General features: G+C 43.0%; 16 protein-coding genes and 3 long non-coding RNA genes across 55 annotated transcripts in view; 11 read left to right on the forward strand and 8 right to left on the reverse strand.

Annotated features, from left to right (window-relative positions):
• The first annotated feature begins 24,783 nt into the window (after positions 1-24,783).
• Positions 24,784-96,427, forward strand: RASGEF1C (RasGEF domain family member 1C). 2 transcript variants are annotated; one of them, XM_051793509.1, is made up of 15 exons: positions 24,905-25,005; positions 49,835-49,998; positions 66,218-66,400; positions 68,029-68,151; positions 70,722-70,859; positions 75,275-75,487; positions 77,007-77,081; positions 79,944-80,039; positions 81,128-81,230; positions 81,332-81,411; positions 82,039-82,134; positions 86,492-86,587; positions 86,717-86,840; positions 88,862-88,934; positions 89,334-96,427. In XM_051793509.1, exons 3-15 carry the CDS (start codon positions 66,224-66,226, stop codon positions 89,356-89,358), a joined length of 1,419 nt encoding a protein of 472 aa, XP_051649469.1. In that variant the 5' UTR covers positions 24,905-25,005; positions 49,835-49,998; positions 66,218-66,223; the 3' UTR covers positions 89,359-96,427. The 2 variants fall into 2 exon arrangements, with proteins under 2 accessions (XP_051649470.1, XP_051649469.1); XM_051793510.1 differs by lacking the exon at positions 49,835-49,998 and having other exon boundaries at positions 24,784-25,005.
• Positions 96,428-101,351: 4,924 nt separating this feature from the next.
• CLK4 (CDC like kinase 4) lies at positions 101,352-111,849 on the forward strand. 7 transcript variants are annotated; one of them, XM_051794078.1, is made up of 14 exons: positions 101,352-101,508; positions 103,388-103,447; positions 103,997-104,154; positions 105,188-105,413; positions 106,584-106,674; positions 107,072-107,138; positions 108,791-108,907; positions 109,009-109,175; positions 109,281-109,375; positions 109,738-109,867; positions 110,210-110,292; positions 110,790-110,869; positions 111,323-111,410; positions 111,494-111,849. In XM_051794078.1, exons 2-14 carry the CDS (start codon positions 103,394-103,396, stop codon positions 111,629-111,631), a joined length of 1,494 nt encoding a protein of 497 aa, XP_051650038.1. In that variant the 5' UTR covers positions 101,352-101,508; positions 103,388-103,393; the 3' UTR covers positions 111,632-111,849. The 7 variants fall into 7 exon arrangements, with proteins under 7 accessions (XP_051650038.1, XP_051650039.1, XP_051650040.1 ...); XM_051794080.1 differs by having other exon boundaries at positions 101,386-101,515; XM_051794079.1 differs by lacking the exon at positions 103,388-103,447 and having other exon boundaries at positions 101,384-101,508.
• A 3,658-nt stretch (positions 111,850-115,507) lies between these two features.
• Positions 115,508-291,497, forward strand: COL23A1 (collagen type XXIII alpha 1 chain). The gene is made up of 31 exons (XM_051794203.1): positions 115,508-115,729; positions 119,445-119,514; positions 241,136-241,180; positions 248,943-248,950; positions 252,338-252,364; positions 266,754-266,780; positions 268,653-268,679; positions 269,352-269,378; positions 273,548-273,619; positions 274,831-274,947; positions 275,387-275,422; positions 275,955-275,981; positions 276,361-276,387; positions 277,474-277,518; positions 278,090-278,152; positions 279,120-279,164; positions 279,641-279,718; positions 281,216-281,269; positions 281,971-282,015; positions 282,472-282,561; positions 282,911-282,982; positions 283,786-283,827; positions 284,336-284,362; positions 284,813-284,884; positions 284,976-285,029; positions 285,298-285,324; positions 285,799-285,852; positions 286,460-286,546; positions 287,955-288,032; positions 290,427-290,465; positions 291,384-291,497. The coding sequence occupies exons 1-31, from the start codon at positions 115,508-115,510 to the stop codon at positions 291,384-291,386; spliced, it is 1,707 nt and encodes a 568-aa protein (XP_051650163.1). The 3' UTR covers positions 291,387-291,497.
• HNRNPAB (heterogeneous nuclear ribonucleoprotein A/B) lies at positions 289,405-318,648 on the reverse strand. 5 transcript variants are annotated; one of them, XM_051794155.1, is made up of 9 exons: positions 318,513-318,648; positions 318,108-318,398; positions 315,072-315,240; positions 314,829-314,987; positions 314,286-314,417; positions 312,591-312,699; positions 312,345-312,497; positions 312,182-312,266; positions 289,405-289,971 (listed from the first exon to the last, which is right to left on the reverse strand). In XM_051794155.1, the coding sequence occupies exons 2-8, from the start codon at positions 318,359-318,361 to the stop codon at positions 312,196-312,198; spliced, it is 1,047 nt and encodes a 348-aa protein (XP_051650115.1). In that variant the 5' UTR covers positions 318,362-318,398; positions 318,513-318,648; the 3' UTR covers positions 289,405-289,971; positions 312,182-312,195. The 5 variants fall into 5 exon arrangements, with proteins under 5 accessions (XP_051650115.1, XP_051650113.1, XP_051650116.1 ...); XM_051794153.1 differs by having other exon boundaries at positions 289,405-294,170; XM_051794154.1 differs by lacking the exon at positions 289,405-289,971 and adding an exon at positions 311,603-311,927.
• Positions 300,617-309,559, forward strand: PHYKPL (5-phosphohydroxy-L-lysine phospho-lyase). Of its 6 annotated transcripts, XM_051794136.1 has the most exons (13): positions 300,695-300,999; positions 302,552-302,670; positions 303,440-303,599; positions 304,241-304,315; positions 305,098-305,206; positions 305,301-305,417; positions 305,624-305,706; positions 306,005-306,230; positions 306,512-306,666; positions 307,165-307,254; positions 307,446-307,576; positions 307,962-308,018; positions 309,380-309,559. In XM_051794136.1, exons 1-12 carry the CDS (start codon positions 300,938-300,940, stop codon positions 308,012-308,014), a joined length of 1,380 nt encoding a protein of 459 aa, XP_051650096.1. In that variant the 5' UTR covers positions 300,695-300,937; the 3' UTR covers positions 308,015-308,018; positions 309,380-309,559. The 6 variants fall into 6 exon arrangements, with proteins under 6 accessions (XP_051650098.1, XP_051650096.1, XP_051650095.1 ...); XM_051794138.1 differs by having other exon boundaries at positions 300,617-300,703; positions 307,962-309,559; XM_051794135.1 differs by having other exon boundaries at positions 307,962-309,559.
• Positions 318,638-320,121, reverse strand: LOC127473924 (sterile alpha motif domain-containing protein 1-like). Its single transcript, XM_051794191.1, has 2 exons — positions 319,384-320,121; positions 318,638-319,025 (listed from the first exon to the last, which is right to left on the reverse strand). Exons 1-2 carry the CDS (start codon positions 319,458-319,460, stop codon positions 318,638-318,640), a joined length of 465 nt encoding a protein of 154 aa, XP_051650151.1. The 5' UTR covers positions 319,461-320,121.
• LOC127473937 (uncharacterized) lies at positions 318,833-324,556 on the forward strand. The gene is made up of 4 exons (XR_007905624.1): positions 318,833-318,949; positions 320,226-320,345; positions 322,577-322,751; positions 323,144-324,556. It is a non-coding gene; the product is annotated as an uncharacterized LOC127473937 (long non-coding RNA).
• A 1,681-nt stretch (positions 324,557-326,237) lies between these two features.
• On the forward strand, positions 326,238-335,245 carry NME5 (NME/NM23 family member 5). 3 transcript variants are annotated; one of them, XM_051794180.1, is made up of 6 exons: positions 326,238-326,379; positions 327,519-327,685; positions 329,459-329,664; positions 330,034-330,134; positions 331,133-331,251; positions 333,605-335,245. In XM_051794180.1, the coding sequence occupies exons 2-6, from the start codon at positions 327,557-327,559 to the stop codon at positions 333,668-333,670; spliced, it is 621 nt and encodes a 206-aa protein (XP_051650140.1). In that variant the 5' UTR covers positions 326,238-326,379; positions 327,519-327,556; the 3' UTR covers positions 333,671-335,245. The 3 variants fall into 3 exon arrangements, with proteins under 3 accessions (XP_051650140.1, XP_051650139.1, XP_051650138.1); XM_051794179.1 differs by having other exon boundaries at positions 326,242-326,431; XM_051794178.1 differs by lacking the exon at positions 326,238-326,379 and adding an exon at positions 327,295-327,422.
• Positions 335,246-350,418: 15,173 nt separating this feature from the next.
• WNT8A (Wnt family member 8A) lies at positions 350,419-353,984 on the reverse strand. Its single transcript, XM_051794205.1, has 6 exons — positions 353,914-353,984; positions 353,789-353,822; positions 353,436-353,574; positions 352,386-352,511; positions 352,141-352,283; positions 350,419-351,182 (listed from the first exon to the last, which is right to left on the reverse strand). Exons 1-6 carry the CDS (start codon positions 353,982-353,984, stop codon positions 350,619-350,621), a joined length of 1,077 nt encoding a protein of 358 aa, XP_051650165.1. The 3' UTR covers positions 350,419-350,618.
• A 12,465-nt stretch (positions 353,985-366,449) lies between these two features.
• On the reverse strand, positions 366,450-380,222 carry LOC127473931 (thymosin beta-12-like). Of its 2 annotated transcripts, none has more exons than XM_051794202.1 (3): positions 380,138-380,222; positions 368,196-368,303; positions 366,450-366,783 (listed from the first exon to the last, which is right to left on the reverse strand). In XM_051794202.1, exons 2-3 carry the CDS (start codon positions 368,293-368,295, stop codon positions 366,746-366,748), a joined length of 138 nt encoding a protein of 45 aa, XP_051650162.1. In that variant the 5' UTR covers positions 368,296-368,303; positions 380,138-380,222; the 3' UTR covers positions 366,450-366,745. The 2 variants fall into 2 exon arrangements, with proteins under 2 accessions (XP_051650162.1, XP_051650161.1); XM_051794201.1 differs by lacking the exon at positions 380,138-380,222 and adding an exon at positions 369,220-369,288.
• Positions 380,223-380,457: 235 nt separating this feature from the next.
• FAM13B (family with sequence similarity 13 member B) lies at positions 380,458-425,660 on the forward strand. 9 transcript variants are annotated; one of them, XM_051794043.1, is made up of 25 exons: positions 380,458-380,675; positions 390,828-390,994; positions 391,978-392,168; positions 392,647-392,859; positions 395,512-395,689; positions 396,264-396,408; positions 398,530-398,687; positions 404,438-404,479; positions 405,379-405,534; positions 407,480-407,615; positions 407,858-407,881; positions 409,792-409,859; positions 410,599-410,653; positions 411,037-411,184; positions 413,683-413,748; positions 414,831-415,041; positions 416,544-416,673; positions 417,121-417,202; positions 417,457-417,686; positions 418,046-418,129; positions 418,922-419,017; positions 421,255-421,338; positions 421,435-421,607; positions 422,018-422,119; positions 423,252-425,660. In XM_051794043.1, the coding sequence occupies exons 3-25, from the start codon at positions 392,012-392,014 to the stop codon at positions 423,373-423,375; spliced, it is 2,862 nt and encodes a 953-aa protein (XP_051650003.1). In that variant the 5' UTR covers positions 380,458-380,675; positions 390,828-390,994; positions 391,978-392,011; the 3' UTR covers positions 423,376-425,660. The 9 variants fall into 9 exon arrangements, with proteins under 9 accessions (XP_051650003.1, XP_051650008.1, XP_051650007.1 ...); XM_051794045.1 differs by having other exon boundaries at positions 380,590-380,607; XM_051794044.1 differs by lacking the exon at positions 380,458-380,675 and adding an exon at positions 384,759-384,957.
• A 7,763-nt stretch (positions 425,661-433,423) lies between these two features.
• On the reverse strand, positions 433,424-446,080 carry MYOT (myotilin). Of its 3 annotated transcripts, XM_051794102.1 has the most exons (10): positions 445,910-446,080; positions 443,526-444,128; positions 441,623-441,773; positions 439,124-439,225; positions 437,076-437,125; positions 436,333-436,465; positions 435,643-435,850; positions 435,019-435,184; positions 434,408-434,541; positions 433,424-434,019 (listed from the first exon to the last, which is right to left on the reverse strand). In XM_051794102.1, exons 2-10 carry the CDS (start codon positions 443,960-443,962, stop codon positions 433,847-433,849), a joined length of 1,554 nt encoding a protein of 517 aa, XP_051650062.1. In that variant the 5' UTR covers positions 443,963-444,128; positions 445,910-446,080; the 3' UTR covers positions 433,424-433,846. The 3 variants fall into 3 exon arrangements, with proteins under 3 accessions (XP_051650062.1, XP_051650063.1, XP_051650064.1); XM_051794103.1 differs by lacking the exon at positions 443,526-444,128 and having other exon boundaries at positions 445,910-446,074; XM_051794104.1 differs by lacking the exons at positions 443,526-444,128; positions 445,910-446,080 and adding an exon at positions 442,642-442,659.
• Positions 445,335-497,340, forward strand: LOC127473936 (uncharacterized). Of its 2 annotated transcripts, XR_007905623.1 has the most exons (11): positions 445,335-445,537; positions 449,591-449,679; positions 450,037-450,317; positions 450,518-450,722; positions 461,202-461,827; positions 465,025-465,107; positions 479,525-479,712; positions 482,237-483,970; positions 484,361-484,521; positions 489,920-495,669; positions 495,702-497,340. It is a non-coding gene; the product is annotated as an uncharacterized LOC127473936 (long non-coding RNA). The 2 variants fall into 2 exon arrangements; XR_007905622.1 differs by having other exon boundaries at positions 445,337-445,537; positions 489,920-497,340.
• LOC127473906 (neuropeptide Y receptor type 6-like) lies at positions 484,528-489,983 on the reverse strand. Its single transcript, XM_051794152.1, has 4 exons — positions 489,851-489,983; positions 487,625-487,701; positions 487,500-487,531; positions 484,528-486,534 (listed from the first exon to the last, which is right to left on the reverse strand). The coding sequence occupies exon 4, from the start codon at positions 486,514-486,516 to the stop codon at positions 485,395-485,397; it is 1,122 nt and encodes a 373-aa protein (XP_051650112.1). The 5' UTR covers positions 486,517-486,534; positions 487,500-487,531; positions 487,625-487,701; positions 489,851-489,983; the 3' UTR covers positions 484,528-485,394.
• Positions 497,341-499,345: 2,005 nt separating the features above from the next.
• Positions 499,346-561,420, forward strand: LOC127473877 (kelch-like protein 3). Of its 7 annotated transcripts, none has more exons than XM_051794054.1 (16): positions 499,385-500,634; positions 508,740-508,805; positions 520,841-520,957; positions 523,952-524,058; positions 529,302-529,423; positions 537,212-537,374; positions 540,371-540,480; positions 545,300-545,416; positions 546,376-546,525; positions 549,006-549,123; positions 549,833-550,030; positions 550,841-550,942; positions 553,544-553,672; positions 556,063-556,203; positions 556,414-556,557; positions 556,797-561,420. In XM_051794054.1, exons 1-16 carry the CDS (start codon positions 499,856-499,858, stop codon positions 556,823-556,825), a joined length of 2,592 nt encoding a protein of 863 aa, XP_051650014.1. In that variant the 5' UTR covers positions 499,385-499,855; the 3' UTR covers positions 556,826-561,420. The 7 variants fall into 7 exon arrangements, 6 of the variants coding, with proteins under 6 accessions (XP_051650019.1, XP_051650018.1, XP_051650014.1 ...); XM_051794055.1 differs by lacking the exon at positions 499,385-500,634 and adding an exon at positions 500,660-500,702; XM_051794056.1 differs by lacking the exons at positions 499,385-500,634; positions 508,740-508,805 and adding an exon at positions 512,296-512,468.
• A 61,974-nt stretch (positions 561,421-623,394) lies between these two features.
• On the reverse strand, positions 623,395-889,376 carry SPOCK1 (SPARC (osteonectin), cwcv and kazal like domains proteoglycan 1). The gene is made up of 11 exons (XM_051794151.1): positions 889,236-889,376; positions 888,716-888,883; positions 807,327-807,372; positions 738,125-738,239; positions 710,722-710,854; positions 679,996-680,110; positions 641,161-641,277; positions 634,679-634,900; positions 634,036-634,098; positions 628,876-629,013; positions 623,395-627,628 (listed from the first exon to the last, which is right to left on the reverse strand). Exons 2-11 carry the CDS (start codon positions 888,881-888,883, stop codon positions 627,438-627,440), a joined length of 1,308 nt encoding a protein of 435 aa, XP_051650111.1. The 5' UTR covers positions 889,236-889,376; the 3' UTR covers positions 623,395-627,437.
• A 3,207-nt stretch (positions 889,377-892,583) lies between these two features.
• On the reverse strand, positions 892,584-976,008 carry LOC127473945 (uncharacterized). The gene is made up of 4 exons (XR_007905634.1): positions 975,844-976,008; positions 895,594-895,666; positions 894,540-894,966; positions 892,584-893,593 (listed from the first exon to the last, which is right to left on the reverse strand). It is a non-coding gene; the product is annotated as an uncharacterized LOC127473945 (long non-coding RNA).
• Positions 976,009-1,037,974: 61,966 nt separating this feature from the next.
• On the forward strand, positions 1,037,975-1,108,369 carry TRPC7 (transient receptor potential cation channel subfamily C member 7). The gene is made up of 13 exons (XM_051794053.1): positions 1,037,975-1,038,066; positions 1,045,870-1,046,647; positions 1,064,641-1,064,823; positions 1,077,800-1,077,964; positions 1,081,957-1,082,173; positions 1,087,367-1,087,600; positions 1,089,389-1,089,653; positions 1,095,606-1,095,801; positions 1,098,799-1,099,020; positions 1,102,724-1,102,804; positions 1,104,700-1,104,753; positions 1,105,993-1,106,068; positions 1,106,732-1,108,369. Coding segments are annotated over exons 1-13 (2,616 nt in total). The 5' UTR covers positions 1,037,975-1,038,064; the 3' UTR covers positions 1,106,875-1,108,369.
• Positions 1,108,370-1,152,364: 43,995 nt separating this feature from the next.
• Positions 1,152,365-1,153,433, forward strand: part of SMIM32 (small integral membrane protein 32) — a 3,185-nt gene continuing 2,116 nt past the window's right edge. The window contains exon 1 of the mRNA XM_051794199.1: positions 1,152,365-1,153,433. This exon is cut by the window's right edge and continues 2,116 nt beyond it. The gene's annotated coding sequence lies outside the window, so the exon portion shown is untranslated.

Raw genomic sequence — 1,153,433 nt, forward strand, 5'->3', positions numbered from 1 at the left:
TGGAAGGGGAGGCAGAGAAGAAAGTAAGGAATGAATCTGAAGGAACTTCCTTTCCAAGGAAGATTAAAAGCATTTCAATTTGAGGAAAAACGAATGTCCTTTCAGATCTTCCTGTTGCACACTTTAAAATCAAATGAGCCAGAAAATTTGTTTGGCTGCTTCTACAAGCATTGGTGTTTTATGTCTGCCTTGGGACACTGGACCTGGTGTGCACATGCCCAGGCTAATTGCACTGGTAATGGTCTCAGTGCAGCAACTGGATCCAAAATTTGATGGATATTTAGGAACAGTGGATGTATTGATAGGAACTGGGATTGGCTAAAACCAGATAAAGTGCTCAAATGTCTGGGTTGCAGTGGGTGATACAGGATTGGATTTCCTTTTGATAAGGAAATTTTGCATTAGAAAGGCTTCTCGTCCCTCAATAATTAATCAACTTCTATACTTATTGCTCAGTAGCCATCACTCAGCTCTGGTTGGGCATCTTCAGGGATGGCTTCTCCCAGTGCTTCTGCATCCCCTGCAGTCTTCTCAAATGCTGTAACCTGTGGGATCAAATCAACTTTAAATACGAAGGGCAAAGCCAGCAGCTCTAAAGCAAGAGCAGTATCTTTGTGGTGGTGTTTGCTGGCTCGGGGAGAGGCTGAATTCCTGCCATGTCTGTCTCTGGGAGCACAGGGCACAGCCCTGGGATGGAGCAGTGCTCAGGAATGAAGCCTGCAGCTGGCATAACACAGTGGCTGTGGGGGTGAGGACAGGCATCAGCTGCAAGTTTGCACTGCTGGGCATCTCAAGTAAGAAGTAGTTTATGTTTGTTTGCCAAGATTGGCACAAGGGCGAGTGCCTGGGATGTCTCTGTGTGTGTTTGCCACATGTGAAAGGAAGGGGCAGGTTCTCCTTGGTCCAACCCACTGGTGCCAAATAGGAAGGGACTGCTTGGCCTCTGCCCTATTCCTTTCTGCTCTCTCTGCCCATGTTATGTTGGAGCTGGTGCTTTTTGGACCCTGCACAGGGCTGGACCCATTTGTTAATCCACTAGAAAATTAACCTCTCCCCCACAAAAGGGATGTGGGGTTTTTGGTTGTTGTTTGGTTGGGGGGTTTGTGTGCGATTTTTTTTTTTGGTTTGTGGGTTGTTTTGTGGTGGGGTTTTTTGGCAGAATTGCCCCAGGGTTGGCTCAGCACAAGTTCCAGAGAATGTCAGAGCTGAAGCAAGGCAGAGAGCAGGACTTCTGCCTTCAGAGACAGTGTCTCAGCTAGTGGTTCCTACACTGGGAAGTAGAGCTAGCAAGGAAGATTTGTGTACTGTGAAGTGGCTTAGTTTTTGTGAGATTATTCCAGGTTAGCAGTGTGATCTGTGGAGCAGATATCCTGTGCTGGGTGCAGATCTGAGCTGACTGCCTGGAAGGGTGGCCATATATCTTTATTTTTGCAATGTGTGTGTAATGTTAGATTGTTTCACGGTTTTCATGCGTGGATATTGAAAGCAGTCAATTAGATTACATGTGATTAAAGACACTTTTGCTGTTAATCAGTGTGGATTAGGAAGATAGGTTTAAGAGTTTAACAGGGAGAGTTAAAAATATGGAAAGGGTCTTATAAATATTTGAAGTACAGACAGCCTTCATTCAGCTGTAAGGTTTGGGGATCCTGAGAAGCCCACATTTCATTTCCCAGCAGCATACAGATGGGAAAGTCTGTTTACAGATGCATCGTGTTCTGTGGAAGAGAGTGGGAATGTTTGCCTTGGACTCGTAGTATTATTCATATATAGTTCTTGTTTAGCTTGGACTTTGAGCAAGAAATTTGCCTCTCTTCTACTCTAGTTTGCTTTTCAAAGTTTACTTGTACAAGTGCTAGTACAGATTGAGCTACTGCCACTGAAATCCTGCATGGGATGTGGGGATGCAACAGGCACAGGGACCAAAATGAGCTCCTGTTTATTTTAAAAAAACAAACAAACAACAACACTCAAAAATAAAAACCAAAAAACCCAAACCAACCAAATACATGAAAAAAAACCTCATAAAACCAAAACACCCAGATAAACATAAGTCCCCAAGCAAAGAAAAAACCCACATACACAAAAACATTGCCAACTAGTTTACACATGATCTCAGCTAGTTCCTCTATGGTTGCTATAGTGTTGCTAACACAAGTGGGTTAGCAGTACTGCTACTACTTTTCTGGTTGAGCAATAAAATAATCCATGTTGGTGTATGAGTAGTAATTTTCTGCTACTACTTTTCTGCTTGAGTAACCGAATAATCCACGTTGGTGTACAAGCAAGTACTTTTTAGCACACAACTGAAAACAGCTTTATCAAAATCCTCAATTAAAACAAACCCTCCCTTAGCCTCAAATCTGAAATCCTATTCATTGGCAAAACTCGTTAGCTTGTCAGTTTGTTAAATATTCCCAGGACTAAACTCACATCCCCAGAAAAGATAATGCAAAATGCAGAGGTTTAACAAAGCTGTAAGAGGGATGGAAGTCCTTCTTTCTCTTGCTAATGTATTTCCAGTTTTGCATCCTTATGACTCTGGGGAACACGGTCTGTGAAGTACACGATTAAGCATTATCATCGTGATTTCAGAAGCCATCCTCTTACACCAAGTAATAACTCATTTTCCACCATTGTGCACACCAATATTGCTGTCAGAGCTGTAAGCCTGACCCTGGCACTTGCACAACAGGGGAAGAGAAGCCATAAACTGGCAATAACCATGGTGTTCACTTGTTTCTTGGTAAAGACAAACGCGCTCATGGACTAGAATTGCAGGCCTGCCATAGGCTTGGCAGGCTGGGCAAAATAAGGCTGTTCTGTTACTCCAGGGCATTTTGGTTTATGGTTATAGTTTTCTGCAGGTTGTAAGGCACTCTTATGTTTTCCTGGAGGCACCATTCTAATTTTGAGGGCAAATCCTGACCAATGTTGCATTTGCTGGTTTAATGAGATTGCTCCAGGTAGAAGTTGCTCTCTGTTAATTAAAACATTCACTTGAACTCAAACCTGAAGGACTGTTTGGAAGCAAGAGAGCAGCAGCAGCTGGGTTTGGATGTGAGAGGGAGGCTGAGGTTGGTGGCAAGGTGCAGCTTTGGGGCAGAAGAGGTGCAAGAATCTTTGCTCTTTTAATCCCTACTCTTTCAGTCCCCCTGTATGGCCAGTGAATGAAATGGTGGTTGTGATGTCAATTGACAGAGTATTACAAGGGGCTCTTGCTGCTTATAATCCCCAGGCACAAAACTGGAGACCTAGTCCCCATTTCCCAAACAGGGAGGAATGTTTTCATTACTATGTTAATTCAATGTCTCCTATAATAGTGATACTTTAATTGCTCCTCTGTTTTCCTCAGACATAATCCAATTCCCTTTGGCCTCCTAGTTTATCCACACATTAATTGGGTTATTGCCTTGTAAAACAGAAGGGCAAATGTATCGCTTAAATTTTATGACAGACAGTTAATAAGCATGACTGAGATTTTTAAAGTGCCCTAATGAAATTAGGTGCCAGGCTCCCAGGAATTTCAGTGGGATCTGGGTGCCTTCCTGCATCACACTTCTGGAAATTCCCAGCCTAGAGACACGAGGAAAACTATATTTCTTTACTGCACATTGAACACTTCAGAGTTTCTCCTTTTCAACCTGAATTCCTGATTCTACAGCCTTTAATCCTGTAGATCTGCTTTTGATTTAATCTAGCAAAATTCCTTTTGATTTCCTTGATTAAGGATTGTAGGGTAAAAGCCTTTGAAGTACAGCTGAAAGCTTCGAAGTATAAAACAGGCAGAGACAGGGCTTGGGGTAGTGGGAGGCCCAAGTTCTCCCAGTCAGGACTGCAGTCCCTGTCAAAATTGCCTCCATGCTTCCTCAAGCTTGTGCCTGCAGGACTAGTGTCCACTCCCTGAAGTCTGAGGGTGCTGCTGAGTAACAGCCTTGTTCAGTAAACACAGAAAGCTCTGAAGCTTTCCCATCTCCCCACACTAGCTCGCTATGGGAAGGGGCTTATTTTGTCACAGCCAGGTCTGTGCTACTTTTCCAACAAGCAGATGCCTCTGAGCCACTCCTGTGTCATGGGCATTTGTGTCCTGTGAACTTGTATTATCTGTGTCAAGGAGCACTGGACCAGGATAGCAGCAGCAAAAACTATTAGAAAAAACAAGTGGACCATCAAGAATGGCCTTAATTCATTTTGACTTGAACAGTGAAACACCAGAACTGAACGCGCTTTGAAGATCTTCCCCTCTTCGTGGCTGTTTCAAGCACCACTTGTAGTGGCATGATCAGAAGCAACCTTCATTCACAATCAAACCCATGCACCCTGCAACTCCTTCAGCTGGCTTTTCTCCCAGCAGCAGGTTGCAACAGAAAGGGAGACAATGGCTCCTGCATCCTCCCACGAGTTCCTAGTGCCACCAGGATTGGGTAAGGATGAGCAAACAGCCACCGTTGTGACAAAGCCTTCATCAAGGAAAAGCCTGTGCTCTTTATTGTTACTTATTTGGGGGAGGTGGTGTGTGAATCAACCAGTATAAAAGCCAAAAATGAATGATCAAAGGGTGAATACTAATGATAAGAACATTACACTAAGTCATGGAATATCTCTTCCATACCAGCAAAGATGATAAAACCCAGAACACACCTGCAGACTGGCTGTGATTGATTTTCTTCAAGCTATCTAAGGAGAAATAAGGATTGCCAAAGCAACACATGCTTTGGCCTCTCTCTTCCTATCAAACATGGAGTGAATAAAACTGACAGTGATCGTTCTGCTTTGATTGGTTTTCAGATGAAAGCGCTTTCCATCCAACCTTACCTAGCACAGGTGTCATAATGGCCAGGGAAAACCAGACATTTCATAGAGCACTGTAGAGTTGCTAAAAATTGAAACTAGAAATAAGTTGCAAGTGGTGGGAGAGAGCTGGGTTCAGGTGCTCCTCTGGTGTAGTTCAAGCAGAGATTGTAGACCCAGGGCTGAGCTTAGCTGGAACCAATGAGCCCTGGTGAATGCAAGGCAAGATGTGTTTTCATACAAAATTATTCTCTTTATTGGAGTCTTTCTTATTTAAAGTAATTTATGGGTTTAGAATCAGTGTAAAGCAACTTGCACTGATGTGTGAATTTGGGCTTTTCAGGAAGTGCCATGTTCCAAACCTCAGTGGACAGAGGGATAACAAACATTCTGGTTCACTTGGGTGTTTCGTGGATTTTAGCACAATGTTTGCCTTTGCTTCTGGTTCTTCCATGAGGGAAATCAGCCTTATTGCTGGCTGGGCTTCCATGTGTCTATTGAACGAAAATTACTTTTATCTGGGAAGTTTCCAACGTGAGAAAATAGAGATGTGCTATTTTAGATGGGCTGATCAGAGCCTTTGAAGGGGCTGGGTTCTCCATCAATTACAGACAAATTCAAATATTTCAAAGGTTTGGTTGTCCAAACAAGCTGAGAGTTTTTGTGGAGAGTTTCTGACCTGTTACACTAGGTTGGCTATGACTGTCACAAGTTGCATCTTAAAATCTACAAAAAAAAAATCTTAAGTCGTGTCTGCAGTTCTTCCATTTGCAGGAAACACCTTTAATTTAAATAGAAAAGGTCTGGGTAATTAAAGCAAGCAAAATGCTGTAGCGAGGAATGTGCCATCCAGCTATGATTGTGCAGAGTTTTGATGTTTCCTTTTCCCCTCCCCAGAAATTAAAGGAGTTACAGTCTTGTTTCCCCTCAGCTCAGGTTCCCAAAGCTCCCTTTACCCACTCACCACCGTGGCTGCTCTGGCTGCAGATGTTCAGCTCTGTGAACAGACAGAGGGAAGCATCCAACTACCCAGGCTGGATTCACAGACAACAGTTGGGAGCACCTGAACCAGCCTGGCCTCAGCACAACACCCGAGCAGAGCTGTGCCAGCGTGTCTGGGAGCACAGGCTGAGCCTTTCCTGGGCATTGCTATTCCTGCTGGAGCCTTCACAGTGGTTTTACCCCTCTTCAGCTGCCTGCTGAACCAGCCAGGCTGTGGGACTGAGCAGTGAGTTTTCCCTTAGGGAAACTTCCTTGCCATTTCATTTGGAAAATAATAAAAATGAAACACTGAGATTTTTCTCTGCAGCGTGGTGGATTTGGGAAAAGAGGGAAAAATGACTGCAGTAGTTCTTTGTTAAATGCTCAGTGCCACGGGGGAAGAGATGCTGTGGCTGCTAAATTTGGGGTGGATTAAACTCCCTTGTAGTACTGGGCAAAGCATTTTCATTTGGAGCTTGGAGTCCATCCAAAACAGAAATGCAGAAATACAGACCAAGCTGTGATTCTGACAACTGCTCAATCCTGTCCTCCCATGCCTTCTCCCCATATGAGCACAAACACCAGTTTTGGTTTCAAGACTTTAATCTTGCTTTTGTTTTTGGCTGAGCACTCATTTCAGGTAAATGCTGTCAACAAGCTTGTTCTATTTCCTGAAAACCTAAAAGTCCATGGATTCATTTTAGGAGATTCTTCTCTTCATTGCAGGCTTCACAGTTTACATGTGGGACCAGGACACACTTGTTGGTTTGTTTAGTTGCAAAAATATCCTAAATAAGGTCTTTTATAGCCTCATAATCTTGATTTGTTGTTAGGCTTTTCTAATACCTTTCAGCATTTATTAGCTGTGTATAGAGAAAACACCCTAAAATCTGATAATCTGTAATATTTTTACTCAGGCTGTTGAGTTGATTGCACTTTGTGACATCTTAAGTACATCATTGATGCTGCAGCTATAAGGTGATTATTGCTAGGTTATTGGCATTAAATATAACAGTACCCACAAGGTTTTAAAATTGTTGCATACATTAGAAAGGAGATAAAATGTATTGATTGTGCTGGAATTCATTCACAAGTTTTTTAAGACTGCACTGTGCCCAGATGAACTGGGAAAACCCTGATCTTTTTGCTGATAAGAAGCTGAGCTCCCATCAGTTCTGCACTAACAGAATTAGGCTCCCAGAAATAGCTGGAGACAGGGGAATCAAAATATCACCTAAGCTGGTACTGATCTGCCTCTCTTATGTTAAGTGGGAGGTGGGCTCCAAATTCAAAGAAGTAGAGGGAAGTGTAGCACTGATTTCCTCAAATTGTTTCCTAAGTGACCAAATTCCTGGGGGACTGGGCACTTTTCCTCAGTGACTTTTGTTGTCTGCTCTTTGAGATATGAGAGCTTGGCCCTATTCCCTGTAGAAGATCTATATAGATTGAATGGCCTAAAACCTCTAAGATCAGCAAGAAATTAGCCAGCACAGATGGGAACTTGAGTCCTGTCACTAACTTTGAACAGGCAGGGTAAGATCTCAGGGATAAATGAGAAGGCTTAAGGGAAATGTGGTGCTTAAAGAACTTTATTACTTACATTCCATAGCAGTGATTTTGATTAATCGCTCTCTAATGCTTGAAGCACCATATCCAGATCAGAGGGAGCTCTGCACATGATCTACACAGAGACCCCAGAGCTCGGTCTAAGGGGCACAGTCATAAAGTAATTTCTGCAGTTGTAAAAAATGGGATGGCAGAAATGGGGAAGAGGGTAAAGGTGTTAAAAATGCAGGTATTGATTAGATCCATTTCAGTTGGGATCAGCCCTGGTGCATGCTGTGTGTTCAGAGGTGTTAGTCTGGGTTGCTGCCCTGGTACATCTGAATGGAGTTGCATCTGGGGTGCTGAAAATTGTGATGTGATGCAGATTGAGCCACTCCTCTGCGTGCCATGACACAATTTCCCTATCCCAGAAGGACCACCCAAGGCTGAGAGGTTATTTGATTCCTAGGGATGTACAGGCTGTAACTTTGCTGTCTACAAGTGCTCTGTCACTCTGAAAAATCAGCCATGTGGTTGGCATGAGATGTGAATTTTCCATTTGTACCAGCTGGTGCAATGCAAGGCTCTGAGAAGGTGGCAATAGCATTTGAAGCTTTATCAGCTTTTTTCAGACTTGTAGGTAAATGAATTGTAGACTGTGACCCTGAACTGAAGATGGCCACTCTCTTTACAGCCTCAGCAAAATCCTTACTGGGTCCTCATGGAAAAAAAAATGTTGTCCCCTTTCAGAACAGAATAAGCCAAGTGTTGTGATCCTGTGGTGTCCTGCAAGCCAAATCCAGCCTTGCCTCCCCTGGCCACAGCCAGCCCAACTCCTGGGAGATTAATGAGCCAAATTCTGATCTCAGTTATATTTGTAGACTTGTCCCATATCCATCCTATATAAATCAGTCTTATCCTGTTCAAGAAAGCCAGCTGGGTTTTGGTCCCAATTAAGTCAATGGGAATGTTGCCACTGACTGAGTGGGTTTGGGTTTCACTTGGGGCTGAGAGCTTTCAGTTCCATTTAACTGTTTCCTACTGGAAAAGGCAGTGCTGTCCCAAAGCTGAAATAAATATTTGGCTTCCTCTAAATCAGGCAGCTCTCATCTAAAGGTGCATTGCATTTCCCACAAAGGCTGCTGCAATATTTGGTTGGCCAGGATGCTTCCCTTTCATGCTGAATCAACGACTCTAATAAGCATGATGACAAAATATGAGGACTTCTGTGTAATTATGGCAATGGCACCACCTGCCTCTAATTAAGCTGCCAAAACATTTGGTCTAAAATGATGCAATGAATAAGAAAAAAAAAATTATATCCAATATTTTGGCAATGCAACAAGAAGCTGGCTTTCCTCACATAATTAGCTTTAACAAAGTGTTGTTAATCTGATTTTTGATTAATAGACTATTTAATCTTATAGCAGGCTGACAAGACTCTGATCTACCTCTGGTTTAAATTTTTTCTACCAAAATAGCTAAGATTTGTAAGAGTTTTAAGAGATATACTTGTATGTGAAACATTAGATTTTCTCATTATTTTCATTGTTCTTCATGAGAGCCCCAAAGGTTACATTCTCTGAATTCACTGAACTTTTAAGCCTTTCATTAAATTGGAAGCCAGAGGAAAAGCTGATTTTTTTTCCCTCTTCCTAACTCCTCATACAGACAAGTCACTGGTATGACTAATTGGGGGGAGGAGGGGTGCCCAGGAACCTTACAAACTTTGCACATTTTAGAGCTGCTGGTCAGCTGGCAGAAAGTATCAGCTTTGTGGGCTGCTGTGATGCCCTGGGGTGTCTGGTGGCTAATGGTGTCCCCCTAGAAGTGCTTCTCCAGTTGGATTTAGTGACAATGAGAAGAGGAATATAATGTGTAACAACAGCAAAGCAGCCCGACTGCTTTTTCAGAACTTGTGGGGCCATTTGGGTTTCAGAGCTGTTAATGTAACCTGGCATGTTAAATCAGACATGATCAACACTGTAAAAGAGCCAAGCATACCAACAGTACAGATGGGTGGCAGATAATGAAAGCAGCCGTGGCTGGGCTGTGTAAAACTGCTGATCAAACCACATTAATGTGTGGGCCTTATAATTCTGAAAATCAGCATTTGAATACACCAGGATGCAAACAGGTAACTGTGTATTCACTGTAGGTGGCATGTTTTAAAAACAAGTGTTTAGCACCTTGCTTATGTCCTGCCCTGGGTGCCTTAAATTTCCTTTGGTCGTGATTTTTCCACAGCCTCGTGCCCCCTGTAACATTTGGTGACTCCATAAAGTGGCTGTAATAGTTTTCACCAGCCACAGTGTTTGATGTCTGTTCTCTCATCATGCTGGGTCTCTTTCCCATAGCACTGGCTCAGCTGGATTATCGACTCCCACTCCAGCTGCAAAGTCTCGATGAACTTTAAAATTCAGAAGAGTTTCAAGAAAATCCAAGAACTTGGCAGCTCCGGGCTATTTGTAAAGATGACTGTTAATTCAAAAGATTTGTTTCAATTTTCTCAGCCTGAAGTAATGATAATGGCAGTGTTCTTGTATATGCTATATTGCTGGGCCAGTGGTGAGATTTCAGGATTTCAGAAAAGGTTTCCTGGTACAGTTCCTTGCTCTGACAGCAGAGATTTGATGGCACGAATGATACTCCCTTTATAGGTCAGACAGCCTTTATATCAGTGTGTTCACACACCCTTCAGAGTTGGGTGCAGAAGTCCATTTGTTATCTCCAGGCTGCCTTTGTGCAAGCAGGAGGTTGGTTATGTAGTAAACCTTCACAGATTTGCTAAGTAAAAGCTTAGTAGCTGGGTGGTACCATGGCCCACCAGGTAAGAGGTTGCAGTGTAAAACCAGCTCCACATTCCACCCACTGCCAGCACCTGAGCAGTGGAGCATCCTCAACAAACACTTTCTGCCCAGCTGTGTGACAAGACAATGAGGGCCAGACCATCTAATGCTGATAGAGTCTGTGAATCAGAACTCCGATGTGGTGATTATCCCACAGGATCTGCTGAAGCAGCAGGAATGTGTGGTTACTCACCACCCACTGGCACACCAGACAATAATAAAAGCCAGTATCTCTATTAATTCCCAAATCTTGTCAATACACCGCCCTGCTACTCCAAAACAAAAGCAACAACCCTTAGGTGACCTCACCTCTATTACACATTGGACTGGCAGATTAAATGCTTGTGACTTCTTTTTCCCCCCTCCACTCTCTATCGTATTTATCAAATATGTTTTCAGATGCGGATTTGGGAATTCCCTGTGTTTACTTTTAAGTGCACTTGATAAGATTTGTTTTCTTAAGAGCTGATCCTAGAGCTGAACAAATGGGCTCCTGAGCCAGTCTCTAGAAGGAGATGGCTTGGGTCAGTTTAATGTTTGCCGTGATTAAAGTACACATTGCTAAGTAAACACAGAGAGGAATTATATATTATTTGAATAGCTCCTAATTACGGTGAGCTCTTCCTAACTTCTGTACTTCCTTTTTAAAAGATGAAAGTCGAGTTCCTCAAAATTCTCATATTTAGTTCCTTTGGAGTAAATGGTCTGATAAACAAAACAAATATTACTGCTCTAGTTTGTATCATGCTTCTTTTGCATGCTAATCCTAAATTCCCCTGAGATAATTTGACAAGAAGGCCATTAATGCAAATTTAAGCGTGACCTAGAAAGGACTTATTTTTCATGTACCACATTGATTCTTTGCTATTGTTATTTGTTCTTCTTTGTTTTAAACCGCCTAGTGTTTCGAGGTTGCCTTTCCTTCTTTTTATTTCCCTTTTTCCCCCTCATGATTATGGTAGCATAGTTCACAGCAGAAGAAATACATTGCTTTCAAATAAAATGCTCAAGGAAGATATGAAAATGTTGCATGTAAAGAACAGAGTTTATCTGGCAACTACTAGATATAGTTTGGGAAAACTGTTTTTGTAGGCAACTAACTAAAGTTGACTTTAATTTCTTTTCTTTTACTGGAGAACTTGTGTGTAAGTTTGCATTACAGATAGCTAAGCTTTCCCAGCAGATCTGGTCTCAAAGCTCTCCCTTGCCCAACCATGCCAACTGCCCAGCATAGCGAAGTAAACATTAACAAACCCAAAACTGTTGCAGATACAAGGATTAAACATTCTTTTTTTTTCAGTTGCTTAACTTTGTTTCAGTAATTTCTAGGCGTGACATAATTTTGGGGGGCTCTAGCTCTGACATTCATGTAAGTTATTTAATGTAGAAAAAAGCAAGGAACAGACTTGAGAATCTCAACACTTGCAGATTTGGTTATACCTTGTAAGGAATAAAAAAGGTCGCAGTTACCTGTCTCCCTTTAGCCCTTTGCAGGTCACTTCAGGGCTCTTACTATTTTTGTAATATAATATATATGGAAATAATGTAACCTTTCCCAAAGGGATCTCAAAGCTCTGTGCTATCTTCTTTCACTAAGTCCTTGAAAAATACGCCATTGCTCATAGTCAGGAAAAGTAAATGTAGCTGGTTTCCAGATAAGATGTGGCCTGTTGGTCTGTGTTGGTGGAAACCCCTCTGTCCCAGCGTGTGCGATTTTCCTGCTTTCCAATGTAATGGCAGAAGGAAAACGTTTTTTTTTCCTTGTAGCTCTGCCTGTGCCGGGAGGGTGTTGCCGCTGGTGGCCCCGGGGCTGTGAGCGAGGGCGGGCACACAAACGGCCCCGGGGTTAGTTAATATTTTCCCCTCCCAGGTCGATACGTCTGCTCAGCATTCGGCTGGAGAGAATGCAAAACACTTCCTCGTGTGGCGCAATGGGGACAGCGAGCAGTCCTGAGGCGGAGGGAGGTTAAATGACTCGAGGTTGCGGAGTAATTGAAGCGGAGGTTGCTGGAGGTGCGAGTCCCGCCGGAGCCGGGGCTGCGCTCCTGCCCTGCCCCGGGAGCTGCGCCGGGAGCGGCTTTGCCAGGACCGAGCACACGCTGACACCGTGCCAGCTCCTGCTGCCGCAGAACGCACCCAGTGTCCAGCACGCTTGACCCCGTCTGAGTAACTTGTTTTGCCATTTGTCACTGCCAAATGTTTCTTTATTCTGCCTCAGTCACTTGGTTCGCCACTCATTTGACTCCCTGCATAATTAACTTTGCCAGCCAATTGACTCGCTGTGTAATTATCTTTGCCAGTCACTCCGGTCTCTGCATATTAATCACGGTGTGCAGTGGGCCTCGGGGCAGGCTGCAGCTCGGTGGGGCTGGCAGCAGGTGCTGGCCAGCCCTCGCACCCACCGGCCACTGCCTGGTGGAAGGAGAGAGCCCGAGGGCTGCTGGCGCAGACGAGACCTCGCTGGGCTGGGACCACAGCAGGGCTGGGACAGCTGCAGACATGCTGCCACTTGCTGCTTCTCTTCCCTGACCCGAATTTAACTCTACTTCCCAGCAGTGCCCCCCCTCCAGCCCTTCCCCTCCTCATTTAATTGCTCTCATTTCATATCTCATCCGTCTGCCTTGGTCGGCTTCTCCAACACACTTCCCCGTGCACTTCACTGCACTCTGCTTGTGCAGCCTTAGCCCTTTGCTCCCTGAACAACCCACAAATTCTTTGTTCAGCTTCAACTGGGGGGCTGGTTTTTTGCAGGATGCCTCGGAAAAATTATCTGACTTAGAGTGACAAGTGTGAAGAGCAGTTGCAGTCAGTTTATACATCCTCCTCGGGGAAAATAAACCTGTTAGTGTGTGCCATATGCTACAAAGAAGTGGCTCTTGGCCACGCAGCTGAAACACTAGAGCCCTTCCTTGACTTCTTTGTCTGCTTGTCTATTTGTCTTCAAAGGAGGAGCCCCTTTCAGCTGACACTTCTTCTGTCCTGTTTGCCAAATAGCTGTGGACTTTGTAAATAACGCAGATTAAAGTTTTGGATGTTGTCAGGAATAAATAACATCATGACCAGATTTATCATCTAATTGCAGAATAATGTACTTTGGAAAATGATCTTGCCTGCCTACTGTTCAGAGATGGTCGTTTTTCTCCGTTGGTGCACTTTGCCTTTAAAATCTCTCTAGCCTGTGCTCTGCTCTGCCCCTTCTGTCCAACTTCAGTCTAGCCCATGTATTGCTTGATCAAATTTTGTACAACTTCATTCCCTATTGGATACGCTTCAGCTCTAAAAACTCGATTCAGCACCAAAAACAAAGACTTCCAATCTAATTTTCCCTGATGTTGTTTTTTAGTTTGCCTGGATGGATAAAAATCCTTTACCAGGATTTTGGCCTCTCTGTATCCTTTTGTATTGACTAGTTATTTCATAGTCCAGTTATTCTCCTTGCTTTGAGGACCTACAACAAATTCTTGTAAAGAGCCTTTTAAAATCCTCTCACATTGTTTGATGTTTTGCACCCTGTGTGTAACAAACAATGTCTTGCAGAGCTTATTTTTCTGAAGTATCAAGGAAGATAAATACCCAAATGCATTTCTGAGATACAAAGGCACAGGACTGTACTGTGAAATCAAGAGTGATGTTGTTGTCTCACCTAATTTCAGTTGAGGTAGCTCCACAAACTTCAGCTTCTGGGATTAGTGTGGCTCTATCCTGAGGTGCTTTAGCCTTGCTCAGAGGTTGCTCATGGACCTCGACCTGGTGCACCATCAGATTTGAGTGATGTGAATGTTTTGTTCATGTCAAAGGGAGGCAAGTACTCCCCCTCCTCCCAGCTTGTCTTTCAGTCTCCAGCTTTTACATTCCCTGACATGTTCCTTGGGGAGCCTGAATTATTGTTGGTAGTGGTTTTGTTTTGCAAGAGTACGAGTTCTTTGGCTGACTAATGCACAGACAAATCATCTGTCCTGGCTTGGTCTTCCCATAACTTCCGCATAACAAAAGGAAAAGGAGTGATCCCATCTCAGCTGTCCTGTGCTCTCACACCTGCATTTCAGTCTGGGGCAAGATAAGGGAACTCTGCTGGGAAGAGATCTGAAGTTCACAATCTGGAGTGTTTCTTCTGAGGTTTAATGATTTTTTTTTTCTTCTTCAGAAAAAAAGAAAAATTAGTTCATATGTGAAGTATGACTGCAGTTTGTTACATTTTTTTTCCTGAAGTGTCTCTGCCCTGCCTCTCCCGACAGCTTTGAGCTGCAACAAACCCACTCAGAAATGCACTGAAGCCAGTTCTGACTGGTGAGGACAGTGCTGCTGCTGAAATTCGATTTCAGCACAGGAAGCGACATGACTGGAGCAAATTCCTCAGCTTGACATTTGAGAGCAAATATCACATCATTGGTGGTTTGGCTGGGCTGTTGTTTTGGGCTAGGTTTGGGTCAGTGGGAAACGTGGTGACAGAGGGGATGTGCTAACGCAGCCTCGTGTTGCCTACTCGGCTGGGGAGAATTTGGGGAACAAGGACACACCTCTGCATTTTCCCCAGGTCAGTCCCCACCTTTGCAGATGTACAAACTTCAGGCTCCATGCACAAGGAACTCCAGCAGAACAGAGGAAAGAAACACAGTCCTTGCAACGAGCTCTAGCTAAAGATTAACCTTGCTGACTAATTGAATGCTGGGAATGAAAAACGCTAAAGCAAATAGACAAAAGAACAGGGCTGTATTTTTCCTCTCCATCTGCTGATGGAGGGCAGTGTTGCCACCTGTTTGGGTCAATATATTTGGATATTAAATAAGCCCAGTCTCCTTCTGTGATACAGCAGCGAGAATTTAATTCCAGATCTATTAGAAAAGTCTACAGCATAAAGGAAGCCAATAACAGAGCATGTCCTTCAAGTTATATTTCACACCCACCCAGTACATGGAGATAACAGTGTTTACTATCACTTTGTGAGTCTGGATGACTAAATCAGAAAGTAATGAAATGCAGCTGCCTGCCATGTTCCTGTTTTCTCTTTTATTTATTCATCTTTCTGTAAAAGAGCCCAAGGTCTGTGATCCCCCCCTCTAGGGAAAGCCTGGCTGCAGCCAGGGAGATGTGGAGGCACAAACTACTGCTGAAATCCAGGGGATTTCAGCTTTGGTAACAGAGTGGGTTTGGTTCAGGACTCCTAGTTTAGTCTTTTCACTGTTGTCTGAACAATCCTGACACCCTCCAAACTCAGTGCAAGAGCTCTCTCTTTCCCGGTACTGACCTGTTGTGATGAGGGAGGAAAAAGAGACAACAGTGAAGGAAGGGGACAGGGATGCTGTTGGAAAGCATTGGCCTTTTAAGACCTCCTTTAGAGTGTCTCTATTATTGCAAAGATGAGCTTGCTATAAACTCCTGGATGGACTGACAGAGCCTGATGTGCAAGAGAATGGGCCTGAGACAGTTTTCTATTATCTGGGAGATTTCTGTCTTAATAGAAGGTTTCAGAGCCAGTTTGAGAGTTGAGCTCTAAAATTATGCCCCCACAGGAACAGAGTGTGTTTTGATGGAAAAAGCAAATAAATTGTGGTTTAGGATATTGGACACACACAGTATTATTCTGCTGGTTCTCAAATCACGCAGACTCCATCACGGACATTGAGCCTAAATGTCTTCTGTGGCAGAAATCAAAATCACTTTCTGTTCTCATTAAGGAAATGCTAATATTGGGCAATACCTGGTGAAGGTGGCTGCTGTGTTCATCTCTCAGACTCTGCAGAATTCTCTTCTCTCTGCTGCTGAGCCCTTCCTACTCTTGTGCACACATTTTTTTCTTAATTTTTCTTTTGACAGTATCTACTATCTCAACCTGTAAGTGTGAAATCAATGTTTACATAATTTGAACCAGTTAAAAGTAATTAAAGCCAACCATCACCTCCCAGGTTGGGCTGAAATGGAGAACAGTCCATGCCCCAGAACACACACGCAGAGTCACGTAGCAGGATTAAATGGTAGCAGATCGTAAGGTCGACTCAGATGAAGCTCTGCTACCCCAGTGCAGCTCTGTCCTGTGATCCCAGCCATTAGAACAGAGCTCTCTCCACATTCAAACCTGTGGTTTATTAAATAGATTCTGTGATTTCAATCTTGCCACTACTTTATTTACTTTACTACTTTCTTTACTCGCCACTTGTGGGTGGTGTCTCCCTTGGGAATGCTAGCCACAGCTTCCATTACTGGCTGCACCATTTGTCATAATTCCACATTATTTTCTTTTCTGCCAATGACAATCACATAAAGAGCAATGGATTATTTACCTCCTTCCAGTTTAAACATGATCTATATATTTTGGGCCAGCTTAATAGCTTTTACATTTACAGTGCATTTTTTGAAGATTTTAATTAGATGTGTTCCAATAATTCCTACAGCAACATTTATTTTTCTGCCAAAACCCGGGATTCAATAAAGAGGCTGCCTTCATGTTTTATAGGTTTTAAAGAGAAAGAATCTAATGAACAATTTTTGGTGTTATACTTGTTGGGTTTTTTTAATCTGCAATTAAGGGAATGTAATTACTTTTCACCTTGTCTTCTGTTTGCTTTTTGCATTCCACTTCTGTGCTTGGGGTATGAATCATGTTTTATTTCACAGTTGGAGAGCAGGCATGGGTGTGCTGCTGATTCTGTGTCTGGGCTGTATTTTTGGTAGACACTCAGCCTCTACAAATCAACAAAGGAGTCACTGAAGCCAAGTTGGTTTAGATGAGCAAGGGATGTAACCTTTGATCTTCTGCAAGAGAAAGCCCTTGACCCTGCCCCTTTGAAAAATCTAATTTCAAACAAAAACTACATGACTGTCAGTCAAACACACACTATTCTCTGGGCGAGGGTTTGCTCTTGCAAGCTTTTTTCCTCCTCCGAGGAATGCAGTCGATAGAATTCAGATAAAAACCTGATAGCTAAGAAAGACCCTTCAGCAAAATGTTTGTCCAGCAGTGTTAGAACTTGCCCCTGGATGATGAGTTAGATCCACCTTTGTCATTCCCTCACAGCTCTCACGCAGTTCAGCAGCTGATTCCAGCACTCCTTGGAACTCACTGACAATCATCAGCCTGGATCTGCTCCTACTGACAGTCAGTTTTACACTGTCAGAGCACAGTGGGCCTGGGCCCATCTCTCCCAGGTGACCTGCCTGCCTTCCATAGTTCCTTTTCCAGCCTCAAGCTGTATCTCTGTGCAATGACTTTGTGGGCTCAGCCGAGCTCTCCCTTGAACCTACTCTGTAATTAGCTCTGCTTTAGGTTCTTATCAGCAGATTAACTGCTGCACAAACATTCTGCATTTCCATGGCTTCCAAGCCACATAGGAACTTGGCCACAACCTTGGCATTACTCAATATGTCATCTGAAGTCTTAGAAGTTTTCCAGACCTTTTAATCTTTACTCCTCACATAATATTGTTCCCTTCAAATGGATGTCATTCCACCCACAGACACTTTGCCTCGTGGGGATCTAAAGCAAGCTGGGTTGAGTAAAGACCCATTTCACACAGGGAGGAAAACACAAGAAAGATAAAGAATCTAAATATAAGCCTCCATTTGCGAGGACAATAAAGCCCATGTTTAAATCCATTCCTGTTGTAGTTATGGGTGTTATGAGAGCTATAGAAACGACAACCCTATTTGTACTTGATGTTGTAGGAATATATAATGAGGAGGAAGTGTTGTGTCCTGAAAGACTGCCTGGCAGTGTAGGGATAAAGTCAACAGGGAGATCCAAGCAACAGACAGGAGTACGGGAAAGTTGACAGAACTTTTATCTACAGAGGGTTTCAGTGGCTGAAACAAATTATCTGTTGAACAGCGCTGTGATCTCTGTGGGTATTGTGGCCTATCCACATCCCTAAGCAAGTATTTAAGTCTAATTGAAGAAATTAAAGCTTAACATGTGCTTCAGTGCTTTGCTGAATCAGGGCCATAATGCCATTTTAACGCTGGGCAGGGATGAGCTACAGACTGTGTGATATCAGTGACATTCCTTAGTGGCTCCCAAATTGGGTATGTTCTGTCCAGCCAGAAGAACTGAAGCCCCTTTCTGTACTGCGATTTTCAACTCTGATTAAACCATCTCAATATACATTCCCGAGGCCACTGATGTAATAGATTCCTTCCAGAGAAAAAACTGCGTAAGGCAACGCTGCCAGGAAACGGGAGCACTGACACTTGGTGCCTGTATTTATTGTAAATATCCTGACTGAAGTCTTTTGTGTGGTACTTTGAGAAGCAGCTTGTTGTTGTCACCCTCTTCAACTGCACCATTGTCCAAGTCTGAAAAGAAATTGGGATCTCATCTGTGGTGAAGAAAATCCATCTTAGAAAAGGAGATGAAATACAGTAAAGACAAAAATAGCCTGAAAATGGGTTTTCAGTGGGAAAGTACGTCTCCTGGAGCTCTTGTCAAAATAATCTTCATCAACAAAGGGCTCTTAACTGCTATGGGATTTTTAGCTCTTTTTTTGTCTGTAATAGTAGATTCAATACATGAATGCCCATTTCCCAAAAGTGACGCTCTCCCTGACCGTATGGTCACAACATGACCCCCAGTCCCTTGCTTCAAACAAACTCAGCAGCTTGGCAGCCTTCTGTGCAAGGGAGCCAGCTCACCTTACTCTTAGGCATTTCCCAGAAGCAGCAAAACTGAAGGGGAGTTTTGCAGCTGAGCAGGATAAAACTCGAGTGTTTGTGCCCTCCACCATGGCTGTACCACAGGCTCGAGAGCTCTTCTGCTGGAATCAACAAGCCCCTTATCTCAGTACTCCAAATGTGCAAGGCTCCTTTATGCATTAAGCAACTAAATTATAGCCAAAAATAAAAAAAAAACAAAACAACAACAATTTTTTGGCATACTCATAGTATTGAATGTCATTATACTGTTAAACATCAAGGATACTGAGTTTGGACTGGAGTTCTCCCCTGCTAGAGCAGTTAGTGACTGCAGGCTATGGCATCTGGGCAGGCCAGCACTAACCAGAGGTGCACACAGCTCTGTGTAACAGCATCCACAGCTCCTTTCCAGCCCCTGCTGAAACCTGTGGATGTTCCCATAGCCCCGATAGCTTTGCCAGACCCTCATTAAGGTGTCAGAGCTAAAGACAGGGAATATCAGTTAAAATGTGGGGCAAGGGTGGGGCTTAGCCACACAACAAAGAGCTCCAGACACTGAGCCTGGGGGCAAGTGGGGACACTGCTCCAGGGATGGTGACTCCTGTGGTGGTTGTGGACCAGCCACACCCTGTGGCTGCTGACAGGCCTCACCTGGTAAAAATTATCACAACCCTAAGGAAAGAGCACAGCTGTTTACCAAAATTGAGAGGGGAATATCTTAGTGAAACCACATGGTTTACTGGGTGTGCCTTTCAATTTCTGATAAATCCCTCCGTGAAAACATGGCCAATCTGTCACCACAGGTACCTTTCTAATTAAAGTGAGAACATACCACATGCATTTCTCAGTGTCCAGTGCTCTTTCTCCTGGGTGCAATTGGCAGGGCTGGGTTTGATCTGTGAGCTCCTTGTGTGGCTTGGTTAGTGGCCACCTTGGAGCGTGCTCCTCTGTCCTCCAGCCACCAGAGCAGCAGAGACCAATGGGATGCTGTGCCAGTGACTTCCTGAAGCCAGACTGCTGATAGAGATTTGGGCAGTTCTGTCTTACTGAAATTAATTCCCCTGTTGAGTCAATAAAATGTGGATGCTGAAGTTAACACAGAGTGCAGCACTAAGCCCTGTGAGTGAGAACCAAGAGGGTGTGTGTCTTTCTTTACTAAGGACAGCTGGTGACTGTCAGAGGACACCGTTCCCTTTCACAAAAAAGTATGGAACAAGTCAGCTGCTGCTGAAGCAAATATACCCCTTTGCCACCTTTTCTTCTTTCCATCTGAGAACAACATCTAAATGTCAAATGATGGTGAGTGACAACCCTTCCTTTTACAGCCTGCTGGCGACTGTGGAAATGTGGTTTGGCTGTCTAGAGAGACAGAAGTGATGAAGATGTGGAATGTCTGAGGACCAGAGGCTTCTTCTTTCTGGATTCCTGCCATGGTGTTTCCTAGATTCTACCATTGTCCTCCCTTGCCCGTGGGAGAAGGTTATGATGTGTCAGGGAATGATGCTGTCACCCAGCTGGGTGAAGCCAAGGGGCTGCACCTTTGTGTGCTAGTACCAAAATATCCTTTTGTAGGAAGGCAGAAATGAGGAGAGACTGGGAGACTGACTCAAGAATATTCTGGGTTTTTTGTGGGTTTGTGATGTTTCTTCGTTCTCCCAGGTGTCTCATTAAAAATGAATTAAAATGAGACAATTAGCTGCTACTGAGAATTTACAATGCTGCTGCATCAAAGTACTTTGGAGTACTCACTAAATAACAGCCAAGTAATTGGTACCTATCACTACTCTCTGTCACAAAGACAATGGACATGGCAAGAGTCCTGGAGAGATGTGGTCTTTACTGAAAAAAGAAATAAGCCTGTTTAAACAGGCTAATTATAAACAACATATATAAATTAACATGATTAGCAGTAGCTTGACTGGCTTTTTCTTTCTTTTCTCTTTTTTTTCCTGCTTCCTTCCATACAGTTCTCTTCTGGTTGGCTGTAGAATGGGTTCCCTGGTGAACAAATAATGAAAGACAGAAATAATATTACTTTCACAAAACTATGGTCAAAATACCCTTGTGCTTCTTAAAAATGGAAAATGTGGATACATGTCAACTGGCAAACACTGTCTGACAGTGACTGCAGGACAGCTGCAGCTTCTTCCATGTGTCCCCTCTAACCTTGCTGCTTCTCCTTAGTGCAGAGCAGAATTCAGGTCTTCAATACTGTCAGGACCAAAATTAAAGGCCAACATTTCCCATGCCAAACCTACTGTGCAGGTACCACCAGTCCTTGTGTGTGGGTCACACACAGCCTGGACAGGGTCCCCCTCTGGCACAGGCATGTTTGGTCCCTGCCAGCCCTCCACTTTGAGCTGTGATTTACTGCTTTTCCACGTCTGCAGCAAGGTACAGCTGCTTCTGCCTCCCCAGCTCTCTGCTCCTGGGGGGCAGGACTTCATCCCAGGAAAGGCAGGAAAGAAACAGGAAAAGCAGTAAGGCAGGAGAGTGGCAGGAGAGAATTTCTAATTAACTCTTTTTCACAGGTTACATTTTTAGTTGAGACTATACCAATTCCAGTTTTCATAACAATGCACTTTTCCTTTGACAAGTGCTTATTTAATTTCATATAGTTGTCTAAATAGTTATCACACTGCTAATGTTTCCAGCCAGAAATTACTCCCCAGTGTGCCAGATCCAGACCTTCCAGTAATTTGTGTATGTAAATTTAGATTATTATTACATTAACATGTAGTACTACAGGTAACAAAATGAAAGAGCAGGTACAAATTATCTGCATAAAAATCTGCATAAAATATTCACATATGGAAACCTAATTTTTCTTGTTTGTAGAAATGTCTCAACATGTAAGATCTATTTATCAATCTCACTTGTGCCCACATAGCTCATATTTATTGTGTGAGTCCTAACATCATCTTCCAGTAGTTCATAAAATATGATCACTACTTGGGACCTGATCAGAATTCAGAACTGTATGATAATTTGGTTACTACTGTGGGTCTAAAATGCCCTTTTTTTTCTTTTCCTGCTATGAATTTTTTCTCATTTAACAGTCAACTCCACTATAGAGATCTGGGAATTAGCAGCTGATGACTGTTCAGCACTGCAGGATGCTTAATGCAATTAGCAAAGTTAATAAAATGTTGGACAGGTGCCTTATCCCAGGGGGAGAAAGGCGTTGTTCTTATTTGCTCGGGATCAAACAGTTATGTTACCTTGTTTCTTTTAAGAAACTGTTTATTCTTAAAGTGGGACGAAATAAAGAACAAAATCAGTGATTGACCTGTTAGTGGTTGAATTTTACGTTAAGCTTCCCTGTTTTCTGCTTCTAGGAGAATAACTTCAGGAAACAGCAAGTACCTGCTTGCAGAGGGGCACAGAAACAAAAGGTACACTCAAAAAGGCAAAGCCTGAGGAATATTACCCTGGAATATCTAAGGAACAAGTTGAAGCCAGCTCTGAACCTTTAATAACGTGTGGAGAACTATAACAGAGGTCGGAGAGGAGTGAGTACACTGTTCCTCCTCTCTTTGACAAAGCTGGTCCTTGGAAATCACACACTTATCAGCTTAACACCTGGGAAGATGGTGGAAAAACTGAGTCAATGAGGGGCAGCTGAAAAGTACTGATCTGTAGACCTGAAGGGAGAAGAAGACTCCTGCTGAAAGGTCCATGAAGCATAAAAAACCCAAGGATGTTGCCAATAAGGTAAGTGTGTGAGTTTTACTTGTATCTTCACTCAAGAGCTCTCAGGTTGGAGGACTCCCCCATTAAGGGTGAATGTTCTCCTACATCTGCCCTTGAGGGAAAACTAAACTAGGTAGTTCTCTGAAGTTATTTCTATGTAGGTTTTAGAGGAAGATTGGGAAGTCTAAGTGAGAGCCTGTAATTATGCTGGGCTGGTTTTTAAAATAAAAAAATTAACATTTCGGAAAAAGACCTTAAGAGAGAAACTGCAGTCAGTCTGTCAGGCTGCTTGTCCTCTGGTTCAAGTCACATTGTTCCAGACTGTATTGATTTTGTGCCTCCCTCACCTCTTTTGTATTTATATCCTCCTAAGAAAAGATTCTACTGTGGCTAAAGTTAAACTAGAGGAAAGGATAATCTTAGTTTCTTCATCCCCATCCTGCCTCCTAAGCCATCAGCTCTAGAGGCAACTGTGCTCAGGGAATACACACGGCTGCCTCTGACATTACACCTTCCCCATGCCTTTGCTCTCTGGGGATCACAACTGAATCAAGAACAATATGAAAAATAGTGGCTGGAAACATGGCATCACTTCTATCTCTGTGATTGTGTCATCTGAGCAGCCATGGGGGTATTGGGGGGTGAGCAAAACCCCAAAGGGGCCCAGTCTAAGGCAAACCAAGGATACTACCTGTCCTGCACAGCTTGTGAAGCCCTGTTTGCTTGGGTCCCTTAGAAATCTGTAGAGCACAGGTGTAAAAACAAGGAGCATTTTAGTGTTCCTGCTGAGGAAAAGGCAGAGCTCCTCGTGCTGAGGCCAAAGTTAACACTGATGTAGCCCCAGTCTTCGGGTAGAGCCACCCCTTTACCCTTCATATAGGTACAAAATGATTCTCAGTCCACAGGTGTCACCTTGGTGCCACTGGTAAATATAAAATGGGAGCGTGACTATGCTTGTGGGCTTGTGCTGAGAAGTTGGTAATTGCTTGAAAGGACTGTAATTTTTGCCTTCACTTAAAAAAAAAAACAAACACAAAAAAAAAGCTGATAAATCTGGTGGTTAAAACCTGGACTGTGGAAAAGGAGTGGGCAGGATGTGCTCTTTTTTGGGGGTGGGGGGAGCTGACTTCCAACCTGCATTTTGTGTTAACACACAGAAATGCCCAACCCTTTAGACATTGCCCGAGCTGACATGAGAGAGGTTCAGATGTGCAGGCTCTCTGTGGCTCCCCTTTGCAGCCCTGGGCTAGGAGAATTCCCTAATCCTGCTTATCTGAAGTATTTACACTCCTCACAGTGTCCAAGTGTCAGCAGGAATGGCATGGCTGGGTTTCGGCTTTGAGTCATCGGGTGAAAGCAGTGTGGTCTGGGGCCTGTAGTGACTAGAAATCATTACCTTGTGTTGGCTGCTTGTCCTCTGCAAGATGAATTTGTGGGCTTGATCCATTTTCCCCACATAGATGCATAAAACACCCACACATCTGGCTTGTATTAGCGTGTCCTCACTGGCAAATTCCCTAAAGACAAACCAAGCTGGGGAGAACTGGGGTGTTTTAACCAGCTGCAACTCACCTGGCCCGTTGAGAGCACAGGTATAGCGAGGGAGCTGCACAGGGTGTGCTGGTCCTGCTCAGCCAGCCAGGACACCCTCTGCTGCCACCCTAAAGCAGTGCCGTGCTCCTGTTCAATCACACGGCCCTTTCCCAACGTGTGCGATAAACTTTCATTTATGTAACCGGGGCGTTTTGTCCTCCATGCCTGCGAGCAGCCCAGTTAGAAAGCCAGCCCGTGCTTTCTAAGGACACGCACTTCAAGAAATAAGCAAACAAACGTTGCCCCTCAGTTTTCACCTGCCCCGAGCCAAAAGCATCCACTGCAATGTCAGGTCCCTAAGCACGGGGTTCTCAGGAGAAGGGTGCTGGACGTGCGGGGTACACCTGGAGAGGGGTCCCCGGGGCAGTGCCCGGCCGCGGTGTCGGGGGAGATGCCGGCGGGCGAGGGGGACACAGCATCCGCGCAGGGGGGATTCGATCGGCGCGGCTGCCAAAGCCAATTATCGGGGCGAGGACGACATAATTATATTAGGGAACATCTGTACTTCATTAAAAGCCCTCGCGGGGCGGATTCGCGCCGGGCCACGTTACGCACAGGCGCTTCCACCCCCTCCTCTCCCCCTCCGCCCTTTTCCGCGCTCCGGCAGCTGCACCGCCCCGGGGCCGCCCCCCGCCCCATCCCCGCGCCGCCCCCCGCCCCGGGCGGCCGCACCTGCCCCCGGCCGGGCCCCCCCCGCCGCCGCGGACCCTCCCAGCGCGGCGGGCAGGCGGCGCTCTGCGGCCGGGCTGTGCGGGGGCCGGGGCGGGCGGGCTGCTCTTCTTCCTCCTCCTCCTCCTCCTTCTCCTCCTCCTCCTTCTCCGCGGCGGCGGGCAGATGCGGCGGATCGCGGGGCGGCTCTGGCCCGCAGCGGGCTCCCGTCCCCCCGCCGCCCCCATGGACGGCAGCGGGGGCAGCAGCCGCGCGTAGCTCGGTGAGTCCCATCCCCGTCCCCTCCGCCGCGCCCTGCCCTGCCCTGCCCGCTCCGCGCTGCCGCAGCCGCCGCTCCCGCGCTCCTCCGCGTCCCTCTCTCCGCGGAAAACATCGCCCCCCCACCTCGCCCCGTGTTGGGGCCGGGCCGGGATGGGATGGGATGGGATGGGCTGCGGGGACCGGCCCTGCCACCTGCTCCCGGCGGCGGCCGCGGCTCCCCCGGCGCTGCCGCCCGGTCCCTCCCGCCGGGACGGGGTTTTTTGGGGAGCGCTCCCCGGTTCTGCCGCGCCAGCGTCCTGCCTCCCTGTCTATCCGGAGTCCCCGTGCAGTTGGGCTCCCGAACATTTGTTTCAGGGTAGGACTTTACCAGTATCAGTCTCGGAGTTATTTTGTTTCAGCCAAATTTAATTTAAACTGACTCAGCGGTTGTGAGAAGCTCCGGGGTAAAATGTCAGTATGAGGGTTGTTTTCTTTGCCTGGGATTTAAAGACCTCTCTCTGTGTATATTCGGTAATGATTTCTTGTTGTAAAATAATTTTGCTGTTGCTCTATTTACTCCTGGAATTTAACAGTCGTCCAAGACAGGCTTGTTAGAGGCTGAAATAATCAGCTCCAAGGCACAGACACAGCCCTTGGTCGTTAACAGGTGCAACGTGCATGTTCTTATGAACAATGAAATGGTTTCAGCATTCAGGTTTATTTGTATGCTCTGCATTTCTGTGACTCTGAAGAAATTGTCATGCTATGTTATGTCAAAGATGTGCTTACGGCGGGAGCGTGTCCATAGTACCCAATTAATAGGACAGGGGAGCAGCTGCACAGACCTCATCCCGCAGTGGTGGCTTTAATACCCACGGTGTTCCTGGGTGACATCGTATAGCCTGGGGCGTTTCGGTGGCTTTTGTGAGAACCCGCACTGGGCACTGATCCCTCTGGCACAGGATGAAACACTGGGAGATGAGGGGAAAAAGAGAAGTGAAGGGACCACTTGTGCTTGAATTGTATTCTCTAGACCTGATGGTCTCTGCCTGTATTGAGTAGGCTGGGGATGGCACATCTTATCATGTTACTGAAACCTAAAATACTGACACTTATATTGCACAGGAGAAATTTCCTAGACAGCTATTTCCCAGATAAAAAGACTGTCATTGTTTTAGTAGCTTCGTGGGCTCCTTATTTAAGGCATTGGGAATTGACTTAATGGGAATCACTCAGGAATTAGAGGTGTTGATCAGAAAGAAATTAGTCTGGGACTTAATTATCGTTCCCAAGCCAATGTAGCGTAAAAGGTGTATTCCAGCAGTCCTGGATGTGGGATACCTGTGCTCTGTGGTGCAGCCAGGAGCACCTTGTGCCTGAAGGTGTGTCTGCCCTCTTCAGCACTGAAAGATGCATCATGCTGGTGCTCTGCTTTCCAGGACTCTTTTAATCTCATCTGTTTTGTCAGGGATGGGAGAAGGAGTGGGCTGCCTGTGTGGAATGGGGAAGGACAACTGGGTTAAGGGGTGAGGATGGGGAGAGCATTCCTTTGTTACCCTCTGGCACTTCACATATTCCAACAAAGAACTGGTAGAGCAAAGGGAGAGTCAAGGGTCTAGCCAGGGAAGAGTGCCTGGTAATGAAGTTTGACCTGCTGGGTGATATTAATGGAGGCACCAAACAACACAAAGGCACCAGAGATGTCTGAGAAGTCTTAGCTTATTGTGAGAGATTCTCTGAGAAGTTATGCCTTGTACCTTACCCTATCATAAGAGATAGTGCTTCTTCCTCCGTGGAATTGTTGATAAAGTCATGGTGGTGTCACCTGGGGCTTTCAGTCCTCTCCAGAGGGCTTCCCCAGTGGTGGGCTTTGCCAGGTCGTGCTGATGAGCTGCAACAGCAATTAACTTCATGTTGTTCTTTAGTAGCTGCAAACCTTGGAGCAGCAAAGCGTTTTGCAAAGGATGTGGAGAAGCATAACCAGCATTTCTAGTGCTGTGTTAACTTCCCTTGGACTTCTTACAGCCTCACCCAGCAATGTGATTCCATCCCTTGTGGTTCTTGGTTCAGGGAGGTGAAGTTAGAAATACATTGGCATTTTGTATAGTTCTAATTGAGCCAAACAAGGAAGATAAACACCTTGTTAACCCTTTGCAAGGTGCAAATGGAACAGCTCCCTCTGGTCTAGTGCTGTGTACTGTAAAAATACAGTGCACTTCTCAGAAGGCCATTGCTTGAGGAGAAAACATTTCTTTTATACCATCAAGTCAACTTCATCTGATGATGTTCAGTTGAAAAGATTTATAGCATTATTTAATCAAATTTGAGGACAGTAATCTTAAAGGATTCTTTAAAAATCCTCAGAAGTAATTAGCAGCCTTATTTAGCATCTTGGACAATTTACTCTGGTGAGAGTGATTTGTCCTTTTCACATTGCTGGCAAAATGTGATGTTGCTGTGAGTAAGCTGGATAATGTTTACAGATCTGCTATAGCAGCAAAGCTCTGGATAGTGGTCCTTTGGTTGCCTGAGGCTTTTCTTGTTTGACAGGGCTTTGAAAATGATCTCTGGATGCCAGTTGTATGTTTATGCTGCAGATGCTCATCTGGCCGGGGCTGTGTCCACTCTGCAGCAGTGGATGTGGCTGGGAGTGCTTTGCTCTGCAGGAGTGTCTGGAGCTCAGTGCATCCTAGTGCTGCAGGTACCTGCTCTTGCTCTGCTGAGCAAACCTGTCCAAAAGGAGTTGTACCCTCACTCCACTGACTTGATCCATCTGCAGGAAAGGATCTGAGTAAAAGGGGGGTCGATGCAAGAGCAGAGCCTTATGGACACCCTGGCCAGCTGGCTTAGGAGACTGGTAGCCCCAAGCCATTAGCTTGGCCAGGAGTTTACCCCGATATAAATTGAGTTAGATGTTTCAGATAGTGTCCTCAGAAGAAGGCCTCTTCCCTCACAATAGACAGTTAATAAATGAGGGAATTAATAGTTGCAAATGAATCCAGAATCACAAGTTCAAATCCGTGGGCTGAGTTCCTTAGTTCATTTATTCTGGATTCTGATTTCCTTTCTCAAGAGCTGCTCTGCCTGTGGAATAGTAGTTCATATGCTCTGGGATACTTCTATCACATAGCACCATGCTGGTTGTGTTTGAGAGATTTTGTCTAAGCAAACTCCCTCTGGACATTTTCCCTACCTGCAGGTTTCCTCAGGGATGCAGAAGCTTAGCAGGTGTATAGTGAAGGCCTTTGCTGGTCAAATGTTTACTCATGTCCTAAATATAACTTCTGGGAATGTGTGTTTGTTTTGGAGCCGGGGAACACTTTTCTCCTTTACCCTCTTTATAGATTCAGAGGATTTAAGCATATGATTAACATTAAACATGTGAATATTCTCCACAGACTCATTTTTTGGATCAAAGACAAGAGCGCTCAGTCTGTTGAGAGGATGGAACCCACAACCACTAAATGCAGGGAGCAGATCTACTGCTATGCTTGTCTAAAAAGTGTATGATATGAGTGCTTTGGATTTATGTCTGTCTGTGCCCCAAATCCCTCTGCTAACTGCCGTCTTGATGTTCCTTATCTACGAAGTGCTTGCAAGCATTAACAAACCTTTGTGATGCTGCTGAGACGTGTTGTTATCCCCTTTTTCCAGAAGGGGATGCTGAGAGAGTTTGGTGATCTTTGGTGAGACCACTGTGGGTTATGGATAAAGCTGGGCATTGAACCTGGAGCTTTGAATTCCCAGCCCAGTAAGGCAGCAGGAAGGGGCAGCAGCACAGCTCTCTGGCAGTACTGGGTTCTTTCTGCCATCTTTCACACGGTCAGAATGCTCCCCAGATTTGCATCCTGACACAGAGGCTTCTCGTATTATCTGCTGGGTCAGACTCCAATGCAAAATAGTCTGTCTACAGGAGTGAGCAGTGGCCTGTTAAGGGAAGGAATCTCAGAGAAAATTGTGTGTCCGTGCTGGCTCTCAGCCTTGCTGGATGTTGCAGGCAGAGCTGCTGCGTCAAGATTCCTCTTATCTGAGCTTAGAAAAAGGGGATTTTTTCCATCTTCTCGAAGTGCAGTGATTCTTGATTTCTCACTGATTTAAAAATACTCAGTGCCTCTACAGAGCAGGGAGCCCAAGTCCATGCATATAAATATAGACACACTAGGTGTGCGTGCCTGTGAGCTGGCAAATGAATCAGTTCCCAAATCTGAAGTTGGCATCCTGTCATTTTGAGCTCCGAGGTGTTTTGTTTTTTCTTCTTCTTCTTCTTCCTGGTTTTATTGTGCTTCATTTCTTAAATTAGAAGAATTTCTCAAGAGAGAATGGGTTAACTTCAAACCTAGAGGAACGTGCTTTGCACTGATCCTGCAGGGCTGTGCTCATGCAGGACAGTGCAGGGGGGAGAGGCCAGTGCCTGCCTCCCTCCCTTGCTGCTCTGCCCCTGGACCATAAGAGCTTCCCAGACCCACAGTGGGATGCCAGTGTGCTGGGAAGCTGTTGGGGCCCAGGCAGGCTCGTGCTGGGTTCAATAAACTGTGACAAAGGCAAGTTTCTGTGTGTTTTGAGTTTTCCCTTTATAAAATTCAATTTATCAAAATCCAGTGTTTTGTAGTACAAGGCAAGTGACAAATTTGCAGCAATTCTGGAGTTTCCCACAGGACAGCAGTACCTGTGCATACAAACATGTGTGAGGGACAGACAAGCCCTAATTGGGAATTTACTGCCTTTGCATGCTTTGTGAATGAACCACAACCTTCCTGAGCTTTTACACGTACATAATGGCATCTTTCCCTCTTTCCTTTTATCCTCTGTAGGGAACCTGTGTTCTTCAGAACTCATGTTCCCTTCCATAGATGACCCAATCAGCCTTCATCATTGCTTGTTAGATCAGAAACTTATTAGTTAATAGCAGTACTGTTCTTCCTTTTAGTCCCTACTACAGCTAAGCTCATGGCATTTACAGACAGACTTGTTAGTCATTAATATTCTTTGTATTCTTCATCTTTGGCTTCAGAAGAGAAGGCCTTTCATCTTTTGCCTTGCTTTGTTTTTTTAGAAGAAACCAAGTTTGACTGGAGGAAAAAAGAAACCAAAAAAACATTTCTCTCCTGCTTTCTTATAAGCTTCCAAGCAGTCTCCCCTGCTGACTTTGTACTTTCACAGTAGACAAACATTGACTTTGTTTTCATGGAATATAGCTGTTTTTTTTTTCCTTGGTTTACCTTTTTGGTTATGCCTCAGCAGCTTGACAGGACAGGATTAATTAGCAACAACTGCCTCTTTTGCTGAAATTCTCAATTCTTTACTCAATTTTCCCATCAGGTTTATTGTACCTAAAGTCAAGTTGTTGTAAAGAGACCACAGTCATGTGTCTAAACTTAGAAAAATTGTGAAGGGTTTCCCTGGTTTGGAGACTGTTTGGAGACTGTGATCAATCTGTCAATTCTTGTTCTCTTCTTTAAAAGAAATCAAAATGCTGATACCCAGGAATGTATTTTAACTCTGTGTACTGGGGGTGACGTGTGCCAAACCCATGTCCTCAGCTGGGAAAGGCTTTGTTTCCATCATTAAATTCTCTCTACCTATAAGTGGTCAAATCCTTTGCTAATCTGCAGTGTTAACTAAAAGGAAAATACAGAGGCACAACATTTGTTGTTTGTGATCTATGAGATCTCAGACCTTATTTCTGAAGAGCAGGACCAAAAGAAAAAAAAAAAAACCAAACTTCTGACCTGGGCTATCTGGTTTGCTCTTGAGGTTCATTCAATGCTTCTCTAAGTGTGCCAGTAGTTCATATCCATGCTGCTCAGGTTTCCTCGCTCCCAGCTCTGATGCGGTGCACATCGCAGTGCGATCATTAAGTGTGATTACCACATTTTTGACCTATTTAAAAGTGTCTGGCTGTGAAATTCCAAAGATTCTAATTTAAGCTATAAAACAGATTATTAATGTGCCGCCGCTTACACATTTCATGGCTCATTTCCTGATTACAGCAGTTCTGAACGTGTACGTGTTGGCTGTTCCAATGCGTGTGGATAAACATCCTATCCCGTGTACAGCCTGGTCACCTGGCTTGGGGCTCATGTTCCACATACCTTCCACAACTTAAAACAAGTGGAAGAGAAAGCCACAAGTGCAGGAAGTTGTGACAAACCACACTGGTACGGGCAAAAGGCTTCATGCTTTTTGTAGGGCTGGAGCTCAGGATAGGGTACGGGAATGAGGGTCATGCTGGGGTATGGAAGTCAGGCAAGAGAACAGGCTTCAGGAACATCTTCAGACAGTCCCTTGCTCTGCCCTGTGGACTGGAGGTGCCCTCTGAAAGCATAAGGTCTGGATGGCTGTCCCTGGATTGCTGCCAGGAGACTTCAGCTGTACTGAAACTGGAACACAGGCAAGATGCTGCGTGTAGTCAGAGGATCTGCAGAGAGCAAAGATGACTGTCAGGATCTTCAATCTGTTCCATCGCTTCATTCAAATCTGTCACATTGTTCATGGAACTGAAACTCTCCAGAGCCTCCTTTACCCATGTGCACAGAAAGGAGTTTGGGGTTATGGTTATGTGGGTCACTTATGATTCAACCTTTAGGATGGCCCAGCATGAAATAATTCACTAGGGTTACAGATGCAACTGCGAACAGCAGGTCCAGTGGAGAAATTCAGGTTGAAAGATAAAGAGCAGGTGAAAGTATTGTAGAAATTATCCTGTGATGCTATGAGGCACTTCTGAGCATTGTGCACTTACATTGATGTTTCATAGGATTACTTATGTGCTGAAAACTGCACCTGGAGATCTCCTTGAGCTGGGAGCATGTGTAAAGCTGAGTGTGTGGCTGGCTGTGTTTGGTGCCTTGTTCCAGAGGGGCTGAACCTGGTCCTGCATGAACTGCCAGGTATAGATGTCTGCCTCTGTATGAGATTAGCAGTGATTTTATGCAAGTTTGGGATGCAGGATGAAAGCAAGGTCTGGAGCAGGTGAGATGGGACCTGGGGGAGAACTTTGAACCAGTTGTGCCTTGTGCACACAACATGAGAGAGGTGAGAACCGGGCACTAGGCTGTGGAGCTTGTCCCTGCTGAGGAGCAGTGTGTCTTGGCACTTTCTGCCCTGCTCCAAGGAGAGGGGATGGAGGGAGAGGTGCAATTAGTGCTCCCCATCTCCAAGCACTGCTGGAGGACAAGGTTAGCAGTGTCCCTCGTGGCTGCTGCTGTGCCAAGACCTGGAGGAGAGATTCCTGTTCCTCCTGGCCTCCATGGAGACTGCCAGTATTGTGTGCTCTTCTGTTGCATCGGGGATGGGATTTGTGCTTCTGTTCCTGGCATGTGCATATGCTAAGCAGCATTTCAGATGCTCAGTGTGTATTGCTTTAGAACTTTATAAAAGCAGAGTGGCTGCCATTCATTACTCAGTTGCTGGAACTGATTTGGATCCTTCTGTCTCCCAACTGAGAGGCTGGTAGTGAGGCTGGCTGAGCCCTGGTAGAAGGTATCATTACATAGTGTACACAGCTGGGAGAGCATCAGCTCGTCGTTCGCAGTTGTCTTATTTCTTAATGTGGTGTAGTAAATTATAAATGTACACAAACACCTACGGAGTGTTTCATTCATGAGCTGCCAGACTGCAGCGTGCTTTTTGAAATGGCTGGTTCGGGGGTTGTTTTTGTTTTGTGGGATAATTTCGTTATCTGATACCAGGCGTTTCCTAAAAGTAAATCGATCACGTGAGAACCATGTGTCTGTTAGTGATTCTGCTAATAAAAATTTAGTAGTTTTTTTTTATTCTATAGAAGATTTTCTATCCAACAGCCTTTTTATTCTTTGTGGCTGTTATTAGGTAATTTCAGGAAGGCCATTATTTGCTAATGGGTGTGTTGTAGGGCTTGGAAGCATGTGCCACAGCATCCAACAGAAGTATTTGAAGGAACAGATTGTTAGGAAAACGTGCAAGAGATTTGTATAAACAGAGATGGTTACAAGGAGTCCCTCTCGTGGCATTACTCACATGCCTCTGTTCTGGGCTGTAATGGTGCTAACAGTGATCTAATTTGTGTGTTAAAGCAAGGATCTTCTGAAGTGGAACCACAAATGACAGCAGAATTATGATTACGGGGCGGTCAGTGCTGATGGCGAGCCCAACATAACACACAAGTCTGGCTGCTGTTAGGAGAATGTGCCCGTCTAATAAGCAGCTTAACTTGGTGTATTACTGTGAAATAGAAAGAACCATGGAATATGTGATGTGAATAGTAGTCTGGATTTCCCTGTCACTTCGTATTTGTGTTCCTGGAGCTGCCCTGGTTTCGCCAGGGTTACTTCTGAATTACACCCAAGTGAATGAGAGGTGGATTTCCTCTTCTTGGCACCTTTCTTTTTAATCTGGAAATGGCACTATAATTTCTTCCTTTTAGCCTTTTTGAAGTTTTCATATCAGACAAAATGTAGCCAGAAAGACTAATTGGTCTGAATGTTTTATTTTTCCTGGTCAGCTGCTGACTGATACAACTTATTCAATTCCATTGAAGAGAATAGGTGCTGTTCCTTTCTTACTAATGGGAGTTGAATTAGGCCATTAAAGGCCAATTTCAGGAGAGATATTAGCAAATACTAAGGCTTGATCCACAGCATTTGGCAGTCAATAAATCAGCAGTTGCTGTCTACACAATAGAAGGTCTAGTAGGGGTTTGAGTGTCTTTCAGATTGAGAGCCCTCATCTTGAGTATCACTTCTTTAAGTTTTCTGAAATCAGTTAAATTGAGATGAAACCAGTGACTTGTTCATGTTTGTTGGAGTTGCTCAAAATTTATGTTCTTCACTGAGAACAGACTGTGCTCTGCTGTGCCTGGATGGGGGAAACCAGAAGCTTTTCCCCTTGGACTATAAATAGCCTGACAAATGTTTGTGTTCCAAAGGAGGTGTTCAACCAGCCACTGACGTGTTTCCAAATTGCCTTAAATCACTTCCTGATCGTTTACATTGCAGGTATCCAGGTTTTACTTTTGGTAGGCTTTTACATGCATGAAGTTTCCTTTTAAGATTGTTGTGTCTCTCCCACCTTCCCTTCTGTCGGGATTCTTCTTTACAAGCCCCGTGTAAATATCTCAGTGGTATGCTGTGGAAAGAAAAGTTTGTGTACGAGGCTGTGGGTTTGAGTGTTTGAGCAAGAAGCACAAGAAACAGGAGGTTCTGCCTGCACACCTTCTATCTTGATGCTTTGACAAGCCCCATTTAAAAACTCTTATGGCAAGTGATTTTTCTGAGCACGTGTGGAGGGGAATGTGTAAAGTGCTTGAGATGGTGGGGACTAGGAAAAGGCATGACAACTGCTTTGTGCAAGATGATCTGTGTTGGGAGGAACAAATGGTGCACTGAGATGACAAATGGAGCAGCAGAGGTGCAGCTGGGCTGCCAGGGCTGTTCGATAGCAGAGGTACCGACAAGCGGCTCCGTGGAAGGAGTTTGTGGTCAATATAAACAATTTCCTGTTAGGTTTGAGCTTGCTGATAAATTAATGATATAATTCTCATTGATTTAATTAAATTAGATTCCAGGGCCTTGATTTGCAGAGTTTTCTGGTAGGGGTTTTGTAACTAGACGGGCAAATAAATGGCCTTTATTTTCTTGCTTGCTGGGTGGGGGTGTCTGGTGATAATTACTGCATTTATCAAGGCGTCCTTCCATGTTGGAGACAGGCTGGTATCCACTTCTGATGGACGGAAACAGGGACAGTGAGATTATGGGCCTTGTCTAGAGGCTGCTGTGAGATGTATCAGAGCACAGGGGTTAAGTGCTAGCACCCTAAAAGCCACATTGGTCTCCTGAGTCATGCATTGCACCTCCTTTGGGCTGTTCTGTGCCTTTCCCTTCCTGGGGAGGGCAAAGAAATGCTGCACAAATCTGGCACTGTTCCTGCACCAGGGTGTTACTGCTGTCAGCAAGGAAAGCTCAAGTGCAAAGACTTGGAGGTTTCGGTACCGTCCCAGCTTTGCTTTTCACCTGCCGAGACAACATGTGCCAATGTCACATTGCTCTGATTTAGTTTTGCTTTCTCTCACATGAGTTTGAACGTGTGTTGGCTTTTGTCAGGAGATCAAGAAGGAATTAGAGCTGCATTCTACTTAATTGTTCGTCAGCAGCTAAAATCATGACAAAATTGCTCCACCCCAATTAGTAAAACAGCTATTAAGAAGAGTTAATTAGAGTCAATAGCTGAATTTTATTTATACGTATCTTCTTATTTCTGCTAATTACTGTGTTGAGTAACAAGTTTAGTAAGACCAGCTTATAAGAGGAGCGACAATTAAATCTTAAGAAGAAGAGAATGGTTTTTTCCCTTCAACAGAACTGGAGGAGTTTGTACCCATGAGTTAGATTTGCAAAGCCTCTGAGCCTCCTCCATTGGTTTTTTTTTTCCTAGAAACAATGCTGTCAGCACCAATCACCATTTCCCCAAAAGGGTCATTTACCTTTCATAAAAAATAATAAAGACCTGTATAAATATTCTCCATATGCTGCTCCTGGATTGTATTAGTGAAATATGTCAGTGTTTGTGGTGTGTGCAGCCCTGTGTTTCATGACATCACTTGAAAAATGCAAGACATTCATGTGAGTTATTTGGAAGATGGTGACAAGCCTATTTGGCAGAGCTGTGTCTTAAAGAGAGCATTTTCAGGCACAGAGCAGAGACAAATATGCGTGGCCAGTGCTGGGGTAGCAGACTTCAGCCCATGTGCTGCTGGAAAGATGGCTGTGGGGCTTTCCAGTTTGCTGGGCTTTTCCAGTGTGACCTGTGGGACCAAGTGCTTGGAGGCACCAAGCAGATGGCTATGAAGATCTTTTCTGCATGGCTTCCAGAGATAGGAGAGCAGGGGGGTTTTGACAGCTTATGTAGTGTTGGGTCTCTACCACACCTTCCTATTTTCTATCCGTGGTTTTACTGAGCTTCTCAGATTATCTCGATGGTGCCAAGGTGGAGCTCAGTAGTAGAACTGTAGACACAGAAGAATCTAAGGTCAGGGTTGGCCTCTTTAAGCAAGTTAGACTTCCACCTGACAGTGCTGGCTAGAGCAGGTTGAACCTGTGCACATCTGGTGCCTCATACACCTGAATGCAGGTGTTTGCATTGGTGACCAGAGCTGGGTTTGTCTGAGCCAGAAGGACAAGGGTCCCTGGGGGCAAGCTGGGTTTGGAGTTGGATCATGAGAGTGTGCTGTGGGCAACTGAAGAGAAAATTGCCCCAGCCACCCTTCCTGCTGAAGCTGTTGTGCTCTGCCTTCCCCATCCAGTACAACAGGGACAACTGATAGCAAAGTGCAAGGAAGAAGCAGCTTTTGCCTGCATCTTTTTATGATTTTTATCTAGTCCCTGAGCCTTCCCTATATTATCTCCTTAAATCTCTGTGCCTGACACTTTTGCTTTAGCACAGTTGAATGTATTACTGTCCTGGGCTGTAAAAGAAAGCCTCCATAGGCTCTCTGGGAGTAAATCTCCCACCGTGCAGCTGCCTGCTTCAGTCCTCCCTTTTCATGTAGCTCTCTTTCGAGGAGTGAACTATTGCGAGGGTAAGTTGCTATATGCAAATTTGAGATTAAACCTTTTGTCTTTGCAGCATTTTCTATTTGAATTGCTCCAGAAAAGCAGTTGCAGGCTCCCAGCTTTGGACTCTGGCTGTGCAAACACCCCAGCTGAGGTGTTGGTGCATTGTGTGGTGTCTCGAGGTACAGCGTTCCCCACGGGATTGACAAAACCCATGGGGAGGTGATCTGTACTGCAGGCAGCAGCACAGAGTGAGGGCTCTTTTGCTTAATGAATATTGAACTTCTCCTGCCTAACAGCAGGCTGTGTCCTGCTCTGCACGTGAGCATCTCTGTGAGAGGCTGAGCTGCGGGCAGGAGCGCTGCTTGTGAATCCATTAATCCATGTCTGGGTGATGGGTGTGCTCCAAACAGGGCTCTGCTGCTCACCCAACAGTTGGTGTCATGCAAGATGATTTTTTTTTTTTTTCAGTTGTTTGGTTCTAGTTATTTTCCCCTTAAAAGTCTTTACTTAGTGCTGGATGCCTTTCTCGAGCTGCCCACATTGCATTTTCTGCGTGACAATGTCCTGCTTTGGAAAGAATTGATGTAATAAATTTGTGCACACAGCAGTCCCTAAATTCAGCTCTATTTGTGGCAGGAGTTCCAAAGGGCAAATGCATCTCAGAAACATTGTGACTGTTGCATGAAATGGTAATTGTAATGCATGGAAGATCAGCTGCTGATTTATTTTTATTAGTGCAGATGAAAATTACTATGATGTTTCAAGTAGGGCGTAAAATAATATCTTTAATCTCATTCCAGGAGAAATATTAACTTCAAATTTTGTATTTCTTTTCTTTCCCAAACCGCTGTAAAATGCTTAGTGTGTGACCTGAGTGTCTGTTCTGTCATGTTTATGTATGAAGGTTTCTTTTTTCCTGCTCAAAATAGGAAAAGTGTATTTTGATTTCTGTATTGCTTTATGCAATGTAAGTTCCGGTTTCTTTGATCAGGAAAAAGTCTCACTTTTTAACCAGAAGTGTGCATTTATCCCATTAGACAAAAGTTCATTTCCAAACAGGACACTGCAGGTGACTTCAGCTTAAAAACCACCCAGAGTGAGAAGTCAAACATTTGCTATCAACCAGGGCTTGTGGAAGGGACTGTTTCTACTCTTGGTTTCCTACAGGTGAGAACCAATATGGTTCTGGAGACTTTATAGACACACAAGTAGTTTCTTGGAAGGCTGATTGCAAATTGAGGTTCTGAGGAACATCCAAGTTTCCACTTCTGGAGTTTCTCCAGCTCTCTTGGCACAAACTGCAGGGAGGATACAGCCATATCCTGTCTGTGACAGGTTAATCTGCTGCCCGTGTCCACACCTCGAGGTGGTTGGCAGTACAAAAGCAGGCCTGGGGATGGAAATTAGTGCTCCTCCCTGCTGCCATTTCGGGGTGGATGATATAGGAGATGAGGGGCTCGATGTGCCCCAGCTGCTGTAGCAGACCTTCCTGCTGTCCTACTGCTGTACAGCCCAGCTCAATTCTGTCAGCAGGCAAAATCTGTGTCAACTGATGGCACTGGCCGTGGCAGGCAGATCACTGAAGAAAAAGGGATGATTCTCCTGGCATGACTCAGCACTCCTGCTCTGAACTACCAAAACAGAGGTGGGTAAGTACAGTTGTGAATAACTGATACTAAGTGTTTTCATCCCCAGATGAGTTGGCAAAAACATGGTTATAGGCAAGCCAGGACTTCATACCTGTGTATGAGAAAGTGAATGCACGTTTCTGTGACATTGTCCTGTCTCTGCCCACTGCACTGTGCTAGCAGTGATGTTTCAGTGGGGTTAATTGCTGGCCTCAATAGCATTATGGGAAAATTGTAAGAGGCCTTGAAGAGAATATTAAAGGATTGAAGTATTGCTTAAAGCATTAACAGAAGATGCACATGTAGGTATGTGCGTGCATGTGTGTAATTGGCAATGCAAAGCCTTTGAATTGGAAATCATTGGTACAGAAATACAGTTAAGGGTTTAGAATGGAGTTAGTTCACACAGCCATAGGGAAAAGTCAGGGTATTAAAGCAGTAAAAAGATGTATGGCAAGGCATTCACTTTTGTATCAATATATTGATTATACTGAAGGGGGAGTGTGTGCAGAGATGGGTCTTGTGGTAGGAAAGGGAAATTTATTTTGAGGAATGGGAAAAATCCCTGAAAGTGCTGTAGGAAATTACTATTAATGCTGCTTTCTGAAAATCTGGAGAGGGTCCTTGTGAGTTTTTTTCTGTGTTCCAGGAAGTTGAGGACTGTCCTCTGTGTGGGAACAGCTTTGCACAGGTGAAAGAATCAGTGTGGTCTAAGACTCCACAGGTATAAGAGAAGGAAAGTCATGGTATGAAAATATTTATGATTACAAGAATTTGTGCCCTGCTAAAGTGACACTTCTGCTGTGAATAATTTACCATAATGAAAGTCAAGAGCTGGGCATCCTGGTGAGTTGACTCTGACTGTTCACTGTGAGAGTGCTGAGAGATACCCCTGAAGAGGCAAGGTTGATGCTTATTATTCCATAGAACAACTGGAATAGTCTTTCTGTATCAGTAGCACATGGTCTGCTAAGGATTGTCATCAGCTGGTCTAGGGAACAAACATCTGGATGCTGTCTATCCCAAATGACTTACCTGCTAGGAACCCTCTGTGTGGCACCAGTGAGTGTCCCTTCATCTGGGCTGAGCACCCTGCTGCTGTAAAGCTTTTTGTAGGCAAGGTTTTGGGAGGAATTTGGAGAAGGAGGCTTTGGGAGTGTTACAGGTTGAGCTGGGCACAGTCCCTATAAACCACACTGGTCTAGTGACTGATGTCTCTTCTGTTGACCTTGTTAGTGACATCCTGCCACCTCTCAGTGGGTTTAGGGTGTCAGGGGGACCTCCAGTGTGAAGTATGAAGTGGTCTCCACCACTGCCTTGTGCTCGAGCTGTGCTCTCACCCGTGTGTTGATGGTGCCCAAATCCACTGTGGGACTTGTGCACAGTGCTAACGATGCTCTCCTGTCCTGTCCATACCCCGACCTGGGCTCCTGCCCCAACCCTCAGCTAACTCCAGACAAAGCAGCTCACACTGTAGTTCACTGTTTAAATAAAAGTACACAGTGGTCCCCAGGTACTGAGACAGTCTGAGATGTGATGTCTCCGTGGTGTAGTGCAGGGTGTGGAGCCAGTTCATTGCTTTATATCACAGACATGCCCTGAGGGTCTTCTGTTCACAGGAGGCAGCTCATCCCTCTGTCTCCTGAGCTTTTGTGTAACCAATAGGCTGAGCTACTGTGTTTCCTTTGTCTGCTAAGTGCTAAATCTTTGTACTAACTCCTTTAGGAGATATTAGTATATTTAAGAGTTGCCTCGTCTCCACTTGCAAATACACTGCTTGTATTCCTGGATGAAGATATTCTTGGAATACTTACTTTAGTGTGAAGCCTCCAGTGGGCAATCTTTTATTCCAGAATAACGAGTCTTTGTCCAATTTAACGTAATGTACTTTGGAAGTGGAAGCCTGTAGTTTGTTGCACAGGAAATGCACTCATTTACCAAATCTCATTAATTAATTGGCACCTTTTTAAGGGAAGTTTCTTCTCTCTTGCGGTGTTTGAGAGAGAAGTAGCACTTTAGTTTTTTAGAATTGATCTCTGATTTTATGAGTGATTCCTTCTGCCTATTAAAAGCAATTTTTCTGCTACTTCTTGTTATGAAGAAGGGACCTCAGCTTTGAGAATTACAGTTTAAGCTGCTCAGAACTGTGTGGCAGCTCTGTGCTTGCTGCCAGGAGCTGGTGCTGTGCTCAGGACAGTGCGTCTCTGCCGTTCGACGTAATATTCTACGTGACGGAAAACTAAAGTAGCTTTTTTTTTTTTTTTTTTTTTGATTCCTTGTGTATCCCCCACCACTTCTGGGCGGTACAAGATTAGTCTTCTGGCTGCCAATCTACAGAGCTTTGCCCAAACCCCAAGACGCGTAGTGGCGCCTGCACTGCGCCAACCGTATCAGACAAACCTCGCCGCCTTTCCCAGCGGGCTCTATGGATAGAACTGTGCAGACGTTTCTCCTCAGCCACCTCGTCTTTGCTCCTTCCCTTGCTTCACTTTGTCATTTCCAGGTCACTTCCCTTGCCTTTGTCAGCATGTTCAGCGTTGCTCCGCGTAGGCGCTGCCCTCGGGAACACGGTCATGCATACTAAATTCACGTCTGGGACCACGGCATGAAGTGGTCCTTCCACTTGGGAGCCAGATGCAGCCATAGGGAAGAACAGGCAGGCTGCTGACCTTCTGGAGGTCAGTTCTCTGCAGCCACACGAGCACCTTCTACTGCCCTCCTGGAGTTGGAGTGTCAGGTGGGTGCGCTGCTTCTGCCACCCCTGGCTGCTCTGACTTGTCACCAGTGGTGCCTGAGCCAGTCTATTTTAGTAATGCAATTATTCACATTGAGCTTAATCAATGAGCCACAGAGCAATCTACCGGTGGCTCCAATCAGTGGAATTACTCAGAAGGATCAAAATGAGCTTCTCTTTCTGAAAATGAAGCTGTCATTCACACAGAAACGAGTTCAAGGAAACCCTGTTCTTTATGCAGGGTGTGCTGTGACCCAAGTACCTGTTCATGTAAGTCTTTGTCTTTCCGTAATGTAGGAGTAGGGGTCTATGTATGTTTGGGAGGTTGTGGGTCCCGAAGGTGTTTGCCTGCAGAAGAGCCAGGGAAATACCCTTAACTGAGAGAATATGAATAAAGGGCTGCAGAGAGTCCTGCAGTTTGCTGTTGCTCTGCCGGCAGCACCAGTGCAGTGGGTAAAAGATGGTTTCGGTTGGGTTCAGCTGAGTGTCTCCAGGACAATGTGGGCACAGCTCAGACTGTGGTCACTGCCTGAGCTGGAATTTTGTGCAGCTGTCCAGCAGTGAGCTGCTGTGTCTGGTACCTGCTGCCAGGAGCCTGCTGTCCCCATGCAAAGGGTCCTCACACCTTCAGCACTGAAGCGCCAACACACAGTGGGTGGACAAGTCCTCTTGCCTCTCTCACACATGTTCTTCCTTCCAGTTTTCAGAAATACACAGAGGATTGCAGGGAGCAGGGAGGGATTTGGTGTGGAAACTGGTGCTCCTCTGTGCTTGGCAGGACTTTGTCCAGGCTTACAGCTGTACAGAGGGGAGGCCAAATGTGCCCCCCCGTTTGAGCGTGCCTCGGCACAGCTGTGGGGAGGAATCCTGCCCACTGCCAGCCATGTGCTGGGATTTTTATGTGCTCATCTCTGCGTGCACTGCTATGTGTTATTCTGCAGACCTGCCTCTGTCTGCTGACTAGACCCAAAAATGCATCATGTTGTCTCCTCCCCCACATGTACTGGATGCTACTTGCTCACTGAGAGCATGGCTTGAAGGTTTTACCCTGCCCATGAACTGGTGCCAAAAGGGAGCTCTTTCCTCTTTTGGAGCTGTGCATCTCCTCCCTCTCCCTTGCCTCAGGTTTGCAGGTTGTGTGGCTGACAGGAGTGGGCTCCCTGGGCTCATTCTGTAGGCAATGTTCAGTTTTGATAAGGGGCAGGGCAGTTCTTGGAGGGTTTTTTACTTCTTGGTGTGTTAATTTTCTGCTAGATCAGCAGAGTGAACAGACTCACCCCACTTTCTGCCAGTTGCTGTCTCTGTTGCAAGGAAAGCAACAGGGATGGGAGAGCAAGATCTCTGCTTTGCTGCATGTGGTCACACCAGATTAACATCCAACTGCTGTCTTGCTTACTTCTTACCTTGGACTGCAAATGGAAACTGCTGAGCTTTTATATGATTGTTGTTGGATTCTGAGTTTCAAAATGCAGCCACAAAAAGCTGTTTGGCTTTGAAAAGCTAAATGTTGGGTGCATGTAGTCATTAATTTATTGTCAGACTTAGGCTCATCGGGGTATAAGTGAGAATCAGATCATGGGATCCAAATACTTCCATGCTTTCAGAAACCTCAGTTCCCAAGTTGGAGATTAGGTCCAAATGTTCATGGTGATCTTTCCCAAAATGTCTAATCCCAAAGGACATAACGCCTTCTTGCCCATCTCTGGGCCTTCAGCTCAAGGTCCTGAGTTCAGTTCCTGTCCCTGGTTATCCCATGGTGTCCTGCAAAGGTAAGGGGGAGCCAAATCTGAAGGTATTTTGAATTGCCAAAGCCCCTCTGTATTTTGAGTATTTGAAATTGAGCTGGGGAAGAGGGTTTGTCCTACAGCACGTTGCTGTTATTTTAGGGTGTTGGTTTTGGGGTTTGGAGGGTCCTCTTGCTTTATTTGTCACCTTCACAATAGATGATTGTGATGCAGAAAACCTAGTCTAGCATTCTTGCTGCTCATTAAAACTAAAGGGATAATTGAAAAATGTCCAATTGGGTCCAGGTTTTCAACTTAGTTCGGATCCATGATTAGGGAGCCCAAAATGTGGATTAAAAGGCCAAAATGCACAAATAACTGATGTCTCCAAGACATCAGTCTTGTCTCTGGCATTGTTGTTTCTCTTGAGCTGTAGGAATAAGTGTGGTAACACTATGGTATTTATTAGCAAAATGGTAACTCCCTCATGGCAGCCTCTGCAGGCTTTAGGCATCAGTTCAGGAAAACACAGAACCATGTGAGCAACCTCATCTCTGCTGGATGGGACATTTATATGTTTACTAAATTTTGAGCACACGAGGAGCCTCGTTGGCTGTTGCATTTTGAAGCACGCATTTAAATGATTTACTGACCTGGGGCTTACATGCAGATGTGAATATTAAAAATGAAAATTTAAGCATCCAGTCCAGATTGTGAAGCTGAAATATGTCTTTTCGATGCAGTGTTGAGGATTTAAACAAACATTTTCCATTAAGTTTTATGGAAGTTACATGCCTTAACTCCTGTAGACTGCTTTGAGGAACATCAGTGGAGTGTTCCAGTTTGAAGTCCTAAATGCTGGATGTCTTTGCACTGCAGTCTGTATTCTCAGCTCTGAGGGCCTTGTAGCATCTCCTGGTCATTGTTTTGCATCAGGATCCTGACTGTCCTTGTCACACTGTTGCCAGCCCCTGCAACTTTGTCTTTAGTTCCATGGTACCTAGTTTTATCTTAAAATGACAATTCCTGCTCCTGAATCAGTACAGTTTCAGTTTCTAGTCTTATTTCTACTTAACCTGTCTTCTAGGGGGAGATGAACATTTACAACCTTTAAATTTGTGAAGAAAGCACTTGAAACACTTGACAGCATTAACCATAAGTGCTCAGACCCCCAAAGGGAACAGAAAGTTGATAGATTTGTGCATGTGTTTTTAAGTCTCAAGGTTTTAACATCAGTCTCCTGATCAGTGGAAAGGCTCTTTCATTGCTGCAGAGCATTTGATGCCAACCTGGCACACACAGCCTCACAACCTCCCATGTGGGCATCAGCCAGACACCTGTGCTGGGAGACTGGATGGGTCCTGCAGTGTTTTAGCACGGACTTCAGCTGAATGACTCTCCTCCCTGCCTTTCTGGAGAGCACTTCCAGTTGTTCCCAGCTCCTCACGTTTCTTGATGCTCTGCCTTCTTTTTAGTGGTGCTCCAGGGATCCCAGACTGGTGTAGTAAGTGTAATTTCGATGTGCCATCTGTAGAACTGCTCTGGTTTTTTGGAGGTAAAACTGTTTTCCTTCAACTCTGCCTTTTGTTCATAGGCATCGGTGCTTGAGGCAGAGCGTTTCATTAAAGATTTATGTAAAGCAGGGGCTGGTCTCTGAAGCAGGAGGATAAAGCTGTGCTCCAGAATGCTAATGCAGAGCTAGAGCAGTTTGAGATGTGCATAATAATGCAGCACTGGTTGGCACAACCTGATGTTTCATGCAGGAGAGGGAAACTTGCACCATGTTTATCTTTGCCACCCTGTAACTTTGAGGTTTGTTCACATTTCAGTTTAGGTGAGGGAACAGAAACACCCTTCAGGCAGGCCTTGCCAGGAGCCCTGAGTGTGCCCAGGCTGGGAGGAGTGAAGGGGTTTGGCTCTGGAGCTGGGGTGGCAGGCAGCCGCCAGCCTGGAGCCTGCCACTGCACCGAGCTCAAGTTGTTGGGAGAAAACCACAACCATGTGACTTTTGTTCTCTCTCTACCCTATCCTTCCTTTTCCAGCTGGCAGGATGTGGAAGTGAAGCTCAGCTTATGTTTCCTTCACAGAGACCTCTCTGATAACTTCTGCAATGGCTGAATGTGCTGCAAGTGGCCCTTTTCTCTGTCGCTGGCTCCCGAGTGCTGTCCTGGTGGGGTGTTTGGGAATCCAGGGAGTCTGTCAGACACTGAGACACTTCTGAAAATTCACAAGTGCACCCGACAGCACTGGTGTGGGTGACTCCATTGCATACCTGGCAGTTGCTGCAGTGCTGCTGGAAATCTGCCTTGTGGAAGAGCACTTGTGTTCCTACAGAGCCAGGAGCAGGGACTGTCCCAGACCCACCCACAGCAGCTTGTGCAGAGCCAAGCAGCCTCTGTCTGACATCACTAACTGGACATCTAACAGCATATGGAGCTTCCCCTGGGCTCCACAGCTGCACACAGGAGCCCACACAGTACTTTTTGAGAACAGTGTTGTTTACTGTCCATGGCAGGTGCAACTCCTGTTCCCCACTTTGCAGGCAAAGCTCCTTCCTGTAAGGATGCACCCAAAGCTCCCAGGGACTTGGTAGCCTTCAGCCAGGCATTAATATATTGCTGAGCTGTTTTTTCTGAATGTAAAGGCACGACAGGAAATGGGGGTTTGTATTCATGGAAATGTAATTATGTATGTTGTGTAAACTAACTAGTAAAAGTAATTCTGGAACTCACAACAGGACAAGATTTGAATGCTTATTAACCAAAACAATGGCAGTTGCTGTGTAGGTTGGAATAAACATCTCTGTCCTATAGGAGAGGTTGTGAGTGTTATCCTGTCCTCCCTTATAGCCCTGGCAGCCGGAAATGACCATCCTGCAGACACAGTGTGGGAGGCTTTGGCAAATGTGGGCTTGGATTGTCTCTGCTGTATGGAGATCCTGCAAGTTACAGGATAAAAGACTGGAACAAGCTTGCCTACACAGGCGGTTCACTTCCAGCTAATCTCCTGAAGATAGGATCTGTGTGTTCCTTTGAAGTCATTCATGGAGAGCCATGATAATGTGGAAATCTCTTGGACTGTCTCCTCCTGCCCAGCAGCTCCAGCCGGGATCACAGGCCAGACTGCTGCACTGAATGTGGGAGAAGGAAGTGCTGCTGAAGGGCTCTGGGCATGCAGAGGGTGGTGGGTGGCAAATGGCCTTGTCAGAGGACGAACAGGGTGAGGTTTGATTTGCATACTGAAATTTCAGCCAGAGCAGCATTAACAGTGTGAGTGTGAAATATGTCTGAGCCAGAGAGCCAAAGGTGTGGGTTGCAGATGGTTCCTGGGATGTGAGCTCCCTGCTCACATCAGCTGTGTGGAACAATTGCACTGCTTGTCACTGAGGCATCAGACCCCGGACTGAGCTGGTTTCACTGATTTCACTGTGTACCTGAACTAACAGAGCAGACCATGATGCTCTCATTTCCAGTTGGTTTTGAGGTAAGGCTCTCCCCAGACTGGAACATCCCAGTTGTCTTCCCATCAGTCATCTGCATGGAGGACACCAGCCACATGTGTGTATTTTAGCAAGCACACAGCTAGAGAAACACCCTCAGCAGGTTTTTGCTCTGCATTTGCTAAAGGCAGGTAATGCCAAGCTGACAGCTTTTGTGAGAGAAAGTTCTGAGAAACTTGAGTTATTCTGGTGCAAGTCAACTTGGCTGTGATGTGAGTGGAGCTATAGATAAGGATTGGCCAATGCTGTTAGGGTTAGCAGGGAGTAATTAAAATGATTCTCTGGTTCTCCTAAACTGTGGAATATGAATTGTAAAAAATCCAAATCTATTTCTTCATTTTTGTGGTTTCTTTTTTGGCAGTGCATGTGATGTAGGACAGCTAAATGTCACTTGGCTTATCTGCTGTGTCTTCAGCAATGAGTGCAGGCAGCCATCAGCTTCCAGTGACTTTCAGCATCTCTGCAAACAAGCACTGGAAATGGCTTTGCTGATGTTACAGACAATGTTGGACCTAGAAATAACAGGTTGGCAGTGATAAGTTGTTGTTTCCCAGCAGCTTTGGAGGACAGGGTATACTTGAAATAAATCTGTCAGGTAGGGTTTCAAATTGGCCAGGGCTGTAAGCAACAGTTTATTGAGCTTATTTATGATGTGGCACCTAGGAAATGAAATGGAGAAATGTCAAGTGCTTTCAACACCAGCCAGCACGGTTTAATGCCCCCTCCCCCTTGCTTGGAAGCTCTGTCTTGGCTTCATGCCGGAAGCATATTATTGTAATAAAACACATTTCACATTCTAGGTGGTAAATGGAATTTACCCGATAATTAAAACTAGAAATAAAATAAGTGCATTCATCATCATCTTCATTCCCAGCATAGCTGACATTCTTACCACTATATATGGTATAAAAATGTGCACCTTGGGCTTTTTAGCTGTTCATGGCGTAATGACCAAATCCATCTGGGAGAGTCTTGGGAATCGAAGCTGAAGCAAAACCACACAAAAGCTAGATCTGAGCAGTTCCTGTAAATGTTTCCACAATCTCTTCTCCTGCATTTGGACTTTGGCCTGGTCTGGAGCCCATGTTCCTTCCAGACTGCTGGTTGTTGCCATTGTACAAAGAACTGTCTCAAGTTCCTCAACTGAGTGACCATCTGTCTGCCCTCCCACACAGACACCTGAAGATGAGATAATGTTGAAAAGAAAACAATTTAAATAATTTAAAGCCTCAAATGCGTCTTCCTACAATCTTTAAAGTTTCCAGTGTGTTCTTTTTCATGTGTTAATAGGATAGATATGTTCTTAGAGGCGAAGTTTGCTTGTTACATTAGAATTGTGCATTCAGTTTGGTAGAGTTGTTTCATAATTGTGCAAAGGATATTCTTGGTGCCTCTGTTATAACACATGCACTGAGCCTGAGTCACTTGGACATGCACAAATGAATATTAGTTGGATTCAGTCCTTTGAGCCAGCAGCCTTTCTGCAAACCTGGGGACAGGGAGGAGTGACACGAGCTCTGCAGTCTGTTTTGCAAGTTATGTCTCTTTGTGCAGTCTTAGTGAGTAAAGCCTTAGTAAGCACAGTCATATAATCCAGTACAAGTAGCACAACTGAGCACAGCAATTTCTTTTCAGAGGAGTGCTTGCTAATATTAGGATAAACTTACACAAAATAGCAAAATTAAAGGCAACTTTGAAATGCAGCTAGAGGGATCTTGGATTAAAAATCTCTTGTGTGCTGCTTTATGAACAAACAACTTCATCCCTGATAGATTGTGAGCCCTGAGCATACATAACAAGGCAATTAAGAGAAAGCACAGTCAATGGAATAATATTGTATTATCTTTTTGTTTCACATAAGTCCTGTATCTCCTTTCCACTGCCAGTTTGCTGTAAATTGCACCTTGTCATTAATAGGATTATTGATAACTCTGCCAAAAAGAGCTTCTGCAGAATTTACTGTTTGCTAAAATGCCTCCATCATTTAAAAATGTTACTAATACGCTTTAAACATAAATCTTGTACAGTTAATGCTCTAGGTTACAGCCAGCAGCAAGCAGAGCTGTGGATTGCTAAAGCTGGAAGACAGGGACACACACCTGCTGTGGGCTGTAGTGTGTCCAGCTGCTGGAGTTTTTTTCAAGTCTGTAAACTCTTAAAAGTGAATTTATCTTTCCCCCATGGGGCAAATTCAGGGGTGAATTCCACCCTGGATAATTTGGCTTGTGCCACGATCTAATGTTCACCAGACAACTGGTATGTCCCTTGCTTTCACCCTCTCCCCCAGCTCCTTTGGAGGCAGCAGCTGTGGTGTGGGTGGCCCCGAGTTGTGCTGCTGATGTTGGCTCACCTTGGGGGTGGCACTGCAGGTGGCTTGTGCTGGCCTTGGCCACAGGGACACAGTGATAAAGGTTCAAAGTCTGACGGCCTCTGGGCAGTCGGCTGGAGGATGTGGGTTCACATCCAGCAGCACAAAGCTGTTCACTGCCTGCCAGCACAGCTGTCAGCCATGGGGTACATGTCACACACCGTCCCTCCTGGGATGGATGACTGCTGGGCATGGGCTTGTTTTGGACTAAAAGACAGCATTGTGGCTGGAACTCTCTCCAAACCACTTTTCTTTGCAGGGTAGCATCACATCTCTGCAGCTTGGTCTGGTTTCAGCCAGCTGCTCCCTGCCCTTTATCATGCTGTCCTGGGTGTCATCGTGGCACCTGCAGTGTGGCTGTGCAGAGAAGAGGGCTGGTGGTGCTGAGTCTCCTCTGCCCTTTGACAGTTTCCCAAATCCTCCCTGGATGTTGAGGTCCCAGAGGTGCTGAGTGGGATTCCAGAGTGAGGTTTGACAGTGGAGGTGCCATTGCCCATCACTCCAGTTTATTAGGAAGAGTTATGTTGCAGGATTATCCTGGACTGCTTTGCTCCTGCTGGGCAGTGCTTTATTGCTGACAGGTCTGAAAGCTGCAGAGGATTTGGGCAAATGAAAATAGATGATTCTTCCATCTCTGGTGATCTAGAGATCATCTGTCACTGCCTTTGCAGCTTGAATCTGGGTTGCTGTCTGGAGCATCAGGCTCATTCAGGTGATCAGTGCTATACACAGTATGCCTTGTCTCTGTATAGTATTCTCTAGTGCTCAGTCCTGCTCAGACTAAAGTAACACAAATTAATTCAGTCATATCTATGAGACATGATTTACAGTTATTTGATGGAGCTGTGTGGTGTCAATCTGACACTGTAACAAGACATGTACAGACTTGCTGTGGTACCATCCTGATGTTTCAGCACAGTGACCAAAATCAGGCTAAACAAAGATGGTGCAGAGAAATTCCCTGGGATTTTCATTACCAACATGGTGATGCTCAGATGTTGTTGAAGTCCATGGCCTGCATGGAGTTAGAGCAGTGACCACTACGTGCTCTTGTAGCCCCTTCTCTAGCTTGTGTAAAGCAGCGATTGAGGCAGTGTGCTCAGTCATTTAGAAGATGATTGTTCTCTCAAAGCAGCAGTTTGTCAGACTGTAATTTTAAAATTACATTGTGTTTTGCTGGGACTTGGCAGAACTTTTCTGAGGCCCAGACTTTTAAAATAGCACCCCAGAAAAGCTCATTCCTGCTGCAATTAAAAACAAAAACAAAAGGAAGAAGGAAGAGTGATTTGAAAGGAACTGTTTGTTTGGGAGTTGGTTTGGGTTTTTTTCTTTTAAGAGAATGCTGTCTGAAACTCTTGCTTTTGAAGATGTATTCCCACGCTGAGTCACATCCAAGGTTCATACAGAACAGCCCGGCTGATGTTTTAGAGGTCGATATTTGTTGCCTACTTCAGCGATGTTGCCGGTTCACAGCAGTGGTGTCTCGCAGAGGAGGACTACAGGCATGCCCTGAGATAAATTGCTTCAAAAGGTAGGCACTGCCTCTTGGCTGCTTTCATTTTCCTCCCCCTGGGTTCGCTGTGCTGGTGTGATTACAGCACACACCAGGCTGGGGTTGCCATCTTTCACTGGGTGACAAGGACAAACATTTTTGCCTTCAGAGAGAGACTGAAGGTTTCTCTATTGTGTGTCACTGCTGTCTGGGGAGCACGTAACTGCATGTCACCTGTGACAAACACAGCTTTAGAAATAAGTCTGCTGTGGGTTAAGAGCCTCTATCTGGAGGTTATGTGGCTGTTATGCTACTAAATGTCACTTTAACTTACAGAGTCTCACTCCAGCCTTATTTCTCAGTGCCTTGGTTGGTGAGCACGTGGTTTTGCTGCTGCCGCTCATGAAGTGCATAACTCAGTGTGAGTAAAGACGCCCGTCTGAAACCATAATGTACAACCACATTAAGCCCCATTAGTTAAGAGTTGGACTGGTTACAAATGAGGGCAAAATGCACACTCCGTTGCTGCATCTGTCTCTTCTCCGTGTGTGTGTTTAATTTTCTGAACAAAGGGTGGGGAATTAAGAGACACCTCTGTGATACATTCGCTGCCATTTTGAGCCAGCCCAGGTCTGGGAGAGCAATTATATTGTAGTCAGCTCTGTGAGTCATCCCAAAAAATGCCAGCTCAGGTTTGATTGCCGAGATGGTATTGTTGCTGAAGTGCGAGACATGGAGTAGAAAGAAGACAACGTGGTATTTAGCTGCAAGACTGAGCTCAAGATGCTGACAATTTGAAAAAGCTCGGTTTTGACTTTGTGTGCCAAACAAATTTACTGTAGGAAGAACACGTTTGCCACACAGTGATGTCATTTTCATAGAGTCACTCTACAGATGGTGCCCGCAGCTCAGCAGAAGGCTTGGTCGGAATACAAAGACCTCTTCAGGATTCTTCTGAGTCTCCTGGTTGGAAGAAAGCCAGTGCTGATGTGATAGCAAAATGCAGATAGTGAAACTACTCACCCAGTAAAATTCTTTCCTGAACTCAGCTTGCAAATCAAAAGTGTCATTGAACTGCCTAGAGAAGGTGAAAATTATCAAAGATTTGCAGTTGTGAGAAAGAGGAAAAAAAATATTCAAGATTCTACAGAGGATGGAAACATGGTGCTGGACCAACCCCTTTCTTTGTGGAAGGGTCGTTTGGAACTTGGAAGCTCCTGGAGGCTTTTGTAGAAATGAGCATTGAATAGCAATGGACTGAGCTCCAGGATAACCTCTTGACTCTGGCTTCTCATGGTGTGTGGGGTGGCAGTGGAGCGAAACGAAGAGCTGGTGTAACATGAGAAGCTTTCAAAGTGGAGGATTTGGGAATTTTGAAATTGAGTTCTCGTTGAGAAGTCACTCAGTTGGTAAAATGGACTACAGTCCTGAAAAACGGTGGTGGATTGTGCCGTATATAAGATGGAACTTTCTTCTCCCCAGGTAATTGTTGTAGCCATCTGAATACTCACTATGTTAAGAAAAATTTTAAACAAGAAAGCAATTGTATGTTTTTGAATGGCAGGCACACACTGAAAAATGCCCTGGACAAAAAAGAATATTGGTCATTAATGTGGTAAAAGAGACATAATGGGCTAAATCACTTAATTTCCCACACATTTCCGGATTTGGCCAGTGCGAAAGATTTCACTGAAATGATCACAAAACAGACTGAGATAATCTTGGCCAATATCCTCCTTTTTGACAAAACATATCCTAATAATAAAGTCCTGCTTTTGATCACTTATGTCAGTGAAAGGACTTTTCATGGTCCTTCCTTTTCATAGTGTTTAATAGGCTGTGGTGACACTGCCAACCAGCCCGGAGCAGGAAGGGAAGGAGAGCTTTGTGCTGGCCTTGGCAGGAAGGTCAGGGCACAGATCTGGCCCAAGTGTGGTGGCACTTGCAGGGACCAACTGGGGCCTTTATTAAATGTGTGGAGTGGAAGTGAATGGGAACCACTGGTGTGAAGGGGGGATCTTCACAGATACCTCTATTTAGAGACAGTACTTGAACAAAATGCTTCTTATAGTGTGGAGGGAGTTCAGATATGGGTGGACTCCTCCTATGTCCCAAAAGGGTCACTGTCACTGACTTTTGGCCCTGCTGGGATGCAGGGAGTTCTCCAGGTGAGGTGACATGACTGCAGACATGCACTGCCGAGCAGGTAAATAGCCATTACATCTCTGCTTTTTGGTACTACAGCTTCTCTGGAGTTTCATCTGTTAAAACTCTTTGAAGAAATTAAATACCCGGGGCTCTTTCTAAAGCTGAATTGCATTTTGTCCTGTTCTTGTGGCACAGTGTGATGTTTTCGAGCAATTTCTGAGCTGTTGGGTTTTTTTTTTTACCGACTGTTTAAAGGCACCCGATTTCACTGTGTTGTTTCAAAGCTTGAATATTTCGGTTTTGTGAATATATTAAGCAGGGATCCTTGAAATCCCTAAAAAACCAGCTTGTTTCTTTGAGTCCCAGGCATGTCTGCTGAAAACAGTCACAAGAAGCGATTTCACTGTATGGCTGCCCAGAGCAGACGTATTGATGTTATTTAGCCTTCACTTGCCAAGCTGAGTGTTAGGATTGTGTTTTCACATGTGAGGAAGCTATCAGCTTTTCAGATAGCCATATTTTCATAAGCTGCATTTGGCTGTCACACCTTCTCCTGGAGTTTCTTGATATGCAAACAAGTCTCAGTTATATGTGCTCCTGGCCTATAAACTGATATCCCTGAAGAGTTCCCGATTATCCTTCCATTAACTTTTACTCTCCTCCATCTCCCTTGGGGAGGTAACAAGTAGTCTTTCCTTCATCATGGGTTTCCAGCTGGTTACCTCCCTGCTTCCCTCCTAAATAGATTCTCTCTGTAGGGAAGAACAGTCTGTCAAACTTCAGTGCTGCCTAAAAGTACAGCAGGGACTGCTGAAATGGGAATTTGAAAATTTGAAGTGTGAGGAGAGCGTCCTGGATCTCAAAGTGTCATCCCAAAAAAACCAGAATAACCATACACCACATCTGAAGGACAGTGTCCTAGTGCAGCCAGGAGAAGGGGTTCTGCTGTTTGAATGTGGTGTTTCAGCTCCTCAGCTGTGCTGCTGGAAACTTTAACGGAGCATTACATGAGGCTCTGCCACTCTTACATTTTCTGGTCTAATTAGCACTATTTACAAACCAACAGTCAGCCCCACTTCTTGGTTGCATTGAACACTGCTCACATTATTACATTCCTCACTTCCATGGTTTTCTCTTTGTAGAGTTCAGATTGTTTCTGAGTCAGATTGCCATACTCTGTGTCCATCATAGCTGCAGCCGGAGTCATCCCAGCAAAGCATTTAGCATTGAAATCTTCACCTGTCCTTGTCCATCCTTCTGCAAACTCCTGTGACAGTAAATGTTTGTGTGAGTACAGCCTGAGCCCTGTTCTCAAAGACTGGATCTATGGAGGGTGTATTGCATTGGGAATCCACACGTGCAAGTTTTGGACACACTGCTGGCTTGACCCCTGATCTCTGTGATCATTTAAATTCTAAGTAGTCCTAAAATAGTCTTTGTGGCCATTCTGTGCTATCATATATTCCTGCTTGGTGTATATCCAGTTGACAAAGGGCTGTATGTCTCTTCTAGTTATTGCCTTAAATTGAGCATAAACCAGTGTTCTTGTCAATATTCTTTGTTTGCAGCAGCCTGCTGGCTCAGCTTCTTTAGAATTATTCAAACTGAAATAATTATTTAGCTGAATAAACGTTTCAAGAAAAGTTGCACATTTCTGGTTTTGATAGTAGCACTCTTAGAAAATTTGCAAATACCAGGGACTGAGTTTTTAAATGGGATCTCTAACCTTGTTTCTGTAAGTGTTGACGTGAGCCATCAGTTGTATCTGGGGAGCAAAGGTGCCTCCCCTTATCCAGAGGAACATACTTTTGGAATAGTCACACTGATTTCAAGGGCTTGTTGGGTTTGTGGCCACTGAACAGAAATAAGATGGCAAGAATACAGCCATCTTGCCATCAGATATGTGGTGATGCCAGACCTAATTTGGGCATGTGATTCATCCAATTTCCCATGCAGAGTGGAAAGTCAAGGGTTTTCTTCAATTGCATGTATAAATCTACAGGCTCGAGAGATTACAGGTGACATTAGACTCTTCCTTTTGCAAATCCTACATGTTTGCATATCTGTAGGTGCATAGTTTTACCAGAAATTCCCCTACGGAGTTTAAAGTCCTGGTGTGTACGTCTCTTGTCTGTGCAGGTCTGGAACCTTAGAAGATTAAGTCAGGGTGAGACATTTAGCCACAGGGTAACAACTCTGGTGTGCACTCAAATTTTGTATCAGGCAGTTTGTTATATTATTAAAATAGTACAATTTCATGACAGTGGTAGCTGCTGCTTTGAAAACCTCACTGTTGCTCAAGCAAAATGACTGAATGAATATAGTTTTTTGTGTTGGGTGCTATCTGTAGATGCAGGTTGGGATTTTCACTGTGTCCCTGTACAGCATGTCCTTTTCCAAGCACTGCAGAGGGATGTGTGTGTCCCCCAGTCTGGGCTGCCCATACCCCAGGCAAGCTGGTGCCCTGCAGCCTTGAAGGCTGAGGGGGGAAGAAAAAACCATGTGTGTTATTTGGGGCTTTTCAGAGCACCAGAATAACGAGTTAAGAAAGCTCTGCTTTCTGTGCTTTCTGACGGGTCACATATCTTTTTGATCTATAGGATTTGCACCCTTGACACCATCTTTTGAGGAGCACTTCCAAAAAGTATGGAATGAATGTAGATTATGTGGGAAATGTCTCAGTAGTGTGCTCACACAGCTCGAGTCAGCACAGTCTCCCACTGTTAACGGAGCACGTCCTTTATGGAAATTGGCTTTGTAACCCACATTTCAACAGCTGAAGAGTTATGAGGTCAGCAAGTGCAGTTCAGAATTTAGCTCATTTTGTGTATATCTTGGACCATACTCACCCCTGGGTTTTATACCACAAAAATCAGTGGAATGATGCCAAGAAAAAAAAATTATTCTCCTAATGTTTAAAGTCAGCTCTTCCAACACACGTGTGTGTCATTGAGCTCCCTACCACAGCTCTAGGAAGGGTTCTGCTTGCTGGTTCCTGAAGGTTATAATTGCTATATGGGCACTGAGAATCGCTAACAATAGCAGGTTTTGGATGGATATTAAATCTCGTGCTTCAGGGTATGAACTGGTCTCTTAACTCAGGAGCAGAAAGAGGCTGCTGTAGTGAGCAAACTGTTGTATTTCTGCCCTCTGCAGTGCTCTTGCCTTTCAGTGATGCATCCAGTGGTGGCCAGAGTGGGAGGCAGGCGGGTGAGCTGGATGGACCACGGGTGGATGGACCACAGGTGATTCCCGTGGTTCTCTCAGAGCAGATTGTTGATCCCTAAGCCAGGGCATCACATTGCTGCTGCTTTGATAGGAAGCTCAGAACTAATGTCTGCAGTCCTTTTTAATGACAGACTTCTAGCAGTGATCACAGAATTGTCTTGCAGAGTTAATTTCGGCTAATGAGCAATTAGTCAGCTCAGCAGTGACTCTCCCCTGCCAGTTGCCCCTGGGGAAGAGGTGGTCGGGGTTGAGCATGGTGCTTCCCTGGGGTGTGGGAGCCCCAGCAGGTGTGGGCCCAGCACCCTCACCTGCAGTAGCACTTGGGCTGCAGCTCAAATTCCCTCTTTCTGGAGCAGAGGGATTTATTTTCCAGCTACAGACTTGCAGCGTTATCCTAAATGTCAGCAGAGTCTCTTCTTTCTTCTTCTTCTTCTTCTTCTTTTTTTTTTTTTTTTTTTTTTAATACTTAACGCAGCCAGAGAAAAATCTGTCAGCAGAAGACTCTTTGCATGCCCAAACGAAGGTTGAGCTTGTGTGGACTGAGCCTATTCTGGGGAGAACGTGCTTAAATTTGGGGGCAGCTCCAGATGCTGCTTTGCTGCCTGGCGCGGGGCTGGCGCGGGCCCGGCTGCCCCCGGTCACGCCGCGGCAGCGGGTGGTGGCACTGGGAGTGGGCACAGATGGTGCTCCAGAAGGGGAAATCCAGAAGCTCACGAGCTCGTTTCTTTTAGGGAGACGCATCCATATGTCACCCACAGAGCACTGGAGCCTGCTCGTCAGCATGGAGCGCTCCCAGGCTGCCTGGGCGGAATGACCCGGATCGGTAGCTAAGCAGGAGATGTTGGCTGTGCTGGTGTAGCCCCTGTGCTCTGTCCATCCTCCCTGCCAGGGAGGGAAGTCCTGTGTGTCTGAGTGTCATCATCAGTGCCTCTCCTGCCCAGGGCTGAGAGGTGGGACTTAGCTAGGGAGCCTGCATGGCTGCATCCATCACTGACGGCTCTGCTCTGACCTCTTGGTTTTCCTGTCCACAGTCCTGGCACAGCTCTGGGAGGTGAGTTGAGAACAGAGGGTGTGAGCACCATGAATCAGGTGCTCAGTTGTCTGTTCCCTTGGCTGGGAACACCAGGCCACAGAGGTGCTCCCAACAAAGGATGTCTTGCAGTTGGACATAAATCTCAGGGATGCCTCCAGACCGTGGCAATTGGCACAAATGTCTCTTAGATTTTTGCTCCTAATCTGATAACTGAGCATTGCTCAAATACAGTATAATTAACAAGGGTGATACATTGACATGGGTGACAGTCAGAGCTTATGCTGCTCTTCAGAAGCTGTTGATGTTTGCCAGATAAAAATTAGACCCTCCTCCATTTAATATTTTAGCAAATTTGGGAAAGAAAAGAAGTCAAATGAAATGTTGTCCCACCCAAACTGGAGCAGTGGCAAGCAAGTCACTTGAATTTCTGTATTTACATATTGAGGAGGAGGGGTACACTTACATAAAGACGTGTGTGCCTCTATATAACTGCATATACATATGTAACACCCAAAATACATCATTATGCATTCATATTCACATGTGGAGTCTGTCTGAGGATGTATGTGTATATATAAAAATATGATTTATAGGTTTTTAAACCTCCCTGACAGACTCCAGGAGACCAATTTCTAAATGTATGCCAAGATTTTTGACTAAGAGACAGGTAGCAGTAGGTGCTAATAAATGAAAGAACTGCAAGTAAAATGTTGTGACATCCACCTCTCTGAACAACCTGCGGAGCGCTGGCAGAATCATCAAACCGAGCTGAGAGTAATCAGCAGGGACTGATAAAGCTGCTCTTGTAATTATTTGTTTGATATACAGCTTTCCTTCTTCCTTCTGCATAAATAGCAGAATTGCTTTGCTTAGTGTGGGAGGTTTTTTTTATTCCTGTCAGGGCTTGTTCTCACCAAGATGTCATGAGAGGAGGACTGAGATCTGCATTTTTGTTTTATTTACGGGCCTTCCATTGTAATTCTGACAGCATGCGGTGGAGACAGCATTCATTTGGCTGGGGGGAGGCGTCCTTGCTCATGCAAAGCTGTTGGTGTTGCGGGGGCCAGACTCTGCCGTGCTGCTTTTGAGCTGCCCTGATTTCCTCCAGGTTTGGCCTGGAAGAAGCTGCTCCTGAGAGGAGGCGGCTGCTGAGGTCTGAGGGCAGTCGTGATGTCGTGCCCGGCTATTTAGTTATTAAATAAAATTCCCACAGCAGCTTTCTCGTTTTTAAGAGTGAGTTCGACGATGCCACAGCCCAGACTGCCCTACAAAACCACACAGCCCCGCAGGTTGACAAGTGTTAGTTATCCTTAAGTAACTTCCTCTCCTCACCACTTCCACTGATGAAACAAGAAAATCCAACCATTGACTGACTTCCAGGCAGTCACAGTGGTGGCCCGTCAACGACGACTGAACTGAGCCAAAAGGCTCCTGTTGATGTCAGTGGTTTCTGGGAATGCTGCCTGCATGGTTTTGTTCCGGGATTTCCCTCTCTGTCCATGCCTGGTTGAGCTCTGACTTCACTCAGGGCTGATTTTACAATTCTGTGTTTAACTAAAGGTACAGTAACTCATTCCCACCCTAAGCACTCTCATTTTCCTTGTTCCATTTATGTTCTATTTATCCTCTTTATTTCCTTAATGAAAAAAAGGAAAAGGATAAAGGATAATTTCTAAGCAAAGATAACTTTTTCTTTAAAACTCCCCCAACTCTATGCACAAGAATAATTTTTATATTGTCTGAGGGTTTTACCAGGATACCAGGAACTTGGGAGGAAGGAGGAGTCGTGAGGGAGAGAGGCACATTAGAGCAGAAAATAGATTTCCTAGCTTAAAGGGAGAGAAATCCAGACTGCTGCCTTTGGCATACATTTGAATATTGTCAAGGGCATCTGGAATATGTTGATAGGCGTCCTCCTTCTAATAATACTAAAAATCTGCTAATGATGAGGCACAGATACGCCACGGGCCGTGTGTGTCACGTGCACACCCAGTGTTGGGAAAGAGTCTGAGACATCAGAGGCTGCCTTGGGTCTCATGGCGGGGTCAGCGCCAGCTCCCTCTTACTCAGGAGAAATACTTCAGACTTGAACCAGATTTATGAAAAGAGAAATTGCTCTGAGACTAAGGAAAAAAAAAAGCTCTACACCATTGCAGTGTTATGGGGGGGGGTTGTTCCTGAGCAGTTACAGCACATCCTTTCAATGCTGTCTGATTCCAGGCGATGATGGCATTTTAAGATAAATAATGTGTTCATGGCTCTGCTTGTTATTGAAGGGCTTTTATTATTGCTGATGTTACATGAAAAAGAAAATTATTTAAAAAATGTGGCACTAACAAATTGAAGCCTCCAGGGAACTGTTGCCTGAATGGGATTTTGATTGGAGTTCAATTTAATTGGCCATAAATCTCCTCATTTCTGATTTACGTTCTGCTTCAGACCAGTCTACCAAATTCATGATAATCAGGTTTTCATTTTTCTCTATCGAGCAAAATACTCTGACATGAGCATAAACAGAAATATTCCTTCAGCAAGGTGACCTCGTTCTTGCTTGCACTGTGCTGGTAATTGATTTAATGCCTCCTTACCTATAACTGGACCTCTTTCTGAGGCTTGTCCATCAGATTTTGAGGTAATTGGTTAGTTGTTATTTCACCACAGGATTTGACTGCAAGACGTTTCTCATAAACCTCTAGTACAAGATCATTTTACCTCTATGATCATTTTACTGACGTGATGGAATAAATTCAGCAGGCAGACAGACGCTCGGCTCTGCTGCAGCTTTCAGTGTAGCCGTGGGCTTATCTCAGAGAATAACAGCTCTTGTTCTAGCCTGGAGTAAATTCTGTGAGTTGTAGAGCCCAGTAGTTTCTGTGGAGTTTGATTTTTACAGAAGAAAAAGAAGTAAAGGTTTCCGGGCACCCTGAGGCTCCTGTCCCACATCCCTCCCCTGCTCTGGAGTGCTGTGGGAGAACCGTCCTCTCCTCTCCACTGCTCTACTCCCTTTCCTTTACCCGAGGCTGCTTTTTGGGATTGCTGGTGTAGATTTGTCAGGAGGTTTCCTTCCCCTCCACCCAAAGAAGGCTCCACATGGGTGAACTCTTTAGGGAAGTGATTTGGGAGGGCAGATGAGTAAGAGGTGAGAACCAGGTGGGATCAAAGGAAATCGAATTGTCATCTAATTCTGATTAGATACCCAAAGCCTTAAATTCACTTGCTGCTCTTGCAATCTCATTCATGGGAGTGTCAGTAAAGTGCCTCAGCTGCTGCAAGGAATGGGTAGGAAAGGGGAAGAAGCCCACATTGAGATGTAATTACTGTTATTGGGTTTGGAGAATATTGCAGTTAAGTGTTTTTCCCTACTTTTCCCGTCCCACCGTTCTTGTCCCTTGTGATCCCTCTGTGTTTCTAACTCATGTAGAAACTTCATTATATTGCTTATTTAACCATTTCCAACAGTACTGGAATTGACAGGTTGAGTTTTCAGCAATTTCACAACTTTGTGGGCTGTAAATTGAATGTTTTAGGGGCTGTTGAAAAGGTGAAAAGAAAGCTACATCTGCTACCATTTTCCTAATTACATCAGCATACTCTGAGTTTGCTAATGCCAGGTACTCTTGCTGAGAAAATGTTTATAACCATGGCCTTGACAACTGGAAGCAATTACTTTGCAGTGGTTTTCCTTTTGTATTCTGAAACACTAGAATTCTTTTTTCCTCTTTCCTCTGCTTCCCTCCCTACAAAAGAAGCAGAGAAAAATATGAATTTCAACTCGTTATCATTATCTTCTGAATATTTTTCTGCAAAGATGAATAGCTGGAAAATTACTGAAAGTAATGTAAAGAAAAATGAGCATCTGCTAGTGAAGCTTCTGCTGAGCTCACTGGTATGTAGGGCTTGTGTGACAGGGGTAGGCAGGTACCGAGGCAGATGAGACCCGAGTGTGTCTCGTGTTGTCCTGGCTGAGAACCTGGAGCAGGATTTGTTCCCCATGTAGTGATGGCTGGGTAGTAGATCTGGCTGCTAAAGGTGTCCAAGATTTCTCCAGGATGTTTTTCAAGAGTGTGTTACTGTGAACTGTCTCCACTTCCTTGAACTGTGGGTTTTGTGAATGTTTGATCAGGTAAGACTTTTGCAGGATTGAGGCAGGATGGGAGATGTTTGCTATTTTGGTTCACAGATGGGAGTAGGAACGAGTCCAATTCACTCTGGATTAGGTGTGTTTGTTGAAGTCTGTGCCTTACCAAAGTAATGCTTGACCCTGAGTCTCCTATACCCTTGGTTTATCCCCTGCCTGTGCTCACTGAGCATTGACTTACACGTTCTGAGTTCTTGTCAGGAGGAGCTCACTGGACCTCCCCTCATGGCACAGCTGGACACTCCACTCTCCACACCTTCCCTTACCATCCTCTTTAGCTCCTGTAATTTTGCTGGGAGATTGTCAGAAGCTCGTGCCTTTCATCCCTGAAGTGGGAAGGCTTTTATTTATTTGGTTAATCCGAAAGTTAAGTGGGTGGGAAGATAAGTCTGCAGCCCCGCTCCACTCGTCACATGGTACCAGCTCTTGTTTCCCCTTGAGAGAGGCAGAGCAGATGGAAGGCAGAGATGAAATGAGGATCAAAAGTAAACAGCGTGATTAAGTTTTTGATAAAGGATAAAACACTTATCACATCAAAGCCGCTGAAAACCACATTAAATGTTTCCTGAACGTTTCGTGTCCACGTAAGCATTAACTGTACTTGCCATGGGGACACTGGTAACAGCAGGTGGTGGAGCTGGGGAAGGCTGGTGAGTATTTACCCTCGTGGCCCTGCTGCAGGTCACCTGCCTGGCCCCAGGCAGGCAGAGCTGGCAGCCTGCAGCCATCCTCTAGCACCTCAAACCTCTCTTTCCACAGATCAGTGGGCTGGCATTATGTGCAGCCCTTTAAGCCATGCCCTGCTCGGTTTTGCAGGTTTGGGCGCTGGTTTTCTGGAGGTTTTAAGGCAATTGCAGATATAGATAGGTACATCTACCTGTGTGGTGATCCTTTAGTTCCAGGCTTTAGCTCAGTGAATCAAGTCCTTAAATATTTTTGTGTAAGCAGCATAATTTGTAATGAGAAGTGTCTATGGATTGCCTCTTTTCATCACTGTGGTGGAATGCTGAGCTGCGCTGGCCAGTGCAGAAAGATTTAAAAGCAGTTATTGCCATTACTTTTCAATTTCCAGTCTTAGGAACATATGAAATATATCAAAGGAATGCAAAAAAAGAGCACTTTGTTACAGCCAATAAAAGCCATGAATGATGAGCAATTAAACAGAACAGCAAAAAAAAAAAAGAGCAGAGGTAGAAATAAATACAGGAGAAGGTTTCCTGTTCCAGTTTTTAGCATAACATCCCAGAAGTGCATTTCCTCTGGGGTGGCAATAGGCTGACTTCCAGAAAACCAGATTTTATCATCCAAAAAAGCCACAGTTGAACAAGCTGTTGCTTGAGCTGTTGCATTGCTAAATCAGAGAACTGAACATACAACCCAAGACTTGGGAGCCCACTGTGATCCGGTGTGACACCATTGTCCTCCTCATTTTTGGGGTCAGGGAGTCATGAGGACACCTTACTGCAAAGTACCCCAACAAGTGAGGAGGAACCTCTCCTGTGCCACCTTGCTCAGCACCACTTGCTCAGAGCTGGGGTTATTGATTGCTCTGTGCCACTGCTGGTGGACACAATGTTTTGGTAAAATTAGTGCAAAATGCTACCAGCTAAACAGCATTTTGTGTTCCCTTTGTCCAGATAAGGCTGAGACCAATCTGCTCTTGTTTCCAATTCATTATCTTGATTTTCTGTAGGCAAGGAAGGAGCCATGTGCCCTGCCTTTTCCCACACAGGGAGGTCCTGTGTAATGGAGACCAGTCCCAGAAAGTGTCTGCCCCTGGATTTTCTTTTTTGCTGTTTTAAGCAGTGCAGACACATTTTCCCATCTCCAGATCTCAGTCCTTCAGAGCACAGAGATAGTTTAAATGCCATGTGTGGGCAGCCACCTGTATCATCAGTCATTTTGCATGTTGGGGTGTGGAAGTTTGCCCTTCACTACCATCTCACCCACAGCACCTCCTCCAGAGCACCAGTTATCAATTGAAATGGGAATCTGATTTCCTTCTGAAATGAGAGGAACAGCAAAACACTGTGTGTTGAATTGGACTGAAGTTCATGGAAGCACTTATCTGCTGACTTCAGGTTTAACTTCAAGTGCTTTTCAAGTGAGGTTTTGAGACGTTTTTACCACATGTGAGCTTTTGTTTCCGGGAAAAGTGGAAAAAAGTTTTTATGCCCAAGGTGGACTTCTTTACAAATATCTGATAATCTGGACTCCATTTTTGCTTGCCATGGTTTATATGATAAAGCTCAGAATGGGGGCATTACTAAACAGTTTGAGATAGGTGTGTATTGGAATCACAGAGAACCAGGAGGGATGTCTCATGGTCGTTAGTCTGAGCTCATGCTTGAATCAGGGCTTGACATTTTCTCAGGGTCTTGTTTAGCTGAGTTTTGAAAATTCTTTGAATTGAATATCCTTTCCAGGTCCCTGTTCCAATTTCATATTGTGCTCAGGGGATGATTTTCTCTTCAGCTGTAATTTCCCTGCTGCAGCCTGGGGGTGCTGCCTCTCATCCTGTCACTGTGCTCTTCTGGGAAGGGTTTGCCTCTGTCTACACCACCTGCCTTTTCCATCATCCAAACCACCGTCAGTACAATAAGACAAATCTCCTTGAGGTTGTTTGCTTGTTTGTTTTCCTCTCAGTGCTTCCCTTGTTTCTGTATTCTGGGAGTGATTGACAGCAGAGCCTTATCCTCTGCCTATTGCAAGCAGCTGTGTGTTTGGGCTCTTTCAAAGAAAGATCTTGTTTCTATTTAATACTCTTGAAAAGAAAACTTTGGAAATGCATGAACAGAAAAAAGACATTAGGTGTTGTGAGCAGAGAAGTCCCTGTCCTATGTTCCTGTCTGCCAAATAATAATGTTAGTTACTTTCAAGCTTAGTAGTGCAAGAGGTTCTTAGTCTTTGTAGAGTTGGCCTCATCCTGCTGTGAGCATAATAGTACCAGTTAACAGAGAACAAAAAGGCAGGTAGTTAAAACCCTCGGGTCTTCTTTGGTGGCAGGTAAGGTAGCGACCAGGTGCCAGCTCAGATACGACACAGACCTTGCCTGAAAACTTGAGATTAGACCAAGAAATTTCTAATAAAAAGTCAAATTTTATTTCTTGACAACACCCAGGATGGATGTCCCAGTGACAGTTGTACAGCTGTTTCATTTCAGTTTAAAAAAAAAAAGGTAACTTCTTTTTCAAAAACATTACTATATATTTCGGCAAGATTTCTCATGTAATAAGATGCAAAAGTTCAGGCAATATCCTGTTTAGATGTGTTTCTATTTGTTAATAAAAATGGCATTGACAGTGAGGGATTGCACCGAATAAATCGTTACTTGTGAGTTCTGTTTCATGCTGAAGCCAGGATGTGTCCTGTAAGTTCACAGCTGTTTCAACTTTCTCTTTTCCTCATCTAGACAGCTGTATGTCCATGAGATTTATTTCTTGATCTGTGTGGACATGAAATCCTTCTTGGGATTATTGCCATAGAAACAAGCAATAACATAGAGCATGTTAGAAGTAACAAATGGGATTTGGCAGTGCTTCCCATTTACTACACAGAGTCTAAGCTGTGTACAAAAAGCAGCAATTATTTGTTCTCAGAACCCTATTAGCAGGCACATCTGCACATTCATTAAAACCAGATACTTCAGCTTCCATCCTGGCTGGGATGACATTCAGATATTCTGGTCTTTAAACTAAAATCCAACGTGTATTTTATTTTTCAGTCACAGGAATTTGTTGGGTTTGGCATTTTGGTTCCTTTTTGGTGCTTGCAGATCCCAGAGGCAGCCCGTGTGAGCCTCCCAGGAGGAGATAAGATGCAGTGATCAAATCGCTGGCTCCAGGGAACGGTCCCTCCTTTGAAGGATGAAGTCACCCAAGTTTTGCTTGTAAAGCCTGATCTCCCACGGTGCTGGGACCCAGCTCCCAGCCTCTCCCAGGGCTTCACACCCTGCCTGGCTCACAGGACACTGCCCTTCTCATCCTGGGCGGCCCGGGGTGGCTCTGAGTTGGCAAAGCGCAGCAGCCTGAACTGGAGGAGTAGATGGGTTGTGCCAGGCAGAGAGAGGGTTTTACAGGAGTGACCAGAACGTGCTGTACCTCTAAGCTGAAGCTGAGCTGACTGTCTGGGTCACAGCACGGCTGCCGATACATGAGGGAGAAAAGCAAACTCAAAGTTTTGAGCCAAATCCACGGGGCAGCTTTTGGAGTTGTATGGGATGGTAAAGAGGCAGGAAAGCAGATGGGACAGAATACAGAAAAGGGCAGAGAGATATATTAAAAACTAAGGTGTGTCTGCTGGCTGAGTGTGCCTGAGCCTCGACAGGCTGAGGTGCAGCAACAGGCACTGCCAGCCTGTGGCCCTTCCGATGTGGGAGGTTGGTGCTGGCTCAGCAGACCCTGGGGTGCAGATCTTGCTCTTCCAGCAGGCAGAGGCTGTGCTCAGAAGGGAGAGCTGGAGTCCTGGGAGAAGTTCTGCAGCTGCTCGGGGCACCAGGGGTTGGCTCTGGTACTCTTCCCACCCCTCATCTGTTTCCCATCCTCCCTTGCATGAGGTAAAATCAAACAGAACCAAATAGTCAGGTCCCAGAAGGGTCCCTTGCTCAGGATGATGTATTTGCAGACCTGTGAGGGAGCATGCACTGTCCTTTTCCCAGTCCATGCCCTGTAATGCTGCCTTTAGCTGAGGAGCAGCTTCCAGGGAGGATTTTAGAGGCAGCTTGAGATGCTTTAAAGCTCTCAGGGCAAAATCTATCATACCTCTGCATCAGTTCAAAAACAAAACAACTTTGCTCAACAGAAGGAACATTTAAAGTTGATTGTAAACCTCAAAATAAGAGATGAAGCCTAGAATGCAGCCTGATAAACCCAGAGAACCGTAAAACAGGGAGCTTGAAACTGGGCTATGTGCTTGGAGTCTGCCTGCCCTCCTTTTCCAAAGTGCTGAGGACTCTGCATCTCTGGTGAAAGGGATGAGTGCTCAGGATCTCTTTGAAACATTTATTTAGTACCTAAGTATAGATCTAGGACTGACTAACTTCAGGCTCCAAATATAGTGCAGGTGTCTGCCTTCTCCCTCTTCCTCATTTCTCTTTTCCCTGCTCTTTAATCTCTTCATCAGCTCCCACTATCTCTGTTCTCTCCAACTTACTTCATTTTTCCATCCTCCCCCAGTTGACTTCTGCTCCTGTTTCCACCTCCTTGCTCACTCTGACACCTCCTCTGTCCCATGGGAGCCACAGGGCACTTTTCAAGGTCCATCCTGAGCAAGCCTGAGGTGGCACTTCTGTTCTCTACTTCTCTCTCCCTCAGTTCTCTCTGCCTCATTCTCGGGAGGGCAGAGGTTCAAACAAACTGCTCCATTCTGCTCAGGAACTTGCTGAATTCAAGTCCCATGTATCTCTCCTCTCCTATGTGGGACTGACCAGGGATGGCAGCAGAAAGGGAATCACCACAGACACTCTTGTTGGGATTGGGAGCCCAAAGTAGCTGCCATCACTTTCTGGCCCAAAACCAACTCAAAATGTCACATTTTCCTGTGTGCTTCCCATCACAGGCATGATCTGCCAATGCCAACAATAAAAGCAGTTATCATGAAGGGACTGTGTTAATTCTGTGAACAAGAAACTCTCGTTGGTGTCTTGTGTTTTTCAAATCAACCAGGAGACAGAAGTGGCCGTGAGTCTGACGGGTCTTGTCTCTCTCTTGCAGGAAGGCATGCCCCAAACGCTGAGTTCTACCAGTATGTTTACCCCATGTGGCTTCAGCCCTCATCTACATACTTCGAAAGAAGGTGAACAAGGAGGACTGATCTTCCAGGATGGAAACCTTACCTCAGCATCTCTGGATGCTCTAATCCAGCATCTGATACCTACCACTGATTACTACCCTGAAGTAAGCAATTCACGGGATAATAAACGGTTTAATTCTGATGAATTGGGGCAGCACTTTATGCAAAAAGTGCAAATGTGTTAAATTTTGAATTAAGAAGGCTAATTTAAAAGCTGCATACAATTAAAGCTTGGTAAATTGATGCATTGCTTTAAATGCTGCTTCACTGCTCTATAATTGTTCCCATGAAAAAGCAGATCCCAAAGATGATACTGCCTTTAAATAAGAGAGCAGGGTTGGGGGGAGCTGTCCTGGTGATGAATTAGTGATGTAGCAGTTGGAACAGTTCAAAAATAGCAGTGCATCCCAGAGAGGTTTAGAGGAACACTGGAGCAAAAAACTTCCAAGTCTGAACTGGTATTAAATTAGCTGAATTTCAGTGGCTGCTGAAGTCAGCCAGGTTTGCCTGTTATGTGCAAAGCATTCCCTCAGTGACAACAGAGATGCTTCTTCTGATGGGTTCATAATTTACCTGGGGTTCCAGTCACACCAGCTTTGCAGTCCCTGGACAGCACAGCCCAGATCCTAATCCTTGTTCTGTCAGTGAATATTGTTTTTCTTCACCAGCAGTGTGAGGATCTAAACTGGAAGCAGGTTTATGGTCCTGCAAGCTATTGACTTCATTGGATTTTGCACATCCTCCCTGGAATTCAGACACAGTTTGACTGGAAGACTTTTAAGTGCTAATATATCTCCATGGAAAGGCTTGTATTTCAAAGCACAGAGTAGCATTGACTTCTGGGCACTTTAGAAGACTAGGAAAGTTATCAATGCAGAGCAGGCAGCATATTTTAAATTACCCGGAGCTCAGTTTCTGATCAGCTAAAAGTAAGTAATGAAGAGGCATCTCAATTAAAAAAAAAAAATAAAAAGGAATAGAAAGGCAATAAAAATAGGTAATGGGCAGATCAGGCTGTGAGATTTTCATTAAGCAATGTGTGATATGTAATATTATACCTGCTGCTCAGGAGCATGGCTAGGGCTGGGGGAAAGAAGATAATTCAGGTGCCAGGCAGGGTCAGGATGCAAGCAACTGAGGCTTCATGCATATATTTTAAATTCACTGCTGGGATAATTTAAATAATCCAAGGATTTATCCAGCAGACCTGCTTCCCACAGCTTCACAGATGTGGAACTGCATATGATGTGACTTGGCTGATAGAAATGAATTTTGGGGAGTTAGTAGAATAAATGAAATGCTGGTTAAAACAGGCTGGATGCAATTTGCAGGACAGGAGCAAGATGTGGCTAATGTGGGGGTGTCTGCAGCTCCCAACCCAGTACAACACAGAGATTCCTGAGTGTCTGCACGTTTAGATTTACTGGCTCCCAGTATCCTGGTTGTGCTGTCTGCTGTACCTGGGCTTGCCTCTGCAGAGTGACCTACACACTGTCTTTGCTGGATATTTAGGCAAGCAAGGGCTGGAAGTGGATGCTGTGGAGAAGAGATACCACTGCCTCCTGTGCCCAGTATAACCAGTTCCATATTCAGGGTCAGGAATCCTTATGTCTTCCAGACATAAAGGCCTTGCCCAGTGAAAACGCAAAAACTGTGGAGTTCAGGGCTTTTATGGTCAATATTACCCACTGTGTGGCTGCTTACAGCAGGTCTGCTTGTGTTTCTCCCACAGAAAGCCTATATCTTTACATTCCTGCTGAGTTCCAGACTCTTCATCGAACCCCATGAGCTTTTGTCCCGAGTTTGTCACAAGTGCATTGAGCAGCAGCGGCTGGACGACCCCGTGCTGGACAAGGTTAGTTTACCTTTGCAGCAGAAAAATGTGAGGTGTTTCCAATGGGCAGAGAATTCTGGGGCTTTGCTCTGTATCCTTTGCCTCCCTTTGGGTTGAATGAAGCTTTCTCACAAAGGATGACGGCTGCCGCTGAAATCCTGACATTGAGGCGTCCTAGTATCCATGTCTGAGAGCAGTGCTCCAGGCACTAATCACTTCAAATCTTCTTCTAATTTTCCCTTTCCCCCGTCTCAGTCTTCCCAGGTGACTTTCCTTCTTAACTTCTTTAAGGCTCTGATGAAGCCTGCGGGATGCAAGGAGGTAGGACGTGAACCTCACTCACTGTCAGCTGCAGATGTCAACACACCACTCTCCCATTTTTACTCAATGCCTCTGCCCTTTTCCTTTCTTGCTTCTGGCACAGTAATATTTCCTCCTGGCCTTCCCTGTGCCTCTGAACACTCTGTAACAGTGTGCAGGTACCCACTCACCTCAGTGCTGACAGACTGGCCGCACGCCGGCGGCACTGCCTGGCACACCAGGAACGAGTGGAAACAGCAGTGAGGCTGTGACAGGCAAACAGATGAGAAAATCCAAGCTGTTCCTGCCTCAGCACTCCTCCTGCTTTGCCCCAGGGACTGTGCAGGCTGATACAGTGTGTAGCAACACATGTGCACCCTCTGGCAGTGCCACGGTGGTGACGGATCCCACTGGATCCTGTTCAGTGCTGGATTCTGCCCAAGCTTTCCTGGGTACATTGAAGACCTGTCCTGTGCATTACCTGGAGCAGGAGATGCACCTTCAGAGCAGTAGAGGGGGGGAAAGAACATGCATTAGTTGCAACTTTCCAGAACCCCCAGGATTCTGAAATGATTCTCAGGATCAGCCTTTCCAGCTTTGAAACAGTGGTTTTGGCATCAAATACTGAGTCACCAACATCTGAACACCTGTGCTTGTTTTTGCACAGGCACCTGGTTGCATGAGTAACAGGAGCTCTGCCTTCACTGTGGAGAGCCATTCACCAGACTACTCAGCAATCTGAGACTTGGATTGCCCGTACGCTCTTTGTTAATAGAAATATTTTTGTGAAGTGCACCAAGCAAAACAGGTTTTATAAGCTGTGATAGGTTCTGCTCTCTAATTCTATGACAGATACAAGTTTAGGAGGATTAAAATGTGAGCGTTGCACAGTTTTGCTGCTCATTACACTTTCAAGAAATTAGAAAAGCTATCTTATGACAAAGATCTCTTATCTGCCTGGAGTGAATCTGTGTTTTGTAGTAACACAGGGTGGGTGGGACACAACTGATTTTGTGTTCCTGAGAGTGGGGCCCACTTTGAAACTTTGCACACAAGAGACCTCCCATCCTCAGTGTCCTGTGACTTGCACAAAGTCCCCTCCATCGATTGGAAATACAGTTTACACAGCTGGAGCAAATGTCTCCCCAGACCTTTGTAGTTCTCAATAAAGCTTTCCCTTTAGCAGCCACCTGCTGGTCTTTGAGCCTGAGCTTAATGCTAGCTGACAGCAGTTATTTTTAGAGATGTGGTTCATTGAAACCTGTTGTTGGTGGAAAGCTGAAATATGCATTTTAACCACCTTGGTTGAAAAACAAAGAGCTGGGGAGCTTAAGAGTATAATTTTTCCTGATTACAGGGTACACTTTAGCTGCAGTACATAGGATACAGAAGAAGGCTGTTTGTTTCAGTCTTGTTTTCTGTAAATAAAAATGCAGTTTGTTGTTTAACACAATTTTCTTTTCACATGTTCTTGGATAACAGAGGATGAAAGCTTTGGGAGCAGCTGTGCTGGCCATCTTTTGAGATAACACTAATGCACCAACTGTGCTATTCCCCACATTTCCCTCCTTGCCCCATATCATCCTGACTATTCCCACTGCTGCATCCTCTGATAAATCTACATCAAAAGTAAAGTGGATATCAGCTGTGTGTTATATGACTGAGTGTCCTTGTCCTATCATGACCTTGAGCTCATATGGGAAGAGAGCAACATTATCAGTAGCCCAGGTCAAGTTACTAAAGTGCTGCTGTTTTGTCGGTCTTTTCTTCATCTTACATCTGCCACTGGTCACTAAGTAGTTTTTTCATACAGCCAGAAAGCAAAGAAGCAAAAAAAAACCTCTTGGTTGGTAAAGAAATTCATTCCAATCAATTTTTCAGAGAAGGATGAAAATGTAGCAGGGTTGAAAGTACGAAAGGGAACAAATGGTTCAAATCATTAAAAAGGCCAGACGTTTTTGAAAAAGGTATAAAGGTTGCACCAACAAAATGTCTACCCAACAAAATGTCTACCCAGCCATAAACCAGACAATTGCATGTGCAGAATACTTAAATCTGCATGTAAAACAGACAGTTGTGCATGCATCTAAGTGCTGGTGTATTTTGCATGCCCAAGTGTATAATTTGTGCACCCCACTGTTTGTATGCATGTGGCAGATTTTGCAGGTGCAACCATAAATGCCTTCTTTGAAAATCTGGCCCCACGTTCAGTGACACACGTATTTGCTGGGAGATTTTAAGGAGTAAACACATTTCAATCCCTGTCCATCATTCAATGGTTTCCATTTCAGGCTCGAATCAGAAAATTTGGACCCAAAATCTTACAGCTGCTGACGGAGTGGACAGAGACATTCCCGTATGACTTTCAGGAAGAGCGGATGATTGGCCATCTGAAAGACATGATTCACAGGATAGCCCCGTGTGATGAGGTGAGGATGCCTGATCTTGGATGTTGTGTTAAGATTTTAAGTTCATTTTTCCACTTGGTTCCCTCCTTTTGCCACATTCTGTTCCATGCCTCTTCCCAGATACTCTCACAGTCTTATTCTCCTACAATGGGAAAAACCTGCAGTAGCTTCCCTGAAAGCCACATCTCTCACTTTGGGTACTCCTTGGCAGTGACATGGGGACACATCAGAGCGATCAGTGGAATTTATCTACTGCACATCGAATTGTAGGATAACAATATTCCCATTTTACAGAAGGAATATATGAAGGCATAGCATAGACTGAATGTGCTGGTGACAGTTCAAATAGCAACAGAGCTGTGATCTCCCAGGTTAGAATCACAGAATCACAGGATGGCTCGGGTTCAAAGGGACCTTAAATACCCCTGCCATGGGTGGGGACACCTTCCACTAGACCAGGTTGCTCAGAGCCCCATCCAGCCTGGCCTTGAACACTTCCAGGGATGGGGCATCCACAGCTTCTCTAGGTTTAAGTTCTTGTGTTTGAAGAGAATGCAAATATTAATGAACATGTAGCTTCTCTGGGAGCATGAAGGTGGCAGAAGACAGCAGTGTGTGGCCTGCTGAGCAGCAGCTCAGGGTAGATGTCTGTATGGTCTCAGTGTTCAAACATGAGCTGTGTGTGTGGCAGAGTAAGTCACAGTGAATGGAGTCTCTGGGAGACGTGCTTGCAAATTCAGGTGGGTGAACCCCATAAATTAGTTCAGAAACATTAAAAAGACCACAAAGTCCACGAAAATAATAAGCAAATAGTACACAGAGAGTCTCTAATTACTTCTAGGTTAACCATGGGATGTGGAAGAATTCAGTTCCATTGGCTACATGAAGGCCTGGCCTCAAGCCACAGAGGGCTGCAGTTCAGTAGAACAACAAGAACATACCCATGAGGCTGAGAGAGGAGAGAAGGAATCAGCAGGGCTGCAGCACAACAGAAATGAAATTGGGCCCTCCTACGCACATGAAATATGTCAGAAATGGGAACAGCTGCCCTTGGGCTGGGCTGGCATCATGTCTGGCACTTTCAGGGAGCTGTAGGCTGGCCTGGATCCACTGGCTGGGCTGGCCAGCCCGTGGGAGAGAAGGGGTGGGAAGGGGAAGCTGTGTGACACAGTGATGGAGGTGAAGGGAACAAAAATAAACTCAGAAAAGAGCCCAGGTGGCTTCAGTTCCATTAACTAGAGTAGTGAAACTCCCTCTAGGGGAAGAGGCAATGGATTTGCTCCTGCCAACCACCACAAAAGGTGCCTTCCAGCCCTTCAGCATCAGTGAGAGAAACCCATACAGACCCACCAACATCATGTCCACTGGGAAGACGGAACCAGCCAAAGGGCAAAGAAGAGGGGCTTTGTGTGTGCTCTTTAAAAGCAGTAGTTGCCCTGGTGAAGAGCCATAAATACAGTAAATCAACTTTCTGCATACAAAACAATAGTTTTATTTGTCTAACCTGAGCAAGCACTGCACACCTTTGCTCTGGAGAGTGCATGGCTGTGTACCAATGCTTGTGGGTGCCCTGGGAGCCCTCGACTACATTAGTCTCAAATCATTGTTTTTCAGATATTACCAGGCACTGTGATTGCAAGTGATTATGCCTGAGCAAAATCAATAATTAATTTAAGAAACAGCTCATATCCTACCATGCAAATTTCCTTTTTTAAGGGACAGCACAGAAGAGTGGTGGTGCCCGTTAGTTGTTCGGAAGAAAGTTGTTCCTGTTGTGAACCACAGAAAATAAAGACTGAAAGATTTGTGATGTCATGCAGTCCATGTAGGTCAGTGCAGGATTTTCCCCTGCAGTGTGTGCTCCTGTCCTTTGTAGAGTCCACTTTCTGAAGGCTCTGTGATGTGCTTAGAAAGGTGTCCATGCTGAGAAGCATTTCTGAGTAAGTGCTGTGATTTGCATTTAGAGCTAGAAATTTTAATTAAAATTTGAGCTCCTAAACCACCTGCTGAGGCCTGCTGTCTTCAGAGGAACTTTCCTAGTTAAGAACGAAACATTTTCTTTAAATATTAAACAGTAGTTGCTTCTTTTGACTGTTAATGTGGCAGTGAAGTGAAATTGGTTGATGGAGTCCAGCATGCAGCCCCTGTACAGTGGGGGGTCACTTTGTGGCAAGATAATTACCAACACATTGAAGGTAATGAACAATGTTGTTTTCACTTAGTGAATGTGGTTTAAAGAAGGCAGGAAATGCTTTTACAAGGGCAAAAGCAGGATTTTTTTTTTTTTAATTTTTTTTTTTTTTGTAATTTTTCCTCCAATGCACACAGAAAAGCTTTCTGGGCAAGGGTGCACCCAACCACTTGTATCTTCAAGAGGTCTAATTTCTGTGGAATTTTTTGTGTCCCTTAAGTGTCTCTCTCATTTCATTCTTTATTAAGTGATTGGCTTACCTGAGTCTTTGATTACTGTTGTCTATATCTGTTTTTTGTGCCATATTCTCTACAAAACCAAGTGAAACTAGATCTCTTGATAAGGATCTATTGAAAGACTGGCTAATATACATGTCTTCCAAGCAATTTTGTGCTGCTTTTTGGCTTTTCATCCAAACAGTGAAGAATTTGATGCTGCACAGACATGACTGGTCCAAGATTTCTCATCCAAATTCCTTTTAGAAAGATAACTGGGTTTCCAGCTAAGCCTTTTAGCCAGATGTTTTATATTTATTAGAAAACTTGGATTTCAGTGCTGTGCCTGCCCACCCCCCCTCCCCAATTAATTTCCCTGTTTACAAAATTTGTTCACAAAAAACCAAATATGTCACTATTTGAGTTTTCACTAAAAAATAACATTGTGTTCATAAGCAGATTTGCAAACACACCTGGATGTAAAACAGAGAAATATTTAGATGGTGGTCAGTAGTTTGAGTCCGGAACAGTCTTTGTAAATCAAAAGTGTGGCCACCTGTTTGCATGAGGAATTACATGAAGAAGGCCTGTAGTCTCTTTTGCTTGGAGCTAATACACATCCATAACAGATAAAAAATGAGGGTGGGCTTTTATTTTCCTCACTCAATTTTCACTCTTCCTGTGTGATTTGCTTCCAAATACATTCTGTGTTGTCATTCTCCAAGACAAGTCCTCTTGCCTTCTAGATGCTTGCTTCATTTCAGACTTAACAGCTTTATTTTTCAAAAAAAAAAAAAACCTGTCTGCATCCTGCTTATCTGGCCCACGTTCTGGGCCAGCTGAAGAGGATGTCTTCCTTTAGTGGAAGGAGAGGGTCCTCAGCAATGTGAAACCTTCTGGTTCCTTGCCAGCCCAGGTTCCTCACTGACAGATGACAAACTGATGTTACTGACAACTTGTCATTATCAAATCTTGTTTGGATGGGGAGCGAGGAGTTATTCCACTCATGAGCAGCCAGGGGATCTCTCCACTGTGTGTCTTTGTGCCAGAAGAGTTGCTGGTAGTCAGCAGCCTGTAAACTGTTCTCCCAAGTGACCATGCTCTTTGAAATTGGGCAAGCACCCATGCCCAGTGCTCATTTCTCTGGCTGGGAAAACCCATAGGACCATATTCCTCAGCAGGATATACTTCATCCTGCATGTATGGCTTTTGCCAAGGGCATTTCCAATCAATCCTTGTCTTTAGAGCCCATCTACCTGTTCTCTCTGTTATCTCAGTGCTGTGATGTCTGCACCTGTCAGTCATGAAGAGCTGCAGTAATTTCTTTCTGCCCATCCTCCATGGCCAGCAGCTCCACTCATTGTCTGTAAGGAGCTGCTCCAGCTCTGAGAACAACCTGGGCACCTTAGTAATGATCATCCTGCTGAGCACATGGCTGTGCTCAGAATACAGTATGAGCTTCCTTCAGTAGCAATTAACATTTTGGATGTTAAATACTCCAAGCTACACAGTGCTCCAACCACTCCACCTGGGTAGCAAGCAGCAGCAGCAGCAGCATGCTCCTGCTGCATTCAGCTCAAAAGGATGGAGAGAATAGTGTTAGAAACATTTCTTACTCCTAATAAATAAGAGTTGACAAGGCACCATTAACAGGTAGAGTTCTCAGCCAACACGTAGCTGGTATAAAGGACAGGTACTGAATGCTGCTGTGCTCCGGAAAGCTGCAGTAACTCATGTTGTAGCATTCCCTCTCCTCTGACCCTGATGTTGGCAGGAATATGGGAGTATCAGTGCCAGCCCAACCCACCAGTCCTGCCTGCCTCTTCTCTTGACTGCAGTCTCTTTCTGTGGTCCAGAGCAGAGAACTGTAATTAAGCCAACTGGTTATTCTGAAATAGGCTTGTTGGAAATAAAATGGTGACCTGTTGCTGGCTTAGGAGTATCTTGCAGAAGGGAAAATTCAGCACAAAAACACTCCTTTGTCAAATTTTCTAAGTGGCTTATGTTTCTTTCTCTCCCTGTCTCTCCAGGCCTACTGGAAAAAGATGAATCAGCTTTTGCAAACCCTGAATCAGAAGCTTGCCACCCTCAGCCATGGGCAAGAAGGGATTGTCAAGATCAGTGCTGCTGTCTCTGACAAGCTGGTTGCCTTTAAAACTAAACCCCCATCAATTCAGAGAGAAATCCTGAGTGTCTGCAGTGACCCCTACACTCTGGCTCAGCAGCTGACACATGTGGAGCTGGTAAGTGGGAATGGTTCCCAACTTCTGCAGCCAGAGGTATTATTTTAAGCCATCAGCTGCTAAGTATTCCAGACATAACTAAAAAATGTCTGCACTGCTGCAGCACATCCCATGCTGTATCAGCACTGCAGCAGGAGGCAGGGTTTGACAGGTTAAGGGATGCTTGGGAAGAAAACTGTAAATCAGTGTTCCTGTGCGTGTTGGGGAGGGTCACTGCACTTCAGCTTGCTTGTTTGTGAAATGTGAATCACAGTCCCAGGAAGATCAAGTCCCAGGAAGGTCACTTCTATAAGGTGCTCAGAGCCCCACAACCTGCAGGTGCTGTTGAAATGGCTGGTCATTAACCCTTCTGTCAATTTGGAAGGAATTTTAGCAGTTCAAATCCATTCCTCTTGATACACAAAGTATCTGAGTTGTCTGATATGGTTTTCATTCTTCCCTTTGGGTGTGCAGATACCACCCACAGGAAGTCCTGCTGTTCCCCCCGTTGGGCTGCAGTCCTCTCCCAAACAGGCTCTTGTTGGTAATCACTCCAGTTGCAGTGCCAAAACACTGGACAGCCTGTTGTGTTGCACACCCTTCTCCCAGGGTCAGGTCCTCCCTGCAGACCTCCTGGATGTGCACAGGAGAATGTAAAACATTGCTGCCCTCTGCAGATCTCCTGTTGCTCTGATGACTCCCTGCTGCCTGTCCTGTGGACACTGTTCATCCTTGAAAGGAAGGCTGGAAAAACAAACCATGAAATGGATTGTGGATTGGAGTGAATATCATGAAATTAGCCTTGGGAATTCTGAAGGTAGTTGATATTCTATTGTCAAGAAGTGGAATGGTTCAGAAATCCCAAATATAGGATCATCTCACCTAGGTTAGTTTTCAGAACATGCAGGCTTGGCTCTCTTTGCTTTATGTAACTTAAGCCAGAGAGTAGAATTCCTTTTGCCTGGAGTCTTTTTCTTGCTTTTATGTTTTTTTCCTCCATAGTACAGTTGTCTTCCAAGGGGAGATTCCCTGTAACTGAGGCATCACTGCCTTTTTAAAACAGATGCAGTTAGAGGTTTTCATTCCACTGTACTGTAACCAATGCTCTCTGCCTTCTTTTTCATTACTACATGTGATACACCAAGTACTCTGCACTGAAACTGTCTGATGCTTAGTTGTTAGTAAGAATTATTTGCTGCTTATTTAAAACAGTTATTTGCTGGACCATAGCAGGTCTGAGGCAGCATCAAGCACAGAACTGAGATTTGCTGGCTCCCAGATAGAGCCCTGTGCATCCAGCACAGTGGAGGGGACTCTTACTGTGGCTTGTCAGTAATGAGACATATTTATGCTCATTTTCTTCTTTCTGCTGAAATAGTTCTAATTGTTCTTATGAATTTTAATGTGTAGTGTTGGTTGGCTGTCTACCAGCTCAGTTAACACTATTCAGAGGTGACAGATAATGGCAATGCCTTAGCAAGGAAAATAGGAGATTCTGGGGTGCTTTCTGATTTTTTCCCTCTCTCTTCCCCCCCAACAGGAAAGGTTAAGTCACATTGGACCCGAGGAGTTTGTGCAGGCATTTGTACATAAAGACCCTCTGGATGGCACCAAGGTATGGTTTCTCTGCATGCAAAGTGTCTCCTGTGATGTTTGCCCAGGTGAACTGGTGTGATGAGGTCCCCAAGAGCAGGGCCTGAGGCACGTGCTGACCGAGGCCAGGCCAAGTGGTGACCTGTGTCCTCCCATCAAGGATGGGACCTGTTGGCAGAGCTTGCCCTGGCAGGTCATTGCCATTCCTTCCTGGTGAGAGTAAAAGGCTGGCCAGCACCTTGATGTTCTGTTTTCTGGCTTGTTCCTCCCAACCTGCTTTGACTGGGATGGATGGTTTGTGGCTTTACACATCCAGGGAATGTCTGTTCCCTCTGTTGAAGGCTTAGAGGCTCGGGATGTGATGTAATGCCCAGAGTGTGTGCCCAGACACCACAGTAATGAGTCAGTGCATCGTGAATCAACGTACTCCTCTCTCTCCACACAACAGCTGTTAACCCAAAGCACCACAGGGAGTGGAGTGCCTGACCAGGGCTTCATCCAAAGGCTGTGAAAGCCACTTGGAGTCTTTCCACTGATTCCACTGGGGTCTGAAGCAGCATTTCAGTGAGTGCCTCAATGAGGAAAGAGACTTCCTAGCTGGAGAGGGAGAGTCAGAGATTTCACATATTGTCTGAAAAGAAAGAGGGTGGAAAATTCTTCCCCTGAACTGCATGTGGGCTCCCACTGAGATCATACATCAGTGGCAGAATTTCCTCACTGGATGCCGAACATGTGTTTGTAGTGCTGCACAAAGCTTGTAATGGTGAAAAGATGATGGATGGATGGATGGATGGATGAGAAGTGCAGCATTCTTCTTCTTAGAGCCACAGAGATTCTGCAGTTGGTTTCAGGGTGAGGGAAATGACAGAGATTCATTTCCAGATATTCTGAGCACTGGTCACATTCTTTAGGAAGGAACCCCTCGCTTGCACTGTAACCTCCTTCCAGGAAGTCTTAGAGAGCAAGAAGGTCCCCCCTGAGCCTCCTTTTCTCCAGGCTGAGCCCCCCCCCAGCTCCCTCAGCCACTCCTCATCAGATTTGTGCTCCAGACCCTTCCCCAGCTCCTTTGCCCTGTGTAGCAGCACAAACCCTCTACGTGGAGTCACATTTTCCCTGACCTGTGAAGAACACCCCTGTTGAGCACAGGGAGTTGGCTCAGGTCTGAATTCCCTCCAGCTGAAGATCATATTAAACATCTTTCTTGTGCGAGGGTTTCAAAAGGCTTCACTTATGAATGTTTATCAAGCATTCTGAGTTGCAGATGGAAGATGCTTGGGAGGTGCTAAATATTGCTGCCATTTATAAAGCTTAACCTTTAAAAAGCAGTCTGTCTCAACTTTAACTGCTGCACATTTTTCACAAGTTTTGTGTTATTATCTGTGGTCCTTACACCCTGGCACAGGACAACAGTGCTGAGATGGAAATACCATATTTGGAACAAAAATGGGGTTTTGTGTATTTTTTGCTGTAACAGGGAATAAGAAACAGAGCTCGTGAAAAGCAGCTGCTGTGCGTAGACTGGGGCTGATTTGGGTTTCCTTTGGGTTTTATGGTATTTGCATGCTGCTTGCTGACATTTACTTTTGAGATGCTTTTAAAATACACTGTTACTGTATATGTAGTGTATTCATAAAGTACCTCAGAATTCCAGCTTTGTTAAGCTTTGCTCCTCCATAGCATGGTAACTGTGATTTCTGTTTCTAAACACGCCTGTAAACAGAATCACAGGTGAATATTTTCTTACTTGGAATTACCTTGGGAATCCAATTAAGCCTCATTATTGAAGGGGTTCTTAGTCATTTGTTTGCCTGACATAATATGAGTGATCCCATTGACATTAATGGATCTGTGCTTATGCATTGTGATTTTCTTCTTAATGACATGTGTTTATAGTAGTGCTGGGAAATGATCATCCTAATAAAACAAAAAAAATCAGTATTCTCTGGTACCCTCTAGTGGATGTTAATGAATGTTCAAACAAATCTTGTGAACTCCAGAGAGCTGTGTGTCCTACATGGACTGTCTAACAACTTAGGGCTGGGAAAAGGACTTGAATTCTTATAATCCCAAGCAACATCTTCAGGCTGTGCAAGCTGCCCTATCACTCCTCTGAATTCAAATTATCTGTTGATGACAAAGAAACTGGAAGAGTTCAGCCAAGTATCTGCTCCCACAGCCTGTATCAGTTATGAGAATTTATGTTCAGTTGTATATAAGTAAGTGAAAAATGTGCTTCCTGTAATGGCTCTTATCTCTGAAGTGACCTGTTCAAGTGCAGCCACCTGTTCAAGGAGCTCACTAAGAGCCTGTTTTCCTGAAAACTCAATCAGGGAAATAGTTTGGTGTTTTTTCATAAAGAACCAACTAGAACTGTATTTTCTCTTGCTTATCTCTTGTACACTTCACTAAATTCCAGTCTCTTCCCTCCAGAGAAGGGCTGTGGGTGATTGCATTTACTGAAGGGAGTCCCAGAACCAAGGCCACAGACTGGGCATGCTGTGGAAGGCTGTGCCTGTCTTATTTTGTCTGCATATTCTTGTTGCTGTCAGAAGCCTGCAATGCCCCAGCTGATCATATCCCAGTGAGCAAGGGTCAGTGCAGCCAGTGTCAGTGAACACTTGCTGCAGGCAAAACGGGCTGTTTTCTGTACCCCAGTGTGAATGGTACAGAAAACACCAGCAGTGTGACACACTCAGCTGGACCCCCCTCTGCCACCCACCCACCCACCTAGGGACTTTTAAAAGGGGCCCTCAGTGCACAGTCTACCACGTGCATGAGAGAGATGTGGCCAGTCATCATCACCTTTGTGCAGCATTTATCTTAGTGATCAGCCAGCTACCTGGAACACAGTTAGATCTTTCTGTGCTTTTTTTTCACCCCCCAGACTTGTTTCAGTGAACAGAAGAAGACGAGTAACCTTGAGGCCTATGTGAAATGGTTCAACAGGCTCTGCTATCTGGTAGCAACAGAAATTTGCATGGTAAGTCAAAAGTATGTGGCGTGTTTTACCACACGCCTGAGGTACCACTCTGAGATCTTACATTAATAAGCAAACCTGGGGATTTACTTCTTATGACCCAGCAAAGCATCTGATGGGAAGTTTTAGTGATACTGCACTTGCAGAAGCGACCTGATAAATGACAAATGTATTGCAAAGCAGAGCCGGCAGCACACGAGGGATGCACTGTTCTCTTGATGTAGTAGGAGCACAGTGTGGAATAATGAACCCTGCAGGGAAAAAGAGAAGAAAAAATGCCTCGAATTATCCTGTGAGATTTCTGCCGGAAAAGATTCTGGTGGAGCTGTATGTGTTACCTGTCATCCTAAAGCTCTGTTGTGTGTGTAAATTCCCACTGCATGGCTCTTTGTCCCATTGCCCACTACTGTAGCTGTGACTGTTGTTTCTTAACTTGGTCATGGTTTTAGTTTGTTTAATTTGGCCCCGTCGAAATGCAATTAATGTTTTCCCCTTTGAAAAGGGTGTGAAAGGGATGAATAATAATAGTTTAAAGAGCCTGGATAGCCCATGACACATAAGAATTACCACCTGAAGATCATCTTTGGGAAAGGGAGGGTGATTCCAGTCCAATTAAAATGTGTATTTAAAATGCACACTACCGTTTGGCCTGACTGTATTGCTGCAAGGGACAGAAGAGGGGAAAGGGATTAATGCAGTGAAACAAACTCTTTCTGGGACAAGGATGCTGCTGTTATATGGGTGTGAAATCCTGCCCTTAGGAAAGTCTGTGCTGATGTGCCCAGTGACTGGAGAGAGGCCAGCAGGGAGCTGAGGCCCTGCTTGGGCTGCCTGTTCCAGCACTGAACAGTCACTGAGGCCAGCCTGGGGATTGCTGTGGGTTTCTTCTGTGTCACTGCCATGAGAGCTTTGATGTTGGAGGCTGCCAGTCACCAGCATCCACTGGATTGCTGGAACGGAATTAGGGACAGTGACTAATAGCAGATGGTCCAAACTGTGCATGGAACCATGCTGTACATGGTACAAATGCCTAGGATGGCCTCCAGTTCTGCCTCTGCTTATTACAGATATTCATTTATTTTAATTTACAGCCTGCAAAAAAGAAACAGCGAGCACAAGTCATTGAATTCTTCATTGATGTTGCCCGAGAGTGCTTTAACATAGGGAATTTTAATTCGCTGATGGCAATCATTTGTAAGTACAGCTTCTAACCAGGTCTCTCCATCAGCTGTCGCAGATGAAAAAGGAAACCCAATTCTTATCCGTGGCTCTCTTTTTTTCTCTCTCACTCATAGCTGGAATGAACATGAGCCCAGTTTCCAGGCTAAAGAAGACTTGGTCAAAAGTGAAAACAGCCAAATTTTTCATTCTCGAGGTAAAGAAAAGAAAAATTAAAGAAAGGTGCTGATGTACTGCTTGAATTATATTCTGGATTTTTTTGTTTGGGAATTTTCACATTATTAGCCAGGTATGAGATGTTTGAAGACACGTTTGACAGGCAGAGGGCCAGATTCTAAGCTGAAATTTCCCAGGTGCAGTGAGGAAGGTGTGAAGCTGCTGATATGTAGAGGGGATTCAGACACTCAAATAAATAGGAGAAATAAAAAAAAATAGAAATACGAGCATATATGCCATAGTGCTTCCATTGATGCTGAATGTAAAGTTCCGAGTCTGTACCTTGGATGTTGAGTGAACAATGGCCCAAGGTTGGTTTTTTTGTATTGAAGATTCTTTGGCAGATATAAAGTGTGTAGTCCTTATTCTTTCACATAAAAGCTCAGTAAGCTGTTAGTAGAAAAATCAAAGGTGTGAACAGCCATGGGCTGTAACCTCTCACTGTGTCTTTGGTGCGTGGAGTTCTGCGGGTGTGTGGATTCTGAAGACGTACCTTTTCAAGATGTAGGCTAAGCTCTGCTCAGGGTTTGCTACAACTGAGTGTAAAGTTGTTTTTGGAGGACCCGGGTTGCCTTCTAACCAACAGTGTCTTCTTTTGTGCATCCAGCACCAGATGGACCCCACTGGTAACTTCTACAACTACCGAACAGCGCTGCGGGGGGCTGCCCACAGGTCCCTGACAGCACACAGCAACAGGGAGAAGGTGGGTGTGACCACATCTCATCCATCTCCACAGAGGTGCAGTGCATTGCTGCTGGGAGCCAGTGGCTCAAAGGCTTGATGCAGATGTTCTCCTCCCTTCCATGGGTCACCAGTGCGAGGCTTGTGCGCTGCTGAATGCAACTGGAAATGTAAATCTGTGGCTGAAAGAGTCTGAAGTGGGTCCAAGGGCTTTGTGGACTTGCTCTCAGACACCGGGGGGCTGGAGAGGACAGGACACACAGTGTGGAGGATGTTGTTGCAAACATCTCTACATCCCTGGGAAATTCACATTGTTTAGGTTGATAAACCTGATGGAACAGGTATTCCAGCCTAAAAATGACTTTCATTTTGGTATGCAGCATCAGCCTGGCAGGCCCAGGTGGAACTGTGCTTTGGTACAACCGTGCTCTGAGGCTCTGGCAGACAAGCCCCTATTGTGCAGAGTGTGATGTGAGATGGAGAGAGAGGGCACAGCACTGGAGATGAGGTGGTTCTCCAGTTACATTAGGGAAAGATGACTTACCACAAGCACTGCAAAGGAGTCTAGTCTGAATCCATTGCAGCAAATTTGGAGTGATATTCTGTCCTTGTGAATTTTCATTTCGTTTGGTCGTTGCTGCCATCTCAGTGAGCAAGAATTGAAGTGTTTCATCAAGTGTTCAGGGCAGATACGGAGCTTTCTGACATGTCACTGATGCTGCAAAAATCAGACTGACAAGATGTTGGAGTGCAGGATCCTCCTGTTTTGTGCCCCAGTGTGTTTCTTGCTAATTTTCTTATTTCTCCACTCAATTCTCTATTTTTTTTGTTTTATGGAAGAGGGTTTTTATTTAACACTACAATTGCCCATAGTCAGAAATGGGTAATCTCTGCACAGGGCATGGCAAAGGTAAAGTAGATACTGCAGGAACAAGAATAATATGGAATTTAGTATTCATTCACTAGAGGAGCCAGACCAGATGCTAATCTCACACACTTGTAAATTTGATGTAAATCTGCTGAAGCTAATGGAATGTCCCAGCATTTACAGTGAAATGAGATCAGCATCTGGTGGCAGGCTGACTCAGCTGCACTGGGAGTACACTGAGTTGTTCTGAAAAGCACTTCTCTGTGCAAAGGAGGGATGATGGCTTTGGATGTTTGGGACTGGCAAAGAAATTCTTTTAACTCTCATGTACTGCAGTGAGGATCTGTCAGTCTGAGGTGCTTTTGCAGTTTAGTTCTTCTGTGACCATGATAGATATTCAAACCAATTCTTTAGAGTTTGACTTAATTTCCTGTGAAGTCAGCAATCTCTGTCATATTTCTACCCCTAGCTGGTTAATACTGAGGGCAGAGAGGTTATTAGATCAAAAGGAATCTACTTTACATCTGAAAAAGCCATATTCTGTTTTCTGAATATTAGTTCAAGAACATGCTCCAGGATATGATTTGGTAGCTATTCAAACAGTATTTTACAGTGTCAGATAAAGCAGATCATGTAATGCTTGCTGTAGGATTAAGAAATATTGTTTCTTTTTATAAGCAAGACTTATTTGTTTTAATGAGCTTGAAGAAAATTGAAAGAACACGATCGCTTTTTTGATAGAAAATGTTATGTTGCTTCTTGGCAAACACATAGCAAAGCTCACTCTGAAGAAAATTTTTATCTTCAAACTGAACTGTGCTTGCAGAGGGGTGTTACTCATTAGTAACTAAGTCTGGTTTTGTATATGCAGTCAAACGACCTGTGACACCTCTAAAATTAAGTCATTCCACAGGGAAACCCTGCACTGTGCTAATGACTTGTCCCTGGCTTTGAAATGTTGGGAGTATGTACAGTGCAGTGCCATGTGTTGTTGCTGTCTGATGCTGTGGAGGAAGAACATGTTGGATCTCATTAACTTCCTTCTTTCTGCAGGAGGCAGTTGTGCTTCATCATGTGGGTGGGTTGGATGGCACGGGGCGAGGGGATCAAAACAGAGAGAAATATGAGTTTCTGGCACTAACCCAGATTTTATGCTAGTAAAGTGCCTGGATTGAAGCCAAACCACTTTTGTTGGTTTTCCTACATAAATTTGGAAAGCAAAACATACTGGATAATACATTTTTAGTGGGGAAATAAATGGTGACCCAAAGACAGAAATCCCATGAAAATGTGTAAAGAACTGGTATCCTCGAGTATGCCTTTGGCACCTTTTGGATGCAGATGAGAACGAGCTCTGCCATGTTCTCAGCTGACTCGTGGCTTTGTAGCTGTATTAGCATGGCATTGAGCCCACATTCATGTACCTTCCCTCTCAGCAAGGCTTTTCACTCCTGTTCAGTACCACTAATGGTGGTGACCTTGCTCCCAGGCAGTGTGGAGCAGGGCAGGACAAACTCGCATCTGCCTGCAAAAAAAATATGTAGACAGAACTTGGCAGTCATTTCTAGCTGTGGATCAGTGTCTGGCTCCAGCTCTCTATCTATCCACAGTGGTTACAGTGGTCATCACCATTTTTGGTAGAAAATAAATCACAGACTGAATTATATTGTTTACTGTAGGTTTGTTGATTTAGTTTGAATATTGTGAAAATGAGTCCTGAAACACACTTACCTCAATTTGCCTAGAAATTGTTCCACCTGACCCTGATAGGAGGGCTCAGCATTTCAGGGGGATAGGATGTGCTTTGTTTTCATTCTGAATTTTATCAGGATAATGCCAGTGGCTCTTGGAGTGTCAGTCCAGGCTTTTTTATGGGTACTGCAGTGGCATTACAGAGTTTATCTGTGCCATAAAAAAGCCAGCAGAGATGCAGATCTTTAGCTGTTTACTGGATGTGGTATTTTAGCTGGAGCAGAAGTTGGCTTCCATTTTCACAGCACGTGTTGGTAGTGGCTTGTGGACTCCTTGCCTCAGTGAGTGTTTTCATGTCTGTGACTCGTTTGCACTCCTAGCAACGTGAAGGCTGTAAACTGGAAAATAACAGCTGCCAATCCTGTTCTAGGTCCATTTCATATCCCATTACAGCTGATGTACAGCATGAGATGGAATAACAGTGCAACATTAAATACTTAACTAAAGGATTGCTGCCTTGGCTGGTCTTATTTGCCATGAAGGCACTTTAGCTTTGGTGCTGATAACAAGCTACAGTTCAGTTAATATACAAGTAGACCAGTGGAAGCATTTGGACACTGCCATGCACTGTGCTTTCCTTCATGTTCATGGTGATTAAGTTTATACTTGGTGGCTTAAAAGACAGGTGTTGCTGCCTCAGGAAAATGCTTTCAGAGGCTGCTGACCTTACAGCTCAAACCCTCCAAGCAGCCTTTTTCTGTTGCGTGTCACTGCTGGAGAGGTGGGGAGAGACTGAGATTTGACTATCAAACCCCAGAGCCCTGGGAGTCAGCCTTGTCATGGACTGGCCCTTTGTCTTACCTTTCTTTTTTCTTTGAATTGTCTCACAAGAGGACCTGGAATGACTCTGCTTCACTCTGGATCTCTGCTGGAATGCTGGGGATTCACTTAAGGAGCATTGTTACTGTGTTCTGCTGTACAACATCTGGCATCAAATTTATCCCTGTTGAAATTCCATTAATTTCAAGAGTCTTACTTAGACTTCTTTTATAGCAAATTATGACCCACCTCTGGTTGGTTAGGGGGAAGGCTTGGATCACTGCATATGCCACTCTGCCCTGGATGATGGCCAGGGCTAATTTTGAGCACTACAATGGTCTCTCTGGCTACTGTTGGCAGTTTCCTGTCAACCAGCTTAATATTTTCAATCCTACTGTCTGTGGGTTAATTTGGAGAAGCAGGTTGTACTAATCAGGCACCAGGAAGGAAATTACATGCCTCGAGAGGTAGCCATGCATGGAGCTGTTGAACATGAAACAGCTTCCCATTAACTGTTTGTAGACAAGTCCTTGGTCATGAAATTTTATTCTGCCTTTCCTCTCAGGGACAGTACTGATTCTTTGATTCCCAGCTGTCTTTAAATTGCTTGGTTTGTGCATTCAGCATCTTTGCTTACAAAGACACAACAGAAAAGGGAAGAGTTGTGAAATGTTATTTTGCTCTTTGCTGTCTGATCTTGTCATCAGGCAGTGATGCTGTTGATAATAAACTGGATTGTTAGCATTTTCTTAGTCATGTCATTGTGCTCAGTGAACGTTGTGTTCATTCACTTTCATCTCAGCATACATTCTCCTGATGGCTGAAGGTCTCTCTATACACTACTGCCCTTTTGCCTGCCTGTTATTGTGCTGCTTTTTAAGTGCATAGCACACTGAAAAGTTAATATTTCTTTATTCTCCTCTCTCCCAATTGAGTTGTTCTTTCATGCAGAGAAAATACTGAACTGGAAAGATAATAGTTATGTCATTTCTCTTCGCAGATTGTGATCCCCTTCTTCAGCCTATTGATCAAAGACATTTATTTTTTGAATGAAGGATGTGCTAATCGCCTTCCAAATGGACACGTCAACTTTGAAGTAAGATCTGAACAATGTTTTTACCTATTCCATTCTGATAGCACTGAGACAGTTTGCCTGCAATTTTCAGTGCAGACCAACAAACACTGAATGTGAGATAATCTGAGTGGAATGATTTCATGTTTACAGAAATTTCTGGAACTGGCTAAGCAAGTAGGAGAATTTATAACATGGAAGCAAGTGGAATGTCCCTTTGAGCAAGACCCTAACATCATCCACTACTTGCATACTGCTCCCATTTTTACTGAAGATGGTAAGACTCTGTACAATCTCTAATCATTAGAAATGTGTCTCTTTGTCACTACTAATTAACACCCTGATCCATGCTTTGGTGTTCTCTCTCACTGACCAGTCCCAGTTCTTTCCTAGCTTTCCTGTCACACAGCTTGTTCATCCCCAGTCTGTCCATGGGTTTTTGCAAATACAACCTTCTAGCACACAAAGCTGCTGCTTTTCTCTTGTCTGTAGCCTCTCTATGAGGCTCTGTCTGGGAAGTTGCCATTGTGGCCCTATTTTTGCAGTCACAAAAAGAGGCCACACAAGCACGTCATGGACTGCTGTGAATGTCAGCTGTCCCTTAGCCACTCATTCTGTGATTGATGGAGCCAGAGCTAATCTCTTCCACAAGCCAGCTCTGTCATCTCTTCAGTAAACACAGCCCAAGGCGACGGTGTCCAGCTGACCTCCTCCTCTCCAACAAAGAAACACGTTATCCACGGAAAAGAATTTTTAAGAAAACCTTTTCCAGTAATTAATTTAAACTGTAGCTATGAAAGCCCTGAAAATATTTCTCTGATTGTCTTTTTGTACTCATCTGTCCTCTTCAGTTTGGTATCCAGCATGTCAGACTGTGTCATTTCCTATTGTTAGCTGCCTCTCGGTACATTGTCATGCAAATTCTCTATAGACACCTTCCCCTAAGCTAAACTGGTGTTGGGTTTATTTTTTCTTGATTCTATAGGCAGTTTTCTGTGCTAATCCAAGGTAACCAGACCAGACAGTTTTTATTTCACAGACTACTTCAGAACACAAAATACCGCTTCTAAAATCCTGCCTAAACCCTAAGAAGAATGACTGCCAAAATAGAATAATTGCCGGAACAGAATAATTAATGTGATTAAAGTCATGTGTTATCAAGAGGAGATAGGATGGAGGCATTTGTTCTGGCTTTGGGCTCAATAGGGACAGAAAAGGAAAGTCAGGGGTAAAAGCACAGTTTTCAGGCTACTGGACTGAAAAAGGGTGACCTCAACCCACTAATTGTTTGCAGATTTTCTGTCTCATGCTATTCCTCATATTCATACTGCTTTCATGAGATGCCCTTTGCAGAAGCCACAGGAGGCCTCCCCCCTTACCCAGGGGAAGTGCAGAGTAGAAGGACTTGCCCTCAGTAAAAGGTGGGAGGATATATGGGAGAGATGCAGCAGTGGCATGTGAACTGCAGCTGCACTGTGCATGTCACAGCGTGCTGGAACCGTGGGCCAGCACTGGAGTATTAAAAGGCAATTGATTTGTAGCACAGACCTCAGTAGTGAGATGGTTCCAGCATTAAAGAATAAAGCCTCATGAAACAGTCAAATGAGGAAATGTGTGTGAACACAAATCACAGCCCATGATTCTGTGAAGACAGTGAGATATTAATGCACTGCCAGCTTGTGCAAGGGAAACTCTACAGTCTAGACACATTTTGGTGTCATAAAATGCATCCTACAGCGTAAAAATTTGCAGGAAAAAAAAAAGGACATTTATTTTCTTCCACTGCATTCTTTCTCTGGTTTCTGGAACTCACTCTTACCTCAAGGGCGTTGTGTATCCATGTTCCCATAAGCTTTAAAAAGATTGAGGAAGATAAAATTGTGTTAAATGATGAGACTATCCTTAATTTTTAAAAACTTATGTGTTTAGCTGTCAGCTCTGTCTGTCTTTTTTAGTGTTTGTGTAACTCTTTGGTAGCAGTGCTGTGATGAAGGAAATAGGCCCAGACCTCTATATGGAAAACCAGAGACCATTCAGCTACTTAATATTGTTAAAAGGAGGTCACGCTAACATATTTTAACTCTGGACTCCTTTACTGTTCCATGAAAATTAACCTTACAACTTTCCAAGGTAGACATGTGAGCTAAACATCAGTCCTACTCATTACCAGCCACCTGATGGACCATAAAGTTTTAAAGTTTCTGTTGCTGTGTGGTACAATGTAAGGACACACAAGAATGCAGAGAAATGGGAGGAGTTACTGATGTTGTTGGAATAACACATATTTACCTTTTCCAGGTTTGTATCTGGCTTCCTATGAAAGTGAAAGTCCGGAAAACCAGACAGAAAAAGACAGGTGGAAATCCTTAAGGTAACCTCTCATTTTATCAGCTCATTTCTAAAGTGCTGCACTGATAGCCAAAGCTTGTGAAGTGAAGGCATTTAAACTGTGACCTTTGAGGGACCTTTCTTCCATTTAAAACTAATCTGCAGAGCTGAGGCTGCCCTGATAAAAGCTCATTGTAATCTCAAATTATCCTCCATTTAAAGAATACCCTCTGCTTGCTGTACCCATGCAAAAGCCTGGTGTAGATGAGGAATACCCCAGGTTAACTGGATCTTCCAACAATTTACAGCTTTTATAAGAGATGTATAATGGTTTTATATAAGTGAGAATCTGAAGAGAGTGATTTAAAAAAACAAACAAAAAACAACAAAACACTTTACATTTGCCTTTTTTTTTCATTGTCCTTATGTTTTAAATTTACAGATCCACTATTTTAGGAAAGACTTGAAGATTAAGAGATTATTGCAGTAGGTCAAGGAAAAGAAATCCGCAAACATTTTGCACTACTGATTCCAAAGATGCCTGTTTGGGATTTAGACAATTTCTTTTGTTTGAGTTTTTCGTTGGGTTTTTTTGACTGCCTAACACGATGGATGAACTGGATTCATCCACTGAAATCAACGGGACTGTGTGCACAATGATGCTTTTCTAGCTATGAGACACGGAGAGGAAGGACAAACAGACTATTTGTGGCTGTGCCCAAACTGCGTCAGGATCACTGTAATTTTGCCTCTGAGGGAAAACGCAGGAAAACCAGGAGCACAGAGCATCATGGAACTGCAGCAGAGAATGGAGGAGTGTAAAAAAGGAAAGCAAAAATACACACGAGTATTTCAGAAGCAGGTGCTTCAGGCAGCGGCTCTTTAAACCCTCTGAGGCTTGTAAAATTAAATCAAAAGACAGACACAGCAGCAATCTGGTTAATTGCTGAACGAAGAAAGAAGAACTTCACCTTGCAATTGCAGTCCCCCAGCCTTGTTGAACAAAGCACTGACTGCTGCAGGGATGAAGGCTGACATCACTCCTAGGGATACATGTATGTCACAAATAGGCCACGGCAGCACGGGACAGTCCCGCAGACCCCACGGAGTTTGCAGAGAACAATCTCAAGTGTGACTGTTGCTCAGTTATTCTTCCCATGGCTGTTGTTGCTTTTCTTACTGTGAATCTTGGCTGGTCTGAGGAGGGCACAGAGTGCAGATGGTGCTGCTTAAAGACACCCCCCCACCACTTCTGAAGTTGAATGAAGAAGAAAATGACTCTGGACTCAACTTACCTCTATTTAATGTACATAGTGTATTCCCTAAATTCACTGATGCCGAGTTGCATCTTTTAGAGGGTTTTATCACACTCAAAACAAAACAACCAACCAATTACCATTTCTATCAGGTTCCAATTAACACAGTACTGTTTATTTTCCAACTGGATGCCAGGAGGATGGGAGGTGGGGGTAATTGCTTTGAATTTGGGAACGCTTTAAAAGGAGAAAGGGTTTCAGACTAGAATGAATGCACTATTCATGAGCAGATAACCATTTTTGTCTTTTTTACTTTTAGGATCTAAACCACATTCACCACTACCTTACAGATAATATGAAATAGCGACTATGTCTGGTCTTTAAAGTTGTACAATAATCAAGGTGCTACTGTAACAGATATATTAAATTATAATGTACTATATTAGATGGAAAACTAAGCCCTAACAATAGACTAATTGTTTGTGTGTGGAAGGAATGTTTCTAGCTGCCCCAGGAAAGACCTCAAAAAGCTTAAATGAAAGCTAAATGGCACAGGATATTGAACTTTTCATTTTTATTACTGACTTGATGCTGGCCTTTTCAGATGTTCCAGTCTTTCTCTGCCTACAACAAAAGGTTGTAACCCTTTGTTTGAGATCAGTAATAGTTTTATTTCAGTACAGAGTGATTCCAAGTGGCTGTAGTGTTTTGAAAAATTAGGCTAATCACAAAACCTGGCTGTGTTGGCCTATGCATTTAGCCAAGAAACTGGAACTGTTCCTGCCCTCTCCCAGGCCTCCAAGTTACCCATGCCTGAGTGAGCTGTTGACCTGTGAGCATTGGTGAGCTGGTGTTTGAGGGCAGCAGGCTGAGACACGCTCTGTGTGATACACTGCAGGTCTGTTGTGCCTGCAGTGCAGTTCTGATGTTGGGTTGTGACCTGTGGAAACCCGGCCAGTCTGGATCATGGCCATGTGGAATGTTCTGCTCCTGCACTGGCTCAGCTGAGCAGGTGCTTCTACATTTGCTTACACAGGGGCTTGAAGCAGAACTTTGAGTCTCCCTTTCCTACAGGTCCATCAGTGCATGAATTCAAGCAGGGGGGACATAAAACTTTGATGTGTTTATTCAAGCTTTGTATGGAAGAACTAAGTGTAAGGATGGTACAACATCATTTCAGCCAGGGAATGATGACTGTTCTGCTGATACTGTCAATATGCTGTTTGTCAATTTTTGTACATGAGCTGAGAGCAATACAGAGGAACATACACACATAGCCTTTCCTTCAGGCAGAACCATTTCCAAAATGAAGCCATTAAAAGCCTGTTAAATTCCAGACAAATCCAGAGCAATAACCATAAACGTATTTACAAAAATGCTAATGCTTAAATGTGTTTGCTAAATTGTCATTTTTTCTTGCTATCTGCATCTTTTTAACAGGCACAGTGTGACTTCATAGTGGAAATGTAGGGTTTTTATTGATCTGAGATGCAATGTAGGTGGATGGGCCTTTTCTTAAAACCTGCTTCTTAAAATTGAAATCCTCACTCCTTTTCTAATGAGCCAATAGAGTCTGGTACAGCTGAGATTATAAAACCCTGAAGATAATTAAAATGTGATTTCTCATCATAATACTTTATATTTTGGGGAACCTTCCAGGAATTCAGTCTATTTTGTAAGTATAAGTTACATTAGATGTCCTCAAGTTTATCACTAAACCACTTTCATAGTCCAAAACTTTCGAACCTCAGTGCTTAAAATGGAAGCATAAAGGTCAGATTTGGGTGGGTATTAAGGGCTTAGTGGGACTGTCAAAAGCACTAAATATCCTTAAGCCTTTATGTAGTCACACATTTAAAAGGTCTTCTTCAGAGGTGCTAAACATCCTCATCTCTTGGGGAGTAATGTGACTTGCTTTATAGAGGTGCATGGCAGATTAATGTGTAGTATTTGATGTCCAGAGACACTCACTGCTCTTTGCAGAATGACTTGGAGATGAGAGTGCAGAACAACTTCAAATGAGAAGACAGTGCTTTTAAAAAATGGACTTCAGGAATCATAGGTCATCTTCACAGAATTTTGTAGCTGAAATCCTATTGGATGTAAATAGAAACAATGTAAGCCTTAAGTTACAGCTGTGGGTTGCATTTCTAGTTCATGTTTGGCCTAGCCAGGGTGTCAGCTCCTGGCAGGACAGTGGTTACAGCCTTGCTTCACCAGCAGGGCTCAGGAAGCACGAGTACAACTGACTGAAAACAAAGCATGACAATTTGGGGAATAGATTTCTTCCAAAAATGTATTAGTATTACATGAAAATGAGGAAAAAAACCCATGTGCAGTAATTAATTTTTCTTGCTATAGAGGTATCCAAGCACTAAGCCCCTGTAAGGCATGTAGTCATTAGACTAATATCTAGACAAGTTACTAGTAGTAATGTCATGGCTTTCTAATTCCACTTTTTTGAGAGGATTCACCTCCCTGACAGCTGCTTGAACTAATGCTACACAGAGAACAGAGCAAAACTAGACCTGCAGGTCTGCAGTGTTGGTATCAAACCCCTAAGCTAGAAAGATGTGAATATGTACAGTCTTCCAGAAGCATTAACTTAGCTTCTGGTATACAGCAGTATTTTAAAAGACTGAATTTTCAGGGCAAAACTCAAAATGAGTAAATCGCACAAGAATCCTGTGCACCAGAGTATCCTGAGCTTAGCCTATCGTCATTCCCTCTGTTAGGCAGTGAACACAATCCTGTTGTACATCTCTGGAAGCTCCCCATGTGGATAGGGAACGTGCAGATCCGGAAGCAAACTGCTGAGGTTTCACTTTAACAAAGTGTGGACAGACACTAAAGCACTTCAAATAAGTAACATTTGAAGCATGGGGATATTTTTCTCAGCTTGAAAATATTTTATGATGTGGTCAGTGGTGATAAGATACTCGCTCAAGCCTGTCCCTTACTGATATCTTGGTTAATTTGTTGTGGTTTATTGCAATAGTTTATGCACCTTTTCTTAAAGCACATGAGTGCTGGTTTGCACATGACTGTAAATCCAGTTTAGAACAGAGCTAAGATTACTGAATATGTAATTGGAGTTATCAACAGGAAGACATGTTAGTAGAAAAGATACTGTTATGCATTATCAGGGTAAAAATGTTACACAGTTAACAGTCTCTGGCTTAGCAATGACTGTGCTCCATGGAATGACACTGATCCCAAGCACAGCGATGGGCCAGAGGAAAAACCCCAATTGATTGTGTTGGGCTTTGGAGCAGTCCTGCAATTATTAACTGTACTACAGTTTTTACTTATCGATAGGGATTAAACTGCATCGACAACTGGTATAGTCCCTGTGCCAGGTGCAACTCTCAGATGGGAGGTGCACTTAATAGGGAGAAAATCCAGCCTTATCTGAAGTTTTCTTTGACATTGTTGAAATTTCAGCAGCAAATTCAAGGACTAAATCTGATCCAATGGATTGATTCATGTCTGAGATCAGAATTTGACTTTCTGGCTTTAAGAACCTTTTTCTCTTTTTAGACTGGTAGAAATTAGCCATACTATCTCAGATGATTCTGTCATTGGAAATTAAAACCCCTTTGATTGTGAACTGATTATTGCCATTGTTGTAGTTGCAGAATGGGATTAGGGAGTGACAAGGAAACAGGGAAAAGCCCCTTTGTTACTGCTCAGAGGCCCAACTATGGACCAAAGCTGTCTTCTTTTGTCCTTTCTAACACTACCTGTTGAGTGAAATCTCCTCTGTAGTTGGTGCAGGGCATTACTGAAGCGTGGCTGGGGAACAGCACACACGTACCTGTGGTCTGTGTGGTGGCACGTGTGCTAATGGAGGCACAGGGGGGATTAGATGATCCTGTACAAAGTCATATCTGAGCCTGCACTCTTAGCTTTCTGATCCTGGGACATGTCCCTTTTGAAAGGTAGAAAGTTCTTGCAAGTCCACCTGGGACAAAGGCTAATACACTTCCTTATCCATCCAACAGAATGAGTAAAAGAAAATTCTTTTGAACTAAAAGAGGTTTCTTAGTGGACATGAAACAGTGAAGAATTTGTTATTGATCTGGAGTTTAATATGTTTTGTATTCATTTCTTTTACAATTCTTTTTACATATTTTGCATATTTTCAGATATTCAAAAACCACTTTCATTAAAGCTAATGCTCATAAAGGCATCACATCCTGCATTTTTACATTATGCAAGATGTAGATGGGGACCCAATAGCTTGTATGGGTGGTATTTCATACACTCTGCACGGGTGCAAGACTCTGAAACTCAGGCTACAGCCTGAGCTACAGAAAAAAAAGCTGAATATGAGTAACTCCTGCCCGGTTTTCCTGCCCTGCTCTTTGTCCAGGCACAGGCTGTAGTGCTGTAAATTCACAGTGGCTTAGGCTGTTCCCTTTTCCCTTAGTGCCTTTCCCTCCACAGAAGTGGTATTTTGCTCCATAAACAGCTCTTGCAAAATGCCAAAGGAACATTTTTCTAGCTCTCTGCCACACAAAGGCTCTGTAATCATACTCCAGATCTGTCATAATAGAATAGGAGTCCTTCTCTGTTTTCATCCCTGTGGCCCTAAAGCTGCCAACCCAGATTAATACTGCAGTGCAGCAATGTTCCCAGGCTTTCTTGAATGCAGAAAGACTTCAAGTTCAGAACTCGAGTCCTACAAATTAAATGTCTGTACAGGAAACTTCCTTCTAAAAGGTGCAAAGCCCATTTAATGGAGTTCTGAACAGAAAATTCCATAGTCCAACTACCTTTCAGAGAAACATGACTTTCTCAGTGAACTGTTACTGGTCAGTACTATATCCCTGCTTTCATTATTTAATTATGCTTCTAAAATTCCAGTCTTTTTGAAACAAATGTTTGATGGTTTGTTGATGTTTGGCCCATGGGCAAACAGAGTTGAGAAAATGGGGGCTGTAGTCTGGACAGTTGACATCACATGTATTTCTGTAGCAGCCCCAGTTGTGTTATCACTTACTGTCTGTCCTCTCCTTGAACCAGAAGGAATTGTTCCAATAGAATCCTCCTAATTATTAAAACTTAGCAAAAGATGCACACACAGGGCTATTAAATTCAAGTGTTTCAAGATATGATTCTTACAAATGGGCAAGTACTTCCCTTAGGGGTCTGTCTGTAGAAACACCGTTTGCTGGTACACAACACAGATGGAAAATAAATTATCCTCTGGGTTTCAGAACTCTTAGCAAGTGTTCATCATCTTATAAAGGTCAAAAATCAGATTTTAAGGGTTTTTTTCCACTTTTAGTGACACTGACTATCAGCTGTCTGAAACCTACACTCCAGGAACGTGCTATTCGAAAACTGTTTAGTCACAGACCTAAAAGCACAGAGTAAAAATGGGTAAGCAGAACTGTCCTTATTTTCAGATTGAGAAATTCAAAGGTTGAATGACACGTCCTCAGTCACCTGAGAAGCAGGTGCTTTCAAAGGATTACCCCATAAAACTATCCAAATTTTAGTTTAGCATTTCTTCTGGTGTAACTCCTTTTTACAACTGTGCTTAGAAAAATGGGAACTAAATTATCGCTTTTGTTCTGAAAAAGAATCAAGCTAGGAAATAAATACGGATTAAAAGACTGGTATATACTTACGTGAGTGATAGCAATGAGGAACTGTGCTTTTCCTGTACCTTCTTCATTAAATTAAACAATTTCATGTTAGGATTAGCGTTTTCAGGTCAAATTGAAATCCCTCTACCTTAGAATCATAAAATTGTAGAATCATTTAGGTTGGAAAGATCATTGAGTCCAACTTTTAACCCATCCATAACACCCAAACCACGTAGCTTTGTTCGAAGTGCTCAGAACAAATACCAACAATTTATTGATTGCACAGGCAGGAAACGGCAAAGCTACTTGAAAGTGGCTGTTATGATTTTGTGACTGTACATAGATCTTGCAAAATGTTAATGGTAAATATGCATTCTGTACCCCACATAACCACTGCGAGCATAGCATGGTCATTGTTACGCTTTATAGCTGTTGTGGAAAATGTCTTAACCTGCATTCATGATGGTAGTGCCCATCCTATTCCCATGCCTTTTTATACAGTTGTGGTAAGATTGTTATCAACTCCTTTTGTCAGTCATGTTCCAGCTAACTTACCTATGTATAGAATTTATATATTAAGCCCCCCCTAATTTATACTGTGTTTTAACAGTTTGCCTGAACTGTCTATGGTTTCTAAATTTTGTAATGTGAGTGTCAAATAAGAATAATAATTAAAACCAAAACCAAACGGCTTGGCTGTGTGGGTTTTGTTCTTCAGTTTTGTAGCAGAGATTTCAACAGCTGCAAATCTTCATAATAACCTGCAAAGAAATTCAGGTTGCTTTGAAACTCTAAAAAACAAAGATGTCCCTGACTCTGCACAATAATTCATGAACATGTTTGTAGGCAGAAATGTATCTGTGGTTTCTGCTCTTCCTCATTTCCACTTTGCTGCTTCTCTCTTCACCCTCACACATTCAGAACATTGCACTGAAGGAAAAGAGATTCTCAGTTTCCATAATAAAGCATTTTCCCAAATAGCAGTCACAGAATGGAAACTTCGTCATAAGGAGAGCAAAAAGCTAAGACTGGACCTGAGTGTATTTAGTTTGTTCCTATAAAACTCCATGGTACAAGTGATGTTTAAATATGTTCTTTTAATATTTGTATTGCTGAGGGCAATACAAATAATAAGCTGAGAGCTTCTATGGAGATGAGGGACCCATTTCAGTAACAATGTACAGTAAGAGACATCCTTGCAAGTAGCTTAAAATTCTTTTAAATAAAGAGGCTCAGAGGTGAAACTCTTGTAGACATAAGTGGTGGTTTCCTTGATGTAACACTGGGCATCTACACCGAGTTGCTTCAGCACAGCCTGGTCCTGCCTGCTGTCACCAAGTGAGAACTTCTGTCCATGTAAGTAGTGGCACTGGCTCCAAAGCCTGTGGAAGTGTGATGTGCAACCTCCTTTCTCAGCACAGTGTTCCTACTCACGGTGCCAGAGCTCTTGCCAAATAGGACTGTTAAGTCATCTGGCTGAATTTCCTGTAAACTGTGGCTTTTTAGGGCTTCCCCGTGTCAAGCCCCCAAGTCTTTTTTAGGCTGAGACATTTCAATCCTCAGGAGGCCCAGCTGTGCCACAGAGAGCGAGAAAAGTCCACTTTTCAACCATCCCTGTGAGCCTTGCGATTAAGGGGGGTGGATCAGCTCAGCTCAGCCCAAGGTGATCCCAGCTGGGCTGTGCATTAGCAAAGTGCAAACCAGTCAAACCACTGCAGAGAACAAACCCTGCCTGGGTGGTGACCTGCCAGCTCTTCAAGGCACTGTGCTCCCATTGCCAGTGTGTCACCGTGCTGAGGGCAGTGTGGGCTGTTCCCGTCTGCCACCACTCACAGCTCAGAGAGAACCACCACATCTGGCACGACTTTTCACCAGTGCATATGTGAATGGGCACAAGTGCCCACGCTCACACAAAGTTTCTGGGCCACTGCGTTTCTAAGAAAAATTCTAATAATTCATTAAGGAGGAAAATGTGTCCCTAAGCCATAACCGTATCTTGTTCTTTTTCACCTGGCTGAATATTTGCATTTTTTTTCCTATTCTACGGTGTAATCTAAAAATAATAATTAAAAACTTCATTTACAAAAATAAACTCTCGTGGAGTGGAAATACAACTGTCAGTGGGTTCTCACTTTGCCTTTCTGCTGATCCACCCATCCAAGCTCCTATTATCTCTCTGAATTTACATATGCCACAACAATCTGGGACACTGGCTCCCTTGATCAGTAGTTATAGTGATTTGTGAAATTAATAATGTATTTTCCCTGAGACATCTTAGAAATGCTCCTGGAGGTTTTTCCATCCCCATTCAGTTCAGTCCCTTATAAACAGACAGTATTGTCATTACTCTGTCCCTGAGCTCCCAAGCAAAGCTACAGCTGCTCCCACCCAATCAAGGGGGCCCAAGAAATTCTCTCTGTCAGTATAAAAACCAAACCATGGAACTGCAGAAATCCATAAACAACTAAAGGCAAAACACAACTGCTAATCAGCCACCCTCTGATGGTAACCAGAGGGATGAAAAACAAAACCAATACATCTTTAATTAAGAGAAAGCAAGCACAGCACTGGAAGTACTGAAAGCCAGGAATTTTTGGCTCTGGCGAGGAGTTTTTCTGAGGCTTTGGGCAAGGCAGTCAACCCCTGCTTTAAATTTTGTATCCAAACAATGAGAAAACTAAATGAGATTTACGTCTCCTGAAGAGCTGCTGTGAGGATGGATCACCTACTCTGGGAAGGCATTTGAAAGAGGGACCTTACAAAATTGCATTTTGAAGCAAATGTTTTGAAGGTATCTTTTCATACACTCACACACCAGCACAGTAACACTGAATCGTAATATATTCTGCTGTACAAAGCAATCTAAAACACAGTTGCATTGTGTGTTACTTCTTCCTCAAGCTGTGCATGCATTTGGTGTTGCAAATCTAATTAAAGAAGGAAATATCTCATATAAACAAAAGTAAACACCATAAGGGTTGACAGCAGTCACATGAGTTTCCTTCCCAGTCTTGTAAAGGCTAAATTTCTCTAGTTTGATTCTACACTGTTCAGTTATTGCTGTCTTAAAAATGGCCATTTTTAGAGGGGCTGTTACTTTGTGCTACATGACCCGGTTATGGCCAGAGAATTTCTCCTGACTCAATCCTTCTCTGAGACACCACTTAAATTCCAGCTGACATCCCTCCACTGCTGGGTCTCCACTGCCACCTCCTGAACAGGAAGGAAAATTAACTGCTTCCCAGTCTGCTTTCCTTTTGCATGCCTGGAGAGGTATTTTTGAGAGTGTTTTGTTCAGCATGAAGAGCAGTAGCTGAAACTGCCTTGCAATCTGTTCCACGAAATCTGTTGTAAGGCTTTTGCTTCAGAGGGAAATTTCTTTATGTATATATGCTATAAAGGGGGTGCAGCCTTTATACACTGCTTTTCTTCTTCAAAAAGGCCTGATTCTTCACTTCTGGTTTGTTCCTCTTTCAACTGTCAGCTGAAAACCTCTGACTGAAACCAATAAATTTTTACAGCTGCTATTGATTTCATTTTCATAATGAACATTAGTTACTTCTACCCCTTCTATTCCAGGCTGAAGATCCTTCTTCTTGACAGGAGAGAACCGAAAGACCCTAGAACCAAAATTTTCCTGCTTCAAGGTAGTCAGCTCTGACAGTCTCTTCAGCATTAGCTTTTTTTTTTCATTAAATGTAATTTCCCCAAATTGTCCCTGAGCTGCTATACCCTGTTAAAGGGCCTGTCATCTATTTATAAGGGGATACAAAAATAGCAAAGGTAAAACCCAGTAAAACCCTAGAAGAGACAGCGAGGCAAGAAAGGCAGATAGTGTGACCCTGTCACATCCCATCTCCTCTGCCCTGCCAGGGATACCAGCCACTGGCTTGTCACCAGCTTTTCAGCAAGGAACTTTCTGTGAAATCCAGATATTCTTCCTGGACACATCTCTTGGAATAAGAAATCTGTGAGAAACTATAATTATCTGGTACAGTTGACGAGTGTCAGGTACACAGATATTTTCTGCCTGTTCACGTGTGCACACTCACTCTGTGTATTTAATTTTATGCCTCTGTCTTTTTTCTGCTGCTTGTAGTCTGAGAGAATTCCTCAGACAGGGGCTGTGTCAGTGGATGCTGTGAAAACTCTTAACACTTTGCAGATGTTATCACTAGATTTATGAATAATAATCAATCATTTAGATACTAAGTGAGAAATAGTGAACCACTGGCACCAAAGCCATAATTGGCATTAACAGATCTGGTATACAACAATATTGATGAGGCAAGGAGGTTTTTTTAAAAAACAGGTGGCAACAAACAGATGTTAATGCCCCACATCTTAGTTTCTCTCCTTACAAAAAAAAAAATAAATTAAAAAAAAAAGAGAAACGGGATTTTCACTCTAGTGCAAACCAGGTTTAAATGGTTATCTTAAGCTCTCTGGCAAACAAATTTTAATGAACATTTTAAAACCACAAATGCAAAAGCATGTCTTTATTTAACTACTTTTTGCTAATGTTTTGGGGTACTGACATTAAAAAGACACCGACACTCATTCAATAAAAAGTACACTACACCTTAGATATTCTGGATTTTGCTTCAGCTGCAAAATCTTGCTGTATTAGAGGTAAAACTTGCTAAAATTATTCTAGGAAAGAGTCACCGAGTGCAGGAATTTTTCAATTTACCCATCAACCCTCATGGATTGTGATTTTCCCCAGACAAAACGTTGTGAGCTGCTAAATTTGAAGCTTGCATTCCAGTTCCACTTTTCCCTGCTTTGGGGTTTGCTTTTGTTTACTTGCAAACAGTCTCTTTGGGCTTATTGAACTCTCTGTCTGACTGACATCTAGAGGGGTTGGTAACAGTATTTTTCCACCGTACAGTTCAGGATTAATCCCACTGTAGAGTCCATTATAAATTCAGGTCTGTGGCGCTGAGTTTTGCTTTCCTTGGAGTATGGATTTTGTCTCTGCCAGGACATGACTAAACCAGATTCACCACCATACACGAGTTCAGGTGTGAACCAGGAATTGCACAGGAATCAGAGCAATTCCTCACAGAGGAGGGGGCAGCTGGGAGTTGCAGACTTGGTTAGATAACCGATTTTATCGGGGTTTTACTGTGTCACGCAGGAACAACTCAGAGTCTCCTGATGGGGAGCACGAAGCTGGGCCTAACTGTGGAATCTGCCCGGGCACCGGACTGCTCAAACGCTACGATTGGGAGCTTCATTAGAAAGAATTAACTGGCGATCGGGACTAACTGGTGATTTCTACACTGTTCAAACGTTACGCTTCGGGGGTTCATTAGAAGCAATGAATTGGCGACTGAGACTAAACGGTGACTTCTGCACTGCTACACCCGTTTCACGAGGCACCGGCAGAGGGCAGCCCCGCAGCTCGGGGGTGGCCGCTGAACTCGGCCGTGCCGCTTGAGCCCCTCCATGGATTCGGGTCGCAAACCCACGGAGGATGTGTGAAAAGCCGATGCCGAGGCACGCTGGGCTGACACCGCACCGCTCCCTCAGAGCACCCGCAATGGCGGCGGCACCGCCTCAGCGACAGAGCCGCGGGGGCGGGGCCTCCCCGCGGGCCCCCTGCCCCGCCCACTCTCACGCCGTGCGTCTGACGTCACGGCGCACAGACGCCGCGAGGCCGAGGGAGAAGGAGGAAGCAGCTTCTCCGCGCTCGTCACCGTCGCCATTTTGTCTGTGCGCGCAGGGCGGACACGGGGCTCGCTCGTCTTCTTTTTCAGCTGTGAGTGGTGAGGGCCACCCTTGTTCCCTGTCCGCTTTTCATCTTTGCTTCTCTTCTCTCTCGTTTCTGTTTGCGGGGGGGGCGAGGGAGGCGAAGCAGCGGGGAAGCGCAGCGGGCGCGGGGGGGGTGGGGGGGGAGGAGGGCGTGTGGGTGCTGGCGTTTTCTCCGCGGCGCGGGGGGCGCCGAGCGCAGCGTGAGGGGATGTTGAGGCGGAGGGGACTCTTCGGCACAGGAGCCATGTGAGAGTCTGTGCGGGGGGCTGGGGCGGGCGGTGCTCCGTCACCGGGCCCTCCGTGCCTGGCGCCCGCCCAGCACCGGCCCTTCCTCCCCCCGCCGGCCCCGGAGCCGTCCCGGGGGAGCCCGGCGGGGAAGGGGCTCGATGCCCGAGGGCTGGGGTTGGGGGTGTCCCCTTTAGGGACGGCGGTGTCGGACTTTGGCCATCCCAAAGGGATAAGCCTTTGACCTCCTCCGCCTGCCAAGTTTTGGAGGAGAGGCATTTGAAAATTGCTGTGTAGGCAGCTCACGGCGCGGCTTTTGCGGCCTCGGCGTGCGTGGATCGTTTGCAAACGGGCCGCGGCTCCCTTTTGAGGAACCTGATGGCACAATGTGGGAGCGAAAACTGCCTGCGATATGGATTAGATCCATATGCTACAGGAATGCATATGTTCGTGGCAGCTGTCAGGATTACATAAGTGAAGTTCCTCGGCGCATAAATTCAGAGGGGAGAGCACAATAGTCAGAAATCTTAAGGTGGCTCTCACTGTAAAATGGACTCAGACCGATTCTGACCATTTCTTCCTCATTCGCGTTTCCTTTGCTCCTTTAAGGACAGAATTTGCAACTCGTATCTTAATTCCAGTAATGCCATAAGCATTTGAGTGTAGTTAAGCAGCAGTTAATCTTCAGCAAAACCGTTTCTCCAGTTTTTCATGTCAAATGTCTGTCCTTCCACCCCCAAGCCGTGCTCTGCAGGACCCTTTAATGGTGATTTTATTGCCCTACAGAGCCCTAGTATAGCCTGCCTTCTACCCAATGGGGAAGGAATGAGAAAGCAAGCACTCATAAGTAAAATTTTCACTTCACCTGTAACTCAGTGTTCGTGCACGTCAAAAGTTGAGTAACTGAAACCTGAGTGCGCTTCAGAACCCGAGTTGCATAAGGTGAAAACAGAGGAAAATGACTTCGGAGCTGTGTAAGGAGAGAAGAAATTCAAGCATATAAATGAAGCACCAAGTCGGTTTTAATTTTTCAAGTATTTTGGTTTGGCATTTGCCACATTATTATTTTTAATTTTTGTTAACGTTTCATAAGTAAATAAGATTTTTTGAGACTTAGATCATGACTGACCCAAAGGGTTTGCCAGTCACTCATTTTTGCAGAGTTTGTCACTCTATTTACATTGTATTGGTAGTTTAAAAACCTATTTCTGTAAAAAGTATTGGTGCAGGTGTCTGCTGTGGATTTTTTAAACTACCAACCTCTCACAAATCTTGTGAAAATATCAGAAAACTTCTTTTTTCAGAATAGATATTTTCATTTACATATTCTAGGACTTTCCTTTTTAATGCCTCCTCTTTTGTATAGAGGCAACCAACATTGTTCTGTGTAAATTTACACAGATTCGCAGAATTCACACGATTTACAATCATTTTTTCTATTGTACTGCTGTCTTTGTGTCTAAACTGCTGTTCTCAGTGTCACTATTTACTATGCAAACTTTTTCTTGTGTAAATTAATTCTTTGGAATATACTGGAATAGATAGGTAAGGTTATTTTGCTTCCCAAAAACTCCTGCCAAAGATCAGTAAACAGATAATAATTGGTTTTGTTATATTCCTTATTTCTACCACTGTTTTACTTTACTTTTTTTTTTTTTCAGTTGTGCATGTACCTGTTTGAACAAAGAATTCCTCCACCTAACATCCAGCAAGAGAAGCTGGTGGGTTTTGTCTTTGGCACATCAACTGAACTGTAAAACACCCGCAGACCCGAATGCTAATAGGGTTCAAAGATTGTGGCTTGGCTTTGGGATCTGTGAAGAGTTTTGTGAGAGAAGTTTTTAGACTGATTTTTATATACTTAATTTTCACGTAGTAACTTATGCACCATATAGCATGAAAAGCTAAATCCAGCTTTTGTCAGAGAGGATGTTTGGAGATGAAGGATTTTTTTCCAATAGAAGGCTCTTTAAGGAAGTGATTCTCTTTAGTCACTTGAGAGTTTATTTAGAACGGGCTTTAATGACATGTTTGAAGCTATTAAGTGAAGATGAGTTGGCCTATTTAATCTTGATTTGTGTTTCATAACAGCGTTAGTGTTGGGCTGACAGAGCTGTGTCTGCTGCCAAACTGAAATAATAGAGGGGGGGAGGCTGATGCACAAGAGTTATTTGAGGAAACGATTCTTTCCACTTCTGTCATATTTGATCAGACTGCAGTAGCTGACTTGCATCTACATGTGTGTTTGTTGATGTGTTTTGTTTTTCCAGTGGGAGATGAGGCATTCAAAGCAATCCCATTGTCCTGAGTGGGATGACAGGAGGAGCTGGGATCAGAGGAAGCACAGTAGCAGCCGCAAACGCAGAAAGAGGTCCCAGAGCAGCGGCCAAGAAAGCAAGCACTATAAACCCAGTCGCATTTCAGAAAGGTATAAGACTCTGAATTGAGTAGTGCAAATGTTTCTTGCTGTGCCTAAAATAAATGTTTTCAGGATAAGAGTTTTTGAGTGCTCAGAATCATCAGTTCCTTATGGTTTGGCTCACTTGAGACGAGCTTAATGGGTAGTTGTTAACATAATACCTGACCCATTAAATAGAAGTTCTTTAATAAAAACAAGCAATTGTAACTAGTTTGTTTCAGTGGTGTCAGTTAAATATTGGTATTGAATACAATCAATGTTAAGTTTCAAGTAAAAAGAATGCATTTTAATTTACTTAATGTGAACAAGAAGAAGAGAACATTTGTTTAATCATTAAATACAATGGTAAGTATGAATTTCTCTTAACTAATTTAGAGGTGGTTGATGTTTTCTCCCACACTGCTTTCACTGTAAAGATGTGCTTTTCTGGTTTTTTCCCTTGAGAAGAAGATCCAATGGAATTGTTTAATTGTTTATACTCATTCTTATAAAATGCTGGAAGGGTAGGTGTACAGCAGTAAGGGGACTCTGTGCCTCAGCAGCTTTCTTAAAGGTCTGTTTCCTGTGCAGAAGAATCCATGTTCCAGATGATCTCTGAGTTTTTAATGTTCACTGCAGAGCACTAAGAACGATGCTACATTTCTTAGTCTCTAGGGTTTATTTTTCTTTAACACTTTGAACTTTGAAAGTGTAGAAAGGGATGTTTCTATATTGAAAGTGTCTAACTGTGAGACTTCTAAGATTGTAATGGAGTTGGTCAGTATGTTTTAGGAAGTGTTTCTCCTTTTTCAGTCTGAGTTTCTTACTTAGAGTGCAAACTGTGGACAGATCATATATTGTTCCTGTGGACGCCTGCTATGTATTTGAGACTGACAATGTTGTTAAATTCCTAATAAAGTAACATCAAAAGCTCCACTGGTTTTGGGGAGGGAGTCAATTTTTGCTGTAAAGACAGATACTGTGTAACTCAGCTCAAGTCACTTATCTTGTTGGAAGCTCAAGTTTTTGAAGTGGAGAACATTCACTTAAAATATATTTTCAGTCATTATTTGGACGATAGAGCCATAAATGAAAGAGACCATCATGACCGGAGATATGTTGAGGAGTACAGGAATGACTTCTGTGAAGTGTATGACCACAGGCATTATCACAGAGACTATGAAAAGAGTCACCATCACCACTATAGCAAATCCTCTGGTCGGAGCAGGAAAAGTAGTCATAAAAGGAAGCATAAGAGACATCATTGCTCCAGTCACCAATCGCATTCGGTATGAGTAATTTTTAACTTTATTATTAATGAATTAGTGGTAATAGACTTCTTAAGTGAGTGCTAGAGCTTCAATTCCTGATCCACAGTACGTTAAGAAATATGTTAGTAAAAAAGGAGTTGTATTTGAGTCCGTTTGTGGAGCATGTGAATATGTTCTTAGCTGAGATTTTTGTATCACTGTTGGGTGGGGGGTGGGATTATTATCAGTACAAGTTGGACACTGGGAATGTAGGTGGTTGGTAGTCAAAATCGCTGGGATTGATCTGAAAAATGTTGTATTGAAATTGAAGACAGGTAGCTATCCTATTGTAAAGTATGGTTGGCAGTTTTACAGCATAGTGAACTGTGCTTTTCCAGGTAGACTGAGATGCCATCCATCCCGTTACTCAGAGTAATTGACATGACATGCCTTTTTAACATAGGCTTAATTGGAAGTATGAATGTGCATGTCTGGTAAATTGATAAGAACAATTCTGCACCTAATTCCAAAAAACCTTTGATAAGGTGTGAGCCCAGCTAATGGCACCTAATGTCTTAGATGGGAGAAGTTTGCTGCTTGCCTTCTTTGAAGGCTTGCCCTCTGAATTTCTCATGATTGGCATGATGCCCACTGATGCATCTGCAGATCCAGGTGTTTTATGTCACTTTTCTGCAGTAGAAACAGCAAGTTGTATTAGATTATCCCATGCAAATTAAGGACTTGAGAGTATTTTTTCTTCTCTCTCTAAACATGAGGGAAGTAAAATCAGTTACATGAACTGTATGTTTTAAGAACAGAAACATTTCACCTGACTGAGAGCTTAGATATGCAAATAAATACTGTTTTTCACTATTTGTTAGCAAAGGATTAGAAATAGCAATGTTGCAGTCTTAATCTGTCTTCAATTAAGCCACTGTTTGAGAGACAAAATTGTGTTGTTTTTTTTCTGTTGCTTGTATCACTTTAAGTATTTATCTGAAAATCTGTTCCTTGCCATGTTTTTCTTCTGTAACATAAACTGTGCCCTGTGAATTTCTGGGGACTGAATTTGAAATTGCTCCTGCCAACTGTTCGTGGCCTGGTGTGTAACTGAATGCCTGAATATCTCCCCGCTGAATGAATTGCGTATTCTGCCCTGAATTCACTCTGATATATTGATTGGCTGGACGATCTTGGTGCCGTTCCCAGAAGAGTCACCGAAGGAAAAGATCCAGGAGTGTAGAGGATGATGAGGAGGGTCACCTGATCTGTGAAAGTGGAGACGTTCTAAGAGCAAGATGTATAGAACATTTTTCAACACTTTTAAAAAACTTTTCAGAAAAAAATCTGTTTAGAATAGTATGTCAGAGGAGGGGGGCTAAAGAAATCTTCATTGCTCTTTTTGTTCTGTTTTTTTTGTGCTTTTTTGTTTTTTTGCATATCTTCTTTTCTGTAGAATTTAAATACTGTGTTCGAGAAGTTCCAATTAGTAAATGAACTTGAATCTTGAGATTAGAACAAGAGATAGTTTTTTGGCTAACTGTTTTCATGACACCTGTCCAATAAAGTAATGCATTCAGATGCTGAAATTTAAAGTAATTATGCTTTTATAATGGCACATTTTTAAATCTACATTAATAATATTCATTCTTCTTTTAAGTAGTTGTATAGTTCTAACTTATCTTTGTTCTTTTTAGATGAAATTGTTGCGACTTTAGGAGAAGGAGCTTTTGGAAAAGTAGTGGAATGCATAGATCATGATATGTAAGTGTTGATTATTTTTTTAAGTGAATCTCTTACTTAGATCAGAAATTAAATGGCACTTCTTAGATCAGAAATTAAAACTCAGGGACATTTTCTTTAAAAGAAAGCAATTCAAATGAAGTGATGCAGTATATTTAAGAAAAGCAATTATACTGGTTTTGAAAACTAAGCTTGTTCCTGGTTTAAAATTGTTAAGGACTTTTAGGTGATACTACACGTCCCTGGTTGTTTTTAAGGTGCTTCAGTCATCTCTGCCTGTATAAATGTATTTTGTTTCTTCTATTACTCTGTGAACTCTCTAGGATAGTATTGACTTTATACAAGATGCTATCTGGAGAAATACTTGGATTTTCCTCTTAAGTTTTTGAGAATCTGTCTCTAACAAACTTCCTTAACTGCATTTGTCTTGGGAAACATCTGTTTGGAGAGGGTTTCTTTCAAAAATAAACCTTTAATAACTTTTTTTCTGCACAAACTGTCTAATCACAGGGTGCAAACTACTAAGTAGAAGTCACGCACCCTTTTTAGTGACTGAGAACTATGTTTTGCTTCATCACATTTTTCTGTTGATTCTGTAAGTGCTGCTGCCATAACTAGAGAAGGTTAGAATAGGTAAAGAGTGTGGAATTAGTTTGGGAGACTGACTTTCAGAAGATGTTGCAGTGAGATACTGAGTAGATTTAGTTTTTAATGAAAGCAGTTGCTTGGAATTGGTCGAGCTGTAAATTGCTTTCCTCAGTCTCCATAATCAGAATTATCCTTTAAAAGTTTTTTTGAATAAACAGTAATCTAGTATCCAGTCCTTTTTTTTTATGGAATGATTACTTCTGTGTGATGGCATGTCTGGTGAAGGAGAAGAAAATTGCTGTATTTCCAATAGTTCTCTATGTTCTAACAGTTGTTAAGCTATTTTAACTGTATGTTTTATGTCTGCAGTTCTGTGAGGTGGTTTTAATATGTTTTCCTCTGTATTTGATTTGTTTGTTCAGCCATTTCACAAGTTAGATGTGTTGTGGAGCTTGAGATCATGGTGTGAGGGCAGACAATATTCTGAAGTCGTTACAATCTAAAGAGCTCTACAGAGACAATTAAAACTTGTCTGAGAGTGAATGGCACAGAATGACCTGTGTCTGTCTGTGTTCCATTTAAGTAATAACCTTACAGTTGGAATTTTTACAGTCAATTCAGGGCAACTTTCACTGGTATGAAATACTCATAACCTAAACTTCAGAAGTTACTCAATTGCCCTGATTTCATAGGAGCAATGGGAAAGAACTAGAACAAGTTGTGCAAGTTGCAGGAGAAAAAGTCATACTTTTGCTCAAATTAGAACTTTTTGAATATTTTTCATTGTTTTGCAGGTGGATTCCTGATGTTTATTCTGCTTTAGATGAGATAAGAACACTGGGAAGTAGTTAGTGTAGCATATACAATGAGTATTTGAGAAAGGAAAGCTCAGTATTACATTTATTTTTCATAAAACCTGTTCTGGTTGAGTGCAGCGTGCTTAAGTCAAATTCCCCTAATCCAGTTCATAATTCTCCATGACCTTTAATCTTCCTGTGTTTCGCTTATTAAAATCAAGCTGCTTTGGAGTCGTGGGTATTTAGCAATAATTGATCCAGTTTGTGATGCTTTACTTTCTCTTAAAGGAGAGGAATGCATGTAGCAGTTAAAATTGTGAAAAATGTTGGTCGATACCGGGAGGCAGCCCGTTCAGAAATACAGGTGTTGGAACACTTGAACAACATGGATCCAAGCAGCAATTTGTAAGTATAAAATTAGTCAATTTACCAAGGATTTGAGGAAGGTAATTATCCAATGAATGGTGTTTTCATTTTTTTTTCTTTTTTTTGTTTTCTCTTTAAAGCCGCTGTGTCCAGATGCTGGAATGGTTTGATCACCATGGCCATGTTTGCATTGTTTTTGAGCTACTGGGACTTAGTACTTATGACTTTATTAAGGAAAACAGCTTTCTGCCATTTCATATTAATGACATTAGAAACATGGCTTATCAAATTTGCCAGTCCATAAACTGTAAGTAAATTTCTATACCCTTATCAAATATGTGAGTGGTTTTTGGTTTTTCCTTTTTGAAGTTATTTTATAAATTATGGAATATTTTTCTTTTTTTCCTTCTAGTTCTACACCATAATAAACTAACTCACACAGACTTAAAGCCTGAAAATATCTTGTTTGTGGAGTCTGATTACATAGTGAAGTACAATGCCAAAATGGTAAGTTTGTTCTTTGTTTCTCCCAACTTGAATTGTGCTGTTTTCTGTCTTCATTGGAACTTCTCTTAAAAAAAAAATAACAGGATGGAGATAACAAGTAACTGAAGTTAACTTGAAAGTTAAGGAAAGAGGAAAAAAACTCTTGTTACTCTGGGAAAGGTCTTTACTCAGCTATTACCCACTCTTCTTTCTTGGATCATTGAGCTGAATAGGAATTGATGTAGTTGGAAGAAGTGGTTTTTAACAGGGGTTTAATTTTTAGCATTTTATGGTAGCTAGTGCTTTGAAGATAATGTGATGAATACCTTTTGCCTGAGCATGCTTTTAAAAAATACTAAGACAGCATTTTGATTTTCTTGCAGAAGCGAGATGAGCGCACTTTAAAAAACACTGACATCAAAGTGGTTGATTTTGGAAGTGCAACTTTTGATGATGAGCATCACAGCACATTAGTGTCTACAAGACATTATAGAGCACCTGAGGTTATTTTAGGTCAGTAAAGAATCTTAAACCTTCTGACAGTTCATTGCAGTTCATTCAGATGTCCTTACTTCATAGACTGGGGGAATTGCTCATGGTTCTGATAACCAGTCATGGAACCATCACCATAACAGATGGTGGTGTTGTAATTCTTGAGAGTAAACAGTAGAAGAAATATGCTAAAAACAGAAGTCCAAACATGTTCCTTTCCCACTCTCTCCCACTAAGGTTTGGGGAGTCGTGGAGGGGTAAGATCAGCATCAGTAAATGTGTGGAAACTGGGCATGTGCTTTGTGGGTTACAGGTATTGAGAATGTATTGAAAAGTAAACCATGAACTTTGCCTGTTTTGCAGCACTGGGGTGGTCACAGCCATGTGACGTGTGGAGTATTGGCTGTATTCTGATTGAGTATTACCTGGGATTTACAGTGTTTCAGGTGGGTAGATAAAGTTAAATAGAATGTGTTTGTTACAGGTTACTGGTTTTGATCCCTTAATAATGTACCTAACTGTTAGTGTAAAAGACATAACCAACCTCACAGGCTTCTTAAGGATTATATAAATGAGATTGTAAAGCCAGCATGCATATAAAAATAAGATGTTTAAGTATCTCCTTTAGAGTGTCTAAGATTGTCCATTCTGGCATTTTGGTTGAAGAAGCCTGTGTAGAATCTCTCATACTGCTGGAACTAAGAGTAAAGAAAACACTTTTACAAAACTTGGTTTATAAACTCTGTTGTTCAAGGACCATCTTAGCTGTGGAAAGTGTTGTATAATCTGCATTGCATAATCTGTTTTTAATAATTTGAGGTGGTAACATGTAAAGGTACTGGGACAGTACTCTGGCAAACATCTTGTTTGTAGTTGAACGTTGTTACCAAGTGGCTAAGAGGAGAAAAATGTGCTAAGTGCATTCATTGCTTTTTTCACACAGACACATGATAGTAAAGAACACCTGGCAATGATGGAAAGAATCCTGGGGCCTCTGCCCACTCACATGATCAAGAAATCCAGGTATGTTCACTATACAAGTGGTAAGTTGCCTCATACTTTCCTATTACAAGAGAAATTGTAAAGTTGCCATTGTTAGCTATGAGCTGCTGAAGATCAACAAAGGGACTCACAGGCTTTTTGTTACCTCAGTTTGTTGCAAGAAGTTGTGTCAGATGGAGATTAATTAAATAGTTGACAGTCCTTTTTTCTGATCTTAGTATGAATTGTCAGGCTCTCGAGCTGTAACTGAGTATGAATGTTCTTAGGTCTTTAAAAACCAAGTTTGGAATGGTCACCAGAACAGTATTAGACATTGATTTTTGTATAAACTCTATAAATTTGCACTAGAAGAAATGTTAACTCCCAAATGCAGAGATAGACACAGGCACACCTTATGGTGTTTCAAGACTTGGAAAAGCATCTGCCTGCTTTGCGCACTGGCACTGTCTTAATGTGATTTTCCTTGTCATGCAGGAAGCATTATTTCCACCATGACCAGTTGGACTGGGACGAGCACAGCTCTGCAGGCCGGTATGTCAGGAGGCGCTGTAAGCCTTTAAAGGTAGGAGACAACACTTTTATTGCTCTGTTAGACTTGCAGTTGTGAAACAACTCTCTAAAATACCTCCTGTTCTTTTCTTTCAGGAATTCATGCATTGCCAGGACACAGATCATCAAAGTCTGTTTGACCTTGTTCGCAGGATGCTGGAATATGACCCAGCCAAAAGAATTACTCTTGATGAAGCCTTGCAGCATCCTTTCTTTGAACCATTAAATAAATAAATTCAAAGATCTTTTATGCTTCTTCCAGGAGATTTCCTAGACTGTGTCAGTCAGTCAGCAGAGGTTGCATGAAACTTTTGTAAGCTTTAAATTATTTTGTACAGTTAAGTCTGTAAATAATTACATATGTTTTGTATAACTGTTATGTTTACCTTGTTGAGCAGTTGTAGTCTTATCGGTATCAAAGTGAAAAATAAAGTAATTTTCATTTTTGAAAACTGTTTTCTGTCTGAACCTGTGCCACTCTCCTTTTGCAGATGAGGCTGGTTGACCACCTGCCTGTAGGTGAGGAGTCTGAACTGGCTGAAGAAGATCTAGAAACATTAAAAAAAAAATGCTTTGTTTCATTAGTCATAAGAAAAGATTTGAAGGACTAGGGCCACCTAGTTACAATGTGTAACAGTTTTTGCCATTCTGAAACGTGGTTGGAAGTGGTGTATTATCCTAAATAGGTATTTTTTGTGAGTCACCTTTTCCCAGGTTTTCTGTTAATCAGCTGGCTAGTTAGTCCTTGGAAACTTGTCTGATGCTTTCAGTGTTAAGTATTTATAGATAATCTTTTTAGTTGAGGTTTGAAAAGTAGCATTTCCTATTTTAAATATTGTTCTGGGTCATTAAAGATGAAGATTTTTGTGATAAGGTTTTTAGGAGGACTGTACTGCTGCAGAGGAATACAGTGTGCCACGGAATTGTGGCATATTTAAGCCCTTGCCATAGTAAGGAGATCGTTCTGAAGTCTTCAAATGCATATTTCTGTGGAGCTTGATTTCTAATTGCTTGACGAATGAAGTAACCTTGGCAACTGGGAAACACAGGCATCAGGATTATACAAGAAAAAGGCCGGGTTCTCAGTTGTGACTCCTGAACTCAGGTGCTGAGTTGAGAAGGAAATGGTACAAGTTTCAAAGACCCATTAATGTACTTTGGTAGTTTTTGTTCTTCCGTGTCTAGGTTGATGTTTTCTTGGTCTTACTCCAACTCTCTTAATCCATTTGACACAGTATGGTTGACTTGCTGAGCAGTAGGAGGGGAACCTTCCATGGAAGTGTTCAGGCTGTCTGTCAGGGTAGCTGCAATAAGCAAATTTTGGCTCTTTATTTCAGTCCTGACTTTTCCTTCCTTTGAAGAAGGTTTGTGTGGTAACAGTAAATTGTTCCAGCTCCACAGGAGCCTGACTTCAGGTTTTGTGCTTACTGAGTTAGCCCTAATGCACAGTAAGATTTTAAACTGATGTCCTTGTTTCACTGATGTGAATGAGTTTTCATTTGCAAGAGGCTCCAGACGTGCATATCTTTGAATCGTGGGGGTAGAATAGAGCTGGGACAGGCTTTGAAAGCTTATCTTCTGTAACCAGTGCCACCTCCTGGGCTTGATTACAGCCCATCGTAGCCACCCCCTTTCCTTGGATGTTGGTGTTGGTGACATTGTTTCTGCTCTGCATGACAGAAGATGGAACAGTTGGTGCCGTCCAGGTCAGCGCCATGGGGCTGAGCAGGACCAGAGTAAATTCCTTCCCTTCTTCCCACACTACTTCCCATCCCACAGCTTCAGGGGCAAAGCAAGGACTTGGCTGAGTGTATCAGCCAAACACTGCAAATCAAAGGCAGATGGGGGGGAGAAAAGTTTATATGCTGCTATAACAATAAAACTGTAACCATAAAACAGTTCTATCAAAATGAGGCAAAGACACTGTACTCCTGCTTACAGAGTACTTGTAGGTACTGAAATGCCTTGCATCAAGGAGATACAGGCTAGAAAAACATACAAAGCCCTGTTTAAATTGACTTTCTTCCAGTAAACTTTTAAAAAACCACTATCACAATTAATGTGGCGTCTGCAGTGAGGTGCCAAGTGGCTTTGCAGGCCTTGCAGTGTGTACAGGAGTGTTAAATTGCAGGGACACGTGTCCAGGGCCCTTGGACTCCCCAGTGAAGCTCAGTGGGGTTCTTGGCAGCTGAGCAGCACCCAGGGCCAGGGCTCTGGTGTCTCCTGGGCTGCCCTTGGTCCTGTGTCTTCAGTAGGAGACAGATTATGTGCACACCCTCATTGTCATCTTTATACCTGAGTGTAGTTTGGGCAGTTTGTAATCTTTACACGTTTGGATCAAGCTATGGCTGTTGGTTAAATAATTACAGGAGCATTCACGTCTGTTTCTGCACATCCGATTTTTAGCTATTGTACCTTAAAAATCTGGTCTGTGACTGGGTCAGCCAGGCAGACTAACAGTGTGTTTCCATCATGGATCAGTCTCACCTTTCGCTAGACATGGATGATGGGACAGAATAAAACTGTCTTCCAAGAGAAGGACACTGCTGAAGGGCAAAGAGTGTATGGAGAGCCAGAGGTTCAGAACCTCATCCAAGTGGGGGAAGAGTTGAGCTGGGGGATAAACAGCAAAGGAAAGGGGTTTGGAGTTCTGGGGCAGGGGCTCAGCTGCTGCAGGAGTGATCAGTCCTGCCTCTTGCTTCAGTTTCTGGGCATCAGAGCTGTCAGGGGGGGCTTGGGTCACATGGGCACATTTTAGGATGAGATGCTTCTCCCTCAGTGTGATGGTGCTGTGAGTCTGCAATTGATCTCATGGAGCTTGCAAAGATGGTTTTGGCAGGCTCAGAGGAAGGAGAGGGGGAGAAGGAGGTAAGGAAGAGGCTCTTTGTGTCTTCAGGCCCTGAAAGAGAGCAGGAAATAGTTGTTAGCAAATGATACAGATTTGCCTGGCTAACTGCTTTGGAAATAGCTACGAAATCATGTCTATATGCAGCACTGCCGTCTAGCTGTGCACATGTGTGTGTTTTATTGACAAACTTAATTGGAATCTGACATTGGTATCATTACTGACATAACAGCATTTCCTAACTGTCCTATGCTTCACTCATCTACTCTAGAAGTAAGAATTACTCCTACTAGGGCAGGGTCTGTGGTCAGTGGGCAAAGAATACATTTGGACTTGCTATGTGCTTAGAGTCTAGACAGGCAGTAAGGCATGAAGTTACCAGGGGTTGTTTTACGGGTAAGTTAAGAGTTGTAAAGCACTGTAACAGCGAGGAAAAGGCACGGCAGAGTGTGGGGATACTTAGTGTTATATATGAGCACAGTTTCTCTCATTCATGGGCTCCCTAAAGTGTATGGGGCACTTCAGCGCGGTAACATCGTGAGTTACAATGCGCCGTGGGGTTACCAGTAAGGTCTCTTCCCTAAAACAGACCGCGGTCCAGACGGGCTGTAGCGCAGAAGGCACAAACCTCCTGGCCGGGTGACGCCTCTCGCAGGTCCCGCTCTCCGGGAGCGCTGCCGCTCCCCGGCTCCGTGTCCCCGCGGCCGGGCACATCCTTCGCGCTCCCTCCTTCCCTCGCTCCCGGCGGGGGGATCCCGCTGGAGGGCGCCCGGCCCGCGGGCTGCGCTGCGCCCCCGCTGCCGCACCGGGACCGGCGCGGGGACCGGAGCGGGGCCGCCCCGAGACCACCCCGCACCCCGCAGCGGCTCTGGCCGTGCCCCGGCCGCGGGGCTCCACCGGGATCTCTGGGGGGCGCGGGCCGGCGGGCGGGCGGGCGGGATGGGGTGTGCGGGGAGGGGGAGCGGTCCCCGCGGGGGGCCGGGCAGCGAGGGTGGGATCTGCTCCGCGTAATCCCCCATGGGGGGCGGCGGGCCGCGCTCGGAGCATCCCCCCTTCCCCAGCGCGGGGGGAGGCGGCGGGGGGGGAGCCGTCACCCCCCGCTTCCTCCGTTTAAGACCCGGGCCGGCGGGGCGAGCGGAGGAGAGCGGCCGCTCCGCAGCTCCGGCCCCACGCCCGCGGCGCACGGGGCGGCGCTGGATGCGCGGGCGGCGGGGGGCGGGCGGCAGCCGAGCGGGACCCCGCGCAGCGGCGCGGAGCGCGGCGCGATGAGCGCGGGCAGCGGCAGCGGGGCCGCGGCCGCGGCGGGCACCGCCACCTCCGCACTGTGCCTGCTGCTCTCGCTCACCGCCGTGGCCGTGTGCCTGCTGCTGGGCGCCAAGACGGCCGAGCTGCAGGGCCGGCTGGCCGCGCTGGAGGAGCGGGGCGCCGCCGCCCACGGGCCGCTGCTGGATGCGCTGCAGCCCCGCGTGGAGCAGCTTTTCCACGAGGTGAGTGGCGGGCAGGGCGGGCAGCGCCCGCAGGACCGGGAAGGCGCTCCCGGCTCCGCTCCGGCGCGGGGAGCGCGGGGCTCGCTCCCAGTGTCACCGGCTTCTCCTCCCTTTTGCCAAACTTTCCCCTTCTTGCTGCCATTTCCGTGAATCAGGCGTGGCAGTGCCCGTCTGGTTTACAAGGCAGAATGCCCCAGGTGAAGGGCGGGCAGTTCAGGGTTTGAGGGCATGCGACTTTCCCCTCTCATTCTATTCACTGGCACAGGTAACCCGAGTACTTAAATACTATTTATCTTGGGATGTAATGGACCATAATTTCCTTGTTAGAAATTTATGAACATGATCCCTGTTATCTGGACTGTCTCTCCCAGCGTATTGTGGTCTGGCAGTGCAGAACTGATTTACGGCGGTCAGAGGAGACTCGCCACTAGTTACTTAACTTTCAGTCCCAGGGTTTTCTGAAATTATTCAATAAATATTTCTGTGCTGAAAGATTTCCCCTACTTGGAGAACTATTATGCACACTGATGCCCTTCTCTGTAACTAAACCAAATCTCTAGAAGAAGTTTTAGTTGATTCCAGGATCATCTTTTTCCTGACTCTGGTGTTTAGGTTTGGGGCTTTTTGCAGGCACGGGGGGACAGGGACGGCTCCATCACTCATAGGAAATGCTTGAAGATCCCACAGTTGATTTGCTGGATTTGTTTAAACAGTAGTTCCTAAAGTTCAGCAAGATTCAACACGGCTTACGGGGCTACCCAAGGACACCCCAAGTGATCGATTCTGACATCTGGGGAAGGTTTTACACTGGGATTTCATTAATGGCATGACTGGGGTGCAAAACACGGTGCTGCATTAAAACTGTGACAGCCATGAAGCCTCAGTCGTGCAAAAATGCACTTGTATGTGATGCCCTGTGACCAGCTCTGGGGCTGTTAGCAGGGATGGAGGCAGTGCTGGGGGCATGGGGAGACAATTCCTCATGCTGTTTGTTGCTGTCGGAGTTGCATTGATGTGCCTTGATAAAAGTGAAATGTTAAAAATATTTTTGTGAAACCCCTGAATACCAGACCAGAGGGGTGCCTGTGAGGCGCAGTCACAGACTCGAGTTATCATCTTTTCTCCAGGCAGGAATTAGCCTGCTGGTCGTGGCAGTGGTTCTGTTCCAATTATTCCAACAAATGTGCTTAGCAATGGGAATGGTTTCTGTGGCACTGCGTAAGATCATGTGCAACCTCTTGCTGAGATTTAGTTAAGTGTGGAAAGCTTGTTTTGTACTGGGAATGCTCAGATGGAGTTTGTACAGGGGAAAATAAAGTAAAACCAGATAATTGTGTTTCTAATGCAAGAGTGAGCTTGTTGAAATATTTAATATGGCAAAACTTTTGTCAGTACTAGAGCAAATTTTGAATCAAGTAACAAATTCAAAGAATGCATGGTAGAGATTGTGATTATCTATTAATGACCATTTCAAATGAACCTATTAATTTATGGTAAAGTTTCAGAAAGGGTCTGTTTCTTGACCAAACTCTGTAACATAAGATGGCTCGCTTGTCAGGCAACTCCTGCCCTTTCTGTGCTTGGGAGTTTCTGGAGAGCGAGAGAATATTTCCATCGTCATGAACATCAACTGATGCCTGGGGTCAGTTTTTTTGTTAAATTCTGTGTTGGTCCTCCTTTGAAGTTTACCACAGTATTTCAGAAGTGAAACCAAAGCTCCATACTCTCTCTGTGCATGACCCAGCATCCTTTGTTCTGCCATGACCCAAAAAGCATTACTCCATATACCAATCGAGTGATTTGCTGGCATAATTTATGGCAGAACTGTGTGTAAAGAGCAGCAAACACAACATCAACACACTGGCTCGGTTCCTGTTAGTGTTGTTTAAATGTTTGGCAAGTATAAGAGGATAGGAAACAGTAAAGGAAGGTTGAGTGTGTAGTTAAGGTAATGAAAACCAATTTGGACAACTAGGATTTAGTTTCTGGCTCTGTGACAGGCATCCCTCTAACTTTGGAGAAACTGCTCATTTGACTGTGGCAGGACCTTGCCCTTCCCTTGGCTGTCCCATCAGGGGGACATGCTGCAGGCTCCTGCTTTGATACCCTCTGAAACACTGCCAACAGCGTGGGCCAGACGTGGCAGCATCTCCACTTGCTCTGTGTCAAAAGCCCCAGCTCGAAGCGTGTAGTTTTCACACTGGAGGGAAAATATTAACGGGAGGATTATAGAAACATCCAGTTGTTGTAAACAAAGCTGGACCGTTTTGTTCACAAAGGATTTATTGTCCACAGTGTCCAGATTAATCAGTTGCATGACAAGAGCAATTCAATGGGAGAACAGAGGACTGGCTCCAGGATTCAGATCTCCTCTGCTGTTCCCAGTGATGCCTGCGGAACTAAAAGGATGGAAGAGCTTATTTTCATTTCCTCAAACATCTTCATCATCCAAATTACTTTAAAAGTAAACAGATAGAATTTGAGCAACTCTGTGACATTTAGACTGCAGGTCAGAAAAGTCATTTAGCTAATTTTTTGCCACATTTTCTCAAGGAAGGTGTGTGTTTTGCAGAAGGCAGCTGAATTGTTCTGGCATTTGTACTGCCCTTAGGACAACTGCTTTGTGAGGTGCTATGAAACCATATCGATACTTTCAGGATCTCCTAGCATCACATCCTAGCAGCTAGAGAGGAATGCATAGGATTTCAGCAACAGATAAACTATTTAATCCTCTGAATAAAAGGAAAATAACCTAATTCACAGGTAGCCTAATTCCTCAATGGTCCACAGTGTTCAAATATTTGAACAGAGACTGGGTCATTGGCTGTATAAAATTGAAGTCTTAACACCCTGAAATCAATAGGTACTTTGAATAGTCTTTCTTTGAAATGTAGGAACTCCAGTTATCAGATTGTTGGTTTGTTTCTTGGCAAGTACTTTAGGTAAGACAGGGCATTCCTGGAGGACTGAGGGTGAGGACTGTGGGTGAAGATGAGCTGTTCCCACCCTTGCTGGGCTGCCCCAGCCATGAAGTGCTAGGCTGGAGTTAATGTAACATACCTGTCAACAGGGCTCATTAACTCGGGCTTGGCAGTGTCCTGGAAACAGGCACGAACAGTGTGGTTGGCTTAGGGAGCAGGCAGAGTGTGCTCACATCTGCCTGCAATATGCCACGTAGACACTGCTTGAGTTTTGTGAATTTTTATGAGTTCTAGTTGTCCCATCAACGAGTTTTTCACCTTGGAGATGGAAACACTGTGCTTTTGGTAGACCTGGTTGTGGGTGAGCACTCCAGTCTTGACTGTCTTTCCCCTCCTCATCCCTCTCCAAAGAAACCTCTAATACTCCACAGAGCATGAATTTTAAGTACAATATCAGCCAGATCACGGCACAACTGAACACAGGACTTGTAACAGGAGCTCAGGATGAATCCCACCAATGGAGCTTGGCTAAAGGGACTTTGGGATGTGCAGAAGGAGTCTCTGCCTGTTCCATATGAGAGCTGTAGACTGGCCACTTGCTAAGAAATCTTTAATATTTATGTGCTACTAAAGCATGGGTTATTATCCAAAGAGGCTGAATGCAACAGGATGAAACCATTACGCTTCCCTGGAAGGGAGTGTGCTGGATGGCTTGGCTGTTGGCACGTGTGCACAGCCTGCATTTAGACATAATGTACTCTCTAAATGACTGTTTTTATTCCTCCTCCAAACAGAAACTGGGTGAAGGACTAGCAAAGCTGAGGACAGCGAGAGAGGCTCCCTCAGACTGCATGTGCCCCCCAGGTAGGTGCAAACATTCCAGCACAGCCCACGCCAGACTGCCTGGGAGCTGCCTGGGAGCCAGGCTCTGAGGCCACTGAAGAGGCTCTGAGGCCACTGAGCTCCACCTCTCCTATTTTATATGTTCCTTTTTATCAAGGAAAATGTGTTATGAAGTATTTTTTCTCAAGCTGAAGCACTCTGTTGTGCTTGAGACCGTTAACTTCTCCCACTGCCTTGCCTTGGCCTGTTTACAGATAAAGGAGCTTGAGGTTTGGACAAAAGCGACGTTTGGCTATAAGAATAAAAGAGAGAAGAGCTTGACTGGGTTGTGGGTCCTGGGTGTTGGGCCAAAACAATTTAGAAGTAGTAACACAATCACTGGGGCTTAATGGAAGTGTTATAATTAAAAGCTGCAGCCTCTCTGCCTTTTCAGAGGGTAGCAACTTCTTTTGCTGTAGGAAAGCTGTCACCGATTGTTTAAATTTCCTCACAGAGTTTAATGAACTTCTAAAACCGTCAAAACTTCCTGTTCTGCGGAAAAACCTCTTCTTCTGTGGAAGTGCATGCTCCTTGGAGACAAAAACCAGCTCAGATTAGTTTGTAAAGGAACCTCATTTATAGAAATGCTCTGTAAAGTGCTCTGCTGTCACACTGAACGGGGCAAATGACTTTGAGCTGAGACACTTCAAGCCTTTTCTTTTTCCTTTTCACAGAAGTAGCAAAAGATGGGTGAAAGATGTGCAGTGCTTTGATGGGGGAGAATGCACAGGCGTGTTACAAGGGCTTGCAAGCAGCAGGTAGTTCCACTGTAGTTTTAAAGAAAACAAACAAACCATAAATGCTACATGGAGATGCAGGATAGGCAAATGAACAGGCTCAATTTTTCCTGCCCTCCTGGGTCTGACTCCTGCCGGAACATGCAGCATTAGTCCATACTCACAGGAGGAAAAAAAAACCAACCTTTTTTTACCAAAAGATTATGTTTAATAACCTCGGAAATGGACTTTTTTCCCCCCATGAGATTATGTTTAATAACCTCAGAAACGTTTCACTAATGATGCTCTTAAACATACTCGCTGCTTTTCCAGTGGAAGGCTCCTGTGGGTTCCCTGTGTGCCTCACTGCCTGGTAACAAGCCCCATCAGCTGAGACACAAATCCTGCTTATTTTCAGCTCTCAAAACAAACTCAAAACAGTTTCCTCCCTTTTGATACACAACAAATCCATCCACCTCACGGGGCTCTGGGGCTGCGTCTTTCCCTGGTCTAGGCAATCAGGGCACTACTGGTGTCCGTAAGTGGTCAAGAGGCTTTTCCTTTGCTCTGTGGAAAGCAATTGGGATTGAAGAGGCTCCTTTTGTCCAGGAAAGTCCCAATTCTGTTCTGGGTCACTGGGTTTGCTGGTTGCTGTGTTTGGGAGATGGGGGGAAGAGAGGAAAGGGAAAGGTTTTCCCACGTGCTGCTGTAATACTCGTTACACTCATTAGTAACGTCAAAGTAATTTGTGAGCCCAGGGAAGGAGAAGTGATTTCCTGGTGGGTAGGAAACGTCCCATCCTGCAGGGAGCCCAGTGCTGTGCTACACGAGGATGTGCTGCTGGACTGTCCTGAAGCCTTTCAGCTATTTTCGAACAAATCAAAGAAATCTTTACATGTGTTTAATTTTTTTCCCTCTTTCTCCTGAAGAAGGCTGAATTGTCTCCTGGTTTGTACCTAAAGAGCTTGGTCTGGAAAACTCCCGAGAGCTTGAGGCCCTCGCTGGCATTCCCTGCTGGGCTACCCCAGGATGCAAGCTTAACAGCTGAGCTTCAATTTGCCTCTGTGCACTGAAAAAACAGCCCTTGCGGGAAAGAAAATTCCCCCGTGGAGGGGATGGGGAGGTGGTGCCAGCCCCACTCCTGCTTCCTGGGGGCAGCTGGAATCTGGTGGGTGTCCTGAACATGTGAGCTGAAGGGGGCTTTCCTCTGCCAGAAACCCTGCTAAGCTTAAGAATTCCTTCTTACCACTGGATTTACAGAGAGCTGGAGAGCCACTGGCGAGCTGTTGGTGAGAGTTCTGTCTGCACTCATGCTGGGGCGGTCCCTCCCTCCCTGCCTCTTTGGGAAAGGGGGGACTTGCAGCCTCACAGACCCACCCATGGGCAGAGGCAGGAGCAAACCACATGTTCAGAACTGGCCCTGCCAGCTGGGCTTGTTTTAAATAAGACCTGTTTTTTCCTAGAAGTCAGTCAGTTTGGGGGGTCATTTGGATTTGAGGGGGTGGAGGTTGCTTTTGGGGCACTGCTTTGGTAGAATTGACTTATGGGACACGATGATTAGGATCCACCTAAGAGTTAAATAAGGGTCAAATTATTTTGACTACAGCATCCTAAATCACTGCTTGTAAAACACACAAACAAAACAAATACCCACCCCTCCCAAAAGAAAACCCCAACACAAACTGACCCATTTTGTGCTTTATGTCACCTGTTTGTCTGCAGAGCTCATTGGCTTCTAAATGGGGCTTTTCAGGGCTGTGGAGAGGGGCCAGTGGCCAGTAGAAGCTGGTGGCCGGCAGAGGGGGCCCGGCTGTTTCACCAGGGCCACGGAGACATCCCGGTCATCAAGAAAAATCATAGAATCACAGAACGGTTTGGATTGGAAAAGGGACCTTTTAAAGTCATCTAGCCCAACTTCCCTGCAGTAGCCAGGGACACCTCCAACTAGATCTGGTTGCTCAGAGCCCTACCCAACCTGACCTTGAAAGTAATAACAATTTAAAAAAAAAAAAATTTTAAAAAAATTTTAACAGCTTAAAATAGTGCTATCTGTCTCTAATGCTGGGCACGCTGCAAAAAGTTGCCTCTGTAGTTGCTCTGAACATCTGTGTGCTGCTTTGAGTTGACTTGTTTTGCTTTATTCGTTCAACCAAAAGGAGGGGGGGATGATGACAACAGCTTTGTGTCACTTTGGGTCCTCTGTGGTTTGGGCATTTTTGTGACTGAGGGAGAGAAGAGCATCCTTGGGGGGCTGGGGCAGCTGGACCAAGTGTGGGTCAGGCTCTGGAATGCTGTGATGGGCTGGTGACCCCACTCTGGGGACAAATACGGCCTTTCAGTCTCCTGAGCCATTTGGGACAGGGTGGCAGCAGTTCCATGCTGTGGGCACCGGGCAGGGCCAGGACAGGCTGTCCCCATACATTGTCTCACTGGGAAACAGCAGTGCAGTATTTGTATTATTGTCATTCCCTAAACCAGGCCTGTAATACTTTGCAGAGGCCCCTCATCCCCTCATGTTCATCCTCTTTCTCTGATGGGATCCTCACGCAGCCTTTGCTGCAGGATGAGACCCAGCAGGTGCAGGAACACTTGTGTATATGGCATTTAGGACAGCCTTCAGCTGATAAGCACTTGGTTGAAGGCAAGACTAAAACTTCGTGCTTGTAAACGCTTTGTTTATCAGTTGTGTGAGCATTGGATGCCTTTTCATACATGGTTTTTTTAAGGATTCTTTTTTATTTTTTCCACCTTATATTTTCAACGCAGTCTTTTAAAACATGAGGTGCAAAAGGCTCTTGTTAAATGCAGTATTTGCCACGCCAAAAGTCTCTAAGCTCTGTGAGAAGGTCCCATAAGAGCTCAAGGTGCTGGATGCACCCTGCTAGAGCCTGAGAACAAATTTTCCTCTTCAATCCAGTAAAAATGAGCAAAAACCAGCCCCAGTCCACAGAGCATGCCTTGCCCAGCAGCTGGTCCTTGCTGTGTTGTGGACTGAGGGTGTGAAAAGCTCCAGCTCTGTTGGCTGCTCTCACACTGCGTATTTCAACCTACGCCTTGTGTTTCCACGTGCCTTTTTATTTAACAGCACCTCCTGAGCCTGAACTCCAAATTTCCTGGCTGCTGGACGGGGCACATCCCTGCCTTCATCTCGAGTTCACACTGGGACGGTGTCATACACTTTTGAACGTATGTGTATATTCTAAACCAGTGTTAAATGTCGAGTGTAGTAATCTGATGTTCCAGTTAATATGTGACAAATATTTCCCAATAATGGCTTGGCAGCAGGAGGAGCGCAGTGGTGCTCCAGCCGGCAGGACGGCGGATTGCTCCACTTCTCAGCAATTCAAACCATGTGTACTTTGGGGGAGACGATCCTTTAAAACCCTCCCTACCCCTGCAGACTCAGCAACTCCAGAGACTCTCCTGCTTGTATCATTTATATAATTTTATTTTTATTATTGTTAGTAGTAGTATTTTAGTGTTTACCCTAACTTTATACCCAGAGATCAGCGTTCCCCAGCTTGCTCTGGAAGTCTGGCACAGTACTTTTTGCGGTTTCCAGTGACTTGAAATATCTGCCTAATTTTTACTGGTGTAAATGTTGCCCTTCAAGTGTCACTCGCTATCTGCCTTCTCCACGTTGTCTCCCCAGGTAATTAGCACAACAGAATTTCACTAATTGCTGGAGATCAAGGGGGAGAGGGCTCTGCTGGCTTTGTAGTCCTGACAAACGGCAGATGTTTTCCAGGAGGCCAAATGGGATGTGCAGAGCTCTGCTAATGCCGGCTCTTTGTTTCACACTCTCGCGTGATAGCAGCTCTGCTATTGCATCTCCAGGATCTGGGCCTGTAGTGCTGCATTTCTGAGTCATGAGTCCTTCAGAATAGTTCAATAGATAATAAAAAATATCAAATAAAAGCAAATATTTCTTTTTTTAAATTAGTAGTGATCTCTGCTTTTCTGAGTTGCTTTGCACCTACTCAGCTTAAACCACTGAAGTATTCCTTATAGACATTTAAGACACACTTTTCTGCTTACCGAAGCCACTAAAGTTCAGTATTTTTCTGTAATTTCTGCAATTAAAAGTCAGACAATGAACTTTATACCATCTTCAGGTATTAAAATGCCTCCTGAATCCCCCTTGCCTCAGTTTCCTGTACCCTTCCCATCACTTTGCTTCGACAGGGTTTGCTTTCTCGATCTGCCTTTGCCTGCAGGAGGCTGGAACATCAGAATTGCAGATTAGCATAAACAGGATTTTTTGTTGTACTAAACTTACAAATGCAATCAGAATTCTCTCCTGCTAAGAAAAAGTGGTGCCAGGATTTTAAAAAATGAGCCAGAAGCCAAGTGTTAAAGCATCTAAGTAACGAAGGACAACTGGCTGAGAAGGGCTTTTGACAAATGGTGCCATTTAAATGCAGGCACTTACTTTCTGTTTCATGTGTTTTCAAATCTTACCCCTTCAAAAATCCAATCTGCAGACCTTAGCAGCTTTTGGAAAAAATGCTCTTTGAGCATAGAAATGACTGCTGGCTACCTTCCATCAGTCCTTCCTGGCGACCATACCCCAGTCCCTTTTGGATATTTGTGGAAGGCCCCAAGGACATCTGGAGCTGTCTCTGCATGCCACATGTGCAGGACCCACCAGCTCCTTCTCCCGGGAGCTACCTGGGATGGGCACAGATAACCTGCATCCTCTTACTGGAAGGTGCTGGAAAGCAGCTGGAAAGAGGCCCCATCTCATTCTGGGGAACTCTGGTTTCAAGACTCTCTGTTGATGGAAGCCTTTAGGTCAGGGGTTGTTTTCTTGAGTGGTTGCAATAGATGGAAATAAATGGAGGAGAGGGAGTCTTGCTTGGTTTGGCATCTCCTCCCAGCCATGTGTTGTGTGCTGCAGGGTGCCAGCCAGCAATGGGGAAGGAGCCCTAAGTCCCCCTGGAAAGCAGAGGAATGATTTTCTGGTGGTCCTGTGGGCTGCTGTGTGTCCAGAGGGGGTTGCTGGCATGGTGGTAGCAGCCAGATATATCATGGCACTGTTGGAGGGGTTCTGCTTACGCTTTGGGTACCTGCTGACAGCTCGTGGTGGTGGTGGGAGCGGGAGGTGACAGCCAGGTGTGCAGCAAAGGGCAGGTTTGAGTCTGGGAATGAGGGGTCTGCTCTCAGACCGAGCTGCCCAGCGTGCTGGCATCTGAAGGAAGGCACGTCCTCTGCTCAACACCCACCCAGACAATACCCCACAGACCAGCTGCTGTGTCAGCCAGCAGTGACATTTAACGTCCTACCGAGGTGGCTTTAACTGCTGGCTGTGGCCGCGGCTTTCAGAGGCAGGAAATAGCGTGGAACCAGCGTTATTCCCAGAGCTGACGGCGCCTCTGACACAGTCGGAGCACGAGCTCAAAGGCAGTCTGGCCTCAAAACCACTGTCGCAGGGAAATGGGCCGGAGCCGCCTTCCAGTGGGGATGAGGCAGGATTTGTCCTGGTGGCATTTGGTGCAGCCCCAGCGTTTGAACACAGGGGCCCAGAGCAGTACACCGGGAACCAGCCCATCCCAGCAGCATTTGCCTTTAGACCACTTCAGCAAAAATTAATTAAAACTGGTGACATCAATAGGAGAAGGCTTTGAAAATTTATTTTTTCTAAGTCTGCCAAAGTTATTTCGAGTGTAATGAAAACTACAAAAATAAACCCGATGACCATATCCTCTGTGAGAGGCTCTGTGTAACTTTATCTTTGTCTCGACATATGAAGTCATTTATCCAGGCACAGATATTTTTTGCTGCCAACCCCTTCAGTGCTGCCTTTCCAGAGAAGAGGGTCTGGAGCGGGTTGATTCAGTGCTCATGGACTGACTCACCTGGGAGTTTCCCATTAGCTTCCAGTTGGTTTCCTCCTCTTTCTTGTTCAAATGAAGGATTAATATCACCCTGTGAGCAGTGACTTGGCTTTGCAGAGCCCATTATTGAAAATAGATGGTGCTGGCATGGTACCTCCTGTATCTCCATGCTTCCTCACTGAGCCAGTAGTGCTGTCATCTCCTGTCCACCCTGGGTGTAACAGGATGGGAATGTGTCACAAACCCAGCCGGCTTTAGATTGATCTTATCATTCATGCAGTGTGGATAGAAGCAGGTTTTAGCATAGAAATTATTTTGAGGCAGTTAGCTACCATTGATGTATTCCTGGAGTGAGAGCTACCTTATTTCTCTGACATAAGAAGCTCTAGGCTGACATTTCATGACTTGCATTGCACAAATACACCCTGCACAGTAACACCATCACCTGTGCATGCAGCTGGGAGCATGTAGGTAACAGCAGCCAAAATCAGACTGTAGCAGAAGGGCTGTAAAACTGTTATCCCCCTGCTCTCCCTGCACTGGGTCATTCACCAATAGGTACTGTTAACAAACCTTCCCTTTGGCCTCTTTCGGGGAGTGCCAGCCCAGACAAAGGCTGGACAAACAGCCTCATCTGCCCCACCAGCCTCTGCCCTTGGCTTCCCACTTGAGAAGTCCTGGACAACGTAAACCTTGTGTTATCTCCTGTTATGCCATTCCACGACCAGAAACACTGCCCTTCCCCTGGTGCTGTTTGTTTGCTCCTGTTTGGTTGCTCTAAGACAAGGTCATGTGTTTTACTTTGTAGGGTTGCAGGGGCAGTAGGTGTAGTGACCTTTAAAGAATCCAAATATAACTCCATCACTCATGACACTCCAAAAAGGCTGGAGCAGCGAGTGCCTGTGTGGTACTTAGTTCCCAGCTGGGGTTAAAACATTAGCAAATCTATCAATAGCTTTTTCAGTTATTTTAAGGATTTCTGGGCAAGACAGTGCCTTTCAGCACTTGTTAAATAGAGTTTCCTTAAAGGACAGCATTCCTCTGAGCACCAGCCCCTGAACAACTTGCCTTCACATCGCAAATTTTGCTCATGCTTTGACCATCATATTTTCATGGGAGGGAGGAAGGTGAACCAGAGAGCGAAACCCCTAGTTGGCCATAGCTGAGAATCCTAACAGGATTTTAATCAAGTAATTATGTTGCAACAGTTGCTCACTGAGAAATGTGGCTTGCCTGGATTGGAAAGCCCAGGGTGTGAATCCAAACACCAGCCGCGAGTGTGGATCGCTTACCCCTCCACTACCAACCCAAAACACAAGCCAAGCATTGATCATGACAGCTGGGATTGTACTTAAAACTCCAGGTGTCATTTCAGACATAAAAGGAGAGAGAGATCAGGAAACTTTTGTCTGTTTTCTCAAAATATGTGCCACAATTCTCTGGGAAGATTCAGTGAAGTTCAAGGGGGAAGCCTGTAAACGTGGTGAATAACTTCAAGGCACTTCTTGGAGTCAGTGAAGGCAAAGAGAGTGGATCACACCTCCAATGAGTCTGGGAAAAAAGTGTTTAGATCATTAAACATTTGTATAACAGAACTTCCTGGGAAGTTGGCTGGAGTGAGCTGTTTAATTAAGGCAGTGGCAGGGAGGAAGGAGGCAGGATTGTCTTTTGCCCAAGGCTTTCAAGGCCAGGTTGGACAGGGCTTTGAGCAACCTGTTCATCAGAAGGTCTAGTGAAAGGTGTCTGTGCCCATGGCAGGGGGGTTGGAATAAGATTATCTTCAAGGTCCCTTCCAACCCAAACCACGTGGTTTTGGGTGGGGTGGCAGGGATGCACACGGGAGCTGTGCCTGGCTGGGGTTGGTGCTGGATGTGCAGGAACCATGGAATGAACTCACCATGTACGTGCACAAGGTACACCACCACCTGGAGTGGCAGGTCCTTGTGGGGACACACTGCAAGGAGAAGCAGCATGAGGAGACAGAGTCAGTGGCTGATCTTTTTTTTAATTGCACCTGTCCTGCCATGATAAACTAAGACAGTAAAAAGGCTGGATTTCTGTTCTGCTTTTCTAAATCAGACCCAGGAGGCAATAATTCTCATCATTTCCCAGCTATGACCCCATGGTAATCCCACCCAGCATCCAGCCTGGGAGGAGGTGACGGTCTCTGCAGGCTGTGCCTTCCAGCCTGAGCAGAGTCTGGTGGGTGCAAGTTTGGGTTAATGCAGCCTTACAAGTTGCACTCACATGGTTAATGACCTAATTAAACCTCCACCTGTTCTTTGTTTGTCACCATCAGTCTCTGTTTTATCATGTGGCAGAAGAGACCCTGGTGCCAAGATGCCCCTGCACACGCGGATTTGGCAGCCTGTGCAGTACAATGTGCTTCTTGGGTTTCATCCCTGCGGCAGATGGATTGAGCTCATGGCCTTTTGTGGGAGCAAGGCAGAAAGCTGTGGAAATGCAGGGAATGGCAGGGCCCCAGTGACCCCCTGCCCACCCAGCATGGGGTGTTTGCTTTTTTTAATGTGACCTAGTAGGGCAAGGAGGAGAAAAAACTGCATATGCAGGAGGAATTGAGTGTGGCCAGGGGACTGATAGAGGGGGCTCCTTGATTTCGTGGCAGGAATCCACTTTTTTCTCACAAATTTGAGTTGGAGATGTATTTGTGAAAGACCTCACATTCATCTTGTACACCATGCAGAGTCTTGGGTGGAGCAGGGATTTAGGGCTGTGTTGGTTGCATGTGAAGCTGTTGTCCATGTTTCTGCACGCTTTTAAATTGGGTCTGTTTATGTAATTATGCATTGAAGGCATTAACAGAACTTGGTTTCTGCTGAATGGTGAATGCCCTGGATGGTTTATTTTTTCACAGTGGTTGCAATCATGTCAAGATTTGAAGGCCAAGTAAAGCCAGTCTGTGCCTGGGAATGGTTGCGTGACACAAATTGCTTTTTAACCCACCAGAGCAACCCCATGGCAGGAACCACTGACTCCCAGTGGCACGGGACTTTGTTCATCAGTAGGTCCCCTCCAGTACAAGTTGACTGGGACCATTTATGTCAAGACAACTCCAGTGGTGGACTTGGCTCCAGCCCATATGTGATGTCTGTCCCTTTGCTTCTGGCTCTTCATAGCACATCCGTGGATGTTGGCCATACAAGCAGCACGCAGAGGCCAGTGGCCCCTGGGTGGACCCATTAAACTCTGCACCACATAAAAATTTTACCCCTCATGCCCCAGGCTCTTGGGTGGCTTCCCAGCAAGTGTGACATGATGGAGATGGAAGTATTTACAAAGAAAATTTAAATAGGTTCGATGATGTTCCCGACCATCTGTGTGCTTGTGGTCAGACTTCTAAAAAAAAAAAAAAAAATACTGGTAGAGATGAGATCTGTCAGTGCAGTACATCTGGAAATGTTTTTTTCTGGCTCGAGTTTGTCTGGGTTTTCTCCCCGTTTTGTGCTGTCTCTGAGCAGCCCCTGTTCGTGCTATTCCAGCCCACTCGGTGCAGGAGGATTGAGCAGGTTTGGGCTGCTTTGCTGCTAAGAGAGATTGAGGATCTTGGAGAAGATGTTGAACAGATTTTTCTTTTTCTTTTTTTTTTTCTTTTTCTTTTTTTTTCCCCCCCAGCAGATCTGTCTGGAGGATGAGAACAGTTGGTATTGATACGATCTGCTTCATATTTTGGGAAGCTTTGGCAGTAACTACTACCAAATAATGATGCTTCTGGGGCCCTATTGTGCAAACATTTAAATATGTTCAACCGTGTTGCGCAGAAACCCTGTCAAGGGACTAACGCGCCATCCCAGAGGAGCTTGAGGGCATGACTGGTGGCAAAAATGGTCCCTGATAGGGAACTGGGAATGTATGTCCCATTTCTTAAGAGAAGTCCTGGCATTTTGGCTACTGGCCTCATCCTGGGCACATGTCACTCCCACGCTGGAGCACGGTAGGAAGACAGAGATGCCCCGTCCAGAATTAGCATGTGCTTTTCTTTTCTGCTGCATTTTCTTTTTTCTTCTTTTAATTTTTGAATCCATCCATTTTGTAGATCAGGACCACATAAAAGCCTTATTTGAATTCCAAAGATAGGGTAAAATTCCCCAAGAAGGGGTGTTCAACTCCACTTGGGAGTTTGTGCAGACCGGTTGTCCTTAAGGATAAAAGCGCCGTATTTGAGCTCCTCGAGGGTTGCTTTAGTGTGAATCGAGCCTGGCTTTAAGGAACTCTGCTTCGTTTTCAGAGTGAAAAGGTTCACAGTGTTTTAGCCATTCCTTCACACAGACATGAGGTCAGAGTGCACCAGTGCCTCGCAGCATCCCCGGCGCTCGGTCGTGCCCCGGTGCCGGGGACAGACAGCCGTGCTGGAGACAATCAGACACATGAGGTCTGGACTGTGTGGAGGAGCAGCAGCACAACCACCCCCCTGGTTTGGTTCCCTTCGGTTATAGTGACACAAAGACACATTCAGGCCTTTGATGAAAGCCAGGCTTCGCTGCTCTTACACACACACAAACAAAACAAAACAGCAAAATAGTGGAGAAGGGGAGGCTGTGTCTTGTTAAAGTGGGGACTTGGGATTTAGCAAGAAAAAAAAACCACCAAACCTCACTTTTTTGAATTAACAAGGGAGTCTGAAGTTGGAGCATCCCTTCTCCATCCCTCTCACCCTATCAGATCAGTGGATGTTTCCAACCCTCTCCCTTTCTGGGAAGAGCCCCTTCCTCTTCAGCCTTCCTCCTAAGAAGGAGTTTTTTATAGAAATACATACATACATATCTATATCTATATCTATATATATCTCCCTTCCCACATATAATCCCATATATATGTGTGTGTGTATATACTTTAGTGCTTTTTAAGTGGCAAAGCAAAATGCAACAAAAACTAGGGAGTGACAAACACATTCCTTCTCCTTGGTGACTAAATGCCCACTCTCTTTTACTGGGTTTTATTCTGGGCTTTGCTTATTGCAGGTTTTAGGTCCTCTTTGCTCCAGACTGGCCCTGGCTGACAGCTCTGCACCAACAGCTCATCCCCAGGTAATTTCATTGTGGGGAATGAGTGAAACTAGGTGGCTCCATCCTGGTTTGGTTTAAGCTCCATCCTGGTTTATGTGTTGCTTGAACTCAACAGTCTGCTGAACTGTTTTGCACTGAAATTGATTTAATACCTAATTTTGGAAGTTCTCTCCCTCCTCTGAATGTCTCAGGGAGGGGGACAGAAAAAGCAATAGCACTGCTCCCCCTGTTCTTGCCAAGGGGTGCAAGATGCAGACACAGCCTGTGAAGAATCAGAACTGTCACCTGCCTGTGCTGGTAACTGGGCACAGCTGCTGCTCCTGATGCACCTCCCTCACCACAGGTGTGTCTGGGGGGGGGGCTCCTCCTCTTCTACAAAGCCTGGGCTCAGGGAGTGCTCTCCTGTTTGTCCTCTGAGCTCTTGTGGGATGCCTTGGCAGCACGGAGGGGGCCCCAGGCTGGTGGGATGTGGTTCTGTGGCTGAGGTGAGTCTTGTGGCATTTACTCCTTCTCAATTCTCGGGAAGCTGCAGCAAAGGGACAATTTGGAAGTGTATGTTTATTCTTGTGTGAGGTGGGACTGCTGGTCAGCCTGGGCATGAGAGTTTTGTGCAGGTGACTTTAAAATATCTGACTCCTCTTACCTTTTGCAATATGGGGCAGGGATTAAGATGCACTGGAGTGAAGTAGGCAAGCAGAGGTGTGTATATTTATGCACGTGTGTGCAGGACAGCTCGTAAAGGTCTGTGTGTGGGTGGCTGTTGAGGCAGCCTGGGTGCCTCTCGAGAAGTCCTTTACATTTTTGTTTTGGAGGTGCAAGACTGTGGCAGAACTCTGTGCCTCTTTGTTGCTGGAGGTGGTACTCTGCTGCAGGGGAGCTTTTGATCTGACCAGGGGCACAGATTTTGTTATTTGTGTTATTTTGAAGCCTGTTTGTGTTATTTGTTACTTTTGTTACTTTGAAGCCTGTTTTAGCCCACCTCCTCTGGAATTGGGTGTCTGCTTGACTGTGCTGTAATGTGAGAAATGTCTAACAAATGTGCACCTTGAGGAGAAATCCTGAGTAGGAGAATGAAGTGGCCCAACTTCAAGATGTTAAACCACAGGATGCTTCTCAGGGGTCTTAGTCTTCCTGGCTATTATTTTTGGTGTTTTTCTTGTATAAAGCACTGCTTTTACACACAGGCTGTGCAGCTATTCCAGGGTATTCCTCCACCCTTCCGAGCAAGTGGCTTCACCTCTCCCTGTGAGTAACCCTTTGTAACCCAGCTGGTTGGTCTGTCTGTAAGAGGAGAGGTGGCTGAGAAGTCAGTAACTTTTGTTGAGCTGGTTGTCCCCTGAATTCCAGGTTTCCATTTTGATCTGTGGAATTCAGGGCTTGGTGGGGAGCAGGGGCTGAGCCTGGTTACTGGCCCTGGTGAGACACCAGCATGGGATTGTGTGAGAATGGCAGATGGCACACTGGGATACCATCCCAAAAAGGGGGCTCCTAGAGATAAAAATGTTCAACAGGCAGTGGGGGGAAGGTTGGTAATAGCACTAATTGGCTTCTGTCTGTGGCAGTCTTTCCAACTCAACTCAGTTTTGTGACTGCACTATTGTCTTTAGTATTTTTGTTCCCTGTGGTTTAATTTGTTTTGTTTGGGGGTTTCCTTGTGGAATGCCTGTACTGGTGCAGCGTGGAAGCAGACTGACCTTTATTGATGAAGGAAAGAATGTCTTGGGGGTGTCACAAAATGTAAAAGAGAGGGAGGGAGAAACCCACAAACCAAGGCCCTCTTTGGAGGGTCATCTTTCCCTGTGCTGGGCAGTGACTGCTCATTGCTGTTGTGCTGCTCATCCACGCTGATGAAGCACGATCTGGGGGCTGTTGGTGGGGCTGGGGGACGCCGAGGTCGCTGCTGATGGGTGCCAGCTTTTGTGGGGTTGGTGCCAAATTCTGCTCTTAAACCTCAGTGCTTGGTAGAATTTAGCAATAGCCTGGCTTAATGTGAAATGGGGCCCCGGGTTTGAGCCACTAATCTCTTCTGCTTGGGGCTGTGCCCTTGCCAAGGAGTCACCAACAGCCGAAGGATTGGGGCCAGCTGGGATATAGCCCTCAGCTGGGAGGCAGAGGGGGGACCCCTCTCATCAAAGCCACTTACTGAAGCTGTTTCCACTCAAATTAGGACACCCCTGATAGCACCTGGGATGCTGAATAATAATGCCTGTTGCAGGCAATTTGTACTTATCTGATAGCCTGAAGTGCAAAAGCTGGAAGGTGAAGGCACGGAGGCTCAGCCCGGGACCAGAGGGTTTGATTTCCCTCTCCCTACTGCCAGCATTTTGATAGGGAGCCAGGAATGCTGTGGGCTGTGAAATGTTTTTGTTTTGCTTCATCGGGTTTGTGCAGCCAAGTCCTAATCGGGGCTGTCATTTCCAGAGAGGGGAAAATGGGAGGTCTGTGTTTTGAACACCTCTGTGGGACTGTTGCAGGGAAAGGGTCCTTCCTGGCAGTTTTAAGGGAGCCAAACTTTGCTTGATGTTCAGGGTTTTTGGTTAGGTTTTTTTGGTTGGTTTGGGGGGGTTTTGTTTGTTTGCTTTTGGGTTTTGTTTGTTTTGTTTGGTGTTTGTTTTTTGGGTTTTTTTTGCTTAGTTTGTTTTTTTGGATGTGGTTTTTTTAGTTTCTTAAAGTTGGGGGGGGTTTTTTTGTTGCTTGTTTTTTTTTTTAAGCAACACAAACTGATTTGCTGGTTAGAGCCATAAGTGGTACAAAATGGGGCTGAGCTGAAGCTTTTCAGTGCCAGGCATCACACACAGCTCTGATCAGCTGGAGAGCTTCAGCCAAAATTTGCTCCTTTCACCTCAGCCAGGTGAAAATACATCAGAGATTAGCATGACCCATTGCATCTTTCTTATGGATTGGCCTGGAGTATGAGCATTGTTAATGTGTTATCATTTAAGTCTTTAATTTCTGTTCACATGCAACTCTTCAGCTCTCATCTGTGAATTATTCATCCGAAATTGGGAATAGCAATAACTAAAGTTATTTGTTTGCGGATATTTTTGGTTGGAGGAGCCCTCTTTGGTTTGCTTGTCTTCCTTACCAGTTTATGTATCTTGACATGTCATTTCCTTTGTGGTCTTGCCCCTTCCCAAAATGGATTTGCATATTAATAATTAGAAACAAAAGGAGATAAATCTCCATCATAAATGTCTTTCACATTGAGTTAGACACGATTTTGGGGGAAAGATGACTGATGAAGCCTGTAAGTCAAACATCACAGACAACCTACCTGGGCATGAAAGGGAACCTGCCCCTCTTGGCTCCTGCCTCTGTCCCATCTCATCCTTTCTTGCTAAATGCTCTGCTGGACCTGCTGCCCTTTCTTGAATCCCCCCTTGAAAGAGCAGGAGGGGGACCATAATGATTAAACTAGACAGGAATATGTATTTTTGCAGCAGGTTAATTAAGGACATTGATTTAGTCATCAAGCCCATCCTCCTCCCACAGCCTTCAGTGCTGAGCCATTGCCTTGCCCTGCACTGCTGAGTGAATCCCTGCTCTCTCTGCTTTATGCAACAAGACAGTTGTAATTCCAAGGTAGCTCTTTATGGGAATGGAACTTCAAATCCTTGGATGCAGTCAATCCTGGTTCTAGTTTTTTGATTGCTCAGTGTTATTCTGGTTATTGTTAACAGATTGTGTTTTTCTTTATTAGGATTGAAAGGTTTTTATTAGGACGTAGAGATTTTTATTAGGCTTGTGTGTGCATTGATTTGTCCAGTGCTCTGAACAGATCATCCTGAAGATGATAATATTTCCTGCAGGTGGTGTAACTGTAGATTCTGTAATGTTGTGGTACCACTCCTTAAATAGATTGACCTTTCGGTTTCGGTTCTGCTCCATTCTGCCAAAATAATTTCCTCCTTGCTCTGGTTCACATTATCAAATTGCAAAGCCATTAGTTCCAGTTCTTGGTAAGGATGCTGCTGTCCAAATCTGGCCCTCGCTCAGGCTGAGTGAAACTTGTGATTATTTGGGCAGCCCGAGGCAAAGTACCAAGAAAATGAGATGCAGGATTGGTTTGAGCAGTCCCATCAATGAAAAATGAGCGTATTTTTAAAAATATTTTGGTTTTATTTGGATCATGCCAATGTGTACTGGAGAGCTTGGGATGTAGTGCCTCTGTGAATCCTCTTTAAGAAACTGCAGTGGTTCTGGTTGTCACTGGTCACCCCCACTGGGGGGCTGGAGGGCTCCACAAAACATCTACTGCATCCCTGTACTGTGTGGGGACAGCACTGGTCCACAGCACATCCCGACTGGCAGGAGGGACTTTCAGGAGGAAATAAATTGATTTAATTTTGGTAGAAAAAGATATTTTATTTTCCCAGAATTTCTGGATAAAAATTCTATTTGAAAATGTAGAATTGTTGACACAAGAGAACTTAAGCTCGAGTTCATCACTCCCCTATCCCTGCTACACACAAAGACAGCCCAAATGAGTGACTGGCCCTTCAGGAACCAAGCTTGCTTTTGTGTTCTGGGTTTTCTGGCCTTGCAGGTCACTGAGTCACATCACAGGAGCAGGACAAGTGCTGCTGCTGGTGTCCTGGGACTGCATCTCCTCTACAGCTCATGCCAGCATAGAAGAATGTGTGGAAACCATGAACCTGGGATCTGAGGTGTCCCTGTGATGGATTTATTTAGGAAAAACCCAATGCACCCCCCACAAAACAACCCTTCCCCTCCAATCCCACACTTGAGTATTCACTTTCTTTGAGTGCATTATTCTGATGCTGTTGGTCTGCTGTCAGCATCCTGCTTCAGGTCTGCAGACTCCAGGGCAGATCTGCAAAAGGAAGGTGGGAACCTGCTGCCCTGAACAGCAGAACTTCTTTATTTTGCATGGCAATAGCTCTGATCTGAAACTGCTACTGAGAGTTCAAGAAACACAGCTCCTAGTGATCCAAGAGTGATCAAATAGCGAGTGACACAGGTGCACTTCTCCATCTGATGTCAGACCCTCACAGACCAGGCTTTTTGCAGGTATTCACCTCCTGAATCCCAATTTCTCATCCAGCAGAGCCAACAGAGTGTGCTGGCAGCAGGTTTGGTGCCACTGCTGAGGGATGCTCGAGGTACTGCTGCTGGTGGGGCAGAGGAAGAAATCTGGGGTGGGGAGGGGATGAAGTGACAAAAAGAGTTTAAAAACTGGCTAGATCCTGGTAATAGTTGCAATAGTATATGGAGTATTGGCTCACACTGAATGAGGAGATAGTCTTGGCATAATTCAGTGAAGAATGGCTCTTAAAAATGTGTGGCTTTTCTTTAGATTTACTCTCAATACACTAAATAATCTCCTGCTTTGACATTTTAATTGTAGAGCCCAGATGTGAAAATTTTCCACCAGGTCCTGGCAGAGATCCCAGCAAACTGTTTCAACTGGTTAAGCTTAAAAGAGGGGGGGAAAAAAGTGTTTCTTGCACTTGTAAACCCTATTGTTTCACAATTTATCAGCTAATATTAATCTCTCCAGGCTTTATAAGAAACAGGATAAGTGTTGCATCAATGGTGAGGAGGAGATGTGGTGGAGGCACTTCTTGGACATGAAGTGGTGTGTTTGATGCTGAAGAAATAGGGAGCTTCTGACATTTGTTTGGTTTTTGTAAGGTCAGAGGGAGGCAGAGATCCAGTCATTGGTGCTCAAGACTGGCCTAGATGTTATGGTTTTAGCACTGCTGCTTTGAATTTTATTTAGTGGTACTTTCTTGCAGGGGACAGACTTTTTCCATCTGTTTAGCAAGTAGTACTGGTCCTGATTCCTTTTGTATCCACTCTGCTGCCAGGAAAGATAGGAAATATGCATAAAATCTACAAAATATGCATAAAATCAATTATGTAGGGTTTGGGGATTCTTTTGAGTCTGTCTGCTGTAATGGACAAGCTCCTTGGGAGCAGCCAGCCCAGCCCTAGAGCTGTCCTCCCTGTGTCTGGAGTGTGTCTGGGGAGATGGAGGGAGCTCCTGAGGGACTTCTTCCCTAAAAGCAACGTCCTGACCCTGTGTGTGCATGGTGGGGCTCTCCCTTGGCTTTGGGAGACAAAAATGGAGTTTTAATGCAATTCATGGATTGGTTTTTCCTGTTTCTGTGCTGGATCCTTTTGGCATTGAAGATGTTGAGGCAGTGGCTCCTGACCCTGGTGGGATAGAGGGTCAGAGGATCCCTGACAGTCAAGTATCTGCTGATTTGTAACAGCTTTGAGGTCAGTGGTCAATAATTGGTGTGCAGAGGAGGCAAGGACTGTTATGTCAGGATCCATAATGTGCATCTCCCACCCTTCCTCTGCTCCTGTGGGGTCACAGCTGTGTCACTTGGAACCTCTTGCTCCTGGGTGGTGGGATGAAAGCACCCTGTGCTGCAGAGCCTGCCTTGATTGTCAAATGCTTGTTAGTTTGAGCTCAGTTACCATCTCAGGAGTGTGGGGATGGCCTTGCCCATCTCTTCAGGGGATGCTTGTGTGGGGCTGAGCAAAGCAAGACTTTGCCTGAAGCACGTTGCCTTTTGAGCTCTGTGTCAAATTAGCTCAGTAGCTCCTGGGGGAATTACAGGCATCCACAGACAGAGCCTTTGCTGTCCAAGTACCTTCCCTGTCTCAGTGGAGGCTGGAAAACCATTAGGGAAAGATAGAGAACATGGAACCCTTGCAATTGGGCTCAAAGAGGATCCAAACCCCACCCAGACATCTTCACCTTATCACACAGAGTTTGAAGTGATGAATTAACTAAATCCTCAGAAGAGGGATGGGTGAACACAGAGTGACCATAGAGGGGCTGTAAATTAAATTCCTAGGTGGTAACATGAATGCTGGAATAAATGGGGAGGGAGTATTGATGCATACATGGCCACTGCTGTAGGTGAGGGAGTCTGGAGCTCATGGGGGCTCAAGTACCAAAGCAAAGAAACATTTCTGTGAGTTTAGTGCCAGCAGGGGGGAGAATGGGGGTAAATTTGGATTTTTCAGATCTCCAGTGGCACAGCTAGCCCACTTGTCGTGGTTCTCCACTGTCATTCTGGGATACTGGAGCTCATCATACCCCTTTGAGGGCACTGGGACCAGCAGCACTATTTATGGAGGCAGAAGCACCAACAAGACCCTCTGGCTTGTCCCTCTCTGCTCTATACCATGTGGTTTGCCTTTGGTGCCAGTTAAATATTTTTCTAAAACTTGGTGATTTTGTGGCTGCTGGGCTCTTCCACAAAGGTCCAACATCTGAAATTGCAGCGAGGCACCTCTGGCGCTTTGCTGATGTCTCAAAATTTCATTAGCTTGGAATTGCCATTACTGCACTAATTGTATTTCCCCCTGACCTTTTTGGGTTTTTGTTTTTTTGTTTGTTTTTTTTTCCTTTTTGCCCACAGGAAAACGTATGGTTTTCACAAACCCTGTTTGTTATTTAGCTCTGGCTTTGCAAAATGCCTGTGAAGATTGGTCTCCATGAGAATCAATTGCAGATAATTTTCATTGCAAACAGGATCCTGCAGCACATACGTGTGCAGCTGGGCTGGCTTCTCCTTGGAGCATATGTAATGGCTTCTAGATGGAAAGGAAAGTCTGAGGTGAAATAGATCATGACATGACATTTTGAAAGTTTATGAAACAATAAAACACAATAATCACGGTTAAAATTTGATAAATGTGTGGTGGTGTTTTTCTAGCACAGAATATGGTTCTGCAATAAACCCTAATTAATACAGGCTGTGGTAAACAGATTAATTCCTGTTAAAATCAGAAACTTTCCATGCCCTGAACTGAGACAAACATGCATTTTAGCAGCCAGTGTCTAACCCAGAGAGTAAAAATATTTCTGTTCTCTTTTTTAATTGTTATTATGTTTATAGTATGCCTTGAGCAAGGACAAAAAAAAAAGGCAGCTCTGAAACTGCCCTGGGTGGCATCAGGCTCTGGCTGTGTGTGCACAAAGCCTCCTCCCTTACTGTGAAACTCATATAGCTTCAAATCTGCCTATGTGGGATTGTGTGGTTTATTTTTTCAAGGAAAGAGTGATTTCTTTATCAGTTTTAATATATTTTCCTCAGCAGGCACAATTTTTTGCCCTTCCTTTTCCCTGGGCTGAAATGTGTGGCTGCAGGAAGGGGCACAAATGTCCTTGGGAAACACCTCCTCGAGTGGGGAAGGTGCTGGAAATGGTTTGAACTGAACTTAATGTTGACTTCATGCATCTGGGAAGATGCATGCTTGCTTTAGTTAGAATTAATTAATTTGGTGAATCATCCCCTGGTAAATCAGGATTTGGGAATCTAAGATGCACTAAATGTCAGTGTGTGGTGGTGACTGTGTCAGGGGACCTGTGTTTGGGGAGCAGGAGAACATTTGCCTCCTCAGCTCTGAATTTTCAAGGCCACTTGTGCATCAACAGGATGTTTCCTGGATGACCACATCTGAAATTGTTGTTGCATCAAGTCCTTGATTTCTTGAGTGCTGGAAGATGGCCTGGGTTTTCCATGTTGATGAAACAAGCTTCATCCTCTGCCACATATACCAGAGAGGATCTGCACTGAAAATGCACCTTTTCACCTCCATCCAGCTGTGGTTTTCCTAATATGTGTTTCTGAAACAAACCTGACTGCCAATGAAAACATCAACTCTTACACTTGCTGGGAAGAGAGGATTAAATTCTGCTTCCTGATGGGATGGTGATGGGATTTCACACAGGTAGTTTAGACCTAATAAAATTCCATTCTGATGTTTACAAAAAGGAGAGATTTTTATATTGGCCCTGACTTGTGGCTTGGAGAGTGTGTACTTTGGCTTGGATCATGTGGATTTTGTTTCACTGGAGCAGGGATGCCCAACCTCCTCTGCCACCAGCACAAGAAGCCTCTCAAAGCCTCTCATGCAGCTCCTGCTCTGGTCTCCAGAGAGGATGCTCTGCTGTGAAGTTCATCAGCAATGTTGTTTTCTTAAGATAAAAAAAATATAAACCACTGAGGTGAATGAAAACCTGACAGAATTAGGGTGTATTTATCCAAGTTTAGTGCTCACACAGTTTTATTGTGATTACTGAAAGAACCAACAACAAATTGTGGTGCATCTTCTGTAGGGCAGCGGTGCCCGGGGTGTGACCCTTGGAAAAAGCCAGATTGGGTAGTACAGTTGGGCATGAGAGGGTCTTACCCCCCCAGGTACAACAGGTTTTGTGGGGTTTAATGATGTCCTGGCTCCCAGGGAGCTGTGGGCACAGCAGCAGTGGCTGCTCACCTTCAGCCAGGAGCCCCAGCAGCCTGATGGGCAGCTGACGCCTGTGACGGGAAGCCAGAGGCAAGATTCCTGCTGGGAGCAGGGATTGGAAATAACGATTTGAACAATGTTCCTGTGAAGTTCAGCCTACTGGTGCATGAATCTGTGATCAGAGCTGTCTCTGCTCCACAGGCATGATTAAGAAGTTTTCCCAAGAGCATGGGATTTGCCGCAGAGGAATTCCAGGTAGCTGTGGGATTAAAGAGGACAGTGTGAATCTTTACATGCAAACCCATCTGTTTGTTAGTGTAAAATGCATGACTCAAAGCCTGATAACATGCCACCAAATGTTTCCTAAGTGAATATATCAGTGACTTGTTTGTTTACTCAACTAATTGAGTTTATCGTGTCCACAGTGTTTATGGCTGTCCCTGGAATCTTTCAGGCAGACATATTAATGGGTTTTCACATACTTAAAATTTGTAAACCCAATTGTTTATTGTGCACTTTACCATAAACATTTGTGCCAGACTGAGTTTTTACACTGATGCTTGTAGACACTGTGACCACTTCCACTGTAAATACCTTCCCTGGTGGAGCATTCCTTAGCACGGACTGATTTCTCTGCCTTTAAAATGTAGTGAATTCCTCTCACAACTCCCTACATAGGATTGCCTTTGAGTGGGGTGTGTATAATGCACATATGTGTGTAAATATGTGTACACAGTTATATTAAAAAATAAGGAATACGTGCTTTTCCCTTTAGGGAGTGATGCTCGAGCCAGACTGTTGTAAAAATGTGAGAGGATCCACTGCTGGGTAGGTGCATAAAAAGTGTGTTTCAACAGTGAGAGAAACTCAGCAAGAAGGTCTTGCTTCTATATTGACTTCTTTTATGGAAGAACCTGCAAATGCAATGAGTAGGCATCCAGGTCTACTGTGTGTTATCACAAAATATTTCCAACTGTTTCAGACTGGACTGTCTTTTAGGAACTTGTATGTATGGGTAATTGTAACTGGGGAGAAAAGATCAACTGTCCTTAAATATCTGTGTAATAACATACCTGGGCTCAGGTGAGCTGCCCCCATGCAGGGCTTTGGGAGGGCACAGCAGGGTCTACAACCAGGAGGAGTTTGCTGAGTTAGGATCTTTGTGCCTATGATAATCTCCTGAACCACCAAGGCTGAAGGACAAAGCAGTCACCTGGCTTGTTATGAGGACTGCAGAAACGTGCTGAGACATGTAAGTCTCAGGGCTGTTTATGAGGAGTTATCCCCAGAAAGCAACAGGTAGTGAGAAATCCAGTGACTGAATAATTTCTCTGAATAACTTGCTTGGGATGGTTTCCAGTTTTCTCTTTCCTCTGAGCACCAAAAGGCCTTCAACAAATTCTGACCTGAGTTAAATGAATGCTTTAATTAATCTGTGTGTCTGTTGCTTAACCACGAGGAAAATCACTTGGAAAAAGGTTTGGGGTTGTTTGGAAAGCTCTAAATGGCTGGAATAGTTTCAGCTAGAAAACATCCCTCTTTACATTAACACACCTCTTATTTCCCCAGCCCCTTGTTTTTTTTTCCTTAGGAAGTGCAGAACTAGAGAGGGAACTGGAAGTAAAATGAGTGACAAGGCAGGTCCTTTATCCATTGGGACAAAACAGGAATTTCTAGATGGAAGCAGTGATGATGTGGGGCTACATCTGTCTGTCCCAGCACACGTGTGAGCTGTGGCAGTGCACAATGCTGCTTGTGAGTCAGACTGAAAACTTGCACAGCAGAAGCACTGTCAGGAGGTTCACACCTTGCTCCCACAATCCCTTTAGGAGGTTTCACACATTCAGCTGCAAAGCAGGTGGAGTTGTTTTAGGTTGCTGAAAGTGCCTCTGATCACCACGGAGGTTTCACTGTGGTAAATGTTCCTTCCTTCCCTGGTGGTTGGTTGTTACAAATTTGAAAAAGCAAGCCTTGTCTGCCCTTCAAATCCTTCCTCCTCCTCCTTGGGTGAATTGGAAAGGAGGTGGGGAAGGCTCACCTTTGCACCCTTCTTGAACTTGCCCACCTGAACTGAAATTTGGCAAGTGTTAAATGATGGCTGTACCTGAGAGACATTGCCACGATTGTATTGATGGGACTGGTATAATTCTCTAACCAGAGTCCTTTTTTTCCCAGTACCTCTGTAATTAGGGGAGGAATAACAAAATAATTTTATGCATGGAAAGGGACTACTCCTTTTGAGTGATTTTTACTGAAGAGAAGATTTTTTTAAGTAACTGTTTATAGTGATTAGTTGTGAGTTTTCAGACCGAATCAATAGCAGATGTTACTTTTGAATGACCTTAATGAAAGCTGGATGTGTTTTCATGCTAGGCTGACTCTTCAGGGTACCCTTGAAGTAAATCAGACGTCTTAAGAAACCCTAACCTGTGCTGTGCCAGAATGCCATGCACCTTGGAAATAAATGACAGAGAGCTCTGCTGGCCAGAGCAGCTTGAGATCTGCATAAGTGATTTTATGCTCTTGCAGCCAACAAACATCAGGATGTGGTTTTCATACAGATTTTCATGCTAATTGAGTTATACGTGGAAAAACCAACATAATACAGAATCAAGTTCATTTTCATAGATCAACTGCAGAAAAACAAATCCTGACCAGGGATTGTCTTTGTGGTTCATTTTAGGAACTCTTAATTTAGAAAATGGAATGACTTTATTTCTGACATATTTCTTCATGCAGCTGGCTGTCTGCTCATTAACAGGTTTATAGTTTTTTTGGCAGTGCAATTAGCAGGTGTCCATGCGAATGGAAAGATCAGATCTTTATTTAGATTAAAACATAAAAATCTGTCCTTTGTCAAATATATTTGACTCTGATTTATGTGGTTATTCTTCAGTGGGTTTTTGATGCCAGATTGGCTGCTCTGAAACTCAATATCATCATCATCTGTAGCAGAAATGTAATGCTTATGTTGGGTTAGCCTGCCTTGCAAAAACATGTTTGAATGTGGATAATCAGTGAATAGGCTTCTCCAGATTCTCCCACTTGGTGTGTGAATACCTTTTGGGGACTTGGGTAAGACAAAGCACTTCAGGAGTCTTTGTTTTGCTTGCAAGCAGCAGAAACCACACTGGGGTCTTCATTCACAAGTGAGATGCCTAAATATATTGCACTGAAACAGCAGCTACCTGAGTTTCTGGCAAGCTGCAGTGACTTTTATCTGTGTGTTTCCCACTCCCTCCCCACTAGGGAGTTCTGTCTCAAACCACAGAAGAAATTACATTTTCAATTTCATCATTATTTTTCTGAATTAGTTGTTGGGCTTCAGTTTTGACTTGATTACAAAATTTGCTTGCAGTTTTGGGTAATAACTAATATCTTGAATGATAGAAAAACTTCAATTAAATCTTTGTTTATGGCTTTTTTTTTTCTCCCGTCTCTATAATGTTGTTGAACAAAAAGCATTCAGAATCCTTAGCAGGGGAAGAGGTTTCCTGGTAGGAAAATATCCAGATCAACTGTAAAACATGGCTGAAATCACAGGTCCATTTCCTCTGGAATGACCCTCTTTTATGATGAGCACTGAACATGTTTACAGTGTGATACCAACTGGCTCCCATTTGCAGAGAATATCCGTGCCTGTGCATGGTTCACTTCCAGTGAGAAATTTTCCAGACACGTTTTTTTTTCTTGGCTGTGTGCTGTGTTAACATGGGAGCACTCAGAAAAACCTGTCCATGGTATTTGAGGTTGGAGAGCATGGGTGATATCCCAGTATCACTCATGAGGAACTTCAGCCTCAGCTGGGATGGAGGGAAGGAGTAAATGGGAAATCCAAATAACTTCCATGGGAATGATTTCCCTGCAAACTTTATGGTCTTGGTTTGATGGACTGGGATGCTGTGTCTGAATGTAGAAATGCAGGTCCACTCAGAGCTTACCTGGATATTTCTGAACCCGAAGAAAAAGACAACAGAGTAATTTTAATTGTTACAAAAGCCTTCAATGGGATCAGTAGTTGAAGTGAATCATCCTGAAGCTCTGGAATTTGTAGAGTATGGGGGTATGTTTTGGGAGAGGCAATGTATGCATTATTATTTCTTCTTTTGTAGCAGTTCTTGCACATATAGTGTTATAGATGTGGCACCCAGAAACCTCAATTAAGGACCATTATTATACATACCCCGGAAATGAAGTGACCTGAAGGCTTGTAACTCACCTGGCTGTTACTGAGGCAGGTTAAAAAAAAGTGAGTAATAGTTTCTGACAATTTTGGTGTTTGGTTGTGTGGCATAACAAAGTAGAAAGTACTTGACAAATTGTTTTTTGACATAAACTGCAGAAGAGGAAAATGAAATCTGCCAGAAACGTGTGTGGATGTTTCACTCCTGTCTGTCCTGTGTGTGTACATTCTACTTCACAGTGTAATTATGTGTAAGAGCAATGTGTTCAAGTGTACTTGTTCTTTGACAATCTGGCCCATCCTCTTGGCCTGGGTGAAGAGCAGGGAAGGAAATCCATCTGGGCCTCTTTTGGAAGGTGTGTGCTGCAGTGCTCGGCTGCCTCTCCACAACATGGGCTGCTGGGAATATTCTGCTGCCCTGGGTTGGCCTTTCCTTTGTCCCTCACTATGTACATTAAATTTGTAATATTAAAATCCATGTCTAGAAACTCAGTTCTAGCTCAGTGTCCAGAAAGACAAGTAGGACTAAACAAAAAAATGGATTTTTTTAAAGCACAGTGAATTCTGGTGATGTTTCAGCCATGGAGAAAGCTGTGCTGTTGTGAATGAGAGACTTAGAAGTCAGAGACGCACAGAATGCATGCTTTTGGTTCTGCCTCTTTCAAAATTTTATATTCTATTTTATATTTATTTTGAAAATAGCATTTCTTGCATCACATTTTTCTTTGAATAAGCAGAGCAATGTGACCTTCACATCTACTTGAGATGACTTGCTGAACCCCTGCCTTGTGATGTAGGACCTACTTCATGTGATTTTTAAGTGGACACAGCTGTAATCTGAATTTTTTAAAGAAGCATTTTCTTAAGAATGGATGAAATGAGTTAAATGGAAGATGGAATTATTTTTTTTTGGGCTCATGTACCATTCTGTCATCTTGTCCCATTCTGTAGGAAGGATCTAACTTGTCTTCTAGATCTTGGGGGACTTGGAGCTGAATCACCTTTTTCCTTGTTATCTCTAACTCTGAAATTGAGTCAGACCCCCAGATAAGCCTTTAAGTATCTGCTCTTTGTGCACTTCACTAAAACTGAGGGATAATAGAGAAGCTTCAAAAGCCTTGGTGACATGAACAACTCAGTTGGTCCAGTTCTAATCAAGAGATACAGGCATAGAAATTATCACATTCTGGCTTGGTAAAGTCAACATGCAGAATAAGGTCTCCAAAATGAGCAAGCCAAGGCCATCCTGAATGAGATCACAGCAGCGTGAACTGGTGTGTCGTGGTAACAGCTGCACCATCCAGATTGTCTCACTTGGGCAGAGCGATGAGCCTCCCAAAACTGCTGTTAAATGTTCTTTTATTGGTTTGGTTAAAGCCCTTGTAGCTATAATAGAGTGGCAAAAAACACTTCAGAAGTGAACAATCGCTTCGTGGCAATAAAATCTGTGTGCAGGCCTTCCCCTTTGAAAGGGGCACGGGCTGCACGCTTTGCTACAGGGCAGGGGCCTTTGAAGTGCCTCAAATGAGGCTGTTAAGAAGACTGCAAAATAGTTTGTCACCCCAGGAAAAGTCTTGGTTTAAACTTTTTGGAATTGCTGTTGTTTCTTCCTAAGAGAACAGTGAGTTGTAGAAACGTCGGTGTGAAGGGGTTGCTCAGGGGCTCTTGCCCAGACTCCAGTGCAGGAGGGTTGGATCAACATCCCCCTTGATTCGGGGGGCTCCAAAGCTGTGTCCAGCCTTAATCTGCAGCTGTTCCAGCCTCAGCAGAGGGGGGGTTAGTGCTGCCCTCAATCCACTAGCCACACAGTGCTGTTGAGCAATGCAAACCAATAAATCCACGGTGGATGTGGTGTCCTCCATCCAGCCCCACCCTGTGCCTCCCTGGGTCATGATATTGGTTTGTAAGGCTAAGCCTGGCTGTCAAAGGATGTGACATTTAACAGTCTGCCTTGCAAAATCCATCATTTGTGTTTGGACATCCTCAAATGCCAGTGAGAGAACACGAGGTCATCCATTAGGTTCACAGTTGTGCTTGCACATGTCCAGATGTGCAGCCCCCCAAGGCTGGAGGGGCTTTTTTCTCCCCCATTTTTTGCATATCACAAGCTGTTGCAGGTCTGTGGACTCCACCAGAGCTACTGGGTTTTATGTTGTGATAAGCCACAGAAGTTTAATTCTCTTGTAAAAAGCATTGTTTAAGTGTGCTTAAGCTGAAGGAGCATTTATAATTATTTGATGTGGTCTGATTATGAATTTCATGTGTTGAAAATACTTTTGTCTTTTAAACGTGCAACACATGCTGCAGAAGGTGGAAAGCTTCTGTCTTCTGTGATCCCACCCCAGTATAAAAGAGGAAAACTTAGTCTGATACTTGTGGTGACTCTGGAGGTTCACTTTAGGTGGCTTCAGAGGTTTCCCTCTCACTGGCTTGTTTTCAAAAGAGCCTTCAGGGAAAAACTGGATGCTGCTCCATGAAACTGCACGCAGGAGCCATTAAAACAAAACAAATGGGGGAAAAAGAGTACCAGTCATTCTAAATCTGGGCTTTGAAGTGGATGCTTGCTGGATGCAAGTCTCTGCTTTTGTCAAACCCAATGTTCTGTGGATCTGCCAGTTTTTCCCACCGTGTCCATCTCGGTTTGCACAAAGTAGTGCCTTGTGTCACTTGGGTAGGGCAGTGTGTGGTGGTCATCATTTTCTACATATTATGAAATTTTATTATTCAAAAGTTTGCATTTCTGCAAGAGTTGAGGAAATAAGAGGAGAGGGAGATACATCTCAAGGTGATCAGCTTGTGAAAAGGTGGCAGCTGCTATGGATGGGCTGGAGCACGTTGGCAGAGGTGGGACAGGACACTGACCCCAGAGGCTGCTGGGGTTTGGCTTTAATGTAATATTGCTGTGATTTACAGAAGAGTAAATCCCACAGGACTCCCTCAAGACCTGAGAATTTTTGCAGCTTAGGCTCCACTTTGAATCCTGCGTTCAGTTTTGGGCCCCTCACTGCAAGAAAGACATTGAGGTGCTGGAGCGAGGTGAGAGGAAACTGCCTTGGGTTGCTCCAGGGAATGTTTAGATTGGATATTGGGAAACCTTTCTTCACTGAAAGGGTTGTCATGCTCTAGAAGAAACTGCCCAGAGGAGTGGTGGAATCCCCATCTCTGGAGGAGCTCAGAAGAGATGTAGATGTGGCACTTGGACGTGGTTTAGTGGTGGACCTGGCAGTGCTGGGGGAACGGTTGGACTCAGTGATCTAAGAGGACTTTTCCAGCCTTAATGTTGATTCCATGATTCTGGGTATAATTAGGAACAAAGTTGGATCTGCTCTGCTGAAGCTGTAACCTGAAGACAGGATAATAGCCCTGTGAAGCTTTGGTCCTGCTAAGCTAATTCCATGTTTTGGTATGCACTTAGGATTTTTTTTTTTTTAATCACTTAACTATAATCTGATTTTTCTATAATAAGGTAAGATTCCTGCAAAAGCCTACACATCAGCAAATACCATGGAAAAATTGATAGGTAATTCAAAACCCTGGCATTGCCTTTGGTCACTGAACCTATTACCATTGTATAAAAACATTTTGATTAACACAATCTCTGATTTTCAGATGGTTTTGAAAGGGAACGGGCTTCTGTGGGAAGTGAGCTCTCCCGTGCTGCCTGGACAGACCAAAGAACGGGGGGAGTGGGGATTTTCTGGAAAAAGACTCTTATGATTCACTCAGATTTTGTAAATGATGTGGGAAGGGCTTAGTTTCACTAAAATCCAGAGTGGTAACACCTGGTTTTAGTTTTTAAAGGAGCTTGTTGCCTATGCTGCTCTATCAGCAGAGCATGACATTTTCCATTACTTTAGGCAAGAGTTCTAACATGTTTGTTTAACAGATGTACTACTGTGAGATTTTTCCAGTTTCTAAAAATACAAGTACTCTGTTTTCTAGTAGGAGAGCACTGATTACACTCTACATTTTGCCTTACAGTTCAATAGTGTGTATTTATTCTTTTTCCAAGGATAAGCTAGAGCTTAAGTATCTCAAGTACAAATTGCTGCTGCTCTGTTGAACATTCCCACTCTGCACACATGGATGGATTTATGCCCACTTTTGTAATTATGATCTGGTCCCTAAAATCTGCCTTAACCTATGCATTACACTTAATTGTATCTTTTTTTTTTTTTTAACCTATAAACATCTGAAATAGCTCACCATTAGATTTTGCATATGATTTGAGAGACCTCACCAAACACAGAGACTGAATGCTGACAGCAGGAATCAATTATGAAACCTAATATGAGATTAAAAGGTTCCCGGGTATATTTGTAATTGAATTGTACAAAATGCCTGATTTGTGCACTGGACAGTGCACAAGAGACCACAAGCCTAAATGAAGCTAATTATAATTCAATTATATAAATGCTTCCAGAGCAGTTCAAATCCCATCTTTAAGACCACTTAACGTGGAGAAAATGCTTTTGCTTTTTTCTGTTCAGATAAAGGCTTATTTTTTTAATATCTTAAGGGTGTTCTTTGTACCACTTCTGGCAGCAAACTGATGTGGAGTATGTAACCACACTGGTTAGAGTGATGATGTGAGTCTCTAAAAGAGAAAGAAAATAGATATTTTGTAGAGAAATAAGAGAAAATTATGATAATTTGTAGTGGTGAAAAACAGTCTACTGGAGCTATCTTGTAAGCTTAGCTCAAATTTTACCATTTTCATGAGGCTTTTATAGATTCAGTCCCTTTGCAGAGGCTGTCACCAAGTAAGCCCAGGCTGACTTAAATTAATTCAATCCAACTCATGCTTAGCTTGGGATTTCTGCTTGTTTCCTTACAGTCTTTTTTTTTTTCTTTTTTTTTTTTTTTTTTTGTAGCTTGTAAAATAAAAATAAATCAATGCATGCTTGGGAGTTTAAGTGCTGTGATGTTTAATTAACCCTCTCAACTACTCTGTTTAGCTGCAGTAGAAATTTAGTTCTCACTGGATGTGCATGTCTACACCTCACAATGGCAAAGAAGAGAAAGTTGATTTTTGGAAAAAAAACTTAAAATGTCAGAAGATTTGTAAAACATGAGTGTTTCCAGTCACTTCTGCCTCTTTTTTTTTTTTTTATTATTATTTTTCTGGAAGATGACATTGGAGTGAAATATTGCCACCCCCAAACAATGAGCAAGGGCATTGCTGTGTTCAAAAAGTTGCAGAGAAGTGATGGATAAGATGTGAAATAAATTGGACCGGTGACTTGTAGGAGACCTGAAAGTTTAGCTGGGGTTGGTACACTTGGCAAATCACAGGAGAAATAGGAGTTTGTTTGCCTGACATAAGTCTGACACTAATTCTCATTGTTTTCTAGCAGTTTACTTTTAAAAGGGATCTTTTCTTTTACTCTTAATGACTCCTGCAGAGCCAACATCAGGAATAACTCTGGCAACAGTCGGGTTGTGCTTTCTTGGCCAGACTTCTCAGCTGTTTGGGCATCACTGTTAGTCCCTAAAAAACCATTAAAAATAATAATAATAAAAGACACCTTAAAAACTTGGGAGGCTGGGAGGGGTCTGGCTGTCAGGCACGCTGGCAAGGCTGTAGCCACTTAGTAAATACCACAGGAAATTGCTTAATGAGAGCAGATATAAGACTATCTCTGCCTCTAAAAAATTTTTTGGCTTGGCTGCTCCTGGATAATGTGAATTAGGCCGTGTGCTTTGTGAGGCCCAGAGGGCAAAATTGGCATGACTTCCCTGCTTATATTAGGAAGTAATTACTGCCTAGATAAGGGAGGGCAAGTTTGCCTATTAATTTTAACTGGAAGCAGTGAATGGGTTGCTTCAACATATCCCATGGAAAAGCAACTGTTCCTCCATCAGTGGTGACATAAAACCAACTTGTGCAGTGGTTTGTCGTGTCTTATCCTGCCTGGAGAAGCTCTGGCTTGGGATGTTCCTGATAACCCTCCAGGTCCAGGGGACAGTGCAATTGTCCCAGGTGAAGAAAACTGAAATGAAAATTCTATTTCTATGCATCCAATTACTGTGTAAGCAAAGTGGGCTCAGAAATAGGCCCTTTGTGTAGATATTTATCACAAATCTTCAGTGTTATCCAACAGAGTGCTCACGTTAACTCTTGCACAGGTTTTGCATAGCCATGCTCTACCCAACAAGTTTGAATTGCTCTGTCACATGCAGCCTATAAGTATTTTCATTAAAAAGCTTCTTCTGTATAATTCTGTTGAAATTTCAGATGTGATGATATAAATAGTGTATTCAGAACACCATGCCAGACTTGCCTGTCTTAAAGTCAGGAGAGCTGTGCCAGAGATGAGTTGAACTTGGGGCATTTAAGGCAAAATATCCTTATGTCTGACAGTTCTGGTGTTTGTGGTAGGCACTTCTCAGCATTAAACATCTCTGTCATCTTGATTTCTTTGAAAATTCTGTAGTCTGAAAAGACCTTGTGATGAATTGCCCAAGTTCACATTTTAAATTACATTCCATCTGGGCTGTATAAGAAATAAATGAGCATCATGCTGCTTGGGTATTTCTTGTTCACTTTATTATGTTCTGGTTTCAAAAGAAGTGAGTTTTTTTTTTTTTTTAAACTTCTGAAATGAAAAGTGCTCTCTCTTCAAAATAATGCACATTTAGGTTTAGTGGAGGGCGAAACTCAGCTCTGGTTTTCCAGTACATCCATTTGTACTAATAGAGGTATTAAAACCTAATGACTCATCATTCCTTGACTTCAGTTCAAGGAACCATCCATGGAAGCTGGTTTAGGGAGAGAATTAAGACCCATCCAAATGCTCCTATAATTTTCTTTTCTCTTACATTCTTTCTGGCTGAATTCTGTTCCTTCTAAACAGACAATTTTCCTCCTCAGCCTGTGTCCCCAGCTCCCTGCTCATCTTCTCCCTGGCAACAGCTGAATAATTTAATGGCTCTTGTGAAGCTTTTTGTCTCTCCCCTGACTTGTTGTGCCCCCTCCACCTTTCTCTTGGTCCCCAGGGTGAAGCACAGCAGGGCAGATGCCCTCAGGACCTGGACCCTGGGGATTTGGGTTGGTCCCTAGCATTATATTTCCTCCTGATGCACACTCGTGGGTGGACGGTGGGAAAACCCGTGGGATTTAAGTTTATTGTTGCATCCCACACCAATATTGACACCACCAGTGGGTTTAAAGTGGCCTAAAGGTGCCTTTACTAGACACATAAATTTTTGTGGTCAGGCTGAAGGGGTTGCACAGTTCTAAGTGTGCATTAACACCCAATGCCCCTGTTGGTGGTCTCTGCCAGCAGCACACCTGCAGAGTGCAGGAGCTGCCCTGGGTGGTGGGGTCTCGAAAAGGCTGGTGGGCAGTTTGCTGCAAAAGCCCCCTTTTGGAGTGTGTTAAGATCTGCCACGAGCCGAGAGCTCAACCCTGTGTTCTGCATAAACCCTTCATGATACAGCAGGGAGAACTATAAGCTCCTTCTGGTCTCAAAAAGACTTGCTTCCAAACTGCTCCTCTATTACTCTTGGCTGAGTCTTCTGCACAAGTAATCCAATAATAAAAGCAAGATCTTTATTTCTTAGAGCTCAATTTCTTTCCACTTTCCTGAAGTTCTCATCTTCTGTTTGTGATGTGGTCCAACCAGCCAACAGGCTCTGCATAAATCCACTAGGAATCAAGAAGTTTTCTTGTTTCTTATCCTTTTAAAAACCACTTCTCTCTTTTCTATGCTTACACCTACCCCAGTTATACTATTTATGAGGATAAGTGCAAATTCATAGGCTTTGTTTTCTCAGCTTGAATTTTTCTTTTATGAATGATATTATATGTTTTCTCAGCTCTGCTGAACTGAACATCATCTTTAACCATCAATAAAGCTCCCAGTGCAGTACACCATGAATGCCTCTCTTTAACTTCTTGCTACAGGAACTTCAGTTATTGTTTATTTTTTTAACCTAAAATTAAGTTTTTTGCTAGCTCCCTTTCTTGAATGGTTATTTAAAAAAAAACACCAACACCAAAAATAAATAAAAAACCACCCCAAACCTAAATAAATCTGAAACAAAATAACCCAAAAGAAATAATAAAACTATGAATGAGTAACTTTAGGAAGTGGCCCTAAAATACCTTTTGGCAAACTTTTCCAAGAACGGGCAGCTTGCCATACTTGTCTTTGGAGATGCAGGAAGTTTAATCCTCTAGAGCTAATCAAATCTGCAAAACTTTTGAGCTTTTAGTGGTTTGATTTTTGTGGTAAATAACTGGGTTGAAACAAGCTGTGTGTCACCTTGGCCCTTTTTGGGATGAAAATTAAAATTTACCCAATGCAGAATGAGTGCTGCTGTTCCTGGCTGCCCCAGCTCTATTTTGTAGGGCTGCTTTGGGGTGGTTTTTACACTTATTTCCTGAAATTTGACTTGTAACTTGTGATGATGTCTGGTTTAGTGTAGAATAGCAGGTAGTGGAGGTTGTGGTGGATGTCTGTGTGTGTGATAGAGTGGTGGAGGCAAAGGGGGCAGATCACCTATTCCAAGTGCTGGCTCTCCAAAATCTTTCCCACTGCATCTTCTGTCATTTCAGAGCAGTGAAGAACAGCACGTGCCCTAGTGTGTCTTTTCTTTAGAGCAGATGAGGAAGGCAGAAGGGGGGGCAGGAAAATCATCACTACCCGTGATGTGAATTTCTTGGTGAAAGAGCTTCCCTTTGTTGATTTATTTATTCAATTTCCAGCAAAAAGCAAACTATAAAATATGGTGCTGTTGAATGCTGTGAATTTTCTTCCAGAAGTTAATTCTTTTATTTTTTTTAAAAAAAGGTAGTTTTGTGTAAGTGAGCAATAGTTCCTCCCAGAGCCTTGTCTGCAGCAGGATAAGAGAATGTGTAGGAAAATGAAGCAAACCAGACCCTGACCTGCTTCTTTTTATCTAGTTGCTGTCAACTCAACTGATCTTGATTGTCGACTTCTGCGTTCCTGAAGTTTACTTGTTTATCTGAGCAGAGGCCAAATGAAACAGCCACAAAATGTGCCTTTAATCTCCAGCGATAAAGAATACCTCAGAGAGGAAATTACACTGTAATGTAGGGAGAAGAGGAATAACTGGAGAGAAATGCATGTGAAAGCATTGCTCTGCTTTCCTTAGAAATGTTTTTTCCCATCACATTTTTCTCACAGTTCTCCTGAAAGGGGCTGGAGAGGGAAGGGGAGCTGTGGGGAATGGCAGGTTCCTGCTTGCTGTTTTGGAAGGAAATTGCAAAATATTAACTAGAAAGATGAAATTTGAGGGGGAATTAAGAGTTATCTTGAGCTGTTAGTTTCTTTCCTAAATGCTTTGTGGCTGTGATATTGCCTTTCTTTAATAAGAATCTTTTAACTTTGTCCTTACTTGATTCAGTGTGTGTTAATTATCTTAATGTTTTCTTTTCTTTTTTCCCCATATTTAAAAATCTGGGCTGGGGGTGAATGATTTTGAGTTTTTCTGGCTTTTCTGGGTCTCTGGACTTAGCCCTGATTGTCAGGCCCTTGAGGAAGGGATCGTATTTCATTATGTGTGGACTATCTAGCCCAGAGGTTTCCCCTCTCCCAGTTGGAATTGCTGATGCCCATATGTTCAGAAGTATTCTACTTTTTTTTTTTTAAGTAAAAATAATTGTGAGTAAATTTTCCCATGAGTTTATTTTTCCCCTTCTTCAACCAATGAGTTCTCTAAAACCTGGTTTGTGTTTTCTTATTTTCTAGTGCTCATAGCTCTGACTTAACGTTGCTTAAAGTTTTACAAGGAAAACTGCCTTTGGGCTCAGATGGTGCATGGAAAACTTTAGTCCTTTGCAAAATTTGCTTAATAAAGCTACTTGCAACTGAAAAAGCAGATTAAATTGGAAATGTCACCCAATCCTAATGCTCTCTGCCCTAACCTATGCCCGCACACACGTAATACCTTGTATCTTTACCATAACCTCCTGCCTTACTGAGTGGCTTATCTCTGTGTGAAATTCCTGCTTAAATATTTTCAGTGAACAAGTTTAAATAAACTGATGGATAATTGCTTTCCCTCGTTCCTTATGGCTTTTGGCACTTCCAGACTTCGCAGAATTTTTTTATGAGGCGTTTTAGCCTCATGCTTTAAATTGGTAACCTGAGAAGAAAGCTGGTATATGCTTTATTTAAGTGAAATCAGAGCATTTTAACTAAGCCAGTTCTCTGGCTGTGATGGGGACTGACAGATGCAGAGCACAGTGGAGCACAGATGCTGTACCAGGCAATGTGGATCTGCCTCTAAAGGGACATCTCTGAGCCCTCGGTTGCCAATTTGACCTCAGGGTTTGCATTTCTGGAGAGGACTGAGAAACAGCAGGCATCTTGATGGGCATCAAGGACCACTGATGTCCTCCAGGAAAGGGTTTTCTCTGGGTTTAGTAGAACCAATAATGCAGTTCTTTGCCAGTCTCTCCTCGCCCTGTGCATCACCCTGGTGTTGATGCTGGCAGCGTGTCCCCCAGTTCTGACTTGTTGCTGGTTTTAGTTTCAGTAAGTTTTTTGGTGGTTTTGGTTTGTACAATCCAACTGATGTGTTAATCTAGTCTTTCAGGTTTATAAACAACCTAGAAATCTGAGGAAAGTAGCTGCTCCCTAAAGGAAACCCTCCTATTAAGTTACCAAATGCTGTGAACTAAAGCTGGTCTTGGAAGCAGACCTTAAAACACAGCTCTGGTGACTCTAATCCCTGCTCTAGGATGGAGTGGAAACTGGTTTCCTGTGCTGTGCTGGGCAGTGCTTTCAGTGGGGAGCTCATTTGATGGCTAAAAAGATAATTTGGTGTTTCAAACCTGTTCAGCTGATCTTGGTTTGATATTTCATTCTCAGTGGGAGTTTAGCACATGGGGCCAGAGCAGCATATCACAACCCTAAACTTCTGGGGGGGGTCTGAGAGGGAAATGTTCTCCCTCCCCTTGTTGCTTCTGAGTGATAAATTCCCACAGCGACTTATGTATTTCATCTCCTCTGACTCCTCAAACAGAATGAGTTACGTGTTTAGTGGTATTTTGTAGCCAGGAAAGGGAAGGAAACACACAGGTTCCGTAATTTGTTGCCTTTGGTGTATTTTTGTTGAGTTTTTGGAGGGTTGGAAATGAATATGCAATTGTCCTCTTTAATCTAGGACCTGTGACACATTGCAGATTAAATACCATAACTCAAAGCTTAATGTTGCCTGAACATGACAGTTCCAACCATAAGAAATCAATCATCTTGCAATATAGCCTTGCAGCACATAAAATGCCCCAACAATTACATTCACATGCATTACTTGGACTCACATACTTTAAAATGTTACTATTTCCGTGCTCTGTTGGATATGTAGGCATCAGGAAAGAGGAACTAGCTGCACCAGTACTTTGCTGTTAACATAGAAAATGTATTAATACTTATTAAGTACAAAGTTCTTCATGTCTGGCTTCGAGATGTGCATTTGGCTGTTGAGTATATGTTCATTTTTTTTAAACTGAAGCTGGGAGTGACACATGTAACTAAATTTAGGGGCATATATAAGTAAAGTATCTTCTTGGAAATAGTTTGCAAAATGACCATGATCAGTAAGGGTACAGAATTATGGCATTTAAGGTGCTTGCACTCTGAATGGACTACCCATACTGGACTCTTGTTAAATGTTCTTTTTTCAATCTGTGGTTGTGAGAGCTGCCCATAAACACACAGGCAACTAAAAATAGAAAAAAAGTTCTTTTCTTGCACAAGAGTAGTTGCAGTTTATGAGGACAGAGCCATGTGAAAAGTTCGTTCTCTCAGTCTTTTAGCTGTTTTTTTTTTCTTTTTGTCAGTAAAAAGGCCACAACTACACTATTGACAGCTCAGAGTGAACATGGAGTAGTGAATATTGTTCTCTGAACTGTCGCCATCAGCGAAGTTTCCGTGATGTCTTCTGAGGCAGATGGAGGATTGCAATAAAAACCTGGGGTTGGGCTCTCATTTTACATCCTGAGAAAGAGATGAATCACATCCACAACATGAAAGACAAGAAATACAGAAATGTCTCTTTTGTTTTAGTTCCTAAATTAATACAGGGTTGAGTTTAGTACCTTAAGGTCTGTTTGGATCCACGTCTCTTGCTCAGTCGATTTTAAAAGGCAATTTTAACATATATGGGTTCAGGTGGTGCTATTGCTGCTGTCTTTTCATAAAGAAATTTCTCTTGTTGAGGAACTTAATTTAGTAGTTTAAGGAAGTAAAAATTTGTGAACTGGACAACTGTGGTTTTGTCCAAATCTGAAATGACAGTTTACAATTCGGTAAGCGCAAGTGCTGTGGAGCTGAAATCACCCTGTCCCTCAATGGCCTTTTTCTGCCAATGTCAATTTGACCCAACCTTTTCTTTGCTTTTGGGGATTAGTCACTGCATCCTTCTGCTTTTAATCAACCTAATTTATGAAAAAAGAAAACTAGAGAAAAGCTGAGGCGTGTACCATTCAATTTGTTGATCACAACTGTGGTGTGTGGTTTGATGTGGGTACAAGTTGCTGTTGCTGAGTGTTTCTGCAGTAGTTCTTTTAACATTAAAGTAGAGGTTTTCTATTTTGACTGTGAGCACTTTCCAAATCAACCAAAAAATGGCACTGCACTCCAGTTCCTCTGCCTGGTGGTGGCTGATACTGAATCAGACTGTCGTGTCAGCCTGAAACCCTCATTTGGCAGAACTTAAAAGGGGGGGCAAATGTTCAGCTGGTGGTGGAAACTTGCACTTTAATCAGGACCATAAAACACTTCTCTTACTCATTTAGGTGGATGCTTGCCATTAAAAAAAGCTTGGTCTGATACATGCTGAACTCTGACATGTGGGCAATGGCACTGGTGCCACCATTCACAGTGTCTCTGGGTTGCTTGGGAGCCACAGGCAGTGGTCTCTGTCTGCATTTACATCTCTTTGCTCAGGCTGGGAGTTGTAAAATCATTTTGGGTGATCAGAAGAGCTCAGGTTCCTAAGAGGGTCCCTGAGGGGGTTCTGCCTGACCAACTCAGCTTAAATACATTGCATTTTGTGCTTGTTGTTACCAGGACAGCCTAATTACTGCTTTGGTGACAGCCAAAGTCTGCTGAAGGAAACAACAGATGCCAAACCCGCCCTGAGCTGCTGGGCTGAGCGTGGCTCCCTCACCAGGTGGCTTGGCCAGAAAGGATGAAACCAGGTGGTTAAAACCCTGCAGGTCTGGGTTTAGAGACCACCTTTAAAGAGATAGTGGATGCCCCATCCCTATTCAAGGCCAGGTTGGACAGGGCTCTGAGCAGCCTGATGTAGTGAAAGGTGTTGCTGCCCACCACGAGGAGGTTGGACTAGATGACCCTTCTGATGGTCCCTTCCAACCCAAACCATTGTGTGATTCCATGTCCAACTAGTGCATTGACAATACTGATCAGGGCTTTTTAATAACAAACTACTTCTAAAGAGATAATTAGCTTTGTGCTTGCACAGATTTTGTTGAGCAGAGAATTTCTTGTCCTGTGCTCCTTGGGAGAAATGTGGTCTCTGTGTGGTTCATGAGATGCAGGTATGTTCATCATACACCAGTAATGTATTCTGCAGGGGGGAGGCAGTGTCTCTTAATTGCTGCAGAAGATGTGCTTAGGAAAGACAGACCCGCTTTTGAACACACACATTTCCATCCCACAGAGACCTCCCCTCACAGCCGTACTCAGTCACTGCCATAGCCACGCTGCTGCTTGTACCACCAGCTCTTCACTCGGGAGGCTGAATATCCTGAGTCCAAAGTGATTTTTCTTTGCAACCTTAACATTTTCAGTGTTGAACAGTCAGTGGGATGTTGAACGATTGGTGCTCTGGGTGGCCGTAAAGTGCCATTTCTGTTCTGTCAGAGCAGTGCAATAACACATCCTATAAAACACGGAGAGAAGGTGTGAGGCTTATTGGAAGTGCAGCTCTGCCAGCTGTAATGCTGAAGGGAAGTCTGGAGTAGGTTTGGATTCAGGTTAGCAAATAAATGTCAAGCCATTAGAGCTGCTGCATTTTTGGAGCTGGAAATTCCCCTGGTACATCACTGAACTGCTGAAAAAAGTGTGTGGGTTTCAGAGACATTACTTGCTATCTCTGTGCAGAACAATGTTTTGAGCAGTAATAAAGCTTTGTGCTGCAACAGTAGGTGTAGTGTCAATAAAGGGAATCCTCTGCCACACACAAGGAGGTAAGCTTTGGTTGACCAGGAGAACGGCTGAGCTCTGCAGAGTGTGAGAGGGGGAGAGGAGAAAAAACGGCTCTGGGGCAGAATTAATGGCACTCATTTACAGCTCACATCTGAGTCTGCCACGGCCATGAGCTGAAAGACCAGCTTTCTGTGGAGGAAGATGTTGCTTGCATCCCATTTCAGGCCTGAGGGCAAGTCAGAGATGAAGAGATGCTTGGACTTTTTTTACTTTTATTATTTTTAACTCGGTGTAGGTGGGTGACAGGAGGCAGTTGGTGGCCCTGGTATTGCTACCCCTTTTTTATGGCACTCTGCTTCCCAGGAGACGAGCTGCATGGTTCAGGACAGCTACAAGCAGACTTTGTGATTGAGAGTAAACCATCCAAAAAATTAAAGGATAAATCCAATGGTACACACTGATCCCAAACAGTGCAACTTAAGACATTTCTGAAAAGAGTAGCTCTCACTCTAAATCTTGGACTACAAGAGCTCTCTTGTAGTATGGAGGGATCACAAATGTCAGGAAAACCCCCGGATTTCCAGGACCTTGGAAATATTTTCATGACAAAAACCTGGCTTTGTGCTGTCTGGTATCTGTGTGGAAGCTCCTTGTATTTGATAAATTCCCAATAATGGTGTCATGCACGATGGCTTTGCTGTTGTTTAAAATAAGATAATTGGAATCACTGAAGATAGAGTGCAATGTCATTTCCAAATTCACTATCAATTGGCTGGGACAAGTGTGGGGCTACCAGTCTTACAGAGGAAACAGGGCCAGTGTCTCACTTCCACTTCCTACAGAAGAATGAGGAGTGTTATTTGATAACTGTAGAATTTTCTAAGTATTTTAATAAAAAGAGTAAATATGACTGTTTGTAATGTGATGGTTGGGTGCAGATCAGAAAGGAGGGCATGGACTCACCTTTTGTTTATGCCTGGCTGTGGTGGGTAGCTGGGTCAGGACAAGACATTTTCAGCCCTTTTGCAGGTGCTCTTGGCCTCTGGTGCAGCTTGGTGTCCTGGGCAGAGGGAGACAAGAGGGAGATGCTTGCTCTTCCCATGTCATGGGAGGGCAAAATGTGGTTGGAAAAGGTTTCCCTTGTGCACTTAAAATGATTGAAAAAATACCTCCAAGTAACAAGAGTCCTAAAATAATCCATCTTGCCCTTGAATATCTTTTCTAAAAGGAGTGGAAAAAAGATGAGCAGATGCTAAACAGCAAGAAAGAAGGATTAAGGTGTGTGGGGGGGTTTGGGTTTATTGTCTTTTCTTTTGCAGCTGCTGGTTCTTCAGGCTGTTTATAGCCATGCATGAAACTTGGTTCACTGGTGCTTTTAATTAGGAGATACTTCTGAGCTGAGTTGCCTCAGTGAGTTTACAGGGGGATTTCAGAAGTCCACCCAGTCATTTGTCAACTTTAGTTATGTAAACTGAAAATGTCCTTGCTCTCATGAAACACTCTGGCTTTCCTGGAAGTTTGCAGTTGCCATTGACAAAATTTGTTGGGGACACAGAGGTAGGAAGAGTGTCTACTGTTAGTCTTAATGCTTCTTTTGAGCTGGGGATGTACCAGATGCCTCAGCAAATGGTGTTCCCCAGCTTTGAGCAGGCACAGCCTTGGCAGGGGCTGACCTGCCTGTTTCTAGGCATGAGGTTGGTTATATTTTGAGGTATCTGTTCTCATCTTGATTACAGTTCAAAAATACCCTATTTTAAAGCAGACTTGGTCTCTTAGAGCTCTGTGTGTTCCAGGCTTTTTTGGGGAGGAAAGACAAGGTTGAGCATCCTGCTCAGATTTGGTGTGTTTGAAGCCTTCCAAGGAGAACAACTCTGAGGCTTCTGCCAGATTCAAGTTTTGTCTATTTATTTTTCTGCAGATGTGTTTACACATGCAAATGCATGTGTACAGATTTATGGGGTCATTGCGTGAAGGCACCTCAGCCATGAGTGCAGGGAGAGCCTCCAGTCTGGTTTCACACTGCAACAAATCAATGAAAAATAAGCTACCACCAAAAGGTGCAACATCCCTCTGTCTATGATGGTGTGCTTGGAATTGGGGGTCTTTGCATTGATCTCTACCCAGGTCCTGTGATAGGGAAAAGGGGCTACTCTTTGAGAAATCATGCTCTTAGACCGATTTAGACATATCATGAAATCTCTCTTCAACACATTTTCCCAGGTGTGAACCAGATCCACTCATGTTGCCACCAAACTTTGTGCTTCTTGGACCTTGTGCTGGCTCTTGTCCCTCTACCATCTTGTCCCCTTTGTTAGCATAAACTTTTGGGGATTCAAGTTAACTTTATTCTCCCTCTTTGTCCACAGTAATCTCTATTCTGGCTCACCCTGCAGTCGTGCCGGCAACGAGCCAGCACAGGGTTGGATGGGGCTGGAGTTGGGAGCAGCAGAGCCTCTTCCAGGGGCAGTGCTGGATTAAACCCTTCTCACAATGGTGGCAGTAGGCTAAATAATGTGTTGAAATGTCCATGGGGTAAAAAAATGAAACTACTGCATGTCCAAGCCATTGTGCCTGGCATTAAACATCGTTCCTGATGAGCTGTATGCAGTATTTGTTCACATTTTGTTACTTTAGAAATTGTAAATATTTATAACCTACGACTTGGGAAAACACGCTTGCCAGCACAATGTGCAACTTAAAACTGGATTAAACTAACCGTGATGGGTTTAATCCAAAGCACTGTTACTGAGGGGGTTTTCTACTCAAGTTTGTGTACATTAGTGTAAAATTCTGGGAAAAGTGCCTTTCTGCACAGCGAGGATGAGGGGATGCTAGAAAATTACTGGCAAGTCACATCTGGTTTTGACCTGGTCCCTCATCTGTCGAATTGGTGGAAGATCTTCCAATTACTTGTAAATCTTATCTCCTTAAGTTGCTTTCCCTCTGGCCTTTAAATTTCTGGATTTCTGCCAAACCCAGCTAGAGCAAGCACAGGACACATCCCGCTTCCCCCCTCTCCATTACCATGAAGGATGTCGTGTGGGTTGAGGCTGCAGAAGCTGCTCTGCAGGGTCAAAGACCTCAGCCCTTCCTGGGGGACCCTGTGCTGGGTGCCCCCTTAGCACTCCCCCTGTATTTTGTGAGGAAGTGCCTTCTCTTGTCTCTACTGATTTGCAAAACAAGAGGGTCGTTTCCTTTTCTGATGTGGGGGGAGTCAGGGTGTAACAGGGGCTTTTGAGGGGGGAGCAGCAGGGATGAGTTGGGTGTTCCCCCAAGTTCTGCCAGGTCTCAGCACTTGGCAGTGCTGTGGTTTGGTGGAGCTCAGGCCTTCCCAGCAGTGCTTGTGTAGGGGAGGGTGGTCCTGCTCAGTCCCTGGAGAGCAGCAGCTTTGCAGGGCACTGGTTTCCCCAGGTGTGTATTGGTGTTTCTCCATCCAGCCCTTCCTCTGCAATGGTTTTCCAGTGTGAAATGCAGAGTGGTTGCTGTGCTGGGGGTTGGATAACAGAGCCAAGCACAAACTGGATTGCATCCTTTGCTGCTGCTGCACTGTCACCCCATGTTTCTGGTCTTGTGCTTCCTTGCAGGTCTGTTCTGGCTCATCAGAACCTTGAGGCTTTTCTGTTTGGTTCTGTTTTTCTCTTCCACAGTTGCACAAGGATCAGTCTTTTTTATTCATATTCCGATGAAAACAAACCAGAAAATTCCCATATGCTAAATACACTTGGAGCCACCTCTGGCTTAGCTAAGCAAGCCTGTGCTTGGGCAAAGTTTTGCAGAGGCAAGCAACTGCTTTGTTTTATGAAATCTGCATTTAAAGGCTACATGTGCCATTTGGTCACCAGCTGACTTAGCTTGAAAACCAAAGGCCTTCTTTGACTTCATAAGCTTTAAACTCATGTGTGGCACCTACAGAGACTGACTTAGCAAAGAGAAGGTTTCCAGTAATAATAATTTCATTATAAGAATAAATGTATGAGTCACATAGGATTAAACACATGGGGAGAATGTCAGCTTTTCAGCTACATGGATTATTTAGAAGCTGATGAATGATTTTTCATAACACACTCATATTCTCTTGCAGGTAAAAAAAGGTGGAAAGCTATTGCCCTGCTGATTAAAATACTTGAAACTAATTCATTTTGATTTTATTGCCTTTCCTTTAAAATGTCAGTGAGCAACTTATGCAAAATGTAGGTTTTCTCCAGACTTCCAAAGTCATATCGAGGTATGAGGAACGAGAAGAAAAAAGGAAGTTTATATCCTCAAGGGATGAATCGCCTGGGTTCATATTTTGGTTTGCCACTTCTTACTTATATCAAATCAAACTTGCTGTTGTCGTGAAGATTTGCAAAACAAGTTATGATAATGCTGTTCCAGGGATAACAGGGAATCCTTGATTCCCAATCCCGGGCTGGAAGAGGCCAGGCCCTTTGAGTGTGGTTACTCCTGGCAGGAGAGTTATGATGAAGAGAGGCAGCATCTGCCTGCCCTGTACAGTAGTTGTGGCCGAGGGAGGTGTGAGAACTCAGGACTCTGGTTTCTCTTTGCTGAACACTGATACCTGTTGTTCCTGTGAATGAATTCCTGCCTCCCAGTTGATATTTTGTAATGCCTATTTCTTATGTATTTTTTGTCAACTGGGAGACATCAAAGCTGTTCTACCCAGGAAAAACAAGAGAGATAGGGAATAGCAATTGTTTCAAATTAGGTCTTAATGAGGTGCAGATGTTGAGCTGTGCTTGCTAGAATTTCTTTGAAACTGCAGCTGGTCTGGTAGTTCAGGGGTAAGAGAGGGGCTGGAAGGTTTTTTTGGTTTCATTTTCCCTCCTGTGCCATTTGCATGACATGTTAGATTAGAGCTGAATGTAAATGAAGAGCTAATACCCTGCTTGGATCTCTGGTCTTGCAAAAGCCCTGTGTGTAATTGTGTTAGTGGAGCAGATTTTGTTAAGCAGCTTGGACTTAAGTCTAATACATCTCCGTGCTTTCCCTTGGCATTTAGTATTGCTGGGGGTTGGAGGTGAAAGAAGGAGAGCAGAGGGGCTCTGAAATATGCAGAAATAGTCCAACTGGCTAGAAATGCTTTGGACCTTCTCTGCTCAAAAATGTATGATTGTATTTTAACAGAACTGGTGTAAATTATAATATTTAAAATGCATATGGCTTTCTCTGCTCTGTTAAACTTGGTAAAATGCAAAATCTGCCTTCTCCCACTAGTTCATACATTTTACTGCTCTCTGGGGTGAATCTCAATAAATAACTGGGAACAAGATCAAAGGCCCATCTTTAAAAGTCTGACTGTTCATAAATGCTTGTGTTCTCTAGAAGAGATGATTGTGCACATTGGAGGACGGGGTTTGGCCTGAACAAAATGTGCATAATACATGTAAGGCCTGCTTTAAAACACGAAATTACTTTGGTGGCTTTTTTTTTTTCCTATCCCAAAGGTGCTGAACCTCAGAGCTTGGCTGAACTCGGTGGAGGTTTCAGGCTCTTAGCACATTTGGAAGCCACACTTATCCGTGCTCATTGAGCTAAGTAGGAAGCCCTGAGGAGTGTTTTGAAGCTGCCTCAACCCTTGGTGAACAGAGGGATGCGGTCGCTGGTGTCTGTATCCTGCCCTGCTGGGTGCTCCCAGCAGGTTTGGCTCCTCTGGTTGCACAGCTGAGCCCCAGAGCTCCCATTGCCTGCTGTGAAAGAGGGATTTTCCCCCTGGAAGAGGGGAGTGGCAGCAGTGTTTGTGCCACAACACCTTGTGCGGCCCCGTATCTCCACAGCGAATTTCTTCGGTGCTGTTTGCACGTTTGGCACTAGTCCCCCTGGTAATTAATGTGAAATGAAGCCCTGGCAGTCCCTTTGATGTGGTCTTCTGCCTTTCTTCCTCCTCCATGTAGTGTTAAGCCTTTTAAATCTAGATAGATAAATACACTATCTATGGCTGTAAAAGCACTACTGTAATGAAACCTTCAGTAATAGGGTTACACTTTGTTAGCTCAAAATCAGAGCTGTGAAATAACAGGGTAAGAGAATTTCAGCATCTCCAAGCCTTCTCCCTGCTCAGCAGGGGTTGAGGAAGGCATGACAGAGCTCATGTGCTGCCCAGTGTCTCCGTGCAATGAGAAGAATGTATGGAGAGCATGTTTCTGGTAATGGGTTAAGGTTGTTGGACCTGGACTGGCAATGGGTGTGGTTTCCCCAAGTCTGGGGAAAAGAAATGGTTTTTTGTACTACTGTAGAGGTTAAGACACCCCATGGAAAGAGAATTACCAGAATATAGATGGTATTTGTGAGTTCTATATGAGAAGTTGCTTATAAGACCTAGAAGAAGTGATAAATTATGGTGGGCTGTGATTTGGAAACATGCATAATGAAAAGAATTAGCTCTTTTTAATTAAGACTGAGTCCTTTGAGAAATTTTGATGAAATGTTAACTCAAAGTGAAGCTTTTATTTAGTGATGACATCAAGTTTACAGTGCTCTTATGGCAGCAGCTTGCATCAAAGTGTCACTCTGCAGTTAAATGTTTCACTTGAAATGAGTATTAGAATGAGCAGATTCAGCCCACAGATTGGAAGATCTTTAAGCAGCTAAGGGAGGAGGTTCTGCATCCTCATGCAGGCTTTGCTGAGTTTGGCTGGCTCTGAGAGGAACTTTTTGATCCAGTTTGTAGAATCACAGAATAGTTTGTTGGAAGAGATCTTAAAGACCATCTCATTCCAACTCCCCTGCCATGGGCAGGGACACCTTCCACTAGCCCAGGTTGCTCCAAGCCTTGTCCAACCTGGCCTTGGACATTTCCAGGGATGGGGCAGCCACAGCTTCTCTGGGCAGTTTGTGCCAGGGCCTCATCGCTCTCACAGTCAAGGATTTCTTTCTCATATCCAATCTAACCCTGCCCTCCCTCTGTTTGAAGCCATTCCCCCTTGTCCTGTCATTCCACGCCCTTGTCAAAAGTCCCTCTCCAGCCGTCCTGTTGCACCCTTTGTATTGGTGCAGTGGTGACTTTGGGGAAATACTTTGGGGAAATAGTCCAAGCAGTAACATGGACACTTGATTTCTTAATTTGTCTTTATCTGGCATTAGTCATTCTTCACTAGATAAAGCTCATGTGAGCTACAGTCTTGCACAGCTCCTCTTTTGAGGTAGGGTAATATGGAATGATATCACATCTCTGAAAAGGTGGTGTCATCTTCAAATGAAGGTCAGCATGTCCCTGGCATGTTGGGCAGGGGTATGCATTGCCCTGAGCTGTGCAGAGGAATAGGTGGTTGTAAGGATTCCCTGACCCCACCAGCTGGGTGCTCAAGGATGGAGCTAGGGAGGCACACAGTGCAGGTTCTGGTGGTTGCTTAGTCAAACTTTGTCTGGATTGTTGGAATAAAAGAGCTCCAGATGCACCGTAGTTTGCAGTGGCCATCTGTTGACCAGCAAGTCAGTAGTTATTAAACATTTCATATTTATCCTCTCTTTTCCTTTGAGATAAGTCTTGAGAGATTTTTATGTAGGTTTATATGATTGCAGAGGAGCAGCACGGTTGTAATTTCAGCTCTGGATAACAGATGCCTGACACCCCCCAGATTACAGATTAGACTTTTTTTAAGGCCAGAAAGAATTATTAGGGTTGTTAAATCTGTGTTTGATACCTCCCACTGCAGGGTTTCTTCCAGAAAACAGATTAAAACCTCTCATTTTGGAGAGGTATCTAATCTCCTGTAAGACTCCAAGCAGTGGCAAGTCATCAATCACAGGCTGAACTACTCAAACAGTGATGGCCCAGCAGCAGAGACTTCAGATTTGGGTTTGGAGCAGCACCCAGGCTTCACATTCTTGCTCAGAGCTTATCTGGCAAAGTCAGACCGCTGGAGCCTGGTGGATTCAGTGTGGGGAGCTCATCTGAAGGGCCTCCTTCCCTGCATGGCTGCACAGAAGCTGCCTTGTCATTTTCTGTGTGTATTTGAGTACAGAGTAGAGCAATACACCTGGGATTTTGGGAAGGATTGAGTGCAGGTGCTGCACATCAGGTGTCAAAGCTCTGCTTCACCCATCCCTTTCCCACGTGTGCATCACAAATAATGGGAAAAGCACGGCCAGAAAAAAATGTGCCTGGAAGCATCTCTTTGTCCTTTCCTTGGGATTTAATCTATGCAGAGACATGTGGGTTTAAATTTTACCACTTTCTTCATTAATCTTTTACTATATCCTAAACACTTTCATAAGAAGATATGAAGAAGCAGCTCGTGCTGAACTGAATGCACAACTGTCCCAGCTTGTGTCAGCAGCTGCTTTTGGATTTCCTGAGTGAAAAGTGAGAAACTGCAGTGACATAACAACATGTCACTGCCAGAGAATGTCATGGTGCCAATGGGAGAGGAGTTTGGTAAGGGAGGGAGATCTAAAATCGAAAAAAACATGAATTCAACAGGCTTGACTTCATTTTTTTTCAGTGAAAGTTCGATCTGCCCTTGGAGAGAAATAGAGCAGTTCAAAGGGGAAAGGCTGTATTACTTGTTCATTGACAGATAAACTGCATTTGTGCTATTTGCTGGTTTTTAATGATTCGTGTTTTGTGGGGATTTGAAAGGTATCTGATCACAAATTGAAAAGTTTAACCTTAAGTTGGGCATAAGTGGCTGTCATTTAAGGACGAGAGGGGCTTAGATGGTCTCAAGCTGTATTGGAAAGGTGGCAACCTTGGCAGACAGGTTATACAGACAGTGCAGTGGTTGAAGTTGTAGTGTCTACTGACAAGGCTGGGTAAGCTTAAAAAAATCAGGTGCTGGTAAAATACAACCATTATGCAGATATTAACTGTTAATGAGGTGTTTTCTGACTGATGAAAAGCTGGAGAAAGAGGTTTAGTGACACAAGAATCTTTCTTCTCTGCTCTTTGGACAAAGAACTTTTCTTCACAGGAATTTCTGTCATTAGGAACTGACTTTGGGTTGAGTTTCCCTTTTGTATAAAGTTCTCTGAACCTTTTGTAAGTGACTACTAATGATTTCTTTTTTTTGGCTTTGCTTTTGTTTCAAATAAATCTTAGCTGCAGTGGTCTTTACAGGCTTTTCTTGGTCTCACTGGCTGACAGCAGCCCCATGCCTCAGTCTCTTGTTTAAGTTTCTGCTTGCTGGCATGGAAAATAGTCAAATTCTCAAAAACACTGAAATCTTATCTGGCATCGTGGGGAGAGAATCGTTGAAGTCACGAGTGGCTGCTTCATGCCCTTGCCATCATGGGAAAATAGAGAGTGTCGGCTCCAGAAAGGATGTCCTGAGATGGAAGTCTCTGGGCCCTGGGGAGGTCAGCTCTCAGAGGGAGCGTTGGTGGCGTGAGCCGGGGCCGGTGGTTGTGCAAGAGCCTCGCGCTGGTGGCCGTGGGGCCGTGTCTGAGCCTCCCGGCAGGGATTGCACTGCCCGGCTGGGGATGGACTCATTGTTGTGCTTGCTTTCAACTGCAATGCAATTTGGGAGGATTGTGTTTGCTGCCCACAGACATGCCCCCGAGCAGGAGTGCCAGCTGGACCCACGGCATTGTTTTCTCTCCGTAACTGCTCAGCTCTGCTCTGGGAAGGAACCGTGTCTTGGACTTTGTAAGAATTGAGTTGTTTGATTCAGTGCTGGTGCTCTGAGCTGGTGCGTAGCCTAGGCTTGGAGTTACACAGGGAGGTGGGCCGTGTTGTTCTCAAAACACAGCAAGTGAGAGTTCTGTACAGCAGTAGGGTTCTTAAGAAGTTCTTATGGATGGCATGGATTTCTCTGGATGGGTCAGTGGTGCAGACAGACAAGCAGCAGCAGACTATCAGTAAAACTTGGACAAGCCACACACAAGGTAAAGACCTCACTCAGCATTATCAGCTCTGGTGGATTCACAGGCTTGTCCTTGTTGACCTTGTGCCTTAAAGGGCTCATCACAAAATCAATTGCTAAGTGAAAACAAGCAGTTAGTTTGGAAAGGATGATACAAGAAGGCCCACAGAGTGTGAGACCTGGAAGTGCTTCATTTCATGTCATCAGCATTAGCCAGGCAATGTTCCTTGGCCCACTGCTGGTTATTAAGCTGACTACAACCTACTCAGAGGCTGGTTAGCAGCCTGGGGCTTGCATGACACCCCAGAATTGTCTCTAGCAATTCAAATAATTAACATTTTATTACAAAATAAACAAACAAAACCCTAAACCATAATGGCAGGATTTGTAAGGGCTTATTTTTTTTTTTAGATTGTTTTGGAGTTTTTTTTGTAAAGCTTACATGAGAGAAACTTAATCATTTGGAGCTTTACTTTTGTTTTGCAAACAGAATATAAACTATTTGCACTTTCTTGCTAAACTTTGCAACTCCAAACTGTGTTGAGAGGAAGTTATAAGCTTTAAATGAAAGAAATATCTTGTCTAGGATAAAACAATGATCAAGAAGCTTATGGGACAGGTCGGGTTCTGCAGGGCAGAGAAAGAGCACAAGCAGTTCTTGTCCCTGTTTTAAACTCTATGCCAAGGATGGCAAAATTGTTTTTCCTTTTGCCTTTGAGTAAAATCTGTCTCTTCTTCAGCTGGGGTGAGCCTGGAGTTTGTATGGCATTTCCTGTCCTCGCCTGTGTTTTGGGTTAAAGGATGGAACACTGTCATGCTTTTAGTGTGACCTACATGAAGAATGGTCTGATCTGTGCAGGGTATGTGAATGCTCTGCTGAAAAGGAAGCTCTTTATAGCCCTTAGTGGTGGCTGGCTGTCTTCATCTGGAGGAGGCTGGTGGTTTAGGGCACGTATATGAAATCAGACTCCATCTCCCAAAGGGAATCGTTAAGCTTAACCTTGTTGCCCCAGTGATTTTTGCTCCATAGTTCAGTGACAGGGCTGGATGAAGTGATGTTCTGATGGTGTCCTGGATTTCAAGGTGCTGGAGTGCTAAGGAAATGTGCTCTATGTGCCTTTTCCAGTAGAAAAGGCTTAAAGAAAAAAAAAATCCAATTTTTCTACTGAATAGAAGGCAAGGAAATGATGGAATGGGTGGTATGTTCCCAGTGCCTCCTCCTTAACTGGAGAAAATTGATCAGGGCTTTCCTTTCTGCTCTCCTGCGACACAGTTTCCCTCCTTTCCTCTGGTATTCCCCTGTGCTCCTAAACCATACCCCTTTCCACCAGCATCTTGGAGAATGACAGCCATGGCCATGACTAGTTTCCCAAGCTGAGTCTGTGTTTCCCATGACAGCAATTGGTGAGTGAACTCTCCTTGTCCTTATCTCGACCCAGAGCCTTTTGTTATATTTTGTCCAGCTGAGGAGGGGAGTAGCAGAGCAGTTTTGGTGGTCACCCGGTATCCAGCCGTGGCCAACCCACCACACAGAGATGTGATGCACAAGGGTTGCAGGGCAGAATTCATATTCATTGTGTATTAAATATTTATCTACTTGTAGTTGAATTTTAGCTTGTCAAAGAGGGACTTTGATAATCACAAAGTCTTAGAATCATGGCCTTTCACCACAGTTCAAGCACATCTTTGAAATGTTTTCAAGCTGCTCAACCCCTGCCTGTTGCATTCAGGTCCTCCTTTTCCCAGCTTTCACCACAGGGATGGGAATCTTCTCTAGTGGAAATTGGGATTGTTATGCAACACCCTGCTTTCAGGAACCGCTGTCTGGGGGGAAAATGCCCATTCTGGAATAAGATTCTGAAAAACAACTGTGATTGCTAATGGTGATAAAAATAAAACCCTGTTTGACTGGGGCTGCACAGCTCCTTGTTGGTGGTGAGGCCTTTGAGTTGGTCCCCTGGTGCTGCCGAGACACCGGTGCTGGTGGTGGTGTGGCACCAGATGGGACAAGCACAGGAGATAACTTTCCCTGTGCTTTTGTGCTCATGGAAAAAAGCACAAAACCCCTTTATAGCATGCTTTTACAGTGTTTAAAGAGCTGGGGCTGGGGTGCCTCGTAGCACCACAAATACCAGAGATAATAGGGATGTGTGTTTTCGTTTCTTCACTGTGACGTGCTTGTGCCTTCCCTGGCAGAAGGAATCCTGCTCTGTAAGACTGGCTCCTGTGTTTATGGGGTTTTCACTTGCAGTGGTACATGTTAGCTGGAACGGAAGGGCTTTGAGTGGTCTCTTAATGAGCAGGAGGAGGGGGAAAAATGTGCACAGTCACCCCATACCCTTTTTTTTGATGGGGATAGGGAGTAGGATAAGGGTTTTACAAATTGCTACACGTCCTTCATTAGTGCGTGCCTGATTCTGCCTCTGGGGGTTTTGCTGTTTGCCTGTTCAGTTTTACACAAGAAATAACACCAGCTCAAAGACCCTCAGCATTTTTTCTTTTTTTTTATTTTTTTGATCCCCTCTATGAAGCTGCTTCCCAGGGAGCCTGAGCCATGCACTGGGGGTTCCCAGGGAGCACGGAGAGGGAGGCCCAGCTTTGGGAACCCTATTTTATTTATTTTTCCCCTGTCCTGCTGCTTTCTCAAGCCAGCTATCTCTGAAGTCAGGGCAGGAAATGAAGGGGCTGGGAGGTCAGGGGTGCCTGGGGAGTGCTAAGGACCCGCCTGCTGAAAGCCAGCAGTGACTCTCCAGGCTTGGGCACAAAAGCAGAAGATGTTGCACATGCTTAGAAATATTTCTAGATTCATTTTGTTCATAGCCCAACCCTTCCAAAGGGGAGTATAACTTTGTTTTGAACTTTGGGTGCTCGTTAAAGGTGTATATACCTTTGGAGCTGTGTCATTGTTGCTCTCTTGAGTTTGCCCATCAGCTGTCATGAAAAACTGCAAGATACTGTTGAGAACTTGAGCCTCAAACTACAAATGTTCTCTTGTAGTTTCATAGTGATATTCAGTGTATGAGAGGATACTTCTAAATATTTTCCATGTAAATTTTCTGGAGTTGGGCAACAGAGCTCAGAGAGTCACTAGAGAGGGATTCTGAGCAGCTTCCCAAAGGATTCACAGTTCATCAGGGCATGACTGGAGATGGAAGAGGCCTCCCTCAGTTTGAGCCTTAGTTTAAGCTAAGACTTATTCAGGCACTGTAATGTGCCAGTGTGTGATGCACGTTAAAACCAGTTAAATGGGATTGTGGACAAGGGATTGTGGAGAGGTGTGCAGTGCCAGGGGCTGGGGTGTGTGGTTGAGAACAGGGAATTGAAGAACAGGAATGGCTCTTTTTTAGCAACCCCCTGCTCCTGCCTGGCCCCATCCAATGGCCCATCCACATCCTGTGCTGCCCATGCAGTATTTGCATCCATGACTTCCACTTGTTTGTCCTCTCTGTGCAACCCAACCTCTTTTGGATCAGCAAAAGGGACCCTCTCAGGTCCACCTCCACCCTTTTAGAAGACTGGCTGTTATTTGGCTCTTTGACATGTGTGGATGTTCAGTTTAAGGGTGGACTGACAAGTGATGAGCTTCTGGCATGACCAGAGATGACCTCGTTGATGTGCTGCAGCTGTTTTGCCCCCAGGAGGCAGATGGGGCTGCCCAGTCCTACTTTGCAGGGGGGGGTGCAAGTTTAAGAAAATGCTCCGAAGAATGGTCCTCGGGGTTTTTGCTTTTTTAGTATCAGCAATTGCAAACAGTAGTTGTTTGTTTATTTTGCATCCCTGCTCCCCAGCCTTGGAGCGTGGTGGGTGCACCCGCCCTGTGGGTGCTGACAGATTGAAGCTTGGAGAGTTTTACCTTACAAGGATGTTTTTCCCCAAGTGCTAATGAAGCTTTGTTGCCATATATTTAATGATCTTGTGAGAACTCCAGTTAACTACCAGAAAAAAATTTGGAAATCAAGATTTTTTGTTCCTTTTTTTTTTTTTGTTTACTTCGTTTCCTCATGGGCTGAAATAATAGGGAAGTGGGCTTTTCAATTAGAGTTTTGGTTAGTTCTCCTTTATGAGTAATGGATTGGATATCTGCTCTCCAGGTCTCTCTCCTGGCTTGAATTACTTAACTTAGTTCCACATATTTTTTGTCAGAAACATTTCAGGCTTCTTTATTTTACTAGATGCTCTTTCCTTTCTTTTTTTTCACTCTGTTATGATTTTTGTATTGTAGACCCTAAAAAAAAGAAAAGCTGCATGTAATGTGCCTTTTGGGGCATTGCTAATAGCAGATATTTGTAAACTATTAGGTTAAGAATTAATAAAAATAGGTAAGAACAGTTTTGGTGATTCTGTCAAATTGGAGATTCTTTTATCTTAGAGGAAGACTTTCCAAGGCATAAGCAGATCAACTTCCATTGACTTTTTGGAAGAGTAAGTTGCATTTCTGCCTTGCATTGCATTCTCTTAATAGGATGCCACTTTTTGACCTCTTGTGTTTACGTAGATGCAAGTATAATTGTATGGGATTTTTATTACTTAATTATCATGTTCCAAAGGAGTGGTTAAAAATTGCTGATATTCCTCCAATATCCCTGAATACAAACTCTCCTGTGGCCTTGTACTGAATGCTTTTTAAAATAGCATATGTGTAAAGTACTCCTTGGTCTTATAGGGAGCTATTTTGTCCTATTGGTCTGTTAAACACAGACTCACATTAGGTTACAATTGGTTGTCAACATTTGCAAAAGCTTATTTCTACTTGTATTTAGAAAGAAATTTATGCTCAGTGTGCAGATGCAGAGTTCTAAAATCATCTCATAGGGCAAACACATTTTTGATTACCTCGGTTTGTGTTGCAACTCCATAGAAAAACAAATGATCTTCATCAAAAATAACACAGAGCTGGTGCCAGTTCTTCTATTGCTCAATTCTCACATTCTTTTTCAAACAAGCACCTTCATGCTTGGGAGGAGCTGCACATAGGCACCTGCAAAACCACCTCATCGTTCCCATCCTCAGTCCCACTCATAAATCTCTCAAGATTTTAAGAAATAAAAGGAAAGGCTTGGCTTGTGGGACTTTGTTACTATGTTGGTCATTAAGGGGTTTTGTGCTCCTGTCTTGGTTTTGTTGGGCTGTTACCTTATGAATTTGCAGTGTGTTTGTGCAGCACTTGCCATGGTTGTTGTGAATGATTGGGGCAGGATAACACTGGACTACCAAAACAGACAAGCAACTTCTAATAAGGGTAAAATTTGGCTGGCAGCTCCTTAGTTTTCAAAGAGAGCAATGGATTTTCCTTATGGATGGTACTGGCATACTCACTTCCTAAATCTGTGGAATTGCTTTTCTTCTCTGAAAGCATTATTTTGTACTGGGAAAACCACCAGAGGAGATCTTTACTTTCCTCCTCCCTCTTTGTTGCTGGGTTTTGAGGATGGCTGACATGGAGCCATGGGTTAAGCTGGAGAGAAAGCCACTGGCACAGCTGTGTGATGGCTCTCACTCCTGCTCTGCAATGCCAGGACAGATCTTGTGGACATCTTTGTTGCTAAAGCTGCTCTCTCCTGAGGACACTCACAGCTGAGGAGGGAGCAGTCATTCCTGAAGGATCAGGGAGGAAACAGTTTGTCTTCTCTGAGTGCAGTGATACTTCCTTGTCATTAATTGATCTCCCAGTGCTGAACATCAGAATGACTTTTTAAGAATGAAACAAGCAGTCAGGACTCTACTCTAGAAGATATTTTAAGTGTTTGTAATATAATCTGTGGTTCGTGGTCTCAGCAGTAGTTTTCCAGAATAGCAAAGAGTCAATGGAGAGGTCAGTTACACATGCACGGAGAGGAGGACTTGGGAGAATAAACACAGGAGAAAAATATTGTGTGTTGCAATAAAAATAAGCAAAGTTCTTCTCACGAGCTCTCGGACTCTGGGCTGGGTTTGATGGGCAGCATGAGGTTTGCAGCTGTCATTCTCCATGCTCTTGATGTGACAGCTTCATAACCTGGGAGGTCTTTAAATGCAAGCAGCAGATCAAAAGCAAGGGGAGGAATTCAAGCTCCGGGCTTGGCTCTTGCCCGTTAGGTTATGTTACTTGTTTAAGTCCACCTTTTTTTTTTCCTTTGGAAGAGAGTGAGGAACCGTGTGCCGCTAGCACCACAACTGTTCCTGCGGTTGGCAGATGTAAATGCAGCACTCAGTGCTAACAACACTAACCAAAAGGCTCTCGCTGTGATTTATGGCTGGTGCAGATGGCAATGAAACCAAATCCCCAACGAGAGCGCGCCGGAGCGAGAGAGCGCCGCACGGGACGTGTCTGCCCGAGAAACAGGTGGTCACCCACTATCTGAGGGCTCCAAATCTCCTGCACTCTGTGTTTTGTGTAGGGTGAAACTCCATGTTCAGCTGCTGGCTGCCTTTGATGGCCGTGCTTGTTTGCACAGGAAGAGTGGCTGGTGCTGTGAAGGCACTGGCGGGTTTCCTTTCTGGGGTCCAAACCAATTTTATCTTGGTGCAGCTTGTCAGTAGTAGCTATTTCACCCTGCAGACAAGACAGAGGGATCAATGACTCCACTCCAATAGTCATCCTTATGTTTACGTACAATCCCTTTTCTAAAAGGGTTAGTGAATTTTATTACCAATGTGCAGCAGAAACCTTATTTGACTTGTGCCATCAAACACCGAAACATTTCTATTCTGCAGCGAACTTCAAAGGGGGAGAAGCAGAACAAGGCTAGAAAGAAGATAAAAACAAACATTCCGACTGTCCAGGATGCTGTAAAGCCTTTATTGATTTTCCTTAGGAAGGTCTTCATAATTCTGCCAGACCTGAACTCAAAGCAATAAAATCTTTAAAGGAATCTGTCCCTTCGTATGTTCTCTCTGTACTTGAATTTCATAAGCAGTGTAAACATGGAATTTTAGGCTCTAGTCCCAGAAGAAGGTTTTTACATACACAAATAAGAGCAAGAATATGAGTGCTTTTCCCATTTTTTTTCCTTCCCTTTGCATGTTGTTTACCATTTAGATTTCATGGACTCGTATATTTTCCTGATTATTATCCAAAGGGAAACCACAGTAATTAGGGAGGTTTTGGTATATACTAACATCCTAGCGTGGCTCCATAAAAGAGAAAATTATGATGATTTGACTTGGGGACTTGGGGTCAATTAGTGTTGTAAACCTCTGTCTGACAGTCCCTCCCTTGGAGCTGTGCTGTTCATGGCAGGACTGTAGTAGCACATTGGGATGTTGTGTGGGGAAGCTCTCAGACTTCTGTCTCCATGATGAATACCACCACACATCAGGGTACTGTTAGCCAAAGATTAGGGAGTCTGGGAATTGTTCGGGGGGGGGGGTGTTGGTAATTTTTTTTATTATTTTATTTTATGGGAAAAAAAATAGAAACATTCAAGATGTGTGTTTATTTACTCAGGACTCTGTTTCCAATTGAGAACATGGTTCAACTGCGTGGTTTAAAGTCTTCTGCAAATATTCATGTGTTAGGTTTTGTAGCAGGAATGTTGTTGCTCTGAAGTGCACTTTCATGTTCACATTGAGAAATGAGGTCTGTGGACTTGCATAGAAAGCGAGTTGCTTTGAGTTCTTGTGATGATAAACTGTGAAAAATGGGGGTTAGAGATCCCTTTATGGTGTAAACCACTGTAATCCTGCAGTGTGAAGTGGACAAACTGTGTGGTATGGGTGAAAGATTAGTGCTTTTCTTGGAAATAACAAGGGAAAAGAGACTCAGACTTCTTGGAGAATGTATTGGTTGGATGTAATCCAGTTGTGGACTTTGAAGAAAGTGAGATGTGCCATGAACTTGATTTATCGTACTGTAATTAACTAATTATTTCTTGTATTCCTCGGTTGGAATTTTGTCATTTTTTAAATATATATAAATGCACATTTTTTTATAGATACAGAAGTGATCTGTCCAGAAACAGATACAAACTCTCATGATGTTTAGACATCTAGGAGTTAACTTTTGTGTAGACAACTTTGAACATCACTCTCAAATAATAATCTCTTTTATTTGTGGTTTTTGTAAAGTATCTCTCTGAAATGCATGGTTCTGGTCAATCTTGGTTTCTCCTTTGTCTCTTCCTAACCAGCCTCCCTCAAAGGTCTTAAGATACAGCTGTCACAGTAACTTGAAAGCAGTTTCTATAAAAGCAGGACAAGCCTGCAGGGCACGTCTGTCCAGAGCTCTCCAGGGAGTTTTCCTTGAGGTCAAAGCTGAACATGTGTTGGGAAGAACTTGGGTGTGGTTGGGTTGGGGTTTTGCTCCACTGTGTGGGGGTCTTGGGGGTTGTTTTCCAATGACAAGATACATGTGGTGTGTCTGTGTCGAAATTACCCAACAGCTGTTTGAGTGCCAGGCGATAAAACGACAGACGAAATGTGGTGCAGATGAATAGTTGTATGTGTGGGAGATGAGTGAGTAATGATTGGGAAAGACGAGACATGGAGGCCTCACCTACATCTTGAAACAGTATGTGTGTTTTCTCCTGTCTCTAAAAGGACCTTGGAAGTGTGCAGAGGAGGGTGAAAAGGATGATGAAAGTTTCGGGGTGGAAAGGAACCCTTGAATAGGCAGTTCCTGCCTTTTTTTTTTTTTTTTTCAAGTACCTGCCCAAGAGCAGGAGGAGTCCCCTGGCTGTTCTGGTTGGCATGACTTGGGTCCTTAGCCAGAAAAGAGTCCAAACACATTTCTCCCCAGCACAGTTCTTAGTTTATTCCTGCCCCCAGGCTAATCACAGGAGTTGGTGCAAGTGCACAAGAGATGATGATCTCAACCTGGGAAAACCATCCTCTCTGTCCCTGCCGTTGGACGTGGGTTAATAATAAAGAGGAGAGTCATCTCACACATGTTCATGTTTCAACCTCTTACTAATGCTGTTGTGTGCACCAGCAGGACTGACAAGAGCAGACCCATGTAACACTCTCTTCCCCCAGCTCAGTTGTGCTCCCTCGTGCAGCACAGAATCCCAATCTCATCCTCATGGCATGCAATATCAACCACTGTAGAGAAAGCTGGATTTGTGGCTTTGGCAGACCATCTGTCGTGATGGCACGTGAGCATTTGCCCAGGCAAATCACTTCACAGCTGTGGGCCAGCTTAAAAGTGAGCACCTTGCTCCCACCACAGCCTTACACAGGTTGGCAGCATTGGAGTAGTAGCTGTCCTTTAGAAAAAGCTTTTGTCAGCAAACTTTTGAGGTGGTTGTTTTGGGTATTCACTGAACTTTTTCTTTTCGTGTAAATAATCCCATTGTGATTTTCTGATTAGAATTAATCTTTTTTTTCTGAGATATGTCTATAAGTCTTGTTGAGGTTTTTGTTGAAGCTATTTTTTGTGTGATTGTGCAACCCAAACCAAGGAAATACTGAAGTTCTCCAATTGATTTCACTAGAACTCATGGGGTCTGAAGTTACATGAGTGCTTTTTGGTTGTTTGATTTTTTTAAATTTTTTTTTCCTCTTAAAAAGACATCTCAAATTAAAGCAACTGCAGGTGAGATTTCTTGGTCTTAATAAAAAAAATCATGTAGCAAGACAAATGGTTATGTCTTAGTTTGACCCAAGACCTGATCTTGCTTGTCTGTGAAGAGAAGTCTTTCCATACCAAAATAAAGGAATAATTTATGAATCTTCCTGGTGTAAGATACCTGGAGACATTTAAGACACATAAGGTTTTTGGACTCTTAAAAACTTGCTTGTATATTGGAAGAAAAAACCCCTTGTTTATAAGTAGCCCTGTGTCAATGATGGTCTCAGAATAATTTCCCATGTGTATTTTCCTAGTGGTGTTTGTTAACAAGAAAATGCCTTTGGTCCTTTCATGTGCTACGTTCATCTTTCTAATTAATGTTTTCCAATTAAATGGGCCAGAGATGGGCAGACACTGAGCTGAATTCATCTGCCTAAATGTGCACTTTGAATGCCAAAATGCACCTGTTGCCTGGGTCTGAGTCCTCAGGATAGAGCTGGTTAAAACTCCAGGGTCACCAAGAGAAAATGAGTTGTGACCAATCCTTTGGTTGGACTTTAAAGGGATCGGGATGAGCACCTCTAATGGAAAACTCTCCTTCAAAGCCAAGTCAAGGCAGGTGAGAGAAATCCCAGCCTGAAATCCTTATCAAACATGCTGGAATAATTCTGCTTTGCTTTGAGGCTTTCTCTCGTAATGTGGTGCCAAAAATAGCGAACTATCTTCAATTTAGTCAAGAATTTAGTTTTTATAACTCCTTTCATATAGAAACATGTGAACACGTTTCATAATTTCCTTTACAATTGTGTGCATCCATCTATGCAAATGTACAGGCTGTTTGAATTATTTAACATTGGAGTGCTTTGAAAATGTAACGTGCTGTGTAAATGCAAAGTATCAACGATATAGTCCCACGATTAATAAGGCCTTTTATTAAATAAATGCTGGTTCTTGCCAAAATTCCAGAGAGACTTGTGGTAGAGCATGTGTACTTAACAGGTCAGAATGTGAAAGTAATAACACACATTCTCAAATAGAAAACACATGTATTTGTTTTTAAACTTGGATATATTATTTTAAATTCTTAATACCCTCACCCTTCTTTGATTAAAGGGCCATAGACTAAGTGGGGTTTTGTAAGAGATTTTCTAACAGATGTTCACTGCTGAGAACATTTCAAACTGAAGACAGAACAGATGAAAATCTGTAGAGGAAAATATAATATAATATTGATCTTTAAACCTAGAAGACTGTGGGAAATAACGAACACAGCTTTCCTTCTCTTTGCAGTTGGTGCTTTGCACTGACAGGGCAGTTGCAGAAATCCACATACAGCAGTAGCAAGAGGAAAAAATGAAGTGAGAATACTGGTCTGAGTATTAAATAATGCTCTGATCATACAAAGAAATGAAGCTTTGTGTTAATCCTGATGAATGCCACTTAAGTGAGCAGGTATAGAAAGTTATAGTAAGGCTTAGGTCTCTGTCCTATCTCAACTGTATCATGTTAAGTGGAAACATCGTTCAGATTGAGGGAGCTCGTGTTATCAAGCACTCCTTTATTAGTGTTGGGCTCAATTCTTGTTTCTGTTCAATTTATCAGCTCTTACTATGAGCAGATTAGAAGCAATAGAAGCTTTATCTGACCTGAAAGCCTCAAGATTTGGCCATGAATAAACCTGTTTTGTTACACAGACCACTGGGGAAAAAAATGAACTAATCAAGGAAATAAATTGCGTGGACACTTACAAGCCTTGGGCTTTTGAAGAGAGATTACCTCTGCTATTCAAAGGCATGTGTTGTGGTAAATTACTTTGCAGTGGTTTGGGGGTAGGGAGATGGGGATGTCGGGTGTGATTCAGATCCAGGGCTTCAGTGTCCTGAAGAATTTGTTAGGATTCCAAGCATGATGTGGAGGTGCCAAACAACCTCCCTTGCAGCCTGCTTCAAAGTGGGTGTTTTGTCAATGCAAAGGAATCTGAGATCAAAATGTGTTGTAGCACAGCTATAGATAACATCAGTATACAAACAGAAAAACAGCGTTAAAAAGGAAAAAGAAGAAATCAACAGCAACAACAGCACCCCAAACTAGAGAACGTGTGATCTTCAATGCAGTCGGCTCCTTTCTCTCTGTTTAGTCTAAAAAAAAAAATTAAAACAGGGGGAGGGAATGCTAAACCTCTAAGAGGGAGAACTTGCTATATTTTACTGGTTCAGGACTGTGGGATTCCAACTTGCTCCATATCAGGAAGGCAGGGTAACCAAAAGGGATGGTGCTGGCACAGAGGGGAACTGCTGAGAGCACAGTTATTGCCATGCAGGCTAGAGCAGCATATTGATTTGGAAATGTACTGCAGATGTGTTTTTTAGGGTACACCACCGCTGATGAGATATCTCCTCTCTGTTTTGATGGATGTGAGATACGTTTTCCCCATCTTGAACTCTTATTTTCTGTGTTGCTGTGTGAGAGCGTGCAGGGAGCAGCTCTGTGTGCGTTGATCTTTAACCACGATAGAGCACGAGGGTATTGATATTTATTTATGGCAACTCCTCTCACAAGTTCATTTTGCATATTAAACTGCTAAAAGTGGTTAGCACAGGATATGGACAGTCACATTGTACAATATATCTCTTTAGTTAGCTTCTACATTTAGGTGCTTTTATTCTTCCCCTTTTGTTTATCATATGGATTATTTTTATCTGTGGATTTAAACAGTGAACCAAGGAGTTTAGAACAGCTTGATCTCTCTCTGCTGTCAACCTCCTATACTTCTCTAGTTGTCTTTAGGCTTAGATTTGACTTTATATCCTACAACAAATATAAAACTGGCTTCTGATTCTGCAAAACCTTGGTGCATCTTTAAAGAAAAATTTGCTCTGCTTATTATCTTGATGCTGTGATGCAGCTATATCTAATGTCTCAGTTTTTTTTCCCCATTTTTGTTGCTATTAAATATTAATAAACAATATATTAAGGGGAAGCATTTTTCCTGTGTTGAAATTTTGCATCAGCACTGCTGGAGCTCTGTGGTGCATGTCAGGAGCCAGCTGATATGGGGAGAGTCTGGCTTTAGTTTCTATACAAGAATTTGTTAAAAGCAGGGGGCTCATCTTTCATTTCATTTACTAAGGGAAACATGTTTCACTACAAACCAAGTCTGGAAATAGGAGAATGTAGTTTGTGGAGAAGGAAAATTATCAGGTTTGGGATAGCAAGGGCTTTCTGCTTGGGAGGCAGTGGCCCTGCTGCTCACTTGCTGCTGAAAAATCGTGACATCCATCAATCCATCAAAGGGCAGAGCAGTAAGGTAAACAACAGCCCTAAACAGGGACATCTGGCTCCCATAAATTAATTGGCCATTTACACAGTGAGGGCTGTTTGCATGTAAAAGAAGGCCTTCCTGCTAACACTGTCATACGCTTTTGATTCTCCTGGTTCATCCATGAATTAGAACGGCTTGTTTTAGTCAGCTGGGTTTAATTTATTTTACTTTGTCACTCTTGAAATGAAGAGGAACTGGGCGGTCATGAATCATCTGGCACTGACACTTTGTCTTTTGAACCTCTGGGATCTTGCTTATATTTTTCTCTTATAATAAGAAACTCAAGAAAAGGGGATGATGAGCCTGTCTGCACGAACGTGAGTTCAGACTTCTCTTCCCTTGAGAAATCTCTTTTCCCCCCACTGCCACTGCTGTTGAGTGTAATTGATGGTGTCATGGGCTGAAGAGGTTTCCTTCTTGCTAAGAATGTTCTGAACAGTTCCCATATGTGAGAGCAGTCCAGGTTCCCTGAGCTGATGGTGACAACGCCTCAGGAGTTGCTAACTGGGCATGACGAGCTCTGGGGCCTGGACTTCAGTCTGGGGCAATCAAGAAGTTGTAGCTGACCAGACCCTTGAAAAACGTGAGGAATGATGGAGGGGTGTGGAGATGCTGCTGTTGGGATGGACAGGGCTTTGGACCGTGTCCAATGGAAAGACTGAAGCGAACTCAATCCAGTGTAAGGAAGAGATTTATGTTCCTGGGCCTGAGGCCAGGACATGCTGAATGCATCCCAGAAGTGTTGTACTACTTATTTAACATGCCTTTTGCAGGGTTAAGAGAAGTTTGCCCTTCAGGGTTGCTCTCCTTGATTCATCCATTAAGTAATGTTGCACTGAGGGTGGGGGGGAGAAGCTCCCAACACGTTGTTTTAGCTCGAGTGAAGTAACCTTTGCTGCCATATGTGGCACTGAGGATTGTCATCCTAATTTTTGAGTCTGTTAAATAGTTGAGACTTCCTCTCTTCTTCACCCTGAGGTGAACAACACGTGGTCTGGCTTTTCCAGGAGTGTGGTTGAGCTGAGTTGTGGGGGGTTTTGGTTTGGTTTTGGGGTTATTTGGTTGGTTGTTTTTTTTCAGGCATCTGTCAGCAGTGCTGTGGGGTGGGTGACTGACCCTTTCTGAAGTTCTCAGGGAGAAGATTATTGATTTTAATTATGCCAACATAATTAAAGTGGAAGTGAGCTTTCAGTGAGCCCAGGGAGCTTAAAACACCTCCATAAACTGCAGCCAGTAAGAGCAAAAATTATTTCTCCCACATAAGGAACTGTGTTAGTTATGGATTTACTCGTTAAAATTATGTACCTGTAACCCAGGTGCTTCTGTCAAATTTACCAATGCATTCAGGTTTGAGTTTCTTCTTTAATTTGCTGTTCAGCAGATGCAATTGAGAGGATAAAAAGTTCTGCTGTATGAAGGTACAAACAAAACACACTGGAGAGGAAGAAGCGCTGCTGGCTCAGGGGATAAGATGATCTACAACTGATGGGTCTGAGAGCACATGTTTTACTGCTGCTTTTTTCTTTTGAGACTACACAAAGGGGTTTTTTTCCCTTATGCTTGGCAATCTCTGCCCCAAGGTATCAGGATTTTAAATGCTCAACTGTGTAGTGGTTTAGCTGCATGGATGGACCCTCTGCAAATTTGTGAGTCTGGGAGATGTGGGTTTCAGGATCAGGACCATCTGGAGTGCAATGAAAAGAAATCTGCCGCTGCATCCAACCGGGGAATCCAGCTTTTCTTGAAAAAGCACTGTGGGATTCTTTTTTTGAGCCAGTCTGTAAGCCACTTGAGAGAGTACTAAATAAATATGTACAGTTGGATCAGGCAGGCTTTGTAGTAAAGAGGGAATTTATTAGAAAGTATTCAGAGAATAATAAACATCACTAAGAATTCCTGGGTTCCTGCCCGTGGATTTATGAGTTTGTACTTCAGCTGGATAAATCTCTGCGCCTTAGTTTTCCCTTTAGGATGGAGTGTCATCTCCAGCCTTCTTTCCTTGTTCTTACCATGAAACTAAAAAGTTGACATAACCAAAAAGATGTGTTGATTGTTCCTGCAAGTCTTCCATCATATGTCTCTCCATGGGTTTGTCTGACTCCTGTTGAAAATGATGTTGATTGCTAAGTGGCTCTTACCATCAAGGTGAAGATTTAGGGAGATCCCTGCAAGATTCAGGACCCTCTTGTACCAAATACAAGCTTCTTTTGGGGAATGTTTTCTGAGGAGAAATGCTCTTTCTTCATGCTGCCAAATATGAGACCAAGTATAGATGAAGAGATTATCTGTAGTTTCATGAGCAGTGACAGCTTGAGATATGGGGATGTGCCAACCTTGGGGAAGTAAGAGCTGTCTTGGACCACTTCAGTAGGTGAGACTTGCAGGGAGATAAAAACATGTGTGATGGGAGGTCTGTGTTTGCTTTTCTTTAAGTGCAGGTGAAGTGGAGAGAGGAACTCTTCTCCTTATTTCCCACTTAAGCAGTTTCTCAGTCTCTGAGCCCACTGGAGCTCACACTGTGCCTGTGGCTTCTCTAGCCAGTGGTGATGAAGAGTCAGTGTTGAGTTCTCTGCTCTTTTCATCTGGTTCAGGTAAAGCCTTCCATGGTGCAAAGTCTCCAGGGTCCAACCCAAAAACATGTGATGGGACTCCAGGTATGAGATCTCCAGGATTCAGGAGATGCTCCTTTCAGCATGGCCTGTCTGCTTCTCCCCTTCCTCCCTTTCCAGCTCCAGGAAGAAACTGCCTTGAAAACTGCTGCATTTCCAAGGTTATTTGTTTTGCTGAAACATCTTGTTGCCAGCCCACTGTGATGGTACATGGAGCAACCTGTGATTCAGGGAGTGGTGTTGAAGGAGGCTTTCCTCTTGTTTTCTTCTCAAGGGGGTCCAGGTTGAGCCCTCTTATCTCCTTTCCTGTGGATTATCAGGAACTTGTTTGTGTGCTCCCAAGCCCTGTCTCTTGGGCTTCATCTGCTTTCCCTAAAATCTAGCAGGCTTTTGAAAGCTGTGAGGCATCAATGACAAAGCACAGGGGAGCTGTATTTGGGTTTTGATGGGAAAGATACAAGCATCAGGACTTCTTTTGTATTTTGGGTTACTTCTGAAACTCAGAGCAATGAAGAGTTTTCATTTGTGCTTTCAGAAGTTAACTCCAGAAGGAACAATGTAGGTCTTTGTTTGTCTATGCATCGAATCCCTCAGTGTGTTTCTACTCATATTTCGTCAATAAGAAGCATATTCTAATAATGTTTTTCTAGAGACATTAAATAATGCATTCTCTTATGAACAAGTTGAAATCCATAAATTTTAAGCAGACTCTTTGTTAGTCAGGGTTGGCTTGAATATTTCAATCTCTGTCCAGTGCTGTAAAATGTAACAAGCATTTTCAATAAGTAGTTTGGGGCTATTTTCTGGTTCAGTGTGGATGTTTTTTTTAGTACCTCTAATTTAAAGAATCAAATTGATACTGCTTGCATTTCCTAAGCAGAGACATAGTTTTGATGAATGGCATGCTCTGAGAGATTAAAGTATCAAATGCTTACTTTAATGATGTAGTGAGATGCAGCTTGAAGATACTCCTTATAATTTAGGGTTTGATAAAAGTCTTTCTAGGTTTATAGTACATTCTTGTAGTCTCATTTCCCATTATCTTGTTGTGGTAGAGGGACTATAACTTACTAAACGAGAAGCTGGAGTTTAATTTATTGTGGGTAACTCTCCTAAAATCTACTTTCATGTACAGATGGGCTGCAGCACTTTTAAGTGACTGTTGGACAGAATGATCTATTTATTTTTGTTGCTGGTTGATAGAGAAGAATTTTTCCCCAGGGATATGTAGTACTGCACAACTGACCTATTGCATTAAATAAATTCCCTGCTTTCCTTTGGGGTAAGCAAACCGGTCTATTCCCGGAGCAATTATGGCTGTGTGCCCCTTCCCCTTGCTGATTCATACCACATTGGTACAAAGCCTGTAAATAAACAGAGCTGCATTTTTACCTCACTGTTCTACATGGGAACGACGCGTGTCGGGCTGGCTGAGGGCGATGTGATCCTTTGGAGCTGCTGCAACTGTGCCTGAGAACTGCCCTGACACGTTGGCTTTGGGAAGGGGGCTCAGAGGAGATGAGTGTCACAGGCACTGGGGGCTGGGGAGATGGTCACAGCCTTGAGTGGTTATAAAGAAATAAATCAGTAAGCGTGGCATCATGGCTTTGAGGAAGAGACAACTGCCGTATCACACACAGTCTGGAGCTGTCATCAGTGGGAGCTGAGGACAGAAATACAGCACATCTCCATCTCTGTGCCAGTGCTGAGCTGTCTGCTGTACCATGGTGGCATGGGAATGGGTAAATATGAAGCAGGATTTGTTCTGTAGCTGGGATGATTAGAGAAGCTCCAATGCTAATTCTCAGCCCTGTTCCAGATTTCCTTTCTAGATTTTACAAACTGCTGTTTGTGGGAGAGCCCAGTTTATCTTGATAGCGTCTGAGTGCCTGACATGAGCACAGATGTTGTCGACAGAAACTCCCAAAGAATTGGCACCAGATTTGCTGCTTTTCCTCTTTATTGTGCCTCTCTTCCCCTAAGGAACAGACACTTTCAGGGGCTGAGGAGCAGTTTGCCCTTCTGTCCTCAGCACATCTGACACATCTGCTGGTGTATTTCTTTAGGGATGGTTTTCCCCAAGCACGCTTTTGTTCTCATCACTGGAGAGGTTTCTTTCCTTTAATTCCCTTTGACTTCCCACCTTCTGAGAAGTATTTAAAGCAAAGAGTTATGCATTAGAGACATGAGCAACCTAAGCACTGTTCCCAACATGTTTTAATAAACAACAGAAAATGAGAAGGAAGTAATGCTACTGCCAAACCCTAATGTATGACATAAGTTCCAGAAAACATCACAAACTCATACATGTAGTCTGAGTCCTTGCACTCAGGCTTAGGGTTTTATGGAAAATTCTACCCCAGCATCAGCATTTTTAACACATGGTGTCAGACAGCAGTCTAAACTAGTCAAGAAATTGTTCTCCTTTCACTTCAGGTGGTGACAAAATTACTTTTAAAGTGAGAACCTGTTAAACATGGATCTGAAGTTGGGTACAGTTACCTTTAACGTACATGTTTGGCCTGTTAGGTTTTGCCTACGGTCACTGGAACTGTATAGGGAAAAACTCTGGAAAATAAATTATTTGCTTCTTGGTTTTGATTACAAAAAACCACCTTGTTTTCTTCTCTTATAGCTTCAAGTCTTGCTTGTACTATGTAGTATTTACACTTCATAATAACTTCATAATATACAAAATTAACTTGGCAGAAGTACTTTGCTTATAAAAAGAATGCTCCAGCTTACAAGTGCTGGTGTTCCTGAGCCTCAGAGATGTGAGTTATTCCAAGGCATGCAATGATTTCTGTCACTGAGCTTTAAACTTACGTGCAGAAAGAAGACCTTTCCTAAATATATTCTCATGTCTTGTCTTTGAAATGGAAGTGTTGCTCCCTGTTACCAGAAGGGACTCTCTGAAAATATTTTTGTATGCAGAGGCCTCTAACAGTTGGGTTTTGAATGTAAGTATGAGGGCAGTCCTCCACAAAGCCATTATGGTTATGAAGTTGAAGAGCACAAAAAAGCAGTGTGAGTTTTTATCTGATGGATCACTGCTGCAGATGAGCCTAAAGCCTTCAATGAAATGCAACAGCAGATTCCCCACCAGCCTTAGTGCTGTATACTGACTTACTAGCTGCTCTTAATGTGGAGTTTTTTGTTGAAAAGCAGGTTTTGATTCCAAAATAGATACCCCAGTGTCCTGTCCCAGACAGGCCAGTAGAAATCCCATCAGACTCACACTAAACTGCATCCAAGGCTTCTTGACTTTCCCCAGTGCTGTAGTGTCCAGCTCAATGGGCAGGAAAGCAGAATATTGTGTGGGCTTTAAAAGATAAACAGCTCTCAATCCCAGCTATGTGCTCTTACAAGTGTTATCTACTTTCTGAATCAAAATCTGGTATTGTGTCAGAGTTGTCTAATTTTCCTTCTGTGAGAAGACAAGGCCCACATCTTTGGAGTATTAGAAAGACATAATCACATCGTTGTGATTATTTTTTAAATGAATTATTTACTTTTTTATGGTAAAACCTGAGAGCTTGAAAGAAACTTGTGCCCTGTCTAGGGATAGCTGGGTCTGCCTCAGTTGCACATAGAACCTTGAACTTTTGTGCAATTACTGAAAAAAAAGAGGACAACTAAGGAATAAATTAAGTCCATTCCTTGTGTCTATATCCTTTCATTATTAGCAGCAGCATTTAGTGAAGAACTGCAGAGCCTGAGATACCAACCCAAACTGTAGGAAGGTATGCCTTGTTGTGAACAAATCAGTATTTACCAAATGAAAAACACTGCTAAGGAGAGTAGGCACAGAAAGAAGTGTCTTGCTATGAACTCTTGAATGAACTCTGTCAAGTGATTGTTCTTTGTTTCAAACCCCTCCTGATGGCTCTATTTTCTTCTGTCTCTTTGGAGTTCTGATTTTACTCACTTTCTCTTCATGTACGTTGTTTTAAACTGATAACTGTGCTGTGTTGAAGCACTTCTGAACTGTGCAGGAATTGATTAATCTGAGCACTGGAATGGTGCCATTGCCAGAAGAATATGTGTGCACGTTTTCATCAGTAAAGAAAACCTAGTAGTCATTAATCATTGGGGTTTGTTTTCCAATAAAGATTTTTAAGAGATGTCAAATACCTCTTGGAGCCAAGGAGAGGTTTGTTCTGAGTCAGCTGAAAAATAAGATTCTAAATACCAGTAGGAGATTTTTCTAATAAGATTTTTCTGATCATCTGTGAATGTAGCATGCTAAAATGTAGCCCTTTGGAACATAGGCTGTTTCATGCATTATGGTAATTATAGAGCAGAGGAAAACTTAAGCTAGTGGAAAAATAAATTTATACTTGACAATTTACATACTGATGTCCAGAAACAATAAGATGTACTTGATGTGCAAATAAACAGATTCTCCCCTCTGATGAAGTCGAGTGGCACAGCTCCAAGCACAATAGTTTTCCAACGAGGACATTTTCAGAAAAAAAGCCTGGGTGCACTACTTGTTTTCCTTTTCATCCATAGAGAACGTACAATTTGGGGAATTACAAGGGTCTTGCCAGAAACTGTGCCAATAAAGGGACCTTGGTGGTGGTGTTGTCTTTGGCAGCTCACCAGGGAATAAACCTGAATTAGTTTTGAAGGCCCTGTTTCTAAGAGGTCCAGCAGACCAAGGTCAGGGTTTAAACGGCCCAGTAAGGCAGAATACAAAGGACATTTTGTATCTGAAATGATGCCTGTTTTAGCATGCTAATCTTACTTATGTGTGAAGCTCTGCTGGCTGTGCCCAGGCACCTACGTGAGCAAGATAGTGCTTGTGTGGGCTGGTGGAAAAGGATGCAGAAGTCCTTGGCATGATGACTTGTAAGGAAGAAAGTGATAGTACATGTGCTATTGATGGGGGACACTAAATTTTTATTACTTGAATATCTTGGATAAAATATTCTGATTTAAAGAAGAAATGATCTGGTTGAAGCCACTCCAGGAACACACTGCTCCCAACTGTCCAGCCAAGAGAAAGGGAGCTGGGCCAGCAGCCTTGACTGCTCAGCAGCAGCAGGGCATCCTGAGGGACAGTGATGGATACCTGGAAGTTGAGCACCTTCCTTTTATCCCTCTGGTTGCTCAGAGTTTAATCTTGCAAATGCTAATGGGGAGTACAGAGCAGGAGGCTGTGGAAGGGGAGGAACTGTGTAGTGGGCTTTTGGGGCTTGCCAGGAAGTGTTTCTGGTGGGAGATGACCCAAGCTTTGAGTTCTCCATCATTGAGGATTAGTGGAGGTGATTTTCTTCTCACTTTCCATGAAAAGGAAGGAAGGAATAATAGCCTGCAGCTTTGAATTAATGGATGAAGTATCGAGGTACCATTTTTATCAGCCAAAAGTCAATTGAAAATGTTTTCAATTCAATACCATCCCCTACCTGAGTGGATTATATTGCAAAGTGTTTCTCTTGCATATGCATATGTGGCTTTTTTTATATTTATAGTGGATGCAATTTGTCTCTGTGTGTGTGTGCAGATGAGTTGCATCCATACATGTATATTAAAAATATGAGTGTTGTAATGAACACCTTTCTAGAAACTGAAAACATTATTTTCCTGCCTTTTTACCGCTTATTTAGTGCGAAGGGTCTGAGGAAGGTGGAGTGCAGGTGCATGCAGGGGAGTGCTGGCCACAGCCCCAGCTCCACGTGCTCCATCACAGGAGGAAACCCCACTGTCCTCGTGAGCCTCCCTGCAGCTGGGGATGCTCTGTGCACATCCTGGGTCTGCAGATCTGCTCGCGTGATCCCAGCCCATGTTTCACGCTTGGGACAACTGTAAATTCTGTAATATGACAAATGTTTTTTTTTTTTAAAAAAATCCCCTCAACCTCTCCTGTGGAACACTGTGCCGCTTAAATGCTGAAGTCATTTTTGATTTACTGCATAATGGAAGTTATACGTGGCTTTGAAATGCCGTGTGCGTAGTTTACCAAGAGGTCCTTCCAAACTTTTTTTTTTTTTTAATCTTGCCACAAAGTATCACGGCTGTGGAATGGCTTATGTTTGGTCTGTGGTTTTGTAAATAGACTCTGAGACTGGAGTTTAAAAGACAACAACAACGAAAACCTCAGAACTTCGAAACACATCCCTCACTCTATTTTAGGATCCAGCGCTACAAAGGAGAGCAGGGGGAAGCAGGAGCCAAGGTCTGCTCTTGGTTACCCTTCTGAAGAAGGGAGTTATTTCAAGCTGTCACCCAACCAGTGCGTCTCACAGCAGCAATACCAGCAGAAGTAGTGTCTGCTGCTCTGCGTGGTGAGACGGGCTGGGAACTGACTTGGTTACCAAAAATAACATGTGGAAAAGGCCCTTCTGAGTCTGGGCCAGGCCCTGGTCGGGTGCCACCGGTGCTGCCACCCAGGGAAGTGCTTCTTGTCTTGAACGCTGGGTAATCGCAGCAGCCCTCTTACCACATGGAGTAACCAAGGCTGAATGTGGCCAAGTGCTTGTTTTCTAGACAGAAAACACCTGAAAACCTCAAACTTGCTGCTGTGGCAATGGGATGCATTTTGGAAGGTAGAGAGGGTTTGTTGGGGTTGGCTCTCTGGCCAGTTCTGCTCGTGGATGTAAGTGCTCAGTGCTGGGCTGATGCTCAGCTGTGCCAGTGTGAATGGGGCTCTTACACTTGATTTACCCAGGAGAGGCCAGTTGAGAAGTTACATCTGGTTTTCAGTTTGCTTTTACTTGGATTTTCAGCTGAGCTGACGAAGGCACAGGGAAGCTCACCACAATCTGCCCTGGGCCATGTGGTGAATTGATGGCTTATTTAGGTTATCAGATGATCACAGGTCCTTCTAGGTTGCAGTCCTGGTAGTCATTGCTAGAACTGTATTACCTTTGTTAAAATACACAGATGTCCTTCACCTTGATAAGTCAATAATTCCCATACTGTTTGGAAATGCAGAGAGAGGAATTCAGCTGAATCTCAGTGTTGTTGGAGTATTGCATTTATAATCACTAAATCTGATTTCCTTGAAGCACAGTGTGTTCATGTTTCACACAGTATGTAAAAATATTGCCTGGATTCTGAAACCCAGTGACCCAAGGGATGAACTTTTCCTTACCTGCTATACCTAAATTAGCAAGTTTATCTCTGAAACACCATCTGGATACAGAGCTGACTCTTACATGGGGGATTTAGGAGCTGCTCTTTTTTTTATTTTTAATTGCTAAAAGCTTATTGTTAGCACTGGGGTATCCTGTGTTAAGAGGCATGCTTTCTGTGGTTTTCCTTTTGGAAAGGCTCCCATGTTGACTGCAAGAACAGACATGCTGCTGTCTAGTTGAGCCTCTCCACCTCATGGAGCAGGAGGCTGTGCCATGGTGCTGTCAGCTTTCTTCCTGCAGCTCTGAAAAAAAGATCCACAGATCCAAGATATACGTATAGAATCACAGGATGTCTTGGGTTGGAAGGGATCTTAAAGGTAATGTAGTTTCAACCCCCTGCTATGGGCAGGGACACCTTCCACTAGCCCAGGTTGCTCCAAGCTCCATACAACCTGACCTTGAACACTTCCAGGGATGGGGCAGCCACAGCTTCTCTGGGCAACCTGTGCCAGGGCCTCCCCACCCTCACAGTCAAGAATTTCTTCCTAATATCTAACCCTGCCCTGTGACAGTGGGAAGCCATTCCCACTTTGTCCTGTTAATCCAGACCCTTATCCGAAGTTCCTCTCCAGCTCTTTTGGAGCCCCTTGATGCACTGGAAGGGGCTGTCAGGTCTCCACAGAGCCTTCTCTTCTCTGGGCTGAACACCCCCAGCTCTCTCAGCCTGTCTGTGTAGCAGAGGTGCTCCAGCCCTCTGAGCATCTGTGACCTCCTCTGGTCTCTCTTGAACAGGTCCACATCCTTTTTGTGTTGGTGGCCCAGCTCTGGACACAGTACTCCACACCTTTGCCTTAGTGTGATACTGCAAGCAGAGGTGTCTGAGCTCTGTCAGATCTTACAGGGAAATGAGTTTTGCCAAGGAAAGCTGTGTTCCTGCCCCCCCAGCTGGACTGGGACTCTTGGCTTACCAAAGGATGCCATCAGGGGTGGGAAGCACATCTCAGTGTCCAGGAATGAAGTGAGCAGTAGCAGGGGGAAGAAAACCCAAGCAATAGTGTGTTCTGCTTTCCTCTGGCATGTGGCAGTCTGGGGAGCTGCTGGTGCAGCAGCTACATGCCTCTCTTGGGTACTGCTTCGGGTGCTGCTGCATGGCAGAGCCAGAGCTGAGCTCTGCTGTGCATCTCCCCCAGTTCACATAACTCAGATCAGCTACACGTGGGTGTTTAGGTTGCTCTGCAGTTGGTTATTGCTTTCACATACTGCTTTCATTATACCTTACAGCCGTATTCCTTTTCCTCTTTTTTTTTTCTATTTTTCTTTTTTTTCCTATTTTTCTTTCTTTTTTTTTTCTGTTTTTCTTTCTTTTTTCTTTTTTTTTTTTTTTTTTAAGGGGAGGGAATAAAAAGAGGAACAAATCCCAAACTAAAATTAGTCATTTGAGAGTCCAAGTTTGGTTTTCATTTGTTTGTAGATAGCATGGGTCTGAGTTGGGGGAAGGAGACTGCAAAGATGAGTTGTGGGGCTGAGGCACTGCTGTCCTTTTGCTGTAACACCAAGCTTTTGATGTTTTATTAGCACTTTCCTCCCCTGGCTCTTCTCACTTGTGATGTTTACATGGTGAAGATGAGTTATGGCCAAGCCATCCACATCAACCTTCACAAGCACCTTGATGCTTGGTGCTGGGGTGGTTGATCTTCCCCTGGGGCTCCTGCTGCTCCATCATTGTTTCGTGCTGGGACTGGTGGGACTCCAAGTGAAAAAAACCAGCAGAAGTCACATGTGGTGCAGCTGTCATCCCCCACTGCCTTTCCTGGTGCTGGCGTGTTTGGGTGGGTATTTCTGCTACTTAGTCAGTGGCACATCTATGTCATCACTGCCCTGTTGGTGCTCAGAAATCATGTGCTCTCCATTCTCATGGGACTGACTTGGAAACGGTGCTGGTCGTGGTGAGACAGTGATGGTTTGGTGTGTGCCAGAGTTCTGGCTTGATTTTGATGGGGTTCCCGCTCCCAGGTACCTTTTCCTGCCATCATGCCACAAACCCTCATCCTGACTCAAAACCAACATTTTTTGTTGCCTTTTTTTTTTAACCTTGTAACAAAGATTTTTGCTGCAATTATAAAACTGGCTTTTTCCCAGGACCTGGCTTCTTCTACATCTCCTACCACTGGATGTCTTGGCCCTACTAATGGACAGCTCCTCCCTGGCAGTGGGCTCAGGGCCAGGCCCTCATTAACAAGCACTTCCATCTCTATTGAATAGTAAAAAAATACAGTTGTTTCTGATGTGTTCTGGCCCCCTACCAATCACCTGGAGGTAAAATGCAAAGTGCCTACTGCTGTTCCTTAATTCTGTGCCTCCCTCGCCACTCCTCTCCCAGGCTCTGTGTAAGGATGGGCTCCATCCAGCACCCTACACTGTGCTGGGCTGTGCACGGGAGGCAGCAGGGCAACCTGCCCATGTTTCCTGCTGGGGGATATCTCAGCTTGAGAGGTTTCAGAAAGCTGGGTCTTGGTCCTACCTCACTTCTGGCTTGTCCCGTGCAGGATCGAGCCCTCCCACAAAGCCATTTATGTGATTTTAAAAGTAGCAAGAAACTGCTTTACTATTTCTCCCTATGTGAGCTCACACATCTCCTGATGGGAAGTTTCTCCTTGCTGCCAACCTACAGTTTACCTTCTGCATTTTCCCTGGGGGTCAGGTAGCAGCATGCACTGGATCACAGCTGTCCTCTTGGTGACTCTGCTTGGTCAATTTGCTACAAGGCCCTTTTCAGGTTTCCTTTATCCACCTCTTAGTCTTTTTTTTTTTTTTCTGTATGAAAATAACATTGTGATTGCAGAGGAACTGGAGAATGATTCTTTGCCACCCTGGTTTCTGGTGGGAAAAGACCAAAATGAGAAAACTTGGCTCCTTGTTTGCAGCCTTGTTACATTGCAACCTTTTTCTAATATATAGATATTTATTTTTATTCACGTTTTCCTTGTGCAGTTACTGCTTCTCTGATTTCCTTCTCCCTTTGAAGAAGTTGCTAGGAATGATGGTGCTGGCCTCACCTGGCAGTAACCTTAGCACAGGGCTGTGATGTGTTAAGTTGCATCCTGTTGGTGATAAAAATGCATCCTGCTGCACTTTTATGGTGTATCAATTCAAGCATCAGCTATGTTCATATTTTCTTTTAAACGTTGATAAATCTGCTTGTGTAAAATCTAATTTGAGATTTATAAGGAGAGATTTAAAACAGGAAAAACATCTGAGTATAAACTGAACAAAAATCCTATTAATGATGTGTTATTGAATTTGACGTCAGTCAAGTGGTTGTAAAACACATTATAGTAGAAGTGTGCCGAGAACAAAATTGCTCACTGCATTTTGGCTCTGGTGATTTAGTTCCTCAAAGTGAACATAACTTTATAATATTGTGTTTGTACATATTTTTACAGGTTTTTTTCTTTTTCAGTGCTGTAGAATAATACCAGATCCTTACTGATCACTTTTAACCCTTTCAATAATATTCCTAATAGAAATTTCAGGAGAACAGGCTGTTGCATTAGCTCTAAGCTGTTTCTGATGGTGTTTTGTTGAGACATAGGACATATGTCTAAGAGCTGTATGAGTGCCCTTTGGGTGGAAACAGGCTCCACTGGGAGTTTACAAAAATTGATCGTGCCTAGGCAGAAAGAGGAGGGAGCAAATGCACTACATATCCTCCTTCCTCCCACCCCCTTTTCCTCTTTGGCATCAAATAAAACGATGTCTCATATGGTAGAGTACACTGCTCCTGATGAGTTTACTGTCTCCATACCACCCAGGGTGGGTCTGGTTCTTATTGTGTGTGCTTGCACACACAGTGTGGAAAACCAGACTCCTTTGCTGAAAAACAAAGATTTCAAAGCGTAGTTAATTGGCAGTTATTCACCTATTGCCTTAGGGGAGAAACCTGCAGGTTGGATGTAATTTTCTTCAGGTCAGATTCATGCAGCTTGTGATGGAAAAGGCAATGGGGAACTCTTTCCTTCTTCAGTGAACAGTCTAGCTCCGATCTCAGTTTTTGTGAGCTCTCCACATCTCTCCTGCTTTTGCCCTTTCATGCACAGGAGTAACCTGTGGGTTTACCCTCTGCTGTTCGTGTCCCAGTGACACCCAGTGATAAACAGATGCACAAATGCTGGCAGAGCTGTGCTGCTGATGGGGAAAGGAGAGAGGCTCTGGACTAGAGGAGACAGGAACACTTGGCTTTGGTTTCTACCTCAAGCCCAGCCGAACAAAGCTTGACAAACTGTTGTCGCTTTGTCTCCCTTCCATAAAGTGCAGAAATTATTTTGCAGCCTCAGGGTAGTTACTGAGATGCATGGCTTTCATTCATGGCTCTGGTCTCACTCCATTGCATGGTCTTCCCAAAAGCAGGGGAAGGACCTTTGAATGAAGTGTCTTTATAAAGAAAGAAATTGCTTCATCCTCAGCCCTGCTGGTTCTATATAAGTGGCAAAGCCAAGGCAGAGAAGTCAGGCGTTTATCTCTAAGTTGGAAGTGGTGCCATTTGTTAGTGTTTCCTTCAGGCTCAGAAGCCCAGCAATAGCAGCTCCAGGTTGGCTTGGGTTCAGCTTGAAAGCACTGGCCAAGTTGTGACAGCATGTTGCCTCCTCAAAGACAAGGAAGAGAGATGTGTGTGGAAAATGCCCCAGCTGTGGGCTTGCTTGGCATCATTCACCAGAAATCACCTAAAGTAAATTCTGTGTTCAAAAAAGAGTAATTTTTTTCTCTCACCCACTTCTACATGACAGTTTTGTGACTCAAGAGGCATGGAACAGGTCTGTGATGGACTGGACAACTTGGTAGAGATTTTATCTACTTTTGAATCCAAGATGCTGTAATACTAGAGAGTCAAAGCATACTGTAAATAACTGGGATGAGAGAACCAGCAGGACTTCAGCTTTTTTTTTTCTCTGATGAAACTTTGGCTTAGAGCAGCTGACTTGGGAACATAATCATACCCATGTTGAATATCATAACAGTGTAATATACTTTTAGTGAATTAGTTGTCCAGAAACTCTACTCCAGAGAATGTTAACCTTGTCTTGGAGGTGCAAGTATCTGTGACATTCACTGTTGTACTTGTGTGAGAACATGAATCACAGCAGGTATTTGTGGGGTTTATAGGGATCTTTTACAGTGTGCTTTAGCAATGGGTTTATTATTGGTTCTGGATTTGTGTTTGGCACCAAAGTGTTTGGGAGAGTCTCACTGTGAGACTTCCAACATTCGGATAAAACACTAAGCCCATGTTGAGTGGTTTTTCCAACTAAGTTAAAGATTATTGTGGGATACTTGCAAAAGATGGGGAAGCACCTCTCCATCCTGTTTTCATGCTGGGAGGGCCCCCCCACATAATGACAGCTCTGTCTGCTGTGCTGCCACGGAGAGCTGGCACTGGCACCGCTCGTGTGCTACGGGAAGCACAACTATGCAGAACAGAACAGCTTAACAGCCCACAGAGATCTCTTGGACGACAATACACTTCACCAGCCAATGTTTTCATGAGGATTAGGTTTGGCTGTTTGATAAAACGTGCTGGGTGCATACAAGAGCCATTGTGTGTTGCCCTCTGGTCCGCTAGGGCCGGGTCACTGATGTGTGAACGTGCCATGAAAAGCAGCCTCAGTGACTCTTCAGATGCTGGGGGAGGCTGATGACAAGCGAGCTCACTCAGACCCCTGCAATAAAGCCATTCGTGGGTTGTGGCATTCCCTCTGTGGGCAGTGCACTCAGATGGGGCTGTGGCTGGCAGGCAGAGCAGCCACAGCAGATGGGAAACCCTAAAAGGACTTCAGAGTGGAGCAAAGAAGAAATTAGAGACATGGGGCAGAAAACTTTAGATAAACAGAGATTATGCTTAAGATATTTTCATTTTGATTTACGACAGCTGCACAGCTAAATCCACATAAGTTAATCTTGCCTAATACAAACACAGAGTCATTTATCCCATGAGAGAAGGTGATGCTGGAGGAGGGATGGGGGGTGGCAGCATGGGGACTCCAGGCTGGGAATATTCCTTGGTTTTCATGAACAGCTTCACTGTCAGGGATGGTGGTGTAAAAAGTTTGCTGTTTTGAAGCCACATCCTAGATCTGTAAATGCTGCCTTGGAAAGGAAGGAGGAGGAAAGAACTTGATGTAAGAAACATGCTCCTGCTGCAGCTTGTGGTGTTGGGTGCACCCAAGGGGGTTTAGTGGCTATCCATATTGGCCTAGTCAGACCTTTTTATCCTGGCCATATACAAGGACTTGTAGGCATGTGCCAAAAGGAAAAATCAAAAATTTTTCTGGTCAGAGAAAATCAGAGCTTCAGTTGTACATCTCTGACACATCTCATGTGCTGAGCTCCTTCCTCTCCGAGCAGAATAAATCCAGTCTGATACCTCCAAGCAGGTCTCCCAGGGTTGTCCTTTCTCAGCCAGGTTTTTGGTGTAGAAGAAATGAGAAGCTGGAGTGCTGGGAAGCAGCTGAAGGAATTAGCTCTCTGAAGCAGTAGATCTGCAGCCCTGCTGCTCATGAGTTCTGCAGGGAGGATTTTTGCTCTGCTTTGAGCCGCTGGTTTTACTAGTGAGGGGAATCCAGCTTAGCAGCTCTCCTCAGCTGTGGTTTGAACTCTCAAATGAAAAAATAGCTTATTTAAATTTGTGTTTTAATAATGCTCTTAACATACCCTTTTCAAGAACAAAAATCTGCCTTCTTTGAAAATGACACTGGGGTATTGCATCTGCTGCACAAACACATTAATAAATTCCATATTTAAGTCTCAGCATAAGCCCCTGGGCTGTTGTGTTTTCTTCTTTCCCGTGTTTCAAATGTCTGTGTGCTCCACCATGGTGTGTCTAGTCCCATTTAAAAGCTTTAATGGTATCTCTGGGAGAAATGTGGAATGGTTTTTACTTTGTAATGAGGTTTAAACCCATGCACACAAATTATTTACTGTCAAGTACTGAAGAAGAAGATAATACTACTTAAAGAACAACCAAAGCTTGTGCTAGAGGGGGAAAAAGGGAAGGTGTTACTGGTTAAAAGGAAAGGGTGAAACTTTGATCTTTCCAAACAGTTCCTGATGGTGCAAATCATCAGGGCTACTGAGTTACACACACGCATTCCCTAACCCCAAGTTATTAAAAGTGCAATGGCTGCTATGTGCAGGCACAGCATGTGAAATGAGAGCCGAGTTCTGAAAGGCATCTGGAGACTTGAAAAATCAGATGGGTGAAACTGGACCCCCGACAGTGCTGCACTGAGGCTGTAAGGGTCTGGGCAGCACTGCCTGTGCAACTTCTGGGCTCAGTACTAGTCACCAAAGCAGCCTCTAAAGGGAAGATATCTAAGGGATGCTCATGTTGACTTTGAAAGTATCAGTCACTGTGAGAAAGGGAGCAAATTCCACATTGTGATAAACTTCTGCCATGCAGGCGGGAAGTTCTGTGCTGACTGCAGATAAAATTATCTCTTCAGATGACTTTCTAGCTGACTCTTTCAATCTCTTCAGTGCTCTTTTTAAACCCAACACTTACAAACTCCAAATTACTGTTCTTTTACACGATTCTTCACTCTAATGTGCTATTTCCTTGGGCTTGGAAACTATTCCCTCTTTAGACTCAGTAGTAGGAGGCAATGAGAGTTTTTGAGAAGAAATGACTGTGGTGGATCCCTTGATAATAAGGGTTTGCTGCCAGCAACTTTTGCTGCTTCTGAACTCCTTTGGGACAGAAGATCTTTTCTGGTCTGTCTGGAAAGCCAGCAGGTCATTCCCACACGTGTGTGCACTCAGGCTTTTCGGGCACGATGTCTCTCGTTGACAATGAAAAATGGGGAATTTTCTACATTTCCTGTTGACATCAAATAGCCAACCTCCCCTTCCTTTGGAAGTGGATTTGGGGAGCGTGTGGCAGCACAGTGGGCTGGGGACAATGGCAGGGTCATGTGGATGGGAGTGAAGCTGGGAGTTTGAAGAGCTGGTGTCAGGTCTCAATGTGTAGATTATAATATCTGTGTGTGAATCCACTGCTCTCTGAGGGTAAAAAAAAAAAATCACATAGATGTTCCATTGTGGGGTTTCCGCTTCCACAAAGGCGTGTGAAGGTGCTAAATGGTGCTGGTGGTGTTAAAAGTGGTAATTAGTGCTTAAATTCATCACTCACCTGGACCTGCAATTACATCCTAAGTTGCAAGTGAGCTTTCCCTGCTTTTGAGCAACCTGTGCCATAAAGCCTAAACCAGAATGTGTTACAGCAGACATCACTCACAATCTGTTCTTAATCCTAACCTGGGGCAAGAGAAATGCTGGAAATGAGCCTTCAAGTAATTGTGACAGTTTGGCAAAAGAGGGAGAGCATGTTAAATCTTGCATTACACAACCTACTATTCTACTTATTGAATCATCTACTGCTTTAGTCACTTCCTGGAAGGGAGGCTGTTATTTTTCTTCTACTGGGTGCTTAGCAGAGGTTCAAATACTACCAGATACTACTGATATGGAAATTGTTTTTCCTGTGTGTCTCTTGGTATTTCACAAGTAGCACCAGTTTGTTCACGAGCCTGCTCTTGTTAGGGTTGTTACTTTGGACAACAATGAATGTTTGGGGTTCCTTGGGTTGTAACTGGATGTTAATGTAGTTACAAGACTAAATTGCTCATTTGCTTTTATGTAGAAACAATTGAAACTGTTAAACTTTCTGGTCCTGAAGGACAGGATTATACCTGGGTTAAGTGCAGAGTCTTGTAAAGGCAGTTTGGCTTTATGGTGTCATTTGAACCTTGTAAGAGACCAAAACTGACAGTTTGAAAACCCAAAGGAAAACATAATTCCACAGTGATTTATTCCCATTGGGGCACTCAGATATTTTGTACCTGACCTACAAGTCTATTTTTATTTGACAAACAAGTGGGTATCAACCACAACCAACACATAAGGGTGGAAGAGTAGCAAAAGGCTGATGGATTAGTACTTTCCTTCTAAGGATGGATTAGTACTTTCCTTAGTACTTCTAAGGCTTCTTTTGAAGCCTTAGAAATTGGAATATTGCAGTGAATGACAGAAAATAGTCTCTTGTAAGACAGTGTTGGGAGTTGGAAAGTCTTTCTAGGGATGAAAGGTCAAAGGTTGGTGTTCAGAGGAAGGACATCAGAGTAAGTGTCATACAGACATTCTTAAGAAGCCTCCACAACTTCAAAGCCCAGACAACTGGGTGTTCCTGCCAGAGGGTCACTTCCTCTATGAATTGCTAAGATGCACTAAGAAACCCTTTAGAGAAATTCATGGTACGGTGCCAGAAGTTTAATACTCATAGGGTCATCTTTGTTGTTTGGTTTGGTTTTTTTCCTCCTTATAAAAATATTTTGGGAAGAGAAATACTGCTTTTCAGGATCTTATTTTTACTTGAGTTTTTTCAGCCCCTGGTAATAGCTTGCAAGTCTTTTTTCTTTCATGCAGAGATGGTGTTAGGTTTGTTTATTTTATTTTCACATCTCCTTGGAAAGTTTTAATCCCAATTCGTAATTAGAGCTTTGACATTTGTTTCTTAGCTCATTGCTTACCCTGGTGCCTGTGCATAGGCCTGTGTGGTTGGGAACAGCAGGCTGGGAGGAGGAAAGGAAGGGCAGAGAGTGGGAAGTTTTCTCTGTTGGCTTCTGTGGTGGTCCTGGAGGGCAGCTGGGAAGGGTCTGGAGAGGAGGGAGGAGTTTTCCCTTGGATGTACCAATATCACAGCCCCTTGTCTTGCATCAAAGACCAGGTTTTTCACCAACTTTGCCTTGGGCTTTGTGGGTTGGGGACAGTCCAGCCACTGGATATTCCCTCTTTTATTATCATTTGAATAGCAGCAGCTACTTTAATTCCCAGCTTAGCAGTGAAGAGAACACAACCAGTCCTTACTGAGAAAGAAGTGGGAGTTGGGAGCAATAAAACCAGGCCTGTTGTTTAAGGGCTTGCTTTAGCCCAGCTGGCATTTGTGAGTGCAGACAACAGGATCGCTTGTTGGGGACGCTTATTTTAGACTAACATTTTTGTGGGGATAAATTGTCTTTGTCCCTTCTACCCCCGCTCAGATGCTTGCTGATGGTGTGATTTCAATAGCTGGGATGCCATGGCATGGGCTGTGAGTGTGAGCAGCTCTGTGCAGGTGCTCAAGCTTAAATTGCACTGGTTTGGGCAGCTCTGTGCAAAGCACCCCCACCTGCTGTTCCCCTGGTACCTGTAATTCTGAAGTGTGAAAAACAACTTGAAATAAACTGTTGCTGAGGAGAAAAAAAATGGTTTGGGCTAACCTTGAAAGGTTGCTGCATTTGCCAGCTACTGGGCTTGTTTTATGAGCAGTACGTAGATCTGATGGAATTCTTTTTAGAAATCTCACTTTCATCTGCACTTGTTCAGCTTTCCAAGAACTGTAGTGCTGGCAGACTCTCTGAGAGTTGTTCACATTCAAACCAGACCAAGCTTGCAGGAGGATGGTTTTTCCTAAAAGAGCTGTGCAAACAGGTTTGAAATTAGTTTAAATAAATTAAGAAAAAAATTCACCTGTTCCTGGAAAGGGGAGGAACATAAATCCCTTTACCAGTAGCCTCCTTATTTGGTGTTTTGTGCTTCCCTGCAGTCCTGTTTGGACCAGGAAATACTTTCTTTATAGGGCAAACAGATCCTGATGTGATTTTGGTTAAGTGTCTCTCAGCCACTGAAGCACAAAGAGCTGCAAAGAGTTTGTGTAAGAGCAGAAGAACAGTTCCCTGCATGGTCTGAAGCTGGTGGGTTGTCAGACAGTCTGGGAGAGCATCTGCCCCACATTGCTTTCTTTAAACTGGAACTTAGTTGAATTATGTGGTTTTTGGAACTTCTTTCTAAATTCAAGAAGAGCTCTAGAGTGTGCAATGTTTCAGTAGCTGCATAAGAGAGAAATCAAGTTTTTGGCAAATAGGGCAAAACCTTTCATGTGTGGTGTGGACTTTATTCTGTCCTAAATGGGCCATTTTAAGTCTGTTGGTGTGATAAAAATCATTTCAAGACTGATGGTGAATCTTGCCCCTGCAGTGAGTATCAGAAGCAGTTAGTGTTTTACGTACAGTGTAAACAAAAGGAGGATCATTAGCCATAATTAGATTTTTATGGGTTTGTAAGATGACTCATGCCCCCTGGAACTTTTGCACAGAGAGCTAAAGACGTGCCAAGGTTTAGAAAAGCGTGATTGCTCTTTGGCTTGTAAAAATATCAAGCTTGGATGTACAGCTGTTGTGTGTCCCTAATAATAATAAGACAACTATGTTGTAACCTTTACTCATCCCTTCTTCCAGCAAACTTTCCATGGGATTGAGTAAGAGCTTCAGGATGTCGTTTGTGGACACTGGCTGTTAATATTAGTTTGGAAAGCCAGGGGCAAAAATAACCAAACTCTGATGTTTCCTCAATTTTGGGGGATGCCAAAGATAACAGGCTTCTGAGAGGGCACCAAATCTCAGCCCAAGCTTTGAAGTGCTGAACAGTGTCAACCATCACATCAGGTCCTGGCCTTTTGGAAGACCTAAACCACGTGATATGTTGTGGTTGAGGAGCAAGATGTTCTGTGGGGCGCTCCCAAAGATCCTGAAAGAGCTGTGGAGAGGATCCCTCTGAAAATCAGCAGGTGACTGAATCCTGAGAGTGCCATGTGAGTTTGTGTCTTCTGCCTGTGCTTTTACAGCTTCTCACTTGGACACAGAGCATACTGGATTAGACAGTTCTTCGTTTGAGCTGAAAATCTGTTGGCATTAATTTCTACCTTAAATACCATTCACAAAAAATATCTTCTCCAAATGCATCTTGCCCTGGAGGTGATCCTTGAGGCAAGTGGGTATCACTGAGCTTTTCTGGCTCCTTTAGGATCAGAAGTTCAGTCTGGCACTCAAAAATTTCCAGGTTGAATGTACTGGGCAAGATTCAGGGACAGTACCAGTGTCCCTTCTCCCTGTGCTGCTTGTGGTCTTCTGTCATCACAGCTGTGCCTGGATAAGGCACATGCTTCACCCTGGACTCTGACTGTCCACATGACTGCTTTGTGGGGCTGGTGGGTTTGGACACTGGTTTCCATTGTCAGTGTCTGTGTACCTCACACCTTGCTCAGCTTCTCATGTTTCTTTCCAATAAATTAAATAGCATATGTAAGAGACAGGGAAGTTCTCTTCCTGGTTGACAAATAATTGTGTAATTTTTCTGAGGAAAATTGGAAAATTTATCAGTATGGAACTACTATCCTTAAAAATTACTGATCCCTCTGATTTTGGGTTTTTTTAACACATGGAGAAGGCTTCCTGCACAGTTATGGGATATTGAGATGGTTTGAATGAAGGTATGCATGTCCTCAAAGGGCTGAGCACATGGATATGGGTAAATAGGGAATTAAGCAGATTAGTTTGTCAATGCTGATCTCCCTATTACAAGGTGCAGAGGCTGCAAAGCACGGAGTCACTTCTACAGCTCTGGCAAAATGCGTGAACTGACCTAAGATGATGAAGTACTGAGTCTGTTCATGCTGAAATCATATAGATGCATTGGGATAGATGCTGCTTACTCAGAAGAAGGAGGCTGGTTTAGCATATTAATAATAGAGAAGCATAAAGCATATGTTTTTTTAATTAACTCTGTTCATGTTGCTGCTTATAACTTTAAATTGGGCAAAACACCTCATAAGACAGCGTGGGAAGGAAATGTCATTTGTGTCAAAAATGTCATTTGTGGGGGGGAAAAAAAGGACAAGAGAACTGACTAGCATTTGTATTCTTCTAAAATGTGTCATTCTGGAAACCCTTAATCAGAAACAGGAACTTTGAACTGTGCAGGGTCTGAATTCTTGATCTTTTACTTGTCCTTCCTCACCCCCTTGCCCGGTGGCTGCTGGGCAACGCTGATGGTTGGGAGCCAGATGCCTGTGAGGGGCTCGTGGCTGTTTGCAAGTTTGCTGTTGACTTCAGGAGTGGCTGCTGTGCTACCTCGACTGAGCTTTTTTTTTATTTATTTTTTTTTTTTAACATCTGTTGTGCATTTGTCTATGGCAAGAATTACAATCCCCGAAGGAATTGCTGGCTGATGTATAGATGATGCCAGATGAGGAAAAGCACCGTTTGGCACATTCCAAATTAAGCAGCTCTCCGTGTATGACACTGTCATTTGGAGATGATTTACACAGCCGTGTTTGCCATCAGGATGTCATCTGCCCTCTCTGCACTGTTGAGCTTTAAGGCTTGGATGCAGCCTGACTACTTAAACACACTGCTGTGATTGGAAACACACTGAGGAAAACACATGCATGCGCTTGCCTTTTGTTGCAAACTGTTTTATTTCAATGGAAAGCAGAAGTAGTGGAGTCATTCCCCTCCCTTCCACCCCCCCTCGATGTTGATGTCAGGATTTCAAGCCTCACTGCCTGGATGACAAGAGCCCTGGTATTTCCACAGGACAGAGCTGCTGTCAGGATTCGATGTGTTCCCGTTAATGTGGGTTCCATTCCCATCTCAGCCAGATGTTTCCCTGCATTAGCATCAGTGTCCTGCATGTTCCCCCAGCTGCATTTTGTCCTGAGGAGATTTTGTTTTCCTCCCTTTCCTCTTAATTTTGCACAATGTGAAAAAATAAGCGTGGGCAGGTTGTGGTGATTAGCACTTCTCCCCAGAAAAGGTCCAGATCCTGTGCTGGTGTAAATCAGCATAGCTCTGTTGGCTTCTACAAGATGGCTAAGCCTGATCTCCTCACTGTTTTTTGGCCATGTGTTTTGTAGAGGGGTTTGTCTCCATTCCCCGTTGAAGGTGGCTGTGGTGATTGGCTGGGCCAGCAGCAACTCTTCCCTCCAGCCCTCAGCTGAGCAGCTCAGAAAGACGTTACACAGTTCCACTGAAAATGGGCTTTATCAGTTTAAGTAGCAACAAAATCCCTGATGTTTATTTAACACTGTGGACACAGCGAAAGAATATCCAAAAGATCTTATCCTCTGTACACAACTTGGGGCAAAATTGAGGTCTGTGTAGTGATATATCCATCCCTCCTGTAGGAGCTGACCGCTGAACTCTTGTTTGTGGCCAGTTCTTTATTTTCAGCAGTATATTTAGTGTGTTTAAAATTGTATGTGTCCAGAAGAAAAATATTTCATTCTGTACTTATCTCTAATGGTCTTTCCAAGACCATGAACTTGCTTACTCAGTAATCCTTGCTCACAAGTGCTGTCTTTCTACAGCAAAAGCGTCCAACTCAAGATAGATCCGGTTTTGCAAATTTTTCAATGAAGTCCCAGTTCCCTCAGTACATGTCTGCCCTTGCTGGCTTATTAAACTGTTTGCTGGAGTGAAGCCTGTGGCTCTGAGAGTGTGAGGGTTGTGACTTCTCCCTTCTGCATGACAAGGAAATACAGGCAAACACAAACCAAGCTTAAAATCAGAGATTTCTTCTTCTCTTAGGTAGTGTTGATTTTAAGCTGAATTTAGGACAACTGAGACAACTGTTGAAAACTTTGTGTTTGGTCTGTGGAAGCTAAATTTGCTGTTTTGAAATGGATACAGCAAAAATGTATTCTGCTCTTGGCACTGTGTCAGCACTTATGTAGCAACGTGAAAGTTTTAAACTGTGAGAGAAATAATCGCCTGCTCTAATCAGCATTTTCAGGGGAAGGCTTGTTAAAGCACTGATACATTATCTTAAACTTTTGAGTACTGTTCCTTCCATTTACAAGAACTTGAACTTTCCATAGCTGCTTCGATAAACTTTTCAACAGGGTTCAAAAAACTAACAAACGATCCCATTACACCATACGTTAAAAATCTATTCATCTTATACTAATGAGTCAGTGGACATGCATAAAATAAAAATATCTGTTCCTTTTACTTTGTTTAAATCGCTACTGTCATGTACTTCAGCTCCAAATGATAACACGTGCTTAAAAAAACAAATACATTGATGTTTCATGTTATTTTAAAATGTCTGTGACTTTTTTCAAATGATTTATATTGTGTTTCTGATTCAAGCCTGAAAGTGTGCTAAGAGGCCTGGGGAGAAGAAAAGTTGCTTTAAAAGTAGAGCATTTTGCGTGCTATTACCCCAAACCAGTAGAGTAACGAAATACGATAAAGAAATTGGAACAGATTGCTGGTTTTATCTTTAGCAAGTTTACATATAAGACAATATTTTATAAAATGACAAATCAATTTAGTGATGAGACCTAAAATGTGGAATGCCTGAGTAATCCTTCTGTATTACACCTCATTTGCTTCCCCTTGTGGTTTGTTTTTGAGACGTGCCATTGTAATCTCTTGGAAAAACCAGCCATGTATTATTGTAAGCCCATCTTTCAGATGGAGGCAAGTCTTCTGCTTGACATGCATCCCTGATATTAAATTATAATGCAGAAAGAGCACTGACCTTTAAGAAACTCTTCATGGGCACACACACTAAATGGAAAGGGCTGGAGGTACAAAAAGCCCTTTTTGAGCTCAATCCGTAGGAGACAACAAAAAGCCCCTTTAGAGAGATCTCTCTGTAGTGGGGAAAATATACTTTGGGTGGTGTGTCTCCTGTACAGCTTCTGCTGTACTGTTCTCATGCTGTGAAGACGTGCCCTCAGCATCCTCCTGGTGCAGTAGCTACGTGTTGATGTGTTCTGTTTGCCTTCACCAGTGTGACTGGAGTGGGCCTGGAGGCCGCTGGAATAGCTGATGTCAACCAACACTTTAGTGAGATATCCAGCAAAAGCAGCCTCTGATCAGTCAGTCAGTTCCTGTGCTGAAACAGTAACACATGTGAAGTCCAATTACCACAGGAGTCAGGGGTTTTACAGCTGCTGATGCAGCTCAGCACTGGTGGCTGGGGACTGTCAGGAGATTCCCTGCGGGGAACTTGGTGGTTCAGCTCCCTCTGTATCAGAGATGCTTTAGGAAGGGGGACACTGCACAGTGCTCATCAAACTCCTGGCAGCAGTTCCCAGCAGCAAGCAATCACATTTGTTTAATCCTTGGTTTAAATCAGTAAAGCTCTGTCTTAAACCCACTTTTTTGTCTGTACTCATCTGTCCAGAAACTATTCCAGGTCTTCCATTGGTTGCAAAACTCCTAATTTTTAACATCAGCTTATTCATGGTCAGTTTAATATTCTCGTGCCAACTCTCTTCTATAGTTTAAACAGCTTTTTGGAAACAAAACTGGGCGTGTCTCCCTTGTGCTGTATTTGTAGATGACAATCTGTCCCATCTGTCTTTGTTGAGGCTAAGCATGACAGGCTCCTCTGCTCCCTTGGCCAAGGCTGGATCTCCAGTGTCCTGCTCCTCTCTGGCTCCCACTGGGTAAAACATAAAAGTAGGAACACAAGTTTCAGCTAAAAGCCACCTTCAGAAAGCAACACCGAGCCAGACTTCTCTCTGGACCTTAATTGGCTTAGTTTTATTGTGTTTCCCGAGGACAGTTTGAAAGATGATTGTGAGAAGTGTGAGAAGGCAGTTGTGGATCCAAAGGGCTCTCCTTGAAGCAAAGTGGGTGTGTGTTTGCTTTGTCCAGGCACTGGTGAAGATGCCATGGTGTTTCCAAGCCCCTCAGGCGGTGTTTGTGCTGACGTTAATTTGTACAGAACCAAAGTGAAATCAGATGTGAGTTTATTACTTCAGGTCTTTGCATTTTCAGTATTATCCTGCATTTGAGTAACTCAGTCATTTTGAATTTTATTTTTTTTTTTTTTGGTACCTTCACACTTAGCAAATCCTACTGATATTTTTTTTAAAGGAATAATTTTTTCGAAGCTCGGTTTCTTGGCAGGAGGATGTGCAGAAATAATTTGAAGCAACCTGTAGACGTGTTCTTTCCAGAAAATATCTGCAAAGATTAAATTGACAAGTGTCATGTCCTCAAGACACACCTGGGTTTGAAACAGGACTGCCAAATTCATGTATGGCCCATGTAGAGGTTTTACTGAGCTGATTTCTGTCACGGCACTGGAAATGCTGCTTATGGATAAAGACTATTTTTTTAACTACGTGGCTGAAAAACAACCCATCTTAAAAGCAGTGTCTTGAAAAACCAGCTGTGTAAATACTTCAGTACATTTTTCCCTCCTGATTTGTTATTCTTCCCCCACCCCAGCCCCCTTTGCGATACCAGATTATTCACTTCTCTGAGGGAAAAGGATCTTTGCAGTTCGAAGTTTCCCGGCATCGAACTCCACGGGGGACCTTCCCTCTCCTTTGCAGCAGCACGTTGAGCCCTCTCCATCCCATCAGTCAGAATTAAAACTAAATGATCCCTGGTATTTCCTTACCAGATGTCACACACAGCAACAGGGCATGGTGGGCAAGAGCAGCACCTGACTGCCCAAATCTCTGGTGTGTCATTCCCTTTTTCCGTCGCGAATGTGGGAATTTTACTGTGGATCTTGCAGATGGAGTTGTCTGAAGCTGGGGGTTTGGGTTTAGTCTCTTATTTTGTTATTAGCTATATTGTTGTTTATTTTTCAACCTGCTGGAATAATTTGCAGGAATCAATGTCACTTTCTCTAAACAAAGATAAGTGGGAAGACTTTTGGTTTCCTGTTTTCCAAGGGCTTTACTTCTGCAGGTTGAGAAATCCAGTGGGTGTTTCTAAGCTTGTAATAAACTCTAATCAGTAAAGATTTATTCCACTTCAGTTACCATCTTAATGGGCCCAGACAGAAGTGCCCATCTGAAAGTGTTCTCCAGAAATGGAGCTGCTCTTCCAGAACAGACCAAATGATCCAGGCAGACTTGGTTTACTACTTCAGCTGTGGCCTGTGACTGATGCTCCTGAGGGATTGTTCTGGAGACAAGTCTGGTCCCTAGCAGGTGATTTACTGCTGTCCTTCATAAGGATGAGGGGTGGTTTTGGTGTTTGGTTTTGGGTTTTTTGGGTTTTTATGTGTTGATTTTTGTAGGATTTTTTTTCATAGACCAGTCTGGACTTAAATTCATGCGCAATATTCAGGGTTGGAAGAAGTGCTGTGAGCAGGTCTCCTCTCTCACAAGCTCTGGGACATCTATTCTCATTGTTATAGACTTCAGCTCAGATTTTTCCTTAATTGACATCTGATACAAGCTAATAAGATTTGTTTTTGTGGCTTGTAGCTTTCCATTGCAATTTTGTATTCCTGTTTGTGTTCAGGGATGCCACCAGAGCTGTGTTAATAATCAGCCCTGTGGACTATGTGGTTTGATCTCAACTCCTATTAAATTGGGAAGTACAAAGCCTGCAGGAGCTGGACAATGATAGCTTTATAACAGAATGGTTTCATATAACTGTATTCTAAAGGAAAAAATCCATACCCAAACCACCTCTTCCTTTGTATAGTCTCTCTTGATATATAGGTTAATGCTCTGAAATTAAACACAGAAATTACTGTAGAAGATAATTTCTCCATCATCTCCCTGCAAGCCACTCAGTTTACATGCCAAACCTTAAAATCAGTGTTTGTGGTTGGGAAACACCAATTCCAGGCTGGGCAAATGCCAGCTGTGGGCCTCTGACTCAGGGCTTTTTTGTGCAAACAGGGAAGCTACTGCTCAGAACACACAGGGGCGTGAAGGGAAAGCGGGAGTCTAATGTAAGTTGTAGATGTTCTAGATGCTTTATTAAAACCCCAATCTATGTAGGAACTTGAGAAAGGGGATCAGGAAAGCCTGAAGTCAGGAAAGCCTGGAGAGGTTATAGCCACTGATGTGCTCTCTGTAGCACAGCTCTCCACCCTAACGCACTGCACGGGCTGTGACTGAGCAGCATGAAAGATGTTGGGTTGCTACTGAAATGCAGCTTGGGACTATTTAAGTCTGTGCTGATTTGGAATAAAATATAAATGCACAAACAGTGTCCAACTGAGATTGCAGGGGACTCTTTAAATGGGCTGAAGGAAATTCCTCTGGCCAGAGTTTAGTGCAGCTATTCCCAACCACACGTGGGTTTTTCCCATCTGCCGCTTGCAGAAGATGCATCATCCCAAGTATTGCTTGCACTTTCATTTTCTACTCAAAGTAGCCACTAAAAAACCTTTCTGAAAAGAAAAAAAAATAAATTTATCACGGATGAAAATGAAATTGAGTCATAGCTTGCTGGAGGCTGGAGAAGAGTGGAGCTGAATAGGGGCAAGTTGTGTCCAGCAGGATCACTTGGAGCTGTGCTAGTCAGTGGTTTGGACTCCCCATATTTTAACTTTCTTCCTTCCCTTTCACTAACTTTTCATATTCATCATGAAGTCAGGAGGGAAATGAACCTCCAGGCTTGTGTCCAAAGACAGGATTTGTGTGCTGGATACACTGCTGCAGAGGAGGCTCGGGATGTGTTTTACCTCCTTGTAGTGAAGGACCTAAATTAACCTGGCCTGTGCTGAGCTCCCCACACCTGTAGGTTTGCAGGAGCCCAGATACCATGTGCATGTCCACCTGCATGGCACAAACTGCTGTGGGTGGTACATCTGCCAGCCAAAAAAAAGATATTATTTGGGATTAGGCTGATATTCTTTCGTCAATAGTGATCTGGCACAATAATTTTGCATCACTACACTTGGACCTTATTTTTATTTATTTCATTGATCATTAGGCATCTTAGAAGCTTTTCTTTAATAGGTGGAGCCTATGGAGATAGTAGGTAAAAATATTCACCTATTGTTCAGGTTCTATCTATAGTGTGAACTCTCCATAAAAAAAGTAAAACTCCCCTGATTTGGAGATAGATGTCAAGCCTGTATTTAAATTCTCAGAGTGCTGAGTCCCCCCTTAAGGGACAATATTCCCTCTGATTTTATTTTTTTAAGTAGTAATTTAATTGGGTAGATTTTAATCAAGGGGAAATTTTTTTTCAGAAAGGCAGTGACTTGTATAATCACAAATGAAAAATTGTCTGTAACCACCATCGTTCCCCAAACATAATTTACAAAAAATAGTTACATCAACTAAGTAAATGTGATCTGAATCAGAAAATTATTCCTAAAGACTGTTTTAGCTTAGCTTTGACCAAATTAATGTCAGTCTGGTTAGTGGCTTGATAATAAACATGCTTCTGCTTTCTGAAGCCACTACTGTATAATCTGATTACAGCTGATGTGGCTGGCAGCGATCCAGCCCCGGCACTTGCAGCAGCCTCCTTCCCCACTGGAATGTTTTCCAATAAAAAACCAGAATTTGCTCTGAAAGCCACTGGCCAAGGCAGCAGGGCAGGCTTTCATCCCAGCCAGTGGCTCTGCTCCTCGCCTTCCCTCCCTCGAGGTGCTGTCTCTGCTGTCATGGCTTTTTCTTGCTGCCAGGGCAGAGCAGCTGGGGTGGCACTGAGATGGGCGCCACTCTGAGGGTTACCTTGTGCTGGGGTACTTGAGCTGCAGGGTGTGTTCTGTCCCAGCTCTGCATTTCCCACTTGTATGTCCCACTCAGATGTTTTTCCTACCCATGTGCGTTGCCATCTGCACCAGAGACTCGTGTGGGAATAAAAGACTGAGGCAGTGGAGAAACCTGCAGCGTTCCTAGAATGTGGATTTTTCTGGTGATAAGCCCTGATCAAAGTGTTTTATTTCTACTTTAAAGTTTTCCAAGTTTGTTTAGGGGTTTTTTTTATGTTTTACTCTTTTTCTCTGCAGTACAGGGAGGTTCTGCAAAGTGGGTTGGATATAATGAGAGTGATTTCCAAGGCAAAGCATCATCTCTTCCAGATAAGAATTATTTTATTTCTTGGCAACTAAACATCTTCAAAGGCTATAAAAATGGAGACTTGTTACTGTTATTTCAATGGCTTTGTCCAAGATGCTTTCTTCCCAGATGCTATTATATACAAAGGGTCTGGTTTTTTATATTTTCAAAGCTGCTGGCTTTGATGGCTAATGTAGGAAATCAGAAATACCATCTTCTGAAGTGGAAAAAATTAGAAATACCTTTACCTGAAGGTACTCAATGATGGGTAAACGAGTTTAAAATTAAAAAAAAAACAAACTTAATAAATTTATTCCATGTCACCAGTAAAAGGAGCGAGCTATCTGGGTACTTTCGTGACTGTGAGCTTGTCTTCCACTGATGGAAAAGCTCGTGAAGTGCAAGGTTACTCAAGCTCACATGCTATGAAATACTCCTGGGGCACATCCCAAGAGCCAGATCGAGACTTTAAAAGTGTCAGCTTGTGTGTATTGGTGCGTGACTGTTGGTTTTTTAGGGAGCAGGATTTGTTTTGGTCTGTTTGTTTATTTGCTTGCAGGTTTTTTTTTAATCTAGGGTTGTGAATAATCTGGCCAAAGATTCTTGTTGTTGGTCCAGGCTCAAAATTCTTTGAAACTTTTAATCAAAGCCTTGAAAGCAGAGGCACCTGTGGGTGACAAAAGAACCTGTTGCTCTGCATGGTTCATGTGTCCTGCACAGTGTAAAAGTGGCACCTATTTTAACCCCTGCACTCATTTGTATGTGTGTGCAGGGAGCTGAACTCTATCCCTCTATTTTATATTATGTTGGCTAATAGGAAACAGAACTGTGCTCTGTTTGCTTATGTTCATTACACTAAAATAGATTAAATTTTTATATTCCATCTGAAAAGAATTATACATAGATGATTAACATGCAAAATAGGAGGAGATTGGGATAAAAAAGAAAACTGCATTGACTTTTGAAAGAACTAACTCTAAAATGGCATTCAATGTTGTTTAAGAGATTGCTAAGAAAGACACCTGGAACAATAATTTCACATAAACTGTGGATCATTAGTGGGTTTTTAATAACAGAGGCAGAACAGGAACTTGAAAAAATTTCAGGAAACATCAATTGACTTCTAAATGGGATATAAAATGAGGTACTTCATTTCCTAATGGAATTCATCTCTAAATTTTTCAAATGTTTTAAGTGTTCTCTAAAGTGCTGCAGACTCTGAAATCTGGGGAGTGTGCTGGTGTTCTGATACATTGAAACTAAATAAGGAGTCCTCCTGCAGCTTCAGAGAGGTGCTTTAAGTTTATTTTGTATGATATAGAATATAATCTGCACCAGAGAGGTCTGGATTGTGGAGATATTAACTATTTCTTTGTCAAGATGAGGAAATCTGCAACAAAATTTAGCGGAAAGTCTCTTTTTTACCATTCTGTTCTCTGATTCCCATGAGATACAAGAAGTGAAAGCCACTGCTGTCCCAGGCTTTTCAATTCACAGAGAAATTCCTTCAGTTTTCCAGTACTCAATTATGGAATGGGGGAGACACACAGACCCTTGAAAAATATGAGCTTTTGGTAATTTCCCTTGAAAAATATGGACTTTTGGGTAATTTGTGGTGTTTTTGCCAAGGTATCTAATGTTTCAGTAAATTCTTTCAGTAGAAATGTTTGCTTAGCTAAGAGGAAAATAGGACATTAGGAAACTTTTCCCACTTCAATTGTTTTCCACCTTCTTTTCTTTTTTTTTGGGTGGGGGGGATGTTTCTGTAAAGGTTTTACAGATTATTAACTGGAACCTTTATGGGACCATAAATCACTGAGTTTCATTGTGTTTAATCTTTTTTGGTTTTGTTTTTATAAATACATATCACAGTCAAAGCAGACAAACAGCTTTAAGGTTAATAAAAGCAGAGGAGATGCAAGTTGTTCCAGAGCCATGAATGGTTTTGGTTTATTTGTTACTATTGAATTTGAACTTACTTTTCAATAAAACTGGAAAGGAAATGCTATTATTTTCCCACAAAATTGTGCCAGGAAATGAATTTGCTGTGATTTGGTTTTATCTTGAAAGCAGTGGCTGGAGACCTTATGGAAAGTTCTGAACTGTTGCAGCCATGGTCATCCTGCACGTGGCTCCAGATGGGGAATCTGAGTCCCTTGGGGTTTCTTGGAGCTTGGAGATTCCAAGTCCTCCAACGTGCTGTTGTCCTGCTCATCATTTCCACTTCCAGGTCTCCCTGTGTTTTCCTGTGCTGCCTAAAGGTGATGCTGGGGCTCCTTTATTGCACAGGGAAGTGCCATGGCATGGATGAGTACAGGAAAAGGCTGCTTTGTCTGCTTAGACTGTGACTCTTATTTCTCCAGGTGTGATGTGTAAAGCTCTCTCTGCAGGTGAGCAGGCACCAATTCTGTGTGCAAGCACCTGTGCAGCAGGTCTGCACCACCCAAACCCCTAAGAATTGTAGTGTGGGGTGGTTTTCTGCTCATCATCTAGGCAGCACTGCCCCTCAACAGTAATTGCTGTGTGCCCAATGGTTTGAAAACCCTACTTAAAACAGTGATATGGATGTCTTTGTCCTGTGGACAAAACCACTCCAGCTACAAACTCTGACTGGAGGAAAGTATATAACTTCTTAGACCAAAATATGTGCATGTATGGTGTGTTTGTCTATGTAACTTTTTTTCTGGTTTTTTTTTTCCTCTTTTTTCACTTAAAAAAAAGCACGATCTGTTTTTTTCTGGTTTTCTTTCATTTCCTCCCCAGCAGGCCAGGTCTCTGCAGCACTCCTGCCTGCACCTCATCTGTGCTGGATCAAGAGATGGTGGGGGGAGGTATCAGACTTTTTTCTATGAAACCAGCACTGAAGAACATGCTTGTAATGCAACTGGAGACACAGGCTCCCCTTGCTCTTCTGAAGTACATGTGGCAACTGCAAAGCCAGGGGGTTTCCAGATCAAACAGAGGGTGGGTGTCCTTGTTCAGGAGGTACCTGCAGTTCCCCAGTCTTCTCCCAGACCCTGCATCCTTATCACTGGGGCATCTCCACACACTTGCAAAAAGCAAAATTCTTAAGTCTAGGCTGGAAGCAACAAAAACAACTCCATCATCTGGTCTTGACCCTCTCCTTCAGTCTGCTCACCTTCTCCCTGCTCCCTGATGTGATGAAGTTAAGGCAGCCTGGCTGTGCTCGCTGGCTGGGTGTAGGGGGAGGGATTTCTCTCCATGGGTGCTGTGCAGAACCCAAGTGCTTGGCCCTGGCTGCCTTTCTGTTCCACACCAGGGAGATTCAGCTCTTATTTTGCAAGTACTTGGCTGCAATGATTTGAGAAATCACGGCAATTGAGTCAATGTTATCTACCCTGCTTGGAAGAGGGACCTCCCTGCTGCAGTTAATCCCGGGGATGAGACCACCCTTTCTCTTTTGTTTAAAATCTTCAAGTTGGTAGATGAATGCAGAGGCATCTGCAGCTCCTCACTTCCCGACCAGGCTCCCCGGGGGAGTCACGACCAGGGGCAATAACTGCATCAGAAATCATGGGGAAGCTGCTGGAAAAGCTCTTCCCCACCACAGGAGTCCCAGAGCACTGGCAGTATCCTGCATAAATAATCCACTCTCACTTGGTTCTAATGAGAATTTGGGTTTGCAGGTCTGTAAAATAGATAAGAAAGGCCTACTCTCCCCTCCTTTGCGTGGATCACCTGTGAAACAAGGAGCTGTAAGGCTTTGGGGACAATGACTGTGTCTTGGTTCTGGGTTCCTATAGCACCAGGTGTCCTGATGCTCTGAGCTGTGGATGTTGCTCTTAGAATGCAGCCACCAAAAAAAAGCAAAAAATCCATCCCTCCGAGCCTGGAGCTGAGAGATTTTGTGATATTTGTGCCTCCTTCTGGCATGGAATGTGACTGGACATCCCTCTTACATCCCTGTTGCCACACTTTGGTTTCATGTCAGTGCAAAGGGGTGAGTGGCTGTGCTGGTGGTATTGACTGGAAGTTTTCCACCAGTGTGATTTTCCTTTTTTTTTTTTTGAGCCAGCTGTTGCTGGGGGGGCTTTGCGTGCGTGTCTGCATGTTTTGGAATTGCAGAGGATTTGGGGTTCTGTTTTTTAGCAGACTCATAAAATTCTAGCAGGGTCTTTAACGTGGTGTGTACTCCTAGCACTGCTGCTCCACAGCTGTATGGTTATTGAAATGTTTTATTATTTCAATAACATTTTGAAAGGGATGTTTCCCTCCCAGCTTGAGGGAAGAAAATTTAATCCTCTTTCTCTTGTCTCCTGGCCACGGAACTAAAACTGATGTGCTCAGACCTCATCTGAAAAGGGTCCATTGCCTGTGCCTGGTGGTCTGGGAGAGGACAGGACGTGTCTCTCAGCAGATATCCTTCACAAGGACCAGTTTTATGAGTCTATTTTGCTCAATGTGAGATCATACTTGTGAATATAAAGGCTTCCTTCCAAGAAATCTTGCTGCATGGTTGTGTGCTGATATATGTTCTAGCAGGGAACAGCAGCAGATAAAGTATCTGTACTACAAAATCAGTTTAAAAATAGGTTTTCCCAGAGATGTTCTGGCTTATGAAATTATAAATTAGAGGTGAATTTGTACCAGCTGATTAAAAAAAGAACTGAGCCTCTCTGCTTCCTATTGATGATGAGGGTATGCACAAAGTTCTCTTTTTGGTTTTCCTTGTCACCCCCTGGTGCTGCCAGCCTTGGTGTGCCCATCCTGTGTGATCCATGTCCAGGCAAGCTTTCCAGCCTCCCTGGCCCCAGCCAGGGCAGCCTCAGAGCACTGGATGGGGGTGCTCAGGGTTTTCTGAGTCATCACGATGTTGGTTGGGCTCTGCTGGTGTTGTGCAAGGAGGATTTTACTTTGAAGTCTCTCCTGGCTTATATTCTCTTGAGGAAACAAAACCTTGTTTTGTGCTGTCCTTCTGTGTTGGATTAGTTCGTTCCTGGCTTTGTGTGGCAGAGTGGTGGTTGGTGGTTGACATTAAGACCAGGTTTTCCTGCGTGCAGTGTTCCCTCTTTGACGGGAATGGGCACTGAAGCAAGATCAGTTTTCAGTGGTTTATCCACTATTTTTGTCCTTTCTTCTGAATTCCCACGTATGTAGGGAAGAGTTTGTGCCCTGGAGGTTGGGCTGAGAACTTACTTTGGTCCCCTGCTAAAGCTGGATGTTCTGCTCAAACATGTTTCCAAAGGCAACACATCCCTCTGTTTTAACACTTACATGGTGGTGGGGAGTGACAGGGCTGAGCCAGCAGCCACAGCAAAAGGGGTTTGGAGTCACCCAGCTCTGTCCTTAGGGCTGGCAGTGCCACCTTGGTGGCTCTTGAGGGGTGCTGAAAGAAACCAGATGTTAAATGCACTGATTGAATTTTGTACTCTTTGTGTGACTGGAAATGAATTAATCAGCTCAAAGCAGTAATAAAGAGGTGACTCCACAGCGCTGGTGAGCAGGAGGGACCAGGCTGGTGAGTTTTGCTGGAGGGGGGAACAGCTGTGCTGCTGATCAGGACAGGAAGGCTCGTGCTCCCAAAGGATGGAGGAGTCCAGAGTATTTGATTTTCAAGTTATAAGTTAACTTAAGTATAAAACCTCAGGAACAGCAGAGGGGCACTGTTTGCAAAATCCAGGTGAGTAGAAAATCCCAAAATGAGAATGTTTGAGGTGGTGTGAGCCTCTAAGCCTCCTCAGTGCCCAGCCCAAGAACCAGTTAGAGCTTTGGCTCCTGCCCAGGGCTAGGACAGGGAGTGCTCCCTTTGGTAAGGCTCGGTTGTATGGTGAGCACATGTACACATTAATATCTCTTACTGTGGTTAGTATGAGCGTATTTATTACTATTTAATATTAAGCAGTTGTCATTTGTGTTGCTCTCGTGCCTCCAAGCTTCAGCCAAGGGCTGTGCCCTGCTTTGCACTTGGCTCAGCAGAAGGAGCTGCCAAAGGACCCAGTCCCACCCTGTGGTGGGTGCTCAGCACGGCTCGTGGCTGCCTTTGCCCTGAGCCTTTCCCAAACTGCACCCAGATAAACCCCAGGGCTGCACAATAGCACCAAAATGTGCCATTCTATGATTAAGTAGTGCAGGTCGTGGGCTAAATTGTTTGAGATAGCTCCAGAAAATGTTCCTTATCGTTTAGTAGCACATTGCAGCTTTGTTTTCTGGAAGAGATTCCAACATGGATGGCTAAAGGGGGGGGCATTTAAAAGCATATGTGTTACTCTACTCCTCTGTAAAAAAAACCCCAATCCACCCCAGAAACCAACTAACCAAACAAAAACCCCCTCAAAAACCCCAAACCCAATAAACAAACCCCCAGTCCTAATCAGGTTATTTAAGAGGCAGAGCACAGGGGAAGGTGAGGCTGAAGACCTGCTTAGGCTGACCTGTAGGTCTTCCCTTGTCTGACTTCTTCCCTCGCCCCACCACCCCCAGCAACACACGAGGAAAAAAAAAAGATGCCCAAGGTGAGGACCTGAACGTGGGTCCTTTTGTTTGGTGCTGAGAATGGGGGTTTGTGAGTGAGCCAAAGGATTAATGAAATGAGTTCTTATAGACACAATGAAAAATGACTTGATTGCCAAGAAACTGTCATCCTAATGAACTTGGGTAGTCTGTTTGTTGGAGACACCAGAAAATGGAAATGGGCTCGCATAGCTTTATTATATTCAAAAATAGACTTTAACTAGAACATTCTGTATTCTTTCCTGTTGAGTAAAAACAGGGGCTGATAGAAGTTGAAAGCAGCAGATAAGCTGATGTGGAGACACATATGGCTTGAAGCTAGTGCTCGAAAAGCAAGGAAGCCATAATCAGTTGAAGGTAAAAAGAAAAATGTTCGTAGTAAAGAGTCCTGTTCTCAAGGCATTGCTTCATGTTGGTATGAAGACAAGTTTCGATTAAGTCCAGATAAATTCCCTTTTTTTTTTTTTTTTTTAATGTGTACCTCATGCAAAATGGGTGTTTGTCACTGTCCGTCTTCGTTACTAGGGAGGAAAAAATGTGGAAGCATGTTGCTGCTCAAGCTTTTGGGGCCTTAATGCCAGAAATCAATTCAATGTGGTCATCTTATGAAAATGCTCTAAGCAGCCCATGTGCTGCTCGCATTCTTTTTAGCTGAAAATGATGAATTTCCTTCAGAATCAGTAGTGTAAGATGGGATGGAGAAAATTCAGTTTTCTCTCTGAAGTTTGCTTTTTCTAGGGGTGTTCAATGGATCTGGGAAATGGCTAGATAAAATAAATTTGCTGGAGGAGGGAAGACCCATGGTGATGGGTAAAGGGAACCTGTCCCAAATGACAGGCATCACATCTTCCCTGGTCTTCCCTCCTCTGGAAAATCTAAATCAAATCTAAATCATGGCCATGATCATGTGGCCAAGCACAAGGACTTGGCTGGATCTCTGCTGGCAGGACATGGGATCATGGTTTCTTGTGTCTCATATCTCTCTGGTACCCCTACAATATTGTTGATCTTTGTGGAGATCTTTCACATCTGCACAGTGAAGTCTCTAGAGCAGGATGTCTTCATAAAAATGTTCTCTGCCTTGGACATTGTCTGTTCTGAAAGAAAAGAGGGAAAATATTTTTTTACAAAATTGAGAATACTTTCAGCTTTAATACTGTTTCTGATTGGGAAATGTAAATGATTGTTGAATTCTTGACTATTTAATTTCTAATCAAAACATTCTCTGGAAAACACTTCCACTTTCTCTCCAGTATCTAGACAAGGTGACCATTGTCTGGTCTCAGTTTCCTATGACAGAAGTACAACCTAAATCAATGTTGACCTTTTATAGATGTCTTGATTTACAGAAGCAGCACCATGACACTGGCAAATTAACAGAATGATGCAGAGTTATTTAACATACAGGAGTGGAATATGAAAACTCTACATGTTTTTTTCCTAAACTATAGCCCTTAGTTTTCATCAGTCAGGTTAGAGTATAAAAAGCAAAGACAGTTGCAGAATATTGAACACAAAGGAGTAATTTACTTGCTTTCTTTTTTTTTGTGTCTAGAATTCAGTTGGTGGGGGATAAGTAAGTGACTCTTAAATTGCCCAGCAATAGAGTGTTTAGAGTGGTGAACAGAGCAGTACAAGCACTCCAGCTGGTACCCAGGATGAGAGTTGCCTTTTGAACTGAAAACCCCAAAACTTGTCATTATTCCTGTCCATAACTGCAATTATTGGGTAAACTTCTCAAATGCTGGGGAATTGTGTTCCCTATCTGTAAAATATGAATAACAATATTGTGTAAATGTTCTTTGATCTCTTCCCATAAAAAGCTCTCTGGAAATTCCAAGAATTTGATATTAAATGCTAGATTTAACCTTTGTTGAAAATTGAGTTTGCTAAGTTATTTATATATCTTTATTTTTTTTAAGTAAAATATTAATTTGGCACAGTTAATGCTTTCTACTTTAGTCAAATAGAAGTGGCTAACAATAAAGTAAATTCTATAAGTAGCTGTGACTAAACAACAATTGAATGTCTGCGTTCCACAGTATGTTCAGAGGCATATTAAAAATGCCACAATGCAAGGAGTGATGCAGTAATGTGGGCTTTGTGAATATTCTGGGGGAATTCTGTGGCAGGATTTGTGGCTGTGCCTGTAGAGCACTGGAGAGAGAGCTGTCCCAGCACGTGAGAGGAGTTGAAATGGTAATTCTCCAAGTCAAACAAGGAATTGATTGGTTATTGCTCGTTAAACTGTCATAAAATGTAAGTCAAGAAGGATACTGCAATTCAGGCTTTGGCACCTAATCTTGTCTCATTTGAACTCGTGGCTCCTTGATTCCCTGCCATCAATCCTCTCCTTTAGAAACTGCAAGCTGAACTTAATGGCTTTCATCATAACAGCAATGAAAATACCATTTACCTGTTTAAAATACTCAACAGGGAAATGCTCAAGACTGATGCCTTGTGCTCCAGGCTATTCATCCAGTTTGATGACATCCCAGGTTTTCCTCATGGCTGTGTGTATGCAGACACACTGAGAAGCTTTGAGCTCTCTGTCCATTTCTGAGCAATGATTAATTTGTGTCCACACCAGACAGCTCGTTATGCATTAAGCCCTGCCAGCCAACAGATAATTTTTCTAGCATTTAAACCAATTTATGACCTAGCTGACGTGCACATTGTTTCCCTAAACCTGGCCAGTCAGCACCATCTCCTCCACAGAGCAGGAAATTAATCTTTGCAGTTACTCGACTCCATCAGCTTTCTTACCTGCTGCATGCAATTGTGCAGGAATTTGGCAAACTTTGAGCTACATCCTCAAATTGTGTTCATGATAAGTCCCAGTATTCCTCCCCTCCCTTTCCTAATCCAAGCCCCCCCAGGCATCATCCATTCTCCCACCCAGCTGGGTGGGACCAGAACACCCAGTGCCCATGGGAGAGGGTTTGGCTGTCATTTGTACAACCCAGGAGGGAATATCTGAGGTTGCTGAGGCTCATCTCTTGAGCAGACAGCAGACACATGACTGGGGGGTCTGAAGACTCATCTTAAATCTTCTGCTGTTGACTTTAATAGCTTGGGGTTATTAAAGATATGAAAGGCTTGGAGAGTACCTCCTTAGATCCTTGGTTATATCTCTGGTTTAAGATATGGGCATGGATGCAATTAGTCTGAAACTTCAACAGGGTGAAGAGAAAAAATCACGGAGACATTAACCAAAATGTGAACTTTTACCTGCCTGTTCATATACATGCTTTACAAAAGGTGAACGTGAAGCTCCTGTGTTCATTGTGCTGTGCTGTTGCAATTGTTGCTCTTAAGAGATGAAAAAGCAAATAGGAATTGGAAAGGAAATTCAGTTCAAATTTTTCTCAGTAAAGATTGAAGTAAGACTGTCACAAACCCAGGTCTGTACCCAAGCCCTGTTTAAGTTAAACCCCCTATTTGCACAGGGAAAGTGGAACTGAGCCTTGTGTGTAGCATCACAGGGTCAGGAGGTGCTGCTCTGCCAAAGCCTCCCTGGGACTCTCATATCAGTGTTCCCAATACCTACCTGTGTCCTTGCCCTGGAAGGAGTTCTGGAACTGAGCTAGTGTTAATTTTATAATAACTCTTCGCTTAAAATAAAACCTTGTACATCCAAATTATTTGGCTTGTAATTTGCATGACTGGAAAGAGGCAGTTTGATTTTGTTTTTTAACTTTCAGGGATTGTGGAGACAGAACTATCATGTGGAGAGATCCACAGCAGAAAATGGGACACATCAAAAAGATGCAGGGAGATAAATTTCAAGCAATCTGAAATTAATTCAGAGATCCCGAGGATTCCTCACTAAGTGCCCAGTATTTTGCTGAAATGCCAGCATCGTTTTTCTTTCCAATTTTGTTTTCTCTCTGAGCCATATCTATTGCCTTTGAAGTAGCTGCAGCTGAGGCCAAAATTTGTGATTGCTGGGAAACCAGCAGTTCTGAGCAAGGAAAAACCTTTGTAGTCTGTTCACAGGCGGAGCAAGAGGGTAGGCAAATATTTTTTCTTTTAATTAATATTATATTTCCAAGCCTCCAGCATTTGGTCCTCAGCTTCAGCCTGGTTGCATCAAAATGCGTGGTGCAATATTAAAAGTCAGTTGACCACCAAGCAAAGACCTTCCTGGTCAAAGAGACCTGACAGAGAGAGTTTCCTCCATGCTCCTGTATTGTCAAATAGTTTAGATTAAGGATTACAAGTCATGGGCTAAAATTTGACTGGCTTTGAGATGCAACACGTTACTTCTTCTGGGAGTTGTGTTGGTTATTTAGAACTGTGGTTCATGTCAGGAAATCAAGCCTTGGTTAAAACATATTCAACATTTCCATCAGCAGTTCTAATATTAGGAATTGTGAGTATTAAGGCTCTAAGCAATATGTGCTCATTGGGATTGCCACTGGTGCGTTGTAGCTTCTCCAGGTTCCCAGTTCTTAACCTCATGTCCACAACTGCTAACCTGCAAAAACCTTTGGATGTGACTGACACAACTCCTGTTATCACGTGATTTTCAGTGACGTAGTGAGAACAAGTGAGTGTTGTGATATATATTGAAAAATAAATTTAATATTAAATCACATACAGCAGAAGTTGGTGTTGCATAGCACAGATCCTGCCATAACAGTGCTGCTGTTACAAATGGAAGCTGAAACTAATACCATCTCTTCCAGGGATTTAAAGATCACTACAGTTTCCTGTGATTTTTACGTGTTCCTTTCAATTAATTTCAAAAGAAAAGACTACAAAAATTCAAATACAAAACAGTCTGGATGTCATCTGGAATTTATTTGATCTCTTACATTGACTCTAGAAGAAATCATAAACAAATAAACAAGACTTCTTTTCTAAGATAAAAAAGGCGCTTAATTTAATAAGTAGTTTAAAAAACAATTTGAAACTTTGTGGGGGAGGTTGCGTGTGGCACAAAAAAAGGAAGGAGCACATTTCATTTTCGTGGGGATGCTGCCAGTTCATGATGGTATGAACCCCTTGTCCAAGGCATGAAGAAATTCCTGTTGTGATGAGCACTCCATGGCTTCAGTGACCCATGTTCCTTAGGCTAGTGAAGTTTGCATCTTTATATGGAGGGCTGGGATGTCTGAGTTAAAAAATAGTTATTTGGTTTTGGAGGGAGTAAAATTTTAAAGCCACTGTTTGGAAAGGACATCTTCCTTCACCAGCCAGCGCCAGTACTCCCCAGGTACTTTAAATCTATGTGATGATCATCAGGGTTTGTTTTTTGTTTTGTTGGTTTTTAATTGATAACTAACCTTCTCTACCTTTAAAAAGGTAACTTTTATTTGGACCTGAATGTACAGTTTGGGGCACAGAGGAGCTCCTGATTTTTCTCATAAGACATGGTCCCAGTTCTCTCACCATCTCTCCCAACACTACTCCTCCTTCCCATGAGTCGCCACTGTAGATCTCTTGGATAGAATGTGCTGCTAGACATAAAACAAGAAAAATATTTGTTTACTCTGTGGCAGACATCTGTTTAGGATGCCGTGAAAGTCTGAGTCTTATAGTAGTTTTGCAGATGTTTTTTGTACGTGACTTTTTCTTGGAAACCGTGTGTTAGGAGGCACGAGTTGGGCTCTTTTCCTTCGCCGTCTTTGTCCAAGATGTTTGAAGGAGGAGGGACAGAGGAGTGTTGCCAATGTTTGGTCAAAATGAGGACCCATTTGGACTTGAGCCACCAGAAAGGTTTTTTTCTGGGCATGTACTGGGACACTCAGTGTGAGCTGAAAAAAAAAAATCTTTCCTCCCTTCTAGGAAAATGTGGAGGAAACTTCAAGTGACCTGTACAGAAGTGGTGGAGCACGTCTAGAAACAGGCCTTTGGTTTTATGCAGAAAAACTGTTTTGAATGGTCTGAAAAGAGCTGGTTTGGTGGGATTCATTTGCAAATCTCTAGTGCACCATGAGGAAAAGGGTCTCCCTGAGGTGTAATGGTTGCAGGGCAAGGCAGGTTCCCCTCCAGGGATAAACATGCGCTCACATTCAAACACTTATTTCTATTAAGATAATTCAGCCAACAAAACATATATAGCCAAGGGTGATAGAAAATGAGGAATGTGGACTTTTTCTTGGCAGCTCGAGTTTGGCTTGGAAGCATTTCAGGGGAGGATTAAATCTCCCCACTCGGCGGGTCAGGGTTGGGGTAATGGGCGAAGGCAGAGGTTGGGATACGGCTGAACTGGGGATTAGTGCGGCACGACGGCGGGTCTGGGGCTGCTGGCAGTGAGGATGCAGATGGAAATATGTCAGGCATCTTTCAGACGAGGCGTTTCCAAACGAGCTGTGGTATTTTCAGGAATTTTGCGCCTGTGGAGTGAGGAGAGATGGATGACAGAGCTGCTACCTGTGCTCAGAGCAGGGTTCTGTCCGGGTTAAGGTGGGAAGTGAGAGTGCTCCAGGCTTGTTTGATCCTGCTTTGTTTGCTTAGTGGGGACTCAAATACCTGAAGTCAAACAATGAAAAATGACCTTTGTGCCCTGACATTGTTTGCTTTGTGAAATGATTCACTTTGTCGTTAGTTTGCTGGTTTTGTACAATATGCACATTGTATGCAAATGAGTATGGTTAAACCAGTGTCAAACAGGCTTACATTTGAGACAAGTTAATGTTTCTCTTGGCAGTCCTGATATCCTTTGTTCCTTATGTGCTGAATTAATTTCTTCTGCTGGCTCTTGCTCCATGCATATGGCCCTGGTGACTGAGGGACTTGCTGAAAGGGCTCTGCCTTTTCACTGGGCAAGGTGGAAATTCCTCAGTTTTTGCAAACTGCGTATCTGAGACATGACATCTTCTGCAGAGCTTCCAGAGCAAGTCAGGAGGCTGAAAACAAAGGGTGAAGTTAAACAGTTTGTGGTACGAAGCTACCACAAGCAAAACAAAGCTGGCCTTGGCCTCGTGTTTGGGTATCTCGGGATTGACAGGCAGGCTGTGCCAGAAGGCTCAGTGCTGGGATGTGGGATGGGTCCAGAGTGGTGGCTTGGTGCTTGTGTCCTCTTTGCCTTGCTGCCATAAAATCCAATAACAGGGTTTTAACCAAAATGCAGGGTGCAATCACCCAGGCTCCTGATGCAAACTCCAATTTCTGGATGCATGGCTGCAAATCTGGACTTCATCCACTGTCAGCAAGAGCTAAATCCAGAGACAATGCTGGTGTGTGCTGCACTCAGTGTGGGCGTTAATGGCCTCTTAAACTGTGGGCAGGGCCAGCAGCACTTCAAGAATGAAGTGTCTCAGCCATTTTTCAGGTTGTCACAGTGGTTCTGCTTAAACATCCATTAAAACAGGTTCAGGCTTGGGTTTTGGTGTAAATGAAGCCCTTGGGGTTTGTGCAGGTTGATTCGGGGGTGGTAGGAGCAGCAGGTCTTTGTGGCCCTGTAAAATGCTTCATTTCAATGTATATAAGTATTGAAGGGAGAGTGTCAAGAGGATGGAGCTGTGAAAGAAATTCTCTTAACATGTAATCTAAACTTTCCACGATGCAGCTTGGGGCCAAACTTTGAGGTTTTCAGTGGTCTAAATGGAGGCATTCACACATCCCAGGGCATGTCCACAGCAGAACCCCTTGGGTGGGATCGGGGACCTGGTGATGCAGGAACAGTACTGGAGGAGAAGGGGCTGCTCAACATATGTGTATGAGGGTTTTGGGCTGAACCCATTCATTATTCTTGTGTTTATTTCTTATTCCATCAACTTAAGTTGCATTTCTGGCATCTGTTTGTTTCCTTTGGGCAGTTTTAGTTATATTAGTGTAAATATTTTCTAGTGATTGTCAAGTGTCCAGTTTACTTTAGTTTCTTGCAATTTCCTGCTGTAGTTTAAAACAATTTTTTTTTTAAAAGGCATAAAATCAACCTTCCCATAAGCACCAAACTCTTCTTTTTTAGGCAAAAATTGTACCTCTGAAATTTCAAAGGCACTTTTTCGTGATTTGAGAACTGAAAAAAAGAGATGGCATCTACACCACTGAGTGAATTCTCCTTCATGGTTGTAAAATGGTACAGTAAACCTGAGTGAGTCCCTTCTGCTGGAGTTAATGACCATGGGAGATTTATGATCATACTCTAGTTGTTGTTTATCCTTTTCTTTATACCATCCGTTCCCTGTTGAAACTCTTTTTTTTTTGTTGTGCATCTATATCCAATAGAATGTCTTTGGAACAGTTGTCTTGTGTGCTTGTACTCTGCAAAACACATAAAAAAATAAAATTCTCCTGGTTGCCATAACAGTAATAACACAATAAATTCTCAGAGTGAGCAATGGTGAATTTCTGTAATCTGGGACTTTATTTCTCCTTTTCTTTTTCCCCATTGTGAAGATGCTCTTTTTACTAACTGCTTTCTACAGTTTCCAATTCAGTTTGTGGACAAGTGAGAGCTGGCTCGTGCCCTGGGCTGCTCTACTTCTGCACAATTAATTTTTCTTCCACCAACATGAGCGAGGGCTGGATCTTATTTATTTCACCAAAGCGAAATTTTCAATATGAGAACAATTAATAAATGATTATGGAAAAGAAATCCGACATTCATTCCCCAACCCCTGTAAATTAGGTAATTGCCTTCTCCAGAGGGAAAGGAATTGGCAGAGGTTTCACAGGGAACTGCTGAACTGTGGTATTTGTTTGACATGTTTCAAATGGTTTAGCAAGCAAAATCAGATTCAAAAGGAAAGGGGTTTGTCAATCAGTCAGCTGGTGTTGGGCTGTTGGTGTCCCCCTGTCAGTCAGAGCAATAGCAGTTTTTGGAGGGGATTGAGGAGTTTGGTGGAGGGAGGGGGAGAAGCAGCTGCAATAATTTGGGGGGTTTTTTAGACATTCCAATTTTATACAAGTGACACATAGTTTCTTGGTGGGTCTGATTTATTATTATATATTTATTATATGGATTCAGGCAGAGTGTTTGTGAAATTTACTCTGCTCTATGGTATTGCAGCAAATGTAAACACACATAATTCAACAGCCCCAGAAGAAAACAAAGGTGGGAAATCGCCTTTGTCAGCAGCAGGAGGAGTTTAGAGAGAGCTGTGAAAAGGAGAGACGGAATTGTGACTGAGAGGAAGATTTGCTTTCATCTCCAAGAGGAAGACTATGGGTCACTTTTGAGGAAAATAAAGGTGAAGTGGTGCCAGGGCTTAGGGGAGGCTTGTGGCACACTGGATGGTGCCCAGCACCAGACTGACCCTGGGGAAGGTGCCACGGGGAGTTCCCTGGCTGGGATATGGGGTGCAGGGGGCCATCAGGGCTGACCCCTGCAGCAGCCAGCTCCTTCACTCAGCTGGAACTTGTTTGAGCTCCAAACACGAGTAAAAAAGATAAGAAACAGAAACATCAGCAAGAGAGAGGTTTGACAGCCAAGTTGTGCAGAAACCAGATGTCCATTCTTCATAGCTTGCTTTCACCTGGGAAACAAAGGTTATTGCACCTCTGCCTCGGGGTGAGGGAACACCTCCCAAACAAACAAACGTGTGGTTTAGGGGACATTTTAGTTTAGTTTAGTGGTTTAGGGGGACATGGTTTCAGTGGGGTTCATGGCTATGCATCTGTGCAGCCAGTCCCATGCATGTGGCAGTGATGTAGAACATGACCTAAGATTCCCATGGTGTTCCTCAACAGTATCCCCTGGGCACAGGATTTCTTGTTCACCAATCCAGCAGATGTCATTTCTCTGTGTCAGATTAATTTAGGGTCTTTTTTTTCCCGGTGGCAGAGCACTGTGTGGTGTGAAATACCTGCTCTGTGCTGTATGGCAGTGTTGTTCCACACCACAGGCTGCCAGAGGCTGTGGGAATTGCAGGGGATTCACAGCTGTGGATGGGGCTGAACGGGTGTAGCACCAAGATAATGTGGAGATGTGGTTGCAAAGCAAAATGTGCTTTGGTAATTTACTGGCTTTGTGGTCTTTCTAATTATCTGGAAAATCCAAACTCAGAACGGATTCTGAGACTGAGTGGTTTGGGGGGAGAGGGGGAAAAATACTTTTTTTTAGTTATTTTGTTTAAGTTCTTACATCAGTTCTACAGATCTGTATTTTTTTCTATAAAACCCTGTTGGATCTATAGGTATTTCTACTCTTAGGGAGAAAATTCTTGGAATGTTTTCTAACCCCTACAATGAGTGGAGATGTTGGGATTTGGTTTCACCTTCAGACTGGGCTTCATTGCTCAGCACTCCCTAAATCCCTCAGAGTCCCATCCTGTAACACAAACTGGCTGTACATCACTCAACTAGGGATGCAGTAAATGCTGAAAGGCTGATTATGAATATTGATTAATAATCAAATGATACCAACCCAATTCTTGGCGGAATGAGCCACATGTGATAGAAAATTTTAATCTGTGGGGAGAAAAGCAGCATCTGAAGCAGTGGTTTGAAAGCATTATAATCCTGTGACTTTTACCAACATGGTTTTTCCTTTTTTTTTCCCTGCTTTCAGTGTTTATTTCCGTCTCTTACTCTTCAATATGTGGATAACTGCCCTTCCAAAGGCTTCATTTATCTCCATTTCACAATTCAGTGGCAATATATCTACATTCATGCAAGACTCCCAAGGTTTCTACTTGAAATACTTTTAGATCCTCAGGTGAAATTACATCCAGTATATCAATAGTGTAAAAGTGCATCCTGGAATCCAGAAAGCAAAATTGAAAGCAGGAGATTTGACTTATTGTGTTGCATTTTAAATCCAGGTCTGATTTTAGTTACAGTCTTGGCAAGGTGCAGCAATAGGCATTGTATATTAATCAGTGTAAGATGAAGGCCAACCCTGCTGCTTCACTTTGGGGAGAGACCTGCCATTTTCTACTGCCTTTCAAGAACAAGGTAGGCTTGGAGAGTTCATAGAAGTCTTTGTACAGTGCCTGGAGATATGACTAGGAAAATAGCAGTCTATGGGTAAAGTGGCTCATAAAATGATAAAAAGCTTCAACCAAGTCAAAAATTGGCATATTTTGGAAGTGAAATCTTACTCTTTGATTCTGTTTGGCAAATCTGTTGTTCCCTTGCCGTGCTGTGCCAAAAGGATGTGCTGTCTTTCCTGTGCCCAGGCATCTGCATCTTTGGTCTGTGTGATCCCACCACTGCACTTGTCCTTAACACCAAAGCAAAAGAAAGTCAGATGCTTCTTGTATTTCCCTTTCATATGTCTTTGGCTTGGTTTCCTTCTTCCACCATGTTTTTGCACGGTTTTTCTCAAACTTGGACTCCTTAAAATACAAGTGGAAACTGATGGTAGTATCCAAACTTAGTAACATATTGGATAGCTTTGCACAGAATAATTGCCTCTCTCTTTTCATCTCATCTCAGTGGTTAAAGAGCAACAATACCTCATCTCCTCTAAACCTTTGAACCTTTCCTGGATATCATTTGGTAAATTAAATTGGCAATCCAGCATTTGTTTAGCTGATCTCTAAAATGCACAGATGATAAAACTCAAGTATCTGCAGGTAAAAATTTGCACCTTGGGATTGTCAGAAATAATTTAAATTTTCCATCTGATCCTCAAGATGCTTTTCACTATTAAAAAACATGAACATCTCCCACACTGCTGCCTTTGTATCCTAGTGAACCTCCTTTCTTACTTTAAAACAGGAAAGAATAGGTTTAGCTGTCAGGTCAAAAGATTTATAAACCTATTGCTTTATAGACAACTGAAACTCTGGAGCTGAAAATGGTCTAAGTACCTCTGAAAGATGCATTTGGGTAAATGGTAATGAGTTAAGCACCTGGAAGAAGCAGCTGAGCAAAGTCAGTCACTTCATTATGGCTTTTGCAAGACTGGTGAGCCTGACACAGCCAAATAAACCAGACTGGTCACCAAATGAGATGCATTGAGTAAGCAGATGAGCCATGGTCACACAAATTACGGTGTTCATTTGGGGAATTGGTGAATTTAACATGCACTTTCAGAGCTCCACAATGTACCTCACACCTCAGAAAGCCTTCAGCTGAGCCACGTGCTTGGAAGCAGCTTTTGTGCAACGAACTGGCCCAGAAGATGATTTTGGGCTACAATGAAGTTGTTACTGAAACATTTCCCAGATGTGTGAGCAGTATATCATCTCCTCTTTGCACTTCAATAGAAACAACCATTGCCACTGAATTCTGGGCCAGAGCAGGCCCCAAGCACGGTAGAAAGGGGCTGTAACAGAGTTTGCCTTTGCAAATTCGTGCATATTGGCTCGTGCCATTGCACTAATTGGGCCTGTTCCCCACCTCCGAGGCATGGCATGTGCCAGAGAAGTGTCAGCAGGCTTTCTGCTGTCTCAGCCATGTTTTTCTACACACTAATACACCTCTTTTTTTTTTGTCCTGATCTTCCTACAGCTGTTTTATTCTCAGTCCCATTGCCAACCATATGCTTTAGCATCCACATTGCCAGCCTGGAGTGAGCTCTCCTGCACCCTGACTCTGGTCCCTGCAGCCTGGACTGGGCTGGGCGTGGGCAAAGGGAGGTTTCATGTCTCTGTGGCCAGGGTATCTCAGGTTTGAGTTGTCTTCTCTTCTGCTGGAAGTTGTAATTAAATTCTGGACTACTCCTTTATACTTCAAGGGGCTGCCCATGGGTTTGTGCAACAATTGCCCGTGCCCAGCATGAAAGTGATGGTGCTCTTTGATGTTATTCTGGTCTTGCTTTTTTTTTTTTTTTTTTTTAATTAATCAATTCCTCTGCATGTTAATTGAATTCAAACTTGACAGGGATTAGCATTATGGCTGGAAGCCTAATTCTTTAAATGGAGATATGTATGTTGCTCTTAAGTTAGTCATTAATTGCTTTTATTTATTAGTGCTTATAAGTGTGGCCATTTAGACCTCACCTGGCAATTTTAACTGCAACTGCCTCAGCATATGTTTGTGCTGGAAGCTGTGCAATGTAGGTTAGGTACACAGCAGTAAAAGGGATTATATTGTTTTGATCATTCACACTTGCTACAGGAAACACTATTCTTTCTAAGGAGTGAATATGACTGCAGCACGTGCTGTTTCTGTCTATATAATGGAAACTATGTTTTTCATAAGAGTTTATGTATTCCTTTGTTGGAAGGATCTCAGATGGGTGGGAAAGCAAACTGTTTACACACAGTCAATCTGGTGTTTGCCCAAGGTTGGCAGGGAGAGAAGACACTTGTACTTTAATTATATGCTCAGTTAAAATGAGGAGAAGGTCAATAATTAAATCTTTAGCATGGCGAAAACTCGAAGTCTAAATATGGCATTTTAACAAACAACAAAACCCAAGTTTTTTTTTTTTAAGAAATACTTTTTTTTTTCCCCTCTGCATCTCTTCTGTAAAAATTTTTCATCACTGATTTCATTGCATTATCAGGACTCAAATGAGAAACACTGCTTATGAGCAAATATAGCATCTGAATGTGGGCCAGGAATTCCTTTTACAGTATAAGCTTTTGTGTGAAATAAAAGCCAAACAGCTGCTCACATCTTAAGTCTGAGTAAGTGATCTAATACTATTGCTCTGGTCTCAAATTTGAGGCTAAATTGTTTCTTTGCCAAAGACCTTGTGCCAACCTACCTGGTCCCAATTTGTGAGAACAAAGTATATTGTTTCTGCTGCTCTGGGACTGAAATCACTTAATTTGCCATTTTTTTTCCATTATAATTTCTACCCTGATGTGTGAAGCATCCACAAGATTGAGAACTCAGCTTCTCACCTCCAGTCCTCCAGGAGATATCTCAAGTAGGAATATCCTTGCCAGGCTGGTCTGACATGGTGTGTAGGGATATTTTATTGCACTTGAAGGTTCTCTCTGACCATTAGTGTAATTGTTTTTTGATTTATTTTGCTCTTTTTTTTTCCTCAGATCTTCTATTCTCATTCTTGCTCTCCTGCTTCTGCTTTGCTCTTCATCAGCTGCTCTCCAGGCTTTCCCCAGGACACCCTCCCAGTGTGTGAAACCTCTTCCCAAAGGATGACTGTGAGACCACCAGGGACTACACTGGAGACCCTTGTCCAAGCATTAGCCATGATTAAGCCTTTTGGCAACAAAACTTCCCTAGTCCTCAAGAAAAAGCTTAATTTTTGACAAGGCAGATATCCCAAAATAATTTTAAGTAGAGGTTTCAAAGGACTTTGGATGCTCCTCAACACAGGAGATAACCAGAAGCTGTAAGTGGAGCAACTTAATTTTTCAGTTGTCCAGTTCCTCCTCCAGACAACCACATTTGGACTGTGTTGGAAGGACAGAGGAATGTTTCAAATAGCTAAAAAATATTGTGGCCCTGTGGCATTTAAATTTAGACCACTGACTTTGATGCTTCAGGAAAAAATGCTACCAAGAAGGGAACCTTTCTAGCTATGAAAAAGAAAGAATATTTCCTACACCCTGTTAGACACAGACTGTATCTCTCAAATATACAGTTATGCACTTGCCCTTTCACTAAAGGTTATGATTTCCAAAGAATTTGAGTTGTGCTGTAAATATACAGTTAGAGCTTATCTTCCTCTAAGGCTTATTGCAAATATATTAGCAGAAGGGAGAAGAAAAACCCATAGGCCAAGAAATGTCCTGTCCTCTCCCATTTGGTAACTCCCTTAGCTTGTACCCAGAAAAATTTGGGGTGGCCCCAGCCTTGTTCATCACAGAGCAAAACTGAGATTTACGTGCTCGTTCTAAAAATTTTTTATTTTAATAGAAACTAAGAATAAGGACATTTGAGGCATGTGTGAGTTGTATTTACAAGTTTACATTCGTACTGAGATTTTATTCTACCTAAAAGAGAGAGGACTTAATTTTCTTTTTCCTTGGGTCAGCAACTCTGCTTGCAGATGGTCTGCTCTCTTCCTGTGACATTTGGGGACATGGTTTAGGGACTTGGCAATGGTGGGTTAATGGTTGGACCTGATGATCTTAGATGTCTTTTCCAACATAAATGAGTCTGATTCTTAAATGAACTACCTGTTGGATAATTCAGGCAGTGTGAATTCACACACCAATTACATTTTGGGAGTTTGGGAGAAGGATTGTTTGTGTCCATCTTCCATCACTTAATTCTGTTGAAATTCCCAGTGTGGGAGTTTCACTGGATGTTTTATATGGGGTAAAACTATTTTGAAACAGCCTTGCTAATATCTATAGTTTATAGCCATTTACTTGTGTGACACTGCTGTCATTGTGATAAAGTGACGTGAAGTTTTGTTTTGTGCAGCTTTTACTTATGTATAACAAGGCTTCATCCTCGTGGAAGGGATTTTGCTGTTTGGGTTTTGTTTCAATAAGATGTGCTCTTTCCCTGTCTTTTGAAGCATATGGCATCATGTAGCCCTGGTCAAGGGTTAATGGAGGTAATGGAAAAAGAAACAGCTCCAGAAGCTCACTTCATATTTGTTTGACAGGGTATTCCTGATCTTGCTTTATAAAGATGATGATGCTTGTGGAGGAACGTGTAGAAAACAAGATAGTTCTTACAAAGGTGGAGGAAATGCCTCCTGCATGCAGGAAATTTGGAGTGGAGAGAGGGTTGCACAGGGGAAAAATGTTTCTTTTGTAAACCACAGGAGGAAGAATTTAACCAGTGTTTTTAGAGATGCTGAAATTGTGACATGTAAGTGCAGTGTTGGATGAGTTTGGAAACAGGAAAACTTTGATTTTTATGTTGGATTTGATTTGTAATGTGGAAGGAAAATCTGTTGGTGATATTATTGTGCTGTGGTTGTGAGCTTGCTCTTAGGATGGGCTTGGCCCTGTCCCTTGGATGCTTTATGGTTTGCACATGGAAGCTTGTGCTCTCCTTCATAGGAAACTGGGAAACAATGAGGGTGGGAAATCCTGCCAGAAGGGGCATTATCCACAGAATATGTCTGCAAGTATGAGAATAACATTTAAATACAAGGGATGTGATTTTTTTGCTTAAAGTCTCTAATATAACTTCTATATACACTTGTAATCTAAAGTTAGCAGGATCTTCTCTAGATATCCAAGAAACCACATTATTCAGCTGCTCTCAAAGTCCTTACTCGCTGTTTTCTCTTCTCAGTTTTTGCATATTGAAAATGACAAAGAGTATTTTATTTTTTCTCTGTGGGATCTTGGCTCTGGAATGGCTAATTCTCGTTGTAGATAAGACGCATTAGCTCTGAGTACTTCCGTGCTCCAAAGATGCAATTCATCAAAACCCAAGTACTTTGTGTCAGATCTGAATGTTTCACAAAAGATTTTGTAATCCAACATGTCAAACTTGTTTAAATGTGAGATTGTAACTGAAAACTGAAAGAAGCAATAAGTGCTTCGTTATCTTGCTTACCTTACAGAAGTGTCTTGCAGTTCTTGGGGGAAAAAGGAAATTACCTTATTTCTGCAAGAAATGCACAACTATCTCATGTTGGAGAGGTGCTCCTGAGATGTGCATCTGCTCCCTGTGTTGGTAAACAGGATGATGTTTCATAGAGGCAGATTTAGTGATTCAATGATCATCTCTGTCTGATGAATAAATCTATTGGTGGTGATTTCCTGATTCTTTCCAGAGGTGACTTTGTGTTAGTAATTATTTGAGCAGGAAAATAGTTTACAAATGCTCTCTGAGAAAACAGACCTTGAGGGGATCCTCTGGCTCTTCTGTTCTGGGCAGTGATGCTTTGTTACCTAGTGCTGAAGATAAAAGGATGATGAATTTCAGTCAATTGCTACTGGAGGGCCCCAGGGTGGGTTTGGCATCACTTCTGTTCCCCAGCTCTATCACCACAAGAATTTCTAGCTTGTGTCCATAGAAGGAATAGGACTTCTGTGTTCATTTTCCAGATTCATGTTGATACAACCATGCCTAACCAGTAAATGTCAGAAAAGAAGGGACTGAGACCTGAATGTCTTTATCTTTCTAAGTGTTTTAAGTGTGCAGGAGCACACGGGGACGATGAACAGAGCTGGTCACTGTTCTCATAAAGAACCATGAAACCAAATATGTGTGCGTGTTTGTGCACAGACACTTTGTGAAAGATGTTCAAAGTTCCCATCTCTGTCCAGGGCTCGTCCTGGAGCAGCTGCCTCCCTGCAGATGTGGGAAACTGAAATCTGCCACGAAAACTTTTTTACCTTGCATATAGCAGTTCCCACAGCTGCCAAAATATGCATCCTCTTGTTTTAAAAATAGAGGGGGGGTATGCTGAAAACATCTGCTCCTGCCCTGCGCTGCAGCTGTGCCAGTGTATTATCTGGAAATGGCCTGAGTAAGACCAGCCATAACAAGAGGAGAAAAATCCCATGTTTGATGTAAGTGCAATTGTGGCTTTATTCCAGTCACTTCTTAATTTATATCTCAAATTCAGTTTATCTTCGTGCCCTGGTGACTAAACAAAAGAGCTGTATGCACTTGACTGTTTGAAGAAACTGTCTCTGGGTGTGGGAAAAAAAAAAGAGAAAATGGTTGAGGGGTGGGGGAGGTGGAATCCAGAGTATGGAGTGAGTGGCACCATCTCAGTTGTTTTAAATGGAGCCTAATCAGTGCTTCAGTTTTGGTGGGTGTGAATGTATCATTTCACTCTTTGAATGAGCTTTTGAATGAGCAATTTTACTGTTATTTCTTTTACAATATGCATCCACCCAGGGTAAGAGGGGACTTCTCGGGCTACAGTTAAAAAAACACTGGAACACCCTTAATTTGTCACTGGTCATGAAATGCTGTGTCATATCGAGTTAATACACCTTGTGTGCAGTGGTGATGGGGAATGTTAAATTTGGGAGTTGGATTTGCTCTGCTGAATCCTGTTGGGGCAGTTTAAGACACCCCCCAGCTGTGCTCCCTATCTCCTCCTGGATATCCCTCATTTTAGCTCAGCTCTAGGTAAAGCAGAGTTTGAGGCTGTATACCTTTAGTGCCGAGGTCCTGAGGTGATTTAGTCAAAACATATTTTAAATACTGCCCCTTTATTATCCCAGTAATAACAGCAATATTCCAGTTTGGGTCCTGGAGCAAACGCTTTGTCCCCTGAGATTGAGCCCAGCTCAACCTGATATATTGTGAGGAGGATGCTTGTGTGAGTCCCTGCTCAGAAAGACTGTGTGAGGGTATAGGAAGGAAAACAACTTCTTGCTTCTTTTGAATCTTGAAAGCAACTGCATCACCTATGGAACTGCAAGGAGCTTTCCCCAGCTAACAGCTAGAGGTTGCTTTCTGGGTGGCTTTTTCCTAACACAAAACGTAGCCCAGGATTTCAGAGAGCTTTTTGGGCACTTGGGCCAAATTTGAAATGAATCTAGATATTACTATTTTGTTTTATTTGGAAAACTTCTGTGGACTGTAGGTGCTGCATGTTTCCAATCTGCCTCTGATATTTGCTTTGAATCTTTGGGCCTGTTGGAATCCAAAGCCAGGAAGGTTCACGCAAAGTGTTGTGACCCAAAACTGTTTAATCTCAGATCTGTGGTCTCGGAGCCACAGCCTGACTTGGATACCTGATGAGTATCAGCTGAGCAAGCATCTCAGAATCTGACTTCTGCCCATGAACCATAAACCTTCTCCCCAGGGAACAAGAAAGTAAATTGGCCTTTGTGCAGGAGCAGCCAGCTAGACCGGGGCCGTGGTTTCCTCGTGCTCGATACCAGACCCCACGGTGCTGTGCTGCAAAGTTCTCCTTCCTTCTAAGTGAAGCCATATGAAAAAAAAAAAAATCAACTTTTCTAAGAGTGGCTGAACCAACCAATTTGTTCAAGCTATTCTTCTGGTCGATTCATTCTTAACTGAAAAAACACTGATTATGTTGAAAGCAACTTGAAAAATGCCAAAAGGGAAGAAGGGGAAACAAGTTAAACCATTCCAAGGTCACAAAAAAAAAAACCCAAAATTAAATGCAACCAGGAGTGGTGTAAACAATGGTGTAAAACTTAATAGCGTGTTAGAGCACAGTATGTTAGATATGAGCTCCTCTAGAAAATAAGGTCCTAAAAGTAACCTTAACATTTATCATTGAGAGGCCACAACATGATCAGCTCACTGTGTCGTGCTTGCAAGGGGAAAAAACCCCTCTGATTTAAGGAATCCAGTAAGATAGATCTTCATTTCACTTGGTCAAGGTTTATACTTGAATGCTGTTTCTAGCTACTTTGGATTCACATATCCAAAAATTAAGTGCCCAAGCAGCACATGGCTTGAAGGAAGAGATGTGTCCAGTCATGGTACGTGCCTGTGTGTACGTTCTCAGTGGAAAAGGGTGATGTGTAGGAGAAATGTAAAAGGAAAAGCACAAGCTGGTGCCACAAGTTCTTGGGTAAAATGTGCTTTACTGGCATAACATTTAAAAAGCAGTGTCTGTATTCAGTGAGTTTTTTCTGGTACCAGGTTCTTTCTTAGCAGCGTTGTAAACTGTCCTCAAGGAACATTGGTTTGCCTTGTGCCCAGCAGGAATTTGCCCAGGCCACAATTTGCCCATGCAGCTGAAGGGCTGGGAGGCAGCAATGCAGCCTCTTAACCATGGGAACATGGGTTAAGGACCAGACTTCCTTTAATTACAAGGGGTAAAAAGACAATAAACACATGTACCATAGACCTGCTTTCCCAGTGTTGATGGATTACAGTGCTCATCAAGCAGCCCAATTTGTAGTTACCCAATCTGCAGTGGGTAAATTAGTTCACACAAAGGTTATTTACTACACTGTGGACAATTACATGGGCTTGGCTTTTGTCAATATTTTGTGTGAGCTATAAAGTGATGTTGATTTTTAATATTTCATTTACTTGCCCACGGTAGATGACATAAGTGGCTGCTACCCAGCAATTGTGAGCCTGTTTGTGAACTTTCTACCTTGTTTCTGAGAAGCTATTATTTAGATGCATCCATCGTCTCTTCCTCATAATATTTTCAAATAGCAATATATTTCATTGTCTTTCTTTGGGTTTGGGTTACTAAATCTATCATCTTACTGGAGATCTTATGGTGTTGTCAGAAATTGCATATTATGCCCTGGATTAAGATTGTTTAGCTTGAACGTGACAAGTTGTTTAAAAATAGACTGTGTTATGCTTTGTATTCATTCTGCTCTCCAAAACTGCCTTTCATAACAATGTAAATAAAGGACTCCCAGAACTGATACAGTGGAGCTGGCACAGTTTGGAGAAAAGACTTGGCTATTGCCAAATTGACTTTAATGCAACATAAATCTTAATTACATTGAACAAGCATCAGGCTGCAAGGTCTTGGGAGATGGAGTCATTAGGTAACAGTTTACAGTGAACATTTAGCTTCAAACAAATTCTCAGGCCTCCTTAATTTGCTTTGTAGTCTCTTAAAGGGGTTGGAAACAAGAGGTTTAATATGGATTCACTTTATGCCCAACTCATTTAACAGTATCTAAAGCTGAGCGCCCAGAATAGGCTAGAAATTGCTAAAATAATAATTCCCAATTGTGCAGACAATTGATTTACAAGGTTGCAGATAGCATTAATGACTCCTGGAGCTGGGAGCTTTATGTCCTGCTTGCCCACATCTGCATCACAGGGCTGAGACTTGCAACTCTTGCCCAAAGTAGATACTGGGTATGATGTTCTTTCTTTTAATCCCCACTAAGATTTCTCTCCTCAGACATGTTTCCTAATCCAGCTACTAAATGGCAGCAGGTTTCTAGATTTGATTTCTAAAACACATCTCTCTTCTTTTTTTTTTCTCTCTCTTTCTTTACCAAATTGCTTTCAGGTAAAAACAAGTAAAACAGATGAGAATGGATTTTTAGTTTTTCCTCTCTCAACTTTGGTTCTCTCACACTTGCCACAGGCAATATCTCTGAAATATATTTTTAATTCAATGTGCTGCACCCATTTTACAGATTTTCTTAAGGACTGTAGGGAAAGGTTACAAGATCGTAGAATGGGTTGGATTGGAAGGGACCTTTAAAGATTATCTAGCCCAATCCCCCTGCAATGAGCAGGGACATCTTCAACCAGATCAGGCTGCTCAAAGCCCCATCCAGTCTGACCTTGAATATTTCCTGGGATGGGGAATATTTCCTGGGATGTAGGCAAAAGTCAGTTTTTCTCTTGTGGCATGAAGTATCAAGAAATCACTTAAACTTTTAAAAAAAAACCCCAAACAAACAGGATTAATTTCCCATTTTGTACAGCATATTTGGTTCCTTGCAGGTTTCTCACATTCTCAGTTGAATGACTCCAACCTGAACCTCATGTGGGAGCTCCGTGCGTTCACCCTTTGACATCAACCCTCCTTTAAATTGCCTCAAAGCATCGCTACCAACTCATTACTCACTTGTTTAAAAACTTAGCCTCCCTCTCCTACACTTTCATTAGGACATTTCCTCCTCCCTAAGAAACACCCTGTGCTTTCTGCCTGCTGCCAGCAGAAGAGGTAAAGCAAAAAATGGTTATGAGCGAGCCACTCTAAACACATCCAGGAGGAGTCTGTCGAAAGCCAGGGAAGGATTAAGCAAAGCTGGTGTTTAAAGCAGCCTCCACACCCCAAGGGAGGCTGAAGGCTGCTGGGGCTTGGGCTCTGCCTGGGGGTCAGACCTCCATAATTAGCCAGGAGGGAGGTGCAGGTAGATGGACTTTAATTACTCAGTCTCCTCTGGTCTTTAAGGTTGGAAAAGGTGCTTTGTCAGAATTGTGGTTGCTCTCCATAGCAGCTTGACTTCAGGATGGAGGGCAGTAAACCTTTCTCCTGGGTGTAATGTGGTTTCAAGAATTAATGAGACTGAAAATATGCCTTTTTTTTTTCTTTTTTTTTCTTTTATTTTTTTTGTTATTTTGCCTCACCCATAGAAACTTGTGAGGAAGTCAATTAGGGATTTACAACAGACACTTCTACCAATCCTTTGAGAAGGTTCCTGGGGCTTCTGGCTGCAAGTTGCCATTCCCATAGCAAGGGACCAAGTGGGGCTTGGGGCTCTCACGGCAGCCCCTGTGAGGGCAAAGGGTCTGCTGGAACTGTGTGGGGATCTGGGAAGGGGGAGTGCTGGGCAGTGTATCCAAACTTTAAAGTGCAAAACTCCAGCCCACAGCTGAAATTCCCATTGTTGGAGATGCAGTTGCACATTTGAGCACAGAACTCTTTAAGCAACAGGGGAAAATCTTATAGGAGCACAGAAATATTTAGTAGTCTTTGTTTATCATCCTTTTCCAGCAGAGAGGAGAGGGAGCAGTGTAGTTTCCCAGATAAAAAATGAGCCCTTGTTTTTTGTTACATTGCTGTCACTCAGCAAATGCTCCACCAGAGCTGGCTGACCTGCTGCACAAGGGTGCAAAAAGTGGCTTTTTCTTCCAACCTGGCAATGCACCTGTTGTGGGAGAGGGAATGCTGCCAGGTCCCAGGCAGGGAAGCCTGGCTACAGCACAGAGGCTGCAACACATGGACATAAAGGACACGGTGTTATGGCTTTGTCAAGGACCTGGATGTTCTGTGTGTGCTGGAGCAGTGTTCTGCAACTGTGTGTTGTCTGAGTGCCATTTTTCCTTAATTAAGGGTATTTTGTTATTTATGGTACTTTATCAATCCCTTGGCCACTGCTTCCCAGAAGGGTAAGAGTACAAGCAAGCTTTACATCTGAAACCTGGGTCTAAATTCAGAAATGTATGACCAGATTTAGGCTGTGTCAGATGTCTGCACTAAAAAAATTTCTGACTCAGACACTGATTAGTACCAAAAGGTTTATAAAGGTTCCTTGCTTTAATTCTTTAGCTATTGTGATTTCCCAGCCAGTTACAGGCATTTGCAGCACTCAGGAACTACACAGCGCTGCCACCCACCCTGCAAAGTATTTTTTCCAGAATTTTGAAGCATGTAAGACAGCTCCCTCTGTGTGGGCAACACCAATAACTTGAAAACCTGCTTCCCAGCTTGCCTAGGAGCCTGACCTTGGCTTTTTCACCAAAGTTCTGTATGTTACGAAAGAGTGGTGTTTAAGATGTGCAGCCTACTGATTTTTTTGGTAGTTGGGAAAGGCGGGGAGACACAAGGTGGGCTGGATCCGAAGGGAAGGACTTGTGGTGGGTACTCTCCTAAACTGTGGCCATGGGGCATCACTAACCCTGTGCTCTCTGCTCCCCACAGGTCCTCCAGGGAGGCGAGGGAAGCCCGGCCGGCGCGGAGAACCCGGTGAGTGTCACCTTGTCCCAGCAGCGTCACTGAGGGCCCCGTGGGTGTCACTGGGTGGTGCTGGAGCCTTTTGATAATGACACTGCTCACCCTCATCTAATGGGCTGTGGAACTGGGGCTTCCCACGTCCCTATGTGCTGGATATGAAGGTTTCTATAAAAACTTAAAATAATAAACAAAAAACCACTAAAAAATAAATAAAGGAAAACAAGCAAACAGTCAAAACAAACAAATCCAACTCAAAACACCCGCTGCTGTTGCATATTTTATCCATCCTTCCATTTCTCCCTTGCAGCATTCAGCCCTGTTATTGTCCCATCCAACATTGAAGAAGGACTGTGAATTAACACACAAACAGAGAACCCCCTGGCCATTTTTAGGTGGGAGGTGTGCTCTGGCTTGTTCTCTGCTTGTGGATGTGTCTATACGTTGCCTGCTGGCCACATGATGGATGGTGTCAGCATTTTAGAGTCAGGGGTAACCAAACCTCAGCCACCTGAGCATCAGTGTGCCCTCACACCGGGGGAGGCTGCAGAGCAGCCTTGCTGGGAATTATTATTTGAGCTGACTGTTTAATATTGTGTCTCTGTCACTTCAGTGTGTCTGGTGGGGGTTTGTATTTTTTCCCCTGTCTTGTGAAATGGGAAAGCACCAACCCCCTTTCAGCTGGGGAGAAGTGCTGTTTACATTCTGCTGTAGGGTCTGAGTGCTGTTGGAGAGGGGAGAGATGCAGTTGGTGTTGCTCTTTCTAAGGAGTCAGTCAGACAGGGATGTGCCTTGAAAGCCACACGGTTTGCAACTGTATGAGAGAAAACAGCAGATTAAATTATGCACTTCTCTGCTCTTGGGTTCCTGAATATGGAGAGAAGGAAAGAGGACCAGGTAGATTTTCATTTAGCAGGGAAGCTGATTTTGTTCTCTGCTGCCTCTTGCTATAGAAAATACATGCCTGGGTTTTCAAAAAGGGCAGCCCTGATCACTAATATTTTAAACAATTTTTTTTAACTTTGGGGGAAAGGAAACTGAGGGGTTTTGTGCTGCACACTAGCAGCATGTGAACTGGTGGATTGACTTTTACGGAAGGCAGGCAGGCATTTCCCTTCTCTTCCACTGATGCTATTTCAGTGCATTAGGTGTTTTCTGAGATATTTTTGTTCCTGAAGCATCAGGGATTTACTCCTGGCCAAGGGATGGGCTCTGCACTCGTTGGGGGTGGAGGGGTGTGGATCCCAGCCAGCTTCATTAAACCCCATTTTCCTTGGGCTGTAGGAATAACCACCAGACAGCTTTGATTCTTTTTTTTGGTTGGCTTTTAGCTGTCACTAATGGCTTCAAAAAGCACAGTGGAGTACAGCATTCAACCAAGGGCAGCTGGAGAGGTCAGCCAATGGATCTGATTTTGTATGCAGGCATTTGTGTATACGCTGTCCAAGATGTGTCTCTAGTCCATACAAAATTCTGGGAGGCAGTGCTGAGCTTGCACGTGCCCTTCAATCCCTTCTCCCTGTTTCATCCAAAAGCTTTTGAAAAGCAGCATTTGCCCTCATGCTGTGACATGCCTGCAAATGCCACTTGAGCATCCTTCTGAAGCAGAAAGCTGGTAGGAAAAAACAGCAAGAAAAAAAGCATTATAGAAAAAACAAAACAAACAAACAAAAAACCAAAACAAAAACAAAACAAAAAATCGATTATTGATAACAAAACAAAAATTCAAACCACTAAATAACTTTTTCTGAACTTCTTTGCAATTGTGGAGGAAAATCAAGCAGGGTGCAGCAACCACCTGCAGCAGCACAGAGATGCACACTCAGATGTGCTCGATGGGGCACAGCAGTGAAATCCCAGGAATGCAGCTCAGTCCCTGTGGATTGTCCCTCTGTGCTGCAGAGACACACGGAGAGCAGGCATCCTGCTGTGTATTGCTCTTGGCTGAGCTGCCAGATGTTTGTTTTTCCAGATAGCTTGAATATATATTCCTATATTTGTTTGAGAACCTGACCACACATAAACCAGGTCCTTGTTCCTTCACTACAGCTGATAAATGTGAATCAGACTTTGTTTGTGCAGCATGCCGGTGTCCATCCCCAGGGACACTGCCTGGTTGGAGCTTCACAGACTCCAGACAAATGCTGTTGGAGAGCCAGAAGGCTCAGCCCAGCCAAGGGGAGCATTTTTTCTGGCAACTGTTGAAAATGGTCACGTTGAAAAACTTTTTTCTGATTTATATCGAAACTTTCAACTTATATCTCTAAGAAACAAGCAAAGAAACTTTTAAGAGATACTTCTGTCCCTTTTAAATCACATCCCTCCTACTGATTTAAACCAAGACTTAAATTTGTTTTTTTGTCTTTTGCCTTGATGGATTCAGATTTTTAAAAAAAAAAAAATATTAATCCAAGAGTTGTGTTTCTCTAAACTAAGAATCCATCATCCTGAAAACACACTCTCCACCACAGAAAGACATCGTACCATAAACCATTTCTGAGGATGGGGGTAATTAACTATTTAGATGTTTGGAAGTGGGACAAGTCTGGCTGGATGTGCTGCAGAAAGCACTTGTTAGACCATGGGGATGAACCACCATTGCCCCTGGGACCTGCTGAGGGCAGGCTGTGGGTTTTGCTGGGGCCCTGACTCTGGGCTTGGCTTAGTTTATTTTGTTGCAGAGAAGCATAAAGGCAACAAGTTTTCCCCATGGGAAGCCCCGGAGGGCAAGGGGGGGCCTGTGCTAAACCCCAGCCTTCCCCTGGGCTTCCTATGTGGGCACAGTCGTCCCCACTGTCATCCCTTCCCTGACCTGACACAAAGATCAAGTACCTGGGGGAGTGTTTCTGCTGCTGTCAGCCCAGCTGAACAAACCAGGGAGTAATTGAGTCAAATGGCTCCATCTGACCCATTTTATTTACTCTCTCCATCACCTGGCCCTGTGGGGATCACTGATGCAGCAGTGGAACAGCAGACGTGTCCCGGAGCTGGTCACTGCAGTGACAGTCACCCAGGCACCACCAGTGTGAAAGAGGTTACTTTTAATAACCAATTTATTCCACTGTTGCTACCATGAGGCCTGGAAACTCAAAGCAGCAGCTTCCCTGGGGAGGTGTCATACTTGAGCTCCCTGTGGCTGTTTGGTCTGGTCCAGCACGTCCAAGCTCCATCCCAACCCTGCCAGAACCAACACACAGGTCCCAACATTCTTGTTCCTGAACATGAGTGTCATCAGATTTCTTTTGCAGCTGGAAAGTTAAGCACAGCCTTGAAGACCCACGGGCACCCACCCACGGATACAGCTGGTGTATAAAAAGAAAAACCCATTTTAATACAACTTCATGTGGGATTTTCAGCCTTCTCTGAGTGTGAGGTGGAAGGAAGGTTTTGCAGCACTCATGGCTGGTGCTGACAGCCAGCCTGCACGTCTCAGATACAGTTCTTTTTCCGTGCCAAAGGCAAAATCAGGTTTAATGTCATGTTTAGCTTATTCTTTCAACGTGATATGTCCCAGTGAGGACACAGTTCAACTGCTGGAGTGAGTGTTTGTGAAATAACATGGATTTTCTCCAGGGACCTGGGAGGTTTTTCTTCCCCTCTTGCTGCCACCTGGTGCTGTGTGAGTAGGATGGGTATGGATGTGCAGCCCTCCCTGGGCTCTACGTTTATTTTTTGTAAAGGTTGATCCATACCGGGGTGTTCCTGAAGGATGGATGAATCAGATCCAGGATTTGGGAATTTAGTTTAAATATTTGTTCAAAGTCTTTGCATAACTAGTTGGTGGGAGGTGATGCTCGTGTCTCTTGTAACATCACACTGCTTTCTTCCCCTGGCTTGAAGATTGACCCAAAAACTGCTCTGAACCTCAGGATAAAACAGGAGAAAATAGGCATGAAGTGCTCAGTCTGGAAAGTCTCTGGGTATGTCTCTGCTCTCCTCACATGAAGCAAGAGCTGGTTCTGGACACTAACACCCAAAGCTGATGGCTGTGGTGTTGGGTAGCCCCTGTTTGCATCAACAGTGAACAGCTACAAAATTGCCCTTACAGGTAGGCCTGAGAGGGCATTTTTTTTAATGAAGTCTAACTTCATTGGAAAATACTGACTTGGCACTATTGCTTGTTTCTGGCAGTAAAAGTTTTGTTTGCAAAGTTTTTCCATTTCAGTAACACTTGTTGGGGGAGTGTGTCGAAACTGCTGAATTGGGATAAAAGTCTTCTGCCCACCACCCGTGACTTCTGGTTTCCAAATTTACACTGCCCTGCAAATGTTGCTTTAATTTGAACTTCTAAGAAAGTTTTAATTCAGAGGTTTTTTTGTTTGTTTGGGTGGTTTTTTTTTCTTACAACTATCCTGTTTGTACAAATATCCTGGAACAGGGAAGAATCTAAAACTTTTTTTAAGAAAAAACACAAAGTGATTTCTGTGCAGGGAAATGTTATCTCTCTCCCAGGTCTACATGGATTGAAATCTAATATTTTACACATTAAGATTTACCCTTTTAAACCCATTGGCCATGTGACTGAGTGAACAAGTGCAAATGTGTAGTTGTTCTTATTCAGTAAGCACGTGTCTGGGTGTATGTGGGTAAATCATGTAAAAATTTGTATTTATTTGGTGTGTTTCACTCTTCCTTGTATTTCTCATACCCAAGGACTTCTTTTTCTGCTGAACTTCAGGAAAAATCTAACTTGTCCCGCGTTTAGCTTTTTGCCTAGATAATAGTTCAATACACAGTGACAAATCATTTTCCCAGATTCTCTGTAACTTCTTATGACTGTAGCAGTTGTTCTCCTTCCTTGCTGCCCATGACTCAGTTACTCCCCTTACAGCATCCTGAATTAATAACTCTATATGTATGTATATACATACTGTATGTGTGTATAAATACCCATAGCTACGTGTTTATATAGATATTTATGTGATTGTATACATATTGTTTTTAAATTAGCATTTTCTACATCTTCAGGTGGCCACACATGTTTGCCACCTTGGGGATGGGCTCTTTACCCATTAGGGCTGCAGCAAAGTCCCCTCTGACTCTTCCTGAGCTGTTGGGAAGGTCTGGCTGGTTTTGTTTCCCCTGCCTGGCTCTCCCCTCTCGTGGCAGGAAAGCTTGCATGATGAATGATTTGCACATTTAACAGAAATGATATCCCAAAATTCCCAAGCTGCAAAAATACTTAGAAATAAATGACTGTGGCCTGCCATTTCCCATGTGTTTGTGTGTTGCTGGGGATGATGCCACTGTGACCTGCTAGGGCTTTGGATATACAAAATAACATTAATGTTAGTTGATCAGGAAATCTGGGTCATTTATTTTTAATGAGTTTTGATTTCCACCTCCTGCTAGCACAGCTGTCCATGTTCTTAAGGAATCTCTTGGTGTTTCCAAATTTCTCCATCCCTTACAGGCTTGGGCACTAGGTGTTCACTGCTGGTGAACAGCAGCATTATCCTTCTTCAGAGCAAATCAATCATAGACCAAAATCTGTGTGTTTGCAGATTATTTTGTCTTTCTTCTCCTCCTTCTGAAATCAACCCCTGAGTTAATTTGTCATGGAATTTTAAATACACAAAGGCTGCTTCCAACTTCTATTTGTTATGAGAAGAATTTCTAAGTGGTTTCATTCCTCCTGATTCTCACTAGTCAAAATTATTAGCAGTAAATTCTGGCAAATTTCTCTGAGAAGATCATACCTCTTATGCAATGTGCCCACACTGGTGAGATGGCTGGGTGGGGGACAGCCCCTGGCTACATGATCAACGTCATTATTTATTGTTGGCTTGCAAAATATTTGACTTTCTTCCATAGGAAACAAGTGTCTTGTGGCTGGGCTGTTGAAAAACACATTCTGCAAGCCAGAAAGTGATGTTGCTCCTAGGAGGAGAAGAGATTAGTTCAATAGGTTTCACTTTATGCCTTAATGGAGATTTATCTAGCTCTGTTTCACAGCACAGTGAAAGATTAGTGTAACTCCACTGATGTGGCTGGAGAACATCACAGGGTCCATATACAGACCTCTCCCCAGTCAACAGTGATTCCTGGATTTGAGAGGGAATCACTTTAAAGGGCACTTTCCTGCACATGTTGGGGTTAAAAACAGTAGCCGAGAAAAGGCAAAAAGGCAACAAATTCCAAAGAGATTATAATTGGTACATGATTGAAATCCCATATTAAAATAATTTCCTGTCTGCTTCTTATTTGAGACTCAGTCTTTGACTTTTCCACAGAAGGGCTTTTGTGGGCAGCTCGGTGTGAGTGAGTTAATAAATCGGGTTTATGATTCTCAGTTAATAAACTGGCAGAGAGCCACTGACTTCTGTATTCAGAAGAAATTAAACCAAGGGGAGTGAGTTCAGAGCCTGTGTGAATTTTGGCACTAAGGAAAATGGTCTCCTGACACGGAGGGAGATGTGGAGGTTGCCTCCTGCCCTCCATGTGCACTTGGCTGTGGCTGTGTGTGACACTGACTGTTCAGGTGACAGACACAGGCTGAAAGGATGGTTCTTGGTTCATTGCCAGTCTTTACTTGGTGCCAGTCCTCATTCTCAAGCTTTTCTTGTTTTTCGGTCTTTGTTTTTTTCTTTTTTTTTAATTCAATTTAACGATGTTTCAGTTTTAAAACTAATTTTAAAAACCTTGCAAAAAGGCATTTGTTTGAAATATGCTTCCTGATTAATATTGTTGAACAACCTAGGATGAACAAAGCTGATTTTTTTTCCCCCTTCTATTTTAATTTTCCTCACGTTTTTTCTTTTCTAAGTGTGATTAGTTTCTGGTTTTGATCAGAGCATGAAGAAGTAGAACAGAGCTATAGGCTGCCTTGTGAACAGGAGAGCAATGTGGGTTGCTTTGGATTAGGGTTCAGTGTTCACCTCTGTGTAGCACCAGCTTGGGCAAGCAGAGGGAAAACTGTAGAAATTGGGGTGGCAGGTGGTGAAAAGCCCTGCACTGCTGGGGAATATAGGGGAGATGTTTGGTTCTTTTTCTTCTACTGCCATGAATGACAGTGTCAGACTGTGGCACTGGCACCTGAAGTCTCAAGGAGATGTGAGGGGCATTTCCCTGGATCAAAGGCACTGTGCATCAACCCCCTGGCTGCCTCTGGGCACAGCAGAGCCCTTGAGCAGTGACACAGGACTGTGGGGTTGTGTGACGTGTTTTGGGGTCAGGGATTGACAGGAACCAAGCAACAGCAGCATCTGGGATCTGTGGAAGCTGTAACAATGTCCTTGTCAGGTGCCCAATGCACTACTCCTCTGGCTTTTGCAAGCCTGCCTCCCTCTCCCCTTCCACAACCTGAAGAAAAAATAAGGTCCATGGTGAAAATATGGTTTTAATTCATAAAAATTTGCACGTTTTTCCAGCCACATCTGCCTGCTTTTTGCTGGCACTGCTCTGTGGTTGCAGGGGATGCCCCAGGCCCTCATGTCCTGTGCGTGGTCTTGTGGGGGGAGAGGGGATGGCTCTTCATAACCGTGAAGCCTGGATGCTGCTGTTTGTAATCCCCAGTCACACTGGAGAAAAGGTGGGAAAAGACTGGTTTTGCACCCCTGTCTGCACTGCTGTGCCAGCAGCACGGGTGAGATGGTCCTGCTACAGGAGGATGCAGAGGGTGTTAAGTGCATCTGGAAAGTCATCCCGTGGGAATTGAACTGGGAAGTCCTGAACAGATCTCATGTTGGTTACTGCTATGTGCTGTTTTATCAGATTATGCTTTTTCTTTGCAATTAAGTGACTTTTTTTTTTTCTCTGTTTTTCTTTTGTTTTCCAGGACCTGCAGTAAGTATCGTGGATTTTACTGGTTGGATCAACAAAGTTAAGGCTTCCCCCTTCCCTGCCTTTCAGTGTCCTTGCAAAAGCACAGCATTTTTTGGTAGAGGTGTGTCTGGAAGCAAAATTGGTACCAGATGCTGCTGGAGTTTTTTTATGATTGTAGACAAATAGAAGGGGGGGAGAGGAATTTTAAAATGTTGAACTTGCTGCCCTGAGGGACTTTCAGTAATTTTAAGCTCAGAAAATATTCAGTAAAAAAGAATTCTCCTTTTAAAGAGTTCTTTAGTCTGTCTCCATTTAACAGAAACAGTCCTGTACTAATATTTTAACATGTTGGTGGGTTCATTGGTTCTAAAGCTTTGTCTTGCTTTTCTTATCTGTTGTGTTTCCATCATTTAATACAGATTTGGTCACCTCACAAGGGGGGCTAGAGGGAAAACCATAGCTTGCTTGCTTCTCTCTTTGAAGTCCTGGGGAGAATAATGAGCATTTCTACCAATACAATGAGAAAATTTATGGGGAAATAGTTGTTTGAAGGGGTAATAGTTGAAAATGTGTCAGCTCCTCCTTCCAAGTGTTCAGACGTGCTTTCGGCTGTGCCACCACATTCAAATCTGTTGTTCTCCTGCTGGTTTTGGAGTGAGAATTCATGTTTTGTTTGTACCCTCCAAGCTGCTGAGGGATTGTTAAAAAAAAAAAAGATTATGGGTATTAGGTGCTTCAAGTTTTCTATCTTTCTTCCCCCAGAAGGAGGAGGAGGAGGAGGGGAGGTACAGGCTGTTTGCAGCCACATTTCCTTCTCTGTCATTACAATAACAGAGATGTTTCTTCGTGGTGTTCTTTTCCTGTAGAGCCTCACTGGGCTAAAAGGGACTATTTTAGGAAAAATTAAATTTGGTTACTATTCCTGGGCTAGATCATTTCCAGTTCTGTAAATGTGTTTAAAAGCCAGAAGGTGATTGGGGATGTACTGGAAGTGTTGGGGTTGTAACAGCACCATGGCTTCGGTTCTCATGGGATCAGCAGCACTACCTGGGGGTTTAGTTAAGGGATTTCAGCCCTTTGAATTTTTGCTTCTATTTCAAGTTCGTTTTTTAATGTAAAGACTAAAGAGGGAGTTGAGCAAAATGATTATTTGGGCGGCTTTTGAAGGAGCAAATTGGGAGGTTGTGGAGAGCATCTGCTGGGGCTGAGCACAGACGAGTGGAGTCAGGGAGGCCTTTTGGGTGCTGGAGCTGGTCCCCACAGGGCTTCTACCTGGCACTTACTTATTTTTTTTCCCAATATGCCATTCATGCAATTTGGCTCTAATTATTTAAGAAAACAAGTAATTTCTCACTCAATGTCAGGTTACACGTGAAGAGGATACTGGGATGTTGCCTATTTAAAACTCCATATATACACCTTTTAAGGGACGTTTTCCTCTTGGCTGAAGTGCTTTGGCTTATTTAAAATGGATGTATTTGGCTGTTTTGGTTCTGCTTCTGCTCAGGGGCTGTTATCAGCCCACACGCAGCCGGCTGGGTTACACACACTGCCTCACGTGTGCTGTCTGGTCACGTTTATTGTATGTGATTTGACATAGGCAACATATGGTGCACTATTAATTTTTCTTTGTCTCTAGTTGGTTTCATTTCCTGGTTCCCACGGCACTATTGAATTGCAAACAGAGCACAGGGGAGATTTAACACAAACAAGACTTTTTTTAATCTTTTTTTTCCCCTCTCTCCCCTTGCCCTTCTTTAAAAGACAGCTCCTGGTTTAGTTCATTTTTGGTTCGGGGTTTTTTGCCTTTTTTTTTTTTTTCAATCCTGCTTTTTAGCATAAGCAGCATTTGTCAGAGACTTCTTTAAGCATAATATATAAGTCCTAGAACCCACAGAACCACAATGTTATTTTATTTCAGCAGTACTGTATTTATTAGTTTCCTTTGTTTCTTGATTTTGGCCATAAGGAATCAATTACTCCTTACATGTACAGCATCACACTGCTCAAACTTTATCCTCAATTCTGTTGTTCCCTAGTAGCAGTTGTTCTGGTATTTTATTTTTTTTTTTCTGTTATAATCTAGTTATGTGTATGAAATTACTAGAATTTGTGGTACAGGATTTGTGGCTGCTGTATGATTGATTGTCCTGTCTGTGAGTGAGGGGGTTTCTGCTCAGATATGCCATAAAAATCTCTGTTTCGGAGGGTATTAAAATCACATGCTGGGTAGGAAATTTCTACAATTGAAAGATAGACTTACCACAGACTGTAATTAAACATTTACAGTCCCAGATATTAGCAAACACATTATGTATTAGCGAGGGCTGGGCGTTACAAGTGTTTCCGATTTATCCGTGTGTGCTCCAGTGCCATACGTCTCCATAAAAATCTCACTGTACACTTTATCCCGAGACTGTAATTTGTTAAATAGGCGGTTGTCGAAGTCAACACTGTTTCTGGATGGATCAGGAGGGTGCTGCAGGAGGCATGAGAGGCTGCAGGGGCGCTCAGGGAAAGGGAGGGGGCTGTTCCATACCACGAGAGATGCCCGACTCCCGCAGCACGCTGACATAACCTGTGTTTGTGGTAGCAGATGACATTGCTGTACCAGCAACACGCTTTACTGCCTACTTGTGTACCAGCTAATACTTAACAGCTCCTTCCAGGGAGTCTGCCTTAGGTCTGGCTTGCAGCAGGCTCTGCTGTGGCTCACGGCATGTTTAACAGCAGCTCGGGCTGTAAACGCCTTTGGGAACCTCCCGAGGGGAGCAGAGAAGGTGAAATATCCTGAGTGGGCTGCGTTTTCTTCTGCTGATCTCGCAGGTGTTACTGGCAACTTGAGCAGGGTCTTTCCCCGTGGCATCAGCTGTGCTTTCTGCTTCATTGCAAAGTGAAGCAAAGCTTAGATGTGAGCTGGGAGAGCTGCATCCTGTGAGGAAACTGATGGATCTAAGAGGGGGAAACCTCTGAATCAAGTGCTGGAACAGGAGGTTGGAGCTCAGTGACTGCTGTCCTGGCCTCTGGCTCAGCAGCCACAGCCTCCCTGACCTCTCCCCAAACCTCTTGGTATCCCCATCCCAAGGCAGGTTTATGGCCAGGATCCAGCGTGTGCCGTGCACATCCCTGGCTCCAGGGGCAGCAGGGAGAGAGCACAGACAGCAGGGATGGGTGCGAGTTGGCAAAGCCCTCGGTAAGTAGCCAAAGGGGGGAGGCACGAGATGAAAATCTGGGCAAAATAAACTGTAGGTGTGACCATTGGGATAGGAAAATTGCCCCGAGAGGTTTCTCAGGAGTTCAGTGCCAGGGCTGGCTGGGGAGCTGATGGCCCCATGTCCTGCCTGCTGCTGTGTTCTCGTGCTGCTACAGATGCATTGACTGACTTGTCTCCCTTGTTCCCCCCCACAGGGGCAGTCAGGACGTGATGGTTACCCGGTAACTCCACCATTCCTTTTATTTTTATTCACTTCTAATCTGCTCTCTGTGGTCCTCTCAGTCTTTTCCCATGACTTGAATTTCTTCACCTTTTTTGAGTTCTTTTTTTTTTTTAATCCTCTTGCCTCCTTCTTTATCAGCAACAGCTTTTGAGGGATTTAGCCCTAAAAGGCAGAAGCCTGTGCAATAATGTTTATAGGGGTGAAATACTTGAGCCCTTTCATGGTGGTGTTCATGTTCTGACCTAAGAGTTCACTGGGTTGTGAAGTTAGTGAAGGCTTTGGGATTTGTCCCACTTGGAGCTGTAAGTGGCCAAATTTGAGGACACTGGTGAAAGAGCCTCAGGTATTGAGATAGATCCTCATTTACCCATCTCCAAAAATTTTTTCTGGGGAGTAGAGATGTCCTGCTGTGACATGCAGAAGGTGGGAGTCCTTATTCTAACTGGATCTCAAACCACAGGCTCTCATCTGGCTCCCCTCATCCCCACTAACGCACTTGGTTGGCCGTGGTGCTCCAGCTCCAAGGGGCCCAATGCTTGGTGTAATGGGTTGGTAAAAACCACTGCCTAGGTTCCCCATGTTCACAGCATGTTTCCATCTCTATTCCTGTTTTTTGAATGGGTGTAGCAAGTCCTGTACTGCCTGATGCTCTGGAAGGGGCTTCTTGGCTATCATAGCCTTCTCCGTTCTGTGCTTGATACACCTTTTTCTTTTTTTTCTTTTATTTTTTTTCCTCAAGGAGTGTGTCAGGAGAACTCCCTCCTTGTCTCTGCCACTTTGTGCCCTTCTGCCCAATTCTCCTTGAATGCCCAAACATCTGTTGAGTTTTACATGTGTTGTGGAGCTCAAGGGAGAAGGATTGGAAGGGAATTCCAGAGCTGTTTGCAGTTTTCACATCCCCTGGACCCCTGTGAGCCTCCCTGGGGAGGACAGCAGTGTTTCCCAGAAGGGGAGAGGTGGGAGATGGGGTTAATTCTGCAGAATAAACCTGTGCTGCCGTTGCATCCCTAACACAAAGGTACTGAGGACTTCACCAAATGATTTGGGTAAGTTTAGCGTGAGGGAGGAGCTGGAAGCCTGTGAGTGAGCAGGGCTGTTGGTGTCCAGGGAAGGGGTTTGTCTCCCTCAGGCGGTCCCTGCCCGCAGCAGCCCCGACCCCGGAGATGCTGGAGCAAGGAGGTTGTACAGATGCACCAGTGGTCTGCTGGAAAAAAAGATTTTGATTCATTGGAAATCAAGATGTGAGACTTGGCTCTAATGGGCTGTTTAACGGCAGTTTTAGGGGCTACTCAATCTCAGTTTTAGGGTGGCTTTTTGCCCCTGTGGGATGCGGTGAATCACTGCAGGATTAGCAGTGCCCATGGCAGGTTTGTCCCTTCTCCTCTGTCTCAGTCATATTCTGGCAAAGCCTGTGTGTGTGGTTTAGTTGTAGAGTTCTGAGAACCAGAAATGCTGGGAGAAAACTGTGACTGTTCCCTAGGACAGAGCACCATCACTGTCCCCATGGGCAGCCTGGCACTTTGCCCATCCCAGCTCCTGCTGGGGGTTTTTGGTGCTGCTCCAGCTTTCCTGGATAGTGTTGGGGACTGGCAGTGACTCTGTTGCCATGTCTGCACTGGGAAAATGGCAATAACATCCCCAAAAGTTTTTTCCTCTTATCTCTTACCCCCAGGACCTGCAGTCCAGGTGGGCTGTGGGGCTGGTCTTATTCCAGACTTTGAAACCCAGCAAACATTGAATTAATATATCCACATGGCTGTGGCTGCACTAATTACCTTTATCTAATGAGGAGGTGAGGATAATTGCGTTTCCAAACCAAGATGTATACCTGAAGGAGGAAACTAAACATAAAGCAGGCTTAAGAGTATTATTCAGCACAAGTATATGAACAGGTTTTATTACATCCAGTTGTGTAGTCAAACTGATTTAATTATTTAGTTCCCTTCAGGGTGATCAAATAAACTCTGAGCTGCTTCAGGAGGAGGATGTGGCACAAATGCAGAAGTTGTAGGTGGATATTAAATGGTGTTTGGTGTCAGGGATAGGTGTAGTGACACATTCATCCCTCGACTAGCAGTGCTTTGTTTGTAAGCTGCTGGTTTATAACTGAGCTGCAAACAAAGGAAGCTTTAAAGGGATGAAGTGATCCAGAGCTCTGGAAACGGGGCCAAAAGGGAAAACAGATTTTATAAGATGATTTCAGTATTTTTATACTCAACATCCTAAGAGGAGGGGTTTGTGCCCTACAATAAAACTTTACAGCAGAAACAGTTTTTTTTCTTTATGAAGTTCTGTAGGTTTATTATTATTTTTGAAACTCCAGAGAGGATTTAGTTTCTATTTTTAATCCTGTGGCATATTCTACTAACATCGCTGTAGCAGCTATGGAGAATGCTGGGATGTGCTGATCTTCTGGTTGTGTTTGATTTGGTTTTGACATCCCATTGATCATGGATCACAACACTTGCCTGTGTAATTTGCACTAAGTGTCAGTGATCATAAGCTCCTGGGTTTTAGGGTGCAAATCTGCTTAGTCTGAGAGCCTGCCTTGCTTCCTGCTCCTGAACTGGCAAGAATGGAAATGAATGCACCAGAGAGCAGCGAGGCTTTTACTCTTCTTTTATGCCAAAAACCCGATCTTGGAAGTTCCTTTTAGAGAAAATTACCTTGAATGACTTCTGCGGGGAAGAGCACTTTACCCCAAAGATGGAGGGGAACTGGCAGGTTGCTTTTCTCATCTGACATCTGAGTGGTCCTTCTTGCAGCACACCACGGTGTTCCTCTGGTTCTTTGTGCTGGTGGCTGGAGTGACACGTAGGTTTGCAGTGGATGGTGTCCTGGGGTGAACTGGCAGCGTTGCTGACTGAAAACTACAGCATAAATAGTTCTTTTATACAAGATTCACAGAATAATTGGTAGTTGCAGAATGGTTATGGGACTCCATTGATTCATGAGACAGGCATGGTCTCTGAGGAAAACACAGTGTTAAAAATGCAGGAGAATGAGCATCTCAGGAGAGAGAATGACAGTTTTCAGACAAGGTCCTGGGCAAACAGATCTACCTTTGGTTAGCCCTGCCTGGTGGTGTTGCTGTGTCTGCCAGCCCCTGCTCAGGAACATGCCTGTGGTTGTGGTGGTGGAGCCCTGGTCATCCTGTCTGTGGGCTCTACAGGGGTCCAGATGTGTGTTCAGTTCTTCCTGCTGCCGTGGAGGGATTTGCTGCAGGAGGGCCACCACCCACTGCTGGTTTAGCTGCATTTTTTTGGTGCTTCCCACGGCCACCTTTTCTGGTGAGATGACAGCAGCCTTTAGAACGAGGGAAATCTGGAGGACACCTTTAGCCTTTGCCGAAAGACCACCTGGCCCATCCCCAAAATGAAGCACAGCCCCAGGTTTGCACGAGAGCACGCTGGAAGAAGAGGAAAAGCAGATGTTGGTGGAAATGTGTTTCTTATTGGGCAGAACCAGGCGCTGGGGCCGGGATCCCCTGGGCCGTTGTCCCTCATGCTTTCAGAGGAGCACCCGTGCTGCAGAGTGGTTCCCCTCCCCTGGATGTGCCGTCAGTGCCTCAGCTTGTAGGGGTCACTTGTCCTGGTAAAGCCGGGAGGGGAGCCGGAGGATTGGCTGTGCAGGGGCTGCTGACGTGAGCAGGGCAGGCAGCTGTGTCTGGGTAGGAGGAAAAGGGGAAAACGAGGAGCAGATGGAAGAGCCGGGACGAGAGCTGAGCTCTGAGCTGACCTTTCAGAGCAGGGGGAGCTTCGCGTTACGTAGCTGTTCAATGGCATCAGACAATGTGAGGAGGGAGAAGCACTGCCCTGGGTACAAGAAAGACATTGAGACGCTGGAGGGTGTTCAGGGAAGGGCAACAGAGCTGGGGAAGGGCCTGGAGCATAAGACTGATGAGGAGAGGCTGAGGGAGCTGGGGGGGCTCAGCCTGGAGAAAAGGAGGCTCAGGAGGGGCCTTCTTGCTCTCTGCAACTCTCTGACTGGAGGGGGGAGCCAGGTGGGAACTGGTCTCTTCTCCCAGGGAACAAGTGACAGGACAAGAGGAGACAGCCTCAAGTTGCGCCAGGGGAGGTTTTGATTGGTTATTAGTAAAAATTCTTCACCAAAAAGGTTGCGAAGTGTTGGACCAGACCGGCCAGGGCAGTGGTGGAGTCACCATGCCTGGAGGGATTTAAAAGATATGTGGATTTGGTGCTTGTGGACACGATTTAGTGGTGACCTTGGCAGTGCTGGGTGATTGAACACAACAATCTTAGAGGTCTTTTCCAACCTGAATGTTTCTGTGATTCTAAGAGCAATGTTTGTGCACTGTTTTTAGCAGCCTTGCTCTCATCTCCTTCCCTGCCCCACACAGAGATGGTTCTATACTTGCCTTCAAACTACTCAACTCTCCTCCTACATGATATTTCTCCGCTTTCCCAGTGACATACTGCATTTGTGGTTCACTAGAACCCATTCCTTTCCCTCTTCCTGTCTACTGGAGAGGCCTTTTGAAGCCAAAGTCTCTGTTTCTTGAGTTTCATCTGCCTCTGCTACTCATCCCACCCTAAAATCAGTCTCAGCCTGCACTGCTACGTGACATCCCAAATGGAGGGTTGTCACTTGAAGTAGGAAGAAACCAAAAGAATGAAGTTGATTAATGAGGGGAATTACTTCATGTGCATGTCTTCATTAATAAAAAGCAGAGCAGGGAAGAGGCTTTGTAGGAAAAAAGCGCGATATGAAACAAGAGTTGTCTCCTATTTCATGCATTTTCTTTAGAATAGTAGGATTTATTTTTAGTTGAGCAGTGTGTTATTATACTCCTCCAGTGTATAATATTTGCCTTCTGAATTTTCTTAATCCTGGAAAAACCCAGGCATCATCCTGCCCATCTCTTGCCGCACTGGGAACTTTTTGGGAAGGCAGGGACAAAAGGCTTCACATTCTGCTTGTTTAGAAGTAATGCGGCTCGTTACTCAAAATAATGGAATATTGAGTATCCAGCTCTGGGGTCCCCAGCACAGGAAGGACATCAGCCTGTTGGAGTGAGTCCAGAGGAGACCACCAAAATAATTGGAGGGATAGAGCCCTCTCCTATCAGGAAAGGCTAAGAGAATTGGAATTCTTCAGCCTGGAAAAGAGAAGTTTTCAGGACGTCCTAATTGCAACCTTGCAGTACCTGAAGGGACGCAACAAGAAAGAAGTAGAAGAACTTCTTACAAGGACCTGTGGTGGCAGGACAAGGGGGGATGATTTCACACTGACAGAGGGCAGAGTTAGATTGGATGTTAGAAAGAAATTCTTTATTGTGAGAGTGGGGAGGCCCTGGCACAGGTTGCCCAGAGAAGCTGTGGCTGCCCCATCCCTGGAAGTGTCCAAAACCAGGTTGGACAGGGCTTGGAGCAACCTGGGCTAGTGGAAGGTGCCCCTGCCCTCAGTAGGGGAGTTGGAACGAGATGATCTTTAAAGTCCCTTCCTACCCAAACCATGTTATGGTTCTATGAGTAATTGCATCCTTTTCTAGTCACAGGTAACTACAGCAATATAATCAACTAATGGATTTATTGTGAAAGAGAATCGCAGCACAAGCATTGCTCAAGGCTGGCACTCCTTTTGGGGAATCATTGCTCAGTTGGAATGGAAATACTCTTATACAGGCTGTGTTCATGTATTTGTAGTCCAGGTCATGCTAAGGAGCTGTTGGAGCTATGCAGGTCAGCATCTCCAGAAACTTCTTTTAGGAGCCTTGGACAGGGAGCTGATGTATTCCTTTGGCTGCAGTGTTGAAAATCCAGTTATCCACTGAAGTCAGCTGTAACATATAAGCCAGAAATGAACTGGTAAGGATGGTAAAACTCTGGTTTTAATTAATTTTCGATACATAAATTGAAGCCAAATGTGTTTTTCTATGCTGATGTCTGTGAGAGGGTTGACGGAGCACATGTAGAAGGAAAGATGGTTCCCTAACTTGCAAGAACCCAGCACAGTGGAGCACTGGAACAGAGACTTTGATCACAGCTCTAGACCTTGGCCATAATCAGTGGAGTTCAAGGTTTTTTCCCCATTCAGCCGTTAAGGATTTCAGTTAGTGTGGGCAACTAAGCCAGGGAAAGTCTGTGCAAGCTTTTTGTGTGTGACCCATAAATGTATTATGAATGCAGACAGGATGAGGTGTGGGAAACGAGGAACACGTGCCTGAGCCTGTTGCTGGGGGCAGTTCCTCTGTGCCATTGTGGTTCCTCAGAGTTTACCAGAAAGCTCCAAAGCTCAGCCGAGCACTTTGGAAATGGCATCAACAGAAAACCAGATGTGACATTAAAAATAAACTACTTTTACGAGAGAACTGTAGAAGTAACTTAGAATTGAACTGCCTGATGACTCCATGTGTTGCCTCCATCTGTGCAATTATCTCCAAGTCCTGCTTGGGTGTGCTCAGGGTGCAGCCTGGGAGAGTGTCTTGTAGGAGTCCTGCATTGCTCTGTGCCCACACCAGAGCATCAGGCAGTGTTTTAACTCTTCAGGAGGGCTGCCAGAAATCCCATGTGAGATAGGGGAGACCGTGCTATGTGGTCAGATCTCATGGCATGTGTGGATCTCAAACTTTTCCTGGTTTTTTTTGTTGTTTTTTTTTTTTAGCAGTGGGCAGATGCTTTCCAGACCTTGGGTGGTAGCTCATGCACATACATGGATTGCCTGTACATCACATGGGTGTTTTGGCTGGTTGTGCATCACTGGACTTGGGTAGTTTCAAATACTGTGTCGTGTGATGAAGGTTTCTGTTGCTAAGGTATTTAGTTTTCTTAGCCAGGTTAATCAAGGTCATAATTGTAATTTAGGGTTCAGTTGTGTGTTTGTTCTCAGTAGTATCTTCACTCACAGATATTCAGACTTCAAGGAGGATCTCCTGTGTGTGAAGTCATCTGCACACATACCTCTCCCAGTAAGGGCCCAAAAGACAGAAGTTACAAACATTCATTTTACAAGGTAAACTTTGTAGTTCCAGTCTTTTTAATTTTATTTTAATATCAGTTTTGTGGCCAATTCACATAATTATTTGCCCAGAGGGAAAGCCCTCTTTAAACAGGGAAAGCAGATCCACTGTGTTTTCCTGCTACATCCATTTACTGGCTCTCTGATGTGGAAACAACAATGATTTTGTGAAGACCAGCTCTTCGTGGCAGCACTTTATTTTCCTTTTGAATTTGTGCTAATCCTTCCACAGGGATAATAAAAATTGTCTTATATCCCACCCAGTAGAGGAATTGCAGATGCATTTTTTTTTTTTATCCTCTGTGATTCCAGTGGTTCTGGATCAGGACAAGAGAGGAGAGGGCCTGGTGAAGGTGCTGACAGCAATGGCAAGGAGAACTTTGCTGCCTAAATCACCCAGGCAAGGCAGGGATTTGGTTTCTGGCTTCTTTTGCTGCTTTTCCTCTGGTTCCCTGCTTTGATTGTGAGTGCAGCTGGTGGATCTGCATCTCTCTCTCCAGTACATTTGGGCACAGCTGTGTGGTACTGAGGCTTGGTGTGTAGGCTGAGAGACACTGAGGAAAACTTGGAAGTCTGCTCATTAGCCACCAAAGAGAGGTAATCCAAACAGCAGCTGTCAGCCAGGACTGACACTGCTGAGGAAAGAACATAAAGTCAGTAAGTTGCTGAAGTGTTTGTTTGAAATGCCAATGTTCTTCCAAAGCCATTGCTTACCAACTTAAAAATTGCGTTCCCACCACAGAGGCCATCTCCTCTCGTAGCTGGACATTAAAAAAAATAAATCCAAAGCCCCACTGGACATCAGATCTTGAAGCAAGCAGTTGCACAGGACACATGGAACTGATTTAAACCTCAGAAACCTTGGGGAAGTCAGGGGACTCTTTCTTTCCTGAAAGCACTCTGTTGTTTTGGAAGAAAACTGGTGCAATGTGATGCACAGACGAGTGAGCTCGTGCCTCTGGATTGGTGCTCGGCAGCAGATAAGGTGAGCTGGCACATCTGCCCGGGAATCACTGCAGTTCATGTCAGGAGTGGACAAACTGGCTCTCTTTTGGCATCTCCAAGTGACATTCCTCAAAAAGCCAAGCAGTGCCCCGTGCAGCTCCAGCCCAGTGTTTTTTTCCCACCCCTCTGCACCAGTCAGTGTTAGATTTGATTCCAGACGATTTTCTTGAGCGTCTTTGAGAAGACATCCAGCAAAACAAGGAGGGAGCTCTGTGCACAGGTGGAAGAAGGCACATCTTGTGGTTAAGGAAGAGGCAGCTCCTGCAGGGGAAAAGGTCCCTTATCTCCACTTGAAACCCTGATGAACGTGGTTGTCATGTCTGGAAGACAGCTGGGAACTGAAGTGCTCTGGTGAGGCCACGCTGGAGATGCAAAGCAGGGGCTGAACAGCGGACAGGGCCCAAAAGCATTCTGAGGATAGGGCTTGTGTTTGTTTTCTCTGGGATTTGTTTGTTTGTTTGTTTGTTTCCCAAGGATTTCAGAAATGCTGGAAGCATCCGTGCCCTGTGGAAGGGAGATGGGCTCTCACAGCCCCTGGACGCCCAGCAGGGACCAGCCCAGCTCCCTTGCAGAGCCCCAACGTCTGGTTTGCATTATGGATGAAGTTTTTAGCAAATTACTGCTCCTTTCTGCTCCGTTTCCATCAAAGAATGGGCAGAGGCCTCCCAGGAGTCTGAGGACAGATCTTTTTTTTGGAATAGAGCACAGATTTGTGAGGGTTGTTTTTTTTTGGTTGCCTTGTTAACACACACTTGGCTCTTATCAGGCTGCTCTGCATCGTTTACCTGATGCCTCTGTTGGGGGATTTATTGCTGGCAGCCCGGACTGTGGGACATGATTCCCTCTGGAGAATTGTTTCAGAGGAGATTTTGAGGCTTTGGTGATGCTGAGCCCCTCCAGATCCTGTGGGCAATGCATGGGATGTGCTCAGGTGGTCTTTTTGGAAAGAAATTTGGGAGAGGGGTGAGAGCTGCTGCAGCTGGAGGACTCTGTGGGCAGGGGGGACTCAGCTCATCCCACTGCCCAGAGCAGCCCTTTTAGGATCTCCCCCGAGGCTGGAGTTGGATGTTACATGTAGAGCTGTGGTTTGCAGGGAGATGGATTTTGGGAACCCCGTAATTGCCATTCCTTGTAAAAAGAAATAGTGTTTTTTAGCTGAATAAGGAGAGCCTGGCTCTGAGGCCAGGCAGGATGCGGCCTGCATGTGTAAATTATTTCCAAATGAAAACAATTAGTCTTGCAAACATTAAAAAATAATCATGTCCCATGAACATTGTTGTTTAGTGCTTGGAAGAAAATTGCAGAAGCTGTTTGGTTTTTTGATTGGGTTTTTTTTTCCCCCTAAACAATGCAAAAACTGTCACCTAGTAATGAAAAAGTGGTTTTCTGGTTTGCATGTAGTCATGGAGCAAAAGGGAATTTGTACTTGAAAATACTGAAATATCTTTTTTCGAAAGAAAGAGACAGAGGAAATTATTAGCAAAGGATTTTTAATAATGTTGTTCTTGCTGAAAAACTATTATTTTTAAGTGCAGGGCTGTTCCCCTGTGCAGCAGTCCCATCCCATTCTGGTGAGGCCATCCATGCTATATAAAGTTAAACATGAAACTATCATGATATAAGTTATCTTAATGCTTAAATATGACAGCTCCTGGTCCATTGCTGTGTTGTGCTGCAGACTAACATGATTTTGGGGTCTCACACCAGTGACCCAGAGGTCAGGGCTGAGGCAGGAGGAACCTCCCACCAAGGATTTGTCCAGGCTCACAGCAGTGTGTGTGGAGGATAATTCCTTATATGACCAATTCCATACCCTTCACAGGTCTTTAAAACAGTAGTAAATTTATTTATGATCATAAATAATAATGATAAATAGTAAAATATAAAAAATATTTACTATATTAAAATGCAATAACTTAAATGCATTTAGAAGGTCAAATGTTTACTGTAGCAGAGGTGGTATTGCATGGAGTAGAAATGTGTTATTTTATAAGGGTTAATGGTCCTTCTGCACCTGAAGGCTTCAGGGAGGGAGGAGGGGGTAGCAGCAACTGGGGGTGAGGTGACATGCCAGAGCATGTCTCTTGTACTCAGCTTATTCCCAGTTGGTGCCAGTGAATCTCAGCTGCTCTTTAGAGGACTCGCAGCTCATTCTTCATTTCCCAGTGCCTTTTCTCCCCTTTCCCTTCAGCTGGGAAGCTGGGAACAGCCACAGCCACCTGGCTGCCTTCCTGCACTTTCCTTGTGACGGGTCTGGCAGGGCAGGCTTGGCCACAGCTTTTGCCAGAGCTTTCTTCTCACACAAAAATGTGCCAAGGAACCGCACTGCCAGCAGACACTGTCCCGCCCCGAGGATTTACAGCGTGGCCTATAGGAAGGGATGGTCCCTGTTCCCTGGCTCTGCTGCAGACCATGCTGCCTAATGACCCAGGGCCCTTCCCAGGGATACTAAAATATCGTCATGCTCTTTTGTTCTGACACTTTCCTCCTCCTTAAAATGTAAGATTTTACCCCTTTTTGAAACCACAGAGACAGAGATTGAAAGGCAGCCCTTTGAGCTTGTTAAAATTTGACTGCAGGGTTCCTTCCGACCCCTCTGCTAATTTTTAGCAGAGCAGGAAACATTAAAAATAACCATGAGAGAAGATTTCCAAACTCAGAAGGATTGTCCTCTTAATAATTTCTGGCTTTGTTTTCACTAGATATTTCCCTCCCTTTAAAATTTTTGTGACATTGTTAGAGCAAGTACCTCCCTGCCAGCAGCAGGAAGGGCACTGGAGGAGGAAGGCAGAGGGCCAGGTAGCCAGGCTGGCACCTCTGCTTGCTCTGAGCCAGAGGTGAGTGATATATGTGGGAAATGCTTATTATTTATTGGAAGAGCTTTTGCATGTGAATCAGAGCTTGCAAGCTCCCCATCGTCCTTTTTTGGTGAACTCAAAGCTGTCCTCAAGCCTTCAGCTGATCTCAGCAATGGGTGAACATCATTTTTGCAAAGAGGGGTGGCATTTTGGTGCTATATATCAAGAATTCTGAGCTCCTACTGTGAAACAAAATGAAGAAAAATATTGGAATTTGTTTTCAAACATATCTAAATGTAGCCCCTTACTCTGAAGTTGAAATATTGTGTGGCCAAACCAAGGCATGCATGGAGAGTACATGATGTAGTAACAAGCTCTGCTCAAGCTCCAGCTGAGAGCTGTCTGCATTCTCAGCATCGTGATATATGTTATTAAGATGTCATTAAATAATATATCATTAGTGTATACCATAAAATATTTATCATTGTACAAATAATGTCCTCACCCAGGTGATGGCAGAGGGGAATGCACCACTGGATCTTTATTCCCACAGGAACACCACGTGCCTACGTAACTCTCTGTGAGGGGTCAAACCATGGCATGTGGTTGCAATTGTCACTCCCCCCTGCCCCATTCACCAGCTCTCCCTGCTAACCCATCAGTGTCATCTTCCTCAAAGCACCCAGATCAATGTATTTTGTCCCACTTGGCCAGTGCACTGATGGGTTTGGTCAGGATTGTGTTTTGGAGGAAATTGGTTGAATTTTTTCCTCTGCCTTGTCTTAAAGCATCAGGTTTGTGCTGGGCAGAAAATTCATCCCCCCTTGAAGTAGTGAGCACTGAATTATGTGAAGTGTGATCACTGTGTGTGTGATTTAAAGACTTGTGATCAAGAGTGGGTGAAGGATGAGTGAAATTTGCCCCAGGGCAAAAAGCACAGCACAAAGCCACAGTGAAGCTTTCCCTTACTTGGGGTGTCCAGAAAACTCACCTTTTTCATAGACTTTGTGCTGGTTGTTTAAGTGAAAGTGATTTTTGTTTTTTGAGTGGGGGAATGTGGGGTTACTCGTTGTTTTCCTGTTCCTTGTTTATTAAATAAATTGAAGATTGCTTAATCTTTAATTAAAATGACGTGGAGGAGGATTCAAATGAAAGACAATAATGATCTCAACACATGGGTACTCCTGAGATTTACAAGGAGTCAAGTCAGCCCAGATTTCAGATGCTTTCTCCTACTCTACTCATGCAATCCCCTGGCTCCTCTCAGGAGCCCTGCCTTGCTCACACAGACATTTGGCTGGGCAGGTAGAGCAGAGACAATTAAATCCCCAGCCCAGACTAACAAGACATTTAAAAGTCTGTGTTAGTCTTGTCCATTCAGTGCCATGGCTGGCCAGGAGCCCCTTTGAAACCCTGATGGATATTGTTTCTCTCAAGCATTAAATACTTTCCCTTAAACAAACATCCTCTGAATAGGCCATTGTTTTTCCTTCTGGATGTCCTTTTGTGGACTGATACAAGAATAGCTAAAAGCTGATGAATTGGTATTGTATATTAGAAATAAATAAAATCTGGGACTTCTACTCCTCTGAGAAGTTGAATGTGCAGCCAGTTCTCTGCTCAGGTCCCATGTCTTGCCCTCTGGAGGACAGGGAGTTGCTGGTGAATCACCTCAAACAATCATAGTTTCAGAAAAGAAGCTCCATGGACCTGATGCCTTTCCCAGGTGTTATAATCCAAGCAACTGAGGTTCAATAAAGTAGGGAGGAGGCATTGGGGAAGAAGAAGTAGTTTGGTTGTGACCTGCAAGCCTTTGCTTGCTGACAGACACAACTGCTTTATTTGTATTGTTCATTACTGCTACTTGCACTGGTAGCTCCTTATGAGAAATAATACACATCACATGGTGAATGTAAACTGTGTTTGATAACTTCAGAAATCTCATGTGTGTAAAGAAATGCCCATTTATTTTCAAGTGAACTTCTCTCATACAGGTGCCCCAGCCCTTATGACCAAGGTACTGATGCCCTACCCAGGGTTCAGCCACCTGGATTTACCTCTTTCCTAACAGAGCTGTGTCCCCCAGGATTTCCTATTCCATAGCCATTACAGACTGATTTATTCCTTGTTAATGGCTGTGAGCTGGAAGGATGCTCTTTTTAGTGCAGCCATTGGCCTCCTCTTACACACCTTTGTCTCTTTTGTCCAATTTCCCCATCACAGATAGAAGCTAAACTAAAAATGAGTCACCCTAATCAGTTCCCTAAGAAATACAGAGACCTTTGGTGCTTTAGCCTTGTGTTGTCCCACAGTCCAAACTATGTTTGCTTTGGTAGATCCCCCCAGCTGACAGGGTTGTATTGTGGGAGATGTTTCAGCCCAGCATGTTGGAAGGAGGATGTGCAAGCACAGCCCTTGGATTTGCCATAGGTAGGGGACAAGAACAAGGCTGGGTTGGGTTTGAGCTCACCAGAGCTGGGCTGTGGTGTTGGGTCAGACTTTGCCACAGGGACACTGATCCCTCCAGGGTGGATCCTTGCCCAGGGAAGCACGGGAGCACACGTTGGAAATCTGGGTGTGAAAGCTTTGACCGAGGGCTTTGCTGACTCGCAACCATCGTGCTGTGTCTCTTCAGGGACAGTTTGCAGGGCTAAGCCTTCTTTGGGCTTAAATGAGGAAAGGTGTTAGGTTTGTGGATTGGTGGGGATTCAGTTCTGGGATTTACCGTAACTTGGGGGTGTTTCTTCATCCCCAAGTGCCTGTGTGCCAGCTGCAGCTGAGGGCAGGGGCAGCTTAGAGCACCTGTGCTTCCTCCCCACACACATCCCTTCTCAAAAGCAAAGTCTCCTATGGCCCAACACGGTCAGTGGCTTCACATTAATTAAGGGCATAAATGCCAGAGATGGCAGGGAAATAACCATTTTTCATGTTGATTTACCAGGCAGCAGCCCTAGGAAGGGGAGACCTGGGGAAGAACTGGGGTAACCAAGTGCTTGGTCTTGCAGTTACAAATGCACTTGCAGCTTTGTGTCACTGCAGACAAGCAAAGCACAGAGCTGTCAGCCCGTGGGGCAGATGCACCTTCCCTTTCTCCACAGCAAGAAACCTCTTTCCATCAGTGAGACTTTACTGAGAGTGATGGCTGATACCATCACCCATCACATCTTGGGTAAATTGGTAGAGATTCAGCAAGTCCTTCGGCAAAAACAAATGGTTCAGGTCCGAGGTTGATGTGAATCACTCGTGGATCTGCTCCGTTTACCCAAATCAGGGGTGTTTTACTGCTACTCCTTTTGACTTTACAAGCCTCAGGGAGTCCCAAGTGTTGTGCCAGGGCACTGTCACCTCATCCCTGTCACTAATCCTGTCGCTTCCTTTCACGCTCCTTCATAATCTGCAAATTGTTTGATGCCTCTTACTGTACTTCCCTGAAACCTTCCTGCTGGATTGCATGGATGAAGGATTAGGTATATCATAGAATCATAGCCAAAGATTGTGCTATACGTAAGTAGAGCCTCTTTCAGAGCATGCCTGATATTGTTGTGTTTGTAAATTGATCATTTATTTATGTATTTTAATAATACTCTCTTTTCCTTCCTTTTCCAGGGGCCTCTTGGTTTGGATGGCAAACCAGTAAGTAGCACCAGGTGCCAAATATAGCATGTCTTTGCTCGTGCTGCTCTGCAATAAATATTCAGAATGTCAACTACTACTCGTTTATTACTACATATATAACAGTTTAAGGGAGAAAATTGTATTTGGGAAATAGCTCCACGGTCTGTAACACATGCAAGTTTGAATTCTGAGCCAGGGCTGGCCAGCACAGCTATAGGTGACCTTTTTTTTTTTACCTGTCAGCTCATCTCAGCTGCTTCTTCCCCTCCTGTGCCAGCTCAGTGAGCAGAAACTGCAGATGGGCATCAGGCCAAATTTGGGAAATAATCTCCAGTAGCATATTCAAAGAAGCAAAGTCAGTAATCTTGGTTGTGTGCTCCTGGCACTACAAAGTGATACCATAAAAATAATTGATCCCAAAGTGGGTTCCATTTCACTCCAAAGGAGCTGAGGTTGGAACTACTTGAAGAGTGCACAGTGTCCATGCAATACTTTTTGGAACAGCTGGACTTCATTTTATGAGCTGTTTTCTTGACTTCATTTTTTTGTTGGAAGCCCTTTGGATATTCAGGTGCTCCACTCTTTTCTTACTTATTTTACAGAAACCCAGACTTTTTTACTTTCATGCTAGCTGAACTCTGGCCAGCTCCAACTCCTTCTGTTGGATGGTTCCTACAGAAGGTCACAGTTCCATGTTTTGTGTCCAAACCCCATTCTCTTGCACTACCTTTCCTAGAGGGCACAATCTGAAATCTTTTATAGTTATGGTCCTAAAGCAGCTGGGATTTCAATGTGGGCAGAAGTCATTCAGTCTTTGCAATTGAAAAGTTACTCCAGACACTTATTTCTAGCTAGGTAGGAGACGTGCTGTTAAAGCTGTACGTTGCTGTTGTTGGTTTTTATCCTACCCCTGAAGACAACAAATGTAAATAAAATCTAGAAATAAAGGATTAGAAATGAAACAAAAAGGAAGGCCAGCTCACACTGTGGTGCTCAGGGCTCAGCTTTGAATCAGCAAAACCCCGTGATGGGAGCACAGTCGGACACTGGGAGCACAGTCCTGCACCCAGGGTGCCACTACCGGGCAGGAGTGAGACCCTGAGTGAGGGACAGGGAAAACCTCAATGAAAAAGCAAATTTATCAAACAGCCAGAGCCAAAGCAGACTGTTCATGATCTCTTCCATACCAGCAGCCTTGCTTAGAGAGCAATTAACAGTGGGAAGGATGCATGGGGATGCAGATCTGCCACTGCTGACCTCTCTGTTGACCTTCCCCCACTGCATCCCACTGGGTCCTGCTTCAGCAAACTCCTTGAATTGGTCTGAACCCTGAGATTTAGTATTTTTCTGTGCTGGAAGGAGGATGCAGAGCAGGCACATCACAGTGTTGCTCTCGGGTTCTCTCTGGGGCTGCAGTGTGTCTCTGCCTGTCTTACAGGCAGCTGCTCAGAGGGAAGATGAATGATGCCTTCAGCAAATAGGCCAAAGAAAGCAGCCCGTCCTCCCTGTTTATTTCAAACAGATGTATAATTGTTGTAATGATATGCTGAGCATGTGTTTTTTCTAGAAGTGATTTAATACCTCAAGATATCCTTTTCATCTATTTGGAGTCACGTGTTTGCAAGTGGCTGTCATGCTGCCTGCCCTGCCCTGGTCCTTCTCCATCCTCTGTCCTGGCAGGAGCAGGCAGAACCTCATGGGTGCTCTTCTGGAAGTGTGCTGCTTGTGTCAAGCAGCGTGTAACTTTAAAAGAATAGCATGTATGCTTTAAAATAATAGAGAATATGGCTCTGGTCTGTGAATTGATGAATGCAATCTCCTTGTGTTTGGTGTCACGTGCACTGATGATTCTGATGTTCCTTAACTTGGATCCTTTTTGTGTGTTTCCAGGGACCTCCAGGACCAAAAGGGGAAAAGGTAAAGGCTGCATTAACACATGGCTTTTGGGGAAGCTGGTGTATATCCTCCTGCTGCTGTAATTTTCTCAGTTCATGTTGCCCCAGTATGCCAGCGTGACGCTGGGTTCTGTTGGGACCTGGAGCTCTGACAGTGGGTTCTCAGGTTGCTCTTGGAAAAGCCCCAGGAAGGGAAGGAGGGTGGGCAGGAAGAATTTGCAAAAAACTAGGAGGGATAAGTGTGGTCTTAAAGCTCACCCACACTATAGGGTTTCTGGTAAGCCCTTAAGGGTCACGAGATTGGCATAAATCTCTCTTGGCTCCTCCAGGAGCTCTGGGCTCCATCGCTCCGTGTTTGCATGACATGAGAGTGGCCAAAGGAAGTCATTACTGTACTGAAAGTGAAGATAATTCTCACATGTGTAGGACATAAGCAGTTGCTAGGGGAGCCTTAGAGTTGGGAACAATCTGCTATTTCTGATTTATTATGTGTCTCATCGCCTGCCAGGGCAGAACCCTTCCCTATTGTGTTGTCTCGAGCCCTTCTCCTCCCTGGTTTTGAATACATTAAGCAATAGAACACTCTTGCCACTTCCCTTGTGTGCTGTACCCACATCCAGCTGACCCTGTGCTTGGTCCTTGTGGGTTGACATTTGAACTCTCAGCTGACCTTGCTGTTTTGCCTGATGTGCAGGGTGAAGCAGGGGACGTCGGCCCAAGGGTAAGTAGTGACACGGCACGTTAATTTATTCCAAAATCTGGTTGGGTTTAGTCACTGCACAAAACAAGGCTTTGTGTGCAGCTTTGCTGCAAACTGAGGTATGGTAACAATTCTGGAAATGTTTAATTTTGCCTTTGGAGCTCTTTTGTGGTGGTTTTCCTCACTTTGGCCATGAGGAAAAAAAGACTTGAAGATCCTTGGGTTCCTCGTGAAGGGTTTCACTTCTACTGAACTTTCTTATCCCTGATTTCCTCTTCCAGTGTCAGAGATAGTTTCTCTTGAAGCTGAGCTCCTTATCTGTTGGCATTAGAGCACCACTGCATGATGGTAGGGCCTGGTGCCCCAAGGAGAGGTCAGGCACAGTGTTGTGCAGGATGGAATGTTCTTCCTGTCTTGCTGAGCCCCCACCTGGGAGCGTGGTGGCACACAGGTGATATCCAGGCTGCCTTTAGAAACAAAGGGTTTAAAGTAACTGTAAAAAAGTTGGCTGGTAGGGTTAGACATCATTGCTGGAAACACAACCAGGGCCTCAGTGGTTAATGTCAGGCAGAGATGCATCAGAGACATCTTTATTTTTCTCCCTTGTGAAGTCACTTTTGGAAGTTGGCGTCATTTTCTGAAGCGGCTCCCAAATGCCTTGGGCGTGTTGGGAAATGTCACCCTTGGGGTCTGAGAGCCCCTCAAATTTCTCTGATAGATTTATGCCCTGTGTGGCTAAGGAGGGGCTCAGCTTAAAGTCTCCACTTTGTCTGAGTGCCCACCCACATACTCAGAAAAGGCTTTAAGAGGTGATTCAGCAGCACAGGGGTGTGAGTTTTCACTCCTTTGCTGGGGCTGATGGCTGAGGAGATGCTGCTGTGGGAGATGCTCCAGGACAGGCTGTATCTGGAATTGTGGGGCAGGTGACAGCTTCCAAGGTAACACTTGTCCTATGTTTTAATTTACCAAGAAAAAAGTGCTTGGTTTTTTGGTTTTTTCTTTGTTTTGTTTTTTGTCCTGATCTGCATTTGTCCAGATTTTGCTTTAGTTGTAGATTTATTTATGTCTTTTTGCACAAGAGTAAGAAAAAGGCTCAAAAACGATTTGGGAGGAAAGAGGGAGAAACAAGCCTGGCAGAGCCAGGCACAAGTAGATCTAAAAACAGGTGCCTGTCTTTGAAAATAGCTTCCTTTATCTCTCCAGACACTCAGGGTTGTGAATTGGATGCGAAACTTCTTAATACCATCTGGCCCAGATTGTTTTTTTTTTTCTGAATTTAATCTGTCTTCTTCCTCCAGTTTCAGTGGTGGCTTTGTTTAGCTGATTTTGAAAGATGCAAGTCATCGCATCAATGGGAGGATAAATTATAGTTATAGGACTATGTCCAGTGCCCTCTCCCTCGTAAATGTTCATGTCTATGGGTGGTGGAGTGGGGATAGACTGTGTCAGTGAACATTAAAATATCATCATAAGAATGACAGATTAAAAGAGAACAATGGTTGGGGCAACTTTGGAGGGACTGTCTGCCGTGGGAGTGAGGTGATGGCAATTGGGGATTAGCTACTGAATATGTTCATGTCTGCACTGCTTCTCTTTCTGTCTGTAATAAACACCTGCCACCAGCATGGACAAAAATACAGATTATTACATGTTTGAGTGTGCCTGGTGGTGGATGTTGGAGGGTGATTTTGGAAAGCTGAGGAAGATCACATTGGGTTGTCTTAATCACTGAATGCTCGTTCTTGTAAACAGCATGAGGGAGGATGCTGTGCAGCCTCACAGGTCAGGATGGGGAATAAAGGTACCCAAATACACTGCTGGAATTCATGGAGGTGTATTTACAGGGAGAAAGCAGTAACAGATCCCCTCTGCTCTGGGGAGGATGGAGGCAGTAGAGGCAGGATGCTGCCAAGGCTGTGCCCTGGTATTTGTGCCTGTACTTCTCACTCAACATCAAGTATTCTGCTACACCTCCCAAAAGGACCGGTTTTATAAGCCAGACTCGCTCCCTGAGCCGGCGCCGGGATGACTGCTCTGGATTTATGACCTTAGCTGGGTGATCTTGTTCTTACTGACAGCTCAGATGTTCAGACAAACGATGGGGTTGATGAATCTGCACATCTGGGCTGGTGGATGCGCCGTGCCTGTGGCAGCAGCACCAGCACTGCTCCCGAGGGGGGGAGGATGGGCTGCAGCTGGTGAGGGAAATGCTCTGCCTGCAGTGGCCCACGTGGCACGGGCCTGCTCGATGGCCAGTGCTGATGGAGATGGCACCAGCACCACCTGCACCCTGAGCTGCTGGGGGAGCTGAACGCTGGTGTGGCTGAACCAGCTCTGCAGCTCTGCTCCACAAAAGGAGCTTTTTCTCTCTTACTTTCTGCAAAATTGTAAGTGCCTGCCAAGCTCAAATTGCAGATAAAAACTCAGCATAGGAAGTATCCTGCAGAGCTCACTGTGACAGTCAACAGACACCTCTGGATGCTTTTATTTTATTGTTTGCTTACTTTGGAGCATTATGTCGAAGTGGCTGAATGGAGTTGTCTAAAGCTGGAAATTACCAGTGCTCAAGGTTTCAGTGCTCTAACATTCCACTGCTCCATGGGGTCAGACCCAATGGCCAGTTAGCCCAGTGCCTTGCAACCAGGTGCTTTGGGAAGTGTGGAGCAGGAACATGAAGCTCCATCACAATTAACCCCTCTCCTGGATCCTGGTTATCTGTGGCCTGGGCATTTCTTGAACCAGGAGTGGTGTCTGTATTTAATGTCTCTCAGAGCTGTTCACCTTTCATGGGCCTGTCAGTAACAGGAACTGTTTAAAATTAAACGTGCACTGGCTGGATTTGGTGGGATATGGGGTGTTTGGCCTTGGAGGAAACACAAATTATTATTTCACACTAAAACAGTTAGGGCTGGGCTTGGAATGTCCTTCCTTGGATGGTGCTCACCAGTCTGAGGGGCAAGGAAAAAAATTCAGTCTCTGCCTTGCTCTGTGGGCTTTTATGAAAATCCCACTTTATGCCCTTGTGTATCTTTATGAACATAATAAGCCATAAAACTGTGTCTTTTGTGTCTACCACAAAACCCTGTGCTCTCAGTAGAGTCTTTTTGGTGGTTTCTGTAGTATCTGGAGGGTCTGGCCAAGTGCAAGGGGTCTATGTCCCCATTAATTTCAATTTGTCAGGATTTCAGTGACATTCTTCCCAGAAATGGCTGTATTTGAGTGCTGAGCTGAAGCCTCTCTCTATAGTTTGAAAAAAATCATTGGGAGGGGTTTATTTTCTCAGGTTGGTTAGTTTTTTCCATCTGACTTTACTTTCCCCTCTCTCTTTGAGAAGATGGTGATAAAACATCTGAGCTCAGTGTTCCTGTGCATGCCTGTGGCTAAGCCTGGGGAGGAGGTGGCCTTGCCCTTGCACTATTTACACTAAAACTGAGGTTTGGGGTTATCTGTTGTTGGTGTGCAAGGCTTAAAAGCTCCTTGGCAATTTGAAAAAGAGGTTTGTTCCTTAGAAATCTCCAAAAATCCTCATGAAGGATGTGCTCTGTGTTCTCCCAGGGCTTCTTGTGGCTTCACCCCACCCCTTTGATTATCCTATGGATGTGTGCAGGGATGGGTTGGTGGAGGAAAGGGAGTTGCACGTGGTGCCCTGAGAAAGGAAGTGTCTTACTGTTTCTCCCTAGATGATGAGGGGAAAGGCTAAAAGACAATAGCAATGACTACTGACATGGTCTAAATACATTGTTTTTGCATCATATAAATCTGAGAGGTTTATCTGCAATTTGCAGGCTGGGGAATACATCAGTATTCATTTTAGCCTCTGAAAACAAAATATAATATTTGGTCTCAGGGAAATGCTGGGATATATCCCCTGTGGGGTTTACTGGAATAATGCTCTTTATTCTGCAGTAGGGGAATTCTTGTCCCAGCTGCTTTGGATGTCCTATTGTGCAGTAAATTCATGAAAAAATGCTTGTTTCCCTCAGTCTGTGTCCTGCTTACCAAGGTCCAGTGTATCCAGAACCTTAAAACCACCACTGCTGGCTACCAAGACTATTTCTTTCTCATGCATCAGTTAATTATCAAAGACAAATTGTTATATATTGATGTAGCCTTTAAAACTCACTCTTCTGCTGTGCTTTCACCTTAAACTGTTGCTCTTTCTTCTTCTACCTCCCACTTTCCCTGGCTAGATGGTTTTCCCCCACCTCAATCACGGATTTCTGGCTAATGATCAGCTTGTCTTTAGTCGGCGAATGCTCAAGGTAGACACCAAATCTGCTGGTTTGTTGTGGTTCTTTGAGCTGCTTCTGTTTCTTCCCATTGCTATTTTAAATTGCCACTACCATGGCTGTGTTTACAGATGCTCAGTGGGGGTGTGTTTGAGTGAAACCCCATCCGAGTTTAGGGCAGGTGTTTGTCAAAGTAGAGAGACAAAAAACTAATGGGTTTTAGCATTTGCTTCTTTGTGAGATTTTGGAATCAAGCAGCAAAGTCCTATAAATGTTGATATGAACAGTGCTGGTACTGTAAAATAAAATACATTAAAACTAGAGTAAGCTAAATCCTTGATACTCTAAATGTGACATTTTAATTAGGAAAAATTCAGTGGGAGACTTGACATAATTGGTTGCAGTGTTCAGCATTTGCAATAGGGTTTTTTAAAAAACTGTGCAAGTGATTTAGGAGCCCAGATCCTGTTGAAAGGCCATGGGATTTGTGCTGCTAAGTCACTTAAGGACTTCTGAAAAATCCCACACTTGTCCCTGATTTGAGGGTGAACCACATATTAAATACAGCCCTCTTACTGCCTCGGTGGTGACTTCCAGATGTTGCTAAAAGATTTATGAGGCTGCCTTTCCATGAGGCTTTCCATTGTGCAGCCACATGGATGGACCTGGCCTTGGGGCTGGGCTGGGATACTCGATCATGGAGCCCCTCAGGATGCTCCCACCAAAGCTTCACAGCCACACAGAGATCCTGCTGCTGCTTTTCCTCTGCACCCAAGCAATGCAGGGTGTGAGTGACTCTGGATGATAATATATGGCCTTGGCTGTGTTTAAAGGATGAGACTAAGCACTGCTCCTTTTTTTGTATGGCTTTTCTGGTGTGGTGCACTAAGCTGTGGCAGTGTGTGCATGCTCCAGGCCAGCATGTTGTGGGTCTGAGTTATTTCTGGGTGCTGTTGAATTGGTAGTTTCCATGCAGACAGTCACTTGCTAAGGGCTTAATGAGATAAAAGCTCGTTGGAAGGCTTTGAGCACGATCTAGGTTAAGGAATCAGACCCAAAGGGCATAAATTGGCCATGAGCTCACTTTCAACCTCCCCAGTTGGCAGCTGTAACTAAATTCCCCTGGGACAGCAGAGGCCAGGGTGCTGGTGGCCCAGGGATGCAGTGCATGTGTTGTGGGCACCCTGCAGCCACCGCTTGCCGACGCCGCTTCATCTCACCGTGTCTGTGTGAACTTCTTCCAGGGTGACCAAGGTCGAGATGGAGCCACGGGCCCCCCCGGTCCACCAGGACCCCCAGGTGCCCGGGGGCCTCCTGGTGACACGGGAAAGGATGGCCCAAGAGGACCTCCAGGCTCCCCTGTAAGGACGGGAGATGCGCAGCGAGCTCACGCCGGGCAGTTCCCACCCCCGAGGGAGAGGAGGGTGAAGGGTGTCCCTTCCCCAGTGCTGCCACCCCAGCCACTGCTCCCCAGCTTGAGCCACTGCTGGGCTCCCATGGCTGCTCGTGGAGCCAAGCTCTGGGGCAGGGAGTAGGAGGAGGGATCTTCTGTCTTAAGTTTTGGAGCAAAGAGCTGGACCTGGGCAGGTATTTGCAGGGGTTTTAACTGAGAGACCCCAGAGATCTCTTCCCCGATCCACAGCCTTAGGGTGACCTGCTGCAAACCTGCAGACCACTGGCAACTTATTCAATGAAAAAACAGGCTAAGGGATAATGCAGTGGAATGTTCTTAATTATTGCTGGTCATTTTGGAGGCTGTAACAGGTAATAGTTCCAACGTTTTTCTTCTCATTTTCACAGGGTGTCAAAGGCGAGCCAGGAGAGGAAGGACTCATGGTCAGTATTGCCCAGGAGCACCTGTGTGTGTGTGTGTGTGTGTGTGTGTGTGTGTGTGTGTGTCCCTCACCCCTTGCTTTACATCAACCCTTCACCTCACTGCAGCCAAGAGGGTTTGTTGTTGCTTATGGAGTCCAAAAGAAAGCCATGTGAAATTTAGATTGCCCTAAAATGGATGTTTGTCCAAGGGTACCTGTGCCCTGGGGAGAAAAGAGGCCAGTTATTTCGTCCCCTTGGCTCTTCTGGAGGGATGTGGTGCTCCTGTATCCTGGTTTCTGCCCCTCTGAAGCCACCTGGCATTGTACTCCCAATTCCCTAAGGTTCAGGTTGGACAAAAAGGTGCTTATTATACATAAAATACATGAGCCATAAAAGAATATTATTTACTTGACAGCACAGAGAACTTTAACAGTGTAATTTATAAAGGAAGATGAGAAGTTGGCACTTGTGTAATTTTTTTTTCCATGGAATTTAAGTACTCTTGGAAATGTTTTTACTTGTCAAACAAGTAAATCACTCCTGTATCCAACAGGGTGCCAGAGGACCTCCAGGACCAAAGGTGGGTGATAATCTGTCTTGTTTTACACGTGAATTCTTGAAATTATGCTGCATAAGAGGGTGCACTCATCTGTATATACCAGCTATAAAATTCCAAGGTATTGCATTAGCCATTGATTGGGGGTGTAAATGTCTGAATGTGTCACTTCCTCAATATCACAACCACTGCCCATGTTCAAACCTGGAAACAGGGGTGGAGGGAGCCACAGGGGGGCTGGAATCTGCTGTGCTGTGGGAATGTGCTTTTTGGAGGGGATAAAGATGATCAACACAAGCCAAGTATTTTAATTTTACAACTAATTTTGACTATCCATACAATTGATCTTATTTTCTGTTATGTCCCTTAACTTCTTTCTCTTCTGTTGACATTGCTGTTGAAGGGTGAGCCTGGAGTCCAAGGGAAAAAGGTAAAATGGTGATTTTTTTTTTTTTTAATTATTCTATTTTTTCTTTACTTTGCTCTGTGCTTGACTAGGAAAATCATTGCCAAAGACTGATGGAGAAGCTGTGGTCGTGGATGTCCATACCAACCCTTTCCTTGTGTTCCCTGGGGTTTCTCACCCAAGTGATCCTAAATTTCAGGCACAGCCGTTCCTGCAGCCTGGCTTTCATTTCCACAGGCAAGCCAGAAGCTGCAATCACATCTGCCCACTAGACAAAGAATAAAACAGCAAATGCCAAGCAAAGCAGTAGGTCTTGAGCCCTTTGGCTCCAATAATTCAGGCTGAACAGAGATGTGCCTGGAGCTTGAAGCTCCTGGGATGGGCATCCCTGTGCAGAACTGCAGTCCCGTGGGAAATGCCCCTCTTAGGGACAGCCTGCTTGGGTCTGGCACTGAAGATTGTGAGAGATTCACATGTCCAGGCTCTCCACATTTTCTCCTCGTGGATAAATCACTGCCTTTAACTGAAGCCAAAGCTCTGACAGGGCTCAGCCTTCCCCTCTTACTGCTCTGCACCAAAACAGAGGTGGCCGTGGGCATTTTTCAGGCCAGAATTTGGCTTAAAAAAAATTCATAACTGGCCTCTAAAATTAATCTCTCCAGCACCTATGAAGTGGTTTTACTCCAGGAGAACAATGAAGCACGACAAGCAGAAAAAGAAAACCCCCTCCTGGCAGGTGGTGTTGGTGACTTGTGGTGAAGTCCATGAGGATGGGTGGCAGCTTACAAGGACAAAAAAATCCTTAAAGGGATTAAATATCTAGTTTCTATTGAAGGTGGGAGAGCACCTTTCCCAGGACCTGCTGTAAGCAAATTCTGGGAGATGCCCATCCACCTTCCCAGGAGCAGGGGAGGCAGAGGCAGAAATGGGTGGGAGCAGGGGACCACTCTGGAGCCTCCTGGGCTCCTTGCTGCAGCTCTCCCCTGGCCTCCTGCAAACCTGAGAGGGTTCCAGGTCTATACAACACCCAGTTGGGTCAAATGATGTGTTGGATCCTAATAAATGTGTACAAGGTCTGTGTATTTCACTCTTTACATTTTATTTCACCAGGGTGATGATGGGATCCCTGGGGAACCAGGACTTGTGGGCCCTAAGGTATGTTCTGCTCTGTGTCCATCTGGTGCATGTGTTTGGAAGCATCTTTTGCTGTCTGGTTCCTTGGCACCACATCACAGTGGGGGCAGGTTGTGAAGCACATTTCTCCCCTGACATAGAAAAAAGATCAGAAACTTTGAGGGTGGTGAGGCCCCAGCACAGGTTTCCCAGAGAGGTTGTGGCTGCCCCATCCCTGAAATTGTTCCAGGCCAGGTTGGACGGGGGCTCGGACACCTGATCGAGCAGAAGGTGTTCCTGCCCATGACAGGGGTTTGGAATGAGGTGATCTTCAAGATCCCTTTCCAATCCCAACCATTCTGTGATTCCATACTGCGGTTCTGGGGCCAACTTTATGGCTGAACACACCACTCACAGCCAAACTGTTAAGCTTCATTTTTATCTCTTAAAAACTGCCCATTTGCACCCAGACAACGTGATGTGTTTTACGGCCAAAAGCAGAGCTTTGCTCACTCGTGTAGTAAAATGAAGATAAAGGAAGAAAAGAGTAACCTGAAGAACTCTGTTCTCCACCCTCCCTGTGTAGCATTTGCCTAAATTGCCTTGTTTTCAGGGAGAAAAAGGAAGTGTGGGTCCCAAGGGAGAGAATGGCACCGATGGCTTCCCAGGACCCAAGGTAAATAAAACTGACACAAAACAGGGGCATGTTATGAGTATTTTACCTTTTCCTGGTGACTTCAAGCTGGGTTCAAGCAGAGATCAGTAGAAGAGTTTTTAAATTGTCTCCTGGAATGTTTTCCATTGGATGGCTTTTTTCCTCAAGAGAGGTAAAACTCTGATCACATTTTGATCTCATGTGATTGATGGCTGTGGCATGTGATGAAGAAAGTGGGCTCTGGTGATTCTTAATAATTTTTTTTTTCTAGATCCATAGTAACAGATGTTCCCCCTGGTATCTCTTGAATTTAGGGGGGTTTTCTATGCATTTTTACCATTTTTTACTTTTTGGAGGGCTTTGATTTGGTCAGCAAAGGGATTTACATGGGTATGGCAAATGGGGTGTTTTTTGAATCCTGAAGTGAATTTCAGGTCACTGCTGTGGGAGTACTATGGCTTTTTGAAACTCCCTAATTTTCAAAAAAAAAATATAGAAAAAAGGAAGAAAGAAAAAGAAAAAGGGAGGGAAAGGGAAAAAAAATGAGGAGGGAAAAAAAAGAACAATTTGGCACAGCCCTTTTCCTTAAACTCGCCCTTGAAAATGGTTTAAACATCTTGGCTGAAACTTTCCACATGCAAAACTCAGCCTAAAGCAAAGACAGCCATGTGGAACGAACACAAAGCTTGGCATGCTTGGAGCTGGAAAGTGGCACATCACCAATACTGGGGGCTCAGCCCTCAGTGGGCCACTCCACTCCCTCTGCAATGAGACCTTCTCTCACTGTCAGCCAACCCACACCAACGTTATTTGTGGCAAAATATATTTGCTCTCAAGTGGAATCTATTTTTTGCAGGGAGAAGCACTCCCTTCTTGGTGTCACACTTAATCTAAAGCATATCCTTATGGGTGGGTACAGTATTTTCAGGATAAATATTCTCTATTTTCCTTGGTCTCTTTGAACCAAAAATGTGATTTTGATTTTCAGGGTGAATCCGGTGAGAAGGGAGGAATTGGCTCCATTGGACCCCGGGTATGGATGTTCAGGATTTCAGTTTGGAGCTGTGTATTTGCCTCAACCTGAGCTGTTCCCCACCACCTCTTTCTGCTTAGTATGTGTTTGAATTGCTTCAGGATCAGTTCAGTGCAAGAAAATAGAGATGGTGCATATTTAAACAAATGATTATGCAGGTACCAAATGCTGCCACAGGAGATAGCTCTGGGAGATCAGTCAAGTCCACCCTGTAACCTTTTTTTTTTTTTTTTTTGCAAGAGGGAAGCTGGGAATAGGGGTGATCAAGTGAGGATTTCCATGCACTTCTCCCTTACACCAACTGATGCCCTTTTGAGGTTTGGTTGGATGGCAGTTCCAGCTGTCAGACCAGGGACTGGTTAAATCCATGGGGTTTGTGAGGTGATAACCCCCAAACACTGCATGTCAGGTCTTTGCTTTCATCCCACCCACCTCTCAGTGCTGTCAAATTGAATAGGATTCATCCCTGGTTGCAGGGTCCCCCTGGCCTGAAAGGGGAACAGGGCGACACGGTCGTGATCGACTATGACGGCCGGATCCTGGATGCACTCAAGGTAAGCCCTGCACCGAGGCCATGCAGAGTCCTGCAGTTAATGGGAAAGGACTGAAAACCTACCAGGCTCTGCCCTGGTGATGTTGTGATATCTTCTTCCTGTCCTGTGTCTCCTTCCCGAGATCTCTGCCTTGGCACAGAGCTGGCTGGGAGGGAAGAGCTTATTACGCCTGGGGGCTGAGGATGTTTAGGATGTACCAACAAAAACCAGTGGTAGAACTCTGGGCTGTGAGCTCAGGCTTGTGGGATCCGGTGTGGGATGTGGGTTAATATTCTGCAGGTAGAAGCAGTGTGACACAGCCATACAAACACCTGATGCAGTGAGTGTGAGCAGCCACATCACAGCTCAGACACTGCCGGCAGCAGGGTGTGATTCCTGTGGTGTGGAGATGCTGCTGTCACTGTCATTGTACACCCTCTTCAAGCAGCACTGGGGATGCAGGAGGAAGGGGAACAGCACCCAAGCCCTGACCTGCCTAACTGAGCAGAGCCCTGCCTTTTTCCTTAGGATGGAATAAGCTGAATAGAGTAAATACTTAATTACAGACAATTGAGAACCATCCTAATTGTTTTATAACAGGCTGCAGGGATACACAAAGTGCTGGTAATTTCCATTTGCCAGATGTCTGCATGGCGTGGAGCTTTTGGGAGTGGAGTTTGTGGAGTGAAGTGGTTGGAAAGGCTCCATCAAACGTCTGGAGGCTTCATCTGCTGGGCCCAGACCCTCTCCTATGTTCTGCATGCAGAGGTTGCTGAGGGGCACATCACTGAACCTTGCTAACTTTGCTGTTTTCCTGCTTATTAGCTGCTTGCAGTGTTTGTGCACTGACCTATCTCATGGGCAAGGCTTTGGAAAGGATTCCAGTGTGACTAAATGTAACAGCATTCGAGTGTGCAGCCATGGAAAAAGGTGCTTGAGGATATGATACTGGTTTGGTTTTCATCTCAGTGAGACCACAACTTTTGCCGTTTGAAATAATTTGCTAGTTGGAAAATATATGTTCATCTCAAGGTGGTTTGTGGTCTCTGCACCCACCAGTGCCCATGAAAAACAGCTTCCTTAAGTGTGCTGTTAGTGCTCACAGAAACTCCTTCGTTTCCCCTCTTTAATTGCACCTCCCTGGCTGCTGCTGTTTCCAGCAGGATGCTGCTCCCCAGGCCAGCTGGCAGGAGCACACAGAATGCAAAAAGAAACCACCAGATTTGGGGCCACACCTCTCACTAGAGGCATTTTGCCTCTTAACCCATGTGCTGCTGCACCTGTACACCCAGCTCACTCCCACTGTGTTTTCTTCTGCATGAACAACCCCATGCCAGAGGGACCTTGGGTGTCTCTGTGTCAGTGGAGCTCATCTCAGTGTTTGAGCAACCCCATTCACCTGAGAGCCTGTTGCAGGTCGTGGCTGGGAGCTGCTCCTGGCTCATCCCCCCAGCACGAGGATCATGTGCCATGTTCACGTTGGTCAGGATCAAGCCTGTTTTGTTTGCTGTGTTTCAGGGTCCACCGGGTCCCCCAGGGCCACCCGGCCCCCAAGGCACTCCAGGTCCCAAGGTGAGCTCAACCCCTGCCATGCAGTGTTCCCAAGAAACACTCCATGTGGAGTCCCCCATGGTGATGCTGCCTGAGGAGGAATGTGAGGCTATGTGTGGTAAAGGAAATGCTGTGGCTGAAAGGAATTGCTCTGGCTGAAAAAAAGGAGGTTTTTACACAAAACCCAAAGTTTTGTTGATCTGTCTCTGGTCTCCAGCCTCTTCCAGAGGATGCTGTCCCAGAAAGGAATCCACTCCCAGTCCCACACCTGACAGGTGAAATCCCAGTCCCTCTGAGACCACTGTGGCAGGAAGCAGAAGCAAATGGGAGAAGCAGTTGTGAGAGGGGCTGGCAATGCCAATGGCTGTGCTGAGCCACCTCAGTCCCACCCTTCCCGTGTTCCATTTACTGCCTTCCTGCTTCACAAGCAGGAGTCTGTACCCTGCAGTCAGCTGTAGTTTCTTTAAAAGAAGAATGTAATTTGCAGAAAAGCATCTCTTGGAAGAATGAGATGGGACAGGATTTTGGTGCCCAAGGTCTCATATTTGGATGAGCCAGTAATGCTGGTGCATCACTGACACCTCCTTGGTCCTGAGCCTGGCAGTGGCAAACCCATAACCACAATGGTTGTGTGTGAATAACTCATTCCTTGCAAAATGCTTTCCTGAGATGATTTCCTGATTTAATTTACCATGTGCTCCCCTTTCCTTGTGTCCCTTCAGGGAGAGCTGGGCTTGCCGGGCCCACCTGGACTGGACGGTGAAAAGGTGAGCTGGGCTGGATCGAGTGAGGCCTTGCAGGAGCCAAATAAAAAAGACACACAAATACTGTGTGTCTGTGAAGAGCAAATCCAGTCTTCCAGGGGCAAGCTCTGCTCTGTAATGTCAGCTCTGTCTCCTTGAACTGATGCCCCCATCCTGATGCTGCTCCCAGCCGTGTCTGCTGAGCTAAAGGGGCTCCTTTCACGAGTGGTTCATCAGATGCTGTCTCCAATTTTTTCATAAAACTTCCCAACCCTATATGGCTGCAATCCCTACTGTGACCCAGCCAAATTCTACTGTGCCCACCAGACTGGCCTACGTGAGTTTGATTAAAACGTGTCCTCGTGAGCTCGCGCTGCGATGTGGAGGCAAATGTGGAGAGGCAGAAGGGGCTGTTGTGTTTGGGGTGGGGGGTTTTTTAACAGTTTTCTCCTAAGCACGTTGTTTTCTGTCAACTTGCAGGGTCCCAAAGGAGCAAAGGGTGACCAGGGCAGCGCAGGGATCACGGGGCAGAAAGGAGAGACAGGAGAAATGGGCTTAGCAGGTCCACCGGTATGTCCCTCTCTGTGCTGTCCATCTGCTGCTTGGTTCTTTAATGTCACTTCTGCAAATGCTCAGAGCGTGGCCAGGTTGGCAGATTTAAGCAGTGACCTGTCCACACCGTGTTGCCATGGAAGCCGATGAATGCAGGAGCTTTGAATTTGCATTTCTAAGGATGATGATAACAGCTCGTTCAGAAGGTACCAAGGAGGAGAAAATCTTTCTTCAAAGCCCCCCGGGGATGAACATGAGCTTTACTTGAGCCAAGGCTGGAGTTTAGAGGGGGACAAACGTATTTTTCTCTCTTGTTTTTGCTTTGCTGGAAGATGCACCACACCAACGGTACATTTTTATCTTTCAGGGAGCAGAAGGGCCAAAAGGAGACAAAGGAGAAAAAGGAGACACCGGTTCACCATGTCTGCAGAACAATCATGTAAGATCTCGGCAACATAAAGCCTCTTCCATGATGTGGGGTCAGGCAAAGTTGGGGGGTGCAGGCTGGACCTGCCAGTCCTGTATCCATCAGCAAAACCCAACTGTTGTCTACAAGAACTTTCAGGAGCATCTACATGGGGTTTATTTGTTAGGGAAGAGCAGTTTGGACACTGAGCTACGAAGTTACTTTAGATTTTGCACTGATGGTTGAGATACTGCTGTTATAATTGTTTTGTTCTCAAAACAGAGTAAGCTCCTTGCAGTTATATGGGATTTCTGCATCCTTTTTTCCTTATTCATGCTAATTGCTTAATAAAAAAAGAAGTGGTAGGTTTTGATAGTTTGGGGGTTTTTTAATAATGACAGGAAAGTTCTAATTTTGTTCAGGGTGTTGGTTTGAGGCTTTGTTTTTTTGTTGTGGGGGGGGGTTTTTTGGGGGGGAGGTTGTTTTGTTTTGTTGGCTTTTGTGGGTTCGGGGTTTTTTTTTTAATTAAAAAGTCTGGTTTTCTCCAGTCTGTGCAAAAAATGGCATCACTACATCCATTTTATGACTGGCAAATACACTGAGTGGTGTTGGTCAGGCCTCTTACTTTAGAGGCTACTTTGATTATTCGTGTGCTTATAAAGATTCTTTTATTTATAAATACTACAAGCAACTCTTTGATTAGCAGATACTTTGATTAAAGCCATTAAATCAGAGAGCTTTAAAACATGATTCTGGGTTTTGTGAGGTTTCCATTGGAGAACTGCCTTGTCTCTATGCCCAGCCTTGTTAACGTGCCATTTAATTCCCTTCCATAGATCATACCTGAGCCTGGACCCCCTGGATTACCTGGCCCTATGGTAGGACTCCGGAAAGTGATTGCTGCAGATCTGTTATTGCATGTGATTAGTCAAGGACCAGGGTGGTTTGCTCTGTTTAACCATGGTGGGCTGCTGTCAAAGGCATCTGGAAGGCCAGGATGTCTCTGCTGAATCTGAGATTCACTTTGAGAGACCATGTGTCAAAACCAGGTGGCTTTTCAGGTGGCCTTCATAACCTGTGAGGTGTCCCAGCTGTGCCCAAACTTGCTGTCATTTGCTTCAGCAAAACTTTGGGGGGGCTCTTGCTCCCCAAAACTCATGTTGCAGAGCTTTATTTGTCCCTTGATACACTAAGTGGTCCTTTCCAGCTCCCCTTCCCCCTAATTTGATATCAGAGGACCAAATAAACTGCCACCTGTCTCAAAAAGAAATATTTGGCCAGCCATTGCCACACCATAATTTGAGCAAGAAATGGTTTGGGAAGGAAACTTTAGGATGGGTTTATAAATTCTGGGTTTTTTTAAATGCACCATTGTCTTTCCCACAGGGCCCTCCAGGAATCCAGGGACCTAAAGTAAGTCAATAAATTAAATGTCACCCAGTTTCCCAGCTGCCAGTGCATTATTTACAGGCTCACAAAAGGCCTGTCAGCTCTGGAGACTGACTTTTTTTTTTTTTTTTGGGTCACTGTTGTCACAACAAATCCCTTGGTTACACTGTTCAGCAGTTTGTGTTCCAGAAAACAAGCAGTTTGTCCTTCCAAACACATTTACGACCCAAAACCCTCCTCCAGCACAGAGTCCTGAGGGCTGGCAGCACATGTGAGTGAGGGTTTCCAAACCAAAAGGCTTCAACCTGCATTTTCAACTATTTTCTTACATGACTTGGCCAAGAGGAAAACATGGCCAGCAGTGTGGGTGAAAGCACCCCAGAGAAGGGGGCAGGAGAGGTGGTGGGTGTGTGGGGTGGCTGCCCTGGGCAGAGCTGCCAGCTCTCCTTGGCTGATGCCATTTCATTTATGCAGGGTTTGGACGGTGCAAAGGGAGAAAAAGGTGACACTGGTGAGAAGGGGGACCACGGTGACACTGGACCCGCTGTGAGTAGTTTTCCCAAATCTCATTTCTGGCTGTTGGCAGCAGCCTGCCTGACAGCAATGACCCCAATGCCCTGTTTCTTTGTAACTTCAGGGTCTCCCGGGCGCTCCAGGGCTCATTGGATTACCTGGTACCAAAGGAGAGAAGGTAATCCTTGGGGTGGGAGAGGAGAGGTGGCATTGGGGTGAAATCCTAAAACAGGGGCTGAGTCCAGCCGGAGCTGCAGAGCTGGACTGACCAGCACTACCCTGGTGGGTCACAAGGAGCAGCCTCCAACCCCAGGGGCTGCTGAGTGAGCCTGTGCTCTTACTACCATATTACACCAACTGGATATAAGTTTGTCTGCAGCACCAAACTCAACACAGCATGTCTTGATTTTGATTTTATGTCTTAATTTTTATTTTCACGACTGCAGGGAAAGCCGGGGGAGCCAGGATTGGATGTGAGTATGGAAACCATTAATTATTTATGTATAAACATGAATAGCATGCATGTAACTTGAGACTGTTGGGAAAATATGCAGCTAAGATTGTACAGACTACTCTCCCTTAAACACAGTGCCCATGGAATGATGTCTGTAGGAAAGGGCTGAACTCAGACCAGTTGCTGGGATACTTCCCCTGCAGAGTGGAACTGCTTGGCTAAAGGTGCCGTGGGGGTTTTCCTTTCCAACTGAGGATATTTGTATGGGATTCAGTCAAATGAAACTCTAATACCTGTAACATTACTGGGGTGTGGGGGAGCACTCCAGCTTTCCCAAGAAATTGCTGACACACGAAGTAAAACAGGAAGAAAATGTCATTCTTCACCATGGCAGGATGGGCTGATGAACTGAGATGCCATGATGTTCACAGACTGAACTTACAAAACCTTTTTTTTTTTCCTCTTTTTCCCTACCTAAAAATTGTTGTGATAGGGTTTCCCAGGTCTCAGAGGAGAGAAAGGAGAGAGAAGTGAAAGAGGCGAGAAGGTGAGTGCGTTATGGCTGCAGGCACATTCATGGGGCAGGACAAGCAGCTCTTTCTGCCAGGTTGCCCTGGGTGCTGGTCCTCTCTTGGCTGTTTCTCGAGTAATTCCTGAAAGGCCTTTTCCATAGCACAAGTCCTTGCCCGGTCCCAGTGTAGGGCAGGACAGGCAGTTAATTCCTACCCACTTGGAAGAGCTTTTGACCCCCACCCACAGCACAACCACTGTGGGGAAATGGAGCAGCCTGACAGCTCCAGGCTGCAAAGAATTGCTGGTCTTGGTTTCTAGACCTTGAAAATAGACCCAAGGCAAAGGTTTTGCTACAGGGATCCTTAAACAAAGGGATGCCCAGCTGCGTCCAGGGCAGTGGCTGGAAGCTACTGCTCCCACTTGCTGTCAGATACCAACCTTTAGTCAATCAGTTATCTATTACAATATCTCCACCTAGCTTTTAACTAAAGATTTTCACAGTGATTTAATTACTCAGCTGAGGTTACACTTGTGCAACTGTCCCTACTCTGGGTGAGGAGTGGGACTCTGTAAGTGCTGTGAGACATAAAGCAAAGGTGTTCCTTCTCCTTTTTCCTGATATTTTCCTGTTGTGCTGACAGGGTGAGCGAGGAATACCAGGGAGAAAAGGAGCCAAGGGGCAGAAGGGGGAACCAGGCCCCCCTGGACTGGATCAGCCTTGTCCTGTGGTATGTCTTCCATTTCCCTCATCCTCAGCTCGGGTTGCTGGGGCTGAAAAGGAGCCACAGCTTTTCAGCCAGGGAAAAGGAGGGAGGATTTGGGAGTTCTCTGTTTTGCAGTAAATCAGAGCAGATGGTTATTGTTTTCTCACTTTTCTTACTGGTTTATCTGCACTGCTGGAAGTTCACTGCTCGTTTTAAGGGCTCCTCACTGGCCAGATGGGAGCAAGACACAGCAGTAAAAATAAAGGATCTTTGTGTAAAGACCTTCTTATTGTAGTCAGGAACAATGGACCTCAGTAGAGCTCTTCAGGAGATAGTGTGAAGCTGCAGGCCTGGCTTCTAAGCATGTCTGAAATCAGGGAGTAACTGGGTGCTGTGCATGGGAGGTGATTTGTAAACAAGGTCAGCTCTATCTGTTCATCCCAGCAAACCAAGCGAGGGATGAGCCTGGGGAAGTGTCTTAGAGTTGATGCCATCATAGTTCTGCCAAAGAGAAGTGATGGATGAGCTGGAGCTGGAGCTCCCCAGGCTGCCAAGAAGTGCCTCTGGGAGAAGAGACCTCCCTGGGTTTCTCTGCCTGTGGCTCAGATCTGTCCCTTCTCAGTCAGACACATCCTGGGCCACCACTGTGCAGTGTCTACAAAGACAGGCTTTCCAGGAAACCTCCTGGGTGTTTGAGCCAGGGGAACCTGGATCTCCCAAGTGCACTTCCAGAACCTCTCATTCACTTGACAGAGCCCAGGAAAAAAAAAAATCTAGACTGATTTATAAGTTATTTGACCCGGTAAAATTTACCTCCTTTTCATTACTGCTTTTCATATATTGACTACAACCAGAGAGACAGATCCTTTCCCTAAAGTGCTTTGAAGGGTGCAGGATGAAAAGTATCAAATATTGAACTGAAACTGCTTAAATGTACCTGTTTAAGACTTTAGTTCAGAGGCACCAAATAGTGCCAGGTACTTGCTCTAACACGATCCAAAAACCCATTTCTTGTCTAAATGTGTGACTTTTCCTCAGCCTGCCAGCACAGCTATAGCAGCCAAAACTGTTGTGTAGCTCCACACCAGTAAAAAACTCCTTTAGTCAATATGCTTTATTTTGCCCAGAGATTGAATGTGAACTACCATTAATTTTTTCCTCCCTCAACATGTTGGGTGATTTACCCCTTACCTCTCTGACTGAACTGTTACAAATGTGAATCTCTGGTTTGTGTATAGATGATCTTTCCCAGATGACAGACTCTGCGTCTGTGAATTCCCTACCATAAAACCACTCTGCTGACTTGCTGTGTCATCAGAAATGGAGCTGTGAAGCTCTAGACCCATTCTCCTCCTCTGCTGAAACGTGGGCATCTGTCTGAGTAACTTCTGGTCCTTTATCATTCTCAACAAGCAGTTGTTTTTCCAAACAGGGAGATCATAGCATTGCAGGCAGCAAAAGGGAGCCAGGTTTGCCAGGCCTGGATGGGCTGAGCGTGCCCTGCCCTTTGGTACAGTATCTGCTCTCTCTCTTTCTTGCATGGCTTGTTGTGTGTGTTCCTGCTGTGGCCAAGCCCTGTCCTGAGAAGCAAATCCCTCCAGGGAGAGGAAGGACACAAGGCAGCAGGGCTGGAACGAGATGTTTCACTTTGGTATTTGGGGAAGGATGCCAATGTCTTGTTCCTGCTTCCTCCAAGTTAAAATTACTTTAGATAAGGAGTGTAAACCATGGGAGATCACGTAGAGGATGCTGGTCCCTTCCTGGCAACAGATGCTCAAAGTTAGCTACGGTTTCTCTCAGCACCTGTGGCCCAGTTTAGTTCCCCTCGTGCTGGTGCAGCCCTGTGAGTCCCATTCCCAGCTGAGATTTGAAAAGCTTCCCCCAAATGAAGGGGCAGCCCTGCAGAGCAGGGTCACCAGCACTCTGGGCATCAGAAGGGCTTTGCTGTGTCAGCACAGAGCTCAGGTTGGGTCCAGTGGTTATGCAGGAAGGTTCGTGCTCTCCTCCCCAAAAGGGCTCTGCTCAACTAGTCATTGTTTTATTTTCATTTTTTTTAACCACAGAAAATGCTGCATGTCAGATGATTTGCAGTTGTCCTCAGAGAAACAAAAGGGCAGTAAGCTGTTTCTCTTTCAAAAAGTTAAATTACTTTCAGATGTGTCAAAGAAACCAATTCCTAACAGCAGGCCCGCTCCAACTCTCCATATTTACTCCCCAGAGATGTTCTATTCACCAAGCATCTCCCATCTTAACTGTACAGAAAACACAGGACCTATGTGTATTGAAGGCATTGTAAACTGCAGTAGGTGATTTCTCCAAGATGTAACTACAACATGACCAAGTTAGTAAAGCCCTTGCACATCTCCCTGTTTGGGTATATGAAGGGCAGTTGCATGTTGGTTGGAATGGTGACTTTGTTCTCCACCCCACTGTGTGGTGGAGGCTTTCTGGGCTCTCAGTGATGGCTTTTAGTCCAGGAGCATCAGCATGAGCCTTACACAAAGGCCACAAAGCTCTTTTTAAGTTGACAAGTCATTTTGGGATCACTGGAGTGAAACGTGGTAGAAAGGCTGGAGTTTTATGATGGCCAAAGTTAAGTATTTTGAGGAAGGAGAAAAAAACAGGGCAGAAATCAGCTCTGTGACCATCCATGTTAGGGTGTGCTTTAACAGCAAGTCAGGATGTTTCTTGGTCAAATGACTGCTCTGCAACTTGTCCCCTGTACCCTTCACCCCCAGACAACTCTGGCAAATGTACCAGTTGCACTTTTCTTATGAATAGTTATGGACCAAAATATTGACCGTGTCTGCAGAAAAATGTGTGTTTTCTAACTAATGTCACAGGAAAGCATGTGAAAATAACTTGACTTCTTACACTGTGAGTAGCTGGAGAGGGTAACCTTACTTCACTGCATCTGTTTTATTGGGCATAGGCTATTTTACATATAAAATCAATACAGAATACAAAAAATGTGATGACTGACATTTACAGTAAAAAATGTAAAATTGCATTTTGACCTCTGTTTGCACTGGCAGTTCCCTCTGCTGCACACACATTCCCATGGCTTCCCACCCCCGGGGAATCTGAGGTGGCTCTGAGGGAAGGGTCAGTGCACGTGTGCTCTCTGTGGCTCTACATGCAGAAATTAATGTAATTGGAGATCCAAGAGCCTTAAAAAATTCCAGCATCACAAAAGGCAGCTGAAGTCAGCTATTTCTTCTAAAGTGTCTTGAAAGAGCTGGTCATACAAAGCCCATTCCTCTTCTAAGGGGCTCCTTCCTTTTCAGTGCTCTCCTCCTGGTCAGTGAGCTCTTCTCTGGCTTTCTGGTTTTTGTGTGCTTCTTGAATCTCCATTGGAACATGACATATTTTCACTCTCTTTGCATAGTCCACAACTCATCCCATGTCAATCAGTTCAGCAACTCAAGATTTCTTAAAGAAACTAAGTACTGCAGGATCAAATTTAACACAATCAGGATACCATCCAGGAAAAAAAAAGACCTACATCACCTCCCCCCCAGTTGAAAAGTACATTTTAACAGAAAGTACATTTCCACATCATGCTTTCCATATTTATGTCTGATTGCAAAAACCACTACCTCATAAAACAGATCATGAAGTTAATGAACTGTGGTTTCAAATCTTTATATTTGTTCACATTTTCTTTTTTGTTTAAAGGAAAACAGAAAGTGTAGATTTCTGAATTTTTTTACCCTGGGGTCTATTCAGTTTTGGATTACATTGCCTGCATATTTATTGTTGTGCATATACAGTAAATGGGTTTTGCATGGTAATTAACAGTGCTGCTAAACTATTCATTGTTGTGACAACTGAGCTTCAGGTTTTTGAGTCTGACACTTAAGCCACTGTCAAGAAAACTGAATCTGTAAATTCAATTTTGCAGGGACCAGACGGACTGCCAGTAGCAGGATGTTGGCATAAGGTACAGTAACATTAATAACTGTATATCCTTGAACAGGCCCCAAGTAATTTTTCTGGCTGCATGATGACTGTTTGCCCTGCTGCATGTCCTTTATATGCCTGGCAGACATGATGTCATGCCTTGGGAGAGCAGGATTCCAGCAGCTTCATGTCTTGTTCCCCACTGCTCTAGACTGGTGCTGGGAACACCAAGAACTTGCTAAGCACAAAAAAATCATTGTTGTTAATACTGTCAGTAGAATGCCTTTTCACAGGCTTGCTCAGGCTTTTGTTATGGCCCAGGCAGCTTAGGAACCACCTGTGGAAAGGCTGCAGCACTCTGCAAGATGTGCTCCTGCAACTTACTCAGCTCATAACCTCTAGATGAGAATTTTACAGTGGGTTATTGCTTTGTTGCAGAGTTACAAACATTTATGGCCAAACAAGGGCTCTTCTGCCATTGTAATTATAACCCAGAGCCACCACACTGGCTGAGTGCTCCAATACCCTGGGTGCAGGTAATTCATTCCATCTCCTGCACCCAGAACAGCCAGGGGTGTTATGTGCTAATGCAGCCTGGGAGAATGAGGAAAGATGTGTCCACTGGGACATGAGGATTTAATTCAGACTTGCAGGAGGATGCTCATTCTCTGACAAGGGTATGACACTGAAGCTGAGAGGAATTACTAGCCCAGTTGTATGTGGATGTAGTTGGGAGTTAACAGCAAGCATGTTACTAACTGGTTGCAAACCCTCAGTTAGAATGTGAGCACACCCTCAGTACATCAAAGTTTTTAATTATGTGTAAGTCATTTGGATGTCTTGTTAATATTAAAAGAAATTTGAATGCCAATCCTTATAATAATAACAGTAAGATTAGTAAGTGTAAGGAATGGAGCATTTATCTGATTAAAATGTTTGTCTGTGTGTTCTTTTTCAGTGATCCCTAAGCATGAAGCACAATATGTAAATAATGTGATATATTTTGATCTTTTTAATTTTTGTATAAAAAAAGGAAAAAAAAAACTTTCGACAGTAATATATTGACCTTTTTTTATACTGGATTCTGACATTTACGGACTTGGAAAATATTGTAAAGCTCCCAAACCCATAAAATACGCATGGTAACACCAGGATTTGATAAAGGTACTGCTACCAGTAGCTGGGAATGAACAGTATTTTCACTGCTCGTGCTGCTGTGTGAACTAACAGGACTGAGCCAGCTGCTCGTGTGCCTCATCGCATGGAGTAAACCCTGTCCTAGTCTGGCTCTCACCTCTGTATCTGCATTGCACATGCACACTGAAAGGGTGAAAGAACCTGGCTGAAAACAAAGAAAAAGAGGATGCAGCCCTGAGAATGGAAGAGCTACTGTAAACTCTGTCTGGTCAGACAGGAGAAGGACTTGCAACCTGCAGAGGAGACAAAGCCGAGCTCCATTTGTCGCTGCTGCCGGGGTGGAAACAGCAGCTCTGGGGCTGAACACAACAACCCTGACTGCCTAGGGTTATTTCTACAACCATGAGAAGCTTTTTTCCCCTCAAGGGGAAGCACCTCTGGGTCCTGTTCTGGGGTCTGTGCCTGAAGATGTGCCAGCACTTTGTTACTGTGGAAGCTGAATTCCCCAGGAAGCCTCCGCTGGAGAATTTCCAAACAAAAAAATGTGGCAATACTTTCAGTGCAGAGAGTTGCAGGACAGGGAGAGCTCTGCTGAAGTCCCTTCTTAAACAACAGAGCACATAATTTTGCTGTTGGGATTCCTAGAACTTGGGAGTTTGGAGTATTTAATTGTCTTGTTTTGTGGGTTTCATTTACTTTTTATTTTTTCTTGGTTTACATGGTTTTAACTGTAAACTAACTCTGCACACTTCTCTTGTCTTCTTCCTTCTCTCCCCCTTTTCAGTCTCTTTCTTTAAACTATCTCAGGCACATCCCATGCAGAGCAGGGCAATGAATAAGAGGATTATTATTTTGATATCTGCATATGCCACTGCAAGATCGATTAATAACTATTCCTCAGTTCCCATTTTTTAAGATGTTGAAAAAAACAGAGGCTGTGCAGTAGAGAGCCATAAACAATTATTTCAGAGAGGAAAAGGATGGCTTACAGCCGAGTCTGTTCAGCTTACAATGAAGATCAAGAGGCAACCAGATTCCTTTACAGGGAGGAGATACTTTCTATTAACAAGTTCTTAAACTGAACAGAGAAACATGTACAAATATTCATCCAACGGGCAGAAGCTGAAGCTACACAAACTCAAATAAGCAAGCTGTGGATTTTTATTGGTGAGATTGATTAATCCCAACCAGGCCAGTGATGTAATCCCCATCACCTTAATGCCTTTTTGATTTAACAGTTCATTTCTGGAGGAAATACTTTAGCCCCAGACAAGTTGCTGGGTTCTGTGCGGGCGTCTTAGGTGAAATGAAGAGCCTGACCACGATATCAAACAGATGATATCAGGGTTCTCTGTGGCCTTGATCTTAAAGAATACAGAAGGGAGTCATTTTTGGTGCCCTGAGTAGATTCAAAAACCTCTGTTAAATTCTTGCTTCGCTGCAACTCTTACTGCAGCTACTGCCAGAGAGGGCTTGAGAGAGGGATGTGACTGTCCAGGTGCAACTGCCCTGTACAAGCTGACCTAGTGCTACAGGAATTCTTGCTCCAGTGTTCTGAAGAACAGTGGGAATGTGCTTTGTGCTCCGTGCAGGCTGAGTGATGTCTGTGGGTTACCTGTGACTGGATCCTGGGTGTCCTTGAGCTCATCCCTTTAGCTGGGAGGGTGTGTTGTGTGCTGGTCGATGCTGCACTGCCCATCTGCCTTGGTGGGTGTGGACACAGAAGACTTAAGGGCTGTAGGCAGTGGACTTGTTACCTGTTGTTGTTGGCTGCTTAGGGTCTACACCTACACATCACTTGTGGCTATACTTGGCATTTTCACCAGTTACTCACCATTCTCTTGGTCACCATATAGATTAAATCCATGTAAATTCGTATCAACTAACAAATCAAGAAACAAGAATTATGTAACTCAAAACAGCAATGAAAATGCATTTTATTTACTTCCATTTCATGTTCTTAGCTATCACTTTTGGTGTAGGGGTTTTTAAAGGCATAAGGAGCAGCTAACAAGCTCCCACTGGTTTTTAGTGCTTTTGAAAAACCCCTTTATTGTCCCAAATTAAAGCTAAAAAAATCTTCTGTGAAAGGTTGAAGGCAAATCTCTCATTGATGTCTCCAGGAAGATCTGTAATTGTTCCCTTAATGTACAGTTGCTCTTCCCATCTGCCACAGTCATCTCCAAACTAAAAGCAATTCACTACTCCAAACCACACTGTGGGCTTCTACACTCAAATTCCTGCCCGTGTCCTGATCACGGAACCTCTTTCAGTATCAATGAGAGTTCAGTCCCCAGAATGACTGCAGAAAGCACAAGAATCTGGAAGTGTCCACAAACAATCTACAATGCAGATAGAAAAGTCTTGTTTTACATACGCTGGCAAAAACTAAACAGCTTTCTATCTAGCTCCTACTTGAAGAAGTTTGATATCACTGAAGCTACAAGACAAGCTAACCTCCAAAGCTTATGAAATTATATTAAAATTTATATTTTCTCTGAGGAAATACCCCGAAGTCCTATTATCTTCAGGTAAACAAGTCAGTATTCCGTCTTCAACTTGTGGAATATCCAGTGCTTGTAGGCATCAACTGTGACCACTGCCAGGCCTGCAAAACATTGATACAGAATACCAGAATAGTGCTTTACCTATTGCTCCTCACCGTCCCCCTCCCAGCACAGAGCTCTGCTGCCACAGCACCCGGGACATTGGTTGTTAGGGAGGAAGAGCTCGTTTGGAATCACCTAAACCTCGGAACCAGGGTGCTTATTCCCCATCCCTGAGGCACAGCCTGACCACTCACAGCGTTTCCACACCACTCAAGGAAGGCTGGAATTATTTTCCTAGCACGGGACTACACCTGCTATCCAACACCCACCAGTGCCACACCTCAGCAGCCAAACGTTTTGGTGCTCACCTTTGGAAACTCCCAGGCAAATACCCTTGGGTTGGTTCATCCGTGCACCTGCAGCAGCGAGGGATGTTCAGGACATCTGACTTACTGCCCCTGTACAGATCAGCCATCTGTGCTCAGTCACTTCTCTGGACTCCTGCCACTGCCATTCCCACCAGGAATGCTGGCAGGTACGGATCCTGCTGTATGCTGTTGCCACTTTGGCTATGAGGAACTAACCAGTCTCCAAGGCCTGTGGGTGGTACATCTCCTCTACCAACCCCTTCCACCACCAAAGCTGTGGAGCTCTGTGGAGAGCAGAGCTCCTGAGAGCAGAGCAGGGAATGGATCCCCAGGCAGGGCTGAAGTTCTGATCAGCACTTGAAGTCCCTCCTGGTCCTCAGCTGAGATCATGTATTTAACCTTTATGTTCTGAACTGAGTGTAGCTGGTTCCCTGCCCATGGCAGGGGGTTGGAACTAGATGACCTTTAAAGTTCCTTCAAACCCAAACCATTCTGTGATTATCAATCATATCATTCAGAGCAACAGACTGTATTAGAGGGACTGTTGGGTTTTCTATGGATTGCAGAGAGTGTAAGAGGGAATCTGTTTAGACTTCCATGTGCCTTCCACACACACGCATATCCAGAAGAGTAGGTTGTTAAATACAGAACAGTCATGATCTTATTGCAATGAGTTAAAAAAAGATGTGCTTTGCTCAGCAACTTCATGCCAGATCAGTTGATTATTTTCTCCTTCCAGATGAAAATGTTTATGTGGGTCTTTTTGAATACTTTTGAGTTTGCAAATAGCTCACAAAGACAAATTTTACTTTTAGGTATTACTGGCAGTCTTGCTCCAACTCAGTCATGCTCTCAGTCTCTCACAAAGCACAGGGCATTTTTTTCCCCAGGAAACCTCTCTTGTTTTCCCCTCTGGTTGGAAAGAATGTGAGACTGTTTTACAGCAATTCTTAAGTGCAGCAAAATGTTACCACTATATGTCAGTAGCAATAAGGATGATTGACAGGGAGGCTGCTAATGCTTATGAAATGTGGGTCAGTCTGAGACCTGAACTTGATTTTTCTTGATCACTAAAATATTTGGTATATTGACTTCACGGATTCATCAACAGACATTCTGGGTAACACACTGAAGTTACTGGTCTTGGGGGAACCTGAAACTCAGACAAATTTATTTCTGTTTTCTAGTTTACAAACCAAAATTCCTTTCCCTAATTAAAATGCCTGTGAAAGCATGGTGGTTTCCATTAGGTTAAGCTAACCATGTCTGCCTGCTACCCGGGAGCAGAGGACAAGCAGCCTTCTTTAAGGCTTGTTCTATTTAAAATTGTGGCTGACAATTATCTTTCCAGTTGCTACCAACATCCTCTCTCTAACACGCTGCAGGAAGCAAAGTTCCCAAACTGAATCCTTAGGGCACAAGAGCTCACTTGAAACCCCTGAGAAGGTTTTTCAGCCACGAAGCTCTGCAGGCAGGGCTGCCTTGCCACGAGACATGGCAGATGTGGTACGTGACTGACTCTGGCTGTGGGGGCTGTGTCAGTCCTGGTGCCCCAGGAGTGGTGATGCTGCACCCAACTCTAAGTATGGGGAGCACTCCCTAAAGCTTCTGGGGAGAATGGATTTGGGGGAGAATAACTCCAGCAGTGCTGGGAGTGTGCTGGCAGCTCAAGAGGGCCCTTGCCAGAGCATGAACCTGATGATTTGGCCTGTGCTGATGGGGACAAGCGAGATTAATTAAGAGCTGAATCGTGGCTTGGCCAGTGAGTTCAGGAATATTTCTCTGGATTATGAAACAGGTGGCAGAGAAATCCTGATCTGACTCCAAGATGGAACTGTTTCCAAGTGTCAATGAACCAGGATTTTACTTTTAAAAAAAAAATCATCAAGATGTTGCCACGTGCTTTGTTTTATTCCCATGGAGGAGTCCTGTACTCACTGCTTTTGACACTTGCTGTATATAGAATGGTGATTTCCATAAGGATTTTTCTCCTGTGTATTTAAAAATAAGAATGTTTCTTCTATGGTAAGCAACTTTCTGATGTGTTTTCTTTTTAGGAAACCAACAGGTAAAACATTTAGATGAGCTTTTGTCTTCTGTAATTTCATAAATTCAGCATTTTAAATTCTTAAGCAAACCAGCAAAACACATGGAAGGTTTCAGCAGCTCAAGAATCCCATGCAATGATGCAAAATAATCCACAGAGAATGACACAGGTTGACCTGCGGTTTTAAGATTATTATAGTAACCCACTAACCAGGCTAAATTTTTATAGATATGGTTTTGCAGTCAGCCAAACGTAGCAGGCTCTTGGGCAAGAATGAAAGAACCCACTGTAATGCACGAATAATTAGAGTTAATAATAAAATTTATTTTTAAAAAATTTATTCAAATTATAAGAGGGCAGAAATTTCCAGCTCTATACTGATAAATAACTCCCCTTGTGCCTCCTTAGCCTGTCAATATAATGTGTATATAAAGGTGTATCAGAGCACAGATTTCCTGCTCAGTGAATGGTGATTCAATGCTGCCCTCTAGAGGAGATATTTTTAAATATTTTAATACAAATTTATGCAAATTTTATGCTGTGAAACTGTCCCTTAATTGGCAGTACAGAGAGAGATGGGCACGACTTTTGCATAACTCTGTGGTTTGAATTGATATTTGTAAAACAGCAGTACACAGATAGAAACTTTGTTTTTTCCAAAGCTGGTATTTCTTTCTTGGGAAATACCATCATATTCTCACACTTGTTTTTTCAGTCCCACTGCTGCCCAGATAATTTAAAGAATTAAACAAATTAAATCTACCTGTAGTAGGTTACATGTCATGTTTCCATTTTTAAAATTTTGAGCATGAGAGCTTGGAATTATTTTCTTTAGAGAAAACAGATTTTTAGTTAAGATATGCAAAAATACTAAGAAAAAATGTAAAAATTGAAACATCCCCAAACTACTTATCCTGGACAAATACTGCAGGTATGTGGGGTGAGTTTGGTTTCAATGTGCTCTAGCAGAGCTCAGTGTGTCCTCAGCAGGTGTCCAGGGCTGGAGTAGAACCTCAAGTTAATTTGGAACTCCTGAGTTTTACCTTTCATTACCTGCTGACATGCTGAGCAGCCCAGCCAGCCTTCCTGGTGTTTATAACCAGGGAGATTTTTAAGTGAGAGGAATGAAATACCTGCATAATTTCAAGAGGCCTAAAGACACTTTTGCTCAACTCAGGCAATGACTGTGGCACAAACTGACCTTGGCAACCTTACAGGACAGTGTTTATGTAAGAATATTTCTTGGACTCTTTTGCAATAGGTTTTTTTTTTTAATTTATGGGGTTTTGTTTTGGGTTTTTTCTGTTCAGTTTTTTTTTCCACGAAAAGGAGGGGGCAGAGGGAAACACCTGGTCACTCTAGTTAGTCCAGTCTCAGTGTCATTTGCTGGAGGAGTCACCTGCCTTCTAATTGTGTCCCTGGCACTGCACTGAACCTGGCCATAATTTGTTTGAACTACGTGAATTTGTTTGAAATACTTCACAGCTCTGCTTCAGGGAATCTACTGCAGACTGAAGCAGTAAAAACCAGTGAGTAAAAAAATCCATTTCCTAAGCTTTATTTTCCCTGATGATCGTTTATATCTGTAAGCTAAAAATTAAGTATTTTCACATGCCCAGGTGAGCTACTGCAACTTTTCCATGTGCTTAAAAGGGGTGTGTAACTGTTGTGTAACCTGCAGCTAAAGCAAGTGCTGAAAACCTGACACTTAGAAATGAATGGGGGAAGGACTTTAATAGACTATTTTCTTGTATACTACTGGAGAGAGCTTGGGGGAAACCACGGGAAAGCTGGGAAACTTGAGTTTTCCATGCATAAGAAGTTGAATTATTGACAAGAGAGCGGAATAAGAATTAGATTAGTAACATTTTGTGTTTTTCCTATGTCTTAGGACAACAATTAATTCCTGTTTGTTAAGTTGCCTCATAGTTGCATAGTTTCATGGAACAGTCACTCACATGTGTGTCAGTGTGTGGTTTCTTATATAATGTAGATAATGAACAGAAACTTAAAATGGAGATGGCCCAAGTATCTGTAAAGGACACTAACACCCCTTGCTGCTTTTTTATATACTGTTAAATACTGCATTTGGAAAGTGTATTTTACACAAATTTATGAAGTGCAGGTAAGTCTGTATCAAACTCGCATTTCTGCAATTACATTAAAAAATTAGGACCTGGTTTTGCAAAGCAAAGGCACCCACGTTACCCACTGAATTTTGTGAATTTAGTACAAGAGGTAGTAAACTGCCATCACGTAGAATGGGAGCTGGAGTCCTGTTGTGTTTGCTGGTTTGTTTCATAGAGTGCAGTTTTACAGACAATTTCATAACATAGCTATTTTTTGTGTTACTATTTGGAGTTCTTTTTCTGCTATCCAAAAATCCAATCAAAAAAATTCAGTATGAGGAAAGTTCAGCACAAAATACCACAGTCAAAACCTGCTCTATGTTCATTCTATATCCCTTACTTTGGACATAGAAATATTACAAAACTTGCATGTACACTAACATTTGAAAAACTGTACCTGCTGCTACTTAAAATCTGACTGAAAATGTTACTTATTTGTAGAAAAATACATGCAATGTGTGCCTTCTCTGCCCATATTTGTTTTGAAATTATGCTGATAGAGTTTAATCCTCTACCACGTTATGCAAGTGTCCCTCATTTATGGGAGTGGTTGCATCACTCCAGGGAGGCTGTTCAGAGGAGAAAGGGCTGATTGTGTGTGTGCAGTTTGGACACCTTGCCAAAATTAGTTTTGTTTTGAATGTATTTACATGGTATTCTATACAAAGCTGACTAAATCTATATATAGATATTAAAAATACAGAAAATGTACTTAACACCTCTACTTGCAAACTTTTTGTGATTTTTTTTTAATCATGTATGTGCCATGAAAAGTATTCTATTTACTCATTTCTTTGGGGAACAACTACTTTAAAAATGAAGGCATTAATAACAGTATTTCTTATCCATTGTTTTAACATGTTAAAATGGTATTAATTAGTACTGCATCATGTATTTCTAGTTTAAAGCTGTAATGGACAATACATTACCTTGAGACCTCAAAAAATAATTTTTCTTGTGCTTTTTTTTTTAATAAAAGCAAAGACTAGATTTTTAAAAATGGTCTCTCTGTACAGATTACTTTTGCAGTTGTGTGAATATGTATAATGAACTCTGCATTTGTAACCAAGAGTAAACTTTCCAAATTGTAAATGTTCAGGTTGTTATTATAAATAGCCAGTAAATATCTTAACCAGACAAGAGTTCAAATAAAGATTAACAGTCATTATTATATTTTTCTCCACTGTCTTTTGTTACTTAAACCTGACTTCTATGAAACAACTGGGTCTGACTTCCTAAATTCAATCTAACTTTTAAGTGCATAGCAATTTGGTTTAGCATTCTCCATATTACACAAAGTTTAAATTGCTCCTGTGCTTATCAAGTAGTTGTGACTAGAGATGATTTTGGTGGCTATAGCTAGTCAGCAAAGTCTGTCAAGTGTCGTTTTAAAAGTCTGCTCTGTTTAGAAAAACATCATAACAGATGTTGTCAGCAAAAAAATGTGAACAGGTACTTGGAAGGGAAAAAAGGTGGCATTTTTTAGAATGAATCTGGCTAAGTTCATGAATTTGTATCATGGAATACAACACCTACACAGCAGCAGAAAACCCATCCCAGAACCTCCCTTCTGGTTATCTCCCTGTTTTTCTTTAGGTAATTCCAGTCAAACAGGAACAGAGGAATAACCATTCTAATCTGACGACAGCATTTCCTCTTTTAATCCCAACTACTGCCTGTCCTAGGATTGGCTTTTAAGGAGTCATCTGTCAGGTCTGCTTTTATCTGCCACCGACCAAACACAGAGGTACAACATATGAATGGTTGGTTTTACTTTTGCTTAAATAGTCAAGCACGTGTTGAACAATTACTTCACTTCTAACACCCAGGCTAACCCCTCAAATTATTCTCAACCGTAAAAGACACTTCCTCGGCGTGTATTTCAAAAGAAGAGTGCTATAGCTGCACTAATGGTCCTGAAGAGGCTGTAACCCAGAGGGACCTGGGGCTGGATGCGGCTCCGAACCCGGCGGTGTGTGAGGTGAGTGGTTTGAGGGGACCCCGCCGGGCGCTGCTGCCCGTGAGGGGAGCGCCATCCCCGCGGCCAGGTGAGTTCCAGGTGATTCACACCCGCTCCCGACCCTGGGCCGCCCCAGCCGTGCCGGGGTGTTGCCGGGGCTGTGCTCGGCGATAAGGGCGGGCAGTGCCCGAGTCCCGGGCCCGCCCTCCCCTCACGGCCCGGCCCCCGCGGGAGGCGGCCGCTCCCCCGCTCTGCCCCGCTCTGCCCTGCCCTGCCCTCTGCTCCGTCCTCGCCCGGCCCGGCCCGGCCCGGTCCCCCGGCCATGCGGGCGGCCCAGCCGCGCTCCCGGCAGCAGACCCTGTCCCAGCGGCGGCGGCTCATCGGGTGAGTGCTGCGGGCGGGCCCGGCACGGGCGGGCGCTGCCGCCTGACGTGGCTGCGGGAGCGGGGCCGAGCCCGCGGCAGCGCCATGGCCGGGGCCGCGCTGAGCCCGGCACCGCTGCACCGGGGTAATTACCGTGGGTAATTAACGGTAATTAGCCTTTCTTAAGGAGGGGGATTACGAAACTCAAGTATAAAACCCGTATGATACCGAGCGTGCCGGTGTAGACTCTAAACTGCTTAGAAAGCGTTTCCTGCGAGCCCGGCGGAGCACGGCTGGGGCTGCCAGGCCGTGCTGGGCCGGGAGAGGGGCTTTGGCTCCCCTGCTGTTACAGCCAGTCTATGAGAAAACTTAGTACACCAAAAACGTGGTGTTAACAAATAATTAACAAAATATTGCTGCCCACTTTGAGAGAGTGGAGTACAGGACTCACTTCCAAACTTCCAATTACTTGGTGGTTTTTTAACCAACCTAAAAAAGTCTTGGTTGTGTAAATGACCACCAGGAAAGGCAGCACACAACTGTATTTAACTTTAGGAATACTTTCATATCATATATATTAAAAAACTATAAGGCTACTTTTACGTGTTTTATAAATCCAGAAGTTGGGCTGAAAGTAAATGCTGGAATTAGAAATGTGCCAGTTACACACACCTGAAAAATACCACTCCAGGTATTTAATCTTTTTTCCAGGTGCTTTGCCCTACCACTGGTGACAAAGACCCAGCCTCTGGAAGCACTTTCTTAGCATCTTTTGAACAGTCAGGGTAACAAAAGAAACCCCGACTGTTTTACCATTCTGTGCCAGCTCACACAGAGAGTATTGGATTCCTGTAAGGGAGGGATAGTGAGGCAGCTGTTCACTGTATCATTGTTTTTTGTTGTCCATTTGACAATAGCTTTGTAATCACAGTCAAATCATTTCTGTATAAGCAATCTTTTAGTAAATGCACTATGGAAGTTTGGCATTGCCATTCAGAGTCAAATCTCTGCAGCTCCTACTTTGACAGACGTCTCAATTTCACTTGTTTGGAAGTCGGTTTAAAAAGTGAAATAAAACAAATGCACTTAAGCAGACTCAGCCTTATAATATCACTGAGTGTTTTAAATAAGGTAAGTGAAGCTTTATACAGCTGTAAAAATCACCTGCACCAAACTCTCTGGAAAATCAGGACCTTGGCAATAGCAAGAACATCATAAAAACAATTACAAGATAAGAGACACCAAAGAGGGTTTCAGAACGAGAAGGGCAGAGTAAGGTAAGGAGTCACAGTAAAGACAGGATGAAATGACAGAGGTGAGTTCTGTTGTGTGCTGTGGCTAGACTTCTAGAGAAGGATTTTCAGTTCTGGGGGTTTTCCCTGTAAATCTAAACAAAATCTGAATTGTTTTAGAGCCCAAGGCCTTTCATTTAGGGGCCAGAAGCAGGATGACAGCACATGCCCACAGAGACGGGAAATGTCTGTCTCTTTATTAACTGACTGAACTGAAAATATCACCAGCAGGATAAACTAAACTCACTAAGATTTATTTTGCTTTCTGATGCCTGTTACAGGTCTTCCTGCAAGCTGTTTTTCTCTAATGATCCGGTGAAGATTGTGAAGGCAAAAGGCCAATATATGTATGATGAGGATGGAAGACAATACCTTGACTGCATAAACAACGTTGCTCACGGTAAGCTAAAGTCAAATGTTATTTGATGCTGTGTTGTTCTAAGCAGAACAAGGAACAATCAGTACTTTTGCCACTGTTCCACTGTGCTGGGGGGGGGGGGTGTTTAATTGGAAAAGTGGAAGGAATCTTTCTTGAGCCTGTAGTTCCAGGGAATATGGTTTGTTTGAATTTCTTTGTGTGTAAATGTGCTCTCCAGAATTGCTCCCTGTTCTGTTTTCCTAGAAACATATCTAAAACATTCAGATTTTTTTCCATGGAAGCTCAAGTAAAGCACCTCCCTGTAAAACTAACAAATTACATTTTGTTGTGTTTGTAAAAGTTACTGATAAGTGTACAGTCACAGGACTACTGCTCAGTGTGGTGCCTTAATTGTGTATTACTGAGTAATTGCTGCTTTCTTACAGTATTTGAAAACTCTCAAACCTAAGCCCTACCAGGACTAGTACTTCTTTGATGGTAAAACACGTTCCCAAACTCCTAAATTATGTAAATGTCTAAATCTAAGTATTAAATCAGACACTATTTGTTTCAACATGTCAATTCTCAGTACTAACTACAAATCTTAAAGGACAGTAGCAGGCAACTTCAGACCTTCTGAGGGGCAAAAACATGTTTTTACAAGGTGTACCAACATTGTCTTCTGCTGACAATATCATTAAGGCCCCACTGAGGAAATTACAGTCATCATAAAAGTATTAAGTTGGTATGTGAATGAACAATGTGGGCAGCAGGGAAGAACTCTCAAACCACTCTCCACATTCTCTTGCAGTTGGGCACTGTCACCCCGATATAGTTAAAGCAGCCCATGAACAGAATCAATTGTTAAATACAAATTCTCGCTATCTTCATGACAACTTGGTTGATTATGCAGAGAGACTTTCAAAAACGCTACCTGAGAAATTATGCATCTTCTATTTTTTGAATTCTGGGTAAGTTGGGTACGTCAGAATTGATACTGGGGTTTTACTGGGTATATACAAACAAGTACAACACTTGCTTATCAACAGCCAATTGCATGGTGTGGTGGGTGACTCCATACTGACATTGTTTGGGGTGCTGGTTTTCAGAGAAAATGCTTATTTTCAGAAGTTCATTGACTGAGGTTTGCACTTAGCAAGCTCTCTACCCGGGAACTAAACTAGTGCTTTATTTAAGAAGGGGTTTATTCTATTTATAATGCCTTGGACTACAAAACAGCAATGGAAATATTTACTGTATTAGTTTCTGGTCTGACTTGTCTTCTGACTTGGGAGTTATAACCAAAATTAAATGTACCAATGCATTATTTCTGCTGGTAGGGGGAAAGGGGTCATAATCTCAAGCAAGGTACAGCTGGGAAAAAAAACCCCAAACTGCTTCCAAAGTAGTTTCTGCACTGAGCTTTTTAAGGTGGATTCTGTTCTGGTGGGCACTCCTGCCTAATTGGTGCCAATTCCTAAGGGATCTGAGCAAAACATGCATTGAGTTCTGTCTGTTCTTTGCAGACACGGACAGCACTGCGAGGGAGGTTCAGTTTTCAGAACTCAGGACATATCCTCAGTGAAACATTTACTGAATTTTTCAATTGCAGCTCTGAAGCTAATGATCTTGCCCTGAGGTTGGCACGACAGTACACAAAACATGAGGATGTCATCGTGTTAGATCAGTAAGTGCACTGGCAGTTTTATCTACTTTGGGGTACAAGGCTCAGTTTCAGCCCATGCTTAGAGCATTTCTGAAATCCTGTTGTGGTAGAAAGACTAACCTGGAAGCTGAGGGGAGTAGTTTTTCTCTCTGTTCAGTATTTGTGAGAGCAGCTCAGAGAACTATGGCTGGGCTCCCCAGTACAGAGACAGCTGGAGGGAGGCCAGCAGTGACCTGCACAGTGGGTAGGGAGCCACAGGAGTAAGAGGGACTGGATTTGTTCAGCTGCAAGAGACAGCCAGGGAGATCTTACTGCAACTACAGCTGTCCCAAGGGAAGGAGCAAAAAAGATAAGAGCCAGGCCTGAAGATGTGTAGTGACAAAAAGAAGACCTAAGACAGAAGTTGAAACCTGAGGAATTTTGATGAGACATAGGAAGAAATCTTTTACCATGAAGATGGTCAAATATTAGAATAGGATGCCCACAGACACTGGCAGCTCCATCGTTGGAGGATATTCAAAAATAGGCCCTTCCAGTTCTTCTGCAGTCTTGTAATACTGCTCCTGAGTTACCCTGCTGTGATTCCAGTCACCAGTGCAGGCACACCAGTGACCAGTCCTGTCCTTCTGCATCCCTTATATTCAGATACACCAACAAAAATCCACATAAGTACTAAGCTTGATAGAAACTGCAGAGCTCAGCTTAAGTGACTATTTCCTACCAAGGGACAGAACCTAGATACTCTTCACTATCTGTAATGCTAATCCTGAAGAACTCTTGATACTAAGGAAATTACTGTTTAGTTCTGCCAATTGTTTTTTAAGTGCTTACCATGGACATCTGACATCTTTGATTGACATAAGCCCATATAAATTCAGAAATCTAGAAGGACAAAAGGAATGGGTCCACGTGGTATGTACTTCAGCCTATATCTATCAATTACCTGTCAATTTAATGAAGTTATATTTATGATATATTGAATACAGGGTATTGTTCCTTTGCATAGGCTCCTGTTCCAGACACATACAGAGGACTTTACAGAGAAGACCACGAAGATTCAGTGACAGCTTATGCTGATGAAGTGAAAAATATTATTGAGCGTGCACATAAGAGAGGCAGAAAGGTAAAAAGTTACTTTCTTAACCACTTGTTTTGCCTTAGAAATGAATGTGCCTGACTGTCAATGCCATTTAGGGTTACTGAGCTAAGTGGTATGGGCTTGTCAAAAAGAAAAGATCACATAATAATGCAAAAACCATCTAAGGACAAAGAGCTTGCTCCACAAGTTTCTCTACTCTGTTCAAACATCACATGCTACCTGTGTTTCAGATTGCTGCATTTTTTGTTGAATCTCTACCAAGCGTGGGAGGTCAAATCATTCCACCAGCAGGTTATTTTCAAAAGGTTGCACAGTAAGTGTCATTTATTACCTTAGCTTTTTAATTTAACATACTTGCTAAATATAGATAAGAGAGAACTTCTCTGCCTGCTGTAATAAATAGCCTGATAGGCAGGAAACTACCTAAGCCTTCATGTTAGAATGTGAACTTTGTATGGCAAAGACCTGTTTTTAAACACATGATCTAGAACATAGGCCTGTACAAGTTTGTTTCCTGAAAGTTTGCCAACTAATGCTTTCTGCATGTTCTTAATCAGTAAATATTACGTTCTCTTTCCTCTTAAGAGACAGTAAAATCTGTTCTGTTACAGGCATGTGCATAAGGCAGGAGGTGTATTTATTGCTGATGAAATTCAGGTTGGCTTTGGCAGAGTTGGGAAGCACTTCTGGGCATTCCAGCTTCAGGGAGAAGACTTTATACCTGACATTGTCACTATGGGGAAACCAATAGGAAATGGGCACCCTCTTGCCTGTGTGGCAACAACAAAGGAAATTGCAGAAACGTTTGCAGCCACAGGAGTGGAGTATTTTAATACAGTAAGTAAAGAGCTGCCCAAACTCTCTTAAAAATTAATCATGCAGTGTTGTTATTAATATTTAGTAATATTTTATTAATATTTATCACACAGTTACTAAACAGTAACTGTGTTACTGTATTATTTCTATCTATCTCTGTCTTTCTGATATATGACTCTTTACTGACTCCATCTGATAAAAGTGGTAGTATGCTCATTGTATCACTGAGGCTACACTTTCAGTGACCCCATTGCATCTCTCTTCCCTTTCCCTGGCTCTGTGTGCTCCTTTCCTGAGCTCAGTTTGGTGGAAACCCTGTTTCATGTGCGATTGGATTAGCTGTGTTAGATGTGATTGAGAAGGAACACCTTCAGGCTCATGCCACAGAGGTAGGCAACTTCTTGATGAAGCTACTCAAGGAGCAGCAAATCAAGCATCCCATCATTGGTGATGTCAGGTATCAGTGCCTTCTTTACATTTTTAGCTACTTTTTTATTTGGTGCAGTCAAACAGCTCAGTCCAACAGATGTTTTGAGAAATTAAATTTGTGTTTTCAGCAAAAATAAACAGCCTGCTGTACATTAGATTATTTTAATCTTTAGCTTATCAAAAGTCTCTTATACTTTGCCACTGGGTCAGTACTGTTTTATCAATTTATTAGCTACTAGAGGAGTTCACTTTCCTGTTTGAACTTTTATGTCAAGTGCACAAAGTACAAAAGTGATGAGCTAGATGGAAAACATGCTTAACATCCTGTCTTGTGCTGCCATTCTAAGCAGACAGAAGTCTATACTGTATTACCACATTTCTTCAAAACAGCAAAACCTCTTCTATCAGTAGCCAAACATCAGGTAACTCTCATGCAGTTAAGGTCTGGTCTTACCAAAACCTGGTTTTTAGTTCACTTGCAGTTCCTTCCTCTGACACAGAGTGACTGGTTTTATTTCTTTTAAAGGGGTTGTGGCTTATTCATTGGAGTGGACTTAATCAAGGACCAAGCAGAAAGGACCCCAGCCCCAGCAGAAGCAGAGTATCTGATAACAAGGTACATGGGACAGTCATGGAGTTCCTCAGTGTGGGAGGCAAGGACACAACTACAAACTACAATACAACAATCTGGCCAAAAAACCAGTCAGTGGGGAAAGGCACTGTGTGACAGCCTCCATGCTGGAGCTTGCAAGTTCTTCTGAACTACATGCAAAGGTAAAAATCATTCTTTGTTATTGCTCTTTCCAGACTTAAGGAAGAATATATTCTACTGAGTACAGATGGACCAGGAAGAAATGTGCTGAAATTCAAGCCCCCAATGTGCTTCAATATGGAGGATGCAAAATTTGTTGTGGAAACAATGGACAAGATACTAACAGGTAGAACTGATCAAAACCCTCAAAAATAGAGGGTGGTTGTTGAACTGCCTCAAAGGCAAAATAGGCACAATACAGCCAAGATGGCAGATGGTGAACCTTCTCTTCTAAATTACTCTGTTTTGAAGTTTTCTAACAAAACTATTTCCTCCACAGATGCAGCACATGCCTCTTAAAACAGCTTTGCTCTGGCTGAGGTTTAAGAGTTTACCTATCTGAACAAGGGCAGCTGGTAAAAACTGTCCAAATATTCTCAAAAGCCATAATCTGTGTGCCTTTGCCACTTAGCTTTTTATACAATTTCTATACACTTAGCACTAACAAAGTTAGTACAAAGCCTTGTCTCAAAGTCGTGACTTTGCTAAATTGTTGCTTATTGTCTCTCCAGATATGGAAAAAGGACATCTGAACCAACAGAAAACATCTACTTGTTCTACCTGAGCAGGTATTTATCTCTAGTCACACAGTACTATTTAAAAGCCAAGATTCCTATACGTAACTTCACAGGCATTGTCAGAGTAAAGCCTCCTCAGAGGTGCTTTTACTTGAAGTTAGTTTGCAGGAATTTCAGGCAATCTCATGGCATGGCCCAGACTTGTGCACATCTGGCATTCACAGCTCCTTTCTATCAGAGGCTGACACTCCCAGTAACAGTGTGTGTGCTCATTTGCTTCTAAGCCAGGTCCAACATGTCCCAGACATGACTACCCCCACAGCATGCTGTGCTGGTCTGGGAAGCTCTCAGAGTGACTGGTTTAACCCTTGGCATGCAAACGACATGCACATCAACACACAGAGCCTTTATGCTCAGTGCCATTATCTCCAGACAGAAGCTGGTCCAGCTGCATAAGTACCTCTCAGCAGATCTCCCCTTGCCTGCCAGTCAGGGCATCTGCATCCCACAATTTGGGATCCTCCACTTATGCTAAAAGTTTTGTGAAGAGCTGTAAGTGGTGCTTTTGTGTTTTACTTAACATCTGACTTGGAAATAGTATTGCCTTCTGTTCCCTTGAGCATTTTTCCCTACTTGTTGGGATCATTTCAGGCTCATGGATGGTATCTCAGGCTTAAGCATCGATTTACCCCTACAGTCAGAGGTTTGGGGGCACCAGAGTAAGACTGAGTCCTGTTAAGTCTTTAAAGCCTCCTAAGTCCTCATCTGTTGAGGTCCCTCCATAGGTTGCTGAGAGAGGACATCTATCTGCAACTTAAGTTTGCCACACACTCATGAGTACAGTGTACACTTAGAGTTACACCTTGATAACAACACCCTTTGGTCCATTTAGTACTTGTTCAACCTAAGACTAAAAGACAACCCCATGTTTAGTAAAACTCTAGACAGCAGACAGGAATGTACCTGATGTGATCATTGTGATCCTGTAATCACTGGTGGTCTCAACCACCATGAGGTTCACAGTGCTACAGCCCTGAGCTAAGGAGAAATGTGCTTTTAGTGCAGTGTAATATTAGTATAGCAGGCACAAGAAAAATGTGTTAATATTTTATTTAGCAAGTTAATGGAAAGACATACAGCTGTTTATACTACTTATTCTTAGGAACAGAAAGATTACTTAACAGTGCCAGTGTAACTTAGAGGCCTAATGACTTAATGTGCTTGTCTGTAATCTAAACTAAGCAAGAAAAATGCTTTTATTCTCTACAGGAAACCAAGAATGCAAAAAGGCTCTTACTAAGTACAGTACTAGTAAGACACTTACATATAATGTAAGTGAAAATGAGGCAATGAAGTAGATTTCTTTTAATGATACTTTTACAAAAAAACATGACATTATTTTCTTTCCATAGGTTTCAAACAATGGTCAAGATCTACTACTAAGAAACATTATTCTACTATAATAATGCACATTTAATCTTCATCCTAGCATGTCTTAGATCAGATAAGTCACCTTTGATTTTGTTATTTTCAGTTATCTTGTTTTTAGTAAAATCTTTAGGAGAAATAAATTTTACAAGAGCTTGTCTCAATTCTGGCAGTGTGGAATTGCCTTTTATTTAAAGCAGTTGTATCTAAAACTGATTATAAAGGAGTATCCTTCTAATGGCTACTATAAACTACAATTTCTAAATTCATGCTCTTTCAGGTTAGGATGACCCAAGGGGTTCCCTCATTCGTTTACACCTCCAGCTGCCTATGCAAACACCAGTCTAGCTGCCAGTACACCCAGTCCTTCCCAGGCTCTCCTGACCACTCTCAGCCACCAGTGTCATAACAAGGTCCCTGGTAGCACTATATTCAACAAACAGTCTCAGCAACCAGATTAAGTCAAAAAACTTCAGTCCCAAATTCCTAACACCAAATGCATGAGGAACAGGCAGCTGAGAGCCACTGTTCCCAAACCAGTTCGTACAAAGTCTGTCCTCAAGAAGTATCCGAGCAGGATTAGGAAATTAAGATTAGATTATAGCCATAAACAACAACCTTGTGTACATGCCTTTGCTTTCACCAGGCAAGTACATGTTCTTTGTATCATAAACTTTTCATACAAAGAAGAAAGGGAAAAGCCAGCTCTGCATTTAAGTACCAGTGTCATCAGATTCTGCCTAAGGCCTCATCACCTGTCAAGGAAGCATTACCTGAGAACCTACTTCCAAAATCCACCACAGTAACAGCCAGCTGACAAACTCTTGCTAGGACACAGAAGGACTGCAGCAGAATGATCCTGGTAGTGTGCCAACCTCCCACTGGAGGGCCAGGTGATTGCTAGAAAAATAGTCTGCTACCCCTTATTTCACAGGAAAACCAGTAAAAGTATGCAATAGAGTAAAGCACTGAAATTTTACATCTTGAGACAGTAATACTTTTAAATACTGTACTCATTTCTTTCAGTGGTCTGCAAAATTTTTTTTTTGCAAGTCAGTAAGTTGGGATTGAAGTTACAAGTCAAGCTGTAAAGTTCTCAACTATCACATTTAAAATCTGATTCATTTTTTTTTAATGCTCAAGATTTCCACTTAACCCAGTAAGAGTCTTACAGAGAGATTCTAACTTTACAAGCAAGTTTTTCTTTTCAAGGACAGCCAGCAGGGAGCAGCAGATTATAGTCCCTGCAGAAATAGCTGCATCCCTTGCTAAAAAACCTGAAAAGGTCACTAGTAACATCTGTTTATTTCTTGTCTTAGTTACTTGGTTTGATTCCAATTCTGGGCATCAAAGAGAATTTATTACAAGGGAAAAAAAATTGTCCTGTTTTATCTTTAAAAGGAAAAAAACCTAAATTAATCACTGCAACAAATATTAGAAGTTTACTTTGTGCAGCAGAGCTTGCTACTTATTTATAAATCTGAGACTGGGACTATTCTACAACAAGACAGGCAAATCACATGACAGTTACTGCCTTAAAATAGTGAACTACTCAAAAAAGGAAAGCTTATTTCTAGCTGGTCACTCATCTCTAGAGAAAGAGATGTTTTTTTCCACCCACAACTGTAGTGGAAGTTCTTTTAGCCTTTTCTGATACACAAAAAGGCTTCAAAAATTCAACTTTGCATTGGTAATTTAATGTCTGTCCAACCTGCCTCTCAAGGCAGGTATATACATACTATTAGCAACTTGTAGACAAGTCTCAGACTCGAGACAGTGAAACATGAAGGAAGTGCAGCCCAGCTTCTTCCACACCTCTTGGCATCCTCCTGCAATGCTGTCCAGGCTCCCAAGCCCTACCTGAGACCTACACCTCTGGCTCCTCCAAGCAGAGCCCAATGCAGACACCAACACAGTTACACTGAGCCCCTGTGCTTGCCTAGGGCAGAGCCACCAGCTCACCAGCACAGCCTCAACAGCTGGGGCTCCTCACCTCAGCTCTCCTCCACAACCTCCAGGCAGAAGCCACTGCAGGCTTCAGCTGCCACTTAACTGCAAGTGAGCACAACTACCAACACAGCCTTCTAGTTTCAAGATTAACAACATTAAGCACAACTCTTCATCTATCAAGGTACTGCCATGAGCTAAGTTCTGGGAACAGGAACTGGCGTTTTACTAACACATAAGCTGAAGAATGGCACAAGACACTAGATTACGCCTTTTTTATTTCAAAAGCTAGGATAGCTTCAATATCCATGTCATGGTGAATCAGAACACATGTAAAATACCTTACAATACATTAGATTCCAAAAAGGTACCAAAAAGTACAGTAAAATTAACACTTCCATTACAGGAAATGTATGACACAAAAACAATACAAAATAAAAAGGTGGAAAGTGACACTGGTTCCCTAAGATGCATCTCATTCTGTACAACTGGAGTAATGCAGAGTCCATAGTTAACTCCAAGAGGCAGTCCCTAGATGCAGAGCTGCAGCTTTAAGCAGACCCTCAAAATCAGTTTCAGTTTAACCTATTAATAAAATCATTAATTAATATCTTCAGCAATGCTGAAATTTACACACCACACTGTCTAGACAACTAGTTATCTGAAGTATTAAACATGTAAAACATTTCCAGGGAGCTCTTCCAAGTAAGATGCACATTTAACAGGCCATAGAAATTTATTGTAAAGTTAAATTTGGTACAGAACTGAAGTATCCATCTACAGCATTGTATACAAAACCTATGCAGTCATTTTCCAAAAGAGACCATGCCACTGCATACCTGAATAAGTTTGATCAATATGGCTTGTAGTTATTCTGATGACCACCACGTCTTGGTGTCTTCCCATAATTTGCACTGCCTTGACCTATGAACAAGAGAACAAATGCATTAAACTGCTAATTAGTTACGTTTGCTTATACCCAATACAGTTCTCTTTACTTACTGTAATCATAGCCTGGTCCATATCCATAATACCCATATCCTGAATAATCATAGCCTCCATAGCCACCATAACCTTGCTGATAGCCGTATCCTTGATTCCCATAACCCTGGTTCCAGTAATTGCCATAACCTTGATTCCAATTTTGACTTTGAGCTATAGAAGGGAAAACCATCCACAAAATCCCATTTTAGTACACACAACTTATTTAGAATGTGTCCATACTAAAGTAGTGTGTGTGGTACTTACCGCCGCCTCTTCCACCTCTGCCTCTTCCTCCATAGCTACCTCTTCCTCCGCCACTGCTGAACTGTTGCTGCTGGTACACTTCTTTTGGCTGTGCTACCTTAATCTCGCACTGAAAATAAAAAAGGAAGAGTATGTAATGTGTCTTAGAGCAGCAGCACCCACCCTGAGCTCCTGGGAAATCCAGAGGTTCCTCTGGAGGCAAAGGAGGTGGACACGCTGTGCTCCTGCCAGGTGAGCAGTGCTAATGCAGAAGTGTCTCAGTTACTGTGCCACCTGGGCAAAGGTAAGTCACTGTCAGCCCTTCCAAGAGGCCACTGCTTTAAGGGCATTTTATTCTGCCTATTCCTACCATCAGTCTCCCCATGGAAGAGGTGCTGATGCCACCACTCCTGTAGGCTGCCAGGAAGACTGAGCCTTGTTCATTCAGTGCAGCTCAGGTGAAGTCTGATAGCAACAGCCTTGTCTTGGAGGTTGTGCCAGGTGAGAGGGCAGCCTTTGCCCACCCTATTCCTGTGCATGTGGTTGGACTGTACAGTACCCCTACCAACACTAAAATCATCACTTATCAAATACTAACAGCTAAAAAAAACTAACCAGAATTGACATTTCCAAGGCAGGTTCCCAGGCTGCAGCTCAAGCTGTCAGTCAGCTGCCTGGTTCCTGAATCTGTGCACAGTCCAAGGTGAAAGCTACTGCTGCTGCAAAAGGAACAACAGCACCTGAGCAAGTCTGGCCTGGAGTACTTCACCACAGGACCTTTAAGGTAACCTGTTTTTTATTATCACTATGACACAACAAGCCATAGTTAGGAGGTACAGAAATTTCTCAGCTTCCTTGGCATGTAGATATTCATCTCTCCTGAAAACAGACTTGATCAATGCATTACATTTGCCAAAGCTTATTTTGTGCTGTGTCAAAACCAGTCTAAGTGCAATCTAAGTCACTGTGCCAGACAGTATGACCAAATGTAACAGGGCTTTGAAATTATGTGTATGGACAGCATTGGCCTCAGAGCAAAGGAAGAGGGACACCTCCAGCCAGTACACATCCTTTGCCTCCAGTCCTCTCCTTATCAGCTTGAGGGATGAGCCTCTATTAGCTGTTCCCTCAGATAAGCAGTGAGCTGTTCAGAGCATCTCACACCACTCTTACAATAGTTCCCACAACCAGCTGACTAGGTACAAGTTGCCATAAAGTTTACATTTGCTTTCTGGATCCTTGTAGTGGGTTGACATGACAAGGGTTTGGTAGCAGGGGGGCTGCAGGAAGGGGCTTCTGAGAGAAGAAACCAGAAGTTGCCCCCAGCCAGGCAGAGCCAGTTTCAGCCAGCTGCTTACAAAGTTAGTGTCTCTAAGGCTTACATTTATGCAAGGGCTCTATGCTGAAAATAAGCCACATCAACAGATAAGGCCTATACTGCTACACAAGCCAGTTTCTCCATGTGTTTGTAATGAATGCACTTAGATACTTTACATACAAAAGGCCCTAGAACACAGCAATTCTTAAAGTCATAAATATTGGCAAAGAATCTGTGACTGAATTTATGGCAAAACAACAGCAGGGTAAACTGAAAGCTGTCCTTATTGTAAATTTAGTACCTTGACACAAGAGGTCTGCAAAAACCTTTCCAGGTTACAGATGTAGTGGTATTATGCTTAGTAACTTGGACAAAAAGTTGTAAGTCAAAGTTTCTACCTTGCTTCCACTGACGTTGTGGAATTTCTTCTCCAAAACCTTCTTCACTGGATCCTCTTCCTTGAAAGTGATGAACACAAACCCCCTCCTTTTGTTAGTCTTTGGATCCATTGGAAGTTCAATTGCTTCAATCTGAAGACATGAAATACTATTTTCAGACTTGTATTTTAGCAGAACACTTAAGTACAAGGCATTTGGGACAGTAAAACTATTAACTTTCCTCTCTATGCATATTATGCAACACCAAAGCTGCATTAGTCTTTCTATATTAACACTGGCCTTCAGACCAGAGATTTCCATTTTACAACTCTTCAAACCAATTTTAATATCAGCTAAAATGCTTTTGAGTTAAAGGCAAGGGTATCCAAGTAGCACTGGAAGCATCTAGTGTAGTATGTGCCACCTTTGCTCTCAAGGTGGGAAACCTCTGGATCAGTTACAGAAGCCTTGATACATCTGAAGTTAATTTACTTTGAAACTTCCAAAGTATTAGTAAACTAAATAGCAACATGTTTCAGAGTTTACTAGGATAACATTACACACCTCTCCAAATTCTCCAAAGTATTCCCTGATTTTCTCTTCTGTAGCTTCTGGGTTTAGTCCACCAACAAATATTTTCTTCACTGGATCCTTTTTCATTGCCATGGCCTTCTTGGGATCAATTAGTCGGCCATCTAGTCTGTGTTCTTTCTGTTCCAGAACCTGAAAGACAGTTTGGTATGGTTAATTCAAGCTGAAAAGTTTCCCCTCAAAGTTAAGGATCCAAAATATGAAGTTCAAATTCACCTTTTCAACACTCCCAGGTTCTTTGAAGAGAATAAATCCAAAGCCTCTGGATCTTCCTGTGTTAGGGTCCATCTTTATCGTGCAGTCGGTTACCTCACCAAATTTGGTGAAGTAATCTTTCAAGTCTTTTTTGCTCGTATCCCAACTGAGGCCACCAACAAACATCTTCCTGAAATTTCAAAGAGAACAGCTATTTAGATTCAGGAAGGACTACAGCAAAGGCCATGCAGCAAGATGCTCAGTGGCACACCCCTCAGCAGCATTGTCAGAACACGACTGACTGGTCCAAGTTAAACACTTGCCTCTTGTCTAAAGCTGGTGGTACTACAGGAGTGCACAAGGGTGGGTTTCTCCCCCTCTTTTTGAGGAAATGCCACAATGCACCCTGAAGTTGATTACAGGCTATAAGAAACAGCACAAATTGCCTGAAATATTCCTCACCACTAACTTATGCTCTTAGGTTGTTTGCAAAAAAGCAGTATTGATTATCAGGTACTGCCAACTCAGTTTTTGCAAAGAATCCAGGATCATTCCTACTGCTCTGAAAGCATCCAGCAAAGAGTAAGGCATTAAAAGCCTTACTTTAAGCGTTTTGGTCCAATGGCTGTAAAAATTTTAGTCCTAGGAACAATCTGCAAAATTTAAACCAGGTATCTATGACCTCCAATAGCAGTCACATACATGAGATGGGACTTTGGACCTGCCTTAACTACTCTGTTGTACACTTCTTCCTGCTTAGTTACTGAATCTAGTTCTGTCTTCCTGCAGTACTACAGGAGCCTCTCCACTATTAGCCTTTACTTCCAAAAAGGCCAATACAGTCCTTCCCTGCCTACTTTCCCACACAAAACATTCTCTGAAAAAGGAGATGCATCTCAAAGAACTAAATTCTAGTGAGACACAATACACAAGTTCAGCTAAAAAACAAAAACAGTGATATCAGGCAATAAGGCATTTTTCAAATGCTTCACTTCAAATGAAAACATTAATAACACGGCTGTATTTTCTATTTTCAGAGTTTCCAAGGTAACAAACTAAGCTTTTAAAAGCGTTTGAGCCTTTTTATCTAACTATAGACTGAAGCAGTTTAAGTTGTCATTACACTGTTTAGAGGCAACCTAGATTTGGCACTAGGAGGTATCAGCACTTTAAAAACTAGACTGTGCCTAAGTAAAATTGGCTTTGGGGGCTTATGTGTAACTTTGATTTGCTAGAACTGCTATCCATTTATATTCAAAAAGAAAAAAAAAAGGAGGGAAAAAAAAAGGTGTTATAGGGGTTTTGCCCTTTTTTCTCAACCTGGATGAAATCTGGTTTATCCTTTGCAGGCTAAACCCTTGTGTTTTCCAGAAAAACCTGCTGTGCACTCTTAGCTGGTGGTTGCAGTAGGATGTACAGGGTCCTGCAGCCGCTAGAGCAGAGCCTTACAAAGTTTATTAAGCCTTTCAATACCAGGTTAAAGGACGGTCACTGGGTGGATTCCTTCCCATCACAGCTCCCTGACCGAGCTATAACCCGAAGAGACTCACAGCAGCTCTCCACAGCACACCCCGGCATCACTGACTACACTTAGATCAAGAGTAACTCGGTGGCTGGGGGATGACAGGATTTGTCCAGAGGCAGCTTTAGCTGCTTTATGCCATCGGGTTGGGGCTGTGGTGCACACACAGGCATTGCCACACACTCAATTCACCTCTTACCACAGCAGCACACATCACACTCTGCAATTTGCAGTGCTTTGTTTTGTAACTTGGAAGACCGATACCTACAGGTATTTAAGTAACACAATATAGAGCCTTTGAAACTATGGCCAAATTCCTAATATCTGGGTTTGTCTTCAGAGGCCACAAACTGGACAACGGCACCCTTAACACATAGTCTTTTTTTCCCCTCCTGAGAGAATTGGTGCAGCTAAATCGAAGCTTGTTTCAGGTCTTAACAGAACAATCTAATGTCAGTGGCTTGGACAGCTCTTGTTTTAGCACAGCACTACATTTTCCACATAGGCCAATCAATCCCTCTAAAATAACTGCTTTTCTTGGAAGTTTCATTTCATACGGATTTGGGGTTGAAACTTGTCACCTCCTGTGCAGGAAAGTAAGAGCATCACCCTCTCTTTTCAGCGCAAAACACTAAAAACAGTAAAAGGAAAATTCACACGCGGCTGGAGGGCCTGGTTTTTAATTCTTCTAATGTCTGCAAAAGGTACATCCGGCTCCAGCTTGTAGGAAGCTTGTGCAAGTCTTATTCGTTCCTTTACAGCCAAAACCTATTACACTGGCTTCAGCTCTCTGTTTGACCTGAGGGATCTGACCCTCTGGTCCACGGCTCAGTGATAACAAAGGGAGTTCCAATTAAATACGTAGGGTAGCCTGAATGACAAAGACCCGCCTGAGAAAACAGACAGACAAACTATGATAGGAAAGAAATTCCTCTTTTGTACACAAGGATGCCTCGACCAAAACACAGCGAAACTACTCTGACTCCTCCAGAAATCACTTACAAGACATAAGCCGTTTTCTGACAATGCTGCAAAGTAGCACACCAAAATCGCCCTTACTGGTTTGAACGCACCGCGCACCGTCTCCATCGTCCCCGTTTTCCCTTTACTTCTTTTATAAAGTACTTGGCTTACCCCGACCGCCTTCCAAAGCCAGGATTATTTTTTTTATGCGCGTTACACAAAACACGTTCGCATTTACATCGACGCCGGTCATGCGATCCCCAGAAAGTTTCAACCAGCCCCCCCTGCAACACAAAGCAACTCCTTCCATCCGCCCCTTTCGCTCGGGAGGAAAAGGCTGAGGAAAAACGCGGGAGAGGTAAATCCCCTTCCATTTTACAGCGTGAGACGGCACCAGCCCCGCTCGGCGCCCCTCCCCCAGCCGCCACATGGCGCCAACAAAAGGCAGCGCCAGAACAAAGGAAGCGCTGGTGCTGCAGGGCCCCGGCTCGGCGGGGCCGCTCCCGCCGCCCTCCCCGCGGGGCCGGGGGCGCTGCCGGGCCCGCCGGGCCGCGCACGGCGCCCGCGCTTACCCCGCGTCCTCCTCGTTCTTGCTGGCGTTGATCTGGTCGCCCTCGGCCCCGTTCTGGCTGGCGGCCGTGCCCGCCGTGCCCGCCGCCGGCCCGGCTCCCGCCGCCGCCGCCGATGCCGCTCCCGCTGCCCCCGCCGCCGCTGCTGCTGCTGCCGGGGCCGCGCCGCTCTCGGCCTGCTGCTCCCCGGCGCTCTCGGCCGCTTCGTGCCCGTTCTGGGTGGCGCCGGCCGCCAGCTGCTGCTCCGCTTCGGACATGGTGCCCCGTCCGCTGAGGGAGAGGGACGAGAGGCTCCTGCGAGAGACGAGCGCGGGTCAGCGCGGCGGCTCCTCCCCGGCCGGGCCGGTCTGATCCGGTCCGCTCACACCCCTCCCCCTTTCCGCCGCCGCCATCCCGCTCGGTACTCACTTTAAAACCCGCTCCCGATAAAACCCGGGCCGTCCGGAGTCCGATTAAAAGTGCCCCGGCGCTGGAGCCGATCGCGCTGCCCGCGGCTGCTCCGCTCCGGCCGCGCCGCCACCGCCGCCTCCCCCTCAGACACGTACTCGGGCCCAGGCCCTCGACGCGTGGCCGCCTTTATAGCGCCGGAGCCTGCGCCACCCCGCAACAAGGTACGCGCTCGTTGGCCGTCGCCGCCTGTCACTCAGCGCTTTCGGCGCTCGCCGTTGGCTGGGCTGCGGCGGTGGGCGGGACCGGGCCGGGAAGAGCGGGCGAGGCGGGATAGGGATATCGGGATGTCGGGATATGGGGACTGGGGCCCAGCGCGGCCCTTGGGGCTCGCTGTGCCCACCCGGCTGTGAGGGGAGTGCTGCGCTCACTCCCAGTGCCCGCCGCTCCAGCTCGAGGTGCGCTCTGTGCACGGAGTCGGTCGTTGCTTCAGGACACGGAAGGTTTTGCTTCGTGTTTCCAGCTCCGCTGGTTCTGCAGCCCAAGAGGGACCGGAGTTTGGTGGTGGTTTTTTTTTTTTTTTAAACTTAGGTTGGATATTACATAACTGCGGGAGCCGGAGCGCCGAGCACGTGCCCAGCCCTTAATTCCTTTCGCCCAGGGATATGTCAGCCTCCCTGGCAAAGTTGGGCTGCAAAGTGCAGAACTCGACTTGTAACCACAGCTCACGGTCTTGTACAGTTTACAGCTCCTAACGTCCCGTTTGTCCATGTCAAAGGGACGGAGCTTGGCTTCTGGACATGCAGCCAGAGCTCACGGCCACATCTTTAAAGAAAATAAAAGTTAAGTCCTTAGCTTGTGGGCAAAAAGTAGTAATTATTACCTAACTTACCGTAGTAATGAGTGCGCGTGGTAGCGCCCGCTCCACCCTCTCAAATATGTCTCGTGGCTCAACTTGGGTATTTTCATGTGCTGTTACAACTCAGAAGGAGTGCACAGAGCTACTTGTGAATAAAAATAAATAGTGGTGATACATTTTGTTAAGTCTCTGTTTTGATATCCTAGCGGTCCTTCTTTTACACCTCTTTTTGTCCTAAATACAGTAGGCCAGAACTTCAGACATGTCTATCTCAACATAGGCTGCTGACAGGGTAGGGTACCCCATAGACAAATTACAGTTTAGGCTGAACTTTATAAAACAATGTTCTCTCAGGTCAGGGCAGTAAAGACAGTACAAAGAGCACCTAACCAGTACACTTGAAAATTGTAACGTCCTCAGGACAGGTTGCAGATGTTGGCTGACAAAGATAATTATCTTTATGAGAATATATTTTTAGATAGTTTTCTTCTATTAAGCTTTAAATAAAACGTTAGAAGCAAATAATTTTTTCTTAAAATATTTATCATAAGTTATACCATCTCAGAAGAGCTTACCCCACATCCAGCAAGAGGGCTTCTTGTGACTTCTTCAGGCAGCTTTGGCTTAGATTGTAAACCAATCAGGTTTACACCAAAAAGGTGTGGTTTGTGATTAAAACCAGCTCAGCCACTGTCTGTCAGCTGGCTGCATTCACTTACATGGTGCTGATAGCCTGCTTAATTGGAAAATACCACACATTTGCTTAAGTGATTACCTGGAGCTCAGACCACACTGATACTTGCAGGTTGCTGTAGCTGGCATTGATGAAGTGGTGAATACCACTGATCTTGTGCTCTGCCCACCTTCTTTTGCAGGTTTTTGTGGATGCAGTTTTGGCAGGTGACTGCAGGAATATACCTGCCCTCAAGTTACAAGTTTATAGACCAGCATCTGAGAGTAAAATGAAAATTGCAGAGTTTACATGGGTCTGTCAGGTAAGTTTAGGCTTAGCTGATGGATGTAACCTGAGTGCTTTTCATGATATATTTATTACTTCATTTTCTTGGAAGATTCACTGCCCATAACCTCTGCTTTGTATTTCACAGTCTTGCTAAGGATGTGAATGATTGACATCTCACTTGGACTTTTCCATAAATTTACCTTTTCTCCTTTTTTTCCCCCCAGTTCTCTTTCTTGCTTTGCTGAACCTGTCTCATCTTTCCCTTACACTGGCACTTTGGCAAGTGTTTTCCTGTTTCTGCTTAACAGGGCTTTCTTTGAAGCTGTGTTTTTTCCAGCTGCCCATTTCTCCTGGTCAAGTCCATCTCCATCTCTCATCTTAGCAGTTCCAAACAGCAGCTCCCAGGGCTCTCTGTGATTCCCAGACATCCCATTTTAATAGCTGTTTGATGCCTCCTGTGTCCCATGTCCAACACCAGGATAACAGTGTGGTTGTAGACTGGCTAAGCAGCCTGGTTTGAAAACTGTGCCTGGCCCAACTAACAAAGTCATTCTTTACACATCTAGACATGGCAGACTGAGAAACTTGAGAGTATGGGTTGTTATGGTTATAATTTTTCTCACCAGGCCCCATCATGCCACAAGTAATTTTAAAAAATTCCTCAGGGCTGTGACTTGGGTTTTGGTCTTGCATTTCACTCCCCACTCAAAGCCTGTGGTTAATCAAAGAAAAGTACACACATACCTTCTTGGGTGGTAATTCTCCTTACCTGACACATTTACCACTGAAAAAAAAAAAAAACTATCACTGTTTGCCATTTTTTAATCCTGTAATTACTATTCATAGTAATGCCTGAATTTCAATTGAATTTTACTTGCATATGGACTTTCTGATCTTAGGCCTAATTTTGCTGTTCTATCAAACTTGCAGTGTATGCCAAGCCCTGCCTTGAAAACTGTTCATACCAGTTTTATGCCATACCTGTCTTCATTGCCTCCTTCCCTTCATCCTCTCCATTTTCCCATTATTTCCATTGTGTTGATTTTTCTAGGTGCCCTCTTCTTTAAAAAAAAAAAAAAAAAGAGAACAAACATCATTCACTGCCTTGAATTTTGAATCCCTGTGTCTCTCTTGTCTATATTAATTGTAAGCATCTCAGGCCACAAACTGCCTGTTCTATACCAATTACAGATGCTATAGAACAGATGCTATAGAAAGCTTCTGTCTTAGTCTTTACACAGCATAAATAAATACATTTTATTAATAATAATAACTATGCAAGTAACCCCAGTGGTAGGGCTGAAGGTAAGTGCTAAAAATAAGAATGGCAAAAAAGATTCCTTATGCAACATAGAACTGAGATGAAGAGAAGATGCCCTTGAGGAGGCACTGGCTTTAAAAAAAAGCCTTTTTAAACTGATTGCCTCTTGTAATTCATTAGATAAAATATTTTTATTGGTTTACTCATACACTCATTTCTTCATCATGGATGGGATCACACTGGGTACTTATCCCTGAGCTTAGAGGCCTCAGGGGTAATCCAAGCCAGTATTATGTTAAACATTATGTAGAACAATGAAGCAGCAAATGCCTGCAAGTGTTTCTGATCCAAAAGTTTAGGTAGAAGCCTAATATCAATATGCAGTATCTGTACAGAATGTCTGTATACAGATGAGGAGGAGCTTTATAGGAAACAAATTGTCAGTGCCAACCTCTACAGGTGTTCAACAGGAGCTCATCCTGAGCAACAACATGGGATAAAGCAGGAAGGTGTTTACTTGAAAGGGCAGTAGTGGAATTCAGTTGTAGGGCCAGGACACAGAAGATACCTTTACAGAGTGAAACAAAAGGTACCTAGAACCAGATCAGTGCATGAATGAGCTTGGAACTGAAGAATAACAGGTTTGTGTGTGATAGAGACCCCTCTCTTTGGAAAGGTGTGGGAAACTAACATAGTTACTGAATAACTAAGGAAAAGGCCTTGCAGGGCTTTCTGAATGGAAGCAAATGCTTTGTCTGCTGAGGCCAGAGAAAAAGTTGTCATCAGTAAGTGAGATGAGGAGAGCTCGAGCACAATCCCCAGTCACATCAATGAATAACAAAGACCATGTCTTGGCTGACCCTTCCCCAGCAGTTCAAAGCAATCTGAGCCCAAACCACGTTTGTAAGGTTCCCACTCCTTTCCTCAGTTGGCTGTAAAATCACTCAGTGAAAAGGGGTTGAGTTTCAGGCAGATGGTTTGTCTAACACACTCTCATTACCCAGATTTGAATTGCAACGGAGACACCTGAAGTTGGAAGGCAGTGTTGAGAGGCAATCCCACCTACACTTGCCATTGGGATGTGAGCTTGGAGAGTCAAAAATGGCACGCACCACTGCAGAAAAGGGAAAGAAACACAAGAGAAAGGACTGACAAGCCAAGCTGAACCAGCTGAAATAGGTGAGAATAACTGCACAAACTAAGCTAGGACACGATCTAGGTACGCTAAATGCGAATGAAGAGGAAACAAGAGAGTGGTTTAAGATGGATTGAGAAGCCTTCAGATGATGAGAGGAAGCAAAACCAAGTTTGAAGGGAACTTTTTTTTTTTTTAAGGTAAAGAGACAAGCATATCTATGTGGGTGCTGGGGGTCAGAGCAGACTGAACAAGTAAAGCTGTGAGCAAATGAAGGAGTAGGTGTTGGGAAGATCAGGAAATGATATAGAGTGAAGTAAACGAGGCAAGTGATGGAGTTCCAGAAGACGTGTAGATAAGCTTTTGTTATTGCCACTTAGAGACTTGTAGACAGAGGAAGCAGCAAGAGACTAACTTATTACTTTTATCTTTAAAGAAAATGGTGAGATAACAAGCAGAGGACAGCAGAAAGGAAGGCCTGACAAGGGTTAATCAGCAGCAATGGAAAGCTCAGTAGGATTACAGGAGTGCAGAGGAGCTGCAGAAGGAGAATTGTTTGGCTGTGAGGAGGCAGAAATGGAGGAGAGAGCAGGCGTGCAGGAGAGGAAGTTGGCTCGATCACAGGATTTCCGTCAGAGACACTTTGCACTGCAAGAGCAAGCATGGATGAAGCAAGTGGGGAAGGTAAGCTGGTTCTGTGGGTAGGTATGACAGTTCATCATGAAAAGAAAGGACAAAAGAGTCAGTGGTGAATGAAAGTTGTGTGTGGTAAATGTGTAGTTAGGACATTGCTGCTGAAGCAAACATTTCTGTACTTAACATCAAAATGCAAATAAAGCTAAAAGATGTGCAAGGTTCATTTTTAATCAATGCTACTAGTTGGTATTATTTCTTTAGCTTTTCTTCACTCTGTTATTTTCATCATTCTGTTTTTCTTCCTTTTTTAACAGTCTACAAGATGTTAGTTTCTGCTCTGCACCTTCTTGCAGTACAAAGCTCTGAAATAATAGTTTTCCTGAAAAAGTTATTTATCTGTTGTTGCTAGGATTTAAATGCACCTGCAGCCCACAATCTTTCCATGTTGTTATATTCCATGCCAGCTAAAAATAAGTGAGACAACTAAGGCTTGTTAAACCGCTTAACAGATAAGATACAGCAGCCAAGCTATGCCCAGAGTACTCAGAACTGCAAAGGTTCATCGCATTGTAATTATAATTTTACTTTGGGTTTTTTGTTTGTTTTTTTCTTTTCTTAAAACCACATCCCTGACCTCCAGAAGTTAGGGAAGATGCTTCAGACCAGCCTTTCAGTTATCAGAAGTATTTTTTCAAGCACTGTGAAGACAGTAAACATAATTTATTAACACAGAGTTTTAAGGACAGGTTTATGGCATCCAAGGCTTTAAAAGAAAGCTTTAAGGTTCTGCTGGTGCAAAAAGATGTGTCTTTGTTGGGGAACACATGATTTTCTCTTAATGTGTGGGGCCACTTTAAATTTGTACGTCTGCATTATTAAACCATCGTGGGAAGTGTAGCAGGAGGAAACCCCGGGTAATTGGCTGCAGCTCCAGATGCAGCCGCTCGCCCATTGGAGAGCGGAGGATTCTCCGAGAACTAAAATTAGACACTCTCCGCCCTCCAGAAATGCTTCTGGAAACAGCGAGCAGGAGAAATTCTGACACAGCCCCAGGGCCTGTGGAGAGGAGAGAAGTGCACAGTGCTCTGCTCCCAGTCAAACTGCAGCCTCTAAGGATGCACAGAAAGATGTTCGGGGGTTTTTTAACTGGGTTAACTGTAAGAAAAAATAAATGCACGCAATAAAGAAATTGCAAGGGATTAATGTTAACTGTTCTACATGGATATTAAATCTAACATTTCTTATGTAATAATTCTGAAGTGTTCATGCAGGCTGAGGAAGACTAACTGCTAAATTTAAGCTAGGGCTGTCGACTTGAGCTCACTGAAAAGGAACAACTCTTGCTGAATTAATTCTGAACTAAACTAAAAAACTGGTGAACTCTTTCTATCAGCATTTTTTAAAAAAAATAAAACATGTTTATCCATTATCTCTCTGTAGCTGGAGTGTTTACGCTGTCTTCAAATGAAACACTGCATAAGGTATTTCTGTTAATTAAAAAATGCTATGTGCCTATGTCGGTGAAGGAAAGCCTGTATCTGAATTACTCAGTCTAAGGCACTTGGAACCTTCATTTTTTTAGGGTATGTGAATAATAACTTCAATCTTTGGTTTCTAAGCATATCTCAGACTGGCTGAGAGGAAATAATTGCATTGTTTTGTTTCTTGTTTCTATGTTTACAGTATTTACATGACTCACAAAAAAGATTAGGATAAAATGGATTTTTCCTACACTAAAACCAGCTTGTGCAGTAAATTTGCTATTTCCTCAGCTAACGAGGGCACACAGTGTCAGCATCTATGGCTCCAAGTAGGGGGGCTTTTTTGTCTTTCCTCCTTTGCATCTACTTTTGGTCTGATTTCATTAAAAAAATAATGTTTATATTCCTGTGTTTTCTTTCCATCCCTCTGTCAGCGTCACCCCAAGGGTTCAAGCGCAGTTTTGGCTGAACTCGCCAGCGGGCCCGAGGTCTCCAGAGCGCCTCGGATCGCACGGTTTTTGAGAGCAGGGTGACAGAGCCAGCCCAGGGGTTATCGGTGCTGCTCTCCGGCCCACGCCCCGATAGCGTGGGGCCAGCTGGCCGGGCTCCATCCCGGGAGCTCGGGGTAAACAGGGACGGAGGCGACACCGGAGACCCAACGCCCAGCCCTTTGGGCTGTGGCACAAAGGATCATGTTGGATGGACCATGGCTGTGCTGTAATTGCTCCCAGCTGAGATCCCGGAGAGCTGAGGAAACAGGGAGTGTGCAGAAAGCAAATGTATTGAGGTGATGATGCAAAATCTGGGATAAACCCCCAGGGAATGGTGGCTCCCCAGCTCTGCTTAAGGCGCAGCTCATCATGGCTTAATGTAGAAAACTGTTTCCTACTCGTTATATGTTTGTTTTTCTCGTAAGAGTTAAGTGGCACCGGATAGACACTGTAATTCAATAACAGTGCTGAAGAACACCATTAGAGAGCTGTGGAGGCGGGTCAGTGGCCGGGTGTGCCGGAGGCTGTGCGCCCTGAGCTCCCTCACCCGCTGCTGCTGGGCAGGAACCTAAACAGGAAACCTCCACAAACACCGATAAATAACCTGCAAAGGCCTTCTGTGCGTGTTCTTCCCCCGCCCGACAAATCGCGTTACTTCACGAGCGTTCGCTGTGACCTCATCCCCTCCCTCAGCGGTTGTAAGCCTGAGGTAAAACTGACATAAAGCTTTTATTATCACAGAGAAATGCCGTTTTTCTGGGAGTCCCCTCCAGTCACGGTACTCCTGCACGACATGGGGAGCCCTTCCCGGGGCAGCTGTGGCCGCCAGCTGTAAGCCCGCGGCCCGCGGCTTTCCCGGCCCATGCGGGCCGCTCCGCCTCCCGCCGCCATCACCGCGCCGCTCCCGCCGCCATCTTCGTCCCGCCCCGCCCCGCGCGCGGCCGAGGCCCGCGGGCGCCATCTTGTGTCCCGCGCCCGCCCCGCCATCGCCTGGCAACGGCGGGCCGGGATCGCCGGGAATCCCCCAGGAACAGAGGGTTGGGAAAGCCCATCCCGGTCCTGAGGCAGGTGGAACGGAGCGGTTACGTGCGACTGTTGCAGCGGGGAGACGGCCAGGCCGGTGCTGCGTGCCCGGTTCTGCTCCAGAGCGGATGGGAGCGTGGGGCTGAGCGGGCGGTGGGCGAGGGAAGCGCTGCAGGTGTCGTTGTGTGCGGTTCTGTGAGGGTTGGACACGATCCCCCACAGCATCCTGCTGTTTAAATTCGCTTCAAAAGGCTGAGGGAGCTGGAAGTGTTCAGCCTGGAGAAGAGAAGGCTCCAGCGTCTAAAGGGGCTCCAAGAGAGCTGGAGAGGGACCTGGGACAAGGGCCTGCAGGGACAGTGCAAGGGGGAATGGTTTCACACTGACAGACGGCAGGGTTAGATGGGATATTGGGAGGAAATCCTCCCTGTGAGGGTGGGGAGGCCCTGGCACAGGTTGCCCAGAGAAGCTGTGGCTGCCCCATCCCTGGAAGTGTCCAAGGCCAGGTTGGACAGGGCTTGGAGCAGCCTGGGCTGGTGGAAGGTGTCCCTGCCCATGGTAGGGGGTGGAACGAGATGATCTTTAAGGTCCCTTCCCACCCACACCATTCTTGATGAGAAGAAGGTCACAAGTGGTCACAAGTCTGTAGGAAACCCTGAAAATAGTTCCCCCATTCCCGACACAGTTCTGTGCTCTGGGCTTGCCAATACATCCGCTCAGTGAGAAAACTGGCACTTTGTCTTGAGCCCATAAATACAGCAATTAAATAACGATTGAGAAATACCCTGAGGCTCAGAGATGGACCAGCTCCCCAGTCTTCATGCGTGAGAATACAGATTTGGGGTTTGGAGGAGCCCAGGTTTGGTGGATGGAGGGTGTGGGAATGCAGTGAGCCCGCGAGCCTGGCTCGCTCCTGCACTCAGCAAGGTGTGTGATAATGCTTCTCTTTCCTCATACAGTGTCAGAGTTAGTGAAGAACAACATTAAATCTTTTCCTTGCTTTCCACAAAATGCTGCTGCACTGAAAATGGGAATGTGAACTGCAGGGCACTGACCAGTCCAGAGAACATCTTATGGATTTTGTGAGGTGGGGGTGTCCCTGTCTGTTCCCGGAGTACATGGTGGATGTCACCGCAGGGGACTGTGCAGTAGACAAACTCCAAATGTCGTGGTGTCATTGCAGGACAAAAGGGCCACGTGAATTCTAATTTAGAAGCCAAGATGGAGGTGTTAATGCCTGAACCCCAGATTTATGTGGAAAAGACTCTAGCTATCATCAAACCTGATGTCATTCATAAAGAAGAAGAAATAGAGGATATCATTCTCCGATCAGGATTCACGATCGTTCAGGTAACAGGCTGTGCTCCAGAGAGAACAACTACAGCTTATAAGTCAGGACGATATTTATTTTAACTTTCAGCAATCAAGCCAGTAACTAAAAGCTTGTGTGTCCAAAAATCAATTTATATTTTTCATGTCATCAAGCATCGCTACCAGATTCTGTAAGGAGACCTTTTCTTGGTGCATGGGATGGAACAGAGCAGACCAACTGTTTTGCTGACCACAGGAAAACACTGACTTGGTTAATAAAAGATTTAGCAAATGCCTGGAGCAGATGTGTGGACTCTCTGAAGTAACTCTTTGGAGAGCACATCATTCTGGTCTCAGGAGGTTTTGTGCAGCAGGCAGGGGGATAGTAGAAATTAATTGAATTCGATAGCTGGCCAGTTGCAGTCTGACTTCTTTTTGGTTTCCGCTGTTTTTAGAGTAAATTGGCTCATGATTATTTAAATATGGTTTATGAATATGTAAATGTGCCGGCGGGTTGGCCGCTGGGGGGCGCTGTGCGCTCGCGCCTGAGGGCGGCGGGGGCTCCGCCCCCCCCTTGTTTCGGGTGGGGTATTTTGGGTACCTTTATGGTTCTTTTATTTATTTGTGTTTATTATTTGCATTTATTTATTTATGGACCTGTTGGAGGCACTCCAGAGGAAGTCACGAAGATGCTCCGTGGGCTGGGGCGTCTCTGCTTTGCAGACAGACTGAGAGAGCTGGGGGTGTTCAGCCAGGGGGGACCTTAGAGACCCTTCCAGAGCCTAAAGGGGCTCCAGGAGAGCTGGAGAGGGACTGGGGACAAGGGATGGAGGTACAGGACAAGGGGGAATGGCTTCACACTGAAAGATGGGATGTTGGGAGGAAATTTTTCCCTGTGAGGGTGGTGAAACTCTGGCACAGGTTGCCCAGAGAAGCTGTGGTTGCCCCATCCCTGGAAGTGTCCAAGGCCAGGTTGGATGGGGCTTGGAGCAACCTGGGCTAGTGGAAGGTGTCCCTGCCCATGGCAGAGAAGTTGGAAACAGATGATTTTTAAGGCCACTTCCAACCCAAACCATTCCGTGATTCTATTGATATGATATGATCAGAAGATGAAACAAATTAGATATATTTACTTATTTATTTATTTAATTCTAGTATGTTAATGGGGTCTTCTGATGTCTCCAATGGCTTTTGACAGCAAAATTATTAGGGCTCTGAATTTATGGTACTCTTCTGTTGTGTAAGTTTGAGCTCTAAGAATGCACTTTAAAATTTTTTTCTTGACTGCCCTGTGCTTTCTGATAACCTCCCAGAGTTGTCCTGATCCTGGCCACCTGCAGCCTAGGCAGCTACTGGGAGTGTGACAAAGCATGAGTACTGAATGAAAAATAGAACAATTGCATAATTAACAGTGTGGGCTGGAGAGAAAATTGTTTAAAAGTAGAACATTGTGCTTGAGCAGCTGAATAATGAAATCCTGCCCTTGTAACACTCTTCACTTTTTCTGTACAGTGCCCTGACTGTCATCCGGCAGTTAGAAAATGCTGTAGTTTGCCTGGACTAAAATCACATCTTACTCAAATGGCCTGTCTGCTTAATTAAGTTGGACAAGTCTTGCTCTTTGTTACTCTGTATCTCAAAGAGAATCAGATCTGGGAGAATCAGATTAGGCTTGGAAGTTGCTCTGTGTTCTACACTTGAAGATATGGCTGCAGCAGAGGACTGTATCCTCTCTGAGGTCTTTTAATGCTCTAAACTCTTTTAATGTACCAAGATTTTTTAATTCTTTTTTTTGTCTTTTACACTTTATAGAAACGAAGGCTCCAGTTAAGCCCAGAGCAATGTAGCAACTTCTATGCAGACCAGTTTGGGAAAGTGTTTTTCCCTAATTTAACAGCCTATATGAGTTCTGGCCCTTTGGTTGCTATGGTTCTTGCCAGACATTGTGCAATCTCACACTGGAAGGAATTGCTTGGACCATCCAACAGCCTGAGAGCTAGGATAACTCACCCTCACAGGTAACTCACTGACTGGCCTTGGGGAAGTCAGCAGGACTTTGTCATTCTCTTAACTGAGACCAGAATTCCTCCTTTTTTTTTTGTTGTTGTTGTACAGTACAGACACAGATTTGGAGTGGCTTCTTGTCTCTTCAGTTTTGTGTAGCAGCTTTTCACCTTTGTTTTTATTATGTGGAGTTCACCTCTTTTCTAGGGAATGATGAGTGCTTGAACAGAAGTTTTAGGTAGCTACTTCCTATGTTTAAAACAAAATCAAGCCTGTGTCCTGTAAATTAGTCCATATATATTGCTTTTCTGTGCTCTCAGCCTCCAGAGACCTGGGAGGGATTTGCAGTTGCCCTCCAAGCAGTTATTTTTCTTGGTTTTTAGCTTAAGAGCACTCTATGGGACTGATGAGCTGAGGAATGGGCTTCATGGCAGTCTCAGCGTTTCCTCGGCAGAGAGAGAGATTCGATTCATGTTTCCAGAAGGTAAAATGGTTCAGTTGATACATTGCCAGTCTTGGGGAGGGTAAATTCCTTTCCTGTTCTTCCCTGGTATTGTCTCTGCCCAGACTCCAGATACAATTGATTTAGAAGAGGTTGGGTTTGTTTGCTGTTTGTGGGTCCCTTTATGTATAAGCTGGTACTTCTATGAAAGGCTACCAAATCTGTCTGAAGAGCCAATACAGTTACACGGATTGCTTCCACTTTTCAAACTCTGTACTCAGAGAACTGGAGCAGACAAAGCTGGTAAATGAGAGGAAATGGGAAGCTGTTACACTCCAAGTGTTTCTGGCACTGTCAGCCCCAGAGACTCCTGTTGGCTTGAGAATTCTCAGCTGACTCTCTTCTTGGGCTCAGGCTGAGTAATTCCTGTTCAAAAACAGCTGGATGCTCACATGACAGTGCAATTCTGAAGTTAAGTGCCAAAGAAAGGGGCCTTAGAACCTGGAAAGGCTGGGAGAGGATCTCTTGTTTGTAACAGGCTTTGCTCTGACAGAAAGATGCAAGTGCAACTGCTGGAAAAACATGTCTGCTTTTGTCAAGCAGATCAGTGAATTTAGCAGAAAATGTTGCACTTCCCTCCAAACCTTACCCATTGTAAGTTATGTCTCTTCTCCTCACCCTGACAACAAAGCAGGGCTAAAGGTGGGATCTTTAGGGTCTTTAGAAAGCACCTTCACACTGCCAGAAGAAAGTGCTAAACATGGGATATATTGTTTCTCTTCAGGCATACAGGTTTTCACGGGATGATGGGATTTCCTCCTTTTCCATAATAGACTATAATTAGTAACATTACCTCAGGGACATTGTAAAGAGGTTTAGGGAGTTTCTTTGCAGTTTGTTGTGGGAGAAGCTATAAACCCCATGATGTATTATTAACTTGTTAAGGAGAAGAGCAGCTCACCTATAAACAAACTTTGAAAGAGCAAGGGTTTTAATCACTCCACAAGCTGCTTTCTAACACCTGTGGTTACTCTTCCCAGCTATCCTGGAGCCAGTTCCCACTGGACAAAGAGCAAGGGATTACTTGAACCTGTATGTGAAGCCAACGTTGCTGGCTGGGCTCACTGCCCTGTGCAAAAAGAAGCCAGCAGACCCAATGGTAGGTACAGTGGAAGCTTTGGGATAAGCTTTGGGATACATTTACTCTGTGTTTACTAAGTCCCTGTATGTAGGAAAACTACTCTGTTGCTGAAGAGCTGTGCTGTTTTAGCTACTAGCTAATGAGCTAATCAAATAACATTTGGTTTCAAGAGGTTGATTTGTTTGTTAGAGATGAAACAAGGGTGTGTTTTCAGTCCCCAAACAAAATGAGCTTTCTTTCATCTGGAAAAATAGGGTAAATGTGTTTTTGTATTTTTAAAGCTCTACTAGTACTAGTTCACACTGCTACTTCTTTAAGCATGCAGATAATTAATCCATGTGGCAACTTGATGGCAGTTGTGGTGGATTTTACATTGTTATCAGGTTTATAATCAACATTGCATTTTTCTAAAAGATACATTTCCGGAAAAAAAAGCCTGAAAAATGACTTGGGGTGTTTCTGTGAACATGTGATATACATGAGGTCAAATTAAATGCACTTTGAATTGTTCCAACTTTATAACCTGTTTACTTTATCTGTATGTCTGGCACTGTTGCCATAGAAGTCTCAAAAACAGAGATGAAGTCTATGCCTTTGCCCAAAGGCCAGACCAGTTGTATCTAACTCTGGCCTGGTTTTTAGCACCCCAAATGATGGAGAATCCACAGTCTCCCTGGGCAATCTGTTTCAGTGCTTAATTATACTTAGTTAAAAGCTTTCACTAAAAGATAGCCTAAATCTCCTGGGCTCCAATTTTGAGCCCATTACTTTCTTTCCCCCCTTTTACTATCCCCAGAAGACACTGGAGACAATGTATCATCTCCTTTTTTTGCAGCTTCCTATTGCATATTTGAAGAGTATTACCATCTTCTTTCCCTTCACTCATGTCTTCACTCTATTAAAAACTGATTTTTTTCTTGTTACAAGTCCCATTATTTTAACTCATTGTTTTGGGTTTCATTTAATCTGCATTCTTAGCACAATTTCCTAGTCAATTATGAGGTATCTAATAGTAACTTAATCGAGGCAATGCTTTCCTTCTTTGCTTATATGAAAGCTGTATGAAGCAGTGTTGATAGCTTTGCTAAAAACATTATATTTGCACCTTCTTGGCCATCCACAATGTCTGTAAACTTGTAACAGCAGGAAAACGATTTGATACTGCTTCAGAAATATATGTTGCCTGTTGCTTTTCTGTTTGTTACCTGGTAGGTGACTCACAGGGAGGGAATGGAATGTTTTGTTAATGGAGTGTTTTGGTTTTTTCCAGTATCCTTTTTTTTTTTTTTCCTTCTTTCCTTTCTTCTTGAAGATGGCATCAGAAACTGGCTGTGCACTCAGAAATACTTACTGGCAGTACAGAGGTTGTCTCAGCCAATTCTTTAAGTAACACAGGATAAATTTAATTGGGTTCAAATTATTTTAATTTTTTTCCCCAAAGTGGCTTTTCTAAGGGCTTTTGTGTTTTGAGATTTTTTTATTTGTTTGTTTTCCATTTCTGTCTTGTGTTCTTACTGTTCCTCTACTGTTCTGACTAACCTGTCCTGGTGCTCAGCTTGTTGGCTCTCCCTTTGCAAACCAACCTTTTTGCAGTGGTGATAAAGGGAGAGTGTTGCTGACCTCCCTCGTTTGCCATTCCACCAGTTCTTTCACTTCACAGTGTGGTATGAAGTTTGTTGCACTCAGCATTCCAGAAACTAATCGTCAACAGGCCTGTGAAGTAAATAAGGATGTGTTAAAAACTCTGCTTTACAAGTGGAGAAATCGAGGCAAAAGGTTAATTTGCCTAAGGCCAGGCCCAGACTGGCAGATGGAGTTGGGACTCACAACATTCCTGCCTCCCACATTCTTATTCAAGTACAACACGCTGGAAAACTTACAAGATGAATTTCAAAAAGTAACCACGTTTTGGTTTTAAGTTTTAGGTATTATAAAGTGATTTGAGTGCAGAAGGCTGGCACTTTGAATGAATGATTACTAGATGAGGTATCTGTAAGTGTTGTCAGGAGTAATATTTCATTAAGCAGTTTCATGTGTCTCCTGCAGCCTCATTCCAAAGCAGAGCTGGCTGGATTATTTGAAATATGGCTCAAGTGTTCTTACAATTACAAAAAGATAAACACTGCCAGGAAGAGTTGTCTTCTAAAGGTCAGCGTGAATTGTTCAAAAGCAATATAAGCTGTGAACATTTAAAAGAATATTTTGAAAAAGCAGGTTATCTCTATGTCCATTTTTTTCTGGAAGGTCTTAATTTTGCAGCACAGTAGGAGAATATCTGTAGCAGAGGTTTCAAATAATGCTTTTAATATTCTCCTATACATTTAGTAGAAAACAACAGAAGACTGACAACATTTGGGGTTTTTGTCCACAGATTTGGCTTGCTGACTGGTTGATTGAACACAATCCTAATAAACCTAAACTACAATTTCATCTCTGAGGAGGAGCATCGAGGGGTGAGGGCTCAGTGGAAACCATGTCAGGCATTTCAAGCTACAGATGTATATAATCAGTGTGTCCATTGACTGTGTAACCAATATTATCTGAAATAAATGCATTTCTCATAACTACTTGTGTCTTCATGGAATAAATAACCTTGCACTTAACCAGGATGAAGTAGCTCTAGTGGCTTCTCTATTGATGAAGTGAATGTAGAATTACATGATAAATTTATGGCTTTGGGTGATTAGAAAAAGACAACATTCTCAACAGGTGTGACTTACTGCTGTTTTCCCCATTTTTCTTGGTGTGGGGAGAACAAAATTATTTACACCAGTGTGGATTCCCAAATGACACCCACCTGGCCTGTGCTTTGTGAAACCAAGAGTGGTTTTTCAGCATTTTTTTTAGCAGAGAGGAATTCAGTTGTGAAGGGAGGTACTTGGATGTAACATACAAAACAATTACTAGAGGCATATTAGCAACTTGGGAATTTTAATTGCTGATTATGTCACCGAGCTAAGGTTACTCTTAAAGATGATTTATTTTGTCAGAATGTAAGTTGAAGGTACATTGAATGCACCTTTCCCATCTCGATGGCAAAAGGTACAGTGATTATAAATCAGTCTTTGATTTCCATTACAAGTCCCAAGAAGATGTATTTTAGTCAAGGACTAAGGTTGTCTTCCAACATTTTTTTGCAAGCAAAGTGCTTATCTGGAACAGCTCACCCTGAGAGTGTTTTCTGTGTGCTCCTGCTCCTAAAGGTATGCAGAATTTTGGTTTTGCTTGAACTTTAGTGTGTTCTATTTGAGAATTTCAAGAAAATGGGGCAGTGGGTCAATCCCACACTATTACCTTTTCTGAAGTAAATGAACTGTTTTTTGGGGATGTGGGGCTTTTTGATTTTCTTCAAAGAGCTGTACTTATACTGTTAACTTCAAGCTTAATATCTTCTGGTTTGACTGGCTAGAATGAAGAAAGTGTCATTTTCATAACCCTGAAATATTGGTATGCTTGACTAATACTAAACAAACAAGCAATTTCATAATTTGTTTCATGAAAAAACTTGCTCCCCCAATTTCAGTAATTATCAGAAACATAAGTCATTTGTTTGTAACATTAAATTTTGTTTAAGTGAATTACTTATCCTCTCAGTGGAATAAACCACTATTGCCAGCCCTGAGAATAAACATTTAGAAAATTGGTCCCTACAGTACCAGGACATAAAAATCTTGGGACTTCTAGGATAAGAAAAAAAAAAGAAAGCTCAAACCCTTGAATAGTGAAGAAAAAAAAAAATGAGGTGGTTAGAAATACAGCAAACAGATCTGTTCACAAGCAGTTTATTTTGCCTATAAATTTTGTCCCCATGTGTGTCTGATTGCTCCAATTACAGGACAGTTGTGCTGTGTGGTTTCCTGTCAGCAAAATAAAAAAAAAATTCCTTTTTTGAAGGTGCCAAAAATGAAAATCCAGTGAATTCATAAGGCATTTGGCTGTATTTTTTAAGTTAATTTGGCATTTGGTTACTTTGATGTGATACTGCTTGGCAATAAATATGTCTTTTATGTTACTGCTGGAGTTCCCAGTTTTGCTTTTGTACCTGCAGAGAATTGTAGCTTCATAGAGTAGGTGGGTCCTTACCAGGGGGTTTGGGAGAAAGGGCAAAGACAGCTGATGTTGAAAATGTCACCTTTATCACCCATGTAATATAAATTTTCAGTCATTCAAGTGTTCATCTGTCATGGAATTACTCTCTCATATTGGAGCTAACACCAGGTGTTCACTTCCATTTTTCCAAGGGAAAGGTGGAAAGAGAGAAGTTCCCTTCATCCCATGGGTGCCATCCCGACTCTGTCCTCACAGGACAGGTATTGATTCAGCAAATCTCCCAGCTGAGATCCTGAGGAACCTGCGTTAATAAGCAGGATGTGGGCAGAGGGTCAGTCCTGGGAATGTGAAATGGAGAAGCAGCCTGGTCCCGTGGGGGAGCTGTGACACCACGGGAGAGGCTGTTGGGGCACATGCTGCTGCTTTTCTTTTGGTCTTTAGGTTCTTATTTAGCCTAGAGTGGTACGGGCTTGGCCAGTGTGGTAAATCCATGGCACAGCAAATGTAGCTTTGGGAGAAATCCCAGAAGAACTGAAAGATGTCTTGCTGTTTGATGTCAGCAAGGTGAGGTGCTCTCTGTGGAAACAAGTGACCTGTCCTCTCCCTCTGTCAAGTCAAAATAATTACCTTGCCTGTTCAGTTTTATTGGGGATTTTTAGCTTTGAGGGAGTTCATTTTAGTTTTATTGCCGGAGTGCTGGAGTTGAGCTGCGTCCATAAAACCAGCAGTTCAGTCTGTTTCCCTTAATTCTGTTTTTTCAACTGGCTTTCTCCTGGAACTTCACTTATCATACACTTGCTATCACCTGCACTGGAAGTTGTTCTTGGAACTACACAGGTTGGGCTAGTTTGAAGTATGTGATTGTTCAGCCTTCCTGTCTCCTAAGGGATTTATTATCTTCCAGAACAGTTGAACTGCCAGGAACCCTGATCATACCTAAAAGATGGCAGAAGCCTCAATCACAGCCAGTTTCCCATTGCCCACATATGTTGGAGCATTCCAGTGTGCAGAGCTCCAGAAATGAGACGCTGGGCAGAGCTCAGCACTTCCAGTCAGCAAATTTAAGGCTGTTACATGGAGATTTGCAAACCTTCATTTTTCTCATGTAGAAAAAGAGGATTTGTGTTTCTTCCTTTATTCAAGCTGTTTATCATGACTGTCCTTTAAACAACAGTTGTCTGAGAAAGATTGGTGCACTGGTGATAAACTGATGGATGTTTGTCTCATGGCAGTACATGAAGGGAAGGAGTGACTCAAACACTTATTTTTTTGGTGCCATATTAAAGTGAGATGCCATTTGAAGACATAAGGGTCATCATTAATTCATTAAGTCGGAGCAGTCAGATCAAGATAATTCATGTACTGCACAGTAAATGTTGGTCATTTTTGGTGCTACCCAACAACAGCACATCCTCTGAAAATACTGTGGTTCTTAACTTTCCTTTAAGAAAATCTGAAGTGGAATTATTTTTATTTTGTTGGAAAGGCTCTTTGCACATCATAAAAAGATCACCATAAAAAGATAACTGTGATTGTTTTTGCAGTACTATTCTCTTTTAGATGCCAGTCAGTAGATTTGTTCGTGGACTAGAAATAAGATTTTAGTGCTCTGTGCTCGTTACCTGCTGCTTGGCTTTACTCTGGCAGACTTGGCTCAAACCAGTGTGGCAGTGTCACCAGGACCATCACAGGAAACAGGTTCTTTCTGGTTCTGCCCTTAGTGAAATGGAAAAACCTGCTGCTTTTGGATGGTCAGTGAGGAGCACTGTTCCCTAGTCTGGATGAGCTCCTTTGGGTGTGGAGTGTGTCAGCAGCGTGACTGATGTGTGGAGTCTCCCTGGGAGGATGCCTGTCAAATCATTGTCATGCTGCCTCCCACCAAGTGATCATGGGGACACTGCCATAAGCTCAGGGGAGAGCTTTGTGTTGCTCTTCTGAGCCAGAAGTGAGGCATTGTTGTGAGACGAAGCAGTTGGTGGGAGAAGAAGGCAGCTTGCAGACAAGTGGGTGAATGATACTCTAATAATGGTAACACCGAAGGATTAAGAATTCTCCTCAGTTCACTGCTTGTGTTTTAGGGCTGAGGGAGGTGATGCTTTTGCACAAAGGTCTTCAGGTGGTGCCTTGCTGGGTGTGGTTACATTTGCCTTGTATGGCATCGCTTTTTGTACCCCGAGAGCCCCAGACTGACTCACCCTTGCTTAGCTGTGGTGCTATTCTGAAGAATGATTATTAAACAATAAAACAACACAACACTGATACCATGTCTGCTACTTCATTACCGTCATATTTAGTTGATTGAGAAGCCTTTTTACCTGGGATCTCTGAGTCAGCCTGGATGGATCCTCTGTTTGGCTTGAGAGAAAGGGCAGTTGGGTGCACTCTGTCAGCCCCAGGCTGCCTGAGCAAGGAATCACAAATGAACTCACCCTAAATTCCAGGGAACTTTTATGTACAAGAACCTAATTTGGCTTTAAATACTCTTGGCTTTAGTAAACTCCTCTGCAAACCACTCGTGCATCTTTATCATCTATTTATAATCAACACTTAAGCTCTCATTTCCTTACAAGGGGACAGTTGTGTTTTTGTCAGTGTTTCCAGAATCTGCACTGACTGTCAGGTTGGGAAGTTCTGCATTTCCAAAAGCAACATATTGCCCGTGCTGGCCAGTGGATCTTATCTCTTTCAGGTGTTGTAAAGTGTTTTCTTACTGGGTGGCATTCCTGTTGCCGTGTGAATGACTGGCAATGTTTTGTGTTTAGTTTGTGTCAGGCCTCGTCTCTCCATGTGAGAAAATTCCCAGGAGTGTTTAACGGACGCGTGCGGACAAACCTCCTGCACGCCCCATAAACCCCTTTACTGTGGGCCACTATAAAGCAGCCATTACAGGGTGATGTTTAAACTTCTGAGATTGACACAGTCCCTCAATTGCACTTACTTATTTTTATAATGTGTAATTTAGCAACTGAACCGTGAAAAGTTATGGCATAGCAAGGTCTTCTTAAAAAACAGTGGCTCCAACTGTGCTTTCAGTTTGTGCTTCGTTGTAAATCCAGAGCAATTCCATTCTGTCAGTTAAAAGGAAGGGGGAAAATTGGATCGTTCCTGGGAGCTGCTCAGATGGTGCGGTGGACGTACGTCTGGAATGTACTGTCAGGTGTTGGCATGGCACATTTTCCACTCCTATAAGGAGCTTGTGCCCAGTTTCTCAGGAGCCAGACTTGGACAATACTGTTCCCTGCATGCAGAACACTTGGGCATTTTCCATTTTACTCAAGTGTTTTTGCGTGGATGAAGAAAGTTTGAATACCAGATGCTTTTTCTGTGGGCACCACACATCTAGATAGCCATGAGATCATTCCCTGCCACTTACCACTTCCACTGAACTATCCCATGAGGCTATGTCAGAACACTTGTTTTCCTCAGAGCTCTTCCATGTAAATATACTGAATGGACCAGCAAAGTTTTGACCGTGACTGTCTTTGTTTTGCAAAGTTCTCTTGTAAACAAGGCACCACGGGGGCCAAACAGCCCCCTCAGTGCAACTGAATGGGAGCAACAAAGGCTTAGGAAATGAAATGTCCATTCCTTTTCCTATTCATGTAAATGATAGTTTATCATACTGTTTATTAGCTTCACGTAGTCAGGATCTGTGATGGTTCTTAAGCCTTTTATTGCTTTTTTTTCCCTTTTAATGAGCTACAATAAAACATTGCCTTACCTGAGTGCTGACTCAGTGCCGAGGCATTCTCCAAGCTTAGCGTTGTAATTGATATTAATTCATCATTAACTGTGGCAAAGGGTGCCACCACAGCTCAAAGCAGCCATGATTTATCTTTACCAGTTACTCTTTCTCTCTGCAAAATGTTCCTTTTTAAGACTCTGTGGGATTTCTGGAATGAACAATTTTAAGTAATCCATAAACATGGTTTTAATGATGATGCCTATAATATCTCTATGATTTCTATAATATCTCTCCTCAGTAGGTGAGGCAATGCAGTACAAAGGAACTGGTACAAATGTGAAGGTCAGGGACCAAAAAATGAAAAGATTCTCCCTGTCATCCTTTGGAGCAGCAGCAGGATCTAGAATCACAGAATCATATAGGTTGGAAAATATGGGCAAGTGCATAAGCAGATGGTTCCTGCATGAGCACTAGTTAAGTACCTACTCGTAGGTAGGAATGGGGAGTTTAACACCTCTGTTCTCAAAGTTTGACATTCATTTGGTGCTTGGATTACTTGGCATCTCATGTTTTGAATCATTTCTTTGGAGGCTTTTCTACCTGAATATGTGTAGAGAATTTCTGTGTGGTCTGATGATTTAATAAAGAAATCTGCAGTCAATGTAGTAATGCTGTTGCAAGTCTGTTAATGACTTTTGGACTTCCTAAAGCAGTGGTCAGAAATTAGTGGCCAGTTTTCTTCCAGTCCAGCCAAGGCTTATTTTTAAAAATAACATGTATTGCAGAATAACCTCAAAGAATCAGTTGGTCTAACATCTTACAGAAATGTCTTATAGTAAAGGAAAATGTCTCACAGTAAAGAAAAAGGTGGTATTTTAGCATGTTTAGCACAGATCTGAGGTGAGATTCATTTGGCGCCAGGGATACAGATGAGTCTGGCTGGGAGGATTTGTGGGTTCTGTGCTCTAGCAGCATCTCCAGCTGTTTTATTTTCTGCTCTGTGTTGTTGTCTACAGCCACTAAAGGTGATGAATCCAAGGGGAAAACACACAATGTGTTCACTTACACCCTGTTTAGAGCTGTGAAGGAAAGAGAACTGGTAGAGAAAAGGCCAAGTGAGGACAGGTGGGATCCTCTGCTCTGCCTGCATCTTCCTCTGCTCCAACAACACTGAAATGAAATGTCTCCCTATTCCAAAACTGGGACACCCAGCTTGCAAAAATTCTTACTGAGCTCTTCTCAGCTCAGTGATAATTGTGTGTGTGTAGGCAGGACTGGCCTGGGCAGAGAGAGCACAGCCTGACAGACAATTAAAATTTCTAGCTGTTTTTTTTTTTTTTCCACCTCTAACTGGTTTTTTTTTCTGGGTACAAACAGTTGATATGAGCTGCCATGAGGGAAAAGGTGTAAGGGAAAGTATGTTTTTAAGTTGAAATGAACAATTTTTTGAGTGCTTTTTTAGATTTAGTGCAGAAGATGATGTTTGGCCATGTCCTTGGGTACTATAATCTGGTGTCATTCTGCTGTGGTGAATGCTGACAGACTATGTCAATTTGGGTATGACCTGAGATTGTAACGTCCTGACAGTATAAACTGGCAGCTTTTGATTTTCACTCCCTTGTACTGACAAGAAATCGGATCTTTATTTATCTATCTATCCAGTTCCAATGAAAATCAATAGTTTCATTGTCACCTAGTAGTAATTTACACTTCTGCCACAGGTTTTCTTCCTTAAGGTTGAGACGGTTTAAATACAGAATAATTTTCAGAAGTCCCCATTTGTATGTGCCAACCCACCTGTGGATGTGACAGAGCTGGATGTGGATGTGTCTGGTGCCCTGTGAGTTTTCCAGAAATACATTGTGTCTTTTATGTGCACACATGTGTAGCATTAAACTGGTTTTGCTCGTGGAGGCTGTGAGATTTGCACACTGGTGCACAGATGACACATTAATGATGGGAATTTGCTTAATCTTTAGAGGAAAAAATTGTGTTCTAAAAGTTTTGCCTTGCCTTGGTACACAGTGCAAAAGGAACGTGTTGAGGAATGCTCTCTTCTGTTTGCTTTCAGCAACAGTGGGAATTATTTGGTTAAATACAAAAAAATGGAAATTTCCTTTTTCTTTTTCCTCCCTCCCAAGTGTGTTTAGGCAACTGAGGCACTTGGAGAGATGGGCCTGTTTTGCAAGGCAAAACCAAAACATTCCAGTGCAGCTAATATTGCAGCTCCTCTGGTGTCTTAAGTTCAGGCCACAGCAGGAGGTGCAGATATCTGAGGGGAATGCAGTAACTTTTTGGATCTTTTCTTTGGAAGAAATAATAAGATGAGTCACAATTAACCCGTTCAGCTCAGTTAGTAAAGCTCTGGGAGGTGAGAGAAGAGATGGGAGTCTTTTAAACAACTTGGGTTAGTCTGACTCTTCACATTGACTGGGCAGTGCTGTCCCCTTCAGTGCCTCTCTGGGGAAAGTATCAGAATGTTGGCATAAAACATTTTGCTCCTGTTACATGATTAATGTGGAAGGAGTGTTTTTTAAGTAATTTATAATTTGTCACAGACTTGCAATGGAAAGCAGTCCATAGCAGAGGCAACCAGGGCTATAAAGTGCTGTTGTTTAGAAGTGAGGACTACTCCAACCCAGGTGATACCTCCAGGGGCTTTCTCCCTCGAGGACTGGTGAGTGGATTAGCAGTCAAACCTCTGAGGAACAGGGTGAAAGCCAATGTGTCCATGGTGGTAGGGACACAGCCAGAATAAAGAAGGAAGACTAGCACACCCAAACCTTTCTTTAAGGATTTTGGTTGGGTTTTCTCTAACGATCTTTTCTGGTTTCATTTATTGTAAATTTTAATGGGATGCTCTAATACATTTCTGTCTTCTTAAAAGGGAGCTAAACCACATGCACAAGATGTTAGATGAGTTTATTTTCACATGTGGATTTAATAGCCTGCCAAGATGTAACTGTGTTTTTAGTGCCCAAAGTCATCTCCAGGAAAATAGTTCCCTGGGGTGAGGTCAGTGTCTGCTTACAGCCAAATTTCAGTGGAATGAGTTGAAGGGGTTTGTCAGTGGTTAGCCTGGTTATGAGGCAGGGTAGTTAATAAGATGCTGAACAAATCAGGGTGATGTGGAAATTAATTGCATCTTCTATAGAGAACAGAGTGGAAGTGCCCCTAAGACCATCCAGGGTTTAAAACTCTGAGGAGCTGGAAGGAGCTGTTCTCTTTGTAGTACTGTTTGTTGTTCTTCCCAAATATTTATTTGACCCTAGTTGTAATGAAATTTGTGCTGAACATGTGCAGAGCACCCTGTACTTGGTTTCACATGCAACCTGAGATCCTCTTCACTGAAGCAGTACAGTGGCAAATCCTGGGCCACAACAGCCCCCTTTGGAAAGGGAGATAATCCAAAAAAGACTCCCCCATCGATATGGCACTTGCTAAGTTAAAGCTCAGGAAATTGTGAATTTTGGCTCCATCCTGTTGGACCGTTTACACTATCTCCTTATCAATGTCCCTGGCCTGGTCCTGGGAGATTGGATGGTGTCTGGATACAAGAGGTACAATTTAGTGCTCCCAACTGCTTGAAAGGGAGTGGACAGTGATTAGTGACCTCTCTGGTGATGGGTGAGATAAAGCTCTGCAGTGGGGGTGTCCTCTGCCCTGCCTCCACCCTGTCCAGAGCTCCCCATGCACACCCTGGAGCTGGAGCTGGGGGGAGGCTCGGACCTGGTCACTCCCAAAACTTGGGCTGTCTCAAATCTAGATTCAAGTCTCGTGGCCTGTAGTAGATCAGGGATAAAAGAAATCAATGTGCTGCAGTCAAAATCATATAGATGTTTCACAGGGAATTTAAATAGCAGGCTGTTCATTCAAACAGAGGCTGAGGCTGCTCCCTGAGATGGCAGCCCTGGCACCCTGATGGGAAAGCCTATGGAACAAGGAAGAACCAGGAGAATAAAGCAGTCCGAGCTGGGAAGCACAACTGTGTTTGCCCTGGGATAAGTCTTATTAACTTAAGCACATCAAAGCACAAATGTAGCTGCCTCACTCCTGGACCCGAGCTGGCTCGAGCAGAGCCATCCTGAGAATTTCTTCCCAGTGCTCCTGTCCAGGACCGGCTGCTGCTGGTGCTCCTGTGCCAGCAGAGATGCCCCCGGGAGCCACATTTGCAGCCTGCCCCTGACTGGAATTACCTGCTCTCCAGGCACCTGTGGTGCAGCTGCAGTGCTGGGAATGCTTGGCACCTCGGGAGGAATTCGGGACTCAGTTAATTTAATTATTCTCTTGCTCATTGCCTGCAAAATCCACTTAGTGATAGGGAGGAGGTGCCTTGTGCCTATCACAGCTGATGGCAGCTGGCCAGCAGAAGGCTCTGCCTGCCAGGAGTGGGAATGAAGAGCTGGGTCAGAGTAGGTTTGGCTTCAAGGCACTGGGCAAAAGGGAGAAAAATAGAAATGACTGTGTTTAAAACTGCCGTCTCTTGATGGCTGCCAAGTCTGGATGGATGATCCCCCTAGAAATGGCAGGCCATAGTTTTGGTGAGTTAGAAAAGTCTGTAGAATTGAGAAGAAATGTGAGGAGAGTTGTTCTCACCCTTGCCTGTGTCCAGCTGAACTGTCAGGCTTGATCTAAGTAGTGAGAGTCCCACTGGCACCACAACCCAACGTTTCAGACCACATTCCTGGTCACAGCACAGCTGGGCAGTGGCAGCCAGGACACGTGGTGGGACCTGGAGAGCAGAGCAGAAAGGCTCACAACCAGCAAGCTCAGCCTGTGCATGGCCCAGGTTTGAGCCCGGGGGGGTGGGGGGTAACTCTTGTGCCTCTCCCCACTGTTTTACAGTCTTTCCACTGAGCTCATCATTATCATCTTTTATGGCATCCCATGCACTGCTGAAAGCGTCAGAGGAGGAAATGAAGGGCCCTATACTGTCCAGGCTCTGTGCTCCCATGTCCCCTGACGAGCTATTCTCTCCTGGCCGTGCCCACAAGGGGCTTCAGTTGATGCTGTGTGGGACACTGAAGAAAGAATAGAGGGAGAAAGAAAAAAAAGCTGAAATACTACTTGAGATCCCCCTCTCTATTTCCCATCATGTCCTTCTGAATGTAAACCTCCCACACACCCCTTCTGTGATAGATTTACTTACTCTCTTTCGTTTTCTGGCTCTGCCTCACTGTGTGCCTCACAATTGTGACTCTTCTTTGCATCCTAACTATATTTGGTGAGCATTTCTTAACTGTGGCCATCCATCTCTGCTCCTTACTGCACTTGGAGTTACCACCAGCTTCCTCTCCTTTCCTCTCTGCATTTTGGACCCTCTGGGAGGGATGAGTCTGGGCCCAAGACTTGGTGTAAGCTTTAAACAGGGTGTTTTCTAATCTCCAGAAGTATTTGGGCCAAGTCTGCTTTGGCTGGGAGAACTCTTGTGTGAAACTGTCCCAGCGGTCACCTCTACACCTAAATAATAGTTTAGTTAGGGAGCACCTCACTTTCTTGATTATAAAATACGTGTCACAATGTGTGCTTGGAAAAGGGAGAGCAGGATGGGAGAGGAAAAGAGGAGGAAGGAATTAATTTTGAAAGCACATTGCAAGTTATATTTATTTGATTTTTGTCTGCTCCATCAATCTTCTGTTATATGGCTCAACTCCTTAGGACTTGTTTGAAAAGGGGGAATTTACTGCACTGTAAGCCAGGGCAGTGATTTGCCAAGCGGGGGGCATGGAGTGTATCCTAGGAGAGAGCAAGGAACCAGAAAAAGAAGTGGGGGAGCTTGTGAATCCCTCTGCAGAGGGGTAAATATGCTGTACATTACCCACTCCCTCCCAGTCACCCCTGGGGGCACTTTTGGAGGGGGCCAACCAACCTTATCACCATGTCTTGTACCTCATGTGGCCATACCAGAAGTATGGACCAGCAAGTGGGCAATAATTTCATACCCTGGCTCTCTGCACACCTCTTTCTCCTTGGAGAAACCTTTGGATAAGAACCTTTCCCAGTAGACCTGAGCTTGTTGATCAGAACTGCTGTGTGGAAGTGCAGTGTGAGTTCATCCCGTGTGTGCAGCGCTCCGGGGTGAGCGTGGACTCTTCCTCTCCAGGGAAAGCAGATGCCACACATCCCAGCAGACAGTTATTGTAGGTGTTCTCCCCAACTGAGAAATGTTTGGGAAACACTTGTAACTCTTTTTCTCAGGTGTTGCAAAGAGGATTTGTTTTGTAAATAGAGAAGCTGTTAATTGCCTTGACTTTATTAAGAGGGAGCCGAAAAGGTGTTAACAAGTTTCTGTTGCTCTGTGCTGGCGATGAGCCACCACCGGTCGCTCTGTAGGGGGAAGGTGGCAAAGTTGCTTTGAAAGTACCTTTGCTCTCTAAAGAAAAAAAAAATAGGCACCACTTTAGCTAAAGACTTGGGGGAACACCTGAATTTTGTAGGAGGGATTTAACTTGAGTTACTGCACAGTTCAGTTCCAGGGGATTCACTTTCTGTCGAGCAATGTGGACTGGAGTGTCCCCACAGCAGCACAGCTGGGAAAGTCCGAGCTGGAAAGGCTTTCAAGGTTGTTTCTCCCTCTGCTTCTCTCTAGGCACAGGTAAAAGGAATCTCCTGCACTCACTGTGAGTAGCCCAGGCGTTTAGCAGCTTTGAAAATCAGGCTAGTGGGGTTTAGGGATCTAACTTGAAGCACCTCACTTAAAAATATGTTGTTTAAGACTGGAGTTGAGCTTTCCAAGCCACTAAAGTCACTAACTGGTGACAAAAGTCTTTGCTATACACTCCAGCAAGCCAGGCACCCAAATCCCCCCATCTTTCCCTGAAAATCCCTGTCAATAATCCCACAGAAGGCATCACACAGATGCTTTTTCATCCCCCTCTCTGGGACTGGCACTAGCAGCAGCTAACCAGGGGCTGCTTAAGGCCCTTTAACTTTGTCATGCTAAGGGTTGGTTTTGCAAGTCGAAAAGGACCTGTGACTTGTTTTTTAAGACTTTTAGGGAATTGCTGGCACTCACTGGTTTCACTGCACCAGATGCAGCGTGACCGGGAATCTACGCTGCATATGAAAAGGTCACTTACCCTGTTCAAGAGAGGAGATTCTAACACTTGTCAGCTTGAGTGATGGAGGCTCTGCATGGAGAGCCATAATATTCATGTCAGAGAATTGCCAAGCCCATGCGGAAGTGCTGAAGATGGATGGCCTGGGGATGTACTCCTGACACTTTAATATGGGGGGAGGATACAGCACAAACATCTCATACAGAATTATAATCCATGAAAGGGCACTGGCAGCATAAATTAAAGGTAATCCAGCAGGGAGGGAGTTTAACAGCTGAAGGGAAGCAGGCTGGGGGAAAGCAGGGATGCTGGTGGGATATGATGGGGCTCCAGGGGAGGGAGCAGCCCCCAGCTGGGGTGGGAGTGCTGGGCTGAAATCTATTCGCCTCCAAACTGCTTTACAAAGATGATCTCCAGAACCTGCACTTTGTGAATTAAATAAATTTGATTCTGTGTTTGCAGGTGGTTGTCATGCAGTGACAGGGCCTGTTGAGGAGAGGGGGACTGGGGCAGGTACCTCAACCTTCAGGCAGAAATCCCTGTCCCTGCCAGCCTGGTGGGAGAGGCTGTGGAGGCACCCGGGGGTGGTGATGGTGTGAATTCCCTGTCAGAGGCATCCTTGCTCTCTCTTCTAGGAGAGGGAGCAAAAGTAAGAGCACAGATCCAGTTTCTGAGCTGGGTGACATCCCCAGCCTGTACCAGTGGCACGGTGGGTCTGCCCAGACTAACACAGCACCAGCCCAGCTCCGTGTGCCGGGGCTGCCCCAAGGATGTGTCCCTCCCTGTCAACAGCAGGCTGGGCACACCTGAGCCCACCTCCCTCCACGCAGGGATGGAGGTGACCCCAGCCAAGGCCCCATGTGGAGTTGTGCCCATGCTCCTGCCTGAAGGGGAATTAGGCTGTGAGGGCATTTCCACATGCTGGAAAGGAAAAACAAAAAGAAAACTGGTGGTTGCTGTTCCTGGTGAGGGTGCTGGGATGGGCTGCTCTGTCCATGGCAGTGGCTGTTCAGACATGCAGGTGCTGCTCCAGGTCTGTCCAAGCAGCTCCACAGCCCTGCCTGAAGTGCCCCTTTGGGGTGTCCCTGCTCCAGGGTACACCCAATACCCCGGCACTGTGTGGAGTCTGGTCTCAGAGGGGAGAAGCAGTGCTGGCAGCTCCTGGGGGACAGGCAGCAGGAGTCTGGTTGGAGTTCATACAGCACCCGACCCAGATTAAGATTTCTACCTTTTCATTGTGATTAGAATTGTCACCTTACTGTTATGTTACTATGGGGCAGCAGTCAGGTTCTCCCTCAAGGTTTTATAGAGCCAACCCATCCCTTCCTGCAGGTGTGCAGTGAGTTGCAGGTGGTTGGGATCAGTGTCCCAAATTAGAATTGACTTTGGATGCTCATGAGCAAACATGGGCAGGTTTGAAGACATCACCAGTCCCTGCAAATGCTCCTTGGCTGCAGTTGGAGAAGGAGCCTTTACAAGGCAGCCGGTGACAGGTCTCTGCTCTGCTGTGTGTGCTCGTGTTTGTTTGGAGAACTGCTCTGCAGGAGTTTGCTGCCCAGGTAAAATCCCAGCTGCAGTGATGAGCTCAGCCTGATGGATGGGGTCCTGTGGCAGCCTCAGGGTTTGTTACCCTGTGCCCCCCGTGCCCATGGCAGTTCTGTGTGGTTATTACAGAAACCACAGCAGTGGGCAGGGGTGTTGGGGTTCCCTGACAGTGCCATGATGGATTAAGATGATCCTGAATTTCCATTGTTTTGTACTGAATGTAGTGAGAATTGATGACTCTTGTATCCAAGCAACAAGGGGGAGGATGAGGGAGCTTCAGCTTCTCCAGCACTGTAATATCTCTGGCAAGGTGCCACTCTAAGCCAAAGAGTTGATTTTTGTATTTGTTTGGTCTCAGTGTTGTCTCTGCAAGGTATAAAAAGAGAATGGAAATTGTTGTCATGGGATGGTATGTAACTTTCTCTTGGGTTTGCTTCAATTTGCGTTTGGTCTCTGGCTTTTGTGTAGGATATACTCCTCGTTGCCTTAGAGAGCCCGGGTGCCAGAAATTTAAATGGATTTTAAAAAGCAATTAGACAAATTCAAAGAACAGTTTGTATCCAGCATTTGAATGCAACATGGTGGATAGGAATGCTGGCTTGGCAAGGCCCTGGCTGTGGGTCAGTGGGAATGGGAGGGCTCACTGGGAAAAGGATTGGTCTTGGTAGTGGTATCTCTACTCCTCTCTGCAGCCCTGTTTCCCTGGGATGGAGCCTGTGTGGGACAGAGGTCTGGTCTGGTGCTGTGAGCACCTGCAAACCTGGTGAGATGACACACAGCATGCCCTGACCATTCCTGCTCCTGGGAGCCCTTATCTCCTGGGATTTACCTGTGTGGTTTATTGACCCAACAGTCTGTATACAGCAAGAAGGTTTTCATGTGGACTTGGGAGTTATCCTGGTGAAAGAGTTTCCTTCCTCTGAGTGCACACCAGCAGCAACCATCCTGTGCTCTGTGTAACCTCATTTTGTGGGATTTTGGTGGCATCCTGTGCCTACAGCTCCTGGGGCTGTGGAGCACAGAACAAGCAAATACAATGGGTATTACAAAAGGAGAGTCTGGGGTTTTTTTTGTGCAAAGTCAGTCAATGCTCAAGATGCAGGAAAGGGGTATTTTATTTGTCTTTATCATTTCCAGCTCAGCCTAAATTTTGTTGGGTTGCAACTGCTGTTGTGGCAACACTGCAAAAACCTTGGGTTTGTTGCTTTGGTGGGGTGGCCTGTTAGTTATGGAAATTTTAGAAGCAGCTACTCTGAAGGCAGCAAAAAAGCCCCCCTAGCCAATGGCATTGCCCTTCCAGCTTTAGTAAGACCCTCTTTGCATAAAATAAATGCATGGAAGTCAGCTGTGCTTCCCAAATGTGCATTTTGCACCTTGAGCTCCGTGATCTGGCTCTCATGCATGTCCAGGCTGTGTTTCCACGAGGAGCCATAGGGAGACCTGGATAAAATAGCATCAAAGCATTTGTGGTGTGGGCGCAATGTGCTGGCAGAGCTGCAGGGTGGTTTTTTCACTTGTCTCTCCTCCTCCTCCCCCTGTCTGGAGACCAAACCTGGTGGAGCATCCTCAGCCCTGCATCCTGGGTGTGGGTGGTGGCACAGCTCTGGCTCCCTCAGGAGTGGGACCTACCCTGGGACAGCAGCAGCCAGTGCTGTCCCCTCCTGCCCTCCCTGCCCTTTTCCAGGGCTGTTGGCACCCGGAGCAGCAGGGAACCAGCAGACACATTCACAACTGTCCCCAAGTTTTCTCTCCTGCCCCAGTTCAAAGGGTTCCTCTCGTGCCTCCAAGAAATTTGCAGTGAGTGCCGATGTTGATGCTTTCCACATCAAAGCCAGGCAGCCTCGCATTGTCTGGGGGATGTCGGGTTGAGGCAAATTAAAGAGGCTTTGGGAGCTTCAAAATCAGCTTTAGCCAGGCTGGGCCTGCATACTCAGCACTTGGGAAGGGTGAGATTGTGGTGATAGGTACTAAAGCCAACCCTCCAGGGACTGGAGGCTGGAGCCAACTTGTCCAGATTTAGGAGGGCAACCTTCTCCCTGGGTTTGGTGGCTTTTGGATTAATGATGAGAAATTCATGGAAGTACTGGGTTTCACACAGAAAGGGACAATTTTGCACCCAAAGTCATACTGCTCGGAAGCCAGAAAGGAAAAAGCCAGTTCTTTTCATTGTGGTGTTTATTGCAAAATACAGTCCAAAATCTAACTCTTAAGGGATACCTTCAAAATATATAGTGAAAACAGATTGTGCTAAGTAATAATACAACTTATTAATAAACAACATCCAGGCATAAAGAATTCAGAATTCTTAGCTGCTAATTAAAAAAAAAAAGTATAGGAACTGTAAACTGCTTAATGTCATCCAGTACAAATACATGAAGCTACTCTCTATTGGGGGTAGGGCTTCTTGTGCCAAAATACAAAATTCAAACAGGAGGAGGGGGGAAAAAAGAAGGAGGGGGAAGGTAAATCTGTAAACACTGGCTGTAAACTTATCAAAACCCTCAAAAGGCTGCAGTTGTGGCAAGGCACACCACGGCACTGCCAAACCTCCTCTCACATCAGAAAGTGCATAAGTTTTCCTCTAGAAATGCTGCTGAGCAGCCTCTGTGCGTGAAGGGCCGGGACTCGGGGCTGTCCCAGCTTTGGGACCTGGGGTTGCTGGGATGGGATCACCCAGCTGGACACACTTTTGGCCCCAGCTCCCATTCCCAACTCTCTGGCTGCAGGGCTGGTGCCCCACTGCTGGCACTGGCAAACCTGCTGGCAGGGGCACAAGGGGTTGGGCCCACCTAAAACATGAAACTCTTCTCTCTGTCTCACAGATAAAGTGACTCCCAACAAGAAAGAAGCTACTGGTAAATAGTGAGGAAAAAACATGGAACCGTGGCCCCTCAGCGCCTGCGCCTCGTGCTTCCCGGTCTCACTGCGTCCATCCACAGGAGACCCCATCCCCTGGCACGGTGCCCGCTGAGCCCTGCAGAGCCCAGGACGCTCCTTCCCCAGCGTGAGGGCCCCAAAGCGTCCCCCTGGGGTGCCGTGGCCACCCCTTATCTCTTGTGGCCTCTGTTCCTCTGCCTGATGTGGTTGGGGGCGGCGGCGCTGTCGCGGCGGGTGCAGAAGTGCTTGGCCACCAGCGTCCGGCACTGCTCGCAGCGCACGGTGCAGCACCAGTGGAACTTGCAGTTGCAGCTGGACACCACCTCCGTCCTCCGCTCCTCCACCCGGAGCCCGCACTCGGTGCAGAGCCGCCGGCAGCTCCTCTTCTCCCACTGGGAGAGGTTCTTGCCGGTCTGCAGGCATTCGCGGCCCTCGGTGCCGTGGTGGCCCAGGCTGGCGTTCCTCGTGCAGTAGTCGGGGGAGTCCTCCAGGAAGACAAGCTCCGTGGCGTGGACGTGGTGGAAGGTCTGTGCCGTGGCGCCGCGGCTGTCGGCGCTGTTGCCGGCCCTCACCCGCCGCTTGTCCATCTCCAGCTTGTGGGCTTGGTCGTATTTTATCTTCAGGTAGTTCCCGATCTCGCGGAACTCGGCGAGCTGGAGCCAGCAGGTCTGGATGCTGCAGCTGCCCGACACCCCGTGGCACTTGCAGGCTCGTTTCATCGTGTCTTTCACCGCCTCGGTGGGAGAGGTGGAGAAGTTAGGAGCAGCAGAGCATCATCGTTTAAACCTCAAAATCAGGAGCTTATAATTTGGGGACAACGGGTCAAAAGTGGCTCATGCTCGGCATGACTTCATGTCCTTCCAAGACATGAGCCGATGTTCTTATTTCAGCTTCTGCAAAGCATCTGTGCCAGAGATAACAAGTGGGCACAAGCTATTGTCCCCAGCCCTTGTGGGAGAATCCAGGCGAGGAAAAACCCGGCTCATCAAAGCATCAACCCAGCATCCCTCTCAGAGGTTTCATTCAAAATGTGTGAAACTGCTTTGGAATAATCGTACCCAACCTCTCTGCATCTCCTCCAGGCCAAGCACTTCACAGATATTATCTGCCTATCTCCCTCTGGTATTTATAAGGTCCCAATCACTGGTATCTATGTGAGATTAAGCCTGGACACACCCTACGAGATAGGTATGTTAAGTGTTGCTGTCCTTGTTTTTGCAGACAAGAAGGTTTGGCAAGATGCTGAGAGCTTCCACAGCCCAGGCAGGAACGGGGCAGTCTGGCAGACAGCTTGTGAGGGGGGCCAGCTCACACCTGGCTTCCCGGCCAAAGAGCTTGGAAATGCATATTGGAAGAAAGTAAGGAAGGTGGGTCTGGCTTTGTTTTGCAGACCAGGTAAGCCTAGGTGAGTACAAACCCCATGCATTTCTGACTAAGTGGTGTGTGCCAGCAGTTAACTGCATTGCACTGCTGCAGGAGCTGGAAGTGGGAACAACTCTGATGGTGGTTCCCTGTGTTCAGGCTTAAGGCCAGGTTCTGGCTGTGTTTTTTTTCCCCCATCCAAACACTACAGGGCCTAGATTGTCACAGGGGACTGGAAACAGGAACCTGAGCAGCCTACCAGTCACTCAGATTTTGTTTTCATTATAGACATTATTATTATTTAGCAGTATTATTATGAGTCTGACTTACAAGTCTCCCGACTTCATTGTTGTGCAGGTTGATCAGCGCACGAGTGTCGTGTCCTGTTTCCAAGGCATCCACAAAGAGCTTGGAAACCTTCTCCCCAAACTCCACGTTGTCGCTGCATCCTCCCCAGACCCAGCCTCGGCCACCTGCAAGGCAGACACAGTCTGAGCACAGAACTGCCAAATTCTGCCCTGAAACCCGTGTGGGGATGGAGAGAGGGTGTCAGTCCATCTGGGATGGCAGCTCACCCACACGGCCGTTCCTGGAGTCGTCACAGCCGCAGCTCTCGAAGTCCCCCAGGCTGCAGTTCCTGGTGAGGGTGTACATGACACCAGCAGAGCTGATGGCGTGTACAAAGGATGTTTCCCGGGTTGCTGGGGGAGAGGGGGAAAAAAGCTGTCACATGCAAGCACAGACATCAGCCCCGGATTGTCAGGGATGAAGATCTCCTGTGCTGCAAAGGGGCAAGGAGAAAATACCCCCCTCCAAGTTTGTGCAAAAGGTAAAGTGCCACAGAAATTAAATGCTCATGACTGGATCTTTTCAGGCTGCAGCATTGCAGGTTACAACAGTTTCACAGAATATTATGCAGGTGTCCATGCAGAGGATGGAACCTCTTGGCAAGGGTAGGATCTTAAGGCAGTGCTCTGGCCAAGGTGAGTTGGCCCTTCACCTGGCTCTCGGTTCATCTCTGTCCTTCCCTGCCTGGAGGTATGTTGTGCTTTGATCTTGCCTCCTGGGGAAAATCATCATGGATCCTTGGAATCTGTGCTAAGAGCTGTCTGCTCCCACACTCCTGATCTAGTTCGTTTTGGCTTTCTGAACAGATCCAAATACAGATGTTGCTCTGGGGAAGAGGAGATTCCTGCCCTTTGAAGGAGATAATATTTAAAAATATCTACAACTTTCTTATGAAAACAGTTTCTTAGTGCACATCTCTGGCTTCTCCCTTCGTCTCTCCTGTGCTTCTCCCCACTGGAAGCTTGGGTATCTGCGACACTGCACTCCCCAGGATGCTGTACTCCTCAAAGTGACAGAAGCAAACCCGTGGAGCAGCATTGCAGGGAGGACTGAGCTCTAGCCTAGCATGGATAGGGATCCAGAGAGAGCCTGGGGTCCCTAGGAAAATTTTAGTGCTAATTATGACACCAGCTAATCCAGACAGAGGAAAAACAACTGTGATTTTTGGGACGGCAAAGCCCTTCTCCATCAGTCAATTTAACTGGCAGCACCAGCTCTCTCCAGAGCACATCCCAGCTGGGGCAGGGGTGCTGTGGGGCAGGTGGAGGTGCACTCACCACTGCGGAGCCGGTTGTGTGTGGAGAGCTGCAGGGCGCTCTCGGGGCAGTTCCAGCGCTCCCACCCGAACTGGAACTTGCACTCCTCCATCCCACTGTGTGCCCCGGCTGCCACACTGCTGGAGTACGTCAGGTAAGCCTGGCACGGGAAACAGCAGGGTTAAAATCCATCATGTTTTACCATTTATCAGTGAAAACAGACATAAACAGGTTGCGGGTCCTTTCCCTCTTATACTTGTCAGGGCTTGGAGCCGATGTGCCCTGGGAAGCCTGGTTCCTTGGAAAAGCACTATTTCCCATTTGCAAAACAAAATCACCCCACTTAAATTCCTGACGGTCCATGTGTTAATTACCTTAGGTCCTGTCATCAGGAAGTTATTCACAGACCTGAAACAAAGAAAAGAAGATGAATCACACAGCTTACCACAGGCTGAGGAGCATCCCCAAAAAATGCCCTTTCCGCTGAGTTGGACCCTACCATGCTGCTGTGTGGAGAATGGCACTGTAGAACCCTGTGAGGGAGAGGATGAGGAAGGTGCTTCTCTTCATGGCTGCCACAAGGAGCAGGGTTGGATCCCTTTGGCTGATCCGTAGCTCTCCGCACCACAGGTCTCCAAGCAAGCAGGGCCGCCTCCCTCCGCTCCTTCCCAAGGTGAGCTATGGGGATGGAGGAAAGCTGCAGGAACCTCCAACCCTGATATTTATAAGGTGAAGTTGTGAATAGTCAAACCCCCCCATTCATTTGCTACCCAATGACTTAATGTGGTGAAAAAGCTCCCGCTCCAATGGGTGACAAGGAACCGCCTAAGGTCGCACTTCAAAAGGCGGCGCGGTGTCCCTGGGAGCGGGATGGTCTGAAGGAGAGCAAACTTCCCTAACAATGGGACACTTTTAACTCTCTTCCCTGCCACCACCCATCCCTTTCTGCTCGCCCCAAGTCCTCTTGCCTTCTCCTTTTCATCCTCTGCTGGCAGCAGAGGCTCTGTCCCCATGTCCCTCCGAAATAACAAGCTGATGCATTTCTATAGTTTCCCTGCTATCTGCCTGCTCCCTCCTACGAGAACTCCCCGAGGAGTTTTAACAACCCTTCTGTAAAGATCTATAGGGGATAGACCTCCCAGGTCTCCTTGGCTTGCAGAGATGCGTTTAACGGCAGGTTTTTTTCCCTTCTCGCCTCTTTATGATGAAAGTTCCTGCATTTCCATCCCGATAACAGCGAGCGCGGCTCGGGAGCGCTTGGAGATCTCTCTAATTTACGCGGCTGCAGCTTGGGAACACTGTGTGAATCATTTTTGTGGTTTTCTCCCTGCTCCAACGCTGTAATTAGGGGAACAGTTTTCTGGGGTTGGCAATTTCCTTACGGTAAAAGCTGCTGCAGCAAAGGCACGGCCGCTGCTGCCGCTCCGCAGGCGGGAGCTGCCCCTAGCCTGAGCAGAGCGAGGGGCCTCTGTCACTGCTGAGCCATCAGCTGTGCTCAGGAAAGGAAAATCCTCAGCAGAGGAAACCCAAAAAAGCCTTTTAATAGCTCTGGCCAGTGTCATTAAGGGCTGTGAGGTGCTGTGATGCTGCACATGGAGAAACGGGAGATGGTGCTCATGGAAACTGCCGAGTCTGTTTTCCTGTGGCTGGATGGTCCCACTGGGGGCTGGCTCACCCTGGGCAGGGCTCCTGACTGCTCCATGGGGCAGTGTGGGTGCCTGGCCCCACAGCAGTGCTGTGCTGTACCAGCAGTGCCAACAGCCCCCCGGCTCTGCCTGGCACTGCCCCATGGCACAGAGGCACAGCCTCTGCCCAGCCACGGCCCTGTGGCAGGACAGAGGTGCTGCCTTCCTCCTCCTCCTCCTCCTCCTCCTCCTCCTCCTCCTCTCAGCCCCCTGCCTGACCTCTGGGCACACCCATCTCCCTGTGGTAATTGCTGATGGTGCAGGGGGACTGGTGAAGGGGCTGCAAAAGTGAGGTTCAAGGGAATGGGACTGCACTGCATGTGGCACCTGTGGGGCTGCCCCATGAGCAGAAGGGGCCACACAGGGATGAACCCCATCCTCACAGGCAGCTGAGCAGCAGCAGCCAGTGGCAGTATGGGCAGGCAGGAGGCTGCACCTCAAATACCTTTGTGAAGTACTTTGCTGTCTCTCCATGAAATGCAGCAGAGCAGAGCCAAGCAACCTGCTCTGGGGTTTGACACCTTGCTGTGCTGGTGTCTGAAGTGCAGGTCTATGGGCTTAGGTGCCTCTGCTGGGACCTGTCACTCCTCTCCCTCCTACCCTGAGCAGGCAGACCAGCTCCTCACTGCTCCTGGCTGCAGAAAGCAAAGGGACTCTCCCTGTCCTGCTGCCCATCCTCGAGCCAGGGGAGAGCCCTCTCCCTCCAGACCCTGCAGCAGGGAAACCTGGAGTCAGCTGGGCAAAGCCACAAACAACCCGTTTGCAACCAGAGGATTAAAATTGCAGATTGGTTGAAAAGCAGGGATGCAAAATACCTTCCAAGTGAGCACAAAGCTGGTGCAGTCCCGCCAGCATGGAAACCCCTCTGTGAGTCAGCATTTTAATCATTACCATCCCGAACAGATCCTACTTGTTAGAGCTGTCAAAGGACAATTACTGGGAATGAAGTGTTTCCCATGTATCAGGGAAGCTCATTGATTAAAACCCATGCATAGGGCTTGGAAATCTGCTGTGCATTTTCTATATGCACACAGGTAATTTTGGGGTTTGTGCCTGGCTGTCCCTGAGGGCGCATCGATGGGTTTTGGTTTTTTTTCTTGTGTGAGAGAGCTTGTGCAGCTAAAAAAACGTTGGTGTGTCTGCTCTGTCAGTTCACACATGATATTCCCATCACATACCAGAAGAATAACAGCGTCCCTGGGCGTGAGCAGGACCCCACAGCTCTCGGGCTGTTAAAAATGTCCTTTCCAATTAAAGTCACAGGGATCTCAAAAGTCACTCATAACGTTGTCACTTGCACTGGTTGTCAGCAAACAAAGCAGCGTGCTGGGACAAGCCTTCCTGCTTCCCTGCAGGTTTTTTCCACACTCACAGCTCAGCCCTGACGAGCAGGAGGCAGCACTTCTGCAGGTCATCCAGCAAGGACTGCAGTCATCCCAGTGGGATTGCTGCTAGACTTTCCCACCTTAGGCAAAAGCAGACTTTGGTCTTGCTGTGTTACTGAATTTTGCACTTACAGAGTGGTTTGTGCAACGTCTTTGCTGTACAGGAGATTAAACACATCTCTATTTGCAGTTGGGTAAACTGAGGCACAGAGGTGGGTGATCTTTTTGAGCTCAGTGGCAGAGCTGATCAGGAGCTGATTTTGGTACTTTGTTCTGTAAGTCACCAGCCAGGCTCTGGGGGGCTGCAGGGCTGGATGCTCCCCTATCACCCATGGGAACAGCCCCCTGGTCACACTCTGGGTCACCTGAGCCATAGGTCCCATCTGAGAGATGATGCTGAGGGTAGTTTTGATGCTGAAGGTAGTGTTGATGCTAAAGGTAGTTTTTTTGCTGAAAATGGTTTCTCTTTGGCTTCCCCGCTGCCTGGAAACTAGCTTTTGGTTTGGTTTTGGATGGGGAAAAAAAAGGCTGAGAGGAAAATTCTGTTGAATTTACCTGGTTATGCAGAAAATGCACTGTCAGTCTTTCTGGGCAGCCTTGGACCTCACAGTGAGCTGTCAGCATGGAGACACCACCAGAGCCTGCGTTGGCCCCACATGCTGCTGAGGGACAGGCTGTTTGGAAAAGCAGTGTTCTGAATGCCAGCTGGAGCCCCTTGGCTTCACTGACAAAATCCTGATGCTTTGTTTCTTGTTTTCTTGCTATGTGACTGAACAGCCAGGGCTTTTCATGGGATGATCAAAATCTTAAAGCATTTTGGTACCTGTCCTGAGTAAAGAAACAGCAGTAGTATATACAGCCCCACAGCCCCACAGAACCCTCTTCACATCACAGTGTGGGTTTTAAGGGAAGGCAGACGAGATAAATCAGTTTATCAGGGCAGCAGGTCCCACAGGGGTGGGGTCCTGGCTTGCCAGGGCAGCGAGCCCCGTGGCTGTGGACAGCAGGAACATAAAGCACAGGCCACTTGCTAAATTGCCCTGGGCAGGTGACACATTCAGAGCCCTGGCGTCAAATCCTGCATTGCTGCCCTCCTTACAATAGAAACCCACCTGGGTAATTAGAAAGCCACCCCCTGGCTGGCGAGGTGGAGGACGTTTTATGGGGCTCTCCCACCCCGGTCTCCCCGGGAAGCCCCTGAGCCCCCGGGGGTGATGCCGTGCCCTGGGTCTGTGCACAGCACAGGGGATGTGTCCCTGTGCTGCTCAGAACTGCACCATGGAGCACAGCAGCCATGGGGCAGCCCTCCTGCACACCCAGCTCTTCCAGGAATTGTTATTTTTACCCTTCTCAACATTCCTGCATTGGGGAAAATATGTCCCCATTGTTCTGCCTGTGGCACAGTCCCTTGTGGGCTGTGGCAGTTCCCACTGGGAGCAAGCACTGGCAGGACCCAAGCCCTGGACTTGGCAATGCTGGTGGGAGTTTTGCCTGTATAACGAATATGTTTTAATTAATGGATGGTAATTGGGAATGAAGGTGAAACTGGAATCAGGTGTTGTGCCACACCTACCCCACGGGCTCAGTGCTCTTCATGCCTGTGTTGGCACAGTTAGAAGTGGCCTGATATTCACTGAAAACAAGGTTAAACCACCCAACAGAACCAGCTTGGGATGTGCTTTCCCAGCGACAAAATTACCCCGTGGAGTTCCTGTCTCCCTGCAGCACCTCGTCCCCCTCAGCTGTGCCAGTGCAGCCAAGTTTTCCATCTTACTTATAATCCTGATTCCCAGCACAACCCCATGTGCAGCGTGCTGGGGTGAGCAGTGAACTTCATCACAGAGGCCACGAGTGAGCAAGTCCAAGGTAAGAGCCTCTGCTACTGAGGGAAACATGTCCTGGAGTAGAACACAGAGCCATTGGGATGCCAGAAAGCAGGACCACAGGAGGATGTAAGGTGCACTGTTTGGGCTTTACACCCTTTTGTTTCAGGAAGGAAAAAAAAATCAAGGTTTGGATCCAAATTCTGATTTTTCCAGCCACAAGCTGGGCAGGGACATAAATGCTTCCCAGCAAAGGCTGTCAAGATGATTTGGGAATGTCCTGATGGGAGTTGTGGAGCTCTTGGGAGCTCTCTGGGTGCACAGGACGTTGGGTTTAGGATAGAAATGAGAAGGTGGAGCAAATGAGGGAGGAAAAAACCAGTTATTTCATCAACAAGAGAAAGGACAAGGGGCTCAAGGGCTAGATTTAACTGGCTGTGGGCTCATGGTGCGTCAGGAGTGAAGCAGGTGGGGAGGATGGGCTGGGAGATGGGTCAGGACCCCTCCAGCCCAATTGACTGGGGGGCAATGGCTGGAGGGGAGATGTTCACCCTGTGATCAGCAGTGCCCTTCTCTCTTGGGAAAGCTCTTGAGAGCACTTGGCTGCCCAGTCGGCCCTGGAGAGGCAGCTCCATGACCTGATCAGCCTCACCTCACCTGCCTCCTTTAGGTGTGTCCCCCAAAACCTACAGGGCTGTTTACACAGCAGCATTATGAGGTAGGGAGAAGTGTTTTGTTTTCCTCACCTTTAAAGGAAGTGTCATGCAAACGGTGTTAGTGCAGCAGAGAAGTGACTGCCTGGGCATCTGCATGCGGGGACCAGATCTCTGTCCTGGCAAAGTGTCACTTCCCAGGTAAAAGCCTTTCCAGGAAGAGATTGGGCACTTGATACAGAGGAAAATTATCACCTCCTTCTTAATTATTCCCAGCCAAACTCAAGTTAAATTAACTGATTACTACCTGGCTCCTGTGGTGCTCCCTGTCCTTTCCCAGCGTGGGTCCTTGCACTATCCCTTTGCAGCCGTGGTTCTGTCACCCTTCCTGTCCCCCACCCATTTCATGTCACAGGGAACGGAACAAGCCCAAATATCTTAGTTTCTGGGCTGGATGATATGTGTGTTGCTGCTGGCTGTGTATGGCACACTGAGTGTGGGAGGTTTTGAGGCTCACAGAAGAAAATGGTGATTGAGCTACAAATACTTTCTTAAAACTCATCTTTATTTCTTTGGACAGAAGTGATTCTGAGTGCAGAAGGCTGAGGCTTCCTCTGCAGAAAGCTGGGCTGTGAGCAACTCTAAAAGTTCTTCGAGTTTTGCTGGGAGAAACAAAGTGAGGAGAAAACTTGCTTCTGGCACCAGCTTTGCCCAGGAAGGCAGTGGGGAGCCTGTGCTGCTGCGGGGCTTGTTCCACCCGTGGTGCCACTGGGGCTCCAGCACTTTGCTCTGCTTCCCCCTAAGGAAGTTCCTCTTGCCTTGCCTGTCTTTCACAGGGGTTGAGGTGCATATTTCCTTTTCATAATGCAGCTGGGCATCGATGCCATGTTCATATATTGCTTTAATCAGTCTGGTCATGCCATGCACTTATTCATCTTTCAGGTGGGAGGAGACATCTCAAGTGTTATCTGAGGTCAGAGTGAGATTACAATTCTTGGCAAGGTCCCTGGCTTTACTAAACCAGTTTTAGGCCTTTACTGTTCAGTGTAAAGTTGACCTGATGGGAATGTGTAAGGTGGGATCTGGGTCAGGGGTCTGGCTCATCAGCATCCTGCAGGCACAGAGACCCATTAGGACCCTTCATGGGGTGAGTTCTCCCCAGTGACACCCTTTATAAACAGATTTTGTAGATCATAGTCCCTTGGTGATTCCCAGATCAGCTCTGAACACTGGAGCTATGGTGGTTTTGGAGGGAGCTTTGCCCATCCCTGTGGAGGATGAACAGGACATTTTACATCCGTTAACTCTGAGTGGGTGGAAATGGAGCCAAAGCCACAGTGCCAGGACCGAGCCCAGAGGCAGAGTGTGGGGAGCAGAGGGTGCCTGGCGGGGGGATGCCCGCGGTGATGTCCTGGGGCAGTGTCCCGGGAAGTGTTCCCGCAGGCTGGTGACAAGGCTCCCCCCTGTGGGACCTCCCTGCACCGCACACCCAGCCCAGCCCAGCCCGCACACACCCCGTGACAGTGTCAGGCCGGGCGGGTGGACACAGAGGGGTGGGACAGGCTTGCAGAGTCCCCCCATCTGAGCAGCTCAAGTATCAGCTGGGATAAAAGCTGTCCAGCAATCCCACTGCAGGAACGTGGTGAAATTTCCATGCTCATTGCTCAACTTGGCTGGCCCAGCCATCTGAGCGTGGCTTTGGGATTTATATACAGTAGCCCATTCTGAATACTGAGTGCTATTTTGGGTTAATCTCTTTTATTTCCACCTTGGCCATGAAGCACTGAATGCTTCACACGTGAAGTTTATAAAAGCATGTAAGTTAAAGCTTTATAGGTCCTTTGTACAGCTAGAAAATGAAAGAAGGCAGGCTCAGCACCGTGAGGAGCCAGCGCTCACACTGAGGCAGCTCCAGTTTAAATTGGTCCTCAATTATCTGTTGGGAGCAGGGAGGCAGATTCCTGCAGCTGATACAGCCATACTGGTGTCCTGACATTTCCAATTCCCTGGGTATTCGTGAAACACATTAAAAGAGAAATAAAATTAAACTGGAGCCCTGGTCACGTGCATTGCACTTGGCATGTTACAGCAGCATGATAATAAAACAGTGCCAGAGGTGTGTTAAAGCAGAGATGCTGCCCCACTGTGCCCCCCAGGGCTGCCTGGTGGTGGGGGTTACCCAGGTCCCACTGAAAGAGGAGCCTGGACAGGACAAAAATAAGATGGTACAAGTCAGGAGGAGCAGTGGAGAGGCTGGAGCAATTATAAAGCCATTATGGAGCTATTGCAGCACTCTCAGCTATTGCTACTCCTGCTCCCCGGAGAGAAGGATCCCAGGAGCAAAGCTGCTGCCCTGGGGGCATCCCTGCTGCCTCCATCCCTGCTGCCTCCATCCCTGCCCTTGGGCTCAGCCCCAAAAGCACACACCTTCAACCAAGGCTGATTTCTTCATTGCTGGGTGAAAGGTGTGGTTTTGGACCTGCACATGTGTTTCTTTACCACTTCGAGGTGGTGACTCCCCTCAGTGCCAGCAGGGGTGGGAGGACCAGCTGTGGTCAGGGGTGACCTGAGGGAGCTCCCGTGATTTGATAAGAAAATAACCCCCCAGTTCTTTTCTCTGAGGAGGAGAATTATTTCCAGCATCACGAGTAAACAAAACAGACCAAGAGGGATTATTTTCCCCAAACAAGATGCTGTTTGAAAACACCCACTTGGAGTCACACATCTTTTTTTTTCCTCCCTGGTTATTGCAACTTTGCCAAGTCCAAAAATTTTGATACTGAGTTGGCCTTTGAATTCATGAGACCAGCTTAAAATTCCTGAGATTGTTTTTTTTATTTTGAAAATTCTCCTTCTTTTTGTTCAGTGCCTACTGCTGGAGCCCTAGAAGGCTTCATTTTTGTATGTCTCTCTGACAAGAGCTAGAAACCTCCTTTTGCTCCCCCCTCCATCTCCTTTTTTACTGATTCCCCGTGGATTGAATGAATTCTGGACCTGGGCCCTGAAGCAAACACGAAGCATTGGGGAGATTTGCAGTTGGTGGTAGGAGCTGTCAGGAGCTGTTGTCAGCACAGCTTACAAGATGTGCTTGAACCATCCCCAGCAACTGTTCCTTCCCAAGCCAGCTCTCCTGACAAGACAGAAAGCACAGGGAGCCGCCTTTCCCAGCACAGACACCAAAAATGAGAGCTCTCCCTGCTGTCAGTTTGAGCTGGAGAAACGCCCCCGCACACGCACCCACCTGCTCCCACACACCCTGGCTCAGCCCCAGCCATCCCCTGCTACCTCCCACCCTCCAGGCTGAGCGGGTTTTGCTGTGGGACACACCTCGGTGGCTGGGACAGACAGAGCTCCCAGGGCCCCACGGACACGCTGGGTGGGAGCAGGTGGAGTGGCCCGGGCTGGCTGCCTGTGCCAGGGCTCCTGGAGGACACAGCAGCTCTGTTTGCCCGTGCACGGGGTGTGGGAGGCTCCCCCAGCTTGGCACCAGAAGGTTAGGGCTGTTGAAAAGGCTATTGTTTTCACCCTGTGTTTTTGGAAAAACAAGGGGTGAGCCAGGCAGAGGCACAAGAGCTGCCCTGGCTTCTTCTGCCTCGAGTTTGTGCTGCCGTGGGCACCTCCCTGGCTGCTCTCCCAGCCCCTGACCTCCTCCTTCCCACGCCCTGCAGTTCAGACCCCCGATCCCGCAGAGCTTGTGCCAGTGTCCTCGTTCCCTCGCATCTTTCCCTGATCCTCTGTTAGCAGGAGAGGTCTCTGCTGTGTCAGGAGCAGCACTGATGGCAGAACCAACACACAGGTGTTCTCCCCAAGCAAAGGCTTCTCCAGCCTTGGCCTCTCTCTGTTGTGGTGACCAAGCCACTGGCCAAGCCTGATTGTCCTCATTGCTGCAGAGCTGGGCCTAAAGACTTGCTGTGACATGGCTCAGCAACCATGGGGCTAATAGCCCAAATAAGAGAGAACCCCCAGATATATTTGAAAAAAAACCCCACATGTGCTTTGAGACTCGGCTGTGGTATCTGAGCTGGGGCTGGAGCTGGGCTGGATCTCCAGGGGCTTTTAGCCAGGCTCCAAGTGAGTTGGAACACACATGTCCTTTTCCCAGGAGAGCTAGGCTTAGAGCTTCTCCTTCCTGGCTTTCACTGCTATCAAATGCCTGCCTAATGAGATTTATTAAATCAACTGACTTCTGTACAACAATGACAGGAATGCAGATCTCCTCTGCTCGGTCAGAGCTTGCTGTGACTGTGCAATTAGAGGTGAGTCACAGGGTCAGGTGGACTTGGCCAGGATCCTGAGAGGGCTGTCCCTGTCCCTGGGATCCAGGGGGCAAGACTGGCTTCATGGTGATGCCAAGAAAGTGGGTGTTTGTCTGCATATAATGTTTATCTGAATATAATGATTTTTTGGCTGTAACTGCATGAGCATGGAAGGCATTTTTCCTTTGGAGGAGTTGCAAGGTAACACCTCGTTATGTACCCTTACATAACAGCAAGGGGCTGCTGCTAATTGGCAGAAATATTTAAGTTTCCCACCTGGTGCTAGTTCTGTTTGCTGATGACTTTGTCTCCAGCTCAGCTGCCCATCAGTCCTGAGGCTGGGGAAGGGGTGACTGTTGCAGAGCCTCGGCGCTGGAGGACGCTCTTCCAGGGGTGAAGGTCAGATTTACACCCAGAAGGTGTTTCCTAGGTGTGGGTAAGGTGTTTGGTTTGACTTGGCTTGGCTTGTAGCTCCCTTCCAATGGTGAGAACAAATATTTCCTTAGTGTAATGACTGGAAGGATGAAAATTCACTGTCCCGACCTGAAGAAATGAGCGGTTTCCTGTTCTGTATCCCCAGCTTGCCCCACTGATAAGGGCTGTAATGCTCTTTGATTTAGATAACAGGGAGCCAAACCCATCCCTGCTCTTGACAAATTTTAATTTCCTGATCCAGATCCTGGGCTGAAGTGGTCTCACACAGCAGCAGAAAGGGATGTTTCTCAAATCAGGGTACTGCAGCTATGTGTTTTTAACTTTAAGCCTCTTTTAACTGCTAACTGTGAAAGAAGCAGTCTCCAAGCCCTGCCATGAAGCCATGCTCTACCTCGGTCAGGAAGGAGAAAGGTGGAAAGATCTGGCCTTTAACCTTGAGGAATTTTTCCTGGTGTGCAGGTGCTGCGTGCTCTGCTGCAGCTCAGCAGCTCTCGTAGTCAGGTCCAGGGGCGGGGAACTTGAGATAAAAGTTCTTCTCAGCCTTTTCTGTGTGGTGAGACGTGGATAACAGCACTGAGATGTTTGGTTTACGGTGACAGGCCTTAAATGCAAACAGCTGAACTGGGAGGAGGCTTCATGGGGAAAGAGAGCCCTGCAGCAGCACCAGGAGCCCTGAGCCAAGTGCTTGGACAAACCTGGTGTCTCTTGCATCACTCCCTAGGGCAGTGCTCCTAATCCTTTTTATCCCTGCAAACACAAGAGGAGAGTGTCTCTGTTGTTTTGTTGCTTTGTCCAGACCTTCCTTCCCTCCTGCCCAAAAAGTGCAGGCTGAGGATACAGCCCAGACCTTTGGTTTCTGGGAGAACTCGGGGCACAGCCATGGCCACTGGTTCAGTGTTGCCAAAGAGGTTTTTGGTGATTTGCAGCATGTTGTGCTGAGTGAGTTGGCAGATGCTCTGAGCTGGCAGAGAAGGAGGGAGATGGTCACATGGAACAAAACAGTCTCCTGGCAAAACCAAGGAGAAAGTCTGGTCTATGGGCTCATTGCTGGGTGCAAAATGGTACTTAAAAATCACCCTGTGGAAAAGTAACGGGTTGGGTGGATCTGGTTGAGCAGAATGAACTCCACAGATTTCCATAGGTGGTGTTTCTCCAAGTGCTGTCTCTGAACTCTTCCTCCATGAAGGAACCATCATCAAAGCAAGTATTTAAATAATGTCAAAGGCTCTTTGACCTTGAAGTGTGCAGGTGTGAGGGGAGGGCACGGGTCACAAAGAAAATAACCGTTTTCCTTGTTGCCCAACCCCTCATGTTCCTCACCTTTTAAATAAAAAAATAGTATTAATAAACCTAGCTGACCTTAAAAAAAACACCCCTTTGAGTCAGGAGACAAGGCAACGAGGTCCTCAAAAGGAGAATGTACAAAAATGCTTGGTCATGGAAAGAAAACCTCAACAATGTTGAACTGATGAAAGGGGATTGAAACAGCAGCCTCAGTCCTTTGGACACCACTGACATTAATGGAGCTCTGACTGAGATCACCAGTCCTGTGTGCTGGGTGTTTTCCCTTGGTCTCCTACTCACCTCTGGTTACCTTCTGTTGCCAGCAAAGGTCACTCCTGTGGCTCCTGGTGCTGTTTAATTGCAGTCCTGACTATTCCCGTTCAGTGTCAAGTGTCAAACAACCCTTAAGTAAAGGAGAGCTTTCTGAACACCACCCCAACCTTTCAGCTCTGTGTTCTGAAGCCTGTAAAGCTGCTTTCTGCCTCAGCTCAGGCAGGTGCAAGCCCAGAGTAACCCTGCTCAAGTACACAGAGCTGTTCTCATTTCACAGCACAAGCAGGACCAAACCAGAGCTCCAGGGAGAGCAGTTTATCTGCCCAGGATAAGCACTTGTTTTTCTGATAAGACTGGAAATTAATACCAGAAGTGTTGTGATACCATGTAATTGGGAGTCCCCTGAGCTGGTACCAGAATCTATTTTTGCCAAGTCCTCTGCAGACCAGTGAGGATGTTATTGCACCACCAATAATGAAGATTTAGGGAGTCCTTGCTTGCTTTGAAGGTTTGTGTCCTAGGCCCTTGTGCTGCTGAAGGTCTCTGTCTCATCCCAGAAAATCAGTGCAATACTAAATTTTCTTTCCTTCTCCCACCTTCCCTCATTCTTGTATTGTTGATATGACATGGGCCAAGGGCTGTGTGTGCTGCAGTTGCCCCAAGGTTTACTGGATCTTGGCAAGCTAAAGAGAAAAAAAAAATCTGTGGAGGGTGTGCTGTGGCCCTTTTTCCATCTGGGATACTAATTTGAGTATTTCCTGAGCCCAACCATCAATTTTTCATGGAATTTCTAAGTGAGTACTTGTATCTGAGACCTCTAACCTACTGTTGGACAGGACTGAAGCAGGCCATTAATTCCACATCTTACTCATGCCTGCTGCCAAGCTGAGGGTTTAAAAGCACAGGAGCTGCCAGCATACACAGTTTGTCCCTCAGGGTTCCCATGAAACACTCATTTGAGTGACACAGGGAATGGGATTGAAGTCTCCAGGCTGCTGTGAAGGTATCTTGGGGGTTCCTGGGGGTTGGTGCCACCTGGGGCTCCAGGATTCTGCAGGATACAGATGAATGTGCTGATGGAGAGGGGCTGTGTGCCAGCCCAGGAACCTGTGGGTGTCTGGGGTAACCCTTCCCGATCTGACCATATTCCCGAGTAACTGTGGAAATGGAAACAAAGTGGGAAGGATGCTAGGAAGAGTTGGAGTTTAAACCCCATTTCTGCAAGGCTCAAAGACAGCTGATCAGAAGAAACCTGTTTATTGTGAGGCTTAGGAAAACAATTTCTATGCAAATTGCTTTTTTTGGCAAGTAATGGGGTCGATACAGAACTTGGAATTACAGTTTTAAGAATACAAACACATAGTATCTTCTTCAACAAACACAAAACAAACTTCTCCAGGGAACATTAAATGAACAAATGCTTCCTTAAACAAATGGGAAACAAACAAGGGCTGGGGGGGGACGAAACAAAACAGCAACCCAACTCAGAAGCCAAAACCCCACTGAAGAAGCAGCAGTCACATCTTGAACTTTACACTCAGGCTGTACTTTCGCTTTGCTTTTCCTGTTCAATAGCTGGCAGGAAAACAGAGGAAACAAAAACACCATCAATAAACATTACTGTTTATAGACTTTGCTTTCCTATGGAGACAGGCTGAGAGAGTTGGGGGTGTTCATCCTGGAAAAGAGAAGGCTCAAGGGAGACCTCAGAACCCCTCCAGTGCTTAAAGGGGCTCCAGGAGAGCTGGAGAGGGACTTTGGACAAGGGATGGAGTGGCAAGACAAGGGGGAATGGCTTCACACTGGCAGAGGCAGAGTTAGATGGGATATTAGGGAGAAATTGTTCCCTGTGAGGGTGGGGAGGCCCTGGCACAGGTTGCCCAGAAAAGCTGTGGCTGCCCCATCCCTGGAAGTGTCCAAGGCCAAACTGGACAGGGTTGGAGCAACCTGGGCTAGTGGAAGGTGTCCCTGCCCACGGCAGGGGGGTTGGAACTGGATGATCTTTAAGGTTCCCTCTATCCCAAATCATTCTGTAGCTCTGTGATAGTGGTTCTACAAGGTACAGATTCCTACAGTCTTTTTTAAAGCCAGGGAATGGTTAAATCCACACTTGCTTTTTTTGGTCACCCTGGAAATGCCAACTCCTTCCCATGTCTGCCTAGCTAGGAGGGGGCAGTTCCTGATGTGCAAACCTCCTTTTGTATTTATAGCTTTAGCACTGGTAAGGATAATGAAACAGGGGGAAAAAACAGGTATCATGCCAAGGGACAGTGCATCTCCATGGCTATCAGCACAGATATCCAGAGGGGTTAGCAATGCTCTTCTGAAGGAAGCTGCCCACAAAATCTGGTCCAAAATGCTCTTTCACACCTGAAGTAGAAGTGAATTGCAGCCTCACCTGGCTGCCTGTGTACAGTGCCTGTAGGGGAGAAGACCCTGCACGAGTAAAGCTCAGGGGTGCTTTGCTAAAGATTTCCTATTAGGTGAGGATGATAATGGGGTTTTCTTCCAGACTTATTCCCAGAGAAGGTGCCTGGAGGTCTCCTGGCCAGGGCTGGCAGCAGGTACCAGTGGGAGGCAGCAGCTCATCTGCCTGCTAACACATTAAATCCAGAGCCCAGGCACGCTCTGGGGAGGCTGCCAGGGATGGGCAAGGGTCCCCCTGTGCCTCCAGAGAGGCTGGTAACATGGTAATTACAAACAGATTGATCCTGTTACCAGCACCCAGCGGGGACACTGGTCTTGCTTTTAGCAGAAGCAAGAGCAATCCCATCAGAAAGGGTTTTTCAAACAAAATGCACCATTGGTTATAATTACTGGCATCCTTGGAAGCCCAGCATAGGCTACAAGTCTTAGTATTATCCCCACTTAAAATCAGGGATGAGTTTGAGCCTGTAATCCCATGATTAGTATTCATTTTGCATATGAACTGCAACACAGATTGTGTCCTTGCTACTCACAGTTCAAATAGCCTCAGAAGCACTTACTCTCTTTAGTGGGCAAGGGATTTTTCTCTCTGGTTTCTGTCTTCTTCAGCTTGGTCTTGTCAAACGTTTCAATTTCTGCAAAATCTGGTTTGTCGGACATGATGGGTCCTGACAAAGAAAGGGAAAACACACCCATGGCTTCATTAGCTAGTGCTGTGATATCAGCCATCTGCAAAGCATTTTCTCCTCGAAAGAAAAAAATGTGAAAAGACCATGGAAATGTTTATTCAAAAAAACCCCACAAATCTAACACCTCGATCTGGGACCTTTCCCCCAAGGCTTGGCTCTTTCAGAGCAAAAGAGGAAAGGCATAAATATAATTTTCTCTAGATTTCTCATATGAAATTACTAAAAATCCTATTTTGCACATGGCAACAAGAATATTCAGTATTGAAGAGACAATGCATTAATTGCCAGTAATCCACGGTGCCTCCTGACGCAAACCTCTATTTTAAGAAACGCTTCTAACCAGAAAATCTACAGTAAACCCCAAATCCAACAGGAACAAAGAGCTTCAGTTATGATTTTCTTTTAATTAATAGGATTTGTCTTAAATTCTGAGCCCCCTGTCCTGAGCACATCCACCCCCTGAGCTGCTGTGGACACTTCAGCGTAACAATAGAGGACCGGTTCCCTCAGCCCTTTGTTTGCTCTCGCTCCATATCCCACTCACAGCTCAATGGGTTTGATTATACCCTGTTATAATAAAGAGAAATCCACAAAGCACACCAGCATTCAACCCTTCACCTGTCAAAACTTCCCTAATCCAATTCATTTTTTAATAAGAAATTCAAGTTAAAATCCAGCCTGGGCGTTATTCCCCTCATTTCAGTAGAGTTTCCCGTCAAGGCGAGGCTTGGCCCGGAGATGGCTGGTATAATTATATTTTTTTCCTTCCTGCAGAAAATCGGATTTCATTGCTATCTGCACTGAGACAACAGAAGTAAATATTCACAAGGAAAAAAAAAAAAACCAAAAATGAAAAAAAAAAAAAAGAAAAGCTACTAAAACCACATGGCATTACCGTCTGGCTGCTCTCTCCTCAGCTGCTTGGTGGCCGTCTGAGGCAGTGTGAGTTGAAAAAGGTCAGGGTAATCCCTCCTCTCCTCTCCCCTCCTCCCCCCTCCTGAGCCCATTGCTATTAATATTGATTAGTTTAGTGCTGGGATTGCTCAGCGTTTAGGGAAAGGACAGATTGCTCCTGCAGAAAGTGCACGAGGGAGGGAAATGGGAAAACTGACATGGAAAACTGCCAAAATACATCTTGATCTTTCTTTTTTTTTTTTATTTTTCTCCTTGTTTGCCGTGGCAATCATGTTGAAGTTTTGCTTCCTGTCCTTTCCCAACGCTGAGGTTTGGAGCAAAGGTGAGCCTGGGGGCTGCTGCTGCTGCCAGCTTAGTTTTTGGGGAGATTTTAGGTGCATTCAGCAACATGCCTGGGGTTCATCCCTACCTGCCCAAGCTCACAGGAGCTTGGGGCTGGGGAGGGCTCTAAGCAGAGCCGTGGTACCATTGCCAGGATCAAGGGCCAGATCTGAGATTAGCACAGCCTGAGCACTACACCAGGAATGTGTCCTGAAAGGATGGACAATGGATCTTCCATTCACTTCTGTTTTGTAGCAATCCACCCACTTTTTGGTGCCTCTCTCAGCCTGTGGCTCTGCACACCGGACCAGGCAGCTGCCCACAGCCAACCTTCCTGCCTTCACTGTGCAAAAAGCCATGTTGGCTTGTGTGACCATTCCCTGTTCTCCACCCGTGCCAATGGCATGGATCACACATGGATTGCTTCCAGGGAACCTCTTGAGCTGCAGCAAAGGGAGAATTGTGTAGGTGCCAAGTGATGTGATTAAGAAAATTCCTTTAAAATGGCTGTTAGCCCTTGTCTGTGTCTGCAAGCCATGCTGGGTATTAGATGTGGGCACGGCCTGTAGCCACTGCCCAGCGCTGCTGCTCTCGAGGGCTGGGACATCCCTGGGGCTGTGACATCCCTGAGACTGGGACATTCCTGGGGCTGGGACATCCCTGGGGCTCTGATGTGGCTCCAGCTACCCAGCACAAAACCACTTGGGGAATCACTTTCCAAGGGAAAGGAAGGGAAGGGCTGTGTGCAGCCTCCTAGATCCTGGTGTGGGGTTTCCTCTCGGGTACCTTTGGATGTCTCCATCTGAATTACCTGTCTAGACTCCATGATAAGCCAAAAGGGAGGCAAGTAAGTTGGGATAAAATTAATTGAGCCCTAGGAGTACCTGGTTCCCTCTAGTGACTGTAAGGCAGCCTGGACAATGGGCTCAGGGGGACAGAGATGTCTGTGGATCTTCCTGTTGGCATAACAGGCTCAGGTAGAGTGGGTTTGAGTCTGATATATGTGCACAGAAAAAATAGTTTTAATGTGTTTAAGTGTGTCTTAAGGATCTCTTCTTTGTTTAAATTCAAATAATGAACAGGTCTGTGGTTGGGCTAGATGGTCTTTGAGGTCTTTCCCAACTCAAATGACTTCTGCAGACTGGCTTGGTTACCAGCCAGTTACTGCATCTGCACTGACTGTCCCCACAAAATCACTGTGTGTGTGCACCATATTTAATGTCAGGGCTCCGTTCCTTTGCTTCCATCCCATATATCCAACCAGTTGTCACAAATTGAAAGCTGTGTTCTTGACTGAAAGACTGTGGGAACAAGCAGGAAGGTGGATACTGGGTGAATATTGGTGGAAGCTGTAGCTGAGATTTGGCACTGAACAGTCTTGGTGTCTGTATAAAGAGAAAGCATTAACCTCTTGTTAGGCTGGGCATGAGATTTGAAAGATCAGAAAAGACTTTAAAACATAATCTGAGTGATTCATCAATTGAGGCAGTTCAAGAGTTTCAGTGTTTTTAATGTTTGTCCATTTTTACAAATAACAAATATAATTCTGATTATGAAGAGAGACCACAAGGGCAAAACCTCTTAAACTTTTAGACTGGCACGAGTTCTCAGAGTTGCAGGAAGCAAACAAAATATTACAGCAAAGCAGAAGAATCTCACTTCTGGCTTTCTGTGTCCTGTCATGGGCTCAGCCCCAGGATCCACAGCAGAGCTCAGGCTCTTCTAAACATGTTAAGACAGGGTGAGCACGCTTGTTTTCACCACCACCACTTTAATTGCCCAATTTATTGGAAGAGCTAGTATTAAAAACAGTTTGGGATACGTTGTTTGGGGTTTTAGGCTGAAGATGACCAGGTTCTTAATTGATATTGGGTTGGGTTTGTGAGGAAGGTGCAACAGTGTTAAGCCAAACAACATAATGATGAGAAATTACATGTTCTCACTCTGTTGAAATCAGGAGATACTCATCTCTGCAACAAACGTCTTGACCACTGCAGAAAGTGCCTGTCAAGTTTCTGTAGCTTTTAAGTTCGGTCCTGTGGTCAAACACAGCTCATGTGGGATTCAAACCTCATGTTTATATACTCTGTGCAGCACAGGCAGCTGGATGCAGTTTACATATGGAAAGTTTGGAATTTGGCCTGAGGGCACTGCACACTGCATTGAGGCTGATCACAGGAGGGCTAAAGATGGGTAGGTAATATAGTACTCAGATGCCTTTTCCTTTCACTGGGAATGGAAATGTTTTGCTATATGAGCAGCAAAGCAGTTATTTGTCAGGTTTTTAATGGCAGGATTTTGGAGTCACCACTGTCAGTAGGGGGAACATGGCATTTCCCTGGCCTTGGGATGACTGTGGTTGCAATAAATCTCAATTTCTTTGAGGAGCACGGAGGCAGTAGAATGATCCAGCACACATAAATGTGAAAAACCAGGAAGCCAGTGGAGCATGCAAACTATGAGATCTTTACACATGTTCTACACATAAAGCATGTAAAGCTACACTGGTGTGGCTGTACCTGAAAAGCTGCCTCATACAATGGAAATTGCATTTTATTTCAATCTGCTGCCAAAAGATGAAGGGCTGAGTCAAACTGACACCTCTGATACCAGTGAGTCACCTGCCATTGACAGCATCAAACCATGCCTGGCAGCACAAGGCACTGAGTGTCTGTCAGACACCCACAGAGAAACCGGGGAAAACAAACACTTGCTACCAGGATTTGGTAATAGGTGAGAGGAAACGTTTAAAAGGAGCTCGAGTGCAAAGTCTGAGGAGTGAGGCTGGGACTTTTGGAGCCTGCTGCCACTTGGCCTTTTCCCTTGACTGCTGTCCTTTGGAAGCAATGTGCCCAGTCCACGTGGGGCTGGGGCTGCAGGGACATCAATGTATATATTATATACATGAGGGCTGTAGCCTTTCACGGGCTGGGGGACGCTGTGCTCATGTTTGGCACAAGAGGTGCTCTGGAAATGCCAAGTTTCATGGAGACGAGATGGGCAAGTGCCAGAAAGAGGGGGTTTCTTTCTCCTTGGTGCAACAGTGGGAATCGGATCGTATCCATTTCCACGGGGAGCTGAGGAGGGACAAAGCACCCCAACGAGCAGCCGGCGGGAGGAACAGACGCTCGAGCAGATCAGTGTCTGTAGCTGAGCCAATAAGCTGACACAACTGATTTTATAATCACATCAGTGCTGTCTCGAAATAACACACCCACTCCAATGTAACAGTGATTTCATTTCCAAAATGTTGTGGTATTTTTGGTGCTAAAGGTAGGGGATTAATTTTTCAAGGTCAAAAGCCGGGCTGGAATCTGCACGTGGCCTAATTCCTTCAGGTCCCTGTGAGCACTGAGCACCTCCTGGGCAGGTAGCAGGATTGCGTGTGCTATAAGCTGTCCTTAGAAGGTTTCCCGTCCTCAGGGGAACAGGAAAAAAAAAAAAGACTACAGCTCCACTGAAAGGGTTTTCTTAGTTCTCTTTGTGCCTTTTGTTCCATCTTGCTGCCAAAAAAAATATCCATGTTTGGGAACGGAGACAGGTTCCCAGGCTAAGAGACAATGAATCCTGGGGGTGTAAGGAAGGCACTGATCCCTCTTTGGCAGACTTTCTGCTCTAAGGCTGCACTGTTAGTGAGTAAATACTCCATACTTGCCTTACACTGTATGTTTTATCATTACCTAAGGTGTTTCATTTTCCTTATCAAGACCACTGTACCTTCAGGGTAGGTACATAGAGAAGATGAGGGGGGAGGAGAGGCAGTTGTAGATAGTCCTTCTCCTTGGGCTATTTTTTCTAACCCTGTGTTTTCTGAATAGCTCAGGATATCAAACAGTCTATACTGGGAGTCCCATTGCAGCAAAGAGCAAGAAGAGAAAACATAAGCTAGTGGGAGTAGAAATTTCCTCTCTCCCTTTTTTTTTGATATAAAACTTGGTATGGGAGTGAATTTTTAAAAGTTTAACCAGATGGAGGTTCTTGCAACAGAGCTTTCTTGAGAACTGACCCAAAAGTGTGTCTTCCAGCATAAACTACTTTGCTCTAGCCTGGCCTTTTCTAGCAAAATGTGGTGACCCATGTGTGCATTGGAAAAAAAGAATTAATAAAAAATGTCCGTGCACATGGTTCTCTCCCAAAGACAGGGTGGGGAAAGAAGCATGTGATATCTTAGTCACATGAGTTAATGCTATCAAGCACATGACAGTTTGTGATGAATGCTGGTCTAGAAACACAAGTTTAGCATGACTTTGAGTCTTTACTAACAGTCATTTTTTTCTCCCTGTCTCTGGACAGAGGCATCTCTTGCAAGCAGCAGCTTTTAGGGAAGTAGTAAGACAGGGAAGTCTAGGATGTGCTCAAACACATGATAGCTCTTCTCAGTGTAGCTGGCTGCTCTGAATGGAACAATCCACTCTTGGAATTCTCACTCTCTTTGCTTTAGACAGGAGGAACATCACCCTTCCTTATGAAGTTCAAATTGTGCAGCAAATAGACAACCAACATAATCCAAGAGAAGATAATCAAAGATAATACAATCCAGAGATCTACTAACTTTATATTACCTTCAGATTTTCCTTTTGTCCAGAGGAAGAAGGACAATCAGTGGGTCTGTCGTTACAATCCGTGTTGTGCTGGGGTAGGTATGGTGGTGTGGTGTTGACTCCTGGGACACAGGGCTGTGGGTGTAGTTTTGATGGGTGCCTGACCAGCACTTCTCTTTGTGTCGCCAAATCATTCAATTTTCAACAGCCTGGGACCTCCTGGTAGCTTAAGTGGTTTTATGTTTTGGGGAGAAGAAGATAAACTCTGAAGTTTTCCAGCTGCTTAAGGGAATGAGGCTGCTGAAGCAGAGGAACAGACTAAGCAGCCAAGTATCTTTTCTAGCTGATTACTGTGAGCAATTCACATTCATACTTGCATTTCTACATTGTCTTTTCCAAAAATCATTTTCCAGTTTTATAAGCTTGTTAAGCAAACACACGGGTATTCCATACGGTGTACAGGGTCAACAATTATGTAAGAAAGTGGTAATCAGCAAGTTCCACATCTGTTAACTTCTGCCTGCTCAAATGGAAGCTGCAAGTATGTTGTGTTAAATGCTGTTTATCTTTCTTTAAATGTAAAAAAAAAAAAAAAAAAAGATGAGACTATTTTCCTCTCCTGGCATCTGAAGTGAAAATCTTTCTCTTCAAAACTTGACTGTTTCCAATTACTGGTTTTATGGCTTTTTTTTCCCTAGCAAATACATATAAAGTGCTGAAATCAGTCAGATTAAAGCCATGTCATCATGACAGAGTTAACCTGAGCTCTGTCAAAGTGACTCCTCTGGTGTTAGTGTACCTTGAGTGTGAGTGGCCACACCATGAAATAACATGGGAGCAGCAGAGGAGTGATTGTGTTGGCAGCAGACAAATTGTGCTAACGTGAACTGTGGCCTCTCCTCAACCCGAGGTAAAAGCACCACAGCAGCCAGAGTACAGATCCATGGGAGTGCAAAGAATGGGAATTCCAAAGGGATGGGGACATTCAAGCTTTAATTCAAGTTAACTTTTAAGTGGGGACTATCTTTAGGGCATGAGCTTGTACATCCAGAGCCCGGGTTGGTGAACGCAGAGAAAAGCAAATAGGAATTAAAAAAATGCAAGTGTGCAATATTGCAATTTTTGCTTGCCTGGTGCAGACACTGAGTGATTTTTCCCTTTGGATGAATAAAAGCTTGCATAAAATTCAAATAACTCAGCTGTCTACAGATGGGGGGGGAAGTGTGGGAAGGGGAACAGACGGAAGGAAATGGAACTGAGAAGACTGAATTAACCTTTCGATGTCTTGAATTTCAAGAAGGGAAGAATTATCTCCTGTTAAGTCTGTAACCGTGCAATTAAAATATGAACAAGCCTTAAAAACCACATTTGACCCATATTCCCAGATTTCTACTTTAAAGACAGATCTCCCAAAAGCAAGATTCAGATCCAAAAAGTATTCAAAGGCAGGGAAAAAAAATCTCATGCTGTAAATGTTTATTTTAATCACAGAACTCTAGTAGAAAAATGAGTAAAAATGTCTGACATTTACGCAGAACATGTGCCTTTGATATTGAATTCAGTTTTTAAAAATCCTTACATATGTGTGTCTAGTAATGGCTGACAGTCTTTGAAAAAATGAATGGTTTTCTCTGGGCTGGAGTTTCTGTTTCTATAAAATAGATTTTTTTCACCTGTCTACTTGAGTGTTGAGAAGCCTCATTTGTTAATTTAAAAATGGACTTTTTGATTCTTAGGTGCCCTTTTGGACACTGTGAGTCAGAAGAACTGGATACTTGCTGATTCCAGAGCCTCCATGGAGAGTTATGGATGTCCAACAAGGCCAAGTGTCATGTGCTGGGCATCCTGAAACAAAATGTTGGTTAGAAAATTTTGTAATGCTGGAAAAGAGGAACAAAGTAAAGCTCAGTTTGGAGACATGTCTCTGTTTCTGGATGAAATATGCAGGAAAGGAAAGCACTTTGCAGCTGGAAAGTGTTAGTTTGCTAATTCTTTGGTGTTGAAAGGATTCATGTTTGTCAGTATTTTTTGCAAGAGACAATAGGATCTATTTAAGAGAAACATTATGCCCTTCCAAGTTCAGAAGAGTGTATCAAATAATTTATATGTGAACAATTAAAACCAAAAGCAAATACTTTACTGACATACAGATAGTTTCCCCCCCGCCAAGTAAAAAGTGTTTGGCACATAATGCACAGGTATTGCAGCAAACAGGGTCTTGTTTTGCTACACATCAGATTCCTGTTTGCTCCTAGTAAGATAATAACCCAGTATGAAGGTAAGGAATTGCATGGCAGGCTATCACCCTCCCAAGGATTGGATTGGATTGCAAAGCTGATTTAAGTTTTGGAGTATTTTAGCTCAGTTTGTACTAAGCCTTGTACAACACTGAGCACAGTTGGGATAGGGATATTTTTCTTTAATTTGCTTCAATTTGTCATGAGGAGTAAGGCAGGGCTGTTGCTGGAACTAGACTTAATTGGAAGCTAAAGTCTTCAGAGAATCTTTATTCTGAAGTCATACTTCTGAAGACATCGGGGATACATGGAGGAAATATGGCTCTGGTTCTGTGACATATACTGGTAATAATGATTTGTGCTCATGAATGGCTTTTCCTGAAAAAAAGGGAATTACACTAGTAATTGTTTCAGATCTACTAAGTTACTTTGAGCATTTAGCAGGACAATCTCTGCAAAACTTTTATGCTGAGCAACTTAGCTGGACTTGTAAGAAAACACAATGAGCTGCAGAAAACACACCCTTTGTGGTGTGGCTCTGGACACGGATTTATCAGGGAGACGGGGATGCCACAGCACTCTGGCTCTTTAGTTCTTGGCAGATGCATCTGCCAGGCTCCTGGAGCTGTGCAGCAGCTGGGGAACGGGTCCTTCTGCTCAGGAGCAGCCTCACACTGGGGCCTTGTCCCTGCACAAGGCAGTGCACTGTCGTATGTCCTGACATGTGGGTGACAGTGCCACCCTGCAGCCGTGCACCTGCACAAGCCCTGCTCATGCTGGGCCCGCTCTGGACATGCCTGTGAGTTTGGGAGAGGGTAAATGAACCTGTGTGAGCTCCACAGTGTGCACAGCACCAAAGAGGGAGAGTTACAAAATGCTGCCATCAAATTGAAGCTGGGCCTGAGGCAGTGGGAAACAGATGGAGACAGCTCATGGACATTCTCCATTGTAATGTTTAGCAGTGATCTGAGAGGCAGGTGCCTTCAACAGCTGTATTTTGGGAGCATAACCATGCAGCCACTCATTAAGTTGTTGCCTCCCTTCCCTCTGTATTTACTGTCTTAGAAGTGGCCAAAGCACCAGAGAGGGACCAAGATGGTAAAAGGTACAAGACTTACAAAGAGCCATCTACAGCTTCCCTTAAATGGAAGGGGAGGTGCTGATCTGCTTTCTCTGGTGACCAGTCATAGAAGTTCAGGAAAGAATGAAGTTGTGTCAAGGAAAGTTCAGGTTAGATATCAGGAAAAAGTGATTCACTGTGGGGGTGGTTGGTCACTGAAACAGGTTCATCAAGGAAGTGGTCAAAGAAGCAAGTCAGAGTTCAAAGAGTATCTGGACAATGCTCTTAGTCACACGGTTTAGTTTTAGCTAGCCCTGCAAGGAGCACAGAATTGGACTCCATTATCCTTATGGGTCCCTTCCAACTTGAGATATTCTATGACTCTGTAACTCTCAGGTTGTCCTCAACCTTTCAGAGACAGACAGAGAACACAAAGTGAGCAGAAAAGCCTAAAATGGCAGCCTGGGACTGCATATGTCTGCCCCCTGCGAGGAGTGTTGGAAGCCTTTGAAAGGAAGGGGGATAAGCTGGCATGAAATGGCGAACTCAGAGCCAGTTCAGGGGAGGGAAGACACTGTCTGGGACTCAAAACCAGCAGACAGGTGCTGTGCAGCTCCTGCCTACCTGCCTGCCTCTGCTGTCTGTCTCCTCTCACCACGTGTGCTTTCTGTGTCAGGTTTCTTGCAGTTTTGTTCCTGTCAACTGGCCAACGTCTCTGCTGAAGAGCCAGCTGGAGTCCGCTCTCCCCCATGTTTCATCAACAAAATTGCCAGCTTGTTCTGATTCAGTATCTTTATTGTTGTTGATGAGGCTAAATGAATCAGAAAGAACACAGCGATGTATACAAAATACAAATTCAGAAACCTCATCCTGATGCGAGGAGATTTTATTAGCAGTTCAAGTGGAGAAATCTGCTGTGAAAGGAGAGGAGACAGCACACACAGACCTCCTGAGAGGCCACTTCCCTCGACCCTACACATTTTATTGCTTTTGCGTGCTACTTCCTAATGACACCAAATCTTTCCAGCAGGAAAATAGAGTTTTAGATCTGATTAAACCCTGGCTAATTTACTGTGGGATTGTGACTCTCCCTTCTTTGGATTCTAAATGTAAAACCTCTTAATGACTCCTATAAATGTATCTCTAGATAAAATTCAGAATCCATGTTGGAAAACCTGAAACAAAACCCTCCCAGCTATTGAAAACACAGAGGTTTCAATTAGTCCCACCCTAGTCGTATCATTTTTTTCCCCCTTTCATATATTCTTTGTCAGTTTTTCATGGGGGAAAAAAAAAGCTTTTCCTGAGAGGATTTTTACTAACTAAATCCAAGTTTCCTTAAATGCCTTATTAAACCCACCACCTATGGCTGCTGGCACTGCATGACAGAAAAAGCTGTTGTAGTTTCAGCGTGGCATGTGGGAACCACAGACTGCCAGGCACGGGTTTTAACACTTCGGGTGTAAGCTTGCATCTCCTCACTAACTTATGCTAACTTACTTTAAGGGTGCTAAATTTTCTGCTTCAAAATGCATTAGCTCTTTGTCAAAGGGCAGTTCATTACTTCTGGCGTGCTTACACTCGGGGAATGTTTGGGAGTGATGGCTCTTGATGCTTTAATTCAGAAAATTTACAGGAAATATTTTAATATGGTTGTGAGAAAGGGAAAACTAGAATCACAGAATCAGTTAGGTTGGAAAAGACCTCCGAGATCATCGAGTCCAGCCTGTGACCAAACAACGCCGTGCCAACTAGACCATGGCACCGAGTGCCACGTCCAGTCTTTGCTTAAACAGCTCCAGGGATGGTGAACACCACCTCCCTGGGCAGCCTGTTCCAATGTCTAATTGCCCTTTCTGTGAAGAAATTCTTCCTAATGTCCAACCAAAGCTAGCGGGGTATGAGCCTCCACAGTGACACTACTGGCCATGGTCCCTCTCTGCACACCTCAGGACAAAAGTACATGGACTTAAGCTGTGCCAGGAGAGGCTTAGGTTGGACATTAGGAGGAATTTCTTCACAGAAAGGGCGATCAGACGTTGGAACAGGCTGCCCAGGGAGGTGTTTAAGGAAAGACTGGACATGATGCTGGCTGACATGGTGGTGTTGGGTCACAGGTTGGGTTTGATGATCATCCTGGCCTGGATCAGGAACAGTGTGTCCAACAGGACCAGGGAAGTGATTCTTCCCCTGTACTCAGCACTGGTGAGGCCACCCCTGCAGTGCCGTGTCCAGTTCTGGGCCCTCAGTTCAGGAAGGACATGGAGGGGCTGGAGCAGGTCCAGAGGAGAGCAACGAGGCTGGGGAAGGGACTGGAGCACAAGTGCTGTGAGGAGAGGCTGAGGGAGCTGGGGGGGCTCAGCCTGGAGAAGAGGAGGCTCAGGGGAGACCTCCTCACTCTCTACAACTCCCTGACAGGACGGTGCCACCAGCTGCGGGTCGGGCTCTTCTCCCAGCAGTAGGACAAGAGGGCACAGCCTTGAGCTGCACCAGGAGAGGTTTAGATCCGACATGAGGAAAAAGTTCTTTACAGAGAGAGTGATCAGACATTGGAATGGGTTGCCCAGGGAGGTGGTGGAGTCACCGTCCCTGGAGGTGTTTAAGAAGATACTGGTTGCGGCACTTCGTGCCATGGTCTAGTAGACAAGGTGATGTTGGGTCACAGGATGATGATCTCAGAGATCTTTTCCAGCCTGGGTAATTCTGTGATCTCAGGACGTGTTTTCCAGGCTAACTGACCCTGAGCCCGCACGGGCTGAGTCACTGTGCGGGTGCCCGAGTCCCTGTGTGGGGTGAGGACGAGACAAAAACGCCAATTTCGGGCCGCCCGTTCCCGCTCCGCCCGCGGGCACCGCCTCAGGGCGCGGGCCCCGCCCGCCCTCAGCGCCCGCCCCGCCCCACGGCACGTGACCCCGGGGAGGGGGCGGGGGGCGAGCGGAGGGGGGGGTGTGCGCGCTCTGCACCTGTCAGTCAGCGCGTCACTTCCGGCCGTGGCCGCCGCTGCCGTCGGGGACCCCCCGCTCGCGGGTCGGAGCTCGGAGCCGCTCTGAGCGCACGGACGGCGCCCGGGCCGGCAGCGCGGCGGCCGCGGCGGCGACAGCGGCGGGGGGGGGCGGCGGCCGCCGAGAAGGGGGAGCCGGGACGGGCACGAGGAGGGGCTGCGAGCGGAGCGGAGCGGGCAGGGCAGAGGCCCCGCGCCGGCCCCCGGGGTAGGAAGGGGCGGAGGGAGCTGCCGGCGGTGCCGCGGACGGCGGGGAGGGCGAGTCACCCGGCAACGGTGAGGGGCGCGCGGCGCATGCGCGGGGCGGGCGGGGGGTGCCCGCGCTCGGCGGGTTCGGTGTCACCTCAGCGCGTCAGGAACCTTCTGGCTCCGGCAGCGCCCTCCCGGCCGGGCCGGCCCGGGGAGCTGTCAGGGGCCCGAGCCTGCCCCGCTGCCGCTGGGGCAGCGCTGACAGCCCGGCTCCTCCTGGAGTTGCCTGCCCGGCCCGTCCCCTCCTCCCTCGGGTCATCCCCCCTGCGAGGGGGCTCGGGCAGCACCGGCCCCGCAGCTCCTCAGCCAAGTTGCTTCCAGAAGTTAAAAGAAGGGCAGGCACTGAGCGAACACGCCGGCGTTGATAACGCCGGGTCACGGGCTGAACGTGCCAGGCTGTGCCCAAATGTATCATCCGAGGGGTCTGCCGGTGTGGGGCTCCATTGTTCGTGGAAGCTCCTTAGGGAGACTGAAATATTCGAGTGTTTCTTGCTGCCAGAAAGTTGCTTTAACGTGAGATGTCCCAGTGTTAGGGTGCTCCTTTCCAGGTTTGGGAAAAAAACCAGCAGAAACAACCCCAGAGCAAAACCCAACGACAGAAAACCTGCCATCACACGCTGCAACACCAGGTTTTAATGCTCAACTCTCTTATTCTCAAGTCTGGCTGCGTTTTAATAAATTTTTGCAAAATTTCGTGCTGCTGTCGGGCTCGAGGTGGAGAAAAGAGGTAGCAAATGAAGAAAGTAAATGCCACCTAATGACTCTTGGCTGTTAAAAAAAAAAAAAGAAAGCAAGCGAATATATCAAAACCTACATGGTTGTGGTGTTTTTTTTTTTTTTTTTTTTTCTGGCGTGTATTCCTGAGTGTCCTCAGGGATGGAATTGTTAGTATGTGACTTTGGAACAAATTGTTAAACTGGATTAGCATTTAGGTTTGAAGTTTTTCTGTCTTCCGTGCAGTTGAACTTGCCAGCATAAAAGGAATAAAAAGCTGGTTTGTTGGCCTATACTATAAGCAATTTAGCTATTTTGTTTGGGGTTTTTTTTTGTTACTGCTCGTTACTAGTAAATTGCTTTATGTGTTCTTTGTTGCATAGATTTGAAGGTATTTAGAATCTTTTTTAATCTGCTTTGTCTGTGTTTTGTACATTGTGCAGCACCATAGGGATCCTTTCCTTGCCTTGACAATGTTACAATAAGGAATCAAATACCTCAATGTTTTGAAAGCATCAAACTGGAAAGTTACTGTATTATTTTAGAAAAATCAATCAAGCGGAGTGTTCCATGGTTACATTTAAAGAAGCTGACTCGGAGGAGCTCCTGGTAACTTCTAATGCTTGCAAATTTTGACATGGACAATGTGTCAAAACGTCTGAGTTTGGCAAATGATAGTTTTTATCTGCTCAGTCTTAGTGATTTTGGGCTCTCGTTACTTGTAACACGGGAGGATCTTCTCAGAGCTCGTTAAAGGGCTTCCCGTTTGTCCTGTGTGGCTCTTGCCTGAGACCTCTGCAAGCAGTGAGGCTTTACTTTCTAATGCACATAACGCCATGTTTGCAAAGGCAGGTGAGGCTGGAGAAACATTCCAGCATTTGGAACAGACATCAGTAAGTGTGATGAGCCCCTGCTTTTTGGGGTGTTGTTTTGTTTGTTTTTTTTTTTTTTCCCTTTCAAATACTCGGGCTTTTGATCTCTGGTCGAATTGTAGCTCAGCAGTGATGCCCTTTTTTAGGAAAATGAGGAAAACCTGCCAAGTCTTGAGGTGATTATTTTAGTTTGGATTTTTTTCTTTTGGGGTGGTTGTTCTGGTTTTTTCCCCCCCATCCCCCACAAAAGAAGCTGCAGCTATAGGGAAGAGGAAGTGATGTCGGTAAGAGAATGCCTTTAAGTTGTCCTTAAATTCGGTGCATAACACCAGGTTAATTTTATCACACAGAAATCTAGTGGCCATTTGGATGGGAGTGAATTGACTTCTTGCAGGGCAGTTCAGCATTTGCATCTGTAAGGGTGAGAGATGGCAAACCCTTTTAACTTTTTTCCTGTGTTGCAGGCCTGGTTATACATTTATTGATCATTTCAGATGTGAGGACTGGTATTTAAGGACCAGAAAATAACACTTAATCCAAAACATCTGAGGAGGAGATACAGAATTGAAGGACTATTAAATCTTCTGTGAAGGGCTATGAAAGAGGGAGATTTGTTGCTTGTCATGCAGTTTGTAAAGTGATGGCTCTATCAGTTTTTCAGCAGAGAGGCTGTATGTCTCGTGTCAAAATTGGATTCAGGCAGAGAATTTCACATTGCTCCCTGGAAAGTTAGTAAAATTGAGCCATTCAGCTTGGAATCTCTTGTTGACTATTTTCTGTAAGTTACAGATTTTACCTGCAAAAATTTTGTTTGAGAAAGGCAAACTGTCTCAAGGCTTTGGTAAATTCAGATTTGTCTTCATAGTTATATACTGTCTTGGTAGCCAAGTGTTGGGATTTGTGAAAGTTCTTTCAATTCAGGTGAATTCTGTGTATTCTTGCAGCCTAAAACATAATGTATTTGTTACTGCATCTTCTACCGGGCTTTTTTATTTTTTTTTGAAGTCTTTAAAACATAGTTAAGAGGGTGATTATGGTGCTTAAAACCTGTTAGGTTTGCAAAGTATGGGTGGAGTCCTTCTCTACAAGAAATGGGTGATATTTTGGGGGACCGTGTTGTGAATATCGTGAAAACAGTTCTATTGTGATAGTAACAAACAATTACTCTTGTGGTCTTTCACCGGAGAACGTGTGAAATCCTGTGCATTAAAAAAAAATACAAGCCAAAAATATAAACCAAAAGAGCTTAAAATACAGATAGTTCATTATATTCGTGTTCAAACAGCTTGTAACAAAGGCTGTGGTTGCAGAGGCTTTTTTTTTCTATTGAGAGGTTTAAATGGTTTTTATTTTCTTCACTGTCTGGACATTTGTGAGGACGTTTGGGTGGGGCAGCTGCTGGATCTCAGCGGAGTCTCTGGTGGGAGCCCTGCATTGATTGTCCGGGGTCCAGTCTCTGAGTGGCTCTTCACGTGTCTCCTGTGTTCAGTGTTCCCTGCAGAGTGTTCAGGATTAAAATTAGTGCTCAGCTGTGTAGGATAATAATACATGGACAAAACTGAAAAGGTGAGAGCTGGAATCTTACAAATGCGGTTCTTCCTTCCTTTATACTCTTTTTTTTTTTTGTGTGTGTGTTTTTGAAAGGTTTTCTCCTCTTTTTGCTGAACTCCACATTTAATGAAGTCTTTTGTTGCCTTGGCACTCTTGTAATGTAATCAGATTACTTAAATTTAGTCTGCAATGTAATTTTTAACCTTATGATTTCTCGTTGTGTCTTCAAATTCGGTCATAATCAGGTTGCCACAGGAATTGGTTGTGGAGGAGACCTCAGGACCAGTTCTTTTTTTTTTTTTTTCTTCTTCTTTTTTTTGGCTTCTCTTTCTTTCCTTGCAATTCAAGGAGTCATTGCTACAGAACGGAATGAAATGTGTTACTCCTGCAGTGGGGATGCTGAGCCTGTCGTGTGTTTCGGTGGCACGTGCTCGTGGCTGTGGCAGAGGCAGTGTTTTGATAGGGAATGGGCTGTGTAATCATTTTGTAATCTGCTGACTTCCAGCCTGTGTTTCTGCTTACCTGTTTGTGAGGGAGGGGAAACAAGCTGACGATAAATGTATGTAATACGATAACTTATGTATAATGAATCAAGTGCATTACATATTTATAGTTTGCTTTTTTGGTGCCTCTGAGGTAGCTTGACTTCTGTTCTGAATTCTGTTTTAACAGCAGTGTCAGTTGTTAAACTGCTTTGGTTTTATAACACGAACCTCTCAAGTTTCATGTTTTTACTGATAATTTCCTCCTGTCTGTTGCCTTACTGTACTTTTATAATGCCCCTGCTCATAAGTTCTGTATTATCTGATGCAGAGGCAATTATTCGTGTGTGGTTGGTGGAGTAGAGCTTTGCATTGGGGGGTGGCGAGTAGGATGACTATAATTAGCTGTTACACAAGATACAAAAGCCTTTTTATTTATTAACTACTGTTGTTAAGAATGTGATGGGATCTGTGCGAGCAGGAAGTTTCTTTATAATTCTGCACATGTGCATTGGCAGCAGCAGATGAGAGCAAATCTGGCCGTGTGTGGTGGTGGGTGTGAGGCACTGAGCAAACATCTACTTTTTCTGGTATCGCTGGTGGTTTGATTTCATTCCTCTTGCTACAATAGAGTTGGAGAAGGATTACGAGCTGCTCTAATGCTGCTAAAAAGCCTCTGGATTTTATCTAGTAAGTGAATATAAAACGTTATTTTTGCATATCAAAACCAGCTAATGTTTTAGTGATCCCTCAGCTTGTTCTTTTAGAATGTGGAATTGTTTCACAACGTTTGGAATACTTAAATCAGTCACTGTATTTTAGGATTTACTAATAAATAGCATCTACCTGTCATGAAGATCTGTTTTTGATGGGCTTATTTACAGACAGAGTGATCAGGTTTTGTCAGCTGAAACTGTAGACTAAACTATACTGATTGGAAAACGAATCCTAATCAGTGTTATGGTTTCTTGCCTTGTAAATTTAAAACCCGAGAAAATACAAAATTCTATTAGTTTTACTAATATCTTTTCCAGAGGAGCTTTGATGAGGTGTTCTGTTGCTTTCTTCCACGGTAAGGACATAAAGGCTTAATTTAAATTGTTCTAATTTGTAAATTAGAAGGCTTGCTACTACTGCATTTCCAGGAAACAAAAATTGCATTATAATTGCATCCTCCTAAATCTTCTGTTGTATTTTTTGTGCTTTTATTTGCTTTGTCAGTATAACCAGCATTTTGTCAGTTGGGTGGTTTTTAAGGCAGTCTCAGAAGTGCTGGTGGCAAACGATGGGGAATTTCTGCTAATGGAGTTGAGGTTCAGTGTGTGTGAGTGCACATGTGAAGGCATATACAGGCAAGCAGTTAATTAATTAAAGAGCTGGTGTTCATGCTTCTGCTGACTCCTTTTGTGATTGTGTGCAAAACTGCAACGAGCTTGTTTCCTTCTGATTCCTACTTAACCAGAAAGCAAACAGGGCAGTGAAGAGTCAGTGACTGTGACGAGAAACGAAGGGAGCAGGGAATCACATCTGCTTGAGAAGGCTTTTATTCCAGCATGGTTTCCTTCAACAGTGCAAGCTAAATTCTGCAGTTATACTTAATTTCAAACATTATGACTTTGTGGGGATGGGGATTGGATCCTTAAGACCAACTTGTTAAATTTAAGGTAATAACTGAGCCCAGTTGTCTGCTTTGCCAGTCCAGACTTGTGCCTGAAATACCTCTCGATAGCTGATTTCACTGGCAGTCAAAAAGAGGAAATCTTGCTTTAAGATCTATTTTAAGCTAATCTTGCTGGGTTTAAAACTTTTATTTTAAATAATTTTTGTTTTGACTACTCAAATTATTAGTGACTGCTTATATGTGATTGTTCTTTTTGCGTGGAGGATATTCTGTTCCTATTCAAGCACTCGCACAGCTCTGCTTGCTTTTAGCTGTGCTCTTGAGACAAGTGTATTGTTTGTCCTTTTCTGTGTCCTGGGTTTGTGGTAGGGTTCAGATGAGCAAAAGCTCTTTTGCCCAACAGCAGTTCATCCATTGGGAATGCCCCAGTCATTTGAGTATACAAATGGCATCAAAATCAACCAGTGTCAGCTGTTACAATCCTGACCTAACATTACAAAAAAATCAGCTTCCTTTTATCTTGACGAAACTTAAAAGTAAGGAGAAGAAAGCTGGCTGCTATTTTTTTTAATCATAAATGAAACAGTGTGTAGTACAGCAGTAGCCAAATGGTCTGGGTGTTCCACAGTGAGCTGGTACACCAAAGTTTCCTGGGGAAGCCTCCTTGCTCATACTCACGCCTGGCAGCTCCTCTGCATGATGTCATTACATGGGGAGAGTTCCCGTGATTCCAAGTTGGAATCTGTGTCATAAGTTTTGCCCATCGTTTAGAAATTCGTAAAAATCTGTTACAACTTTGAACATTTCAAAGTTAGCAAATAATAATAAAAAAAAAAGAATTCTTTATTTTGCTTTAACAGTAAGTTTGCTGTAGGCATCCAGGAGGAGGTCATGGATTTTGTCTAGTTGTAAGTCATATAAGTAACCTAATATTTTATTTATCAAATACAGAATAAGGAACTAAAAGCTTTGAGACACTTAATGGCTTTTGGGGAATTTTATTTGTAAATAAACCCCCTTGTGTTGCAGAAAAGGAGCATTGATCCTCTTTGTACTGGAGGATGTGTACGTGACCTTTTAGGACCTGTGTGCAGCTCGTGGGTGGCTCACAGGGTCACAGCACTGCAAGCTCAAAAAGCCAAAAAACTTGAGGTGTATTTCCTGAGTAACAGGGACAGGCTGTTTTGTTGCCCTGTGACACTTTTTTCCTATCTAAAAATCCTATATTTAGAGGTACAAAAAAAAAATAATCACTGGCAATGTCTGCTAATGCCACGAAATAAAATATTAAAAGTAGAGCAGAGCAGCAGTCGCTGTTAGCTTTGGGTTTGGCTTCAGAGACAATATGAATTTCTTGCTAGATAAAACAACCAAATGAAAGAATTGCCTGAATAGTTGAGACTTGTGGCAGAAATTCTAGAGGCAGAATGAATGTTTTCATTCCTATGGCACGGTCTCAGTTTGCAGCCTTCCTTTGTTTATTTGTACTTGTTGCTTCGTTCCTTTGTTTTAAGGAAAGGTGGTGGAACCCTGAGGACTTTAATTTAAAATGACACCCGTGTGTTATTTGTAGTTCAGTCAGTAATGTAAAAGCTGAACTAAATGCAAGTCTAAATTTTCCCGTGTATTCCTCAAATATTAATGGTTAGCCCTGTGTGCTGTGTTTTCTTTAGTGGCATTTCATGTGTGGGTGTGAATACTTCTTTAATTGCCAAGATAAGTGAATGCTATTATGATGGCAAAATGAAGCTCATGGTGCTGTTTTCCCATCAGACTCTGTGAAGAACCTGCCTTAATAAAAAAACCAAAACAAAGCAAAGTTTTTTTAGTAATGTGTGAGAGCACGAAAATTCTCAATGCAGAACAAAACTGTGTTTTACCCTTATTTAAGATGCCTGGGCTCAATACATGTTGCAAAGGACATAATAGGTTTTTTTCAGCCTCTTGTAAATAAATGAACTTATAGTATAATATGTGGTTATAATAAGATGTATTTTTAGTTTTCTGTATTTAAATTTTGTAGAACATGATTGTAGCTTAGGGATGTCTTTAAATGTTTATAGTAACAAGGAGGGTAAGTAGACTGAGAAAGACACAACCAGAATATTTATAATAAAACATAACCTATTTGGTTTTCTTTTGTGTGATTTTTTTTTTCTGTTTTTTTTTTTTTCTTTCTTGATAAATCTTGTGGAGCATTTAGGTTGTGAAATTGGGAGGGGGAAGGACATATTTGAAAGGATCAGGATAATATGGACATAAGTAGTAAGAGCTGACTGAATGGATCAGCTCCTGTTTTCTGAGTTGATTGATCATGGCAAAAAAAGTAAAAAAAAAAAAAAAAAATCCACAGCAATGCTGACTGTTTGTAAAAAACTCCAGAAATCATCCTGAAGGTTCCCTGTCTTGTCCTAGTTTTCTTACATGTCTGCATGGAAGTGCTGCACTTCCTGAGTCAAGAGAGGGCAAGTGGGAAAGCTTTTGATCCGTAGAAAAAGTGGAGATGTAATGTTTAATTATTAACAGTTTTACAATGTTGCAAATAGCAGGAAATAAAACTTACTGGAAGTTGAATAACTTTCTGAGAGTTTCCAGCTTTTTCTAGGCTTGGTAAATACCAGATGCATTGTATCACAGCCTGTGAAGATCCCAAAGCCTGGCTTAAAAGGGAAAAGGCTTAAACGATTTGTAAATGAATTGTTGCCTATAATGATGTATTGGAATGTGTGTATAAGTGTGTGTGTATCTGAGAGGGTGAAAATGAGCCTTTCACTAATTCTAGGTGATGATAAGCCCTATAAACCTTTGTTTAAAGTATGAGCTTGGGTTGTAAATCCGGTTTTACTCTAACAATAAGACAACCGGGCTCTTTCAACTTCATTGTTGCTTTGCCAAGCCAGTTAAAATAGAAATCTGTGTTTTTCTTTTTTTTTTTTTTTCCTGACTGCAATTAATGTTCAGGCAGCCTGTTTGTCTGCAGCACCTGGTGAAAGTGGCTGAGTGAACTGAGCACCAGGTTACCTCTGCTGAGAAAGCTGCACCTCGAGAGCCTTCATTTGGTGCTGAATTATAAAGAAGTGATCACTTCTGAATTGGCCTCTTTATTAGGCTGGTTTGTTGGTTTTAGCAAGGCAGCCCAAAACATTGTGGCAGATCCATCAGAGATTTTCTTCCAGCTGCCCTTAAGTCCACAGTTGGCCAAGGTGTGAGGTGTTGTGGACAGGCTGACTTTGGTATGACTCGAGAAAGTAGACTTTGTGCATCTTCATAATGATATGTTGGGATTGATTGAAAACTTATATATGTTGACTTTCTCTTAATATACCTAAACTTTAAGCAAAATGGCTGTACAAAGCCTTCAGAAATTATAGGAGAGCCATGAATTGCAGCTGCTTCACTTTTGGAATCTGACATAACCTTTTAGTAATCAAGAGTACACAATATCAGATTTGAAAATGGTTGGTTAAAAAACCCCCTCCAGACAAACAAAAAAGTAAAACCTGTTGACTGCAATATAACCCTTCATTTTCTATTGCCAGCTCACCTGGAATCCTGATCTCAGACCAGGATTCACTTGTGTGAGACATAACAGATTTACAACCTGTGTGTAATACAAGACAACAGATAGAGACAGATGACACAGAGCAGGAAAGAATACTGGTCAGCATTACATCAATAGACAAAGACTTTAGCACTTTTAAGCCTGAAATATTTTTTCCTCTAGGCCTAAATGCAAGAAAACACTGAGCAGGTTGAAGCAGTCTTGTATAGAGCTTATTCCCCTACATGTGGGTGCATTTAGGGAGGCTTGGGAGCAAGAAAACTGCTTTATTCAAACTGTTGGAAAGCCTCTGGATTCCTGTTGTCACAGGCATTTAGGTACTGAAAGGACAGTGGTGGGTTGTCAGGACTTTGCAAGCAAGGGTGAAGTTGATTTGTTCTGATGTGGAACAGAAGCAAGAGCCGGTGTGGGGGAGCAAAGAGAGGGAAGGTTCTTGTCTCCAGTCATATCAGTCTCCAATTATGAAACAGGAGGTTTCAGTACACAACTTTAAAACTGGGAGAAGCCTTTTTATTGTCTAGTTGTGGTTTTGTGTGTGTGTGTATGTGCATCTCATAAGCTAGTTTTGCCCACTCAGAGTTGCTTGAGTTTAGTTAAAATAAACAGGTAGTGATGGGTGGAGATCAAGGGGCTGAGGTGACCCTTTGATTTGGGACTTTATATCAGCTCTACTGTGCCATGAAGCTGCAGCTTAAATTTTTTGATACCACAAAAAATGATAAAGGCTGTTGCTGTGGTTTGTAGCTATTTTGAGAGCTGAGAACATGAAAAATGTCCAGATAATCTGGATTATAAATAAAAGGTGGCACAAGTGTGGGTGTTTCTGTGGAATCTGACTTGGGGGCAGTTGCTTCCTGGATCCAGATCTGATGATCTCTTGGACTTTGATCTGGCAGTTGGGACACGTAATCAGCTTCCTAGACAAGATGATCAGTACCACTGAAACTGGTTGGTTAGGACTTTGGGTTTGGTCTTGCTGTTTAAAAATGGTGTATTAAATCAGTGCCTGAGATCCTTCTAAAAATTTTACAGCCATTCAATATTTTATTATGCACTTCTACCTAACCTACTTAGCCCTCCTTGATTCTCCAGAAGAGGATTGAATAAGTCTGCAAATTATTTAAAAATTGTTAAGACTTAGATGTCCCATGATAACTTTCACTTCAAGTTTGGTTAACTCCTAAGTGAAAAAAGGGGATTTGCAGTTTTGGGAGCTCTCTCAGGAGCTGTGCTAATGTGGTCTTTATGCTTTCCTGTTCAGAATAAGAAGCTGATGATTTGACAAGGAGAATTCCTCCAGTGTGATGTTTAGACTTGTGACTGAGTTTAAAACTGTTGAAAACTTTATGGTCTAATAATATTTTTCCTTATTTTCAGATTAACTGCTGAAGTACTGATCGAGTTCTGCTATTCTTCAATGAGGAACTACAGGCTGATCTTTTGCCATAATCTTAAACAACCATAAATGACAAAAGAATGCTTGGTCAGTGAGGGCAGCTGGCGCAGAAAGCGTTTTTCAAACTCGGCTGTTTAAGTACTCTGAGGTAGGTTTCTTAAATTGTTTTACTGGAAAAAAAAAAAGGAAATATGGATTTCAGGATGTCTAATCCATTAGAATTTATCCATCAGTAAACAGAGAATTTGTTTGGTTGCAGTGCTTTGACTAACAGCACATGCTCTATGTTTGCTTTGCTGTGTCAACCTCTATGAAAGTGATTGCTTGCATTTAAACAAGTATGTTTTCTTTTCTCTTTATTATTTGTTTTGAAAGGACGGTTTTTTTCTTTGCTAGAAGAAATATTTTGGTTTTGACAGGATAACAGTTTAACTGAGTGACTTACACTGCCTCTGGTGATACCTTTGTTATCTGTCTAGATCCTTTATCAAGCAAAGACTTGCCAGTGAAGCTTGAGCTTCTGCATGATAGAAGAACGGTATCACTGAGCATCTAGAAACTAGTTTTGGGGCTTTTATGTTCAGTAGAACTTTTAATTTGATGCAGGTGTTGAAAGCTTTATTATGCAGACCAGAAAACGTCAACTATATTAGAAGTTGATTACAGTACAGTTGTGTATCACAAAATATGTAATCATATCACTGAAACTTGGGGTTTGGTTTTGGGAGGATTCACTGGTTTCATTTCTTGTTGAGAGGCTTTTTTGTTGAGTTCTGGAAGCCTGACCACTAAATACTGTTAGAGAGGTACTGAGGAACCTACCTCTCCCAAAGGACCTTAGAGCTTAATTAGCAAATGCTGTAACTAGAATTTTCTGTATTTCCTTTGCTGCTCTCCATGTTCTTCTCATCCCTCTGTTGAGGATTGGACAGAACACCTCAGTGATAGTCATTTATCAAGTTAGCTGTGTTAGGAGTCATCACAGAGCTGTTCATTAGTTCAGTGAACTGATGGAGGCAGACTAGAGAGTATTTGCATTAGGTAATTAAAACATTTTGTGTTACAGATCAATGCTTTCAACAGCATACACTGAAGTGTGTTTTTTTGGTTTTAATTCCTCTTATTTGACAGAAAAGACAGCTTTGATTTTTGGCTGCAAAAAGATATGAGGAAGAGCTCCTCCCCTTCCTTGAGTAACTGCAACTCTGTTCTTGCTAACAAAATATTTGGAATTCCACTTGATGAGCTGCAGCAAGAAGGGCAACCAGACAATGAGGTTCCATTCATAGTCCGCCATGTCGTGGACTATATTGAGGAACATGGTATGTATTACCTTACTGTACTTTAAATAATACATTTAACTCTTATTCTTAAAGAATAGCTTGGGAGTTGTGAAGAGTACTTGTTTTCTGAAGTTACTTACATGTAATTGGCTGTTTGAATGTTTTGGGGGTTTTTTTTGGTGATACACAGTTCCTTTCTTTCCTCCTGTTATGTTTGATTTTTGCTGTTTTCTAGCCAAGAGCAATGCAGTCAGCTCAGCAGGGCACCTCCTAGGAAATGCTGTGGTTTAGGTACTGCTAACATTTACCTTGTTATTTTATTGTTAGCTGGGCATAAGAATGTGTATGTTGGGACAAGGACTGCTGGAAGTCTTGCAAAACTGTTGTCCAGGAAGTGTTTCACTCAGTGTGGGAATTGTGCATATCTGGTTATAGGTATTTTTTCTCATACATTTGTCCATATTGGATCTCAAAGTTTATTTCTGCAACTTTTTTTTTTTTTTTTTCCCTAACTCAGGGGGTCTGGAACAAGAAGGACTTTTTCAAGTCAATGGGAATGCTGAGACAGTGGAGTGGCTCCGGCAACGATACGATAACGGAGAAGATGTGGACCTGGTTAAAGAAGCTGATGTACCCTCAGCTATCAGCCTTCTTAGATTTTTTCTTCAAGAACTTCCAGAGCCAGTTATCCCAGGCAGTTTGCACATACATTTGATGCAACTTTCTCAAGGTAATAACTATTTTTGATTTGGTGCTTTTATTTTGTGATTTTTTTTTTTTTAAGAGTAAAACCCATTATTGAATTGAGATTTCTGGTGGCACTAGAATGTCTTTGGTGCTCTGTGTAATAATATGTATATCAGGAGGCATTCAAATATACCTTTTCTTAGCATAAACCCCAATAAATTGGTCTTATTTAGGAAGCTCAGTCTGGGTTCAAAGGCACAGTTCATCTGTCGTGTAGGAAAATGGTGAAGCTGCCATGTATCCTGCTGATTAGTTCTGAATGTTCTATGTTGTGTGAGAATGCTGGAACACTGGTCAAAACTACTGGAATTGAAATTTTTGGACAATTTCCCACCACTGGTGCATTGAAAGTACTGGGGAATGCCTTTGTTTTTCTCTTATTTCACTTACTCTGCCTATGCTTTCATGGCACTTAAAACTTTTATATACTAGAAAAGCAATCTCAAGTCTTATATTCATGTCATATTTGCTCTCCCACTGTGGATTGTTTTCAGCTTAAAATTCATTTGTAGGAGGAAAAAACCACCTGTCATCAGCATATTGTTATTGCTAAGTATGTTTTTTCTTACAGTACAAATCTTTGCCCTCTCAAACTGACACCCATATGCTGGCACAGCTATTTTCTTTACCAATTCCCAGCTTGTGTCTCTGTATCCACCCTCCTGGGTCCTTTGGCCTCTGCTGTGTTGAGTGATGTTGGAGTTGGTTCATAACTTGACTATTAGAAGCACTTGTCTTGCAGCACTGCATCAATCATGTCCTCAAAGGAGCCACTACTGGTTGTCTTCCTACAGGGGTGTTGCTCCTTTTCCAATGTAAAGTCGTATTTCTCTTCAAGTGCTGGGTTTTTTTGGCTTTGTAAGACACACATTTTTGTTTGATTTAATTTTCTGTTGTTGGGTTTATTCCTGATAAGAACTCGATGGTGCTCATGATAGTGGTGTTTGCTCAGAGTGGGAATTGGTTTGTGGGAGGAGTACATTCAGCAGAGTTTTCATGTGCTGGGACTCTTATTTACCAAGTGCTAAACCAAGAGCATCATCTGCAGCAGTGTGGGGCTGCTTCATTTGCCTCTCTTAAGTATCCTGGTTTCCTCTAATTGGCTTTTGGCTGTGTGATGGACAGACCTCAGTTAGTTTCCAGAATTACATCATCAGCTGCATTTGAGGAGGAATTGCTTACACAGGTGCAGAAGATGGCAGTAATTGTGGATCCATATGTTAGTTCTGGTCTTCTCCCTCTTTAGCTGTCCTTTATATTGTTAGGTCAGGCTTAGTTCTCAAAACAATTAGTGATACAAGGTGTGGCCCATGTACATGTTAGGGGCTCCTTCCATGCAGGTGACTCCTCAAAGACAGGTCATTTTGGTAATGGAAGTGTGAATTTGACCTGATTGCACAAGGTCACATGTCCCAGAAGTGTGTTTTCTTGCTTTAGTGTCAGAGAACTTCAGGTAGAGGTAAGAAGGTTCTCCTTTTAGGTCTCTGGTTGTTGTTTAGAACTTAAATTTCTGGACAGATTGGTTAGACAGAACATGGAGTATGTGTAAGGTGGTCTATCACCTCTCCCTTGCTCCCTTTCTTTTTGAAGGTCTGCATTGTGAAAGTACTTTTTAAAGTCCTTTTTTTTTTCTGTTCTAAAAATGAAATATTAATTTTATTGTGTTACTGTGTTGAGACAACTGTTTTTCTGTGCCTGGTTGGCTGTGTTCAGCTTCTGTAGATAATGACTGTGTCTGAGCAAATGAAACCCTGTGCAGTTACTGCTTGGTGTTCCTGTGCTTACACAACAGGGAATTTACTCACTCTTTGCTTTGATATTAAGGACTAGGATGTGTCAGCTCTCTCATCTAGAGAGGCAGAGTGGTGCCTCATAACCTTCAAAACTACTTTTCCCTTTCTAACTGATCTCAGAAGAGTTTTCAAGTGTCTGAGAAAGAAGGGGAGGCCTCTTTGTATCAATTTTTCTCCTGTTTTGCTTTCCTGACATTTCCTATATATGGGATTTCTCAGCTAGGTACAAACAACTGTAAACTCTTTGAACCTTGTTGCCTGTAAGGCTGATGATGCAACAAATGAGATTTATGGAGAGACATTTTGATGAAGGGTATAGTTAAGTGGGGTGAGAACGAAGAGGTTTTATGGTGACCCTTTTTCAGATCTGAAATTGAATCAACAAGCTTCAGTCTAAGCATGTGTGAAGATGATTGCATTGAGATAGCTTGGATTTATCAGTGAAGTATTATAGAAGCAAGTAGAGTGGTGAGGATGGGATGCTTATAAAGGTAAAGTGTCAAAGTAGCTTGTCTGATAGGAGAATTTAACTGGTCTGCAAAGCAACTGTTACATAACACTGGTAAAACAAAAACATATAGAGGAGTTTATCCTATGAAATCAGAAACTTGAGTGAGTGTTAATTGGGGAAAATGTGCTGACAACTGCAGATTGGACTTACAGAGGAGACTATGGTGGAAATTACTGAACAAATTCAAGCCAATTCTGACATTTTGGGCTGTGGTTTGACCATGTTAGCTGTACTTCAGAAGTAAGAAATTGTCAGAAAAAGTCTGATCAGTATCAAATATGAAAAAGCAGGTATCTTATTTTTGGTTAAAATATTTTTATTCCTTTTTCAGATTATAATAATGAAGATGAATTTGGAAGAAAGCTGAGGTTCCTCTTGCAGCAGCTTCCACCTGTTAATTACAGTTTGTTAAAGTTTCTGTGTAAATTTTTAGCTAATGTAGCATCTCATCATGAAGAAATTTGGTCAGCAAGTTCTTTAGCTGCAGTCTTTGGTCCGGATGTTTTTCAGTAAGTTAATTATAAAAGTTCATTAAGTGTTTCTAGGTGAATTTGAGGGCATATCTGTAGTTTAAAGTCATTCCTAGTCCATGAGCAACAGTAGCAAGTCCACAGGATGGTTTTGCAGTTTTTGATGGGATTTAAACAGCAACTCATCTGTGAGTTGTGGCATTAGAAATCACTGATTTGATTGTTGCATTACTTATTTATTCTGAGGTTCAAATATTTTAGTGATAGTGTGTAAGATTACTGTTTGTAGCAAGAAAACAGTTCTGGGAGAAGGCAGTTAAAAGTACAGCTTATCCTGGTGTTTCCTCTCTGCAGGAAAACACTTGAATTTTAAATATTCCTCATAAAAATTTAATGCACTAAATAGTTGCTACTTCATAATTTTAAAATATAAAATAATATAAGGCTTTGTAATGCCAGCAGTGTGAAGGCATGCTTGAAGTTCTCTGGGTTCAGAATGGATATGGGGTAATGGTGTGAAATGTAGCCCTTAGTCATGGGAGTCATTCACAGGAGTTCTTTGGGAAACAGTTGGATTTCGATTTTTAAACTAAAACAGTGTTTAAATCTTTAGCATTTACACAGATGTGGAGGATCTGAAAGAACAAGAAATAGTTAGCAGAATAATGGCGGGACTTCTGGAGAACTACTATGAATTTTTTGAAAATGAAGAGGAAGATTTTTCATCTACAAATGATTTAAGCTCAATAACTGAGCAGGTAAGCATATTTTGAACAGCAATATGTTATCACTTAACTATCTGTTATACACATTTATGATCATGAAACATATATTGAAGTATAATTTCTTTAGCCTGCCTTCTGGTAGTTTCTTGCAAACTGACCAAACCTGGCATTTTCTTAATTTTCTTAATGCTTCTGAAATTGTTGCTTTTGTAATAAGTGTAGCTGTGCCATGTAGAAAAATCCATAGGAACTAAACCAGCAGTGATCTCCTGTCCAACACAGACATTGTCATGCTGTCTAAACAGTAGAGCTTTCTGAGTACCTTTTGAGGAATGAACTGCTTTTGAACCAAATGAAGAACCAAGCTGTTGTTGTCTTGGTCAGCAGTATTTCTGGGTGTGTCTTACAGAAACATGCAGGGTCTCATACTGATGATGTTCTCAGTGGTGTTTTCCTAATCCAAAGGCTTTGAGTGGTGTTTCTGATTCTAAGACTCCAAAATGATGCATTTTTTGTAAAGAGGAGAAAGAATAAATAACAAGCAGTTGCTGGGGAAGGTAACAAGAAATACTGAATGAATGAAGCCTATCTTATGAATCCCTCCCCTATTCAGCAGGACAGGTAAGGCAGGTAGGAGGGCAGCTGGTTGCTTGCTCTTCCCTGCAGTAGCCCTTGGTCTGGTGTGCCAGGCGTGGGCAGCGAGCTGGGATTGAGCAGCTCTCTGTGGATGCTCCTCAGCAAAGCTGCAGCTCTGGAAGGTTCTCTGAGCTCAGTGCAGGACCCTGCCTGGCACTGGGACCTGCCACAGCCCTGCTGCCTGCAGGGAGCTGTGGGACAGAGCTGGGCTGAGGCTCCTGCAGCCGGAGGCTGGGGCTGTCCCTGGGTCGGGGCAACTGCCCTGTGGCTGGGCTTGGTCTGTGCTCTCATGCTCTGAAATTACTGACTTGGCTGTGCCTCATGATGTGCTTTAGCAAAAGGGTTTCCCGAGCACAGCAGTGTGTTTGGTGTGTGGTTTTGTTTGGTTTTTCCCTTCAGCTGGTGGGGTGTCCCTTTAATTTCGCGGTGTCTCCACCAGATGTCAACAGTGCACTTGTGTCGGAGGGGACAGAAGGGCCGCTGTCCCTGCCGGGCACAGCCCCCCTGGCAGCTGCCCCCAGTGTGTGGGTGGCTTGCCTCTGCTTCACTGGCACATCCTCTTGCAATTACAGAGGAAAACCAGGGATAAATATGTTTTGTGCCCAGAATGTAGTGCCATGTAACACATTACACCCCTTTTAAAAATAAACAAATACCTCCTCTCTGCCTTCTTTGTAGTCTTCAACTTCTAAAGTTTTAGTTTTTCTTAATTTAGTACTTTTGTTTTACACTCATGTGGCAGATACTATAAAGCATATTTTCTTAAGGCTACTACTTTAATTTTTGGGTTTGTACCTTTGGAAGATCAGTAATCAATCACAGAGGGGCCTCTGGAGTCAAACAGCATCACTTTATTCTGTTTATCTTTTCATAGTTTAGACATAGTTGCTTTTTAAAAAAATGAAGGTGGCTGTCTAGAGTTACCACTTGGATATATTGTTTTACTTTTTAAATTGGTTTTATATTGCTGCTTCAGTAAAAACATCTGTGTTTGGAAACAAAGAAACAGAAATAGACAAGAGGTGTCACAGAAACTTTGTAAGTGTTCATTTAGTGCTTTAAAGTTTGGATCATTCAGTGCTTTAAAGTTCGGATTCGTAGACCTCTGTATTGCCTCCCCTAGAAGGGTTTGGAAAGGCTTCTGATACATGAATAAGGCTTCCTGTGGAATAGAGGAGAATTATCTATTTTATACAAAGAAGAAGAAAGGTTCTGTGGTTCGTGACTTCAGTGTGGTTGGGATTGGGTTGTTTCCTGAATCTGCTTGTGTTCATTTGTGGCATTGGAGGTGGTGCTTGCTTTTCAGTTTTTGTCCAGTGTTTCAAAAGTAGCTTTTTAATGATGTGGAATTTCTGGTTTTACATAAAAGCAAGTCCAGTGTGCCTGTTTTTTTTCTAAAATTGAAAAGTGTTCTGCTTTTACACATACATTACTTTCATACCTCTCATGCTCTTTTAATTCCCTGGACCTCTTAAAAGGAATTTTTCAATCCATTAACTCTGATTAAATCTTTTTTAGATCAATGATCTCTTGGAAGAAGAGGAAGATGTAAAGCTTGAGCAGTCTGAAGAACTTCCAGAAGATGGCACAGAGAAACCTGTTGAAAGGCCAGCTGTGGTGCATCTAGATGTGACAGGGAGTCTCTCGGATTCCAGGAGTGTTACAGCATCAACAAGGTAACTCAGTCCTGCCTTGGAGTTTGGATTTAAAATCTGGGATTATAGTTTATTCTGTCAAAGAGAGAAGCTGTCAGGATTTTGACATAAGTAGTGTCTACACACTGAAGGTTTAGGAATAGGTGCAGTTCCTATAATAGTAAAATATGGGTTAAAATAACTGTTCCCAAATTCAGCAGAGGAATGCCTGTAGGACTCAGATTGGATTAAATATGGTGATTTATGCAGAGAAAGGTAAAAAGGGCATATTTTAGTGAAACTGTTAAGTGGTATTTAAACAGTAAATTTTGTAGCAGAAATAAAGAGTCTGCATATGGTAGATGCAAACCCATCCTGTACCATCTTTCCACCTCTCCCTTTTGGTGGGAAATCCTGGGACTGTTTCTTGTCACGTGCTGGTGGAGAGCTGTGGGCAGGTTTGGAAGTTGGAAAGTGTGATACAGGCAGGAATGTTGGAGTGGGAGTCAGCTTTTAAGAGCAATCCTCGTAAAGGAGATGCATAAACATAAAATACTTCCTTTTGAGAGCTTATTTGCACTTGCTTGTAATGCACAAGATTTTATTTTTAAGTCAGCTTTACTTGTACTTAGAGTTTACATTTACAGATGGTGAATTTTACCTCTTCCCCTCTACAGCATGTGTTTGGTATGGGCATTGCATGGAAGAACTTGTAGGGAGGGGTGAGGAGGAATTTATAATAAAAGTGTGACTAAAAGCAGCAGAAGTGAAGGGAAAATCACAATTAAGCTGCTGCCTAAGAATGAGTCATTTCAAGAATGTAGATTTTGGGTTGAAATCTGTTCAGCTGCTGGCAGCACACTTCCTTCTACGTCATGGCAAGAAGTTGTAAAATATGAAATAATGAGAGAAACATAACTCTGTTTTGTAATTTAAATTATATTTTAATAGTTAATTATCTTGGTCAGCAATAAAACTGTTTAATTTTAGTTTGAGTTAAAAAAAAAAAAAGGTTGAAGTTTACCTGTTCACAGGTATTAGGTTGCTTCTGGAATGTGTAAACACAGCAGTAGTGACAAACTCAACATGTTTAAGAGTTTAAATTGGATAGCCTGAAGAGAAAAACATTTTTACTTGATGTTTAAGGTTAATTAAAAATGAATAGGCATTAATTATGGTTGGCATTTTACATAATTTGTGGGAAAGGATAAGGAGGAATCCTGTAGAAGAAGGAGAATTTTGACTGTAAAACCAGATCAACTGCAGGAAACATTAAAAAAATTGAAGTGAATGAGAAAGTATGCTTTCTTGGATTTTTAACCACTATAAATACTGTGAATATTACCCCAAACCTAAAGGCTTTTATGTACATATTTAATGGCATTCTTTTGGACTTAGTTTCTTGATGTAAAAAAAATAATTAAAAAGGCGAATGTTAATGCAGGTTTATTGGGATTATTTATCTCTGTCTCGAGGTAGGGCCTGTGGCAGCTTTTATGTAAAAGAGAAGGAGAAGCAGATCTCAAACATGATTCTTTCAGTTCCCTGTCTTGGAGTTTTGTTGCATTTTTACTGTTAGATTTTGGGAACCAGATATCTGCATATTTCTGTCTCTCTGTGGAGAGAAGGAAAAGAATGCTGAGCTTTCATGTTCTGCATTTTAAATATTGGTTATCTTGATTCATACAATGGGGCACCTGACCTTCCTCCTGGTTATTTGGACTGTAACTTGCTTATAATTTTGCTCACTACCTTTTTTCTGTACTCATTCTGTTTGTACTTTCTGAAACCTGTGATCTTCCTGCACTGCCTGGTGTTAATTTGACTTTGAGATCTGGTGGGAACGTGGATAATCATTAATGCAGTTTGATTTAGAGGCTGCTTGCAAATGGTATTTCAAATAAACCTGTTGAGTGATCTTGGAGCCCGTTCCCCAGCCAGGGAGCATTTGTTGCACACAGATTGGAATTGTACATGGAAAGGAAACTGTTCTCCTTTACCAGGAGCCTTTTCCCCACGGCTCTTTTTGGTTTTGATGTCCTGACTTCTAGAGAAAAGAATCCCCGAGTCAGCATTGCAGACGAATTTTAAGATGTGCTGTTGAAATAACTGCTTCAGGCTCCTTCTCTGTCATTATTCCAAATTTTTCATCACTGTGCCTTGCCAAGCAGTATTTGCTGTACTCGTGCAGTTCATCTCAAATACTGTCAGTCAGAAGTCTAATATAAAAACCCTTTGTGTTGGGGCTTTTCAGAACTGTATGTGTAAAAATACAAGATACGACATGTGAGTTGTATAAACAGTTTACTTTGTTTCTATTAAACGCAGTGAGAGGGGCAACATCCTCACTGCTTCTGTGATATTTTTGTTAACCCTTTTGTGATTTAATCAGCTCTAATCAGGGAGAGGTGATAATATTAACCAAGCGAGACAGAACGCATGGCAAAGCTGACCAAATATAACACCTGCCTGAATTGCTGGAAAATATATTCCTATTTTTGTGTAGTGCCGTTTTTTTGTTCCTACTTCCACCCTGGAAAATCTGTAAACAACATGTTAGGAAAGCTTTCAAGTGTTGATTGGGCAGCTTATTGTCAGGAGTGACCTCATGTTGCAGTCGATTTCTATTTAGACTGCAGGGTTTAGTGCAGCACTCCAGAAGTGCCAGCCCCCGGAGCCCAGCGAGCACCATGCACAGCCAGCAGCCAACAGCTCGCTTTGCTGGCTTCCAGATGAGGCATTTTTACATGAAGTGCTCGTTTGGGATAGCAAAGATAATCAGAATGGCCTGTAAAGTTCTCCTGCACAGGTAAATCTCTGAAAGGACGATGTCGTTTTGATATGATTCGTAGTTAAGACTTTTAACTTTGAAACTGTGGGAGGTTAAATGTGTTTTGGAGATTATTTCATTTCATAATATGTCAGAACTGGTTGTTTTAATGAGATAGAAGAATCTGTGTACAGTCAGGAAATTACTAAGGATAACTTGGACATATTTTATCTCTGGTTAATATATTCTTCTACTTAAGGTATGTTTTTACCGGGACCTTTTGTGGGTAGGGAGGCAGTGCAGAAGGAGTTCTTAGGAGTGGGTTAACATTATGAAACAAAGATGTTTACCTTTGTGTGTCTTGCTGTGTCATGCTGCGTTCAGGCTGTGCCTGGCAGTGTAAATCACAGCTTTTAAAAAGTATCCCTGAACTGTGGAACGTGGGCTCAGGAGTTGGAATTGGCTTTTTAGCAAAGATTTACACATTTTTTTCAGAAAGGGCTTAATTGCTAAGGTGATTAGTTGAAGATGTAAGATATTCTTTATGTAGTAAGAGGATTCTCCAGGCTTTGCAATACTGCTGATTTATGCCAGCTTTTGCTGAGTCCCTTCTCATGCACCTGAAGGTGTTGAATAAAAGCACTGGAGAGCCGTCCTGTGCTGGGGGCTGAAGGTTACACACTGAGGTGGAAAATTTTGTTGTGAACCGTGTCTGAAGTCATCTGGATTCTTTGGAGATGAGTTTGATTCTCCCTGATCTTGACACAGTTCCTCATTGTCTCAGGTGGTAAAATAAAAGGATTTCAGGTCATCAGTTTCCTATAAATAGTGTTTGTACTTGTGCCCTTGACTTGAGTTTTTCTTGCTCTCTTTTGCAATTAGTGTTGCAGTGTTTTGTGCTCTGATTGCCTCTTTTTTTCTCCCACTATATCCTAGGAGTGACTGTTTTAATAGTAAATGGATTTCAATGTACACAATTATGTATTAGTACCTTTAGAATGTAAATATACTTTTTATAATGCAACTTTAGTAGAACTTATTGAGAGGGATGCATAAAATTATATTTGTTGTGGTTTAGAATATTACTGGTTTTTTTCTGAAATTCTTGGTCATGCTCCTTCTCTCTTACCTTGTTCGTGAAGCTGAACTTACAACTTCATATCTTCATTTTTTTATTTCAAATATTGTCAAAACAAAATGTGTTTATCAGAAAATTTACTTTGCCCAAGTAGTAGGACTATGCTGAACTTCTGTGCACAGAATTACCAGTGAAATGTAAATATATTAAGCTGTAAACTACCTTACTAATTTTTTTTTGTTGTTGGAAAGAAAAATGCCAATGTGTTCCCCCTCAGTTGTTCAGTCCAGCAGCTTTGAAATCACTGGCTACAAGATCTGGCTTCTCTTTCAGGTGTTTTAATTTCCCAAGGCTGTGTCCATTTTGAAATGGTGGTTGAGTGCTGCCCATTCTGTCGGTGCCTTTGGAATAGATCAGCTTTCATTTTTCACCCAGGCAAACACACACACAAATCATAGAAAGAACTTGATTCACCAGCAAGTTTCCATTAAAAAAAAAAGGAAAGAAAAGAAATTAAAAGCCTCTGTGAGCACCTGCTTGTTCAGTTGTGCCGTGGTGGGTTTAAGGTGTCTAAGGCAAACTAGTGTAGTTATTTTTAAATAAATACCTTAGCCACTTTCCTTATCAGCTTCTGTTTAATTGAAAGTCCTTTATTGCTTGTGTTTCATCTACTTGGAGGAACAAAAAAAAATAGAAAGTCTGCTTGAGGTGGTCTCCCTTTCTGGTGGTGGAACTAGTAATAAACCTGGTAAGGTCTAACCAAGATGTTCTTTGCTGTATTAAAACTCTTCTTAGGTAAACAGAGAGACTGTCTACATTTTTTAGTGCAAGTCAGGCTCACATCAAAACTACCTTGCAGTGGTAGTGCCTGTTCAGTTTTCCAGGGGAGTGGCAAATTGCTTTGTATTTTGGGGTTTGCCTTATGCATTCATGAAAATAATATTTAAAATCAACTCTGTCTGACAACAGTGCTGTTGCACGGTAAGGAGTAGACTAAAATCTCATTTTTCAGCTTTTAGGGCTTAGTTGCCTGTAATAGGAAAAAAAAAAGCATTTGTTTACCTCCCCACCTCTGAGTTAAACTGCAGTTAGTATTTGCTTCTTTCTGAGTGAGGTATATATGTTGCAACTCACTGCTTTTAATAGTAGATTTTTCATCTTTTATTTTATTCTTACCATATTTACTGTCACTTTGTCTAAAGTTTTAAGTATTCTGTTTCTAATGAGAACTTCGATCATGTTAATGGAATATTCTAGAGGGACCACATACACATGAATTAACTTACTTGTGTTAGTTGTGCTGATTTCCACCCTTCCAACCCCCCCCCGAGGACTTTAGGATTCTGGGCTGAAGTGGCTTGTGCTGGGAGATTTCCAGATGTTTTCCAGATGTCTAACCCCTGTCCCTAAACCTCTGGAAGGTACTTGCCCCTGCAATGTTGTAGCTGTGCTCAGAGAGTGTTGTAGATCTGTTGAATGTTGCAGAATCAAATTATGCAACAGTCTGACAGGCAGGGAAGAACCTGTGGAGGAAAGCAGAGTCATTTGGAATTTGCTTTAGGCAGCAAAGTTAAAATGTGCATTCTTAAGCAAGATGTCAGGAAAATGTTTGACTACAAAGTGATTAGTGTTTCCCATGGGAAAGGCCACACATCTGAGAGCCTGTAGCTTCACAGTATACCAAGTATTGGCTCTTGAGAGACAGAAATCTGCATTGCTACTTCTACAACTTTCTATCTTGTGATGGTGCTCCTTAAGATTTCTTCATTTAAATAATAAAGGGACTGCAAATCAGGGTGTTCTTTACATATTTATTCTACTTTTATTAGCTGCATCACATGCAATCTTTAAGTATTCTCTAAGTTGCTTTCTGTTAACTTCCAAGACTTTTATTTAGTGTGATAAGTTTTTGCATTACATTAACTTATTTCTTCTTTATTGCAGTGCTCATATCTCTCCCATAAGTATCTTGCCAGCCTCTGCAGAGTAAGTATAATGAAAATATAAAATATTTGAATGATGCTGTTACTAGAACATCCCTACATCCCTACATTCTTTCAAAAAAATGCAGTAGGTTTGGTGATTATAGTAATGAATTAATATATTCTAGTGTGAAGTATTTAATTTATGGCATTTAACACTAATGTGGGAAAAACCTGATGTCTGTCAGTGTTGTTGACTGCAGGAGCATGAGAGCACAGTATGGTAGGATCCAGAGTCCAAAATACTTTGGTTTTATACTTAGATACATCATAAATGTTTGACTTTAAAATTATCATAGCATTCACATTGTATTTTTAGCACCACTTCTGGTTATTGATACTGAGCACAGTTCAGTGGAATTTTGTGTGCAAATGCAAGGGGGAAATAAAAGCACAACTTCAGAGTTAAAATGGGATTAAATAGTTTAAGATTTTTACAGGAAGATTTTCTATGGGCCTCTGTGTATTTGGGATGAGCTGGCTAAGAAGCTCTCAACAGAACAGTCTGTTTTTAAAGAATGCTGTTCTTTTCTTGATGAATCTTTGGATATATTCTGTGTCCTTCATCAGGTGCTTGCCACAGGATTTTACTGCCACATTATTGTATTAAGCTTTTATAAGGGTTTTTTTTGCATGCTTATTAAAAAATAGTCATTGTAATGTGTTGATTACTCTTAAAACACTATTGATAGACTTCATAATACTTTATGTAAATCTTATGAAATAAAAACCAGTGTAGTAATTTCCACTGCCTTTTTGGAAAAGTTAGTCTTTTTTTGCCTTGAAGTGCTTGTCATCAAATATTTCGGTTGTGTAAAGTTTCTCTCTGCCTTTCTGCATAGCTGATCAATGCAAAAGGAGAGCTCTTAATAGGAATTTTCTGTCTTTTTTTTTTCTCTTTAGCATTTTAGAAAGAACAATCAGAGCAGCTGTGGAACAGCATCTTTTCGACCTGCAGAGCAGCTTAGATAACGATCTGAAACATATCCAGCAACACAGACTGGGCTGTAACAATGAAGAAAAAAATCCCAGTGGGGATGAGGAAGGATCTAACAACCAGTAAGACTTTGTTCTGTCTGCAATGAATTCTGTAGGATTGTATATCTTAACTCTTCCAAAAAAAACCCTGCCCAAATCCCCCACATCAACCCAAAAGTTACGACTTTTGCTATTGACTTTTGATTTTACAACAAATCAACTTCCATCTGTTGCCACTAATCAACAACTCTTGAAGCAAATATTTTACATTTATTTTGTGGTTAAAATGCTATGAAATGTATCTGCTTTACTGCTGAATTCTGAGTGAGCAGCACAAGAACTTAAATTTACCCCAGTGCTTTCATTCTTATCTCGCTGATTTGACTCATGACAAAATTTTACCATATTGAAGTTATTGGAGATGCTGTTTCAGTTTCTTTACCCTGTCTTTTCATGTCAACATAGATATTTTACTGCTCTGGCTGCCAGTGTCAATGAAACAGCCAAAAATGGGTAGAATGAGCACTGTGGGTCTATTTGCACAGTGTTTCAGCCTCATTTGATCAGCTTTTATTTTTGTTGTAACTCTTGCCATGTTCTGAGTGTAGTGATTGCCATGGCAGCACTGAGAAGCTGGTACACTTTGGTGCTTTATTAAAAATAAGTAGTTGTGATTAATACCCAGACTCCAAAAACGTGTTGTTAAGACTCCAATACCTCCAGCAACCAAATTCCTTGGTTGCTCAGAGCCTGGAATACAGGAACAGAGCCTGAAATACATTCAGTGTTCACAGACTCAAATACTGTTTTATAAGTTGTTCAATCTTTACTGGTTTTAAAGTCCTATTTGTGACAAGCGGCCAGAATAAAGTTAGCAGTCAATCATAAAAGTAATAATCATCAATAATGATCAATTAAACCTGAGTTTTAGTGTTAGAGATGTAATGCCTTTGAAGTCATTTACAAGTGAGTAATTGCCTGGAAGACCTGGAGGAGCTGAATTCCTTCAGTCACAGTGTAAGCTCTTTAAAGGTTGGCTGATTTCAGAGACAGAGGCTCCAAGTGCCACCACTGCTGATTTGAAACCAATATCCTCCTCTGGCACAGGGACTATTCCAAATGCTTCTGATCATCTTCCACTGTGGATTAACTGTAAGACAGGATACCTGATATCTTTCTTCACAGTGGTTGTCTGGGTTCTCTAAGGCAGCAAACTGTGCACAAGGCAAATACACAGTTACATGAAGAACTACAGAAAGCAGTGAGCCAGGAAAAGTTTCTTGGAACTAACTTAAACTGATGGCTGGAGTTAAGGAAAAATTGTGAAAATGTTAATTTCAAATCCATCCTGTTTAGTATCTCCACATCTGATAGAGAAGGAGCTTTTTTTAAAGTAGTTTGGAATTCTTTGTGAGTGAGGAGAAGGAAGGCAAAGACTTGTGATGAATGAGAGGGTCATGTGGGAACTGGGATGGTGGCACATAAAGAGTATATGTGAATACAAAGATGGTGTAAATTAGTTTCAATCTGGATGTACTGTTACAAGCCTTAAGCTGAATTCTAGGAAGATTCAGTGTTAGAAATAATGGAGTTTCTTACTGGAGGGAAACACAGTGGTGGTAGCTATGAACTAACTGGCCTCAGTACTGGGAGGAGTGTGGTCACAGCAGTGTTATCAGATCACAATAGTTTCAGTATGTCCTTGATTCTGGCTGTTGTGCTTTTATTCCTTAGGTCAGCGTGGTAAATATGGGGTGTATGCCTGGCCCTTAATACAAGAATCAAATAAATGCATTTTAATATGTCTATCATCTACTGATGTAGAAAACAAGTATATGTAAACTACATAAATAATTAAATTCACCTACAGGTGATTTGAATAGTAGATACTACCAGTATCTTTGGTCAGAATAATTCTGTTCAAAAAAGAAAACCACAAAAAAAAGTGGGGGGTTTGTTTTTTTTTTTCTTTTCCTTTCAAGGGTGGAATTAAAGGTCCCTAAAGTCTTTCTGTTCTTGTCTTTAGGAATGATGTTATTGAAGATAATGACACTGGTAGCAGTGAGAACACAGGAGACTGCTCTGAAGTATTGGTTTGCACTGATTTAGGCAGTGAAGCTATGAAACATGATACTGTAACTGAGGAAGAAGAAAGCATTCAGGTGAGAGGAAGAGTCTCCTGTATATCAAACCATAAGTTGCTGTGACTTTTTAGTGCTTTAGAGATCTAGATTTTCCTAATTTAGAGATCATCAAGTTTTCTCTGTAGCATTACCTGCTGCTGTTGCTCTGTGCAGTCAGTTATCTCCTCGGCTGTACCACGTGCACAGAGAAAGAAAGTTTTGTGTGTTTTGGTGTGACTTGTTTGGACCCTGACTAATGGTTTTCTCTTGGTCTTTCACAGGTACCAGCCCTTCCTTCTGCTGAGGTAAGTCAGTGTGTAGCACTGGTTAGAACAGCAGCTGTGTTAGTAAAGGCTCCCTGGGGAGCAGAAGATGTAGAGCAGTGATTGCAGCACAGCCCACAGTTAGCCACCTTGTACTGGATCAGGAAAGGGCAGGACTCACCTTGAGACTCTGCAGCCTCTTGACTGTGCTCGTGCTAGAAAGGTGTGGGTTTGTAAACAGCTAATTACAGACTCTTCTCTCTGGTTCCAGTTTCTTCTGTGGTGGGCAGGGATATCCTGTTCTTTTCAGCACATCTTCATCTCTTCTCTAGTTGGAAGGGGTTCTGCTACTTCTCCTTGGGCCTCTTTGCTTGGCTGTTTGCTTCTGCTGTGCTGATGGCTTGAGTCCCTCCACACTGTTGTGTACTCTTAAAATTCTTACACTTGAGGTGTTCAGGGAAGGAGAATTAGACTGGTGTCCTCTTGAAGAGCTTCAATACTTAATATTTTCATTTTGAAAACTGTGGATGGACCATTTATATTCCAAAGCAGAAAAGTCTTGTCTAGTGTGCTGCATGAGCACGTACTGGCATGTAGTGCTAACATGCTTGTAAAAATAAAATACTTAGCTTTATTTTTTAAAAACCATTTTGCTCAGAAAGTACAATGTTAATGATACTTGAAGTGGCTGTTGAAGTTTTCAAAGCAGCTGAAATTGTAAACAACAAACCACAAGATAATTAGGTGTCATAGACTTAATTTTGGCTTTGCTTTCAGATATTATGCTTGAATTGAATAGTTTCGTGTCACTGAAAGAAGCAAGTATTGTGTACACTCTGGAAGCCCAGTATTGGAGCAGCTGTAAATGTTGAAATAATTGTTTACCCTATACAACAAACTTGCCTCAGCTTTGCTTTGAGCTACAAATTGTTAGATCCTCACATATAATCAAATGTGAAGGTTTGGAGTATGCATGGCCTGGATTTATGATAATGGCCTGAACTGCACCAGCATTTTTTATTAGTGAGCAGAGATCAGTCTCATTCTGGGTATCTTTGTGTGATCAAGCAATGCTGTAAAATATGTGCTGACAAAAATGAAACCAAGGATAACAGTAATATACAAGAAAATAGAGGTTTTTTACTATTGCACCAGGTAGCCCATAGCAGCTGTGAAATAAACCCTTCTAATGAAAAAAATAAAGTCAAAGTGGCAACTGTTGGTGTATTGGAACTCTCCTGGTAACTTGCTTTTATATTCAGACACTTTTTGTGAGCACTTTGTAAAGTCTAAACCCAAATGACTTATTTTATATTTCAAATTTCTTATATTCCCCCAAATACGACTCTTTTTGAAGAAATGAAGTAGTGGGCTTTGAGAGAAATACTTAAAGCAGTCAGTCATCCCATGCCAACTTTTAGCAAACAAAATGGTGACATGGATTCATCTGAACTTGTTTTGTGAGATGGTGTCATAGAACTGCCAGCATTTCTTCATCCCCTTCCAGCTCTGTTGCTGCTTTATTTAGTAACAGGGATTAGTAGCTCCTTTTGGAAAGTCTGTCAGAGTTGTTTCATTTCATATATGCTGAGCACAAGGCAACATCCAACCCAGCTGTTTTCAGGACTAGGATGCAGCAACTGCCATGATTTTAGTCACCCCAGACTTCATGCTGTGGTTGACAATTTGAAGTAGAACTTTTATTGAAGAAATAATAAAAAATGGTTTATCTTAAGATGGAAAGCCATTGTCTGACTTCTGGTGATTGAAACACTTGACCACTGGCCTTACTTTAGCTTTAAAAATGCTATATGGTTAAAAAGTATGATTTCCACCCCCCACATTAGAAGCTTTTAGTTCTTGAGGGTGTTTTGTGGTCAGGGATGATTATGAAAATGTTTTCAGCTGAGAATGCCATTCCTAAATCTTCTAAACATACTTTTTGCCAACAGACTGCAGACGTATTATTGCAACCATGTGATGAAGATGCAGATGTTGATGGAGAAAATAATAGTGAAAGGTTTGTGTTTTTCTGTACCCACTGACATGGCAGGATTTGCAGCTTCAGTTTTGAAATGTAGAGTGTATCAACTGTGATTTGTCACAACACAGCATAATATGGGGGAGGTGAACTAAACATACCACATTTCACATATGAAAACAGGATAAGATTGAGTTATCTTTTTATATGATATAAAAGGCATGGAACTTTATGTGCTTAAAAGAGAAAATAACTATAAGCCCATATGATATGGCTTTTTCTTTGAACAATCCTATGTTCTGGGCAAGAGAAGCAGAAGAAGAAAAAGTTATTTTCTTTAAAATTTTTTGGCACATTTTATTGCTCTTAATGATTGAAGAATTAATGCTGGTAACAGTGACTAGCCAGAAAGCTTTGTTAATTTGTAGTTTGAGTTCAGCACTGATTGAAATTTCAGTTTGAGTTGAATGGAGTTTTAAAATATTAACCCCCAGTTCAAGAATAAAACTCTGAGCTGTTTCTATTTCCAACTTGGTTCAAGCCCAATTGTTTAAATGCTTCAGTTTGATATTCCCTGTGAAGATCACAGAGGGGGGGAAAAAAAGAAGTAATGTAACTTTTATTCCTCAGAATTTTAATTATTGCTTTAAGTAAATGCATTGTCTATCTGCTAAAATGGACTGGGGTTTGTGAGAATAAAATTTAAGAGGATTTTATGGTATTTATTGTCCATTAAGAACTTGTATTTAAAATAATTTGGTCTGTGTCTTCTTTTTAGGGAAAATAGTATATTGCTTGATGGCAATGATAGAATATCTTCAGAGATAACTCTGGTAAGATGATGATTTCATTTATATATGGATACACAGTGTCTTATAAACTTTTATGAAATACAAATGTGAAGAAAACCAGTAAATTTAGCTTTTAACATCCCCTGTTGGTTGGCCTGCTCCAGGGCTTGCAAAACCTCTGTTAGAGATCTCATCATCTTCCTTCACAGAAACTTGGGGCAGCAGAGCAAACTTATACATCTCATGTAAGGAATGTTTTGTAATGTAAATAATTGCCTCCCGTTGGGACGTGTGTATTTATAATTCCTCGAGTTCGGAAAGACAACTTTCTGGGGAAAAAAAGTTCCAGAAGCGCTGGAACTGATATAGGCACTGGATTTCCATTGCTAAGTAGTAATCAAATTGTTTCTGTTGCTTAAATGCAGGATTCAGGTAGCAAGACGTGTGATCTAAATGCAAACACTGACCCCGAGGTGCTGGGGGGTGGCAGCGTCAGCGGTTCCGAGGAAGCTCCGGGTGTCCAAGTGCCACGTCTGGATCTCAAGAACGTATCCGATGGTGACAAATGGGAAGGTAATTTCCACCCTTTAGCTCACTATATAGTCAGCTAGGAGTGATAAAGAGAACATTTTACAAAGTAGAAGCAGCAGACAACTTACCTTTTCTTTTGTTCCATCTGAACAATGTGTTCCTCTCCACGGGGTACGATGGGCCAAGGCTGACACAGGTACCATCTCAATTCACAACTATCTGCAACTTAATTAAGGACCTTAAAAATGTATAAAGAAAAAATAGTCAAAGGAACAACTGAAGAAAGAAAGCAAAAAAGCCCAAGTTTCATTCTAGGTGGTTTGGTTTGGTTTTGCTTTTTATTGTTTTTAAAGTGTCTACTGGTTCCATGACCCTGAGTCTCTCATCCAAGTCTTTAAAACCACTTTAATTATGTCATATAGTTAAATTTCACACTGTGTTTTGTCTTTTTTTTTTTTTTAATGCAAACTTCTGAAGTTCTAATGCTAGCTGAATTTGACTTAAAATCACTGAACTGCCAATTTATATTTCAATTTTTCTGAAATATCTGTTTAAAACATCAGGGATGTCAGATGTTGGTTTTCATGTCATTGGACAACTTGAAACATCTCTAAATTTTCAAATAAGGCAGATGGATATTATTTCAGTGCCTCTTCTCCTTCCACTATTTGGATTTTAGGAAAAACAACATATTTGAAACATAGTTTTCTCTCAGACAGGGTTCCTTATGTTTTTGACCTTATTCTTCATGGCCTCCCAGGCTTAGCAACCCCCGAGCTTGTGACTTTACTGAATTTTGTTGCTCAAATGTCTGGTAATAGCTGGTTAGACTGTTGCTTTACTTAAACAGACCATAAGCCCTTTGTAACCAGAGCAAAACATTCTCATCAATATCTTCTTTTCAAAATACTTCTTTTTATATGTACCTTATATCCCATTTCCTCTGCCTGGTGTTGATATTTGAAGTCATGGCACTTTAAAAAATACAAGAGATATAATGTGCTAAAATACTCTGAGCTGTCACTGGCAGTGCAGTGGCCACAGTCCACTTGCTTCTGATCTGAAAAACTTGCAAATGCAATTTGATTAATGCAGTGCAGGTGGACTATGCAGGGACAAGGTTTTAACTTCCAACAGGCTGTTCCAGTGCCAGCTGCTCTTTAATTATCACAGTCAGGTGTTGGTAAGACACTCCTAACAAAGAATGCACTGAACTTCTGGTTGCAGTGTTTAAAAATATTAGAATTAGTAAAGAGAAGCTGGATGTGTGTCCTGTGACAGTGCAGCTCAGAGCTGTGTTTCAGCACACACAGCTTTGTCCTGAAGCTCAAGTGGTGGTAACTTTATTGATAATTTGTCACTGGTGTTGACTGTTTTCCAAATTAATTACCTTCATGAATCCATACTGCCCTTATAACCACTTTACAAATGATGAGGTTTGCAACTTCATTAGATTTGTACAGTATTTGCTGCTTGGTGGTTTTGAGCCCCAGCAAACTGCACATTCAGGGAATGTCATGCACAGAGAGGTCGATTTGCAGGCATCCAAAGACACTGAGTCCAGATTTTCATTCTTCTTGCCCAAGTTAATAACTGTCTAAAGTTAAAAAAAAAAAATCATCAAAACCCTGTTTATGTTCTCGGTGTTTTATTTACATTAGTTGCTTTACTTGCATATTACATTTTTTTGCATCCATTATTTGTGCTAGTCTGATTTAATACATATTCTCAGAAGGTTTGTGGCTTCCATTTTCATTATTTCCTTAAATCTGCTCATAAAAATTGCTTTGGTTTTACTTTATGACCCCTCCTTTGAAAAGAAAGTAGCATATTATATAAATTTATATTATAAGTTTCTTGGTATTAAATCATGATCTTTTGCAAGGTGTTACTTCACTGTTAAGGTATTTTAACTTTGGCTATTCTTGGGTTCTTTTTAGGATGGTTATTAGGATCTCAGCCTTCCAAGGCACTGCAAGTCCTTGTGGCATTCCACTGAAGTAGAGTGACTTTGTTGGGAAATCTGTAGTAGTCCAAATTTTCTTACAAGATTTGGGTTATTAAAGCCCATCTAATAGAAAACTGAACATGAAAATGAACACCAAATGCTTGCTGGTTTAAGGCAAAAATGCAGAGTGGTTAATTTATATTTCTAAGTACTTTTTTCTGCATTTGCCCTGCTTTTTGAAAATCACCACCATCTTTATTATTTGCAAACTCTGGTCAAAAACTTATTTAGATCTTGTCCTTTGTTCACGTGAGGATGCTTGAAACTCTTAATAAACTACCAAAAGTCTTTACTATTCCTGTATCAGTTCTTTATAAACCTTTTCAGTAAAAAAATTCCAATTGGCCAGGGGCTGAGCATCCTTACCTGCCACGGGAATTCCTTGGAAGCTGAGAGTGCTCAGGGCCTGGCCCGAAAGACGGGATGTTTTTCCCTGGTACTGTATCTTCCTGCTTTACATGTTATGTATAGTTTGTTCTGACTGTGCTGTGTGTTCACTTTAGTATTTTTGCCATTCTTTTTCATTTATTAGCGCCATGCCCTATCACTTTCCCCCTCATTGATTTCAAAACAATGCATCTGCAGAGAGAAGGGGAGGGTAAGTATGGTTCGCCATACGTTCAGTTATCTGCCTTTTGATAGTTTATGGTTTGCTTTCTAACTAACCCTTCACCTGCTGTCCCTTATATCTTGGGAATATTCTGATCTGCAGTTTTTTTTTGTCGATACAAAAAGGTCCCCTTCTTGTATCTTGTGCTGTGCAAACAGGCCAAGATCATGGCTGAAAAACGAGACAAAAAAATCCCAATCGTACTTAGTAAATACACGATGGAAAGCAGGTACAAGGGTTATTTTTTTTTTTTAAAGATTAATTTGTGGGTTTTATTGTTGTTCTGCACACTCTGAACCCAGTTTTCAAATTTCTGATTTGAACTGGAAAAATATAGACAGCACTTTGAAAGGAGAAAGGGAGGGTGGGATTTTAAATTCTAGTGCTTGGAAGACCATGTCAGCTTTTTGTTAGACAGTAAGAAAACTATGTCAAAGAATTGTAAGGGATGTTAGGGATGAACTTTTCATAGGGATTTGAAAGGATTGATTGTTTTGGAATCTCCTTCCTAAAAAATCACCTTCCACAAATTAAGAAATCTCTTTTTCTCAGTGGTGTCAAGATAGATTTAATCTTAAAACCCCAACAACACTCTTTTAAAAAGACTTAAGCACATGGGCTTTGTACCTAGAGAGGTACTGTCAGGGTTACCTTCTTCAGAACCAAGAGGACAGTCTTTCCCAGTACATGCATATGGTATGAAAACCAATTTCCACAGCAAAATGTTGCAATGGACAATAAATACATTCTCCTAATTTTGGATTTCTGATACATAAATTAGGCTCTTTTACACTGTTGAACTGCTCAGAAATGCATACTCCCAAGATACACTTTGAAAAAGGGATCCTAGTGTGCATACTTCATTTCAGTACCTTTTTCTTTCAGTTATATGACAGAATTTGTAGCTTTCTGACGTATTTCAATGTTTTTATTCACTTTGTGTATTGACACCACATCCTCTATAGCATACAAGACTAAGCATTGGGTACTCATTTTTGTTTCCTTTTGACTCTTGTTTATAATTCTGTTAACAGAAAAGTACCATTTTGTGTCCTTTTTTTATCTTCTAGATCCATTTCCTGCTTTCAAATCTTGGCAGGAAGACAGTGAATCTGGAGAAGCTCAGCTTTCCCCACAGGCTGGAAGGATGACTAATCATCCCTTGGAAGAGGACTGTCATCCCATACTGTCACATCGGAGTCTGGATTTTGGGCAAAGCCAGCGTTTCTTACACGATCCAGAAACGTTAGATTCTTCATCCAAAGCACTTTCTTTTGTTAGGTGTGTATTTTAATGCAGTCTAGTGGGTTTGGGGGCAGGAGATGTTACTGGCAGGATAAAAAAACCCCAGCAGTTTAAGAACCTCGTGGGTTTTTCATGACGTGAATTAATTGCAGACCAAGGTCAAGTGTAGCATTATGTGGCCATTTGACTGTTCTGCCTGCCCAGGAACTGCCAGAGTGAGTCAGGCCAGAGGTTCATCTGGGGTGGTATCATATCTCTCCAAGTGGCCCCTGACAGATGCTGAGGGAAGGAGTATAAAAATAGGGCAGGTTTGCAGGCTTTTCCCTGGCATTTGGTCAGGGCTTCTGACAACCAGCTGTGATGGCACTTCCTGGGCTGAAGGTAGTATTTATAGCCTTTGTTTTCCAGGCTTTACTGGTCTATGATTTTATGTAAGCTCTGAGGTTTTTTCCTTTTAGTTTATGAAAGCAGAGTTGTCACTAAACAAGCTGCAAGTTATTTGTGTGACACTGGGGAGTGTGACCCTCCAAAACTGTAACTAACCTGTGACCTGCACTGTCTGCTGCTATTACTGGGAAAGGGAATTTGAGAACACTTCCCATGCTCATTAGGGAAGAAATAATCTCATGAAAGTGGGAAAATCTGGAACAGGAAAGACCAAGTTTAGAGTGTCCAGTTGTCTGTCTGACAGATGCCAAAAATACTTGCCCAAGTTTTCTCCAGTGAGCCACAGAAGAGAATGGACAAGCACTGTTAAAATGATGTAGAGAGTGGCCTGCAGGAAAGTGCTGGTGTAACAGCTGTTCTCCTCATTCTGAAGCTGATAAGGATCTACACTAGTAGATTATTAGATTAGTATTGCTAATATCTTGAACTAGATGTCACTGGCTGTGTTGAGGCATCTTTCAGGCACCTTGTGTAATAAGTGTGCTGGAAAATTCTCGTCTCAGTCTTGAAATAAAAAGGCTTTGCAAAAGCAGCAAATGTCAAGGAGCTGAACAAGTGCAAAATATGATATAAAACCAGAACCATATGCTCTACAAATCTATTAGTAAGATTTAAGAAAGTTATCAGTAAGACCAACAGAGGATGTGGATGTTTTTTAGGTAAGTATCTAATAACTTGCCTGAGACAGTCAAGTAAAGCTGTTTAATTACCAAGAATTGTTCAGTGGTAGCTTCTATTCTAGGCTTTATTCTGTGCCCAAGAAGTCTTTAAGAACTACTGAGTATCTCTCACTTAGGTAAACAGCCCAGCCACCAGAAAGGTGGCAATTAGTACATTAGTTTACTACACTTGAATTTCAAATGCTGTTTTTCTGTTATGGTTGTTACTGAAATTAGAGAGGAAAAAATAACACATCACATCTTGAAGGCAGCAGCTCAAAGAACTTTGAGTAAATGGCTCTGAAAACTTGAAAAGAATGCAGTGTGAACTAGAGGAAAAAAATGAAATTAGTCACCTGTTACTTAAATATACAAGTTGTTTGCACTCGTTTAATTATTTAAATGACATTTTTTAAAATGTTTTTAATACAGAACACGAAGAGCATCCTTTAGCTCAAAAGATGACAAAAGGGAAGACAAGACACCTTATCAGCTTGTCAAGAAATTACAGAAAAAAATAAAGCAATTTGAGGAACAGTTCGAAAAAGAGAAAAACAGCAAGGTAGGTTACCAGTTCTGTTTTCACTCAGGGTGTAAAGGACTGCATGACAGGGCTGAGTGATTCTTGTAGTCCATCAGCGAATAACTGGGGGCTCACAAGTGAGAAGAATTTTGTTACACACTACTGTCTGCAAAAGTGAACTGAGCTACAGCAATACTTGAAAATGTACCATAATGCCAGAGCCAGAGTGACATTTATGTACTGAGACTAAGGAGATTTCAGATGTGGAAAAGCAGAAGTGTCTTACCACTCTGTGGTTCAACTTCTGATATTGCTTCAGTTTTAGTTTCACAAATGTTTTCCCTTATGTTGGCACTGAGATCTGACCTGATACTGAGTGGCATCTGGTCACATTCACTGTCAAATATTAGCAAATCTTGAAAGAAGTATTTATAAACAAGATTTAGTGTATTTGTTCTAAAATGTAGTTTATTTGTATTTTTTCAGCCCTCCTATAGTGATATTGCAGCCAATCCAAAAGTTTTAAAGTGGATGACTGAACTTACCAAATTGAGAAAGCAAATAAAAGGTAAGAGATGCTACAGTTTCTGGTTTTTTACAACTGAAACAGCTAAGGCATTCAGTAAAATTCCACAGGACACTAAAAAATGTTTCATTTCCACATTCTGAACTATTCAAAAATCAAATGATTCTTGTGGCTTTAGTTCATTAGGAGACAAACTTTGCCTTGGCAAATTGCTGTGCTCCTGTATTTGCAGTTAAACGAACCGAGAGTGTTACTTCTTTTAAACCTTTGAATTGAGCAATTTTTCTCCTTTCCAGATGCAAAGCAGAGGAGCTCAGAAGGAGAGTTCATACCTCAACCACGTCCACGAAGTAACACTCTTCCAAAAAGCTTTGGTTCCTCTCTTGACCAAGAGGATGAAGAAAATGAAGATGAGATGCGGGTTGTGCAGAAGGAGAAGAAGCCCACCAAGGAGGCTACACTGGAACTCATCTTGAAAAGATTAAAGGAAAAACGAGTGGAGAGATGTTTGCCAGAAGATATAAAAGTAAGCAGGAGGTTGTGGTTATGGGATAGGCTCTTTCCAAGAGAATAAGAGAGGGAAATAGAGCCCTGTCAGACACTTCAGATACCATTTTATCAGCAAAATGATGCCTCTTTCTAGCAGCCCTTTGCCAGGCCATAGTATCTCAGGCTCTGTGGGGAAATTATCAAGATGAACCACATTTTCCTTGCTCACTCTTTATCAAAATATTTACAAGTATGTGCTGACAATATTTAGGTGGATGAAGGTGGGATGTGTGGTATTAACTAAGCTAAGTTTAGCTGAGGCATCTGTGTAGCTGGTAATGTAGAAAAGCAGTTAAAGTGACTTGTGTTTGATTAAATGTTAATTATTCTTGATAGAAAATGACAAAGGACCATTTGGTAGAAGAGAAAACATCTCTCCAGAAAAGCCTCTTGTATTATGAAAGCCAACATGGACGGCCGGTAATACTTGGTTTTACTTCAAACTCTCTTATTGTATGTGTAGACAACAGTAACTCTTGTGCAGTAGTTAAGACCAGAATTTAATGCTGGTGTGGGGGTTCTTCTTTTTCCTTCTCCAAAACACAAAGGTATCTATTGGCCTCCATGTTGGCATCCGAGGAACTTACTGCATTGACTTCTAAAAAAAGAAAAAAGTATGTATTAATAGGCCCCTTCTTCACAAATCATCAGGTTATCGGAGTTTGCGAAGTGATTGGTGTTATTTGATGCCTTATATGTCTGTGAGGCAAAGAGACATCTTAAAAACAAACAAGATTATAGAATTTCCTGGGAAAAAACCAGAATTGTTTTTCTGGATTTCACAAAAAAAACCAGAAAAGGCAGTTCCCACCCCTCTTTCTACAGTTTCATCTTTTTCTTTTTTCCCTTGTCATTTCTGTAGAACCATCATCATTGCCAGGCACACATTTTTTCCCTCAGTTCTTGGTCCCTTTTTTGCCTCTTTTCCATGGATATTTAAAAACAGGGTTTGCTTCTTCTGAAGCTCCCCTGACTTTTAGGAAGAGTTTAAGTCTTTTTCCTGAAAAATGCAAGTGAGAAAAGAGAGAATGAAAAAGCAGCCCCTTTTTCCCATTTATTTGCATAAACCCCATTCCATACACACAGTTTGAGGTAGTTTTATGTTCCCATTTGGAATGTACGTGGCCTGGCAGGAGAAGCACACTGCTTTGTGTTTGCTTGTCTATTATTTAGTGACTGGTATAATTAATTCTGTGGTTTCTCTGCCTTTAGGTTACTAGAGAAGAAAGACATATTGTGAAGCCACTTTATGACAGATACAGACTTGTAAAACAAATGTTAACTAGAGCAAGCATTACTCCTATTCTTGTGAGTAAAACAAATGCTATTTCTGTTTATTTTCCCACTCCTGAACTGCTAGGCTGCATTTAGAAGAGCCAGTAACAGTGTGCCCTAAAACATCTTTCTTGTGGAAGATATAAGACCATGTTGTCATTGTACTTGAGGCATTTGATTTACTGCTGAGAACAGAGCAGTTCCAAGCTGTCTGTGACCTTGGTGGCTCCTGGGAAGTAAATGGTTCTCGGTGGAACTAAGCGAGCTGTGCTAACTTGCTGTGGCTGAGACATTCCCAAGTCTCTGTGCTAGGTATGGATGCACAGCACATACTGTACTTTTAGTCCTGCCCAGAATAGTAACACCAGTTGCAGTGCAGGTTCCTGTCAGCAGAGGCATGAGTGACAGGATGGCCATCAGAACCATTTCATTCCTTCATGCTTCCCCAGAGTGAGAGGTGTTACCAGCGCCTGCAGCATCTGTACGACATCTGTGCTTTTTCATTGTGTTTTCACTTCATTTCCTCCTGAATTGCAGTGCTCTCTCTTCTTTTCTTTCCTCTCTCTGTGGTCTTGCGAGAGATAAGGAAGAAAAGTTTTCATACTGTGCAAGGAAATTGTTGTAACCTTGTTTATGGTACCTGTAAAACAGCTGGGGAGTGACAGCCAGCTGGCTTTGTTGTGTGTGAGCTCTGAGCAAACCTTGCATCCTGACCCAGACTTGCAGAATGCCTGTTTTGATGTTGGCTATTGACCCTTTTGGAAGGAAGGGAACTGCATAGCTGATGTGAGACAATCTCTTTGCATACAGACAGTTCTCTGAGTAGCTGGGCTTACTCAGCAGGAACTTAATCTGCTGTTTACATTGTCACTGACATTTCTTAGCTCTCCCCTTTAAGCCAAGTACTTTGAGATAAAGGGATCAGTTCAAGACCTTGACTTTCTTGCGCATACTTTTTTTTTTTTTTTGGTGGCTACTTTTAAAGAAAAACATGATTTGCATCACAGTCATATTTAAGTTGAAGGGCTTTTATATCAGTATCCCTTTTTGAACTCCATAAACACAGGTTGCTCTTAAACACCAATGCATTTCTCAGTAACTGGTGAGTCAGAAGGTTTTTGCTGGTGCCCTTGACTGGTTGAGCTTTATCCCACCTCTCACCTCAAAAATCTGACTCTTGAGCTGAGATGCATTTTACATTCTGGATAGCCTTATGACTATATCATAATTGTTCTTTTATTTTTTTTGGCTGTGAAATAAAGGGGTGGGTGATAGCCCACCAGAAGAGACCTTGGTAACATGATTCCTAGTCTGTGCTGTAGGCAACATCTGTAAAATCTTTTTCACAGGCCTTTTGAAACCTATAAGAGATATGGGGAGCTCTCTCATTTCCAAGGGTTGTTCAGTGGTAGTTCTAGGTAGGTGTATGGTGTATTCAGTGCCAGGTATTTCAAGAATATATTTTTTGGTTTATATGACAGTTGATTCCATGAGATATCTCCTATGGTATTGTGGTTCTACAACACTGAAGGCTGTATGGAAACATCCAGAGAAGCAGGAAACTCTTTACCTTTCATGAACTAAAGTCTTGTGACAGGTCATTGTCTGTGTGGCTTTTATGTTCCACCTTTCCCCTGTTCAGAGTCCATCTGTTGGAATTGCTCCTGCTGTCCAGGGATAACAGATGAGCAGAGCATTGTGGCATGTGTGCAACTGGCAGCTCACAGGGGCACCTGCACAGCACAGGGGCACCTGGCTCAGGCTGGACTTCAAAGGATTTTGTCTCTGAGGTGGCAAGAGATATCTCTAACATCACACTTCCAACTGCCAGGCTTCAGAGTGGTCTGGAAAAAGAACCTGGCAGTATTATTCCCAGTGTATGCCTGGCAGGAGATAAAAACCAGCTCTGGCCTTGAGTAACTGAGGTGTGCTTTGGGAGGAACAAGGGTAAATATGAAATTCAGAGATGTCACTGTGCTTTATGAATCTTCTACAAAACATGGAGAGAGCGAGTGCTTTTTAAGTCCAAAGAAGAGTATTTTTGCATAGATAATAAGCTTCAAGATTTACTTCTATGTCAAGGATACCTTGGGCACCTGAGCTTTTTGGGTTGTGTGGTTATTTTGTTTGTGCTTTGTAAGTACGTTTGCAGTCTTATTCATCTAAAAGAGGAAATACTTTTAGGTATTGGGTGATTTGAATAAAATTGTGACTTCAAACAGCTTTTGACGTCTAATTGCACGTAATGAAACAAACTTCCATTTTTGCAGGGCTCACCATCAACCAAGAGGCGGGGGCAGATGTTACAGCCCATTATTGAAGGTGAAACTGCCCATTTTTTTGAAGAAATTAAGGTATGTCCAGTGCTCTTTTAAAAAATACTTCCCAGCACTTGTAAAAGGAAACTGAAGTACGTCATATTTATGTTGAACTTCTGCTTTGACCTTCAGGAAGAAGAGGAGGAAAGTGATGGTTTGTCTTCAGACCTGAATGATATCTTAAAAACTGCTGCCCAAACCCAGCCCGTTCTAAGCCCAGTTGAAAACTCTGAGTCTGATGTTGAAGATGGTCAAGAGAAGCTGACCCGGGACCTGAGGCTGTCCAGCACCCGAGCTGCTTCCATGTATGGAGGATTTAATTTTAAGAGCTGCAATTATTGTACTGACAGTCATGGTACCAAATCTGTGATGCTGGGTGGAAGGGAGTGACGTGTTCAGCGTTTCTCAGGAAATGTTTGGATTTAGAAGAGTGTTCTTTGCTCTGACGTGTCTTAAGATCTTTTTGTATTCAGTGAATTGTTTAGTATCTTCTAAACCTTCTTCAACCTTGAGCTGTGTAGACAGCAGAAAATTTTACCCCTTCATTAACTGCTGGTTAATAGCAGTTTGATCTCAATATTTCACCATCAGACAGACAGCATGTTCCTTCTGAGCTAGGCACATGAATTATTAGTGCAGCTAGCTCAACTGTTTTTGAGGAGTTTAAATTCTATTGTATGGCCAACAGTATTTTTCTTTCTCTTGCAATTTTTAGGCCTGAATTATTGGAGCAACTGTGGAAAGCCAGAGCTGAGAAAAAGAAGCTACGTAAGACATTACGAGAATTTGAAGAGGAGTTTTATCAGCAGAATGGAAGGTTTGTTTAGCACAAAACCAGATGCTGGGCAGCAACCTCATGATGCAGCCAAGTATTTTTTTTTTCCTCTATGGATGTTGCCAAATGGAATCTGATCTGTTTTGATCTTTGCTATGAATAATCTCCTGAAGGAGATAACTTCGTGTATTTTTAACAGTGGAGGAAGCCTGCTCCTGGATTTTGCTTCCTCTGTTGCAGTCTGTAAAGCACAGTAATTAAAATGGGAAAAGTGAGATTTTTCCATTTAAAAATAATTAGCATTTAAAAATACTTACAAATACTTACATTTTTATATTAAAAAACCCCTCATCCTTTTTTTTAACATAGGGCAGGTAAATTTGTCTATTTTTCCCTTGTTCCAGTAGGTCAGTCCTGACAGTGGATATTTGCTTTACCAAAAAGGGTTATATAATTTTTATTCTTCTTTGTATTGCTTAGTTATTTTAGGCTTCTCATTTGAATATATGTTGTCATGAATTGGATTGAATTGCTGCCCAATTTTTGAGGTGTCTCACCTCATGAAGAAAACTAACAACACTCCTAAGAGGTCAGTCACTTGACTGGCAGTGTTCTCACTTAACTATCCTTTCTCCAGTATTTCTCTTAAACTACAAACTCTTGGACCATTGGTCACACAAATTCCAGTAATGTGGCTTCACTGTGCACTTACTGAATTTGGCACTTAACTCCTTTTGACTTCAATGGCAAATAATGAGGTTAATAAGATTATTGGATTAATTCATTATACTCCAGTCTTAAATAAGAATAATTCCCTGCTGTCAATTTGTGGGTCATTCTACATACAATAAAAATGACTTAAATTTATTTGTATTTTTCTGTAATCTGTACACAGAATCTGAAATCAAAGCCTTCATATCCTGTTAATAAAAACCCCAGAAGAGCTTTAGACAACAATTAGCACACAATGCTGCAGCACTTGTGCTGAATAAATGCTGCTGGGTTTACAATTCACTTTTTTAGGTGATGGCAATGAACTAAAATATATTTTAGTGTCTATTATTGGTAAACAAGCTGCCAAAAGTGTTTTCATTTCATGACAAAAATGCTTTTGTGTCTGCCTTGCTGCAGGATGGAGGGTTTAGTTGAAATTCTGATGTGCTTCTTTTTCCAGGAACGTACAGAAAGAAGATCGGGTCCCAATGCTTGACGAGTACAGGGAGTACAAGAAAATCAAAGCCAAGCTGAGGCTGTTGGAAGTCCTTATCAGCAAACAAGATTCTTCAAAATCCATTTAAATGCTATTCCTCCAACCTGTTGAGTAACATGGTGTTTCCATATACTACCCCTGTACTTGTTGGGTGCTTGTGTTCATGTGTCATGCACTGTTGAAAGAATCCAGTTTGTGCACTTTATTGTGGTGCCACTAGGACATGTTTGAAGGGTAAGCAGGTCCTGTCCAGAGAGCAAGTAAGGTTTCTGAGACTGCTCTATCCAACTTTAGCAAACACAGTTTCCATCAAAGCTTTGTATTCCAGATGCATCCATCTTGTTCCAAAACAACCATAGCTTTTTTTTTTTTTTACTTTAGCATTCAAGAACTTTGAGACTTTTGTTATTACCAACTTTTTGCATTATTGAAGAAATTCTTAATTACCATAATGCTACACTGAACTACTCCTCTTGCCTATTTTTTTATTACAGGGGGGAGGAAAAAAAAATCAGCAAATTAAAGGTACAGCTCTTATTCCTGGGACACTTAAACAGACTGAAATTCCTTTCAAAGGACTGCTGTGGAACAACTTTAGGTTTTGATATTCTAAATTGCACCTATTCACAGTAATAATTAACATCTATGGATTTTGCTCATTAGTGGTCACGTTTCCTCCTTGATAAAGATGACAGTGGACGAACCAGAAAGTGACCTTTGCTTAGTGGCTTTTAAAACTTGGAAAACTGAAAAGTTCAATCACATGCTGCCTACAGGACTTATGTTACTGGTGTTCCTTTGATCTTTTCTTTTTTTTTTTTTCCTGGTTGTTGTTTATCACCCAGTGGTGACGTAGTGTTTTGGCTGAATTGGATAACGCACCTCCGCTCTCGGAAGATTTGAGGAACACAAAGAACACTTTGGTGTATGGGAAATCTGATGGCACTCGCACTGGTGTAGCTCCAGCAGAAAGGAGCTGGCTTAGGACAGTTAAAATCCCACTGTACCTGAAATAAGTATGGTGTCAAGGGCTAAAATCAGTGTAGTTAACACGCACCACAGGCTGAGCGTCGGTCGGGAGTGCAAAGATTACTGCTGTTTATCACGGTTTTGTTTTACAGTTGGAGAATAAAAACAAGTTATCTAACCCTTACGATGTAAGCAACACAGTTTATGGGCCTTGCATGATTTAGCTTCAGAGTTGAAACTAAATAATGTTCTGAGTATCACATCTGCTGTGCTGAATGATGATTTAGCTACTGGCTTTACGCTCTGCAGCAGCCACACGCGGCCGTTTCCGAGCTGGCAAAATCAAAATGTTCATTTTCAGCTGGTGCTTTCTCAGTTTTTATTTATTTTTTTTTTTTCTTCAGTGTATCAGTTTGATTGTGGCCACGTTTTGCATGCACCTCCTCTCAACTGCATGTTTTTATGACTGGCTGGTATCAACATAACTATGAATTCACTCCGCTTTATGAAAGACCAAAAACGAACTTTCTCACGACGTAAGAAATGGCTCGCATGTAACCTCAGAGACTTGCTGTGCTGTCATGAAGCATATGAAATAGGTTGCAAGTAGGATTTTTAGTGCTCAGATTTCATTTGTGTACTGTAGGATACTCCTTGGTTTGTTTTACTCTGCTTGTAGGCATGTAATTCTGGAATTCAGAAAAAAAAAAGCACTAAAACTATTGAGCACTGGTGGTATGCCTTTTTTATTTTCTTTTTTTTTTTTTTTTTTTTTTTAACCTGCAAAGTGATCTGGGACCTTAGAGAATTATGAGGTTAAACTAGTCTTGAGACCATTTACCAATTTTATTCAGTTCCATTGTGCAATGTACACTTCAGTTCCTTTTCTATCAGTCTGCAGACACGGGTGTATCCAAACATTGAAACTAATGTGTACTGTATAGTGTTGTACATGAATGTTTGTGTTTTATATACCACATGCAAAATGTCAATATGCACTATTTAAATGTTTTAAATAATATATTCCTCCTTTATAATGCTTAAATCTATATGATTCCAATATTTTTATAAGTGAGTGAGTGATCAGACTGGTTCCAATTCAGAATTAACAGCTGCTTTGTGTTTGTTATGCAGTGTTTGGCTGTTTATTCAGTATAGTAGATAAGCATGGCAACAGTTAATGCTGAGTGTGTTTTGTGCCATCCTTGTTGAGCAATAAATAAATGGTAGAACTAGGCATTTTGTGATATAACAGTTTTACTTTGGTAAAAGCAAAACCTATATATCTATATGGATATATAGATATGAAATATATATAACTAAACCAGATATAATTGCATTGCTATGTCTGGTGCTCATTGTATAGACTTTTATAATAAAAGTACCTTAACCTTTATTGTCATATATCTTTGTTTCTCATCATGCTTTCTCCTCCACTGCCATCTGAACTGGCAGCTGGGCTCGTGGTGCCGTGTGGGCTTCAGTTCCTGCTGGGAATGATGCAGGAGAAACCAGGAGTCTTGCTCCTTCCTGCCCCAGCAGCTGCAGTTTGGGAGTAGATGGGGCTGAGAGCTGAATCAGCCATTACTGGGCTAATTAATGCACCTTCAGCTGAGCATGTTTGATTGTGTCTCTGTATCCATAATGATCTCCCAGCCTTGAAATCAGTATCACAGCAGTTACTGCTGTTTGTGGCCAGAAAACACTGGCTGCACACGCTGCTGAACACACCAGAGGATGCTTTTCCTCTCAACCAGACTTTATTTCACAGCAGATTGTTGTGAGTTTGTATATGAGAAGTGTTCAAGGTCCTTCGAACTGACTCTTGTGTTGAATTCTGTGAGAATCCACCTTTCTTCAGCCTCAGGCCTGTCAGGGGATGAAGAACTGAAGGTGAAGACTCTGTGGCTGTGTGGCCCTGCAGGTAAATGGGAATAAGGAAATACCAGGAAGTTGAGGGAAGTTGAGGGAGCGAGTGAGGGGGAGGAGGTGGAAGCAGCCTTGGGCATGTTCTTTGGACAGAATAACCTGCTCTCTGTTCACGTGGCCTTTCTCTGAAAATGAGGGGGAAATACAAACTCTAAGAACATTTGACGTGAAGAATGAACAAGGTTTCTACTGATCTGCTCTACAATCCCCCATTTTTCCTTAATTCTGTTATTATTCAAAGAAATTTTCTGTGATCAGCATGCTAATGTGAAAACAAAATTCCCTCCAATAGTGGTGTAGTGGGAACTGCTGCAAATCCATGTGCATTGAACTAGGAAGGTTTTAATGAGAAAAATAATCATGTTGAACACCACTGGTCAAAATGGGGAAGAAGCATGTTTTTGAGGGTGCAAAAAGCTCAGGGATATTGGGACAAATCTTTTTTTTCTGAAGAACCAGTTCTGAGATGGTGCAAATCTAAAGTATTCCAAGCTTGACCTCTTCAAACAGGTTTGCCTGAGCCACTTTGTTAACACAGGGCATGGAGCTTGCAGGGAAAAGCCAGGCAGGCTGTAAGGAGGGCGGGAGAGGTTAAGGGGTGTCTGAAAGCTCTTTTGGGAAGTTCTGGGTGAGTAACTGTCTAAAGATTTTGAGGCTCCTGGTAGGAGAGGGGCTGCCAGGAGGAGGGAAGGTTGGACATGCCTGAGGTGCCATACACCTGCTTTCCGGGCTCTCAGGCTGTTGAGTAATCAAGATAAACATGTCATCAGTGACCTGTTTTCTGGGACAAGTGTCCTGGGGTACTGCATGGCAACCAGACCCCTTTGGAAGTGAAGGGAAGAAGGGTTTTATTTTAAACCAGTCCCTTGAGAAGAGAGTGGGTGGCTTGGCTCGGCTTGGCCAGGAGACCAAAGTACAATATCAGTGAACCCTGACAGGGGTACCCTGTGCTGCTGGGCTGGAGAAATCCTCCTGGGTCCCTGGAATACCTGTCTGCTCCCTTCTCTGTGACTCTGCTCCTCCACAATGGCATTTGGCCCAAGGAGACCAGACACTGTGGAGTAGTGTGATAGTGCTTTGCAGGACCAGGGCTTTAAAACAGAACTTGGAGGACTTATCTAGGATTTAGGATGCCCTGGGGGCTGGGGATGGTGTGTCATGCACAAGCCGAGCTGTGCAGCAGCAGAACTCCCCCGGGGCAGGGACTGTGGGTGCAGGGAGTGCTGCATCCCAGTGCTGAACCCCGGGTTTTCTCATAGCACCTTGTCCCTCGGGCAACGGGTGTAGATGGATTTAGGAACGAAAGGGATGTTCTGGGAATTCCGGCGGGCTCAAGGGTGAAGCGAAGCGCCCTCTGGTGCCTCCACCTGGGACTGCCTGGTCCAAGGAAAAGAGATTTGGGGTTTTTCCCGAAAGCGTAACTTCATTCTTGTTTTCTCTGAAGGCAACAGGTGTCTGGGACGGGAATTGTGCAGAAATAAGCGTTAACCTTGGCAGCTGATGCACCACCGAAGGAAGCAGTCAGGGAAAGTGAGGGCTGATGATCCCTGTGTGGGACTGTGTGTGGATGGAGGGATCATTGGCTACGGAGACTAGGGTTTGGAGCACGCCCAGGATGCTGCCAGTGCTCGGGATCTGCTGTCCTGGTCACACAGCTGTGTCTCACAGCAGCCCCAAAACAAGGCAGAGGAATAAATGTCATCCAGGCATTTGCAGGGCTGGGCAGTTCTGAGACTAAAAGCAGCACCTGAAATGTTCAGAGAAAAGACACAGAACCAACAGTGTTTTATACCTTTATTAACAGTCCTGCTGTTCTTATCCAGAAATAGAAAAAAAAAAAAACAGGGAGGGAGGACTTTGGTTTTGTTTAACCTGTGTGAACAGTCTCTGTTACCAGCTGAGCTCACACATTTTGCTGTGCCCTCCTGCCTGAAGCATCCTTCACCTCGTGAATGCTTTTCAGCACTTCCCTGAGCTTTGTTTTAGTGATGTTTGTTCCCCAATGGACCTGTGAGCCTGGAGAGCCCAGAACACACAAACACAGCCATGAAGCCTTGAGGTGGCACTGCCCTCATATTGCATTTGCAGACTTCCTCTGCTCATCCATCAGCTGCCAAGGGTCTGAGTCCTGAAATGCTTCAAAAGCACAGGGTCTTACAGTCTCTGTCCCCCTCCCTGGGCAGCCACAAGATGTGCTGAAAGAGTGACAATATTTTAAATTATTGTCCCACCTCACTCTTGACTAATTTTCCTTACAAGTCCCTCTACTAAATTCTTCCCTCCCTGAGGGCAGCTGTTATCAGCCAGTATAAAAGTACTTAAAATATCTTAAAATCACTGACTTTGTGTAGATCTTCTGCCTCTCAGGTTGTCACTGGTGAGGGTTTCACCTACGGCTGCAGCTGCCTGGGAGTGGGAAGATCATCTGCAAGAACAGACTCCCACACACTTTCTGCTGGAATTTCTGCAGTGGAGATGTAGCTCTGAGCTGTGACTGAGTTCTTTCCCTTCCTGTAGCTTTGATAACTCCAAAGGGCTCTATTGAACACCAGAGAGGTTAAAAAAAAAAAAAAAGGATAAAAAACCCCAGACAAAGCCAGCACAGCTGACTGGGACACCAGGAGCACAATCTCTCCTGCAGGAAAAGAGGTGGGCAGCTCTGCGGAGAAAAGTGTTCTCCATCTGATTAAAATGTGGATTTTCCTTCTGGCCCTTGCAAAAGGTCAGGATACAGAAATACACAGTTCTTTTCAGAGCCAAGAGGGATGGCAGGCATTGTTGTGCAGTGGTGTTTACAGCCAGCCTGGGGGCTTTTCCCTTTCTTCTTGTAGAAGTGATTTTGTAAAAAATATGTTGTAGAAGTACTTGCACAGACTTACCCTGGCTACAGAACTACCAGAGACTGCTGAAAAACTTTTTGTAAAGCAGGGAGAAGCTGCAGTAATCTTTCTTCTTGCTGCAGATGTAGCCTGTGACCCAATAGATTGTGTGAAACTCGTTTGTTTTTCATACATCTGTTTCTGTTTAACATTTGGGCAAATGCCCAGCTCACAACTTTATACCATTGCTAAAACTTACTGGTCTCACTCTGCTGTTCAGTGTGTGATCTGGGCCTGAGCAAGCTCCCATTTGACTTTTGGGGCATAATTAGTGATTTTTCTTTATTTATAAGTCTAGCTTTTATTATTGCTACGGTGTTAAAAATAGTATCCTGTGGAGAAATGGCTTTTGTAAGTAACAGTGGGGACAACTGTGACTCCTTTTGTATTCTGCAACTTCTAAAATACAGTCAGCAGTTTCTAAGAACATAGGAAAGAATAAAACCCACCTTTTCTTTAGCACTGCCTCCACTGGTTTGGCCCCAAGAGCACCTGGTTAGGAACAAAGGTAGACTCTAATTTTAGAGAAGTTTTCACTCTCTGTCCAGAGATCAGCAGATCTATTTATAAGCAAGAATGCCATTAAATTGAGTGCCCTTTCATGGAGCCACTCTGAATCAAGTTCAGACACATTCTGCCTTCCTCTGCTGTTAAAAAATTTTCATAACTTCTGGCTACAAAATTGTGCCTGGCTACAACTATTATAGCCAGGCTGCCTGTACAGGTCATACCTGCCTAATACTGGGTCTAGGATAAGGCTGAGTTTGAGGAGGCTGCTTGGCCAGGGTGGTTTCCCAGCTGTTCCAAAGGAAACAGCTGCCCACAGGCAAGATTTTTTTTTTTTTTTTAAGTTGAGCTTGGAATTTGTGTGACCCGTGTTTATGAGGACAAGGTAATTTTAAACTCTTCTGGAATCTCATAAACAGGATTCTCCCTAATCTAAGCTAAAAGCTTCACCTTTGCAACTCACCCATGAAAAGGTAAAAGTGAGCATTTATGCTGTGCTTGAGAAACACTGTGATTCCTGAGTACAAAGGAAGGGAACACAAGCCAATGCTTTTATCTGAGGAAGGATGATGTTGACAGCATGTTCACAACATGTTGTTGTGAAGGACTTACCAGGATGCAAGGAAATAGAAGTCTGGATAGACCTGGACATCAGCCAGCAGCTCTTCTTTAGCAGGGACACTTTTCCAGTGCAGATGTTGGAGGCAAGGATGGATCCTGAAGGAAAGCAGAAGCCAGTGAAATTCCAGTGCAGCTCCCTGCCCTCTCCTCAGGCTGTCATTTCACACAGAAAAGACTAGATTGACTTCAGAGATTCTTGCTTAGATTTGAAGTACCTGAGCTTTTTAGGTGTTTTACCATAAGGTGTACACACAAGCTTTATTGGCCAAATCTTTTGTAACTGTGCTGTGATAATTCTGAGCTTGTGCTGTCTCATGCCACACACATTCCAGTGTTACTGTGTTACCTCTGGTGTGCAGCAGCACTTCCCTGTCCTACAAGGATTAGGGCTACAACAAACAAGGTGGGTAATGAGTAGGAAGAACACAGAGCCAGTGGACAGCAAGGCCAGAGAAGAGTTTGTGTGCTGAACCAGAGTGGGAGGTCTGCGAGGACCTGAGAGCACCCTCAGTGGCAGGGAAAAAATAGGGGGCTGGTATTAGTTACCATCCCTTTAAATCACCTCAGCCCTTATTTTTCTAATATTGGTAATAATGAGGACTAATAATCCAGTCTTTGACCTTGTAAAAGGCTATGAAATCTATTCCACCAGCCATCAGCAACCAGTGCACAGACCAGACACCAACTATTGCCAAGAAAATGGAAAGGATGGATCTGAGTCTGCTCCCTGCATTGACTGAATTTCTGCAGTTTGGATGAATTACTGCCTTGCCAGCTGCTACCTGAGAAAAGTGGCTGCACGTGCCTGAGGTGATCAGCCTTTCCTGGTGTCTTTATGGAAACGCCATGCCTTGTAAATTGGATTTCATGTGTGGTAAAGGTAAGAGCTCCCCTGATTATCCAGAAGAGGTTTATGGATATGAAATACAAATACATGTGTGTGATTAATGCAGCTCGAGTTCCTTTCCTGAGCCAGCTGTTCTGCCTGAGAAACAACAACTTCTCCCCACTCTCCTGCTTTGATTTAGGTGAGGTGAAGATACATCCTCCACTGCTGTACCAGCCCACAGATCCCCCGTTCCTTGGGGACAATGAGGTTGAGGTGTATTTTCATCTATCAGAAATGGGAAAACAAAGCAGCTCAGCTCATGGAACCTGAACTGAGGTAAGCTTGAACTTTTATTTTATACAATCCTTGTTAGTTGTTGTGCTCTTCTGCGTTCACAACTGACCACTTAAGCCAGACCTTGGAATAACACTTTTCTTTACATGAAACACTCACAAGATATGCAGCCTTAAGATATTCCCATTTCTTTTTACATTCACAAAGCAACAACTGTTTGTGAATCTGGATTTCACCCAGCATGGGCCAGACAGTTTATTACTTTAATACCTTATTCCACTGCCTTAAATGAAATATCTCTGGTTTACACAGTCCATTGTTACCGAGGCGTGTTCACGTGTTCTTCTGTTGTGTTGTATCAGTGCTAAATGAAGTGTGTGAAGCAGGCCTTTGGCTCTGAGTCCAGAGTATTTTAGCATGATTCCAATTTATAAACATGTGATTTAAATTCAGGCCTCCTATAATTGATTTCTCCAGAGATGTCAGAGGAGATAAGAACACTAACATGTGCTTCTGCTCAGCTGGGCTCGCTGTTTCCAGTTCTTCCTGTCTCTCTGTTGTAGACTTCCCATGCCAAAACTCATCTATAAAGTTGGAACAAAACCAAATCCATGGTTTATCTCGATGTGAACAAGAGAAAAGCTCATCTAATCACACTCGTGGTTGCAACTAACTGTAGGATCATGGCGTTAAGGGCTTGGTTATGTTTTCAAAACCATTTTTGTGCTCAAGTATTATTACTTGCTCAGATTCATCCCTTAGACTAAGTCAGACTCAATAATGATATTCACAGGGAGTCTTCCAAAAAAGTGTGGAAATACAGGTAGATGGAGCAAGTGTTGTTGCCTCTTTTCAGCTGGTGATTCTGGGCTGCTCCCAACAGCAAACTCTCATAGTAACTGTGGCTGTTGCTGTCTGGGAGGGTTCACATCGTGCTGTGATATCACCCCAGAGGTGGGACTTTGCTCAGGTCACTCATGTCTGTGCTCACCCTGCTGAACCTCACTGGAGGGAAGGGGCAAAGAGGGGCTGCTCACAGGCTGGAATTAGAGGATGACAGCAGCTTCCAACCTTGCTCTGCCATCTCAGCTGTCACTCAGTTGTGCTGGGAAGGGCAGTCAGGGCCATCTCGACCCCAGTGACGCTTTTGGGCGGGTGACAAGTGGAGTAAGGAGTGAAGGTGCAGCTGACACACTCATTGCTGGTAAAGGGTTGAAGTCACCTCAGTTATTTATGACTTGTGTGTACAGAGAGAGGTCTGTCAGGAAAAGGATGTGAACCTTCCAACGTTCTAAAGGAGCCCATGGACAAACTGGATACTGGATTGCACCTGATCATCTCCAATCTGCAAAAGGACATCAGGGGAGTTGTCTTGGAGTGTTTAATCACTTGGGCAGCCCAGAGGAGAAGTGTGGCTGCAGGATTTTTCTGGCATTTTAATAGTCAGTTCAGATTTGGGGGGTTATTTAATGGTACAGTAGTGCAGGGCAAAGCTGAGGTCTCATTTTTTCCACTGTGGAAGATGCCCATGGGGTTTGCTGGCTAGCAAACAGTGCACCTCTATGCTGGCTAGCAAACAGTGCACCTCTATGAGGAGTTCAGGCTAGTTCAACCCTCTTACAGCAAGTACAGTTGAAAAATCTTCAGTTTTGTTTGGCTGGAGCTTGGCAAAATCAGGTTTCATGGTGTTTAGTATTGTTTTGAACAAGGAGGCTGTGAATAGCAGCACCCAAACCACTTGGATGATTCAAATCAACAGCTTGTTGAGTCTCAACAGTGAGACAAGTCACAACCACTCCTTGATTAAAGGAGGGGAAACATGGTATCCTTAATGATTTATATTATATAGGACAGCTTTTGGGTCAAGTGTGCAAGGAGAAGAAATATTGCTGTTGCCTTACTGACATGTTTTAGTGTTAAGCAGGTGTCAGCATTTAGTCTATACTGAACAGGTTATAGATGTCAGATGACAAATGACAGTGGGAGCAGACAGAGGAGGGGACCAGTGGAAGGTTTAGGAGAGTAAGAATCCATCTTTCCCAGGCTGCAGCTGATGCCAGACACCCGAAAGCTGCTTTTAACAGACCAAGGAAGAGTCACAGCTGATGTCGGTTATTTAAAATTTTATTTGCCTCTAATTTATTATCATAAAAACACTCTAGTCTATTTGGTTTTAGTATTCAGACAGTACAGACTTCTGATATTATCACGAGTGATATTAGAGAAGCAGTACAAACCAATCTACCTTAGCATGTAACCAAGCACAGGTGGAACTAAACCCACCCACACTTGCAAAAACTAATTAACCTGCTTCCTTAGGCTTTATAGTTCAAATGCAATACTCAGTTAATGGTTATAGTCACCAAACCATATAAATAAAATCTAACAGGGTAAAATGGGAACAGCTGAATGTGCAAGAGTCAAAGTAAAAATATGTAGATAGGTATTTTGCTAATTAGAGCAATCACCAATTAACTGCATCTATGTTGTAACTGTCTCTTATAGGTGTGAGTTTTCCTCTTCATTTCCAGTTAAAGTTCATCACTTTCATACAGTCCAGACTGCTCAGCCAAACGCTGAAACTCTCCTTCTGGTGAGAAAGCTTGTTTCACATCCAGTCCTCTTCCATTAAGTGCCAAATACTTGCTAAAAGTTGGTCGAACCCGTAACTGCTTTGGGGCTGGAAGTGGCTTATTTGCATGTGCTGGAATAGAATAAAAAAAGCCTCTTTCAATATCTTCCCAGACTGTAGCAAGACCCACAATAGAGCAACCCAATTGCTTTTAATTTGCAGCATAAACCAGCAAACCCCTGGGAAGAATTTAACACACAAGCCCATATCTCAGACACCAGAGACTTAAATTTACCCTCCTTCCTGGTGCCAATCAAATTATAGTCTTCAAGCAGGGCAAAGGACACAGCACAGTGTCCTGGTACTAAACAAAAGAGATTTTCACGGGATAGTTACTTCTGTCCAGTTCAGTATCTTTGGGAAGAAATCCTCCCAGCGGTCTGAGCTTCTTGAGGTTAATCTTGAGGGCCTGTTCTGAATACAGGTGCACTCTTTTGTGGCACTGTGACCTGGTACTTACTTGCAACCTCTAGCCTGGCGTGGCAGGTGGCCACTCCTGCCCCGTTGACAGCAGACACAGTGTACCAGCCAGCATCCTTCTTGTTTGCATTGTGGATCAGGAGGCAAATCCTCCCGGTGTTGTCATGGAGCAAGCTGAAAAATGAAGGTGTTCATGTGTCAGTGCTTTGAGGGGAAAGGAGGGGAGATGCTGAAATCAGAGTCAGTTTACACGCTGAGGAAGCCCCAGAACAATTCTTGCAGGGCACTGCAAACTGTGCAGACACAAACACTGCGTTTGTGTTACGAGACACCAGTGATTCACATCGTGACACAGCTCAGGTGTCCTGTAGCCCCACAGCCTCAGAGCACGAGGAAACACTCCATGTTTCAGTCCTAAAGCTGTGCTTCTCCACAGGGGCATGCATCTGGGCACTTCTGTGCCCTCAGAACAAGGCTCTCAGGGTTGCTCCTGTCCGGCACAGTGATCTGTGCCCCTGGTGCCATGCACACGAGGGGCAGGCCCAGCTTTCCAGCCTGCTGCTTTTAGAAACCAGCCCATTTTAAATTTGAATTAACAGATACCGGTTATTGTTTTCTAACACACCAACGGCCAACTCATCAGCGGGGTACCTTATTCGGTCTGTATTATATTGTACCATTTCGTTGTTTCTTTTCCAGTAAATCCGGGGGGTTGGGATGGCAGAGATCTGGCATTCCAGCCTGGCTGTGTCTCCTTCGAAAACCTTTTTGCTCTGTGGCTTGAAGATGAAAGTTGGAGGCATGTGATGTTCCTTTGCTAAATTAAAGAGGAAAGATAAGGAGGAGTTACTGGAAGCGTGGAATGCTCATATCACACTCAGGCTTTAAGATTTCAGAATGCTAAATTCAGCAGGACAAGTGTTCCTTACTGCATCTCCTCAGCCTGCAGGCAATTCCCAGGAGCATAAGGGTGTAATAAACACAATCCACTTTAGAAGGAGAGTCAATTAATATATGTTATCAACCCTCAGAGATTAGTGACATTAATTAAATTAAATTCTGGACATCCCACTATGCCTAAATATCCTGCTATAAGTGCTTTGAAGAAATGTGGCATCTCAGATATATTTATTAAAATAGCCTTAGAAAAGATAAGGTGTTTGTTATTGTTTGAGCCTGAATGTCTGGAGGGCTCCCTCTGCTTCTAAATTGTTTAATGTCCCAAATGCAGAGAGGAAAGCATTGCCAAGTAATTATCAGTGCTCTCAGTCTTACCAATTACTTCCACTTTCACTGTGAAAGATGCTTCTCCTGCACGGTTCACAGCCACACATTCGTATGCCCCTGCATCAGATGATTTGACTGCTTCAAAAATGAACGAGTGGAATCCCTTTTCTGACACTATCATTTTATGGAACTGATCCTGATGAACCATCCTTCCATTCTGGTACCACATCACATCTGGAGTGGGCAGTCCACTCACCTGTGAGGGAGAGGAAAGCAGTGAAGAGTTGAACAGCTTTGAAATAATAAAAACCTTGTCTGTTCCAGCAAGGGCACAGTTGCTTCAGGGAAGACTCATTAAAGGCAGGCTGGTCCTAGACAGACTTCACTGGATGTGTGTCCAGGATGTGTCCACTGAAGTAGTGGAATCCCAGTGCAAAGCACAAGGTTCCCTGCCAAAATGCCTATTTTTCAGCAGAGCATTAATATTCATTCTTCCCAGGGAGATCTGTGGTGATCCACATTCACCAATATTTAGCTTTCACCGTATTCTTATGCAGCTAATTCCATTTACATTTGCCAAGGGAAAATGCTGAAACATTTGGCCATCTCCTATTTCTTGGTTTACATCAAACAGGGAGACCCTGCACCACCTGCCATTAGTGCTCTGGGCTCAGAGACCTCTCTCCACGCCCCAAACCCCAAGAGGGAATGGAATGGGAAGGGAGAAGTTGGTGTTACTTTGAAGTCGAGCCTGCAGAACCGCCCCTCCTCAATAACCACGTCCTCAGGCACTTGTGTGAAACGGGGCTGGAAAAACTTCTCCTGGATTGAGTCATGTCCACGTTCATCTCCTCTTGAGGACGGTCTGCTCCTAAAAAGGGGACAGAAACAGGTAATTGTGTAAAAGTTACCGTAGCACAAATGACACTGAAGCTCTGATTGCAGCTGGAGTCCCTCAACATATTTAGGAATCCAGCACGACACATTTAGGAATCCAACACGACACATTTAGGAATCCAAAACTACAGTTCTGGTTGGTTTTTCAGCTGCAAGGTGTGGCTTTTGAGCAACCATTTCTCTTGCTCAAGTTGTTCAATTCAACACAGAGGCATAACCTTCATCTTTGGCCCAATATCCAAAAGAATTGACAAGGATTGTGGAGGCTGTGTTCTGCCATGCTGTGTTTCAACATTTGCATTCTCAGCCCTTGCTTTGAGTAGAAATTAGCCTTCTAGAATACAAAGAGTATTTTCCCAAAGTGCATGGAGTTTTTAAACCTCCAGTGCTATGCTTAGAATTCACTGGATTAAGATCATAGGCATCATCAACCATCCACAAACAGCAGCATTTTAGTTGAAAGGAAGTGAGAAAGTTTGGTAATTACTACTTTAGAAAAAGGGACAAGTAGTGAAGTTAAACTAACACTGCCTAGAAACATTTGAAGTAAAGTCTTGAAGAATAGCATAAAGTTCATGCTTTACCTTACATGTGTTGTAGGAACCTGCAGCCTGACGTTTTCTGCATTCTGGTGCTTGGAAAGAGAAAGAGGAGAGGTGAGTTCACTTACAAAGATTTATCTATAAACTGAACAAGAAGTCATTTTAAGTTTTTATACTGACTGCTGCTTAAAAGCAAACTGACTGTACTTCAGAAGTCACTGGGACAAGAGGTGAAGGAAGTGGCATCAGGACCTGACCCCCTCTGTGTTCAGCCACGTGGCTTTGCCACGACAGTGACAAGTGCCATGAATAGAAGGGCAGAACTTCTCATCACTGCACAGGTGAGAGGTGCAGTCTGGTTTGGCACACGAGGCTCTGGGCCAGCCAATAACCCTTGTTAGAGAGGAGCAGTACTACTGGCAGTGTCTAAAATGAGAGCTAAGTACAGAGTGTCCTTCCCCATAGCAGGAATAGAAGTGGAGTCGCTGGCAGGAGCGTTGTATTGTGCCCACTTAAATATGGTACCAACAGCCATGGACACTTGCTGAGCTGGAAAATACTTTTCTTTCTAGATCACAGCACCAACTAAGCTTGCTGACAACTCCACAATCACATGACTAAATCTGCCAAAGTACCCAGGATTGATTCCTGTTAGGAGCCTGGATGTTTGGAAAATGCAGCAGAGTTTGCTGCCAGCGACTCGTTTTAGCAATGGAGTCAGAGAGAGCAAACACTGCATGGAAATTTCTGGAGTGTTTGCATTGAGCCATTCCAGTGCTTGGTTCTGTGCTCTGCAGCCCAGTCCTGAGGAACATTTAAACCTGGGTTTAAAGTTCAAGCACAAGGCAGCCTTCAGTTCAGGGGAAGTGTTACATGGACGAGGGTTTTGCTGGACTGAGTTCAGTGTTGAGTCCAAAGGCAGTTGCCTGGATCTGCTCACTTACTCTGTACAGTTACTACTTGTCTTGTGAAATGATGCTGTAGTGATGAAGTTACTGATGATTCTAATGATCTGTTACATGAACTGACTGTGTAGTTAAGTTCCTGAGGAATCAGCAGGCTGAATGAATCGATTTAAAAATAAGACCGAACAATGGGAATAAGATATCCCAAACATGAGCCAATCTCTGCTTCCAATATTCTTCTTTAAAGCAGCATTTCACCCATGCCGAAAAGTTGTCAGTCATCCTATTTTGACTGAATGCTTCCTTGTTCTCTGCAAAGGATAAGGCTTCCCTTGCTGTCTGACATCCATAATTTTCCCTTCTTGCCTGCTGTTGCCAGGTGATTGTTGGGGAGAAATAGCTCAAATTGTGTATTCCTCCCTTGCTGTGATCTTAAGTGTCTCTTACATGGAGGAGTTTTGCTAACTGCACTTTGGCAGGTGTTTGCCTGCTCCTGGCTCTTTGCTGCAGCAGCAGGAGGGATGTTTTCTTTGCCTGCACAGGTACCCAGTGCCATACCATGGACATTTCCACTAACTTTGAGCACAGAAGTGCCAAAGAGAGCTTCTAACCGGCCTGAATAACCAGCAAATGATGCAAGTCTCCAACTGAAACTCTTTTGAAAATACCATTAGTAATAGATTCTTGTCTATCAGCATGTGGGCTGCTAAAATAACTGCTTTGCTTTCTCTCAATGACTGCAGACCCCCAGAAGGGCTAAAGCCCATCTGATCCCACCCCAAGGCCCTGACCTCTTGTAGCCAATGCCACTTATCTGACATTGTCAGTGACAGGTGTAATGTTGCTCTCCTGGCCAAGCCTGCACTGGGTACCTGGATCCCTCCCTGTGCTGCTCCCTGCCTGTCACAGCCAGGGTGTCCCAGGCTGTGCAGCAGCTGTTGTAATTCCTCCCTGGAGAGGTCATTCCTACAGATCAGGCCCAGCAAGGGAATGGTGCTTAAATTCTTCCCCCCTCTCCTACCACCCCCCAGAGCCCCAAATCTCTCCTGTACAGAGCTCTGCCAGGAGAGCCGCCCCCTCCCCACACTGCTACCAAACAACCCCCATCTCTGCCCCATTCAGGTAGGAGCAGGTCACAGCACAATCACCAGGAAATCCTCGTTCTAGAGACAGGTCCCCATTTACCTGTGCATTCTGCATGTTGTCCTCACTCTGTGTTTCCAGCACAGAGGCAGCATTCACTGGTCCGAGCAGCCTGCGAGCCATTCTCTCTTCATAAGTTAATCTCTAAAGCAGAGTGGAGAGGAATTCTAGTCAGAAGTCCATTTACTATTTCAGATCAGCTTGTAAGGGCACATTAATATGCCACGAATTCAGGGTGCTGTCAATGAAAGCAGCAGCTGAACAGAAGCCCCACGTCTGGCCCGGAGGGTTTGCGGTCTGTGATGCCCACTGAAGTCAGCTCAATATATACAGCACTGAAATGCAGAAAAGATTAAACTGCCTGTTCATCAAAGCCTCTCTAATGCCATCTGTGGCCTTCCACTCCTCCTCTTTCTCTGTTGGGATTATTTATGGGTAACTGATGGCATCATCCTCAGAAGCCAGACTAAGTCCCAGGGTACCTCTCTGTTAGCACTGGGAAAACTTCCCAAGTCATTCAGCTGTGGAGCTACAGGCATGATGGATGCTTGGCATCCCCTGCTCCCAAAAAAGCAAGAGCCACACCAGAAGCAGACACAGCCAGAGGGGAGCAGCACTACCCCTGAAAGCACGAGGGAACTTTATGCCAGTGCAGCATCCACTGGTTGAAATGCTGTGTGCTGAGTGTAGGGGAGGCAAGGACACATTTCAGGCACGAAACAGAAAGTTCCTGCAAAATAGATGTGGTACACAGTGATAAAAACGAGCAGAGTTAAATTCAAGCTCTGTCAGCTGGGTTACTTTAGAAGAGTTTGTTACTCCCTTGAGCACCAGAACACCTGACACTTCTCTGCCCACAAAGTTTAACTTGAGTTTGGATTTTGTGACGTGCGGACGAGCTCGGGCTGAATTTCTGCTGTGAACAACACGTGTGTCTGTGTGTGTGTGTCTGCTGGGAAGGTAAAGGCTGGGGAGGCTTGTGGGACTTTTCTTTAGAAGAGAGCACGAGACCTTTAGCCAAACCTGTGAGGGCTTAATAACCCTGAGTCCTTACGTCTGTATCAAGTGTGGCTGAGATTGGCCAGTGGGGTCAGACGCTGCTGGAGGACAAGGGGAGGAGGACACAGAGTGGTGATTGCATAAGCCTTATTTTTAGCCTGGCTTCCTATGGGAAGAAAAGCTGACTTGCTACAACAAGCCTTCTCCCAGCAGATAGGACATTCCTGTTAGGGACACATTAAGTCAGATTTGACCTATTTGTTTTCCCCTTCAGTATTTAAAATTCCACACAAATGTGTTCTCACTGATGATAATGAAAAAAACTCCTTTCTGCTGCAGGGGAAAGAAGATGGAACCTATAAACACTGGGCTTTTACCAGTCTGCCTCCAGCTGCAGGAAGGTTCCCACCTTACAGACCTGCTCACTCTAGCTTGCTGCAATGGGTTTCCCTACTGGTAAGCAAATTTTTCTCCCAGATTTGGTTTCCTTGGTAAAGAGGATTGCATTTTGCCCCTCTGCAGAATAAATAATTAAGTACTGAGGCTGAGGCCTTCTTATAGGAGACAGACTTTATGATAAAAGCTCATGTAATTTCTTTCATTTGTTGCTGTTCATATAAAAAGAAATCAAAGAAGTTTACTATATGTGGTGGTAGTCTCTAGAATGAGCTTTCAAATATTCCAATATTTCACCAAGTTTTAATGATTGTGAGTGGTTTGTTAACCCCAGTGTTGAAAGCCAGGGTGTAATCATATCTGCAGAACTGAGGGATTCTCCTTGGGTTTCTGGTTGTGTGTGGATATGATGTTCAGCAGGATCCCCAACAGAGAGTTTAAATTTGTGCCACAGCTCTAAACACACACCTTTCTGTTGAGCCTGGACTTAATCTGGTTGCAGGATAAGAGGGAAAGGCAATAGCAGCTCAAAGCCACATTGCTGTATCAAATGGCTTTCAGAAGTCAACACATCCCTTACTGAAGTCAGGGGAGATGCAGACATTCAGCTGCCACAGTAAATGCCCACAGACACACTCACAGCAACCATCTCTCTTGCCACACATTCAGGCTTCCATCATGCACTGCCCATGTGCTGCTCCTCTGCTGGGAAGGGCCTTCTTGGTCCTGAGCTGAGCCTGGCCCACCAGAGCAGCTATTTGCATTCTAATACCAAAAATAACTGTGAAAAGGTGCTGGGAAATGAAGAGGTTGGATGTAAGTCTTTCTAAACCACACCTTTTTCTCCACCCCTGACCCATGATTAGAAATGGAGTTGCTGTTGGAAGAGATGTTTTTTTTAACTTTCCTAATGGAAAAGTTCAGCCACATCACACTGAAAGAATATTCTGTTTGCAAATGGCTCAAAGAACTCCCGTGGGATCTGCTGAGGTTCTGAGTAGAGGTGTTTGGGCAGTGTTGCTCCTGCATTTCCTTTTGCTTTTAGCTCAGTTTGGAGGCTCCAGCCTCTGGGGTACTAGAACTCATCTCTGCTTGCACTACTGAGAGTCCCATCAAATGTCTCCTTAACCAGCAGGTTTCCCTTACCTGGTTGCCATTCTGGAGAAGGTTGTCTTTGCATCGGAGTTTCTTTTCCAAGTCCTGAATGAGGGCCTCTTTTGTTCCTCTAATTTCTTGGTCTGATGTCTTCTGCATAGAGTTGATGCTGGCTTGTTTGTTATACATTGGCTGGGAGTAACTGCTCGTGCAGGAAGAGAAAACAAAGTTACTCCCGTGGGCCTGCTGGGCTGCTTGCTGCAGCTTCACTGAATGCACACAAAAATGTGAACCTGCCTCTTAAAAACTGTGGTTCAAATGAACCCATAAGGCATCTGGGAGATGAATGGGCCAGGCTGGGTATCAAAAACTTAAGGGGAAGCATCATGGCATAGCCAAGTCATTGAGTGTCCTCCCACAACACTCATTGTTCAGCATCCCTGTGTCATGCCCCTCCCGTATCCTGGTCCTGTAATCCATAGCCAACACACATGATCAACTCCTGGAGTTTGATTCTGAAAGATTCTGGGAAAAGAGGAGCATCCATCAGAAGGGGTTGCAAAGGTCTGCTGGAGGTCACAGCACTCTGTGCTGACAGGATCTACAACCCTGTTTGTGATGAGCAGCCCTCGTGTGCTGCACTTGGGTTCAGAAATTGTTTCTATTGAAAATCCTCTTCCCCCTGTCCCTTGGGAATTCTGCTCATTAGAGCAGGGTAGAAGGGTTATAATTCTGAAATACTCCCAGCATGGCTCGGACTTAATAACTTGCTTAAGTTATAACTTAAAAACTTTAATAATTTGCCAACAGATTAATATGTCTCATGTCCCTGTTTGCCCATTAGTAGCGTGATTGGGAAAATAATTCCTCAACTCTCTGGGTGTTGCATTTAAGAGCAGCTTATCTGAAAAGCATAGTGAGGCACCCACACCCTTTGCTATGGAAACAAACAACCCCACACTATGCACACAAACTCCAGCAGTCACTCCACATGTGTTTCTAATGCCCCACACTCTTGCAGGAGTTTAGCAAACACTCCTGAGAGCCCCAGCTCACCCGGTCTGTCTTACCTTCCCTCTTCCCACAGTGCTGTGATTCAGAAAACCCCCAGAAACATTCAGGTTACCTGAATGCAAGCTGACACTTAAACCTTGATTTATATCCAGGCCAGCAGGACCCCTGCCCCTATCACCTTTCTAATATTTCCAGTTGAGTGTTTGTGCATATTCTGCCCTGACTTTCCCCAGGACCTCCAGCTAATATTGGCAGGAATACAAGTTGGTGAGAAGGCAAGGCCCAGCTCCCTTTGAGATCTCACTGACCTTGGGAGATATTTGGATTGCAGCCCAAAGGCAAAATGATATAATACATATTCAGGAAAGAATTTAGTCTTTGGTCTAAAGGGGTAATATTTTCAAGTGGCTGCCTTTCTGTTTGCACGTATGATTAATGGAAAGGGTGTTGTAGGTGAGTGTAGAATCTCACCATGATGTGGAACCTGAAAACACTGCTGAGACTTACTAGACAATTCTCCAAGTTGTTTATATCTGGGAAGTACTACTGCCTTCCCCCATCTCCCCATTCATAAGCCATGCTCGTTGAGGAAATTAATTTGAGATGGGTGTCAATCCTCTGCTCTGAATAACCCTAATTAAGAGATTTCTTTCAAATCAAACTAAACTACTCAAACTGACTCCAGAAAACCCACACAGCTGTGCAGTTTAAGTCCTGATGGACACCCATCTCTCCCACAGAGTCACCAGGGGCAAAGCTCAGCCTCCTAACCCGACTCCTGCAGAGTCCTGCCCTGAACACGGGAAGTCAGTGGGAGCTGTGCCATTGGCTTTGGCCCCAGCTGGTGTTTCGTGGGGTGGTTGGATTTGGGATGGTCAGTGCACGGGAGAGGCCAGGCCGGAGGGAAGCAGGGGGAGGTTAGAAGGCTGTGTATACTTACTGAGGTTCCATGGGAGAAGGAGTTTGGCTGTTATAGTCGGGCTGCGAGGGGAGCACTGAGCACAGGAATGCTGCGGGGGATTGGTTAGGCATGGGTATAAGCCTCTGCCCAGATGATGAGCTAGCAGGAGACTGTGCAGATGCAGGAGTGATGGGATATGTGGATTCCTTGGGGGCACTACAGGAAGGCGAGGAGAGCGTGATTGAAGAGCTCAGCGATGACGAGGAGGAGAATTTCTGCCCGCTCGGGTTGCGAGGCTGAATGAGGATGGAGGACTGTTTGATCTCTCTGCTCGACTCCGCGGAGGCTGCGGGTCCTGGAGGCTGCTGCTGCCCTTGACACACATTCTTAGACTGGATAAAGTGTTTTGGACGTTCGTAGTTAAACATGGTTGGCTGGCACATGGAGGAAACGGATGGGAGGTTGGGGACACTCATAGGAGAGGTTTCGCGGCTGTCCTGGGTTTTTGTTGGTGATAACTGGCTTTGGATGGGTGGCTGGTAAAAACTAGGTGGTAGGCCACAAAAGTTGTCTTGGCTGGGCTCCTGGATAGAATGGAACCCTTGCCTTGCAGAATAGAGGCTTTCCTGGTGTGGATTTTCCCTTAAGGAAGACAATATAGATAAAATAAATTGTACATCACAAGCTGAATCACAAAAATGCTGTGTTGTGAGCAGTCATTAGCAATCTAAAGAATAGGAGGTTCAGGCAACTGACAATTAAAGCTTGAGCTTAGAATAAAGGTATTTAGGATTTATTAGAACTATTCCTGAACTGTCTGAACATTTTGGATTACAATAACAAGCCATGCAGTCTGTCTGCCTCAGGCACAGTGTTCACTGTGGCTTTGATATGCCAGAGCCCAGTAAACTCTGAATAAATAGCAATTGTTTTATCAAGACCTCTTGCCACCTGCATAAATCTGCAGATACCTGTGGATACTACTGCTAAGCAAGGTAATTTGCCACATATCATTTCAGCTAAAGATCCCTGGATCCTTCTACTTCATGCCCTGTCAAAATACTAAATGTACTATTCCTCAGAGAATTGGCTATTTGTGCTGAGAAATTCCTTATACCATAGGGAAGCATGAAACAGGTTCCACTTGCTTTTAATCCTAAAACTAAACCTTTGAAACCAAGTGTCCTGATTTCTTCTTTAATGGGTTTTGAATTCAGAGCTTTTCATATCCAACTGAGATTTGGGATTGGAATGCCAAGGACTGTGCTTTTCCATTTGAAGTGATTTCCCAAGACTTGCTGTTCAGCCTACTACTGTCGTTCTGACAATTAGCTGCAGGATAAGGGGTGCATTTATTTTGCAGGTGCTTGATATCTAAACCTGGGCTTTCCATCAACTAAACACCCAGGAAGGTTTCATTAGACTGAGCTGAGCAAGCTTGTTAAAACGGACAAACAATTTCAGCTCCAGGATAAAAAAAATAATCCCCCAAAATAAACATAAAGCTACTAATAAAAAAAAAAAAAAAGAGAATATAAATCCACCCAGTTACATGTGCTGGAAAAAATTGTAATCTTGCCCCACCAAGATCAGCTGTTTTGCTGCTATATATACCCAGTATATTGTATTCCTCTCCTTGGAGAGCCCAAAGAAGGGCTCCAGGAGGTCATAAATCCCCATGGGGGGACATAACTGAAGACATCACTTTCATTTCAAAAATTCAAGGCTTTCATTTCCTAAAGGTGATCATCAATAACAGTTGTACATTAACTGTATGTAAACAGAGGCTTTATAGTAAAAATTCCCTAACTTTCCCCTTGTCATGCTCTTGGAATTCGAAGCTGGCTCAAATTTTTGGAGCATGTCCACACTATGTTCTCATTCACCGATGCAGAAAACTTGTTGAGTCTTATCCCATTTTTTTATATGACTACCTGTGTACAGATTTTTACTCTCGTTTTCCCCACAGGCTGCGCACAGAAACCAGCGTTTACTTTGTTTTCTAGAGCGCAGCAAGCTCCGACCCACAGCGTCACTTCTCACAGCGAGGGGTAAGTTACCGTTTTCCTCAAATCATTCCACCTTGATTCGGGAGGGAAAAAAAAAAATAAATCCGAAGAGACTTTTGACCTTACGAGATGACAGCAGTAAGAAACAATAGGGACAGCTTGCTTTAAAAAAAAAAAAAGGGCAAACAAAAAAAAAAAACAACCAAAAAACAAAGGTTTTTTTTTCCTCTGTTTCCACTGTTCCTCTGTTACCTTTGACAGCACCTCACCTTAAAGGCACCTTTCCACCTCAGCATTCCCGGCGCGCTGCAGTCCCTCATGCCACCTCCCTAACCAGCCTCGAAGCAAAAAGTGACGTGGAAAAAAAAACAAACAAAAAAAAAACAAACCCAAAACCCCAAACAAGCACCTTACCTACAGCCTAGAAGTTGTCACCTGGGCTTTCAGCGGTATTTGGGGCAGGGCCGGTCATTCCCCGGGCCGGGCTGTCATAGCCGCCCCCTGCGCGGCGTTAGGGGAGGCTTTAATGTGCAGCCAGCGGTGACACCGCGGGACCCGCGTGTCCCCAACCCCGCCGTGTCACAATAAGAGTCTCCGCTGCCCGGACACTCGTCCCAGGGCCGGAGCCAGGGATTTTGGGCAGGTGCCCGCGGGCAGCGAATCCCCCGCCGGGGGCAGCGGTGGGACCGCCCGGCGCTCGCAGGGGCCGGTCCGGGCGCTGATGGAAGGGGCGGCCGGACCTCGCTCCTGCCCCCGGTCTGGCCCCGCTCCCGGACCCCGCTGCGGCTCTGGGGACTCCCCCGGGAGCTCTGGGGGTGGCGGGGGGCAGGAGCCGCCGGCCCCGGCTCTCCCCGTCCCGTCCCGTCCCGTCCCGCCCCGAGGGGACGCGGCCGGAGCTCAGCGCGGCCGCTCCGGGAGCGCCTCTCGCTCCGCGGGAGAAGGGAGAGAACTGAAGGCGACAGCTTTTGAGCAGAAAAGCAGCTTTTCTGCCCGTAGCACCGCCAGGGAGCAGCGAGGAAGGACTGCTGGAGTATGCTTTAATGTCCCTAAATCCCACTCCGTTATCCCAGTGAAATCGTTGCCCAGAGAAGCTGTGGCTGCCTCATCCCTGGAAATGTTCAAGGCGAGGTTGAACGGGGCCCTGAGCAACCTGGTCTAGTGCAAAGTGTCCCTGCCCGTGGCAGGGGATTTGGAACTGGGTGATCTCTAAGGTGCCTTCCAACCACAACCACTCTCTGATTCTAAATTCCTTGTTTAATTCATTTACTAATTTCCTGTGTAGTGATAACACCCTGGTTCTGCTTTCAAGGCTGTGCACTTAAAGGCAATAAGTATTCCAGAGACAGGTTTAAACGTGGTTTAAGTACCCCCGGCCCCAGGGCAACCCCCACCCCGCTCCAGCGCAGAGCTGTCAGGAGCAGTGGCACTGTTCATGGATGTGTCTGAACAGTCACAAACTGAATAGCAACATTAGACTTACAAAAATAATATAGGATAAAAATATGTTAAATATTTATAGTTTTATGTCTATGTTCATTATTACAGCTATTTGCATGGACTAAAAAAAATGCAACTATGGTGTTTTCACCAGCACAGCAACAGATCCTAGTGGCAGATTAGGTGATTCGTATCCCTTTTAATCAACAGTTCAATGCCTAATTGCATTTTAAATTAACATTATAGTGTTTTAAGTATTTTAATTATACTCTGGCAACTCTTGCCTATTGTTTAAAAGAACCCCAAGCCTGAAAGTACTGCAGCTGGGCTGAGTGTGGGCTCTCAGCCTCCTCCTCTCTCCCTTCACTGTGCCCTTGAGTCTGTCAGCACAGCGATCTTCAAGAGCTTAATCCACATTTAGTGTTTGTATTAAACACGGCCCAGCGTTTGTGAACTAAAACTTACAAAGCAGGTGTTAATTGAGTGCTAATTTATTTAAATTCCTCCTCGTGGAAGTGATTAAGGGAGGGAGTGTGTCCCTAGTTGTTGGAGAAGTTATTTGCTTTTGAGGTAAAAAAAATAAAAATTAAAAATCGGTAGTTTGCGCAGAGTGAGTACTAAAGAAAAAAAGGTACCCGCGGGATGATCATTTGCCCTGCAGGAAGCTGTGAACATGGTAAAGGTCAGGCTGTGTGCTCAGACAGGCTCCCTGACTCCCCACCGACTTCAATGAGGGTGCAGTGTGCTTAGTTCAGAACTAAAGGTGGCTGCAAGGCACCAATTTAAGGACAGCTTTATACACTTAAAAGATTGGACACAAGGGGGACGACTTGTGTGAAAGAGAAGGAACAGAAAAACGTGACATCCAGAAGATAGGGGGAAAAAAAAAGAAAGAACTGGAAGCTGAACTGATAAAAGCAGAGGAATAAATCTCATTGCCAGTGCCAAGTAACTTAATAGTGCTGTGCCCAGCACTTCGAGGTGTTAGAAACCAGCTTTTCTGTCCTGCTTCAGTTTACTTTCTAAGAATGGTGACTTGCTGTGACTGATCAGGTTCTCCTTAGTTGCTTGAGTCGTGCAGGAAAAAATGTCTAGAAGGAGAGTTAAGAATATTTTGCTTATTTATTAAGGACACTTAAAAGCTACTTAAAAGGCCTGCCAGTATAGTTAGTGCCTGAAGCCTTTTCTTTTGCTTGGATTAAGTTCCTTTAATTAAGTTAATAATCAGCATAGATTTTGTTCTGCTCCTTTAAGGCTGTTGAGGAGGACACACTGTAATCTGCAGGTATAAAGGGCTCAGAAAGGAGTAGTGAGAGTCTTCTTGAATTGCATTTTCTGGCTTTTGTGGAGTGGCTGTTACTAAGCAATAACTGGGAGAAGTACAAGGGTTTTGTTCATTTTATAGTTATTCCCAGTAATGGCTTTGTTCTGTCATCACTGTCTTTGTTGGTATTTGCCTTTGGTAATACAATTGCAACCACATATGCTACATGAGAGAGTTATGTGCTAAATCTGACTAAAAAGACTTATTTTACAGCCAGTCATTAGCCGTGATTGCTGAGTTTGAGGTAACAGCAACATTTACAATGCTGTGTCCCGTTCATAACGATGTTTCAAAGCACGTGGCAATAAGTCTGTGGGCTTTAAAGATATTTAAATGCTCACAGATGGGTATATTTTAGTAGTTTCACTCTGTATCTTGAGATGTGTCCAAAGTCTGGTTCAGCACTGCTGTCAGTCAAAAGCAATCTGCAGCTCTGTATACTAGTTAATGTTTTATATTTTAAAAAGCTACTACATAGCTGATTTTGATGGCATGTTATATCCCTTCATGCAGTGGGGTCTTTTTAGTGTCCCAACTGATTTCCCTGGAGCAAGCCTGGATTTCATGGAAGCCAAACTGAGAGCCTCCTCTTAGAGACCTGCAAGTTACTGAAGCAAACCCAGTTTTACTCAGTGATTTAGTGAAATAATTCCTGTGCATGGATACATCCATGTTGAAATATGATCTCTCCTCTAGTGAAATTTGGAGGGGGGGAGGTGTTCAGAATTGTTAAAATAACCGGTTTAGTTAAAATGGCTGAGCACATCCAAAAATAATCTGTACCACAGGGAATGCTCTCTGTCACGGACAGCCGTTTACACACGCTGTAACAGGATCACTGCAGTTCCAGGCTGGAATTCAGCTGGGAGAGGAGCCACACGTCTGCCTCGGAGCTCCCACTGCCACAGACGGGGCTGAGGAAACTCCTCTGCTGGGCTTGGATGTCTGTTCTGAACTGTCACCCTTTGAGGTCACCTTTCTGCCTCTAAACCCTTGAGAAACCCTACAGAAATGGGGATGGCATTGCCAATATGTGTGCTCTAACTTGTTTTGCTTCTCTGGAAAAATCAAACACGATAACTGATAATGCAGTAAGTGCACAGTGACTTGAGAGCTGCGTTTGGGATGGAAATTGGATCGAGTCTTGTTATAAGATGCAACACTTACTGTGGGGAATTCCTCATCTCCTGAGTGGGGAGTGTCCCTGCCATGCCATGGGACAGTTTTCACTCCATCCAGTGGGTCACTGGTTCAGTACTTCCCCTCCACAGGTGCTTTGCAGGTACTATCTGCCCTGTGCTACCAGCACCTTGAGTTTTACTGCTGTCTTTCAGAATAAGAGACAGAAACATGAGGTGATGCCACTTGGCCAAGGCTACAGAGGAAGGAGGTGGCAACAGAATTGTACCCTGATGTTTCCCAGGTATTGTGATCTTTGTCTTGTGCTCTGCTGTGGAGCCAAAGGTCTTCTACAGGCTGTGATTTGGGGTGATGCCTTTAAATTACTTACAGATAGGCTGTTCTGACAGTGCCATCAGGCACTTACCTGAGCCTTTGGGTAATGACACACTCTGTCAAATCGAGCCTGTGCTGTTCTGTAGCTGGGCTGCTGTTGCACATTGCCATTGTCACACAGGCAAACAGCTCAGATGGCTGTGTGGGAACCCCTGTCAGGGTAAGGGACACTGGAGCTTTGCAGCTGAATCACTGGAGTGTTCATCCCCTAAGTGTTGTAAAAAACTAACCCAGAAATGTGATTTTTTTCTTTGTCTTACCGCAGAGGTGAAGCCCGAGGAGAGTTTTCATAAGCTCCATGAAAGTCTTCAGCTTGGCCCTTGGAGTTCATCTGACCAAAGCTGGTGGCTCCTGCTCGACTACCCAGCCCCGGGGTCTCTGGGCTGTAGGATGGGAGGCCAGATGCCCCTCGGTCCTTGGCTCCTGCCTGGCTGTTCCTGGGGAAGCTGGGTTTCTTCATGGTGACCTGCACAGCCGGCCTGTGGGCAGCACCTGAAAAGCTCTCCAGCTCTTTTGCTCCTGGAAGCAGAATTGTCCCCAAGTCAGGTAGGAAGCAGTGGTGGTTCACCAACACAACACATGCAGTAACAGGGGGGCAGGGGACTGGAATGTCTGAGCAGGTGGATGAGAGCTCAGCCTGCCTGGCTCTGCAGAGACCAAAACCTGCCCAGCTGCAGTAGCCAACCCTCCCTTCTCTCCAGGGCTGCTGAGCTTGGGATGCATGAAAGGTGCTGTTCTGTTTGCAGGTGGCCTTCAGCACAAGCCAAGCAGGTCAGGTGTTACAATAAACAAGGTACAGACACAGCCCATGTGTTGGACCACACTGGAATCCCGAAGGGATGAAGCACAGGGATGAGACTCCTCTGTGAGAAGGAACATCATCTCCACATTGTCATCCTTGACCCAGGTAGAAGAGGGATCCACAGAACAACTAGCATCCAACTTTGAAAGGTATCCAAGAAGATTGCATTTTTGGGGCATTTCTCTTCTCTTGAGCCTACAAAATTGTTTTGGGTTTGGCTTCTGCTTGGCAAATATCTGTGGTTCTCCCTGGTGTTGAGCTGCAGCAAATTCTTTTGTGCTTAGTTGGTCAACACAGAAATCCATGTGCTTACCTGGGGAAACAGAGAGATGAGCACTGGATGCTGCAGATCCAAATTCATTTTCAGCAACACATTTAAATATTCCAGAGTCTTCTGGAAAAGCTTCTGTAATAACCAGGGTGCAGACTTCCTCTGAAATAACAAATTCAGGCGTGATGTTGTACCAGAGAGCCAAATGTTAACCTACAGGAATTGGTCCTTGCAGGAGGAGTGTGACTTAGTGATGAGGCTTGGCATCAGTAAAGTGCAAAATAGTGATGTATAGGGCATAGGATGTTAAGGGATTCAGAAGGAACAAAAAATGAAGGAAGACTCTTTTTTCCTGTGATATTAATTAAACAAGGCACACTTTTTGTAGTGGTTTTTTTTGTGGGTTTTTTTTTTTGGCTTTTTTGGCTGATTGGGGTTTGGGGGTTTTTTTTGCTAAATTCTGTCTTCTCTTGCACAAGTTTAAACCCCATACAAGATTATAATTCAGAATGGTGGATATGTTTTCCCTTAGCACAGGGTACTCTTCACTGACTTAATTAAAGAGGGTTGATACCTTTTTCATTGTGTTGTGAAAAAACTCAGGGCCTTTTGGGTGCTTTTTTTCAAAATTAAGAACTTGAAAGCTCTTGGTCTGACTCTGAATGTTGTCTTCTGACCACCCTTTGGACATTATTGTTTTATCTGGGTGGGAAATCCTGAGTGTGAGGTAATTAACTGGTGGAATGTCTAACACCACATGCACAGTGCACTTACCAGGAACTGCTGATGAACAAGCCTCTGCTCAAAATAAGAGAGAAAAAATTTGAATGGTTATAAGGCCAGAATGGAAAAAAAGCCCTTCAGCCCTCACTCCCTTCCCCACCTCAGCTGTCACCCTGGTTACAAAGGAACCATCGCCCTTTGTGTCCATCAAGAGAAGTTCCATCTGGATAGGGAAAGCTCAGGTTTGGCTGGGGAACCTGGGGGTACAAACACCTCTCCACTGAGGTGATATAGAAAGAACTCCTCTGACTTTGGGGTTAGTTGCTGTGAATTTGGCACGCTGGAGCTCTGGCCTCAAGCCTGGGAGAATCAGAAATTGTTTAAAATTTATCTCTATCTCTATCCATCTATATATCTATATCTTTTCTCCCTGAGTCCATCAGTAGTTCTAATAGATGGTGACAATGCCTCCATGGCTCAGCAGGACTGTCATTAATAACTAACAGCATGGAATCTCCTCCCGTTGTGCCCGACCCTCTCATGTGTTGCCAGAGGAAGTGCAGACTCTGTCCAGCCTGTGACTTCAGGTCATCTGATACTTGTAAACTTAACTCTGCCTCTATGAACGTGTACAATCTCCTGATTCTTATAGCAGTTCTTCTTCCTGTCTCATCACTGTCCCAGTGAAATGACATTAAGCAGATGAAGCAGCACCTACTTTTTCGCAGGATTCGGAAATCAGCAGAATCTCTGATCTGATCATATTCTCTGTACCAGTGAACCTGTAGGGTGGGTGTAGAGTGAATTCGACATTCAAACACCACCAACTGACCCTTCGTAGCCCTTATGTTTTGCAGACCCTGGAGGAGAAAAATATTTGTGTTAAATGTCTGATCTAAGTGTTTCCCCATTAAAGCAATTATAAGGAAATGATGCATCCTTCAGGGAAGAAGATGGTCTCATGCCCCTATTTTTATTTTACTTACAGGAGTTGATTTAATTCTAAATGCATTTGCAGTGAGTTGTGAGGGGAGGTTTTTTTCACCAGTAAACCAGTGCTCATTAAAGCCTGGCTTGTGCAGTTAAAGAAAGATATAAATGCAGGAAAAAAATCTATTCCAGCGGATGTAACATTATAAGGGAAGCTACTATGTGAGAGGTTTCCACTTCAGCCTCCCCTGCAGGAAACAAATAGGATGAATTCACATAGTTCTGACTGGATCATTTACCAATTAAGGCATTAATTTGATAGTCATCACCAACGAAGTACGTTGGCTTTTTTGAGTTGTGCATGAACCAATGTTCCAGCCTAGAAATAGCTTCTGATGGAACAAGAAAACCCACAATCTAGTGCTGGTAGCTGCAGAGCAAGCTCTGTTCAGGCAGCCTGTGCTCTTTACCTTTGTGAACACAGGCGTGCTCCCGTAGGCAGACCCGGTCAGGCTCGCCGAGGGACTCTGCATCTGGATGGCAAAGAAAGGGGACTTTTACAGCTTGAATTCTCCTTAGGCACAAACCTGGCTCTGTGGCTGGCACTTTACTTTGAAAGAGAAGAAGATTCAGAGTGCTTTATCTGTTGTTCATGTCCCAGGCTGACAAATACCCCATGGAGAGCCTCTGTTCAAGTGCTCCAAGAAGAAATAACTCCTTGGCCTGTGAGCATCAAGTTAGCAGGAAGAGGGGCTGATAACCAATAAGTGTTGCTTAGAGCTTTAAGGTGCAAGTTTGCCTCTAGGTGTTCTGACCTCCCCAGCTCTTGGCCAAGTGTGTGTTCTAAACCAACTATCTGTTCTGAAGTGAATCTTTGAAGTGTGGCAGCTCCTTGAGCACTTCCAGCCCTGTCACCTGCTCCATCAATTCTCTTGGCAATTCTGACTGGGAAATGTTCCAAGCCAGAAAGCCCTTTTCCAGAGCTTAGGGTCCAGATCTTGATATTCATGATGACCCTTGCCTCTTAGTCACTTGCTGAAGATGAGCTTGAGCTGATCCTTGCAAAATATTTCTAGAATGCTGTAAATAATAATTTAAAACATGTGTAGCCTGCTCTTTGAAGGTCAGTAGATAAGGCTGAATTAAAGGGGTGTAACTCTGGCTGCTGGAGACTGCATTGCCTGAGGAACCAGTGGACAGCAAAACACTGGTGGCTTTCTGCTTTTTCCCAGTGTGTGGAAAAATAAACAAGGCAGGAGGGAACCAGAGACTTCAGGAGGATGAGTATACTCGATGCAATAATGTTTATACTTACTGTGACATTCCTCTGGCCCTGACAGGATGCTGAGACTTGCAAGGAGGCTTAGCCTTTGGATTTATCCTAAGAACCTGGAGAGACAAACATAAAGCAGTGTGTGTTTAGAACTATCTCCTTTTCCTTACAACACAGAGATGACTCTGTTTTGTGAACTGAGCATATGCTGGTTGGAGAGCGGGTGCAGAGAAAATAGAAGCATCCTGAATATTTGAGAGTTAGGCTCAGGTCACCTTCAAAACATGGAGACACTTAATCAAGATTGTTGATACGGATCTCTGTAAAAGACCCAAGTCACCTCTGAAACCTGGCTCCATGATGGAGTTAGGGTATTCCTGCATTTGGCTGGAAGAGTCTAAAGAAAACCCTTGTTATTCTAGTGAAAGTGAAAATGGTACCTCATAAACCAGGTGCTGGATCCCTCTGCATGAGGACTGTAGCATACTGGATTGACACAAAACAAGTAGTTACTGAGATCTTATTAGCTCATTGTGGTAATAAAAGGTTTACAGATTTCATCTTTACTTCCCTTTTACTATGGCAAGAGGGATTTTCCTTGCTGGAGTACTGCAGGCTGATGATCCTGCTTCTCCTGGACCCAGCTGTATCAGAACAAAGGCTGGGCTTGGCAAGTGCCTTGCAGGAGCAGCAGCAGTGCTGTTGTCACACACTCTGCATCTGGGGTGAATGTTAGAAATGTGGTGCTGGTGAGAGACAGCAGCACGTGTGAGACATGGAGACAGTGCTCCTACGCCTGTCTGCCTCGAGGTGTTGCCGTGGGCAGGGAATTGAACCTGGTTTGCCAGCAAGGAGAAGGCCTGGAGATGGCTGAGCTGGCGTTCTGCTGGCTGCAGGAGCCGTGTGTGTGCACCCTGCTGCTCTCTTGGCTGGGATGCAATCCTGGGGAGCTACTGACTTGCTGAAGGGCACCCTTGGATTTGTGTTCCCCATCCATTAATCCAGCTTTCACCCTCTCCCACTCTCAGTGCCTGTGACATTCAATTCTGTGCTGTCTGGTAGCTGATGTCGTGTGCTTCCAGGTCCTGTGCCTGTGTGTCTGTGGCCATGCAGACAGCACCTGAAGGGACTGGCAGATGGCTACAGAACTGTTGTTTGCTGTTTAATGATCAGTTGCTAAGGCCCCTGTAATGTTCCCCTGTGGGCTCCTTGCTTGAACCATTGCCTTTGTGGCAGTTTTGCTTTGTGTTTGCAGCCTGTGAAGAAGCAGGTGTGAGTGGTCATGGCTTGGCACCTTAATTCTCTTTAAGCAGTTGTTGTTCTGCACCCTGACAGTGTTCTAGGTCAGAAGAATGCATGTGTTTCTTCAGGGTTTGGATCCTACCCTTGTTGCTCCTGGTTTCATACGGTACTGTTTGGTACTTACAGTGTTTGTAACACATTAGGTAGAGTAACTGCAAATTTGGGATGCTTTAGCTGACACTCACCCTGTCTTGGAGTCTTATTTGTAGAGTTACAGATGGGTACCTGGTGTAGAGATATGGAGACAGCTCAACAGAGTGGGATTTAGTTACCTTGAAGATGTCAGTGCTGCAAATTACCCATCTTATCAAATAAAATCAGTGTATGCATCTGAACTCCTCAGAGGCTTAGCATAGCTCTTTGGTTCAAATAATTTATTTGAGATCTGTTCTCTCTCTTTTCTGCTTTGTCGCTCTCCAAAACAGTCACACCTGATTACAGTGATGGATATTTTGCAGTCTAGCTGGATTTGCCTGGTTAAAATGAGAACATATCACTGTGTGCCCCATTTAAACCTGCAGTGTTACCCTGAGTCCTGAGCACAGGGCCCCAGGTACAGTTACCCATCTACTTGGACCACCCGTGGCCTTCACAGTTCTATCTGTTGCTCTTGATTTATAAGTATCTCCCAAGCAGCTCAAGGATGGCTCCTGTCCAAGGTTATATCATGAGGCCATCACTGTGCCATGATGCAATGGCTGCTGGATAATCCCAAACCCTCGAGTGTGGGAGGAGGGCCTGGGAAGCCAAAGTTATTGAGTTGCCCCGGGTTCCCAGCACAAACCAGTCCTGGCTGGACTGCACCACAGATTCCTGGGATGCTGGCTGCACTGACGCCTTCCCATCTATCAGGGAACAGTTGGTACAGTCAGTTTTCGGGACCTGTAGAATTGGATGATTTGTTTTTTCTCTTTTGCCTCCTGAGAAAAAGGGTGATGAAAAATCAGACGTGTGCAGATTATGAAAGGAGCTCCTGGGCTGACACATCTGCTTTAAAGGTTGTTCCATGTGCCTGAGACAGCATTAACAAAACTGCTTTGGAGGGTCATCGCCTCCTCTTTTTCTGTACAACAGAAGACTTCATTCTCCTTAGAACTGCTACCACTTTTCATGTTCCACTCTTTTTCCAATCCATGACGAGTCTGGAATCAGGCAAGACACGCACAGAAGGCACAGAGGTGCCTCTTAGCAAGAGCATGTGAAGTGGTCAGAGGGGACTGTGGCAGTCTGTGGTTTAAGACATGAGGAATTGCAGGAAGCTTGCTCAGAAAGGTTGGATGCACTGTACCTGTGGTGAGAAGGGAGACCTTGGAGAGAGGTTGCTCTACTGAACTGAATAAAAACAGCTCCTGACAAGTTTCCAGCATGATAAAAGAGGCACTGAACTTTAACACTAAGCAGGAATAGCACTAGCTTATGAATTTGTGCTCAAGACAGTTGCTCAGTTGCGTGGCATTAGTTCCTCGATGCCACGATTGCTGCTAAGACCTTCTGACGTGGCAGAGGCCATGGCCAAAGATGATGGCTGTCAGTGTTGCAAGTGTGCCTGGACTGATGCCCTGCAGCACACGGGGCAGGCAGTGCTCATACAGTAAATACAGGCAGCCATATGTGGGCTGCTGCAGCTGCCAGGGCTTGAGGAAGGCTGGGCCGACCTCTTGTTGGAGCAGATCCTGTGAGTTCAGTTGAGAGGAGACTCCATCACTGGGAAAGCCACTTTGCTGCAGCACCCTGGTCTGCAGACAAACTCATCCTTCACACACTGGTTCATGTTAGATGCTCTGTTCTCATCTCCTGTTGTGTGGTCCTTCCATTTCACAGTTTGTTTCTTGTGAGTGTGTTGGATGCTTTCACTGTTGGATGCTTTCACTGTTAATACTGGATTTGGGTAAAGGAGAGTTCTGGGGAACAGATGAAAGGCTTGTGATCTTCACTGCTGGAACAGTCACTGTTTTAGTCTGAATTTCCTGATTTTGGTTGAGACCTAATGACATTAGGGCTTAGGATATTTGGTAAACCAGGAGACTTTCAAGCGTGCTGAACATGGTGGCTGGTGCTGCTTTAAAGGGCAGAGTGGGTTTGGGAGAATAAATGTCCTGAGAGCATTTGGACACTGGCTGCAGTGCTGACCAGCCCTGATGCTACTAATTGGTTTCACATGATGGAAACAGTGGGCTTCTGTGCCAGGACAAAGCTGTCATGTGTGTGGCTGTCCAGCTTTGCAGTAAAAATGAGAGGAGGTCTTTCATTTTCCAAGAAGACACTGGAAGGTCACTGAGATATCTGTTTTCTCTCTGACATATCTCCTTTTCTCTAGGAGTGATGCTCCAGGCTTCTCTAGCTGTCTGTTCTCAGACTCCTGAGATCCTGATCCCGTGTCCTGCTGAGCAATGTGTGTGACATGCCCCTCTGTCCATGTTTGCCTTGCTCAGCAAAGAGACTCCCTACAGCAGGTTAGCAGACCTTCTGCCCTGTGAGGGTGGGGAGGCCCTGGCACAGGTTGCCCAGAGAAGCTGTGGCTGCCCCATCCCTGGAAGTGTCCAAGGCCAGCTTGGATGGGGCTTGGAGCAACCTGGGCTGGTGGAAGGTGTCCCTGCCCATGGCTGGGGGGTGGAACTCGAGGATATTCAAGGTCCATTCCAACCCAAACCATCCTGTGATTTTATGAAGCTGTGAAAAGTCGTCACCATACAATTTATGCCCTTGAAAGAATATCTAGCCCAGGTTTTACCTTGGTGAGTCATTCCAGCAGTCCCAGTGTCTCATGTAAATGTCAACCTTTACTTAGTGTAACTCTAGATCTTTGTGAAGTGGACGGAATTAGACTCAGCCAAATGAAGAGCCCGAGGACCTTTGCAACCCAACACCAGAATGATTACAAGGTACATACAGATCACGCTGCTGACACAAACCATAGTGACGACATTCTGGAATTACCTGAATAGTTGACATGGCTGCAGAATTATGCTATATGCAACACTGGGACAAATTTAACACAGGGTTAGGAAGGTATTAAAGCTTTATGGAGCCCTTTTGCCAGGTGTTTAGATCATGGAAAACACATTAAATCTCTTTTAGGAACAAGACGAGCATCTGCTGGATCTGAAATACACTGCATTGCAAAGAGAGTGTGTAGGGGGGAGGAGAACATTTAAAAATTCACACTTAGAAGTGAGGCAGAGCTAGACTGCATCATCACACTAATGTACCAGCATGTCTTTTACTTAGAAAACAGGCTTGAGTAGATATATAGGATAACAACCTTCAGTCAGTTTGAAAGTGATCCCTTTTGCAAGCCATCTGCACATACCTGATGGTGCTGCTCATTCTCATAGAGGTGTTCAAGCTTTGGGAGCCCGTGCTAGACACTTGGATATCTTATGGCACTATAGGACTTAACAGTTATGTGAACACAGGTCTGGTAGGAATGAGGCTTTCCCAAAGGCAGTGGGCTGGAGAAAGCTCTGTCTGGAGCTGTATTCCTTCTGTGCCATATGGCTAAACAGGGAAATTGTCACCCCTTCAGCAGTGAGCTTTCTAGTTGTGAGTTACTTGGTGGTGTGAATATGTGATTAGAACGTGGCTTCTCTGTTGCTCCTGGGGTGTGAATAACGAGACTTCTGTAGGAAGAGAGAAAGGAGTGATTTTGTTTGTTTCTCTTCCTACGCTCCAAGGATCCTGAGAAGGCCAGTTGGGTTTCAGGGAAATTTGTGGTTTGTGGAACGATTTCTTAAAATGACTGCTCTTCAGGTGGGGAGTGGGGCAGGTTTGCATCAGCTGGGATATTCTGAAAATAATCAAACAGCTGTAGGAGGTTATTGTAGCCATTGACAAGGTATTCAGAGAAACTGCAGAATCCTGGTCGGATGTGAAGCTTGCTGAGAGTCTTTCTAAATTGCAGAAATGCAGCTGAACACTGAGTATGTTTGAAAGACCATTTTTTGATAGCGTATTTCCAGAACATGTAGCACCAGGGAGCACTATTTCAGAGACTCTTTTTCTGGGAATTCAGTTTTTAATGCCTCCCATCAAGCAGGTCAGAGATTTACATCTCAAAAATTGTGTCCAGCACTCCTGTGGGCATTTTCATATGTATTGGGGAAGGGGGGGGAGAAGGTGAGCTGGCTTTCAAGGACAGGCTCCCTGGAGAACAGCATGGCTGCTGAAATGTGTGTGCTGTGCTCCATGCTTCAAAGTCTTTGCTAAATTTAAGATGAGTTTGTCCATTTTACAGAGGAAAAGAAAAGAACATCCCCACTGAGAGTGTAATGGCGTTTGGGCAGTGGTAGCCTTAATATAGGAGAGAACACAGTAAAAACTTAATTTTGGAATTAATTAAGGCACATCTCTGATGAGATGGGATGTTTTGCAAACACCCCCAGTGTATGGCTCACGTGGCTGTGAAGCCTGTGGGATTTTGGTGCCCATGGGCAGCCTGAAGGGGTGCACATCCTTCGGGGGGGGAGTTCTGCTCACAGGCACATGTCCCTCCAAGTGCAGAGTGAAGAGATGGGGCTGCAATATCTCTCCCTTCAAATCATCTTTTGGTTGCCTGGAAGGTGCCCTGGGAGGGGAGCAGAGCTCCCTGGTGAGGCTCGGGGGCCGCCTAGTGAGAGGCACTGCAGCAGCCCCAGCAGCCCTGTGGGACAGGCTGGGACAGACACGCCCTTCATCCAGCGGCTGGGAACGGCTCACACTTCAGGGTTGAGAGGGAATTAATTTTATCCCTCACATTACATGCCTCTTCTGACTACAGCTGTTTCTCAGGGCCGGAAAATCCTGGCTTTCCCTCCCCTTACTTGGATAACAGCTGAACTGCCGACAGATATTGGACACTTAAGTCAAACTGGAGTTCCTAGAACCCAGTGACTAAATCCCCTTTTAAGCACCGACATTAAAAGACACCTAGGGCTTATTTTAAGAGATGCTAAGCTTCCACTTGAAACCATGAGCCTCCATACTTGTTAAAGTAAGTAGATTCGTGTCAAACAGAAATCCTGGTCATTTGCTTCCTTTCTTCCCTATAAAAAAATCCCCAACCCTGCCCCACTTCTTTGCATGCCAGAGCATTACAGAGATGTAGTAGGATTTTGAGGCCAGGCTGCCTGACACGTGAGCACTGCAAGTCCTGGGGCATGTAGAACATGAAGACTCTGGTGCCCACAGGTGTAACCTGAAGAGTGTGTGCAGGTGAGAGTAAAGGCAATAGTATTTGGAGGAGTCCCTGGGCATCCTGTGCCACCTGTCTGCTCTCTGCTGCCTGTGCTGTGTGTACCTTTGGCATTCACCCTGCACAGGCACACCCAGTGGCCGTGGTTGGTGGAGGTTGGGGGTCCTTTGTGTGAACCCCAAGGACAAGGATTCAGTGCTGCGGAAAGAATTTTATTGCCAGAAGCTGGAAATGCTATTTCTGCAGTCAGGATGCTGGAACAAAGCTAGACTAGATTCTTTCCCAAAAGCTGAGCGGAAACATCCACAGGCTCACTGTCTGATGGATCACTGCTTCCTAGGAACCCTGTGTTAATGCTGAGCAGGTGCACTGAGGCAATGCTGGGCTGCACTGGTCAGGTACAAATCCGTGAGCCATCTGAGCCATCAGTTCCTCCTCCAGCCTGTACAACCCAGGCTGTGTGTGAGCAGGGGGATGAATCAAATTCCAGCTCTCCCTTTCACTGCCTGCTGCTGGAGGATGCTTTCCCCATTCCCCCGTGGATACCTGCAGTGAGTAACAGAGCAGAGACCCAGCTGTAACATGAAAACACAGGGGCTTTTTTTTAAGGTAGAAAATATGCCAGTGCCCTGTTCAGCCAGAGGGTGAGTGACCATGCACCATGATCCAGTGGTGACCCTGCACCATGATCCAGTGGTGACCCTGCACCATGATTCAGTGGTGACCCTGCTGTGTGTCCCGAGCAGAACTAAGTTCACAGGGCCAAGGAGGAGAGTGAGCAGCCCGGGCAGCCCCTCGCTGCATGCGGGGCACACCTTCCGAGGGGGCGGCTGTCATTCCAGCAGGCTTAGGAGGAGACCGGGGCTGTGTGGCCAGCGCATGTGGCTGTGTGTGACTCACGGCTTTGCTATCTGGAGCCCCGAGGATGACTTGCTGTCTCATGTTTGCTCTTCCCACAGAACGTGTTCTGATCTCTGCTGGCCACAGACCTCACCTGCTGCCGTGTCCCTCCTCCAGGGAGAAGGAACTCCTGTGAACGGCACTGTAGGAACCGCAGCTGTGACAGCATCCAACATGGCACGGGATGTCTTTACTGTGCCAGTAATTACCAAAATGGAAAAAGAGATTTTTCTGTCCCAAACCCTCACGATTTTACTTATCTGATTTAAATTGATTTGAATAGGAACAAAGAGAAATTACATCCTTAGGTGGGAACATGTTTAAATAGGATTTCTCTAGACTGACAGCCATAGCCAAGTTGCACTCAGAAGCAAATAGGAATCTGGGGTAGCTTTTGCAGAGCCTGTATAATATTTTTCTCTGAAGTGAAATATATGTAATATAATATTTTTCTCTGTGAAAAGCAGCATGTGCCTACTGGAGCTTCTGACATCTCCTGTCACACAGGTGATTACTGACTGGTGGTCTGATGCTTCTGCCATATAAACCTGATGTCATCAAAGCTGGTGGACCCAGGGATGAACCAAAGCTCCCAAGCCTGCCTGCCCTCTTGTCCCACTGCACCTGAGGCCCCTGAGCTGCCCATGCTGTTGTGCCCAGTGCAGAGGCTGCAGGGAAAACACGGGTGAGTGGCTGTCGTGCACCACGGGAGCTTCTTCCAGCCTGTTACCCAGCCTGTTACCCAACCTGTAATCCTCCAGGTTACCCAACCCCTCACATCTGTGCCTGCAGTGAATTCTGACCTCAAAGTCCTGTCCTGTTCTGACCAGCACTGCTCACCATCACCCAAAATGGGCAGTGCCAGCACTGCCACGGGTGGGGCAAAGTCAGTGAGTGAGATCTGAATGTGCACAATTAAACAAGAGCCCGGGGTCCCCCTGCAGTCTGTTTGCTGTGGGGAGTGCTGTTTGAATCTCTCGTCTCCAGTTTCCCTGACAGGCCAGGAGATGTTTTTAGCTCAGTGGCCTCTTGATGGAGAAGTGTCTGTCTGGGCCACCCCCCAGTGCTGTGGGGTGTCAGCCTGGGAGTGGGGAGGTACACATCCAAAGGATGGGGTCTTTGGCCACCTCCTGCCCACTTTGAGGCAAAGCTCTTCCCTCTGCTGCCCCTTGAGCAGCAGAGTTATCTCAAGTGACTTTAAAATGGTGCTAGAGCAGGTTGTTAGTGCTGTGTGGGAGGGTGGCAGTGAGGGAGCAGGGGGTGCAGCTGGAAGTGATGCCCGCACAAGGAAGGCATTTTCAGTCATTTTGGCCTTGTGTGGGTCTTGCAGAGGCTGGAGGGTTGCTATGCACTGGGGCAGAGCTGGGGTCTCTTAAATACTTGTTCTCAGTGTCTCTGATCTCTTCACCAGAGAAGCTGGGGCAGCTTTAGCATCTAAAAGAGAATTTGAGTCTACACCAAGAGCTCTGATTCATCAGCAGCTTGTGTAATTATCCAAAAGTGCTGGGAGCCAGAGTGCAGCACGTAACTAAGTCTGGAAGAAGAGCAGTGGTCAGAGCACTGTCAGCCCACTGCATGTGTTGCTGTGTCACCATGAAGCTCAAAGCAGGGACCTACCTGTTGCACTGTAAAATATGATGGAGAAAACTATTCCAACCTTGGAGCTTTTACACAGAAATCATGCATTTTAATCATGCATTTAAGAAGTGCAAATAATTATAATATAGCTAAGCACTTCAGAGGCATGTCTGTAGAACTAAGGTGTAGACTGTGAAGCAGTTAAAAGTTCCAATTCCCCAAACCATCATTGTTCAAGTTGCCTAAATTAATCTGTCACTGTACAGTCAAAGGAGGCTTTTTATAGGGAAATAATTTTACAAACCCCAAGCCATTTCATAGAAAATTGGGCTGGCAGAAAGAGTTGCATAAAATGAAATCACTCGCACAGATGTTTCTTGAATGAGGAATAAATGCACCCCTGCTCTGGTGGTTATTGTCTGTCTCCAGGAAGCATCAAGACAGGACTGTTCAAGCTCTGTGACAGTGACATGTGCCATACCCCGTGTCCAGGGAGGGGAAAAGGTTGGTTTAAATGAATATCCGTGGCATTTGGGCTCCCACGAAGTCCCATGTGCCTGGCTGATGCCGGGCAGTGACCTGCCCACTGCCAGGAGCCCACACACAGGGGGGCAGTGGCTGTGCAGCCCAAACCCTGCCAGAAATAGGACCAGTCTAATTTTAACTGCCTGGACAGCATTTGATATGGAAGCAGCTGGTGTCACACAAAACTGGGGGCCTGCCCAGCAACCCGAGTGCTAAAGCAAATATGTTCATTTCCACCCAAAGGCCTGGCTTTAGCTTGCACTTGACTCAGTATAAATCAGAGCTGTAGCTTTGTAACTGTAGATGTGCAGTGCCCAAACTCTTAGATTTTAATGCCATTTCCTTAGAAAAGTGAGGCATGACTTATTTATTTTTTTCACTCTGTAATCCATTACGTGCCAATATGTACCTGTTTCTGTCTACAGCTGGGGAAAAGGGTTTCTGGTCATGTTCTCTCTGCTCCCCTCTCATGAAAAGGTTTTCTACAGTGAAAAGTTTATCTAGTGAAAGCCAGCAGTGGTCTGAGCCTTAACTACTGGTAGTGTCTAGATGTGACAGACATCATGCTAATTACCCAAGAGCACATTTAGTGGTCTCAGTGGGTGCTCAGATTGCCATCTTTTGGGCAGCTGAAGCACAAATTTTCTAGGTAGAAAAACCTGAAAAATACGGCAGGGCTTGAATTTTCTGTCTGCTAGAGAGTGGCAGGGGTAGCACGTGCACCAAACTCTAGCTCAAGTGTCCTGTAGGTAACTGATACTGCTTAATTATTGGAAAGTCTCACAAAACCAAAAATGCCTGATCTAGTTTGTACCCAGCTGCTCTGGAAACATGTCACAAATGTGGCTGTGTCCTGGTGGCTGTGAACTCCAGCCTGGGCTGCAACTGGAGCCTGCAGCAGCCCTGACATTCAGTGAGGGGCTGTCCCCTGCCCTCTGTAGCCTTTGGAAATCAGGAAATGGTGATAGGGAGGCATGTGTGAAGTGAGAGGCACAGGAGAGCCAGGGCTTTTGTCTCTGACTGCCCTCCCTGCCAAAAAAAAAAAAAAAAAGTTTTCAACTGCTTAGAGAACTGGTCAGTAAGTGCATTTAAAATGTTATAGGTTAAATCAGCAACACAGGCAGAGGTGAGTTGCAGTTCAATAGTATTTGTGGTAAATGGACAAAGTAGCTCTCTCAGGCAGTGAACACACATCACTGAATTTTTTTCCTGCCTTTTGCAACAACGGTGAAGAATTTCTCTAGGAGATAACAGTGTTATGGACAAAGCAAAATCTACTAATTAATACAACTGAAAGACAAAATATGAAAAGGAAGAGTTGTTATCCAGGCAACAGAGGGAATAATGTTCCTTTCAAGAGGGCCTGGGCTCTGGGTCTTGCCCTGCTGGGATAGGAGAGGAGGGCACTGCCCAGCTCTGCCCATCACCTGAGGTTACCCTCTGCTGCTGCCCTGTTGCAGGGGCACAGATGGGCTGTTCTTCCTCCTTGGCTACTCAGAGGAATAGCCAGGTGATGTATTTTGGAGGCACAATGTGAGTTAGTTTGCTGGACAGTGAACTTTTGTGGCTGCAAATGCTGTGCTGTGGGAGAATCAGTGCAGCCTGTGCTGCTGAAAGGTGGAGCAGGGGGAAACACTAAATCCAAATCCCACTCTCGTGGTTCTGGTTACCTCCATTGCCTACAGTTCCCAGTGCTGTGAAAAGGCTCTCACTGAGAAGTTGCATTTTATTTTCTGGCCACTTTCTTCCCTGTAGCAACTCTATTTTTTTTCTCTTTAGCCCACCAGTGAGACATGTTTAGGAAGAGGCTGTGGAGCCCAGCTCTGTGGGTGCTCTGCTGCACAACCAAGCCCACATTGCAGGTGAGTGCCTTGTGGACTGTCTGCCTCTTCTCTCAACCCAGGACCCTAAATGAAGCTGTGATGGATTAGCTGCTTGCAAAGTACCTCATGAACTGAGATGTTCAGGGGTGCAGAGCTCATCATGGCTTCACCCCTTGTGCCTGTGCTGTGGAGCTGGGATGCTCTGGTTGGCAGTGGAGTCCTCTCTTGCTTTGGGAACCACAATCTTCCTGGGTGCAAGGGTAAGAGCTGCTCATGCAGGCAGGAGGACTGAGCCAAGCATGCTGTGGGGTTGGAGCTCCTGGCTTGCCAGGACTCTCAAATGACCACCCTTGATGAGCCCACGGGTAATAGCAGGGCTCAGTGTGCCAGCCAGGGGAATGCTGCTATCTGAAATTGAAAATCATATCCCTCCCTCCTCTCCCCACCCCTGAAAAGCCCTCAAGCATCCTGAGAACATGATTAGTGTGCTAGAAATTAAAGTGTTACTCACCTCTGTAAGCCATCAGTTTGGTTCTGGGGCTCTTGCTGCCAGCAGCTTGAGTCAGTGCTGAGTCTTGAAGCTGCAAGTCTCCTCTCCACCAGCTCCCCTCCGAGGTCTGAAGGCTGTCTGGGGTGGTGGGTTACATTTCTAATGTTCAGATCCCTGCTTGTGAGTGATGGCATGGCGGGAATGTCAGCTGTATGGGAATAAACTGCAGCAATTTATTCCCTCCAGCCAGTTTGAAAGTCAACAGAGTGGCACCATTAGCTGGAACAAAACAGGTCCAGTGTTGTGAGATACAACAGTGACCAGATCCATAGCTGCTTATAATTTGAAATGCTAATAGTCCTGAGTGCTGGAAAGACGCCAGCTCAGGTCGATTGTGGCTCTCTATGTTGAAAGGGAAGGGTAGAAAAACTTCATTAGAAACAGGGCTCTCTTATACAGATCTGGAATGTAAAGAATTTCCTTTTCACTTAGGGTATAAAGAAAACCTGAGCTTCTCCCCAAATGCTGAGGAATGCAGGGAGACAGTTGGGGTTTGGTGGAGCCAGCATTTGCCTGGCTGGCTTGAACAGTTTCGTGTTAGCATCCCCCAGACTTGGTGGAGAGCTGTGTAAAGCTGATGGGAGCTGAAGTGATGTCCTGTTGATGGTACAGTGCCATTAAACACTTGAATTTCAAGCCAGGTGCATTGTTCAGTGAGGTGCTGTGTAGGGGAGGAGCAGAAGTGAGGGCATTTCTGAAGTGGAGGGTTGTGTCCCTGCCCAGTGTTACTGCAGCAAGCGTAGGTGGAGATCCCTGTGCTCCCAAACAGCTCACTTGGAGGAATTTCTCTATGTGGACGCATAAAGGGTAGGAGGCAGATTCCCAAACAAAGCTGCCTACTGCTCTGGAAGTGCCTACAAACTGGTTCTCATCTGCCACTTCAGCAGTGGGGTTGGACCATTCAGGCCTGGCTTTGTCAGCCTTCATCAGTTTTGTGACCGTGAAGATAACCTGGCTGGTCTGCAGAACCCTGCCCAGCAGTGTAAGGTACCCTGAGTTTTGTGGGCTTCTGGAGGTCTTCCCCAGACCCCCAGTTTCAAAATATGACTTGCAGTTTGGTTTCCTGCAAGCAAGCTCCTAAACTTTTCCAGTTACCTTCCTGCTTCATCCATGCTGTGTCCCAGAAGCTGTGTGAAAGGGTATAAATTACTCTTGGTTAAAGCATCTCTCCTGGCACTGTTATTAATGGTTTTAGCATTTTTTTTTGATGTCACTGCAAATTGTATCGAGGCCATCAGTGCTCAAGGGTGGGTGTAGGGAATAAGGTGTAGGGATGCTCTCCTCCTCCTCTGGACAAGCAACTCTGCCACAAATCAATGGCTTTTACTTGGACCCCCTTGCTAGAAAATCCAGCCCAAGGAATTTAAGCTATTATTCGCCTCTTGATGGCATAATTATCAGATGAACTTTTGACGCTGGCTTGAATGCAGGGGTGGTGGGAAGAGACTGGCTATTCCAGCCATCTTAAACCCTTCCCAAAATGGAAAACCGGCTGCTGCAAAGGCCACAAATGCTGGAGCCCTTCTTCCTGAAGTGCTTTGACAGGGGCCTCTGAAGTGACATTTCAATTTATACCACATCAAACTCTGAGGCAGATGAATTTTTAATTTTTTTAATTTTTTTTTTTCCCAGAGAGATTCCTGTATGAGAATGGAAGTAACAAATAATCTTGGTGTGAACATGAATGAAGCTACCCTGTGGAGAAATCACTATCTTCACTGTTGAGTTGGTGTCTGGGGTAGTTTGGACAGTAAAAACTGAATTAATTCTCACTGTTGGATTCAGAGTTCAGGCATAAACTTCTCACTCCTTGAGAAAATCCAGCACATCTTCTCAGTTTTACATGAAGAAGCTGGGCATATGCTGGTGTTCACAGTGAGCTGGGGACAGGGAGAGGGCTTGGCAGTGCTGTGGATTTCAGGAGAGAGAGGAGCTCCAGGAGGGCTGTCAGGCCCCAGCAGGTGTTTCCCAAGGAAGGGTTACCTGTGGCAGCCAGAGCTGGCTGGGGTGAGTTCCTGCAGAGAGGACTCTGAGCGGGCAGGGGTGCCAGGACACCCACCTGTGGCAGGGCAGGTAACAGCCAGGGCTCTTCTCTCCCCAGGGAAGTGCAGGGAACACGACTGCGAGCGAGACATAATAATTTGTGAGCAGAGGAGAGACTCTGGGAGGTCTCAGTCATGCGGAGCTGTCATTGCCAGGAGATGTCACAGCCTGCCTGGGCTCCCGAGGCGGGGCAGGGGCTGCGAGTGTGTGCTGGGAGCTCCCCAAGCCTCCTCTCCTGTCTTCCCACACTGAGGTCTCCACGTGGGTGGTAAACACGGGTAGAATCAGCCAGGTTGGGCTGGTTGCACTTAGTCAAACCTGTCTGAAACTGGACTCACCAGTAGACTCAGCCAAGTCTGACTGATTAAACCGAACCAAATCTGAGACCAGCAGTTGTTGGGCTGCCTTAATTTTTAATATTACACTGCTCCAACCCCAAATTTGTGTTGATATGGTTCCTCTGGCTTCCAAGCAGCAATGCAGGTTTATGTGAGGACTGTGTTTGGACAGCAGGACATGTTTGACCTTTCTCCTGAGACTGTTGTTCCATTTAAGATCTGATGTTCTCAGTGAGCTAAACAGATCAGTAGTTTTAGCCTACGTGCTTATCATGGGGATCTTGTAAATTCAGGTTATCTCTGACCATGTTAGCCAAATACTCTTCTAAATTGTGCTGGTGCATATTTGCAGACTTCAAGGGGATTGAGCAAGTGTGGTGGGAAAGGCCTGCAGAGGAGTACGAGCAATTTGGAGCTGTGTTACTACATCACAGAAGTGGCATTGCTGGCAGATATCCTCAGTCATCTGTCAGTATTAACTTCTGAAAGCAACTTAGCAGAGGTGCCTGCTTGCTCTCCGCATGCTGGATCCCAGGAGCAGTGTTTTAATGGGGAGACTGGCAAGCCTCAAATTAAAGTTCACTTGCAGTGTTGCAATAGAGATGTTACAAGATGCTGCCTCAAGGCACTCCTTTATTGGGTGCTCTTACAGCTCTCCTAAAGCTGCTTTCTGGTTGCATTCCCTCGGGTTTAATTTCAGATATTTTGACATATCTAATATATTTTCCACTGTAACTTAAACCTTGTGACAGTCTGGGCCATACAGACTTATCTATAGGCAATCTGAGGAGTGGTGGTGAAGATTTTTGGATGTTTGCCAGTCCTGGGTAGGGCACTTGCCCTGATATCTATAGAGACAGTGTACTGATGTGCCCCCCAGCTGGGTCCTGACAAGCCTCTGCAGGCTGCATCACGATACAGCTCTGCAAGATATGCCAGAATTTTATGTGAGTTTCCCCCCTGGATGTGGGTCTAAGTTTTATGCAGCTACAGCTGAGATATTTCCAGAGAGGAATCTTTTATCCTGGCCTTCCCCTGAGCAACCTACTCGCTAAAGCAGAGAAGATTAAATTCATCGTGATCTCCCATCCCAGTGGCCCCTACAGCTGGGTTTGCCCTTTGGTGCTTGGGAGATGGAGTTAAATTACTGAGAAAGCGTCTCCAAGCAGAGCCTTTTCCCTTGGTGTGTCTCAGCCAGAGATGGCCAGAACACGTGCAGCGCGTGGATCGCCGGCACTTCGCTCCTGCTGTTTTTAGCTCTGGCAGAAGCTCCCCCTGCATGCTCAGGATGCCACCCCAACAGCTGCAGCTCTCTTGATGGACACACCAGCACCTCTGGCCCTCAAGTTTGCAGGGTTTAGTGCCCACAAGCAAGGACATTTAGATTTATGTTGCCTGTTCTCTGGCAGAAATTTTCTACCTGCCCTCTGTGCGTGGCACCTTTTATCGGAGTTAGAGACTGGTACGGGGAGGAAGAGGCACTGGTGGGAAGCCTGTTTTCTGGCTAGACAGCAGGGCTTAAGTGCTTAAGGCAGAGCTCAATTGTGAGTATAAATAGCACTCCAGAAGGGCAGTGGAAATGACTCTCATACAAAGCAGCTGAACTGGGACCCAGCAAAATAATAACCTCCCTTGTGAAACCCACACCAGTGTCTTGAGACCTGCTGGCTGTGTCAGGCCTGGGTGCAAACTGGGAATCTTGAAAAGTTTTCCAGATGGGGATTGTGAGCCTCTGCAAGTGCCTTTGGTGGAGGAGCTGGATGAGAGCGGGCTGGGTTTCTCTCCGGGTTTTATATTCGAAGCTGGTTTTGTGTGTCCTAAATATTAGATAAGTTCTTAGGGGAAGAGCTTGGTGCCGTTCTCTTTGGGGCAGCTGGATTTTTGAGCTGCAGGAATTAAGCTCCTGGATGACGAGCTAAAAGTAACTAAGTAAGCTAAAGCCAAAAGTAACTTCACCCTAAAAGTAAGTGTCTGTCTCTGTTTCTATCCCACTCTTTGCTTCTAGAAGGGCATCGTGTCTAATTTCATGCATGTAAATAAATCTTTTATCCCTAAACTGTCACAGGAGACCCTCAGGCATCTGAGGGATTCTCATTTATGCCAGACATGGATTAATCCAGTCATTTTCCTCTGTGATGCTGTCACCTGACGTGCCTGTGCCTGCCAGGACAGCAGATGGCACCAGCACTCTGTGCTGCTCAGCAAACCGCAGGTGACCCCAGCACAGCCTCGACTGGTGACCGAGCAGGTGAAACAGTGCTGAGCGTTTCACCCGTAAAATTCAGGTCATAGCAGAGGTGTTTTCTTGTTGGTTTTTTTTGTTTGTTTGTTTATTTTGGATTTTTTTTTTTTGTTTGTTTGTTTATTTTGGATTTTTTTGTTTGTTTGTTTGTTGGTTTGGTTTGGTTTCGGTTTTTGTTTTTGTTTTTTTTTTTTTTTTTTGTTTAATATAAGCAACTTTATTGGCAGCTGGTGGCTGTAATTCTTCCTGTAATTCCCTTTCCCCTTGTGGGTTTGATTTCTGCTTGGGGGTTGCTGGATGGGACAGGGCTCCTTGTTGCCCAGGTGGGCACAGACACACCCCCTCAGGGGCTGGGACAGCAGCTTGGTGGAGCTGTAGGGTGGCATGGGCTGCTCTGTCAGCTCCCGTGGCCAGGGCCATGTCTGGGTGTGTGACAGCAATGACCAGGAACTGTGGCCCCTATTTGAACCTGGCCCAGCAGTCTCACAAGTCCTCAGTCCTTTGCCTAAGAAGCTTTTGCACAAGTTCTCCATAGCAGAGCCTGGACATGAAATGAAACATTCAGCAGGTACAGCAAGGGAAAGGGGTGGAAAACAAAGCCAGGAGATGCAAGACAGGCCAGGGCAGAAGAAATTGCATTCATTGATTGAGGTGATGTTGAATTGCTCTTCTCTGCTTGCCTTGTGGTTGCAGGAGAGTTCCAAAGCTCTGAGCACAGCTCTGGTTTGTTGTCTAACAAACATATCTCTATGTTTGACCTGGGGCAAGCTTATGGAAGTATTAGTGAAAGCTTTTAAGTTGTCAGGTCAAGTCTGCCCAAGGTAGCTATAAGCAAGGTTTCTGGGGCATGTGGCTTGGTTTTGTAGCCAGTCCTTGCCTCTCCCTGACTGTCTTTGCCAGACACTGTCTGAGTTTCTCCTTGGTGTCTCCCTGTGCATCTCTCATTCTGACCTCATGTGTGACCTCCCCCATGGCTTTGCTCCTGAGTTGTGTAAGTATCCAAGATGCTGCTGCCTTGTGAGGACACAGGGCTTGCTCCTCTCGTGAGCTGTGGGCACTGTCCTGGGTCTGAGGGGAGCAGCTCTGCCCCAGGCACGTGGGGGAAGGAGGGTGTTTGCAGCAGCACATGGGAAAGCAGATTGATCTTCTGAGGGATTTGAATACCCAAGTCCATTAGGGTTCCCTGGGAAATATCAACTCAGATTCATGCTGGCATACCTTGGAAATAATTTAAAATTAAGTACCAAGACCCAGTGCATTGCAAGACTCCCAGCAGGTAATTCTGAACCCATTAGGAGATTTGTGCTAATTTTGAAAATAATCTTTCTATTTTAAATATTGCTTTGAATGTCTTTTGAACTTGTATATTTGGTAGAAGGGAAGCAATTAAATCAAAGGAAAGATTATGTTGTGTTACTTTAATTGTGATGGATTGAGTCATTTGATGAAGGAAAACATCTACAAAGCATATCTAAGTGCAGAAGCAAAAATGAAAATTGGACTCAGCTGTTCCCTTCCCTATGATAAATATATATTTATGTAATGCATTCCTTCTCATATCTTGATAACACCATGGGCCCACAGTGCATGAATTAACTCCACTGAGAACTGCAGTCAAATTGCCTCTGAGCCTGTGTAAGCACGAGGTGTCAGCCTTTACTCTCAGGTCCCATATGTGTTAATTTATACTTTTATGATTTTAAAGCTACATAAGGGAGAGGGGAAACATCCCTGACTGGAGACATTGCACCAATGCCCAGTGTCATTCAGGGTCCAGGAAATCATCACATGGCTCTTGCCAGTGCTTGATTCTACTGTCAGTGCCACAGGCTGGGAAGTGGAGGTGTGGGATTTTGTCAGAGCCCTACACTAGGCACTGGGTTTCTCTTCAAGAGAAACTGGTGAACCCTGCCTAACTTTCACCTTCAGAAACTTGGACAACGAGTAGTAGACAATTTTATTAAAGCTGTAGTTTTTGGAGGTTTAATTGAATCTAGTTATTGATCTATAAGAGTGGTTTTCAGACTGTGGTTTCTGTGGCTTGTCTTTACCTGGAGGTGTGTTTGGTGAGTGCTGGTCACCTGGTGCCCCCAATCCCAGCACCACAGTCGGCTGCAAGCGCTCGGTGCCTCCAGGGACTGGCACGTACGGAAAGAGGCACAGCAAATATATGGGCTGTCTGATGCCACCATGCTTATTGTTAGCTCCCTTCAGGGTATATCATCTGTCTCTGAGCCATTCCAGTTCCTATTTCAGCCCACAAGCTGCTGGCAGCTGCTGTCATTAGAGCTTCTAACTCGAGCATGGGAGTGACGGTGCTAAATGCTGCTGGACAATGTGAATGGCTGGGGTGAGGCTGAATGGCATTTTGTCCAGCAAGGGATGTTTTGTCCTGAAAGAATCATATGTGCAAATGTAGAGCAACAGCTTGGGCTTCTAATTAAGCTGCAGGTGGAACCTGTGAAGCTCTTGGGACTCTGGAAACTGCAATACAGGTTTTCAAATCTGTGTGCTGTGGTAATAAAGCCACTAGGTATTTGAGGCTGGTGTTGGCTGTGAACTGCCCCTCTCTGATCATACTTTGGTTAATGAAAATATTGGATAAAAATGCAAAGATTTTGAGTTGTGAAAATGTGTGTTTACACCACTAATCACTTGAAAAATCAATCTCCAGACCTTCATTTGTTGGGAGCAGCTGATTAGCTGCTCTCCATGCTTTTTCTCTTTCAATGAAACCCCTGAGTTGAACGACAGAAGGACTATAATTAGGAGCACTTTTTTCCTTTCCCTGTGACATTCTGTCAAATGTTAGCCAGCAGGTAGCTGGAATAAACAGGACAGAAATGCCTTTGCCCTGTTGGTGTAAGCCCAGGCTTCCCCTGTGCAGATGGGATATGGGGCTGTGCTCCTCTCTGCCCAGGCACCGATAAACATGAGGTTGGATTGTGCTGGTGCTGGATTTGTCAGTGCTCTCTGTCCCTTGCTCAGCTGTCCTGGTGAGGATGCTCTTCCTTTGCCAGCAGACTGTACCTTTGGGGTGCCTAAAGAAGCCACAACTCTGGGTTTCCCTGTGCATCTTTCTCAATAGCCCCTGGTTTGATGATGATGATGGTGACACAAAGATCTTTTGCCCTAGTGAAAGATAACTCAAAGGTTAATATTCTGTGCTCCTGTATTTCACCCTAGAGAGTGATGGCTTGATATGAGAAAGAATGATTCTGAAGGATAGAGAGATGCATTAAAATCATAAAGATCTGTGCTTCTCTTAAAAGACTTCCCTGTTCAAAGGTATATGGTACAATTGGTCTAGCAAGGCCATGGGTAAAAAAAGGGGCTCAGTGAACAAAGCTGAGGGTTTTGTCTTTTTTTCTGACTGATACCTTCTGCTTTCTAAATGGCCACATATCAGCCATCTGGCAAGGAGGAGGTTTTTAGTATGAAAAATTAATTAGGTACAATCTAAGCAGGAGACTGCCTTGAGTTTCTGCAATGCAAAAATTCTTTATACCCATAAAAGACTAGCAGGAAATATGGCACTAAAATAACCACTCCTCTTAAACTTTTGTTGATTTGCTTCTTTTTCAAAAAAAGTGAATTCTCTCAGTTAAAGATATGCCTTGTGCAGGTACTTGCTGTTATCTGAGTTGCCCAACCCAGTCTGTACTACAGGTGTGACCAACACAACCTGCTGCCTTGGCCAAACAAGGATGGCTAATAATGACAGATTGGGCCATAATAGGTTTATAATGTGGGCAAGTAATTATTATGGACTGAAGTAATTCCATCAACCCTTGTGACTGGGGCTGCAGAGATAACACGACAAAATGTCAATACAATAAAAGAGTGAGACGGGAAAAGGCTTTTGGTTATTTTTCCTTCCTTCTTTTCAGAACTGAGCAAGGAAAAAATCTGATTGTTTTATAAATCTAGGCCCTTCATATTTCCAGGAGAAAAATATGTAGAAATTGTAGATTTGCTCACAGAATAGTGAGGATGATGCTGGAGCTCAGCAGAGAGCTCAGGCAGCTCATGCACAAAGCAGGTCTGGATTCTCTTAGGGTTTTGTCTAAATGCAGCTGCATAAATTCATTGATAATACAATGTCTGAACACTGTTTATAGAAGTGTTGGTGTAAGGCGTGGTAATCTGGCAAACAGAGGTCTGGGTTGCTTGGGAAGGGGAGTTGACACAATGCTGGTGCAGGAAGCATTGCAGATACTCCAGGAACGTGCAGAAAAGGGTTGTTGTGTCCCAGGCACTGCTGGGATTCAAAGCAGAATAAGTAAACCTGGGCAGGGATCTAGAGCTGAGTTTGTCCTGACCTTTTGCTATGCTTAAAATGAGGGAATTGATCCGCCAACATGTATTCTTTGTGATATCCAACAACTTCACTTTTAAAAAGTATTTAAAGAGCAAAAGGCTTGAGCAGGAAAAGTTGACTTATTGTGCTGGCAGTACACTGACTCCCCTCAGAAAGTTTAAGCTCATTGTGTTGGGTTTCTGTGGCTGGGTTTTGGTAGCTCGAGATTGCAAGGGTGTTGGTCCCAACTGGAGACTTCCAGCTGATGTAGCTGCACCAACCCAGCCCTGATACTACAGGTGCAACCAGGCTAAGAGAACGTGTGTGTGGACTTGGATTTTGGTTAGTGGAAGTGGTGGACTGATACTGGCAGGGAAGATTCCTTGGCTGATGTGGGCCTCCCCTCTGCAGAGGTAAAGGTGGAAAATGTCTTTTAGGAATTCCTGTACAGCTGCTGTGCTGCAGGTCCAGTGTCTCCTGAGTGCCTCAGGTGTGCTGTGGAAAGCACAGTACTGCCAAAATCTCCAGGAAGGAAAAACATGAGTCTAGCATTTGGTAGCTCAGTGTTCAAGGATGATGCTAGTAAAAATTCCATGGCTTGATTAATGGTGCCAAAGCCTGACCTTTCATTCCCATTGCTCTGTAGTTGTTACTTTTTCATTAAAAAAATCACCTCAGTGAACAGAAACAACGTGTTTGATCTAGACACTGCAGCTGCTAAATTTCCAAGGTTTGCTGGTGTTTTATTTTGTTTTGGGCTGGCTTTTTTTGTTTGTTTGTTTAACTGATTGGTTTTTGTATGGGATTTCTTGTTTGTTTGGGGTTTTTTTTTTCCCTCCGAAATCAAACCTTGATTTTCATTGTCCTGATTGGTTAACCTGAATTACGGGTTGTTAAAAATCCTGGTGCTGTGTTGTTGCATCATGTAGATGTTCTTGCAAAATCCTGTGAGAAATGTCACCTCTGCTGTTTCCCACTAAGTCAGGGAGTGGTAGAGAGGAGGAGGGAGAGAGAAACTGAAAATCCAGGTAGAACGAGCTGAGCACCAGAGGATTCTAGAAACGGGTGACGAGCTTTGAGACAGGAGTAACCCATTTCCTGTAAGTCTTTTGGAAACTCACCCTGGGTGAAACCTTCCTGTCTCCAGAACCATCCCAGACAATGACACATTTCCTACCTTTGATCCTGCACACCAAATGGCTCGTTTTTGAGGTACTCAGTGCATGAAGTGAGTGCTGAGTGAGCCAGATTTGTCTTGGCTGCAGCCGGGAGGATTTAAGAAGGTTCCTCGCTGTGAGAAGGAGATTTCTTTGTACCTCTGTCACCCCCTGGGAATTCTGGAGCCTTTCAAGGCTTTTTGACTAGGACTGCAAGAGTGTTCATTTTTCCAGGAGGATGACTGCTGAGATGTTAAAACTAGTCAGGAGATTAACCTAAATGCTGAGCAGTAGAGTAAAAAGAATGGGTTTTATACAGCCCTAATCATTCGCTTTGAAAGGAGTGTTTGGTCTACCAAAAAGTCTTCAGAGTAATTTATCTAGAAAATAAGTTAACTGTTATTTGATTTTCAGTGTTACCTAAAGCTGACACTGGGATGTGGGCACCTTTAGTTAAAAAAGAGCTGTCAGTACCTGGTTTTCCATTGGGCTTTATGTGGAAGCTGTGCCCAGAGGGGTGGGCAGGGGTGATGGGCACAGGACTGGCTGGTCCTCAGGATGTCTGTCTGTCTGTCTGTGTCTGTCTGTGCTGCAGAAATGGCACCTTGTGCTGATGGTGAGTGTTGGGTAAATGGTGGAATGAGGTTTTCAAGGACTGAAGGACTCATTTCATCGCCTAGGGTATAAGTTTGCTTTCTTTGCATCGGGGTAAATGATGTCAGAGTCAAAGCACATCCAAATCCAGGCACACAGGTTTGCAAGAGGAGCAGGAGGGAAAAACCATGTGGGTAAAAGGAGGTCTAAGGAATGTGAACCTGTAATATGGAGGGATCAGCTGAAGGGTGCACAGCACAGTTCAACTACCAGAAAAAAGGTCTGTGGTGTGGTGAGCAGACGTCTTGGCAGGATCAAAGCCTTCTTTTTAAATCTTTCCGTCACAGTTCCAGTGCTGGAAGCCAGAAATAGCACAGGAGTAGCAGGAGCACCATATGGTGAGCACGGTCCTCTCCAAGACAGGGCTGGAGCTGGGGGCCTGGCTGTGTGCTCTGCTCAGGAGATCTCATTTCAGTGCTGAGCACCAAGGCTTCAGCTTTCAGAGTAAACACGGTGCTAATCTGATTGGTAAAGGTGGCATGTGAGCAATACCTGCCTCGGGGACCAGCTCAATTGCTCCCAAGGTAAAACTAATGAAGTCAGTATAAAAGGTTGACACACATTCATGAAGATCAAATTTGACAAGCATCCTCTAGGTATATTTCACATAAAAAGGAGATGGCAGTAATTTGCAGGATCTCTGGATTCTGGTGGTCTCTTTTTCTCTATCTGTACCACGTACTGAAATATTTGCTTCTCAACCCATCAGGACCCCACAGATGAAATGGGCAGGAAACTTAATTTCTATTGATTTCAGCCCTGGTTGGGTCTGCTGGGTGAAAAAAAATTGGAAAAAAAAAATTACATTTTGCTTGCACACCTGCCCAGACATACCAGGCTCCTGCCTGCTTCATCAGCAGCTCCACAGCACGCCTGCTCACCTCTGCCTTCCTGCTGCCAGCTGAAGTGGCCCCCACTGGGGAATTTTGGTTTTTCTGAGAGACTCCAGCTCCCAGTTTGTCAGCAATGCTAACAAAAAAAAGAGAAAAAGAAAAACTCCCCCGGATTGGGGAGATCCTGAACTGGAGCAGCACCAGCTTCCCAGCAGGGCCAGCAGTGGTTCAGTGATGTACCAGCGCTGCTGGTGTGACACCCACATGGCCCCTCCATGGCCAGCTGTCCCAGGAGCAACCTTCTGGTGAAGTTTTAATTAGGTAAATTTATGATTATGCTTCAGAAAATGCATTTTATCTTATGGAGCAAGGGGGGGGTGAGACTCGATGATCTCAAGAGGCCCCTTCCTGTCCTCAATGGTTCAGTCATTCTGTACAGTTTTAAATTCTACTTAATTATTAAGCTAGCAGCTGAGTTATTTTAGCTTTTTCGAGAAAACAAAAAGCAGCTATTATTTCTTAGCAGCAGATGTACAGTAACCCTTGATTATATTAATTTGTTCATAATTTTTCTTTGTTTGTAATTTGTTTCTGCTCATAACTTGCTGTTGCTACTCTCAGATACTTTTTGTAAAGTTGCTGCAGGTCTCCTCCCTGCAAAAACACACTGAAAGTATTTTAACCCTCACCTCAGCCTTTCAATGTGACTTGAGGACTCCTAAAATCTTAGTACACTGTATATTTTCCTTTAGAAAGAGGCAAGTGCTCAAAGCAAAGGTTCATCAGCTCTGAAAATTGATTCGTCAGCAAATCAAATCATACTAACACAAAAAAATCACTTTTCCCTTGAAATATTTGATTTTTTGTGTATTTCAGTGAATAGAGATGTGAGGTTTAACAGGATACTTGCCCACAATTTTCTTGCATAATGCCCTCAGTATCTCCATGCCTGATCTGTTTGCATGATGGTGACGGGAAGAAAGAAAGTTTTTGTTATCGTTCATCAAAGGCATTTTTTTCTTTTTTTAAACTTAGTGTCAGAGCTTGGGTTTCCTGGAACATCAAGCAGTAATTATCTCCCTGGGTTTGCTGACCTTTCAGTCAACTCGGATTTTGCTTTTGCATTCAATACTAACTCTGTGGCCAGTTTTTAAAGGAGTCTCACAAGTTCATCTTTAATTAGAAACCAGCAATCTTGTTCCTGGTCAATCACAGGACTTCTCTCACTTCAGCTGGTGATTCAGTGCAGTGTGATGATGGTTTTGTTTGCAAGCCTAAACACAGGCAAAATTTGAGCTGGTTTTAGTTAACAAAGAGCACTTCAAAAGATGGTTATGCCCTCGTATGCCTTAGGTTTTGGGGGTTCTGTCTGAAAAATGTGGGGCATCTGACCCTCGTTGGCAGGTTCTGCAGCACTCAGAGGTTGTGGATGATGGAGAATTGGCTCTCCTGGATCATGTTTATGGTCACTAACATGGCTTCAAAGCCACTGGAGTGTGGAGTGTGAGAGTGTTTCCGTGCTCTCAGCCGAGACAAAGGCTGGAGACAGACGGTGCCTGTGGCAACAGACCTTGAGAGCCAGTTTGAGGAGGAAGCTCAGGCTGCCTGAGAGACATGTCTGGTGTTGGTTGCTATGAAGGACAAAAGACACCAGTCCCAAGGAGGAGATCTTTACATCTGATTTCTGTCCAGGGCAGGAGTGCACACAGCATTTGGTGTAAGGGAGAACTTGACCTGCTCACACAGTCAGAAAGGTCTGGGAATAAAGAGCTGGAAGCAATAAGGGACTTAAAGCCACTTGAAATGCACAGATGTGAATGTGTGCTGGATAGGGTATCATGCCATGCTGACAGCCTTGCTGGGTTGACTGATAAAGATATTCTTTACAAATAGTGAAATAATGGCCTGGATATCTTAAAAGAGATTATTTGCTGGCTAATTATCCTTTAGGAGGATAATTAGCCTCACCCTGTGGGTGTGGTGAGGTCCCTCTGACCTTTACTTTGGAGCTCCTCAAAAGAGAATAAACTTGGAGCCACCCCGCGAGGCTGTGCAGAGCCCATCCTGCAGCACAGCTGGAGCAGCCCAGTGTCCCAGGCTCCTCCTGCTCTTTGCAGTGTGTGTGTGTGGATTTCCCTCCTGTGCAAGTTAAATATGAAATGGTCCCCGTGCCTTTTTGTCTCTGTAAAAGTGTCCCGTGAAGACACGATGCTCAAATACAATTTTTTTCTCTGACAGCCCAGATAGCTGCTGGTGTGTTGAGTTAAACATATGTGTATATTTACATGCTGTTACAATCTACTCTGAGGCTTGTAACCTGTATCTCCATTTTCTTGCAGAGTCTTCCTGAGTATCTTCCAGGGTCTGAGCTCCACTGAGCGTTTGTCTTGGCTCTGTTCTGTTCAGCTCCTTCCCTGCATCTTCAGAGGCAAGCCTCTTCCCCAAAATCCACGCTGTTTGGCATTCATCCTGCAGCCAAAGAGAGCTCCTTCAGCAGTGGGATCTGACCAAGAGGCAATGGGAATGGGTAAGGACTGCAAGGCTGTAGTTGCTGTCAGGTTCCTGCAGTTATGTAAAAGGGGAGGAGAGCTAAATAGTTTTGTTGAGGAAATTCCAGAAGAATGGGACAGTTGGCTTGGAGAGACTGTTCTGGGATCTCCTTTCTTGTTTTGATCTACACAAAGCTTATTGAATTTTATTCTTGCTTAGATTGACATCTCATGTGTAAGAAGAGTCATTACACTTATTTGAAAAGCAAACAAAACCCAAACACCACCCCCACCCCCAAATCCAACACACTGATGTGGATTAAGCAGCTCCCATTGGACAACTACTTGAGGAAATATGGGAATATGGTCAGACTACAGTCATGGGATGGCTTTTAATGGTTGTAATGATGGCAAATCCTAAGATGGCTTTGAGGTAGAAATTAAAGCATGGAATCATCTGACACAACTACACCATCCAAGTGATTTTAGTCCCCAAAGTAGTGTTTTTGTAGCTTGTTAACAGAAAAATCTCTTTGCCTGTAATGAGCATGGGAGAGACTTGGATGTGCTGGGAAATGTAAGGGTGCCCTGGGAGCCTGTGGAGGTGGAGGCTGTGCAGAGTCACTGCAGGAGTGCCTGGGAAATCTGGGCCTCCCGGAGCCTCCTCTGGCTCTGCAGCTCCGAATTCATGGAATTGAGCACTGCAGAAGCCTCCAGCCTAACAAAGGAGCTGACAAGGGGGTTTGAGAGAGTCTCTTTAGAGGGAACCCAAACTTTGAGAGCTTCCTGTGACTCTCGTAGCCATTCCTGGCTGGAAGAACTAATTCATGGAGCTGTTACAGCCCTGACATCTACACAAATTAACAAGTTTTCCTCATTAGGCCTGAGGTTGAAGTGAATTCTGCTCAGAGAACAGCTCCACACAGGTGCCAATTCCATCACATTATGTAAATAGCCTGTGACTAATGGAGAAGCCTATGAAATGAAATGAAATAAAATAAAAGGCATCAGTCAGTGCATTTGCATGGAAACCAAAGGAACCTTGTTTAAAAATGAGTGATACCAGACAAGATAATTCTAAGGTTGCCATTGTGGAATATTTCTAAGTGTCTTATTAGCATAGAATTGAAAGGACAGTTTTGTATTTATGGAGTCTATCAGGTTCCACTAAGTACATCTGCTGTCCATCTGACCTTTCATTGTGAGGTTTCTCAAAGGTTTGCTATAGATTTGCTCTCTTCTCATTTTCAATTGTTTTTCTGTATCTACTTTTATCTATTTTTCTCTTCCTATTTTAATTTTTTTTCTCCTCTGCCTTGTACCCCTCAGCTTTTAAATTTTCTCTCTCCTTTCATCAAGCTGGCCATTTTAAATTTTTTTTCTTGTTTGTCACATACCCTGTTGCTTTTTAATTTTTCATTGTGTCTTTTATTTTTTATGTCTCTCCTCTTGGTTCATCCAGACGCTTTAGAGGGTCACCTTGGCACAGTGGTGTCTCTGGAGTGTAATTTGTACCCCTCTGGGTTTGCCAGGGCATCTCTGCAGGTCATCCCTCTTCCTCAGAGCAGTCTTTGTGTCCTCTCCTCCATCTCCTTTGCCTCCAGTGTGTCAGCAGCTCCCTCCTGACATCTGTGCTCTGGTCAAGTCCCCTCCCGAGTGCCTTTGTGCCCTTGAGCTGTGTTTTATCTGCTCTGTGGCCACCCTTTCCATCTGCAGCAGGCTTTCCATTTTTCTTTGACCTCTTGGTGATTCTTGGCCTTTGGGCACATGAGAACTGTCCTACCCCTGTCACAGACAGTACAGTTCACCAGGCAGTTTTACACAGGGTAATATTTATTTGTCAGCCGATGGGAGCAATCAAAGTCTTTAAATCACACACAGCACTGGCACTGCCTTTGTCACAGACAGAATTACAGTCAATAATCAGTTGATCTCTCTGCTCAGCAGAATCATTTCCACAATGAATGCCAGTTCCCAAGTATCTAACCCTAGTTATATGTGCTTACAGTTAAACCAATCAACCATAAAATACACAGACAGGTAAGGGTATGTTCATTTACAAGGATGTTTATAAATATATTAGTCTGGTCTACACAACTTGAACCACTTGAACAAAACTCTGATGCACTTAAAAAAAAAAAAAAAAGACAACCCAAGAATTTGTTTGTACATTGGGATAGCATTTGGGAGTTCAGGTTCCCCCTCTAGTTTTCAATAATTAAATCCATGTTGCTGCTACTCTGAGGAAACTCACAGTCCTCCAGCTGGGACTTGATGATCCTTGTGGGTCCCTTCCAACTCAGAATATTCCATGATTCTGTGATCAAGGAACAACTCTCTGGTGAGAAAGGCTGTTAGAATTTTGTCTACTTGCTATATCAGTACAAAGAGAGGAAATAAAGTTATCAACATTACCCAACACAGGGCAACATTTACCAGTTTAACTTGAGCCATCTTTAGGCATTGCATATTGCAGTTACATATATCACACACCATGCTGGAGTCCATAATACTTATGCTTTAAAAACAAGCAACTCTTCTTTGTTCCTATTCCTGTCAAAGTCATCTCACTCCTACTGACTTGCCTGGAAATTCAGTATCAGGATGCACACGAAGCCACTGGATGTACTGAGAGTCTTCAGGACTGTGATGATCCTCTGTTCAGTTAACAATGATTTTTATAAATGCAGCATCAAGAAGAGATACTTGATAACTGCTCAGGACAGAAATGGAGCATCAGCACTTGAGTCAAATGAAAGTGAGAGGAAGAAATGAGAAGAAGAAATCAAGGCACAAGTATGATTGTTCACATTTGATTCTGAGGAAGTCACTGCTGGGAATGCTGCCACTTGCTAATGAAGAACCTTCTTATGCCAAGATTCAGACTGGAAGGAAAAATTGATTGCTTAAGTTTGATCAGGATGGTGTTACAAAAAGCAGTGGCAATCTTTTTTGTGCCTGTCTGATGCACTGCCCAAGCACTTCTAGGGAGAGACAGTAAAGGGAGACCGTCCATCAGCATCACTTAATTTAAACCAGTGTTAATTTTGTGGCTGTGTTTAAAGCACTTGGGATGTGATACTAAAACCACCTCTGCTATAAAACTAAGCACACTTGGGTGTGCCTAAGGGATGGGAATGCTGGTATGGGAGCCACTTAAGCCAAGTTCATACGTGGGAATCTCAGCTGAGCCTGAGTCAAACTCCAAATACTGTCTGAGACACTTCTGTGAGAACTGAGAGTAATCTGAACTGTTGTGCCAATATTAATAAATTAAACTGTGAATGTCCTGTGCTTGTAGATTGCTTTCAGCATGGGCCCTGAAGCTGTAAACTGTGCTTAAATATGAGGAAGACAGAGAGATCTGTGTTCCAAACTCAGGGAAATCCAGCTGGTAGCCCAGCCTTTTGCAGGAATACCACCAGGATTTGTTAAAATGATCTGTTCAGTGAATGGTCTTCTGGCAGTATTAGGTGACTTTCTGTACAGGCACTGGAATCTCCAAGAAAAGTGAAGCTCCTGGATCAGGTTTGCTCTCATTTAAGCAAATGCAACGAAGACAGTGACCCCCATTATTACCCTGGAGTCTCACTGATGAGAGAACGAGCTCCATCAGCTCCCCCTCACCAGAGCACACACCAGCCCCTCGGGCTGTGCATGGTGTGGTCACAGTGTCATCGACTGCAGGTTTGTGCTTTTACCTTGGTTAAAAACCCGTTTGCTGAACAAGCAGATGGTGTAAACCAGCAACAGAGGGAGCCCAATGACCGAGGGGTGGCATTAATGGAACTAATTAACACTAAGATACTTTATCAGTCTGATCATTGGCCTTTATTAGGTATTTATCTGTCTCCTGGTTTCTTTTCAAGGCAGATATTTAAGTTATGGTTTATACACTTCAGTGCACATGTGTGATATTGGATCTAATTAGAAAAAAATACTAAATGATGCCAAAACTAATCCGTAGCTGTCACTCAGATACTTGATTACTGTGTTGCTAATTCTGCCTTTCTTGCTCCAGTGAGTAGGGCTGACCTTAGGACTTCTGTGGGCTCAGACACTGATGGATTTCAACGAGGTCTTTTCAATCAGGGTGAATCAGGGGGCACTTAAAAATCCAGAGTATCTGCAAGAGCTGGTGAGGCTCCTCTCACAGAGCTGCTCTGATGAGCAGAGTGATGCAGCCAGTCCAAACCGATGCTGCAGCGAGAGCACTGTGGCCTGAAGGAATCCTTTAAGAACTGCTTGACTATGGAAAATGATGGTCCCTCTCCAAGAGAATTTTGTGGCCTTAAGGTAAGTTTCATCACAGCTGAATCAGCAAGGAGCTCACTGTAATATAAATGTTAATTCTTTTAAGTGGGGCACTGGTAAATTGCTAAAGTTAGGGAATACATTGCAAGGAATTTTATGTGCAAGTGTTAAAACAAGGGTTTTAAAAAACTCAGAAGAAGAAAGGACTTTAGCAATAGAAGTAATTAATTATATTTCACTTGAACAAGAGGAAGCAAGGTGAGTTGTTGGACTAAATTGTTCTAAGTATTGTATTTAAATAGCCCAATATAAACTGATTACTTATCACTGTAGCATGGATGACAAATGAGTCTGGTTATTTTTTTATGGCCACACTGGAAAGCGATTTTTAAAATGTTTTAGTCTGAGTTGTGTTCAATATTACACCTTTAGGCTTCTATGCTCTGTGCTACAAAAGAAACTATTTGCAAACATGGCTGGACAGAAATGACCACATTTGCTCAAGTGTGGCCTCGTGCTAGTGCAGAAATGTGGAGAAAGATATTGCTGCAATGAAGATGCAGACCTAATTTTCTACTCAAAGAGAAATCTGGGTAAGTAGCTAAAACAAAATTTGCTCTAAATTCGTAGTGTGTTTGTCTGATAATGGAGATTCTAAAAGGTCTATTGTAGGGACCAGTGGTGATGGTAAGAGCAAAAGCAATGATCTGTGCTGGTGGTTTGGAGAATGCAATGCTTTTAGGAGAAATGCTAAATATGTATTTCATCTTGAACAGCAAGAACAATCTCAGTGAAGACATCTTTGCAGCAAATCAAGTTTTCAACTGCTTTAGTGCTCATAAAAAAAAAGATAGAATTCCAACTCTAGCCTTTTCCCTTGTTAAAATATGATTTCTGGGCTGGGCTGGTACTAAACCAAAACAAACTGCATGCTGGGGCTGAAAGGAAGGTGATGGAGGCTTAGGATAAATTCAGGGGCCTTCCTTACAGTGTGAACTGCCTGTAACCTGCAGATTAACCAGGGCTGGGATCAGTGTAGGGCAGGAAAATCAAAAGGCCAGAAAACTGTGAGAAAGGCTGTTGAAGTTAAAAACACCACAGTGTTCAGGGTTTACTTGAGGGAAGCTGGTGTTTAGGGAGGACATTCCATCAGTGGCTGAAATGGAAACGATTTTTTAGAGCCAAGGTTGGATGCCAGTGACTTTGAAACTGTGGATTAAAAAAGTAAGATGTTAATACTGTTTATAATTCCTTATTATTGATCTTTATGACTCTTGGAAGTGGTTTATTAGCATTAACACTATCATTAAGTACCTTTAAGAGTATGCCTATGGAAGCATAATCCTGATTTGGCTGAATTAAATGTAAAAACTTCCTCTAAACTTGATGGTAACATGACCAAGACCTACAGAAAAGAGGCCATCTGCAACGAAATACAAAGTTTTGGAAACTGCTGTTGGATTATTTTATATATCCACATGGGGATTATTTAATTTCAGAGACCCTTTAGATGCATCAGTTTGCAGATTTGAAAGGGCAATATTTTCATATTCCTCCTGTGATGCTGAGCATCTGCAGTGGTGAGCTAATACTATCAAATCCTTCTGAAAGTTCCTGTTCAGAAATCCATAGAAGATGGGGTTGATACACGTTGAGATCATGGCCACGAGGTGGCAGATGGTAAATGCCAGGTTGTGATTGCAGCTCATTAGTGCCTCGTAGTTCCAGTCAAAAACCACATTGAATATATTGAGAGGCAGCCAGCAAGCTGCAAAAGTCACAACAATTGATACCAGCATCACATTAATCCTTTTGCTTTCACCCAGCCTGCTCTCGTTCTCTCTCATCCTGTCTATTTTAAAGCGTCTCCTTCGAAGACACACAAATATCCTGAGGTAGCAGATAAAAATAAACCCCAGTGGGAAGCAGTACTGGAAAACCAGCAGGCTGGTGGTGAAAATCAGTCTCTCTGTAAGAGATGGCCATGCTTCGATGCAAGCAACCTTGTTCTTGTAGAAATCACTGTGGAAAGACAGGTGTTTGAAGGGCTCATCTGTTAATTGGTGAAATATTAAAAAAGGAAGGGATATCACGAGGGAAAGCGCCCAGATGAGAAGAATCCCCCAGTAAGCATGTGAAATATTAGGCTTCCAGCCACGTGGGTTCACAATTAACTGGTACCTCTCAACAGCAATGAGTACAAGTGAGAAAATGGAGACTGAGACAGATAAACTTTGTACGAAAGAACCCATTTTACACATTGCTTCCCCAAATATCCAGTGGTCCATTAAGGTGTATGCAACTGTGACAGGAATACACATGATACAGATCAAGACATCTGATATAGAGAGGTTGGCAATCAAAATGTTGGTAACATTTTGAGCTTCTTTCCGTCTCTTTATTATAATAATCAAGCAAAGATTTCCAAAAAGCCCCACCAGTAAAACTACGGTGTAAGCTGTGATAAGCAAGAACTCTGCAAGGAAGGAAAGCTGGCATGTGTCAAAGTTCAAAAACTGAGAAAAGCTAAAGTTAGAGACAGTTTGATTGGACAGGATCTCACTGGGGTGCTGAATGGCTTTATCCATCGTGAGGCATCTCCCAACCTATGGACAAAACCTTGTGTTATTTAGAATATACTTGGTATGGAGCTTTTCAAAGTAGTGAGTACTGTGGGTCTGTCATTGCAGTTGGTGTCCTTAATTACAGTACTGGCAAAGTGAGTGGTTATTAGTGGGGTTATGTAGATCTATGGATGGAGGTGGATGTCACCTTTCTGAGGTTCTGCTCTGACACTGAGCTGGGACTGTGGTGTACAAGAAGCAGCAGTGATAGCAGCTTTGGTTAAAATTGTATGGGCATTTTCATACAAATCCTCTTCTACCAACTGTGGATAAAGTTTGATTTTCAGAATGAAGTGTTTTAAGATCTGTCTCTGCTGAAGATTTAGCAAGGTTAATGAATTCCAAGGAGGATAATTAGTTGCTTTTGTATTATCAGAAAAGAAGAACTGGGTCCTGCCATCACATTGCTAGCTTAGACATCACACTTATATTTTCTTTAGAACTACAAAGCAATGTGAGCTAATACACCAAATCCTCCTGAACTGATCAAAATTATGTATGCTTGAGCTCAAGTGGTATTCAGCACCTCTGTGAATGATATTTTGAAGGCAGTTTCCTGTTCTGCTGATGCACTGAAGGTAGCATGGCCTTTTTCCTCAACTTGAGAAAAATGTAAGCCAAACACAGATCAAATTGTAGTTGTACACACAGTTATTTCTCTGTCAGGAGTTACCAAGGGTTGTTTCATTTCCCTATGCACTGTTCACTGTTGTACAAGTTTGACAAATGATGCCCTTACATTTTTTTGTGGTTAAATGCAACATGTACTCAAGAGACACAGAGTTGATTCTTCTTTCAGCTCCAACTTAAACAGGTGTCAAGCAAAAAATCTGATATTAGCACAGTTCTTTTGTTATAAAATTAATATTATTGAGGAGAATTAGGTTCATCAGAATATCTTGAATTTATCACCAAGTGAAAAAGTATATCTTAAATTAAAGGCTCACCAGCTTTCTGGCCAGAAAGAGGTTATTTCAGCCTGGGAAAGGAAAAAAAGAAGGATGAAAACAGTTACTTTTAAAATAGGTATATGTTCTACACATATACCTTTCAAAACTCAACTTTAACTCACCTTAATTCCTTTTTGAAGTTATTGGAAAACTAGCTGGAAGGAGATAATTCTTCACCCCTAGCAATAGTGTTGAGAGCCTGTGGAGAAAGGAGAATGAAGAAGCAGTGGGAAGTTAAAGAGGATGCACAAAAAGAAGAAGGGTCAGGCGGATGTTTTATTGTTACTAGAAATAATTTGCTTATGTGTAAAAGATTTGTCAACCTTGTCATAGAAATGATTGCCATTATCTAATCACTAAGGAATAAAAGAAAAGTTTTACTTGCGTGCACAAAATTAAACACCAAATCCAGGGTTCAAATGGGAATGATTCTGTAGCTGCTTGCCCCCAGAGACTCAAAGAATATTTCAGCCAGAGTTATATCCTGGACTGCTTTATCCTGATACTTCTGCTTGATGTAAGTTTGGATGCTTCAAATTAAGATTCTAAAAAAAAAAAACCCAAACCCAAACAAAAGACAACACAACCACCTTTGGAGCATCTATTACCACTCTCATCCTGATTAAAATATCCCTTTCAACCAGCAAGTGGCTGTAGATTTATGTGACTCTACGTGGCCCTGATGTTCCAAATATGACTTAATTTGTGGTCAGGGCTGGCATTAAGCCCTGTAGTCTCCCTAAATAATGCACCTGGCTTGGTTACAGCTATATTGAGGGAATGGCATGGAAACCTGCACAATCATTCTGCAAAAGCCATTCAAGTCTGGTGGCTCAGATAGATTTTGTAGTCCCTTGCAGGTGTCCCTGCTCCAGCAGGGCAAGAACAAGAGCTGGGTACCTGACTATGTGTGCTCCAGCCTCCAAAAACTGTTCTCCTAATGAGTCCAGGAGCAGGGACAGGGCTTGTGGATCGAGCACAGTCACACCCAGTGGCTGGGCAACAGCCCCTCTTTCCTGGATTGCAGGAACCACTTTTCCCTGGAGCAGCACTAATTGCCTGGCTGGATTTGTCCCACTGAGGGATGAATGTGCTGGGAGAGCAAGAGGCAGTAAATGGTACATTTACCACCAACAGTGGCAGCTGTTGCCCCGATGAGCTTTGCTGCCACTGGAGAAGTGTGAGGGTCCAAAGTCTGGCTGCTTTGCCCCCAGGGTGGTCCTTCCCTTTGCACTGCCTGTGGTGGTCACCTGGTACAGATCTGAGCCCTGGCTCTTGAGAAGAGGTCAGGTGTCAGCAGGGGAACTGGCCTGGGAGCAGATCCCTTCAGAGACAACCTCTGCTCTTCCCTGCTTTTTATGTGAGCAGGAGAAGCTGTGGGGGCTCAAAGGCCATGAGGCTGAGCCAAGTTTGTAATATTTTATGCACTATTTGCTAAGCTTGCTCATTTATCCATGGTTGCACCACACAGTTTGATAGCAAGTGCTGAATGTCCTCTCCCAAGGATTCAGGGTGGCTGGTAGGGCTTCCTTGGCATTTGGGAAAAGTCTCTGTACTGACCTAATCAGTTCACTCACTACATCAGTTTTAGGCACACTCTCCATCTGCACTGTCCTTTTCTCAGGAAAAAGTGTAATTACTTTGCACTGTTTGGTTTGTGCTGGGAGTTAAAAAGTGCAGTACCTGCCATTCTGCAAGGCAATTTAAACATTTCCTTGGCAATAAAACCATTACACCTGTCTTGTTAAACAACTGGAATATTCATAGAATTAAAAAAAATAAGTTACTCTAATACTTACTGAATGTTGAACTATATTGTAATAAATACTGGTATTTTTAAAGCTAAAAAATGTTAGAGAATGTGGAATCAGTGTCCTTGAACCACAGCTACAGCTGATATCAGAATTGAAGTGTTTTATAGAAAGAACTAATTACTTCAACCTCTAATTCATGCATTTTTAAAAAGATTCTCTACCATAGTGAGAGTTTAACACTATAAGCTGTTAGAGACCCCTCAGCCTAGTTGTTTCATTCCTCTGTCTGCAGAAACATCACTGAAATGTTCCTAAGCAAAAGAAAGGTTTAAAATAAAATGAGTTTTAAAAAGGCTTTCTTTCCTTAGTATTTGCTTACCTGTGATAAAGATGAATAGTCCCATCCCTTCAAGGTGACCAGTAAATGTTTCAATTACAAACATTGTTAATTAAGTTCCAAAGTATTGCACAGACAACATGTGGAGGAAATTTCCCATTAAATTTTAAATATAGGAGGTACAAAAGAAAATAATGCTTTAAAAGATATATTTCAGTAACTTTTGCCAGAGTTTTACAGATTTTCTGACTTCTTACCTGCTGAAAAATTCAAGTCATATCCACACTGCCTTTAACAATTTTCCTCTTCCCTTTTTGTGCTTACAGAGCCAGCAAAAACATCTTCTTTGTGTACAACAGAATCCGGAGCAAAGCCATCTGCTGCTAAAGCAATACTTAAACTCTCCCTTCTTCTCTTCCTGAAACAAGCCACAGATCCACAATTTCCAAGTGTGCTGAATCCACCAGGCTGCAGGAAGGCTGCTGAGGAATAAAACAAGCTCTGGAATCCAAGAAGAGGCGAACAGCAGTGAGCAGGGAGGAGGAAGGACCAGTAGTCATGGGGATGGATTTTCCTCCACTGTGCAGTTTCCCTCCACCTTGTCAAACACCTTATCTTGCAATTTCATTCTCAATTATTTAATCTGTTCTGTAGTACAAATGTTTTCCCTATGTTGGATTTCATATATAAATATCTGCAGATGGCATATTGCTTTCTGAACTGATATGACTGTACATTAACCTGCTTGGAAAGAGCATGCACACCCTATTAAGTGTATCATTTGCCTTATTGTAATTAAGATAATGAGATTTTCACTATAAATTGATATTTTAGTTTATACTCCACAGATACAAAAATATTCCTGAAAAGCAAAGCATGGCACATTGCATTAGCACATGGTGAAAAGGGGCATTATTTTTATTATTGTTTTTCCAGTAAAAGTTCATATGTTTTGCAGTCACTTATTTACAAATATTAGTATTCAATTCAGTGTTTCCCTGCTAAATATTTAGAGTGGACATTTATGGGATAGGAAAGGAACTGTTTTTCTTAGGATGTGGTAAGTTGCTGTATAAACTCTTGAATTAGTACCTGGGTCCACTTAAGCCCTAATATCTCAATCTGTGTTTTTTTGAGAGAATGATTTTTGAAAAGCAGTAGTAGGATTGTTGGGATGAGCAATACTGATGAAACTGCTGTTTAGAACTAATTATCTGGAAATATTGTTGGTTGTCATGCTACTGTATTTGCAGAAACTAGGGATGGGGTGGAGGGGCCTCTGTCATCCCCAGACAAACCTCCTGCTTCTCATATATTTCTATCTATCTGTGATGTGTTCATCCAGCCTGTTTTTTAACCATCTGTGGTAATCCTACATTAGGTACTCAAGAGCCTAATTTACTGTTAGGAAGACTCCTTAACACCTCCCCCTAAAACTTCCTTATCTTTAGTTTAGCCCATTGCTTTTTATTCTAGGTGTGGTCTGGCAGTTCTGACATTTTAACCAAAAATGCTACAATCAAGCAATGTGAATATACTTTTCTAAAGCATTTCTAGAACTTGCTGGTTTTGGTTATGTCAAAAATACTACAAAAACAAAGCTTTGCCAAAGTACTTCAGAAATTATGTGTCTGGTTGTACTGTAACCCAAGGAAGTGAATCAGGACTTGAACATGCAGTGTGCAAGATAGGCGTCAGAACAAGCCATAAAAATGCATTATGTGTTTATAAAGGGAATAAGTCAACAAAATTAAAAGATGTTCTGATTCTATTTAAAAATTTCAAAGGTCAATTTGCTTATTGACATACGCCTCTGTTTCCAGTATAACTCTGTGCAGTCCTTCATCTGCGGAAAAACGGGAGTGTTTAAAGTGGGATCCCTCGGTTTTATGGGCACATCAACCTGCTGCCTCGTGTGGATTTAATTGTGCTGTAACCTGGATGTGAGTTAGATCACATCCAGCATCAGAGGCCTGTGGGTGTAGCTGCTCCTGGTGTGTTCAAGCCTGATGTCAAAGGTGTGTATGCTGAGTGGGACCTATGGCTGGGTAGGAGGGATCGTGGTACGTTGTTTTCAGTCAAATGCTGGAGTGTCTGTTTGCAAAACAGGTTAATGGATACCAGAATCGTGTTTGCTTTTTATCAATGATCATGTTGTTTCTAAAGTGCTCAGTATTAAGTGATGGGTGAAGCACCATAATAGACAGTTTTTGAAGTCTAAGTTTGTAGTAACTTCTGTTGCACTGACAACAATGCGTTTGTGAAAAATTCTCTAGTATGTCAGTCCTTCGAGTTCTCCTTTTGCTTTGGCATTTACATGATTCCTTGCCCAGCAGGAGTCTTGGCTGGTGGTTGATCACTCTAAACTTTTGCTGTTGCTTAGTTGCTTCTCTCATGTAGCTGTGCAGAAGTGCTTGTTCCTGGTGCAGCCCCTTCCTCAGAAAGCAAGATTTAGTACAGATGTGGAATTTCTCAGCTTCCCAGGTGAAAGAGTTCTTTAACAGCAGATCAGCCAAGAGCTGGTTCAGTGACCTGTAACACCTCTGAAGAGTCATGGAATCACAGAGTGTTAAGGGTTCTATCCCTTAAAGATCACCCAGTTCCACCCCCTGCCATGGGCAGGGACACCTTCCACTAGCCCAGGTTGCTCCAAACCCCATCCAAGCTGGCCTTGGACACTTCCAGGGATGGGGCAGCCACAGCTTCTCTGGGTAACCTGTGCCAGGGCCTCCCCACCCTCACAGGGAAGAACTTTTTCCCAATATCCCATCTAATCCTTCCCTCTGTCAGTGTGAAGCCATTCCCTCTCATCCTGTCCCTCCAGGCCCTTGTCCAGAGTCCCTCTCCAGCTCTCCTGGAGCTCCTTTAGGCAGTGGAAGGGGCTCCAAGGTCTTCCCAGAGCCTTCTCTTCTCCAGGCTGAACACTCCCAGCTCTCCCAGCCTGGCTCCATAGTAGAGCTACTTGGAGCATCCAGCTTTTGGAGCATCTTCATGGCCTCATCTGGACTCACTCCAACAGATCCACATAGTTCTTACCTTGGGAGCTCCAGAGCTGGAGGCAGCACTGCAGGAGGGGGTCTCAGAGGGGCAGAATCCCCTCCCTCACTGCTGCCTTTGCTGCCTTTGCCTCTCTGGGCTGCAAACACACATTCTCAGCTCGTGTTGAGCTTCTTGTCAACCAACACCCCCAAGTCTTTCTCCTGGAATATTTCCTCCTAATAAGCACTATTCCTTATAGCACTTCAAAGAGGCCTAGAAAAATAGACAAGAATAATTGGAAATCTCCTGTGTTAGTGTCAGATGTGCCAGTTAATGCCAGGAAAGTAAGATAATGTGCTCTGATGGAGGAAAAACACAGTCCCTGCACATTTCCCTGTTTTGTGGAGAGATCAACACCCTACTAAGGGATCTTCAGTAAATAGCTTCTAATGTGACCAAACTAGCAACATCTGAATATTAGCTAAGTATGCACTGTAATTTTTTCCCCAATGATGCGTATGTGTAAGTCTGAGCACTGCTCCATGATTCAGAATTTTTTTCCTAATTGGAAAAAAATTATCACAAAAATCACTCGTGTTCACTACCCAGGGTTTAGGTTTCACTCCATTATACTGCATAGCTCTAGAGGACTGCTTTACAACATCCTCATTCTGATTCTTAATTCTGATTCTCAATTAGCTCATGCCTAGAATGAAAAGTCAACTGTTTGAAAATCTGATTTAACTATAAATGAGTTACTTATAATGGCATATTCATTTTTAAAGTTATGTCATGCCACGAACTGTTGGCTAATTTCTGGACCTTATTCAGTTGGCACAGAGATGGAGATGGATATACTCCCTGGCTGGAAGGTTAGCATCTTGATTTTTTGGGTCAGCCAAGTCACTGTTCTCACTGACAAAGAGATATGTGAGTAATTCTAATAGGAGTGTGACTGTGTTAATTCATATTTTATAATAGATTCCACTTTCCAAATCCTGATTCAATTCTTTGTATCTTTCCAGAACTTCTCCAGCTGATTTTTACCCAAAGTGATCTCTGCCAAAAAATAAATTATTTCAATAGCTCACAGACTTGGGAGGAATATGATAAAGTGTATCTCTGGTTTGTTTTTTCCCCATTCTACAGTCTTTTTATAACAACACTGTGAGCACCAAACCCTGCTGTTCTCATGCCATGACATCTTTCAGTGTCCTAATTGTTAATTAAGAAATACTTATATAATCAAAAGGTTTTTCCTGTTCATCTGTTTCAATTTTCCAGCATGTTTCAAACTGTAATAGCAGTTTTGATTTTCTGAATTCAAAATATGAATTCTAGATTGCTATTTTGTGCCTTGGAAGGCTCACTTCCCACCACCTCATTTTAAAATTTCTTGAATAGCATGGATGTCTTACAGCTAATTCCAGGCAGGTACTTACTGAGCTTCATGGCACAACTCTGCCTGCTGTGTTCAAACAAAGCTAAATGTCAGTCATGCAAAAGCTCCACAAAACCACCCTACAGAGGTTCTGTGGAATGAGAAATAGATGGAGGCCAGAATAGCTAAGGGAAAAAAAATAAAAAGCAAGTAGATTTTAATTCAACTGGAAAATACATAATGAAAGATTTGCAGATGAGAAAGATCAGAGTGTGGCTGAGATTGCTGCTGGCTCCAGGTCTTCCCTTGGCAAAACTTATGATCCTGGACTAAGATACAGTGAAAGATCTCCCCTCTCACATCTGTCACAGCATTGCTATGTTCTTTGATCCTTCACAAGAACCTTGACTTTTCAGACCATATTTTGCTGCCTTACTTTCATCCTATCACTTCAAATTATGACCAGCTTTTATATAAAATTTTAGGAAAGGGAAGAAAGGAAATCAAGCATTATTACAGAAGAGTGAAAAGATGAAAGAGGGAAAGAGAAATTGAACTTCAGAGGCAAGAGGAGGGAGGGCAGGATTTAAGGAAAAATGTAATGTAAGTCCAAAGAAAAGGATGCAAATTCAATTCTCCGATGACTTCCCACTTCACCCTTCACAAAGGTGTGTTTCTCTCTTCAGCAAACTCCCCTTACAAAGAGCTCAGGGAAGATTTTGTTCAGTAGATAAACTTTGATACCACTTACTGAAGAAACAGTTCCTCTGGGTTATTCTGTAGTTACCTTTTTATCTGTAGATATCTTATTTTGCATTAAGCAGATACAAGAGAGGGGAGTGTTTTATTCCCCATCAGAATTCACACAGGGGAGATATTTTTATCCTGAGGGGTGTCATGTTCAAACTTTAGGGAGACAAAGGACTATCCAGTTCCCTCTCAGTGCTTTTTAATCAGTCTTTTTCAACAAAAACCCCTCTCCCAACCAGTGCTAATTCATTAGAATCTCCAAAGTAAGATCAGAGGTTTGATGTTCATGCAGATTAAAGTAAAAACAGTTGAACAGAGTGAAAGATAAACCTTTGATAAAAAGGCAAGAGCTCTCTCAAAAACAGCTGTAGATCTTCCACAAGTTTTCACACCTGTAGCTAAACCAAGGTGCCAGGATGGGGAAGCTTGTGGTGCTGCTGGATGTTTTACCCAAAATATCTTCTTATGACCTGCACAATTACTCTCTGCCTGAGGTGTTGGTCTGGCTAAGAGTGGGACTTCCAAAAGCCTAATAATATCTCTTTGAAATGATGAGATTAAAAACCCTTGCCTGAATGTGTGCAGATCTCAGGGTGATGTGGGAAATTATCGTTGATCTCTCATATTCCCAACTGTTCCACCTATGCACAGTTAGAAAAACCTGGGTGAAGCGTAGCTAAGATGGTGTTGTTATAGCCAATGCAGAACTAATTCAGCAAAATGTCTGCAAGAAGGACTCCTGTGGGTTTCAAAATACTTTCTGTCTACTGAAAGGTAAGACCGGGCCTAAGTCTGGAGGACTGCACTATACTAAAAAACATACTTAAACTCATTAAAAATCCAAGTGATATACTTAAATTGTTCTATATCAGTGTGGTTGGCTTCCAGAGTCAACAGATGTTAATTTTTTTTTAAACAAAGATGTTGAAACAAGTTAAAAGAATATGATTTTGTGTTTATATGAAGGTAAAAGAATACAATTTTGTGTTTATATGAAGGTTTATGTAAAATATTTATAAGAGCTACTTGTGACTAATGTTCTTCTATTGCCCCTCATGCTCTTTTCCAAAACTTCATTGTTCCTTTTCTGTCTTGGCAGTTTGGACTCACTGAAGAGCAGGACAAGAGTGTGTTTCTTTAGTGACAAAAATTGATATAAACAATTCCTTAATAACTTATTTTGTATCATCTTTTACTCAGAATATATAGTAGCATAGGAAGCCTAGTGCTGGAAAGGGACTGTTCAGATGTCTTTTTTATGATCTCTTAAGCAGTGATGCCCTCCTGTGGACTCCAGACAGTATGATTTCTACTGGAATAACTGGGAAGTTATATGCATGAAAACGATGTGGTTTCTTTCTAACACTCTAATTAAGGACACTCTAACTAAAATATCCTATGATGACATTTAACATAGGGCATTATTTGGCCAGTGCTTCTGGTTTGAGAAATACATTTCCTTTAGGTGGATGACACAGGTGGAGCTTTTATCTGAAAAAGTGCCTAAATTTAGAAATTTCAGGTGCTTACACAATGATTTTTATTTATTCTACAGGTTGCTGTCAGAATTGAAACAATGTTTTGCTGCAACTTCCCTGTCAGAAGGGGAAGAGTACATATTTCTTTTGCATGCTGCTTTCCTAGGAATTTTTAAACATGTAGGAGTTATGCATTTACTCATTTACAGTTAGAAACAGTTCAAAGGTATGGTGGAAAAGGGCATTTCAGGAGCAGGGAAAGCCACCTAGTTCATAGGAATGTGTATAACAAGTGCCTGGCTGCACAGATCAGGTGACTGGATGCCTCACCAGGCATGAATCTGACAGGAATTGCAGAGGTCTGGCTGGAATCTCCACAGCAGCTCAGATGACTTGGGAAGTATGAAAGTCTGGGAGACTCAGAAGAAACTGATGCTCAGCTGTCTAGGAAACCTCCTTCCCCAGGGCCACAGAAGGACACCAGGTCAAGTGGAGTTTGGCCTTTCTGTAGTGTCAGAGGAGACATTTTCACCTGCAAGTGATGGGAATGTTTGTCTGAAAGGCGTTTTCCTTTCATTAATCAACCGAGTCAGAAGTGCAAATGAAGAGGAAGGATTTGGGCTACACTTGAGTAGTGTCAGTGACTTATTTTTCCTACTGATTTACTCACATCTTAAAGACCCTCATGTCCTCCTCCTGATGCAAGCAGTGACTCCTTTCTCTGATCTCTTCTTTAGCCTACTTGTCTGTCTTGTTCTCAGGCAGAGAAAGTGAGCTGCAAACAAGCCTTCTCTTTCTTTGTTATCCACTGAGGCCACGAGAAGCTCCTCTTAAATTTTCTTCCTTTTTGCTGTAAATTATTATGGGTCTATAAAACTCTCATGGATTATTTTCTACATGAAACATATTAATTTTTCTGGCAAAGGGCCACACAGTTTTTACAATAACTAGTAAGCGAAATATAGTTTTGTGTTTCCTGTAATTGTGTGGAGCTTGCAGATGGCCTCTGGGAAGAAGCTTTTTATTTAATAGAGTAGGATATATTTGTTTATTTTTAAACCACAAACACTTCAGTGACACTACGAGCATATTCTCTTTTCTACCAGATAAAATGATTGTGTCTGTTCATGCATTGAGATAAATGGATTTAAACATGTGACATCATGTTCAGCCTCTCTGGACTTCCTCTGGGGCTGTGGTTAACCAACCTTCCAGCACAGTCAGTGTTACACTTGTGTCTGCCAGTCTCCAAGGGAGCATTTCCAATTCATCTCCATCAGGGGGCTGTTGCAGTTCTGCTTCCTTCCTCCTGCCAGCACCAGCAGATCATGCAAAAAAAAACTGTTTCAGAAAGCTGAGGCAGCTGAAAACTTAAGTTCTTTTTCGTGATAAAATTATTTTTGGCTGTCTCAGTTCTCTTAAGTGCATTGCTGTGTGTTTGCACAAGCATCAAGGCTGGCACATGGGAAAAGGCAGGATTCCAGGGCTGGAGCAAAGCAATCCCAGAGCATATCAGCTCAGACAACTGTGGAATTACATCCTGACATGGTGCCCAGTGCAAAACTGTAACGGTGGGTGAATTGAACCACACTGTGAACTGACCTTCAAGGAAACAACATTTCACCGCAAAAGCCATTCTTAGTTCCTGTGTAATTTTTAACATAAACCCCAGTGGCTGTAAGACAAAAAAAAAAAAAAAATCCTGTCTGGTGAAAAATTCACTAAATTTGAAAGTAGTGCTGCAGTCTTCATGCTGGCAATGTTTAAGGTACTATTAAAGAAAAAAAAAGAAAAAAGGGAAAGGAAATTGATCTCGCTATTAGTCATTTCATAGGGCTCACATACCCTTGAACTCTAGTTATTTCTCTGAGAAAATACCTCCTTTTCAGAGATTTAAGGATGAGGAGGCAGTGATAGAGTTGGAAAGAGGATTGGGAAACGGGGGAGGAAACAGTAGCTGGAAAAGTGAGTGAGAAGGAATCACAGAGTCTTTCAGGTTGGAAAAGCCTTCCGAGCTCATCGAGTCCAACCGTTCCCCCAGCGCTGCCAAGGCCACCACTAACCCATGTCCCGAGGTGCCACATCCACACCTCTGTTAAATCTCTCCAGGGACGGTGACTCCACCACTGTCCTGGGCAGCTGTGCCAGGGCTGGACAGTCTTTCCTGTGAAGAATTTTTTCCTGATATCCAATCTCACTCTTCCCTGGCACAGCTGGAGGCCGTTCCCTCTCCTCCTGTCCCTTGTTCCCTGGGAGCAGAGCCCGACCCCCCCCGGCTCCCCCCTCCTGTCAGGGGGTTGCAGAGCCAGAAGGTCCCCCCTGAGCCTCCTTTTCTCCAGGATGACCCCCCCAGCTCCCTCAGCCGCTCCTGCTGCTCCAGCCCCTTCCCAGCTCCGTTCCCTTCCCGAGACACGCTCCGACCCCTCAACGTCCCTCTGAGAAAACAGACCGGGAGTGTGTTGAAAAGGGATGGATGAACACAACGGTGGGAAGAGCCACCGCTATGAGGGAGCAAAGAGGAAGCGGACGGACCGGAGCGGGTAAACCCCAGCGGAGGGGAGCGAGGAATTCGCAGTTGGCGATGCCCTGAGAGGGAGGCGAGGGACACACAGAGGGACAGCAGAGCCCGGCGGGGCTGTGCCCGCGGGTCCGGGAGTGTCGGTGTCCAAAGGGGGTCTTAGGAGGAGAGACCAGGCTCTGCTCGGGGGTGCCGAGCAATGGGACGCGAGACGACGGGCAGAAACTGATGCACAGAGAAGGGCCACCTGAACATGAGGCAGAACCTTGCCGTGCAGTGACCGCGCACAGACTGCCCAGAGACGGTATGGGATCTCCCCAGAACCGCGAGGACGCCGTGCTGCGCGATGTGCTCCGGGGTGACCCCGGCGGTGCCCGCCCCCCTGCCCCGCCCGGGGCTCCGTGAGGGGCCGGGCGGGTCCCCCCTCAGGGCTCCCAACGGTCCCCGCGTTCAAACGCTCCCGCGCGACCCCCCGCGCGCCGCGGGGCGGGGCCGCCCGCGGAGGGAGCGCGCGCCGTCCCGCAGCGCGCACCCCGATTGGCCGCGGGCCCGGCGCATCGCCCCGCCCCTCCGCTCGGCGCGCGCCGAGCGCGTCCCGCGCCCCCCATTGGCCGCCCGCCCCGTCCTTCAACCGGCGCACCCCCCCGGAGCCGTGGCGGGGGTCGCGCCCTCTGATTGGCCGCCGCGCGCGTCCGTCGCGCCCACCGCTCCGCCCCCTTAAAGCTGAGTGGCTGGCGGCGCTGGCGGCGCGCCCCCATTGGCCGCGGAGGAGCACGGGGCGTGCGCGGGGGGCGGGGCTCCCGGCGGCCCCTTTGTGTGGGCACCAGTCGCCGGCCGCGCTCCCGAGAAGCCGCCGCCGCCATTTTGTGCGCGCCCTGTGCTCGCCCCCACCCCCGCCCGCCTTTCCGCGGGAGCGGCGGCACCGGGGAGGCCCCGACTGCGCTGCCGGGCCGCTGAGGCGGGAGCGGAGGCGCCGCGCCGCGCCCAGGGACCCACCGCCGGCGGCCGCCGCAGCCCTGAGGTCGCGCTGCTCGCGGCGGGGGGAAGAGGCGGCAAGACGGAGCAAGGGGGGAAAAAACCTCCGGAGCTGCTGCCCCCGAACAGGAGGAGGAGTCTCGGGGCCAGGCCCAGGCGCGGCGGCGGCGGCGGCGGCAGCATGGAGAACTCGCAGCTGTGCAAGCTGTTCATCGGCGGGCTGAACGTGCAGACCACGGAGGCCGGGCTACGGGAGCACTTCGCGGCCTACGGCACCCTCACCGACTGCGTGGTCGTGCTCAACCCGCAGACCAAGCGCTCCCGCTGCTTCGGCTTCGTCACCTACTCGGCGGTGGAGGAGGCGGACGCCGCCATGGCCGCGTCCCCCCACGCGGTGGACGGGAACGCGGTGGAGCTGAAGCGGGCCGTGTCCCGGGAGGACTCGGCCAAGCCCGGCGCGCACGCCAAGGTGAAGAAGCTCTTCGTGGGCGGCCTGAAGGGGGACGTGGGTGAAGGGGACCTGGTGCAGCACTTCAGCCAGTTCGGCCCCGTGGAGAAGGCCGAGATCATCGCCGACAAGCAGAGCGGGAAAAAGCGCGGCTTCGGCTTCGTCTACTTCCAGAACCACGACGCCGCCGACAAGGCGGCCGTGGTCAAGTTCCACCCGATCCAGGGCCACCGCGTGGAGGTCAAGAAAGCCGTGCCCAAGGAGGACATCCAGGCGGGCGGGGGCGGCGGCGGCTCCTCCAGGCCCTCGCGGGGAGGCAGAGGAGGAGGAGGAGGAAGGGGCCGGGGCGGCGGCGGCTCCGGCAACCGGGATCACAACGGGCTCTCCAAAGGGGGCGGCGGCTACAACAGCTACGGCGGCTACGGCGGGGGCGGAGGCGGCGGGTACGGCTCCTACGGCGGCGGGTCCTACGGAGGCGGCGGCGGAGGGGGCGGCGGCGACTACGGCAACGGGTACGGCGGGTTCGGCAGCTACAGCCAGCACCAGTCCTCCTACGGCCCCATGAAGAGCGGCGGAGGAGGTGGAGGAGGGGGCGGCAACTGGGGGGGCCGCAGTAACAGTGGACCGTACAGAGGAGGTTACGGTGGGGGAGGCTACGGGGGCGGCTCGTTCTGAGCTTGGAGTGCCCATACCCATTGAGGAGGGAGGCGTGGAGAGCCCTCCCTTCGATACGGGGCAGCTTCTCAATGGTTTCTCCCCTCACCCGCCGAACGGCAGCTCTTTTTAAATGCCTCCCTGCTGTGGGAGCGGCTCCTAAATGCCCCCTGAGGGTCGCCTCTGCTGCCTGTGCCACTTCGTTCTCTCTGAAGATGGACTGGCCCCACATACACATACTTTGTGTTACAGTCATTGATGGACTCTATTTTTTTATTATTACTTGGACCTTGGTCGTTTTTATACTAGCAACGAAAAATGTCTTGTTTTAATTTGTTTTTTGGGGGGGTGTGGGGTGGGAAATGTCTTGCTGATCTGGAGTAAAAACTGGGGAGGGATGGGGGGGAATTTCCTTTGTTGTAAGGACTCGATACCTGGCTACTACGTTTTTTTCTACAAAAGCTACTCGGATCCCATGACTGACTTTAACATTTCTGTAAAGGAGGAAAAAAAATGGTTTTTACGTTTTTTATTTTTTAAATAAATCATTGTGTTCATTGACCTTTACACGTCTAATTTTTTTTCCTAGGATCAATTCCGTACGGTTTTCAGGCTTTTCTAGGTTTGAAGCAAGTGTTCTTCTGCTTTAAAAATCTCTTATGTACTTAGAGTAAATATTTTGTTGCCGGTAAAGGTCCTAACTGACTTTTTTGCTAGTGGCTTTGAAACACTTGACAGAGAAATTTTTGAAGTACTAATCCGTGGATGTGGTCTGTTTTTTAAATTCTCGTTCTCACTTAGTTCGTGTGCATCCACCATCTTGTACTAGGCAGTTTGACGTGCTGACATGGTTGGTCAATTTTTTTCTATAGGATTTTTCCATCAACGTATGTACTGTGTAGTTTTGATGAAACAGTTTGTGTTAAGCATGTGCTTCATTCATATAAAATGTTCAGAATTTCCGATTGCTTAGTTTTCAAGTCCTCTTATGGGTTTGTCTGTGTGTGATTCCTTCCAGGAAAGGGTCGACATTTGTCCCTTCTATTTAACACGTACTTGTTTTCAAAGTACCGGGTTAACAGACTTTTTCACTCGGAACTATTGTCCTTCCTTAAACTTCCCGGCGAATTCTCGCAGCTCCATCTACTGTCGGGATGGCAGCTCCGTGCTGTGGGCTTCCTTAAAACGGGAGCAAAACCGGTTTGCTAACAGTTGTACCAGACTTTTGAACATTATTTTATGCCACCAGATTGGTGTAGAGTGCAATGACACCTGCACTGTGAATACAGATGGGCTCTGTGAGTACTGACTGGGAAACAAAAAAAAAGGAATGGATTTGCAATACCTGCCTCAGCACGTAATTTTTTTAATAATAATTGCAGTTGCCCATATTTCAGAAAGTGGTAACCTAAACTCCATGGGCAAAGTGCTCTGAGAACTGAGCCAGCAAGTGTACCAGCAATATAGGTGCCAGTTGTAAAGCAAAAATATCTGTGTAGTCTGCTTGATTAACAAATGTATATTTGTAGCCCTTTCACGCAATAGAATTAAAAGTTTGTTGTTTATTAAAAAGCATAATGTTTTAGGGGAAAACTGCCTTCCTGCATAGAAATATAGAATAGCAACGTTTATGGGTTTATGGATATCAAATAAAAGATTTGAATTCCTTATATGCTTGAGTGAGAGTATATATGATACGGGGCATGGATTTCAAAAGTACAAAGTTGTTTTGACTTCAGGTTTCTAAGCACTTAGTCCTTTATGCTGATGCTTCATGGGACTGCATCGTAAAACCTGCTTTTTGCTTTGCTCCAGATATGCAAGATATTAGGCATGTAATTCCCACTGATCCCAGTGGGAAGTTAAGTGTCTAGGGCTTTGTGCTTCTGGGCTGAAGGATTTCGCATGAAATTTCAAGGTACTGTTGCTGTTTGATGTCAATCTAACCTGGTGCTGATTTTAATTGAAATGAGTCTTTCTGTTGCTATTAGAAGTGAAACTGCATCAACTTAATCACTTGTGCTTAAATAAACAGGACAACCTTTTGGTATCATCAGGATTTAAACCAGGAGCTGAGTTTCCTCTTGATTGTGGTAATTTATGTCTCTTAGAGCGAGACTGGTTCCTTTGGCTTAGCTTAGCTTTTATAAATAGTTTCCAAATAACTTGCCGTTTGCAACTACATTGTAATTTTTGTCTCAAAAGCTTGTTAGCCTCTGTTGTGAACCAGCATCATTGATATGTTGTAAATCAAAGTAGTTTCAGAGAACTGTTTGTAAAACACTGCAAGTGCCAGCTCTTGTCAGCACACAGCTTCAGGTGGTTTTATTTCAGCTTGAAGTTCTTACTGTACCTTTGCACTTTACAACCATGTTGGACAGTCATCCTTGAACTTCACTTGAAGCACAGCTCTCCTGTTTGTAGCTGAAATGAGCTACTGAGTTCTAGGTTATGTCTTGGTTTTGGGTGTATGATTTAGTCCCTCGCAGTGGTGAGTTGCCTTAACCTTATCAAGGAACAACCTAGTTCAGAGAGAAATGGTAAAATTCACTGTCATGATGTGGCTTGTCATTTGACTGGGGAAGGTAAAGGTTTGTGCACCAACTACAGCTTTATGGTCTTTTCATATGTTACCTGCCGTGGCAGAATATGTTGATACTAGAAACAAGTAGGTTTTTTTAAAAAGGTGACTTTGTGTGTGAAATCTGACAGTTTGGGAACCCTTGTACTGAAATGTGCTGTTTGGTTATCTCTGTGCAATAGTCCTTGTAGGACTCATGTCTGCTAAAGAGTTGATCCCAGAAATTGCACCTGTATTGGGGAGTGTGCTGCCCTTGTATCTTCCTGAAAAGACTGTCACCTGTTTAACAGTGTTTTGTGGTGTCTTAAGTAGCATTTGCTCTGCCCTGTCTCTCTGGAGCAAGAAATTCTTCTGACACTGCAGGTGATGTTGGAGAGGCTCGTGTCAGCACTTGGGGCAGCAGTGCTGGGATGTACCATGGGGTATAGAAAGATGCAAATCTGTATCGGGTAGCATTAAAGACACAGTGACTTACCTTTGAATACAGAGCTGTTTCTAGTACAGTTCCTAGTAATCAGATTTGTTGATAAAGCCTTGCTTATTTATTTAAAGGTATTTAATAATATTTTCTGCCCCCTGGGTGGATTTGTCTTCACAGAGGTGTGTGGGAAGAACTGAGATGACATGAAGTGTTGTAGCTGGCATGTAAAAGTTTGTGATTTCACAGTTGCTTTAGGGTGGTCACAGAGATAGAAATAAAGTAACTTTAGTTTGCTGTCCCTTAGTTTGAGTTCTGAAGTTCCTATGTCTGAAAATATGTCAGTAATTTAATGGCCTTCTGTTCAGAACTGAATACTGGATTGTGCTGGTGTCACCTGTGAGAAATGGAATAGTGAGAGCAACTGGTTTACTTTTAACATTTAATAAAGTAAAAGTGTAGTAGTTTTCTTAAAACACAGAAGTTGTTTTTATTTTTGTAATCTGCATGACCAAAAAGAAATTCCCCAAACCAAACTTTTCAGACTGTGTTGTGATGTACATGTAGTTTTTTAATAGCAATGGGTGTCCATGTCTACTCTAAAGTATAATTTGTTCTTGATTCTGCTTCTTGTATGACTTGTACGTTTTATTTGGCTAATAGAATTAGCCTAACTCACACTTTTATAATACTGGCTTCTACTGCATTAAAAGGAAACATGCTGAAACACCTGTATACATAATATAATGATACTTGCACAAGGTGATGGAAGTACCTCCTACGTGTTTGTTTTACAGTAGGTGATGAAAAGCTGGTTTAGAACAGTGGTAAGTGTTGGCTGAAACAGCTTCAGTGGCAGCAAATCTCTGTGGGTCACTGACAGCAGTGACAGACTTGCAAAATAAAAGCTGTGTCTTGCCCTGCAGGCTCTCTAGTGTGCTTGGGTGGACAGTCCCTGCCCTCCAGAGCTGAGCAAGCTTTCGGGTTTGTGTTGGGTGTTGCGATAATTGCGAGTGGTGCAGCTGCAGTTCAGGCTCCAGTGCTGGCTCTGGGTCTCTCACAGCACTCACAGGAGCCCAGACCTGTAGGAGGTTGGGGTGTGCAGAGCTGGGCACTGACAGGAGGTGCCTGAACTCTGTCAGGTACTTCTTACACATGCACTTAACGACCTGTGAAGCAGAAATATTTAAGATGTCTAAAAATGTTAAAGTTCTCAAATGCTTTATGGTGTGCTTTGCTCCTACCTTCCCTCCAACTTAGATCCCTTCTATAAAGCAAATTTTGCTATCATTTAGCATTGGAAGACCTAAGTGGATGGTGTAGATCAGAACACTGGTTTATTATTCTGCCCTGTCAGCTGATACTATTGTCCCAAAATAATGGCATTCCTTCTCCTGCTGGAAAGGGTCTGAGCTGGAATGGTGCTGAGGACCCCAACCTCCCATTCAAGTCTGAAAATAGAGCAGGTGCTTTTTTCCATGTGCCTCAGAATGTTCATTCTAAAATGCAAAAGCTTGGCTTAAATTGTTAATTGGTGTCTAAGAAATAACCTGCAGGACACCCCTGTGATGTGCACACAGTGAACAGAACACGGTGTGTGCTGTGAGAACGGGGTTTTGCTCCGACAGTCTGGGAGAAGTTGGTTTTCTGATAGAAGGCAGCTTAGCCAAGCCTTTAGATTAGCATTGCTTGTCCTGTTGTAGATATTATGGATTAGTGTTTATCACATAATCAACAGTTGGTACCACATTTCTGTGGTTTACATTGTTCCAGACCTTTACTTTCAGAGCTCTTAGGAAGAAGGCATTTTCAGTACGTTTTCCAAACTGTCTGTGCATAATACCTTGGATTAATATTAGGTGACTGAAAGTGTAACACCCAAAATTTCAGTCTTTCACCTTAGCCAGAGGTGTGGTTTACAAAACAGTGAGTTATTTAATATGTTTTGCATAACTGATTCTGTGATCTGATGTATGCATCCGCTAAGGATGAGTTTTCTGCTTGTTATTTTTGTATTTCTTGAATGAATAAAACAATTGTATCCCTGCTTCACTTGAAAATGTATTTCACGATGCAAGCACACCACAGGGACATCTGAGCCAGCCTGGGCAAGCACTATTTGCTTTTGTTGATAGGCATTTTTTAGATCTATTGAAGCATTACCACTCTATTATTTCTGGCATGTGTATGTGTGCACACAGGCATTACCTCTACTTCCACTTACCTTAATGAGTATTTCTTTGTGCTGTAATGTAAGTATAACTGTTGATGAGTGTCAGGTGTGTATTTCTCAGAACAGAGTGAAAGTCTCTCTGTGTTTTTCCCTAGGAATTTTCTATCATTTACCTCTGTAGCTAGGACTTGTAAAGGGGCTGATGGAGTTTGAGTGCTTTCCTCCTTGATGTTCCTTTGACAAATCCTAGTCTTTTTACCTTCTCTGCTCCCAGAACTCTCATCAATTTCTGTTATGTATAAATGGGAGGGAATAGTAGTTTTTGAACTGATATCTCTTGTTTGTATGGTTCTCAGAGTGTTTTAATCCTATCTATATTCCCCTTAAAAACATCTTGCTGGGAAAATGGGCAGTGGGAACACTGAAAGAACAAGGGCTATAAAGCTGTAGTTCAGTGCAGAAGAGACATTCTTTAGATTTTTCTATTTCCTGTAGCTCTATATACTGAATAGACTGAACAGCTAAAAAGATGGAACAGTTCAGGTCTAGGCTGTAACAAAAGAATAAAACAACACCAGCCAGCATAAAAAATAAAATTCAAGTCCAGTTCTCTGTCCATGGTTTGGCCTTTGCCAGTAGGAATCATAAACAGTATTTTTTAAAGTGTGTTCTCAGTGTGGTTAATCTTGGTGTAACTTTATTTGCTCAAAGTCTGTTTAGGCAAAGCTGCAGTGTTGCCTGTTGCTGTTGCAGTAAACGCTGGGCTTAGAGCTTGGGCTATTCTCAGATTGTCAGCCATCCAAGTAACCAAAGCTCCTTAACTTTGAAAACTAGATGTCAAGCCCAGGCAGACTAATAATGCCATCTGTCTGAGGCATCTGGATATTGACCCTCTTAGCATGATGTGTGCAGTTTCATTCCCAAATGCTTTCGCAAATGGAAAAGACACAGATCTGGAAAGAACAGCTCTTCCAGAAAAAAAAAAAAAAGAATTGGACTATGTTGAGCTATGTGCAATTTTGGTACATATTATATTCATCAAACTACTAAAAATATCTCTTTTCATGAGTAATGCAGTAAGGAATTGATGCCAGTTTAGAAAGGGATTACGTTTCTGGCTGGAAATGTGTCAAGATGCACATTTGCTCACCACCATCAAAGTACAAATCACTGATTAACATTGCAGAAAAATTCCTTAGAAGCAGAACGAACTGACAAATCTGAAAATTCTTTATTTGTTCAAATGCTACTTTGTACCATGGAATTGCCAACTGGTTTGTCTCACAGAAGCCCTTCTCTCCTGGGAATGCTCGTTGAAGGGAAAGACAGGCAAAACTACACATCTGAAAACATGCTGTTAGGCTGTAATCTAGTCAATATAAAAGATGAATATCATCTCAGTCTCTTCTGTCATTTCTGTAACTTTTGTTGCTTTCTATAGCTTTACAATGGATTTTTTCTATTCTGTAAGAAAATTTGCTTTCTACAAAACCCCTGGGGGAAGGAAGGATGAGTGTAGTCACTGCAGGCACTGACTGGGAAGAAGAAAGGTCAGGAGTCCTGTCCCTGTTTCCAGCACAGATTTGGATTAAAGCAATGCTGGTTAAAATGCACAAGTAGTGTTTGGGACTGGAAGTTCCTGTGCTTTTTACTTGTTCTCTGTGGATCAATGATCTTGTTTTCTTTGCTGCACACTGGCACAGCTCTGGTGGGAAGCCTCCTCTCCCAACCACACACCCTGGTGAGCAAATTGCAGCATGGGCAGGGCACAGCCCTGGGGGGAGGCTGTGCTTACCTGCTTATTGTATACAAGCACAGCACTATCAGCTGTGTTTTGAAAGAGTTTACCCCTCTTTCATCCTCCAGGTCCCCTCCCTCCTCAGTAGGGATGTCCTCTGGTTTCGAGCTCGTTGGCTGTTCCTCTGGCAGTGTTGTGAAAGATCTCTAAAGCTAAATTCCCAGTTCTCTCCTTGTGGTTATCTAGTACCTCTTCAGGTTTTAGTAATCTGTTAAGTTTACTGGGTAACAAATCTGGCCAAAGTCCTTCACTGTGGGACTTCATTTGGGCTTGTTTAATTGTTTTCTTTCCTCCACTGCTGGAATAATGGCGCTCCCTTTACTGGAGAGAGCTCCTTTGGGTCCTGGTGGCAAATTCAGGATTTTTCTCCTGAGATGACTACAGGGTGGTTGTAGTTGTAATTGCTGATGCCTCTTGCATAAGGTGTTTAGCAAAGTGCATTCTGCAAGAGGAGTGCCAGCTTTCTACATGGAGATGTATCCCGGAAAAGAGAGATCCCCAGTAGCACAAGGAGTTCCAGCTCATGCAGTCAATGACCTGGTGTGCATCGCTGTGCCTTTCCCTTTAAGCCCACCTGTGTTATTTCCTGCAGTCTTAAAAGCAGGCAAATTATTTTTCTCTAGTTACGTCATTCAGATGCTGTTACAGGAGTTTGCTTTTCCTCACCCAGCACCAGCTCGAATCTGGGCTTCCACTCTGCAGCATCAATTTGGCTTTCACAACTTCTTTGAGGCACGAGCTTGGTGATGAATCAGCAGCACGTGTGTTTTGGAAATGTTACCGTGGGTTTGTGGGTAGCTGGTGGCAACGGGGAGCTCTTGTTTTTGGTATGTTGGGGAGTCAGATGAGAGAGAGGGAGTTGAGAAACATCGCCTTGGGAAGGAGGACCTGGGCTTGTATTGCTGGTGCTGCTCTATTCCAAAAGATTGCAGTGAGCTGATGCCACATGCTCTCTGATGCCTTCTCAAAGTGTGTTTTCTTTCTCCCTCACAGGGTGCTCTTCTGCCTGGATGAGAGGATGGGAAAGCTGAGCCCTGAAAAGCACACCACAAAAGTCCAGTAAGTGAACAGGAACCCAAGCTGAGCCCTTTAAATACAGTTCCCACTCTGAATATGCTATGGAGATTGGACAGAAAAAGGAGTTTGTCCAGAAAACACCAAGCAGGATAATCTGTTACTGGTGAGAAAGACATGCTGCCTGAGACAGCTTTTGCTGTTCAGGTAAAATAATGTGCCTGCAGAAACAGTCTTGCCTTAATTTTTGTGTGTGACAGCTACATGATGTCCATTTGTGTTGGTGTTGCAGCATGTTATGTTACAATGCAAGGGTGGTGGACTGTGTTTCTTGGCTTTTGCAAAGAACAAGAAATCAAATATTTTTAAAGATTTCAGGAAGAGAGTGAGGTAATGAGTGTACAGGGACTAATAGTAAGGAGACTTGGGTTATGGTTGTGAGATCCTGAATGAGAATAGGTTTGTTTATCCTGGTCTTTCTGAGTTACAGTATACAAATATTAATTAAGCCATACATCTTCATGAAGCATATGGGCAATTTTCACTTATTACAGAAGGGAATAGTGGAAACATTAAGGGTTATATTTTAAAGTTGAAGAATCACATTAAAATGATATCTTATGCAAAAAATTTTTTGGGGAAAAAAAATCCCACTTTTTGGACCATAGCCTAAACTTTTTCTCAAGTCCACGTGTTCAGCCTGTGGTGAGAACTTCAGTAGATAGATGGACTCTGAGGAGAGGCAGAGAGACTTGCTGATGTTTAGGCATCTGAATACCAGCCTTTGCCTTTGCTCCAGCACCCACAACAGTTGTTTTTACAGCTTTCTTCCTGAATGTTGTTTTTTTTTTTCCTTTTGAGCACTCAATTCTAAACGATAAAATCTATCTGCAAACCTTCCTGCAGGTTTCTGACAAATACATAATGTGACTGCAGGGCAGGAAGTCTGTGCCTCTGACACAGGTGACTGCGGGTGACATCCGTGGCTTATGCTACAGGGAAGAGCCAGAGGAGCAGCAGGAAGGATGTTTGCAGCTGGTGGGTTCCTGCTGTGTAGGGTAAACAGTAGAACAGCTCAGGCCCCAGAAAGCACAGCTGGGGGGGTGAAGATGACCAGGGTTTTTACTCTGAAGGTGGTTATTATGAAGCTGTTGGAATAAAACTACTATTTTTATAGGAGTGGTGGTTTATTTGACAGACTAGAGGAAAGTGCATGTCTAAAGCCCGGTTTTGCTGGCTTGTGGCAGGCGGGAGTGTGGGAAGGGGTCGTGTACCAGCAGAGGGCAACAGTCTGGAGCTCCGCTGGAGATGCCGGTGGCTCCCGCAGCATCTCCGCCTGGGGAGGGATCCGGGGGGACGGTGCTGGGGAGGTGCTCCAGCCCTCTGCTCTATGAATCACATTTAGAAACCAGTGCTTCGGGGGTCTCCTACTGCTTCAGCTGCCACATCATCACTGATTCCAGCTCTCGGGAGGTCCTTACCTAGAAGGTCTCCTAGAGCTTCCTTTTGAGCCTGGTGATAACCTGAATCCCTGTGAGTTGCTGCAGTAGGTAAATTTTAGCTGCTGTTTTGGTTCTGTTATGTGAGAGCCTGCTCTGAATTCGAGCACTGGTTGGGCAGCAGGGACCTTCAGGCCTTCCCTGCTGAGACATCTCAAGCTCCTGGTCCTTTGGGAGCCAGGGCAGTACCTGAGCACCACCTCAGAGTGACTTCAGTTCACCACGGAGATACCAAAGCAGCTATCTTAATAGATACCTTACACTGCTTTTCTTATATTAATTTCCTTAATGGACCTTTTCCCAAAAAACATATGGTCTAAATGCAGATCTCTCTAAATGAATACTTAATTAGAATGACAAAATAAGTTTAGTTGGAAGGGACTTCTGAAGATGATCTGGTTCAAACACCCCTTAAAACAGGACCAGCTTCAGGGTCAGATCAGCTTGATCACTCAAAGATAAATATATATACTTAATATATACATTAATAAAAATGTACATATATATAAAACATATATTTATTTATCTAAGTATATAAATAGCTAAATATATATATATGTCTTTAAAAAAAACCCAACAGATTGAAAAACAATTTAGGCTGAGAAGATGCAACTTTGGAAGCTTCCATGAATGCAGTGTTTTATGTACACCTTTACCAGCTCTTCAGTGCCAAAGCCATAGATTATTTTTTAAGAAAGCTGACTAATAATCTGGTGGAGGGGATTATGCAGCTAAACAGGAGAGGTGCTAAAGATAGGAAATTGCTTATGATATGGATCTATGGAACCTGTATATTGGTATATACCTGGAAACAGGTATGTACAGTGAAGTGAGGGGTTCCCAAATCATTGTTTTTGTTGTATTTAATCTGTATGATCCTGATTCAGGGCTCTTGCAGTTTGCCTTGCAGAGCTAGGAAGGGTTTTTTCCCACCTTGATAAAGTTTGCTTTCTGGAGAAGCTGTGGAGATTGGCAGGATATTTTCCAAATGTATTGGGGCTCTTCACAGAATTAAATTCTTGTCAGCACTCAATGTCCTTTACTTACAACCTCAGGGCTAAACCAGCTGCTGGATTTAAGGCCAGTAGGTAGTTTTGGATCAGATTGGCAGGAATTGTTTTTATTCCCTCCCTTCCTGCCATTTTTATTGAAGAAATTCCTTGCTGCCATGGGGACACTGGCAATGCTTTGCTCTCCTCTCCCTGTGGCTCGTTGGAGTTGGGGGGTTTGGTCTTTCACTGTAGATCTGAAGATTGTTGCAGGAATCTGGAAAGGTTTTGGTGGGCCAAGGGTTGGTGGGACTGGCTGGAACAGGAGCTCTGTGGACCTTTCTGCTCTGAGCATCAGTTATATGTTGTCAGTGATTGAAGGTAGATTAGATGTAGGAGGAATTTAGGACTACCTGGGACTAGGAATTTTTGAAAGAGGCTGGAAAATTTCCACCCATCAGGTGTTACGTATTCCTTTTAGCTGGATAGTTTTTACAAGAGACCAATCTCTGAACCTAAAAACAAGCAAGAAGTTTCTGACTTGGGGTTGTTACCCAGTCATGATTATTTTGCAAGGCTGCTCTAAAGATAATCTCTGATTACTGGGACATACTTTTGTCCCATTCCAGCAAGGACTATTTACTGGTTTACTTGTCTGTCACTGGAATTTACCTTTCTGTGGTTGCTGTCAGGATTTGTAGAATTCAGTGGTACACAAGCCAGTGGGTCAATGCACATAAGAAAGTATTGCTGGTTTGGTTCAGTTTAGGTTTGAGCTCGTATCTTGCAGTTTTGCATGTTGTGCATCAAGTGTGTAAGGCTGGACATTGGGACGTACTTGAGGATTTTGGTGTGTTAAAATGATAGTTTAACAGGATTCTGAAGGGGAAATAAGGAATTTTACCTGAATCCTGTGTGAGGTTTGACTTCATGGCTTTATCTGTATTTCTCCTGTTTATAGGGGGGCTGCCAAATGGTGTTTAAATAATGGGACTCTGGATTCTCCATCTCCACATGACTTTAATAATGTCCTTAAAGTTTCAGATGTGTTTTCTTATCTGAAGAATGAGGGTGATGACTAGTTAAGATCCTCAACAAGCTTTTGAAAGCCTCCTGTGGAAGCTGCAATTGCATCTGTTCAACCATCACTGCTGATACATTTTAAAAGATGTATGAAACTTAGGCTGAGGACATGGCTTAATGAGAAACAGAAGAGCAAGGTAATTTTATTTATAAAAGAGATGAAATGGCATCTTGCAAGAGAAATCTCTTGATACTTATCTCTTTTGCAGGAGAACTTTTTTTGTGAATGGAAGAGTAATGAAAGCAACTGTTTCTTGTCTTTATTACAGTTAACCTCCAGGGCCTCACTGTTACAGAATACAACTGAAAAACTCTTTTAATAAAACGAGGGGGGAAAAAAAAAGATTCGTGTGAAAACCTCTGCACCTGCATCAACTGTAATGAAAAGGGCAAACGTGATTTAGTTCAGCACTTCAGGCTGAAGATCACCTGCAGTTTAGAAGGACCCATGTTGCCTGGGTGCAGGGTGTATTTGGCCTGATGGATTGCACAAAGGGCTGGAAGGTTTTGACAAATTGGGGAAGTGGAGAGGAACCTGAGGGTGCCAGCCCCTCTAAGTGTCCCCACAGCCCCCCGGGGGGGCTGTGGGGACACTTAGAGGGTCTGGCACCCTCTTCTTCCTAGAGAAGGAGCTCCTCGGGATGCTCAGCCACCGAAACTTTTCCCTCAGCCCCGCAGATCGCGGAGGCATTTTTGGGCCGCCGCTCTCTTCTCATCCACCCGCCAGCGGCACGGCGGGGGCTGCTCCGCGGGTGCGGGGCCGGCTCGGGGCGGGCTCTGCGCTGCTCGGCCGCGGCGGCGGGGCCGGTGCGGGGCGGTGCGGGGCGGCGCCGGCGTTGCCCGGAGACGCTCGCAAGCCCCGCCGGAGGAGGGAAGGAGGGAGGGAAAGAGGGAGGGAGGGAGGGAGCTGCGGGAGGCGGCGGCGGGGCCGCAGTCGGTGCGGTGCGGGCGGCGGGGCGCGCCCGGCTCGCAGCGCTCCGCTCCCTCCCGCAGGAAGCGGCCCGGGGCGGGGGCGGCCGCTCGCAGCCATGCCGGGCCCGGGGCGCTGAGCCGGCCCCGCCGCCTCTTCCCCCCCCGCCCCGCACCATGGAGGACGAGAGGTGGGTACCGCCGGCCTTTGTGCGCGCCCCGCAGCGCTGCGGGGATGGGGATGCGCCGGGAAGGCACCGGGAACGGCACCTTCGGCGGGGTGGGGAGCGCTGCGCGGGACGCGGCCGGAGGGGATCCCCCCCCCCCTCCCTCCCAGCCCTGCTTCCCGCTTGCAGGAATGCCGCCTGCGATGGGCGCCTGCCGAGCTATTCGTGGATGTTGCAATGTCATGGTGACAGGCGGTGTCGCCCCGTGTGCCCGCAGCGAGGCAGCGGAGGGGGTTCCGTGGGATGTGTTTCGGGTGTGAATTAAGGAGGTGAGGGGGGCAGGTCGCGGGTGTGTGTGTGTGTGTTTGCTAAAATGGAGGTGCCGGGCAGGGCGGTGGGATGCCAGGCAGGGGGTTGGGATGCCAGGCAGGAGGGTGAGCTGCCGCTGTGCCTCGCGAAACGCCGGGGTTGTGTCTGCGCTGCTCGTGGCTGGAACCTCGGGCAGCCGGCTTCGGCATTCCGCCGAAGACAGACCCGCTGGTATTTGCTGCTTTTCTGAGTCATGAATGAAAATCTGTAACGTCCGTGGAGCCTTCGGGGGTCGATTTTGCCACCTGCGTGTGTGGAAGCCGTGCCCTACGGGTGTTAGGGCAGCGCAGGGGATCCCCCGTGTCCCTCGCGCGGTAGCTGGGCCATATAGACTTTATTTCCTGCAAGGCAGCTATTCTGCAACAAAAACTGCAGAAGTGTTTACAGAGTCGACCTGATGCCCACCGAACCCATAAAAGATGTTATTGCTGCGCAGGGACCTCAGGGATACAGAGAGATGTCCAGTGTTTCAGCTCTGCCCTTGTTCTTCCCCTCTGTCAGGTGCCTTTTGCACACCAGAAGCCTCTTGTGCTGCTTCAAACTAAACATTAAGCTGGTTTGGGGGGGTTTTTTGCAATATTTTTTTAAAAACAGGATATGCTGAGTGTTTCCTTTTGTGCTGGTGACCTTGCAGTGAGTGGGGGAACAGTGAGGGGGCTTGACCTGCTGGTAGGACTTGATAGTCAGGGCTTGACAGAAGTTTCGTTTAAATATGATACATTGAAAAATTTAGCTGGAATCAAACCCCAAATTCTCGAAATTTTCCTTTTGTTGAGGCAAAACATTCACAGCAGCCTGTGGGAGGTGTTTTCCAAGCTCCAAGGGGCAGCTTTCTGCCCTTCTGTGACTCAAGTGATGCAATTGTTTGTGTATTTAATGTGCAAAACAAAACTTTCATCCTGCCACGTTTCTCTCTAAATTACATTGTAAGGCTTCTGCATCCTCTGGGGTTGTAGAGAGCCACCTCTGGATGTTAATCCAGATGTCAATTATTTTAAGTGCCTTGGAATCTTAGTTTGTCATGCTTGATGCCAGCTCATGGAATGGGATTTCCTTTTTTTTTTCTTTATTTATCTGAGTGAGTCTGTGTTTGAGGAAGTGGAGCAGAGTTGTTTTGATACCCCAGGCTGGGATCAATCCTTGGCATTGTTGCTTATTACCTTTTTTTGATGGTTACCAGCAATGGTCTCATTTTGACTGGAGGCCTTTTGCTGGGGATACAGTGGTGAAAAAGTCACCGGGAAAGTACCTGGATTATTTTGCCTTATCCTGTTTTTCCAGACCATCTGTTTTTAGGGCATGAAGGACTGTCCCCATCAGCATGTTCTCTGCCTCTGGAAGTGAGGAATGATTACCCAAATTACTGCTTGTATTTCTAGTTTTCAGGAAGAGGGAGGTGGTCCCGAACTGCTTGCAGGCAGTAATGATGTGGGGTTTGACTCTTGGCAAGGAAAGCTGGAAATATTCACCTGCTTTGTGCTTGGAAAGGGCACATTGTGTGGGACTGTGCCGAGGCTGCTGTGCCTGCTTGGGGCAAGTCCTGGCAGGGGGTGTTCAAAAATGACCTCGGTGGGTGAGCACCCCGGGCTGGGTCTGTGCTCGTTCTTGTGCTTTTGCCCCTCATTTCCACTCAGATCTGTGTCAGGCAGATTAGTCCTCAGATTTTACACTCTGTGACTTTTGTGATGGCAGAATTCCCCCTGGTTTTTAATATTACTGCGTTTTCCATTTTTGTAGTCAGTGAGGAACACGTTGATGTTGCTCATATCACCTCTGACTCTGGTCCCTGGGCCTGCCAGGACTCAAATATCCTGTTAACTTGCACATCCAGGTTGTTCAGTGGTATCATGTGCCCATGTCATTGCACACAGGCAGAAGCAGCCGGGGGCAAGGGGGAATTAACCTGAAATATTCACATTTGGCAGTAAAATATTTCAGAATCCTGGTTTTCTTTTGCTGTGCTGATAGGGATTTTAGTTTTATGGAGAAATTGTGTAAGGCGATGGTCAGTCATGATACTCTGGTTCTGAATTTGCAAGATGTGTTTGAGTTTGAATAGAAAAAAATCCCTGGAATGTTAATTTTTTTTTTTTGTTAAAATATTAAAACACCTGATTTTTTTTATATTTGAGTGGAGGCAGTGTCTTTGTGACATTTGTTTGAGAAACACAATATTTGCCTTTGGTAAATGGTATTGTCATATTTGAGTTATTTTGTGTTGTTTCCATTACTGTCAGCAAAGACTTTTCTTCTCAGTAGTTCCCAAAGTCTGCTTTTCCCCTGAGGTCTCCTTTGATATGAATATCTCCTTTTGGGGATCTGCTCTATGCCAGTTGTGTGTTTTTCTGAGCTAATGTCTCCGTGTTGATGCAAGCACTAAAAAAATTCAACAAAATAGGAAAATAATATTGCTATTAAAAGAAAAATAATCCTTTCCATTATGCTGCCTCCCATACGTTTTAATGATAATGCATTTCTCTGAAATCCTCTCAAAAGCCTGCTCAGTATGTGGATTCCTTTAGTCACAATTTTTTTACTGTCTTTGTATAGACCTAAAGACAGTTTCAGAAATTGAGATTTTTATAACTATGCTGTTACACTGACTTATTTTTCTTCCTGTGGCTTGAGGAATAAAACTGCTGGACATAATGTATTTGCGCCGTGATTTTGGCCATTGATTCCAAACAGAGAATAAGGCCAGTTAAGGTAAAATGATTTTTATTTTTGCTAAGACTAAATTAATATTTTGGTCTCCATTTATCTTAGTAGAGGCATTTAAATTTTGAACCCTACTAACTGCTATTGGGCTTCTGTCACTTTTTTAGATCAAAGTGATGTCAAACCTCTCAGAAACTGGAGATTAACATTTTATGGCCATGATTGTAACATATACCACAAAGAAGCTCTATAGCCTTAGAAAATTTACAGTTACCAGTAATTTCTAAGTTAATCTAAGGATATGAAGCCCCTGTGGAGACGGTGGATTGGCTGTGCTGTGGGAAGGGCAGGTTGAGTCTTTGGCTGAGCTTGCGGTGCTGAAGCTCTGTGGTGCTGGGGGATAACCAGGAGAGCAGAACTCAGCCTGTGCTGCTGTGGCAGGAGATTAGAGCAGCTCCCAGAGACCCCTCCAGTGATGCACAGTGGGATGAGGCTGGGCTGGACATGTCTGGAGTCCCATCACCTCTCCAGTGGGAGAGCCTGGTGGAGAAGGACCTCCGTGGTGCCCACATGGGGTTGGGAGCTGAGCCCGGTGGCTGTTCTCCCAGAAACACGTGCAGAAACTCGTCCTTCCCTGCTCTGAAGGAGAGTGCATTTGAGAGCTACCCTTCCTTCAGGGTGAACTCCTGGCTCCCATAAAGCCAGGGTTAGAATTGGATTTGGCAGAGCTGGGATTTTTGTTCCTGGGGTTTACCAGCTCTCTGCACGGCAATAATCTTGCCAGGGGACAGTTTATCTCTGAGGAAGGCTTTTATTCTTTCACATAATCTACAAAGACATCTGTAATTACTGCTGGTAACTAAGGCAACCCAACTTTATAGTTGATATATGTAGGCAGCAGAACAGTGGGTTAGGGGTTTTTAAAATACCTTTCTGTCTGTCGGAATGTGGGAATGCTCAGGCAGGAGCTGGGCTGTGAGCCCTGGGAAGCCTGAGTCCAACCCTGCTAGGGGTCCTGGAGAGGAGGAACATGGTGTTGTTGGGGTACTGATTAGCTTCCCTGGATTAACTGGGTACCCTCAAATCAGGGTTCATTTGTTCTGCTTGGGGACGTTGTTAAATGCCGTGCAGGAGGTGGCAGTGGGGTGGGCACTGTCTGGAACGAAGAGCCTCTCTGCTTATTTTAGGAGAATCCTGCTGTGTCCATAAAGAGGATGCTTGTCTGGCCCAGGGAAATTAAATCATTTGTCCATTCACTCAGTGCACGGCCTTGGATAGCCCAGGAATAGAACAAATTGCTCCTGGCAGCTGACTCGCGAGTCCTGCTGGTGTAGTAGGACATGAGCTTGGCAAACGTGAAGGTGCTGGGGGGGAAGTCCCCGTGGTCATGGGGTTCAGGGGCTCCAGCATGTCTGGGTGGTCTCATCTGATACCTTTGATCAGAAGACCCCATTCTTCCTTTGCTTCGATCCATTAAAATTACAACAGTTAATAATTCTTAGCCTTGTGGGGGGGAAAAAAAAAATCTCAGAAAAGGGCTGTGCAATGTGCTGGTTTGTTCTTCTCAGGGGCAGCTTTTGCTTTGTGGCAGGTTGCATTTGCTTGGAGCGTTCAGGTTCTTGCATTTTTGCGTTGGAAATGTGTCGGTGATCTCTGAGAGTGTGTGCAGGGAGGTGTAAAATCTCTCTCCCAGATAAAACCATCCTCTGTTCATTACTGGCACACAGTTCTGTGGAAGCTGAGTTCGTCTCAAAGATGAGTTAGAGGCTCCTGGCCATTAATTTTTCAAATCTGTTTTTTCATATGAGTCATTTGGAAAAAACTTTAAATAGCATATCTTGATCTTTTTTGAAGCAAGTTTTTAACCAGACAATCTGCAGTATTTTTCTGTGGTAAGCCTTTGGCAAATTGTGAAATCCACCCCTGTTAATAAAGCTCAGGATGTCTCTTTGGATGCTTTTTAAAAAAATTACCTTTTTACTGCTTTTTGGGAAGAACTGCTTGATCTTTTCCCAAAATTCTGATGCAATTTTTTTGCTTTTAAAATACACAGCCAAATGTTGGTGGAGTTGAGGCTTTATGAAGCCTTGTTGATCTGACATTTACTTTGGTGTTCAGCGAAACTTGCTGTGTCCTTTGAACTGTGTCTTTTGCCAGCGGAAAAGTTTGAACATAAAGGATCTTTGGTCTCCAGCACTGGAGTGCTCATAAATAAATCTCGGTGGTGTGCTTGTTCTTGTTAAAGAACCCCCATGACTTCTGTGTGCATCACTTGATTTGGGATCCGTGAGGCGTGTCTGTGATGATGCCCAGAGCAGTGTTCTGCAGTGTCCAGCTGTCCTGCTTGGGCTGTCTCTGACGCTGCCTTTTGGTTTCACTTTCTTTTTTTTTTATTTTCCTTTCTTTTTTGTTTACTTTGTTTGCTTCCTGTACGTGCTCCGGCTTTGGAAACTGAAAGCTCAGTGAAGTCACTTGCACTTCCAGAGCCTCATTCTTCCCTTCTTGGCTCTGTCCTGCCGAAGGAGCAGGTTTAGCTGTTCAAAAACCAAGGGTTTCTGCTGGGGTGTTCAAAGCTGTGGTCAAACTTCAGCTGGCCTAAGGTTTCCACCAGAGCTTTTGATAGATACAACAATGAGGCTTAGCTGAATTAGGCTGTGTCCCTGGAGCCAGGAGACTTCCTCACTGGAGTGTGCAGGCTTGGGGAAGAGCCGAGTGCCAGTGCTGCTCCATGCCCGTGGACACCTCTGGCAGTACGTGCAGCACAGAATGAGTTCAGCTTTCTCCAGGGATAGAAGAGCTGGTTGTGTCACTGCCTGGCACCAGTCCCCTGAGTACTGAGCCTTTAACATGAGATATTCTCCTTCCTGATTTTTTTTTCTTTTAATCCAGCCATACTGAGATAATTGGATGACAACTGTAACAGAGTCTGGGAAGTTGTCTTCCTCCCTGGGACATGTGCTGAGTGATGTTGTGCTCAGCCTTGCGGCTTCACTTATGACTGAAAATATTTCACTTGCTCAGCAAAGTGAAAGAATTGGACTTGGCTGTTTTTTGGCATTAACCTTTTTCTCAGGCACAAAGCTGGAGGCTGCTCAGTATGCAGGGGTGTGTTTGAGCTGTGTGCAGCCTGGCTGCTGTTCAGCCTCTTGCTTTGAGAAGGACAGTGCAGCCCACCACAGACAGCTGGGGGATGAAGAGCTCTGTGTGTCCTCAAGGGACACGGTGATGGTGACAGTCACCTGTCAGGAGCAGGCAGTGGGGAGGATGTAATGTTCAGCAAGGGCCTCACACTGTCAAGGGGGTTGTAAATAGTGTTGGTTTATCATGATACAAGCCCAAATAAGAAAGGTGGCAGGGAGGAGGGGACAGAGGTGAAGCTGTCCTTTGGAAGGAAGCTCTGAGGTCTCGTGTCAGGCACATGGTGGTGATGGAGTTGCCTCCCAAAGTCTACCATTCTCTTCGAGTTGGCTTTGACACGGACAGCCCTCCTTGACTTGTTTTATTTGCCTTTGCCTGCTGAGGGTTTGAGGGGTGAACCGTGGGCGTGAACAGAGCAGGGACCTGCCTCAAAGTGCTGCTTCTATCCCAAGTGGAAACCTTTAGCTACGAGTGATTTGACGCGCTCGCAGATTGGGGAGGTGGAGATATCGACCCGCTGTCAATTCTGTGCAAAGAGCCAATGCTCCCAACAAAGTCATGAGGACATGTGTGTGCCTGAGGCACCTGTTGGCCTGGTTAAACATGGCACAGCACTGGGTGCTTCTGGGCTGACATTGGCTGCAGAGCTGGTGGTTCTGGTAGGAAGGTTTAATAATTCATTCCATACGTTTCAGTGGCAATAAATGGACCTATTTCTAAAATGGAAAAGGGATGCGGCCTCAGTAAAGCTAATGCTTTGGAAGCTGGGCAGGGAGTTTTAATAGTCCTTTTCTGCTTGCCTCTATAGAAGATACAAGTCATGTATTGTGTGCTTGCCTTTTTCAGATGGGACATTGAAGGCTAAACTTCTCTTTCTCCATATGGATGTTAAAAAATCATGGTACTCTTGTAGTTCCCAGTGCTGAAGTCTATTTCTATTCAGTGAGGCGATTATGTTCTGGCTTGAATTTCAACTTATACTGCTTTCCTGGCCTGAAGCCTGTTAGACTGGGCTTTGTCCTCGAGTGTTTGGCACTTTTTTCTTTTCTTCTCTGCTGACTGAAATGTAGGCTGAGTTGGCTTTCAACATCCATGCAGAAGTAGCTGCATTTTGTGATGCTCTTCGTGTAGTGAACCTGAGCTGACTAACAAACACGTGAATAACTCCATGCTTAATGCCCTGTGCTGCAGTTTTACGATGCTCATTTTAGAAAGTGCCACTGAATCAAACTTTCTACTCCTTTTTCTTTTTTTGTCCCTCTTTTTAGCATTAAGCAGAGCCCCCGTTCCTCTGAGGCAGCTGAAGATGAAAAGGAGCAGCGCACAGTGACAGTCAATCCCTCTCACATGAGAAAGGCTTTCAAGGTCATGAATGAATTACGAAGGTACACTTTTGACTTACTGGGCACCCTCTGTCGTTTAGCAGAATTGTGCTGATTGGGAGACTCAGAAAATAGGTTGTGCCATCTTTGTAACAGCTAATGGTTGCATGTAGAGGATTAATCAACAAGTGGGAAGCTAAAATATAGCCCTTTTGTGGTGGTTTGCTCTCCCAAGCCTCAGACCTCTGTCTTCCCAGAAAAAGGAGTCAACTGTGGCTCAAAAATGTTATCTGAGCAATACCCTTCACTTATAGATAAGAATTCATTTAGTCTTTTCCATTACTTACAGCAAATTCAGCTGTAAACTATGTTCTTAACTGACATAATGGTCTGAAACCCAGTGATAGAACATTATAGACATTAAGACACCTACGCATAATTACAGACCAAAGATTATTAATGCACTGTTCTTAGTCTCTTTAACTAGCAGCATCACTCAGTCTGGGCTTAGCACTCCAAAGTAAGGGGTGAAAAAAAAATAGCAAGTGCTCAGGAAGAATGTCAGCTCTCTACTTGCAAATTGGAAAAAAGTTAAAAGAGAACACCTTGGTCTCTACACAGCTGTGTGGGTACAGGGAGAATGGAGGCTGAAAGAACATCTGTGAACAGAGTCTTCAAGAACTGCTGTCATCACATCAGCAGTGTGGTGGCGGCGGTTCAACACGAGTTGTTCCTTCATTGCTGCTATCCTGAACCAAACAGAAGTTTAGCAAGCACTTTTCTGACTAGCTCATTGGAGTTCTTTACCATTCAAATAGACTTGGAAACCAGATTTTTAAAAGAATTCCTATGGAAAGTATGAGTGCCATATACATGGATGTACGTGCTCCCTCGCCATCGAAATGGTGTGATGAGAGCAAGGAACGCCCTCTACTCTTCAGGCACACTCAAAGTACTCAGAGATGCTTCAATAGCTACCTCTCCTCAGTGGATTACGTACTTTCTGTAATATACACGTTCTCTGGTGTGGAGAATGATTGAAAACGTTTCCTTTCACAGATATCTGACAGTGATTCTCTGTTGCATAGGAACAGAAAATGGAAATATTGTAACAGTTACATGAAGCGGAGCATGCTGTAATTTTTTTCCTTTTTACTTTTAACTGGCATCCCTCTGGTCCTTTCTTTGTACTGAAAGCAAAGGATCTGAAAATAAAGGTTTGTGCAGCTATATTCAGAAATCTATTGTGCTCCTATTATTCCTTGTTAATTGAAGCATAGTGGGAATAACTGGAGATGGACAATGTTTCTTGGTGCCTGTGGTTAGCTAGATTTTGTGCAATACTGAAGTGACAAAATACAGAAGACTGAAAGCTGCCCTTAAGCACCTGTCTCATGTTTTCATCTTCTGAGTACTCGTTTTTCCGTCATCTCCTGCTGCTGTTTTGGAATATACAGGTTTCACATCTATTGTACGTGCATTGAGCTTGTGATCTGTTAAGCTGTCAACAATCAGTGTTAATAGGTACCTTGAATTAATAGTGTCTCCCTTCACATGCATCCAGAAATGTCATACAGAGGGTGTAGAAAAATCTTGCTAAGCTTTTAACCTATTTGCAATATAGAACCATAGAATTGTTTAGGTTGGAAAAGACCTGTAAGACCATTGAGTCCAACTGTTAACCCAGCACGGCCACGTTCACCACTAAACCATGTCCCTAAGTGTCACTTAGGGTTTTAGCTTTCAAATGTAGATGAAATTATTTTATGAGTGGTACTTTAGATGGCTGTAGATGACTCCAAAGAGGAATTGAGCAGAGCACCTTTTGCATAAGCTGAAGGATATGAGGAAGCTTCCATTAAGAGGCTCATAAAGAGCTCCCCTCATTGCCCTTACCCCTTCCAAACTGGGGTGAACATAGAGTACAGACTACCAGTTCCTGCTTTCTTCCTGTTTTCCAACTTTAACCCTCTGTTTCACAGCTGTTTTGTTCACATACTAGGCATACCTAGTCCATTAGAAACTCTGTGTATGTTTATTTGATAACGAGGTTTCCTAAAGACAAAGTTCAGTGTGAAGATAAGCATTTCTGAAGAGAAGGCAACATCTAGATTTACAGACACTGATCCTTTTTCAGGCTTGGCATTTGAAAAGAACACCCCTAGTTTGCATTTGTATGCTTAAGCATCTTAAACCAACTTATTGGGAGGCTGAGCACTTTTTGCTGTCGGCATCTGCGAAGCTCTGTGCAAACATTAACTAATGAATCCTCAAAGGAGGGACGTGGGGCGAGTAGAAAAGGTCACTCCTTAATGAAGTGACTTTTCCAAAGCTGTACAATGAGTCAGTGGGGGAGCTTAGAAGGGTTTTTTTTTTTGTTTCTGTCTGGGACCCAGTTCTTTATCCCAGTGACTCTTAATCCCAGACTAATTCCTGAGGTAAAGAAAGTCCTCATGCCCATGGATAAACTCCAGTGATTGACACCTCCTCTCTGGCAGATGGCAGAGGCAGCCTCTCTGCTCATCAATGCCAGGACATGTTTTGGTGGTCACATTCTTTAGGGCCAAGCACGGAAGGAAGTACCGAAATCACTGCATTTTCCACTCTACCCTTCCCCTGTGGAAAGACCAAAGTGCTGCTGGTGTTCCCTTCTCTTACCGACCTGCTAGAGCCTGGCTCCAGGTAGTGCCCAAACTCTTAAGCTCTTCTGTGCCTTCTCCAAGCCCCACTTGTTTGAGAGGTGGAAGGAGCCCCTTATCCTTTGTTCTTTGGGCAGTGTGTATGCCTAGTTTGACTTCCATTTTTTTTCCTGGGAAAAGCAGAACCACAGGCAGGGCTGCAGCATCAGTAGGATTCAGGCTTTGCTTTGTAGGCAAACAGTGATGGGAGCTGGTAGCTGAAGGATTAGAGGACCTTGCACTGGGATTTGGCAGAGGCTCAGGTGCTGTGTCTGTAGTGGTGGGTCTTCCACTTACTTTTTCAGGCTATACTGATGTAGCTTTTTGCCTGACCAGGAATTCTGAAATGACCTTTGTCTTTTCTGGTGTTTTTTTCCAGCAAGAGGCTCCTCTGTGATGTGGTGATTGTGGCTGAGACCGTGGAGATGGAAGCCCACCGCGTGGTCCTGGCGGCCTGCAGCCCCTATTTCTGTGCCATGTTTACAGGTACTCTCTTTGACACCACACGCTGTTCTGGGGTTGAACAGGCCATTGCAATCCCGAGGCCTCAGGCTGTGTCTCTGTCAGGAGCTGCAGCACAGGCAGAGGGTTTCCTTAAGAGAGAAGTGATACAGATAGGTCTGCAGTTTGCTAAGCTTCATGGATGATGCTGGTCATCCTTGACTAATTCCTTGAGGCATCTGTATGGTTGTGGGGTGCTTGTGTGGCTGTGGGGTGAGTGGGTAGCATGTGGGCCACAGTAAGGTTTACTATGGGGTTTGGCTCACTTGATTTTTTTGGTTATTTTTATTCCCCCTAACAAGACCGTGGGTCATGAAAACATTATTAACATCAAGCACGTGTGCAGTGCCCTAAATGTTCATGGTGCACATCAAAGAAGTAGCTGGCACAGGAGTTGTAGTTTCAAGGCTCAGCCCTGCTGATACTGATTTGGCAGTCACAGATGTTTAATCTCCCACGGCACTTTTTTCTGCTGCCTGAAATAACACCGTTGTTCTCTCACTCCCAGTGTGTTTTAGCAGCCCTGCTTTTTGGCAGAGCGTGTTGCTGCAGTCTGGTATGTTTTGGTAAGGGCAGAAGGGAAGAGGAGGACAAAATTCTTGCTCTGTTGGCCTGATCACTGTAGCAGGTGCCCTTTGGAGGCTGTGCCCAGGCAGGGCAGCAAAGAAAGCCAAAGAAAGGCATGCCAATACTGAGGCAGGAGAGTGACCAGCTTATTTAAGTCATTCTAGTAAAATTAGTCTGGTCAGGAACTCCTTAGCTTCCTTCCTTTTCCTTGCCCTCCTCTCCAGGGTAGGAACTGACTTAACCAAATACAAAGAAAATGATTTTTACACCCCAGGGAATGGGTGTTACTGTCCCTGAACTCCAACATAAATGAGCTACAGGGGTTTTGCCCCTGTTTCATGTTCATTTGCTTGTAGTCTAGGGCTTGCTTCTTCCTTTTAAAAGCCTTGGGATTAGACCTAGTTTAATTTGCTTTGCTGGAAGCAGAACACAGCATTTCTCAGGAAAGAGCTTGTCATTTGGGAAGCTTTTTTCCCTTCTGTGATGGAGGTGGGGGGAGAACCTCAGGTATAAACAGATGTCTGAATGTGAGACGAGATGTGACGCCGTGGTGGCTTTATCAGTGTGATGAGCTCAGGTGGGAGAGCATTTGTGTTTTCCAGGGCACTGCTGCTGCACCCTGAAGTTGGTGTTGGCTGTGGTGGTGAGGCAGAGGAGCAAATGCTGCTCAGAAACAACTGTTTGTCAGGGCACCTCGAGCATGACTTGGGAGGGCTTGTGATGCTCGTTCCTGGCGAGACATTTAGTAAAGGAAAACTCTTGGAAAAACCCTCTGATCCTTAGAGGTCATCTGAGCAGGAAGGTGGTGGTGCAGGGCTGCTCATGTTTCCATGCAGGAATTCTCTGGGCCGTGTAATCCCTCGAGCTGTGAGTTAAACAGTAATCAGCTAACCACGGTCATGTGGCTGCTCGGCAGCTCCCCTGGGCTGAGTGACAGCCTGGGCAGCCGCCTGTCCCCTCCCCCTGACACATCCCCGGGGGCAGAGGGTCAGGCAGAGACCAGTTCTCCCTTTGCTTTCAATCTGGCTAGTCCCAAATTCCTAAGGTCTGGATCTCTCTCTTGCAAAGATTGAGTGCGTGATCTCCTTCCAGCTCTGTGGGGGTTCCCTCCCTGCAAAGGGACAGTTTAAAATCACAGCTCCAACATGAGTTGGTTGTGGTGACTTGATTTTTTTTGCATTGCAGTTTTGCATCAGTGATGTAGCCAGTGGCTCAGGGACAGCCACACCATGGGGTGTTTGCAGGAGCTGCCTGTGGACGCTGAGTTCCCGCTGGAGGAGCAGCTTTCTGGGGCTGTGGGGGGCTGGAGGGATCCCCCAGCAGTGCCAGCAGCCACACTGTGAGTGAGTGATCAGCAGGAAGCTGTGAACAGTGGAAACCAAACTGAGACCTGCTGCTCATCCACCTTTGCCTGCTGCTTGCTCTGCAGGCCCCGTCCCTGACAGCTGAGCCTGACTTTGGTGTCATGAATGACCTTGTGATGACCTTGGAGTCTTTCCTAAACCATCTTCTGTCCTCTGGTTAGGCATTCCTCTTTGAAACAGCCTTGGGAAGCCTGAAAATGGGCAGGCACATCTTCCATTCCTATCTTCCACTGCTGTAGGGGAGATGGGACCCAGCACTTCCTAACTGAGTGTCCCTTTTTGCACTGGCTTTCTGTAGCATTTTGGATGGTGTCTGGTTCTCATTGGCACCATTCTGTGGGGATAATTTGGGACAGTAATTTTTGTCCACTTAGAAGAAAACAGTCATTTTGAAAAGGGTAGAAAATACTTCAGTGATGCTGCTGGGGCTGCTACTGTGAGATACCTTTGGAACATTGGAAATCCTGAAGGAGGAAGCAGGTCTCATGTGCTTTCCCTTGCAGGTCTCACGTGCTGCTTCAAGGCACTCACCCCATGTGTGAGAGGCTGTAGTTATGTTATATGATGCACTTGTATTCTCCTTCAGCACATCTGGGACTTAGGAGGCAGGCAAAGCTGTCTCTGTGAAAGCACTGGGGAGCCTCTCTGGAGTGCAGTGTGTAGGAGGCAGGACAGGCTGCAGTGCTGGGTAAACATGGCACTGTGAGCTGCTGCAGTTTTGAGACTAGTTTATCTTGTGCCAGAGCAGAGCTCTGCTCTCTCCCTGCCCTCATGAGCAGAGGGGAACAGGGAAAGCACTGCTTTCCCTGTTGAGCATGATGCAGAAAAAGTGTATCACAAAGGGCCATTGTCTGCAAAGTCTGTCCCCTGAAGAGGGTCTGCTTGGAGCCAGTCCACCTGTTTTACCTGCCTTTACTCCCCCATACCTTGTCCCTTGAGTCTGCCTGACTCTGCCCAGCCACAGAGGTGCAGGGACAGGTCTGTGCAGCACCTTGGGCAAGGCAGCCCTTTCTCACCACAGCCCTTAGGGATGAGAGATGATGGTAGTGCTCTGAGTTATTCTGTGACTGAGGTGTCAGGTAAGGTTTGAGCCTGACTTATGAGAGACATCCTGGGAGTTGGGGTTTGTGGGATTTTTTTTTTCCTGAAGGGATGTGGGGTGAGATGCCTTCATTGGTCCACTATTGGCTGCCCTCAGCTGTGCCCCACAGGCTGCATTTACCCTGGCTCTGTGCTGGCCTCCTCCTGGTCTGCACCAACCCCTACCTTGGGTCACTTGTGGTGTCTCCAGGTTCCTCCTCACTCCACAGCACTAGAGGCATGTCCACCCTCTGACAAGTGGGAGGAACTCCATCACTCCAAGTTGGATCCCATTCGACTGTGGGGCCCAGCATGTGAGACTCCCCCCTCACGGTGCCTGGGCTGGCAGGAGCAGAGCCAGCGGAGGCTGTTGGTATGCAGGGCTGGCAGCTTGCTGGTGGGTGTGGAAGCCCACACAGCTTTTATTTTTGTTGCCTGTGTCACATGAACACCACAAGGACAGATGATGTTATCAGGTTGGTCCCTCCAAGCTATTTCTGCATCGATCCCTGGGTGTGCAAGGCTGAGCCTCCTCTCTGCACTGTGGGTCCCACAGGGCTCTGGCTGCTCTGCTCCTCCTCCTGCAGGGGGGGTTTGGGGGGTGCTCCTTGCAGGCACCTCCAGCACCACAAGGCTGATGGGGACTGGCCTGTTCTCAGAAGCCCCCTCTCATCTCTGGAGACATCTGGGTTGTTTTTGGGGGAGGAAGTGTGTGAAGATGACATTTTGTCAATTAAAAAGTCCTGCCTGCTTTGAAGGCCTCCCAAATGTAGGTCACTTATCCCTTTGTACTTGTACATTTATATTCATGGGCTTCTCCGAATAACACTTTATTATTTAATTTTAAAAATTGAATTTGGGGCAAATATTATTTCACTTCTTGGGGCCTTTGACTCTTCTAACACTTATGGTCTCACCCCACTCCTGTTATTTACCCACTTATTGGCATAAATGAAGTCAGCAAAGTTCAATTTGCAGGATCCAGGTATTGCTCAAGCTTGGACCCCCCTTTAACATCTGACTCTGTGCACTTGATGTGCCCAGCCACGTCTTGTCAAACACTGCACAGAGGTGTAGGCTGTAATTACTTCTCCTATAGGCTGCAGGAAATATTTTCCCACTTAATCCCACAGCAGTACTGAGTCACCGGATTTCTGAGAGTGGTGATTATTCGTGCCCAGGTTTAAGAATTGACATTTTTTCATGCTCTCCTTTGTTTAACTTTGTTTTTCCACCCATCATTTTCTTTCCGCTCGGGGTTTTGCCCTTTCTTTTCTGTGGCCCCTCAAGATCTTGGTGATTAAACCCTGGGTGAGGTCATGGTGTGCGTGGATGCTGGAAGGGCCCTGGGGAGCCCTTTCTCTTCCCCCCCCAGCATGATTTTGTTCCTCTGTCGTGCTCCTATTACGCAGGGGGCGTGGAGGTGGGTCATGAATAGGCTCTTACACGGACATGTGGTTTTACTTGTATATCCAGAGGGGAAATTATTCCCCTAGTTCTGCCTGTTTTTAAGTTATGGATTTGAAGGAAGGATAAAGTTTGGATTCAAATGTGTGAGGCTGGGAAAGTGAGAGGTGAGGAAATGCATGTTCCTGTGTGGATGCTTTGCACAAGGTGTATCTGAGGGATGGGTTACAGCAGGGTAATTGAGAGAAGCTGGCTGCACTCTGGGTGCTTGTTTTCCTGAGCAGGTTTCAGCTTCTTCCTAAAGAAAGAGGGTATAACACTGCATTGCTTTTACTGTAGGGTATACCACAAAACACCCTAAAGCAGCTGGTGCAGCATACTCATCTACCCATATGTATATATATTAAAAAAATTAAAAATACTTACAGTAAATATATAAAAAAGGTCTTTCTAAGACTTATCCACAATCTCTTTGAGTCTGTCCCTATACTGTTGAGGGACATACTGTTTTTTTGGTTTTTTTTTTTACCTCTATATTTGTTTGAATGCAGGAGACCCACAGCAGGTTCTTTTCTGTCACGAAATTAAGCTCGTTGCATTTATTGACTTATTTTTTTTTTACATTGGTGTCCTCAGTGTTGAGTTGTTTTTTAGCTGGCGTTAGGAGGCTTCTGGGAATCTCCCTGGTTGTTCTTCAATGGTCAGGGATAGTGCCAGGCAGTCTCGTAGTCAGCAGGAGAACGTGCTGGGTGTGTGGGGAGCGAGGTTCTGCAGAGCAAACTGTAACTGTCCTTTTGAACTGAATTCCAGGAGACATGTCTGAAAGCAAGGCCAAGAAGATTGAGATAAAAGACGTCGATGGCCAGACCCTGAGGAAGCTGATTGATTACATCTACACCGCTGAGATCGAGGTCACGGAGGAGAATGTGCAGGTAGGTCTGGGCCAGCACTTCCCGTGGAGAACTGAGTGAAAAGCTTGAAACTCAAAGGCACAGGTCCTTTTGGGGATGAGGGATCTCCTCAGGCTGCAGAAAGTAAAAGGTTGAGCTTGAAAAAAGCTACTTCCAGCCTCTGTTTAGTCTTGAGGCACTTTAGTGTTTTCCCTGCACTTAAGTCATGTTGCATTTAGCTTTTGTGTTGGGCTCTTATAACAAGAGCAGGCATTTGCCTTCCAAGAAGCTGTGCTGACTTGTGGGTCAGTCTGTCGAAGGTCAGAATAGACTCAAACAAGCAGTGAATTTTAAGGCCAGGGCAGGGTAATCTGGCTGTTAGTTTTTAAATTCTTCTTGGTTGTTTGAGTTGTTCAGCAGAGCTTTGAGTGGAATATATTGTTCAAATGAGGGCATTCTTCCTTTTTATTTTTGTGTGTGCACTCTGTCTTGAATTTCTGTGAGGTCAATATTTGTCCAAGAGTGGAAAGAGTAATTGAAAGGCAGCCCAGAGATAAAGCAGGGTGCTCAGGAAGAGAGTGTTTCGCCGTGTCACGTGGCTGTGGCTGCTGGTCAAGCTCTTTCTTTGACTCTGCTTGTATTTGTGGTAAGAAAAAGGCTCTGCACTCAGGCACTGATTTCTGGAAGGGATGCTGGGAGCTCGTGTGTGGACGTGCTTTTCGGTGGGTCTCTGTTTTTGTTTGCAAGGGGCAGTTTGAGCCCCTTGTCCTCCTCTCTGTGACCTGGACATAGGTCAGGGTAACAAGTCTCTGTCCATGATGCTGGAAAGAAAGGGGCAGTGCTGCTGGGTGCATTCTGTTGACCTAATTAACATGGCAAAATTAGACTAGTTCTGCTTGAAATGAGGTTCTTGCTGTGAGCTCTTCTGCTCCAGTCCCTCAGGGACAGTGCAGGTTCTTGCTGACCAGTTGCTCCTGAAAAACCCTGGGCTGTGCCCACTTTGCAGTCTAAGCCCTTGCCATGCTTTGTGACCCAAGTCTGTGGGGGCCTTTTCTTGCCCCTTCTGCCCTCCACTTTTATAAACTTGACTTTCTGGTGTGCTCCCAACCTGGCAGTTGTCACACTGGCAGGAGTGTGGAGCCTGGTTGTCCTACAGGACCATCAGCGAGGAGACCTTCAAGGTGTCACTGCAGCAAAGGAGCTGAGACTCAAACCCAGCTGTGGGTGGCTTGGACTGGCTCTCTGCTGTGTGACTCTGTATAGTCAGGGTCATCAGCAGCTGACATACAACGTTACTCAGTGGGGAACTGGGGTGGAGCTCCTTGGACCTCTGGGATCTCCCACTGCGGAAGGAAAAACGACATTTACACTCTTGGGCTGGTCCCTTCTTCTGTGGGAAATATGAAGGCCAGATCCATGTGCTTTCTGAAATGTGTGCTTTCCTTCCATGCTGCTGGTTGTTGGGTGGCTCAGAAGCACCCACTCGGCACGTGGGATGTGTGGAGCTCGGGACACCGTCTGGCCCCAGCCAGCCTGCCTTGAATGGAGCTTGGGAAGGGCCTGTGCCTGCTCTGGCTGCGTTCCCAGGGGAGTATTTTGGTGCTCCAGCTGCACCTGTGTGTAAGTAGGGCTGTGGGAGCTGGAGCAGGCTGGAGAGCTGGCTCTGTCCTGCTCTGCCTGGGCCTGCCCAGGAGGTCTGGGAAAAGTCCAGGCGTTCCCTTTTCCGAGCAGCTGGAAAGCTGTCTTTCTTAGTAAAACCTAACCAAAGCCTGCCTTCTGTGGCCTGGGGATTACAAGGAGTTAAAGTAAGCTCCCTGTCTGTATTTTGGCTTTCATCTCTTAGACAGCAAGATAAAAAAACATAAGTTTTGAATACTAAGGTTTGGGCATGGTGTTTTTTCCCAGTCTATTAAACCAGGTCCTTTTACTGCAGGATTTATTTCAATAACCACTCTGTGAATAACTCTTTAGGCTAGAGGTAAATTAATTCACAGGAGCTAAAAAATGAAGCTGTTCTACTGCAAGATTAACTGACTAGTTTAAATTTTATTATGTTTAAAATGTTCATGCTGAAAATGTTTTATGGAATTTATTATAATTTTGTAATGAAACCAACAGAAATAGATCCTGTCTCTGGGTGTTTTGCTCTGAACAAAAGGCTATAAACAGGTTAATATTCACCTGCAGCCAAAAGAAGAAAAGTTTACAGAAATGAATATTCTGTCATTTGTTGGAAAGTTTCACATCAGTGAAGGCAAAAAACATGAACAACAAAAATTAAGCTCTTTGCAGTCTCTGGTTTGGATTAGCAGTGTCAAGCTTAGGAGGAAGGTTTGGTCCCTTGCATCACCACATCCTCCTGATGCACAGCTTTGGGTCATTCATCCATCCATCCATCCACCCAAGGACACCTCAGAAGTACCTGTGTTGTTTCAGCAACGTTCCTTCACAGCCTTGCTTGAGCACAGTGAGACTTTCTCTTTTCCCAGCAGGTATTTCCTGAGGTCTGTTATTGCCATGCCATGCACTCTGATTCTCTAGCAGGGCAAAGGTGCTTTTTAAAAGGAGTTTTTCAGACTTCCTGAGTAGGTGGAAGAAGCAATTTCTGGGCATAGGTGCCAGGTAATTTCATTGTAGAAACGAGCAAAAATAAAAAGATTGCTCAATGGCATTAACTGAGCAGATGCAGCCAAGCTACCAAAACTTGTGAATAAATGAAAAGACACGATCTTTTCAGTGAGCAAAATAAGATGAGAGCAGAATAGAAATGAGAAGAAGATGAGCAGCAAAGGTGCCATGCAGTGCAGGAATGAATGCTCCCAGGCGTGCTCGAATGCTGAGCAGTGCCCAGCACTTCACAACAAGAAACCTTTTTACAGTATTTTTGTTACTTCTTTTCTAATAGAAACCTGTATTTTTTTTTTTTTTTTTGCTTTTATAGGCCTGGTATGAGTTCAGGAAGTGAGACTCCCTTTTTTCTAAGCTTGTATTTCTGTAGCTGATTGTACAATGAAATGACACGGTGCTTTTTGTTTTGTTTTTCGTGTGAGGAAGGATGTGTGTACAAGGGGCCAAGCCTTTCCAGTCAGTTCCAGTCATCATCTATGTAGTGAGTTCCTGGGGGGGAGGTTCATCCAATTTCTCCTCAAGATTATGTCCCAAATGTGCAGACAAAGGGGATTTTCAGCCCACCTAAGCTCTGTAAAGGAGAGCACTGAGCCCATGTGAAGGGAATACTCTCTTCTAACCCTGCTGGGGGCATGTAGGTGAGAACTGCCCCAGCAAATGCAATCCTGCTTTATCTACTGGACCTTCATTCTTAGAGGGAGATTGCAAGGCAGTGTAGATGAAGCAGTAGGAGGGCTCAGGGATGATGGATGACAAAGAATCTTCTATGCTGAGCAGCATTTTACCTCTGAAAATGCATTTGGGATTTAAACTCCCACTTGTTTGGAAGGCATGGAGCAGAGAGAGAACTTCTGTCTTTATTGCAGTCATGTTATCTCAGCAAAACCCACACTGGGATTTCTGTCCCCACTGCCTTCTGTTGTTCCTCTTCTGTTGCACCCCACATCAGGGTTGGTTGTAAAGATTCATATGCATGACATACAGGTCTCATTCATTTGAAGGTGGAGTTTGATACATTTATTTAGAAGGAAGTTGTTGTGTCATGCAGTTTCTGTAAAAGGAAGGAAAACTGAAGTGATTGTCATGGGGAAGTTCATGGATGCTCACGTGCAGCCCTGGTTGACTTCCATGGAACACGTGTCAGAGCACAGGGCCTGCTGCTCCCCACCTGTGTGGAGTAGCTGGTGGTTTTAACACTGCAATTACTTGGGTTTTTCAGTTAGGTCTTGATTTTGCAGCTGAAGTGGCTGCACTGCTGCTTTCCAACCCTCATATCAAACCTGCCAGCTCCGAGTGATGGGAGCAAAGTCTGGCGATGGGGGAGCTGAGCGTGGTGTCCTCGAACAGAGCTGAATGATGAGGAGATTTGGGAGGAGGCTCCTCATTCTCTAAGGTGGTCCTGTGAACATAACTGGACCTCTGGTTCCAGGCAGTGAATACAGTCCCTCCTCAGTGTGTCCCAGCCATCCTTAATGAAGATGACACTTCATTACTTTCAGCAGCCTGAGAATTGCCCTCCCAATTAAGAAAGTCATTATCATTCAGGCTGTAATGATTCCCTGGAAAAAATCCTGATTAACCTGACTTCCCAATTAAACTTACGGACGCTGTGCAGTGTTACCACATGTGAGGGGTGTCCTTGTGCACAGCCATAGTTTGAGATATGGATTGTGCAGAAAGAATGAAACCTGAAATTAGCTGTCTGGAGGAAGTAGATATTGAAACTGTCAGCTTTGCAGGCACAGTAATTGTCATACAAAATGACTTGAGAAAAGAGGAAAAAAGCTTTGCCAGGAGCTGTACTATTTCCATTTCAGAAGTGTGCTCCTGCACCTCAGCTCTCCCTACAGACTTAGGACTTCACAGCAAGGAAGGAGAGTTGTGTGGCAGATGCAGTTTTCATGATAAAGGGGTGCTAAGTGGGTCAGTTCATCACCCTTCCCCCTCTTCACTCCAAAAGCTGGAATTGTAGCAGATGCAAGCCCAGGGTGAGGCAGAGCACCTTTCAACAATAAATCAGAGCTGTCTTCCTCCCTGCAACCAAAGCTCCTTGCCATGGATTGCCTTGGAGTGCTGGGGGTCCTGGTCCATGGCAAGGTTGACTCCTCTGGGTTGGGGGACCTTCCTTAGACCTATGGAAAGTCTTATAAGTTGGCTTGGCCTAATACAGAGATGAGGAGAAACTCGTGGATGTGGCACCAGAGGACTATGCTGGGCCTGATGGAAGTGTCTCTACATTTTTATTCCACGGTTTAATCAAGGAACGGTGTGTCTGAAGTTGGAGAATGTAGATCAGGAGGGAAGTTGCCAGCAGCTCCCCGGTTTTCTCTCTCACCTCTATATCCCATGTCCTTCTCATGCCTGCTTCTGGCATTCCTGCTCCTGGTGAGGCTTTGTGGTTCCCTGATCCTGTCACACTTGCCTCTGTCTGGGCCATTTCTCCCCAGGTGGAGCATTTAAGTGGAAGCTCCGTTGTTCACCCCGTGTGCTGCCTGGGAGCAGCTGGGGAGTAATAAAGCCTAATTGCCATCCTTGCACTCAAAAGCCACATTACACTAATGTAGTTTTATCTCCACTACTCGTGCAGTTTGGAGCAGTTCATTTAAAACTGTGTGCTTTACCTGCCGTGCAAACACAAAATCCATTAATTTCTCTGGTCACGGGTTCCCCTGGGAGGGTGCTTGGGAGCTGTCTCCCTGTTTGGGCAGATGTGCAGTCCCAGCTGTGTCCCTGGATGTGCAGCTGAGGATTACAGCCAGTACTCTTGTTTGGCTTCTAATTTGACTGAATTGTCAAAGCTGCTTATGAGCTTTAATACATCCCCTGCCCTGGGAAAATGCTCCTTTCCCAGTTTTGCAGAGCAGGAATGGAGTAAGTTAACTTTTGGCCACGGGTACCTGGAAGGCTGTGTCACGCTAGGGAATCAACCCCAGTCTCTGCAGTCCAGCATTAATGAATAAACCTTAGAGTGACACAGAGCACTTTTGGCTGAAAGATGTTCCTAGTTTAGGGACATCAAAGGTCTGTGGAAGTGATTGCACAGGCAGTGTTGTGTTAAACTTGAAATTGGTACGAGTCTGCAGAGCACAGCTGGTGATCTAGATGGTTATGGTTATATCTCTCTCTATATATATATATACACACTCCCCATAGATGAGATAAATTATTTAGCAAAGCAGTCAGTCTCAGTAGTAATAGCAGATAATTTTGACATAGTTTCAAGAAATGAGTGGGTTTTGATATGGAGGCAGATCTGGTACAGAAGCCAACTCTCTGTAAATCTTTCACGGCTGTTGGAGTTCAAATACTGAGAGTCAAATCCAGACCCAAGTGAGTAACATGCCTGGATGTTAATGGGGTTGCAGTTTGGTCCTGCTGCATGTTTAGGCAGGGCATTTCCTCTTGTTATTTCTAAAGGAAACAGACTTTGTTCTCCCGGAAATCCTTTGCTTGCTTTTCGCCTTCCCTGGTAAAAACAAGATGAGTGTCGAGACGCTCAACTGGGAAATGGGAAAGAGAAAATCCACTCATCTCCTGATAGGCTTTTTATATCCTACTTCTGAGAAGTGTTATGTGGTAATGCCCCTTTCCCAAAGGCTTCAGTGGTGTGAGGCTCCTTCTGCACTGCCCTCTGAAGCCAGCACAGGGCTGTAACAGTAGTACTGGTACGTCCAGGGGCTGTCGCATGTGGTGTTAGTGATGGCAGTGAGCACCTTCTGGTTTAGAGGCAATATCCCAAACACTGGAGGTAGGCAGCCCCCCTGGATTGGCAGGTGGACGTGCTGGATGGATGGGGGTGCACAGAAGAAGCTCTGTATGGTCTGTGCCCAGAGAGTTTTTGCAGGGAGTCTGGCTCCTCTACCCAAAACCCTTATGCAGCTCATGTGCTCACCTCTCGTTCAGCTAATCAGAAAGTGGTCCACATCTAGGTTTCAAAAACCTAGAATATTGCTATCTTGATTTAATCAAACCCCCAAACTAGTCTCATCCTGGCATGAAGAGACCTGGGCCAAAACAGACTCCCGGGTTAATTGATTTCTCTTTTTATTGTTGCCTGTTGGCGGTGGATGCTTGGCTGCTGTTCAGCTGGGATGGAGCTGGAATGCATCTGTGGCTTAGAAAGACCTGGGGCAGGTTGTGAGTGTCCTGCCCTGATGTGGAATGGGACTGTGGTGGCGGGGACAGGGAGGGGACATCTTTATCCCTTCCGTGCCATTGAGATCCGGGGAGGTGAACGCTGTTAACCCACTTTTGTTTAACAGCTGCTTGGGTTTTTTTGAGTTGGAAGTAATTTCCAGGAAATGTGTGCTCAGATGGTGAGCACAGATGCCCAGTTGGAAGGACATGTGTGAAGCAGCCAGAGCTATGAAGGGTCTGGGATAAGACACGTCTGCAGTTGCTGTTCGACATAAGAAAGGAAGTAGCTGATGTCACGGGCTGTAACGTCCCGATTGACTTTGTTTTCTACTTCCTGTCCTTCTTACTGGCCTCAAAGGTGTTTTTTTCCAGCAGATGTCACATTCCTGATCCACGTCCATCTCCATTTTCTGCACTTAGTTTTGGAGGGACAAAGCAGTACCTTATTTTCAGAACGAACCACAAGTGTCCACAGCATTTTGTGTGAGTGGAAATGAGAGCTGTTAATTTGAATAGTTGGCCCCATCTTTCCTGGGAGTCTTGCTGTCACTAAAACCTGTTTGAGCTTCTGGGAACTTCCTCTCTTACACAGCCATTTGGGCACCCTGCTCAGGGGCCAGTTGGTTTTGTTGGAAATAAGAAAGTTCAGGGTTTTGAGGAGTGCTGGGCTGCTATGGGCTTTGAATCTGATGGCAATGCTTGTAAATAGTATAAAGCTCTTCAGGGGAAAAAACAATAAATCTGTGGTGCAGGACCTACCTGCAGCAAAGCCAGAAGTGCAGGTGCACCCGTGGTTGCCTGTGTCTTGTCCTCCCTTTACCTGCCTCGAGGTCTTGTGGGGAGAAGATGTGAGGAGAAGAGCTCCACTTTTAGCCCAGCGTGGGATAGCTATTTCCATTTCTTAGAGCATGAATGGAGATCTTCTGCATATGGATAGAGCCAAGCCTTTAACCTTCCTTCTCGTCCCCCACAGGGACCCTGAAGGGGAATTGCATCCAGTTTGCGCAAGCTGGGCATCAAACACTCTTTGTCACTCGCTCTAATTCCCCTTTCTTGCCTTCGCAGGTTTTGTTGCCAGCTGCTAGTTTATTGCAGCTGATGGATGTTAGGAAAAACTGCTGTGACTTCCTTCAATCCCAGCTGCATCCCACGAACTGCCTCGGCATCCGAGCCTTTGCCGACGTGCACGCCTGCTCCGAGCTGCTGCAGCAGGCCAACGCCTACGCAGGTGAGGGAGGGGAGCCCTTCTCTGGGGTCAGACCTGCTCCCAGGGGCAGCAACTTGTGTAGTCTGAGCGACATCTGCATGTCCTGGTTGGTCACTTCATACTTCTGGTGTTAGAACGGGGAAGGGAATACTTTTATTGGGTTCTAGGCCGGTAACTTTCTGTCGCGCCGCGAGTTGTGAAATGTGGTTTGGTCGCAGGGGAGCTCCTTGTGAGGTAAAAACCCCTGATCCTGTGAATCTCAGCCCACAGAGTAGCTCCTGAGTGTGATCCCAGCAAGCTCTTTGTGTGCCTGTTCAACAGCTTGGTGTTGGCACGCTGGCATCCTCCCCAGGGACCCTGCCCAGAGGGAGCAGTAGGCAATGCTGGGGATTTCCATTCTAGGAATAAATGGAACTAGGCAAAATTAAATCTCGTGGGTGGGAGTGGGAACACTCTGCTAAAACTGCCAGGCAGTTTGAGGCTCTGATCTGTGCAGCAATGGGCACTTACCCCCAGGGTGGATAGGCTCATGTTTCCTGGAGAGTGGATGTGTTTGGTTGCAATGAGCAGGTGCGAGCAAAGGCTCCCAGCATTTCTCCTCTACATTGTAAATGTAAAGCTGTTTCAGGCAGCCCCAAGCCCTGAACTCCCCAGTACTTTCCAGTCTCCTCTGGCGGAGCTGCCCTTGACCTCTGCTCGGGAGAAGCTGGTGGTTTTCTCTACTCAGTTTGTTTTGGTGGTTTTCTCTACTCAGTTTTTTTGGTGCTTTTCTGGTGATTTGTATGGGGATAAATACACCTGCTGTCTCCCAGGGCACCTGCTCTGTCCTGCAAAATTTTCCTTGTCAACGGGTTTTGTCCTTAATTGGACCATAAGTAGGCTCAGTGGAATAAAAATGTGCCCACCGAGTCCTCCCCTATTCTCCTGCAAATAAAAGTAAAACCTTTTCAGCTGCTCTGGCTGTATTATCCCCTGGAGGAAAAGGTACCCTGGAAGGAATGGTTAATTGTATAAAAGCTTGCTTGTAATATCTCATTATCCTTGCTTCCAGGCCCTGTTTAATCTTTAACCCAACAAGCAGTGCATTCACTGTATATTTATTTGGTTGTTTGGCAATTAGAAAGTCTGCTTTGTTGTTTTATTGGCCTTCATAAGTCCCAGTTAGTACAGCAGTCCATGTAATGTTAATGGAACTCCATTAATAAAAATGCCATTAAAATTCTTTTCACTATGTTGTTTATGTAACAGCCTTAAAGCAAGACAGAAGGTCCCCAAACTCAAGACTCCATGTCTGGACGAGCTCAGTTACTTGAGAAATGCTTAGTTCTGGCCAGTGCATCACTTCAGTAGATGGAGGAGCCTTCTTGATGCAGGCACCAGTTACTTTATTAAAATCAGTAAATATTCTTACTTGCTTGCAACTAATAAAAGAGATCAAATATATTTCTACTGCCAGATGCAAGTCCAGAATGAATGACTATGAGATTTTGTCCAGAAGTCAGAGTGCATCCAGCTGACTGTGTGGGGAGTGTTTCCTGCCTCTCGAGTATTTAAGGCCAGAAGAGTTCTTTAGATCTTATATATACTTCCAGCATAACAGAGTATTAAGCTTTATCCACATACTGCTATTTTTAGTCAGAGGCTTTGGCTTAGCTGTGGGGTTTTGGTCCCCATTACACCAAGTAGGGTCCGTGACTGGGGAAGTCCAAGTCCAGAGTCCAGCTCTGCAGCACCAGCTTTGGTGAGGGGTCATTCAGGTGCCATCTCCAAAGAGCTCCTCTCTAGAAGATATGCCAGCTCATGTCCCTGTGGTGCTGCTTTTTGACAGGCAAAGCACTTTGCAGATGTGAGAACTCGAAGCAGATCTTCCTGCAGAGGGAGATTTTTGGATACGTGAGTCTGAACTTCGCAAAGCTGCAGGATTAGAGCTTGAAAAAAGCTGCTGCAGATAAAGTGACTGAGCTTCATGTTTCTGTATTTCAGCCAAAGATAAATGGGACTTAGAAATGGCAGGTGAGATTAAATTGGCAGTATATGTAAGAAATGCTTGCAAAACTAAAATTACCTGCAACTGGCTAATGACACAGTTGACCTAGAAATTATTTTTTAGGAAGTAATTATTTCCTGTGCCTTTTGGCTCAATATAGATCTTGACAGATTTGATGATCCTCAGTCATAATTCTTCCAGTTTGGGATTATAATCAGTGACATGCATTTTGTTTTCAAGTGGCTCCCAGAGTTACAGCATGGAGGGATCTGGAGGCAGAAAAGGGAGAAAGAGGAACTTGTAGAATTGTGGGCTGAAGTGGAAAGGGGAAAAGCTGCTGGGGAAGGTGGGTCCTGGGGGGTTGGAGCAAGAGAAAGGGTACATTTACATGTTTGGGGGAAAGAAGTAAAAGGTGGAAGGAGAGGAGAGCTGATCCCATGGGAGTGCATGGGATGAAGATGCCCCTTACCCATCTCTCCATGTAGCCCTTGGACACACAGATTCAGCTCCATGCCCTGGGATTCCTCAGTATTGGCTGCAGACCATATGCCCCAAACTGATTCATGTTAAAGGTGGGCTTCCTTGGAATATGTGCAAATACCCAAGACCCTTGTGGAGTCTCTCATCCAGGTGCTGAGCAGATCTGATGCTGTCTAGCTTGTTGAAGTGGGCAAGAACTGAATCTCGAGGTGGCCAGATAATTTACTGCCTTAGAAAGGCACTCACACTTGTCTCAGTTGCCACTTCTAATCTTATTTGCCACTGGAAGACTCTTAGTGGCTTTTCAGAAACTTTGATGTCATTTATGAAATTGTCTCCTGGGGCTCATGCTGCTTGAAATAACATGAGATTTCTCTCTGCAGCTCTCTCTCTGGTTTCTGTCTGTGTTCCGCCACGCAGCCACAGTGGGTCTGTCTTGGGTGCCCAGAGCTGTAATGAGAGCAGTTCTCTGAATGCTGTAGTCCTTCCATTGACTGAAAACACGGATTTCATTATAATTTTCTGTTCCCTCTTTTCATTTGTTGAACAGAGCAGCACTTCCCTGAGGTGATGCTAGGAGAAGAATTTCTTAGCCTTAGTCTGGACCAGGTTTGCAGTTTAATATCAAGTGACAAGCTCACAGTCTCCTCTGAAGAAAAGGTACTGTAAATTGCATAGCAATTGCAATGCTGGAATGTTTCTAGATCTTACACCAGGAATGTTCTCATTATATGCTCTTTAGGGGCCATTCTGCAACAGAGATCATGTGGAAAGGAAAATTAAAATAATGCAATTCCTAGAAACACATAAAAATGACCTTCACTTGGTTGTTCTTTGAAGGAAGTAATGATTCTCAGATCTATATCACTTCCAAAGGCCCTGGGGGTCAGAACAAAATACCTTCCCTCCCTGGAAAACTCCCATATGCTGTTGTGTAAAGCACTCATTACCTGCTGCAAAACCACAGAGAAGGTGAATTTCATTAAGCCAGGGAGGAGTATTGGCTTCTGTTGCATGTTGGGTGGAACAACAAAAGGAGATCTGCAACTAAAAGGAAGGAAGGAAGGAAACGTTTTTCTAACATCATCAGTGTTTTTAATGGAAGAGGGGAGAAAAAGGCACTGGTTGATACTGTTTTGTGGTTGAAATGTTCAGCACATCTTGTATAGTCTGGAGTCCTGGGGAGGAGGGTGACTAAAGGTTTTAGTGCTTGGTGAGCTCCAGATCCAGCCTTTCTCTGGTGTGAGCTTCTTGTATGACCTGCTGCAGGTTTCTGGGGACAGCTATGTGCCTTGAGTCCTTCAGCTCACCCCAGAATTGTCACTGTGGGGAGGTTGTAGAACCACAGAATCATTAAGGTTGGAAAAGGCCTTTAAGACTGTTGAGTCCAACCACTAACCCAGCACTGCCAGGTCCACCACTAAACCATGTCCTTAGATGTAAATGGGCACTTGTGGGAGACCACAGGAGAGCTTGAGGATGATGTGGTTTGTAACTTCAGGACCCTTGTTTGGGTGGGACGAGGCTGGACCTGAGTGTGTTGGTGCTGCTGCTCAGGCTGCACATCCAGGCGTGTGCTCTCCTCCTGCTGAGCCCCTCTGGGCTGCAAACACACGGGTGCTGGGGCACACAGGGGTGGTAAAACTTCCCAGAAAACCTGCACCACGTGAGGTGGGGGCACAGGGATGCTCGGTTCAGATGCTGAGCCTGCAAACTCAGAGGCTCCGTGGGGTGCTCAGAGGTGACACACAGGCAGGGCCAGAGAGGGCAAAAACCAACGGCACCAACTCACAGCAGAAAGGCTCTGCATGAGCCCAGCAGCCTGCAAAGGGAAGTGCAAGTTTAGTAACCAATTTTTTCCAGTCCTGTGCAGCATTGTTAAAAAGCTTTTATTGGCCTTGTGCCCAGAGGAATCAAAGTGCTCCCTCCCTCATTTGAGCTTTGTAGAGTCAAACCCAGTATTTCTTTGGCTGATTGTAAAAGTTGAGGATGCAGGGCAGTGGAAGGAAATGTAAGCATGAGCTGTATGTTCAAAACAACAGATCTGAATAACAGGAGAGAGGCAGAAAATGGGAATGGAACATAAACATGAAATGTTCTGGAGTCCAAAGAAGTGCTAGAAATTGAGGACAGGCTCGTAGACTGCTGTTCCTTGTTAACTTTATGACAGACAAGCCATTTTCCTCACCTATATTCTTCCTATTTGCTAATGCTTGAGTTATATATTATTAAAAAAATACATAAAAGTATATGCAAGTGTGTGTGTATAACAGTCTACATACACATATGTATCTGTGTGCACAGGTGATGGAGAGAGAACTACTTGGAAGCAACAAGGTGTTTTTTAAGTAGACAAATAGTTCAAACATCTGAGAGCTGAATTGTCACGGCCAGATTTCACAAGAGGTTTTCCTGTTCCTGTTCTCACTGTGACTCTTACATGGACTGCAACCTGGGATTCACAGTATTACCATCCCTGGGTCACTGGGAAGTGTTAGAGCCGAGTCCTGCCAGGACCAGGGAGGGAGTGTTGCCCTTGGAATGCTCCAGGGCACGTGTGCTGTGCCCAGGACCTTGAGTGCTCTCCCCTTCCTCTGCCACCCCCCAGCTAATACCAATTGGCCTAATAAAATATATTTTTGTCTCCACAAATTTGGCTTACTTGTACCCTTAGGCCATCAGGACTACAAAAATTGTCTGCTAGCACAAAAATCTATTTTAATTGCAAAATGATGACAGAATTTTCCCACCATTCAAAGATTCTCCTCCTTCCTTTCCTCCCCCTTGTTGTACCAGCCTTTGCACTTGTACAGGCCTTTTCAGCACAGGGCAAAGGTTTATTTTGGTCCCTGCCTGCTCTTTTTGATATAGCTGAGTACTTGGAAGACAGTTTTATTAATGTTTTCTAATTGGTTCTTTAATTATGACACTGTTTGCAAGCCAAAAAATCCCTATAAAAATCATGTTTATTTGCATTTACTAAAGATGTGTGAAATGGAGGGGCTTTCAGGCCTTGAGAATGGGCTCCTGCCAGCTCACAGCAGTGGCTAAAGAAATTTTTAAAAGGGTTGGGATTTTTGGATTGTGGATTCTACACAGAGTGCAGTAACTGACTCTTTGTCTCACGTCGCTGACATGCAGCAGAAGCTGATGCATGGTCTGACTCCTGGGAGTCTCTAATAACTGGATTTTTGGCTGAAGAGACTGGGAAAACATCTGGGCTGGCTCTTTCTGTAGGTGATGTGAGGAGAGGGGATATTCCAGGCTTTTACCCTTCTGCTCCATAGAGTTGGAATTTTGCTTCTCCCAGGTTTGGTACGGCTCCTACAGCCAGGCAGGTGCCAGCTGCTACCTCAGCTGCAAATCCAGCTGTGTGGGTAAAACTGCTTTGGTCCATCCCCCCTGGCAGCAGGATCCTGGCTCCTGGGGGAGCAGCAGCAGCTGCTCGGGGTCTTCAGTGGGCACGGCACGTGCAGGGAGGGCACAGCAGTGGTGGAAACAGATGTGGCCTTTAAATAGAGATATTGCTGTCTTGGATTAAGTTTTTTTTCCCCCTTTCTCATAAAATTAGGAGTCAGAGCTCACGGAAGGTGCCAGAATCTGATTTTTTTTTTTTTAATGCTGTTATTTTTAGAGTAGGCACAGCAGGGAAGCATCGGTGTTTGCCTAACTCAGGAATGGTCTCCAGTTTATTCCTGGTGACATTTGCCTCACCTTCCTTTAGACTTGTTCAGTGTCATCTTGTCCAGATGGGCTGTCCCAGCCCTGTGACCTGTCCTGTAGCTCAGCCTTAGTGCAGAAGAGGTTAATGAAAAGCCTGTTTGTCGGCTAAACATTTGCTTTATCCTCCTTCCACAGTCATTTGCAATTAAAAAGATCTCATAACAACCCAGTTTCTACTTTAAAGGCCTCATAGAAGTTAAATTGTTTGTTTGCTTATTTATTTTAATTTTAAAATGCTTAAAGGCTCTGCAGTAGTTATTCTCCTCAGCATTTGCTGGGGTTTGATTACAGGCTCCCTGTTGTGTTGCTTAAATCCTCATCGAAGTGTCCTGAATTCCAAACAGTTCAGCAGGAGCTTTGTTGGCACAGGAAATGAGGCCGGTGCTTTACTGCTCTTTAAAAGTATATAGTTTAGCCCAAGAGGAAGAAACCCCTTTCTGCTCTGCCTCTTCTTCGTGGGGAGGATGTGTCTGCCAGGACCTCCTGTTTGCCAGCAACAATAGGGGGCCGAGAGATGGTGCCCTCAGTTCTGGTTGATTTAGTCAAATTAGTGACCTTGGACCAAACAAAATGGTTTCTTGGGAAGTGGTGGGAGGGATGGAAAGAAAGAAAAAAATTATCTGTGCAAATTGGCCTGACCAGTTGGTGACCCCAGAGGGAAGCTGAAACCAAGGGCACTTGCCCAGTGTGCTGGGACGAAGGGCCAGTGATGCTTTTTTGGGAAAAAAAGATAGGGTCTGTGGGAAGGAGCTCTGCTCAGCCCCCTGGGCAGTGAGAGCACTTGGAGAATGTTGTCTGTAGATCTGAGTTACGGATCAGAATTTAATTCTGCCTCTGTGGGGAAACTCCACTGCAGTGATCCAGATCCTGCTGTGCGGCATCTGAGACTGCACCAGCCCCTCTCCCTGCCTTGCTGGGTTGTTCAGAGAGCCTTCCCCACTCCCGATGACATTTTTAGGCCTTTCTTCTGAGAGTGAGTCTCACAGTTATATAAGCACATGCATATTCATACCGGAGCCCACATAGGACGCTTCTGCCTGTGCCTCTGCTGGCGCCTGCCCATGGGCTGTTTGTGAGCACTTGGTCACGGAGCCCAGGTCTGGATGCTTATCTGAACCAGCTGGATCTGGAAGTACAACTAGAATTTGGTTCAGACCAGAAGCCCAGTGTGCTCTTGTTTTCCAGCTGGAGTATCCGAGTATTTTTAGCAGCGAAGTGCACACGGTGCAGAGCTTCCGTGGCTGCAGGCAGGGCTTGTCCTGGGTGTGTGGGGAACTTGTCCTCAAGACTTCTTGGTTTCTGGGGTGGAACTGGTGCAGTGATTAAAAACGAGTGTAGTGACTTACTGCGTGGCCAGGCTCCTTGGGGAGGGAGATCTCTGTTATCAGGAGTAATTGTTGTGGCTGATTTCATGAATAATGTCCAGTGCAAATGTCAGCAGGCTCATTAAGTTTCCTGGCTGCCTTCCAATCCTAATGTCCAAGGGGTGTATGATTGTCCTGGACATGCACTTAGCTTTGGGAGTGATACAGCACATCTAGATGGGAAGTTACTTGTTAATATGCATGGTCAGCTCAGCTCTTGGCTGCAGTGGTGCTTGTGCTCTGTGCACAGTCACGACTCTTTCATCTGTTTTTGATAGAGATCTTGCACCTCCGTCCTTCCATGCTGTAAAATCACAGTGCTTCTGATTTTGGGTAGGTGACTGTGCAAGCCAGTTCTCTCTTCCCCATTCAATTGTACTTTATCTGTGTAGGTGTTTGAAGCAGTTATCTCTTGGATAAACTATGAGAAGGAATCTCGCTTGGAGCACATGGCTAAACTGATGGAGCATGTTCGCCTGCCCCTTTTGCCCAGAGATTACCTGGTACAGGTTAGTCTGCAAATAAGTCCTCAAATAAGTCCTCAGTAATTGCAGTTAAGCTGCTGGTAGCTCCTTAATCAATGGCTTGGCTGTTTGTGTCTGAGATGGGTAATTTGGTGTGTTGCTAAGTCTGTAAACAGAGGAATAAAAGCAAAAACTGAGTGGACTCTGAAATCAATGCTCTCAGTCAGAAACCTTCTTGTAAATGCTTCTGGGGGAAGCATTGAGCAGTTACTGTCTTGTGATTTTTTACCCCAAAAATACCCAGGTGGTGGTATTACAGGCTTGTGTAGGTTTTTTCCCCCCCTCATGCACAGGTAAATTTAACTTTACATGTGATAATTTTGGCTAAAGATGTGTTCTGCATAAAGATATGGGTCTGTGTGACTGGCAGGTGAGGTGCTCTCTGACTTAGTCTGACTTGGAGATCGTTCTTCCTAAGTTAATTCCTGGGATCTGGGCCTTGATAATGAGCTTAGAATCCCCAAAGAAGGGGCTGGCATGTGGGCTCTTTGACTACTATGCTTTTATCATGTGTCTAAAAAAATCAATACAATTGGCAAAAAATTGGCATTCATAAGATGAACCCATCTTGTGCTTTTTTTTTTCTCTCAGCTGTATCTTCTGATGGAATAAAAAATGCTCCATCTCCTTAAAAATTCTGACTCAGATAAAAGAAATTACTTATTTTGTGCCCAGACTCCTGGTGAAATTCTCCTCTGCTGAGTTAAGTGTCTGGCAGAGAATGATAAAAAACTCACTCTTTGTGAGTGGTCTTGGAAAACAGGGAGAAGCTTGGATGTTTTTCTTTGGGAAGAGTTGTCAGTCTATGTTTGTCTTCTGCATTTTTTTTAAAATGTTGATACTTTGGAAGGGAAGTTCCAGGTTTCATGTCCTTTCCACAAAGCTCCTTGTGACCTGTGCCACCAAGTACTAGAGTTTAAATGATCTTTTGTGTGTGTTCTCAGACAGTCGAAGAAGAAGCTTTAATCAAGAATAACAACACCTGTAAAGACTTCCTTATCGAGGCCATGAAGTATCATTTGCTTCCTCTGGATCAAAGGCAACTGATAAAGAACCCCAGAACAAAGCCCAGGACTCCTGTTAGCTTGCCAAAGGTAAGCAGAGCTCGTCACTTCGTGTCACCTCACTCAGCTTTACAGGTGGCATTTTCTGTCTTTGACAGGAGCTCGAGAGCTTGCTGTGCTACTTCTTCCTAACTCCATGATCGTGCTTTGAAGTGTTTTACTCCCTCTTCTGGCATTGCCTGTGCCCAGCAAGGACACGTAATTAAGTTGGCTAAACGTAGTTGAATCGTTAGGGGAAGCAGCATCTCTACTGCTGAAGCATTTTGTCGACCACAAGTGGTTTTGTGACTCGCTGACCTGTAGAGAGGCTGCAGTGCTGAGAGGGCTGGCTGAGGTGTCGAGGAGCCCTGCTGAGGAGGGTCACAGTAGGTGTCTTTTTGTTTCCTGTATCCATAGTCAGAAGCCAGGAAATCGGGAAAGAACAGCACCCAGCCCCGTGGGCAGGAAGTCTGAAGCGAATTTCAATTGACTCAAAGCAGCAACTGAATAAATAATCCTTGTTGCTCCCCTGTTTATCCTGCAGGCGTGTGATGCTCTGGCCACCACTTTATTAGTGAAGGAAAAAAAACAACCACAGAAACTATTTTCCCTGTGCCCCAGAGATAGACACAGTTTGGCACAATGTCTCTCAACAGGCTGTCCCTGGAGTTGTTCATAAGCATTTTGGAGATTCTAAGGCAGCAGAACCACAGTGTGTAATTTTTTCTAAGCACAAATGGTGCGGGGGCTGGTTTGTGGGATGGTGTATGAGATCTGTGCTGTTTGTGATGTTTAGGTATTGGACTGTCCATTGAGAAATTGTGGTTCTGCTGTATGTGTCAGCGTGTTGTGCCCTTTCTGCTATCGCTGAGATGAAGTTGGTAGAACATAGCTTTGGGGGTGTCATGAAGGGCTGACATGTCCCTTGTTCAGGGATTAAAGGAGTGAGGGATAAAAGGAACAGCAAACCAGCGAGTTCAGAGGTTCTCAACAGCCTCTATAGTATGACCCGTGAGCACAAACCCAAATCCTCTGCAGGTCTCTCCTCCCTTCTTTTGAACTGTGGAGAAAGGGAAGAAGGTGATGATCTTTCAGCAATCCTTTTACTGAGAAACTTTCATCTGGCCTGTTGGTCCTGCTGATGAGGGATTATCGTCTGCCACGAAATCTCTTAATTCTGTAATCGTGTGAAGCTCTGCAGCTTTCCATGGGAGACTGTTACACAACTGGTAGTCAGGCTGTTAATTTAGACTCAATTTGCTTTCTAATGTCACGTTCTCATCTTTGTAGATCAAACAGGCTACTATTTTCATACTCTCCAAATTCTTTAAATCGCTGTCCTGCTTTTAAAGGAACTGTGCTTGGGAGTTGAGCTCGTTACCCAAGTGACCTGAAGTGATGATCTTATCCCCTCAGCTACTCCCAACTGCCTTGCAGAGGCTAAAACCAGTTTCCAATCTACTCTTTGTCTATATTTGAAGCCTCGTTATCTTGTTTCTAGCTCCTTGGCCTTGTAAAAATCAGATTGTCTTGGGTAGTGTTTGCTCCTGCTGATTTGCTGTGATAAGGGAGCAAATCCTCCCTCGATAGCCGTGGAGGGTTGAAGGAAATGTGTGCAGGTGTTTTGGGGGCTGCCTGTGCTGATGCTGGTTTGCAGTGCCCAGCTGGGGCTCAGCAGCAATGCACACTGGAGGAATGAGCTGCAGGCTCCTGAACCCATGGGAGGTTTGTCTTCTGGCAGCAGACATGGCAGATTTGTGAAGAAACACACTGCATGCTCTCCAGGTATTCTGGCCTTCTCACTTTTTCACCAGCGTCCACCACTTGCTATTGCTGGGGGTGGAGCCCGGGGCTGGATGAACCCTTAGCCTGACTCAGCAGAGCAGTTCTTGAACTCCAGAGATTGCCCTTGATCCCCTTCACACAGCTCTTCCCTATCTGTAAGGAATTTAGGGTTTAATTCCTGAATTTGCATCAATACCTGTGGCAGACAAAAGCCTTGATGGAGCTGACAAATCCCTTCCTTCAGCAGCTGAGCACCCCAGGTGGTCACAGTGCTGGTGATTTCCCTGAGTGTCGCCTTCCCCACAGGTGGCAACACAGCTGTCAGGTTTTATTTGCTCAGTGGCATTGATTATTTTTAGCACCACCAGGGAGATAATGACTAAACAGTGGGCTGGCAGTGGAAATTATGCTGGAATCTTCTTCACTCAAAAATGCTTTTACAGTGAGTCTTTCATGTGCTGTGGGGCCAAAAGATTTTGTATTTCAAGGGGAAATTGGGCAGGTTGCCCACCTTGGACATGGTAAAAATGGAGGCAGCCTTATTTAGTGTGCATTAAATTGGAGATAAATTTTTCCCCCTTGAAATGGAATTGACTGAAATAAGTGTTGCTGCAGAGGCTTCTAGTTGGCCTGCCCCATGTTTTTGGGCAGCTGCTCTTGACTAGGTTGTGGTGATGGTTTCTCTGGAGGGAGCAGCTGCTCAGGGTTATGTCTGAGGTTTTCTATCTGCTGTCTTCCCTCCCCAGGTGATGATCGTGGTGGGTGGGCAGGCCCCCAAAGCCATTCGCAGTGTGGAGTGCTATGATTTTGAGGAGGAGCGCTGGGATCAGGTTGCTGAGCTTCCCTCACGGAGATGCAGAGCAGGTAACGGGACCTTCTGCTACCACCTTCTTTGTTTTCCTCATGCAGCTCTTTAGCACTGGATGGATGGCCTCAGCCATCCCTTCAGCCTTCCTTTGTGCCCCTGGCCTCAAATAGCTCTTTCTTTTTGCCATTTCTTTCCCTACAGATGTTTTCCCTTTCTTGTTCAGGTGGATGAACTCCTCTCTAGAGGGGTTGATCCTGCCTGCCCACCTTCCATAGCCACCGTCTCCCCTTCATCATCTCTCTCTCTTTCCTGGCTGCTCCTTTATCAGCGTTTCCTTTCCTCCTCCCATCCCACTGGCTTGGCAGCCCACAGGGATCCAGTTTGCCTTGCTGGTATCCTAGTGAAAATCCAAGGAGCTGAGTCAGTCCCTCTTGGTGCTGAGGAGTGGGTGACGGAGAGCAGATCTTCGAGTTGGGAGCGTTCCTCTGAAAACATCTGACAGAGTGTGGATCGCCATTTGGTGTTCCCTCTGGCTCACAAAATTACTCATTCAGGTGTGAAATCCATCTGTGCCTTATGCTGCCATGGTTTGATGTGCGTTTCCCCTCCCATGTGTTTTATCACACTTGGCTTCAACGCCCTTAACCCGCGGAAAACGCCAGAGCCGCGCCCACATTCTCCCGGCCGTGTCCCACACCCTGGCAGGGCACCTGCTCCCAGAACTGTTTGTAAAAGTGCTGTGACACCTCTCTCCTCTCTTGTCAGGGGTGGTGTTCATGGCTGGCAACGTTTATGCTGTCGGGGGCTTTAACGGGTCGCTGCGGGTGCGGACGGTGGATGTGTACGACGGCGTGAAGGACCAGTGGACATCCATAGCCAGCATGCAGGAGAGACGGAGCACTCTGGGGGCAGCCGTGCTCAATGACCTCCTGTATGCAGTGGGAGGCTTTGATGGCAGCACTGGTAGGTGGCTGAGCAAAAACCAGGCACTGCCTGACCTGAAAAAAAAAAAAGTTTGCAGAGGCCCTGCAAAGATTGCAGGGCTTTAGTGAGGTTCCTGTAGAGGAAGAGCCAGAAATAGGGTTTGCTGCGTGTTGTAACCAACAACATACATGTTCTGAGCCATCAGGAATTGCAAAGCATCTCACCCTAGTTGTTTTCTTCAGTGATACAGTTCTTTCAGTCTCGTTCTCTGTATGAATATGCTTTTTCTGGACTGAAAAGGGATTTTTCCTTGTTTCAGTGAAATTTTTCATAGCGACACGAATAAAATACCAGCAAGGCACGTTACAGGGTGTGTGCGCCTGGGATGTGTCTTGGCATAACTGCATGTTTAGATTCACACCTCTGCCTCTGCTGTAAAGCTTTGCCACTTGGTTAAGCCCTGAAGTATTTCAGCTGGTGATGAGTACAGTGCAGCAGGGTCTGGGGGAACTTTTAAACCTTTACATGGACATTTTGTAATGCTTGAAAGGATGTGGGGCTTTGGGGCTTGGAATCTGGACTCTGCTCCACCTCAGTGTCCCCAGCACACTGGAGAGGCAGCAGTCCCAGGGCAGGGGTGATGGGGTAGCATTTTTCCAGCTGCTGAAGAAGTGGCATTGAGATGCTGGTCCCAGCCTGAAAGGCAAGGGATTAGAAAACGGGATTGCAGGAGCGTGGCGGGAATTACGGGCTTGGGAGGAGGCGGAAGGCAGATGAAAGTGCAACACCAATCTTTTTTTCTTCTCTTTTTTTTTAATTAGAAAACCTGTGTATCCCCTTTTTAACTAGGTCTGGCATCAGTTGAGGCCTATAGCTATAAAACCAATGAGTGGTTTTTTGTGGCTCCCATGAACACAAGAAGAAGCAGTGTTGGAGTTGGAGTTGTGGAGGGTAAGAAAATCAGCAGCCATTTCCATCAAGCAAATGTTCCTGTGTCAAATAGAAGCCTGAATGGTTAAGTGCAGTAGGAGGCAACTGCAAGAGCTTTTCCATCAACTAGTTGGGAAAGATTGATTGTTATATGATGTAATTGCTGCAGCTTTTTCCATTCTCCTCTTTATCTTAGTGAAAAATCATGTGTAGCCTTCCAAGAGCCTCAGACCAGCCCATGCCTCCTGTGAATGCCATTAGGTGTGTGCAGGTTTCTTGGAACCTTATTCTTCCTGGGCTGCCTGTGGCTGGTGAGAGCCAGTGCTGCTGTGCAGTGGATGCCGTTGCTCCCGTGGATGGAATTCCCATCACGGAAAATCTGCTCAGAAACAGGAACACAGTTTGTCCCACAGCCCCAAGCTGGTGGGTTGGCAGGAATGCTAAAACCTGTGTTTGTTGACATCAGGCAGGGCACGCTGTGCTCTGGTTCTCACACGAGCAGGGGCTGGCAGCAGCACAGGCTGGGGCGGCGGCTCAGAGCGAGGTGGGAGCGGAGGGTGCTGGGGAGGAGGGTGGCAGCTGCTGGCACCTCTGTGTCAGCACCACACTCGAGGGAGCTGGAGCTGAGCAGCTTGGTTTGGATCCAGGAGAATGAGCAGTTTAAGTAGGAACCATTTCTTCCTTTACGAAATCTGTTCTGAAGCAAGTATAAGGTTTTATTTGACGTTATCTTTAGCAGGTTTTGGCAGTTTCCAGTTAGTGCAGAGCAGAGCAGCCACTGGCACAAGCACTGTTACAAACCATGCTTTGCAGTGGTTTGGATTGACTTGTGTGTGTCATATAATACATGGGAATGTGTTTATGAACATGGGAAATACATGGAATGTTTTTATGAACATGAAGTGTGTTTAAGTGAGAAGAGAGAAGGAGATAAAAGTCAGAATAAATAGTGGTGATTAACTTAAATCTGCATATTTAAGAACCATCTCCTTCAAAATTGGCCCATGTTTGGGAAGCACTGGGCTGCTGGGATTTGCTAAAGGGGTTTGAATGCTGAACAAATATTAGGTATGGACATGAGAGATCCATTTCTACGAGAAGATTTTCTACAGGAGAGTTAGGAAATCCTTTTCCTTTGGTTTGTTTGAAAGTGCAAATAAGTGTTGCACGTGTTGGAGTCCATAATTAAAAAATAAAGAGGGCATGTGATTGAGACAAGAGCTGATCATACTGGTGTAGGGAACAAGCTGCAGCCTTCAGTTAATCCACAGGGTTTCTCTGAATGTGACAAAAATTGACTTGATTTCTGTGGATACTGACAATACCTAAGAATTGATGCCAGCCAGGGAACTTTATCTTGCCTTGCTTGGTCTGGCACTCTTGCCTGATTCATTGACTAACACCAGGTGGGTCAGACCAACAGCACAAATATGTTTACAGAGACAGGAAGATTGAGAAGGAGGCCATGAGTGAACCTGAGGGAGCAAAAAAAGAGCCAGCCTGTTCTTGGAGCCCTGCAAACATCCAGAAACAGGAGAATGCAAAACTAAAGATAACTGTTGGAGGGAGTCTTGTGCATGCAAAGAGTTGCACAGCTCATTTGTGGCCAGACTCTGCTGTTATGGATTGAAAATTGGTCTTATTTCTGAGTTTTGTTCAAAAATTTAGGTTAGAATTTTTCTAGATATCTGTTGAGCTTTATTAATGGTTGTTTGTTGTAGCATCTAAGAGACCTGAACTTGAAGCAGAATGCCTTTGTGCTAGCTACTTCAGTAAGGAGAATCCCTCTCTGTCCAGAGTTTACTGCCTAAATACAAAACAGGCTGATAGATGATACAGGGAGACAAGGAGAGAGTATCAGTCAGGCCCTGGAACAAAGGACATGGTGGAGCATCAGCCTTGTTTCATGTGTGATACAGTCCCAGGATATCTGATTGTGCTCCTCTGGTCTCAGAAAGTCTTTGTTATTCAGCTTTCCCTAAGCTGAGGTAGGGAGGGTTGGACACACTGTGCTGTGAGGGTGTCCTGGGGTATCACACTGTGCTGTGAGGGTGTCCTTGGGGTATCACACTGTGCTGTGAGGGTGTCCTGGGGTATCTCCTGTGTTCTCATCACTTGGTGAGAGTGACCAGGCTGGTCTCAGCTGTGCTGGCAGCATTGCTGGGTTTTGATTTGGCCCAAGTTCTCCAAAATCAGGTCTAGGTTACCTTGCAGGTATTATATTATTCTAAGAGGCTATTGCCTATTTATTGCTCGTGGGATACTGTAATTAATGTGCAGTGCTGACAGCACACCTTGCCTTGTGGCACCTGAACGGGAGGAAACGCTCCATCAGCAGAACACACTTTGGTGTCACCTCTTCTCCTGGGCCAACAAGTAATTTGGAAAACCCTCTGGGCTATTGGCTTCTAGTTAAGCTGCTGTGTTGTACCCTTGTCTTAGCTGACAGCTTTACCAGCTTTACAAACAGGTCTGTGAGTCTACTCCGGGTTCTCCCCAGACAGCCCAGCAGGTTTAGGCACGTCTCCCCTCAGGCAGGATCCTCACCTGGGGCTGTCAGGTGTGATGGTAACATGAGTCAGTGGTAGCCACGATGCCAATGGCCCTGTGTGTGTGTTCCAGGGAAGCTCTACGCCGTGGGGGGCTACGATGGAGCGTCCCGTCAGTGCCTTAGTACTGTGGAGCAGTACAACCCCGCCACCAACGAATGGACCTACGTTGCTGACATGAGCACTCGGCGCAGCGGGGCAGGTACTGGCTCCCAGAAGTGTCCTAAGGAGCAGATGAGCACTCAGTTCTCCTCTGCTCGTGGAAGGGAAGGAAAAAATGTGGCTGCGCTGGCAAGTACAACCTGTTATTTGCCCCCCTTCCCATGAGGGGTGAAACCATAATGGCTTGGAAGCCCTCAGCAGCTCTCCTGATTTCGACAAAATCTGCCAAATTGTGATTAGTTTCTGGATGAATGAAATAATGTTCAGTGTCTCTAAGTAGCCCTGCTGACAGATGTGTCTCACTTGAAAGCAAAGAGTTCTCTCCCCAGATCACCAGCTGCAGGGTCAGCTGAGCATGAGAAAGCCAAGCTACACCTCCTATCACTGGGGTTTGTCGGATGGATTTCCATTTTGGGTCTTCCTGCAAGCATCCAGTGGGTGCTTTGCAGACCTTTGCATCACTGGGTGATGTGCAGACCAAAATTCATCTCAGATTGCCCCTGCTAAGCTAATTTTTAGTGTATTTTTTTGTTGGCGAGAGTTGATCTGGAGGATTAGAGGAAAGGACATGTTATAAAAAGATTATATTCTAGTCTTGATGATTTCTAACTTACTACATTGTGTTAGGCTAGGTAGGGACTTTTCTTTGTGACTGTTCTTCTCTGAAAGGGGTGAGAGCTCTTATCCATTGCATTTAAAATCAACCTCAGGTGAAAGGGAATTTGTCACTGTTGGTCCTATTGCTCAGTGTGTGCTGTGGGTCCTCCCTGTTGTTAAATTGTGCAGTTACCCAGAGGCAGCCAAGCCTGGAGGCTGCCCTTTGGGGCTGAAATGACCCTGCAGGTTAAGCTGGGGTGGGAGGTTCCCTTTTGAGCTGAGCAGTTTGAGAGGCTGCTCTCTACACCTTGTCTTCCTTTCCTCACCCCAATACCTTTTTTGTGACTCCAAGTGAGGCAAATTTGGACACACACTTGGTTCAGTTGGAAGAAGTTTGTAGCATCTGCTTGATGCTTAAACCTAGCCCAGCACAGCCTTACAGGAGAACAGAATGAGCATCTCATGTTGTTTACAGCACGTTGAGACAGCAAAACAGTTTGTGCCTGTAGTGAGATGGATTTTAGTGAATTTTCTCTGTTTGAAGCACTGCTCTGAGAGCTGCTTTGCCGGTATATCCCCATTGGCAACTCCATTGTTAGGAGTGCTTGTACTTCCCTGCCCAATTGCTCCGCGGTTTTCTGTTCCCCACCTGAAAGCTGAGCTCCTCGAGCTCTGGGCGTCACCGAGGTGCCCCTCCAGCAGGCACTGGGAGGGCACTGCCCTGTGCCCCTGGTCCCCAGCGGTGCTGCAGCACGATCTGCTGCACAGCTCCATCACTGACACCGCGCTGCCGGCCCCGTGCTGACATCTAGTGGGGACGAGGACAGTTGTCCCCAACTCCCTGGGGTGGCCCAAATCCAGGCAGTGGGGCTGTGGGGGTGTGCAGGCACTGTCTGGGTTTAATAGAACCACGGAATCATTTAGATTGGAAAAGACCTTTAAGATTATCGAGTCCAACCATTAACCCGGCACTGCTGTGTTCACTGCTGAACCATGTCCCCAAGTGCCACATCTGCTCATTTTTTGAACACTTCCAGGGTTTGCTGGACCAGCTTGGGGTTCTCTTCCCCCTCCTGGCAGGAACATCCTATCTGTTTGTGCCTGTCTCACTGCACAGGAAGAGCAGTTTTAGGTGGAAAAGCCTTTAGAGTGTTTCTGACTCTTTTACTCTCTTACTTGCTTAAATTAGTTTACTAATTAAATTATTTCTTAAAAGTATAAAATAAAACAGCTGAATATAGTCAAATGCCAAGGTGCTGCTGGGATCAGATGCAGTAAGCTTTACTCCCCATTTAAGTGACTTCCCATTTTCCAGTGAACTGGGAGACACCTTGTACAGCTCAGGAGCCAGGATGTGTGTTGGGACTTGGTCTCCCCTTCCCAAGTGATGCATGTTGGAGTATCTCAACCAGACCAAGGATTTGGCCCAGTAAGGTGGATATTTATGGCAGTTAGAGATGAATTATGTGTTTGCCAAAGGTGAACCATAAATCCCAGTCCCATGCTGGGATTTCAGCACCTCTTGATGCAGAGCGAGATGTGTGGTCAAAACCAAACCCAGCAGCAGCAAGTTAGGAGAGTCTGGAGAAGAGAGAGATGATGGTGACAGACCTGTGACAGCGTGCCTGTCCCCAAAGGGTGGTGTGGCTGGTGGAGCTGTAATTCATCAGTCAGTCTGGGTGGGTGGGGAGTTGTCCATGGTGATCTTGAGGCACACGTGACCTGTGTTTTGGAATTGCTTTGGAGAGGCCAAGACAAGCCCCCAGGAGGAGAAGCAGGGGGTGTGCAACCCTCTCCCCTGCAGGTTTGGCTGACTCTGGGCTCTCTTGGCAGGTGTGGGTGTTCTCAGCGGGCTCCTCTATGCCACCGGCGGCCACGACGGCCCCCTGGTCAGGAAGAGTGTGGAAGTCTATGACCCGGGGACAAACACCTGGAAGCAAGTAGCAGACATGAACATGTGCAGAAGAAATGCAGGTAACCAGGACACGCCTCTCTGCGGCGTTTGGTTCAGTCGTCTGTGAGGTTTTTAATGCAGTTAATGTGCTGGGGGTGTGAGTGGTTGGTGTTGGGAGTCACAAAAGCAGAAGATGAAGCATCTGCTTGGGAATGGATCGGGAATGTGGCAGGAGATGTGTTGTGGGGGGTGAGTTAGCCCACGTCTGACCGTCTGTGCTCTGCTTTGAGGTGTGTGTGCGGTGAATGGTCTCCTCTACGTGGTGGGAGGCGACGACGGTTCCTGCAATTTGGCCTCGGTGGAATATTACAACCCCAGCACGGACAAGTGGACGTTGCTGCCAACCAGCATGAGCACAGGGAGGAGTTACGCAGGTAAGCAGCCAGTGGGAGAGCTGGCAACAGCTGGGCTCGTGCATAAACTTGAGGGCTGTGTCTCCTGAAGCTTTAATCCTACCTTTTTGTGTGTTTTATGTTGGTTGCAGTAGAAATAGTAGATACCTCTCTCTGCTGGCCTGTTGCTGGGCTTTGGCTTTGCAGGGTGATCTGAACCACCCAGCAGTCCAGGAGCTGCTCCTGCAGTAACTGTGTCTGTCTCTCTGTTCTTACAACAGGTGTGGCTGTGATTCACAAGCCCTTGTGACACACAATGAAGCCAATGTGAGGAGCAGAAGTGAAGTGGATCCAGCTAGGTGGTGTTGAGAAGATGACTGACCTCTGACCTGACCCATCTCATTGCTGTTAACGTCTTAGCATGACAAGTGATACGTTCCAAGCATCATCCACTCTGTGGTGGATTGCATAGCCAAGTGAAAAGCCCTCTGGGGACATGTTCCATGCTAGACACGAGGTGTTGCTTGTTTTCTGTGGTGCAATCAACTGTTCTTCTCAATGGCGTGTCCTGAGATAAACGCTGTGCTTGGACTGCAGGCACGGAATTACCTGTGTGAAACAAAACTGCTACGTTTGGGCATGTGAGTAAAAATGAACACTCCTGGATTTCTTCACTACTGATGCTCCGTGCACATTGTTGGTTGAACTACTTACTCACTGTGCCTGGAGGGTGGACTTCACTACTGGCAGTGGAAATCTCTGAGTTCCAACTGAGAAAAACAGTCAGCAGAAATGGACTGGAACAGGGTGCTCTGGCTCGAGTGTGACGCTGTCTCAGTCATACGTTTGTACATGCCACTGGACTGCTGTATGTACCCCTGAAATGCTTGTCCTACGGTGGAAATAAATACCATGTGATTTTTCTACTTGCCATGGATGCTGTGTGCTGTACCTGACGGGACCTGCTGGGCAGTGCCTTCCCTGGGACTGAAGTCTCAGCACCTGAGCCACACAAAACTTCCCAGCCCCACAAAACACATGCTGCTCCCGCGGGGTTTGTTGCTCCTGTGAAACAAATGTTGCTCGAATAGAAAGTATTCCCAACCCACACATTTCAGCTGTGCTGAAATCCCCAGTTCTGGCTCTGTCCAGCATCTCGATGCCATTTCATAATAGAGCATTTAGATGTTAAAAACTACCTTATGGTGCCATTAATGTAGAGACATTCCATACAGAGAGAACCCTCTGTCACCCAAGCAGGGATTAATGAGCCAAGTAAAATACCTGCAGTGTTTTAATGCTTTCAGAGCATGGAGATTAACTAATCACTGTCACTGTAATTGCTATTTTAATCTTGCCCTTACTGAAGGCATTCCTCTATTAGTATGAAGAACTCATAAAATTATTCAAAACAGACAAATGTAGCTCCAGCTGCAGGAGAGCTGTCTTGCTTACATACCAAATTCTTAAAAGTTTTCTGTTTGAGAAGATGTTTGACTTTAAAACACTTTGTTGTGTCTCCTTGTGAGCTCTGGCATGCTTCTGCATACAGGGGTGGGCTCCCAGAAGCTTCCCAGCTGAAGGGAACTAGTGAAGAAAAATATTTTCTCTAGGCTTTTTCTTGTTATTTGTTGTTTGTTTTTTTTTGGTTGTTGTTTGTTTCTCTCCCGTAGATCAGCTGAGGCTTTTTGTTGTGGGCAGCTGGCCAGTGTTTTTCTGCTGGTTTCTGTCTCCATAGGTCTGTTATCAAAAAGACTCCCCGTGACCTTCGACAGTAGAAAAGAAAAATACTTCAAAGTTCATTTTAGAGGGATCCACACTACATCTTCTTGTGCAGCTTTTGCAGAGGAGTGGGTTACTTCTGTAAATATGTAGATCTTTGGTCTTTAAGTTGACACAGTCCTGGTAAGATGGGTTCACTGTGGGGGAAACAGCACCTACCTTTGCTGTGTCACCTCCCCACAGAGGGACTGGCCTTCATGGGGAATGTTAGGTAGCTCCCACTCCTCTTTGGATGTTCTTGTTTTCACAAACAAAGCCAAACTGTCCAAAGAAAAGGCAGTATTATTCTTGATGTCTACCCTTCCACTGTATGTCAGCTCAGAAGTCTTGAAAATAATAATTAAAAAAATAAATTAGTAGTTTCTATAATACCCTTTAAACATTTTGAGTTTTACGATCCACAGTGAAACGTGCCAAAATAATAGTATGACATGCTGCTCTTCTCTGAGGTTTTGCTTACTGTAAAAGCCATTGAGGCTGGCAGGAATGTATCCTGGCAGGAATGTATCCCTGACTGCAACTGCCTTAGGATCAGAGTCCTGAGATGCATCTTTATGATGACATAAGGAAGGTGATGAGGCCCCAGTTTGGACAGACTCAAATTCACTGGCCTGAAAAGTGGTTCCCTTTGATGCAGCCCATGGGAATAAAGGATAAAATGGGACAGGTTTTGGTCAGAGGGAGCATCTCTCGTTAGGCTGAGTGACTGGACAAGGGTGGACAAGCATTTGGACACACATGGCCCTTGTTAGATCCGTACAGACATAAAGCTAAATAAACTACTGTATGAGCTGCTTGCAGAGCCCCACTACAGCTCAGCAGTTGGGAACAGTCCCCAGCCAACCTTCTCATACCTGTGGCTTCACTGGAGCAAAGGCAAATACTGTTCAGGGCCTCTGAATTTCTGTGGACTGGAGATAAAAGCTAGTAGGTACTGCTGGAGAGGAGCAAGGTTTGAAATCTGCCATGGTTGTCAGATGTGGAAAGTGGATATGCCTGAAGCTGGGATCATTTTATCCCCTGCTATCCATCTATTCATAAGATATTTTCCTTAGGAGGAAAACAGGTTTTGGTGTTTTTCTGCTATTGTAAAATGGCATTTCTACCCGCTGCTGGCCCAGACCTGTGGCTTGCTGGGCAGGGCCAGGACTCCCAGCCCTTGCCAGGGACGAGTGATGCTGTTCCCAGCTGCAGCCAGTTCTCCTCGATGGCAAATGACACGTTTCTTTCTCTCCTCCTCAAACAGTTGCAGTGTTATGCAAGTCAAGTGACCTCGTTTTCCAGCTATGCAATCCCAACAACCCTAACACGTGATGAACCAGCTGTAAACCTCCCCCACCCCACCCCAGAAATGCTTTTGGAATTTGTCTTTGGCCTGTGGTTTCGTGTTTGTATTGTTCATCCTGAGCACCTGAGCCAGATCCTTTACAGATTGCCTTTTTCTAGGACTGAAAACGTAGCATTAGCGCTAACAAATTTTACTGTAAATATTTTTATAAGACAGATTTTAAATAATTTTTTTGGATCGCTTTTTATGGTCGTCAGTGACACTTCTGTTAAATTCTGGGTCTAATTCATGCACTCCAGTGCAGTTTTTGCTGGCTGTGGTGTAGGTGTGACTCTGCAGGTTCTCTGCACAAGAAATACCGTGTTGTAACTGAGATCTGGGAAGGCTCTTGTGTTGATTCTAACCTATGAGAAGGACAGCACTGGGCTCCACATTATGAGATAAATTCAAATCCATTACCTCAGTCACCAGGACGCTCTTAGATTATTAATTTACAACGATTTCAATACTCTGATTTAATTTACTTGTGCCATGTGTTTGGTTCCTGGTCAGTTTGGGGGACAAGCTGTCACTCAGCCATCCTCTTTCTTGGCTCCTGTGTGAGCTGCTTGAAGATGGAGATGCTCTGCCCAAAACAGTGTGGGCACAACCCCCCAGGCTGCCAAAACCAGCCAAATTGTTGCAGGAGGCTTAGTAAAAGCTTTACACACCAAACTCGGGCTGCTTCCTCGCATCGGTCCTTTGTGAATACGAAGGCTTTCCTCAGCTCCTGTTGTCACTTCTTTTTGGGATCACCCTGTGCTTGACCCCTGTGGGATTTTCTGGCCTTGGGTTTTCCCCAAGGTGGCTTTGCTGTTGCAGAGGATGCACCCTGGGGATCTGCCCCCAAACCCCAACAGCATCTCATGTAGATACACATGCTGCTGGGCTTGCAAAGCAGGATAGATTTGCCTCAAGCAAGCTGTTGTTTGAAAAAGTTTGAATCGAGTCCATCTTTTCCATTTGTGCCTAATAGATAAATTGGGGGTGATTAAAACCAATTTTCAGTTCATTCAGTTTATCCAAACACTTTCTTTGTACAGATGTGTGCAGCATGTAATTACCATAAATACACTTGGCAGCGTTTGCGTGACACCACCGCGAAAGCTCAGCACTGTTCTCTGGTTTGCAGTGTTTGGAGACCAAAATCCTTAATACCCAGCGAGGTGCAGTGCCTGTTCACCAAGCTAACATGATGGTTCAACAGCTAGATTAACCTTTGGGATTGTTACTAGTATATTATCAAAGCAGTTGCCCCCTTGGTTTAACATCATGCCCACAAGTCACATTCACATGAGCATAACTCGTTACTCAAAGCTGCAGTGTTGGGAGTGTGCTAGGTATTACATTCTGAATATGGGCTAATTCACTTTTTTTTTGTCTACTCTTCTCTTGTTTATGGGTTTATAAATTATTTTCCTCTACAGTGACAATAAATAAATATTGAGAATTTTAATTTGTGTATTTTATGTATAAGAAGACCCTTAAGAGTAATGAATGATTGTGAAATAATTTACCTGGGTGTGAATTTTTTTGGTTTTGTAAAACAGACTTTGTTGGTTCAGTGGCTGGCAGTATACCATAATGACTCGGTAGACTGTTTTAGCTTGTTTTTTAAATTAAAGATTTTTTTTGCATGAGTGTGGAGGACCAAGGACTTTGCAAAGTAATTCTCTTGACAGCTGTCTTGTCCAGTGCGACAAATGACTCAAGAAACATTCATATTTATATTATGAAAGAAAAATCACACTGTAATTCCCCATCATTTAATTTGAATAAAACCTGAACTAATGAAACTTTTCAGGGTCTGTTTTGATTTCACTGGCTTCTGACAGTGAGGAACAACCTCATCACTCCAAGTGACTTTATTTTCCCCCTCTAATTACAGCAGATACAAGGCCTGGGTTTACTTTGTGCCCTTTGGCCTGGGGTAGTGGTACCCACATGTGCTGATGCTGAGATACTCCCTGATCCTGTCCCAGACTCTGCTCTGCTCCTTTTCCAAGGGAAGTTAAAAGCTGCTTTCCTGCTGGGGTGCAGGAGAAGAGCATTTCTTTTGGGAGTGGGAAAGCCCTTGGTTTAGGGCACAGATGGCAGAAGACAGAATCTTTTAGTGAATGCAATTGGGAAGAGAAAAAGCACGAAAAAGGAGAGTTTATCCTCATGGGTTCAATATTTCTTAATAATACCATAAAGTAATACATTAAACAAAGTTGCCCAACTCATTTTGCCTTATGCTTACAATACATCTCACTGAGCTCTCTGGTTTTCCAGAAACGTTCCTTGTGCCTCATCTGTTAATACCAATGTATGACATCAAATTTACCATGTGGGATCCTGAAATTTAATTACCTGACGAGCAGATAATGACATATTGTGGGCTGCTCTATGCAGCTGGAGGACTCTGCAATTATTCCTTATTTTATTTCAAAATGACTTTTCTCCTGCACAGTTGGCTCCTCTTTATTCACATTTAAACTGATAAATCTATAAATCTGTGAACCTGCAGCTGAAGAAAAGCCTTTGCAATACAGGAAAAAAAACATCTCACTGCCTTGATTTTGCTGCCTGATTTTTTTTCTGCTATTATTGTTTCTTTTTGTAGCCTACATTTTAATCTTTTGGCATGTGTTCCACCCCAGATTTCACCCTTGGCAGGACAGGGACCTTATAGCAGCAGCTGCCACTTTGCCTCATTCACCTCAGAAGGGTAAGTAGTTTTGCAGTGAGGAAAGAAAAGGGGACAGGAGAGAGGAAAGGAGAGGAAATACGAGGAGAACTCACCCAGTGGGGTTACAAGCTCAGAAAAACAGCTCCCCTCTTTGTTGCTGGGTATCACCCATTTTGGAATAACCCAGGGTGAGATTTGCCTCTTCTGTTGTATAATTTGGTCCATGAGTCATCTGGAACCGGAATCAAAGGCAGGGCAGGAAAAAGCCTCAGCTCTGGAAACTTCAACATCTGATCAAAGATGACCCTATTTATGAATAAATAAGGCCAAAAAAGGACTCTCTGCATCCCCATGCCCTGAACTGCAGTGATGAGCTGGGCTGGAGGTGGGACATGTCAGTGGAGGCTTCAGATGGCAAAATTGCTTCTGCCCTGGCAGAGGTTTGTTCTTTGCCTGGTGCTGAGGGTTCTGTGTGATGGCAAAGAATGATTGCAATCAAAAAAAAATAAAATCTGTTGGATACTTCTGAAAAAGCCCGTGGGAGCCAAAGGACCACTGCAGACACATTGCCATGAACCACCCAGGGTTCCCAAAGCACCCCACAGTTGCTCAGTGACTGATGATATTGCCTCACAGAATGTTATTCTGCACTGTAAACAAGCACAAAATCACTTAACTACTTAGTGACATGAAATATTCTAAGAAATTTGCCAAAGTGATTAATGTTAACGTTCTTGTTCAGCAAATGGAATGAGATTTAATTGGCACAGCTGCTGAAGTTCAATGCATTTGATCTGGCCTCAATTTACAGAATGTGAGCCTTCTTCTCTCACTGCAAGCCTCCACAGCTTCTGCTCAGCTTATTGCTCAGTGAATTACAGGTCTTAAGTGTTAGAGTATCCTTTTTTTCAATCAGTAAATCTTCTAAAAGGGCCCTTTCACGTATGTATAACACCTGTCCCAAAGGATCTGTTCTTCTTTTCTAACCATAAATGGTTTAAATATTACTTTTCTATGTCTTTCTTATACTTCTTTACATTATACTCTTTCCACAATGTTATCTCACCCTATGGTGAGTTTGTCCCACTGGACGAATGCAGAACTATAATTTAGTGGTCACAGCACCAAGGCTGACAGAGCTCAAGAAGCATTTGGATGATGCTCTCAGGCACAGGGTGTGACTCTCAGAGATGGTCCTGTGCAGGGGTAAGCGTTGGACTTGATGATCCATGTGGGTCCCATCCAACTTAGCATGTTCTTTCATTCTGTGACTTTCATGACAGAATTTTCTCTGATGGAAACTACAGAATTTAGAGACCCACAGTCTTCCAGGCAGCTCTAATTTAATTCAGAATTGGGTAATATTTCTTACCTGGGTAAGGAAAGTTCAATGAAAGTTCAGTGAACTGGCATTTTGCATGTTATCAGTTTAGTTTGAACTGCATTAATATATATAAAGTGTGTAATCACATAGGCATTGATCCATTGCTGTAGCATCCCAGGGCACATGTCGTGTGCCAGAGTGTTGGAGCTTTGACCCCATGCACAGAAATCCCTGAGGCTGCTGCATGGACATGAAGTGACAACAGACCATGATTAGGGAATAGACAAAATGCTGTTGATAAATTGTGGCTAATTTGTGGACTAAAGGAAAACAGCCTGGGACGTTAATTTGTGGTTACCTAAATAGGTGAGCATGATAAAATCATTCCATGAGTGTTAGATTTTGTCTAAATTGACTTTCCATGTTCAGACCTGGTTTGGGGGTTTAAATGGCTGGGGGCTCTGACACTGAAGGGGTTTCTAAGGCTTTAGGACCTGTCTCTACCACCCAGGCTGATGTAAGGAAACCACTGTGACTCCCAGCACTGCTTCTCCCTTTATCCTCCCATCTCTCTGCATCCTGTCAAAACACCCATCAGGTAACAGGTAAGGAGATTGGGGGTCCAGGACTCCGTTGCATTTTCCTCTCCTCTGTAGTTCTTAAAATCTCCCTTTATCTCTGACTTTGGAAAGAGGAAAGGCTGCAGGATGTGTCTGAGCCCGTGTGTGCCATGGTCCAGTCTCATCCCATGGACAACCCAAGCAAAAGGAGGTTTAAAAGCCTGTGAGAGAGGGTGGTGTGAGCAGGCTTGTCTGAAAGAAGTGGTATGGCTCAAAAATCAGTCGAGTGATTGGTTACATAAGCTGTTTTTAAAGCTGCATCTCGAATGTAAAACACCCTTCTGCTTTTGAAAGCATATATGACACTGGGAATAACTTGGCTTATCTAACACAAAATGAAACCATTCTTTTTATATTCTTTGTTAAAGAATAAAATAGTGGTAAACCCTCTGGAAGCAAATTACTTAAAGCAGGAGCACCTGCTTGACAATTTAACCTTAATTGGGATCAACTGGTTCAAGCACAGGTGTTGCTGCCTCACTTGCATCCACCCCTCCCACTCTTGCCCAGCCACCCTGTGCAGGGGAGCTTTGGTCACTGTTCTGGCTTGTCTCCTGCTTTTTCTTTGCAAGAGGTGCCTTATGCTTCTTGTTGGTCCCAAACCAGCTGAAAACAGGGAACAGTTTCTGCGGAAGTCACTGTGGTGGATGTACCAGAGCGGGTTCCAGAGGACACCAAACCCCTGCTGAGGCTGAGGAGAGTGAGGATGGAGCTGCAGCAGAAATGGCAGGTACAAAGTGGTGGGAGCTCTTAGCCCTGTGTCCCAGGGATGGCTGGTTGTTTGGACAGAGGTGGGTGCAGTCCCCCTTGCTGGGAAAGGCCCTCGTGTGAGGTGTTTTGCAGGTGGTGGTACCTGTGCAAGGTCACAGGGAAGCTGTGTGTTTTTTCCATTGTGCTTCTTCTTTGCATCCCTAATGTTTATGCTGGAAGGACCAGAAGTTCTGGGACCCCTCCCTTAGGTGTAGTGGGTGTTTTCCTACAAGGAGATGCATTGAGGATACACCACCTTGGCTTAGCCTGTCCTTGGAGATGGATATTTTCCTCAAGAGCTGTTCTATATTTAACTTGTTCCAGCATTTAACACACTTGTTTGTGGCAAAATATTGCAGCCTCAGGTGCTGACTGAAGGAATGTGGGCCTCCCTGCTGCTATCCTGTTGCTGATGGGATGCATTGAGGTCTGGCTGCAGCCCAGGTGCCACTGCTGAGGGATCCAGCTCAGTTCAGGTGGGAGTCCTGGTTTGGCTCCCAGGGGGCTGTCCCAGCACGGATAATCTGTCAGTGCCATCAGCCTGTTTGCTCATACAGGGTTTTTTCACTAGTACATGGTCCTGGATGATACATCAAGCGGCACCACTCTCTGGTTCCTTTCCAAGATGCCATTTATTATAACTCTTTTTTTTCTTTCTGTTTTTTTTAAATGCTTCAGCACTTTCCCTTTGTCCCCTGTGTGTGCAGTGTCAGTGACAACCAGCTCTGCAGATGGGGAGCACCTTGTGGCTCCACCTGGGTGTCCCCTGTGCTGGTGACAAAGGGGGATTCAGGGCTGATGTCTCTGCCCACAAATGTCCCCTGAGCTGCAGCAGCAGCTGAGGAGACAAATGTCAGTCTAAAGGGTGGAGCAGAGAAAGGCAGAGGTGGGGAGCACAGCCAAGAATAAAGATCCTACCTTCACAGGAGGGTATATAGAGATTATAAGAGATTTATCAGGTTGTCATTTGTGAAGGGGTGAGAGGGAGGATAATTCCCATCTGAGTTGTGAAAAATGCCACTTGCCTGAAGACAAATTAATTTACTTTTTTTTTTTTTTTTTTGCTGGGCTGAAGGTGTCATTGAGCTGTAAAAGTTAAAAAAGTATGTAGGTATATCAAACTTGCACAGAAAACGAGCCTTAAACCCTCTTCCACAAGGAGACCTGAATTTGGGTAAAGGAAAATATATGGTTGTTTTAGTGGTATGTGCAAGAGAAAGACACTTCGCTTATTGGAGTTTTGCTCAATAAAAAAATGTGTCCTTTTGTGCTAGAGAAGTTTTGGTTTCCTTTACAGTGATTTTAACATTGTGGCTGCAGTCTGAACAATTTCTCTTATGCATCAACCACCTAAGAATAATTAACCCAAATTAATCCGCCTCTGTTTTCTGTGCCTTTAATAATGTCTTATTGGTATGTTTGATAGTTAAAATGGCAAACAGTTATTTCAGAAAAATGTCATTAGAAAGTTCTAAAATGTATAATATAAAATAAAATACATTATCAGCTTCCCCTGGACTCAAGTAGCAGAAATAAAGGATTCCTTTCTACCCCAGTGGGTGCTTATGTAGTGATAATTTGTTTTTTGCCAGGTATGTGGCTGGAGATATGTGCCAGGTATAATCAGGCAGCTTCCCCATGAGTTTCCCTACGTGTTGTATTGTAATGACTATGTAATTTTTTCCCCCCTTACCCAGTTAATTCTGCAGTTTCTCACACATGTTGCAATTTGAGTCAACGTGGGGTAAATGTGTGTTTTCTCTGGTGCTGGCAGGGTGCAATCATCCCCAGCCTGTGGGAGCAATCACTCCAGCAAAATGTCCTTGGATTAGTGTCAGTGGGTGGAAAGCAGGTGAGGGACCCGATGGGATTTGGGCTGGGATGTGCCGTGCAGAGCACTGGACTCTGGGGGTCAGCACAGCCAAATAAATGAGCACAAGCCTGGATAGCAAGAGACATTCTCAGTGCAGGGTGAATTCCTGAAAACAGCATTTTTTGGGGGAAAAATTAATATTTTCTTCTCGAGCGGCACAACTTCACAATTCCAGCACTTGTGCTGCATTTTGCAGATAGGTTTGGATCAAATGTACTGTGATAGAAACCCTTCCTGCCCAGTTCTTCAGCTTCATCATATCTGAGCCCCTCATTTGTTGACATACATTAAAAATAAGCTGCAGACAAGAAGCTGGAGTTTTTAAGGGATGTTTTTATTAAGCCCTGTACTTTGTCATCTGTTTTCTAGCATGAGGTGCCTGAAGCAGCAGTGAACTGAGCCCCAGCTGGTGGGAGGGGGAAGCCTTTAAGTTGAATTTAGGGGCAAAACCTGTGCAGTGTGGAGCTGCAGCCTTAATTAAGATGATATTGATTGCCTGTGACCTCTTAGGGGTGTCCTGAACTGTGTTGTGGACTGAACTGTGTTCAGTTTTGGAAACCTCATGACAAGAAAGATATTGAGGTGCTGGAGTGTGTCCAGAGAAGGACAGTGGAGCTGGGAAAGGTCTGGAGCACAAATCTGATGAGGAGCAGCTGAGGGAGCTGGGAGGCTCAGCCTGGAGAAAAAGAGGCTCAGGGGGGACCTTCTGACTCTGCAACTCCCTGACAGGAGGGGGGAGCCAGGGGGGAATCAGGCTTTGCTCCCAGGGAACAAGGGACAGGACAAGAGGAAGCAGCCTCAAGTTGTTCCATGGAAGGTTTAGATGGGATATTGGGGAAAACTTCCTCATGGAAAAGACTGTCAAACACTATACAGGCTGCCCAGGACAGTTGGAGTCGCCCTCCCTGGAGGGATTTAACAGACTTATAGATGTGGTACTTGGGGACGTGGGTTAGTGGTGGCCTTGGCAGTGCTGGGGGAACAGTTGGGCTTGATGAACTCAGAGGGATTTTCCAGCCTGAACAATTCTATGATCTACCCCCCTTCACAGCCTGATTCCCTGCTAATTCTAATCCCCTCAAGAAACTCAAAGCAGAAGTCATCCCTTACTGATAGAGAAATAAAAAAGGAGGTTGAGACTGTCTCTCTGCCAGGGACATGCCAAGGATGCCTGGGAGAAATTTAGTCTTTTGCCTCCTGTCCATACAGGATTGAATCCTGCCAAAAACTTGTGTTGATCCTTGGTTGCAGGTGACAAGGAAGGGTGAGTGAATGCTGCTCTCCAGCTGCTGAGTTCTGGGCTTCAAATCTAATGGAAGCAACATTTAAGTGTCCAATCTCAATAACATTACCTACAAACCACTCAGCTCTGGAAGCAGCATTTGGTAATTTCTGGAGGTCAGAGAGTGTGATTTTGTTGAGCATGTACAGGTGGTTGCAGGGCAAATAATTAGTCTTGGTAGAAACCAGAGCCTCTGATTTGTTTTCACTCTGCCTCCTACCTTGAGGGCTTTTTGATTTGAAACTCAAGAAATGAGGCCCAAGAGGTTATTTGGCATCTCCCTTTTCTATCATAACCCGGAGTGAGCATTGCCCAGGAAGGGACTGATTGCCTGTGCTGTCTCTGCCTTGTTGATGAACCAGAAAAGCTTCTATTAGTTTATGGAAATGAGATTTAGGCTTACACAAAAGCTTGACACCATGCCATGTTTTTAATTAGTTTTTTTGAAAAGATATGTGAGATGAGACACGCATATGCCACCGGTTCTTAGTGTGGCTGTTAAGGAGCAGGTCTCTGCTTCTGAAATCCGTGTCTTTTTGCAGTTACCTCATTTTATAATTGCCATTTAAACAAATGAGGAGCAGATTCCTCTAATTCTGCTCTCCCTAGAAAATACCTTTCCTCTTCAGTCTCCCTGTTGCATTTAATGAGAGATTGTCTGGTTTTGATCTCAAGGAAATGTAAAAGCAACAGGTAGAATCAAGATCAATTACTTTATATACTGTACATTAGATAGTTTTAGTAATAATTGAGCCCTTTCAATTATATATTTTTCCTTGACATTTGTTATATTATGAAGCTATAACTGATTCCTCAAATCTTGTGATTTATGGATGGCATTATTAGAGGAACCTGGTCTCATCATGTCTTCTTGAGGCAATCACTAACTTTTAGAAGCCCTTTTTTTCTGTGTGTGTCAGGAAGCAGCTTTACAGGGGCAAGGAAATGTGGGGGAAAAATGTAACTTTCTCCATTGTCTGATCACCTTAAAATATCCCCTAAACTGTTCAGGAAACTTTGGTTTTGGATTTTGACAGATTAACAGACAACAGTTTGTTTCATCACCTTTGGCAAATCCAGCTTTAATTAATCGACATTTTAATGATTCTTAAGTGGTCACAGGCTTCAATATAACTTAATTTAATTTAATTTGCTGGGCATGATTCTGCAGTCATGAAGTCCAGAGCCAAACCCTGTTCTCATCTCTGCTGCAGCAGTGCCAGCCCACCACCAGTCACTCACAAGTGTCATTAAAAGCTGGACCAAAGCCCAGATGAAAGCAGTGTAAGGGTAGCAGGAGGCTTCACAAGCTCTCCATGTGACTGCAAATTTGTAAATAGCTGAGAAATTGGGATTATTTATTTATTTATTTATATTTTAAGTAAAAGACAAATTCCCTGTAGGAGTCATGCCTGGTACAGGATGCCACCTGGATGCCACCTTGCTGAGGACTTGTGCACGTCAGCACAGCTCACTCCTCCCTATCCCAGTTAAATGCTGGCCCCAACCAGCCATGAGAAACCTCCAAAAGACACAGAAAGTGCTGGTTTGTAACATGGCAAGTGTCTGAGGTTGGCTTTCTAAAGGGATAGAGAGGAAAACAACCATAACCAAGCGTTGGGACACCTTTAAATTGCCAGATTCTGTCTGTATTGAGGGGATTTGTGTTTTTCAGAATTCAGTATTATTTGAATTATCTTTCTTCTCTAAAACAGGTACTATAAACTTAAAATAATACCTATAAATCTCTCTTTCATCAAATATATTTTCAGTTCCACTTCCCATTCTGTATCTGGGCTCCAGCATCCAGAGAGACACTTTTCCTGCTCTTCTGGTGCAACTCATATTTGTCCTGTTGAATGAAGCTGTAGCTTAAAAGTACACAGAGATGTGCAAAGCATAAGCTGTACAAATGTTAGCACTTGAGTTTGAAGGCCAATATTAAATTGACCTGCCTATATTTGCATGTGTATTTACTTAATTCCTTTCTTTACCAAATACACTCTGTATGGCAGGGGAATGTTTCTCTGCTTTACTTGCTGGCAGGGCAGCTGTATCACTTCTCACCTACAAGTGGTGTTGCATTAATCTCTACCTGTTGCCAAAGATGTTGATTTACTAAGAAACTAAAATACTGTGTTTATAGCACAAAATTTAATTAAGTAATCTAACAAAAAACAATCCCTGTGCTCGATACCTGAGCTGTTCTGTTCATTGTGCCTCTGGCTGGAACATGTACAGCTATTTTATAAACTCTGTGCTCCTTTTTTTTTTTTTTTAGTGGTCACAGAGCACAGAAATGTTCTGTGTGGCAGTGAAATGGTTTGATAATATGTTCTGTTCATACAGTACCTTTTTGTTCTGATGGTGCTGTATGGGAGTTTTTATAAGCTGACCCAGAGGTAGGCTGAGACTCTTCATTTTTACGTGGTAGTTGTTGAAGGGCATCTGGAAGGGTAGGGGAGGGTGGGGGAATCTCATCAAAACCACACTCTGCAAGCAGGTGCTATTCAGGGTTTTAAAGATAAATGGTGTGACGCCCCATTTTACTCAATCATAGCTATAATGAATGATAATTTGATGAGCTTACCCTGGAAGGGTTGGAAGGACTGTGCCAGCCTTGACGTGATGACTTTGCTGTGTCTGGACCCATCACCTGTGTCACTTGGACAGAGTTCCTCTGGAACTCCATGGTTTCCATCCTCCCCTTCCCTCTGTCTGTCTGACTGATCTCTTGGACACCTTCCAAAGGGGTTTATTTAAAACAGTAACAACAGAATTGGAACATGGAGGAATTATGTGCAGCCTGGCAACGTGAGGCACTGCCAAGAACAACTATGGGATCAAAAAAGACAGGTTGCTTACAACGCCCTGACTAACAGGAGGATTAGCAAACTCAGCTGCTGACAGCAGTGTTTCAGCAAGCAAAACTCTTACCCCAGGGGCCAAGCAGCCCCTACAGCAGCAGATCCCAGCTTTTCCAGCCGTGCAGGAAGGATGCTCACCCAGCCATGCCCTAGCAAAGCTCCTTCAGGGTCCATCTCAAGGCAGTTCACTGTGCTCAGCACGTACTGAAATTACAATTAAATAATTAAGTACTAATGTTAGTTCAATTTAACTATTACCTGAATATTTCAAGGATTCAAAGGAAAAATTAATTTCTTGATCCTCATGGTATAATATTGCTTCTACAAACTCTTCAGCAGAGAATGGGAAACCTCACCAAGATTGTAAATGTCACTAAATGCTGCCTTTAACCATGCAATGTTTGAGCACACAGAGGATGAAATTAATGAATCTGATGATAATGAAGGTATAACTGAACAAGATGAGCGTTATGCCTAGAGGTTAATTATCAAGTAATTCAAGGGAGGCTGCTGTTATAAGATTAAGATTTGTGTGATAGGATTTTTTACCTTTATATGAACTGAAATCCAATACTTAATAAAGGAACAACAAATTAAATAAGAGGAAAAAAGAACACAAAGGGATTGCCCCCTGCTCCATATCTTTTGCAGAGCAGGTAGATGTGGTTAGCTGTATTTGTTGCTCAGAAAAACCTGGTGTTTCTGCAACCTGAAACGAAAGAGAATTTGGTGTGGACCCTTGGGGAAGGTGGGATCTTGCCAGGGCAGATGAATGGATGGTCTTTGGGGGTATAATCCTGACACAGGGCACAGCAGCAGTGATGGGCAGAGCCTGGGTGGGAGCTGCAGGCTCTTGGTCAGTAGCTACATGTGAATTTTAGTGAAGCCAGAAAAGTTCCCACTGGTGGTAACTCAACTTCAGTGCTCCGGAGTGAAGCACTGCAGGTACTTCCCATTTCCTGTGTTCTCCACCTGTACCCTTTGAAAGAAGCCAAAAGTAGGGCAGGAGTGGAGATGTCTGAAAGCAATGAGTTTCAGACTCAGCAAAAGAGAAGAAATCGAGTTGTTCACTGTAAAAGATGGTGGTTCTGGGAGCAGCAGCCCTGGTTTGGGCTGTCCCTGTGGATGCAGGTCTGGAACCTCAGCTAGGAATGAGGCAGAAATCTGCATTCCAGTCTGCACTTCCAGTTTCTAGAAGCTCGCACTCGAGCTAATTTCACAGTGCTGGAATACCCATTTAGAGTTTAACAGAAATGCAGTTTGAAGGCTGGGAGGAGAGATGTCAGTTTGGAGTACAGTCACTGTTCCTGTAACACCGAGTTAGTCAAGGATTATCTTGGCCATTAAAAGAGACGGAATCCCTCAGGAGACCGGGGTTTTTTTCCCACCACAAGATGGCATCAGTTTTGCAGAGATAGGCTTGCAAAAGGACCTTAGACTGGAGACGAGAGTGGCTTTAAAATAAAACCATTTTTAAATTAATAGTAGACTGGTACGAACCAAGCATTTGTCACACAAGTGTCTCTTGGAAAATTGTGTTACCTAAAAGCTTATTTTGGATGCACAAAATGAAGCCACCCCTGATCAGATTAGCCAGTGCAGCTGCTGGTTGTGATGCTACAGGCATGAACAAAATTTTGCTTGCAAATGCTTTTTTGCTGTTTGTACACACCAGATCGAGTGAGTTTATATTTCCCTCACAGGCCTCCTAAAGCCTATCAGTTGTTTGCTGCAAGCTAGCAACAATATTTACCCTTGTTTAATACTCGTCTAATGTGTTCTAAAGGTCTTTATTGTTGTTTGCTTTATGGAATCCCTCATTTAGATGCTCGATGCTTCATATATATGTTTTCCCAGTCCTTTTTCAGGACTCTGTTTTGACTCTATGTGGCCTCATAAAGTTTACTTAAAGTAAAATCCCTCTAAATGCTTATACTGCCTCAAAAATCTCTGAACAATCATCAGTTGGCCTGGGATTTATATTAATTCAGACAATTTTGTAGTTACTATTATAAATCCAGTAGTAATCTACTAGTAAATCTACTAGTAATCTACTAGTAAACTCAGGATACCTTGGTACTTCTTGGGCTTCTCTTCTTGGAGGCATCAGTGTTTTGTTTTGTTTGTTTTCTTTTTTTTTTTTTTAATTATTATTATTATTTTTTCTTTTTGGTTAAGAAAGATTTCCAAAATCCTGCTTTGCACCACAGATCCGTGGTATTTTCTAAGCAGAGACTCTTTCCAAGATTCTAGTACGGCCACACTCCTACACAAAGAGCTGAAAAAAAAAAATCTCATTCCTTTTTCTCTTAATGATTTATATCTCCCCCTTTTTTTTTTTTTTCTGATTTTTGTTTTAAAAACAACAGCACTCAAAATGTCATGCTAGAGACTGTAACTCACGGGGTCACAAGGCTTTGACAAGGCATTTGGAGATTTATCAAGTGCCACCATAGGTTCTGCTTTGTCGTGTTTTACAACTTACAGCTGCCCAAGGCTTATTTCTTTCAACTGTTGTGTGTGTAGCTTTGGCTTTCACAGGACTCTCAGAATTCATGTCTTGTTTTCTTGTTTTTAGAAGAAGTCATAGGCTTTCATGTCTTTACTCTGTGCTGCTGGTAGGCAGTGAATAGTCTTGGTAGCCCTTCCAGTCCAAGCAATGCATGAAGCAGTGCTGAGTCTCCATTCAACTGCACAATAAACTGCACGTTCTTCTGTTCCTCTTGCAGCTCTCGAGTTATTTCTGAAGCATGAAGTGCCTTTGTAAGTGCTATTGTAACAGTGATGGTTGTGCTTGATCTTGCATTTACTTCACACAGGAAATTCCACTGCAGCCAGTGGGTATTTGAGCCAGCAGGCTCCCAAGCCTGGGCTGTGATTGCTGTTTATGACAGTATTCAGGCCCCTAAAAAACAAACCCAAAAGATATTGCTGGACTTGATGTGTCTTGTCGTGGCTGATACTGGAGGGTTAAACAAGATTAGACTGAGAGAGAGGTGAAGAATCTGCTCTGGAACACTTACACCCTGACTCCACAATTAATTTTATCTAGATGGTCCCTGACAAAATTGCCAGATTAGTAGTTCAAAATGACCAGGAGGTGGTTGTATCTACAGAGCAGCCTGATGGCTGCTAATGGAGGAGTTAATTACTGAGGAGTTTGCACTGAGAAGCACTCCAGAGCTGAGGCACTTGGGGGGGGGATTTCAGGCTGTTCTCAAAATGTATTATCTCTTCATCATTTTGCACCAAAAATCGAGGGAGCATCGAAGCAGTGACCATGTCTGTGCCTTGAAAAGTGCCTGCAGTAACCCCTGTCCTTTTCCCACCAGGATTTGCCTGGCTGGTGTCCAACACACATCACAGAGCAAAGGTGGCATCTGCATTTCCCTGCTCTGACCTGTGGACATCACTTATTCCCGGTGATCCTAGGTCATTCCCAAATAGTGGTGGCTTTGCCTCTCAAACAGGCAGGGCAGGACTGTGCCATGCTGAGGAAAACCAAGTTTTTCTAGCCCAGAGTTGCCTGTCTCAGCACAATATGGTTGGGGTGTTGTCTATTTTCCCCTTTTTCTGCAGAACATGAGAGGGGATTAAGCTGTGGTGGCTTCTGTTGACCTGCAGTTGTGAATCCCCCGTGGTCTCTTCTGGGTGTAACTCTGCTGGCCCAGGAACACTTGCTTGAGAGAAGAAAATGTTCATTTCTGGTGTCTGTTACCCTCCTTCCTGCAAGCAGAAATGTTTCTTTTCGCTTTTTTAAGCTCCCCAGGAAGTAGGTTTTTGTCTTTTGATCTCAGAAATGTTTGACAACTCATGTTACCAGCCCTTTGTTTGAAATTATGCTGGGAACAGATCTATTATTTTGCCTTCAATACTACCTTCCTTTCATAGTTCATTTTAACTTCTTAATCACACAGATGTAGCATATCATTATAGTATTTTTGCTCTACATGTCCACTTAATGGCTTTTTACTCTTTTCAGTTCAAGGCACTTCTTAATTAATCCGTCATCAATTTATTTTAAACACTTCTTTCCTCTACTTCTTTAGAAAAGTAGATAAGAAAATAAAAAGGCAAATGATATAATTGCAGACCTGGTATTTTTGGCATCAAAGCTCTTTAACAGAAAACCTGCAGGACTGCAGAGCCTGGGGTATGAAGGCAACGTCTCCAGCAACTTTTCACGTGTTTTAGGCGCAGTTTGGGAGAGATTTTGCTTTATTTCTGTGGGAGTACTGCCCTTCCCCTTGGACAGCCTTTGCACAACCTTGTGTTTCATGGCATGACACCTCACCTTGGTTTTACTGTAGTTCTTTACTGGTGGCTGTAGCAAAGGCAGAGTGCAAAGGCTCTGTGGCTGTACATGTCCCTCCTGGTCAAGAAACAGCTGATGGGTAATGTCTTTCAAAATGTATCACCCATTTTCTGACAGTGTAGAGTATATATTGCCACCTGCCAATCTCCTATGCTACAAAATACATGTTTATCTTCGCTTCATAAAATTCCTGTGTTGTAACCTTGGTATGAGGCAGGGCAGGTAATTTGAGTCTTTCCCCTCTAAGCATCCAGCTTTTTTTTTGTTTTCTTTCCACTCCATTTGGATAGCTATACTTTCATACATAATGTGTTCCTAAAATTGTATTCGGGTTCGAGCTGGCTGAACATGGTCCCCTGAGCTGGAATCAATCCTGCTTACAACCAAATAATCTAATGGGTTACCCCCTGGGTGGGAGATGCCAGGGGTGTGGGAACAAATTTCCTCCAGGCCTGGAGGAGTGAAGCAGCATTTTGAAAATAGTGAGAGGATTCTTGGAAGCGTTTCTGGGCTTCAGAGAAGGGAAAAAGCAGCATGATCAAGCTTGAGCAATGCATTTGCAGCATGGAAATGTGCAGAGAAAGGAAAGAGGCACTGTGATGAGGGAGAGGATCCAGGAGCAGAGTGCTGGCAGGTTGAGAGTTCAGACTTGAAACCAGAGGAACTGATGGAGTTACTTATCTAGAAATTAAAGTAGTACTGAATTAGATGGAATTCAAAGGATTTGAACCCAAACGTACTTAGAAGTCCAGTCCTCCTTCAAAGCCTCCACAGCCAGAGGAGGTTTGAAGTCTGAGCTGTGTCGTGCAGTTTTGGGGGGGATACCTGATGGGTGTGATAAGGGTTGCACACATGGTGCTGGCACCAGTGTCTTGGAGAAGCTCAGTCAGAGTCTCCTCTGGAAAGTGGAGGAGAAGGACTAACAGACCCCTCTCTGCCAACCCATCACTAGTTTGCTGAAGATGCTGTTGCTTTGGTAGAATTCTTGTGATGTTTTCCTCTGTTGTGCATGAGGAAGAAAAGCTTTTTCATCCACCAAGAGGATGTTTCCTTGCTAATTAGCAAGGGGCTTGGCCAGTGTGTAAGTTCTTGGAACTGACTTTAAAGCGAGAGATAGGCATATGTTTGTGATTATTTTATGCCAGCATTATTTTGTAATGGGATTGTTGGCAGAAGCTGTTGTTGGGAGTTTTCCCTGTATTAATTTAAACTGAGGCTCATCAAATTAAATTGATCTAAGGGATGAGGCACTCTGAGGTCAATACCCTTCCTCTGCCTCCGTTCCCAGTCCCATGTACAACGTGGGGCTCTGAAGCCCTTGGCCAGGAGCCCTGCTCCAGGCTTGGCAAAGTTTTCTCTATTTGTGAGAACAAAAGCTGTAGTGAGCCTGGAGCAGTCCCCTCAGACTGGCAGCGTGCACAGAGCAGGCAACAGATGCTGCTATTTTTTGTAAACCCAAAACCTAATTATGCTTGCAGCAGTCCCATAAGTCAGGGGAAAAGAAACCCCTCCAACCTGATTTATGGATTCCAGTCATCACTGCTGGGTTTTAAAGCAGCAGAATATTTTTTTTTCAGTGATGCTCCCCCTTCCCAACCTCAGGAAAGCAGGCAGGAGAGTTATCTGAGTGGGGATGATGGTGAGTTTGGTACCTTCCCACAGCAGGGCTGTGTGTTGGGGCCTTCCACATCGCCAGTGGGAAACTGAATTCTCACTGGGACATGAAACAGGGAACCTGGCATTTAGCAGACATGCAAACATGGACCCAACAGCTTCATTTAGTGTGTGTTTAGGGCAGATGAAGTTGCCTCTGAAGTGCTTTTAGGGATATTTGTCACATTACAATGTCAAAATCCACTGTGAATCTGCACAGCTTATTCTTTTTTCTATTTCTTAGTGGTTTTTCTTGTTTTCATTTATATTGAACAGACACATTATTCTTATCACAGTACCTGCCCTGCAAGCCTGGATAGCTGGAGTACCTTGACCCTTTTCTGATCCAGGCTTCCAGGGACTCAGAGCCAAAAATATGAAAACTGCCTTTCACAAAAACAGAAATTACAAAGCGAAGAGCAGTTTTTTCCCCATCAGGATACGATCTGTGTGTGCCTGAAGCAGGAGAAAAACTACACAGAGGAGAGATGAGGCATTTCCCCCTGCCTTGAAAGGGCTTGCTGCCTCTGATATGCTTCCAGTTCAACTGGACCAACAGCCCATGGCAGCTTTTGGACATTTTTGTGTCTCTGCAGATCTCATTTTAGGTGCAGAAGAATACTAATGGATTTTTTTTTTTTTTTGCTTGTCAAGACTAAAAAATTTATATTCTGCACGCTCTGCTTGTGGATGATGGAGAGATGTTACAGCCTGTAGACATGTTCATTTGAATTGTACTTGCAAAAGGGATTAGCAACAAGTAGAAAGCAAAACAGTCCTTTTGGGTGTAGATGAGGTGAAGGGGTGTGGAAATAGGGCTCTGAGGGGTGGCTGGGAGGTGCCTCTGTGTGCTGGGGAGGTCTGAAAGCCCCCAGGATGGCGTGGGCATCTTCTCCAGCACAGGCTGGATCTGGAGGCAATAACAAACAACAGCTTCTGACCTGAGCACTTCTGGCCCAGTCTCCTGTTCCTTTGGAGGGATTCAGGTCCCTGAGAGCTAGAATCACTCAGAGGATGTAATTGAGGCAGAGACTGATGTTGGAGGGTATCAGCATTTGTAGGAGGGTGAGCTCTGACTGGGGTTAACAAACACTCCGTGGTGACTGTGAACCTGCTCGTTGGGTGTCTGTGTGCCCAGGAAAGCCCTGTGTGTGTGGCTGTGTCTATGGCAGTGCTGTGGTTTGTGTGACAGTGTGCTTTTGAAGTGATTCCCCTGCCTGCCCCCATTCCTTGTGCCTTGGCTTGCATTGCAGATGCATCTCCAAGAGCAGAATCCCTTCAAATGAACACAACTGGCATATGCAGTGGGAATCTGCTCCAGTGCTAATGTGCATTCAGAGAAAGGCTGCTCTGTCACAATCCCTGGAACATTTGTGGCTGGTCCATTCTCCTGCAGCAGCTGTTCCACACTGCCTGTCCCATCAGAGAGCACCTCCTCAGGTACAGCCTTGGCACGGCTGAAGGAAAACTGATGCTGAGACATCAGTCGGACAAAGCAGGATCAGCCTTTTTAGTACCCTGGCACGATTTGTTACAGCTGAGTCCTTCCAGCAAATCCTGAAGATTTTCAGCAGCTATAAGCTTTTTATGGCAAATCAGATTTTTCTGTCTGGTTGACTGGTTATAAACACACATTTCTCAAGTTGGCTTGTTACGCTGTGTCAGTCTTAAAAACAACGATGAGCAGTGGAGTGTTCATCTGTGTCTGCTTCTGATGACTTATGCCTCCTGCAAATGAACACAAACAACCAAGAAAATCAGTTTGCATATGAAATCCCAAAGACAAAAACTTGAGCAAAACAAAGCAACAGGTTGGCCTGTTGAAAGGAAGCAGCCTGGAAGCAGGCTGGCCGTGGTTGCTGCTCTGAGACAAGTATTCTGGAACAATGAAGAGCTTATGGAATATTAATAGGGAGCTGCCTGGATTCTAGGAGTGCCACCATCCACCAGTCCTGTCAGGGTGGTGTTACTGCCTTTCAGCATCTGTATTCAAAAGAATCGATCCAGACCTTCAGTGTGAGCCCTCACCCAGGGATAGGCAACACTAATTAATTTTCCTCGTTTCTTCTGAATCTAAGCGATTTAAGAAACGTCTTATTGATTGTGGTTTTGATAAGTTAAATTTGTGTTTCGTGTGCTGTGAACATAAGAAGAAGGAGAAGGGTTTGCCATTAAGGGCTGCTGTGGGTGGCAGCCTGTTGGGAAGAGAGGAGTGCTCCACCCAGTGCCCCCTTCTACTTGGTTGTTGGCAATTTTTTTTTGCTTTCATGCTTTATTGTAGGTGTCTTGGATGGATTCAGTGACCACAACTACAAAGGCTCTGAAGCATTTTTTTGCCATTAAAATCTAGCAGCATGGCTGCAGTACAGTCACAGCAGATTTAGGAGATCTCAACACTAGTCCGAGATACAGCCCAGCCATAGACAAAGACCGGAACAGATTTACAACTAAATCCCACTGTGTTCCATCAAACTATGAATTTTTCCAGTTTAAGGCATGGAAAAGATACAGCTGTCCATCTGACTGGTGCAGTGCAAGTGGGGAAGAGCCTGGGTTGGGTCTGTTCTGTCTTAGGTGGTCTGCATGCCTAATCTTCAGGTGACAGTTGTTATTAATGTCTCCTCCAGCATGTGTGTGATTTTTGGACCATGTGAAGCAATGCAATTTATTGAAAAAAACATTATTTCCACAAGGCAATGAAATGAATTGAATGAACAATTCACATTTAAACCTGTCCTCCCCATCCCCACTCTGTGTAAGAGGGAAATCTGGAGGAATTCAAGGAAAATGTGGTCTGGCAGTGTAAGGCTTCTGGCCAGCAGCCATGCTTTAGGGTTATCACCTGTAGGATGTGAAATGCCAAAGGGAGAGGCTGTCACATATAATGTGGAATCTTTGACAGGGGAATACCCTGTGCAGCACAGATGACTCTTTCCATGGGGCCTTTCGGGCTGCTCGGCAGTTATGAGCTTTTTTTACAGCAAGTCAAATTTCTTCACCCTTCTGCTTGTCTGCTTATGAAAATGCATCCCTCTGGTGCACTTGTTACGTTTCATTACTGTACAAGAAAATAAAAAGTCAACATACCTTGCCCACTGGTTTAATCATCTGTGTCCACTTTTGACAGAGTGCATCTCCTGTCAAACGCACACAGATGCTCTGGACACAAATATCACCTCCTGTTACAGCTTCCAGGCCTCTAATAAGGAGATCAACTTCCTTAATGACGAGTGTAAAGGTAATGCCCACCAAACAACAACCCCACTGGGAAGCTTTCCAAGTGGATACGTGATGCAGATGTTGTCTTTTTCATGAACAATTAAATTTCCCTTTATTACACCCTTTATTACACCCTTTTGAAAAGGAAAACCAGCAAAAGAAGCAGTTTGCTAATAGCCAACTTTATTTCTGGTTGCTTACCTGCCTTTGTTAGGATTCAGTAAAACCATTTGAAGGGAAATGTTATAGAGAGAAGTTTGCTCAGGTCTCAGACACTGTGTATATCAAATAAATCTCGTGCCGCAGCATCATCTGCACTCCCTCTTCAATGCTGTTGGGTTGGTCCACTCCTCATGGGGAAAAGAGGAGCACAACAGCCCTGATCTCTAGGGACAGCCTAAATTGTTTGCTCTAATTTTGCCTCATTGTCTTTAAGGTCTTAAAAATTAAGAACACGTTTTATTGTGCTGTGTATAAACAGTCAGGTCCCAGTGGGAAGGTTAATTAAAATAGCCAATGCATCATATTACCAACCATCTGAGTAGGGCTCAGTGCTCTCTGTTCTGTGGCCTCCTGAGCATAATTCAGGTGCAGATGCAGGTCCATACAGACAGTGAGACATAAGATGCTCTCAGTTGCAGGTTTATCATGTGGTAAAATACAAGTATTGTTTATTGTAAAGATAGAAATGTCTCTGGAGTCTAGCCCAATACTGTGCTAAAGAATAAGACACAACTAGTGCAACTGTGACTTAGATTAAATACTAATCCCTTCCCTTTTCCTTTCTCTTTCTCTGTATTGAATTATTTTCAAGTTTCCAGGCCCACTTGCTTGATGTTAAAGGGGCTCAATTTCCTTTTGGTTTTTCTTCCTGTACTTTTCCATTAACTTAATGGTTTTTCTTTTTGTTTTCCTTCCTTTGCTGGCATTTCCTTGGCCAGTTGGTGGCTAAAGTGGATTGTTAAGAACCGATTTTTACAGCTTTTACGTAGGCACCAATATCCACTCACACTGGCTTCAAATCCATATTCTACCTCCCCATAATTCCTTGTCATCTTACTTGGGAACAGTGTCCTCTCCATCCCAAGATGGTTTGCAACTAATCAGCTGCCACGTTTCTGTGGCTGGTAAAGTGATTCCTTGGGGAATTTAATTTGGAAAGTGTGGTGCTTTTCCTTCAGTATGACAGGCAAGCAGAGGGGATACTGTGGGAATGCAGGATGGTACTGTATATTCCTCACCTTGTAAGGGAAAGTCTCTGTGAGTGATCCAGTCATTCAGGTGCTGTTCATGGGACAAGTTTTATTTCACTGGATTTATTTATAAAGCCACAGTGCTGTACTCTGGTACAGTAACTCTCTTTCTGCAGGGGGTATCTTAGCAAGCTATGACTGTGCTCCATCTGTTTATTTATAGGCTCAAGATTAATGTGGTGTGGATGAAAAACATGTTTACTTATAGGATTGTGACTAATGTAGTGTGTGCATTCTACATCAGTAAACATTAATGAATATTCCTCCGTGAGAGGCTGAATAAGAGACTCGACTGTTCCCACATGAGAGGGTGAGTGCTGCAGTGGTGGCACTCACAGGAGGCTCATCACAGGAGGATGGAGCACTGGACCTGCTAGGGAGGCCACAAGCTGATATTCCTTTAGGGAATAATGACTTGGGGCACTGAAATGCTTATTAAGATCAGCCAGGGGTAGCATTAAACCTGTGGGATGGCACTGATAGCAAAGAATCCATTTTGTTCATGTAGTGCCCTTCAGATTTAAAACATTTCTAAGTGCTTGACAAATAACTGAAATGGAGTGTTTGGGGACCATGATAGTAGTTATACCAGTCATTATGAAAAATGAGATGGAAAGCAGTGAAAGATCTGAAAAAAAACCCCATAAACAGTGATGGTACAGCACCACCACCAAGGCATAACCCAGTCCCTCTGCCTCAACCCAGGTCCTGCTGCACTTACCCACAGGCAGCACGGATCCAGAACTGGTTGTTCCAAGCTTTACAGCATCTTCATTTTACACAAAAGTCTTGGCAATGCAGGAGGAAGAAATTACAGAGAACCCTGAAGACCTGAATGAGAATTTGAATGAATCACCACGGAGCACAGCTGCATTTATCTACTCACATCAGAGCTGGACAGCCACGATAAGGCAGGGAGGTCTCCTGTGAAATGATGTCCCTCTCAGCTCAGCACCCCTCTTATCTCTGTGCAATGCAGATGCCTGTCCAGGATTGGCACCTGATGGCTTCCAACCCCCAGCAGGAACTGCTGTCTGAGCTATTCTTTAGCTTTCTTTTCCCCTGGCAGCTTCCCAGCCATCTGACATGTTTGAACTCCTCAAGTAGTTTTGTGTGCACTTCCTGCAAATTCTTGATGCAGGAGCAGGAACTGGTCTTGAAAATACAGGACAGGGGCATGTGCTCTATCTGGTAGACTAAACTGACATATTTGTGCATCAAATATTGGCTGAGGGAACCGCACCAGATCCTCCCTAGCTGAAAGGGAAAAGCATTTTTGGCTGTAGCTTGTGTGTGACTTTGGGGCATCATCTGCAAGGGGGGTCTGGCTGGCAGATGCAGCCTGGGATGGTGGATGCATCTTTTTTTCACTCTCTTGAGGATGCTTTAAGCCATACCTTGCTCTGGCCCATTTCTGCCTCTTCCTTCCTCCCTCCTAACTTGTCCCCTCAGAGGTGTGAAGGAAGGAACCTGCTCTGCAGCTCGTTCTCCTGACATGACCTTGCTTGGGTGTTATAAAGGCAAGGGATTGTGCTGGGAAAATAGTTCTGGTCCCAGGTCACAACTCGGGAAATAAGGCAGAGAACTTCCTGCAGGCAACTTTATTTAATAACCTGCAAAAACAAAAGCTGCCAACCAGGGACTGTGCTGCTTCAGAGCCCCAAAAGGGTTCCTGGGGTTCTGCCCATCGTCACTGTGCTTCATTATTTCCCATTAATATTTTATCAAGCAGAAGAAGAAAGTTTCCCTTTGAAGTGATACTTTAGGAAATCAGCTTCTTATTATAGCATTAAAATAGTGACAGTTTTACTTGGGGGAAAGGGAAGCAGCTGGCCCAGCTATAAATACTGCACTGGAGCGATTAATAACTCGAGGAATAAGCAAATGTTACAAACTAGAAATTTACTTTCTAAGGCCCCTAAAGCTGAACCTGCAACAGCTCTGATCTTGTTAGTTCATTCTTTCATCCTTTCTGAGCCTAATGCAAACCCTTGGGGGAGCACTTCAGGCCTTGATGGTGCCAAGTACTAAGGCACCATAAAAATAACATTTTCAGGATGATGTGCTGGGCTAGCTGGGAATGGAGACAGAAACATCATGGGTTCAGACCTAACTTTTTCTATCAATTACTGTAATAATGAAAAATGTGTATATATCTTTGTGGTATAGTTACAGATGGCCAGACTAAAAGCTTGTCTGGGAAAAAAGATCTCTTTCCTAGTGGACAGGAAGGAGAGCGCTTTGTCTGGTAAGTGTAATAAAAACTGACCAGCACTCAGTGCTGTAAAGACAAAAAGTGCTGTAAATGTGTCACTACCTGTTATGTGGTTTATATGAGAGATTTGTAGCCCTCGAGACAAGCTGCCCATGGGGAGTGCACTGGGAATTTGGGAAAGGGGGTTGTACTTAGAAGAGGACGGGACAGACACATCCCGGTGTAATCCTTCTCAAGAAGCACTTTTTGGAAATCTCTGTTATCAGTGACAGGACAGTACAAACTAAATATAGACCATTTGATTTACAGGGTTATCTGTATTTTCAGAATCAAAACAGGTCTCAGCATGACAGTTCATCACTAATCACAAAGAGGGAGTCGGGAAAACCCTTCTCTCTGGGTCAGTGTGAAAGCTGTCACTGAGACCGGGCAAGAGGTTGACTCATTTGGCTGAGAAGGCAGGAAAAAAAAAAATAGAACCCTTTAATGAAAACTGGTTGTCTAAGCAGTGCTTTGCAATGAAATCTGTTTTGATGGGTTTTGCTGAGAAGAAAACTTCATGCTGATCAGCTGATGGCAAGTTTAATTTAGTCTGGTGTTCCCTCAGGAGGCTTTGGCTGCCCCATTTCATTAATCCTCTGAGATTTGTTCATTTGGGAAGGATTTTTTTTTTTGTCCCTGTTTTTTTAACTACATGTTTACATAGCTGCTGGTGTAACCCTGGGTGGGTCTGTCAATAATGACTCTCTCAAACTGTTGACAAAGATGTGCCCTGTGCAGGCTCAGGGAGGTGTTTGGGTGTCTCAGACATGAAACTGTTCCCTGCCAAAGCTCCTGCTCCTTTTCTCAGCCCAGGTCAGCCCCCTGCTCTTCCCTGGCTGTCCCCAGCATTGTTCTGGGGAGAAAATAACATCTTCATAGGGATTTCATGCATATCTTCAAAGGCCCTTAATGTTTAGAGCTAAAATCTTGCCCTATCTTATCCCTTGTTATATCTAGCTAATGTGTTGTCCTTAAAAATGAAGTGAACAAGGTAATCCTTTAAGCTAATAACTTCAGGAATCAATAATAATTCTAGATGGTGTGATTTGCTTTCTGCTTTCAAATTTGGCTTAGCAAACAGGGTCCCTTCAGCTCCTCTGCTAGAAAATGGCCAGAAGATCCCCTTTGAAGTGATGGGCTTTTATGGCTTGTTATCTGTTAATAGTATTTATAATCTAATGGAGAACAACTTTCCAAATCTGTTTGAAATATTTTGAAGCTGCTTATCACGATGTAGCATTATAATCCATCACTAATTCACATTAGCCAAGGGTTGGATTTCAATTAATAGTTGCAATACTTGAGTTTATTTAGCTGAACCATTGGCATTGGTGTGGCATTCATACAAACAACATGCAGGTACAGAGCTCTCTTCCACATTCCCCTGGCAACTTTGGACCAATTCTGTAAATTACGTACAAAAATGAGATTTTTTTTTTTATAAAAGTTTTTTAAATCCAGAGGCCTCTCAAGAAAAACAAGGAACATATTTCCTTGGTATAAAATCTTCCTCTATTGCCTCCTCTAACCCTGACAGAAAGAAGTAGTTTGCCATCCCAGTCATCACAGTCCTGCCTGGCAAGTTTATGGCCAGCCTTGCCCTAGTGGTAACAAACTCAAGCTGGGAAAAAGTGACAATGTGCATATCAGAAAGTACATTTCTCAAAGTGCCACTGGGGCTGAGTTCAAAGCACTCTCTTTCACCATTTCATCCTCTAAATTACTTGAACAGGATTCACTCATTCTCCTGGCGTTTCTGGGCATATTGCACAAGTGCCCTGCAGTACAAAACACAAATAAACATCAAAGCAGGGAAAATAATTTGACTTCCTCATCTTTTTGGATGTGTCATTTTTATATATATATATATATATATATATATATACATACATATATATATAATTCCAGAAGTAGCCCGTGGCTGATATTAAAGTGCAAGCATTTGAAATAGAGTGACAGAGGGTTATCTTCAGGGGAAAAAAAAGGAAACTTCTAAAGTGATGTGATCAGATCCTGAAGTCCGAAAAAAAAACCAAACCATAATAAAAGAGAGGAGGCCTCCCTTCAACAGAATAAACCTGAGCTAAAAAATGAAAATTTTCCTAGTTTTACTAGTTTTTGTCAGCTCTCTGCTGTGAGGCAGGACCGTAACAGTATCCCTGAGGAGCAGATGGATGAGGGGGAGACCAGAATTGCCTGGAGCTCTTCTACTGTTCTGGACCTCTTCATAACTTTGTTCTCTCCCTGTCTCACACAGTCTAATTTTGGGTGGTATCTCTGTGTCCCATCAGTAGCTTGCCCAGGACCTTGGCAAGAGTCCTTGTTTCAAGATGTTCATGGTTTGGCAACTGGCAGCAATGGAATCCAAGGGAACGTTTAACTCAAAGCAGATATTGGCAAGCAGTACGTCTGTGGAAATGGCTTCGTGTAGACTAGGATTTATATGGTGCTTTAAAAATAAATCATAAGTGAAAAGTGGAAAATTATGTGCCCTTCTGTGCTGGGAGGATGTGAGAGTTTGGAGCAGGGAGGGAGCACTGTGGGGTCTACTCCAACCTCCCCTCTCCCTGGGCTCCCTGCCAACCAACCTGCCTGCTCTTGCTCCTGGCATTATTATAAAGAAGGTTTGGGATGTGCAGGGGTGGTTATTGTGCCAAACCAGATAATTGCAGAATTTCTGAGAAAAAGGGACTTCCTGGAAACTTTCTCCTGGGTGCTGAAGCTGCATTTCCTGTCTGTGAAGCTGGCAAAGATCTGCTGAGGCTCTTTGTCAACTTTGGGCACATTTGGCCTTTGTTTGCATTTCCTTGTCACCATTGAACTCTGGAGATATCATAGACTAGTTTGGATTGGAAGGGACATTAAAGATCATCAAGTTCCAACTCCTCACCCCCCATGACCACAAGCAAGGATGCCACTCCCCTAGACCAGGTTTGGGGCCCCATCAAACCCAGCCAGTTGGCCCAGTTGGCCACTTATGGCCATTTTATGGCCAACTTTTCCCTTTTGCTTTGTATTCCAGGGTTGTGAGTGTGTGAGAGCACCTGAGTGTCTGGGACACCCCCATGTCCAGTCACCTGGAGCCTGCCAAGCAGAGCATGCTCTCGCTGCCCACCAGCACATCTCATTCTCACTGCTTCTCGTGTGACCCCACAGCCTGTTTGAATGAAACCTTTCCATGCAGAGGGGTGATCTCGAGGTCTGTTAGCACTTGAGTGACTATGGGATGTGGCACCCTGTCAGTGCCAGCCTGCCCTGGGCCCCTCCAGGCTGGCTGCAGCAGGGTGCACACACAGCCCGTGGTGTCAGCACGAGCGCTGCTGCCTCAGCAGCCCCTGGGGTCCCGTCGCTTCAGCTGCTCAGGGGCCATGTGTGTGTGCCTGCCTATCACTTCTGATCAGCACCAAAGTGACACCTCAGAAGCGTGCAGCTCTCCCACAAGGGCACCTTGGGAAGCTGAGCACCTTCAGGCTGTCGTGCTCCTCACAACCCCATTTTCACTTGCTTATCTGCTGGGGAGGTTTGGGCTCTGTCCTTCTGCTGCAGAGCTGGCCCCAGGCTCTGTATCTCCACTGGCTCACATGTGTCACTCCCTTCAATCCAGGCACAGCTCCCGAGTAGCAACAGCTTTGATATTCTCTGGCCAGGGTAGCACAGGCTCATCTAACTCGAGGTGTTTCATTACTGGAATTGCACTGGGGAAATATAATGTTTAATGGCTTTGTGTCACTTGATCTAACGGTCCCCTCTTGGGCCATGTTACACGACCTACAGAAATGGTGTTGAATTTGCAGCCTGCTAAAATTCTTCCTTGTCCTGCTGGGACTTGCTCCCTCCCATCGCTCACCAGTTTGCAGCAGGCACCACGTTGCTGCTCTGGTGAGGAGGATGGAGCCATTCTGAAAATACGAGTTACTGGCTCTGTCCTCCCCCTTCCCTCTGACCATCAGGTGAGGCAGAGTAGAAAATTACTTGTCTGCTTTCCACAAGTAACTACAAGCCATTGAACTCCCCTAAAGAACAGCTTGTGATACTCTGTTTTTCAGCTTGTCTTATTTGCTTGTTTACTGACTAATTTTTTTTAGCTTCAGCAACTTGTAATGGAATCTCAGTTATTAGCAGGAATTAGTAGGATTTGGCTGCTTAGCTTCCCAGAGTAAGCTTGTTTGCTTATTAAAACGTTATGTGATAATATATATGAAATCTGAATTTAAAGAACCAAAAGATCATAACAAATATAGGCAGCGTAATATAAGCATGAGGACTACTTTCCCACACCACTGGGTGCTTTGGGACCACTCCTCATTCACAACACCCTTAATTCAGTTTATCATTCTTGCTCTAGAGGTCCCTTGCACCCTGTAATTAGTAGCATCCTCCTTTTCTGTCCATAAATGTGTACTCTCATGTCCCTTTAGTGCAGGATGTGTGGGATTACCGGTGCTCTCCAGTACGGGACTATGGGTTCTGCTCCCACCCATAGCCCCCTATAGCACATGTACCTTCCCACTCTGTCAAGTTTCCATTTTATACCACTGGGAACATGCAATTTACGTGAACTTCTTTTCCAAACATTTCAGGAACCCAGAAAGCACTATGGGTTTGTTAATCCTCATGTGATACAGAATGCTGGTAGGGTTCAGTTGGGAAAATTATGAAAACTGCAAAGAATGGTTCAGATAAAATAAAGGAGTCCTCTTGGTAGTATTATATGTTCCTCGCAGCTCTGTATCCTATTTATAGCAATACATTTGGCAATGCAGAATAAATATATTCTCCTATGCAAGATTCAGATTCGGAGCCGGAAAAGCAAAAGTATCTGTGTCCGTGAGCAGCTGCACACTGAATGCTGAGACTGCACTTGTGTGGGGCTTCTTGAGTTTTTTATTTTATTTTATTTTTGTTAAGGAAAAAAGCTTTTATGTTCACGTTGGCTTTGTGTGTTTCAAAGATCCCATTTCTCTCTGACTTTGCAGTCTGCCAACAGAGGCTTTCAACTCTCACTTGATTGCTTCTGTAGTGGCTCTGGGGCCACCTCTTGTTCTTTCCCCAGCTCTGCTCCTGGAGGCATGTTTAGCTGAGCTGTGGGCAAGCAAAGGCAGTTTGCCTCTGGCTGAGGCTAATGTGGCTCTGAGAGCAAGGGAGTACCTTTGCTTCCAATGCTGCTACGACATTTTTCACCCACTACAACTACAGTCCTTCTGCTGCCTCTAAGTCTGGCAGATTAAAGATTTCATTTTCGCCATCAAAAACCAAAGGGACTCGTGGTCCTAAGTCATTTGGAAGTGCAGAAAAATTCCATCCTGAATCTGTTTCCTGAATTTTTTAAGGCTGTGACTGTGCCATAAGCTAGTAACAGTGAAAACCTAGGGGAGATTAAATTGGAAAGAGGCTGTGCCAGCACGTGCCAGACAGATCTATGTGAAGGAAAGACAGAGTCTCTTCTCTGTCTTACATCTCTTACTTAAAATTCCTACACATTTTCTGCTTTGATAATAATAAACCTTTTCACTTAATATATTTCTCAAGGCTGTGGTCTAGTTATCAACTTCAGAGTTTAATGAAAATCAACTCTGGTGCTGGGTTCCTCATCCTAAACACAACCCGCCTGTTGTCAGCCATCACTCAAACCTCTGATTTCTGCCTTGAATAAAAACTCTGTATTTCCCCCCACCCCCCCTTTTCTTTTAGCGCTCTCTGCACTTTTCCTCTCATTTTCTGGCTCTCTTGAGCTTTAAGAGTATGCTGGGAAATAATAAGAGAAAAGATAAAGAGTTGATTTAGTGCTTAGCAAATATTGGAAGGAGGTTTGTACATGTGATTAGAATTTATTTGTTCTGTTCTTTGGTAGCAGAGGAGGGTTTGATGTAATAGCTAAGAACATACGTGGCAGAAGTTGCTGAAGAAGGTTTTTCAGTGGTGACAGACTATGAATTTAAAATTAGCAACTGCAAGTGATAGTTCAAAACTCCTTTATGGAGCAGAGGGGGATTTCTTACCAGTGTAGATACAGCTACAGTCAATGGGCACAAATCCATGGCAGGGGGTTGCAAGGAGTTTGAGATGTGCCAGAAACTTCCCAAGGAATGCAATGGTGAGAAGTGTTTCAGAAGGGTAGAAGAGAATATCCAACAAGCTAAAAAGTTTCCTTCTTCTCTTGTCTGGCATGAAGACCTAGTTCAAACCCCACACTGCCTGGGCTGGGGAGCAGTGAGAGGCTACAGGCCCAGAATGCTGAATTCTGGCTTGGGCCAGTGACTTCTGAAGCACCTTCTGGGTTTGTGAGAGAGTGTGAGACAGGGAGGTTGGAAATCTGAGCTGCTTTGGTGTCCAAACTGGGGTGTGTGGGTGTTATAAGAATGTTCTGAAGGAAAGACCTCATTAGTCCATGAGGAACGAAATGTGAAGGCACAGAAGGAACGAGGGGAGTCAAGGGCGATGGGAATTGGAAAGAGAATAAAAACCTGGGTATTTGGAAGAAGAGAGCCCTGTTTGAAAAGACAGTTTTGTAAAAAAGTGATATAAAAATAAACTTAATTTGCTTCCTAACATGACATTGCAGCAACATAAGTTTGGAATAAATCTTGAAACGCCTTATTGCAGAGAATTCAGAGTGAAGCTTGATCAAATCGTTTGTGTATAAAGAATGAAAGAACATGTAGGAAAATGGAGTTGTATTGAAGAAAAAAGTCTGTTACAGAAGGAAAATAGACATGTGGTTCCAGTTCAGCAAAGCCTGTAAACGATGCTTTCATCTCTCACTGCTGAACACGAGGGGACTTTGTAATGAGCTGGCAGCAAAGAAGGTGCAGGGTCAGACCTTAGACCAGCTGGAGAGTGAGGAATTGGATGGATCCAAGGGACTGGGGATGCCCAAGGGACACAGCCAATGCTCCCTGGCTTCAGTGGGTACAAAGCAGCTGTGGCTCATGGGCCTACTCCAGCATCTTTTTCTGATCCCCAAAGGGAGATGAGAGCAAGTAACAGGCCACTGTCCTACAAGCTGACATACTGAAAACACACCTAAACCAGCTTTCAAATGAGAACCCGAAAAGCTTGTAAAAATATTTTGTTGTTTCTGGTTTTTGATGGCAGCGAGAGCAACAGAATCAGAGAAATTAATGGAACACATTTGAAGTGAGACATTGTTAGCAAAATACAGTGGGAGTTTTTTTTGTCAAGATTTATGTGTGGAAGGGAAAAACCAAAAGAGAGAGAGAGAGCATTGAAAGCCAGATGAACTGTCAGAGCTAAAAAGTGTCGTCATTCTGGAAGCAGCTGAAAAAAGTCGATAGAAGACAATTGACTTTAGATAAATTGTCAAAAAAATGTCAGCACTTGGGGTTCAGAGAAAGGCCTCTTGACAGTGGAAACCTATCATTTTCCTTGATAAAAGTCTGTTAAGATTATTAGAAATGCATTGATAAGAAGGTTATAGAGCAGCTTTGAAAATAAATGACGAAAGGAAAACAACCAAAAGCAGCTCTGAGAGAGGCAGAAGAGTGGCTGTTCTGCAGCAAAATGACCTCTGACAGAGAGGGGAAAACAGAAAGCAAGTAAATTAAATATATTTTTCTTGATTTCTACTTTTTTATCATCACAAATTGCTATGATATGGAATGCTAGAAAAATTTCTTATAAATTTATAATTCCTAAACCACAGTGACCACTATGAAAGTTGGGATTTACAAGTGATTACTCTGGTAGCAATAGTGCTTGTACCTCCCAAGGCTCATTCTGTGATCTTTACTTATAACAGTGGATGTTTATTCATGGGAATTGTCCCTCTGCTCTTTTCTGCGTGTTATGAAAAATGTGAGAATAAAATCAGATTTTTGCAATATTTTCGTTCAAGCAGCCTGAGGTGCCACAGGGCATGACTGAAATCTAGCAGCAGTAGCAGCAGCATTACAGGAATCCTGGGTGGCCCAGGTTTGTGAGGTGGTGATTTGGGCCACAGGACAAATCAGAGCCCTCTTCAACCTTTTGGAAATCAATTCTGGGGGAATGCACTTCGTGGCATTTGCTGCCCCTTCCCAGCAGTGCTGAAGGCAAGATGTTGATGTTAAAATGGTCCAGACATTTCTGTGGATGCTGTGAACACGTTGGGCTGGACGAGGAAGGGTTGAAACAGTTGCTCTGCTTTAAAAAGAAAGCCAAGAATTACAGGAGGGATATAAATACTCTTATCCCAGTGCCTGGGCTCTGGCAGCAGCAGGGAAGCTCCTCACAGACAGAGTCTCCTTGTGCTCTCCTGAAACAGTAACTCACAGAGACAGGATGTTGCCCTGGGGGACTGCCTGTGTCCATCAACCTGCTGATTCCTGGGATCCACGTTCACTTGGGTTCAACTTCCTTGGGGCTGATAAAGTGGGATGTGGAATTTCCTCTGCACCCCTTTGAAGGAGATCTGCACACGGAGTGAAATACGGCGGCTGAAGGGCTCTATCTCGGCGTGATTTATTTAACTCATGAAAAATGGAAGAAGATTGAATTATATTGGCACCATATATCACAGTGCTGGGTGAAAAATTAAGATATATTAGTGGGGTTCAAGTGACTAGTTTATCACTGGATTTGCATTCTGATTAGCCCAGCTGTCTCTGCAGTGTGCTCTGCCCTGGGCACGGACAAGGAAGCAGCAGGCAGGTTGTCCAAGTGCTTTAGGAACTCCGGGCTACAATGAAGTGTGTGTAGAGGTGTGTGGCTGTTAAGGAGTCATGTCTTATCTGCATTTTGATGCTATCAAACTTGATAGAGTGGCAGGAGAAAATTAATAGGGGGGATTTGCAGTAGGGAGAAGAGCATAAGTGAAGCTCGCAGGGTTTTGTTCAATACTGAGGAACAAAGGGGAGGCAAACTGCAGGACAAAAGGAAATTCAAAGTGTGTCCTCTGAAATACTGTAATTTCTCAATACCAGCAGAAGGCGGGAGAGAATTCCAGTAATCAGCAAGTGAGGAAGAATTCTTAAGAAACCATAAAGGATTCTGTTCATGCAAAGTTTGTTTGCTTATTGATAAAATTCAGGGAAGAAAAACAGACAGAAATGGTAATTAAGGTTATTTTCTAATCTTAATTTTCAGTTCTATATTTTGTACTTTTTCTAAATACTTTCACATCCATCGTAATAATCACTGAAATAATCTGAATTGAATTGCAGTCTAGGAGTATTCAATATTTTTCTACTCAAATTTTCATGAAACACAGATTTTAATTCTCAATTCAAACCTTCAAAACCAAACCGAATTTTCAATCTAACAGCAGAGTTCATTAGCTTTATTATCTTTACTTCTGACCTCACCCCTTCTGCCACGGTTGACTCGGTGGTTTCAGTTTCAGGTTAATATGCACAGTAAAATGGTGACTAAGTGGTGTAGTTCCCATTAAAGCAGGGCTGGATGGTGCTGGGCTTCCTCTCCCTGGGCTTTTCCCTGTGTGCTGGCACTGCAGAGCATCAAGGCCAGGTTTTAAAGGAGTTCTTGAAAATGTCATGTGAGATGCAACTGCACAAATTACCAATTCAAAGGTTATGGATAGAAAAGCGCTGTCCAAGGAAAAACTACATCATGTTTAAAATCTAGACTGACTAAGTGGCTTAAGAGGGCAAAATTTAATTAAATGCCTGGAGCCAGCCTGAACTGTCGGGAATAAATCTAAATTAAATATGATTACAAAGTGATCTAATAGAATGAGATAAGTTATAAATAAATTAGACATAGCTTCTGCGACAGAAACAAATCAACAGAAAGTCCTTGGGTGTATATCAGTCCTGGTACATTTTTATGACACAGATCAAAATAGGATGAGAATTCCTGACTGTGAGGCAGAAAGGAGCCCATAAACATGATTGACAAATCTGCCAACAAAAGTTGAGCCCATGGGGGTGGAGTTGAATCATGCAGCAGTTTCTGTGTAACATGTTCCTGGTTGCTGAGAGGTTATAAATTATTACAAAAAGGCTGGGTTGCTGCCCTGCTTCTTTTAATAGTAGAAGTGGTGGTAGATTTAAATGGAGAACACCTCATACAGAAATTAGATGTCACTCCCAAAGCACACTTAATGGTTGCACCTCACTTTCTGCCAGGCTTGTGACCACAAAGATAAACCAGAGAAATTGTCTACTGAATTGGAATACTCTTCATGATTAAGCCCAGTCACAATTAACAGAGTAATCCAAGGATTTAATCATGATAAATAACGTTTGAGCACATGATTTTGTGTTGCAAAAAGCAAGCTGTAATTAACTTGTAGCCATTGCTTGAGAGGAGCCAATAAACAAATTAGGATGAGGTTGGGCACTTAGCAAATTGTATCAGCAAACAGACAGACCAAATCAAAAGACACCTCTTCAGTGGCAAACACTGATGCTTTTACAGCTGGTAAAAGCCAGCTCTTCCCCAATTAAAACAGCTTCAAAGAGAATTCCAAGATTTCTGTTATGAGAGAAATAACCTTAGAAAAAGGAAATGTGCACAAACACAGCAATCTTGTTGTGTAGCCTATCGCCCTCTGAATATTTATGTGTTAATTATTATTTCTCTTGGCACGGTGACACACTGTGAGTTTGGGGGAAAGAAGCACGTAAAGAGCAGACCCAAGAGAAAAAGAGCCAGTGAAAACAAATGTTTGAAGTTTGACCAGAGGGAATGGCAGGAGTGTCAGGAGGCAGGTGAGGCTGCTCATGGAAAGGCATCTTGTGGGACCAGGGGGCAACTCTCTGATTCTGGATGGCAAAATAACTGAGTTTGGTGGTGTCACACCACTTACTGCTGAACAGATGACAGGATCAAAAAACACCCAGCAGTTTTGCTAAAACTCTCCTGGTAGGCTTTGAAGGAAGCCCAGAGGCAGAGTAGCCTGGAGTGCTGTGTGCTTTGAAATGATGCTGCAGTGTCAGGAGCTGGGGTGTTGTGGGGGGTCCAGGCTTTCCCTTTGAGCAATGTCAGAGAGGATCTTGTTTTCTGCTCACAAAAGGAAATAAAACTCTTACTGATATAAAGGTGGCATCTGTTTCAAAGCTAGAAGGAAAGAAAACAATCCCCTTTTTCCGGTCTGGAAGTGTGGGAATGTGTGCCATGGTCCTTGGGGCAGTGCAGAGGTGCCTGTTGGGTTCTTACCACATTTGGGGGGATGCTCAGCCTGGGCAGTACAGCACAGACACTCAGCAATCCACAGGGGTGAACTGGAATTCTGACGGGGAGAACTAGACCCCATCTATGTTTCAGTGTAGGAGAGGTCAGATTTCTTGTGGAACCATGGTTCTTACAGCCTGCATTCCATTAGTCAGTCACAGAGCCTAATGCAGAGACTGATGATCAGCAAAATAAGACTGTCAACTCCCCCTAGGCTGCCTCTTTCTTTTGGGTAAAAGCACAAAGTTGCCTTTTATTTTCTAGTCCTTATCTTGCTTTTTTTAGTACAGTGTGAACCAATGCTGGCATGGGAAAACATGACAGCTCCCTGAATCAGCAGTCACAGGTTTGAGAAACAATAGGGCTTCTGTGGGAAATTTATTAGGTTTAGAAACAGAATTACAATGGTGGTGGATAAAATACAGAGGAATATAACCTTGAGAAGAGAAAAAGAAGCAGTCTTTTTCCCAGTCCTCTGCCTAGTTTTCGAGTCGACTCTGTTCAATCTCAAACAACTATTTCCCAGCCATCCTTTTAACTATTATTATTATTTAAGATATTTCTCTTTTGCTCTGCCCCTGCCTCTTCCATGTAATCAGCAACTGGGTGTGCTTCTGGCAATGTTGCAGGAACATCATCTGTAGCTGCCTTTGATGGAAGAAGCAAGTGAGATGAACATTTTTAAATTAGGGTTGTAACTCAGTGTCCTCTGCAGGAAGAGCAGAGGGGAGGCGATGCAGGGGAGCTGACAGTCAGCAATTGCTTCCCTTCCCTGGCTAGCATGGGACTAGCTGGTGCTTTGATCTGAGCAGGAAAAATGTCTTTTGAGAGAAGGCTTCACAACTCACACCCCTATCACATTAAGTAGTTTGTAGCCTCAGGACCTGAATTTGTCCAGCAAGCGTGACTTGATCTGTACTTTCCTTGCACAGCTCCTCTTATTTTGAACACCAGGCTCAGCCCTGAGTAGGCCAGTGCAGCTTTGCTGGGGGTGGGATGTCCTGCAGGAGAAGAGGATGAAGGCACCTCTGTGGCAATGGGAAATGCAGGACTGGCCCCAGGCACTGCTCCCTGGACTCTGGGCTTCGTAGGTGCAACCCTCCTTTGGATGGAACCCTGTTTTCTCTTACCTTCAAACTACAGAACCCAGCTGAGCAAATGCTTTCTAACAGCTCCTCTCCCTGACAAATTCAGCCTTTTCTCTGTATGAGCATGGTGCCATGGTTGGCTGTTTGATGGGTTCAATCTGAAACAGGAGCTGTGGTTTGGTGATTCCTGGCTCCACTGCAGCCCTTCCTTCCCTACCATGGGGCTGCTAATTCCAAGTTTGCTGTAGGAGCTGGGGGAGCTCATTTGCAGGGATGTTTGATTAAATCACAGTTACATTAACACCTGAGGAGGGAAAATACAGAGCTGGCACAAATGCCGTCGATATGAACTCGTTCAAACAAACGTTTGCCAAGCCACCACAGGGACCCTTTTTATTGCTTTTGTACTGGAATCCCTTTCCTGCACCAGCCTTACTTGTTAGCAATATCCATACAGGAAAAATGCAGTGCAAATTCTCTGGGTCAGATCTACAGCTGACTTTGCTGCCCTGCTTCATCTGGGAGTTTGTCCTACTCCACTGAGGAAGAGGGGCCTTGATCCTGATCAAAAGTTAGCAAAACACATTCATAGATTAGATGAATGTGAATTAGTAAAATGAATTTACTTCCAGAACATCAGTCATCCTCACCATTTCAAGTAACTAATGTCATTGGTGAAGTTAACTATCCTTAATTCAACCCCAGAGAAAAGCCAGGATAAGTAATTGTCTGTGGTTGGCATCTTAATTTTGGGAGCTCAGCTCAATATATCTGGTTGCTTGTTTCATGGATCTAATAATTGCTTTATTTGATATCCCTACCCTGGCCTGCATTCATTCTGTAGTTTCATTAAAGGATATCAAGATAAATCAATCAGCCTTTTCTCTTCATCATGGGGTGAGCTCTTTCTCCTGCAGAGGAGGAAGCTCTTTGTTACTTCCTACACTTTGGCATCCCTTGACTGCTGGTGTTATTGCACCCTGGGCTCCTGCTGAGCTGCCAATCCAGGAACTGTCTGGCCTTGGGTGCAGAAGCTGGTGGATTTTCAGTGCTGGCTTTATGAACTCAACAGTCTTAAAGGATCTTAATCTTAAAGGTCTTTTCTAACTTAAACAATTCTGTGATTCTAAAGAGCTGCAGCACTTGCTGTTGGAAAAAGCTGCCCGCCCTAAAAATAATAATGTTGTGTTCTGACAGTGTCCCTGACCCTTCATAAACCAAAGGGGCCAGGCATGGCCATGCCCCCACTGTGCCCCCAACGTGCTCTGACCAGCACTGGAGGGTAGGATGCTCAGTTATTGCCATTGCCCATCTCCCAGGGCTGGGCTGGGCTGGGGCAGCGGTGCCCAAGGTGCCCATGTGGGCTGTGGCCCCTGGCACCACACAGTGCTGGCCAAGGCTTGGCAGCAACTCAAGCTTTGGACTTGATTTCCATTTTTATTACTGCTGCACTTAAAAAAAAAAAAAAGAAAAAAAAGAAAAAGATAGTTATATCTGTGTTCACATTCACGTCTCCATTGTTAGCCACGACCTGACATGTCATATTTTGCTGTTGCAGCACCCAAGTGAAATTGCATTTCTTAATAGGGAAACTCAGCTCCACGAAGTCTGGAAGGGGCTCTGCAGAGATGTAATAACTGCTTGTTCACCTGTCAAAGCGGAAAGGAAGTTTGACTGTTGCTTTGAGTTTATTTTTTGCTGCTTCCGTGCCATGTTAGACTTGGATTCAATATTAAATAAATCAGAATTCATGAAAAAGGCTGCTCCTTTTCATAGCATTAAATGGATTTTGAATACTGCACTGAACTGCTAAAAATGTCACTGAAGGAAGTGGTTGCACAGACTGCAGACCTTTAGACTGCATTTGAAAAGGATTTAAATACATCCTAAAGTTGGCTTTCAAATATTTGTATATTTTCTTACCCCTTCCTTCCCCACTTTCCCTCTCCCTTAAAAAATAATGAATATGATTTCAAATACCTTGGGAAAGTTTTGGCATAAATGTATGTCAATTTTAAACCTGTTTTTAAAGGGATAGTGTCAAATATGTTTCTGTAAATAGCTCCCAACATCTTTGTTTACTTCTCTTGCACAGTTTGCAAAAGCGCAGAAATAATTCTTCTGGCCCACTGAAGCTTTTTCCCATTTATCAAACATTGATTTTTGTGTGTTTCTAGTAGAGCTTGAAATGAACAGAACCGTGCTGGTAATTAAAGTACAAACGATCATAGCAGTAGCCTTTGCATATGTAGATCACTTCATATAAACGTCAAGAGAGCGATCTGCAGCCGTTACATGTCATTTGTGTTTACACATAAAAATGGAAGGAAACTTGCTTAATTCAATTAAATGTGTTTTTTTTATTGATTAAGGAAAAAACCCCCAACCTACAAGATGTTTGTTCATTGGCAGGATGAAGCACTTGGGTCCTTGTTTCCGTCAGAGTTGTTGCTCTGTCGCTGGTGACCCTCTTGGCAGGGGGTTGGCCTTGGTGAGGTGGGAAGAGGCAGCACCTCTCACCCACTGCCAGGGTGAGGTCGGGATGGCAAAGCAAAACCAGAGGGAGTTGGCTGCTTCCAAAGGCACCAGCTGCCATGGCCCTGGCACCCTGTGGAAACGCAGCAGTGTTGGGGGGATGGAGACCAGGACCCAAGCTGAGGGTCCTGTTGGGTGATGCAGGAAAATGAAGGAAGGTGCTCTTTGTGAGAACAGAGCCACAATTAGCAGTGGAGGGATGAAGCCCACCCTCTCCTGCTCTGCAAGCAGCTGCACTGACGCTGGAAGTGCAGAGCTGCTGTGCCAACGTACAGGTGAGGAGTGGAGCTGGCAGGCTGAGCTATCAAGGGGTGGAAGGGCCTGCAGGGTGGCAGCAGTGCAGGGCAGGATTTATGCCATTGCTCCCACCTGTGAAGCAAATGAGGCACAGGAGCTGTAACCTCACTTAGGGAAAACCCTCCTCTCCTCTGCCTGGAGACAGACAAGGCTCCTCCTGGGATGGTCAGGCCCCGGCTGGCAGCAGCTTGGTGCTGCATCTCCCCGGCTCTGGAGAGGGGCTGGTGGATGCTGGGCTCCTGCTGCTGTCATTCCCTGGTGTTCCTGCTGTGTGCAGAGCAGAAAAACCTTTCACTTTTCAGCAAGAACATTTGTACCTGCTTTGCTTCCTCCCTGTTCTTGGTAACACGAGAGACTCTGCCCCAGCCAGGCATGATAACTTCGGCTGGTTTCTAAGGCAACCGTCACCAGCACATCCATCCCGACACATTTCAGGAGGCAGAAGGAAGTGTAACCCACACTCAAACCCCTCCTTGTGCAGAGCTGGGTAGCAGAAAATCATGTAACTGTAGCAGTGTGTAACCAACACATCCACATCTCTGTCACCCGAGCATCTCCAGGACACTGTTGCACAAATGTTCAGTGTCCTGCAGACCACGGTGCTTAGTGCCCTGAACGTGCTCAGGGCTAGAGGTGGCAGTAAATACACTGCAAATTGGCATTATCAGTTAAAAAGCAAACCAAACTGAAGCTCTCAGGTATGTGGACAGAGAGATTGCCACCATCCACTGAGTCCCTCATATCATATCTGTGTGAGCCAGGAGCAGATATGATCTGTAACTGGGGAAACCCAGTTACATATCATATTTCTGAAACTGGGGAAACCCCCAAGAACCCAGAGCTCAGTTCTGTTGCTAGACTCTGTGTGGGTGTGCATGTTGTGTCTGAGTTACACCACCAAGGGTTGTAGGAGATTGTGAACTGGTGGGAATATGAACTTCGAAATTAATAGGTTGAAACTTTGAATAAGGTTGAAACTTTAATTGCTTAAACCAACTCTCGTGCTTGGACAGAAGAGAGTTTTGGCTGAATTTAAGCCAAGGAGGTGGTGCTCCCTGGATCAGCTACTGGGAACCTGATGGTAAAGGAGCAAGTAACTTCTTGGCACAAATGCTTTTACCCAGGGATGCAGCACAGGTGTGAACCACAATGAGGTGCAGTTGGCATTGCTCTGCAGGGTTCCTGCTGGAGGTTTTAGGTGTGAGTGAGGTTGGGAATAATGGTCACCCTGCTTTGGCAGTTGGCAGCAGTGAGAAGCATTTATATTTGGTACATAAAAGCTTAAATGACTCAACGACCCCATTAAAAATAAAAAGAATTTGGTTTAACAAAACAATCTTCATTTGAAGTAGGTGAGCTGAGGTGACCTTCTGTCCTGATATTTTGCTTCATTCCTTTAGGAAGAGAGTACCTGACTGCTTTTCACAGCAGGAGGTGATCATGCATAAAACTTCCCATGACTTAGAACAGCAAGTTTTGGGGGGAAAAAGAAAAAAAAAAAAAGGAAAGAAAAAAATCTATTGTGTTTGAGTGGTCTGTTGCTCCCTTAGGCAAGCAGTGAGTTTCTTGGGTGCTGTAAACAAGAAGTTTTGACCCTTCTTCACAGTTATCCTGTTGTTGAGTGTGTTGTACCCCCAAGGACACTTGTGGGGGCACATTCAAGCAGGGGCTGGACATGCAGAGTCTGGTGCACACTGGGCTCTGTGTGTCACTGGGAAAGGTCACTGAACCCCGGGATCGATTGTGCTGTTGTACCTTGAGTAAAGGTTAAAGGAAAAGTTTTCTGCCACATGAAGTGAGTATTGATTTCCTGAAGGCAACTGGGAATTGCACTATGGCTGCACTTTCTTTTACTGAGATAGTGTCACTTTTTTTCCCTTTTCATTTTTTTTAAGGGCACTGATGTCTCTTTACTCGATCTCTGCAGACTTTAGTAGTTAATGGTCAGCTTTCTGGTTTCCTGAGGGATTGAATCAAGAGCATGATTTTAATGTTCCCCGTTACACCACCCACCAGTTCCGTGTCTATAAGAATTCATTAATTTTAATGACACAATAAAGAAACTCTTAAGTGCAATAATGCAGCGATGACAGAAAGGCAGTAACTCAAAGCAACTCGGAGCACTCCTGTTGTTCACTCACTCCACATGAGATCATGGCTTTAGTAATTCAGATTGTTTTGGTTCCTGACAGAGCAGTGTCACAGAATTGTGTGTACAAACCTCTCTGTGTGGGGATAAATTTGGCTTTCTTTTGCTGTAATGCCACGGCTTTCCCCCTTCACCCCCAAAATTCACCCAGCAGTGATGCTTCTGATTCATAATTTTCACTTAGCAGGGCAAAACTGCTGATTTTTTTTCCAATACCTGGTTTATTCATCAGTCCATGGCAACTATGAAGTTATTGCACACTCTCAAATACTTCTTGCAGGGAAGGTTTTGTTGTTGCTGAAATTTAACACTTAATACAGCCTTGCCTTGAAATTGTCTGGCCCTGCCACAAAACCATCCCAGCTGTCCTCTTACTGTGACCATTCTGCAAAGAAGATGATGATTTGTAATCTATTTTTGCAATAGAATTACTCACTCACTGTGAGTGGGGAGTACAATTTTGCAAGGCTGATTTAATTTGTTTTCTTGTTTCAAGGACAGATATAATCCTATATTTACAAAGTAATTACATAGTCCTTCATGTATAATACTTAGTCCGTGGAAGCTATTTATCATACAATTAAATGAATGGTTACCCTCTAAAATTTCTTGTAAAAGGTGTAAAGAGTCCTAGAAATTTGTGCAGTACTAAATACAGCTTTACCTAAATTGCAGATGCTGGTTAAAGTGACCAACAGTTGTGCTATATCATAATTATGTATTCTTTCCATTGCTTTTCTTTGAAATGAATTCAGAAGCATGAGTATTTAACTAGATTTTGGGCTCTTTTTCCATTCACTGGTGTGCTGAGGAGGGTTATATCTGAAGCCAAGGATTAGAAAATAATAATTTTGCAACCACCTGAAGTGCCCATGTCACTCGTGTCCATCCTGTAATGCCCAAAGCATTTGCCAGCTGTTTGGAGCATTCAAAATAATGATAACGATTTTTCATTCATTTAGCAAAAGAGAGGGAGAAAATAGAGAAGAGAAACTGAAGTGACCTTTTGTGGTAGGCAGAAATGTGCCAATATTGAAACACAATTATCTGAAGTGCCTGTGGGTACCAGCTTCCTGTTGATAACCTGTGGTGCTAATTACCTGCAAGAATTCAGGGCAGATATTTGTGACTTGAATTAATTGGCTCTCAGGAAAGGCGGCTCTGGCAGAGGCTATTGAGAGAAAGAGATACAGAATAGCAAGAGGGAAAAGGTGTTTGTGGTGGCAGTGGGGCCTTTTGGTTCTGGTTTCCAGCGTTCTCCTCTACATGTGTGCTTGTGCCTCAGCCAGGCTGTGAGATAACGGTGTTTTATCACATCCCTTTAACCCTCCTGGGGATCAGAAATGTGATTTGGTAGCTTTCCCACCCATTTGTCCCTCTGTAGCCTTGCAAACCTGTGGGGCAGAAGCCAGCTGGCCAGTTAATCAAAATACAATGTACTGAAAAGGTCAAAATAGTAGAGCAGACTCAATATATTTTTCCAGAATGGGAGGCATTAATATTCTGTGTCTTCATAGACCACAGAGTAATGTCAAGGACTGCAACATCAGAGCAGAAAATAGGAAAAAAAAGGCAATAGATTCCCTTGACAAAGCTTTTAATTAGAATGAGTAATGAAACAAAAATTAACTGGTGTTAGGATGTCTCATTTTGGAAGATACATGGGGTTCTGTGAAGTGGCTCGGAGGATTCTTGGCTTTGCAAAAACCGGAGTGATTTCCACGGTGAATAAAATCAGAAACTTTGCTTTTGGAGAAAAAGGTGCTGAAATGCCCACTGACTGCAGAGGAGGCAGGACAGCATCACTTCTGGGGCACGAGATGCCCGTGGCAATTCTGTGCCTAAGCCTTCCTGCTCATCTTCCATAGCTGAGCTAATTTGCACATATGCTGGTGGAAAAGTAAATTGGTGTTACATTTTAAAAGAGATTAGGTGGGATTGGGTTTTTCAAAGAGCTTGGTGCCCATCGGGGTGTTAAAAAGCCAGCAAACTTTTGTGAGGCCTTGAATCCTGCTGCCCCTGAGCATCTGGCTACAGAGAGCCCCAGAAGATGATGCATAATCCAGGGAATTTTTGCAAAACTAATCTTTACTGCCGCGCTGAAAAAGCAGCTTGGTTGCTTTCACAAAGCCACTGAGACGCTGAAGATGATGAGCTTTAAGCTTCAGAAATGCTCTGCCACCCCCAGCCCAGCCCCTGTGAGGAGAGCTGATATCCAAAAACACAGTGACAGCAGAACAGGGGCACCTGGTCAGGGAGCTCCCTCTGCTCAGATAACACAGCCTGACCATCTCCAAAGTGACAGCCCCAAGGTCACCCAGTAACCAAAGCCAGGACTGGGCTGGGGGTGTGCTGGCACAGTCCTTCTGACCTGTGATGCCTCTAAAAAGGTGGATTTTGGCTCCTGCTGCCCAGGGAAGCCCCACTTCCCTCGCTGGGCGCAGCTGGAGCAGCAGCACCCAGGCAGGCACATTGACCTTTTCCTCTGCCCTGGTGACAGATGTTCCTCTCAGACATGTCAAAATGTGTTCTTTCTACCCCCTCTCTCCTTTTCAGGGTGTCTTTTTATTGATTAGTCCAGGCAGGTAAATCTGAGCCTAAAGTAATTACTTTCTCTTTGTTTCATAAGGTCCCTGGGCCCGATATATTTTAATGACTTTCCTCCCTTTTAATAGATATCAAATGACTCCTCATGACATCCATCATTTCTCCTCAGTGACCCTGTTGGCTGGTTACAGCTGGTTCAGACAGTTCTGGGCAAACAGGCCTTTTAAAGATAATTAACATTCAAAAAGGTCAGTTATCCTTGCAGGTCTGCATGCTGATGTTCAGCTGTAAGAGAGTTTAGTTACCCTTTATTATAAACACCCAATTGAAAACCCCAAGCACAGCCAAATCCATTTGTAATAATCCCACACAGGTATGGCATTCGCAGCACAGCATATGAATATTGAGCTTTTAATTTTTTCCAATTCCTTCTATCAGCAAAGGGCTCAGCTATTTCAATTCCTCCAAAATGTTGACAAATATCAGCTTCTCCCACTGCCTCCTGCCTGCTTGTTGCAACACTCACCTCCTTGGAATAATATTTGCATTTCTTCATTCCCCAACAGCACTGATGAACATTCACTTAGGGTTTTAGGAGCCCTGACCTGTGAATCCACTCCCTTGTTTATCTTTCCCATTCTCCACACTCCTTTCTCAAGGAAGAACATTTACTCTTGTCCTGAACATTTATCAACCCCAGATTGGCTCCTACAGCTGTGATTTATAGGGAATATGTACCCAAAGGAAATGTCTTTGAAGGTCAGAGGGAAAGGGCCATTGTATCTTGCCAGGGTAAGCAATAGTTAATGTAGTACTTTCAGATACTTTCTTGAAAATATTTATTAATTAATTTATTTATCTGTTCATGTAAATACATGTGCATATGAATATATAGGCATAAGAAGCAGCATTAGTCCTGCAAGATGTGGAAGTTGATGGGTGCTTTCCTGAACTGGAACCATTGCAAGGGGGGTTCTATGTGATCTTACAAGGCAGCTTCTCTACCAGAATATCTTTAAGGAATTACAAGGCCTGGCGATGGTGATTAGCTGGTAGGGTAGTTTTGCAGATACTGCCTTTCTGTTCTGGCTGAAGAAAATGGTTTGGTCTTTTTTATTGTGTTTTTAAGTGAGATTGAGACAGATAAGGATTCAACCCAAATTGCTGAGGTGAAAGAGTCCCAAGGATGGCTGTATGGACAAAGCAGCTTTCCCAGAGAATAACTGCTTAAACAATTACACATCTGACCCAAAGAGAAGAGCCCATTAGAAACTGCAAATGGAAGCACTCTCTGAATGTGGATCCTCCTACAAACTGAACCTGAACTGGGATTTTTCTTTTTCGAGAATGCTGTGTCTGAAAACAAATGTGGTTTTTTTTTCGCTCTTGCTGCAAGGGTAGTTCATTAACACTGAGCTTCTGTGCTTTATTATTCCAGCATTACATGTTTATCTGCCAGGTACTTGTCAAATCAGGCTTCTCTGTGGGCAGGGAAAGCAAAGGGAAAATGTAATTGTTAGCAAGGGAGATGAGTTCTGGCCAGCACTTAAGTGTCAGCATGTCTGCTATATCCGATTTTCCTACTTTTCAGCCTCTGCTTCTCTTTGCACAGAACTTTTTAGCTGTCATGGCATCTTAGGAACAAGCAAACCTGGTTGAGGTGGTGGGTTTAGAAGGCACAAGCAAGCTGGGGATTGTCAGATGGCCATTACCATGATTAATATCTAAGTGTCTGAGTTGGATGGTTAATGTGCAAGCTTACAGGTGTACAGATGTACACATGATAAAAGGAAGGACAAAAAGGTTTTTGACCAAAACATGATTTTTATCTCTTCTACTCCTGTCGCTTCGGAGAAGACCCTGTCCTTGCCCAGACCCCCCCAGCCCTGAGGTCAGCCCCCAGCCAGGTGCCCAACATGGCTTTGGGAACTTTTCCTAGTGGGGCTGCAATGAAACTTTGCCTCTGCAGTAGCTCTGTGCCTTGTCAGGTCACAGGAGGGCTCAAGGGGGTTTTGTTTTGAGGGGTCCAGGTGGTCCCCTGTGAGTGCTGCAGCGAGGGATGGTCATTTGAGGGACAGATGTGGAGTTTGCTTTATTTCACTAGAACAAAACCATGAAAACATGCCCCCTCAGCCCATTTATACATCCTGTCTTTATTTAAACTACTGCTAGGGGTAATCATCCAGTGCTGCTCCAATTGCACTGGTGACTTTGGGGAAGTCACTGCCAGCACCAGTTGGACACTGCAGGACAATATGTTACAGCAGGAGTAGGTGTCAGTTCTCCACTCCCATTACTGCTGATGGTTATTACTGTCTCTGGAAATCTCCCTCCCACTGATGGCTAATCAATGAGCTTGGCATGGCTCTGAAAGAAGTTATAGGTCAGTAGTAAAACTGCAACAATTAGTAAGTTTGCCTTTTGCGCCAAATATTGCAGCATATTTCCCCACCTCCTCCCCAGATAGTCTGCTTATTGAATTGTTACTTTTTTGACACTAACAGATGGTTCCTGGTGGCTGGCATCTGCAATATTTGGGAACAGATTGATGCAATTGATAATGACCGGTTTCTGCAGCAGATGGCTTATAGACAGATTTCGGTGTAAACTGACAATGTTACATCTAAAGAGAAGTTTCCAATGAACCCACACATCGCAGCTATGATTACAACATTATTTAGACCCTGAAAAATGGATCTAAGCTTAGCATAAGCACTATGTTGTGTCTGAGACAAAGGTTAAGAAAGATTGATTAGATAATTAGCGTCGCTTTATTAGCCTTTCCCCACATCTGCACGATGTTCTTACACAAACATTCCGAGCCTAAAATGGCAGTGATGATGTTTTAATATTTATTATGTAGATAGGCAAGCACTCAATTTATTTTATAACACAGAGTTGCCTCGGATTTGCAAACCCCCTCTGACAGAAAATAATAGGCAGCAAAATGAGACAACGGCACGAGTGAGCCCCTGGTGGGGTGGCAGCCTGTTGGCTGCAGTTGTGGCTTTTCAAGCCTGCTCTCACTCACCTGAGTGCAGCACTCATTGAGCAGTCCAGACAGGTCTGGAGCATGCTGCAGAATTGCTCTTCTGTGTTGGTCCTCTGCTGCAGGGTTCTCCACAACCTTCCACAACAGCTGTGAGGAGCGTCCTCCCCCCAGTTTGGATAGCAAATGTAAGGACATCCTTGTGGTGAGGTGCTGTCACTCTGACAGTGGATTTTGCAGATTCCATGGTATGAGACGGGTCCAGGTTGGCAGCACCTTGGCAGCTACAGGCAGCTGAGATGTGTCTCCTGGTGCTTGCTGAGCCCTCTGACATCTCTGTGTGGTGCAAGGCCAGGCTGGGGGTGCTCCAGGGTTTGATGGTGTCATTGCATGTCCTGTGACAGAGCAAAGGCTCTCAGCCTGTTGGCAAAGTGCCACAGTGGGGTCCAAAGACCCCAAAGCAGGGTTGCTGAGGCAGAGGGAGTGTTTATGTGCTGCTGAGCAGTGCCCCATGTGCTCCATGTGCTCCATGGCTCCATGTGCTCCACGGCTGTGGTGCTCAGGCCCTTGTCTTACCACTCAGTATGAGGGAGTTCACAAAGGCAGCATCTGTAATGCTTCAAATGAGATGTGCAGGAGAAGGGCAATGCCCACCACACCTTTACCTCTGTTGGACATTTTATTCACTTCTGATGCATTGCTTTATTCTCCCCAAAACTGCTGAGACATTTGACATCCCCCCTGTGCTGTGAAGTTGCCAGTCATTCCAACAACTCATTGGCACATCTTGACCAGCACATGTCACCTCCTTGAGGTGCTTTACAGCGAGACAGCCACCCCTGTGTCTTTTCTTCGGAGCTGAAGCACTTTGTGCTGTGATCCAAGCACAGAAGGGTTATGGTCCCTCCCTGGTGAAGCCCAGGGCATGGGGCCAGCAGGTCAGTGGCCTTTGAGTGTCTCTGGAGTAAACTCTGCCATGGATACAGCAGCTGCTGCAGGTTCATCCATCACAGGCTCTCAGCCCATCAGGAACCCCGTGGCGTGAGGGACATTAAGTAAGAGTTGTGTGAGGACTTGGCCTTGCTTGGCACTGTTTTTTCCTACCTCGATCAAGGACTCTTGACAGTGGGAAACAAATTATTCAAAGCCTGCCTGGACACCTTAATTTGTGCCCAGGCTCTCGGAGGTGAGCGGTGCTGGAGCTGTGAGGCTGCTCAGTGATGTATGTGCTGAGCACTCCTGATAAATTCACCTGCCTGGGAAGGTCCCACCGGGGTTGCCTTGGGCAGGAGAGGTCTCTCCACGAGGAGTGTATTTGCATCTTTACTGGTGAAGCTGTTGACTGCAACCCTGGGTTGTTTTTCTAGCAGTGAGAGAGGTGAGTTACCACAGAGGATAGATACCACCACATAAGGAATCCAGCTTTTTGTTGGTACAGTTGGCACCGTGGGACAGTTTTGTTTGTTCCCTCTAGCTGTATTTTTAAATCCAGGCACTTCTCCCGTGGGGAAAACTGAAAGAGTTAAACTGAGTGTAAAAACAAAGAAAACTGAAGCAGAATCCCCTGGGGAAGAGCAGTTCAGCTGAAAGTAGTTCCTCTGGTTGACTTTGACAAACAAACTTTAAAACTGGGCTGCATTAATTTAACCAGGTAGTTCTGGAACTACATGTTTTGTTGGTGTCTTACAAGGCAGAAGTGCAGTTAGGTGAGCTGTCTGAGCTCTCTGCCCTGCAGAGCTGCATGTCTCTACTGCTTTTTCCACTAGACTTTTTTATTTTCTTAATTTGTCCCTTCTTATTTTGCTTCCTTTTTAAACAAAACCCCATTTTTTATTGAACAGGTGCAGAAGTACAGGTGGCTGTGGATGGTGTCAGGGTCTCATAGGAGTCAAAAACGGCTTCAAAACCAGCTTTTTTTTCTGAGTGGCAATTTCTCAGAGCTTTTTCTAAAATGTTCCCAGCTCTGGTTCTGATACAGGCATTGTGATTGATGTGCAGTTTTCATTAGATTTGAGTAAATGTGATGGTTTGATATCAACCTGGAATTGCATTGGTAAACACAGAATTGAATTTGGCTGTCACTATTTGCATCCAGTATCAGATTGTGGAAAATAGGTGTCCACCAAATGAAAGTGAAATATTAAAATTCTTGAAGCCCTTTAATCCTTTTTGTTCTTATTTTCTCTCTCTGATATGAAGTTCCTCTGGTGTAGACAAACAAAACCTTTGTGCAATACAAATGTATCCAAACACCAAGGTTAGTTTATTTACATAAATACTGTTTTCCCTGCCTTGCTGAGATTATTTTCAGTGCAAATCACTGTTGCTTGAATGTGCTGTGCTTATAATGATTCAAAAGCTATTATGGCTTCTGCTCTGAGGGATGATCTACTTCTGTAGCAGTGCCCAGAGAAATGTTCTGCTTCCTAATTGTTGCTCAAAGGCAGCTAATTTGCCTTTTTTCCCCCTGTATCAGGTGGAATGAGGCAAGATTGCTTTGTTTTTTATTTCTCTGGATTACTTGGAGCAGGCACAGTGAGGGTGGATGGTGTGAGTGAAGGGACCTGCAGCCCTCCTCAGCTGCAGGTGCCTCTGTGGCATCTCTGCCCCTTCATCAGGGTCTCCCCTCCAGGGACAGAAAGGCTGGAGGTGTTTCTGCCCTCGCTGTCTGGGAGGCTGCTCAGATGTCAGCCTGGGTTTGGGCTCAGAGTCACCTTCAGCTCTGGCTCCATCCTCCTGAGAATGAGAAAGTCGCACCCTGGCACTTGGAGTTTGTTCCTGTTGTTTTGCTTCCTCGGGGGTTCTGACTTCCCACACCCTCAGGAGGGTGTTTTCAGCACCCACCTGCCCTTGGTGGAGTTGGCTGGGACACATTCCTGGCACTACAGATAAGTCTTTTCCCAGTCTATCATTTTTTGGTCAGGATTTAAGGACGCCTTGGTTTATCCCAGCCACACACCTCTTGGCATCTCCCTGTTACTGGCCCAACACCCCGAGGAGTCCCATAAAATCACATTACAAGGCAGATCATTCTCTAGTTTGATGAAGTGAAAACAATTCAATACAAGGACAAACTGAAAACCAAGACACTGAGTGTATTTTTTCACTTGTGAAAACAGGAGAAGATATGTGAGATTTTACATTGTTTATGAGGCAAGGATCTAACATTGTCTTTGCAGTACTGGATTAAACACTGACTAGGGTGTTTCTTTTTCTTCCCATATTCTGAGTACCAGATTCTTCTTTCTGTCCTTATCAGATGACAGGCTCTTAGGCTGGGAAACTCATGCCCAGAGGTGATGGGAAACTTGGGGTTGATTTTCAGGAAGAATGAGAGAACTTCTGTCACTAATCACCTCCTGCTGTAGAAATTAAGAAAAAAAAAATAAAGGCTTGCCTGGGGCCTCAGTGATGGTTGTAATGGTTTTGCACAGCTGGGCTTTTGAAAGAAAATATATAGAGGAAAAAAAAGGTTCATTTCAGGAAAATTTCACAAATAAGATGCTGGCTGAAAACTGTGGGTTATGCCCAGTGTTACTGGGTACTTGTTGGGTTTCTGGTGGCCCTAGAGCTATAGGTGGTGGCACACAGGTACAAAACACAGAGATTCTAATGAGGTTTTGAGTGGGTACTCCCCCTCTGCCCATGCTCACACCCACATATGTGTTCACACAGCCTGTAGAGCTCGAAGGACCAAAGTAAAACATCCACAGGAAAGTGCATAAAGTCTGACACGTGAAATCTGGGCTTCAATAAACTCGAGGTATGCTGCTGTAATGAACATTGAACTGTATTCTGGACTCCTAATAGACACCTTAAAAAGGGACATATTAAAAGGACAGCCAGCTCCTACTACTTTTAGCAGATTTCATGGTCTGCTTTCAGGCAATTGCAATGAATAACAAAAATAAAATATTCGTTCTATTTTCCTATTTGCTTTTTCTAACCTACTGAGTCCCTAGAGCACTGGGGAATTGAAGTGCATCTCTGATTGATAGCAGTGAGAAAGTAACTGTAAGTCAGTTTTAAATTGCTCTAAGTGCGAGATTTGTAATTTAAAAAAAGATATGTGAGGAGCTTTGTTTCTTGTTAGCGAAGGAATTTATGGTTTTAATATGTAAATGGCAAGCAGCAGCCCAGCAAAACAGAGCAGGTCTCAACAGGAAGGTCACCTAGATTTGGCTGCAGGCTGAGGCCCCAAGTAGACCTTGTTCAGGCTCTGGAAGAACTTGCATGACCAAGGGTTTTAGGGACAAATCTCTCTTGGTAAAAGCCAACATTGTACATTATATTTCACTGGAACATCTGTTCCAGCAAAATGTCAAGAGCTGCTGAATGGGAGCAGCTTTTCTGTGTTTATTTTCTGATTTCTTTCTTCCTCTGTATTGGTCTGGGTTGGCACCAGACATCTCCTGGTATGTTTATTCCTACAGAAAATGTGTTCACATCCAGAGTCAAAGGATTTAGGTGATAACAAATTATTCTGGTAATTTTGATTTCTGTTTTTCAGACCCTGCTTCTGAAGGGGCAGGAAAAAGGGGCCCCCTTTCCCTGTCCAGTGCCTCTGACATGCATAATCAATAAATGCTATTGGCTGCACTTCCAGTGTCTCAGAAAGGGATTTGCTTTAGAGCCAGTAGGGCAGTGGAACTTAATTAGCAAGTGATTATTAAAGGAGTTCACTAACGAGTAACAGTAATTTTATATGTATAACTTTACCTGTATATAAAACATGATCCACAAGAACTGGTGTATTTTTTTAAAGCCCTTGCTGGAACACAGGATATTTTGCATCACTCACCCCTCGGGACTCTCCTTATGGAGCATCCTGGTCCCTGTTTGCCACTGGCTGATGAATGACCTCCTGTGAGAGTGGGAGGGACCTGGCAGGGACAAGTCCTGGCTGGAAAGGATGTGGCAGGACTCTGGGATAGGTTTTCCAGCAGTGAGTTCCCATGTGCATTGTACACAGGGGCTCCAGGGCAGTGACCAAACTGGGACATAAAAACTGCCTTCAGATGTGGAAAAATGCAAGTGCTGAGTTTGGGACAGATAAATGAGGCTCCTCTGGCTGCAGCTGAGCAATGGCTGCACTGTGTTGTTGCTCCACAGAACTCAGTCCCCTCCACACTCCTCCCATGAGGGCTGAAAACAGGAGTGAGCACCCCACCCACCTTTAGGAAGGTTATGTGGGCTCATCCACCTGCTTTAACTTTTGTGCCCTTCACCCTCCTCTGCTCCCCACATCCCATCCCTTGCCCCAGCCAAGAGCTCCTCTGTTCTGCCCCCCTTAACCTCCCTCCACTTGCATCATGGCTTTATTTGGTTTATGTAGATATATTTTTTACTGTTTTGTCTCCATTGCTTTGTCTCATGGGACTGCATTTAGTACCATCTTACTCCTTTGCTTTTATGCTTCCTACATCCCCAATTGCTCAGTATATCACCAAATATCATCCTGTCACTCTTTCCTGTACCCATTTACTGCTGCTGCTGTTTCAGGCTGTGGCTCTGCCTAAACAAGGAGGTGAATAAATTACCCAGAGGGTTCATGTTGCACCTCCCTGGCTGTGAGGCACGTCATGTTTTCCCTGGACATGAAACAGTCTTTTCCCACTATAGGCTCTGGGATAATAAAGGAGCTGCTTACAACAGAGTGGGCTTAAGGTGGCAGAAAACCAGGATTGATTTGCCCACTCTATCTACTTTTATTTATGACTTATGGCTTCTCTTCTGGGGTCAAAAAAGAATGGGTGTTTTGACTTTCCATTTCTGGACTGTGGAGCAGAGGGTCAAACCCATGTTTTGACTTGATGGTCCCATGACCTGAAATAACGTGACAACTGGAGCAAAATGACAAATTGCCCTTTAAAATGTGTGCAAGTGTCACTGAGAGTAAATTGGGCACAGAAATTGATTTCATGGTATTTGCCTCCTATGTCGAGGTAAGAGCCTGAGCAACTTATTCAGATTTTCAGTAATTTGGGGCACCTACATCTCTGCCCAGACTTGCAAAGTAACAAGTGTATTTTGTATGCAACAGCCCTACATCCTCAGTTGCTGGGAACTGAGGTGCAGTTGCTGCCCACAACCAGCAGCATTGTTAAAACAAGGCAAAATGGTATTTACCATTCATGTTTGCCATTTGCATCACCGTGCACATTTTCAGAGAAGTCAAAGATTCAAGGTCAGACTGGATGGGGCTCTGAGCAACCTGTTCTAGTTGAAGATGTCACTGCTTATTGCAGGGGCTTTGGGCTTTCCCTAAGGTCCCTTCCAACCCAGACTATTCTGTTGTTCTATTTCCCATACTACCGTTCTAAAAAATGCATCAAAACTTCCTAAAGTAATTAGTAGCAAAAAGGAGGTGTGTGTGTGTCAGCAAGCTCTGTTACAGGGTGATGGTGTTGTGTCTTCCTGAGTAACATCCTTTCAGTGGTGCTTCAGGGCAGGGGGACCCTCTCCTGCTCAGTAAAACCCCTTGTGTTGGTTTCAAAGGGCCTGGAGCAGGAGCAGAGCTCCTGGGCACTGGCTTCTGGTTGCTGTTCCTTGTTTTACTGGAGAGGGATTCTGTGTTTCCATGTCCTGGGTAGGCAGAGCCAAGCAGTTTTCCCAGTGGTGACGGTCTTCCTGCCACTTAGCTGTGCTTCTACATCCCAAAGAGTTATGCATGGAGGGTGGGAAAGAGCCTGCATGGACATGTGTGGTGGGGAGCAGGTTGAGAAAGGAGTGGAGACAAAGAAAACAGCCCCATGGGGGCTGCTAATCCCTATGAGTCTTTACACAAGCAACTTCTAGTGCCCTCATTTCCAAAACTATGTGTTTCACCTCTCCTTATCTCAAAAATGTAAATATTTCAATTGATTCTGAGATTCTGGAAAAGAGAAGTCATCATCAATCACACACTTCCTCTGCTTGCCTACCCACTAGGTGACATTAAAGAAAAGAGGCATTAGCACTTCTCTGTGTGGTTACCTCCAAGCATGGCAGATTTTTGTGCTCTGGTGTGATGGCAGTCACAGCAGAGCAGCAACTTTAATTGCCAGGCTCTCTGTGAAATGCAGCATAACTCCCTTTGCACCATTTGGTCCCGTGGCAAATGTCTCTAATGAAGAGATTTTCTTAAGTAGATAAAATAGGTCATATATTTTTAAATGGTAAAGGGTGTTTTCATGTGTTGAACAGTGTTTCCCGTTTTCAGTCCTTTAAGAGGATTTTCATACAAACTGGACCCTGGAAAAAAACAACCCTCATATTATGAATTTATCTCTGTAACTGTAATAAAATCTTCATTTTCGCTCAGTTTAACAAAGCAGGTCCAAACAGCTATTTAGCACGACAAGGATAAATCTGTGTTCACTATTCACAAAATAGGTCAAATATATTAAATGAAAGCTGCTCTAACGTGTAAGAACAGCAACCATGGCTTTGCTCCATCCCATCCCTCTGCATCCAGGTGTGCTTGAACCTGCTTCAGCCTTATAAGCTGCCACTGTCCCTCCAGTGGCACCCCAATGGGTTGGCACTGGCTGGAATGGCACAGACTGGTTTGGCTCTGGGGACCTGTGGGACAAGGTGCTGGGGACTCACAGGGACTGGGGAGTCACAGGGACCTGCTGGGAGGAATAAATGGGAATCTGTCAGTTAATTCTCATCCGCCTCCCCACTTGTGGACATGCACAAATGGAACTGATGGAGTTTCCTTTGCCTGCTAAAGGAAGCATGAAACAAATTATTTTATGTCCAAAGTTTGTAGTAGAGCCATGAGGGACTTCTAATTAGAGAGCTAATGTGCACTTTCCCAGTGATTAGGTAAACACATTTTTTTTTGTTATTTATAATAGCTTCCATCATACGGATTCGACTAATTACAAAAACTTCCCTGGTAGAAACCATTTATAATTTTAATTCCAATTATTTTTTGATAATTCAGAAACATTTTTCCTACTACTCATCAGAAAGCAGAAAGTTAATCCATTCATTACCATGCTGAAAGGCTGATTTGAAACCAACCATGGATTACAAAGTCAGACTGAAGGTGAAAAGCAGGAGTTTGCTGGGCAGAAAGTTTGGGGGGGGGGATGTGGGGTGTGGGAATAGCTGTAAAACCCCCAATTACACATTGCTGAGAAAAAGGAATCCTTTGCAGAGCTGAAGAAGAAATGCAGATGTACATCTGCAGCCTGAACACTCCCATGTTGAATGAGCTCTTTTGTAATGGCAAAGGCAGAAAGTCAGGGACACGTGAGAGCCCAAAATATCCTCTCTGAAATTTCTGTTGGGGACATACCCCAAATCCCACATCACCCCGTTGGAAATCAGAGGCATCTGTCATGTGATAACTTTACCTTTCAAAAAATATTTGCTTTAACTCAAAACCTAAAAGGACCAAAGGTTCAAAGTGCCTTCATGAGCACTGTGGGATGAGAGCAAATCTCCTGTGATTCCTTTTGATGCAACAAAAAAATACAGGTCAGGTCCTCCCTGTATCCATCTCCTTAACTTTGGTGCTTTCAGTGGAGCTGCACTGATTTACAGCCCAGGCCAAGGAGTGAACACATTTCTTTCAACCTAAATGACCTTTTTTTAAATGTACCCAATCTGGGAATTAAACATCCCATCTCATCTCCCATTTGTAATTTTATTATACAAAGCTCTAAGACATTCACAGATTTTTTTTCTCTGAAAAGTGATCACGCTCTTTGTTACACAGAGTCATATAAAATCCTGCAAAATTTGCTTCTGCCTCCCAATTTCGTATAACAAACTCCAAATTTAGAGCCCTATAAAACTAGTCTATTGAATTCAGTGTGAAAATCTTTGATTTCTGTACATAAATACTTCCAGAATTGTATTCTTGCCATCTCTTACCTTCTCCAAATATTTACTTAAGCACATTTTTTGGAAGTCATTTTCAACCTTCAGAAATGAATTGCTGCCTAAAATGGGTTTGACAAGCCACGAACGCAGCATTTGGGTCAAGAAAACACAGAATGTTTTAATTTTGGAATATATCTGACCCAAACCAGCCTCTGACCCAAACCAGTCCTTTCTTCTTCCCTAATCCTCCTCTGGTCATGGGACAAGACCAAAACTGGGAGGATGGTTGATGTTGTCACAGCTTGGAGCTGCAGAGAGGTGAATTTAAGCTGAATATTGCTGGGTATTTCCTGGGGGATGCTGGAAACACGAGAGACCTCATGTTAGAGAGCCAGAGCTCAAACTGGCTCATCTCTGGCATCTAAGAGGAGGCAAAATGATGGATCAACACCCCCAAAGTGTTTCCCAGCACATCTCCTGCACTCAGCTGTCCTAAGGAGCTGTATGAAGCCGTGGATGTGTTGGAGTGCTGTGATGGCTCCCACAGGCACAGGTGGCAGCTGATCTGCACTTGCCAAGCTCTGGCCCTGGCATAGAGAGCAGATACCAGTAAATGGGTTTGTCATTGCTTCAGCTTTTTGGAGAGCCACCATCACAGGAGAGGCCAGACTGCCTCAGTAAGTGAGTAAAGGCAGGTAGTGAGTCCTAGGGCAAAGCAAGCTGAGTGATTTCCTTGCAGGATGGTTGGGAGGGTCTGTGCTTTTTTGGCTCTCAGCTCTGAAGAGCCAACTCTCCTGCCTCGCCAGGCTTGAAAGCTCCAAAAGTAAAAACCAGACAGCAGGAAAAAACTCCTCACTGCTGTTAATGAGCAAAGGAACTAACGAGGCTGGAGCGAGGGAGTGCATTAACAGCCCACCCAAGCAGAGAGCCTCTCTGTGACAGCACTTTGCCAGAAAGGATCCATTTGCTTCCCAGCCAAGCCCAGCAGTGGGCAGGCAGGGCTCTGTCATCCCTGTCATTAAGGATTGCTCCCAAGGGAACAAACACCATGTCTGAGTTCTGCCAGAGCCCCAAGGCTCAGAGACCCTTCCAGCCCACTGGAGGTGCTTGATCAGCCTCCAAAGTGACCCAGCAGTGCTGCTCTGTGGGGGAGCAGCACTAAGGGATAATTTCAAAGAGTTTCTAACACTCCCCTGGGAGGAGGGAAACTGCACCGAGAGCTGAACTAACGTGGACTTGATGAGCAGGTCAGCAAATGCTGCCGACACAACGTGCACGCTGCATATGTGAGAGAGCAAGTCTTCACAGGAAAAAGCTTCACAACTTTGTATTCTGTGCCCTAAAGTCACTGTCATCTTGAGATTCTCTGCAAAGATGAAAACAAATCATGCTGTCAAAAAATCACGCTTTAGAAACAAATTATTCTCTCTAAATGCATCTTGGCAATATAACTGATAAACTGTGAGTATGTGAAATAATTGAAAAAGTAGGGTGGGGACATGCAGGATAAATGACTAAAATAAGAAAGTAATGAACATGTGTAAATAAAGGCCACAATCAATAAATATAAATTACGGTGTGACAAAATGTAAATAATCAGAGCATTTCAGACCTGAAATGTGATCCTTCTTCAGGGGAAAGTTGTGTTAGCAAATCTGCAAAAGCCTCAGAGAAGAAAACAAGAAGAGGCCAGGTTATCAGGGCTCTTTGAAATGGCAGACACGATGGATTAGCCCCTGGATTCATTACTCAAAACCTTCCCCAGCAGTGTGGAAGTAAGACATGTTACCATCATACTTCTTCCCTCCACCCCAACATACAAATAATCCTGGCAGGAGTGATGTCCTCAGCCTTTCTTGCACTGATACAAACAAATAAAAAAAGAGGGATGACATTTTTCTTCCCTAATTTAGCCATTTAGAAGGGACATTTGAAGGCTAACTCTTGTCTTTTGATTCACTTCAGTTTTCTCCTCCCTCCCCAGTGTCTCAGGAATCTTTGTGACATTCAGAAACACCCACTGTCCCTGGTTTCTGCTGCAGGTGCACGTATCAAGGCAGTTTTTTTTTGTCCACCGTGGAGGATTTTAACCCATCTCTGTTTCCAGGTCCTAAATCCTTTCCAGATCCTGGGGATTAAATTCTCATCAAGACCAGCCCATGCCAAGGCCCTTCAGCACGAGCAGGACTGCAGCCTGAATCAGGGATGAGGCTCAGCCACTGCTGCAGAGGGTATAAAGCAGCCAGAGATTAGCACTGAGGATGGACTGAAGGGATTTGGGAGGGATGAGGGCTGGTGGATTTACACCCTCCTGGCTGACTCTTGACTTCTGAAAATGAAGGTGAGGGATGACAGACCTTCATCTGCTGTTTCAGAATATAGTTGCTTTGTCTCAGGACACCTTTAACCCTTTGCCCACAGCACAGCAGGAAGGTTCCTGCTCACCTGCCCACTGTGGGTGGACTAAATCCCTGAGTGTTTGGTGAATCATGGAAGAACAGAATGGTTTGGGTGGGAAGGGACCTTAAAGGTCACCCAATTCTGCCCTTTGCCATGGGTAGGAACACCTTCCACTAGCCCAGGTTGTTCCAAGCCCCATCCAACCTGGCCTTAGACACTTCCAGGGATGGGGCAGCCACAGCTTCTCTGGGCAACCTGTGCCAGGGCCTCCCCACCCTCACAGGGAAGAATTTCCTCCTAATATCCCATCTAACCCTGCCCTCTGGTAGCATGAAGCCACTCCCTTGTCCTGTTAATCCAGGCCCTTGTCCAAAGTCCCTCTCCAGCTCCCTTGGAGCCCCTTTAGGGCTGGAACAGGCTCTAAGGTCTCCCCAGAGCCTTCCCTTCTCCCGGCTGAACACCCGTAATTGCTGTGGGTTTATGTCTCGTGAAATGCAGGTGGATTAGGACTGGAATATAAATTTCCTTAGTGGACAGGTTTGAAGGAAAGTATTTGCTGCTCTCTCAGACTGAAGCTCCCTGGGAAAGCACCCTCAGGAGCAACGTTTAAGGCAAAGATTGCAACCTGCACCTTGCTGCTGCCTCGCGGACGGTCTCACGTGGTAAAAATACATCATGCTCCACGTCAAGGGGCAATAATAAGAAAAGAAATGACATTAAAATGCAAACTATTGTCAGTGGTTATTTCCATGGAAAGTCCATTTCCATTTAATAGCACAGAATCCATCATGCTATGGCCTATTTCAGCTGTGATGGCTCCCAAGAAAAGATGTAGGTCACATCGTGTCGAAGGCAGTGCCTTTGAGAAGAGCTCACGGTGCAGTTTTCGAGTTGTGGGGGGGAGGGTTGCTTTGCCATTTTATTTTATAGCCATGCTGGCACTCACCCTTGGACAAAAGGGGGAGAAAATGTCACCACCTAAATTTGGCTGTGGGGCTGTACCACTTGGTGCAATGTGACTGAGGGCTGGTGGAGTAAAGCAAGAGAGTGGCAGCCCTGGAAAGAGCTGCTGTGAGGGTTGTAGAAGGGAAAAATGGGGGGAAGTTTTGAAATGCTGGGGGGCAGGTGAAGCAAGGTTCACCCAGTAATCCTGCATCTCTACAGCAGCCCAGGAGCCCTGTTGCATTAATGCTGTGCTGTGAGTTGCAAGAGAGTCTGGAGGAGATGAAGCAGCCAAAATGTCCTGATTTTAATATAACCCTACAAGCAATGGTTTGGGACACAACCTTGCTCCAGTTTAACAAAGGATTTCATGAGACTCAATTAGCAAGGTTATTAATTAATCAATTATGTAAAACAGATGAGCAATCCGATATCCTGTTCCACAGTGATACAGCTCTTTGTTAAAACTTAATTAACACACAGGCTTGGGGACAAAATAAAAAAAAAAAGATAAATGAAAAAATAAAAATCCTACAGAAGAATCAGTTGGAGAGAGTCATTCCAACAGAAGATGGAAACTGGGCTGGAGACCAGACAGGATGACAGCCCTGCTCTGAGAGGATAGCAGAGTTATTTTGGGTAGTTTAACAACCAGCCTCATGTTTGTCTCCACCACTACAGCCAGCTGAGCCAAATTGGGCTCTCCTGCCTGCCAAAATAAATCTGTGGTAATTCCTTCTGTGCAACTGCTCAGTGCCCACCTTTCCAAGCTGGCTGGTGCTGTACATGACAAGGGAGGTGTTTAGCAGATGTGTTTCTGTGCATCCCGTCTCCTCCTGCCACACCAGCAGCTCTTGCAGGAGGGGTGCAGGGCTGAGCTGCAGCTTTAGTGCCTCTGACAACCACCAAAGCTCACTGCAGGTGTTGGGTTCTTACGTGACTTGTACCAAAAGCAGTGGGAATATTGATCTTCTGTAACAGCCCCTTGTAACCCAAAGTATTTCAATAGCCTACATTAATCTGTGAAAACCTACATCTTGTCATAGTCTCAGTTTTATTTAATTTTACTTTAGGCTAGTAGTTATTTAGGTCAATTCTTTGCTGGCTGTGATAAATTGATACATCATCTGTGATGGAGCAAAGCTGTGGCTGTGCTCCTACTTGTACAGACTCTTACCTGAATATATTTGCATTAAGCCGGGTTTGAGGTATTCAACACGCAAAAATCAGTGTCAAACCTGCAAGGCTCTCAAAGCCTGCAAATAATTTTAGAGGTAATATGTTTTCAAAGCTTAAACCAATGTGCTTAAGGACCTTTCCTTTAGCAATATGCTCTGGGGTCGATTTTCCCATGTTTAAGGGCCAGATGGCAAATGTATTGGCTGGGAATGGAAGTAGAGTCATGCTCCAGCAATGATTTTTATTGAGTAACTATAGATGAGAAAAGGCAGTTACTACCTGGCAAAGACCCTGCATTTTAAGTTTTCTTCACAAACTCTCCCTCTGCCCAAGCCTTTAGTGTGGAATTGCAGGAGTTTATAGCAAAACATGAAAGAAGCTGATACTCCAGACCAGTGGCTGCCAGAGGCTGTATTTCTTTCCAAGTCTGCTGTCAGAGAGGGGGTTCTTGCCCAGCTAGAGCTGTGAGGGTGGCTGCAGAGCCATTGGATGCTCTCCTCAGAGCTTTTACACACCTCTGCCTCATTGCTGGGCTGATGGACTGCTGGCAGCATCAGAATTTGCTTCTGGCCTTGCTCTTCCCTCTCCCCCGCCGTGCCACTGCCTGGTTTGTGTGGTTTTAAGCCTTGTTTTCAGGGATTCATTTGAAGCAGTTACTGGGTATTGCACACAGGGGACAGGACCAGCTCAGCCTGTAGCAGAAACCTGCCTCTTCAGCTTGTGAGTTGTCATGGGCTGATCCTGAGCTCCTCGACTCACTGGGAAGGAGTGGGTAGGACTGCTCTGCCCATGCTTGAGAGGTCTGTCCCTCTCATTCCCAGCTTACCTAGATCTATTTGTTTCATCATTATTTTTTTCCCAAGACTGCTCTTCACTCTGCCTTCCCCTCCCCCTCCAAAAGAGCTGGTCTGATTCCAAAAATGGGAGTGCTCAGAAAGTCAAAAGCTTTATTAATAGCACTCTACCTCTTTTTAATCTATTCAAAAAGCTGTACAGTGTGCAAAGCTGTTGTGACATGATTTTTCTTTTTTAATATCTCACCCTTTGACTGTCAGTATATTTGGTGGAAAATGAAACTAATCATCAGTGAAGGCTGTAATGCTACTGCTTTACAGCTGGTGGGGAGCTCGACAGACAATTTTGTAAGAGAGGAAATAAAGAGGAAGAGAGACAGAGTGGGGTGTGTGTGTAAGTGTATACATGTATCTTACATCAGAGGTTTCACAGAACATGCTAAGAAGAGAATATTCATTTGCAAAATATTATCAGTAAGATAGGGAAAATATTTATATATTAGAAAATGAAGGAAAAAAGGCCATTTTTTAAACTTTGTCCCTTTCCATGCAGAGGTATCATCCCCCAGTGTGGAACTGCCTGGTCTGGCAGATTTTACTGAGGATGCAAAGAACAACATTTGGGTGTGGATGGACCCCACTGTCCTCCAGGTAAGAAGCCACCCCTGCTATCATTTTAGCTTAAGCCCAAACTGACCTTTTACTACTGCTGGAGCAACATTTCAGCCACAGACACACTTCAGTATCAACACAGAAGCAAAGTCTGTATCCCCTGGCAGGGAGCTCATGGGAACCAGTCCCAAGGTTCTCGTTGAAAATGGCAGGACAGAATCATGGAAAAGCTAAATATAAATCAGTGCAGCTTATCAGGACGTGACAGGTGGGATGTAATGATCCACTACAGGTATTTTAATGTATTAAACCAAAGTACCAATTCACAGCACTAAGCCCCAGTACGAGCTGTTCCAGGAGAGAATAGCAAAGTACAGGTGATAAAACACCAGGTGAGGCATGGAAAGAATTCCCAGAGGTGGATATCCTGAAACCAGGGGAGTCTAAAGAGCAAAGCCTGAGGCAGGAAGGTGGTAATGGGGGGACCAGTTTTGGGCACAGCAGCTCCTCAGGGCTGTCAGGATGTGGCTCAGTGGGGATCCAGTCCCTTGAGCCCTCCCTCACTCCCCCAAAACTGAGATCACCAGTTAAGTATTTTCAGTGTCTTTTTTTTTTTTTTTTTTTAACTGAGGCAGAGCATATTCTGCTACTAAAAAGGTGAGTGGCAGAAGCAAATTTATGGATGATTTTTGAGATGTTTAGGAGCTGCATATGCTTACAGGGAGAACCTATTTAATAACAGGGTCAGTTATGTCAATCCACCTCATGCAACTTTTTGAAGAGTAAGCATCTAAAACTAAGGAAGAAATTCAACCTTACTGATATTTATGGGAAGAAGAGTAACAAAATAACTTCAAGAGGAAGAAATCCACTGACCAAAAGGTGTGAGAACCATTAGAATTGATGGTTCCTTTTTTATGGCACTTTGTGAGGGCAGGTGATAATACCACCACTTCTAAGGGCAAGTGATAATACCAGTGTGTGTCTATATAAACATAAATACTGTATATATATATATATATATATATATATATATATATGTATATATGCACACACATATATTTCATGTATCTATAAATACATATATTATGTATACATGTGCCTTTGTAAATAGAAGGGAGGTGTGTGTGTAACACCAAACAAAGTTTGCAAGATGTCTCCAATTGAAAACTAGAAGGGATATTAAAAAAAAAATCTGCAATCATCAACCCTTTCTGACAACTAAAATCTCATTTGCAGCTCACACACCTTCGAGCTTTGGATTTGGTTTGCTCTCCTCCCAGTCCTCAGTGCCACACCCGGCACCTGATGTCTGGAACAGCTGAAACCCTTCAGCATGGAAGATCAAACACTTCAAGGGGTCTCAGAGTGGTTTTGGAAAGGGAAAAACCTGTTTGTTTGCAGAGTCAGGTAAGGAAAGACAGTGGAAGTGATGTGTGGTACCCACAGTAAAAATAAAGTAGTGAATGCAGGCAATGGAACAGAAATTCCAGGCAGGTTCTGACCCTCACTGATGGTGTATGGACAGATATATTATAAATGTATTACCTGATGAGATGATAATTGCACAAATGTCTGAAAATAGGTTTCATGCTTTCATGTGGTACTTTTAATGTTCCCCATACACATCACAAAAAAAAGGGGATGAAATAACTTTTTAAGCTCTGTAATTAGCACTGCAATAATGTTGATTGTTTAAATTGGTTAATAATATAATAGAGGAGCTCTAATTTAATAATAGAGACACAAACCCAGGTATTTCCACCAATTGAATTTAAAACAATTTTGCCTTCAATTGTTGTGTAGATAATGGCCACTGTAGAGTGTGGCTGTGTTAGCCCCGGATACCATCAGAAGAGAGAGAAAAACACAAAAATTTGCAAACTAGGGAGGAAATAAAAATGAAAGCTTCCCTCTCTGCCCTTGCTAGTTCCTTAAAAATCAATGTTAATATAATTTGTAAAGTTCTGATTTTGGTACAGTTATTCCATCCAATTTGATTTAATTTCTGCTTCTAAAATAGAGGTTTCTGGAGACCTTACATTAACTTCACAGATTACAGCTGGCATTGAACACAGGTATAAGTTATAAGGCAAATACAAAGGCCCATCCATTTCAGTGTGTGATTAAATGCTGAGTCAAGATAGTGCAGTAGTTTTGATCCCCAAAGTTTAATAAAATTCAGGACTGGCAATGAGGTATCGCAGACAAATTAAAATTTATTGAGACAGACAAAAATGCAACTATTTCAGACTACAGTTAAGCATTTACAGTTAACCAAAGGTAGCAAAATGCTCACATTCCACTTAACTCCTTATGGAAAAAGCATTCAGAATTTACTATGCAGTTCTACTTACTATGATAGTCTACATCCATCTACAGTAGGGACATCGAACTGAAACACGGAATATTTGGATCTCTCCTTACAGATCTACACATTGAACAGTAACAGACATCAACAGCATTGAGAAAAGTATAAAAAGACCAAAACCCACCTACTGTAGAAAGGGCTTTTTGATGTATAGTAACTGTACAAAGCAGTCTGTGGATGAAAGGAAACCGAATGACACACAGAAGGGACCGCAGGAAAAGCCAACAAATGTGGGAAGCTAAGCTTGAGAGATCTGGTGGTCTGGATCAAGTGGTGACCTTAGATCTGTGTCAGTTGCTGCTTGAGGGGAAAAAGGCTACAAAACTTCTAATATCAAAATATTCCCATGCCAGAAATGTACACTGAGACTAACAGACTAGGCTGGAGAGGCAAAGAGAAGCATTCACTAACAAACAGTGTTGTTTTAAATATAAACTTTACATTTTCGATATAAACTGTAGAATAAATATTAAATAAACACTTTGAATGGTTTAAAATAATAGCACAGAATAGCTTAAGGAAAAAAAAAGGCAAAGAAAATGAAAAGGATTCTTTGTGTTCACAGCAAAGGCCAGTAATGACCCCAAAAAATCCAACTGTGCTGAAATCTGAACTCAGCATTTTGATTTAACCACAGTAGTTAAAAGAAACACAGAGCAACACCTAACAGTATCTCATAGTTTCTAATATGGAAAGAAAAAGAGATTAAGAAATTGGTTTGTGTCTCTAAAAGAATGGGAGAACTCTGATTCCATTTTTCACAATGAGAAAATGTTTGGAAGGTCGATGACTTGATTCAGATGGGAAGTCCTGCTTTGCAAAAAAAAAAAAAAAGAAAAAAAAGAAAAGAGAAAAAGAAAGGCATTAAATTAAGCTGGAAGCAAATTAAATCCCTTACAAATAATGAAGAATGGAAGGGGCTCGATCTGGAAGAGCACTGGTTCTTGGTAGAATCGCTGGTTTCTTTTAAAGAAGTAGAAGATTTTTCTCACTGCATCTTCCCAAACTGGACACACACACATACATATGCACACACATATATGTGCATAAATGTATATACACAGACACACACACAGATATACATATGTATATATAGAGGCTGCAGATCCCCCACCACTGGAGGATACCAGTGGATCTCAAAAGGGCTTTGCTAAACAGCTTTGCAATAACTGGGGACTTGCTCTCAAAGCAATCCATGGTCTGAGCTGCCCTTCCAAGCACAACAGCCTGTCCTGCTGAGGCTGGAACACCTGGGATTAGACACTATTCCCCTGTAGTTGTACCCAACTGGAGACAGGAATTGGTTTAAAGGTATAAACCCTACCAGCTCTGACTTGGAAGCGTTGCATGTGAAAGATCACAGGTAGGAGACCATCAGTGGCTCTGAAAAATGGATGGTGGGGCCATGTCTGCTCATATAAGCTGAAAGGTGGCCATATTCACTTTTAAAGACTTATTTAACAGCTTTAGTTTAGTCATCCTGCACGTTTACATGTGATACAAAGGGCTGCAGCCTTGCCCCAGTACTGCCTGCAAGGACTTGCTTTGACCCTGCTGGGCAGGAGAAGGGATTTGCTCTGTGACCTTGATGTGAGGCATAGTCCAGGATCAGCTGTTGCAAAGGGGGCACCAGGACTGCCCCAAACCCCCACGGTTTGTGTGGAAAATGAGGCCAGGCAGGAGGATGAGCATAACCCTGCTGATTGTGGAGCTCAGGTTTGTGTCAGGGTGAGGTGGCAGCTCTGTGCCTCAGGCACAGCAGAGCCAGACCTAGGCAGGGAGGGGTTAAGTAAGAAAATAGCAAAAGAAAATGAAAGAGGACATTTGAGAAGAAACCTTGTGACAATGTTCAATTGCTTCTCACAAAATCATACTGTTTAGGGAAACAGAAATGCTGGTTTATCTGTTCCTTTTGCAAGTCAGCAGGATTTCCCATGAAAGGCAACTAGAAAAGTGTATAAATGTGTGTGTATGTGCTGTGCAGCTCTTGGACAATGATTTTTAAATATATTTTTCTACAGCTACAGAAAAACCAAAGGGATTTGAGGCAGGGCAGATTGCAGGCCTTCTGCAAATGACTGTGATGGCAGATTTTTGGGAGGATGCAGGGGCGTGAAACAACAAATTCCTCCTGGTTTTACACATCCTTCTGCATTAATAATGATTATGCACGTTTTTATTTTGTTCTCAGGCCATTGATCTAGATAAATGGGAAATGAGAGAGGGGAAAACAACTGAGCCCCTGCAGCACATAGTGCCTGAAAGGAGTTCCTCTTTTGATCCTGACTGAAAGCAGAGGTCCTACCCAGAGCCCTGCCAGGTGGGCACTGACTCTGGGAGGGCTGAGGACCAAAGGCCTTGGGCCAATGTACCTAAAAAACTGACTTCTGCCAACCAGCATGGTATTTTCCTGCTTCCAAGTGACTATGTAACCAACCATGTCTCCATCTCTATGTCCACCATTAACTCAGAATTAAAAAAAAAAACAAAACAAACCTATCTAATTAGTTTTTGGTGTAATAAGCACATTTTTCATTCTGCAAAATAATTCACTGGCAAACCACAGGCACTGCTAAAATACTTACACCTGCATTCTAATGCAAGCGTGGGGTTAAGGTTCCTCTTACTGCTTCTGAAAACAGCAAAAAAAATAAAAGGTCACCACAGCATCAGAGAACTGCCGTGGGAAAGGACGCTGCAAAAAATTTAATGTCAATATGCTGTGATACAAGACCTTTTAATATATGGGAGATGGTGAGGGAATCACAGATTGGATTTTAACACTATTCTTTTTTAGGAGTGTGTATCACAGGCGTGCAGTGCAAAGGGGTTATCCTTTTGAAATATGACCCCCTAAAGTTGCTTTTTTAAACAGGCCAAATAAATATTAACTCTTTAAATTAAAGAAATGACAGCTTATTACTTCTGATGGTTAGTGTGTCTGACAGTGTTATAACTTTGGGATGAGGGGTTGCTAAATGAGGAACAGGCAGCTCCACAGTGTGTGAGCTGCAAGCAGAGGCTGCCTGTGTGACACTGGGGAAGCTCTGAGTGCAAATGAGTTCAGGCAGAAGCTGAGGGGCAGCTGTGGAGGTGCTCATGATGCTACAAACAAACAAAACTCTCCTTAAGCACTCTGAAAGGCAGATGGACTCTGTTCCCTGCCTGTAGGGCTTGGTCCATGATAGCTGCAGGTTCTCAGCATCTCTTTAACATCCAGACCATGTTTCTTTGTCAAACAGTGTCAGTGATCTGTGCTCGGGGGGGAGCTTTGCCTTCAGCGTGAGCTGGACTAAGCCTGTTGGACTCAGAGTATGTAAGAAAGAGAAAATCCTGCTGGGGGTTTCTCTCTGGATGAAACCCCTGGTACCAGGCAGCCACTGTCTGAAGAGACTTTACTGGAACATCACAAATATGGGCTAGAAAATGAGGCACCTCCTTTTCCTTCTTCATGAAAGAAAAAACTGCTTCTGATACGATCCAGGTAACAATTTATGACACAAATTCTCTCACATGAGAAGGGCTTCTAAGCCTTGTATTGGTTTGTTGAGCCCCTTCTGGGATTCTCCTTTCACAGGATGTATTTTGTAAGCGGTGCAAGTGAGGATTAAGACAAGAAATGGTTTTGAAACAAAACTCATTGCCCCTGTGGATAGAACAAAAATCCCCCAAACCAACCAAACAAAAGCTGTATTCCAAACAGTCCTTGCTGGGAAAAAAAGAAAAGAAAAATGTCATCCAAATTAAATAGACTATACAAAATTAAACTCAGTAGAGAGGGAATATTTGTGCCAGGTACTCTCAGATACAATTGCAGAGATATGATGTGACTTGCAATATTGTGCAAAATGTGAGTCCTCATTATGATGGGCACTACCATATATAACCAATCTCATCATCCTTGTCGTCGTCTTCATCTTCATCATCTTCATTAGCTGCTCTTACATGAATCTTCAGTTTCCCTTCTTTGTCTTTTTTTGTCGCTTCAGGTTCCTCTTCCAAATCATCCAACAACACAACAGATCCACCACTGCCGAAATCCCCTGAGGTTTCTTGCTCTTCTTCTGAAACAGGTGAGCAGGAAAGGTCATTCCCTCCCAGGACACCAAATCCCTCGTTCACCACTACCCTTGTCATGCAAGCCAGGGTCATTTGCAGTGTTACTCTTTAAATTCATTGGTTCAGCTCTTCATGCAACTCCCTTTAAATTTCAGTTTTCATTCTGGACTGGGATAAATATGTATCGATTTACTCTGAAAACTTTACTTGCATAAGCAACCTCTCTGCATCCTCCTCCTTCTGAAAACATGACTGGAGAGTTCCAGCTCACGTGCATGCAGGCCAGAAAATCATTACTCCTTTGTAAATACTTCAGTTCCACCATGGCTCTGTAAACCAGGCTAAAAATATTCCACAAATTGATTTTATTGGAGTGCATAAACCTCACTCTGCAAATGAAGCTGTTGAATGTAACATCTGTGATGTGATTTCTGGGCATCTTGGACCTTCTAGGTCTCTGTTCCTTCTCAAAAGAGAAAGCTGCACTCACAAACACCACTGAAGCCCTCTGAAGGAATGCAGGTGAAATCTTGCATGTTTAGGAACAACAGCTAATTGGGGATTTCACTTATCTACATAATATTGTCCTGTCAGCAATTTTTTGGGGCGTGGTTGCTGATGTATACAATTTTACACATTTAGGCCTTCCCTTGCCTGGAAAGCCATTATTCATGGAGTCCCAGTAAATGTGAATTCCAGATTACACAAAACAATATATTTAATATATATTAATATATATTAATTATATATATTATATATAATAATATAATAATATATAAATATTATATCTTATATAAATATATAAATATAAAAATATTAAATATTAAATTTATATAAATATTAATTAATTATTATATATTATATAAATATATAATAGAATATAAATAAATATATAAAGATTATTTTATATGAATATTAAAATATTATATAAATATATAAATATTATAAATATTATATCTATATAAATAATAATATAATAACCCTGAATTTTAATATCAGTGACTACATTTTCCAGGCTGGCAGCAAAAATATCTGAACAGTGGTTATTATTGCCTGCTAACTTCTGCTGGGCCCCTGCAGTCCAGAGGACCAGTAAGGGCCCCATTTGTAGTCTGGATGGCAAAATCCAGGAGCAGTTTTAACTCTGGTACTTGTGTTTCACTTTTGTTACCCTACCTGGTCCTACAGCAATGGCAGGGCTTACAACAGTGGTAATTCCTGTGTTGTCTGAGGAAAGCACATCATTACTCACCACAGCTGACTGTCCCTTGCTTCCTGGAGCCAGCTATCTCATTCCCATACTTATCAACACACCAGCACTGCCCTGTGCTGCCATGGCACTGAGTGGCTTTGTAATAACCTTCTTCATTGCACCGGGGGATGAAAGTACCTGAATAAAATATAAGGTGTGCTCAGTAATGCAAGTCTCTGCAGGAACAAACAGCTACGGAGAGTATCATGAACTTATCACTTATTTACAGGGAGATCTTTGCAATGTTGACAAGAAAATACATGTGATTATCTGCTGCCTAAAAGGGGGGAAGAAATTACATATGGTTAACTCTTTTCAGACACCCTGCTCACGGCACAGGGTGTAAATGTTTGTGCACATGGAGGGAGGTGGCAACACAGCACTAGAGAGAGGTTCAGTCTGTCCCTGAATGATTAATATTCCCACAGAGCCTTTTCAGATTTAACTCCTGGTTTTAAACTTTTCTTCCCAACTGGATTATTACCCCAACTTCATTAATTCTGCATTTCCCTTCCATTTGCACTCCTTCAGTGTTTATCATATAAGTCCTTCCACAACACTGTAATTATCCCTGGAAGGTATCTGCCATCTGCTTGCTATTCATACTAATCTCAGGCACATCCTCTGACTTACTGAGACTTCCCATGTATAAAAGGAGAAATAATACACAAGCTTTACAGAGAGGGACAACAGGATTTGAGTCAGTAAGTCTTTGGATTTGAAGCCCAAGATTTGTTTCACAATAAAACCAATATAGTTCAGCCTTGTATGGTTCATTCTGGCTTCTGCAGACAGGAAAACTCTCAGGAGAAACCTGTGTTATTGTTCCCACCATTTTTGGCAGATACAGCAAATGTACTTCAATATGAAGAGCCCTCTTGTCCTTCAAGATGAATTAGCTTTATTCCCATGAGAGGTCACCCCATTAATTTTTCCCTTCTTTGTCAATTGCTTCAATTTGAAACATGGCATAAACACACCCTTGCCCCCAAATTTCTTGTTGCAAGTGATTTTTGAGAAAGGATTTTTCTTCTTTGTCAGAGATACCAGTGATTTAGTGGTGATGCAGTAAGTTTTTTAACTGGTTCCATGGGTATAGCATCTATTCAGTCAGTTCAGGTGTTAGAGGAGCCACTTCCACTACATTTCTCAGAGAAAAAAATGAATGAGAAGATGCTGCCCAAATGTCATGAGACTTCCTATTTATAAAAGACACAAAAGTGGAGGTCAGTCAGTCTCATACACAGAGGGTGTATATGAAGTGAATCTCTGAATTTCCAGACTCATTGCTCTGTAATGTTTGAGTGCTGCTAATGTGGGTCTGGAAGGTGAGAACAGAAACCTTTGAATACCTGCAGAAATCTCGTTTTTGGAGAGCACTTCACATCCATTAGTGAGAGTATTTTAAATAACTTCAGAGCATGATCTTATAGAAGGTTTGCCTATAGGTACCACAATTAAGTTCATGTACAAATGTAAGCATACTAAAGGCTATCAAAGACTCATTTTCACTATTTATAAGAGAATAGTTCTAATAATCACATACACGTATTTGCCTTTGCAGGTTTTTGTAAGATAACGCTCACTGTTTAAACTTTTATTTCAATATTGATTAGGAAAGGCATTTTTTCATCTTTGTGCTCACGTCCTCTCTCTCATAAGCATTCCAGGTGTTTATCAGACTATACACAACCTTGGGAAAAGTGCTCAGGTGCTGACTTTGAGCTGGTGGAAACCAGCATAGCTGTGCCCATGTCACTAGAGCTCCCCTGTTATATCTGATGAACATCTGGCTCCAGGGGAGGATCAGAGGGGGAACCTCAGTGGCATTACAGGGTGAGCAGAGAACAGCTCCTGCATTTCAAACTGTCTCACGCTTTCTCTTTTCCTCGGGCAATGCAACCTTTCCCTCCTTGCATAGTTTCAGTGTTTCTTGTAAGGTATGAAAATGTTCCACACTGCCTATAAAAGCCTCAGATTCAAAAATAAATTATGGCCCAGGCTCACTGCCAGCATAACTGTGTGTGGAATAGATTCACACTTTGGGTCACAGTGAGGAGTAGAAGGTACTTTTCCTTCTGCGTGGGAAGTTCGTGCCAACTCGTATGTAACACCAGAGCTTTAAATATTTAGCTGTGCATACCAATGTCACAGTATTTGCCAACCATCACAGGGGAGATACAGCCTGTCCTCTCCAACGTGTCAGGTGCAGGGGATGATTTGGAGAGGACAGAGAGTCCCAGGGAGCAAGTGATGATTTGTCCTGTAAACTGGGCACAAATCACCCCGTGCTCATTGGAAATAAGCTCTGCTATCCTGGAGCAGGGCACCCAGACAGCCCATTTTCTGGGAATATTTCACCCCATAATTTGGTTTGGCATCAGAGAACATCTGCAGACTCTGGAAGGAGAAAGGAGTTTTCCTCTCCAGAGGTTCTTACACAGGCAGTGCTTGCACACCAGTGTGGGGAGGGCTGGTGGACCAGCTGTGCTAAGTACTCTCCACCAACCTCCTCAGGCTGGTGAATCCTCCCTCCCCATCTCTCTTTGTCCTATAAAGTATTTAATTATATTCCACACAAACTCAAACAGCACTATTGCATCTGTAGCCTCTTTATGGACCCGGAAATATATATATATATTTTTTTTTTGCATCATTTTCTTATCTATATAATACTCCCCTTCCTCAGAGAACATAGAGAGAATAATTATATGCTAAAGATAGTGAAGCACACAGGTAAAAGCCTGACAGAAATAAGTGCTACCCAGCACACAGCTCCTTGTATTAGCTATTATATTTGCTGAATCCACAGGGCTAATACAGGAGGAAATAGTAACAGGAGCAGAAATGTATTACTTTAGTGATGTGGGAGAAGCATTATCAGGCTGCACAGTTGTATGCTCTAAAAGTACAGTCTCTGCAGTTAATTGTACTCTAGATAAATCGGGTAGGAAAAGATGAATAGAGTTGTTTACTTTTTAATTCAGTCTCCTGGGATGCTAGACTCTATTTGAAAGCCTCCAAATTCAACACATCTAATGGCAATGGCTTTGAAGTTCTTTGTTGCAAGTGTCATGTGTTTTGAAAAATATATAGAGAGAACACAATATCAAAAGTCATCATTTTTATCAATGGATACAAGTTAACAGAAACCATCTCCATGCTCCTGCCCAGACTGTAAGTGCTGTGCTCTCTGTGTCAGGGTCAGAGAAGGAAAGAGAATAATTAAAGATTAGTTTCTCTGAAAATATTCATCTCTCTTTTCCATCTTTACTGCTGCTACACTTGGTTTCCATTTGCATGATTTTCCAGTCAGTGAAAAGACAATGTTTTCTGCTGTATAAATAGCTCTGATATCAGATTAAAAGCTCCCAGACAGGTGTCATTATGCAGGCAGACTTTCAAGGTAGGTGAAGCAAAGAGTTCCTCTCTATATTATAATTTTCTGGCTTGTGGAACAACCTGTGCCTGACACCTTGATTTGTTGAGCTTAGCCACTTTCATCCTTCTTTTTTTTTTTTTTTAAATACAGTTGACTAGAAGTTATTTGTACTAAGGGACCATTCTTACTGCTTTTACTTTGTCATTTTGCTCCTGCCACTGTGATCAGATCCCAGTGACATGTGCTACAACTACCTGCACCTTCCACTACCTGCAACACAGGCATCATTCTTCCCACACACCACAACAAACCACTTATGTTTCAACTCAGATGACATTTACTGCACACAGTAAATAACAGCAAAGCATAAAATAAATATGGGATAGTCAAAGCTATCTATTGAGAACTGGGCTTCTTGTTCTTTTAGGTGGCTTTGGAAATCATGACACCCATGAGACACAGAACACCGTGACTTCCTCTGACACAACATCCACTTGCACACAAATGCAAAATATTTACTGAGTGGAGCACACATACCCTGAGTTATCAATCCTCTCAGCTACGAACAGCAGGAGCTGCAACTCTGAAACATCTTAATTTTTTAAACTTGCCATGAAAGGCTGATGGATCTAAACCACAGCCCCTGTAGCCTCTGGGAATGTTTATTCTTCATTTGAACCAATGAATCCAGGTTGAGGTTGCTCATAAGGTACCTGAACCTTGAGTCCAAATGGCAGTGGCACCTGGGAATGGCAGGATTTGGCAAAGATAAGCTTTGCAGCAGCTCTGTTTGCAGGGTATCCAGAAACATCAGGCTGGACTCTGAGAGCAGAGCTGACGTGCATGTTCTGTGCTGCAGCTGGGGATGCTCTGAGAACCTGACACATATTCTTGAGGAAGGGCCTGACAGCCTGGTCTGAGGTCAGCCAGGCTCCTCAGGGTGAAATGCAGGGCTTGCTGTAAATGTGATCTGTCCTGTACACCTCAGGGATTTGGCTCTGTGCACACAAACACACAGAGGTTTCAATAAGATACCAGCACATAAACATCAGCCTACCCACCACTGGGTGATTTTAGGGTAGGGAATTAGTCACCTTAAATTTACTCGGTTCAACAACCTGATTTTTCAGCAATTAAATGGGAAAATGCCAGATAGGGATTTATTTAACCTAATTTCAGGTATCCATCAGAGCAGTGTAAGTTATGAATCGAGTCAGGCTTGCAGTAGTCACTAGAGAGAGGGACAGGCACAATCCCATCTTACAGCACGGAGCATCCTGCAGGGCTGCCTACAATGAGATGACATGAGTTCCTGTTTTCATTTACACAGAATCTACTGAAATATTTTAGAGAGTGATTAGGCAAAGCTGAACCCCAAGAAGTACCTCCATTGCACCACGACTGGAAGGAGACAAGAACCCATTGGCTATGCACCTTCAGTCACCCTTCAAAAATGGGAGGTTTGAGTATCAAGCAGCTTCTGTGCTTACTCTGCCCTGTGAGGTGATGGAGGCAGTATTAAGCTCTGTGCAGACAGGGCTTTGCATTTCTGGAGAGCTGTAAATTAGTTCTGACCCCGTTGCCACGCTGACACCTGTTCTGTGTGTTGCTATCTCATTATTTGTTTAATTTCATAGTGTCAGGCCTACACTCAGCGCTGCATATTCCCGACTCAAAACATTAGTCTCTAATTGAAAAACCATTACTGCATATAAAGTTACAATAATCACAGAAGCTTTAATTAGTTGAGTAAATGAATAGCAAGTAATCGAACTTACCCAACAGACTCTTCCCTCTACTTAGCTTTTGAATTCTATTCATTTCATTCTGGCAAGGAAGACCTAAAATATAATGTATAAGAATCAGTTTCCAGATGGTCCGGGACAGGCTCTGTAATGACTGGCTTCACTGCTGACATGAAATGTAGACTACTGTACACCTGGGAATGAGAGCAGCCCATATGCTGGTACTGTACCACAAAACAGATTTATGTCATTAGCTCCACTAATTAAAAAAAAAAAAAAAAAGGCAACACACTGTAGTTGAGAGCAGTGTTTGGGGGCCATTTTAATTGTTAAACCATTCTACCTCTCTTTTCACCAAACTGACATCATGCCAGCTCTCTGATTTATGACTTGCTAATTGACTAATTTCTGCATTAATAAAAGGGCAAGTTTTTGAGCTCTCTATCAGCCATAGAGCTTATTTCTAGATTGTGTGCACTGGCACTTACTGCTTTGTTTCAATGGTCAAGGGATGTCCATACAGTTCATCTGTGACATTAAACATGGTCCCTCAATGTCCTTTCACACCAGTGATGGGGAAAAGAGCTTTTTACCCCAACTGCCTGGCAGTGACCAATCTCACAAACACAGGGAGACCCAAACACCTCCTCTCTGTGCTGTGCACTGCACAACTCACCTCCTGGCTTCTGGAAGCAGTAGCACCACTCGTTGTTGGAAAGCTTTCCATCCTTGAAGGAGTCACAGGAGTTGAAGAGGGGTTTGACACAGGGCTCGTACTTGTCCAGGTAAATGGCACTGATCTCTGAGGGATCCAGCAGCAGGTCATAGTTCATGTCAAGTTTGTTGAACATCCAGCCTAAGGAATCCTTACAGATTGGTAGTATGCTGGTGTCAAACCCTGTAAGAAGATAGGCAGACATTCCCCCGCTGAACCCCAGCACATCCCTGGCACAGGAGCCCCTGTTGAGGTGAAGCCTTGCTGATTTTGTTTGGCTGGACTCTGAACATTAGACTGACTTGCCCAAAGCAGAACAAAATTCTAAGGCTGATCTGATTGTGTAAAGCTTAAAACCCAAGCACAGCTACAAACTAGAGCACTACTCATGCTCTGTAGGAGCTGTGGGGTGGGGAGGGCTGAGATTCAGAGCTGATTTCTGTAATTCAAAGTTATTTCTACTCAAAAAATTCTTGCTTATTTTTTTTCCATCCTCAGTCCAGCTGGGCTGGCCTGGGTCCAAGAAACTGAAATGTTATGAGAAGAGGCTGCATCCACCATATTTTCAAACTAGATTGAGTTTGAATGCAATTTAAATCCTGTTTCCCATACTCGTTTCTAGTTGCCTGATCAAATTCTTTCCTGCTGTGCTCTCACCTTCTACCTCTCATCCTTCCTTTTCACTCTTCAAAGCCCTGTCTGTGTGGCAGACAACAAAATGCTTTGATCTGGACTGTGAGCTGCCTGGGGGAGGCAGGGGGAGAGAAGGGGCAAAATGTCTCTGTTTCTTCCACCTCTCTGAGGAAGGGCACTGCTTCAGCTGGGAGCTCCACAGGGCTGCCCATGCTCTCCCACACTGTACCAGCCCCACTCCTTCCTGCAGCCTCCAGGATTCTGCAGCAATACAGGAGTCTGCTCCTCCAGTGCTTTGGAAACCATCATCATAATTCATTTTAATAGCCCAGATTCTTCAAAGACTGCAGCAGCAGCAGTGGTCATCACAGAAAGCCCAAGTCATGCACATAGATACCCACAGTGCCCATGAGATACATATTTCAGTGTTCTGCAGGCTCCACAAGAACAGTGGCAATGCCTCTTTCACAAACAAGACAGGGCATCCATTATAAATCTACACTGTCATGGTATTTTTTCAATGCTTGGAACTAAATTCCAAGTTATCTACAAGTATATTTATAATGCAGAGATAACAAATCTGACAATGAGGATATTGGTTTGAACCAGGAACATGAATACATTGGCTGGAGATGTGCAGGGACAGAGGGCTCCTGACCCCCTGGGCACCTCATGCTCCCACTGCCCCAGCTGTGAGTGATAACCTGCCTGTGCTCTGCTCATTCTTTGGGCCACGTGGAGAAAGCAGCCTGATGAGCTTTTTCCTTTGCCTGCCCCTTTCACTGAAGGAGGTCAAGCTTAGCTTTATGTGCTGTACGTGTCCCTTTCAGGGCCCTGCTTTGTTAAAGTGAAGCCTGAGCCGTGGCTGGACTCACGCTGTCAGTTTGTCCAAGCTCTGCAGCCTACCTGCTATTTTAAGCATTAATCCAAAGGAGAGCAGGGCTTTATGCTGGAAGCTGTGCTTCTTTTTTTTCTATGCAACCGTGGCTGAAGGTTGCCAGTGCCACAGAGGGACAATCAGAAGGGTTAACTAATGGGAAGGTTTGTGTCATTCATAATACATGTTTCTCTGAGGGAGGAAGAAGGTAATGCCATTTCCTCAGGGCTCCAGGCAGCTCAGGCAGGGAAGAGAGAAATCATGCTGAACATTTCATCACATTTTTGTGCTGTTATCTCCTATAGCATTATCTAATCACATTTGAGCACAGTGGAAAAGAAAAAGGCAGTGTGAATAGATGTAGGGGGAAGCCTGCTTGCCTTGCTGAAGCAATTAGAAATATTGACTTCAATTATTTTAGTCATCTGAAGAAGGCAAGGAGGATTTGGTCACTGTGCAATCTCTTGTTGAGTGAAAGGATTTCAGATTCCTTGACTTTGCCTTTATAAAGCAAGAGAAGCAGGACATGCAGTCCTGCCTTGTGTGGGTGTATGCTGTGCCAAATTTCCCACCATGGGGCAGGTTAAAAGCAGTCACACAGGCAGGGGTGGGTCATTCAGCTGCAGGGTGGGGTACAGGTGAGATCAGTACACGTTTCAGCTATCCCAGTTTAACAGTTTTCAGGGGAAAAAGAGCTGGGTTCTGTTGTCTGCTCTTTTTCTGCACAGATGCCCTCCCTGGTAATGGCCTTTACACCCTTTTGTGGCACTTGCTGCTGCAAAGATGAGTAACTACAAGGTCTGTTGTATAATCAGTGGTGTGTGTTGCTCAGCCCTGGTGGCTCTCTAAAGGTCATCTCTTAACTGCCAAGGATCAACACAGGGAGGAGGAGATCCTGCCATGAACTTGCTCCTGACAGTGTCTGTAGATTATTTCTGAGTCTTGTTTTGCTCCCTGCTGGGAAGTCTCTACCTGTGTGTCCAACAGGGATACAGCCCCAGCGTGCCCTCAGCACTGACCTGTCTGAGCATATCACGAGACAGTGACTGCTGGGAGTGCAAAGATCTCTGTGACATCCCAGCAGGGCTTGGATGTGAGATACAGTCATGGAAGATCACTCATGAACACAGTTAATTACAGAGATTTTGACTGTAATTTCTTATAAACAAGGGAGCTTCCACTGTTGTGACAAGAGTTCCAGATCAGGTTCATTAAGAGGCTGGATTATCAAACAGTGCTGGATTATTAGACAATGTGGTCTGGAAGTCTTTAACTACTGAGATGGTAGGTGTGATGGAAAGTCCTGATGGTTATTATCAGTGGAAAGGTTAATTCTTTAATTGTCCCTCAACATGTAGTTGAAGGTGAATAGTAGCATCTACCTCCACTTCACACTGTCTCCTGGTAAAAAGTACTGCCCATAGATCACCTTTTGCATCTGCAGCTCAAATCCAACCATCCTGGATGCTCCCAGCACCCAGCAACAGGAATGAAAGCCAAGTGTGTCCTGAATGTCCAGCACAGGCTCTGACCCCCTGCATAACCAGGGCAGGTGATGGAAAATGGCTTTTGGAGCTCACTTACTTACCTTCACTGGGAGGTCACCGTGCTCCCATCAGCTTGGTGAGGCCAAGTGATGGTTGAATGAATTAGCTCCTTAGTAGAGTCTTTTGATATACTTACTTTGCTGGATGAGATAAAGCATATATTGTAATTCTGTAATGAATTCAGTGCTTGGTTAAGAGGCTGGATTTCCAGCACAACAGACCCAGAACAAGAGTAACCTCAGTGAGAACTTTTCTGCATCTTTCTGTCCATCAGCTTAGTGCTGCAGTGCCTTTGGTGAGAAGCAGGAGAATGGTGCAGGCTCCACATCCCTCTTGCTCTTGGCTCCTTGGCAGAGGCTGCCAACACAGATGCCAATTAATGTCAGTTGAGGTGGTGGCTGCTCTCATTTGGACACCTGCTCACAAGGACCTGGATTGAGAGCATCATGTTTCTCCTCCTGACTGACAGCTGTTCAGCATCCTAACAACTCTCACTCACTACAGAGCTGGAAGGGAATCAAACTGGTGACCTACATGTAAAAGTCTCACATCCCACTGACACATTAAAACGCTCCACCTCCTCTGAATTAAAATGGAATTAAATTTAAAAAAAGTCTGTAAGTGAAAATCCTAATTAAAAATAAACACACCTTCTGGCATGAAAAAAATTATTTTTCCCCTTCAAGAGTTGACTCACATGAGCCAGTTTTATTTTATTAACGTATACTACAATTAAATTAACGGGGGAATAATTAACCTAATTTCCCCTATCACTTGAAATAAAGGAAGGAGGAGAAGAAATGTTCCCCAGAAAAAATCCTTTATATTGCATAGATCTCTAGTAAAAGAAAAACAACTCCCACTCCAGCCAAGGAGACCATCTAGATACAATAAGAGGATGTTATGAGGGGATGTTATGAATTATCATTAGGCTCAGGAGCAATTTGAATCTGATCTTGCTACCTAATTAGTTTAATTATTTCCTTACGTCAAAGCATGTCCCTGAGTTTCTTCTATCATTTCTTGAGGAGATTTTAATTGTACAAAACCTGTAAAGACAAGGTTCCTGGCCCATGGTGCTTTGCTGGGATCAGAGAGCTCACTGAGTGAAGGTTTGAGATTTAAACACAACGAGTGCCCTCATCCCTTTTTTTCCTTTCGAGAGAGTTAAAAAGAAAACAAAAAGGAGTGTACATCTTTCCTTCACCTGGGGGTGAACTTAACACACTCAAAATGCCTACTTACACTCACACTAACATCCTAAAAAATTAATGTAGCACAGAGAAATCTCTGCTGGAACACCTTCTCTAGACAGCCCATGTGTCCGAGGCATCGCAGGCAGCGCATCCCACCATCTGTTCCTTTTGCTGCCACAGGGGCACATCCAGAATGGATTACTTTGAGGATGTTCATGCCTTTTAAGGCTCTACAGGCATAACCAAACCAGGTTAATGAAGTGATCTGTCTGGTGAGGAGGGCAACACATGCAGAGCAATAAAAAAAAGGGCAACACGTACATCAGAGCGTGTTTCCAGAGCTGTGTGTGTCCTGTTTACCAGGATTCACATAAATTCTTTTCTACAGCTTGGGTATGTGAACTTTGCTTTGAATTCTGAGCCCGGTTTAAGATGTCTTTCATTTTTACAAATGTCTGAAGTTAGAGGGAGCCAAAAGCTGCTGTCCTCACCCTGTGAGTGTTTTCAGTGCTACCAGAGAGAACTGGAGCTGCAGAATTTGGCACATGCAGATTAATTCATGAATACTGCTGCAAACCCTCAAAAAGAAAAATAAGACCGAGTTTTGTGGCATTCAAAAATGATTTAAGCCTCTAAACTCATAAAGTTTCTTTCTTTTTCTTTTTTAACTGATATATAAGAAAATAAGAAAATGTGCCAAACTAAGTCGACAGTCTAAAAATGAACATTGTTGAGATCAAGTGTTTAAGATCATCAAGGCAGCCTTTCAAATAAAAGCTGCCAGAAAATCAAACTAAACTAAAAAGAGATAACAACTCCTCTGTGAATCAGAGCAAACACTGCAGAATTACCAGGGATGTTTTTCTCACTGAAATGTCTTCAGAAAGAAAAAAAAAAAAAAAGGCTCAACACCTTTAGGATTGTATTGAGACTTTGGCCTCTGGCAAGGTCCTCGTGAGGATCTCACAGGTTTTGCATGAAAAACATCCTTTTGGGAATCTGATAAAATGAGATTTCATGTGATTCTGGGCCTACAGGACTTCAAATGAAGTTTAAAGTCTCTGAAGTTTTCTGTCATGGGGTCTGAAACGAATTCACATCTGGAAGCCATTATTAGCTGTACACCCAGTTGCTTTTTGCACTATGTTTCAGCTTCCTCTGCATGAGAATATCCTTTTTTGGAGCACTGTTTGAGAAATAAGTAGGACATATGGTGTTAAAGATACTGACTTTGTTGTAAATACTATGGAAAATCAGTGAAGGTGAGTCACAAACCCAGATAAAACTTGTGCATCCTACTTTGCAACACACAACGTGTTTTGGGACACACTATTTGAAAGAATTAATGAGTCCTTCCAGAAAATAAAGTTGCATCTGCTCTCTGATGAACATGACCTCTTTTGATGCTGTTATGTGAATCTTTACCCTCCCTGGTGGGTAAATGACATCAAAATCAGTCATGTTGGCTTAACCCACAGAGAGTAAATGTCCTCCAAACTGTTCACTTTCTTCCTTTCTTGGAAAAAGAAAAAAAAAGCATCAAAGGAAGTAACGATGGTGTTATTAAATACCTAGGACACAACAGATTTATGGCTTTCCAGACCATTTAACTCTTCCAGTTCCATGGCTCGGGTGTGGATGTTTTAGTTATTTTTTTTCTCTTATATATAAGCTGTTAGCAGGAAATTGCAAAGTAAAATCTGAGTTTTTCCCAGCATTGAAATAATTTTTTACACTTGTATGCCACACTTTTGGCTTATCCCACTGGCCTAGGGTCAGAAAATGCTTGGCCATAAACCTGGTGGGTAAGGATACACCACAGTCCAACCCCAAGGGGTGATTTGGATGCAGCCACGCTGACATGGAGGGTCATGGAATTTAACTGTACAGACACAAACTGTGCCATGTTAATTCACCTAAGAAAAGTCCCTGAGCAGTTTCCTTTACTAGTGTAGAGGTCACCTCCATGGCCTTCAAAGGGATTTGCCTGATTAACTTGTGAAGGCCATTCTGTCTCTAACTGCCTGTTCTCAGAACAGTTTGGGCCAGAGGGGGAACAGAAGGGCTGCAGCTCCTTCAGAAAATGGAATTTATTTGCAGGATCAGGTCTCCTGTGTGCCTGCTGACTCCCTGGCACCTGCCTGCCACCAAGGAATGTTCAATGTTCACCAAGGAAAGGGGTTTTCTTACTGCCTTGCACCGTCTCCGAGCTCGTGGGTTTGATGACACGATTGGCATCCTCATGGAGAGCACCAAACCAGTCCTTTAGCCTCGAAGCCAGGCTCCTCAGCTCCTTGTCTGTGCAAGCTGGAAAAAGAACAAAGCACCAGACTGAGTCAGGAGCACCAGGGAAAAAAACAAACCTTTCCCCAGAGAGTCCATTAGAAAAGTCGTGTTTGTGGTTGTGAAGTTCTCCTCATTAAGAGCTCTGAGGGATAAGAAAAGGATGCAAGTTAAAAAGAAAATATCAGTCATCATGAATTATAAGTTGGGCTCCAGTACTTCCTCCAAAGGTGACATGATTTGTGATGGAAGAAGTGCCACGCAGAGCTACCCACTGGTTTGAAATTAGAGCTATGTGACTGTTTAACTTAAATGTTTTCACCTTTTAGGATTTCAGAGAAAATTATCAGTCAGACAGATGGGGAGGAGGGACATACTTGCCTAGACATGCTACTTGAACAAGATGCTGGGAATAATTTATAGCCACATTTGGCTTAGTGTAAGGCTATTATCACAGTAATAGGAAATATATATACTTATTTATATACAAAAAAAATTGTCATGTTGCTCTAGTTCTACTGCAAGTAAGGCTCTGCCACCTCTGAAGGCTGTCAATTCCATTTTGTTAGCAAGGTAAAACATTTATTTTCTTATAAATTTTTACTGAGAAATATCTAATTTTCTTTTTTTTTTCCCCGAAATTTCTGCCAAGAGATTAACATCCAGCTGAAGCAAATATTTTTAAGGAAGAAAGCTGCATTAGTCACCAGCTTCTGTCAGAAAAAATATTCTTGTTTCTGTATCATGTTTAGTGCTTAAAATTCACATGCTTAGGCAATTTTATTATTCCTGCTGTGCACTCGTTCTACATTTTAAATGACATTTCTTGGAATACAGAGGAGGATTTTATGCTGTAGAGGCAGGCATCCTTCACAGGCACAATATGGCTTCTCCATCTCACTGCACATTATAATGCTCCTCCTTCCACCTTGTTGAAGAACAATTGAGCCCCACAGCTCTCCCAAGTTAAACTCACTGCTCCAGTGACTGCAAGGAACTTGCAGAGATCTCATGGCTGTGCTGAGTCTTTGTTTGTTCTCCCACTTTATTCTGGGACAGGAATAACTCTTAAGTTAAAAATAAAAATTATAGCCTTTTCAAAGTGGGAACTATTTTAGCATTTGAGAGGGGAGAAGAAGAAAGATTTTCCTGTTTTTTTCCCATAATGCTGGAAGAATTTGATGAATTTTCCTACTGAAGATAAAAATATGAAGATCAATATGCCTTCTTGCTGAGTACAGGTATGGAAACATCAGGTCTTAGAGAAAAAAACCCCAACAGTTAATGTAAAATAAATGAAAGACAATGCAATATTAACTCTAAAGTGGCTTACCTTAATGAAAAACTTTACCACTTTATTTTCTCACTTAAATTAACATTATATTTTACTCATTGTAAACTGTCTTATCTTTGAAAGCTAAAACCAAAGCCAAGATAGGATTTTTGAGCCCACCATGCCATCTCTTCTATAAGGAACACTTCATGTTGCTCTTCCTTCCTTGGCTATCACTCACAAAGTCTTTTATCAGAGAAAAATCACAACAGAAGCAATAGCAGAACAAATTCCATCATCCTGCCTGTAATGAGGCCCCATTAAGAGGTATTTGAAGGGGGGAAGGTAGGAAGAAAACTAATGTTATCATTAATAATTGTTCAGTTATGAACTAGGTCTAGACAGGCACAAATGATTTCTTATTTTATGAATTTAGATCCAAAAAGATAAGAGAAATTTCCACCATGCAATTGGTAATTTCAACAGGAGTTGGGCACTTAAATACATGTTGGTAGTGATGCAGAAGCTTCTTTTATGATGCTGTTCCTGCATTCCCTAATGAACTGTCAGCAACTGGTTCTCATCAGGCATAATTTTTGTCAAAATATTATGAGGCCACTACAGCACCATGAGAGACCCTAAAAACCTTCTTTTCAATAACCTGTCTCACAAATGTTTCCTGAGGAGTGTACTGATAATAATTCATCCTTCCCAATTAAAAGAAGGCAGTGTCTTTTCTTTCCTTCTGCCTTGTCCTTCAAAAATCAGTTTTGCAAAGGAAAAAAAAAGAGAAATACAGTACACAAGTGTTGTTTAGCCAATCCTTCATGCATGTGACAGGTTATCCATATGTTCAGAGTATTTCACAAGTGTATCTCCAGTCAAACTGCACACACAAACACAGCTTTGACTCCTGATTATGTCAGGTGGGTGGGAAAAAAAAAAGAGGATTCATTTGTCCAAGAAATGAGTAATGTAATTTTATTGTGCAGGTCTGATACTTTTATTGTGGCACGTGTCACCTTTAGGAAGCCAAGGCTGGAACTCTGGACCACAAAGATCCATTCCTGTGCCTTCCTGGCCCCTTACCATGCCTTGGGGACAGGTACACTGAGCTTCACAGGCAATCAAGGCCCAGAAAAAAAAAGAAAATAACAAATAAAACACTCTCTAGAGCGATTTTCCTTATTCAAATTTTTGTACTTCCAAATACAAAGCCAACCCTAGAGACCACAGCAACTCACAGCTTTGAGGGATCTGGCATTTGCTCCCAAACTCACAGTGTGGGAGAAGCTCCTGCTCCACCTCTCCCAGGCTCAGCACCCTGCAGGATTCCCAGGCATTCCTAGGGCCAGACTGAGGGCTCTAAAACAAATCCCACAGAGTGGGCATTTGCTGTAAACTGCATCGACTGAGGTAATTGGAATCCATGCTTTTAAACTGCAGCTGAGGCCGGGACTGAATGCACAGTGTAGGTGGGACAGAAGCAATTAATTAATGGTAAACACAAGTAATTAATTAGTGGCAAATCAGACTTGAAACAACTCCTCTGTACAGTCCAACCACACAAACACAACAGGATCTGTAAAATGCCATTTGTAATGAATTGTTACATGTTCTTCCACGTCTGTAACTAACCATGTTGAGATTTTCCATGCCCATGGACATTCCTACTTACACCAGTCCTGTGCCTTTACCCAACAGCTGCAATCCCTGAGCTACATCAGCTGGGTTATACCCTACAGCTGCTCAGACAGAGGAACCCTGCATCCTTCTGTCATTCCCTGACATTCCCTCGCTTTTGATGGAGCCAGAACAGGCTTGGAGCCTCCTCTGTGCTGCATCTTTCTCCAGGACTGCCCCCCTCACTCCCTCTGAGGACAGTCTTTGAGGGTGGACTCTGGATGATTTATTTCTCTTGTTTTCACTGACCCCAAACCCTGCGGATTTCCCTTGGAATTCAGGCTGAGGCATAACTTGACAGGAAGCCCAGAACTGGAGTTTTGTGCATTCTGGATAGTTCTTTTGTGAATAACTGAGATACTCCTTAAGTATGCTGCTTAAAGATGATTCCACAGTGGATAAGATGTTGAGGTTCTCTCTTAGGACTGCAGTCTTTCTTCACAAGGATAAATACTGTTTCATGAGTCAAACAGGAACCAACTTTGCTGTTAATATGGAGTGAATAATAAATTCCTGGACAAGACTTCAAAAATTTTATGCAAAGTTCAACTAAATTTCTATTCAAGTATTTAACGCCCTCAATCTTACTTTCTCCTGCACATTAAAATAGAGGAAGCATTATTTTACATTTTCTTGTGTTAAATTTTATTTTAACGCCACTGTACCTGGTTAAAAATATCCTGCCTCTCTACCTGATGGAACAGCATTCTATTTCATTTATTTGAACATTATCAGCAGCCTATAATCATTCTGAATTTGTTTGTTTTGGGACACTTCAAAGTGGATTGACATTCAGAGGGAACAAGTTTCATACAAAGTCAGGCCCAGCCTCCAGCTGGGTTCCAGGAACCAGAGCACTTCATGTTTTATTTCTGGTGGTAGGACCCATTATGTTACATATCAATTAGAAAGCATAGCTCTGAGGACCCTCAGATCTAAGACCCTCATATATAAATTTCCATTAGTATAAGTTTTAAAGCATTTTTAAGAACCCTCTTCATAAAAAATGCAGTGCAAATGTACCTCTTTACTACTAATAGAAGTTTCAAGTCACATTCCTCAGACGACAAGAACAGGGCTGTAGGAGGAGTGGATGTGATAATGGGTCTCTTGCTATTTGGAGATTTATAAGGAGAGAACACTGGGGCTGCAAACAATATGGATGTTGACATGGCTCAAAGCACTGATTAAAAAAATCCGGGATGAAGAGAATCACCAAGGGAGGAACCTCTCCATAGTCCCTCTCTAACAACCCAAATCTGTCCTGTCAACTGTCAGCAGCCATTAAAGCTCTGGTGTGTGACACAGACCTGAGTGCAAACAAGTGCAAAGAGGTATTTTCACCTTGGTGTGTGTCTTCTTCAAGGTAAGAGACTCTGCCTTCAGGTCATTTCCTACACCTTTTAAAAAGAGAACAACCCACAAGGCTTTGTACTTGCTATTTTATCCATGTTACCAAAAGTTCTGCCTGAGCAGCCACGTGACATCAGATCCCTGGGGAACATTAATTCCTGGACCCCTTACTGCTGATGCTCTTCCACAACACCCACAACTTCCCAGCGTGCAGCAGGTTGGGATGGCTGCTGCTCCAGCTGGGGATGGAGAGGCAGGATTTAAACATCCAGCTCTCCTACCTCATCCCAGAGCCAGTGCCCTGCACCTGCCATGGCTGTGGGACCAGGGACAGTGGCAGAGCCTGTCCCTTCTCTGAGCCATGGAGGATCTGTGTGCTGCTGGACCCAACCCACACCCCCAGATCTGAATCTGCAGATGTGAGGAATTATCCTGCAGAACTGATTTATTAGCAAGCACTGAAAGTGCAGATTTATTCCCAAGGGTGAGGGAATTGGTCCAGCAGTTATTTATTCCTAACAAACTGAAAGCACTTTTGCTAAATACCTATTTTCACTAAGCAGAAAACATTAATCTGGCCTAATGGAAAGCCATTAGCATGCTCTAAAGGCTCAGGTTTTCCTAGGCCTTGGACTTTTTCAGCTCTACAGTCACTATTTACATAGGTGGTGAAAATTAGCAGGATAATATTTAATTTCACTCTTTCAGATAGGGAATTTCAATAGTATTTGGTGATAGAAATCAACATTACAACTGAACTTACCTGTAGATGTATAAGATTAAATACAATACTGAGTCACATCCCATTTTTATTCCAGCCTAGCAATGCAATATTGTAAAATCTTCATCCACTACCAAAATAACAAAACAAGCCTTGTAACCCCTACTGCAGTGAACTCCAAACAAAACTTAGGAAGTACATTGCTGCAGGACTGTATTAGTGTCTCACTTGCTGCCAGAATGTTCTGGCACTATGTGGCAAGCAAGAAGTCCATGTTGTCCAGAAAAAAGTTACAATGATACATTAGACTGTTTCCCAATAAGCAAACCATGCAAACAGATTCACAGTATGTGTGTAACAGCTTTTGTGTCATTTGACTTCCCTGTCATCTCTCTGTCATCTGTCTCTTGCCTTCTTGCTACTATTGTCATTATTCTAATAATGATTTTTACAAATAGTGCTAAATTACTGCCAATTACATTAGCAGAGACTGGTATTTTTGATTCATATTATTGTTATATAAATAGGCTAAATAATGTCTTAGGTAGAGACTGAGGAACAGATTCACTATTCCCTGAATGCCAAAGTGGAGCATGTGAACATTCCCTGAGAGCTGGGATAGCTTCAGCTTTTCTGTACTGTAGAGGAAAGGAAACTGCAAATGCATATATAAGAATGCAAATAATAATAATTAAAAAAAGGTAAAAAGTAGAAGCTTTAAAAAAAATACATATTGAGTTACTCAGGTTAGTGTCCTTTTCACCCAAATTAAATCTGCCATGACAGAATTCAGCTTAGGAACTTGTCACTAGTTTTTGAATCACCTACTTAAAGATGCAAATGTCCTGCCATGGAGCAGAACCAAGGGGTTGTGGTTGAGGTGACCAGCCACATAATGAAAATAAGGAATGGAAAACTTTGCAAGAGAGCCCATCTCTGAAATTTCAGCCTTGGTATTCCCTGAGCAACAAGAGGGAGGGGGGGCATTAGTGGAATCTGGCCCTGTTTGCTGCGTGGCTCATGAGCAGAAACCAGCTGTGGGTATTATTATGTTACCAGCTCTTATTATTATGATGTTACCATGTATTGGTAACAGTGTCACTGGTAACAAATGGGCCAGGCATTTGTCCTATGAGTCTGGAGGACAAGTCCATTTAGTTTTGACTTAAATGTGATATAGCACGAACTTCCATGACATTGTCCAATTTCTCCAGCTAGAAATAGGACAGAAATTATTTCAGCAATTCAAAAAGGAAAAAAAACCCTCTCATTTTCGTATTTTTGAAGACTAACACAACAAAATTATATGGTAAAACACGTACTTAAGAACAACGTAATAACACTTTAAAAAGTTTGACAGAAATGGCTGATAGCATGGAGGTTGAGAGGAGATAACACTCATCCTTTGTACTGTATTTTATGTTATTCTTTACATTCTATATACTTTATAAAAAGAAAATGCAGCAATTTCAATCCCTCTTTCTCTGACAAACATCACTACATTCATTTTCTCTCCTGTAGGTAAGTCAACAACTCCTTTCACCCTGCTATGATTGTGTCCACATGTGTGTTGATTATCTAAACAGCTTTTAAGGATAAAGTTAAAAAAATTGTAGCATCTTTCAGGCTAAAGGGGGGGTGGGTCTGCTCCCAGTAGTGGAAAATAATGTTCAAAACACCTCTGCTGCAGAAGCTGATTTGAAACTAAGCACCAAGATGAACTCAGTGCTGTGCTAACCCTCCACTTCCAATTCGACCACACAGAGATGCAGCTAAACATACACACCTCCATGTGACTTGGATATGACTCCCTGGTGTTTTACAGGTGACATTTTGGTGATGAAACTCCAGAGATAATTACCTTCACAATTATTTCACCGCTCGTGGCTGGAAGGAGCGATGCTCTCATTTGCTCTTCTCATTGAGGCCTCAGGCAACTTCTTCTAACAATAAGAAGTGAGGTATTATGCCAATAATGTCACGAAGTAGAAAGGAATGGATTGTTTACTATTACTAGAAGGAAAGGTTCTGCATTCCAAACACGCCTTGCTGGTTTGATCACTGCATGACTTCCATCTCAATCCCTCCTGTAGCCACCAACGTTCCGTGACAAAATTCTACGTGGATATATCTGTATTGCTGCATTTTTGGCATTCCCTGGCTATTCTTCCCCAGGGTTGACACCTATGCCTATAACCACCTCTGATCCTTCTGTCACTTGTTTTTACCTTGTCTTATAAATACAGCAGCAGATGCCAAGATCCTGCAGTTCAGATTTTCAGATGATTGCAGGAGCAGCTGAGCTATTGGGAAGACGAAATAGGCTTTGATCTGAAGCTTCTTTAAAATGGGACATATAAAACACAAAGCTCAGCCAGACCTGTGCAAACAAAGATTGAGAGCTGCAAAGCTCCCTGTTAATGCTGCAGGCAAAGTGTACATCTGCTTTCATGGTGCTTAACTCTGGTTCCTTTTGTGCTCACATTAATTGGGAAAACCCTGCAAAGTTCATCTTTGCCAGGTGATTAAGAAGCCTGGAGTTTTATTTTAAATACATCCCAAATATAAGATGGTGGGGGACTGTCAAGCTGAGCAGGAAGCTTGTGGGAGCAATGTCCTTTGTGCCATTCTGGCCACGTCAGGTACTAATTAAAATGTTATCTCCTGCATGATTCGTAGCCTCCCAAAATTCACTTGCCAGCTGATGTTCTCATTCAAATTCTCTCGTATCACCTGAAGGGTGGAATAGAGGGAGTTACATCAAATGAAAACTAAAGCAGAGCAAATAAAAATGTCTGACTGAATGGAGTTTTCCAGCAGTTCATGCAGTTCTCTGGATGAAAAAAGGCTTTATGGAGTCATCACATCCCCTCTTGCCTTCCTTCCTGCCTTCCTTCCTCCCTCCCTCTTCCTTCCTCTCCATTTTTACACTCTGAACAGATGTCCTTGACTTGGCATCCAGTGTCTTCTGCACCAGCCTCAGAGAAGACATTCCAGTTGGCTTTAGCCTTGGCTTGTTGAGCATTGGCTGGTCTTTGCAAGAGGGATGATTTCTTAGAGAAAATGAACCCTGGTTTGAGTTTAAAGCAGTGCTAAAAAAGCAGCTCACAGCCCATGGGAGGTTTTCACAGACACCTGACTTTGCTGCCAACAGCTCAGCAGATATTGCACTCTAAGGCATTGGGAATAATAAAGAAGCAAAGCTGGAAGAATAATTGAGAGCACAAACAAAACTCACTGGGGTTAAAATGAGGGAACTGAGGGACAGTTATTTTTAGACAAGCAGTATCATGGTGTGTATATTTGAGTATTAAATGGAATTGTTTCCTACAGACCTTCCAAAGCCACAGCTGAAAAGGTTAAGACAACCTGCTGAACTCCTCCACATCCAAGAGGTTGTTTTGCTCCACTTGCTGAACAGAAAGAAATTTTAGATTCTGATATTCAGTAAAAATGCTCTGAATTACAGTAGTTGGAAATAACTTGAGCTGTTGATGCTAAGGGCAGCTGCTACCTTCCATAATGGAAATGGCCCTGAGCTGGAAGGAGCAAAATTCAGGAAGTAAAATTAGTAATTTGACAGCATTTGAGAAGAAATGGGTAGATCTATTTATGTTCAATTGGAGCAGGAAAGCAACAGCCAAGAGTGTAAATGAAAAGATTATATACAGGGAAAAATAAAAGCACAAGATGATTTCACAGAATGCCTATGGAGAAGCATAAGCACATGCAACACTTCTCCAAAAGAAGTTGAAAATATGGTTATATATGAAATGAGCTGTAAGAGGTCTCTAGTTTTTACAGTTTTTTGTGCAATCACAGATGGATTTAAACTGAATTAAGAAAAAAAATGCACTGGAAGTAGATAATTTTTGTAAAGTGTCATAGTAAACAGAGAGATTTATTATTATTTGACAACATTCTTTAAAAATTCATGTATTTTAAAATTCTTTTAAAATACATGAAGTTTTGGTGGTTCATAGGATAAAACTTCTACTTTTACACAATTCTGTTCTTCTGACACTATTCCATCTCTTTAAGTTTGTTCAAATCTAAAATTAATGAGCTCCCAGTTGGTTATTGGGGGTTTTTTTGGTCTGTTTTAATGAGAAAAGGTATTATTTTTATGGGTAGCAAGATCCAAATGCCAGTGTGTGCTGGAGATGCCTATTCTGGAGGTGAGGTCTGGGCTGTCCACCCTCATGATAGATGATCACAGCTGCTACCTGAGGAAACTCAGCACAGAACATTGTACAGAAGTGAAAACCAGGACTCTCTCTGTGCAGCCTGTGTGGGTCTAGCACAGGGCACTCCCAGAGGGACACTCAACACCAGCACTGATCTGCTCTCCCACAGAAAAAAGAAATCACCCCACATTCTTCTCACAGTCCCTGCTGGGATTTCAGATGCTGCCTAAAAGCAGCAAGAGGCACCCAGGAATTTATTAGAAAGGCTCCTTCTTCCAGGAGCTGGTACTCTATGAAACAGAAAAAAGGGGGAAACAATTGAGTAGATTCACTTAATTTTTAGCAGAGCCCACCATACTTATTCTTGTCCTCAGGGACCCTTGAAAAGTGACAGATAAATCCAATTTGCCCACGCTTGAGCAGGATGGAGAGGGAGATACTCGTGAGTCAGCATATGCCAGCAGAAACTGTTTTTCCCCCTCATTAACTTTTTTGCACATCAGTTGATTTTTATTTTATACTGTGTATATCCTTGTGCTTATTTTCTGTGTTCCCTACTGAATGTCATCACAACTGATACCACCAGGGCTTCATTAATGTAAAATGTTGTCATGTGGTGAATTATTCTTAAATGAGAAAACACAGGCAACCCTAGAAGAGAAAATGAGGAGCTGTTGGACAGCGTGGGGCTGGGAGCATTTGAAGAAGTCCCACGGGAATTCCTCCAGCAAATTGTTGGGAAAACTGATTGAAATTCAATAAGAAAGTGCAAATGAGACAACATAGCTCCCCTGTGGATTGCAAAGATCCCCTGACAAGAAATCAGAACTATTTCTGCACTACTGCACCTTCCAAATCCAGAAATGCACAAATACCAGGAGGAAATACAGCACAGTAACACAGCAATCAGGGCAACAGGGAACAACCAGGGGGTGGAGTAATCTTGGTAAGGGAACACAATGCTCTCAAATATTAAAAACCAAATTTGAGTGGATTTATGGCTGGAATAGGATTTTACTGGAACCATTTGTACACCAGAGCCTCCCTCCAAAAGTTTGTCTTGTGCCTTTTACATTTCTTTATTCCTTTGATACCATTTCACACTCTGGCCCTTCTAATGTTTTGATTTTTAATTCACTATAGAGCTGGAATGTACTTTTCCCATTCTGACACAAGTTCCTGGATATTAAAGTATCCGTAGGTTACAGGCCTTTAGTATAATATTTACCATCCCTGTCACTGTCAGGAAAAGCAGTTCCCACTAAAGGAACAAAGTGCCATTATTTTATTGTGAGTTAATGACCACAGGCTGTTTTACGTGTGTCTCATTGCAAAAGGATTAAAAATCATTTCCTACTACATTTGCTATGGCTGATCACAGAAATGCACTTCTAATGTTGAGAAAATCTTGGAGAAGAAGTCACTTGGAATTTTTTTCTTTTCCTCTGCCCGAAACCTTCACTGACAGCAAAAGGAGACTGGATTTAAGTATCTCTGTAACAACAGGTGAAGGACACACACATTCACTCTCTTGCATAGCAGGTAGACTCACAGGGTCTTTTACTTTACCCCCATAAAGTAATAATGCAAGAGGAGCCTCCTTTGGTTGTCATAAAGGCAACCAGTAAAGAGAAAAAAATCGCCCTTGGATTCATACCCACCTGTCTGTACAAAGCACTGCTGAAAGCCCAATTATTTTGATGGATACTGAGGAGAGCCAAAAAAAATAAGAACTTATGTAAATCACAATGAAAGAACTCAATGTATTTCAAAAACTATCTGAGGAATTTACAGTAAATAACGCTTTCAAAGGAAATGGTAATCTTTCTGCATTGAAAGCTTCTGATCTTACCATCTTTACCTCAGATCATATTAGTACCGTGCATCATTACAAGAATGTGTTCTGTGAAGCATGTGTACTCTATCTTGCTTCTATTCATCATAAATACTCTCCCTGTGAAAGCACACTTTGCCACTGTGCACACATTTTTCTTTCTAAGATTTAATTCGTTTCCCGAAGAAACGTCATGCAAAAATCAATCTTGGCAGTACAAGTTCACAAGGCCTGATTCATTTAACAGATGATTTATTGACAGCAGCGAGAGAGAAAATAAAGAGAATGTTCTTACTAAGAGCAACATTACACATCCCCAGCGGTGTATATAGAGATGGTATGCACAGGGGACGGAAATGTTCCTTCGTGGATAAATGATACATCGCAAGAAGGAAAAAGAGCTTGCCCTGGTTCATGGCTGGCTTCCAGCTCCTATTCCAGCTCCCTATTTGTACTCCTACTTCATGTTATTGCATAAATCCTGACCTTTGCTGTTGTTGGTTTCATTGAAAAACAATAGCTTGTAGAAAGAGAGATAAGCAAACAAGTGTCCTGTTACAGAATATGTAATTTTGATTGGTGTCCAGACCTAAATTGGCTCTTCAGAGAAAATGTGAAAGTTCAACCAAACTGCATGTGTAGGAGCAGACCACAACTGAGTGTAGTAGTTAATGGTTTGACAGCTAATCTGGGAAGTATTTATCTAGGTAGTGTCACACAGGAGGATTAAACACTTCTCTTCCTTCTCTCTTTCCTTCCTGTCCTTTTTTCACACAGTGACAAAGAAAGGAGTTCTGCAGCTCTCCAGGTTGAATACACCTCGGATTTCTTCATAGCCTTTATTTTATTTCCTACTAAACAAGACATGGAGAAAAGAACCACCTCCCTGCAGCACCCATTTACCCATATATTCCACAAGAATGGTGGGATCCTGGACTGTCTCATAAAAATAAAGAAGATTTCCCCTGAGCTGCGTCATCATCTCATATTCATCATGACCAGAGTGATCGAGTGTGACCTTCAGCGTGATAACTACTTTGGTGTCCCCAAGTCAGGTGTTAAATCATCCAAATTTTAGTTCAATGGCTCTTGGAAAAGAGTCCAAGCCCTGATGTCAGGTGCTCACACTGCTGAGCCAAAGCACCCGCACACACCCTGGGCAGAGAACTCCCGGTCCCAGGCACAGAGATGGGCTTGAAATCCTGCTCGTTCCTGAGGAATGAGGAGCTGGGGCTGAGCTGGCAGGGAAATGCCCTCTGTGCCCCAGATCTGATGCCCAGAAACCTCACGGGGAGCTCAGCAAAGAGACCATTTAACTGCCAGAAAGCAGCAGTGAAACATCGCTGGGCTGAGTTCGACAGCAAACAGTTCTGAGCACAGCCTGTCCCACCAGTCTGGGCCCCTGCAGATCTGAGACTTTGCCAAATTTCTACATCCCAGCACTGCATAGTTGAGAAGTTGGTATCTCCAACTGACCCATCATGCTAAATGCTAGACAAACGTAGGGAAAAAAATTGCTCATGTATGAAAGATTGCACGCTCAGGTTTTCTTTTGGAAAAAGTAAAACAAATCCTTAATCCTTCCCGCTGACAAATAGCAGGAAAGGAAATTAATTCTACAGATTTCTAAAGTGCAAAAAGTGAGGAACATTTGACATGCCTCATTAAACAGGCAAAAATAGAAAACATTTTGAAAACAGAGTTGAATAAGATATAATATGTCCACAGGACTCCATGGAAAAAAGAAGGAAAGATTAAAATCTGTTCCCAGCAAGATAATTTAAACCCAGAGTGATACATTCCCTCCCTAGTAATCAGTCTGCAAATAGGATGATTTAACTGAGACCCTCAAAATCTCTGTAACAGAAACAGAAAAACCTGATTAATTCAATTGTACTATATTGCACTGTCAGAATTATAAAGTGAAAATGTTAACTGAACCTACAAGGCCTTTTTACTGTGTAACAGAATTCAGAAGTAATTAAAAAGAATCCCAAGCACCAACATTTCACGAAAACAAGTCTATATATTTTCCTGTGTCAGAGGAGCTGTGAGTGTGAAACCCAGCAGACAGGAACTCTCCACGGGAGTATTTACAGCCAACAGTCACAAGGTAGCAGCACAAAGCATCGGTCTAAAGGATTTCTTAAAGATCCTCCCAGGGTGGAGGTGATGTGTCATCAGGACACTGCTCCAAGTGTGGAGGCAACACAACTCCCTGCAATTAAGTGCTTAGTGGGGAGTAAGTTCAGTGCTGGGATGGCCTGTGCCAAGCTCTGTGAGCCAGCCAGGAAAAGCCCAGTAAAAGAACAGCCCTTTTTTGGATTTGCTGGAGACATGAGAGATGTGTTACGTGACCTGACATCAGGGCACAACGAGACCAGGGAGGGCAGAAGGTCTGGCAGGGTCACAGAGGGAAACCTCACATCTGGTGGTGCCTCACAGCTCACAAATTGGCTGCTCAGCTCCTGAGCCGACCTGCTTTCGAACAAGAAATGATTATTTTCTCCTTTCAGTACCCTCTATGTGCACTTTTTAAAAGCAAAAACTATATGTATCCATTCTCTATATGTTACACTGTGTATATACTATGGTGGGATATGTATGCATGCACAGTAACTTGGAATTTCCAAAAGTAAATCCGTATTCTAGGACATAAACATAAGGGTCAATAGGTCAATAAAGATGAATAAATTCACTCTTTAGCTCCTGTAAGGGGTAGAAGCAATCACAGAGAGGAACTGCCATCTGCAGCAGTTGTAACTGAATATTCACAGATTTCTCAAGAGCTGGATTTTTTTGGCTATTGATCTGCCAATCACTTCTTCTGTCGGAGAAAATTCAGTTATCCACGTCTCACTGGGCCTTTCTCACCTGGTTGCTTTTGTGGGAGGTGTGTTTGTTGTACAGCCACATCTTTTATGGGATCTCAGGATGAAAAATTCAATAGCTGCTGCGCTGAATTCTAAAGATCATTTATTCTACTTGTTTGGAAAACGAAAATGACACCAGCTTTTCTCTCCTCTCGCTCCCACCATCAGTTCACTTTCAAACAGTTTGGTATATTTTACTAAATTAAAAAGAAAAGTATCTTTTGTTAACTGGTGTTGCCTGGGCAAATGCTACAGATGTTCCCAGTTATGGCATTGTCCCTGCCATCAGAATGCATTTGTAAAACTCTGTGGAATAAAAGCTCTCTAGCACAGTAATAACTATGGCTTCTTGCTTTAAGAATGTGGAATCATTCCTCATTACTTACTACAGTTCCACCATAAATCCCAGTGACCTCCCCATTGCCTAGAAACTCCCTCAGCTCCCTGCCTTGTGCCTTGAGTCCCAAAGCACCAACCAGGATTTCTTTTCCAGCTCAGCATCCACTTTCTGCACATCTGTAAAGGCAGATTCATTCACTTCAAATGGACCCTGTCCAGTTAACATTGATGCCAACTTGACTTCTTCAGCTCTCAGCTACTTTCAAGGCAGTTTTCCCAAGAATCCTGTACTCCCATGTTTTTCTACCTGTCTTCTACATGTCCCATTCATGCTCTCCGCAGAAGTCTGAGAGGGGTGCTCTGTCCTCACCCTCTTTTTGCCCTCCATGAACACAAACTCAGTTCAGTTCCCAAGACACGTGTGTGAAGGACTGATGGATTGACTTCTGCCCGCCACACTGAAATTTTTGTCTATATTTCAGACACCTCACAAATGCCAACTTGTCATCTGAAGATCCCCACAGGCAGAACTGATCTCGTTTTTCCTCTCCAGCGTTCAAACCCCTTCACTGGAGATCTTCTGTCACCTTCCAGTGGGGCTGTAGCTTTTCCTGGGACTATCTCAAAATTAACACTGCCTAAATTTTGTGCAAAGTCAGTAAATGGTGCTTTAAAACATGGCATTTACAACCCATTCTCCCACTTAGGCACCTTTTATCAGTTCTCCTCCTGCCTATTCTCATGCCCTTTCCTCTGGCCCTACTGAGTCCCACCATCATCTCTTCGTATCCTTCCAAAAAGCTTCTGCAAAGACAATTTTGCAAAGATAACACAGCCCAGCTCCTGGTGCTGACCATTCCATCCTCTGCTGCCTGCTTTTTGCCACTGGCCTCCCAGTCCCCACTGCAGAGCACATAAACTGCAGGACTCTACTTGCAGACCCTTTCCAGGTTCTGTTTCACTTCCAATCACCCCTGTACTGAGCCATCACCGACTCCTCTGTGTTAACCATGACAGCCTTTACTACCCAGTTGCTAAACTTTAAAACAAGTACCTTCAGCTTTTCTTGTCACACCTGTCAGAGACTCTCTGTAAACACTTGCAGAGACATGTTCAGATACTTCTAAAACTCAGCTCTAACATGATGCCTACACAAAGCCAGACAAATGCACGATAATTCATCTCTGAGGCACTGACTGTAAGACTGCACATGCTGCTGACCTGTGCTGTCACATTTTTAACTGGCAATACCAGTGTTGTTTCTTCCCTTTAGGTTGTAAAGTTTTTGCTTAGAAACCATCTTTTTTTTTTTTCGCTCATTTACATGAAATAGGAATAACAAATATCTGACTCCCTTATTAGCTTAGCCAGTAAATTGTTAAAAGAAAGGTGTCTTAAAAAAGGAGAACTGTATAACCTCTTCCAGGTGTACAAAATGTATTTTGCAAAGGATAAGAAGATGAATGTAACAATTTGGCACCGTGTCAGAAAGAAGACCCACTAATTGGGATGGATGATGATAAAGAGAAAATCAAAAATTCACAGCCTGATTTAGTTCAATGTAAATCTGAAAAAAAAGCAACCCAGCAGTGCCAGAGAAATTATTCTATATTTGTTTAAGCGAGAGGCTGTACAGGATGCAATACAGCCATCTGTGCTTGGCCCATCTGTACTTTGAAAATACTGCAGGACTGTATTGCACCACTTCTGCTGTCAGACTTTGGAGATGTTACAAGATATGCCAAGGAGCAGGAATGGGAGATGACAGCACATGGATTAAGATCTCTGCCTCAAATTGTCTTCTCTCTAGCCACTTACAGATGCACTTCAAATCAAAATCACTAAGTCTTCCCAAGAACTCCTTGAAATTAGTTTCTCTTTCCTATAATTTACAGCTATTTCTACTCTTCCAGTGGAAAGACAAACTACCACCATCAGTTAATGGTTATACATAAAAAATAAAATAAACAGTGCACCAAGCAGCAGAACTAACAAAGCCTGCTTTGCTTCAGATTTGTTTCCTGTGTCCCAACAGTTTTAAGCCCATAGAACTCTCCAAAGCCACATGTGCCAAAGCCATCCCCAAACCCCAAATATATCAAAATATTTCCCTTCCCACAAAACTCAATGTCCAAGGAGCAGCTGTGGGGATTGTCCTGGTGTCTGCATGACTGCTGTCAGACTGTGCAGCCCAGGAACTGCTGAGCCTCCCCCTTGGGACTCTCTTTCCAGCCCATCTCTCAGTTTTGTCCCAGACCAGAGAGGAATCCTGACCTCTACTACTCTGCTCAAGCTCATTTACAGGTTCAACAGGTATGAAGGGGAATTCAGCAAACAGCCTTTGTTAAAAACACCTCACACATATTTCAATGCAATAAAGGGAAATGGTTCTCGACACAGATCATTCCTGTCTGCAGGTTTATTTTAAAATTGGGAAAAATCACGTTGAAGCCATTAAAGAATTAGTGTTGAAGCCTTTTCCCTGCTCTGTGATTGCTGTACTTGACAGGGACCCAGGGACAGCACGTGCAGAAGCACTCGCAGGTCTCTGCCATTGGATGTGATCTCCTCTCTCTCTGTAGTTTCCTTGCCTCTTAAATACAACAAAGGCAGCTGCAATGAATTCATATCTCTGTAGTCAGAAAACACTGCAGTTAAGTGTGAGTGGGCTGGCACAAAGCCTTACTAGCAGAGAACTATAACTGTGCTGCAAAGAAAGCAGTAAAACCTACTTAGCTGTGAATTAATACATAATGAACAACTGACAATAATTATTTCAGTAGAGTGCTCCTGACCTGCTTTAACACTTCCTTTTTCTCTAATCATATTTTTTGGATAGTTTTGCACTTAACCACAGAGTCACTTAGTAGTTTGTATTTTCCATTAATTCTCTATATAATAGTAAGTATTGCTTCCCCCTGAGAGAGAAGTGTAAATGACTGGCTCTTTTACTTTTTTTTTTTTGTAATGATGAGAATGCAAAGCTTGTGACTTCGGGCTCAGCAGAGCTCAACACATCTCATGGACCTTTACTCTGATAAGGCTTTGCTACAGAATGAGAGAATTCAGTGAAGTGTGGTAGGTGTAATTAAAATTGTGTTATGCTGCTGATCCACAGGCAGATAAATTCTATAAGCATTAAATTGCATTGGTTTGTTAAAAAAAAATTGGCTGTTCCTTTGCTTGTAAAAAACAACATCAATTTAAAGATGGTGAAACTATAAATCTGAAATGAATTACAGCAGTTCACAAGTTTCTCAGAATAAACAGAGGTCTGTGTACTCCCTTACCAAGAGACTTGATGCTTTATGGAGAGTGCAGTGAACCAGTTTAATAACAATTACAAGCCAAAGGGATCTACATGCACAGATTGCTGACTGGTGGCATATTAATCTACTTTCTCCATCCACAGTATAAACTCCTTAATGGAAAATACAGAGATTTTTCTGGGAACAAAGGTCACAGATTTAAATCAAAGCATTCTATTTGTAATGTTATGTGCCATTCATTGACACAAATCTGATTAGGTGAAAATCAGCCTGCCATCAAATGTCACAATGTGGGCAGATCTTCTGTTTGCTCTGAGTTGAAATAAAATGTCTGGCTATTTTCTTTGTGTATTAATAGCAATATTTCATCATTGTTAAGAGTCTAATCACAGTATGTTCTATGGGGAATATCATAAAGCAGGAGCCCTGTTTACTCGTTACATGGACCTGCAAGTTCAAAGAGATTGGTCTTTTTGGAAAAGTTATTCTTTTTCACATTTATCAGCTCGCAAAAATCTGAGTAAAAAGTCACCTGTTACAATCTTGTCTAACAAAATATTAATGTGTACTCTCTCTGAGACAGCAGCAGTTACTCACAGGGCTGTCGAGATAATGGGAAGAAACTAATGGAAATGACTTTACACATACAAGCAAATTCTTGAATTAAAATCAGATGAAAGGCAGATAAAATTGCAGCAGGTTTGAAGCTGAAGCCATGCAACAGGTTTTTAGTTAAGGGGCATGCCTTTGTTCTGAAAAAAAATATTAACTCATACTGGAGAGTATCCTTTGTTGGTTTACCTGGGAATATTTATAATAAAGCAAATAATATTTATTATCTGCTCTTTTGCTCAAGTTCTTTATGTAGTTAAGATGAAGACAATGTACAGTGAAGTTCATATAAACAGGATGAAAGATCAGGGCTGAAGAGCTGGAGTAGCTCACATGTAGAAGAGAAGCAGATGGACATTTTCTGTAGAGAATCCTTTTCAAAATTCTTGTGCTCATGAGAAGAGAGGATCAAACAAATGAATTTTTGCCAGGTGGCTCTGGAGCTGGGATAGCAGCCTATGAGCTGGGAAAGAGGACAGAGCAGGATGCTGACACACAGAGCATCTCTGAGCCAGCCAAGGAGTGAGAGGGAGGGAAAAGAAAGAGCCTGAGATGCGTTGGAAGACAGGAACACAGCTTGGGAAGGCGGATGGAATAAGAGGGATGAGGGGACACAGACTTTCCTTCTGTTGCTGTCTCCTTGCCATGCCACACAGTGCCTCAACTCTTCCCATTTTCTCATTGATTTTCCAACTAAAATAATCAGTTGCATCTTTATGTAAAATGTCAGTAGTCCTTGACAGAGTTAACTGAAGTCCTCTATTTCCTCTTTAATTTAGGCTCCCAAAGTTTCAGTAGCTTAGAGAGCAAAAAAAAAAAAATCAAAGATGAGACTCTTGATTTGGTTATATCAAGAAATTACATTTTTCACTTCCAAAAGTGACTCTGGCAACGTTTTCTTCCTTTCACCCCTAAATAGGTACTTACTGCTGAAATCTGAATCCCTACTTTGTCCTTTTTCATACTGTGAGTTTTTCATACAGGCAGCAAATCTCAGAGGAAGCTTCTATTCACTGTTAGCTGTTGCCATTTATTTGTCCTGTAGCAGATATCTGTCAGTTCCTTAAGTATGTCATTTGTCACTGGGCTTTTAGAAATCTTTTCTGCAAATCTGTGTTTTTATTTTACTACATATTCTCAGAATACTTGTAGAGTGTCAGGAAGGTTTATTTATGTACGAGGTTATTCATGGACAGGAAACAACACATCTGCTTCCTTCAAGAATGATTCCATGGGCAGATAAACCCAATACTGTTTTCTCAAGGAATTCACAGAAAGTTATCAGAATAAGTGGTTAGAAAGTGCTTTAGGGAAAAGCATCTTGATATCTTGTCTAGAATTAGGCTACACTGATATTAATCTTTTCCTTCTTATCCAGGTACCTGTGAGACATCTGAAACATTAGTGAGCCATTTCTGGAAAAGATGTTTCAATACTAATTTGAGAAGGATATAGAAGGGATAAAATCCAGATCATTAGCAGTTTTAAGTCAGGAATTAGTTGCTTTGAACTCCACCCTACTCTACCAATCTGTTTTTCAAAACTGTTGACCACTAAAGTATCACACAGGTACCATAAGGCCACTTGTGAAAGTGGTCTTGTGCTTATTCTGCTGAAGTTAATACCCTCTAGAGCCAGATGAAAACATAGCTCTATCACTGCACTACCTGCCTGACTTGTCCACTTGAAACATCCCATTCTCCTGGGACAGTGAGGTCCTTTCAGCTCCTGTACATTCTATTCTCATCCCCAGGATAATGGAAGGAGAAGACCAGTGCCCAGTCCCCCCTTCTCCCAGTAGTGAAGAGAGGACAGAATAAGCAAAGCAGGTAATAAGAGCACACAAATAATGCAGGTCTGCACCCAAACTGCACACATTCACATTTTATTCTAAAGCATGGCCCAAGCTAAACTTGAAGTTGTATTTTCTCCAACTGTAAGACTGGATGGACACCAACACAGAGGGCTCATCAACAGAGGAAATGGAAATGAACATTGAAGTCACCCAGGGAGCCCAATTTGGGCTTGATTTGCTTTTTTTTCCACCTCTAAGTCCAATTAGGAGGAGCTGTGCTGGTGATGCTGATCAGGCTCACAAGAGGAAGCTGCTGGTTTGGCTTCCTTAAACTTAGACATTCAGGAGGTTCTTTGTAACTGCAGGTGTGCCAAGCACAAGGTGAGGTGAGTGCCAGCTCCTACCTGGGGAGGGTTTGGTCCTCAGCCTGAGCCTGAACATGCCCTGAATGCTGAGCACACGAAGCAGCACAACACTGCAGTGCTGTAGCTGCAGGTTTAGTGTAAAAAGTTGTATTTGAATAATTTCTCCTCCTTGCTACAATCATTAACATAAAACCAATTTATGTTGTGACATTTTCAGTTGTCATTATGATCTCTGTCACGAGAGGGAGGTTTTTAATTCCCCCATCAAGTCTTTAAGAGACAGCAGAATAATATGCACTAAGTGCATTATACAGTTTTTAATATGACCTTTTCACGGTTCTGCAGTTTGACTGCCTGGTCACTCCTGTTCCTGGGCTGCCTTGGAAATCTGAGAGGAACAGGGGGAATGGTAAATAATCAAAATACTAAACCTTTAAGAGGTTAACTTCATACTGCAAGTGACTTACAGGTTATATATACTTTGTGCTCCTATGGTGCAACTCAGAAAAAATCTAGGAAGAAAATAAAATGGCAGACAATGACTGTTCTTATGACAATGACAAAAAATAGTTAGGAAAAGAGTAAAATTGGAGTGTGATAGCTACAAATTTTATTCTGCCAGTAGTTCACATGTGTTTCTGCTGTGTGAAATAATCTACTCTTCATGGAGATGTAGGAGCTCTAGTCACCCTTCACCCTTAAAAGGTCTGAGAGTCTCAAATAGTTCATATGACCCAATGCTAATCCTCTTCCTGCTGTTGTGGTTTTGAGTTTTGTTTATTTGTTTTTTGTATGAAACTTAAAAAGTAATCAAAAGTGAACCTAGCACTGACTAAAATAAGTGGTAGGTAATCCTCTTCTCTTGTTACTGTTTTAAATTGTGGCATTTACTGCAAAGGGACCCAAGGTCGTGCAAGAAATGAGGGGATTGCAAGTGCTAAAAGAAAATGGGGAGAAGCCAATATATCCCCCCAAAAGTGGATGATGTGACCCATCATCTGAGTGTATTGCACTAAACTAGAGCATGTCCTTTTGACTCCTTGATCCTGCCCTGAGTTACCTTCCCACAGCCAAGTACAAGAATTCTCCCAGGAAAAGGGAATGAGGAGACAGGCTGAGATAGTAGGTCAGTTCCTGGAATAATTCTGTGTCAGTAGCAAAAAAAAGTAAGTTTAAGGGCTGGACAAAGGGTACAAAACATCACATGGAGTGATAATGTGTCTCCACAATTTAATGTGTCAAATGAATTTATAAAAAATATGAAGGCCACTATATCACAAAGACATAAAACTTTATATAGTGTGCTTTCCTTACAGGAAAATGCTTAGAAATGAACGATAACAACAACAACAAAAAAACCCTAAAAGGGAGAAAACTCTTCTTTAACGGGATTTTTGAAAGAATTCTATTATACAGAAGAAGAGAGAAGTACAGCTCTGGCTGGAAGGGGTCTTTGGGAGGGCAGGGGAGAGGTCACCTCATGAGGCACTGCTGAGTTTGACTTCAAAGCTTCTATGAAGCTCTAACTCTATGTCCTAGCTATCCTAAGAAAGGAGGGATAGGGTTTTTCAAGCATTTGAAACTCATAAGCAAGTTAACTCTCTGCTCACGTGTCTGGGAAGACTTTCAGAAAGGGGAAAAAGCCACAACCAACACTCAGAGAAGCTCCTCTCTATTCCCTACTAAAGTGGCAATAATCTCTATTGCTTTGTAGCCTACAAAGCAATAAAGAGCTGCTAGGATTAATTAAAGTCTGAAGGGAGGCTGAAGTGTTTAATCAATCACCAGTGCTGTTGGCTGCCACCATACCATTCATAGAGATTATTATATAGCAATTGGAATTACAAAGCAAAGCCAGTTGTAATATGAGAAGGGTATTGCCTGTCAATGTTTGGATCTCTCGTTCCAGATATCAAGGACTTGCTTTTTCACAGTATATGAAAACTGCTAACAAGTTCACAGTGACCATTCCCTTCAGCTGTGGGTGCTCAACTCTCTTGCAAATCAGCCCTCAGAGTTTCAAACCAGGGACCTGGACAATGAGAAGGCACAGCCTGTGGCCCTTTGTGAAAAATCTGCTTTAGCAAGATGGGCAGCATTGCAAAGGAAATCAGTGCCAGGGGCTGCACCAGAATTCATTTCTCCGGGACAGCACACATCAACTGCTCTGCCTGTGTGACTTTGTTTTTTCCCCCTCTGTTCTTCACTCCTTTTTTGCTGCCTCTTGTGCTCTGCAGCTCTGGAGAAATATGATGGAACTGTTGTCTCCTCTACTCTGCAACCTGACATGTGCCAAAGCAGGAACACTCTGTACTGAGTGAGGAAATGATGCTGTGGACTAAGTGGTAGACAAACATGTAATAAAAACCATATCATATTGCACACAGAAAAGGAGTTGAATTAATCCTATCTAATAGATGGCTTTGGCAACCTTTCCCAATTTCAGGTGTACTTTGAAAACTAAACAATTATTTGACAATGAATTTGAAAAGGCATTTTAGAACACATTCAGGAAGCTTGGAAAGACACTTCTCTCAAAAGAAAGTGAAAACGTGATCTTGCATAATTCCCAGGCTGGTGACATTCAGGGGTGAGATAAGAAGAGAAACACACTGATAGACCTTTGAATTCATGCACAAATCCTGCATTTGTTAATAGCACTTTTGCTCTTACTTTCCATTCTAACAATGGTTAACATCTTTAGGGCAGCTACAGGAACATACCACCAAATTATACATAACTCTAATTTTCTAAGGAGACCATTCACAGGAGCCTGAATATATAGGAATAGCAATGCAAAGGGTCACACTCCCTATGAATTGGTATGAACTGAACTGCTCTAACACTTGCTCTTTCAGAGCTGGCTTTATTTCTGTTGAAAGGAGGAGGACATTAAAGCTCCAGGATGGGTCCTCCACTGACACAAATCAGCACTGACTTTAATGGAACCATGTGGATTTGCAGCAGGCAGAGATCCTGGCTGGCTGATTGTCCAACTGACAACTCTACCACATGGAGACTCCACTAAAAGACCTATGTGTGAAAGTGGTACAGGTCACTAACACTGAGAGATTTAAAGTCTAGTTGAAGTAAGAAAATCATGAAAAGACAGGGAAAAAAAAGACTTTTCTGTAACAATTACACCACTTACTGTGTACTATATATGTTAAATACTCAAACCACTTCAGTGAAAAAACACATTCATTTCCTTTCATAATATGGTCAAGTGTAATTTCTGGCACACAGAAGTGAGAGTCATCACTGCAGCTTTGTGGAAGTGATTACCAAGTAATTCAACAGAGAGCAGCAAGTGCTATTTCTGGAGCCATTTGAATCACTGTAGTGATGATGCAGGAGCTGGTTATGTCTCCTTGATGTGGAAGGATAAGCTGCCACAGCACTGACAGTGCACAGATCAGCTATGAACCACCCTTAGATTACTCCAGTGCAGGAGAGAAAAGGAAGTTTGTTTTTGTGTCCTTTTTGGACATCTGAACACCATCTGAGCACATTCACACTGAGCAGAACCAGAGAGGATTAGTGGGCATCTTCTGAGACCCAGGGAGACAAACAAATGCCTGAGGCACAGCATTTTAAAGAATAAAAGACTATGGGATGGTCACAGCAGGTTCATTTAGCCCCATGCTCTGTGATGATGGCCAATGCCCAGGGCCCTTTAGGAGAGTGTTCTGTTGTAACTCTCCAGAAAGTTCTTTCAAATTCCTGTGATTTTTTTTCACTATTTATAGCCAAGATAGATCAAAAAGGTGAACAGGAGGCTAAAATACCAATGCAAAGACAAAGTGTCTTTGAAGGATGCCAGGAACTCCAAAGTTTACATAAGCAAGTGGAATTACAAGCAAAATCATCACTAAAAGAAAATAACTAATATCATGGGAAGTTACTGCACTCCTGGAGAGAAAAGGATATCTATTATTATTATTATTATCATAAATACAGTTTCTGTGCTGCAGAAAATGGAGTTTTGAGACAATCAAAATAATTTACAAATTGGGATTGACAAGCTGAATCATTGAAATGTTGAAATTTAGCTCATTCATTTCAAAGCAATGTCTCTGCTTCCAAAACTGTCAGATTTCATTTTTTAAAGAATTTTTTAAAAGGCTTTTTACTTTACCATGAACAATTACCCCCTCAAATCCTGACTCGCCAGTCCAGTCAGTAAACTGAAAAATCAATTATTTGCACAGTTCTGGTTTTGGGGAAGAAGGCCAGAAGATAAGGCAAGAACATACAAAATTCAGTGAGGAATCAAATGGAGAGTGAGAGAGAATAAACATGGAATTTATCCATAGGGCTGACAGAGCCTTACAAAAACCTGTTTGCTATTCCTAATTTATATTTAGAAATGTATGGGGAAAGACAGGAGGAGAAACTTTGCTGTAAGTGGAAAAGTTGGCAAGAGTCACAACCACATACAGAACCCAAGTACTCCAACTTGGCAAGAGGGCAGATGGTCTATGCAAACTATTTTAACACTTCTTAGCAGAAGACAGCCATTAAAAAAAAAAAATAAGGGAGAAGTTGGTCCTCAAAACCTGAAAAGAAACCAAAAGCATGTGCATGACACAAGAGTCCCTGGAGCAAGGTAAGTGTCTACATAAAAAAAAAATAAATGGAAAAGAGTCCTCTGGCAATCCAACTGAAACTCTTTCTGTGGAGGAGAGTAAATCTTGTTTTGGAGGGAAGATGAGTCCAGTAATTAAAGCAGCAGCTTTAAACCTCTCCTAGAGGTTTCCTGATGTGTGTTGTGTGGGTCATAGAAACTGTGTCTGCATTGTTTACCTGGGCAGAAAAGTGAATCCCCAAGGAAACGTGAGGTTGATCCATGAACGTCAGGGAGGTGCCCAAGGAACTCAAATAGAGGGTTTCAATGGCACAAAGTTTTAAAATGCCCACAACAGGAATGCTGGCATTTAACAGTAGCAAGAACTGAATTCAGAACCTCTCCAAACACCTAGACTGTGTTACTTTACTTATACTGAGATTATACAGGTTATCTGAGGAGAGTAAAGTGAAGGAGCAAGCACAGCACAATAAATGCAATTTGTTTAGGACTTTCTGTAGCTAAGCCACGTGGCATCTTTCCAATCCAGTTCCTTTACGCAAAACAAATAATTTTGCATAGGTTTGCACATTACTAACATGAGAAGGAAGTTATTAACAATCAACTACATCTCCTTTCCATTTAATTTATTTTCCTGAATTAGCTGGTGAGTGACTGTCCTCGTGCCTTCTCTCTCTGTGCTGGCATTTGACATCAATGCCACTCTCCAGCCTGGATACAATGCCTGGATTAAGTACTCAAAACAGTCATCTGTGAAATAAAGCAAGTTAAGTTTAGCTTTGCATCTGGGTATTCTGAAGGAGGCTGATAAGTCATTTGCAGAAGCCCAGGGCATTCTGTTCTATTAAAATAAATTTCCTGAAAGTACCCAATACTGTAACTGCTTTGCCCCAGAGCATTCATACAAGTATTTCCAATAGAATGTGTGCACCCAGCTGCTTTGTAAGCACCAGCCCAAATCTGAAACCAGTCCTTTACAGCCAGGCTAACAATCTACCCATAAAACCAGGCTGGCTGGATCTCTTCTGGCTACTTTCTTCTCCTCTTATTCAGTGTGACCTCCAGCTAAGGATGTTTTTCACACTGCAGACCCATGGAAAAGATTCTCATAATCTTGTTAAGGGCTGGCATACTTGACTTGCTGTACAGAACCCTGCATTTGTCTCCCCAGGGAAATAAACACTTTTAAGGAGTCTTTGGACTTCAAAAATGACTTAAACAAATACAATGGCCCCACTAGTAATAAGTGAATCAGTTTTCTGCTTCTCACAAAAATGTCTACATTTGGAATGGAATTTGGATTTTATGTGCCCTTATACAAACTCATCTACAGTTGTTTTTTTTTTTTTTTTATTTTATTGCTCACATGTTCTCAAGGGAAACCAATTTCTCTTTCAAGCAGCAGTGACTTTAGTAAAGTCAAAGCATCCAATTGCTAGAGGAGGGTTTACTTTACCTCTCATCACTGAAACCCTGCTGTGGAATACAATCTGTTTTCAGAAGAGCAAAGAGGTGAAGGACAAAAACAAATGGCAATTACTCAAAGCCCGTGAAGAGCTTGGTGACTGGTATTCTCTTGCATCTGAATTAGGGCAAGAGAATACACTGGTCAAAATGTTGCCAAGGAAAATGCTCTGCCACTGAGCAAGCTGGGATTTGTCTTGCTATCATTGAAAATATTAAGGTGTAATAGAATAGTATATGTAACATTTGCATTTATGACTGCTTTTTAAGAAATATTGCACCAATTTGTTAACTCTCCATCAGGACAGACATTGGGCAAGGACATGATAATATACTCAGTTTGCACTGATAACTATAATTCCATTATTTCACAACTAAAAACTTTCTTGCTACTCTCAGTCCCTTGCCATAGCAGTGAAATAATTCTGAACTTCCCCCTTCTACTTGAAAAATAACCACTTTTCAGACTAAGTTCATGTAGCACCTTTCTTAGGGATTCCACCAGTGGAAAATACAACGCATTAAATCCATATTCATGTATTTGAAGCACAAGGAAAAATAAACCTCAGTATTTTTCACTACCAAAGTTGCCAGAGAAGCACTGTCTTTAGAATTAGCAAAAGAGTTGGCCTTGTAACACTTTTACATACACACTCTACCACAAAGGACCTCAAACTCGTGTATTTCTGCAAAATTTCCAGTTATAGAAATTGGAACTCCAACAATAACTGAAGTATTATTGGGAACTATTTACAAACTTAAGGTGTAAGTATTTGCAAATATAATCACTCCCTGTGATATCTGATAAAAAATATCTCCAAGCAAACAAAAATGTGTTTGAAACCTGGTGGCTTTTTGGCCTAAACTAAGAAAATAATCTCTCTGTATACTAATTTATTAATTCTTCACTAATTCTTAGAGTGTGACACTCCAGTCCAGGCTTGTTGAAAACAAGCTGCATTCATGTAATTCAGTTTCCCAAGGTCAGAAAGGAGGAGTTTATTTCCAAACCCTTGCTCTTAACGGTGCTGTCACCCAACATGAAATAACAACCACCACATATCAGCTGGTCCTGAATTCCTTTTGAAATGCAAAGCCCTGCCAATGAATCTGCTTCTCAGCAGCTTAATATATCGTTTGCACCTGCATCTTCTTTATTGGAGCTCTTTTATACCTGTACTCCAATTGCACGCAGCATCTTTCCTTTGTTGAGGGCTGCAGTTAATCAGCTGCTCCCATAAAGCACCACATAAATTCTGCTTTATGAATTCCTTGTCACAAGGATGTAGCCACGTGCCTCGTGTCCCCAAGAGTCAGCAGTAACACATCACCTTTGCACAGCCTTGCAAAAAAACGTGTGGAAATCACAGCAGCCCGAGAGCAGGAACCCCTCAATCACCTTTACTGTGGCAGGGCTGGGAAAGAGAAACTAGAATCTAGTGAAGTTTAACAGACAGGTCTTGAAAAAAAGACAGAAATAGAAAGCAAACCAGCCTGGGTGTGAGATGTTTGCGAGGTTGCCTTTGCAGCAGAAGAACCTTGTCAGTGTGAAGTGCTGCCATGAGCTCTGCTTTTCCAAAACCCCTTACAAGTAGCAGGTGTCTGTCCCCCCTCCTCGAATTCCTCATTCATTTTGCACCCTAAACTATGTGATTAAACAACCCCCCCAAAGCTATAAAATTATGTGCAAAAATACTTCCTTTTTCAATAAATGCATACTGAAAGAATTGCTTTAAAACTGTATTTATATTATCATTTAAATACCTATATCAGGCTTCTCTTCTCCCTTCAGCTTCTCCAAAGTAGCCATTATATATTTTTTCAATAGGGCTGCAGTGGGAACTTTTAGGAGATAGAACTTTTTACTTGTTTTTGTACCAAGCACAAAGAAATCTGTGACAGGAATGGCTCAGCTCTAGACTAAAGCAGTGAAAAACTCTCTCTCTCCTATTTCATCTTGGAATTATCTCTGATGAAAATTGCTGATCCAGATACACAAAGGACTCCAGACAAGGTCTTACCAACGTCCTGTAAAGTATTACTAATATTTCTGGAAATGCCTTTCCTGCCATCCCTGAGGATTACAAAAGTCTTTTTCACAGCTCACAGGGGCTCACAGTTATTCTGTGACCAGCCAGCACACCGAGGTCTTTCCTCCCTCAGACATTTCTAACCAAAGAGCACTTAGATTAAAGCAGATGTTCATATTATTAGACCCCAAGTGTATAATTATGCACTTCTTGCTAATGAGCTTCTTTTCAGCTCTCAAGGACATCCAATTGAAAACACAAAAAAGAACTTTTTTAAAGAAACCTGAAATATTGTCCAGTGCTTTTGCAACCAACTCAATTTCCTGACACACCAAAATGTAAACTGAAGAGAGAACAATTCCTTCCACTCGCTTGTTTATTGAAAAATCTATTTTAATCTTTCATTGCCTTCAGGGTAACAGCATTTTCAAATGCACTTACTGAATATACTCTATAGCAGTCACCATATGTCTTTCCTTCTCACACAATTAAAAAAAAAATCAAAGCACAACTTTTGCTGATAAAACTCTAATAACCTATTTGCTAATAAAAATTATCCATACTTTAAAATTTTTGATCATTTTTTTTTCGGTTCAGAATTTTTTATCTGCTCATGGGATTTTACTAAAATGAGGAAAGCATTAGTATACAAGCTTCGTTTAACAATCCTAAATGTACAATGTGATGATTGCTATGAAGGATTTTTTGCTAAAAGTGTCCAGACTGCTAGTGTTAATATTTAAAATGAAAGGGAAGCATGATATATAGTTCATAGCACTGCCTAATTTTGTGCTTTTGGCAACTTCCCTCAAACTAAGTCTCTGCTGCCCACCAGCAATCTAATTTAGAGATAAGGTGCTTCATCTATGAGATGCTTCCAATGCCCCTCCAGCTCCTCAGGCCCAGAGGGAAGGACTGCAAATGAAGGAAGGTTTGCAATGTTCTCCCTGCACTTTGGCACAGCAGGATCTCACTTTCCCCGTGGATGGGATCAGCTACAAACAAACACTGGGTTTCCTGCCTGGAAAACTCAAGGTCTGCAAACCTTCCCTGGGACTTCAGGATTTTTCATACCCTTAAGCTCTTCCCAGGGAATGTGCTGTGCTGGTCCCTCAGCACTGAGCTGCACACAAAGGGGTTTCTGGTGTTTTCCTGGGCTTCATTTCAACCAAAAGCAGCTCAAGCAGGAGGTAATTAATCCCTTTGTGAGCACCACAGAACAGAACGAGGCAGCTTCTAGATCTAAATATTTTCTTAACCACACCTGAATGTTGTATTATAACATTAACAGAGGAGGTAGCATGCTTGAGAAATACTTGGGCATTCCTTTCCCACAGTGAGTTATTACAGAGATAAACAACCATCTACCAGAATTGTTTGGGAAATCATGATAAAAACAGAGACAGGTAGTTTTGTTGTCACTTCACAGTCCCAAATGAAGCCTAATTGTGGTGGTCTCAACCCAAATGCTCAGGGAACTAAATTTTTCAAAAGATCGTATCCCTTTTGCTTTTTTTTTTTTTTTACATCTTAGACTCTCCAAGAACATTTGCAACCTTTTCAGGAGCCTAAACCTGAATTTCAGTCGTGAATGATCAATGAGGTGTTTGTAACACGCATCTTGCTGTCTGAAATGACAGGGACATGATTTTATTTTACCCAGCTTTCATTTTTCCTGTTGACAGGGGTTGCCTGATAAGTGAGTCCTTGTTGTTACACACCATGCTTACAATTTGGGCAATAAGAGAACCTGCCTGTTGTCTGTGCCTGATAACTCCTGGGCCCCAACTATCTTTGTAAACAAATTGCAAAATAGGACATGATGATAGGAAAATCACCTTCAGACAAGCAAGAGGGAGCCAAGGCCATAAACTATTAAATCCAAAAATACAGTGATATCGTTGTATAAAGTATATTCTCATAAGGGAAATGGAACAATTATCCCATAAACCCTTCTAAACAATTAGTAATGAAATTCTCTCTCACTTAATGGAACAAAATATTAGAAAATGGTAGTTAAAACTTATTTAGAAAATCATCACAGAGTAAACAGATTGCTTGGACATAAGCTTAGCCACTCTCTATGTTACTATTAATTTGAAATATTATAAAGGCATATCTGAATGTTTGTAGGGTCTAAGGCTTTGTAATTCAGCTCCAAATAGAGATGTGAATGTCCAAGTTAGTCCCAAGGAGGTGTCCAGAGAGCCTGGACAGCTGCAGGGAAGGGTAAACTGCAATTTGGAGTGACCAGCCCAGCCTTCAGAGTGTGAGCCTGTATCTGAAACAATTACTGAACAGATACATGGATGTTTTAACATTTGGGACATAAAGATCTCATGCTGGTTGCCTTGAAGCTTCTCTAATATTGACATTTATTTTTTGTCTTGCAGGATATTTTAGTGGTTTTGTGTGGATGATGGGATGGGATCTCATCTGACAGAGATGGAGTTGAGCCAAATCATTCAGGTTTTAGTAATTTATGGAAGCAGATCCTGATTCTCATTGTAGTCCATCTCTAAGACAGCTGCTTTACAGAAAGCAGATAACATTATTTTTTTTATTTACATGCAGTCCATTAAACTGAATTACAAAAATAAAAGGCAATCTTTCAGAGGAAAATTAATGTAGAAATGTCCCTGTTGGGTCACTGAAAGCTGTAAAATAGGCAAACATATATATTTGGAATGAGGTGGTTATATTGCAAATAACATCTCCCTTCTTCTACACTTATAAGGAAATGGAAACTGAGAAAAAAAATTAGAACTTATTTGACACAATGCTGCATAAAAAGTTACAAATGATCAATTAGTCTCTAGTCTGTACTCTTTTGTACTGCTACAGACTCAGAGTAACTTTACATTGCTGATTGGAACTATTCCAGATTTACACTGAAGTAACTAAAGATAGAACTTAGTCCTTAAGATACCAAAGGTAAAAAAAACCCAACCAACCAAAAATATGTATTTGAAACTTCAGAAGTCTTATTTTCTCTTGTATTTTACTGAAAAGTTTTGGAGTTTTTTCCACCCCCCCCTCACACTGGGATGTTTCAGCTTAACGCCACAGTGATATGCACTATAATTTATTTCACTGTCAGGTGTCTGGAGATTTTACAAACTTTTTCTTCTATTAAACATTAGGGGAATATTCCCAAAAATGCACAAATCAATACCCACGAGAAAAAAAAATCAACTTTATGGAACCAGTCTTATTTATTTAATTTTGTTTATGATGAGGGAGATTTTAGAGCTCTAATTATCATTATCAGCACACAAACACCTGCTGTTACTCGCTGGTGTTTCTATTAACACAGTGTGCCACTCCAGTAGTTTTCTGTTGGTAATCCAAGATCAAATTACTTCTTGTCTAAAAATTATTGCTACTTGCTGACACAAAGTGTTTACTATGTCTATCATTTTCTAACCTTTTCTTTATGGTAAAAAAATAATAATAAATAAATCAGTAGTCGTTTGAACATTTTGTTTAATAGTGTTTGTGAAACCAGTGACCATTGTGGTGTCTCAGTGATTGTTTTGGGGGGTTTATGCACCCTGGGGGGATCCTGTGTCCTTTGTGTGCCCAGGTGGGAAGTTGCCTGCAGGGTCAGTGATCCAGGTGGTGCCCACACTGCCCATGGAACCTGGGTCCTGTTCAGATTTGGGTTCTATATTGAATTCAACATGGATAGTCAGCAATCCACACCTACTGCTTATATGGATAGAGACCCACCAAATCAATTTTGAGATTGTTTATACAAATTAATATATATATAGCATATAATTAATATATCTATATACATTTATATAATATTATACTATTTTATTTTATATGTATTGCCACTCCTGGGCAAGGGGTGAAACCTGTATCCACCACTCAGCCTGGGGTGAATCTCCAGCTATAAATGCTTCTGATAACACAAGGACTTGCCTCAGCCACAAAGAGCTGCCAGGGATGTAACACAGCCTTAAAAAGTTCTCTTTAATAAGATTTCAAAAGGATTAAAAAAAAAATACCCCACTGTTTTTAATATAATTACACCACGACACAGTTATTTTTATGCAGTTCCTGTCTCCCGCTGCTGTCTGGGATTAGTTTTTACTTAGCAGTGATGAAGAATTGTCTCATGTCCTGGTTCAACCTCAAAAATTCCGACAGGAATTGGGGCTGGATGTTATTCTACCGGCATGTTACCTTGTTAAAGAGCTGCATTTACCAGAAGTGCAGGTGCTGTGCTGGTCCCACAGCCAGCATCCTTTCAGCCAGCACCAAAGTGAACAGCACGCTGCTCCCAGGGCTGCCTTGCCCTCCTTCCTGTCAGTTCTGCCTCTAAAGCAGAAGTTGTCTACTATATTTTGGAGCCTGCTGTAATTTGATCAAACCCAAGGAAAGCCATGCCAAAAAAGTGACAGCTAGTCAATGGATGGTGTGGTCCCTAACTTGTTATCTGTCTGGGGTCTGCTGTAATCAGTGCTGCCCTGCCCAGCTCCAAAACCTCAGAGCCAGATCAAAACACAAAACTTCTGCAGGGGACAGTTCTGCCTCCTTTACAAGTTCATGTCAAAGCAGGCTTCATATATAGCCCTGAGTGCTATCTGTGTATAATTACTCAAAGTTAAAAAAATATTTTAATTCATACTCTGGTAGAAAAGCCTTGAGCCATCACAGGTCCAAACCTGAATTTACTCTCAAGCCTGACCAAGTTTTTGGGGTGGGAGATTCTCCTGTACAACACAGCTATGATGGAAAATACAGCAGCCTGAAAACATGCATTTCATTTCTATTGTAGAAATACTTTACACATATATTTCAAAATCTCAGTATGTGTAGGTTGAATGGTGCTCAAGAATCCTGCAGAATTTGCTCAAATTGCAAACATCAAAAATCACTTTTAAATCTCTTTGTATTCTTTCTTTGCAAAGGTTTGAGCCTTTCAACTGTACCATTATAGTTGTTCACACCTAAATCCTCCATCACATACTGGTGAAAGAGAAATTGAGACTTCTCGATTCAATTATAAAGTTTACAATTCCCATTATATGTTGGCTAATTATACAGTCTCAGCCAGCTGTATTTGGGGAGAGGAAAAACATGAATTCTATAACCAGCCTTTCCCTCATAAGCTCCTGCTTTTGTCTGGTGCACAAAGGTGCATGTGAGGTCAAGCAGCAGAACAAAACACCCCCCAGCCACCACTGCTTTGCTCTTTTTTCTGACCCTGACAAGAACTTGATTTTGCTGCCTCAGTCCTGAAGCTTTTGTTTGCTTTTGCTTCCAAGAGGGTTGGGTGACAGCAACAGCCACCCATGGAGGGGGATCTGTTCTTTCCTGCTCTCTCACTTCCTTTAAATAAATATTAACTGGGTGCAGACACTTCACTACTCACAAATAATGTCTTGCAGAAATGCAAAAAAATTAATCTTTCGTGTTTTCAGGAAAGGAACAAAGTCTGATTTGCCTGAGTGAAAGCTTGCAGGCAAAATAATAGCATTGATAATAGCAACAATTATTATTTAGAGAAACTACATAACTCAAGTTTGCTTGAGTAAGGTAATTTCAGCAAGTAACAAATTAAACTGAATCACAGTATTCATACAGAAAATTTTGGAGCAAAAATGTCAGATCCTGCATAGCTAATAAACCTACTATTTACTGATGAAGTCCAGAAGAAAAAATGCCTCCTAGTTTTCATGGGATATACTAAAGCTTTGAAACTCTTGGTAATCTCGATTTTAGAATGCTTTTGTCTTACCATTCCCACAGTTTGAGATTCAAGTAAGTAATTTAAAAACCTATGTGGAAATTCAGTGTGAGGAAGAGTCTTTTTTTTCAAAGCTAAAGCCACAAAAGGGAAAATTTCCTGGCAAATCTGAACCAATTTCAACTCAACTGTGTTCATGACTCATCCTTCATCTTCATAAACTTTAAAATGATGCACTCTGCAGTCATGAAAACCCGTGAACAGCAATTTGAAACAGAAATATTTGCTGAAAGTGGATTTCAGGACTTTAAATTCTTTTAGTTGTCAGTCATTCAGACACAAGAAGCGATACAACTCATTTGGGAAATAAGCCCGTGATTTCTTCGAATGAACTTCATGCACCGAGTGCTCTTTTTATAAAGGAATGCAACATTAGACCTTCTCATCCATCACACCCAATAGAGCTGGTACTTAAATGCTACAATTTATACCCTAAACAAGGTAGATTCTTGGTCAAGCTTGCCAAGACCTATCCCTGTAACTTAAAAACGTGTCCCTTGGTTCCCTTTCGAAATTTAAACAACGCTCGGTGTATTTGAATACATTTGCTTCTGCCTATTGACCTTACATTCCCCTTATCAAGATAATAGAATTTCCTTAGAAGTTGCCTTGGGCATTTCTGCAAGGTCAAAAGCACACAATGCACAGACAGGGATAAACCTACTTTGAATTACTGCATCCATTCATGCTCCAGTGGCTCTGCAACCCTGATGGCAACAAACCGAGCCTGTGTTGGGAGCACAGCACCTAACTTAGAAAACACAGGAGGGCATGGACAGAAGGAGCCCTGACATGCTGTCACACATTTACCATCCTGCCTGAGCACCTGCACCACTGACACACAACAGACAGGACTCACAGAGCTGTGGGGGAAGTTGGCAGAACCACATTATTGCAACCACAAATTCGCATTTGCCATGAGGACCCAGCCAGTGCACAGTGTTGGCTTTTTGATAGAGTGAACAGCACATTCAGGGGAAAAAATCTCTCCCTCTGTCAGTAGGTTCTGAAGAACTGAAACTGGGTGTTTCTCATCTGAAGTCCTTTATTTATGGTGGGGTTTTAGAAGATTAATCTGGTCTCAAAATAAGTTATGCTTGATGAGGACTCTAGTTAATATTGAAGAGGTACCTGAAGACACCAGCAGGCAAGATTCTGTGTCTTAAATGATTTCTGTCACTTACATTCAACACAGACTCAGTTTCTAGTCCTTTTTTTTGTTGTTGTTGTTGAAACTACAGCCTTATTAATTTTTTAGCATTAAATAATAGGTCACACACACTCTGGAAGGGCAGGTAACCTCAGGGTAGATTGCAGCTCAACCTTTGGGTAGTAGACTTGAAAATCTGCAGCTCTCATGGAAGCATACTGTAGAGCTGGGGTACTGCTGTGAGTTATGAAGCATATCAAATGTTTTGATAAATCAAAGGAATCTAAATGGTCTAAAAGAGGAAAGAGTAAAAGTATTAGGGTTCATCTTCTTTTCCAAAATATTCCATTAGTACCCTCACAGAGACCTGTTTTCTACCTCTGAGACTCCATTTCAAAATTCCACTTAAGAAAATGAAGAACATGATCCTGCCATCTCTTCGAAGATTTAACTTTATGGTAGAAAGATTTTATTGTTGTTATTTGCCATTAAAGGTAATAATTCTGCTGCAGTTTTCTTTTGCTAGCATTTGCGTTATTCTATTAATGTCTCCACAGTCGCAGCTGGCACTATCAAAGGAATTCCAATTTTTAACATGATTTTCATCCTCAAAGCAGGGATGTTTTCCGGGGAGCCCAGGGAGGAGGAAGGAATAGGACTCAGACACTGCAGTCAGTTGTTACCCCTGAGCACACACACTTGGGTTGCTTCTCTTTGATTCTGCCGCCAATTTTATTCACAAGCGTATTAAAAAATAAAAGGTCACGACATTTAGAATTGCAGCACTCTGGGAATTAAATGTTCCTTTAAATTTTTAATTTCTAGAAGGAATTTATCAGGGAATAATATTTGAATATGATTGAAGGAATGTGTAAAGATTAATGCAAACTGTCTTCGAATTGGACGTTCAAACCACATATGTTTAACCTTGTTGTATAACAGGCATAAAAAAAGTTGATGTGTGAGCTCTAAGATTTCCATTTTGCTGGAAGCATTTACACTGTTATACTCTTTAGTATTTTTCCACTGACATGTCTGTATAAGGCATGAGGTTTAGCTCTCTATCTTTTTTTACTTAACATTACACTTCACAAACCTGGCAACTAAATAAGGAGCAGAAACCAAGTCCAAGAGTGTGCACAGTTCTTTCATATGAATTCTTATATAAGAAATCAAACTACTGATTTTTAGGCTAAGTCAGCCATATTAATGATGCTATTGTACTAGATAAGGAAAACAAAATGATTTTGTGTGAAGACTAGAGATAACACTAAGGTAACAAGTAACAAACTCCGAATAATTCAGTTTGAGACTCCATTTACACTCAGTGGGTCAACTGGAGAGACAACATCTGAAGAAAGGAAACTGAGGAAGTTAAAGGAAGTCTTTAACTAGAACATCATTGGCACATTCAAAGAACAAGAAGAAAAGCAAGTTATAAAGCCCCTTTGCTATTGATTATTTGATTTTCAAGACCAAACCCTTTCGTGGACACTTCAGCACCTAAAAATAATAATGAAATCCTTGTCACCAGGGCAATGTCAGGAGCACTGCTGGCTCAAGTTTGGCCTCTTGAAAAAGCCTTCAGGAAAGTTGCTCTGCAGATCACTCAATTCATTAAATTAATGCTTTGTTGGCTGGAGTTAAAGTTTTGAGTCAAGCAAAACAAAAGCCCGGGTTTCAGAATACATATACCCTGTCAAATTGCATTTATCAAGATAAGGGTTATTAGAATCTTTTTTCTCTTGTGTGAATGAAATTGTAAGCCTAAAATGTCACTGAAGATTTATTAATCTGATACTCTTTCTGATAAGGGCAAAGGAATAGAAAGGGCAAAGAAAAAGAAATATTTCTTGTAGGCTGATAAAGGCTACAAGAAATAGAAAATATGAATAAGGCAATTTATCAGTGGGCACACTGTAACCAGAAGATTCAAGCCACATAAAGCAATACTCAGTTCTATATTGATTTCAGAACATTGCCATCTACAATACCTCGTTGAAGTTTGAAAGCTGGGCAGAAAAACGCCTGCAGTTTTCAAAAAATGAAATAAACCTGGATTTTCAAAATACAGGCTGGAGAAACATTTGTTCCAGAAAGCAGATGGAGGCCTAATGTGAAAACTGGTGCTGTGCTAGAGGATATGGTGTGTGGAGGGAGAACCACCAGCAGGAGCATCAGTGTTTTCAGCTGAAGTGACAGGGCAGAAATGAAGTGACCAGCAGAAATGTTGTTTAAACTTTTCCCCCTGTTTCTGTGCCTGCTGCTGTCAGAACGTGTCCACAGTGGGCAGGAGAAAAAGTGAAGAGAGGTTCCTGGGTATCTGGTGTCAAACAGCCCGTTGTTAAAGCTTCGTGTGTTTTATACTCTGAGTGATGTACAAGACAAACACATTTCACTGCTTAACATGGCAGAGCAAACCCTGTGTAAGTCACCACTTTGGCTTTGTGAGCTGCTGATACAGGAGCCCAGCAGTGAGTTAACCCTCTCAGCTCTCCTGAGAGAGTGGAGACAACACTGGACTTAAAACCAGGCTTAAAAGCAGGTTGATACTCACCTTGCCACAGATGCTCTCACCAGAACATCTGCACTCACACCAGAAAACCACAGCTACAGGTAACAACTTTTTCCTTCTTATTGGCTTTTCCTCATAGCAGGGAGGAAACTCTCAGACAGAATCTGGCCATGACACTTCCCCTCCTGCTGCTGGATTTCTGCTTTTAGTCAGTCTCTTCTGCAAGAGCTAATTCCCTTTGGAAGAGATCACTCTGAGACAGGTTGTACCTGTTTCCTTGGAAAAGACCCGGGGGAGTGAATTATCTCCCCAGGCTTTCAGACCTGCACAGGGAACTCAGCAGAGAGAAAATGGCCATTTGTGCTGAGGCTCCAACCTTCACCTTTATAGAGCATCATTTCAAAAGACTTTGTTACTGAAACAATCTCATACATAAGCACAGACACAGATATCTCTAATATACATTTGCCTTCTAATCATAACATTAATAAAGTAAAGGTTAAAATGATAATTCAGATCCCATGTAATACATACTTTAAATGTGTGACTTTAAATGACTTGTTGGTTAACACACAGGCTACTGATGTTCTTTTACCTCACAAAATAACGAACCATCAAGTAGTATTATTTTCTATCTTATTTTATGATTCTTCAATATTTTCCTTCAGAAGTATTTTCACTAAAAAATGAGACTCATTAGCCAGAACTCAGTTTTCCTATGAGACTCTATCAAGTGGGTGTTAGTTTTGCAGCAGTTAATGTGTTTGAAAGCACTGTTTAGAAAATGATTAGTTGTACCTTACCTTTTTCTCAGAAAGTGTTACACATGTAAAAAAAAAAAACTAGTTAAAAAAAGTCTTTCTCACATTTTTCTAAGAACATAGCAGGAACCAATTAATCTGCCATAATTTCATTAACAGTTCAACTTACCAGTCTTCTCCACCTTGTGTTTTGAGCTTTCACGTCCTGGAAGGCAGGGGCAGGGCCCTTCACATCGAGCTGTGATGGTTTTGCCAGAAGTACAGGCATGAAACTCCAACTTGCACTAGAATCATTTAAGAAAAAAAAAAAAAAAGAAAGAATACTTTTTGAATTAGGACAAGATATAAAAGCAGCAGCAGCTGTGGATTAAATGAGAAATTGCATTATCAGTAATGGCATGGGATTGATTGTAAAACTTCAGTTTCTGTTGCAAATGCCATTGTTTTTATTATTACAGATAACAACAACAGCTACTGCCTATGCATTGTTTTACACAGCACTTCTCCATGTGCCTCATAAGGGGTTGTTATCACTCCCTGGCATCTGCAGCATAGAAAGTTGAAACAATTTCTTCCAGATCCCCTAAGACATGGGTGGCAAAGCTGGGGAGAAAATACAAACCTCCAGAATCCCAAGTGTTTCCTATGCTGCATCATGGTGTGAAATCATGCCCTCTGCTACCACCACTGATTTATTCCTTTGGTCTTTTGAGGAGCTGGGAGCTCTCAACTTCCACTGCAAGCAATGGACTTGGTCTGAATAACACCCACAAAGAGATCCCAGCCCTCCAAATAGAGAGAACTGAAGGAAAGCAGCTCATCAGCTGATGAGACTGGTCCTTCAGGGTGTCAGCTTCTCTGAACAAGGAGGAAATTTTAAATGACTCCTACAAATGGCTACAGATTACCTTAAGAGTTACCAGGACCCATCCATCGTGCAACCAACCCCAGAAATACAACAAAATTGGTAGAACTGAAGAGTGAGGATTAAATCACGAGTAGTACAGTGTAATTCCTTGTATCTGCATATTGTTATTTAGAATCATACTCTACTTTTGCTCCTGAATTCAGTTCCATTTTTCCCCTTCTTCAAGCACTGCTTTTACCTGGTCAGAATCTGAGGGGTTTTAATGCACAGGGGAGTGTTCCTGTGGCTCCCAGGTTGATGTTCCTCCCCACAGGGAGTGCCTCCCATCAGGGAAAATGGGAATGCTGGGCTATAAAATCCCCTTGATAAGCCTGAGTTCTATTATGGATTAATTCTATGATTCATCCAAAAGCAGGCCAACGCATCCACACAGTGTGACACAGTGAGTTTTGACTCGTGCAGCTCTTCTGGAGGCTGAAGGACATACATCCTGAGACCATGGCATGGCTACAGAAGATGCAGGGGGCAACCAGAGCTTGCTGAGCAGCAGCCACTGCTGAAAAACACACCATCACTCTGTTATTTCGGTAAAGTGAAGGCCAAGAGAACAGAGCAGGACGTTGTTACAAGATAAACACCTCCTGCTTTGAAAGTACTGCAAATATCTCGGCTTTGCCTCTGTTTGTTTTTTGTTAGAAGGGCTCATCTGTGCCCAAGCTTTAATCTGGCAGCAGGAGACCATTATCCTGTGCCTACATCCCATCCTGTTGACATTATCTCCCAGCCATTCTCAGCTTCAATGCACTGAGGTGATTCTGTGCTCTCTCTGATGTTCTGCCCTTCTGATTTAGGAAATGCACGGCCACACACAGACGTGTGCAAGCTTAACCTGCATTTTACACTAAGTTCTTGCAAGGCTGCAGGGAACATATTTACTTATTTGTCATCTGTTTGCTCCACAAATACACTTTGCACAGAGCACAAAGGCAAGAGAAAGCACATCAGAAGGAAAGGAGAACACTCCCCGAGTGCAGTCCTGAAGGCAACAACTTTGCAGCATATTCTGATAGTCAATGAAAGCACGGGCATAAATCTTCTCCCTGCAGCTGGAGTTGATCATTTAATCCCTTACAGAACATCAATTACTTACATATTTTATTATGCATAATAAATGTAAATTATGTATCTAAGCATTGGAAATTATACTTCAAATACCACCTTTAAGATGGCACAGCCTGTTTCAAGCCCGCGTGGTTAAGAAAGAAAGAGTTTTATACTTAGAAACAGCAAGGCAAGTTTTTCCTCAGCTTTCCATATATGATTGTTAAAAATGACAATCAAAAAGGTAAAAATAAACCAAAAAAAGGAACTGCTTAAAAGGGCTCTATTAACTGAGGGCAAGGAGAAGAGCTAAATTTGAAGACTGCAATGGTACAGTCACATATGAATAAGTGTACACAGGTGATTAACCACATCACATTCCCACCACACTTGTTTGAGATGTTTGATGTTGGGGGTTGAAGATTAATTTTAAATACAAAGAAAATTTTAAATATTAAATCAGGAAAACACTGATTATTTTTCAACACCCAATGACTGTATATAACTGTTTATTCCTTCCCTTATGAAAAACATGGAGATACTTACTTTCCATAGGATGGTGTGCTTACTCACTGTAATAACCTACATGAGTAGCTCAACTTTGGATTTAATGACATTGCCTAAGTGATGTTCAGAGGCAGAGAGGCCACAGAGATGTCTTGTGGAACAATAATGACATTTTTTTGAGTATTCTGCCACTGGAACTACACACTACAAGGAGCCTGCTGGCTTTCTCCAGACCATGGACAATAAAATGATACACAGTACATGGACAAAGAGTAAATGAAGGAATGATCTAAACTATCAGCCTTTCACACCAAAGGGACATTACATATTTCACAGACAGGAGTCACAAAGCCTCTTGCAGTGATTGTACACAGGACTCACTGGGAGCTGCCCACAGTTTGGGGCTGGTCCCTCTGGTTTCAGGGATTGCTGGTAGGATTGGATGTGCCTTGTGCTGAGCTGCTCTAGTAGAGCTCCCTGGGTCTTTGCAAGCTTTCTATTTGTCTGCTGCCTCCCCAGTGTGTGAACTGCATTTGTTTACTCTGAACCCCAAGGCCCACATAAACATCTCCAAACTATTTTACTGCAAATGGAAAAGCAGCTCTGTTATTTGTTGCTAAATGTATATGGAGATCAATAAAATATATGAGGGGAGAAATGGTTGAACATATTCATGGAAAATTCATAAATTAATTTATTCAACTAAGATGGGGGAAATTACTGCAGAGTGTGTTTTGGTTAAAGTGTTCCCCTGAGAATCCACTACTCGTATAATGATTCCCTCTTTATTGTCAGTGAATCTACAGCAATGTGTTTTGCATAAGCATTCACATTTGAGGGAGAAAGGAAATAGCTACATAAAATTTATTCCCAGCTATTTTATTCTTGTCTGTTAGTCTCCAGCCTGCAGTCCCTGCTAGAGGAGAATCTAGATATTTTTTTAATGATGTAATAAAACAGTGAATCTCTGCCTTTACACTGGCTTTCAGCATTTGGCAGCCAGGTTTAGATCTAACCTGCAGGTAATATTGTTCAATAAGGTGCTGTGATCTTTCATGTAAGGGTGTCTATTCGGCTGGGGAACATTTTTGTGGACAGGTTTGTTCAGCCCAGTACATTAATGCCTTGAAGAGCTTTGCATCCTGACACAAGGAACTCATGTATTTGCCTAAAATGCAGCCAAGTACAGCAGCATGTCCTGGCCCCGACAGCACCTTTCACTGACAAGAGGATACCCTGAGCTGGAAGTGACTCGTGAGGATCATTAAAGACCAGCTCCTGATTGATTCATGATTCAAAAATCTACAATTGAAAATTTCTTGTAGTTGCACCAACTGGGGAGAAAGTGCTAAGTTTCAAACTTCTTGTGCTTCTGTCATTAACTGAATGTGAATTAAACAGGGGAGGACATGGGAATTAGCAGACAATACACTTGGCAAAGATAAATATGAAGTCTCTTTTGAGAAAGAATGAAATTTTAAATGGGAGGTTAAATTTTATAGTGTATTAATTAAAATGTATGTTAAAGCCCTGAAATATTATATCATATTAATAGCAGTGGTTCTAAACCTCTGCTGTTGAACAGTGCTCTTGCCTGGAGGACACTGCATTTTTAGCACCCTACAGCTTTTTATGTTTTCACCAAGGAAGATTTCAGGGCAGTGTTTGGTTTATGGTGCATCTTTTGTTCACTCACAATATGTCTCTTCCAAACTACACATACAAATAACAAAAGCTCATTATTTTCCACCTTATCTTTTACCTAGTACCTGCCACAGGCAGAAGCTCAAACTTCCTGAAATTACAGCATGTATATATTTTTAGTCCAGAGTTTTTTGATATCAGTAGTTTTTTTGTACCTATCTGTCCTAGCAGATAATTAGAATCCATTGGAATTCAGACACCCCTTTGAGAGGGGCTGTTTGTTTACAAGCTTTAGAGCAGTGCTTGCCAGTGCTTCCATAGCAAGGATTCTTATCACTATTTTCTTTATAAGCTGCTTCTTCCAGTTTTCATCAGATGGGAAAAAAAACAACAAACAACAACCACCATATTTGGAACACATTCAGACCAAGTGTGGATTTTTTTAAGTTGTCACAATAAAAGGAAAAGTTCAGTATCTTTTCTCCAAATCCCAAAAGAAATGTCATATGGTGCACTCCCATTGCACCCTGCTGGACACACACACAAAGCTTTAATGGGGATTCTCCAAACTTTTCAGGCTCTTAAAACCTGAAATCCGGAAAACAGTTTATTCCACCACTGGTATGCATGCAAAAAAAAAAAAAAATTAAAAAAAATCATCTGTTTTCTATTAGAACAGCTACAAGGAGAGCATACAGCACTTAATCTTTGCAATAAAAGCTGTACATAGATAACTTGAAATCCTTGAGCTCTAATTAGGAGCTTTGTTCTCCTTCTGAGAATACAGAGTTGCTGCTGATATTAATAGGAGTTATGCATGCATACCAGTGGTGGAATAAACTCTAATTAACACAACCAATCTATTGTGTAAATACAGATTGAGACCTTTTTAAAACGTGTGCTAGCTCTGGCTTTGAAGCAGATGTTGTAGCTGATGGGCTCAGAAATTCCCCTTTCTGCAAGGAATGACATGAAGGACCCTGTCATGTCTCAGGTAAACAACAAATATTTGAGAAAGTCTCATTGCAAACTGAGTTGACAGGCTGGTGGTTCATAATCTAGAAAAAGGACAGCTTCCAGGTGGAGGGGTAGGAGGAGAGAGAGCCAGGTTGCAAGGCACTGATATTAAATAGGCTGAACAGATTTGTGCAGCCAAATGCAGTAACACCAAAAGGTCTCACACAGCGAAGCTCCAAGGACCAGAAATTGCTCCACACTCCCCAGCTCTGCCCTCTGCAGTCCTGCAGCTCTAATGAGGGAGGGCTGGAAGACTTTGCCCTCGGGGTAAAATCACCACATAACAGAAGGGAAGTGTGAGACCCAGGAAATCTTTAAATATCAGGATAAATCAGCACGTCAGTAACGTTGCCAACTGCAGGTGCTCCAAGCACGCTGCTCGGGTGCTTAAAATGAGGACTGTCAATTTTAAGACTTTAAAATTTAACACAATTTTTTTAAAATTTAATTTAAAAAAATTTCAGCTGCATTTTTTGTTAGATCCCAGCCATATCTAATCAGTCATTTAAATGTTTTTGGCTATTACAGCATAAGTTTAAACAACCAACTACCATCTCCAGAGCAACTGGAAAACCAGGAGGTTCATCTTCTAAGAAGAAATAATCGATTCCTGGGCTTCAGAAAATAACAGACTGAGTTGCAAGAGGCAGCAACCATGCAATTCAGGATGGCATTAATTGCATATTTAGTGGCTCTGCATTATAATTAGAACTGTGCACACCTCCCTAAAATTAGGCTTCAACTTCTCAGCAGAACAGAAGGGGATCCTTCTTTTCATCAGGCAAAGACAAAGAGTTGTTTTAGAAAACAGAGAGCCTGATTGCTCAGCAGAGGGTCAGCTCTGCCCCAAAGCACAGTCCATGAGTTTATAAATAAATAAATACTTCATAAGACAAATATTTAAGACTTCATAAATAAATAAACAAGAACCGTTTCCCAAACTACCCAACAGTTGCAGAGTTAGGAGGGTGACTGCTTGTAGGCACGTTGAGCCATCTCCGGGTTTGAGTGGCAGGGCTGCAAACCAAGCAAATTATCATGTACTTGTGCTGCTCCAAACTGCCCTCACAGACAGAGCAGAATCAGCTCATTTGGGGATTTCTGGAGAGACAAAATTCCGTTTTCATACAAACCAAACTGCCCCGAGAAACAACCAGCTCAATGTGAAGCAGGAAATTAAAAAAAAAAATACATTTAATTGCATGAGCTGGATGATATGGCATATAAGGACACTACACTGGGTAGGGAGGTAGAGGATATTCAAGGGACCATTTACTAATGCAATGTGACAATGAAAACAAATGGTTCCCATTCTATGAGCAAACAAGAAAAGAGTTTCAGGCACCAAAATCTAGTGTGTTATACAGAAATTGAATTTGTGTTTGCAAGTCATTTCGATGCCAGTTCTGGAAACACCCAGGCCCAGGGGTGTGTGGGGATATAGCTCAGCTGGTTTATCATCTTGTAAGAAATTCAGGTCCTCACTGAACCTGACAGGTCTGGAACTTGACACAAGAGCCAATTCGTAAGTTGAAACATTTGTGCAGTGCTGATTTCAACTTTTCTTTCACTGGCTGATGAGACCAAGAGGAGTTAAATGGGAAATTAAAACAGGTTTTAGTTGGGAATATTTGCAGGATCAGAATCCAAATGCAAATGTAGGCAAGCAATGCTGGTTTATTAAAATATATATATATATATATATATATATATATATATATATATAGTGCCTTATAACCCATATTCTATATTCACTCTCAAAAGGTTTTCCTATTGCTAAATGTTTACTCCCTTGCCTTCCTGCAGGATTTCCATGACAGCTCACTCCTGATGACCATTTTCTACCTGCACACGGGAGTTTTTGCTTTCCAGTACACTAGTCTGCCACACCTCAAGACATGGACTTTAAAAATCACTTGCCTGTTGCATTTGTTTTCTTTCACCTCTAGATTCCTACTGTATTGCTTTTGTCTCTATGAAATCATTTCCTATCCCTAAATCTTCATAATTATGAGCTGAGAGTTCATTGCTAATAGCACTATTCAAAGTGGAACAAAGCTACTGGTTTGTGGTTTTTTTTTTTAATTTTTAATAGACCAAAGTCATCTTAGTTGAGAAGTAAAGAAAATCCCAGAAAAACAATTGGAGACTTGGAACGATCGATGCTGCTTAAAATGTATTTACCATGTAATTGAGATGCATTCTCACTCTGCAGCCATTTACTACTGATCACATGAGAATGATGATTTGTCACTTTTATTTGCTTCAAATTACTAAAGGCAATTTAATTTCTCTCTTGGAGACAACGCATCAGATAACATGAACATAATCAAGAGGTAACAATCTGAGGCTCTGTGCACACACAGATACTCCCTTTACCAGCTAAACAACATATGGCAGAGGGAAGACAACCCAAGACATTCAGATCCCCAAGCACAGGGTTTCCACCCAGTCAATAACATTTTAAGCAGAGCATGTGACTATCCCAGTCTGGATTTCATATGAGGCAATGCTCCATCTACACAGTCATTCCCACATCCATACCTGGACAAAAAGCATCAGCTTTTTGTGACCACTATAAAGGGTAGGCATGTACCCTGCAGGTTTTTAGGGCAATTAGTATGATGGCAATATCCTGGCAACCAACTCTCCCCATCAGTCAGTAACTGCAAGGTGCTTACTATTGTATTTGCAGTTACTTTGAGGTGTCTGGTGCCTCTGACAGTTTACCAGGGATGGGATTGTGACCACTGTGGCTGTGTGGGCTGAGAACAGCTCAACCCTCTCTCTGAGGTTTGTATGTTTACAAATCAAAGTTGCTACTACATCCCTTTCACCCCTGGAAACACTGGTGAACTAGTCTGTTGAATTTGTTCTATGCTGCCTATTCCTCCTTTAGCAACCCTGGCACAAATAAGAAGCAACACTAAAATTGGAGTGTCATGTTGCCCAGAGAAGCTGTGGCTGCCCCATCCTTGTTCAAGACCAGGCTGGATGGGGCTCTGAGCAACCTGGTCCAGTGAAAGGTGTCCCTGCCCATGGAGGAGGGGTTGGAACGAGATGTTCTCTAAATTCCCCTCCAACCTAAACCATTTCATGATTCTATGCTCTTAAAACTCACTGCATTTTTATTTCTGGAGTCAATAAAAAATGGTGTTGGGGAAAAGGACAGAGATACAGTTAAAGAGCACCCTGGCTTGTTTGACAACTTGGTGGTGTAGTAAGCAGCAATCTCATTAGTTCACTTGTGCTACCAGTCATAGGCCAAACACACCATCAAGTCCTAGAGTCCCTCTAGAAAACTGGAAATGTGAGTTTTTCCAGCATGTGTGCTTGGTTTTCAAATGTATCATCATTTTCTAACCAAACTCAGTCTTTGCACGTGAGAGGTGAAGGTCAGTCTGACTTTTTCTGTTCCCAAATAACAACTTATTCCTCGATAATAAACGTCAGGAGGCCAATCCTCTTCTCCAGAATAGTTATCCCATCCTTTCTCAGCACATCTGTTAACTAGTTCACAATAGGTTTGCTCAGATTTTACTGACCACGTTGTGGTCCCAGCAGTGTTCATTCCTCATTGTTGATGTATGAAATGTACAGTATCAAGCAAACTTTCAGATCTCAGGGAGAGTTTTTCTCTGTTGTTTACAGACAGAGCAACTCTGAAGTGTAAGTACAATTATAAAACACACAGCATCCTGCGGGGCCACAGCTCTGGCTGCTTTCAGAACAGCAACAAGATTGAAGTGCTAAGAATGCCAGCTTTTTTTTTTTTTTTAATTGAGTTCTCAGAATTTCTATTTTGTGAAGAATAAATCAAAACAAAAGCCAAGCTGAAGTCTCGATGCTAAGAAGCCTGAAACAAAACATTTGACAGTTACCAGCAAAGAAGCTTTAGGAATGTCTTTTGGAGCGTAGCAACCAAGGGAGGGTAAGCAGGCTAAAGCTTTGAAGTCTCTGATTTCTAAAGAAGACAATAGAAGCAACAAGAAATTTTAAAAAAAAAAAAAAAAAAGGAAAACCCCATACCCCAGGCCTAGTTCAATGCTCACTGAATGGACTGGCTGTGAAAGACACCCATACAAAGAAAGCAGAATTAGTCTGTTTGCTCAGAAATCAAGTAAGCACAGCTAATCCTTTTGCAGTGTTATCCTGTTTTGGCCTTTAATAAATCTGCTTCAAATTAAAGATGTACCCAGGCCAAGAAACACCTCCTTTGATGTTTTAAATGGCTCAAACAAGCTGTTTGTTAGGAAAAGCTCAAAATATGAATTCTGAAAAAAAAGAAAAAACAAATCCTTCTTCTGTGCCAAGGGGCTGGCACCTCGCAGGAAGGTCAGAGCATTTAAGGTCACAACTGTCCAGCACCTCAAGAATTGGTGCATCGTGTGACCATGTATTAAGGGAAGAGATCCTGAAATACAAGTCTCTTACAAAGTTAGTTGCCCAAAAGCAGCTGATCCCCTTGTTTTACAACCATTGCATTACATCATTAAGATACTGGAATAAGGAATTTTACATTTGAACTGAATGCAGGCATGCAGCTCGGAACAAGGTAACTAAATTACTGCAAATGATATTTGTATTAAGGCTTGTATAATTAGCTGTGAGTTGGCATAATAAACTCTACAATTTTCTTGTTTCCTCTTCCCATCAAGAACACAACTTTCAACGCTTGAATTGTATCAGACAATTCATGATGTAAACAACTGAGTTTTCTCCTATTTTAACCTTGGCTGCAGAAGGAAGGACTTTAAAACTAATACTGGCTTTACATACAAAATGTACAACAGGTCAGCTGAACTCCCAACAAGAGTAATCAGGTTGTCCTCAGTGCAGGAGTGGATATAATTGATGGGTTTTTAAGTTCCGACCGTCACATGCCAATTTGTTTGATTTGGCAGCCACAACTGTGATTCTAATCAAGTTAGAAAGGCAGCCCTGTGATTACCATCATCAAGATTGGTAGCTTTCCCAAAAGGAACCAATACTGTGTTTGCAATCCTGACTGATTGCTGACTTCCCTTCAAAGGGTGTGTTTTTGCTCAGAAGCATCCACAGCACAGGGCAGATCTCCAGTCAGACAGCTCAAGGACAGAAAACTACCCAAACTTTGTTGCTTTATGCTTTGATCATCCCCTTCCATGGAAATTGTTGCAGCTTTAGAGGGAGGCATAAAAACTTCCTGGAATTTTCCATAAGCCAAATAAACATGCAGATTCTGCAGGTGTCAGGGTTAAGTGCAAGGGAGACAAATGTTCCACTGTCCTGTGCCCCTTCTCAGTCCTCTGAGGGACTGGACTGGCTAAACAGGGGCAGTGATGGGAGACAGTCATGGTCATAAACCATCCCCTCTCCTCAGGATGTGACCATATTTGCCTTCAATTCCACTGTTCCCTCTGTCACTCTCAGCCACGTGACCTTGATCCTACAGAACCTCAACCAGGCAGATGCACAATTTTCCCTTCAAAGAAAGACCTGCCTCAAACACTTTTTGGCAAAATAATTCGGCCCAGTGGGCACCCACCTTGTAGATGCTGCTGCAGTGTGAACTGACAGAGTACTGAATACTCACTGTTTCATTCCCTGCAGAACAACTAAATCCCTCTGTTTAAGACAAGCCAAATTACAAAGTACTCCGGTTCCTTGTTTTCATCTCTGCATTATTTCCCTTCTTGATGCCTTCTGAATTCTCATTAACCTTTCTGTCAAGATTGCATTAAACATGCCCTGTTAATTCACCATGTTCTTTGAGAAGTCTGACATGGAGATGACAAATGCTTATCTAAAAAAAAACCCCAAAAAAACCCTCTAGTTTAATGAAGTGCATAACAAGAAAAACAAAATTCTAGTTTGCAACACAGGTTTTATTTCAGCTTTGCTACTTCAGTGAGTTCAGAATGTCTGAATAGCTTCAGCATCTGTCCTTAAGGGAGTAGAAGAAAAGGTCAGGGACTTTCAAGAAATCTTCAAGAACCTCCTCCAAAGTCAAAGCATTTTTGTTATTCTAATATGATATTCTATGGCATACACATCTCCCAAATAAAAACCCTTTCCAATTAACAGACACTACTCTTACCATAGGCCAGGGCACTACATTTCTCCAAAAAAGTTTATAACTTTGTGGGTATTTCTAATGAGAAGTTGATGCAATCTTGGTGCAACACAAGGTAAGGAATAAACATTTGTATTCTAGTAGGTTTTGTGAGAGGAATACTGTATGTTCTGTAAACACATATTAATCCTTAAAAAAAATCCCAAGGCAGTTTAATTGACTAATATGATGTCAATCATATCAATTAACTGCCTGATGTACTACATCTATTCTATTAAATATTTTTTGAAAAAATATTCAGTAAGACAATTATGCAATGAAATTACCATTTATGTGGCTCCTTTCATCCACAAAGGAGTAAAAATCCTATGTATTTATAAAGGTATAAATACAAACCACTGCTCAAGAGCAACCAGTTCTGCAGTAGGAAATATCAAATGCTCTGCACCAGCACACAATATAACACAAAAGGAGAAGTGTTATTTAAATCCAGAGAGATGACAACATCCAATTAACCAGATAAGAGTACAAAATCTGCACTCAAATACAGGGGTTTTTTTCAGACTTTTGTTTCCCAGCTCCTAAAAATTCAGTCCTCTATAGAATGACTTTAAGGCTCCTTTAAAACAGCTTTGCTTTTCTTACAAACTTTCCTTGACCAGGAAAAACAGTTCACAGACCCTGTGTCAGATGGCCACAGACTTCTGTCAGAATCCACTGCTTGCTTAAAAATATAAATCAACAAACATGGCAACATTTCCCCAGAAACTCATTGGTTCAAGCCACCAAACTGGTTCTTGGCAAGTCCCACACTTGGACCTGGATTGACTGACCACAGCATTGAGTGGCAGCAGGACTGGTAACAAAACTGTTGTCTCTTAGCAAAAGGAAACAAATTATTTCAAGCTGGAAAAGCCCATGAGGCATAAATTCTGTGAAATGCCCCCTAACCCTTGCAACTGAATTGCTACAGGATTATTAGAAAAGTAAAAGAATTTTTTCACTCCTTTCTGCCAGCAGTTGCACATAATGAGGCACATGAACTGGTCAAAATTCCTCAGGTTACCTCCATTTAACACATCAACTTAAAATTCAACAAGTTTACAGTAAGAAAACATAAAGCAGAACTGCAGAATGTGTCATATGGTCTGAACATCAGCAAAATTATTAAATAGTGAGGCTAATATATTCCCAGTCTCCAGCTGCTCACTGAGCAGATGAAGTTTGTGGCATAAATCTTATTTGTCAGTATAAACTCATCAAGGAGGAGTGAAGCTTATTAACAAAACTTAAATGCTATCTCCCAAAGAACTCTTAGACTCCAGAAGATTAAAAATCTTTTCCTGCCATGACACGTACAATGACCTCATAAATATTTGCAGACCCTCTGTCACTGGAAAATGCCATCTATTCCTGCTTCTGTGTAACATTACACAGTAAAACAGAGCAAAACAGAATACAAGGACATTCCTGCTGGTTTACCATAGAAGGCTAAATAAAACTGCAGTTTGAAGTCATATTTACATGCTTCAGAAGTCCACGAAAAATGTTTGGAGAAAGCATTTCTACTTTTGAAGGGGAGTCAGCCCATTAGGCCAAGATTTTTTTCCTAAAATATAAATAGCTCAAGAACCAAAAGATTTAGCTAGATAATAAATCAGTATTTTTCACATTGTATCAATCAGTCAGTTATATACCATTGATATTTGAACCACTTTAATCAGGGGTTTATCAGAGATTTATTTAAACTCCCTTTGAAAAAGCTATTTCCTAGAATAACAAACAGCAAAGCTCTCATGTCTAGTTCTGTACATTTTGTAGACCAGTTCTTTTATTCATTAGTGTATGCACTTATCCCCCATCCACAGGAATGTTCCATTTGTTCCAAATGCCTGAGCTCAAAGCTGGTCACAGCTGGTTGTGATGCTCCAGACAAAACCTCCCTGTCCCTCCTCACAGGTCTGGGACACTCCTGCCTGTCCTTAAAAGAACTCAGAAATGACATTTCTAAATGGCAATCCATCACCCATCCTGCAGACCGTGATAGTACTGTAAATTCCTACTGAGGCTTCACTAAATTTGAAGTCAGACAGCTGCTTTTTTGGTACCGGTTTCTCGAACGCTTCCATATCGAGCCTTGAAACCCCTTCTTGCAGCAGAAGAAAAGCTGTGTGTGCCTTCTGCCTCAGCACCTGAGCTGTCCAGAGGATGCCACCTCTGAAATGTAAGGGCTTGAGGCAGCTTTGCCCAAGTCTTGCTTTTACAACTGAAAGTCCCAGCACAGAATCAGCCCCTGCTCAGAGGAGAGGCTGGAAAATTGGGTCCTAGAGGCAGCACTGGCTGAGTACTGCCAATGCCTTGGACAGACACTCCAGCCTTGCCTTTCTCATCCCTTTGGGAAGGGGTTTAATTCCCTGAAGAACCACTAAAAGTGAGGTCAATCCAACTGATGACTATTGCAGTTCATTTGCCACAACTGATGCCCACAGTGACTGATAACAAGTGCACAAATGAGGTTTGATCTGCTCAACCTGCAGGCATTTAATGCCTTGAACAGACACTGAGCTGTCAGGTTGGGTATCTACACGACTGCCAAACTTCAGACTCATCCTCTTGGTCTTGAAGCCCTCCTTGTCTTTCCTTTGAGCTGGTGCTAGAAGGGCCAACTTCAGCATTTGAAGTGATATTTTTCTCTTGAACATTATGGAGACTGAGTATTTTGACAGGTGAACGTGGCTGAAGACAGAAGCATAAATTGACCTATTTTAGCTTTTCACAATCAATGGGGTGCACATATACACACACTAAAACATTAACTGTATTAAAATGTTGAAAATAATGTAAACTCTTTAATTGCCAGTATTTGGTACACTGGCTGAAGGGGCTATGAAAAGACTATCTGAAATAAAGAGTTACTGTGTTGCTTAAAAGCAATATATAATTAATGACTGTAGAGTTCATCTTTGTAGCACCCACTCCTTTGCCCTGGAGAGCCTGGTAGGGGTCTGAGCCCTCACATCTGTGGGGAAGCATTTAAAAATTAGTGAGTACTGGCCTCCGTCCCTCAGGAAAGGCATCAGTCCCTTTTCATTCCAATCACAGCTTGAACAGCCAGATGGATAAAGCCTCATTGCCCTGACACATTCTCCTGGTGTCTCGGTTGTCTCAGCTCAGCAGGGAAGGTTCCCCTCATCAAGGTGCTGAGAAGGAGACACGATCAGGATCATTTGGTTTAAAAATGAGATGAGAGTGGGTGAACTGTGCTGTCAGAGTGATGTTGAGGGATGACAGCAGTGTGCAGAAGGCAACCACAGCCCCGTGCATGGGATGGCCAAGCAAATCCACCCCCTGAGCAATGCACAGGCTGAGGGCTGCAAACTGAGGGACTGATTTGCACAACTCTCCAGGTAGAAAAAACATTTAATTTAAGAAAGTTTAGATTGTCACAATTGCCCGTGACAAGAGTGCCTGTCTAGCAAGGCCTTGAGCCTGTGTTTTGGGCTAGAACTGTGCTCTAGTCAAGACCTTAAAAACATTCCCAATACAGGCTGTCACCAGCACTACATTTCCTTGTCACTCTCTACGTGTGACTGATTTGCCAAGATCAAGACTAAATTCATGATCAGCAGCAAGGGCACCCAACATGAATTATAAAACTGCCTTTCCTTCCTTGGCCTCTTAGAAAATGCTTTCCCTGCATTCATTGTTGCTTTTTATATCCTGTTTGTAATGGTCCATGACTGCTCGGCTCGGCCCACCATCTCCTCCCTGCTCCCAAAACCAAGATGATGCTCAGCAAGGAGGAGGCATTTGGCTATTAAATATAAAACCTGTATTATAAAGTGTACTGACAGCACAGCAAAGTGCCTTGTGCCCTGAGATGAAATGGAAATGGAGGTGGGGGTAGAAGTGGAGATGATTTTTTGAAGTTAATTTAGCACTGAGGAAGGTGGCTGGTTGCTTGGTGCAGCTCTGAGGAGGCTGGGGCAGTGCCTGGCCAGAGACTTCATCTGCAGAGACAGAAGAGCTCCCCAATGAAAATAGGGACGGGAAAGAAAGCCCAAAAATCAAGGGGACCAGATGATTAGAGGAAAGAAGGAATAGGAAAAGATTTTTCCTTTCTCGTCATCTTCCCAAAATCACAGATGCAGAGATGAAACTAAAGCCACTAAACAGACAAACCATGCATCCAGATTCAGCTTTTAAAATTTCTTACCATAGAGATGAGCAGCAGCAGGGAAATGACTGTTGATATAGAGCAAACACAGGGCTTGGAGCATCAGGTATTGGGAAGTGGCCAATGATTTTCTCCCAAACCCAGGATACAGCCCAAAGCCAGAGTTGTAAAATGAGGGAGCCAGAGAAGAACAATGAAGAGGAAAACCCAGACAGTGCTCCCAGTTCTCACAGTGACAGATGATGTCTTGAGCCTATTAACAAAGCAATAAATCCCACAGAGGGATCTGCCACCCTTAAAGCACAGTGTATGCTTAGGCTTGAGAATTTTTGCCCAAGGGAAGAAAATCCTGGAGTTTCAGTGTCAGCTTACACCCCAGAATCTCTTCCAAAGCTATCTGTAAGTGGGTCACTCAATTTACTGGTGAACTGCAAGATATAATACTCAAGTTGCACAGTGTCTTCTCTGAAGAAGAATTAGATGGTAACATTTTAGATAGTGCTGAGCTGGGTTTCACTCACCACATCACTCTGGACATAACCAGTGGTAATGAAGAGAGCTTTTATCTAAGTCCTTTCACAGAAGTTTACAAGCTTCAGTGCAGTTATTTGAAAGTCACCAGGTTTACCCCAAACTTTCACATTCTGTGCTGTGTGTGGGCTCACTCTCCCACAGATGACATTGAAAAGTTTATGATACTGCATCAAAAAAACACTAATTAAAAAGGCTTCCCATTGAAGAAAATGGAAATCATGACAAAAACTAGATTTAAAGTCAATTTTAGTGATAAGGAGAAGAAAAAAACCCCAATTTTGCAGTAACTGTCTACTTACAGAAAAGAAATGCTGTAAGTTAAAGTACTAAAAAACCAGAATGAATGAGAAGATTTAAGCTTGAAACACCAGGAAACTGTTGCTGACCATCACTCAAATACTGTGTTGCATCAGCCTGTGTGGTTGTTCCATAAGGGGATACTTGAAGAATTCTTCTCACGCGACTTTTCCAACCAACACAATCACAATTCTTTAGTCACAGATTAGCTTGGGCGTTGCTCAGAATGACCTCCTGCTGCTTTGCAGTTATGATTTAGGTCTGAAAACTGTTCTAATGTATGGAATCAACAAAGAGAAGAAAAGGAGCTGAAATTTAGATAATAATGCCAAATTTATCACCACAGAAGAAATACGATTCACACTCCCCTGTAAATCTACAATAGCTGCAATTCAGGAAGGAAGGGTGAAAAACTATCACCTTATCTAAAACCATGTATTATTCATATTTTATTATTGTAGCAATCAAAAAAAGCTGACTAAAAGAACCTGACAAACTTCTTATCAAACTATATTTCACCATTTTTGAGCAAATCTGTGGCAAATTCCCTTGGGATCACAGCACTGCCATCATAGCAGTGCACTGGGCACTTTTGGAGTCTCAGTTTTGGGCCCCAGCCAGTGGCCTTTGTGCCCCTAAAATCCCGACCATCTTTCCTGCTAATTGCACAGAGCTAATTGAACAACAGCAAGAGAACAACTCTGGTTATTATGTTTTTTAGATGTTGTGAGCCTCTAGCACAGATGGGAGCTGTTTGCTGCAGATTATATTCAGATATGTCTTCTACCTAATCCTAAACTCCAGTTACAGCCATCAATTTATATATTATTCATTTTATTAATCTAATATTTATCTAATAATTCACTTCATTTGACAGCAAAAGCTATCTGTGTATGGCCACATGAGGCTCATAACATTCTTGCTTCACAAATGCATTCAGAATTAATCTTTACCTGCCTTATTTCGTGTTTTCATTTCCCAAGGAACAGCTCCTTTTTCTTTTTATAGACTCTATATGGTCCTAAGAAATACCAAAGTGAACACATAACAGTTAACTGCCCTCAACCTGCAGCTCATATCTTCTGGCAGCAGTAGGAACACTTAGAGCTGCAAGAGTGGATTCAATACCCCCTTTAAGTAAAATTACAGCTGAAAAGAAAGTACACAAACAGCTCTGAAGACTGAAGTGTCCCCACCTGACCCCTGTGTTACACACCAGCATCTACACAATAGCTTCAGCAAAAGCACTGATATCCTTTCAAAACTGAACAAAGCTTGCATGTGAAGACCCAAAATGTCGGTTGTGCCTTCCCCTGATGCCAAGATGAAATGGGAATTCCAGGTGAGCTGCCTTAGGGTAAGCAAAATGTATCTCAAAAAGCATGTCAGAGGGTCTGCAGGTGATGTCACTGAGTCTAGAATTACAGGATCAGGCACATCACATAAGTGTTCAAACTAAATGCAACAAGATTTAGAACATACTTTTAGGTTTAAGGAAAAGTGCAGTCTTTAAATTAGTGCTCTAGGATTTACTGGCTTAAAAGGAAAGACCTTAAGGCCTCCCATCAAAGAGTTATATAACTCAAAAGGGTTTTCCTTGCTCAGTGTTGCTTGTGCAAGATAATTTAAGCAATAAAACATGCTTCTGGCACTAACCCTCCTGTACAGGCTCTGATGGTAGACCTCAGATTTGAAAATAGAGGTCTCCATACAGGCTGGCACTCCTCTCCCATCTCCCTACAGGGGCTTTGGCTGGTTATTTCTACTGTCTACTCTTTTTTTTTTTTTCAACTGAAAGATTTTTGTTACCAGGTTCATTAGAATTTGGTCATGATGTGCATCTAATGGTCCCAGGTTCAGGGTCCAGCTCAAACCAGACTAAACTCCAGCCTAGCACAGCACATCAACTGAGCCAGCCTTTCATTTCAGCCTCCCAGCAATTTAAATTGGCTACATCTGATCTGTAAATGGCCTCAATCTTCGAGCTTCACACTGTATGTTACAGCATTTAGCTCCCTGGGTGGCACGTGCCCCTGACAAATCTCTCCTGAGAATGTTAAACACAGACTTTAAAACTGGAATTTCTAGCAAGTAGCTTTTCCTTTGTGAGAAAGGCAAGGGCAGCCTGAAATTACTTGAAATTCTGAAGTTGAGAGGAAAAAAAGTCCATTAACAAGTGGAAGCCTTTATCTATAGGAGGCTTTTAGAATTTTATCTAATCTAATTGGTGTTTAATAAGACAGGTTTTTTCAAACAGTGCATCCACAATCCCTGGTAAGAACCCCCGTGAATGAAATTAATTATTTTGTACTTTCTGCAGACTTCAATTTTATATCTTTAGATATTCTGCTTGAAATGTGTAGATTGTCCTGGTGTTGCTTTTGCCCGGTAATGATGTCACTTCCACAGATAATTAATCCCATTGATTCATTCGATTCGTTGCTCTTAGAGGGGCAGCTAAAAGAAGTAATAACAATTTATCCCATTTTTATTTGTGATCTTCCATTTGCAACTCTAATAGAGTCAGGTCAAAATCCAAAAAAGTTGTCCACAAAAGCCAAGAACTTGCTGTTGATTATGACCTGGGTCAAGAAGTCTTACAAGTTGCTGTTCATGCACTGAATCTTACCCAAAGGGTAGAAGTGCAGTATACCTAATGTCACATCAAAACATGACTAAAGGTTGGAGGATTCCATTGGTTTGACAGGCAAAATAAGTGATTATACACTTACTTGAGGTTTAAAACATTCAGGGACACAGGCAGTTTTAACTTTTTCTTTAAGTATTCTATTTATTTCACTAGGGGTTCATCTCGCTCCCATTGGCTATAAATATGTAAAAATCACCTCCATCTTTGGATATACCCTCCCACCAAAGCACTTGGCACCTGCACCCACTCCAATTCAACAGAAACAGGTTTTTACAGACATTGTGCTGTGTCATCCTAAGCCAGGGAGAAAGCTGTGAGAAAGAGGTGCTTTATCATGTGTGGGAGAAGGACAGCTACTGACTAAAAAAAGCCAGATTCCACCCCTCCAGTTAGCTGGGACTAATCTAACACTGCAGTTAGCCCAGCTAGAGCACAGAAAATAGAAAAAACAAAAGGTTCACTGGAAGCCAAACAGTCCATGGTGGCAGCAAAACGCATTACATGAAGTGATTACGTGTCTGCACAAAGAGAAATTCTATGTCTCTACACAAAATACTAAGACTGTAGGCCAATTTGCAAGAGCCATGTGGTGCACAGCTGCAGACAGACATGCCAGAATAGGATGAGAATATTCCCCCTGCTGATTGAGCCCCATCAGCAGCTTCAGTTCACCCCCAAGAGCTCGAGGGGTGGATATAATCAACAGGAGACACGACCCAACAGGGAGGATTTGTGCTGTGCCATGTTCTGCCCCAGGACATGGGAACTATTTGCAGAGGTCCTGCAGGGTGAACTCTGCCAGGCTGAGCAGAACCCCACATTAGAGCTGCATCCTACAAACATTTTCCTGTCTTTTTTTTTTTCCTTACCCAGGAATTGGAAGAGACAGCTTGAATAACAGTGTCATCTCCCCTCTGAGAGCCCCTGCCTTTCTATTAATAATTTCTTACAGTTTTGAGCTCATTCTCATCACGCAATGCAAATGAACACAGTCCACCACCATCCCCCTTCAACCACTGAAGTTTTTAAAGGCTCTTTACCCCGCCTGTGTTACCCAAAGAAACTTTTCTTTAAAAGACATTTTGGTCCTCACTCCCCCTCACATCACTCACTTTTAAAAACTTGGATTTTTTTTTTTTACCTGACAATGCAGGTTACCAAGAGCCTTTTGATATGTCAGCTCTATCAATCTGCAGAAATTCATACAGAGATCTCATAGTCAGCACTACTGAAATCTAAACTAGGAAACTTCCCTTTCTCCTTTATTTCTCTACCTTTTCATTAGGATCTGCTGCAAGAAGAAGTGAGTACAGCCAGCTAGACCCAAAGTGACCCACCTCACATTCTTTTCTCAATTTGAAAAGATGACAACAGTGAAGGCAAACTTGCATTAAATACCTGCCACTATCATATACATTGAACAAAACATATACTTTTTTCTCCTAGGGGAAAAAAAGTAAACGTATATTTGCTTTTATTAGGATTACATTGCAGCAAACTAGAAGGATCACAGTCAAAGCTACATGATTCTTTCTCCTTACATACTTATTTCTATACATAACACATTCAAATGGGTAAAATAAGAGTATACCTCATTGGAGAACAGTCCAAAGTATATGGAAACAAAAATTAACAGGTATAACTACATGTATTTTAAACTTCTTTGCTCTCTTCTATTTGTGATGAAAACTGAAGGGAATGCAACTAAGTGAGCTCTCTGTTTCTGTTTTCTGTAGCGTTCTCTCTGGCAAGAAAACCCTCAGTGAATCAAAAAACTCCACTTGTATCCCCTAATTGCCAGTGACTGGGCACAGGCCCAGTTTGTTTGAGGTTTTCTGCAAACAGCAAAACAAAGTCCAATTTCTCTGTGAGTTCATGTTCTCTACATCTTCCCATCCCACTATAATATTCTCAGCATTCTTCTTTCTCCATCCCAGAGATTGTACCCTAAGGCCACCACTTCCAAACCACCTCCTGCACCCTCTGCAATACTCCCAGGACCTCTCCACAACCCAAACTCCCTCCTGCCATTCCCTTTGCCTGGAGGAAGACTTTGAAGCAGAGGACCTGGAGGTATAGGGAGGGGGAAATGGAGAAGAGGACATGAAGAGGCCTTGAAAGGAAAAGATAAAGTCACCTAGAAACGGTCCAATCCTTAAAATACTACCAAAAGGTGACTTGGATGACTCCATGTTCTGAAGATTTGGAGCACTCTGTCCCACCTCCACCACTTTATATTACAAAAAAATCTCCAAAACAAAACAAAAAGCCACACACAAACACAAACCCCCAAACCTCACACCACTGTTTATCCCCACAGGAAGAACTATCAACATGCAAGTTATCACCGAGCAGGCTCTCAGCTCACTTCCAGCCCAGGGTACAGATATTTTGAGGACCTAAACACATTCCTCTCTGAATTTTGCCTCACATTCAGTGCAAGTTCAGAACACTGATTTTGATGAAAACTCCACAAGCTCAGACTGACATTACTGTATAAAATGCTTTCACTGGAAAATATGCACATCGTTCCACCTGCAACAACTACCACAATATCTCCTCAATATTACGTGTGTAATATCAATGTGATTTCTTTCTAATGCCAAATAAACACATTAATATGACAGAATCACTTTGTGACTACTTAAAACCCACTTCAGCTAATGCATCTAAGCTGCACGGATTCTCAAATGTGAGCAATGTGTTCACCTGAGCACTCCACACCACACTGACAACTCACTGAGTAATGGCAACCCCAAGATGTGTTTTCCAGTCCCATTAATACTATAGGGGCACATTTGAGCACGAGGCATAATGTGAAGAAGGTAATAATGGGATTTATGTGTGTAATGGAAGCTATGTGCATTGCACCTCCCACACACTGTTTAAAAATCACGCCCCACAAAATCATTTAAAATAACTCATATTTTACACGCTACGAACCTCTTATCTAAGAACTACTCCTCTGCCTGCTCTATTATCCAGGGACAAGAGAGTTTACAAAGAACAAGCCTTACAACTTCAGCCCCTTTGAGTTTCTAGTCTTTTCTTTTGAGCACTAAAAATGTAAAGCAGCCTGTATCATTCAAATAATCTCATTTTCCAATCCACCTACATTAACATTGCTGGCTGAAGCCAATTACCAATGCCTTAAGGCTTATAGCCTCAGAAGCATAACGTGACAGGTCAAATTTTATTGTTTGCCCCATCCATCACTACTGACACAGTAATTCCAAGTACACAAGTCACAGTCACACTGCTGCTTCTTTCTCCCTGTGCACCCGCTGTAATTTTAATGTAGAAGCTTATTAATAAGAACATTGGCTTCTGTCACTCAGTGCTGGCTCCTTCCACACAGGTGAAAAGAAAAAGCCTCAAGTTATGCTTTTATTTTAGCAGCATCTTATGTTCTGTCCCTTGGGGGTAATGTGCCCAGCAAGTAATTGCTGGTGATATGTTTCATCAACAAATAATTTTAATAAATCTAATACAGTGTGGTAATGAGAATTAAAAATACTAGAGAACAGAAAAGGAAAAAAAATAATTCAGCAACAGCACAACCAACACCAGGAAAAAACAAACTTCTGGATGATCTAGAGAACTGATGTTCTAAACAAGATGTTCATTTACTGTGTAAAACAGGGCTGACAGGCTGCATCTTCCAGCCTAGAGATGTGCACAGAACTTCATTTTTCAAGACACTAATAAGATGCAGTCTCATTTAATTCAGTAAGACTTCAGCACATATATTTAAACACATCCCCTAGAAAAAAAACAGTGTTTTTCTGAGTTTTTGGAATACTGAGCACCAGCAGCAGGGCGTGTTACATATTCAGACTTCTAATTATTGGCAGTACTTACCTGGGTGCCTCTATGAAAACACTGCCTGAAACACTGGAGGAGTTTGTAACTGGGAAGGAGAAAAATCAGTGACATTCTAAACATTATTTTCTCTCTCTGAAAAAAAGCATGTGTGGGCAAATCAGAAAAGCAGCACCAGGACCAAAGGTTCCCTGCACTGAGTTGCACTTTCTCAGCATTAACCCTTGCTGTGTAAAGGAAGTCAGTGTGTTGCTTCCCCCCTTTTAAAGAAACAAAACCCTCACAAAACACCAAAACCAGAACCTATATTAAAATTATTTCAGTGTGCTAGAAATTTGCCATGACAAAATCCCCAAATATTGTTTGTTGATACTTTTTCCAAGGTATTTTAGTCGTGCACGACTCACCCCCTCCCACACCATCCTCCTGCTCCCTTCGTGGGGTATTCTGGTAACAACTGACATGTAATAATGAGGAGCTTCATTATCATACAGCAGGTCTAATTAGGTTCTAGAGACTCTTAGTGGGTAAACACGAATATATCTAATTTAAGGAAGACACATTTCAGTGAGCCCCATGACTGTAGAGTTTTTTTGGACTTATTTAGGGTTTCATATGCCATGAAAGTCAAGAAAACTACCCCAAAATGCTGCACTTCTGCAGCACCAAAAGATGAGCACTTTCAGTTGCTTTACAGAGCTCTGAGTATTATCACAGCCATTTGGGAAAATATAAACAATTTAAGGGAGCTGGATGTGAGAGAAGCAGCCTTATGCTGCCTGGAACTTCACCTCTCCCTGTCACTCAGCAATGGGGCAAATCTGATGGAAACCTGAAGGTTATTTTATTCTGCACAGGTTCTTATACTGCATTCTCCAGCATGGTATTTATACATCACAACTGCAGCCTGAGTACATATTGAGAAGGATTTTTTAGGGAGTTTAGAGCAGTGTTTCCTCTACAGTCAAGTTACCAAAATAACATGAAGAATCAATTGCCACTTGCACCAACCCACCTAATAGAGACATTTCATTGTGATCTCCCCCAGATTCTGTAGGCTTGACTTGGTAATTAAAACAGTCAACTCTGACAAGCCCTAATATGGTAAAATAAGAGATTCAGGAATTAAAGGGAAAATACAGATTTAGAAACTGACACAACATGTTAATCACAAAGAACCCGCTCTGTGCAAGGCCAATTTGTTCTGGACTGAGAAATGCTAGAATATGGGAAAAAAACAAACTAAAAATATCCCTTCCCTGCTAGGCAAGGTTAGAGAACGGAGATAAACATCACCATACCCCAATTAGACCAGCTTGCTTGACTCTAGTTGCTAAAAAACTTGGAGGCCCAAATTGGGATAAATTTTGCTTTCTGTCAGGGCCTTTTTGCTCACTGGCCCCAGCAGAAATCAAAGCAGTAGAAGTTTTAACTAATCTCTCTTAAACGAGTTTATACATGGGAAAAAACAAACCCAGGTTGTGATCCACCTAAATCTGTCCCCAGAACACCTCCAGTGTTTCTCTGTCCTGCTTTTATAGAGGACCTGAGAGATCACCAACCTCCAGCAGAACCAAAGCAATTCCCTTCTCCTTCCAACAGTGACCAGTGCCTTTGTCAGGGTTTTAAGCAGCCAGTTTCCAACAAAAGCAGGATCTTCTTTGTAAGAGGTTTATATATGGGATGAAATAGCCCCTAGTTATTTATGGGTTTTCTTTTTTTTTTTTTTGTTAATCATTCTGTCGTTGTTTCCCTCTCTCCATCTGTGTTTGCAGAACTGTGTCATTGCAGAGTCTTTCTCCAAAGACTAAGTGGACAGCAACAAGCAGTTGCTGAAAGAACACAATGTCTTGGGCCACAGCAGTCTCTCATTAATTCATAGAGTCTCAAACCTGGCAATATGACAAACCAGCCCTTACTCTGTAAAAATTGCCCAGAGGTCTTAGTTTTCCCCACCCTCTATCTGTTTAGTCACTGCAGAAGCCTCTGTCTTGGCTGTTCTCACAATTCACAGTGTGTCAGGTAAGAATCCTTGCAAACATGTATATATTCATGGGGTTTAGCTGGGAAGCTGTCACACAGGCAGCCACGATGCACAGATGAGTGGTTATGCAGGGCTATTTTTTTCCCCCCAGTTAGGATATAAAAAAATCAGTAGAGCATTGTTTGGGATTTTTGAATTTACTATCTGACACCACTGAAAAGGAAAAGCTTCTTGAACATAAAACTAAATGGGATTTGAAAGGAAGCTCAGAAATTTGCAGAACTGCATGGTTATGTGAGCAGAGTTCAAAAGTTGTGCTGCCCAGCTCCCCCAGAGTTTAACAAAGGTTACCCCTGCCAGGGGAAAGCAGAGATCTTTATCCTGGATTGTTAATTTGTGGCCAAGACACCCCTGTGAGGCAGCACTGGAAAGAATATAGGAGGCAGAAAGACATTTTCTTTGTTTCTTAGCATATTAATTGACCAAAAGAGAAATGCCATTTTTGAGCATATGCAAAAAATGCCCTTTACAATTAACTATCTGAAGACACTGGCATGGATTACAAAGTACACAGGAATATAGATCTGCCTCATTCCCAATTCTCTGCTCATTCCTTGAGACCATGCAGAGAAAAACACCACATAAACAACAGGATGTCTTTAGGATACACAGCACTTGATCAAATAACATTGCTCACCTCATGTTTCAAGCCAAATAAACTGTGCAGCTGTGGTTGCACAGCACAGAGCTCCACGTGTTCCTCCTTCTGAGAGACAAAATTTATTATTTAGGGCTTGATTATGCAATAAACAGCTTCACAGGGCTTTTGGATTATACAACTGGAGTCTCACTGGCCCAGAGCACAGGCTGAGGGAACATCTTCCTTATGGGAATGCAGAAGTGAGATGTGCCCAAGTCCAAAGGGTGATGTATAAAGGTACTCAACATTAGGCCGATTCTAATTCTCCCAGTCCTCTGGAGCTTCCCTGTGGTTATTTGGGAGAATAAAGTCAGCAGTGATGAAAGCCTGGTGCCAGATGTATTGCTGCAATTAGGAAACCCCCTGCAACACATGGAATCAAATAATGAAATAGGAATGGATGCTGAAAATCTGCTACGGGACATAGTAATGATGATGTAAAATAGTCTTCTTATAGAAAGCTCCATCAGAACAGTCACATCCCATGGAATCTATCAATTTCCACAAAAAGGTATTTGAATATTCCATTAAAAACTCTGATCAGCTGGATCAGAAAACTCCAGGAAGTTTAGCAATGGTGCTGTCATGCTGTACACAGACACATTTAATGTAACACAAGTAACAGCATCCCACTCCCACAACCCTAAATTACACAAGCTTTGTCACCCAGACCTCAAAGTAGCTCTCCCAGTATTTTATCGAGTCCAGATCTTTCCAAACTAAGGATGAGGATAACATGAACTGCCCACCATCACAGCACAGGTCAGTGGAAGAACTGGGTAATGTACCAGATCTACCATATATGGGTTCAAGCCACAACAAACTACGTCAGGCCCAGACTCTGAACTTGAAAGATTCAAGTTCACTGATTTAAAAGAAGAACATGAAGAAAATTAGGAGAGGGAGAGGAAAGAATAATTTATTCTTGTACCTCCCACCAGCAATCCTTAAAATTTGTACAGGGAGCATAAGGATGACTTAAATTTTCCTCTGTATGGATTTCTTTAACCATATCCTACCTTGTCTTACTCTTCCCATCTTTCCTTTCCCCCACCCCTCTCTTAGTTCCTTAATTTTCCCTAACAAAACCAAACCAAAGCTAAAAGTTGATACGAAGTTTAATCCAATTCTTGATCTAACTGGGGACACAACAGGTATTAAAGCTTGCCAAGCATCTTAGTTTCCAGCAGGAAAGGCCAAGTCATCCCTTAGACAAACCACAGAGAGGAAGAGCTGGGCAAAAGCACAGCTGAATAACAGCACCCCACAACAGCTGGATTAGGGAAAACCAAACCATGGGGCACTAAATACTCAACACTTGGACATTTTAACAGGTATTTGCTTCTGAATACAGACCCCTCCTAATTAAACTTAGCAGCCCTCACATTACACATCTCTAAGTAATGTTGTCTCATTATTTTGGTCACTTTTTTTTTCCCTCATGTTTCAAGATTGGTGGAAAAGTTTCTTTTTTGCACATCCCTTAATATCAAATGTGTTACCTAATGTTATGACAACAGGAGGTGATTTTTCCATTTTCAAACAAAAAGAGACATGATCATGGACTTAATTAGTGCACAATGATTTAATGAAACTTTGCAGAACAACAATGTACCTAATTAGAAACATAACAATTATACCAATGTACCTTTCCATCTTTGAAGGGACCATTAGTCATTGAGGTGGTATGTTTTGTAATTTAAGATCATCTTAATTTTCATTTTCTGACTAGTTAAGTGCAGTCCTCGTCATGTTCAGGTAATTGCTTTATTAACAAGCTTAATTAAACATTCTGTAAAACTGACAGCTACGAAGTTATTCTTCTTAATGTGTTGCTCACAAAAACATTAACTAATTACATCAAGCTCTTTACAGGGCTTACGTACCTCATAAGCTTAATTCATTAGTACTTTAAAGAGCTTTGAAAACTCTGACTGTAATAACCTATGGAAGTGCTTTGTATTGTCACAGTATTAAACAGAGCTGTTATACCCAGGAAATGGCAATTTCTTTGTACAAAGTTATTATGGGAGAGACAGTCTGCATTTTAAAACACCTGCGTTTCAAGTAGTAATTAGAGACTCAATGAAATTTTTGATAAACCTAAAGCCCACAGAGTTCAGAATTCACAGGAAAGGATGATAGAGAGTTTATAAAGTTTTCAGAAATACAACAAAACCATGAAGTCCAAAAAAACAGCTCATATTTCAGTTGCTGGAAACAGGGTACAAGGACTGAGTAGGCCACGTCAGTGTTTGAATTTTGGCACACACAAGCACTGAATTATTGGGGTAACTAGAGAATCCCATTGCTTGGAAGAATAAGTTTGTCTCTGGAAAACAAGATAAGAACAAAAAATCCCCACCATACACGATAGCCACACATCTTCATCCCTTCCCACTTCAGCACTTGTGTGTAGCAAATGAAATTATCCAGATCAACAGTGAAGGCAAGTTTTGAAGATTTCAGAAAAAGAACCAGAAAGGTTAAATGCCTGAAGAGTAGTGAGATTTTTTCAATCAGTCCAACTCCCACACAGGGAGCTAAATCAACTTAAGAACCATGAAAGTACCTTGTGTCTCCTATTGGGATATTTAGGTGACACTTGAATCCATTGTAGCACAGTATCTGGGCATGGATTTCTCAGTGTTCAACATTTCCTCATTTAGCTATATGTTGGGAATCAACACCATTGAATATTTTCCAACAGGAGATGAAGGAGATTCCTTTGACTAGCCCTGAACAAATTAGTCAAGGAGCTGAAGGCTTCAATGTCTTTGGTGAGACTGAGTTAAATATCCTGAGCCTTTATCTACATCAACCAGGAAGCTTAAAAGGTAAACTAAACCACTATGTTTATTATTTCATTTCCCCCTAGGACCTTTGTATTATTGAGTGCTCTGGTTTGGAAAACTTTCCCCAATTTTACCAAGAAATTCCTGCCTCTAGAATGACTTCTAGTTCTGAAGACATCTACAATGTCTTCAAGAAAACAGCCAGAATTATTCTGGGATCAAGTGGCTAAATGAGAGCCTGTGATGTGTATATTTGGGATGTGTGCATTTCCTTAATGTGAATTACTGTACATTTACTGACACCCAAGTTTCACCTGCCCTTGATCAGCCAGTCACACTTCCCTTGTGTTCTTTCCTTTTCATCTATTTTCCCCCCCCCTCTGGTGAGCAGTTCAAAGCACAGAAAGAGCAATCCCTGGTCCAAACACCACTGCTGCTGTCGAATGGCAGCCCCAGGTCGTTAGTGAAGCACTTTGATGCTGCTCTGCCAGGCCAGGAACCACCAGCCAAGCCCCGTGTCCCACCCAAGCCCCCGCTGTGCCCGTGGCAGAGGCCAAACCCACGCTGAGCCAGGAGGGCTCAGCCCCTGCCGTGTCTGGGTGTGCTGTGACGTGACCAGGAGGCCAACATACAATTTCTGAAGGTGTTTTTTCCCCCCTCTAAAACAGTGGCTGCTCTCCATTTTTTGTTTACAACCTTAGCAAGGCTCTGTTTGTGTGCCCAGGGTATCACTGCACGTTCACAGAGCAGTGGATGCAGAGCCAGGTGCCAACATGTACAGACATAAAGCAGTGCCCACACTCCTGTGTCCACCTTTCTGCATTTTCACAGTCAGCACTGCAGGGCCAGGAATAATACTTGACAACAGCACTGGTATGGGAAAGAAAATTACCAAAGAAAGCTTTGATTTTAGTCACTTAAAGTCAAGAAAGAGAGATTGTGTTATCTGCTGAAAACTAACACTGAGCTTGAGGGAAGCAGTATATTCTGTTTTTAAAAGATACCTGAAAGCCATGATCACTCCTGACCATAAAACACCTGTTAGAACACTAACATTTACTATTTCATTTTAATGCTCTGCCTAAAGTATTTTCATCTCATTTACCAAAATTTGACTTCTGAAAAAAGCCAAAAACCAAAAAACCTAAATTTTGCTAGGACAAGAACAACTGATAGTTAAACATACAATAAATTCAGATGAGACAAATTTGTTTCAGAATAAATATTTTAAAATCTCATTTAAAAAAAAAAAAGAAAAACCAAACAGATCAGCTGCTGGGGGGTGTATCTTTGACAGTCAAACATGTCAGCAATGGGAATTGTTTCATGTCTTCATGAGAGCTGTCAGGCTTACAGTCACAATAGTTTGGCAAATTTGTAACATTGGCAGAACTTCTGATGAAAACCATTTGGATTTAATGGGAGAAATAAGAGCAAGCCAAAAAACCCACTCAGAGCTAACTGAGATGCAGGTAAAATGCACAGAAATGAGTTAATAGGGTGACAGAATATGCAATGAAATCTATTTACTACAGAATATCTTACATACTCTCAAGAGCTCACAAAGATAAAGCTGTTCTCAAAATAAGCCCAATTTTAATCCTAAAAACAGATGTTAAATTTCTGCAATACAAACTCCTGGAGAGTACTAAAGAGTAACTTGTTTAACAGGCAACGTGTAGCCATTTTTGTGCAGTTTGTGGGGGCACAGACCACAGTTTTCTGATTTGCTTCTTTGGCCACGCAAATCCTTCAGCCAGAACAGGAGAGAGGCTTAAAAGGCTGAGCCATGGCAGCATTTTAATATTTGTGGTGTTCAATGGTGAAGGATTCAAGCTGCCCAGCTGGGAAGATAACAGAGCTACATCATCCCTGTTACATCACAGCAGGGAATTTTCCCCCCAATTGCTTTATTTTCCTGGATTTTTTCCTTTTTTTTTTTTTGGGGTGAAGGCTGTTTTTTGGATTTTGAAGGATAGTTTTACTGACTGTCAAACCTTCCCTTGCATGCACAAAGATAAGAGAACCTTAAGGGTATTCCCTAAACACACCTTCCAGTGCCTGAAGTGCTGTTTGTGGAAGATGTACCTGAGACAAGGAAGGCTTTATTTGCTAATGGGAGATCTGGAATGCTGAATGGCTGTGAAGCCAGTTTCTTTTATTGATTCAAGCCCTAAGGTGATCATATTTTTCAGTATAACAATGAGCCAATTTATCCCCACTGGGTTATGGGAATTTTTTTATGGTACCATATATGCTGCATCTGGCACACAAGCCTATAAAACCATGGGCTAAATGAATTGTTAACCACGTAGTTTGGAAAAAAAAATTAAAAAATAAATCTATTGCTGAAGAATGATACTGCTAAGTTATTTTACCACTTGGAGATCTAATCTTAAGAACAAGAACTATCCCAAAATCCTCTTATCTGAAGAAGTCCATCTGATCAAATGATTTTTTTTTTCTCTGTTGCATCATCAACATTAAGAATTCTACTTCATTAGGAGAACGAGTTGTTTAGAGAAACATGAATCATGAAAGTCATGAGAGCCTGATTTGTCACTCTGATTTGCTGCTTGTCAAATATGGAAAAAAAAAATCTACATTTATCAGCACTTTTTACACACACAAAAACTTTCCTAAACTAAAGAGGACTGTAATTTGACACTGCCTGTTAGGGAAAGATGTTTCATCTTCCTACCACAGCCTGGATGAGCACAACTGACAGGCATGTCAGAACTCACCTTGGTAGTGTAGGTATGTCCATCAGATCCACAGACAGGGTTGGAATGTGTCATGGGACAGGGCTTGCATTTTGCTATGTTGGCTGGTCCAGTCCAGTGCTTCTGGGCCAAGTTGCCTTTCTTTTGTCGAAGGCTGTAAAAGAATACACACCACACTTCTTGAACACCTTTGTCCAAAACAGAAGAATGAGAGTTTCTCTCAATAAGGCAAAGCTGAATTTGCAATACAGTATTAATTTAGAATCATTTTGATTGGAAAAGATCTTAGAGATCATCGAGGCCAACCATTAACCCAGCGCTGCCAAGTCCACTAAACTACAATTTAAAGCAAGTACATTAAATACAGCTCCTAACAATGCTTCTATAATATGGCACATTACAGCAGGCAATCTAAGAACCCATAAATTGGTAGGCAGTCCTAGATTTACAGTACTTGGCAGTTTCATTTTGATTTATAACTACAAATGATTTCACTCCAGAATACAGCATTTTGCTGAAGTACACAGTGTTTCTTGTCACACGGGCAAATAATGTTACATCAGGCTGTATTTAGGGATGTTTTCACCAGGCTCCTCAGAGTTGCCAAATTACTGGGAAGGCAGTAAAATTTTAAAACAATTTTAAAACCAAATCCTTTGAAAAACATTGTAATATATATTATGCTTATAAAAATGTACAAAATCACCAAACCCCTTTGTGTATGTGCAGGACTCCCCTCCACACACCAGTTGCTGAATGATCAGCCAAGATTCCCAGCTCAACCAGGGTCCCTCCAGGAATGCTACAAAGCGACAGAGCATCTCCAAACCCATCAATGTTCATCCTAGGGGAGTGACTGCAGTTGTCCTCAAGTTATGGAATACTCACTTATTGCATTAAGAATGCCCATGGAGAAGACATCTGCTCCAAACCCTCCCTGCCAAACACACCCATTGATCCGACTAAGGGCTCATTTTCCTGTCATAAGAACTACCTGACTGGCACAACATTAAGTGATTATCACCAGCCTAATGCTGCAAGTTAGCTTAAAAGTTTGCTTTAGAAACCACAAGCCAGTGCTACAATGCAGAATCATTTTGGTCATGTGTGCTTGTCTTTCACTTGAAAGCATTTACAAGGGAAGGCAAAGCAAGGCATTGCAGCAGCTTTGCTGGAGACTGGTAAGAAAAATAACTGCCATCTGTTCTGCTACCACAGGGAAAAAAAAAAGGATATAACAGTTCAGCTAGAAACACATTTCAATGTGCTGCTGAATGACTTTATCACAGTTTTAGAAAAATATATACAGATATTTTTTTAAAGCAATTTCACTACAGCTTGCAATTTGCTACACAATACCAACTCTGATGTAATGACACATTCAGCTGCTAAATAATGAAAATTCTATTCTTTCATCTCAGTTCTAGTTTTCTTCAAGTCCAACCTTTGTCAGAGCTGAATACTACTATTAAGAAGATTGTGCCCACAGAAGAAATCCAATCATGATATAATAAAACTATGAAAATAGAAGCCAAGTATTTAAGACTAAATTCTCTTGTTATTTTGAAGAAGTCTTAATGCAGAGAGCAGCACTCCCTCTTTCAGACACATTCTGCCTGCAGAGGTACCATCGCAACAGATGTTAAATGCTGTGGGTGGGGGGTTGCTTGGCTCTGAACCCCCAAAATCCAGCTGTGGATTTGATCTCTGAGGCTGTACAAAATTTCAGTTATCCACAATAACTGACTTCTCCATAGCCCCCAACAATGCTTGGGTATCAAAATGTAATGACTGTCTTATTTTCTCGAGCTCTTTCAACTACTGGCATGTCTTTTGGGTTTTTTTTCAGCCTGACATGAAAATTTCCTCATTGACTTTACTTATAGCCCTGCATTTCTGCAAATGTACAAACTCAGAGTTGAAAATATGTTTGAATGTCCTACTGCAGATAGTGATGAGCAGAGCCTGGAGACAAAGGTGAAGGGAGCTGTGCTGGTCCTCTGGACACTGCAGAAGGAGGGATCACAGCACAAAGCAGACTTTTTACCTTTCCCTTGGCTTTAATTTTCATAATCTCAAAAGACAGATCCTTGTGTACATGTAAAATTGCTAAGAACACCTTAAGATTAGCTAGAGAAAAATCAGTGAAGAAATACTAGAGCTGAGGTGTGTGATTTAGTGTCATCAAAGCCATCAGGCAGGAATTGTGCAGGGCGAGGATGAGCGACTGAGCTAACAAGCACCTCAGCCAAATTAGATGTACACTGCAGTTCTGAGCTACACTGATGCCTCACAAATCACAGGATCTGAGTGGTAAATACCCTGCACAGCATCTGTGCATCAAACTACATCAGGCATTTCACATTATAAGGCTAAAAGAAAAGTCCACTGAGGACAGAGTTGCACAGCCTTCCACCTCCCTGCTCTTAATTCAACATTCACACTGCAAAGCCAGTTCCTATTGAAAAATTCTTCTGGAGTTCATGATATTTTTCGCTCTCCTATCATGACTTAAAAAAAAAAAAAGGTAATTAAATGTGTTTGTTTTAAGCCATTCCAGCAGTTCATTGAGCCCTTTCTATCACTTTACTGAGTCTAAAGAACATGCACAGCCTCAGGCCCAAGCTCAGTTCTCACTGCAGCTGCCTCCAAAAGAACAAACAAACCAGATGTGCCCCCTTAGCTGGGGACTAGAACAGTTTCACCTGAACATATTTGCAGTTTTGCCTGCAGACAACGAAGGAAACATTATTCTCTTCCTACCCCCCCAACCTTCATCTTCAGGATCTTCTTTTGATAGTAAGAGGAAACTTATTCTTTCAAAGAGAGTGAGATTTAATAACAAGAATAAGCCAGGGTGGAATAGACATCAAGGCATTTCATTAATTTAAAGAAACACCTTAACAATTTCAGTAGTACTTCATGTAATGTGTGTAATGAAGGAGGGAATGCTGCAAGAAACCTGCAGCATCCTCACTCCTACAGGTGCATGGAATTGGTAGCAGAGCAGCTATTTTGGTTGCAAGAAACAGTCTGGCTTTTAAAAATTAATATATTCTTTACAAGACAGATTTTTGTCAGAAACAATAGTGCAAAGTGTCACTCTATTTGAAGCAAGTCAAAAGTAATTTCTGTCAGCTTGGCCAAGTGAGTAACAGCTGAAGGTTTGAACTGGACACCCAGATTCCACACCCCCACCCAAAACTACAGGAAAGCACCTATTTTATAAAAAGAACATCTATTTTTGGAAAACAAACATGTATTTCTCTGGAGTGGTATTTTGAGAGGCTGGATAAGACTTTTGGAAGCTTTTCAATCCTATAACTCCTAACAACACATCAAACATCCAAACAAACAAATTAAAACCTAGACGAGAGCATTGGCTGCCATAAGCAGCCAGCCAGCAAATCCCTTCTCAGTGGAAGTGCACATTCACATACTCTGGGAACACGCTCTGCTGTGCTAATCATGTTGGTTTAGAATAAATATGTCAGGAGCAAGCCAGGCCAAAGCAAATTACCCCTTTTTCTCTGTTCTTTTTTTCTTTTTTCTTTTTTTTTTTCCCCCTGACAAGAACTTTAATCCTGCTTCAATTCCCAGAGTTGAAAGGATCCATTACTATTTTCAATATTCCAGACACAAATGTTTTGGTCAAGTATTAAGACTTGTAGGCAAACCCTGCCTGCTTTTGCTTTTCAAGTTAGTGAACTGATGCACCAAAAGGCAGAAGTTTTAAGGAGTTTTAAAGTCTTACAGAATTGAGCCTCTTACCCTTTGAGCACGTAAAGAAGTTTTAGTGATTTAAAACACACTTCACACAGGGAGAATGTGCAGTGACTCAGCCTCATTACTCATTACACAGACACACCACTTACCACATACTGTGAGGACACAGGGAGATGACATCTGTTTGGCTGGCACAGGAGAAGGGATGATGCTCCAGGGTTTCCAGATGCTGCCAGCCAGAGGCCAGGACTGTACATGGAATTTCTGAGCAGAGTTCCAAAGCCACAGACCCCCACAGCACAACCTAGGGCTGCCAAGCACAAGGCTTTGTGCAAAAAGGGGGCTCAGAAGCTCCAGAAAGCTTGGCTCCACCCAAGATTTTACAGCTTCCAGGTGTGCTCTGGGCAGCCAAAAAATCAGCCCCAAGTGGGTACAGCTGTGAGTGCCAGGCATGGGAATGACCCAGCCTGGCTGGGAGCGTCAGTTCTGGGCACTGAGACAACCTGCTGGGGAGTTTGAACCGGGCCTTTGTGGCAGCAAAAGTTTATCAACCCAATGCCTCAAACAAAACATCTCTCGTCGAGTCATATAAAAAAAAACCAACACCACAAACCCCAAACCAAACCCAAGGCCTTAATTCCTGACCAACCCTTTGACTGGATGGCATGGGTTGAGCTGTTCAGGGAATCTCTGTGTTAGTTATTATAACAATTATCTCAGGGACAGCACAGAAGAGCAGATGTGGAAATAACCTCTGGCAAAGCCAGAGGCCAAAATAAAGTTATTTGCACCAAAAAACGATGTTTGTTTCTTGACATGTACAATTTGATTAATTTATGTTTAATTTTAAATTTTACACGTCCCAGAATTATGAATAATTTCATTTTTATTTGTCTTACAATACTCTCGGAAAAATGGACATTTTATAATATTTTAAAGCAGTATTTTTGAAAGGGAATAACTCATCTTTTTTGGGTGAAATTTGAAGTTTGTTTCTGAGAACACAGCCTATCAGAAAAGAGGGGCACACCATATTTTAATAAGTTGTATTATATTTCTGTATAAGATAATGACTAAAACTCAGAAAAACAATTGGGAAATTATAATTTAAAAAGGCAAATTACATCAACTTTTTTCTCTCAATTAATATTTGCCTTATCTCTGCCAGCTAGAAACAACCAAAATATCAACAGCTTTTACAAGCAAGACTAAGTCTGTGCTTTTATGTGGTTATATTTGATCATCCTAGTGCAAATTCAATTGAAGCTGTAAATGAACTTTAGTAAAGACACAAAATGCACTAGGACTCATTCATTTCAAAGAAAATTTACAGCTTTAAGAGTATGTTACTCTGCTTCAAGACCAGTTATTCCCAAATGCACATACAATAAATTGTCAGATTAAGCCTCGATGGGTTTAGTGCAATCACAAATCAGATTTCTTCGAATACAAGTTGGTAGGCTGTTGCTTTGAAAGTCCTACCAAAGCTTTGGGAGGAAGGAGACAGTAAGCAGAAGTTCCTCCTTAGGCTTTAGAACTTATTCAGTGATTTTATTGGACAAGAAAACCCAAAGGAGGTTTTGTTAGGTGAGTTTTCAAAGCTCTGGTGCAAATAACAGCAGAAAGTTTCTCAGAACCCCCAGCAAATAAGTTACACGATTTCTACTGACAGAAAGTATCAGGTAAACAAAGAGTGAGATTGGTACTGTCTCTTCTTGTTCTTTAACTCATTGGTTCAGTGATGCTACACAAACCTAGAATTCTGTTCAATTCATGTTGCAAATTACTTGCAGCATTCCCCTGTTGGTTTTTCTGTGCCTAAAATCATACAATTACTTGCTCCAGGTCCTATCTGAACAGTGTTGAGCTGGTCAGGAATTTTTTGATAAAACAGGCCTTTGAAACAAAAGACTGACTTGATGAAACCAAATTATTTCATGGAGATAAACTGGTTTTGCTAAACTTCTACATTGTGAATGGTGGTGTGCCAGTTTCTCTCAGGCTGCAAGTGGTCTTGAGGACCCAAGGCTGGGGTTTGGCACATTCCCTGACATGTAAAGTGCTACAGAGACAGAAACTCTTGACCCTGTTTCCTCTACTTTCAACACAGAAGCCTGAAAGCCCTCAGAGCTCTGGTCCTCGCTGGGCTGGTTGCAGGAAAGACCATCTCTTCCCAGAGGTCTCTTCCAGAGATCACTGCCATGAAGCCATCTCACCATCCCCAGGGTTAGCAGGTCCCTGGAAGGCAGGTTTGAGTTAGGCACCCATGGGTGGGCCCACCTACTGCAAGGGCTCTTCAGGTAAACTTGTCTTCAGGTGTCTGTTAGTTTACAATTACAGCCCACTTGGAGACATTCCTCAGGATTGGGATTAACTTCATCCATCTTTCTTTCTTTCCAGAGCTTACATCAACCCAAAATTCCTGAGTCACGTACGACTATTTCAAGCCTTATTAAATAAAATTGAAAACTTCAGTGCACCAGAGTATTTGTGCTTCCTGAGAAGCTGGAAAGATCTCTGACAGAGCAAACTTCCTGAAGCTGGAACAATTCACTGTGGGAAGAGTTTAAAATGTACTGCCTGTACCTTCTCCATGCCTTATGAACAGGTTGTTCTTGTCTCTCTGGAGGAAGCTTATCACACTGAAGATAAAACCCAGCAGTACCTGCCTGTTTCTATCTTTCCTTTGCATAAGTTGTTTCTCTTGTTCTTAAGGAAAAGAATGACAAAGCTGAAACATGTCAGTAGAAATGGCAATGCTCTCTTCTCTCTTCGTATCATTTTGTTATTCTGTTTATTAGAATTAAGAGCTTAGCCTTGTTTCTACAACCTTTCATATTTTTCACAAGAGTTGGATATACCTTGAGCCTCTGGCAGTCAAGCTATGTGAGGAAAACAGTCTACACTTGTTACCTTGAAAAAAAAAAAGGTACTATGCTATTGAATCAGATACAGACTCCTTATTTAATACAAACACTGTAAAATGAGAACAGACATATGATTACAGCAATTTCTCTACCTGGATTTTACATCTTCACATACAAAGAATAATAACATGCAGAGCTGCCTTGCATTGCAGCATCACCCCACTGCACTTACATACTGCCACTTCCTTTGATTTCAACATTCAAAGAAATAATTTCAACTATCTGATTGTACTGAGGTTATTGATTACTTCCTCTTGCTGCCTTCATATCTGTTCCCCAACAGATCTGGCTTAAAAGAGCCATAAAAAATAAAAGGGCCAGTCCTCACTGTACCTTGGGCTATTTGCAAAGGTCCTTAATGGGGCTTGACAGTGACTGGGGACCCTTCAGGCAGAATGAGGCTCCTTCAAGACTTTCTCACTTGAATACTCCACTTGCTGTTCTTTCAAACAATGACACCAATGAGATTATATTGGGAATTAAATCTGTCCATTGTGGAGAGCACCAGCAGCCACAGGAGTGTTCCCAGAAGGCAGGTTGTACTCAGAGGATAAGAGTTGGAGATGACAAATTTAGGGAAGAGTTAAAGGAAAAAATCTCAGCTGTTGAGGTGAAAGTATACCAGGTGTCATTCCAGTGAAATGAAAAACAGGTACCTCCAAGGAAAGAGGAAGAGTCAAGCCTTTATTTGTTACCAACAGTAAGAAGGCAATATAAAATAAGCATGGGGGATACAACACCCCAGAAGGAATTTCTCAGTTAGATATAGGGAAGGCTGAAAGTTTTGGTACAGCAGCATGTTTTGCAAGAAAAACCCTGACCTATCCTGCAGGGAAAATGCCCTGAAGATTCTTGCATGGATCCCACTAAGCCCAGCCAGAAACCAGTTCTTGAAAGAGAATAAAGTCTTGGGGCTCAGGATGCTCAGGGTTGTTGGTTTTGCAAGGTAAAGGACTCTTTTATTTTTTATTTTCTTGTGTGTTTTAAAGGAACAGAGGATCTGGAAAAGCTGATAGAGATTCTGAGGACTTAGAAGGCCAGAAGTGCTGAGATGATTTCTGAGATCCAGCAACACCGAGTCAGAGAACCCCTGACTGCAACTACTTGAGCAAGGCTACTCAGCAAACAGCAAGGTCTGTGTCTAAACAGATATAAATGTCATTATAAATACTCTTAAACTGCCAAGACAACTCCTTCTGCACAGCATCAGGGTCTCTCAGTACTATTATCTTCCTGAGATGTTATTCCTGGACTAAAAGTGCTAAGATTGTTTATTAAGGCTATTAGAGAAGGACATGGATTTCTGCCTTTGAGCACTTCAACACATAAAAATGGGGTTTGAAAGTTCCCCTTACAGTCTTAGCTAACAGATTATGGTGCTTACAGGCAATTTATTTTTTAATTTAATTTCTAGATGATTTTTAACTTTCAGACCTAATGCATATGCTCAACAGCTGCACAGCTGTGGGTAAACAGGCAAGGTGCACAAAGGAAAAGAGCCAAACCAAAAAATCCATACAAACATAAAATCCCAGTGTTCTTAAAAGTCATTGTGCTCTCCTGAATAAATAACACAGCTTCTAAACTCTGCCTGGTCTCATGAATTTTCATAAGAGAATTATTTTGCTTTTCATCATTATTTTTCTACTAACATAAAAAGGAATCTCAGACACTAAACTATGTAAAAATAAAATGAAGTGCCTTGAATTTCAAAGGAGGAGGGGAGATAGCAGGAAGTTCATAATTAAAGCCGAAATCTCCCTCCCCACTCCTTGGTTTGTAGGAATCTTCAGCAGCCACTTCTGAGCCCTGGATTTCTCATGCTGAGATGCAGAAACTTGGCACTGAGCACTTAAAGGTGAGCTGTGCAGCAAATGTAATACTTTTTTTTGGCCACTAGCCTTTCTTCCCTTCTCTGACAGCCTATGGTTTTTTCTCTGTTCCCCAAAAAAGAATACATTCTAACAGGATAAAGGTACCTTTGCTCTGCCCAGGATCCATTTATTTTAATATTAAAATAATGTATTGACCAGGTCTTGCCTCCTCCTGCTGGCAGAGCTTGCCAAGGTCTCCAAGGAAGCTGAATTGCTGATGGTGTGTGAGATTAATCTGAGCTGTCAGGTTGGTTTGGGGAGGAAAGCTGATCCTCCCTCACTATGCCCTGTTCCATGCAATTAGACAGCTTCAAAATTGTTTTCACTGCGTGTGGCAGAACAGTCTTGTCCCACCACTTCCCTGCTCCAGCTCATATTTCTAGTTCCAGGCTTGAACCCTGGGTGGCCTCAGCTGTGCAGACACAAAGGTGCAGGTGACTTAGTGAGGCTGCAGATCAAGGCAGATTTCTTGGCAGCATTTAATAACTCTGTAAAGTTCCAACACGACTCTCCCAGGAGCTGAGGACAGAGAAGCTTTCAAACCATCCTCCTTCTTGGCCAAATGCAGAGGGAGGTCTGTGAAGTTTAACACCATCCAAACTCCACTGTCTCATGTCTCTGCAGACATTCAGCTGTTTGGCAGGAAGAAACCATTGGGACAAATTAAGGGGCTGAAATAGGTGGCAAACCCACCCTGGGATCTTCACCAGCTCTCTGTCCCTCAGTACAGTTCATAACCCAGCCTTATTTATTCACTCACAGTCAACACAGTCCTTAATTTCATATTCCAAAATGCCCTACTGCCCAAAAAAGTGAGAGTTTGGTTGGTTTTTTTGTTGTTGTTGTTTTCTTTTCTGGAGGAAAAAGGTTCAGAAAATCTTATTGTCACTTTGCAACTGCAGGGGAAAAAATCAACACCCTCCCCCCAAAGCATCCTTAGACAGCTCAGCTGAGTTCTGCTTCATTATGTTGCTTTTGCTTTTTCTTGAGGCGAATAACATGCAATCCACACCACAAAAAATTGACATATTGCTGGTAGGGATGAGAAAGTAAATGAATTTTAAAAAATATTGTAAAAATTCTTGCCCTTAAGGCACTAAACCAAATGTTTCTCTTTAAAAATGACTGCACAGTACTTCTGCTGTGTGAATACTTGCTGCCATGGTACAAACAATCAGTTACAAGCTGTGCTAGCAAAATATTTGCCCCTTCTGACACATTTTATTATGAGAGAGGCTTATTAAATTCTCAAGAAATCTACAGCAGATTAAGCTGTTGAGGATTTTTACAATTAGCATTGATTACCTAAGAATTCATGTGTGATTTCTGAATAGAATTGGCTTGTCAAACAAAAGACAATTTAAAAAAAAAAAAAATCAATCCCAAAGCCACCTCCAGAGTGTAGTCAAAATCCACTATACAAGGTTGGTTTGGGGAAATAATCAGAATGCAGTTTCCTATGTCAGAATAAAATGAATGTTAGTAAAATGGATGCAAACCAAATCAGTTATAAATACTATAAGGAGCCAGGTAATTTTAAAATCCCAACCTTTTTAGCATCTAAATAGGCTAATGCCCCTGTTGCTTATTCAGCACTGCTGATTTAAGAGAGCTCAGTACTGTGAATGTCTAAACATTCTGCTGCATTTCTCAGGTATTCAGTGCTGTCTGTCTGCTTATTTGATGCTGGAGATGGAGCTCATAATATCCCTACCATTCCCAGCTCTCAAATGAGGCCATCAAGAGCATTACCCATCTTCTATCAGGCTGGGTCCTAATGAAAGGTGACTGCAGCTTAAAGGAAGGGCCCAGCTGAGAGACAGAACTTACATAATCACGTTAATTTATGATGCACATGATCCAGTGTGGAGACAGCACGTGGTGCAACACACCTTGAGGAGAAATTTGAAGCTGAATGCCATGGACACACTTGTGGAAACCGCAGGACACGCGTTTCGGGAGGGACTTCCACTGAGTTATTAAGATTTCACTTTGCTGTGCCCTTGAATCACGAAGCCTGGCAACCACACAGCTCCAACCCCCCTTTCTTCCCATGTTCTTTGAGCATGCAGCTCCACAGGTTCCCCACCATGGAGGCTCCAGCTGCCATCAAAAATGAGACGTAGCTGCGCGTTTATACTTTCGGAAGTCTCAGCGTTTTACAGCAGCTTCCCCAAAAGTCGATTTTACCACGTTAAAAAGTAAGAGTCAACCAGTGGCACACTTAGATAGGAAGCATAACATTACCTGGGACTTTAACAGGTTTTGTAAAAAAAAAAAAAAAAAAAAAGGAAAAAAATTAAATACTTTGCTGCTGAGTTATTAAATAGGAATCAGTTTTGTGCAGATAGTGTTGTTGGCTTAGGATGTGCCACCTTACTTTGAATCACTCAAATTTCACTTCAGCACACATTTCCCTTTGTTTATTGTGCAGTGGTCACCTACACATCTATGTTCTCACCACTCTGATATTGCTCCATTTCATCCTTTGTAGTGCTCTCCTGAATCAACCATTTCACTCTCAAGAAATGCTCACTCTTTGGACCACATTTTTCTGGTGTACTGAACTCTGTTCCTGTGAGCTCTCAGATGGCTTTCTCTACAGTTTGTCTTTCCATCTCCTTCCCTCCACTGCCCTTCAGCTGCTCACTTTTGAGTTCTTGGACTTTATTTTTATTCCTTCTACCACTTCTCTGCTGCTGTGGTGGAAGTTTAGGGATTGCACTAATTTTTTCACTGCAAATTAATCCCATTCTTTTTCCCCCAGTGTTGTTGCATTTCTTCATAAAATACCCTTCCTCTCTCCAATCCCACTGCCTGTGGTCTGCCTTCTGCCTGACTGGCATCTCTGACTCTCTCTTCCAGCCCTATTTTCTCAAGATCTGATCAGCTTGTTAAAGGAAAATTTTATAAAATTGTGAAAAAATTGCGATGCCCTTTCCTACTCGCTGTTGTATTTAACCATTTTAATCCCAGTCTTTCAGCCTGACCACTCTGCTCTGACCTCCTTCCCACCCAATCTCCTTTTCCTTGCACTTTTCCCCTCCTACCTCCGAAACTTCCTTCTGCTTCATTCAACCTCAGAAATGAGGCCCCTTGGAAAAGCAGTTATTTCTTCATCTACTCTTGACTATTCTTTCCCTCTCTGCTAGGATGTATCATATTAAGTATTACATTCTCTCTAAATGGTATCTCAATACCATTTTGGTGCTTTACCTGTAATAGTCTAGTCTTGCCTTTCTACACTTCAATCCTTGGAAGTCTGAGAAACTTTACAGGTGTTGGCTCTGGGTTATCCTTCTGTCTCTTTGTCCAATTATTGTTATTTCCTCTCAGGAACACCTTGTCCACATTGGAAGCTCACTATGCCAAAACCAAACATACCATATTTCTTCTCACATCAGCTTCTCTGTTTTCCAGTTGCTGTTTCCCTCTCATTTGTTATCTGGACTTACTCTTTAATTCTAGTGATCTTAACTTTTTCCCTGCCTTTTGGAATTTAGCAGAGAGCCCTCTAAACAGGTAATCAGACCACTGAATATGAGTAAAATTGAATCTTCAGCTCGTATTTCCTGACCAAGTGTCTACAGACAATTTATCTCATCTTGACTGTGCTCCTGAGGTGTCAGTGCCAGTGCTGTTCTGTCCCCAGCTGTGAGGAGGGCAGGGCTCCCATTTCAGCACTCAGCACACTGCTGGTGTGCTGTGAAGGGCTGCAAATGAACAGCTCCCATCGTGCTCATCACAAACTACACGAGTTTCTGAAAGGACCATGAACCCCAGTTACACAGGCAGTTGGTCCAAAACCAAGCACAAAATCCTGAACTAATGAAGGAACTAAGCAACAAAACCCTCTCCCTTAGCTAAGCTGAAGTATTGTTGCAAATGAAAAATTTATGCACACATAAAACATAGAGGCTCCAGAAATTAAGTATGGATGAGGTGCTAAGCAGGACTGACTGCAGTGTAATTCAATTTGGCAGTCCTGGGCTTCAGGTAAACTGGATTAGTTAAGACTGAAAAAATGTGTCAAAGGACTTGAAAGAGATTTAAAGCTGGATGAATGACCGGAATAATGGCACACACATTACAACATGTGGCAATGAGGAATGGACAGAATAATTTAGAGAACAAAACTATGAAATGTCCTTTTTGTTCAACATGAGCCATCAACTTAAATGCCAATAAGGTACAAAGACAGAATTTATAAAAAAGAGGGAAGAAAAAGCAGAGGATATATAAGTTTCCTGTGTTTCTGTCTGCTCAGTTGCCTTCTGGGCAAGGCAAGAGACCAGATGTGAGTTTAGAGGAGCAGGTTTGAGTCTTTGATAGTGTTTTCATCTCTTTTTAACCAACCTTGTTCTCTTGACTTCTTAACTCGTTAAACAAACAAACAAAAAATACTTACATTATGTTTTACTACCAAGGTTAATTAGTCTTCCACAGTTGATGATCACTGATTGTAACAACCAACTAATTAGAATGGTTTGTTTTGTTTCATAAAAGAAGATGGATTGTGTGGTGAGATCAAAGCTAAAGGCTGGATAAATCAGTGGAGCCAAATTCCCAACTGTCACTCCCCATACATATTAAAGAACATTTTCCTAGATATTATCATAATAAAGCTGTGACAGAGCTGCAAGAACAAAACTAACATGAGCAGACCATATTGGTTCTTACAAATTACCAGTAAGCAAGAAAAAGTTGCAAGGCTCAAAATTTTCGCCAGTGAAAGGAGAAAAAAAAGGGGAAGCAGAGGAAAAATCGAAAAGATTGCAAGAGAATTTGATGTCATAAGGCTGCATTCTCCACCAGTGGCAGCTTAAATGTTACTTCACAACAAAATAGGTTAAATTTGAGTGTGGACAAGTGAAATAATTTAAGTAGTTCAAATATCTTTCACAAGACCTTTACAAAACTATTCCTTTCTAGCAGAGTGTGCTACGTGAAAAATTTACAGATTATTGATTTGGTCAAATTGGGGTAAAACTGTGACTACAGTAGAAAACTCCTCTAACCCAAATCTTAACTGTTGTGACAGTCCTTCCTCAAATCCCTCAAAAAAATTGGCTTCACAATAGTTTAGGCCAGAGGACAAATAAAAATACCTAAAAATAAACAGGAGAGAAAATCTATCAATGAACATAACTGGGATTTCAATGAAGTGCACAGCATGCTTTAGCCCTTGGTTCTATCCTCTTTCTTTTGAAAAGTAACATCATTTTGAAATTTAACACAGTTGTAAAAGAGCCTTAAGGCACAAAAATTGTGCTTTATTTTAAAACTGCGTTTTATTTTTAGGAATATGTTTATTCAGATGTGTGAAAAAACATAAGCCCTCATTAAGGAACAAAATAATTTCTTTTCAGAGGGCAGATCTAGACAGGGGAAAAGTACAAAGACTGCCAGAGAATATTTATTTCACGCCAAGTTTTGCTGCTAGAGTTCAAATGTAATACAAGTGAAACACTGCAGTAGTTAAGTGTGATCACATCACTGATGTTCACAAGATTTGTGAGCTTTTTCCCTCCCTGAATCCTGCAGGTGCAGTAGCAAGTCCTTAGAACATTCTGAAGCATTTGCTCTCCCTGGAAAAGTATGAAGAGAGATAATAATAGAAATTGCCTGTTCTTCAGTATGCAAAGAGAATTCTGAGAAAAAAAAGAAAAGGTGAGTTGAGGGATATTGGAAAAGTCTACTTTGCAATATCCACTTATTAAAGATCCTGTGCCAGAAAATGGAAAAGAATGGAGACTGAGAAAGTTTTTTAGTAGTTGGCATTAATCAGAAAGCAGTGAAGACCCAGGCAAAGGATTTTATCTCTCAGAAATTCTAATACAATATGTTTAATTTCTACCACTGTAGGAATAAAACACGAAAGTAGCAATGCTGGATCACTTCCAAACAACAAAAAGAGGAGAGAAAATATCTCTGGATACCTTTCCAGGAACAAAGCCATGCTCTGTCTCTAGAGATAATAATGAAAAAAAAAGTCTTATTTTCTCTAGGTGCAAATGATAATTGAATACTTGAGTTGGCTGGGGATAAATATATGCTATAGGCTCTCTGCACAACCTTCACATAACATAAATTTATCACACCCCCAAGACAGGAGGTGGTGACTCCCCCAGTCTGATTTGACTGACATCTCAAAGGTGGGACACTGGAAAGTCACGGAGTGGATTTTATTTACAGCAGCAGCACAAACACAGTCTAGCCTGAATCCCAGTTGAGTGCCACGACCATCAGGCTACTGAGTGAATTTTGCATAATTAATGAAGGGACCAAACCCCTCCTCCAATTAACATCTAGGGAGTGGGGAATAAAAACTGCAGACTTTCAGGGCAAGCCATAAAGAGAAGTAATAACCACTCGCCAGAAGACCCAGAAGAGTGTTCTGCCTGGGAACTTCTCTTTTCACATTAGAGATTCAAGGTCCCTTCACCCTCCTACTCACATTTCTGAGGTGAGAGACTTTCTTGTCAAAAACTATTCTTTACATTCCTAGAAAATGTTTTGCTGAATTGACAGGAAAACCCTTCTGTTGGATGACTCCAGAACACATCTCCTCGATGCTTAAAGCCTGTTCTCATTCGAAGTTCATTTCTGTTTCCACTTTCTCAAAATGTTCCAGTGTTAAAAAAATCACAGCAGGGAACTGAGTAAGAACTGGGACTGCCAAAGCTACACAGACAATTCTACAAAGTTAAGAGCTAATCCAAGAACATGAAACCCCCCACAGTTCAAAGTACTTTATCTAATTGCCATATTTGATTTCATAGAGGTGGTAATTTTACACTGACTGCAATGCAAGCTTTCTTTTTTTTTTTTTTTTTAAATATACTAATTGGAGTAGAAAATAACTCCGTGGAATCTGTCAGAAATTTTGACTTTTTAAATTGCAGTTACTGAATACTCTGTATTTACTTGCAATGAATCTTTCAGGGTTTCATTGTGAAAGTAGAGAACATAAATGCAGTAATTGAAAACAGACTGAAAGCTTGATACTTCTCTCGTAACTAATTTGAAAACTTGTTAATCTTCCTGCCCCTGCTATTCCACAAAGGTTTAATAGCACAGATCTGTAGAAATGTTTCCTGATAATTATGCTCCATTAATGTAACAGAATCTATCATGACATATTTGCTATTTATTTATTTATTTATTTATTTATTTATTTATTTATTTATTTATTTATTTTAGACAGTCAGTTAAGTGGTTAGAATGAATATACAGATCAAAGATATCACAGGATCAGAGAATAATTTCACTTGGAAGGGACTTTTTAAATGTCATCTAATCCAACCCCCCTGCAATGAGAAGGGACACCTTCCACCTCCCCTTCATCTACCACTGAATGTACAAAAAAGAAAGGTGACTGTGGATCTTCCAAACATTAAATGACCCTGTAAAATTCCAACTCTCAGGCTTGTAAGCAGGAGAAGGGTTTTAACAAACCCCTATTTCCCTGTTGAGCACAGTGAACGTGGCAGCTCAACATCATTTCAAGGGGCTGCCTCCTCAGCAGCTCCAGAGCACCAAACCCTGAGGCTGAGGGACTCTGAAATGATAACTCTTTTGAGACTTAAAGAGCTGTGAAGGGGATTGTTATGAGATGAAATTTGATCTTCTGATTACTGGCTCTGAGAATTTAACAGGGACTTTCACAGCAGACTCGAAGGAGTCAGAATGAGAGGAAGAACACGAAGCACAGAAAAGATTTTCCTTCTTATCAGTTTTGAAGTTCCAATATCTGATCACCTCTTCCAATAATTAGAGCACAGAGGAGTTTGGCATTGGTGATAGGGAGTGTAATTACAACACACATTGACATTGGGTGTTTCCTTCCTTGACTCCTCTAAAAAAACTGGCTGCACAATAAGAAATGCAAAATACTGCACAGAGATATAAGGATTTTTTTCTGCCTCACTTTTTAAAATACTGAAGATGCTCATGGGAATTCAATTATTATATATTACAGGACTGGTTTAAATCTAGAGATAGAAGCAATATGTCTTTCAGAAGCATGCTAAGGTATTACTCTTTCTGCCTAAAAGGTTTATGGCTCAGCATTGCCTTCCTGTAGGTAATTTGGAAGTGGAACAGTGATACCTGAGCAGACACACTGAAAGGAGCAAAATATTTTGGGTTGATTTCTAAGTATCATTAGTACTGCCTACACACAGAGCTTTAAACAGACTGTACTGTGGTGGCTCATGTCCATAAATAATGTCACTTGTGGTTCACTGGTTGAATTAATACAAAAGGCCTAAATTGAAAATCTGCAGGTTCAACTCTCGATGAGCTCTGGCAAAGCACTAAGCAGGCAATCATAAGCTTATTAATGAAAAGAGAATGATATAAATTGAAATATTAAAGAAGCAGGAAGTAATAGCTTAAAAGTTAATTTTGATAACATAACTTGCACCAAATAAGAAAATGATTGATGTAAGAAGCTCCCTTTTATTGTTTTCATGTGCTATTTCTTTCCAAAGAGTGCCATTAGATGGAACTGCATAGATATGAGAGGGATCAAACACCTCAGACTACCTTTCTCAATTCCATATTTTAGCTGACATTCATGTCCCTGTTGCTAAGCTGGTTTGGAACTGGCAAACCTCTGCGGAAATGTCTTCACACTATAACTTTTTGGCGAGCTTTAACTCCAGAGTGAAAGCCAGTTGCTGATGAATTCCTCAGGGTGGTCTTGGATGTGGTTTCATCAGTTTTCCTGGTGAAGTTTTGTGCCTGAAATGCTGAGGGATGCTGAAGGAGACAAGAAATTCAGCAGAACTCTGCTGAAAACCATCTCAGCTCTGGAGGAGCCAAAGCTTCCCACCCAACAGAGCCACACACAGGGGGAAGAGCTGGGACTACACAGGGCAAGAGGTGGAAAAGAAGAGTGGCCCAAGTGACTGGAAGTTCAGCCTGTTGTTATTGATGCCTTTCACTACCAGGGAAAGGCTTTAGAAGCAATAAATGGCAAGTCCCAGCAGTGTAATGTTAAAATAGAGAACTGTTTTGTCAACAAGAAAGATCAGTCTTCAATCAGTTTAAAACTTGTGTATGTTGAGTCTGCACCACTCTGAAAACACAGGGTTGTACAGAGCAGCAAACTGGCCAGCACCAAATGAAAGGCAACATTTTTAAGGCCTAATTTGCAAATTTCACACCAAATGTATTGTTTGCAATACTGACTGCAATTTGAATGTAAAATGCCATTTGTCAAAATGCAGGTCCTAAAATGCTGCACATTTAATATTGGATGTTGGAAATTGAAGAAAAGCTTTAATAAAATTCCTTTGCTGTAAACATCAGTCCCAATCTTACAAAAGCAGGGCTTTTATTAGCACTAAAAAGACTTCCAGTGAACACATTCATGTCCTGGGGCTTGTATAGCAAAAACCAGCAATAAATTTAGAATCTCCAGTAAACAGATCATTGTATAAATACAGAATAATTTTCAGAGCATTGGAGGTCATTTGTAAACATTAAATAATAATTTCTGACTGGCTGGATTACTCAGATTTAAGATAGGGATAAACAGCAAAAATACAGGGACATATTAAATATTATTACAAATTTGCTTCCAGCAATTCTACAGTTAAGTTTTTTAATATATAGGAAATACAGAGAGGGTGAATTGGGAAATACATCCTTAATCTACTGGGCTGTTGGAAACACAAAAATATTGCAGATTCCAGGTCAGGTGAGGATTAACACAGAGAAATTCAGCCAACAAGTCAAGCAAAAATACACCCATGTGTCCTAAAAGTTCAGTGGTCACATGGAATGCTCCTGACAGGAACACAGAGAGCCTGTGGAACTGTCCCCTTGGGCCCCGCAGCCTCAAAGTCCTGCCTGGCTGTGTTTTAATGAGTGATGACCATGTATGAAGATTGTTGGGAAAAATATTGAAAACCTACGAATTATGAAGCTAATCCACGTGAAAAGCCTAAAACCTTCTTACAGGATGAGGATACAAAGGCAGTGAGTCTTTTCCAACTTGATTCATTTGTTCATTATTCATTTGTTGGCAAATCTCGTGACATTTGCCAAGCAGATGACATTTATACCAATTACTGTTTTCATTTCTTGCTCCCTTTAAAATGAGCAAGAGGAGCTTTGCAAACAACAAAAAAAGCCAACATCCCTTCTGCTATCAACAGCTCCCAATCCAAGCCAGGAACAGACAAATGCCATGGAGGAGGTGACTGAACTTTTAACTCAGCCTTCTTCCAGATATCTCAAGGGAAACAGGAGCTTTTGGATGCTCACTCAGCTTTGGATGCTGATTCTTGACAAGCTGATAAGAGCTACATCAAGAGATTTGTATTTGACCAATTCTGCAGTCTAAAAAAGGACCCACTGAGATAGTAAAACCACTGAAGAACAAACATTATGTTGCCCTTATTTCATCTTTCATATATTCAAGTTTTCCTGCTGGCTTGTGTTCCCTCTGTTCCCTGCACAAACTTACATTCACACTTAACTTTCAGACATGCATTTTCCATCATTATATATTTAACTTTCATATTACTCAGATCTCAGAGCTCTGAACACTGAATTTGATATATAGTTTGTATGTAATGCTGAACTAGGTATAGCTTGCATTTATTTCAAACTCTCTCCTCCCTCTCCTTTTGCTATCATGTTAATAAAAAATCTTTCATGTTACAGAGAAAAGTAATTTGGGCTATTGTGTGTTTCTATTGAGGATGAAACAAATGTGGAAATGGCTGAAACAGCAAGCTGCACATATATCTACCATAGATATCAATCCACAAAGCATTAAAGCCAGAACTGTTCTCCAGAAAGCTCAGTTGAAAGCCCACCCGGAATAAGGACTTCCAAATTGCAGACATTCTGCCATGGAAGAATAACCAGAGGTTTAAAGCAGGTATGGATGGAAGAGGCACTTAAAAGAGGGGCTTAATTTCAGAAATAAAGATGGAAATTTTAACAAGTAATGACTCAGAGTCATTGCAATGACTGAAGATGTGCAAAGAGTTTAAATAGCGGGAAGACAAAGTGATAATTTTGGGTTTCATTTCTTTACTGATCTCAGCAGCCAAACCCAGTGAGCTCTGCTACAAAGGAAAACTGAGACAGGCAAGAGGAAGGTCTTTTTAAGAGAGTTTTTCTATGAGAAAAGACTAAGAACATTTGCCAAGTCTAGCAAAACCATAAAGGGTCATTATTTCAAAATAAATATGCTGAGGAACCATTTAAGAAAAGTCTAGAAGTTTTAGCTGAGCTTGAATAAATTTAGGTTAGATATTAGCAGGTTTCTAACCAGAAAGGTTCTGATACTCAGGATTCATCCAAATGGAGTAGAGAGGGCAATAAACCTTATAATCTTTAAGACAGAACTTGGTAGGCTAATGAAAAAGTTTATTTGATACTGTTGCAGAGGGATTGGACTTAATGATCCAAGAACTCACTCCTGGTCCATTTTCACATACTGCTAAAAGCACACAACCAGAAATATTAAGAGCAGGAATATTACAAAGCAGTATTCAACCCATCCAATAACAGTGTCCTTAAATGCACAAACTATTTATTAATGTCAATTAAAGTGCAGAAGATAAGAAGTCATTTTCTTATTCTATTCACCACGAAAACTTCCTGACGATAGCCAGGGATTGAAATGGGTTTCAGTGAGTGCTTTGAAACTGGGCTAAAGGAAGGATGCAGCAGGAGAATGTCTCAACAACCACCGGATTTCCTTTGTGTTTGCAGCATCCTCAGAGTAAAGCAGAGCACAGTGAGACAGGAGCTGCAGAGTAAAAGAAAATGCCCTCAGCAGCAAGATGCTCCCCCCTGCAGCCCTGTGCTGGGTGACTGTGAAGAGAACACAGTAAATCCCCTGTGGAGAGCAAGAACAAGTTCATCTCCTGCTCTGGCCAATGCAGACAGAGATGAGGACTCCACGCTCCAAAATCCATTATAAAAGAGCTGTGCACCATCATATATTTCAGGAATTACTCATGCCCAGTGAGAGCCAGTCCCTTGCACTGCTCTAACGAGCTGAGGAAGCATGACCAGCCACGAGGCACCAGTTCTGGGGAGAGAAGTGCAGGGTGGTTAATTGGCCTTGGGATGCAGAAAGTCCAGGCTATCAGGGACAATCTTGGGCAATTTCCACGGCAGACACCTGTGCTCTGCCTGACCATGGTTTCACAGGTGTGCATTTTGCTGGGGCAGTTTGGAAATTCATGGAAATACCAAACTTCCTGGTGCAATGTTTGGGCCCTTTTTGCTTTGAGTCAGTAACCACATTTGAATTCAGCTTCAGTACTTCAAGTAAGGAAAGTGGATCTTTCCTAAGTTTTCTAATTCTTCGAGGTCTTTTACCTCTGAGTTTTGAAATACACTGAAGTCAACAGCATATCTAGAGCTTGAGAAGGCCAGAAAACAGCCTGAAAAGAACATGAAGCCTTGTCTATTGAGAGGACACACCACAGCCAGCTTCCTCCAGGAAATAATCAACTGGAGGGGTTTTGGTGCAGAAACTCCTGGCAGCAAGTGGGTCACTCCTGACCCAGAACTGAAGGAGCTCATTTCACTGGGAGTGATGAAAGCCAGGCCTTCCACAGATTCTCCCTGTGGTCTCTTTAGTTAAAAGCAATTTAATGCAGGCAGAGCTGAAACTGAGAAATGGACCACTTGGAGAATGAGACCTACAGTTTACAGATGATGCTGTTCAGCAGAGTAATATCTGCTTTTAAAACCAGTGAGTGCTGTTCCAATACTCAAGCACCTTTGGACTGAATCCCGGGCAGTTACTGATGGAGACTGTCTTGGCAGAAAAGCCATTAACCTTTGGGAGTTCATGCTTAGATCATAATTTTCATATTCAAAATTTTAAAAATAACTGTAATGGGGAGTAAAGGATCGTGCCAGACTCTTATGCTGCTCTCTCTTAATAGTCAGTGGTCCCCCTGAGCACTTAAAGATTGATGGCACATCACACCACGTGCTTTCTGTCTTATTAAAAGGCAAATTAGCCCACATAAGAAAACAAAAATCCCTGATTTCCACATGTCTCTAACTTGTCTGCTGCAAAATCCCAAGCTTTCTTGTTGCAGGCATCCTTTGTTGTTCAGGCAGTCTGGAGATGAGATACTTTTAAAAGCTTTCAGGTTTTCTCTAAGGACTTGCACACACCACTTGCACACTCCTTGCACATCACATTATGTGCTGCATTTTTCTCTGACCTCAAAGGCTCCTCTCTCTTTGATTTTTCTGGCTTCTCGTTTAATTTGCTGGACAAACAGCATGAGCCACACATAAACTGTGCAATGTACCGTGAGGGATTAGATATTAGTAAGAATAATAGTCTTTACAGAGTAATGCACTATAGTTTACAAATTACAGAAAAATACCCAAACAACAAACATTTACTCAATCCTGTTCATGTCTAGAACTTTCATTCTTAGAGGATTAAAGTAGCTCTCCAAAATTCTGTCAGAGCTACCCTCGGGAATAATAAGCCTAAATTTTGGCAATTTCCCCAGTACAGTGTATTTGTTTGAAAAAAACTTAATGCAATCTGCTGGGTTCTGTGAGTGTGTGTTTAATCAAATATTTCAATGCTCTTTCTTCTGAAGCAAAAATCTATGCCAGTACATTAATCAATACTCATCATGATAGATAAAATGTTTTGCATAAAAACATGCTTCTTTTTTTTTTTTTTGTTTTTTAGGGAAAGTCAAATTTAGTGATTTCAAACCAGATGTAAATACTGTTGTATTGTTACTTAGGAAAAAAAAAATCCAACAAATTTGGAATGGCTTTATTTTAATAAAACAACAGTCAAAAGCTTTTCCTTTGGCTGTGAACTGGGCAGTTTTCTTCCCTTAATTCCGAAAATGTCAATCAACAAAAGAATTCACCTGCTGCCCATAAAGAAATCTGCAGTAAAAATTGACTCATGAATTCATCCCAGAACTTACAAAAACCTCTAGGGATGCGAAAAATAATTTTAATATTTATGTTTTCTGCATCCATGCATACAATTTAATCTTTGTAACAATTTTATAATAGAGCTGTATTATCCTAAATTATTGAGTGCAGTCCCACATTTCACCACTACAGTTAGGGAGGGCTGTTATCTAGAAAGGCCTGAGTGTCCCAGAACACAATTTCTGGCTTCCTGCCTACCCAAAATGGATGAACAAACTGTGTTCTACACCACTGAAAATATCCTTTCCTCTTTTTATTCCTCAGCTACAAATAAATAATACTTGAAAGAACCATATTCTTACAGCAGATTTTCCAAATATTCTTCCTGTCCTGCATCTGCCAGCTTATAAAAAAATATCAAGAGTTCAATGAAATGGGGAAAATTCACCCTGTTAGGGAGTGACATCCCTTCCCTCTTTGTTCTAGCACAAAGAAAAGGAGGGATTTGCAGAGAAGCTAGAAATACCTTCAGAGGAGTTAGAAATACCTACACTTTGCCTGGAGAAAGACAAAAAATGAACCAACTACACTCTGGTCTTGGCCTGTTATTGTTGGGGTTCTCCCATCCTGGTAGCCCTTTCAAGAAACCACATACAAGTAAAACAGATATAATTAAAATGGAGAAATAATCACCAACAGGAAGCTGAATGATGCCATCCTGTAAAGTTCCCTCTGGGACAGGCTCTTTTCCCTGAATTGTACTTAATACACAAATGAACAACAATTATTTTCTGAATCAGCATGAAAATGAACAAGAGAAAGAAGCTCTGAGCACACCAAGGTTAATTGGGGAACCAAATGAGGGTATTAATAGATCCAAAGATAATTAATCATCGCCCAGGTTTGGTTCTCCTGTAGATTGCTCACCTACTCAGACCCTTGTCAACATTACCCCATAAATCAGGCAGAACTGAACATGATGAGCTTAGGACCAAGCCCTCCCTCACGTTGGTCAGGCCCCTGGGAACGTGGGAGTCAGGTTGGCAGCTCAAGGTGTCACCCCACAGGAGCCCTTGGTGCTGTGCCAACCCTCATCAGCACTTAGCAGCAAAGCAAGCAAGAGAAAACACAGGCAGGCACAAGGCAGAGAGAGAAAACCAACGGGGTTAGGGTTTATAGCCCTGTATTTAGCACATTTTAAGAGGTGACTGCTGATGCAACCACAGACCTCACAGAGGAATAGCACTGTTTCAAAGCCTTGCTCCTGTGCACAACTTCTCAGCAAATCCCTAAAAGTGCGTTTGCTGCGGACAGAGATTTTTGCTGCAATGCTCCCAAGCAATTCTCCAGAGCAGGTGTGTCACTGATGTTCTGCCAGTTATTGCTTTGCTTCCCCCTCTTGGAAACAATTTGAAGCTCTCAACCGGCGCAGGGAGGAGCAGCGGGGCGAGAACGCTCCGTTCCACATATGGGGTTGTTTTACTTCACTTGTTTTGAACAGGGTCCTTCCTAACCAGAAATGAGGATTTGTAAAGAAAGAGAGGGAGATTTGTCTGCTCCTTGTGGATAAGTGTAGCTGCCAGCACTGCCACGCTGGTCAGAACAAGGTTTTGACGTGTAATTTAGAAGAACAGATGTTTTATCTGGGAATTTGTCCAGATCTCAAAAACAAAAGATGGTGAGGAATGCAGCAGTGGCTTCTCTTGTCAGCACATTATCCTGAAGAAACTGTGAGTTAACAGTTGGATTTCTAAGGCCCAGCAGAGAAGCAGAGACAATGTATGATTACCTTTGTGAGTGACACACTGCAGTGATGAGCTAACTGGTGATCAGCAGTTAAATGGACTGAGCAAAGCTGTAAACCCTGCACATGTTAATATGCCCATTATTTCCCCATCAATCCTCTCTTCTCATCCTGTTCTTTTGAAAAGAGCCCAAGAGTGACATCTTTCCTCCCCATCCCCTGCACCAGCAGAGACAAATGGCACAAAGTCTGACAAGGACTGGACATGTTTGAGAAATCTTTGAGAGACATTAACTCCTGCATTTCACACAAAACTGAACTAATAAAGACTCTTCCTCATAGATGTCCAAATTGAAAGGGGTTTTAATCCACACAAAAAGGATTTCATAAGACCCTATCATTAGTACAAGGACTATTAAGCATATAAGAAGGTACCTTCAAATTTATCTTTTACACACTCTTCAATCACTGCTCAGTCTTGCCTTTTCTCTAAATGCACTGTTCAATTTGTACCATAAATGCCTTGGAGGATGTGCTGACAAAATGCTATTATCTGTCTGAAATACCTCTCAGACATCTTCTGCCTTAACTTTTGAAGTACTAAAAGCTTACTAGAAAAATTAGTTGGACAGTGTCCATGGAGAAAGACAAAAAATGAACAAACTACACTCTGCTCTTGGCCTATTATTTGAGTTTTCCCATCTTGCTGCTTGTGGTAGCCCCTTCAAGAAAACACATACTAGGAAAACAAATGCAATTAACATGGATAAATATATCAACAGGAAGTGAAATGATGCTATTTTGTAAAGTTCCCTTTGGGCTGTGCCCTTTTTCCTGAATAAAAAAATAAACAATTATTTTCTTAATCAGCATGAAAAGGAACAAAAGAAGAGAAAAAAGCTATGAACACAACAAGGTTAATTGGGTAATCAGCTGTTGGTATTAGTAGATCCAAAGGGCAGGGTGGTTGGAATTAGATGATTTTTAAGGTCCCTTCCAACCCAAACCATTCCATGATTCAAGATCAAGGGCTGCTCACCAGGTGATTGTGAAGGGGAGGAGAAGCAGAGAAGGAGGAGGTTGCAGATGCTGGAAAGGAGAGGCCAGACTGGGGCAGGGTCTGAGTAAATGTTGAATAACACACTTCCATGTAACTCAGTTTTCTGCACTGCTACTGCACTCTGCAGTGGTTTAAAAAGTGGGCATTCCAGCACAAAGGAAACAATATGGGAATGGCACTGCACTGGCACTGATTTCAGACTTAGCTACACACTGTGCCTGGGAAACCACAGCTCCCTGGTGCTGCAGCTCTTCAGTGGGTCTCAGGGGGTGACACAAATCAGAGCAGTTCTGTCTGGGAGACTCAGCAAGAACAAAGGTGTTGCTCCCTCCATTACTTTTTGCTGAGCCTACACACTGTGCAAAGCCACTAAAGCAAGTTGATAATGATGCATGAAGTGGAAAACCCTCCTGGAGGACACCATGGGTGTACAAAACAACCACAACAATTTGGTGGTTCTTACTCCATGTGCCCACACGAATATATTCAGGTTTTCACTGGTTTTAAATAGGTGAAACTCCACTCCTTGCAACGTGTTTACTCCTGGTTAACACAACCTTAAATATGACTGGAGTCAGATACAGCAGCACTGAGCTCAGGCACAGGAAGAGCAGAATGCTGTGGGACTAAAGATGAAAACCTTTAGAGGGGCCACTCCACTGATTTGAATCAGCAGAGAATTTGCCCTGGTTACTCCCCTCCTTGACATGTCTCCCCTCTGAGGCAAAGGGAGCTGGGTACCTGGAGAACAAAACCACTTTGGGGTTCTATGTGCCACTATCACACATCAGCAGTAGCTCTTTCAGCATCACAAAACTTGCTGGAAACTGTTTGGAGAATTTTCACTGTAAGTTTTCAATACTTTTCGATTCATCTCCATAGTCACAGTGCTGCTCAAAGGTTATCTGAAATGGCTGCAGGCAGTGAGGAATCATAGAGATATCACATGAAAAGCAGCCTGGTTTCTGCAAAGAAAGGATATTCAGCTCCTCTGTACCATTACTCTGAACCATTTTGACTACTTTGGGGACATTAAATACTGGAAATAGCTCAGAAAGCATTTGGCTCCACATCTATGTCTATATATCACAAGGACTACTATATAATGCAAGTGGTTCAAATCCATCCTAACTACAAAATGTAAGCTACATAATGCCAAAAATGTCATTAGGATGTAAGCACTGCCCATAGGCAGACTCCTTCCATCCTTCCAGGGATCATTCCAGATTGAAACCCAAAGATTAAACGTACTGCCTCATGCACATTACACCATTAACTTTGTATTATCGATCAAAGACAAATGATTCTTACAGGATCAGCTTCCTCGGCCAGGTATCACTGAGATAAGGTGAAATATAGTCCCAGTACTTGGGAATCAGATCATCCTGAATGGCTTAAGCCTGTTTGGCTCAAGGGCTGTTGAACTCCAATCTCAGCTGATGATGATGACATTTAGGACCTGAGTTGTTACAGGTAAATTTTACTAAACAGGGAGACTAATTGAAGACCAGTCCCCAAATTTATCACTCAGATATAATGAAAGCTAGACAATATATTTTCCTTACAATGCAGACCCAGCATTCAGAGTACACAATTTATTCCACACTTGTTGGCAAGTGGAGGGTTTATTCCTTAGTTTTATTCTGGCTCTTGGCTCAGAGAGGCTCTGGAAATATTCAAACCCAGTTTCCTTACTGGTTCTCCTAGTTCTGCTTCCCAAATAGGGCAATGTTAGTTTGTTTGATCCACATTTGTTTTTAAATTTCTTAATTCTTGGGTGTTTGCAGCACATTTCAACTCATGAGCAGTAGGCTTTTCTTCATTTATTCATAGCTTCTCTCGGTAAAATTCTGTGGTCTAATTTGAACATCTCGGCCAAAACTCGTAACATATCTACTCCATTTGCTCTTAATTCAGTCCTTCAACAATCAGATCTGGAGCTTTCTGCAATTATGTGACTCCCCATGGAGATGCTCTACAAAGTTCCACCACCATTTTTTTTTTGCAAATTTAAGCAGAGGTTTGATATATTTTTTAAAAAAATTAATATCTTTTAATTACTTCCAATTAAGTTGCTGGAACCGTAGATGTCTCTGACACATATTTTGGGTTTTCAGGTTTTCAAATACGCTTGTTTGCTGCTGTGAGAGGCACAAAGCCCTCAAACCACACGAGGTTCTCTCACCTGTGCACCAGCTGCTTGCGGCTCACACAGATCGCGGTCTCGTAGTCGTGGGTGACACACACCTTGTGTGGGCTGCACTTCACCTTCAGGCAGGGATCCTTGGAGGGATCGAGGGCTGTAAAACACCAAACACGACAAAAAAGAAAGTGAGAAATGCACACAAAGGTCTGTCCTGGCTGAGGGATGACAGCTGGATAGAACGGACACTCCCCCGCCTGAGCGAATAAAGATTTTATTCCATTTTATTCCATATATACCATTTTACAGTATGTGCTGCTGTTTTCAGACTGCACCTGAAATAGGGATGTTTTCTATTGGAGAAAGATGCAAAAAGACAGATGGAGAGCTTAAAGACTGACTACTGAACAATAATCTAACTTGCATTCCCATTAATATTAGACACGAAACTTCAGGATGAAGTTCTGGTTTAACCATCTATATCACGCTGTTTATCTCATAGAAAAGTTATGATGGGATAAAATATACTCACAAATAACAAAATGACTGGTATTTTAGAAGCTAACTAATAACTGACATATTGCAGAGCGCTAATAAATTTAATTTCACAGATGCTGCATAACAGGTATATTATTTTGCAGAAATTATTTTTTCATTTTTACAGAGAAGCCTCTCCTGTATTTAAAATGCTTGAGCAGAAGAGCAGTAATAACAATAAAATAATCCTGGGCGTTCATACAACAACTTGCATCACCAGCACTGCTGTTGGAGGTTGGATTAGAGAGCATGACGTGTCTCAGAGCAAATATGCCCAAGCTGTTGTCCCATTTGAAAGGTACCTCTTTAAATTCATTCTCTTACAGAAGGATGTTCTGAAGATCCAGCAGTAAGACACTACGTGCCATGATGAATTACAAATGTTCAAAGTGAACATTTAAGTTAAGTGAATACTTTCAGAAGAAGGGAAGTCTCAGCCACACTGAGAAATTTCAAGAAGCAATTTTTAGAGAAGTTCTTTTCGGACATTCTTTTGCCATGGATTTGACTTTCTGTTCCTCTTCAGTATGTCTTCAAATCCCATTTTACCTCTCCCATCCTTCCCCATATCACTCTTGGTTGCATTTTGGGGACTGTATAGAGCTCCTACTGCACATTATGCCAACTGTGCCTCCCTCTTTCACTGAATGCCCAGAGAAACTTTTCAAAGGAGACTGTTTGAGGTACAAGAATTGTCAGTTTGCTACGTACCAAATTTCTTGGAGAGCAAACGCATTTCCAACAGGCAGAGGATTCTTCTGTGTTCCTGCAGGTCTTAAGAGCTGCAGCTGTTCTGTGCCGGGTTAAACAGCCACAGCTACAAGCTCCTGCCACATTAACACCCATTACACATTCGGGACGGGCAATTGAGCTTCACGAGTGCATATGTATTTACTGGAATGCCTTTGGTGCAAGACGGGGGGTGGAAATCGTAAAAACAAAGCAAAAGTGCTAAAAGCTTTTCCTTTTAAAGCCATTAAAAGTGATCGAAGAGGTGAAATGAGCAGGGAAGGAGAAAAGACCATCTGTTTCCTGCACCATAAACAACAAGACATCAACATTTAATGCGTTAGGAAAACACATGGGCAGGTTAGAGGGGACAGGGTCTGTCCCAGTGGAACCACCAAAGGCTGACATGGCTCTTCAGGGGGGTTTTGCTGTTGCCTTTTGGTGTCTTTTTTAAGTCAGGCAGATGAGAAGTATCCCATTCCCTGCCCTTTGCATTCCCAGAACGCTAAGAGTGAGATACACCCTCTTAATCCTCTTTACTCTCCCTGGAGACTGAGTTAGAGACTGGGGCAGATCCTTAACAGGGATTGAGAAGGCAAGGCACAGTTTCCTTAGTTATCTGTCACCTAGATATTCTTAAACTGCAAAAGAGAGTGAAACACTCTCCTTCTGCAAAGCCTTTGGAGGGTGAGCACCACTCAGAGTGTGCAGGGTCAGCAGATCGTGGCTTTAAGGGGCTGAGATAATTCAAAGGTCGTTCCCACCCCCCCAAACTTAACGAGCAGAACTTCTGCTGGCCTGCAGCTGGCCTTGCTCTGCTGCTGGAGCACAGGCACGTTGTCTGCTTTTGCTGGTGGCACATCCTCCATGCAAAATGCTGCCTCGACAAAAATGACTGTGCAAACTGGCTCAGAGCCCAGGGCTGAGAGCTGCCAACAGCACTGGGCTGCTGGAGAGCACACTCTGGCCTTGTGCTTAGGTTTTCCATCAGCCAAAACTAAGTTGGGATGTGGGTTTAGCCTTGAGAGTCAACCCTGGTTTGGCAGGAACAAGAGAAGCAAAATTTTGGCCCACATGGTCTATGTGGCATCATGCACAGTTACAATATTTAGCATTTTTTCCTAGTAAAATTTACTCTAATTGGAGAATTTTATCCACTTCAGGAACTATTTAGGTTTTCTAAGGCAGTGAAAATGCACACAGGTCTGAAATAGTATCACACTCTACATTACTAGTAAAAGAAACACAGCTTTCAAATATTTTGCAATTTAAAATTTGCCTATCAAAAAAGAAAAATATATATGAATATAGTTGAATAGCTTGTAGAAAAGCAACAGGTAAAAGTATGGTTGGAAATCCCAGTCACTATTCCCTTACAAATCAGGTCCAAACCTCAGTGTCTTGCTTCCAAAAATTGAAAAGAATAATAATGTTGACAATAATAAATAAAGCTTTTCCCCACCTGTCCATTGGATTAATTATTTCATTTATGGTGGAAAAGCTCATGAAAATCCTTACATGGAACAGACAATAGAAGTATCATTTATTATTCATTACAAACAGCCCTTACATAGAGTTCAAACCAGTAGTAGGAAGTTTATTAAATACAAGCAAAACTTCTTTTTAGAAAACAGCAGAAAAACTCACGATGTGAATTATCATTTCCTGAGATTTTAGTCCACTTATGCAGAATGTATGATCCACAGGAACAGAAAAGTTCCAAATGGGGCTTTATGTGTCTGCAAAGTTCCCCAACACGTTCAATATGTTTGGAAGGTTGTTCCACTGCTAAGCAACACAAGCCCTAAGGAGGGCTCATAATAAGAAACAATTTCTGAAATATGCTAATCAAAGATCACGCTTTGTTAATCAGATTTCTCCATGACTGGGAGCAGATGCTCATCACTGGCAGGAGAACACACCCTTGGGAATAAGATGAAACATAACAACCGTATTTGTCATTACAGCTCTTTTTGTCCTAAAGCAAGGAGGAGGAAATCTTTTGCAAATGAAGAGCTAAAAGTAAAGATAAATAAATAAAGTGGGGAGATGATGTTATTTTATCAGCTTGAAAGGAAAGCTACAGCCACCCCTTTCTGTGTCGAGGAGTCTGCACTCAGGTCTGTCTGCACAGTAGGAGCAAAAATACCTTAAGCCTGGCTTTGAGATGTGAACATTTTCCCACTTTTTCTTTAGGCTGAATCTGAAGGTAAAACTGATGGTCAGTCAATCTCAGCTGACAGTGGCTGAGGATTCATCCTAAATTTTTGTAAGGGGATACACATCCAGTCAGTATTGGAATTCAAGGTTTCACATGAACATAAATTCTTTGATGAAAACCCATTTCAATCACCCTGCCTATCATTTTGGGAGCCCAGGATTCATAGTTTCCTCTTCTGAGTATTTCCTATATTCAAATCCCTGCACACTTGGTCTCCAAGGGAAGTGTCCATCCCAGGAGGCAGCTGGCTGAAATACAGCACTGCCCATCTTTCAGTGTAATCGTTTTCAGAAGCTTTTTGTCCTGGGAAAATTCAGGATGCCTGGCTTTTCATCTTGGCTCAAAAATCTCCCTCTTCCTCCCTTCACACCCAGAGGTTTCTGCTGCTGACATTTGCTTTCTGCCCAGCTGTCCTGGTACTCAGAGCTGCAAAGTCTCTTCCTGTCTGACAAGTGAAGAAGTGTTTAGATGGGTTAAAGTTTCTGCTTCATTGGTCACAACATTTTTGGAAGAAAATTGTACTCTGCAGGTCAGCTGATTGCACTGCAAAGGGAAAGGCTCCCCTATATACACAGTGACCCAAAATCTGTGCTTGACCCATTTATATAAAATAGAGGTGCAGCATCACAATTCCTGTTGTTGAGACAAAAGACTTGCATTCCTTCTTTTCTTTTTTTTTTCCCCTCTAGCTTTTATTATGCAGAGCAACCTGAATTCTCTCTTAAAACTATAAATCTTCTATGGTTATCTCAGAGAGAGAGCAGAATAATTGGTAGATATAAACACTAGGGATTGCACCAGCCTGCTAACAGCCTCATAATGGCATGTTGACATTGCTTTCCAGTACCGAAAGGACTACAGACACCAACTGCATCCCAAATCCCTTTCCCTCCCAGCTCCACCCAGCAGACCAGAGAACTTTCCCTTATGAACTGAGCACACTTTCCTCTCCCCTCCTTGCACCGTTCCCCAGAGGCTGTGGGTTTGCAATATAAATCAGTGTTGCACAAAGACCTACCAGCAGCGTTTGAGATACTTTTCTATTAAATTTCATCTTTTTATTTATTACCACGCTATAAAAGAAGACTTATGACTTGCAGGAAAATCTTAGTTCAGTCAATGGCAGCACAGGGAGGAGCTGCTCTCTAAGCCTGTGGCTCCACATGCTGTGGCAGTGGGTCACTGTGTTAATCACAACAGAGGGAATTTACTTTTCACACATTTGACTTTAAAAGGGTGATAACAAATAAATACTTTCAGTGTCTCACAGCAATGGGTGTGTAATCCTGCAGAAACCGTACAACTAGTTCACGACAAGATTTATGAGCTTGATTCTGTTTTTATGACCATTCCTTAGGGGAAAGGGAGTAATTTCAAAGTGTGCCTGTTTAGTGGAGCTGAAATGAACTGCACAATCAAAAAGAGACGGCATTATGTAAATATTGGGTTTTCTGTTCCCAAAATTGCCTGCCAATAAGTACTATGATCACTCAATGACAAAAATAATGCAATGTCAAGAGCACTTGCTTTTATTCAATCCCCTTGGATCTGTTCTGACTATATGAGCAAAGAAGAACATCTGTTGGGAAAGGTATGATGAACTGGAAAATGAGACCTGCTCTCTTCAATGAAAAGGTCCCAGGGTATATTTTAATACAAAAGAGGTCGATAATAAAACTCAGTCTCTCAAATAAACGATGCATTACATTATAGGTGTGCATTTCAGTATGGTTACATGTTACTTGATTCCAGCTACACTCCACGAGCAGGCACGAGAAGGAAAGCACAATTCCTGGCTGGAGAAGCCAGGAAATGGGCAGGAATGGGAAAGGCAGGAATGGGAAAGCTGCAGACACAAGCAGGTCTGGGCAGAAGGCTCTGACTTTCACCTGGCTTCCCCCCCCCCCTCCAGCATGAAGCTCAGATGGCATCTTAGGTCAAACTTCAGACCCAAGAGGGAAGGTCTCAAATCAGCATCTTGTCTCCACTTGCAGCACAGTGACAACCAAAAACAAAGTGTGACTGAGGCAACTGAGTGGTGGAGTTTTACTACACAATTCCATGAAAACCCTGGCGCGGTAAATGTCTAGGAAGCCATTAAGCAGCTTAAACATGTGTCAGGAAAAATCCCTACAAGCTTTGCTCTTGATTTTTGCTGGGGAAAGGGCATGTTCTCAATGCATGATGGCTAAAAACAGCTTTGCTTTTAACATTTTGGTTGCTCCAAGCACCCCACAGCCTTCCCACCAGAGTCAGAGCTTCTACAGCTCTAAAGTACCTGAGGAATTGATGCTGTTTTTCCCAAGGGGAACATGGTCATACATATTCAGTTTAAGAGCACTCAGGTTAGCACTGCTCTGCTTCTCTGGGAACACATGAGAAGTTCCCAGTGCTCCAGTGGAAAACTTCAACCAATCCATGTGCTGAGGTTAGACTGTCACAGACCCAAGTGCAGCGGGTCTACTCCATCCCCTTGGATGAACAAGACACCCCAGTAAGCTTGGGATGGACTTCCAGGTTTTTATAGCCAGTGGAAAGGCCCAGTGTTCTTTGTTGGAGCTGAATGTTAACATTGGTTCTCAGAGCTGATATTGTTAATAACTCTGGTTTTACAAAGAGTTATTTAATAACAGATTACAAGGCCCACCCCCCACATAAAAGCAAATAATCACCACTGTTTTTTATCCTGCTTCTGCAAATCTTGGCATAAGTCATTCTGCTTCATTAGGGAGAAAATTGGTGTTAGCCCTTCCCCAAGTTTAGGGGAGAGCATGTCTTCCATTAGTCAGCTCAGATATTTCAGTCTCTCTGTCTCTCCTCAGAGCAGTTTGCATACAGAAATCAATTCAGCTGAAAATTAATTACTGTAAGCCTGAATGTTTCAAACATGTATGTGAATTATTTTCAATAAATGGAATTTCTCAAGGCAGTTAAGCAGTGACATCTCAAACTGTCAGCATTTGTTCCATCACTGCACAGTATTTTTGTATAGCTTTTTTGTACAGCTTTTCTTTGGAGCACTCCAACATCTGAGTGGCTGGAGATGCTGATATAGTGCCACAGAAACATCTATTTTAATTTTTACAGGCACTTTCAAAAATCACTTCTTATAACTGACATATAATTGCTTTTGACATTGCTGAGGGCCATCCAAGGCAGAAGATGCTTCAAAGGACTCTGCAGATTTCCTTTCTGAAGCAAAGGATAAGAACCCGAGTATTTAAATTAATGTCCTTGACGAATCTACAGAAATCCAATGCAGTGAAAAAAAGGGGGAAGAAAAGAAAAATAAGATAGGACTGTAAGTTGGGAAATGTGCTTCCACTGGTGGATGTGATAATCAGTCACAACCCTCAGTGCAGGTGCCCTTTTCACAAAGAACTCTCCTGCCTGCAAGGCAAAGGTTCATCCAACATGCAAGTGTGGCTCACTTGCACAGTTCAGTGGAGTGTGATCTGGCACCAGTGCCACGATGCTCCTCTCAATTCCAAGCACTTCCACTCTGGGATAATTTGTGCTTGCACATGTCGTACCCTCGGGGTGCTTTTCTGCATATCCCGCTCAGCTGAAAGCAAAACAGACTTAAAAAAACCCAGCAGAAGGACATTGCTCAGATGTTCCATTCAATTATTAATTCCAGGAAGCAGTGGGGTATAAAAATTACCCCATTCTCTGGGACTCAGAGGGCTTTGCCATGTGTTTAATGACAGCAGCTCTGCAGTCCCCAAAACCCCTGGGGTGATCCAGCTTCAAGTTCCTGGGATGCAAGTGAGAGCTTGAAAAACTCCTCCAATTTTGAGTTGGTGGAACGTGAGGAAATGCTGAAACCTCTCCTTCTGCCACTCAGGGAGGACCCAGGTCTGCAGGATCCCTCCTTACAGAGCTAAACCAGGCTCAGCCCTCTGCTGAGGGCAGTCTCTAACCCAAATACCAACAGCTCTGCAGCCTTTCTCTGCTCTGCCAAGGCTGGGAGAGCCCCTGCTGCCCCCAGCCCCTGCCCCTGGGCTGCCTCCAAGCCCTGCCATCCCTCTTCTGGAATGACACATGTTCCCTCAGACTTCCAGGCTCGATTTTCCCAAGGAAAAGAGAAAGAAAGACTTGGGTCTCTGCACTGGTTGGCTGATAACAGCTTGGGAGAGGATTCTAAGGCAGATTTTAGCTGAGGCTGCATTTTGCATATCTGTGATTGAACGTGGGGCCTGTGACACCACCTGAGCTCCTTAAATCTCCAGATCCCAGTGCCAGAACAGAACTTTGGGTTTCTCTCCAAATCCCAGAAAGATTTTAATCTGTTTGCTGCTGGGAAAATACTGAAAATATAAACTACAAAGATTTAAAAATATCCAGGCCATGCAAAACACTCCAAATCATCATAAATAAAAATAAAATAGAAAATATATATAAGATAACATTGAGGTTTCTTTATGCTTGGATTTGACAATCCTATGGTGAGTTTGAAATGCTGGATATAATTTTTCCTGTGAACTGACCTAGACTAGGCTTTCTGTTACAGAATTATCATTTATTTAGTGGGATTTCATTTAATACAAATTACTTTACTCTGAGGCCAATGAAAACAAACAACGTTATGCCTTCTTCTGAAAATAATATTTTAAATTATTCATGCATAATTAAAGATATACCTTTCCCATTTCAGATTTATGCAAACATATATTTTGATTTGCTTGGAGAGAAGTCACATGGTATGCAGTGAAACCCTTTTGGAATGGTTCTGAAGCTGCTATAATTTATAATTTAACTGAAGCAGCAATGTAATGGGAAAAAAATTACTGTGATTTAATTCAGAGAGCCAGCTCATATGATACTGAACCCTTTTCCAACTTTGATTAAAAGCTATAATGAAGTGTAACACTGTGAACTACGAGTAGAAAAAATAAAATTGAAACAATATGGAACTCCTCTGTATTTTTCACAGAGAAAAATCTCTTACCAATCAAATTTTATTATTCTTCAGTAGATATTTTTAGCCATTAAATCTCATTGCAAAACATGAACAGCACACATATCTTTTAATGCTTATTTTTAGAGGTAATGCAGAAGAAAAAAAGCATCACTTTTAGCACTGATTCCATCAGTAAATAGTGAAAAACAAGGACCAAAGGCCCGGTTTTACAAATCAGTATTTCAGTATTTCGATCTGCATAATTAAAACTCCCTTCTAACCCAGCACTGGAGAGAGCTAAGCAAGCAATAAAAATGCTGGCTGTGAGTTCTCTGCCAGGCTGATGAGGTCGCTCTGTTTGTCCCCAGCCTGAATGTCCTGGTTGTTCCAGCCCCAGCAGTTCCAGGCCCCCCTGCCCGTCCCTGAGCTCGGGTTTAAATGTTCCACCAGAAAAGACACCCAGCTCTGCAAATGGGAAAAACTCCACTTCTGCCAGTAAGTTCCTGTGCTTGTTTGCAAGGATAAATGAAACAGATTTTGGATCCAAACATTATCAGCTACTGCACATAAAATACATAAGCTTGGCCCTGGAAGTGTTCAAGGTCAGGCTGGACTTGGAGCAACCTGGTCTAGTGGAAGGTGGCCCTGCCCGGGGCAAGGGGTCAGAACTGGATGATCTTTAAGGTCCCTTCCAACCTAAAGCACTCTGTGTTTCTATGATTTTATACTTAATCAATAAGGTAGAACACTGATAACATTCTCTGGAACAATATGTCAGGGATGAATTCCCAATTTTACACTTTTTCTTAGAGTTCTTGGCATCTCAGTGCACGGGCAGTCGCCGTCCTGGTCAATGGGTCAGGAAGGAAAAGACACTCTTACATTGGCTTCTAGTTCTATCCTTGCCTTTTTCATCCCTTGGGATCAGGGAGTTAGTCACTCTATGCCTCACTATCTTCCCCAGCATTTAAACCAGGGATAGCAACACTCAGTGCCTAGAAATCACCCTGGGACTCCTGGGAGGCAGAACAGAACACGAGCAAAGGACCCCATGAATGACTTGTAATGAAATGACTTCAACACAGTTAAATTCTGCAGAACTAAGAGCCATTTCATGTTCATTTATGGCAGCCTGATTGTCTCCATGGAAACGTGGGCAAAACACTTCATTTTCCACATCAACAGAGGAAGATTTGTTTCCATATTACATTAGTTTTAGTGCGCACTGAGCAAAACAAACACAGAAATAAAAGGCTCTTCGAAGAGTGATTTCATTAGGGAAGGAGCAGTTCCAGTCCCATCACATGGGAGCAGCTCCTGTCAACCTGATACCACTGTGGAAAACCCTACAAGATGGGCAGGAACACCTCTGGATTAGGGATGAAAGGGAAAAATCACAGATTTGTATTTTTCCAGGTAAAGAACTTATTGTTAGAAGAAACCACTAGGATTATAGAGTTGTGGGGATTTTAGCCATGAGACATGATCAAAAATAGCCCAATAGAATGAGATGCTGCAGCACAGGCCTTGTACTTAATCTAGAAACAGGAACACATCAGAAGTGTAAATTAGCTGGGGGCTGACTGGTGTAATAGATTGTTGCCTAATGGAATTTTCATTGCTTTTGAGAGGAATTACCTAAGCAGGAAAAGATGAAGCTCCTCTATGGATAATCAATTAGTCATATAATTGATATCTGGAAGAGGCTTAAATGGGAAATAAATGAAAGGACAAATGCCCAGCCTGCCTGGTTCTAAAGTATAGTAAATACAAATACAGCAAAGAGAATTCCTTCTTCTAGCTGGAGCTTAACAGTGCTGGGAAAATCAGGGAGGATCTAATACCATTCCTCACTCCACAGTGAGAAGGTCTAGTGTGAAACAAATAAGGATGAAAATTCATAAATTACAAAATCATTTTGTAAAAATTAACTCCACTCCGCTGGAATCAACCAGTAATTGCTGGAATTGGGTCAAAGGCAGAAATTTTGAGGTTGGGAGTTTCTAAACAGTAGGAAATCAGTGACTTTTCTGCACAGAATGAGATGAAAGGGTAAAATTAGCAGCTCACCTCAGGAGTGGAGAGCAGATTGTCAAATGGGCTGGAAGACAGAAAGTGGTCACGAGGAAGGGCATTAGCACTGCAATTCAGAAGTGTCTGGTGGTTGGACTGCACTGAAAATATGAAGTTATAGGACTTGTACCACACTGCAGAACACACATGCAGAAGGAAAAAGCCAACACTGAGCTCTTTCTACAGGTTTTTCTTTTCTTGCTACACTTTGGTTGCTGGAATCTCACAATCTGATTTTTAATTCACACAGCCTTCAGTTCCTCTCTTGGTTTTGAGACCTCAAAATTAATTTTTAACAACAAAAGATCACCTCTACAGAGCTGCTGTTAATCAAAGTTGTCTTTGTGTAGTTCTCTGGCAAATGCCACAATTCTGTTCTCATTAATGCACTGCAGGGCATCTCGATATGTCTTTTGATAAGTGATTGGTAATAATTTTTAAACACACAAAGCCAATGTTTAGAAGGCTCTAAATAGATTCACAGTTTAATTAAAATGCTTTATGTCTCTCAAAAAATAGGCATGGATGAAGATATCATCTGACATCTCTTGCCAACATTTAGCCAAAGGAACTCTGAAAGAAGATCCTTTATGAAGAATTAAAGTTTGAACAGTTCCTTATGGATACTTGAGTAACTGTGTGGAATAACTAAAATGTTGTTTTGTCCTTTTCCCACAGAGAAGGAGCTGAAGCTGCCTCAGGCAATACAACAGCAAACTCTGTCACCTGGCACTCAGCAGGGGAGCTAAAATCGACTTCTACAACAGAGGAACAACTGTTCATGAGAGAATTGCTTGATTCCTGGAACACCCGGGCAAGAAATGCCTTGAAAAAGGAGTGAGATCCCCGAGTTACGAAGTCAGACTGAATTATTCAGGGTTCCTGATGTACATGTTACTTTTTTATTAGAACAAAGATGAAACATGGAGTGCTAATAAAAAGGAGCCGTGTGTGTATCTGTAAAGCTGAATAATTCAAACACAAAGTAACAATGGAACTGGAAGCTGCGTTTTACTCTCTTTCAGGGGATATATATAATATTTCCAGAGTCAGCTTGTCTGATCTATCTCTAGACATATCTGGAGCCATTGCCCCAAATACTTTTTGGATTTCAAACAAGATCTCTGGCGAAAAATGACAGTCAGAAAATAGAACCAGTACAAGGGCGACCTTAGTATTAAGGAGGAAAAAACATTTCCATTTATATAAATGTGCTGTGATGTTGAGAAAACGGAAATTTTATTGCAGCACGATTTATCCATTCCACTGCTGCTTCTGCAGAATGGATTTCTATTGGCTTTTAATCAGTAAATTGTCATTTTAATAAGGGTGCATCATCACAAAGAGGTCTTCTCTACTTCCAGAATAGGTTGAAGCAGGATGGACTTCCAATGAGGGGGTATCTGCTCCTTTCTGATTCCTCCTCCCTCCCCTGTTGGGTTTCCACCCCCCTGTGATACTTGGGCTGACACTGAACTGGGAAAACGAGTTTAGCTTGATTTTGCCACGGTCAAACATTAAAATCTGCTCAGACAAAATGTGTTTGTCTGACAGGAATACTGAATTTCCATCTATAATTTGGGCAAGATAATTTTCCAGCTGATTTCACAGCACTTTGCAGGATAGAGATGCTGCCAGAAAGCCTAACTCGAAATTTTCACCCGCTCTAAGTCACGCCAGAGCAAAGACTGCAGACAATCTGAACATGTCAGGTGTGCAGGAGAGAAAAAAAACTAACCAAGAGCTTCATGTTCTGTGCTCTGACCCTTTTTCAACACTTGGGATGTTAAAGTAACTTTCTTTACTGAGATTCAGAGGTGGGGAGCAGCTGTAAGAACTTGTAAGCCTGAGCAGCAGTTAAGTTCTATCCAGTCAACTCTATCACAGGCTTTAGCAAGAAACACTGTCCCAGCAGCTTCTCCTGCTGCCACAGAGGCAACCTCAGTGTTCAGTACCATGGAGTTCATCAACAACAGAGTAAAAATGTAATTCTGCCCCATAACTCCTGAGAGCCTTTATGTTACATATCTCAATTTGGAAGCAGGGAGTCCGTGTTTCAGTTCAAGGTGTTTAATTCAGACACTCATTTTAACCATCCTTTGTTTTTTCACAGACAGTACATGTGGAGAAAAAAAAAGGTGAAGCCATTAGAAAAATATAATTAAAGAAATATCAGTATCTTGGTGTATTATTCCATGTGTTTGGTACAAATGAGCTACGAGGAAATATCACAAGAACTCACATTAAACTACAGTAACAGCCTTTGTACTAATGTGCAAGACCTAATGAGGGAATTCCTTTCTCTCTTCCTCACACAGTATCAATTTCATGCCCTATAGGTTTTTAAATGGCCCACAAATCTCGGTGATTTGTTTTTTTTTCCTCTAAAGGAAGACGACCATAGGAGGGTTCTTAATGTGAGTTGAACAGTCAATAACAGCCAAGATATTTATTAGGCATAATCAGCTCCCTGAACAGGGCAGGCTCTATATGGGACATGGCCATCAGTGCATGTGCAGCCTTTACCACTGGCTCTCAGTGTCTGCTGAAGGTGGTTGGTGGGACACTGACGTTAATATATAGAGAAATTCTTTTTAAAGGCTTGGCAAAAACTTCAGAGCAGCAACTGTCAAAGTGCCAATGTCACCATTTCAGAAGAAACATCCTCCTTCCCTCCTTCCCCTGGATTCTCTCAGTAACTCCTCCCTAAAGTTTCCTACCCAGCTAATTAATTGAGCAGCCTCCCCGGGCTGCAGGATGATTTGAAACTCAGCATGTTCTCCTGCTGGTAATTTGTTACTTTGTCTAAATTTCACATCACTTAACTATGTTTTCAGGTCGATTTCTGGATCATTTGGTTGTAAGAACAAAACAGGACAAAGCCAAAAGGCCACGGCTAAAAGGCTTTCTGACCCTTCTTATTGACTTCAAGCCTGAGAAAGCAAACAAATGAAGAAGAAATTCAGCAGGCTCATGATATAAATACAGAGAAGTGAAGTGTATTTTTCCAGGCAGTGGACTGTCATGATTGTGTAGTGAAATAAAATGAACATATAGTTGCTCCTTTCTGTGAGTAATCTGAAATAAGTTATTCATTGCACTTGAAACCCCTGAGTGTTTCAGCTGGAGTGCTGATCCTTTAAAATGCTGTTTACCCACAACTTCCTCTGCTGGCATTCACTGGTAATTAAAAATTGCTATAGAAATGTCAGTGTCCACAAAGAGCCATTATGGGCATGGGAATTATTAAGTGACTCTATCAGAGATGTGCAAGTTTACAAATGGCCTTATTTGTGCAGACACTTATCCTTTAATGATGAAGCACCAGATATTATCATAGACTACTGGAAACTTTGCTTTCTTTGGGATCAGGAGTTCACTTTCTCCCTTTAAATGGGCTTTGTTAAACGACTCACAAGATAGAACCAACAGGAAAGTAGGGAAATGCAAGGCTTATCTTGGTCAGTGGGAGGATTAAAACCCTTTACTGTTGACACATATGAGAAGAAAATGCACAAAAAAAAGAGAAACAAAAGGAAATGTAACAACAGCAGACACAGACATTCTTGGCACCATGGAAAAGCTGATAGCTGGGCCATACAGATTACTGCTCCTACTGTGTTTTAAAAGAGAAAAGGGAAACCAAACAGTAGGGACAGATTGGGTCGATGACCCCATCTCTGTATGCTGTTATGGTGCCAATATCATTGTCTCTCATGCTTGATAGAGCTGTCAGAGAGAGGAGACTGCAACAGCTACAATCTTTCATTCCCATTTAATGAATAATTCACATCTCTGTTATTTGCTTGAACTGCTGAATGCTGGGCCTCACAACCAGATAATTAGCTAATGAAGAATAGGGGATTTGGTGCATGCTTCACTTTCCAGTTTCTCCAAATTAATGTAAAGATGACAATGTGCATTCATACACACAAGCAATGTAGGAAGGAGAAATCCTAAAAGCATCCCATAACTACTAACATCTTGATAATGCACATAGCTTCAAAATGATGTTAAAATTTGTCCAACACTGCGTTTGTGGTACATATATTTGCCATAGAGCACACACCATTGTGCTGTCTGATCTGAAATGATCCCACATGTTCCTGCAGCTGAAATTGGAGTTGGAGAAATCCCCAACTGACAATGCCTTCTGCCAGAATGGAAGCTTTGGGCCCTCCCCAAGAAGATGATCAACTGGAAGCCACTTTATTACATTAGGTTACACATTTAATCAGAGTGACATTATCCATCAACACTTACAAGCTTCTAGACTCCTCCTTCTATTTCTTTGAGATTTAGTGTGCCCATTATCCACTGTCCTGGGTCAGACCACAAGAACATGCAAATGCACAGCACAGGCTCAGATTTAGTGGGAAAAGATAGAAAGTCCCTAAGGGAGTGTTGCTGCCCCTTAGTGACATCTCAAGCTGCGTCCACACTCCCATGTCAAGTTTCTTCCTCTCCAGTACCATGAATTTCCCAAATCTAGTATAAAACCAGATTGCAACACCTGTAATTTTATTAGAAAGGCAAGTGTGCTGCCAGTATTTTGGTAACATTTGAAAGAAGTATTCAAGACATAATTTGTCCACCACGGAGAGAGGGAGCAGGGCATGAGCCCATCTGTCTTCTGCCTGAGCCTGGTCCAGGCTTTACTGGGGGTACACTGGGGATCTGGCTTAAATGGGCTGGCAAGAGAAGGAAACAAATGAGGAACAGTTAATGAAGCAGAATGTGAGTGAGCATCAGCCAGTGTGATAGCCTGTGATGACTCTGAAATAAAGATATGTGCTCTTCTTGGAGGAATTACAGACTCCTGAGGCAAATCTTCAGCAGAGAACGCCTACGTGAAGAGCCCCCAGGGAGCACTTAATGTTATGTGAAGAACAGAAGGCTCCATGTACTGGGAACTGTGCATCTTTCAGTGGGAAAAAAACAGACCTAAAAAATACCAATCAACTAAAGCCCTTGGAAATGCATGAGAGAGAGAGAGAAGCACTAAGAGACACAAGTACCAGAGATTCTTTTTGACTGTTGCATTTTCTGTGGGCCCCAGGTCCAGTCACCAAGGCCAGTATTTTAAGTGGCGATGAACACAAGCTGAATTTAGCACAAGGCAGGGACCAGCTGACTATGTGTTCAGCTCAAGCTCTTATCCAAAGTGTCTGGCTGAATGCCTGCTTTGAGAAATCTGGTATGGAGAGGTATGACCCACAGCTTCTCTGTGCAGGGGCTGCTAATGGTGGTGGGAACTGCCATTTCAGTAACACACCTTCCCACTAAAGCATTTTTCTAATAGCTGAGGCAATTTGAAGCACTTGGTGTTTATTTCATGTGTGCCACCCCTTAATACATTCTGTTCCACATTTCCTTACAGCCCGTGTAATTCAAAGGGACAAAACACAAAAGTGTAAGTTGCTCCATTTGAGAGACCAAAACAGGAAATGAAAACATATCACTTAAATCTGACTCACTCACACTTCCATTTAAGTCTAAAAAAAATCAAAAATTCTCCAGTGTTTGACAACTACCAGTTGGGAAATTATATTGATGTGGAAATGTCAAGACATAAACATACCAGGTTGGAAACCATCTCATTTAGCATTAGATTCCCACACTGCAGGCATCTAAAACCCAACAATTCCTCTGACTTGGTTTTTGACAGCTCTCTGAATATGAGATGAATTACACCCCAGAGTATCTATTTGTCTGTATCCATGAGAAGTAGAATCCAGACAATCAGATCCATAGTAACAGACACCCAAATGCAGACAGATGAATCCCTGCTGCTGTGATGATACACCCTAATGAGATTGCAATAATCCACAGAGGAAAAAAATGAGACAGCTTTGGCAAGCCCCTACAGTACTGAGGTGCTGCTATTAAAAATATTTAATTACTAACAACACTACCACGAAAAAGAAGGCAACTAGAGGGATTCTCACACAATTTACTTGTGAGGAATTCACAAAATCTGTCTTTCGGATGTTCAATCTGGGCAATATCCTTAGATAAGGATAAAGAGAGGGGTATCTTATCTTCTGTTACTCATCAAAAAAGTTCAAAAAGCACTCATGATTTGAATTTAGTCAGCAAATATATCAACAGGTACCATAAGTACTTATGAAAGAGGCCGTGTGCTCAGCCCTGTACCTCAAATCAAGGACCTGTCCTCACATATCTTTGGAGTGTTGAGGTTTAAAAGCCTGGTAAGCAGGATTAGGGGTTCCCTGTTTAGACTATATTAGTTACAGTGACTTTGTTAACCTGAGCTTTTATGCTTCAGTTATCTCTCAGAACTGGGAGCTCGTTCTGGTAGATACAGCCTAACACTATTAGCACCTTAGGAAGATTTTAAATTTCTTTAGTAATCCTTCAAGAACCTTATAAAATTGCAGTAGCTGCACTTTAGCCTGTGGGGGAAATGAAAGCAAGAGGTTTATCAGTCTTAGGCAAAGAAATATGGAAGAAAATTAAAAAGGCAGAGCTAGGCAGAGAATTCAAGTATCTCTGGCTGCCAGTTCTGTGCCAGTTCACTGAAATGTGTTTCTCTGTCATCATGAATTAGCCAAATTGTATTCTGCACTCTGCATTTGCAAAAGCTGGAAGCTTCTGGATGCAACTGCAGGTGAGAAAGACCTCAGTTACCAGGAGTGGCCTCTACTGGCTGGCTGAAGGGCGGGTCCTGACAGGATTAAAGAGGGGATTATTTTATTTGTGCTGTAGACAAGAAAAATCCCTGTATATTCATAGAAATGTGAATCGAGCCCTGAATGTGACAGGGTAAATCTTGGAGGAGAAGCAGGCTACACTCCTCATCTCAGAGCTCCTGCTGATCCCTGGCAGGGATGGACTGGGAGGCAATTCCAGAGCTCTGCCAGCCGAGTGAGGAACAGGGTGGTGCTGCCAGAGCCAGGCTGCTCTGGGGCTGGGCAGCCAAAACAACCTCCTACAGCTGCAAAGTTTGGGGGATTTGGGGACAATTTCCCACCTATCAACAGAACTCATAAAAATAACTGAGATCACTTCCATCCACAGCACAGTCCCTACAAAACCAAGTAAAAGAACCAGGACCAACAGGTGAAAGAATTAGAATTAACAGGCAAACTAGAATTCACATGGCAGTAATAAATCATAGCCAGATTGGAATACAATTAACTTAATGGACATCAGCTACAGGAAGAAACAGAAAGTGCACTGTGTTGCTGATGCCATGAAAAACCCCAATTTGTGCTATTGAAGTACTGGGATTGGACATTGATTTCATATTTGGGGTGAATGACACACTTCAAAAATACCTGTTGCATACTTGAGAAAAAATATTTCCCAGATCTCCAGCTAAAATCAAATTTCAAACTTTCTTCTCTGTCTGTCAAGAAATGCTGAGCCTTTTAAGTAATGATCCCTTCAAAGTGTGCTAGACACAGAAATATTCCTTCCAACTACTCATGAGGCCAGAAATGGATCAGAAGATTTTAAGACAGAGAGGCATCCCCATATCCTCCTGCCTAGTGGGAGGCTTTACCCCCAGGAACACCTTCTCAATAAGAAAGTTCATTATTTGCTAGTTATTTCAGTTTAAGAGAGAAAATAATAAATAAAGATTCATTAATGCTCTGAGTGCTGACTGTATAAATATTCATTCTTTCTTTCTCCTGTTGTCTCTTTATTTATGCACTTGCTTCATGCACTAAGAGCTTTTAAGGGCATGAACAGTCCCCTTTGGGAAAACAAATGGTATAAGCAAAAGGATTTTTAGTTTGTTATACTAATAGCATAAAAAAAATAGGATTAGTGCTGAAGGAGATTTGTGGCCCTCCAAGTCCTCCTGGTATTTATGCAAACACTCAGAAGGGCTGTGTTTTTTCCCCTCTGTGGAGGAAATCTTTCACAGCACAGTGAGTTATTCCCAGTGAGGAGATGAAAGAGCTTGTCAAGCCTGGTGGCAAAGCAGGGGCACCTCGAGGAACAGAGAGCACACAGAAGGCAGGTGGAAACAATTTCAAGTCCACTTGAAAACTCCCAAAGCAGTAAGGGGCACGTGTGTTTTTATTTCCCTGGGGAACTGCACCAGGGCTGCCTGATGTGCCCATGGAAAATATCAGTCAGCACAAGGAACACTGGGATTTTCCTGTGGAAGGATTGGTGGCCACCCCAAGAGACACTGATTTTGGGAGGTGCTCAGTACTTGTGGATCTTGCACTGCCTCAACTGCTCTGCCAAACCTCCCTGCAGATTTATGGAGAATTAAGCAATATGGCTCAACACAAAGGAGTTTCACACTCTGTGTAAAGTTCTCTGCTGCTGTATTTGGATTCTGCTCTCCTGCCTCTTCCCTGTACTGCTGCACAGTTCCATTCCATCTCCACAGCAATCTGTAACAATCGAGGCTGAAGGGAGGCTATTAGGAAAAGACAAAAGCATCTTGCTTCAGGACTCCCTATAAATGAGAAACATATTCCTAATTTCATATTGGTATTTCATTTATTTTAGGCTTATGAAGGGCCCATATTCTCTAATCATGCAAATGGATGGGATATTTCCCTTTCCATTAAGCTTGGGATGTCACATTTTTCGTCAGTGTTGGGGTAATGGAATTTCTTATTAACTTTTTATACGTTCCACTGCGGATATTTGGCCTTTATTTGTAAATAAATAGAACAATAATTGAGGAGATAATTATAGCTTGTACAGAAAAAAAGGCTGCTTAACTATGGGGTTGTCTCTAAATATGCTGGATTCTACCAAAGAAAACCTTGAAATGTTGTAATTGAAAGCCACTGCACCCCTGACAGGCTTTACACTGATAAAAAGGGCACGATAATTAATCACTTGCCTTATTAGAAAGAAATGATTCTTCAAAATGATTAAAAATGACTACAAGAGCTGATAACCTGTTCCCTCCTCAGGAAGGCAGCTTTGTGAATGTAAGAGACAATAACTGCAAATTCTGTCAGCAGTAGAACACAGATGAACTACAAGGGACATGGTAAAGGGCATTGCTAACACCAGGGAAGAGATTATTAAAACACAATATATTCTAAAACCATCTCCTGCTGAATTAAAGGAATGCACTAATAGCATGTGTGATTAGCTGGAAGGAAAAGCTCAACAGAAAGCTGAGGCCAAAGCCTTTCCTAATTTTGTCTTTCCAATATCATCATGAATTTTGTTCCTTAAACAATGAACCCACAGACTCTAATTATGGACTATTATCTGCTTAATTAATGGTTTATTTGGTTTCAAGATATACTCCAGTATCCTCCTCATCACCTTGTGCTTTATCTCCATGAACCAGGTTATGCACAGAACCCAAATAAAATTCAAGACATTTGAAAATGGCCAGCTGCCTTGAAATTCTATAGAAAGAAAAATATCTTCAGCAATATAAAAAAAACCAAAAAAACACACACCCCCAAAACCTCACAACCAAACAAATTCCAAAACCAAACCCCAAACCAAATTTTACTACCTCAAATGAAAACAACAGAATTTTGCTGTGACCTGGTGATCCCTTTCTGGTTGGTCATGACTGGTAGGGAAGTTACACACTAAATAGTTACTTCTCACTGATTCTTATCTTCTCTTGATGAAACAATAGATAAGAAGAAATAGGTTGGATGGGTGCAGGGTGTGTTTGTGGGCCATGGAGGTGGTACAAATGTTTAAATTGAGGAAGCTCAGAACCCGCCCCAGCACAGCCACGAAGTGGGCCAGAAGTCTGAAAAGAGGCTCAGCACTGCAGTGAAGCTGCCCTTAAAACAAAAAACTCTTTTGAATACTTCAGACTAAGGAGAAAATAAACCATTTATACTGTGGCTTATTTTGGACTCAGTCTGATTAGGGTTATGGCCTCAGACTTTCAGAAGCCAGGGCACTGTGATTCAGCAATGACACTGCTGTGACTGCCTGACAGACCACACAGGCAGACTGGAATCAACCTCTGGCTCTGAAAATGCATCTTCTCAGTGTCTTCCTCTCATGCCTGGGGAAGAAACGCAACAGGAATATACTTGGGATATTAATGACAGCAAACTACTGCAGTTCCCACTTTTTGCTGACTGTGACTCATTAGCCTTGTCTGCCCACCCATTCTTTATCTCCTCGTAATTCCTTACTAATTATCTTCTACATCAAAGCTTTTGGGTGGTTCTAATACTGTAAAATCATCTAATGAAGCACCATACTTCAAATTACATTTTATGTAACAGCAGGTTGTCAGATGGATAAAATATGGCAGGAAAAATGCCCAAGTGTTAAGGCACTGGAGCTCGCTGTGTGCTCCCAACCCTGGAGACAACGACCGGAATACTCAGGCACCCAACTTTTCCTGTGACAACCCAAGCATTTCCAAAGGGGGAGTGGGAAGCATGCAAGTGTGAAGGTGGTGGATGGTGCCACAAGTCAGAGTGTTAAGCCTTGATTCAGGGCAGTATGAGAATGGGCATCACAAGGGGAAAGGTGTCTCTCAGATCCTCTTTTTGATTCAGCACCTGAAAGCCTTGGTATCTTTGTGGGGACAGCGTCGTAAGAAATGTGAAGAAAGCACGAAAGTGATGGTTCATCAAAGCTGCTCATTCTCTGTAGCATTTAATATCAAGCTTAGTAACCTCAAATGGACCTCAAACAGGTGGGAAAGCTGCCACCCCTCCTGCCAGCGAAGCTGTGCCATTGTCAGCAGGGCTCCACCTGCCCAAACACGGATCCCGCTGTCTGACAGCACCGGAGAGCCAGTCAGGCACAGGAAAGACAGGGATGACATTAAAGCAGCATCTCTGCTGCCACAGAAAACAAAGGCCCCATTTGCTGTTTCCTCTGTGAGGAAGGTGGTAAACAAACACTGCAGAGAGCTCTCTCAGCACGACAGGGCACCGGCAGCGCAGCACATTTTGCATTACCCTCTACATTGGTTTTCCTAAGAGAGGTTCAGGATTAAGGCTGCCATCAACATCTTAAGGCAAAAACACAGACAAGGCTTACTGGCACAGCAAGTGGAATTTTCTCCTGGGATGTTCAAACAAGCTTTTCAGGAGTGAAGAAATACCAGTTCACTTATGGTTCCACGAGTACGAGATGCCCTTCTTCAAACATGACACTCGTGCACATAAACTCAAGCTCAAACATCAGGAAAAGTGCAATTCTTTCCTCAGTTTCCCACAATTCAAAACTTTGGCTGATGTAATGTAAAACCACAGACAAGTGCTCTTTTTTTCATGCTGACCCATCCTGACTGGAACTGCAGCACCACTGCCACAGCAAAGGGATGAAGCTAACAACTTAACGAGGTCCCCGAAGGATTGAACATTTATGCAGACAGAAAAAATGCCTGGAACTGTCATAATTAATCACACAAAGGATTTTAAAGCTTAACTATTTCAAGGCTTCAGCCTGTATCTGTGAAAGATCAGGAAAGGAGCTAATGGGGGGATGTGTGCACCCCAAACCACTTACTGGCACATTAAGGATCCGTGTCTGCTCTGGCTATGGAAGGTCCTGTTTTCCCTGCAGCATTCCTGCCTGTCCTGCTGCCTGCAGCTGTAGGGAATTTTTCTGGTTCTGAAGGTGGCTTTGAGGTGGCCTTCAAAGGGCAATTGCTGTGTTTGTAGCAAATTCCTGCCTATTTGCTTATTGTCCGGTTTTAACATATTTTTGTTCTGATGCATCTGCCTCAAACCACTGTGAGAAAGGGGACACTGGGCTCTTTTGTGGCACCTAGAAAAGGAATTCCCATTTTCCTGTGTTGTTTTTTCCCAGCCAGGTATGTGACAGACCTTTGCTGACTTAAAACCCAGCTAAGCTGTGCAGTTGGCTGACTTACTCAAAGGGTGAAACTAAACCTTGCAGACACAGTGAAATAATACAACAATTTCAAGTTACAAGTTTCACTGGGCCTATAATTATTTATAAGAACAACTGGAGAGGCCAGTAAGAGGTCAAGAGTACACACATGTGTCAAACATTAATGAAATGGGAAAAGAAGCCCTATCTCTGCAATGTTCAGCCAAGGCCAACAATCACTGCCTCCCATCTGGGCCGAAAATTGAACTGTTATTAGAGATGTGCCAGTGCACTGGCATCTCTCTGTGTTCCTGTGTCACAACTGTGAGCCTTCCATTCCCACCAGCCAGGAATCCAACAAGTGAAGCCCAAGACATGTGTACTGGTTATTTGCAGCCATATGTGTGCTGCAGTCAACCCATCTGGAGCCTGCTCTGCATGCCAGTTATTTTTGGGAGATTGGACTGGAAGTGGGGCCCATTAGATATCCTGAGTTAATTAGTAACATTCTCTTTGCCTTTTATCTTCTCTGCCTTTCAGCTGTGGATGTTATGCTACAAGAGATGCTGAGGTACCTTTAGACACAAGCAGTGTTACAGTGGCTTAAATATAATCCCCAAGTAGCTTTAAAACATACTGATATGTGTGTGGGGGGGTCACCTGTTCAGCAAAGTTAATAGTGGTAGACAGAGTATTAAAACAAAATAGCTTCTTTAGATGTGCAGATTGGCAGATCAAGGGGATGTAATCACTGAACTAAATCTCTCTGAAAGCCCTGCAGCATCCACATGCTCATTAGAGCACAATATTGCTCCTTATCAAGCCTCTGAGTAATATTTATAAAAGGAATAAATACAGTTAATGTGAACGGCTGCATGACTTGAATGCCTGGGCAATGCATATGATGGATTTTAAAGATGAAAAAGATATTCCTTCAATTTATCTGAACATTACTGAAACTTGACAACCCGAGAAACTATTACAGATCATTGTTAGGAACAGTTTATTGTATTACTTGTTTGCTCTTAGTGGTTTACAAGGTATAGCTAATATTTCTCAAGTAAAAAAAAAAAGTAATGGGATCTCAGTGTGAAGCCTTAGTCTGATAAAAATCAGAGACAAAGTTATAAGACAGATGCTTTAGTTAGTGTAGTATTTTAGATAAACTAGAACTCAATAACATGAATTAGCATGGAATTTACTATCATTAAACCATGCCAAAACCCAAATCTCAAAATAAATCACCCCCTTCCCTTAGATTGTCAGGATCTTTAATATAGGACACTCCAATACTGCTGTAATACAACTTTTGTTCTTTTACATTGTTGCTTCTGGGTTATCTTGTTGGTGACATGAGAAAAAAATTCCTTCCCAGTAACTTGCCCATCTTATTCCAAAACCCTTGAAGAGTATGTAATTTTTACATACATATATAAGTGTAGATAGATAGATAGATAGATAGATAGATAGATAGATAAATAGATAAAAATAGCAAAGAAAAAATGATTGTAACCTCTGGAAGAAAGGGAATGGACAAATACAGGCAGCACTATTCTAACCTTTCTCTTACAAAGCACTTGGTAAACTAAGCCACCATCTACTCAATAGAAAATGAAAACCAACTTGGGAGCTATAAACAGAATCCCCAAATATTCAGCAAAACTCACATGCAAATACAGAACCTGTGTAGCCTCTTGGCCACTGACTGAGATCTCCCAGCTACAAACAACATATGACAATATAAACCCATCATGGCTGGGGAGCTGCTCGGACTCTTCAGAGCCTTTTCAGGTTGTTGGCCACAAGCTCCCTCCCCTCTCAATTCCCCCTCTATTTAGAGAGATGAAAGAAAGACCTCAAAACTTTTTGCACTGGTGTGTTTAGCTGGAAGATCATCTCTCCAGTCTCTACTGCAAGAGAAGAGCAAACAGGATGTGCTTCACACACTGAGAAGAATAAGAAATGAGTTGAGAAGAATCAGAAGTGAGTTGGTGCTTCATCCCCATTGGGACATGCACAAAAGAGAAGCCTGTTGTCCAACCAGCTTCCTAAAATGCCAGTGCCATCTCCCACAAGCTGCTGACATGGTTGGGCACTGATTATACCAGAGGCTCAGGACGAGGGGTTTGTCTTTGCAAATAACCTGAAAGGCTGGTACCTGATGTAAAATTGAGTATAAAAGAGAAAAAACCCTACTATTAAAATCTTGAAATGTAGTAATGGCTTCCTGGCCCTAAACTATTTCATGTCTGTCATCCCCCACTTGACCTCTTGCTCCCCAGTACTGCAGGTTCACAGTGATGACTCTTCATCCACCTCAGTGCAAGGACCATCAATTTATTGCACACATGAATAACTCTCTTCCCAAATTGGTTTCTCGCTAAGAGAGGCAATGACAGTAATTCTGCAGTTCTAAAGCATTCTAAGGGCCCAGAGCTGCCAACAACCATTTAGACATGAAGCTGGGTTAAATTTCTTGACACACAGCTAGCACAGCTTCATCAGATACCAGTGGGAAATTCAGTGATAATTGCTGCCCAAGATGACATTTCTTTGTTCACTTGTGAAACTTAAGAAGTGTAAAGATACAAAGCACCGACAATTTTTAAATAAAAATACCCGCAAACTCATATTTCTATATGCTAAAATATGCACATGTACAGCACAAGATAAGCTCTTCTTTTGGTGACTTACATCACTGTTGGTGTAAGCCTTACCCGTGCCTTTCTCAGGTAGAATGAATTAAGTACTTGTTCCGCTCCTAAACCTTTTTAAATGTCCTTTGCTCCATTTGCTGGAGAACATTTTCTTTGTTGTGTGACGTGACAAACCAGCTCTAGGATGATGTAATGTTTGACAGCACTGTGCTACCCAAGGACCTACAGCAAAGGACACAGGCTTTGCCCTATTCAAAGATGATGAAATGATGGTCTCAATTACTCAGTTATTTTAATTGATTGAGTCTCTCTTTTTAATTCATTAAATTGGAGCAAGTGGATTAATGCCATCTCAGGAACAGGAGGAAAAGATACCTACAACAAAGGAATGCTGTGGTAATTGGCACTTGCAAAAAGGGAAGCAGTGCTTGAAACCTGTTCTGTGACACCGGCAGAGACCTGATCACACCAGGGAATATAAAAAGCCTCAACTCTCTGTGTTGACTGAGAGTAGCAACAAAAGAGCTCTGAGGGCTCTTGTGAAGGGAGCAGAGAGGGCTAAACAAGCCTCAACCCTTCGGAGTGCCAGTGGACGTTAAGGGCACTTTGCATCCCCAAGGAGATACTCAGTGCTCCGTGGAATCAAAGTCCATAAAAATGTATTAATTATTGTAACATCCAACATTGGCCTGGCTGGTGCTGCTGGAGCTGCAGCCCCTTAGCCTCTGCACACTCCTGCAAATGATGATGTTTAAAGGCCTTGAAACGACACATATATCCTTGACTTCTAGCAAAGAGGAGTTCAAGGACCTGTCCCAACCTGTCACCCCAGGCTCCTCTGCCTCCATATCCACTGGAGTGCTGTGCTGTGTCACTGGAATGACTGTCCTGTCAAACTGGCTTAGCTACAAAAGATTTCAGAACTCACCAAGGGCTGTGGCTCGTTGTGTTTGTTGTAATTTTTAAAATAGCTCTCTGAATTTCATTGCATGCCTTAGTAGAGGCTATTTCTGAGTGTAGCTGTGAAAACAGACACAGCCTGCAGAGGGGCGTGTTGCAAACCTCGAGTGAAGTGACAAATCAATCTTTTTACAGAGATTCCTGGGGGTATAGAAAACATGACTCTGAGCCAGCAAGGCAATGGCAGCTGCCCAATGAGGACAGGAAAAGGATACAGCAAATCACTCACTTTACACCCAGCCAGAGTCCCCCCTGCCCTTGCCCTGGAGACCTGGTGTGGTTCTGCAAGGGCAGGAGGATACTGGAGTGCTCTGCCTGGAGCTGCACTGCCTGCAGCAGGCTCAGATCAGCTCCACAAAGGGACACCTTTTCCTGCACATGCAAAATCTGGCTCTAAGCAAGGTGGGAGCCACTGAATTAACAGAACATGTGAAGAGGAGGATCCTAAAACTGTTTTCCAATCCCCCCATTGATGCTGAAACCCAGTGATACCGAACCATTACCTGGGAGCTGATGGTGTTCAGTGCCCTACAAGAACTATTCAGATGGAAAGGAGAGAAGGTGGGAGGCAAAGAGGGAAAAAAAAAAGGGACCAAGAGAGGTAGAATAAGATCAAAGACTTAAGGAGAGGCTTTACTTAAAGAAGTTCTCATAACTAACAATGCAGTGATGTAATTGCTTTTTGGCTCATGGAATCCCATTCCCTCCCAAATGCTTACACAATGCCAAGGGGCTGGAGCCTCCAGAGGTTACCCACATGTACAACAGCTATTTGTGGTATATTCCTAATTAACATAACATTGTTTAAAGCACATTGAGGTTTTTTTTTCCAATTCAAACACAGACTTCAGCCCTGCCAAGAGGTTCTGGCTTAATATATGTAAATTGTCCCAACTGGAACAATAAGCAACTATAAAGATATTTAAACCAGAGTAGAGTTTTTTTTTTTAAAATATAGTCAGAAATATGTCTGGTCCTGCAGATATAGGATTCCTCTAAACTCCAAATGTCATGTAAAGGCTCACTGCAAACTATACACTTACACTGGGGATGTGTGTGGTCTGGAGACCACACTCACAAATACACCACAAAATTGGCCCCAAAAGGGTCTTGCCAACACAGCTGTTTAAGCAGCAAATGCAAATTCTGCTCATGTTCAGCAGAGAATGAAAGAAAATACGAATGGTAACCAGGAAACAAAACCACTTGAATAGGAGGAGGTACAATAGGTAAAACCACAGCATCCTTCACCCAGCTCCCAAACTTAGGCATATTTTCTGAGTTGTTTATTGGCAACACACATAGGATAGAACTGTGATATAACTCATGTGGCACTTACAGGAGGAAATTTCAATGCAGAGGAGCTTAAAAAGTCTTTACAAATAGAAAGAATATTCAATAAAAAATATAACATATCTTCAGCTTCTTTTCTACAAGTAGTGTTTTGTTTTGTTTTGCTTTCCTTCTCGAAAAAAACCCAATAACCTGTTGTGGAAAAGCTGGTAAGGGAAGGAAGGGGGATCTTGTATTTCAGGCACTGGACTGTGTCCCCTGAAATTGGGTTCTACCCTGAGGAAGCTTCAGATCTATAGATCTGAACCCACTTCTGCACAGGTCATATCAACCATTCTTGTCTACTTCAAGAATGCTTAATGAAAAATGTGAGGCTGTGGAGAATACAATGCCAGACACTGCAGAATCATCACACTTTATGAAGTTGAAAGAGCTAAGAGCCAAAATTTGAGTTGGTGGACTCCTTGCCTAAAATTGTTGAACTCTTTTCTCAGCTAGCACTACTCTAAAAGCTCTCTGTTACTTCTCCAGGCCACAGCATCAGTGTTTCTAGGGTGGTTTATTCTATAATATGCTTTTTATATAATAATAAAAAGAAATGAAGAGTTAGAAAACAATTATTTTTTCTAAGTGAATGCATTATGACTTTTTTTCCTATTGATCCATGTTGGTTTTTTAGAAACACCCAGAATTTCCACAGTAACTGAGTTCTCTGTCCTGCAAAATTCACCTTACACTTCAAGTTATGATTGCATAGAAGAATCCCCAAAAAGTCTATAACAGACAGGCACTGATTTGTGTTTGATAGGACAAATTAATTCCATTCCACAGGAATAAGGGAACCATGACATAAGTCCTGAGCAGGCTGATGCCTTACAAATGATCACACATTTTCCTCTCCATCAGTATCCTAATTCCCTGAAGATAACTTGGTTTTATCACTAACAAACTGGGAGTCCACAACTGAAACCTGCCTCTGAGGTGTGGGCTTTGTTTTCAGCTGTCTTTATTGTTGGGTTTTTTTCATGCTAATTAATTGTTAGATGAATTAGGATCTGGATGAACTGTCATGTCTAAAATCACAGCACTGATGTGCTGTCAGCACTGGGCCCATGGGCTGTGCTAAAATCCTGCATGGATTCATCTCCATATCTCCTCTAGTAAGGGGATTCTGCTTTGCAAATGCCTCAGTGAAGCAAGCAAATTCCCTTGTAGAACTGAATGGCTTGTTCTGGACCAAACAGAAGAGCCTGCCACACGTTTAAAATAGAAAATTGATTTATATGAGCTGCTTGAGGAGTTATATTGTTCTCCAGTCATGCCTGGACAACACTGAATGGGTGGATAAATATGTAAACTGAAACTATACAAGGTCATCACCAAATGCACATATTTTTAAAATGTATATTCACTTGCCTGAGCACCTCAGCATCATCTGAATACACCTCTGGAACAAGCCCAAACACTTCTTTTTACTTTCCGTGACCGCAGAACAACATCACAAAATTGAAGCGTGGCACAAACCCTGGGGGATTCTGCTGCTTCAGATCCACCTCATGGGGCTCTTCCTTTCTTCCAGACAGTTTCCCAGCTCCTGCAACACCTGCTCCCCTCCCACTGGGCTCTGCTCAACGGGCCAGCCTGGTTTGATTTGCCATTTCTGGAGAGCTGCTCCCCCTGTGCTCCGCTCAGAATCAAATCTCCTCTTTGCATCAGATGCAAAGAGAACTTAAAATACCATAAGAGGATAAACAGGAGGCAGCAGAATGCCAGTCCTGAGGAAGGAATTATCCATAATTCAAAGATTCCAGGAAGCTGAATACCAGAAGGGCCATAACATTTTCTGTTCTGAGCTCCCTTGCTTAGCAGCTCTTTTTGCCGAAGTGGCCGCGCTCGGTGATAAGGATCTGAGCTGCTCATCTTTATGGATTTTGCAGCTGAAACAAATGCCACAAATCACAGCTACCTGACAGAGCACCGTGGGGAGAGAAGGGTTCAATTCATTCCCTGTGACTTTTGGAGGAAGCATTTATCATCTAAACATTATTTCCTGAAATACCAAATTTGAAATTGTTGAGATAAGCGAAGTTGACATTTGTAATGTTTATTCTCCTAGGTGCACCAAAATTTGCTAAGCACCTTTTTTTTCTCAAAGCAAGCAAAAATCCCACAGTTGACTTCTTTCCTCAGGAATACTTTCAAATTCATTAATTTTAATAGTCACTCAGGACTTCCAGACACTGGAGCTGCCCAGTCAAGAGAAGAAAAACTGATTCCACATTAATCTGACACAGTTAAACAAAACCAGCCAAACATTCCCCCTGAATTTATTTCACTTTTTCTCTTATCTCAATGCTTTCATTATGCAGGGGACTTTCACAGCAAATTCAAATTTCACTCTAATTCCCTTTTAATTGTTGTTGTTCCAATGCCCTGTTGTTTGCTCCTCTCCCCCTCCTGTGCCAAAGTGAAACTCCCCAGTGAATCTTTCTCCCTGTGGCTACTCTAATGATTTACTTCTTTCTGCAGCACAGTTGACATTCCCTCTGGCAGAAAGAAAATAATAATAATAAAAAAAAAAAAAGACAAAAATGTTTTCCCAGGTTCAGTTTTTCTCGCTGTACATGCCAGAAAAAACCATTTTAGCAAAACAAACTGGGAACAAACCGTCTGTGAGATCTTGCACTGCAGTCGCTGCCTACTCTACAATAAAACAGGTAACAGATAGAAATTCTCCTTCTCTTTATATATTGCATGAACTTGGTGTTTTTCCAACCTAAAAATAAAAACCAACTCAGAAAAAAAGTGAGTCTACTATGAAGTAAAGCAAATAACAGGGGACCTGTCACATCTTCATCAGTTCAGGGATGGGTGCCCTGATTTTTCTGTCGCAGGAGGCCTTCGGTGCTTTAGGGGCTTGTGGACACAGAGTCTACAGCAACTCCTCAAAGCAAGAGGAAAAATGTGAAGGCCTGTGACAAACACCGTTTGCTCATCAAACAAGAAAGGGGACAGAGATATGTGACTCAAGTTGGAAAGTTATATTTTTTTCCCAAGCACACCGAGGTGCACAGGACTGTGTGGTGGTGTTGCCTGCATGAATCTTGCTGAAAATAACTTGTTCATCTTTATTTCAGTAAAGCAAGAGGTTTTAATCAAAGCTGTGACTGTAATGAGTCATGTAAACCATAATATAGTTCTTTTTCAAAAGCAGCAAATGAATGCACTAATCCTGGGAGGAGCTATCACTAACTTCATTCTTTCAGGATAAATTAAAACATACAACATAAGCAGAGATTTGTTCTTACCCTGTGCTTCCAGGTTTCAGTTCTCATTAGGTTTTTTGTTTATTATTTAACTATTTTGTTTACATGCATATTATTACTATTATTATTATTGCATAAAAAGGTTGGTACATAAAGAAAAATGTTTCAAACAAGCAAATGGATCACTTAGTTTTAAAAACGATGAAACAAAACATTGACTTTGCTCATTCTGTCCTCTATTTAAGATGGCAAAACCCAACAGTCTCAAAACATGACTGTCAATTTGTTTCTGTCACTTTTTCAGTGAAAAATCTATTCCCTCCTCGACAGATCTTGCTGCCAAATGAGGCTCTTGTGGAACTGGCTTCTTTGGCAAATCCCAAAATCTTTGGAGTGTCACTGGCCTTGGATCTATTACAATTGCTGCCATGGGATTGCTTTTCCCCCTCCTCTGGGGTCTTCTTGCATTGCAGGCAGGACTTAAATCATCATGTAACTCTTTTGTCAGCTTGTCACTTTGGTGTACAAAGGGCAGCTCTGCTTGACAAGTGTGTTATAAGTGTTCAGAATTTAATGAACAAGACAACAAAATAGGAACCAATAGAATACTAACAATTTCAGGGAAGCTAATCACAATAATGAATATTTGCCACTAAAATTTGAAATATCTCTAACATTCTCCTAAACAGACCCGAAAGAAAAGATGTTTGCTGTGAAGTCAGACATACTTATCTGCATTATATAACATTAATGAGGTTTCCTGCTGTTTCTGAATTAACTTCAAGTACTCTCGCTGTAATATTTGTTTACAAGAAATGTACTGTTATAGTATTTCAATTTCCTTTTATGAGGATTTTAATATTTCTCTTGTAAATAATTTAGCTCTGTTGAAAAAAAAAGTCCCAGACAGCTGGATCAGGATCTTATCCAAAACCTGCTGCCAATTTCAGATTTGATCATTTGAAATTAATAGGTGCTAAAATTTGATGTAGACAGCTATGTAATGGTATGTAATGTTGATTGTGGCTGTATAAAGCCCCAGGTAGATTAGATGACTGAAAGAAGGACCAGGAGGTTTAATTCACTGGGACACAGTTAGAATCTCTGGGACTGAAGCAAAAGTAAGGACATATCATGACACAATAACAGAGCTTGCACCGAGGGAGCAATTTATGTTTTTTGAAGTGCAGTAGAACACATTAAACCCCTTCTAACTGGGCTATATGGGAGATATAATTAATCTCATTTTGGAGATGAAGGGAGTGCACCACAAATAAGAGCCTCAGTAAGTACCAGGCAGCTCTTTCAACACGAGACAAATCGTTCTCAAGGTCGAGGTTTTCAAAAGGCTCCTCAAGAGCTCAGGTTGGATTGCAACACTTTTCCTGCTGTCTGGAGACTTCAGAGTTGGCTGCCTTTGTTGTGAGTGCAAAGATTTCGGGTGAGAGGAGCAGGGAAGATGAGAAGGGAAGGTAAAAGGATGGGCCACATGTTTTCCCTGGGCTGCAGATGTGCAGCCCTTCCCTGCCAGCCCAGGCACAGCAGGGCTGAGTGGGGTTAGACCCGAGTACCCAAATGCTCCAGGTGTCTGTAGCCCAAAAAAACAGGGCTGGGTAGACAGTCTTCCCTTAATCTACTTGTTGAGGAGAAGTTCTGACACTCCAAGCTGTCAATAAACTACACAGATCATCCAGAAGGCATCAAGTGTGACAGAAACTTCTGCAGTCTATATATCCAGGACTCCTTTGATTTTGAAAAAGAACACAAGTACCTATGAAAACACCACCCTGGATAACATGCAAGGCCTTTTCCTAAATGAGTTCCTGTTTAGATACAGCTCTACTGAAAAAAGGGCTTGTAGAAATCTCACAGATCCAAATGATTGCGTTGGAATACGTTGGAAACGAAAAAGGAAAACACAGAATAAATCACATACTGACTGCCTGCTCATCAACAGCCACCTGCTGCTTAAGGGTCAAGGAGCAGAACTAGAGATTTCAGTTATAAATGCATGTATGAATGAATATTCATGAACTGTAAACCATTCAAACTTGTTAGACAGGTGATTTGAAAAAAATCCTCTATTGATCTGAGGATGATGGTTTAGGAATCTCATACATATTCAGTATCCAAATGTTTCTCAATCAACTAATCAAAACATTTGACTAATTGAATGGTGATTTCTTTCTGCAGTGGGGTGAAAGTCAGCTCTCCCTGCCCTGGTGGGTGTTACTCCAACAACTGGTTATATCTCGTTCTAATTTGTTCAAAGAACTGATCAGAGCTACTTTATAGCTGATTTATTCCTAACAGCTGCATTATCTGTAAGAAAAATTCATTCCCTTCTACTTTGAACCTGTGCATGAAGAGAAGTTGAGTGTTGCTATCAGATTTCTTTCGAGTTATTTTATCAAAGTTTGATAAACTTCACACACCTCCACATCCATTTAAAAGTCACCAGACAGATTTCTATTTGGGCTCCAGCTGGAAGGTTTTGCTGAAAGCCCTGATGGATCACCAGGTGAAATCTAAGCTTTGGACCTGATAATACAATCTATTTTCAGGAAAAATTGCTACTGATGTCGGGCTGAGCTTTCTGTTTTAAGAATATGTTTTAAGAAGAAGAAACCAAGAGGAGAAGCAGGCTCTGTTCTGTGTCATGCTCTTGAAAGAAGAGGGGTTTCTTTAACTCTACAACTTTTCTTCGTTGCTTTTCTGAGCATTGCTTTGAATTTTATTGTTTTCATGTTGTAGCAGAAATACTTTTTTAAACAGTTTGAAAAGTAAATGAAAAAAGTGCTGTGTTTGTTTTTGGTTTTTTTTAAACACATAAGATTTCTGAAAACACTTGAATTACCATAAAGGTTTTTGATAAAGCTTTTATGCCAACAGTGAGATTCAATGGTAAACCCCAATTGCAGGACATACATGGGAAAAAGAACCATTTCACAGGGTTCTGAGGAATCCTCTTTATTGTTACATTCTTCCTAAATTATTTAATCAAAGTGACAGGTTGGGGGAAGAATACTGGAGAGAAATATCTAAAGATGCCTAAAGATACGGACTAATGATAGGCTTAAAAATTCAAATAAAGTTATTTAAATCTTCTGCAGATAATGCTGAAAGTGAGGGGTAAAATGGGAGGCTGTTACCTGTTGCTTTTCAATTCTGTTCTCTCAGGACTGTCACTGTCAGATCCCAAAAAAGGAACTAAAGGCTCCTGTCACTTGGCAGCAAATGAGATTCCCTGTGGAATTTGCTTTTAGTGTTTCAGCTAAACTTAAGAAGCATAAAGATGATAAACTGGTCTCACAGCCCTGGAAACTGAGGTTCTTTGTGGATCCAGACAAGTGAACTTACAAATTTAAAGCAAACAACATGAATGTTCCTTGACATCATAACACTCCCTAACTTTAAGGGCAATAAGTATCTACATCTATTTATACACAAGACCAGAGACTTCCAAAAGTCATGAGCAAAGGAAAAAAAAATTTCAGACAGGAATATTTATTCACTGCAAATTTCACTGCAAACAGTATATTTATATTCTTTGGTATATAATTTAATTTTCAAAGGAGCCATGTGAGAAGAAAAGAAGATTAATCATTCTAGCAGAAGGTTTATGCTTGCTCAAGTCAAGCATTGAAATCTGTATACAAAGTCCTGGGAGAAGACTGTTCCCCCATAGGGAATGTAGACAATGATTTTAACAGAAATGCAACCTTTCAAAGTTTCAGAATTAGAAGAAGCCAACAATTATATATTTTATAAAAGCAGGGCACTTGCCTGTTATGTGTTTCTGTGCAGAACTAGTGCATCTTGTAATCACTCTGCTACAGCAATAAATACACTAAATAGAAAAATTCTGAGTTTACAAGAAATCAGCCTGAAGGAAAAAAGGAAGAATATTAATTCCTGCAATAAGATGCTTAAAATCTGGAGGGAACCTTCTGAGCAAGACCTTTCCACTGTGAGGATCTGGTCACAAACTCCTAATCTGTGGCTACACCTGCAGCCCTGGCAGCAGAATTTCCTGCTACCCTGGGATTGTAGTTTTATTGTTACATAAAATTTCAAGGACAGCTTTTTTATTTTTCCTTTACTTTTCCTTAAGAGCCAGAACTCCTTCTCGTTCTCAGTCATTTCAGTGTAAATTGAAAGCAAAGCCTTGAAACTCTGTAGCATTACTGTGGATTTACAGTTTTATAACTGAGAGCAGAAAAGTGCCCCTAAATATTCAAGGTTATTGTGCAATGGTTTCATAGGAGAGAACGATATTACTTTAAGGATAAAATAGGGAAATTAATCAAAAAGGATTAAAGCCAGAAGAATCTGGCACTTCCAATCACTTAAACAGCACAAGAATGAAATCAGCTTGTCTTACCATGGCCATATTACACTAATCCTTATTTCTTTTTTCCCCAGAAGGAAGAGGTGTAAAGTAATTGCAGAACCACCTGGATCCCAAGAAAGAAAAATAATCCACTGAGGATTTTACCAAAGCTTTTTAGAACAAACCAACCTTACTGGACTGGACAAAACCTGTTCCTTTGTAACACACTGATGTGTTGACGGGTGGGACGTGGGCTGAGGATATTCTGGTGAGCTTGTTCCTCAGCCCTTGTGCAAACCCAGTCAACAGCAACATCAACAGCTTTGTGTGATGATGGGAAGGAGCAAAAAGCAATGGGAAGAATATTGTGGGACCTCAGAGACCCCAAAGGCCAGAGGAGGAGCAGCCTGGGGAGGATACAGGGGGTTAACTTGCTCCCATCATTGGATGTAGTTGGAGAAGGCAGTGAAAAGTCATAAAGACTCCCAAATTCACCTCTCCCCTGTTACCATCAAACCTGCAGTGCCACAGCAGAACCAAACACTGAGACTGAAGCAAGCTTCCCAAATGTTTCAAACATTTTTATCGTGCCAGCAGAAGCCAAGAAGGCAGCCTGTCAGAAACCACTCCTGCATCTCACAGTGATTTATGTAACATTCACACCAACCAACACTTGAACCACTGACCTCAGTATTTATGGTTTTTAGGTCTGGAAGGGAAAAAAAAAAGGCTGAAAGAACCTAGTTTTTAAAAAGAGAGCGAGAACAGAAATGTTCAGTATTTCAGAATCTCTCTGCATGTGTTGCCAGGTCAATGCTCTTCATCACTAACAGCCATGGCCCCCAAAAGTGTTCTATTATTCTACTGACCTTAGGAAAGTGTGACTAAAAAGTCATTATTATCAGAGTTTATTTAAAAAAGAAAACATGCTTCAGCAATACAAAGTATTTCTTTTAAATCTAGATTTGTTGTGTGCTTCATTTTTTTTAAGATGATGCTACCAAAGACCTCAAAGGTTTTGGTAAAAAAACCACAACTAAGCAGAATAAACTGAAATTGATTGCTTTGAAATGTAAGAAAATGTCTTCTCTTTTGGATTCCTCAAATTGATGGAGGCATTCTCAATTTACTTAACAGAGGTGGCAAGTGAAGAATGTTACCCCAGACAGGCAATATTTTCATAACAATTTGTTCAAGTATCAAGAGACTCTTTATTCCCACCAGGAGAAGAAGATTACAAAATGCTACGTTTGACTGAACCTGACTAAACTTGTGTTACTTTATATAAAATTAAGAAAAATTAAAGAAATTAATGCTGAAGTCAGTTAAAGGAGATGCAAAAATAAATATTTTGAGAGATCAGCATAATCATGGAAGTGAGAAAATATAAATAGACCTTGAGCTTCCATTAATCCATGTGTTTGTCAGTTTGTCTCTGCTACTAGAGAACAGAATAACTGTGATACCATCAATTTTCATATGACTTTGATTTTTCAGACCAACAAGAAGGAGGAAAGCAAATTTAACTCTTTTAGCTGCAGGTTTCCTATCTCTGGTTCCCTTCAAGCAGCACATAAAGTCCTGAGGGGGTTTGTGGACTATTTAGCTGAAAGCCACCATTACAGAAATACATCCTGGAGGTAGATTGGGATAGAAAAGGACTAAAACCACAAAAACACAAATTGCAGATGGCAAACCTAAATCTCATACCCTTGATTTAGAGCTTACATATTATGATTTCTGATTGCTCATTACTGAAATGATTGACTTTCACCCGTGTCTCCCTGCAATTTGACTGCAACATTTCCATGGAAAATAGATTTGATCCATATTTTTCATTTGAGAACTTCTATCTGTGGTATCATCAGACTAAAGGGATTATTACCTACAGAGACACAGTCCTCAGGTTTTACTTTCCCCCATCATGATGCATTTAAGGAAAAAAAACTAGTTTATGGGCAGTCAGCAGGGCAAGGAGAAAGGTTTCCTTTTCCTTTTTTTCTACAGTTGGGTAAGATATGGACTGTTGAATCACATAAATATTTTACAGGTGAATTTTTACCAGTAGACCCTCTCGTGTCAACAACAAGAACATCCAAGAAAACGCAGAAGCTGCTACAATTCTTTGAAGTTTGGTATTCTGATGGTGCTCACATACAGAAAGATGTGCAATTTTTGCCTCTTTCTGTTCTCTGCCCAAAAAACCCTTTCCTGCAGTTGGCATTTTCCATCTTCCTGTGTATTACCTGTTGCATAAGGATACCAGCAGGTTATGTAAGACACGATTGGGAAGTTACCACAAAACAACTGTCATTTTATCTAAAAAATGACAGCATTAAGCATGACTATCATAACCAGCTTATTTATTCAGCATTTTGTTATACAGTTACTGCCATCAATCAGGTAAAAATGTCCTGATTATGATAAAGGTCCCCACATGATTAAGTTCCTCACTTATTTCAGACTGAAGCCTTCTACCATTAGGTTTTCTTTTGGGGACCTACTTTCAAGTCTTCACATTAGACAGAGTCTCGTGTATAACCCATAAGCAATTTAATGCAATAATCTAGGAAAATATTCCCTCTGATGGTGAGAGAATGTGCTATAGTTGCCACATTGGTGGTGGTGGTTGGAGAGTCTGGGATATTTGCCATGAATTCTTTTTGTGTCCTGCTAATTAAACCTCACAAGTGCCTGCTTCAGCAGGTAATTTTGGTTTCTGCTTGTAGTCACTGAATGCATTAGTGTTTTTATGAAAAATATGACCATTGGTTGACAGATTATATGGAAAAGAATCTCGACCATAAGTGCTGGCACTGGCTAACAACTGGGGCCATCTCTGGAACTCCTGCATGCCAGGAGATATCTCTGTTTCTTGCAGTTCTAATCAGTCCTCAATAATCAAATTCTCATTTGGCCTCCTCATGTGCCTGGCCACTGTAATGCTTAAACTCTCTAAGAAATTTGGAATCCACTCTTGCACTCTATTATTATTATTATTTTTTGCTTGTGCCACTGATGTTTGTTCACCTGCTGGACTGATCTCAGATGACATTCTCCAGCAGCTTTTGTATCTGTTGGTTGATGTCCAGTGTGTGGCAAATTAAACTGCTAACATGTATTGTCCCATCAGTTTTCCCATCTGCAAGTTTGTTTTCTTTTCCTGCCACTACAGCAAGAGTCCCTACGCAGGTTATTTTTCATTATAATCTTATTTTCTGCACTACCCACAGGTATTCTATTGTATTTTTTCTACTAATTGTATGTTTCTATTTTTGCATTAATTTTATCTCCATTCTCCTGTTTTCATTAATTCCCTAACTTAATGAATTATCTCTGTCTGCTCCTTTTATTCTTCATTCAGCATGAGCCTGCTGACTGGAATTTCTTAAATGTCTAGAGATCTTGATAGACTCAGGATAGATCCTCTGAATGCTCATTTGTTCTCCTTTGTTCCTATCGCTAATCTATCAGGAATTAACTCATCTTTTAAGGTTTGATAATTGCACGAGTCAATCATTTGGCACAGCTTAGCTAAATAGTTCTTTAGTGTTTATTCAGGCCCTGGATTGCACAGGCTGAGTATCCTGTGACATCTCTGTGCTTTGCAAACACCCCCGGAGTGAGCTCTGTTGGATCCCTTTGTTTGCTGCTGGCTAATTGCTGCTGGTCTGTGGGACTGCACTCCTGCTCATGTTTTGTTTGCCTTTTCCTCCAGCACCCCCTGTGATCTGAAGAACATTCAACAGTAAACACATCCTGGTTCGTGTCCACCTGCTCAAAGGCTGCACTTTGGTATTTTCCCACTGTTTGATCTCCCTGGTGTGTTTGCTCACACGGACCTGGAGGAGCAGCCTCCCTGTTCACATTTTGTTCTCTCCTCAGCACGAGGAGGATCAAAACCTCCTGAGGTTTTGGGGAGGCTTTGTCTTTTCTCCCTACAGAGAAATTTTCTTCTCAGTTTTGGCACGTCATCATCCTCCCTGCTGATCACCACCTCCCGTCACGTTCCCTCTCGAGAGAAGTGAATTGCTGCGACAGAAAACCCTTTTCCAAACTCCAGTATCTGGGCCACAGATCCCAGATATTGTGCCATGTTTTTAACCACCATCTGCAGGTTCTTTTTCCTGTTAATTAACTATTTATTCCTTGCAGTTCTCTTGTAATGCTTTGGACGAATGTTTCTCCAAACATGGGGTTTGCACATACTGACAGAACATGCAACGTGGCCAAAAAAAGTCCCTCCATTTCATCTGTCACTGTCACAAAAGCAGCCAATTACAAATCATCTGGCAAAGCAACTTTAATCTACACTATTTATATTTTCCTGTCATTAATTTGCTAGACCAAAAACATGCAGTTGTAGAAATGAGTTAGTTCACTTCCCAAGTAAAACCAGGAAAGAGAAGGAGCTCACAAAATCACTCAGAAATCTGTGGAAGCTGATAGTGCATATTTATACCTTCGTCTCTGAATGTGTTGCAGCCCAACATGAGCCTGTCAGGTCTCCCTGGATGTGCTGATTGCTCATCTCTCAGTGTATCACAAAGGAAAATCTCGATTCTGGGACATAAAGGCTGCCAGGAAAGTTGATTGCATTAACTGGAGATCAATGCTAGAAATATGGAAATTACTACAAAGGCACAAGGAACCTTCCAGAGAGAATCAGAGCAACCCATTCCCAGTCAAAAATTCAGAAATATTCAAGGTGGGTTAAAATCTTATTTGCACTGGATTAGGATTTGGTGCCATTTGTACCAAGCATTACCAGGCACTGTTCACTGCACTTACATGAGGTAAGTGGATCATTAGAAGTGCTCACAGGGTTTCAGATTTTATCAAAACAGTGGTTGAACTATCCAGTTAAAAGACAAAAAACTGCAGCTAACCCTGAGGTTAAAATTTTGGTTGGTTTACATTAACAAACTTCAGGAAGATTTTTCTCCTTCCCCTTTGCTCCTCCTCACTCCCTGGGCTCCTGGGTGTTCACCTGCACGTGGGGCTCTGTGGGATTGTCCAAATTCCCCCCCACAAAACCCCTGCCAGGCTTTTGCTGCTGGAGGGGATTTCACTTCATCCCAGGGCTGACCTGCAGGACCCCAACCAAAATCCTACATGCTCAGCTGTATCTGAGCTGCTTGTCACAGTCTGGCTGCAAATGCTCCACTATCTTTTGTCTTTCCCCCTTTGAATTCAATGCAGTTTCCTTCAAATGGATTCTCTAATTGAAAATTGAATTTTGCAGTGACAATAACGTAGCCCTGACCAAATAAAGGAGATAAACCTGACTAATCATCATAATTATTTTAATAAAACTGGACTATGGGAATACTTTCAAAAGTATGCTTAATTCATTTCCAAAACTCACCTTGAGGACCCTGAAAGTCAGGAGACAGAGTTTTAAAGTTAGATATGTGTTAAGATCCATATGCAGCACCTGCAACAATCATCATAATAATCTAAACTCATATTTAAACCCGACTTGTTTTCCAGAGCAATTCAAGAGGTGATCTCACTAGAGATGATATCTTCTAGATATGATTTGTCCTAGAGATAATATCAGTAAATCTGTCTTTAGAAGCATAAGTTTCAAAACTCTCAAGTGGCAGATTACATTTGGAGATTGGAGACAGTATACCAGTCCTTCAACAAGGTTTTAGATGCAAGTCTTTCAGCTTGGGTCATTCATTGCCTGGAATGTAGATCCCACAACCTGCTCTCTGCTCCTGGGAACCCAGAGTTGGGGCTGATGCAAAGCTCACTGCCTTCCCAAACCCCTAAAAATTTAAGGTAAGCAACAAACATGCCTAAAGGAAAAGTTTTCAGCATCTGAATAACTTGTCTAACAAGCTGCTTACATAAAATAATTTTTTTTTTTTTAATAGGAACAGGGCTAGTAATGTTCAAGCTGGAAAATCATTCATTCCAGATGATGAGCACAGTGGTGGGGATTAAGACCTTTTGCATACAATACAATACAAATCTGAGTAATACCTTCCATGAATATTAACAAGAAGATGTAAGAGCAGATTTAGTGATGAAAAAGATGTTGGAATGGAAAACGTGTCCAAAATCTCACTGAGAGTTGCAAGAGGGGACTGGGGCTGGTACCACTAGTCCAGGTGATTCCACAGGTGTGCAATTAGTTCAAAACTACATTTTAAAATATGTTTCCTTTCCAGTGGCATGTTTTGCATGGTAAAGGTACCATTACTTGGATGGAGTAGCTACGTGCTGCTCATCACTTGATCCCTCAACAAGTTCTGCCTTTACCCAAAGAATATCAATGAAAAATATCTATATATATGTGTATTATGAAATATATATATGTATATATATATACACACATGTATATATATATGTATATTATGAATATATTATATATATATTATATATATGTATAATATGTATATTATGAAAACTGGGTATGAATTAGTAGGAGCCTTTCTTTAAAAACATGCAAAGTTATCTGCACTTGAGGAGAGCTACAGTAAAGTGGGTTCCTAAAAAAGCCCAACTTCCTCTGTCCTTTTTGCACAGATAGAGGGAACAGTCATTTCCCAGGAAGTGGGAATAAGGCCCATTTTTTGTTGGTTTATCTCCACCACAGTGATAGAAAGAGCTATCCATAAAATCTCCCTCATCCTAAGTCAGGCTTGATATAGGAGTGCAAAGAGCAGCTCCCACAGGGTATTGCATCTCTTCCTATTGCTATTCCTGGTGATTTCAGAGAGAGTGATTATCATCCAAGACTCCAGATCACAGCATCAAAATCAGGCACTTGAGCAACAATTTCCCCCCCTGAAGAGGTTTGTGCTTTCAGGGCTCTACTGATGAAGCTCAAAGAGTGAAAGCTCCATCCTTTTTAGCTCAGCTCATATGATTGCACGTGTGTCTGCTGAATCCTTTTATGGCATATCAAAGGCATTTACTACTTGGTGTAAGACTTGAAAGAACAGATTGAGGATTTGCCAGCAACAGCTTTTAAAGGAATGCTTTCAAGGAAAACAGAAGAAATTACAGGTTTTTAGAACTATTAAGTATATGAGCCTAAAAAATTTGAAGGAGACCTCTGCACTACCTGAGAACCAACTCCCATGAAAAACTTAAGAAATCATAGGAGAAAAATTTTGTTGCTTTCCATATAATCTAAAATTAATATAATGTAGCCTTAATTTGGGTGAAATTCCGGGAAAACAAGAACCTCTCCTGAAAACAAGTAGGGTCATATTTGCACCTAAACTTGGCTAATGAGCAAGGTAAAGGAAAATGTGAACAGCATTTCCAAGAGCTGATCTCTCACCTGTGCAAAGACTGACTGCAGGATTCTCTGAGCACGGCCCCCACGTCAGGAAATGGCAATTTATGGAGTGCCCTGGACCGTGTGGGAAGGCTGTTTACACTGCAGAGCACTGGCTGATAGTGATGGGCAAATCAGTTAAACAAAATCATTTCTCTCCTACTCATCCAAGTGCCTCCGGGGCCATTTTAAATTAACTAACTGCAAATGAAGAAAATGGAATAAATCACTTTTCAGGTCTGCGAAATGTTGCATCTTTTCCTGTAATGACATTTTGTACCTCTGCCCATTCGTGATTTTACAGCTCATTAACAACTATTTTAATGCTGCTCCAGCTTCTACAACTTTTTTTCCTACTGCCAAAAAACAACCTCTAGAATAGAGTTTTGTTCCATGAAACACTGAACAGCCAAAACACAGATGCCAGAATACTCATTTCATTTTTCCCCCCCAGGTTATTATCGTGGCTCCACAATTTTACTGCCTCCCTGTTGAAATATTTGGTTCTGCACATTTTCATCCTTTGTGCACCTGAACAAACAGTTCCAGCAACGCAGAAGATGAACAAAATATTGAACAGATTGAAATGGTTTTTATCTTATTCCTATTCTGATCACTTGCTTATGCACCACCTTAGGTCAGTCCTTATCTATTTACAACCTGAACTTGTCCACAATGCTGTTTTTCCCTCTCAATGTGGGTTATATTTATGTTTCCTTTATTTTTCATTAATTTAATCAAATCTGTGGAGCCCCAGCTGATCAGTAGCTTGATTAACTTTGTCACTTCAGCAATGGATTTATGGTTTGGAGATGATCTTCCATCATGCAATATGTATTATGTGCATTAGAGCTTCAGTCCAGCAAAAACCTGCTGCCAGAGCTCACATACAAACAAAACTTTTAAAAATCAAAGGTTTCACTGGCTGTTCTCCAGGCCAACAGCCATTATTTATGAATAATAAAAAATTCTTTTCACTATATCTTACAGTTTTAATGAAGAGAGTTCTTAATGCTTATGCAATAAGCAACAAAGGAAACAACCCTCTTTCATTTCAGTGCAAAGGTTTGGACTTCTGGAGAATGATAAAATAATGATGTGCCTGTCCTGAAGTGAATTTCATTAGAACATCTGCAGCTCTTTTCCATGTGACACCCAAGAAAAAATTCCAGAGTAAATCAGTGGCAACAGAGCATTTTCCTGCTGTGAGAATGTAATCCATCTATCACTGTCACAGAAAATTGGGAACCATTTCCTTTCCAGTCCTCAACACTGCTCTTATCAGATCTTCAAACCACAAATTAATATCCCCCTGCTCTTGAAATCACAGAAATTTTGACATATATCTAAAAAATGCAAAATGCACCAGAGGAACAAGTGTTGTGAACATTTTCCACTCAATCCAATGATGAATTTCCAGTAAATTCAGCACAGGATAAAAAGGGGAAAACAAAAAGAGTGTGTTTTCCAGGCTTAGTCCAAACATATCATCACACCTCCATGGGGTTTTTTTCCTGAATGCTTATCCAAGAAATTTTCCTCCCATTTTGTCCCGAGTTGTACTGCCCTGCACAGCGTATGCACAGTAAAACACACAGTATAGGATTTGAACTGGATAATTGGGCCCCAAGTTAGAAGAAATGCAAATACTGTTTCCCTCAGTGCCTTTCATTTATTTATTTTATTTTATTTTACCTGAAATTCTAAGAGCCATGGAAAAAAAAATTGCAAGCTCGGAATTTTCCCCCGTTCTGGCTGCCCTTGTTATACAGCAGGAAAAAAATCATCTGACCCTAAAGAATTAAAAGCTTATCTTCCCACAGCCCATTCCTGAAGCTTTGGGTGCTGGAGGACACCAGGAAATACCCTTGGAGATGGTAATTTTCCTTGCACAGACCTATTTAGGATGATGTATTTACATATTTATCACTTGGTGAGCTCTATCTTGGTAATATATTTAACACAGGCAACTGAACCAGCCTGCTTGACCTCAGCTAGGAATAAAATCCCTACTCCCCAAGCTTCTATTATTTAAAAAAAAATAAAAATAAAGAAAAAAAAAGAAATCACAGCTTTACTTATAAGAGCCAGAAATGTAAACATTAAGCCCTAGTTCCTTCCAGCAAGGCAGCACCACTTGGGCTATGCATGAATTCTATGGTATTTGAGGTGATGGTTATATTTGGGGTGATTAAAAGATATTTGCATTCCCAAGGAATGTTTTCTGCAATTCAAATCCATATCTTATCTCAGGAGTGATTTATCCCAAGCAAAATTCACAGTATTTTCAGATTTTAGAAAACAAGTGCTTTTATTGAAATTAAAAGAATAACCTTTAAGTAGAGAAAGGACAGAAAGAACACAATTTATATAGAGGAATGTGGGGAATTTGCCTGGAAAATTAAAGCTACATGACTAAAAATTACTTCTTTTAATGTGATATCTTTAATAAATGAGTCAAATACCTCATACAAGTGCCTTGTTAGACCTTTCCACATCACTCACTGCAAACCCCAAATGTTACAACACACAAGAAGCTCCTCAGTTTGAGCTGGAGAAAGTGCTAAACAGTTGTTCCTACAAAATCCTGCATTAAATATTTCTGGTTCAATACTGCACCTATTTAATCCCTTTGCCATATAATCACTACTTCTAGTGAAATCTTCCCCTCTAACTTTTTTTCCCCATTCCTTGTTGTTTGTTGAATCCCATTTTAGGCTCATGCTCAGGAATATTTGAGAAGAGATCAGAGCTTTCTACTTTTCCTTATCACACTGAGTTGTAGCTTCTCTGAGGAACCACCACTGGGCTTTTGAGTGGAAAAACAACCAGAGAGGAATTGTAGATTCACTTGAAAGTGAAGAAAAAAAAAATGAATCAAGGTGTGCTGGATAAAGCCCAAGTGATCTGAAGGAATTCACAGCCAGGGCTGGGAAAGAGAACAGGGTTACACATATCAGGAATCAGAAAGGCTTGAGCTGCTGCAGATCCAAAATCTGAGTTATGGGCTGAGTTTTGGCAACCTGAGTTAGAATGAACTGAGTGAAAGCACAAGTGAGCTAACAGAAACCAAAAAAAATTGGTTTTGGCCTTTATCAGGCCCAGAACAAAACAATGATGGATTAAGAAAGCAATAATGAGGATTTGGAGAGAAAACACTGAGGCACACAAACGTGAGTGATGAGGGTAGAAGCACTTCAAAATATCAGTGCACTGAAACAAGAAAAGCAAAGCCAGGCTTTGGTGTCTCTAATAAAAATGCAAAACTTCATTCTGCATCTTGAATAAAATGAAAGAAAAAGAAGGATATCTCTTTAACAATCCAGGGAATTCTCCTGTGAGGGAGCTGAGATTCCAGATATCTAAATTGTTATTTGTGCACACCATCAAGCTGAAGCATTTCACAGAAGCAATTAGCAATCTCTTTGCTACATTCTCTGATGGGGGAACTCAGAAGTCTGAGGTGGCCGTGGGGCCTGAACCCCCCAGTGAAGAACTCTGCCAAGTGCCACACAAAGCTGATGGGCTGACCTGATGTGACACAAAACTCAGGGTTACTCATGCCATAGGGATCTGGCCTCTGGTGCTTTAACCAAAGAGCTGCAAGAAAAATATACCCTGGATTTAATAATCAGGAGTTTCACGTGCCACCTCTCTAACAACCTGACTGCAAAGAATTAATGCACTTTTATCTGTTTTTCTCCTTTCATAGCTCAGCTGCTTATAAAGAAATCAACTACAAGTTACTATGGTGTAGTCCAAGGATATGGGAAATCTGTTGAGTTTAAGTATTGTCAGGACACGTCCCAACCAAAGGAAGATTTTCCTGCCCAGGATGCAGTTGCAGCAAATCACAGCTGGGTGGTTGGTAGCAATATATAAAGGTTAACAGCTCCTTCATTCTGTAGCTAAAGGTGCTTTCTCAGTGAAATAAAGAGACTTCTATAGATAGAGGATGCTTCTTTTGTTGGACTATATCAAGGACTGGATAGGCTTTTTAAGTAAATTAAGAATGTTAATCTCACTAAAAAGTGTGTCACAAAATCACTGATCTACTCAAGCAGCTGAAAACCTCATTGTCATGTCAATGCTGGGGATTGCAGCTGAAGAGTTGTAGGCCCTGCAGAACCTGAGAGAGGTTGGAATGAGCTAAAAATTGGATGATTAGCAGAGTTTGTCAACATTTGGTAATGTCAAAAATTTGGCCACAGCTACAATTGGTACAAACATTTTGATTCCAAAACGGAGAACCCAGAGGAAACCTTGTAAAATAACATCTCAGAAGCAACAGGAAAACACTTAATTCACTCTTACTTCATGTCAGTTGTAATTAATGACTGAAAAGTCACCAAGCTTGAGTAATACACCCTAAGTAATGAAAGCTGAGCAGGTCATTTCTTGCTCATTCTCTTTTTTAGGGCTGATCCTACTGTCTGTCCATGCAGGAAACTCCCATTGCACTCAACAGGAAACTGCATGGAAAGGAAGAGTGACAGTGATGCATAAGGCATTCCTGCATCTAACTAATGAGCAAACACAGAGCTTTAAAAGTTAAGCAAGTGGGAGAAGATAAGTCAATTTTTTAGAACTTGAATGTATCACAACATGACTTTTACGATCACACACACGTAGGACCTGAACCCAAGACTTCTGAAATCAATGGGAATCTCTTTTATTTCCATGCTTTTCTGATTAGACTCTCAGCAGTTCATTTAATACAAGATATGAAACCATTTACAAGGCTAATTTATGTCCATTTTTTCCTGAAGTGTACATGCTGTGCACTATATAATGCTATAAACCAGAATGTGTTCATAATAGCCTGGCCAATTTGCAACAGATTCTCAGAATCTTTTTGCAGAGGCAATATCAATTCCAGTGATACTCTTCAGGCCCAAGATGCTGGATATTTCAGCTCCTAGTAATGCTTCTAAAATAGGAATGAACTTTTAAAGTGCATCTACTGTAACATTTATCTTCTCCTATCAATATAAGATGCTGTGAACTATTTTGCTAGATAGGGCTAATAACAGCCAGCTGAACTAGAAGTGACTTTGCAGCACAGAGGTGATAGAATGAACCTTCCTGTGGGCACTTCATCTGATTTTAGGTCAGTCAGTTGCTTTTGATGAGTAAGAAACACAAATTTTTCTGCAAAGCACCTCAAAATAAATTATTTACTATTATCCACAGGCTGAGGAGTGATAACAAAAAAAAATGCAGCTAGAATTAAAACTGTGCTCAAAAAGAATGAAAACCAGCAGTGCTTAGGATTTCTCAAGACAAGCCTATCAGTTCCTGCACACATTTCTGGCCAATTATACTGCCCTTACTTCAGAGTTAATAAAATTCTACTATATAATGCTTCTTTATGGAGATTGATGGACATGTTTCATGCTAATTCCTTCTTGAGTTAGTAAGCCTTTATTTGCCACGTCAAGGCAGAAATGATGGCAGCCAGCCCAGCAGAAATGCCAGGGCATACTTTAAAATGTCATTAGGTTGCAGACCAAATTAAAGTATTGACCAAAATCAAGTGTTTACCCCACACACCATCGAGGCCTCGCTATCCTTAAAGGCTAAAGTGGCACCACAGGGGTATTAAAAGTGGGTTTTACACAACTGACACTGAGTCCTCACAGCAGAGACCACATGACAATGTGAGGAGCAGGGATGTGTTTTCCCCGTGCACAGAACTCACAAAAAGAAACCTGGCAAATGCAGAGAAAAGCATCAAATATGATTCAGTTCAGGATATTTGATTTCATTTATCATACTATTCTGATTGGGAAGTTTGCTGACGTGGAGAAGCTCCAAACCTGGAAGGATTGGCCACAAAGGATGTTCTGGTCCCTGGTGGTACAGAAACAGCAGGATCCAGTGATTCAGGTGCCAAGCACAGCACAGCCACAGGCTGCTTCTGGCTCCAAGAGTCACACAGAGTCTGCCCACAGCTCCAAGGACAGCATGGACACAGGGGCAGTGCAAAACAGCCACACTCTTGAATTTCTTTTATGTACCAAGATACAACTTGCATTCCTTGTTCTGTGCCTTTGCAGCTCCCAGCCTCAGACAGCTGATTTTCCTTGCAGGAAACATCTCTCTTCTTGCTAAGAAGTTTTCAACAGCTCAGTTACTGAACTAGGAAAAAAACAACCTGACCAAACCCCCTTGGCTTCCCGTTGTCACTTTGCCAGTCCTCAGCTCCTAATGGCTTTGATTTGGGGTCGGGCAGTGCCAGCAGGAAGGATGTTCAGTCCCCAGCAGTGAGAAGAAGGCTCCTGGGTTTTGACCCGTTTGATAATCACCTTGCCAAGCAGAACAAACATCACCAAACTGTTCCCAGGGATGTGTGAAGCTGGGACAGCTGTTCCTTCCCCATGGGCTGCTGGGCAGGCTCAGGGCCTCCAGAGGCTCAATCCTCAGGGAATGTGGATAATGCAGGATAACTCAGAGGAACTGCTAAACACACAACACCCCTCCTCACCCCCCAGACACCAACAAGCAAAACTGCTCAGCCAGCATAAAGGCTGTTAAAATGAATGCAGGGATCTGAGGAGTTTTATTTTGTTTTTTTCACAACTGTCTGTCTCCACACAAGGGACATTTTGCTAATTGGCATCGTTCAGTTAAACGAGGAGGCATTTTGAGATAAAAAAAACATAGACCAACTGTTTGGATAATGGAATGGGGAGCAGTCTTATAAAGCAGAGAAATGAGGAAAGGAGCTGTCGTGCTCTGGAGGTTACAGTGAAAAATGATCTTGGGAAATGGGAGGAATGAATAAAGCAGCAGTCAGTAGGCACAAACACAAAGCAGCAGCATCACAAAGCAGAAATCAAAGGAATAAACACAAAATGGGGATTGACTAGGTAGAAATAATACAAAATAGGATCCCAGAGTGTCAACAAACTGCAGGCTGAATAGGAATCAAAACTGCCAAGCTGCTGCAAAAAAAGTAAACTCCTTTTACTGGAGTGTATTAACAGCAAAGTCTTAACTAAAACATAGGAGATGATTATTCTGCTCTATTAAGCATTGCTGATGTCCTCAGTTGGCATATGGTTCTGTCTGGGTAAAAGTATAAACAAGATCCACAGGATAAGAGGGTAAGATGAGGATAAGAGTTCAGGGGGGAACAGTAAAATTGATAAAGATTTGAATATGACTTCCAAGGAAGTGACAAAAGGAAATAGATGGAGCCACTTGAGGAAGGGAAGACTCGACAAGGGAGCCATGAGGTGTCTTAAAATGAGCAAATACTTGTCATAAAGCAAGCACTTATCCTGGAAGATTGTTCTCCATGTCTGTGAGGACAGAGCAAGGAACAACAGACAAATCACAGCACGGGGGGTTTGGTGAAGTGTTGGAGGAATCTTTATGAGGAATCAGATTGCCTCCTTCAGGAGTTTATGATCAGCCTGGGCACACAATGGCTGGAGCTCTCTGAGACCTCTGTGGGGATTTGGTCCAGCAGAAGGATGGGAAGAGAAGATGGAAACATTCCTTGGCTGCCTCCCTGGCCATGCAGAGGTTCTGCTGCTGAGTTGCTCTCCTTGGGGAAGCAGCAGGAAAGACCAACCCCCACCTCCCTGGGAGAGAACATGGAAAGCAGGAAAGCCAAGGCCATGGCCTTGCTTCTGGTGAGTTGGTTTCCTGCAGGAGAAGTTTTTATGACTGGAAAGAAATAATGAATTTCTGAATTCTTAAGGGACAAGTGGGTTTCAGTACAAAAGCACAATGAGGAATGTGCTGATTTATCCTTGAGGAATCAGAGCTTCTGCAGTTTGAGTGTGAACATGATGCATCCTCATTTTCCTGCTCATCTTTAGACACTTTAAAGGTGAGATATCGATTCTGGGGAATGCATGAGGGATATTTATATGTATTTACATACTATCAGTGCATGACAGTCATATTATAAATATTTTTTCCTGTGATTAACTCTGGCTGCAAAAAATTACTCAAAACTTTCAAGCAGCACCTTACTTCTTTTAATTATCTGTTTTTGTCAAAATTGGTTATAATCCCATTTCAGGGGTACATTAATGGAAAAAACACTAACACATCCTAACATGACAAAATAATGAGAGTAAGCTAAATGTCACTATAGCCTTCTACAGAAAACAGCACAGTTAAATCTAGTGACAACCTGATAAAGATACATATTTTCCATTTAAGATTATGTTTGGAGTGTCAATTAAGGTGTAGAAGAAGAAAAAAACACCAGAGAAACTGTAAAAGCCATATTTTGCAACCCAAAGAATAAAATAACATATTCTTATGGCCATTTTTCTATCTCTTTATCGGCAAATAAGGCAGATTGGAAAAATGATCGTTCCCATCAGGAGGTTCTGAAAAGACATAAAATAGATTAAACTGCTCTTGTCTTTGTGTTTGAATACAGAAGCAACAAAAAGTAATTTTGGTTCAGAGAGGCTGAAGGCAAACAACAGTAATCTTGGGTTTCATTTTCATTCTGGCAGCTCTCCTGGCTGATACTTTGCCCTTAATTGCTTTTCTAGTTACCTAGTTGAGCACAACTGTGTGAGATCATATTTATACAAACTCGCTCTGTTTTCTTAACTCCTCCAGAACCAACAATTTTTGGCCCTGGACTGTGCAGTTCTGACTTAAAAGGTCAAGCTTTTAGTTGGGTTTTGCTTTTTTTAAACTTAATATTCTCCGTATTACTATTTTCTGACACCATATAGACATGCAGTGTTTGGCAGCAAGTCCCTCATTCATGATTCCCAGCTGCCCTAGAGGGAAGCATCTTGCTGCTCCATGGTCTTCTCTTTCCTTCTTTCTCTGATTCATTTTAATGTTAGAAAAAAACACCAGATGTGATGCCCACAACGTGGGGGCTGATCTGACCTGCCTGATCACACACCTGCTCCTGCCAAAAGATACTGGGAGAACATTTGAATAGGAGAAATTCACCCTGCTGCTGGGGAATGTAGCACTTCTCATGAGAGAGAGGGATCCACACTGCAGCAGTAAGGAAACAGGTAATAATAGCTGGGATGGAGAGAGCAAATAGTAACAGAATGAAAGAAAAGGCAAAAAAGGCAGAGAGAACAGCAAAGGTCACAGAAATCAGAAGACAAAGCATTGGAAAATGCAATAGGAATTCTGAAAAAAATGAAGCTAAAACCTGAACCCAATTCAAAAAATCAACGGGCTTGAGAAAGTCTTATTCTGAGATTCAACAGGGGCTTTTTGTCTCTGAAGTAGTTCAGACAAGCTGACCACTCTCCTTCATTGCATCCTGTCTTTTATCCCAGAAAACATCTTTTCTCCCCTAAACTCTATAATCTATACAGGTTATTTTGCACCAAAGAGACTCAAGAAGAAAGCAAAACATCTGGGCTGAAATTTTGCCTTCACTAAGATAAATGACAGAATTCCCACGGACTACAAGGAGGGCTGGTGTTCAATCCTTAGAACATGTTGGGAATGTGAACTTTAAATCCTACAGGATTACATAGAACAAACAGCATCAAAGAAATTTCATCACTTTTTTCTTATCAGTTTACAGAAATTAGCAGCTGCAGGGCAGCCAGAAATGTAAGAGTTTTTCATTTGAATGGAACATTGGACAGAATTTGCATGATCAGACTCAAAGCTTTATAAAAGTTCACTTGGCTTTTCTGTTAGTTCACAACTGTCTCATCACTGAGCACTGAATCTTAAATCCTGATCTGATACTTGGCACCACCAAAGTGGCAGAACATTGGAAGGACGATGGACTATGTGGGGAGAGGAGGGATCAGAACAACTTTTGCAACTGTTTGTGTTTTGTTGTTGTACTCAAGTAGGAGAGCAATGCCAGTAAAGATCTATAGAGCCCACAATTCTTGGAGGTCACACACACACATTAAAACTAAGCAGGGAAGGAGGGGAAAAAGAAAATTTCATTATTCCAATTGCATGCACATGGAACCAAAACTCAGTTTATATGATCTCATCCCAGGTTCCCAAGAAGCTGACATTAGAGCTAGAAAACAAACCTTTATTTCATGATTCTCAGTCTAACTTCTAATGGAGTTAGGGAACAGATTCATCCACACATGTGAAGGCTGAATTAACTATTAGACCATCTTATGGTCTCATGCATTGTTATGAGAAAGTCCAGGAACGGGGATTTAAATAATCTTCTATAACTTTCCCTGGTTGTTTTCTATTATAGCAAAGGTGCATATTTTAGTTGCTCTCTCTAAAAATGTGAGAGTAATTTCCAATTTGCATTAATCTGGGTTTACTTCTAGCAGTTGTTTTTATAACTCCCCTCTGAGACTGAAGTTGCTTTAGCAGTCAGCACTGACTCTGCCCATCAGCACTGAATTGGGCTCTCCAGTGCCTTGGCACAGAGCTTTCAACCACAGCATTGCTGCTCTGAGTCAGGTTTTAAGTAACAGCTCTTCTGTGTCATCCTCATGATTCACTTGTTTGTGATGCAGAAATAACAGTGGCACCTCCACAGAGCAAAGAATTTTTGCCTCCCTTCCTTTTGTTTCCTTTGGTCCAGGAGACAAAACTAAGTCACACTGCACAAATCAAAGCAGATGAGCTTAAATCACCGTGAACATCCAATGATTCAGGGAGAGAGGTGTGCACCCTGAGCACACATAAATCACAGGGGAGTGATAGCCAGCAGGCAAAAGGAATTATTTGGGGCAGGCACATTATTTTAAAGTTCAAAATGTAATTTAAAGATGCTAAACTCTTCCTAGTAATCCTCATGCTCTATTTTTTTTTTCTTATCTATATCTACAGTTTTAGTCTAAGGGAATTCTTCTCTAATAAAATCCCATAATTTAATGCACTGATGGTAATGCTGATTCAATTTTCTGCTTGCATAAATATATTCTAAATCTATATTATAAAAAATATCACTGGCCCTAGGTGTAAAAATCTGTACTTCTAATCATCTATGTAGCCAGAATTAATGGGCCAGTAATAACTGTCATTTGATAAACTGATCAATCATACTTTATTTGCACTACCACAGCATAATAATGGCATCCACTAGGAAAAACATTAGAAACTAAAAGATCAGTTGGTTCTGAGCATGGATTAAAGGATTATTTAACCAGATGAAAGCAATGACGGTGAAATTATTTCAAACAATGTGGAAAACCCATTTGTTTCAAATTGAAAATTGGAGGTTCTGGTGAAGAGCACAAGGAATACAAACACTGGGACGTGTCATTTATGGAAGATACAAAGGGAATCCAAAAGGGCAAGAAAGAAATGCCCAAGTTCTCTTTCATTTCATGTGCATAGAAGTTTGTACTGAAGAGAGATCAACCATATTTTGTTCAAATGCAGGTACTGGGAAAAGCTCATGGATGCAAATGTCTAAAGCAGTCAAGTAAAACATGCACAGTCATAATCCACAAGAAGAATGTACCACTGGCCTGTTCATGCCATTAAACTGATATTCTTTATGTGTCTCAGTGACAACTAGTCGAGTTTGGGAAAACCTGCCCAGATTCCAAGCCTGAAGCTTTCCAGGAGGATGCCCACATGAAGTTCTGCCTCAGTTCTCTGCACATTCAGAGCACTCAAAGCTGGTACAAAGAAAGAGGAATGGCAAGAGAACAGAACATGCCCCTGCCTGCAGTCAGGTGGGTCTGGCACCACAGACCTTTGGAGAGGTTCTAAAGAACCTCAGGGTCGTGGCAAACTCTTGATTCTGGCAGTTCTGCCAACTCCATAACACCAGCAGTCAGCAACTCCAAGGGATGGAACAGATTACAACCCTCTCCAGACCCACAACACAATAATACACAGGGTGAAGAAGGTGGGGGAGAGGAACGTTATAAATGTAGTTTATCTGCCCTGATAACGTTCTAAGCTTGCTACAGTCCCAAGTGCATCTGCAAGTTTTATCACCAGACTGCACAATTAAGATCTTAGCACACACATTCTCCAATATCCAGATGCCTTAGCACTAAGGAGCTGGGAGCCATGTGGTCCCTGGAAAACATATCAGCAACTCTTCATGACAGGAACTGTGTTAGTGCTGTTACAGCTCGGAAGGATGTGACAAGAATCTCTTTCAAACTACTACACTTAACTGGAGAGAACTGAATGTAAAAGTGCTGTTTCAAATCATAATGCATAACATTCTGGCAACTGTGATCCTGCCTGTTTGTAAAACCAGCACCAAATACCTTCACCTTTGTGCCCAGGGATACACAGACTGTTCCACACATACAGGGAAACTCACAGGTACATTGTCCTGGTTTAACCCACAGGTTGTTACAGAAGCTGAACACCACACAGACCCTCCCTCACTCCCCCCTGCAGTGGAATGGGGAGAGAATTGGGAAGAAGGGAAAAATTCATGGGTTGCAATAAAGACATTTTAACAGGACAGAGAAAGAAGGGAAAGTATCAACAATAATAATAATAATATATGAAACAAATGCTGCACAATGCTCCTGCTCACCTCCTGCTGACCAATCTCAGCAGCTACCCCTGACCAGCCTTCCCCACTAGTTTATACCCTAAGTATCCTCTCAGGTGGTCTGGAATATCCCTGGGGTCAGAAATCCCAGCCTCCTCGCTGGTGGGGTGGGGTGAGAAGCTGAAAAGTCCTTGATTTACAGTAATCCCTGCTCAGCAACAGCTAAAACAGCTCCATCAGTGTGTTATCAACATTATTCTCATCCGAAATCCAAAATGCAGCAAGGCACCACCTACCAGGAAGAACATTAATTCTATCCCAGTTGAAACCAGGACACAGTGTCCCATCAGACACAGAAGATGACCCCCTACTTCCCAAATGCTTGGTTTCTCAGTATCTGCTGCCCTGCTTTTGAAATGCCTCATTTTGATCAGTTTGATGGAGACTAATAAGGCAAATAAATGATCTGTGAGGAAGAACTCACAGAGCTGTGGTTGAGATGACAGCACTGAAGGGAAACATAACAACGAGCCTTCAGATAAAGGAAAAGCCACTAAATTTAAGGTGACACCCAGTTGTTTGTCACGTCAGTGGCACACAACACAAAAGTTTTCAGTTCAAAGGTCTGAAGTGCAAAAAGGGAAGTTCAGGTGACGAATTTCTGACGGTTTGGAGGATCAGAATAAATTGCTGGGGAGACTGTAGCTGGTGAATAAGTGTCAGCAGTGATGCACACGGGGCTGATGCTGCCCTGGGGGAGGGGGGATGAGTTAACTCCTTGAGATAATGACACCCCACCCCACTGCCAAAGCTTTGCAAGTTTAGAGGACTGAGGAAGTGCTGAACTAATTATTTATGTGAAAAGGTTCCGAGAGGATGATATATCTACTAAACTGAGATTCAGCTGGATTTACAGTTTGTTCCCTGCCATTTCCATCTCCAGCAGATGAGGTGTGAAATTGCCTCAGCAGAAGGACAGCACAGAACAGCAGCAGACAGCACTTGGAACAACAGCACCAAGACTGTCAAACTTCAGGATCATGCTGAGCTCATCACTACCCTCTGGATCTGCAGATTCCTTCTTCACAGCAGATTTCCTGGGAAACTGGAAGTCAGAGCTGGTCACATGCTCATTTTTTAATGCCTGGACTACTGATATTTCTTTGGTCTCTGCTATGAAGTTGTGCCCTAGAGAAGAGCACTGAATGGCAAAGTTACAAAACGGGACACACACAGTCCTTCTGCTTCATCTGCTCTGTTCACTTGGAGTTTTCTTTCAAAACCATGGCCTTATAATTCATAAGCATTGGAAGAAGAAGGCCAGATAACTCAGACACCATCTTATCATCCACAGCTTAGACCAACTCTGCTAAAACAAACCTGCCCACACACATAGGGGAGAGACAAGAAGTCCATCAGTGCTGGTCACTCCTCAGAAGAACCCCTCAGCAGAACTGATGGGGAGATCTGAGCCCTGGTGAGACTATTTTGTTAAGGGAAGGCAAGAGATGAGAAGGTGACTTCCTGATCCCTCAAAAATGTTACCTATCAACACTGCTTTTATACTTTTTTTCTTTTATCTGCCAGAGGAGAAATGGGCTAAATCCAGAGCTAAGATAAGCAAGTCATCTAAGTTTAAGAAGCAGCTAATTTGAACCAAATTTGCTCAACAATTCTCAGAATGTATTGATGTCTCTGTGGATAGGAAAATTCACATGATAGAAATACCCAGGTTTGTATCAGAATGAAAAAGAGAAATACCCAAAGAGCAGCATTGTCCATTCAAGCAATGCAAGTCTAAGGCAAATTCAAACCCCTGTAACTTTACCAAGGAGCCTGCACGTAACTGAGGGCAGGATTTGACACTGATGTAATTCTGCCTTTGTGTTCTACCCCTCAGTAATCCCTTTTAAATCTATTTATCATACATGTCTTCCAGTTTTATAGGCTTAAAGGAATTTTTAGTCCTTCCTCTGCTCTCCCAAAGAAAAAAAGAATGCAAAGGAATTAATGAATTTAGATTTAATGCCCAACTTTAATTGCCAAGACAGGGCAATTATACTATAATTCATTAAAATAAAATCCATTCACCACACACATCCAACCCTGGGCTCTTTATGTTTCAGACATGTCACTTAAATTTACACCAGTCAGTGGAAAATAAATGCTACTACTAATTTTTATTAAAATACTAGTTAATTCACATCTACCATAATTGAAATATAAGACAAAACATTGTAATTAGCTCCCTCCTGCAGACCATACAAAGATTTTAATGAACTTTTTTATTTAGTCAGCATGCTGAAAATGAGTTTTTCAAACTAAGTGTTCTTATCATAGAGGAAATTGCCTACATGTAAGAATGGCCTCTTGTAATTATTCAGTGCCTCAAAAAAAGCAAGCTCGTGAATATTTCAGGCTTTAGGTTTTAACAGTTTCCTTTTGAAACGTCTTTATTGTGCTAATGTACTGGATGTGGAGGGAGATACTGAAATAGAATTCAACACAGATATCCCCAAAATTAATAAAATTGTTCACATAAGAATCACCTTTGCTCCAGATATAGCTTTAATTTTTCCCTTCTTGGCCTCTCCATTGCTCAAAAAGCTTTATTTCCACCTTGTAGTACCTTGCTCCAGCAACCTCCTGAAACCCCATCCCCTTTTCCCCTGAATACTAACTAGAAGCAGACAAAAAACTTCGTTATCTTAAGGTCTGCAGAGTCTGGATTCAATATTTTAATTAGAAAAACCAATAATTTTTAATTTACAACCTGTATAGAGATCCCAGAATTCCTGTTATTTCAGAAAAGCAAGCAAAAGACCCTTTCCTTTCTACCAGCTTGACAAAAAAGACAGCATACGAATGGACAGGCAAAAATCAGCTCTGCCAAGGGACTGTCACACAGAAAATCCATTATTAAACTACCTGATTCTTTTTCCAAGTGTTCAACATCATCTACTGCATACTTTAGTTTTGCTTCTCTCAGCCCTCTCTTTCTCCCTTCTCCTTTCCCATCTCAAAGCAAAGCAAAAGTGACACAATCCCACATTTCCAGCTCCTGCAGCCTCCAGCCCAACACACCCTTTTCCTGGGGCTTTGCCACGTCCCTGGTTAATGATTTTGAAACCCTCTGGCCTACAGGAAGGTGCTGCAAAGGCTGAGGGGGGTGTTCCAGGAGAATCCTTCTGGTTCAGGGACACCTGTCAGGGTTATTTAATGGCACACGTTTCCTCGGGGTTCTTTCCTGCATTTGAAAGCCTGGCAGAATTTGTTGTGCTTTAATGTTTCAGAAAACGTGGGCAAAACAATTTCCAAATCTCTCGTGTCAGTGAATAACTACCACGGGTTCTGTCCCTGTTGAGATCACAAGCATAGATCACAAGAATCTTGCTTTCCTGGACAGGATCTGTGCAATGTCTGATTCCATCTACCTTTATCTTTCTGAAGGTTAATTCATCTTAGCTAAACCTCAAAGTGGTTTTCTAATCTGAACCACAGACAAAATGGACAACTACCTCAGGTGAAGCCCCTGGCTTTTGGATAACTGTGCAGATGGGAAAAGTTAAGCAATTATGATATTTTCCTTTTAAAATTGCAGCCTTTGAAAAGGAATTAATTTGTTACATTGTTATAAAACAACAGATACAGCTCTCAAGTGCATTCCTCCTTTTGGACTCTCCCTCCTCTTTCATCTCAAACCTTTATTTTTTTCCCCTATCTTGAAAAATGAGTTACCTGACTGACTGATAAACAGCCCTATTTCCAAATCATATCAGCAGCTCCATCTGCCAAAAAAAAAAGTTCATCTCCACTGCAATTTGCAAAGCAGAGCTCCCTGCACTGGGGGACTCGTGATAGTTCCATAGATCAAGCACACTGCTCCCAAATGCACCACATGACAATAACAGGGGACACAACTTCCTCTACAAAATCAAGGGAGAGCAAAGTAATAGAAACTGAAAGAAGATAAAATGTTTTGTAGGTAGCAGAACACCAGCTGATAGCAATTTCTCTTTCAAGCCACAGTATACTTAATTTATTTATAGGCATTGGGAAAATGTTACAGCCACAGCCCTGGGTAGGAAAATACACTGCAAGTGCAGCTTTATAAAAAAGCAGCTCAGAAGCAGAAACATAAAGAAAATGAATAATGTTTCCCTAAATATCAAGTCACATTTCTTGCAACAGAATAATGATGAAGGCAGGAGCCAAGTTAGGCAATTAGGAGTGAGAACAACCAAGTACAGCCCATAGCCAGCACACAGCAATGGCTTATTTAGGAGTTCTACTGAGGAAGGATCTAAAGATGAAAAGTAATAACTCGTCATCTTTTATGTCTAAACTATGAGGACCAACATATTTATGTTTCTGATGCTGGGATATATCACCCACATTAAGGTCCTGCTGGTATTTTTCAAATAGACTTGTGCTTTTAGTGGCTTTTCCTTGAACACTTCATGGTTTTACTTGGACACTTCAAGTGGTTTGACCTGTGTAAAACTTGGCAGCTCAAGGGGATGTACAGACAGAGACAACATTTTCTTGCCACGTTGGTAAGAAAAATAAAAAGAAACAAAAAGAGGTGTGATTGCTGGAGTTTTCAGGCTCTATCAGGAATGTCTCATTTTAGCTGACACTCACACAAATGTGAAACCTGAAGGGTTAGAAGAGGCAGCCTTTCCCCTGATCTGCATGCAGGAGGACCAGACAGGCTCAGTATTGCTGGAGATACACCTTTTTTAACCTTGCATTTTTATTTCAGGAAGCCGAGAACGTCCCAAGACTTAAGAATATATATAATTAAGCTCAGGTTTTTAAACACTCAAATTATTGAAGGCACTTGAGCTTACTGAGGTAAGCAAGTGTGGAAGACAGACAGTCAACAATGACAATTTGTGGGATGAGTAAGAGCACTTGGATTTTGGCTGGATGGGCACTGTGACTGTTCACCACAGTGAAGGGCTGCTGAGAAGCTTAAATCTAAAAAGAGCACTGCACCTTGAAAAACTAAATAAAAATATAATGCCTTTGTGAGGGCAGACAATCATTGTGTGACCCTTCTAACACTTGTCTGTCAGGCAAAGGGTAGAAAAGCCAGGAAGGAGGGAGGGAAACACAACATTGGCACCTGCAGGAGAATGGGCATTATGCAGCTCTGCCATTAGTGCCAAGGAGGCAAAGTGGTGATGACTGATCATATGAAAGATGGAAACGTTGCTTACAGAAGAAATACCCAATTGTGGCACCACGAGACAGCTGAATACAGTCTGGATTTTGAGGATAAATACGTCCTTTGGGTTAGAGGGAATTTACTACAACCATAGTGCTGGAGTTGAGAGAAGGATTAACAAATCATGGCTACTGGTTTTCTTTTTGCCAACACTGACTCCTTAGGGAAATTTATGAATGAGAAGCAGACCCATTTTTTTGTTGGAGGCCTGTATTTAACAACATGAAACACAGGGGGTCTTCCCTTTCTGTTTTGCAGACTGCAGCCTGTGGTAGAAACTTTTCACTGGTTTTAAATACAAAAGGTCATTACAAAGGTCCCCACTGAGCAGAGTAACAGGCTGGAGCCTTCACATCAAAGATACATTTGCTCTTAGAGACTACACGTACCTTCTAATGCATTGTAACCCCCAGCAATTAAAATAAAGGATAAATTCCACAATCACACTGATATATCACATTAAAATAATTACAATAAAGCTTACTTACCCTGCATTAAGGATTGCTGTAATGTGCAATGATCCCTAGGATTGCTGATCTGTACATCCATTTATCACAGGGTTCTGTTTATCTGTTGTTATAGATAAGATGGGAAGGGAGAGACCGATTCAATTGCTCAGCTTCTAAATTAAAGCTATCCCGGGAGCAGAACCTCCTTATATTGCAGATTTTATTCCACTGCTTTGCCTTGTGGGTCAAGTGAACACGATACCTCCAGATTTTGGGTCAGCACTTCACGTGTCTGCATCCCCCTGCTACAGCTGGAGAGGCACTGCAAGGATGCACCAAGACAACAATGCTGCCACTAACCCTCCCGAGACAAAACAGAACAAACCCTCAAACAGGGGCTGCAAGAAGTAAAATTCTGATCTTCAGATCCAGCTTTCCTGTCCCTGCACTTTAAGGAGAGGTAGGTAAAGTCACCAAGCCCTTTAAAGCAAACTGCTGGGCAACAACTGCTAACACAGAGCCAGGTGTCAATGGCCAGACCCATGGAGAGAGTGCAGCCAGGGAATGGATATATTGCAAGCAAAGAATGAGATTAAATCACTAAACAACTCCTACCAAACTCATTTTCAACTGACTATGCTTAGGGAACTTTCTAGTGCAGAACACCATCAGAATATATCTGAAAACTTCTTTTATTCATCTTGCTGTGGGCTGCTTAGCACCATTTTGGAGTTTAAAGTAACTTTCCAAATGAGCAAGGGCTGCAAAGCTAGAATGCAAACAATCAGATTTGAGCAGAAATAATATTATGTTTTGTGAGTATGTTTAATATGAAGGAAAAGGAAGGAAAATAGCTGTGGTTCACTCAGGTTTGTGGCAGAAGGAGATTTAATTCCTAAATACACATGCATTGTCACATCTTACCTAATTAATTGAAAAAGAACAGTTAACTGATTTTCATCCAAATCTTTAACCTTAGAATCAGATCATGACCTTTATTCCTGTCTGGAGAAAAAAAACCAAACCAACCACTACTAACATCAAGTACAGAATCATCCCTGGGAATTCCTCCTGACTCTGTATGAGAAAGCAAGGGAGAGAGGAAAAAGCAGCCAGAGAAAATCAGCTGTTTTTTCGCCAATCCCTGATGAAACTCAGAGGTTTGTGAGCCCTTGACAGCCATGTTTAGTGCCCATATCACAGTTCATGGGCATTACTCCCATCAAAAAAGAACCTGTATTATTCCAAGTGGTGCCAAAACGTCTGTCAAGGCTACTGATTCATTTATTTCCCATTCCTTGCTTTGACTGGAAATTTATTTGAAGAAATGCCTTCTTCAGCATTTCATCTGTGCTTTCAGTGGAATTAAGCTGGTTTCCATTAATCAAAATACAATCACAGTGCTAGAATGGCAGTCCTGGGGAGGATGCTGATTCTACTCCCCTTCTCCAACACTAGATCAGCTGGGCACGTGTCATTATCTGCAAGGCATTTGTCTAACGTGTTTCAGAACTCCTTCAAACACAGAGTCTCTACATCCTCTTAAAAATATCTTTCCCAACTGCTGCCACTACAAGGAGTAAAATTAATCTCCTTTTTCTGCAGTGTAAAAATAATGCTCCTTGTTGTATCCACAGCCGACAGAGAACAACTCATCCGCCCTGCAGTCGATTTTATTTATTTGAAAACAGGATTTGGGGCTTGCTTTGGTTTGTTGTTGCTGTTTTGTTTTGCTCCTCTCCTTCAGTCTTTCTTCCCAGAGGCCGTTTGCTGCAACTCCAGTCATACCTGTTGCTTTTCTCTGGGCACTCTCCAGTACCTGCTACTCAAATCTGGACAACATGTTCCAGCCAAGGGCTCGCTGGTGCTGCCTAGAGCTGAAGGATTACTCACAGCTACATTTGCCAGGGTGACATTTGCCTTTTCTTTTGCAACAGAATGACATTGTTGACTCATGTTCTATTTGTAATCCATTCTAATCCCCCAGCCTTTTGCTCCAAATTTATTACTGGTGGGTTTTCATCCTGTTTTGTGCAGATGATTGTTCCTACCTAAGGACTTTGCATGTGCCCAGATTAAATTTATCTTTTGTTTTCAGACCATTTCTTAAATTTCTTGAGGTGACTGAGAATTTTATTGCTGTGCTGCATTTAAGAAGAAGACTGATTTCAACATTTATGGTTTAATTAAAATGGTAAATAATGGTAAATAATATTGGACCCAAGACAGATGAGAGACAACCACTACTCAATTTATCTTTCCAGCCTGACATTGAACCATTGATAGCTACTACCAGAGCATAGTTTTCCAACTGATTTTGTACCCACCTCATAATTATTTCTTTTAGACAATATTTTTTAACTTACTTATAAAGGCAGTAATGGAAACCAATATCAAAAAGTCAAGATATGTGATACTGGAGGCTTAACCCTGACTCTCAACACCTGGAAATGTCACAGAAGAAAATTAGTTTAATTTGACATCCACACCAGCTTTATTCATCACCTTATCTTCTTGATGGTAACAAATATTTGCTTTACTATTTATCCTAGCATGTTTCCCCCCCCAAGATTTCAGGTTCAACTCACAGGGTATGTTTTGCCATTTCCTTCCTTTCCCTAATGCTAAAAGGCAGGTGCACTGCTTCTCCTTTCCCAGTCTTCTCCAACCTCATAAACTTTCAAAGATACTAAAAGTTATCTGTAAAACTATTTCCACCAATTCACTTAAACCATAGATAATTCCAGCTGATTTGCAAACATCTAATTTGCTGGAGCCTGTTCTCTTCCTCATCCAGAACCCCACACTGCAGCTGAAGGTGTGAGCTCTCACTGCCACCCTGGCTCAGCAGAGCTTTTATGCAAGAGCCAAAGCGAAGCCACGTGAAAAGCTTTGGCCTCCTCAGCAGTGCCTTTACCTCAGTGTCTCTCTCCACTGACCCACCATTTTTCTTGATTTTTTTTCCCCCCTCTTTCTTCTAAACACTTGTTAAAAATTGCTATTCCTACATTCTTGCCCACACACCTGGTCATGTACTTGGCTTTCTGAGCTGGGGCTGCCACTTGTGTTGCACTTAATTGCACTTTCTGTAAGTCACTCCTTGCCACTGAGAGCCTTGTCATTAGCCAAGCTCTTGCCTTTGCATAATTCAGGCTTGTGCCCTCTACACTGAGGAAATGGCAATTATGCTCATTTTTCTGCCTCTAATTTCTGCCTTACCCATTCTCAATTTACTGAAATCTGGTTTTGAAGTCTTTATTTTGATGTTGTTCTCTCCCTAAAAGTTCTCCATTATGCATTTTTATGGCCATTGCCACTCTGCCTTCTACTTTTATTCTCTACAGGAGTTCTTTTTTTCCAGCTAGAGTCGAATGACAGTTAATAATCCCCCATTAACTGACAAGCACATAAACATCTTTAAATACTGTTCAAACCACTCTTCTGACTGTTCAGTGATTTAAAGGTCACTGACACGCAGGTGCTATACCATCCAATATTTAAGTCAAATAATACCTCCAAGCTGGAGACTTTGCCCCTGACTGGTCTGCCCTTCTTAAATCAGAATACAAACTGGAACAGCTACTTTGGATAATACACTGGGGTCTCTCTTGCAGCAAATCACAGGAAATCAGGAAGGAAGCTTTGCAGGTCCACACACAAATAACTTTCAAAGGTTTAGGTGGGTTACCAAAAATGAGCTCCTACATACTAAACTGAGGCAAGGAGAAGGAACCTCTGCTCCCTGAGTGATACCAAAGAGAGCAGGGTTGGGGTTCTGGGACATTCCCTAAAACACACTTATTTCAGTGGAAGCTGGATGAGCACGGGGGAGCAAAAATTTCCCTTTAAAAACCCACATCTGCTTCACAGTCAGTGAAGTAAGAGATATTAAAAGAAAGCCAAGGACCATTATTGACAAAACTAACAAGTGTTCCCCAAGTGCTAATAAAATTCCAGACAAGCCGCCCATCGATCAGCGACTGCGCCCGGAGCACATCAGCCAGAATGCAATCACAGCCCATCCCTGTCACTCCTCCTGCCATATTTAATGACAAAATTGGTTGCTTACAAGCTTATAAGGAATTGAAGATTACACTGCTGCCATACAGAGGGGACCACGTGCACCTGCTGGGAGGGTGGGAGCAACCACATGTGCTCCAAAGGTGGGAGACATTTCACGTGCAGCATCTCAGCCATTGGGCTTGGGTTGATTCAGTTAGCATGTGCTAAAATTGGACTGATTTACTGAAGATTTGCAAAACATAATTCATGTGAGCTTGTGATACAAATGAGCCTCTAAAACTAATTCAGGCACAGTCAAAAAATAAATTGCAAAATAAGTTATTCAATTGAAATCTGCCATCTGAGGCACAGTAATAGAAAACATTTATTATAAACTAACATATATTTGTGGCTAGAGATGTGTACAGTACTAAACATCTCCCTGCAAGGAATTTATTCAGGCTTTTCTGAAAGAACATCTTAACTGGGCTAACAGAAAATTACATGTTCAAAAATAATTGCAGGTTCTGTGATTTTCATCCTGCTTCACAGGCTTCCCATTATCATTCCTTTTGCTTTGGAAGGCTTATGAATTTGAGGCAAACTTTTTTTCTGCACAGCTGCAGAAGGGCATTTCTGGAGTCTGGATTTAAACACTGGAAAGACACAGGTACAACTGGATGCAGAAGGAGAGGAAGTAGGGATACCAACACATTCATCTCGAGATACGATGCTCTAAATTTGCCAAATTCACTTCCACGGGGCTGCTGGGCTGTGAAAGTCACAGTCTGTGCTATGCTGGAGACTGCAATCCACTCAAAACCAGTGTTTCCTCCTCAAAAGAGAGGGTATTTTGCCATTTCAGACTTTTAGTGCTCAAGGGGAATTCTTTGAAATGAGAGTTCATGTCTGTAATTAATGATGATAGTAGAGTCTCCACGAGTGTGTCTGACATTAGAGCCAGTCATTGCCAGGCAGATAAAGATTTTCACACAGAACAGCAGAATAAGGATTTTGGATATTTTGAACTTTTTGCATTCCCTCCCTCCCTCCCTGAGGGCAGATAATGAAAGCCCTGAGAAGGAACATCCCTGTCCAGATTTCTCAGTTACCAGGGAAGAAGATTTGGAAGAGAGACTGAAAAGAAAGACAAAGGCTGGAAGACAAGAAGGAAAGTTCAGACTATTTCGAATCAGGAGCTGCTTCTCCTGAGAAGTCCAGAAGCTTGGAACATTTGGGACTGCTACCAAAAAAAAAAATCACAGTCTAAATAGAAAGAGTGAACCATCTTCTCGAACAGAGCATTCCACAGTTCAGAGGATGGCTTTAGGCACAGATTTGGGGAAAAGCTCAACACTACAACACAATCAAGTTTCCCCCTCTCTTACTGCATCATTCTACACCCATGTTGTTAATAATAATGGCAGCTCCATGCTTTAAACATTTTTGGCTTCAGAGGTAATGCATCTCCAATGCAAAGTGCATCCCGGTACTTCCACAGTTCCCATGTCCTGGGTATCCAATGCTTAAAAAAAAGCCCCATGGCAAGGAAATGGGACAGCATTCCCAGCTGTTCCCAGTAGCTTTAAGGCTAACAAAATGTGCTCTTATTTGTGTATCCTATCAGAAAAAAAAAACCAAAACACATCTACTTGTCTCTACAAGAATTTACTACAGTTACTGAGGGGTGGTTTTTAGCAGAAATTTTCAGTAGCTTAAAATTCTTTTTTATTTAACAGTTTTCACTTCAAATAATCCACAAAGTCTTAATGAGTTAATTTTTCTGGCAACTCTGAATAGGTGCAGAATATCACACACATACCAAAATCCCTGACTTGAGAACTCTATGCTAAAACTTTTTCCCCCGATTCCCTCTTTTCTTTCTTCAGTGTGGATGAAGAAGACTAGGAAAGTATGCCAAGAACTCTCAAATGACCTTGTAAGAAAAAAACCCCACAACCCTTTGATTCATATTTTAAAATCCTGAGTAACCTGCCCCTTCCTACTCTTCTGCTTTCTTGCCTCTGCAGCTCTGGCAGGAGGGAGTTCAATATTGATGACCCGCAATCATTTCCAGGCTCACACTCTCCTGCCTTTGCTGCCCAAATGTCTCATTAGCTGGGCCCTGTTGGTAAGGTGCTCACCTTTGTATTGTTTTTTCCTGGGTTAAAGATGAATAAAAAGCTGGGCTGGTAGCTAAGCTCAAAATAAATTCTGATCACTCGAGTGCCCTCGGAGCTGCAGCTGAACCATTTCAAGCTGACTTTCCTTGGAAAGGTCTGTTATGCAAAGATACCTCATGTGACTCCCCAGGGGTGGTTTCAGTGAAAGCCATGAATGCTTTCTTACAAAACAAGGTATTTCTGTGCTTGAGATACAGGCATTTCCCTGCCCACTGCAAGCAGAAAGCAGACAGCTTCATTCCACTGTTGTTTTTCAATGTGTAATTAAATCATTCAACCTGCTGAATAAAGCTGGCTTTTTGTTAGAAAAGAACATAGAGTTGGTTGGACCCAGCAGACTTCTTTAAAAGATGTAAATTAAGTTCAAACCTAGAAGCAGAACTCTGCTGACTTTCAAAACCTGACTACTGTTGGTTTTTAAATCTGATATTAAACATTGAATTCTCAACTGCCTTGGCACGATCCCTTCTAGCAGGTCCCAGCCTCCTTCAGCTGCTTCTCACCCCTGTCCTCCCTGCTCCTTCAGTGTGGTTCTACAGTCTGTCCCCACGTAAACACTTCACAGTTAGAATATTCAAACAAGGTTTTAAAATCAGAATTGAGAAGTAGATTTCAAACATTTAAACCTGTCCCAAAGAGCGAGTGTTCACACAGGTTACCTTTACCTCAGTGAGACCAGACTCGGATTTCTCATAAACCCCAAAATCTGCTCTCAGTCACCCACTGGAGAAGTTTTTTTCTCTTCAGTCACTAAGAAGAACCTTGGTGCTGTGATGTTAAAATTTGCCTTTGGGGTATCTCTCAACATCACAGTTGTGTGGTGAGAACACAGAGCTGCTGCTGAGTTCACAGGAGCAAGGTGGGGCTCCTCACCGCAGGACCTGCACAGGCTCTCTGCATCTCAGAAACCCAAAGGATACAAAATAAAAGCTTTTCTATCTTCAAAAACAGAGAAGAACATAAAGGACATTGAAACACCCTAAAGCCAAAAGGACCAAGATGGGAAAAAATATCAGGGCAGGGAGAACGGAAAAGTAAAAACAGATGAAACAATTGTCTTGCAGCTTGTGCTACATAAAACATCTGGGACAAATTCTTTGGACTATTCTTTTTCTTTGTGTGGAAAATTACAGAAATTAAAGCTCTGGTGGCAAAATTCTGGAAAAGAGAAAGCTTCCCTTCCTTTCTTTACCTCAGTACTGTCTATTTAAATGCCATTCTCTCTATATATATATGCTCCTATATAGTATATATATATTTACACACATATACATCCTATATGTTTATATAAACTCAGGATTAGTCTTGTCAGCATATGATTCATGAGGCCCAAAGCAGCAACATATGGTTTCTCTTTATTTTTTTGGCTGAAAACACAGACATCAGTGTCTAAAGGCTCACATGCTTTTTGTACATGTAACTAAACTAATCAACAGTTCTGCAATGATTTTTTTTTTTTGGTGGAGTAAGTCTTTTTAAAAAGGTTTGAGTGGCAACTTTTAATGTTTTAATGGGGGTGAATTTTAGCACAGCCAAAAGGGGCGACCTCTTTGTCAAAAAGAATGATCCACTGGGCACATAAAACCCATTTGCAAGGTTTAAGGGAGGCAAGAGCAGTGCAAGGCTCAGTCTGCATCCTGCCTCCTGACCACAGACTATCCACAGTGTCAGAGAAGTCCTACACTGAGAGAGAAATGATCCTTTTCTTTGCAGAGTGACAGGAATCCTCAGCAGACATATGACTGTTTGTATCCCTTCCAGGTCCCCACGAGTGGCTTTAGATCCTCTGCCCCGATTTGTGGTTTAGCCCCGAGTCAGACACATCTCAGCAACACAACCAACAAGACAGTTTTAGAGCACTGTCAGTTCAAAATCTTCCTGCAACACTTGGCCAGGATTTACCTCTTTTGTTTTCCCCCTTGGGAAGACAGAGGGTCACGAGGCCTCTGAAAGCAGCAGGAGCACAAGTTCCATTTGAAGTCAATGGGATTTGTAACCCTAAATCCTTCAAATGCCTTTGAAAAGTCTCTGTGGATCTGTGTCTTGACAACAGCAGCAACTTCCCCTTGCCTTTGACACTGAAGTTCCATTTCCATAAAGACAGAGAATCTACACTCTTCAGCTCTAACATGTGTAAGCCCCAGTGATATTCCTGTGAGCACAGGCAATACAAGGAACACGTTTGGCTATGAAATATAGAAATAAAGTGAAATTTTCAGAAGCACCTTCAGAGTCTTCCAATGAGTATTTTCTTACTAGACACTTCAATGATTTTGAATTTTTTTTCCTGGTATGGCTGTTGTTTCCAGTTCTTTACTGGACACAACAATTAGAGTATTATTTAACTGCTTTTTTCCCCCTGTCATTTGGTGGCTGCCCTGGAAATTGTTGAAGCTACTGCCATAACTTAAAAACTCACCAAGACAAAGTGCAAAATGTCATTTACAGAACCCGCATCTGAAACAGCAGCACATACCCAACACCAATTTTCTTTTGAAAAATTCATACATTACAACTGGCTTCAAAGAATTGGCCCCTTGAGTGTTAGGAAATGCAGTAGTTACATTTATGACATTATTTAGCAAAGTCTTAAACATGAAAGCAAATGGCTGTGAAGATACCTGGTTTAAATTGCCTGTTAAACTAAGGTTCATGGTTATGGAGGATATTTCTGGGCACACATATCACCATTAAATATAAACTGGAATGGGTGGGGATTAAAAAACATGGTGGAAAAACACAGAGATGAGTCAAACCCTTATACATAAACCACCTCAAACTGTGACTAAGATGTATGAATATAACTCTTCACTAAGGCATAGGACAGACAGGGGAAGAGAAGCATAAACTACATGGGGATATGACAAAACAGCTGAAGACAACCACACAACATGTACTGTCTTTACCTTGATCAAATGGCTTGTTTGGATTCCAGTTTCTGAAATAATCATCCTAAATGAGGATTTAAAAAAGAAAAAAAAAAGAAAGAAAACTCAGATGAAATATAATAATTTTTTTTTTCAGTAAAATTTCACACAACTCAGCCACAAATGAGTCAGCTCATCTTTTGATCCCGGCATACTTAGCTCAAATCAGGTAAGTTGTGCTGTGTACTTGGCAAATATTTACCTGAAGGCAAAGTTTCCCCTCCTTCAGAGCACCACCAACCCTAGTCCTGAAGAACTGGGATTCAAGCCCAGTTTTTATCTCTGTTTCAGCACATTCTGTGTATCTTACTTGTGTCCTCTCTGAGAGGACATGATAACAACAGAATAACAGCTTTGAGGGGAGGAGGCACAGAAAATCTCTATAACCCTGTGATATTTTTCTGCATATTAATCTTTGTTTCCTTTTTAATATAGCCAGTATTCTATATTCATTTCCTGAGGGATGCCACTGAAGAGATGTATTCATCAAGCTGGCCAGAACGACACCGAGATTTCTTTCTCCTGCCAGGAGGGGAACTAAAAGCCCATCAGTGGCAATAAGACACCGAAATGATTTCTTCCATCGGGCTTTGTTTACCATTAATCTCCAGCACACGGAATTTCACGAGTTCTCCTGCTATCCACTCAACTCAGCCTGGGAGATTTTGGAGACTTGGAAGTCAGACTTTAAGTGGAAGGAGTGGGGGCTCTCCATGCCCTCAGTGAGCAGCAGGAGATGGAGCCTATGGACAAGCACTGCTTTGGGAACACCATGGACAGCCTGGAAAACCAGGGATGGCTCTCCTGCTCTTTGCCTGCTGGGTTGAATTATTCTGCAGGACAAGCAGGAGGAAATGTGGGGGTTTTTCCCCCCAATATATTCATTGGTATCTATACTGACTTCCTGGACAGTGATAATGTCCCACAGTAACACCAAAGACTATTATTCATCATTTATTTCAGATACATCAAAATTATCTATATTTTTTCTTCCCACCACAATAGAATCACAGACTTGCCTTTGAATTCCACAGTTTTGTTAATACACAAACCCCTCATGGTTATGCAATGCTTTGTAATTGATGATGATGTACTGCTAAATTCACTGAGCATTAATCACTTTTCAGAATGTGCTTTCAGCTTTTTTAGTAGAATAATTTTTTTCCAGCAACAAAATATTCTTTTTTTTTTTTTGCCTGCTTACATTTTTTTCCCCAAGTTGTTGCTTTGCTGCTGGGTTTTCAACATCAGAAACTGTTAAATAATTCAACTCCCAAGAAAGATTTCTTATGCTGGTGGCATATGGAGCCAGTTTTGAAATAAGGGTTGGAAAGGGGGTTTATCTCAATTTCAGTGTCAAAGGAATATTTTACGAAAAATGCACCTTCCTCACAAAAATACCTACAAAACACCCATCTCATCTGTAAACCTATTATTCCTCCTCCTTCATGCAGACCTGTTTAGTATTCCTTTTTGAAAATCGAAACTATGTTTATTTTAGAATGTGTCTGAAACCACGGTGAGATAACGTGGAAAACACACAAGGAAAAATAGGGGGGAAAAAAAGTCTGAAAAGTCGGATAGAGAAAACCTTTGAGATTTTCAATATATAAACCCCATTATTATTTATAGGAGTAAATAATGACTATACACACATTAGAGCAGTACAGTTCAAAATAACTTATGCCAGTTGGACAACTTTCCTGGTTTCAGCTGGGATGGAATTAATTTTCCTCTCAGTCAGGATTTAGGATGAGAATCATGGGGAGAACACACTGATGTTTGAGTTGTTGCTGAGTAGTGATTTCTCCAAGCCAAGGACTTTTTGGTTTTCCATGTTTCTTGAGGGAGGAGCTGCACAAGGAGCTGAGAGGGAGCATGGCCAGGACAACGGATATTCCACACCTGAGAGCTTCATTCCCAGTATGGAAATGGGTGAGTTGGCCAAGGAAGGGATGATCAGAGCTGGGGATAATTGTATGGTCTTTCTTGGGGTTTATTCCTCCTTTTTTGTCATATTCCTTTTAGTTACCATTATTATTGTATTTTAATTATTAAAATGTTCTTATGTCGACTGATGGGTTTTACCTCTGTTTTGTCCCCAGTCCTCCTCCCTGTCCCACCCAGGTGAGCAGGGAGGGCTGAGGGGGTGTGAGTGAGCAGCTGGGTGCTATTTAGGGCTGGGATTAAACCACAACAACCCAAAATCCAGCACTGGAGTTTCACTTCAGCATCAACACCAGCAAGCCCTGAAGCTGAGCGGCTCTGGCACCAGAAAGGTCCAATTCCCCCTGGGGACAGGGCTGAGCAGAAAACCTGTGTCACATTTAAATCCACACCTAAAGCTCTGTCTTAGAAGCAGGCAGGGCTCTGTGCCAGCACTCTGGAAGGTGCCCAGATTTATAACATTATCCTGAAGTGACTTTTGTTAGAAGGAGGAACTTTGAGCTCCATCATTTCACTGGAGCTTATTCCAACACCAAAGCAGGATGTGGTACAGCAACACACACATAGCACTGACTCCAGGGGGGTGTAATTCAAAATATATACATATTGATATATCTATAAAAATACAATCAGCTTGATTAAAGAGATTTAACGTTCCCATTCAATAAAACACCTTCCTGACAGAAAGAAATCTGTACATTTCTGAGCTTTCTACTGGGACAGACACAAAGGTGCTTCAAATCCCTCATGCCTTCTGTAATTTTCATATTAACATGCTAATTAATGTTAACACATTAATAATTAACATGTATCAACACACTTCATTTATAGCAATATGAACAATAGATCATAAGAGTTTAAAGCGTAATATGAATTATGTTGTTAATACTTTTATTCACTCTATGGATAGTTACAAGTTAAAACATGAAAAACCTACCTCAACTTCCTGACCACGGAAGCATTACAAATGAGAAAAGAAAAAAAAAAAAGAATGAAATAAAGCAATATAAAATTATGTTAACATTCATCAATTTTCTCCTTGGTGGTCTTTTAAACATGAAATCACTTATTCCAGATGACCTTCACCCACAAATGAAATAGTTTTCTCTCTTTCTTTTCTGCCCTTTCCACCTGTGCTGCCATGACCCAGTTTTTATCTGTGCACTATTAGCCAAATGCCATTCTATTAGCACATTTCTTTCTCTTAGAGCACAAAAAAAAAATGGCTCTTTTGTTTCCTTTTGGCTGACAAAACCACCAGAAAGTGGTTTTCCACACACTCATCTCTACATACCCGATACAAGAGAGATGAAATTTAATTTTTTCCCTAGCTGACTTTAAAAACTATTTATTTGATGGACTTTGAAGGGAAGGCAAAGCCAGGCACGGATCCACTTCTATACAACAGGTGACAGCAACTGAGAAATATTTCTGATGAGCAAATATTTAAATATATCTTTTCTCCCCGCATGGAATTCACACTTTGAAGGTTTTGCCTACGGTTCAGTGACTGCATATGACTGAGTCAATCTTTTAATTAACTGAAGGGACTCTGCACACCTAAAATCATGCATGAAAAGAGAAGAATTGATACAGCAAGCCAAGCCTGGGGCTGACTCCCTCAGCTCAACTCAGTGCCACAGAAAAGTGAAGTGTTGGCTTGGCCTCCATGAGTCCACTCCTCATGGACTCAGCCTCACGCCACAGGTTAAATATCCAACTTCCCCTCTCAGGAACAGAAATCTGACTCCTGCAAACTGTTCCCAACCCCATTTTTGAGGAAATCCAGAGGTCTGTTCTCAGCAGCAGGGGTAGGGTGAGGTGAGGTTCTCTCCTGCCCCCTCAGAAAGTCTCCTGCTCACCTGCAGTAGGCAAGGCTGGGGCTGGGAGGGGAGAACCTGAAAGGTTCCTCCCCCAGGGAACAGCTCACCTGTGACACCCACCACACTAATTGAACTCCAAAATCTGAGACAGGAGCTGCATTTTTCAGCTCTGCCTCTGTTCATGACTTTGCATCATGGAACCCTACTTCTAGATTTTACCCTTGGGAAATTTAGCTGAGAAATCAGCTGTGATCATAACAAATGAAAAAAAATATATAAAAGCAAATATAAATTGCTAGACTTGGGCCTCAGTTCTTTATTGCATTTTTATTATTTTGATCTAAGCAGTCAAGAGATTAGAGGAAATGCATTTTGAAGTGATATAAATCTGTTTTGCCACATCTTGCATAATACATGGTTGCTTCTTAACAAGAACAAAATATTCTTTTGTCATTCAATACACAGGTGTCAAATCCAGCAAACTTAGATTGATGTGCCATCAGCAAAGTCAATCAAGAGAATAATCATATCTTAAACTAAGTATGCAAAGGGCATACTAAAAAGAGCCAGTTTAGAAGCTCAGAAAAAGTTTGTAACAGTCAGAACTCTCAAAGACCTCATTGATCAGAGCCCACAGGTGCATCAGAACTCACAGACTGAGTTCTGAGTTGCAAAAATCAGACCTGGGTCTGACACAATCTCCTGAATTTCCACAATTTTCTAAGAAAAGTCAGCAAATAGAAAGTGCTCGAAGACCAGGACATTGATATGAGGCTGCTCCTCTCTCCTATTACCTCTCACATCACTGCAATAACAATACAGCTAAAAAAATGAAACTCGTGGTAAAACCAAACATTTATCCTCTTTTATTTTACCAGTTAAGAAAGTAAACAACAGCTTCGTGTCCTTCTGAAATATAACTATTAAAGTTACTCCCACTAATCCTTCTCTATTGTCACTTTTTGATTTAGTTATTACCGAGCACTTGATATTTTGGAAGAGTTAACAAAGCATGATTAATTTAACACACAAACACACTCTATACTTACTTTATTTACTTGTCAAAAAGAAGCTCTTGCGAGATGCTCTTGTTTATAAATACAGTCAAACATTAGCTACGTGGGTTCATAAATATTTATATTTGTCGCATTAATTGAGCTTATAACTTATTTGTATGAGTCAAGCAGAAAGGAGATGCTGACTGAAAACATTCCCCAGAAAATCCCCCCTTCTTTTGCACCTTTCAGAAAGAGCTCAGCTCGATTTCCTCCCCCAGGGTCTGCGAGGATCCCCCGGGATTTGAGGAGCCTGGAGGGAGCAGAGCCAACCAGAACCTCTCATCACAGATCCCTCCTGAGGAAACTCCTCCACAAAAGGAGTAACCCCAGGACTGGCAGAGAACCCTGAGGGGCTAATCTTCAATCCCACCTCCTCCCAGCCAACAAGAGCTGAAATTCCTAAGTATCTCCAGCTGGGATATTTATCAACCCCTCTTTGCAGCCTGCTTAGTATTTTCCTCTTTCACCCTCCCTTAATGAATAAACCTTTTACCCTCATAAGGACCAGCTGGAAAAAGTGGTAATTACCAGCTCATTGCTTCTTTTAAAATTAGCTCCACAAAGATGCAGCTGCATTTTCTGCCTCTCTACCTTGCAGTGGAGAAGATCATTCCAACACCAAGCAGTGTTAAAGCACCAGCTGCTGCTTGCTAAAGTCAACCCAGCCTATATCATAAATATCTCCCCAAGGCCTAGTGCCTGTTTAAAAGCAAATAGTTTGTGTCAGCAAATTACACGTAATTTATTTATTTATTTGCTTGAGAGGAAGAGAAAATATTTTACCCACTGAATACTTCAGTGAATAAAGATTTCCCAACGTGCCCAGACTACTCTGTGTTAGTGTCAAGAACTGTCTCCAGGCTCACTAAGACACCTCTGGTTAAGGCACCTCTAGTTAAGACATCTCTAGTTAAGGCACCTCTAGTTAAGACATCTCTAGTTAAGGCATCTCTAACCACTTCTCTCCCCCAGGAATCAGAGAATGTGCATCCAAACAGGATGCTTTGGCTCAGTGAATTAGCAGTGCTCGTGCTGTGGATATTTAGTTTATTAATTAATAACTATATAAAATACATAAATACATGCCCTAATAAGTCCTCAGATGTGCATCAAAAAGATCCTTGACCGTGTGTTGCAATCTCAGATGTCCCCTAAGACTCAAATTCTCAGCACATGGACTTTTGTTCAGCTACCACTGGCGTGGCAAAAATAACTTCTTCTCCTTAATATTGCCCAGAATGTTACTGTTTTTCTTATTTTTGGAAATTAGAGGGGGTTTTTGGTTGGCTGGGGGTTGGTTTTTTGTGCTGTGTCAGGAAAGAAGGTTTGCCACTCCTGTTTTACTCGAAGACTTTTCCAGAAGTTTCCATGAGCAATGCCAAGAAAGTGATAGGCAAAACTTTCTTTACCCATGGTCACAGTGATTGAGGTGGCAAAAATTCTAAAAATGAAATTAAAAAATGTGGGGAAAAAAAAGAAAAATATATATTATCCCTGAACACACATCAGGCAAAATAAGAATTGTCATTCTTTACAACTCAATCCTGAGGGCTTTTACATGGAAATCTTCCAGCTGCTCTATTTTGTGCTTGGTTGTTTCTGTTGGATTTCTCTTCTTCTTTTTTTTTTTTTTCATTTGTAAAAAGACAAATATAGCAAGAATTAAAAATATTTCTTAAAAAAACCCCAAACCACACTTTGTTTATCCACGAGAACGAAGCCAGAGGGTTTGTCTACAGTGTCGAGGGCAAACAGATGCTCGTTTTCTCTGCTTGTGCTCCAAGCGGGATGAATGAGGGCCAGCTGTGAGCCAGGAGCTGCTGCAGCACAGCCCTGTGCCAGCACACGTGGCTCGTATATTTGGGTGGCTGGAACAATCACAAAACTGTGTTATCTGGGTTGGCTTGGGCTGAAATACCTAAAAAAAACCCCATAAAAATGCCTTGTTTTCAGTGTTCTTCGCTCTCTCTTTTGGCAGACCGACTTTAGACCTACAATTCCCTTCTGCCTGAACTCTTCCCCTCATTAGCATGTGCTAAAGAGACTGTTAGCCCAGCTGGAGTTCAACAATTCTCTCTAACTTCGCTTTCACAAGGCTTTTCACACCTCAGCCTGTCCCTCTGGTCACACCAGGCTGGGCTGCAAAGCTCCCGCAAGCCCAGAAAGGGAAAACTCTGGAGCCTCCCAAGGGATGGACTCGCTGATGCTACAACTCCAAGAGCAGATGGAAAACTAGAACTGGAACCCTTAATTCCCGCTTTCCCAAACCAAGCAGCACCTATGTAAAACATAGATATAGCACCTAAAGGGACAGGAAGGAAGAAAGGGAGCTAGAGAAACCCCAAATCTCTTCTCCCTCCTTCCAGGTGGAATTCCTTAAGCAGCATTATTTCTGCTCTCTGGACTAACACCACACAAGGATTCCCAACTCCCTGCCCCTCCTGAGCCTCAGAAGGTTCCAACCAATGCACAAAAATAAGTTTTATTGCCTGTCCCGGGAAATGAGGATTCTCAGGTGAGAACCCGGGCTAGGGTTGGTTTTTTTCCACACGATCATTTGCTTGTTTTCCACTTATCAAAATCACTGTGCTTTTATCTTGGTTTATTATTGCAAATATTGGCGGGGAAGGGCCCCCTGCAGGGTCTTTATAGAGAGAATAGTGTGGTTAATAAATCACGTTCTCAACGGGGGTAATATTGAAAACAAACCTTGAAAGGAGAACTGCTAAACTCTTTCCACGTCTTAATTTTCATTCAAAAAGCCGCATTACACACTCAGAAAGCAATTGTTTTCAGGCAGCTTGGAAGCCAAACACATTAAGCTTGAAGGTTATAAAGCCATTGGCAATGTGACTTCACTCTCAGTGCCCTTGTTGCTTTGACAGTGCAGCTGCAGGAGCTGTTTTTGACATAATCGCTGTTCTTTTTAGCTGATCATTTGGGGGTTGTGTCTGGAGAACAACATTCATATAAAAAAATGTAATGCTACCCCTGCTTTCACATATGAGAACTGTTTTACAGTGAAAAATCAATTTGCATAGTGATTAAATACATAGTTATTTCTTGGTTTATTTTACAAGAAGTCTTCAGAAATTTGTTCTGAGTCATGTGATTTTTTTTTTTTAATTTAGCATTATGGGAATAATCTCATTATGGGATAAAGTGATAACTCTCCTAATATCAAAGCTATAAAATAAAAGTTATGAATAAAATCATATTGATGCTCCACTTAGATACAAAAATCCCAATGGCCAAAATGTGCGAGGGAACAAACAGCAGTCGAATAAAATCAATTTATCTAACTTTGATATTTAATGACAGCATTTTCTGAGATCTATAGAGACAGTTAAACTAGTTACTATGTCCCAAGTCTTTCAAATACTTATTTAAATGCATAACTAATGACTGGAAAGAGACTGCAAGGACTATATTGGATTATGAGCAATGCTCTGGCCCTGGGAGCACACAGGCATTTCTCTGTGTTCCATTTGCAGCTTCAAGGAAAACCCAGCTCCAAGTACTGCTGAGAACAACCTTTGCAATAGTTGAAATCAAACCAGCTGTGCTGCTGTTGAAAAGGACAACTTTCTAGCCCTTTTGGCAGTTTTAGCTAATATTTGAAATTTTTTAGAAGTGCATTGGGAAGAAGCAGTTCATGGTCAACCAGTCCAGGACAAAAGCAGCTGCTGAGGGTGTGAGACAGTTGTACACATTTCACATCAGAACCCCTGTGAGCCATTACAAATGTGCAGTTTCCATTCCAGTTCATAATCTTATTTTTTTAATTGTCTCTGGCATTTCATCCATTCTAAAAAAAAAAACAAACAAAAAAACCCAAACCCAAAACCAAATCAAACCAACAAACAACCAACAAAAAAACCCAAAACCAAAACCAAAAACCCAACCAAACTAAACAAAAAAACCACTCCCCAAACCCACAACACCAAAAATCATTATGCAAAACTGAGGGCAAGTTTGATGGGAACAAACTGGTGAAAAATGTGCACCTCCCTCAAAGCTCCTCCCTTTGTTTATCACCAAGAACTTGAAGACCCAGTAGGTTGGTTGACATACTTCGATCAGACCATAAAAGCTATCGTGGGATGAAGTTTTCCATAATATTTGAGGCTGTTTGATTCAATTATCACAGAGCCACAGGGTGGTTTGGGTCAGAAGGGACCTTAAAGGTCATCTCCTTCCAGCCCACGATGCCACCAACTACATCAGGTTGCTCAGGGCCTCCCCCAGCCTGGCCTTGAACACGTCAGGGATGGGGCAGCCACAAGTGAAGTCCTTCATGACTCAGTTTTGTTACCAACAGACTCGTGTTATCCCTGCCCATTTCCAGAAAAATCATTGGAGATGCATGAACACAACTTTTTTTTTTTTTACTGACGGTTCCTCATTAATTACAATGATTAAATAAGACTATTCTGAATATTAAGCAACTGATTTTCTGAGTCAGCTGTAAAGTAACAACAATAAGTTACCTCTCATCAGTGATTCCTACTTGCCATCTGGCTGAAGTAACAGTATTTCAATAGGGAAAGAGTTTTTGGTGGAATGGTATTTCAAAGGATTTAGCTCAAACAATCAATTAAAAAAGTAAGATAAAAAGGCCAAAGAAACAAAATATTCTGGTTCAGGCACGAGATAACTAAAGTGCAGTAATGGTTCCAGTGGGGTTTAAATGCCAAGGCTGTGGCCACAGCACAGATTCTCATATGCTTTGACCCTATTTTATTTTAGCAGAGGACAGCACCTGACTACTCAATTTGTGCAGGATTTGTTTCCAGGAAGTGCACAGGACACTGTCCAAAGGCAGCTTCAGACCCACGCTGGACACTTTAAGCCCCAAAAGTCTTGTGTTTGCAATGAAAAAGCTGCTCTAATTTACACACTTCCCCCAGTCCCAGTGAGCAAAGGCCACATCAGCAACACTGCAGGAAGATTTTACTCCATCTTAGTATCTTCCCCTCCAGGAGGGAGACAGTGACCCCTCATACCCTACACAGCAATCCCAGCACCACCCACCCCAAAAGCACTGCAAACAAACCCCACATCACTGTATCAGCTACAAGTTGATCCCCTAACAAACTATGTCAGCTTGACTTGAACTGTTTGTTTCAGAATCATGTCAACCCAGTGAGCAGAAAGATTCAGCTGTGATACCCTGCTGTTACAGTTCAGAAACCTTGAACATTTTATTTATGCTTCCACTGGCCCTTGATTCATCAGTTAAAACTCCTGCTTGTGCACAGAGAGAATTTCACCCAGTACACACTCCAAAAATAACATTATTGGTGCATGTTCAGAGCTGCTTAGAAAAGGGTAAATTAAAAATAGGAAATATATATATTGTATTAAGCTTCTCTAGCTGTGATCATGATGACAAAGCAACGTTCCAGCTAAGTTCTGATGGACTTGAGAAAACTAAGTGACCTTTCATTTCTTAAAGTAGCATGCACTGGGATCAAGGACAGAACATCTGAAGGAGTCTCCTGTGGGGAGATATAATGCACTGTTGAAGTTGCCAGAACATGTGCCTCTGCATCAGGGATAAAAGGTCAGGGTTTAGTTTGGCACACCGTGGAGAGAACAATGACATGAGAAAGGAAGATGTAGCAAAACTTTATTTTACAATCTCAGGAACCTTCTAACCAAGTGCCTGCAGCTCTGGAGAACACAGAGCTTCCAGAGCTCAGAAAAGGCCTTTTGGAACTGTTCTGCTGTAAATAGAATTCTCTTCCTGATCTCTAGACATTATAGGTGTTAAAGGGATTAAAGCACAAAATGGGTCTAAAGAAAAATCAAAACAGCATTTTAACAAAGAATAGAACCTGAAAAAGCCAGTATTGACAGACAACTGAAGAGTACAGAAGGCCATAAAGAATTCGTTAGGAAAAAGAGAACATTTGCATTTTGATCAGCTGTAATTTTACACCTGAGGTCTGGTACAACCAGCAATTTAATTCTAACAACTGGGAAAATAGTTCAAACTTGCAGCGTAACTAATCCCCAAACCTTAGAGATATAAAATCAGAGGAAAGGTTGTACCTTAGAGAACAGCTGCAGCTGCAGAATATAGAATTAAAGAAATGTGCTGAGGATCTCCAAAAACATGCCCTAATTGAGCTCTCCCTCCAGTGCAGACACAGACACACATTTACCATAAATTTCCCACATCTATTAAGGTTACAATGAGTAAACACAAAGGTCATTCCCACTGCTCACACTGTTATTTAAGGAACAGTTTGAAATGTGATAAATCTGTTATAAGGTAACCATGAAATGTGAATTCTAATCGTGTGTTAACAGGGAAACACAAAACAAACTTCTGCAAAGAAACAAACAAGCCAGACCTTGCCTGGTTCTAACTGAATTACAGAAAGTCAGGAATGGGACTGCTCAGCTGCAGCAACATTCATTTAGATTATTACCTTGCATGGCATTGTCATTCCTGACATTGTATTTTGGCAGATTCCAAGAATGCTGTCAAGCCATTTGTCAGCTCAGTCAAACATAATATGAGCTGGAGGAATATTTCAGCAGAGGTGAACTCATTTTCACCCAGGTATTTTGAGCAATGCTTGTGAGGGAAACTGCAACCTGAAATCAGGAGACAAAAATCCATCTGAATGAAAAATATCCCAGAGAATATTAATATTAGCTGGAGGACTGGATAAATCTGCCCTGTATGACACTCTTCTAAATGTCCCAGTTTGTTTGGCCCTCAGAACACTCTGGTTAATCTGAGGCTGCCACAGCTTTACAGTGGGTGCTTAAAAGGAAACAGCATGCACTTGTCTTCATGTTAGAATCCTGCAATCAGTTAATAAAATGCAAATTATTGTTTAATGCAGCATTTCTTAACAGGGGGTTGAGAACCTCTGATGGCTGAAAAGCACTTGTGTGACAGAGGAAGGACCAGGCACTTCATCAGCTGCAACCTGCACAAGCAGGTTTGCAGGAAGGAAAGAAGGACACAGCTGGAAGGAAATTTTGAAGAGAAGAAGATACACAATAAGACTCCTGCAGTGCAGATTCTGACACCTCCACCACCAGCAGTGGAGGAATATTGCAGAAGGAATAATTCCTGCTGAGGATCAAGCATCTGCTCTGCACATTAAGTCCACATTTTGCTTCAGAGCAGCTCCAGCCCCATCCCCTGCACTGATCTTTTGGTTATTGGGTTCACATATTTCCAAACACATCTGTTTTCTCCTTCATCAATAAAGAGCCCATTTCACATGCTCTGCAAAGGGAATAGTGCAAACTGGAAACAACTGGGAGGCTCCTTCCAAGGCAGACTTGGATGCAAACTAAAATGCTAGTGGAGAAATGTCCTGTGCTCACTGCACACTGCTTTTGAGGCCTTCAAGGACCAAACCAGACCCTGATTGAATACAGGATGATTAAGAGATCTAGATCATGTGAGCTGAATTGGTGTGGGATGAGCAATATTGATGAAGGGAAAGGGAGGGGAAAGTCTGAGCCAGTGTGAGCTGAACCCAGAAAGTGAAGTAGAACACAAAAGCAAAAAGGCCAAGCAGGGACCTTGAGAACCATCAGCCAGCAGCCCATATTCTGCACTTTTGAATCATTCTTTTCCTTCTAGCAGACCCTCCTCTGAGATTACATCTATAGTTCACCTCTGAGACAGACTGGCAGATCCTGAAATTTGCTGGAAGGCACCATTATACATCTGTAACTACCCTTTCAAAAATCAAGTGTCATTAATCATGACAAGAGCCAGGAAGAGCTTGAAGATAATGGCCACAATGAGTCTCACATCTGCTCAGAAGGATGAATAAACACCCCACACCAACATCCCTGCAGGACACAGCACTGCTGTATCCTGGCTGTGTTACACTCTGCAGGATCCCCTCTTCTCCATAAACAGGCTACAAAAAATGGAGCCTTTATTTCTTTAAAAGCCACACTAAGTCACCTAAGACACCTCAAATAACCATATTCAATGCTCTGTGTTTTCTGGCTACCATATCTGTGCAATTATACTTTCAACTGCAGCCTTTTGCCTTCTTTCAGAACTGCCTCCACAATCTGGTTTACAGCTCCTTGTATCTAGTTCTGTCTGCTTAATCTCACATCCCTGCCTCAAAAAAATCATCAACATTTTGAAATAAGGCAGGGAAGCAAAAAATCATTAATCAAAAATCTTTATAATTCTGATTTTAAGACCTTCAGCATCTTCTGAGTGCCTCTTGAGTTTTCCAGCTTTTCTCCTCGAGGTTTGCATTGGCATTAAAGAGAACTGCACAATCGCTTGTATATCTTTGATTTCTTTCTGCAAGGTTCAGTGGTTCCAAGGTTTACAAACACTGTAAACATTTCTCTACAACTCCAGCAATAAAAGGAGTGTTTACAGAAGATTGTTAGCAGTGGCTTTTGTTCTGTGCCTACTGTTTCAACTTCAGTATGCAAGCACCTCCAAGATTTCTCATTACCTGCATTTCTTCACCTTGGCTCAGATTTTATTCCTAGTTTTGCATTCAATCAGGCTAAAAAACACTTTGCTCTCACTGATCTGTTAAATTTCTCCCACCTTCATGCTGGCTTTCAGCCACCCATGTTACATTTTTTAGTAAAAGACAGTTCACAGTTAACTCTCTTCTGTCTCTCTTTTTCATCCCAGTACCTGTAACTTGATCTTCACTCAATTTTTTTATTTCCTCCTATTACAAACTTAGCCTGGCTCTTTGGCTTTCTGCAACTGGTATCTCCAATGTATTCTCACTCACTATCTTTCACTCTGGCAATTCTTCAATATGTTTTAGAAAAACAACTCCTATTCTGCTCTCTATTTCACTTCTGGTTGTCACGGACACACCATGATTTTTCATCGCCTGGCCCGACACATTTGATGGATTCTCACTGGAGTTTCTCTCTCCTATGTGTCCTTGATATCTTTAATTACCTATTTCTCTCTGTTTACTTTGCACTCACTGTGATAGCTTGTATAAATCAGGAGAACGTGAACTGCAATGAGCAGATTCGTGCAGATGTAAAAGTGACAGAAATGAGAGCAGAATATGGACTAAAGAATTAACACCTAATTTCTTTCTATATAAATAACAGAAAGTCATGGCTGAGAATTTACAAGGCTTCTTCCTAAGCTTAAGCATACACAGATTCCTCTCTGTCATCAGCAACAGCAGTGGCAAAAACAGATTCATGATTTGCTGATGCTGTAGAGAAAAAACAAAGAATGTTACATATCTGTTACTTATCTGAAGGTTGACAAACACTTTTTGCTCCATTGCTGCTTTGCAGAGAGCAGTTCAGATGAACCCTCACACAAACCCACCTGCCCCCAGGGCAGGTCTCCAGGTCTCCTGGTCCCAGGGGCAAGTGAAACGGGAGCACCGATGGATGTGATGAAGGAGAAAGGTCTCTGCTCCCTTATCCAAAATTTTTGGCCACACAGTTGTTCACACAGCTGTCATTTTGAAGCTTATTTTCCATGGATTGCATGGTAAACCTCGAAGTCAACTCTGCCAAAGTTAAAATGGATCATTTTCCCCAAAAGGCTGGCCTTTGTTCTGTAACTCACCCACATGCCCTGGGCTCGCTCTGCTCCTGCTCTGCCTGTTCTTCTGCTCTGTTCTCCACTCGTGGCTGACCAGGCCATTCCCCTCTTTCCCAGATGAACAGTTCTATTGCTTCTAACAGTCACTTTCCCAGCTCTCTCTGCCAGCATTTAAAAATACCTCCCCCTTTCCCAGGCTTGCACCTGGGAAACAGTCCTTCAGGAGCAGCTAATCCCCCCCAAAAGCGACTTAGCCAAGTTTTAGCAGCTAAGATTATCAAATCAAAATGCTGATGTATCATAAAATCCCAAAATGCTCTTTGGATCCCAGAGATGACCCTTTTTTTTCCTTGCTGTATCTCTTATAATGCCAAAAACTTGCCTGGATCTTTGGAGTGCAGTGCTCTGAGCCTCCTCTGAGTGCTGAGCTACTCCAGGTATCTCTCCAGCTCAAAAGATTGATAGCTAAAATATTGGTTTTATTCACATCATATATATTCACCTGGCTGTCATAGAGTGTGCTTAGCTTTTCTGGGATGCATAGCAAAAAAAAAAGGCTGAGATGGAAGAGGGATAGAACAGGGCTGGATGTACATCCAACTCAAATATGCTGCCAAAGCAAGAATCACACTACAGTGGCTGCCTTATAGATCAACATTATTTATTTCAGCTCAACAGTCAAAAAAGGTAATTTCAGATTGAATTTGAGGGATGGTCTGGGATCCTCTCATCTGTGCCAAATTCAGATAAATATAAAAAAATACCCTGTTCTACTTAAAACTGTTTTCTTCCCTTTGGAGTGTGATGACATTCAGTCCTGTGTGCTAAGCAAGCTCCTGACATGGCTTATTTACTGCAATATTCTCTTTAGCAACTAGAACTGTGCACCCACCACACTGGAGTGGCCTGATGACTGATTCTGTGCTTGGAAGTGGAGATGAAAAAAATATATTCTTGTTTATTCAGCTGCTGTGGTGTAAGGAAAGTCTGATTACATGAGGTAGAGTCGGCACATTTTTTAACGGGCGCTTAATTTTTGCCACGAGCAATTTTTGCCTCTAAAATACACGAGAACAACCAGAAACCAGGAAAGTAAATTTACTTTCATTACAAAACCTCCCAGGGTTTTACTAAGTGTGTTTGCTGGGGGTGGTTACTCCCATAACACGCCTCTCCCTGCTCAAGTTCCCAACATCCTTCTGGTTGCAGTGCCTTTCCAAGCCCCCACAAACACCCAGCCCAGCCTCTCCATCCTGCCCCAGCATTCCACTGGGATGGGGCTGATTAGCTGGTCCCCTGCTGCTGCAGGAAAATGCTGCAGAGTGGCTGATGGATATATCCAGGGTGGGAAGGGAGGCAGCTTCTGCAGCCATCCATAAACTCAGCTCATTTCAATTGCTGGCTGGCTGCAACCTCAGAGGAGCAGAAAAAAAGGAAAGAAAAAGGCCTTTCCTTTCCTTTTTTTTTTCTTTCTTTTTTTTTTTTTTTTTCAAGGATATTAATTTGGGTTTATCATCTGCTAGGGCAAAGTGAATGACTGGATCCTAACACAACCCCCAGGATCACATGTGATAAAAACTAAGACATATATTTCCCAACAAAAATAATGTGACAGCATCAGGTTCTCTTTCCTCTGGTGCATCCACTCTTGATCAGCAAACACCAGAGATCATTTCTGATGATGACTAACCTATGAGAAGCATGAAAAGGGAATTTGTTTAAAATAAATGAACCAGGACAGAACAGTGAATATATTGCACTGCAGCGCTCGAGAAGCAGCTAAATATTCCTGCAGAACAGATTGGCTGAAATTCTGACAGTCAGATGAGGAGAGGTGACCAAACCTTGCAAGCATGTGAATTGAGGCTGTTTCTATGGCCTGACTCTGAGCTGTCTGGGCTCACCATGAAGTGGTGCAAAAATATTTTTTAGGGACACATCTTTTCCTTTAGTATAGAGGCAAAAAAGAAGGAAACAAAAATATAGGCTAGCAGATCACATCTCCCACACATCTTCCTTTCATATATTCTGAGTTTGGCTTAACTTTGTTATTTGAAACATTATATTTAACTTTTTGAGTAAAACTACACATGTAAAATGAGTTGGGTGTGGGGAGTAGGATCTCTGCTAATAGAGGGAAGATCATGCTACCGGGGCAGGGACTGGTGCAATTTAAACCATTCCAACAAACCTGCACAAGTAACAACCACCTGGAAAATGTCACACAGCTTGGCTTGAGAAACAAAACTTTGGTTTTGTTTTGAGAAAGGAGCAGTTCTTGTTTCTTTTAATATTTGCAAAAGCACATTTCAGTTGCAGCTGTCTGGCAAGTGAAGTCCTGTCTGCACACAACACAACTAATTCCTCAGGAAAATCCATCCAGCTGTTCTTATCAGAATAACCTACCTTAGAGGCTTTGTGAGCACAAAGAGTTTATATTCCCAGGATAAGGTGGGGGATATTCTCTTTATGTGGGGGATATTCCCACTCAACCTTGTAGTACATCAACTTCCCCTAGAGACAACCACTTTGTAGAAGAAAGAAAAGCCCCAAGAGGACCAGAAGTGCCAGCTGAGTGAGTCTAGAAGTGAAAAGCTGGTTCTGCTTCAAAATCTAGGCTATCTAAGCAACTTCTCATGGACAATATTGCCACAACACAGGTAAGACAGCAGGAGAGAGATGGTAAATTAAAGTGTGGAGAAAGCAGTCCCTTCATCCCAATCATCAGCCATTTAACTCAGAATTTTCACTTGCTCAGTAACATTTTGTTCTGTACACCCAACAAAACAAGTCCCACTTGTGCTGCCTGGTTGACACTGCAGGATAGTAATGACATCACCAAAAGTATAACTGAATCCACTTTTCTTAGATAATAGTTGTTTTTAGATCAAATACAAATTGCAGGGGTTTAGCCTTTCCATTATGTAATTTAATTGTCATTCCTCTCCCTCCTTTACACAGAAAAAAGATAAATGTCCTTTTGGCTTCTGAATTTGTATCCTTGAGGCAGACAGAGCATGGATGAACATATTAAACACTGGAGCTTGTTGTGTCCTGGTGAGAACCAGTGGATCATTTTCTTTGCATCTTCTGACCTGCTATAGAAATCTATAACACATTAATCATCTCTAAACTCAATCCCAGTGTGAGGTGGGAGCAGAGTAATTTACTGTGTCTGCATCAGATTTTTCTTCCATCAGACTTTTATACAGCTCAGTGGAAGAAATTAATACTTATAAGCTTAACAGGGATGTATTTCTGGTGAGGCCACGTTACTCTTACCCAAATGTAGAAATGAATAACTAAGTCTCTCTAAAGTAAGCATCCCTTGTATAATAAATCCTAAACTCAGTCATGCCATAAATTGAACTAATTAAATTAGAGATGTTTCTTCCCCAATATACAACAGATATCTAAGCACTGAGACAGCAGAGGGATGTTCATAATCTCAATACCTACATAGATTAGCTAAAACTGACTCATTCCTGGATAAAATCAGTGATCAAATGGATTAACCATGTGCTGGAACTTTTGGAATAAATCCTCCATTTTCTTTATTCACGATGAGTTGTACTTCTAAAAGCTGTGTGTTACAGCCTGGATGCTCTATCCAATTACTTCCTTCAGAGTTGGTGGTACCATCTAATACACAAGGGACAGAATGTCACTGTTTTACCCAACCTGTAAGGCTGTGTGGTGCACAGAAACTTTACAGGGATGTGGCATTCCTTGAATCCCTGCCACTTTCTATATTCACCATTTTTTATTTTGCCTGGTGGTTTCAGTTCTTGCTGAGAGAGAGTATCTAATGATACCATAAAGGGTCAAGTCCTCATTTGGCTCTTCTAAAATTACTGAAGAGCTCCAGGAACACTGGAAAGGGATGTCACAAGTGCCTGTTCTTACCTTCTCTTCCCTTAAGCCATAAGAACAATTTTGATGCCAAGATTCAAAGTTAGCAATGCTCCTGTTTAAATAAATAAATAAATAAATGCTTAAAGTATTTCCACAGGAGGTTCTGTGCACGTTTCACCTTCTCCTACAAATCAAACCCAGATATGTGGGGTGGGGGAAGGTTGGGCAGAGACCAAGCAGAAAAGTGTGATTTAACTGATTCAGGAAGCTCTGAAGGCAGAGGGGGGGCTGAACTGCAGAGATTGCAGCTTCAGCTCCAGGTACCCTCTGAGATATACACAATCTATTTATTCCTCATCATTCAGGCTTTCCAGAAACAGGCAGGACAACCAGTTCTGTACTTATATTGATGTTGCCACTGATCCCCTTCCAACCCAGGAGGCAGCAGTGAGTGTCAGCACTAGCACATCAATATTCCACCACTGGCACTGGTGCAAATTCAGAAAAGGAACAGCATTCAACTCCCAAAGTACCATGGCAATAACTGGGCTTTCTCACAGTGTCCATGTTTACTTCACATACCTTGGAATGGAACAGACTCACGTGACTTAATCACCAGCTCTAAACACATTTTTTTTACTGCTACTTCCCTACTTTAGCAATTTTCTGTTATTTAAAGTGCTGAATGGAAGTGAAACAAATACATGCATGAGCAAAAAAAAAAACCCAATGACTCTTCCAGCCATCAATACACGCTGGCAAATACACAACTGTAATAATGGGCACATTATATATTCCTAATGTTTCTCATTAATCAAATCTTGTTTGTATTAGAAGAAGGAAATAACTGTATCCAAATTAACTTGCCAATATGATAGCCATTAATAACATAGAGTGAAGACTCATGGAATGCAATTATGGTACCAAAGTAATAGTGGTACAAACACAAAACATGATATTGTTGATACAAAGAGTGAAACAATATCATTGTCAGCTGCATATATAAAGGTATTTTTGCAGGTGCTTAATCCTCTATTTATAATTCCTTAAAATTAAAGATATCCATAGTCCACTCTACAGCCCTGATAGAGGATCAGATGTGATTTGCAGAGAGAGGCTGATCCTGGAGGTTGTTCCTCAGGATCCTGAGAAGAGTTGAGGGCTGGGTTAGTGTCATAGTTTGACTCCCAAAAATCCCAGAAAGGCTAGAAAGGCTCGAGTGGTGGAGGGATTTCACTGCCATAAGCCAACAAAGAAGGAAACAAAACTTGTAAGTAAGGATCATTATTTCAGGGGGAACACTAGGAGGGACTTGAGAACCTCTGCTTTACTTAGACAGTTTGTTGCACATCTTCAGTCCAGTTATCAAAGTTGAACATTCTGTAATCTGAGCTCCAGAGGCCACTTGCAGCCATTCCTGGGACTCCAGATCTCCCATTCTCCAACATTTCAGCACAGAGCAGAATCATAGAATCAAAGCCCCCTAAAATCAGTCCACCTTTTAACTCAGCACTGCCAAGCCCACCACTAAGCCATGTCCCCACATGCCACATCTACACATCTTTGGACTAAAAGAAGAAATAGATTCCATTAGGATAAAAAAAATGGTAATTTTTCACAGCTACACTAGGTTTTTAGTATAGTTTCCCAAGGATACAGTGTTTATACATTCTTTCTGGGTTAGAGTTTCTGCACAAGTCTATAAAGCCTCTTCTCCAGCAGTTTCTGAACACACACTGACTGATTTTAAATCAGTGTGATGGAAGGGTAGGGGGTCTCAGATATAACTATATCCCAACATGAGAGATGGATGAGAAGAGAGCTTTCCTAACTGCCCCTAATAGAATACTGAGGGAGAGGCTGTGCTATGAACACATCTATAATTCATGTGCCTGATGCTCCACGAAAGCTGGAAAAGCTTTCACATGGCACAACCCTGCAGGAAGCCAAGCCTTGTTAGTTTGCTGCTCAGAGGATATTTGCTTATTCCAACCTTGCTATCAGTGGAAACACTGCAGACTTATCTACTTTTTCCAAATCCACGTGTGTGACTCGCAGGTTTTGGCATTTGGCCACAGCTGGCAGGGGATGGAAGCAACGGGAATGAGCCTGAAACAACAGCAAGCCTGTTCCCCACTCTGTGACCACTCAGCTCACTTGCCATGGTTCAAACCAAAGCCAAACAAGACTAAAAAGAGGCAAGCTTCTAGGAAGCTTAATTATCTTAAAAATACTTACAGTTTTACCAAGTATTTTAGGACTTAATTCAAACTACTCACGTGGCCCTCACCGGAGGCAGTGCAGCTTTTTCAGAATGCTTTAGGAACAAGAGAGTTTACTCTGTAGATATTCTCTGAAGAAAATATGATTATCCCAGCTGGGAAAAGACAACATAAGTCTCCTGTGCTACTCTGACACATGATAATCAGTGTCTCACACCCAAACAAAGGGTTCTGCCAGAGGTCAATACTCAAAACTTTTAGTCAGGGAAGAATCTTGAGCAACTGATGCTAAGATTTCACTGAGGGCACAGGTATCACTTGATAGGCCTGTTACTGCTCCTCTGTTTTTCACTCCTGCTGCCATAGTGGTAAGGGACGAATGGCTGGGATGGCCTGGAAATACTGTGTTAGTTGTAGACATTTATCTGACAGTAGCACAGAAAAGCAGTGTCAAAACAGGTCTGAAAAATTATTCAATGATAAGAAGTGAAGATGTGATTTAAAAATTGTCTTATTTTGGGTATATGAGCTGAATTCTTGCTATAGATCAGTCAGAAGCCACGTTTTTAGGAATTCTTGAAGGCAGAAGAAACTACAAACATGGTATTTTGTGGTTTGTTGAGGCTTCTTTTTTTTTTAAGAATATAAAATTTAAAAAGGAGATATTTCAAAGTAGCCACTAAGAGATGGATTTTGACACCTTTCCATATCCCAGAACTACTCAAAAAGTAAAATGCAGTTACTCCTGAGCAAAATTCCAGTTAAAAAAACCAAAAAACCATAAAAATCAAACAACCCCCCAAATTACATCATGATATTTATGCCAATAAAAAAGACACCCCAAGTCTCCAGCTTTTCTTGGCTTGGAAGCTGAAGCTCAGGGTCAGCAAACAATAGCAGGTGGATTCCCACTTGTGGTTAAATGCACTCTCTGACAGGCTGCAGGTCCCTGCTTTGCCTCGGAATTAAATGTTTATTTGCCTGTTGAAAACGTTCCAGTTTGCATAAGATACTTAAATATTGATTCATCCAAAAAGGCCAGACAGATAATTTTTCTATTGCCAGCCAAATAGATAAGTTGGAAGGCAGCCCAAAAGCAGTGTAAGAGAGGCTTTCGTTAATATTTGCACATTTTTGTTGCACGTTTAACAATGTTAACCAAGGAGTCAAAGAGCACACAGCATAAAATACATCACATCTCCTCTCTGTCGAGGGATATGAAGGCTAAACCTCTCTAACTAGGTGAAAGATTTTAGCAGGGCACAGCAGATCTTTGCTTAAGTGCATTCTCTGCTTTGAAACACCAGCCCTGAAAGTGTTTTATTTCTCGTGAAATAGGCCAGTCTTCACTGGAAGAAATGAAAACGCTGCTGCATAAAACATTTGTCCAAAACACAGTGCAGAAACGTGCAGGTCTATGATTCCCAGAGCTGAGAAATGTCAGTTTGCTGTTTATCTGTGCAGCTCACAGAGAACGGGAGTAAAAATGGGATGGAACAGAAGAACAGTACTTTAAACACAGTACCAGGCAATAGTCAGGCTATCTATATTAAAGTAAAGGTTATTTCTGTCTTCAAAATGCATTTCCTTCACCATATCTGCACGTACAGGCACCCATGGATGACATCTACTCAAAATTAATGGGGTCACCCAGAGCTTTAAGTAATAAGGAATATAAAGAAGTGCTGTAAGTTATTGTTATCCTGGTTAATGCACGTTAATATAACAATGTACTAAAAGCATTAATGATACATTTAATACATCACTGATGTACTAATGTATGTGCTGAAGTTAATATTTTATTGGGTTTGACCATCTGCATTTATAAAAGACTCTTCATGTCTCAGTCTGTGAGCAGAGCCCACACTGCTGGAACCCATGAGCACAACACGTGGAAATGACTCTTCTACAGCTTTTAAGTCACAAGTTGAAATGTTAAATCAAAGGGTCAAACACTGTTGAAAACCCCAATAAAACCTTTTTTTCAGTAATGATTATATTCCTCCCCAGACACTGTAACAAAGGACTGGTCCTGCAAGTTAAAATGAGGTGATTTTTATTTGTTTCGGCCACTACATCCTTATTTTCTATTTATGAGTAGCTACTGGTTGATTTTCTCTCAAGAGAACCCATCTATCTTGCTCAGCTCCTGCTGTGCTGGGATGAAAATAGGAGACTAGAGCAGAGAAAAAGTCTTCCTCACATTTTTAAACAAACAAACAAATAAATAAAAACTGCTTTAAAATCCAAGTTTTGATATTAGAATAGAAACGTTTAGATATTCACGTTACATACTAAATTTCAAGTTGCACATCTTGTTATTTTATTGTGGAGGATCTTCTGGGGAAAAAAAAAAATCAGTGCATACTCTTGAATCTTAGATGTAATATAAAAATAGACATAATATGAAAAAGTTAATACCAATGTTGTCTGAAATACCCCCAATTCTTTCTTCAAAGTGTGGTCACCTCCTCCTACAGAGGGTGAGATTTATGGCCTGTCCTGTCCACTGTTCTTGCTTCAATCAATTTTGAATTTTACAGTAAGAAAGCTCCAAGAGGAGAACAACTTATGACAAGGAAGTCAGACAGTAACTGCAGCCATGGGTTTGATTCCCTTCTTTAGGTAAGCACAGAAAGGAATGTTTCACCCTCTTCCTGGGTGTCTCCAGAATTCAAACACTGATATAGGGCAGCTTATCCAGCTCTGGCGCTACAATTCCTTTTGAAGAGCTTTAAAATTAAACGTAAATTTAACTTACATTTAAATAATGACCTTTAATCCTGGGAAATGGGATTAAAGAGTAGAACAGATTTTCCCCATCAGGAATTACACATGGGGACCTCTGGCCCTCTCTACTGCTCTGATTGCAGTGGATTTGCCTCATGTCCTTCCCAAATGCCTGACTTTTAGCAATCTCTCAGGAGCTGTAAACTGAGGTTAACTCACAGTGCATTTGTTTCCTACTTTGGATCTCCTCTTGGACCAAATTTGAAGATCAGCACCAACACAGCACCATTCCAAGGGCCCAGCCTTTTACATTCCTATGTTAATAGGTCTGACACATTATCTGGAATGTCACAGGACAAAACTCTAACGCATTTTATTTAAATAATTAAAAAAAAAGATATTTCTGACAGGAAGAATGCAGAATGAAAAGTCTCACCACCTTGAACTGCTTTCCAAAGTTCCCTCTATGATGTGTTTGCTACATTCCCTGAGGATACAACTGTCCTGCAGAGCATACATTTATTAGAGACAGGAAAGGCACCTGAGCTCCCACAGAACTCCACCCCGTATTTTTAATTCTTTAAGGTTTTTTACTTGGAACAATTATTTCACAGCCCAAAGACCAACCCCTCCACCTCGAAATCCGCTTTTAACAATAAAACTCAATCCTATCCCTGACTTTGTTTCAGTGAGCTGAGATTTCACCTGCCTGATTTATCAGCCTTCCCCAGAAGGCACCCCCGCTGTTATCAGCCGCTTTGGGGCTGGGGAGTTCGAGGAGAACAGTTTGTAGCAGGGGGTCTGAGCGGAGCCAGGTGACCCAGGGGCAGCACTCATTGTTTATTTATTGATGTGGATCTTTCCCGGCCGTTGTTTGGAGACACACACACAAAAATACAAAGCGCAGCCTCAGAGACTGTGCTGCAAAACAAGCAGGTATTTATCACCCCTCAGCCCCTCTCAGGAATGATCTTGGTTTTGAGGCTTAGAATCTCTCCCACAAAAAGTGTCTGAGGATCGACTTGTACATTTATGCCAGCTAAGGTTTAGGGAATGTACTTCCTTTGTTCTCTTAAAGCTTCAAAAATATTAAAAGTTACAAATGTCAGTCAGCAGATTCCAGCCCTGGAGAGATTGCTTTAACATTGGCCTGCTTTAGTATTAAAAATTAATCATTACATTAATCTTAAGAAAGTTAATGGAGTAGTTTTCTTGCTTCTAACTCATGTGTTTCTTACACATAAGGGATAAAAATATGCTCACAGCTGTTGTGAGTTTTAAGATCACTGATCTATTCAGAGGCAACACATTAGCAATGCCCTGTGCTTCGAAAGCAATTCCAGATCTGAGGAGAAACTCACAATCTCATTCACACACACACAAACAAACAAGAAAAAGTCCTATCAAAAGGAAATGTTTGTTTTACGGTCTAAGAAATCACTTTATAAAAAAAAGAAATATTTTTACCCAGGCATCTCTTGAAAAACACGGAACAGTTTGTCCAGTGGAAGGTGGGGTGGGGGGATCAAAATGGGCTTTAAGGTCCCTTCCTACCCAAACCATTCTGGGATTCTGGGACTCAGAGCTAAGCCACGGATTTATAAGACATCCATTTGGAAAATTTGGTTTTATATTTGACTTATAGGAAGTCAAGAATTCAGTGCAAAATAACTATGCAAGAAAACTCTCAATATACTCCGACTCCATACTGGACAATGGAGGCCTATCCACTGCAAGCACAGCAGCAGGGAGATGTGTAATAACCACATGGATATATGGGTATATGGATATATAACTGCTTTATGGATAGAACAAGGTATTCTGGTCATTGGCAGATACCCCCTGTTCCAGTTTGCATATTCAAAGATCACATTCCCAGCTAAAATTATTGCACTCGAGTGAAACCACATTCATAACCCTTAACCCCAGAGTTTTTCTGGTGGATTTTTTTTTATTTGTGGGGTTTTTTTTCTGGTTTGGGGGTTTTTTTCTGGTTTGGGGTTTTTTTAATGGGTGCTTGGAAACTAAAACATCTTCAGCTTAAATGATTTGGATGAACAATTAATTGTCTGTTGCTCCCATAATGTGAGAATGCATCAGCATAGACTGTCAGTGTTTTGTGAAGGACAATAGAGCAGATAATGTTTAAATCTTTCTTAAAAGCAAATAACTCTGACTTGGTTAATTGATAAGCCCAGTGATTTCAATATAATTGAATGGAAATAAAGCAGTTAAGCGTTCAGGACCTCAATAACCTTCCTAAAAATCAATCTTCCTTTTAAACCAGCCTCCCAGCCATGCCTTAGATTTCACAGCTTTTAAGAACAAAACAATGCCTATAAAATGCCTGTGCGGTGAAAAATTGTTTAAAAAGATCAGACTTGGAAAACTTTATATAAACAAAGCTTAAAAAATCACCCAAACCCCCAAATCAATGTTTCACTGGGGAACTGGACACCCAATCTGATCCCTGCTGCCTGCACACGTGGGAGTGTCAAAGGATGACTGATTGCCCAGCTGTCTGATGGTAAAGATCAATAGTTGCTTTAAAAGGAGACAGATTCATGGAAGCTCTTGGATCCAAATAGTTTATTGCTCTGTGCTCATCCTTTTGTTTAATGGCAGCTCTCAGAGTCACCCAGGCAATTACTCCTTAAGTTGACTTTCAAGTAACTTACTTGCCCATCACATGGCCTTTTAAAGATCCTGTTCAAAGCAGTATCTGCCTCTCCAAAAGTGTTTAAAATATGGGTGATGTCACACACTTCAGCCTGGGATGGGGGCACCTTGTAGGAGTTATGCACTAAGGAAACATCACAATTTCCTTGCAGCCTCTGGAGCAATCCCTGACCTCTGGGATTAACTACTTGTGGGAAATCTCTTAGATTTGTGTTGCTAATTTTGAAGGTCAAGAGTTACTAATATATTGCATTTCAGATAAATAAACAAACAGCTGTGGGCCCATCTCGAGGTACCTGACCTACCCAAACCTGAGTTTGCTGCAGTGGTCTGGAAATGCACATACTTCTGTTATTATTTGATCATAATCCAAATATTCATCAGAGGTAGTAGGTAGGTTTAATTCCTCCACAGTTTCTGTAGTATCAAAATACAGATTTTCTCATTTCATAATTAAGGCATAGCTGTCTTTTCCAGCTTCTGGCTAATTCAGTTATTCTCTCTACACCATCCTAAGTCTGTCCCTCACCTTCCTCCAGTTATGTGGGGAAAATGACAATTTTTGAACAGAACATTAAATTAGGAGAAACTTAAAGGAATAAAACCTCAACCTTTCATCCAATACCCTAAAAATAACCCGGCATGAAAGCCAGCTTGCTTTTTTCCCCCTCAACACCTGATGTGGTAAGAGGATGACAGCCCATGGCTGTGTCAGCTGTTTTTGCTGGAGTAGCCTGGCCTGAGCTCCAGGCTGGGTTGGTGGGTGTCACATTGGGGTGCAGAGTGCACTCCTGTGCCTGTCACAGGCACACGGGCCCCAGGGGAGCTGTCAGCTCAGATCTGAGGGGCCCTGGCAGCGACCCCAGTGGTGCACACACACAGCAGCCTGTGCTCTGCTCCACAAAGGTGCTTCTCCTGTCTGTTAGTTACCTGTAAAGCCTTGAAGTGGCTTCTTCCCAAGCTTTCCTCACGTTTCTAATCATGTCTCAGCAGTACAGAATACACAGTGGTGGTTAAAACAAAGCTGGGATTAGACACAGCACCAGAGGCTTGACAAGGAGTTTTAGCTGGAGTGAGTCAGCTAGTGTGGCTTGAAACCATGGTGACTGCATGATGGACAAGCTTGGTGGCACAGAAATGGGGAGATCTAAGGCACACAGTACCCCACTCCATTCACTAGTTGTGGAAACAGTAGCAAGAAAAGCAGAAAATGTCTTGCAACTCAAAAAAAAAAAAATTTAAAAAGCAGCAGTAAATCTCAGCCAGCCTTTCTTTGCCCTTATCTGCTTAGGAGCCAGGCACACCTCCTGTTGGTGCCACGTTACACTCTCGGCATCAATCATTGCCCTGAAACTGTCACTTTTTCCACCCAGTCACTTCCTTCACACACCACTAAGAGCTCCCTCTAAGGTAAGGCCACACCACTGGGTCAGGAAAGTGGAAATGCCACTTATCTGATCAGTGTTTGAGGAGACAAGAAGCAAAACAGCCCGGTGGGAGCTGCAGGGAGCAGACAGGCTTGATGCACTGCTCCGAGGGAGGGAGATACACAGCAGATCTCATATCACAGCAAATTTGATAGCAGATATTCAAACACTGCTTGTCTGTGCAGCAATACAGAGTGTACACACCACAGAGGTGAGAAGTTACTGTCAAAGCTCCAGCTTTCAGCAAAAATCCCCTCTTACCCCACCTATACCCAGGGGCTCCATCCCCAGCTTGTCCTCCTCTCACTGAACTATTGCAGTCCTGTTCCCTCCCATCATCCAAGTTCCTTCTCCTCAGCCGTGGATCTCTGTGTTCTCCAGAACAACTCCAGCTCTGTGGGCGTCAGATAAAACACTGTGTCTGTTTGCACTTCTTTGGAAGACTTAGAATCTCATTCTGCACTAAATCCCAAGCAAAGCCATCCCATTTAATGAGATGTGTTCTTCCACGGGTCAAACGGAGCTCAGAAGGTTGGCTTTGCCCTGCTTATGTTATCAGGCTGTCAGCTATTCCCTCATTCCAAGGAAATGCCACAGATTAGGCTAAATTCCTCACTCAACCTGTGTTTACTTGGCCACTTCAATTCATCGTGAATCTCCGTTGCCACAGAAATAGCAAACAGGGAGTGTTTTACCTGCATCAGGCTGGAAACTCCTCCCTTGTTTCAGTCCTGCACAGAGGCCACAGAAACACAGGGGTTTATACACATTAATCAGGGTTCACAGCAAGCATAACACACAAAATAAAGGACATGCCACTCCCAGAGCTTAGATTTCAAGATGAAAATGTGATAATGTGATTTCAATGATTAAAAATCTGCTTGGCAAGGAAACCATACCAATTTTCACAGGGTTTTTTTTTTTAAATCCTAAGAGAAATCTAACAAAAAAATCAGTGTCCTAATTTCTCCACTTTTTCTTTTTTTTCATCTGCATTTTGTTTATACTTCATCAACACGAATAAGCAGCCAGTCCTTGGAGAAATAAGTGCTTTGGCTCCTTCAAAGTGAGTCAGAGCAGCTCAGCAGTCCATCACTGTGTTACTCTAAGTGGCACATTGGCACCAGTGTCAGGTGCCCTTCCTGTGCCTGGAACAAGCACCTCTCCCATCAGATAAAAGTAGTTCCACTTCAACACAGGGGAAATCTGCAGTGTTTATTAAAATAGTGTCAAGTATTCTCCATCAAGTGCCAGTGAACAGCTTTATCATCTGAGTGACAAATATTGCAAAGAGCTGCAAGCAAAAACCAGTCAGATATTCTCCAAGGGATGCACCTTCTATCAATCTGTCCACTCTCGTTATAAAAACTGCTTCAGATATTTATATACAGGACATGGCTTTGGTTTTGTTTTTTTTTACAAACAGAAAGGCAAAGAAAGGGGAAGGCAAATAATGGGAAGGAAGACAATAGATTCTGGAATCTATCTATTTCCTTGACATTTATTCAATAAAATATCTCAGAAGAAATGTGCTAAAAATATATATATATTTATATAATTTCTTTTTTGTTCCTTTTTCTGGCTTCAGAGTGCTTGGTTTCTGTTCTGTCCCCTCAATTTCTTTCCCCTAATTCCCTTCCCACTTTTCCCCCTCTTCCCCAAAGGGCAAGTGTGAGTGGGAGAAATGGAAGCTGCCTTTTCTCCTGGTCTATTTACTCTGGAGTTGGATTTGGTGAAAATCACACCCTCAGTGAATTGCTGCCATGAGAAAAACCAAGAACAGAGCATGAGATCACAGCTGCTGAGGGTACATCAAAGGAACACATTTCCTGAACACACAACTGAGGCCCTCTCCCTTGGGCACAAGGTCTAGAGATGTCCATCACTGGAACAAGAATAAGCCCCTGCTGTGAGTGAGACACAGAATTTGGTTCTAGGGAAAGAGTAAAAGCAAGATTAAAAACTATTCTGCTAACTCCTGTTCCACAGCCTTTAACATTTAAAGAACAAATCATGAAAACAGCAGCAGTTTCTAGACGAGACCAAAAGCTGTGGCAAGAGGGAGAAGAAATCCCCCCCCCCAGGGCACAGAAATAACTGGGAAGTTGCTTTGTGTGTCCCTAAGCAGGCCAAAGTTTTCTGCTGCTGCTCTGCACCTGGATTTTTGTTTTATCCAGACATCTGGGTGTGGGTCTGGAACAGCCCTTCATCCTTCTGTTTGGTCTTAAGTCAAAAAAAGTTAAAATCTCTCAGAACTGCAGGTAGGAGCAGACCTACCTAATCCCAACAGGCTTTTTTTTTAAAAAAAAAAGACTGAGGGAAAGAATGACTTTGAATAAGAATGAGACATAAAAACCTTCCCCCCAGTAATAAAGATTGATGAGTTCTAAAATGGATAAAGAGCTAAGTAATCTGGTATCATAACAGCAGCTCTAACTCCTTTCACTTTCATCTCACTTCAGCACAGTGATGGGTAAAAGCTGAAATCAGTGCAGGCAATTAATGATCATTTCATGTCTGTCTAACATCCTGTTACAGCAAAACATCTTCCTGGTCCACATTTAATTGAAGCAGGTATGTTGGCTGATTGTTTTGGTTGTCAGATGTTTGTTTTCAAACACCTAAAACACTTGGATATACAGAACTATTGCATCAGAAATCTGTTTGGGGCCGGATTTCTAAAATTAATTTTAGGTGCTAAGTAATGCATGCATTTAATTTAGTACAATTCAAAAAGAGAGCATCACTGCCAAACTTCCATCAGTTTCTTAAATAAAACTGAATTCATGAACTGGAGTTAATAAATGGGCAGGGAACTAGAAGCAGATGGAGAAAGCTTCTGGGATCATTTTGAAATACAAGGTGAGTTTTGAAATCTTGAGAGGAGTTTGTCTATGTATTTTGGCACTTAAGTGTCAGATCTAGACCTTTACTAAAAATAAGCAGTGACTGTTCTCTAGCCAATTTGCAAACTGGGACACATCAAGCATCATTTCTCTTAAAAAAATAAGTATCTGCTTTCCAGATACCTTTCCCCCACCAACAACTGTTGGGCAAAGAAAATGCCAGCAGGAGACAGCAGGTCAAGGACCCAGGAGCACTCAGCTGACTGGAGCTGCAGCAGGACTGGGTGTTCCAGCCCTATTTAGGAACTGGAGGGCAAAAAAGGGGGTTGGAGCTGGACAGATAAGGAAACCAAGGGACAAATGTGTTGGGAATGTGTTTCACAAGGTCACCCAGCAGGGCAGCTGAGAAAGCAAGCCACATATCCCAGTCCTGTCCTCCCATCAGGCTGGGTACCAGAATATTCATCTCACATGGAAATGTTCTCCCACACCCTCTTCCTCCTATAATTTTGTTTAACAACCTGCAGAAGTTACAGTGTATGTAATTCTCTGTAATATTTACAGCCTCTGGTTAAAACAATTGCAACCTATTAAAGTGTGTTATAACCTCACAAAAAATAACCTTGCACAAAAATCCTCCACGGCTTAGTACCCCTAAATCTTAACCAGGAAAGGTAATTGTTAGCAGCAGATTTCCATCTCTTCAAAGCATAAAAGAGTCAAACATCAGACAACTATATTTCAGAGTGGAGACACACCAAGACAGAATGAGACTCCTGTAACCACTGCAGTGTGAGGAAGATGAGGGTCAGGGACCCCAGACACAGTTCTGTGGTTGAACACAGAGAAGGGAAGCCAGCACAGAACAAAGAGTACCCAGGGAGATGCATCAGCCCAGCAAACATCCCACCTGTTGGGAGAAAAAAAGAGTTCCTCTTGTATTCACCGAGTCATGTGCTTCCCACCCCAGCAATATCTGCTTTTTCACTCCTTCAGAAACTTGTCATCATCAGTTTCTAGTCAGAAAGATTGGATTCTGATTACTTTGAAAATCCTGAAGGACAATGCACTGCGTGGTTCAGTGCACATGATTCAAGGAAGGACCATACAATATGCCCTCAGGTGTGGAAATGTTTAAGAAGCAGAATTTAATTTAGTATGGAAGGTGGGTAAACCAGAAACCATCTTAGAGCAGCCTCATCTACACTGCAATTATGGAGTTATATCTAACCTTGAAATTCTAACTCTGTTACTCTGCATTTCTTCTGCTTCACTTGCTTCCCACTGCCACCACTGTGACTCACTTCATAACCTGACTGTGTTTCTTGAATTGTATTTTCCACACATATTGGCTGGATGTTTATAGAAGGCTCTGCACTTGTTATTTTCTATATGCTGTTTACTTTCTCAGTTCCTATTCACTGTTGACAGCTTTAGTTGGATATGCACTTTCTCCTGCTCAGTCTTGTCTGTACACTTCATTAATATGCCCTTTACCTATTTGTTGGTCTTTTACTAATGTGGGTTTAGATTTGTCACCTTTAGATTAGTCACCTTCTACATTCCATCTTCGAGAAACCTGTCTTGTCCACCTTAAATGAATGGGTTTTTCTAATGAGAGATGGCAAAATCCTAAATAAAAAAACTTCATTGGAATGTCTCTGTCTGCCAAAAGATGACTTCCTACACATTCATCCCATGATAAGGATGGGAAGCAACTTTACTGCCCATTTAGGGTTCCGTCCTCTGTCCTGGTAAGAGGCTGCAGGTACACAAGCTTTGTCTCAGAGATTTGATTACACCAGGGAAGAAAGTTTGCTTTGCTATTTTATAACCTCCCTTCTTGCAGGAAGGTCAGAGTATGAAGATGAGCCTCCCACTGTGCTCTTAGCTTAATTACAGAGAGGGAAGAACGAGTTGATGGACGACCTTCTCACGAAATCACTCATGCCTTGGCCTCCATGAGCTTCATAAAGGAGCTGGAAAACTGTAGCAAGAGATAAGAGGAGGGTATTAAGAATTTTCTGAGAAGCAAAAGTGGCTGCAAAACCTTGTGACAGCAGCTGAGGACTTTCAAACCCTGTTTTATTCTTAAAGGTCCAAAGCTGACTCTGTTTTTTGCAACACTTGGTGATTTTCTTCCTTTGACGTTTCTAGTGAATAACTAAATTGTTATTACCCCCGGGGGCCCACATATAAATAGGATTATTGACAAAAAGAAAAGAAGAAAAAAATCCCAAAACCAGAGAATTGACTAGACCAGAGGCACTGAGTGTCTTCCACTGAGAACATCCTGGTGGAACAGCCCCAAATCCTTTACCCTAAGAAGTCAGGGGAAGGATGTCAGGTAAACTGGCTGTATTTAAGCTGAGACTTTAATCACTATCCTGCTCCCATCTGTCTTCCTCAGTCCAATTTTGGGTATGAAACCACACCCTGCTCTGATAACAGCTCTGTGGAAACAGATCCCTTCCCACCAGGAGGGGTTTGTTTGGATGAACTTGTGGTTTTCAAGAAGGAAATGTAAAACACTAAGATAAAGTTTGGAAAGGCAGTTACACATAAGAGGAGTTAAAACCTGATTTTTGTGCTCATTTTCTGAAGCCCCTGGCTCATTTCCCTATTAGAAAAAGGCAAGACAATTTGTCATTTAATCACTTGGATTCATTCTTCCATATAAGCCTCTTCTATTCATATATGCAGCAAATTTTGATGGCAGAATTTTTACAGAAGACATTTGAGCTGTTAGCAAAAGCAGAAATAATTCTGTATGTTGACCCAAATGAACAGTCCTATTTCTTACCCAACAGTTAAAATCCATAATAAGGTATGTTTCATTTAATACCCTCCCTACATGCCACACAGATAAGAGAAATGAAACGTGCAACCTAATGGTTGAAACCCTCACAAAACTGTTTTTTCTTTGTGCTCTTTAGGTTAGAATGAGTTTTTTTCCCCCAATAGTTCTTTCAACTTCTCAACATACATTCTTTCTTTCCCCCCCAGAGTATATTTTTATGGTGCAGCTAAATTTATCTGCAACTGATGCAAAGGGTTTCCTTCCATTTGCTTTCTCCAGACACCCACCAATGAGAATGTGAGATGCTTTTGCAGATCTTTTGCAAGACAATTTGCCAGGGTAGATTAAGCACTTAAAACAGAATTTTCCTGTCTCTCCTGCCTCATATCTACCTTGAACTTCCAATTTAATAGGCACTCAGTGATACAACAGAAAGAAGTAAATGACCTCAAAGCCCAAAGAACAGGGAAATACAGGACTTTTTTTTCTTTTTCCCCCCAGGTTTTGATTCTGGAACTGAAGTCTGAAAAAATTCTCTCACGAGCCAGCTGGTCTCAAAAGAAGGTTACCAAAACTTAGCTCAGTCTAAGAGATATACAAGAAATACTTGTTGGGGAAATGGTTTTAAATGAACACTTTTATTACTAGGTGAGCACATAACTCTATAGGAAACTGGTTCATTTTAGAAAGATGCTTTGTCCATCCTCTTTTTCTCAGCCACATCAGGACTTGAGTTGCAAAGGAACAGATACAGACCCTGTAACTCTTCAAAACTGTTGGGGGAGCAGGAGAGAAGCAGGAAGAATTAAAACAGGCCAAATGAAGTGCACGTAGGTGGTTTACATTAACACTTTTTGACATATCAATAGCTTCTATTTTTGGTAGTGGTGGGCTCTTATTATTCTATAGGAGCAATGAATAGTATGACTCTCTTGTGGGTCTAAAAATTTAAAACAGTTGGAACTGAGCTGTTGCTGGAAAAACAAATTGGTTTTTTACAAGGGCTGGGGGGGGGATATTTTGTTGGAAAAGCTGGGCCTCTTATTTCTCCCTCATACAGTTTTCCATCTGAGGACACATTTCCACGACAAATTTGCTAAAAAGCAACATCACACCCCAAACTTGCATTGAAATGTTAATGGGAATTAAAAAAACAAAAACCAACAAACCTGGCTGCTGTTTAGCAAATGCAACTCCTGTGTAACAGTAGGACCACAGGATAGCTCAAGATGCACCTGATCTTCAGAACCCCTTCTTAGCTGTCTGCAATCCTTTATGATGTTTGTTCCTTTGAAAATGCAACTCCCCCACCCTAACCCCAAGGAAAAAAAAAAGAAAATAGCATCTGCCTTCTTGCCATTGATTCCCTTGAAGAAACTGTACTTTATTAATCTCTGTCAGGCATTTGGAAGCAGACATTCATACGTCCCAACAATTGAATCCAACTCCACGGGCACTGCCAATTCTTCTCCAAGGCAAGGGTGACATGCTACACTGCTCATAGGTCATCTAATCAGCAGTGAAATAAAGAACTGCCAGACCTCATAACATTTAAAGCTCTCCCCCTAGAATGGAGTGAGCTGCACACACCGCCGGGAATCGGGGCACCAAACATTTAAAGCCTGACTTGAAGCTCACTCCAACTTAAAGGTTTCCATTTTAATTAACTTGTTTCTGTTTACAGGGGAGCATTTTGCTTTGCCATCACACCACAGCACGGCAAAATACAGCAAGCTAAGCAAAGCTTTGTCATCATGCAATTTAGTGTAAGAAGAAAGAAAACAGTGAAATACAAAGCTATATTTGCCCTTAGATATATGTGTACAACTGCCAGTTTGTAATAAGGTTTTTTTATTTGTTGGTTTTATTGTTTTTTTTCTTAGGCCAATGTATATTTTTAATGCAGCAAAGAGCAGAAAGTGGGGCAGAGTCATAATGGGGTAAATGCAAAAAATTAACTCAGAACTCCTCGCTCTTTCCAGGGCTTGAAGGGAAGATCCAGTCCTGCTGACAGAGGGCAGAAGGGACCTTTAGCAAGAGAAGCAGCACCTGAAGAACTGCCAACACCATCTGTGACCTGATCCTGAGGAGCCCAGGAGCCACTCGAGTGGCTCTGAGAAACCTGTTGGCAGCTCTGGCCAGCTCTGAGGTGGGAACAGGCCTCAAAACGAAGGCAAACTCATTCCCAACCTGCACTTTTCTTCACAGCCCTCCTGCCTCAGCACAGCCAAAGGTCAATGCCTTCAGCAGGACACGATTAAAAGCACAGGCCTTTGTCTTTTCAATGGCCTTGGAGGGAATGATTTTATTTGGGAGCAATCTACGATGCAAGGAAAGGATTGAACTGCAGCCACGGATTCTCTCTTTAACCTGATTCTTTTTTTTATTAGTTCTTCTTTATCTGTTTATTGGCCCAGGGAGTACAAGGGTGGAATTGAATGAGGAACCCAAGGGAGTTTCAGTCTCAGTCAATGCAATTTTCCTCTCTTTAGAGCCTATGCTCAAAGCCAATTGCTCTCCAGAGTTCCTTAAGCTCTCAGCTGTCTATGAAACCACATTCATCATCTTCATCTCTACATTCTTCTCACCTAACACACTGGTCCTTCAAGTCCTACAGACTTTTCCCCCAAAACTTGATGAGTCTCAAAAACTTCAGTACTGTCTTTTTTGTTTGTTTGTTTTTGGTTTTTTGGTGTTTTTTAATGCAGCAAAACACAAATAAACAGTGTTTCCGTGCATAGATTTCACATTCATTGTGCATATCAGAACTAGGGGAACACAATTAACAGGCAATTAAACAGTCATAAGTGGAAAGAAATTTAAGTGAACCAGAAACCATATTAACTTGTTCAGGGACACTGAGTTCTTCAATGGCCCTTTGGGATTGCTCCAGGAGTGTCATGGAAACAGTCAGTAAATAAACAGCAGTGAGGGGAGTATCTGCTCTTTATATTCTTGTAAATAGGACAAGAAACAATCCCTCAAACTCCAGCAGAAATATTCTGACCCAAGACTAGAAAATCTTATTTAAGTCAAGAAGAACAAAGCTGTTCCTTGAACAACAGGCAGTAGGAATATTCAGTGTGTTAACAGACTTGATAAATATTTGTCAGGCAAAGCAAAAGGATGGGCCAAATAGCACTGAGGTCTTGCCAGCCTTATTCTACTATGATTTAAAACCTTTTCATAAAAGGGTTTATCCAAGCACCACCTACACTTCAGTTGCACAAACCCCATCCATCCCAGTCTGTGTCATCAGCTCAGGTCAGAATTTGGTTCTCTGACCTCTGCAACTGCCTTCTCTCCAGCAATCCGTTATTCTCTCCCCACACTCTTCAAATGTCTGCTTAATCACAGCACTTAGCCAAAATATATGAGATTTTAAGTTTATTAATGCAAAAATGTCTCTAGAGCTCAATTTGTATCCCATCACAATTTACTGCATTTTAAGCATATGCACCAACTATTATTCATGCAATCAGAAATGTTTTCCTGATTGCAGTTATGCAGTTTTCAAACATGTATTCTGACTGACCTTATTAAATATGCTGAAGCACCACTTACACAAAATCACACAAAGGCACAGTTCCTCGGCTCAACCCTCAAGTAGCACTTACAAGCATGAATCAGAGCTAATTGCTTCACACTTCTCATCTCTGAAATTACAGCATGGGCAAAAGTTCTCAAACAAGCAGCTGTGCGGGTCACAGCTTGGCAACAACTCGCTGGGCAAGTTATTTGCTCCCCATCCACCCCAGACTCTTTTTTTTTTAACCCCATCTTCAGCCAAGTATTCTAAGGTTGCAGAGAACATGTTCTTTCTCATCACCTGTATGTCTACTCCGAATTTATGAGTGTTCCATCACAATACTGTAAAATAAAATCATGGCTTTACCATCTGGAACACTGAAGTTCAGGTTCTAAACAGTGCCACGTACTTCATGAGCAGAAATTCTGAGGTTGAGTGCATTCTTGGTAATTTATTTTATGCCACATAGTCTGTTGTCAAGTTTTTATGTGTGTCTGTTCCAAAATCAAATGATTCCTTTAAAGTTTGTGTGTTAAATAAAAATCAAAATGATGAGAAGTCGACAACTTCTTTGGAAACACGTGCCCTTTTTCTTCAGGAGGCAGAAACAAATTACAGAACTTGATTGCCCACAACTTTCATCCTTGTACAGTCAATGACCCTTTCAAAAGAGTTGCCACAAACATCCTTCAAATCCAACTGGAGAATGTTTTAAAATTGCCTTTACAAAAGTGTCTGGTGGGTTCACGTAATTGTGTCTCCCAACCTTTAGCTATTAAGTTCACCCCATATTGACTCCCAGCAGGAACAGTCTGAATTATATGTTTTCTGAGTGACATCAGTTTGCATCAGGAAAGGAACTAATTCACAGTTGTGGCTTTGGTTTGGGTTTTTTTTTTTTAATGTTATTAGAATTCATAGAGCACTTGGATATTACTTATGAAGTGAATGTTGGAGAACTACCTCTGGGGACATTTACTTGAACACATGATCCACACTTAGGCTTTGGAATCAAGATGTGCAGAAACATTGTGGTGTTAACAGCTGGAAAGAAAACAGAAATAAATAATAACCACTCTAGACATAACCTTTCAGAGCAGATAGGACCACAGAGACATGCTGGTTTTGCCTGGAGGCTGCACCCAAGTCTGAGGAAAGCAGTATGTGGATGTCAGTGTGATGTGCAAAGACCTTGATTTGAGCAAGAGGGGGAACCTGCTGCTCCTTTTCCCATGAAATGGTTCACAGGAGCCTAAACACTTCTACTGATCACACCCCTCTCCCTCTTCCAACCTGGGAGGTTTGGACAAAGCTAAAGGACTTGTAGGAGAACAGTGCTTGGCAAGACAGAGGTGGGATGTCTGAGCAATCCCCTTCCTTTTGACAAGGGGCTAATAAAAAAAATAAAAAAAAAAAGGAATTACACCCCAAATGCTCATTGTGACAGGCTGACTACAGTCCCACAGTTCCATATCCATGGAAATCTTTATGGGTTTTACACTGCACAATGAACTGAGATAAAGAAAAACTCTGAGTGTGTTTTTGCAACACATTTCAACTACTTGTGTCCCCTGTGCCAGCCACATTCACCTGAGCTGGGCTGGGCACCAAAACCATTACAGGTGCACGAAGACAGTACCAGAGGGAGGGTGAAGCAGCCTGTGACAAACAAACTGGGATCCCAAGCCAGACTGGTTCCTGCTTCTGAATCTTGCATCTAGCTGGCTTGCATCTCTTTTGGGGCTGAATCTGTAGGGTGGTAATGAGCACATCAAATCTGGGATACTCAACCCACCCATAAGAATCCAGCCCAGCCTCAGCTCTTCCAAAGAGGAATTATTTATCTTAATCTGAACAAAGTCCTTCCTTTGCTGCCAAACCCAGCAGAGCTGGCCCATGTCACAGCTGCCACCAGCACCTCTCAAGGTGTCCGTGTCTCTGCTCCCACAGAGGTTTATTCATCTCCTTAATGACACCAGCCTTGTTCACAGGACCTTGCACAGTGCAGGAGCAAGGCCAGAAAGGCTCTGAAATGATTTCAGACTAAAGCCTCTTTCAGGGTAGAACAAAGGCCCTGCAGCCCATTTGTGGTAGTGAAGAAAAAAGCCACTTACTCCACATCTTTGCTGTCAAAAAGGGCAGGATGAGAGAAGATGACAATGACTGTGGTGTGAGCCCATGAGAAGATGACTGCCTTAAAGACACCTTTAAATACAGAGCTATGATCACAACTATGGTCAAATGGCACTGAGGACGAAGCTGAATAGGGCTCAGAAAGCTAATTTTACTTTTGCTTCAGTTTTTCCTGATTTTAAAAATGTGAATAATAGAGGGAAAGGCACTTTGGAATGGATTGATGAGCAATAGTATTTTAAAACTGAGGATTACTATTCTGCTTTAAGATTAGAGGTAAAACGTGGCTTAAGATGAAACATTAAGTTGATTGACAGAGTTATGAATATTCTCACACTTCTTTGACTTACATAATGTGATATGTAGCCTTTTTGCAAACTAAGAGAATGATGCACATCTGATTTCTCTCCATGAATCATTTCAGTTTTAGCTATAACAGCACAGCAGACTCCCTAAGAGTAACAGAACAAGGCCTGAATGGTACTGGATTTCCACTCCTGAGACAACTCAATAATCAGATGCAAGTCTTAACTTTTCCCAGAGTTGCTCAAATGGCAATGAACATTCCTTAACTAATGCTAACAAGGCTATAAAAGGAACAGGAAAGCAAAAGGTGAGGGCTGAGAATGACAAACCCAAAGCAAGAGGGGGCTGAGGAGGAATGAATCAAGTGGTAAGAAGATGTTAAAAAAGGGAAAAAAAAATGAGACAGAAGAATTCTCCTGTGAAATGTTGGCCCTGCTCAGTGGCACTTACTCAACTAAGACTATGCCAGGATACTGTGCTGCACTAATGAAGACACCAGGGTTCCCATCAGGCATCTTTTTTGGCATTTTGCTGAAATGGTAAAGTCACCAGTGCATTAAGAGAGGCTTCAAATGAGTGATGCCATCCTCCCCCTTCATACACAAACCCATTAGGTTCTTTCCAGCAATAATGAAATTCCTCTTATAATGATTTTTCCTCACTCTTGAGAACATAATTTCTGTCTATGAAATGTTTCCCCGAAGAAACAAAGCCAAATAAGGAGTTTTGCCTTAGTTACCTTTGTCAGTGCATTTATCCTGGCAATTTCCTAGGAAAGTTAATTTTAGATTAAATTACTAATGATAAACAGATGTCAAGTGTATTCATTCCTCAGGAAACATAGAGAGAATGTAATAAGCTGTTTCAAAGTCTGGGGAACCTTTTTTCCCCTCAAATTCAAACTGCAGTCAAATACGATTTGAAGTGATGCACAGTTAGACGGGTTGAAAATATTCTACAAAAACACACTTTGATTGAAAACAACATTTTTTATAAAATGTTGTTTCCTAAAGAGGGCATCTGCTGTCCTTAAAAAAAGGTGAATGTTTTGGTTTGCCAGAACTTTGTGCTCACAGTTAGGGAAGACTCGATTCAGAAAAAAGTTTTAGTTTTTCCACCAAAAAAAAAAAAAGAAGAATATATTCCACTTGGTTCTAAAAAATTAACAAAGAAAAGATTTAATGGCTGGAAAGATCAGGAGAAGGGTGAAATTCTATTAAGACTTTACTGAAACAAGAGGTCCTTATCATATAAGGAAAACATTTCCAAGTATACCACTGACCACAGCTCAAAGAGATTTCATAGCTGGGACTGGATGACCTTTAAGGTCCTTTCCATCCCTTAACATTCTATGATTCTATGGTAACATGTCTGTAATTTAAATTATATTCAGAGATCAAATACAAAACTCTTTAGGTAACTCTACAGGAAAAAGTAAACTCCAGCAGTAGAAAATAAACAACTAAAGATGTGGGTGGCACAGGAGCTCGACCTCACAGCTGTACCATTTGTATCACAGAATCATATTTCGAGTCCCTGTGTAGCAAAAGAAAATAAATAAATAAAAATGATTTCTAAATAAACCCTATCCCTCTAAAAACCCCCCCACCAAACAAAGCAAAAAAATAACACAAATTGCTGTAACCCAACATGCCAAGGACGAAACTTCTTAGCCCAGTGTTAGTCCAGCACCGTGTCTCTGAGCTCTGCTGAATTCAAGAGCTCTGGTTTTGCAGACCTCAGCAGGAAGCTAATATCAGCCTTTCATGGCAACAAAGATGCACTGTGCATTTGAAATGGTTTTCATTATCCTGAATATATGTTAATCTCCTTAAACATAAAACAGATCAAACAAGCACAGATTCAGCCTTACCTCAAAGACAGAGAATTCCCAGACTAGAAGGGAAAGTGATTCTGAGGTTCTAATGTATGAGAAGAGAAACTTAATGTTCAAAAGATGCTGCTCAAATGGCAACGTCTTTTTATGCTCACTTTTCATGAAGCTGTTCCCAGGGCAAAAAGCTTTATTTGAAATGGTTTCTAAGAGCTGTAGGATGCCTCAGAAATTTTTAACCCTGTAATAACACAAGAGAAGGAAATTATTTTGTGATTCTCTTTTCAGTTCCTCATTTGCCTCATTCTATTAATCATCTCTTATGTAAGAACTGCTGCAGAAACCCCATTTCAGAAAGCCAAATGAAGCCAAATAATTTTGGCTGACAGAGATATCAGTCATTTGTGCTTGACACGTTTCAAATGGCTTGGTTTCTTTCAAGTTTTGTCCCCTCAGAGGATTCAGCAAATGAGCATGTTTTCAAAACCTATTCAGATCTTATTAATGGCACTTGAATAAGCAGAAGAAAATACTGTTACTAAAGAGGACAATTCCTTTCTGCAAAATGAGCCAAACCAAACACTGTCACCTTACCACTAAATGTGGTGTATCACTTTAGTTTGTTCTTTCATAATTTTTATACACCCAGGTGTCAAGTCATGTTAAACCACTTTTAACAACCATTAATCATTACTGCTAAAAAAAAAAGTATATAGTGGAGTCACTCCCCCACAAGTCCAGGAAGACTTTGCCACAATCAAGGCACCTATGCACATGTTGAATTTACTCTTGTTTGTGCCAAAAGGGAGTCAGAAGGTTTCACCACTGAGGATGAGAGAAGGAGGCAGTGCCCAGCTACTCCAGGGAAAGCCAGCAGGAGGTTATGGTTCAGGGAAACAACATTTTCCAACTATAAAAAGCTAAATGCCAAACTGGCTTCAGCAGGAAAAAATTACAACTGAGCCAGGGAGATGATTTCCTTCTTGAAACTCAATGAAACCACAGATCAAAGGTACATCTTTATAGAATGCAGGTAGGAGGTTCAGGCAGGGAAATTTCTGAACTCCATTGAGAGCTGCAGTTGTAAGTTTAACACTGAGGTACCTTGAAACTGCACATGGACATAAGATAGATAAGACATATATAGATATGTGTGATTATGCATATTTATTTGTGTATATCCTTATATATATATATATATGATAAAAGACATGGAGCCTGCTTTCCTTTGTTGATCAATTTGTGTATGTGCACACAAAGAAGAAATCAATTTTCTTGGTCCTGGAGCATTTTCCTGAGTGAAAGGACCTACAGCAAAGACAACCTTTAACCACTGCAGGAGGGAGGGAAATTTGAAGGCCCTTTGAAGCACTGCAGTAGAAGCACTAACACTGGATACAGCAAGTTCTGCTGACCAGAGGCTGTTGCCTGCTCTGTATTTCTGCAGCCTCCTTGGATTTACTCTTCTGCCCTGCTATGGGAATAGTCCACATCCCGTGGAGCTTGCAGCAATCTGCTCATCCTCAGCTAGCAGTTTTCTAAATTGCCCCTTGAACAGCACACACCAAGGTTGTTTTATAGTTTCCATGTAGCACAGGCTGCAATTACATCAACATTTCAAGTTTAATTACAAGCCAAGATAAATACACTCTTAGAAATGCTGCTTAGAAGTTATGTGGCACATTCCACTGGGAAAACATGCAAATTATTTCAGCTTTCTTGATGGGCTCTAACAAGATTCCACTTTTTAAAAGCCATTTTATATATACATACACCCCTCTTAGGTATTTTTACAAGGACTTCTTAATTATTCAGCTGCAGCTTCTCTTCTCAGTTCCATCAGAGGAAGATTTAAGAGGGGTTGTGAGGATGATCTGTAGGAATGAGACTGGGCTGTTAAGTCACTTTTCAAGAGCTGCCAGTGGATTCTGGAAATGAGCTGAGAACAGATCTCTGAAGTGCCTCTGGCCCCACAGAAACACACACAGTGAGACTGAACAGCTTGTCCACCTTACTGCATCAGCTAAATTCTGCACTTAACTTAGTAATTAATCACAGAAAAACCCCAAACAAATTTGACTTACAAATGGCTACAAGCCACTTACAAACACAGCAAAAAATACAGTTAATTATATTACTCTATAATTCTATGTTAATAATGTTCATCTGCCATCAAAGATTTTTATTTGGTCATAAATGATCTAACTTTGTTTTTCCAGGAGCTATTGGTACAGATCCATTCCTCTTCAGTCAGCAGTCAGGTTAGCAGGAATGTCATGCACTGGATTTATTATTTCCCTCTTGTACTTTCCTGATATTATTTTTGCAAGTTACTTTAAAATGCACTTTGTCTCACACAGCTTTAACATCAGACAAACTGGTCCTATTTCATCCCATTTTAACCAAACCACAAATCCATGAACGTTTTCATCCAACCTTTATGCTCTCAGAAAATATTTTCAGGCAGAGTTTCTGTTCAGATCAGGTTATTTTTTATGAACTACACAAGATGAGTCCTCACAGCCAGCACATTTATGGAGTACAGTGGAAAATTTGCATCCCTGGCATTTAAATCTCTCCCTCCTTTTGCCTGGCTGTAAAAACTTATCAGAATATAACCCATAACAGGCATAAGCACCCTGGTCATCCACTGGATTGGGAGCCATTCAGGACACAAACTAAGGAATCCTTGTGTTCTTGGAGCAACCACTACGAGGTCCATAAAATTCTCCTCAATGGAAGAAGTGGAAATGTTTTGATAAAAGGCTAAAGCAAGAGAGAAGAGAAGGAAGAGAAGAGAAGAGAAGAGAAGAGAAGAGAAGAGAAGAGAAGAGAAGAGAAGAGAAGAGAAGAGAAGAGAAGAGAAGAGAAGAGAAGAGAAGAGAAGAGAAGAGAAGAGAAGAGAAGAGAAGAGAAGAGAAGAGAAGAGAAGAGAAGAGAAGAGAAGAGAAGAGAAGAGAAGAGAAGAGAAAAGAAAAGAAAAGAAAAGAAAAGAAAAGAAAAGAAAAGAAAAGAAAAGAAAAGAAAAGAAAAGAAAAGAAAAGAAAAGAAAAGAAAATATAGCAGAACAAATGAAACTGTTCTGTCACTATAGGGTTCCTTTTCATACCTGGAATATATAGACTTTTAAAAAAATAAAACAAAGCCCCCTACAAAGTTTTGGTTTTGCTGAAATTGATTTCCCCTCTTCCAATTTTTCTACTCAGAAACTGAACTAAAAAATTCACTTCTCCTCGTTACACTGGCCCTCAGAAGTATTTACAGTGCTTCTGCTTTTTCTAGATTAAATTTATAAAAGTCTAGTGCAACTGCAGCAAATGATCCATGCAGAAGTCATTATGGAAAATGTAAGGGCAATAAACTGTCCATGGAGGGAGTGGACTCAGTTATGGGTTCAGTCCACTCTAGTGAACAAAACCTGAACAAATCTCTAGGTTATCCAGAGTCTACAGCCCTAGTTAGGATCTTAGAGTAATGATTCTGGAACTTAGTGAAGAAATCCATCACTTCCAGCTGTTCAAAAGAAAAACATCACAAGAAAGAAGTCTTCTAAAATCTTCCAAGCAGTGCCATCAGCTGCCAGAGAACAGATCAAGCCCTTCTCATTTTCCTCACCCCCAAATCTGATGACTGACCTGTTCATTCTGCTCAGCTCCAGGGCAAATTTGAAGTTTCTACCTTGAAAGAATTAGTTTGGGGCTGTAATACCCTCAGAACTGGGAGGTTTCAAAAGCTTGGTCTGAAACTCTCCTTCTGAAGGGATTGTCATCATCACCATCATCACCATCATCATCATCATCATCATCCCCATCCTGCTGGTCCTGGTGCTCTCGGGTTATGACCGTGCCTGACTGAGCACCGAGCTCAAAACTCTCTTTTAACTGAAGTATTTAAACTATTGATTCTCCTTCCCACAATTCAACTTTATTTAAACTGAGAGAGCGAGAGAGAGCAACAAATAATCCTGTTTGGTGACCACACAAACAAACAAAGGTTTGCACCTGTTATGCTGGAAAAAGGTTGGGTTGTGGTGGACACCCCTCAGTCACTGGTTGTAATTCACTTGTCAGGACTCACAGCGCTTTTTATACACTTTAAATTTACACAATAGCAGCAGGCAAGAAAATAGGAAACCACACACAGCTTTTGGAGACATTCAAAGGCTGTTTGAGATGTTGAAGAGCTACACAGAAGCAATTTGAATGTTTTTTACAAGCACTTTCTGGGTTTTTTTCACCCAATACATTCAGCAGTAAGTAATCAGCTGCCTGCTTTGTGAGCCTGTTCGCAGGGGTAGGGATGCTACTTCTGTGACTTAAAGACTCTATTGAGACACATCTCTTGAGTGCAGAGAGGAGGAAATAATCCAAAAGAATTCACTCCAGTGTGGCACGATGCAGGAAAAGAACTAATCCAAAATGCAGAAGCATTAAATTCTCTCTAATATACTGCTTCAAATAGTGCTTTAGACAGAAATATTTCCATCCAAAAAAAAATCGAAATTCCGAGATCAGGTTTCACCAGTACATGTCGTGTTTGGTTTGCAATAACTATCAGGTGTAGGGGACACACACGGACCGGGCATTGCAGCTAAAGACAAAAGAGAGCAGGAAGCTTCCAACTGGGAAGCAGATGGCTCCCCAAGAAGGGAAGCCTCCTCCTCAGATTTGCCTCCGAGTTATTCTGTCCATTTAGAACGAGCTTTTCCCTGTCACAGTAACAGAGTTTGGAAACACGTGTGGTGAGATCAGTACAAAAGTCCCGGAGATCCAACAAAACGGCCTTTGTCTCCAGGGAATTCCTTTCCCACCTGGTCTAACAGCCCGTTAATGGTCTTATTGAAACGTTTCTTTCACATTCTGTGACTCACGACTCTCCCTCTGAGCCTGTGGGCTGTGGTTTTAAATTTTTAACTGTAATACGACATTACTCCACACCTGCTTCCCTCCACATTTACTAGTAAAGACAGAGAAAATATAACAGACTTTTTCAAAGCTGTCCTGCCCCCAACCTGCTCTGATGACCAGTACAAGGACCACCTACCAAGACTTTTGCAAAAGGCCTCCAAATTTTTAACTGCTTTGATTCCAGATACTCTATATAACAGATAAAGCAATCCCACCATCTCATGAAAAATACTGTGTGTATCAGCAGAGAGCACTTTAAGCATTAGGAACTCCAAACATCCAAAGAATAAGACAGAAGGGGCTACAAAAAAAAGAAAGAATAGTGACTCACAAGGAATCACAAAACAAAAGTAAATCACAGGTTACAGCATTAAGAAAAATAAAGGTGTGAGTGGATCAGCTTCCAGCTTGAGGCTTCCTAACTTATTCTATATAGTCTTGAAAAACATAAAGGATGAGAATCAGATGTAACCAGATAACTCAAGGAATAGGACATAAAAATGAAAATACCTTCTGCAAGTGTCTAATGCTCTCCCATACCACAGTGTGCCTTCAGGCACTCAAGCTGGCTCTGTGCAGCTAATTTATCTCTGCAAATCCTTTTAGATAGTTACACTGCTGCTGAGCCACTGCACAGACCTCAAAGGCAATCCTGCACACCCGCTGATTTTCTTGGATTGAACTTTGGGATCTCTAAGTGTCCTTGGCTGTGTGGTGGAACGTGGTCAGTTGGGCATTTTCATCCCAGCAAACTGCTCCACAATCATTCTTCTGGGGCCTTCTCCAGAAGAAGAACTTCTGAATGGCTCTTTCTGACTTATTGTTCAATGTAATTTACGTTAGAACACCAGCAAATTATTTTTGCATTTCTTTTTTGGTTATGAGCATAGAGCCAGACATTCAGACAAACTGAGTTTGGAATACACTAGAAAGGTTTTTTAGTTAAAAATATTCTAAGCTGCTACTGTTAAAACGTGTTGTTCCTTGCAGGTGGAATTTGAAAGAGTAAAATAATTTGTTAAAAAAAGCAAGTAATGTCCTGATAAGAAGTCAGCTAAATTTTTAATGTCATCCTGCATATTAGAAAACCACATCTCTGAAATTCTCAGCACCAACTGCATATAGTGGATTATAGAACTGCACTTATTAGACAAATGGGGGACTCAATCTGTCAAAACTTACTTTCAAGTTCATAATGTCAGAAAATTGCTCTTCCTGAAGCATTTAAGGCAAACTTCTGACACATTGATGAAAATTAGAGAAAAAAATAAATTTTGCTTTGAATTTCTTACTCTCCAGATGGCGTAGAAATATGGGACATAACCATAAAACTTCATGTTCACAAAGCACGTGAACAGAAAGATTATAACATTAATGAATTCTACTTTCCACCATCCTCTTTTTTTTTTAAGAGTAAAGTATATTTTTCCAACCCGGCTTCTACATTTCTAATCCATTCTTTTAATTCCTCCAAAATCCACGAAGCCACCAAAGATTATTTCTTTCCCCAAATGACATTACCACATAAATGAGGAAAAACCAGCAGGTACAGCCTTTCATTTTAGAGCTGCTTTGCTTTTAGAACTGGATGTGGCGTTGTCTGAGAGCCGATGCGTCCAACCAGCACCTTGGACAACACCAGCTCAGCAACACCCCTGTCCTAGTTAGAACAGCTGGGGCCAGTTCAGCACTGGGTGGCTGCAACCCAAACCTGGGTATTCTAGAGCCTTCCATGCCATTGCCCAGAATCTGTTCTCAACAGACCATTCACACCCTCTGCCCAGAGCAGCCCTGACTCCTCGGGCTGGAAACTGGGTGTTCAGAGGCCTCTGAGATAGGAGGGTGCTCCTGTGCTCACACCCAGTGTGGAACTCCCCACCCTGAGGGAGGCACTGGGCATTCCTGCCTGAACCTGAGGAGATATATATATATATATATATATATATATATATATATATATATATATATTTATATATAATCTTGGAGTCTTGGGACTTTTTTAACCACTCGTGGGATCCAGAGACTGAGACCACCACTCTCAACCAGACTAAAACCACCACTCTTGCCCAGACTGCACCAGCACTCTCACCAACAGGTTTTCCCCTCTCCTTTTCCTTTGGACTCAGGGGGCCCAGTGAACACCACTCTGTTCATGCCCCAGGGAGCTGAGTTATACATTTGGGTTTTGTGGGTTAAACCCAATTGCTTGTCTGTGTAATCGTATTTATTGTGTTATTTTATTAAATTGTTATTCTGACTTATAATCTCTCTTTTGGGTTCATTTCCCCTGCTGGTTTACCTTTAAACCAGCACAACCTCAAACAGCAAAGTGGAGGAGAAGTGACAGTGAAAAAGGTGGAATCAGGACGTGTCCTATTCAGATCCCAACTTAATTTTCCCCCTGGAGGGTGAGGCTGTGTCCTGCCCTCCAGACCTGTGTCCCCAGAGCAGCACTGGCCCTTTGACCTGCCAGTTCAAGTTTGTGCTTTGATATGCACAGTCTGACTTAATTTAAAGTCCCTGCTACCCAGTCCCAATCTGAGACTTGAATATCTTACAACTTCGCCATATGCCTATAAAAAATCATATTTTTTATTTCTCATATTCCTGCCCCAGTCTGCACACGGGAGCAGTGGATCCAGCCCTCTGAGCTGCACACGAGTTCTCACTGGCAGTACTCACTGCAGCTCAGCAACAGGTGAACCCCACAGCTGACAGAAAGCCACTGCCCTCTGTGCTGCAGAGTGGAAAATTAAACACATTTTTACATGCCAAGCTCCTGTGTAGATTTGGTATCAGAAAACCCTGGGGTCACCAGGGCATGACAGGGAGAAAATACTTTAATTCTACCCTTTTCCCGATATACTTCCTTCTGTGGCTGCTTGTTAAGAATATCTTACCACTGGAGAGGGAAGGCCACATTTTCTCACATTTCCCACTGGAGATCTACATTTCTTTGTCCCCTTTTGCGAAATAAGTAGGTTATTTATCTTCCAAACAGAAGATCACTACATCATATTAAATAGCAAGATTTATTAGAATTATAACCCAGTCTCTTCCATGCTGCTGACTGCCTCGAGTACACCAGCTGCACTCATTTATATTCTATAATATCTATATCTAGAGAAAAGTTAACAACTCTGCAACCCAAAGACACTGACTTTGTAAGATTTAGTGCCATTTTAATAAGAAAACTCCTGTTCCATTCAGGAGTATATGTTGATTGAGCTTAAAGTTTGTGTATCAGAAGACATGTGAATATTGACCTGAGAGGTAGGATCCATCTGAGCTGGTTATCTGGGTTTCCTTTAGTCAATAAGCTGGAGCAGGCACCATTCATCTCATTCTAACACAGCCCCCCAAATTAGGTCAGAGTGAACCACATCCCAAAATTAATTGTTCTCTTCACTCCGGCGGCTGCAAAACAAGTGCAACCAGTTGGCTGAAGCACAACTAGGGTGTGACTGGCTCAGCTTAGATCAGATGAATCACATTTAAAGTGTATCTTTTGCTCTGTTAAAGCCTGAAAGATCACCAGCCTGGCAGAATCCTGTAATGAAAACCCAAGGCTGAATTATCACTGCACTGCTGACTGAGCACTTTGGACTCTGCAGCCACTGCCCTCGGAGAGGGATTTTCGGTGCCCCTTCAGACAAGTTGCTCCCTGAAAGTGAGATCTGTCCTCCCCTCTGAAAAAAATGAAAATAGTTTATAGGTGACTTTGCCCTGCTGAGGCAACATATGGCACTTCAGCTAATCACAGCAGGTGTTCCTGCAGGAACCATGATTATTTCAGCTAACTATGGAATGATAAACAGGGAACACCAGAATAATGAGAAGCAAGTATAGAAAGGAAAGGTCAGGGGAAAGTCCTAGCACTTTTAGCACCTGATATTTTAGCTTATGGAAAAACTGACTTTTCCAGAGAGATAGAGTCAATGTTGGCCTGAGGAAACCATTTCCTAAGGTAGATCTAAGTGCTAAGTACACTCTAAGTCCATCTGAGGTACTTCTGGGGCCACAGCATGGTGATCATGGCAAGCCCCACCAATGCTGCTGGGTGACCTGTACAGTCCCTACAGGAGTGGCACGTTACACAGTTCCCACTCCAAAGGGGTTTGGACAGGAAGCTGGAATATACAGCAGTTTAGTGGTGTTGGTCATACAAGAAACCTGAAGGGATGTGAAATGAAAATGAGCTTTTTAATTCCCTGACTTGCACCATCTTGATGGAACTGCCCTTCCTCTGTGATCTGGTCCCAGCCAGTGTGTCACAATTTGTCTTCTTCAGGGAATAACCCCCATAACAGCTCCAAAATGGCCAGGACAGTGGGATAAAAACATACCCATGCAGATGTGGTGGATGGCTTTAACAGAATGACACTTAAAACCTGCATTGGTACTCTAGTCCTTAGATAGAAACCATGACAGTCTTCAGTGCAGTCATGGGCAAGGGTGGTAGATTTTAGTTCCAACCTGGTTTCAGTTTTGGGTACAGGCTGATTAATCAGGCTCTACGTGGGAGAATCTGATTTCACTCCTGTGGAAAACTCAGGAACACAGTAGCAGCTGTGTTGTACATCAAACAGCATGACTAGGCATGGACACAGAAGAGCCAAAAAACACCCTTTAGCTTGCACTATATAAACCAAACCAAGTCAGCCAGTGATATGACTAGTATTATAATGAGCTACTCACATTTGTTATTTTAAATGCTATAAGAAGGTGTTCTGAACCAAAAGCAGTGCACTGCAATGTGGGAGATAGAACAATTGAAAATCTAGAATTCCAATGAATTCAAGTTTTTCATAATTTTAAATTAAAATATTTATTGTTTGTTTTTGTGGTATTTTACCTCATCAGACATATTGCAACAGTGAGACAGAAACAACAGAAAGAGCCTTCCTGTTGAGATTCAAGCCCTGCACTGACTCAAATCCAAAAGCAGACAAGGCTGCATGTGTCTCTCTCTCCACAATTTATTCCTCTGCTTATTCCTCTTGCTCTCTTATTGCTCTTACTTATTCCTTTGCTGGTCTCTCTGTCCTGGCTATCTGAAATTTTACAGCTGTGCAGTTTTCCTGCTTTGCAAAAACATTTAGCAATTCTCACACGCCTAATTCTGGGATTTGAGAGAGACATCCTCATTTATTTATTTAACTGCAACCACAGAGAACCTGTGCTCCTTTAAGGAGCCTGTGATTGGGGTTTGAAGTTTACTGTTATCTTCCTAAACAGCTGCATTTACCACTGAATAGAACAAACCATTGCAGAACATTATTTCAGAGTAACATTAGCTAATCTTATGCTTTTCTGCTGCACAGCAAAGCAAAGGAACAACCTTAATTTATAGTTTTTTGGGATGTTCAGGGCTCCTGAGACTGACTCCCCTCAGAGAGCGGGTCTCTCGCTCTGCCTGTCAGGGTCCACACCATTACCTCTGCCCAAGGAACCGTGCTGGAAAGCATTCCTTCCTCCTTCCTCTCCTTCAATCCCATCAGTCACCCAACAGCCACAGGAGAGCTCTCTGCCACCACAATGCTGCTCTTTGACAGCCCAACTCAGCAAAGCCCCAGGACTTTTGATCAGGGTACCAGAGCACAGCCCCCTGCCTGCCCTGACCAAGCCAGCTCAGCATCCCAATACAGGAAACATTGGAATATGAGTGGCACCAGAGCTGACCACTGCACACAATCCATGGGAATATCCCTGCCTCTCCCCCCAGAGAAGTAACTAGAAAGAAAAACCTCAACCAGCTTGAAACGGTTACATAAAGATGATGCACCATCAAGAATCAATCAGAAAGAACTGCACTACTATCATAGAAAGACAAAAAAAAATCATCCAATACCCTAATATTTAAAAGCCACGTTTTAGATATTTGTCAAGCTTGGAAAATGACAGGCACATCCACTGAGAAAGAACATCATGTCCCAACTCCCACAGAGCACAGCCCAGCAGGAGCCACAGGAATCACGACTCTTCCTGCAGCCTCTCAGGAACAACAACAAGTTTCAGCAATAAGGGACCATCAATAGTTCGTGAAGCCTCTTCCCTCCCCTCACCCATCTCTCCAGAAACAACAGGAAATACTGCTTGAGGGTCCTCTGGGTCTCTGGATTTTCCAGAGCCACCTAGAAACACAAGTTTTTTTTGGTCACAACTACCCTTATGTAAAGCACTGAAGTTCTCAGCACCATATGATTTCAAATTGGCAGTTCCAAAACCCAGTAAGGGGAGAAAAAACAAACCAGCCCGAATCCTTTTGGCTGAACACATCTGAATCAGGACACAAATCCCAGAATCCCCAGATCAGTCAGGTGGGAAGGTTCCAACAAACACACAACTATTTCCATATGCTCAGTACATACAGAAATGGACATTAGATATTTTCCAGATGACTTTGATGTGCAACAAATGTTTGGGACTGCCCTTATGGTCCATTACTTCCAAGAATATGCCTTGCTGCCATTTGTCTGGACATCTGGGCTCGACTCCCTCAGTTCCTGTTCCTTTTCAGGAGTCAGGAACTGCCACTTCCTCAAGAGATGTTTGCCCCAGTTACAATGAACTGGATCTCTTCAGGCTTCCTAAAAGCAAATGTGTTATTGCTGAACTACATATAAACTAAATGTCTCCTGGAACACGTAGTAAAGTGGCACTGAGTGGTCAGAAGACAGTGCTATGTTTGTACAGCACTAGTGGGAATTTCCATATCACAAACCTCTTTTCTATATCACCTGCTCCACAGAATTGATTTTCTAATGTGGAAGACAGGATATCTGGGACAATTCCTCTATCAATGAGCCTTATAAATGAACAGCATTGCAAGCCTGTGCTGTGTCCAGGTGAAGCACAAGGTATTACTTCCCCCAAGAGAATAACATTTATTTCTAATGCTCTTATTGATCTTCATGTTTGTTATTTGCCTGAATGCTGCTAAAACCATTGTATAAGCAAACCAGCCTAAAGCTTAGAACATGCCAAAAGTCTTAATATGCTACATTACATCATCCCTGCTGATCAATATTTTCCTTTTAGCCACTGCTGGAAAAACATGCAGTTACCTCTCAGATACTTGAGTAACAATTCATTAGGATTAAGAGATATAGGCTTAACTGTTATGGATGTTCTTTTCATGCCAGTGAACATCAGCTTCTTTCTCTGCATTCAAAGGCTTTTATATCCTCACTTGAGTGATGCCACTTGCCAGGTGACATACATATGAATGTTGATGATGTTCTTTTTCTGTGCTAACAGAGAACCCACATTAATCCTGAAAAATCTATGTGATTCCAGAAAAAATCAGAAATATGTAATAACAATTACTATGCAAGCACATTAAATTTTCAGGAAAACACAGTCTCTGTTTTTTTTGAGCCCCTGAAAAATATCTGTTTTACTTCATTCTGGAGATGCAGGGTTATTGGAGTTTTATCAGCAGATTTTTGGCTAATATCCAAACCTGATTCATCATAACAGCATTTCAGTATTATGCTTTGGGATTCTATTAATTTTGTTATTTCAGTGAAGTTACACTGGCTTAAAAACAATGATAGTGAATTAAGCTGAATGTATTTTAATTCCTTCTATCGACTTGGTTTTATAGAATTGTGTGCAATAGAAAAACAGAGGGTGGAACTTGAGTTACTTCTACAAGGAATAAAACAAACTACTAAAAAAACCCAAATCTGTAAATCATTAAGTAAATTCAACATGAGGAAAGAAGGAAAATTACACTTCTTAAGAACCACCCCAGAACATAATAGTTTATTTCCAACAAAAGCTGCTGTTCAATGAATATGCAAACTCACTTCCCAACGATCCAGTCTTTGTCAGCTCCATAAATCACAATAAAACATATGCAACGTATTTAAAATAAAGGAAGAATTAAAGGATCCCTTGAAAGACAGATAATCCCTAGTTCAGAAGTGTTTTGGAAACTGATAACTTGTGTATGCCTGATTCCTCTCAATTCCCAGAGGTAATAATAGATTAATGCTAAATTCATTAATCAGTGGGAAAGACAGTGGTGTTAGAAAAGAACTGTGTTGGGACTGCTGAATGAATGTTCACCACGGGGGGAGATTAATGTGTGGCCTCCACAATAAGCACCAAGGCAGTGATATTGCATTTATAAAACTGTCTGAACCTTTTTATTCCACAGCCTGCCCTGCAAATTAAAGCTGCAGTCACAAAACTGGAGAGTCCAGGGCTAACTTTCCATGTTACAATCAGCATCTTGCCAAGGTCCCAGTGTCTGAGCAGCTTTGATCAGTCAGACCCTCACAATCTGCCCCTCACAGGAACAGACTTTCAAGTGCTTCAGTGGCAATTCTACAGTGTTTCTTAACTTGTCTGATTCCTTCTTTTATACCTATTCAGCATGCTCCCCATGCTGCTTAATTTTCCATTACAGCAAGGAATTTGTAATGAACACTCAATAAATGCAACATTTCCCGCAGGTATCACTGCAAATCTTCCACTGCTTGACAGAATTGCCACGTAATGGTAAGATGCAAGTGCAGTGGCTTTCAAAAATGGAAACAAAAATTAATTAACTGCATGAAGAACAAAGCCAAGTAAAGCACAATTTGTCTGTCCCCAGCTTTGCTCGCAGCTGGGTCAGGCTGAAAGCAGCAGGCAGGGCAGCAGGAGCAGGATCACACTGCAGAGACCCGAATTCTATTCTTGGCTCTGCCCTTCACTCAGCAAAGTGTCAAACCCAAAAGTTACATCATGTTTCTGCTTCAAATTCCTGAGGTGGAAACACACTTTGTGACTGCAGAGAGAGCATGAGGTGCCAGAGTAACACTTTCCATGGCTCCAACCTCAGCAAGGGTGTCGAGTACATTTGCAGTTCTGTGGACATGTTGGGCACCCCAAGAACAGTGAGAAAGCTTTGTGGTCCTATCCAAGAACGGGATCAAAGTGCCTGATTCTCCAGTGCCCCATTTTGTTAAGGACTGGGGGCTCCACCTGAAGCTCAGTGTTGGTGTAAAGGAAGATCTGGTCCCAGTTTTTAAATTTCATGCAGTGGCTTCATTAAAAAGACCAGTCTTGAATTAACATAATTCTTTGTCTCAAATGCCAGCGTTTGACCAATTAAACAACACAGGCAAGTGACACCTTCCACAGACATCTGTGTTTTAATCTTGCTATTTTCAATTATATGAATTTAAACTTCTTAAGCCAGGGAATCATAGAAATCCAGAGATCAAACTGCCACCTAAGGGACTTCAAAAAGATTTGTAGATTTTGTGAGGCTCATTTGCCTTTTAGCCTTAAAACATTTACAGTACACCTTAATTACATTTCTCAACTATTTCCCAAAATTCTGAAGGTAAAAGGAATGTAGGTGTGCTGAGCTGCCTCCAAGAGGCAGATCTCCTTCTGTTTCTTCCTCTCCCAGATCACAGTTATTTCAGCTGCTTTGTTGCAGAAGTAATAAGAAGGTTTACAGAAAACATAAAACTCAACTGAAAAGAAAAAGAGAATAAGCTACGTCGGGAAAAGATTTAAAAAACGTTAACCCATAGCAAAAAGTAATTCAAACTGAACCCAATTGCATAAAATTATTTACAAAGTTCTAATTGCTATAAATGAGGGAACAACTCATGACAGAAATTCCAATTACAAAAAGGAATTATCTGCTCCACAGCAACTAGTTGTGTGACATTTATAATACACAGGAAATCATAAAGCTTAATTATTTGAATTTTCCAGTGCTACAGATGCTGTGTGGAAACCTAATTAAATAGATCCAGTAAGACTTACAGATGGTAGCCCACAAGCAGGGAATTTGCTGATCCATGCATTGTTTTAAAAGGAATTCATAATGACCTCTAAATAAAATGGGAATCAATCTTTATTTTAATGTGCTACATTGTGAAAACACATTGCAAATCAAGAAAATATTTTCACCTTGGTTTAACATCCTTAAATCTCTCAGGGTGAAAAATGGGATGTTTTCCTTGGTCTCAGAGTATCTCTGCCAGAACACCATCACTTCTGTGGTGCATTTTTTACAAACTTAACTACAAAGGTATGTCTCTTGCATTAGGAATTTTCCCAGAAATAAGAAAGGGAAGGTTCTTTTTATAATAGACTTCCTTCTTCCCTTTCCTTTCACCCACACCTCATATTCTTAAGTTTCTCAACTGATCCTTCACAAGTGAGCTCACAGGTTTTGGAAAAGTCCACAGATTCCTCAGTGACTTCTTTTACCTTTTGAACTTCCCAAATACATCATTATTTTCTATCTACAACTGTAATGAATTCATAGAAATTCACAGCAACTTTGCAAGACTCAGCACTCTGAGAAAACAGATTTTTACACTAAAGTCAAAGGTCATTGTTTGGTGAAAAGCACCACACAGGTGCTGTATTTTCCAGAGTCATTTTATAGAGTTCACAGTCCATCTGAATTTTCTGAGGGATTCTTTTAAGTGTAGCTGGATTGATGTACAAAAATACACTGTATTAACTCCTCCAACTAGATCTCCTCTAATCTTCCAAATGCTTGCTGTCTCTATGCTCTCTTTGGCAGGAGCCAATGAACTTTCCAGCTTCCATTGGATACATCCAGTGCATGTCACTTATCAAGAGAAAATACACCCAGAACACGTGGTGTTGTTTTTGTTACTCCCTCAGCCAAATGTGATTTGAAACAGGAAACAAAGAAACAAGAAACAAACCCCAAGAAACAAACAAATTAAAAAAAACCCAAAGCAACCCAACCCAACAAAACAAACCAAACAAAACCAAGAAGAAGAAAGGAAGGAAAAGCAGGCCGGTGGTGATGGGTTGCAGGTTCCAGCCCCTGAATTACAGGGGTCATTGCCTGAACAATTCCAAACACCATCAGAGCATTCAGGGTTGAATGCAAACTGAATATTCATCCTCTCCCCCCTGAATGCATGTTTAAAATGCTGCCACTTGCCCAAACTCCTTGCAAAACGAAAAGCAACTTTGTGGGTCCTCCTAGTTTCCTTTATTGAGCCCTTGGGCTCAGAGTTGTGTCTTGCCAAATCTGTGTCTGATTAAAAAAAAATGATTACAGCTTTCCTGCTCTCCTCTTGGAGCTCCAGAACCTTGCAAAACACTGGAGCAATCACAGTTACATTTCTCTTCAGCTGTGGGTTGCTGTAAATGATTTGAAATGTTGCTTATGCTTTGAATTCACATTTCTGGTACATTTGCTTTTCTGCCGTAATATCTGCTCTCACAAAGAGTCTTTGGGTAGTGTTTGGATCTCTCTAGTGATTCCCAGATGGTATATTTATATTATATTAACTGATTTAATAGTTCCTTCATTTGGGGCCTCTAATATGAAAACACTGTATGTTTTAGGTATGGCAAGATTTTTTATCTAGATGGAGGTTTGTTGCACAGGACCAAATCTCTTGGATGAATTCTTTTGCCATTTCAGGTGCTTTAGCCAGAGACATATGCCAAAGAAGGGATAAGTTAGGCAGACACCATCCACTCATCTCCAGACTGATGCTGGACTAGCACAGGTCATCACAAGGTGCAGAAACCACAACCTTGCCCATCTTCCTCAGAGTTGCCTCAGAATCGAGGACCCAGAAAGGACATTTTTGAGCCTTTATCCTGTAACTTGCACTAAGCAATACTTGGATCTTGCTTCTGCTCCATTTATTGCTGTTCCTTTCATTATCTCCATTAAAAGCTGGCTCTAATTAAGCTGCATGGCAATAAAGGCAAAACATGATCCCAGATCAATTGCTTGTGACGTGCTCTGTAAAACTAGAAAATATGGAGCATTTTACCCAGCATTCTGCTGAGATTCCTGAGCACTAGACAACATTTGGCAGATGAGCCTGGAGGCTTTGACACCAAATATCTCTGGTGTTTGCCGTTGAATCCAAGTTAAAAGTCATTAGGCTGTGGACAGAAAGAGCTGAATTTTGCCACTTGTCCCGTTTGTAATTGCAGGACACTCACCAGGACAGATGTCCAAGGAAACCTCTTCTGAGGGCTACAGAGCCTTGACAATGAACACAATCAACTACCCAGAGCAGCAACATCCATGCATGATGTGACAATCACAGCAGGCTTCAAAGAAGAAGCAAAATAAAGATGAAAAATCCCTCCCAGGGAAAATATTTTCCCTGAGAATGTCTGTAAGAGAAGAGGAGGAACGCTGCTATTTCCTCTGAAGGTCAGAGGGTTCTGACTGTGGCAAACTTTCCAAAGAGCTCTCCCTGAAAGCAGCAGCTGCACATCCCATCTCCTGTGCTGCTGAGAAGCCTTTCTGTGCCAAGTCCAGCAGCACTGAGTCTCTCAGGTGTCCTGTCCCACAGTAAATCACTGTCAGACAGTGACTTCCACTCTGGTTTCCCACTCACATGGCAAAATCCTCCCTCCAGCAGCTACAGGAGAACTTGCTGGGAGAGTGACTGGTCCCTGCAATACCCAGCAAACACTGATGACTTTGGACAATCGTGTCCTGTGGGAAAGAGAACCAGTTCCTTCTGTCTTGGGCCATCTGTGATTTCTCCTTGAAGCCTTTGTGGCCTTTGAGAAGAACTTCCAAGTGGCAAAAATCTGATTTGACTTTGCAAAAATGAGGCATTTCCCTTCCATCACCTGTTTCTAGAGCTGCACTCTGTCCAAACCCCTGCCAGGATTCCTTTCAGGCCACCATCTCCAGTATTCACTAAAATGCCAGCTGCCCTAAAGGCAAGCTCTTTACTGCCTTGATATGGAGAAGCCGTGCTAATTGTCACTAGCATTGTCAACAAATGCCACAAAATGGTCTCTACAACAAAAGAAAATCCACTGGAGGATCCTTTCAATGCAAGAAATGTCTCCTGGAGCTGTATAATGGGAAGTGTCACTCATGCCCTCTTATCTGATGTTCACCAGTTATCTGTTTACACCAAGGACAAGTGTATAACAAATCAATAGCAACCTTAAATCAAAGAGTAATTACACGAAGGGGAAAGGAGAAAAGGAAAAAGAAAAATTAAAAAGTGAGGTGTTCCAAAATGCTGTAGCACCATTCATTAGTGCCAATGTTAAGATTTAATTGGAAAGTAAAATCTCCCTTTACAAATTATAAAGTAACAATACTAATTCAAAATAGAAAGCTAATCTAGAGCAAGTAGAAGATGGTCTATGGAGGTAGATCTAGGTAAGATCAATAAATGAGGAACAGCCACTCTGCCCATTCTCTTAACACGATCCTTCTCCTCCCCCAGGGTTGCCAGTCCCTGGATAAAATCCAAGTGCTGTGACTTTGGAGTCATCTCCCAGGCAGTGTCACACAGCCCAAACCCTGAGCCCATGGACTCCCCAGGGGTGGTGACACACTGCCATGGGGGGGAAGAAAACACAGTTCTTCCTTTTTTCCTCGTCCCCCCTTGCTGCTGATGTCCAGTGAAGTACAGCTGAGTGAATGAATGCTTTATGAATGCTTTCTGACCGTAAGCTTCTCACCACCATGTTATTTTGCTCAAAATTGAAATCAAATACAGCACCATCAGTCAAATGGAACCATTTCAGTCACACTGGCAAACTCCTGTCACTGTCACCACCTTCCTCTGGGTAAGAACTCACACAGAGCAGAAGAAAACCTGAGCAAGGGATTTTGAGTTAAACCCTCACAAATGAGCCAAACACATGACAGGATTTTCCAGAAGGTACAAGAAAAATGAAAACATGGGTTTTGTTCAGCTTTTTATTCTATAGTTCTTCTTCATATTCCTTTCCAGCCATACCCCCACAAGATAAAAGCATAACAGGGTATTTGCACTTTCTCACAGTTCAAGTTCGTGAGAATTATTATTTGTATCAATCACTGACGTTGCAAAACTATTTTTGAGGAATGTGCCCTACACACCTGAATGTGTGTACCTTCATTTTGAAGAAGAGTAGAAAGAAAAACTCCTACTGGATATATCTGAGTGTAACACAAGTTAAGGAAGTCTGGATGGAAAGCTGCAAATCTGCCATACCAACCTCTTCCAGGGAAAGTTTGGGAGCTCACTATGAAGAATTCAAATAGTTCAGACTCTGGCTTTAATATTCTGATCCAGCTGGTGTGCAAACTAAAGCAGGACAAAATACTATATTTGGGGCCCATCAGATGGGTTATCAGATGAAATGCTATCAGGAAAAATTGCCATATCAAATGCAATATCCCAGGGAATAAAATCAATATGTGAAATGACTGAACTACAGCATCAGAACAGACACACAGATCGATGGAGGAGAAATACCAGAAATCCCTCAGATTAGAGTTGCAAATTTAAACAGATTAAAGCCTCTAAATCCTAATCCTCCCATCCCCTTATACAGTTAGCACACATTAGAAACAAAGCAAAACTTTGGATAGCTCAGGGTTTGAGGGTTTTTTTTTCCCCTTGTATTTAGAAGCTGTTACTATTTCCATAATTTTTGAGTTCATACTGTAACATTATTGGACATGACATAAAGGAGTTTATGCTTTGGGACTCTTCTATTACCTGAATTCTGCCAGTGAACAAGTTCTAAAGGCCACTTGAAATAGCTTTTCTGTGTTCTGACTTGAAATGATATTTTTTTTGGCCTACATCTCTTTATTTTTTACTTGAGGCTACTGACTTACAAAGTAGTAAAATACCTATATATAGTAAAAATACAGACATTTTAAAGAAAAATAGACTTCTGATAGGATTATTTTCTTGTCATTTGAAGGAAAGAAGCTTTAAATTAATGTGGAAAACATGGCCCCACTAGAGATAAATTTGACTGACTTCTGTAGGACCACAATTTCACCCTTAAAAGTCAGGCACTTGAAAATTACAAATAACTAACACCCATAAGTGGGTTAAAATTGAAAACCACTGGGAGAGGTTCGAGTCCAGGGATAAGCATTTAATTTGATTTTGATCAGCAAGAGAGGAAGGAGAGCTGCACATCAGCTCTGGGAGTGTTCAACCACGAAATAAGAGCTGAGACAACCATTAAGGTCACTTTAGTTTTGTTTAAAGTGAAAGCTTCAGAGCCCCAATATGTCACCAGACTGCTCGAAAATAATGGCAAATCTCTCCCAGTGCCTAATCTTTCAGCCCTGCCAGCACTCAGAATTTAACAACACTGAAATGGGGAAAGAAAATACCGTCACCTTGTCATTCTGGAAGGGACCTATAATCCAAACCCTTCAAGTGGGTTCACAGAGAAGCAGCAACCCCACTAAAACAGGAGGCGAGCTCAGCTCGGAAAAAAAAAACAAAATAAAATACATTTTGTCGTCCCGCAAAGTAAAATACGAAACGGCACATTCCACATCTCCTGCAACACTTAGTCATCTCTTTTGGAATTGTCAGTAATTTATACTGCTTATTTCCAGCTCTGCCTGCAGCCTTCCAGCCTCCCACTGGGATTGTGGCAGGTCCCAAGCCCAGCGGGGTCAGGCTGGGTTAACTCTGCTGTGTAAGACCAGCTGCTACATTTTTACCCTGCATTTCAAAGGCAGGTAAAGCATTCCACAGTTTTATGAAGTCTTAGGAATAAGTCAGTCACCAGAAGATTATCCTCAGTGCTGTCTGTAGGATTCAAACACATTCATTCTTTTGTTAATGTATTTATGACTTTATGGAATCAACACACGGCCACCACACTAAACACAGCATTTCTGTTTGCTTGTAACCAAAGTCTCCTTATCAGGACTGAATGATTAAATTACTTCTACAGAATAAATAGGTTTCCAGTGAAAGCAAATAGATTTTGAAAGTTGCAACCACACAACTACATATTTGGGCTCTAAAGTCAACCATCAGCTAATGAAATGCACCACCAAACATAAATCCTGCAAAGGGCTGTGGAAGACCCCAGTTTGGAGAAAGCAAGCCAAGCCACTGAGCTCATCATTCCTCTTCCAAAGTTGAACACATACTTACACATTTGCAGATTTGGGAACTCTAAGCTTTATGTCTACATATCTAACAACACTGACAGTTCACCTATTTGTTACAGTTACAAAATTTCATAATGAATTTATGAATAATCAGTTTTGTTTATTTTAAAGCCCTTTGAAAGGAAGGCATTCCCCTCACCTCCTTCCCAAAGTTAGTTTTTTTAGTTTTTTTAGTTTTCATATTTACTCACATCAGAAAAAAGCACCAGGCAGGAGCAAATATGGATAAGCAGACACATTATTTGAAGAGACTGCAGCAAGGAACGTGCTTGTAAAACTTCAGCTGATGTCACAGATTGCTCTGCCTTATCACACACAGGAATCATCAGCAAAATTCTCAGAAGACAATTGAATAGAAAGATAATTTGTACTCGGTTGATAAAACCAACAGAAAAGAAAGGTTATGAGTTTCTTTTACTTCCAAGGGTGAGGAGCCTGCTTGCTTGAACAGAATACTGGGATCTACAGAAATTCTGCTGGTCACACTGGGGTTGAGCACAAATGTAAAAATAAGCACTCATTAAAATTATGGAGACAAACAGAACTCCCCTGGGGAGAATGGAAATATGAGGGACTTTTGTCCCTGTGGTTACAGAAAGCAGAAGGATGGCCCCAACTCCAGCAAATCCTCCAGAAAAATGGACTTCAAGAGGCAGTGATTTGCCTCACACTTAATTTTCTCAAGCTCTCAGGGAAACTGCTTTGACACGTGAGTGATCAGATAAACAGAAACTATGGTTTTCCAGGAAGAAGATAAGAGAGCCCTGGTGGGGAGTTATTAAGAATTTCTGAAATATGCTGAAACAGTATCTTCAATCTGAACATGATAAAGCTTTATCAGGGTGAACACCTCACAACTTCATTATAAACAACAATTTGTTTGAAGCTTCAGGCAAGGTATCAAACACCCCATACCCGTGCTGTCTGCTTAGTACTTCTGGCTACAGAAATTAGTTAACACCATATTGACTTTATCGAAATAATACAATTTAATTCCCTGGTATTTTACATAATAATGGGCTGGCTACAGTTTTCCTGAGACAGAGCATGACATTTGCAAACTAAATTAATTTTTGTAGCACCTATAAACTGGTGAACACTTAATATGAAACATTAACCTTGGGTTGCAAACAGATCTTTCACATAATGCAACTTGCTCTATGCAATACCTTTATTCCCTGCATTAAATGAGTATAGCTGCTTGATGTTAGTGTTTATCCTTTGTGCAGTGTTCCAAGAGGCTCTGTTCAATTTATTTTCAGGGCAGACAAAATTACACTTGTTAATGATCTCCCATCTAACAGAAAAATTAATGTCTTTAGCTTTAAACTTGCTGGAAAGATTGTACTGCTCTGGTGGCTACACATCAATTCCCAGGAATCCAAACTCTGACTAATCTAGTTTCTATAAATGACCTCCCCGGGAATCCAACCTGTTCCAAAACATGAGAAGCATTCAAACAAATACCAACAAACTTTGGAGAGAGATACATCTCAGAAAAGAACCTTGTCCTGTTGATTAGGGATAAATGAGTTAAAAAATATGACAGTGCAGCCTACAGTCCACTGTAGAGAGAGCTGTGCTTGGGCTTAGCCTCAGAACTTAAGTGACAGAAATTCCATCTTCCAGAGTATAAAGAAATGCTCCTGTAAGGCTATAGAAGCAGAAATGTCACTATTCCCTTATTTTAATATTTGAGATCTGTTGTAATAGATTTTAAAATCACTACACTTAAAAGAGAGTATGGCAGGTAAGCCTTCCAGTTCCTGTGAGAAGATTTGTGTTATTAGATTCCTTAAATCAGAAATGTATTCAAACCATTACTTGCTTCAGAGATATAATTATAATGGTCATTTAAATAAGTAAAGTTTAATGGTAGAAACAAGCAATAAAGAGTAGTTGCATCTTCATCTCCTTTCTCCTCTCTTGAACTGGGAGTAGGGATTTTCCTTGATGTTCCAAGTCAGACAGTTTTTCAAAACTCCCTTTTTTTTTTTTTTGGAAGCTGTGATTAGGAGGCTTAAACAAATGCTCACAATTATAAGTTGGACTGACTACTGGAGAAATTAGGACTCTAAAGCAGTCTCTACATTTCTGCCCAGGTTGTAGAATTTTGCAGCACTGGCTCATTCTTCAAGTCCTGTTATCCCAGAGTGCAGGAATTCCTGGGCAGGAATATAGACCAGCTTTTAGTGTGCCAGGTTTAAGGTGAAAACCAGACTGGCCACATCACCATCAGTTTGGATAAAATAGCTCTGTGCTGCTATGAGTTCTTGACTAGAAATATTTGGTAGCAAACTCACAGGACTTGGCCAATGGAAGAGGATATAAAAGATATCCATTAAAAGAGGGGGAGAAAGGTTAACACCAGAAAAATGCAGAAAAGAAAGAGGATGGACGAGAGATGATAGAATGAAGAAAGAGTAAAGAAAATAAAAAAGAGAGAGAAGTGCAAAATAAAAAAGGTGTTGCAGAGTTAATTAGAAGAGACACAGGAAGATAAACCAAGAGAACAAGAAGAGATGGAGAAGGGCAAGGAAACCAAAAGCAAAACCACAACGTGAATCTGAGGATCAGCTGTTAGACACCAGGGGGAGAGTGTGGACCATTTTCACAGGCCAGAGGCAAGAGTGAATTCCTTTAGGCAGCACGGCTGGGGAGGTGGAGGTGTTTGCCCAGATCCAGGCATTCTGAAGGAAGGGCCACGTGGATGTGTCTGCCCAGGGCCCCACAGAGCCTGTGCACGAGTGCAGAAAACATCCCAGCCTGCCAGGCTGACATGATCTGGGGGGGAAGATTTCTGCAAAGCTTTTTCAGCAGCAGAGTTTGCAGCCACTGCAATGACACATGGCTCCATTGTGATTTTCCATCCCAATGGAGGCAAAATAAAATAAAAAAAAAAAAAGAAAGCTAAGGAAAACTCTCCCCTTCACTGGGCAAGTGAGTCAAGTATAAAAATATTCCCAAGCAAATGACAGCTTTTTAGTTCATCTTTACATCAAACAATGACAGCTGTTTGCATGACTCAGACAGATGATTCAGCTGGTGTTGTCCCCTCAGCTCACTCTGGAAAGGAGGGAAGGAGAGAAGCAGTTTATTTTTAAGTATGCTTTACTAGCAACATTTTTATGAGAAATCCTTTACAAGGCTTTCTTTCCTTGAGAGCTGAGGTCTTACTTAAAATCAGCTGCAGAGATAAATAAGAGTAGATGGCTTCCAGGGAATCTGGAGACAAAGCAGGAAGCCTTAAAGAACAGAAAGGAGATATTTCGAAAATCCAAGATACTTTAATTCTACAAAAATCTCCTTATCGAGGACATGAACCAAAATATTTTATAACTAAATTTTTGAGGAAGCACATCAACTATCCCTCTGTTGTTGATGAATATTTCAAATATAGGATTTCAAATGTCAGTACTGAGTTTCCAAAGGGAGAGAGCACTGCCTGAAGGATAATCTATACAAGTAACAGCCCTTTCAGAAACACCAACATAACCTTCCATGAAGCAGGAAGATATTCTATCTGGTTTACAGGGACATAGCTTAAGGCTAAAATGGTCATAAAATGGGTAAAAGTCAGAAAACTGGTCACCAGAAGGAAAAATAAAGGGCAATTAATTGTTTTTACTTTCTCTAGACACCTAAAAATGGAGACAGGAAACATCCATTTTTCCATTCTCAAAGACTCTTCTCAGCTCTAGTATCACATTAAAATTCAGAACTCCAGAAATCACAGAAGTTTGGCCTGTGTTATCACAGTCTATTATTTCCATGGAAGAGTTCAACACGCTGTAAGGCATTCCCACAAATCCCAGCTCACTGCAAAGTACAGCAGAGGAACAGATGGAATATCAGGTATTTCTGAATGGAAACTATAACAATATCACAGAATCATAGAATATGTCTACTGCAGCTGACAGCAAGGACAAAGGTAACAAAAGCTGCTTGCTCTGCTCCTGAAAACATCTTTGATGACAAAGAAACTCTTAGAGAACAAGGTAAATGTACTCTAGAGATGGCATCTCTATAAAGTGTGCATGAAGAGTCCTGAAACATTTCTGTGGAAAATGCTACAGATTTTTCAATGAGAATAAACAGTAAAACTTACCCAAACAGGTTTATATTTAAGTATAAAGCATCTTAGACAATAGCTTGAATAATTGTGGATAAGTGTGGGAATAATCTTCATGCAAACAATCTGCCAGAGACAGTTTTAGTCTGGGTTGGTTGGGTTTTTTAACCCCAGGGGTTTTTTTACCCTCAGAACCTCAGCAAGAGAGACATTAGTGCTTCATATATATGTATATAGTGCTAAAATACTCAGAAAATGGCAGTGGATCCTTTCCACTCACATCTCAGGCACATCAGGATTGCTCTTCCAGGGCAGTCATCCCAGTCAGTGCAGAAATCCCAGTGCTCTCTTGGGATCAAACTGTCACAAGTGCCAGAGGATTTCGTGGCCTTTCCCACTTCCCCTGGCCAGTTATCAGTGCTCTCCCAGCACCAATCCAGGAGCCTTGCCAGGGGCACAGGGATAAAAGCAGTGTCAGCTGGATATTCTTTTAAGCACTGGCTGGTAGTTTGCCATTTCATTTGTTGGGTGACACAGGCCATACTTTTGGTCTGGCATTTCCTTATTGCTTTTATTATCCAAATTACAGTGACAGCTCCTACTGCTTCACTTTTGGGAATTTATTCTGAAATTCTGAAGCATGATCTAAGGTCTATCTCTGCAAAACAGACTTATTTTTCTTATACTCAGCAGGGTACAAACAAGACTGGAGAGATTAAAAACCCATATATTTTGCTTTGCTTTTCAGAAAGTCAAAGCTGAAAATAAAAATAAAACCAATTATGTAACACAAATGATGAGGCTGGAATGAAGGAACAGCTATTCCCATAGCACTCCAGCTTTTGCTATTTCCATACTGTGTTCATGGGAAAGCAAAACATAAAAGAAGTGCCCTTAACTAAGCACAGAACTGAAACCAGTGCCAGATTTACAAGGAGTGAGGAACTGGAAGACACGGGTGAAAGGCCAGGTAGGTGCTGTGTTCTATGCAGGAATATAAAGAAGGTCACTTACTGTCCCCTACCCATGTGGTCCCTTGTACAAGGCCAGGAAAAGGGATTTGTAGTGCTCAGAAATGGTATGTAAAGGAGGTGGGAGGAGAAGGAGCTGTTTGACCACAGCAAGGTGCAAATCTTCCATGCTTTGACTTAACAATGCAATGACCTTGTTAGAAAGCTCAGGAAGGCAGCAGTTCCCCCAAATCAGGAATTCACCCTAGAAACAGTGGTTTGGAACAAAAATGGGCCACAACTTTCATTCTCCCAAGGCAGCAAATGGAAATTTGCTACGTGAAATTCCTTTTTATTTTCCCTCCTGTCACTCCTCCAAATCATTAACAATAACTTGTTACTTTACAAATTTACAAATAATTGTTTACTCCCTGTCACTGGATTTCATTGGTTTTCTACAGCCCCACACCAAGCATATTTTTTTCATGTTCTACTGCTGAGCAGAGCCACTTAATGATCTTTTTAAACACAAAAGCCAGACCTCCCACTCTGTACCTTCCTGAGGTACATCCCCCATGCTTTCTCAAACTACCCCCAGCCAGTGATCACAGAATCTCCCACTAGTGCTGGGAGAGTGGATTAGGTGGCCTTCATTTCTTCCTCAGCTTTTTGCCCAGTCACAAGTTACAGCCTAAGCTGGAAGGAACAATTCCCAGCTCAGCAGGCAGTGGGAAGCCCTGTCATTACAGGGAACACTCTGTAATTCCTCAGCCTTTCAAGGCAGTTGAAATTTGAAGCAGCACAGCTGCAGTAACCTCAGATCCTGGGTGACACGTTATTTTATCTGTTCCACACTTTCAGCAATTAAGAAACATCTTCTGAAGCCATGAACACACAACCAAGAGCCACTGATCTGGTTTTCAGCAACCACTACGAGAAAAGACATCCTAAAAATTCACTGACAGCTTCAGAGATGAGGGAGAGAGTGGAATTCTACTGGGCAAAGTTCCTATGACTCATGAAACAGGCTCAGGCAGTTAAAATAGCTAAATAATTTCTGGAAATTCTTGATGAAGGAAGTCTTTCTGACAAGCCTAAAACAGCTTGGGCTTAGTTCTGTTATGGGGCAACTGGAATTATATTGCTTTTGTGCTCTTGCAGCTGAATGCTAAGATGGCTGCAATGGTGCTGCCCAAGAACATGATGGTTGTGACTGTTTTGATCATCTCTAAACTGAAAATACCTCATTTGATACTAAATTGAAGATTTCTAACCCAGTCAACTGGCTTAGAGGAGGGTATTTCTGAACCATTTATGAGGTCTGCAGAAGGAAAGGGACCCAGGGAAAGTCAAACCCCACAGTGACACTGTTGCTTTAATTTAATTCCACTACTGACAACATTAATTGGTGATAAAGATTAACTATTTGTACTCTAAGATTTGTATTGGTGAGCAGCCCTTGCACAATGACAGCCCTCACTGACCAGCTTCTGCATGAGCAACACAGAGAAGTGTTTCCATCCCAAGAAGTTTACAACTTAAATACATTCAAGAATTAAAAAATTCCCCATCAAGTGAACTGAGCAAAACACTAACAATTCACTTAATCTTGTCAATGCAGAAACTGGTGCAGTTGGAAAATTAATTTTTCCATACTGGAAAAATTTTGACTCAGTTTTACATGAAAATTGAAAATGAAAAATTTAGAAAAGTTTAGGCAAGTACAAACCTACAGGTTTATTTTGTGAATTCCTTACTGTGAGGAGATACAGGGAGTTCACGATGCAAAAAGAAAACATAGTTCACAATATATTTAAATTTATAGTTCAGCATTTGGAGAAAAATAGGAGCTATCAAAGACCATTTCACTGGCTATTACAGATATCCTGCAAAATATTACATACATAGAGGGAATGGCACCACTGTTTCCACAGAAATATTTTATGTCTGCATCCATAGAGTCTGCAGGGAGAAAGTGATACAGTTTCACAGAGAAAGAGAATATCCAATTCACTCTGACTTGAAGGTAAATACAGGTCATCTCCCAGAGCTAAACATCTCAACATGGGGTCATTTATCTTTTTTTTAAGAATAGATAAAAGAAAAAAACGAAAATGTGATCTTGACCAGATTGGATGGTTGCAATAATCCATTCAGCTCCTTTGGGACAGACAACACCATATTTCTACTTTACCGATGAAAAACATATTCAGCTTATTTTTCTCTTCAGCACCCTTCTTCTTGCTCTTTGCTCCTTAGAATCCAATATTTGTAAGTTTTGAATTTGGAACACGGAATCACCAGCTAACCAATCAGCCTTTCCACCCCAGATCTCATCACTCTGAACATTACCCCACCCGAACCCCAGTGACTGTGCCTGTAGGGCTCCCACTGCCTTCTGAAAACATTACATGGAGCAGAAGAAACCACTCTTGTTTTGCCCTCTGGCTTTCTATGTGAAACAAGTGTCCTGGTGAAATGCTGACAAAATCCTCTCATGTTTTCCAGCTTTGAAAAATTGTAGCACAATGGTAATGTTGGAAGCACACAAGCAAAATGTAGAGAGGTTTTTTGGGTTTGTTTTGTTGGTTTGTTCTTTTCTTTTTGTTTTACTTACTGCAGTTTGAGCAGAGAACTGAATTGTTCCCTTCTGTGCAGAAACAGGACAAGGGAACAGGGAAATCTTATGGACATTTTGCTATATTGCCTCTAGATATGAAACCACACATAAGAGGTTTCAGCTGTGCAGGACAGTAAATGTTGAAATTCCTCCTTGGGCAGCACAAGACATGAGCATCAAGGAGATGTTTTGTAACTTTGGATGTTTTCCATGCTTTATATATATCCTACACACTAAATTACACCAACTGTTATAAATCCTTTTCCTACTTTACTGCTGCACCACTGTGTTAGAGCACAGAGCAAACTCCTTCCCAAATAAGCTCGCAGCAGCACACGATCACTCCATGGATTCTCTGTTTTAAACCAAGCTTTAGCCATCTGTTCCTCTGCTAATTATGGATGCTACAGATATCCCCAACTACATTGCAGGGGGAAAAAGTGATTAAAGTGACTGTATTCTTTCTACAGAGCATCTCTGTGGTTTATCTCACATTAAAAGCAGCACCACCCCCACCCAGCACACAACACACGAGTCCCTCAGCAGGAAGACCACAGAAGTGCCCATGTTTAGAGCTCCTCAGCTGGCAATAAGCCAGTGGTGATGGCCTAGAGTCCAAAATGGGTTGTGTACACTCAGCAAGACAAGCTTTACAGCTGTGCCCAGAGTCACTCACACATCTGAAGGGGGCTCACCAGGAGCTTTGCTCACAAGAGCTGCTCCTGCCCAGGTCAGGGTCAGCAGGTCCTGCTCAGCACACAACTCATTTCAGTTGTATCCTCACTAAATCCCTTCCTGTTCTCCTCTCCCCCTGACCTGAACACCATCAGCAGCCTGGAATTTTGGAGCCCTCCTTAACTGAGTGGAACACAGTTTTCCTTGTCTGCCTCCTTCCCAGTCTGTGTTTATAGATTCCTTACCTAGATTCCTACACACACAAACACACATCACATTCTTAATTTCCTCTTTCTGCCGGGCATTTTCCATGAGGAGAAGCTGCTGGGCCTCAGGAAAGATTCTTTCAGCCATGATTTCTTACATAATGGAGCATGTCTCCATTTCAGCCTGACTCCTCTATCTGCATCCACTAAATTATGCAGCAGTCATTTGCCTATGACACAGATTGGGGCTTTTAAATGGGTTTTGGTATCAGGTTTTTTGTTTTGGTTTTAATTTCCTTGCACCTATAGTTTCCCCTTTTAAAGAAAAACTGAAGAAAACACGTTTATTCTCTCACTGCTCTTTCAGTAACTCCTAATTTCAGGGGAGCTTCAGCCTTAAAATCAGCCATGCCCTAAGGCTTGATCTCAGTATCTGATTTTATATTCACATATCTCCTTAGTGAGTTCAAATTCTATAGACAACCTTGCATCATTCTGGATGGAACACACCAACTGCACCATTCCTGATATATCAGTAATGGTTTTGCCATGATGGGGCAGGTTTCAAAATTGCTTCCTGTTTGCAGCTTCTTTCTTTGCTAATGGAAACTGCAGCACAAGCCACATCTCTCTGTGCCTGTACTGCCCTGCTGTAATGGAATATTGCTTATTCTTGATTCCTTAGGGCCAGATTCTGCCATTGAAATGTGGATGGAAGTACCCCAACAGAAACTAATGCTAAGTTTGTGCAGTTATTTGAAAAAAAAAAAATACTGATAGCAAAATATGGCCCATAAGAAGTTGCTTGGATTTTTTTTCCCTTTATATACAGGGACAGGTCTATTTGTGATGCCATATGTTGCTTTACAAATGGAAGTTTCAATATATTTTAATATGGTTCTAAAATTGTTTATATTAGCTTTTCATGGGTGCTCAGAAATTGTTGCTCTATATCCATTAAAGTTTCTTGTACTTGTGTTCAGTCCTCTTTTCTCTTTTACATTGCATTGCACCTGGATGGGAAATGCTGGCTCACAATCTCCAAGAGCACTATTTCCAGGGGAAAAGGATTACCTTTCATCTCAGGTTATAAGAAGTTCATTACAACTCCCAAAATCTTTGCTTTGCCAGGCATTTAACATTTATTCAGATAAGACAGAAAGCACTTCTTCATGAGAAGAGAAAAGGCTTTATAAAAAGGAGACTAGATATAAAAACAGATATCTGTGTCACGGAAGGATCATCATTTCAGTCCATCTTGCCTCATATTCCAGTGAAAATAAACCCTTAAGTGTCCTGTTATATCCAACTTAACTTTGTTATATAAGCATGAAGAGACTAATAAATCCAGGCCACTGATCTGAATCACCCTCTACTTCATTATGAGCAAAGATATCTGGTTTACCAGTTTCCCTCATGCTGCACAACTGCAGTTCTGCACACAGCTGACAGAATGCAGTATTTTTCCAGTTTATATTTATTCTAATTAAATGTGGCAGGATTTCCTTCTGGATGCTGCTGTCCTGAGTGAACCATAATGTGGAGATTCATGGTTATGTTTAAGGAATAAGGCAGACAGTTCTGTATTTAAACCAGTGATTATCCCATGCTTACAGATATCCCTGCTGAATGCAGCACTCTGGCATTCTTTTATGGGAAACAATTTCTTTTTTAGACATACGAAACAAGTTTTAAAATGATCAGTGGATTTAAAAACCCTAAGAGTCATAAGTTTCACTAGATGTAGTTTAACTGAAAAATAAAGCAGATACAGGGAACCTGCTTTGCCTAATATCTCTTTTTTAACAGGAAATACCTAGTCCCCTTCCAACATGATATCAAACTAGAAAATCTTTACCTAGCATCAAATAAATAATAAATAGCATAGCCAGCACAAAAAGGATTTCCTGACTTCATTTAGGAAAAACTGAATAAAATTTATCCCCTATATACCTTGAGTGAAGTTAATGTTATCCCACAGGAAATGAATCTGAGCCAATAACACTGCTGTCAGACATGGAAACATATATCCATGGGAAGAACAGACCTGGATTCCAGCACAGAGGAGAACTGTCCTGGGACATATGATATCAATTTAGGTGTTAGATCTGCCACTGGCTTGATGGATAACTCTGAACTCGCTCTACCCTCTGCTCCCACATCTGTCTAATGTAGATAAACCTCCCTGAGCACATCGGGATCAGGACTGGACAGTTCCTGGCAGGCACGGCTGGATCCCCGAGAGGATCCAGGACTGGACAGCTCCGGGCAGGCACAGTCAGACCCCTCATCTCCATCCCTGGACAGCTCCGGGCAGGCACAGTCAGACCCCTCATCTCCATCATGACATTTCTGGTTATCCCCCAAGAAATCTCAGCATCAGAATCACATATTTGGAGCTGGAAGGGGCCCCCGAGGATCATGGAGTCCAACTCTCAAGTGAACAGCCCACCCAGGGATCAAACCCACGGCCCTGGTGTCAGTAGCCAGGCAGTTCTGAACTCTCCAAAACTGATTTTTATTAATATTTACCAGTTGCAATCAGATTCTACCAAGAACCTTAACATCTTGAAATGAAACATCAGTGTTTCTGTACACACAGAAACACTATTCTAAAAACAACATTTTGCACTCCCTTGAAGAAACAATTCAGCTTCATTTCTTCTTAACCCTGCAATTATAATTTTCAGCCTCTCTCCTACACTAGTCACTAAAATTTAAGCATCCCCCCCTCTCTTCCAGTGATTGCAGCTCCTCTACCTTTCTGTCTCGATCTTCTGTTCAGGTTCAAGTTCTCTAACTGCTACAACTTGAAGAGAAAGTCAGAAAGGACAATATACAAACACTAGGAAACAGTGCTGAAATAAATTTCTGAACAGACAACGGAACACAGGCAAGGAAGGATGAAGACAAATCTCCAAGCTAAAAAACCATATAAAAATGATGCTGTGCAATTTCAAATGAAACTGTATACACAGCTGAATTTCCTGATTAGACAATTTCAAAGCACAGACAGACAAGTATCACTGCCTCTATCAATCCCAGTGTTAGCCAGAATTCAGCTCTAAGCCATGATATATTGAAACCTTTTTCAAAAACCAATCTGAATATAGTTACTCTAAGAGTAATTTTTAATAAAGTATTTTTCTATCTACCCGGGAGAAAGCAATCAGTGAAGTGAATTTATGACACAAAGTTCATTAAGAGGACAGTGAAGATGGCAGAATTAATTGATGCCCCCGTGTACCTATTTAATGAGAATGATTTTCTGTTACCCTGGATTACAAACCAAGCCATAGAAGTGACAGATAAAGACCAATCTACTCCCTGCCAAAGCCTCTATTCAGCAGCTTAGCAATTTATCTGTAAACTGAATTTTGAATCATATCTTAGCCTTGAAACTCATTAGACATTAGATGTTCAGTCCAAATCTGTAATTCAATTTTCAGCTGCCAACCTGCAACAGCAAATCCCCCAGTGCCAAGTGCTGCAGTTATCCACCTGATCTCAGAGTACTCACTTGAGCTGAGACTTGGTAACTTAGCAGCAAAAAAGCCCTACTTAAAGCTGGAAGAGTGAAGTGTTGGAAGTACAGAAAATCACACTGGAGGCAGCAGCATCACCTTAACTGTGCTCTGTTTCAACTCCACTTTCTTTTTTTTTTTTGGTTGGAAATGATAAAATGTATACTTTGTAGACTGTGGGTGTTTGATTTTCAGATAGTTTGATTCCTCCAGGGACTTCAAGGGAGCTTCTTCTATTTATGCTGGTCAGACAGCTGATCTTTCAGTGTTTTCCAGTTCCACAGTGTCCTTCAAAAGCCAAAGAGAACTGTTTAATCCAACAGTTGTTCTTTGTCTAAGAGAACAGGAAGATGAGGAACACAAGAATCAAATTCAGGCCTCACTAAAGTCTGTGAGAATTTGGTCATGAACTTCAATATAACCAAGACTTCACCCCAGCTCCTTTGGGTAAATCTCATTTTTGGTTACATAAGGAAAGAAATAATCAAACAGTCTTTGGATAAACAGATGTTATCTTAAAGAAAAAAGTTTTCATATCCAAGATGTAATATTTGAGCTTCGTTTTCCTCATGAAGTCCCACCTGTTGTAAAAGCAGCTCAGTTGCTCCACCCCAGACAATCATGGATTTTATCCTCACAAAATTGATAAAGATGCACTGACTGGAATTACACACCTCTAGCCTTGTGGTTAAAAGCATTCATATAAAGTAAACAATTAAAATATTTGAGACCAAAAAAACAAACCAAAAAGGCAATAATCTCCCTGATGATCAAAATGAGGTGTCATAACTAGGCTTTAACTTAAACTTTTGGCCCTTGAGAATAATGAACCTGTTTTTCTCCACCCTAATCCTGGACAATTTACCTGAAATAAAACTGGTACCCTTTGCCCATGGATACCTGAGCCTGAGAACAGCTGTTACACCACCAGACATCAGAACTCAGCCTCCTAGGATGACTCTCAATTCCATTTTATATTACACTGACATGGTTTGATGTGATGTATGGCTCATTTGTGAGTTTTTTCCTTTTATGACAGCGAATTTCCCATGAATCTGACAAAATTACAATTTAAATTTGGATTAAAACAAACCCCTATAGAAAAAAAAATCCTACTGGGGGGGACAGGCCAGGGACAAGCAGTAGAATACAAGAATGGTTGCTCTAAAAATGCATAAAACATGTTAGTGAAAACTGTGAATCCACAGAATTTCATGGCAGGGATATGATTTGTGAGTGCAGTCTACAGAACACTTCTGTAAGTGAGGAAACTATTAAAGTTATCATTTGAAACATATCATACAGAAACTCACACCCTAGTTTGGTGCTGACCTACTTAACTTTAGAGTCTCAGGTAATTCCAAGGGAAGCTGAATAAGTGTCAGTTAATTACAAAAACCTGGCTCTCTGTACCTTCCAAATTAATTATTCTGACATAAATGCCATTATTTTCCCCCTTTTCCACTGCAGAAAGCAAGTGTCAAATTTGAGAAGGGGTTTTTTAGTAAGCATATCTCTCCTGCTTGTAAGAAGCTGATTATGCACTACATTTGCACAGATTCAGTCTCATGTGTTGCTGTTCTTTTAAATTTCATGCAAGTACCTCTCAGCTGTATTTTTTGATCACATTTATATTCCAGCCCTGTCCCTCTGTTGAGTAAGAATTGCTGGAAGAGAACCTATGTCTAAGATAGACTTATAAATCACATTTTGACTCTGTTGTACTTCAGATCCAGGGGAATAACACACACCCCCAGTGTTCACCTTCAATTAAAGCTCAAGGTGGGCTTGGAATGAAAATCTCCAGGGAAGGTAGCCTGAGGTGCCTGTGTCCTGTCACATAACCCAGACACTTCCCTCACTGGTACAGCCATGATTTAGCCAGCAGCTTTTCTCCAAGTGTACTGTCACCTTCCTTAGGACTACAGATAATCAGCAGGGCCTGAATGGTTTCTCCAGGAATAAATGGATTGGATGTACCAACAACTGCATCCCAGGAAAACTTGTGCCTGCATTTTAGGTGAAGAAAGTAGAAAAAGTGATGTTCTGCTACTAAACTGTTGGCAGAAAAATGTTTCATTCTGCCTGTAGATCTAAATAGAAAGTAGAAAAAAAGAAAGTGCAATTTCAAAATAAGTAGCTTCCCCTTCTGGTGGAGTGGGGATAAGTTCAAATTGGAGAAGTCCTTGGCAGTGAGATGCCACTGAAGGGTGGATCTGCCAGGGAAGGGGCAGCAGAAAGAACCCAGGCTACAGAAATGACCTGGAAGCTCAAAAACCCCAAAGGATGAGGGAATACTTGGGTGTCACAGCTCAGGTTCCACCCCATGTATGGACAGGAGCAAGACAACCTCCAGGGAGGGGCTTTAAACCTCATGACACATGTGACACAAAAATCCAAGGCCTTTAGATCCCCCAAATCCAGCTTCTTTTATGACAGTTTACTACAGCATAATTATTTTTTGTTAACATACATATTGAAAATGAAGTGCTCATTAAGATAACTTTTAAAACATACCTGTGGGTGGAGTAATAACCTTATCCCTAAAGTCAACAATAAGGTGATTTTTGTCACCAATTATCTACTTGGTTTTTTATCTCAACTTCCCTCAATGCAGGTTTTGCTGCCCTTTTTTCTGTAAATATTCTGAAGCAGATCTACTCTTACACAATTACCTTGTGTGGGGTAAACTAATAGACTATATTGTTTTAAAACAGGCTCTTTTTTTCCTATGAAGCTGGAAGGCTTTTGGATCACCAACTCCACAAAAATTTGTCTTTCTTGAATTTAACTGATCAGAAGTGCTCACAATATTCATAATTAAGTATTCGCTCCTACACATTGTACATTTTTATTTCATCAACAGAACTAGAAATCTTTCATTTTCTGCCTTCCTAGAATATATTTGCTCTCCTCAGAGTGGCATTACTTTTGTAACTTAGATAACTCTGCAAATCAATGGAAGTACACAGTTTTTCCCTCTCATCCATTTCAAGTTGAGCTGCTGGGACCCAGAATAAATTTGTGTTAGCTCTCAATTCCATGACCTTCCACTTTGTACTTTTAAATTTCATTTCATTTCTATTACTCGAGTTCCCAAGGTCTTCCAGTTCTGCCTGCTTGGTATTCCAGCCCTCCTCAGCACTGGTCATGTTTTCCAGCTCCCTGCTATCAAGTTTCACTACCACACTTCTAATTTGGGGCTAAACAAATCAGAGAAAGGTAAGTGCCAACAAGGGGGAAGAAGTGTGAAGAACCAACCCAAAGGACAAAAACTCATCAGTGGTAAAGCTGGAACAAAATAAAATCCTCCAGTTCCTAATCCTGTATTTGCTTTGTCACCTCTGATCAGGTGTGAGGAGGAATTTGCAGGCTCAGAAAGGGGATGTATATTAATCACTAACAAAATGGGAGGGGATGGCAGTCTCTGACCAATCAGGGAAATCTAACATCTAATCTACTTATAACCATCATCAGTAAGAACAGTTATATATAAATACATATAACTATTTATCCAGCAAGTGTGAGCAACGTTTACACACAGATGCTGACATTTCATGCCTTGCTCCTTAGGCATGCACAGCCTCAAAGCATCTCCAGGCATAAAAATGCAGGGGGTTTTAACATGATAGCCTGAACTGAAACTCTGTAAGCAATAAACTTTGGAGAAACAGCTTAGTTAATGCTCAGAACGTGGGCTGGCAGCCTGCCATGCATAAACAGGCACTGAAACCACAGTTCATGCCAAGCTTTCAACTTCATGGAAATTCCTTGGATGGTTTATACTGGATCCTCTTAGTTCATTTTACTTTTTTCTTCCCTTTTGCAGTTTAATCCGTGGCTAGTTGAACTTATTACCTTTTTTATATGTAAGCATTAATAATGTAATAGACATAAGTCCAAGTAGAAGTAATAGAATTAGTCTGTTCATATAATTTTGATTAAAGGCAGATCTAACACTAAAAGGACACTTATTCTGTGCCAAGACTTTATGAACATGACATGCTGCAGTGTTACAATAACATGTGTGGCTATTTGCATAAAAATAAATGTTTCTAAGACTTATAAAAATTCAGCTGCCAAACCTGCTCTGAAGGTTTTACTCCTTTGGCTCCTCTCAAGCCAAAAGATCCCTCCCAACAGATTTGATCCAAAGATTGAGGCCTCCATATTTAGGTTCCTGATATCAAAAGGTCTAATTTGACTCTCATCTCTCTCATGTCTGTTTTCCCAAGCCTCAAATCCGCACAAGGGAAATAGCTGCAGGTCCTCCCTGGAGACTGTCCTTAGCTTATTTTTTTTTTCTTTCTCTAGTAATAATTTCACTGATTTAATTTTTACTTTTAGAAACTTACTAATCATTAACTTAAATATGGACCAAATCACATTCAATATATGGATTAGGTGTATAATAAATTTCATATTACCACAGATCCTGAGCTCTGTCCTTTCTTATTTACAGCTTCAACACACAGCTGTGAGGAAGACAAATATTATTATCCCCAGCTATAAAATGGAACTTAAGACAGAGCTAAGATTTTGTCATTTGCCACATAGAAAGTCCCTGGTACACAAGCAAAAAGGGGTGGAAGACAGACTGGAATATCAGGTTTAAATTGCACTGAAAGCTTATTAATACAACAGACATTACACCAGTAGTGATGCTGGGCAGATGTACAATATACAAGATTTTCAACAGCAAGTGTTTCACAACAGATCAGTCACATGGGTCTTACTATTTATTATAAGCTCTGCTTGTTTTTAAAAATGGAGGACTTGAAAAAATCAGCAAATTGTGAAAAGATTGTATTGTAAAGTATTGTTTTAAACAGATCCCTTGAGGCCTTTGGGAAATGATGACAGGTCTCCATTTCACACTGTTAAACTTAGTCAGATTTAGAAATTTAGCCTGATTATGTGGCTGTAATGCAGCCTGAGGGGGGATTTCTGTGCTCTCTTTTCACAGACTATAATGACTTCTGGGCCAATAAGTGCAACTACCACACTGCCTTTGCCCAAAAGAAATATGGGTGATAGTAAAAAAATCAATCAATAGCTGTCCTCTCAAATCAGGCCATATTGGCCCATAGCTCAATAAGGCTGACCTACCAATTGATTTTAACAAGAATAACTGAAAAAGTTGAGAGAAATTCAATTTAAAATTTTATATTCCATTACATATCACCTGTAAAAAACCCCTACCTAGTCCTGCAACATTATGCCAGATGTATGTGCACATCTGGGTGTGCAGATGTTTGTGCTGACACACAAGAGTTTAAAGTGGCCACACCCAAACCCAGCAAATCTTAGCCCCACACCTTCAGTTTTTCTCCCACTGTGCAGAAGGGCACAGTTATGTCAATATTTGTGCAAATATATTTATGTAACGTGAGGAAATTCAGAAAGCAACTGAAGGTAATTATGGTAATCACTGCAACCTCATTTACAAGGTCTGAAGTTGGGCTTCTGCCCTGCAGTAGCTGCAGTGTCAGACCCAAGAAGGTCTGAAATGAAACACTTCTCTACTCCCTCCTCCTGTGCAAAGCCCACATCAAGAACCTCATCCAGTCACAATGTGTGTAAAGCTACAGTTTGGGAAGGAGGGCAAAAAGGGAAGAGAATGTTCCTGCAAGTCAACAATTATGGTTGAAATGCTGGTCGACTCCACACCCAGCAGTTAATACTGTTATGGTGCATCTCCCCAAGATTTTAAGAGATGTTTTAACAAATATTTTAACAACCTGTCACCAACACAGCACAAAGCAAGGACCAGATTTCTCCTAACAACAGCTCTGCATGCAAGAAGGGCTGTCTCTGCCATACCTGCTATGTTGGCAGCAATTCTACCAATGGACACAGAACCTCTCACACAACATTATGATCCAGTAAATCATTTTGGTTGAAGACACATTATTAAGAGCTTAACTACATATGCAAGCTTTTTATATTTTCTTTTTGGAAAAAGCTTAGTAGGAGATGATTAGTAGTCTCTGTTAATTTGCCCCATAAAAGGTTTCATGAATAATCATATGCATTTGTAACATTCTAGTTTTGAAGCAATTAAATTGAACCATTAAGACAGCTGGATAGAAAGATAGCTAAACTTTGCATGAACTTTATACTATTTCCTTTTCTTGGTAGGCCACTGGTTAAGCTTGGTTTTTCTTTTCCATAAAATGATTCCTCCTATAAAAGAGAGTTTTGGGGCTTTATGCAGGTTTTTAACATTTTCAGAAGGTCTAGAAAAGCATTCTCAGTTGTGACATCTTAAAACACGAGATATTCTTTGTAAACATCTTCCAGAGAAAGAAGAATAATTTCTCTGAAAGAAGATGAGAAGTTTCAAGGACTCCAGGTTTAAAAAAAAAGGAAGAGGGAAGCAGAAAACGTAAAAATTACATAAAAATAATTGAAAACTTTAAGCTGTAGGATTAATACAAGGCCTCCATTTGGAAGGAGACTGTTGAAAGATGTCCCTTGCCATAAATCTGTCTCTAGTTAAAAGTGTTTCCAGATTAATTTTTCAGTCCTTCATTCCATTTATCACTTTCAAATGCTGCTGAATTCTCACATCAAGTTGGATTCAGAAATTACCAAGTGAAATCCTTGAGTTCCCCAGGAGACTAAACCAGATACTGGCAAAGATTCCCTTGGAGTATGGTAAAAATGCAGGCATCCACATTAACTGCAGAATCCCCTTTTCCAGACACCTATTACAGGAGAACTGCACAGTCCCAGGAGGTGGATGTGTCATCACAGGGACTTCACAGGAATGCACACCCTGAGAGAGCTGTGGATGCCATTGCTAAGGCCATACTTTGTTACACTGAGATTCACAGCAGCATTTCTAAGACACAGAGATGACCACAACCACAGTAGAATGTAGAGAGCAGAAGCAAGGCAGAGACCCATTGCATTCAACTTTAATACTTTTACTTTCTCCTCAAAAAGTCAGATACAGTGTTAAGATCACAGAGACAGAAGCAGAGCATCAAAGTTTGACTTGTTAATATACCATAAATGGCCAGGTATTGCTAAACAAACAAATCCTTACAGAGTAAAACCATCAGAACTGCCAGCCAGCTCTACTCTTCCCTTTCCTGGAGTCACACTGAGCTCATAAACATTACCTTGCCCATAAACAATGCATTCCCTTTCTGCCATCATTGACATAATACACATGACTGTATTCAAACAAGAGGAAGTCAAGATTTAATTTTAATGTCATAACACATCTTGAAGTCACCCCTATTTTCCAGACTGAAAAAGAAAACCCCAAGCCAAAGCATTGCTTCCTCCAAGCCTATACCAGCCTCGAAGATCTCCACAAGCAGAAATGACAATAAAAACTGCAGGCAAAAAAAGCTTCACTGTTTACCACCTTGTGGCTTGAACTGGTAAGTATTCCTTTCTTATACACACACACACACCCCCCATTCCATCCTTTTTCAGTTAATCAGTCTTTAAGCATCAAGCACAGAAACTTCACTCAAAGTTCCTCCCCAGAGGAAAATTGAAGACCATAAGCTCACAGTGAGACTGACACAGAGCCCAAGCTGCCCCAGTCGATGGGGTGATCAGGGATGCCAGGACTGCCTGTCCAGCTCCCAGACAGCTCTGAACATCCTTCACACAAGCAGCAACCGGTTGCCCAAAGCTGCATCTCTCTTCTACCCGCAGCTTCCCAAAACCAGCAGGAAGGATGCAACGGAACGAACAAGAAGCATGCGGCAAAGGGAGAAGTACTTACATCCCTGAATTTGTTCCAGTACTTGTCCTTATCGTACTGCGAGACGGTGCTCAGCCATTTGTCGTTGTCCAGGAAATTGCCATGATTGCTGTTACTCGTGATGATTTCAGGATGCCGGCTCTCCGCTTGCAGGAAGCACCAGGCAGCGATCAGCAGCACCCCCGACATCTGCAAGGAGAGGAGAGGAGCGGGGATGAGCGGAGGGGAGCGGAGAGGGGCGGCGGCTCCCCGGGCAGGGAAGTTTAGAGGGGACCCAAGTTGGGGCCAGTCGCCCCCCGCGGTCCTCGCCAACTTCTGGCTGCGGAGCTGCCGCGTCCGCCGAGAGCCCGCCGCGCCCGCCCAGCGCGGAGGGGCGGGGAACGGCGTCAGTAACAATCATAATAATAACAATAATAAAAACAGAAATAGACCGGGTCCCTGGGGCCGGGCGGGGACCGGCACGGCGGTACGGAGCCGCAGCCAAGCCAAGCCAGCGCTGGCTCCGCGAAGTTTGGCTGCCGGGGCGAGAGGGAGCCCCTACCTCGGGCAGCGCCGCCGGCCGGGGCTCCCGGCACCGCGCTGCTGCTCCTTCTGCTCTTCCTGCTGCCGCTCCGCTGTGCGGTGCCGCTGCTCGGCGGCGGTCCCGGAGCCGCTGTCCCCGCTGTCCCCGCTCTGTGTCCCCGCCGTCCCCTCTCCCTGTCCCCTCTCCCTGTCCCCTCTCCCCGTCCCCGCTCTCTCTCCCCTCGCCGCCGCCTCCCGCCGGGGCCGCGCGTGCGGGTGCGCGCGGGGCGGGCGCGGCCGGGCTCTGGCGCCCCCTGCCGGCCGAGCGGGGCCGGGCAGCCCGGGGAGGGGCCGGGGGGGAACGAGGGGGGGACGGGATGGAGAGCGGGAGTGAGGGAGTGAGGGGATGGGGGGGACGAGGGGGTGAGGGGAGTGAGGGAATGAAGGGATGGGGGATGAGGGGAATGAGGGGAGTGAGGGGATGAGGGAATGAGGGAATGAGGGGATGAGGAGATGAGGATGATGCCTTAAGACCCTTTCAGTTTTTTTGACTTTGCTAATTTTATAAGCTTTATATGTAATTATGGTAGAAGTAGATTTTAGAAGCAGCTATATTGTACTCCTCACCCTTTAGCACCCTTTAGTTTATGCATTCCTCAACCCTCTTACCCCGTTCCATGTACCCCACATCAATCCTACCCCTGAATTCAGCAGAAATGTTTAGTCTCTTGTCAAAGCAAGGCCTATGCTGTTTGGGGAACACTCATATCTTGGCCTGAACAACAGAACAGAGCCAAGAACTAGGTGACCATGTACCCTCTGTGCTCTGAGGATGATGAGAATGATGAAGTGGGTGGTCCCAAAAAGTCCCCATACCCAATTCTAAGGGGGTGGGCCCGGGGTGAACCTGAGCAAAGGCTACGGGGTGGACACACTTGGGATTGGACAGATAGTATTATAAAATGTAACATCTCAGGCACAGTGTGCGCGCGTCTTGTAACATCTATTACCTTGGCACAATTAAACCCTTTCTTTATCTTACCCTCAATTAACTGCTCCTGAGTTTTTCTTTAGCACCGGCTGAGCAGGTATCAAGACGATGAGGGGAGTGAGGGGATGAGGGATGAGGGGAATGAGAGGATGAGGGAAGTGAAGAGATGAGGGGAGTGAAGAGATGAAAAGATGAGGGGATGAGGGGAGTTGAGGGGTTGAGGGGAGTGAGGGGAAGAGGGAGTGAGGGGAAGAGGGAGTGAGGGGATGAGGGGAGTAAGGGGAGTGAGGGGATGAGGGGAGTGAAGAGATGAGGGGAGTAAAGAGATGAAGAGATGAGGGGATGAGGGGACTGAGGGGATGAGGGGAGTGAGGGGATGAGGGAGTGAGGGGATGAGGGGAATGAGGGGATGAGGGGAGTGAGGGGATGAGGGGAGTGAGGGGATGAGGGGAGTGAGGGGAGTGAGGGGAAGAGGGAATGAGGGGATGAGGGGAGTGAGGGGAGTGAGGGGATGAGGGGAGTGAGGGGAAGAGGGGAGTGAGGGGGAGTGAGGGGATGAGGGGAGTGAGGGGAGTGAGGGGATGAGGGAATGAGGGGACTGAGGGGCGGAGGGGGAGTGAGGGGATGTGAGGGGAGTGAGTGAGGGGCGGGAGGGAGCCTGGGGAGGGGGTGTGAGGGATCCTGAGGAGGGGGCTCTGAGGAAACATATACATATGTCACAGAATCACAGAATATGCCGAGTTGGAAGGGACTCACAAGGATCGTTGAGTCTGACCAGCCATTCCCTGGGTCCTGTCCCTGGTCCCCACAGAGCAGAGCTCAGTCCCTGCCCCTCCTCTGCCCCTGCCCAGGCAGGTGGAACTGCACTGAGGTCTCCCCTCAGTCTCCTCATCTCCAGCTGAACACACCAAGTGCCCTCAGAGTCCTCACATGGCTTCAAATCAAGACCCATCACCGATGTCGGAAGAATATAAATATAATTATCTCAAAGAAGGGTGTCAGAGAATGGTGTCAGACTCTTTTCATCAGTGCCCAGCAACAGGATGTGGAGCAATGGCCATAAACTAAAACACGAGAAGTCCCACCTCAACATGAGGAAGAACTTTTTTGTTGGGAGTGGAAGAGCACTGGAACAGCTGCCTGGGGAGGGCGTGGAGTTTCCTTGTCTGGAGACATTACAAACACCTGGATGTGATCCTGTGTCACCTGCTCCATGTGACCCTGCCTTGGCAGTGGGGTTGGACTGGATGATCTCCAGAAATCCCTTCCAACCACAACTATCCTGTGATTCTGTAAAACCTGAGAAGGATGTCTGTGATGGTACCTGGACAGAAGGTCTTTGAGGAATCCTGGTGAGAACATCTGTGAGGAATCCTGGGGAGGAAGTCTGTGAGTTTGCCTTGGGATGGTGTCTGTGAGGATATCTGGGGACAGCCTCTTGAGAGAGATCATCAGTGAAGTCTTCACTACCACCGCAGTCTGAAGAGACAAAGAAGTGGCCTTAAAAACATAAATCCCCCATCAAACCCCAGCTTTTACAAGCCCTTGGTAGGGTATGACTGTCTTGAGTCAATCATTTTACGATTTACAGAAGCAACGACATTTCCAAGGCCTGGAGATCATCCCAGGTTTCTTTAGGGAAGAAATTCCCCTCCCTGGGTCAGCACATCCCACGCCATGAAGAGGTTCTGGACCCACACCAGAGAATGACACTGGGCACTGCACAGGGGAAAACCAGCTGCCATTGTCAAAAATGGGAAGGAAACACATTGGGGGAGTTACATTCTGGTGTGGGAATGTGGGTGAAAGGAGGAGAAAGGCTGAAGAAAGGAGTCTTCAGCAAGAAAAAAGAAAGTTCTCCACTGACAACAGAGCAGGTGGGAGGGAGGGGTTGGGTTTGGGGGCGCCTACTCTGCCCATCCCCAAATATTGTGAGGAAGGCATTCTTCTTCCTTGTACTTCTGAGCGTCTCAAGGGTTAGGAAAGAAGGTCATTTCACACCCACAATTAATTTTTAAAACATGCAGAGAGGGCTCTCATTGAGGGTCTCGTTCTCTGTACCTGATGGAAGAGAAAACTCATCCCCTGCTATTTGAGCTGATGCCCAAAAATGAGGATGTGTACTTTTGCTGGTCATTTTAAATACAGCTGTGACTACTGTTCCATATGACATTTTTCAAATACGGTTCATTAAACTGTCATGTAAATACTGCCTTTTCTCTCCAAGAAAACTGTCAACAAGGTTAATTCCACATTTCCAGCCAGACACATTAGGCATTTCTTTAGTAACACAGAAAGGGGTCATGTTTATTCATTTTTTACTGCTACATCTGAGCACTGAACTCAGTTTACAGATTTATTCCTATATCTGCTTTTAAATATCATTCCCAAATGTCATGTAACCACAATAAAAGCCTCTGGGATTGAAAAAAAAAACAAACCAAACCAAAACAAAAAAAACAGGGAGGTTTTATTAATTTTAGCAGCAGAGAACAAACATATGCATGTAAGTACCCCACACTGCATCCTCCCCTTGGTGCACATAGAATCTAATGAAAACTGTGTGGCTGCAGGAGGGCAAAATATAACCCAATAAAAGCAACAAATAGAAGAAATCCAAACCAAAGCCCTGCAGATTTGGATGTAAATCCTCATCTTGTTCTACCCTCCCTCCTGTGCTGGACTGTACCACTGTGCTGCTGGTGGTCCAGGGTACATATTCTTCTCAAATCTCTCTCTGTTTTGCTCAGACCATCCTATAATCTGATAATTTCAGTGGGAGATAAGGTTTATATGACTTCCAACTGTCAGGGTCAACACAAGCTTTCTCCTTTCTTACTTAGCTTAACTGTGCAGTTTATTCTGCATGGGCCTTTTCTGCAAGGCTTTAGCAATAGAGAATTTGTCTCTTCTGCACAGGCATTAAAGCCCTTGCACCATTTTAAAGCTTCTGGCTAAGAGGCTTCCCAGTGAGTTTATAGAAATCTATGGCCATTCAGCTACACACAGTTCCATTTGACTCATGTTTCACCCCACATATCTCTGCATTTCAGCACCATCACACACAAACCACGTTCCCTGCTGAATATTGGAGGACATTTATGCACCATGACAGTTTTGCATAGTTGCACTAATTACTACTTTCTCCATCCCAGTGGAGGTCAGACCAACTTAATCCTCCCTTGACCAGTTCTTCAACTCATGAATTCCCAGGCTTGGCTGCTAAAAAAGCAGCAGAAGTTTCCACCAAAACTTGCAGGAGTTCTGCTCATTATATATTTATAGGAGCAGTTAGTTCACCCCTGTAAAACACACTTGTTAGCACAGCAAACTCAGTCCTTTGGTGTCTTCAGCATGGTTGCCTTCCCTGAGTATAAAACAGGCTGCTCTGCTTGTCAGTCAAAGACCTGAAAGATAAATTACAGCAACATTGTATACAAAGTGAGTAATTGCATTCCTACTTGTAGAATTTGTGTCAGAAATGTGTCTTCATTTATTTAATTACTTCATAATCCCATATTCAACACATGGCTAATCTTTCTTGATCCAGTAAAACACAGCCTTCCTGTTTAATCCTGATAGCAATCTCTATCACTCAGCAGCTGCAGCATTTCACCTCCACACTGTTTATCATCCCTGACTAGAATTGAAACACCCTTGTCTGCTGGTTTTTGTCTCTGGACACTGTTATAATTGCCTCTAATTCTGATCCAAAAATACAATATTACAGATCTCTCTGTTGTGGATGACTCAAGCATTTGATATTTTGAACGTAAAAAACTCCTTTGTTCCATGTTAGAAAAACTACTGATAAGTTAAAAACCTTTTGTTTTGTTTTGTTTTGTTATTGCAGCTGTGCCAGAGCACTGATTTAGGGTTTTATTTGATAATTCAACTGTATAAATCTTTTGATCAGGAGCTGTGTTAACAACCATGCCCTGCCAACTTCTCCACACCACAGCCTGGCCAGGTTGGTTCTGGAAGCAGAGCCTCGTGGTGCAGAAACCATTTCACACTCACAGGAATCGAGGGGCAGATCTTGGCAGATCTTATCTCTGACTAAATTCCCCCTGCAGAGGAATGTTAGAGTTGTCTTAATAGGGCACTTTGGGACTCTCAGTTGACAGAGAAAGCCTTCAGCACCAGTGTTGCAGGCAACAAAAGCACATTAACTCCCCCCTAGACCAACCCAAGGCTGACTGGAATAGCCAAGTCAGGCACTCCTGCTTTCCTTAAAGCCACCCTCAGCTGGTCCCACACCAGAGCCACCAGTAAAGTCCACAGCAACACTATATAAACCTTATTGTGTGCAGGAATTTTCTTCCCCCGTTTATACCTGGCAGCAAGACTCACTTTTTCACTTTCCTGATTGCTTCCATAGTTCTTGAGGCAGTGGATGCAGCCTTTGTAGCAATGCCTTGAAAAATCTTCTGTGGACTGTTATTGATGGTTTTCCCCCTCCTCTTGTGAGCCACAATTCCACTGACTTCATCTTCTTTTAAACATTCACCAAGGAGAGGAAATCTTTACAGTAACAAATGTTTGAAGTGCATTTCTGTCCTTTACTGTGTCCCAGAGTCCTTTGCTACTGGGTTAGGAAAATTCAGTTCTTGTAATTTAAAAATATATCACTAAAAAGGTGCATGCAGCAGGACAGGCCTTTATTTAACAACCCTTTGTATCTTCCATATACTGTCGTATCCTTTTAATAGACAGGGGTTTTATTTCCTCCTGTGAGCCCCAGAACTGCAGATTCAGCTTTGTTAGCTCTGCTGGGCAACTGTGCAGAAAAAAAAACTTGTTTAACCTGTGCAATAAGTGATTGGTAGCTTATACGAAGTTCCTGAGACATTTGTTCATTTTACAGCAGACCATAATTCTCCTTCTTTAAAAATACTGCAAATGCAGGTTCTGATTTGACTTCTTTCCTTGCCTCTGCTCCTGGTCTCTGCTCCATAAGACAGTCATATTTCAGTCATAGCAACAGTGACTGGATTTTAGGAAGACTTTCCTAAATGTTTGCCACCAGAAGTGCTGCAACTATTGGCAGGAAAATTAGGGATTTCTGGCAGGCAAAGTGTCCCCAACTACTCTGGAGACATTGCAGTTGATGCCCCCATGTTCTTGTCCTTCTGAATCCCCGTGTCAGAGATTTCAGCAAAAGAGAAAACATCCCTTGACCTGGAAAGATCCTACCTCATGTTCTTCAATCTCTTTGCTAGTGTGTATTACTTATAAGATCTCAGATTAAAGCCAGGTGAAATACTGGCAAGTCCTGGGCAAAGTAAAAGCTGAACACAGTTTGTGGTAGAAAGTACAAGAAACAAAACAATTCAAGCAAAAAAGCAGTAAAAAAAAAATAAACAAAATAAAATAAAAAACACCAAAAAAATTATTTATCACATACAGAAGTTGGAGGTGGATTTCCAGATGGAGCCTTTCTCACCTTGCAAAGCTGTCTTGCCCACATGTGTCTAGAACTGAAAAGACAAAAATACATTTAAAATTGAAAAGACTTGTGTTCACATAAAATGCATAATCAAATAAAAATGTTATATTTAAACTGAAAGATAAGATTGAGGCAGGTATTCACAATGATTAACTTTTGCCTTCTGAGGCTAATCCTCAATTTCCTCTGTCCTAAAGAAAAAGAAATGTCCTGAATGGTGTCTTAGAGAAGAAGTCTGTCCCAGCCACTGTGGGTTGTTTTGTGAAGGATGTTATTGACTCCAGAGGTAAAAGCCAGGCCCTGTGATTCCTGTCCTCAGGACCTGCAGACTCACAGCAAAAAATCACTTTACTCCCCTGAATCAATCTGGTTGGGTCACATCCCAACATCCATCAATTTAAAGACTAAGTGTTTAATGGGAAGATAATCCCTGCATATTTGACAAACGGTTTCAGTTTTTTAATCTTTCTAGTGGGTATGGTGATCATGACAAAAGTAATTTTATAGTATTTCAAAAAGTATCTTGTAAAATGGCAACCATATTTTATAGTGGCTTTTATTACTGCTGGAACTTTTACTAGGAATTGCATCACAAAAACCAGTTAACATAAATATTGCAGTGAAGAGCTTTCACCATTTAATGCCAGAGTTAACTCTGTCAGTGCAGCCTTCATCTTCACATGGAAAAGGTCATCAGAATTAAATTTGTCCTCAGACTGGGATGCAGTTTTGTAGCTCTCTTCAACCTGGAAAATATTATCCCAAAATCTGCCTCTGTCAAGCTGTCTTAGAGGGTTGCTTTAAGCCCTCTCTGTAATATCTGAACAGAACCAGAGATCTGGAGATTAACACGTGGAATATAAAATAGGTTTGTTCAATATTTATCACAGTGAGAGCCTGTTTTGAACATCTGCAAAGCACCTCAGCACCGAAAGATAACAAATAACATCGCTTATATTAACAGACAGATTTCAAAAATTAAATTTCCCTGGGAGGTGGAGCATCATTAATGGCTGAACTACATACATTAAATTTGCATTCATGTAGATGTTAAAGAAGACTCAAATGTGCTTGCATTTTTCCCCATGTTATACCTTTCTTCTTTTTAAACTTTTCCAAATTTACCCATTTTTGCCACTACTTTTCTTTTCTCTTTAACACAACGTTATGCAGTCTCCATATTTTGAGCTCATGACCATTTCTTTCATTCTTCCTTTTCTCCTTACATTTACTTCACTCTTCCCTTCCCCTTTTTCTCTTGCTCATATAAACACATCCTAAATTCCCTACAAAAGCCCAGATTTCCTGGAGATTCCAGGTAAATCTGGAAGAAGTGTTGCCTGGTGGACAAAGAGTGCCAGAGTACCCAGCAGCTCAAGGCCAGGCTTGGCACGAGCCAAGTGTGGTCAGCATCAGATTTGAACCTGCTGAGTCATGTGAGAACAACTAGAACTGGGGATTTATTGCACCAAACAAACTCCTGGCTCTCCCTAAACCCTCTTTTCATTAAAGAAAATAAAATAGGAGTATTGATGTGTGTAGATGAGGACAATAAAGATGAGCCACAGCTGAGCCATCATGGTTTGCACACTCACAAACCCTCCTCAGGCTTCGTGGCTTCGGTGCTTCCCTGTGGGGGATAACGTTAAGCATGTGCTGGAATGCAACACTCTTGGATAATGGAGAGAAACAATTTTCTTTCTGCCTGCTGCTACATTTTAGGCATGAAGCTTAAGCTCTCTAGGGAAGCTGACAATCCCCTCTGCCAATAACTCAGCCCTTTATGGAAAACCAAATGCTATTTTACACAATCACTGAATGCCTTGAAGTCAGTTTGCTTCAGATGAAGAGTTTGGGAAGGGAGGGAAGAGGGGCTTTTAGGTGTGGCAAGAGCTGGAAGAGGTAAAAATGTGCAGGTAGGATTGGCATCAATGTCTTCTTGGACCCAGGGGAGCTGGAAGAAATTTGAGGATTGAGGACCTGATGTCCCAGGTTTGGCACCGGGGTTGGGAATACCTGATTTTCAGAGGCAGCTTCAGGCTTTGGGACACTGAAAATACCTGACAAAAGTTTGGCCATTGCTTCAGATCTGCTACAAGCCTGTTGAGCTTGTCAGTATTTGCATATCTGGGAAAATAATTTGTTTTTTGAAATGCAGATGAAGTCAAAACTGCAAGTTCCAAACGTGCAGCTGAAATCTCCCTAAAGAAAGAAATTAATACTGTTACCAAAAGTCAGTTCTGCATATTCCTGGCCCATACACTTTTAAAAATGGGATTATTAAATTGTTAAAGAGGTGAAGATAGTGACTCCCCAAGGCTTCATGGAAAAATGTGTGAAGAGATACACAAAGGTGACTTTAGACATTAAAAAGTCTAAGAAAAGGTCTGAAGTTTGGACTCAAATGAAACATGTGCTATTAAATATTGTCATCTAAGCCAGCCAGAGAGACCACACTGAAAGAGCACATTAGGAGACAATCACCAGCACACTGATGCCACAGAAAAAAATTGCCTGTCCTCTGCTCAGGAGGATTTAACAACATTATCTAGAAACAACTATATAATAATTACATTATTCTCTGTCCCCCTCAGCAGCTTTTTTGCAAGATACTACAATTAAATAGACAATCCTATGTCTCAATTTATTTTTCATGATATGTAAATATTGGCAAGCTCAATAGGTTGCTTAGAATGTGTGGTTTTAAGCCATTAATTTGAATTATGGCTACAGACTCCTGACCAATATTTCTCATCATTCATACTCCAAAGGGTTGTTGGGAGAAAGTGTCAAAAGAATAAAGAACCTGCCCAGACTGATGAGACTTGTTTCCAGGCTTCACATTAAAGTAAAACACAATTAAAATAAATTAAACCAGTTTAATCACTTGCTGACATTTTATTCAACAGAAGATGGAAAACCTGTTGGATGTTCAAAAACTAAAGCTGCAGTCAGGAGAGACACGAAAGAGGTGGAAAACAGCAGCATGGCTTGGATCCCAGATTTATCCCCCAGCTCTCACTCAAGGCTTCTCAGTCCCTGAATCCCAGAAAGAAGGATATAAGAGCACCCACACCTGACTCTTGCTGGCTTACTGTGATAAATTCCCTTTTCTTTACTAGGGGTAAATGCAAACTGTTGTGCTCCCTGCAAAATCCAAGGAGTGTGTAATTAAGAGCAGATGTTTCCATCCTGGTTTATGCCTGTGTAGTGACAGGGAAGCACATGAAGCTCCGTTCAGCAAGAGGAAAATGTTATTTAACATCATATGGGAAAGCATTGAGTAATGAATTTTACTCAACTGGATAGGAAAACTACAGCCCCCCCCTTTAAGTAACAGTATAAAGTTTACACTGATGAAGACAAATAGGAAAAAAATCCAACCTCAAGACAAGAACATGGAGTGGTTTGGATAATTTTACCAAAAAAGCCCCTTGGGAAAATGATGCATAATTTATATTCTCTACTCATTTAAACAACTCATACACTTCCTAAATGCAAAGTACAGATTCTTGGAAGAGCCTTTGATTAAAGTTTCCCACATCAGTCACAGGTGCTACAACATGGATACTTTGATGGAGACTAACAGAGCACAAGCAAACATAAACCATAAGAGATGTCAACAAATTAACACCTTGTGTGGATCCTGTTAGAATTCTGAATTAAAATTATATTTCAGATTTAGTTTAAAAAACAGTCTTATTGAATGAAGCGTTAGATAATTAAAATGAACCAATCCATATTCTCTAGGGCCAAATTTTCAGAATTTTAAGATATCCAATAATTCCATGAAAGTGGAAGCATCCATATTTATCCCAACACCTGTAATCATGGGAAAATCACTTCTTGCACTCTCTTTTGCACTGGTGTAGCAGGGGCTTGGGAATGACAGAGGCAGGAAGGACTCTGGTCTAATAAATATAGGATGGGTACAAATAAGAAGGGTCTGGCACTAAAAGGCTGTGCAGGGAACTCCCACAGGAGACACTGCTGGAGATTCTTAAGAAGAGGATGATTAAGGCACTGGGGAATCTACTCCAGGGAGCCATCCTGCAGTGCCAGAGAAATGGGCTGGTAGGCAGCACAGGTAGTTTTTAGCAACTTCAAGGCATGGAATTCTGTCCTCAGCAGCCCTTCAGAAAACTCCAGAGAGCCAAGGTTATTTCCTATGTACATAAAATTCGTGTCCAGGAATCAGAAACTCCTCTACTCAGCATATAAATGCACACAGTTGTGTGATCTTAATACAGAATATAAATAAGCAGTGACAGAGATGCTTAAGATATACACACACTTACTGACAAGGTATTGCCCTCAAAGTATTTGAATGCAAAATGGGATATGGCTGCTCTGGATTACTTTCCTTTCCATTTTCAAGTTTTTCTGCATTCTTTAAGGGTTGAATAATTTTCTTCACAATTTATTTACTCTCAGCATTAAAGAGCACTGATTTGCATCCAATCCTTAATCCAAATGGACTTTCCCAGCGATTAAAATCTGCATTTCAAATATAAAGTTTTAATATTGTGACATTAAAAAGCAACTAAAGGTTTCCTCTGATTTTAAGTAGAAAGAGGAAATAATGCATTATTCCAGCTCCAAAGCTTGCTTAATGCAAGATCAATTTTGTTAAGTGTTGCTTAGCAATGGATTATGAGTGAAGATCCTGAATATTAATGCAGGATGGATACAACAGCAATTCCTGTGGATTTTCCTGGTGAACCACAAACAAATAAATACCTGTAGAGTTCCATAAACAAAAGGAGGTCACATCTTCCTCACCTCTTGCATCGTTTATTGGTCACCAAGACACACAGCAGGAACTTTTAGACCATCTTTGCTGTTTTCTGGGTGTATACCCAAAATCCTGACAGTCTGCTCCCAAATCCTGAGCCAAACTTTACAATGGCACAGGGTTGAGTCAAAGCAACAGGATCAAGGCTTGGTCATAGTTTTCTGGAGGATCTGAAATGCTCTTGTGATATTTTCTACCTGCAATCCAATATATCAAGTTGTTTATATTCATTATATATACACCTAAGACTTACAGACAGTGGTGGTGAAGTTCTCCCCTATAATCAGAGCCAAGACCTTGCTGCTTGGCATTTAACTGCTCCTGTTGTTGCTGTAAAAGCAAGTTACTGCAGGAAAATCCTATTTTATCCTGCATTTTATTTTTATGTGCTCTGTAGGAGAGAACACAAGTGGGACAGGCTGTGCTGGAGAGAAGCAGAGGAAGAGGAGCCACAGAGCCATGGGAGAATTGCACCTGAAATGGAAGCTCCAAGGTGGGTTTGCTTTGATTGGGATTCCTTGCACAACCTGGGCAAACAGTCTGCTCTGACAACACTTTAACAAAGCACTAAAACTGCTGCTTTCTTCTAATTATAGAGCTCTCTATATTTAAGGTTGCAATACAGTTTGTCATGAAGATTTCAAGACCCAACCACAGCTTTGGCAAACCCTAAAGTTGGCAGAGTGTCTTTTTGACCTTTTCCATGAAACACGTTCTGCATTGGTTTTACAGCACTTCATTATTAAAATGTCTTAATCTTTTTTTTATGAAATTGAAACAACACAGAGATTTTTATCTTATACCATCATTAAAGGCTCTTTCATGTTTATTCTGAACTGATTGTATTAAGTAACATTTTTCTGTCATTTCACAGCCTTGATCATAAGATCATTGTTCTGGAAGATACCAAATTTCCCAGCATCTGTCCACATGACTCTTTTGGGACTTTGATGTTAATTTGCTAAGTCTATCTTTGCTAAAGATGTAAATTTACAAGAAACTACTTATTTGACTCTCATTGATTATTGTCTAATTTGTGTGAACAGGTCCTGCCTAATAAAAGAACAGCTTTTCGAGTGTATTTCTTCCTGACCCTCTACATTTCCAACTTGGGAAATCTTCCTTGTCTGTTTTTCTCCCCTCAGACTCAGCTTTATTTATGACATCTAATTTTCTTTAAATGTAGCTTTAGATGAAGTACAGATTTGTTTTTGTGCATTTCTTTGGGGAACTGAGGAGAAAAATATATGTGTCTGTAGATGTGTGACTGTTGATCCTCACACTGCTTCCAACTAGTAATTAGACTGTAAACTTTTCAGGACAAGGGCAGCCTCACAGCCTGGGTCTTTTAGAGCAATGGGATCCAGTAGCTGACTGCTATCTTCAGCCATAATATTAAAAATAATTACTAGTGTTTATATTATAACATCAACCAGGGGTTTCAGAATTCATACATAAAATATGAGACAGCCCTTGCCAGAGCTCTAATAGCACAAGTTATTTCAGCAAAGCACTTAAACATAGTTATGACCTTGTGGGTAAACTTGGAGGCAACTTTGGTATTTTTCTCTTGCATATTTTTTCTTTCCCTGTTTTTTTTTCTTTTCCCTTTTTTTTTTTCCTTTTTCTCTAAAGGTTTTTCTCCCCAGCCATGGCAGGGTATTTAAGAGAAGCACAGCAGTAAAAGAAGCTCAGGAGAAATAAGCATCTTCCATCTTTGTAGCAACTTGGCTCCTTAGCAGGAGGGAGAATGAGTTGCCTTTTTCCTTTGCAAACATTTTGCTAAGGTGGAATATCAGAGAAGTGTGATACAGTATCTCAGCCCAACCATTAGTGACTTCCTTCTCCCAAATTCTGCTGCACAGCTAAAATCTCAGGCAATTCAGGCTCAGAAATTCAATAAAGACCTTCAGAGAAACCTTCCTCCTGAAGAGTGGATGGTCTGACTGCTCAGGGCTCAGATAAGCAGCAGAAAACCTGCCAGCCTGGTTTTTTTTCTTGATTGGCAAACCCCAGACAGCATTTATTTTTCTCTTCCACTTTCATGAGCTTATATACAGGGCTTTTTTGGTTTGTTTTGGCCTTTTTTTTTCCAGAAGGCTGCATTCATTCCCTGTTACTGTAGACCTTTGTCTCCCACTGGAGTCCTTGCTTAGGGTACATTTTCCTCATGTCTCATCCCACAGGAAGAAAGTGGAAAGCTGTGTTGGTCTGTAATGTGAGGGGAACAATTTTGTCAAGGAACTGCAGCTGTGTAGTTCACTTCAGCTTTGTCCAAAGATTGCAAAGGTGGGCAACGATTAATTCTTTCACGGAAAATTCTGGCTTAAGAAGCAGGATCCACATAACCACTGCTTGTTGCACCAGAAGCCCAGTTTCGTGGTTTGGAGTTCTTGACATCACGTGCAAGGAACAGGAATTTTCCCCTCAAAGTATCCTGTGAGTTTCTTTCCCTCAGCACCCCCACATTCCTTACACCCAGCACACAACTGTGTGTTCACCCCGTGCTCAGCAGGGACCTCCCACATCCCTCCAGCTGGGCAGCATTCCCAGTGTTGACTCCTGGAATGGTAAAGCTGCCCTGGGAAATCAAAACCTGCCTCAACACAGTTCCTAACTTCCAAATTCACCAGCTCCTCTCTTCAGTCCCAGCAGTAATTGCTGGGATGCAGCTACCTATGATAAATTTAATAAAGGTGGGTCAGAGCAAGTGCTGAGCATCATAATGGGCAGGGCTGTGCCTTTACAAAAATTGCCAGTCAGGCCTAATTCTGGAATTCATATTTACAGGGTGCAATCTTACTCATGAAAATAGCCTCCCTGAAGTCATTGTCTATACTCTTTTCAGTCAATATTGCTCACTAAATATGAATATGAAAAGCAGTTTTAAAAACCATGTGATTATTCTCCTGGATAAAAGTTTCCTTAAAATCTATCTGAATAACTGAGTTAGGGTGAAAAAAAAATCAATCTCTGAAACTAGGAAATGCTGCTATGACCTTTAATTATACATTTCAAATTAAGACTCTGTCACAGTGAGTTTGCACATAATCAGGCTGGATTGCAGAGTTTAACTCATTGTTCAGTCTCTAGTCTATAACAATTAGGCTCAGAGTTTGATCCCAGTATATGGGTACACAATTCCATGGCAGGCATTGACTGGAGAGAACAGGAACACAGCTTTCACTTCATCCCAGAGAGGTGCCAGTCTGAGCCCTCCCTCTTCTCACTGTTCTCATCACCTTTCAGTCACTGCTGTAACCCAGGGGGTACAAACTACTTTAGGAACTGACTTGAGTCACTGATAATTCAACTCTTCTTTGCATGGGAGGTGAGCAAAGCTCTCTTTCCTTGTAGGCATTCTGCCTGTGAGCTGTGTTTGGAGAAAAAAAGGTTTATTTACATTTGGTTTATTGTTTTGGTTTCAGTTGAGACTTGAAGTTGTTTGTAATTGTCATCTCTAACCCCAAACAATGTTCTATTTCAATTGATGAATTTTGATGTCACTTATGTTGCTGTATTGAATGTCCTTTTTCTGGTATGTTGTGGTGGCCATACTTTATATTATTTTGTTGTATTTTCCCTTTTTTTTGGATTCTCAGATGAAGAATCGCACACATTTTTTGTTAGTCAGTAGTTTTTAACTTACATGCTGGTACCTTGTGTGTTTTTGAGTGTAACATCAGATTTTACAATTGAATCAGGTGTATTTTGCACAGAAATCGAGGAAACTTTTGACTCCTTTCTGGAGAACACAGTTCTAATGAGAAGAAGTGTCTAATTAGCACATAAATCCCATAAAATATACAGGCACACTTGTCTTCTGCCAGAGGAGGGATTTAGAACCAGCCTTTTATTCAATCATGTCCAAATCCACAGTGGTTCTTTAACATTAAGGGAGAAGTATTAAGTGGTTCTTCATCAAGTCATCATGTTTTCACCAAGGCTTAAAGAGAAAGGCCCAAGTTAAATCCCAGAGACACTGGTTAGAGGAGAGGCTTTCACTTTATCTGAAAGGTTCCAATCCACCACTGTGTCAGTACAGATTCGGTACCTAACAACTGCATCTTGAACCAGGCAAAGCTTAATTCAGGGAGAAACTCTTCTGTACCACAAGAACACTTCTTCTGTTAAAGCAGATTTAGCAGGATAAGATTCAGCAGATCCTCTTTACCCTTGTGCAATGTTGCTGCTAAAGGAAAAGGGGAAAGCAGCAGAGCTGGATGCTTCCAGGGAGAGAAAGGTGTGCCTCCCTTCTTAAAATGCACAAGGCATCTATGGTCCTGTTATTCCAGCCTGGATCACCAGCCAGCATAAGAAGACATCACACATAATTAAAATCAATATGTTGATTTACATCTGCTAAAGATCTACTTCTCTGCTCCAAGCACCCAAAGCCCAGGTGGAACTTGGAGGTAATTTAGATAAGAAACACCAACTTCACTTCGAACTGACAGCAGTGATTGCTAAGGAAAGGTGTGCAGAGCTTTCCTAAAGAATGGCTCAGAGCATATCAAGGTGCAGGATCGTAGGAAAGCTCTATTGCTTGTGAGAATGTGTTTTCTTAGGAAGGAATTGCATCAGGGGGAGGGAAAGGATGAAACTTAGTGATAGGAATAATTCACAGGGTAAAATTAAAAGGAATAAGAGTAAAGTGGCTTTGGTAATTGGACATGGAAGAGTTTTGTTAAGGATAATGATAGAGATATGCAGCTATGATGCCATGAAACTATATGCAGGTAAGTCTGTAAAAATATTCCATGTACACTCAACTTTAATGGGATTTTTCATCCTTTCTTTTATCATATGGAAGTTTTGTGTGATACATTATTTTACTTACATTGTATTATTCTATCCAGTAAGAGTAGATGATAATCTGTTGAAAGGGCATTTATCTGTTTTTCTCTTGGATTCTTTTGCAGGCCAACCCTGTGGGTAAAGCAGTGTGGCCCCAGAGAGGACACACAGACAAATATCACCTAATGCTCATTAATCTCCTGTTGTAGAGCTGCTTCATCACCTTGGTTAGACAAAGAAAAATTCATAGAAGGTGAGCAGGGCACATGTTCTTGCACAAAAGCAAAGAGTGTAAGCCCACGCTGGGATTCTCCCAGCAGACATCCAACAATACTGCACTGGATTTTTCAGAAAGCCTGAGCAAAAAACCAATAGTCTGATTTTTGCTGCGTGGTGCAAGTGCTGAGGAAAAGGAAGGGAAAGTACAAACAGCTCCCTACATTTCAGAGCCAGAAAAGAGAGAAATCTCCCCTCAAGTCTGTGGATCCCTGCTGCTCCTTCTCCTCAGAATCAAACCTGGATTAGAGTGATAAAGAATAGGATATGAAGTCTGAGGAACATTGTAATTAAACAGTTGAAATGGCAACATCTGAACAGCAGTGGCAACAGCATTTTTGGGATTTCATGGTGGCAAAGATGGAGTTAAACAGAAAAACCCAATTATAAAGAGAGATGGGCAAGAGTCAAAAAATTTAAAACCATAAATTGAGATTGTGCTAGAAGTGGTGAGATAAAAGCAAGAGGAGCACCTGGCTGTATAAATGCAGTTACTTGAAACAGAATGCCTGAGAGTGTTTTATTAAAATTGGGCTTTTATTACAAAAGCAGGGGCTTATTTAATAAGTATTCCTGCTAAAGACTTAAAGTGTCCTCTGTCCATGCATTCTGCATTCCAAGGTTATCAGAGGAACTGTTGCTATGGGCTGAACTCAATTTAGCACATGCTTTTTTTGTGTGGTGAGGGGATGTGAAAAGGATTCAGCAACACAAATCTGTCTGTGTTCTGAATGAGAAATGAACTTTTGTTAAAGATCTTGCAAACCTCAACTACAGCTGCACAATCCTGATACTGCCAGGCAGGAGAGGGTGACCTATTTGTGTCTGTCTGAACTTTGTGTTCATCTTTTGATCACAAGCAACAAAACCTGCAGCAACACAACAAACAGGAGGATGTAGGGAAGTGAGACCTGTGTGTTTAATTGTCCTCATACGCTGCTTAACTTCAGATTTTAATTTAAGATTTTTCTCTTATGAAAATCCTTTAACATCCAAAAATCCTGTATGCTCAGGAGATTTTTTTAATCATTATTGTGAACAAGGAAAGTCAGAATACTGCAGGCAGAAGGTCAGAAAGGCCATGCATTGTAATGTAGATTTCATTGTCAGGATCCATAGACAAAAATTTCATTTCCCTAAAGAGGAAAAAGGAAAACTTCATCTCATCATTATTGGGATACAGGGCACAACACGGGATCATGAATAGGGCAGTTTGCAAAAAGACCTCTCATCTGCCCTCCCCAAGTATTTGTGCCCTACAATGTTTTTACAAAATTCTCTGTCAGGAGATAAACCTGTTCTATTGGCTTATGTGCAGATGATTCAAGAACTAGAGGACTGAAGAGGATGTTTACTGAAATGTCACAGTATGGTCCCCATAATCTAACAGTACCTAATGATATTCTTGCTTCAGTTCAAACTTCTACCCCTCAAGTTCCTCATAACTCCTCATAACTGGCATCATTTCAACCAAGAGATCACCAGAGCAGGGAGAGCAGGACCTTTTCTCTGGGCCCAGGGCACAAGATACCCCACAACAAGCACTCTGGGTTTTAAAACCTGCTCTTCTCTTTGGGCAGCCTGTCATCAGCAAAGCAAAGACCAGCTTTGGCATTATCTAGAAATCCCTGTTGAAAAAAAACCCCACAAAATCCCAAAAAGAAGTAAAAATCACGTTGCTTAAATATTTTTGTCTTTCAGGTTTATCATTGGTATTTCCAGGCATTTTTGGCAGTGTTTTGCCCCTCTGCCCCCACACAGGAACTCTCAGAACACACACCATACCTTTCCTTTGCCACAAAGTGTAAGAGGAAGGATGGACACAGTTCACCTCACAGGGCAACAAAAGACTGTCTGAAGCTTTTAGCTCATCTCACAATTCTGATTATTGTTTACTTACTTCAGTAAGGTCTGGGGATTATTACCATTACACCTCTTGTTCACCTCAGGCACATGTTCTAATCTACTCTCCTCATGGTCAAATAAGTGGCTCGAGGCGATTCCCCCCAAATTCATTGCCTTTAAATCAGTGTCTGTACACTCATACTCCTGCACGAGCACTCCCAGGAAAGTTGCTTCAGCAGCCAAGCTGTTCCTGAGCTGGGATATTGCTCCCTGATTGTGTCAGAAATCCAGAATTACCCCAGAGGGCAGGAGGGACATGGTGGGAAACCACGAGCACAGGGGAGTGTTCAGTGCTGCTCCAGCACCATCCTGAACTGGGCTCTCACTCCGGGCTCTCCAGTTGTGTTCTCCAGCCTTTCCCTTGACCAGATGCTCCTGTCCAGTCACACACAGTTGGGATGAGCCCTGAAGAGCACAACTTCACACACTATCCAGAGTCAACAAGGATCAGACCTGTGTGCTGCATAAACCAAGGCAAGGCTTTTTCCTTTCTCCTCAGAGCACAGAGATCCTTTCCCCTGTGGGCCCTCTACTTGTTCCTTTAATAGCTTTTCTGTGCCAAGTCCTATAAAACACAGTCCAGATTCACTGCAGTGTGTGAGGCAAATTGTGAGCATAAGTCACACACCAGCTCATAAGTATTTTTGTGAGCAGTGTGGAGAATATCCTGTTATTACAAGGTAGTCACATTCATGATCATTAGAACAGTTCTCTGTAATGGCCATATTATGTTGTGATAATCTGTTACACTTCTGAGCACACACCCATCTCAGAGTTAACGTGCCTGAAGATAATTTCTCTAAGGCAGGTACATCTCAATGTTTAGATCAATAAAAAGACTCTTAAATTTGGTACTTGTGTCTCTTTATGCATGAAATTGTGCTGAGTTTCCCTCTCATATACATATAACAAAGAGAGCTAACACAGTCACTGGAATTTTAAGTACTGCAATCACTAAAGTTAAACTTATGGAAATCAAAACTACACAGCACCAGGGCAAAAAAAAAAAATCAAATTCTGAGAATTTCAAATCAAAAGATCCCTGTATTAGGATTCCACTGGAAAAAAATTCAGCTGTGAGAACAGAACGAAGGTCTTTCCCGAGCAAACAAGTGGCACAAATAGGAATATCCAGTAAGAAAATTCTGTCACCCAAGTGCAGACTCTCACCAGAACCACAACTGTTCATTGCATATATTCATGAACAGCCTGGATGCCAACACACAAATGTTTCTACATCAGGTAGAAACACAAGGGCTTGAGATAATGCAGGGAAGGTGGGAAGTCAAATCCCTAAAAAACAGGCAGGAGACTGGAATCAGTTACAAGCAAAATGCAGCAGCAGAGTGAGAGAAATGGGGTTGGACCCTCCCAGCAAGAGGGAGACCATCTAAGAGAAGAAATAAACCTTCCAAGGGCCATGCAGGAGAGGGACCAAAGCCCTGTGAGATCTATCATGAAAACAGCAGTGTCAAAGCATTCAGTTGCTGATCAAAACCTGAACATTTTAGCTCTGGACAGTGTAAAAATGCAGTCAAAACTTCCCAGAGGGCTTGTGCCTTTTCCGTGGGAGACTGAGGACTAAATCCCTGGCATCTTTATTCCCAGTACTGTGTCCAGCTCAGCACCTGTGTGCACAGCCAGGAGAATCAGTGAATTTACTTGTCCATTCTTCCTGTGCCTCTGGCAGTTGGTGCAGGAGGCAGAATATTCCAGCATATCCATGGAATAACAAAGGTGCTTTGAAATAGGAGTCACACTCCCAGGGTCATGGGGACAGCTGACCTCTTATCTGCTGGAAAACCTGAAGTCTTTTTGTGTCCACTGTGGAGCAAAGGAGGGAATGACAAACTCTCAGTAGAGAGAGCCACAGAGCTCCTTCCTCAGAAATGTGCAAATCTTGATTGGGAAATTAAAAACTTCAGCAGTGCCCCCGGAGTTAACAGGCTCAGGCTGTTTGGCAAGTTATAAATATTCCTGGAGAGTCGTTAGCATCTTTCAAAAGCACGAGAAGTTTGGCTTTGTTGAGGTTGCTGTTGCTCACACACTGCAAGGCATCAAAAGGAAAGTGGCCTGGCATGGTTTCTTAGAGCTGAATTATTTACATGAAAGGCTTGTGAAATTAGACCCTTTCTCCATAATCAAAAGGCTTTTTACAACGATATGAAACAAAATGCTTTCAGGGAGCGTATAAGTCATTCCTGTATTTTATCTTTATATCCTCATCTCCTTTAATCTCGTGGCATGGTGTGGACCTCAGTAGAATCCACAAGCCTTTTAGCTCTGCAGAAACATTGCCTGGAAAAAAAACACATATCTGTGATGACGTGCATGTAAGAAGAAAGAGATGTACTGGTTTAGAACTCTTCACTCCTTTGAACATTTTCTTTGTTCCACAACTATTTTGTCTCCATTTCTAGACAGCACAGAAATATAACTTGAACCTTTGTTAGTTGACATAAAAATTTAAGTAAGTTTATAATTATTTTGTATACTTCCCAAAAGCATAGCACAGACTAGACAGACAGCTGAAGGTTGATGGCCATCATTATAACAGCATTGTTTTGATCATCATCTGATCTCAGTCCAAATCTCTCATAAAAATGTAGCAAATGGTAACAAATATCAAACTGGAGCATTTGGTTTTCAATCAACTAACGTGATCAGGAATGGAACTAAGTAAACTTATTTTATTCCTAAATGTGACCCAAATTCGTTGGGCTTTGGATCAATTTGGATGTATTTTTTAATATTTTTCCACCCTCTCCCACATCTTTGCTAAGCTTTCAACTCCTTTTGCAGCATTGCTGGTGCTACACAGCTCACAGGCAGTCTGAGTGGGAGCCAATTCAAACCAGAAACTAGAAGAAGGAGTTTGACCATCAGAACACTGGAGTTTCTGAAGTGAAAACTCTTCAGCTGAGGAACTGGAAGCCCAGAACATTTCAGCTTTCAGGACACGTGTTACAGTGGCTTTACATAGAAACTGCACACAGACTTGGGGATTTAGTCCTCAAAAAGCAACTTCTCTGACTTCTCAGGTGACACAATCTGTGTTTTGGAGAATCTCCCACTGTTGTGCAGTGTCTGAAAGTTTATTGTGTGGTTCCTCAGAACTAGAGCAGGATTATTCTCTTTTTTAATGTAGTTTAATAACACACTGAAGTTTTTCTGAATCTTGGAAGCTGTGAGAAAAACTCTTCCTGCTTGGTCAAGCGACACGTTTTAAGTAGAATAGCTAAGATGTATAGTATGGTTATTCAGAAGTTTTGCTTTTATTTTGGTCTTTAGTCACAAGATCTGACAATTTACTACAGAACATTTACTTGAGAATTAAACAGATACATTTGCTGTGACAAACAGTATATGAAAGCTTTTGCTAAACTGGGGCATCCCCGGGTTGGAGTGTTGTGGTTTGGGAATTTTGAAAGCATTTTCTGAACTTTCTAAATAGTACCAAAGTCTTTGTTCATCTTCTGCAGATTCATCATAGCTGCACATCTCCTTTGCACATTTGTCATCTTCTCTGTGACAACTTCAAACATTTTTTTTAACATCTAATGAATCATATAGTGAGTTATGGCTCTGGTGAATTACCCAGAAGTCAGGCCTGTGAATATATAAAGGAACAGGATGGAATGTCTTCTGTCTTCTGTGTTTCCAAGGGCAATTGCTCATTAGCTCTTTCCAGGTATGGGCTGCAGGTATTTGCATTTTAAGAAAGTGAGCAGGCTTTTCAATGGGCCCCCATCAGTCTTCCTGGCAGCTGCAGCCAGCAACATTCCCAGGCATTGTTCTGTGGTGATAACTAAAGGGAACACTTGGGATTGCATTTATTTAAAATTGTATTATTTCTGGAAGAATGATGGCAACTGGCTGGGATGCAGCCTGCCCAACTTTATGAGGCTCACAATGTTATAAATTTCATTCCCATTGCAATAATGCAGAGTGCTTGGGAGAACAGCAGGAAGGTGTTATATTCTCTGCCAGCAAAGGTGAAGGCACTAAGAAAATAATTTCCCTGGTCCAAAAGACAGTGAGGAGTGTTCAGCCAAAGACAATTAAAACCCTTCCCTCAAGAGTAGATCTTCCAATGCTGAGATATTTCTGCCCACTCTCTCCACGGGGGATAAAAGAGCCCCTTTCTGAGGAGCTGAACCACAGACTGGTTACTAATGGGAAAGGAATTTTCCCATCCTAGCCCTCTCACAGGTATAAGAAGTTTCTTAACATTTCTGTTCATCTTCCACTTAGTTTTCTTCTGTCAGAAACAGAAGCTCAACACGGTTTGAAATTTTAATGTTTAATCCAATCTGGTTTGAAAAGCTGTTATCACCTGTTTAATGAGTTTTGCCATAGAAGGTCTCTTAAACAGCCAAAGGGGGACTCTTAACCCTGAACATAAGGATTTCTTTTCATTCCCCCAACAGCAAGATTCAGTTCAACCTCATGTTTGTGACTCCCTGACACAGCATTTCATAAGTTGGTTTATCTTCCAGGGGTGGAAGATACTTAATTGTTACTAAGCTGCCCTTCAAGGAGAGTAAAAGAATTAATTGTGACTGAGCTAAAATATAAAGACATTTGTATTTAAAGAGTCTTAAGGCTCCAATAGTGAGTAATAAATCCTCAGTTAGAGGCAATTGTTAACAGTCAGTTTTGTCCAACGTTCTCTATACAAATGAAAACCTTCCCATCATTACTAAGGTATGGTTAATCAGCTCTTACTCTGCTCCCAAATGATGTGATTTTGCAAATCTTCATGAAATATTGCTTGCTATTCTCAGAAAACTCTGTGATTGCTGCAGCAGGGGAGGATGTTCAGAGAGTGAGAGTTTGGTCTCTGGGTGATGTGGGTCTGAGGGCTGTGGCCAAGGTCAGTGGGCTTTAGGTGAGCACCTAAAGGGATTTAAATGTCATCAGAGGGCAGTTCATGTGCCATTAATGCAATAAAAGATCTGAAAGGTCCAGGCACTAAAGTGGCAAATAATTAAGCAACTGAAACAGTAATATCTGCTTCAACACATCATCTCTAGTATCAGTGGGGGAATTAAGTGTGTAGAGAAAAGGATCCCACCTTCTTCTTCAGTAACCCACCTTACTGAGAGAGAGGAGTTAAACCACTGAGGGCTTATTCTGGCTAAATTTCAGTCTCTTTGGATGTTGTCAATAGAACCACCTGTTCCTTGGCATAGTGAAACCTCTGCCATGTCTCATCTGCACCTCAGCCCGTGTCTCTGCACTTACAATCTCAGGTGGGTTCATGGTGGGCTTTATGGACTTACAGTGGGCTTCTGGTAGGAGGGAGTCTCCTGGAATCACAGTCAACTGGAATCAGGCAGCTGGAGCTCACCAGGTATCTGCCTGAGGAGGAGTCATTTGGGCTGATTTGAATTTTTGCATTCCTCACTGCAGTGATGCAATAAGAGTGATGGAAACAGAGGGCTCTTGAGCTAATTTTCTAGGACTTCTTTTTCATACTCTTTGTAAATCTGAGCTCTGAAAACAGAGTAGTTCTGAATGCTACAGCATGGACAGCACATCTTAAACACCTGAACAGCTTGTAACTGTGATGCCTTTGGCTGAGTCAAGCACGTTCTTGACAGAAACATCAACTCTGTTCTCTTCCCTGCTACAATGAAAATACAATAGCTTCAGCAGGGGATGAACATCCAGAGATTAAACTCAAACTCTCATGTTTACTTGAGATGTCTCACTGAATTAATCACTTTGTTAATTAACCTTGCTTAGTACCATTAACTAACTCTGTGGTTTCTGTTCATCCATGGAACCAAGGCTGTTTGGTGCTTGCTTGACTACAAAGGATCATGTAATGACTCCCCAGAGAGGTTTTATGAGAGGGACTGTGAAAGGTGATTTATACTGGTCTGTTTATTGTTGCTAATTTCGAGGGCAATAAAGCAAAGCAAAGAAACACAAGTTTGGAGTCAGAAAACAGATTAGGAAAGCAAAGAACTAAACCTGCTTTTGCACTTGAGGCATTTGTTCCCTTTGCTCAGGCAAAAAGTTTGAACCCAGCTTAGTGAGTCTCATATTATTGGTGAGCTCTTTCTCAGCAATATTTACAAAAACTGAGTTGTGAAATACTGCTCTTCCCTTTCCAGCTTCTTCTTACTAACCCAGAAAAAAAGGCATAATTAGTCAAGTACCAGCTCTTTTTCACATAGAACCCACTATTATTATTTTTAGGAATAATTGTTCCCTTAGAAGTGATTTCTTAAGTACCAGAAATCTCTCAAGAAGGAATCAAACCACTACAGAATTACGGTTGTTTTCTCTTTAAATACATATCCTCAGACAAAAGAAATCAAGTCCACATGCTTTAAACCAGCTTTCCAAAGAGCATCCTTGGGTGCAAGCTCAGGAGGATGCCCAGCTTTGTCTCTTCAGCAGGTGTGGGACTGGAATAGCAGCACTCAGCCTGCAAGCTGGTAAAGTATTTCAGGCCCTACAAAAACAGGCAAACAATCCCTGCTGTTTATTGTAAGACTCTCAGTCCTCTCAAACACAACATTGATCCCAGCATCAATAGCCCTCCTGATATCTTGCCTTTCAAGGAAATACTGGAGCTGCAGCTCAGACCAAATCAGAAAGCAAACTCCAGTCTGTTTGGATCTGACTTCACCAATCCTAAAAGAGCAGAATCCAGATTAGCTCTGGAATTTGAATGTCATCCATCTTGAAGAAGCAACCATGGGATTTGGATCTGAATGTTCTGGTTTGCACTTTTCTGGCTTTTCAAGGTAAGGTTTGTTACTGTGGGGTTTCTGTTTCCCTGGTGGAGGTTTAGGGGTTTAGATTTTGTTCCTTTTCATATGGCTGGAAAGCCTCTGAGTAATTATTTTTGAAAGAAGCTTTTCTGCTTCACCTCTTTTAAATGGACTTTTTTTAGCAAAAAAAAGGAATGTAAAAATCAAGAGAGCAAATAGTGGGGATCCAATCTGGCTCCTATTGGCAGCAATCTGTCTTGTTTGTGTAATAGGCCAGACGAGACAATAATAATCAAACCTTTACCCCATCCTCCCTTGCAAAAGGAGCTGAAAACCACTGGGAAGGAAATAAAAAAGAAGGAATGATTGGTGGGAAATCCATTAATCTATTTTAAGAGGGGAAGAGGTTGGGTACCATCGAATAGTCAACAAAGCAAAAGTCGAATTCAAACGATTCCCTTGGGGTTCTATTGAGAAGTTTGCTCCAGATAATCCTCCTCAAAGACTCACTTTACCCTGTAAATAGAGGAAGGTTTCAGCTCCTCCTGGATGGGGGGGATGCATCTGTGGCTGTCACAGCCATGACTGCAGCAGAACGTCCCTGGCCTTGCTCTGGGCTGATGCCAACTCAGGTGCTGGCAGCGACCCAGCAGAGAGAACGGGGCAAGAGACCCGAACCTCAAACAACCCCTGCTGAGGGGACAACAACAAGGTCACTTCAATAAACCAGAAGAGCCATTAATATCTTAGGACCACGATATTTACCTACCAAGTCAGAAAGCAAGCTTGAAGCAGGGATTCTTTGGGCCCAGTTGAACCGAAATCGTGTCTTTTTATTACCTCCACGACAGGACTCCCCGCTCGGCACAGATGGCTTTGTCAGTCCCCCTCTAACAGAGCTTTTCTTCCTGCTCTGCAGCAACCCATCTGCCAGGGTTATTATTCTTTTGTCACAAAGGAAATAATGTTTCTTTTCCCAGGCACGGCCACGGATAAGTATTTTTTTAAAGCTACCTCCACGTTTTTAATTACAATACATTTCACAGCCAAACAGCCCGGAAAGGCTGCAAGAGTAATGAAAGATAATGCAGCTTTATACACACTGACTGCAAATACACATTATTCAGTCAGTCTTAAGGAGCAAACAAAAGTCCAAAACGTTAACTTGAAAAACAAACAATGGCTCTTTTTAATAAATAGATGTCTTTTTTCAACAAGGAATATTATGTTTATTAGAAAATCATAGTTTTCAGGGGAAAAAAAGGAGATTTCCAGCAATTCTTTTCATTCTAAATTTTACCTATATTATACCCTCATAAGAAAATATTTGAATAATATAATGAGGTTTTTTGGTTGCATGATGTACTGAGTTTTCAAAAAGAGCATAAAATAATGTAGCAGCAAAGTCAAAATAACATCATATACAGCACCATCTGGAACATCAAATTACAGTATTTGAAAGCTTTGACTAAAACTATTTGCTACCTGCTGCAATCTGCAGAAAATACCACCAAAAAAATGATGCAGTTGGAGAAAGGTCATCACACAGACCTCATTCCAGGGCTGAGCCTGCTGCAGTTTAGAAATGCACATCTCTGCTTCCCACCAAAAAAAGGCATCCTGGTGGGAAGTCAGAGGAAGAGAAAATAGATACAGCTATTTGTTTGAACAAACTTAAACTAGGAAGCTTTAGAAAGCGTGTATTTGCTCTACCACCACCAGGTGACCCGAAGTGGAAACCACAGCAGGTCCTTTCCCACTCTGGCTGTTTGTCCATGTCCAGCCTGCCCTGCAGGGATTCCTTGGAGCTGCCTCAGCCAAGGGATATTATGGGATTGTCTGAAGCAATTCCTGGGGCAAAGCAACCTTTTGGTCATTCACAAATACTTGTCTTGGACATTTAAAGCCTTGTCCTGATTAGAGTCGTGGTCATACACTAAAGTTTGCAGAGCTGGACAGTCCCAAATTTAACCCTCCCCAGTCTTTTACTTCCAGAGCCTGTCACCCTTTCTACCAGAGACAGGAAATGATGACACTTTCCAATGGGATCCAGCCTGGGAATGCAAAAGGCTCCCTTCCCTGCTTTCCAGCACCCACATCTTCAAATTCTCCCAATAAATAACTGCATGGCCTGGCTCCCAGCTTTCCCTCTTCTTCCAGGGCAGCTATTTCAGACACTAATTGTCTCCTTGAACACAAGTGAAAGGTGCAATTAGACATTTGTTCCTGAGCTGTGGCTGTGCAGGCTCTGTGTATTCCAGCACACAGCCTGGCAGGAATTGTCTCCCCTGAGCATTCTCTGTTATTAGTTAAATTATAACTCCTTGGTATCTCCTGGTTACTAGACAGGTTATATAATGCATAGAGAATCTCCTCCAAATATCTACATTGATCAACTTCTTAAAGTAAGAATGCAGAGAAAAAAAAAATATTACATACTGGGAAGCAAGAAAAGCCCAGCTTATATAAAATATATTTGTTTAAGTTTAGTCCACAAAGAGGCAACCACAACATACCAAATACCTTTCCAGCTGTTCGAATTTGCAGTAAAAAACTTTTAAGTCATAGAAATAAATTCATAAACTTTCTCACTTGGAAAATCTCAGCTAAGACGTGTCCTCTGGGCAGGATGAAAGAATCACCATGACCTAAGATTTCTTGCAGCAATTCTGCCTGGTGTTATGTGCTTCTTTTGTCACACTGGGACAGCTGAACAGACCAAGGAACCTCTCCCTTCAGAACAGGGTGACCCTTCAATTGTCTCCTGGAGCTGAAGGTTCCGAAAGCAGAGACCCGTTCTCCTGGGGGAATTTATTATGTGAAAGAAAGGTTATGCCTGGTAAATTCAACCAGCAGAGAAAGAGCCTCCTGCACACACAAAAAGAGCCAGTCTTTGGCAATGTACAGCTCCATTTAAAAATAAATTAAAAAAACAGCTCTCAGAGATATCGACTACCCTGTGTGTGGAGATAAAGGTATTAACTTTCTGGACCACTTTTTTTGACAAAGGAGGAGTTCTGCTTTTGTCTTTGCAGAGACACTCTATCCCTCAGAGACTCTCAGGAAAAAAAATGAGCGTGACAAGCAGAGGAACTTTTTTTTTCTCCCCCTTCTGATGAAGTCTTCAGGGATTCACAACAGAGAATCAAATAAAAAGTGCTGAGAGCTTCCTGTGGGATGGCCAAACAGAAAACTGAGTGAGGCTGCTCAGCACTTTGCTGCTTCCCAGGAGTTTTTCTCTCTCCAGGTCACCACACTGTTTTGCTAAAAGCCCATCCTATTAAAGTGAGGGATGATGCACACACACAAAAACAGATCCCTCTGCACTCAGGGGGGGACTGAGGAATCTGCCTGAACTTGCACAAACCCAAATTAATGTCTGCAACTGCTGCTCTGCGAGTCTTGTTTTCCTTACACCCTAAAGGCCAACGTGGCCTTTCAGCCTTCAAATTTCCTCATTTTTCAAGAAAAGGAAACAACATTAACACCATCATTAACCAGTCTTGGCACAGCTGGAATTTTGATGCCTCATCAGAACCTTGGATTCCATCTGCCACTGGTGGATGTGAAACTACGTGGACTTTTCTTCATTTACTCTTTGCCTACAGAGTGACTTAATTTGCAAAGATGTCTTTTAGCCTTAAATTTATCTGGTGCTGCTGAAGTCCAATCCTCTGCCCAGTAATCAGCTCTCCTCACTCTTTCTCGGTACACATGAATAGTTGCAACACTTACTTGTTGACACTCAGAGATAAAATCCAACTCCCATTTCAAACAGAACAGCATGTGAAGTTATTTTGTCTCAGCATGCAGCAGCTCCTGTAGCCATCTATTCAGCATTGACTTTTTTTCTGATTCCTTACTGTTATTGCAAAGAAGGCACCATATCCAAACTATCACAAGTTGGTCCCTTTTCAAGGAATTTGTGGCAATGAGACTCACTGCTGACCTGCAGCTGATTTCTAGATCAAGGCTCTTCTAAAACTTCTGGCTAAAGAGTTCAGAGTCCTAGAAAGGCCACCAGGAAAACAAGGCAGAATAAAAGCCTGGCAGACTTCTCTGTGGGAAGAGAGCTTTGGGAATATGAGAAATCTTTAATTGGAAACTGTCAGTGTGAGCAGTGACTGGTTGCTAAAACTCCAGTGTGGCCTTAGGCTGATTTCTTAGAACTGTAGAATGATTTGGGTTGGAAGAGATCTTGAAGATCATTTAGATCCAACCCCCTGCATGGGCAGGGACACCTTCCACCAGCCCAGGTTGCTCCAAGCCCTGTCCAACCTGGCCTTGGACACTTCCAGGGATGGGGCAGCCACAGCTTCTCTGGGCAGCCTGTGCCAGGGCCTCCCCACCCTCCCAGGGAAGGATTTCTCCCTAATATCTAATCCAAATCTGCCCTCTGGCAGAGGGAAGCCATTTTCCATCGTCCTGCCACTCAACCCCCTGTTCCAAAGTCCTTTTCTATCTCTCTTGGAGCTCTTTTAGATGCTGTAAGGTTTCCCAAAGCCTTCTTTTTTCCAGGCTGAGCAGTCCCAGCTCTCCCAGCCTGCCCTCATTTTATGTCTCTCTCTTACTCAACATGGTGGCCCCAAGTTAAAGGACTCCCCTGGAGTCTCCCAAGAAGTGCTGGTGTATGGGAAATGTGGAGGAGATGGAAGAGGACTCCCACGTGCAACCAGCTGTTTGGGAACACTCAGGTGTTAATCCAAAGCACAGTTTGGCCTCTGAGAGTAAGACACGGAAATATCTCTAGAAAAGAAAAAGAAAGCTTGCACAATCTCTCAGAAAAGCACAGTGTACTTTTCAAGTTCTCAGTTCTTGCAGTATTTCTCAGGCTTCAAAGTACTTTAAAGATTCTCAACTCCCCTGAGAACCTTAGCTGTCATTATTTTTAAATGCAAATTTCCATCCTCTACGCTGCTTAGATTCCCTGAACCCCATACCAGTTACTTCTAATAGCTCAGAAAACCAGAAGGCAACCCAATTGAATCTAATTTTAAATGGGTTTTAAAATCCCCAAATATCTTGCAGTTCTGGGGAGCTTGATTCTCAAATTATTTTAGAAATTATTCTTTGTATGGCTTAAATCATAATGAGGACAAAGGAAAGGGGGAGATATTCAGAATAAGAGCAGCAGATGCTACACTGAAAGAAGCCAAGGAGCATCCTCATGACAGACAGTCTGGATGAAGAAGCAGGGGCAGTGAACTGAAAAGACCTTTCTATTTTACAAGAGACTGATGTCAACCTCATTAACAGAGTTCCTAATTCTCATCATCCACGTTGCTTCCTCCGGAGTTCTCCACACAGAAAAATATTCCAACAGCACTCAAGGCCTGATAGGACAAAAATCTTTTCTCCTGAACCCTGTTACTCAGCATTAATCTCCAGTGCAAAACAAGTGATTAGAAGAGCTTGATGATAACTCTGCCATTACAAATGGAAGGGCACTGGTAGAGAGAGAACCCACGTGCTTATTTTCTCCTCACATACTTGTTTTCTCCTCACATCAGTTCCTAATTGATGCAAGTCTTTTAGCACTGATGGAGCTACTCCCGGTTTGCTCCAGTGCAGCTGAGCAAGAACTACCTGTTTATCTTCCTGAGACTTGCAAGACCATCCTTTGGGGTCTTGGCTGCAGAACCTCTGGGTGGAAAGAGCCTTTGAGAGGCCTTGAGGCAACCCAGTGGTGCCTCCAGCCCCTGTCAGACCTTCAGCAGGTGTTTACTGAAGGCAGCTGAGGAGTCTGCATTGCTAGAAACCAATAAAGAAATTAAAAAAAAACATAGTGGGAGAAGTAATGGTTCTACTTTCATTTGAAGTATCACAGTGACTTTCTGTGAGATCTGAACTCCATTTGAGACAAATGGGTTTGAAGTTGTTCACCTTTGAAGGAAGATGTGGCTGCAGGACAGCTTTCCACAGAGGGGACCTGTCTCAACAGGTCTGTCTCCCTGCTTTGAAAAAAGGACTCAGGGATGTAGGGCTAGGAATGCCAAGGCTTACTTATAAATTTGAAATAAATAATCATTTTTGTTACCAGCATGCAGAAGAATGCTGCATGTCTGATTTGTATGAGGAGGCACATTGGCATCACTGCAGATGTAAGTAGGAATTGGTCATTATAGGCAATAAGAAACTAAAATAGTGAGGGAAATAATCTATTTCTTTTCCTGTCACACGAAATTATAAGATTATGCATTATAAGAGCTGGTGTTTCAATGGCTAGAATTAGATTCTTTAGGAAAAGTCATTATATAAATCCTGCAGCGTGGAGGATTTGTGTTGACAGAGTGTTCTACAACTTTTGAAGTCCCTTTTTGACTTGGACTCAAATATCCTGCATCATTCATAAAGAACTTTCAGGTGCTCCCTTACAGAAAAGACCACACATAACTGCAGAGGACCAACCTATCCAAGCTGACTGATTTTTTGCATCCATGACTTCTGCCAAAGAAAAAAATTAGCGTTCAGGCTAGGAGAGTATAATTTGGCAAGACATTATAAGTCTGTGAAATAACAGCAGCAACCTTTAAATACTAAATATTTGCAGAACTTCTAGCAAATATACTCTTCTGGCTACAGTGATTACCTGCCTCCTGAAATGTTTGCATACTTGCCTGTTTTTAGTATCACCCTTTGCTCAGTGTAATACAGTGTTAAATCATTTTTCAGTGTAATCTTGTAAAGGACAATTGCTGTTTGAGCTCCAGCAGCTAAACCCAAGATTAATTACAGAGATGAAAAAAAAAAAAGAAAAAAAGGAAGGGCAGCTCAGGACTGAGCAGGAAATCGTTCCATGGGAAGTTTGCCATTGTAGTGACTGTCACATTTGTAACTGAGAGGGGCTCCAAGGTGGGATTCAAGGTGAGATCCTCACAATTCCCAAAGAGGAAGGTGTGAGGAGGGTCCTGTGTTTGATGCAGGATCGAGTTGTCAGCACAATCACACGAGTGAATGGCAGAGGAGGGCAAGAATATCTGGCTTCTCTGGAAGGCTCCTTTCCAGAGCTGCCCAAGCATTGATTTGTATGTTTAGTTGTGTTTATTTTCCCAAATCCAGCTTTAACTTCAGGCTTGTGCTCTACACCAAGTAGCAGGACAGCCAGCATCCTTCAGCAACTCCCAGAGCTGTTCAAAAAGGGAAAAGGAACCCTGTGGAGCTTTCTGCAATGTATTTTCTGTTTTGTCAGCTCTATGTGTACTTTGAAGAGTGGATTAAATGAGAGGGTCCCACTTCTCAAACCCTATTTACTTGACAGGTATTGACTTAAAAATTTTGAATCTTTTCTCCTTGGATACAGCTCTGATTATGCCTTTTAGGTTTCACATTGCTAGACAGCAACATTCTGGTGACAAAATGATCAATTTGACATTCTTGAAGCACAGCTTATTGTGCAGATCACTGCCCTATAATATACTATTCTAGATGAAATAAAGAGTCCACACTTCCCATTTTTTGAACCTTGTACAGTCATTAAAACCTATGCAAAGCTGGTATGAAATGCCACTTTGTTTTGGCATCCAAATCACTTCATGAAGCTGAAATGCAGAGATTTATGCCTTCAGTAGTGGTGCATTAGGAGTTTTCATGTATATTTATTCTGCTAAAACATTTTTACATGCTTTTTCATGTGCAAGATCCTGTCCCTCTTCAGCCTCCCTCTCTCACTGCTGACATGAGTTTTTCTTCTACTTGTCAAATGCTATTTCTGATCACAAGATTCTTTATCTGTTACACCTTGCAGATGGGGAATTAGAGATTAATAATAGACCAGTTGGAGCTCTTTAGATTCCTAATTCAGCACAGCTTTTGGCTCATGAACACAAGAACATCCTAAAACATTGTGCACTTATAAAATGCTTGAGGGCTAATGTTAATGTAAAGGGTTGAGCTCATGGACTAAATGTTGACTGAGTTCCCATCAAGTGATCTCACTGCATTTTAGAAGTAATACAATTTTACCTTCATTTAAAAATATGTTTTCATCCAAAACCTGCATATAGAGGTTTTCAGGGTTATTACCCTTGGAGAAATCATCCCTGATGCTGTTTTTCCCTCCATGATTTATAGCAGCCTGTGTCACAGATGTCTTATTCAGGTGACAGATATGCCAGAAGAACAGTGTCCAACGGGTTGTGAAGCAGTGATGAAATACACCCTCTGAAGATGCATAATCCACATCAAAATAAACTTAGTAAACAACAGAATAGCCCCAAACACCAAAGATTTTAAGAAATGAAATACATGGCTTGGTGGAAAGGCAGCAGAGGGACGTGTTTGTGGGTGAGAGCAGATCCAGGGCTCTGCAAACAGAAGTTACACACTTCATATTTAATTGGTGGAATTTTGCCTTAAATGGCACTTTGAAGTCAAGTTTTCTTCCAAACCAGAAATTTAGCTAAAGCACCACAGCAGGACTCAAACAGCAGAGATCTCATGAGCTGCTTTCCCTCTTTTCCCTTTTGTCTCCCTCGTACCTCAGTGCACAGTTTTTCTGCACAAGCATCTTGTCACCGAGGGAAACTTTGAGGAGCCCCTGTGCCCCCAAACCTGGGAGCTCTCAGAGTCTGGCAGTGGTGCTGGTGATGCTCTCAGTCCTCTCACATTCCCCTTGCTCTGAGAATCCTTCAAACCCAGGATTGTTCTGAGCATGAAATTGGCCTTGAGACAAAGCAGCTGCCTGAGTTCCCTTGGAGGGAGGCCAGCTGGCTAGTAAGGAAGGCATTGGATATCCTAAGCAATGTTCCTGATCTTGTCCTTTCATCTAGTGTCCCATGACACAGAATTATCTCTTTCTGGAAGCTGTCTTGTAGCTTGTGAATATATTAGAGGTGCTGCTTGAGCAGCTTCTCCTCTTTCCTCCAGCTCAGTAGCTTTCATTCGGATTTTAAAGCAGTTCAAAAAGCCACCCAATAACATCAACCACAAGCAAAAGCTTTAGCCCAGGTCTGTGAAAATATCACCTTTTCAGAGTGCAAAAATGACCTAAACAATAATAATACAAAAGAAAAAAAAAAAGGGAAAAAACTGGGCAAAAAAGCCTTTAGGTAATTAGGCAGCAGGTGTATTTAGCAGCTCTGTGCTGTCACAGCAGCTGATGAACAAGGTGAGCATTCCCAGAGCAGGAAGTGCCAGATGCCAGCACCTTCTCCCACCCACTGCACTCATCCCTCTCACCACAGCTGGGACATTCAGCCTGGATTTCCTCTGGAAATACAATCCACAAGTACAAAGCAAAGTCAAGAAGTACAACACTCCCTTTTTGTTGGAGCAAAATATCTAAGTCCATGAGCATTCCTTCAGAAATATTGACCTTTTATGCTGTTCTTCAGATCCCCCTTGGAATGATTGCCATCCCTAATGAGACAGAACTGCTGTCCCCTCCATGGCTCCTTGTGAATGATTCCATGTTGGAATCATTCCTGATCAAAAACCATTCTTTCCACAAGCTCAGTAGTTTAGTGTTAATTAAAATCTGGAGATCAATAGGTTTTCTTGGTATGTAATGCCTCCAGGTATCACATACCACCATAAAACAGAAGAATTCCTATAAGCTGTGTCAAAATGAAAATTTTAACCTTTCAGCAGAAAAAAACCCACCTCTGCTTCCCCCACCCCAGCTTCCCTCAAGAATCCACTTAATCATATTTTGAAATCTAATAAGGTTCTAGGAGTGATAACAGTATGCTGGGTTGCAGCAATGGAAGGGAATGGATTATTCTAACCTTTAACAAGAGCAAACGTGAAGGGCAATTAATTTGTGAGGTTTTCTGAGGCTGGAGACGAAATCCCAGCTCCTTTAAGTCTATATTTCATTTTCTATTGAGATTGCAAAGCAATCTCCTGTTTGTGTTCCCCCATTAGGCAGCCTGGAGTTACAGTATCACCCAACAGGCTGAACCCACACACAGAAATTAAATTAATACTTGTATGATACATCTTAGATAGGAGAGAGCTCCAAACAGAGACAGGGCAAGGCTCCTGCCCTGAGTTCTGCAGCAGATCAGAGCAGATTATCACCATGGTCCTCCTGGTTTCACGTGTAGCCCATGAACAGAGGAATCTCCTCATCTCCCAGTCCCCAGAGGGTGAGAGTACAAGAGCTATTGAACTCGTGTACCAGCAGAGCAAATAATATGCAAATAACCACTTTGAAACCCAGTTCTGACCCGTGTTTTCATTCCCACCAAAGGGCACCTCTCAGGAGAGGCTTTGATCAAGCAGGCTTTGGGGAGAGCTTTGATAATTCTCTTTCTCAGTAAATTGTTCTGTCGTTGGCAGCAGCCTGGAATTGCCTGTCCTCACTTGGTTAAAAGTTTCCACCCCTTCAGCGTGTGTGTCACAGAACATCCACAGTGTGGGCTGGGGGGAAAGGCAGCAGGGAAGGGACTGGGAGCAGAGGGATCCATTGGGGGGTGTTGCTTCTTTTTTCTGGCTTGCTTTTCAGAGGCAGAGGAAGGTGTTGAGCTGCACAAAACTCAGGTCACTCAAACCATGAACTTTCAGACATTCAATTGGGGGTGTGATTTCTAGCACTGGGAGCTGTTTCCTGGTGTGTTGTTGGCTACAATTGACAACAGATTTGTCTTCTACGTTGCTTCCCCCCCCCCCCCATATCAAAATTATGCAATAAGCTTCTGATATTCATCCTATTCAAGTCCCTAGAAATGCATGGCAGGCTTAAAAAGCAACATGAGCAAGCCTTTGATTATAGATATGGAAAACTGTCACAACCTGTACCTGTTGAGAAAGCTCCTGGAATAAATGTGTTTGTATCTCTCTGTTTCAGATATACCTCTGCCTTGGCATCTCATTTGGATCCTCCCTATGGTGCCTGGGTTGAAGCCCTGCTGCACCAACTTTGAATTAGATTCCTTACAAGCTGGGATTGTCAGGGGTTTTTTTAAGAGCTGGAAGACAGGAAGAAGATGGAGCAAAATGATTTAAAAAGCTTGGAAAACTTTTTTGAAAAATTCTAACGCCGAGGGAAGGCAGCACACAAGGAAACACTGGGAGGGAGAAATGCAAGGGATGGACTGTATTAAATGAGCAGAGATAAACCTTCTCCCTGAAGCTCACACATAATCAGTCTGCACACATTTCTAAGTAACCAAGGCATCATAGCAACCTGAATATCAGCTATACCCATGTAAAAAAGCCTACAGTCTATTGGAGAAGCATTTTGAGGTTTGGGTTTGGGCTTTTTTTCTCTTCTAAGCTGACTACATTTAAGAGTTTGGGTTTATAGCATGCCACATTCAAATTTTAAAAAAGAAATACTAAATTTAAAAGTTATTTAACTTTTTGGTGATATTAAAAAGTTCAAATCTAAGGCATCCCAAGTGATGAGTAGAGCTGTAATTCTGTTTTTCAGTCCAGCAACCCTGTGGTTTCTGGACCTGATCCCCTACAGAATATAAAATGTCACGACAGACTGAAATGGCTTCAGGCCTTTCTTTGTCCTCAGGAAACAGTAACAGTGATCAAAGAGCCACAGGACAGGAGGATGCAAATATGTCAAATACTCATCTTGCTTCATACCACCCATTTCTTTAGGTTTTTGCATAGGTTGACTCACTCAAGATCTCATCTGGGAAGCATCAGACTTCAGGACTCTGAAATTTGGCTTTTGTAGCTTCACTGGAGGAATGACCCAACTCATTGCCCATGAAGTTCTCTCTCTGCAGATTCAATATAGATTTGCAAAACGATTCTGCACGGATGGGAGATGAGGTGTGGTGAGCAGGAGAGCACAGGAGGCAATTCAGAGGCAGGAGGCATCACTGCTGCTCACTGAAGGCTCTGCTGGCTCATTATTCTCAGCCCTGTTGTTCATCTCAGATGCTCACTTGGTTCTGTGATCCCACCAGGTTCCCATTTAACATTTCCCTCTAGAACATTTCCCAGCTGTTTTTTTTACTGGAGCACTGCTGCTCTCTAGCTTTCAAAACTCCCCAACCTCTCTCTCACAAGTGCTTTCCTCACACACTTCACTGATTTCCTGTCTAAATTAAGCTGAAAACATATTACTCATGTCCTAGGCAAAGATGCCATGTTTCTTTTGCCTGCTTTTTCAAAAGCAGGAGCAGAAATTACCCACCTGTGGAAGGAAGGGGCTCAAAAGCAATCGATCTCCCAGGAGCAAAGATACAGGGCAAGGACAAATATTTACAGCACATGGGAAACAAGAAGTTTCCTGTGGACACAGTGCCCTGCAAAGCTGAAAAGTGTGTGTACAAATAAAAATCATGGATCAAGTCACACATGTTTGCTGGTTTTCCCACTTCCTGGACTGATCATTATTCTCTGTGCTGCAGCCAGCTCCCTGCACACTGTGCACACCCAGCACATCTGTCCACCCAGCAATAGGAAATCTGGGGGCAAATTATTTCATGGGTACCCCAAAGGCTTCAAACTCCAGGTGTGTGGGAAAATGGGTGCTCCTTTGGCTACACTAATGAGCAACTCTCATTAGTGGCTGGATGCAAGTATTCTGCACAGCTTTGAGTGCCACTGAAGCTGAGCTTCCCTCTGTGGCTTTGGCCTCTCCGAGGTGCAAAGGTCCTTTACCAGCCACAGATTCACAGAGCAAGTGGGCAAGAGAAGGGCTGAAGAGACTGTTGTGAGCAGTGACTTGGTTTTGGAGTTTGTCTTCCTTCCTCTTATGTAGAAAGAAAAAGAATAAAGAAACAGAAATAGAAAAAAGAAATAGAAAAAAAAAAGCAAGACCATTTAGCCTGGGTATGAAGATTCTGCTGCATAGAAGAGGCATCTGCTCTGACACATCTGGATGGCCTTGGCAAGGAGCCTCAGCTGTGTGTGGGAAGCTCTGGGTGCTGCATGGGAAGGGCAGAGCTGTGAGACCCCTGGACAGCCCAGGGACAACAGCAACAATCCACACACAGCTACTACCTGGTGTGTCCAAGGTGTTTGTATCCATCCCACCGAGGGCAGACAGGGCAAAGGAGACACCAGCACCAGGAAATTCAGTGCTTTCAGAACGGATGAGGTTTGTAGGAGGATTCTGGCGTGGTTAAACACTCTTCAAACCTCCAGGGGCTGGAGGTTTTAGCTCAAGATGAAGGTACAGGCTCCAGTTAATCACCCTTTTAAGGTAACATTTGCATTAAAAAGATGCGAGGCTCGGCCAGCTCATCAAAGGAACGTTTACTCGGGGCTCTGACTGTGACATTGCCCCACAGGAGGGGTGCAGGTCCCTTCCTCCTGCAAACCTGAGGAAACCCTCCCGTTCACCACTCCAAAGTTATGGTGATGACTCGGAAATCACTGAGATCTAAAGGCATGTGAACCGACTTTTTCATAATCAATGAGCTGACTTTGATTTCACAGATCTAAAAGCAACTTCAGAAGCCTGAACTTTGGAGAGAGGGGCTGTCCTTTTTGCAACCAGATTTGTCAGCAAGGGAGAGCTCTTTGATCTGGCTCACTTTGCAAAGGCTTCTCCTGGCTTTCCTCCCCCATGCAGGCATCTCTTGGGACACAGATCCAGCCAAGGCTGTGAATTCAGTTCATATTCTTAGACTCTTCTTGTGTGTTCATCCTCTATTCGAATTATAAATGCGAGACAGCAAAATTCATCTTTTCTTACAAGCTTGCTGTGAGAAGCAGAGTTCAGTTTTGTATTTGCTGTCTGACTGTTGATTCCTTCACACACAGGAAAATATTTATTTATTTGGGAGTATTAAGTGTGGAAACTGTGTCCACCTACCCAAACTGGGGCAGCTGTGGGCAGGACTCCATGGTTAAAGAAGAGGGAAATCCTGGATGAAACCTCAGTAAATATGTGACCATCAACATCCACCCCTGGCTGAGTTTTGTAGCACAAAATATGCTATAAAAAGGCACATGAAACTGGGACTAATTGCTTACACCGATGGACCCCCCCACCTTTAATCATTGCAAACAGCCAGAGCATTATCTGGATTCCTACTTGCTCAGCACTATCTGAGAACAGAATTGCTCAGAATTCAGGGCACAGGTTTATTTGTCATTGAATAGAACTGAATTACCTACAATACTATTGTTAATCATTACAGCAATGTGTAAATGCTGCTGAGCAAAGGCTGCCAGTGCTCCCACTTGGCCAAATGCATCGAGGGTCTCCTTGTAGGGGCAGACTTGGGCAAAGACACGATTAGAAAGAGCTGTTTGCAACTTGAAGCTTTTAAGGCAGCCAACAGTGCCCTCTTCGGGGTTCTTGCTGAATTCCTTCAGTAAACCAGGTATTTACAAACTGCTATAAACTGTGTCTTTTGCCTTTGCTTTATCCCTTCCCACGTGCTTACAAAGCAGGATGTGTGCAACACTAAGCACCAGTGGGAAACAAATCCACCCTAAAAAATTTTTTTCTAATTCTTGCTTTCAATATTAGGCACTGACAGGTATCACACAGACCACCTGGATCTCCAGCAGGTTTATACTTATTTATGACCTACATGAAGCTAAAGAAAACTTTCCAACTGAAAATAAATTGCACAGTGAACTCACCACACCTCCACAGTTTGGGTGCTAAAATGCTCAAGACTTGGGCTGAGGTTCAATATGATAAATCAGAAATTCTCCAAACTTAGTCAAAAGCCTGAAAATGCCCCTCTGTGTACAGTGGCATCACTGACACAAGACCCCTGTGAGCCAGAACTGGCTCCATCTTCATCCCCTCTCTAATTCAGAGAAGCTCCTATTCCACCACAACCTAGAAAAGTATCTCAGGAGCCCTGAAACCCTACTTTAATTTACACCCCTGAACTAGAGTTTAAATGCCCTAGTCTGGCTCTTTGCCACTTGAATCTGTGCCATCCCAATTCCCCTCTGCAATGGTAAGTCCTGAGAGAACTTCCTTTGGTCTTTCTGAGCAACTCTGCAAAATTCATTTGAGGTTCACCTTCAGGTTTAAACTCCAGCTGTGTTAAAACAACTACAAATACTCAAGTTTGTAAATCAGACCTTAGTTCTAAAAGTTTTCAAAGCTTAATTAATTAGTCACAACAACCTTTTCACTGCCCAGCAGCTGCACTGATCCTACCTGTGCACTCAGCATCACTGAAACACCAGCAAAATAAGTGATAGGGAATGACAGAACAGCTGTTACCAACAAATAATAATCAGAAACAAACTGATAATGCACAGTGATGAAAGATAAAATAAAGTTTGATGGGCACAACAGAAATTTAGGGGGAAATAATCACAAATTCACACAAATACAAAACCCCTGAAGCAATAACAGTGGTTTGCCTGTGACTACAGACAACTGTGCAGGAATCAATGTGAGGAAGGGCAGAGGTTAATAAGAGGAAAGAAAAGGGAGGAAACATCTGAACAGGTAAGAATGCTGGGGCTGTTCAACCTGGAGAAGAGGAGGCTCAGGGGAGACCTCCTCACTCTCTACAACTCCCTGACAGGAGGGGGGAGCCGGGGGGGGTTGGTCTCTTTTCCCAGGCAACCATCAGCAAGACAAGAGGGCTGGGTCTGCAGCTGTGCCAGGGGAGGTTTAGGTTAAATATTGGAAAGAATATCTTTGCAGAGAGGGTGCTCAGCCATTGGAATGGGCTGCCCAGGGAAGTGGGGGATTCTCCATCCCTGGAGGTGTTTAAGGACAGACTGGATGTGGCATCAGTGCCATGGGCTGGGAACCACAGCGGGGTTGGATCAAGGGTTGGACTGGATGATCTCAGAGGTCCCTTCCAACCCAGCTGATTCTGTGATTCTATGATTCAGTGTCCTGCTCCAGAACAGGGAGTTAATTGCCTTTCTTTCCTTCCCCAAGGCTGCCTGTGCAGGGGCACCGTGCCTGGGAGCTGGGCAGACAACAGCTCCTGAGGAGCCTGACAAGCAATTAGCTGGAGGTTCCTGTGCTGGCAGAGGCAGTGATGTGGGCTGGTGATCTGTTCAGGTTCTTGTTTCCTCAAGTTTTGTGAAAAAGCACAAATTACTGTCCTCACAGAGCAGTTGTTCCTTGTCAGGAGCAAACAAAGCGTGTCTTTAGCAAAAACCCACGAGCTGGTTGCACACTCAGGGTAAAGCAAGTGGCACAGCCAGGCCAAATTACAGATTAGAGAGATTTCTTGCAGCTGACTTTGCTTTAGGAGAACAAATCCAATCCCTCTTTGGCAAAGGGGGAGAGATCAGGCAGTCCCAGCTCCCCCAAAGCCCAGCCTTTGTCTCAAACAGCACTTAAAATCTAAGTGTAAGGAAGAGAACTAAAGTTCAGTAATAAAGAAGTTTTATAACCACAGATGCTTCTGGAGTTTTCAGTATTGTGTCAATCCTTTTTAGCTTCATCTCTTAGTTAGAAATCTATCCAGCTGCAGATGCATCCAAGGTACCTCTGGCACTGACAGAAGGAAACAAAGTTTAACTTAGGCCTGACTAAAAGCATTTCACCCACTGTCACTAACACTTTTATATGATCCAGCACTTTTTTTTTCCCTGCTGTTTCTAATACAAATGTTACCCCCCCAGAGAATTACACTACACATAAACACTGCTTTCTCCCATATAAACTCTCACCCTATAAACAGAAGCTGGGTAACAAAGTGGTTTTGAAAGTTTTTTTTATATAGATGTGTTTTCTTATGTCTTGTTTTGAACTCATGTAAAGAGCTGTGGGACTAAAACATCCATCAAATTCAGGGGTGTGTATGGGGGCCAGTGCATCCAGTCTCCTGATCATCACCTGTGGGATGGAACACTGGTAACAGACCTGACAAATAACATTTTATCCAGTGACTACAAAAGTTAAACGTGCTGATGCTTCTGCACTGAGCAGCTTTCACATTGCAAGTGGGAGGGGGGGATTATTTTTAGCTCCAGGTATTATATCAAGCCATTAAACTCTGCTGGTAGAGGGGACAGTGCATGATGAGCTCAAAGCCAGACATGAGTGTTCCTGTAGTGACAGCCACCATACTGTGTGTCACAGCAAATGGAAGTGGGGCTAAAAATACACAGCTGTGGGCTAAAAATACACCCAGCAAAAATTACAGAGCTGATGGAACAGCCAAAAAAAAAAAAAAAACCATGGTGAGACACTGGTGCCTTTCTCCAGCAGCACAGAATTCCCTCCATCAGACAATAAAGGGTCACTCCTTTCAACAGAGTTGTTTTAAGGCTTTGCAACAGAGAGGGTCTGAAAAAGGGCTGCAGGGGGGCATTACAGCCCCAGGACATTTCTTGGGAATTTTAGGAGTACAGTAGTGATTGTAGTAGCCTGGATGAGTAGCAATGTCTGTACACCTACATATCAATCAGTGGTATTTAATTTACTAGGGATATTTTTTCCCCCCAGAGAATTTAAAAGTCGTTTGCTGGAGAAACTCAGAGGTGCCAAGGTATGCTAAATTTTTCTGCATTACTAAGTACATTCTCATTGCCAAGATAGTGTTTCTGTGGGATTTATTAAGGGAGAGCTCAGAATTCAGAATTCAGACCCAGCTGTGCTGGGCAGAGCAGCAGAGGGCACCAGCACCCCACCAGACAAAGCAGAGCAGCAGAAATCCCTCCTGATGTGTTTTCCAAGAGGCAGAGGAAAAAGTATTGCAAAAAAACCCCTGAAACTACAGTTTATATGGCATGAAAATGTTGATTTACACCTGCCTAACCTACAGACAGTGGTCTGGGTGCAGAGGGATGGAAAGCAGAGATTCACAAGTCCTTAAAACAGGTAGCAGGTATTTAAGTGGGGCTGCCCACTGATCCTTCTGTCTGAGCTTTGGTGTTTTGAGCAGGGAAATGATTTCTATCATTCTGTCAAATCACATAATACATCACATATAAATCCCTTCATAACAAACACCTAATAGAACAGTGACAGCAGGAGCTGGTACAGAAATGTATATTTGATCATCTTTTAGCACCTGAAGAGGGCCTGTGGGGAATCTGTCCACTGGTTGCTTCTATTCCTTACTGGACATAACAAGCACTGGGGGATGCTGTGCTTCCCTGCTAAGTGGCATTTCAGTCATCACTCAGATTCCCAGTCTTGCCACATCCTGAGCTTCCAGCACTCAAAAAACCATTCATCAAGTCTGAACCTTTCCTGCAACGGAGATGAATGAAAGAGCACAACCTGCTGCTGGTGGTACCTTGCATTTCCTCGTCCTTTCCTTGGACCCATGTGCCCTCTGCCTGTACACCTCGTGGTGGGATGACTGTCCCCTTGCTGGGAACTCATGGAGCACCTGGAGAAGATTTCAAGGTGCTCTGGTAGGTACCAGCCCCTCCAGGGCTCCCCTCCACCTGTGGAGCCCTCGCTCCAGGGGCAGTGACAGTGCCAGCCTGAACTCTGGAGGTTTCAGAGCAGGATGCTGGGGTGGCATCGCTGCTGCTTTCCAAATATCCAGTTCTCTCAGTGAGCTTTTAGAGCCTGAAGTGCAGTAATTTTCTTTGGGTGAGGTGCTGCACAGTTAATTATTCCTAAGCCATTCACCTTTTCCATCCTCCTATAGGCAAGAACTTCCTGCCCCCTCCTTTTGTACCAGTGAGAGGTGGAATATATTCCTCAAAAAGGAGACAGTGCAGATGTGCTGGTTATAATATTACAGTTAGAACAATAAATAGAGTTGTATTAATCATACACAGACAAAGAGGTGACACGTTGATTCCAGTTATTTCAATAGGAATCAAATGAATTGATAAATTTCCACCAATCTAAAGAAATAGTTTAATGTGTTTCATTCACCAGCTTGTTGCCAGTTTACACAGAATCATAAGGGGTCTGTTATTCAGGAAATAAAACCTTTGTGGTTTCAGATCCAGAACAGATAAATCATACTCAGGCTCTCCAGTTCTGCTGTGTGAAGCCAGAATTGATTTTGGGGCTTTTTCACTCATCTCTGAGGCTGCTCAGTTCCAGCAGCCCCATGCCAGGAGCAGTGAGCCCCAGGATAGATTTTAGGTCAAACTGCAGCAGTTTGGGGACAGCAATTTCTGCAGCAGGGGTGACCTCTGGAGCTCCCTTTGGGGCAGGTCCCTCAGGCAGGATCAGCTGTAAAGGTTTATCTCCTGCCAGTGTTCTCCAAAGCTTTCTGGGACAGCTCTGGGGAGCTGTGAGATGAGGGAAATCCCTGTTTTTCTGGTGGAGCAATAACGCCTCGAGATGCAGGACTGGCAGCCAGAAAGGCTCAGGGTCCTGCCCTTGTGTGGACCTCAGGATCTGCCACGTGTGTGCCAGCCTGGAAATCTACAGTTCCATTTTATTTCTGCAATATTTGAGCTGCAGGCATCACACAGAATCATTGCCATCTTTGCAGATGCTCTGGAGTTGGCAGCAAGGGAAGGAGAGCTGCACCTTCCCTTGGATTTCTGGAAAAGCAGACAGCAAAGCTATTTATAGCCCAGCTCTGAGTCTGCCTATGCACATTGTCAGAGTTTCCAAATTTCATTCCAGCTTGGAGCTATCCTTTCATTTCTTTTCCTTCTTTTATCCTCGTGGGACCTCTCAGATTCACTGGATTGTCATGGATATTTTGCTTTTGCTCACTTGTAATTATTGCCTTTCCCAGATTTTTAGTGGTGGCTCAATTGTGTGTCAGCCATGCCAGAAAGGGGCAAGTAGATTCTTTATAGCTCATTCTGTGGGGATGTGAATTAATGTGAATTTTAGGTTTAACAGTAGTGCCAGGATCAAATATTAACCTGATATTAGCTGTATACCTTGCACTGGAAATCTGGGAAAGAACAATTCCAAAGGGATAGTCTCTATTAAAGGGAAATCATAGATAACACTGAAGTTTTGAATGTATAAGATTTAAGCAACCTTTTCTTGGGTCTCAGAAAATTACACACAAGCTTCTGGACAGACATCACCATATTGGTTATAATAATACAATCTAATAATAAAAATATAATAATATAATATACTGGTTTTAATACTTCACAGTATGAATTTTAAATCAGAAACCTTTCTATTTTTACATCTGTTGTTTACTTCTTGATGAGATTCTGCTTCTTCTCCAGGATTCTCAAGGTTCACACTAACTTTGAATACCAAAATATCCATCATGTGACATTTCACTTCTCTTGGTAACTTTTGAGGACAAGTCTGGATCACATTGTGAATTAGGAAGTTTAAAGCTGCCCAGGCTTGGAGAAACTGGGTGTTTAAGGGAAATGAAGACCAAGAAAAACATGAAAAATCGAGTCATTTACTTTCTTCTTGTTCTCCTCCAAGAACAATCATACCTAGAGAGTACAATTAATCTTTAAGTCTATCCTAATTTCTCTATCACTCATCGAAAAGACAACCTTCTATTAATAAAAGTGAAGGTCTGTAGTCTTAGAAAACTCTAAGAAAACTCATTTGTAACTTCTGTCACAGTGATTCTCAGACCACTTTTTGTTGTTGCTGCCATTAATTAACCAGGAGTATGTATGAACACCTGTTTAAAAAAGCCCACAAAATAAAATTCAACCCCCTGTCTTATAACTAAATGAAATCCTGCCCACAGCTCACTTTTTTATGCCTTTTAGCCTTTATGCTTTGCTTTCTTCTGCCTCAAATGACTCATGTGTGACAAAGATGTTGTTGTCCCAGAGATAACAAGTCTCTGCAAGTCTTGTGCAAATGGGCAGCCAAGAAGAGACTTGTTAAATCCTCCACTATGGAGCAAGTGCAGCAGAAACAACAGTTCTTGGGGCTCAGAAAGCCCAAAGAGAGACTTGCAAACATCCAAATTCTAAGAAACCAGCCATCCCTGCTGGAGTTTATGTGAGAGAGCTTGCTCCTCAAACAAGGGTAGCTTTTGTTTTTTGCTGGATGGTGTCTCTGATGCCTAAAGAGGGGATGAAATCATGCTGAAGCTTTAGTTAAACTCTGCTGAGAAGTAAAGGCTTGCTCTGCCTGGGTCAGCCTGGCAGTGCTGGAGCCTCCCTGCTCAGCAATCAGGAGTTCATTTGAGGGGAAGTCCCTTAACACAGACTTTCCTCACACTCCAATTTCCCGGGGCTGTCTCCTTGGCACAGTTATGAAATCCATCCCCTTTAGAGAAAGTGTCCACTTCTGAGCTTCGGGAAGAAAATCCCAGGTTTTCAAAGTAGAGCAATTGGCCCCCAGGGTTCCCCCTGGATCTGCCCACCTGCACAACCATGACCCCCCTGACCCATTTTCTGGATGTACCTGGACAGGCAGTGTTGAGCTGCCATCAGAAATGTTCCCCTGTCTGAGGGGTTTTGCTGTGGGCAGTCACAGGGAGTTATTGCACACAGCTCAGGTTAAATTCTATAGGCAGTGTGAGAGATCTGAGCCTGCAGAGAAGAAGGACCAGTCTGAGGAGCTCAGTCTCCAGCTGATTTGCAGAGGGATAGGGTGGCCTATGAGTCCTGCTCTCATTTTCGGAAGAGCACTGCACAGTTGGGCATTTCTGCATTTCACTGCCTGGAAGTGACTTAAAAGGGCTGCCCCCTACTCCATGAGAGCAAGGACCAGCACATTTCTGCTTCTCTGAACACCTGAGTTGTTTCTCAAACTCATATCTGGCAGGGAGAGCTGTCCAGGGTAAGATGTCAGAAGCAGAGGAGCAGAGGCCAAAAAGTGAAAGACTTTAATACACCTGCCCTAAGGAACAAGTACACCTGACTTATGTCTACCTTACACAAATCTCAGGGCAAAGAGAGTTCAGAAACCTGTCTTGGCTTTTATTAGGTTTGACAGCACTAAGCAGTCAACTTCCACAGCTGATTTCAGATTTCAAGGGGATGTTTTAATTCCTGAGAAACAAAAGCACATCACCCATCATGAGGAGCCAAGGACATGTTGGACAGTTCCATTTTCCTTGGCACCAGAAAGTGAAAATGATATCCAGGGCTTTTCTCCCGTGACAGGCCCAGAGGTGTCTGAAGACACACTTACTGCTCTTTGTTCATTAGATGCTCTTGTGGTTTAAAGCTTTGAATAACACCTGCTTTTTCTGACAGGGTACCATGTACTCATTACCCAAATCAGAGGCAGGGTTTGACATCGGTCACGTGAGGGTGAGCAAGCAGAGAACAAGCAAGCAAAGATGAGAAAACCTTGCCAATGCTCATAACACACCCCTGCTCTCTCATCAAATTTCTAGTCTGGAGAACTGTCAGGGTATTGAAAGGAAACAGAGACATGCAAGGAGTGAGGGGGAGAAAAGGAAACTGTCACAAGGCAGATTGTAATGGATTTTCACGAGAAGACTCACTGTCTGCCTCAGCAGGCACACAGGCACAGTGTGCACCAAGAGAAATAGAGAATGTGACACCACATTTCATCTTCACCCCAGGGTATGGGTGTCTGTCTCCAGCACAATGAAGTAGCTACTTCCCTTTAACAGGGCAAGTTCCTCATAAAATCACAGAAAATGAGGGGTGGAAGTGACCTCAGAAACAGGCTGTTAATGATCAGCTCTCCTGAACCGTCCCTGGGAGAGACTCAGGAAGACCACAGTGCTGGAGAGGGTCTGCAGCCCCCAGGTAGGAAATCTCAGCACTTCACTGTACTCAGCCATGAAATACTTCCATACACAACCAGAATGGCACCTGCTGTCATTCAAACTCCTTATTTCCATACCTGGCAATTCCATGTCTCAGCAGAAGTTCCTATAAGCTGGAGTTGATCTGTGGCTATAACTGCCTAAAAGAAGACCTCTGCTGAAGCACCAAGCTGAGCTGGGACTCCCATTAATTCCTACACCTCCACTCTCTGGTCTCTCCTTGCTGCCCTCACTTCTTCAAATGCCCGTGGGAGCAGTGACCTTTGAGCACACTCCATAGCACTTCACATCAGAATGGAATATAAAGCCCACTGGTCAGATAGGACAAATTGAATTAATTTCATTCCTGTATTTTAATTTACTTCCCACAGAGTGATTTTTTGCATCCCAGCAAGTTAATGCCACAGTCAATAACGAGTGTCATCATCGTTCCAACCTTTCAGTTGGGTTTCCTGAGTCACAGCTGTAAATCAGAGCAATTATTGCTGTGAAATGCACGTGCTGCTTATTGGATTGGCTCCCTGGAAAAGCCCTGTCATTCCCCACCACAAAAGTAATTGCTGCTATAATGTGTTAAACCAAAGCTTGGCTTTATGAGCCCCTGTGTTAAAGGCTGCACAGCTTTGTCCTGCCTTCCAACCCCATCCTCCAGCTCCAGCCGTTCCCCCAGCGCTGCCAAGGCCACCACTAAACCCTGTCCCCAAGTGCCACATCCACATATCTGTTAAATCCCTCCAGGGATGGGGACTCCACCACTGCCCTGGTGCCAATGCTTGACAGCCATTTCACTGAAGAAATTGTTCCTAATATCCAATCTGAATTTTTCCTGAACAGCTTGGGGCCATTTCATCTCATCATAAGGATTAGGAGAAGAGATTTTTAAATTATGCATAAAATTATGCACAGGTGATTTTCCTGCAAATGATATGTACAGCTGGCAGTGAAATGAAACCCAATTTTACTCCTATTTGAAGTGTTCAACATGTCTTTTCCCAGTTGAGACATTGTGGCTAAAGAAGCACAGCACAAATCCTTCAATTTGAATTGTCCCAACTTCGATCTCCTGACATCTCTGGGTCTCGTGGCAAATCTAAATTATAGTCAAGGTCTGTACACTTTGTTCTCTGGTACAGTGAAAGACACATTTGCTGGCATGGAAACCTCTTCCCTGTTCCTCTGCATTCTTTACCAGGCAGCTCCACTGCTGTGTATCAATTCACTAAATGTTTCAGCACTTCAAATTGATTCCTGTTCAAGTTTCCTAAAACCCAAGAAAGTACATTGCCAGGGTGTAATGGACACATTTCAGATCCCCAGCTCTGGCTGACATAAAGAGGAGATAAATAGAACAGCAGCAAAGGAAATTGTCCTTTACATCAAACCAGGATGTTTTGCATGAAAAAGTATTAAAGGTTAATCAGATTATTGCTACAGGGATTTTGTCTGTGGTTTAGTAGCAATGTCTGTTGCTCTCTATAATGTAACCTTCACTTGCTTGTGGTAGACCTTTGAGTCCATTTTTTCCTGTGCCATAGGAAGTAAAAAAGTATCCAGGAACCATTGTAGCACATTTATTTTACAGGGTAAGATCCTAAACCTGGCCCCCTTTTGACATCAGAAGGGTTAATATTACATTCTTGAGTTACAAATAGGTAATAATATCAATATTTCAAGGGTGTTGCATCTTTTCTGCTTTCCTGTGTAATACCAAGTACACAGTGCACATAAAAGCTCTACAACTGTGACAAATATCCTTTCCATTATTTTTTTTTTTTAAATCTTATAAGGAATACCCACAAATTCCAGCCCTTACAACGGTGCTTTTCTGCATTCACCCTGGTGAACCTCACAGCCACATCTACAAAGATGACAAATGAAACAACATTGGTTTCTGCTTTTCTCTTTGGCAGGTACAATGTTCTGCTTTAGGGAGACTCTGAAATAACTTCATTGCACTGCTCATTTTCAGAGCTCGATGCATAAAAGCACAATCATAAAACTCAGCTGCATTTAGCTCAAACATTTTCTGAGGCTCTTGAACTGTTCAAGTGATCCAGGCCTGATTTACAGCTCCCTATAAAAGTCAAGCAGCATTTCAAGGTTCTGTGCCTGTGCCACCAGTGCCACGAACCCAGTTTGACTGCAGTTTGCTGCTTCTTCATCACCTCTGAACCCTGATTATAAAAATACTCATTTGTGTTAACTAGTGGTGTGTGATGAGAATTGAAACCTTCACCCAGATCCCTCTGCAGCTTTGCTGCTTCATTTTCAGATACCTTTAAATGCTCCTTAACTTCTGGTGCTGTATCAGGATGCTTTTGTGCTGTGACCTCTCCATGCAAGGCAGGCACAAAACACCCACTGGGGGTGAAAACCCTGAGCTCTTCTCACCCCAGGGGCCACATTTCCTCAGCATTCATGCAAACCAGTTTGGCACTGCTGACTCCACTGGAGCTACTTCCAAATTGCACTGAGGTTGGTTCTGATTTGCAGGTTTGTGGGTTAATAGTTAAAGGAACAAAAAACAACATATGGCCAAACTGATGAGCAATTAATTGATATCTCCCCATTTGATAGACTTTACATCCCCTTCACAACATACTTTGCATCCTTCAAAACTGCTTAGTGGTTATTCTCATTTCCCTTCACTTTGGTGCCAGCTCCTGGTATAACAGATGTCTAGCTCCCAAAATATTTACCTGTTGTTATATGACAGTCTTGTAAGGAATTGAAAAGATATGGACAAAAAGAATCTTCCTGAAATATTTCTCCTCTAGCTCTTCTGCTGACATTAGTATAGTTCAATGATTTATTTTTTTTTAATAAAAATTATTTTTATGGTGAAACATTCTCACAAAATGGAGATTTAGTTACCTGTGGTACTAAACTCACACTAAGGATAAGCTTTGTCTTGGGATTCTCCATAACCACTGTGTTTTGGAGACAAATTTTCAGTACCAAGGGCAGGGAGAGGAGTGAACATGACCAAATGCAATGGGAAAAGTTCCATGGAAGGTCAGGGAGCCCTTAAAATTATCCTCCAGAATGTAATTTAAATTATGCTCTAGCTTTTACAATATATCTAACAATCAGACCCCAAACTTCAAAACAAACTCTCTACATCATGGAGATACATCCTCAACAAGTACATTAATAAGAGCACATAATAACCAGAGGACAAATTTCAATGCAAGAAGGGAAGAAATTGTAGATCATATTTTGATAAGATCTTTTAAATCTGTCCCTCTTTTTAAAAAGTCCTTCCAGAGAGCCAGAAAATTCCTGACACTAACTGAAAGTTGTTCTGCCACGTTGCAGAAGCTGTACAAATACCTGCTGGGTAAATATTCAATAAATGTTTAAGAACAACAAGCAAGGCTGTCAAATGTATTAAGAAAGCTTGTGTGCAATAATACACTGTGTGGTGAGATTAATGACCTGGGACACAACAATATCCTCCTGAGGAAGTGAAGAAGCACTGAAGTATGAATGCAAAAGAATTGTAGCATTTACATAAACCCTGCTCAGCCTCCAAATCCTCCTTGCTCAAGGTTTCAGTGGTTTGCAAGCACCTACAGATGCAGATTCTCTGTTTATTCCTCCTCCTTTCATCTCAGCCCTCGCTGAGCCCTTCATTTAATTGTTTGCTGAATCATTTTTTAAATGATTGTAAAATATACAAATAAGCTGAACAGAAAATGCCCATCCAGAAGAAATCATTTTAACAGCTGCTTAAAACTTGATTCTAATATCCAAAATATCCCTGAGTCCTGGAGTGGTTTGGGTGGGAAGGAAATTAAAGATCATTTAGTTCCAACCCCCCTGCCATGGGCAGAGGCACCTTCCAAGAGACCAGGTTATATAAACACAAATATAATTAATCCTTATTTTACTGGTTTTCTGATCAAGGACATTAAAACCACAAGCATATGCACTTGAATTTAGCTGTAATTTTGTTTAGTAAAGTTATTGCAACATTTATGCTTGGGGATGGCAACAGCAACCATCTGTGAATGGCCAGAGGTTATGTAGATCCAAATGTTTATGGCTCACACTAAGTATAATAAAACATGCAAGCCCTTGTCATATCCTACTTTATGGCCAAGCAGCTGCTGTAACAACAAAACTCAACAGATTATGCAGCCAAAGCCAAAATAAAAGCTGGGAATCTGGGCATTTTCTGTCCACTGGTTGCTCTGTCAAACATACCCTACAATATTCACATAATCACAGGGACCACCTGGGTTACAAAGGATTCAGGGCATGCAGGGATTTGATGTTTCTTGTAACACCTGGATAGTTAATTCCTCACTAATGCCACTCACACAGGTCACACTTTGATGCTCCTGAGGAATAACAACCCTCAGGGTGATCCCATTGCAGACACAGCCTGGCCATAGAACCTGCCCAGCCAAAAAACTGTTGGCAGCAGAACACTAATACCTTACAGAAAAAAAAACCCCAAATATTTTAGGGCTAAAATAAATCCCAAAGTTACAAAATCCTGAGAAACAGTGCGGCATAGAAATAGATATTGCATATTTCTATGTCTTTGCCAATAGAAGAGAACAAGAAAGATTATAGATCCTTTCTCCCAGATTACTCAGAGGTCAGGATGAATGAGGGAGGTTTCTGATGTGCTTTATCCTGAACCTATTTCTGTTCACCATCTTCAGCTGAAGTCACTCTTACATTTTTTAACTCTTTGGCCTTTCAATTTTTTGTGGAGAGGCTTGTGCCTATAAATAGTTACAGCCAAGTCAATATGGTGCTTTCTGCAGTGGCAGAAGGAAGGGCTGGTCCTAAAAACTACCTGGTTCTGAACAGTGTCTCCATGAAGTCACACAGGGACAGGTGAAATGAAAACTTAGAAACCAGAGCAGTCTGAGCACATACATTTGTGGGGAGGGAAAGGTGGATTTAAGAGTTAGACTCCACTTGAAAAGCAACATGTGAGGATCCTGAGCTTCTCCAACTGCCCCTCCTGGTTGTCTGCAGGGATTATGACAAAGAGAAAGGCAAATCAGGATCCAACTCTAATTCTGCACCACCCACGATACAGGGACTACAAGAAAAAATTTCCCCTAGATTTTCTGGCATATTCTCAAGTTGTTCCTGTCAGCCTGTTCCTTTGGATTTGGATGTCTGTTTTCATTCCATCACTGCAAGTGAAAATGGATGTGGAATCAATCCACTAATCCAAATATTTCCCCAAATATCACAAAAAAAAAATCAAATCTGGATTGAAACTTTCTACCTCAAGCACTTTATTAAATGCAAATTATTCTCATTAAAAGTAGTATACCAAAGACTGATCCCCAGACATACTACTGACTTGATCAAGCCTCCTGCTGAACAAAGCTATAAATGTGGCTATAAATATTAATGAAGTTCACGTAAATAACATCTCCCACAGTGCTGCTGCTGCTGCACAGGTAGAGTGCACAAGAAATTTATTTATTTATTTATTTATTATCTCAAGGAGGAGGTCCACTTCTCTGTTGCAGGGGAAGAAGAGAGCCATGAAAAAATAGCTAAGAGTAAGGGAGAGGTTGAATCACAGCAGGACCAACCCCCTGATGTATTTGAAGCAGCTTGGTCCTGTACAGCACATATGGCCCAGTTCCCTGAAGCAAAGGGTTGCCACCCTGCCCTCAGCAGAAGGGATGGATTGCATGCTGCTTCATATGACTAATTTAACAACAGAAACCCTCTCAACAAGCAGCAAAGGGTTTCTTTTGCAGTGGTGCAAAGCAGAAGATGCCCAGCCCTGAAGGCTGGTGCTGTCTGGGCAGAGGAAGCTGTGGCAGAGCCCACGGGACTCACAGGTTGAGGCACCAAAGGACCTGGGGCTCAGCCCAGTTGTGGGGACAGCACAAGGGGACTTAAGCCCACTTGTAGCTTTAGGACCTGTCTCTCTGCTTCTCTACCAAAAACACCCCCCCACACACCCCTTGAAAGCATTTTTGGGCCCAAAGTTGGGCAGGTGATGTTTTCCCCGTCCCAACCCAGCCAGTCCCTGCTGCTGCTCCATGACAGTGCCGAGGTCAGAGAGGACAAGCCTCTGCCCCAGGGTGTCACCTCAGCTGCTCCATGGCAGGAGGGTGTTAGGGGGCAGCTGGCAGAGTCCCAAGGTTGTCTCACAAAATCGTTTTGGGGCTGCAGAGCAAGGAAGCCACAAAGTCAGTGACAAGGAACATAATGCAGAGTGAAGGCTGCCTCGAGGTTTTCCAGAACACTGCATTCAGCACCGTTAAAAAGTCTAAAGGGGAAGAGAGAGCCCAGACAGCTCATACTCCTACTCTTGGAGCAGACAAGTGCTGCTGGGCAGTGTTTCATGCCATCCTTCTGCTCTGCTCCATGAGGGAACAACCTCCCGCACCCTTTCCGTGCACACACAGCTCAGGAGGTCACCAAAGTCCCCCTGCACCTGCCAGCAGGAGTTTTGCCTCACAACTGAGGCAGTGCCTGGGTTATTAACACTGATTTTTCTCTTTTATTTTCAGTTGTGTTTGGTCCCATTTCAGAAGGCTCAGGATGAGAGAAGAAAGTCTCCTCAGGAAAAGGAGAAAGGGAATTTGAGGAGAAAGCCTCATTAGTAGCTCGTTCTGCTAAAACTGCTCTGAACCACTCTCCCCTGGGGAGAGTAATGGCTACAAAAACTTCCCTCTTACTTTATATTTCTATCTGAAAAGCTTGAAACTGAAATCTCAGGGAAAAGCACATGTGGTGTGGTTTGCTTTGGTTTTTTGTTTTCCTAACAAGAAGTTTTGCCTCTATTTGTTTATAAATAAATAAAGACTATTAAAATTTCCTTTTTTATTTGCATTCCAGTTTTGCTCCGTGGGGCAGTGAGCCTTTAAACCCAGAACTCTTCTGATCCTCCCTGCACATGACATGTTTCCTTAGTGATCAACAGGCAGAATACATATCCATAAGCACATATCCATGAGCAAACATTGAGCTGTAACTCATTAGTGAGCTGTGCTTATTTTTTCATCCTCAGATTACCATCTAAATATTCAAGAGCATGGTGATAGGACCTACCTACATGCCTCCTATTCATATCACTGAGGTGTCTTATTTTGGGAGTTTAGCAATGTGTATAATATGCATGAAAGAGATGAATAATTAGCAAGATGATTGCCAAGAAAACAGGAGCTCAGCTCATGAATGACAGTCGAGATACACAGTGAGTTAAGTGCCAGCACAAGGCAAGAGGAGGAGTAGCAACAATTCCAGTTCATTTGTATGAGCTGAGTGTTGACTCAGTTTTCCATGGCCAGGAAGAGGGACTGAGAAGAGTGTCTGCCTGATTAGAAAAACATCAGGGTCCTGTTCTCCTCACACAAAAAGAGGTAAAAATTCCTCAACCCACAACTGAATTGTTACTCCCTGCACAGTGGGGATGCAGCTTGCCAGGGCAGTGCTCTGGTACTGTCCCATTTGGCTCCTCTTCCTCCCTGTGGAATGTCACCTGCAGACAACTCTGCAGCTCCATCCCTGCTCCTGCCCTCGTCCCTTTGGCTGTGGGGATCCTCAGCAAGGGGACAAACCTCTTTGTGCAGTGGGCTGGCCCAGGATCAGAGGGCCTTGAGTTTGGTATGACCTTTCTTCCACATTTTTTAATTTGTGGTGATGCTTCTTTTCTTCTTGTCCTTGCTATAGAAGGGTGGATGGAGTCTGCCCTCCCCTGTGCCATGGGATGGTGTCATAACACAGCCTTGGCTCTTGCTGTCTAATAGCAAAGTCTGAATTAATCTATTGCCTGGAATTTGGAGAGAGCAAATGCAGGTGGCAGACAGGACTGATTTTTGAAACATCCTTTTCTTCCTCTCAAGCAGTGGTGTGAATGTGAATGTGCTTCATTCCCTGCAACTCAGACTCCTCCACGTCTGAGCAGCTGGAGCAGCAAGAGCCTGGAGGAGACTCCTGCCCTCCCCTCCTCTGCCCAGCTCCCCACAACCCTGTCAGATGAACCTGTCTTTGCACTTGCAACAGCACAGGGGTGCTGGATGCTCTGGAGACCTCTTGCCAAAAACTGCCAGATCCTTTTTTGATCTCCCTACATGGATTCTTTGATTGAAAAGTAGGCATTTTTTTTTTTTCAGGGAGAGAGTCACTGCCTTGTGTGAAAGATTGATAGTGTAGGAGCCTGGAAGTGAAGGTAAGTGCTTCAAAGGAGATTTGCAAAAGCCAGAGTGAATCTTACTGCTAAATCACAACCAGCTGAAGTGCAGGTATTTGAAGTGGCTTTAATTCAGAAAGCAAATCAAAGAAAAAAAACTAGGAAGAACACTAAAAAAAGCTATTGTAGGACAATTACCTGAAAGCACTGATCACATTCAGCCCAAGCTATAACAATTATGGGCAGGATTAAAAAGAAAACAGGTTCTTCAAGAGAGGTTGATCTGGTATAACCCTGAAAGAGAAGTGTCAGAACAGAAACATGGCAGCGACAGAAAATTGCCCTGGTGTTAGTTCAGCACTTGGTCCTTCTGCACAGCTCTGCAGGTGGTAATTTATTCTAGTATTACATACATTAAATGGACTACATAAAAGCTAAAAATATGGGCTGTGTGCCCATAACAAATCATGTAACTATGCTTGAAACAATGGATAATTGCAGATTTAGATGGCAGTACCTGATATGCTAAACAATGCAATCTTTTAATGGCATGACATGAGACATCTGTGGGCACATGCCCACATTGTGTCCTGAACTGCAGATTTGCAACATATACTGGAAAATATTTTGGTCCAGCTTGTTTTCTTACAATGCTTCCCTCACTTTCTTCACATATCAAAGATTATGTCACATTTGGTAAGTGTTACAGGAATATAATTGAGAATTTTTTAACATAAAGCCACTGGTAAATGAGTGACTGACTGGAGGCTTTCTTGGGTTTAGGCTTGGGGGTTTTTTTGTAATAAGTATCCACTCTGAAAAATAATTACTCCATGTCTGTCTTTCATTGAAAATATCTAAACAGACAGTAGTGGTCTTTGCATTCTAATGAGGATGTGACATTTCACAGCTTATTCTTGCAAGGGAAAGTGGTCAATTCAATCCTTTTGTCACTGACCCATAAAGAGCCTCACTGAAAACACAGTTTTGTCTTAAGCTCATGGAATCATGAAAGATGGGATGAGAAAGGACTTTTAAAAGGACATCTAGTCCAAGACACAACCAGCATACTGTACCCTTCCTTAAAAGTCTTTGCTTTGACATTCAAGTTGAGAAAAAGAACAGTGAAAAATTACCCAGGGAAAAAGCAGAGAGAAGACTGAGCAGTGGACAAACAGGCTGCCAAGGAAAGGTGGGAACACACACAGGTGAGTAAATAACCCAAGGCCAGGTCTCACCAGCAGCAAATCAACCTTGAGCCCATTGTCCACGTGCCTGTGGGACAGAAGCCATGCAGTCCCCTCCAGGCTGATGCTTTATATAATATTAACACTAAGTCTAACAAAACTAAGCTGTTTTTCCCCAAGATGTTTGCAGTAGGAGCAATATTCCAGGCAGGAGAGTGTCTGCTACTGGTACTGTGGTAACAAGGCAGGCCAAGTTTTGGAGGTGTAACACCTTTTCTTCAAAATCTTAAGTTGCACAGAATCCTAGAAGGGTTGGGTTGGAAAGGACCTTCAAGGATCATCTGGTCCAACCTTCCTCACCATGGGTAGGGACACCTTCTATCAGACCAGGCTGCTCAAAGCCCCATCCAACCTGGCCCTGAACACTTCCAGGGGTGGGAAATATCTGGACAACTCAGTTCATTTTGAGCTGCTAACAAGGCTCTTTGCAGGGTGGAAAGTTTAGTGGCAGAAAGATGGTAAAAATGCAGCCATGAGCAAAATCAGGTGGAAGCTGAGTAGACAGGGCTGTATTGCTTTGTTAGCACTTATAACCTGCTGGTTCATCCAGCACTCAGTCCTAAAGTCAAACCTCAGTGCAGCTCAGCAGTTAAATACACAATTAGCTTTAAACATCTAACCCTTCAAAATGTATTCACAGGAATCACATCCAGTTCCTGAACAAATCAATCAAAGGTACTGCTCCTTTTAAATTTCCCATGTACAAAGAAATTGTAGCTATTAGCCCAGAGGGAATAATCCCAGTAAATCCATCAATCTGAAGGTAAGAAGGGATAAAACACCTTATATGAAAGGCACATCAGCAATATCACTCCTGGGGGGGGACTAAGAGCTTTTTCACCAATGTCAGCCCAGATGCTGCTTCACACAATAGGCAGAGCCAGCAGCCTTTTCAAGTATTACTCATTAGAAAAGTCAAAGAGCACAAAATAGCTGAGTATAATGATACCACCTTAAATGGGGGAAAATACAAAGGCTTTCCCTTAGGAATGGCTGGTATCCCCGGGTGAAAACTAAGGCATAAGGAAGAAACTCAGCAAAAATTCCATTTTAGTGGATGAGAACAGTTCCTGAGGATGCAGGTGAGCCCTCCAGGAGGGCAGGATAATGTGGGATGACAGGGATCAAACCAACCTCTGGTCTGCCAGGTTCTTTCTGTCTTTGCTGAGCAGTGTGGGGAAGGCTTAAAGCCTTAGAATCCTTAGGGTTTTTTTGTTTGGTGTTTTGGTTTGGGGTTTTTATTTGCTTTTGAGCTGCTCAAGACTTGCACTTCTCCTTCTATCCCCAGACAGAAAGGAATTGCTCTCCCTGCCTCTGCTGCACTGTTCTTTAACAGGGAGTTCCTTTCAACCACTCTGAAAACATTGGGCTCATTTCTCTCCTCTGCTTTCTGATGCAGGAATATTTCCATTGGACAACATGTTCTTCCACCCAGGCAATTTCTCCTGCCTGTACCACTCTTTTGGCACCATTTTTTTAGGCCAGCAGAGGACCAGAAGGACTCATTAGGCAGATCCCCAGTGGGGCTCTTTGCTGTGTGCACATCCTGTGTCCTTGTGCACATCCTGCCTGTGTGGGAGATGGGCCCCCTCGTGTTCTGGTAGGGAGGTCATGATAACATGATTCAGCAAGTCCTGGACCTCAAAGACATGGGATTTTCATCAGGGTGTGCTTGTCTCAAGGCTGGTAGTCACCCAAGGAACCATCCAGAAAAGACAGACATTATCCCAGTGCAGACATTATCCCTGCAGGGTACAGAACCTTCCTTCACATCATTCAGTTTTTCTTACACACAGAAATCAGTACTCTGTAGTCTACCAACACAACATCCTCACTCTGGGCTGGGCCTTTACTTGTCCTGTTTTTATCTCATTATACCAAGATAAGACAATTCAATTCATTCTCACCACCAGCAAGAGTTTACAGATTTGCATTTGCTGATGCTTTGTATATTCAGTGTTGAAAATCTCCTGCTAGAAGGAAGAAAATATGTAATAAGGTTTGAATAGTTTAATATGTTTCAGAGAAGCTTTTATCTTTTACAAATAAAGACACTGTCAGCAGGAGAAAGCCAAGCAAAGAGGAGGTTTGTTAGTCAGTGTAGAATATTCTGTAAGCTCACACAAGGAAGAAGAAATGTAATTTCACTGTAATGAAATAACAGAAAATACTTTCTCACTCTCTATCACACCCCAAAAAAGAGGTGCAAATGTAAAGCTCTCTGCTCCATAACACCCACTTCTTCAGGGCAGCACAGGCACTGGTGTTACAGCTCTCCCTGAGGAAGAGCAGCTCCTGCAGCCTCCAAACACGGCACTGACATTGCAAAGGTGCCCCTTGCTAAGATAAAGAAATCCATCATTCCTCCAGCAGTGTCTCTGTGTTCCTGAGCTGTGAACACTTTGCTTCAGGGGACTAACAGGGCCACTGGCCTCTGAAAGAGAAGGGTAAAGCCAGAGGGGCATTGCTGAACATTTTGTGAAAGCCTCTGACCAGAGCAGCTCCTGCAATGTTTGTGCAGCCAATTATTTCAGGACTGATTTCTGATCAAAGCAGATGTCAAACCTACACCATAAGGTGCCAAAAAACTTTATGGTAACTCCTTCCCCCATCTGATTTCCCTTCTTCTCTGAATTTTATAACAGAAAGGGTAAGAAAGGTGAGCTTTTCTGTCCCAGACAGTTTCTCACCACGTAAGGTTGGCAGGGGTTAGAAGGTCAGAAACATCCAGCAACTCCCTTGGCCAAAAAGGTTGATCCAGATCTGACAAGGATATTGTTGGTGTGAGAAGTCCAGCTCTGTGATTTGTGCATTAACAGTTGTCTTCTGCAAACACAGAGGACTTTGCAGCTTTTACAGGAGACTCGTGAGTTCAGCATATCATGTTCACAACCTCATCATTAGGACTGGAGCTAAGATGACGTTACAATACAATTAATCCTATTTGAATTAATTATCAGATCCACTTGCCAACGAGAGTGTTATCTTCTAGCAAGTAGCAACATCTAGTCTGAAACAGCCCAGTCTTTATTCAAAAGTCTTTATTCATTCTCTAATGGCATTTATGTATATCAGCACATGGGATTTGTGCACAGAGTAATAGGTGTTTCAGCCTCTACATGAGCACTTTATTAAAAATACACAGAGTAGCACAAGGCAGGGTTAATAGTCCCAACTTGGTGCTTAAACTTTATGCCCCGTTTCCCCCATGTATCTATAAATTTCTTTTGCTAAATTTCTGTTGCTAGTTCTTCTGAGACATGGAGGAAAATAAAAATCTATTATCTAATATATGTGATTCCAGAATATAGGACATCTGCAACAGTCCTTCCCTGACACATCTTCTATTGTGCTACCCCTGTGTTGAAAACTCCCGTTTTTAAATTTCTTTTTCCTCCAGTCCTTAATTCTAGAACACATTGCTTCAGTGACTCATTTGTTGTTAACACTAAACTTTATATGCTGCTTGGATAAAGTTGTCAGTGTTAATACTGCACAGAAAAGAAGCTGTCATATATTTTGGATGTCTGTACTAGTTGTTTGCACACTGTAATTCAAAGGAGTAAGTCCACACTGTATTTAGCTGAAGGATGATGTATCACTTTTCCTTGCTCTTTCTTTTACTTCCTATTCCCCATATAGGAGTAACAGCTCATTAGCATCATGTTAGTTAAAATAAAACCTTGATCACCTGGATGTGCCCCTTTCTACAGAAACACACAGAGCTCAGCCTCTTACAAACCAGAAAGAACATTAATTGTAACACTGCAGAGAGAATTGGAGATCTATTAATCTGGGATTTTGGAATATTTTTGAAACTTTGTACTAATTTCCACACATTAAATACGACACAGGAGTGAAGGACATTCATCTTGAATCAAAAATCTTCTTAGGTGACAGGCTAATTAAGAGTTTGGGCTGTCAGTAATCCAAGAGCATTTAGGATTTAAAGGGATTTTATCCTTTTCAGAGTGAGAAACAGGCAGATGTACAGACTTGAAAAATTGATTTTGCCAATAAAACCTTCTTCTGTGAAAGCTCATCCCAGTGCAGCACTCAGGAACTGGGGCTGATCACTGAAATAAGGATATATTGGAACAATCCTTTGTGCATAGCAAGAAGTGCAACACTGTTCCAGGATGGATTCTGTGACCTCATAGCTCTGCAGGGCTTATCACTTATTTTGGAGGGATTAGAGGATCCTGCTCCTTTCCTAATCCATCAATGCTCTCTTGTTTTCCTGCCTGAAGTGCTGCAAACTCCAGGAGCCACTGATCACCACATCAAGCAGGAAGGGGAGGCTTTTCCCTCCTCACTCCTTTCAAGTCCTTAGTGCCTCAGCCTTGGTTTGCACAGAGGTGCCACAGGAATGCCAAGTGTAGTCCCTGTCTGCACCCCAACAGGGATTTAAGCTCCTGTGAAGCAGGACCACCATCCCCACCAAGCTGACAATGTACCTGAGCAGGTTTTGGGTGACAAACACCAAGAGTTTGTCATACAACCATGTTTCACATACAACCATGTGGAAACAGCACCTGGGGGAGCCAAGGGATGAGCTGCCAACCCCAGTTCAAACAGCACTGAGATGAAACCTCCTTGCACCTCCAACCTTACACCTCTTGTGGACAAGAAGTTGTCCAATGCTCTTTGGTGCATATTTAGGTATAATTTAGGTATAATTGATGCATGTGGCTCACAGCAACCAATTAATTTGGATCAGAATGAGTGATACAGCATTCCAGTCTTGTTCTGAAGGGGTGCCTTGACACCAGTTTAATGGGATGTTACTGAATTTCTTGCAGTCTTTACAAAGCAAAACTCCCAGTGGTGTCCATGGGAGCTAAACTAATTGCTAAAGCAAACTCTTTCTCCTAAACCAAATGCAAAGTACTGCACAGGGGGAAATGCACAGCAAAACACCACAAGTCCAGGGGATTTATGCTAAAATAATTTCTTATCCAGAGTGTGTAAGACAGTTAAGGTGCTGAGAGGGCACCACTAAATTTCAAACTAGAATTCACCCACCTGAGACAAGGAGTTCATCTCAGATCAGTGTGTAAGAGTCCACAGTGCTGGTAGTCAGACTGTGGGAAGTTCCCTTCTAACTGGGGCCTGAGCTGTTCTCTACAGGTGACTTATCCTGCTTGGATCCACAGCTCACTGCTCTGGGGGAACCTGCAAAGCCAGAGTGGCTGGGGCAGAGCAGAGATGCAAAGTCAAACCCTGCAGCCTTCTCTCAGCAAAATCCACAGGAGCATCAGAGCAAAGGGTGGGCAAAATGAGTTCCCAAGGTGGTGGAAAAGACAAAAGAAGAAATGCTACTGTCCCTCCAATGCTGTTATCATCAGCACTTTTATGTTTTACCAGAAAATAGAGCTTTGATTTCTGTATTATACAGGGGAACACACAATGCCACAGTGAGAAAAACCACTGCCCTAAAGAACTCCTAGTTTAAATTAAAGAAGGAGGGAGATGGACCAAGAAAGTGTGTTGGGACCATAAGTAGCAGCAGAAGTGGTTTAGGCACTGCTATAGATTTTATATATACAGATATACACAGACTTAAGTACAAGAATTACATGAGCTGCATTTGTTATTAAAATGAAATGTGGAACTGAGGCACCTCCTCCTGTGGTCAGACACAATGCAGTGGGATAAAATACAGAAGTACCTGACAGAAGGAGAAAAAGAAGATGGGCCCATGAAAACAGGCTGAAACCCTTCTGTCTGGACAGTTTCCCAAACCCTGTTCTGAGCTTCCAGGGTTCAGAAATGTTTAACCCCAGCCCTCAGGTTTGAGGCAGAGTTTTGCCTTAGTTTATCACTTCCAGGTGGAATATAGCAGTAACTCAGTCAAACAAAACCTATTGGGGTTCTCCTCTCTGGGAATTACAACAATAAATAAACATTCTATTAATTGTTTGGGTATTTCTCTGAAATAAGTTGTAGCAGATTGACTTATTTCTTCAGAAGAAAGCACCTCTTGCCCAGGTTCTCTCAAGACACAAACTTTGCTCTCCTGTTCTAATAACCCAGGCACAGTCTGAATCACCCAGAATGTATTTTTACCACCAAAAATCTTTAGCAGCTGCCAAAGCTCCTTTCAGGAAAACACACTTACGAGGAGCTCATAAACATTGAGCCTGTGAATCACAACTGAGCTAATACAATATGTGTTGTGATTGGGAGGGGAGGAGGAACCCAAACTGTGACAGTTTACTTCACAGCTTAGAAAATGTTGTGTTCCATGGAGTAGAAGCTGCAGAAGGGGATGTATCTCAACTAGCGAAATAACCCAGCCTGAGGACAGAGCTCAAACACATTATTCCCTGGGCTAAAACAAAGCAGCACAAGTGAAACTCTTGGCACACTGCACACCTCATCTCCCACCTTGGAACAGGGAGGCCAAGTTCTTAAAAGCATCAATTCCCCCCTGGACACACCCAGGGAATAACTGGGTTTTTTTATTTATTTTTTTTACTTTCAAGTGAAGGGACCAACTAACTGTAGTCCAAAGCTGTCAGAGTGCTGCCTCACACAATGAGGAAAATCAAGCTACATGCTGTGAAAAAGAAGCAAATAGTGACTTCTAGAAGTGAAGCCACCACAAACAGTTATCATTCCATGAGAATCATGATGCTGTGAACACATCATGAATATATTCTTCCACTCCAATATCTTAACCTGTCCTTTGTTAAACCAGGCAGAACAACACTGCCAATGCTTTGTTCTGCTCCAGTGCTTTATGCTGGATAATTTGTTATCACTCTAAATGATTGCTCATTAACACGTTACAGCAGAGGGTGTAAAGCCAAAGGAAGATTCTGAAGCCCTGCTGGATTATTGTTCTAGAGAGAAACAGTTACAGAACTGGAACTCTAACATGAAATTGGTATCATTATCTCCTTACTGGGTAGATGCAGAATTTAATAATGTCTCTCTAGTAGCTCCCACAGATCTCACTTATCACCACAGATAAGTAAACACAAACATTCTATTATATTAAGGGAAAAATGCCAGTAAGATATTCTGACAAAAAGTTTGTCTCTAATTGATGAAATCTATTGTATCCTTAGATTGTTATTATGATTCAGTTCTTTGCATTTTCTCTCTTTGTCTTTTCAGGCATTTTTCCCCACTTTCCATTGGCTCCCTGATAAATCAACAGGGTTACAGAGAATGACTTTGCAGAGGAAGAACAGAACAATTAATCGACTGAAAATATTCTGAAGCTTTATTCTAAAAGTGTCTCCCTCTTCACTACAAACTGCTCTCCACTCTTCCTTCAATTTTAGCCAATATATCCAAGGAACCAGCTCAGACAGACAGGAACAGACAGCCCTGGGTGGTGGCAGGGGAGGGCTGGAGGTGACACCTCCACTGCAGGAGGGGTGGGGAACACAGGGACACTTTTCTGCCCTCAGGACATGTGGAAATTTGCCCCATACACCACCAGGCAGGTAACCCAGAGACCCTTTGAGGCAGCTGAATGCCCCCAGGATGGGAGAAAACCAAACCCAACCCTTGAGTTCATCTTAGCTGACCCCTCCTGAGCTGCTGCAAGCATCGAGGGTGCTCTTCAGGAAGGTGCAGTGCAGGGTTAGAAGCCATGAGGGAACCCCTCCTGTTCTCCATTCTCCTGGAACCACAAATAACTCTGAAATCACTTCTGCTACAATAATGTGATGGGAGCAAAGAGAGTGCATTGCAAAAATATAATATAGACTGTCTGTTACAGACAGTTAATAATGCACACAGTGCTTGCAACACTCATGTAACTATGGATTTGTAATTCTGTTTCAAAATGAGAAACAGTGATAACTTTCATTTTTATTACTGTGTGAAGAGAAAGAAATTACTTGGGGTTTTTTTGTCCAATGTTCTTTTTGACAGTTTCTAACTGAAATCTAAATCACATCAAAAGGCCAAATTTTAAATCAAAATGTTTCTCAGGAATGAGGTGGTTCAAATCTTAGATTTTTTTCTCTCCAGAAAGCAGAGATTATCCATCCTCTCCAATTTTTCCTCAGAGTTGTATTGCCTGTTATTTGTAACGACAGGAAACTGCTGTGAACAACCCCCGGGGCAGCAGCAGAAGTACATATTTCCCTTGAACAGACAGGAACTGAGATAGTCTTATTTCCCCTCAAAGAAGTATCCAAGCACTTTTCATGTGAGTGCAGACAGGAGCAGAGTTTTTTTGGGGACACTTTTTTTGTAATCTTTCCTAAGAGTTGTGCTGGTGTTTCCTAATTCCCTGTTGACCGCTCAATCTATATTTTTGTGAAGAATATAGATAGAGGTTAAAGCCTTAGAAATTACACAGCTTTTCTCTGGCTAACCAGATGTGCTGCAATTCACTGGAAATTTGCACTAGAGAAGAGAGGACTAAGCAGGGAGAGAATAAATCCAAGGTACCACAACTCAAGCTCTGCCAGTCCTCCCTCCTCCACCTTCCCTTTCATCCATGTTCCTTCCCATCTGCTTTGTTAATTATCATTTTGCAAAGGAGATTCTCCTGTTCAGTGTGATCAGAGAGAGCAGGATGAGAAATCTTTGCAGTGGGAAGAAGTAGCAGGTCACTTCCCTGCCCTCCAGCCCATCTGCCTCCAAGAGCCCTGGCTACACAGAGGCACTGCTGGTGCCAGGACAAGGGGAAAACAAAGCACCAGCAGGGACAATTTCAGGCCACTGAGCTGGGTTTTAATCACGTATCTTCCACTAATGTCAGAAGAAATCACGTGGCTAAATCCCTGCAAGCTGTTTTGAATATCTGAAAGTTAATTTTACAGTCATGGCTGGGGCAAAGAAATAGGAGTGCCCGCTGGCAGAGGCAGCAGCTAACACAGACTGGCAGGGCACAGGCAGATCAGCAGTTGGGAAAAGCACATCCCACTCCATTATTCCCCCCAAAAAGGATGGCAGGTGCTTTTGGCACACAGCACGTTACTGTTACCCTGGGACAGAGGAGCCTACACATGGCACACACTGGCTTTTAGGGAAGGGTGGGGGTGCAGGATCACTGTAAGGATTTCACACACAAGGACTTTTTGCCTCTGGAACACTTGAGCAGCTCGTGCCAGCCTTTAACAACAGCCTCAGAGTTGATTGCCAGTGACAGGAGCACCACCAAAACTCTTCATGCTCCCAGGCAGGACTGACACAACGTCCCTGCCCCCTCCAGCACCCCAAGGAGCTCCCCAGGGTGGGTGTCCAGGACATCTTGACTTTGGGGCAGCAGGACCTGCCCCAGTTCTGGCAAGAGCAGGGAACAGAAATGCTCCTGCAGACCCCAGAGTGTGCAGCACAGGCACTGGGGGAGCTGGGACAGGAGGGGCCAGACTATCCTACAATTAACTGCATTTTCCTTTCACTCACAATAACAGACCAAGGGTTGGGTTTCTGGTGTGGCTTTTTTTTTTCCCCCCAGTAAACTTCAGGAACCTGTGCCCTTCCACTTCTGAACCCACTGAGGTCACTGCTGGGAAAGGCTCCAAAACATCCAAGAAACTTTGCAAAAAAAGGCAGTGAGCAGATAGATGACTAGAAAGTCTGCTGAGAGACTTCTGGTCTCTGAGAAATGAGAAGCATCTAGCATTTTTCCTTTTTTTCTGAGGAAGATATTACAAGCTTGAAACTATTCCTTATCCTCTGTGAGCAGGCCAGGAAGCCCAATACTTCCAGACAACTTCCACACCTTCCTCATGCATCTGACTTCGTGAAGTGCTTTTTGCAGAAGAAAGTGGTTTAATACTGGTGTGATTTTGCTTTGTTCAAGTCCCAGCTCTGCAATGGCTTAAGAAGGAGCACATATTTTTTTTTGCCATGTAAGTGGGCAACACAGGCACTTTTTTATGTCATAAATACTAAAGAGAAAGATAAAAAAAAAATAAACAAGCTCAATGTTTGTTTTCCCAATCACAAAATCAATGGACAAATGCACCAAAGGCAGGGGTCTCGTTCCCTCCTATCAACGCTGGCAATGATGGAAGTGCTTCTGCACATATGGCAGAAGAGAATTTGGCTCTAAATCTGAATTTTAAAATCCTCCTCAGGAAAATCAGCACTGGAGAAAACCACAGCAGAGCTTTTCACATGTTTTTAAACTGGGAAAAGGTGGTGAAGGTAACAAAATATTTACTGTGCTGCTCAGACCCAACACAGAACAAGGACACGTCCATGGCAGAGAAGGTTTTCAACACTCACTGCTGAAACCACTTAATTAATTGTTCTCCTGGGGTCAATATCAAGTTATGTCAATAAGCATTTGAGTTCATCCAGAACTGATAGTTGAATCTGTTTGTTTGATCTGCCAGTTTTATCTTGTAAATGTGGTTCTTGCTGCAGACTCAAACCATGACAGCACCACAGCAATTCTATATTCTATTTTTTTTAAGTTTATAAAAAGAATTGCAACCAAGGCAGTTGAAAACTACTGTTGTTCTTGTTTTAAACAGTGATGCAGTTCCCTTTAGAGAAAAAAGATCTGGCTGGAAAAAAGAGAATTTGAAGTATGAATGGCTTTTTTTTCTAGCTGAAGTAAGGATAATCCACAAGACTTTGTCTTCTTCTATGCAAAAAGATGTTCCAAAACCAGACTGTGTTTTCTCCTTTCAGAGGTATATGTACCTTCAAGGGAAAACAACCCCTGAGATTACCAAAACTGAAGACTTTTACTGAACTATTATAAGAAAATAAAGCAGCTGATTATCTGTCATTAGGCCTAGAACAAAAAACCTGGTTTTAAACACAATTTTGGCATTCAAGATATCATACTGAGGAACAAGCCTTTTTGTTTCTTCTGGTGCCAGGTTTTTTTCCTCAGATAGCAGCCAGCACTGCATCTGATGAGTACACCTCATACCCCATGGAAGATCTTCCCTGGGAAGGCAGAAAGCAGTGGAGCTTGGCTTAGTGCTCGTGGAAATTGGCCACGTGAAATGTCATTTCAACGTGGAACTAATCCAACGAGCTGGAACTTATAAGAAATCCTTTCATAATAGGGATTGTTTCCTAATCTTATTCACAGAGGTTGGGTCACACAGTGGGAACTGGATACCCTTCAGGTTACTCCAGTTGTTACCACTTGTGTTTTCTGGTGTTCTCCAGCAAATAAGCAACACAGGAATAAAAAAAGTGAAGGTTTGGCCAGCACTAGAATAGCTTCTAGTGCTACGAGTAGAATGAAGAACATGACATTTAGCCACTTTAAATACCTCCCCTACCAAACCTTCCCTCTGGTGTCATCAGATAATTTCACCTGTGTGTCCACTGTGTGCACCATTGGAGAGTTCAGGGATCAGGAGAAGATGAAGACAGCAAATAACATGAAGTGTTCAGGGAAGCAGAAGGTTATAGGTGAGCAGAGATGTGCAGTGAGAAAGCAACCACACGTTGTCTGCTCTGATTTTTACCGAAAAATAACCACTGTAGGCAAGAAAAAGTATTTTTGGCATAGGTGAGCTTCTGACATGATAGCTCTTTCCTACTATGTATAGAATACCACTTTTCAAGTTCAGGATAACAAGATCACCTGCCTTTATCAAATGGGCTGAGTCCTCCTCCCAAGGGAGGTACAGGCTTTGAATTCCCCAACCTTTGCCAACCTGGAATATGTTGCACAGCTGACAGGAACTCAGAAAGAGCTGAGCTTTCCAGATACCCTGGTATTCTTTCATCACAAGCAAAAAATCTTTTCAATGAGAGATGTCAGGTGCCAAAATCAAGCAATTACTGGTTACAAAATTATTAGCCTGGAAAAGAGTACAGTCTGTGTGTGTAGCTTGGTGTTAAATGACCCACTCTGAGCACATCGTTCATCATCCCACAGAAAATGGTCTTTTTTACTTGGAGCAAAGCTTAGAATTCTAGAATTCATCAAGGATGAAACCATCCCCTGAAAGTAATAGCATTTTAATTTGAGGCACTTGATTATGTGGCTTTTCAAGCACATCATATGATGCACTGGCAACCCTGTATCTGGGAGCATTTTCCCATTAATATCCAATAACCTCTTAATAAGGGAGGAGATGGATCTCACTCCTCTGATCTATTTACATCTCACTATATTGGACTGAAAAGACTTATGGGACAGAAACTTTCTGCCAATACCATGAATTATTTAGCTACTGGGGTGTAACACTGATTAGATTGTAATTGGTTTGCTTTTGCCAAAAGGAAGCTGTTTGTCATTACCACCTCTGCATCAGCACAAAGTTTGTAGACTGGAGTGCCTTAAAGAAAACTCCATCTGTTTTGAAGTGCTGCTCTTCTGCTTTGATCTAATGGCTCCTGAAGCAGCAAGAGCTGGATAAGTCCCATCAGCTGCTGGTATCTACAGAAATGATAAATACTGCATGAAATTCTGGGAAGGAGCACTAAATATTCCATGTGACAATAGAATTGTGGTGCAGCATCCAAATGGATTTACACTTCCACTGTGGAAATCAAAGTTAACAACAGGAAATTTTCTGTTGAGAGTTCACTGCTGATACAAAGCAAATGGATTCATTCACAGCCAGGTTACTAAAAATGAGCTCTGATGATCACAAGAGCAAGAAGTTCATACTACACAAGACTGAAAATAACTGAAACTGAGGAATAATATCTCTTGGACTGGCTAAAGAGTCCTTTTCTTTGTCATCATCTGAGCCAGGTGGCTTCAGGAGCAAGCAGGAAAATTGCCATTTTGTCTTCATTTTTATGGTGGGGTATATACACTCATGGATGGAATACATGCAGGACCTCTCAGAACGAGAAAATAGGCAAGAAGAGCTGCGCAGAACCCTCAATTTTATTTTTCTACTGTGCTATTTTAAATTGTAGAATGACTATTCTGACAACTACAGCATTCATATTCCAGAATATTCCTTCTCTTTTCACATTTAATATACTGGAACATATGCACAATCATGCTGAGCAGGGTAATTGAAAATTAAACAGGCAGAATTACTCACAACAGCAATATTTTAAATTCAAATAAATTTCGTAACGTTTGGCATTTATGACCTAATCTAACAAAAGATTTTGCAGCTGCTTAGATGAAGCAGGTGCTTTCTTTCTGTGCTGCTGGATCCACACCTGTACTGTGGGAGGCACATCTCCAGCCTGCTGCCACATCAGGGGCAGGCCTGGCCAAACAGATTTCACAGCAAAGGGCTTCCTCAATAACCTCATCCCCTCAGCAGACTCTGCAATGCATCTTAGGTGCTGAAAAATTTTAACCTCCCTTTCTATAGAAAAGCTGAGCTCTCCAAGGCAAATTGTGCTCTGAAATCACAGCACAGCAGCAAAGCCCTTTACAGATGCATCTCTTTAGGCATTAGGTCAAGAAGGAATAAGGCTGATCCCCCTCAAGAAGATGTGGTGGGATTGACCCTGTCAGACCAAATTTCCTCTTTCCTTGCAGGGTGCAGCGCTTCTTGGGCATTTCTGAGAGACCTGCTGTTATCAGAGAGTTTAAGTGTCATCTCCAAACACTCAGCACCAAAAAGCACTACAGCAGTCTGATATTCATAGTACACAGGAGTGAAAATAACTGAAACTCAGGAATAATATCTCTTGGACTGGCTAAAGAATGCTTTTCCTTGTCATCATCTGAGCCAGGTGGCTTCAGGAGCAAGCAGGAAAATTGCCATTTTGTCTTCATTTTTATGGTGGGGTATATACACTCATGGATGGAATACATGCAGGACCTCTCAGAATGAGAAAATAGGCACAAAATCTGTCTAACACGTGCTACAGTGGGGAGCAGTGAGTCCTTCTGCATACACAGAGTTTTTGGAGGTCTTTCAGAAGACCATCCCTTTCCAGCTCCTGCCACAGGGACCCAAACCTGCCACTCACAGTCACTACTGAGGGAAGGGTGCTGGGACATCCCAGGCACTTCAGAGGCCACAAAACTGCTTTCAGACTGGAGATGGCACAGAAACTTCCCCTGCAGAGCCACAACACAATTCTCTGCTGAGAATTCCCTGCTTGTACACAGTAAAGAGATTTATTCACAACCAGGTGACTGATGAACTCTGATGATCACAAGAGAAAGAAATTTGTACCACACAAGACTGAAAATAACAAACTTAGGAATAATATGTTGGACTGGCTAAAGAGTCCTTTTCCATCATCATCATTTGCTCTTATTTTAGGTTATAACCTTCCCAAACAAGAAGCACAAGAAACAAGTATTAGACAGCTCCCTATTTCATGCCTTTTCCTACAATATCAGAAGGAGGAGTATCTATATACAAGAGAGAGTTAACACCAACTAATGTATTTTATAAGTAATGGCTTAATTTTCCCTTGTTTTTATCCTTCTATATATCTCTAAATTTGCTCATTCTGGAGATTATTCAGAGTTCTTGTCCATGCATGTGTGTATATGCACACCTTGGATATTTTAAAGGAGGTGGTAGTAGTAAAATAAATATCTACTTTCACATGTAGAACCAAAGATTGCTTAAAAATATATCAGAGCAGGCTGTCTGTTACATTGTTAATGGCTTTGGGATATTAAAAACATATCAAGTTATCCAATTATTTACAGTATTATCCAGTGCTTGGGTACACTGCTGTCTGATCACTAATTTCTGTGTACACACAACCCAAAAACCCAGGATTGCCATGACTTTAAATCCCTGGATTTCATGTGGGACTCAAGCTAAGAAGCATTAATTACTTTCCCCTTTAAAGACAGGTAGAATCCTCTGTCATTTGCTGCTCTTTTCTCAGTGATCTATTTGTGGGAACCTCCATAATAGCAAAGCTCCTTGGCTGGGAAACAATGAGATGTAAAGTAGAAAACTGATGCTCTTCATTACAGTAATTTTCAACCTGTCTGACAGCAATAGGAATTCAATTACAGTCCTCCTGTGGCAATGAGCTCTGTGCACCAGATCTTAATTGTTCAACCATCAGTTTGCAATTTGCATTTGTACTGTACTGACAGCTGACTGTTTTTCCAGCAGTAGTAGACATTTATATTCATGAAAAAATAAATATATCCTACATCCAGCTCAGCAAGGAAACTTTCTATAATGAAAGAAGTCAGCTTATTTACTTAAATTACTGCAATAATTTGCAGCTCTGGAGGCTGACATAGTTCTTCCCCTTGCTGTTGCAAACCAGAGGCACAACTGTGCATTCTGATTGTCAGTTATATTTAGTAACCGTGATGATTATATTTTGATTTCCTCCTCCCTCAAAGAAATCAAGTGAAATTTAATAGGAAAAGGCTCCCAGCATAAATGGGTATGTTCTGAATGCCACACTTTTGAAGCATGCACGTTATAAATTTGCACATGTATAAAAAGACATAAGTGGATATTTGTGAGGGTGCAAACAAACCCTTTATTTTACGCAGCTGAGCTACAAAAAAAACCCGTTTCTCTTAAAAATACTCTTAAAAACTTGAAAGTTGAGCTGGCACATTGATGTTCACATGGCAATTCCCTCCAAGAATCTTAGAGAAATGGGCAGGTTTTGGAGCATCTAAGCAGGGGTTTCAAATCCCATCACTGATCACAGTCAGGGTGAGGTGGGTCTTTGCTGGTGGCTGCAGCCAGAAGCTCCTGGAGTTTGCCAAGGCCTTGGCAATGAAATATTAACCCAACAGCTCTTGGCTTTCACCCCTCAGGTGTTTGTTAACTCAAATTTACAATCACTGTGATGAGGTGAGAGATTGTGACTGTCACTGGGGGTGCAAGGCAGGCACTGCTCCAGCACAGCTGTGAGATGTGCTGCAATAAGAGAAACTCAAGACTAGGATAACAAAGGGTCAGGGTTAAAATCCAGTAACTGAACTGCAGGAGAGAATCAGGCAAAATACCTGCTTTTCATCATCACCATGGGAAGGCTTTGTGAACGAAGATTTGGGAAGGGCCCTACAAACCTGCTTTTACATCACCTTGATTTGACAGCTTGCATCAATCACTTTTTTTTTTTTTTTAGAAAAAACTAAAACATGTTATTAAGAGCTGGGTAAACAATGAAACTTCATGTTGTGTCCCACAGGCAGCTCCTGGCCCTGATGAATTACTGCTGCCTCTCACTCCACACATCCCTGCGAGGCATTTTTTGGGTGAGGAAATATCAGAGCTTTCTGTGCAGGGCTAAAAAAATAAAATCCTTTCTCTTTCATGCAAATAGCACAGCCTGGGACTGGCAGCCTTGGGATGTTATCCAGCCCAGGCCTCTCAGCCTAAAGGTGCCACGTGCTTTCCCAAGCTCCAAGGAATTATTCTGGCAGAATCTCCATTAGTGGAGGACTGAGCCTGCCTGGGACAGCCCTTGAGATGTTCCCCCTTCATTTTAGATTTCCCTGATGTGGGCACCATTTTCCTTCTTGGTGTTTGTGTCAGATACATTCTCTGGCACCCTAAAAATCTAAGTAGCAATTTCCTACTGACAGTTTTAATTCAATGGAAAATACCGTACCTGCAATAGTAGGGAAAAAGGATCAGAAAAATTTATAAATAACTTGTTTTTTTCCCCCTTGTCACTCTGAGAATGCAGAACCCTCCATTATATTGATTCAAGGCAGTCTAAACCAGCCTGGCTTAGTTGTCCAAGCTGAATAAGACCAGCTAAGCCTCGATCAGCACAAATAGGAGTTGCAGCCATGCTTTAGAAATGTTAGAGTTTAGACATTTTTTATATATTTATACATATGAAGTATATGTTGATATTATATAATTATATATTATAATTATGTATGTTACATAAATAGATAGAGAGCTGTAGTATGTGCCTGTTTTCCTTCAAAGACCAGCACAGATTCCTGAGCCCCAACCTGTTTTATGGGATTGTCCCACCTTAAACCTAAATTTTCTTTTTAATTAGGTTATAGGGATTCAGTTCACTCCTCCACTTCGCTGATTGGACTGAAATAGTAGCTCTACTTTGAAAGAAGCTTTCTCTTTACAGAAATGAGGAGGTTCAGCTCATAATTGCTGAGTAGATCACAGTCCAGATCCTGTTGCTGTAGAGCAATAAGTCAAAGAAGATAAAAACCCAGACTCTGCTAGTATTTACCTGGGTGAAGGATAAACAAACATCCAGATGACTGGTTTAGGCTGCAGACTATACTCTAAAATATCCTTGACAGTGCTAACTATTTAATCAACCTCCCCACAACTCTTTCCTTACAAAGGCAGCACAGATGTGAACCTTTATGCCTGGAACAAGCAGCCTTGCAGATGAGCAATGAGATACTGTATAAATGTTATATGACAGCACTGTGAGAGAATTCCAAAAGGAAAAGGTGCTGGTTTGATCTCCATAATCACTTTGAAAAGGGTAAATCTCTCTCCAGCCCAGGTTTGCAGCCTCAGATGTTGTTGTCAGCTCCCAGCTGCTGCTCTGAGCCTGAGAACAGCCAGGGGTTGTAGTGAGTGGGCTGCAGGATTATTACAAGCAATAAGCCCTGAAAAAAATCAATGAACCATGTACCCTCCAAGCCAGGCTGCTGAAGCAACAGCAAGTGTTATTGCAGGTGTTATTACAGCTTTATACACAACATTTATTCAGGTTGATTTTGTAAGACGAGCCTTTTCCCAACCTCCAAATCTAAAAATCAGTGGTATTGAATGCAAACACAAACCTTGATTGTATTTGCTTTGTGCTCTTTAAAAATCCTCTTTTCTCCCTCCTGCTATTAAAAAACAGACAAAATGTCTCAGCTCAGGATTACCACTAAAGATGGAAAACCTTGTATCTGTATTTTCTGCTTTGAATAAACATAGCTCTGCTTGACTATGCATCAAATATTTATTCCAGGAAGCTTTGACTGCAGAAGACACCACCATGATTCATCATGCATGTATGTTTGCTAAATTTCATAAATAGTGGAAAATAGGCCATAAATGCTGCTTTATGTTTTAAATCACTGTTTTGTCTGGCCAAAACGTCTCCAGAGTAGCAGTGCTAGAAATTCAGATAATGAAAATCAAATAGGCATGTGCTTTGCCTTTATACAGCTAACTTGCATTGATAGGGCAGTAAATCTTTAAAGTGATAGGGGTGCAACAAGGAATAAGACATTCCCAACTGCAGGAAGAGAGACAGATTCCACAACCCTTATCCTGAGCCGAGCTCTGCTGTGCAGAGCAGCACTCAAAGGCACACGATCAACTGCCTTTCCCAGACTAGCAGGGACAAGAAAATATCATCTAGACTTTACTTAAGTTAACTATAATTCAACAGCAAACTCTGTTTTTAAACATGACTTCTGCTTCAGCTGCTGTGTTGTGATGCCAGAGCAGCCGAGGTTCTGCTGCAGGCACGGCCCCTGCAGGAGGATTGACAGGCAGCTCCTGCTCCTCCAGGCACCTGGCCAAGCCACCAGGGCTGTGCTAACACAGAGCAGACAGTGCCAGCACACCAGAAGATGCTCATATGATGTATTTCTTTCCTCCTCTCTTTATAAATATGTATGTATATGGACAAACCCCAAGATTTTGGTGTGAACCCGGGCAGCTCAGATTGGGATGTCTGGATTTTTCAGCATCCTGGTGGTTTTATTTTCCCTTAGATTTTTTTATTTTTTGAGTTTTGTGGATTGCAGAGCACTCTGCTACCTGACCCTCTTGTCATGCTGATGGACCCACCACAGTGTAGACACTCAACAAGTGCCATGGCAGGGAACTCTGTGGCCACATCCCAAACACATGCCCCAAGGCTGAACTGTCAGAGCACAACAGGAGTGGTTCAGCTCAATGCTACCAACCAAGAAAAGGGTAAGGCTCATTGAACATTTCAATGTAACCATATCATAGAATCACAGAATGGTTTGGGTTCCAAGGGATCTTAAAGCCCATCTCATTCCAACACCCTGCCATGAGCGGGGGCACCTTCCACTAGACCAGGTTGCTCCAAGTCCTGTCCAACCCTGCCTTGAACTCCTAAACTTCAAAGCTCACTAAGAATACACCATGAAAAATACAATGGAGACTACTATATACATCAGAAAGGAGAGTTTAATGAACTAGAGGATATTACTGATAAGTAGTCTCCCAAACCCCAGGTATCAGACCAGCAAGGAAGTAGCTTTAAGCAGGATAAATAAAATTTTGCCAGCAGCAAAGAGAAAACCACTCCTCTTATATTATTTTCCTAAGGAAGAAGAGGAAATGCAGTATTTCTGCAAGTGCAGGTGCAATCAAAGATCTCCTCAGCACCAAAGGCTGTAATGACTTCTCTTTCCCTCATGGCTGGCTTTCCAATAAATTATTAAGTTAAATTTAGTATCTCAATCCTTATCTTGCAGGTTCCTCTGGACCTGGGTCTAGAGTACATAAAGAAATACCTTCTAATGCTCCAAGAGAGACTTGCTTCTCAGTCCCAGCAGAGTAAAAGCCATAAAAGCAAATCTCACCCCTGAAGGGCAGAGCTTTCTCAGGAATGGTGCACAGTCCCAAGGGAGCAAAGGGCCTCTGGGTATCCTGCCCTTCATCTCCAAGAAGCACCCACAAAAACCATGACAGGCTGGTCATTCAAAGAGCACAATATCCAAGCCCTCCTTGGCAGAACAAGCTGTGAAAGAAGAGCTGATGCCCCCCAGCAGCTCCCTGGAGCTGGGCACTGGCAGGAAGGCACAGCATCGGGATGGAGAACACCTGAAAGGGTGGGAGAAGAGTGAAAGGAGCCAGAGGTGCAGTGGGGAAACAGCTGGCTCTGAGGGAAGGGAAATCCAGTCAAACTTGGTGGGTGATGCCACGTTCAGGTCAGGAAGAGGACCAACAAGGAAAGTCTGCCACGAACAATCAGTTCTCCCACCTCAGATTTACCACAACTAACACCGTGTGAGCCCCTCACTTGTCCACTCCTCCCAATCCTTTTCTGTCCCCAGCACAGGACACATCATAAAGGATCATGTCACTGATCAGGGAAGGACTGGGCTCATTCCCAAAAGCTTTGGTGGCAGTTCACCTCATTAGCAGGAGAGGGACAAACTGGGGGTGGCTCAGAGAGCACAAACTGAGGTAGAGGGAGGGGGACTGACTTAGGGGAAATCAAAAGAGCTAAATCTGTGTAGCTGGATTCAGTGACAGGGTCAGGGCAGCAGACACTGACTATAAAGGCTTTTAGGGCATAAAAAGAGGTGGACTTTAGACTGTAAGAAGAATGCATGGAACTAGACCAAATCAAAGGGGGGAAAGAAATTGCTTTATTAGTTCGGAGTCTGTTTGTGTAAAACAAGGTTTACATCCCCTTCAGATATTTTCATAATTTTCACCAATTATAGCCTAGCACACAGATGAATTTGGCCTTCAGAAAAGCTACAATGAAGAATAATTTTAACACTGCTTAACAGGCATGTTTTTATGTTAATTGTTAAAAGAGAAGCTGATTGTGGAAATACAGATGCCTTTTCCAGGCAAAGGAAACAGTACAGCATATAAGTCATTGGGCATCCAACCTAAAGAAACTTGTTTTCCTGGTAGACCCAACATTGTCTCTCACACCTGAAGTTTAGTTTAGCACCTTCCTGTCCACTTCTATTTTTATTTTTTTTTTTTCAAATTCAGTGATTCAGCTGATCACTGAAGAAAAAAAATTGCAGCTGGTTCCATTCCAAGAATTTCTTGTGCTATTTGAAGAGGTTTTAAAGGAAAGGAGAAGATTTTGTCACTTGGTGAGCTTGGGTTAGGCTATAAGGCCATTTCTTACAAGCCAATCTAACAATCTGAGGTGATTGATTGCCAGAGTCATTTACCTGCTGGTCTTTACCCTGCAGGTCAGGGCATCTCCACTTTTAACCTTAAAATCTCAGAGAAATGATTCTGATGTGATCACAAGAAGTCAGCTTTTGGACACCCTGTCAAATTCATGGAAAACCTGCCATAATCAAGTGTTCATTTTTAGTACCTCCATTGCATTTAAGAACATGACCATTCTCTTAGGACATTGCTCTTTTCCACATGAAGGTTTTCTGCTTTGCCCCCTGTAAATTGAAGCCATTTCTTGAGCTTTTAGCAAACTTTTGGCATTAAAATGCTGTATCATATGTGATATATCATAAAATGTGTGATCAAAGGAGACCATCTCCTACTAAAATTTCTTTTCTTCTAATCTTCCCTCCTCAGGCAAAAACCTGGATGAATAGATAAGTTAGTCCCATGAGGTGGATGAAACTTTGATAATAAAGCTTATTCAGTTTTCTAAAATCCATTTATACAACATGATTAAAGAAACGAGGGATCACCTTCATCTAACATTCAAATATATTTCAGTCACAAAATAAATGTCAGACTATGCCTGGTATGTTTTTTAAAAAAGTAGGAAAAACATCAATCCTATCTCCTGTAATTACAGAGGAAAAGATGTAGGGGTAGGAAGATGCCTTTTTTCAGACTGTGTACAAAGTTAAGTCAGTAAAATACAAGTCAGTCCAGGATAATAATTTTAATATATACCTAAAAATCCATGAAACCTGTTCATAAAGAACCTCTGATGCACTTAAATAACACACCTCCCAAGGTGGCCTTGTTGCAGTTTCCCAAGCAATACAAAAATTAACATTTTAGGTACTTCTTTGCATCTTTCTGATCTTAAAGAGACCTAAAAACTAGTCCAGAATCTGTAATGACATATTTTCAAGACTTTTAATTTAATGCTCTTTTAAAGGTGGAGGCACCAGGGACAGAATCTTCGGACTTCAAATCCCTGCCAGCAGCTTTAATGAATAAACAAACCTGTGCCTTTTTGCTGTTACCAGAACAACCTGAACCAAGGGGGGTATCTTTTCATATTACAGATATGAAAAAAACACCCATCTGCTGAAAATACCTACAAATTCTCACCAGTTGTACAAAGTTTGGGCTGAAGAAGAAAGTCATGAAGCTTTTCTTGAGGAGTGGGAAGGTTGGGGTTTGTTTGCAATTTTTTTTGTTTGCCTTTTTTTTGGTTGGTTGGTTTTGTTTGTTTTGGGTTTTTAATATAATTGTTAGTTTAGGAGTTTCGGTTTTGTTTGGGTTTTTTGTGGGTTTTGTTTGTTTGTTTGTTTTCTTGTTGGTGGTGGTTTTGTTTTTATTTTTTTGTTTGCTTTTTTTGTGAGGAAATTGTCTAAAGTACCAAAACAGATAAGGCCAGGAAGATTTTTGGTCAGCCTCTGTTTTCTGACACTGGAACACTTGTGAAGCTCATTCCTGCCCTCTCAAGCCCTGCCCAGCAGCCTCCAAACTGCAGCCACCACCCAAAACAAAAGAAATAGCTGAACTAGGAGGGAAAATAACTCCTGTGTGTGACAGGACCCCCAGTCCCACCTTTGGAATTGGAATTTAATGTTCTCAGGACTGCAAGACTTTCAGGAACCCATTTAAACTCCCAGGAAGGAGTCAAGAAATGTCAAGGGACATTTCTTTGCAAAAATAAATCTCTATATATACCTATGAGGATACCTGTAGACATATATAGACATGTATATACATTAACTGCATTACCTAAGCAGTATCCTGAACCAAACAGCCTCTGTTTGCCTCTCTGCACAATGAAAGCTCCACAAGTTCATTGTGACCCATTGCAAAGCAGATTTCTGCCAATGTTTTCAGTACCTCTCTGCCTCAGCACATTTATTCTTTGTAGTCTCCTCTATATTATTTCAGTATTCTTTGCTGCACATCACCAGGCAGGTAGGGAGGGGTTTTTTTTAATAGTCTGAAGATTTGGCCTCAGCACAGATCCTGCAAATTTGTGCTTTTCACAGTGGCAGACCTGACTCCGCACAGGGTGCAGAAAATGCAGGTGTAGTCAAGTACCTCAGACCTCAGGTGTTAAAGTAAAATAGTTCTTAGGAAGCAAAAACAAAAAAACCAAGAGAGATGAAGTCCCTGGAGCTGCACCCTGAGGGCTGTTTGTCAACTGCCACTTAATTACAGCTTCAGCTGGACCCAAATCCAGCAGCTTCTTCATCTTGGGAATAAAGACTTGGGAAAAAAAAAAGCACACAAATTGCTTCTCCCAGGCTCAGATTATCTGTTTGCAAGGAGAGCTGCCGTTGTGAGAGGATTTGCACTAATTACATAAAGTACGTTATAAACCAGAAAATAATGGACTGGAAAGGCAGAAGGTTAATAAGCACAGTGATTCTGAACATCTCCCTGTCCTGAACTCCCACGGAGAAAGAGGCAGCCAGGATGCCTGGTAAAGACACAGACCACAATTGCTTTATGGAAATGATCACTCGGCAGTGAAACTCTTCCCTTCCACACTCCTTTAAATGACTGCTGAAGTAAACAGCAAAACCAAAATCAATACCCACCAAACCCGTGTCGTTCAGGCAATTAAGGAACCCGAGGCAGAGCCCACCCCTAAGTTGCTCCTGGCAATCCCAGGGGGGTTGCAGCCTGCCTGCTTTATTGGCTGAGCCCTCATTCCCATGCAGGAGCTGTAAGGGAACATTTCCTACACACATTCACTTTAACCTGCTGTAGTAGGTGCTCTGCAAACACCTTCCATCCATCTCCACGCTCTGCAGCCCCTTGTATTTCTCAGCTCGGGGAACACACATTAACTCCTGGGATTGGGAACATGCTTGGTTTAAGCAGAGGGGGTGATTTAGCAGAAATTCCACTTTGCCAGTCTCACCTAAGTGCATCCCACTGCAAACACACATTGCTCTGGTGGCACAGCGTGGCCACGGGTGATTTGAGAGCTCTGTGTATCAGACATCCACGAGAAGAAGCTGCACCCCTGTGGGAATGTGCAGGGTCAAGAGGAGATGTGATAAAAGCCTGCTCCTTTTCCAGCAGGCTGAGAAAAGCCATTTTACCCATTGCATCAAAGGGAAAAATATATTCCCTTTTCCAGCAGGGGCTCAGGATGCAAGTACACAGAGGCAGGCTTGGCTGCATCACATCCACAGGTCTCCCTCTTGCTCTTAGGAGCAAAACCAGGGGAATTTGTTTAAATAACCCACACAGGGGAACCTCAGATTTTGAGATTTCTTTTTCTGAAATGCATCCAAACACTGAAATAGCAGTAATAAATCCAAATCTCCAATTTTCAGCACATAAGTGATGTGTATAAAATGTTAAAGTCAGACAGATTTGCCTAGCTCGTGCTTCCACACGCCTTGAAAAATACTAGAAATCACATGTTTTGATAAAGTCAAATTAAAACATGCAAGAAAAATCAGAAAATTCCTGCAAAACCTCCTGTTTTCACCGAAACTTTTGGAAATTGAAAGATTCTCAGTAGAAACTTGAAATAAATTTGGTAAATACCACCTATACTCAGTATATATGTATATATATATCCTAGGATGACCATACTGCTTCTCTCACACAGGAGTGTTTTCCCTCCTTCCTCAGTCCATGGAGAAGCAGGACCAATTACTGAAATATTGTTCCTACTGAAGCAAAGGGAGTTTTGCCCTCTGCCCCTGTTCCAGTCACTTTTTTTCCTTACTTCAAAATTTAATAGGATTACACAGAGCTGATTTTCCTAATGGGTCTTTCCCACAGGAAAGATCTGTGGAATAGCACTTACAGGGATCCACTGCCCTAACAATATTAAGGAAAAAAAAGGTAACTCAAAACATGTGCATTGTTCTTCTGAGGCACAGCTGAATACCTGTGTAGTTTGGGGAAGTTTTGATATTTATCCCCCTTTTTTATTTTGTCTCCAAGCCATACACGAGTGATTGCACAGTGCCTACATAATAAAAGCTCCTTGGAAAATATTTATTAGTGATTGGGAAAGGGAGGGGAGAAAAATGAGTCCAAAAGGCTCAGCTGCTTCCAAATCTGGCTGTTCCCACCAGTTTATGGCTTAAACAAAAGGTACAGTAAAATACACATTATGACAGAAGAAGCTGCATCCCACCTTCAGCTCTGCACTGACTCGTGTCACTCTGAGGCCACACCATCTCAGCCTAGAGGGATCTCCTGCTCCTGGACTGTGTCCACAGAAGGTTTTCTCATGCCCAGACTGGATCTCAAACCCAGGGCAGCCCACAAATCAGAGCAGAGAGTGTGTCCTTGAGAAACACCGAAAAACAAGCATTTCTAGGATGGAATCCAAACCATACTGTTTTCATCTTGCTTTGAAACGTGTTCCATGTTATAATTTAAATTTCAGCTGATCTGGAAAGGCATCACACAGCTATAAAACCAACCATGGAGGCAGAGGAACGGGGATAACAAGGCAGATGCTTTATGAGGTTGGCCAGCCTCCTGCTTGCAGAGAAAAACCACCAGATGCCTCAGTGAGGAGAATTCCTGCCTGGGAATGCTGATTTCAGAACTGCTCGGTATGATATTCATTACACAGGAAAATCAGAAATAAAAGGCATGTGAAAACCCACATTCCTACTTCTCCAAAGCCCAAACATCCCTGCCTGCCACTGTCATTCTAAGAGCACATCACAATATGTAGTTTGATCAATCTGGTGCCATAAACTCCCATTTTGAAGCTACTGACACAGAATATTCCTATTTGATGAGGGGCCCATTTCAGGAAGTGTGTGGAAATAAAGACAACCTGGAGAATGTGTTCTGTGGGAGAAGTTATCCTGACTGAACAGTATATGCAATTGAATCTGCACGATTTACTTTGTAGTTTAATAAGAACTGGGGGTTGAACAACTGGTAGGACAAGAGAACATGGCCTCAAGTAGCACCAGGAGATATTTAGATTGGATAGAAGGAAAAATTCCTTCACTGAAAGCATTGGAATAGGCCTCCCAGAGCAGTTGTGGGATCGTTATCCCTGGAAGGATTTAAAAGAACCCATGTAGATGTGGTGCTTAGGGACATGGTTTAGTGGCAGACCAGGCAACATTGTATTAACAGTTGGATTCAATGAGCTCAGAGTTCTTTTCCAATCCTAACAATCCTGTGGTTGTAACCAGCAAGGAAACTGCCATAACTTAGTGCAAGGGTTTTCCCCTCAGTATCAGGAAAATTCCCTGGGAGAGCAGCACATCCCACAGGCAAGCAGTTAAAACCACTTTGCTTGCAGCTACTTAGGAATATTATTTTACAGTGCGTGGCCATCAGCAGTTTTGGAGAGCAGGGTTTGAATCTCAGAGGTAAGAACAAAGCCAACAGTGGGGAAAGGAAAAAGAGATCTGGAAACACAGGACAGACAGAATGAAGGATACAAGGAATAAAGCCATTAGAATATAAATACTAAGTGAGAAAAAAACTACAAGGTGGCATTTAAGAGTTATGGCACAGCCTGTATGGACTTGCATCTATTGCACTCAGTGAATACCTAAGAAGTCACATTTGTCATTGATAAGAAAACTGTAGGCAAACCTCTGTTACCCACATAGAGAAAGAGACAGCTGGGGGGTCCCAAAAATAGTGCTGAAAGTAGAATTAGAAAAATAAAACAAAAATAATAATAAAAAAGGAGGAAAGTCATTATAGCAGTGCACCCTTTATAACACCAGCCTGTCCAGTTGGTAAAGGGGTGGCAGCTGTGGCCCCTTAGGCTGTTTTGCATAAAACAAGAAAACAAAACATGAAAATATCCCACCCCAGTATTGGAAAAGGGGCATTCCTCCAGCAGGACATCCTGTAACCACCCCTACCTAGTTTTCTTTTTCTAGCTACAAAAGTCTTGTGATGTGTTTCTGGAAAATAAATATCAATGATTGCTTTAAAACCTCAACTGTAAGAGCCCTGTTAACATCACAAAAGCAAATTTCTCACACGTTTTCTCTCTTTAGCCACAGACAAGTCCCTGCACTCATAATGAAGCAGTGCTTTTGTTGAAGTGTGCTTTATTGATTAGGCACTTTATTCAAGAGCACCATCAGAAACTCATCTGCTTATTAATTTTATCTTTCCAAGTTATCTGAACACTGTCCTCTAGACACCAGTTCTTCCTCAGGCATATCTGTCACTCCTGTCAAGAGTACTTCCAATTAAGTGGCAAGAGAGTCTGGGAAGGACTGACTGTGGAAAAATGACAGTCGTTTGGATTTGTGAGTTGCAGGAGAGATCTAGAAAATAACAGACAGCAAAGCAGAGATAAATTGGCACTCCCTGCACCAGGCTGTGTCAGCATGGACACAGCCTGCAAAAAATTAAAGGCAGCACTGAAAGAAAACACTGAAAAGAAACAGAAGGTTACAGGATGCAAAAGTAGGCTGAAGGACTCACCCTCTCATCATGACAGAGAGAGCAGAAGTGCTGCTATTAGGAAATGTCAGCTAAGTGGACAAACAGCAGCAGAGCTCACCCACTGTGGGAGCAGACAGGACATTTTATTGGTTTTATGCAGTTGCAACGAGCAGAATGAACAGCTTATTAAACACTGTGTTATAAAACACGTGCAGGGCCACAGAGATCTGTTCAAACACAAACCACTGATCCTGCAGCCAGGTCAATACTATCACACTCAGTAGGATTTACTCCTTTGGACTAGTCAGGTTTAAGAGCTGACCACAAGCCAGAGTTCAGGGCTTGTCTCAGCATTTCAGCTCCTGGGGACATCAGGCAAAGCCACAGAAGACTAAAAGGCTGGGTGGAGAGTCCCTGAGCACACTGGCCTGCTGTGATCACCTCAGTGAGCCAGGGGTGGGCTGGGACCAGCCTCCTGCTCTCCTCTGCAGCCAGGGCTTCCAGCAAACCCAACAGTGGCAGAGACCCAGCACATCCCAAAAAAGCATCACCTGAAAGGCCAGGAATGCAGTGGCAACAGCATTTAACTTGCATTACACACTGATTTGCAACCCAGCTCATGTTCCTGCAGCTAATTCATGCTTGAAATTGCCACCCAGAGTCCTGGCAAGAGCTTCCAAATGCCAGGGCAGAGGATCAGCCCTGCTCCTGCAGCCTCAGCTCTGCTCCATCACTCCCTGGGAAGGGGCAGACAGCAGCTCAGCACAGCTTTGCAGGCAAGGCAACATCCTACTTCTGATACTAACTTCCATCTTAAAACATGAATGCAAGTCACCACTACTGCACAAATATTTACCATGAAGGAAGTCAGTAAGTTCAATGAACATTTAGCCAGCCTCAGATGTTAAGGCTGTTGGACTGCACATGTTAAATCACCCAAATATTTAAATACAGCTAAAGAGTCATTGAAAACTGTCTTAGGACTGTATTCTCCAAATTCTATTGAAGCATTTGCAAGTTGACTGAACAGCACAAATTATGGGACATAAAAAAAGCTTTTTGAGCCTTTAAAGTGTGATCTGTCCATATTTCTGTTTATGTTTAACTGTAAAAAGTATTATTTTAAGGAAAGTACATGCATACTCAAAAGTATGCCTTTCACAGGTAAGCTTTGAGAAAGCATGAGGAGTTTTTAATGACAGTATCAGCAGGAAAAAAAATATGCACATTTCCTATGTCTGTGCTCTTGCTCTTAACTGTGAGCAATCTAATCCCAAATATTGGAATAGCTGGGAAGGAGGGAGCAACCAATCTCTCTGCAGAGCTGTTGCTGCAAATGCACACATGATTTACTGCAAGAACTGTGATAAAACCCATAAAAGCTAAAGCAAGGAACAAAAAGCAAGAAAAGAATGGTAGACATTTACTACTCAGGGGAACTCTTCAGCCAGGAAATGCTTTTCCATCTGCATAGTTGGGATAGAAAGATCTACTGAATTTTTTCAGTTTTTGAGATCACACTGGGGAGATCAAGAGGGCCTTTGGCACATGGATAATTCAGATTTGCATAAGATGGACCCAGCATGTCACAGCTATGAGGCCTAAATTACAGCAGTGTGGGAAGGTGCCCCTCTAAAACACTTGATGGATGAGAACACCTAAAACACTTGACAGCTGGATAACAATCTTTTTCTTGTGCAGCATCATTGTATCATCACCAGCTGCTTTGTGAAGTAGCTTTTAGAACCAGCTATGCATTGCAAATGCTGTAACACTTCCCAGCCTGTTAACCCTCTTGATTTACTTACTCAGCTGAGCATCATCAGGGAATGCTGGAACATATTACTTGGAGGATTTAATAAGCTCATCTATTATTATGAATAATTCCCACACTGAACCCAAAAGGTTAGTAAAAAAGAAAGCAAAAAATGCCTTTTGTATCTCTTATTTTACAGGAGCTTTTTAAAGTGGGTACATATAGGAATGCTATTCTATTTAGTGTTACTCTATTTAATTTTATCCCTATTTTGCTGTATGCAGCAGCTTTCATTCCCCTGCACCTGGGAAAAGCAACATGGAAACACAGGACCTCGGAATCCAACCCTCAGCAGCCACTTTGTGTTATTGCTTCTACAAATTAAGCTTACATTGCAATTCCTATTGGAGAGCCCAATTCCAGAACCTCATTCCCCAAAACCTATTTCTTCTTTCAAGAAACTCGAGTTGCCTTTAACTGATCAACAGGAAGCTGCAGGGCTGCAGCAACTCCATGAAGATTCCTGCCACAATCCAGAGGATAAAGGCAGCACCTTCCTCTCACACCAGTCCTTGTCTTCAAGGCAAAGCTGATGTATTTGAGCCATCAAACCTCTCCTTGTTCAGATAAAGCTCCTTTTTAATCCCTAGTCAACATTGCTTGTTACAGTTAAAGACACACTTCCACCTTGGAAATACACATTAAATTGTTGCAATTTTCAGCAATCCTGGCATTTCCAAGCAACAGGAAAAAGAGTGAAGCAGCAACAAAGCAAAAGAATAAAGCATTTTTCTCATCTGTGCATGAAAAATCACTTTTGTATAATGACTTTTGGGCCTGTTGGCACTTCCGGTAATTCAGACCATTGAAGGCCTACACAACACGTAGACACCCATGAGAACCTGAAGAGCAAAGAGAGCTCTGTATTCAGCTTAAAAAACTGTCAAATCACAGGATTAAATTATTTACTGTCTCCCCACAACATTTTAAACCAAGTTTAGTAAGACTTTTGTTTAAAAGCAACACTCACTCAACCACTGCTTCCTGACGGGAGACGACCCCAGGCCAGCTCTCTGAAGGAGGCAGATTTTGCTGCAGCAGCTCCCTGAAAAGACCAAAATTTTTTCAGACTAAATGGAGACTTTATGAGAATACAAATCAGGATAATTCACTTTTTAAGTAGAGGAAACTCAAGAGTGTCTAAAGCAGAAGGAAAAGGGCTCCCAACCGATATCAGCCTGCTCACCTCACGTGCACAAACAGAGCAGTGCCCCCAGACTGGGGGACTTGCTGAGCATCCAGGGGAGCACTGAGCCCACCCCCCCCCTGCATCACCTAAAACATCATCACACAGCTTCCAGCAATCAGAAATCGGGGCCCACAAGCCCTCCCCAGGACACCTGGGTTGTCAAAATTAATCACAGGTGGCTTCTCAACAGCTACAGGCCAATTTATGATCCTTTTTTTTTTCTTTACCCCCACCCCCCCCTTAAAACCTCTGACTCAGAATAATAAAAAGTGCATTTCAATATTTTGCTTTCTGATATATATATGTATGTATGTATGTTGGTTTTGGTTTGTTGGTTTTTTTCCCCTGTGGATGACTGAGAGTTTTGTAGGTTGTTTCTTACTAGATGAGCTTAATGGAAATCCTTCAAAGCTGTTTGTCCTTCTAAGTGTAATATGTCCAAAGGAGTGTTGAAAAGTGTCTTGGGAACTGTTATTGGAACAACACCCTGGGCAGTACCTGTGCTGTATGTAAAATACATTGCTGTGCTGCTTAGTCTGCTCATGCTGAGGATTCAGAAGGTTTGCCAAGCAGAAGGATAGGGCAGAGGAGATGTTTTGAAAAAGAAATGTGCTCTTTCAAGGGGAAAAGAAACCCCCAAACCACTGGGGCATTGGGTAGTTTAGTCCTCCCATTCCCAAATATTAGAGTTGCAACGTGGTTAAGGAACAGAGGACCATCCATTGGTACTTTGGGAGCTGATTAAAGCCCCACTAATCTGCAGAAGTGCTGGTACTTTAAGAGAAACTTTACCAAAAAATCCCATTAAAGCATGTAGTTTTATAACAAAAATCATGCTGTTTAACTTGGAAAACTCCACGACTCAAGGTTTGATGTAGCAGCACCTCAATGCTGGCAATGGCTACTCCAAAACTGAAATGCTGGATTATTCCTGCTGTTATTCGTACAGTTCCTTAAGGCTGATAAAGAACATTTACATCTAAAGGCAAGCCCCCGTAATTTTACCTTTATTAGCAGGAAGAGGGCCCTGGGGCAGGAAAAGCCATTTGGAGCCTGGCATGTGAGCTGGTACTCTTTTCCAAGCTGCAGCTGGTAGGGAATCAGGTCCTGATGTGGTTTAAGGAACCCGTGTGGCAGCTTTGTTGGAGACCTCTCAGGAGGCTGCAGAGAAGAAAATGATAGCTGAAATTTGGTCTGGAAAGTGTCGTTCTGCTTTATGGCCTAAATTCTACAAGGCACTTAAAGATATATTTAACTCCCAATACTTAATGTTTTAATTAAGCATGTGCTTAAGGATTCTGTTGTCTAATTTAGGCCGCCTGACTCTGTCCCTTATAATTAAATAACTCCTCTAAAAAGGGGGTGTGATGTGACGGATTTTTTTTTGTAGGTTTGGTGGTTGTTTTTCTCTGGGGTAGGGGGAGGTTTGGTGGAGAGCCAGGAGGAGGAGGAGAAGCTGCAATAAAAGCATCTAAGTGAATAATTGCATTAACCTTTCTGTGCCTCATGGGAAATCATCAGAAAGGTTTTTCCCCACTGAGTTTCTGGCAGGTTTAGAGTCTTTAATGCTGCCTTCCCTTTCCTTACTTCTTGAAGCAAGGCAGGAGGTTGAGTTCTGGGCTTTAGTCATGTTGTGTCCTTCCAGTCCTGCTAATGCAGGGAAGCTCAGTGGCACATGGGGAACACAAAGCCCACACTGTCCCCAGCTGACCCAGGGAACCTGTAGGGTCACTGTTTTCCTGCTCTGTTAGAACCAACAGGCTGCAAACAGGTGCCTGTGCCGTGGTAAAAGTACTAGAATAAGATGTAAACAACCTCCATCCAAGCCATGTTTTGTTTCTGTGTGCAGAAGCAAAGGGGAAAAACTGAAGTATAGCCCAAATTTGGCTCGTTTACAGAGTTTTCAAGGATTTTCTCCATTGGGGTTGCACCTGGGCTGTGATCCTGGGCTGCTCTGAGAAGGGGGGAAATGTGGCATTTACCCTGAGACACCTACAAGTAATAACCCCAGTCCTGTTTCTGGGCAGGGCAGTAATCCTTACTCCTAAATTAGAAATGATCCAAAGCTGAGAGTGCAGTTCACTTTGCTTTTCTCACATTGCCTTCCTGATGAACTCAACCAGATTTATGACTTTAGTAACAAAACTGTCAAATTATTACCAAAGAAGGTGGAAGGTGTAGAAAAGGGATTCTAATTCATTCTCTTGACCCAAATTCACCACGGCAATATATTTGTCTGACTTTTAATGCAGTATAAAGTACATCAGAGCAGTATTTATTCTTAAATATTGTTCCCTGACTGACCAAAGAGGAGCTACAGCAAGAGAGGAAATGTCTGAGACACCCCAGCACAGAGCAGTGTCATCTATCACAGCCATGACTGTTTGCATTTTGAAAAGCTTTCAACTTGGTAAGCTCCTGATTGCTGGTTCTTTAATTGCTTTAATTGGGCTCTTTCCCCTGGTGTACACTGGTGTTTTTCCTGGCTGCCAAGGAAAGCAAAGCTTGTCATCTCCCCGGGAACAAATGTTTATCTTGGGCTGCCCCAGAGCACTTTGGGTTTGTCTAGTTATCACTTTCCTTTTCCTTTCTTTTCTCATGATTAGTCTCCATGTACTCGGTTATTTTATGAGTTCCCTTTCCACATGGGGCATGGTGGATGGTAGCAAGCCAGTATTTTAAGTCTTCATACAATGATGGCAGAAAATCCACTTTAATTGAAGCAAAAGGTCCAAAATGCCATTCAGACAAACACTATTCTTTTTTTATTTTTTAGTTTTTTGTTTTAGTAGAGACAGGTCTAGAATATAAGAGATTTAATATTCATTTACAGGAGCCATTTCATCTTTTTGCTGTGGGATGGATGGATAAGTGAATATGGTCTTTTCTCCTCTGACCTATTCTATTTTGCTGATGTCTGCCACACGCTTCCAATCCCTAGAAACTCTTTACTGGGACATCTCCAAACCTATAAGCATGTGGAGACACTAATTAATGTAAAAGCTTTACTTGCAAAAGCAGGGATACTAAAAATCTGTACTAATATTCTTTTTTTATTTTAGTTGCTTCAACATTATTTGGTTGTAGAGCTTCTATTTTATTAGTCACTGAGTCGTTTGGTTCCTTTTCAAGCAGCAGAAGCACAGCAAAAAGGCAGTTTTCAATAAAATAACTTCTACTATGTAGTGTTTATTCCTTAGTTGTGGTGTGTTAAAATTGTGCAGTAATCTCTAGGCTTGGTGCCTGTAACCATGATTTCCAAATCCTCATGTTGAAAACTTCAGCTTAGATTATTATTAAGAATAAATATTCAGGAAGTCTCAGACAAACAAGAATAAAGGCTCAGACAAACAAATAATTTCATTTCTCCACAACATTGAAAACGAACCTGCAGGACTGGAAATATCCCAGTTGGATGAAAATTAATGCCTGACTTCTCTTTCTATCTAAAATTAGCCAAGTGCTTTTCCCCTTTCAGTATTTTGCTACTTTTTTTTTCTCTTATATAACTTTTTTTCTTTTTTTTTCCATGGATACAAATCTCCCTCCTCTGACGTGCCCAAATTCAGAGGGAGGTTTGTGCTGTACAGGGGGAGCTGCTGGTCCTCACGAGCAGGGGATGCTCCTGTGGTATGTGGTGCTGGATTGGAGTTCCCAATGCTGCCACATCCCTAGGAGCAGGGACTGGCAGAGACTGCAGAAAAGTTTCAGATTCCCTGGTTTCACACTGTGAGGGTTTTTCCTGCTGTTCCAGCCAGCCCTGAAGATCTGGGCAGATCCCCCCTTTTCACCCTCATCCCCCCACCTCAGCCTCACCCCCTGCACCCTGTCCTGTCTCCAGCCCTCACCCTGATCCAGTGACAGTTCCTGGCAAACATGAGTCTCAAGAGGATCTCGTGGCCAAGACCAAATTCCCTCAGCATTTACAGGCAGAATCAGGCAACTGGAGACTCTGCACTGTCAGGGTTGACAGCAAGCCTGTCAGCAGCCTGGCATTTATCAATGAAGCAGTGCACATAAACCAGATTACAGTATACCCCTGAAAGGAGCAGAACACAGCATGCAGAGGAATGTGGACAACTTTCAGACAGGAAGAAGATGGAAGACAGAAATGGAGTTCCTGTACTTTCTGCAAGTCAGGATGACTCGACAGAAACTGTGTTTGCTATATTTCAGCCAATCCTGATTTATTTATACATTTGATACATTGATTTATTGATACATTTATACATGACTGTGGCCTGATGTGTGTGTACATAAAAATACCAATAATTAAGCTGACAAGTATGACCTGATCTATGTGTACCAATAGTAGGATGACGTGTGTGTAGCCTGATATATGTTTGTATGAAGACACCAATAGAAAATTGACATGTGTGATATGTGAAAAGTATAAATGTTTGCAACCTGTTACAATAAAGTGATTACAATCCTGTAATCCTGTTCTTGTAATCCTGTCCCTGTTTTGGAAGAAGATTCTATGTCGCTCTGCCCATCCCAACTTTACCAGTGACACTGCACCTTCCAGTCACCCCTCACATCCACATTTCAGCAGGCCCTTGGTTTGCTGTGACCTCTTGCAGGAAAGAGATATTTAAAGAAGTTATTTCTCCTTCTACTCTCTCAAAAGCAAACCTACTTTCTCAGAAATATAAAATTCTCCTCCGTAGACCTTCTCTTTTCTTTTTTCTGTGTGTGTGACTTCGAGACCAATCTTTACAGTTTTCCTCCATTTCATCAAGTCTGCTTGCTCAGCTGTGCTGGGTTTGAAGCAGTCAGCTGTTACCCAACATTGTGCTTTTCTCATTTTTCAGAAGCTGTAAGGACATTATTTTTACATAAATATTTATTGTGTTTATTGGTGGCATAAAAAAGAAAAGGCTGCTTGCCGAGTATTTCTACTATTTTTTACTCCCTGCACTCGTCTGGCACTTACCCAGCCAAGCCTCTCACACAGCAGAGCCCTGGGAATCAGTCCCTGTGATGAATCACTCTGTCTCACAATGCTTGAGAGTCCTTCCATCCCATCAAATCAGGCTGATGATCCAGATTTTCTGATGTGATTCGGTGCTGCAGCTGAAAATAGGGGAAGTCAATGAAGTTGTCCTGGTCCTGCAGCAAAGGCCACGTGGGCTGGATCTGAAACCCCTCAGTGCTCTTCCAGTATATCTGGGGTATAAGGAGTTTTCTTTGATTGTACTCATTCCTCAGAGGGAAAATTATAGAATTACAGAATGGTTTGGGTTAGAAGGAACCTTAAAAACCATCCAGTTCTATGGCAGGGACACCTTCCACCAGCCCAGGTTGCTCCAAGCCCCATCCAACCTGGCCTTGGACACTCCCAGGGATGGGGCAGCCACAGCTTCTCTGGGCAACCTGTGCCAGGGCCTCCCCACCCTCCCAGGGAAGGATTTCCTCCTACCATCCAATCTAATCTACACTCTTTCAGTTTAAAACCTTGTTCTATCACCGCCCTTGTAAAAAAATACAAAAATTAAAAATCATAAATATAAGTATAAAGAACGAGTCTGAGAAATTAGGAATTGCAGTAACACAAAAATCTTGATGGGAAGATGAAGCTGCTCACACTTGTGTCTCTGCAGTACAAGTTTGGGGGGGTTCTAATTTTTATCTTCCAACCTGAGTGATCATGCCCAACACCTCCACTGGCAGTGCCCCACAGCCCCTTTGGTGTCTGGGTTTATTATTCCTGTGACTCAAATTGCAGAAGGGTGAACAGCCTTGTTTGAGTTCAGTGATGTTGGCAGCAGTGAGACAAATGGAATTACTGCTGAGACAAAAACCCCCAAACTCCTGTGTGAAGGAGAAAATAAAATATATATTTTTAAATAGAGCAGAGACTCCTGAAGTTCACATGAAAATAATCACTGAGCAGCAGTAGGCCAGGCAACATATTGTGCAGAAATAAGAAATCAGTCCACTTCCAATTTTAGGTGTTTCAATGAAACAGCCTGTATAGCAGTTTAAAAGAGGAAAATGCATTTTTCTCCAAGTAATTTCTTTTTTCTGCTACCCAGAGCTCCCATATTTTCAGTGTGTGTGTTTACTTGAACACCCTGTGTGTATTTGGGTGTAGAGAAGTGGTTGAAGCTTTGAACTGTTTTGCTTGTAGATTTGAAGGCACACTGGGAAGGGTGGGCATAAGATCTTCGGTATTGAACTGGAATCATTACACAAGATAAAATATTAATATTGTCCTAACTTCATTTTCTCAGGTTTGCTGGGTGACAACTTCAAAGGACGGGTGGAAAGTGTCCCTTGGAACCAGTTGATCTTCAAGGTCCCTTCCAACCCCAACCCTTCCGTGATTCTGTGTTGCCAGGAAATATTATGTCTATTCTTTTCTGGTTGAATTAAATTAAATAAAGCTGGTCAGTTTTATTGTTTCTTTTCTGACATGTCTTTAAATGTCACCGTGCAAAGCACGTCGCTGCTGGAGCTGCTGAGAGGATTGTTTTCAAGAATTAAGAAAGAGGGGCAGGTGAAGGAATTAGCTGTTAAAAGATGACTCCTGAAGAGGAATGTACTAATTAAAAACCTGAGGAATTATTTCAGCTGAAGTGGTTTTCTTTCTAGAGACACAAGTATTCTCCTGAGAAAACTGATGATGAGCTATTAAAAAGAAATACAGCTCATCTTGTTTTGTGCTGTTTTTTTATTTGTAATATGGTCCCTTTTCAGGCAATTTTCAGGAGCTTTTACATTTTACAGATCAAAAATATAAATTTGAAATGAGTGGAAATATAAGAAATGGTGAAAAGACTAGAATGGAGTTACTTCATGATATATTTGATGTACACATGAAATACAAACCACAAACACCCCATATTTGTGAGAAGGCTGAGTTCTTCAAAAGGACATTCCATCCTATTAATCCACACACTCCTTTCTTAGAGACAGAAATCTGTGCTCACACATAAACTAAAATAAAATCCCCTAAATCAATTATATTTCCAGCTTTTTGCTCTTTAAACAACTGAATTTTATCAAGTTCACTTCGCATATATGGTGAAATGGAAGGTAAAAAAAGCCCAGAGGAGGAAAGGAATGGTCCAAAGGGGGCAGAAATATCAGGAGCAGGTTCCTTTCATACCCATCAGGCAACTGTACCTTCAATGAGGAAAAATTAGTTTTTTTGAGAAGAACACAATAAAACAGGATTGCAATTAGGCTCATTTTTTCTATGACTAAGTGGAGTAACGGGGGAAAAAAAAAGCCATTATTTTCCTAAGAGATAAGGAAAGGGAAGGGACTTTAAAAATTCCCTGTGACTGGGAATAGGAACTGAAGGTCTCACACTGGTTCTGAGCCTCTGCTTGACACAGTGGGCGTTCACAGGGGATTCTACTGTTCCACAGCAAAGTTATTATTTTCCATAGGAAAGAATAAAAATGAGGTGTTACATAACACTATTTCAGGTTAATTTACAGCCCCTTTAGAGGGTGAAAATACTACTTGGTGAGAAAGGTCAGTGAAGAGCAATGTTGGCCGTGGATGTGCACAAACAGAGAAACTCCTCGTGTGAAAACCAAAAAAAATACTGAGGTTATTTCTGCCACTTCTGAAAAACGACAGAGAGAAAATAAATACTTTTGGGAAAAATAAAAACAGACTTTATTTACTGCAATTATGTATCAATTTGTTTGTTTTTCTGAGGGACCACTATACATCTACAGGCAATAGGGTGTCGTGTGGATGGATAGATATGTTTCAATTCTTTCCTTGCTCCTTGTTAGAATTACTCTCAAAGTTGCTTTAGCATATTCAGGGTAATTTTCTTTCTTATTTTCTAGGGCTTTTCCTTTGCTTTACAGAGAATTTCAGAAGCTATTAATGAATGACTAAAACATGTCCATGACAAGTGTTTGTCACTAGAGGTGACGTGCTCTGGTTCTTAAACACGAAAAAACAGTGTCAGTGTGATGCAAACATGTCTGTCTTGGGGGTTATTTTGAATCTTGAAAACTTCTGGCGTGGTGTTTTTCAGGAATGGCTGAATTGATAGAAAAGGTTACTCTGGTGAGCTACAAAAATTTGCTTTCCAACTCTAGTTTATTGTGTGACCTGTCTGAGACAGGTAATTCAACCTGGGACATTCTGGCAGGGACTCTTAGATGCTGATCCCAATAACAGGGAAATCCCAGCAGGTGCTCCCTTTGGCAGATCTTTATTCTTAGAACTGTGTTTTAGTGTTTGAGTGGCAGATTTAAGGGACTGAACGAGGCTCAGGCTCTGCTGGCACAGGGACACCATGTGCTCATCGATTCAGCTCAGGATAAAATAGATGGTACAATTTGCCACTGAGGTGCTGCTCTGATCCCCTCTATTATTTACCTGAATTAGAGGATCAAACAGGGCCCCTTTGTGCTCGTGAATTAAGTTTATGTGACTCTTGCTCACTTCTCACTGCCTTTCATTCCTGTTCTTCCTCCTTTTGTGCTGTTCTGCTTGGCCACCTACTTCCCATTCTCTCTGGAGCTTTTGGGCACAGTTTTCCCTTTATGTCATTCTTTTTCTTTCCCCCCCCAGTCCTTATCCATTGTGTGGTGCTGACTGTACCTCATTAATAAATATTCCACACAGTGTCCCCCTTTCTATCCCCCTGCCACAGAGAAAATGACTATTAATCAGTCTGTCTGTGATACTCATTATTCATAAAAAGATGTGTGTCACAGCCCTGAAAACAGACTATCTGTCTTACTTAAGACCATCCTAGATCTCAAACAAAAGAAAGATAACAGTGACAAACATTCAGGGCTGTGACAAACAAGGGAAAGAGTGGAAAAATGGATCATCACAGGACCTAAGGGTTTTCCTTTCAGAAGCCTCATCCCGAGGTCGGCAGTGGAGAACAAGCAACCAACAGAGGAGAGAAATAATAATAAAGAAAAAAATCCTATTTCTTTCTTTTGAAATGATTTCATGTCCCAGTAGTCAAAGCCATTTCATTTTGGGCCTTACTTTCACTGTCAGCTGTCTTGAAGCACAGCCAAGACAAAAACTCTCCCATCATTGTGCAGAATGTGATACAGTGGGAGTGAAAAGCAGAGGAAAACACAGGCAGAGGATGCAGTTATTGCACCCATGGAAAATTAAAAGGAAATGAAGGCTCCTTGAAGGCTTTGTACCAGTTGCTTATTTTCTCCATCTTTTATTTGTTTTCTCAATCTCACTTTACTAAATCTCTGCTCATGTAAATAAATATATAATTTACATAGATAAACTTTATATACACACTGTATAAAAAATATGCTCCAGAGCTGTTAATGCTTGAGTTCTACAGAAGGAAAAGAATTATTCTCTCAGAAATAGACTTTCACTATCAGAAAAAGATAATTTCTTTGGGGGAATTGCAAATTGAAGGCTTCCAGTATCCATTTTTGGTATGCAAATTGGGTTAATTACATTTTAACCAAGGTGCTGCCCCTGAGTTTTGCACTGTTTCTCACCAAGGACCTACCAAAAGACCCTTAGACTTTGGGGCAGACTCTTGTATCTCCAGATTTTAAGCAGACACGTGTTTGAGCTGTAAAACCTGCTCTTAGTAAATGAGCTTAAAATGCAAATCTGACTCAGCTGCAGTGATTGACAGCCCTGGTGAGACAGCCCTGGGTGAACTTTGATCCTCCAGGCCCTCCAGGTGCTGGGATGGAGGTGTCTCTGTCCCTGTCCTTGCTCTCTGGTTCTCTGGGAGTCACCAGGTGAGGAGCTGCTGTTCTGTGTGACAAATACAGGCACAGAGAGAGATTTGGCTTTCTCAGGTAATGAAGGATCAGACCTGCAAATATTTGCTTTTGTGCATTACAGGAGGACTTGGGCTGTCTCTGAAGGGTGAAAGGAGAATTGAAGGGCAATGTTTATGGTTTCAAGTACAATGCTTGTTTGGTCTCATGTTGTTTATCACCAAATGTGAATGAAGGCTGAATTAACTGCATTAACTCGCCTGTTTCAAGTGTATTTATTTTACTTAGAAGAGAGGGGATGTGTGAGGATTTTTATTTTACTGGAGTGATGGATGAAAAGAGGAAAATCTTACAGTAAAGTGGATTAGTCTGAAGTTCTGATCTTTGCATATGGGCAGACATTAATTGAATAACTGGAACAAAACTATGTTTAACACAGGGGGTTTCATGATCTTTTTAGTGAGGAAAAAAAGTGTTTGCTAATGACAGTGCTGAATAATCAATGCTGAAAATCGAAAAAGCCTTATGACCAAATTAATCTGCTTTATTGCCTGTCTGTCTTTGCTTAGCTATGTTAAAACAGTTCATTAAGAATCCCAATTGATGAAGTAATAACAAAGAAAGGCAAGATACTGAGAGAAGGACTCCAAGGGACTTAATATTCTCTGATTTTCATTCTTTGGTCATAAACTGTGACTTCACATGAAGTGCTGTACTTCATATATTTAAAGAACTCTTACTTTCACAGTGACCTTACCACTTATCTTGTAAATTCATCAGGTTAAAACAAAATGTTGTTCTTCTTTCATTACTTAGGAAACCCATGTGCAGTTGTTCTCCTAGAAGACCTGATAATTAGATTAATTTGGGATGGTTATTAATTATTATACCCCACAAATCTTAATGTCTTCAAATAGAGAAAGATCTGTTCTGGAAGCAATTTGCTTGATGAGCTTTCAGAATATGTTTTTGTAAAACAATCAACTGTTTTCATCAATTCCCATGTTCCTGGTCAGTCTTCATTTGGATTTCCTCCACCTAAATCCATGCCACTGTTGCTATACTTCCTTCTTGGAGAAAAACTTCTCCAGTGATTACAACAAAATCTCAGAGTCTGATGGCCTTTGGTTTTCATCCTTTGTGTGGCAACACATTTTTTAAAAAAAACAAGCTTAAAAAAATTAAAGCCAACTTTATTTCCCCTGAAAACAGGGTATTTGCCTTCGTGGTATTTGGCTCAATTTTTCTTTGTGCTAAAAAAAGACACAATATAATTACACAAGTTGTCTTGACAGGGAACATTACAGATCCTTTCCTCTTTGCTGTTCTCTGCATTTTTCTGTTGAGAGAAACTATTACAGCATCTCCCTGTCACTTCCAATAGTCTCTCCTGTGCAAAAGAAGCTTGTTGGAATACATTTTCCAGGTATTGATCTCTGTTCCTGGCCATATTCTGCTGCAGGACTGCACATATCCATGAGATTAAAGGCTTTTCTCTTTCCCTTGTTAAAATAACTGTTACAGTTCCTTCTCTATCTAAAAATCGAAAGCAAAACATAAGTTTTCAGCACTAAATTTAATCAATGCTACTTGTCTCAGTTTTTGATAATAGCTTGTTTGTAAGAGCAAGGCACAGAAGTGGCAATTACAAACTCATTTATTCCTCTGCTTCAACCAGACTGAAGTTTTCAAAAGTCTAAAAGCTGTGCTAGAAACACCTTTGATCTGCAGGGACAAGAAAAGGGAGACTTCAGATGGATCTGAGAGAGGATTTTCTGGGGGTTTATCCAGGAAATGGTGGCAGCTGAACTCAGTGGTTTGACATAACATTAACTGTATATTTAAATGAAATTATTGTGGGTCCCTTCCAACTCAGGATATTCTGAGATATAGTTAGTTCATCCAGTTTAGGAGTTAATAACAGAAGGGAGCTAAAAAAAGACTAAATAGGAATTTCCCTCTGTATGAAACAGAGGAATTTCCCAGACTCCATGCTGAAAATACGTTTTCTCAGTCGTTCTTGCACACAGATTACTAAGCACTGGATATAGTATATGTATATAATTTATATTTGAAGAAAACCAAGCAGGCTCAGGCCAAATGTTTCCTTGGAGTATATTCCAAGCTGCCTTTGGTTCTGCACTGATCTTACTGCTTCCTGTGAAGTGTGTTGCTGAGGAATTGAGGGTGTGTGAGCTGCTGGAGCAGCAAGGAATGTTCTCCTGTGCCATCCCAGAGCAAACCTGCCCAGCACAGAGGGCCAAAAATGAGTTGTGAGCTGAGAGAACTTGATTGAAATGTCAAAGTGCTCAGAGCCCCGTGGAGCTGCCACAGAAGAGACTTCTGCAGCAGAGGAATGTTTTCACAAAGGAGTCCTGCTGGGGGAAATTTGGGGCTGCACCTTGGGATGAGTAACCACATATTCCACTGAGCAGAATTCGTGTCCCTGCTTGGATGATGAGACATTAGCAGGGACACATTGCTCCAAAGTCAGAGTGTTCTTCCTAACTGCAAGTGAGCTCTTATAAATCAATATATTTATGTGCAAGGGTTGGCCTGTGTCGTGAGCTTTGAGGTCCATTCAGGAATGAGGGCCCCGTTTCTGAACTTAAAACAAGAAATTCAAATGCAGAACGAAGCAGCACATCCAGCAGGAGCCAGAGGCATTTTATGCAGCAGAAAGAAAAACAAACTGAGCTCAGGTCTCTTTGGGATCAGTGGTGCAGCTAATAAAACCAAAGAGCTGGTAATGTGGTGTGTCTGCTTTCCAAAAGGGTGACTAACTCAGCTGGTTCCCCGAATTTGCTGCAGTGACCATGAAGAATGCAATCAATTGGCAGTTTGATCTTATAACTCAATCCACTCTTTGCAGTGAATTTTAAAAAATGTATTTTCTTGGTTTCTTTGGAAATAAAAAGTGGAAGCAGCCTTGGCACTGATCAAACAAGACATACTGGCATGCACAGGTATTTGCTTGCACGGTGGCTGGTTGAGATTAGGAGCCAGGAGATAGTTTGTTGTAGGTGAACTGAGAAGTTGGAATCACACTTGGCATTCATCTTCTCTCTGATTTATAGCAAATGATGAACTCAGTAGTCCACTGAGAGTGGGGTGAGTTAATACATTCAATTTTTTATTTGTTTATAGCTTCTCCCCTCTGCTGATGGAGGCAGTAGCTGTAGCAGGCAGTTCTGCTCCCACCAAGGGTGTGCAGAAAGGTCTGTGTTTGACACTGTGTGCTCCCTGTTCGGAAAGAACCCAACTCCCCTTAGGAAAGGACACAGTCCTGGGGGTCTGAAAAGCAGGGCACACGTGATATTGAGAGCTCAGCTGTTTGGGGGATGTGAGGAGGAGCTGCAGGCTCTGTGTTCCCATCAGCTCTCCATGTGCCCCTGGAGGCACCAGGGGCCTTTATCTCACCAGCAGTGAGATAAAGCTGCTGGTGGCTCCTCTCCAGCTGTGACCCTCTGGCCTTTCTGATGGCCCTTGGTCCTCACAAGGTGCTGTGTGTGTCCAGCCATGGCATGAAGTGAGGCAGGAAACAAGCACATCTCCAAATTTGCCTCTGGCTGACAATGGGACAGCTGGGGCTCTAAACTGCTCAGAACAAAACATGCATGGCTTCACAGTGACCCAAGTCAGGGGGAACTGGAAGTTTTCTATAAACTCATCTCTCTAGTCAGGTCTTCAATATCATTCCAGCTCCAGGAAAATCCATTACTCCCCTGACTGCTCAAGCTGCAAAGTCTCACCATAACAAATTTCTCTTAACTTGGCACCTCAGCTACAAGTGTTCAGCAGGAATGAACTATTATTTTTTGTATGCTTTCAATTTGGCACTCAAGGCAAAGCTGATAACAAGCTAATATCCAGCTTGCTGAAGGAAAGGCTCTGTCACTGGAATGAAAATGTGAATTCCAGACACAAACCTGAGTGTAGATTTTTGCCTTTGCTCTCACTGGTGCATGGATGGAAAAGCCTGTGCTACTGGAAATTATGTTGGCATCATGTCAGGAACTCGGAGCCCAACCTCACCTTGGGTAAAACAGGGAAACCAGCAATTGTTCTTGTTTTGCATATAAAAACATATCCTGTCCAGAGAAAAGGTCCCAGCACAGGGTTCCCCATCTTCAAACCCCACCCAAATTCATTTTGCCCAAATCACTGCTGTTGTGTGGCAGGAGAGCTGGATTTTAGTAAGATTTGAACACTTGAATTGGAAAACAGTGGGTCAATCTTATATTTCAGGATCTTTTTTTTTTTTTTTTAATTATCTCTCTCTACCTCTAAATGTGTCTAATAAACCACAGAAAGTATTTGCCCATCCCTTTCTTTCTCAAATCACATCTTGTTGCAGGCAAACTTCTTTAGGATTTGGGCTCAGCTTGGCTATGAGATATGCCTCAGTTTGGATGCTTTTCTGAAGTCATCAAAACATACTGGATCAGCCAAAATTTGCTTGAGAACTCTTGAAAACAGGCTGTCTCATGAGCTTTCTAATGTTTTTGGCTTCCAGTCAGACTGGAAATGCCATGGAAACAACACTTGTGGCAGTCCAGCTCCCAGCTGCTCCCAGAACTCATCGTTTGGGAGGTAAGGAAAAATCACAAATTAATTGCAAACAAACTGTTCAAAGCTCAGCAAAGGTTCGAGTGTGGTTTTAGAGAAATTCCTGTCATTCTACATTTGGTCAGGCTTGATTTTTTTCCTTTAGCAAGTGGTGACCACACAAAGTTATTCTGCTTCAGGTTTGGATTTTCAAAAGTGTTCAGTTCTGGCCTAAATCTGTTTTCTTTGAAGCAAGTGGGTAGGGTTTGGATTTCAGTGGGAGTTGAATATTTTGAAAATCCTGCTCTGACTACATTTTTGATCAAAGGAGCTTCCACCTTGTGTTCCTAAAGCAACATTCAGGGATGGAAATCAAGTTTCACTGCACTGCCTGGGAGGTGGGCACGTCAGTGGGGTGTGCTCTGCACAAATCAAGCAGTTCTGGCTACTTAAACCCATTCAGGATTTTGTCTCCTATTGGCAGCAAAGACAGAGGAAATCAAGGCACTCCTAATTTCCCAAAGCTCTTGAGAATCTGTGAGCTGAGCATCAAACTGTAGGTTTCTCTCTCAGAACTCGAGAAAGTAATTAGGGCACAAATAAATGTAGACTGCAGAGGTTTCAAAGGATCTGGATGTTCAAGGAAAACCAAAGTGATGAGCAATCTATTTGAGAAGGGTTGTGAGACTCATCAAATCAGTATGGAAGTTGTTCATTTCTCCACTGGAGCTCTCTCCTTCCCATGTGCTTGGTAGGATGGAACCTGCACAGACGTTGGACAGAGCAGCGTATTTTGCACCTGGTTGAGGAATTTTTGATCTCTTCAGGCATGAGGATGGAGGGATTTATACAGGAACATCGTGGTTTAGAAAGCAAAACTCCCCAGGGAATAGCTGAGCTGTGGGGCAGCAGTTAGTTAGAAGCAGGGCAGTGCTGGGGGGAGGATGCCCTGGGTGCCTCGGCAGCACTGGAGGTGACGTGAGGTCGTGGATCTCCCCTGGCTTCAGTGGGATTGCTCTGGGTTACAACAGCTGTGAACCCATCAGACTATAAAATCCTTTTTCTTTCACAGAGAATAAAAATATTCTGCTTCCAGGCACTCGGATCTGTGGGGAAATGCTTTAAAACCAGAGGGTGTTTTGGTGGGAATACCGGGAAGTGTGGAGCAAAGGTTTGTGATTCCAGCAGCATTTGGGAAAGAGTTGGGTGGGGAAAGGAGAACCCTCGTGGGTTTGGAGGAAGCCACACACACACACAGAGTGAATGACACAGCTCTGCTGGCCCAGGATAACCTGCTGGCCTGGTTGACTCTCCAAGCAGGAATCCTGGATCAGCCCCTGCAGTGGGATCCCTTTGGAGATCCCACATTTGCTTTCCTGAGGCCTTTAACCCCCCCACAGAGCAGTGTGGCCCAGGCTGGAATTCTCCCTTTACACTGATTTCACACCACACCTGAACATCCAGCTCTGCTAGCTTGGGGTGGCACGGGGAATGGTTTGTAGCAGTGACAGAAAAGCTTTCACAGCCAGTCTGAGTTTAAAAGATTTAAATGGCTTAAATGTAACAGAAATATGGGTTGAAAGGAAACCCAAACAGTTTCCTTTGGATACTGTCTGACTTACCTAAAACTTGAAAGTTTTCTGGATAGATCAAACTGGGGTTGGACAGCCTTTGCCTCACTGCTTTCCAGTCATTTCACCTTGAGGACAGGTTTGTGCAATATTTTCCTGTTCACAGGATGTGTGGATTGGCTTCACGACTCAGGTGCTTAATGGAAAACTTTGCAGTACATTGAATTTACATCTTTTTTCTTGTTGCTTATGTTGCCTGTGTTCATGGTATACAAGACCTGACTTTGGAGAAGGGTAAAGTACAGAATTGAAAATTTAATTCCAAATGTAATTTTGATTGTATAATTTTAATAGTGGTTTGTTGTTTTGTTTTGTTTTGTTTTTTTTCCTTTGGGGTCACATTTTCCAGAAAGGTTATATTTCCTGGCAAAATGTAAATTAATTTTCTCAATTGAATAAAAAAGTCTTGGAAGTATTTGTATGTAAATTGCAATGGGAAAGGCCATAAGAGTTTGTCAAAATATACAGCTCTGCCCTCAGTTTGCATCGTTTTCTTGTTTCATTTTTCTTTTTAACCAGATAAACATCATATGGAGAGAGAAAGAAGAGAAATGAAGCATTCATGGTATGATATTACAGATCATTAATTGATGATGTGATGTTATCCTGCATTTTGGAGCTGGCTTTGTTCTTCTCTTAGAGCAGTACATTTGAGTTCACAAAAATAAAAATATGCTGTACTAGGAGCAATCCTGCTTGGCAGTGTTTTAGGCATCATCTGTCTTGCAGACTTGAGCACATGTGCTGCTGGAGAAGCAGCAAATTCTTTGAATACAAGTTGTCAGTAATTCAGAAATTGAAATAAACGTGGAAATTAATTTTAATTGAAGCAATTCTGAGCTGTCCAAGCTGTACAATGATGCACTTTGTGTGCTGGAAAGTTTAAGATGACCTTTTTTTGCCATCCCAAACACGAGAACTGCTAAAAAAGTATGATCACTGCTTCATGCTTTTCTTACTGATAATTTCAGCTGATAGTGCTGAAACACATGATGATCTTGTAAGCTCACTCCAACCCACCCCAGTTCCTGTATGGGGACAAGGGGGATTGAACTCTGGGCCTGTTTATCTGCTGAGCCCATGAAATATTGATTTATAGCCAAGTAGCACCTTGAGGGACCAAGCCCTTCATCCCAGCAATATCTACAGCACACAATTGCAAACATGCTCAACTGTGGGGTTTTTTTTGGTTTCCTGCTTTTTTTTTCAGACCACCTTTGGTATTCTCCAAATGCCCAGTTTGGAAGATTATTTTTTTTAATACTTTCAAGCCCTCTCCTGCAGTTTTTCAGGAAGGTGATCAGTCCTACCAACTGCAAAGGGTATGAAGATTCATTCAGGCGTAGTTTCAAGAAGTGCAAATGTCAAAAAAAAGAAAAAAAGAAGTTGAAGAAAGTAAATGCAAGAACAATCCTGAAGAGAGCAGCCATGGTAACAAGTTTACAGTAAAATGTATTCTGCAAACACCACCCTGTGTGGGGACACCTCTGGAATCTGGTGTGGATCCATAAGCTGCTTTCTCTACAGGGTGTTGCAGATGAAACCTATAATGCAAAATGTATTTAGGGAAGTGTCTCGAGTCAGTTTGTGTGGTGGCTGATGAGGGAGATGGAATCCAGTTTGATTAAGTTCTCGCAGTTGAATATCTGGGACATTTCCACCAAAGGGAATGGACAGAATAAAAAAGCCACAGGTCCATATTTGAAAGGTCTCATGTTTCAGATTGCTGGTAACAGAAGCACGAGGTTGACTAACCTTTCTGAGCACTTTTGAAAAGAATATTACTCTCTGAGAAATGTCAGTGACAGTGAGATCAAGGTCTTTTCTGTTGAGTCTTAACCACAACTTTCACATAACTGGTAACACAAGACATAAATCATGTTGCCTTCAAAAAATGATACATGGCAGAAAAATCATGCTGTTTAGTCTGGAGGTTTTTTTCATTTAAATAGATTTTTTTTTCATTTAAATAGAATTTTTTTTTTAATTTATGTAGAACTTTCATTTCTTTAAAACAGTTAATTATTTTACAGACAGACTGGCTGGTTAATTGTTGGCAAACTCAGTGTGTGCTGAGTGGGTGGGTGTGTGTTTCTGAAAAGAGAAATCTTGTTTTAAACATTAAATTCCAAAGCAGTTTTGGCAGGGGGAAGGCAAATCCATAAGGAGTCTAATTCAGTGCCCCAGTAATCAGGCTCAGCTGAATTGTGGATATAGAGATGTTGAACTACCAACAAATGTTTCTTGTGGGCAAAGTTGCTTGTTGACAGTGCTGAGCAGTGTCCTTTGTGCATTTAGGAGAGGCTGGTTTAGTGTCTGTCCCGGGGTGGGAGCTGGCAGTGCATCTCTGACTCCTTCCTGAGCCAGACTAGAGCTGCCCCTCTCACCAGGCTGGACATGATCTAATTATCACTCCAAGGGCAGGTTACCTGTCTCAAACCCCAGTTGTTGGTAATTTGGGCACTTATTGAGCTCCAAGATTAGTAAATATCCTCAGTGTATATCCAAGAATTGGCCTTCCCATCTCCAGTTACCTTTTTTGCCTTTTGCAATTTTAGATTTCTCTCCCCAAAGACCTTCTGGTCTGACTTTGAATAATCAAATCTCTTGGCAGTTATGAATCACTGCTGCTGTTGTCCTTTTAAACTCCCTCTTATTCCCTCTTCCATCTCATATTCAATGTAAAATAAGCGTTTCTTTAAAATTGTTTCAAAATCCTTCCAAGCTATCTCTACTTCCAATGTTTGCACCCCAGCTCGGCAGAGCTCTGCACTGGGGGCAGAAATGGTTGGATGCCTTTTAGAGAAGGAACAGTTTGATCCTTAAGAAAGAAAAATCCATCTACTTGTTCCTCTTGCTGATTAGTCCCCCCACTATTCAGAGCTGTACAGCATGAACATTTGGAGAGCAAATTAGGAGGTGGGTATTTTCCAACCTCAATTTATCATGGAGAATATCTTCTATGTAACACCATTTTTGTGTTCCTCAGATTTCCAAGAATCTTCTCTTTGAGTTATTAAGAATTCAGACTTCATGCCTGGGAGAACGTTGGGGAGAGTCCTGACAAAACCCTTTTAGAGCATAGTTGTAAATAGGATTTCTGGCTGAAAAACAGAAAAATAATTTCAAATACACTGATAGATGCAGTTTGGGATTATTTTTTTCCGTGAACAAAGTGTCCTTGATGCCTTTATAGACCTGCTGAGAAAGTACAAGTTAATCCCAAGTGACAAGAAGTGTCTTTTCAGCACTGTTTTTGTTCCAATAATGCTGGAGTTTGTCAGGGAGGAGCAGATCCACGAGTCCCTCTGCAGCCCCGGAACAGGAAGAGTCTCAAAAACTCATCCTATTTTGTGTTCAGGATGGCAGTAAAAGACAAAATGACCAGCTTCCAATTAATTTGCATGAAGGATTTCCTTGGGTGTTGCACTGTCCTGTTGTGCTGATGGTTGGGTGCTGAGCAGTGACTGTAAGTGAAGTTCTTGTCTTGCTGTCATCACATTGTATTGGGTACACCACTGGATCTGTGGTGAGTTTTTCTGTAGTTAAAATATATTGGGAAGGGTGTTTGTGTCCAGCAAATTAAGAATGAAAAGTAATTAGAAGAAGGCAGGGAAGGAGGAGGCCCTGGAGCAAATAGAAACAAAATCACACAGGTGTTTGAAAGAGCTACAACTGACCAGTCTGCTCGTGTTTTCATTCTCCTGGGTTTGCAAAGGACTTGGTATCTGTCCCCTGGCAGGTGGGTGCATGTTTTCTGGAGGAAATTGCTCCACAGGGCTGGTAACTTTGCTTGGATTTATTTCTGCAAATCATTTCAATGCTGAGGGTGCAATTTGGATCGGGTCACACTGTCAGACCTGGTTGGAGACACCACTGCTGGCAATTCCAGTGCTCCTGAATTTCTCCTCCTAAAAGGAACAGAAAAAGTCTTGGGAAACTAACAGTATAACTATTCTTTTGTAAGACTGAAAGCAAAGAGCAGGAGTTGAGGCCAGAGGGACACTTAGGATGGCTAATGCAATTTATAACCCCTGCGCTCTGCTTTGCTGTCTTGCTAATTTGGTTTAAGAGGTTTCCTGATCCTGTCATGCAGATTTAGCATGCAGCTCACCTATCAGACAAAAGGGAATTTTCCACTGCTGCTGGAGCAGTGGGGGAGCAGATGGCTGAGCTCTGGGAAAGGCAGAGGCTCCTTGGAGCAGCAAGGGAGAAGGTAGGAAGGGAGCGTGCGATCCCGTCCCCAGAGCCAGGATCCCCCTGGGGGAACACACACTGGAGTTCTGCTTCACTAATGATTGACAAACAGCCTCAATCTCATTAGTTATGCCATTAAGATGAAGATAAGTATAATTGCTCAGTGCTAATCTTGTAAAATATCTGATTCTTCAAAAGAAAAAAAAAAATGCATGGGCAATACTGAGCTGAAACTGTGGTTGGGGCTCAGAACACAACCCCAGAAATGAAGTGCACTTCTGAAAGTACCTCCTGGTCTTCTGTGCTGATGGAAAGCCCTTCATTAAGTTTTTCTTCCAAATTATGCATAAAATGAGCTCTGTGAGGGTGCTGTAATTTTACTGTAATTTAACACTCCCATTCCTTGGCCATCCCCAGCCCTGCAGTGCAGTGTGGCGATGGCAGCAGGGCAGCTTTTAGGAATTGTTTTAGGGATGTTAAGATTTTAGGAAATTCAGGATGTTTTAGGAATTGTTTTAGAGCTGATGAGACAGAGAATGATTTGTTACTGGTTAAATCTTTTAACCCCTTGGCATCAGTTTTTGACCCTGACAACAGTGATGGGGTTTCTTGGCTATGCTGTGTCCTCCTCATCCATCCCCCTTTACACTCCCTGCCTTCCAGGGCTATAGAGATATGTCAGTTCAGATGCCAAATGAAAAAGTGGGTGCAAGAGGAAAGTAAAAATTGAAAAATTCTTTGAGTTTGATAGAGAAAAATAACTCCTTAAGGGGCTTTTTTGTTTGGTTTTTTTTTTTTTTTTTTTGTAATGGGGAAATCTGGTTATATTGAAATCACTTTTTACATTGAAATCACTTTTTACATTGAAATCACTTTTTACATTGAAATCTATCCCTCCACTACCATGACCAGCAAGGTTCTCCTCAGTAGGTATGAGAGCTCTCACTTCTGCACATTGAATTTATCAGTTGGCAGCTGGTTTGGTTTTTTGGTTTGGTTTGGTTTTGTTTCCTTTCTCTTTTTGCCTCTTTATTTTTTTAATTCAGCAGCCACACGGTAGAGCTGCAGGATCTGGCCTTTAGGGCTCTGCTGAAGGCTCAAACTATGTAATTCAGTATTACTGCTTCGTGCTGTATAATGAACTGTGCTTCTGAGAGAACAAGCACACATTTCAGACACAATAATTCATAGAATTTTTTTTTAATGTTTCCTTTATTATAAATGAAACCATTCTCTTTGTGTTTGCAATTTTGATTTTAACAGAGGAATAATACCTTGCACAAGAGCTATAAAAAATGTCTCTTTACTCCACACTAAAGAAAATATAAAGTTATAAGGATGAAATGAAAGCTGTCTTGGCCAATCTTGCACCAGAATAAATTCTAGAGCTGAAAGAAAATGAGTGAATTGCAACTTATATTACAATTTCCCCACAGGCTTCTCCCATATGATTAAAAACAAAGCAGTCTTCTCAGGAAATGGCTTTTTCCAATAAATGACAAGGATTCATGTTGTGGAAAGGGCAATTGGCCACTGAAGTAAGATATGACTGTAGGTATTAGAAGTAACAGTTTGTTTGGCTTCCTAGGCTTGTTTGTGTCAGTTAAATAGGTATTTAGTAGCATTTAAAGCATCTGCTTGTAGTTTTTTGCCTGATGCACCCCGTTCAACTTAGCTTTGCTCTAAAAACCATGATTATGCAGAAAAAATTGTGCCATCTCCATTAGCTTTCCCAAAGCCCCTCTGAGATTAAACCCCATCCCTAAAACTCTTGTTTGCCTACTCATAAAGCATTGAATTTACTTAGTCAGATGCACCGTGGTCAGTTTGATTTTGTAATTGAATTTTCTGAAATGCATTTTTTATGCTCATTACCTCATGAAAATTAGTGGGAGTTCACATACAATAAGCTGCATAGATTAATAACTCAGTGTATGAAATGCTCTGCAACATTTAGTTTGGACCTGCACTATGAGCAAAAAAAAAAAAGAGCTGATTTTTTTTTTTGGTAGTGCCCAGGGAAACAGAAAGGAATTATTGGCATTTGTTATTTGAATGCCATAAATCCGAGATAAAAGTCGTGTCTTTGCAGGAAAGACTTTGGGTGATAAAATAGTAGTTTAATAATATTATGCAGAGCAGACTTACATGTATATTTATTTTTGGAAGGGCTTTCATGAGTTACCCATATAGCAAACCAGAGCATTCAGCTGCATCAAAGGATAAGGCAATACAGATGATCTGAAGGGATAATCAAAGATGGGGATCAGCAGTTTGTCTCTTCAGTAGGAGTCCATGGGGAGGTACAGAAACCATCTGCATCCTACCCATGCAATACAACTCCACACACCAGTTATTTCCACCAGGCTCTTCTTTGATCCTGTGTGTGGTATTACCATTGATCAGAAAGCCCAACTCAGCTCTGCAAGCATTGGATGCCTCACTTTCCTCAAAATCAGTCTGGAAACTTTCCCAGGGCTGCATCTGCTCCTTTAATTTGCCACAGAGATGGAGAATTTGTGAAGAAAATTAGAGCTGAAATAAACATTAAGCATCCTAAATCTTGATGTCAGTCTTGCCATGTGTAAAACAAGCAGGAAAAGCATCAACAGATGTTTTACTTTTAACCCTAAACTGGAACTGATGCCAGTCTGTGTGGCAGGAACAACCCCTTGTCCCAGCGATTTGTTGGGATAGAACTGTTCTTCCGTGGGTGCTACAGGAAGATTACCAGTTACATTAAATGGGAAAGATCTATCCAAAGGAAGGTTTCCTCACTCTTCTTTTTTTTTTATATTTTACTTGCTATTCTGTACATCGCAGACATCCAGAGGCCAACTTGCTGCACTTTCAGGAGCTCTGCTATTTAATCCAGTCAGGGTTACTCAGACAGTGGAGTGTAAAACAAGTAGTGTATGGTTCAGCATTGAAAACTATTCTATTTACCTCTTCTCTCCACTGTTCCCTTTGTTCTGCCATCTCCCACATTTTTTTTAAACCATAATCTGCCTGTTTTTAGGAGGAGTTTTGTTTAGGTTCCTCCAGTCTGACCTCTGTAGGTCTGGCTCGCCCCACGTCCTGCTGAGTAAAAGTTAATCATGGAATCATAGAATAGTTTGGGTTGAAAATGACCTTTTAAGGTCATCTAGTCCAACCCTCCTGCAAAGAGCAGGGACATCTCCAACAAGCTCAGGTTGCTCAGCCCTGTCCAACCTGCCCCGGAGTGATTCCAGGGATGGGACAACCATCATCTCTCCAGGAAACACGTGCCAGTGTTTTACCACCCTCGCTGTAAAAAACCCTTCTGCTTAATCTAAAGTGACATCTTTCAGTTTGAAACTGTTATCACCTGTCTTTTGATCATCACACCTTCTCTCCTGAGCTTTTTCAGGGCTGTGCAAGGGAGACTTAAATGAGCTCTGGTTTTGCTGTGCCACCCGTCTGGTCTTCCCAAGGGGTGACTTGGTGGCGGGGAGCAGGTCAGTGAAGGGTGCAATAATTTGAACATTAAATCTCAGTGTGGTGTGGACTGAAAACTTTCCACCAAAAGCAGGAGAAATGAGCCAGTGGGAGCCTGTAGCAGGATTTTTGGGCTCGCTGCCAAGGTGTCATTTGAACCTGTGCTGCTCAGCTCCTCTGGAGTGACTTGCTCTAGGCTGTGGAGGGAATCAGTGAGGGGGCTGTGGCCAAAAATTTATATGCCTTGAGGTCCTATTGCTTTGCTCTGCCAAGGTCTTTTCCTGGTGGCTCACACGAGGCCACTTTGGCTGAAATTCTCTTTATTCCCAGGGAGGACACATTCTGCTCTCCTCTTCTTATCCTTTACTTTCTCTGCCTCAAAGTCCTCAAAACATTTCTTGTTTCCATTCCCTGGCACTGCTCACCTGTAAATCACCAGCCTCATTTCTCCTTACAAACTTACCAGGTGCAATGTACTTGCTTTAAATACACAAAATAGATACCTCAAATAGCATTTTGAGGTGGGTTTTTTTGTGTTCTTTTGGGGTTTTTTGGTGGTTAGTGGCACAAAACCAGGATTATTGCAAATAAATGCTGTTGTTTATTACTTGCCCGTGGCTGCACCCAATACAGAGTGGAGAAATTCTTGCTACTTTTTCCTCTTTTTTTATCAAATACAAGATATTCACAAAAGATCTTGGCGAGGGTTAAGATGCTTTAATGCATTTAAAAGAGCAAAAAAAAGGTTGCCTGTATAAATTGTTTTTTTTTTTTTTTTTTTGTTTTCCTCCCAACCCAAGAAGAGGAGCCTTAAAATCAGTTTACTCAAAATGATCGTGATGCTGAGTTGTAAATGTTTAGTCTGGTCTGGAGTAACAGTCCTGGGGAAGTGACAGTTTGTTTCTAAATGCAGCTGCTGTTGTTGAATTTAATGAAATCTTGAAGGGAAATTAATAAAAGCTTGCTTTTTTTTTTTTTTTTTTTCTCTTCTGCAAACCAGATTTTCTCGTAGCATTATGCAGCTACTTGAAACAAGAAAATTGAATCCTTTTTTCATTTCTTTGAGTGTGGTGGAAGGAACTGTCTTGCAAGTCGAGTGAGTGGCATGACTGGTTACAAACCTATAATCAAGCTCTAGAAAACTGAGGCAGTTCTACACATTTTCCACCTCAGTGACCTCAAGAATCAGTTCAGGTTGAACCTGGTTAGTGTTAATTTTTTTTTTTTTCAGAAAAGATTCATTACAGCTGACCTCCCTGAGAAAATTTTAGAGCTACATTTAGGTGAATAGGGAAAAAAAAAGTAGCATTTCTCTGTAACAGATTTTGGGAGTGGACTAAATATTTCTTGGAGGTCAGCTGTAGCTGGGCACTGGTACTGCACAGAGCCTGATTCTGAATTTTCAGGAATTTACCTTAAAATGGTACCTTTTATTCTCTTATCCTGTGCAGGTGCTGCCTCTGGGAGCACCCACAGCTGGAGCTGGGAAGGAAAAGCAGATCAAATGGCTCCTCTTTTCTTGTTTCAGCCACAAACAGGGAGGATGCACAGAAATGCTTTTATCCAAATTGTCACGTTCAGAGCGTTTTCCTTTTATTCTTTTCTTGGCTTGGAAGTGCTACTTCCATTTGCACTTTTCTGCTTGGCTGAGAAGAAGGCTGGTGTGAAGGTGAGCAGTGCTGGAACAAGGATTGACATCTTGGAAAAAGAACTTCTTTGCCTCTGTAGCTGAAGAGAAAACTTTCAAACACGGTGCTGTGATAAGAGAACAGAGATATGAACACCAGCAACTGTTTATGTTGTTCTCCTAAATCCTGGGTGTTGCTGATGGTTTGATATTGTTATGTTAGTGAATAAGTGCTTTATTTAACAGGCTTTTTTTCACTAATATTTACTATGTTTGTCTGGTTCTTGAGGGGTGCAGAGTAGATTTCACAGAAGATAAATAAGAAAAAAGTAAAGGTTGATTCTAAACAAAACTTTCTTGCTGTAGATCTTGGTTAAAGTCAGAATAACACAAATAAATTACTGATAATGCAGTTTCTTGAACCAAAGAGCACATCTGAAAAATCCGGGTGGAGAAAAATCACACTAATTTCTCTTTCCTATAACAGCTATAAACTGAAAACCACCCTGCAAAGCTCCCTGTGCTCATTCTGGTTTTATACCTGCACAGGGGACACCATGTTCTGGCAATAAGAAACAGAATACAGAAGGAAATGGCTTTTCTAGGGAACCACATATCTCAGGGATTGCCAGGGAAGGTGTGTCCTGGTTTCCAGCCAACTGGCCTGGCTTTTCTAGTCATATATTGTAGTCTTTTTCTAGTCATATATTGTAGTCTTTTTCTAGTCATATGTTGTTCCATTCATATTTCCTTTGGTGCAATCCTGGTTTCCATTTGTAATTATGATGATCTTTTCTCCAGGTGTTTTAGGGAGGTGGTTGGTTCCTGATTTATGTCTGATGTCCTGTGATATCTGGAATGCACAGAAGCTCTTCAGGCTCCATCTTTCCCATTTAAAGGTTTTAGATGTTCAAGTTTCATTTCATGCCAGTGGGTTGTCACATAAGGAACAACCATTGGAGGATCCCTAAAAATAACAATCTTACTGTCTTTTACTTTTTCAAAACATCCTTTCCTGTTTTCCTTCCCTTTCCTGCTGTATCCCTTGGCTATTTAAATCCAGCTGTCCACTTTTCACTCGTTCATAAACCTCTCTCTTTCTTTAAAGCCATCATCGTCTCAGAGTGGATAAACCAGGAGGATCATGAGTGACTGTCACAGAAATGAAAGCCATCAGGAAGAGGCAGCTTTGGGTGGCTTAACTTGCTTTCTGGAGCCTCTGGGAATACCTAAGAATAGAGGAAATATGTGGGTTTGGATCAGCCCAAGCATTCAAAGCCTGCCTTGTCCCAGCACCTCTTGCTGGTCAGGGAGGGAAGGGAGACCTTCTCCCCCTCCATCCCTGCTGCAGCTCATCCCCTTTTCACAAGTGCAAATCAAAAATAGGAAAGCAGGCAGAAGGCTGCAAAGTCCCCCTAATCACTGGCTCTGGGAGCAGTGTCTAGGCAATGTCCCAAAATGACACTCGTGCTGCCTGGGTAATCCATGGGTGGATTATGATCTACTTCCTGCCTTATGGAAAATCCATGCTGAGGACATGTTTAGTCTCTTCTCATTTAAATCCAAAATGTGGCATGAGGTGGCAAGAAAAACATCTTTCTATTCTGTAGTTTCCTAAACCATCAGCCTCTTACCTCCACAGACTCAGCACCTCTACCCTGAAAGATTATTTACATCTGTGCTCCTCCTGTTTTTTAAATGATCTATGTGTACACCAAGCTGGAAAAAATATTACACAAAGAAAGTAGGCTACCCTTAATTAAATAAATTACTGTTTGTCTAGTCAGTGTGATTAACTTTTGTCCCTGCAACACCCTGAAATGGTAGCACTAACAAATATTGCAGGGTAGCTTAAAATTAAATGAAATGTTCCTTTGATTACATTAAAGATAATGCATTTTAAATCCAGTCCTTCAGGAGCTGCTGCTCAGCAGTGACAGAAATGATCCATTTGCCTTGTCTTTCCCTGCAGAAATAATCTTTGAGTCTCCTTGAGCCCTCGTTTGACCAAAGTGCTTTTGCAATGGGGCAATTTGAGCAGTGTGAGTCGTCACCTCCCTGTAAAGGTCCTGAGGGAAAGGAAAACCAGAGGGGAGGTAGTAAATGGATGTGAGTGTGGGGATAATTACAAACAGGTAAGAAAAAGCTAAAGGTTTGGAGAAAGAAAAAAAAATCATCCCTGTTCTTAACAGCTCTTGATAAAGAGCTGTTTGAGTTGTTATTTTTCCAGGAAAACCAACTCATGACTACCAATTAGTGCTCCCTGCAGGTGTTTGCAGGGGGAAAGCAGCTCCTGGATTACAGGGCTGGGTGGAGAAGTCCAGTGCTCTTGTTTCTTCCAGTGCACACTGAAGATGTTCTTATGGAGTGAAGTGAAGTGAAGGCTGTCTCCTGGAAAAATTAATATATGGCATTACAAAAAGGTGGTGACACAAATATATGTATTTTACTGATGAATTAAACTGATAAGCCAGTTTCTACTTAGAGGGATTTTTGGCATTTCTGAAGCAAATCATGGAGAGCACATTTGAAAGTGTTTATAAAACTTGAAATCGTGATTTTATGTCTCTGGCTCGTGTCTTCTTTTCTTTCTCTGAAGATACTGATGGACATTGGTGAGGCCCTTTCTCGGTGTCTCTTCTCGATGCTGAACAGGCCCAGATGCTCCAGTCCCCTCATCAGCTTTGTAGCCTTTTGTTGGACTTGCTTCAGGAGCTCCATAGCATTAACTTAGAGGTATGAAAATTTTGCATAAAATTAGTATTAGCACAATTTCTTAATACAATTTTTGTGTAAATTTGTTGCTTTGATCACAAAATTAAGAAATAATGCAATTTTTGCACAGAGCCAACCAAGCAAAACCCTCAAATCCAAAAACGACCCAGAAAGGTTTTAGACCCCTTTTAGTTTCCTCTTTAGACTTTTCTTCCTGGACTTACACATAAATTAAGTTATTTGAGCAATATATCCATTTAGGAATATTTTTTTCTTTTTAGTAAGCAAACAGTGGTGACTTTTTCCAAGCAAAAAAAAAAAAGTGCTATGATTAAAAGCTTGTAAGTCAAAGAGCAATTTCCTGAATAATGAGATGTCTGAAAAGATGTGTTGCAGTGGCTTCACATATTGTGGTCATGCAGAGCAAGAGCTGGGTTGCTGCAGATCTGTGTTTTTTGGCCTTTCCTTAAATTCAATTACATATATGGAAAATGCTTATTGTAACTGCAAGTACATATAGCACATGTGCATAAATGAATGTATATATATATATATATATGTATATATATATTGCCTTCTTCAAAGAAGACTAATGTATCCATGTTGTTTATTAAATTCCAGCATTTACTACAAGGACAGGAATTTGCTGTCTCCTAACAAACCATATTCTCCACATCCCCAGACCCCTGGCAAGGTATCACAGTCCAACAATCCAAAGCAGGTGATGCCTCCCCTGTTAAACAAACCAAAACAGGAATGAAAATCTCCTGACAGCCCTTTTCAGAAGGAAAATAATCCAGTCATCCCCATTCCTGACAAGAAATAAAACTATGAAATGTCAGCATCATTCTGCTATTAAAAAAAAAAAAAGAAAAAAAGATTAAAAACCTTTTGGGGAAGAGTAAGGCTGATATGAGCTGCAATGTTACTTCAGACACAAAGGACATCCCAGCGATAAAATATACTAAGCAGAACAGGAGAACGGAATGTAAGATGCAAAATAAAAGCCTTTAACAGCATTTTATAGCTTCATTTTGAATTTACAGACTGGTTTGGGGATGAGAAGTTTAGTATTAACACTGTAGCTTGACAGATACCCAGGATTTGAAACCTAAAGCTTGAAGTTCTCATCTCTCTATTAAGCTCTTTGGCAAGTTCCAGGAATGGAGGCAGTTGGATCTGCAGTTATTTATGTGCTACCTGATAGTAGCTAATAAAAGTGTCCTACTTCCTCAGAGGTTTTGGAAAAATGTAACTTATTTTGAGACTCCTCTCATTTACTGAGGTTTATTTCCCTTTTGCATTTTTGCCAAATGAGCATCGTGGCCTGGAGGGAGGGGGAAATCCCTGTTAAATCCTACACTGCCATATATATATCCAGATATGCTTTCTGGATGCAATTCTGCCTAGTCATTAATGCTTTCAAACATTGTTCAATAGAATGCCCAAGAGTCCCAAGACTAGAAAGAAATTGCATACTGTGAACGAGGGAAACGTGCTCATTAACTTTAGTTTCCTTGTGCTATGAGATATTTAAACAAATTACAAGCTTTAAACATCTGAGTAATTCTGTTAAAATCCCAATGCCTTCATAAACACTTAAGAGAAGCTTTTCATTGAAGGAGAAAACCACAAGGTTTTGTTTTTTTAAAATAACACGTTTTTCTCCATGTATATGTTTCGGCTCATTAATTCCTCTCCTTGCGTGCAGACTCCAGCTCAGATGACATTTTGATTATCAGATGCTGCCTTGTGACGAGAGATTGCAAAAATTCTCCCCCAGACACGTCTCTGGGAAGGCTGAAAAGAGGAACTGGAGAAATTCCTCAGCCCTCCTTGAAGGTCGTGGTGCAGCGTTGGAGACATCATGGGGAAAGAGGGATATATTAAATATTCCTGTGGGGAAAGCAGCTCTAGAAAAGGTATTCATAGAATCATAGAATCACAGAATCAGCTGGGTTGGAAGGGACCTCTGAAATCATCAAGTCCAACCCTTGATCCAACCCCGCTGTGGTTCCCAGCCCATCCAGTCTTATCTTAAAAACCTCCAGGGATGGAGAATCCCCCACTTCCCTGGGCAGCCCATTCTAATGGCTGAGCACCCTCTCTGCAAAGATATTCTTTCTAATCTCCAACCTAAACCTCCCCTGGCACAGCTGAAGACCCAGCCCTCTTGTCTTGCTGATGGTTGCCTGGGAAAAGAGACCAACCCCCCCCTGGCTCCCCCCTCCTGTCAGGGAGTTGCAGAGAGTGAGGAGGTCTCCCCTGAGCCTCCTCTTCTCCAGGCTGAGCCCCCCCAGCTCCCTCAGCCTCTCCTCACAGCACTTGTGCTCCAGTCCCTTCCCCAGCCTCGTTGCTCTTCTCTGGCCCTGCTCCAGCCCCTCCATGTCCTTCCTGAGCTGAGGGCCCAGAACTGGACACAGCACTCCAGGGGTGGCCTCACCAGTGCTGAGTCCAGGGGCAGAATCACTTCCCTGGACCTGTTGGCCACCCTGTTCCTGAGCCAGGCCAGGATCCATTGGCCCTCTTGTCCCCCTGGGCACACTCTGGCTCCTGTTCAGCTCCCTGTCCATCCCCACTCCCAGCTCCCTTCCTGCCTGGCTTTGTGAGTTACGACATCTCACGGATTTCTTTTGCCTCTTCCAAGCAGGATGTGATTTCACTGTTGCTGCCTGGGCATGAGGAACACAGAGATCGTCCTCAGAATTTCAGTTTTAACACTGAAATGTTCAAGTTGCTCACGGGATTTTCCTGGTGGGGTTGAGTCATGCAGTTCCTGTTAAATTATGAAGTAAGTCCTCAAAGCCATTGGATGACTTTCAAAATACTTGATGCTCCAACACCAGTCATGATTTCACTCGACTGGGTACATCAGTTCCCCACACAGCACATCTTTTCCTTACCTGGAAAATCAAATCAGTTTTTCTTCCCTCTGTGGGCTGATTTTAGAAGGCAGATTTGTCTCATAAGCTGTGACACAACACGTTGGAAAAGTCTGAATATTGAAAAGAGTAAACAGAATAAACTGGACAGGCCACTGGGGTTTGGTCTTGGGCATCATTCCCTGTTCCTGAGGCAATCCCAACACATAAACCAAGAAGCAATTGTTTGCTGTTAAAGTGTCAACATCTTTAAAATGTATATTTATAGGATTTTATTCCCCTCTGTATTCTAGACACAGAAGTTTCAGGTGATCAGTCATTCCTTCCTCTGTGGGCAGTGATTCCAAGCAGGAATCATGATGGGAAGACTTTTAACATGGGCAACATGAGCAGCAGCCAAAAAATTTGTTTCAGCAGCTGAATCCACTCACTCCAGTAATTTCCCCTTATTGTTGCACGAAAAGGTTAATGTGGTTTATGGAAATTCTAAATATTTTATTATATTCTTGCTTTGGGGAGAGCTGATTTCCTTTACAGTCAGTCAGAATTAGAATAGACTCGTATGTGCTTCCAACATTGCAGCATGTTTTTCTTGGATGAACAAGAAGGAGGGTCTTTTCCAGGAAAAAAACAGGCAGCACAACTTTCTACAAGTAAAAATTGAAAGTACTCCATTGAAGTGCATTCTTAAAAAAAAGAATTTATTTTTTTTTTTAACTGTGGTTCAAGTCAGACAAAAGTAAAGCTGTATTTATCTCCTTGTTTATACAAGCAGTGCCTAAACTTGCTTTCACAGAAATTGGAGGAATATTCTTCTTGCCTTCAGTGCAGGAGGGGACAAGCTTTTGGAATGTTATGCCTCTGGGGAGCACAGACATTTCTGGAAACCTCTTATTTCTCTATACAGCAGGATAAATGAGAACCAGAAAGGCAATGTTCGAGCTTAAATGAAAACACGGTGGAGAAATATCAATTCAGTTGTCTAACAAGTGGATAGTAATTCCTGCAAACAATCAGCAAGCAGAATAAATGGAATAAAAGCTGAATAAATAAGGTTTATATAGAAGAGAACTCTATGAGGGCATCATACAGCACTGAAGATATGCTCTGCCAAGCAGCTCTGTAGGGAAATAAATGTACACTGAAGGAAGCCACTGAAAGGTTGACAGAATAGAAAATAATGTCTATTTTATGTCACTACAGGCTAAAAAAATTGTCCCAAAGCCCCCTCCCTGTCCTTACCAGACATAAATCTGTTGGATCTTGAGTGAGTCACAACTAAAGGTGTCAACTCACCTGGGCTGGAACAGCACAAACCTCACTTGGGGAAAACCTCTGTCACAGTCTTTCCTACCATAAAATCCTACGTAATTCCAGGGGAAATACTTGTTTAAATTGCCAAACCTGTCCATCGTTGGTCAGCCTATCTGGACTGTGAATATGAATTTTCTCCATCCAGAGCTCAGGATATATTTTTCAGACTTTTAGGGCTTGAAGACCTTAAATGGGGCTGTAAGGAATGAGCCGTGGTGGTAAACTTTAACCAAACCACTAAAGAAGGTCTTTCCTTGGATCCACACAATTGATCCAATAAAACAGACCAAACCAGTTTCACTACATCATTTTCTTGCTGCCTGAAGTTAGGTGGGGAAAAAAGTTGTTTTCTGGCATTGAGGAATTACAATAACTTCATATATTCCTTCACCAGAAAGTCATCTATTCTCTCATCCTGCAATTAATCTTGTAAAAGAGCAAACAATGACATAGAATTAATCAACCACTGTGACAAAAAAATTGTGATGGAAAGATGAACCCAGCTAAAATTAATTTTTTTGAGCGACAGCTTGAAGCTCAAACAAGTGGAAAACATGGTGCAAATTGTACCTGCCTTCAAGAAAGGGATTTTAATGAGAAATGCAATGGCACAGCAATACTAATCAGTTATAAAAACAATTCCCCTCGGGCTGCTGAGTGGATATCCTCCCCATTCCTGCATTTTCCCTCTCTGGAGGGAAGCAAAGATTGCCCTGTGTTGGTCACCCCGGGGGAGGTGAAGTGTTGGTGCATTTGGGGGGGAGTGAGTGGGTTTGAGCTGAGGCAGAGGCTGCCTGAAAATACTGTTATTCCTGCAAATAGAAGGTGATTGAGCTTCCCATGTCTGCTCTGCTCCTTGCCAGGCATAAAATAACCAGCAAATGTCCCGTGAGCTGCTCTGTGTCTGTCACACCCTGACAGCTGCCAGGGAAGGATGGAAACCTCGGGATGCTGCTGCAGCTGCAGACAGTTCCATCAGCAGGGAAATTCAGGAATGCCAGCTGCTTTTCAGACCCTTAAGCCTTGGTTCCTGCCTGTAACACAGCAGACACCATCACCCTCTTATATTTAGGGGTGTTCAGCTTTGTGTGTTTTGGTTTTTTGGGGTTTTTTTTTTGGTGTGAGGGTTTTTTGTAGAGCTGAGAAGTCTCCTGTGTTCCCTGTTTCCATTTCCTATCTTCCTTCAGAGAAAATCAGGTAACCTTTCCCCACAAAATTCCTCTTTTCTGTATTGCCAGGGCTGATGGAAGCCAAGGAGGAGCCTGATTACTCCTCCCACGGGTTCCTGGCTGAAGGTAAATTAATCCTCTCCACTTTTAATTGAACTACATCTTAATTAACAAAAGGGGTGGGTAGAGCCCAGCTACTTCTCATTTTCCCCTCAACTGTTATTTGGCTGTCTTTACCTCTCCTAGTATTTCCAAAGTAGCTGAAATACTGCTGGTTTCATCCTCTACTTTTCCTTGCAAGTGTTTTGAAAACATCACTGTGCCTTTTTTCTTCTTCCAAAATTTAGGAGCCTGACTGATGTGTACCAGGATGCAGGTTTTTTTCAAGGTAACTTTCTCATTTTCCATTTTTGATGTTAAAAATACTGGTTCATTTACAGTTCCCATGTTCCTTCATTATTTTTTTTTTCAAGTGAAAGTGTAAAGCTGGTAAATATTTCTGTAGTTGCAATGATGATAAGCAGATGACTTTTTTTTGGTTTTCAAACCCTATTTCAGGATGTGTTTTTAAACAACAAAACCAAGCTCACACATTCCCTGGCAGTAATTTGTCTTCTTTATCAAAGTTTTGCTGTGTTAGTATCTATTCCTTGAAAGAATACTTGAAAAAAAAAAAAGTATGAAATAGAATAGTTTTAAAACTTTGTGGGAATGATGAAGTACTTTACTGTGATAATATAAGAATGATTGGCTTGAAGGAGGCTTGTTGTATGTCTGTCTCAGGTGGAAAGAGTATCTTCATTTAATTAATTATAATTTATTTTTCTGTGGCTCCTTGGAATGGTGAACAATGTACTAGAAATATACCTTTATATGGAGGTGAAGATGCTTCAGATGTGCATGAGACACAGATTAACAGTGAATATGTTGAATATTACTCTCCTCTTTTTTGCTTTTCTGTTGCAAGTCCTTTCTAAAAATGATGTAGACAACAAAAAAGGAGTGACATGTTGAGTGAAAGGCCTGACTCCTGGGCAACATCATTCTTGAGTTAGTGACATTTTACTCCCTTCAAAAGAGGTGCTCTTGGGTACCATTGGTAGAACAAGGCTTGTAATCAGCCCCGGGCTCAACATTTTGTTGCTTCCATTGCACCTTTGCAGCCTTTTTGAGTGATGTTTCATACATACAATTAAGAGAAGAAAAATCTACCCCTTACCCACCTCTGGTGAGCTGAGCCACTGTGAAATAATTCCTAAATAAATGTCTGGTGGCTGTGCTTTGTTCAGCTTCTGCTCCTTGAATCCAGATCTTGGGGAGAAAATGAGATCCAGTTCACCAATTTCCTCCTCCCCTCCCTTCCAAATGTTAGTTTTCTTATTTTAATAAAAGCCACTGTGATCATACAGAGAACAAATGTTTGTCAAAACAACACATATATTATGGCTGTGGAGCGTGTCATGATGTATAATTTGCTTTCTTTATCTGAGAGTTATTATTGTTTCCCTTCAAGTCTTTTATATTCCTGGCTAGATGATTTCAATTACTTCAACTGCTGCTGTAGGTCATGTTTTCTGCACCTCCAGTCATCCACTCTTTTTTCATTTTAATTTTAAGGAACCGAGAAAGATGAAACAATAACTTGCAAACAACTGCAACTCCTGGTTGAAACTGGGTAAAATGGAGTGGTTACCTCTTGGCTCTGCCAAGGAACATTCCAGTTTACATCTCCAAATGTGGTGTTATTTTTCTACACTATGTATAATATAAGCCACGTTCCTACCTTATCCCTGTTTCTTCAGAAATTTCCCAGCATGGGTGTCTTTCCCTGTTCCTCTCCATTCCTGGAGTTCACGTGCTGAATCTCTGAGAACATGAACTCAACTTAACATCCCTTGGTTTGCCTATACTTGGCAAGAATTAAAAACCCCTTTTCTTATTTTCCTAGTTTTTATGTGTATTTTGTTGACATTCTTGTTTTAGTTGTAGAGCTTAGACTGTGACAGCATAAGAGAAAGATTTTATTAAGACACAGGAACCCTCTTTATTAAGAGTGTGACTGCAGAGAAGTGCACTGGATTTTGTGAATCATGTCAGGAGAGCCACAGGAAAGAATAAGGACAGTCATGCCAGAACAGGGAGACAGCTATGAACTTTAAACCATAGTAAGGATGGGTTATAAAGCTTTTTGGTTAAAAACAAACAAACAAACAAAAAAAAAAAAACCAAAGCAAAATCTAAACAAAAAAAGTCCAGCAGAAGTAACTTGCTTAACTTCTGGAAAGGAGAACAAATTGTAGGGTGACTGTAACTTGAGTTGAATTTCTACATTTAAGCTTTTCTCTGGTTTGCAAAATCACTTTACAGCACAAAAGAGCAACAGCTGAGATTATGATTTTCCTGTGACTGTTGGTTCCACCTGTTGTAGTGATTTAGCTGCTGCATCTTCCTTCTACTGCATTTTGCTGCAGTGATTTTATGACTGTATGTCAATAAAGCAAATGGGATCATTCTTGAAAGGTTTTGATCTTTGCTGATTATTTCTGCAAACAGAAATTTCTCTGAATTATGTTTCAGGTTGACTTTGAAGCTTTAGTTTTTGAAATCTTTCTGGAATTCATTGGTAGCCCCACAGAAACATGTGGGTGGTGTCAGAGCTCACAGCTCAGGACATGCATTTTAAATGAAATTAAAACTTCTGAAAATTTGGGGGGCTACCAACTGGCTCAGGAGTGACTGTTGTCTTCTAGACAGTTCTCACAGTGGCAGCACATGACTGGAGGAAAGGATGGGCAGAACAAGCTGATTAACTGAGATTGAAGGAAAAAGTTAATCTGGGCTGACTGTCCAACCCACAAAGCCTCAGCACAACAGTTGTAGATTCCTGTCACTCCAGCAGTGTCAGGATTTTGGAAGGACAGAGAGAGAGAGAAAGGACCTGGAGACCCCAGAGGAGCGTGAGGAACATCTGCTGCTCCCGTTGTGCCTCTGGCATATGGATCCCCAGGAGGGCTGGGCTTTCTGCTCTGCTTTTCGACACGTATTTGAGACCCCCGGGGACCTCCTTGCTCCAGCGTGCTGTGGACACCCAGCTGTCCATCCTCTGCACCAGATGTGCTCTCCACATGTTCCTGAGACTTGGAAACACTTGTGGAGCGGTGGCCAGCTTCTCTCAGCCCCAGGGGAAGGGGATGCTGAGGAAAAGAAGACAACTTTCCAGGAGTTTTGCCTGATGTTGGCGTCAACTCCTCGCTCTCCTGCTGTCATTGGAACCCCCTGGAAGGTTGTGCACTGCCAGAGGAGTGACTTTTCTCTGCAGGGTCCATAAGAGCCTAAAAACATCCTCCACCCTGATCACCACCAAGCTGTGCCAGTGCAAGTTGGAGGTCTCAAAACTGGCAGCTGGTTGTAGGTTGGTGGGACAGTGACTGAGAACCACAGAATTCTTCAGTCCTATTTGGTTTTTACCCGAAATTTATTGTGAGGGCAAGTTTCTGGGAGTTAATTATATATAGATTTAACAAAAAGGTAATTTTACCTCCTAAAATGAAGATATTCCTTGGCAAGCCTCCTTTTGAAATCTGCTGTGAAGTTAGCCAAACACCTATTTCTTAATAAAAAAGCAAACATAGCCTGTATATAGTCAGGGCAAGGCTCAGCTCCCTGGGCAGCAGAGTGCAGGCTCTTTATTTGCTGTGTAATTTTGAGTAGGTTGGTGCTGAACTGCCCCCAAACTCTTCTTGAGGAGACCTTTCCAGAGCCTCTTGTCCAGCCTGTTGGTATTACTTATTTCTTTGGTATATATATTTTCAGCTATTTCCAGTCTCCTTTACTCAGTACTTCACCCACCCCAGTCAGGTAGGGGATGGGGATGGCTTTTGCTTGTGGGATATGAATGTTTTGGGAACGGGAGCAGCTGAGTAAAGGAACCAGAATGATAATTAATGAGGGATTTTGGGTGACACTGCCTTTCTTTGGAAAAGATATTCCTAGTTGGGGAACAATGCTGCAGAATAATTAAAAAACAACCAACATATGTTCTTTCTCTCAAGGCAAGGAACTTAATCATGCATCATTTGTCTGCATCTGTTGTGAGGCTGTAGGTGCTGACACCTTTGAGTAGTTGGATATTTTGCTCTGTAATTTGCTGAGTATGAAAGTATCCCTTGGCAAGAAATAACGTGAGCCCAAAGCATCACTTAAATTTTGTCAGCACCTGATTTTGAGAACTTAGCTGGTTTTATGTGTGTTCTGGCCTTCCTGTTAGGGGTGAGGAGCAGAAAATTTCTCACTGGTCTAGAAATTGTTCTTGTACTTTTACTACAAATACCTAAATACTTATTCCTGAATGAATAAGGCAACATTCAAGAAATAATAAATGCTAATCCCAAGAGCATATATCTTTTTTTTTGTACTTTTTTTGTTTCTCTAACTTCTTTTTTTGTAAGGACAAGTAAACTTGATTGTATTAGCAGTAATACATGAAAGGTAAGAGGAGGGAAAAAACCACCACACAATCCACACCCCCACAACTCAGCATGTCTGCACTATGAAGGATGGGTAAGGCACAGAGCTGGCTGATTTTATTGTCCTTTTAGGATGCAATTCCATGTGAGATGACCTGCATTCCTGCTGTGTCTAAATGCACCAATAGTTAAAACAAAAATACAAACAAAGAAACCCAGAAACAGTTTAGTGGAGTAATTTTGACTTATGATTGCAGCTTCATTCTTCATTGTTGTGAGTCCCCATCAGCCACTTGCCCACTCCTTCTGCTGGACCATTTTTCTTGTCAATCATCAGCTAAGAGTCTCAGGCTCCCATTTTAAACAGTGGGTCTTTTGTTGTCAGAAATCAACTTTATCTTCAAACCAGTTATCTCTTAAATTGCCATCATGGAAAGGGTGGAGGGGAGAAGGTTTATTTTTCCAATTTTTTCCTCCAAGATCTTCCCTTTTATGCACGGAGGCCCTGGAAGGAAAAGCATCGTTAAGGCAGCATCAAAGAATCCCAAGAAAGGATAACCTTTTCTCAAAGCTGGGGTGACTATTTAATGAACAATTCACTTAATTTTTAGCCACCCTATCCTTTCAGATGAAAAGCAATAGGAATGCATGTCAAAGAAACCAATCATGGAAAAATCTCAGTGCAATGGGCAGAGTCTGATAGAAAGAGATGAAGGCACAAAGGACCGAAAAAAGCAGCTCTTCTTTCTTTTTCTCTCCTTTGTTGAGAGCACAAAGATAAATGCTTGCCATCAGATGATTTTAACGAACAATCCAGTTGTTTGGGCTGGGTGGTGTATTTCCAGATGCAATCTGGAGGAGCTGTTGGAATGTGAACTGGTTCCTGCCTAAATGTTCTCTCCTCTGGCAGGAGAGCAAAGTGGCTGTCAGGGCAGCCCCAGTGCAGTGCATCCACCCTCCAGAGAGTGCAGGCAAAGACCTGGGAGAAGCAGGAAAAATGATTTTCAGTGCTTCTTCCCTTCCAACACACTGTTCAGGGTTCAGTTTTATAACATTGTGCAGGATCTGTCTGGTTTAAGTGAGAATTTCCATGTGTGTTGAACAGAAAGACTGTAGTGGTTATAAAATCCCCGAGCTTTGGGGCTCAAAATTCTGCTGTGTGCAATTAAAAAAAAATACACAAATACAGAGGCATATTGTGAGCTGATTTGTTGCACTTATTAGCTTGTTTTGGGAATGTCTGTGTGGGAGGCAGGATGTAGAAGTGAGAGACAGAGAGAAGATCACTGGCAGGAGTAACTGAGCATCAAGTTACCAAGAGATTCAACTGGTAAGGAAAATCTTTAATGTTCACTGAAACTCTGGTGGCAAGGTGGTTGGAGAAGTCATATGAGGAGTCTGTTTTTAACAAACACATTAACAGACCTCTTAAAATTCCAGACAAGTTTTGAGCAAGTCAGGATTTGTGGGCAGCATTTGCTGCCAGTCACTGTCCTCTTTCCCCTCACATTTTGTTACCACGATCTTTTTGATGATCTGTTTGAAAAATCAGGCCTCAAGCTGTGCTTTTTCCCAGGAGTGGCTGCCTTTTTCTTCTTTCCATCACTTCAAAATCCCAACAAGTACATGCAAATCCTGAACATTACATTTCTGTAATTGATTCAATAATTTCTCAAAAGCCAAGCACAAAAAAAGAGCTCTCTATGTAGAGAAGTTGAGAGGACTCCAGTGTGTGAAGAACTCCTATATTGTTAACAGTAATTACAATGTTCCCTTTTTCTCACTAGTGGTTGTATTGCTTGTATTATTACTTCTTTTCTTACAAAAAGAATCATGTCCCTGGAGCTTTGTGAGGAGATTCAGATCTGCTAACTAGACCCAGGGAGGTGAAGCAAAATTCTTATTCACTTAAAACATCTCATAGTGAAGTATGGAAATAATAACTAGTTGGAAAATTGAAGTGCTTTCCACGGTTGGTATTTTGTGTGTAGTTTTGACTGTAACTACTAAGGGCTTATGTTGGAATCCAATGACAAATTTATAGTTTTATGCTTAAATCTAAAGGATTAATTATAGGTATTAGAGGTCTCCTGGATGATTGGGCTTAATTCTGATCTACTTAAAAAGATCAGCAGCTCAGTACTGAGAGAGCCTTTCCTGCTGGCCCTTCATGAAGAGCACAGAGCACTCCAAGCTCTGTGAGGTGCTGGGCTTCTCACTCTCACAGCTGGAGGGACTGGATTTGGAAAGAACTGGCATCTTTCCCTGATTTTGTACTACCTATGACTAAAATATGCTGGCTCAGCTCTACACCCTGTCCCTGATGGGGACAAGAACATCCTGTGAGTTTACAGAAGTGGGAAATCCAGGGAGGTTTTAGGAAGGGTCTCCTGGGATACTCTTGCTAAAGGAAGTTCAGCTTTTTATTATTATCATGGCTCTTCTCTTGGGATTACATATTTACCTGTCCCTTTGCAATCAGGGTTCTTGTTTGACTGTTTTTCTTCAGTGTGAATCTTAAACATAACACAGTACAGCAAATGTGGATTTCAGCTCTTTGCCTCTAGAGATACACCCTCAGATTTCCAGCTGGAAAACTCTAGGGATTGATGGATGACATTTTCAGATACAGTAATCCAAAGTAATTAAAAAATACAAGTCGTGAATAAAAACATAACTTGAAAAAAACCTAGAATTAAAATACATATTTTATCCATTTTATCCAGCCTTCTTATCAAAATTATACTGCTTTGTCTAACTTGAAATATTAATTGGATATTGTAGGTAAAGGATCAAGGGAAACTGTGCCCATGAAAATGTAGCTTTGCTGATTCTGCCTGATCTGCATTTCCCAACTGTGAGCAGTAAAAGGTTTTGGCAGCTCGAGGGTTTTAGATGAGAACTCCTGGTAAAAGAGCAATCCTTGCCCCTTAGTCCTCCACCTTCCATGGAATCCCAGAGTGGATGGGTTGGGAGGGACTTAAAACTCATCCAGTTCCAACCCTCTGCCATTACAGGAGCACCTTCCACTATCCCAGGTTGCTCCAAGCCCTGTCCAACCTGGCCATCCCTTCTGTTTTCAACCCAAACAAATGCATTTTGCTTTCTGATGATGAAATAGATCCATATTTAATAGAAATAGTTTTGAAATGTCTCTTGCATTTTAGTCCTCAATTAAGAAAATCCTGCCCTAAATCCCTTTTGGTTCCTTTCCTAATGAGAGCAACTAAATCCAAATTATGTGGCCTGCTCTGAACTTCCCTGACTCTTTTGGGAAGGGGAAGAACTCCTAAAATTCACAGCTGTGCTGGTCCCTTGAGCAGAAAAAGACAATGCCTGCTAAAAATGTAATAGTCCAAGCACATGAATGCTGGATGTGATGGATGTTGACCCATAGATGAGAGTAAACAAGGTAATAGGAAGATATTTTTCAGCTTGATAGGGGCTGATCTTCACACACCCATAGGCAGACTCCTGTCAAAACTTCTTAAAGTCTGTAAGAATGGTAAAAAATGGGGGTAAAAAAGGCATAAAAAGTGGAAATACAGATGTCACACCAGCAGGCCATGCAAGGAGGGTGATCTGTGCAGCAGAATTTAGAGTGAACAATGAAAAAAATTGTAATAAAGATATAAACTTGAAATAGAGCTTTTTACCTTGGAAATCTAGGAAAAGCATATTTTTTTTTTTTTAGAAAATATTTATTTTTGGTGTTAAGATGCCTAAAAGTCTCTGTGACCTAGAAGGAGAAATGAAGGTATTACCTGGGAAGTAGGACTGGATGGTTGTTGTTACAGGGAGAGAGAAGAAGAGATTTGGGAAGGTTATGGGAATTTCTGGGTTTAGCTATACTGGGCTTGAAACAGTGGAGAAAAAAAGTCAGGGGAAGGTGTTTTATGGTGTTTTAGAAAAGTAACAATTAATGAACTAGATTAATTTTCCCATTTTTAGGAACTGGATCAATTTATTGCCTACCAGTTTCTAGTTCAAATATACAGTGTGCTGCCTTGCTTGATGAACAGGAAAATACATTTCTAGTTACCGTTTTAGGTACCTAAAACTTCTTTTCAATTTCCCTTATTATTAATTTACAGAAGCCGAATTTAGTTTGTGCACATAAAAGGCAAACATTGGAAAACTTCTACTTTGTTATTCTTTCATTCTCCTGTTCAGCTGCTCTCTCATCTGTGGTACAGAACTGTTCTTCCAGCAAAAATGCTTTGGATGAGTCAGTCTTACATTTGTCTCCCAGGGACTTGGACCTTTTGTTTTGGGTCTGGACGCTGTCACTCAGCAGTGTTTGTTTAGTGAGGTTTTCTATTTCTATTTTAAGTCGGTTTCAATTTCCTTCTTGGCTATATTTAATGAGAATCTATTATTACAGTCCATTTCTCCAGAGTAAATTGATGAATATAGCTTTTGCAACGTTCCATAAATTAGAAATATTTTCTCTTTATTACTTAGTGTAGCTGTTCCATTTATTAACTTTTGTTGGGTAGGAAAAAAATACCTTGGGTCTTTCCCTTGTGAGCAATTCGCTGTGAGTTGTTTTGTTGCATTGGATTCAGAGTTAGCTTCCAATATGACAAAGGAAAGGATGAAGAATTTAAGGAGAAACAGGTATTTTGGCATTGTGTTAAAATATTGGGTTTTACTTGGCTCCTAATTTCAGCTCTTGCTGTTGCTGCTGTCTGACCACAGCCTTGTCAGAATTTCTTCTGTATTAGAGGTCTTGGAAGGGGTAAACAAATGGTGATGTATTTCTGAGCTGGAAAGGTTGCCCAAAAAAGGAAATCATGGAGGCCTTATCTGACCAAAATACAAGCAGTATTTGCTCTTGTAGCAGGTCTCTGAAGTAATTTGAGACACCTTGAGGGATCTCCTGTGCCTTTGCTGCCTCTGATTCCCAACCCTGAGCAGGAGAACAGACATATGGACAGCCCTGGGCTTTACTCTGTCAGCTCTGTGCTCAGCTCTGCACAGGGGCCAAGTCCTTCTGCAAATAATAGCAATAATACTGATATTTTTTATTTTATTCTATGATCTTGAAATATCTGGTTGAGTGATCTCGTCCCTCTGTTCCTGCCCAGCTCCCAGTGGGCTGGCAGAGGTGGCCGGAGGCAGCTCCAGGCTTTCATCCCTCCACAAGGGTTTCCATCAGATCTTGGCTCTTCCAGTGCTCCTTCTGAGAGCTTTGCAGGACATTTTACTGAGCCAAATACTGAGGACAGATACTTGGAACAAACTCTTGTGGAAGTCTGGACTCTTCTGGAGTGTCTCGAGTCCCTAATTTCTCACAGGCTAAGGGAAGTGCACATTGCTTTGGTCAAAGTCCTCGGGCTCCTGCTCCCACTCAGGTGCCCCTCTTCCTGCATTCCAAGGACTTGGGCACGTGTGTGGTGCCATCTCTGCCCTCATCCCAAAGGGGAAAGGGGGCTCCACACTCCTCTGGCCTGCAGTGAAGAACTGTAGGAGCCTCTGCTGCTGCTTCCCTGAGCAATAGGTGGTGTTTGTGTGACACAAATCACTGCTCCTCCAACTTCCCTGCAATGGTGGACCTTGAACTGAAGCCCAAAGTAAAGCCTGACTTTATTAAGTCAGGAGGGGTCTGTTGCTGATTTGATTAGAGCTTGGACTTCACCTTTTCTTACGGAGCCAATGGGCAACACATGCTAACAAGTCTTTTCCTCTTTGAAAAAAACTGGTGCAGGAGTGTTTAACTTCCAGTTTGAGAGCATTGGGTTGCAAAGTCAAACAACCCATTTAGTAAATGCCTCAAAACTCAGCCCTATTCTCTGCAAGCCCATGGACCTTCGAACACGGTCACTGTCTCTTCTCATATATAGGTTGAATAGTAATGAAGGTAGAAATCTAAAGAAAAAAAAGAAAACCAAAGCCCTCTCTGAGGATTTGGTGCCTGGGAGTGGAGCCCCAGAGGGTGTTTCTGTGCTGGCTGTGTCAGGCTGTGCTGTGGTGCTGGAGGAGCGAGGGGATGTCTCTGCCTGAAGTGAGATTGCAGAATTCATGCAACTCTTTTGTGTCTGTCTTTAAATATAGTTTCTCTCTATGCAATTTCCTATATTGGTTTGTGATAAGGAACAGTTTTCATGTCTGCTGCACTACAAACTCCTCCATCTATCAGTGACTCATCTGGCAGAGCAGCACAAAGGAACAGCCTGGACTGAAAATCCTTCATACGTGGAGCTGACAGATTGGGGAATGTTTGAAACTTTCCCAGCACAAGAGATTTTTTTTCTCTTTCCCTTGTCTACCCCTGGCTTACACTCATTCCTATTCTTTAAAGACTCAGGGGAAAAAAAAACCCAAACCTTAAGAAGATAATTAAAGCATTGTAGTGTAAAAGGAATGAAGCAAAGTTACTGCCATAAGTCTGTTCTTTTTCCTGCTCTCTTTAAACAATATGAACTTCACTCATAGTTTGATTCCTTTCCACAGCCTCATTTGTGGCTGTTATCTGTTTCACAAGGAAAAGCCATCAATTCTGACACCACTTAATTTACTTCTATTGGAATACAATAGCAGAAACAAATGCTTATGTGTGGATTTGATTATACAGAAAATTAATCTTCTTTGCACTTTCTATAAATACCAGTGGTTGCCCAATATTTCTCATTTCATTGCTGCCTTTTTCAGGCATTTCATTCTCTTTGGGATTGCTTGAATTTTGGTATTTATCTCAAGGTGACAGGTAAGCATGAAAATCCTCTGAGGGTTTTTTGTCCTTTTGCTTAAGGATGGCTGCAAGAGTCTCAGGGATGTATCTGACACAGAAACCACAATCCTATGGATAATTTCTTAACCAAGTAAAATTCTACTGTGTACATCCAATTACCGTGAAAATCAAACCCCTGCTGTTAGAACCTTTCACAGTTCATTTTCCAATTTAAAATAATACGCTATGAACTCTTGGTCCTCAAGTATTATTAAATTGTCTTTAAAGCGTCTTCCCAGTGATCTCCAGGTTAAGACACACAAATCACAGAATATCCTGAGCTGGAAGGGACCCTCAGGGGTCACTGAAGTCCAACTCCTGGACAGGACTCTGCACAGGACCTCCCCAGGAATCACACCAGAGAGCCCGTAATAGCAAAAGATCAGTCAATAATATTATTAAAGTAAAAAATAACTGCTCACTCTGCAAACCTTCTAAGGCCACTTTCTACTAAGAGACATTAATTACAGCTCAATTCTTGCAGGTTCTCATTCGCTGCACAAAGGACAATAAAAATTGTCCTGTTGTGGACATTTCTCTTTGCCAGGGAACAGCTGCCCCTCAGCTCTGTTCTAATCAAAGCACGACCAGAAAATCTAAATTGCAAAGCATTTCAAAGGTAAAAAATAATCTTCTTAGAGGCCATAAACATTTGTTCTTTTTGTTCTGTAGCTACTATTCTGTAAAGGACAGTCAAGGTTACAGGATGACTTGAGAGAAACTTTGTTTTAGCACAGGAGACACCAGTGGGTTTTACACTGTGACCTGTTTCAGTTCTCAGGACTGTGAGGATCCTGTGGTTCCCCCGTGTGACAGTGTACCCCTGGTAGGCCTGAGATGTCACTATTGCAGACTCTGAGCCTACAGGCTGCTTTTCGTGGTGTGTTTATCTCCATGACTGTGGCTGGGGCATTCTCCTGCTGTCACTGAACAGCCACATGAATATTGCTCATGATGTGCAGAAATCGTGTGGGAGGCAAGAACAGCATAAATGACACATCAGGGCTATTAAAGCAGAGGCTGATGTCGGTGGCAAACTGTAGTTAAATCCTGTCAGGGAGAAGCTTTGCAAACTACTATGCCAGGTGTTGGTCTCATTGTACTGAGAAGTTCTGCTTGATTTTTGATGTCCTCAGTTGGCCCCAGGCAATCAGGAAAGCACAGGATGGACAAGTGCTCTTGAGACAAGAAGGTTTAATCCTCTGTCTGCTCTCCAGCCAGAGCCTGGGGGATCTCAGCTCACAGCAGGGGGGTCAGTGGGGAAGCTGGGAAAAAACCTCTTACCAAACCCCAAACTTCCTATGGAGATGCATCAATTTTGACATGAACTCCCTTGGAAAGTTTCTCAAAGCCAGGAGATGTGGCTGAGAGCTGCCTACAACAATCCTCTTAAGGTGGGAGAGATGCAGACGCTGGGGGTTGGATTTGGGACCTGATGGGTTGCTGCCCCTCATCCCTTTCCTCAGTAGCCCACCCAAATACCAACAGAGCCTGGCACAGGTCTAACAGGAGATTCATCTCCCTTTTCTTGCCCCTCAGAAGCTCCTTGGGGCTGGGGACAACAGGGAATCATTCCCAGCCATTTGTGCAAAAGCCAAGGGGACTCCTGGTCTCCTTTCTACTGTTTTATTCACTAAATACTTCCCTTCTGCAAGAAAAGTTGTAATAAGATAACTTTGTAAGTCCATGAGAGAAATTAAATAACTAGAAAATATATAGATCTCAAGCTTCCCTAAAGCTTTAGATACACCATCTTGTATTAATTCAATAATTACTGAATTAATCACTGGACACAAAAAAATCCCAAAATAACAAAATGAAAATAATTTTTAAAAAAGACAAAAAACCCCACCCCTACCCCCCTTAGTTCAGAAGTTGCTTAGGTTTTTTTGTTTGTGGGTTTTTTAATAGCATAAATCTGCAATGAAGCATTCTTTTGAGTGTTCCCATTGCCCTGGTGATGGGGAAATTGTTTGATAGGAAATGAAATGCTAATTATACCTAAAAAAGGCAGCATCTCTTCCATCTGCATAACCTGACTTGTATGGCTGTCAGTAACACATCAAACCTCTAAACAGGCAAGTCTAGTATTTATGAACACAATCCTGCCTTAGAATTCTGAATTTTAAGAGCTCTTTTGGTTCTGAATAATTGTACCTTGGAGCAGCTGATCCATGTGCTGGGATCCAGGACAGGAGCAGGGCAGGAATTTCTAAATGAGATTGGGAAGTAAAAGAACTTTGTTAGTCACTAAGGAGCATCTATTGCACTGGAGACTGTTCCAGACTTGTCTTACATAAAGGGTATTGTCAATTATAGATAATCCTTGGTAATTAAGTATTGATCTCGTTTGCTTTTTATGTAAAAACCCCTGTCCCCACACAGCTGAGTTTGTCACTTTAACAGGCACAGTCCATTTGACTTGCACTCCCAGTGTGTTGGCATGTTGGATGCAACTCCCTGTGGGTCAGCTCTACCTCCTGAGCTGGAAATGTAGGTCAGCTGCTTCCGTGGAGCCCGTTCCTCAGCTGGAAAACACAAATCCTCACACGCAACTTCCCAGCGTGCTGCGTTTGTGTGCCTTGCAAGAAAGATCATTTTGCTGGAGCAGAGAGAGGTCCAGCTGATTTTTTTACCATTAACAGTCCTACCAGCCTTTTAAAATCTGCCCTGGACCACCCATGTCACCCTGATATCCTCAGGGCCCATTGTTTGTGGCTGTTATCTCCCACCATTCCAAAGAGAAGAAACAATCAAGTGACAATAAAAGCCCTCCTAAGAAAAAGAAAAAGACAAAACATGAAAGCAAAAATAAAATCTCACCAACTGGTGATGCTGGGGAGGAAAATTAAGTGGCTGTGGCAGTAGTTTAAAGGGAGCAGCTCAGCAAAGATTAAAAAAGAATTGGAAGCAGCAGGTCCTGCTCACTTCCCAATTTTAATGATGTATGTGGGACTCACTGTTGAGATTTACAGGTTTGAAGACTCTGGAAGAAAATTGTGTGTTGAGTTGGTTGCAGGTGGTATTTCACACCACTGGAATTAGAGACTTGTCCAGTGCCAGACCATCCACAGGGGCTGGAGGAGATGCACTTTTACTGTGGGGGTGACTGAGCACTGGCACGGGTTGCACAGAGAGGTTGTGGACTCTCCATCCTTGGAGATGTTGGAAACCCATCTGGACGTGGTCCTGGGCAGCTGCTTGAGGAAGGGGTTGGACCAATAGAACCTCCAGAAGTCCCTTCTAACCTCAACCAACCTTTTGTTCTATGAATTCAAAGTGTGTGACCTCAACTGAACATGGCAGCCCTTGTTGAAGTTCCTGTCATTAATTGCACAGTTGTTGTGACTGGACTCTCTTGGGTTTGTGTCTTGCCTCGTTTTTTTGTTCAGCCAAGAAACTCCTTTGCTTTCCACACAGGCTGGTGCTGAACTATTTCTGTGAGTTTTTTGCCCTGAGCTGCCTCGGGGTTTTCAAACCTGAAGGCAGCTTGGTTTTGTCCTCACTGTGACTCTGCCTGACTCGTGCACTCCTGACCCCTCCAGAGCAGACTGGGGGGTAGCACGGCCCAGAAAAACTCCCTCTTGTCACTGCAATAACAGCTTAAGAGGAATCTGAATTTCATATTCTTTCCAATCTCTGCATGTTTTCAAATGGTTTTTTTTTTTTTTTTAGAAGGGACACTTTGTTTTGCTGTGGCTTTTTGTTTTTCCCTCTTAGTTTCAAGCACCATTAAGTTGCCTCCTGCAGTTTTGCCTCATCTCCCTGTGCAGATACTGCTGTTGGTTTATAGGAACCACTGTGGCCTTCTGAGATCCACGTATTTATCTTTTGAAACGTGATCAGGAAACTGCAGCTGTATTTTTTCCCTTAAAGCACTTGATTTTTTTCCCTTAAGAAACCCACTGACTCACATGTAATGCTCTAAGTCCCTCTTTTAATAGTAATGTTGCTTTCTCTTTCATTCAGCAACTACTTCACCATCTTCCAAATACCCATGTTTTAATAGGAAAAATCCAAATTCCCGGCCACAGCAGGGGGGTTGGAACTAGATGATCTACAAGGTCCCTTCCAACCCAAACCATTTTATGATTCAATGATTCTAGTAAATTATTTGGCATATTTTCTTGCTCCTGTGTACAAACTCTTGTGCAGCTTCTCCTGCCCATTTTCCTCTGTTCCCATCATTTTGCCTCCATGGAAATTCACCAGCAGCACTTAAGTTCCAAACAAAAAAAAAAAAAATAAGCTCTAGAAGGGAACAGTTTTCTTTTTCTTAGGCAACACATAATTATCCACTCCTCAGTTCATATGAAATTTGTTTTCCCATTAGGCTTACAAGGGGCTGCAGCTGTATCTTTCCCTTCAATCTCCCCAAAATATTCCAGTGTTAGATTTGCTTTCTGGTCATTTTAGAAAACCAATTTAAAGCAAAAATAAAAATCACCAAGTTACCATATCTGGAAACTGCATCCCAATATTTATCTGCCCACACAGGCATGGCTCTGATCTACTGGCACAGGCTCTTTTTATTTACTGTAGTGGAGGAGCTGGTTCTGTACCCAACACTCCAGTACTGCAGTACATTGATTTTGGCCTCAGGAAGTTGTGGAGCTGTAGTAGAGATGTTTTGGATTCCCCTGGCTGTGTAAAGGGATGAAATACTCAGACAGGCTGTGAGGGGGGTTGCGTGTTTACTCAGGATTTCTACTTAAAGACAGGAACTGGCTTTGCAGCTTCCTTTGCACAAAGACTCAAATTTGATGTAAGAAGGATTTTGCCCCCGCTGCAAAAGCAGTTCTCTTCAAATCTTGTTTATTTTAGACTTTGACACACTGAAACAATCTTATAATCTCTGTATTTTTACAGGGAATAATCACTCTTCTGCTCTTTATTTCTGCAGCCTAAACAGTGGCATTTAGAGGACTTACTCTGAACAAAAGAGTTTAATTCAGCATTCAAAGGGAGTAGGGGTAAAATATTTTCACCCTTCTCATAGTTCAAGCAGCAGACTGGAGAAGCAGGAGGGGTGCACAGTTTCTGAAAACAAATGTGAAAGCATAAAGTGGCCACAGTGACCTCTGTCTGTACAAATTACTCAGGTTTGGTTTGGGTGAACACACTCCCACTTCCTGAAAGAAAACCCTTTCGAAAAGGGTTTTGAAAAGACGCATTTCCTGGGTGTGAACCTGAGCAGGACCCTGTGTTACCTTCTAAAGCTTCCCATGGAACCTCCCAGCAGAGGAAGCCTTGGGTTGGGTCTGTAGTCAGCAGGAAAAAAAAAAAAAACATTAAAAAAATTTTCTCACTGGTCATAATTGTGAATCAAAATCTGTCTCCACTTATCGACTCACATCTTTATTTATGAGGAAAAGATGGGCAGGAAAGCTTCAGGAGGAGCATCATTCCCACTGTCTCGAGGTGCTGGGGGTCATCAGCCTCGAGGGAAGCCCCATAACCTCAGTGCTCCTTCTACCTTTTGGGTTGAGGTTTATTTTAGACCTCTGGTTGTGTGCTGAGGGTACTGGGGCCAGAGATTGTGATGAATAGTCCCTCATGATTCCCATGTGCTGTGTGTACAATTTAGGAGAATACTTGAGTGTTCTCTTAAAATTCTGAACTGGTGGAGGAAACAGTGTTAGATTTCCATCAGAACTCAGAAAAAGAAAGATTCCTCTCTTCTCACATTATCACCTCGATTAATCTCTGTGAGATGCACCTTCTTGCCCTTCCAAGTTTCTCAGGAGGACAGTACAAGGTAAATGGCTCTCATGAATCATCTCTTATTGACAAGGCTGTCTATCTGTGTTTTGGGGAGATAAGGGCTTTTTATCTGGCTTTCAGAAGAGGTTATGGGCTGAATGCATATGGCAAAAATTTACAGAATATTCTTTTTCTACTGCTTTAAGAATCACAGATGCAAACAAATAAAACTGATCATAGAAAGGTGTTTTATTTAATGCTGTATTTTACGAGTCTTGGCCACAGACTTTGTCTTAACACACGGAAGCATCTCCTAAAGATTGGGATGAGTCCCAGATCACACCCCTGATGAAATCAGCCTTTTGCAGTGATGTTGCTGACATGGTGGACATGATTTTCCAGTGATGGTTCAGTCCAGGTCTGTGAAGGCGACTCCAAGAGCAACACAGATTCATTTTGTTTCCTGCAGAAAGCACTGGCTCTTCTTTGCCCAGTGACATGTTGGGGTGTGCTGGACTGAAAGCCATGTTATCCCATCAGTTTAAGGTGTGGCACCTCAATAATGCTCAGTTGGTTTGGGATTATGAGAAGATAAAAAATAAAAAAGAAATTAATCTGGCTTCATTTAAAGCTTTACTGAATCTCAGGCATTTTGTCGCAAAATTTATACTGATTTCAGACAAAGCACAAACAGGCCTTGTAAAGATCAGCAAAATCTGTTTGTTTAAATGATCATTAGAAAGAGGATTTTCGTTTAATAATCTTTATTCCAGCCAGCACTGTGAAATCACAGTAACAGACAAAGCATCATCAACCATCTGTAATTCATTAAGCAGTGCAAGCTCAACTGCAAGGGCAGAATCCACAGTAATTACATTTGGGTAATTTTTTCAGGAAATACTTTTGCACAATATGGATCTACCCAGACAATTTATTTGCAAAATACTGTCTTGCTGCTGGTTGGAAAAAAAAGGAGAGTTAAAGCAACCAGGTTTCTTGCTCATACAGTTTGGCCTCACTTTTCTAGAGCTGAGACAGCAATTTTTCTGGCTCAGCTTGAAAGAGGAACTTAAAAGTGATGGGTCATTGGCTGCTGGCTTTAACAAGAAGGACTGAAAGCAGTTTGAGGTTTAAAATGCAGTATCAGGACAGAGAAGGATCTAGGGTGATATTGTGATTACAATATTTCAGGGAAAGGCTTCTAAATGGAACTAAGGTATGGAACAAAAGTCAAGGCAAAAAGGAGCTGTCAGGCCTGATTTGAGTCAAGAAGACAATGGGAGAGGTAGACTGTGAATTATCCTGTTGCCTTTTTTTTTCTGAAAGAAATTTAGAGATGACGCACAGCCCCTAAATATTGTGTTCTGCAGTTATGGAAGATGAAAGGCATGTCTACATCTGGTGAATAAATTCATTTCTAATGTTAGTCAGTTGTTAACTCTCCAAATTCAGGAACATTTGGCTGGCTGGATGCATGCAATGATCTCGTGGCAAGTGTTCAGGCTGAGCTTCATCTATTAGAGTCTAAATATTTTATAAATAGTAACCTGATTCTCTAAGAGGTGGATTTGTCCTTTTTGACTCAGTTGTCCATAACTGTACCTTAAATCACTGTCTACATTAATTTCTTGTCAGGAGGAGAATAGGTGTGCTGGGAATAGATGTAAGACATCTAAGCAAAGCACATCCTGCCCCAGGAGTGGCTGTTCCTTCCCTTTGACAGCAGAGACAGTCTGTGTGCCCAGTTGAGATTGTCATTAAGTCCTCTGCTCTGTAAAACCCCTAAATTGAAGTGAGATGAATCCCATTTCTAGGAGGTATGAAAAGGAGGCAGAAATTTGCTGCAGCAACAAACTTCTCATGCACAAAGGAAGCAGTGGAAAGGCAAAGCTCAGGCTGAGCTGTGAGGGATGGATGGAAGCTCCTTTCACTGGGTGGGAAGAAGAGAAGGAAGGATGACCTGCTGCAGGGAATGATTGCTGGGGAATTCCTGGGGGATCTCAGTTAATGGAGTTGCAGCTTAATTAAACCTCATCATTCACAGCTTCCCTTGATTGCTTGTCTTGAATAAATAGAGGAGGGAGGCAAACAGTGCAAATTCTGACAGGTGAGTGGTCTGTTCACAATAATGAGTGTGAACTGTGCAGGAACTGGGGGGGTCAGGCTGGGGAGGAAAGGGGGATTTTTACCAGGAATGTTCTTCCTAATGGTTAGGAGTGGGCTGGTCAGGAGAGCTTGAGTTTGTAAGCACAAAGGAAAGAGACAAAATAGGCTTAAAATGCGTGATCTGAAGGTTTTTGAAAAGAATCCACAGCATAGGGATGGTCCCAGGCTGGCACAGCCTGGCAGGGTGGGGTGGAGCCCTGTCACTATGGGGTACATGGGACACTATAGATTTCCCTCCTTGAGCTCATTGCTTTAGTCTGGGCAGAAATTAAAACCCGGGGTCTAATGAGAAGGCTCATATACAACCAAAACAAAGTAGGAGAGAGGAGTATAAACCCAACTGGCTAAAAGCAATGATTGACATTTAAAAAAAACCAACATAATTTCAAAGTTTTCACTGGAAAATTGACACGTACCTTGTCAGACTGTCATCTCCTGACCTGTGCTTGAGTAAAAGGAATGTTCTTTCACTTTTTCCTGCTCTTACCACATGTGCATCCGGCCCCTAACCTACTTGGGGAGTTGTGGCACTGTTTGAAGAATAAATAGTTATCTGATCTCTGAGTCCAAGCTGAACAGCATAAGAAAGGGAAGAAAAAATTGGGATACAGAGAACCTACTTTCTACCACTATTTAATTTTTTTTCCCCAAATAAGTGTCTAATCAAAAAAGAAAGTTCTCCTACCTGTGTCCTCTAGCTGGTTCCCCTTTCTGAAGGGCAGGGAAGTTGTATGTAGTCGAGATATTAAATAAACCCAAATGTGTTCCAGAAAGAAATTACCATCCTGGGCTCAGTATGGAATATTTTATATTGCTTTATACACAGCATGCAATACACTTCAGTAATGATGTCTGAAAAAAATCTTTAATGGGATAGTCAATCCTCTTTTGCTCAAATATTTGCATAGTTTTACCCATCAACAGTGGAGACAAAGTTACTCAAAAATCTCAGTCACCTCATGCAGGATTCTTAAATGTCACAGTTGACTATTACATAGATTAAAATCAGAATATGAGCATGGGGTATTTAGCATACCACTTAGATTTACAAAAGATACGACATGAAATCCAGGACGTGAAAGGCCAGAGAGATTTCTAAATATTTCAGTGTTGTTTGAAAGGTATGTTAAGTTTTTACTACTTTCTCGTGATAACGTATCATGTATCTATTGTTCATAAATCCTATTTTCTTGCAATCTTCTGTCCAAAATTGGAGCATGTAGAGTGTAACTTTAAGTGACTTACAGCTGTACTCAACATGGGGGGTGAAAGACCTATTTCCCTGCCTTTCAGAGGTGACAGCACTGACATTTTGTTTTTATCATGAAACAAGTGTGCAGTTCCCAGACTGCTCAAATGCTGCTGCCTTTGAAACAGAGTGCATTTCAAATGCTCTGAGGGGGTCATTCAAAAAAACTCATTTTCCAGCATAGCAGAGAACAACAAATATGTGCTCCAGGCACAGGAAGAAAACAAAGTATGTCAGGGGTGGTTTAATGTAATGGAATAGAAACTTATTTGAAGTCAATTGGCACCCACAGTGATTTAGTGCAGCAGTACTTGGGATACATCTGTCTCCTGTTGAACCCATGGTGAAGGAATTTGCAGTGTTTAGCCCCTTATTCTCCAGGCTGCTAAATAGGTGCTAAGAGGCTGTTCTGCCTGTGATTTGCTTGGGTACCAAGCAAGAACCTCAGTGATGATACCAGAGTGTAGCTGATCAGGAATTTCTGGAACTGTAAAGATGCTCCACGTGGTTTCTGAGCTGTCACCTTGTGGTAGAGTTAAACAACCCCCTGTGCTGAATCTGGCACTTCCCATCTCTGACACTGTCCTGTGGCATTTTGGGGGCTGTGCTTCAAGTTCATTCTGCAGATTGCCTGTGCTGGATCCACGAGTGATGAGAGAGAAATGGAGGTGGGAATGTCAATACTGAGGGTCATGGCAATGCTGGGGGCAGGGGTGGAGGAAAGGTGCCCTGACTGAAACTACAACTTCTTAATCCAAATATCAAAACTCAGGGTGAGCTTAAACCCCCTGTCTCTGAGCTCACTTCATGTGCTTGGGGCTGCACTGAGAGTGATGAGAGAAATCTCATATAATTGAAGTCCTGGTGTACAGTACAATAGATGAGGTAAAGGAATAAAAGCTCTGTTTCTTTCTTGAGTTCCTCTTATCCAAGGCTGATAAAGCAAAGGAAGTGGCCAAACTGAAACAGGCATTTAAGAAAGGCAAGTAGCTGACTGCTGGCCTTCAAACAAGATCTGATGTGAGTTTATTTTCTGCAGTGTTCTACTTACAGCACACAATGGAATTTAATGTTGGAAGCCAGGTGTCATGTCCTGATAATTATTTAAATTATTCCCCAGATGACTGTTTATGTGATAACTTCATTCTGTGGGTATGAGGTTATCTTACTGGACAAATAAAGTTGTCCTTGGAAGGAAAACAGGCTTTACTGAATTAGGGAATACATCCAGAAAGAGATCTATTGATGTAACATGTCTCTCAGGCTGAATTTTTATCACTGAAAGTGAGGACTTTATTAGGAACATCTGATGCTCACAGTGTAGCTGTCATGACATGGATGTTCTTTATTAAAGTATTTCAGATTGCTGGGATTCAACCACAGGCAGGATTCCCTTTGGCATCTGTATTTTCTACTGTTATGCTCATTTTATGAAAGTATCAAATTGAGGGGTTCTTTAAAATGGTGTTGAGAGCTTGTTGTGTTTTTTGGGGAGTTGTTTTCAATCATATTTCATAGCACAACAATCATGACATCAGCACAGAGTTTGCTAAAAGGAACTAAGTAACACACACAGATATTTGATGGTTTCAGACTATTTTTTCTTCATCTTTTCTTCTGTGCTGAAAATGCAGAATACCATGGGCTATCCAAAAACCTTATCTGCATGATGAACACAATCCAATGTTATATGGAATAGTCTTTCTTTTGTGGATTTTATTATAAGGAAAGAAAAATTGTTAAAGTGTTTGGGCTGGAAGATCAAAGACAGAAGGAACAAATTTGTTAAGTACAGTGCCTGGAGCCTGTTATTTCATTTAACATCCTGTGGACAAGGAATTTACTGGTGGATTTGTGAACTGTCATCTTTGTCAACTTTCTCTTTTGTTCAATCAAGAAATAGATACATTATGTCAAACATTTTGGAAAATGCATGGGATTTTTCCAGGCTAAATTTGGTACAATTAACATAACGTTTTCCACTGAGTGGCCATTTCTGTGATCTGTGGGTAAACACTTGTTTTAAAAACGTGTTATAAGTAATATTTTGCATTTTCCCACTTTAAAATGATGACACATTTACAGATTGTGCTCTAGAATCAGACAGTGAAAGTAGGTATAAAACATCTTACTAGGAAAAAGGAAAAATGTCTCCTTGACCTATAATTAATGTAATGTAAAAAAGCAGTTGAGATTTTGTGATTCTCTATTTTTCTTTTGCAAAAAAACCCCCTAATTTCTGAAAAGAGAATTTCCCATTTTGTTCTCATTCTTACATGGAACAGTTAGTTTTATTTTTTGTCTTTCCCACCCTCTCAAACATTCATTATATAGAGATGTTTCATTCCAAACAACAAAAACCGTACTCTTCTCTTTTTGGGGCTCTTATTTCAGGTGTCCACGTGCATTGATTGCCATGAAAATGAATTAGCAATGAGTCTTATGTTGATTTTTCTGCATGGACAGCATTTTATGGAAGAGCCTCATCAATACTCTTGTCCATGGGAATACTTGTAAAGTAATAAAAGTATGGGAAAATCACATGATTACTGTGAATTCTCTCTAGTAATCACAAAATTGTGCTCAATTTTGTACCTTGTGGTTTTCTTTTCCCTTAGGTAGTTATTTCATTTCAGAGCAGAGGAAGACTTGGCATTAACAGATGTAAATGTTCTCCACTAGGCAATTAGAATAAAATCCTTTTTCCTTGAAATTCTGCCAATTTACAATACTGTGAACAGAGGAACAAAAAGAAATGAACTGAATGCCATAAAAAAAGCCTGAGAAGGTCTGAGAAAGAAATTAATGAAACACATAATTAGCTCTACATAGACACAGAATAAATATTCCTTTTTCTTGATTATTTTTTTAATATTGGTGATAGATATTCTCCCATTGCTCCTCTGTTTCTACACCTTCCTTCCTCCAGAAAAACTTGATTAAATCCTTCCAGATTTGTTCTGTTATAGGATACTTCTGGAGGGAGTAATGTTTAATTGAAATATAAGTAATTCAGAATATCAGTAGAAATGTTAAGAAACATTGTGAGAGCAAGAGACAGGCTCTGACATCTAAATGCAATCAGGGTGGGATTCAGAAAGTGAAGATATCATGGGGAAAAAGAGCCATGGGGTCTGGAACCAAAGGTATTTGGGAAATGTTGCATAAAATCTGATCACAAAAGACAGTAGAGGGAAAGGATTCAGAAGGGAAATGGGAAGAGTTTAAGGGTAAATGAATCTATGCTCAAGTGTAAGATTGGCCATCTGGCAACTCATCCCTAACCTGTATCCTCTGGAGAAAAGAAGCAACGGATTAAATGCAGAAAAGATGAGTAAAAATAATGAAACACTTAGAAGAGAGAAACAGGATAAATGAAAGCAGGAAGGCCCTGGGAAGCTCTGGTGAAGAAGCAGTGAAACTGCAGAGAAGAGAAAGGCTGCTTGAAACTTTCCTCTTTTAAAGGAAGAGCAATGTCTGGGCTTTGCAGAGGTTCAGCATCCCACTGTTTGTGGGAAACAGCAGCAAAGCCTCAAACACCTGCACATGCACTTCTAGAAACAGCAAAGAAGATCCAGCCAGTGATGTCTCACACAGAGAATAAAGCACAGTCACTGCTGGTTAAAGAAGCACCAAAACCCACAGATATAACAGTCCCTTCAGCCACATCTACCAAGATATGTATAGAAATAGCTCTGTCTTTGATCTGACCTCGACAAAACCTGCTCAGAACTTCAAGGAGAAAAGGAGTCTTTAATATCAGGAAGGGCACAGGTTATGTTTATAAAAAGAAAGGAACGGAATTTCTGTCTTTCCAGTTTAAACTTCTTCAGCTTTTCAACTTCTAACTAATTCTTTTTCTGTATTCTTTATAATGGGAATGAGGTTCTGTAAGAAATCAGAAAAGTTTACTTGTATTCCAGAGTTTCTTCTGCTTCAAGTGTTAACCATCCAATTTATTAACAGGAGACATCTATTTTTTTTTTTTGACATGTGAGGATCATGTACTTTTCACGAGAAAAAAATTGCACCAGATCTGATTATCATATAAATTGTTCTTGAAATAAAATGGGTTAAGGGAAATAAGCACTTGTCAGACCAATCCTACTGCTGTTAGTATCTTAAATCAACCTGTCACTTCTGTTCCCCTGCTGCTTCTCTCACCTGAGGGGATATCACTTTTTTGTGATCAGATTTTCCTTTGTTGGGGGTATGTTGCTGCTGGTCTTAGTAAAGTTACCCTGAAGTAGTTAGGTCAGGAAAAGAAGATGTTTAAAGTGCAAAAAAAGGCACTGAAGTCAATAAAAGTGTCTTAAATATAAAGGTTGAGAGGTAGACAGAGAGTCATTAATAAAAATGTATTCTGCTTATTATGTTTTCTAATGTGAGGACACTTTGGCATTTATTTCACTTTTTTTTATATGGAAGGATATGAGATAGTACAGCCAAAAGGGTTACTATTCATAGATACCCTTGGAAGCTGCCAGTCATCCCAGCCAATAGCTCTGGAGAATGGAAAATTTATGAGATGGGAAAAGTAATATAAAGATGCAAAGCAACATTTTGCCTTTCATCCCTGGGTCAAAGCTGGTTCAGGTGGGTCCTATCCCAGAAATAATTAGAAATACATATTATATGTGTCATAATTATCTTCTTGAATTTTTAAAGATGATGCCAGATAGGCCTATGTGCTGATATCCAGTGGGATATCAGGAATTAGGATGTCAGTACAGCTGTTTCTGTGTGACCTTGGTGGGAAATTAAGTCTGGTTTTGGTTGCCCATGTCTTTAATGAGTTATAAATCCTGACCAGGTTGAGCCCTTCCTCCTTCCCCACCCTTCTCCATTGGCTCTGCTGCTTCTCTCCTGGTCCTTTGGTTGTTGTTTCAGGTCTGGGGAACAGGAGCAGGGCAAAAAAAAAGGCCAAAAAGATGGAACCCTCCCAAGCTTTCTTGTACTCTTAATGCTTTTTTCTTTATTTTTTGTGTTTTGGCTGAAATGGTTGATTGGAAAAGTTGGTGCTTGACACAAGTGTGTGTTTGAAGGAAGGATCAAGCCAAGTTTATCAGTGAGTAAATGAAACAGTCCCTGGGCAAAATGGTTTTGTGATGGCAAAATGTTTATCAATAGAAGCACAAATTCTTCCAACAAATAATTGATCTTCCACTTGTCTTCTCATTCAGTCTGCTTGTGACAGCAATAAAGGGGTGGAAATGATTGAGACAGGAGAGATGACTCTGCTGATTAAGTGGACAATTAACTACTCCTAAAATCAATCAGAAGTTTAATACCATGATTTTCTGAGTCTTTTTCTTCCTGGTCATTTTCTCTCCCCCCCCCCAAAAAAAAAAAAAAAGATCTTTCTTCAGTCTTTTTGTGGTGGCACAGGTAGAACTGAGCAAACAAAAGCAGGCCTTTACCTAACATGAATATGTTAAGGTATTCTCTAGCAATTCTCCTCCTGCACTATGTCTGAGAATACAATAATATTTGAGGGTAAAGAACACTGAGCTCAGTAAGGACTGAAAAGCTTTCAAAGCTACAAACCTTGGGAGAAATCTGAAGTCTCAATATTTCACTCACTGCATGTCATGACAGAATTATACGATTTTCTTCTAAAATTCCTTAATTGTTTCCATATTTTCACTCCTGCAGAGAAATACATCCCTGCTTGGTTTTGGTAGGATGCAACAGTTACTCTGTGGTTTGTTTAATTTAAAAGTACAGGTGAGTTTAAGCCATTACAACTTGATTCTTTCATTCAAGAATTGTTCTTGCCCCCAGCCAGGCAAGACCATTTTTGGTACACTTTAACCAGTGCAAATAGCTGATGATTGGCAGGAAAATACCCACAAGTTTTCTGTAATTTTTTTATTCAACAAGACTTTTGTTCTGTGTAATATTAGAAATAGATTTCTCAGCAAACGCTTTTCACATGAAACTGTTGCAATAGCAAAATGCAAAGTTAATCAAGATGAAAAGCAACTCACAGGAGTTCAGAAGTTCAGAACCTTCTGCTAAAAATCTTTTAAGAAAACCAAGTGTAGGATTTCTTGTGGAGTTGTGGGTTTCTACTAATTCTGAGATGTATGACTAGAAACCTACAACAATACTTTGAATACTTTTAATGAGCATTGATAATAACAGACTTTCTCAGTCCCCTTTTTCCCCTCCCACTTTTTTTTGCTTCCCATATGTTAATCTGGCATAATTAATTGCAACTGGGAATGCTGTCAGTCTTTTATCAGCTGCAGATTTATGGAGTGGGTAAACTGCTGATTATTAAGACTACTAAGAAGGTCCTCCTGATAACTGAGTGCCTTGAGTTTGGGGGTTTTTGCTTTTTTTTTTTTTTATAAGGAGGGAAAAAGTGTGCATAAAAATATAAGTGGTGAATATTTTCCAGTTGCACCTAGAAAGGATGAGACATAATTGCAGCTTTACAAACACATGGAGCAGTAATGCAGTACATTGATCCCATACTTGAATATTTTTTAGGATACATGAAGGAGAAAGATGACATATGTTTAGTCAAATCAATCCCATGCTCAATCCTAAAATGAATATTTTTCAGAAAACCTGGCAAAACTCTGTATTTAATAAGATAAATTTAAAAAGGTTGGTTTTGTCTAATTTCTGTTTCCCATCTATTAAAAAAAAAAAAAGTTAATAGGTGGACCTTAGGACAAAGTCTCTTTGTGGTAAAAGACTTACCTTCCTCACAATTGTGAGCACAGCTCAGGCTGCTGAAAGTAACTTAATTGTTCAAGGATGTGGGATGAAAGTTCTTCATCAGCTGTCTTTAAAGGTTTCTGAAGGGCATGGTCTGGGATGCTTTTACTGTGCCACTACAGCAGCCACAGCAAGCTCTCAGTGGTCCTTGCTAAATGGTCAGTGCCCTGAGGTGTTTCCATGAAATAACACCCTCAGCTGATTGAGAGGATCTCATCCTCACAGGCTGAGACTGAAAAAATGGGGAAAAAACTCCTCTTCATCAGTGCTCTCAGTTCAGCCAGTGCTGTGAGGGGGTGAGAGAAGAACTTGGGGCAAACCAACATCCTGCCATCCTCTTGTGTGTGCTGTTCAGAGAGCCCTGCGCTGCCTGCCACAGTCACCTCTCCAAGCAGAGGGTTTCCTCCAGGATTAAACTCCCAGAGACACGACAGGTGAGGCGGGATGGCATTGTTTGGTAACTGCAGTGGGGTGTGCGGTGAGGGGAGGAATCTGTACCAGCTAAGGCAGAGCAGGGAGCAGGGGAGCTGCACTGATGGGGAAGGACAGGGAAGGTCACGGGCTTGGAGAGCCCTGTGGGAATGCAGCTGTGTGGGAGGCAGTGGGAGCATCCTGGGCAGTGGTCCTGGGAAGAACACCTGCTCTTTCCACGTGGAATAGAGTGCAGGATGGTGCACCGGTGCTCCTGGATGCAGTTTGAAGTTTTTTCTCTGGCAGCTCTCCTCTATCATGCGAGGGAGGGGATTGATTGCATTGACTGATTATTTTGCATGTTGGCTTCGTTCTCCCTCTCCCTCCACTCCTGGCACACACAGACGCACACACCCCTTCTCTGCCACCTCCTAGGAGACAAGATCTCCTAGGTAAGGAATGAAATGAACCTGGGCATGGCAGATGGGGAGGAGCAGCTCTGAGCACTCCCAGCGGAGGGGGGCACAGCCAGATGAGGCAGGAGTGGGGTGTGTGAGGGGGGGAGCCCCCAGCGGACCCCCCGCCCTCGGGGCAGCCTGAGGCAGCCCTGCCCTCCCCGGGAAGGCTCTCCTGCCACGCCTGCTCCGGGGCAGCCCCTGGGAGGGCTCAGGGCACTCCTCCAGCTCCGGCTGAAACCACATCGAATCCACGCCAACAGGAGGACAACGGCATGGGAAGAGGGGGAGGGAAGAAGGGCAGGACAACGTAACTCACATGCCAGACTCGCAGCCGGCTCTTCCTCCAGCGAGCGGATCCCGGGCGCTCCCGGGGAGCTGTGCCCGGGCAGAGGGAACGAGGATGAGGCACCACCTGGAGCGCGCCGGCGGCGGCTGCGGCACCGCGGGCAGCACCCGCCCCGTCCGGCCCCGCTGAGCGGGGCTCAGCACCCGGACAGGGGGCTCAGCACCGCCGGGACTCAGCACCCGGACTGCGGGGGCTCAGCAACCGGAGAGAGGGGGTTCAGAACCGCGGACAGCGGACGGTCAGCACCAGGACAGAGGAGGGTCAGCACCGCGGACAGAGGAGGTTCGGTGGTCCCCCAGCACCGCGGACAGGGGAGGTTCATCTCCCGGACAGAGGAGGTTCGGTGGTCCCCCAGCACCGCGGACAGGGGAGGTTCGGTGGTCCCCCAGCACCGCGGACAGGGGAGGTTCGGTGCTCCCCCAGCACCGCGGGCCATGGGCGGCCGCGCCCACGCCGCGCCCCCGCACTGACCGGAGCCGACCCGACACGCACATGTAAGTGCTGCCCCCGGGAACATCTCCTCCGGGAAGTACCCTGGCTCCAGTGCCCGTCACTGGGAAGTTTTGTGAGGGTTAGAGATGTCTCGGTGCCGCTCGGTGCCCTCCGAGCCCGAGCGCGGTGTGAGCGATGCCGGTGGCTGCGTGTGAGGTCGTGTTGGCTTTCCACCCTGGGAGTGTGTGCAAACGTGCTCAGGGTAACCGGGAGGGCTTGTGGTTTCTCACCAGCCACATGGTTTGGAGCCACGTTGTTGTCTCCTTTAACAGCTGGGTGAAATTTTTAAGGGTTTGTTTTTCCGGAAATGAGGAAAAATGAGAGGTGTAAATGTGGGACACTGTACCATGCCTGTTGCAGCTTGTCGGGTCTAACAGTTGTCAGGAGTCTTTCTCTCCACGTTGTTTCTTGTCTTGAGATAACGATGAGAAGTGAGCATTGAAAAGAGTACATCAATTTGGAAAATAAAATACAGCCAGAACCAAGATAACTAGTTCTTTTCAGAGCTTTCCTCTCTCTTTTTAGTAGAACTGCTTGTTGAAAATCAACATTACACTGCCCCCTGCTTGAACAGTTAGAGATATTTTTCCTTGCTCTCATCACTAGTAAAAATTTATGAATGAACAGGTATTTCTCTGTTGTGTTCTCAGTATGATCCAAGCCTGAGTTTAGAAGTGCTTCAGCAGTGAGGGTGAATTGTTCCCAGTTCCCAAAGCCAGATGAAAAAAAGAAAAGTAGAACTCGTTCATGTCCTAACAGTTCATTTCATGGTCAAACATAATAATGAATGAACAATGGCAGAGAATGTAAAAATAGCCATAATTTTGATACATCTATCTTGTGTATTCTGTGATACATTTGTAATAATCAGGCAATTTCACAATCGTGTATTAAGGGGAAACAAGGAAGGAAGGAAAAAACCAAAACACTACATATATTATAATACAAGAATTTGAATACAAAACCAAAGGTCGTTATTTTTCAGTCCCTCCTGCTGTAAAAGTCTTGCATTAGTGCATGACACTGTTTTGGGATGGGAAATAAAATGCTGATGCCTGGTTTATAAGAAGGGGAAGGGTGAGACCACTGAAAAGCAGCGGATTTTTTTTCTGAAAGGTAGCTGGGAGAAAGCCAAATTCCATTTCCTTTTTTCAAATGACAAGGCAGAGCTACCTCCTTTCTAACAGACATCAGGGAGGATGTGAAAATGTGGATGCTGGTGGTCTGCCCTCAATGTTTCTAGGCTGCTGGTCTCAGACTTTATGCTTCATGACAGGCAGTGTTGGTGTCTATCACTGATTGGCATCCTCTGATGACATGAGAGGCCTGTTTTGTCTTCCTGGATGTTTCTCATGCTGCCATTTCTTAAAGGGCTTTGGAAAGGTGTGGTTTTGCTGATTGCTCCTGTACTTCCACAAGGAGAGAGATCTCTTTTCAAATTTTGACCTTGAAACATCATTTTCTTTCATCTATGTGAGCTGTGGGAACGGTGGGGAGGGGATATTACTTCCTGCAGCTGGTTTGTAGGACTACTCTGCAAGTGAATGAATATCTGAATGGGGCTCAGAATTCTCTTAATTGTTCCTAGATATGTACACAACTCTTCGTGTAGGAGAATGACCCTGTTGCTGGCAGTATTAAATAGGTGGTTTGCACATTATAAGAATAAATGAAGTAGCACTTAAGAATTTCAAAGCACAGAAAACTTCAGAATAAGCTGCTGTTAATCAGGACAACCACCTCAAATGCTACTGAGTCTGTATATATAGTAAGTCACAATATGTTAAAAATTTTGTGTTAAAGGATAACAGTTTGGCTTAAAGTAAGACTTAGAAAACTGTTTAAGGTATTGGAGAAAAAGAGGGTATCAGAGAGCTCTAGTAATACATATCTGTGCAGCATTTGGAATGCCAGAGTAGCCTATTGCATATAGGATAATAAACAGATGCAGTTGTGTTCAGCCTGTGCTCTTTACCTGAAGTCTGGAGTTTACCTCAAAACATGTTGCAATTTTTTAACCTAAAAGATGAAACATCCTGCTATTTTTACTCTAAACAGTTTAAATTACTCCTTTAAATTGATTCATCTCTATATCAATTTCTGTTTGCTCGTAGAACCCAATTTCCTTCCTTCTGACCAGGTTTTCTGTCTGGAAGCAAGGGTTAACAGAGAAAAATGGTCCATTTGATGTGTAAGAGCTGTGTCAGTTCCAAAGAGGCCTCAGGGAGTCTTGCAGCCTTTATGTGCCCTGATTCTTTTTAGAAGTATTGATGTGAGGAGAAAGAAAAATAATAAGTAAAGTGTCAACCTGACAGTTTCTGAGGCTCTGCAGGAGCCAAGAGCTGTGCTTCCAAAATGGCTTTCAGAAACTTAAATTTCCTTTTCAACAAGACAGAGTCAACGTCTCATCAAAACCTCCTCTGATGGTTGCTTATAGAGCACAGTAATGGTTACATATCCCAAGTTTCTTCTGTAGTTTCTGGACAAAGGAGGGCCATTGAAAGGGCACAGGGAGACTCCTGCCAAACTCTCTCCACTTAGTGAAAGCAAACCCAGAGTGTAGTCAGAGAGCATAAGTTTCTGAAGCTGCCTCTGTAGTTGCTCTCCTCAGTTCTTAGGCTTTAAGACAAGGAAAGGTCGTCATCACCTGAGAATCCCAGGATTGCTGCAGCTCCTAACACCCATTGGTTTCAACACCCTTTTTGACTTCAGAGGTTTTAAAAACTCAAGCAGATACTATTCAGCCTGTTCTACACACCTTTAAGGTTCTAGTTCAAAACCATGTGTAAAAACTCCAATTCAGCCTCTTAAGCCACTTGGGCCTTTGAATATTCTCTCCAAGCCTTAGCTCCAGATGGTTGCCCTTTCCCTTCATAGGGTCTGGGGTGGGACTAGAGAGGCAACAGAAGGTCCTGGATGGCACAGTCTGGAGCACTGTGGAAAGGAAGGTCAAGGAGAAAGGACATTTGTGGGTTAAGCTCAGTTTGAAGCAGCCCAACTTCCATCCTATGTCTGCTGTGTCCTACACGTCACTCAGACCAGTTAAGGGAGTGTGGTTGCAAAAAAGAAGGAGACTTTCAGCTTTGGAGTGCTTTCAATGACACAACATTCAGAACAAACCTCCTGTTCCCTTCTCAGAAGTCTCAGCACTGAGCACTGTCAGAGCAAATTGCAAGGACCTGCTCTTAGTCACTTTAATTAGAAACTGAGATGCTCCCAGAGGAAGATTTGTTAAGAGCTAAATCACCTTTCAGAAATTGCTATTCTTCTCCACTCCCCACAGGAGTCCAGAGATCCTGTGGCTCCCTCAGCTCTGGAAAGCAGTACTCAGGCCCAGAGTTTCTTAATTTTCTTTCCCCAGACCATTTTCTCTCCAACAACACTGCATGCTTGGCATTCTTTCCTAGAAAAACACAGTGTTTAACTGCAGTACCTGATGAGTTTGATCACTAACTGTCTCAATAAAATATGCAAATCCACAGTCAATTCAATGCAAAGCACCCTTAAATAAAAATGGTGAGATAAATGCAATCAAGTTACAATTACTTTTTTTAAGAGAGCACATTACACACACTCAGTAAGTAAGATTAGTTCTAAACCTGCCTGCACATAACTGAAAAGCAGAGTGGAACAGGGTGCTGAGTAGAGTCATGACATTACAGTCAGGTTCATTTTCTAAGAGCTTCAACTACTGCACACATTACTCTTTGCACTTCTACTTCTTTTATCATGATTCAGTGCTCTGGTCAAGGAGAATTATAACTTTTCTTCGGACCAGGGTTTGATAGCTGAGCATTTCTCATTAAATTATTCCAAGTTAAAAGTATCATTTTTTATTCACCCCTTCTCTATAAAGATGATAAAGTGTGATAGCTGAGATACTGATCCCTGCTGACGAGCAGGGCTGGGGGGTCATAATTCACCTGAGGTGAAACCCTCTGAATGATGGTGCTCCTGCCCTTCTGTGCAGGCAGTGGGAACAACTCTGGGCTGTGGGGACGTCCCTGCAGAACATTTATTGCAAGATAAAGGTTGGATAATAGTTCTGGTTTTGGAGGGCAAGTTGGCTTTTCCTGTTTTCTCTTTTCCTGGTGCAATTTCTGTTGTTAGAAATTGTGTTTGAAACCAGTGTTCTCTCTGAATTGAAGAAAGTGAAATGAAGGTCCTTTTTTTTTTTTGGCATGTTATTACAAATACAACAAACAGGTGTGAATTAGCTCTAGGCCAAACTTTGACCTGTTTTCTCAGGTAAAAATCTTAGAACTAGGTCAATGGGAGTATTTTATGTGGGTTTATGTTTGCTTTGGATGTGATTATAAGGTTATCTGTCCCATCTATCTGGGTTGTCCTTTATAATAACATACCAGAAGAGAAAAGGTTTTCTAAGAAAAAAAGAGTGAAGTATCAAGAGCTGTACTTGGACATCAGACAAAATACAGGCAGGTTCCTCACTGTTGAAAAGTATAGATATTTCTGAGTTGTTTCCAGTACTGACCTTTAAATATAACAATAAATAAATGGTTGCCAAATATCTTACCCTACATGGTTTTTTAACATCAGAAAAGTGCCAGCTTGAGGCAGCTGTTGCAGTTAACTCTCCTAAAATATTTAGGCATGTGCAATGCTGCTGCACCCCCTGGGTCACCACTGAGCAGCTACCAGAGCTGGAATGGTTTCCACTTGATCCCAGCAACAATTCCTTAAGCCATCACTAGCTCATTGTTTTGCTTAATATTTTAAGAGATTTAATTTAACATCCAGGAAATCCCCAGACTGTAAAAGTGTAATGTGCTTTCTGCTACTCCCAGTCCTCACTCAAAGAAGGCACAGTTCACAAGTGTCTATTTGGATGTGTAGTCCTTACTTGAACTCAGTAAGACTTGAGTGCAGGTTTAAAACATAAATGCTCCCTTGAATAGCTCAGGACACGAGCTCCAGGATAGAGAAGCACTCGTGCTTATGGTTAAATATTTTATTTTAACCATGTTAGTCCTCCTGGCCTCACTGGAATTGCTGCTGAGATGAAAGCTAATGCTGGGGACAAGGGGGTGTGTGTGTGCATATAGGTTTCCAAAATTTGGACACCCCTGAAATCAATGAAATTTGTAATATTGACTTCAAAGGGGCCCCAGTTTTACCCCAGGCATTTTGCTGCTTTGGAGACCTCTGCCTCCCTGTCAGATATGTTAATGGTATATGTTATTATTTTTGTTTTCTCTTATAGTAAACTTCATGCAGTCTAGGGAATTCATTCACTTAACATGTCTCCTGCATTATTCTTGTGTCCCTCCTCTCTGTCTCCTTCTTCAACTCAAACCATGCTGGAAGGAATTAGTTTTAAGATTCGTGTGGCACTTTATCTCTCAGTGGAGCCTGGGCTGACATGTTCAGTTCCTTCTAGCTTTTAGTACGTTGTTATGCTGATGCATCAAAGCTGAGGGGGAGAGGTTCTTAATTGTGAACCTCTCTTTCAACCTTGTATGGTCACAGAATTGATTTCTTAGGATTGGTTGAAATTTTAATGTAACTTCCGAAAATTCACTGTAAAATTTGTTTGAAACTCTTCAGTACTGGCCTTCTGTTCCAGATCAGTGAAAAAGTGATGAATTAAAATGATAGATGCACATGTACATGTTAGTTCCACAAGAACAGCTACACTGAGAAGTTCTGTGTCCTGGTACTTCAGGTATTTGGGGTTTCTGATACCCCTTTGTTTCACAAGGTTCTTTCTGATTCCTTTGCTCTCTTCTTACCTGTTACTGAAGGCAACGTATCTGCTCCACTTTGTCTCCTGGCATTGTTCCCTCTCATTGTTTGCTGCAGCACTTTCCAACTTCAGTGGTATTTTTTTAGAGTAACATGAACTTTTCACTGGCTGAAGGTCAAAACTGACTTGGAGAACAGATGGAGTGTGGAAGGAGGAACCTTTGCCACCCATTGAGAATTAACACCTGCTTATGTGTTACATCTGTCCACAGCATCAGAGAGGCTCCTGAAGATTTTCCTCAAGTGATTTAGGACTTGCTGTTGGGCTGAGTTCAAATGCTTTTCATGAAAGAGGTGTTGTTCTTATGCTTTTTACTCAGCTTCCACATTCTGTGGCCTTAGGATGGTGATTGACTCCCCGTGCTTGGACTCAAAAGAGGGACTGTGACTTTGTTGAGATGCTGCTGCAATGAAATTTAAAAAACAGAAGCGCAACATTGAGACAGCACCAAATGCAAAGTGAGACTGTTTTAAAGGCACAGATAGATTTAGGTTTTCAGCTATTTTTATAAAATAGTGTGTTTACCCACTCTTGAACCCAACTGCACATAGCACAGCTTTCTTTGGGGGTTGCAGAGATGGTGGAATAAGAATAGTTTGTCTCCATCCCACCAAATTCAAGTGAAGGCATTTCAGCCACATAAGCAGTGGGGAAACCAATGACCCTTCCAGTCCTGCCCTCTGTTTGTGCTCAGAGACCTGTGTTTTGTCTTTCTGCAGCACCTCTCTGAAAGATGTTTACTGGGGAGTTATGTGGCACTAAATCAGGAGTTACTCCTGTGTTTCTCTAGATTCTGCCCTGAATTTGGGCACCTGTATTTGGAGTAGCTGCCAACTATATTTCACTGAGAAATTATTATTCATTAAACTGCTCTAGATCAGGAAACAGACAAATGGTATTATGTAGCATGAAAAAAAGCAGGGAATAAATAGGTGGTTTGCTTGTACCAGCTGAATCTCAGGAGGATATGCAATGTATTTATCCTTGTTATGATGGGTTTTAAATTAGAAACCTGCTTTTTAACTTTATGGAGCGTAATTTATTGGCCTGATCCAAGGTCTATAGACAGGAGAGTCCTGCTAACTTTCTTTAGGGCTCATGTCCTCAAGGACAAAAGTCAAGAAGAGTAATTCAGTGAAATATTATGTTGTGCATATTATTCCTAAATACCACATAATGAAGTTCTAAACAGTAAAAATGGAAAATAATGCATTCACACATTTTTTTTCTATTTCTCAGGTTAAGAATGTGCTGAGAATCCTTGTTGAAATCTAGAAGCACAAGTCAGGGGAGAACTTGTCTGTTTTTGAGAAACTAATCTTTATTTCACATGTACCCTAAATGATTTTAAGTAACTGGCTCAGACCATAAAGAACAAGCAAGATCTGATCATTAGGAGACATTTCTACCATTATTTTGGATAATGTGAAATTATGACTCTTTCAACCAACCTTCCTTTGTGGTTTTCTGCAGGTTGAGGAACAGCAATTCCAAACACAAGCAACGAAGGCACACCCACATGTATCCTAAATGATTTTAAGTAACCAGCTCAGAGCATAAAGAGCAAGCAAGACCTGATCAGAATGAGACATTTCTAATCTTATTTCATGCTTCGTGAAATTATGTCTCTCTTAGAATATAACCAGCCTTCCTTTGTGGTTTTCTGCAGGTTGAGTAACAGCAATTCCAAAAACATGCACTGAAGGCACACCCACATGTATCCTAAATGATTTTAAGTAGCCAGCTCAGAGCATAAAGAGCAAGCAAGACCTGATCATTAAGACACATTTCTAATCTTACTTCAGGTTACATGAAATTATGACTCTCAGAACATAACCAGCCTTCCTTTGTGGGTTTTCTGCAGGCTGAGGAACAGCAATTCCAAAAACATGCATCGAAGGCACATCTACATGTATCCTAAATGATTTTAAGTAGCCAGCAAGCAAGACCTGATCATTAGGAGACATTTCTACCCTTATTTCAGATAACGTGACATTATGACTCTCTTAAGCAACCTTCCTTTGTGGTTTTCTTGCAGGTTGAGGAACAGCAATTCCAAAACCATGCACCGAAGGCACACCACGCTCCGGGAGAAGGGCCGGAGACAGGCCATCCGGGGCCCAGCCTACATGTTCAACGAGAAGGGCACGAGCCTCACGGCGGAGGAGGAGCGTTTCCTCGACTCCGCGGAATATGGCAACATTCCCGTGGTGCGGAAAATGCTGGAAGAATCCAAAACCTTGAACTTCAACTGCGTGGATTACATGGGGCAGAACGCCCTCCAGCTGGCTGTGGGCAACGAGCACCTGGAGGTGACGGAGCTGCTCCTCAAGAAGGAGAACCTGGCCCGGGTGGGGGATGCCCTCCTGCTGGCCATCAGCAAGGGCTACGTGCGCATCGTGGAGGCCATCCTGAACCACCCGGCCTTCGCGCAGGGGCAGCGCCTCACGCTCAGCCCCCTGGAGCAGGAGCTCCGAGACGACGACTTCTACGCCTACGACGAAGACGGGACTCGCTTCTCCCACGACATCACCCCCATCATCCTCGCCGCCCACTGCCAGGAGTACGAGATCGTCCACATCCTGCTCCTCAAAGGCGCGCGCATCGAGAGGCCGCACGACTATTTTTGCAAGTGCAACGAATGTATCGAGAAGCAGAGGAAAGACTCCTTCAGCCACTCTCGCTCCAGAATGAACGCCTACAAAGGATTAGCCAGTGCTGCTTATTTGTCCCTTTCCAGTGAAGACCCTGTCCTTACTGCCCTAGAGCTAAGCAATGAATTGGCCAGACTAGCCAACATTGAAACTGAATTTAAGGTAATTTCCCACTGTGCCTTTTTCCTCGGGCTGAAAATGTTCAGGCTATTATTGCTTGTTTTACAGGTTTGATCGAATTTTGGGTTGCTGTTTGAGGGGGTGGGGGAGTGAGAGAGACTGGCAGAGACTGCCAGATGTGTCATCTATGCATAGATTCAGATCACTGTCATTCTCCAGTTAATAAATGTTTGGAACTGAATATTGCATATTATAGCAGAAACATCCTTACTTGGAGTTTCTATGTTGCACTTTGTGGTTGCTTAGAATCCCAAGTCTGCAGCAGGAATAAAACTCAGATTATTCTAAAAATGGATCTTCATTCCTTGTAAGAAAGGTAAGTCTTTTTAATTGAGCAATCTATTTTAGAGGCAGAGCTCTAGAACCTGGTTTAATGGTTAAGAATCCAGTACATTTAATTCTGTTACAAGGATAAAAGGTATAAATCAAACAATTTTGCTTCTTTGTATAATAATTTAAATTGCATTGCATCTTAATGGTTTGGTACTGCATCTGTATATGATGAATTTCATGAAAAAAGGGAAAGAGAAACAATCAAGAGATTGTTATGAAATTTATAATCATGCCAAACATAACAGTGGAACTTGTGGAACTCTTACAAGTTATTCAAGATTTCCATTATCATAGTGAGTTTGTAAATGTCCAATGTCATTTGAATTATTTATCTAAGTCATTTACATGACACAAATAGCATTGTCTCTCTTTCTAAAATAAATTAGTCATTAAAAACCTCATTTTCAGTGGCTCAGTTATCAACATGAAACTGTTTTCTGACTCACGACTGTTGTGCAGCTACAATCATGACCAGTGACTCTGGGGTAATAAAGCCTAGGTTGTGAGTTACCTGGGGTAAGATTCTTGCCAGGAGTACATTATTTTTAATTTAGGAAGGTAATTGTGTGTTAAAGCATCCATTTCAGGATTTGGAGCTCTTTGCTGTAAGGGACTAGGGAAGAGATTATCCCCCCGTGCTGGGCACTGTGAGGCCACACCTCTCTTGAGACTTGGGTTCAGTTTTGGGCCCCTCACTCCAAGGAAGACATTGAGGGGCTGGAGTGAGTCCAGAGAAGGGCAACAGAGCTGGGGAAGGGGCTGGAGCAGCAGGAGCAGCTGAGGGAGCTGGGGGGGCTCAGCCTGGAGAAAAGGAGGCTCAGGGGGGACCTTCTGGCTCTGCAACCCCCTGACAGGAGGGGGGAGCCAGGGGGGGATCAGTCTCTTCTCCCAGGGAACAAGTGACAGGACAAGAGAAAACAGACTCAAGCTGTGCCAGGAGAGATTTAAATTGGATATAGGGAAAAATCTCTTCACTGAAAGGGTTGTCAAGCTCTGGAACAATCTGCCCAGGGAAGTGGCTGAGTCACCATCCCTGGAGGGATTTAAAAGACTGTGGATGGAGCAGTCTGGGACATGGTTTAGTGGAGACCTTGGTGTGAACAGTTAGACTTGATCTTAGAGGGCTTTCCCAACTTAAACAGCTCTATGTCCCTGTGCTCTCCAATTTAAAAGTAAGAAGAAAACATATTCTCAGGCTTTGCAAGACTTCAGTAACTCTCTAACAGGAAAAGAATCCCAAAGCACTGAGCTCTTTTGGCAATAAAACCGGGGCAAAACTTTGCAAAATCTTTTTACCTGTGTGTAGCAGAATTGCAACAATAGTTGAAAGGGAAGGTTTGACTTGAATTCAGTCTTAATGAAGCAACTTCCTTGGGTTCAGTGAATCTGATTGCTTGAGTGAGTGTTGCTGTTGCTCCAGTGGGAGAATGTTGTAGGCTCACACCCATAGCTGACATTAATATCTCATTAATGTTCCAGCTTGTTTTCAGTAGAAAACTACATATTGTGAGCAGCCTCAGTGTTGCACGGCTGTCACTTCTGAGAAGTGTCTTGCTGCAGAAAAATAAGTTGATCTCTACCAGAACCCTTCCTTTTGTTCATGGAGCTGCCAGCAGGATCTAGACTGGCACTGGCAGGGGCATGAATCCTTCAGGAGCAAAGCAGCAAGGAAATGTTGGATAGTCTCGTGGTGGTTGTATCTCCCCAGCACCGGAAAATGGACGGCAATAAATCAATACCAGAAAAAAAACAACCAAACATTAGAAACCCTTTGCCAAATTACTGCATTTCCAGGAAGGAAGGTTTTCTAATTCCACTGCCCTATTGGAAGGTTCTGTGCAACACACACTAACCTGTGGCAGTGAAGTACCTCAGAAGTGCCCACACCACCAGTTTATTTCAAAGAGGTCGCATTCCTTTAGTATATAAATGCTTCCAGAAATAAGAGATTTCTCAAGATTCTAATGTGCTCTTGCTGTAGCAAAAAAAACCCCTCAGAGGTATGTATTTATGCAAAAATATTTGTCTTTGTTAACACCATCAGTGTGATGTGAAATAGATAAAACAATGGCCTTTTTTCATAGAGCAGGACAATTGAGAAATTATTTTGAGAAAAGAACACAATTGCTAAAAATGGGTTTAAGAAGCCCACACATGACGAATATTTATTAAATCAAACCCGCTCTGGAGGGCTTTTTTGTGTTTAAAATAGTGCTTTCCTAGAATTTTTATCTTTTAATTGCTAAAGTTCTGTTATTACAATTGGCACGGAATGGATTCATAAAATTATCGCTTGGGATTATTTGAGAACATTATTTAAGAACAATATGCAGTCGCAGCAACACAGTTCTCAGGAAGTACAAAGAGTCCTTGAAGTGGAAAGACACAAGATTTTAATAATGTAGGTGGACAAATAGTAATTTAGTAACCTCTGAAGAAACTCCTGGCATGAGCTAATTAAAATATAAATGCTGTGCCTCTCCCTGCTGCTTGCTGCCCTAAATATCTTATGCAATAGCACCTTCCTGAACACCCAAATGAAAATGCATGTGCTGTGTTTTTTAGAGAACATGATTTTTTTAGGCAAGTTGCCTCTTTACATGTATGAAAGGTGAAACAAAACAGCCACTTTGAAGGAGAAAAGTTACATCAGCTGTGGTTGGCCACAGTTGGAGAGAGACTCCAGTGAAGATTTCTGGGTGAAAATCAATTTATCCATTAACTTTTTTTTTGTCAGCAGAAGCTGAATAGTTTGTTCTCACCCTAAGTTGCTGAGATTCAGCAATTGCCCTGCAGTTCTAATGAAACAGCTTTGCAAAACGTTGCAAAAAGGTTTTCTTATTAATTGGAGAAAAAAACATTGCTATGAAAGATTTGAAAGGAGTCTACAAGAAATAAATAAAGCCCTCTTTCCCAAATTAAGATGAAAAATGTGACACTGGTTGTTTCTACTGAAAATACTGTCAATGTGATTGCAACTCATGTAGAAATGGGGTGAGTAGGAAATCTCTGAGAGGTGGATTCCTGACATTTCAGAAAAACAGAGAAGTAAAAGTCAGAGTCCCTGTGTGTGTTTGTAGGTCTTTGTGCCATGATATTGTTCTGCAGTGGGAGCATTCCAAGTTGAAAAAAACAACCTCAATTAAGTGCTTTGCCATTTTTATATATCCCACTCCAAAGCTCAAAATTAGGAACCAATTCATGACTTTCTCTCTCTTTCCAGTTTTCATTTTGTGTTTAAAGAGAGCACCAACCAATATCCACTGGAGAAAGGGCAATACAGACTGGGAGCTGATTTAGTCCACTGGATTATCCCTTCATCTGTATTTCCCTTGGAAAGAGGGAAAGAGAGAGCAGCCTTCCATCCTGTGTGCACTGGAGGGTTCCTAGTGACCATTCTTCTGCAGACTGCAAGAACAGCTGGGTGGGAAACTGAGGGGTGCATTTTAATTAAAAATCAAAAGTACAATTAAAACAGAAATACAGGACAAAGATAATGTGCTTTGTAGATTTCCATGAAGGGTGGAATACAGATATTAGGGTAATGATTAAAATATGAAGCTGTTTTGAGGGAGAACACATTGAATGTCATCCTGGTAGTGCCCACAGAGGAGGAATTCTCCTCTCTCTTTCTCTCTCTTTTACTCAAATAGAAAAAAATAATCTGTGTACACTCCAATTTCTTTCAAACCTGGCAGACCCTGGGCCTGAGTCATAAAGCAAATAATCCTTCTGTCATGTACCAGTGGGTTCTGTTTGTTTTGCTCATATAAATAAGCTTGATATCACTTCCAGTACGAATAGCACAGCCAGGATTTGTCCCTTGGAACAAGTCATCACCCCTGAGCCAGGCTGTGAGAATTGCTCTCCTCTCTGGTCCAGAGAAATCCATCTTCCCCATGTCAGCTTGGGGTGCAACCATGTGCAGATGTCTCCAGTTACCAGCTGTTCCCAGCCAGGGGACTCATTTCTAACACTGGAATATTAGAAGCACAGGCAACACAATCATTTTTATATGTCGGTCAAAACCCTTGAGGGATTGAATTTCTAGCAACCAGCCTGCAGGAAATGCAGTACCAGGCTTAATATTATAGTCCCTGTCCTGGAAATGGAGTGAAACTCAGAATAACAGCTCTGATTCCTCTTCCTAAAGCTGTGACCGTGGATTCCCATTTCTGGTGAGATCCCACTCCACTCCCAGGTCTGTTTTCCAGCCTTGCATGCTCTCAAATTAGACCCCACGCTTGTGTGTGTCAGGAAACATCCCTGTGATGAGGAAAGTCAGCCAGTTCATTCCATTCCATCCAGACAAATCAAATTAGAGACTCACAACAGAGGCTTAGAACAGATCTCACCAACCACGAGGGGTAAAAAAGATCTCAGCTCCTGTTGATTAAAATATTACCGAAGGCAGGATCCAAACCACCACCTGAAGACATAAGGGGTGTGGTCTTTGTTTACCACTGTCAGTTCATTTACGACAGTGTTACATGTTTTATTTCTAAATTATTTGCTTCTTGCTGTCACTTTTCTTCTAACTCTTGTCCTTTCCCTAAAAGCTGTTGGGATCCAAAAGCAGGTCCCAGCTGAGAGCCTCTGTTGGCAGGTGACCATCACACTCAGGTGAGTCTCAGATCCCTAAATTCTCATGATGCTGAATTAGTGGCAAAACTGGAGACTCCATGGCTTGTAGCTGTTAGGGATGATCTGCCACTCCTGGCTCTTGCTCCAGTAAGTCAGTCCCAACATTTTTCCTACCTATAAATTGTTAACTTCACAGGATGTGCTTAACTTAAAACTTCTTAAGAGAAATGACCTTGGCAATTTTTTTGGTGTTTCTGGCTCCATGCTGGAGATTAAAAAAATCATTATTAGACTGTTGGTTTTTTGAATGAGTGATAAAAAATAGAAAATAACAGAAAATATTGAGAAGCAAAATAGCAGAAAGGGAAAATACTTTGTGAGAATGGAGGATGGCAGTGGACTTGGAAAGAGAAAATTTCTTGGAAACCACCAGCAGGGCTGCACTTAAAAACCTCTGCTTAGAATTCTGCACTTAAAAACTCTGCTTAGAACTCTGCACTTAGAAACTCTCCCAGACTGAACAGACTCTCAGATTTGTTTGCTCTCAGGACTGACTGGTGGGAGACAGTGCCTGCAGCTCATCTCCCATTAAACCCAGAAGTTGTTGTGGGAACCTCCCTAATTAGCCCCATGGACACTCCTGTGAATCAATCACTTAATTTTCCTGCTCTGCCCCATTCTTCCTTGGGTGATCCTTTAATCCCTTCAGAATGTCTGGCCTCAACATGCTCTCTGGCAGACATTTTGCTTCTGATATATTTGGGAATACTTCTGTGACTCATATTTATTTGTTCAACAAGCTGCTTTTTGAGGCTTTAGTGGGCTTATATGGCCTTTGTTTAGATTTCCATTTAATTTTCAAGAATTTCTGTTCTTCTCTATTTTTTTCTTCCAGACAGGTTTTTTTTTATTTTTTAAAAAGGTGTCTTTTGATTCATGTAACTTCTTCTCCTTGTTTCACTTAGCTGAGTTTGAGGAGGAGAAGACAGAAGGGAACTTAAGAAATTTGGTCTGATAGGTAGAATATGTTCATTGCCTTTTACTACTACTGTTTTTATTTTCTCCTGCACAACCATCAACTTACCTAGCACCTGTTTGGAAAACGAAGCATCACCATTATAAATACCTGTGAGTATATGAACAATCACTAGTCTCAAGTGATAGTGTTTTGGATATGAACTTTTCCAGGTCAGTCTTTAGTGAGAACATTATTTTTTCTTATTGATGGAGTCAAGGATGTGGTTTGGTGTTAAAAAAACCCTGATCTTTTTTTTTTTCCCCTCCCACCTACAAGCCAATTTTCTCCCACTGCCTTGAAAACATGTGCATTTAGAACCTATGTTTCTTTTTTTTTTTCAATTTTCACTTGTGCAAAGCAAATGCATAAACAGGTACAACCAATTACCCAGCTCATAACACAGGGAAGAATCAAGTCCCAGTAAAACAGGAAAACAAATTTCCTATTGTTAGAAGGTTAACTTCTTGTTGCAACAAATTAGGTATTAAAATAAGAGAGGAAATGAAAAGCGATAATGGAAATAGCCTGGGAGAAGGAGAATATATTTAAACCTTGTAGTGAAACTGGTGTTTGGCTCAGTGAGTGGGACTCATTCTGTGCTTAAGGAACTCATTCTCTACGCTGTTCTTTTTCAGATACAAATTCACTAATAATAGATGCTGCACTGACTTTGTCTTGAGAGCTAAATTAATTAATTGCAGTGTTTTGCATGGATATACAGCTGAGACTGTGGAAAAAGGACATAGAAAATCCTTCTGGTTTTAAAACCCACCAAATCTGTGACTATTTTATTGTTCTCTTTAAATATTTATACATTAAGAAATATCCTTTATGTTTTGAGAGCTGTTGTTGTAAGTGCTTTTTTTTTGGGTGGTGTGATTAAATCCTCTTCTGCCTGGCACGTTGCCCAAGCAAAATGGTTTTCAAATGTTGCAGGGGAAGAAAATCTCCAAAGCTTTTCAGGGGGGTGCAGAACCGATGCCAAAGCTGGGATGGCCTGGAGCTGTCCTGAAAAAAACAGATTTGTATCTCTGTGTAGGGAGGTATTTCAGCATCTGTCTGTGTCTATTTGCAGTCAAGAAGAGTAGCAGATGCTGTGATTTGTAGTGAAAGGTATAACTCAGCATCTACAATCCACAGCTGGAAAAAGTAAGATCATTATTCGTGCAAGTTGCAACACTGGTACAAGCCACTGAGCAGTCACATAAAACTGGGTAATGTCCACTGCCTACAGGGTTATTTAATCACTTTATGAGTGGCATTGTTGTTAAAATCTTCCAGCCAACTTCAGTAAAAAAAGAAAAAAATAAAAAGAAAACCTCTTTAAAAATTGCCAAAATACTTTCTGCAGGAAAATGGTCTCTTTGCTTTCCCAGGGGAACCAGCCCATGTCTCTCTTTTGAAAGACTGGAGGGGAAAGAAGATTCTTTTACACATCAAAGCATAGACAATGCATCAGTGTAAGAAAATTTAATAGTTTAATTAATGCCTTAAGGGTTTTGGTCCCCTCAAAAGAAAAAAAGAAAATTGGAGGAAACTTTTGACATTTGGAGATGGCAAGACAGATGCAACCCTGGAAATATTTGACCCTCCCAGAGAGTACAGCTGGGATACTTCTGTTTCCTGTGATGCTGCTGCAAGTGAGATTTTTGCCAATGCCAGTTTGCCCACCATCAGTGCAATGTTTATTGCCTTTTACAGCTCCCTGGGAAGTAATTTTTAGTCCTGCTCAGTTAAGGATGAACAACATTGCAACTGCAGCACTTAACAGCTTGGTGCTTCCAGCTTGACTGAACACAACATCCCCAGAGCAGGATTGCAGTTCAGGGGAGCAGCAGACATGATCATAAAAATATCAAATAACATGGGATCCCCTCAGAATCATTAGTGGGACAACGTGTGGGTTCACCAGCTCAGTGGGAAGTGGAGAGCAGTGGGAATGTGTCACCTAAGAAAACAACAGAGCTGTTTGAAAGGAAAGGCATGTTGGCCCTTTCCATCCCAGTCACTGGATCCTCTGCAATGAGTACAGAGCTCCTCTGGCTTTGAGCCTGTTCTTGCACACCCACCATTCTCCTGAGAGAATTTTCTCAGTGTGACACAGCAACACAATTCCCCTCCTCCCCCCCTTGGCCATGAGTGGTACCAAGAAGGGTCCACCTTAAAGAAGACACTTGTCAGAACTCCAAAATGCAATCACTGGTGAGGAAAACAGGCAGAGGAGGCTGCTCTCACTCCTGTAACATCAGTCCAATACAATATTGGTGAGCTTTGTGTTTAATTAGTAACACCAAATGCCCAGGCATTCAGCTGGTATCAGCACTGGGGTTTTGGGAACAGTGAAGAGCCAGGAGGTTTATGTGAGCAAGATGACTGCTTTCCAAAGAGTGCTGCTCACTGTTCTGGGAGTACCTACTGGAACTACAAATGAGCATAATCAGGATGATTGCTCCAATAGAATAATAATGTCAGATCAGCAGATGGAAGGATGGAGGCAGGTACGTTTTTCCAAGGCACTGCAGGAAATTAATATCCTATTAATGAATGTAAACCAAGTAACACGTTCTGAGGATCTCAAGTCTGACATTAAAGAGGATGCAGATGAGAAGTAATTTGATCTCTCACTCATTGTGTTGTTAATTGTTGTTGGTGTAGATAATTATAATGAACTCATGCTCACTGTGTCCAGGCAGACTATCCAGTGAATTGTGGATAAACAGGAGTGGTATACAAACAATTTTATATTGCCACAAAATGCTGCTAGGTGTTACAGTATTTATGGGGTTTTTTGGCATTTACATGGTAAAAAATGTCAGTTTTCTGGAATATAATTTGTTGCAGGGAATTTTTCACCAGTGCAGCGTGGAAATAGCTCACTGTCAAACTGATTTCATTCTCACTGTCCAAACTCCAGGATCTGAACTCGTTTCAGAACAGAGAGATATAATTATGTACTTTTTATATTCATATTTCTGCTCTGGAAAGTTCTGCAGCATGACTTCTAAGTCTGCTCTTCTTAGAGAGAGGATAATTTCCTTATGGTCAAGATTACGTGCCAGGACTCTGCAGCTGGGATCACATTTTTCCAAAGTGCCTGGTTGCTGCTTATGTGCTCTGGGGACCAGAATTTCATCCACTCTGATGCTCATGACTAGTTCTATAAGGAGCTGTTCTTGCTGGACATTGAGAACTGTGATAGTTGGCTGTTTGAGACCTAGAAAACATATGGTTATTTTAATTATCCATAAAATTTGCATCATGGTTTGCAGTTAAGGCAGCATTCACTTGCAGGATGGATTTAGGAGGAGTCTTTGTCCTGATATGCATGTGCTGCTTGTAGCCAAAATTCCCATGAGAGAAGGGACTCACAAGCACCTTTGAACATATAAATGTGTTCCTTAAGCAAGCTGCAGGTGAAGCTCAGCTCAGGGGAAAAATGAAGCTGTGTTGAGCAAACAATTGCTTTGAATTTGAATCCATTTTTTTCCCCCCTGATTTTCAGTAAACATAAATTTCAGCTGAGCTGAAAAGAGCCCCACAACTGAAGGAGAGCAGCTAATGCAGTGAGTACAAGGGAACTATCTATTCCATCTCAAATTGTATAGGAAATGGAAATCCTCCCCAGTGGAGCTTGTAACAGACAGATCAGGAATGTAATAAATCTGGGAAAATGTCAGGGAGTAAAAGCATGGACGGCATGTGGAATGAGGAGCTTGGCCCAAAGGTAACTTTTGTGCTTTGCTACATCTGTCACATCAGAGATACAGAACTACCTGAAAGGAGGTTGTGGTGAGGTGAGTGTCGGCCTCTTCTCCCAGGGAACAAGCAGCAGGACAAGGGGAAAAGGCTTCAATTTGCACCAGGAGAGGTTCAGGTTGGATATTAGGAAAAATTTCTGCACTGAAAGAATGACTAAGCACTGGCAGAGGCTGCCCAGCAAAGTGGTGGAGTCACCATCCCTGATTGTGTTCAGAAAAGAGTAGACATGGCACTTTGTGATAGGGTTTGATGGGCTTGGGATATGAGGTCAAAGGTTGGACTCAATGGTCTTGGAGATCTTTCCCAATCCTAGTGATCCTATGATTCTGTGATTTGCTGCTCACTGCCTCATGTGGAAATGCTCTGTTGAAAACAGAATAGATGTCAAGGAAAAAGTTCACCCCAGCTCCTGCCCTCATGAAATGCTCCTGGGCTGAGAGGGATTCTTTCTGCATGATGATAAAAATAAGGCTGAAATAAAGGTTCTCTTAGTGCAAGGGGCATTTTTGTTTTTAAAAGCAAGAAAAACTGTTTCTCAGTGTTTTGTCCCCACGTAAGGAGCCAGCAGATATTTGAAAATTATGGAGAGGGATTTGGAGTCTTGCACTGGATGATCATGAGCTGGATTTTACTGTTGACATGAACAGATCCTAAACTCTTCTTCAACAAGCAAATTGGCCAAGTATTATTTTGAAATGTGTGGTTTTCACTTGAGAAAGGGAAGCTGTTGACAGTACATGGGGAGAGAGACCCTCTCCTTCACCAACTGTGTGTATTCCCTACATTTTGCATGCCAAGCATTTAGTCAATACCTCAGCATAGCCTGTCCTGTTTAGGTGACATCCAGGGACTTGATAGTTTATCTTCTGAAAACAGGTGTTTCAGGATAAACATTCAAATGAGCTTAGGAAAATCTGCAAGAAAAACAAAAACCACCTTTCACTTTGCTGAGGAATCAGAAGCATGTGGCTTATTTGTGATGTGTGCTTGAAAGCCAGCTGAGGTGACAGAAAAAAGAACATTGAGCATCAAATGCCATCTCATGCTGAAAAGCTGCCATGCCAACCTCGAGGTTTGAAATACTCTAATTTAAAAAAATTATTGTCAAGCAACGTAATTTCTGTTCCAGGTTAATTAAATACCTTCAGAGGCTCAAAATAGGGTGTTAGTTCTCTGCTGAATAGCACTGATGTTTCTGCACACTCCTGTGCTCTGGAGGTGCTTGGGGATGGTGCCTGTCAGGCTGAAGGTGACATTGTGGGGAAGGAGCAGAGGAGATGGAGGTGTTCTTTTGGCAACTTCTTAGGTATTAAAGAAAAAGATTGTACCCTGTTCAGGTGAGAACTTTAGATAAGGCAATTGATCCAATAATTTCAGTGTATGGAGATTTCACAGGTAAAGAAAACTTATTTTAAGTTTCAAATGGTAAAAAAAAATCAGTATAACTGATACAAAATGTTGAGAGTGGACTGATTCTGAAATTTCTTATGCTAAGGAATCTAAAACCTTGTTTAAAGAGGAATTGTTTTCAGTCTTGGTCCTTAACTTTCTCCTAGGAGTATTTTAATGGATTCCTGGCTTTACATCCCCAAATAATCCATCCAATGACTTTAGGAAAAAAATAAAAAAAAAACCCAACAACATTTAAAGGAATTGTTTCAAGGGGATATCAAAGTAAAATATTTTTCCTTTTCCAGTGTTTTTATTGATAGAAAGAGCTTCCTAAATTTATCCATTACTTTTGGTCCCAGAGGAGATGCATTTATCACAAAAATCAATAATTTGCCAGAAGAAATTATTGGTTGAATTGGTAGATTCATTAGAGGCAGAGCACAAATGAGTAGAAATAAAACAGGGAGGTGCAAATGTCTTTTCTGCTGCTTTTGACAGTTCTCACTTTAAAGCTCTTGGAATGTTCTTGCTGAGGATTACACACGTGCCTGGACCTGCAAATGATGCTGTAAAAGCACAGTAACAAATTTTAAGGGATTTTCTAACTCCCTGAGTGAAACCATTAACAGCATTTCGGCTACTTCTTTATGGATTTGATACATCTACCAGTCAATTGATATTTTACCAGGTATGGGGTGACATCCAAAGTCAGTGGTTTGACTGATCACTTACTGCTCTGTCCCCTTGGTGGAGGGAGATGTCTCAGAGATGAGCTTCTGCAGTGCATATGAAGAGATGAATTGCAGCTAGGAAGCTGAGGAGAAAAAAGGGCCACCAAAAAGAAAAGTTTTATGGTAAATCAGTCAGTGCAACTGCCACTGAAATGATGCAAGGGATGTTGTTTTCATGGCTCACGGAAAGTCACATCATTTTTGGTCCTCAATCAAATCGCAAATTGTTTTCAAACAAAAATTGTTTTCTGGGCTTCTTTGGACAAAAATAATGTAAGCACAGGTAGAGGTCTGTTTTGTCCTTGGGCTCTTTTATTGGACACATCTCTCAGTGTCTCCTGACGGGATCTGAACTCCCCTTTGCCTGGAGGCCCCTCTGCTCTGCCAGGCCTGGCACTCCAGAGAACAAACCACTGCCACGTTTAACTTGGCTCCAGTTGGATGGGGCCAAATGGCTTGGAAAGCAGCAGAGACACACTTTGGAAACGTCAGACCCTTGCACATGAACAGATTGCTTATTATTCTCTCTGGAGATGAAGAAGTCAAGGTCTGGATCATTCCACAAACAAATCGGGGCGTCTGTCCCTGTTTCCAGACACGCTGAGCAACCCGAGCAGAGAAACGTTTGGAATGAGCACTTGGCTTTAGATTCAGAGACGTGGCCACTGGGTATGACACAGCACCCCCAGAGCTCCAATCACTCGCTAATGTGCTGCCACTTAAGGAGCAAGAGAACATAAACCAACTGGATGTGCTCTCTGGAAAATTAACTGTACAGCCTTGGCACAGTCTGTGCATGTAGGCATTTAGTCTGGAGACAATAGAAACACACTCAGCTCTGTTCAGAAGTGCCAGCAGTTAGTGCACAGTTGGCAGAGCTCTCTGGGAGGTGCATCTCAGAGGATAACAAGGCTGCAGGAGCAGGAGCAGTGCAGGACCCTTTCCTGTCATCTTCTCTCCTCGTCTTCCCTCCCACAGGCCTTGTGCTTTTTTTTCCATGCCCAAACATATGGCCAGTCACAGGCAGTGTAAATACCCAGAAGGAAATTTGTCCTACAGCTTTTCTCTACTGGCTTGTGCGTATTTCATGTGGTATCTAATTGGTAAATATTTATAAGCATTTTGAATATTTGACACAATGGTTTATTTAACAATTTCATTTCAAATCTAGCATATAATATTTTTGCTTTCTTTCCTCCCTCCCCCCTTTCTCTCAGCTTTGTTTTCTTTCTACCAGCATTTTTATTTAGGGGAGTTTTCTGTTCGTGTTTACAGAGTTATTTCTCCATATTTTTTTTTCTGCTGCCTCTTCTCAAAATGCTAATCTAAGCAATGCAATATTTCTCTCCTTGATATGTGTGATGTAGATGAAATACAAAGAGCCAAGAGCTTGAGGAAACATAAAAAGAGACTGTGCAATGTGCCTGCAGCTTTCATTTGCACAGCAAATTTAATGTTATCCAGTAACACCAGACAGGTTCCTGGTCTTACTTTTTCTTATTTCACTTACCTTTTTACTCAAACCCCGTCCCTCTGACCCGAAACAGCTCTTTTCTGAAAAAAATCTGATTGGTTTTGAACAGATGTGGAGACATGACAGAGTTCATTTAGAACATAATCAACAGATAATAATAGGGTACTCGGAGAAATGGCAGTGAATGACAAGCACCATCAGCCTTTTCAAAGCAGAAAAATTAGACATTTTTAACTCCACATGCACAACAGTGTTAGAAGAAGCAGGAAATGACTAATTTGGAATCCTTTTCTAACGTTCCAGTTTTTAAAAAATGATATTGTAACACTCTCAGGCATTGTCCCGAGCCCACTCTGCTCACTGCCTCTATTGGAAATCAGATTCTGGTCATGTGTTATTTGATGTTATTTGAAGCAGACTGGCTCTCTGGAGTACTTTAGTTGTATCCTTCATCTTCCTCCCTGAGGCCTGGCAGTGCTCAGCCTGTCAGGATGAGGCCCCAGCATCCCTCATGTGTGATTTGCAGTTTTCATTCCTGTAAAGATCCATCTGTTTTATGAACCTCATAATCCTCAGGCTTCTCTGATGTGGGAGCTCGTTGGGGCCCTCAGGAAGGTTTGGGTTGTTGTGGTTGCCTATGTTTGGTTTTGCAGGGCTGACAGAAGGGCTGAGCTGGAGTTTGTGTCTCCAGCCCTGGATTTCTTGTTGTGGTACAACTGGTGACCTCCACTTGCAACCCACTGCCTGTCCAGGCAGCAGATGGTTCTCTTCAAGACATATTTTGACCAGGAGGGCCATGAAGTGCCTGGTTTAGGGGCTGAACCTGGCTGGCAGGGCAGTGGGGAAGTGGGGACTGTCCCTTTGCACCCCAAGACACAGTGGCCACCAACCCCTCCGTCTCCTGGCAGAGCCACAGGGCCCTCAGGGCTCTGATCTTCAGAAAGCTTGGTGCAACAAGAACCTCAGAGAATCACAGAATAATCTGAGGCGGAAAGGACTCACAAGGATCATCGAGTCCAACTCCTGGCCATTCCCAAGAGTCACACCCTGTGCCTGAGAGTGTTGTCCAAATGTTCCTCGAACTCTACCAGGTGCTCTGAGCCTCTTCCAGTGCCCAAACACAGCCTGGGAGAAGAATATTTTTCTAATATCCAAACTAACCCTACCCTGACACAACTCCAGCTGTTCACTGGTCACCAGTATCTGGAAGTATCTTGAAGTCCATCCTGATTCTCCTCCTCTTCCTCCTACGCCTCTCTAACCTTGCCCTGCAGCCTTCTATCCTGTGCCAAAGTGAGCCCCACCACTGTCCCAGCACTCCTTTGTGCAGGGAATCCAGGATCTTGGATGCTTCCAAATGTGTGGAATACAGGCAAATGTGTGAAAAACACAGTGCTGGCACGTACAGCAGGAGAGCTTGGATGCTGCTTGTAAATAAATGTTCTTGGCTTCCTTGAGATTGCCACCGTGTGTCACAACTTCCAATTCAGTATTTTACGTGCAGGTACACAATTCCACCAAAAATACACCTTCAAACCAGGATCAGGAGAAGCCTGGCTGTCAGTCCTCTGCTAAACTTGGTTTTTAGGGTAAAGATACAGCCAATAACATGCTTGAAGAGAGAAGTACACTGACATGAGGAGAGTCACTGCGTGGCTGTGTTCTCACTGTCAGGCTGATCAGGATTTTCTGTGCTGACTGGGAGCACTACAGAAGCCAGAACAAAGAAGACAAATGCCTTTGTAAAAGGGATCATCAGAAGACACAGCAGGTTCAGTGATCATTGAGACTTGTCTTAACACATGAGCAGTCTCCTGAGAGCAGTAAGCTGCTCTTCTGCTTGGCTGCAGAATTGCTTGAAGGCACTGTATTTTATTTTATTTTATTTTATTTTATTTTATTTTATTTTATTTTATTTTATTTTATTTTATTTTATTTTATTTTATTTTATTTTATTTTATTTTATTTTATTTTATTTTATTTTATTTTTATTATTGTTTTATTTTATTTTACATTATTTTATTTTATCTCATTTTATTTTATTTTATTTTTATTTTTATTTTATTTTTTCTTTCTACAGCCTTTATTTTGGGTAGATTGTATGGCTGCTTGTGTCTACTTAAAAATCAGAGCAAAAAACTTTGAATGGGAAAATCATTCATAGACTCTGCAAATTTACAGAACCAGTAAAAACATGAGATTTGGAGATTTGGGAATAAAGCTGGGCCTTGATGGAGTTTGCCAGGTGGGAACCTGCCATTTACAGTTGCTTTAGAATCACTTTGCTAGATGCAAACTAAACTGCTTTCCTTAAAGGAAGAGGAAAAATAATCTGAGCTAACCATTGCTAGTTGCTCAGGTGATGTGGAAGTGGTGATGAGAACTCCCTGAAATGTGCTGGTTAAGAGATAAGCTTGTGAAGTTTGCAACCAGAACATAGAGAATGGTACTAAAGCTCAGCAGAGTTCTCAACCCTGTGGTTTTTTTAATGCTAATTAAGCATCCCCATTACCTGTGGCAAGCAGGCATTTCATTCACAGCCTGCATCTGTTTTCATATCTATCTATGTTTGGTGTCCTTCACCATTCCCGGGGTTATTTTGAGGCTGATATTCTTGTTTGGTCATCTGTTCTCTCAGGGAACAGGCAAGCTTTCTATTTATTGAAATTCATCTTGGTGTGGGGAAGATTAAAGCCTGGAATTGATTTGAGAGGAGCACTTTGAAGCCCTAAAGTACAATCTGTCTCTCATTTCCATTTCAGACCTCGCTTCACCCCACATTTGAAAACATTCACTCTACAAACCCTATCTTACAAAATGCTCAGGTACCAGATTTAGATGCAGATGAACCATCATCTTCTGAACCATAAGAACACCTTAAATCTTAGTGTACTAACTCAGCACATTTATAGGATCCTTGGTGCCCCTGCTTCTGCAAGGGGCATTCACCAGGGTAAGGATCTGCTGGTTGATCTCATGTCTCCTTTTAATGAAGATTTGAAGTTCTTGCTGATCTCCATTAACAGCACAATTAGAACATCCAGGTTGATCACCGGGGGAAAAGGGGAACCAAGGTTTCAACCTTTTTGCCAGATAACATCCAAGTTTCACCCCGCAGAAGGTCTCAGCACTAAAGCAAAGGTTATTCCCCAGCTCTGCTCCTCAGGCCCTTCTCCTGAACCCCTCAGTAATGACATCTCTTTCCTGCAGAACACCCTCATCCCAGCCCTGAGGGGCTTTTGGTTCCCTGCAACTATTCCATTGCTCTGTGCCAACTGAGACAGCTCTTCCCAGCCTTCAGCAAACAGGACAGCACAGAAAGCAAAGTTGGGACACACCCCCACAGAGTAGAATCAGCCTCAAACCTACGGCAAAGTCATTCAACCAACTCATTTAAAAATTCATTATCAAGAGCATCTCAGTTCTGAAGGGGAAAAACTGTCCAAAGAGGTTCAGCCACCTCTCATAACATCATATTTTAAAGTGTGCTGTTAATTATTGAATGTTTGCACAGTACTTTGGGAACTTTGTCTAACAAGGAAGGCTGATATGTTGCTATGTATAAATGATAGAATTAATAAAATAGAAAACACAGAAGCACAAAGCCAGGTTACCCTTATCACTTTGTCAAAGCCAGGTTTAACTATCTTCTTTTTTTGGCTGCTGGCTTAATTAGATAAGCTGCTGAATTTAATTAACTCATCAAACCTAATTTGAAAAGATCTCTTAAGTCAGTAAGAGCTTGTCTTACGTTTGTTATTTCTACCTGTTGCATCAAGCCTTTAATATCACCATTTTGCTATGATATTAGTGGTGGCCTTAACTGTGTTCTAATTTACAGCGTTTACTCAGGTGGTGGCACTTGCCTTGTTTCTTAAGTACCAACATGAAAATCAATCACAATTTAATTTAAGGCAGTGAAATCACTCTTCTAACCTTCTGTCAAGTCAGCTACACCTTAACCCCTGTCCCATAAGTGTAATTTGAGTTTGAAAGGTGAAATTATTTCATATTGAGTTTCTGAAGTCCCAGTTCCTGGAGAATGCTGTGACACAAAGATCCTCTGGATGCTCTTTTGGGACTGTTTAACCAAATTCTAAGGTAATAAATTTGAGGCTGGAATTGGTATTACAGCTACATAATTCATTTGAACACACATCAGTATGTGATGCTCCAGCTTGTTGTACTAGTCTGAAACTTCTAAAGACAGAATTACTAGGAAAGAACCTAAATTGAAATATTTGCTGTATATTTTAACCAGTTAGCAGGACCTTTTTTTTTTTTTTGGCCTGGGTTTTACATTCCTAGAGATTTGCCACACAGAGAGGAGAGAGATAAGTTGATTGCTTAAAAATCAAAATTTCCCTAGAAATTATTTCCTTGCTGTTCTGTAAAAAGTTGTTCTATTGCAATGCTCTGCAATTCTATTATGCTGCTGATAGAAACATTGCTAATTAAGCCTGGAGGAGCTCGTGTGTATTTGTGAAAAACCATCAACAAGCTGGGTGAAATCAAGGGCTTTCTGCCTCTTCCAGGCAGCAGTTTGGCAGAAGTAACTTTACTCACAATTGCTCTCTCTTCTTCTTCTTTTTTTTCCCCCTTTCATTTTCATGCTTTTGGGTGCACAATTAAAATAATCAATTAAACAAGGAAATGACTTGGGTTTTTTTCTGTTTTCCCCCAGAACGACTATCGGAAGTTATCTATGCAATGCAAGGACTTCGTGGTGGGGGTGCTGGACCTGTGCAGGGACACTGAGGAGGTGGAGGCCATTCTGAATGGAGATGTCAACATCCACCTGTACCCTGAGCACCACCGGCCAAGCCTGAGCAGGATTAAACTCGCCATCAAATATGAGGTCAAAAAGGTAAAGTTATTCCTTTGGCTCTCTGGTGGTGAAGTGTTCACATCTAAAGGATGCTTCCTTGATGTCACCTGAATAATCATAAATGAGACATAGAATTCAGTGCATCAGGACTGTCCTGAGAACTGTGGTGTTTTGTGGCTTGGTTTGCATTTTGTCACGTTGTTTCATGTCGAGAAGGTTATTTGCAAAGTGAAAAAAAAAATCCATAAGTGTTTAAAACAACTCTTCAGCTTCACAGAAGTGTGTTGTGCGGATGGAAAATTTTATTCTGGCAAATTCTAGGCCTGGGTGGTCCCAATTAATTGCTTCCACAATATGCATTGATGCGAACTGGGCTCCTGCTCTGGAACTCAAAGAGTGTTCCAAATTTTCAAGCTCACATCTGCTCCCTCTTTCCCCTCCCTAACCCACCACCTGCTTCCTTTTGCCTCTTGACTGTGCTGCTGTGCTGGCTGGAGAAGGTCTTTTCCTGTTATGAAAGCCATTAATTAAAGAGAATCTTAAAGCTCATGTTTGAAATTAAATGCTTTCACGCAGGAGCACACGCTGTGGAGCCAAATATTTTCTCCAAGGATGTTGTGTCTCTGCATTGTTCCATCACCAAAACTGAGCAGAACATCTCAGCTCACTCTTAGTTACAAGCTGGGTCGAGTTTAGTTATTGAAATTGTTGCTTTGGTGACAGGAGCCAACCTTGCTCTGGTGCCCTTCAGAAAATGAACTGATCTAAAAAACACAGACAACCTCATCAAGGGACAATCCCCAGTGATTATCAGCACTTTGGTCAGAACATCAAGGCTTTTCCATATGTGAAATCTGTGCTGTTTTGCTCATTTATTCTCCTAAATATTTGTGCCATCCCTTAGACACCACCACTACAAGCTGGAGTTGCTGCTTTGAGCACATCCATCCATCCATCCTGGCTTAGCTGCTTCCAGAGGCACATTCCTCCATTTTTTACCCTGTATTCATGGGCACCTTTTTGTAATGCCCTAAAGCATCCTTGGCAGGTCATGTACACTTGATCTTTTTATGTATAAAATATCTTCCTGTGCTCAGGAAAGCTGAGTATCCTTTCTGGATCACAGCAACTTGCTGCTCACCAATAACAAAACTAATTCTGATAGTTATAATTGTTATAATGTAGTTATAATGTAAGCATTCATCAGCCTCGTGTGGACCCTCAGGTCAGCACTTCTCAGCATGTTTTTTTCAGCACAATATGTGTAAGATGAGTACTTAACTGCTGGTTCTAAGCTATTTGTGGGAGGCAGGGACACATTCAGACAAATGGCTTTGGTTATTGGCAGTGACATGACAATAGACTGATGTTTATCACACCTGCTGAACAAATACCTTGTGTTATGGTAACACAGCAATGATTTCCTTACCGAGGCAAAACACTTCAAGTGCAAATTTTTGTTCAGTTCAGAGGTATTTTTAGGTTTATATATACAAATACTGTGCTTTGAAACCAGTGTTCATTTCAAGAAAATCCGATGATAGAGAGGGGTGAGAAGAGTAATACATATTAAATATGTATTATACATACATATTAAATATGTATTATACATATTTAGTAAACCAATTCTTGCACAGATTCTGTTGATATCTTCTGACCTCCTCTACTCAGTAAACCTTCAACTGGCACCTACAACAGCTTTTTGTCCCCGCCCTAAATGATCCTTCTCTGCATTTTTTTCCTTTGTTCTCCCCATTGGAGTTCCCTGTTAACTCATCCATTTGTTGCTTCAAAAAAAACCAGTTCTCTGTTCACCTGAAAGGACACAGTTTTATTGATCATTATCTTTTTTCCTGATTTACAAAGTTTGAGATGAATCTTGTAAAGTCATTCAAGAAAGCATCAAAGGTGACAGACTTCACTTGACTGTCTCCTTGTTCCTTTTGTTTCTTTTTTTCTGCAAAACACTGTGAGATGGTGGTGAGAAGTTTAAGGCTCTAATATAATTGAAGGACATTATATAAAGGTAATTGAAGAATTAAGAAACTCTGCTTTTACGTATTTTGCAGCTAAAATTACAGTAGTTCACAAAGTGGTCTTTAAAAATGCTGTATTAGTGTAATTCTCTACAGTTTTTTGAAAACCTAAACAATCACTCTGTACCCCAGGATTCTTGGGAAAAAATTCACTCAAATGTCCTCTCTTGAAGTTTTCCAGAGGCATTTTAAATGAGATATCTTAATTATTCATGATTCCTCGAAAAATATTAAAATGGGGACAGTCTGTCAAGAGCAAAACAAACAATTTTCAAATATTTAAGCATCTACTGAGTCCTGGATTCTTTGCAAGAAACGGGCTTTTAGCCCAAGTTGTGGGACTGTTGCAACTTCACCATTGTCTTCCCTGATGTGATTTAGTGATGCTTTGCATTTGCATTCTCCAGTCAGGAATGATTTAAATTGGGTGGTTTTGGTGGATTATAACCAAAAGTGGCTTGAGTTGCTAAGCTGGAGTTGGGGTCAAGGATCAGGAGCTCTGGGATCCCCTGAGCTGCTCCTTGTGCAGCTGATGAGACCTGAAAGTTTACTCTGTGTTCTGGACTGAAAATGTTATAGTAATGTGTTTGTTTTTTGTCTTGAAACAACCAAACAATTTTGTTTTCAGTCAGATCCTGGAAATATTAGGGTAGCACAGGTTTCCTCTGTGTGTGAACTCATTTCTAATTAAGCCAGAGTATGATTTCTGCTTTTGAGAGGTAGAGGTGCAGAGGCTGGGACTACCCTTGGACAGCCAATAGTGAGAAAATGAAGGTTTTGATGTCCCACAACAAAGCTATTTTTCTGCTTTATATCAACTGTAAAGAGGCCTTCATATTTTCTCTTCTCTTCTAAAATCTACAGATTTTTAATCTGTACCACTATGATCATGTGTTCCTTTAATGTTGGCAGGGGGCTTATATGCCAACACTTCCCTTTAGGTGTAAAGCTGATGCTTCTCTGTAGGAGGTGACATCTCATTTTCCTTCTTTCCCAACGGCAGAATTATTGCTGCTGTCTTCTTTTAATTGCAAATGTTGAGTAGCCCACCTCTGTTTTCTCAGTAGCCACCACAAAGCCAGAGCACCTTTCTCTTTCACGAGTTTTAATTTAATTAACAGTAAGACACATAAATTGGGTTGGGGGGGAAAAAAAAAGAAAGAAAAAAAAAAAAAGAAGAATTAAACAGAACACCAGATGGCTGTGTAAATCCTATTTAACAGGGAGCTGGAACAGGAACTTTTCTTATAACTATATTATTAATAATTAACATGTGGAGGATGCTCTGAACAGAATACTCATGGCTGCATTAGATTATAACTTTTCACTGCCTTGGTCACACCACTCAGATACTGAAGGGCATAAAAAGTCCCAGGTCTCATTAACTGCTGCAGCAATCTGTGCTCCCCATCCACTGACCCAGAGGAGGGGGTTTTACCCTGCACAATACCCTGGACAAGAAATGCCTTCCAGGGTCTCTCTCCCCATGGAATGGGGCCACACTGGGAGCTTTTCCAGCTCTCACAGGAGCTGAGGAAGGTGAATTAATTCCTGAATGGGCAAAAGAACCAACCCCGCTCGTGCTGAAGAGACACTTCTGCCCCTCAAAAGGTGCATTAACAGAAAATGACATTTTGGTAACCTAAAATGAAATATTCCATCTCCACAGCTTTAGGAATTTCTCACAGGACAAACACTGATCTGTCACTACCCCCGTGGCTGGGACAGGACAGGTTTATGTCTGACCACCCAAATTTGAAGCCTCAAGGAGGAGAACTCCTCAAGAAAAAAAAGGATTTCAAGGAGTTGGAGTTTCTTCTCTGCACCCCCTGGTTAATTTGTTCCCACTTTTTAGTTTCAGGAACATTTGACTGAGGTTTTGTGGAGCCATTGATGGCTTGCACAGTGGTGGTGGGAAGAAAAGTGTCTCTCATTTCCACCACTGGAGAGCCAGTTGATGCTGTACAAATGTAATTTAATATTCAGGGGAACAGTGGAAACACTCTGGTCATCCTGGACTCTTCAGCTTATCCACGTAACTTTTCTTTTTACATTTTTAATTGCATATTACAGATGTTTTGTCAGAGATTGGAAAGGGAAGGAGTCACTTCCCTTGCTCACAGAAAACATTTCTATATCTCTGAGTATTTCATTAGCAAGGTTCCTTCCTCCCACGAAAATCTGTGACTCTGATTATTTCCTCTTGCCCAGATGTTTTAATCTTTTTTTTCTTTTCCGTGACGAATCTCATTTGGTTATTTCCTGCCCATACATCCATCCTCTTAAGGCTTAAATGAATCATTTCTCCCTCCTGGATGGTGTTTGCAATATTCCCAATTTAATGTAATATGCAGACTTAATTATTTTCATTTGCAGAGTGCCACAGGGCCTTAGATGTCCATCAAGATATTGAGAAGTCAGCACAGGAACACATCAAACTCATTACATGGATGTACATCACAGATGAAAGGGCTTAGAATTACCTTTATTAATAATAAAATTCTTTTAGAGAAGGGCCATTTTCTCTTAGACAAAAAAAAAGTATTAATTAATATGGTTTGCTACAAACCTGACTTTAGCTGACTCCAATTTTGAATTTATTTATGTCCCCGTAGGCAACAGACCTGTAAATGTGCATTTTGGCTGGAAATTCAGGTATAGATGAACACAACCCTTCAAAAAAAAAACCCTAAAAATTCAGTATTTCAAGTTATTGAGGGTATTTTCCCAAGTGATGTTCAAATTTGGATGTCTGCATGGATACTGTCCCAGGGGGAGGCTTTCCTTCTTGTCACCCAGCTGTAGATTTCTGCAGCTGAGCAGGTTTTTGGGACTTTCTGCCTGATGAAGAGAGGAGTCTCATCCTATGAGTGAGTCTGTCCCTCCTTCAGCTCTGCTGGGAGTGGAACTATTTACACCAGAGACATCTGAGCTTGAGAACAGCCCAGTTTCTTCACCACACAGCCAAAGGAAAATAATTCCTGTCTCTCCTGGGAGGGGAATAACCTCTGGAATTTTAAATTTCTCCTTCTGTGCCCGCTGTGGTTGGTTTTTGAGATGCCAAGGGGACATTGTTGTTCAGGGTTTTTTTTTATTGTGCCACGTTTTCAGATGAATAATTCAATAATAAGGGTTTTCAAGTGGGTTTGATTTTTGCACAGATATGAAAATCCTGGAACGTTAAAGGCTGGGACTTGCAATTCAGTTGCTTGTTTTCAGATAAATAATTCAGCGATAAGATTTATTCATACATGTAAAAAGAGGAGAAATCAGACATTAACCATAAATCTCCTGGGAAAACCTGCAGCCAAGGAGAATCTGAAGCTGAAGTTTTCCAAAGAGCCAACCACCTTATTCATGACCCTGCAGAAGAATGCTGAGCACAAAAAAGAGCCCCATCCTGGCCTCAGGGAAGTCAAATCATAAAGAAATTCAGTCAGAACAAGGTTTAAACTGAACCAACGAAAGAACTTGTGTAAACTCTACATTTTCCAGTCCCACGCCTCAAATATACCAGACTGACATTTTCATTTTATATGATGCAAAATTAACAGAAGGACAACAAAAAGTCTCTCTCTGTTCCTTCAGCTCTTAGGAGGATTATTAATTTTGCTTTTTCGCTCAGCACTGAGGAGCATTTGTGTCAATGGGAAAATTACATTTGCAATGGTCTTGGCAGTTCTATTTACCCTATTATTTTTGTTTCCTACCAGACTCATTTGTTTTTATTGGGTTTTATTTCGTGCCTGTTGAACAATCAGGTGCCTGGTCAAAGCCTGTTTCCATCCACTTTTCTCATCCCAACGGGATCATTCTGTCTCCTTCACAGGGCTGAGCCACATTGGGGGTTTGAGGCAATGACACAAATATTTGGGTGCTGGGATGACCTTCCCTGCTTTGGTTCTGCCTCCTTGTCACCTCTGCAAGGTGAGATCCCAGTGCTGGGAATGCACTCACTGATTTAGCAGAGAGTGGATCTATCCCAGAAAACCTCCTGCTTTTCCCGAGTCACAGGAAAGAGATGTGGTTGCAAACTGTAGCTGTGCTAAGGTTTTGAGTTATCTGGTACAAAATTCTGATTCTGAATGCTTAAGTCAACCAGCAAGTAGATGCAGATATTGGATTTTGATGAAACGGGAACGTGTGAATATCCTGGGATTTGGTGCAAGTATTTACCCACTACCAAATGGCTCTAATCAGAGAGGTATTTTGGTTCAGAAGGAGACACGTGAAAGGTTTTATGAAAGGTGTAACTTATTACTAAAAACACACTAAAAACTTAGGGGTTTATGCCTAAAAAGTAACTCAGAGGTTGAAGTTGCACAATCAGCTGGGTTTTGTTCCTGATCATTCCAGCTCACCTGGGCCCTGCTTACAGATCTAAACCTTTTGCCTTTGCTGGCAGGTTTAGAAATGCTGAGGTCAGGCTGCAGAGAGCAGGGCTGAACACTCACCAAGCCTGTCAGAAAGCTCAGCTGAAGGATGAGCCAGAAGCTCATGAATATTTGTGTGATGCCATTAGACAGTCAAATGAACCCCAGGGACAGAGGGGAAGCTGCACAATCCTCAGGGCAGGGATAAATCCTTCTTTCATGTTCTCTGTGTGTCTGCAGCAACATCCCAGAGGACCTTTTGTCACGCAGGGTTTCCTTCTGTGCAGTGGTCCGACCCCATTGGAATGAGCCTTGAGCAGCTGAATTTTCTTGCCTCCGTTAAAATCTTTCTTTTGCACCTGAATGGAGGAATTTTGATCTGCTTTTACTCTCCCTCCTAAGGTTCCTCTGCTGCAAAGGGTTTTTAAAACTGGGCCTGTGGCCGTGGATAGAATTTACTATAATTAGAGGAGGTCTCTTTTGTGAAAAGGTCCCAGTGTCACAACATGAGTATTTGGAATGGAACTATATTGTTATTCTTAATTCACTGGCAGTAGGGCAAGTACTTTTCTATTTCTTTCTTAAACTCTCCACAGTTTTACTTGCCCCTCTTACCAGCCACAACAGCAGGGAGCCAAATTCCAGCCATATTTACCCTCTGACAATCTCAGCTGTCAGAATTTATTGGCACAAACATTTACTAAAGGCACATCTTTTTCACTCTCCAGAGCACGAAATAAATATATAATATCATAAATAATTTCCCATCTGCTTCTGCTGAGGTGTCTCAGAATAGTTGCTACAAAACAAAGGGTTCTTTGTTCACTTGGAGTTTCAGAGAGCAGAGTGCAAGGTGAAGATAAGAAAAGGCTGATGCTTGTGCTGGTCTTTTCCTGTGCTGTGGAAATTCAGGAATTCCCACTGAGCTCTGTCATCTTCTACTCTGCATCAGGTGAAACAGCTCTGCAATAGGTGGGTCTTTTACTGGATCAAAAAACTGTTCTGACACGTTTTCCACCTTTTTTTCCTCCCCCCAGAAAGTACATTCCAGTTCAAGAAAAGTATTTTATTCAGTATAAATCCAGACTCTTAATTTAGGCTTTAAGTCTTAAAAATGTTTAAAATACCAAAGGAATCTTCAAAAGTGGAAAGTGACATAAAAGCAAAGAAATTATGTTCTGTTTTAACTTTCATTTTTTTTTTTTCCTGTCATTTGCATGTTGACACATGTGTGTCCTTCAATTCACCTGACCCTCTTTGATGAAATGGGAGTATATTTTTCACCCTTGGGGGAAAAGCAATAATATCCTGCTTTGACTTTTCCCTGAGTTTCTTCCACCCCTGTTGACGTTTGCTGATACTCCCACAGCATCTTCAGCCACCTGCTGAAAAAAAAGATGATTTCACATCTCCTTTGGTGAAGGTTTCACCGGGAGAAACGAGACACACGAGCCCGGCTTGGCCTCCCTCTCTGCCTCTGGTTTTGCTCAAGCACAGCTGCCAAGGAAACCCCAACTCACCTTCCAGACCAGCACTGGCTTTGGTATTTTGGGAACACAAGCCTGGCAAGCTCAGCTCAGGCTGTGTTTGCCTGGAAATCTTCATATAATACCCCTGTACTTCCATCTTTGCAGAGCACACAATGTGTGTGGTTCAGATCCCCCTCGGTTTTTCCCACTGCTCCTCTGCTCCTGCCAACACAGAATCCTAGAATGGTTTGGCTTGGAAGGGACCTTGAAGATCATCCAGTTCCAACCCTCCTGCCGTGGCAAAATTGAAAAAACCATGAGTACAATCCACTTGCTGCCCCCCTCATTTTTGCCTGTTATTCAGAGGCACAAGGTTAGTCCAGTGAATCACCCAAAGTATTTCAGCTTTTAACTCTGTTCTCCAGTATCTGCAACATTACACACCCAACCCAGGGTCCATGTGAGCAGGTGCTGCAGCCTAAAATATGTTACTCATTGTAGGCTTGCAGAACTGATGAGCTACATCAAAAGATAAATGTTTAATAATGAACCCTGGAAGGTTGTTGGAAGGACATGAATGCAGCTACATGATGGGAAGAGAAATGGCTCATCCCTGCCCCTGCCAGTGTCTCCTGACATCACAAATGTTCTCCTGAAAGTCTATTTATGCAGCTCCTTTTTAGCTCTCCCTCAGTGATTAAACACACTGAGGTTTGCCACGAGGCTGACAGGGAAGGGACAAGCTCAGAGGACACGACAGGAGCACCTCAGGATGTTGCAGTCACAGCTCTGCTTTGTTAGATCTGACATGCAGGTTTTTAAACTGCTTTCACTGCTTCCCTGATGAGTTTTTCCTTCTTACCTCAGCCCCTGGCTATGCAGGGTAGCTGCATTAGCAGAGTGAGATGATCCTGTCAGAGTGGCTCATTCTTTTACCTCAGTGGGAGATTTCTGTCCTTTTTAAGGGAATTAGATTTATTTCAATAATTCTGGTTTCTTTTTGCATGATTAATTCCAAGCATCTGAGGCTGACCTCTGTCTTTTGCCTGTCTTGCCGTAAGTTTCCTTATTTTTGCTGACACCATTTTTCTGTTCAAGATAGAGATTCTCCCCTCTCTCCCCTCTCTCCCCTCTCTCCCCTCTCTCCCCTCTCTCCCCTCTCTCCCCTCTCTCCCCTCTCTCCCCTCTCTCCCCTCTCTCCCCTCTCTCCCCTCTCTCCCCTCTCTCCCCTCTCTCCCCTCTCTCCCCTCCTTTTCCATCTTATTTTTCTCTTTTTTTCCCCCTTTTTTTCCTGTTTGATGTGTGAGCATTGCCTGACACTCAAGAATTTCCTGGGTTTTTTGGCACCTGGCTGTAGTTTATCTGCTGTGTGCCACAGGATAGGAGAGATGCTCTTAAGACAAGGACCATGAGGGGTTTAGGACTGGGTGTTTAAACAGTGCCCAACCACTGGCAGCTTAGGCTGTTACTGAACAGCAGAAATGACCAGGTTCCTCATCACAGGCTCTTTCTCTGTTCAATATAATAGAAAATAGAAAATAAAAGTCTCTCTATCACAGTGTTTTCTATCAGAAGTAACTTCCCATGTATTTATCGAGATACAGAGGTACTTTATCATCTGTGTAGTGAAACTCCTGCACTTTTGAACAAGTATGTTAAGGAAAAAATGAGAGCTGTGAAGTGCTTCCCCACAATGCATATACATGCTGAGTTACCAGAAAGAGCTGTCATCCATCAAATTAGATGGCAACATGGAAAAGTTATTGCTCAACGTGGTATCCACAGCGGCCTCAAACACTGTTTCTCTGTGTAAAACAGTGCCTCTGGGCCCTTTCAATTCCCACTGAAGGCTTTTAGAGCCTTTTTTTCCATATGACAGAAAAAATATTCATCTCTATCATTTAATTCCCCGTGGCACAGGACAGGGGTTTTTGGAGGTGTCTTTCCTGAGTGTTTCAGTGCCTCTCAAAAATGCTGCTTTGGCAGCTTCATTATTAGGGCTGGCTCTTCAGACTGATGTGTGATTTTATCATATTTTTTTCTTTAGCTTTTTTTTTTAAACTTAAAAAGCTGTGTGACTGATAGGCTGGAGGGAAGCACAATTTCCTTCCTAAACCAGAGGTATAAGGAAAAACCAGTGCCATCTACTGGGGTCCCAGTGCCACGGGACCAGAACAGCTCCCACTGTGGTTTCTGAATGCAGAAACACTGGAAAACATTTTACTTGAGCTCCCAGCTCCTGATGCATTACCTTTATCAGCTTGGAGGGGACTGGCTCTGCCCATGAGATAAAGCACTTAAGGCTTTTAAAAGGCTGGTTTTGGAGCCAGAAAATGCCCTCCCTGCCAGGGCTTCCATTTCAATCAGAGACATCTTGCCCTTCTGCACAGCCCTGCTCACACCACTCTTGCTGCAACGCTTTCTGCCTCTCTCATCTTCTGGGGGGCAGCACAGGAGCATCCACAGTTTGTCCCTAAAAGCCTCCCAGCCTCATTTTCCAGTCCTGAAGAAAAGCAAAGAGCGTTTAATGGGAACACTGAAAAAGCACCGCAGCGTTCAGCCCTCTGAAATTCAATATCACTCCCCCTTTCCCCATTTTTCATCACCCTTTGAAGGATTCTTCCTCGAAGCTTTTGTCTCCAGCTCTGCTCCTCTCCAGAAGAGAGGAAGTCAAATGGCTCTGCAACATCTCTGAGGAGATCTAAGATCAGTGTCTGAGCTGTTGATGGGGACAGGGCTGGCAGTGGCCAGGGGTCACTGCGTGTTTCATTGATGTCTGAGAGAGCAAACATAATGAAAACCTGCCCTGCTTGCTGTAAGCAAACAACAGATCAAAACTCATCCGTGCTCTGATCTTCCTTATCTTCCTTTCCCCTGGTTTTTGTGATAGTCAGAGGGAGATGAACACCATCAAGGCTCCATGCCTGCTGCCCGTCTTTATTGCCTCGCACAAAATAAATTGTTCCACTGAACTGCGTTTTATGGCGATTCCTTCTCAATTTTCCTGTATTTGTATTTTCATTGTAGCTGTTCCCAGACAAAGGGAAAAAAATGAACAGATTAAAATGTCTGATGAATTCTCTGAAATGCCAGACCAGGCGAAGTCTTTGACTGTCTCATTGCCAAGGACAACTGAGCTCCTTCGTCTGAAACAATTCTCATAATGCAATGAACAGTTGCAAGAGGAGGAAGCCTGGATGTTTCTTGGGCCCTTCATCTCAGAAGTCTGCACAATTACTGGTGTAATTCTCCTTTCCATGAGTTGCTACAATTGTTGTTGAATTCATCACATCTGAAAACAAAATCTACAGAAAGGATAAATTCTCTGTTGAATTTTCTTCCACTTTGTGCTTCTGTCCATTACCCAGGAAGATAAAGAGCCCAAGCAGCCTTAGCACAAACACTGGACATTAGGAAATGCCTCCTTGTGGTACTGCTGTCATCACCTCCCCGGGAAACTTTAAATGCTCAGAAGGACTACAACTCATTATTTATAATTACCTTTTTTTGACAGTTTTCTTATTTTTGAAAGCAGCTTAAAAGAAAGCACATTAAAATGGGGGAAAAAATCCAAAGACAAAGTAGGTCAAAAGTACCTATCCAATGTCTTGGTTCTGGTTGACTTTACCACTGAATAAGTCTTATAGGCTTTTTTTTATTTCTCTTTTTGAGAAATGTAGACCCCAAAGCCCAATTCATCAGAAGAAGCACATTTTAAATAGCTGCTAATGTGCTATTAATGAAGGAAAAGTGCTACTGCACAGCAATCCTAATTACTGTGCAACTGTATTTCATTCTGCAGCGAGGAACTGATCATTTAAACTTGCATTTAACAGTTTTGTTCTTATGCAAACACATCAAAAAGAGTCCATTAAGTTCACAGATAGTGAAGATGAAAGCAGAGTTAGAATTTTCTCTGCTTTTCAGTTACAATAAAACTACAGGAGGCAGCTGAAATCTCCCAGCTGGGTGAAGCTCAAAGGTCTGACACAGGGCAAGGTTGGTCACCAAGCCCTCAGCAACCCCTTCCTTCCTCCTCTCTTTCTCTCTTGACCCCCTTCATCCTCCCCTTCACCTCCAGAAAGTTCTGCTCCTTGAAACAGTGGAAAATTTTACATTTCCCTCCTAGGAACATTTGTTCAGCCATTGAACTAATAAATGAAACCCTTGGTTCTGCCAGTGCAATTATCTGCATTAGCAACATATTTATTTTTCATCTTTTCTTTCAGTTGTCTTGCTTTTTAATTACCTTTCCTTGTGATTAAGGATAGTCACATTCTAAATTCAATCACCTTGAAGGATAACATAAAATAGTTTAATCTTTTATTATAAAACTCTTACGTGGGATCTGGTGTTGCTGTAATTTTGCTGTTAAGAAATTGCCCTTTTCCCTTGTCTGCTGCTGCCTTGTCTTTTACCTCTGAACAATAAACTGAGGAACAGTCTCAGTTCCAGGATACAAAACATGTACTTTCTGTACCAGAGCACCACAGTTTTTTCCCCTCCTGCTGTTAGATTTGTCTTTTTGTCTGATCAACAAAGAAGGAGCTGTCGTTTTTTGAAAGGTACTCTGAGATGAAGCATTTAAAGTACTAAAATACTGGTCAGGTCTCTCATAATTTACAGGAGAACCCTGCAGGATGGTTCACTTTTGGTCTTCATGCAGTGAATACAACAATATAATATTAGTGCTGTGTAAACCTACTATGCCAATGGTCTAAGCCTTTAGCAGGTCACCACAGTTTTTTTTTTCAACTTGAAATCAAAGCTCCTCTGTTTCTTTTCTGAATCTCAGTGTAGACTGTGTTACCCCAAGAAATAACTTGCTCAGAGGCAATTTGTCAGTGCTCTCCACCAACAGATTTTGTGTTTTAGCCCAGACATTGTGCTTTTTAATCAGGAAAAAAAAATACTTTTTCTCTAGAGAAGACGAGGAGGAGAAGTGGAACACGTTCTGCCAGTACCTGGGGATTTTGGGTGCCTGGTTTGCAGCTCTCTGCTTGTGACACCCTGAGCTGTGTTGGACAACAAAGACATGCCCTGCCTTGTCCTGTGGGCAAGTTCATCAGGGTATTCCCTGAAATCTCTTCCTCCTCAGGCCATGCTACTGACCCCTTTGTTTCTGTTTCTCTCTCAGTTTGTGGCTCACCCCAACTGCCAGCAGCAGCTGCTCACCATGTGGTACGAGAACCTCTCGGGCCTACGGCAGCAATCCATAGCTGTGAAGTTCTTGGCTGTCTTTGGAGTCTCCATTGGCCTGCCCTTCCTTGCCATAGCCTACTGGATCGCTCCCTGCAGCAAGGTACAGCCTCAGCAAGGGGCAGGGGGGGGTTATTTCATCCAGGGCGTGGAATGAATCATGTTTTTTTTCCATCACGTTGCTGGGAAGTGATTCGTGGTACCCTCTGGGGTTGCCCAGGGGAGAGCGAGCCTGAGGTGTGGCTTGACAAACACGCCTGGAACTAACAGGCATGGCTTGACATGCATCCTTTTTAAAGGTGGGATGGTGGGGAAATAAAGTGGGTGACAAGAAAAGAACTGGAGGAAATGGATAGGAGGCAACAACACAGGAGTGGGGTGAAGAAAGGAAAAAAGCCACCAAAATTTGAAATAACTAAAGGAGAAGATCCTCGTTGCTCTTTTAGTGATATTTAAACTCTTGTTACTTTTAGGTACTTTTTGTTGCTGGTTCCTCCCTTCTCCAGGTCTCCTTTCTTCCCTTTCCTTCTCCTTTCTGAGCTTGTGGTTTTAGTTAGTGGAGCATTATTATGGTACTTGGGCCTGAAAGTCTGGCAAGCCCCGGGGAACTTCTTAGTGTTGCAGAGATTAGACTGAATCATACAATCCTGGTGCTTTTGAGAGAAAAGATGATGAAACTTGAAATACTGCAGTGTACCTAAATACAGATCAGATGGAGCAGAAGGGTTTTTGAGACCCAGAGGCCAAAGGGCCAGGTTCTACCTTTAGTTTAGATAAAGATTATGCGGTGTGGAATGAAATTTGTAGAGGTTTCCATCCTGAAAGAGTCTCCTCAAACAAGTGGAGATAAATAGGTGTATGTCTGAGTGATAAATAAACTACTCTTGCCACAGAAAAAGAAGATCATTTCACATTCAGCAATAACCAGTACTATCATCCATTACAAGGTAGACATCTTCTGGAGGAGGCTTATCACAGGTATTTAAATTTGATCAAAGTGACCCTGGCACTGATAATATATTCAGTCTTGAAAATATTTTCTCATCTTTCCTCTAAAAAACCAGTGAGGAATCCTTTCTTAATTTATCCAGCCCAAAAAATTATAGATCCATGACCAAGTATTAAGGAAAAACTATAATTTGAAAAGATTTATGTTTGCACAATCAGAAAAACAGTCTTTCAGGATGTCTGAGATAATAAAAACTTTTGGTCTCCTCCAAAATAGCTCCAAGAAAAGTACTTTCTCTTAGAGCAATTGGCACTGCAACTTCATCTCCTCAAGGTTTGTACCAGCACAAAGCCCCTCATCTTTCATGAATCACAGACAGGACCCCAGAGTTGCACAAAGAGATGTTTGTGTGCAAGCTGGGCTGTGCTAAGGGTGGTTTGGGCTGGGTTGTAAAGGGAATTAATGTGTGGAATTACCACGTGGATTCACTCATGGCAGAGAGTGAATCTAGCAGGGATTTAGGAAGCTGTTTAATTTCCTTCACCTCTGTTGAATGTGCTGGGAGTTGGCAAACCAGCCAACAGCAGCATTTGTGGTGCATTCTCAGAATTACAGAGGTCACATTTGAATATAGCAACAGGTGGGAAGAACAATTAGACCAGAAATAAGTGGAGAATTTAAATTAAAGGCATGAAAACTAAGGAGAAATAAACTGAGGTTAAAAAATTTAAAAATAAAATGGTTATACAACAGAAAAAAAAGAAATTCCTGAGAAAGTTATTTGTATTTAATTTCTTGAGGTAGGTTTGTTGAAATTAAAAATGGAGGGGAGGGGATTTAACTTCTCATCAGCCTTGATTTCATTACACCAAACCTTTCATGCATTCTCACTTTTCAGTGTTCCTTTCTTTTCATCTCACTTTAGACTGTGAAAAACAACACGTAACCTTCTAGCACAGAGTCCAATTGATATTTCTTTCAGGCAGGGACTGTCTTTCAATGCATAGATTTGCCTTGATCAGAACAATGGAATCTTGATTTTTTGATTGTGAGAGAAATAACTGAATAACAAATGCATTTTTTCCCTCCTGAACTGATACCTCTCCCTAAATCATCATTATTAAGTTCCATGGGGGTTGATCCACGAGCTTTGGATCCTCTCAAGGTGTAAATGCAGAAAATTTCCCATAGGCAGCAGATCCACTGAAAGGATGGGGGTGTTAGAGATGATTTGTGTGTGATGCAGAGGATTTGTGATTCTGAGCAGACCAGTTTTGTCCTGGCCAACTTTACAAGTGTTTTACTTGGTTTTAACTGATGAAAACAATCGTGATACACAGCTGGGTAATGAAACAATTTTTCCATAGTAACAATCAGTTAAGATATTTGACTTAAATCAGGCCTGTTTCAAAAGACACACTGATGCCCAGGAATGAGTCAGGGATTAATTTCTGGACTAAGGCAGTGAGAAAAATGAGGGAAATCTCTGATGAGGAATACTGCTTATGGGAGCTGTCCTGGCCAATACTTCTGTGTGTCACATTCTTAAGATGATCAAATTCTGCAGTTTCACATAGAATAATAGAGGAATTCATATCTCAAAATAATCCCTTCCCTCATGTATCTTCGCAAGAAACTTGTTCTCAAACCTTTCCTCCCTAGCAGAGAATTTTCTTTAATAAAGCTCTGTGGGGTTAGACTGGACCATAACAAATACCCCCTCAAAAACTTGGTAAATAAACAGTATTGACTGGAGTTTGCAACTCAGCTTTAAGTGTTCTTTTGCATTCAGTTGCACAGAACTGTCTACTTTAAAACCAGTTTTAGTGTCAGTCATTCATTCACCTCTGGGTGCACAAAGTGTTGACAAGAGCCATGAAGTTTAAGCCTGTCCTGTCCTGAAATGTCCAGGTTGACTCATCCACCTCTTTTAGGCCATGACTCTTGAAATGAAATGTTAGTCTCCGAAACCTTTTTCATTGGTGATCAAAAGAGGAGATAAAAGATTGCAACAGAAAAATTGTACAGTCTGTTGCCTGAAAATACAATGACAAGGGCTCTACTTTTAAAATATTTCCTGTTCCTCAGTGACCAGAGAGCTGGGCTGCTTTGAACTAATCTACTCTTAGAGATAAATAAAAACCCAAGGAATTTCCTTTTTCAGTCTTTTTTTCACATTTCCTATGAAGTTTTATGATTAAGTCAGTAGATATTAAGAAAAATTTGATGATACCTTGCCACCAAGGGGAATTTGCTTTGAGGGATGTTTGCAAAGGGCCCATCCAGGACAGCTCTTCCATTGCTCCCTGTCATGTCCAACACCACAGGCTTCAGTCCCAGTGCTCCTAAAAATGCTTCCACTCTGACATTTTTGGGAGTACTGCTTTTTTTTTTTAGTTCACAGAAAATGTAAAATTAAAAGAGTGGTATTTAAACTCATTGACAAAGAAAGCCTCTCAAGAAAAATGGAACAAATATTATCTGTAGAGAAGAGACCTGCTGCTCTGAAATAAATCCTTGTGTTCTGGGAGTGATTCCTCAGATTTTGTAATAATTATGAGAGAAGATTATCAAAGCAAAGCGTATTAAAAACATTGCTAGAGAATATTTAAACAGAAAGCTGTTTCTAACACATTGATAATGAAACAAGAATTCACCATTAATAAAAGATTCTAATATATAACAGTGATTTAAGGGTGAGAATTGGGTCCATCACTAGGATTTATAGTAACAAATAAGGACATTCATACTCACATATACAAACAAACATGTCTCTCATATAAATGTCCTGTCTCTTCATCTTCCACCCTCCATATGGCCAGGACAATTAGATGTTACATGTGGGTTTAAAGGAGCAATATAAGATAAAAAATTATCCAGTGCATAATGTCTAGTAATAGCAAACAACAACTGGAACAAATCTAAACCTTATTTACTTAATGATCCACAATTAAGTTCTGAATCCTTTTCACCTTGGGCAAACTGTAAAAACTTTTGTGGGAAAAAATTCAAACGTTCATATATATATATATAATGAATAGAATAATATTCAAATTTTACAGGAAAAAACTTCCAGGAGGTGAATAAATTAAAAAAAAAAAAAAAAACCAGTTAAAATCTTCTGTGTTTTTTGTGTTCCACTGCAGCTGGGACGGACCCTCAGAAGTCCCTTCATGAAGTTTGTGGCCCACGCAGTTTCTTTCACAATCTTCCTGGGGCTGTTGGTGGTGAACGCCTCGGATCGGTTCGAGGGAGTCAAAAATCTCCCCAACGAGACCATCACGGATCACCCCAAACAGATCTTCAGAGTCAAAACAACTCAATTCTCCTGGACGGAACTGCTCATCATGAAGTGGGTGCTGGGTAAGTCAAACCAGATGTCTGCAAGCCCTCGGGGGAAATTTGAGCTCTTTAGGAATAACGTGACAAAGGAAAAGGAGAAAAAAAAAGCAAACCCAACAAAAAAAACCCAAACTAAATAAACAAACAAACAAAAAAATACCCCCAAACCAAGAAAACTCCCCAAAACTGAAAACAAACCACCATAAGCCTAGAGGTTGATGGCAGAATTTTGATTAAAAGAGGATAAAAAACTGTAGTTTTTGTCCCTGCTTTTGAAATTATTAAAGGACACTTGGCAAATTCTCACTTCCCTGATTTTCCATTTTCCATGGTAAATGCTATGGTTGCCTGTTTGCCTCTGTTGGTTTAATCATTGCATTTTAAAGAAGGTAATATTATAATAGAAAGTTATAGCCTCAGTCTAGGATGTTGCTCCATCTTAAGTGAGCAGAAGAAAGCATGGGGAGCCTGCCTGATTTATTACCCTGGGATCCTATTATGATCCTATTACAATTCACTGAACCTCAGCTATTTTGTCTGCAAAATGGAAATAATGTTATTGGCCTTTTTTTTTGCAATGCACTCTGAGATCTAGTGATGAAAACTGCCAGGTAAGTAAGAGTTGGATTTTATGACATCCCCAGTGTGAAATTCTTGCTGGTGAGAGGACAGCACAGAGCTCAAATCTTTTAGAAGAAATTAAGTTATTCAACAATTATAAAGTAAGGATTCGTGTGGGTGAACACATCAAGTGCAAAAAGTATGTCACAGGCACAGGTTAAATTTCCAAGGAGTTTTAGGCAGATCCAGATGTATTACTTTTCCTCCAGGCTTCATTTATTCCTGGTAGATCAGTCAGCTTGAACCACTAATCTAAACAAGCTCAGGAGGATTTATTGGGAAATTGAGCTTATCAACTGTGCAGAATCTTTCTCCACCTCTTTTATATCTATTTCTGCTCACCACCATGATTCGGATTCTTTTCTTGCAGCAAATAATTCCACTGTTCCATAAGTACTGATGGCATTAAATCCCCTGAAAAATAGGATAGGGCTGCTCTATCTGATGACTTCCTGGCCACTGTTTCTTTGTTCCCTGTCCCTGCAATAATCAGAATCCCATGCAGGATATTAGGCTGGAAAATACTGAATAGATGCCAGACTGGATAGAGTAAGCCTGTAAGATATATTTTTAAAATGATATTAAAGCAGTTGGACAAGATGATTAGATTTTAGACTAGGTATTCTTTCCTTATAGGCAGTAGGTATCCATCTGCTTGGTGAGTTCCTGAGAGATGAAGAAGAAAACATTTCATTTGAAGCGAAGGTTTTCACTTTTCTGAGAGAAGAAAAGTGATTCATTGTCCAGACTCCTGAGTATAATGAGATTTTCTAATGACTGCCTACATCTGCTCTGACAATCTGCTCTGGCCATTTTACCTGCCTGCCTACAGAAAGCTTCAAACAATGCTTCAGCAATCCTAGAGGTGAAAGTTTGGTGCAGATGGCTCAAAGCTGGCACAGGGACTTGGGCACTTGTTGAGCCCCACGTGTGACCTTGAACTTTAAGGACTGTGAAAGCACTAAGGGTGGTGACTGCCCAGGCTTTTGGTGCTAAAAGCTTATACGTATTATAAATATTTATAGGTAGGTAGAAATATAATTAAATAAAAGTGGCTGACATAGATCAACTTAGTGGCCTTCTGTGATGGAGTGATCATGTAAGGGGATGAGGGAAGGGCTGCAGATGTCATTTAACTGGATTTCTGTAAAACCTTTGGCACTGCCCCCCACAACATCCTTCTCTCTAAATTGGACAGAGATGCATTTGATGAGTGGACTATTAGGTGGATTAGAAAGTGGTTGGACAGTCACATCCAGAGGGTGCTGATCAGTGGCTCGGAGTCCTGATGGACATCAGGGACCAGTGGTGTCCCTCAGGGGCCCATACTGGGACCAGTGGGATTTAATATCTTCATTGACAAAGGGATCTAGTGCACCCTCAGCAAGTCTGCAGCTGACACCAAGCTGAGTGGTAAGGCTGACACACCTGAAGGATGGGATGCCATCCAGAGGGACCTGGACAAGCCCCAGAAGTGGGCTCATGGGGATCTCGTGATGTTAACCATGACCAGCTTCCCCCTTTGTACATGGGGCACAGCAATTCTGGCTCATGTATCTGGGACTTGTCTGTGTCTCCCCTGTGGCCAGGTCTTCCCTTCCCTTGCCTTCAGATGAGGAAGGCTGGGATTTTCCTGGTGAGTGGTATGGACAAAGTGTGTGCTGAAAGCAGGGAGGTTTTATTGCAAGAGGCAAAATCCCCACTGCAAAAGCAGCCAGGGTAGCAGTTGGACTCTGGATAGATGCAGTCTGAACACTATTAATCTCTTAATCCAACAGCCTTTGGTGGATGCAGGAAGGCTCAAAGGCATCTCTGCAGCATCAGCTGCTCCTGATTTATGTCCCAGGCCAGCAGATATAAAATCTGACAAACTGCTCCTCTGTGCACAGGTGGTGAGCAGCACTTCTTGCACACTCCCATTTTTCTTCCAGATGGGCTGTGCCTGTAGCTTAACTCTCCTTCCTCTGCTGAAACCAGACCTGCTCATCAAGGTGACATTTCTGATCATTCCTGCTGTGGGGGGAATAAGAGACATGCAGGAGCTGGAGAGCAGGAGCTGCTCATATCCCACATCTCCGTGCATCAAACTCAGGGAAATGACCTCTGGCAGAGCCTGTGGGGGCCTCAGAAACACCACATTTAAAAGACATCCTGGCAGAGCTGCTTTACCTACTTGCCTTCCCTTATTTCTTGCATCCCACCTTATGTCCCATCTCCTGAATTTTAGCTGCTTTTTCTCTTCTCAGTACTTTTACTTAAGGAGAAGCTTTGAGATATTCTCTCCCAATGTATATACAATTATCCAGCAGTACTGACTGAATAATTACTGGAACTTTTCTGCTTGTCCTTAATAGACATTTTTAAAAAATGATTGCCACACAGCTGGCAAAAAGAATAATTATAGGCCAATAGTGTGATACTTTCACTGAGTGATTCCAATTTTAGTCAGTCCACTCAGTTTTAGACACTTCTTACTCCATTAATCTGTGACTTAGGTATAGTAAGTGAGCAAGATTAGAAATAAATTTGGATGGGAGAGTTAATATTTCAACCAGAAAAGTCATTTCTGGTCATCAGAGGAGGAGTGCTTTTTTGGGCAATGCTACCACGTGGTTTTTCCTGGAGAGCTTTAGTACCTTTACACGACACACACGCGTCACACGCAGGGCTAATGGCTCCTATCCATCATCCCAGGGAATTTAAAAAGCATTTTAAAGCTGGAAATGTTCCTTTAATATTTCATCCTCGCTCCAGGAAAATTCCTGAGAAACCTGCTCTTCCACCTGCTCCCTGAGGCTGTTTATTATTAAACCTTGCTCGTGCTGAGTGACAGTTTGGGATGAAGTTCCTGCTTTTACTCAGCCAAGCACCGGCAGAGGTTCCTCTGCTGCCCTGCCTCTGCTCAGCACTCAGATCTCTCCCAAGAAAGATCTATACAGGGCATAACCTATGTCAGGACACATCTCCAGGGACATTCCAGGGCTGTGGAGGTCACAGGCTGGCTGTGCCTTGGCTGATGGGGGTGTGGAATTCTTAGCTTTCCTTTCTCTCTTTAACTCCTTCCCTGTGCTGAGTGCTGAGCAGAGGGAGGGCAGCAGAGGAGCCTCCCAGCTCCCCTCCTCAAGTCCCCAGCTGCTGCTTGACTGAGTAAAAGCAGGAACTTCACCTCAAACTGCCACTCACCATGAATAAGGTTTAATAATAAATAGTCTAAGGAAGAGGGTGGAAGAATTGGTTTCTGAGGCTCTCTCCCAAGATAGATCTGTACAGGGCATAACCTGTGTCAGGGCACGTCTCCAGGCACCCACCTGGAGACTCCAGGGCTGTGGAGGTCACAGGCTGGCTGTGCCTTGGCTGATGGGGGTGTGGAAAGCTTTCCTTTCTCTCTTTCAATCCTTCCCTGCACACAGGGACTGACAGCAGCAGCTCTTCACTCCTCCACCCTCCGGCTGGATTCCCACTGACCTGTTTCCCTGCCTGTAACCCAGCTTTCCAGTGCCCCTCCTGGGACACCCTCTGCTTCCAGGAGTCTCAGAAGTAGCCAAGCAATTGCATTTCTGTGCCACACCACGACAGCTTCCAGCAGAGAGGATGAAAGGAGTTCACAAGAGGGAGAAGATTGCAGGAGGCCACATGGAAATCGGCAGGCGCTGCTCCTTCTTGATTAAACCAGAATTTTGCTGCTGCTATGGAAACAGGGCTGGGGAGAGTGCAGGAAATATTTATCAGTGGGTTAAATATTCCAGCACTTTATCTATTCAGGAGCAGGGTTTGACCCTGGAGCCCTGCTGTGATTGAAGGTTGGGTAAATTAGTGAATCTGCCCTGAATTCTTGCCCACTGAATTCACCTGTCTGCCCTAGCACTTCCCAGTAGGAAATAGATGTCAAAACATTTGAACTCACTGAATTTGGCATTTACAGGTTTATCTGTAAGTCTGTTGTCAGAAATCCTAAATTCGGGCTAAACTCAGTGTTTAAAGTGGTAGATCAGAGTTTAATGTATGGAAAATCATTATTTAATTCCAAAAGCTTTATGAAAAGTATTGCAAGGGCAGAACTTCTGTCTTACCCTTTCTTTAATCACACTGAACTTAATCCTGGATCTTTTCTCTTGCACAGCTCTGTTTGCATTCTCAAAATGAACCCACCCACTTCAGGGAAGGAGAAAAACAGCAGCAGGGTGAGCAGTGCCATCTTCAGTGGCACCGTTTGGCAAGAAGATTTTGGGGACAAGAGAGGAAATCCACATTTTTCCCAAATATAGCAGCAACAGGATTTTCTAGTGTCATCAGAATTTCTGAACTGTGCTTTCTGTCATCACCAGAAATCATCTTTGCCATTGACTTATATAGTGATATTTTGAAATTTCTGCCTCATAAGCACAAGAGGACACGTGAGCTAAAACTTTGAAAGAATTTTTAAGAAAAGGTGGCATGAACCATTGTCAAGAAATTCAGTTTAATTAAAGAGTTATTTGCTTCAGTTTTAGAAGCCACTGCTGGCCAGGAAAGAGGTCTGTCTGAACACAAACACACCTTCTGTATCTGAACATACACACACCTTCTGTTAAACACGTCCTGTCCCCTCCACAGGTATGATCTGGTCAGAGTGCAAGGAGATCTGGGAAGAGGGGCCACGGGAATATGTGGTGCATCTCTGGAACCTGCTGGACTTTGGGATGCTGTCCATCTTTGTAGCATCATTCACTGCCAGGTTCATGGCTTTCCTCAAAGCCTCTGAAGCACAACAGTACGTTGACCAGTACGTTCAAGACGATGACCTCAACAACGTCACCCTTCCCCCTGAAGTTGCTTATTTTACCTATGGTAAGGTGCTTTTTGTTCTCTAATACTTCCCGTTCTTTTAGGCTAATGTGTGGCAGTGCTGAAAGCAGGTTTCTTTTGGGGGATATTTGTGTGGTTTTTTTCTAATTAAACCAAATTATTCTTCCCATTCCAGCCATCTTCCTAAAGAGTCAGAAAGGATCTAAACCTCACTCAGTCTCTGATACTGTCCCAAGTCTACATTCAGGTCAATCACATCCTGAAAAAGCAGCTTGAGCAGCAGATAATCAGGAACTGGGAGGGAGCAGAGTATAATTTGCATTACAGATGAAGTAACCTGCTTGGTTTTCCAAATGTGAGAGGAGGGAAATGTGTGAATAAATATAGAATGTGGGGCTGCATCTCTAACTGCCGGTGCACTCTGTGCTTCTGTTACATCCAACACCTGTATAATGGAAATAAAAATAGCAGTTACATCCATAAGCTGCTGCTCTTCAAAACCTGTATTTTTGTAGAGCCTTAATCATCTGTAAGTGCTAAAGCAGCAGCAGTGCCTGGACAACATTGTTTATGATGGCTGAAATGGTTTTTCTTTGCTGTACAGTGTGGGGACTGGATCCACTGCACCCCTCTGCAGGCTTTACTTGTCACCCTGAGCAAACCCCAGGGGGATTTTTGCTCACAGGAGCTCCAGAGATGGGCACCAAGGAACACCATTTGCTCCCTAGAGCTGTAAGGTGGTTGTTCCAGTGATGTGCTTGGGCTGGAGAGGGGGATCTGAGGCAGCAGACTTCATCCACTGTGCTCCACACAGCACTGGGGACATGAGCCCTCACCCCACAGCCTGGTGGTCCCACCAGCTCAGCCCCTTCTTAGTGTGTCCCCCCTGAAGGGAAACATCCCTCCTTCTGCCCAGGCAAGAGAGAGGCCATGGAGATGATGGATTTTTTCCCTCTCTGGTTTGCTGCCGATCCATTTAAAGTGAGTTCATGACCCAAAGGTGCAAAGAACAGAATATCACGATGAGATCCTGTGAATTTCTCTGTCTGCTGCTTTTCCTTTGGTTCAGATTTTGCTGCAAATAATGTCTAAGTTTACTGCTGTGGCCCTAAAGATGTCACATGTTTTAGCCCTGAGCCACAGTCTTTTCATCAAGAAGCTCAGTTGATGCAGAGTCGCTCATAAGCCATATTAATATAAATGTTCACATTTTCAGTAGATTAAGTAAATGATGCATATCTGGTGTCAACAAGGAGCTTTTTTAGGCAAAAATATTAGAGTGACTAGACTGCAAGAACTGGTTTTAATGTAAAGATAACATGAAAATTATACCTTTTTATCTGTATTTTATTATACATTTTATACATATTTATATATATATATACATATATATCTGCTTTACCCGAACAAATCCTAACTTTCTTATCCAGTGGTGGGGATAGAGATCTCAGTCTCCCTTCCCAAATACTGACACAGTGCCCTGTATAAAATCTATAGCTAGACTCCACTGCGTTGTGCTTTTGGTTGTCCATCTCAAGAGCTTCACGTGGAAAAGGCACAGCACAGTTGCCATGCTATTTTTTTGCTGTGTGGCTTCAGTGAATCCCAGTGACTTGTTCATTTCTCATCTTTACCATGTGAAAAACGCAACTAACTCACTACTTCTCCAACATGCTGAGGACTTCAGTGCACAATTGTTCCAAAACTGGCTTTTTTTGTCTTTAACTCCAGGCCAAAGCCAAGATTCGGTGCAGAAAAGGGTCATTTATGGTGATAGCTTCCACCTACCACTCTTTGTTACTAACAGCCCGTGTCCATGTATTGTTTTAGCCAGGAACAAGTGGCTCCCCTCGGATCCCCAGATCATTTCAGAAGGCCTGTATGCCATAGCTGTGGTACTCAGCTTCTCCCGCATTGCTTACATTCTTCCAGCCAACGAAAGCTTCGGCCCCCTGCAGATCTCCCTGGGCAGGACTGTGAAGGATATCTTCAAGTTCATGGTCATCTTCATCATGGTGTTCCTCGCCTTCATGATCGGAATGTTCAACCTTTACTCCTACTACCTTGGTGCAAAGTACAACCCCGCGTTCACCACGTGAGTAGCTGTGGGGAGAGCGGCTGTTCCTGCTGCTCCTGCCTCGGGATCTTTGGGAACTCGGCTCCAAACATCCTCCTCTTGTGTTTTAGGGAGATGTTCCTCAAAAAGCCCAGCTGATGTTCCTTGCAACCTGTGCCAAATCTCGTGCAGTTTCGCAGGAGTCTAAAAGGGGGGAAAGGCTCAATCCCTTCTGGGCCGTTGCTGGTGCTCTGGTGGTTTCTGTTGGGGGGAAAATCACACCCAGATTTTGACAGGGAAACTCGTCCCACAGCTCCAGCCCTGGCAGCCAGCCCTAGGCCTGAGTGTAGGGAGCCGAGTAAGTTCAGAAACGGTTCTTTCTAGAAATCAAAATAGCAGGTCAGGAAAACGTTTTGTGAAGATGCTCAGTTCAATGTGTTAAGAGATGCAGTGGGGAAGAGGTTAAACCTAAGATTATTGTTCTTAAAACTGCAAGGTGAAATGTATGTAAAATAAGGGAGGATTTTGCTTCTCTGAGACCCAAGGCCATGGGTTCAACCCCCATATGGGCCATTCACTTAAGAGTTGGACCTGATGATCCTTGTGGGTCCCTTCCAACTCAGAATATCCTGTGATTCTGTGATCTGTTTTAGGACATCACCTGAGTGCAGCTGTGATTGTTGGGTGCACTTCTGCAGAGCCAGCTGCTGAGTTATGGTGCTCAGAACAGAGCAAAACAAACCAGGGTGTCTGGGATGTGGTTTCTAAGTCCTGACTGGGAACTTTTCAGCAGAGGCCATGTGAAAGCTCTGTGCCTTAGGGACACAGTGGGGACTTTCCTGCTTGTCTGTGAGGGAAAGCCTGGCATAATGTTTTCCCCTTTCTGTGAGCTGACTTCCAGGAAACCACCCCAGAGCTGCAGTGCCTGAGCCCACAGTGGTTTCCAGGTGCAGAGCAGACATTTGATGCTGCATTTGATGTGTCAATTCTCTGACACGTTAGACAGAGAGCTTGGGGCTTAGCTCATCACTCCTCTAGGAGAAAGGGCCTTTTCAGCATCATTTCTGTCCTGCAAGTGGCTGTTGCATTCCAGTTTTACCACACCACCCTCTTGGGCCACATGTAACCTGTAACATTACATTTGCTTCCTCCTAGGAGCCAAATATGCCTCCCAGGCCTCTCCTGTAGCCTCAGGGGGCATTTTAATGGAAGGATTTATGAGGCCAGATACATTTACGTTTATCTGTGCTCAGTGGTGAGGGAGAAGAAAATTGAGTATGTGGACTGTGACTTGCTTCAGATTTGAAGAGAAGGAGATGCCCTTGAAGCATAAGACTTAATGAGAAGTTGAGTCACTGCCATCCCTGCCTGCCTGGTGGCACAGCAACCCTCACTTGTGGTATCCCCCAGGCACGTCACTGACAAATTCCAGTCTCTGATACAATTCTGCACAGTAACTCTCTTATTAGTACTCATTAGCTAAGTGGATCTTCCAGGAGTTGCCATCATTTGATTGAAATAATGAGCAAACATTCACTAAAAATGATGACTGCTCAGTGGAGTAAAGATTGCTTAAATGCCCAGGGGATATTTGGGCTGGGGAGAGCTCTTCCTCCTTAACTTCAGCCTGCTGACTACTTATCCCAGAGGGACTTGGTGTTGTCATAAAGCAAATTTTCCACGAGCATAAATCTTTCTTTTTAAGAATTTGGAAGAGATTTTAAAAATACTTACTTTCTTCTGACTATTTAAACACTCGGGAGTGTCAAACGATGATCAGTAAAAACAAGCCCTTTCATCGTGTGAAACAAAGAGAATAGATTTACATTCCTCCCGAAAATCCTTCTTAGACATTCCATTCAGCAAGAAGCCCCCGGGGTAGACAGTCTCAAACAATTTTAATAAGCTAATTACAAGGTTATTTTGGCAGATGGGCAGCCACCAGCTATAGTAATGTTTCCTCTTCTATTTTTTGTGGCTGTCTGTGGGCCTTGATGAGGGTTGTGGCTCCTGCTGCCATTAACTCACACGTGAAAAGGAGGAAGATTTCAGTATTAGTGCTAAAAAAGGAGCTCAGCTGCTCATTCCCTGAAAAATCACCAGGGCTAAGAAGAATGTTGCTTAGTTTGGTGTCCTCACAACCCCTCTGTGACTGTGACTTCAGCGACGTCGCCGGATGCGTTTCCTGGGGGTTGTTTGGGAATTCTAATGAGGATGGGTGACATTTTACAGCAAGCAAGTTTGGCCCTGAGAAATGTGACTATTTGACTGTGGGACCTGATTCTCAGAGGTCACTTGGGTAGCTGTGACAGAAGAAGACCCCGTGGATTTGGGCATTTCGTTGACTGTGGCAGCTTCAAGGGGTGTTGAGTCGACACCTCCCTGGATGGGCCCAGTGGGAACCTTTGGACAAAGAGCTGCTCACTAAAATAACTCCAAATTACACTTTTATGAAAACCACACCTTCCCAGGACAGTATGTAGGCAGAAAAAAGAGTGTATTTTTGTGCAGATCACACTCAGAGGGAATTGCTTGCTTAGTTAGTGAATGTTTGGTGCAACTTGACTTTCAGCTTTCCTTGCTATTACATTTCTGAAATCCTGCTCGATTTCTCTTCTGTTGTCACCTACAGAGCAAGAATATAGCACCCCAGTGGCCTCTGAATCGAGTTATTACACAAAGTTTCTCTCATTTCTTCCATTTTGATGTTCTGGATGCAAAGGAAATAAAAATGTAGCAGGCTTTATTCCACACAGCTAAATATAGAGATTATTTACCTAACTGTGGGACACTTTCAAAAATTTTTGGAGGTTCTTCCATGCTGAAGATCAGACCATTTCCACCCCCAGCTATGTTTATCTGTTTATCATATGCTGTGTACAGCACACAGCTCTTGAAACAGCCTGTAATTAAGAACATGCCATGCAAACAAAATCGAGATGGAGGCAAGGCTGATTGTGTTCCTCTTGCTTTGTGCATCACAAATCAGGTTGAAGGCTACAACACCAGGCTTTCTGTCTCCCTCTCCCCAAAGGGAAATGTGACTCACTGTTCAGAGCCAATGCTGCTTCGAGGCTTGAAGGCTTTTTTCTACTTGTTTTGCTTTGTCAAAATGTGGTAGTTTTGTAGATTGTATTGGCTGCACTGCTTTTTTGGCAGTGATAGTTCTCCAGCTCATTTAAGGAAATCAATCTGAAAGGATGCCTTAAGCTTTCTTAGAGAGGAGGGCACAAGACTGACATGAAATCATAGCCTTGCTGTGATCTTTTTTGATAACAGCACACTGCTCTTTACAAAAGTGAGGAAAATCTGTAACTAGCTTATTGCCTATGGTCTGTTTTCTTCCTTGATGCAAAATCTTGAGGTTTTACTGAACTGTGAGTTCTGAAACAGACAAATAGAAAACTATCTCATTTGTCTCCCCACTGCAACAGTTGGTTCTCTCACAGCAGAGGGAGATTGCAGCAAACCCACCTCCCCAAGGAGCATCAGTCAATCTGTCACTGCCAGACCCTCCTGCTGCCAGGAGCTGTCAGTCTGGGCAGGACTCCTGACTTCCTCCATCCCTTCGTTTGTCTGTCTTTGGGAAGGATAAAACACCAGCTGACCTCGCAGGAAGGGGGTAAATTGCTTATCTGGCAACGGTGAGACACATCTTGGAATCTTTGGGAGCTTGGCTCCAAACATCCTCCTCTCATGTTTTAATGAAATGTTCCTAAAAAAACCCCACTGATGTTCCTTGCAACCTGTGCCAAATCTCCTGGAATTTCACAGGAATTTAAAAGGGAGAAGGAAAGAGCCACCCAGCCTTTTTTGGAGGGTAGGGATGGATTAGTACAAGTCTCCTTAGAAGCATTTCACCTGCAAGAGGGAGTCTTGTGTCTGCCTGGGGGCATTGCTAAGCACCAGTTTGGGGTGCTACAGGTCAGGTCAACCTCTCCACCACCTTCCCAGTTCTACTCACCTGACCCTGGAGATGAGGGCTGTGGACATCACACAGGAACCTGCTGCTCTGGCCTTTGTGGTTCTCAGGGTGGTCAAGGCTGCTCAAAGTCCTCAATTAACTTTTCAAGGAGAATCTGGTACTGCTGAAGTATAAAGGTTAATGTTCAAGCTGCAGAGAAAGGAGCAGAGCTGACATGTATTAAAATCTGCCAGCAGGGTGGAAAAGCACGGGAACATTTCCAAATGAAAAAGGCAGGTTAATATCAGGGGGGCAGCTGGGCTCGAGGCTGGGGGTTATGGCTTTTATTAGCTTGAAAAATTACTTACAGAATCATAGAACCAGCTGGGTTGGAAGGGACCTCCAAGATCATCAAGTCCAACCCTTATGTGGTGGGTTTCAATGCCAGGAATCTTTGGTGTTACAGGTGTTCTTTAGCTGGGAAGAACAACATTTTTTGAATGGCCAGATTGCTGCCACAGGGTGAAGGGAAGGGGACACATTAATGCCAGGTCAGCTGTGCTGCAGGCCAGGGCAGGACACGACAGCAGAGTGGCACAGGAGGGGAAATGTCCAGCAAGGGGAGAAGTGGTGGCACCTGTTTGCAGCCCACAGCTCATCCCACAATGTCTCTGCAATCCTGCAGAGCAACCAGGGGGTGTGAGTGCGGTGTCAGTGACTCTTGGGATCATTAGGATGGAGGAAAAAGCCACATTTTAAAGGCAGTGGTGCAACATCTGTTCCAAACATCACTGAAGGTTACCCCTCACCGGCCAGTGCAGTTATACATTGTAAATAGTACACTGAATACTTACTGCAGTCTTACTGCTGCTTGTAAATGAAATATGGAATACCCTAAATTATGATGGGCAGTAAATACCAGTTTGCTGTTGCAGAAAGGAACTGCCCAGCCTTTCAAAGGGTGGAAAATAATTTCTCTTGCTTTCACAAACGGTGCAATAGGTGCTGGAGTTTATGTAAAGTTTATTGTTCCTGTAGGATATGTCACTGTTTGTGTCTATAAGCTGTTGTTATAAACAGATTTAGCAGGATTAGTCTGCCACTCTAGCAAAAAAAACATTTCCTCAAAATAATTTGTCAGTGGCATTGTTTCCTTTCAAGGTGCTTGCTCCTGGCAGGCAGGAGCAGAGAGGAAGCAATTAACTGTTAACAGGCTAAGGATTTCTTGGGAAAGGCAAAATGCCTTCTTAATTAAAAATTAAGCAAACTGCTTTCAAAATGTGCCACATCCCTCCTCCTCCTTTCCTTCCTCTTCAGCTGTGGCTGCTCCCCTTCTGCCTCTCATAGCCCTGACTCCTTGGATCAGACTCTCCTTTTGACCTGGCAGTGTAGCCACATTCTTTCCAGCCCCACTTCTCTTTCTCGTTGGTTTATTCCCTTCTCTTTTTCCTGTCTTTTATTTTCCTCTGATTCCTTTCTACTTTCAAGCAAGGATAATAATAAAATCAAAATACCTCTCTGCAACATCTTCTACCACTCTTTATTTTCAATTTTTTGCTACAACTGCTTGGGTGTCTGACTTGCTTGCAGTCCAAAGCAGGATGGGAAGAAAACCAGGTTATGGTCTGACTATATTTGCACTCTGTGTTCTTTATATTAATGCCACAAATCAGAACTTTCCAGTCCTCTCTTCTGCCCTGGAAACTTTATATAAAGAGGTCAGACTCTTCTGTCTTCTCTGGATGAGAACAGAATGAGTGAGTAGAAGCAAAAAGCCCTACATAAAAAGTTTCAACCTACAAGTTTCCCATGGAATTGTTGTCCTTAATAAGGACACAAAATCCATGTGACAAATAATGCACCTGATAAGAACAGATGGAGCAAATCAGGGGACACTGGACCTTTGTAGCATTAATCAGAAATCATATTTCTTTATCAAATGAGGAAATATGATTTGGCACATCCCTGGGTGATGGATAATGGGCTACAATAACTGTGCCTAGACATATATTTATATTAGTGTATTGCTGCTTTATTATTAGCACCTGGTGCCAACTCTACAAAGCGACTGTTTGCTTTATTTTCAGGGTAGAAGAAAGTTTTAAAACCTTATTCTGGTCAATATTTGGCTTATCTGAAGTGATATCTGTGGTGCTGAAGTACGACCATAAATTCATTGAGAATATTGGATATGTGCTCTACGGAGTCTATAACGTGACCATGGTGGTGGTGCTGCTCAACATGCTAATAGCCATGATCAACAACTCCTATCAGGAAATCGAGGTAAGAAAAGAAATTAGGTTACAAACTCAGTGTGCTTAATTATCACTGATAATGAACATGCTAAAACAAACAAACAAGGAAGCTGTAGCTTATTTCGTATCCAAGATTAGGATTCTGACCACACTGTGCAAGAGTTGAGGCTGAGTCTGTCCCCAAATTATAATTGAATTAATCATTAACAGTGAATCATTTCTAGACCAACTTCAGCTTCCTTGTTTTTAATGACCCTCTGTGAGTAAACACAATTTCCCTTACATGTATTTAATGAAAGTGGTTCATGGTATTTTTTATTCCCTGTGTTGGCTGTGATAACTTCTCCAAATGTGTGGCCTTAACTGCATTGTTTGCTTATAACAAAATAATATTTCATTTGGCTTTTTGCCCTCTTCTCTCTTTTTGCCCTGTTAAACTCTCCAGCCCATGTAGAACTGAAGCTCATGTATATATATTTAAAAATTCCATGTTTTCCAACTACCAAGCACACAAAATCGATTCAGATGGGTTTTTTTGGTTTTTTGGGGTTTTTGTTTGTTTGTGGGGTTTTTTTGGTTTGTTTTTTTTTTTTTTTGGAGTCTCTGGGTCTGAAAATTATAGCTGCCTGGACATTCACAAAAAACAACTTTTAAAGCATATAAACAGAGCCCTCAAGGAAAAGGAATAGTTTCTCAGAAAGGCATTTGCAGGGTTTACCCAGCCTGGCTCAGTAGTGTGGCTGCTGGCAGAGTGGGTTTTGCTAAATGCTTTAGACATAAACAACACTCTGCTATTCTAAATAAAGGCAGAAAAAAATACATTATTTGGAGAATGTTAATGTTGAGTCACCTCTTACTTCTGATTTGTTAAATGTCAAACTTCTGCAGTTGGGTTCGTATTAATTAGTTGTCCTAATCTCCCCTCAGAGCCTGACACTGAAAAAGGCCAGAGCTGAAAATATTTTCTCACTGTAATGTCTGATTCATCCATGCACTGTAGTGCAAATATAACTCAATCCTGTGCGTGCTCTAACAAAGTCTAAATGTCAGGGAGACCTTACATGTGCTCCCTGCCCCAGAATCTTTCCTGCTTGCAGACAGCAGAGCCATTTCTCCAAAGGTTTCTAATCACTTAAGGACAAGCATTTTCCTGAATCTTCTTCATTTTCCTGAATCTTCTTCACCTGAAACAAACTTTACTTCAGAAAGGGTCTCAGTCTCTTGCTGCATTTTCTAGTTCAGTGTAGCAGACAGGGATGCTCTTGAGAGTTTTTGAAGAAAAAAAATCTCTGAAAATACCTGAATAGGTGGCCTATATTAACTTTCTAGTCTAACCTTCGTGATGAGCAGTTCCCTGGCAAAATGCTTTGTCATCCTTCTTGATTGCATGGAAATTTTCAAAACTTGGTTCAAGATTACCTGTAACTATCACCAAGGAAAACAAATGTGAGCTGCCTGGCCCTGATCCTCCTAACTGAGGAAAAACTAGTGCATCTCCTCCTAATTCACTTCAGTTCCTCAGCAGCAATGAGGTTAAAGAGAGTCATACAATCATAGAGTTGTTTAGGTTGGAAAAGACCTTTTAGATCATTGGCTCCAACCATTAATCCAGCACTAAACCATGTCCCTAAGTGCCACATCTACATGTGTTTGAATATAGCCCAGGGATGGAGACTGACTGCAGAGAAAGTCCCTTTTGCCACTGTGTTTATCTGAGAGCAGCAAAGTCAGTAGTGACAGAGGATGGACATTTCTTAGGAATTAAATTCCATTAGGGACAGTGGGGACATGATTTGCTTGTCATCTGGAGTGACAAGTCCATGTTCTCCTGCCTTCCTTCTCTCTTCAGCTGCTTCTGGTTTTCTTCTGTTTATGCCTCCAGTGCTGGTGTGCCCTGACAAATTTTGCACTTAGGGAAAGAAACATCCTTTTGCCAGCTGTAAAACAGAATTGCTTCCATCAGCAGTACTTCTTAACTGCTTAGCAGAAAGGCATTACAACTGTCCACGAGTGATTTAGTCTGTAATTCAGCTTGAGGCTTCTGTGAGGTGGAACCTCAAACCATGAGAAGAGCAAAGGGCAGCAGTGAAGTGAAGACATATTGCTGTAACTGTGACAGAATTAACCTCTGCTGTGTCATGCCAGTTTTTGACTGAGTTTCAGAGCTACAGGGTAATCAGAGGTTATTAATTTCAGCAGAACACAGATGTAAATGAGTATGGGGTGTTGGCAGACCCACACTTCTATTGAAACCATGTAAACCACAGGGAAGAAGCTTTTCAGCAGCTGTATCTCATCCTTTCTTTTCCTGATAAATGGTCCTGACACATGGCCCTGACCATCCTCCAGTATAAATGCCAAGCAGATCCATAAAATATTTGCTAACTTTGCCCTTGTTACTTGGAAGTGATTCTGGCCCACCTTGACAATTCATGAAGGAGATTCACAGGCACTGCATGATGGACTTTTTCTCCACCTTCAGCAGTGACAGGACGTGCACAGGAGGAGAATTAAGGGGTATTGATCTATGGAAAAGAGGACCCATGAGGAAATGAGCTGGTGACAGGAGAAAGCAGTGACCTACCCTGTTCTGTGGGGGATTCCTGGCTATTGAAGTGGTAGAGGTGACAAACATCTTTGCAGTTAATCACACACAGTCTGCTGTTGTGCTCACAACAGTTTCTTCTGCTTTCCATGACTCTCTGTGTTCTGACCCATTCATTTATCAGCATAGCACAAAGTGCTTGCTGAGACAATTCCTTTGATATCCAAGGAAATAGGAAACAGTCTAATATTTGGAGGACTTCTACTCTCTGTTTATTCATTGCTTTGTTTAAATGTTCCTTTTTTTGAGATTACTACAGAGAAGCCCACAAAGACACGTTTTGGGCAGGAGTCCTTGTTCTGCCAAACAGAATCTGATTCTAGTTAGTTCCTAACTGTGTGTTTGTCCTTGTCATAGCTAAATTCCTTCCTATTTACTGATTTGGATGTTGATTTGTTTTTCCCCTCTTGCCTTCCCAAGGAGGATGCAGATGTGGAGTGGAAGTTTGCACGTGCCAAGCTCTGGTTGTCCTACTTTGATGAAGGAAGGACTTTACCTGCTCCTTTCAACCTAGTGCCAAGCCCTAAATCATTTTATTATCTCATACTGAGAATAAAAATGTGCCTCATAAAACTCTGCAAATCTAAGGCCAAAAGCTGTGAAAATGATGTCGAGATGGGGATGCTGAATTCCAAACAACGGGTACGTTTTATCTTCACTTTTCAGCTTCTTTCTGGAAAGGATTCCTGCCAGGGACTTTCTGGAGGGGGTTGCATGGTACAGAGGGAGATCAGGGCCAGCCCAGCCTCTCACTGCACCTCTGCATTGTGTGTTATTTGTATTACATTTCAACCAGAGGCTCCTCCCAAGCTTGTGACCTCATTGCATGAGGTCTGGGCACCAGGGAAGGGCAATTTTTATACAAGCAGGCACTTTGATAAGGGAGTTTCCCAAGGTCGAGGAGAAGGGCAGAAGCAGAGGCACAACCAGGCTCCCAGCTTGTCTGACAACTCAGCCACCCAGCAGGCCTTTATGCCTCTTCAATTCATCCACCTTCCTCAAAGTAGTTTCCAAATTAATTTTACTGTCATTGCAACATTTACTGTCATTACAACATTTACTGCCATTCCAGGTTTGGGAACAAATTTCCAAGCAGGGATTATTAACACTTAAATACCTAAAGCTATATTTAACAACCTCTCTAGTTACATCTGCCTAGTGATGTGTAGCCACTAATGGGGAGATCCTGGCTCAGCATTTGAAATAGAAATTTGCTTTTGAAATGCTGGCTCCACAGCAGAATGATTTCCTCAGCACCAGTGTGTCCACATGGCAAAGCAAGAGAGAGATGCAGGAGTATGTTTGGCATCCAGACCCTTCCCAGGGGAATTAGCCTTGCTCCTCCATGGGGAAATGCCAGAGAAATTAGAGAAAATTATGTTACCTGTGGAAAATTATTCTCTGCGACACTGTGCAGAGGGGCACTGGGATGAAGCTTCCCCAGCACATAAATTTATGACAAACATATGAAAAATTTATGACAAATCCCACTCCCAGGGCAGGTCCACTTGCTTTGCTTTGGAGAAGAAAACACCAAAAGATTCCCAGGAATTCAGCCACAGCTGCTGCCATTAAATTCCGGGGATTACAGGGTCACAGAATATTCTGAGCTGGAAGAGACCCACAGGGATCATCAAGTCCAGCTCTGAAATGAATGGCCCATGGAGGGATGGAGCTCCCAGTATTATTATTGGGACCCTGGTCAAACAGCTGAGCTGATCTCAGGCTTTTCAAAAATGCAAGGAGGCAGCTTTGCTTGAAAGTGTCCTGGCCTTTACTTCATGTTCTCAGCTCGAGGTGGGCTTGAAAGAGATGAACGCTGGGAAACCACTCCTGGGGAAAAAGAAAAGCTCTCCAAAATGTGTGGTCTCTTATTTCTTGCAGTCAGGGCTCATGAGAGGTCCTTTAGCCACTTTTAGCTACCTCAAATAATTCAAAAAGATGATATTTTTTAAAATTTAAATTTAAATTAAATTTAAAATTAAATTTTGAAATTTAATTTCTACTTCAAGCATGAACCAAAGTAATAAAATTTTCTCTAAGCCTCTCCTTCCCCAAGCCACATCAGTGAAATTGTCTGGCTTGCCCTTTTTCATGGAACTCATGCAAAACTCATATTTTCCATGGCTTTAACATAAACAATTAAGAGTATCAGTCATTTCTTGCTTGCCTGTTGTTTTTGTTCACAAATCATCTTCAAAACTCTCCGTAAGATCGTGACACATCTGATGAGTAAGAGAGAAATAGGAAAAAAACATTACACGATTAATCAGATTTTTAATCCAATCATTATATGAATCTTGATTTGAAAAAAAAAAATAATCAGGATCTCTGGTTCATCAGGAAAGAAAAACCCTTAACCAGGGCCTTCCCTCTCTATATAATTGCACATAGTTACAGAATTCTGTGATATCCATTGTCTTCTCTGGGTCTATGATACGAATTAATTCCCTTGAATAAGTAATTTTATTTTTTTTTTTTTGTTAGCATTTGGACCAAAAAATTCAGAGGTGGAAAACAGAGTCAAAAAAAACACTTACAAATGTTGTGTGTACTCTCCAGAGAAGCCTCCTTGGAAGCTTCTAGAGTGTTGTGTCCTCTGATAAAAATATGATGGTCTATTTAAAAAAGCACATTTTTTTTTTTTGAGCCAAAAGAAGTAGCAAATGGTACTGCTGTAAAAGGATCAGTGAAAATCAATTGTTTTGAATTTGGTTTTGTACCACATAGACTTGTTTTCTCCAAACACAAGTATTTCTTTTTCTTCCTTTCTTGTGTTCTAAACTGATAACCATCAGCCTCATTAAGATTAAAGTATTTTGTGCCTCTTAACACCTTGTTGTCTAAAACTTGTGGGTGAATACCATTTCTAATTTAGAATCCAAATATTTCCATTTGTGTGGTTTCTTTCTCTTTCTTTTTCTCTTTCTTTTTCTTTCTCTTTTTCTTTTTTTTAATTTTTATTTTTATTTTTCTTTATTTTCTTTCTTTTTCTTTTTATATTTATTTTTATTTTTATTTCTCTTTTCCTTTTTCTTTTTTTCCTTTCTTTTTCTCTTTCTTTTTCTTTCTTTTTCTTTCTTTTTCTTTTTATATTTATTTTTATTTCTTTTTCTCTTACTTTTTCTTTCTATTTTTCTTTTTCTTTTTCGTTTTCTTTTTCTTTTTTCTTTTTATTTTTCTTTCTTTTTCTTTTTCTTTTTCTTTTTCTTTTTCTTTTTCTTTTTATTTTTATTTTTATTTTTATTTTTTATTTTTCTTTATTTTCTCTTTCTTTTTCTTTTTATATTTATTTTTATTTTAATTTTTATTTCCCTTTTTCTTTTCCTTTTTTTCTTTCTTTTTCTCTTTATTTTTATTTCTCTTTTTCTTTTTCTTTTTCTTTTTCTTTTTCTTTTTATTTCTCTTTTTATTTTTATTTTTATTTTTTATTTCTTTTTCTCTTTTTTCTTTCTCTTTTTTCTTTTTCTTTTTCTTTTTCTTTCTTTTCTTTCTTTTTCTTTTTATTTTTCTTTCTTTTTCTTTCTTTTTCTTTTTCTTTTTCATTTTATTTTTATTTTTATTTTTATTTTTATTTTTATTTTTATTTTTATTTTTATTTTTTTTTTCTCTTTCTTTTTCTTTCTCTTTTTCTTTTTCTTTTTTCTTATTTTATTTTTATTCTTATTTCTCTTTTTCTTTTTCTTTTTTTCTTTCTTTTTTCTCTTTCTTTTTCTTTCTCTTTTTCTTTTTCTTTTTCTTTTTATAATTTTTTATTTTATTTTTATTTTAATTTTTATTTTTGTTTCTCTTTATTTTATTTTTTATTTTTATTTATTTTCTCTTTCTTTTTCTTTCTCTTTTTCTTTTTTTTATATTTCTTTTTCTTTTTATTTCTCTTTTTCTTTTTTCTTTCTTTTTCTCTTTATTTTCATTTCTCTTTTTCTTTTTCTTTTTCTTTTTTTTATTTATTTTTCTTTTTATATTTATTTTTCTTTTTAGTTCTAGTTTTATTTCTCTTTTTCTTTTTCTTTTTATATTTCTTTTTAATTTTTATTTCTCTTTTTATTTTTATTTTTATTTTTACATTTATTTTTATTTCTTTTTCTTTCTCTCTTTCTTTTTATCTTTGTATTTATCTTTATTTTTCTCTTTTTTTTTCTTTCTTTCTCTCTTTCTTTCTCTCATTCTTTCTCTCTTCCTTGCTCTCTTTCTTTCTTTCCTTTTTAAGCCTGAACATGCTGGATTTTACTCTCCTCACACATTGAACCATTTCCTGTTTTTATAATTCTCTGTTAATTTGGGGGTGTCTGGGTACGAGGAGCTCTCACTGATTTACTCACATCACGATGTTTTATAATTTCAGAAAGTTCGCTTTCACTCTATCATTCAAAACCCAGAACATTTTTCGGGGAAGAACGCTTATAACAAGCCCACAAGATACCAGGTAATGCCAGCATGAAATCAGGAGCCAGGGGAGAGCTGTGCCAGCGAACTGCTCCCACCTGCAGGGTCCTCCTTGCCTTCTCCCAGCGCTGCCCCCCGGGATGTGCCGGGAGGAGCCTCGGCTCGGCCGGGGCTGGGCTGGGGCACTCCGGGGCCAAACACAGCCTGGCACCCGCGGAAATGCTGACTGATGTCATGCTAATTAATTCCACCCCAGGGAATTTAATTGAATCCAAGAAGTATCATTCAACCTCTCCTCCTCCAGTGTTGCACCGACAGCATTTCACCCTCCATGGCACAGATCCATCCCTCCAGCTCTTGCATCAGCATCTGCATGTGCTTTCTCTGGCAGTGACTTGTCCTTCCAAGCTAAACCTGCAATGTGCTACTGTTCAAAATCCCCCCGTGGCTGCAGTGGGTGCCATAAGTAACACAAATCTCTGTCTTGGCAAGAGTTTTGTGCCAGCAGATTTATTTTTTCTTGTTGGGCAATACAATAAACAGAACGTTCCCCACAGGATATTCTCCTTCTTTTTTTAACAGGATATTCTCCTTCTTTTTTAGCATAAAGTGAAAAGGAATCTGGTGGCAAGTGGTATGGCTGAAAGGCCCAACATTAAAGAGAGCTGAGGAAAATAATAATTAAGTGGGATAAAAGGTGCAATGGCAATTCTAGAAGAGTTTTGGCCTGTGTTGGTCCAGCACCCAGCACAACAGGCTCCTAAGCTGCACAGCAGGCCAGTGATAAATGTCCACTGGTTTTAAAAATCTTTTAGGGTTTTGTGTCATGATAGGAGGGGTATCTAAAAATCCAAGCTAGAAATAGGATACATTCATTCCAGCACCTGGAGTTAGTTGGCTTGATACCACCAAAAAGATGAGAGATTGTGTCCTGCTCCAAGTGACATTTCAGCCCTTCTGACATTTCCCCATCCACTCAAACCCCCAGGAGATGTGTCAGCCTCTGCTGGACTCGTTCTCTTCCTGTAGCTATTTTTTTTTTTTAAATGAGACCACCTAGTGTTTGTGGTAAATTAGCCCCTTATTTCCAAGATAGAAAAAGCCAAATGTAGCTGTGAAAAATAGAGAGAAAAAGACAACTAACTTTATTCAATAATGCTGCTTCTTGTTTTGTCTTTAAATTATCTTGGAATGCTTCAGTTGCTGCAGGAAGAAATTACCCAAACAATATAAGGCGACTTTAGTAATCTTGATCATCTAAATATAAAAAAGAACAAACAATGTGATAATCTGGCCAAGAAACCTTCTTCTACAACTGGGGAAACCTTTGAAGCAGTTGTTTCTTGCTGAACTGTTTTCTTTAGCAACATTTATCCAGTGATGCAGCTGCAGTCTGTGCACTTGGACTATATATGGACAAGAGGGCATTCCAGTCATTGTAGCCAAAGGAGCAGAGCTGGGGAGAAAGGGAGGAGCAAGGCTTGGAAGCCCCAGTGCAATATTGAGGCAAAAAAGTAATTACTTTCCTAAAGACACCAGCAGAAAAATCTAATAAGACTCTTGTCACATTTAAAATATTTTTTGAACAAAGCGAGTGGTCACATTTAAAATATGTAGTTTCTGTAGACAAATCTGGCTACAACATCCATTTGATAGACTAGGCAGCCTTAAGTTTGTGACTTCTATCACACAGGATGATTAATTCAGGATAGCATTTGAGTAGCATCCATAAAAGTCCAAGCCTTATGGGAAATGGAACAGAGAGATATTATGTTATCATTTTTTTTCCAGGTAATAAGAGTATCCTCTATGTGCTTGTTTTAATCTAAATTTCCTCTACTCTGAAAAAAAAATTTAAAAAAAAAAAAAAAATTTCTTTTTGGATCCAGGATTTCCCTGCTCTCCCCAAACATTCCTTCATTTATGTTTTCTCAGGTGACAGCCCTACCTCCCTCTGGATTCTACTACCTTGGCCATCTTCAACACACCGTACGTGCGCTGTGCCCTCCTGACCCACCTGCTTAGCCAGCTGCCTCCCTGACACAAGGACACTCTTAGACATCCCATATTCCATGGCTCCATGGCATAGACAAATGGCTGGATCCTTCTTTGATCTCCACATGCCTTTGGCACTGCTATAATCCTTATTTGGCTCCTCAGACACCAGAGCAGGTGTACTGATTTCTTAACTCGTGTTTCACACCCTGCAGCGTTTTCCAGGGATGTTCAAAGCAGAGACATGTGGCTGCTCTGGGAATAAGTGAGCCCAGGCTGGGAGAGGCTTTTCCCTTATCAGTGGCCATCTGGTCAGTGAAGGACATTTAGGTATCTGTTCTTGGATGCTGACAGCTCTGTTTGCAGGGGGTGCACCTAAATCCCTGTCTCTGACAGAGCAATCCTTTTTGTGCTCGTCAGAGTTGAGATTTTTTTCCCCATCAAGTGCCTTTCCTGTAGTGAAGAACTGGCAATGTCACAGGCCTCCAGTTATAACCCAAGACTGCCAAAGTTACTTTCCTTCTACATAAGTGGAACTTACTTATTTCTGGAACAATATCACATTGCAAGCTCATATCCACAACCATCTTCAATTTCCATATACTTAGTAAGGAATACTTTCTATATTCCTTACTAAAAAACATCTTCCATTTTATAAGTCTACATGGCTCTATTTTTTTCCCTGTGTATGCCTCTTAAAAAAAAATCTGTCATTTCCTTAAGAAGCTTCTCTCATTTAAGACAAGTCCCATTCTTCTGTTCAAACTCTCTTTTCTCTTTCCTTCTCTAAATTTATTTTCTCCTAAACCCTCAGTTGCAAGGCTAACAGAGTCTTGCTGTGAACCTGCTTGATATCTCATTGTGAGTGAGTTTGCTAACATCGTTAATTAACTACTTATTTTTTCCTGTTAAGTATCTTTTATTGTTGCATTGAACAGCAACATGCTAAAAAAAAGGCTCTGGAACCCATTTCTTACCTTTCTGTTGGATCATCTGATTCCTTTCTGTCAGTGGGACGTGCTCCACATTCACGTGCATCCCATCAAACACCCCGAAGTGCTTCATGTGTGGGGTCATAATGGCTGTGAGTCAACCACTGCAATAATATAAAATATACAATAAATGGGAAGTCAATAAAGAATCACCCGTAGTTTCAGTTGCCCATAAGAAGTGTAGAACTGAGGCCAGGTGGACAATCTCACATGAACAGAAGCTTTTGTGTTCTCCTTTCAGAAAATCATGAAGCGTCTGATCAAACGATACGTGCTCAAGGCTCAGGTTGACCGAGAAAACGATGAGGTCAACGAAGGCAAGTGGATTTTTATAACTCACACATGGAATGAGCTTGTGGTGTGTTTGCTACTGATCTGGCCAGCAAGAGGGTTGAGCTTAGAGAGCATCCTCTGTAGAGAGAGAGCTCACTCATGTGAGCAGTGATGACTCTGAGCCACCTCTGAGCTTCTCTTTTTCCTTAGCAGATCACACATCTCATAAGATATTACACCATCCTGCTATACCTCTCCTTCTTCACAACAACCAGGGTATTGCCAACACCCAACTTGGTGTCTAAGTAAAGCAGTTTCTGGCTGCACTGCCCAGGCCTGCCCCTAGGATGGATTCGTATTGCCATGGTGCCATGCAGATGGAAAAGAACCTCCAACACCTCTAAACTGCCACCTTCCTGCAAGTGCCCTGTGTAGGTAGAGGTCAATATGTGGAAAGAGAACAGATTTAAGAAAAAAATATGAATTTTCTGTACAGACTTGCTATTGGTGTCAGCACCACTGCTGCAAGTGCAGGTTATTTCTCATGAATACAAATATTAAGTGCCTAATGCAGGGAGTGCCTAATGCAGCTCCACACACATCCACGACCAAACACACTGAAAATAGTGCTCTCTCTCAGCTCTTAAAACCACAGGGGTTACTTACTTGACTCAGTGTTGCTAACAAGAATGTTTTCTTCCTTTTAGGAGAACTTAAAGAGATCAAACAAGACATTTCTAGTCTGCGCTATGAACTCTTAGAAGAGAAGTCCCAAGCTACTGGTGAGCTGGCAAAACTAATACAGCAGCTGAGTGACAAGTTTGGGAAGACCTTAAATAAGGACATTTGATGGTGAATACAGAAAGGCAACTGGTTTTCTAAACATTATTCAGTCTCAACCAGCATCTTAGGAGGGCAAAAACCACCTAAAAGTTGGGTACTGCACACTCAGCCTTTGCTGGCAGCAAGTGTTGGTAGGAGCATTTTGCACCACTTGGTGGGTTAGCAGTTAAACCATTTCTGATACAAAAGTGACTTACTGGTAAAAATACCTGCCCTTTGACATCAGAAATAAGTGCACCACAGAGAAAGCACCTCCAGTTAAAGGCAAAAAATGCAGATCTTCATCCATCTGACTCCAGAGAAGACAATGTAACTGTGCTCACTTACAGCAACTGAGACTGTCCTGACCAGGATTGGGTCAAGTCTGAAGAACAAAATGTGCCAAACATATTCCCTACAAAATGTTTTAAATTCCTATTCTTGGGTGTGTATTCTCCTTTTATGTTTACATGGGCAGCCATGAAGATAACTCTGAACAGTACCGTGGCTCATGGCAAATAAAAAGTCATCTGCTGAAATGACCAAGGCAGAGAATGACACAGAGAGAATGGATGACAGAGTTGGAAAAATCATCCTTTCACCCCTCTGCTAGAACCTGATAAAAGGATTTCCTGCCAAAAACTCCTCTCCACCTTGTCCAGCTGTATTAGCCAGCCTGCTGATGGATGGGGGCTCTTTGGATGCACCCAGCCTCTCTTTTGTCCTTAAATGATCCCAACCCTGACAACAGTGTACTGGAATATCCATCCTGATGTGAAACCCACCTCCCAGGAACACCCACAGATAAAATACCTTGTGCTATTGTGTTCAAGGAACAACATCCATCCAGAGACAGCAGTGAGCTCAGCTTTCAGATTCCAGAGGTCAAGCAGCAAGCCATAGGGTGAGATCAATCACGAAGAACAAGCCCTTGAAATTAACACAAAAAGGTTTCAATTGAACATTCTGACAAAAAAAAAAAAAAAGAAAAAAGCAGGAAAAAAAAGGAAAGAAAGGAAAAATCAGTGTAGAAATTATTGACTTACGTGTTTGGCTCTTACAGAGGATGAGGACGGGATTAAAACTCTTCTAAGGCTGAGGTAAAACAAGGACTCAGACCACACTTTTACAACAGGAAGGAGATGAGTCTGTGCAAAGGTGGATTTCCCAGTCAGCTCCAGGATTTCAACTACTTAAAGCACACCTTACTACTTGGGAACCGTGGAACTGTGCTGTTTGTTTACAGGAGACACCTCTGAAATGAGCACGACATTTAGGGATCAGCTGAGACAAACAAGCAGAGCCAGAAGGTGACCTGTGACCAGTTCTTAAGTGCCAGATGAGAATACAGATAGCCTAATAGAATAATAGTTATATTTGTACAAAAATCAAAGAAAACAAAATTAAAAAAAAAAGTGGACTGTACGTAGATCTGTTTAGAGACAAAGCAAAATACTGTATTTTTACCTTTAATAAGATTATCTTGTATACTGTAATATTTTTACCTAAAAATGGAAACAAAATAAAATTACCTCATAATATTTTGTTGTACATTGAGTGAAATATTTGCTTGATCTTTTGACTACCTCATACATGGCCTTTTCTTTTGCTTTTCTATGATATGTGAACAGTGGAATCACTATATGAAGCAATCTTGCCTTAGAAATTCTGAAGGCAAAAAGAAAGAGCCAAAACTCAAAACAAACTAAAATACATTTTAAAGGCATAAAACTAAGGAAGTGAGAGTTCCATGACCAAGTAGAGTCTGCAAAAACGACTCCTTATTTGTGGTGCTTAATTTGAAATTATGGTGTCATTAACATGTTTCTAAAATGACCTTCTAAGAACAGAAATTCAGCTCCTCTGGCTTCAGAAAAACATGGTGCTGGTACCAGTGTGGAAGCAAAAGTGAAATGGTTTATAGGCTTTAGCTGGTAAGACAATTGAAAGGGATTTGCCCTGATTACACAAATTAAAGTACTTCTGCACCCTTCCAATTTAATGTTTTAGCATCCCTTAGGAATTTAGGGAGAATTATTCAAGGTAGAACATACAACAACCACCATATTTTAAATTTCTCATTATACTGAACACAAGTCCATGAAAAAGTTTAGTGGGAACACTCTGCTCTGCTTTGGACATTTAAATGCAGCTCAGCAAAATGCCTGATCTGAAGCACAGCAACAGCAACAGGAATATTCTCCTGCTGCTGAATATTGCAGTCAGGGCATGTTGGGGTCAGCACAAAGAACACCACACCGTGAATAACTTTGCTGGATTTGGGGCTCCCAGGTGGAGGCCCAGCCTGTCAGCTGCTGCTCTCACAGCTTCTGTGCAGGGGAAGCAGTGCAGCCCTGCCAGGGGGAGTCAGGATGCTGCTCTCACTCAGGAATCAGCCAGGAAAGAGCCCAATATCCTCTAGGACTTCAAAAGCAAACTAAAAGATATCTTAAAAATATTGCTAAAAGGCATCTGCTTCCTCTCCTTTCACATTTACATTCCTGAAAGCATCTAGGCATGGAGATTTTATATAAACATCCATGGCAAGCAAAATCCCACTTCATCAGAGCACTTTTCTCATCTGGCTCACAGTAACACACCCAAGGAAGCTGCACAGCAGAAGCATCATTAAATTCATGGCTTATTCTCAAGGTTAGTTTATAAGAAGTTAAAACTGAGAAGCCTCACTAAAAGATCCCTGAGAGAACTTAAAGAGTTTGAAGAGGAAAAAATCAAAGTAGGTGGGGTCCCAGATTGGATTAGACCTGAGATGTGCAGGTCCTCTGTCCCATCACCAGGGACCTTCCCATGGATGGTCCCACATCCCATCAGCCCTGGCTGTGCCACAGCAACCCCCCTGCCGAGTTGAATTTGATCCAGTCTGTTACACCTCTAACTTTGTAATACAGATTTTAGTATTCCTTGGACAAATTCAAGCTGTGAAGGAATGAAACTCTGCCCAAATTCTTTGCTGATACAGAATTATAACTTCTCATGGGAAATATGTTAGAGGGAGGTCACATGAAGATGAAAGTAACCTGAAGTCATGCACATAAGGGTGAATATTCTCCAAGAGATCATCATAATTCTGCAAATCCCGCAGGCCAATCAAACTAGCACTTAAAGAGACACCCTGAGGAAGAGCAGAACAAAGTCATTCACTAGCCAGTATTGATTTATTGACTGCCCACATCCCTAGACAGTTGTTTCACTCCTTGCAAAGACCAAACCAGTCAGCTGCTGCTAAAAGAAAGGAGAAAACAGCAGGAAGCATTAACAGGATTTGATATTTCATGGGGCTGAAGTGTCTGGTTTTAAGCCAGGAACCCCTGCTGCCCAGAGGTGCAAATCCCAAAACAAAAGAGCTGCCCAAGGGCATCTGTGCAGCCCACAGGGCAGAGGTGATGCTTCACACACAGCTTTGCTCTCCAGCTGGACTAATTCTACCTGTAACTTTGTGGAGAACAACTAACAATTACTGTCCTCTGTTTCAGAAAAACATGGTTTAAAAGCAAATATTAAGAAGAATAAGAATGGTGTAATGAATAATGTCTTAGAAGACTGCCTGCATCCTGACCAGAGCTCATATTAAATTGTCAGAGCTAGGCTTTATTCTTAATTAATCCACATGAGGAAAGCATTTCCAGCAGGCCAAAAGAAATCGCCCTAATTAAAAGATGCAAGGAATTAATGATCGCTCGGTAAGGACAAGCCAGGACACAATCCATCACCACAAAGGCAGGAGACCTGAGCCAGGGTTTCAGACACAGCTCAGCCCTGAGCAGCAGGGCCAGGGTTTCAGGCACCTCTCCAGCTGAGAGCAGATCTCTGCTGCACCACAGCCAGCCCTGGGCTGCAGGTGAGGAGGGAGGAGGCAGAACTCCTCCTGCATTGCAGGCAGACCCTGCCATGGAACAGCTCTGCTGCCTCTCAGGCCCCAGGCAGGAACCTGGCAAACAGGTCGTGTCATTCCTCACTTGGCTCCCATTTGCTTCCCTGACCAACCAGCGGGTAGGGAAATGAGAGCCACAGCTTCGTGGCCAAGGCTGTGCTGCCAAGTGGCTTTCAGATGGGAAGGATAAGTTTTTCTTTTATCCAGACACTATAAATACTTTGCTTGTGACCCCCAAAAGCAGCTCTGCCCTTGCTTTGGCCACAGATCTCTCACCATTACAGTGTTGGATGTCACAGGCAGCAGGTCCCTCTGCTCCCTCCTTCACCCACCTGGTTCATCCCCATCATTTTTCCTTGGCCATGACTGGGCTGTAAACCCTGCAGGCAGTAAACCTGATGCTGGACACCAGCCTGCACAAACTACACCCTTGAACAACTTACATTTTTAATAAAAAAGGATAGAGGTGGGACAGGAGAAATAGTCTTAGCTTCCAGTGAAGGAAGGGAGGTGCAGAGAAATTCAGGGATTTGCCTTAATGACCTGGAAGGAAGGGGCAAAAATGGCACTGTGCCTCTGAATCTTATTGGAATAAAAACATACTCATTAGATTTGCCCTCTCTTAGTCCCTGTTCTGCATCTTTGTAGGGCACGTACTCCTGAGTGAGGGTTAAGCTCTGCCAGTGCCTTATGCCAAACAAGAGCAACAACAGGATAAAAATAATCATTGCCTCAGTGATCATACATCATCTGGGAACTGATTCTCTCAATCCCTGGGAGGTTTTAATGGTTCCATATCAATAATAAGGTAAGTTTTCTCTATAGCTGAATTTAAATCAAATCCAACAAAAAGGGAGATAATAACCAAAGGGGCATAACAACTAAACAGGTCCTGGAATTCTTGATGCCTTTAGCAGGTCATTTGAGACAGACATTTAACACAAACCTGCAGTGTGATAAAGGGGATTTTGAAGACCTTAAAAGGTTAATGAATAGTTAATGAGCTTGTTAATATACAACTAGTGTTTACCATAATACAGACTAATATTTAATTCCCTTACTAATGATTAATTATTCTGCTGTAAGAATTTAATTAGGCTTACACAGCAGGAGCATGGGGGGATCTGGTGATGAGATGAATTTCCAGCAGTGGCTGCCCTGATTCCAGGCTCCTCTCTGGCAGCTGCCCCTGTGGTGGGCACAGCTTTGGCATCCCAGCATGTCCATGTGGTGAGGAAGCAGGAGGCTGATGGCTCAGATCTTCCTTAGGATGGAGGTTTTTCTCTTGTACATCCAAGTGGGTGGCACAGAGACTCCATAGCTTTTGAAAACAAGTCAATAGGAAAGTTCTCCCTGAACCCCAGTGGCTGAGGGGGTCCTGCACTGCCCTGTGCTCTCCCCTTGGATTTGGGCTGCCAGTGCCATTATACTGGTACCCAGCATCACTTCTGAGGGCAAGGACTCTGGCACAGGGATTGCAACACCTCACTCCAAGGTTGTCATTTGAAGATGAAAGCTTCCATCAAATTAAAAAGCTGATTTGATGCAGAAGTGTTCTCTGGACACTAATATGCTTTGGGCCAGATCTGCATGAGGATTTCCAGACCCAAATAAAAAAGTGAATTCACCCTGTAAAGAAGCTTGTTGGGCTCATGCATTTAGAAACAGCACTGGCTGATTTTATCAGTCATTCCTTCAGCCAGCCAGGACAGACAGACAGGGCTCCAGCTACTGCCCACCCTCATGTTCCCAGCTCTGCCTTTGCAGCAGCCAAGTGAGCTCACAGCTCAGGGACTTTATTTTGGACTTATTTCCCCCAATGTCCACAGTGACACCATATCCATGTCACAGCTCTGAGGGCCATCAAACCCCAAGCCCTGCACTTAGGCAAGGCTTTAGGTGAAGGGAGACCTGCAGTCTTGTTGGGGGGGCAGCCCTAAGCACCCCTAAGAGCATTGTCCCAGCTCCAAGCTTTCAGGCAGTACCTGATTCCTGCAAAACAGTGTTACTGAGATCAAAGTATGACAGTGAACAAATCACAGGACCCTCATCAGAGGTAACATCCACTGCAGAGTAAAAAGATACAACTAGAGGGAGACTTCTGTACTTATTAAAGACTCTTGACTGTTTGCTGAGTACCTGAAAACACCCGACTTGGTCCCTGCTGCCATCCAGGCATCACACCTGAGCCACTTCCTTCATGATGCTCCTCAGTCCCCATTCCTGCTGTGACAGGAATCCTTGTGGGAAATCCAGTGGAGGTGTGTGACAGCAGAGTAGCCCATCACAGGCACAGGATCCTGGGGCAAAACTGTCACCACTTCCCTCCAGGGCAGGGTGAACCACAAACCTGCAGCAGGTTTGGCTTTCAGAGCAGGACAGGGTGGGAGCAGGTGTGTACAGGCAGGAAAGCCATGGGAATGAGGGCAGGAGATGTGCACTCCCACAGCTGAGCTGGGGGCTGAGGTGCGCATCACCTGCCTGTACCTCATCACCCCGGGCTGGGAATTGCACTCTGGGTTTTACTGCTGGGCTTCTTTAAACCTTTAGGAAATTGTTTTGGGGGGTTCATGCTCTGCTCTGGGTTCACTCACCCACCCTAAAGTGCAAATGATGAGGAGAGAAAAGTGCAACTAAAAATATAATGAAATGAGAGATAACAATGGGTGTCAGCAGGGATAAGAGAAAATCACAGTCCTTCCTCAGCTGGGGTTACAGCCACACTGCTGTCTGTGGACACCTTCACCCGAGCTGTGCAGACACACTAACTGGCTCAGAGCTGACCCAGGGGGTTAAACAGGGCATGGATACACCTCCAGAAGCTGCCAAAAGCCAGCCCTGACCCAGACACTGGATACAGTCACAGAGAGCATCATAAGGTGGTAGGAATGACTGTGCCTGGTAATGACAACTGATGCCACAGCCTGCAGGAATGCCACAGTCCCTAAAACCCCCAGGTATCCCGGTGCTCTGAGAGGAGAAAAACTATTTTTTGTTTATCTGTTTGCTTGTTTTAGGAGATTTTTTCCCTAGTTTTTAACTGTGAAACTTCAAAACTGCTGTACCTGCAGAGAGCTGAAGGCATTTCCCTGTGTTTTTCCACACTTCAGAATAAAGGCTGTGGGTGTCTCGTAGGCACTTCTGTCCATTCCCATGGGCAAAACACAATCCAAAGCGTTCCCAAACTCAACACAAAGCCCCGTGAATGAGGGAGGAGGGAGATGGAGTGGTGCCTCTTGCTGCTGGTTGCAGAGGGAGCCGGCAGGTTGTGCTCATGAACAACTAATCCACAGCTCTGCCTCTGGGATGCTCCACGGCAGAGGGCAAAGAAATCCTCTTTCTTTAGGATTTTTCTCCAGCCCTCTACAGCAGCCTGCCCACATGCTTTAACAGCACCTAAAGCTGCAAGAATCTGACTTATTAAACTGTACTATTAAACAAAAGAAATGTTGAACTGCTGCTTTCTTGTTAGAAGGAAAGTCAATATTTCTTCAGCCGACTTTGATGCACTCAGATAAGTTTTGTGCTTTGTACTGTCTTACCCTTCTTTTTTTTTAAGTGTCTACCTGGTTCCCAGGGCACCACATCTTTCAGTGTTTCTCACTCATTCACATCTGCACAAAATACAGAGAAAAAGCTCCTCAAGAAAAGTTTCCCTTCAGATAAATTTTGTGCTTAGGATCAACCGTGGCCAAAACTGCTGCTGCTTCTACAAAGTGGTGATTCAGCTATTTATACTTATTTAAAAATGTAAAGGTTAGCTTCTCTTGCAGTCTGTACCTACCTAAGCCAACACCAAACTGCTTCCAGCTAGAAAATAAAAACATGTTTCTGCCATCATCTTACATGGTAAGTAGGGTTTCCTTAATCCATTCCTCCAATTTTAGTAGTATTTCTAACAAAATCTGGAAAATTCCTAGATCTGACATACCAAGACACTTGTGATAGCAGAGTGAGTGACAGTTCTTCCCAAATCCTGATAGAGAACCCCTCCAGCATTCATCCTTCTTGGAGCTGGAATTGAGCCTTAAGCCTCTTTCTTGTGCCTCTTTCTGGGCAAAAAGTCTGTCCTTGATTAAAGACAACACTTCTCTCACAACCTGAACTTCCATAAGTACAGTAGGTTATTTCTTGCTATTCTTCTTGCAGTGGTGACTCAGAAATCTTTGCATTATGACAACTTAAACCAAGACCTTGGTGCTCCCCAATGCAATTAAGAGACAGGAGACAGCTCAGGAGCCAAGTGCAGCTCTCCTGTGCCAAACCAGCATAGCCTTGTTCCTGACACTCAGGTCTCCAGATGCTCTGGAGACAGAGAATTCCACAGAATTCCACAGAATTACCGGGTGACACATCCACCACACTTCAATTTTAATTGGGGTCTCACAGTAAAAAAAGCTGAACTGGCCCAGGTAAGGAAGTTCAACTGCTTCTTGGAAATAAAAAAAAGAATGAAGCAGACAGGTAAAAGCATGTTGTACGTGAATTAGTGAACACCAGAACAATCACAACCAGCCCATGGACAGCTCCGTGTGCCACTCCCTCTGCTCCCTGTGCTCCCCACAGCCCAGCACTGAGCTGGGAGGACCTGGAGCCACCCCCAGGCCACCACAGACACCCCCCTGGATGTGCCACACAGAGCCCAAACCATGGCCTGCACCTTGTTCAGGCAGAGGTTCAGGAACATATTGTTATCTAAGTCAATCCTCTCAGCCAACCCATTCCAGCAACTCACTTTGAAAACACCACCCACGTTCTGCGAAAATTCAGGTTTGAGATGCAGCCCACGGAGATTAATGAGGGTTTGAATTTATGCCTCGAGAGCTCCTAATGGTTGGATTTTTCTACTATACCACTACAATCTTCCTGCACATGAAGGCTGCTCATATACTTCCAGCTAAGGAAAGGGGCTGGATTTCACACCTAATAAAAACTGCATTCAGGGAAAATAAATAAATAAAGCAGTTGCTCTTACTCAGGCTGTATTTTAATGCAGACTTTGGTGATTCAAATGGGTGTGTAGTGGACAAACTGAGTTTCAGGTGGTGTTTTTCTCAGCTGAAGCTTTGCAATGTGCAAAGGTACATTGGCTCAGCAGGGCAGGGGCTCTGTGCAGCCCCTTCCATCTGCCCTGGCACCAGGGGGGCACTCCCAGCAGCCTCCAGAATGTGCTGGGGGATGCTCCCTGTGGAGAACTTTGCACTCAAGGTTTGAGGAGTGAAGTTAGAGAGCATAAAACAGTGATGGGAGCCAATTGGACCCCTCCAGTATTCTCAGCTGGACAGACCTAGAGATAACTCCTCACCACTTGGGCAGCAAATGCTGCTGGAAGCCACCCCCCCTTGGGTGCACCCATGAAAAGCCATCGAGCACAGCTCTGCACTGCAGTACAAGCACTAAACAAGGTGTTGGCTTGGGCACAGCAGGCTGAAAAACACCTCTGTGTATTTATATTTCACTCTATTATGCCACAGCAGACACTGGCAGCCTTTTCAGAGCACCTGGGTTGTGTCTTTCTCTGAGTGTTGCTTTTCAGATTTCATTTTTATCAAGTTTGAATTGGACATGCTGGGGGAAAGGAGGAGGAAGAACCCCAGTACTGCCTGAAAAGCCAAATGACCTTGTTCTCACAGACTGTAAGAAAATCTCTCTGTCCTCTCCACCTTCTCTCAAAGAGAAAAGAGAGAACATTTACCTGCTTTTAGCACTGTCTCCTCTTATATATTTTTGGGTGATCCCAGAACCTGTGAAGTTGTAGAAGAGAAAATGCATTCTTCCTCTCTACACATAATATGTGAGACACCCTAAGTAGCTCTCAGGGCTGTCCCATAGAGCAGGACCAGGCTGACATTGTGGCCCAGCACTGTCTGACGTGTGTGATATTCCTGCTCCTGCAACCATTTGAGCCTCACTGTGCACAACCCAGCACAATTGTGCACATCTCTTGGTTAATGTACTCAAAATAAACATTACTCAGATTGATGACTAGGTCTTCCCTTACAGCCATCTGGATGGTTTATTTTAGAAAGTGGTTTGGAAGAGCAGTGCTTTATTCATCGTTATTCCGAGGGCTCCGTGAGAACACCAGGGCTGCAGGGATCCAGCTCCTGCATCTGCCTCGCCTTTCCCTGCTTCTTGTTTCCCTTGGTGGCTCCCACATTTTTTGGAGGAGGAAGATCACATTTATCATGAACCACAACACCATCTTATCATCAGACTTTGAACTTGCAACACCACGAAGGCCCCTTGGCCCTGGAGAAGATGATTCACCATAAACTCACTGCCCCAGAGCCACCAGTCACACACCTCCAGCCTGGGCTGCAGCCAGGTGACAGAACTGCACTTCACAGTAATGCAAATTAATGTTCAAATTACTCACTCAGACCTTTGCTGGAGTTGCTGCCCCTCAGGGTGCCCCTTGCTGCAGCCAGAGCTGTGCTGGGCAGTGCCAGGTTCAGGATGTCACTGATACAGTGGAATCCTGCAAGGCAAAAAAGATAGAGGCACTTTAAATTTAGGAGGGGTTCTTATGGATCTCATCCAAGCCTCATGGTACCTAAATTATTTACTCTGGATTTGCTGCATTATTTATTGTGTCCCTTTTGCCTACACGTGCAAGGAACATGAGCCAGTGGCTCTGCCGCAGATTTCATACTCCATCCTAGCTCCAATAGTTCCTTCCCATTCTCCTCCAGAGGACAAATTACCATGCTATTTTCAAGGTAAATATGTTTTCCCTTGGGTGCAGAAGTTCTCCTTAGGTGAAAAGATCCCAACTAACCTCTGGAGAGGCAGGAGCAGGCCCAGCAGGCACGGCAGAACGAGCTGGAATTGCCACAAAAGGTCACTGGAAGAGGTTTTGTTATAAATGTGGTTCTGGTCACTGTGAATAAAGAGTTGTCATGTTAACCCCAGGGGATTTACTTGCCCAGAGGGGAACCACAGGGGGTACTGCTGGACCCTCCTGCCATGTCCTTCTCCTTGGAAGAGGCCACCACAACCATGGAGAGTTTCCCATCTTTGAACCACTGAAGTCTTTGGGGACTGGCATGAAGACTGGTCAGAGGAGGTTTAGGTTGGATCTCAGGAAAAGGTTCTTCATCCAGAGGGTTGTTGGGCACTGACCAGGCTCCCCAGGGCAGTGGGCACAACCCCAAGGCTGCCAGAGCTCCAGGAGTGGTTGGACAACACCCTCAGGCACAGGGTGTGATCTTTGGGCTTGTCCTGCACAGTGATCCCTGTGGGTCCTTCCAGCTCAGGATATTCTGTGATTCTCTGACTGGCTTTGCTTTCCCTCACCATCCTCTGCCTTTGGGGCAAAGTCTCTGCTGGTTCCCTGAGCCCACTGTGCCTGTTTGGGGCCGTTCCCATCTGTGATTCCTGCACAATGGGCAGGGTGAGGGTGCTTTGATCACCTATTCATCACATCTCCCCTGCTTTGAAGAGAACTCTGCAGAGTGACAGCAGCTGTTTTAATCCCCAGGTGCTGCCAATAAATGCAGGAACTGGTGGTTTAATACATCACTATCTGTGGTCTCATATCCCTTTAATAGCTAATAATAGAACAGATCTACGAAATACAGCAATGATCCCACAGCTGCAAACTACCTATTAAACCAACACAAGACATGTAAAGGATGGCTGTTAGCACCCTCCAAGCCTCCAGTGAATCACCAAATGCACTCCCATCTGCAGAAAGGATTGCACATTTCATCTATTTCTCCAATACCTGTAAGAGCAGGGGAAAAAAAAAAATAAGGGCATTTTAAAAGCGTATCAAAAATCATCACTGTCTGGACCAGGAAGGAAGCTCTTAAATTGTCAGATTTCACAGCAGAGTCTGCATGACACTTCTGCAGGCCTTTCATAATCCTGCCCTGTCAGAAGGTTATAGGGGCTGCTTGTGATTTCATCTCTAAAGTAATTGCTGGTTGGGAAAATAAGCAAGACCAGTCATTATATTTCCCGAAGAACAAAACAAACCACGAAAATAACAAGGTAGAGGATAGATGTGCCTTTCTGAAACAGATGGATATTCCCTCAACTACATTTGAAGGGCAAGAAGACGCACCAGTTCCCTTCCCACTGTGGGTTTTTAAGAAAGGAAGCAGAAGCAAACAGGGAGGGTTGATACCACGAGGCTGCAAAGGCGGCTGCAGTCTCAGGAGAGGTAATTTTGCCTGTAGTTCAGGCTGTGGGCTCTCCAGGGAAGGATTCTTCTCTGGCATTAATTGACATGGAAAATCAATAGAGTCACGTGGATAAGCCCTGGTTGTCGCCTGGGTCTTTCTTTCCCCTCCCCTCCCCTCGTGTTGTATCCTGACAAATTGCAGCTCGGGATGATAAGTGCTAACTCCACAGTTCCTCCACTAAACTCATTTCTCTTTAATCCCCTCTGGTGCAGAGCCTTGCGAAGGCAGTTGTGATTCCAGGATCTCTCTGCCTTTGGCTACACCTGTGATTAATGCCATTCCCCAGGTCCTGCAGATTTGGGATTTTACGAATATAGCGGGAGGAAATTTGAATTTGTCAGGCCCCAGGAGTCTGAAGTGTTTTGAGTGCCAAATCTTCCCTGTATGGCATTAGACTATCCTCATTGATACATTATTTTATGCAGACTTTGCATTTCAAATAGCAATTCTTTAGGGGTTCCTGGAATCCATTTTTTGTTAAATACAAAGAAACACACTCTTGCTTTTTTGCTGCTCTTTCCCTTGAGTCTCCATCCATTTTTGGCTGTTTCCTCCTGCTTATTCTTCTCTTACTTAAACCTGAATAATTTACTTTTTTTTTTTCTACTCAACTTTTCATTGGATTTTTAGTGCCTTTGCATTTCTCTGGTGGGTGTGAGCATCCCAGAGAGGACAGAATGGATGTCATGCAGTCCCAACAGAGCCATGCCCTCTGGAGAACCTCTGGGATTGAGAATCATTCCTTGCTCTTTACTGGTCATATATTGAAATAACAAAAATAAATGAATAAATTCAAATTGTGACCACCCTGTATGTGGTGAAGAGGGAGTTAAGCTGGCTGCTGTCCTCCTTCTCAGTGGCTTTATCTCTCCAGTCCAGTGTCAGAGAGAATTGCTTGCCAGCAGCAAAGCAGATAAGAACCTACAGTTCAGATAAATAATAAAATAATTACATGGATTGCACTTCCATGGGAATGAAGGCAGCAACAGGGGTATAGCCAGAATGGTGCAAGTCCACAAGCAGGAGTTTGTAAGTGTCCTGAAAAAGGGATTTTCTGCTCAAACCTTCTGTTTTCCCAGAATTCTCATCCGGTCCAGTGAAAGGCTCTGCCTGTCCCTGAGGATTTGGTGTCAGTCATAGGTGACACTTGGTGGCAGCTTAAAGGAGTGCCAGTCCTCAACTCCCTCAGCATCAAGAGGGGTCTCCACGTTGGTGCCACTGCAGGAAGGGGCAGAGGAGGAACACGAGAGGCTGAGGGGATTGGGATTGTTCAGCTTGGAGAAGAGGAAGGTCTGAGGTGACCTCTGAGCATTGAAGGAGCTACAAGAAATCTGGAGAGGGGCATGTAATTACAGGACAAGGGGGAATGGCTTCAAACTAGAAGAGAGTAGGTTTAGATTGGATATTGGGAAGAAATTCTTCTCTCTGAGGGTGGGGAGGCCCTGGCACAGGTTGCCCAGAGAAGCTGTGGCTGCCCCATCCCTGGAAGTGTCCAAGGCCAGGTTGGAGCAACCTGGGCTAGTGGAAGGTGTCCCAGCCCATGGATCTAGATAATCTCTAGGGTCAGTTCCAACCAAAACCATTCTGTGTCCAGCCCTGACTCTCTGACACCGCAAAACAAGGACACAACAAATCTGCCTCCATGACGTTATCCAAAAAGAAATTGCTCATATCTCTGAGGATTTAAATTATTCTGTCAGACACTGCTCCTGGCATGAACTGTTGGCATGGAGACTGATGCGAAATTTAATACAACATAAATAAAATATTAATGACACGGGAGAAACCAGTAGTAATTTAAAGAGATATTGAGCTGCCAACCAAGCTACAGCTTGGAGTTCATCATGGGAACAGGGAAAACAATGATTAAAGCTCTAAAGGGCAATGAGGGATAGCCTCATTCTGCCAAAGTCTTCTGGCCATCAAAAGTACTCAGAAGAGTGATTTGGCAAAGGGATGAAATTAAGAACTTCCTAAAAATGTTTTCTTTTCCTTTTTTCCCAAACAGAAATTAATGGAAAGTCTCTGTGTCAGCAGCAGCAGGGCCAGGCCAGCAGCTGTGGGACGTGGCTGAGGGTGCACCAGATACATCACAACACCCACTGAGGGCAGAAAAACTCTGTCACTGCTCTTTCTTCACAGCCTTGGGTTGCCTCTGCAAGAAAACCAGCACCCAGAGGGGAGGAGAAAGGATAGGGTGGGGTGCCCAGACCAGGGAGCATTGCTGATTTTATTACCATGGAGGTAGTCTGAGAGATTGAGGCTAAAATCCCCGTTTAAATAATAAAATTACTCTTACTTGTTCAGCTGATTGAGAAATTAACCCCAGATATGCAAAAGCAGATTTAGGGTGTTTGCTGGAGAGAGGAAAAGGAAGTATGAAAGATGCATCCTACCCTCCCACACTGAGCAATCACCTTTCCCAGGAGAACTGTTGGTTTCAGTGCTGCATTCCCAACTGAAGAACTTTTTTTCTTCTGCAAAGCTATTTCATTGAAAAATTCCCAACAACTCCTAATTCTGAAGACTCACACTAACTTATTTTTGCAGTCACACACTTGCAAAACATGCAAAGATAATGGGCATTGAGTATAACCCAGAGCATGATGGAAAATGCTAAATGAAATCAGATTCTTATATGAGCTTTTCATGGGCTCAGGTAATAGAGAAGCTGTTGATAAGCTGTCAGAGAGAGTCAGCAGAGAGGCAGGAATGACCAGAACAGGTCCTGAGCTGCTGCAACCAACACAGAGCTCAGAGTCAGGTCAACCTTATTGGAGTAGCTGGCCTTGGTGGATTTACATCATTGGACATAGAGGCATAATTTCAACCCAAACCAGTGTATTTCTTATTAATTAATGCCTAAATGAATGAAAACTAAGTCCTCCCTGCTCATATCTCCTCTCTCTTTGCAAGGCTCTGGGATGCACATCCCTTGATTCAGATTCTGGCTGCCTGTAAACAATATTTAAAAAAAAAAAATATTTCTGAAGCCTGATAATTTTTCATTTATATAAATCATTAAAAAAAAATTTCTCTTGCATGCATTGGAAGAGGAAGACTGAGTGGTTTGGGAATAATGTATCTGGATTAACTACCTGAGAGAGAGCTGGAGATGAAAGACTCCTGGATACCACGTATTAGTCATAATTTAAAAACCCTGTCTCCAGGAGATAAAATTGTCCCAAGTAACTACCATAAAAGCTGACTTTCTGATACAGAACTTACAGCACTCCTTATTGTGCATCACAGAGCACCATCACAAAGTGCCACTGGAGGAGGACATTATGTTGGGTGACAATGGAGACCGGAGCATAATCACTGGTGATTTGTGCACTATCATTAACTTGCTATTCACCAGGAACCAGAGCCAAATGAGGGATGCACATCCTCCAGAGCCACAGGGCAACAAATTCGAGGGCTTTTTTCTTTTTGCAGGTGCAGATCAATCAGCTGGGGGTTTGTTGTTCTCTGGCTTTTAAGGGCATGTGCAAAAATCGCCGCCGTGCCTTTTGCACCAACGGGTATAATCGTGTCTGAGGCATTTGAAGCATAATCTCGTCGTGGGAAGCTCACACAGGCAAAGGGATTACTGGGAATATGCCACTGAGACAACACCCAGGGCACAAAATCAGCTCCCATCTCCATCAGTGAATGAGAGTTGATGTTTGGGCTGGGCCGTGCTTTATTAGGCACTATCTGGAGAGCTGCATGAGGTGCTTATTGACTCATGGGGATGTGGGGAAATCCAGGAGAATGGTGTGGAAGTGCTCATTAAAGTGTTTAGCACATGCACCTATTGTGCTTGTTTTCCTTCTATTGTCTGCTGGGCAAGCCAGGAGGCTGGGCCGGTCTCCCAGAGAGGATGTCTGAAGTCAACATCAAAAATATTTTCCTGGGAAGTGGATACTGCTTTATAAACAAAAGTGCTCTCAGGCAGAGGCCAAGTGTCCTCACTGCCTGCTTAGTGTCACCTCTGCACCTTCCACCCTCCCTCAGAATCCACCCCACAGAGGAAAAGCCTCCAACCTTACCTGCTGGGGATGGGCTGTGTCCTGCAGTAGTGAAATGTTCCTCTACTCCTTCTTCATATAACTCCATATTCTAGACTGAAACTGTCTTTATTCAGCAAGAACTACCCTGCAATTCTCACATCACTGTAGAAGAAAGACAAAGAAAACCAGGATGTCTTATTCAGAGCACCTGCCACTGCAAAAAAAAAAAAAAAAGAAACTACAATAATTTAATACAAAAGCCTGTCAGTTGAAAAAAAATGGTTTCTTTCTGTCAGTGCCCATGCCCCTGAGCCTGACCATTCTAAAAAGGGTCCTTATCTCCTGGTGTCCCACATTCTCCTCTTTTCTACAATGTCCCTACCATCTCTCTTCTCCCTGTGCCCCTTGCCTTTTCAACTCTAGAGCAGTTCCTGCACTGAGAGCTCCTCTCTATCCTAACCACCCACCCACAGTTGGGATCCTGAGATGTTAATCCCATGCAGATGAGTCTTTTTGGTGTCGTTATCATGCTATCATATTGCATTACATTTTCATTACTGTAGCTTCAGATGTTGCTCTAGTCCCAGTAAATTCTGACAAAATCATTAGTGAAAGCACTTGCAATTAGGTAAATAATTATAAACTCATTTATAGTAATTCATCCAGGAAGCAGAGCATCAGGCTGCTCAGGAAAAGCTCATTTCCAGGCAGGCAGGTTTCAACATTAGTTCCCTCTCACTTGTGGAAAGTGAGATGGATACCTGGGAGGAGTGATCCCAGCTGTATTCCTACCTGAAACACTGTCTTCCAAGCTCACTGAGCGTTGTAGGCAGCCAGCAGAGAGGGCAGCCCCTCCACTGCTCACCCTGGGGACTGGCACAGCTCTGTGCTGGGATTTCCAGGACCAGGGGCTCACAGGAGTGTGTTTTCCTGGCTGCCACCTGCTGTGTTGGGCAGAGCATCAACAGCACCCATCAGAGGGGTTGTTGATAAAACTCATGTTCATGGCAGCACTAAGGCATAATATTAGTGCTGGAAGAGAAAAGCAGCAAATATTCAGTTTTAAACAGCAACAAGGCCAGAGCACGTGAGAAGTGCAATGAGCAGTCTCAGCAGCATTTCCTATTTTTCAAAACTGCTTTGTAACATCGTGCAAAAGATAGATCTTTCAGCAATCCTACCAAAAAGCATTCCCTGAGCTGCCTGCTGAGCAAACCTCAGAGACCCAGGAATCCCACAGGAGCCAAACAGCAGAGGGGCTGCTCTCTCCAGGCTTTGCACCAGCAGATCACTTTTAAAAGATGGCTGAAACACCTTAAAAACTCCTTAAAACACCTTAAAACTTTGGCCATACTTCTCCACAGGAGACTGGCCTGGAGGAATTTAAGAAGTTGTTTGCATCCCCTCCTTCCACCCCAGCCCTGTTTGGTGTCACCTGGAGGAGCAGACACAGCCAGCACACCTTCCCGCTCAGCTCAGGGCGTTTTGGTCACCAATTGTACTGATGTAGGTTGTCAAAATTGTGCAGAAACAGCCTTTATGCAATTTTTGTCAGCTTTGGCTATGACAGTGGTCATTGTCAGCTGAGGATTCTGAGCACCGAGTGGAGATGTTTTCTGCAGCTGCTTCAGCAAGATCACAGCCGACCTCCTGGTGCCCTTTAAATGCTTCTCTCACGGAACATTCAAAAGCTGAAGGGCTCAGGCACATTCTTCGCCCCTCATTTCATCACAGCTGACCCAATAACACACAAAGGGAGCTGATTTGCCTTTGGAATGACCGGGTTTGCAACCATGGAAATGTGTTTCCCTTCCCCCTTCTGAAGGAAAGCAGCAGAAATACAAAGGCACAAGGACAGAAAAGTTTGCCTGCTCAGTGGCTCTGGAGTGAGCAGGGGATATCAGCTGGGAGGGACTGGCCAAGAGTGTCCAAAGTGCCCAACACAAATCCTGTGCAAGGGATTGACAGCTTTAAAGGCTCATGCGTGTTAATCTTCTTAGCTGAATTGCTATAAGGTTGGCCGAGGTCTTGCTACTAAACAACCCTGATTAGTTTTAGTCATTCCAGCATAACTTTTTCAGTGAGAAGAATTTAGTTTTTCTGTTGCAGAAAATGATAAGTTCTGCTTGGTAGTAAAGCTTGTGTTCCAGGAAGTCAGAGCCTGAGAAAACCTCAATGTATTTTCACCTCGTGCACCCTCTCAGCTTCAGGGGTTTGTTTGCTTCGATGGGAAAACACTGATACTTTAATGCTTTATCACAGCAGAACAAAATATTCACACCTTTAATGAAACATGCTCATGTAGTCTGGCTCAGTTTGGATGCTCTTCTCACCGGTGGTCCCTGCCCTAATCTTGTCACACACCATTTCTCCGGGTGATTGCAGCCTATTTTCCAAAGGAAACGAAAAAGCCTCCTTGAGACGTGCAACAAAATTCCCGCAGCTAAGTGGGGAACCACTTTCACGGCTGCTCTGGGGCTGCCTCAGCCTTTCCCTTTGCCGGGCTGGTTGCACTGTGAACAAGAGCTGTCCTTTGCTGAAGCTGCTCTTGCTTTGCAGTGTTTCACCCTCCCACATCCAGCCCCTCCGGGGTGTGGGGTTATTTTCCTGCTGCGGGTGCAGGGCGGCAGACGAGCAGATCCCAGCAAGAGCAGATGCTGGAGAGAACAAGCAGCCTGGCTTCAATCCCACCCCTCCTGCCCGTGTTGAGCCCGGCACTGGTGGCAGTGAAAGGTAAAGCCGGTGGCTCTTCACTCTCTGCTTTAGTCATCAGGACAGAAAACATTTCCTTCTCCCTGTACCTACCCGGAATAGCTACAGGAACACACTGGCAGCATCCTGTTGTTCTGAACGAGAACTTTCCCATGGTACCTCCCCCTTTGCTATCCACAGTGTGTCTTGCCTGGCTGGGAGAAGCTCTCTGGACACACAGCAGGGCTTTTGGGGGGTCACTGGGGCACAGTGCTCAGTCACACTCACCCCTGCTGCTCACAGCACATCTCTGGCTGAAAAACCACCTTGTTTTATAGGAGGTTTTATAGGAGTTTTGGAGAGGATGCCTGGCTCTCACGCAGGTGAATGTAGGAATAATGCTCTCCCCTCTCTCACCTCCCCCCTACTTTCCTGTGGCAGCCCCCCCCTCACTCTGCAGCCCCCAAACTTGCCGAAGTCCACAAACAAACACAATTCCATAATGAGGCACTTAAATGCACCAACACACTCTTAAATGCAGAAGCTGCTGTTGCTAATAGAAACAGATGCTCCACTTCTACAGAGACAGTTTCCTCAGGAATTGGTGCCAACACGGGGCCTCATCCTGCACGGTGCTGGTGCTCAAGGGGAGCAGAGAACCACGGAGGAGGTGCTGAGCATCTTTCCATAGACACCCCGTTGAAAACAGGCAGTATCTGCTTCAGAAGCAGATCTTGATTTCCCTGTAGTGTGAAATAGTAACAGGAATGAGGAAAACATTCCCCAAAACAGGACAGCTGAGCAAATGCTCTGAGGGAAGTCACCAGTTTGCAGCACACCAGCAATGTCACATTTGATATTGTGGTGTCTCTTTGCCACTGTTGGCTGTCAGCTTCAACATCAAAAGCTAGAAACCCCATGGGGGTTAAATACTATCGAGGAATTTATTTAAGCATTTATCACATGGTGCATGGGTCACAGAGCTCAGGCTCTGCCTGTGTCTGTACTCACCTGGGAATCTTGAGGGATCCCTGAGGGCTTTCCTGCAGCTGTGGAACATGATGGAAACTTCCTCAGTTGTGACATGGGTGCATGCACGACATGGGATTCCCTGGGCATGGAGGTCCCAGGGGCTACAGGAACAAGAATGAGCAGGTGGAAATTGGAAGGCATGAAATAACCTGCCATTCTGGGAGTTGTAGGTCCTTGAAACCTGCACCTGGTTGTAGGATCACCAGTCTTCCAACCAACTGAACATGCCAAGCCCTACACTCTCTCAGGACACCTCATGCCCACCTCCAGGGAGGAGGCAGCTGTCCATGGTGCAGCCACAGCCCCTGCCCACCAGTCATGCAGTGCATGATCCCATGTCCATCCAATTAATTGGAATATCCCACTCTGGATTAGCTCAGCTGTAAAGTCTCCCCCTGCAGACCCTCTGGCTGAAGGATGCCATGGGATGGGCAGACAGGGAGGGCCCTGGGACACCTGATCACAACCAGAGCTGGAGGAGACCTCCAGGGTCCTCTTTGCCATCTCCACCCCAAAGACCACACCAACTCCATGCCTGGCAAATGCTTCCCCAGCCCTCAGAGACCCCAGTGACAGTGTCTCCAGCCCCACTTCCCCAGCCTCATGTCTGTGCTGTCACCCTGCCAGTCACTCAGCTGTCTCTTGCCACCCTCCCTCCCAATCAATCATGTTTTGTCTGTCTTCTTTGGTTTTGTTCTGTTCCTTTTTCTGTTCCCTCCCTGCCTGTTCTTTCTCTAATTCCTGACATTGATTTCAACAACTTTTGTTCCTCCCCATCCTTCTCTTCCTTTCCCACTCCCAGATCCTCCTGATGTCTGTCTCAAACACAGCCCAGGCTGGGGAAAGAAATCAGCTCTGAAAACCTTTCCAAACTGTAGTTTGGAAAGAATCTCAAACCCAAGTAACAAATGTTTATTTTAATTAGTGATAGACCACTGGCCTGGTATTAAAACTGACTGAACTGACTCCTGATTTGTCAATGAGGCTGCTGGATTCTTTCATTAATTCCAGCTGAGAAAAATGGCCCTCAACAGACTTGGCTCTGCACATAAACAGCACCTCTAATTACAGAGGCAAGGTTAAGGCAGTCTGCTTCTGCAGCCTGTGGTTTTCCAGGCTCCTAACCTGGCCCTGGTGGGACCTGCACAACCAAAACTTGTGCTCTTTGCTCCTCAGTGAGTGTCTGATGTGCAGCAGAGCTCCAGAGAGGCAGGAATGCACTACTAAGCCAAATGAACTGGAAATGGAAAAACACTTCCCACTTCTCACATTAGTTTTCCCATTAGGTAACTGCAGTGAACCAGGCAGCTCAAGCCCTCAGTCCTGTGTGCAGTTACATCCTGGGACTGATACAAGTCCTTCCCCAGTCTCTGGGCAGACAGGATGTCTGTGTCAGGGTCTGTCTCAGGCATCCTCAATGGGCAAAAATCAAGTAGGATCCAACCTGAAGTTCCTCTGACTCCCTAGGTGAGGACAACTCACTTGTTTAACCTTTGCAAGGATCTTCTCTTAGTACCAGTACCTCAGAGAACTATAGAATCAGACTGGTTTGGGTTGGAAAGGACCTTAATGATCACCCAGTTCCACCCCCTGCCATGGGCAGGGACACCTTCCACCAGCCCAGGTTGCTCCAAGCCCTGTCCAAGCTGGCCTTGGACACTCCCAGGGATGGAGCAGCCACAGCTTCTCTGGGCAACCTGTGCCAGGACCTCCCCACCCAGCCAAGAATTCCTTCCCAATATCCAATCTAAACCTACTCCCTTTCAGTTTGAAGCCATTCCCCCTTGAACACGCCCTTATAAACTCCTTGGCTTCCCCATGAAGGTTTTTAGATTGTTTGGAAGGGGATTTTTTGGAGGTAAAATTGTAAGTAATCTCTTGCAGTGAGAATCTAGTTAATGGCTGTAAATACCAGCCCACTGCCTTTCCCTCTGCCTGGACAAGCACACTAATGTACATTCCCAGTGGCTGGGGAGTAGCTGGGCTGCCTCACTTTTGCCATCATCACACAATGAACCCACTGGAGATATTTTCCTACCAAGTACCTGCATCTCCATGTCCTCTGAGCAGTGGGGAGGCTTCTAGAGAGGTGCTGAGCAATTGTTAATGCCAGTTCCTGGTGTTCCTCTGGAGTTACCCATCCAGCACTTCGTGCCTCCGTCTCTGCAGGGACGGGGAAAGGGAGACACCGCCCCGAGCTCGGAAAAGTGGACAGACTTGCACCACTGCAAGGTACCCTGTGCTGCAGCTGCCAAAACCCCCGAGGGGCCATGACCCCTGGAGACTTACCTTCAAGCCTGGCCCAGCCCAGGCCTGGGAGGTGCCGTGGTGAGCGCTGGTACCGGGGCCAACCCGCCCGGGGCAGGGGGGGCTTGGCTGTTCCTTGGAGCCATCCCTGGAAGGAACCAGCAAACGAGCTGGGCTGCTTTGTGACTCCTTACCAAACCTGCCCTGGGCTCCCCCAGGTGTCATCCTGCCTGAAACACCTCCAATGACCCCCCTGAGAACAGTTTTTCCAGACAGCATTTGCAATACACCCACTTGTAAAACAGGTGATGCTGCTTTTGGCAGGACATGATGCTCCAGCAAAGCTGCTCAGAGACAGAAAAGTTCCTAACCTGTCTACCAGATTGTTGAAGGAAGACTTAAAAAATACTTTTTTTTTTCTTCTTAGTTTATTTCAAATTATACACTGTTATCTCCTGATTTTTGGTTAGTATTTCTCCTTGTTTTAGAAAAGGAGCCTGGATCTGAGACATCAGCCAGCCTTTTGCTGGATGACACATCCCTAATGAGGCTACAGAAGAAGAGCAAGGGTTTTGAGTAGAATAATTATTTTTAAATATATGCAGGTTTCCCACAATGGGCTATTCTTAAAATCAAGTGCCAAATCCCTATTAAAAATTAAACCTTTAAAACAAACACCAGTCATGTCCCATCCATTTGCTGGGGAAACCATCAGTCTCAAGCATCAACAGAGAAAAGTTTGCAGCTACTCTGCCAAACACCCCCTACATAAGGAGGAGGATTTCCAAAGGTGATTTGCAGCTTTGCCTTTCCCCCAGCCAGTCACCAGGTAACATCTGGGAGCCAGCACTGTCAAGCTGAAAGCTCTGCTGCTGCCAAGCTGCTTGGAAAAGGTCAGTCACTCAGTAATGAAGCCATTCCCATCACCAGCACACAGAGAATCCAAGTGACAGGCAGTTCTGGGAACAGCAGTCCCTGTGCTGCACATGCCACAGGATCTGTCAGCGACAGCCCCCATTTTTCATTTGCCCCTTGTCCTGCTGAAGAGAATCAGAATAAGTCAGGGAGTCAGGATGGGAAGTTATCTGTCCGTATTTCTTCTGCTCCATATCAGGCCAGAACCATGTTTGGAGGCTTTCTAGGAAGAGATTCAGGCAGGAATTCCCTCGTTCCATGTGCCACAGCACATGCTGAGCACACAGCACTGCACCCCTGCGCTTCCATCCTGCCTGGAAACTGGGACACACCCCAGAGCTGTCCTCTTCCCTCTCCACACCGATGTCTCTGATGTCTCATTTCAGTCACTTCTTGTCCATGGTGTGTCAGGAAGAAGCATCTCTTCATTTCTTGTGAGCCTCAGGAAATCCTCTTAAAAGCAAATGCCGTGATGACAATTCCTGAGGATGTCACGCACTGTCCCCCAGGGATGGTGCCATATGTCACCTTGCAGCAGGTACAGCTGTGGTGGCTCTGATGGACCTGTGGAGATCTTGGCTGGATCAAGCATCACTCCGTGAATTATCCTTCCCCTGATAAACAAATACATATAAATACACATACACACAGATTCATACAGACAGTATACAAAAATGCAGATATATTGTGTAAAATAAATGATAGCATTGGACATGAAGATGGGTTACTGAATACCTGGAATAATGAAAGAAGGCAACAATATAATTTTTCCTCCAGGAGATGGGTATTTAACAAAATTACAATTTAAACATTATTTATAGGGCAACCTTGTCACCAAAACCTCTCGCAGCAGAAATGAATTAAGGCTCATCCATCACGAGCAAATGTTGCTGCTCCAGTCTGCTCTGGGGCAGTTCTGTACCAGACCAGGCAATTTCCCAGGATTTCAGCAAGCACCTGGAGCTGATCCAACCTGGGCTGGGCAGGGAATCACCCTCCTGCATGGGCATCCTGGATGGAGTCAGCACCACACTGAGGGAATCTGGAACTGCCTGATTCACACAACCAAAGTCAGCCCCCCAGGGCTTGTCTCCCCTGAGAACCCAGCAGGGATGTGAACGATCAGGATGTGAGTTTTCAGTGCCACCAGTGTTTGTGTTCAGTCCTCCTGCTCTCGTTACAATTAATTGCTCCCAGTTCAGCCTAACCCAGTTCCCACAGTGAACTGGGCCCAGGGACATGAGATAAATTCAAAGCAGATGAAGGTGTGTTGATGGAAATTAGTGCAAAAAGCTGCAACCTGGCAGTATCAACTCTGCCTGCTCTTTCAGACATTCCAGATGGGTCCTTGGACATATTTCCTTTTGAAGCCAGGAGTGTCATCTTCCTTCACTTCCTACCCACTCTCTTATTTTAAGTAATGAATCACATGTTTTACTTTTTCCTCTTTCTCTCTTATGAAGCTGAAAACACACATCAAGTTCTTCTAGTCCTTCAAAGTTCCAGACTTTTGCAACACCAGCAGCAAACAACATCTGCTGCTGTGAAACGTTATTTTATCACTGCCAAGTGTCATTTGGCATAGAAAAATGACTCTTCTGATTTCTTAAAATGTTCCCCGTGTGCTAGACCTTGTTTTTTCCCTAATGAGCAAATTCCTTTCTGATATTCAGAAATGAGGGACACCTTATACTCTGAAATTTCAGGATTAACTGGAGGTCACATCCAGGATGGCTGGATGTGACCATGGAGGAAGTGAGAAGGCTGTGCACACTGTTGGATCATTTTTGTCAGGGAAAGATGATTGCATAGGCTTTCATAACAGAACATGAGACTCTGGAAATTATTTCTGTGTGGGGAAAAATAAAAATGACAGGGAAAAGCCAAGCAGCAAGGTGCCCCAGAGCTGATGGTGTGTCCCCAGAGCAGCGTGCCTGGCAATTCTCAGCCCGCTGTGGATGCTGGACCAGCAGCTCTTCACCCTGAGGCTTCAGGCACTGTCAGGGAGAAGGCAGAGACAACGATCAACAAGTACAAATTTGGGCAAATTTTGTGAGGAGCTGCTCCATTGTGCAGATGAAGCCATTAAATCCAGTCTGTCCCACAGAGGAGGGATTCGTTCTGGGGCAGTTCACCCACACCCAGCTGCCAGGAATCATGTTCCCCCTCCCTCATCTTCCCATTTTTCTAAGATTCTTCCCACCCTCACATTTTATAAGGTTCTTCCCCAGTGTTAAAAATCTTTCTGGACTTGGGGGAGAGTTTTCCAGTCGAATCCTATCAGGAAAGTGCCTTTTACAGGCAGCAAATTAATGCCCAGCATGAAAGCAGAAAAATACAAAAACTCAAGAGGAAACAGAAGGCAGGAAATCCAGGAAAATAATCGCCCACTTGGCCAGGCTGAAAGCAGCAGATTGCTCTGCAATCTTATCCAGGCTGTATGCAAGTATCCAAGTTTTCTCCCTTGGAACTGTAAAGTAATCAATACCTACCCACTTGTGAACTTCAGTGGAGATAATGAACTGGCACATATTTATAGCAAAAGCCACGGCACATTAGGTATTCCAAAGGACTTATGTAAGCATCACTTTCCTTAATACAGCTTTAGAGAAAATGCTTTAAGAAGCTTTATCAGCATAAAACATATTTTGAATTTAATGGAAATTAGTAATTGGCATGGCAAAGTCAAAGCCATCGAAGTGGAATGGCTTAACCCTGTTGGACAGTATTCTGCACTAACTATAATGGTTAATCTGCCAGCTGAGAGAGGAAAATTCTCTTCTATTGTCAAAGGCAGTGAAACAAAGGAGGAAATTTCTGCAGCTGATGGGGATTTCTGGAAATAAATGGAATATTGTAAGTTCGTTGGAATAAGGTCTGCTCTTCAAAATGAAACCAGTTAACCCTAAACTGAGGGAACTGAGTCAGAGCAATGTCCCTGTGACTGAATTAAACTCTGGGGTTTCGTTTGACCTCAGCCTGTACCTCCTGAACAGGTATTTTATTCTAATCAGGCCCAAAAGGGCTGGTTTGAAGTTCCCATAAAAGTTTTTTTTCGCACCTTTTCTACACCCATTCAGTAGTTGAACTCCAACACACATTTTAAATACAAATGGCAGAGCCTAAGGCTTGGATTTCCCTCCAGGAGTTTGTAGCAGAGAGTCCCTACAGAGCCCAGGGCAGAACATTGTCCTGTGTTGTCACACATTCCTGAATTTGCCCAATTAAACATATGAACTAAACAGGTATTTACACGTGGAAAAGCTTGACAAGGCTTTGTGGAGTTTAATTTACACCCTGAAATTTGTTGAGCTTTCTCTCTTACTCTGCCATTCTTGCAAAGAGCACCCAACCCCACTCACCAGGAGATGAATTTAGAAGTTCCTCTCTCTCGAGTCTCAGGATAATTTTGTGCTTTACAGAGTTGTTTGGGGTAGTTAAGGGCACCTCAAGCTTGGGATGCATCTTTCTCTAGCTACATGCCAGCTGGCAGCAACCATTCCCTCACAAATTCACTTCCCTGCTAGCATCAAATACATCCCAATTAACAACTAGGAAACAATGATCCTTGCCAGCCAAACCAAACAATTTTTGCTTAAAACCAACAACTCACCTCCTTGCTTCCCCCTACCAAGGGTTGTAAGTAAAGTCTCTTATTTATCCTAAATTCAACTAACCTGTGGATACTCCTGGGCTGGGCACAGCCCCCTCCTGGCCAATCCTTCTTGCCCCTCCTTTACTCTCAGGCTGTTGTGATGTTACACAGAATTCCTGAAGCTGTTTAAAAAAAGAGATCATTTTGAATCACAAGACTTTGCCTGAATTCTTCTCTTTTCTGACATTTATCACCTGCTGAATTTTTGGGTTCTTCAGTAGAAGTAGCAACCATGTCAAAGCAAGAGTGGTTACCAAGGCTTGTTGACTTCCAAACAAAAGCCCAAATCCCACCAAATCCCACAGGAGTTAGAAGGGGTGAAGATTTGTAGCCTACTAAAATCCAAGATCAAATGAAAAATCCAGCTTTTCTAAAATGATTCATTTCCCTTCAACAAACTGAAACTGCTGTACCTCTGAGGTTTTATTGTAGTGTTCTCAGCCAGCTGTAATTTCTGCTTTTTATATATATAATTTTCTTTTGTTATAAAACCATGAACCCTGAGAAACACACTGTCCACATATCACTGTCTTCCACAGCCTCCAACACTGATCTGGTGATTGAATCTTCCACAGAAATACTCCTTACTCTCCATCACGAACTCCTTGGGGCAAGGAATGATTTTTTCCCTCTTTTTGTGTGTTGTGCCTGACACAGCAGGGGCCAGATTCGCATTAAGCAGCACATAATAGGATCTACAGCATAATGAGTGATAACAAGCAGAGTGGTAAATGATGTAGTTTAGTGGATACTCTCCCTGTGGTTCCCTGTCATCAGCTTTTTATTGAACAGGCTTGTCCTCACAGTTTCTTACAGATCTAAAAGTTTCTCTCTGTCATTATGCCCCTCTGGGTCTCTATTTAATGCTTTTCTGCTGTAGCTCCTCTTTTCCTGTCCCTCTTTCTCAGCCTGTTACAGGGACTGGGGGACTGTGATCCTGTTTATCCTTTTGTTTGGTTTCCCCTTTCCTTTCCTGCTTCACTTCCCAGCTTGGCAAGCAGTGTGGACAGTCAAGTGCTTCTGAAGGCCAGCAAGGGACAGGCAACCAGAGAGAAGCAGATTTACCCCTAAACCAGAGCTGATCCTCACAACAGCCCTCCTGCTTCCCCCACCCCCTAAAAACTGAACCCTTCTCAAAGCACATCACTGCCAAAGTCTTCCTGAACCTTCATCAGCACTCAGGTTCCATTTGGGATATTCCTTCTGCACTGACACACCCTAAATGAGAAGTGCTGCATCTGCACCACCTCCTGCTCCTTCCACCTTCAGTCCTATGTTTCAAAACACACAGCAGGACCTAATACAAGGCTTATATTTCAATTAATCGTGTTCCCCTTGTCCATCTGCCACCTCTTTGCTTCGGTCTGGCCCACCCAGCCCCCAAATTCACAGCACTCAGTGCAGAAGAGTTAATCAAATCCAATCTCTCAGCACAATCTCCAGCATTTGCTGTTCCATATTTGGATCCCAGCACAGGCTGCTCAGTCCCAGCCTCATCCCCCTTGTTTGTGCCACAGCTCCCATTAGATCAAATGAAAGGCTCAATTAATTAATTTGTACCCGAACTGGAGAGTTCCGTGTGCATCGTTAGGAATAATCAAAATATCTCTGCTCTGTGTGGGAACATCTGCTGACTGTGTCAGCTCATCACAGTTGTTATTTGCAGGGCAGCAGCAAACAGGATCCCCAGCTCACCCTGGGAGCTCCTCTCTGCAGGTCAGAAGCAGGTGAGAGATGCAGATGAATAAATGGAAAGGCAGGAGAGCAAAACAGGGAAAGACAGAAAAAATTCCATGGTTTATACCAAGCATTCCTTTGAATAACACTTACATGAGTGTGGTTTTCACTATTAACACTTAAAAAGCTTCAAATTTAAAGAAAATAAATAATCACAGTATGTTCACCTCCATCAGGTTTACTCATTTTTTTGTAAGAGAATTTCTCAACACTTAGTAGATTTTACAGAAAGTGCTTTTAAAATCTTAACCACAGTGTTTGATTTGTCACAAACACTGAGGCCAAGGTGTTTTCTGGCCTCAGGGAGGTCAGGGCAGGAGGAGGCAGCCCCAAGCACTGTCTGATGAAGAGGGTGAAATCCCAACAGCCCCAAACTGCCCTTTGATAGCACACCCAGCTGTGTTTCCCGAGTGTTGCCCATGTGTTTACCCCTGGGGAATACCTTTTCCCACACCTTTGCACTGGCCATTCCTGGATTTCAGCAGGTGAGGGCAGATCTCTGAACGTGATTGGCCTTTTTGCACCAACATCAGCTCAGCCAAGCGACGAGCCCGAGTAAACCGATGGAAAACCTATTATCCACCAGCCCAGTGCCACTCCTGCTTTCTTTTGGAGGATGGTACCTCAGGCATTGGCTTATTTGACATTCATTACTTTTTCTGGAGCCCAGCTGTGTTTGCTCTACCCCTCATTTCTCCTCCTCACAGCGCAAATCATTCCGGTGCCTGCTCAGCTCCAAAACAAAGCAGCCATTTCTCCCTGCACAGCTCAGCCTGGGCCTTCTCCTGGACATAATTCCTGTTCTCAGCAGCAAAGGGGATGCAAAGGGGGAGGGCTGGGCTGTGTTTAATAAAAAATATCTTATGTTGTTTACTGACCGACAGATGCTCCGTTCTTAGCTCTGCTTAAATTATTCCCTGAGCAAACAATACAAACTGCACACTTCATCTCAGCCAGCACAAAAATAAACACAGCACGCAAAATATATGCCCCTGGTTTAAGTTCCCATAGAAAGAACGCTGATTTCTTCTCTGCTTAACTGTTTTCTGCGTGGTGTTTGCTCGGTGATTTATTCTTTCACCGGCTACAACAAATGAAATGTCAGAATCTGTTTATCTCGTGAATTTTTAAGACTCATAGCGAGTCTCCCGTTTCAGCTTAAATAATGTCGGTGGTGAGATGCCTCCTGATGGATTGTACAAATAAAGCCAGATACGGAGATTAAAAAAAAAACCAAAAGGAGAGCTGGGTTTTTTTCCTCATTTTAATTAGTTTACCAAGGAGGCATGTGAATAAAGCCATCAGCTCTGTCTGCCCTAAAACTTCTCAGGTGTTTGGGTTTTTCACAGAGGAGTGAAAGTATCCAAGGAAGGATCCAACCCATCACCCATCATGGGCCTTCATCCTGTATCAGGCCACTCCAGGCTTTCCAGGGCTGCCACACAGCTTGGAGTAAGATCCTGGCTAACAGTCTTTGCATGCACTTATAACTATTTCCCACTAATTAAATTATTTGCTCACAAGCTGTAAATGGATTAAGCCTGGCAAAGGCCTTTCATATCTCTAAAGCCACCTTATGTTAATTCACAAACAAGTTATACCAATTTATTTTACATGAGACTTAAAAGGCAGAGGGAGTAAGAATCAATTTAGAAACATCCAGGCACTGCCAGGAGCTTCCTATCACTCTTACTGCAAAAGCAGAAGTTGAGCTGTTCTCCTGCTTTCTTGAAGCTCAAAAACAAAGCAACACAGCTCTCCAAGGCTCCAGAGCTGCCATCCACCTGCTGCCAGCAGCTCCTGCCAAGTGCCACGTCCTTGGAGCCCACCCAGGATAAAAACATGAATTTTTGTATTAAGACTTTTGTAACAGGGTCAGGCACAAGCTCTTGCCTTGCTTTCACTGCTGATAGACTGAAAATTGCCAGTAGCAAGGAGCAGAGGGGGCCTGTTTCCCAGTGTGTGCATAATTCACATGCTGCAACAGGGCTGCAGCAGGGGACACGTTGATATTGGCTTTTTGGACCTGTCTCACCACGTCACTTGTCACCAAACAGATTTAAAGATAAGTCGAACAAAAGAATAAAACACCAGGGAACAAACGGGGCTGATTCAGGTGGGTGTTTCTCCAGATTTGAGCAATTCCACTCAAAACTCTGCCTCAGAAATGTAGAAGAACTGACTGCAGAGCCCAGCAGTGGGAGCAGAGCAGCTCCTGTGAGTGGTGATGCAGGAGCAGCGACGCAGTCCTTGAGGGAAAGGAAGGATGCAGGTGGGAAGGGAAGAGAGGAGATTGCCCCAATTCATCATTTACTAAGGCAGTGAACAGATTAACGAAATAAGGAGGACCCAGGGGTAAATAATAATGCTCTGGCTGGTGCTGAGCTCTGCTGTCCCTGCTGGGAATCAAGTGGCAGCACAGCAGGTCAGGAATGGGCTCTCGGCAAGGACACAGGTGGGTACACGGGGTGGGATGGGATGGGATGGGATAGCTGGAAAGGAGAAGAGATGCCCTCAAGGAGGGATGAAAGGTGCAACTACTCAGATTACTGAGATCTTTCTCTGGCTCTTGGTGTATACAAACCACTGGGCTGAGTGACAGAGGCTGCAGGATAAGGAACACTTTTGTTCAAACTTTCTGCCTGAGGATGAAATGGCACCTTTGGACAGTGAAGGGGCAGGAGGGGTGGCACTGACACCTTCCTGAGGAAAACAGGTACAATACAGAGTAACATGGAAATATTCCATTCAGGCAAAGGATTAGGAGAAGATTTACACTCTCAGTGTGAAAATCAGCAGCACATACGAGCAAAACCCAAAGCTCCTCTCTGCCCTGTCACCAAAACTGCAGCCAGCAATGGGTTCAGCCTGAATATTCCAGCTGGAATTGAGGGATGTTTCAGGTTTTAGGAATGCTGAAGGAGACACCCACTCTGCTGGGGGTCAGACCAGGTGCTGCAAGACCTCAAGGCACGTGTAGGGACTGGGATCCCACTGGGAGGTGGGTACAGCCCTTGGAAAGGAGCCGGGTGGACGTGGGGTCCAACCTCCTCCATCAGAGCCCCCGGTTCTGCCGTGGCTGCTCCAACACCAAAACACAACCAAAACAGTGTGATCCCACAGCAACAGGGCTGTTACACTTCCCTGCTGTGAGGGGAGAGTCAAACACTCTCTCTTGCTCCTGTGAGTTGGTCCCATCCTGAGGCAGTGCCAGGAATCTGCTCTGCACTGATGGACACAGCTCCGTGCCATCAACTGCCCAGTGCTCTGTGAGAGTTTGGAGAGCTTTTCATCAAGGAAACAGGCACATCCAGGGCTGGTTCATTAGGACTCAGAGCTGCAAAATACTTTCAAAATGCATTGCATAGAAATACAGATCAGGAGAAGAAATACACCATAAAATGACTCTTTGAACATCATTGTCAACAAACCCAGTAATACAAATACTTTCATGGTGTGTTTGCTTGTGAGAGAGACTATGAAAGGCATTATTCTGTAAATATTTTTATATATTATCTTCTGCAAAATGGTACAGCACAGACCTATCAATGGATAGGAGCAACCCAGATTATCTTGAATATCACAAAGGCAGCAAGGATCCCTTGGCATTGCATAACTCATTATCATCGTGACTCAATTAGTGTTTTTACTGCAAAGCTCTCCCGTGTGTCAGACCCACAGCTATTCCTAAAGAAGAGCTTTATATTCCCCTTCCTGTAAATCAAACTTGGAACAAATAAAATTTTGCCAAAATAACATTTTGCTGACCTTTCTGCCTTTGCCTCAGCCCTGTCCCAGCCCAAGCCCTGCACGTCCTCTTGGGCAAACACTTAAACTCCTTCCACCAAAATGCCACACTGAATTTGCAGAGCCCTTGTTTTTCACTGTTCCTTTAGAGAGAAGAAGCAGCAGAAGGTTTATATAAAAGAGTGACCCCAAAACATGAGAAACTTGCAACCTCTGCACAGATCATCTCTGAACTTGAAAAAGGGCTCAGTTAGTTGGCTAAGAGAAATATTTACCCGGCTCTAGGGAAAACACTCAGCCACAGATTTTTATCTAACAGTGTCTCTAGTGACAGTTTAACATGGAATTTGTACTCACAGGGGTAATTTAACTTCAACAAGCTTTTTCCTACAAAGAACACCGAAAATTGCACTTTCTTCTGGCCGATGGATGCTTTTGTTGTTTCTGGTATAATATTTTCTCAGTGCAGAGGAGATTACTCATATTTGATGCATTTACATATGTCCAAACACATGCACAGGTACTGTGTGTACCCTTGAGATGTTGGAAAGAAAAAAGGTGCTGAGATTTTCACCTCGCCAAGAGGGAGAGGTTTGAACCAGCTCCCAGATGTCACATGACAGTTAAAATAGAACTACACTCATGTTTTTATTCAAATAGCTACTCTAAAATTACAAAAGATAAGTACCACCTTTCAGCATGAATAAACTTGAATACACACTAAAAATAATCCCACATTAACTCCTCAAGTCACTGCCTTCTGAAAGGTGTAAATGGATAGTTTGCTCTTAGATGCTTTACATAACCATATGTCAAAAAATTCAATAGAATCAAAATTGTATCCTTGAAAAGCAAATCCACAGCATTTTGAGAGGTAATTTCACATATCTTTTTTTTTTTTAAAGAGCAACTAAAACCTTTTATCTAAGCCCAAAGTTTTTGATGCAAATGATTTTTTTGTTTTTACTGGCTGCTGGAGGAACGATTTTTCTTGAAGGTCAAGATGGCCCTGGATGATGATGGGAAGAAGTTCCTCACCTCCCACACACCCTCCTTCTCCTACACTGTCTCCCACCCCTTGCAGTTGTTTGGGGGTTCCTTGGGGAAGGGCAGTGCTGGGTTAGGTGTTTTTCCTCCTAATTTGAAAGACAATTTTCATCATTGATTCAGGCATTAATTTCAGAAAGCACAGCTGCTGAGCTTCAGCAGGAGAATGTTTGCAACTGTGAATAATAAAATATGTATTAACCCAAGTACAGCCTTTTATTCCTAGAAGACACAGCCCAGACAGCTTCTTTCTCTGCACAAGGATGAGTTCTGTAAATCCCAGTACAGCAATACCACAAGCAGGCAAAAAGCATAACACAAAATGAATTCACAAGTACTAAGTAAAGAGTTTGAGAATTATTGACTTCTAATCATTTCAGACCTGGGAGGCTGTGCTTTATTGGAGCAGAACACTCCAGGATTCACCCTTTGGGCTGTGTTGTGAAACACAGGGTCTGTAAACACCTTCACTTCTGTACACATCTTATTTAACTACAATACAAGCATTACATAGAATGCTTTGGGTTAGAAGGGGCCTTTAAAGGCTTTTGTGAGCTGCAAATGCACAACCTGGTGGATGAACTCAAGCCATGTGAGTCATGAGAATTGGAACACGTGTTTGTGGCTGCAGAGCAGGTTTCTAAGACATGTCAAAAAACCTTCAGGTGCTTTAAATAATAGAAATCCTCACCAAAACTGTGAGAGTGGAAACAGCTCCATGTGACATCATCTGCACACTTGTCCCATCCCACTCCCTGCATTGTAGTGTCCAACTCAACACCCATCACTGGTAGGATAGACTGACCTAATTCTTTGTTGCTGAGATCTCTTCAGTTCATAACTCTACAGATCTCCCTGCTGTAAGTTCCCTCAGCTCTGATGACTTCACCCCTCTGGAAGAATAAATACCTGCCTTGTTTGGACATCCAACACCAGGCAGGGAGGGTGGGAGAGTTTGGAAAGTCCACAGCTCACCCTTCTGTCTCCTGACGTGCATCAGAAACCTTCCCCTGACTCCAACGGGAGCACAGAAATCCCAGCACAGCCTTCCTTTGACAGCCAATCCCTGCACTCACACGTTTGCAAATCACTCTCAGCTGTGAATATTTATGATGCAAACATCTCCTCTTTTATCAATAAACACCCTTCAAAGCCAAGTCTCTGCTGTGGAACAAACTCGAATTCAACAAGCAAATTTTTAGGCGTTTGTTGAAGATCCAGAAAATATGAACATGCAGTTAAGGATCTTCATCTTTGCAACCAGTCATTTGCCATCATTTTCCTCCTCTCTACTTACATGTTTTAGTAGAACTGCATGATTTTATGCCTTACACAATATAGACTGGATAATCACCAAATGTTCCATATGTTGTGGGTCATTCCCACAGCTGTTGATGCTTAAACTCTTGTTTCCTCTTTCCCCATGAGCAGGCATCCTACCAAGTTTTGATGCACATAATAGATTGGGCAGAGAAAAAGGATTCCTTTTAAATAATAAAAAAGGAAAGAAGAAAAAAAAAAGCGAAAGAGAGTGGGATGTTTTGAACTACCAGAGCAAAACATTTTAATTGAGCTGACACATAAATCAGTCCAAAAATTATCAAAATCTCTCACGAGAAGGCAAAATTTACCCAGCTGTGAATTTGAGGGCTGGATGCTGAGGGCAGCCCGGAATCTGGAGCAGAGACAAGGAGTGATACAAAGAGCTGTAGGAGAAGAGGGGTTATTTACATGAGACAGGACAAGCAGAGCATCCCTGACACTCTGATTCACAAGGAAACCAGCGCAGGGCTGTTAGTGAGTGATTGACACCGCGGGTCCCGAGGTGCAGAATTCCTGAGGCTCCCGCAGCCTCACGCTTGGGGGAAGGTAATGAGAGCATTTTGTGAGCAAAGTAGGTCACGGCTCAGCAGGAGAGGCACGTTGTCACGTCAGACCACGAAGATGCAGAGCTTCCAAGAGGGTTTCTTTTTTTTTTTTTTTTTTGCCTGCAGTTATTTCGTTTAATAATCTGTATTTTAAGGCAAACAAGATCGTGGTAACTTATGGGTCAGCTCATTGTTCCTGCAAGGGCTCGGTGGAAGAGGGAAGTGATTGCACCGCCTGGCTACAAAAGATGGGGATTTGAGTGAGCTCAATTGTCTGAACAATGCTCTGCCAATGAGTGAGGAAAATTGGATCGGGGAACAAAGGATGAGTCACGGAGAATTACTCAATAAGAAACAGCGAGTCAACTTTCAGAGGATTGGGGAATGTGGATGTCTCCCGAAGTTACGCTTCGCTGCAGCGTCAGTCAGGAGGGAAACGAGACATCAGCAAGGAAAACACCCTGTCGGCTCACGGGGGGAAAACTTCAGGTGACAAAAACCAACCCAAAACTCAGCCGTGCCCTGTTTCTGATGGCTCATGTAAACTCTGCAGGGTGAGCCCAGAAATCATGCCAAGAAGCCTGAGGAGCTGAGGTGTTTTGCTCGTTATCCCACCAGGAACAAGAGACTAATGACAGGAATGATTGAGGCTGGATTTTGACACTTGAGCATACATAGAGTAGGTGTAGGGAAGATTACAGTTATGCACACAGATGGGAGAAGTAGATCACTGGAGAACAGAAGTGTGACAGTATTCAGACAGATAAAGTAATTTATTTTATAGGAAACTATTACACAGTTGAGAACTGTGGGGCGCTTTTTTTTTCCCCATCAGAGTGAAAAGGAGAGAATATCTGATTTTATTCCACATGATCCACAAGATGGGTCATGTGCTCCTGATGGGGTTAGAGACATGAAATGGTTTAGGGAGTGGGTGAACATTTGGATTTCTACCTGATTGACAACGTGCAAGTCAGGGAATTGGCTCAGCATCAATGAGGATCTCATTAATTTTGGCATTAAAGACTGTCAACACTGCAGGAAGAAAGTCATGTAACAGATTCAGAATCAAGACATTGCCCTATATTTAAAGATTCAGCATTCAAATTAATAGAAATTTTTTGATTCCCTATCCCACACTTTCCCCTGTAGATGCTGGAACAAATTCTGGGTGTGGGGGTGTTTTTCTGCCAGCATTTCTCAGTGTCCATTTAATGCAGTAACCAAACACACAGAACCCCAAAACGCTGCTGGCAGCCACCCACTGGGAGTTACCTGGATCTCAGGGACAACTTCCTCCAAAATCTGGCAAAATAAGGTCTCCTGCTCTGAATGGCAGGATTTTGTGTTGCTTTGCAGCAGTGACACCATGCACAGTCCAGAAAATATAAAGCTTCTGTCCTTTGCACCAGGATAAGGGGTGCACAAATCAGGATTTCCAACACCAGAATGGTTTGTATTCCACATGCTGAGGCCAAATCCTCCCTTACAGCCAACCCAGGAGTTTCAAGGAAATTAAAAGTCCAAATCTGAAATTCTACTAAAAAAAATTGGAAGGAAATAAATATTTAAAGAGGAGAAGCAATTTGAGGCAGCTCAAAATTATTTCAGAAATTAATTGACTTTGAAGTAATCAGCAATGCCATTTAGGCACCAGGTAGGGAATTATTTATTTTATAAAGCAAGAGCTCTAAGGGATGTTGAAAGTGGAGGGCAGAGTACTTGTATAAAACATATGGGTTTTCCTGCTAATTTCCCATAACATTATCTGTAAGACACATAGTACAAAGGCATCAGAGCCTTTCAAAGCCTTTTGTGAATTCTTCCTCCACAGAGGCATTAAGAGTTGAGCAAATCATCAAAAGAAATGCATGTGCCTAAATTCTCTTTGTTTCAGTAGCCTCCATGTTTTCTGAGGATCCAAGTCCAGAGACAGCAGATGGCTGCTTTTCTCAGATATTTAGGCACCTACACATGCAAAGAGGTGCCCAGCAGTATTTTCAAGCATGTCCAAACACTTCATTCTCTAAATAACCATTAAAAAATACTGATGGAAAATTTCATCCTATGATTTTTCTTTTTTTTCCAAAATATCAAAGGTAAAAAAATACTTCAGTATCTGAAGAGATGAGCCCTTTCTAGGCTCCAGAGTGGGGACCCCACAGATCTGGGATATTGGAGCCAAATGCAGCACAAGACAGTGAAAAGGGTTGGCAGCAGGTCTAGGGATAACCTGGCACTGGAGGAGTTAAAATCTGCAGTTGAAAGGAGATAAAAACTCCAGCCAAATTTAGTTGTATTGCAACCACGTGGTTAAATGTCTCTGGCACTCCCTCCTTTCCAGGGCTTCCCAAAACTGGATGGGGACACAAAAATACACTTGGGAAGGGTGATTTTAACACATTCAGCTGAAATTTTACCCCATAAAAATTCAGCAAAGAGGCCTGAACCACAAGAAGAGAAGATGGAGGCAGCTTGGAGAGGAGGAGAAGTTTAAAGGCTGAACAAAAATACCAAATTTATCCCCCTCTTTCTATGAACATGGATCTTGTGTTGTTGGATGCCAGCAGAGCTCTCTGTCAAACCAAACAGCCTGTGCTGGGCTCTATTGAGGAGGAACAGGGTGTTACTTCAGTTCATAAGAAGAATATATGACAGGGTTTTATCCCAGAGATACATTTTTTAGGTTCCTGACACTTCAGCAAATTAGTTTACAGCAAAACACAGAGGAAGATTGTCTTGGGGAACAATTAGGGAGTTTTAAAATGCAACAAAAAGATACAGGGGAAAATCTCTTTGCTATAATTGATAGCCTTGTCTCAAAGGGAATTAACAAAATTTTATGACTTTGATCTTCTGAAGAATGAGTTTCTTAACTTCATTAGTCATTGTGCTTTAGTTTCAATGCAGATTCCACCAGAGAGAAAGCCCCAGCCTGTTAAAAGGGGCAATCCTCCCATATTTGTCACACTTGCCCTACTGAAATTCCATTCAAAAGTTCAGTTTAAAGGGATTTTGTGGCAGAAAATCCATTATAATTAATGAGCATTCATAATTAATGGCTGGCCTGATATAACCTTTGAGAAGGATCACAGCCTTTTTCTTTATGATCTTAATGCAACAATTTCACTTAATGATCACCACCTTTCTACTTAAAAACTTAGCAATGGATTAAGTGATAGCAGGAATTAGATAATTCCACTATTAACCAAAGTTTAAAGCTCTTTACCTTGCTGTTCTCACAACTGTTCTGATCGTAAAGCATGAATTTTAATAACAGTACTGTACTGTACTCCTCAGCAGCATAGGTTGGGAACTAATTAAAATACAGCAGGGATGTATTTGCCTCCATCTAGGCAAGGAACACGACTGAGTAACATCATCTTCTTCCATTATCTCAAAAGAACCATCATTTGCTAACCCAGCTTTCCTCTGCAAAGTTAAAAGTCAGCTGAAGTTTTACTTTACTAAGGGGGCAAATTAGTTGCAAATATTTCTATTCTCTTTCTATTTCATGCATTTTGCCTTTTATGAGCACTGGTACAGATGTAAAAAATATAATGTTGTTTCTCTAGCTGGTACTGGGTTTTCCAAACTTATTTCCATGAAGTTGTGGCAACGAAATTAAAGCCAACTTGTTTGCTCCATGGAAGAGTAGCTGCTCCACGAGCAACAAGATTTTAGGTTATTAAAATTACCCTTGTCACGTGCTGATGGATTTTCTTCCCAGGTAGATTCAACAAGCACAAGCCTCAGACCATCTTTGCCAAGGGCATTTTGCAGCTTCCCTGGGGGTGCCCAGTGAGAATCCATGGCCACGTGCTCATGGATGAGCCAAACCCCTATGATGGAGCACTTCTCCAAGGCTTCCCATGGCAAGGGCTGCTCCAGGAGGCTGCACTCCCATCCCATGTGACAACTGTGGGAGGACACCTCGCCTTGATTAACACTAATTACAATTATCTCTCAGGCAGTAAGAGCTGAGGACACGGAGGTGTCGGAGCTACTGAAGAGGATGAAGGAGACTCTCAAGGTTAAGCTTTGCCAACCAAGGAGATGAGGAAGAGTGGATTCCCCTCTGGCAGACATTCCAGCCAGGCTTGCCACCCATAGATCTCTTTTCCTATCTCTCCCTGGACTTTCTCCCTTCTTCTGGTTTTCCACAAAGGTCTGACCAGCAACCTCCTACAGAAACAAGGAGAGGGTGCTCCTGGTTTTGTGGGGAGAAGACTCAGAAATCTGAATCACCAGGAAAATGGACTGATCTCACCTGGTTCAAGGCTGGGTCTGCTCCAGGCAGGGATGTTGTGTTGTCACTTCTGTAATTAAATAGATCCAAAATATAGAGTGCTGATAATATATATCAAATTCTCCAGGATTCAGACTCCGCCACAGAACAAGGAATAACCAGACAAAAATCTGATGTACAGGTCTAGGAGCCTTTATCCTCCATTTTTGGGTGAATATCTTCGGTGAACAGTGAAAATCTTTCAGATGAGCTCTGCTGTAAGAACAGAAATGGCAACTTTATCCCATCCTTGTGCACCTGCAGGTGATTTTGGAGAGCAGAAAAACAGGGATGATGTTGCTTTTCTCAACTGAGGAGTTAATAAAAAAAAAAAAAAAGACAAATTCTTTTGTTCTGCCATCTTACAGATGTCTTACTTCAGCTAATGAGAAAAACAAGAGTTCAGCTGATGGAAACTTTGGCTCTGCTGAGGACTGACCATCCCCTGCCGTGGGCAGACCACCTGCTTCCAGAGATGCTCTGTGTGTTTTAGAGAAGGTTTTTACCTTAACACACAAAAGACCTTTGAGTTAAAAACAAACAACGTGATTTGTCAAGTCAGACTGTTCTGAATGTCAAATTAGAAATCACAAAACTGCTTTTTCTTTATCAAGCAGCACACAAACAATTAAGCTCCCCAGTTCCCTGGCCCTGCTGGGGAACACTATGTTCAATTTTCCTCTAATTTTTGTCACAGTCATAGGTGGAAATATATTTTGATGCATTAGCCAGTCACTCTGAGAGACTGGCACTTCAATGGATGAAGGTTCAACTGTCCAGAGAGTGTCAATGCCTTATTAAGATTTCAGCTCCATCACTCCCAGGTTTCATCTCCCTCTTCCACCCTGTTTTAGATGGTTCTTTAGTCTTTTTTTTTTTTTTTAATTTTTTTACCACATCAGAGCATCTTGCCACCTCCCCTAATTAATCCTCTGGATCCCTGCAGGGTAAGGAAATATTATCAGATCTGTTTTTCAAACCAAGAAGGAGGTTGCAGGATAAACATCTTGTTGCTCAGAACACGATCAGAGATACCCAGGTCTGCAAGGAGGCAGGAACACCCCTGGGCTATGAAAGAAATTTCCAGGGGATCACCCTGGTTTAATAACTCACCTTATTGCTTCGTGTTGATTACCCTCAAAACTTACAATTAATGTCAGCCTTGAGAAAAATGAAGCAAAAATCGATAACCAGAGAAGCAAGAGGAATCCCATCTCCCCAGCCTGTCATCTGCTGGCTGACAGACACAGCCATGACTTCCCACCACTGACAGACCATTCCCAGAGTCCAGCAAGGGGGGAGGAAAATTTCTGACACCAGACAGGTGAGTTGGACAAGCAAGAAGCCTAAATAAAGACAGAATGACAATAAAAGAACCCCGTGAAGCTTCACGAGCAATCCTTGGCTCATCCCAAACACCAGTAAAGTTAAGGTGGGGAGAAGGAGGGCAGTGCCAAAGGGTTCCTACCTGAGAGTTCAACACTTCAAAAGATGACAGGGACCCCCAAGCCCCTTCTGTTCTGAATTCCCTGCAATGAAGCCAATACTGTGGTTAAACATGAAGCTTTACAGCAAACCAGTGAAACAGGAAGAGGGCTACACATGCAGGTGGGATGGGTTTTGTGCAGCAGCCTGGAGACAAACTCACTTCATTCCCTTTGAGAAGAGACATGAATAGGAGGCAAAGAAAAGCACAGTTTTTCACAGCCTTCCTAAATCCGCTTCTGAACCCCAGAGAGTCTGTTCAGGACAGGACAGACATTGCCTTTTATTCATGTTGTAGGTTGGTAAGGGACTGCTGGCACCAAAAGCAAAATGTATTCAAGACTGAAACCTCACAGTGAGCTGTAACATTTCATCCTTTCCTTTCTTAATTCAGATTCAACCCCCAACAATTGGGGTTAAACAGTGGGAACACAGACACTGAACAGCACACACAGCCCGGTTAATGCACAGACCTGTCCTTGGACACACCTCCCTGGAGAGCAACAGGCTGGGCCAGAAACAGGGACAGGACTAATAGTCCTGAGCCAACACATCCAGGCAGCCCTCAGAGCACAGAAGGTGTCTGTCCAAGAGCTGACACACCCCTGGGGGTGGGTGAAGCCTTTCTCCTGCCACAGAGCCCAGCACAGCATCCGTGTCCCCTTCTGCTCCCAGCTCAGTTCACAAATCAGGGTTGTGTGACTAGAAATCAGTTTAAGTGTAAAGGAGGTACCAAAGACAACCATTCTCTACAATTACACCTTTTCCTTTCCCTTCCCAAACACCCTCCTGCTCATGTTCTCCATGTGTGGGTGTGCTGAAGCTGCCTCCCCTGGAGCATCACTGGGTGCCCACCCACACACTCCCAGCTGCATGAAACCATCAGGTTGTGCTTTGCCTTCTGTACACACCAGGAAAGCTGCTGCAAAGACAAAAGGAGAGATTTTGTCAGGACAGAGGGAATCCACATGACTCCACACAAGGACTTTTCCTTATGGGTGAAGCTCCTCTCCCTGCAAAACCCCTCGGAAGCTGCGTGGAGCTGCCCAGTGTGCTGGAGCAGGGATGGCAGGGCAGGGGGCCTGGGATGCTCCCAAAACCAGCCAGAGTCATTTCCCTACATCCACTTGAGCAGTGGCAAAGCTCACTGGGATGGCAGGAGGTGTGGGAAACTTGTTCCCCATCCTGCAATGGAACATTCCTCGATGAATCACAACGTTCCTCACCACTGAGAGAAGAACAAAGGATTTGGACACAGCACTGATCAAACACACACAGGCTCCCTGTTATAGAATCATAGGATGTCTGGGGTTGGAAGGGACCTTAAGACCATCTAGTTCCAACCCCACTGCCTCAGACTTCTCTGGAAACTTCCTCGATGCTCCTGCTTCAGCTGGTGCAAACATGTCCCAAGAAACCTAATGGTAGGAGTTAGTTTTAAACAGCACACGCAAGCTCTTCTGAAACAAAACATTTTCAAGACTTCTCTGCACTTGAGCCAATTTCTTCGGGCATCCTGCCCCACATTTAAGCACCAAAGGCAAGATCCCCACGTTAGGTGTCTGGTGTTAAATTTTATGGCCCTGCACTTCAAAATACGGCCCCTAATAACTGAATCTCAGGCACCTGGAAATAAGTATTTTCCTTTGGAGTGATTAAAAAGAGGAAATAACCCCTGTATATTATCTTCATTTTCTTTCCTTTATAAGGTTTTAAGCTGCTTTTATGCGGCACTGGAAAGTTCCAGCCCGTGATTTGTTGCATTCTGGTGTGCTAATAGAAACATCCCCCTGACTGCTGCTCACTCTGCAGAGCAGGAGGATCGTAACACAGATTGTAAATGGTTGCATTACTGAGAAAGATAATGTTTCTTTGCACTTTCATTTCCCTGGGTTGATATTTATCGTGGTGGGGGTTGTGTAAGCGTAGGAGAGAGGGATCATGCATTATTTACCAGCCTGGAATGGGGAAAGGCTCCTGCCTTTCACAGAGTGCAGGAACACAGAGCAACTCCCAGTTCGTGTCAGGTTTGGTGGTGGCTGAAGGATTTTGAGCAAATATGATCATCCTACCAGGCCAGAGAGTGACAGCAGTTGGGGCTGAGGGTCACAGCTCTGCTCTCCCTCCTTTCACCTCTGGATAGTTTATGTCATTATTTATTTCACACTATGGCTGGACCAGGACAGCCACTGAATCACCACCACCATCAACAAACTCCTTAAGGTCCAACATAGCTGAGACAAAATTTCCTGGCCTTGAAGGCAGCTGAGAGAAGACAAACCCAGAGAGGCAGAAGACAAACCCAGGATTGTCCAGGGTTTGCAGAAGCAGAAGCCTTTCCAGCCCCAGGATTGTCCCTGAGATGCCACCCCACTGATCCAACTTCCCAACACTCCAGGAAGTTGCAACACTCCAAGGTTTATTATCATTAAACTCCAGCCAGTGTCAGAGGCTCTGTGTTTGTCCTCACAGTGCTACTGCCAGTGCACATAAAATCTAACAAAACAAGCCCATTAAGTCCCAAAACAAGCCTTGGGAAAGAATTTAAAAAAAAGAAAACAAGGAACGACAACAACAAAACTACTAAATAAGAAATAAGTTAATGAGGAAAAATTACAAGGAACAGAAGACTTTAAATGTTCTTCCAAATTAAGGAGAACAAAGGGAAGGGATCAGCTCTTATTTTTGCAATTAAGGTGTTATTTATGGCAATTTAGCTGTTTTGAGATTAAGCCTGGATACAGTGCTGCAGAAAACACATCTGATTTACTCCCAAGGCTTCCCATCAGTTTCTATGTGAGTGCCAGCCAGGCAGCCAAAAAAGCAGGAGGAGTTCTGTGCTCCCAGAGCTCCCTGGCTGCACACAAGGCGCCTGGAAAACACCCAGAGGATTTATCCCCACGTCGGGCGTCTGGACCAGGACCATCAGCAACAATCCTCAGTTTGCAGTGCTGGCCCTGGAGCTGAACCACTGTTTCTTTGGGGCAGAAATCTGGGGCAGAACAAGGGATAACACTTGGGAGGAGCAAAAGGGAAACCTAAAGATTCTGGTTCTGTGAGCAACCCGCCTGTGAGGAGGGGTGGGAAGAGGAGGCTCAGGGGGCACCCCGTGTCTGTGGGCACTGCCCTGGCAGAGCAAACAGCCCCTTTGCCCTCTCCCAGCAGCCAGGAACCCGTCCCATACTCGTGACTGTGTCACCCACCTGCAGGGACACCTCCAACAGCTCCGGGGAACGCTCCCCACAGGCGTGGGAGGGAGGTGGATGGTGCCAAGGAGCCCCTGGCAGAGCCCTTCCTTCTCCACCTCTGCCCAGTTTGACTCCAAGCCATCGAGTGGAGCACCCTGGGACTGCCAAAGAACACACATTTCTGTGCAGGGACAAAACACACCACCGCCTATGACTTTCATGTGCATCTTCTGTAGTATTTTACCCCCTGTTACAGAGTTGGTAACATTTGCAGAGAACCTGCAAATTAAGACCACCCACACTATTTGTAGGATTCAGCCCCAAATGCCTTCTGGTTTCCTTTTTTTCCCTACAGGCCAATAAAAAACAATAAAGGAAATAAATAAAAAAGGATGCAAAGTTTGGTTATGCTCAAGAAACAGTTCAGGGAGGAGAGAGCTGAAGATGGGATGGTGCTGGGAAGACACCCAGCCTTGTGGTGCTGCTGCTCATAGACTCTCTTACTTCAAGGAGACCTGAAAGCAGACATTGCAACATGACAGTTGCAAACTCTATTAGCTTTTTTATGGCTCTGTTGATTTTTCCAGCCCCCATGGCTGCCTGCCTGGGTATCCTGTTCTTTGAACCCACACAGAGTAAATAAGAGTAACTACTGTGCCTCTGCAGGCAGGAGATGTGTCCCCAGGAGGAGCACTGGGTAAAGGCAGCAAAAGCTCCCCCTTCCATCCTGGAAGAATTAGAGTACTTGGGCTGAAAAAAGGGGGGAAAAAAGAGAGAGAGAGAGAGAAACAAAAATCAGGAAAACCTTCCTTAGAGTAAAATCTTGTGAATTGAAAGGTCCCCAGGACTTGGAGATAAGCAGGCAGGTAATAGTTTTCCTGAGGGTGGATGCAGGAGGATGTGAACAGGGTTGTGACAGAGATGTGACAGCTTCCAGCCACCCCAGCAGAGCTGCTGGAGGCACAAGGGCTTTACCTGGAACACCTGGAGCTCGAAGGAGATGAGGAACACACTGGCCAGGGCCTCAGGGGGTGTGGCAGGGATTTGACTTGATTTGATTCAAATCTAACTGACCAGAAGATTTCTCTTCATTCCCCCTCTCTCCCGGCAGAAACTTTTATTACATTAGTGAAATGTTAAACCACTGGGGCTGTTGGCTGCAATAGCTCATCCTAAGCAGCTTTAGTGTTTGCTGGGATCAGCCTCCACACTGTGGGGCTGGAGATGGTGTTTCACCCTTTCCTCTGCCCAGTTATTCCTCTTTCCCTCGCTCCTCTTGCCTCCAGCTCCCCTTTTTCAAGTTGCAATGCAGTTAAAATAAAAGTATTAACGGCGCTTATCTGATGCAGGGGAGATGTGAGAGGAGCTGGCAAGCAGCCAGCAGTTAATAGCAGCATAAAGCAATTTGCTGCAAAAAAAAAAAAAAAAAGAATTAACATGGTAATTGTCAGGCTGGAGAGGGTGCTGGGGATCGTGGAGAAGGAGGGAAAAAAAAAAAATACATTGATTACTCTAGATTTTAATAATAAAGGTCTGAGGAAGAAAGGAAGGTTTTGAGGCAATTTTCTTCTTTTTGTCCCGTTCTCTGCTACCCTCCCCCAGCTCAAAACCTCCAGCCAGAGCCTCAGGCACTCACGGGAATTTATCCGAAGATCTCTTCCTTTTTAGCATCGTGTCACTGCCAGATGCACCACGGGCTGCGGAGCCGGTCGGCACCACCACGCACTTCTCCCCTTCCCACGGAGGGAAGCGACGCTGCGCTGGAGCTCCTGGAGGGGGGAAAGTCATGTTGGACAGAGCCCTGCACGCTCCCACCTCGGAGCTGGGCTGAGCCGAGGGCACAGAGGAGCTTCCCAAAGAACTGACCCTCTCCCCCATTCCCAGTGAGGTTTTTTTTGGTGTTTCTTTTTTTTTCTGAACAAAGGGACATCGCTCAATTATTATTATTATTACTATTTTTAAATTTCTTTTTCTCAGAGCAATTGAAAGGAGCACCTGGAAAGCTGAAGCAGAAAGCTCAGCCTCTTCCCGCCGGCTCCGGGATTAAGAAAGTCAACTAATGCTTCCCAGCGCCAGGATTTCAGCAGCACGGAGCCTCCCGAGGCAGGAACCGCGACGGCAAATCCAGCAGGATCTCAAGGCGGCAGCTGCCTCTCCCCGCAGATGCCATTTAACCCTGGATTTATGAGCATCCCGCTCCCGAAAATCAGCTGGAAAGCCGTCGTGCCTCCCCTGCACGGACAGTGAGAGCTGCCAGCCCCAGCCGGGGCTCCTGTGCTGGAAGAGGCTCTCCCCAGCCCCATGCAGGTGGAGCAGCGGCACGGGGCTCCCAGCACATCCCAGGGGCTCCCAGCACATCCCAGGGGCTCCCAGCAGATTCCCAGAGCTCCCAGCACGTCCCGGCTGACCAGCAGATGAGCCAGCACCTCTCCCCCCCAAAGGAGGCGTGCTGGGGGAACCAGGGCCAGGACACGAGGTACCTGTACGATTTTTGATTCGTATTTGTGGATGAATGCTGTAAATATGAGCCAAGAAGATTTCAAAGAAAGCCACCGAGGCGTGCAAGTGAATTAATTTGCTTTTAGACAACATGTGGCCGGTTTGCAGC

This window comes from Manacus candei, unplaced genomic scaffold, assembly GCF_025592945.1.
Source record: "Manacus candei isolate 608988 ecotype Guabito, Panama unplaced genomic scaffold, ASM2559294v1 h1tg000037l, whole genome shotgun sequence".
Classification (NCBI taxonomy): domain Eukaryota; kingdom Metazoa; phylum Chordata; class Aves; order Passeriformes; family Pipridae; genus Manacus; species Manacus candei.

Coding starts and splice junctions, on each gene's coding strand:
- RASGEF1C (XM_051793510.1), top strand. CDS start 66,224: ATGCCCCAAACGCTGAGTTCTACCAGTATGTTTACCCCATGTGGCTTC. Junction 81,231..81,331: donor TTCGCTGATGGCAATCATTT/GTAAGTACAGCT, acceptor TCTCACTCATAG/CTGGAATGAACATGAGCCCA. Junction 81,412..82,038: donor CCAAATTTTTCATTCTCGAG/GTAAAGAAAAGA, acceptor TTGTGCATCCAG/CACCAGATGGACCCCACTGG.
- CLK4 (XM_051794078.1), top strand. CDS start 103,394: ATGTACCTGTTTGAACAAAGAATTCCTCCACCTAACATCCAGCAAGAG. Junction 106,675..107,071: donor AGACGTTCTAAGAGCAAGAT/GTATAGAACATT, acceptor TGTTCTTTTTAG/ATGAAATTGTTGCGACTTTA. Junction 107,139..108,790: donor GAATGCATAGATCATGATAT/GTAAGTGTTGAT, acceptor TTTCTCTTAAAG/GAGAGGAATGCATGTAGCAG.
- COL23A1 (XM_051794203.1), top strand. CDS start 115,508: ATGAGCGCGGGCAGCGGCAGCGGGGCCGCGGCCGCGGCGGGCACCGCC. Junction 115,730..119,444: donor TGGAGCAGCTTTTCCACGAG/GTGAGTGGCGGG, acceptor TCCTCCAAACAG/AAACTGGGTGAAGGACTAGC. Junction 284,363..284,812: donor CAGGAATCCAGGGACCTAAA/GTAAGTCAATAA, acceptor TCATTTATGCAG/GGTTTGGACGGTGCAAAGGG.
- PHYKPL (XM_051794135.1), top strand. CDS start 300,938: ATGCGGGCGGCCCAGCCGCGCTCCCGGCAGCAGACCCTGTCCCAGCGG. Junction 305,707..306,004: donor TATTTTCAAAAGGTTGCACA/GTAAGTGTCATT, acceptor GTTCTGTTACAG/GCATGTGCATAAGGCAGGAG. Junction 307,255..307,445: donor GCAGAGTATCTGATAACAAG/GTACATGGGACA, acceptor TGCTCTTTCCAG/ACTTAAGGAAGAATATATTC.
- HNRNPAB (XM_051794155.1), bottom strand. CDS start 318,361: ATGTCCGAAGCGGAGCAGCAGCTGGCGGCCGGCGCCACCCAGAACGGG. Junction 315,241..318,107: donor AAGAACGAGGAGGACGCGGG/GTAAGCGCGGGC, acceptor TTGAAATTTCAG/GAAGATGTTTGTTGGTGGCC. Junction 312,267..312,344: donor TGGACCAGGCTATGATTACA/GTAAGTAAAGAG, acceptor TCTTGTTCATAG/GTCAAGGCAGTGCAAATTAT.
- LOC127473924 (XM_051794191.1), bottom strand. CDS start 319,460: ATGAAAATACCCAAGTTGAGCCACGAGACATATTTGAGAGGGTGGAGC. Junction 319,026..319,383: donor CACGCGCACTCATTACTACG/GTAAGTTAGGTA, acceptor CTTGGGCTGCAG/AACCAGCGGAGCTGGAAACA.
- NME5 (XM_051794180.1), top strand. CDS start 327,557: ATGGAGGTGTTAATGCCTGAACCCCAGATTTATGTGGAAAAGACTCTA. Junction 329,665..330,033: donor AGGATAACTCACCCTCACAG/GTAACTCACTGA, acceptor CTTGGTTTTTAG/CTTAAGAGCACTCTATGGGA. Junction 330,135..331,132: donor TCGATTCATGTTTCCAGAAG/GTAAAATGGTTC, acceptor TACTCTTCCCAG/CTATCCTGGAGCCAGTTCCC.
- WNT8A (XM_051794205.1), bottom strand. CDS start 353,984: ATGAAGAGAAGCACCTTCCTCATCCTCTCCCTCACAGGGTTCTACAGT. Junction 353,823..353,913: donor ATTCTCCACACAGCAGCATG/GTAGGGTCCAAC, acceptor TCTTTGTTTCAG/GTCTGTGAATAACTTCCTGA. Junction 352,512..353,435: donor ACACAACCGGCTCCGCAGTG/GTGAGTGCACCT, acceptor CCTCTCCCCCAG/CAACCCGGGAAACATCCTTT.
- LOC127473931 (XM_051794202.1), bottom strand. CDS start 368,295: ATGTCCGACAAACCAGATTTTGCAGAAATTGAAACGTTTGACAAGACC. Junction 366,784..368,195: donor TCCCTTGCCCACTAAAGAGA/GTAAGTGCTTCT, acceptor TTTTCCTGCCAG/CTATTGAACAGGAAAAGCAA.
- FAM13B (XM_051794043.1), top strand. CDS start 392,012: ATGAGGAAGAGCTCCTCCCCTTCCTTGAGTAACTGCAACTCTGTTCTT. Junction 405,535..407,479: donor GAGGAAGGATCTAACAACCA/GTAAGACTTTGT, acceptor TCTTGTCTTTAG/GAATGATGTTATTGAAGATA. Junction 417,203..417,456: donor ATTGAGAAAGCAAATAAAAG/GTAAGAGATGCT, acceptor TCTCCTTTCCAG/ATGCAAAGCAGAGGAGCTCA.
- MYOT (XM_051794102.1), bottom strand. CDS start 443,962: ATGAGTGTCCCCAACCTCCCATCCGTTTCCTCCATGTGCCAGCCAACC. Junction 441,774..443,525: donor CCTTCTCCCATGGAACCTCA/GTAAGTATACAC, acceptor CTGCACGAGCAG/TTACTCCCAGCCAATGTATA. Junction 435,851..436,332: donor TCTGCAGGCTCGACTTCAAA/GTAACACCAACT, acceptor TCTCCCTCACAG/GTGAGTGGACTGCCCACTCC.
- LOC127473906 (XM_051794152.1), bottom strand. CDS start 486,516: ATGGATAAAGCCATTCAGCACCCCAGTGAGATCCTGTCCAATCAAACT.
- LOC127473877 (XM_051794054.1), top strand. CDS start 499,856: ATGGAGAACTCGCAGCTGTGCAAGCTGTTCATCGGCGGGCTGAACGTG. Junction 549,124..549,832: donor CTCACGGAGATGCAGAGCAG/GTAACGGGACCT, acceptor CTCTCTTGTCAG/GGGTGGTGTTCATGGCTGGC. Junction 550,031..550,840: donor AGGCTTTGATGGCAGCACTG/GTAGGTGGCTGA, acceptor CTTTTTAACTAG/GTCTGGCATCAGTTGAGGCC.
- SPOCK1 (XM_051794151.1), bottom strand. CDS start 888,883: ATGTCGGGGGTGCTGCTGATCGCTGCCTGGTGCTTCCTGCAAGCGGAG. Junction 738,240..807,326: donor AAACAAGCCATTTGATCAAG/GTAAAGACAGTA, acceptor GGTGTTTTACAG/CCCTCGATCCCTCCAAGGAT. Junction 634,901..641,160: donor CTCGGAGACGGTGCAAGGCA/GTAAGAAAACCC, acceptor ATCTTCTTACAG/GGTTTGACACCAGCATACTA.
- TRPC7 (XM_051794053.1), top strand. Junction 1,064,824..1,077,799: donor TCAAATATGAGGTCAAAAAG/GTAAAGTTATTC, acceptor TTTCTCTCTCAG/TTTGTGGCTCACCCCAACTG. Junction 1,104,754..1,105,992: donor TTGGCCATCTTCAACACACC/GTACGTGCGCTG, acceptor TTCTCCTTTCAG/AAAATCATGAAGCGTCTGAT.